Source organism: Tursiops truncatus, chromosome 4 (assembly GCF_011762595.2).
Source record: "Tursiops truncatus isolate mTurTru1 chromosome 4, mTurTru1.mat.Y, whole genome shotgun sequence".
Taxonomy (NCBI): domain Eukaryota; kingdom Metazoa; phylum Chordata; class Mammalia; order Artiodactyla; family Delphinidae; genus Tursiops; species Tursiops truncatus.
Window position 1 is genome coordinate 23,481,601 of NC_047037.1, and position 1,077,172 is coordinate 24,558,772.

Genomic DNA, 1,077,172 nt, shown 5'->3' on the forward strand with positions numbered 1-1,077,172 from the left:
TGCTTTGTCATCACATGTCTCCTTGGACAATTCATTTCCGAGTGTTAGACAAGAGCCCACTCTCATACCCTGGAAGGGGTCTCCCTTCCTGCAACACATGGGGTTCTGGGTTCTTCCCACTTCGCAGGTGACCTGTGGCCTGACCACTCCAGAGTTAATGTTGGGCCACTAAAATGGTGGAACATGGTTTGTGTCCATGTCAGAGTGAATCTTCAAAGTAGGAAGAACTAAGATTTATTGATCACTGTGAGTCGGGCATTGTTCTAAGCTTCATACACACAGAAACTCATGCAGTCTCTCTGAACCCCCCTAAGATACGCAGAGCTATGTAGCACAGATGAAGAAACAGAGGCACAGAGAGGTTACATAACTCACCGAAGGTCTCACTGCCAATCAGTGATGATAATGAAAGAAGCCCTCCTAACCCATGGACGTGTATTATGTCCTATATTTTAAAGGCCTTCCCGGGACAGGCCTTCCCCCAGATCCTCTGCTGTGGCTCCTCTCTGAAGTACCTAGATAATAGTATTTGATTGCACATTTCCCGAGTTGTTTTGCAGATATAAAAAACCCCCCTCTCCAACAAATGCACAAATGTTAACTACTTGACAACCTTGAGCACATAGCCCCAAGCCTCCTAGAGCCTAAGGACTGATAATGTTAACCCCTGTGACACCACCCTGCTGCCTCACCATCAGCCAATCAGAGAACTGTGCACAAGCTGATCACATACCCTGCGAGCCCCCCTCCCTCACCTGACTTTTAAAAGTGCTTTGTCGAAACTCTTCAGCGAGCTCAGGGCTTTTTAGGGCATGAGCCACCTTGTCCCCTTGCATGGCCTTACGATAAACCTTTCTCTGCTCCAAACTCTGGTGTTTGTTTGGCCTCACTGTGAGTTGGGCACATGAACTCGTGTTAACAAGAGGAGTGTCCAATATCTTCAATAACCTTCATACTTTGCTCCTAGGCTTATAACCACCCATACAGTGAGCCCCTACCAGCTTCCAGATTTCCTCCCTCAAGGATGGTAGGAAAGTTTCTGAACAATTAGTATAAGATTAAATATTCAAAGCATTATTATTGAAGTTCCTAAACCCTGAGGAGGTCACAGCTTGGAAATAATGGCCAGTGGTGGCCATTCCACTTACAGTAAATGGAACAAAAACGAATCCCCAGAAAAAGCCTTCCTCTGCTGTCCATTCCCTCACTTTTAAATGGTAGGAAGTAGATCAAAATAACCTCTCTCAAGCAAGCCTAAATTACAAAGAACAGTAGAATAGAAAAATTATTAGTCTAGCAGGAAGCAGTGAGTAGATGTTGAAATTCAAACAGGTATATTGTAAGCAATTCTGTTTTAGGTTGTAATGTAATCTCTCTTCCATAGATGAGAATTATTATCCTAAAAAATATTATCCTAAAACAATTTTATCCTAAAAAAAAACTAAAAGCCTGTTTGGATAATTACAAACATAAACTTGTTGAATTACAAATGATGTTGAGAATTCTTTAAGAATCTTAAAAACTGTCTGTTTGAAAAGGAGCACTCCAAATATATTTACCATATAAAATGTCTATTTTAAAAAAGTATAAAATGTATTGAATGTAAAGTAGAATATTTTGACTGAATATGACAGTTGATTTTTTTTAACCAGAAGGACAGGATGACACTGAAAGTTTGTGTACGAAAATTTAAAAGTAGTCTTAAATAATTTTTATTTGTTTACTGTAAGGCCAACTGGCCCGAGGCAGGGGAACACAATCAGATTCACAGGTTGCATCAGACGGAAATTCTCCGGACCACCCAGTTCCAGAAACTGCCCTGGAGACATTCCGCACCACCCACTTCCAGGAACTGACCTGGGGACTTTGAACCCAGCCCAGCCTTCCCGCCTTTCGAGGGGCGGGACTAAAGGTCCCCCAGGATACCCGAAAAGACCACCAAATAAGGAATACCCTGCGCCCTCCCAGATTCACCACACCCCTTTCCCTTCTTCCCCTATAAAATCTTGCCCAACCCTCGCCCGGGTGCGACTTCTCTGGCCCCTTTCTCTCGGACCAGTGAACCAGTGAACCTCACCCGGGAGCGCTCCCTAATAAAGCTCACTTGAAGCTTTCCTCTGTTTCGCGGTGCCGTTTGTTAAGATCCGACCTTACATTTACAAGAAGAGTCTAACACTCGAAAAGAAAAAGCTATCTGTGGTCTGATAAAGGCCAGCAGCAAGCCAAGTAACTGATACTAGGCTTGAGCCTGAGGCCAACCTTTGAAAGTGAATAAAAAGAGAGGGAGGATGACTTCCCTGGAGGTCGAGTGGTTAAGACTCCATGCTTCCACTGCAGGGGGCATGGGTTCCATCCTTGGTTGGGGAACTAAGATCCTCCCATATGCCGGACTTCAGTTCTTGAAAACTGGGAAAGAGGTGACCTCATTACATCCTTTTCTTTAATAAAATATTCATATTTTATCTCACTTTTCTTTCCAAAACATTCAATTTTGTGGAGGTTTTGTTGTTGTTGTTGCTGTTTTAAACATCCCTGTTGGGAAAAATATATCTAATATATGGAAATAGGCAAAAGGATGAGTGTGTGTCCTTTCATTGTCCTCCTGGAACATTGTCTAATAAGAGTCAGTGGACTAGGGGAGTATTCCTTTGTTTGACTTACTATTTACTGTTGATTAAAGTTCAGACAGTGTAAAGTTAGCTATTAACTTGCAGAATACATATAAGTTGCAAATGATTTTGATCTGGTAGAGATGTAAATAATGACTGCCCTATAGAAAATACAACCCCAGAGATTAAAGCTTTATATATATATTGTCCTGTTTTGCACCTAATTTAGTGCTCTTATTTCAGCATTCTTTTTCTGAATACTCCTTTGATCCAGCTTTGCCACCCTGTTGGTTTCCTCTTTAATGAGTTAAATATATCTTTGACTCATTCTATATTTATATGAGAATTATGTTTTTAACTATCTACCTATTTATTATACTTTGACATCTTTATCAAACCATAAGTTTTAAAAACATTGAATAATAAAAATGAAATTTCTATTGGTGTACATGAATTGTAAGGAATATAATTTTATATTGTACTCTACTTACAAGAGCAATTACTATGAGATATGAAATTGGAAATCTCAGGCATAGCATATTTGTTTCCATTCAAGAATTTGAATTTCTGCACTAAATCTGAAGAGCTAACATTTTATGTAAAATATGACATTTCTTTCATTTGGAACGAAGTGCAATTGAAATGTGTTATAATTATAAACCTGGGTATTCTTTACAAGTACCATTCTAACAAGACCCTGAGAGAATCTGAAAATTATATGAATCCATGGAAAAGTTTCCACTTGAATTTCTTGAGTATAAAATCTTCCACATTTTCCAATTATTTTTAAATCAATTTCATTTTATTTGGATATACTCTTGATAGATTTTAACATTCTTAGTTGAGTTTTAGAAGTCTGAATTCATAAATTCTAACATAATATCTAACTGTGTTTATCCAAAGGCTTCTGAAAAAATGGCTGTGTTTATTAGAATCATTATTAAACTAAGGATACCAATAATATACGTGTAGTAAGTATTTTTGACCCTTTATTCCAGACAAGGCCTGAGAAACCTATATATCCATGTTTTGTTCTTTGATAATCACATGAGTTGTAACATATGAGGTGTTGCCTTGATATCCCTGGAGCAAAATGGAAGACTTTGACGGTAACGGGTCAATACGATCTTAGTTGGGAGATTTGGATTTGGATTCCGTAAATTTGGTATAACAACGTAAGTCATGAGATGCTGAGTCCTTAATGGGATGTTATATATTGTAAAATAAAATAGGAATTTGTAGCTCAGAAAAGGAAGCAAAATAAGATCAGGAGATGATTTAGCGGAGTTTAAAATATATATAACTAAATACATAAAATATATAGATTCTGATATTCTAGAAATTCAAGAATACTTAGTAATATTTTAATATATGATTTACTTTTATGTTTTTATTAGGGATGATGATGTTATAGACAATGTACAGAATTTTGAAAACTGAGCTATTTGCATTTTATCTCAAGTAGAGCAGATCTTTCTCTCTCCTAGTTGACAATAGGCCAAAAAGTAAGGAAGCTTATGAGGTCGTGTCAAAATTACACCAGGGCCAATCATAACGGAGCTCCCATTGGCCAAAATTGTAATCATCTGGGCATCAAAAGGAGAAAACTGGCTGAAGTTGACTCATACTTTAAATCTGAAGAGCCATAAATCCATAATGATACATGTGTGGGGAAAAGGCTAATGTAAAATAACCTGAGAGAGAAGAACTAAAAAATATATTTCTATCGTTTTGTACTCAATCAAGATGGTCTTACTGAATCATTTATTATATCAAATGATTAATAAATAATTAATCATTATTAATTATAATGATTTACTATAATCATTATAATTATAATGAAGCAAATAAACGTAAAAACATAGGTAAAAGGCATTTTCTGATTATGGAAAATAGCAATAAAAGACTCCATAAGGTATGACTTGGGGACAGATAAAGCCACATAAAATGTACACATTCAACTAAAATAATGTTAAATATTTTTAAGAATTGTATGATCTGAAACATGTAAAAGAATACACAATTTCACCAGGTCCCAAGACTTTACATTTCTCAGGATACCAGAGCGAGGAGACTGACCTGAGTGGGAGCTGCAGAGTTCTATGGGGACATAGAAGAATCAGGCAATAGGAAGAACTGGAATGCAGGAGAACGGGCTACAGGATCACCACCCTCTTGAAGACAGAGGATAATTGACATGAAAACCATAAGTGGGACTCAGCATACTCCTACAAAGCCTACCTGGTTGGTGTACCACAGTATACAGTGATGGTTAATTTTATGTGTCAACTTGACTGGGTCACAGGTACCCAGATACCTGGTTAAAACATTACTTCTGGATGTGTGTGTGGTTGGGGAAGGGGGGTGGTACTTCCAGAAGAGATTAACATTTGAAATGGTGAACTGAGTTAAGCAGATGGTCCTCCTCATTGTGGGTAGGCATCATCCAATTGGTTGAGGACCTGAATAGAACAAAAAGATGAGGAAGGCAGAATTTTTTGTCTGATTGCTTGAGCAGAGGCATCAGTCTTCTCCTGCCCTCAGACTGGGATTTACACCATCGGCCCTCTGGTTCTCAAGTCTTAGACTTGGACTAGAACTTACACCATCGGTCCTCCTGGTTGTCAGGGCTTTGGAGTCAGACTGGAACCACACCACTGGCTTTCCTGGGTCTCCAGCTTATGCATGGCAGATTGTGGGACTTGGCAGCCTCCATAATTGTATGAGCCAATTCCTTAAAATAAGTCTCTTTATATTGACTCTGTTTCTCTGCAGTACCCTGAGTAATACCACGCTACAACAAGGAAGTCTGAAAGAACTGCATGGAGACACAGGACAAATAACCTCAGGACTGTGTTATGAATTTGAAAAGCCATTACACTAATAGTGGCTATAGGATTCATTCCTTCTTTACCTCACTTACAGTTGTAGTTTGCTGCTCCCCTACAAAACGTTCCTTCTAACCCATCTCTCAGACTTCACCTTCCCCAAGTATCTCTCACAGTGAACAATAAGAGTGCTTGGAAAGGCAGAGTTAACAGAGTTAATAAAAAATATGTAGGTATAAATGTGTGGATTTTTATACCCAGAAAAGAGAGAAAATGATGACAGAATCAGAACCTCTATAATCAACAGAAGTTTAGTATATGTTCTAAAATTTTAAATCTCAATTCATTTTTAAAAATCCTTAATTTTTCTGTCTGGAAGCAACTTCATGAATGCTTCAATATCACATCGCTCTTTGCTCTTCCAAAATAAAACTTGACCCCCCCCCCCATTCTTTGAAATAGATATCTGAATTTCTTTTCAGTACTGTATTTACTTTGTTTACTATGTCTCACTTGTTTCAAATGTATATTTCATTTTTTAAAAATTCACATTTGATCTAATTTACTGTTGATATTCCCATTTTCAAAATATATACTTGAGTCACTTTTAATGTCCTAAGAATTGAAGTGTCTGACTTCTGACTGATAGATGTTCCCTTGTTTCTTCCTGCATGTAAATTTTATACAAATAACACGTCTTTTTTCCAAAAGCCTTCTATACTCTTTTCCCCTATCCAAGGCAGAGCCTGGGGATAAAACCTAGTATCTCATTGATCAAGTGTCTGATGACAGGAAGTAGGGTGTTTAATTAAGATTCAAGAATAGGTTCTATGGTATCTCTTTGCTAATAAGTAATGCCTTGCTTCATAGAATTTGGCCAAAGACTTCCTTTAATTCTAATATACCCCTCAGACAGGGTGGTAAGAGATAGATATGGACTAAAAGATCCTGAATCACCAGAAGCTCCTGATATTTACGGAAAGAACTTAGCAACTGCTGAACAGCTCTTGTCATAGCACAAGGCTATTTCACTATATGAAACATTAATATTATTTTTATTGAAATATAGTTGATTTACAATGTTGTGTTAATTTCTGCTGTACAGCAAAGTGATTCAGTTATGCATATATATACTTTTTAAAATTCTTTTCCATTATGGTTTATCACAGAGTACTGAATATAGTTCCCTGTGCTATACAGTAGGACCTTGTTGTTTATCCATTCTATGTATAATAGTTTGCATCTGCTAACCCCAAACTCCCAATTCATCCCTCCCCCACCCACTTCCCCCTTGGCAACCCCAAGTCTGTTCTTTATAAACATTAATATTCTTACTCACTAGCTCAAAATTAATAATAAGAACTCAGACTTTGTGTTTTGTAGATAAAGCTGGACACAGTGATTTTTTAAGCTACCTTTGTATTCATTTTAAAAATAAACAGGCTAAAGCCTGTCATTTTATCAACAAAATATCTTTAAACTTAACACATATTGATTTCTAATCATGCAGTCCAATTTCTTAAAACTGCAGATCCCTTTGGAAAGTCAAAAGACTCTAGTTCTACCTGTTTTCATGCTGTTAATTATCTCTGGGCAAGTAACTCAGATGTTAATACCTTTATCTATTGTTCCTTTTCTTCAGAGTATTGTAGTAAAGATCAATGAAGAAAATATACTTGACAATGCTTCAAAAAAGTTAAAAGCAAATAAATAAGGCTACAGTTGTCAACCTTTTTTCTACTGTGAAATAAAATTTGTATTTTATGGCAAGACAAAAAAATTTAAACATAAAAAATTTTCTCTGCCCTTTGGCCTCCTCTTTCCCCTCTACTGTGCGTTGTGTACCTGCATTATGCATTCACCAAACCTCCCCCAACAGCAGAAATACTGGCTCAACCATAAAAAGCATTCTTCTAGCCTTATTCTCCTAGCATCAACAAGACAACTCCTTAAAAGATAACATTCCTTTTTTGATCTTAGCTCTGGATTGTGCAAACTGTCACTTAATGTACAGTCCTCTGTCTCAAAAAACTTAAATAACTGTGCTTTGACTTCTAAAGGGCAGAACAGTTCTCAGACCTCTCTGAGATGCTGTTCCCAGGTTATAACCCTCAGTTTGACTCAAATAAAATTTTCCATTTCTTTCTTAGATCGACTGATTAATTTTTGTTGACACTACCAAAGAGTACCTGATAGATGATGTTGACATACACTATCCACTCCTATGGGAATATTTATATATTTTACAAACATTCAAACAACACTTCCTCTGTTCCAGGCACCCTTCTAAGCAATTTGGAAATAACAACTCATTGAATCCACAACTCCCTATGAAGTCGGCGTCCTTATAATGTCTATTTTACAGATGAGGAAACTGAGGCACAGAGAGGTCATGTAACTTGCTCAAGGTCACACAGGAAGATGAGTCGAAGAATTAAAATATAAACCTACTACACTACGACTTCTTACCTACCACAGGAAACGGTCTCTAATGAAAATAAAGTGAATCATGATGCAGTTTTTGTTTGTTGTTTGCTTTTGAGTTTTTAGCAGTTATACAAAGTCACATGAAAAATAAAGTCAGCTATTTGAAGACCCCCAATTGTAATTTTACAGAAAAAATAAAATTAAACAAAAATAAACTGAACCTTACAAATCTCAATTTTTAAAAATCAACTCTTCTCTCCCCACCTTGGGTAATAATAATAAGACACCCACTTGAGAGGCATATGGCATAGGGGTAGAGAGGAAAGTTTCTGGAGTTAGACTTCAGAACAGCTTAGCACTGACATTCTTGAAGGATCTTGTAACTGCTGTTCATGAGTATTTAAGGGTCAAAGAATAATATTTGTGATTTTCCTCATTCAAGACCTGTTGCTGAATCATTTCCCACAGATTCAGGACCCCCAGTCCCTCTTTTGTCTGTTCTACATGGGAGAAAAAAAAGGGGAGGGCAGAAAAATGCTTCTCAGATAACATAAATTTCTGGGTTCTCTTTTTTTCTTTTCTAATCAGAAAGCATAACTTTTACTCATAAACAAATAAAAGGAGACCCTTCTTCCCCAGCAGAAGTTTTACTGATTGCTGCAGGTAAGGTATTTAGTGAAGTTTAGTAACAATGGATTTCCTCTTCAGCTAGAGTTGCCACTGGCTGCAATTCCGTTTTACACATATTTCAGCAAGGTAATATTTCAGAAATGATGCCTCAGTATCTTGTATCCTTAACAGAAACAAAGAGCTTTAAACACTGCAGCAGAAAGAGTAATTTCACAGTTATTTTTATACAACAAACACTCCTGGTGGTAAATGCCTACTATGTGTGACGTCCTGCACTCATCGGGGAGACCAATGTAAGTCATGGAACACGTCCTAAAAGAGGTCCCATAGCAGTGGTGGAAGCAGTCAGAGGAGCAAATAATGACAGAGTAATGTGATTTGTGGTCTGACACAGGCAGATAAAATATTGTGGAAACACTGCAGGTGAACAGCTACATCATCCTAGGCAAGCAATGATGGGATGACCTTTAGTTTTGCCTTGAAGGGCAATAGATTTTAATAGGTGGAGAAGGGAGGCAGAAGGTGTCCATATTTCAAGAAGGAGGAACAGTATGAGAAAGGGCTAGAGGGATCAAAGGCAATAATTTGTTTGTGGAACTGATGATCATTCTTAGTGGCTAGAGAACAGCACCCATGGGAGAAGGCTGGTGAGAAATGAGGCTGCTGAGGAGTATGGGGGTGATTTGTGAAAAACCTTGGAGGGCATTTTAAGGAGTTTACATTTTATCCCCATAGACAAATAGGAGAATTTTGTTTGTTTGTTTGTTTGTTTTGCTTAAAAGTAAGTCAAGTAACACTTCTAAAAAAAGAACTGTGGTTTTGAAACATCACTCTTGTTGTAATGTGGAGGTTAGAGAAAAGGAAGAAATTAGAGGTGGGAACACTGCTAGAGGAGTATTGGGATAATTCTAATGGAAGATAATAAGAGAGTAGCCAAGGAGATCAAAAAGAAAGCACCTCATGAGGGGACTTCCCTGGCGGTCCAGTGGTTAAGACTTCGCCTTCCAATGCAGGGGGTGTGAGTTCGATCCCTGGTTGGGGAGCTAAGATCCCACATGCCTCAGGGCCAAAAAACCAAAAAATAAAACAGAAGCAATATTGTAACAAATTCAATAAAGACTTTAAAAATGGTCCACATCAAAAAATCTAAAAAAAAAAAAAAAGCACTGCATGACATATTAATAGAATCAGTGGGAGTTGATGACCATTTGATTAGTTGAGATGAGAAAAAGGATGACACACAGGTGTGTGGTCTGGATCATTAAAGTAGGGAGTATAAAAAGAGAAAGATTTAATCAGAAAGTAAAAACTGAAAACATACCTGGTACTCATGCTCTGCCAGAAAAGGACAATGAGGAGTAACTGAATCAGAGTCTCTGAAGTGGGTGTTTGAATGCAAAGCACAGAAAGATAGGAGTAGGTAGCAGAATCAGAAGCAGAGAGACACCCAGAGTGAAAGCACTTAGAAGAAGCTATACGTCTGTAGAAGTCATGAGGTGGTAGAAGCCACAGGGTGTCAAAAACCATGCCACCAAGAGAAGGAGAGTGGAAAGAATTCAACTAATAAAGGCAGGAGCAATAAAGGCAGAGATGGTGCTCGATGGGTTGCTGTCATGTGAAGCTCCTCCAAAGTAAGGATGTATAATTTCTAGAGCTGCCATTGTATCTCCAAGAGTGCTGGAGGTCAACTGCAGGACCACCGCTTTACCCAATGAATCCTGACCATTCAGCTGTTCCTGGTCTTCCAGGATTGCACAGGGAGCTCTCTATTCCTCCACTCTTTCACATGTATTCTGAAAATAAAACCTCTGTCACCTGAATCAGCATGAGTTTATTTGTTGTACACTGCTTTGTTTTGTCTTTATGCAAGCTTATTACAGAAAAAGACAGTGAACTATGCTTTAATTGACTTCAAACCCATGGCATTGGATTATCTTAGCAAGTATTGTACCTCTAGAGATTTGATACAGTAATATAATTACACCATTCAAGGACTATACCCTTCTTAGAAGTTAATTTCTGAAAAAAACTCATAAATTTGTGTTTGGAATTTCATGATCATAAGGGTATCATTTTAATGCTAATGAAACTTCAATAAACAAAAGTTATCCTTTAGACACTGTATATGGCTTGCCCATTTACATATATATCTGCCCATAAGTTCTAATTCCTTTTCTTCTCATGTTGGATCAGAGGTAGCTGTAAGCTCTGAGGTTTTAATTGAATCAAAATTAATAAAGAACTTGCTGCAGGAAAGTACAGGACAGATGACATGGTTTCTTCAACAAATGAATTACAAAGAAAAAAAGAGAAATGATATTAAACCCATAAGAATAAGAGAGGCTTGAAATCATACTAATCACAATGTGTGAGCTTGATTTAAATAATTTAAACAAATTCAAGTAAAAATATAAATAAATACATAAAAGTTGGCATTTATGAGACCCTTGGAAATTTGAACACTGACTGGATTTCGATGGCAAGAAGGAATATTGTTAATTATATTTGTTTGTGATAATGTTTCGTGGCTGTACATAAAAAAAAAAAAGAATCCTTATCTTTTAGATGCACAAACTACTATCTAGGATTTGCTTCAAATAATACAGGAGGGGGAAAAGAGTGAAGACATAGATGAAACAAGATTGGTCATGACATAATTGTAGAAGCTGAGGATGGAGAGATTCATAATAGTATTCTGACTCCTTTAACATATATTTTGAAATTTTTCATAAAAAATTTTTTTAAAAATTAATAAAGATTTTGAGCATCTGTTCCTTCTGAGCCTTGATATTATGTAACAAAAATGAGATAATTTTGTCTTCTTCCAAATGTGTGTTTATGGATATGTATATATGAAGATATAATTGGAAATAAAATGCCAAAATATTAATAGTGACTATATGCATATGGTATGTGCTTTAGACTGAGTGTTTGTATCCCCTCAGAAGTCATATTAAAACCTAATGCCCAATGTGATGGTGTTTGGAGATGGGACATTTAGGAGGTGATTAGATCATGAAGGTGTAGCCCTCATGAATGTGATTAGTGCCCTTATAAAAGAGGACCCAGAGGGCTCTCCTGCCCCTTCGGTCAGGTGAGGTTACAGCAAGAAGGTGGCTGTCTATATACCAGGAAGCAACAAACACTGAGTCTGCTGGCACCTTGATCTGACATTTCCCAGCCTCTGCAACTGTAAAAAATAAACTTTTATTGTTTGTAAGTCATCCAGTTGATGGTATTTTTCTTACAGCAGTCAGAATGGACTAAGACTACATGATTCTGAAAGAACACTTTAAAACTTTTCTGCTTATCTGTATTGTATATATATATATTTCTTTTCCTCCCACAGTGGGTATATATGATGTAAGAGATTTTTTCTTTCATTTTGCACAAATATCCATAATGCCTGAGATAACAGTTGAATCATCATGCTGAAATTACACTGCTCAAATTGGTCGATATCCCTGAACTGAAACACATACAAGTTGAGAATTACTGGGCCAATCAGAAACCTGCTAGGGACTGATACTTTCAGCCGCAGTTCTCTCTTGTTCCCTGAATATCACGTTGATATTGTTCTAACTGCTTTCAAATGTATACTTTCTTCATGATTTACTCTAAAATACCACATTCTCAAAAGTCAAATTCTAATTTTTTGGCCCAGAATAAAATCTTTTCCTTCTACTTCATATTTCAGGTATCAAATTAATTCTTTTGGCAAGTTGAAATTCCAAAGATCTACAAATTTACAAACATTTATTGAACATCTATTGGGTTTAAGATACTGTGCTGAGTACTACAGGAAATAAAAAAGATCAACGACATGGCAGTCCTGCCTCTACATATATATAATCTTTTGTAACATTTTATATGTTTATATATATTGGCCAAACCAATATATATGTATATATATAATCTTTTGTGATATTATACGTAATATACATTGTGTGAGACTTCATATATATATATACACACACACACACACACACACACACATATATGTATCTCTCTCTTTTTTTTTTTTTTTTTTGCGGTACGCGGTTTTCTCACTGCTGTGGCCTCTCCCGTTGCAGAGCACAGGCTCTAGACGCGCAGTCTCAGCGACCATGGCTCACGGGCCCAGCCGCTCCGTGGCATGTGGGATCTTCCTGGACCCGGGGCACGAACCCATGTCCCCTGAATCGGCAGGCGGACTCTCAACCACTGCGCCACCAGGGAAGCCCTGTATCTCTCTTTTGTGAAAATTATGACAGTGACACAAGCAACTACAAACATAAGGCAAATGGAATGTGATAAAATGGAGATGTTAAAATACTATGGGGAAAATAAAGGAGGGAGAGATTACTTCTGATGAGATGCTCTTGGAATCCTCATGGAGTTGGTTACATTTGACCTGGGTCTTCAAAAGTAAGTGGCATATAACAAGCAAAAGTGCATAGAAGGATATTTCTCCCATTTCTAGGAAAAACACTCCTGTGTCTTCCTTTTTTCTCACACTTACCACACTTCTGACACAATATGTGTGGGTTTTCCACACATCAAGCAACTCCCTGCAACACCAGCTGAGTCTCTATAACCCAATTCAATTCTGACGCTGTCTACCTGAAGTTAGCATCATATCCCACAAGTTAAGGGCTCAGTCCCACAAGACTGCTCCCACTTCAGACATCCATTGCAAGTCTCAGGTTGTCACCTGTACTTCTGACTCACTGTCTATAGGTCGGGGTTCCCACCGCCCCACCTTGGGTTCCATAATTTGTTAGAATAACCTAACGGAACTCAGGGGAACACTGGTTTATTACAAAGGTCATAATAAAGGATAAGGATGAACAGCCAGATGAAGAGACATACAGGGTGACGTCCAGAAGGGTCTCCAGTGCAGGAGCTTCTGTCCCCGTGGAGTTGGGATGTGCCACCCTCCTGACACGCAGTTGTGTTCACCAAACCCAAAGCTCTTCAAACCGTGTAGTACTGGGATTTTTATGGAGGCTTCATCACGTAGGCATAATGGAACATTAACTCAATATCCAGCCCCTGTCTCTGCCAGAGAATGGAGGGTGCGGCTGAAAATTCCAAGCTCCCAATCACAGCTTGGTCTTTCTGGTGACCAGCCTCCCATGCAGGAGCCCACCAAGAGTTACCTCATTAGAACAAAAGATACTCCTATCACCCAGGAAATTCCAAGGTGTTTAAGATCAGGAACTGGGGTCAAAGACCAAACATAAGAACAAAAGATGCTCCTAGTGCTCTTATCATTTAGGAAATTACAAGTGTTTTAGGAGCTCTGTGCCAGGAATCAGGGCCAAAGTTTTCTGTTTGTTTGTTTTTTAAAGAGAGATTTATATATATATATATATATATATATATATATATATATATATATATTTTTGGCGGTACGTGGGCCTCTCACTGTTGTGGCCTCTCCCGTTGCGGAGCACAGGCTCTGGATGCGCAGGCTCTGCGGCATGTGGGATCTTCCCGGACCGGGTCACGAACCCATGTCCCCTGCATCGGCAGGCGGACTCTCAACCACTGCGCCACCAGGGAAGCCCGAGAGATTTATATTTTTATATTTTTTATCATATATTATTTCACACTCACTGGTGAAGGGAAAGGACAAAAAAAAGCAGTCCAGTGGCACACAGCATACAAGAATCTTAAGTGAGAGATGAGTCTGGAGAAATAAATTAGAGTCAAACCATAGGTGGCCTTGGATACCATATTGAGACTTCTATGCAGTTTAAGAAAATGAAGCCAAAAAATTAAATTTTACTCAGATGCAATTTTATTGGTATCACAATGCTCTCTAAATGTAACGGTCTAGTTAGTTACCACAATCAATACTATTGAAAATTTTACTAAAGTGGGCCTCTCAGAACCTTTGGGACCCAACGCCCCGGCTGGATCAACTTAGTTTTCCACTGACACTGACTGTAGATAAAACTCTTGGGAATGTCTACGTATTTAGGAAGTAGACAAAATGGGAAGAAAAAGTGGATTACTTACAGGAATATCTGTCAAATTTCCTTTGAGGTTTTTGCTTTAAAAAAAACCCTCTTTTCCCATCCCATGTCTTCTCCCTGGTCCTACACATGCTTTTCCTTGACCTCCCAGTTCACATTCCTGCACCTACACTGGGATCTGTATAGTCACTGGGCACAGAAGGCCAGGCCTAACTCTGAGCACACCATATTCTGACATGCTTCCATACTAAGCCTTTGTCTCTAAGCTCATATGAGAAAGAAATACTCCCCCTCTCAGGACATTATTTTTATACTACCAATGCCCCTGACGAATATTAGATTAGTAAAATCCTATTACCATACATCCCAATGGATAGAAAGGAAAGCATCATACATGATCCTATCCTGGGGAGACTGAAGGAACGCTCTCAGCCTGGTCTGACTACTACATTCATTGCTCCCCAGCAGACCCAGCCTGGGGCAGAACAGAAAACCCCAAAGTGATCACTTTATGATCAACAGGTTTCAAGAACAAGCAATTTTACAAAGCAGCCTTAGGCAGCAATATATACAAGTGTGTCTAAAAACAATGGGCAGTTTTAAAATAAAATCCAAATGTCAGGCATAAAAATGCATTTTTCTTACTTTACTCTGAAAGGATGCACCAGGGAGAAATTCAGCAAATAAAACCTGTTGAAAATATGAGCGTTCCTGCAGGCTTATTTCCAGTGGGACATTAACACAGGCTTGCAGTAATACCTCTATTAATGAAGAGGATGTGTTCCAATGACACACTTATTCATCAGATATTTCACAAGCAAGACAGAAAAAATACAAAAGATCTAGGTATTAGCTTCAGATCTTCATGTAGGGGGGTAAAAATATGACATATAATACAGGGGAATATGACAAAATACTAAAGAAAATAGCATCAAATCTGTGGAAAAACATAAAACAGACCTCCTATGAGTCAGTGTTGAAATAAATGATGAGAAATCATGCTAAAGGATTTTAGGAAAGAAACCCAATATTAACCCTGTAGTTAAGAAAGGTGGAAGGTTTGGGGAAAAGTTGATTGGAAAAGTTTCACCAGGTGACCTGTTGAAGGGCAGGACAGCCCAGGTTTCAGTAAGGCCCTGTAGCAAAAGACACAATTTCATCCAGCTTCAGCCACCCCAGTAAGTGCCATTGGTGACCCAGTGGAGGGAGGGGGAGAGACAGGGAGGAGTAGTCTAGGGAAAACATTGAAGTATCATTCCTCCCCTCCTATTTGTATTTATTTATTTTTTTCATTTTTTCCCAGTTTTATTCAGATATGATTGATACACAGCACTATATAAGTTTAAGGTGCACAGCACAATGATTTGAGTTACATAAATCATGAAAGGATTGTCACAATGTTTAGTGAGCATCCGTCATCTCATATAGATAACAAAATTAAAGAAATAGAAAAGTAAAAATTTCCTGTGATGAGAACTCTAAGGATTTACAACTTTCACATATAACTTACAGCACTGTTATATTTATCATGTTGTACATTACATCCCTAGTACCTATCTATCCTCCAACTGGAAGTTTGTACCTCTTGACCACCTTCATCCAATTCCCCTACTCCCCACTCTTTCGCTTCTGGTAACAACAGATCTCATCTCTTTTTCTATGGGTGGGTTTGTTTTTGAAGTATAATTGACCTACAACACTATGAAGTTACACAATATAGTGATTCAATATTTCTATACATTTCCAAATGATCACCATGATATGTCTAGTCGATATGTCACTACACATAGATACTACATAGTTATTGACTATAGTTCCCACAGAGTACACTTCATACCTGTAACTTGTTTATTTTGCAACTGGAAGTTTGTACCTTTTAATCTCCTTCATCTATTTCTTTCCTCCACCACCCCCCACCATCTTTAGTAGGAGTAACGCTGCTTTCACAATCTAGAGACCACATGATTTGAGTTGCTTACATACCTGCTTCCCAAGGTCTGATATTCTTTTAAGAGGAAACCAAATCTCTCCCTTCACAATTAGAATGTATAGGTATAAAACTTAAGTTGGTAAAACATAAGTGCTATTGAGGGTAAAATAATCATTAAATACAGGAGTCAAAAGAAATGTCCACAAGGGCCAGCAGGTGACATAAATGAGTGAAGCAGCTGAGGAGGGAGAATGATGGAGTTGCTGTAGAGGGCAGGTCTTGTCTGCAGGGGACAGACATCTCCCAGCTTCAACTTTGGGTGGCCAAGGGAAAGTCTGGATGGTTACAAATGTTGCAAGAGCTTCTTATATTTTGAGAGAGATGCTGACCCCTATTTTTATGTAAAACGTTTGTCTTTTCAAAACATTGGTAACTAATTCATTCGAGCAAACAAAACAAAATACTCTGTGAGGGCAAACAAAAGTTTTGCCAGCCAAACGCAGGATATAGATTGCCATTTTGTAATTTGCTCATCAAGAGGCATTCAGTCAAGGAGGAAAGCTAGTGGAAGTGAGAGTTATTAGAGCTTCCTCTTTTGGCAAAGTTGAGAGTAAAGAGCACAGGAGGGCATTGGTTTAACGGGGTGAGGCATATTTTGACGGCCTCACAATTTTGCTCCTTGTAGCTCTGGCCACCCGTATATAGAGGGGACAAGTGGAAGCCGTGTAGTGCCATCTGTCAAGCCGGTTAACCACATACAAAGTTTTACTTCCCACAGTTTTAATACTGCCAGTTTCGTGATAAAGGAGACCAGTTCCCAGAGTTTTCACTAATCAAGGTATCACATTATGGTTTTTGGCACGAAGCGTATTTATGAATCACATTAAGTTCCATCTATAAGGATGATTTTTCCGAGATGCAGCAGACTGAGTGTGGTTTTGGATTCTGCAGCCCGAACATCAACAAGGCATTTTTATTTTAGGAATTAAACTGTAATCTGCAATGCAGCAATAATTCACCGCAGAGCTTTGGGCAAGGAGCCTGCCGCAAATTGTCAGTCCGAAATGTTATTAACACATCAGCTACTAAGGTCACCAAAAGACAGTATAGAAGCTTCTTTTACTGTTTTTAGATGGTGAAATACATAAATCACTTAACTGGTGCACAGAACTTGCTTTAAACAAATAAATTCAACATTTGCTATTAATCGATTTCAAGGAAAGCAGCAGCTGATGAATAGTTCTTGGGATAGTAAGAATTCTAGAGCTTAAATTAGATAGCAAGAATCACCCACAATGATACCCCAAGGTATTCACGTACCTCTGAGTAAGAGGAACATATATATGTTTATAGGTATGTGCATGAGGTAGCTATATAGTGTATGTGGAGAAACTGTTCTCTTGGAAAAACTAGAAACATTCATATGGTCTCACTAGGAATTTTTTAAAGCTGGTACTGCTTGGTTACATGCTTTTTGCACTCTGTTGTAAATTTATTTTATATATAAATAAATATTATCTCATTACCAACCATCTCCATTAGAATCTAGCAGACCATGAAATAGGCTTGGCAAGATCAAGCAAAGCACTTAGGCCTGGAAAAACATTGTTTTGGCTTCTAGCTTAAGAACTCATGGAGAAATAAAATTTTACATAATAGTTTGAAGAACATACATTATATAATCCTTTCCAGTCAAAGGCATTTCTAAAAAGGAAAGCAGATTATTTATAATTGTGAAAAATAAATGTTTCTACCTACGTCTTCGTCTACCTTACTAGTATTTCTAACTTACACATTTTCTGACAATCCATGTTTAAAAAAGTATATTTTCTGTAATACAAAAATAACCCAAGGGGGACTTCCCTGGTGGTGCAGTGGTTAAGAATCTGCCTGCCAATGCAGGGGACACGGGTTTGAGCCCTGGTCCGGGAAGATCCCACATGCCGTGGAGCAACTAAGCCCGAGAGCCACAACTACTGAGTCCGCGTGCCTAGAGCCCGTGCTCCACTACAAGAGAAGCCACCGCAATGAGAAGCCCACTCACTGCAACGAAGAGTAGCCCCCTCTCACTGCAACTAGAGAAAGCCGCGTGCAGCAACGAAGACCCAACACAGCCAAAAATAAATTTAAAAAAAACCAAAAAACCCCAAGGACAAAGCATCCTGAGATTTAAATCTTCTAAATTAAAGACCAAGTAAGTGATCAATTCATTCCCCGACTTGTTTTGAGCACATAACTTCCAATGATAATGTCATTAAGAATATTATAAAGTTCAAGAGCAACTCAGTGGCCACATCCTAGATGCAATTCTGAAATGTTGCTAAAATGTCAATGAATCAAGTGTATATTCCATTAATTAGGCAAATGATGCCCTATGATAATGACTGCAAATATACACAACCAATTATGGTTATAGGCATTCATTTAAATTTTTATTTAAATTGCATAAATTTTAGCACCTTTCACAAAGTGCATGTGCCGAGAGCCCGAAGTTCAAAAGGAGCATTTAAGTACCCTCCCAAAGAAAAATTAAAGAGCTGTATTTTTGCCCAGCATTTAAAGTAAAGCGGGAAATATAGCAACACAAACTTTTGCAGCACAAGTTCTCTTGCCAAGTTTAGGAACTGGCAAAAGCCCAGGAAGGTTGGCACAGCGGGAACAGTCAGTTTTGATTGGCAGAAGGCGTGCGTTGAGAGGCATAGCAAAGCACACACAAGGGCACTTGTATTCTGGCTCCTGTGAGCCCCAGAAAAGAGGCAGTATAAGGATCCCAGGATGCTTACACAGCAGAAGCCATCAGTTCTGTGGCATGCATGAAACATACCAATATTTTTATTTAGCAGAACGTGAGAGTTTTAAAAGAACTGAGCTTATGCTTGAAGAAAAATGAATTCATCTGTTAAGTCATTTGGTCTAATACAGTGTTTATATCACTTATTATAGGATGTAGATTTTGGATGGCCATATTTCAAAGTCATATATATTTTTCACATCCTCCAAGGGATTTCTAAAAAATCAAGTGTATTTAAATATTAACTATTTAATTAGAGGACTTTATTTTAAAAAAAAGTAATCAGTCTTAAAGTTCAACTACTTGGTGGTGCTGAGGCATCACTGTAGAGACTGATGGCTGGAGGGGAGGAATGTAGGTTTGTAGGGAACGACCTGGATGGGGCCTCTTGGACTCAGGGCATCAGTCTTGGCAAGATGGTAGAGGGGTGGTGGGATGCATTAGGAACTAGGTGACATTACTCATAAAGCATTTGTGTCAAAAATGTATCAATACAACCTGAATCAAATCACTCCTAAAGATCAAACTTCTGGTTTATAGAAAAACAGGCGCTGGAAGAACAAGCTAAAGCAGCATCACCAGGAAGCAATTAAACAAATTCAAAAAGCAGGTGGTTTTACAAGACAACTGGCCTAGTCTCATCAACAAGTTAATATCATGGAGAGGGAAGGAAGTAAGGGAGGGAGGGAGGAAAAAGCGGGGGTTGTAGATAAAAACAAACAAAAGACATCGCAACCAAAAGCACTGTGTGTCCTTCGTTAGGATCCTGGTTTCAGTAACTGGCTATAATAGACATGTTAGGGACAAGACAGAAAATTTGAATATGGGCTCAGTACTAAATAGTGTAAGGCAATTATTATTATATCTTTAGCTGTGATAGTAGAATTGTAATTATGCGGGAAACTGCCTTCATTTTCTAAGAAATTCATTCTGAACTATTTAGAGATAAAATGTCATGATGCCTATAATTTATTTTAAAAGATTTCAGAAAAAATAGAAATATGGCAAAAGTTTTAACAATTGTAAAATCCCAGCAAGGGGTGTATGGGTGTTTATATGTGGTATTCTCTATACTTTTCAGTATGTTTTAAATTTTTAATAATAATAAATATAAATGAAACAAAACAAAGTTATTTATCTTTTTAAAGTTACTTCTGTTACTTTATTAACTTTAGAAATTCAAAGCAAAATAGTCACTATATTGCATTTAACTATCTCCCTGTCCCATAAGTCCTAATGAATAATTTTTGATCTTCTATTTATTCACACTCTTTAATGCTTTTCAAAAAAGCAGCAGGTTTCTGGGCCTTAATTCAGTAAATTTTATAGAACACTTAAGAGCATATCTTATTCTACTCCTCTAAAATACAAGTTAAAAAAATAAAGTATTTTAAAAGATAGCATGTCACTCAATACCATCATCCAAAAATGACCACGGCTAATATTAATATTCCAGTCTTTTTTTAGAGTACCATATATTTTGATATACTAAAGATATTAATATATCCAAATGTTTATTCTGCTTTTTACGTATATTGTAACAGAGTCCAGGTATTGGTCTTTTTCTAAATATTACTTTAAATTTTCTTAAAGCAATTTCCCAACACAGGGTAGATTTTATAACTACAGTGCACCTATGCATAAGGAAGAATTTTTTTTTTTTTTTTTTTTTTTTGTGGTACGCGGGCCTCTCACTGTTGCGGCCTCTCCCGCTGCGGAGAACAGGCTCCGGACGCGCAGGCTCAGCGGCCATGGCTCACGGGCCCAGCCGCTCCGCGGCATGTGGGATCCTCCCGGACCGGGGCACGAACCCGTGTCCCCTGCAACGGCAGGCGGACTCGCAACCACTGCGCCACCAGGGAAGCCCAGGAAGAATTTTTTAAGTCAACATTTAATTATCTTTTCCATTAGAGAAAGTCCTATTAAAGAAGGCACAAAGAGGAAAACCACAGTTAGCAGACAACCATCAAGCTATATTATGACTAGATCACAGCCCCAGGGCTTCCCACTGCCTACATCCAGTCAGAGATGGGGGCAGAGACTCATTCCATTCAAAGCTGCATAATACTGACATCCAATTTCATAACTTTAAACAACTTGAGGCAATATAGCCTTGGGGATATGCTCTTTCAGAACGGAATAACTGAACTGAGATAGAAATATTTATAGAAGACTTAGCTGGACCTGGAAGAAAGCATGGCATGGCTATTTGGACTGAGAGTCAGGGTGAAGGTAAAAAAGCAAGAGAAGGGATTGAATCGGAGAAGCGTTTGAAAATGGGCATCTCTGGCAAAGACAACATAAGCAAAGACGTGGGGATGTGCTGAGTTTGTATCAGAAACCAAGCTATAGCAGAGAGTATAGTTTGAGGAGATTTAAAAGACAATTTCTATAAGTACTATTAGACTGATGATAAAAGACCTTGAATGACAGTCAAGTTCAATTGGATTTCAAACTTCAAGTCATATACAGTTGCTGTGAGTTCTCAAGCCAAAGAGAGACACAATAAAAGCAATGTTCTAGTTAGATTCATCTGGTCAAAATGTGCAGTATGGTTTGACCTGGAGGTAAATAAAAGCTGGGAAAGAGTGACGTGCTGGTAACAAAAATGAGTCAGCAGAGGGCTGTAGCCATGGCACTAGGAAGGAAGGGACACTGCAAAGGAAGAGTAAGCAAGATTCCATGGCTAATTAAATAAGAGAGATAATGGAGAGGAAAAAGTGAACGATGACTCATGGACGTATCCCTTAGTGACTGGGAGAGAGGTATGCCACCGATGGAAAAGAGGGGTGGGGAGATGGGAAGAAGAGCCAGATAAGAGGGAGGCTTGACTCAGGATATGAGAGTTTGAGCTGATAGTGGGACATGCATATGAAAATGCTCTATAGGCTTCTGGAAAGATGAACCTGGACCTAGAGCGAAGAGTAAAACTCTGACAGTAAAGTAATGTGAAGAGTTTCATGAGTGGATTGTAGAATCCGGCATCTTAACTAGCTATATAGGACTCCTTGTACAGGCCAGTTACTTAAGTGGTCACTGAAACAAAAGTGAAAAATAGTCTTCATTCACTCACTTATTCAACAAATACACACTTATTTTCATCATGAATGGCATACTACATTTACTCTTCATCAGTGACATTCTAATCCCATTCCCATTAAGAAGGTTTACAAGTAAAATTCAAGGTACATTAAAGTCAATTCAGGATAACTAGGGAATGTGTGCTGTCCTCCTCTATGTTGGCAATTACTTGTGTATTGAAAAATTGAGACGGGTTGTTTTCATATCATAGAATTTATCCGTGTGACTCTATCTCCACAATTTGATAACACATTCATCCTTTTAAAAATACTTGTTAGCAAACTTAGTCTTAAAAGGCTATTACATCTGGAGTCAAAGTTATATTAAACCCACTTATAAAAAATTCCCTGCCATGATCTTTGCTATAACTGTCAATATTACTCAGCTCCCATTATCCACGACATGATTAAGTCCCACTGAGTTTATTCCAATTCTCTTACATAGTTATTCATGGTGTTTCTGCTATGTCTCTAACCCACATAGGTATGAGGTCATATAATTCACAAAACTGTCAAAAAAAAAGTGAATCAAAAGGACATTAGCATAAGGGCTTAATCATTCAAAAATGAGTGGTGGTAGCTAGATGAGCAAGTCAAATGCCTTTTCAGAGCTCTTTCCCAGGGTATCAAATTCCTGATTTTCTTTATACTATGCCATGGTCTAAAGGTCTTACCATATCTTTGTTAACATTTTTGTGCATAATGTTAATAAAAAACCAATATGTCAGAAATAACCATTTCTAATATAGGTCGTTAGTCAGCTGATATTAGCTGGAATGCTTTCAGCTGCAAATAAAAATATGATTTAAGCTGTCTAGGATAAGGATATGTATTGGCTCATAAACCTGGAATTCCAGAGGAAGACACAGTGAAGGTTTGGAACAAGCCAATAAATTCCGTCCTATTTCTCTGTAATTCACTCCACTAAATCCTCCACTGTGAATTAATTTCATCCATAGATTAGCTTCTGCATAGTGGAAAAAGAGCTGTGGCAGTTCTGAGCTTTTTATCTGCACCACCATGATGACCAGAGAAAGCAAGGATATCCCTTTTGAGTGGCTCTTTCTTAAGAGCAAGAAAATTTCTTTCCCTGAAGCACTTAGCAAACCTTTCTTTACATCTCACTGGCACAAACTGGGTCACATCACATGTCCATTTTTGAAGCAATCACTGGCAAAGAAGAGGGATTATTTTTGTCAGTGATACGAATCCCCAGAACTGAGAAAAAGGGTCTTCTTACCCGAAGCCCGTGGGCTGCAGGGGGACAAAGGGGAGATATTAACAAAAAAGGCAGGGGAGGGACTTCCCTGGTGGCTCAGTGGTTAAGAATCCTTCTGCCAATGCAGGAGACATGGGTTCGAGCCCTGGCCCGGGAAGATCCCAAATGCTGCAGAGCAACTAAGCCCATGCGCCCCAACTACTGAGCCTGCGCTCTAGAGCCCAGGAGCCACAACTACTGAACCCACGCACAACAACTACTGAGCCCACATGCCACAACTACTGAAGCTCATGCTCTCTAGGGCCCACATGCCGCAACTACTGAGCCCACGTATTGCAATTACTGAAGTCTGCACACCTAGAGCCCGTACTCCACAACAAGAGAGGCAATGAGAAACTTGCGCACCACAAAAAAGAGTAGCCCCTGCTCACAGCAACTAGAGAAAGCCTGTGCACAGCAATGAAGACCCAACGCAGGCAAAAAAAAAAAAAAAAAAAGGCGGGGGAGGGGGATTGTTAGGAAGAAATGGATGCTCTAACAGACCAAAAGCTCTGCCACTGGACATTATTATTATTATTTTTTTTAGGTAGGGAATTTTTGGTGTGAGGTAAAAAAGAAAATGGACCAGAAGCTATTTGCCAGTTCTCATGGTTACCCACTCCTCCCAACTGCCTCAATTTTTCTTTTGAATTTTTCAAGATACTTTGCCCTGTCATTGCCCCCCATTTATTAGTCTAATTGCAAGTTTAATTTCTCAATAAGATTAGTGACTAGGATCCAATATACTGGGACTACTTCTTCCTAGTAATTTTTTTCACGTATGTATTTTTCTTTCTTCTATTTTTAGAAATATTAGTCAAGTTTCTAATACTTGAGGGAAAACTCATCAAGAAATAAAGATTTTCTGTGTATCACTTCCAATACTAGATCATTTGAATACTTTTTCGGGGTGGGAGTATGCGTGGTATTTTTAAGACACCAGCAATTTATCAAAAGAGATCTCACATTATCACTGCTAGAGTAAAAGGTAAACATTTTAAACACAATATGCTTGAGCCTGGTCAGATTGAATCTTCTCTCTGTCTCCCATAAACTGCTTCTGAAAGGGTGTAGTTGTATCTATTACCTTCCTTGTTCTCCCACTGGTATGAAGAATTAGTCCTTTGGTCCCAAATCTGAAATGTATTACAAATAATAGCTACTATTTATTGAGCATGTAGGAAGTTATCTAAGTTAGTCCTCATATCAATTCTGCATGGTAAAAATTTTGCACTTACTTTATTCCCAAGAAAACTGAGGCCCAGAGAAGTTAAATTTCACAAAGTTTTCAGACTAATGATTGGTAAGGTCAAGAGTCAAATAATGTCTGTCTGATTCAAGGTACATCATGTTATTTTCATTGCATCAAATGGATCTTAATTCTAAATTCCCACCAACAATTTTTTTTAATAAAAAGCCTTTTCTTTTTTTAAGAGCAATTTTAGATTCACAGCAAAACTGAACAGAAACTGAACCAAAAGTACAGACTTCCCTTATATCCCCTACCCTCTCAGATGCAGAGCTTCCCCACTATCAATATCCCTCACTGGAGCAGTATATTTCTTTCAGTCGACTCACTCTTGATGTCATACATTTAATGGGCTTTGATATACATGCAATTCAAGTACACGCAACTGTGGTATCATACAGAATAGTTTTACTGCCCTAAAAATCCTCTGTGCTCTACCTATTCATCCCTGACACCCTCCTACCCCTGGCAACCACTATTACTTTTACTGTCTCCATGTTGCTTTGCCTTTTCCAAAGTGCTGTATAGTTGGAATCATACAGTACGTAGCCTTTCAGATTGTCTTCTTTCACTTAGTAATATGCATTTAAGTTTACTCTGTGTCTTTTCATGGCTTGATAGTTCATTCCTTTTCAACACTGAATAATATTCCATTGTCTGGTGGTACCACCATTTATTTACCCATTTACCTACTGAAGGAAGCCATCTTAGCTGCTTCCACGTTTTTGCAGATATGAATAAAGCCGCTATAAACATCCGTGTGCAGCTTTTCATGTGATATGTTTTCAATCCCACCAATTTTCAGTCACTGCCAGCCCCAACAAATCCATTTAAACTATACCAATTGTCACAAAGATTTCCTGCAGGCTTGTCCTCTGAGTGGACTTTCCCAGGGACATAAAGAATTCTCTAAATCCAAAAGAAAATGTTTCAGAAGTATAGATTAGCAGTTAATAATATTTTATGAGAGAGTTTATATCAAAATTATACAAATGCTTAATATGGACTTCTCAACACAAATGGAACTCCTGAAATATTGTAAAAATGTAATTTGATGAATATTATTAAAAAAGATTAGTTTTCACTGTTCTTCAATTGGTAGAAATGAAAGTCTCAATGCCAAAGTAAAATAATAAAGAGGAATTATTTTCCAGGAATCACATATTTGTATCCCATCCATTCTTGACACATATTTTAGAGTGAACATATAAAGAAAAAAGAGAAGGCTGTGGAAGCAAACACAAGAAGCTTATCCTCAGAGGCCTTAGATCCTGTGCTCCCACGGGAAAGGCGAAGGGTGTGACATCTGCAGCGCTAGAGAGCAATATAATTAATTCCAAATCATAAATTTCACTGAGAGCTAATGTCCAATATGGGCTGAAACAATCATTTTAAAACAAGGACACATAAAATAAATTCCATTTTCAGGACAATTTTAGGAGTTTAATATGAACCCGATGAATCATGTTTAACACATATAAATTTTTATTGGTAGAGTTCATGTTATTTTAGATCTTTTTTTTATTATACAGACAGATCTCAAAGATATTGTGGGTTTGGTTGCAGACTGCTGCAATAAAGTGAATAATGCAATAAAGCAAGTTACATGAATTTTTTGGTTTCCCAGTGCATGTAAAAGTTGTGTTTACACTATACTTTAGTCTTGTAAGTGTCCAATAACATTACGTCTAAAAAAACAATGTACATAACTTAATTAAGAAATAATGCTGTTGTTTGGGGGTTCCCTGGTGGCTCAGTCGTTAAGAATCTGCCTGCCAATGCAGGGGACAAGGGTTCGAGCCCTGGTCTGGGAAGATCTCACGTGCTGCAGAGCAACTAAGCCCGTGCGCCACAACTACTGAGACTGCACTCTAGAGCTCACGAGCCACAACTACTGAGCCCGGGCACCACAACTACTGAAGCCTGCATGCCTACAGCCTGTGCCCCGCAAAAAGAGAAGCCACTGCAATGAGAAGCCCGTGCACCGCAACGAAGAGTAGCCCCCATTCGCCGCACTAGAGAAAGCCCACACGCAGCAACAAAGACCCAATGCAGTCAAAAATAAATAAAATAAGTAAATTAAAAAAAGAAAAAGAAATAATGCTGTTGGAAAAATGGTGCAGAGAAACTTGCTTGTGACGTAGGGTTGCCACAAACTTTCAATGGTGGAGTGGAGAGGCTAGACAAGGGACCCACACTTGTGAGGCTGTAATGAGCTGCCCCAAACCCTCTCTGTGGTAGCGTTAAAGAAAGTAAAGTAGGAAGCAAAAACCTCCATACCAGAGAGGACATCCTTGCCTTAAATCGTTTCTGACAAATCTACTGTCAAATCTTTGAAATTTATTTTATTTTCAGAAATAATGTAATATTTTCAATACTAATTTCCAAACCATAAAACAAATCAAACAAACAAAACATCTTGATGCCAGTTAAAAATTTCTGTGAGGTGTTATAAAATATTGAATAAACATTCAAACTGTGAACAGTACAAAGACAGTTATGTCTAAAACAACAAAGTTAAAACTGTACTATATAATCTTAATAGAATAAATACTAACACTTTATTTTTTAATAAAAAAAATAATTTTTTAAAGTTGATTTGCATTTCTCTAATAATTAGTGATGTTGAGCAGCTTTTCATGTGCTTCTTGGCCATCTGTATGTCTTCTTTGGAGAAATGTCTATTTAGGACTTCTGCCCATTTTTGGAATGGGTTGTTTGTTTCTTTAATATTGAGCTGCATGAGCTGTTTATATATTTTGGAGATTAAGCCTTTGTCTTTTGATTCATTTGCAAATATTTTCTCCTATTCTGAGGGCTGTCTTTTCGTCTCGTTTATGGTTTCCTTTGCTGTGCAAAAGTGTTTAAGTTTCATTAGGTCCCATTTATTTTTCTTTTTATTTCCATTACTTTAGGAGGTGAATCATAAAAGATCTTGCTGTGATTTATGTCAAAGAGTGTTCTTCCTATGTTTTCCTCCAAGAATTTTATAGTGTCTGGTCTTACATTTAGGTCTTGAATCCATTTTGAGTTTTTTTTGTGTATGGTGTTAGGGAGTGTTCTAACTTCATTCTTTTACATATAGCTGTCCAGTTTTCCCAACACCACTTATTGAAGAGACTGTCTTTTCTCCATTGTATATCCTTGCCTCCTTTGTCATAGATTAGTTGACCATAGGTGCGTGGGTTTATCTCTGGGCTTTCTATCTTGTTCCATTGATCTATGTTTCTGTTTTTGTGCCAGTACCATATTGTCTTGATTATTGTTGCTTTGTAGTATAGCCTGAAGTCAAGGAGTCTGATTCCTTCAGCTCCATTTTTTTTCCCTCAAGACTGCTTTGGCTACTCGGGGTCTTTTGTGTCTCCATACAAATTTTAAGATTTTTTGTTCTACTTCCATAAAATATGCCATTGGTAATTTGATAGGGATTGCATTGAATCTGCAGATTGCTTTGGGTACTATAGTCATTTTCACAATATTGATTCTTCCAATCCAAGAACATGGTATATCTCTCCATCTGTTGGTATCATCTTTAATTTCTTTCATCAGTGTCTTATAGTTTTCTGCATACAGGTCTTTTGTCTCCCTAGGTAGGATTATTCCTAGGTATTTTATTCTTATGTTGCAATGGTAAATGGGAGTGTTTCCTTAATTTCTCTTTCAGGTATTTCATCATTAGTGTATAGGAATGCAAGAGATTACTGTGCATTAATTTTGTATCCTGCTACTTTACCAAATTCATTGATTGGCTCTAGTAGCTTTCTGGTGGCATCTTTAGGATTCTCTATGTATAGTATCATGCCATCTGCAAACAGTGACAGTTTTACTTCTTCTTTTCCAAGTTGTATTCCTTATATTTCTTTTTCTTCGCTGATTGCTGTGGCGAGGACTTCCAAAACTACATTGAATAATAGTGGTGAGAGTGGACATCCTTGTCTTGTTCCCAACCTTAGAGGAAATGGTTTCAGTTTTTCACCATTGAGAATGATGTTTGCTGTGGGTTTGCCATATATGGCCTTTATTATGTTGAGGTAGGTTCCCTCTATGCCCACTTTCTGGAGAGTTTTTATCATAAATGGGTGTTGAATTTTTTCAAAAGCTTTTTCTGCATCTATTGAGATGATCATATGGTTTTTATTCTTCAACTTGTTAACATGGTGTATCACACTGATTAATTTCTGTATATTGAAGAATCTTTGCATCCCTGGCATAAATCCCACTTGATCATGGCGTATAATCCTTTTAAAGTGTTGTTGGATTCTGTTTCCTAGTATTTTGTTGAGGATTTTTGCATCTATATTCATCAGTGATATTGGTCTGTAATTTTCTTTTTTTGTAGTATCTTTGTCTAGTTTTGGTAACAGGGTGATGGTGGCCTCATAGAATGAGTTTGGGAGTATTCCTTCCTCTGCAAGTTTTTGGAAGAGTTTGAGAAGTATGGGTGTTAGCCCTTCTCTAATTGTTTGATAGAATTCACCTTTGAAGCCATCTGGTCCTGGACTTTTGTTTGTTGGAAGATTTTTAATCACAGTTTCAATTCCATTACTTGTGATTGGTCTGTTCATAGTTTCTATTTCTTCCTGGTTCAGTCTTGGAAGCTTATACCTTTCTAAGAGTTTGTCCATTTCTTCCAGGTTGCCCATTTTCTCGGCATAGAGTTGCTTGTACTAGTCTCTTAGGATGCTTTGTATTTCTGCGATGTCTGTTGTAACTTCTCCTTTTTCATTCCTAATTTTATTGATTTGAGTCCTCTCCCTCTTTTTCTTGATGAGTCAGCCTAATGGTTTATCAATTTTGTTTATCTTCTCAAAGAACCAGTTTTTAGTTTTATTGATCTTTGCTATTGTTTTCTTTGTTTCTATTTCATTTATTTCTGCTCTGATCTTTATGATTTCTTTCCTTCTGCTAATTTTGGGTCTTCTTCGTTCTTCTTTCTCTAGTTCCTTTAGATGTAAGGTTAGATTGTTTATTTGAGATTTTTCTTGTTTCTTGAGGTAGGCTTGTATAGCTGTAAACTTCCCTCTTAGAACTGCTTTTGCTGCATCCCATAGGTTTTGCATTGTCGTGTTTTCATTGTCATTTGTCTCCAGGTATTTTTTGAAATCCTCTTTGATTTCTTCAGTGATCTTTTGGTTATTTAGTAACGTATTGTTTAGCCTCCATGTGTTTGTGTTTTTTACGTTTTTTTCCCTGTAATTCATTTCTAATCTCATAGCGTTGTGGTCAGAAAAGATGCTTGATATGATTTCAATTTTCTTAAATTTATTGTGGCTTGATTTGTGACCCAAGATGTGATCTATCCTGGACAATGTTCCGTGCGCCCTTGAGAAGAAAGTGTAATCTGCTGTTTTTGGAAGGAATGTCCTATAAATATCAATTAAATCTATCTGGTCTATTGTGTCATTTAAAGCTTCTGTTTCCTTATTTATTTTCAGTTTGGATGATCTGTTCATTGGTGTAAGTGAGGTGTTAAAGTTCCCCACTATTATTGTGTTACTATCAGTTTCCTCTTTTACAGCTGTTAGCAGTTGCCTTATGTATTGAGGTGCTTTTATGTTGGGTGCATATATATTTATAATTGTTATATCTTCTTCTTGGATTGATCCCTTGATCATTATGTAGTGTCCTTCCTTGCCTCTTGTAACATTCTTTATTTTCAAGTCTATTTTATCTGATATGAGTATTGCTATTCCAGCTTTGTTTTGATTTCTATTTGCATGGAATATCTTTTTTCATCCCCTCACTTTCAGTCTGTATGTGTCCTTAGGTTTGAAGTGGGTCTCTTGTAGACAGCATATATATGGGTCTTGTTTTTGTATCCATTCAGTAAGCCTGTGTATTTTGGTTGGAGCCTTTAATCCATTCACGTTTAAGGTAATTATCGATATGTATGTTCCTATGACAATTTTCTTAAGTGTTTTGGGTTTGATTTTGTAGGTACTTTTATTCTCTTGTGTTTTCCACTTAGAGAAGTTCCTTTAGCATTTGTTGTAGAGCTGGTTTGGTGGTGTTGAATTCTCTTAGCTTTTGCTTGTCTGTAAAGCTTTTGATTTCTCCATCAAATCTGAATGAGATCCTTGCTGGGTACAGTAATCTTAGTTGTACTTTCTTCCCTTTCGTCACTTTAAGTATATCATGCCACTCCCTTCTGGCTTGGAGAGTTTCTTCTGAGAAATCAGCTGTTATCCTTATGGGAGATCCCTTGTGTGTTATTTGACGTTTTTCCCTTACTGCTTTCTATAATTTTTCTTTGTCTTTAATTTTTGCCAGTTTGATTACTATATGTCTCACCATGTTTGTCTTTGGGTTTATCCTGCATGGGACTCTCTGTGCTTCCTGGACTTGGGTGGCTATTTCCTTTCCCACGTTAAGGAAGTTTTCAATCTCTTCAAATATTTTCTCAGTCCTTTTTCTCTCTCTTCTCCTTCTGGCACCCCTATAATGCCAAGTTTTTCCATTTAATGTTGTCCTAGAGTTCTCTTAGGCTGTCTTCATTTCTTTTCATTCTTTTATCTTTATTCTGTTCCACAGCAGTGAATTCCACCATTCTGTTTTCCAGGTCACTTATCCGTTCTTATCCGTTCTTCTGCCTCAGTTATTCTGTTATTGATTTCTTCTAGTGTAGTTTTCATTTCAGTTATTGTATTGTTCATCTCTGTCTGTTTGTTCGTTAATTCTTCTAGATCTTTGTTAAACATTTCTTGCATCTTCTCGATCTTTGCCTCCATTCTTTTTCTGAGGTCCTGGATCATCTTCACTAATCTTATTCTGAATTCTTTTCCTGGCAGGTTGCCTATCTCCACTTCATTTAGTTGTTTTTCTGGGGTTTTATCTTGTTCCTTCATCTGGTATATAGCCCTCTGCCTTTTCACCTTGTCTATCTTTCTGTGAATGTGGTTTTTGTTCCACAGGCTGCAGGATTGTAGTTCTTCTTGCTTCTGCTGTCTTCCCTCTGGTGGATGAGGCTATCTAAGAGGCTTGTGCAAGTTTTCTGGTGGGAGGGACTGGTGGTGGGTAGAGCTGACTGTTACTCTGGTGGGCAGAGCTCAGTAAAACTTTAATCCACTTGACTGCTGATGGGTTGGGCTAGGTTCCCTCCCTGTTGGTTGTTTGGCCTGAGGCAACCCAACACTGGAGCGGCCTGGGCTCTTTTGTGGGGCTAATGGCAGACTCTGGGAGGGCTCACGACAGGGGGTACTTTCCAGAACTTCTGCTCCCAGTGTCCTTGTCCCCATGGTGAGCCACAGCCACTGCCCGCCTCTGCAGAAGACCCTCCAACACTAGCAGGTAGGTCTGGTTCAGTCTCCCCTGGGGTCACTGCTCCTTTCCCTGGGTCCCGATGTGCACACTACTCTGTGTGTGCCCTCCAGGAGTGGAATCTCTGTTTCCCCCAGTCCTGTAGAAGGCCTGCAATCAAATCCCACTAGCCTTCAAATTCTGATTCTCTAGGAACTCCTCCTCCTGTTGTCGGACCCCCAGGTTGGGAACCTGAAGTGGGGCTCAGAATCTTCACTCCAGTGAGTGGACTTCTGTGGTATAAGTGTTCTCCAGTCTGTGAGTCATCCACCCAGCAGTTATGGGATTTGATTTTACTGTAATTGCGCCCCTCCTACCATCTCACTGTGGCTTCTCCTTTGTCTTTGGATGTGGGGTGTCTTTTTTGTTGAGTTCAAGTGTCTTCCTGTTGATGATTGTCCAGCAGCTAGTTGTGATTCTGGTGTTCTCGCAAGAGGGAGTGAGAGCACGTCCTTCTACTCCACCATCTTGGTTCCTCTCAAATCTTATCTTTATTAATCTATAGTGTGTTTTTTTTTTCTTTTCTCCTTTAGTTGGTTTTAAGATTTTCCTTTCATCACTCCTTCTAGGTAATTTAATCATAACGTTATTTGGTGTAGTTTTCTTCATGTTTCTTATAAATAGGACTCATTGAGCTTCCAGGATCTATGGGTTTAAAATTTCAACAACTCTGAAAATTTTTCAGCCATTATTCATTCACATATTTTCTATACCCCACTCCCTTTCTTCAGAGACTCCAATTACAGTCATATGAGGCTGCTTGAAGTTGTACCAAAGCTCACTGATGCCCTTTTCTTTTCTTTTATGTTCTTTTGTCTCTCAACCATTCGTTTTGGATACATTTTATTGTTATGTCTTCGAGTATACTAATCTTTTTCTTTCCTGTAATGTCTTATCTATTGTTTATCCTATTCAGTACATTTTAAAATCTCAGTCGCTGTGGCTCTCATCTCCAGAAGTTTGATTTGGGTCTTTTAAAGATATTCTATTTAGCTTTTTGAATATAGTTTAATCTGTTTTAATGTCCTTTTATTAATCCAGTTCTGGGTCAGCTTCAGTTGATTGATTTTTCTCATCATTATGGGTCATATATCTCTGCTTCTTTAAATTCCTGGCAATCTTTGATTGGATACCAGGCATTATGATTTTTATATTATTGATGGCTGCATGCTTTTGTATAAATATTCTTGAGTTTTCTTCGTCAACACAGTTAAGTTATTTGGGAAAAATTTGATCTTTTTAGATTTTGCTTTTAAGATTTGTTAAGTAGGAGTAGCGTAACATTTAGTTTAGGGCTGATTAATTATTCTCCACTGTGGAGACCTTTCTGAGTACTCTACTCAGTGCCCTGAATTGTGAGATTTTTCCAGTGCAGCTGGTGAAATCAGGCCCTCTTCTTGGCAGTATGTGAATACCAGGTTCTATTACCTCTAATCTTATTATTATTATTTTTTGAATAGTTCTTTCCTTGACCTTAGGTAGTTTCCTCCCATGTAGATGTTGATTAGTACTCTACTGAATACTAGAGAAGGATCCTCAGAAGATTTCCAAGATTCTCTCTCTGTGCAACTCTCTTCTTTCAACACTCAGCCCTGTGAACATTACCTACCATAATCTCTCTGAACTCCCGGCAGCATCTCCTTAACTCAGGGAGTCCACCGTTCTCTGCCTCCATTTCTGTTTTCTGTGCCAAGGCCTAAAAACTCTCTCAGGCAATAAAAGAGGCAATGGTAGGGCTAACTTCATGTGTTTCCCATCTTTCAAGGATCACTATCTTTCATTGTTTATGTCCAGTGCCTTAAAAACTATTTTTTCATATATTTTTGTCTTATTTGTTTAAAGCAGGGGGTTAAATTCAATCTCTGTATTCTCTCTTAGCTAGAAGCAGAAGTCTGGTGAGAAGATCTTGAGAGAAACTAGATTTGGGAATTGTACAGTCAGAAGAGAAAGGAACCTGTATCTGCCTACTCCCTTCTACTCTTCAGTGGGATTTGGTGTTCTGATAGTCACCATTAACTAAATTTTCTTGTCTCCCTAGACCCCACCTTCACCAATTCTCAGAATACCTCAGCCTTAGGGAAATGTGCTCTTAGGAATGGGGGATATATACTGGACCTAGATCCTACTCCTCTGTATAGGAGTTGAGTTTTTCTGAAAAGTCAGTGGAGATTCACCCAGCACAGTTTCAGCAGAACTTGGAACAGAGGATGCAAATTTGAGATTAGCACATGGCATTTAACCTGTGAAGGCCTGAACTTTTTGAATGTGTTTTCACACCAGCCCTGAGAAGCACACATGATCCGAAGGTGCAAATTCCTCTAAGGGGAGAACTCAGGAGGGACTAAGCTAAAATTTCCCCTTTTCTAACACATTCTAGAATAAGCAAATCTTAATTGCATTACTTAATTTCCCCAAGAAAGAATATAAATAATAGATTCATAAATATAGGGAGAAGAGACTATGGTGAAAGCCACAGGTTACTAAAGTTAGACTCATTTGTTTAGTTTGAGATTGCTGAAACTGACATTCAGAGAGTAAAGTTTCCTGGCTGTGCAAAAACAAGTTTATTCTTAGACAAAAACAATTAAAGAAATGATCAATACATAAAAAATGATTTTCAGCATATAATATAGACAAACTTGCAACTTATTTTCAATGTAATGTTACCAAAACCTGCCATTTGAGTTGAAGTTCTAGTGAAAAAGTTAATCCTCAAGAGTGACCAGCTTCCCTGCCTTCTTCCAAATTTCACTCCAACTTCCTTCTTGGAGAAACTCCTCTTGCTTATGTGGACATACATCTTATCCTTTCATGAAGTTCATTCCTCAGAATGACAGTCCAAAAAGAAGAGCATAGTACCTTGTTTGAGTCCTATGATATTAAAGATATCGATAAACTTTACAAGGAAAACCATAGTATCCTAATACCAAAACCCAAGCTTGCCTTCCGATATCCTACCTTTTCATAGAATCTAATTCAAAGCTTTCAAATGTATAGAGGTGATTTAAAATAAATTCTTGCTTCGTTAACACCACCCCCCCGCCCCCCCCCGCCCCGCCCCGCCAAGGTCTCTATTAGAAATTCAGTGTAATAGCTGCAGCCACTTCTTTCTTTCCCCAAACCACCACTTGTCTTTCCTTGAATCTGGGAGATAGGCAATAGCTCTAAAACAATAATATGTAAGAGTTGGCTGAGCCCTTCCTCACAGAGCATAGAGGTATCTGATGTGCCCAAGGGCCCTTTACACTCTGAGCACATAATCCCCTCTCCGATACTAAGATTGAGCCCCAAACCAGCTGAGAAGTCTTGATTTCCTAATCTTACTGAAGCATAGGTATAATAAATAAGTACCTTAAGCCTCCAATAGGTGGAAGGGCAGATCCTCCTCTGATAGGACAAGAAAAATCTTCACTCTGCTACAGAATCAAGCTATCATACAATCCCCAGCTCTAGCACTACATACTGCTCCTAGCTCCAATTCTACAGTAGCAATATATGCTCCTAGTCATTTATCCAACAGGTATCTATTGCGCACCTGTTATGTGCTAGGCATTGTGCTAGATGATAGAGACACAAAGGAGAACAACTCACAAAAGGCCTCTGATGTCACAAAGAGTGGACGAAGGTGAGAACAGATAATAGATGAGTAAACAAACAAGACAATTTCAGAAAAATAAATGCTTAAGGAGATAAAACAGGGTAATTATGAAAGAGTACTTTAAATGTGGTATAGGGGTTTCATTAAATAGAGTGGTCAGGGAAGGTCTCTCTGATTAGGTGACACTTGGGTTGAGACGGAAGGCAAGCCAAGCAAGAGCCCAGGGAAGAACCTTCTCTCAAGTAAAAGGGCAGGAAGGGCAAGGTAAGGCCCTGTAAGATCCTAACCAAGCTTGTGGTCCTTTTCTGGAGCCCCTACCTCCCAGACATCAGATCTCATAAACACTTACTTTCTGACCTGCCCTACTATGACACACCTGTTCTACCCCCAAACTCCTTTCATGTTGAGCACAAGCACTAAAGATTCCCAGCTCTATCAAAACAGTCACCATTCCAGGTCCAACCTTCTGCTTATGATCAACACTCCAAGAATTGCATTAGCTTTACCCTACAAGTCTATGTAGACATAGTCTTTGGGTGTCTTCCCAGCCAGGTGTTAGATCTGTGCTCAAAGCACACTTACAGGAAGAAGCAGAGATAAGAGATGGGGAGAAATTGATGTTTTCCAGTTCCTGGAGTCACTCCCTTCCTGAAGCCTGACCACAGTCATGCTGTCGGCATATGAGACACTTATAATAAATACATTTTTAAAAACACAAGCTAGCTTGAGTTACTCTCTATTACTTACAATCAAAGAATATTAACCATAATGCTCTCTCCACTTTTCCCTCTACCATGCAAGTATTTCTATCTAATGCAAGTTCTGAACTATGCGCCCAGTGATTTAATATAATGATGTGTGACCACACTTTCTCAGGCATTTTCATCCTGATGGTAGAGAAGTTTCACTAGACAGTCTGTCATTTCTTAGATGCTAGTGGCTTGTACTGTTTTCCAAATATAATACTGGTTGCATCTAGCCTTCAAATTGCCCAGCTGCTACTTATTTCATATCTTTCATCTGATGGCTATGCACTTTGATAATAATGTGTTCATTTTCCTGGTTTTGTCATGTTTACATATTTTTCTTAATATTCACTTTGACATTAGAGTCTTATTTTTTCCTATAAATATTTTAACAAATCTTCTTATAATATTTGCCTTGATATCACTGAAAGTTTCAAAATGGGTTCTGTTGTAGCAAAACACCCATGCTCTATTCTTTGATCAGTAATTATGTGTAAAAGAAATATCACATTTTCCTTTTCACTTGTTAATTTATTTTTTTAACTCTTTATTTTATATTGGAGTATAGCCGATTAACAATGTTGTGATAGTTTCAGCTGCACAGCAAAGGGACTCAGCCATACATATAGATGTATCCATTCTCCCCCAAACTCCCCTCCCATCCAGGTTGCTACATAATATTGGACAGAGTTCCCTGTGCTATACATTAGGTCCTTATTGGTTATCCATTTTTAAATATAGCAGTGTGGACATGTTGATCCCAAACTCCCTAACTATCCCTTCTCCCCATGCTTCCCCCCTGGTAACCATAAATTTGTTCTCTAAGTCTTCTCACTTGTTAATTTAGTTCAGTATATTTGTTAGGTATTATAGACTACATCAAGTCTACTCTCATGTACAAATACATAATAAAAGCAAAATCAGGAATAGATGCTAATCAGGAAAAGAAGCACTGGAAACTATTTCACAAAAAATAACTTAGAATCTGTTCCCAATAAGAACAAGTTTTCCTGAGAACACAAATTCTGTTTTTTAGTAGCCATCACCATTTTTATAATACTTATAAGGAATAATTCCAATAGAACAAAGAATTGTTGGAAACAATTATTGGAAAGATTCAGACATTTAAGTCACTTTTTTTCTTAGTATAATAAAGTGATCCTTAGTTACTATTTCTAAGATGATTTTAGTAATCCATCTACAATTGATTTAATTATGCCAATAAATATTTTAATTAAAAGATAAACCACACTTAAGTGATGTCTAATGGAAACTCTAATTTCAATTGTATAGAAAGAGACATTGGAGATGTGATGTGTTCGTATTTTGGTGTTCGAAGCCCATAGTGGGTATGTAATAGAACAATCTAGTAAATAGGCAACCCCATTCAGATATAATAGATATATTTTCAAAGCATTAGACCAGCCCATTTACCCCATTCTCTTTGAAATGCCCCCTGACACACTGGGCTGAAACCCTGGCAGCCATTTTTGCAAGTGGAAATAAGAAAATAAACAACTAAAATATATAGTACTTAAATGATAAAAAGTGCCATGGAGAAAAATAAACCAAGGAAGGGGCTCAGTCATATTCAATGCATCTTTTCCACAGGGGCACATTCATGTTCTATTTCAAATGTGAATACGATTTTGTTTTACAGATATTTAAGAGAAATTTGATGAGACTCTTAATATTTAGGACCTAATAGAATACATAGCTATTTAGAGACTTAAAAAACGGGTCAATGGGGGGCTACCCTGGTGGCGCAGTGGTTGAGAGTCCGCCTGCCGATGCAGGGGACATGGGTTTGTGCCCCGGTCTGGGAAGAGCCCACATGCCGCGGAGAGGCTGGGCCCGTGAGCCATGGCCGCTAAGCCTGCACGTCCAGAGCCTGTGCTCCGCAACGGGAGAGGCCACAACAGTGAGAGGCCTGCGTACCGCAAAAAAAAAAAAAAGTGTCAATGGAACGCAAGTTTATAATGCTTTAAAAACAGTTCCTATAAATAAAAAAGTTTTACCAAATTCCAGAGAATAGCACTTATTTAGCAACAAGATTATCCTCCACATTCATCTCCATCAATACCACACATCATCCCAACAAAGAACAGGCCACACACACATGAATGTCTATGAAAGCAAATATATTTCATTAAGGTACTAAAATCACTCACAAGAAAGCATGGAAAAATAGGTCTAAGAAAAACTTTATCCCTTGGTCTTATTACTTTATGCACCAACCTGTTTCTCACGCAAAGTCTGCTAAGACCCATTACAGTTTACAAAACACATCTAATCCTCCAGCAAGCTTTTAATACAATCCACTTTGCCTCACACTCTAGTTATTCGTGTTCACTTCCCGTCATACTGACAGACTTCCAGTTCCTTAACGGTGTAATATTTATTGAAAGAATATTTTTAAATATTTAACAGCTTTTTAGTAACTTGCTCAATATGACTTATCCAATGATATAGTAGATATTATTTCAGAACACAGAGTAGTTGTTATTTTAGACAGGACTTTTTGAGAACTCAAGATATGATGTATAAGGGTATAATGAAGACCACAGTCAATTTATATCAACTTGAAATTATAGAAAACTGCAGCTGAAACTATTCTTAGGAATAATTTAATCCTATTTCCCTTTAAGAGGAAAAAGTTGAAAATCAAAGAGAAAAAAGTGATTTTCCCATCTGCACTTTGGTAATAATGTGTTTGTTTTCCTGATTCTGTCATGTTTACATAATGCCTGAGAAAGTATGGTCACACATCATTATATTAGATCACTGAGTGCATAGTTCAGAACTCGCAATAGATAGAAATACCTTCCCATCATTTCCCATCCACTAGTGAGCTGATTATTCAGCTCACTAGTGGTAAGGAGAGGCCTCAATCAAAAATATTCTGGCATCTAAATCTTATCTTCTTTCTCTAAAACTTGGCAAATGCCCTCAAACTTAAAAGTTAATACTCTGAATTATAATTCAGCAAGCGGCATTTTTTAAACTATTGGGTAAAATATCCTTAAAATGCTTAAATATGCTCTGAGAATGTATATCCTTAAATTTACCCATAGACACCACTAGCTTCATCATAGCAAAACAGCAGCATTTAAGTCTTCTCTGCCAAATGATATTTAATGGAAACATATACAGCCTTTGCCTTGAGGTTGCAGCCATCCTGACCTTGGTGCCCCATGGTCTAAGATGAAGACATTTAGGTAGACATTGTAGTAGCTCTCAGCAAAGAGCATCTACTCGCAATTCCAAAGAGCTAATTCAACCTTAAGGATGAGGCATTTTCTTATGTTATCCTTCAGGTTTGACCTAGCCTCAAAGACAAAGAGATTGATTATTCACAGCGACTCAGCTCTGGAGTGGCAGCAAAGGAACTAAAAAGTGGGTACAGATGGAATTCAAATCTGGAACATTATAAGACAGAAAGCGTTCTTTTAGGGCCATGCTTTCCATATGGAAATTACATTGAAGGCTTTTGTCTAGGACTGCCTCCTTGCATCCTACAGAGTAAAGCACACAATTAAGATTTTTTTTTCCCTCAGTAGAGATCAAAGAAAATGTCCTAAACATTCTTCAACCAACCTCAGTGCTGACCAGACATGCACATTTATTTACAAGGCAGCTGCTCAGAGGAAAAAGGGGGAAACTCAGCAGTTTCCAAAAATTTTAACTTACAGTAAACTAAGGGACTAGTGGTTAACTGTGATGAGACAGCCCATTCTGATGTCCCTTTATATCACTTTAAAGTGGTAAACGTGCGGCTTCCCTGGTGGCGCAGTGGTTGAAAATCTGCCTGCCAATACAGGGGACACGGGTTCCACCCTGATCTGGGAAGATCCCACATACCGCGGAGCAACTGGGCCCATGAGCCACATCTACTGAGCCTGCGCGTCTGGAGCCTGTGCTCCGCAACAAGAGAGGCCGCCACAGTGAGAGGCCCGCGCACCGCGATGAAGAGTGGCCCCTGCTTGCCGCAACCAGAGAAAGCCCTCGCACAGAAACGAAGACCCAACACAGCCAAAAATAAATAAATAAATAAATGTATAAAGTGGTAAAGATGAACCTGCTCTCCTAAAGACTTCAAATGTAAACCGACAGAAAAAAAATTAATGATTGTATCCTACTTTTTCAGATTAAGCTTTTGCCTCCTTTAAGAATGATTTTTCAACAGTACCCTGTTTGAAAACAGTCAGGCTGAAAATTGTTCCGTCATTTCTTCTTGGTCTTGTTGAAAGAGCATGGCGAGTAGGTGAAGGATGAGTTTCCATGGCCACAACTCTTCTTCTTTTTCGTTTCTCATACATGTAACTCTAGGTACATCCACAAATAGAAATGCCCTCCAAAGAAAGGACAACCTTTTAAAATGTGGGAACACGTATGAGCATATATTTTGTTGAGCTCAAGGCCTGGTACAAGCTAACTTTTTCGCGTCAAAATATAAAATAGTACAAGGCAAGTATTGAAGATCACATCACAGGCATATATTTTTAAAAGCATCAAGCTGTCAGAAACTTGCCAAGAGGAAACAAATATCACACACACAGAAAAAAATCTTGCCAAAAACTTGAACAAAGTTGAAAGATCTGCAGACCCATAAAATCTTTTGCCAGTAGCACTAAGTATAACCTGAGGTGACATGTAAACTCAAAAGCTAATCTCATGTGATGGGTCATCTCCTAACATGTGACTTGAGAGTATTTTAAAAAGGAACACAAAACAGATATGAACATTACTTTTAGCAGTTGTCAAAACTCAGAATTTTTGTTAAAACCAGACATGCAGGGTAAATAAAAAACTGACGTCTTGAATTCAGTTTTTTTAATCACTCTTTTTATCCTTATAGAATGCACAAAAAAGACAGTAAGTAAATGCTTCTTAATTAGTAAAAACACTATGGGGAAAGAATTGCTGGGAATTTCAAATGGGACCCAAATGACTAAACTGTTTTCTTAAGGGGGTTCTTCATCCAAAGGTATGACATAAATAAATTTTTCTTCAGGGACTGCATCACCTAGATACGTTTTTGACAGTCTGGACAGCTTGTCAGAATAACAAAAGCATTGCTAAAGATCTAGAGAGCTTAACAATTTTCCCCATGATTGCCAAGATTCATCTAGATTTTAGAGACGGTAACAGCATACTTATAATTCAGAACTTAATTTTATGAATTCAGTCAGAGTAAACAGATCATTTTCTCAAAATCAGACTGAAATACCTGTACTTGAAAAAGTGTGCATCACAAGAAAAAAATTAGAGTCAAGTGAGAAATTTAAAGATGCTTCTATACATTTTTACTTTAAATTTTTATTGTGGTTACCATTAAAAAGGAAATGAATCCTTTTTTTAAAGGTATTGCCTCATGCCTTTATTTTATTTTCTACTCCTTTTTTTTTTTTTTCGGTACGCGGGCCTCTCACTGTTGTGGCCTCTCCCGTTGCGGAGCACAGGTTCCGGACGCGCAGGCTCAGCGGCCATGGCTCACGGGTACAGCCGCTCCGCGGCGTGTGGGATCTTCCCGGACCGGGGCACGAACCCATGTCCCCTGCATCGGCAGGCAGACTCACAACCACTGCGCCACCAGGGAAGCCCTCTACTCCTTTTTAATATTTATCATCCTACCATGATGCGCATAAAAAGCACATCCATTTTAAATAAATCTTAACAAAGTAATATGAGTAAGAGACCCTGAAATATTGGTGATATGGACTTAAATCTGAAAGATTATTGAGTGGGAGCAGATCAAATGAGAAGCTCTGTGTCAGCACTGTCCTAGCCAATCTGACCTAGCAGGTCCCCGCTGTCCAGGCTGATACTGGAGAGAAGTAGCATAAGCATTATATGTAAAGGTGCAGTCATCAGTATCATCACCATCATCATCTACATACAAACTAAGGTGAAAAAGAACAGAAAAGATGGGAATAATCAGAAAGTGTTGAAAGCTTTCAATTTTAAAGCTGAATCCAGAAGTTAAAAATAAAGTTACTAAGGGATAGCAGAGAAGCTATGATGGCTGAGGAGGTGCTGTGAGTTAGAAGCTCTACCTAGCCATGTATGTACACAAATGGAACCTCTAGCAATCTTTTGATGTTCTAAAGATCCAACACTGGGAGTCCTTATGAAAGTCATACATGATGGAGAAATGTGAAATCAATGGCTTGATTTCACAATATTTGTTTATAGAAATAGTAGTGCTATTTATCATGTGACCTGCAATGATTTAATTTGGCTGATATGATATAGCTGTAAAGAAAAAATTTTGCCTGCCATAACAGTTCTACAAGGATCAAATTATTAGCCACTGCAGTCGCCCATTGACAGTGCACCCTGAGGGGAATTCAGGATGGAGAAAAACAGGAAGTATTCTGTGCTTTGGACTGATGGGCCTCTAGATAGTTAAGATACATATTTAAGGAAAAATTTCAATGACCCCAGATTCTTGCATCTTCCCATACATAGAAAAGCACTAAAATCTTTAACTTGAGATGTCCATTCTTTGTGATTAGCAGTAATCTCTTGATGTTCGACATTTTTTTTTCCCCAGCAAAATTGTATATATACGCTGGCTCCTCACTTACCTCCTAAGAACAGTTTCTCAGAGCTGTCTGAGAGGCTGTCTCCTGGGCTATAGTCCTCAGTAAGGTCCCTGAATAAAACTTAACTAACAACTTTTACGTTCTGTGTTTTCCTTTCAGTTTACACAGCCTACTGGGAACAGTCTAAAAACTTAGGTGGGGTACTACTGGGCATATACCCTGAGAAAACCATAATTCAAAAAGAGTCATGTACCAAAATGTTCATTGCAGCTCAATTTACAATAACCAGGACATGGAAGCAACCTAAGTGTCCATCGACAGACGAATGGATAAAGAAGATGTGGCACATATATAAAATGGAATATGACTCAGCCATAAAAAGAAACGAAATTGAGTTATTTGTAGTGAGGTGGATGGACCTAGAGTCTGTCATACAGAGTGAAGTAAGTCAGAAAGAGAAAAACAAATACCGTAGGCTAACACATATATATGGAATCTAAAAAAAAAAAATGGTTCTGAAGAACCTAGGGGCAGGACAGAAATAAAGACTCAGATGTAGAGAATGGACTTGAGGACACGGGGAGGGGGAAGGGTAAGCTGGGACGAAGTGAGAGAGTGGCATGGACATATATACACTACCAAACATAAAATAGATGGCTAATGGGAAGCAGCCGCGTAGCACAGGGAGATCAGCTCGGTGCTCCGTGACCACCTAGAGGGGTGGGATAGGGAGGGTGGGAGAGAGACGCAAGAGGGAGGAGATATGGGGATATATGTATACGTATAGCTGATTCACTGTTATAAAGCAGAAACTAACACACCATTGTAAAGCAATTATACTCCAATGAAGATGTTAAAAAAAAAACAACTTAGGTGGGGTAAGGTGTAGAACCTCCTTGAATGTTAAAAAATACTCAGGCTGTATCAGTGTCTGGATCATTTATCTATTGCTGCTAAACAAAAGTATCTAACACTTAATGACTTTAAAAAATAAGCATAAATCAATTATTTGCTCATGATTCAGTGAGTCAGTTTAGGCTGGGCTCAGCTGAGCAGGTTTTTCTGTTGCTTTGGCCAGGTCACTCATGTGGCTGCAGGTATTAGGTGGCTCAACTGAGACAGGATGGTCTATGATGACCTCATGGGCATGTTGATGAAAAATTAATCAGTCGATCTAAGAAAGAAATGGGAAATTTTATTCAAGCCAAATTGAGGATTATAACCCGGGAACAGCATCTCAGAAGGCTCTGAGAACTGTTTCTGCCCATTAGAAGTCACAGTTATGTAAGTTTTTTTGAGACAAAGGGTTGTACATTAAATGACATATTATGGGCAGTTTACATAATCCAGATCTAAGCGTCATGGTGGCCCCTTACAAGATCAAGAAGGAATGTTATCTTTTAAGGAGTTGTATTTTTGATGCTAGGAGAATGTTGCTCCTATGGTTGATCAGGTATTTCTGACAATGAGGGAGGTTTGGTCAATGCAGTAATGCAGATCCACAATGCACAGTAGGTGGTAGACAGGAGGCCAAAGGGGAGAGAAAATCTTTTATGTTTCAATTCTTCCTGTCTTGCCATAAAATGTGAATTTTATTTCACAGACATAACTGGCAGCGGGTACTGCCTGTCAGCTGAGTCACATGTCTTCAGGCTGTGTTCCCAGGCTCCTTCACAGAACAGCAGCTGTGCTCCAGGAGGGCAAGAGCAAAAACTGTAAGCCTTCTTGAGGTCTAGGTTCAAGATTACACCATTCTGCCATAATCCATCAGCCAAAGCAAGTAACAAAGCCAGTCCCAGATTCAAAGAATGGGGGAACAGAATCTACCTCTTCATGGGAAGAGGAGAAAAGCCACACTGCAAAGGAGCTTGTGTACAAGTGGGATGAATTACCTTCCACAATGTCTTTAATACATTTTTCCTCACGCATACCTGGAGGGACAGCTCCCAATATAGAAAGAAAAGGAAAGGATAGGAAAGGGAAGGGAAGGGAAGGGAAGGGAAGGGAACCTGGCATTTAAATAAATGATGCTGACCTTAATAACGTTGGAATATGTTTTGTCTGGAAACTGTTAAGACTAAAGACGAAAGGAAAGGTGCATAAATACTGTACTTAGATTGATAAAGTTGTTTCCTGTGGAGGTTAACATTTCTGAAAGTACTCTACATATATACTGAGATTGAGCAAATAAGTAAAGGCAGGACAGGTGGTGGGAGCCAGGTTTCTCCCTATTGGAGAAGGAGGCTACAGGCTAACAAGAGCGGCAGGCTAGAATGAACCGTGTGGGCTTGGATTAAATTTGGCGACATCAGCATGAACTCATGTTTAGCTTAGTATAGATACAGATGGATAGATATATGAATAACTACAGATATGTGTGTATACATATGTGTACATGTATGTTAATACACATACATATATTTCCTAGCTCTCTGTGCTGAAAAGGCTTAGGAGCAATGACACTCCCGTAGCAACAGGCACACCAAGGGCCCACATGTTGCTTTCTGTACCATTCTCCAATTCAAGAACCAGTGATCTTTGGAGAAATGGCTGATTCTAGGGCTGGGGCCGGGAATATACCAGATGAACCTGGAGTGTTTTGTAGTGCCAGAAATTAAGGAAACGCTGAAAAAATAAATGATGTGGTCATGTCAAAGGAACACAGGAGCCAATCTGAAGAGCTCCCAATGGCCAAAGCTGAAATAATTCAAGCAATAAAACAAATAATATGGTGTTGGGTTATAGCCCAAAATATAAAATAAATATTCAAGAGTCTGTGCTGATATAAATGAATGATTGAATAAATAAATAAATGGGGGAGAAGACACAAATCTCTCATACTGAGAATGCCAAATAATTTATGTAGGTACTTCTCTGAAAGACGCAGCTTAACTCCCCACCCCTCAAGTATAGGCTGTGCTTAGTGACTTGCTTCCAAAGAACAGAATAGGAAAGAGAAAAAAAGTAACTTTACAGTGGAAAAACCTGGCAAAAACTACCTCAGGCAGGTGATCAAGGTTAACACCTACAATGATAAGTCATGCTAGTAACATGAACCCTTGGTATGAACAGGAACCTTAATGAGATGAGAATGGCACTTCACCCGTGTGGTCATACTTCCCCAAATCCCCAAATCCCTGTATAACCATGATAAAAACATCACACGGTACCCCTCAAAACTGCCAAGATCTTTAAAATCAAGGAAAGTTTGAGAAACTGTCATAGACTAGAGGAGGCTGGGGAGACATGAGGACTAAATGTAATGTGATATCCTGGAACAGAAAAGGGACATTAGGCAAAAACTAGTGAAATCCAAAAAAGTATGGAGTCGAACTAATAATGTACCGGCGTTAGGTCCTTAGCTGTGACAAATTTACCATTGTAATGAAAGATGCTGAAGATAGGGAAACCAAGTTAGAGTTATACAGGAACTCTCTGTACTATCTTTGCAACTTTTCTGTAACTCTAGAAGGCTTAATAAAAAGCTTATTAAAAAACAAACCTGGCTCCTACTCTCTGGTTTAAACCTTACTTACATCTGCTTTCCCAACTTTCCATCCTACGATCTTGGACCTGGAGTCTCTTAATCTGCCTAGCCTTTTGGGTTGAAGTCTGGATGACCCATTGATTTTCAAGTGAAAAACATAAATACATATATATATATGTTTAAATATATATATATACACACATATACATGTGAAATGCACACACACATACATATATGCATATACACACATATATAATCACATTGCAGAGATACAAAATAGAAATATACCAAAAGTAAAAATACAACAAATAACCACTTCTAGCAGCCCTCTGCATAACCCATTAGGCTTTTCTGAAATAAGAACAAAGTTTCACATGCTACTGAGAAAACTACTTTCTTCACAATGTGTATTTATGAAGTTTAAGCTTTAAAGCCCCACATAAGCATAGACCCCTTCCAGGTATCTGAATCTATCTTCTTCTTAAAGAAATTGGGGAAACTTCAGGCCCTACATACCTGGATTCACCCACTTCCATGTGAATAAGTGTATCTCTGCATTATCATTTTAAGTGCCAGAAAGCATCATAGTATTTGACTGCATGGACAGACCATCCTCTTTTCAATTAATCCCTTAAAGAGATGTCTAGCTTTTCTAACTCTTTGGAATATCACTCAGTATTTGCGCTTGGGTGTTGAGTTAGCGTCTCTCTAAAATGCTTCCTCTGAGCCCTGAAGCCCCGCGCTCAATCCAGGCTCCTAGCTAGTGTTCCCGTCCTTGGTGCCCCTGGCCCCTAAACGTCTTGAGGGGAGAACTGGGAGTAAATTTGGGACCACAGGATATAAGTGCAAGTTCTTGAGAAGGAAGTCAGTGAGAGGAAGCTGTGTTTGGAGACTGTTATTATGACAATCATTTTATCAACAAATCAGTATGGTGTGTGTGTGCTTTGCAAATGTAACTCTCAGAGTAACAGGAAAAAGAGAAACTGTGACAGTAGCAGTTGCAACCCCAGGGGCATAGGATCCCTTGACATGGCTCTTAGGAGACACAATCTTTGAGCTATAAGTAAATAAATAAATAGGAAGTAGAGGGTCTGCTGAGAGGGCAGGGATAGGGTATGTGGGTGGGTACACTTTAGAAAGGTACCCCCATAAGCTACCTTTTTTTTCTCCTGTGAAAATAGGAGGCCCCGTTATGCAGGAAGAGACAGGAGTTTGATGTTGAAATATGCACTAAGTCAACAGAGGAGGTTATAAGAAAGTAAATTTATACCAGCAGCACAAGGGATGGTTTAAGTTTGGGAATGAAGCCTTGTACGCCACTAACCAGACACCAGACACAGTGAAAGAATCGCACAGCTCCCGGCAGGATCACAACAGAACAACAGCCAGTCCCAGGAAGGGCAAGGCAAGCCTGCAAGGAAGAGGGACCTCGCTCTTTCTGACAACGGTAGGCAGGAAAGGGTGGTAGTTAAAGAAAGCATTTCAAATGTGAAACTTTTAGGGCCAGAGCGGCACAGTGAAGAGGGCTGGGGGAGGGAGCACATCCCATCTTTGAAGTTCACTAGCTCTGTGGCCTTGGGCAGACACTTAACCTCTAGGACCATAGTTTCCAGTATGTAAAATGGAAATAGCATACCTCTCTCTTTAAAGATTAGATATAAAGTGTGAAGCACAATGCCTATCACTTAGTGTGTGCTCAAGGGGAGTAGTATTTAAAATGTTGTTAATAGACGTAAATCATTTGCTTCTTCTCTCTCTGTCTCCTTTTGGTAGCTTCTTCTCTCCCCAAGCTCCAGGTCATTTCTGTGGTTTCTCAGTCTCTCCTTTCTTAGGCAGAGCCATTGAGCTCTTTCCACCTGCTTTTCTAAATTTAAAAAGATGAATTGTTCAGTAACTCTGGGCATAGGCTTACTCCTTAGATTTATTTACAACGGCTAATATCTTTGTTTCTAAAGATACAATTAAAGAACCTCTGGCTGCTCTTGCACTTCATCAGACAGACACCTGTGTGGACACTGTTGCTCCCAGTTCCCTCACGGCTGTTGCTGCACCCTTACCAAGTCTGGGACAACAATGGACAAATTTCTGTTCATCTCCATGGTGTCAATCAGATGTTAAAGTTAAAAGATATGTGATAGTTTGGCAATTTCTGAAAAGGTTAAAAATAAAATTCCCATGTAACCCAGCAATTCCACTCATGTATATACCCCCAAAATTGAAATCAGGGACTCAAACAGTCACCTGTAGGCTAACATTACTTTCAGCATTATTCTCAATAGTCAAGAGATGGAAATAATCCAAGCGTCCAACAAGAAATAAATGGATGGGGAATTCCCTGGCAGTCTAGTGGTTAGGACTTTGCGCTTTCACTGCTGAGGGCCCGGGTTCGATCCCTGGTCGGGGAACTAAGATCTCACAAACCATGCAGTGAGGCAAAAAAAAAAGAAAGAAATAAAAAGAAATGAGTGGATGAACACAATGTGGTATAGACATAAAATACAATATTCTTAATGAGGAATACAATTCTGGTACGTGCTACAACATGAGTGAGCCTTGAAAACAAGTGAAGGAAGCCAGACACAAAAGGGCAAATGTTGTATGACTCCACTTACATAAAATATTTAGAATAGGCAAATTCATAGAGACAGAAAGTAAATTAGAAGCCTGGGGCTGGGGAAAGGGGTAGTGCAGAGCTGTTGATTAATATATACAGAGTTTTGTGTGAGGTGATGCAACAGTTTGGAACTAGACAGTGGTGATGGCTGTACAATATTATGAATGTAATTGATACCACTGAACTGTACACTTAAAAATGGTCAAATGACAAATTTTGTTTTATATATTTTACCATAGAAAGAAAAGAAGAGTCATGGCACATTGGAAAAAAAGCACTCTAATTCATCAGTTAGAACACAAACATTTCTTCAAATTTTAATATATCTGAAACCAACATTTGTTTTACAATCTCAGCGTCTTATGTGTGCTGTCTACCAGGCTGTAGTTGTGAAATGAAGCCATTGCCTGCACATGTTCAAATGGGGTTGATACTCCCATTGTTATTAGAAAGGTGCAACCTCAAAACACTAGGGTTGACATACTATTCAAGAACCATTTAAGGAGAAGAATGAGACTTCTAGTTTTTTTTTGTCTGAAACCCTGTTACTTTTATTGGTAAATTCAAGAAAGTCCCAGCATCAAAACTTAAAGAATTGGTGGCTATGGCTTGGAAGAAAATTCTGGAGACAGCACCGAAGCACTCTTTGGAGAAATGTGGCTGCACCCATGTTCTTGGTGACACAGAGGATGACATATAGTGTGGAAAAATGTGTACAGCAAGGGCTCTGAAAAGTGAGTCAAGAGAATGGATGAATTCTGAATATAAAATGTTTTGCAAATACCTTAGCCAATCTATTTTGCTTATATTTTCCCTCTTAAGTATACCCTCAAAAAGTCTAAGCAAGCTCTTTCAGTACATATAAAATAAAAATTGTAAGTGATAAGACTCACTGTGACATAGCTTCACTAACAGCGTTTTATTTTGTTTTTTAAGCTTACTCCCCTTAGGAGTATATAAAATAATGGTATCTCACAAGCAATGGCACTTAGATTTAATCAATGCAGTAATTGTGGTAAATAACCAAAGATTAATATTCTTAATAAGATGAAGTACTCCTACAAATCAATAGGAAAATATCAACCAGCTTTTAAAAGTGGTCAAAGGATAACAGCAAGCAGTTCACTCACAAAAAAATTAAATGGTTATCAAACTTATTGGAAAGATGGTTAACCTCACTAAGGCTGGAGCTGGGGTGCTGGGGGAAGACATTAACTCATGTTTCCAAGTGGAAGGACTGCCTGAGAGGGGCACTCCCGATCTGTCTTCCCCCCTTCTCCAGTGACTCATCTAACTGGTGAGTTGGGAAAGGGAACTGGCCATGTGTGGTCAGACACTTTCTCTTTCCTTAAGGGGTATGACTGTCTTCTGAATCACAAACTCTCTGCTTCTCCATGTATGTTTTCCAAGGAGAGACTAACAACGGCAGAAGGTCTGTCGTTTTTCAACTCTGCCTGTGATAAAAGTGGGGAAGATTAATTCTAGGATATAGTATCCAGAAGACTATTGTTATCATGGATATAGGCCGTGCTGTCCAACAGCTTTATATTGATAAATAGCATAGGTGATGTTCTCCATCTTCTTGATTCCTGCATCTGCCTCTCAATTTATTCTAAATCAGGCAGGAAGGTAAGAGGGTGTTATTAGTTCTATCAAGCTTCATCAACTAATTATAAGGAATAAGGGGAACAGTATTTTGCACATAATATGCGTAAAAATAAAAATAAATAGGGAATTCCCTGGTGGTCCAGTGGTTAGGACTTGGCACTTTCACTGCCAGGGCCCGGGTTCAATCCCTGGTTGGGGAACTATGAGCCCACAAGGTGCACAGCACAGCCTATATACACACATATATATATATATATATATATATATATATATATATATATGTATGTTATAGTCAGTGTTGGCAGGCAGTAAGAAGCGTATTCTCGTAGAGTTTTGGGGAGAATAACTTGGCAAGCCTTTGGAGAGTTTGGAAGCTATATTTCCATATTTAAATATGCATACCTTTGACCTGGCATTCACGTCCTACAGAAGTACTCATATATGTACAGTGTTATTTGTATAAGGATAGTCAAAACAACTGTGTTTAATAGTGAAAAATTGGACATGATTACAAAAATAAAGTATGTTGTTTTTTTTTTAAATTTTTTTATTTTGGTACGCGGGCCTCTCACTGTTGTGGCCTCTCCCGTTGCGGAGCACGGGCTCCGGACGCGCAGGCTCAGCAGCCACGGCTCACAGGCTCAGCCGCTCCCCAGCATGTGGGATCCTCCCAGACCGGGGCACGAACCCGTGTCCCCTGCATCGGCAGGCGGACTCTCAACCACTGCGCCACCAGGGAAGCCCAAAGTATGGTTATTTTTATGCAGAAATACTATGTAACAATTTAGAACAGGAGTTGGCAAACTGTGACCCGTGGGCCAAACTTGGCTATTTTTGCAAATAGAGCTTTATTGGAACACAACCACGCTCCTGAGTTTTTGTATTATCTACGGCTGCTTTTGTGCTATACAACTGCTATACAATGACAGAGTTCAGGAATTCCAACAAAGACCACAGAGCCTGCAAAGTCTTAAAGAAAATGTTTGCCAACCCGATTTAGAAAAATGAAGTAGATTTAGACTGATAGGCTCTGAGTTCTACCAAAAAAAAATCCAGTTGAAGACTAGTATGATGCCTATTATGTAGTTAATGTGATCTCCATTATGTAAAATATGTTTGTATGGCTACATAAATGCAATCCAACACAAACAGTATGAACAGCAGTTACTTATTTGAAGGAGAAGAGCTGGGGTAGGGGAAGAGGGGTGATTTTAATAGGTATATATTCATGTGTTACTTTTGGAATTCTTATACAGGCATCAAAAAGGGCAAAGAAAATGTCTGGATCCATCCAGGGATTTCTCTCTTTGCCTTCTAGCCTCCCTAGCCCTTTACTAAATCCTTGCTCTAGACCCATGTTCTGCCAAGCCAAGAAGAAAAACTCTTCATCTTCTTCTGTACCATTTTTACTGGTACTGTTTCCTTCCAATGAGGAGGGTGTGGAAAAGTGGCTTATTATTTGATTATGAATAAGTTTGCATATTTTGCCATGTCAGTCCCATTATGTTTCCTCTTTTCAGAACTGTTAAGACTTAAGTTACATATACTATACTGGTTTCATTATTTTTGATCAAAAAAGATTCTAAGTAAAACCATGAGCTGAAAATAAATAGCCGTACTTTAAGTATCATGGTAACTGATATTTTTTACCTTTTGATATTTCAACAAAAGATGCAAAAATTTAGCTTCAAAACTGATCATTAATTTGACAAAAGTCTTGGAACAGTCCCCTCCCCGAAAAAAGTTTGTGATTTTTTTTTCCCCCTGCGGATTATAAATTATTATCCTGTGAAGCACAAGAACCTGGAAACTTAAAATTCTCATGCTGAATCATATCTTTGGCAATTTCATCTAAACCACAGGAAGTTTTCTAAAAATATCTACTGCCTTTCCTCCTGCTAAAACTAGTTTAGAGCCTTAAGTTATAAAGAGGTAAAAGTCATGGGTGCCTGTGCACTTCCAGCTAGCAAGAAGCCAATTATTTAATCCTTGAATGAAGCCTCTTCTTTCTCTCTGGGCAAACCATCAATGTTTATTTGTTATTACCATGTACTTGTATAGCACTTCACAGCTTACAAAGTGTTTTCCCATACATTACTGCATCTGGCCAGTAAACTTGTAGTAAGAGTCAAAAGAGGAAATTCTGTGTTACTTTAATGTGAACACTATCTCACAGATGTTAAATGATTTGTCTAGGGGAACAACTGGCAAGTGTCAAAGAAGAGATTCAAACTCTCTCAGAAACATTTAAGTGTACATTTTTAATAATTCAAAGATGTCTTTCTTCTCTTTTTCACTGCCTTTTCTCAAATGACATCAGAGAAACATTTTTCCATGGGGGACATGTGAGTATTAAGTGTTTGAGATTTCTATTTGTGGCTTTAACAACAAAAAATGACTTTTAAAAGAGAATATTAGTTTCAGAGGAAGATAGAAAAGAACTATACTCAAAACTTCATTACAGGGCTTCCCTGGTGGGGCAGTGGTTGAGAGTCCGCCTGCCGATGCAGGGGACATGGGTTTGTGCCCCGGTCCGGGAGATCCAACATTCCGCGGAGCAGCTGGGCCCGTGAGCCTTGGCCACTAAGCCTGCGCGTCCGGAGCCTGTGCTCTGCAACGGGAGAGGCCACAACAGTGAGAGGCCTGCGTACCGCAAAAAAAAACAAAAAAACCTTCATTACATCTGAGTACACCAGTATCATTACTAGTTTCATGAGACCAACATCTGCCTGTAACTTCTAATTCTTACCTTATTCTACTTCCACAATATTTGAAAATAAGTTATGTCTGAAAATCATTACATAAAAGGACCACAAAAATATAGTGTCCCAGTAATAGTGGGAAAAAAAAAATCAAAGAAACTCAAAAATACAGGAGTTGATTAAAAAAAAAAATTCTAGAAGGTTGACTTTTAGAATTGTTAACGAGACAACTGAAAACACCTTTCAAAGCAAGTCTCAGGAAATAATTTGGGTAACCCAATATTACGAAGTGATTACTTAAAAAACGTAAAGATAACCTACATGAGAAGTCCTTAGGAGACTGTAAGTATAATTAAGTAATTTGCGTAGCTAAAAAAAAAAGAATAAATATTACAAGGAACTAAAACCAATAATCAATGTCTTTAAGTATAAAAAAATGGAAAAATGGTGAGACCACTCAATGTCATTGGAGAGCCACTGGTTTTGTTTCAGGATTAAAGTGAAATACAGAGAGCATTGCTTCTGCTTGTCCTATCTTCATCTAACAGCCTACAGGTGGCCTCTTTCAGTATTCTGAGTCACCGGAACACCGGAGATATACAACTAAAAGGAAAAGAAATTAACAAAATCCCAAGCCTGACTGCATAAATGTTGAGCTTATTTTAATGGTCTGTCACCTTACAAGGCCGACTTTCTTATAGGTCTATATAGTCTTAGAACTTGGGAGTATAAGGCATGATGTACAGCTTCAAGTTATCTGTAGGATAAATAAAGGTGAAAGGGAAAAAAAAACTTGAAAGGCTGAGGTAGATCCCTAGAAACAGAATATATTAGTAAACTCATGTTGGGAAGAGTAATCTAATCTATATAGATCTATGAGGCCTAACATTTCAAGGTCAAAGTAGAAAAGATCTTATCCTTGTATTTCTCTCACTCTCTACTCTTCTCCCCGCAACTCTCTCCTGACTTTTTTTATCTTGTATTTTTAAAAAAATTTTTTTAACATCTTTATTGGAGTATAATTGCTTTACAATGGTGTTAGTTTCTGCTTTATAACAAAGTGAATCAGCTATACATATACATACATCCCCATTTCCCCTCCCTCTTGCGTCTCCCTCCCACACTCCCTATCCCACCCCTCTAGGTGGTCACAAAGCACCGAGCTGATCTCCCTGTGCTATGGGGCTGCTTCCCACTAGCTATCTATTTTACATTTGGTAGTGTATGTATGTCCATGCCACTCTCTCACCTCCTCCCAGCTTCCCCTTCCCCCTCCCCTACGTTGTATCTTAATTGGGATTTTTCTACTTCTTGCCCTCACAAATCTTCCCCTCCACTAATTTATTAAAAATTGAGAATATGGATGTAAACGTTTTATGCAATTATATTCATATGCTCTTGTCCTCAACTATATGCTTCTGGTTCTTAAAAGTTGCCACATGGTATAGGAGAAAGAGTGTTGAAGTCAACCAGAAAATCAATGTTGAGCCACAGGTCTGCCACTACCTATTTTTGTGACCATGGGCAAATAACTTTTCAAAAAAAAAGAACTAAAATGTCTTTATCCAAAATTTAGACATATAGACAAATTTAGACAAAATTTAGACTTAGTATAGGTAGTTTTATGGTTTTTCCACATATTAAGGCAAGTGCAAAATTAAAGTAGATGAGGTTACTCAAGACATCCACCTTTTTGTTTAATTGTTGAAATTTCTGTTTCCACTTGGTTTTAAAGTACATTTGTTCAAATCGGGATACAAAGGTGACATTTGCATTTACTTTGTTACTAAAGTCTCTTTTAACGTATAGGGTCCCCCTCCTTTTCCTTGCAATTTGTTAAACAAAGCCAAGTCATTTATCCTGTAGAATTCCCCTTGTTCTGGATTTTGTTGATTGTATTCCCATGGTGTTCTGTAACATGTTCTTTTGTGCTGTGTTCTTCCCATTAATGGGTAGATCTAGGGGCTTGATCAGATTCAGGCTTTTTTTTTTTTTTTCCCCTGTCAAGACACTTCATAGGTGGTGCTGGGTACTTTTTCATTGAGCTGTATTAGAAGACACATCATTAAGATTAACCAATGAGTTCATCAGGTGCTGCCATTCAGATCCATTCATCCAAAGTTCCTCATCAGCTTTTCAATTAATAGCTTCAGCTGCCACTGATGTGCATTGCCTAGCTCTTGCCAATTCATTAGGAATTTAAAAATGGTGATATTCTAACAATACTCCTTCTGCATACTAACTAGAACAATTCTACAAATTCTTCCCCTCAGTTATTTGATTATCCTGGGGGTAAGGCAGGATAAATGCTTCTTTCTCTCCAGGTTTCCAGTTTTCAGAATAATTCCTCAACATCTTTCCAAAGGTAACTGAGTTGTTTTGTTTTTGTTCACGTTTATCATTTTGAATGCATAGGTTACATATTTAATGAATTTCACTGCATTTCAGTTATTATCCTTATTTATCATATTACTCCACGTATATATCGCCAGTGGTTTAAAGTCCCTGCAGTCGGATCTTGAGCTTCTGAGAAAACATCTTTGAGTTTCCGAAAGCTCTCTTGCTTTGGTGATATTGAGGTATTAAGTTTTTAGATGTGAAATTTTTGTTGAGGAGAAAATGCCTAATGTGCATGGCTGAATCAAATGATATCTCTCGCAAAATAAGCTGGGGCAAGTAGGCTGGGGTACAGGGGAAACAAGTTTGGCCACCCGTTGCTCACTTTTGAAATTACTATAACCACAGTTTATTATTGTTCATTATATTATTCTCTTGTATACATCTGAAAAATTCCATAATTAAGTTCTCTATCCCATTTTAGTAGTAAAAGTTTAAAAAGTCACCAACTACTACAGAAAAACAGAAGAAAACAAACACCTTAAGTTCGGATCACACCCAACCAGATAGTTTCTGAAAATTATATCAAAATATATGCAAGAGAAAAAAAAAAAACTTATCTATATAACCCCACTTTCCATTCAAGAAAAAGTTGTATATTTGAAGTTAAGAGATAGTCTGAAAAGTGTGATTCTTAAAGTATTCTTTATTAAGATCATTAAAAGTTGTAGAAACAACTTTATATTATAAAGGCACAGGGAGACAGTTCTGATAAAATATTCAAATTAAGCAGTAACTTACAGTACAAAAGACAATTTTAATGCACATACAAACCCCAAATGTCTGATTCAAAAATATTTTACTGCATCTATTAATGGGCAATGATTAAAAATATAAATTGCTGCTGTATAATAAATATCTGATAGTGAACATCTTGATAGCAAAGTGAACAAAATATTTATTGCTTTTCACATACATATTTTTCCCTGTAATTTTAAATTCCTAATTCTTTTACTATCTTCTCCTCAACTTATCCAAAGATAAAAGAAATTACACGTAATCTCAAGGGGGAAATGGTAGTTATAAAAAACGACCTCAAGTTGCAATCACTGCTGGCAGTGTTTTCTCACTTCCTGTTCTGCAATCACAATCACTCTTCCCAAAAGTAAGATAAATGTCTGCTAAACCACAGAAAGACAACTCCTCTAATGACTGGCATTCTAAGGTTTGTAATGAATACTTATCAAATATAAAAGGTGCTCCATTTTGAAAATGTGTATTTTATTTGAAGTTTTGAGTAAGAGGCGAATGTTTGACACGTAACTTTACCTACTCCCCTCAAAAGTTTTCCAAAGTTGTAAAGTCAGCTTAGTATGTAATGTACTGATGTATAAAAATTAACTTTACAACGAAGAGATCTTACCCTTCTTCCAGTTTTTAAACTGGGATTAACTTTATTGATTTCCTCCTGCTCTTTTTGTAGCAACCCAGTTGTAGATGGTACAGGTAGAACGTCCATCACAACAGTAAAATAACATGAAAGCATGATCCCAATTTAATGAATGCTCTTTCAACTTAAGAAATACCCACATTGAAGTCTTTGATAATCATTTTAAAGTTACTTAACCGTATGTCACGTTCAGACAGTGTGTAGCAGCTAGTAATGTACCTGGCACAGAGTTGATGCTCAATAAATAGTTGCTGAATGAATGAAAAAGAAAAGAAAAACTTGGCTTTGGTTGTGCATATTTAATCACTTTCTGATTAGAGTAAGGTCAGTCTAGAACTAAATACCGCACACTACACCAAACTTTGCGGTAAACAAAAGTTGTAATTTCAAACAGGAAAATATCACCTACGTTAGTGATAGCCAATTTATATATATATTGTAACTTTAAAAAACAGCCCACAGAAATCTCACACGTTTAACTTTTACCCATAGACTTAAATTTGATGTTTTTTATGGTTAACAATTGGGTAATGAAGATCAAGTTGGACAGACTGGCTAAACCTGTCTGCTTTATAGTAAGAATTATTAGTCCATCAATAAATAAAAAGTTATGATGCCATATTAAACTCAAACAATGACTACCACATTGACTTTTGCAAAACTACCAATGAATAAGAGGTACATCTTTTACATATGTTTGCAAGCAGTAGCTTAACTTTTCAATGTAAAAGAATAATCAGGAAGATATGAATTTAATAATGACAGAGTCGAAGTACTGGAAGTAGGATAGTAAAAAATAGGTAGATGACCAATTTTAAAATCTAACCATAGGACTAGGTCTAATATTTCTTTGGCATATGCATTACTATCCTGGCATAGTTAGCATTTAAAAAATACTGTTTTTTTTTTTCCCCTCAATCAAATTAACATCAAGGTATAGATTGCTAGCCTTTTAAGGGACAAAAATGACATTTTGCAACATATGCCAAAGTTCATGTTTAGAGTACACTTATAATTTATTGGCATAGAGGGATGTAACTGTTAAACAACCTTAAATGATCTCATGCAATGGTGAAACCACAGAAAGTGGGAAGAAATGTATTTACATAATAAAATATTCAGCTTTCTGAAAAAACAGTAAACCTGGGAATCCTGCCCTAACGGTAAATGTGTACCTTACAGCACTGAATGAAAACTAGCCCAGACATAAATGAATACCTATAGTAACCTGAATGTGTAAAATTTAATTAAAAACATAAAAATGGGAAAAAAAAAAAAAACCTACACATGAGAAGGAAAAAGTAGCCTATAAAACAGGCCAATCTAACTTGACATTCAAAGTAAATACAAGAGATTCACAAAATCATGATCATAACGCAAACTAAGTCAAGTACCAAGTACCCTTTGATACACAAGCCAATATAACTATCAGACTCATTTCCAATAGCTTAACAATACTCATTAATCCAGTCAGGCATTCAGGGGGTAAAGCGGTTAACGATAGCTCAAGCCTCCAAAGTGTAAGAACAAACTTATTTGCAGAAGCATCATGTGATTTTTTGAAATTATGTCTTACTTTGATGGATGTTAACATGAAGATCTATCAGTGCAAGTTTATCATCCTCTGAATGTATTACTTCCAAATTTCATTTTTCCAGATAATTTTTGGTGGTTTCGTTTTAGCCAGTGCTATTTAAATGAAGAAAAGCAAAGAAAACTTCACCGTAGACTACCTCACATTGTTACTTAATTGTGCTAGATATTCACGCAGTTCTTTTGCAGCCTGGAATCTGCCATAGCGCTTCTTTGGGTTGGCGCACTCATCCAGCAAGGCCTCTAGTCGGCCATCTTTGGCAATTTCACTTGGTGGATCATGAAGCAGTCCTCCAGAGGTGCCACGCCAGGTGGCATGTCTAGATAAGAGGTTCTGACAAACAGCATAATAATTGTGGTCCACAGTGGCACGAGCACAAAGAATTTCTTTTGAAAATGATAAGCAAGCTTCCTTATCACAGTCATCAAATTTGCTTTCATACCATACATCCCAATTTTCAGGTTTATCTGTGAAAAGCGAAAAAGGAGAAAGAGAAAAATACATTTTAAGAGAGTTTTCATTGTTTCCCAAAATGTAACATTTGACTAATTAACACAGTATTTGTTCTTAAAATTGTATAACATTAAACACTTAAATATATTAATTTATATACAAACGTTTATTAGGAGTCCACCAATGCCAGGCAGAAGGATCAGAAAAGGTCCCTGCTACTAACATGTTCAGCGTAGAGTGAAACTCTCCATGATACAGAGAAAGTGCCACACAGAAGTATGACATAGTGCGACGTGAGTACAGAGGACGCAGTACCTGTGCCTGAGGCTGCAGAAAGCTGCACAGAGGAGAACAACTGATTTAGGTCTTGAAAGATAAGCAAGTCTGAAAAGCAAAGAGGGGATACAGCATGCTAGGCCCAGGGTACAGTATGTACGAAGGCATGGATTTAAGGGATTGGTCCGGCTGGTTCAGGAAACAGTAAATTCACTGTGGCTAGAGCATGAGACAGATAACTAGGGAGGAGGTACAGATAAGGCTAGAGAATAGTTTGTACCTTGGATGGTCATGACCATGATTTGTCTAATAGAAATGTAAATCTGGGCTGAAGACTGGAGGGACTAAGATGGTCTAGGAAAAAAAGCCAGACTGTAGAAACATTTGAGAAAAAAATTAACAGGGAAGTGTATGAGTAAAGTCTGAGGTTCTAACTAGATGACAAGATAGACACTATTAACATAATGTTAATATTTTATACATAAATACAGAGTAATATAAAGTAGCTGTAAGGTATTCAGTGGAAAGGTTCATTCAAGAAACTAAAAGGCCACTGTAGCTGAAGCATTAAGTGCAGTGGAGGGATGTTAAAAATGAAGCAGAACAGCTCCAAGTCATACACATTATTCTCTGGTAAGGAGTTCGAATTTTACTCGAAGAACCATGGGAAGTCATTAAAAGCATTAAGCAAAGAAGTGCTAAGATCAGATTTATGTTTTAAAAAAGGAACTACCTGAATAGAAGGAAACCAAAGGAGGAAAGAATTTCAGAAAGTTGTTACTAATCAGTCACTTCACGAATTTGCCAACTGGGTGGTTGCAGATGGTAATGCAGTCAGGTTTAATGGGTTGAGAAATGAATGGAGGCTGAGGAAGCAGAGACAGGCAGTAAGCAGTACTTTTAAAAATGCTGGGAAAGCAGAAAAGAATCTTATGCATACTTGTTTTGGGGAAGGTAAGAAAAATTGGATTTTAAGGAGGAGGGTAGAAAGTTGAAGAAGATAACTGATGCAACAATTTCTCAAGGAAGGATCTATTCTGTTTGAAAAAAATGAATGTGTATTGTTTTTACTAGTTTAGATGATAAAGGGAAGGACATTGAGGGAGTTGCCACAACAAAATCACAATTTCCCTGTAAAGGTCATTTACAAGAGTTCAGAAAAGAGGGTGAATAACTAAATATGGCCTTTTGCAAAGTGTCTATTTAGACAGCCCTACCATGAGACATTTGAAAAGAATTAGCCAGAGCTAAAGTAGCACTGGAGCTCACTGTATGAAATGCGAGAATACAGAAGCTATATTGTATTCATTCAAGGTCAGGAATTAGTTGGTATAAAACTGTAACATGTATTCCAGGAATGCTCACATCAAAAAGAAAAAAAAAATTTCAAAAATATTATTTTTATGAATACTGGAATAAAAGTGTTTTAAAGTTTAGGCAAGTTGCACAACTCTGAATATAATAAAACCACTGAATTGTACACTTTGAAAAAGAAAAGCATGGTGTAAGCTGCTACAACATTCACAAATGTAGGAAGAGATAAGTAGGAAATGAAGCACTCCAGAGCATGGTATCCACTCTCCATGAAAGGATGTACATGGCAGGTCAAGAAATAATCAGAAAGTAGTTTGGTGAGTACGGAATCAGATCAAGGCACTGAGAAAAATTAAGTATTTAACAAGATCAAGCTGATGTAAAAAGTATAAACCTAATAGACTGCTGTTACATTCACTGCATTCCGTAGGTGCCACAAATTTTTGGTCTCTTCATCAACAGACCCCCATATGACATGAGGGGATTAAGAATACAAGACCTTCACCATGGAATAACAACCCTTCGGGATTTTTTTTTACTAAGTACATTAGTTATAGAACTACAGGCTTTGTCCCTGAAACTTTAAAATTCCTATGACACTTAATTTTCAAAACACTTCAGCCATTGTGCCCACCTATCCTTTGAAGAGCTCATAAATAAACGGAGAGCAAAGTTTTGGATGAGACGTAATAATGTCAAACCAAAGTTAAGAGTTCTGCAGTGCTAGGAATCATCTAAATGGTTAAAAAGAAAAAAAAATCACTGAAGGGACCTCACAGAACAATGAAACACAGAATATCTCTGTAAGAGACTCCACAGAAAAATATGGACTCCACAAAAGCAGTATAGTCTCTCTGGTGGCCTTTAACTATATAAAAACTTAATTCTGCATTAGATCCTAAACCACAGCATAAAGCATGAAAAAGACGTGTATACACACACACACACACACACACACACACACACACACACACACACACACAGTATATCTGCGTCCATTTGAACCTGAAGGATATTTTCTAAATAAGGACAAACTGTGACTAAGAGTACAAGCGTAAGTATAATAAATTAGTATTTGTTTACTGATACTGGTCAAATAAAACAAAGAAAGATGCAAGGTTGCCCTCTAAGGAGAAAATTAAAAGTTTGCTTCACATAAATGTAAACATTATTTTGACACAGAGAAAATCTAAAAGTTATAATACTTACTTTGTCTAATTAACCTTTTGTCAGCAACCAAAACATTTTCAGCATCCACAATGATCACCTTCCCATCTCTAGGACCAACTGCAAAATTGTCAAAGCTGACGTCCAGGAGGTAGAGTGCAAATTCAAAGTCATTGTTTGTCAGCTGCTCTGCTATTTCCATTAATTGCCAAGCGAGGTCAACTCGTTTCTCCCATGGTGCATTAAAGTAACTCCACAGTTCTTCTCCAACATAATTTACAGCCACCATTCTTCCACAAGCTCCAAGATATTTTGCAAATGGCCAACCTTCATCAGATGGAAAACTCTACAAAAGAATTATCTTATTATAAGAGATTCTGATGAAGATATCCTAGGTCTAGCCCAGATCCTCCGTAGGGATTTCTACTAGGTATGAGCTTCGATTTTCTTTTTATATTCAATAGTTCAATAGAGATCAACTTTTTTTTCTTTCTTTCTTGAAGTATAGTTGATTTACATTCAGTTATACATATATACACATTCTTTTTTTAAATATTATTTTCCATTATGGTTTATCTTAGGATACTGAATATAGCTCCCTGTGCTATACAGTAGGATCTTGCTGTTTATCCATTCTATATGTAATAGTTTGCATCTGCTAACCCCAAACTTCCAGTCCATCTCTCCCCCACTCCTTCCCTTCCCCTTGGCAACCACATGTCTGTTCCCAATGTCTGTGAGTAACTTTATTTCTTCTTTAACTCATACCGTTACCATGGATGTGAAAATTTTTTAACAGATTACACTATAAAGCTAAAATAAAGTAAGTCTTTCTTATCAAAATCTCAGAACCAAATTGATCAACAAGACACAAGACACCTTCTTTATTACCAGATCTAAAAGTATGTATGCTTTCCTTTATCTTTTTGACTCCTGTTAAGTACAATCAACCAATCCTTTCTTCTGAATGAACAGGACTACTGTAGGCCTATTAGCCAGCAAGTGTTTACCAGGCATCAGGCACTGTGTTATGCTGGAAGAGTGAACTACACAGTCTCTAAAATAAAAATTTTAGAAGAAAAGACGTGTAACAAACAAATAATTATGTGTGATAAGTGTTAGTTACTAAAAGGTGGTACAGGTCCTAAGAAAGTCTTTAATAGGGGCCTTATCTAGTCCAGAGGAAAGCAGGGGTGGAATTCAAGAAGGATTCTTGGGAAGTATCTTCTATCTATACCCAAAGGTTGGTAAAGAGCAATCTGATAACCTATCAATACAATCTCTACTCAAAGTACCTCTGGTCCCAAGTTAAGTCTTGCTTCCCTTTCCAATGCCATCACATTGTCTATTCACCTTAACCCAACTTCAAAATTATTTGTTCTCCTAATCTGGGCAAGATTTTCTAATGGATTTTATAACTACTAGGAAGATTAACATCCTAAAACAAAAATCTTCCAGGATCATCAACAAGTCATTTTCAACCTAAGTAAAATGGCAGGCTTATTCTAAGGTACTCACTCTCCAAAGCTAAAACACCCAACTACAAGATGAGCAATGCAGTGCAAAAGGGTGATAAGTATTGTTTTAAACAACTTTTTGGAAGATCACATGACCAGAGGCGTTTTTTAAGAGAAATTTTTCAGTCTAGTACCTTTCCTTAAGTTGGGGTAAGAAATTATATAAAGATGATGTTTACACAAACTTCAGGGGAAACAAAGCAAAACACTACAGAATATAAATGTAGCCTACTTCTATTGCTAAAAATTGAACAATCTGCATACAAGAGCTGGAGATGAGGCTCTTCTTGGGCCTCTCAAGAAAAGTAAGTAATTTTACCGTGAGCTTTTATAAAATTGACAAAACTCAATAATACCCTTACATTAAAACTTTTATCAACTTTAAAACAAAAAAGATTTTTAGAACCAAACTTCATCCATAATTGCCTATGTTCATTCGTGTTTCCTTTCAACACTATCAATGTACAATAACTGTATTTGTTCTTGGTACATATACCATTTTTTCTTCTAAATTTTAAGATCTGGAGTTTTGTGATAAAATACTAATTATGTAAATTAAAAATTTAGATATGATAGCATGAATCTTTAAATATAGTAAATGAATTGATTCAATTTTGTTCAGAGACGATATCTACTGATTCTTTAATAATTAGAGGAAAATGCGTTTTTAATCTTATTACCTGAGATTTTAAAATTTCTTGTGGGCAATGGGAAGAGTGACAGATTGCTCATGTCCAATGTGACATGCAAAAACTGCTAACCACATGTTATTTTCAACCTTTCCTCCCAACTTAAAATACCTCCACAAACTTGAAAATTTATTTAGACAAAATGATTACAAAAGATTTAACTATTTCCCAGTATTCATGTATAAAACCTGACATATAAATGAAAGCACTGAAAATACATAAATATGTGAGATTACATAGTTTTGTCATGCAAAAAGTAAATGAAAAAACTCTTCCATACACTATTGGTATATTATTCACATGCCATATTGTAGAACAGATACAAACTTATCTTTGTGAAAATAAAATGGTCTTTGACAACAGGAGAAAAGGGAACCCTGCCAACCTCTGCACATGTACAAATGCCTCCTTGTTTTTGGAGGCTTTCCAACTGGCAAACGACAGTCAGATATACACTTCATTACTCAAGTCCCTCATGGAAGACGATAAAATATATGAACAAATGTCATACTGAGCAACTTTACATTCATACAGTAATTTCTGACAACGTTGACGGAAATCCTGTTATACCTCATTTTAAGAAGAGCACTACAATTCTTTCATACAGTTTGCTACCTAATCTTTTGGAAGAACTTTAACAAATGAATTCACATCACTTGCTCATGAGAAGAATGTTCATTGTGTAGTCAAAACAGTCAGACTTCATTAATGAGAACAGAATTCTATTGAGCATTCTATTGAAAATGCTTCAAGGAAGCCAAAATATTTATAATTTGTATTTAAAACAATTCTGGCTTAGGATCAAATTACCATGATGAAGGAGAGTTTGAGAGACAAACTTTTAAGATGTTACTGCTTGGATTTATTAAATATATCAAGCAATAAGAAACACAACTTCTGACTTCCTGACTACCCAACTCGCACGGTGCACAAAACCACAGTAGCTAAGATAAGAAGTATACTGCTGAGGTCCACATTTTTTTTCTTTAAACAAAATCTTAAAATCAGATTTTCAAACTGCCTAGCACAACAGGCACACAATTTAAAGTAACCTGAAATAAAATGCGTGTATTTCATTTTTATTTCTATTTTTACTTTTTTTTTATTGAAGTATAGTTGATTTACAATATTGTGTTAGTTTCAATTGTAAAGCACAGTGATTCAGTTATACATATATATCCTTTTTCAGATTCTTTTCCCTTATAGGTTATTACAAAATATTGCGCATATTTCCCAATGCTATACAGTAGGTCCTTGTTGGTTATCTATTTTATATATAGTAGTGTACACATGTTAATCCAAACCTCCTAATTTATCCCTCGCCCCCCCCTTCCCCTTTGGTAACCATAAGTTTGCTTTCGAAGTCTGTGAGTCTCCTTCTGTTTTGGAAATAAGTTCATTTGTATCTTCTTCTTTTTTTTAAAGATTCCACATACAAGCAATATCAATATGACATTTGTCTTTCTCTGTCTGGCTTACTTCACTTAGTATGATAATCTCTAGGTCCATCCATGTTGCTGCAAATGGCATTATTTCATTCTTTTTTATGGCTGAGTAATATTCCACTGTGTATATATATACATCTTCTTTATCCATTCATCTATTGGGGGACATTTAGGTTGCTTCCACATCTCAGCTATTGTAAATAGTGCTGCAACGAGGGGTACATGTATCTTTTTGACTTTATGGTTTTCTCTGGATATATGCCCAGGAGTAGGATTGCAGGATCATATGGTAACTCTTATTAGTTTTTTAAAGAACCTCCATACTGTTCTCCATAGTGGCTGCACCAATTTACATTCCCACCAACAGTGTAGGAGGGTTCCCTTTTCTCCACACCTTCTCCAGCATTTATCGTTTGCAAATTTTTTGATGATGGTCATTCTGACTGGTGTGAGGTGGTACTTCATTACAGTTTTGATTTGCATTTCTCTAATAATTAGTCATGTTGAGCATCTTTTCATGTGCCTTTTGACCATCTGTATGTCTTCTTTGGAGAAATGTCTACTTAGATCTTCTGTCCATTTTTTATTGGGTTGTTTTTTTTCTGATATTGAGCTGTATAAGAAAATGTGTGTATTTTACAGGATTATTTACTACTGAAAAAATGTGTACAAACACTTTTCATGTGAAGGAAAGAGACTTTCAACCTGGAATGTTTTAAATTCTAATTGGATCGGAGGCACTCCGATTAACTGTTCAGGGCTTTTCATCAGGCTTGAATGTATATGACATAAAGTGTAGTATGTGAAGTTTTTATAACTATTAGTCTAAGATTACACAAAGGCACATAATAGTTACAAAACAATATATTTACTACTCTATTACTGTTTTTTTTTTTATATTGGGTGGGTGACTACCCAAAGAAAGTCTACAGAGTATTATTACCAATTTAAAAATTAAAAATGGAAATTTAAGTATCACGTCAAACATGCTTAACTCTAGGATTTAAAGCAACATTAAATGTCTTCACTGTTAATTTACATAATAAAAGGTACTGTGAATATGAAACCTAAGATAAATCATCATGTCTAGGTATCTTTTAGCTTAAAGCCAAGGTTTCGGAAACAAACAAAACCACTAGGATCATCTTCATTTTATGAGAAAATAAAATGAAGGTGACATAAAACATATATCAATAAAGAGAAAATTTATTTTATACTCTTTAAGGTACATAATATTTCATAAAACTTCTATATTTAAAGTGTAAAACAGTATATGAACAGAATAATGGACTTGATATCACAAGTCTAGCTTTTGAGTTTCACCTTCACCTCTGCATCTCACTAGCTGTGTGATGGTGGCAAAGCCAAAATTTTTTAGAGCTTTAGTCTCTTCCTCTGTAAAACTGGAATAATATTTGCCCCATATTCATCAGGACAATGAAAGATCAAAGAAAAAAGTATGAAATGTACAATTTACTACTGCTTTATAAAGAATTGCTTACCAAAACATTTTTATACATTTTATACATTTATACAATTTATACATTTTATATTATTCCTGTTTAAATCTTCCTATTTATATAAGTCCAGACATTCATCAATAGAGGTGCTTGTTTGCAAACCGCCTATTGAAAAGGCATCTATAAATAATCAACACCTTCCAAACGTAGCCAAGAACCACTGAACTAGAAATCTATCTTCACTGTCCTCTAGTAGTTTTTAATTTACAAAGGAATGTATAAATTAGTTACCAAACTTTAAAAAGGCTCAATGCTATGAGAAATGTATAGGGCATCCACAAGGACTAAAAATATAAAAAATTTAAAACTTGGTAATATGTATAAACACAGCATTGTAATTTGATTTTCATTTATAATAGGTAAGCACCACAAAATGGCTATTTTATAGCCATTTATTATCTCACAACATTCCATTAAAAGGAATGTAACTTTCCAGTTCGCCTAAGAAGGAAATGTGTTACAAGACTGGCTCTTTTTTTAAAAATTCTAAAAGCTGACATAACTATCACATATCTATTGATCAAAACCAAATGTCATGACACTTTATGTGACCAATAAATGGGATGTGAAATCTAAGAATTCTAGATTTGGAGGGTACCTGAGTTGTAAGTACAGTTCAACTTTATCAGCATAGTTTAAGTGATTTGCCTCAAGTCACACAGGTAGTTAAGAGGTGAACTCAGGCTAATACAACCCCTCAATCCAATATCCCTGTTTCATAAGTTTTCAGATTTTGGAAAGGTGACAGTACGTATATTTCATACTCATATTATGCAATGCCTCAAGGAGAGTCTGGGGTAGCACCTCACAAGAACACATATTACACTGCAAAAATACTATAAGCTTATTTATCCTAAGTGGGATAAAGCACATAAATTACCTTGTGTTTTCACATTTGTTTGTTTTTAATTTGATGAAACCTACTTTTCTTCAGATTTTTAAATTTGGAATTACAGATAAGGGATTGTAGGTCAACCCACATTTCATTGAGTACTACAAGCAGCTGGAGTAAAGGTAGTGAGACAGTTACTGTAGAATGAAAAAATACAAATCTTGAATTAAAAAATCCTAGATCTAGCCTAACTCCATCATGAAATGCTAAGTAAAGAGCTGTAAATAAAACATAGTCCCTATTCTAAGGAAGGCTTTTTAGCCTGAGTTAGGAAGATGATTATTAAACATGTGTAAGTAATAAATTATGGAATTTGTTGCAAATCACAGAAAAGTATACAATATGTTGGGAAAGAAGAGTAGGGATCTATTTTAGATGGTGTGGTAAAGGGCAGCCTCTCTAAGGAAGTGCCACTTAGGGAGAGATCTAAAGGATGAGTATAATACTACGTAGACTGGGGATGAGGCAGTTTAGAATGTTGGAGGCATATGTTAGAGCCAGAAACTGCCCTCTCAGAACTGAAAAAAAGTCCAAAGCAGCTGCAGTGAAATGAGGAGGGAATTGCTTGAGGTAATGGAGTCTGGAGAGGGAGGTAGGGATCAGACTTCTGTAAGTTGGGACTTACAGAACAAAACACAAATTCCTCAACATGGTCCACATGCCATAAAAAAACAAAGTATGTGTCCAAGCCTTAACATTCAGAAACATGTTACTTACTGGAGTTAGTCAATATCCTGTGGTATATAACATCATTCCGAAAAACAAGTTTTTACAATATCACAATATCCTTTAATCAACAGCCATTGATTGTCCTACCAGATTAATTACATCATTTTATTCTATTATGTCAGAACACAGTCCTAAAAAAGGAGATATGGGATGTATAAGAAAAACTGATAGAACAAAGTAAGGTCAGCTCTAAAGAGTTTGTGTTCTATTATCTTTTTCTCTCCTTACATGACCAAAAGTAGTTTGCATACTAAGTTTAAAAGATCTGAATTCCTTTTATACAAAAAACATAGAATATTTTATAGCCATTTATTATCTCACAACATTCCATTAAAAGGAATATAACTTTGCAGTTCGCCTAAGAAGGAAATGTGTTACAAGAATGGCTCTTTTTTTTTAAAGGAGAAAATTCCTAGTAAAAAGACACTGACTTGAAAAAAAAAATCCATTAATAGTCAAAACATGCAATCTAAAATCTAGTTAATAGGTTTTCTAAAGAACTGGCATTTCTACACGTACACGCAAATTTAAACTTGAGAACATTTTTAGAAAGTAAATTAACAAAAGCATAGAAAATGCTTAAAGGTTCCATTTGAGCTTCAAAATTATTTTTAAAAGCCAAAATTTGAACAAAATCCCATTGTAGTAACGCATGTTGTAACAGCTGTTCATAGAGATTATTCAAATGCACTGGTGACAGACTAATGTGTTCACAGTTTTGTGAACTGTCTGGAGGGAAAATATAGTAAAATTACTGGGATGATTTAATGGTTACCTAATTTTTGATAAAATTTCTCTAAGACCTCAGCTTCTTAATTTATACTTAATTTATACATCGCAAACACTGTAGAATCTTAATAATCTCAAGATTTTCAAGTCACAGGATATGTTCCATTTATTTCATTAAATAATTTTCTGAATGCCATTTCCACCCACCTAGAATTCCAACAATATTAAGCAATGCCTTGAAAATAGCATGGTTGTGTTATTTCACTGAATATCATGTCCAACAGCTGTATCTAAAATTGGAAACTAACGTCAAAACACATCAAAAACAAAAAATCTACTAAGTTTAACAGAAATAACTCATCTTTTAGAATGACTAGCTTAAGAAATGCTGTCCCACACCAAAAAAAATCACTTGGCCGCAAATTTTAAATGTAAAATTTTAAATATTTAACTAGTCTCAACTGACCCTTTCTTACCTCATGAGAACCAGCAACTGTGATCCATGTTTCTAAGTTGAAAGATATACCTAGAAACACTATACTCAAATATTTACTTTCAGTAAAACAAAATGTCAAATAAAGAAAGAAAGAAAAAAAGATATAAGCAGCTTCTTTTGAACCCAATAACCTACATTACTTTCTTTAGTCAAGACCTGATTTCTTTAAAAAGTCTGCCAATAGAACAATACTAACTTCCCCCATTCCCTTTAACTGAATTAACACAGCCCTTCAGAAGTAAAGCAAAATACCTGCTAGGAACATACTATCTGTGCATTAAACACTTGGTGCCTGGTTTTAGATTTGTATTCCCGTTGTCTTAACTATATCATAGCCAAAACAAAACTCTTGGTTCCCCCTACTCCAACAGCCATTCCATCTCTGGGCTTCCTCATCAACAGTTGCTCGGACCAAAAACCCTGGAGGTATCTTATTTTTCTCTTTCCCTCATACTGTAACCAATCCCAATCATCAAGTCCTGTCAGCTATTTCTCCAAAACATATTGGGTCTAACAGCTTTTCATAACCTCAGTTGGAACTACCTTAATACAAACCACCAAGCTTTCTCCTACAAACCAGTGCAAAAGCCTTTCTGATTGATTCCTGTCTTATTTCTTATAACCCATTCTCCACAGATCAGGCCCTACTAAAAACACTTCTACTGTTTCCCAGCGCTCTGAAAACAAAATTCTAAACTCATTAAGCATGTTTCCAAGGCCCTACGGGATATGGACCTTGCCTACTTCTATGATCTTGTGTTCTACCATGCTTTGCTACTCCCATGCTTGATCCTGTTGGGGCCTCTGAATTTTGTCATACCTCTTGCTTAAAATCACTCTGCCCTCAGAACTTTGCACCACTGGCGTTTTCTCATCATTCGCACCTCAGCTAAAATGTCACTAAATTCTGACCACCAAATTTAAAATTCTATCCCCAATCCAATTCTCCATCATAGGAATCTGCTTTGTTCTTTTCATAGCATGTAAAATCTAAGATTACCTTGTTCTCTATTTGCTGCCCACATCTAATGCCCCAGAAAGCAAAGACGGCACAAACTGTGCCCTGGCATGTCATCTTTACTGTATCCTAAGGGCATATAGGTCAGTTCCCAGTACTACAGAGCAATGCTACGGAATTCCTGTCAGATGTTTTCAGTTCATAGTTAAAATTCCAAATAAGCACCTTAATTATGAAGACCCTTAAACATCAAACTTACCTCAAATGATAAATCTAACATTCTGTCTCAGAGTCTAAGAATGTCTAGAAATAACCCAGACTTAACCTCTAGTTTTAAAATTATCATTCATCAATGTACTAAACAAAATTATTAAGCTTAATAATGATTTACAGAGAAAAATTAAACTACTTGCTTTGTATTAGTGAATCCTTACGAAAAACCATGTTTCGTACAATATTCACTCTATTCATCATATGGGACAAATCCTTAACCCCCTTTTAATTACTATTCCAAAAAAACTATAGCCTGAAGCAGCAGCTACATAGGTATTTATGATGTGTGTATGTGTATGTAAGGGTGGTGACATTTGAACATTTGCCACAGGAAGAGTAAAATTTACATATTTCTAAGATATCAACGCAGCGTACTAAGGAAGTTTACTATAGATGTCTAAAACTGGAATAAGCTTATTTGCAAAGTAATAATATACTGTAAAAAACTTCACAAATAAGGATATTTTGCGTATATTATCTGAATAATCCTATCTCCTGTAAAATAATCCTTTTGGGGCTTCCCTGGTGGCGCAGTGGTTGAGAGTCTGCCTGCTGATGCAGGGGACATGGGTTCGAGCCCCGGTCTGGGAGGATCCCACATGCCGCGGAGCGGCTGGGCCTGTGAGCAATGGCCGCTGAGCCTGCGCGTCCGGAGCCTGTGCTCCGCGACGGGAGAGGCCACAACAGTGAGAGGCCCACGTACCGCAAAAAAAAATAAATAAAAATAAATAAATAAAATAATCCTTTCGATCAGTATTAACATTCCCATTTTACTGATTAAAAAAACTCAGGCTCTGAAACATTAAGGGACTTGTTCATTGCCACCCAACAGCTTTGTGGTAGTACAGAACGTTATCTCAATACTGTCCTCACCACACCTCCTGGGCCCCCCCAAACCCCCACCTCCCAAATCTATGGGCAAAATCCCATTTATCCTCAGAATTCAATTCCTCTGTGAAATCTTCCCTGGTATCCATTCTTATGAAGATACATCCAGATGTCCCTCCCTAAATAAGTCATCTGACAGGGTGCACAATATCCTTTTTTTTTGTAGGGTTTATTATGATAGCATAATAATTAATGGTAATTAGTCATTTATAGACCTACCTCCTACACAGCTAAGCTACTTAGTAGCTGCCTAGAAAGGTTTCAATCCAAATGCCTTATAACAGACTATTTAGCAAATGAGGAAACAAAATTCAGTTCTTCTGACTCTAAGTCCAGGGCTATGTAAGTCCAAAGAGCTTCTGGGTATTTTACAGATAACTTCCTCCTATAATCTACAAAAAGACATAAAAATTGGATAAAAAATTTGATTACATAATTTAAAACCTTTAAAAGTCTATGACCAGGATGAATAACTATCCTCATCTTACACCAATAATTTACAGTCTCAAGACAGTTTACGATCATGTACTAAAGTTCACTGCATGTATAGGAAAAATGCAGGGCTTATATTCTAAGCCCATGTTAGTTTAATATATACAAAATGAGTGAGTAAAGAAAGAAAACGTGTCAGCATTCTGTGAAGAGTCAGCAGCAATAACTGCAATATAGGAAGTAGACCAGAGACATAAGCCAGAAAATCAGAATAAAAACCAGCCTGATGAGCCACTGAGAAACTGACCACCTATGTCCAGAAAGTAGATCCCCCAAAAGTAAGCTTTCTACCCCCCACCAACATACGTGAAGAATATGTGCTGATGCAAGCAATGGAAATATGAGGGAAAATAGTTCAAAGATTAGACAAAAGTACAGAAAGGATCTCAGAACTAATAATAGTCAAATGATATGAACATATCCAGAAAATAGGCTAGGGTGTCAAATGATTTTGCTCCACTGATCTGGAAGTGGTGCTTTCCTATGGGTGACCGTCTGTTTCTATAATATTTCCAAAATAAAAGTCTCCTTCTTTTTTGGACCTGAGTTACACAGATTTTATTATTTTTGTTTGCTTTGTCAGGAAGCACAATCAAGTGTCAATGAAACCTCAGATAAAAAGCAAGAAAAACAGGAAAAAAAAAAAACCCTCTAGAGTTAAGCTCATTCATTTATTAGATAAAAAGTGTTCTACTCAGAACTACCTAGTCAAAACCATCTCTGAAGCCTAAATAGGGGAGTGCAGGAGTGTGGTTACTACAGCAGCAGCCAGGAGGAGAGAAGGGGGTAGCCCCTTAACTGTTGCTTGAAAAGAAATTCCCGTGACAAAGTCTGGAACATCCTTTCCAGGTGCCAATACCCCACAAGACCCTTAGCTACCTTTAGCTCCAGATTTGTTTCCTTTAAAGGCAGTCTCGAATTTTGATTTGTTTTAATCTGATTTCATGTGTGTAAAAATTTGAGGCTAGGAAGACAAGCCTGAAAAAGGACTATCTATCCTGGCCTCCAACCCATAGCAGGGATCAAGTACAAAAACGCCTAACTCCCTTTTATAAGAGCTTAAACCCACCAGTTTAAAGTCAAGCTCAGAAGAATAATTTTTCAAGTCGAGAGTTTGAGAGTCACAGGATGTTGGGGCTGAAAAGAATTTAATCCAATAGTCTTACTTTATAGCTAAGTAAAGGGAGTCCCATAAAAAGTTTAGCAACTGGTCCAAAGTAAGACAATTAGATAAATGGCCATAAGGTTTTGTTTACATCAAAAACTGCATCTTAGTGCATCTTAAAAGTACATTCTTTTCCTATAGAAATTATTTTTAAGGACAAAAACAACAACATTCACTCAAAGTTTAATTATAAAATTCATCTTGTAGGAATGGAATAAATCAGTGTAATTAAAGATATGGTTGATAATCAGAAGCAAAACTATTTTTAAGGTGATTCATATTCCAAACAAGCTTCAAAACCACTAATCAAATGCATTGGATAATTAAGTCACTTACTTATTTAATATCTAAGCACTCTAATTATTGAGTGCTTACTATGCATGAGGCACTACATAAAATGCTTTCAATGTATTATGTCATTTATAAGAATAGAAATGAAAAGTTTAAAATCTATAGCTTAAACAATGATAGTTACACACTGTAAATATTAAAGAAATCCCATTAAAACCATGATTCAGAAAATTTAAGACAAAGTTCTATAAATATAATAAGACAAATTCCCACCTCCTTGCCCCAAACAACCAAGAGCTTTCTTATTTCTATAAACAAGACCATCTTCACTATCTCCAAGTCATAACGTCAGAGAGACAATTTGGGCCTCAGGAAATCCAGACAGCATTTTTCTCCCTTATACACACAATTTTTATAAATTCAAGGATAAGTAAGTACAAATACTGGTAGAAATTTTATCAATAACAGAAAATATCCTACTATCTTGCCAAATACTTCAACACCTCAATTTCTGACTATTCCAAAAATGCCATACGAATATTACAAAGTTCCTCTCCACATTTTTTTCCAGTAAGATTAGCGTACTTGTAATTAAAATATACCTCTGGGTGAAGTAAAAATGTGAAGAGAAAAAGTAGAAAATAAAGATTCTAGCATTATCTTGTTGCTTGATGCTTATAAAAATTTTTTAGAAGATAATTCTATGGCAGAACAACTTTCCTTAGAATTAGATAAGCTGCTGAAGGCTAGTAAAACTATCTAACAATGGGAAGAGAGTTGTACTTCTGTATCATTTCATATTGGGAAATCTATACTACAAATCTGTATAGCTTTACATAGGTAAGGTATGTCCAAAACATATCTTGCAGACATTTAATACCATTCATGTCTCCTTTCAAGGCATAATAGAAACTTCAGTTTGTTACTGTTTCTTAAAATCAGAAGATGCATGTTTAATGGGTTAAATTAATATATACTTTTCATTTTTTTCTTTAGTACCTTATCAAAAGAGATTCTTAAATGTTTATTTTTGGAAGCATGTTTCCTACATGGGAACTTTTCTTAAGAATAGCTTGATGAATTCGATCCAAAAGACTTTTTCTCTCAAGTAGTTAATCTGGGGGCAATATAAGAAAAATCTAGTTTGTTATCAACTGTCCAAAAATTCAATAAGTAGCTCCCTCTCCTGGGGAAAAAAAAAACAGGAAAAAAAAAAAAAAAAGCAAGTTCCTCTTCAAGCTATAAAACACACACTTGTACCCTTAAAAATAGTTTTTAAAAATACATGAATCCCAAAATATATAGAGAGCCAAATCTGAGTTTTTCTACCATTATCAATTACTATCCCAATACTACCATAAACAGCTGTTAACAGTTTCACAGAAACCTGTATAAATACTAAAATTGTGTATGTCTGTCTAGCTAACAAAAAGTAATGAACATCATGATGTGACTTAGTGTTTAACAATCTTTGTACTTGACCAAAGAATTTTGAGATTCCTTTCACTTCACTGGTTTTATACTGTCATCAAATTTTAATTATATTGTTCATACTTAACTCATTAGTTTTTACCAAAGATTAAGTGGTTCTATAAAGTAAGTAGCAGCTCTATGAAGACCTTCTATTTAAAATAAGTCTTCTTATTCTACTTGTTTGCTCAACAGTTTAAAAAAAATACCAATGACTGACTGGTATTAAAGACTCCAAATTTGTATTTCACACAGCATGTAAACAGCTATAAAACTAAATTAAAATTTCAAGTTACAAATACCACAGTCAACAATGTTGATACAGATATTTCCTTACATACTGAAAACAAACTCTTATCCTATAACCCACCTAGCCACCTGCTCACTGCAATTGTGTCAAGTAAGCTTAAATTACAAAAATATAACTGATTTTTTAAAAGTTTTTTATCACTAAAGATGAAAACAGAAGAAAAGTTTAAGCGAAGAGTTCATCAGAAAACAAGATATACGTACACTTGACTGTCTCAACTATAAAGTAAACTGAATATACCAAGACAACTTCAAGCTTCAAAAACATGTAAGTTCCCCAAATAAAGCAGATTTACTTTAGTGCAAATCAAATGTCAACGTTTCTCATATTAAAATGCATACATTTATAGAACTGGATATACAACGTTCTTAAAATATTGGTTCTAATATAAGTAGAGTTAACTGATAAAAACCTTTCAATATGAAGCCACTATTTTAGTTGCAGAAAATGTGTATTACTAAGATAGCTCTTTACTAAATTGTTGGGTCCCAGAGAATTTGAGAGACTATCTGCTAAGCAAACCATACTGCTAGAGCTTTCTCCAGGGACTAACCTTGCTAACATAAACATCTATTTCTCACAGAGAAAAAGCAGCTTAAATGGAAAAAAAACTTGCAAATCAAATGTGCGTATCATAAGTATGGACTTAAAATTTAGAGGCTGACTAGTTTTGGAACTACCGAATAATGTAATTTCTTCGAGGAAAGTTTAACCAGTTTTATATACCATTCACTGTTAAAGAGAAGCATTTAATATACAATCTGTACTTTAAATGACCCGTTACATACATCCTAGGACGACTTAAAATTTACTACGGTTTTGTTGGAGGCAAAGTATTTATTTTGTGTTAAAATTATTTGGCTGAACTAATCAAACGATGCTGGCTTCTCTTAGTTAAGCTGGGCAGCGGAGAACTTGAGAAAAGCCAGCAATATAAATGAATACTGCACATTCCTATTAATGCACTTCAGAATTTAAAAAAATGCAACCCTGTAAAAACCCCCCAGCCATCAGTGACATTCTTAGCAGCGCCGAAAGGGCGTGAAGTACTCAAAATTACTTGTGATTAATTCTACGTCATGTTTTTTCCCCTTTGTATTTGAAATACAGCACAACTGTTATGGAAAATGAGCAAGGTAACTTTCCCTGCGGTTATCGGGCTAGATCAAAACCCCAACAGTTGTAACCACTATCCAAGGACACTGCACTAAAGGCGAGTGGGAATGTGGATAAACTCAGCAACTTTTCCCAAGGTAAACACAGTTTTGAGAGGTTCTGTTTTCTTTTTGGCTGTCACCACCAGTAAAACGATCCCAACCTACTCCCCTAAACGGCTCGTTTGGTTTCAAAATAAAGTCACGAGAGAACCAATAAGTCAGCTAGAAGAGAGATGACTCTCCTTTCCCTGTTTTCTAACCCCGGCCTAACATTTCACCTTCCTGCAGCCAAATTACCGCATGAATAGAGCAGGTCACAGGATCAGGATGAAAATGTCCGTCTTGGCCTTAAAGCCTCGCAGCCCCAAGTCCAACGGGCCTTACTTTTTCCTCTAATTCCACCCAAAGCACGGCTCGCAGACTGACCCCACCCCGGACCCCGGTGTCCATTCTCTGACCTCATCCTCCCGAGTCTGTCCCCAAATTGGCGGCCCCAATGATGTGCCAGGTGAATGAGCTAAGGAATAAAACAAAGACAGACTTTGGGGCCGAAGTGAGGCCAGCCGCGCGGGGTGCTGAAGACGAGACCAAACGCGATACAGAAACACTGGAGAACTAAGAAAGGTCCAAGGGCTCGTGAACACACTGCGCCGCGGAAGCGCAAGCTCCGGCGGATCAAAGCAAAAAGGCAGGGAGGAGAGCCGAAAGAAACTCGGCGGAGAGACATTTTGCGAGCGTACAAGACGCGCTCCCTCTGGCGTTGAAGGATCCGCAGTCAGACCCGAGATGCGCCCGCGCCCAGCTGAGAAGAGCGGACTCTCCAGCAGCCGGGTCGCACTCCGCGATCCCTCACAGCGCCAGGGGTCCCCCAAGCGCCGCCCCCTCCCCACGCCCGCCGCCTCGCCTCGCCTCGCCGCGCCGCACCGGGTCCTGACCCGGCGACGGGCGCGGGAGGGGCCCCTTCTCCGGACTCCCGTTCCCCGGGCGGCCCTCCCGGCAGGACGCCCCCGGCCCGGGCTCCGCGCCTACCTGTAGCACCAGCGGCTCGGGGTTGAAGGCCAGGGTCAGCAGCAGCTGCATGCGCTCCGAGTCCTTGAGGTTGCGGAGCAGGAAGCTGCCCGAGTCCTTGGTCTCGGCGTAGCGGCGCACCAGGCGGTCGAGCAAACGCTGCGAGGGGCAGTGCACCAGGTCGGACCAGCCCTCCACCGCCTCCGGCGTGAGCAGCCGCACGTCGCCGTTGAGGCGCGCGAACTCGGTGCGGGGCATGGCCTGGAGCAGGTCGCAGCGGGGCCGGCCGGTGGCCCGCTTGCAGATGCTCTGGTCGAGCTGCGCCAGCTCGCGCTGCGAGCCGAGGCGCTTGAGGACCACTCGGCGGCGGCCGCCCTCACGGGGCTCGCCGTACTGCGCGAAGTAGACGTTCTTCACGTTGAGGAAGTCCAGCAGGCGCAGGCGGCCCCACGCCTCGAACACCACCTGTCCGTTGAGGAAGCGGCGGCACCAGCTCGTGCCGAAGCACGCCGGGCACTTATTGAGCTGCAGGAAGCGCCGGTCGGCCAGCTCGTTGCGCTGCCAAGAGGCGAGCAGCGACGGCGAGTGCAGCACCATCAGCACCAACAGGCTGCCCAGCGCCGCCAGCTTCAGCGAGCGGGACAGGCGGCCCAGCTTCGGAGGCACCAGGCGCCACATCCCGCCCGCCGCCCGTCCGCCCGCTCCCGGAGGGCGAGGGCACCCCCGGGGCGCCCCCGCCGCGCCGAAACCCGGAGAGTGACTGGCAGGGGCCCCCGGGCGAGAAAAGGAGCGAGGGCGCAGGCTGGGGCGGAAGGCGGAGTAGGTGTGTTAAGAAAGAGAGAGAGAGAGAGACGGGGAGCGGGAAGGAGCCGACCGGAGCAGGCTGCGACTTCTCCCAGTCACTAGTCTCCACAACTCTCGAGCTCCCTCCTCCGAGCTCCCCGCCCTCCGACTCCGGCGGCGCCTCCTCCAAGCCAGTCAAGTTATACAGCAGCGGGAGGGGGAGGGAGCTCGGGGACCTGACGGCCGCGCGGCCGCGTCCGCCCGTGTGCGCGCACGCGCTCTTGTTGCTTGGGGCGCGAAAGCTGTTGCGCTGGTGGCCGCCCGTCGAGCGAATGGGGTTTAATAAGAGGAAAAGAGGGACTCACGGAAGGGGATGAGAAGCTGGAATGTCTCACATCGAAAAGTAGCAACTGTGTAGGAAGGTGGGAAGGATGAGGTGCCCGCACGTCTCTGACGCCGTATGCCCTAGTTCGTGCGCGAAGGCTCTCCTGAGGGAGGGAGAGGGGGGCCGGAGGGCGGGGCTGGCGGGGCGGAGCGAGCGCGTCGTGCACCGCCCGGAAAGCGTAAGCGCGGGCTCCCAGGGGCGGCTTTGGGGGGGGCGGGGCCCGACCCTATGGGGGCGGAGCTCAAGCTTTTTTGGAGGCGGGGTAAACTCGCGAGCTCCTGTGCTGTAATTACTTTTAGCAACAGTTACTCTTTTATGATTGTTGACTTTTACTGGGGCCTGTTTTTTGCCATTGTGGAAACAGTCTTCTAAGGGGTAAAAAAAAAAAAAAGAAAGGAACTGCTGAAACCTATTGCAACCCCTTGCCTCCGCCCGGCGCGCGCGCGCGCGGGCTGGAGGCAAGGTGGGCGGAGCGGCGTGTCCCCCGAACCTTATACGGGTGGGGCGCGCGCCCGGGGGCGGGGCGAAGCGAGGCCGCGGCGGGAGCTCGAGTTCCCCCTGTGCCCGCACACCTCTCACTCGCGGGCGGCCCTGCGGAGAAAACGTGGGAAAAGGTGTGAGTTTTGGCGGGACTGTTTGGGGGCTTCACCTTTGGCGTCTGTCACGTTTGTGGAGGCAGCTTAAATTATCCTGCGTGGGCACGGAAAAAACGAAGTCTGCAAGGCACCATGATAAAAAAGGGAAAGAAGAATGTAGAGGGAACTGACGCGGCCTGGTGTCGCTGGGAGGTCTGCCCTAGCCATTGCGAAGAAGCAGGGACGAGCTTTTGGCTTGCTCCCCGCCAGCTTTCCCAGCCCTAGCCGTTTCCTTCAACTCGGGGAAGACAGTGTCCCGGCGCCTCCCCTGAGCATCTCTGAGGCGCGGGCGGGCGCCCTCGCCCCTCCCCGCGAGCTGGGGCCTGCCTTGCGGGACGCGCGACGCGTTGCTGTGGCGGTAGCCATGGGGACCCGGGGCCGCCTGGTGCGCCACACGGGCACCTTGGCTCAGATTCACGTAACAACTGCAAAAATAACTCGGAAATGCTGAACTACAGCGCCTTGTTTTGGTGGAAGTTTTAGGGGACCCAGACTCTAAAGTAGCTGGAATATGCTTTTCAGTTTTAGCGCTAGAATAATTAAAATGAGGACTAGTTGTTTTTCTGATGGACAAGTGATTCCTGATGTGACATTAAATATCTGGGTTTTAACTGAGTTAATGATAGGGATTGGACAATGATTTTTAGAAGAACCATTAACTGGCCTGTATACATGAACTCTGGAAGGCTTAATGAGAAACATCTATACTGGTTTATCAAATTTATTTCTCCATGTTGTTCTCAATAGCTGTTTAATTGTAAAAGGCAGAGCCATTCTTTTGAGAAGTACTGTTGAAGTCAGTGTTTTGACCTTCATGATATAAGAATTCAAACTTTGAAGAAGAAAAAATAAACACCTTTGGGCTTCCCTGGTGGCGCAGTGGTTGAGAGTCCGCCTGCCGATGCAGGGAACACTGGTTCGTACCCCGGTCCGGGAAGTTCCCACATGCCGCGGAGCGGCTGGGCCCGTGAGCCACAGCCGCTGAGCCTGCGCGTCCGGAGCCTGTGCTCCGCAACGGGAAAGGCCACAGCAGTGAGAGGCCCGCGTACCGCAAAAAAACAAAACAAAACAAAAAACCTTTGTACAATTTAATAAATGTATTCAACACAGAATCGACTTTTAAATGGTGTTACATTGACTACAGACAAGTTGGACAATTTGGTCTTCCAATTTGTACAAAGCCTGTACAAAGTGCTTAAGAAATGTGATAAAGCTAAGGACTTTTTGAAGCCTTTGGCAGTAATTGGATTTAACTTACCTTCAAAGCATCCCAAAACTTCATAAAATGTAAAATGAGCAATATCTCAAATCAGGATTTCGTAAGAAAAGAGTTTGGTGCGATTGGTCTGGAGATGTCAGCTCTGCTGAATTGTCTAGGCAAGTTATTACTAAATGCAAATTTCTTATCCCTAACATCTTTTCTACCTGTCATTTAGATGTGTTCAATTAATAGTAGATAATTTATGTGGAATTGCTTTAAAACAATAAAAGCACTACATACATTTTTATAATTTTATTTAGAATGAATGATTCCATTGGCACTTTTGCCAGTGATTAAGCTGAGAGGATTGAGGCGCAGTGAGACACTATTTACGGGCCTTGTAACAGGATTAAGGAAATACTGCTTCTATGTATAGAAAAGATCTTTGGAGTTCTTAAGCTATTTTCAGTCTCCAAATCTTTGCAATTGTATAGGCATCATTTGAAGAATGGAAGTGAAAAAGATTACTAGCCTATATAAGTTGAATTTTGAAAAATATTTGTATCTAAATATATTACATGTGTTCAAAAGCCTTGATACTCTTTCAGTTCAGTTTTCTAGACTTTTACAAAGAAAGATAGTCTTCAAGAACTTATTACATTCCTCAAGGGGAAAAAAAAGAAGGCTTAGAGCTATATGAGATAAACTCAAGAGTGTTCTAAGGTACCTATTAGGGTTTGGGAAAAGATCTGTAAATGAATGTTAATGTACATTACCCACCTATCCTATGAACTACTGGATGCCTTTGGCTAATGGATTGTGAGCTAACATCCAAAGTTCCTCCCCATAAGTTCAGATAATGATAAATAATGTAATTTCCAGTATATCATAAAATGTAATTTTACAATCACTCACTCTTTTAAATGTATGCAATGGGATTAAATATAGTATTTTGATACCCATCATATATTTTTAAAAAATGAACTAGCTCTTTGATAAAGTTTTACATTTCATTGCTATTATATTCCCTACAGCAGTGGCATTCAATTAGGGAATATTGCCTCTCAGTGGGGTGGGGGCACATGTGGCAATATCTGGAAACATTTTTGGTGTCATAACTAGGGAGTAGGGGCTATTGGTATCTAGTGGGGAGAGGCCAGGGATATTGCAAAACATCCTACATTGCACAAGGCAATTCCCAACAACAAAGAATTATCCAGCCCAGAATGTCAATAGTGCTGTACTATTGAGAAACTCTTAACCTACAAAATGCCACTGTTAGGTAGTAAGGTTTTACGTATGGAAGTTTTATTGGTTATTGTTTTCTGCAGCAAAAAAAGTGTGTATATTTACATTTATTGCGTATCTTGTGATCATAATGTTCTGAACGTTGTCAATTCAGAGAAATTTTTTATCATTACAACTGCTATTCGTATACAGCTGATCAAAGTATAAATGTCACAATTTTGAGTATTATAAAAAGTAATATTTTATTGAAATATATTTCTTAGGAGATTGGGTTTTTTTATCATTTAGGTAATGTTTTCATGGATGAGTATTATTTATTGCTGTAATCTGACAGAGTTCAACATACATTCTTTTTCTCTTTTTCAGTTTTAGAGATATAAAGGCCAAAACATCTTGTTCATTTAAGCTGAGAGGAGTAAAAGAATATTATAAAGTAATGTCATTCAATTCTTTATATTCCTTCAATGTTGTGTGCCAAAAATCATTACTGACAGTGATCTATCAGAATATTCTTAATGACATATCAATTAGGTTCTCCAGTTTAGTCTGGTTAAGAAGCAAAGCATTGGAATCTCGACTTGGAAAGTGATTCCTTACTGAGTCATTAACTTTCTCATTATTGACTGTTTAGTCCCCTGGTAGTTATGTCCTGGGACAATGCATCATAGTAAATTTAGGATGCAAAAGAGGTATTCCTTTTGTAAAGGCCAAAGGGGCAATTCTCTGTGTACATAAGTACCCCAAACGGTGTCTGATATAAGTGGTTGTTTATTAGTAGTTGTTGGATGGGTGGATAGATGAACAGTTGAAGCAATGAACACTTTAGGATTAAATATTATTGTAATAATCCAAACTAGAAATGACAGCTGATAGCAAGGAAGCTGGTAAGAACATTCTGGTTATATTCCGAAGACAGATGTAACAGAATTTACTCAAGGTTTGGATGTGAGAGAAGGAGAAGCATCAGCTATCACTGCATAGTTTTTGTCCCAAACTACTGGAAGAGTTACCATTTACTGAGATGGGGGAGATTGAGAGGAAAAGAATGAGGAAGATACAAGTAAAATTTTCCATGTCCATTTACCTCAGTGCCACATTTGTGTTTCTAAGCTTAATTTAGCTGTTGAAACCTGTAGCTACCTATCAAAATATGAATAATAATAATATATATTACTTTCAGTCTAATTAAAAGACCTGTCATTTTCCCACAAAATGATGGGGTCTTTTCCCTGTTTCCAACTCCAATACCTAAAATTCAAACACTTGACAATGTTAACTGTAACTCTTCTACTAAGTAATGTTAATTATCTCATTTATGTGTATTAGATGTACCATAAGAACAGGTTTTGTAGTTAAAAGCTGTTCAGTGTTTCAATAGAATTTTAAGCACATTTTATTGTATTTTAAATCAATGACACTATACACAGGTGTTTTTAGGACAAGTTTAATATCAAACAGTTGGCTTCATTGGATGTAAAAAATAGACTTCTCAAACTAATAAACCTCAAAACCATGACTTTGTTTGAGATAACTGAATCATATAGTTTTCTGACTTGGTCAGAATAATTCAAATTAGCTCAACTGCAATTAATAATTATTGATGTATATTAATTCAGATTAACATGTGGTGTTACATAAGAGTTTTCTACCTTGACTACGCTAATCCAGAGAGGCACATTTTCTCTTAGTAAATTTTTAGTACTTCTGGTTTTTTCCCAGCTTTTTTCAGCAAAGAAAGTAAGATATGCAAAGACAAAAAAAATTAATACCATTTCAATGAGAGATCACTTACACACCCAGTTGTCAAGAACTTTTGAAAAGTTAAACCAAAACTTATGTAAATTAGCATTTTTATTATCTACTTTATGAGTTGGCATACATACTGGAAGTGCCTCTTATTCAATTCCACCCAAGTACAAGATTCTGAGGGTTTGGGTTTTCAGAGTCCAGTGGAGAGACAGGTACATACATATTAACTTTATTACATGTTTGAGAAATATTGAGATATAAGTAAATATTAAAGATTCATAAATAAGGAAGAAATTCCTTATTTATGAATTTGTGCACTAGGATAATTTTGCTTCTTTTTCCCTTGACAGTCTCTTTTCCTCATAAGCCTCACATTTTATGTGTCCTACCCCTCTGAATCTACTGGCTTATGCACCTGATGTTCCTGCCACCTCTGCTGGATGCTGGCAGCTGCAGCCCATTGCTCCTCTTAAGCAAGCATGACAGAAAGCTGGGAGAACCACAACTGCCCTTTTCAGAACAACAGAATCTTCTGGGTAGCTACCGCTCGGACTACTTTCTAAGTAAGGATCCCTTCACGGAAACCACATGTATAGGTAAAATATCTGCCGTAGTCTTCAGCCTAATGGCTGTGCCCGTCATAAAGGTCAGCCACAGCTGAGGAAGGCCATTTATGTTTTGCACTTGGATATCAAATGTAGTGTGTATTTAGTATTCAGAATTATGTTGTTGATGTATATCGACGTTTTTGGTTTTTTCCTTATAAAAGGGTTTATAAACCCTGTAGGTAAATAATTAAGAATCCCATTTTGGGGACCTAAAGATTCTGGTCACCAATTCCTGTGTGTGGGGTGTATGTGTATGGGAGGGCATTCCCCACATCAATAAGCAATTATCTGACACCGGCTGGATATCCTACAATTTGACTCAATTCTGACACTGTACGTCTGGAGAGAGCATCAGATTCCACAGGTTAAGGACTTAGTCCCACAGACTGTTGTTTACTTCAGAAGAAATTTGTGAGCCCAGGTTGTTACCTGTGCTTCTGATAACCAGCTACAAATCAGAGGTTCCCTCGACCCCCTCTTTGGGTTTCAGGTTAAGGGGTCCATCCTACAAGACTCCCCTTCCCACTTCAGAAGCCGGTCGTGTAAGTCCAGGTTATCACCTATGCTTCTTACCATATGCTCTCCTTGGGTTGGGTTAGTTTGTGAGAGTGGCTCACAAAACTCAGAGAAACATTTTACTCACCAGATTACTGGTTTATCATAAAAGGATATTACTCAGGAACAGCCACATAGAAGAGATGCGTAGGGCAAGGTATGGGCAAAGGGCTCAGAGGTTCCATGCCCTCCCCAAGTGTGCCCCTCTCCCGACTCTCTACATGTTCACCAACCCAGGAGTTCTCTGAATCCCATCCTTTTGGAGTTTTATGGAGGCTTCATTACATAGGCACAGTTGATTAAATTATTGGCCATAGGTGATTGATTCCACCTCCAGTCCCTTTCCTCTTGCCTCTCCCCTCATCACGGAGAGGGACTGAAAGTTCCAATCCTGTATTCTAATTGTTTCCCCTGGCAACCAGCTGCATCCTTAGGTGCTCTCCAAAAGTCTCCTCATTAACAAAAGCCAGCTGTGGTGGAAGGGGGCTTGTTATGAATAACAAGATACCCACTTCACCTTGATGGCTCTGAAGTGATTTAAGGAACTGAGGACAAAAGACCAAATATTATAACAAAAGGTGCTCACATTGCTCTCTGCTCAAGAAATTACAAGGGTTTGGAACTATGGGCCAGGAACCAAAGGCAAATATGTATTTTTTTATTATAAATCACTATGTCACAGGAACTAACTGTAGAGATGTCTTATTATCCAGTATAATCTAATTACAGAGTATGGCCAATAGAACTGAGTTCACAATAGAGATATACTTGATTCACTGGTCTATCCAATTTGACAGATCATTTACTACTTTTCTGTACTTCTTATGCTGCCTTATACTTTCTGTAGAAAGTAGAGGGGATGCAGAAACAAAGGAAAAACAGTATAGCAAGAAAAGTAATGATAACCTAAACAATAGTTCAGTGAAAAAAAGGAGTCCTAGTTCCTCCTCAAAGGATATACATAACAAACTGATGCTTTTTCCCTTTTTTTCCTTTTTTTTTTTTTTTCTTCCAGGAAATAGTAAAGCTCTGGTTATTTTTTGAGAAGTTGCTACTGAACTGAATTTGAGTCTGCTTGCCTGCCTTGTAGCAAAGCCAATCTACTGACACTAGGTTGTGGTTAAGGAAACTACAGCATTTATTTTCAGGGGCCCAAGCAAGGAGAAATGGCAGCTCATGTTCAAAAGACCCAAACTCCCCAATGGCTCTCATGGAAGGGTTTTTAAAGGCAGCATTTGGGATGAGGGTTGCAGCTCAGGGATTTTCTTCTAATTGGTTGGTGGTGAGGTAACAGCATGACCTTTCAGGAATCTTAACCGTCAGCCTTCTGGTTCCAGCCAGTCTGGGGTCTATGTGCTCGTGGTCAGCATGTAGTCCACCTTCTTCCATCTGGGTAGGGGGTCTTAGTTTCTGCAGAACAACTGGAAGATATGCATCAGATCGTTATGTATCTCCCTGGAGAAGGAACTAGAACTCTTTTTTTTTCACTGAACTATTGTTTAGGCCAGGGGTCCCCAACCCGCAGGCGATACCTGTCCGCAGTCTGTTAGGAACTGGGGCTGCACAGCAGGAGGTGAGCAGGGGGCAAGCAAGGGAAGCTTCATCTGCCACTCCCCATCGCTCGCATTACCTCCTGAACCATCCCCCCCATTGCTCACATTACTGCCGGAACCATCCCCCTACCCCGGTCCATGGAAAAATTGTCTTCCACAAAACTGGTCGCTGGTGCCAAAAAGGTTGGGGACCACTGGTTTAGGTTATCATTACTTTTCTTACTTTACTGTTTTTCCTTTGTTTCTGTGTCCCCTAACTTCCCTAATTAGTAACTATTTGAGTCTGTTCTTTGGAACTCAGGGAAGGCCTAGGAGACTAAAGTCTTTTTCTGCAAACAAGAACCAGGAGACATGGAGGGGTTTTTGTACCTGGGAGGGGCCGGAAGGATCCTGCTCAGTTTCAAAGTCAGGGATTAAAATCTTAAATCACATCAAAGGGATTAGAAATATTACATAATCCTTTATTATAACTAAGCTTCCTTTAAGATTTGCCTGATACTTAGAAAATAGGACTGAAATAATTGTATAAGTAAAACATGTGTAGTGATCTAATTAATGATAAAAAATTATTAGAACTTGGGCTTCCCTGGTGGCGCAGTGGTTGAGAGTCCGCCTGCCGCTGCAGGGGACGCGGGTTCGTGTCCCGGTCCGGGGGGATCCCACGTGCCGCGGGGCTGCTGGGCCCACGCGCCATGGCCGCTGAGCCTACGCGTCTGGAGCCTGTGCTCCGCAATGGGAGAGGCCACAACAGTGAGAGGCCCGCATACCGCAAAAAAAAAAAAAAAAAAAAAAAAAAAATTACTAGAACTTGTTGACAAAGTAAAAATAGCAACTTAGTGGATTAAACTGAAATGTAAAAATAATTTATATATTTATAAATGTTACATCATTCTAACATAAGGTAGTACCTAGTTGCAGCTATTAGTTTGCAGACTCAGTAGTAAATACAGTAATTGACGTTCTAGAATGTATTTTAAAAGAAGCTTTAAACTCTATATAAGGGCAGATTTTATTTTATTTTATTTTTGGCCACACTGCGTGGCTGGTGGGATCTTAGTTCCCCCGCCAGGGATCGAACCTGGGTCCTGGCAGTGAAAGTCTTAACCACTGGACCATCAGGGAATTCCCAAGGGCAGATTTTAATTCTTGTTTGGACTTGGTTTTGATTCCCAAGTCTTTAAGACACTAGTACTTAGTATGGAACTGTAGATAATGAAAGACAATTTAAAAAACAGTTAAGTAATCTTCAATATCAAGAGAGAAAAACTAGTTCAGTGTTACAGTCTTAAATACCAAAGCAATGACCAACAGTAAATAGTAAAAACTTTCCTATAAAAATCATTAAATCGTAACATGTATGTTTATTCATTTTTTGGAATGTTTCTACCAAAATGACTACCAGTGAATTACATTTTCTTTACATTGTTTCCTCTCTTAAAACTGGAAGTAATTTCAGAGAAAATACTAAGAAAAAATTTATTTTAAAAATTACTTTCAAATTCCACAGGTATTTTTAAAAGTCACAGTTCAATGTGCAGGTTAATCCTCAGCAAGACTCTAGGTCAGCCTTCTACAGATCTCGGCAGTGCTTTCTATACATTATTATATCTCCTCAACATCATTATATCTTGCAAATTATAGAAAACTTGGCATCCTTAAACACCAAATTCCAATTCCCTAATTTAGTGTGACTGCTGATTTCTGTTTGGGTACCCTTTCATATGATGCAACCTGGAAACTCCAGAAATAAGCTTGGGCAAAATAGGGCTTACCTTCCTTATTTCCTTTTTAAAAGGGTCATTGATCATTGTCCTGTGCTGACATTGCCCAGAGTCTGAAAACCATTGTTTCATATATTTTGTCCAATTTTCTATTTGTTATGGCAGGAGGATAAAATCTGGTCCCTCTTACTCCACCATAGCTGGAAACTAAACTTACTTCAGAGTGTTTCAAAAACTTTTTTGAAATTAAATTCCTTGAGAAGGCACAAACTTTCCAGTTTTACCCCTAAACTACTCACCACTAAATATAGTTTCAGAATGAACAGTTTCACACACATTTATGTCACCTGCTTGGTCTCTAAAGTTGGCTGAGTTTGCAACTGATTTCTGTGTCACCTTTCCAGTCAGCTTTCTCTTCTTAGAGTTTTCTTTTTTTACACCACTAGAGTTCCTACAACTGTTCAAAGAAAAAGGACAAAAATAATACACAGGGCAATCTAGATCCAAACAGAAAAGGATACTTTTGCCAAGGAAGCCACAAAACTTGTAGAAACCTGATACCTAGGTACGTTTAATTTACAAAACAAAACTCTTAGCTGCTCTAAGATATTTACATTCAAGATTCTTGTGGTTTTCTCAGGAACAATAGATAGATGACTTGATTTAGTTTACAGGCCCACTTTGTGGCTTTCTTAGAACAAAGAAACAATCTAAAGGTAAAGTTAACCTCTTAAAAGGCAGACATACTTACATTTAAATGGCATTTTTCTCAGTCTGTATTCATCAAGGATTCAAAAGCATCTTGTAGTCCAGTGTGTCACCTTTTTGCATAAATGTGGTGTAATAGAAAAATATTTGGTCTTTGTCCCCAGTTTCTCACACAAATCCAAAATTTCTGGAACTTCCTTAGTGGTAAGGCAGGCCCTTAGATGGCTTCTGGATGGGTTCTGGTCACCAGAAAGAGCAATCCATGATTAGAAGCTTGGAACTTTTGTTATCTGAAAACAGGTTCGCCTTTTAGTGAGTGCCAAAAGACACAAACAAGCCAAAGAGCGGGGTAAGGATTTATTACTTGCAGCAAGTAACGAGAACACCAGGGATCTTTCCCAAAGCATTCTTCCCCAAACAGCAAAACTGGGGAAGTTTTAAGCTAAGGGTACATTCATATTCATGAAGGGGCTTGGGCAGTGTATGCATATTCATGAAGGGGCTTAAGCAGAGGAGAATTTAACATTGAATTGAAGCAAAGGTCAACCAAGTCCAAGCTTTAGTTGATTAAAGTCCTGAGGGTCAGAAAAGGTCAACATCATCATTCCTTAGGTTCCACCAGTCTGAGGTCTCAGCATGTAGTTACTATCCTCCACCTGGGTGTGGGCCTTAGTTCCTGTGGAACTCAAAGAAATGTAACAGAGTGTTCTGCATATCCCTTGAGGAGGAACTAGGACTCTTTTATCGCTGAACTATTGTTTCTTGACTGCTTTTCCTTTGTACCTACATTGCCTCACTTCTCTTAAGATCATTAATTACTGAGACCTGTTCAAGGGCAAACAGTGTGGCCAGGCTTGGATCACAAAAGGACTTAGGCCAAAAATGGTTTCTTTTATGTCTAAAAAGCCATGCCTGGTTCTCTTTCTCTGGGACCTCCTACCCTATCTGCTTACACTTTCAGCCCTACCCTCCAACCTCCAGGAAGGGAGAGGGGCTGGTGATTGAGTTATTTACCGATTATCAATAATTTAATCAATCATGCCTACTTAATGAAACCTCCTTTAAAAACCCTCATCAATGGAGTTTGGAGAGTTTTTCAGTTGGTAAGCTCATTGAGGTGCTGGGAGGGTAACGCATCCAGAAAAGGCATGAAAGCTTCACACAACTACCCCCATACCTTGCCCTACACACCTCTTCCATTTGACTGTTCCTGAATGATATCTTCTATAATAAACCAGTGGTCATAAGTAAATGCTTTCCTAAGTTCTGTGAGTTGTTCTAGTGAGTTACCAAACCTATTGAGAGGGTTGAGGGAACCCTTGAATGTTTAGTCTGCTGAGCAGAAATGTAACTATTTTGGCACCCCATTTGTGGCCAGTGTTTCTAGTGGGGGCACTCTTGTGGAACTGAGACACTTGTGGATCCTGATGCTAACTCTGGGAGTTGGTGTCAGAATTGAATTGAATTGTTGGAAACCTAGTTGATACAGGAATTAGTTGATGTGAATAAACAGCAAGTATTTACTTTTACAGTGACAATTGTTATGGGCTGAATTGTGTTTCCCCAAAATTCATCTGTTGAAATCCTAATCCCCAGTATCTCAGAGTATAATCATAGTTGGAAATAAGGTCTCTAAAGAGGTAATTAAGTTAAAATGAGGCCATTAGTGTGGGTCCTAATCCAATCTGACTGGTGTGCTGGGGAGGTAAGACTGAAAGTGAAGCAGATAGTGTAGGGGGGAAATCCTTGGAGAAAGAGAACCAGGCATGGCTTTCTTGACATAAGAGAAGCTATTTTGGGCCTAAACAGGCATGGCTTTCTTGACATAAGAGAAGCTATTTTTGGCCTTAGTCATTTGCTTTTATAGAAGAGGAAATTTGGACACAAAAACTGACACCAGGGGGTGTGCACACACAGAGAAAAGACCGTGTGAAGAGGCAGCAAGAATGCAGCCATGTGCAAACCAAGGAGAGAGGCCTCAGAGGAAATCAATACTGTTGGCACTTGATCTTAGACGTCCAGCCTCCAGAACTTTGAGAAAATAAATATCTGTTGTTTAAGCCACCCAGTCTGTGGTATTTTATTATGGCAGCCCCAGCGAACTAACACAATTTATTACTCCTTCTTCATTTCTGCTGATTTTATATGCTTATTTCAGGCCTGAATCTTTAGCCTGGAAATTTTAGGAGCACATTAACTACTATCCCTATCTCACGCTGTCCCAACCCAAGGATTTGAATCATAATTTTTGAGCTTTAAAGCTCAGCACATAAAAAGCCAAAAACTCAGCACATAAATCATACATCAGAATTAATAGTATGAAACATCAAATGGTGGAAAATTGAGAGCACAGAACAAAAATACAAGTGGATGGAAAGCATAAAAGACAAGATCAGGGCTTCCCTGGTGGCGCAGTGGTTGAGAGTCCGCCTGCCGATGCAGGGGACGCGGGTTCGTGCCCCGGTCCGGGAAGATCCCACATGCCCTGGAGCTGCTGGGCCTGTGAGCCGTGGCAGCTGAGCCTGCACGTCCAGAGCCTGTGCTCCGCAACAGGAGAGGCCACAACAGTGAGAGGCCCACGTACCGCAAAAAAAAAAAAAAAAGACCAGGGAACTGAAAGACACATACAGAAGACCCAACAGTGAGTAACAGGAGTTCCAAAGGGAGGAAGAGTAAAAGATGGAGTAGCATTTCATATAAAAAAATATAGAAAAAATGTTCCTGAACTAGAGAAAGACATTCATCTGCAGAATAAAAGATCTCAGTCAGGCAGGATTGATGAATGAAAACATTGTTGTGGAAAATAAGACCGTAGACTCCAAATTTTAAATAAGACTTTGTTATTTACTAAGAATGACATTGCAGAAAAGGAGGGGAGTTCCCATCAGCTATAGCAAAGCAACCATAACTAATGTCTTAATACATCAAAATTATCATGGTTTATATTACACAGCAGTACAATGAAAGCCCAATTCCAAGAATTGCATTATAGGCAAAAGAGAAGAAAGGACCTCAGTGACAATGAGAAAGGAAATATCAGCAGTCACAAATGAGCAAACAAAAATGACTACCTGAAAGATATGCCAATATCATGCAATTAGAAAAGGTCATAGAATCTATTCATTAATATCTTAAGGACCTGTCATTTTGTTGAGGTTTCAACTTTCTTTATTCACATGCTGACTTTTAATACTATCTTGTTATGGACATATTAGAAATAATCTTAAATTTCTAAGTTCCAAGGATAAAGAAAAAAGTCTGTCTTCCTTGGTAAAAGAATAAATCATGAAGGAAAAATAATCAGACCACCGTTTACTTACAATAGAGAAGCAAGAGGAAAATTTATTATCATTTATATTGAAAAAAAGGACTATGACCCAATAATGCTAATATAACTAAGATATCATTTAATTGTCAATTTCAAAGAAAGTTGTTTGGAAATATGTGAAGATTGATAGACTATATCACTCAGTAGTACAACTGAAGAAATAGTAAAGGAAAGGACTGTAATCAAACCACAAACAAATGAAAGAAAATACAGCCCTCAAGACATGGGAAGATGGACTAGATGAAAGAGTGATGAGCTCTGACACATCTGTTACCTGAAGAGAAATCTAAACAGAGATGCAGGCTGAGTATGTATAATATGAGTACAGACTGTTGATTCTTGAAATAGAAGTGGCATATGTGAGGAATCCCTGATAATAGACTAACTAAAGGTAATTATCAATAAAATATGCTAATAAATCCTTGGGGGTGGGGAGAGGGGAAGTAAAAGTATTCTAAAGGGCTCATCCAGTGAAGGAGCAGAGCACCTAAAAACAGAATTAATTGGTTTCTTATTTTCATATAACCCTTTCATATGGGTTTCATTTTGAGTATATGAAAATGATAATCACCAGTTGAACGGAAAAGTATAATAAAATTTGCTGATTATAAAGAGGAAAAATATAAGTAATAGTAATGATCAGAGAGGGAACTAGTAAGGGAAATATTTAGAAGGAAAAAAGGAAAATGTTTAAAAATGCAAACAGGGCTTCCCTGGTGGCGCAGTGGTTGAGAGTCCACCTGCCGATGCAGGGGACACGGGTTCGTGCCCCAGTCCAGGAAGATCCCACATGCCGTGGAGTGGTTGGGCCCGTGAGCCATGGCCACTGAGCCTGCGCGTCTGGAGCCTGTGCTCCGCAACGGGAGAGGCCCCAACAGTGAGAGGCCCGCGTACCGCAAACAACAACAAAAAATAAGAATGCAAACAAAGTATAAGGTGAAAGGAATAAATCCTAACAAATGTTTAAATTCCCCATTGTGTAAAACAGATTCTCAGATTGAGTTGATAAAAACAAAACCTATCAGTGTATTCCTAAACACACACACACACACACACACACACACACACACACACTTAAAGCAGTGAAGAAATATTGGAAATAAAAAATAGGAAAAGAGATAAGCAACAGCATACAAAAAAAATGGAGGAAAGGCAACATTCATGTCAGATCAAATAAAAAGGTTAAAAGTACTAAGATAAAGATGATGCAGTGATAAAAGTCACAGTTTACAAAGAATATAACAGTTATAAGCCAGTTTTTAAGGTATTATCTCTCCGCTTCAAATTGACCCTTGTATATTTTGCTTTGTGATGCTGGAACTAGACCTCTGGAAATTGCACTTCTGATTTGTCAGCTTGCTCCCTGTTAAGCTCTGGCGATAGGGAGAAGTATAGGGTGATCATAGGCCAGAAGGAGGAGGAAAGAAACTCTTCTTTTTCTCACTATTTTCTTCTTGTTCCTATTAGCATCACCCCAATAAAACTTCACTGTGGCACTAACATTTCCTTTCAGCAGCAGCAGTTGACTGTAGTGTGCAGTCTTTCAAATATCATGCTGATTATGCCCCCTCAGGGAAACCAACACGAATGTTGCTCCAGCTTCTCTTAGAGCTGGATCCCAACTCCATGAGTCCCCTCATCTGAACTCAGAAATGCCAGCACCAGCCAAGCAATAAACACTTCTCCAGTTTCCCAGTTCTAGATATGGTAGTTGCTTCCTGCAGTTTCTAGCTCTGTGATATTCAAGAGTTCTTTTTTTTTTTTTAACATCTTTATTGGGGTATAATTGCTTTACAATGGTGTGTTAGTTTCTGCTTTATAACAAAGTGAATCAGTTATACATATACATATGTTCCCATATGTCTTCCCTCTTGCGTCTCCCTCCCTCCCACCCTCCCTATCCCACCCCTCCAGGCTGTCACAAAGAGTTCTTTTTATGCTTTTTGGTTCTTTAACATCTAAATAACTTTTTATATTAAGTCATCTCACTTAAATAACTGTGAGATTCTGAGAAGGTGGTAATGGAGATGGTAGCATATGTTTGAGATCTTTTGAATCCCCATATAAAAAGACATTGCAACTAGATGACAAAGCCAAAAACAAACAAACAACAGGCTGGCTGTCCTCACAAACCCCAGAATACAATCAGGTGGGACAATAGTCATAAGACCTGTGTCTTATCAATGTCTATGTAGCGGAAAGCAGTGTGAAGCCAAGGGACATCTGACAGAGCTGAGAACAGAAAAACCCCACATAAACTAAAAGTATTCACTGGAAATCATGGCAATTCAATTTGAGAACAGCAGCTAAAACTGGGAGAGGTGTAGCATATTCCAGTAATCAGACCTAAGTCTTAGAGTTGGTTCATTCCCATAAATTCTCATACCTGAGACTAGGGCTTGCTTCAAGTACAAGGTCTCATACTGAAGAGAAACTGCTGGGATGACACAAAATTGTTAAGCATGGGAACAACTAAGACAAAGGAAAAAGAAGATCCAGAGAAAAGGGAGAAGGAAACGGAGCTGGTAACTGCACCAAGCAAGCACTTACAGTTTTACTAATATAATAAACTATAGAAAAGGGAGCTCATGAGAAGTTAGAAAAGCTATCTGAACCAAATCTAAGAAATTATGCAAATTGAATCCATGTAAAAATGAACATTGGAAAACTACTGAAGTCAAATAACATACAAGTAACTATAAGAAAAGATGACAACAAGGAACAGAATAACCCTGCAGGCAAAGAAAACATACTAGAAAGACATGCTCAACGTGTATGCAAACTGAAACATACCATTTCAAAATGAGCTAAGAGACTTAATGTTGCTTAATGAAAAGATACAAGATATGAAAACAAAAATTAGAAAAACTCAGAAATTAGCTAATAAAGCTCAAAAACAAAAGAAAAAATATTTCAGAACTGAAGAATAAATTAGAAGAAAAACACTTAACACACACACACACACACAAATACAACAAATAATGCCTTACAAGAAATAGTAAATTAAAGGGAGGGAGTTTTTAAAAAAAAAAATTAAGAAATAAAAAAAGATTTGAGGGAAAATGACAAATATTGAAGCTTTAAAAAGAAGATTCAGCATACGGATATAGGAGTCCCTAAAAAAAGAAACAAGAACATCTAGGGAATAGAACAAATATTAAAAACTTGCTGGGGCTTCCCTGGTGGCGCAGTGGTTGAGAGTCTGCCTGCCAGTGCAGGGGACACGGGTTTGTGCCCCGGTCCGGGAAGATCCCACATGCCGCGGAGCGGCTGCGCCCGTGAGCCATGGCCGCTGAGCCTGCGCGTCCGGAGCCTGTGCTCCACAATGGGAGAGGCCACAGGAGAGAGAGGCCCGCGTACAGCAAAAAAAAAAAAAACTTGCTGAAAAATATTACTGTGAAATACACATTAAAAGAGCACACTTTTACATGAGAATATCCAGAAGAACTAAGACCAAGAAATATTCTAGTAAAGGTATTGGACTTTAAAGGAAAAGAAAAAAAAATCATTGGGAATCTAGGCAAAAGAGTACATATTTCAGAAGGGCATCAAAATTATCAGATTTTTTAACAGCAATGCTTTATGCAGGAAGAAATGGAACAACATATTTAAGATACTTAAATATGGGATAAAAAATAAGGATAAAATAAATGAGCAATTGTGATATATTCTAAATCTGTCATTACTTGTGACCTTGAGAATGGGGATCCTCAGTGTGAAAAGAAAGATGCAAAATAAAAAAGGTTAATTAAAAACCCTGTAGTCCTGAATTTGAAAAATCCTAGAAAAAAAAAATCACCAACCAGTGATTTTTTATAGCAACCCTAGCTTCCAGACTACTCTTTTGACATATCATTTTCTTTTGAAGGAAACCATAAAGGCTTCTTCAAGATATGATTGATTCCAGGTCTACAGCAGAAAATATGCTAGAACATCTTGAAGTATTATATAGCAGAAAAACAATCAGAAATTACAAGGGTCATGTCACAAGGATTCAGAAGTCAAATTGAGGCTCTAATTGGCCATAGTTTGTATAAAAATTGCAATAGATTGAAGCCAATCAGATATGTTTAAACTTGTGAGTTCATAATAATATTAAATAATATTTTTTAAAGATTTCATTGGTCACTGTGGTAGGCCTCCAGAGATACACAGTTTTTACTGTATATGGAAAAAGGGTCTTTGCAGATGTGATTAAGAATAGTTAGATGGTGGGACTTCCCTGGTGGCACAGTGGTTAAGGCTCCACGCTCCCAATCCAGGGGGCCCGGGTTCGATTCCTGGTCAGGAAACTAGATCCCACATGCATGCCGCAACTAAGGAGCCCTTGAGCCACAACTAAGGAGCCCGCCTTCCTCATCTAAAGACCCAGCACAACCAAATAAATATTAAAAAAAAAAAAAAGAATAGATGGGGAGATTATTCTCAATTATCCAGGTGGGTCTTAAACATAATCACAAGTATTCTTATGAGGGAGACAGAGATTTGACTACAGACAGAAAATAAGAAGGCCCTATGATGGAAACATTGTCAAAGAGCAAAGACGGAGGAAGCACCTGGACATGGGATTCTCACCTAGAGTCTTTGAAGTGAGTGTGGCCCCACTGAAACCTTGATCTTAGCCCCATAATACTCATTTCAGACTTCTGGCCTCCAGTATTGTAAGGGAACAAATATATGTTGTTTTAAATCATCAAGTTTGTGGTAATTTGTTACAGCAGCCATAGGAAACTATTATAGTCACAAATCATTATCTTAAAAACCAATGAAAGGAAAACAGCAAGCATTCATGTCACCCTACCTAAGTGAACCATACCACTTGGTAAATAGTAAATAAGTTTGTGTCTTCTTATAAACTTATTTCAGCTAATAAAAACATTAGGCTATCACTATTTCACAAACACCAATGAATTAATGAATCTAGGCATTGAACACAAATGGCTGCACACATCAAAACTGAGTGAAAACAATCTATAAGTGCCTTCAGATGAAAATTATAGTCTTACCAAAGGGATAAAAAGGTAGTTTTATCAAGCTTCTGGATCCCGAAGACAGTTTGCAAGAAATAGAAAAAATAGAATATTTGAATTACACCATGAATACGTAATCAACAAAATTCATACTGTGAGAAACTGGACGGGACAAACAGCCCAGTTCTTCAACAGATAAATAGTAAAGAATAGAAAGGAATGAAGGGAACACCTGTATATAAAAAGAGACTTATAAGACAATTCAAGTTAACAAAAATGGGTAAGGGTCTAGGGGTGCCCACTTCAGTGATTGAAAACCATAAAAACTCCAAGGAAATGAGTATTTTAAAAGTTGGGAAACTAGATATGGGTGGGAGGGGGCTGTGAGAGGGAAACAGCACACAGAGAAGCTTCTAGGATGGCTGGTCAATTTCTGTTTCTTGGCGAGAGCAGTAGTTACAAAGGTATAGTCTTAGACTGTTTGGGCTGCTATAACAAAATACCACAACTGGATAGCTTACAAACAACAGAAGTTTATTTCTCACTGTATTAGAGGCCAGAAGTCCATGATCACAGCACTGGCATGGCTGGATGAGGGCCTTCCTCCAGGTCACAGAATTTTTCTTGTATTCTCAGTAGGCAGAAAGGGCTAGGGAGCTCTCTTTTGCCTCTTTTATAAGGCACAGTCCCATTTGTGAGGGTTCTACCCTCATGACTTAAGCACCTCCCAAAGGCCCCGCCTACTAATACCATCACCTTTGGTGATTAGGATTTTAACATATGAATTTGGGGGGGACACAAAAATTCAGACCATAGCAGGTATTTAACCTTATAATAATTCACTAAGATTCATTTTCTTTTGTGTTTTTTTTCTGTAATTTTATTTTATTTTACAATAAAAAGACACACAAAAAAAGTAAGTAAAAAGTACTAGACTGGCATACAACTAAAAAACTGGACAAAGTATAGGAAACAACTGTTTTCAGACTTCAGAAAACAGGCAGCACAAGGCTGTGATTCTAAAGAGAAGGGAAAGTACTTAAGTGAGTCCAGCAATCATTCTCCCTTTCTAACTGGAGGCACTTTCCAGAATGAAAAGCAGGAAGGTAGAGCATAGACAGACCTGGGATATATTTGAGTTCAGACCAGCCAAAGTGTAGTAACATTAGTGAACAGTCCAGGCATTCAGCAGAGACCCCAAAAGGGTACTACCTTAGTAACAAGGCTAAATTACATCCACATTAAGGCTAGTCTAGCACCTCACAAACAAAACTTTTTAAACAACCTCAAATGGATGAATAATTGTGTTACATAAAAAATGTCAGCATTCTTTAGAGGAAAACTAAAAATCCAGACTCAACAACATGAAAATTATCATATTCAGCATTGAATCAAAAATTACTAGACATGCAGGAAAAAGCAAGTAATAACTAGGAATGCAATTAGTTAATAGAAACAAACCCATAAATAAAATAATATTAGCAGACACATTCTTTAAAATAGCAATTAGAAATATTTTTAAGGAATTATAATGAGGAAAGAAAGTTATGAAAAGAGAACTAAAATGAACTTTGAGACCTGAAAAATATATCCAATATGAAAGAAAAAAAAAATACAGGAAACAATAAATGGGCTTAATGGCAGATTGTCCAGTGTAAAATAAAGAATCAATGAACTTAAAGATATAGCAATTAACAATTGTTTAAACTAAAACACAGAGAGCAAAAGGGCTGAATATAAATGAACATATTCACTCTGTGAGCTATGGGACTATATCAAATGATCCAACTTAAGTACAAATGGTGTTCCAAATGAGGGGAGCAGAAATTTTTTTGATGAAATAACAGTCAAATATTTTTTCAAATTTTAAGAAAATTATAAACTCACAATCCCATGAAGCTCAATAAGCCCCAAGTAGAGCAAACACAAGAAACCATACCAAGGGACATAAAATCGAATTGTTGAAAATCAGTGATAAAGAGAAAAATTTTAGTGAACCAAAGATTAAAAAAGGGGGAGGGGGGGCATTTTCCATGCTTTGGAATTAATAAGAGTTAAAATTGACTTCTCATTAGAAACAATATCAGCTGGAGGGCAATGGAAAAAATCTTCAAAATAATGAAAGAAAAGGAAAACTATTGATCAGATTCCATATCTAGTTAAAATATCCTTCAAAAATAAAGGCAAAAATAAAGACATTTTCAGACAAAGCTAAGAAAATATATCATTAACAGTCCAGCACTACAAGCACTACAAAAATAAAGGAAGTTATTTTTGGCTAAATAAAAATTTAGATGGAAATTTGGATCTACACAAATATTCTTACAGTCCAATTAAAAGGTAGAGATTTTCAGACTGGATAAAAAGGCAAGGCCAAACTTTATGGTGTCCACAATAATCATTTTAAATATAAAGACAATTATAGGTCTTTAGTCATAAAAAAGATAAAGTGGCTATATTAATATAGGACAAAATCAATTTCAGGTCAAACAATATTACCAAAGTGAAGAATATCATCTCATAATAATTAAAGGATCATTTAATCAAGAGGACATAATTCTAAATGTGTGTGTGCCTAATAATGAGCTTCAAAATGCAAGAAGCAAAAACTAAGAGAACTGAAAGGAAAAATAATCCATAAATGTTGTTGAAGATTTCAACACAGTTTAGTAATTCATAAAATAAGTTGCCAGAAAATTTCTCTAAGATTATAGAAAACATGAATAACAATAGCACCCTGATTGTCCTAACTGGAATTATAGAAAACTACACCCAACACAGAATACATCTTATTTTTGAATGGGCAGGAAATATTCATCAAGATAGATCATATGTTGAGCCATAAAAGAAGTTCCAATAAATGTAAAATAATCAAAGTCATACAGCATGTATTCTGTGACCACATGAAATTAATTTAGAAAACAATGACAACATTTATCTTGAAATAAATATCTAAATATTTTAGAATTAAATTACACAGTTCTACATACCCCATTGGTCAATGAATAAATAACATGGTAAATTAGAAAAAATGTTGAACTGAATGAAATGCTATTATTTTTGAACTATAATGAAAATAACACATCAAAATTCGTAGGGTGCAACTACAGTAACTTACAGGGAAATTTATAGCTTGAAGTGCTGATACTAGAAAAGAGGAAACATTTAAAAACCAATGATCTAAGCTTCTATTTTAAAAAGTAAAACAAACAAACAAAAAATTAAACCCACCATAAGTAGGAGGAATGAAATAAGGAATAGAATAATAAATTAAGTGGAAAATAAACGATAGAGAAAATCAATTGAACAAAGAGCTACTTCTTTGAAAGGATCAATAAAATTGATAAACCTCTTGCTAGACTGATCGGGAAAAAATGAAAAAAGACAAAAATTACCAAAGACAGGAATGAAAGAGGAGAAAACGCTATGGAGCCTACATACATTAAAAAAATAGTAAAGACACATTTTGTTAAAAACTATGACTACTTAGATAAAATAGAATACTCCTGAAAGGCCAAATTAAAACTGGCATGGGGGGAGAAAACATGTTAAGTCTCCTATTTAAAAAATTGAAATCGATTATTTTAAAACTTCCCTTTTACAAAGGAAACAGCAGTCCCACACGGTTGGATTGGTAGATTAAAACAAATATTAAAAGGAAAACATCACTAATCTTATACAGACTCCTTCAGAAAATAGTGGTAATGAAACTATTACCAATATCCAATTCATTTTATGATGCCAACATTATCCTAATACCCTAAAACCAGACAGAGACATTGTAAGTAAACAGAACTACAGACCAATATCCCTTAGGAACATAGATTCAAAAATTCTTATCAAAATATTATAAATTCAGCAATATATAAAAATAATACATCATAAGTAAGTGGAACTTATTCTAGAAATGTAAGATTGATTTAATTTTCAAAAACTACAGATACTTAATTTGAAATGGGTCATTGATCTAAACATAAAAGCTAAGACATCATAGAACTTCTGGAAGTAAACTTAGGAGAAAAATCTTCACAGAACTGGAGTAGAAAAAAGTTTCTGAGATAAAACACCAAAAGTTCTCATCATGAAATCAAAAACAATGATAAATTTGGGGAATTCTCTGGTGGTCCAGTGGTTAGTACTTGGTGCTTTCACTGCTGTGGCCCCAGGTTCAATCCCTGGTTGGGGAACTAAAATCCCACAAGATGCAAGGTGCAGCCAAAAAAAAAAAAAAAAAAAGGCTAAATTTATTTTATCAAAGTTGAAAACTTTGTTTTAAATGCTTTTATTGTAAATTTTATAGTTTAACAAATTATTTAAAAAATATATTTTATGAGGTAAGGAACTAAAGTAACTGGAGAACTGGTTACAAAGGTTATTGAGAGAGTGGGCATGTGGATTCTGAGATCTAATTGTCTGAATATAAATTGCAGGTACTAATGAGGAAAGCATCCTGACTCCGTTAACATCCTGAAGTAATTCTTCATACCAGGAAATTACTGCAGCTTTTAAAACTATTTGGCAGGGTAAGACCACACTTCATCCCAGGGTAGAATGTGAGAGCAGCTATATGTTTTAAGACTAGTTTGAAATCTACTAATATTCTTTTTTTAACATTTATTCTATGATTCTGACTTTCCTACTCCTTTTCTCTTTTCCAGTTTCTTTTTAATTATTAGCTGTTGGTTTACAATGCTCACCCAGTTTATCCTTACTTGTTTTTCCTTGCTTGATGTTTTTTCTTCCTTGAACGACATGTAGAGGTGCCAAAAGATCTCATGGTGATAACTGCCCCTCTTCTTTTCTCCTGTGCTTCCCACCCAGGGTTGTTTTATTATCCGTTTTCTAGGTGTAAACCTGTATTACTATGTGTTTTGTTATGACACAGTCACAGTCTTGGTTCCTTTTGGAGTGGTTTTAATAAATGAGTTATTTTTAGATTTTGTAATAGTATCTTTGTTATATTTTTCCAGTTTTATTGACATATAACTGACATACAGCACTGCATAAGTTTAAGGTGTACAGCATAATGATTTGACTTACATGTTTGTGAAATGATTACTGCAATGAATTTAATTAACATCCATCATCTCATATAGATACAAAAAAAAAATTGTGTGTGTGTGTGTGATGAGAATTCTTAGGATTTACTCTCAACAACTTTCAAATGTGCCACAGAGCAGTGTTAACTATAGTCATCATGTTGTATATTACATCCCTATTACTTGTTTATCCAATTACCCTCACAGCCCCACCTCTGGTAACCACAAATCTGATCTCTTTTACTATGAATTTGTTTTTTGTTTTTGTTTTTAGTTCCACATATAAGCGAGATCATATAGTATTTGTCTTTGTCTGTCTGACTTATTTCACTTAACATAAATGCCTCAAAGTCCATCCATGTTGTCACAAATGGCAGGATTTCCTTCTTTTTATGGCTGAATAATATTCTATCATATATATATATATATGTGTATATATATATCATAACTTCTTTATCCGTTCATCTGGCAATGGACACTTTGGTTGTTTTCATGCCTTAACTATTGTAAATAATGTTGCAATGAACATTGGGGTGCATGTATCTTTTAGAATTAGCATTTTCATTTCCTTCAGATATATTTCCAGAAGTGGAATCGCTAGATCATATGATAGCTCTATTTTTAATATTTTTAGAAAACTCTATACTGCTTTCCATAGTGGCTATACCAATTTACAATTCCTCCAATAGTGTGCAGGGGTTCCCTTTTCTCTACATCCTCACCAGCATTTATCTTTTATCTTTTTGATGATAGCCTTTCTAACAGGCATGATGTGCTATCTCATTGTGGTTTTAATTTGCATTTCCCTGATGATTAGTGATGTTGAGCACCTTTCCATGTACCTGTTGGCCATTTGTATATCTTCTTTGGGAAAATGTCTATTCAGGTCTTTTGCCCATTTTTAATTGGATTATGTGCTTTTTTTACTCTTGAGTTATATGAGTTCTTTATATATTTTGGATATTAGCCCCTTATCAAATATACAGTTTGCAAATACTTTTCCCCATTCTGTAAGTTGTCCTTTTACTTTGTTGATCATTTCTTTTGCTGTACAGAAGCTTTTTAGTGATGTAGCCCCACTTGTTTATCTTTGATTTTGTTGCTTGTGCTTTAGATGTCATATCCAAAAAATTATTGCCAAGACGTATGTCAAGGAGTTTTTTTCTTATGTTTTCTTCTAGAAGTTTTATGGCTTCTGGTCTCATTTTGAGTTAATTTTTGTGAGAGGTATAAGATAGGGGTATAATTTCATTCTTAGAAATATTCGATTTTCCCTGTGATATTTATTGAAGAGACTGTCATCTCCATTGAGTATTCTTGGCTCCCTTGTCAAATATTTGTTGACCATATACGTGTGGATTTATTATGTTTCTAGGCTCTCGATTCTGTTCCCTTGGTCATGTGTCTGTTTTTATGCTAGTATCATACTGTTTTACTTACTTTAGCTTTATAAGATAGCTTGAAATCAGGAAGTGATACCTCCCACTTTATTCTTCTTTTTTAGGATAACCTCTGCTCTTTCAAACACACGATTAAGAAAATGAAAAGGTAAGCCATATTGGGAGAAAATGTTATATCTATCAAATTTTATATATGTGTGTATAATTATACATGTATAATACACATAATATATATTTATATTATATTTTATATAAAACTATATGTATTACATAAATATGTAAAAATATAGGTAGTCAACAAACACATGAAAGAATGCTCACTATCAATAGTTGTCAGAAAAATACAAACTGAAATGCAAATGAGTTATTACTACACATCGTTTCACATGGCTAAGATTAAAATAACTAGAAATAACAAGAGTTGGCAAGGATTTGAAGCAACAGAAATAAATAGCCTGAATTACCTTATTCCAAAAATAAAGAGAAAATTATATAGAAATTCATCCCAGTTACAATCAGTGCTAGAAGATGATACAACATTATTTACATTTTCCTCAGGAAAAGAAAGAACATCAGAAGAATTTACTACAAAACCAAATTATTATACATGTTTAAAGCCAACAGAGTTTTCAAGCCTAAAAAATCAGAGGATAGATTATATTCATTTTAAAAAGAAAACCGTTGAAATTTTAGGAAGAAAATAAGCTTAAAACTAAACCAAAGAAAAAAGATAACCTTATAGTAAACATTAAGTTAAAAGAAGAAAACAAAACAATTTGACAAAACTAAGAACAAACATAGCTATCAGATCAATAAATTTAAATTAAAAAACTCACCTAGTGAAAGAGGAAACTCTTAGGTCAAATCATAGAGCTAAAACCAAGTATAAACTGTAGATTCAAGAGATTCATCTAAAGCCAATCTAATCCAGAAAGGCTGAAAACTAATAGTTGGGCACAGACATACCTGCAAATGCCAACAAAATGAAAATAGGGGATATTTGTGCATGTATCAGTTTTTTTTGCAGAAATTGCTAGGTGTTTATCAATCCCACTTCTCCTTCCACATAGGAATACTGCCTTTCCTGGCCCAAACTGCAATATGAATATGGCCTTGTGACTGGATTCTAGACAAAGTAGTGTGGTAGATGGGATACATCCACTTCCAGGGTTGACAGCAAAATGTTTCATGCAGCCTTCTCACTTTTTCTCTTAGCCAGCTAAAAGCAAAAGATCCAGCATAAAATTCTGAGAGGGTCATAGTAGGTGGCTTGAACTAATTTACTCTTCTCTAAATATAAATATATAAAGATGATAGTTTATACTTATTCCTCTAGAAAATATGGTCCTCCACACCAGAAGATAGCATCTCTGGGGGTGATTTCCTAGTTCTGGGGCCTTGTTCTGCTCAAATCCCAACTATCAGATATCCTTAAGCTTCAAGGGAAAGGTAATGTTGAAATATTGCTGGGTAGTGCAATATAAAAACCATTGTTTTTAATGGAACTATAGCTGATTTACAGTGCTTCAGGTGTACAGCAAAGTGATTCAGTTATACAGTTATACATATATAATATACAGATTCTTTTCCATGATAGGTTATTAGAAAATATTGAATATAGTTCCCTGTGCTATACAGTAGGCCATTGTTGTTTATCAGTTTTATATATAGTAGTGTGCATCTCTTAATGCCAAATACCCAATTCATCCCTCCCCCGCCTTTCCCCTTTGGTAACCATATGTATAAAAACCATTTTTATTCACCTACTTTCCACCATGTAAAGGTTCTAAATCATCAAAGCTTTGTCCAACTATTAATATTTTCAAGTCAGTCCAACCATTTGATGAGAATGATCTAATTCCTAGCATGTCCCTTTGTCTAAATAATTTCTTTTTTTATGTTGTGTACTTACTCTTGACATATGGTTATGATTTTTGGTTCTTCCAGCAGCCTTTTCATGATCTTTTAACTAAAAAGTTGTTGCTAGCTTCTGGTTACCACTTTTGTTACTGAATATATCTTTCTTGTTACTATCTCCTGGAACCACTTTTCGAATCTCTCCTTTAACTCAGATGCCATGATTTTCTTTCTCACAAAATGGAATTTTGTTTTTTCTCTTGAAGTTCTAAAGAATTTCTGACTATGATATTTATAGATTTTTTTTCAGATTTTCTGGTGGTTGTTAACTAGTGATAAAGTACTGAATTATATCAATGTATTAAAATGTGTTTTGAGCAGTAAAATAACACCACATTTTAGATTTCAAAGTCCAATTGAACTGCTCTAAAATCTCAGCCTTAACCAGATCACTGTTGACAAAATGATGGATGTTATACTCCTTTAAAAGTTTCCTTCTGATATTATTTAAAATTTCCCGTTTCCCTTTTCCCATCTATCTGGAGTGTCTGTACTTCTTTGGCCCAAATCAAATATTGCTCTAGGAGTTGAGACAACATAAATGACCTCTCCTGTCTTGTAGACCCTTGGCTTGCATAAAGTTTAAAAGTACATCCTTGGACGTTAAATCATCCTCTGTTACTTATAAAACTGGCTCATGTTCTCCAAGTCTACTTGCCAATGTTGTTACATATCTAGAATCTTCTAATGTTGTCTTAAATGTTGTCTTAAATCTTCTAATGTTGTCTAATGTCTTAAAAACATTAGAATCTTCTAATGTTGTCTTGAGAAAAATAAAATGTGCTTTATTGTGGAGAGCATGAACATTTTTTTTTACTTAAAGATTGTACTACCTGATTCGATTTACCTTCTTGTTCCTTCTTAACTGCTTATGAAAGACAGGAGACATAGCCCCTTAGCTAATAGTTCCTAGAAAATAGTAAATCTTTCTAAACAAGTTCTGTGCCCTGTTAAATCTAGAAGATTTATTAAAACAGTGGCTGTCTCACTTTTCTAAGGCTGCCATAATAAAGTACCACAAACTAGGTGGCTTAAAAAAATTACCCAAAAATCTATTGTGTCACAAATCTAGAGGCTAGAAGTCTAAAATCAAGGTGTCTGCAGGGCTATGCTCTCTCTGAGACATACAGGGGGATCCTCCCCTGCCTCTTCCTCGCTTCTGGTAGTTTACAGCAATTTTTAGCATTCTTTGGCTTGGAGATGTGTTACTCCAGTTCTCTGTCTTCACATAGTTTTCTACCTGTGTCTGCTGTTGGAAGCATTCCTCCCTTTGAAACTCAGCCCTGTAGATCAGAGTGTAAGGTTGCAGGTATAGGGAGCAAAAATTTTGCTAGTGGATCACTAGGAGTAATAGTAAGTGGTGCCAGTCTCATATTCTTCAGGAGGCTATTCACGTCTGAATCAGCACCCAATATATGGTATTGTTTCTTCCATAGCCAGTATTCACAGGGCCAGGTATCAGAGGTAGAAATGGGAATGAATCCTATTGCTGTTTAATACAACTGTTTCCATACTAAGTTGACCAGTAATAGTGTTTTGATGATTAATTAAAATTAACTCTCTTAAAAAAGCTTTTAGCAATATTTTAATCACTAATGTAAACACATAATTATATATTGCTTATACTATAAATTTTGAAAGAGAGCTGAGTTGAAGTTTATTTGTGCCTTATCTGAATTCTTCATAGTTCTCTCCTTTCTCCATCTGTCAGTGTTGACTCCTTAATGTTACCATCTCAAATTCCTCATTTATCCTTATCAACGATAGAGAGGAAAAAAAAAAGATAAACTCAGTCACCTTAACAACTCAAGAAAAAGAAGTAAACTTATAACACGAGAGAAGTTAAAAAAAAAAGAGGTAAGATTTTTAGACTTATATTTTTGAGTTTAAAACACTTTGTGACTAATTTTTCACAGCAACATTATCGTCATTGCCATCTGCCTTGAGTTCTTAAGTACTAGATGTGTGATATTTATTAATAGAAAAGAATGTGGACAGTAGTCCATGATTTATTTACAGTTTCTTTCATGTATAATTTTATTATTTATGAAATATTTTTACATACACTGTTTCACCTAATCAAAAGCCCTTAGAAGTAGCCTTTTTTTCAAATAAGAAAACTAAGTTTCCAGGCAGCTAAACAATTTGTGTTCAGTCATATAACTAGTTTAGTGGCAAATAGGAAACTCAAAATCCTTTTTTTCTACTAAATTCAGTTTTCCAACAACATTACAAACTGAATATTCTCTAGTGAATATTATAATAAAGATTAGTTGGTATATTAAAATTCTCCTTTTAATCTATCAAAAATTATGCTACTTCTTTGAACCCCATTCTAAAAGATATAATGGTATAAAAAATCTAATTTTTATTTATAATTTACTTACTATTTTAAAAATACCACTGGATTGTTTGAATATTAAAATGTGTGATAAAACAATTTCAAGAAAAAAGCAGTTACAGCTGAAAATTATCATTTCTTAGTCATGAGAGGTTTTTTTAGTTATAGTCTAAAAAGGCCTCATGCATCATCCAATATAATTTTCACAATTACTTCTTGTGTTCATCCCAGGGACATTTAAAAAGTTATGGGGGCAATGTTTCCTTTTATATACACTTTCTGTAGTAAAGGATTATAAGTCATCAGGTGCCAGTGTAGTTGAGAAGGTCATGGGTATAACTCCTAGAAAAAGTATTTCACTTTGAAAGGAAATGACTGCACCACTTTGTTTAAAAACAGTACAATGTGTTAAACTTGAGAAAAATGGTACACTTGCATGTACTGGTGATGATCTAATTTATATCTGCAGCCTTGATTGCTTCTCTGAGCCCCATACACACATATCTGCCATTATGGCCTATCCACTGGGATGAGCATTAGGCACCTCAAGTTTAACCTGGCCCTAACAGAACTCTTGTGTCAGCCTTTTAAGCCCCATCTTTGTAGATGGCTAAAATCTCAGACAGTCTTGTTTCCTCTTTCCTTCACACCTTACATCCAACCTATCTGCAAGAACTGTTGGTTTATTTTCAGAATATATCCTGAGTCCGACCACTTCTTGAAACCACTACCCCTGCCATCCTAGTCCAAGTTGCCATTATCTCTTATTCAAACCACAGCAGTAGTCTCCTAAATGTCTGCCTGCGCCTGCCAGACCATTACCCTACCATCCAGTCTCTACATGGAAGCCAGGGTGATATTTTTGCATTGTAAATTAGACCATATATGTTGCCCCGTAGCCCAGAATATGGCCCAATGTCTTTACCTTGGCCTAAGGGCCTACATACCCTTGTCTAGCCTCATTTGATATCACTCTCCCCATACCATTGCTTCAGCCACACTATCCTTCCAACTCTTCCTACAAATACACCAAGCTTTCTCTGGCTTCAGGACCTTCCTACCTGCTATTTCTTTTACCTTTCACTGGATATTTTTGCAGATTCAGTCCTTCACCTCATTCAGGTGTCTGATCAAATGTACCCCTGAGAAGCTTTTCCTGATTGCTTTATTGTAAAATGCTACCCTTCTCCACTACTCAATTTTTTTTTTTTATATTCCTTGGTTCTTTTTCTTCAGAGGAAGTATTTATTTTTTGTTTCCATATTAATTGTCTGTCCCTCCTGTAAGAAGAGTAGCTTTGTCTTTTTCATGGCTTCATCCCCAGTGCCTGGTACAATGCCCAATGCTTAGACAGAAATAACTATTTTTGAATGAATGTATAAATGCATTTATTTAAATACCCATAGTTTTAAAATTGAGGCAAAATAGTTTAATTTAAAAACATATAGTGCTTGCTTAAAAAAGTTATATTGCTTTGGAAAAATCTCAATTAGTTAAAATTGTATGCAGTTTGCTTCTATGAAGAGAGTTGATATGCTGAGTGAATCAAGCATTAATGGACACACCTGGTGGCAGGTGCTGGTATTGCAAAAATAAAGACTAAAACCGATTTGTCTCCATCTACAGCAGTGGTTCTCAACCTTGGCCATACATTAGAATCACCTGGGGAGGTTATACAAGTCTAATGACCAGGATGGACCCCAGAACAAGTAATTCAGAATCTTTGAGGGTTGTATCCAGGGCTCTATTAACATGTTTTTAGAAGTTCCCCAGCTGATTACAATGGACAACTAAGAATGAGAACCACTGATCTATAAGGTAGGGGATTTTTGCAAAACTATTCCCCATGCTGACAATAGTATAGGAAGTATTCAAATACTTGTTAAATGAATTAATGAGTGAGTGAATGAATGAATGGGTGAATGTAAAGGGTGTTGATAGCCAGCTGAACTCTTGAAAACCATTCAAAGCCAGATTTAGCAAATGAAAATACCGAATTCCCATTTAAACTTGAAATTTAGAGGAACAAGGAACTTTCTTCAGTAATCCATGTCCCAAATATTGTAGGGGGGGCATACTTATACTAAAAATATATATTTATTATTTGCCTGAAATTGAAGTTTAACTGGCATCCTGTATTTTATGTTGCAACCCTATCTATTGATGAGGGAACAGTTAAGCTTCTCTTGTAAAAATCAGCATGTTATTAAAATATTTAAAACAATTCACTGTTTTTTTAAAAAAATTTATTTTATTTATTTTTGGCTGCGTTGGGTCTCCGGTGCTATGCACAGGCTTTCTCTAATTGCGGTAAGCGGGGGCTATTCTTCGTCGCGGTGAGCGGGCTTCTCATTGTGGTGGCTTCTCTTGTTGCAGAACACAGGCTCTAGGCACGCAGGCTTCAGTAGTTGTGGCTCGCGGGCTCTAGAGCACAGGCTCAGTAGTTGTGGCTCGTGGGCTCTAGAGCACAAGCTCAGTAGCTGTGGTGCACGGGTTTAGTTGCTCCGCGGCATGTGGGATCTTCCCAGACCAGGGCTCGAACCCGTGTCCCCTGCATTGGCAGGTGGATTCTTAACCACTGTGCCACCAGGGAAGCCCAACAATTCACTGTTAAAGTGGTAATTTAATCTCTCCTATCTTCAGCTATAAAAAGCTACCATAGAAACAGTCTATTATCCTTAGGAATAAACTTAATTTTGCACTGTTAAGCTATTGATAGAATAATCATAAAAATGAGGTGAGTTCTTGTGCATTATATATTTTCCAAATGAACTTAGAATTTAAATTCTTCAGTATCTATTTTCAAGCTATCAAATCTTGTACCATAGAGTAAGAAAAGCAAAATTCAGACACTTTTTAAGACCTATGAAGTACATTCTCAGCATGACTTCTAAATCAGGGGCTACATTAAGGTGCTGTGTCTTGAATTCTCCACAGGTCCCTAGGAAGTGTGAGAAAGAGAGGAATCCTTCAGGCTATAGACTTTATTTCTCTCTAGCTATTTTTTGCTCATTATACTGACTAGCTAAAACTAAGATTAAATGATAATAATGAATAATACTTGACTTTAATTCTGGAAAAAGAAAATTATTGAAACAAATCAGTTGAATAATTTGTCATGCAAGCAGAAGTATCAAGGACATTGCCTTTTTCTTGAAGGATCCGTGAAAGTTCCAATCCTTTGTAAATGGCAGATAAACACCTTTCACCAGAAGGTGGCATGCCCATATGTTCAGAAACTCTCCAATGAATGGGTGACCCAAAAAAGGATCAATTACTGTTTGATTATCAGTGTGGAAAGAATGGAATGATGAAAAGACAGAACAGAAAAGGCTGTTCACATTTGTAATGTTTTCTGTCCCCAACTGAAGTGCACAGTGTGGACTGGTTTCTATGCTTCCTGCAGAATTTGCAGAAAATGGCTTGCTGAGAGTTAGGTGGTCAAAATTTTTGATTTTCTTGGAACACTACCTTTTATTGTTTGAAGACATCTTCTTCAAAACTTGCCCAAATGTTGTAATAAAAACCAAACTTTTTTTGCTGCACTTTTCTTGGTTATATGCCATTTCTTTGCAGATATGTTAGCAGGCAGCCATCCCTAAATCCAATGATGGATTAAAAAAAACAAAACTAAAAAATCAGGAGGGGAATAGGTCTCTCTCAGAAAGAAGTTTTAACCTGTTTATCCCACAAGTCTGAGACTATTTCGGCAAGGGCAAACTCAGACAAGCTATATATTTTCTGCATATCACTCTGGCTGACAATCTGAAGTGAGGATACAAGAACATAGGGACTCAAGTTGATTTTTCTGACGTGGACTGCATATGCCAGTATGCTCTTTCACAAACATTACTGCACCTTACTTTCTCAGAGCTTGAGATGACATAATTGCAGGCTTTATCACTTTTCAGCAACACACACGATTTAAGATATCTGATGCAGATGTGAACATAACTTTGGAATTCAAAATTTCAAATTCTGTTTCTTAGAAGGATTGTCCTGGGAAAGTGGATTCAGGTGTGGAGTGCTTCGTGCTTAGCTCTATTTTGACTTTTAGAAGTTGTCCTCATATTTACTTTGCAATTCAGTACAAAGATAGATGCTCTCAATTCAATAGGTTATACCTGAAACTATTTGATTCCCTAATTACATTTGTCAAGTTTCAAACATATGCATAGGTGTATCTTTTTAGTACATTGATTTTATGTTTATTTTTTTAAACTGATACCTATGGTAATAATAATAATAGCTACTTTTTGCTGAGGTAGTACAGTAAAGTTAAAGGCAATGGCCCTGAGGGGTTTTCTTGGGCTCTGACCCTAGCTCTGTCTCTGATTAGCTGTGTAACTTTGGCAAACTATTTAATCTCTCTAAACCTTAAGAGAAAATAAATGCCAAGTCTCCAGCATGTAGTAGGCAGTAGATGGTTGGTAGCTGCTCTTCTAAGGGTAGAATTTGTAAACTGGAAGTTAACATTTCATTGAACTCATCTCTGAAGGACAGATAACAACAGTACTTACCTTTATGGCTTTTGTGAGGATTAAATGATGTAAAGTATATGACATACTGAGTTTAGTGGCCTGCACATAGTAAGCAAGTCAATAAATGGGAGCGATTGTTTTATTGTTATTATTATTCTTTTTTCAGGTACCATATACACTATATCTATCACCAATAAAAATATTATCCCCATTTTGTTAAGTAGAAACTTTGGCCCAAACAGCCTAAAAGGAATTCGAGCCAGCAGTCAAACCCCAGGCTGGTTCCAAAGCCCCAGACACTTTCATGACAATCTATTTGGCTCTAACCAATGGCTATTCTGACATCAAAAGAGCTGACATTGAGCAACCAAGGAACAAGTTTTATTTCAATTTAATTGTTCAGAGATGGTAAATTCCTCACACCACTTGCTGATACTCTACTATATAGTTACTGAAAAGTACATTGTTTACTCTAAGTTTTGAGGCCTTTTTAAAAAACATCATAATGATATTATCTTCTATCATTCAGACAATGAGATTACAGAGATTTCATAACCGAATAAGATATAGAGAAAAAGACAATATCATATTCTTTAAATTCTCCAAAATCTCTGACAGAATTATAGACTTCTTTGTACTTCTTGGTGTATTTTAAAAGAACAAGAAAGCCAATGTGAAGTATTTTGTATAAGGGTGTTATACAAAATTATTATTTTTTACCTCTAATGCTTAGTTTTGACTGCTAGTGTTTACAAAATGCGCCTGGCTAAACAAAATGAGTCAATCAGTTGGTGTTCCAGATGTTTGGGGGAATATCCAGATGTTTGTGATCTTAAAGAAGGATATTTTCAAAACAAACATTTTATTTTCCCACTTTTCAGCTGCATGTGCTAGCCTAGCTATTATCAGACTTAACTATAATTTGCTTTTTAGTGTAAAATAACCTGAATCTTTTCACAGAGAAAATCTGATTTCAAAAATATAAACATTAAGTCACTTTGGAAACACTTTAGAAAATTTGAGTGGAAAGATTGGCAAACTTTTTCTGTCAAAGACCAGATAGTAAATATTTTAGGCTTTGCAAGCCTAAAATCATTCTTGAAACTATACAGCTCTGCCTTTTGTAGAGTTGATAGGCGTGGTTGGATTCCAACATAGATTTATTTACCAAAGCAAGCAACAGTGGGCTGCATTTGTTTGGCCTAGGTCTAAGCACACCGAAGATACTAGATATATTCTGTTTTGGGTAATAAGTAAACATCTGTCAACATAAATTCAGGAGAAGAAATTTCAAAATGGTAGCATCTATCACTGTTTAGTTGGCCTTGAAGATGTGCTGATTATGCTTCATCTTCCCTCACTTCCTTGTTCTCCCTTCTCTGCCCTCTTCTGTCTCCTGGGAGGCTGACCTTAACAGACTATATCACCACTGGACATTTGGGTGACACCAATAGGAGATGAGAAGCTAGAAGGAGGGAGAAATTCTTGCAACTTTGGAGTGCCTCTCCCAGACACAGATAATTCACTGCCTACCAAACCTGACTGCTGTGTTCTAAGGGAAACCCATACTGTGCACAAATCTTTCCCCTCTCCTCCAAACACAAGTGTCTTGCTTCTCTATATATTCTCTCAGGGCAAGCTTCCTGCTGATTGTCACTTAGAAAACAGCTGATAAATCTGCTAAGTATTGACTAAACCCAGGGTGTGTGGGTGGTGGATGTCTCTTTATTAGAGGACTCCAAGAAATGCCTTAAAAAGTAAATAAGAAAGGAATTTATAAAGATGGTACCAAAAGCTGCCCTGTGGAAAATGAGGGCAAAAGAGCCATTCTGGCAATTCCTACCATAGAGAAAATTCATTATTCATAAGTTCAGCCTTGATACTGGCAATGAACCAAGACTTGGAGGCACAGGTTTGTTGTGTCATCTCACCAAATGCCATTAGGGCTTAACAAGTGGTGTAGTTTTTATTCACGTTTGGTACCACCTTTACTACCATTCTAGAGATACTTTATTTTTTTCTTTTAAGATTTTTTTTTTTTTGATGTGGACCATTTTTTTTTAAATGTCTTTGTTGAATTTGTTACAATATTGCTTCTGCTCTATGTCCCGGTCTCTTCGCCCCAAGGCATGTGGGATCCCAGCTCCCCAACCAGAGTTCGAACTCGCATCCCCCCACACTGGAAGACGAAGTCCCAACCACTGGACTGCCAGGGAAGTTCCAATTCTAGAGATATTTTAAATTATTCTCAATTGTCAGGTGTTATACTACCCATGATATAATTGAGAGATGATGAAGTAGAACTAAAGAGGTGATTTTTTTCATGGTATCTTAATGACATTTAGAGATATTACTGTTTTGACTAGGTATGTGTCTACAAAGAATCTGTTGGGAAAAAATCTCTTTAAAACTCTTTTAATGAGCCACTTGTACTTTTATAATTCCTGAAGTCCACTTCCTGGAACACTAATTCCTATGAGTCTCTGCAAAAGAGTCATGTTGTAACCTGCTCTTAAAGGATCACAATGCACAGGAGAAGATTAAAGCCTCTGGGAAGTATTGGCAGTAACTAACCTGTTTAACTTTCTTCACTAAATGTTTCCCAAGCTTACTTAACCATGACATTTTATTTTGAACATGATTTATTAACACCCCATGGAACTTACTTTAGGAAATGCTGGTAAAAGGTATTAAGATATTTGGGCTTAATCACTAGGAAAACTGCTACTATTTCACTTGATTATTTTTGTCATCTATCAATTGATTTGAATATTTATTTAAAATTATTACCTTTGAACAGATTTATAAGGAAAAAATAATAAGGCATTTCCCAAATTTTCTGGTAAATAACTTTTGCCTGCCTCAAAGTGTTAGATCTGCTGAAGTCAGGTCACCAATAGTGCTTGAGAGGAAGTACATCTTACCTGTGTCCAACGTTCAACTCAAGTATCACCTCCACTTGGAAGCATTTCTGACCCATGATCCGGTTACTTGCTTCCTCCTTTGCATTTCCCTTACCACGGTTACTTGCTCCCTCCTTTGCGTTTCCCTTACCATGGCATTTACTAATCGTATTTATAGTCTGTGGCTTACTTATCTAATCCCACTCTCATGGATTATAAAATCCTTGAGGGTAGAGACTATAATTAATCTTCTTTGTTCCTAATATCTAACACAGTACTTGATTTTTAGTAGATGCTTAATAAAGTGGATTTTTTGATAACTCTACATGGTTTGAAGCTGCTATAGAAATAATTTGCATTCTCACTAGATATTGAAGCAGTGGTGTGCCAGAACTGGTATATACCAACTCATGAGAGCAGGTGGTCAAAATTGGAGGAATTTTGCCAGCCACTTGATTTCATATTAGTACCTTGATATCAGGCCATGGTGAGAGTATTTACAACATAGAAATTGGCAAAAGCTACAAATCAAGGCTTTTTCATTTTCTTGGAGGGCCAGTTGTTAAACATTTACCAGCATACCACTATATATGATATCTTTTATCATTTTTTTCATTAAATGGTAATTTACTAATAATAAAATAAAATAAATTTTAAATGTTTTAAAAGTAATGATTTTTAAATGAGTTGTTCTGTCTCCTCATTTAGATTGCAAATTATCTGGGGAAAGGGCCATTACTTTCTTTACCTTTATTGCCCCAGTGCCTAGGAACTTATAAGCACTGAATAAATAATTGTATGTGGAAGGATTGATGTCCTAAACAGGCTTTGTGTTTTGAGGAGTAGGAGTGGGAGTGTCAAAAAGGAATGCAAAAAACAAAATCATGTTTTGAGTTGATCCTAACACTGAATTTTGTGTTCAGAATTTTGGGTGTACCATATATTATTTTTTCCTTCTGATTTTGTATTTATTCTCAAAATTTAACTATATTGAAAGAGTTATATTACAACCAGTGACATAATCATAGCCACAAGATTATAATCTCAGGGATACAGGATTTTATGGTGGTTGGACTACAGACAAAGATGTATTTTCACTGCTGCAAAACTGCAGCAAAATTAGCTGGAGTTGCAGGATTTCCTTATTTACCATTTAAAAAAAACTACCTTAAAAGACTGTTAATTTCCAGCGATATTAATCAAGCTCAGGAACTAATTTATTGTGTGGAATGTGATGAGAATTTCAACAGGAGTTTTAGACCATATGTGAAGAAAATGCTGCCTCTGCAATGTACCATGTAGTATTTCTGCTCATGCTGTTACAGATAAAATGAACCTTTGAAGCCAAAAGCATCTAAATCTAGGATTTCACCTAAGCAAAATACATATTCTAAAAATATTTTAAAATAAGATATCTTTTATATACAGTAAAATATACAAATCTTAAAAGGAAAGCTTGATGAATTTTCACAAACATAAACCGCTGTTACCATCACCAGATCAAGATATAGGCATTTCCACCCTGCCAGAAAGTTCTCTTCTGCCCCTTCCCTGTTGATACCCATCCTTCTCATATTATCTTTATGACTTCTACCACAATAGATTAATTTTGCCTGTAAAAGACATATTTTATGTCTATTTTTTTATTGTTAACAAATATATAAAATGGAATGATTACTGTTTGAGGACTAGTTTGGGACAAATGAATATAAAACAGATTAGTGATTATATATTTATTAATAATAATGATTAGATATCACTTTCAGGCATCTAGCCATGCTTTCTTAAGGTGATTTTTAAAATATCTTTAGGAACCTCTTAGGACTTGTCAGTTAGCTACTACAATTTTATTTACTCTTTGCCTACAGTTCACTTAAACAGCATAGCCATTCTGTATGAAGAACTTTTCATAAAAAGAAACATTTTTTATTCTTTGAGCTCATTGTTAGAGGACCAAGAGACCAAATTAGACAGACAATTCTGTCAAGAAGTTTATGATCTAATGTCTATAGGATGTACATATCTTTCATCATTCACCACTGCTTGCTTTATTAGGCTTTCTCTCCTAAGTAGTATGTTTAAAGCCAGCTGAGGATTGGAATCTGGTTCTCCACAACACTTACCCTATGGTTAGTTCAGCCTAGTCAAAAGAAAAAGAAAAGGTGTTTCCTTTGACAGTGGGCCACAGGGATGTAGCCACAAAGCCAAATGCTCTTGCTCAAGTGGAACATTGTAGGCCCTGAACATATGGTTTCTGGGAGAAGCCTGAAGGGTATGATTTTCTGTAATGTGTCTGTGCAGACAAGATGGACTTCAGAGGCTGGAATGATAATAATTATACTTTGTATGGTCTAGAGTTTTCTTGCTTTCCAAGTTGCTTTTTTTTTTTTTTTTTTTTTTTTGTGGTATGCGGGCCTCTCACTGTTGTGGCCTCTCCCACTGCGGAGCACAGGCTCCGGAAGCGCAGGCTCAGCGGCCATGGCTCACGGGCCCAGCCGCTCCGCGGCATGTGGGATCTTCCCGGACCGGGGCACGAACCCGTGTCCCCTGCATCGGCAGGCGGACTCTCAAGCACTGCGCCACCAGGGGAGCCCTCCAAGTTGCTTTTGAGAAGGGGCAGAATGTGAATGGAATAAGTTCCTCAAGACAGCATTCTTATGGTGCTGCTTTCCTGGCCTGCTCTCCAACTCTGAACACAACAATTCTGTGTATAATTGTCAGCTGGGGTCCTGGCTAGAGATGGACTATACCCTCTGCAACTTTAATCCCTTCAGCAAATATTCCATACTGCCTATTGCTGTTGGCAGTCAGCATCCCACCTCACTATTCCCCTGGTGGAGTGTAACAAAAGCCTCATGAAAGAAAGGTTAATGATTTCTATATCTTCCCTTTACATTTTTTAAAAAAATATTAATCTATCCAAGAGACTCCTGTTTTCCTTCAAAGATATTTCATTCAGCCTAGTCCCCTAATATCCCAAACTTAAAACTGAAGTTAAAAAAATTTAATCTGAAATTTTGCCTAAATACAATTTCTCTTTTCTCCTAATTATTCTTTCAAACTTAATTCAAATGAACTCAATTAAACAAATATCTCTTGGGTTCTATTGTGTGCCTGGCACATATCCTAAGTCTTGGGGAAGCAACAACAAATAAGAAGCTCACAGTTTATTAGGCAGAGGTTCTCAGAGTGGCTGGGGTTACAGAGAAAGGGCAGACCTGGGAACATTTTTCTTTTCTTTCTTTTTTTTAAAAAATTCCCAGTGAATGAGAATTTTGAGAATCACATGTGGTGAATATTGTGGTGTGACTTTCTCTCCAGCCTCTATTTTTCTTTTCTTAGAAACTTCCCTGAATTTTCATTTTGGTAGACACAATGACTTCATACACCCCTGGCTCTAGGGTGAGGCATGAAGTTCAGGCTTAAAGTAGATTTTATATTCTCATGTTTGGATCTCAGTGATTGGTTAATGGTTGTACCACTGTAGGAAAGCCAGACTCAGATGAGGCTAATACATTGAAGACTGAGACCTAGAAAGGAATGACTCCTTGATCAAACCAATCCTGAAGCCCACAGAAACCCTAGACTTTCTAGTTTCATTAGTCAGTAAATCCCTTTTATTTTTAAATTTGTTCTGTCTTAGGGTAAATATTAAGCTGCTATAACAAATAGACCAAAAAAAAAAAAAAAGAAACCCAGAATTAGTTGCTAAAATAAGATGGTAGTTTCTTTCTTTCTTGTGTTATAGTTTGACTTGACCATCTAAGGCTGAGGAAGCAGCTCTGCTCCATGAGGCTGTCCAGGGACCAAGAACTCTCCATTTTATTCCTCTGCTATCACTAGGATTACCTCTTTTTGGGGAATAGTTGAAGCTGGGTCACTGCCATGTCTATACCCCAGCCTATAGGAAAAAGGGAAAGAGAAGCTGGAGAGATATATCCCCAGTGTTTTCAAGACCAAAGCCTAGAAATGGCAAACGTTATTTCTATTCACATATTGGTCTAAATTTAATCATATATTGGTCTAAATTTAATCACATGGTCCTATCAAACTACAAAGCAGACTGGGAACTGTAGTCTCTATCTGCATGCCTAGCTAAAACTTGATGACTAAGCAAGAAGGGGGAGATAGATTTAGGAGACAACTAGCAGTGTGTCACACGGTTTACATCTAGTTTTCTGTTACAACATCAAAACTTCTGAGACATCATTATGATAAGAGGAGAAATTCATGTTAACATTTTTATGTAGTGAGGTAAATACTATAGAAACACAAAAACAAAGCATTTTTCCCCCCTTAGATCTTGCTTTAAGGATAAAAATTACAGATCTATGAAACTATTTGTAGGGCACATGTAAGCCATTAGAAGGTTCTTGGGGATGTCCAATAATTTTTATTTGATCCTTTGTCTCACAGTTCCCTCTATCCTGGTCTGTTACCTGCTTTTCATTCAGTTTTCTGCTTTACTTCAAAGTACAGTCTCCAAAATGGTCTTTTATTGAATATTTTGAGTTGTCTTTCTGAGCCCATACAAAACTAAAAATGTTTTCCAATTAATTGTTGCTTTTATTTGTTCAAACAAGAGTACGGAAAAAGTCAATGGCATTTATAGAAAGGTACTTCAACCAACCAAAAGTTGGTCAACATTTTTTACACTCATTGGGCCATCTATGTGTAAAATGGCTCATTTTAGTAATATAATTTCATTTAAAAATCACAATAGTGGAATGTTTTAGTTAAAACCTGAGGAAACAATATTACAATTTTACTTGAAAAAATTTACTTCCTTTTAAAAAATGGTAGCATCCAAGAGCTTATAGATTTTTTAAGTAGGCTTTATTTTTTTTAAGATTTTATTTTTTTAGAGTAATTGTAGATTTACAGCAAAGTTGAGAGGAAAGTCCGGAGTTCCCATATACTTCCTGCTCCCACACATGCATGGCCTCCCTCTTTATCAATATCCCCCACCAGAGTAGTACATTTGTTGCAATTGATTACCCTGCAGTGACACATTATAAGCACCCAAAGTCCATACTTTATATTAGGGTTTGTTCTTGGTGTTGTACATTCTACAGGTTTCAACATATGTGTAATGACAAGTATCCACTATTGTGGTATCATACAGAATAGTTTCACTGCCCTAAAAATCCTCTGCACTCTGCCTGTTCATCCCTGCCACCCTCCTACCCCTGGCAACCACTGATCTTTTTACTGTCTACATAGTTTTGCCTTTTCCAGAATGTCATATAATCGGAAACATACAGTATGTAACCTTTCTAGGTAAAGCTTCTTTCACGTAGTAATATGAATTTCAGTTTCCTTGAGATCAAGAGAGCTCAAATATAGCCATCCCCTTTTTTAATAGTCCAGCTAAAAATTTTCACTTGAAGTAATGTTTTTTCCATTTAAAATATTCCGATTCCACATCAGATCTAAAGTGAGGCTTTTAAAAGCTTTGGGGATTGATTACTAAAGTTTCTCAAGGAGCTGTTTTCTCCCTGTTGACCTCCACTATTTTATTTTCATACTTAATCTCGAAGATTTGCTTTCCTACTAAGGGAATTTCCCATGTAGCATCACTTCATTCTCTTTACAAATCCTATGGTTTATAGATACAAACATACACAAATATACATTTATTTACAAATATGTATATAATTTTAAATTTTAAGATTTTAGTATATTTAAAAAATGACAAGAAGTTTCCCTTTACCCAACACATCCTTAGCAATTAGGCCTATGGCTGTTGCCTTTTTTATTCATCTTCTGAAAAGTCTTTCTTAAAACAGTTATTAGTGCAGCAATAAGATGAGTTATGACAACAAGTAACAATACCTCCAGTATTTGCTAAAGAAAAATTTAGTAAAGAATCACAATTATTAATCAGTTAATGTCTTATTTGTTTACAAGATTCTGTGTAATGACTATATTATATATTGTATTGGCATGTCATTAAATTTAATTCATATTAATACAGAGGTAAAGAAGTAGAACTGTAAAATAAAATATTTATATTATCTGTCTGAATTCCAAGTTGAGATACTCATTTCATGCCATGTATTATTTGTTACCAATCAGAAATCATAACGTAGCATAATTTTATGTCTGGGAAATTGCAGAAGTTTGAAGAAAAATATATTTCTTCTTAAGTTGTTTTCCTACATTGACATATAATTCTTAAATTCACATAGCATTTTGAAAGAGGTCTATTCATCTGTAAAATAGTTCAAAACATATACTTCCACTTTACAAATTCACTATTTCAATGTCAATGACAGATGCATTGAACATTGGTCAACAGTTTCAATGGTCTTCAAAGTAGGGCACCGCCACACCTTAATTGCTATGCAAATTGGTCCAGTGGTGTGTGGGGAGAAAATGTTAGAACATATATTTCTTGTTAACTTTTGAAAATCTGATCCATTTAAAATGGCTATTTTTATGAATTCTTATAATATATACAATATTAGTACAGGAACACATGTATGTTACTTATAAATAAATAATGGATGTACTGCTTCTTTTTTCCTAATAGTATTGCTCAGTTTAAAAATTTTGTAGACACTGTCTCTAGATATAAACTTCATTGTTCTCTTTTGTATGACTTTTACCTCATACAGTGCTTGACAGAGTAGAGATGCTCAGTAAATATTTGTGAATGAATAATTAATCAGAATGGGTAGAGAAGGGCCCCATGCATTACTTAAATCTGGGAATGCCATGGAAACAGGCCCAATATATAAGTAGGCAGAGTAAATGGTTTTTTTTTTTTTTTTTTTTTTGTGGTACGCGGGCCTCTCACTGTTGTGGCCTCTCCCGTTGCGGAGCACAGGCTCCGGACGTGCAGGCTCAGCGGCCATGGCCCACGGGCCCAGCCGCTCCGCGGCATGTGGGATCTTCCCGGACCGGGGCACGAACCCGTGTCCCCTGCATCGGCAGGCGGACTCTCAACCACTGCGCCACCAGGGAAGCCCAGAGTAAATGTTTTCCAGACCTTTTTTTCAGGACACTTAGACTTAGTGATTGCTGTGATACTGCATTGCCCCAGGAAGCACAGAGCCTTCTAAAACGCATTCCCCCCCATTTTTAAACTTTATGCAGAATAAGAACAAAAATAAAAACAAATAAATAAACATAAGTGGTTGATAGGCTAGAATTCCGTTTGGACTTAATGAAGAGGAGATTAGGGAAGAATTTACTATTGACTCTAAAAATGTGGAAAGGGAGCAAAATGAGGTGTTGACACAGATAGAAAACCATATCTTCTGCTAATGTTCAAAGCCTAAACCTTAAGAAGGAATATAATTTAAATTTGTTATAGATCTTTATACCTTTAAGTTTATATGGGTTTCTTAGAGTCTTTAAAATTAAGTAATACGGAGAAATAGAAATTTAGGGGAGAGTTCTTTTTAGAAAGGAATGAGTGACTGCATAGCTTCTCATACAGAAATTATAGCCCTGCTGTTTAGGAGGGAATGCGAGTATTTTCTCAGGCACCTGCACTGTGGTCCTCAGCAAGGTGTAGGAAAGGAAGGAAATAAGATTGCTTATATACAGTTAAACTTGATGATCAAAGCAGAGGACATATGCAAAGTAACTAGAAAGACAGGAGTCTTGGCTGTCCCCAGACTGAATGAATCACCATGTCCAAAGAAAGGCTTGCCAATAAGGTGGGGCTGTTCAGTCAAGGAGCACCCGCTGACCTAGCAGGTGGACTTCATAGTGTTTGATCTCCAGTGAGTCCTGGTATAGTTACGGATGCAGGGAATATTACCAGTGAACTTTAAAGGGTGTGTTTTTGCTTTTTTTTTTTTTTTTTTTAAAGCAAGACCTTCCCCCTTCTGAGGTTCAAGTTAGTGTTTCTGCCTGATCTGATTTCATCCCAACAAGGAGCCTTCTGAACAAAGGTCCTTTTTCTGATTTGGCTGCTCACAAGGGCTCACTTACAAGGAGAAAAATATACTGATTATATGAATTTGGGTTTTTCCTGATTCCTGTGATAGTGGTTTCTTAAACTAATTAAGTGGCTTCTGATGATGTTTGGAGTTCAAGCTGAGAAGGTGACCATGCTGAAGAGCCCAGCAGTCCAATCTAAGAGAGTTCTTACTCTGCATGAACTGGTGTCTTCTTCTAGTTCACATTCATTTTAGGAACCATGAATCTTGCTCAGGTCTTATCATTCCTCAGTGAGGATAAAAGTGAAATATTTGGCATTGCAAAATGTTGAAAGGCTGGACTGAATCCAGGATTTGTCTGTCCGATGAACCAGCCTTTGCTTAAAGAACTTAGCTTGGCTACCTCTTCTGTGCTCTCTCTCCCTTACCCGGGAAGGAATTTGAACACAAAGCACCAAGTCCTTTCACCTCTGTGTAAAAGAACAAAGAAACTACAAAAAACTTGAAGAATAACTTGGACATGTGTTATGAGTTTTCTTAAAAGGGTGGCACAGTTATTTCACACTGTGCATCATATAGCAAGCCACCCCCCCACACACATATCTATTAGCAGCTCTCCTTCTCCACGTTTTCACCCTTGAGCAGCTATTTAAAAATGAGTTTCTCTCCCCAGCCTTTCTCTGCAAGTAGTTCTATCACCCACATAGCCTGAATTTCAGTCCTCAGCCCAGACCCTTCCAAAATCCCACCTAACATCTGGCTTGCCCTCTCCTGAGAATAGTGCATTCCTCATGCTGAGCAATCCCCCTGAGATGCTGGAGAAAAAAACCTTTTACCTCAGCTCAGCAGGGAAAACAAAAACCTCCTTAGAAATAGTCTTTGACATGATGTGTCACTTTTGTGTTAAAAATAAGCAAGTATCAGATGGATGATTTCTTACCTTAGCATAGGCACAAATTCTTTAAAAATATGAAAATAGCATATTGAGAGATTGATTATTCAAACCTTTGAATTTGGTAACAAATGACCCTATCACAGGAAAAAAGAAAAGGGCTTTGAAAAGAATTCCAAGGGATATTTGAAAGTATTTAGTAATGAAGAAATAAAAGAATTGTGTTTTTTTCTTTTTGCGGCACGTGGGCCTCTCACTGTTGTGGCCTCTCCCGTTGCGGAGCACAGGCTCCAGACACGCAGGCTCAGTGGCCACGGCTCACGGGCCCAGCCGCTCCGTGGCATGTGGGATCTTCCCGGACCGGGACATGAACCCATGTCCCCTGCATCAGCAGGCGGACTCTCAACCACTGTACCACCAGGGAAACCCAGAATTGTGTTTATTTTTGATATTACAGAGGTAATTGTTAGAAAAACCTTCCTCTTAATCTCAAGCCATTACCCAGGTTACTGTAGTTTTATTTTTTTATTTTTAATTTTTATTTTTTTGAGTTCATTCAGTCAAAATTTACTGAGCAGCAGCTGTGTGCCCAACATTGGGAATACAGCAGTGAACAAGATGGACACGATCTCTGCCCTCATGAACTTACAATCTAGCAGCCAGCCAGCCAATTACATCCATAATTTTAACATTATTATTGTAATAAGTGCTCTGAAATAGGCATGGTGCTAAGAGAAGATTTAACAGAAAGTCTTGACCTGCATCAAGAAATCAGAAAAGGTCTCTTTGAGGAAGAAACACTTAGGATCAGCAAGGTGGGAAATGGAAGAGTGTTGTAAGCAGGGAGAACAGCCTGTGTGCCGGCTCTGAGGCAAGAAAACCTTTAGTGAACAGAAAGCCAGGGAACAAAGAGGGGTGATGCAAGGTAGAGGCTGATTTATGCAAGGTCTTTGTATTTAGGACTTTATTCCAAAAGCAACTGGAAGCCACTGAAGAATCTGAAGGAGGAAAGTTAGGTGTTTAGGTTTGTTTTTCAGAGCTCACTCTGCTGTGTGTGGAGGACAGAGTGGAGTTGGGAGGACTGGTTAGGAAGTTATTGCAGCAGTCCCAGACCAGAGGTGATGATAACAGCTTCGAGAAAAGAAGATGGATTCCAGAGATGTTTAGGACATAGAATCTACTTGGAGAGTGACTGGGTGTGTGAGGAGAGGGATGTGTTTCTAGCAAGAGGTACTAAAGTAGGAAACTCTGGAAGAGGGATGAGTTTGGGCAGGTCCCATAGGCACAGGCCCTGTGGCTGGGGTTACAGCAATAGCATATTTGGTTCTCAAATAGTTTAGGGTTTAGTTGAGCAAACGAGATACACATGAAACAACTGCAGGCGGATACAGATGTCTCCACCTCTGTCCATGCCGTTCATAGTCAGCCCCTCAGCACACTCCTCTGCAGCCTACCCAGTGTCTCATAGGGGGCCACCTTCCACAAAGGTGCGCTCACATCTCCCTGCTTTTTTGCCTGCTACTGTCAAGAAATTAACCTGTGATGCTCATTCCCCTTCCCTGCTTAGGTCATAGGGGACCAAATCTGGCCACTGCCCTCCATGGTTGTCCTCTTTTGAACACCAGAAGTTTTCTGACTTAATTAGCACTTCTCTTTACATCACCTCTGTCAAGCCCCTTCTTGTAGAGTCACCATCTGGCAAAGTCGACCCTGTCTTCCTCATCTTCCCTTCAGAGGCCCAGGCTCATCATGAATATACATGCTGTTGCCTCCTTTTTGCTCCCCCTTCTAAATGGTCCCAATCCAAAAGCCCTTTCCCACTCTAATTTTCCTGGAGTCAGTATATACCCACCTCTTTGCCTCAGAAAAGTCAGAGGAAAGTTTTGCTATGGGATTAACCACGAAGTAGCCTCAATAGCTATGACTCAGCTGACACATAGCCTTCCCTGTGTCCTCTCTGCCACTGCAGAACTCTGCTATGTCCCTTGCAAAGACAATAACTAAAAAAACAAAACAAAAAAGCACAAAACAAAAAAGCACAAAACAAAAAAGCACAAAACAAAACAACACCACAGCTGACTACACAATAGGCCTGTAGGTTCCCATTGTGCAGTGAGCCTGGTCATTGAGAAGAACATAGACTTTGGAATTGGGAAGACCTGGGTTTGCAATCTGGTTACTAACTGGTGTGCCTTTTGTGCTATTATATCTTACTAAGCTTCAGAATATTTATCTGTAAAATAGTTGTAATGGTCTTATGGGTAGTTGTATTAAATGAGGTATATAAAACACATAGCATAATATCTAGCCTGAATTACCTGGTGACCATTCACTTCCTTCATTCCTCTTGGGTTTCAGCTGCCAAATACTGTTCAGAAGAGAGATTAGCCAGTTTTATATGGCCAGTGATAGACATTTCCTATTCCTGTCTTTGTAAATCCCATCTTCCTGCAGCCACCCCATTTCCATCATTGCCAGAAAAGTTCTTCCATCCCTCATCCCTGTGTTGGACTTCTCTTTCTCTTACTATTGAAAAGTTCTGCCTGAGCTCTCTCTGACTATCCTCTTCTACATCTCCCTGATCTAAGATATTTTATTTTCTTGTATCAGTCCTAAAAATTAATTCACTTCTAGCATTCTTCCTAACTTTCTCAGAGTCAATTGTAATTAACCCGAGGAATAGGACCTGTACACTTCAGTCGGGCATGGGAACCTCAGGCCAGCTCCCAGAGCAGAATGGAGGTCTAGGTCCAGGTACTGCCCTCCCCTGATCCCCACCTCTTTTCCTACAGGGCACAGAAACAGCTAAACTCAAAATATGTCTTGAGCCTACGTGAGCATACATCTCCCTTTCTGTAGCTCTGTGAGGTCATCATTGAAGTACAGCAGTACTGCAGGTGTGTAGAGTGTACTATCCATATTGAGATAATCAAATTCTTCCTCCTCATTCCAGATGCCATTCTCTTCCAGGGTATAATCCATGTCAGGTTCTCCCCTTCATATTTCCATGTGTAGCTGGCAGCATGTGCAGCATAGGGGAGATAGCTGTGTAGGATTTCCCACATTGATTCCCGGGCCCCCACCTCCGGTGTGTGCTCTTGCGATGTGAGCGTGTTAATGATGCAGGTATTCCGGGTCTTGGCAGACAGCCGCCCCACCTCGTAACGCGACCCCTGCCACCAAGGCTTCCCGAAATCATTGGCCCAGTCTGAAAGGGGCAGCTGAGGCGGCACGTGCAGAAAGCAGCCCCGGGGGATGCGGTATCTCAGGGAACCGGTCAGCGGATCTGTGTGCTTTGCCGATGTCTCTGGTGTCTGGATCAAACCAGTGGCTGATGTCCTGGCCCGCAACTTCCACGATGGGTTTCGGCAGCAGGTCTCCCTTGTACTCCTGTAATAACAGCGTTAGGTCGTACATGTTTCCCAGGTAAGACAACCCAGAGGTCTTCCGGCTGGTTATGTTGGGCCACCTCTGCTGGCGTGAAAGAGTGACGCTGAAAATAGTCAAAGTCTGGCCCGGCCACTAGGCCCCGGCGTGGCATGGCTCTTGCTCTATCTGTCACCGACTCCTTTAGTAGCTTCCTCGCTTTTCAGCACGCAGTCACTGCTGCATCCTCCCTCTCGTCCAGGAGCTAAGGTGAGCGCGTTTATCCACTCCAGGTTACTGTATTTTTTAAAAATATATTTAATTTGGAGGTCTTTTATATTTCTGACATTATAACTGTACTATGAGTTCATTGTACATAATTTTTTCCCCCCAACTTTAGAGATATAATTGACATATGGACTTGGACATACATGTATATATTGCAAAATGATTACCCCATAGCATTAGCTATTGCAAAATGATTACCCCATAGCATTAGCTAACAGCTTCATCACATTACATAATTACCATTTCAGTTTTGTGGTGAGAATACTTAAGATTTACTCTCTTAGCAACTTTCAGAGGTCCTTGTATTTTGTTTTTACCCTATTCTAGGGAAAACCACTTGGCTAGACTTGGCCCAATGTCAAGCCATGTGATGCTACATTTCTTGGAACTTCATTTTCTTCATCTGTAATGTAGGATTAATATTTGCCCTGCTATGGAGATTAAATGATATTATTAATATATGTGTAATAAGGAAAATTTTAACAACTGATACCACAGTCCTTCCTAGGGAGAAAGTTAAGGGACACTTGCCTATATGCTAGAACATAAGGTGAGAGTTTGAGTTTTTTTACCCTCAAAATTATTTATCCCTCCAAAAAAGACAGCAACCTTACATTCAAATCTCATAGGACATTATTTCAGTAGTATCATGTTGGAGGACAAAAACTATTTGCGGGAAGATCAGCCTGAAACCACTTCAATCAATGTTAATTTCAGTTGTTTATAAAGGTCACTCAAGAGAATTGGTTACAAAAAAGGACACAAGGAAATTTAACCCAGCTGTAATCATTATTCCCCAGTACAAGCTCTCACTTGCAAGTGTTGAATGTCATTGTAAATACGGCTTAAAGGTCAATTTAAAAAGCAGAAAATTAAGTGGTTACATTATGGAGAACATAAATAACAGGTTGATTTTTATGGCTTGGGCTGACTGGATTCAGTATGCTGTACTTCAAATTAGTTAGAAAGAAATGAACTTCATGTGTTTTAGAGAACTGTGTTAGATGACTCAACAATGGCTCTATTGATGGCAAAGACACCTATGTCAAATATGAAGAATTTGTTTCCCCCAGTTCTGTGGAGCTCCTGCACTCAAGCCCTGCTGGCCTTTAAACGCAACTGCTTTGGGGATTCCTCCTCCGGATGCCAGACCCTCAGACTGGGGAGCCTCATGTGGGGCTCAGGACTCTCACTTTTGTGGGAGAAACTCTGCAGTCTCTTCAATAAATGGTGCTGGGAAAACTGGACAGCTACATGTAAAAGAATGAAATTAGAACACTCCCTAACACCATACAAAAAAATAAACTCAAAATGGATTAAAGACTTAAATGTAAGGCCAGACCCATAAAACTCTTAGAGGAAAACATAGGCAGAACACTCTTTGACATAAAATTGCAGCAATATCTTTTTTGTTCCACCTCCTAGAGTAATGAAAATAAAAACAAAAGTAAACAAATGGGACCTAATTAAACTTAAAAGCTTCTGCACAGCAAAGGAAACCACAAACAAAATGAAAAGACAACCCACAGGATGAGAGAAAATATTTGCAAGCGAAGCGACCAGCAAAAGATTAATCTCCAAAATATACAAGCAGCTCATGCAGCTGAATATCAAAAAAACAAACAACCCAATCAAAAAGTGGGCAGAAGATCTAAATAGACACTTCTCCAAAGAAGGCATACAGATGGCCAAAAAGCACATGAAAAGATGCTCAATGTCACTAATTAACAGAGAAATTCAAATCAGAACTACAATGAGGTATCACCTCACATGGGTCAGAATGGCCATCATCAAAAAGGCTATGAACAATAAATGCTGGAAAGGGTATGGAGAAAAGGGAACCCTCCTACACTGTTGGTGGGAATGTAAATCGGTGCAGCCACTATGAAGAACTGTGTGGAGGTTCCTATAAAAGCTAAAAATAGAACTACCGTATTATCCAGCAATCCCACTCCTGGGCATACATCTGGAGAAAACCATACTTTGAAAAGGTACCTGCACCCTAATGTTCATTGCAGTGCTATTTACAATAGCCAGGATGTGGACGCGACCTAAATGTCCATTGACAGGTGAATGGATAAAGAAGGTGTGGTACATATATACAATGGAATATTACTCAGTCATAAAAAAAGAATGAAATAATGCCATTTGCAACAACATGAATGGACCTAGAGATTACCATACTAAGTGAAGTAAGTCAGACAGAGAAAGACAAATATCATATGATGTCACTCATATGTGGAATCTAATTTTTTTAAAAAAGAAAAGAAACAAATGAACTTATTTACAAAACAGAAACGGACTTACAGGTATTGAAAAGAAACTTATGGTTACCAAAGGGGAAATGTTGCAGGGAGAGATGACTCAGAAGCCTGGGATGAACATATACACACACTACTATATATAACATAGATAACCAACAAAGACCTACTGTGTAGCACGGGGAACTCTACTCAGTATTCTGTGATAAGCTATATGAGAAAAGAATCTTAGAAAGAATGAATATATGTACATGTATAACTGAATCACTTTGCTGTACACCTGAAACTAACACAACACTGTAAATCAACTATACTCCAATTAGGAAAAAAGCAATATAGGTCCTCTATAATGCATTCTTTTAAGTATGATTGTGTGATTAAATTGATAAATTCAATAATGTAAGAAGACATATGACGGGTTCTTCTATATCAATCATTTATATACATATTTAAGTTGGCTAAAAACTCTTTAAAGGGGATCTTCTCTTTTGGAAAATACATTCTTGGGTCTCTTATGTTCAGGCATATTTAGTATCTTGGTGAGCATCTTGTTGGAGAACTTGTGACTCTGGAGATGGAGAGACAAGTTTGTTTACCCCTGAGGGAATGAGGCAGGAAGAGACAGAAGCAGGAAGCTAGAACCTACTGAAAGTATGGGGCAAGAATCTCCTTGGGGAGGACCTTCTGGATGGCAGAGGAGTAAGACATGGAGATCACCTTCCTCCCCACAAATACGTCAAAAATACATCTACATGTGGAACAACTACTACAGAACATCTACTGAAAGCTGGCAGAAGACCTCAGACTTTATAAAAGGCAAGAAACAACCATGTACCTGGTCGTGTGGCTGACAGGGTCTTGGTGCTCCAGCCAGGTGTTAGGACTGAGCCTCTGAGCTGGGAGAGTCAAGATCAGGACATTGGTCCACCAGAGACCTCCTGGCCCCTCGTAATATCAATCGGCGAAAGCTCTCCCAGAGATCTCCATCTTAACGCTAACACCCAGCTCCACTCAACACCCAGAAAGCTTCAGTGCTGGACACCCCATGCCAAACAACTAGCAAGACAGGAACACTACCCCACCCATTAGCGCAGAGGCTGCCTAAAATCATAATCAGTTCACAGACACCCCAAAACACAGCACTGGACGTGGTCCTGCCCACCAAAAACACAAGATCCAGGCTCATCCACCAGAACACAGGCACCAGTCCCCTCCACCAGAAAGCCTACACAACCCACTGAACCAACCTTACCCATTGGGGGCAGACACCAAAAACAATGGAAACTACGAACCTGCAGCCCGTGAAAAGGAGACCCCAAACACATAAGATAAGCAAAATAAGAAGACAGAAAAATACACAGCAGATGAAGCAGCAAGGTAAAAACCCACCAGACCAAACAAATGAAAAGGAAATAGGCAGTCTACCTGCAAAAGAATTCAGAGTAATGATAGTAAAGATGATCCAAAATCTTGGAAATAGAATGGAGAAAATACAACAAACGTTTAACAAGGACCTAGAAGAACTATTTATTGTTCACAATAAATGAAATGTAAAATTCTCTAGAAGGGATAAATAGCAGAATAACTGAGGCAGAAGAACTGATAAACAACCTGGAAGATAAAATAGTGGAAATAACTACTGCAGAGCAGAATAAAGAAAAAAGAATGAAAAGAACTGAGGACAGGCTCCAAGAACTCTGGGACAACATTAAACACACCAACATTCAAATTATAGGGGTCCCAGGAGAAGGGGAGAAAAAGAAAGGGACTGAGAAAATATTTTAAGAGATTATAGTTGAAAACTTCCTTAATACGGGAAAGGAAATAGTCAATCAAATCCAGGAATAACAGAGAGTCCCATGCAGGATAAATACAAGGATAAACACGCCAAGACACATATTAATGAAACTATCAAAAATTAAATACAAAGAAAAAATATTAAAAGCAGCAAGGTAATCCCCATAAAGTTAACAGCTGATCTTTCAGCAGAAACTCTGCAAGCCAGAAGGGTGTAGCAGGGCATATTTAAAGTGATGAAAGGGAAAAACCTACAACCAAGATTACTCTACCCAGCAAGGATCTCATTCAGATTCAACGGAGAAATCAAAAGCTTTACAGACAAGCAAAAGCTAAGAGAATTCAGCACCACCAAACCAGCTCTATGACAAATGCTAAAGGAACTTCTCTAGGCGGGAAACACAAGAGAATGAAAAGACCTACAATAACAAACCCAAAACAACTAAGAAAATGGTAATAGGAACATACATATTGATAATTACCTTATATGTAAATGGATTAAAGGCTCCAACCAAAAGACATAGACTGACAGAATGGATCCAAAAACAAGACCTGTATGTATGCTGTCTACAAGAGACCCACGTCAGACCCAGGAACACATACAGACTGAAAGTGAGGGGATGGAAAAAGTTATTCCATGCAAATGGAAATCAAAAGAAAGCTGGAGTAGCGATTCTCATATCAGACAAAATAGACTTTAAAGACTATTACAAGAGACAAAGAAGGACACTACATAATGATCAAGGGATCAATCCAAGAAGAAGATATAACAATTGTAAATATTTATGCACCCAACACAGGAGCATCTCAATACATAAGGCAAATGCTAACAGCCATAAAAGGGGAAATTGACAGTAGCACAATCATAGTAGGGGACTTTAACACCCCACTTTCACCAATGGACAGATCATCCAAAATGAAAATAAATAAGGAACACAAGCTTCAAGTGACACATCAGACAAGATGGGTTTAACTGATATTTATAGGACATTCCATCAAAAAACAACAGAATACACTTTCTTCTCAAGTGCTCATGGAACATTCTCCAGGACAGATCATATCTTGGGTCACAAATCAAGCCTTGGTAAATTTAAGAAAATTGAAATCATATCAAGTATCTTTTCCGACCACAACGTTATAAGACTAGATATCAATTACAGGAAAAAAAGTGTAAAAATTACAAATATATGGAGGCTAAATAATATACTACTAAATAACCAAGAGATCACTGAAGAAACCAAAGAGGAAATCAGAAAATACCTGGAAACAAATGACAATGAAAACACAATGACCCAGAACTTAATGGGATGCAGCAAAAGCAGTTCTAAGAGAGAAGTATATAGCAATACAATCCTACCTCAAGAAACAAGAAAAATCTCAAATAAACAACCTAACCTTACACCTAAAGCAACTAGAGAAAAAAGAACAAAAAACCCCAAAGTTAGCAGAAGGAAAGAAAACATAATGCTCAGATCATAAATAAAGGAAAAAGAAATGAAGGAAACAATAACAAAGATCAATAAAGCTAAAAGCTGGTTCTTTGAGAAGATAAACAAAATTGGTAAACCATTAGCCAGACTCATCAAGAAAAAAAGGGAAAAGACTCAAACCAATAGAATTAGAAATGAAAAAGGAGAAGTAACAACTGACACTGCAGAAATACTAAGGATCATGGGAGATTACTACAATCAACTATATGCCAATAAAATAGACAACCTGGAAGAAATGGACAAATTCTTAGAAAAGCACAACTTTATGAGAGTGAACCAGGAAGAAATAGAAAATATAAACAGAGCAATCACAAGCACTGAAATTGAGAATGTGATTAAAAACCTTCCAACAAACAAAAGCCCAGGACCAGATGGCTTCATAGGCAAATTCTGTCCAACATTTAGAGAAGAGCTAACACCTATCCTTCTCAAACTCTTCCAAAATATAGCAGAGGGAGGAACACTCCCAAACTCATTCTACGAGGCCACCATCACCCTGTTACCAAAACCAGACAAAAATGGCACACAAAAAGGAAAACTACAGGCCAATATCACTGAAGAGCATAGATGCAAAAATTCTCAACAAAATACTAGCAAACAGAATCCAACAGCATATTAAAAGGATCATACACCATGAACAAGTGGGATTTATCTCAGGAATGCAAGGATTCTTCAGTATACACAAATCAATCAATGTGATAAACCATATTAACAAATTGAAGAAGAAAAACCATATGATCATCTCAATAGATGCAGAAAAAGCTTTCAATGAAATTCATCACTCATTTATGATCAAAACCCTCCAGAAAGTATGCATAGAGGGAAATTACCTCAACACAATAAAGGCCATATATGACAAACCCACAGCCAACATCATTCTCAGTGGTGAAAAACTGAAACTTTTTCCACTAAGCTCAGGAATAAGACAAGGTTGCCCACTCTCACCACGCTTATTCAACATAGTTTTGGAAGTTTTAGCCACAGCAATCAGAGAAGAAAAAGAAATAAAAAGAATCCAAATTGGAAAAGAAGAAGTAAAACTGTTACTGTTTGCGGATGACATGATACTATACATAGAGAATCCTAAAGATGCTACCAGAAAAGTACTAGAGATAATCAATGAATTTGGTAAAGTAGCAGGATACAAAATTAATGCACTGAAATCTCTTGCATTCCTATACACTAATGATGAAAAATTTGAAAAAGAAATTAAGGAAACACTCCCATTTACCATTGCAACAAAAAGAGTAAAATACCTAGGAATAAACCTACCTAAGGAGACAAAAGACCTGTATGTATAAAACTATAAGACACGGATGAAAGAAATTAAAGATGATACAAACAGATGGAGAGATATACCATGTTCTTGGATTGGAAGAATCAACATTGTGAAAATGACTCTACTACCCAAAGCAATTCGCAGGTTCAATGCAATCTCTGTCAGATTACCAATGGCATTTTTCACAGAACTAGAACAAAAAATTTCACAATTTGTATGGAAACACAGAAGACCCCAAATAGCCAAAGTATCTTGAGAGAGAAAAACGGAGCTGGAGGAATCAGGCTCCTGACTTCAGAGTATACTACAAAGCTACAGTAATCAAGACAGAACTATAGATCAATGGAACAAGGTAGGAAGCCCAGAGATAAACCCCTGCACATATGGTTACCTTATCTTTGATAAAGGAGGCAAGAATATACAATGGAGAAAAGACCGCATCTTTAATAAGTGGTGCTGGGAAAACTGGACAGCTACATAACAGAATAAAATTAGAACACTCCCTAACACTGTATACAAAAATAGACTCAACGTGTATTAAAGACCTAAAGGTAAGGCCAGACACTATGAAACTCTTAGAGAAAAACATAAGCAGAACACTGTGACATAAACCACAGCAAGTTCCTTTTTGACCCACCTCCTAGAGAAATGAAAATAAAAACAAAAATAAATAAATGGGACCTAATGAAACTTAAAATGTTTTGCACAGCAAAGGAAACCATAAACAAGATGAAAAGACAACCACTAGAATGGGAGAAAATATTTGCAAACGAAGCAACTGACAAAGGATTAATCTCCAAAATATACAAGCAGCTCATGCAGCTCAATATCAAAAAAACCAAAAAACCTAATCCAAAAATGGGCAGAAGGCCTAAACAGACATTTCTGCAAAGAAGATATACAGATTGCCAACAAACACATGAAAGGATGCTCAACATCACTAATCATTAGAGAAATGCAAATCAAATGCAAAATCAAAACCATGATGAGGTATAACCTCACACCGGTCAGAATGGCCATCATCAAAAAATTACAAACAATAAATGCTGGAGAGGATGTGGAGAACATGTTACCCTCTTGCACTGTTGGTGGGAATGTAAATTGATACAGCCACTATGGAGTACAGTATGGAGGTTCCTTAAAATCTAAAAACAGAACTACCATACAGCATAGCAATCCCACTACTGGGCATATACCCTGAGAAAACCATAATTCAAAAAGAGTCATGTACCACAATGTTCACTGCAGCTCTATTTACAATAGCCAGGACATGGAAGCAACCTAAGTGTCCATTGATAGATGAATGGCTAAAGAAGATGTGGCACATATATACAATGGAATATTACTCAGCCATAACAAAAAATGAAATTGAGTTATTTTTAGTGAGGTGGATGGACCTAGAGTCTGTCATACAGAGTGAAGTAAGTCAGAAAGGAAAATAACAAATACTGTATGCTAGCACATATATATAGAATCTAAAGAAAAAAAATGGTTCTGCAGAACCTAGGGTCAAGACAGGAATAAAGATGCAGATGTAGAGAATGGACTTCAGGACACTCATTCACTTCATCCCAGCTTACCCTTCCCCCTCCCCATGTCCTGGCATGGATATGTATACATTACCAAATGTAAAATAGATAGCTAGTGGCAAGTAGTCGCATAGCTTAGGGAGATCAGCTCCGTGCTTTGTGACCACCTAGAGGGGTGGGATAGGGAGGATGGGAGGGAGACACAACAGGGAGGGGATATGGGGATATATGTATATGTATAGCTGACTCACTTTGTTATTACAGCAGAAACTAACACACCATTGTAAAGCAATTATACTCCAATAAAGATGTTAAAAAAAAAAAAAAAAAAGAATCTCCATGGGGAGAAGGGCCAGTGCACATTCCCAGTAATGGAGAGACTGAAGGACAGGAAAGAAGCAGAGAGGAATATGTTCATATGAAATTACTTGTGTGCTTCAAGATAAGCCCTTCCAAATCTTCCATCAGGCATAATCTTCAGAAAATTCTATACACTTTCACATGCTTTGGGAGAGCAAAATTTTCTGGGCGACTCAAGAGGGGCATGTTTTGCATCTGAGTTAACACTGGGACTGGGTCAGAAGGAACCTGGAGGCCAACATGCCCTTAAGAATATAGATTATTCCTTGTTCTCTTGCCTTGTACTTGTGGGAAACTTGAGGAAGGCTCAGAGATGTCACCAAGCAGAGGTCAGATCAGTCTCTCCCAGACTCCATGGGAAGGGGGCCAGATGACATGTGGACCATAAGCATGAGAGTTGGCAACACTAATGCACTTCATAAAGTTAAGACTATGTTATTATTTAATTTAATTATTATTACTTTGTATCGAGCAACTTGTATCAAAAATTTAACTACTTCTGATACAAATACAATGGAGTATTTTAAGTGTCCTACTCTGACTTAAAAATATAATGTTTCAGACCCTTTGTATTTTTATAACTCAGATTAATTTTCTCTTATCTCATTTGAGGCCTATTTTCAAAGAAAAAATATATTTGAGTAATCGATTGTTAACTTGGAAATAAGTACTTTATGAAATAAGAATCCGTGTTTTTATTGAAGTAAAACCTGTCACTGAGTGAGTTTGAATCTTCCTCACTTTGTTTTTTTTTTTTTTTTCCTCACTTTGTTTTTACGTGAAATGTAAGTGTTCTTGCTAGAGTCACACAGTTGCTCAATTTTTCTGTATTTGATTTTATAATTTAGTTATTACCTTCATTTTACAAAGAACCACGTTAGAAGTTCAACTTTATTATTTATGTTACCAGAGAGCTTTTCTCAAGAATATAAATACTAGGAGTAGCAAATATCTGGCTCATACCTCAGATGAGACCTTGAGGGGACTTCCCTGGTGGTCCAGTTGGGTAAGAGTCCATGCTCCCAATGCAGGGGTCCCGGGTTTGATCCCTGGTCAGGGAACTAGATCCCGCATGCATTCTGCAACTGAAGTCCACATGCATGCCCTAACTGAAGTCAGCATGTGGCAACTAAGAAGTCAGCATGCTACAACTAAAGATCCCGCATGCCGCAACTAAAAAACAAACAAAAAAAAGATTCTGCATGCCGCAGTGAAGATCCCACGTGCTGCATCTAAGACCCAGCACAGCCAAAATAAATAAATATTGAAAAGAAAAGACCTTTAGGAAAATTACTTTTAAAAATTAATGGGGGGTTTCCCTGGTGGCGCAGTGGTTGAGAGTCCGCCTGCCAATGCAGGGGACACGGGTTCGTGCCCCGGTCCGGGAAGATCCCACATGCCACGGAGCGGCTGGGCCCGTGAGCCATGGCCGCTGAGCCTGCGCGTGCGGAGCCTGTGCTCCGCAACGGGAGAGGCCACAACAGTGAGAGGCCCGCGTACCGCAAAAAAAAAAAAAAAAAAAAAAAAAAAAATTAATGGGAAAAGCATTAGCTTCAAGAATCATAACTTTTTAAAAGTCAACAAGATTGAATAAAATATGTTCTAATTTTATTCTAAAATGATCTTCATGTATTTCTGGTTTCCATAACAATAAAAAAGCTTTCATCCTTTTTGTTAAATGAAAGTGGCATTTTATAGGCTTTGGTAAGGAAAGCAGTTATATGAAGTTACTTCGGTTAGTAAATTTTGCTAAATTGGTCAGTCTTGTTTGAGCCATTTAACTTCTTACATCATTTTAAGTGTGTTATCTGTTTTGAAAGCAGGCATCTAGCTTATCCTTGAAAAAAAAATTAAGTTAAAATCTGAATATGCTTTGCAGTTTACTGTCCTGTGCAGTAAGGACTTATTTTTGAGGATGTTTAAGATGGAGGAGTGGGGAGGAACAGGATGCCACTTTTTTAGTCACAAAGGATTTTTACTGTGATCCTTGTGTTTCTTGTTATCTTGGATCTATTTCTGTAAAACTTGTAGCTTTACAAAACTTGTAACTATTTTCTAAAAAAGAATTTGAGGCCTAACTGCTGATATGTAATTATAGCAGTATTATTATGTCTTTTGGTATAATCCACTATAATCAAAGCTGTGTACTCCCTGATTATATATCCAATTGTTCTACCAACCATGAAACAGTTGCTAGGAATGTTCTTGAGAACCAATTTTGCTTCTCCTTATCAGTCCTTCATAAAATCTGCTTCTGCATTTACTGTAAAATCTTGAAGACCTTGTCTCTCAGAAATTCATTATCTTCCATACATATAAAGCTTCATGTGAGGAGTTTCTTTTAGACTTTAGTTCTGAAGTTCCAACTTTCCATACTGAAAGAAAATGAGAGGTCAGAGAGAGGCAACTCGACAGAAGCAACTCAAAAAAGAATTAAAAACAAAAATGTCCTTGACCAACCTTGTTTATATTTTTGTTCTTCCCACTGGGAAACTCATTTGTTCATCCCTGAGGACCCCATATTGTTCTCCGGGTTGGAGTAGCATTTGTAATCCCAGTTTCGCCTGTTGCACACCCCATTTCCTGTGCCTATGGCTGACATTGTTAGTTAATTTGGGTATTAGAATCCTCATGACCTCAGAATCCTCATCAGTAAACAGGATTGGCAGCCCCTCCCAAGCGATCATAGTTGGCTTGCAAGATAAAATCCATATGTCATCTTTAGTTTAGAAGGTATGACTGACAATTCCCTTTTAAACACTTTTATTGATGTTTGTGTGAAAACATTGAAACCTTCTTATTAGATTTATAAATGATGTCATGGTGTGAAGATTGATTGTTATGAGAGCAGTTTAGTGTTGTGCAAAGAACAGTGGTCTGGGTACAAGTCCAGACTTTGACCTTTCTGTGTGACACTGCACAAATTACCTTCCTTCGTCTGTCTGCTTTTCCCTTTTGTAAAATGGCTATCATAATGTACCAGTTAAGTCTGCAGTTAGAATCTAATTTAATACTGGATGTGACAACCTTTGTAAAATGTCTGATGATATACACATGGAAGTCAGTGTTATTTTTATGTTTTCTTTGAAAGACTGTGAAACAAGCATATGTTTTGCTCTTTTGTCTTAGTCTGTTAGGGCTGCCATATCAAAGCACAACAGATATTATCTAAGTAGAGCTTCAGTCAAATAGACCACTCACCTCTAACAGACGGCTGAAGCAGTTTAGTCCATTAGTCACAAAGAGCTGGAAAATTTCCCTCTTTTCCTATTCCCCACTCCTCCTCTTCCCTGTCCCCTCTTCCCCTTCTTTTTCTTCTCTTTCTCCACTTTCTTCCTCTGCCCCAACTTCTTCTCTTTCCTCTAGGATGTTTTAAGGGAATATTTGGCTAAAGATTAGGGAAGATTCCCTTCTCTATGCCAGGCCTCAAATAAATTAATAAACTCTTTTTATACAGCAATAGATAAAAAAGTTCAAAATGCCAAGAGACAGTCATCAGTCAAGGTTTTGAATAAAGTTGCTTATTTATATACTTAAGTATACTTAAGTATACTTATATACTTAAGAAAAGGTGAGGTAATAGTCAGATGTCACCTGCACTGGTTTCACAGCCCTGACAGATGAGGCTTTGCTTCTTCCAACTGTTTCAAAGATCTGAGAAACCTATCCTAGGAAGGAGAGATCCAAAGGGGGCCATCCAGGGTCAAGATCCATGGCACAGTCTGGTCATTCTTCCTCCTGCTTCAGAAGAGGTATCTCTCCCTTTCAGACCCAAGAAAGATAATTGACAGTGAGGAAATCATCAGTAACTTTCCTGTTCTCATTTGTGGTGATGAGAGGCCACCTTTCTTTTCTCTCTGACAAATTTACAAGGTCAGAAGCATGCAAAATTGCTGAACAAAGGACAAGCTATAAAGCATATTATGCTTTTGCTCTTTGCCCCTTGTTTTCACTTATGCAAATTACTTGTGGGAATGGGCCAGGTTAAGCTTGCCATGTCAGGCTTTCCTAGAGAGTGGATACCCATCGCATGTGCTCAAAGACTGTGCAAGATCAGGACAGTCTCTCTGTGTGCTTTATGAGACTAGGCAATAATCTGGAACATGAAAGAAAAAGAAATAGAAACATCCCATTTAGAGCTGTGTAACAATGGAATAGGTTCCTTCACAAAGCAGTGAAATTCCTGACACTGTAAGTATTGAAGAAGGGGTGGGTGCAACTTCTAGAGACATGTCAGTAGAGTTCTCCTCTACTTTGGCTCAAATGACATCTGACTGTTCATTATAACTCTAACATTCATGGATCTTCTGGTTCTGTATGACATCTTAGCAGGGGACAGAGACCACAGGCAATTGAAATATAGAGAAGCAGTTGAGGAAAACAATATTGAGTATGTAGAGTATAAGATTATATGAATTATGACTGTAAGTGCCAGTTCTGGCCACGGAAATTCATCAATACCAACACACAAAGGCTGCCTACTGTCAGTGAGGGCCACCTTAGCTTTCCAACACGTAACGTATTTGGTTAGCCTAATTTGCATATATCCAATAATACCGAGAGTGTGAAGAGAAGTAATTCTGGGTGAAATAGTCACAGAATAGGAGCACCTCACCACAGAGAGCAGAACCCCAGGCTTCCATGGCTGGATGGCCTTGCTTCCTCAGCAGGGAGCCATTGCTCTGTTTTCCACACACTTGAAAGTTGAGGCTCTGGATCCCACTTGACTCTGACAATACAATTTGCTCCATGACAACAGCCAGACAATTTCCTGGGAGAGAGAAAGCATTCATACCTACAATGACCCAATGAACCAATGGACCAATGCAGCTACCCACCTAGAGACCTCACCCCTCAGGAATGTATGTGTGATGGAGGGAGGTGCGCGTATTAATGGAAATGGCTCTACATTTGTAATTCGTAACAACTCTAAGAGAAGTTAGATTCCACTTAGTACATCAAGGCCATGGATGTTACACTGTCACTGTACATCTGACCCACCAGGAGCTTTTAGGGAGTAGTTTCAATATCTCAGTTCTTTGGGGTTTTTTTCCAGAGAGTCCCCCACTCCAAGATTAGACTCTTCTGGAAATGAGAGGACCCTATTGATTATATTAACCATGGCAAGTACTGCTCACCCCCAGACCCACTCCTGTGAGGCAAAAAGGCCATCATTGATGGATCTGGGGGGTCCCACTCTGGCTGATTCTGATGATGGTAGGACTGAACAGAGGCATTAGGAACTTTTGTCTTGCCAGTGGTGGGTGGAGTTGGATTGGACGTAGTTTTAGGTTCAGGATTCAGCAAGCCTTGGGCCTCCACGTACTGAAAGCTCTGGCCTTCCATGCTGGTCAGTCCCTGCACTAAGGGTCTGGTCAAAGTCAGTACTTTTTCTGCCTCAATTTTCTGTTCAGCTTTCCAATTCTCTAGGGGCCTATATACTCCAGTATAGCCCTTAAACCTGGGCAGAAAGGGCCCCCACCCTGAGCCCTGAACTCTGGACAGCCTGAATATCAGACATATCAAACTGCAAAGATTATGAGAATGTTTTTTGGATGTTTGGTAACTGATGGAACAAATGGGAGTTATAAGAGAGGAATTTATGAGCTGAACTGGGCGTCCATCCAGCCCAGAAGATGCAGGGCTGAGAACCCTCGCCTGTAAATGTGGTGGTGAGGGTGGGAAGGGGTGGGTAGAATAAAATCACAGCCTCTGCCTTGGGGAACCAGGGAGAGGGAGTAGCTGCTTTTTATTTGAAGCTGGCTGCTATTTATTCAAAGTGGCATCTATGCAAACTGGATTCCATAGATAACTGTACTCCCTCCTTCTTTTTTGGGAAATGCTAAAAATTCTGAGAAGAAAAAGTTCATTGTGGGAAGGAGAACTGGGCCCCCTTCAACATTCTGGGGATCTTTTCTGGATCACTGGGCCTGGGCCCAGTTTCTGCACTGCCCTGCCCCACCCCAGCTAATCTGTGCTGGACCAGGAGAGAGGCCTCATCCTTCAGCCATCAAGGCTCTAGGGTAATACCTGGGATACCGGTGGGAGAGGAGGTGCCTTGGAAGAGAATGTGGACCACACACTACACTTTTGCCAGTCCCTTGTGCTGGGTTACATGAGGGGGATTGGATTCTGCTTCTGAGAATCAGGTCATGGTCTGGGATCTTACTCAGTAAACTGATTATCTGGAAGGACAGTGCTACTCCCTGCTTTTCTGGGTTTGAGCTGAGTTGCCTAGGAACTTATGCTGCGATGTCCTTCCTCCCTAGAATACCCACCATCATAACATCACCACCACAGCTACCACGTTGGGTCATCTTGGATAACTTAGTTAGCCTGAGCTAATCCCCAGTTTGCCTTGGGATGTTGGATATTAAGTAAAATCAATTCTCCCTCAACCCCATTTCCTCCTAGGCCTGATTCCCTGGTGAAAAAAGATTTCAGGCCAGGTGAAAACTGTGGGTTAGTCACTGTAGTTATTTTTCTGGGGCTACCATAGCAAAGTACCATAGACTGGGTAGCTTAAACAATAGAAATTTATTTTCTCAAAATTTTGGCAGCTAGAAATTCAAGATAAAGGAGAGTTGGCAGGGTTGGTTTTTCCTGAGGCCTTTCTCCTTGGCTTGCGGATGGTTGTCTTCTCACAGTGTCTTTCCTCTGTGGGCCCCCATCCCTGGTATATTTCTCTTATAAAGACAGCAGTCATATTGGATTAACATCCACCCTAATGATTTAATTTTCACTTAATTACTTCTTTAAAGATCATATATCCTAATACAGTTACATTCTGACGTATTAGAGGTTAGGACTTAAACATATATAAACTTTGGAGGGGATGCAATTCAGCCCATAACTGTCACTTATTGACTGTGTGACCTTGGAAAAGTTATTCAATCTTTCTAAGTCTCAGTTTCTACAGTTATAAAGTGGAGAAAGGCATAACCACCCTATGAAGTTATTATGAGAATTAAACATATAATATATGTAAATAACCAAAATGATCCTTGGCATTCCAGAGACCCTGGGATGCCAGCTTGACTACTGTGGGGTGCCTGAATGTGTGATTAACAACTCCGCTAATTCAAATCACTCATACTATGGTGCCTGTGTGTGTATATGTGAATATGGGTAGAAAACACATGACTTCTAAATACCCACTTATGGGCTTCCCTGGTGGTGCAGTGGTTAAGAATCTGCCTGCCAATGCAGGGGACACGGGTTCGAGCCCTAGTCTGGGAAGATCCCACACGCCGTGGAGCAACTGAGCCTGTGTGCCACGACGACTGAGCCTGCGCTCTAGAGCCCGCGAGCCACAACTACTGAAGCCCTTGTGCCTAGAGCCCGTACTCTGCAACAAGAGAAGCCACTGCAATGAGAAACCCACGCACCACAACGAAGAGTAGCCCCCGCTTGCCGCAACTAGAGAAAGCTGGCACCCCGCAACAAAGACCCAACGCAGCCAAACAAGCAAACAAAAAAAGTTTACCATTAAATAACCATTCATGTATGTGCCTTTCTAGTGTCTGACACAAGTATTTATAATTTAGTTTGAAGAAAAACCCTATACAATTTCAGAAATGAAAGTTACAGTCAAATTCAGGTGTTAGAAAATGAAGGAAAGCCTGTTTTCACTTTGGTGCAGTTTTTTGTTTTTCTTAATCTTTCGACACTTTAACTTTGGAGTAAAGCAATTCAAATTATGTTCCCTAATGGTCTTTGGTGTGCAGTTTACAAATTGAAGAAACAGAATGAAACAGAAGAAAGAATCTACCATTGGTATAATAGGTTTCATTTTTCTTCTTTCTCTTTTAACATATTGTTTTTGAAGTAGATCCCCCCAGGAATAGAATTTCCTTCATGAAAGTTGAAATGAAACTGAAGAGCTCTTCACAAAGAGAAGGCTGTGTGATTCCAAATATGGTTTCCATTCATCTCCATAATGAGGATGAATTTTCTGTGACATCACTGAGAAATGTGGACATAACGGCTGGGGTTATCAAATAGGGCAAGGTCCATCTCAAGGAAAAACAACGACAAAGAGAAAATGACCAACAAGAGAATTTGCTTTTCCTTAGTGCCCTTTGCCATGCAGAGTTGGGAATTCCCGGAAGCTCTGGTCAGAGCCTTGTCTGGGGACAGGGCTGAGCTGAGTCCATTCTAATGCAGGTCTTCAGAACAGCTTAGGAGGAGTGGTCAGGCCCAAAGGGCCCCTGCACCCTGAATTCGAGGGTGAGGGAGAGGTGTTTGGGCCTGAGGAAGAGTGTTTCATTCCATGGGCATAAGCACATGGGGGAGGCGGGGAAAGGAGGCCTTGTACTGCTACTTTGATGTCTTTCTGTAAACAGCCTGAGGGTATTTTCAGGACATCTTGAACTTGTTTTCGGAAGTCTTTTCCCATTGTATCCAGTGAGATAGTTCTGTTGCCCTGGCAGCTAGTCTGAGATGTGCAGGTAGCTTTCTAAATGCCCTTATGCTTTCTGTCTATCTTTCCCATCTCCTTGACAGTCCCAGACCCAGGCTTCCTCACTGGTCTCCCCAGCCTTTCTCAAATCCATGCTTCACACTGCAATCAAAGTGTCCTATAGATAAAGCTCCAAATCCTTTCTATATCATGTAGCAATGCCAGATAAAATACAGGATGCCCAGTTAAATTTAAATTTCAGATAAACAAAGAATAGTTTTTTCAATACTTGGAACATACTTATGCGACAGTGTTACTTGTTATTTATCTGAAATGAAAGCTTACCTGAGCATTCTGTATTTTTATATGCTAAATTTGGCAGCTCAGTGCCCTGCATACTCTGGCCTAACCTTGCTTTAACCTCTTTGGACTTTGAATATTACAAGTTTTCTCTGTTGCTCAGCTGTTTCCAACTCACCCAATAAGGCTGCTTAGTCTGGATTCCCCAGAGCAGACCCTGTGACAAGGACTGGAGGGAAAGCACTTTATCAGAGAAGCAGAGAAAACACTGGTAAGGAGTGGGGAAATGACACAGGAAAAGGAAACCAGTGCCCACAGTGGGGGATTGGAGCTAAATCCCTGGGGAAATTCTGGGAAACATAAAACACACTTAGAATTACCCCACCTGAGGGAAGAAGGAACTGGGGTGTTTTCATATTAGCTGCACCACTCTGTTATTGGTTGAGGGCTGCTCTAGGGGGTATTAGTCCTCTCAAGCTTTTTACCAGCATTTCCCAAGAGAGGGAAGAATGGCCTTCTGCTGCCCTGGAGGAAAACTATCAGGTGGAGATGCAGATATAGGCAGGTGAAAGTGCCCTGAGAACAAGGCAATTTTCAAGCCAAGGGACATAGACAAGGCAGCCACAGCCCTGCTGTACAGATAGTGCTTTTCCTCTTCTAGGTCTCTTTTCTTTGCTACTCTTAGACTCCTCTCATCTCCCCAACGCCTTTTGTTCTATTCCCTCTGTAGTGTTTAATCTAGATGTCACTTCTGGAGGAATTTTTCCCACCCCCATGCCCACCCACTCTTACACCCAAAATTCAAATGCTCCCCATATCCGTGTGCTAACTTCTATTACAACTCTTAGTAATTTTCTTTTCTTTTCTTTCTTTTTTTTTTTTGTGGTACGCGGGCCTCTCACCGCCATGGCCTCTCCCATTGCTGGGCACAGGCTCCAGATGCACAGGCTCAGCGGCCATGGCTCACGGGCCCAGCCGCTCTGCGGCTTGTGGGATCTTCCCGGACTGGGGCACGAACCCGTGTCCCCTGCATCGGCAGGTGGACTCTCAACCACTGTGCCACCAGGGAAGCCCTTCTTTTTTTATTTTTAACTGAAGTATAGTTGATTTACAATATTGTGTTAGTTTCAGGTGTACAGCATAGTGATTCAGTATTTTTGCAGATTATACAAGATAATGATTATAATTCCCTGTGCTATATAGTATATCCTTGTTGCTTATCTATTTCATACATAGTAGTTTGGATCTTTGTCTCTATCTCTTTTATAGAAAACAAACCACAAGTTTGTTTTCTATATCTGTGAGTCTGTTTCTGTTTTGCATATATATCCATTTGTATTATTTTTTAGACACATAAAAGTGATATCATAGAGTATTTGTCTTTCTCTGTCTGACTTATTTCACTAAACATAATATTCTCCAGGTCCATCCATATTGCTGCAAAAGGCAGTATTTCACTCTTTTTATGGCTGAGTAATATTTCATTGTGCATATACACCACATCTTCTTAATCCAGTTATCTGTTGATGGGCACCTGGTGCTACTTTTCAGCCAATATAGTAATGAGTATGTGTCAAAGTTTCATCACAACTTTGCTGCAAGGAAAAAGTCTATGAGTGTGTATGCTGGTTAAAGATTCTTTCTTGGTAAGGAATTTTATAGTCAAAAGAATGATTGGGTAGTTATTGTTGAATCAGATCAAAAAGAAAAGAATATTTGGTAAAATTTTATCAAACTTTTGACTGACAGTCATCAGGATGATGGGTTACTTGATTCCCCAGAGCAACTTTTTATCTATTAAAATTTGTAGGGATATTATTTAAAAATTAATCAGAAGTAATACTTTCTCCCAAAGGGACATCATGAATTACATAACTGGTTGTGTATGGTCAGTTTTTGACATTCTTCTGGCATTTTGTGTACTGGAACACCTGTCACTTGAAAGATATGTTTTTATAGACCTTATTTTTTTTAAAGCAGTTTTAGCTGTTTTGACATCAGTCCTGAGGAGGCTTTGAGGAAGCTTTGATGCTATAGTTGCTTCTGTCCTCCACACGAGTTGGCACAAATGAGAAGACCAGTGTGAATGCTTGTAAGCTGCTTAGCTTTACAGCCTAGGGAGGTGACACAATTGCAACAAAATAAAAGAAATACTTTGTCTAGCTTTTCATGAGTTATAGTGTGTATAAAGACGAAGATAATTACACATTTCTTTATATTTTCTTGAGAATAAGAAAGTTGTAACAACAACAAAAAGGATCACAAAAGTGGCAATAAATGTTGTCATCTTTTTATTCTTGTTCATCTAGTATTCAAGAATGAAATATTGATAATGTACATTGCGATATTCTATAACTTCTTATTTGGGTATATTTCCAGAAGTTGATGTCTCTGAAAGCAAAAGCACTTAACAAGATCTATAAATGTTAATATTAAAGTATTGTATAAGTCAGCTCAGGCCACCATAACAAATACCATAGACTGGGTGGCTTAAACAACAGAAATTAATTTTTCACAGTTCCGGAGGTTGGGAAGTCCAAGAACAAGGTGCAGGTAAATTCAGTTCCTGGTGAGGACTCTCTTCCTGGATTGCAGACAGCTGCCTTCTAGCTGTGTCCTCACATGGTAGAAAGAGAGCCGAAGGATCTCTTTCTCTTCCTCTTCTTTAGGGCTACCAATCCTATTGGATCAGGGCCTCACCCTTACAACCTCATTTAACCTTAGTTACTTCCTAAAATCTCTATCTCCAAATACAGTCACACTGAGGACTGGGATTCAATTTTATGAATTTTGTGGGGGCACAGTTCAGTCCATAGCAGGTATGTTTTTAATATCAAGAATAATTAGAATAGGGAGGGAGGACAAACAAAGACAGGGAAGGGAGAGAAATTTTTCAGGGTGTGAAGATATAAACATTGGTGTCTTGGTTTTTCAGTTCCTGAAAGGGGTGCCCTTAAGTTTATGCTACAAACAACCATTAACTAAGAAACATTTCCGGGCAGGCTGTCCCACACAAAGGTATAAGCTAGCATCCTTCTCACAAGTTTCCGCAGAATTATCGGCCAACTGGCATTGTTATAGCAACCAGAGTGCCAATGGAAGCAGTCATGGTCTTCATCACCAAGTATCACTATGGCAACAGGAGCCTCTGGAAAGTAAAAGAAAAAAAAACCCTTAAACTGTCAGCTGGAATCAAAGAGGTTTGTGAAGGAAAAAATGTGGAGGCTGAAGTGAACATGAGGCTGAAGGAAGGGGCAGAGCGAAGAGAAATGATTGTACAGATGCTGAACAAACAAGAGAGCAAGGAAACAATAAGCAAAACAGAGGGCAGAGGGGCTTCCCTGGCAGCACAGGGGTTGAGAATCCGCTTGCCAATGCAGGGGACACGGGTTCAATCCCTGGTCGGGGAAGATCCCACATGCCGTGGAGCAACTAAGCCCGTGGGCCACCAGTACTGAGCCTGTGCTCTAGAGCCCGTGAGCCACAACTACTGAGCCTGCATGCCACAACTAGTGCAGCACGCACACCTAGAGCCCGTGCTCCACAACAAGAGAAGCCACCGCAATGAGAAGCCCATGCACAGCAACAAAGAGTAGCCCCCGCTCACCGCAACTAGAGAAAGCCCATGCACGGCAACGAAGACCCAACTCAGCCAAAAGTAAATAAATAAAATAAATAAATTAAAAAAAAAAAACAACAGAGGGCAGAGACATGGCTCACATAAGAAATAGGAAGGCAGGAAGAAACATAAAATGGTAAAGATAAAATGGTGAAGAAGTGTTTCCAGTGAAGGATTTGTAATATTTATTGATTTGAATAGCCCAGAGATAAACATAGGATATTAAGGTCTATATTGTTGGAACTATCCAGCACACTACCATTACTAATAAATATTTAGAATGAGGCCACAAGATAGTAAGAAAGGGTAAACCAATTTATGGAGTGCTGGGCTTCCCTGGTGGCACAGTGGTTGAGAGTCCACCTGCCGATGCAGGGGACACGGGTTCGTGCCCCGGTCCGGGAAGATCCCACGTGCCGCGGAGCGGCTGGACCCGTGAGCCATGGCCGCTGAGCCTGCGTGTCAGGAAGCCTGTGCTCCGCACAGGAGAGTCCACAACAGTGAGAGGCCCGCGTACTGCAAAAATAAATAAATAAATAAATAAAAATTTATGGAGTGCTTTTGGCATAGAATCCTTCTGACGCGGAATTCTTGTAATACTTGGTGTTCAGAGGCACCACATTTAAATATGGAGCTTCCTTTATTGGACAGTGTGATTGCTTCAGACAAGGGCATGTTGCCATTTGGTCCATTACAAATATATATTTCCTTCATTAAAGTATCTTAATGGATGTTTTCTTCCAAGAGAGAATTAAGGTAATTACTCTAATACTTTAAAAAGTAAGTGGCAATGCCATTTGGAATAAAACATTTTCACTTAATGTTTTCTGTTTTATTAGTGCTCGGACAGATTGAAGTTTCTCATGGACCAATATTAATTTTTGTAAATGGAAAATATCTACTTTATGAAAAGATGCCACTAAAATGTTGTTACATTTTTTTAGAATTAAGAGAAGATTTTGAGAAATGAGAGATTAAAGAAGGATTGAAAATAGAGACAGGGAAAGATGTGATAGGTGCAGTCATAAAGAAATAAAGAAAAGGAAAAATAACAAAAGCTTGAGATTAAAACATAGAAATAAAACAAGCAGTCTGGGTGCTTTGCATAAATCTGTACTTAAGAATTTAAATAGAATTTTAATTTTTTCTGTTTTCTATTTTAATGACAAGCATTTCTCTCAAGCACTGTATTTCAGGTGTCATTTGCTAACTTGGCAAGGGGTAGTTTGTGGCCATTTCTCTTCTCCTCAGAAAAAGTCAACTGGTTGACACCAGAGACGAGCAAAACTCTTCAGGAAGGTCCACATTTTCAGTAGCCCTTGACCCCTTCTGACCTGTTCCCACCAGAAGTACAGACAAGCCCCAGAGCATATCACAGGACAAATATCCATCTGGTCTTTGGGATCCTTCCCAAAAGCTTGGATGCCAACAGTGATTATGCCTCTTTGTCAAAGTCTGTGATTCAAAAACCAATGCAAAGCTTTTTCCTGGATAATACTCTCAAACAAGTTGCATTTTTCTTTTTAATATTACAGCTATGTTTTAATTTTTCCATATTTTTCTACCAACACATACACCAAGCATCATAATTTATAAAATATGTATAAAATTCAATTAAATGAATAAATAAAATAGCCAATTTCTAATATTCTAGATACTTAAGAAATGAAACAAAAAAGTGAGAGAACATGCAAATAGAAGTCAAATTATGGATTATATCTTAAAAAAAATAAATTAAAAAAACTAAATAAATAAATAAAAAATAAATAAAACTTTTTGTGAAGTATAATATATAAACAGAAAACTACCTAAAAATCATATTGTAAATGCATTGCTTGATGAATTATCACATAGTGAACATACCTGTTTAATCATCCAAATCACGATATGGAACACTATATTATATATTATAATACACTATATTATAATATAGTGGAATAAATTTTACTATATTATTTTCAATGGTTTTCTAATAGTGTAAGAAAAGAGTTTTGATATATTTTGCAACCACATCCGTTTACATTGTAAGATTGGTAAGCAAAATGAAAATATTCCATTCCAACATCTAAGAATTTTTTGTACCATATGCGTAGAGAGACCCCTGCTGGAACAATTTTTTTTTAAAGAGAATGTCTAAACCAGCCCAAATAAATTGTATGGGGAAAAAGAAGAGCTGCCACTAGCTCTTACGGCACCCTTGTAAAAATTAGAAGAAGGTGCCCATTTTTCAGTACCCCTTACTTACCTTTGCCAGGAAATTGATCAAATCTAATTTGTTTACTTACGTAAACAAATGAACGTTTGTTAAGTGCAGCCCAGGGTTCTGGGTGATGAGTTGCAGTTCAACAACAGACCCAAGAGAAACTGAAATAGAGAAGTTATTACTCATAGGTCCTGGAGGAAGTGCCCAGGACATCTCAAGGGGCCACATGGGGAGGTCAAGTCAGAGAGAAAGAGACAGGACCTTGGGCACATGCCTTTATTAAGCACTGGTGGAGTGCTTTGGGGTTCCCAAGTAAGGGACAGATTGACCAATTCAAACCAAAAGAGCTGCGTTTTTGTGAGTCCATGAGGGTCTTATCTAAGGGGTGCATAAGGCAGGCAGGCACTGGGAGGCAGGGGGCTTGATCACGTGGGCTGTTGGGGAAGTCTTATCGGGAACTGACTTCTGCTTCTGATTCTACTGGCTGCTATCTGGGGCATGTACTTGTATGCCAGGGCTAGTGTCCATTTAAGGTTACTGCAGGCTGCTTGGCTGAACAAAACGGATGCCGAGGCAACAATGCTATGGAGTAGCTTAGCTAAACTCTTGATACCTTAGTTAAAACAAAACACTTTACGTCTATCTGCCAGAAAAAGTGTTGTAATAACTCTATGGTGTCCGCAGTGGGAATGATGCCCCTTTATGTGTGGTTCCCCTATACATTACAGACCTGCATAACCGTACACAGCATCTGTGGTCATGAGAGAAAGATGCAGTACATTAGCATACCTTGGAAATCCCCGGAAGTATTTGAGAGTGAGAACCTGCTAATCAGCACAGGTTAGGACTGGCTAAAGAGAACATTACCACTTCTGTTTGCATGAATGAATGATGTTTTTAAACAATCACACACAGTGTATATTTTCACCATACTGGGCAGCAATATAGATGACTACATAGACACTATAGTCTAGTGCATCTACAATTATCAGAAAGTCCCCTTTGAAAGCAGTCCAAGACTTTTCCCCAGACACTTCTTTTAAAAAAAAGGATGAGGGCTTCCCTGGTGGCGCAGTGGTTGAGAGTCCGCCTGCCGATGCAGGGGACACGGGTTCGTGCCCCGGTCTGGGAAGATCCCACATGCCGCGGAGCGGCTGGGCCCGTGAGCCATGGCCGCTGAGCCTGCGCATCCGGAGCCTGTGCTCTGCAACGGGAAAGGCCACAACAGTGAGAGGCCCGCGTACCGCAAAAAAAAAAAAAAAAAAAAAAAAAAAAGGATGAGATGTCTGGTCACCTTGTGCAAATCCAAAGAATTGGATCCTTGCTGAATCTGGCTTAATCTTCCTCTGTCCTGAAAGATGTAAGATGTCCAGCATTTTCTATTTATACCTGAAACCATCTACTCCTACTTTTCAGGCAGCAAAGAACTGGAATGCTAACCGAGACAAGGGACCAATGCCAGGGCTACGTGTGAGAGCTAGCTGGTTGGCCTGTGGACTATGAAATGCAAAGGAGAAATGAATTCTGAATCTGGGAATGAGGGAAGCTAGTAAGAATGGGTCAATCTGGAATATTTGGTCTAATGAGGAAAATGGGAACAACAAGCGTATCAGAAGCAGAGAGTCTAGAACAGGTGACAACTGATTTGGCAGGGTCAGGAGGTGAAAGTGGAGGAGATACCTCGGGGTGATGCTGCATAGAGGGAAGACACCCCACATGGGGAAACCCAGGGGAGGGGAGGGAACTACAAAGGCCAAGCTGGTTCAGAGGGGAAATGTGTCACCTCTGTGACTGTTCAGAATCCAAACACTTTTCCTGTTTGGGGTTAATTCCAAATTGATGAGAAGCAGGACCCCCACCTCTCACCACAGCATCGTAGGTGAGGCAGAAGTGCCTTTTCCCAGCTCACTGGCGTGGGACATGAGCACTGTAGCCCAATATCAACCAACTGACAGCTCCAGCCTGGAAATTTGAAAGTTAAGGTTGTGACACTGACATAACACTTGTTCCCTCAATAAAAGGGCCTGGAAGAAAACCTAGATGCCAAGTTTTTTTGCTTGCCAGGGAAACAAGAGTGAGAAGGAAAAGGGAAGTGAAGCAGAGCAGGAGGGAAAGAAAATACAAAGTGATGCATTACAGATCTGGCCACAGCTTTGCAAGAAGACACCATTGGTAGCTCAGTTATGTGAGACATGACCACAGTATGTGCACGGAGGTCTGTCTCAGAACAGCCCAGCAGCAGCAGAGAAGAGGAAGAATTACCTGTCAGCTTCTTCCTATCTTCCATCTCCTGTAGATCAAAGTCCTCCTCATTTGGGTGTTAAATATCCTGCACTTTTCAGTTGCGATAACCTGCCCTCAGGGGCAGCTCTGGGGAAGGCTCAGTATGTGTAGACAGATTGGACTGGCCCTGGAGGTGCTTTGGACATACAACAACTAATCCCATCTCAGCGGAGACTGATAAGGTAGATGGTAATAGGAGATGTGATGATGTTTGCAGCAAAGGTTTAGCACCATAGAAACAGCATGCTCCATCTCTGGAGCTATGTGTCTAGGAAGCCAGGCGAGTGGCTCAGGCCTGAGAGCATGAGGGCCCAGCAGCTCTGGTGTGGTACAGAAAGTGGCTCTGGCACTAGGAAGTAGTCAAGGAAACCACTGAAGATTATTTAAGGCCATATCTCGTGTCCCAAGGTGGCCATGCCAACAGTGACACTATAACAACTGTCCCCATGATTAGGCAAAAATGTAAATGAGCAATCATTTTGTAGCTTGCTGTGGATCCTTAAGATACTAGATTTCCTTCCAGTAAGTCAGCTGTCAGCATAAATAACCAGAGTGGAGTTTCCTGGCTTACATCAGAAAACCCTGATATCCATCGTAGCCAATTATCCTTTGGTTTGCAAAATGCATTACTCTTTACTTGCTCTGGATGGAGCGTGTGTGTTAACATAAGCATATATGTTGGGCTTGAGATAGGTAAAACTAATTTTATGGCTCTAGAACAAATCACCAATGAAACATTTTGAAAATTCTTTCAAGTTTTTAAGATACTACATTATAGGGTATGGGACTTCGTTGGTGGCGCAGTGGTTAAGAATCCGCCTGCCAATGCAGGGGACACGGGTTCCAGCCCTGGTCCGGGAAGATCCCACATGCTGTGGAGCATCTAAGCCCGTGCTCCACAGCTACTGAGCCTGTGTTCTAGAGCCTGCGAGCCACAACAACTGAGCCCGTGTGCCACAACTACTGAAGCCCACATGCCTAGAGCATGTGCTCGAGAAGCCACCGCAATGAGAAGTCTGCGCACCGCGACAGAGTAGCCCCCGCTCGCCGGAACTAGAGAAAGCCCGCGCACAGCAGCAAAGACCCAACACAGCCAAAAATAAATAAATAAATTTATTTTTTAAAAAAAAAAAACTATATTACAGGGTATGAAGAAAGGAACTAGCATTTTCTGGAGCTCATTTAATTCACCGTGTACCTTATGTATGTTATTTTATTTAAGTGTCAGAACAACTTCTATGATAGGCATTAATCACAGACACCACAGAAAGTTTCGACATAGCCAGAGTGGTTCAGGCACTCCTTAATTGCCATTTCTTAGAAATGTAAACCTCTGTTTTATATAACACTCTCTCCCTCTGATATCTTTATTAATGTTTTTGTTGGTATCTTTGAATTTTTCTTTGCAATACTTCTAACATAGTAGGCCCTCCAAAGGTTCAGCAAATGGAGTTGGAGTTATATGCCATATACTACCAAAAACTGCCTTTACAGAGTACGTAAAAAGCTACTTTGTATTCAATCTGCCTATTGTAGCAATGGCTTTTCATTTTTTTATGGACCATGAACAGAATAGCAATCTTGATGTCTCATCAAACTTGTTAAAAGGAGAATTTACCTGTCTGTATATGTCTGTGTGTGTATAACTCTTTTGTTTTGGAAAATGACAGTGACTGTGATTACTCTCTGCAAATCACTTAAGTGACTGCTGTATAATTAGCAATCATTTCTACATTGTACACACAAAGATGCCCACTTGATTTTAACCCGCTGCTGCTGTTCGTGTGCTGTTTGTTCTTCTCACTGTAGATGGCAACCCACCACTTAGATTTACTTTCAGGCAGATTATTTTATGAGACGGTTGGCATCTCTTGCCCCAACAGCTCCTCATGGTGCCACACTCGTTCATTTAGTAACTATTTATGAAGCACCTGCTGTGTGGGCTTTGGTGTTATTGGGCTTCAATGAATTCTAAGCATTGCCTTGATTTTTCACATGGGACCTTGATTTTTCTATTAGTTACATGAAAATCTAAGTTGCTATAACAAAGAAGCCAATAAACTAGAGGATTAAAGAAAATTATTTCTCTTATCTAGTGGCCCAGGGTGTGTTGCTGAGCTGCTATGCACCATACGGCTATTCAGGGACCCAGCTTCCTTCCCTCTGGCTTCCACTGTAGGTTGTCACCCTCATTTGCATGGTCAAAGGTGGATCACAAGCACCAACCTGTTCCAGTTCACAGAAAGGAAAAGTGGGAAGGAGGCTATTTATAAGGCCCAGGTCTGGAGTGACATCATTTCTGTTCACACTCCATTGTCACACCTGGATGCAAAGAGGCCTGGGACTCAGTAGCCCATAGCTAAGTGGCCACATATGCAGGTACAACTGCATTCACGTGCAGAAAGGGAAGAGTGGAAATTTGTCTGTTACAGCCTCAGGACAGTCAGGGCTTCTTACGCTTTGCACTTTGTTTTTGAGCAGTGTAAGTCACTGCCTTTTTATGATCACAACTGCAGAGCTATCCTGAGGCTTCACTTTTGGAAATAAAGGTTTTTTTTTTTTTTTTGCGGTACGTGGGCCTCTCACTGTTGTGGCCTCTCCCGCTGCGGAGCACAGGCTCCGGACACGCAGGCTCAGCGGCCATGGCTCATGGGCCCAGCTGCTCCGCGGCATGTGGGATCTTCCCGGACCGGGGCACGAACCCGTGTCCCCTGCATCGGCAGGCGGACTCTCAACCACTGCGCCACAAGGGAAGCCCGGAAATAAAGGTTTTGATGACCAGCTTCTCTAGAATTTCATGCTGGTCCAGGAAAATGACATTTTTCTTCCCCATAGTTGATGTAGCACCTTTCCTTCATCTATTATCTCACTTTCCTAGACTCTTCCTGACCCCAGATCACCTCAACTCTACCACAGCTCATTGTTCCTGGAACTTGCTTGCTCAGAAATCTATTATCGTTAAAGTTAATCCTTGTGGCCAGATAATTTATTAAAATATTTACTGAGATATTCATTTGTGTTTTTGTTTTCCAATTTCAGAAAAATCAGAGAGGTGCTTATGTTTTTGTTTTTTATTCTCTAAAAGTTTTTGAGCATCTATTTATTTAATTGAGATATAATTGAAATATAATATTAGTTTCAGATGTACAGCATGATTCAATGTCTGTATGTATTGGGAAATGATCACCACATTAAGCTTAGTTACCATCCTTTACCATACATTGTTACAGAGGGTTTTTCTCCCTGTGATTAGAACTTTTAAGATCTACTCTCTTAGCAACTTTCAAATGTGTAATATGGTATATCAAACTATGGTCACCATATTTTGTGTTACATACCCATGAGTTTTTTACTTTATAACTAGAAGTTTGTACCTTTTAACTCCCTTCACCAATTTTGCCCACCTCCCATGCCCCACCTCTGGTAATCACCAATCTGAAATCTATATCTATGAGCTCGCTTGTTTTTAGATTCCACATATAATTGAGATCACACAGGATTTGTCTTTCTCTGTCTGACTTATTTCACTTAGTATAATGCCTTCAGGATAAGATGTTACTCTTTTTTATGCTTGAATACTGTCTCTTTTATATATACCACATTTTCTTTATCCATTCATCCATCGACAGATGAACAGTTAGTTTGTTTCCACATCTTGGCTATTGTAAGTAATGCTGCAGTGAATATGGGGATGCATATATTTCTTTTTTTTTTTTTTTTTGTGGTACGCGGGCCTCTCACAGTCATGGCCTCTCCCGTTGCGGAGCACAGGCTCCGGACGTGCAGGTTCAGCGGCCATGGCTCACGGGCCCAGCCGCTCCGCGGCATCTGGGATCCTCCCGGACAGGGGCATGAACCTGTGTCCCCTGCATCGTCAGGCAGACTCTCAACCACTGCGCCACCAGGAAAGCCCCATATATTTCTTTGAGTTAGTGTTTTCAATTTTCTTTGGATAAATACCCAGAAGTGGAATTGCTGGATCATATGGTAGTTCTATTTCTAATTTTTTGAGGGATCTCCATACTGTTTTCCATAGTGGCTGCACCAATTTACGTTCCCACCAACAGTGCACAAGTGTTCCCTTTTCTCCACCTCCTTGCCAACACTTGTTACCTTTTGTCTTTTTAATAATAGCCATTCTAATAGGTGTGAGGTGATGTCTTATTGTGGCTTTGATTAGTATTTCCCTGATGATTAGTGATGATGAACGTCTTTTCATATGGCTGTTGGCCATCCGTATGTCTTCTTTGGAAAAATGTCTATTCAGATCCTTTGCTGTGCAAGACACTTATGTGTTATGTTGAGTGTTTATTTTTTGATTATAGCCAGGCCTATTCCTTCCGTGGCCTTGAGTTGGAGTGGGGTGCTATATTGAAGGCTAAAACCAGAAATTACCTAAGTTCTTGCTTTCAAAACTTTGAGTTAATTGAATGCATTGTGCTAGGTCAGTCTTTCTCAAAATATAGCCTCAAATCAGAGTCACGTGGAGGATTTGTTAAAACACTTCCTTCTGGTCGTCTACATCGAGATTCTGATAATTTCCATTTCTAACAAGCTCCCCCAGTACTGCTGCTGCTGCTCTCAAAATCACACTTAGAGAACCCCTGTGAGAGAGGTAAGGTAGGAAGGAGAGTGTCCTAAGAATACTTCAGAAGCAGCATAAGAAAGGAAAACAATTTCCTCAGGCTGAGAAGGCGTCAGAGGCCCCAGGGACCTGAGACCTACTAGATGTCAGACAATGGCTTGCATTAGAGTCTCCTGCCTTCTCCCAAAGAGGAGCAGTGCCCCTGCCCTCAAAGGACACGTGGGCTTTGCTAACGCACATAACAAAGAGGGACCGAACTCCTGGCTGCTTCTCACCCTTTGAAATGTTCCTCTCTGTGTAAGATCCCCAGGACTTTCCCATGACCCTGATGAGTGGACCTAATAATGCTGAGATTGAATTTTCCAACAGCTCTGACCAATCAAGATGGAGATTGAATTATGATTTGAATAAAGAAAATGACATTTTTGCACATCTGGGGCTACAGGGTAAAATTCCAACATGCTTCATTGACTAAGTTGCTTTCAGGGATTGGCTTAGGGCACTAACCCTTCTCTTTATACCTGTACATCTTTCCAAGGCCACAGGGAGAGTACTTCAAAAGGTCACTTATAAGCCCTGTGATTTAGCTCTGGAAGAGGACTGGGGCAGGAGGCCAAGATCATGCCCATGACTCTGCCCATCCAGCACTGCCAGCACAGCTGTTTTGAGGTTATGAGCGAGGGGACCTGGTACCCCAGTTCAGCTGACCTCCATTTTATCTAGACCTTAGGGCTACACTGAGCTGCTGCACTTCTATAAACATGTTTTCATTTAAGCAACAGTGGAAAACTTTTGCAAAAATTACTGTTGTTCCTCAATTCTCCCAAACAAAAGGCCATTTTGTATAAATGGCTGAGATGTTTAAAACAAAAGTTCTCAATCAGAAATGTTTACTCTCCAAATGTTATAAACAAACTTTTTTTCCATACACTTACCCAAATAACGTGTTTATTGGGACAAAGTGTCTTCTGAGAAACTTGTCAGGGAAATCTCCAGAGTATCTGGACTATTTCATATAATGCTCTACTTTGTCCATTCAAAATTACCCTGCATTTTGGCTTTGGCCTGTTCTTTATTGACTGAAGTTCTAAGCATAGCCAAGAATAATGTCTGTTTTCTGAATTATTTTCTGGCCATTTTCACAGAAACATGAAAGGAGTTGGTCATTATACTTAAAGGACCTGAGAGTAGAAAGAGAAGGTGATATAAATAAGGTTTATAAATACTTATCAGGTATTGACAGTGAGATAAACCACTGTGAAAGAAAGTGGAAAATGTCCCTATTATTAAAGTGTGGTGTTCACACTGGATCATTAATTCATATCCTGCTGTGTCCAGACCACACAACTATTTGACACAGAGCTTGCCAAGTTTAGTCTAAGCCTAAGCTTTACATTATTTGTGCAGTGGCCCCAGCTCCTCACTTTCTGCACATAGATGAACTCTGTCAAGTCACATAATATATGGCTCTATTGGGTGTTCTATTAGGTGTGGCATAAATGGAATACAACATGCAGCACCCCTTCAAAAATGCAACACTAGATTATTATTTATCTATTATTATAGATTGGGCCTGATACAGTTTTGGTAGTTATAGAAATTGATAGCTATAAAAATAATCAAACTGCATACTGGGGACTGGTATTGCTTCACAGTTCTAATTTCAAAATAAATTAGTAAAAATATCAGCTTTTGCTGCTGTAAATGCACCATGGGATCCAAAACAGGAAAGGGATACTGTGTATAGGGGGCAATTCCAAGTCAGCCTCTATCCACTGTCATTTCAGTTTCTGTCTTTTTTGGTTAAACTGTAGAGAGTTCTTATATTTGCCATTTGCTAAGATGTAGAGAATTCTTAGACACTGTGCTAGGAAATGTGCATATATTTCTCATTTAATCCCTACAGTAATGCTATGAGGTTGATACTTGTTTTAACTCAGACTGGCATAACAAAATACAATAAACTGGGTGGCTTAAACAAGAATTTATTTCTCACAGTTCTGGAGGCTGTAAGTACAAAATCAAGGTGCCATCAGGGTTGATGTTTGATGAGAGCTCTCTCTTTGGGTTGCAGACAGCCACCTGCTCCCTGTGTCCTCACATGGCCTTTCTTTGGTGCATTTGGATAGGGAGAATGAGCAAGTTCTCTGGTATCTCTTTTTATAAGGGCACTAATCCCATTATGAGGGTCCCACCCTTATGACCTCATCTAACCTAATTATCTCCCAAAGACCCCATCTTCTAATACAATCACACTGGGCATTAGGGTTTCAATATATGAATTTGAAAGACAACATTTCAGTTCATAGCAGCACTATTATTATTTCCATTTTATAGATGGAGAAATCAAGCTCTGAGAGGTTCAGTTAATCAGTGGAGGAGCCAGGAATTGTACCCATTCCATCTCCAAATTCTGATCTCTGGAAGACATATGACTTTCATAGAGCCATCCTTGGGACAGTATCACTGGCTGATGTCAGTATCACCTAATCCCCCAGGCCTTAGCAGCTTGTTCTATAAAATGAAGTTAAATTTCCACTAGATCTCTCCTTTCCTGCTCATTCAGGATCTCATCCCTTTCAGATTGCAGCCCTCCAGTGCTTCTGGGAGATGGCAGGCAGAGACCTCCTATGGGCAACTATAATTCAGCTTCAGTAAGACTGTCTCTCCTAAGGTACCTGTCCTCTCCATCCCCAAATACTATACTTCACACCAAGCTTAGGTCCTGGAACCTTCAAACTTCATGACTTCCTACTGGAAATGTTTATTGAATGTCTTCTGTGTTCCTGGCACTGTGCTTCATTTACCACCGTGGGTGAGACAGAATATAACTAGTGAAGTATTATATACATAACTACAAATTATGGTACGTGTTTTAAAGTTTCAAACCTGTATGTTACAGGGGGAAAAGTATATCTTTCTCCCTCTTTTTATGAATATATTAAGAAAAAAAATCTAAAACAGAAGAAAAGGCAACAGGTAACTGTGTGCTTTATTCAAAATCATACTAGACAAGTGATTCTCAACCATGGGCAATTTTGTCCCCCAGGGTTATTTGGCAATATCTGGAAACACTTTTAATTGTTATGACTGGGAGGGAAGGTGCTACTGGTGTCCAGTAGGAAGAGGCAGAGATTCTGCAGAACATTATGCAGACCACAGAATAACCCCTCCATGACAGTTATCCAAATTATGCAGCCCAAAGTGCCAGTAGTGCCAAGGCTGAGGAACCCTGTACTCTAGAGCATTGTCTACCAAGCCTGATTAAGGGTCAGCTGTTGCTCCAGGGGACTATAACTTTGTTTGACTTTCTATTTACTATTGATTTTCTTAGACTATGTAAAGTTGGATGTTAACTTACAGAAGATTGATAAACTGCCAATGATTTCTGTCTAGTACAAAAGTTTTACTGTCCTAGTAGTCACTGACCATTTTTTAAAATCTAACTTTGAAATTTATTCCAGTATTCTTTTTTTTCCTCTGAATATATATACAATTGATGTTCATTGTTTGTGGTAGTTATGTTCTATAAGGTCACTCTGAACTCTGAATTAGTGAATACTGAACCATTGCTCCTAGAGGGAGTACAGGGTTAGGTTCCTTCGAGCTTCTGGTCACATTTTAATCAGTATTTAACCTTGATTTATATGTGTTTCTGCTTAAAGGGCAACTTATTTGGTATATGCTGTTGATTCATTAACATTGAGCTCACAGGCAGCAGCACCATAATTCGTGCTTGAACGAAGCTTATGTAACACACGGAGTTTCTCTGTGAGGCATATCACAGCTTTCTTGAGCTTAGAAGCAGTAGATAGAACCCCAACACTGCATGTAGGACTTATTTTGAACAGTAAAATCACCAAGAAAAATGCAAAAATGCAAAAAAAGTGGCAATAAATAGACCTCAAAAAGGACACTTATTTACAGTATGAGAGCTGAAACAAGAAGGCAGAGCATGCAGTTATTTGACCTCGGCTGGGAGCTTATATGTTGGGAGACTCAAATTTTTTGCCTCTCTGCACATGACCTCTGTGTGGCCTTGAACACTCCACAAATGACCACGAAAGTGCTGCAAGGCTTGATTTTGGAATTACAAATAAATTTTGGTGAGTAAATATGCAAATATGGAATCTGCGAGTAATGAGGATCTATTGTATTACTTTCTCATGTTCTATTTTGAGCCAGGTTTTCAAAACAGATGTTAGTTCCTTCATTACGGAATTAAAAAATTATTTGACACATGCTCACTATATTGGTATAAGAATTATGTTTTTAGCTTTTTGAAAATTAAAATAGAAAATTTAACCCTTTTTAGGTGTCAAAATTTGTTATTTAGATAGACAAGTGCCCAGTGTCTTATGACGGTTTAGGGTGGTAGCTCTTCTGAGTTTATTTTAGGGATATGAGTCCCTCCCAGTCAAGTGGGGACTGGACCCAGAGACAAATGTGCATGGCAGATGACTCACTGTGTTCACAGTCTTCTCTCCCTTCAGGTGTTCCTGGCTAAGCCCCCTGTGTCTGGCATCTACTTCCCTCAGCATGAGTTCTCCCTCAGGAGGCTCTTAGTCCTCAGGGAAACAGGCTGCTACTGAGCCCACTGCACAATTTCCAGAAATGCCAGGCTAAACTCAATCTGGGACCCCAAGAGACAGGTGGGAAGCTGGTCTTTGAGGTCACAGCAAGGGTTAGCTGAAGTCAGGAAAGTTTCAACAAAGTTAAACCAAAAAGAATCTGAGAGAAGAGACTCTCCACAGAGTGAATTCTCACTGAAGGGACTGGGGAAATTCTCTTTCATAATAGAACTTTCTGGAACCTAAAGAAATAAGGCCCAGGACCTGTAGCAAAATAAATGTGTAGCAACTTTCACATACACCTGAAAGTTTATCAGAAAATTAACATGTAAGGAGTCTTTGAAAGTAGGAGGTGCTGCATTATATTAATGGGGCTGCTGAGAGGAAGGCTGATGTCTTGAGAACCAAAAGTAACTTCACAATCTCTGCATACCTAGAGTCCATGTGAGTTGTATTTTTAAACACTATTATACATTTTTTGCTTGGGGAGTTTTAAAGTTAAAAATAGTATTCAAAAAACTCAGCAAGAGATAAAGTAATATTTTCCTTTTTCTTTCCCTTCCCTTCCCTTCCCCCTTTTTGTCTTTAGCAACCTGAATCATCCTTATAGCCTTGTGAAAATTACTGGGGTGGGGGGGGTGTTTTCATCATTTACAGCAGTGGTTCTGTTACCGACCTGTCTGAGTCTGAGTCAGCCCCCAAGAAGCATTCTTCTGCCCAGTGTCAATCAAGTAAATAGAATGAGCTCAAGCTCCATTCAGAAGCAAAGGAAAGCTTTATCCTTTGATCAAAGAATGGAGAGGTGCGAGCTTGACTCTAGAGTACGTGTTCGCTAGAGTACATGTTGGCAGGGCTTCTTTATAGGGTTCTCTGCTACGGAGGGAGGGATGGATGGAGTTCCTATGGGTCCTTGCAGCCATGTTGCTCACAGTGCTCCAGACTGAAGTATTGGGCACAGCATCTCTGCACACAGCATGCAGTGGCCACCTTGAACTGCAGTGTTGTGGGCAGTGCTTCTGCACATGGTCTGCCAAGTTGGGGTATGTGGCGCAGTGGTTCTGTGCTGGGGATGCTAATCCATAACTTAAGTGTAAGATTTTATCCCCTAGATTCCATCTTATTCCCCCCACCTCAGTCCCCAGTGGGCTTGGTCTGTGACAGTTCTCAACCAGGAGGGATTTTTGCCCTGTAGGGGACATTTGGCAATGTCTGGAGATGTTTTTTCATAAGGGATGGAAGGGTGGTTAGGGAGTGGTCCAAAATATCAATAGTGCCAAGGTTTTGAAACTAGTCTACCCAGGGGTCAGCAAACTTTGTCTGTAAAGGACCAGTTAGTAAGCATTTTAGGCCATACTCTGTTGCAACAACTCAACTCCGGTTGTAACGTGAAACTAGCCATAGACAACATGTAAATAAATGAGTGTGGCTGTGTTGAATGAAATTGTATTATGAACACTGTTAAATTAATTAAGCAAGGAAGTCATTAGGCTGAGGTAGCCCTAATGCTGTGACTGCCTACACAAGCAAACCCAAATCTAAGCCTATAAATACCACAAATGTACAAAATTGAAACCTAAGGCCAACCAATCGCAAACAGCCAACTAGGTTTTAAGCTGTACCCATCACTAATTTCCTTTCCTTGCTTCCACGTTCTTTTCTATAAAAGTCTTTCCTGAGCTCCTGTCAGCAGAGCTGTCCTTACCACTTCTGGTTTGGCAGTGCCCCATTTGAATCAATTTTTGTTCAAATAAACTCTTAAAATTTTTAATATGAATCAGTTTATCTTTTAATAACATTGAAATTTGAATTTCATATAATTTTCATATGTCATGAAATATGATTCTTCATTTGATTTTTTTCTTTTTCAACAATTTAAAAATATAAAAGAAAAACCATTTCTAGCCTGCAACCCATACAATAAAAAGTATTGGGCCTGATTTGGCCCATGGTCCCAGTGAATAGAAAGGTTTTTGCTTCCATCTCTTTTAAAGGAAGCACAGTACTTTCATTCAGCAAAACCATTTATTCTTTTTTTTTTTTTAACTTACAACATTTTACAGTATGATTTGTGTTGTGTGATTCAGTGATTCAGCTAAGAGGAGCTGTGTATGAAGAATAGCCCTTTTTATGTAAGCAGTGCTGTTGTGTTCCAGTCATTAAGAACTGAATTTTTAATAGGCTCATGGACTGAGGAAAATTATTCTTTTTCTTAAGTGTTTATGATTTGCTTATTTAATCTTTGTCCCCTTTTTTAGCCTTCTTGTCTTCTTTCGGCTCAGTACTGGATCTTCCGACTGAAGCAGACCCAATTTTCTGTGGGGCTGAAATTTCACCAGGGATGAGTTCATTCAGATTCAGGGTCATTTACATTTCAAGTCTGCAATTTGATCTGATTATCACTGGCTGAAAAGAAACACTAAGGGCTTTTTAATGTGGGCTGAACTGGATAATCCATTCCAAGGGCTGGGTAAAACTGGGAAAAACTGGGAGTCTGGAGGCTAGTTGCTTTTTATTTCTCAGCAGGGGAATATCATGGGAGAGTTTTATAAACATTTTCCAAAGAACAACTGAAAAAAGCTTGAGATTTTTGCTGAAGAACGGAGGAGGGAGAAACACTTCCTGCCAGGGTGAAAAAGAAGGAAGAATGGAAAAGGAACATAAAGGAGTTATGGTGGAACAGGCTGAAATATGCCTAAGGGTGAAGGGCATAGTTATAGTACTTCCAGTACTTTCTCCTTTCCTAAGTGGTGTAAAGGGTATCTGAAAAAACTTCTAGAACTGATAAGAGTTTGCTACAGTGCCCAGATATCATATAAAATATACAAAACATTAATTTCTCTAAGTTTACCTATTAGAAGACACGATATGGAAACAAAGGATCCCATTCTCAATGTCAACAAAAGACATAAAATAGCTAAGAATAAGCCTATCAAGAAATGTGTAAAGCATACATGATGAAAACTACAATATTTTACTGAGAGGTATAAAGAAAAAATTGAATAAATGGAGAGACATTTTACCAGTCAGGGTTCTGTCAATGAAGCAGAACCATTACGAGTGATGAGAGTCAGGGATTTATTCAAGGATTGGACCTTACACAACTGTGGGAACTAGTTGAGAAATCAAGGTACAGCAGTTGTTTCTGCATCTGGTGCTGGCCTCATGTCAGCAGAGCTGGCAAATGGGAAAGAAAGATGGTCTTAAGTGGGGGAGAGCAGGGAAAGACTGGAAATTGCATTTCTTCTTCTTATCACCTCCAACCTCAATGTGAACCTGGCACATGAAGCTGATTCTGAGAGCTGGAGGAGGAGGTCCGGCATTAACTGGTAGAGCCATAGGTCCAGATGCTGCTTCATTTCTTCTCTTCAAATCTTGTACACATTTCTCTTGGCCAATGCTAACAGAACCATACAGGAGAGGAAAGTGAAGCATAGTTCCAGCTTAGCTAAGTTGACCCTGTATAAAGCAACCATACATACTTTGTCTCTGGATGATGATGATATTGGTGATGATGATGGTGATGATGATAATAATAATAACAATAATAATATAGCAAATATATACCATTAACTACATGTTAGACACTTTTCTAAGCATTTTACATTTATTAACTCATTTTAACTCTCACCACAACTCTCTGAAGTAGGTATGATTATTAGCCTTATTTTATAAATGAGGAAACTGAGCCTTGAGACTAGCTTGCCGGTGGCCACATAACTTGCAAGTGGTAAAGCTATCATTTAAATCTGGACAGTTTGGAAAGACCGTGCTTTTTAAAATGTTGGGTCTCGTCAGGGACTTCCCTGGTGGTCCAGTGGTTAAGATGCCACTCTCCCAATGCAGGGGACCAGGGTTCAATCCCCAGTCAAGGAACTAGATCCCACATGTCACAACGAAGATCCCACACGCAGCAATGAACATCCTGCATGCTGCAACTAAGACCCAGTACAGCCAAATAAATAAATAAATATTTTTAAAAAATAAATAAAATGTCAGTTCTCATAAGATCAATGTATTTTAATACAATCTCAGGTAAAATCCCAATGAGCTGAGTATTGAGAATTTGTAAGATTTTTCCAAAGCTTTTCTTGAAGCCTAAACATGCGACTACATACAATAAGATTCCAATAATTGAAATAGCACATTTCCATAAGAATCAACAAGGAATCAAATATAGCTCTAAACAGAGCTTAATATACAAACGTAGAAAAGAAGATCTAGAACTTGACAAATGCACCCTTGCAAAACTGGCTTCTGGGTGGGGAAGAATCCAGTGAGACCCCCATCTCCCTGTGACTCACTGTGACTGTGACATTGGAAGAGGGGAGGCGACATCACTTGCATACTTTCTCACTGCCATCCTGGGAAACCTGCCACATCAGCCCCTTTTTCTCCTGTGTACTTGAGAGCTGCCCTAGGCAGATAGGTCCCATCATTTATTCAACCATTTTTAGGTAATAAGTCACTCTAGTCACATTCAGTCATAGAAGTAGGAGTGGTAAGGGGCAGAAAGTTCTAACTGACAGGCAGAGGTCCTCTGATATTCGCTCCCCCTGGCTGTCACAGATGTTTAAAGTTGGATTCTTATTATGCAAAAGTTTTGGGGGTGGGGGGTGGTTACCCTAACAGGCCCCTGCTGGATCCATTCCACTGCAGATCCCCTGAGGGGCAGAGTTCCTTCTGGCCTGGTTCTTGCCTCCCACCTTAGCCTCTCCTGAGGGCTGTTTTGCCTCTTTTTTCATAACTCTTGGGCAATGTGTAAGGTGACCAGCCACCCTGGTTTGCCTGGGACTGAGGGCTTTCCCAGGATATGAGACTTTCAGCGCTAAAACTTCGACAGGCCTGGACAAATCAGGACGATTGATCACTGTCAAAGGTCCCTTTTAAACACCTCTGTACGACCGTGCCTGTCTGTATCGGCTCCTAAGAAATAAGCCCTTTTGTTTGTAATAACATCCCAAACACAGCCTTCTGAGGCCATGGATCACTACTGGTAAGTGACCTGAGTCTTACTCTGGTCCACTGTGTTCCCAAATACCAGGGAACTATGCACCAGGCTCTCACAGTGGCCTCCTAGAAGCCCCCAACTGGGATTGTGGTGAAAGGGAAGAGTCCCCAGTTTCTCCCTTCAGACTAGGTGTGGGACCCACACTGACAACTCTCTCTAAAGAAAGCTACCCTCCCTTGGCTTTTTCGTCGTCTGTCCTTGTAGACCTTTCTCTACAGTTGGCTAGGGGCCACACACTGGTGTTTGTCATTTCTTTGCAGTGCTGCTGAGTCACTGAAGTTTAGGCATCCCACTTTGGAATGTAGAAGCACCTGCCGTGCACTTTCTTTTGTCATGAGCTTTTTAGGCTTCAGAAAAAACTGTGATAAAAAGAATTAGAGTTTTAATATCATGTTTCATAAACCAGAAAAAAAAGAAAATTTCAGGGCAAGAGAGGATTATGAAGCATTAAAATAATTGATTTGATACATGGAATTGTTAAGTATCTGTATACTTATACATCAAAAACTGTATACAAATTTAAAAGTTAAATGACAACCAGGAATATATCTCCAACAAAATAACAAATAAGAAGCTAATAAACATAATTATGTAAAAAAAAAAACACTTTTACAAATAATAATCTAGAGTCCACCTCTCACCGCCTGTACCCCACCTCCCCTGTACAAACCACTTACCAATTTCTGGGCCCAAAAGCATAGCAGTTTAGGCTACTGGACACCTCTCTTGTCTGCCTATGTGCTATTCACTACCAGCAGTAGAATGATCCTTTAAAAATGTAAACAAGATCATGTCATTGCTCTACCTGAATTTTCTTTATGGCTTTCCTTACATTTAAAAATGAAATCCAAAGGCCTTACACGCCATGGTGCAGAAAGCCTCATGCCATCTGGTTCTGGATGCATTTCTGACCTTATTCACACCCTAGCCCTCCGTGAGAGCAGGAACTTTATCGCTATCACTCAGAACAGTGCTTAGCACAGAGCGGACCGTCACTAATTTTTTTTTGAATGAATGAATTAATGGATGGATGACTAGAAGAAAAAAGACCAATGAATTACGAAGAGTTTTTTTTAAAGAAAGGGTACAATTCATCATTGGCTAGTTGTTAAGGGCACTCTCAAATACTGCTTGAGGACATGTATATTTAGACAGTATTTGGGGGAATAAAATAGTCTGAGATCAGGGATGCTGAATCCTCCAGCTCCGTTTTTCTTTCTCAAGATTGCTTTGGCTATTCGGGGTCTTTTGTGTTTCCATACAAATTGTAAAATATTTTGTTCTAGTTCTGTGAAAAATACCAGTGGTAGTTGGATAGGGATTGCATTGAATCTGTAGATTGCTTTGGGTAGTAGAGTCATTTTCACAATGTTGATTCTTCCAATCCAAGAACATGGTATATCTCTCCATCTATTTCTATCATCTTTAATTTCTTTCATCCGTGTCTTATAATTTTCTGCATACAGGTCTTTTGTCTTCTTAGGTAGGTTTATTCCTAGATATTTTATTCTTTTTGTTGCAGTGGTAAATGGGAGTGTTTTCTTAATTTCTTTTTCAGATTTTTCATCATTAGTATATAGAAATGCAAGAGATTTCTGTGCATTAATTTTGTATCCTGCTACTTTACCAAATTCATTGATTGGCTCTAGTAGTTTTCTGGTAACATCTTTAGGATTCTCTATGTACAGTATCATGTCATCTGCAAACAGTGACAGCTTTACTTCTTCTTTTCCGATTTGGATTCCTTTTATTTCCTTTTCTTCTCTGATTGCTGTGGCTAAAACTTCCAAAACTATGTTGAATAAGAGTGGTGAGAGTGGGCACCCTTGTCTTGCTCCTGATCTTAGTGGAAATGTTTTCAGTTTTTCAACGTTGAGGACAATGTTGGCTGTGGGTTTGTCATATATGACCTTTATTATGTTGAGGAAAGTTTCCTGTATTCCTACTTTCTGGAGGGTTATTATCATAAATGGGTGTTGAATTTTGTCAAAAGCTTTCTCTGCATCTATTGAGATGATCATATGGTTTTTCTCCTTCAATTTGTTCATATGGTGTATCACGTTGATTGATTTGCGTATATTGAAGAATCCTTGCATTCCTGTGATACACCCCACTTGATCATAGTGTATGATCCTTTTGATGTGTTGTTAGATTCTGTTTGCTAGTATTTTGTTGAGGATTTTTGCATCTATGTTCATCAGTGATATTGGCCTGTAGTTTTCTTTTTTTCTGACATCTTTGTCTGGTTTTGGTATCAGAGTGATGGTGGCCTTGTAGAATGAGTTTGGGAGTGTTCCTCCCTCTGCTATATTTTGGAAGAATTTGAGAAGGATAGGTGTTAGCTCTTCTCTAAATGTTTGACAGAATTTGCCTGTGAAGCCATCTGGTCCTGGGCTTTTGTTTGTTGGAAGACTTTTAATCACAGTTTCAATTTCAGTGCTTGTGATTGTTCTGTTCATATTTTCTATTTCTTCCTGGTTCAGTCTCAGAAGGTTGTGCATTTCTAAGTATTTGTCCATTTCTTCCAGGTTGTCCATTTTATTGGCATAGAGTTGCTTGTAGTAATCTCTCATTATCCTTTGTATTTCTGTAGTGTCAGTTGTTACTCCTCCTTTTTCATTTCTAATTCTATTGATTTGAATCTTCTCCCTTTTTTTCTTGATAAATCTGGCTAATGGTTTAGACAGATGTAGAAGTTTATTGTAGAGTTGCTCTTAATAGCTTTATTGGAAACAATCTTAAATGTTTATTAATCGATCAGGGGCTGGATAAATTATACTATATCCCTACATTGGAATACTAAGCAGCCTTAAAAAGACTGAGAAGGGGGACACCTTCGAGATGGCGGAGGAATAAGATGTGGAGATCATCTTCCTCCCCATAAATACATTAAAAATAAATCTACATGTGAACAACTCCTACAGAACACCTACTGAACGCTGGCAGAAGACCTCAGACTTCCCAAAAGGCAAGAAACTCCTCACATACCTGGGTAGGGCAAAAAAAAAAAAAGAAAAAAACAGAGACAAAAGAATAGGGATGAGACCTGCACCTCAGGGAGGGAGCTGTGAAGGAGGAAACATTTCCACACACTAGGAAGCCCCTTCACTGGCAGGGACGTGGGGTGGGCAGAGGTGAAGCTTCGGAGACATGGAGGAGAGCGTAGCAACAGAGGTGCGGAGGGAAAAGTGGACAGATTCCCGCACGAAAGATCGGTGCTGACCAGCACTCACCAACCTGAGAGGCTTGTCTGCTCACCCACCAGGATGGGTGGGGGCTGGGAGCTTAGGCTTGGGCTTTGGAGGTCAGACCCCAGGGAGAGGACAGGGGTTGGCTGTGTGAAGACAGCCTAAGGGGGTCTGGAGCACCACAGCTTGCCAGGAGGGAGTCTGGGAAAAAGTCTGGACCTGCTAGAGAGGCAGGAGACCTTTGTTTCGGAGCTCACAAGGAGAGGGGATTCCTTCCCATTGTGCCCACAGAAGTCAGAGCACCGCCTAAGCGAGCTTCAGGGACAGGCGCCAGCTGTGGTTGTCAGCTCAGGCCCCAGAGACGGGCATGAACCGCTAAGGCTGCTGCCACCAAGAATCCTGTGTGCAAGCACAGGTCACTATCCACACACCCCTGGGAGCCTGTGCAGCATGCCACTGCCAGGGTCCCATGATCCAGGTCCAGCTTCCCTATGAGAACACATGGCGTTCCTCAGGCTGTTGCAACATCGTGCCAGCCTCTGCCTCCTCAGGCTTGCCCCGCATTCCAATCATGACTACCGTACCCCTCCCCTTCCCCAGCCTCAGTGGACAGGAGAGCCCTAATCAGCCACTGCTTTAACCCGCTCCTGTCTGGGTGGGGAATAGATGCCTGAAGGTGGCCTACATACAGAGGCGGGGACAAAACCATAGCTGAACCTCAGGAGCTGTACAAACAAAGAAGAGAAAGGGAAATTTCTCCATGCAGCATCAGGAGCAGCAGATTAAATCCCCACAATGAACTTGATAAAACATGCATTTTAAGAATACCTGAATAAACAACAAAAGTTCCCAAAATTGAGGTGGTGGACTTTGGGAGCAACTGCAGACTTGGGGTTTGCTTTCTGCATCTAATTTGTTTCTGGTTTTATGTTTATCTTAGCTTAGTATTTAGTGCTTATTATCATTGGTGGATTTGTTTATTGGTTTGGTTCCTCTCTTCCTCAAATCAACAAATGCTAAAGGAACTTCTCTAGGCGGGAAACACAAGAGAATGAAATGACCTACAATAACAAACCCAAAACAACTAAGAAAATGGGAATAGAAACATACATATCAATAATTACCTTCAATGTAAATGGATTAAAGGCTCCAACCAAAAGATGCAGACTGGCTGAATGGATACAAAAACAAAACCCGTATATATGCTGTCTACAAGAGACCCACTTCAGACCTAGGGACACATGCAGACTGAAAATGAGGGGATGGAAAAAGTTATTCCATGCAAATGGAAATCAAAAGAAAGTTGGAGTAGCAATGCTTATATCAGACAATATAGACTTTAAAATAAAGACTATTACAAGAGACAAAGAAGGACACTACATAGTGATCAAGGGATCAATCCAAGAAGCAGATACAAAAATTGTAAATATTTGTGCACCCAAAATAGGAGCATCTCAATACATAAGGCAAATGCTAACAGCCATAAAAGGGGAAATTGACAGTAACAATAATAGTAGGGGACTTTAACACCCCACTTTCACCAAGGACAGATCATGCAAAATGAAAATAAATATGGAAACATAAGCTTTAAAACACACATTAGACCAGATAGACTTAATTGATATTTATAGGACATTCCATCCAAAAACAACAGAAGACAAAAACAACACTTTCTTCTCAAGTGCTCATGGAACATTCTCCAGGATAGGTCATATATAAGGTCACAAATCAAGCCTCGGTAAATTTAATACAATTGAAATCGTATCAAGTACATTTTCTTAGCACAACACTATGACACTAGATATCAAATACAGGAAAAAATGTGTAAAAAATGCAAACACATGGAGGCTAAACAATACACTACTAAATAACCAAGAGATCACTGAAGAAATCAAAGAGGAAATCAAAAAATACCTACAAACAAATTACAATGAAAACACAATGACCCAAAACCTATGGGATGCAGCAAAAGCACTTCAAAGATAGAAGTTTATAGCAATACAATCCTACCTAAAGAAACAAGAAAAATCTCAAATAAACAACCTAATCTTACACCTAAAGCAATTAGAGAAAGAAGAACAAAAAAAACCAAAGTTAGCGGGAGGAAAAATCATAATGATCAGATCAGAAATAAATGAAAAAGAAATGAAGGAAACAATAGCAAATATAAATAAAAGTTAAAGCTGGTTCTTTGAGAAGATAAACAAAATTGATGAACCATTAGCCAGACTCATCAAGAAAAAAAGGAAGAAGTCTCAAATCAACAGAAGTGGAAAAGAAAAAGAAGTAACAACTGATACTGCAGAAATACAAAGGATCATGAGAGGCTACTACAAGCAACTATATGCCAATAAAATGGACAACCTGGGAGAAATGGACAAATTCTTAGAAAAGTACAACCTTCTGAGACTAAACCAGGAAGAAATAGAAAATATGAACAGACCAATCACAAGCACTGAAAGTGAGACTGTGATTAAAAATCTTCCAAACAAACCAAAGCCCAGGACCAGATGGCTTCATGGGCGAATTCTGTCCAACATTTAGAGTACAACTAATACCTAACCTTCTCAAATTCTTCCAAAATATAGCAGAGGGAGGAACATTCCCAAACTCATTCTACGAAGCCACCATCACCCTGATACTAGTACCAGACAAAGATGTCACAAAAAAAGAAAACTACAGGCCAATATCACTGATGAACATAGATGCACAAATCCTCAACAAAATACTAGCAAACAGAATCCAACAGCATATTAAAAGGATCATACACCATGATCAAGTGGGGTTTATCACAGGAATGCAAGGATTCTTCACTATACACAAATCAATCAATGTGATACACCATATTATCAAACTGAAGGATAAAAACCATATGATAATCTCAATAAATGCAGAAAAACTTTTCTACAAAATCAACACCCATTTATGATAAAAGCTCTCCAGAAAGTGGGCATAGAGGGAAGCTACCTCAACTTAATAAAGGCCATATATGACAAACCCTCAGCCAACATCGTTCTCAATGGTGAAAAACTGAAACCATTTCCGCTAATATCAGGAATGAGACAAGGTTTTTCACTCTCACCTCTATTATTCAATGTAGTTTTGGAAGTTTTAGCCACAGCAATCAGAGAAGAAAAAAATAAAAGGAATCCAAATCGGAAAAGAAGAAGTGAAACTGTCACCGTTTGCAGATGACATGATACTGTACATAGAGAATCCTAAAGATGCCACCAGAAAACTACTAGAGCTAATCAATGAATTTGGTAAAGTAGCAGGATAAAAATTCATGCACAGAAATCTCTTGTGTTCCTATACTGTAATGATGAAAAATCTGAAAAAGAAATTAAGGAAACACTCCCATTTACCACTGCAACAAAAAGAATAAAATACCTAGGAATAAGCCTACCTAAGAAGACAAAAGATCTGTATGCAGAAAACTATAAGACGCTGATGAAAGTAATTAAAGACAATACAAACATATGGAGAGATATACCATGTTCTTGGATTGGAAGAATCAACATTGTGAAAATGACTCTACTACCTATAGCAATCTGCAGATTCAATGCAATCCCTGTCAAGCTACCTGTGGCATATTTCACAGAACTAGAACAAAAAATTTTACAATTTGTATGGAAACACAAAAGACCCCGAATACCCAAAGCAATCTTGAGAAAGAAAAATGGAGCTGGAGGAATCAGCCTCCCTGACTTCACACTGTACTACAAAGAATGAAAAATGTAAAAGAATGAAATTAGAACACTCCCTAACACCATACACAAAAATAAACTCAAAATGGATTAAAGACTTAAATGTAATACTGGACACTATAAAACTCTTAGAGGAAAACCTAGGAAGAACACTCTTTGACATATATCACAGCAAGATCTTTTTTGACCCACCTCCTAGAGTAATGGAAATAAAGACAAAAATAAACAAATAGGACCTACTGAAACTTAAAAGCTTTTGCACGGCAAAGGAAACCATGAACAAGACAAAAAGACAACCCTCAGAATGGGAGAAAATATTTGCAAACAAAGCAACTGACAAAGGCTTAATCTCCAAAATATACAAGCAGCTCATGCAGCTCAATATCAAAAAACCCCAAAAACCCAATCCAAAAGTGGGCAGACGACCTAAATAGACATTTCTCCAAAGAAGATATCCAGATTGCCAACCATCACATGAAAGGATGCTCAACATCACTAATCATTAGAGAAATGCAAATCAAAACCACTATGAGGTATCATCTCACACCGGTCAGAATGGCCATCATCAAAAAAATCTACAAACAATAAATGCTGGACAGGGTGTGGAGAAAAGGGAACCCTCTTGCACTGTTAGTAGGAATATAAATTGATATAGCAACTATGGAGAACAGTATGGAGGTTCCTTAAAAAACTAAAAATAGAAGTACCATATGACCCAGCAATCCCACTACTGGGCATTATTTCCTGAGAAAACCATAATTCAAAAAGAGACATGTACCCCAATGTTTTACTATTTACAATACCCAGGACATGGAAGCAGCCTAAGTGTCCACTGACAGATGAATGGATAAAGATGTGGCACATATGTACAATGGAATATTACTCAGCCATAAAAAGAAACAAAATTGAGTTACTTGTAGTGAGGTGGATGGACCTAGAGTCCGTCATACCGAGTGAAGTATGTCAGAAAGAGAAGAACAAGTACTGTGTGCTAACACATATATATGGAACTTAAAGAAAAAAAAGTGATTCTTGTGAACCTAGGGGCAGGATAGGAATAAAGATGCAGGTGTAGAAAATGGACTTGAGGACATAGGGAGGGGGAAGGGTAAACTGGGATGAAGTGAGAGAGTAGCATTGACATATATACACTATCAAATGTAAAATAGATAGCTAGTGGGAAGCAGCTACAGAGCACAGGGAGATCAGCTCAGTGGTTTTTGAACACCTAGAGGAGTGGGATAGGGAGGGTGGGAGGGAGGTATAAGAAGAAGGAGACACGGGGATATATATATACATATAACTAATTCACTTTGTTATACAGCAGAAACGAACATAACACTGTTAAGCAATTATACTTCAATAAAGATGTTAAAAAAAAGACTGAGAAAATGTACATAGATACATAATGATCTCTAAATATAAGATAAAAGGGCAAAGTATTGAAAGGGGGCTACTATATGTATAGAATAGTTGAAGGGGAGGTCTTTATTTATGTACAGCATTTTCTTATAGTAGCAAAAAATAGCTCAGGAAACTGATGGCATATGTTGTCACCTGGAGGTCTCGGGTGTGGAGAGGCAGTGACATTTTTCACTATATTTCTATCTATCTACACAGATATAAATACACAAATTAATTTTTGTTTGAATTTTGGACCACACAAATATATTATCTATTTAAATCTTACACACACTTTTGTTTATAAGTAGCAAACACTTTTAAGTAACTGTGAGCTGTTTCTACTTACAACACTTCTGACATAAAATGCATGGTGTTCTTCCAGCACCAACAAATTCTCCAACTCTTCAGCCATCAACTGGGTGTTCTACAATTCATTTTAATTCTGACACTAACCACCCAGCGTTAGCACAGACCCCATAGATTAAGGGCTCATTCTCAGGGTAGTACTGCCCCCACTTCAGACACCAATTATATTGATAAGTTCCGGATCACCTTACTTCTGACCAACCAGTTATAAATTGGGGGTTCCCATGACTCCCTCCTCAGGTTTGATAATCTGCTAGAACAGCTCACAATACTCAGGAAAACACTTTACTTATGATTACTGGTTTATTATAAAGGGTGTAACTCAGGAATCACTCAGTCATTGGCCCCTGTCCCTTTCCTGTAGGTTAGGCAATGGCACTGAAATTTCCAACCCTCAAGTAGTGCCTTGGTCTTTCTGGCAACCAGACCCCATCCTGAAGCTATCTAGGGGCCCTCAGTCAGCAGTCATCTCATTCGCATACAAGAGACACCCTTTGGCTCCAGAGATTCTAAGGGTTTTAGGAGCTGTGTGCCAGGAACCACAGACAAAGACCAAACATATATTTATTCCATCACAGTAACACGATATCACTTTACAGAGGATGTGGCAGATTATATTTTCCAAAGGTCGCTACATCAATGTATCCCATCTCACGAGGTCTCCTTACAATATGATGCTGCCACTCCTCTTGAATCTGGGTGGGCCTGGAACCATGTGATGACTATTTGAATATCAAGGTTAAGTCATAAAAGGTGATATAGCTGCTCAAGTCTCTCTTTCTCTCTACAGACGCTTGCCCCTGGAATCTAGCTACATTGTTGTGAGGAAGTCAAGTAGCACCTTAGAAAGATTTTGTAAAGGTGTTTCCACCCCAGCCCCAACGGAGGTCCAGGTGGCAGCCAGTACCGACTGCCAGACTTGGGATTAAGTGAGCCAGCCCCCAGCCTTCAAGCCACCTCAACTGGTGTTGACTAGAGCAGAGACAGACTGTCCCCTCCCAGCTCTGCCCAAACTGCAGATTTATAAGCAAAATAAATGATACGTTGTTTTAGGCCACTAAGTTTTGGATGGTTTATTGTCACACAGCAATGAACGAATAACTAGAACAGAGGGGAAGTTGTTGGAAGTCTTTGAGAAGACCTCTGAGGCACTTTCATGAAATAAAGGCAGGGATACAGCTTGGTGTCGGGCACAGCTAGAATCAGATTGGTCACTTCCACAATTTCCTCTCTCTGTATCAGTTTCTCCCCACCCGTTGGTCATTGCTGCTTCTTTTTTCCTGGATATCATTCTCTTAGGTCTTTTGGCTTCATTTGCATGGCATGCTTCCCCAATTCCCAATTCCTAACTTGGCCCTTTAAGAAGAACTAAGCCTCTTTTCTTAGTTACAGGGTTCAATATCCTATAAACAACTTTGGACCAATCAAATGTGCCTAAAGGGAGGGTCCTATAATATTTGGCCCTAGGGGCTCCTCCAGAGAATTGGGGCTATTTTCTGAGAAGAGAAAATTGCAAAACGAGTAGTCCTCACTTTTGACTTTGGGGGAACTCTTAGGAAAATAATAAATTGCTTTCTGCGTGAGTTTAAATCTCAGAATCTCAAGCAAAAGGTAGGTCTAATTTTATGATGGGAATCAGTGTCAAATAGGATTAGCTGAACAGGAATTCTTCTAATGGTACCATCTTGGATCTTCAATAAAAATCATCAAGATCAATTGATTAGGGAGCCAGCAGGATATTAATAGTTAATCGAAGAGGAGACTGTGAAGGGCAAATTTATCCAGTATGGCTTTAAATGTAAACTAATTTTATGGAGCAGTAATACATTATAGTTGTTAGGAACCTGGCCTCTGGAGCCGGATGGCTCTGCTCAATGTGGCTCCACCACTGGCATCTTTATGACATTTAGCAAGTAGTCTCTCTGTGCCTCAGTTTTCTCGTCCGAACACCGGCGCTAACAACATTTCCTGCCATACAGGGTTATTGTGGGTTTTAATAAATTACATGCTAAGCACTAATAATAGTGGCTGGCACAAAATGAGTCCTCAATGAATAATGCTTTTATATTCCAGACATCAGATCAGATATCCTGTAGAATTTATCCTAAATTAAGTCTTTGTCACTGGAACTTACAATCAAGTTAAATTCATCAAGTGTGAGCAAGTCCCAGCCAAAAGTTAGATGCTAATGGGAGACTCCTTTCTATCGCCCTTTGGTTCCTGTCTCCGTCGATATTTGGGAGTGGTGGGATGTTACGGATATGGTAGATTGGCCTTCAGCCTTAGTTCCAAACTCCTCCGCACGTGCTTAGAGTTACGCAGAGACTGACATGCTGAAACCTACCTTTCCTAAACTTCCACACAGCTGGTATTCTGGGTACAGATTAACTCTTTAATCTGACGCACTTATGCAGAGTCTTTAAGGTGGACGTGAGACGGGTGCCATCTTCCTGTTGCTTTGGATCTTACTGGCAAACATCATTGTGAGGCTTTTGAGATTTTTCTGGATCCCTTCACTAGCTCCATGTGTGTCGAGAGGCAGCTGTGATGTGGAGGGCAGTGGCTGCAGCTTCTTGATCCCTGGATCGCAGTAGGTGGCAGTGGGTTTTGAGGTCAACCAACCCAAACGTCAACTCCTGAAGCCCCACATTTCCGAACGTGTCAGAGGTTGCAGCTGTCTTGGAGGGCTTGTTGCATGACGTTGTTTGGGAGTAATTCCTCCAGCCCCTACACCACTAACGGAAGCACCCAATTTCCTACACTGTATCCTTTCAGCTCCTTTTCTTGCAGCCACACTCTGACTGATTCAGACAGGAAGCCACAGAAGTTATCTTCCCCATGGTAGTCCTCTGTCAACTGATTAATTTTTCCAACTTATTCCATGTGACCTTGCTGAGCTAATGGAGGAGAGCAAGAAAAGGAGGCTGTGGGCTAAGGAGTTGGATTGCTGATAAAGGATGATTCCTCAAAAAATAACAGACAAGTTCATCATGTGCCCAAGGGAGAAAGCCATTCCTCTGCTGCTGCACTGTTACGGGAGTGCACTGGGGTCATGTAGTGAGGGTACCTGGAGTAGTCCTCAGTGTGATTGCCCCCAAAAGAATTTCAGTTGATTTTACAATTTATTGTTAGATTTTTCCACTTGAGCAGAGCTATTCGGATCTGTTTTAATCTCCTCTGCTGTGCCACCTTGAAAAACTGACTTTTTAATGCCTGTCATTTTTCATCAACACTAGCATTGGGTTCCCCAAATGTTCTCAGCCCCTTTCTTCCTTGCCACAGAGCATAGAAAGCCATACACTTACTGCCCTCCCTTCTCTCGCCCTAGCAGGGATCATATGATCCAGTTCTAATAGAACTCTGGAGTAGCTTCTAGAAAAGCTTTTGTTTTCCTTATTTAAAAAAAAAAAGATATGATTAACAGGACTCCCTCCTTCCTTCTCTCCTACCTTAAAAATAAATATGGTGCCTGGAGTCATATAGCAGCCATTTTGTAAACATGAGGTGACAAGTCAATTCACCAAAGACCATAGAGGGAGAAAGACAGGAGTTAAGATCTTTGGTCACACAATTGAGTCTCTGCATTTGCCCTGAATTTCTTACGCCTGGGCTTTTCCTTAAGTGAGAATAATAAACTTCTATTTATTTAAACAAGTATTTGTAGGGTATTCTATTCCTCGTAGTCTATAAAATTTCTATACAATGTGTTATTTATATCTCCTGGCGTTTTGTGGGGATCCAACAAGATAACTGGTGTGGCAGTACTTTGAAAAACTATAAAAAAAGAACTAATTTTAGGGCTTCCCTGGTGGCGCAGTGGTTGAGAGTCCGCCTGCCGATGCAGGGGACGCAGGGTCGTGCCCCGGTCCGGGAGGATCCCGCATGCCGCGGAGCGGCTGGGCCCCTGAGCCATGGCCACTGGGCCTGTGTGTCCGGAGCCTGTGCTCTGCGGTGGGAGGGGCCACAGCAGTGAGAGGCCCGCGTGCCCCCCCATAAAAGAAAAAGAGAACTAATTTTAAAGTCCTGTTTTTAAGGGAATCAGATGTTTTCTGTGTAGCTCAAGGTAGAGGAAATTTCAATGAAATGATAAGTGATTGAAATAAATATGCCACATATTCCTTTCAACAACTCAGATGAAGGCTTGCTTCTCTCTTAAATTATTAATAACCCCATTTAGTACTTTCAAAGTGCTTTGCTATCATTTGATATTTAATCCTCAGAATTTCCCTAGCAGATTGTAAAATCTCATTTTACAAGGGTAGAAGTGAAAACAAGGCTTTTCAAAGACTTTCTCAGAGACACATATGCCTGTGGCAGACTCAGAACTAAAAATCAAAGAATCTAACAGTCCGGTGTGTAATTGGCTTTCTCATGTAAGTTTGATACGCAGGACATGACACAGCCCAAGGGAGCCCTAAGCCCTAAGCATTTAAAGTTTCATAGTATATGTATATTCAAACTAAGATCCAGCTAACCATGTACTTTATCCTCTTTATCCTTGTGAATAAAATGCCTTTATGCACAACATTAGAAGAGGACAAGGAAATAATATTCTCTACCAGTAATGAACTTAAGTCTATTTACACACAGCTCTATACTGTGTAATAATTTTGTGTGCCCCCCACATTCATACGTTGGACCTAATCCCTAATGTGATGATATTTGGAAGTGGAGCATCTGTGAGGTGGTTAGGTCATGAGGGTGAAGCCTTCATGAATGGGATTAGAGCCCTAAAAAGAGAGACCCCAGAGAGCTCTTTAGTCCCTTCTACCACGTGAATACAGCAAGATGGCGGTTTTTGAACCGGAAGGAGGTCTCCCTAGATACTGAATCCGCTGGTGCCCTGACCTTGGGTTTTCCAGCCTCCAGAGCTATGAATTTCTGTTGTTTATAAATCACCCAGTCTATGACAGTTTGTTATAGCTACCCAAACTAAGACACACACTGAAAGCATCATCCTATCCTGGCATAAAAGAAATGAGGTCATATTACTTTGTTATTTTCCTGATGTACATTGTTATAAGCAGTAAAAAGGGGGTTCTTTTGATACTACATGTTGAAAAAAACAGGGGCAAAGTAAGGAGAATATCTAACTGCCTAAACAGGAAGTGGATTCATGCTTTAAAAAGGAAGTGAAGAAAAATCATCGGTGATCAAAACTTCATTCAGAATTGTGCTGCTGAGAATCTCCCTCCACCTTCAACCCAAGAAAATGTTCTGGCAATTTTAATAATGTTATGTTCAATGAAAAGAAACTTGGCCCTTAATTAATGGTGTTATTTTCAAGAAAAAATTTATCCATTTCAAAGCCTTTTATCCAAATTCCGACTTAGTAAGATTTACATGACATGAGATCAAAGAGAGGAAATGGAAAATAAAAGCTCAAACAGAAATACAAAAAGGCCTTAATTAAGTCTATATTATTACTATCTTTATTTTCAAATCCAGAGATGGATGATATAGAGATTTCCTTCCCCAGCTCTACTACTTCCTAGCCATGCGACTTTGGGCAAGTGGCTCTCTCTGTGTTTAATGTCCTCAAGTGGTAAATGGACATAATGATAGTACCTACTTCATTGGGTGGTTAAGCGGATTGTATGAAATGGTATTGTAACAGTAATGTTAGCTATTAGTATTGTCTGTAAAAACCAGGAGACAATAAGCACAACTAAGTCAGGGACACGTACGACACATACTACAAAGTTGCAGGACCTATGTCGAATACATTTTGTAAAATACTAAAGGGTAGATTGTTGAGAGGTGACAAAGAGCACACTGTTGTCCAGTTCTGCTATTCCTAAGGGCAACAATGGTCACTGGATTCAAGAGGACATAGCTGAATTTGAGGAATGAAGAAGGTGGTGTTCAGCAAGAAACAGGGATGTTCCTGAGGAGAAATCCACTGTAAATGGGAGAAAATTATCAAAAATTATTAACGGATTGTTACTGGTCACAACAAGGAGCAGATGGCTTCCCAGAAAGCCTAAATAGTGGAACTCTGAGAAACCCTCTGCATTCTTGTTGAGGCTTATGAATGTATGGGAAGAGCACACACCCTGGGAAAATGAGAATTTTGTAAGATATTTAGATCTCTGCCACCTGATGTTCTAAAGGCTGTTGTATATGTACATTTTATTTGTTAACTACCTCTTTTTCTTTTTTTTAACAAATAAGTTTTTTAAATTTTATTTTTAAATTATTTTTTTTTATTACTGTTATGTTTTGGACCGTGCCATGTGGCATGCAGGATCTTAGTTTCCCGACCAGGGATTGAACCTGTGCCCCCTGTCATGGATGCATGGAGTCCTAACTACTTGACCGCCAGGGAAGTCCCTGTTAACTACCCCTTCTGCAACAGTTTTATGATAATTAGAAAAGGGGAGTGAGGTAACAATCTTGCCTGTTTTAGAAAACAGATATTTTTCAGGATGTAGTGTAATTGGATTGGGGGAGAGATAGGAAAATGAAGCCAGAGAAGTCAAGTGCTTGAAACTGGAAGAATTAAACTGGGTAAACTCCAGGAAAGAAATGTGCATAACATACTTGTCAGGCCAACCCTGACTTCTAAATATTGTTACTGCCAAGAGCACCGAGCACAGGGCAGGGCCCTTCACCAAGTGTCCTCAGTGTTCCAAGAGCACCTCTAGTGTTTCCTGTCTGCCTCCCAGGTGGCTCAGTCTCTCGTGAGTAAGCTACACTGAAAGGGGAAATACGATGAAAGAAGGGTGAGGAAGAGAAGACAACAAGGAAAAAGAGGGAACCAATGAAGAATACAGAGGAGCAAGGGAAAGTTAAGAAGGGAAAGAGAAAGGAAAAGAAGGAAGAAAGTGAGATAATATGGAGAAGAAAGAGATGAAAGCATGAGAATGGGACAAGCATGGAATCACAGAGACATCACTAGGATGCTTGGACTGGAGTGTTGAGCTAGAATCGGACACAGGAATGGAGAGAGGAGACACTGTGTCAGGAGGAACTTCTTGAGAGTAGAGGAGGTAGGAGAAAATGAGGTTAGAGGAATAAGAAAACACTGTGTGTTATCCTAGATGTCTGGATTAATAATCATCTTTATGTCTATTGTGTCAAAGCTCTTAGTGACATTGTGGGCAGAACCACATCCAATACTGTTTCAGAATAATGATGGCTTTTGGTGAAGCAGAGTGTATGAAGGGGAGGAGAAATTGCATGAATGATGAAGGAAGAGATAGGAAGCCAGTCCTGCAAGACACCACAGGGAGACACTAATGCTGAACCTCTGGAAATGAAAGTGATGCAATGCCTGTGAAAATTAGCAGGATGTTTACTATCTTTCTGCACAATTTAAAAAAAAAAGAAAGAAAAATGATAGCACTGGCTACACACAACTGTTTCTTAAAGAAGAACATATTGGCGTCCAATTTATCTGAGACTGGGTGTCGCCTTGAGAATCTGGCATGTGTGTTATTACTTACATGGGATGTTCCATACCAGTTATTTTACGAGTTTTAAACCAGGCTTTGGCACTTTTTCATTTGTATATTTGCTCCTTTTACTTTATGAGATGAGTCATTTATTACTCTATCAATTCATACATCTATCAAGATATCTCTTGGACCAGTCGTTCTCAAACTATAATGAGCATCAGAACCATCTGGAGGGCTTGTTAAACATAGATTTTTGGGCTCAACCCCTTCAGAGTTTCTTACGTATGCAATGGTCTGGAGTGGAAGAATTTTCATTTCTAACAAGTTTCCAGGCCATGCTGGTCCAGACCTTGCTTAGAGAACCACAGTATTTGATAAATAATAGAGTGTTCCTACTGGGTGCAAATTCTATTACTGCAGAGATATTAAAATACAAGATTGTATTTCCAAGGATGGAACTTTTAGAGTTCAGAAAAACTGTGAGAAGCATTACTATACAAAACTATCAATTATATTATTTTATCAATAGTAAAATCAAAGAGTTCTATGACTTTTTTCAGGAAAGTTTCTGAATTTGTGACTTTCTCTGATTAGATGACTCACTTGAAATTCTGGCCTTCCCACTGTAGTTTCCTCAATTTTAAAACCTCAAACTTAAGAGTTGTGAAGGAAGTATTACACCTGAAACTAACACAATATTGTAAACCAATTATACTTCAATTAAAACCAAAAAGTTGTAAAGAAAAATTTCTCCTCTTCTTCACATGATCCCATCTTGGCCCAGAGAGAAGGACGCATTTACCAATATTTCTGTCCTCTCAGAATAGTTCTGGTGAGAAAGCTTGTGCCCCTCCCTCCACCTGCTGTGGACAGAGCGTGATACTCACTGGGCCATATTGGTTGTGAGGACTGTGCCCATAAAAAGAAGAGGGGGCCACCTTAATCTCTGTGACCCGCCCTGGGCTCTCAGGTGCAAACAGGCTTACCTGCACTTCTGTGGCCAAGCAGTAAGCCCACCTGGGTAGCGCCCTTCCATGGGCATCAGTCCCTGCTGGAGACATTACACAGTGTAGCCTGGTCCTTGCAGCTGACTGGGTAAGTGGACACAGAGTCCTATCTGCAACCTGGACACAGCCCCAGGGTAAATGTGCAGATCCTAGATCTAAGAAAACTTCAGGTCAAAGCTGTAGTCTCCAACATGTTTTAGCAGAAGCCCTGCTAAACCACTCATACAATTGGCTATCTGTTCTTTAAGTGTTTGCTTTATCAGTCAGCACTCTGAAGGGGAGCAGAATAGGATTTTAGATCTAAAAGACCTCTAAAATAGGCTGGGAAGCAAGTATATACATAAGATGGGCATGTGGGCAGCAAAAGGCAACCTAGGGAGACTGAGGATCTCAATGTAAGACTCAGTGGTCAGCTTGGGCTGGGGCAGCTCACAGTGGTTTATTGTACAGCCATAGCTGGTACATAAGGCACGGGATGCTCAGAAGCAGAGTTCTGGTTAAATGCCACCTCAAAACATGTGGTCTTCACTCTGTGAGGCCTTTTTAGACATTTGTAGAAACAATGATTGCTACTTTCATAGTGTCTTTTTTCTCCATATAGTGCTTGGGGCACAGGACACTAATGTGTTCATTCTGACCTCCAGTTTGGTAGCATCAGGCCTGAGTAGAAGCTCCAGATGAGTTCCAAATCTTACAAATAGTCTCTTGGGCTCATAAGGCTCCATTATAGGATTTTGGAAATATACAACCTCTACCTTTGGGTGGTAAATTGGCTCTGAAATGGGTATTTTAGCAATTCTGCTCATCGGTGTGGATTTATCCCAACTACAGCTTCAACCATGGAAGGGTAGTGCAACAGGCAAAGAGGAATATGGAATTTCTCCAAAGGAGCTATGTCACATTTTTAAGCTGGAGTAGAGTTCAAAACAAAACCAACCTCATTATGAACCGAAGGCTAGTAGGAACAATTTCAAGATTTCCTTCCAGGAAACTCTGTCATTTGGAATTTGGTTTGCTTAGTGATATACTGAGGAAAGAAAACTGGAAAGAGGTTTGATCTTAAAATCAAAACATCAATGAGAAAACGTAAAAGCAAAATGAAGGCATACATGCTGAGAGTATAGATAGAGATGGAGAATGAACTTCTACCTGTGAAGAAAGGTTGAATTCTTGAAAAAAGATGTAACTGGGAAAAAGGGAAATGTTTTAGTTGTTACTCAATCAAGGAGTTTGGGGAGCTCATGAAACCAAGTAAAGGAAATGAGATTGAGAGAGCTAACTGGGTTAATTCTCCCAGTGAGAGCCCAGATAGAGAATACTGTTGAGAGTGAAACTTTCCCTTCCTCCCCTCCCCTGCCTCCCCATCCCTTCCCTTCTCTTCTCTTCTTTTCCTTTCCCTTTCTTTTCTCATCCTCTTCCTTCATATTTAAAAAAAAACATTTTAATTACAGAAATTTCCTAACAAACACAAAAGAAGAGAGAATAATATGATGAACCTCCATGAGTTCATCTCTCAGCTCCAGCAGTTATAAACATATGGTCATTCTCATTTCATCTATACCTCTCCATTCCTCCCCCAGCCCCTTATCCCCTGCTGGATTATTTTAAAGTTAATTTCAGACACCATATAATTTCATTTGTATTGTCTTAAAGAAATAAGGATTTAAAAAGCAAAATTTAACCACGAGGTTCTTTCATATCTAAAAATATTGATAATAATTCTAGGAGCTAATAACCTATTATACCAAAGTTCCAGGATACAATGTTAATATGCAAAAGTCAATTGCTGTCCTACACACAAACAATGAACAAGTGAAATTTGAAATAAAAAATGCAATATCATTAACATTAGCACCCCCCACTAAAAGAACTACTTAGGTATAAATCTAAAAAAAAAATGTATAAGACCTATATGAAGAGAACTATAAAACTCTGATGAATAAAATCAAAGAAGAACTAAATAAATGGAGATATATTCCATGTTCATGAGTGGGAAGACTCAATATTGTCAAGATGTCAGTTCTTCCCAACTTGATCTGTAGATTTAACCAAAATTCCAGCAAGTTATTTAATGGATATGGCCATGCTCATTCTAAAGTTAACATGGAGAGGAAAAAGTCCCAGAATAGCCAAAACAGTACTGAAGGAAAGGAACAAAGTTGGGGAACTGGCACTACCCAACCCAAATTCAACACTTGCTGGAAAGCTACAGTAATCAAGATGGTTTGATATTGTACAATATGGGGAATATAGCCAATATTTTATAATAACTATAAGTGGAGTATAACCTTTAAAAATTCTGAATCACTATATTGTAAACCTATAACTTACATAATATAGTACAGAAACTATACTTCAATTAAAAAAAATAATTTGGTATTGGCAAATAACAGATTAATAGAGCAGAACATAAAGCCCAGAAAGGCCGCTCATAAATATAGTCAACTGATTTTTTCTTGAAGTTATAACTCACATTTTTATTAATAATATTTATTCATTTTAACAATATTTCTAAGTTTCAAGCCATGTAATTTTTTGGTTTTACGTTCAAATGTAGACTTTTCACTCATACCTTCTGAGATGAGCTGCATAAATCAGTTGTTAAAAATACTAGATTCATCTGCTCTGACAATATTCCCTGCTAATTTAGTCATTTAAAGATTTAGCTTAACTTCTAAAACTAAAACATACTGCACCTTTCTTCGTAAAATAAGAACTAGCCATTTTATTCAAGAGTACTGATGTCCGACTATAGATAATTTTGTTACAAAATTGCCATTATTTAGAAACAAGACCAATAAGTCAAGACAATCATTAAGTCCTACAACAGAAGTGTGAATTAATAAATGTAACTGAGAACCACTAAGTCAATGAATAATGACCATATCATATACTTCGCTCAGTTGTTTTAAAAATCATTCAGCTGTACTTGTGACTGACAGATGCCACTAGCATGACATCAGGCCCAATATGCATACATAATAACTTTGGTTGAACACATAATTATTATAAAGTTATTAAATACATAATAACTTTTACTGTGTCCATGTGCAGAAAAGAGTTACCATGGCAGGCCTGACACTGTTCTCCTTAGAAAGGCCTGCTTACAAGGCTGGCCCTTAGCTGGCATCAGAACCTGGATTTGGGGAGCATTCCCGCCATTCCCTAATGATGAGAGCTGCTCACTGTGCCTCAACTGTCTGGGTAAACCACGTGGTTTGTGTTCAATACCTGCTTTCCTTCTGGGAGTCTGGAATTTTGGTACATGCTATGCAGAGGCTGCCACGTGACCGACTCCCAGTTAAAAGTCTGAGGACTGAATCTCAAACGAGTTCCCCTGGAGACAACAGTTCACACGTTGTCACAATTCAACCATGGTGGAATTAAGCTCACTTGAGTGACTCTACCAGGAGAGAGCTCTAGGAAGCTTGCACCTGGTTTCCTCTAGACTTTGTCCCATGTGCCTTTTCCCTTTGCTGGTTTTGCTCTAATAAATCTTAGCCATCAGTATGACTATATGCTTAGTACTATGAGCATATGATAAGTTGCTCCATGTCATATGTCATCAGGGAAATGCAAATTAAAACAGCAATGAGATACTACACACTTATTAGCATGGTCAAAATTTGGAACACTGACAACACCAAATGCTGAGGAGAATGTGGAGTAATAGGAACTCTCATTTATTGTTGGTGCAGCTACTTTGGAAGACAGTTTGGCAGTTTTTTAGAAAACTAAACATATTTTTACCATATGATCCAGCAATCCTGCTTCTTGATATTTATCCAAAGAAGGTGAAAACTTATGTCACACGAAAACTTGCACATGGATGCTTATAGCAGCTTCGTTCATAATTGTCAAAACTTGGAAGCACCAAGATGTCCTTCAGTAGGTGAATAAATAAATAAACCGTGGTACATCCAGACAATGGAATATTATTCAGTTCGAAAAAGAAATAAGCTATCAAGCCATGAAAAGACGTGGAGGAATCTTAAGTGCATATTAGTAAGTGAAAGAAGCCAACTGTATGAGCCAACTATATGACATTATAGGAAAAGCAAAATTATGGAGATAATAAAAAGATCAGTGATTGCTAGTGAGGGGCAGGGGGTGAGGAGAGGGGAAATATGAATAGGCAGAGAACAGAGGATTTTTAGAGCAGTGAAAAAATTCTGTATGATATTATAATGATGGATATATGCCATCATACATTTGTCCAAACCCGTGGAATGGACAACTCCATAAGGGAACATTAAGGTAAACTATGGACTTTGGGTGATTATGATGTGGGTGACTATGATGTGTCAATGTAGGTTCATACTTGGTAAAAATTATACCATTCTGATGAGTGATGTTGATAATAGGGAGGCTATGCCTGGGTGTGGGCAAACTATATATCTCTGCACCTTCCTTTTAATTTTTTTGTAACACCTAAAACTGTTCTAAAAACTGTCTTTAAAAATATTAACAATAATTCCCTCATATTATGTGTATATTATTATCCATATATTCATGGACATTTCATGGAAGTGCTGTATTGGGTGGTTGCAGAAAAATTGGGTACGGGGACTTCCCTGGTGGTGCAGTGGTTAAGAATCCACCTGCCAATGCAGGGGACACGGGTTTGAGCCCTGGTCCGGGAAGATCCCACATGCTGTGGAGCAACTAAGCCCGTGAGCCACAACTATTGAGCCTGTGCTCTAGAGCCTGCAAGACACAACTAATGAAGCCCACACGCCTAGAGCCTGTGCTCCGAAACAAGAGAAGCCACCGCAATGAGAAGTCCGCACACTGCAACAAAGAGTAGCCCCCACTCGCCACAACTAGAGAAAGCCCACACGCAGCAACGAAGACCCAATGTAGCCAAAAACAAATAAATTTTTTTAAAAAGAAAGAAAAAGTGGACAACATTTATGATAGAAGGACTGGAAAGATTAGCAGAGAATACATTAAACATTGTTTGATGAGTCCGAAGGTAACATAGTCATTTCAGGTGGCAAACTCATATGGCCATTGTCTGGGGGAAGATGTCCAAGAAAATCATAGGGTTAGGACTCTGAGCAAAGATTTAGGGAAGATGAGGTACAGTGAAGGTGAGCCTGGTAGGCTTAAAAGAGATCAATTCCAGGCCAGGGTCAGGTGCTAGGCTGATGGAAGGTACTTATGGGTAGAATTATCAAGCTTGGGATGGTGAAGGTAATTGGATATGTTTGAACAGTGAACACATTTGGCTGACCCAGAACTGACTGATTTCATGTAGGGGATCCCAGAACAACTGTCTGGTTTAAAAAAAAAAAAAAACTCAGGAACTCTGATCCAGCAATAAGTGCTACCCAGGAGGAAAGAAAATTCAAAGCTCTGCTGAGCCTGCAGACTTCATGGAAGAAGAGAAGGAAATGGAACATTAGGGGATATTAAACTGCTGTAGGAAAAGATGAAGCTGAATGAATAGTTCTGCTACCAATGATGTGGGGAGAGAGACGTTCAAGGTCTGAAAAGTCCAAAAGCCAAGGAAAGGCAAGGTTTGGGGGGAAAGGACGTGAAAAAGAACACGATGGTGCTTATTTAGAACTATCCACAGAGAATTCAGTTAGGGGTGTACTGAGGATAATTCTTTAAATGAGGCCATCCCTCAAGTGATAAGAGGGAACTGCATCTATAAGATATGGTTCCTTAGATTAAGGTTAAAGGAATTCCAGCTCCAAATCTGCTCCAGCACAGGCTAAAATCCTTTTGAGTTTCTACTGGGGATGCAGAAATAGAGAAGGAAAGAGGTTGAGTTTACATAGAATGTTAGGTCATGAATGTGCTTAGAAGGGGATGGAGGCAGTATCACTAGACAGAGTTCAGGCTCTGGGAGGAACTGGATCCTCCAAAAGCAGCAATCAAGAAGGAAATAAAAATATAGTTAAATTTTTTTATTGTGGAAATTTTGAATTAAACGTAAAAATAGAATAATATAACATTCCCATTATGCAGTCACAGCAACCATAAAATTGTTGCCATTCTTATTTTAACTATTCCTTCACATGATTTTATGGTGGAGTACATGAAAGGTCCAGATGTTTATTATTTCATTAATAAATAATTAAGAGGTTTTCAACATACAGGACAGACACAGAGCGGACCAATGAAGCCTTGGGTTAACCCACAGTACTAGACTAGAGGTGTCACCCTTGCACATTTCAAACTTTTAGAAGAAGATACCATTTTATTTTATTTTTAATTTTTTTTATTGAACTATAGTTGATTTACAATATTGTGTTAGTTTCAGGTGCACAGCAAAGTGATAAATTATATATATGTGATATCTATCTATCTATATATATATATACACACACTCTTTTTCAGATTCCTTTCCATTATAGATTATTATAAGATACTGAATCTAGTTCCCTATGCTATACAGGAAATCCTTGTTGTTTATCTATTTTATGTATAGTAGTGTATATCTGTTAATGCCAAATTCTCAATTTATCCCTCCCCACCCTTTCCCCTTTGGTAACCGTAAGTTTGCTTTCTATGTTTATGAGTCTGTTTCTGTTTTTAAATAAATTCATTTGTACTATTTTTTAGATTCCCCATATAAGCAATATCATATGATATTTGTCTTTCTCTGTCTGACTTACTTCACTCAATATGACAGTCCCTAGGTCCATCCATGTTGCTGCAAACAGCATTATTTCATTCTTTTTTATAGCTGAGTAATATTCCATTGTGTATATATACCACATCTTCTTTATCATTCATCTCTTGATGGACACTTAGGTTGCTTCCACGTCTTGACTATTGTAAATAGTGCTGTTATAAACATAGGGGTGCACGTATCTTTTTGAATTTGAGTTTTCATCTTTTCTGGATATATGCCTAGGAGTGGTATTGCTGGGTCTTATGGTTCTATTTTTAGTTTTTAAAGGAATCTCCATACTGTTTTCTGTACCGATTTACATTCCCACCAACAGTTTAGGAATGTTCCCTTTTCTGTACACCTTCTCCAACATTTATTATTTGTAGACTTTTTGAAGATGGCCATTCTGACTGGTGTGAGGTGATACCTCATTGTAATTTTGATTTGCATTGCTTTAATAATTAGTGATGTTGAGCATCTTTTCATGTGTCTGTTGGCCATCTGTATGTCTTCTTTGGAGAAATGCCTATTTAGGTCTTCTGCCCATTTTTTGATTGGGTTGTTTGTTTTTTTGATATTGAGTTATATGAATTGTTTGTATATTTTGTAAATTAATCCCTTGTCAGTTGCATCATTTGCAAATATTTTCTCCCAGTCTGTAGGCTGTCTTTTTGTTTTGCTTATGGTTTCCTTTGCTGTGCAAAAGCTTGTAAGTTTGATTAGGTCCCATTTCTTTATTTTTACTTTTACTTCTTTGACCTTGGGAGACTGAGTTAAGAAAATATTGCTATGGGCTTCCCTGGTGGCGCAGTGGTTGAGAGTCCGCCTGCCGATGCAGGGGACGCGGGTTCGTGCCCCAGTCCGGGAAGATCCCACATGCCGCGGAGCGGCTGGGCCCGTGAGCCATGGCCACTGAGCCTGCGCGTCCGGAGCCTGTGCTCCATGACGGGAGAGGCCACAACAGTGAGAGGCCCGCGTACCGCAAAAAAAAAAAAAAAAAAAAAAAAGAAAATATTGCTATGATTTATGTCAGAGAACATTTTCCCTATATTCTCTTCTAGGAGTTTTATAGTGTCATGTCTTATATTTAAGTCTTTAAGTCATTTTGGGTTTATTTTTGTGTATGGTGTGAGGGCGTGTTCTAACTTCACTGATTTACATGAGGCTGTCTAGCTTTCCCAGCACTACTTGCTGAAGAGACTGTCTTTTCTCCATTGTGTAGTCTTGCCTCTTTTGTCAAAACTTAATTGACCATAGGTGTGTGGGTTTATTTTTGGGCTCTCTATTCTGTTCCATTGATCTATATGTCTGTTTTTGTGCCAGTATCATGCTGTTTTGATTGCTTTAGCTTTGAAGTATTGTCTGAAGTCTGGGAGGATTATGTCTCCAGCTTTGTTCTTTTTCCTCAGGATTGCTTTGGCAATTCTGGGTCTTTTGTGGTTCCATACAAATTTTTGGATTATTTGTTCTGGTTCTGTGAAAAATGTCAGTGGGTAATTTGATAAGGATTGCATTAAATCGGTAGATTGCTTTGGATAATATGGCCATTTTAGCAATATTAATTCTTCCAATCCAAGAGCATGGGATATCTTTCCATTTCTTTGAGTCATCTTCGATTTCTTTTATGAATGTTTTATAGTTCTCAGCATATAGGTCTTTCACTTCCTTGGTTAGGTTTATTCCTAGTTTTTGGTGTTTTCTTTTGATGTGATTTTAAACAGGATTTTTTTTTTACTTTCTCTTTCTGATATTTCATTGTTAGTGTAAAGAAATGCAACAGATTTCTGTATATTAGTCTTGTATCTTGGTACCTTGCTGAATTCATTTATTAGTTCTAATAGTTTTTGTGTGGAGTCTTTAGGGTTTTCTATATAAAGTATCAAGTCATCTGCATATAATGACAATTTTACCTCTTCTCTTCCAATTTGGATACCTCTTATTAATCTTGTCTGATTGCTGTGGCTAGGACTTCCAATACTATGTTGAATAGTAGTGGTGAGAGTGGTCTCCTTGGCTTGTTTCAGAATTTAGTGGGAAGGCTTTCAGTTTTTCTTTGTTGAGTATTATATTGGCTGTGAGTTTGTAATAAATGGCTTTGATTATGTTGAGATATATTCCCTCTATACCCTCTTTGGTGAGAGTTTTTATCATGAATGAACGTTGAATTTTATCAAATGCTTTTTCTGCAAGAAGATAGCATTTTAAATGCCTCTCTCTAATGGTGAGACAATATATCCGAGTGAATTTTCCCATCGTTGCAGGAAACACGGTATGACCATTAATGGGCAATTTCTCCCTTGTGGGTTTAAATTTGCTGGAAATGGCCTCTGGACCACATGACCAGATTGATGTCTGTCAGTTAGCCTGAAACCAAAATATTTTATCTGTAACTGTGTTTTCTTCATGTGCCTGTCTTTCCCTAGGATAAAACTCTCAGCAATGTTCTGCAGATAACAAAAATACAGAACTAGACTGTACTGTCTACAAAACTCTGGACAGATAATTTTGCTTGGGATAATGCTCTGGTGGCACAGGAGTTGCTTGCTTGTATTTTCTAAACTTTGTTAGAATAAGTCTGGTGCTGTGATTCTCAGGCACAGCAGAATGCATGAGTAATTTGTAATTGGGTAAATTCAGCTTTGTAGCTGCTGAAGAAGCTATAATTATTCCAGTGCTTCAGAGATGGCGCAAAACACTGCAGCTGCTAAAAGAAAGCTGGCCACATCAGAGTGAGATGAATCCATTAAAACCAGAAAGAGACAGAAAAAAAAATTTGAATTTAGTTTACAAGAAGGGGAATTTGATTTAGAATATTAGTACTTTCTCTCATAATTTAACAATCAAATAATTAATATTCAAATTTGGGGTATTTGAGTGTTGTTTGTATGATTTTTTTTTTGAGTAGTTTTATGTTGGCACATGGAACTTTTATACTTTTTTTAAGCTGTGAGTTGCACAATGTGGATCAACACAACTTACCAAAAAAAAAAAAAAAAAGAATTGTATAGGAGTGAGTTTTTTTCCTTTGGTGTGTGGTGGAGTTAAGGCAAATTTAATGAGTTCTTATCCTTCCTCACAGGTTTTGGGGGCAATAGTTAGACCACTCAACACACTGTCCCAGGTGTATTCAAAAGAAGCATCCTCTTGAACACAGGAGCATGATTGCTTAGGTACAATGCTGATTTCCATTCTGGAGTGGGTCAGTCTGCTCCTGGTTGATCACACGCCTGGCAGTGAAGTCTAACAAATACCTGGGGAGAGTTTATGGGGAACATTTCTGCTCCTATCACCACATTTCCACACTGGTTCATGCAGGAGAAAACTTCTACCTATGCTTCTGACCTTTTGCAGGTGCCATGAAGGAGCTTCTGCTTCACTCTTGATCCCTTGGAACAAGAATGTTCAGTGGGTGATCTAGGCATCACATGGGCTGGGCCACACCTTATTAGAGGGGAGTTTCCTGGGCTTAGGAGCAGAGAAGTCTGAACCGTTTCTTTCTCTGACTACTACAGTCAAGGTGAGCCCAGAAGGTTAAGGGGTGGTTGAAGCCCTAACATTCTATCTTTCTTTTTCCTGCTGTGTCTCTGCAGGAGACCTCCTTAAAACAGGCTGAGTGCATGGGTGTGGATTCTGCTCTGCTGATAAGGTCTTACATCATTAGGTGTGTCTCTGAACGTGCTCTTCTCAGCCTCTTTGTAGATTTGGGATGAGGTGGGAGACTTGTGGTCTAAGCCACCTTCTCAAACATAGTTCACAAAAATTTTATATTTCGGATGTGACTATTTTGTTCAGTTATTTGTTTTGTGTGTATTCTCCTTTGGTTAAGATGGTGGCAGGGAGGAGCCGTGAGGTTAGGCTGCTCATGGAGCCTAACAATTCCAGCAGAACAATTCCATTTTTCACATGGAGATGAATCTAGCTATTACAGTAGATTTTGGTGGAATCCAATACTGTTTCTATCTCAAATTGCTGACAACCAATTGATTCTGCTCTTTCCAAATTCAATATTTCTTAATATTGTGCCTTAACAGACAAGGTTTAAGTTGAAAGTAGAGTTAGAAAGGCATTTTTGTTTTAAAAAAAGATTCTTCATTTAACATTTAAAAACTTATATAATTTATAGTCCCTCAATTTTGAAGCCCAAATGTACTGAAGAAAAATTCTTCTTTTAACAAGGATACTAAGAGTGAATAAATATTCAAAGTTATCTATTCTTTTAAAAGTAATTTTGTTGAGGAATCTGGGAACCTGGAAGACCTGCTGTAACATAACGTTCTCTGTTACAGCTTAATTGAGATTTATAAGCCCTGATGATATTTTGGGGACTAGTTCTTCCACCACCCAGTGTCTAAGAGACATTTCTGTCAAAATCTGCTTGGCATTTATGTACTTCATTTCAGAAAAATATTTCCAAGTTTATACAACTTCGTGTTGTTGGGAACTCTGTCTTCTCTCCTCCTGTGTACATTTCTCTAACTGGAGAAATATGCAGAGACCAGGGAGAGGTGAGGGGCATGGTGCCTTTCTTCGTTAGTTTATATAAAATTTTAATAATTTAATGGAGAAGTGATAGGGCAAACTATCAATATATTTCAGCTAATGAGGTCAGAGTTATTAGTTTGTAAGACACAGAAGAGAAGTTATATCCTAAGAGGAATGTGAATTTATCTTGTAGACACTTAGGAGATCAAAGGAATGAATTTTCTCAGGTCTTTGATCACAGAAACTTTGCATTAAAAGTATCAGTAGATGCAGCTTGGAGTGTCAGTTCTCCATCTCATCCTCCCTGTCCTTGGCTCCAGAGCTCATACTTCTTTCCGGCTCTGAAGTCTCCATCTGGGGTTGTGGGGAGGTTTCAGCCACTGTGGCCAGCCTGCACTGACCCTGCCTCGTGAAGAACTGACTGAACAAAATGAAAAGGCAGTGAGTGAAATTTTTCTCACAACTTACCCTTCAGTATGTTCAAGACAGAAGAGAGGACCAATGGACCGAAGCTTGTTACTTTTTCTTTAATTTTTTAAAAACTGAGATATAATTGACAGGTAACATTTATTATTTCTTACAGTGGTACCCTCTACAAAAGAAAAAGGGTGATATGCTATGGATAGAAGTCTAGGAACAAAGAAAGAGAAAAGGCAGAATTAGGAATCAAGGGATATTCATCTGGGACCCTCGTCACTCTGAGGCTTTAGCTGTGAGGCCCTTTGATGGCACAGGGATGACATGGCTAGATCACAGGCAAAATGCCAGCCTTGCCTCTCTTCAGCTCTGTACAGCTTTGGGACCCTTCAATGAAGCAATGCTTAAATAAAAAAAGTGGGATGCAGTATATGTTTGCTGGGACAAAGCCAGCAAGTGGCATCTGGTGCAAGTGTAAGGTGATTCCCCTTTTCTCTGGTCATCGCTGGTTTGGGGTCCTCATTATGTACTTGTGTACATCAAGGATGAACAAGCTAGAGAAAAGACTTCACCTTGGAAAACAGTAAGGTCTGTACCCCAGTTTTCCTTCCTCAGAGCATGGCTGGAACTTGGTGGGGCAGAAGAAGGACGAGATCCTCATTCATGCACACGTGTTTCTATATATGAGTTGTTTAATGAAATTACACAAGCCCTCTCATTCTCACTAGTCTTCAGTGAACTTTATTTCACTTTGCCGCCATAATGAAGAGCAGTGGAAAAAACATGCACTTGGGGGTCATGTCCTGGGTTCATGGTCCTTGGTCCCATAGACTCAGAGTCTGAAGAGGCAAACCAGGTATTAGGCAGTGAATGTCTTTGGGACTTAATACTGTCCAAGTGTTTACATGGAATTTAACTTTCTGTGAAATTTTTGAACTTTCATTTCTCTGTGGGAATCTACTAATGGGAGCAGTTCATATTGTTCAAATCAGGGACATTTTTATGCTAACATGTGACTTTTGGAGGGTAGGGAAAGCTAAGATGTGTGAAAAGATAAACTGAAGCACATTAACATTTTCAAGAGTTCATTTGGGCATACGTCCATTCAAACTGGGGCAGCACCAAACTGAAAGCGATTAGGATCACTCCACCAACAGAAGCTTAGAGAGAAGTTTTTGTAGAAAAGATAGGGAAACAAAGCAAGGGCAGTATCTGATTTGCTGTAGCTTTCATGGTTGCCTTATTTGGGAAATCTTAGTTGGCCGTTTGTGATTGGTTGTTCTTAAATTTCATTTTCTTGGATTCGAGCACATTGACTCTGGCTTGGGTTTGGTTTGCTTGCATACAGTGACCAAGGCATTAGCGTCACCCCAGTCTAATAGTTGCCTCATGTAATTACTTTAACAGATGGATTTATGGCAAGTTTGAAAATAGAATAGGGGGTGAATCTTCAGTTTAGTGCATTGTGTGACCTTCAAGTAAACTTAATTACAGTCCTGTCCTGGTCTATTTTAGAACCTTTGGGGGCAAAATATGAAACGGCCATCTCACTGGTCTCAGAGAGGGATACGTGTCAGGAGAAAGGCCAAGTGAATGAGGAAATGGGATCTTCCTCTAACCCAGGGCCTGAATTGACTTAAGTATTTTCCGTTAAGCCCGATGGTTGAGAGAGAACTAAGACTGGTCAGAGTGGGGGCTCTAGGGAACAGGGAAGAGGAACCCTCAGCATCTCTCCTCACCCCAGGAAAGTTTCCCTTCTCAATACTCTGAGCCCACAATCTCCATTGTCCTCTCCAAGAGCAAGGAACTCTCAAATGATTGGCTAGATTATGAAACACAGTCTATGGGTTCTAACTGGTCACATTCACTAAGGGTGGGGTTATTATGCTACACCATGTTATTTGGCTTGGAAGTCTCTTCTCTTCAAGTTTTTCCTTCCATGAGACTAGATGGGCAAGCTGAGTCAGGGGAATTTCACTGCATAAGCTCGGCCATCCTGTTTTTCTCTTTACTTCCTTCCTCTTACTGGCATGTTGTATCTTTCAGCAAGAACCTTTGACTCAGTGGCCAATAGGTGTTAAGATCTGAATTAAGGGACAATCAAGAATTCTTCTTTGGGAGTATTTAAGTTTTGTATTTAAGTTTTGAGATCCCAACTTTGTCAGAGCCCTAGTACTAAGGTTTATGTCACCAGCTAATAAAATATTGCCTTAATTTTTAATAGATATTCTTCTTTTTGTGGATATCTCCCTCAGGAATCTCATAAAGAGCAGTCATTTTTGATAGTACAGGATTTGTAAATTTGGAGAACCTTGGCTATTAGGGTGACCAGTTGTGCTGGTTTGCCTGTGACTGAGGAGTTTCTGGGATACAGGACTTTCAGTCCTAAAACCACGAAAGTCTCTAACAAGGCAAGGTGAATTGATCACCCCAGCTAAAATGCCATCTTAATGCCACTAAACCCTGTGTGTGAATTTAACCCTTACTGGCTGTGCAACCTTGGATATATTACCAACCCTCTCTGAGCCTTAAGTGCCTCACATGTAGGGTTTTTATGACTATTACATTAAATTAAATTTCCCAGCATATTTCCTGGTTTATAGTAGATACCAAAGTAATATGTGCTTCTACTTAGTTTTCTTATTTTTCTTGGTACCTAAGAATATTAAATGATATTCTGAGAAGAAAACACAAGATAGGAGGAATTGAAATACTTTTCTGAATGGAAGAATTGGAAAAGTTTCCTAAACCCCCTTTTCTTTTCAGCTTCCCATCCTAATGTTAAACAGTATCAGGACTGGACAATAGAATGGTGAATGTATTCCATTCCTGGAGTGAACCAAGGGCCACATGTTCAAATGACTGTAGGGGTCATGCAGGGAACATAAATGAGTGAAATAGAATGAATGGGACTTGTGGCAAACAGGAACCCCCTCAGCCTTCACAGGTTGTGGCCACATGGGAAGAGGGTCCAGTGTGCCAGATCTTACCAGTTTTTTTCTAGAGAAACCATGTGTCTGATATTTTTATGTGAAATATACCTTTTTTCATATGTTGACATCAAGTTTAGGACTTTTAAAAACAGTGTATTAGCCAATCAAAACATTCCATAGGTCTTTAATCCTCTCACTGAGTTGCTTCATTGGGTAAGAGCGTGAAATTGGATGTCATAATAAGACAACCGAAGAAAGTTTATTCTGGCCAGATGGAATAATCATCATTATTAAAAGGAAACCAAAGTAATTAAATGGTGACTGAAAAGAAAAAGAAAAAAAAGATAGGAAATTGCCACGTTTTGAAGTTGGGTTATCTTGTAAATCTAACAACTCGAGACTAAACCTGTGGGGTTGCAAAACTGTAAAGGTAGAACCTGCTAGCAAAGCTTCATGAAATGCTTGCAAGCATTATCTGACAGATTTCAAAACAGTTTGAATATTAGTCATCATGGATATGTCTGCCAAAAAGGGTAGTGTGTTAAAAGAACATCTGCAACCCACATAAATACCCCCTGCTGACTTAAACTCAGGAAATCAGCTTCAAAAGTTGCAGAAGGCAAAGAAGCTGAAACAGCAGAATTTTATATTAAGTGGTTGATAGACTTTCTCTGTGGGTAAAACTGTTATTGAGGAGCTAGTTTAGCCCCCAATATATCGTGTGTTTGACCTCTAGCTTTTGGTGACAAGATATTCTGAGGCTCTATTTGGACTCATCCTACTCAATGAATCACTTACACCATATAAATTGAATACTAATTCCGTCAAGTATGGGTATACTAGATGATTATTACAACCCCTGAGTTATAATAATATCATGAAATGATGAAGACCCTCACTTAACCCTGTATCTAATTGTATCATAAGACCAATAAGGCAAACGAATCATAACAATTACTAAGAAAACAGCAGAGCCTGTGGTAGCGTTATCTTGATCTTTTTCAAAAAGTATAAGAATCTTAATTCAAACAGAACTAACCTGCCAAATGCAAGATGATCTGAAGAATCATCACTGTCTGTGCCCTGGAATTCTGGAAGCTTCATTATTGGTGGCAGACTATTCCTCAGTGAACCACATTGTTTTGCATATAGGACAGAGGAGGTTTGTGATCTGTGGCAGATTCTGTGGGTCCTGAATGTCTGGACCAGGAGCTTTACAAAGAGAAATCCACAAATGTGGCATTACTGGGAATGGCTGTATGGTTTCTTCCTTCAAAGACACGTCTTTAGTTTCTTTTCTTTTTTGACTCAACATATAAAAACAGCACACAGCTGTAGAGATAGGACAAAATTCTTTTTGTCTTGTGCTTTCATTTATTCTTGTTAAAAGAAAAGCAATTGATTCAGAGTTTAAATACTGCTCTTGTGACTACCAGTTATATAAAACCAGAGGGACATTCATAGACAAAATTATTTCTTGCTTCTAAACTTAAAAAAAAAAAATCCTTGTGAAATCATTTTCAGTCTGTCCCCATCACATTGCTAGGCTTTGGTTGGAAAGGAAAAATCTCGCATGTGAGTGAGGTTATGATTCAGGAATTGGCTTTTTGAATTTAGAAAATGTTGGTGATGTAAGGTGATCTGCTTTATTATTAATCTACAATTCACCTGTTATGCAGCTTAAGAAGACTTGTTCTAAACGATAAGATCATGACTCAAGATCTCAGAATGACTGATAGCAGGTTTGTCCGATATGAAAGTTAATTTCATGGAATGAATCATTTAAAGACAGTAAGCGTTGATGATGAAACCACACTCTGGAGTTTGAAAAGAGACGAGGCTGCTTTAAGAGAGAAACAGGAAGTTGTAACTAGAAGCCATCTGAATACTAAGCCAAGGCAGAATGCTCATGAAGTAGCAACTTAAGTGGCAGTGTTATCCTGAAATCCTCAGGCAGCCAGACCGTCTTAGGCAAACCTTGATAAAACAGTCCTTATCCAGGTTTTTATCTAAGGAATCCCGAGTAGACTGGAGAATGGAGAGACAGCAAAGGTTCATGTCAGAGAGGGACGAGTATCAGTTTCAACATCAGGGAGCGGTGGAGCTGCTTGTCTTTAATTTTTTGCTCATCCTTACCATTTTGACAATCTGGTTATTTAAAAATCATCGATTTCGCTTCTTGCATGAAACCGGAGGAGCGATGGTGTACGGTGAGTGCAGAAACTGTAGGATTGATGTGAAACTTGTTGCTTGGGCGTAATTAGAGACTTGTGCTCAGATGGCAAAGTACCGAAACTGGAGAAAACATGCTGATTGAAATGTCATTAGCTTGATGAAAGGTGCTGCAGCATAATGAATGCTCATCTCTATCCAGATGAGCTGCCAAAATTTGCCTTGTCACAAGAGTAAATGTCACAGTCATGTTCTCACGCAGCACATAATGCGAGCCTGTCGACAGATGCAGGTCCATTGTCATGTGGGGAGACAAACAGGGCTAGCTGTTTGTTTTTGTAATGATAGACATTGGGAAGTCACAGAGAGCAGCCTTCTTTCACTGGAGGGGCTGATGGGCTTTATAAAGTTCTAGAAATAACATCACTTAAACATGTATTGAGTAAATCCTCTTACATCAACTAGTTTCAAGAAGAAAACTTGCAGAACGTATGTATTCCACCCCTACTATTGGAGTAATTTTGTTCAAATCTATTTTAAGTATATGAGCATGTTTTATTTTCTTATAATACACAAGTTTCTTTATGCAGTGCTCTTCATTTCTTAGCCTGATTTCATAATTTCTAGTTTATAGTTATTATTAGTATGATTTACTATGTATCGTCTTTTTTGGAGGGAGGGACAAGGTGTGGAAAAGAACTTAACCTTTTAAGCTCCCAAGTATTGCTCTTTCTGTGCAACTTACCATGTCATTCCTTTCAGAAAGCTTAATAAAATATGACAGAGATTTTCCAGTATGTACTCTCATCTTTTAAAGTAAAGTGTAAGACACTGGTGGTTTTAAAACTGATCTGATTTATGAAATAGTTTGCTTTACCACTCTTAGCCTGATAATGGATAGGAACTTTGAACACAGTGGAAACAGCTGAGGCATTGTTATAAGTCATAGTAAAGAATATACTTTTATATTTCACTTCCCTTATTTTGGAAGTCCTAAAGCCTTTTATACCCCCGAGGTTCAGGGAACAGGATCCGTGCACATTTTATATGCTAACCATATGATGTCCTGATGATAACAATGTACAGTCATGATTTGAGACCATAAGAAATCAGATGCCTTAGCTGGATCCCACTGTGAGATACTTGAGCTAGAAGGCAGAAGTTTTGGGCTAAGCAGTGTAATTTCTTTCAGGAGACTGATGTGCTGGTCCATTCAGAGCACAGTTAAGTTCCTTTCCATTGAGGGACTTAAAAAACATAACAAAACTCTCATTTGAGGGGAAAAACTTACAATCAGGTTAAAGAGAAATGGTCAGAGAGAAGGGAAGTGACACCAGCTGATGTAAAGCCCTCGGCGCCAGTCACTGCCCTTCTCCACCATCAGTGGACCAGGCTTTCTACTGACTCGTCTAATAAATAATCAAAGAGGATATAGGATGTAATCTGAGAAGCCAGAAACAATGTAATTCTTGGCATTAAATTAAAGGGCTATATATAGTTTAGCAAAACAACACTGTTTTAAAATTATGACCCTTTATTAGAGGGGAAGATTTCTTCACAGCCCTGAATTTGATTGAACTATGACTCATTTACCAATTTCAGCTTATCTATGATGGAGACACTGTTTTGTAAAACTTTTGATTAAATTTTGGTGACCTATTAAAATTCAGACATACTTTGTACTCACGACACATAAATGTAACTTCTACTTTTTAACATGAAAATTCCCAGATTAACTTTTAATCCTTAAAAACTGCAGGAAATACTTTTAAGTTGTGGTTGAAGTCATAAAATATTAGCACATTTACTGTGTAGCACAGGGAACTATATTCAATATCTTGTAGTAAACTATACTGGAAAAGAATTTTAAAAAGATTCGGTTTTATATATATGTGTGTGTGTGTGTGTGTGTGTGTGTGTGTGTGTGTGTGTGTGTGTGTGTGTGTATGTATATATATGTAAAACCGAATCACTTTGCTGTACTCCTGAAACTAATGCAATATTGTAAATCGACTATACTTCAATAAAGAAGAAAAAATATTAGCACATTGAGCAATAGTTGAGATAGTGTTTCTCTAAATTGCTATTCTTAAGGCAGTTTAAGCTTAAGGTTTGTGTGGGATTAAGTTGAGCTGTCTGATTTCTGTCCTTCTTTTATAATTTTTTTTTATATGGGAGTTATTGAAAGCAAGTTCTGAAACACTGCAATGTATAAGGATTATAAAAATTATGGAGACATCCACATATATGTATAACTATCCCATTACTAGAATTTTTAGTATCCTTGAGTTATCTTGAGCTGTATAACTCAGTGAAAAGACTTTTATTTTAGTGTTGTTTAGCTTTTTTTTATTGGCATAGAACTATAATTGTTGGAATTTAAGGAGATCTTAAAGGTTATTTTCTCTAGCCGCCTCATTATACAGAGGAAGAAACTAAATCTCAAAGAAGTGAACTTCCCCTAAACTGAATAGCTACTCATGGCGGCGTCCATGTGATTTGACTCATCCACAGGTCTAATAAGGTTCATGTTCATCTCAAAAGAGTTCTCACTGATAATCTCTGAAAATAGTCCATATGGATAGCACTGGTGACATCTCATATTTCTTCTTCAGGGAGGATCTAAATGTTATGTCTGAAATATTTATTAGGGACTTTCTGTCAGTGATGTAATAAAATCGTCTGAAACTACAACAGAGAAATAAGAGGGACATTCAGATAAACCTTTTGTTGTTGTTTTATTGGAGTATAGTAGCTTTACAATGTTGTGTTAGTTTCTGCTGTACAACGAAGTGAATCAGCTATACGTATACATATATCCCCTCCCTCTTGGACCTCCCTCCCACCTCCCCCCACAACCCACTCATCTAGGTCACCACAGAGCACCAAGCTGAGCTCCCTGCGCTATACAGCAGGTTCCCACTAGCATGGTAAGGGGAAGGGAGATGCCAAGTGAATGAATCTGCCAGTAGCTGTAACTGAATTTGAAATTCATATATTGGGAAGGAGTCAGAGATTGGAAGTCCAGCTTCCTCATCTCACAGGTAAGGAATGAAGACTTAGAGATATGAAGGTCATGTAATTAGCCACCGAGCTGGGCTATCTCTATTAAGAGATGCTGAAGATATTTTAAAATAAACAAATTCTTTCAATGATTGTCGTAGAGAGAAGATGTATCTGTGAGATCCAGATGCATCCTCATATTGTTTATGCTTTCAAGATTAGTCAGATAGATTCTATTTTCCAGAAAGTCCAAAAGAATGAAATTTCAGAGTAAGACCAAATAAACCCCTTCATCACCAGAGGATGGAAGCCATGGCTCTTGTGAGAGTTCTGCCAGGGGCCTGGTGATAATCAATGGGGAAGAAAAGAAACAAAACTATGGTTCACGTTGAACTTTTAAAAGTTTTTTTTTTATCTTAAAGAAGATGAACACTTGAAAGTAAACTGTACTTCAGTCATCTCCATCTTACAGACAGATATGCTTGTAATGAAACATCTTCTAAAATTGCTTGGTCCTGTACCTGACGCTTATCAGTGAATTTGACTAAAAGTTCCCCTACTAGACTGACTACTGCTCTTACTCTCGTCAACTATTTGTATAACGTTTCATTTTCCTCTGCATCAAGGACCATAAATATTTTTCTAAGGCCCTGGATTTCCTGTTTCAGCCCAGCCAGCCTTTTGCCTTTCTGTCACTATTCTGCCGATATGTGTCAGTTATCCTTTAGAAGACACACTAGATGTTGATGCATTTTATCTGTATATGGGGAAATCCAATTAAAAAATTTTAGGGAGCAGGGTCTTAGGAAATGAGCAATTAAATAAAAGTGAGGAGAAAAGTGATCAAACAACATTTAACTGCTCTTTTATAGTTATTGTTAGGAACAATTTCCAAGTTGTTAACCTTATATTATATGAAGTGTTGTAGAGGCCAAGAAAAATCATGGGTGGTGTCTGGTTTGACTCTGGAGTTCCTTGGAGATAATTCTGATACTCCAGATACAAATAACCTATCTTTCTTGGTATCAAGGGTCCTAGGATGCTTTTAAAAATTAGTGGCAGCATTTTAACAATATTTTTGCTTCACCAGGAACAGTGGTTGGTAATTGTGTCTCATGACATTCTACAGCTCTCATTATTTCAAAATCAAAGGATTAGACTCCATAACTGGCTTAAAGTATAAGCCATTATGATATTCACTTAAATTGGACTAAAAGCTTAAGAGACTATTAATGGTCAAAATATTGACTGGCAGCAGATGGTGCACTTAGCGCTGCTCACTTAGGGCCCTGTATCCATTGCTCCTTGTTCATAAAAGAAAAATTGCTCCTTGTTCCCTGATAGCATTAACAATTCCATTACACATCACTGGGGGCTCCCTTACTTTGTAGGACATTCATAATGCCATGCATTTGAGGGTTGGGATCTGAGTTTAGGGACAGAACAATTTAAATCTCTTAGAATTCTACCTTTGATTTCACAGCCTTATAATATGAGGGACAGTCTCCAAATACAAGGGGAAATCTTGCTCACTGTTTAGTGGGCTGAAGGGAAATTTTAAGCCACAAAGTTTAGATTTTGAATTCATTAAACTATATTATATTAACCTATTAGACTATGTCTGATGCTCTAAGAATATATTTAGCGGTTTCAGAAGGCCAACTGAGTTCACTCAACGGCCTGTTTTTCAAGATTTAAAGAAAACATAGTTACATAGTCAAGCACTAAGGTTTTAAAAGCTATTTTTCTTAAAAAAATCATAAGGCATTAATTTTATCCTAGCACTGCTTGGAGGTTCCTCAGGATAAAATTGTCTTGGTGGACACGGTGTGGCTCTCCCCTACTGAGGCATTTTACTCTGCTTCAGTCCAGCCCTGCCTCCTTGACTGCCAGGCCCATAGGAGATGTTGACTTCACACCCTTCTCCCTGCCTGGAAGGCCCTCCTGAGGCTTTTTACTTATGCAAATATAGCATGCTTTATGGAGAAAGCATTGGATGCTCTCTTGGGGATTTGGGTTTTTAAATCCTTATGATTTTCTTTTTTTTCAGTAGCTAGATGCATTACTTTGGGCAAGCAATTTAATCTCTAGCCCTAGTTTTCTTATCTATAAAATGAGGAAGAAATGAAATAGAAGATTTCACTAACCTTCCTTCCAGCTTCAAAAGTCCTTCAAGGGCTTCCCTGGTGGCGCAGTGGTTGGGAGTACGCCTGCTGATGCAGGGGGTGCGGGTTCATGCCCCGGTCCAGGAGGGTCCCACGTGCCGCAGAGCGGCTGGGCCCGTGGGCCGTGGCCCTTGGCCGCTGGGCCTGCGCGTCCGGAGCCTGTGCTCCGCGGTGGGAGGGGCCGCAGCTCTGAGAGGCCCACACACAGCAAAAAAAAAAAAAAAAAAAAGTCCTTCAAAATTCAGGCTAAGACTGACATTAGCCATCAGGCAATTCTCAGCCACTCCAACTCAAACCAGTAGCTTTTCTTCCCAGAACCCTACCAGCCTATAATGACATCCGAGTCTTTCTCCCAGATGGGATTTTAATTAGTGTTATTTTACCATTCTAGTTTTTCCAGTTCTGCTCTGATTTTCTATGGAATGCTCAGTAAATCCTATTGAATTCCTGTTAGAAAGGCACAGAGAGAAAGTTATACCATCAGAACAGTGAGGTCTGGCTGTGGATTTGGGGATCTGTGGATGCATGTCATATGAAAACCGGAGTGGCTCTGATTTAATTTGAAAGGATCTGCAGGAAAGGTAATTAGGGTTAAGAGCCTAATGAATTAAACTTGCTTTCCCTCTTGAGGGAAAAAGAGGTTGGTTTTAAGAAGCTTCGGAGATCAGGGCCAGGTTTTCCATGCTGTAAAGTGTTAGCCAAAGAAAGTTTGAAAAAGTGGAAAAAATCAAAGATGTATAGCTCTGTGTAGGTTTTTAAAAGTTGATTTTAAGAAAATAACCTCCTATGTATCCTGCTGTGCTTCTGAATCACTAAGGAGCTGCAGAGGAAGCCCGTAGAGCAAACTACTGTGTTGCCTCAAAGGATCCCATCTCAGACTCTAAAGGCCAATGATTGTGAACATCAAGAAAATGAATTTTTGATTTAAACTGTTTATGGAGATATTATATATAGTCTAAATGGTTAGGCAAGTGGTAACATGATAAACTAATATTTGCTAAACATTTATTATGTCAAAATAACATAATAAAAATAACAATATAACAAGTAACAATAATAAAAATAGCTAACACAAATAGCATTTACAGTATGAATTATGCTGTCATAAGTACTTTACATATATTAACTCATTTAATCCTCACAACAACCTTTTTTTTTTTTTTTGCGGTATGTGGGCCTCTCACTGTTGTGGCCTCTCCCGTTGCGGAGCACAGGCTCCGGACGCACAGGCTCAACGGCCATGGCTCACGGGCCCAGCTGCTCCGCGGCATGTGGGATCTTCCCAGACCGGGGCACGAACCCGTGTCCCCTACATCGGCAGGCGGACTCTCAACCACTGTGCCACCAGGGAAGCCCAACAACCATTTTTTATGTGGGGAAACTGAGGCACCAAAAATTAAGTAACCTGCTTAAGGTCACACGTACTAGATACCTAAGCTGGGACTCATACCTTGGCAGTTTGGCTCCATAAGGCCACTGGGTATCACAAACATGGGTGTGTTTGTGTGTGCATGTGTGTGTTGCACGGGGGAGGTATTGTCATTTTTATGTTACAGATGATGAAACCAACACTCAGAGACATAAAGTGACTTGCTGGTAACCATCAGGGCTGAACTTCAAACTCACGATCATTAAACCCATATTCTTTCACCTGTATCACACATTTAGCCCTAGAAGTGTTGCCGTTACTTAATAAATGTCTATTTTGTGCCAGGTGATAGTACTTTAGAAAGTTTATAAAAGAAAGACAGAGATTGAAAGATCTAACTACACATTAACCCTCATGGCTAATCATCACCATATCCATGCAGAAAAGGTCTGAGGATCTTCAGTTTGTATATAAGGAAACAGAAACAAAAAATTTACAACTATGGCCAAGGCTGCCCACAATAATTGGGAGAAACACCATTTTTGGAAGCTAGTGCTCTCAAATTCTGGCCACAGTTGTCCTCTCGTCAAAGTCTGCTGTTGGTATTTAACTCTCCCAGGAAGTTAGGAGTGAGGAGAGGTTGGGAAAGGGAGGTGGGTCATTAAGTTTTCTTTTTACCTTGAGGCCTCAGAAACATTATACTGTCCATAGCCAAAAGCCCAGCATGGGAAAGACAGTGGGGGCAATATTGTGAAAGCACATCCACGCCAAGCAGCCGGGTTGAAATGTCCCAGTGAGAGTGATGAGGCTGACCCGGAAACACCTGCCACAGCATCAGGGAAGGCGGTGTTGCAAGTCCACAGTGATTCTGGTTTTAAATGCCTATGATTGTCAGAATGGGTGGGGAAGGAACTGCAAATGCCTTATTCATGTGGAGTGTGCAAAACTAGGCTTTCATCTAACCTTAGTTTAATGGAATTAAATTTTTGGAAGAGACTGAAGATAAAATTACTTATACCTCTGGGCTCTCCAAGCTTGATGAAACCTGTGTGCATGAACCTGAGGTGACATGGATTTTGATGGAGTTCTATGACTGTGATGGCAGTCGTATTGGTAGAAACTGCTGTCTTACAAGACAGTGCTTCTCACAGTAGGGTTCCAGAAGCATCAGCATCACCTGAAAACTTGTTAGAAATGTATATATGTGGCCCCCGACCCAGCCTTATTAGGTCAAAAACTTGGAGTCCAGCAAAGCAGTGTTTTAATGAAACTTTCAGAGGTTTCTGATGCACTAAAGTCTGAGAACTACTCCACTAGGAAAATGAAACATCCAGTTTCTAGTTTTGTCTCCTTTTCTCCTATCTTTTTTCTTTCTCACTTCATTACCCTGCTGTGATGAAGGGAGAGTTTGGGAGACAATCTCCATGTATTGGAGAGTCCCTTCCTCTTTCACTATCTAGAATACTTTGTGACATTTCCACCTCTGGTTTGAGAAAAAATAGACTGTTCTGTGTAAACATTATAAAAGAAATCATTTTGTTTTAGTCAGTATTTATCTAGGTAGATATCTCTATATTTCTTTTGTAAACTTCCTAAGATGATTTCAAGGAAGGGTATTAGCTACATATAAGCTGTGGCTGAGATAGTTTCTAGAGAAAAGTTACCTATAGTGTTATGTTAGGAATCCCGGAGTGCTGTGAAATGTGTGTGTTTGTGTGTGTTGTATGCACAAGTGTGTGCATGTGTGTGTTGTCTGGTATGCACCAAGGATGGATGTGCACATCGGGCAGCCTACCATGGTGGAAGATCTCATGGTTGGGACTCTGTCATTTCGCATATGACTCTAACCTGTGAGAAGGTAGAACTTTGAATGGATGAAGCATCCGAAGGTGGAACAGCTTCATGGACCACTTTCCACCTTGGAATATCATGGGATACTCTTGCGGGCAGATGCCCCAGACAGACCTGTTCTGAAATCGTTATGGGATGCTTTTCTTCAACAAAGCAAGTTGGTAGTGAGCCAGCACAAAGCAATAAATTATGTCCCTTTTAGCAACACCCACACCTTCCTTTAGTCCTTTGAATTTAGAAGGTTGGTGGGAGGGCAGAGAGAGAACAAAAGCCCTAAATAGCCAGAAGGCATTGTATATTTTTACTTTTGGTTCTATCCCTGACTAATCTCAGTGTAAAACTAAACTGCTAAAGGAAAATGTTAGGGAATGCATTTAGCATTTGAAACTCAAACCCATATCATCTCTCTAAATCAGTGTTCTGACAAAGGCTTTGATAAGATGGTAGAGGTGGATAAATGTCAAGTAAACAGTTAAAAATTGTAGCGATAACACGTAATATCTAATATTTGTGAATACCATCTTACAGTTAAATGGTGTCCACCGATTTGGCTTCCTTCGAATATTTATCACACCCTTTCCTTCTTCATTTCCACATTTGGATCCCTAGTTCATATTTTTTAATCTGAGTGACTGAAATAACATCTTAGATTCCCTGCCTTAAAGAGTCTCCCACTATAAAAAGTCTTAAGAGTGGTAAAGAACACTCTTCCTTGGCTTTATTTTATTCCTGTCACCTTGAAATTCCTCTTCTCAAATTCCTTTGTTAAATTCTTTTTCACATAAATAGACACTCTTTCTGATGTTAACTTCCTCTCCATGTTCCCACTGTTTCTCAATTCTCTTTTCTCTCTTCGGATAATTTTCTCCAAACGCTCTTTCCTCTGCCTCGAAACAGAACAAATCTGCCTCTTCAAAAGGAGCTCACTCTGTTCTTCCTCAGGATCTTCTTGGCAACCATCTCTCCCTCTTGAACACCCTCACTGGGGTCCTTGATCTCAGGTGCCCTAGTGGGCCACCCAAACTGCTCGATGTTCCCGATTAGCACCCCACTTATTTATTTCCATGTGCTTCTCCCTATAAAGTCCACGCCCTCTTCTCTCCCTTGCAAATCCAGTGCATCCTTAGGAAGCTCCTCTGCGAAGCCTTCCTTAACACGTTAGGGGGTGGAGTTAGTTGATCTCTCCTCTAGGGTTCTTTGGGACTTTGTACATTGACTTGTTAAAAAAAAAAAAACGGTATCTGTTAGGATGTGTTCCACTGCTAGTCACAGGAACCCTGACTCAGACAGACTTAAGCAACATGGCAATTTATTATCTCCCATAACTAGAAGTCCGGAGAAGAGTAGTCTTCAGGGCTGGCTGATTCAGCAACTACTGTTGTTTTCAAGGATGCAGGTTTCTTTTCCTTTTCTCCGCTCTGCCATTCCCAGTGCTGACTTCAATGCCGGGCTGGGAGCGAGGTGGGCATGGCAGTTCCTGGTGTCCTGACCAGGCACAATAATAGCCTGAGGAAGAAGAGAGCTCATCTCTCCTCGGCCCCTCTTTTAGGATGTCAAAACTTTTCTAAGAAGCCTCCTAGCAAGCTTTTCTTCACGTTTTATTGACAGGAATAGAGTTACATGCCTTTTAGTACCAATTATCAGCAAGGGGAACAGAAACACCCTTGGAACTGAGAGAGAGGTCACCTTACCCCGAGCACATGTGGGGAGGGATGGTTAGCCGAAGAAATCAGGGTTTTGTTGGGAAAAAGAGGGGATAGATGCTGAGTTGCCAATCAGCAGTGTCTGATACCCTTATTAAGTTGAAATATCATATTACGTAGTTTAAGGATTTATCTTGTTTTTTCAGTAAGAGACAACACCTCATTTATTTAGATCATTCTTGGTAGCCACTCCGTGCATAGAGAGTGAAAGAACTACAAAACTCAGTTCTTCAATCTTCATGTATTAACTACATTTTCTTGAGGCTCCTAAATTCTCTCCAATGTCACGTGGCATTTAAATATACCTGTGTGATAGTCTGATGCATGTGTATAGGAAGAGAATCTGAAAGGAGCCCGCTGGAGTGTGCCATGCAGTGTGGCAGTGTGCGTGATAGTGTGTGCACACAATCACTGGTCTGAACATAGCCAAAGAGATTTCAACATGTTGTGTTTTAAAAACCATACTGTTATCCATTTCGTTATATATAAATATGGTCATTATATATAAAAGTAAATCCCCATCTATATTCCTCTGAGAAAATTCTCTTTAAGATAACATTTCAGCATCATGTAGAATGACTAAACAAGATGCAGGGGAACTGGTTATGAAATGCAGGCTTAATATAAGAAGACACTTAGGAAACCCTTGTACCTTATTCTCACTGGAAATCAGGATCATAGGATTGGGCAGAAGGAAGACGCCTGGTAGGATTAAAATACTTTAATATTTTATGATCAGGGCCATATTTTATTCATTTTTATAATTCCCACAAGTCCTAGAGCAACGCCTTCCATGTCTGTAGCATGAAAGCAGAAGGAGGGAGGAAGGGAGTGGGGTTTTCTCATATTTTCAAAGTGGAGAATGGAGGGCCAGTCCAGAAAGAGGAGGCTCATATTTCTAAGTGTTTCGCATTTGAGTGCTCGTGAGGCTCTTTCCTCCTTCCTTCCTGCGTCCCTCCTTTCCTCTCCCACAGACATCACCATGCCAACTGTATGTCAGGCATCCGCTATGAGAGTTATATTGCAAGCTCTGTAAGGACAGGAACATCACAACATTTGGTGTGATGCTCCTTACATGAGACATTTTAAAATGTCGGTCACTGACTAACTACATAAACTCAGAGGATCCTTTTCTTCTTGAATCCAAGGGAGTTTGTGGACTTGGAGAAAGTTGGGTTATAACTGCCTAAAGTGTTTGGCTTTTCTAGAGAAAAAAGAGATGAAGAATAGCACAGCTTCTGCCCTAAACAGTCTCATTATCCAATGGGGGTGACAAAGCCAAACTCTACAGAGCAGTGCTGAACAATATATATCTTTATATGAAATGGGGCCAGAAAGGGTGTGGTGCAAACTATAAGTACTCAAAGATTAGGGAACTTAGTGAGTACAGGCTGCATCAGAGCACAGGTCCCCCAGCTGGGACTTGAGATGGACTTTGTAGGATTGTGAGGACCTTAGGGATGAGGTCTGTTTTCCAAGATCTGTCTTGGGGGTTTGTGTGCTTCTGGGGCAAGGTCAGCGTTCACTAGAAAGCAAGTTCCCACTGCTGTCACCCTAGTTGCCCAGATGCTCAAACTTGTAGACCCAGGGGATGCATCTGGACTAGAGTTTCTGCTTGGAGAAGGTAATGCCACCAGCCGGCCAAGTGACAGAGCTCAGCAAAGTGTCATGCTTGTGAGGATACAACCTGGGGTCAGGGCTATGCACACATGTGTTTGTGGTATTGCTTTGCTGGGACAGGCTGCCTCCTTTTCTCCTTGGGCAGGTAGGGTTCTGGTTCGTGGCTTACCAAAGAGAGTACTGGTTTGTGTCCATAAGTCATGGTAGACAGTCCCCTCTTTTCTTCTTCTGTGCACAAGTGGTTGATGTTCTGTTTACCCTGTATCTTTGTGGGAGTATAAAAATAACCCCTTTTCATTAGCATTTTCTTCCTACTAGCAATCCTACTTTATCTGTCACCTGCTGTCCTGCAATACTGGGCTGGAGTGTGTTAACTCAACATTCTGCGTTTGTGTCAGCATACAGCTAAAGCTCTGAGTGGCTGTCAAAAGCATTATGAGGCTCTCTGAGTAGATGTCTGGCCTCCAACATTAAGGATTTTCTCGTTGCTGCTACTGCACACAAATGCTGGATGCATTTCTTAACCGAGTGCATGGTGAGGCTGCAGCTTCCCCACTGGCCCTTGTACTGTGCCAAGATGTTGATTCCTCTCAACTCTTGGGATTGGGGAGAAGGAGGGCCAGGGCCTTCTGTCTAGTGTGTTAATTTGGGTCCTCCAAGAAGCAGATGCTGGAGAGAGATTAGCTGTGCAAAATGTTTATTGGGGGAAAATTCCTTTGAGGAAAAATGGGGAGGGAGACTGCGGATGCTGGGCCAGCTATCAGGTCTTGGAGCAGCCCAACCAACCCCTGTGGAGAGAGGGAAGGAGGGGAGGCTGCGTAGGAAAAGGTTTAGGCTGCGGTGCAGTTCTAAGAAAGGTTGGGCAAAGCTGATGTGGAGTCTTTGAGCCATGGTGACCCTTCAGAGGAGTCCCATATCCCTGTCTTAGTGCCCCTGCTGCGATCAGTCATTGGCTGGGTTCAGCATGACTGCAGTCATGAATTCCAGACCATTGGTCAGACTACATACTCCTCGTAGTGGGAGATCTATCTGCAAGGTGCATTTTCATGGCTATTACATCTGGTCACCTCTGGCAGCGAGGAGCTTACTCCACTTACTCCAGTGTGCCGTTCTCGAACGCTGGAACCAGAGATGGTACAGAGGGCCAGGCACGGCCATTTAGCTTTTGAGGCATTGTATGAATTTAACCACAGAAACCCAGGTACTAAGCACTTGTTATTATGACAAATACTTGTTTCCCCTGCTTGAGAAAAAATGGTGGACACTACATGTTTACTTCTTGCTACCGCACTGAAAGCATATTGCAAAAATAAGCGGCTCACGGCTCACCCTTTGGGAATTTCAGATATTACCAATACAGGTTCTCTCCATTCAGGCCCTATGCATGTAGTACCTTGTTTCCCTTCTTTATATTCCATTTAGCAGAAAGCAGAGGTCATAGTATCATCCACGGTAATTGCCAAGTAACTTTTAGAAAATGAGTCCTTCCTAGGATTCCACTAGAGTGTTGGAAAAGTGATGTTCTTACACAGGCACCCTAAACCATGTGCAGTGTATGTGGTGTGTCTTCCCTTCTCTTTCCTGACTTGTTTTATTGTAGTCATTTGACACAGCACATGGAAGGCTGCCCACTGTTCTATGATGGGTCAAGTGCTTGTGGTGGTTACATACCCATCACTTATTTTTTCTTGCTGGCAAAGGTTAAGATAAAATATTTCTCACTGTTATGGGGGAGTGGGCCAAATACTGAAGCAGGAACAAGTAAGGTAAAAATATTTTTGACAGAAATCTGCTTTCATTCTCACCTATTACTCTAGCTCTCTACATTATTGCCAAAGTGATAGATCTTATATGAAAATCTGACTGTTTTACTGTCCTGCCTAAAATCTTTCAATAGTTCTATATTACCATTGGGTTAAAAATAAAAACTTCTTAGCATGACAGAGGAGTCTCTTTATGACCTGGCCCCTGTGGTCTAGAGTTTTTCTCTCTCTTTGTCTCTGTCTCTGTCTCTCTCCACCTATTCTCTTCTTACTCTACTGCTGATTCCCTAAATCCATCAGATTTCTTAAATTCCTCTGTATTTATACATTATATTATTAGGTTATCCTAGTGACTGTTAACACAGAACCACTCACATTTCAGTGACTACACAAGTGAAGTTAACTTTTCACTCAAGTAACAGTCCAGTGCAGGTTTTCCTGGTTGGCGGATGGCTTTCCCCTACCTGGTGTCTCAGGGACGCAGATTTCTTCAATGTGGTGACTCTGTCTACCTATACCTATAGGGCCTTTGTTTCTGCCCCATCCATATGATAAATGGGGAAAGAGAAGGGAGAAAACTCACCTACTTCTTCAGTGCTGTGGCACACATCACTTTTGCTTATATTCCATTGGTGAGAACCCAAGCAAACGCCAGAGAGCTGGAAACACAATCTATGGCCAAGCAGCCACTTCCTGACAACTATTCTACGCATTGGCAGACAAAAATCCTAGGGAACATTTATCTGTCTCTGCCGTAACTCACGTGCTGCCACCCACATGTGCAGCCTGGATCCCAACTCATTCCTTGATTCAGGTCATCTGGACAAATCTTATGTGACCTTCTAAGATTCATCTAAAGCTTTGCATCATTCACAGAGCCTTGGAGTGTCTCCTCTTTATACTCGTATAACACAGGGCACTTACCAGCGGTCATAGCACACGTCACGTTGTATTATAATTGTTTGCTTATGGATCTTCACTTTATAAACTTCAGCTCCTGTAGGACTGGGACTGTATTTTTATTTTAAGTCTATAAATGTCTGAAACAAAATATGCACCCAACAAATGTTTTATTGAATAAATGAAAGGCCATTAGATGACTAGATTTACAAAAGAGTGGTTAAAACCTCCAAACTTTGATGTTTTAATGAGTGAACTGTGGATTTATCCTAAAACAAATACATCAATCCTAATTTTAAATTGAGGAATGTGTGGACCTCTAAAGTTTCTTTGTGATTTTGTTAATAAATCCACAATATTAAGAGAGTTCACATTTATCATATTATCATGAGCATCCTAACAGAGTCTGTAAACTCAAAAGTCAAGGATTGTCACTTGAGTTCAACTCTTTGCTAAGGGAATATTGTATCATTAGAATGCATTTGGCTGCAGGTAAGCAGAAACTTGATTTTACATTGTTTGAAAAATTAGAAAATGTATTATGTCACATAACAGGAAGTCTAGAATTAGGGTAGCTCCAGGATAGGTTGATCCAGGGCTCAGTGAAGGCATCCAGGACCTGGGTTCTGTCTATATCTCAGTCCAACCATCCTCAGGATATTGACTGTGTCCTTGGACTATGTCCCCTCAAGGTCACAAGATACCTGCCAGCAAAAAATAGAGAAACATATTGTCTTGATCATATCCTGAGGGAGAGAATAAGAACACTTGTCCCCTAACCACAGTATATAAGTGCAACCTTTTAGTCTGATGGGGCTGTCTCAGATATGTGCTGATCTGTGGACCAGAAACTTTCTCCAGGGGAATTCCATCTCCTGACTGATTAGATTACAGTATCTCTCATGGAGCCAAGGTTTTCTTGAGCACTTGGATGGATAGAAGAGGTGGGTAGCTCTTCTCTCCAAAACCTGTGGATCCATTAGGAAGGAGAAAAGGAGAAGTATTAACAGTGTCCATCGCAAATATTTTAACAATACAGTCTGTTGAGCTGGTATCTATGGAAGAGTGAACAATTTTCTAAACCAGGCAACGACCCTTTCTCCTGCCACCTACACAAGTTACAAATCATGTATTTGAAAGCATCTAGTGATGAACATTTTAGATTACATTTCTCCAGTGCAATTATTTATTCTTTATTTTAGGCCTTGTAATGGGATTAATTTTACGATACGCTACAGCACCAACTGATATTGAAAGTGGAACTGTGTATGATTGTGGAAAACTGGTCTTCAGCCCTTCAACTCTGCTGATTAATATCACTGACCAAGTTTATGAATATAAATACAAGAGAGAAATAAGCCGGCACAACATCAATCCTCATCAAGGCAACGCTATACTTGAAAAGGTAAGGATCCTCCCTCTCTGGTCACATATTTTTGTTTTCCAGTATAAATAATTGCGTCATATATGAGCCACCATAAGTAACGCATCCATACACATACATATGCCCTTTTTCAACACCACACTAATGGGGTGATTTAGCTAAGTGGTTAATGCCTTGATATACTCTGATTTTAAGCTCAGTTGTCTGTATTTTTTTTCTAGAAGTTGGAAAAATAATGCTTTTTATTATAACTGTTTTGCAAGCCACAGTTACATTAGGTAAAAAGATAATAGTAATTAAGCTGACTCTGCCTTTCATGTTACTTGATTCAAGTTTTCACATTTTTTTTTTTTTTTAATTTTTGGTTGCGTTGGTTGCTGCACATGGGCTTCCTCTAGTTGCAGTGAGCAGGGGCTACTCTTTGTTGTGGTGCGCGGGCTTCTTGCAGTGGCTTCTCTTGTTGCAAAGCACAGGCTCTAGGCGCGCAGGCTTCAATAGTTGTGGCATACGGGCTTAGTAGTTGCGGTGCTTGGGCTCAGTAGTTGGGCTTAGTCGTTGTGGCTCGCGGACTCTCAAGCACAGGCTCAGTAGTTGTGGCGCACGGGCTTAGTTGCTCCACGGCATGTGGGATCTTCCCAGACCAAGGATGGAACCTGTGTCCCCTGCATTGGCAGGCGGATTCTTAACCGCTGCACTACCAGGGAAGTCCCACATGTGTGTTTTAAGTGTTGTTGTATGTATTACCAGCTGGCTATGCAGTTTAAATCTCCCTTAAGTCAAAAGGAAAATGGAGGAGAATAAAAAAATTTTCACTTGCAAGCCTTGATCTAGAATGGCTGACTTTTAGCTGCCAACACAAAACATTGGCCACTTGGCTGTTTATAAATACACTGACACACAGTCAATCTCAAGAGATCTTGACTCCATCAGTTTAGTTAGGGAATCTTAGATTGAAAAAAGAATTGTGAAGTTACTCATCTTTTAAAAATGTTTTTATTATTGCAAATGCGTGAATTTCTTCAGTTATTAGGAGGGAAACTTTCTTCTACTATCAGGACTCTGGGTCAGAAAACAGGTGAGATTACCTTCTGTGGTGTCTTGTGTGTGGATCAGTCTTTGGAATAAGTGAATTTGTGTTTAACAACACAAGTACATGCTAAGAATCAGGATCTTATGAGGTTTATTCTAGATCGTTTTGTGTCAGAGCCGAGAACTTCCTTGCTATTACGGAAGTGCACTTTATCAATTTTATCCCATATAAATTTAGTTTTCTTTTAAAATACACATTTTTTTTTCATTTCAAGAGATTTGAGACAGGAGGGGAGATACATGATCTGGATTTTTCTTCATTCAAGATGAGTAATTTCTAGTGGTTTTTTTTTCACATTGTCTTCCACTAGCACATTCTAGATTAACTTCCTCCTAGCACTTGGTGAGGGCTCAGGAAAGTCAAACTGATTATACTACTAGCCTAAATCAGACTTAGTAAAGTGAAGTGAAGCACAAAAAAGCAAATTAAATAATGTATTTCTGAAGTAAATAGGAGCAACTTCTAGATCTGCTATTTTGGATGATCTCTTCCATGAGATTGTTTCTATTTACATGAATAATAGAAAACTATCTATCTTGAAATAATTTTTTTAAAGTGACCTTGTCAGCGGCATAATTTAAACACTGTCTTCAGTTTTACTTTGCTTAGTATCAGAACATAAATTATTTCCCTCCTCATTCTCTTACCTATTTAATCTGCATTTCTAAGCAGCACTATTTCTCCAAACAGGTTGGCCACCACCACCACCCCCCATCCCAAAGATGCTGATAATTATCTCTGTTTTATTTATAGCAAATTGTTCTCTAACAGGAGAGCCTACAAACACCTGATCAGACATTTTGTTACTGTGTTGTTCACCTATTGATTTGTTTTTATTAGCAGCCAAACTCCAATGTTTGCTTTTGAAAAATTAAGGCAAGAGATGGAGAAAATGTCTAAGTTTCTGGGGCCTTCTTGATCTTTTCATTGGGTGGATTATGAGTTCTGCACATGAAATGTTTCAATGACCTTGAAGGCTCAAGTATTTTATAGACTACCTTCTAAATTGTGTGACTTATTGACTCACAATTAGCATTTGTTCCTCGTGGCATCCCAGGTTGGCAATAGGCAGCTCAGTACCCAGGGTAAATCCTCCAGCTCCTTGCTGGTGGAGAAAGGGGCATCCACTGGTACACTTACCATATTAGACAACTTTAGGTGGAAAGGATCATTTTTATAAATGGCCAGAGTATATCTTAACACACATTTGTTGCTTAAGTGCCAATTTTGGGGGACCCTAGTTAGTCTGCAAAAATGAAATGCCCATAGTCTGTATTTGTTACTGGGAATTGTCCACTGCATGCAAGTATTCATATCAATCGAGCAATTAATTTATGTCAGATGCAAAAGAATTCCAAAAAAGGGCCTGTTTATTGGAAGGCTTATAGGGAGGTAACATGGAGTAATGGGAAAAAAATTCAGGACCAGATAGATCTGCCATCTATCCTGAGTAAATTCCTTGAACTTCCTAATCTCCAACTTTTTTATTTGTAAAGTGGGGAGATTAGAACTATTTTGTAGGATTGTTTTAATGTTTAAATGAGATGATGTATATAAAGTACCTGTCGTAAGGCCCTTTATGTTGCTGTCACTGCCTCTACTCCTACTTCCACTGCCACTTCTAATACCACTGCCAACACCATCACCACTGCACTACCTCCAAGACCAGTGCTACCATTGCTGCTACTAATATTTGAATGCTTAATATATGCCAGGGATTAATAAAATATGTGGATTTTTTTCCATTTATTTAACATCCCTTGGGGAGATAAGACCAATGTATAATATACATTAGTATATAATTCAGTTCTAAATTGTATCATATAGACAATGAGAATTATGAAGCTTTACGGATTAGTTGTCATAGATACTTGAGTTTGTTAGGGAGTCTTTCTGGAGGACGTGGAACTTGAGAAGGGCTTTGAAATGTGGCTATGGCTTGAATAGGCAGCAGGATTGAGTTCAGAAAGATGTGGGCAGGACTGGAGGGTGAGGCTGCAGGAAGTGATTATCTAGGTGAAAAGGGAAGAAAGGCTTCATCAACGCTTTGGATCAACAGAACCTGCTTGATTTATAGGAACACTGTGAAGAGAAGAATCTAAGATTCTAAGGCTTCAGGTCTGGCTGGGAGAATGTGGGAGTCCTAGGATAGAGGCAAGGGAGGGAAGGAAGATTTGTGGAAGAGGATGGGTGAAAATGACTGTGGATCTGCATCTGGAGAGAGATCATCTAATTTAGAGCAAGAAAGAGCCCTGGGCTTCCCTGGTGGCGCAGTGGTTGAGAGTCTGCCTGCCGATGCAGGGGATGCGGGTTCGTGCCCCGGTCCGGGAAGATCCCACATGCCGCGGAGCGGCTGGGCCCGTGAGCCATGGCTGCTGAGCCTGCGCGTCCCGAGGCCGCAGCAGTGAGAAGCCCGCGTATCGCAAAAAAAAAAAAAAAAAAAAAAAAAAAAAGAAAGAAAGAGCCCTGACTTGATTAAGTTGAACTCCATCATTTTAGAGAAGAGTAAAAGAAGAACTTAAGCCCTAAAATTGATTTAAGTCAGTGATTTTCAAACTTGTCTGAATTTTGGAATCATTTGAAGCTGCAAAAAATCCTGATGCTTGTGTTCCACCCCTGGAGTTTGTCATTTTACTGGTTTGGGGTGCCACCTGAGCTTTGGAACTTTTCGAAGATCACCAGGTGATTCTTTTTTTTTTTATATACAGCAGGTTCTTATTACTTATCTATTTTGTACATATTAGTGTATAAATGTCAATCCCAATCTCTCAGTTCAACCCCCTCCCCGCCCCTGCTTTTCCCTCTTTCACCAGGTGATTCTAATGGGCAGACAAGTTTGGGAACCACTGATTTTGGTCCTGTGTTGTGTTCAGGTGAATATAGTGAGGAGAGAAATGCCACTTTTCTGCTTCTTCTCCTCACCTCCACTGCTGCAGATCTATCAGCCCCTTTTATACACAAAGTACTTTTCTTGCTTCTGGACCTCTACACATGTTATTCTTTTTGCCTAAAATGGTTTTACTCCTTCTCTTTGGGTGTCAGCCTCCTTCTTATCCCTAGAATCTTGAAATGCCATCCCTTCAGAGAGGGCTTGCGCTGTGATTTTCTCACACTGTATCCCCTCTCTCTCTTTATCTCCTGCCCTCTCTTTTGTTTCAAAGTACTTAGCACCATATGAAATTTTATATGTATTTTCTTGCTTATTAATTATCATTCTTACATTGTTTGATGTCCACTAGACTGTAAACTTCACAAAGGCAGGGATCATGCCTTTTTTATTGACCAGTGTATCCCCAAAGATTACCACGGTGCCCGATGCATATTGCTGCTAAATAAATAGCTTGTGAATGAATGAAGGAGTAAATGGAAGAATCTGAGAGCTTGGTGGAGTATATACAGCTAGACTATTTGGAAGTTATCATCTTGGAGTTGGTAGAATAGTGTCCTGCACACTTAATGGTTGAAGAGATTAAGATATTATCTAATCTTAGTTGTGTACATATAGATAGAAATTCATATCCAGAGAAATTACATGGTAGGTCCAGGGCCCCACTACTGGTCAGAGGCAGAACGGAGACCCATAGCACTTTACTCTGAGTCCTGAGTGATGTATCATATCCCACACCATTGGACAGGCTCTTGAGTGGCCCTGTGGACAGAGAAGGACTGAGGCCTGGGCTATCTTACGCTGAGATAGGTGGAAGGAGGTGAGGACCAGTGCTGGAAAGAGAAGAGGATGGTCAGAATTACAGAAAGAGGTCTAGCACCATGGTGTTACAGAAGCCATTGGTGCGGCTCCACTGGGACCTTTTTCTTTGTGGTACAGATTTAAGGGAGTATTTGGCCTTTTTTTCCAAAAGTTACAGGATGAGGAAATGAGTTTTACTCTCAGAAGAATGTAGTTTAAGGGCTTGGATGAAATTTCTGACTTCAGGATTTGAAGAGGCTGAAATAAATTCCTGTGCTATAGAATCATCTCTTGGAGTACTTGTAAGAGCACGTGCGTTTCTGAAACGGTTAGGCCTTGATGTGTTTGGAAACAGCTCTGGGCTTGATGGCTCCCTGAGTTTCTTCCAATAAGAAGGTATAAAACTGGAAAATGTGAGAGCTGTTGGCACGTATATATGCAGCAGTGTACTGTGCTTTTATGCCACATTATAAACATATAAAAATTTCAGGAAATACCATATGCCAAGCTTCTTTTGGTCATGCTCAGTGCAGATAAGGAAAAAATATTTTCGCTTAAAGATGTGTGAAAACAGTATTTTTCTATATGTTAGGAGCAGCTGATGATCTCAAAACAACCTTCTGAGAGAATAAAACTAGATCGTGTTGCTTTGTATCTATCCAGTTAATGTTTCCAACACTGTTTGTCAAACTGTTCTGTGGATCTAATGTATCCTTAAGTAGTTTTAACTGAGTGGGGCCTATATTCTATTACACAGTGGCTTTACAGACATTAATTTGTTACAGAGTATTTAGGCATACTAAAATGTCTACTAAGCATTTCTGAATTTCATATCAATAGGAAGTTTAAATCTTGCTCTTGAAGAGCAGGAGATAAAAGAACTTTCTCCATCACTCATTCATTCATTCATTCTTTCAACACAAGTGAACTGAGTGAGTCTCATCCGTTTCAATTCTGAAATAAAGAATGATCTCAAAGAGTTTATTAGTAAATTGGGGAAAACACATCATATGAATAAATGAACAAATACACCACAAGACAGCTATCAAAGGAGTGGGTCAGATACCACAGACATTCAGAGGGTGCAATATTATTTCTTGTTAGGGTGACAGGAAAGATTTCAAAGAAGGATAGCTGATTAACTCTGGTGGTGATATATGTAGTGTGTGAAGGTAGGAGAGTCATTCCAAGCAGAGATAAAAGCATGATGTGGAGGTAGAAAAAGGGGTAGAGAGTATTCCAAGAAAGAAAAGCATTTCCGATAATCTGAAGTACGGAAGACCAGTGAAACATAGTGTGGGAATAAAGGCAGATCTTGGTTACGGAATCCCTTAAATGCCAGGCCGAGTAATGCCTACTCTATTGGTAGTCAGTGGAAGAGTGCAATGTTGACAAAAGGAAAGAAATAGTTAGGCTCCTGTGTACAAAGTAGAGAATGAAAGCAGAGAGACAGATGAGGCTAAGCTTGAATGGTAACCAAGAGGCAGATGGAAGAGAAGCAAGGAAGGAAGACGCTGTAGAGTTTGGGCCAATTGGGCACAAGGAGGAAGAGTATAGCTAATTCTGCTACCCTCTCTTGTGGGTTCACAGAGAGTGGCAGGACAGAAATGGAGACCTTAAAAGTTAAGGGAAGGAGCTGGTTTGTAGTGGAAAATCATAAGTATAGTTTAAAACTGATGAATGAATTAATTTGTCTCATCATTAATTTATTTATCATTGACTTAACACATTATGTTTTTCCACATTGAGTTGGAAAGGTCAGCAGACCATTTGGCTGGAAAAGTCTTGCAGACCCAGTAGGTTTTCAAAAAGTTGTCAGCACGGTTAAATTTATACTTCCTATAATTTATAAGTCAGTTGACTGTAATGTGAAAAGTCGAAGGAAACTACCCAGTGAAATGTTTGTGCCAAGTCTTCACTTCCTGTGTGACAAATGACACTATCATTTGGTAAGGAAAGTTACCATTTGGTAAGGAGTAAGTTACACTGCTGAGTAATCTGTCCTATTGTTGCAGTAAAGAGAATTACCAGGTAAATAGGTCAGACTGAAGCTATTATCAATTGTGTTGATAATACTGTATATTTTTGAGATATTTTAAGGAAGTCCTTATAGCCACAGCTAATTATATGACTTTAAAAAATAATTTTGTATTTGCAGTATCAAAACATCAGTGTCTTAATATTTTTCTCACTGTCCAACTTTTTCTGATGGTGATTTTGACTGTTTGTCGTTCAGTCTTAATACTCACATATTTATTTGTAAATTATTTCTGTTCTTTCCAGTCTTTCTTTTTGCTTGATTATTCTGGCTCAGAGGCAAGCTCTTCTAGTAACAGGAACAGCTTGATCAGAAGGAGTCATCAGACCATGAGATAAATATGTGCAGTTAGTGCTGGGACACTTTTGGAGAAGATAAAGAAAAGACAGGAAAGAAATCTCTAAAACTGTTCTAGGCACAATGAGAGAAGCAAGCATCACGATAAATCAGCACTTTGGGTTTGGAGAAACATTTGTAGGACACTATCAATTATTTCTCCATTCTGTAGAGAACAGGGATTCATGATTTATGTTTCTTTATCATGACAAGTCTTGACTCTTACACGTGAGATTGTCCTGGGGGATCTCAAGCTTGGCAGAGCGTGGGATGAGGCTGTTTGGATAGACTTAGGTACTTTCATCATAAATCTTAGTTAAGAGATCTGTTGTTAATAAAGAAAGCTGACATTTTAAATTTGCTTTATCTGTTTTCTTCCACCTTTGTTCAACTTTCTTTGTAGAGCGTTGGCCTGAGAAATGATTTCAGAAATGTCTCGACTCTAAATATTCCATTAAATTTTTTCCCCAATTTTATTGAGATAAAATTAACATATAAAATTATATTAGTTTAAGGTGTACAACATAATGATTTTATATAGATATATAGATATCTATATATCTATATCAAATGCAAAATGATCATCGCAATAAGTTTAGTTAACATTCATCACCTCACGTAGTTACAAATTTTTTTGTGATGAGGACTTTTAACTTTGTAACAACTTTCGAATATACAATACAATGTTATTAACTAGAGTCACCATGCTGTCCATTATATCCCCAGGATTTATTTACCTTATAACTGGAACTTTGTATCTTTGGACCACTTTCAACCATTTTTCACACTCCTCATCTCTCAGGTCTCGCAGCGACCAATCTGTTCTCTGTTTCCATGAGTTCGTTGTTTTTCTTCTTTTTAGATTCCAAGTTAGTGAGATCACACAGTAGTTGCCTTTCGCTGTCTTATGTCACTTAGCGTAATGTTCTCAAGGTCCATCCATGTTGTTGCAAATGGCAGGGTTTCCTGCTTTTGTACGGTCGAATAATTCAGTTGCATATATCTCTATATATACACCACATTTTCTTAATCCAATTATCCATCAGTGGACACTTAGGTCATTTCCATGTCTTGGCTATTGTAAATAATGAGACAATGAACATGGGTGTGTGGCTACCTCTCGAAGATCCTAACTTCAATTCCTTTGGATATATTCTCAGAAGTGGGATTGCTGGATCATATGGTAGATCTATTTTTTAATTTTTTGAGAAACCTCCATATTGTTTTCCATGCTGGCTGCACCAATTTTCATTCCCACAAACAGTGTGAAAAGTGTTCCTTTTTCTCTACATCATGGTCAACACTTGTTACCTTTTGTCTTTCTGATAATAGCCATTCTGACAGGTGTGAGATGATATCTCCTGTGTCCTTGTGATTTTGATTTGCATTTCCCTGGTGATTAGTTCCATTTGGTTTTAATTTAGTCATTGAACAACATAGATTTTCTTTAGTTATTTAGTCATTCAACAAATATTTATTGATTGGACACTAATCATATGCCAGTTTGTTTTAGATGATGCAAATACAGTAGTGAACAAAACAAAGTCCTCAATCTCATGGAGCTTAGGTTCTAGGGGAGAGATAGATGAAGTACAGTTCAACATAAGCATTCATAATCTAATGCCAGATGGAGACACGTGCTATAAAGAAAGGTTAACAAAATGAGGGGATGGCGAGAGAAGTGTATTTAGGTATGTCCTGCAGGGAAGGTCTCATTGAGGAGGTGAAGCTGGAGCCAAGATCTGAATGAAGTTGGAGTGAGCCATGCAGAGATCTGTAAGCAGAGAATTTCAAAACAGAGGGCAAAACTAAATAAGACTAGATGCCTTTGCTTTCTGGAGGTCATTTTCTTCCCTTGCCAGTTCTTTGCTATATTTTTCATCAACATCCAAGACCATTTTTGTCTATACAAAAAGTTCTGGAAAAATTCTATTTGTTGTGTTTGAGAAGGGTAGAGGAGAAGAAGAGAGACGTCCACTTGGACTGGGCAGTGAAAATGCAGAAAATGTAGAAATAACAGAACACCGTGCCCCAAAGACAGGCAGGCTCTGCCTAGCATCCTGGCAACTTTTGCAGTCTGGCCTTCAGAAGGCACAGTCCAGACACGAAGGAGTTATTCTACTACAGTTTGATTGTAACTTGGAGCACCCCCAATGCAGGGTTAGGAATTACCCTAGACAGATCTGTGTGGTAGAGTTTGGATTAAGCCCTTGCCACCTGGAAGGCAGCTCGGCTTTCTAACACAGAGCTATGGAGGCAGCACTCAAAAACTCTTAGGACTTCCTTTCTTCTACTTCACAGATCATCACTCAGGACTCATGTTCTAAGGAAACTGACCACTGGAACATTTATTTGTGGCGGGGATTGCATTCCAACCAGCTGTCTGATTTTATTTCTTAACAAAAAGCCTAGCTACTCAAAATAATGTAAAAACTGTTGGTGGCAATGGTCTCTTGGAGTGTCATGTGATTAGAGCACAGATTGGACTGATATCTCTCATACTCACTCTTCGCTGGGAAAGGAAAGAAGTCATGTGAAAGTGTATGAGTAGGATGAACACTGGCATGGTGCTCTTTCTAACATGACAAAATTTGATAAGAGGAGAGCAGCTATGGAGTAAAGGGATAGCTTCTCAGATTCTTGGCTTCGAGCCCGAGAAAATATCCCGGACCACCATGGAGAGAAACAACTGAGATGCCCACCCATCTTCCAATCACCTCTGCCTTCTGACTATTGCCTGGTCTTGGACCATCTTAGCACGTCCATTTGGTCATCCATTTGCCTGGTTCCAGAAGGGACTTAAAGTGGTAGCACAGACACATTTTTAGGAAATATGGGAGCCAGCATGGCAGACCACACCGTGGACTAGCATTTTGGGGTGCCATGTAGCCATCCACTTAGCTATCAAAGGACAGGTTTTCAAAGCTATTTTGGGGGGATGGGGGTGGCTGAGGGCTCTGAAGCTATTCTCTCCACTTCCCTATGCTACTCAGTTCAAGATCATGGTGAAATATATTCCATGGGAGGCCAGTCTTAAAAGAATGACTTATACTTTGTTATTTGATTCTATTTTCTGTAATTATTAATGTCTTGTATTTATTGTGTGTTAGAACAAAATATTCCTCCTAGGTGATCTTTCCAAAAAACACCAAAATGTTATTCTTTTAAACATCAACACATACGTGCTGGGAACTGGCGTGTATGAGGCAGCATAATATGGTTAGAGCCCCACGCTGCAATCAGAATACCTGGGTTTAAATCCCTGGTCTACCTTTTTTTTTTTTTTTTTTTTTTGCAGTACGCGGGCCTCTCACTGTTGTGGCCTCTCCCGTTGCGGAGCACAGGCTCCGGACGTGCAGGCTCAGCGGCCATGGCTCACGGGCCCAGCCACTCTGCAGCATGTGGGATCTTCCCGGACCGGGGCATGAACCCGCGTCCCCTGCATCGGCAGGCGGACTCTCAACCACTGCGCCACCAGGGAAGCCCCCGGTCTACCTTTAACCTGATCTTTAGCATGTGACCTAACCGTTGGTGCCTTTGTTTCGTCAAATGAGGCAATACTAGTACCAACCTCAAAAGGTTATTATGAGGACTAAATTAAATAATTCATGTAACCAGATAATATGTTACAGCATTAATAAGTCCTCAGTAAATATTAATTGTTATTATTAGGCACCAGCTAACTGCTAAGTACTTTAAAACACTGATTTCCATACTTTGATATGTGCATCAGTAAAACACTATTATGTGTACCTAATATATGCCTATTTATTTACAAATGAGATGAAAGTACTATTGTACCAATGTACTGTGTATATTAAAAAGCAGTATCAAACTAGAATTTTTTAAAGGATGAGATAAAAATAAAATATAAAAAGTTTTTTGCACACTCAGGTGGATCACCTTGTTTACTTCCTAACATATGTACACCTCAACTTAAGGACCAATAGAATAGTTCATATTTTATTAAAATTTTATTTTTATTTTAACTATTTTTGATGTTTCCCGAAAAATTCTGCTCTTCTCTGAAATCTTACTATATTCTGAGTCTCAGCAGCACCAGTACGTACACGGGCTCTTGGCCTGAGATAGGGATGCTCTTAGGGGCTGTTAGCTTTGTGAGAACATTCAGTCCCACCCTAAGTGATCCCACACTGCCATACTTCAGTACCTAGTTCTGTCGTCTCAAAGCTCCAGCGGGTGTCCTCCTACTGTATCTTAGCTGAGTTGTAAATTAAGATTTATATCGATGATGTTGGATTAATGTCTGCCTCCTCACCAGACTCTAGGCCCCAGGAAAGGAGGAGGGACCAGGTCTGTCTGTGGTCACACTGTATTCCCAGCTGACAGCACATGCGTGCTGGTGCCTGGCACATGGTTGATACTCTGTGGACCCTGGCAAGTGAGTGGGTGATATAATGAAGTATTCTCCTCTGCTTTTCAGTTGCAGCTTCTCACTGCTGCTGTCCTGTCTTAGTTGTCAGCCATTTTATACCCAAGGATCTATCACAGATTTCTCCTCAGAGTGAAGTGCCAGGGCTTTGTGATGACTTTTTGCTACTCAGAGGGTTGAATTGCTGGCAGCCTCATCTCCAAATAATTAAGTAAGGATAGAGGGAGAGGGAGAAAAGGAGGCTGGGTACAGGAGAGACAAACAGAGGGAGAGAGAAGGAGGGAGGGAGAAAGAGAGATTTCTCATAAAGCTTATAGTCTCAGTAGATAAAACTTAACATGGATCTTTCAATTTCTTTCCTCTTTGCTTGATTCCTTCTAAAACATTAAACTGTGGCGAGAGTGCACATTTATCATTGCTGGGCTGCAGTGAGTAGTTATAGAAGGTTCCATCCAACTGCATTTCCTGGTTCTTCCCAAAGGTCATTAAGAAGCTCCTCATTAGTAGCTTATACAGCCTGAAGGTAGGATAGGCATCAGTGGCACAGGAAGGGTGGGGACCATCAAGAGAGGTGAGAACCTTAAGGAAGCTGTGCATTTAACTGGCTTGTCTCCTGATGCCATGTGAGCCTGTCTTGCCTTAGGAGTCTCCCAGCTGCTCCTCTCAGATCCATTTTTAATTATAAGGCTAACTAGACATGGTCTGATTTACAGAGTTCTGCCTCAGGTGGAGGTGTTTGAATCAAGAATGTCTACAAATTCAGATTCTCTTCACTGCTCCTTTTTTGTTTTGTTTTGTTTTGGTTTTTTGGCCATGCCGCACGGCATGCAGGATATTAGTTCCCCAACCAGGGGTAGAACCCGTGCCCCCTGCAGTGGAAGCACAGAGTCCTAACCACTGGACCATCAGGGAAGTCCCCCCTTCACCATTCTTTCTGACTATTGGGTTCCTAGAGGACTCAGAGGTGGAGTTTAGTGGGATGGTTAAGTGCCCTTGAGATCAACACCTTATGAATGGAAGAGGAAGAAAGCCTGAGAGGGCCAAGGGAGAAGTTAAGCTGTGATGCAGGCCCAACAATTTTGTCTAACTCCCTGGGAAGCTCTGGAGTTAGACTGGCTCTTCAGAGTCATTCACAGTTGAACTGAGATGGCCTGGACTCTAAAATACCAAATCATTTTGTCTTTGGATGTGGGCTACTCTGGGAAGGGTGTGACTCTGTGTGAGCTGGCTCTTTTCAGTCTTGGCAACCTCTGAAGGGGCTGACAGTATTCTAAGCAGCAGAGGTGACAAAGCCTTCAATGAAGGAAAATCCCCGTGTCTAACACATTGACCCTTGTAGGGGAGAAAAATCCTTCTTTCTGCCTGTCTAGGTTTTTGACTAGGGCCCTTGTAACAGAAGACAGATTAACAAGAGAAAGACAAACAGAAGTTTATTAACGTATTTATTTCATGTATACCTGGGAGAAATCTAGGGAATGAGTAACCCAAAGAGATGGCTTAGAATTCAGGCTTCAGTACCATCTTTAGCTAAAATAACGAAGTGTGTAAGGGAGGCAAGTTTTAGGAAGGTGACCAGGACATGTATGGTAAAGAGGGTAAGGTTATTATGCAGATTTAAGTCTGTGCCTTTTTTATTGATAAGTTTCATATGATTTAGAGTCATCCTTCTCTTCCTAGAAGGAAACACCCTTACAAACGGGTAAGTTTCCTGATGTAAGTTTCCCTTACAAAAGGATAACTTCTAGTCTGTTTTCAGAGCTTCTCCTGTGTCTGCTGTTTCTCAAAATAATCAGATCAAAATAATTCTAAGGCCAAAAAGGCATATTTTGGGGGATATAATATATTCTGGTCTCCTATACCTTCAATAGTCTGAGAAGCTTTATATAGGTTATGTGTGCAAGTAGAGTACCCAAATGATGAGTTAAAACATAGTTGAAGTAAAATAATGCAGTGGAGTACTGAGAGTCTGTGCTCTGAGAGCTGATTATTTATTAAATATCCAGGAATCTGCAAGCCAGTTGATCAAACATTGGCAACTTGAAATGGGCCGTGGTAGGAGTATTTAGACTACAGAAATTGTCAACTGCTGCAAATCGGGGCTTGTAGGCTTTTTTTACTCCAGAGAGATGATTTACTAGCATACCACTGAATATATGCCTATACCATTGCATTTTTAGGAGAACTGAAAATATCCACACGCCACATGTTTCATCTCACAAAAAAGTTCTTTCTCACATGGTGATTGTCTTAAAATTTCACTATTAGAGCTTCATATCTTCAGCTTGAACTGACTACCTCTAAGGTGATATAGAGAAATGCGTAAGGTTTATGTCTTTGTCCTTTTGGGCAGCTATAACAAAAATTACCATAGCCTGGATGACTTAAACAACAAACATTTATTTCTCACAGTTTTAGAAGGTGGAAAGCCCAAGATCAGGTCACCAGCATATTTGGTATCTGGTGAGAGCTAGCCTTCTGATTCATAGATGGCTATCTTCCTGCTGTGTGTCCTTATGTGATAGAAATAATGAGAGCGCTCTCTCAGTTTTCTTTTATAAGGACATTAATCCCATGTATGAGGGCTCTACCCTCACAACCTAATCACCTCCCAAAGGCACCACCTCCTAATACCAACAACTTAGGGGTTGGATTTCAACATATGAATTTTGAAGAGATGCAAATATTCAGTTCATTGCAGTTTTGCAGTTACACCTAGGGCTGAATTCTACCTCTGCCACTTTCAGCATTGAGACTTGGAGAAGTTAACTTCTCATATTTTTCTTTATCTATAAAACCGGGATCAGTGATACCCACTTTAGCTTTACAAAATAAAGGAGAAAAAGTTATTTAGTGTTAGGTGTGCTGTAAATGTTACTCTGCTTCCTTAACATCGGCCCTTGGCAAGCATGGCTTTCCTCCTTGAGACAAAGTTTGAAGTAGGCATGTTGAAGGAAGTTTGGTGTTGTTTTTTTAATGCATCATTTTTAAGGTGAATGCACTGTTTGAAAAATACATCATTTTAATTTTAAATCAAGATGTATGGTATCATTTTCTGCTGACTTCAGCACCTCCCCCCCGACCCCACTTCCCCCAAATCCCTTCAAGCATGCCTGCTATGACTGTAGTCCTTGCTGACTCAGCCCTTTCCTGTCCAGCTTCCCCAGGCCAGTTGCTCTGTGGTGAGGTCTTGTGATGGGGAAGCTGCAAGCACACTTCAAAACTAAGGACCAAAAAGATAATGCAAACTCAGAAAAATTGTAAGGCAAAAAAGAAACTCTGTGGGACTGTGCTGCTCCTGTATATTCGGAGGGTTGGAAAGCACAGTTTCTTTGGCTTATAATATAAAAATTGGCCAAGATTAAGATCAATTCCAGATTAGGGGGGAAATCATTCTTGAGGCACAGGTTTTCAGTTCTGTTGGATGTCTTTCCTTTTGCAACCCTCCCCTGGGTACTGAGGAATGAATACTCTTGGTGAGATGGGGGACCAGGCCCTTCTCACACACACCTATTATTTTCTCTTCCCCTGCTGATCTGTAGCCAGGGAGTCCCCCTGTTGTGTTAATACTACAGCTAGTGGAGGTAAAGGCGGGTAGGCAACCCACACAGCAAAGGGCACCAGCAGCCAATCCAAGCTATATGTAGGGAGTTAAAAGGTCAGGAGTCTGGGTGTCTAGGGTCGGGAGTAGGAGACCATATCATTTGATTTTCAAACTGGAACTCTTGAGAGCTAAGTGAGGCATGATAAATAATTAGGCCAGGACAACAGGCATTACCTGGGACTGTTCTGGTCAAACCAGAAGGTATGGTTACCTTAGTAAAGGGTCACAAAGGTAACAGAGGTAAGTTCATATGTCAAGAATCTTATGCAGAAACATAGGAGACTGTCTGCCCATCGGTGTCTAGGTGCTGTGGCAATGATCTGGAAAATGTGGTGGTCTTTATGTATTTGAAGCTCATGAGGACACATCCAGTAGTGGAGTGGATAACCTGAACCCATAGGTGGATGGCAGATGGACTACTTTAGTTAAGAAGGTGGTCCCTGGCGTCATATTACTTGGTTCAAATGCTGCTTACCAGCTGTGTGATGCTGGATGAGATGATTAGTTTTCCTATGCTTCAAGTTCCCCGTTTGTAAAATGGGATATTCCTAACTATCAATACTTTGTAGGGTCATTGTGAGTTGCAAATGAGAACATACATATAAAGCACTTAGAATAGTGACCGGTTCATAGTAAGTGTTCAAGGTATATTAACTGTTAGTTTTGTTATCTTTATTGTTATCAACAAAGCAATGGACTCACAATCAGAAGCTAAGGTTTGAGTCCAAGTCTTACTACTTACAAGGTGTGACTCTGTGAAAGCCACGTATCTCTCTGAGCCTCGGTTCCACCTCTGTAAACATGGGGTGTTCACAATACTTACCTCAAAAGGTTGTTTTAAAGAAAAAATGAGAGTCTATGTATGAAGGCACTTTTAAAACTGTAACAGCCTTATGGAAATGTCAGAGTTTTTTTTAATTATTACTTATTATTGTAATTAATTGACAAGTGGTAACTGTAGTAGTCTATAAGTAAGGAAGAGAGACCCTGAGCTTCAGCCCTGCCTGAATTATAATGACTGTGCATTCCCTTTTCCGTGGTAGTTATTTCCATTTCAGTCTCACCATTATTCCAAGAGGTGATCAGATATCACCCCTGTGTTTCAGAAACTGAGGCTCTGAAAGCTTATGTGACTTGGTCAAGATTAATCTGTGGCCCAAATGGTCTTAGGACCAAGTCTTCTGACTTTGAGTTCAGTGTTGTTTCCACACCTCCGTGTTGCCAAGCTAAATATTTAGAATTATATGAATGTTTTGTTCTCAATTCTCCACTTCAGTTTGCCTGGGTTTATAAACATTACCTACCTCCAATGAAATACCAGTGCTTATATCTGTCATTTTTGCATGTATAATGTTTACAATAGTGTATTTCTAGAATTTTAATTACTTGAAAAGTCATCATAGTTTTGTGAGAAATCTCACAATTTCTCAATGATAATTTATAATTATTATTACAAATAAAATATATTTACATATTTTTCTATGTGATTTAAATCAGATGGTCTCTCAAACTTTGCAACTTGCTTTATTTATTTATTATTATACCCTTACCTTTCCTTAGGCTTTTAAAAGTTTAGGGTAAACAGCCAATTATAAAACTTTAGGAGAAAATATATTTATGACATCAAGATAAGAGAAGATTTTTTTAAAGAAGTTACCAAAAGCTGAATCAAAGTAAAAATGGAATAAGTTTTACTACATTAAAATGAAAAACTTTTGCATGAAAAGACACCACTGACAAAGTTAAAAAACAATGTTAAAAAGTTTAAGGGGGTGAGAGAATAGAAGAATGTATTTGAAGTGTAAATAACCAAAACAGAATAGTAATCAGGTTGTGTGAAGAACTAATAAACAAGAAAAAGTCATACTGGGTAAAAGGTATGATCCAAAAAATCACTAAAGTGATGTCACAAAAGACCAATAAACAAGGAAAATATGCTTATTTCATTAGTAATGGGAAATGCAAAGAAAACAGTAATGTGGTAGCAGCTCATATATATCTTACTGGTAAAAATTAGAAATCTGTCAATACTAAGTGTTGGCTAGAAGGTAGAGAAATACTCCTATACTTTCCCGTGGAGTGTAAATGGTGTAACCACTTTAAAGTTACTTCAACCTACTACGGTTGAAGATTCGTATACCTTATCATCCAGCAGTTCTACTGCTATGTATTTCCCTCTTTTAGAGAAATTTACACATGTATGCAAAGGCTTAAGTACAAGAATATCTATTGCATTATTTTTAGTCATAGTGAAAATAGGAAAATACCTAATTGCCCTAATTCTCTTATCAGAGAAGGGAAAAAACAATCGTGATATATTCATCCAACAGAAGGCTATACAGCAGTTTAAGCGAATAGACAAGATCCACATGTATTAATGTAGATAAATTGTAAGAACGCTTCTGAATGTATAAAGCAGGATACAAAAGGCTAGTTATGGCTAAATTTCTGTAAAATTTAAAAATACACAAATAATACTAATTATTTCTATGGATACATGTATATGAAGTACAAGAATACAGTCATGGAAGGAAAACACTTTCTAACTTCAGGGTATTGGTCACTTCTGGGGAAGGGTCTTCAACTCTGACACATCATTTAAAACTTGTTTGAAGCAAAATTAAGAATATAAATATAGTAAAAAGAGAAACAGCTCTGGTTTAGGATTTCAAAGTTCAGTGGTGCCTCTGAGTGATCCTGTGATTTTCCACATGTCCCTTGAACTTTCTGGGGGACAACGTTAGGTCAGGGTTTCAAACATTTTTTAGCAGAGGAACACTTCATTCAAAGAAAATCTGAAAATCCTTCACAATGTGTGAAACAGGTGAAATCAAAACTGCTCAGGCAGAACCTGGAGAGCAGAGCCAGGGTGGACGCAGCGCAGTTGTCTCCACTTCGCATCACCACCACTCCCTCCGTGGAGCCCAGGGATTGGCAGAAATCAGTTTGCAGACCCTTAAGTTGGGTGACGTCTAAGGCAGCTTCTCCTTCTGACAGCCTGTGTATCTGTGGCACTCTGTATTTCTTAAACAACAGCCTACAGGAGGTAAAGCCTGTTTCTCTGATGAGTCCCTGCCACATATAAGAGCTCCGTAGGAAACCATCTGGAAAAATGGAAGAATGCTTTTCACTGTGAATAACTATCTCCTAACCTGGCCGTTCCACAGATTTGAATGTCAAGAGCAGGATTTCTCCCCATGTTTAAAAAACAGTAATCCATTATCTTTTTGCTGCTTGTATGGCTTCCTTACCTGCCTAAACTTATATCCTTACCATTCTTTGTCCTGATCTTACTTACTCTAAGTAAATATTGTTGAATGAGTGGATGTCTCCTGGGTTTGGTCCTTTCTTTCCATTCTGTCACAGTCACCTTCATTCACATTGTCATTACCTTGTGCTCATTTTGGTTCTTGACAATGGTTTCCCTTCATCCAGGCTAAACTTGAGGCCCCTTCAAACTAATCTACATGAGACACCTTTTTTTTTAAATGACTTTAATTTATTTTTTAAGTAAGTAATACATTCATGTGGCTTAACGTTCAAAGGGTACAAAAAAGGTAGGTTGGAATCTTGAAGACATTATTCAATATCATTTCTTTTGCCCATCTGATTTTTAACTTGATAGTATTTATTAAAAAAAGACTTTTTGTTGTTGCAGTATAGTTGCCCATCTGATTTTATAGCTAGTTGAGACATAGATACAGGAATGAGAAAGACAGAGAGCAAAAGCTAGGTAAAATAATGAGTCTCAGTCTGTAAGCTGGCTTGCTCGTCTTTCACCCCAGAATTAGAAAGACTGACCCACCCAGCCACGGACCCAGCTGGACAGCATGAGCCTTCCCTAGGTCTGGGAGGAGCCGGGGGCATCCACTTTGAGCAAGCAGGCCGGTTCCAACACAGAGAGAGAGGGAGCTGAGATGCACACACTCAGTTCGTTTACTCCAGCTTACCAATTAGACTAGTCACTCTCTGTTTCCTAGGGAGAGTGAGTGAAAGGTGGGACCAGGGCCAGGAGTGTTAAATCCTGTACAGCGCTCCCCAACTGGTGTGCTGATGGGATACAGGTGTGTCATGAGATATCAGTCCCTTCATCCTCAGGCTGAGGATGGTCAGAGTCCTAGTCTCATCTTTTCATCCCTGAGTAGTCTCATCAGGACCCTAATTTCCCCACAGTTTACCCCATTGACCCAATATACTCATTTTGTGTGTGTCATGATGGCAAAAATGCTGGGATGCCCTGCTCTAAGCAGCAGTCCTCTCTGTATCCATAGATGTGAAGCCAGGGCAAAGAAAGTCATCCCTCACTAAGTACATACAAAAAACCCTTCTCCCAACCCCCGTACTTCCTGCCACCAAGTTCTCCTCCCTGGCCTCCCCAGAAGCAACTGATTGTGTATATATGTATATAACACTTATATATATAATATGCAATAGACGATAGTATATATATGCATATATACACACACATATTTATAATATGCAGGTAAATATTCTACACGTCCTCCTTTTCCACACAAATCATGGAATAGGCCAAATGCTTTAACAAACTACCCCCAAATCTCTATGACTTAACACAATAAAGGTTTATTTCTTGCTTGTGTTCCAATCCAGTGTGACCTTTGGGCCATGAGGGGACCACTGTAGTCTTCTCCAGGGGCCATTAATCATTCCCACCTTCCTTTAATCTAGTGGTTCTGCCAGTCGCTAGTATTTGGGACCTCTGCCAGATGTTCTACAGGAGCTAACAAAGGCAGAAAGACAGAGAACATGGAAGATTTAGGGGATTTTTAGAGACCAGGGTTGGAAATTATTTGTATTACTTCTATCCATATTCAATTGGCCAGACCTTTGTCATATGGCCCCACGTGACTACAAGGAAATGTGGTCTAAGTGTCTGGCCAGGACAAAAAGAAAATGGGGTGTGGTGAGGCCATAGCAGTGTTTGTTACACATGCCAGACAGACTCTACACCTTGTTTTTTGAGCTTGACAGCAAATTTTAGAAAGCAACCATATCAGTTCATAGACAGTTTCCTCAGCCTTTCTAACAGTTGCATAGTATTCAATTTTACAGATTATAGTTGACCCTTGAACAACACAAGTTTGAACTGCGTGGGTCCACTTATATGCAGATGTTTTTCAATAACAAGTACTGCAGTACTAGATGATCTATAGTTGGTTGAATCTGCGGATGCAGAACCGTGGATAAGCAGGAACTGCAGAAAGGGAAGAACCTCATATACAGAGGGCCAACTGTGAGTTATACCCAGTCTTCGACTGCATGGAGGGTCAGCACCGCTAACCCCTACTTTGGTCAAGGGTCAGCTGAATATTGTGATTTATTTAACCAGTCCATTTTTCAATCATCCTCAATGCTTTCTTTCTTCCCATTTATTCATCTGCAATGAATACTCTTGCCCTCATGTCATTCTACACATGTGCAAGCATATCTGCAGGATAAATTCTCAGATGAGGTGTTGCTGAATCAAATGGTATGGATTTCTGGGCTTTCCTGGTGGTGCAGTGGTTAAGAATCCACCTGCCAACGCAGAGGACACGGGTTCGAGCCCTGGTCCAGGAAGATCCCACATGCCGCGGAGCAACTAAGCCCATGTGCCACAACTGCAGAGCCTGCACTCTAGAGCCCGCGAGCCACAGCTATTGAAGCCCGCACGCCTAGAGCCCGTGCTCCGCAACAAGAGAAGCCACCGCAATGAGAAGCCTGCGCACCTCAACGAAGAGTAGCCCCCGCTCCCTGCAACTAGAGAAAGCCTGCGCGCAGCAACAAAGACCCAGGGCAGCCATAAATAAATAAATAAATAAATTTCAAAAACAAAACAAATGTTATGGATATTTGACATTTTGATACCTTTTGCTAAATTACTCTACTAAAAGGTTATACAAATTTATACTCCCAATAGCCATTTTGTTGTTTAATCCTGCTGTGCAAAATATCTCTACTTTCTTCCGTGTTTGAATGAATATAGTTTCAGTTCATTACCGCTGGGTTAGAGAGGTAAATAGTCTGGGCAGTATGCATAGCCAGGCCTTAACCTCCTCCCACATCACTCAGGAGGTCTACATTTTCTACTTCTGTTCCCCAAGTGCGCCTTGTGCCTCCAATCCTTAACCCATTCCTTCAGCGATTTCTTCCATTTCAATTCAGGTATAGTGAGCCTTTCTTGAGAAACAATCAGTGTCAGGTACCAAGTAGAACACTTTACACCTCTTATTACATCTAATCCTCAAAAGCAAGTCTAGGAAGTAGGCATTTGCATGCCCATATTACAAATGATGAAACTGAGCCTCAGAGAGATTAAGTGGACTAAGCTTATCTAATTAGTAGGCGGTATATTTTCATCAGATATTCTGAATTTGTTCTGCATTCTCCCCCTCTGGTGCTTTTCATACCAAAACTTAGGGCAGAGGAAAGGAAACACACACCCTTGAGTTGTCTCTATGTATATCCCAAAGCTGTCTCCCCCGAGCAAGCCAAGTTTTCTTTGAATTCTCATATTTACATTAAAAATGCATACAGGTTTTGATTTTCGCTTTTAAATATATCTGCATTTTAAAAATATTTAAAATATTTCAAACTGCTTGCTATCAAGTATAACTGAAACTCCAGGAAGCTGCCAGTTTCCCTTGTGGCTTGGTGAACTCTGGCCCACTGCTTCCAGGGCAGACAAAGGAGCATGGTTCTGTATGTTGGTGTCCCATGGAGAGGCTCCTACCCAACCTTCAAAACCCAGCTCATACGCTGCTTCAATATCAAGCCTCCCTGCAGGGTTAGCAAGCCCAGAGTGGTGTCTCTGTTCTAGAGAACCATGAACTACAACGTAACCCTGTGCCTTGTACTGAAAGTACACAGCGTCTTTCTTTTGACTATAACCTTCATGGATTCAGTCCATCTATCATATATCTTCAAGAACTTTGCAACAGAGAAGAGGCTTGTTAGATTTCTAATGAACAAAGCATTGAAGATAAGTGAACGCATTATTGTGTTAACACTTTTCCAAAGGAATTGGGAATTGCGAAAATAATGAAAGCCTACTTCTGAGTCCCAACTTCTCTTAAACACTCCTAAGTCTTGCTTTAAGTAGTTATGTTAGCCTGGTTCTCCCTTGGAAATCACACATTTAGCTTGCCCATGTAGATATACTCAATTTCCAGCAATATCCCTGATACATTCATTGACACTGGGCACGCCATTCATTTCTTCTCCTGTCTCTGGAAAAAGGGGATAATTGCATTTGCCAGTTACCACTCAGGAATGCTGTCAGAGTTGATGAAACTATGTTTTTAAAAGGCCTCTTTGGGAGTAATATGCCACATAAATCACAGTCCCCTATTAAAGTGGTTCTTTTAGTGCTTATTTATTTAGTAGTTGCTAGAACACTGATATTTCTTCCTAGATAGTTCATATTGAGTTGCTGGAAGCCTTAATACTCGGGACCAAACAGAATTTTTTTTTTTTTAATTTATTTTTGGGTGTGTTGGGTCTTGTTTCTATGCGAGGGCTTTCTCTAGTTGTGGCAAGCGGGGGCCACTCTTCATCGCGGTGCGCGGGCCTCTCACTATCGTGGCCTCTCTTGTTGCGGAGCACAGACTCCAGATGCGCAGGCTCAGTAGTTGTGGCTCACGTGCCTAGTTGCTCCGCGGCATGTGGGACCCTCCCAAACCAGGGCCCAAACCTGTGTCCCCTGCATTGGCAGGCAGATTCTCAACCACTGTACCACCAGGGAAGCCCCAAACAGAATTTCTGTATCTATAACCTTCTGATGAGAATTAAACTTGGTACCTTTGCTTTCTGCTTTTGGAAGTTTTCAAGTTGATTACCTCTATCAACGTGTCCAGGCCATTCCTAGCCAAATACCGGTGCATGTTTGAGTTAATAGGTAAAACTACTGCATCCTTGTAGTAGTTGAACATATTGGTATTTTTCTGTCTCATATTATCTGATATTTTAAGAATTGAATCTCAGTATTTAAAAATCTCACAGTTTTCATGAAGCATCCATAATTCTACCACCTGAGTCTCAGGTCAGTTGCTCCAAATTAGCCACTCCTTATATGGGACAGTAAACCATCTAAGAATTGAATGGTCTGAATTTTTTAATTCTAGTAACTGTCTATAAATGTACAGTCCAACAGTTACTAGCCACAGAAAAAAAAATTTCAGTCCCTCAGTTCCAGTAGCTTGCAATTCAATTGCTCAGTAGATCATGTGACCCATGGCTCCTGTATTGGGCAGGACAGTAATAGAATATTTTCACATCACAGAAAGTCCTACTGGACAGTGCTGGTCTATAAAATTTGTATCTTAAGACTAATGTATTTAGCTGAAAGATTTTTAACTTTCTGCTCTTCCCTTTCACACCTGTCTTAGGTTTTTTCCCCCCTCCTACTATAATGAAAAATTTTAATTGTTTGGGCCTTAAAAACAGTCTCACCTCCAAGGCCATGATTTGAACACAAAGTCTGAGGAAAATGACATGTGGAATCGCCATCTGGAGGTCGGTGCAGCGGCAGATCCAGCCATTTCTGAGAAATTGTCTGGGTTTGGAGTTACTCCCAGAACTCTGATTTAGCAGTTCCTAAGCTTATAGCAAGTCTGAAAGGAACACAAATCTGTTTTGTATATACAAATAAATCCTCGTACACTGCATGCCATTCTCAGCCTGCCAGTTTCATCTGGCTGCTCCAGAAAATATAATTCAATAACACATTAGTTAACCTGCATGCAGGGAATGGGGCATTCTGGTTATTGAAATGTTCTGGTTGAGTGATTAACCTGATTTTTGCAGAAAAACTACCGAGGCGAGGGATTTTTCTGTCCAAGATGTTGTGCCACTGTAATTCTCTCTTCCAGATCATCACGGCTGCATTGCTTCTCTCCTCCAGAACTCAGAAATATATCTCTTTGCTAAAAACTTTCAAATATGCAGTTGATACACTCTCAAACAGGCCTCAAAAATAGATCAATAATGGTGTTTCAGATAATCTTAGAAAAAAGAGTAAACTTAGAAGGAAAAGTAATATCTTTGCCCAAATGTTACACAGTTGTAACACTCAAGAGTTCCTAACAATAGGGCAACTTCTTCAAATAGTATAACTTCAAAATATTAATTCAGATATTTCATTTTCTTTAGTGATAAATACTTAAAGGTGCTTATTAGATGTTAGGCAATGCTGCAAGGGCTTTGTAAGTATTAATTCATTTAATTTTTATAACCACCTTAAAATTAGGTACCAGATTATTGTATTCATTTTCAAGACGAAGAAACTGGCACAGAGAGTTGGGGATAGGCCAAGCTGATCTATCTGAATGCTCACTGGTACAAGAAGTTGTAGCATCAATGAGGGAATAACTAGGTTTATGAGAGGGTGCCCAACTGAGTTAGGTGGCTCCTACTTCCCCCCCTCCCCTTTCCAAATATTAGAAGAGTAGAGTTGAGGGGCCAGTATGCAGAAAAGCGAAGAGGGACTCTGGCAATGCTCAATTAGGCCCAAAGTAAAAAATGGGAGTTAAGAAAGGCTTTTCTTAATTTTTACTTAAGTAACTCTTACCTGTAATGTGTAAGGTTGTTAGGGATATATATAATTCATTCCATTTTAATAGATTTGTCTCTCAAAGGCAATTAATTTTTTTTCCAATTTAGCAAATATATATTGAGCAATGGGCTAGCACTGGGAGGGATGAAAGCAACACAGAATTGACTAAGGCATCATTGTGATCCTTGATGGCTTCCCAATTTAACTGGGAAAACAGTCAAACGGAAACCAATAATTGTGTAAAATATGTTATGAAACACATATGCTTCAAGGGAGGGTACAAAGTGCTGAAAGAGCATAGAAGAAAGAATAGTCAGTTTTGACTTGGGAAATCAAAGCATGTTTCAGAGAGGAGTAGCTTTTGAGATCCAGTTTCAGAGATGAGTAAGAATTCAGGCAAAAAGGGGGAGGAAATTAGAAAGTATAGTTGTGAAACCCATACATCTCAAAGATTTTGATGAGTGCTGTAATGGTAAGAAGGCTTAGTGGTGAAATAATGAATGACAGTGAGTGTGTGTGTGTGTGTGTGTGTGTGTGTGAGAGAGAGAGAGAGAGAGAGAGAGAGAGATTGAGAGAGAGAGAGATTGAGAGAGAGGGAAAGTGTGGAAGAAGAGAATGAGCCTAAGGAAGGTTTTAAAGATTAAATGAGTTAACATTTTCAGACTACCCAGCAAATAGCAGATATTGGATTCAAGAATTTCTCCATCTCATTTCATTGCATTTCACACCAAGGAATTTTTTGCCAAGTTTATTTTAACATTTAAGTAAAAGCCAATAAACAAATGCTAGAAAAATCCGGTTTCACTTTCAAATGTGTTTTTCCAGAGTCCAGAAAATATTTTGAACTTCAGAGTGGGATAAAGTGGGAAAAGTAAGACTAAATTTCTAAAAATGTTTTATTTGGGAAAACCTTAGATAAATCCTTGTCAGAGCTAAAATGTTGGAACACTACCAATCTCCTCAACCAGAAAAAAATAAAATAGAATAAAAACATTGAAAATATGAGGAATGAATAACTAATCAAAGTAAAAGGAAAAGGTTTTCTTTGCCTAGAGAGGTTTCATTGAGGTTTTTTTGATGTTCTTATTAGCTGCAGAATAAAGTTTTACATTTAAAATATTTATAGTTGTATTCAATTATGAATTTCTAAGTTTGCATTTTCTCTTATTTTCATCTTTGCTAATTTAATATCATGTTAATATGCCTCAGACAACCTTAGCAAGGGTGACTGTAACAATTTTTTTAAACTTATTTTTAGTAGCCCAAAGGAGCATCTTCTTAACTATACTTTTGTCTTTTCTGGCAGATGACATTTGATCCAGAAATCTTCTTCAATGTTTTACTGCCACCAATTATATTTCATGCCGGATATAGCCTAAAGAAGGTAAATATACAGTGATTGTTTTCTTCTTGTATCATTAAGTAGAGTATTTTGCCAGCACTAATGGAAACAATTATTTTATTTTATGGGTTTGCCTATTTGGTAAGAATATCATTATCTTAGATCATATGTGATACAGATTCAAATCTGACATGCTTAGAATTCTTCTAAATCCTGCTATGTCCAGTATACTAACCGATAGCCACGTGCCATTGAAATGTGACTAGTCTGAATGGTGTGCTTTTTCTTTTTTGTTTGTTTTTTTAACTTTTATTTATTTATTTATTTATTAATATTTGGGGCGTTTTAATCAGTCGTTTTTCTACAGTTATCATAGAAATAGATTTTTTGTGGTTTTTGGCTATTTATTTATTTTTGGCTGTGTTGGGTCTTCATTGCTGTGCGCGGGCTTTCTCTAGTTGCGCAGAGCGGGGGCTACTCTTTATTGAGGTGCACGGGCTTCTCATTGCGGTGGCCTCTTGTTGTGGAGCATGGGCTCTAGGCACGCGGGCTTCAGTAGTTGTGGTGCTCGGACTCAGTAGTTGTGGCACCCGGACTCAGTAGTTGTGGCACCTGGGCTTAGTTGCTCCATGGCATGTGGAATCTTCCCAGACCAGGGCTCGAACCCATGTCCCCTGCATTGGCAAGCTGATTCTTAACCTCTGCACCACCAGGGAAGCCCCTGAAGACATGCTTTAAGTGTACAATATGCACTGGATTTTACAGACTCAGTATCAAAAAATAATGTAAATTATTTCAATAATGTTTTATATTGATTTCATACAGAAATGATAATGTTTGAATATATTGGGTTAAATAAAACATTTTATTATCAACATTCATTTTACTTTTTTTTTTTTTTTTTTTGCGGTATGCGGGCCTCTCACTGCTGTGGGCCCTCCTGTTGCGGAGAGGCGCACAGGCTCAGTGGCCATGGCTCACGAGCCCAGTCGCTCTGCGGCATGGGGGATCTTCCCAGACCGGGGCACGAACCCACGTCCCCTGCATCGGTAGGCGGACTCTCAACCACTGCGCCACCAGGGAAGCCCTCATTTTACTTTTTAAAAACTTATTTTAAAGTGGCTACTAGAAAAATTTTAAATGACATATATGGTTTACATTATATTTCTACTGGGCAATATTATTCTAGATGATTATAACCAAAGAGTTTGCTGTTAATTACATTGGGTTTACCCATCACCCATTGGGTGAAAACTTAAGATTGTTTTGCTAATACTCAGCTGTTGATGCTGATAGAGACAAAGTCTGGTTTTGCAGTTTCTATGCACTTGCAAAACATTACTTAGGTGCAGCCTGAATGCTCACATTTCCTAAATTAGTAATTCCCATAGAAGTTTAGGTGCTAGCATCCCAAGTGCTGCAGAGTGAGGTTCTGGCCTGAATGAGTTTTGAGATGCAGAGGTAGTGCAGTTGCTTTTCTGCTGCCCACCACCCACTCCAGAGATTCCTAGGGCTCTCCTCCTTTGGCCTGTGGGCTCCAGCAGCCTTTGCTTTTTCAGCACAGACCTGATTTTTCTTGTGTACTCCAGGCTCCCTCTTTCTGTCAGTTCTGGCTACTCAGATGCCACTTACAGAACTGGAAGGGAGTTTTCCCAAGCAAGCATTTGAAAAGATTTAGAAAGCTAGACTTATTCCAGTCATCCTTCCTCATCCCCAGCCCCAAGACTAGGTATCATTTTGTGTGATTCATTAGAATAAACTGTTGTAGGTGATTAAGGTTTTGTTTCATCACATTCAGAAGAACTGTAAATCAGAGATCCAATAAAAGTCAAAAGACAACTTAAATCTTTTTATTTTTTATTTTTTTTGCGGTACGCGGGCCTGTCACTGTTGTGGCCTCTCCCGTTGCGGAGCACAGGCTCCGGACGCGCAGGCTCGGCGGCCGTGGCTCACGGGCCCAGCTGCTCCGCGGCATGTGGGATCTTCCCGGACCGGGGCACGAACCCGTGTCCCCTGCATCGGCAGGCGGACTCTCAACTACTGCGCCACCAGGGAAGCCCAACTTAAATCTTTTAGAATAGTATATTTAAAGTGTTAAAGGGGTTTCAGTGACAACAAAACTTCTGAAAAACTCTGTCTTCCTTTAATCATCCCAGAATCCTGCATGGCCATTGCTCCAGTCCCTTCCCTCTCTCTCAGGTCCAGCCAGTTCTGGCAGTAGTTTCTCTCATCTCTACCCTGTCACCTTCCAGGTGTATTTTTTCCCCTATTTTTTGGAAACCTCTGTCCTTTTCTGTGTAAATCAGTTAAGCCTTATTTGTACAATAGGGCCACGAACTGATGCTCCAAAAACAAAATTTGCCTAAACAGTGAGGGAAGGGTGGGGCAATTTATTGCATTTATTTTTATTTCCTGTTAACACTAAGAAGAAAAATGCTGACGTACTATATAAAATGTATCTTTTTCTCCCCAGAGACACTTTTTTCAGAACTTAGGATCTATTTTAACATATGCCTTCTTGGGAACTGCCATCTCCTGTATCGTCATAGGGTAAGTGACATTCGGAGCTCAAGTTCCAGAAGGCTGTAGGGCCGGTGCTCTCGAAATGTGGGAGGAATCTCACATTTCCTGGACTCACACTGACTGGGTGAATTGTCTATTTTTTTCAGTATATCACCTCTTTACACATTTTTCTGACTCAATTCCAAGGCTTGCATGTCTTCTGACAAACACAAGTCTTCAAATCAAAGCAAACTAGAATTAGACTGTTGGATTTTCTCTGTGAGTTTTGAACTTCTGACTTAGGGACTGTGGATAATTTGGTTTGAGTTATATGAAGCACGTTGACTTTTTTGGCTTAAATAATGCAGATACGCACATTGCATTCGTTTTCCTTCTTCTTGGCAGAACCTTACCTATATATAGTTGATAGGAGTAAAATAGTAGCTATACGTTAAGGGTTTTCTTTCTAAGGGAAAGTTTACAAGAGAGCAGTCTGAGACAGACATCTCTAAATATTAGCAGAGTTGTTTACTGCTGGGATACACTGTAGGACACAGACTTGTTTTTTTCTCATTATATTTTATTGGTTATGCTGCTAAGCCCCAAGTCTAACTATACAGACTCTGGCTTTCAGCTCATCATAAAACAAAATGTGGTACAAAATAGTGAAGCCAATCCAATTCACTCATAATCCTATCCAATACGTTAAATCTCCACTGCAGAAAACATGTACAGCTGCTATGACTACAAAGGCATGGATGTCTTAAATTGTCGATACAGCCGGTTCTACCCTGGAATTTTACTGCATACAGCTGTTATATCCCTAACACAAGAAACTGAGGCTAAAAACACACATTAGTCACTCATCCAGCCTTTTTCTTACGAAATATTTAGTGTGTGTCACTGGAAGGCTAAGGAGCTCTCATTACTTGGACCTGAAAGTGGGGAGCGGGGGGGGGGGTATTTTGAATTCTCTGTTAAATTTTTATTGATTCAAGCCTAGAACAACTCAGGCTACATTATATGAAAATGTCCAGCTTGGTTAAGGCGGTGAGGAAGCTGAAGATTTTAGCACCTGAAGGTGGAGGCTTGGAGAGATGTAGACTGGGGAGCCTTATAAAATCTGGACAGCTAAGAGATCTATCAACTGTTTGTGATTGAGAGTCACAGTGGATTTGATCTTTCTCAAAGCTTGTTCAAGGGGGGGCTTCTCTGTTCTGTGGGTATGCCATAGCTAAATATCCAAATTTCAAAGCTGGCAAGGGCCTCAGAGATCTGTGTAATTAAAACCCCTCCTTCTGGAGATGGAGGAATGTAACATCTTGAAAGGCTAATTAATTGTTTCAGTCTCACCATCTATGAGAAGTAGGACCTTGGTCAGGACAAAATTCAGAACTTCTTCTCTTGATCCAGTAGCTCTTTCCATCACCCACCTCTTCATTTAGCAATTTATCTTGAATTTCTATACATACCTAATATTATTCCTATACATTGACACAAGACTCTGAGATGTGTGGACTCTACAAATGATTGATTATCAGTTTATAGCAAGATTGATCTTTAGCAGTTCTATAATATGGAAATCTGAGATTTACAGTAGATGCAAATTCTAAACTTGTGGACAATGCTGTCAAATTATGGCATAATCTGTTTCATTATTATTCTGTTTCCTTTGCATAACTGATTTTAAGTATATGTAAGTGTATGCATTGATATAATACACTTTACTATTATTAAAAATCTATACATCTAGTTTTAAAGCACAATAATGTATAGTGTGTGTGTGTGTGTGTATGCTTGCACTTGCGCATCGTATATAATTGACTTGTTCTTAAAATTTTCAATTCAAGAGATCTAGTGATATGTATTTACTGGAGTTGAGAAACTCTTCTAATTGATTTTTAAGGCTGTGATCAATAATTTATAAAGAAAAGTGATTTGAATAAAAAGTACAGCCCTGGCAAAACTTTTAGAACCATGTTCCTTGTTTGAACAACAAAAACTTGTAGGGTGCCTACTTAAGGTGGGTCATTAGGTTAAAGTGCAGAAGGGTTAGATAGGATCTTATCCAGCAAGGTAAGGGAAACCCTTGAAGAGCTTTAGCTTGAGCGTGACAAGGTCAGATTTATCCTTTAGGAAGGACATTCTGGTGGCCATGTGAAGTGGGAAAAAGGCAGCAAGGGGACCATTTTAGAGGCAATTTCCAGGCTAGGTTGGAAGTGATGAGGGCCTAGTCTTAGGCAGTGGCAGTAAAGGTGGATATGGAGCTATCAACTTGTGGAAATCTTGAGAGAATGAGGTCATCCGGGGAAAGTAGGTGGAGTGAGAAAGGAAGGTACTTATACAACAGCACTAGTTGAAGAAAGGAAGAGGTGCCCACAAAGGACTAAGTACTGGGCCCAAGAAACAGGAAGCAAGCCAGCAGAGAATGTATCTGGAAGTTAAAGGAAAAGGTAGATGGAGGGTGGACAGTGTCTAACACAGGAGAGGTCAAGTAGGATAGGCGTAGGTCCATTGGATTCAACCCCTAGGAAATGATGGGCGACTCCACACTTTTGCTATGGACAGAAATAGAGGAAGAGTATTGGTAGGTTCAGTTGTTTGGGGTACTGTACAATGAGAAACAATCATTTATTTTGATGCTGTTCTCCAGATACAATCAGAAGTTTTGAAAGAAAGGCACACACTTAAATTCAGACCAAACAGACACTTTCATAATTTGGTGACTCCTGTTGTGAGTCACTCAGACTTACACTTAAGTCTTAGAAAATGACCAGTTATATTTTCTGATAAATTAATGGTGGTAAGAACAACACAACAAACATTTATTCAGTGCTTAATATGTACCATGCCCTTTTTAAAAGTACTTTACATGGATTATTTCATTTAATCCTCCAAATAATCCTATTAAGTAGATAATGTTATTATCCTCACTTAACAGTTGAGACAGCTGAGGTTCAGAGAGAATAACACAGTGTAAGTAATAGGGCTGGTATTAGTAACCAAAGAATTTGGCTCCAGAGTCAAATTCTTCATGCCAAAAAATGTGCTTTACTTCTATGTATTGGTATCACTAAAAAATAGCATTTAGAATATTAAGCTAAAGAAAAAATGGTGTAAATCAGTCAATATTTACTAACATGCCCCTTGTTTCTTCATTTATCCCCTTAAAAGTTCTCACAGACATGAGAGATTTTTATTAGGGAACCCTATCTAAAAGAAATCCACATTTTTAAGGGGAAGAAGGGGGAGGCCTGAGTTTATGCAGTTCTGTTTATAAAATGGGCAAGAGGAGGGATTCAGGACAGTCAGTTAGATTGGACTCTGAGAATAATTTTATAAAGGAGGCAGATTCTGGGTAGTCATTTAGTGAAGAGGGATGAGGTAGTTGGATTTTCCATACTCTCAAGTGCACCAGTCCTGGTGGGTATGGGGAATATTGTGCAAGTTTACAAGTTAGAGAGTAAGTCTCACTGAGCAATGTTAGAGAATGTGGGAACTAAAATACTGGAGAGTCAACTGGCAGATGGCCATGAAGCCCAGGATCAGAAATATATTATATTTTTATTTTTTAAATTTGTTTATTTTATTTATTTATTTTTGGCAGTGCTGGGTCTTCATTGCTGTATGCAGGCTTTCTCCAGTTGCAGCGAGCGGGGGCTACTCTTTGTTGCGGTGCACAGGTTTCTCATTGTGGTGGCTTCTCTTGTTGCAGAGCATGGGCTCTAGGCACACGGGCTTCAGTAGTTGTGGCACACGGGCTCAGTAGTTGTAGCTCATGGGCTCTAGAGTGCAGGCTCAGTAGTTGTGGCTCACGGGCTTAGTGTCTTCACGGCATGTGGGATCTTCCCGGACCAGGGCTCAAACCTGTGTCCCCTGCATTGGCAGGTGGATTCTTAACCACTGCACCACCAGGAAAACCCCAGGATCAGAAATTTATGAGAATGTGAAGGTCACAAAGAGTGATTTTGGAATATGAATGAAAACTCAGCTAGTGGGTCATGGTCTTCTTTAGGTAAACACTGTAATCAAACTACAGGTTGGTTTTAGAGCTGGATTCAGAGACTTTAGTAATTTAGATCATTGGGTCCAAGAGTTCTTAACCTTTATTAACTTCATTTTGTTTCAAAAATTAGATGTAAATCATCTTTCATATTACATGGGAAATTTTAACAGTATCCTCCTGGCAATAAAGTCAAAGAAACCTTTAACCATTTTTTTATAGGATGGATTGTTCTTAAAGGATCAAACCATCTTTTCTAGTTTTCTCCCCCATTTTATCACTTAAGAAATATTTTAAATACATATCTGTTTTTAAATAAAACCCATGTGTTTGAATTATTTTGCTATTCATCTCCTTCATCTTTGGGGACTATTCCTTTATCTTTGACTTCATGTTTCCACTCTATGGCCACACAGATGTGTCATCACAATGACAACCTACCTAATGCTTACTGTCAGCACATACATTTTTGTTTTAAGAACTCATTAGTACCCATGAAGTGCTTCTTTTTCAAGAGCAATGAAAATGATACCCTTTTAGCTTCTCTGTTAATGAGGAATTAAAACAAATGCCACAGTTTCAAAAATATTTGGAAAAAAGGGACATGGAAGACTTCCCTGGTGGCTCAGTGGTTAAGAATCCACCTGCCAATGCAGGGGACACGGGTTCAGGCCCTGGTCTGGGAAGATCCCACATGCTGCAGAGCAACTAAGCCCATGAGCCACAACTACTGAGCCTCCACTCTAGAGCCCATGAGCCACAACTGCTGAGCCCGTGGCGCGCCACAACTAATGAAGCCCACGCGCCTAGAGCCCATACTTACAACAAGAGAAGCCACTGCAATGAGAAGCCCGCACACCGCAACGAAGAGTAGCCCCCACTCTCTGCAGCTAGAGAAAGCCCGTGCGCAGCAATGAAGACCCAACACAGCCAAAAATAAATAAACAAATAATAATTTAGTTAGAAAGAAAGAAAGAAACAAACAAACAAACAAAGGGGACATGGATCTAAATGAAGAATGGGGTGTTAATGTTAAAACTAGCTCACTTTTTAAATCGCATCCCATGTGCCACACACTGGCCTATGCTTCTATCTCATTTTATTCTCATAATGCCCCTATGAGACAGGTACTATTATTATCCTTATTTCACATACAAGGATGCTGAGGTTGAGACTTGTTCAAGGTTACACAGTAAGTAAATGGTATTAAATGGCATAGCCAGTCTGACTTTAGAACAGACACACTTAGAATCTCCTTGTCCTCTTCCTCCTCCTGAGATGACGCGTTACATTTCCTGTAGTGTTTTGCAATTAATAACTATACATGCCAGACAAACCAAGTCCTCAATAATTTCAGATTCTTGTATTTATCATTATGACTAGCAATTATGAAAAATCTGAATGTTTAAGAATGAGGTGTGGGGCTTCCCTGGTGGCACAGCGGTTGAGAGTCCGCCTGCCGATGCAGGGGACACGGGTTCGTGCCCCGGTCCGGGAAGATCCCACATGCCGTGGAGCGGCTGGGCCCGTGAGCCATGGCCCCTGAGCCCGCGCGTCTGGAGCCTGTGCTCCACAGCGGGAGAGGCCACAGCAGTGAGAGGCCCGTGTACCACAAAAAAAAAAAAAAAAAAAAAAGAATGAGCTGTGAATATAATTGCAAAGTAGAAATGGAACCTGTCTTTTCTTACTGGAGGTAGTTGGAGGGATGGTATGAATCCATTTTACTTGCTTAGAATTGCTGGACTCTGTGTAACTCACTCTGGAAAACTTGGATTCAGAAATGTGAGGTTGTTTATATTATTCATATCAACATTCCTCAGGAATGTTGATTTTCCTGCTGGGCTCCTTAATATACCACAGAAGCATGCCTGACACTGCCCTCTTGTGTCATCATGCCTGCTGAGCTGGGGACCTGTAGGTCTAAGTGCCCATGGCGCTGGTTCTAGAATCGCTGTTGCTCTGTCCTTAAATGAGATACTGTATGCTGAGGTTCAGTAGTCTCAAAAGGCTGACTCCTAAGCCTGGAAGAAGGGTCTAGAACCAAAACCTGAAGAGGTTTAGTTCATAAATGGAGGCCGAGTGATACCTCAGTGCCTTAAGCTCTAACACTGGGGAGAGAATGATTTAGAGCAGTTCTTAATTCCTAATCCAGTTCTTAATCCAGGAAACACAGACCCTTAAATGGTTCATAAAAGGACTTCAGGGTGGGGCATTCAACCCCCTTAAATTGTCCATGAATTTTTCATGGGAGAGAGTCTGCATAGATTTCACTGTTTCATCAGCTTTGCTAAGAGATTGAAGTTGACAAAGAACAAGTATGTTTTTCAAGAGCCTAAGGAAAGAGAAGGTTGAGAAAGGAAGGATTTCACGTATCTCCATATTTAATTAGAACTGAAGAATTCTCTAGACTGCATTCAGTGTGGCCATAAAGTCTGGAAATATGCATGCTATTATCTTATCATGTACTATAATAACAATAAACTAGCTAATACGTATTTGTCCATGGTCCCCGACTTGGTGGCCATTCTGTATCCATGCCTAAGAGTGGAAGTGCCAGGTGGTAGGGTCTGCAAAATACTACTCATTTTTACAAAATAATGCAAAATCATTTCCAAAGCACTTGTACCAATTTTTCCTCTTAATTTTTGGCAATCTAATAGGTGTGAGGTGAAATTATACTGTGGTCTTTATTTGTATTTCTCTGATTGTTAATGAAGTTGACTGTATTTTCATATGATACCTCACCAAACTTTTTGTCCATTTTTCTAATGAGTTGTTTTACCATATTTTCATTAATTTGCCTGATTTCTTTGTATGTTCTGCATGGTAGTCTGTCTTCAGTTACATATGCCACAAATATTTTCTCCCAGTTTGTGTCTTGTGCTTTTACTTTTCCATGATGTCTCTTAATGAACAGAATTTCTTAAATTTAATGTAGTTAAATTTATAATTTTTTCTTTTATGGTTAACATTTTTGTATTTTATTTAAAAAATCCTTCCTTACCCCAGAATCAGAAAGACATTTTCTTCTAAAGTGTTTTAAAATTTTGCCTTTTGCCGTAAGTCCATTTTCCAGAATCGATTTTTGTGTATAATATGAAGTAGACATCCAATTAAATTTTTCTTTCTCAGAGGGACAGCCAATTATTCTAACATCATTTATTGTCTAGTCTCACTTTTCCCCAGTATCTACAGTTCCTTCTGTACTATGTGTTGTGGTTTCTGTTTCTAGACCATTAATTCTATCTTATTGGTCTCTAATCTATCCCTGCACAAGTACCACACTGTCCTAATTATGATGGCTTCATAATAAGTCTTTATATCTTAAAAAGAAACTCTTCTTCATGAGTACCTTGTCTTTTGAGGAGTTTTTCTTTACTCTTGAATATAAATTTATTCCAATGTATATATTTATGAGTATATATTTTAACATTTATAAATACATTTGTATATACTTTGTACATATTTGTATAACTTATAACTCTATTTCTGAGTGTTTGCCTTAGGGACCCCCTTGTACATGTGCACCATGCATAAAAATATTTGTAGCAATTTTATATAATAATATATATATTATCATATATAGTTATATATATTATTAATATATATATTATATGATAGCAAAAACTTGTAAACAACTCATATTTCATTAAAAGGAGAAAAGAGAAATAAATGTATTTAATATTACACAGCAGTGAAAAGCAATGAAATAAAATTGCTAATGACAATGGAGTTGAATCTTGGAAGCATAAGGTAAGATCAGTAAATCAAGTCCCGTAAGACCTTTTTTATAATGTTCATAAATGACCAAGATTAAACAATGTTGCATAAGCATACATGCATGTAGGTGAGAATGCATATATGCATATGTGTAGTAAATAAGGGAATTAAGAACACAAAATTCAGCCAAGTGGTAATTTCTGGGAAACAGGGAAAAGAATGGAATGGAAAGAAACACGTAGAAGAAATAAGTTATTGGTGATATTCTGGCTCATGGGTTGGAGTGGGTTTCCAGGTATTCAATATACTACTATAATTTATAACTTGCATGTATCTTCTATATATTCTCTTGCATGTGTCAATTGTATTAAAAAGAAAATAAAAGGGAAAACAAGTTGAAGGAGCTATTTAATAGATTTATAAATATAAGCAGCTTGATTACGTTGCTTACTTCCATTTCTGGGAAACTCAGACTCTTCTGTTGTTTCTCTTTGTGTGTGTTTTAATAAGAGCAACTCTGGTTGGCAGGCAGTAGCAGAGATGCAAAGGTGCCAAGAGTGTATTTGCCAGTATCCCCTGGTTAATTCTTATCAACCACAAAGCCCTCTGTTTTTCCTCTCTCTTCCCTTATCTATCTTCACCTTCTCTCTTCTTTCTCCCCACTCTCTTCCCCTCCATCCCAACCGTGTTTTTCTCACTGTCCCCTGAGACTCTGTCTGGGCTGCTGCTCTCTGAGACTCCATTTTCAGTAGGCTGCAACACAGCAGAGCTCGGGAGGCTGTGTTGAGTCAGCCTAGAAGGCCCCATGCCTCCTCAGTGCATTCATTTACTCTCTAGATACGGAGCTGGCACAGTAATAGCTGTCACTGATGTCAAAGGGAAAAATAAATGTGCTGCTGCCCTGACACAGCCAAATGAGAAAAAAATAATCTCTAATCTGTCAAGTACAGCCCGAGCTGCTTAGCAGTGTGGTTTCTCATATCCATATCACAGCAGGCACGGGCTGTATTTCTGGCAGCAAAGAGGAGAGTGAAGTTTATGAGGAAAAGAAACAAAAGGGAGGGAGGGAGGGACTGTGGAGAACATCAGAGATGTAGTTTGGAGGTAAAGGAGGTGAAGCTGTCAGAGCGCCATATGGATCTATGCATTAGTTACCACGTTACTCCTTCTATCACAGCCTTGAAGATGTCAGGAATAAGAATGACAGCACAGGACAGAGAAAAGTAAACAAATTCTGAAAGATTCAAAAAGGAAAGCAAATAAAACCTAACTCCAAATTAGGAAGAGAAATGCTGAAAATCATGTAGAACGAACAAAATATGTGAGATTGTCGACATGGAAAAAGAGAAATACGTAATAATAAAAAAAGTATAAAAATAATTGAAACAATCTATTCTGAAAAAGAATTTACCTGATAAGTCTTATTATTAAATAATGTATTCTAAAGATTCTAACTATGGGATTCCTTTTAAATGAAATATTCAAGTCTTGGAATTACCTAGTTTTTCTTCATTCTTCATTACCCTTGGACACAAAGTCAAACATTTTTCTCAATTTGACCAAAATCTGATGGAGAAGATTTAAATGTGGCTCCGCTTCTACATGCACACACACACACCACAACCCTTGCAGACAAAAGGTAAAAAAAAAATAAGGAAAATAGATCAGTTATCTGTTGCTGTGTAACAAACCACTCCCCAAACTTAGTGGCTTAAAACAGCTATTTTATTAGTTCACAATTCTGTAGCTCAACAATTTAGGTTGGACTCAGATGAGCAGTTCTGTGGTTCTCATCTGAGGTCACTCATGTGACCACAATCATCTGGGGCTTGACAGGGATTGGGTGGTCTAACATGGGTTCACTCAAATGTCTGGTGGCTGATTCTGATTATTAGCTGGTTGGTCTGGGGACTCAGTTCTGTTCCATGTAACCTCTCACCCACCAGTAGGCTAGCCCTGGCTTTTTTCCATGATGGTCTCAGGGCAGCATTCCAAGATGATGAGAACCGAAGTGCAAGACTCTTAAGGCTTGGTCCCAGAAGTCTTGCAATATCACTTTCACTGCACTGTATTGGTCAAATGATCACAAGAGCAGCCAAGATTCAAGGCATGGGGAAATAGGCTCCAGCTCTTGATGCAGGTTGTGATAAAGTCACATTATAAAGCGGTATGCATACAGGGATGGGAAAATTATTGTGGTCATCCTTGCAAATATTCTACCACAGGAAGGAACTATAAAATATCTTCAGAGATATCAAGGTAAGAGCTGGCATTGAAAAATGGGACTCAAAACTTGGTGTGAAACCTATGGCTACGAAAGGAAAACATGATGGAGAATCAAGTTGACCTTAGAAAGGCTAACTCACCAGCCTTCTCTGTTAGACTTCCCGATGTTCTGAAAAGAGTAATAATGAATCTGTACCCTGATGACTTAAGTGACTTTCGAAGAAGTATCTTATAACATTCTATGTTTGGATATAAAATTTTATGCAAAAATATACAAAAGTTCAAAGGAAATAAAGTAGAGAGCATGGCTCACTAAGATTTTATGCTACCAAAGCAAATGACATTCGTGGAAAATTGAGCCCTGCTCAGCTAGAATGGAGAATTATGGAAGAGTTTTATTTCATTTGAGAATTTCAGTTGCTCTGTTTCCCACCAGTGATGCTGAGAATGTGGAAGCAAAGGTGTGGCCATGTTAGCTGTAAAGGCAACAGCATCCTTGCTGAGGAGGTTTCTTTCACGACTGCACATCCCTTGCCAAGGGCTGTCATAACAAACCTGATTTGCATCCACTATTGTCTGACTGGTTGTGGTGCTTTGGGAAAGGGTGGAGCTTTGGAGACGACTAAAGCTTGATCTTGGCAGCTTATTCATTTTGCTTGAACAGTTTAAGAAGAAATAAGGTTGAGGAGTTATGCCACATGGCCTTTATTGTGTGTTTTCAGGGCCTTGAAAATTACCTTAAAAATGGAAACCCATGAATCTTTCACTAAACTATAAGCTACATTGCCAAAACTGTCCAACTTACCTGTGTGCTCCTCCCCATTCTCCTTCCCCCCATCCCCAGAGGTAAATCTTATGCTGAATTTTTATTTATAGTCTTTCCATGAGCTTTCGAACTTTATAAAAACAGTATTATACTTTATGTCATCAAGCCGTTTCTTTATTCCCCCCACTCATGACTTTTCTAAGATTCATCCATGTTATGGTTTTTAGCTGTAGCTCATTCACTGTCATTGGTAACATGCAAATGTGAGAATATTCCACGCTTTACTTATTCTCCTTTGATGGAGTTGCTTCTATCTATGAATATTCTTTTTTTTAATAAAGCTGCATTTATTTTTGTTTGTTTGTTGTTTTTAATTAATTAATTTATTTTTGGCTGCGTTGGGTCTTCGTTGCTGCACGTGGGCTTTCTCTAGTTGCGGCGAGCAGGGTCTACTCTTCATTTCGGTGTGCGGGCTTCTTATTGCGGTGGCTCCTCTTGTTGCAGAGCATGGGCTCTAGGGGCACGGGCTTCAGTAGTTGTGGCACGCAGGCTCAGTAGTTGTGGCACACAGGCTTAGTTGCTCTGCGGCATGTGGGATCTTCCCAGTCCAGGGATCGAAACTGTGTCCCCTGCATTGGCAGGCGGATTCTTAACCACTGCGCCACCAGGGAAGTCCCATCTATGAATATTCTTGTACAAGTCACCTGCGGCTCTTGTAAAAGATTCTTTAAACAATGAACTTGAAATGGAATGTGTGATACCACATTGTTTTCCAAAGTGGTATCCCTACCAGCTGGTGTGTTTCCATTGCACCACATCCTCACCAGTGCTTAGTATTGTCAGACTTCATGATCAATTTGTCTACCCTGTGACAGTATCACACTACTTTAATCATTGTTGCCTTCTAGTAATTAACTCAATATTTAATAGGAACAACCTTACCCTCCTCCCCACCACACACACCCTACAGTATTCCTTATGAGTGTCATAGCTCTTTGTATCTCTTTATTTTACTGTAAAAATTTTAGAATCATCTCATCAGATTCTTTGACTCACTGTGTTGGTATTTTGATTAGAATTGCATCAAATCTATAGATCAATTTAGGGAAAGCTGACATATTTATGATATTGCCTTTCTATTCTTAAAATCTGATATCTCTTTTTACTTACGTTTTCTTTAAGTCTTCCAATAACAGTCTTGCACAAATTTTACTAAATTTATTCCTAGGAATATTGTATTATATTATAAATGGTTTTATTTTCAACATTTCATTTTCTTAGTGTTGCAATTTAGCAGTCTTTGAAAAGCAATAAAATGGCCCACTTCTAGCTGGCCTGGAGCTTACAGTCTGTGAAGGGAGGCATTCATGAGGGAATCACATAAACACATGGAAAAGCACAGCTACAGAGAGTGTGAGCAAGGAGAAGTGAATGCTGCAAAGAGATCAGAGACTTGGAAGATCTGCTTGAGGCTTGGGTCTGGAGTGATAAGAGCTCTGACGGGGTAGGTAGAGGGAGCTGTGGGAGCACAGTAAGGAAGCCAGGAGAGGCTTCCAGGGAAATGACTTCTAACCTGAGATCTTACATTTATTTCAAAGGAGGAACCCAGGAAAAGATCTGAGAGAAGACATTTCAGGCAGAGAGTATAGCACGTGGGAGGCCAGCAGCAAGGTGAAACTTGAGTTCTGGCTTTTGTCCAGGGCCAGAGTATGGACAGGAAGCAGTAGGAGATACACAGGGTGAGGGCAAAATTTTTTCTGGGAACTTGAGACCTTGTTCTGGAGTTTGGAAATAACTCTGTAGGCTGTAGAGTGCTCAACAGGAGATAATCACTTTTAAAATTTCACTCCAATTGGAATATGAAAATGGATGAGAGAAAGTCAAGGTGGGAAACAAGAGAGCAGCTAGGAGGTGATGCTACTTTAAAGCTGGAGACTACTTGGTTGGATTTGAGAGCTGACTGGGAGATGGAACTGACAGGACATGGCCATTCGTCAGATTTAGAGAAATAAAGGACATGATGGGTAACTCAATTTTCTGGCTTCAACCATAAGCTCACTCTGAATTTGACTGTCAAATCTAGCAGTTTGGACCTTATGTGCTATCCCCTTCCATCCTTGTCTTATGTTCCCTAATAGAATTAACCTCTTGGGGGCTTCCCTGGTGGCACAGTGGTTGAGAGTCCGCCTGCCGATGCAGGGGACACGGGTTCGTGCCCCGGTCCAGGAAGATCCCACGCTCCCGTGAGCCGTGGGGCCGCTGAGCCTGTGCGTCCGGAGCCTGTGCTCCGCAACGGGAGAGGCCACAACAGTGAGAGGCCCGCGTACCACAAAAAAAAAAAATAAAGAATTAACCTCTTGGTAATCATGCCCTTACTTTTAGTAAAAGTCAATAACTATATTGCCAAGTGAATCAATGAATTAATGAAAAGATCTGAGAAATGTATATCCTTTGGTTGACAAAGAGGTAGTAGAAGTAACAAAAATTTCAACAGAAGCTAGATTTTTGGTTCATTTTTTTGGTTCCTGGCCTTGAACTGACCATTCTGCATTTACTATCTCATTTAATCTTCACAACTAACAGCAGAGATGGATAATTTCTGTTGTTCCCTTTTTGTAAGTGAGAGGTATGAAGCTCATATTGCTTAAGTAATTTTTCCAAGGCGTGACTGACTCCAGAGCTCCTACGCTAAACTCATCCTTACAACTTAAGTTGCATCTTTGTACCTGCAGCAACACCTGGAGTTTCTTAGAAATGTGGAGTCTTGGGTCTCATCCCAGACCTCCTGAGTCCTAATCTGCATATTAACAAAAGCCCTAGGTAAATTTACTATGCTGCACTTCCAAACTGGTAGTGAGATTTAATACCTTACTTAGGGATTTAGTAAGAACAGACTATAGGAATCAAGATGATTTTAACTTGCGTTTAATTCATATTACCCAGGCATCACTGAAACGAAACCAAATCAATTAATTTCAGAATTTATATCCACAAGATTTATATAGCTGTCTGTGTCTGTGCACATATCTGAGTCAAATATTGTATGTGTGTTACGTAGAAGGTAATTGGTAGTTTACTGTTAGTGGGGCACATAGAGCCATCTCAGTGAGAAATGCCCAAAGTTCTGGTCTAAGTGTTTCAGCAGTATCAGTGTGGGAGGTACTCTACCTGATTTAGCAATTACGCTCTGGTGTCATTAAAATGAAATGGCCCCAATAAAAAGAATAGAAGTCAATCTTAACCACAGCTCTGAGATGCTTTATTGCTCTACTTCACCCTTACTTACTAATTTCCTCCACGTGAGAGGCAGCTATAAAGGTTTCCAATAGGTAAGCTACATTATCAACAGAATCATGAATATGAATGATGACATCATTTTTTTAGCATCAGTGAGCAAGTTTAAACTTGAAGGTCATTGCTACTGGATGATAGGTACCTACTATCTATTTTTATATGATTCTTGACTATTTGCCCCGTGGTTGCATCTCCTTCCTCCTTGTGATTTCAACATCTATATGAATTTGACCTGCTTTTGACTGGATTTTTCTTGGCAACTCTGTTCTAGTGCTTGGTGAAGTGGATTACTCAATCTTTTCTTTAGCTTCTCAAGGATACCATATCACTTGGTCCCCTTCTTCAAATAAGGTGTACAACTATGAGAACTATCAACTCTAATGATGATAATTGCTTGCATTTATTGAGCATGTACTTTGTGCCAGCCACTGACATGCACTTTACACACATTAAATTCATTCATTATCATAACCCTCCATTTAAAGATTGTTCTCATCATAAGAATATACATTTCCATATTTTTTACTAAAACAATTTTTAATTTTTCCTTAGAATATTAAAAAGCTTTGCAAAATACTTTCATAAACATTCTTACTTATGGAACAGACTCTTGCTGGAATTTTGTTAATATACAGTAGAAGCTTAGGGTTCTTAAGTAAGAATGTCCACAAAGACAAACAATGAACCCCAATGTAATCTACAGACTAATTAATAATAATGTATCAATATTGGATTATGGTAGATGAAACTGGAGGAGAGTGAAGGGGTATATGGGTAACTATCTTGAGATTTTGAATACTTTCTACTCAATCTTTCTGTAAACCACTCAAAAAATAGTCTATTAATTAAAAAAGAATGTCCACTCTATAAAATCTTTTACACAACCTCTTTCTTTGATAACATATAGAATATACCAGATATTTCCTATGGCCCTAGTGGTCCGATATTGGATGAAAACTAGAGGTTCTTATCCTTATCTAAACCTAGGACTGTAACTCTTTTGGGCTCACGGACTCCCAAAGTCCACTTAGCCTGTTTTAGTAGTAGCACCTTAGTTGACCAGTTTGGCAATGGCCCTACTACACTTCGTCTCTATCATAGTACCAGGGGTCCTAAGAATAATAGAACTAGAAACTGAACTCTTTATGGCTGATGGGAAACTTTCCCTCTGGTTAGCCTCCATTATATGGTGGCCACCTCCCCAATCCCTTAGAATAGGTGTTATGAGGATGATGCTTTCTTAATTGCCCAAGTTAAATCATATTTCTTCTATTTTACAGAATGGATATTAGCACTTGTGAGTTTCTTGCTTCTCCTCTTTCAGTGTCCAAACTGCACTATTGACAAAGTCATGATTGAACAAAACTTTTCATGAGAGTGATCATAATGTATCATCAATCCCTAATTGGCTGTGATTCACTAATCACGTTTCGCAAGATCATTTTCTCCATGGCTATGATCATAATATCTTCATTATGTTTTTTGGTTGCATGTAATGTGCCAACATTTTCTTCCCTCCAAAGTACTAACCATAATTTAGTCATTTGTTACTAATTGATTCTTTCTCTCTGCGTAATACCTGCCACTTCTGTTTCAAAGTTTACTTATGTGTTTAGTTTTTCCTGTTGATTTTGTATAGCTTGGCTTCTGTTATTGAGCTGTCCCCTATCCAGGTGACCTATGGCTTCTAACATATGTATATGTATATGTAATAGATAAATTGCTTACATGATTGTGAAGGCATTGCTTTTAATTTGCAGCAAAAATATATCTCTTCTAGGTCACAAATTTAAGAGTTCTACAGGAATCAATAACCTGATTATTTAACAAGTCATCCACTGTGCTTCACAGGGCTAAATACAATTACAGCCTTATCCCAGCAGAGAGAAATTAAGAGTATAGGAAAAGGTAAGCATTATCCTCTAAGGGTGGAAGGTAGATGGAGACTCATTTGGGAGAATGTAAGTGGTTATTGTGGATGGCACATGCCTTAGGAAAACATTTTACTTTCAAATGGCCCATTTTCATAGAAATGATACTCATGTTAGAAATACGAGCAAAGTGTACTATTCTCGTAGTCCCTTGCCCTCCTCACAAAGTGTATTCATTTGCATTTTACCACAACCGTACCAGACAGGCAGAGGCAGAAATTATCCTACTTTATACATAAGAAAACTGAATATTAGAGAAGTTAAATTACTTTCTAAGATACTTTTGTTCATTAGTATTTGTCAAAACTGGAAATAATATCTATTTTTTCTAATTCCTAGATCTCTTCAAATGCTTTACATCCTTGGTTAAGGGCTATCCCACTCTTGAAATCTATTCTCTTGCTGATCATTCAATACAACAAGTGAAATTTGAGACTTATAATAGACATAAATAATAACAGTGTATTACGTACACTGCAGGTATACATATATACATATGTATAATACATACACATATGTACATTATATATATATATATACATACCTACGCATGCACACACACGCACACACAGACACACCACTTTCAATTTTTAATTAAATTTTTTTACATCTGTTATTTTAACTGCCTATCAAGACAGCAGGGATGTGAGATTTCCCCCCAAAGACATCCCTGAGCTAGATCCAGAAATGAACATAAATCCAGTGAGATTGTTTAGGACACTGGAGGTGTAATTTCATGTCATTGCAAGAGTCCTACATTAGAAATAGAGCTGTGTTCACAGAATTTTGGAGAACTGTATTTAGTTGATCTCTAGAGGAAATTACATACACAGGGCATGCAAGTCAACCAGCATTAACTCACTCAATGGCAGCCCAAATTATACTTTTTAAGAGCTGTGTCTCTAATCTTAGATTCAACTGTTCTATTACTTCCACTGATGTTCAGTTTAGCTTGGCTACTTCTAATGAATAATTCTTTGTAAGGAAATCGATTTTCCTGTTGGGAAAAAGTACAGAAGTTTCCCCAAAGGTTTTTCTCTCTTTCCTTCTAAATTTAACTAACTTTCCATATATCAGGTTATGAAAATACAGCTATTTTTAAAGATATTTTCTTACATAGTTGCCAGATGATTTCCAACCCTCCTTTTTCTCTTCCTCCCTGCCTCCCAGATGGATACGTTTACAAGGGACATAGTTAAGCACGGATATACAGTTCCAAAAGCCATTCTCTGACTCCATTCCTCCCATTTTGAAGAATTTCAGCATTCAGTAATAGTTATGGGATTTTTGTTTTAAAGTTTTACAAGATAAAAGGGACTTTACTTAAACCTTGAGTTATTCATAGCTATTTAGATACTTTGAAACATATTTTGAGCAATGTTAGTACTCTTCAGGCAATGTAGCTATGAGAACATGTCAAGTTTTTTACAACCTGCTGTAAGAGGAAAGGCCATGAGCACAATGCTACTGAGAGTGTTATCTGCAGACTGGTGCTGGTCTGTGAGCTGGGTTCTATTAGATTTGGAAAAATAATTACAAAAACTGAGAATAAGCATTTAGGAATATCCACAGTCATTTGATATCTGTTGAATTTAATAATAAAATATTTGGACTTGCATTTTGTGTAATGTAAAAATACAATTTATGCAGCATTTCATTTTTATTGCATTTTACAAAAGTATCAGTGGCAGTAGTTTGGAATTAATAATAATAATAATTAATAATTGATTAATGCTCCTTCACCACAGAGAGTTTGAGAAGCAGTGCTCAAGGAGGTCAATTCAAAAATGTCCTTATGGTAGGGGTATTTCATAGAGGAAAAGAAAATGGTTAGGTTATGGTTTAAATGGCTAGGTTATGGTTTAAAAAAAGTTTGGTTAAAGTCCACTAGGTGGGTAACTAGTTTCTCAGAACAAATCTTAATTCCATTAAAGTTCATTGGAAAATTGCTTAAGCATTTTTATGAGATGACAGTTTTTCAAGAAGGAGATTTTTAATTTAAGATATATATAAAAATATAACTCAGATAAACTTTGCTTCAAATTTTCTTTTATTGGAGTCAGGGAGGAAAGGCAGGCAGTTCAGTTGTATACTTGAAATCTAACCTGACTACGTTTCTTCCTGATGTAAACTTTCCATATTGAGTAAATTTCTTTGAGGCAGCTGGACTTCAAGTAACTCTGGCTATCTAGTTTTTAATAAAAATGGCTGTTTTCCAAGATGGTCCAGTAGAACTGAGATTCAGGCATGATCTCTGTGATGGGTACACCAACACCAGCCTAGTATTTTTAAGAGAGAATGGGGCCAAGGAAGAGGTGATAAAAATGCCTTTTGGTGGCCTCCTTAGTCCCCCAAAGAACTAAACTAATGCATCTTTCACCAGATAGATATTCAATTCCTGAATGTTGTGAGTTGCTTCCCCAGAAGAAAAATTTTATATTGAAAATATATCTTAGCATTCTCTTAAGTGAGTTTACAAAATTCTTATGATGGGAAATGTTCAAAATTTGCAGTCTTTCTAAAATAACAAACATATGTAGGGATAGATTTTCCTCAGTTGAAGCAACATTCCTACCATGGTGTGAAATTCATTCATGTTGAAGGGGAAAGTATTGGTAAAATATTGCTTCAAAACATTACTTATAATTGAAAAGAATTCTGATCTAGAAAAATATCCCCCCCCGTCAGATTTTCAAATTTTAACATCTAATAATATTTGTAAGACTTTTTGTTTTATTAATTTGAATTTTAGTCTTTTTTTTCCCTCCAGTTACACGGTTTTTAAAAGTCCATAAGTCTGTAGAAGAAGTTATAGTTATGGGAAATAGCTTTTATTTTACATGGCATATTCCTGCTTTATCCTTTTTAAAAAATGGGGAGAAAATAAATAAATAATTATATATATATACATATATATATATTTTGTGGTACGCGGGCCTCTCACTGTTGTGGCCTCTCCCGTTGCGGAGCACAGGCTCTGGACGCGCAGGCTCAGTGGCCATGGCTCACGGGCCCAGCCGCTCTGCGGCATGTGGGATCTTCCCGGACCGGGGCACGAACCCGTGTCCCCTGCATCGGCAGACGGACTCTCAACCACTGCGCCACCAGGGAAGCCCAATAACTATATATTTTAAAAATAAATAAAAATAAAATAAAGGGGGGGAGAAAACATTACAAATTATATTCCTTAGAATGGAAGAGTTGACTTTATAATGCTTTAGAGTTTGTTTTCATCACCTGCCTTGCTGTTCAGATTTTTTCAGATGTTCACATGTTTTCTTACTAGTTTACAACTTCACTGGATAAGTCCATTAAATCACTATGAAGAACATCTCAATAGGGGGAAATTCCCTTAACAAAATCTGGTTTGAAGGGATGGAGAAAAATTATACAATTGCCACAAAGGTATAAATAAAAGATCTAATATAATCTTTATACCTGTTCCTTTTGAAGGATAGGAATAATATATAGCTTATTATTACATGTATTAAAATCCTTTCAAACTGCCATTATATTAAATAAACACATGTTTTGAGAAAGCAGAATAGTAAATTAGTTTTTTAAATTGTGATGTTTTAGATTTAAAGAACATACATTTAAATTTTGAAGGTGATAGATTTTATTTAGAACATGATAAGGATGTGTATATTTTCTCAGTGTCCCGAGAATTTGCATGTAAACTAGATTCAGAGCACAAAACAGATTGATAAAGCTACACCCCTTGCTTTTTAACCACTAACACCCACACAGAGTTGAAGCCAGATTTTAGCAGTGTTTAAAGGCACTGTAGAGTGTTATCATAAGTTTACATTTCAAGATCATTTCAAAGTTACAGTCTTTTGCCTATTGGAAAGAAAAGTTGGAACTTCAAAAAAGTCTGTTTCAATAAGCAGATGTGAAAAGCCATTTTGGTAAAATTATTTGTGGATTTCAGACTCAAGGCAAACCCTAAATATGTGAAGAATGGAGTGTGGATTATATTAAAATGGATGTTAAACAGGAGGGGGCAACTATCACCACCTAGGAAGCTGAAACTCCATTCCAAAATCAACAGAATGAAATAATTATACACAGTAAACGATACACCAGCTGTAGCTCAGCAGCCATTGGCTTTTATACTGTGCCCTCTGGTGGGAAAATTTATAAATCACAATTTTAACAGTTTCGAACTGACTCAACAAGGTTTATTATTTCTTATTTCTGGGCTTTATGTATAATCAAACTTTAACCTAAGGGAGAATATGTACTGATTTTTTGAGGCAGAGCTGCCTACGGCATCAACTAATCCAACCTCCCAGTTTTACCTGGAGATGATAAATAATTTAGTCAGGCTTAAAAAAAAGTGAACTATTTATTATTCAGTTCTCCTTTGTCCCAGGAAAGTATTAATTATTGAATACCTCTTAAGTGCCAGACACTATATAATCATCATTTCATTTAACCTCATTAACTCTGAATTCAGTCCAATACTTTCCCTCTTCATTTCCCTGTTACCTTAAGGTCTTCCCAGAGCTAAAACCTCATCTCCAGTCTACTCATATTTGCAAATACAGGTTTTAAATGTTATTTGCTTCCTCTCCCCTTTCAGAGAGGGCCAAGGAGGGGCAAGACCAGCAGGGTAGGGGTGGGTCCCAGGAGGTGCTGCCCTCTTTTGACTAGTGAGACCCGGGGTCCTTCACACAAGTCAGCAATGGGACTGGGAAATCCCACTCCAGGTCACCTATCTGGGGCCAGGTGGGGACAGAAGTCCATGGCAGTGGGCCACAGTGAGGCTTGTGAAGCTAAAAAAGCTGAGGTGAAAATGAACCAAGGAGGCAGGGGAGAGGAGGGTCCTGGGGTAGGGCTAGGGGATGGCTGGAACACGATGGGGCATTTTCACCCAGCCTTGGGCTTGTCCACATAAGCTAGGTCCGTTTGAAAGGCTCAGAGTTGGCAAATATGTACATAATATGAACATTTTTAGAATTAGAAAATGTTGCAACAATATGTAGTTCAACTTTCGGTTTTTTAAAGGTTGTCTTCTTTCCTTCTTTATAATATGATACATGATACACATAATAATAATATAATAGCTAACCTTATAGGCCATCTTTTATGTATGTATTTTGTTCCAAGCCTTTCATATATCTTAGTCCATTCAGTCCTCACAAACACCTCATGGAGTGGTTGGTGGTGTTGTCCTCAGTTTGCTGGTGAGGAGACCACAGCCCAACGGGAATAGGAACCATGACAGATGTCACATGGACAGTACGTGTGAAGAGCTGAGGTTCAAACCCAGGCCAGCCGGCTTCAACCTATGCTCCTAACCAATATGCCATGCCTATTATGAAGCATAATAATAAATCAAGCACCTATAAACCCTTAGCTCAACCTTAGAAATGAAAGGCATCACTGGTACCAGTGAGGCCCTCAACCAGTGAAGGTTCCTTTCTCAGAAAGGCTAAGTGACTGTCCCACAGTTGGTTATTATATCTTGCTGAGTTTAACACTCAGCCATTGAGTTTATATGGATGCTACATGGTAGCAAAAGTAGAAGTTTACTAGTTGATTTATTATTTATTAAAGCCAAGAAAACAGAATTTTTGCCTTATATGCGGGGGTCAACCCCTCCACCCCTTACTTGATTTTAAACAGACCTGAATCTTTTATTGCATTTGCATTTGGAAGACTTTTAGGCTCAGAGAGTTACTCATTAACTAATGAACCAAGTAATTAACCAAACATATGTAAAACACCTACTAGGTGGCAATCACCATGCTAGGGACAGTGTGACGATCAGTGCCACACTGAAGTGGCTTGTACTGGCTCACAAGAGCCAATGGTTAATGTTTCAGGACTTTTGTGAGTCAGTTGTCAAACACATCCATTATTAAAAATCATTAAATTATGTGAATATGCAAATATATAAATTATATTAAAACAAAGTTAATAGTTAAAAACATCACTTCTTAATTTTTGCTACATTTTATTATTCGTACTTTTGAGGTTATTTACAAGTGTATCTGTATGGTAGAAATACAGTGTAAGAATGTGCTAGCAACTGTGCATTTTTTCCCAACTCTACTTCAGAGATCTCACATTGGTAGCTTGAAATTGGCTATTGTGTATTTACATCATAGAAATTGGCAAAGGCTATAAATCAGGGCTTTTCTTCTTAAAGAGCTAGTTTTTGAACATGTAGCAGCACACCACTAGATACAGTGAAGATTAATATACAACTAAAAAAAGAATTCTTGGTCTAATGGAACTAGTTGTTTGAGCAATACACACACTCAAAATGTTAAAAAAAAAAAAAAAAGCTGAACAAAACAAACACCAAAACCCACCATGGTCTCCAACAATGATAATTTTAAAGTATTACCTTTCAACATAGTTAAAATCAACTTCATTTCCATATTTCTCTGGAATTTGCAGGTGGAAATACAGAACTGCTGCCACACTTCTGAAATTGGAATCAGTTGGGCAGGACCTCTTGGGGGCAGTGGTGTCTCTATAAATGTTTCCAGTCACAGCTCCAATCTGACAGTTTTCCACAAACTGGACTTTGGGGCAACCAATAAGCTTGCTAATTAGCACTTCACAAAAGTGGTCACAACTCTTCTTTTGAAGTGAAAAGGCCGTTTGTAGTATTTAACTAATAGGGGTTAAGTGCTACAGTTCCTTCCAGAACCTGCTTTCACTTCAGGTTACAACTAGGCAGAGAGAATGCTCAGAAATAACCACGGAGTCCCTGGGCTTACAGGATAAACTACATATGACCCAACCTGGAGTTTGAGGCCCTTCTAACTAGAACCCTCCTTCTCAAATATCTGTATTTGATTATACTGACTGTCCTTTAATCCACAAGCTTGAGTGTACCAGAAAGAAACTTTTCTTTAGTTTTTTTTCTGTAACTAAAATTTGTTTCTGTTTTGAGGCTTTAATATTCTGTCTGGGTGGCTGAAACGAAATCTCTCTCCCTGGGATCATGTCCAATACTAGGAGACTTTGGAGCCCCAAGGTATCAGGGTGGGGGGCTTCCTGGATGTTATCAGGGCATGCTGGCATTCACAGAGACACCATAGTCTGGACTTCAGGCATTGGTCTACACATTTCATTTGTATACCCTTCCTTGTCCTGGCAGCAAAGTCTCACCAGGGCTTCTGGCAGTCTGAGTCATGAGTGTGCCACTCTGGGACCCATGAGAAACATTCTGCTGCCCCTCCACACACACATTCGGGAGCTCCTCTGAGTCTGCCTTGGACCCATCTGCCTAGGCTGGAAGCCCACCTGTGGCTCAGCTGACCATCTGGCCATCCTTGAGCACTTCTTCTTCTGTTTCTGCTACCCAGACTGGAGGGTAGTCTGGAAAGAAGGCTGCTTCTTCCTCTCTGTCAATTCAAGAAGGGGAAGTGGTCACTTCTCCAAGTGATGACAAGAAGAGAAAAGAGTCTGAGTGGTTTCCTCTACTTTCACAGCCAAAAATAATGACAAGGAATGGCAACAGGAGTGGAGAGGAAATCATAATGTCTTATTAACCGAGTCCACCCCAATGTCAATAAAATTCCTGTTTATAATTAAGGAGTTTCCTGGGTTTTCAATGACAAGTTAGCCTAAAAGTGGACAGTTCAGTGTAGAGGATAAATTCCCATTCAGTCTCTTTATCCTTGAGCTTGAGATCTCAGCCTTTCCCCCATGACACCTACTCTCTGCAAGGTCAGGGTGTCTGTCTATGTGTATGTGTGTGTGACTAATAATGACAGTGTTAATCTGAAAAAGCAAGTTTCACTCAGTCTAGTCACTCCATCACTTCCCTTCTTTGGTACATGCCATGCACCACTTGCAGTTGAATCAGAATCCCACCCAACACGTCATAAGAAGGAAATAAATGTCATAAAGAATACCTCCTCCTCCTTAACATGGTTGGCACTCAATGAACATTGGTTCTGTGTAGAGGAGACTCCTTTCCCAGTTCCCTACAGATGCTCTCATCAGCCATTTCAATTCAGCCCTGTTATGAGATCCCTTTGCTTCTTTGCATTGTTGTGTTGTATGAACTGAATATTTGTGTCCCCTTCCTAAAATTAATATGTTGAAGCCCTAACACCCCAAAGTGATGGTATTTGGAGGTGGGACCTTTAGGACGTAGTTAAATTTAGATGAGAACAGAAAGGTAGGATCCAATGATGGAATTTGTGTCCTTATAAGAAGAAGAAGAGAGGCCAGAGCTGTCTGTCTCTCTACCAATGTGAGGACACAGCAAGAAAGCAGCTATCTGCCAGCCAGAAAGAGGGCTTACATCAGGAATGTAATCTGCTGGCACCTTGATCTTAGACTTCCCAGCCTCCAGAACTATGAGAAATAAATATCTATTGCTTAAGCAACCCAGTGTATGGTATTTTGTTATAGCAGCCAAGCTGGAATATTATATAGTGTGTGCTTAGAATCAGGGCACCAAGTGGAACATAACAGGGGAGGCATTTTCCCTTCTACAGACCTTTTGATCTGATCTTTGCCATTTTGATAGGTGAAAAAAAAAAAAGCTTATAGTTTTCATTTACATTTCTCTTACTGTGAGTAAGGCTGAGCATCTTTAAATTTGTTTAAGAGCCATTTATATTTCCTTTCAGTGAATCGTCTTCTTCATAATTTTTATTTATTTTGTCTTCTATTGAGTTGTAGGAGCTCTTTATACATTAGTGAGATTAGTCTACTGTGATGTGAGTTGCAAATATTTTTCCCAGTTTGTCATTTCATTTTTATTTTCAGGAAATTTTTTTCCCATATAATTGTTGTTATCAATACTTTATTTTGTGGCATTTAGATTTTTCTCACAAAGGCCTTTCCCAATCTAAATTTTATTAATTTTTTCCCGCATTTTCTTCAAGTGCTTTCATGCCTGTTTGTATTTGTAGTAATTATTTGGTATATATTCAATATCTGGCATAAAAGTTATGATGTAAGGCTCTAACTTTATCCACCCTCCATCCAACCACCCCCCAATAAATAGTTATTTATTCCTATAGTATTTGTCGAACACCTCATCTTTTGCCCACTTATTTTAAATACTATTTTTGTCATATACTATATTTATACATTTATTTGGGTCTATTCCTGAACAGTATAGTCTGTTTTATTGATTGTTTTTTCTAAGCACCACCAGTACCTCACTATCTTTTTCTTCTTCTTCTTCTTAATTATTATGGCTGTAAAATACGTTTGCATATATGAAAGGGCTAGTGTCTCTTCCTTTTTTCCCCAGAATTTTTCTTACTATTCCTGTTTGTTTATTTTCAATATTAACTTATGAATCACCAGTATAATCTTGCACCAAAATCATCCAGAACTAGGTGTTTTTACTAGGATTGCATTAAATTTATAAATTAACTTGTGAAAAATTTGTATATTTATGTGGTTGAGTCCTCCTATTCGAGAAACAAGATATGTTGCAAGTAATTTATTCTGAATGATAAAGTATCCATAGAGGAAATAATTTATATGCTTTATATAGTTAGAATGACTCTCAGGCTATCCATAAACATTCATGTTTACTTGCATGCAGCTATATCTTCTCTTGAATTGGGGAAAAAGAAACCAAGCTTGCAGCTAGCTCCCTAGGAATTCCACACATCTCTTGGCATATCTTATCTCTGTACTCAAGGGTGTGTATTCTTCATGTAAATATCATCCATCCTTGTGTCACACTGGGAGGAAAAAGGTTTTGAATTTTAGCCAGAGCCTATGCTCCTTATCTAACAGAGATTGCTGTGCTTTCTTGACCTTTTCCTGGAGTGCTACCTTTTCAGATCAGTATTGGCCTAACTCGCTGCTATATTTTTAGTTTTTGTGTGTTTGTTTGTACTTGTTATTCATTAGCTTACATGGAATTACAAGTTAGCACAGCTTGCTGGAAATTTGGTGGCCGCAAGGCTACTCTTAGAAGATAGCAAAAAAGAACATTTGTAATAGTGTGGAAAAGAAAGCGTTCTCAGTTTCTAGTGTTTTCTTCTGATTTTGCTTTTGTTTCAGAGGAATACCTTAGGTACTGAAGAATAAAACATTAAAAAGACTAGGCTGGTATCAGCAACTGAATTCAACATGGGCTTGTTTTCACTAATGTTAACATGGATAAGGATTGTATAAATCCACTGAGGGGAATAAAGAGAAGTGTTGGTTTCTGGGCATAGGATAAGCTTGATGCAGAGCAGGGGCCAAAGCAAGTTCAGGTTGTAGTAAGAGTTGAAGAAGCCACTCCTGTATTTTTAAGATTATAAAATACAATTTATTTTCATTTAATTTGACAGCTCCTTGCCTCACCTTTAATTACTGGTAGTAACAACATTTACTATCTACTATGTGCCAGTTGCTAAGTATTTTACTTACATTTTCTCCTTTAATCTGATAACTCTATCATGTTGTTTCTTTCCACTCTGTAGATGAGGAAATCTAGGCTTGAAAAAGTTAAATAATTTGGAACTTGAGTGAATATTTAAACACTTAACCACTAATCCATGCTTAACCTTTTGTAACAGACTAAAAAACCTTATTATTTTAAATTATTCATATTTTAATGTGAAACATTTACTCAAAGTGACAAAATATAAACATTTGTACTAAGTGTTGCATAGAGGTATATAATCTTGTTTTAAATAGCGTTAGTACTTTGGAATTGGAAACTTTACCAAGAAATACCATTTCCCTTTATTTACCACATTTTACTGAATGGAGACATATTCATAGAGCATTAACATGCCATACCATTTATTCAGCAATTACTTTTAAAGCACCTATTATGTATATAGCACTGGATATCTTAGTAACCTCACTATAAACAATCTGTGTCTTTTTTTTTTTTTTGCTGTACGCGGGCCTCTCACTGTTGTGGCCTCTCCCATTGCGGAGCACAGGCTCCGGACGCGCAGGCTCAGTGGCCATGGCTCATGGGCCCAGCGGCTCCGCGGCATGTGGGATCTTCCCGGACCGGGGCACGAACCCGTGTTCCCCGCATCTGCAGGCGGACTCTCAACCACTGCGCCACCAGGGAAGCCCTCTGTGTCTTTTTGTACACATGAGTAGGAGTTCTTTCACCTGAAGTAGCCCTTTGGTATCTTAAACACAGTTCCTCCTGTGTTTGGTTAGATGAGGTACACTCCATCCAGTTTCAATACCTCATTAAATCGTGTTCTATTACTAGATTCACATGCTCAGAGGAATGTGGTGCATCTGATTCCAAGAGGACCATGTTTCATTCTCTTAAAAAAAATAGAACAACCTTTTTCAGCATCTATAACTTAGGGACAAAATATAGGGCAGGGCGTTGTCAAGATTAAATGAATTAATATATAAGAAGTTCTTAGAACGATGCCAGATACATTTTGTCCCCTCAGTCAGTAGTGTTCTGATTGCTTATTATCACAGCCATCACTGTTATATATAGGTAGAAATGTTTATATGATTTTTTCCTCCTGAGAATCATTGAGAGAGGAGCCCTTCAGGTGTGTAAACTTAGTGTATAGCAGTTAATGGGTGAATATTGCATGCAAGCAAGAAGAGGGGGTGGTGTGAAGAATAAGAGGGGAAAGGAAATGATAAGAAATGTGGAAAAGTCCAGCTGGAGGGGGTAGAGCAAACAGGGTGGTTATGGAGAGTATCTCTATAGCTGTCATCTACTTACCTTTAATTGCCTGGTACAAACTTTGCAACAAACAGAGCAAACATGAGAATTCATACCAGCTCTCTTCAAGTGAATGTATTTTGATCTTTAAAAAATTCTGAGGAAGTGAGAGACTGGAAAGATATAATTACTGTCTGTGTAGTTAATTCTAAATCATTAGGCTTCTCCTTTATAATCATTTAGTTATAAGATAGAGAGGCGTCACAAAAATGCATGAAGTGATAAAGATGATTGGGAAACCAGACATCTAAATGGCCATTTCATTAAGGAAATAGGCGGTTACTTTTAAACATTCCATGATTTTTTTTAAAAAATCATGCTGTAAAGGACGAAGGAAGATTCATACTTACTGTTGAAAAAATTCTAAAGCTTTTCACCTTTATAAAAACAATCAGCTAGTTGTTTGGCTGGAGGTGTCCCAGCACTGTTGCCTCCGGGCTGTTGGGTGCTGCCAGGTCTCAGTGCAAATGAGCCAAGAAATTAGCTTCCAGCAGCAGTGTTCCTGCAGCTGAATGTTCCTCAGTGTGTCCTCCACCAGTGTTCACATTACCAGGGTGAGCCACAGCTGCACGCCCTCTGCTCTCCCAGAGACTCTCCAAGACCAGAAGGATGGTGGTTCTCAAAGCGTGGTTCTTGAAGGAGACCTTCAAGATGGTGGAGGAATGAGACGTGGAGATCACCTTCCTCCCCACAAATACATCACCAAAACATCTATATGTGGAACAACTCCTACAGAACACCTACTGAACGCTGGAAGAAGACCTCAGCCCTCCCAAAAGGCAAGAAACTCCCCATGTACCTGGATAGGGCAAAAGAAAAAAGAAAAAACAGAGACAAAAGAATAGGGACAGGACCTGCACCTCTGGGAGGGAGCTGTGAAGGAGGAAAGGTTTCCACACACTAGAAATCCCTTCTCAGGCAGAGACTGCAGGTGGCGGAGGGGGGAAGCTTCGGAGCCACTGAGGAGAGCGCAGCAACAGGGGTGCGGAGGGCAAAGCAGAGAGATTCCTGCACAAAGGATCAGGGCCAACCGGCACTCACCAGCCCGAGAGGCTTGTCTGCTCACCCGCCAGGGCGCGTGGGGGCTGGGAGCTGAGGCTTGGGCTTCAGAGTTTGGATCCCAGGCAGAGGACTGGGGGTGGCTGCGTGAACACAGCCTGAAGGGGGCTAGTGCGCCACAACTAGCTGGGAGGGAGTCTGTGAAAAAGTCTGGACCTGCCAGAGAGGAAAGAGACCATTGTTTCGGGGTGCGCAAGGAGAGGGGATTCCTGCTCTGTGTGCCCACAGACAGCAGAACACTGCTTAAACAAGCTCCAGAGACAGGTGTGAGCCACGGCTATCATCTTGAACCCCAGAGGCAGGCATAGACCACTACCGCTGCCACCACTGCCAGCAAGAATCCTGTGTGCAAGCTCAGGTCACTACCCACATTCCCCCAGGAGTCTGTGTAACACACCACTGCCAGGGTCCTATGATCCAGGGACAACTTTCCCAGGAGAACACAAAGCATGCCTCAGGCTGTTGCAGCATCATGCCAGCCTGTGCCACTGCAGGCATACCCTGTGTTCCAATTATGACTACCATACCCGTCCCTCTCCCCAGCCTCAGTGAGCAAGAGAGCCTTATCAGCTGCTGCTTTAACCCCCTCCTGTCTGAGCAAGGAACGGACTCCTGAGGATGAACTACATGGAGAGGTGGGGGCAAAACCAAAGCTGAACCCCAGGAGCTGTGCAAACAAAGGAAAGAAAGGGAAACTTCTCTGTGCAGCCTCAGGAGCAGCAGATTAAATCCTCACAATCAACTTGATAAACCCTGCATTTTAAGAAGATCTGAATAGACAACAAAAGTTCCCAAAATTGAGGGGGTGGACTTTGGGAGCAACTGTAGACTTGGGGTTTCTTTCGGCATTTGATTTGTTTTTGGTTTTATGTTTATCTTAGTTTAGTTGTTAGTGCTTGTTTTAATTGGTGGGTTTGCTTATTGGTTTGGTTGCTCTCTTCCTTTTCTTTTTCTCTTTTTGTGAGTGTGTTTGTGTGTGTGTGTGCATGCGTGCGTGTGTGTGATTTTGTCTGTTTAGTTTTGCTTTTAACGTTTGTTTTGGGGTTATGTATGTTCATTTTTCTTCTTCTTCTTCTTCTCCTTCTCCTTCTCCTCCTTCTTCTTCTTCTGTGCTGTGCAGCTGGCAGGGTGTTGGTGCTCTGGCCAGGTGTCAGGCCTGAGCCTCCGAGGTGGGAGGGCTGAGTCCAGGACATTGGACCAACAGAGACCTCCCAGCCCCATGGAATATTAACTGGTGAGAGCTCTCCCAGAGATCTCTGTCTCAACACTAAGACTCAGCTCCACCCAATGGCCAGCAAGCTCCAGTGCTGGACCCCCCATGCCAAACAACTAGCAGGATAGGAGCACAACCCTACCAATTAGCAGAGAGGCTGCCTAAGTCATACTAAGTTCACAGACACCCCAAAACACACCACCAGACATGGCCCTGCCCACTAGAGGGACAAGATCCAGCCCCACCTTCCATAACACAGGCACCAGTCCCCTCCACCAGGAAGCCTACACAAGCCACTGAACCAACCTCACCCACTGGGGGCAGACACCAAAAATAAGAGGAACTGTGAACCTGCAGTCTGGGAAAAGGACACCCCAAACACAGTAAGTTAAACAAAATGAGAAGACAGAGAAATATGCAGCAGATGAAGGAGCAAAGTAAAAACCCACCAGACCAAACAAATGAAGAGGAAATAGGCAGTCTACCTGAAAAAGAATTCAGAGTAATGATAGTAAACATGATCCAAAATCTTGGAAATAGAATGGAGAAAATACAAAAAATGTTTAACAAGGACCTAGAAGATCTAAAGAGCAAACAAACAATGATGAACAACACAATAAATGAAATTAAAGATATTCTAGAAGGAATCAATAGCAGAATAACTGAGGCAGAAGACCGGATAAATGACCTGGAAGATAGAAGAGTGGAAATAACTGCCACAGAGCAGAATAAAGAAAAGAGAATGAAAAGAATTGAGGACAGTCTCAGAGACCTCTGGGACAACATTAAACTTACCAACATTCGAATTATAGGGGTCCCAGAAGAATAAGAGAAAAAGAAAGGGGCTGAGAAAATATTTGAAGAGATTATAGTTGAAAACTTCCCTAACATGGGAAAGGAAATAGTCCATCAAGTCCAGGAAATGCAGAGTCCCATGCAGTATAAATTCAAGGAGAAACACACCAAGACACATATTAATCAACCTATCAAAAATTAAATACAAAGAAAAAATACTAAAAGCAGCAAGGGAAAATCAACAAATAACATACAAGGGAATCCCCATAAGGTTAACAGCAGATCTTTCAGCAGAAACTCTGCAAGCCAGAAGTGAGTGGCAGGGCATATTTAAAGTGAGGAAAGGGAAAAACCTACAACCAAAATTACTCTACCCAGCAAGGTTCTCATTCAGATTGGAAAGAGAAATTAAAAGCTTTACAGACAAGCCAAAGCTAGGAGAATTCAGCACCACCAAACCAGCTCTACAACAAATGCTAAAAGAACTTCTGTAGGCAGGAAATACAAGAGAAGAAAAAGACTTACAAAAACAAACCCCAAACAATTAAGAAAATGGTAATAGGAATATACATATCGAAAATTACCTTAAATGTAAATGGATTAAATGATCCAACCAAAAGACATAGACAGGCTGAATGGATACAAAACAAGACCTGTTATATGCTGTCTACAAGAGACCCACTTCAGACCTATGGACACATACAGACCAAAAGTGAGGGGATGAAAAAAGAAATTCCATGCAAATGGAAATCAAAAGAAAACTGGAGTAGCAATTCTCATATCAGACAAAATAGAGTTTAAAATAAAGACTATTACAAGCGACAAAGAAGGACACTACATAATGATCAAGGGATCAATCCAAGAATAAGATATAACAATTGTAAATATTTATACCCCCAACATAGGAGCACCTCAACCCATACGGCAAATGCTAACAGCCATATATGGGGAAATCGACAGTAACACAATCATAGTAGGGGACTATCATACCTCTCTATCTTATAACTAATCATAGTAGGGGACACCCCACTTTCACCAATGGACAGATCATCCAAAATGAAAATAAATAAGGAAACACAAGCTTTAAAAGACACATTAGAGGAGAGAAACTTAATTGATATTTATAGGACATTCCATCCAAAAACAACAGAATACACTTTCTTCTCAAGCTCTCATGGAACATTCTCCACTATAAATCATATCTTGAGTCACAAATCAAGCCTTGGTAAATTTAAGAAAATTGAAATCATATCAAGTATCTTTTGTGACCACAACGCTATGAGACTAGATATTAATTACAGGAAAATAAACTGTAAAAAATACAAACACATGGAGGCTAAACAATACGCTACTAAATAACCAAGAGATCACTGAAGAAATCAAATAGGAAATCAAAAAATACCTACAAACAAATGACAATGAAATCATGACGACCCAAAACCTATGGGATGCAGCAAAAGCAGTTCTAAGAGAGAAGTTTATAGCAATACAGTCCTACCTCAAGAAACAAGAAACATCTCAAATAAACAACCCAACCTTATACCTAAAGCAATTAGAGAAAGAAAAACAACAAAAAAAAGAAACCCAAAGTGAGAAGAAGAAAGAAATCATAAAGATTAGATCAGAAATAAATGAAAAAGAAATGAAGGAAACAATAGCAAAGGTCAATAAAACTAACAGCTGGTTCTTTGAGAAGATAAACAGAATTGATAAACCATTAGCCAGACTCATCAAGAAAAAAAAGGAGAAGACTCAGATCAGTAGAATTAGAAATGAAAAAGGAGAAGTAACAACTGACACTGCAGAAATACAAAGGATCATGAGAGACTAGTACAAGCAACTATATGCCAGTAAAATGGACAACCTGGAAGAAATGGACAGATTCTTAGAAAAGTACAACCTTCCAAGACTGAACCAGGAAGAAATAGAAAATATGAACAGAACAATCACAAGCACTGAAATTAAACCTGTGATTAAAACTCTTCCAACAAACAAAAACCCAGGACCAGATTACTTCACCGGTGAATTCCGTCAAACATTTAGAGAAGAGCTAACACCTATGCTTCTCAAATTCTTCCAAAATATAGCAGAGGGAGGAACACTTCCAAACTCATTCTATGAGGCCGCCATCACCCTGTTACCAAAACCAGACAAAGATGTCACCAAAAAAAGAAAACTACAGGCCAATATCACTGATGAACATACATGCAAAAATCCTCAACAAAATACTAGCAAACAGAATCCAACAGCACATTAAAAGGATCATACACCATGATCAAATAGGGTTTTTCCCAGGAATGCAAGGATTCTTCAATATATGCAAATCAATCAATGTGATACACCATGTTAACAAATTGAAGGATGAAAACCATATGATCATCTCAATAGACGCAGAGAAAGCTTTTGACAAAATTCAACACCAATTTATGATTAAACCTCTCCAGAAAGTAGGCATAGAGGGAACTTACCTCAACATAATAAAGGCCATATATGACAAACCCACAGCCAACATTGTTCTCAACGGTGAAAAACTGAAACCATTTCCTCTAAGATCAAGAACAAGACAAGGGTGCCCACTCTCACCACTATTATCCAACAAGCTTTGGTAGTTTTAGCCAAGCAATCAGAGAAGAAAAAGAAATAAAAGGAATCCAAATCAGAAAAGAAGATGTGAAACTGTCACTGTTTGCAGATGACATGATATTATACTGAGAGAATCCTAAAGATGCCACCAGAAAACTCTTAGAGCTAATCAATGAATTTTGTTAAATAGCAGTGTACAAAATTAATGCACAGAAATCTCTTGCATTCCTATAGACTAAAAAAAAAATTTCTGAAAGCGAAATTAAGGGATCACTGCCATTTACCATTGCAACAAAAAGAATAAAATACCTAGGAATAAACCTACCTAAGGAGACAAAAGACCTGTATGCATAAAACTATAAGACACGGATGAAAGAAATCAAAGACGATACAAACAGATGGTGATATATACCATGTTCTTGGATTGGAAGAATCAACATTGTGAAAATGACTATACTACCCAAAGCAATCTACAGATCCAATGCAATCCTATCAAACTACCAATGGCAATTTTCACAGAACTAGAACAAAAAATTTTACAATTTGTATGGAAGCACAAAAGACCCTGAAGAGCCAAAGCAATCTTGAGAAAGAAAAATGGAGCTGGAGGAATCAGCCTCCCTGACTTCAGACTATACTACAAAGCTACAGTAATCAAGACAGTATAGTACTGGCACAAAAACAGAAATATAGATCAATGGAACAGGATAGAAAGCCCAGAGACAAACCCATGCACATATGTTCACCTTATCTTTGGCAAAGGAGGCAAGAATATAAAATGGAGAAAAGTCAACCTCTTCAATAAGTGGTGCTGGGAAAATTGACAGCTACACGTAAAAGAATGACTTTAGAACACTTCCTAACACCATACACAAAAATAAACTCAAAATGGATTAAAAACCTAAATGTAAGGCCAGACACTATAAAACTCTTAGAGGAAAACACAGGCAGAACACTCTGTGACATAAATCACAGCAAGATCTTTTTGACCCACCTTCTAGAGAAATGGAAATAAAAACAAAAATAAACAAATGGGACCTAATGAAACTTTAAAGCTTTTGCACAGCAAAGGAAACCATAAACAAGACAAAAAGACAATCCTCAGAATGGGAGAAAATATTTGCAAATGAAGCAACTGACAAAGGATTAATCTCCAAAATATACAAGCAGCTCATGCAGCTCAATATCAAAAAAACAAACAACACAATCCAGAAATGGGCAGAAGATCTAAATAGACATTTCTCCAAAGAAGATATACAGATTGCCAACAAACACATTAAAGGATGTTCAACATCACCAATCATTAGAGAAATGGAAATCAAAACTACAGTGAGGTATCACCTCACACTGGTCAGAGTGGCCATCATCAAAAATCTACAAACAGTAAATGCTAGAGAGGCTGTGGAGAAAAGGGAACACTCTTGCACTCTTGGTGGGAATGTAAGTTGATACGGTCACTATGGAGAACTGTATGGAGTTTCCTTAAAGAACTAAAAATAGAACTACCATATGACCCAGCAATTCCACTACTGGGCATATACCCTGAGAATACCATAATTCAAAAAGAGACATGTACCACAATGTTCATTGCAGCACTATTTCCAATAGCCAGGACATGGGAGCAACCTAAGTGTCCATCGACAGATGAATGGATAAAGAAGATGTGGCACATGTATATAATGGAATATTACTCAGCCATAAAAAGAAACAAAATTGAGTTATTTGTAGTGAGATGGATGGACCTAGAGTCTGTCCTACAGAGTGAAGTAAGTCAGAAAGAGAAAAACAAATACCGTATGCTAACATATATATATGGAATCTTAAAAAAAAAATGGTTCTGATGAACCTAGGGGCAGGACAAGAATAAAGATGCAGATGTACAGAATGGACTTGAGGACACAGGGGTTGGGGAAGGGTAAGCTGGGACTAAGTGAGAGAGTGGCATGGACATATATACACTACCAAATGTAAAATAGATAGCTAGTTGGAAGCAGCTGCATAGCACAGGGAGATCAGCTTGGGGCTTTGTGACCACTTAGAAGTGTGGGATAGGGAGTGTGGGCGGGAGATACAAGAGGGAGGATATATGGGGATACATGTATACATATAGCTGATTCACTTTTTTATACAGCAGAAACTAACACAACACTGTGGAGCAATTATACTCCAATAAAGTTGTAAACAAAACAAAACAAAAACAAAAAAACAAGGCTGCACTAAAAGTCCCCTAGTACAAAAGAGGAGAAAAAATAGAACATATTTGTTGAGGGTCTACAATGTTCATTCCAATGGGGTTGAATGCTACAGGTATTTAAGAGTGAGATGAGTCCCTGGCCACAGGGAGCTTTCTAGTTGAGGTTAATGAGATATTTGCCCATGAAACTATCCTTCCTCTCCCAAAACACGATAGTCAGTTAAGGTAGCCTTTGAAGTCAATTTATTTTTTCACTTTCTTGCACTCTCTCTCTCTTTTTCTGTTTCTGTTTCAGTAACCAAATCATATGAAGGGCCATGCCAGCTCATGTGTGTATATCATAGGGAAGGAGTAAATAGCTTTACTCAGTATGGAAAATTGCTTGTAGCTGGGAGATCATCCACATCTTCAGAGGTCTTATTGCCCAATCCTGTCTGAAGATACCCTGGCATGAAGGCATGAATAACATGCATGAAGTTTGGCCTTGTTATTGTAGTCAAACATCAATTCTTTCACTCTGTCCCCTGCAGAAACTTCTGGAGATACAATCAAGGGGCTTACCTCCTGAATGAGACATATGCTCTAAACCCCTAACCATCTTATTAGCATAATTCTCATGAAGTATTCTTCAACTCAGACACACTCAAATCATAGTGGTATTAATGCTACAGATACTGCTTTCTAATTGCATACAGTAATTGTGGGCATGACTACCATGCATTGTTTCTCAAAACAATGGATTGGTATACTGAGATAATAGGGTCATGGGACATGTGGAAGGAGCTTTGGAACTCTTCTAGTCTATCCCTCCACTTACAGCTAAAAAAAACCAAGACCTACTTGTAGAAATGCAATTTGCAATTCCTTAATGGTTAAAGCAATCATGCCGCTATTTTTATTTTTATGTTTTTTGGTTTTGTTTTTTATTTTATTTTTAAAATTAATTTTTATTGGAGTATAGTTGATTTACAATGTTGTGTTCGTTTCTGCTGTACAGCAAAGTGAATCAGTTATACATATACATATATCCACTCTTTTGTAGGTTCTTTTCCCATATATGGCATTACAGAGTGTTGAGAAGAGTTCCCTGTGCTATACTGTAGGTTTTTATTAGTTATCTATCTTATATATAATAGTGTGTATATGTCAGTCTCAATCTCCCAATTTATTCCTCCCCCGACTTTCCCCCTTGGAAACCATAAATTTGTTTTCTACATCTGTGACTCTATTTCTGTTTTATAAATAAGTTCATTTGTTCCATTTTTTTTAGATTCCACATATAAGCGATATCATATGATATTTGTCTTTCTCTGAGTGACTCAGTTTGACAGTCTCTAGGTCCATCCATGTTGCTGCAAATGGCATTATTTCATTCTTTTTTATGGCTAATATTTCACTGTATATATGTACCACATCTTCTTTATCCATTCCTTTGTCAATGGACATTTAGGTTGCTTCCATGTCCCGGCTATTGTAAATAGCGCTGCAATGAACATTGGGGTGCATGTACCGTTACAAATATGGTTTTCTCTGGATACATGCCCAGGATGGGATTGTGGATATATGGTAGCTCTATTTTTAGTTTTTTAAGGATCCTCCATACTTCTCTCCATAGTGGCTGTAACAATTTACATTCCCACCAGCAGTGTAGCATTTATTGTTTATAGATTTTTTTGATGATGGTCATTCTGACCAGTGTGAGATGATACCTCATTGTAGTTTTGATTTGCATTTCTCTAATAATTAGGGATGTTGAGCATCTTTTCATATGCTTTTTGGCCACTTGTATGTCTTCTTTGAAGAAATGTCCACTTAGATCTTCCACCCATTTTTTGATTGGGTTTTTGTTTTTTTGATATTGAGCTGCATGAGTTGTTTGTATATTTTGGAGATTAATCCCATGTCAGTCACTTCATTTGCAAATATTTTCTCCCATTCCGTGGGTTGTCTTTTTGTTTTGTTTATGGTTTCCTTTGCTGTGCAAAAGCTTTTAAGTTTAAATAGGTCCCATTTGTTTATTTTTGTTTTTACTTTTGTTACTTTAGGAGCTGGATCAAAAATGATCTTGCTGCGATATATGTCAGAGAGCGTTCTGCCTATGTTCACCCCGCTATTTTTAAATATGTGGTGAGGTCAGATCCTGTGTGGTAGCCATTCTCTTCCATCAGAATCCCTTCCTTCCATACACATTCACTAAGCATGGTCATATTGGTTCTGGCCTTGTGGCCTGATACTATATCCTTTTCAACTTTCTTAAATGTCTGCTTATTTTCACCATGAAGTACTTTTTCACTTTTGTTCCCTGTAGCTCTCATTTTTCAAAATCCCAAACTACAGTTCTTCTTTGCTCTCAGATGACTATTTTTCAATAAGAACTTCCTCTGGTTAACCCCTAAGCCATCCCAAAATTTAGTGTGCATCCTCTATCAGTTATCTATTGCCTCAGTGACAACAGACGTGGCAAATAGATGGAAGGGTGAGGAATTGGGGCCATTAATGCAATCATTACACCAAAATATGACAGGAAAGTAATCTGAATTTGGCTGCACAGAGCCCAGGGTGACCATGAAACAGATTTATGTCAGTGATTTATATCAGCAATCACAGGCTTATATTTTTCATAGGTAGCAGTCTTTATACCAATTAACCACTGATGCTTTTTGTTTTTGGAGTGAAGGACAATTATTGTATAAATTATGTGTTGGCCATGAATAAACAGCTAGTCTATTGAACAGCATAATTATAACAAGATCCCTACTGAACCCCAAATGCCCTGCATCTTTCTAGGCGGCATATGGATAGTGTGACAGACTCATAGGATATGAACTCAGGGACCCCTCTTGGTTCAGTGATCTCTCAGGGATCATTGGTAATGAACACAGGTGCCAGAAACAAAATACCAGACGTGATGAAGAGAAGATGGAAAATTCAGCAAAGGAAGTCTTAGCCTTTCCAGATCACTGAGGTGGACACATGAGGTGGTGACTATGCACCTCAAGATTTTCCAGAAGTTACTCTGAGAGCAGCAGTTAGCACTGCTTGTGGAAGTGGAACTTGCATTGCATATGTTTTACCTTTCAAAGGGAAAAATGATCAGAAGTGGTCTATCTCGAAAATTACGTGCTATCATTGAAATTCATTCAGTTGTCTACACAGATATAATCTGTATTCATCCTGAGAAGTAGATGAGAGCCCCATGATTTATTATGTCTCTTTAATCTATCTGAGAGCACTCACATCACCTTGTTAGATACCTTATCAGCAACTTTCTCCATCAACCTTTTGATAAGAATTAATAACTAGGAAAAAATGTCCTTTCCTGAGCAACAGTCCCTTTCTTTTCCCTACCCATTCAGAGTGGATTTTTTATAAAGCAGTGTCTTCTGATATGAGCTTGGCAAAGGGAAAGAGGAAGAACCCAAGTACCCTGCTTATGATATGACAAAGGATGGCTTTCATGGGTCAGAGATCTTAGTTGAAAAAGATCTCTTAATAGTAACCTAGGAAATGTGAACCCTCCCACTTAAAAAGAAGCAATATTAGGGCTTCCCTGGTGGCGCAGTGGTTGAGAGTCCGCCTGCCGATGCAGGGAACACGGGTTCGTGCCCAAGTTCGGGAGGATCCCACATGCCGCGGAGCGGCTAGGCCCGTGAGCCATGGCCGCTGAGCCTGCGCGTCCAGAGCCTGTGCTCCACGACGGGAGAGGCCACAACAGTGAGAGGCCCGCGTATCGCAAAAAAAAAAAAAAAAAAAGAAGCAATATTGACTTATCATATCAGACTCTCAATAAATACATTTTGTGTAGAAAAAAAATCACTCGTCTGACTTGATGGCCCCATCCTCAAATTTCTTAAGTTTTAGAGGTTTTACAACAGAGTTATCACCTTAAAGATTCCACTAGGTGGAGATCCTGAGCCACACTCCATGCTTTAGGACAAATATGAAGAAATGTGAAAAATATTTTATTTTGCTTTTTACTTCATTTTTCACAGCTTTTTTTCTTCTGAAAGATTGCGGAGTGGAACTATTTATTGGTTGGTATATTAAAGAAAATCTGGCATGTACAAACAAGCACTCCAAAGATTTTTAGTAACACATATCGCAGGAGGCTGAATTGATACCAGAAACCAGGAGTACAAAATCCATGATGGTATTTTTTTATAAAAGAGAAGTGCAGGGGTTTGTGCTTTGTTTTAGAACCACAGTAACCAAATCCCACGTCTATTATTTGAACTTATCTGTTTATAAAGACATTTACCTTAAGTCAGATTAAGAGATTTTTTTTTGAACTCAAGATTTCTTTGTTCAGTAAAGAAACTAGTAAGATAAAGTCAAGTTAAACAAAAGAAGTAGATGGATGTAAATTTCCAAAGCTTGTAAACTAAATGGCTCTGACGTTAGTGACTGACACAGATATCTGAATGTCATTGCGGGTTGAATCTCACGCACATTATCTGGGTTCTGAAGGAAGAGGGTGGAGAACTCCCTTGGCTCACAAGAAGACTCTATGAATTTCCAGTTCTGATCACTGTATAGGAAAGCCAGTAGAAGCTGCCACCAAAAGCCCCAATGGGAGGCTAGCCAGGTTTTCTAGAGGCACCTGAGGACGCTCCAAAATGTCAAGAAACCATTGGAACTAGTTCTGTCTCCTCACCTTTTTTTTTCTCTCAAATGGGACCCAAAAGCACAGCTCTGTAAATGGCAGAGCCTGGACCAGAACTCCCCATCCAGTGCCTGGCCATTCTACTGGATACTTCTCATGTGAATGGATCTGAGTTCCTCAACCTTAGGTCGCCTCTTAATGTTTTGAAACTTGTAAAAGCCACAAAGCCTTCTCAAAGAGGTGAAATATAAAGAGCTTTAAATCAGGAATATTAGCTGACTCAGGATCCAGTGCCAACACTGCCACTAAATTGTGTGACCTTGCTCTTTAGGCCTCAGCATCCTCATCTGCAAAATGAGAATGATGGAGAAGGTCTATCCGTTCTATCTGTGTTTAGTCACAGGCATACTAATTGCTCAGGCCAGTTCAGGTCAACTTGAGAAAATAACCATAGGCAGTATCCTTGCCTCCATCCCCCTCATAAAAACATAGTTGATGTGGGAAAGTTGCTTTGGAGATCATCACGCTATTAAAGCAATCCATTGCAGAGTTTTATTTGCGAGTATAAAAGTTAAGCTTCTATCAGGGGCTATTTTAATTATTTATCAGGGATTACAGTAGAATTCCATTTTAATGAAATTGGTAGACTATCAAAAGAACCCAAATACCATTAAAATTAATGTCTACTCTACAAATAAAAAGGGTATTTATGATATCAGATGTGGTGGTGGTGGCTGCTATTGTTATCATTTTAAAAATCATTTCCATAAAGCAAATATGTACTGTACACTCTGTGGTTATTTTGTTCTCAGTCTTTCTAGTAGGAGATGGAGGTCTGCTGATGTCTGCAATATTATTATTGTTCTAAGACTAAATCTCTGAGGGATTTAGGAAAGGGTTTCTTATCTGAAAGAAGACAGAAAATGTTGATGAAAGGGATAAATGCTTAAGACAGTAAAATACAGAAGAAGAGATAGAAACTACAGATTGGAGGTCTCTATGTTATTTTAGTTACATCTCTGGTTGTAAGTGACAGAAACCAACTCAGAGCAGGATAAGCAAAAAGGGATTCTTACTATGAGGACAGAGGGCATTTTACTGAATCTGATGGCAGGAAAGGAGCTGGCCTCAGTTTGGCCTGGAAAAAAGGAGCTGGACACTCACTAAGGACCTAGGAAATGCTCCCTTTCTATCTCTTTTCTGTGTCCTTCCACTCATTCCTCATCTTCTGTCTCTCAGTAGACCTGAAGGGAAGGAGGCAGATACATGGTAGCCCCTACACTGACATTTCTCAGCATAAAGGACCAAACTCACTGGTTATTTCTATCCCAATTCCAAACTATTGGGGTGGGGGAGAATCTGAAGGGATTAGTTTGGGGCAAGGTGCCTACCTTGATTTGAACAATTCTGTCCTGAGGAGGGGATAGTGCATGCAGGGCTTCTGGGGTCCACTCTTGGTGGGGTAGGGATAGTTCTCAAGGGGTCTGTCATCCTGGGAATAACAGAGAGTGTCAGATGTGAAAAGAGGCAGTGTCACTTGACAGTTAAAAGCAGGGATTTGGAACCAGATGTCTGCCTTCAAATTCCCCTTAGTACCCATGTGACAGAGTTGAGCCAGTTATTTAACCCTCTCCCCCTTAGTTTCTTCAGCTGCACAATGAGGATGCCCATAGTGTTGAGATGAAGGAAGCTAATCCATGTAAAGTTAATAGAACATTGCCTACAGCTTAACGAATGAACTATCAACTAGTTGTTGATATTATCATGATTATTAAAAAGTACAGATGTTTTAAAAACATATCAAGAGTTACTTTGAATCAGTTTCTGAGGCTGTAGGAACTTGTTAGTGACCTCTTATTTTGTAATCCTCCCTTCCTTGTCAATAAGCGTGGACATTACATTTAAAAGCCCAGCTTTATACCAAGGCTTAGAGGACTCCTTCCTCCCCCCAACCCACCCCCTCCCCCGTATCCCCTCTCTCCCCTGCAACACACGCCCAGTCTGCTAGTCTTTGCTTCTCTGCTAGAACCAAGCTCAGTGTCAGTTATACCTCCTGACCTTTCCTTACACTGGTTCTTCCACCCTGCTTTACCTATGTCTGACACTCTTCTATTCTGAACTTTTGAAATTGTCTGACACCTATATTCCCACCCCCACCTTGGTTCATTTTCTCTTCTCTGTTAACAGTTTTATTCCAAACGTCTTCAAATCTGCATATCCCTGAGACCTTTTTTTTTTTTTTTTTTTTAACCATTTTTAAAAATGCGAGGGCCATTTCTCCATCGGGGGGAACCCTACAGTCATCAAGTCCTTATAGTTTACAACATTCTCCACTCAGAGGAAACAAAAAACTGAACTTTGAGAACTGATGCCAGATTTACACAGGCTATTATAACATGCAATCATCCAAAAGTAATTTCTATTTATGAATGAAACACTATATCAATAGGTGTATTAACTAGGTTGACTGGTAAATGAACAATGACTTGGGAATACATCTGTCTTACATGAGTTTTTCATTTAAGGAAGCTAATTATATCCATAACAGCAACCTTGAGTTACTGTGAGCTGTTGACCATGAGTTGGCAATGGCCTCATTATGTAGAACTGGATGTTATAAATGGTGGTCATTAAGACAGGATTCTAACTTAATTTAGGGGCCAAAGATATAAATGCAAAGTTTCTCAAATTGGGCATTCTGGGAAAGTTCCAAGGTGATGGAAGAGGATGAAAGAGAGCAGCTTTGAAAAACTGTGTGGTGGTAGCAATAAGAAAAATCACTAGTCCAGCCTCCATCTCCACATACTTTCCCTGCTGTTTCCTTTGCCTAGTGACTGTATTGACTTGCCCTTGATCATTTTCTCTTCCTCCTCATCTCATTATCTTCATATTTCCTGCCAACCCCTTCATAGCACCCTTTCTAATTTGATGTAAGACAAAGGAAAGGGCCTGCTATTATACTGTTTTTTGTTTGTTTGTTTGGTTTTTGCGGTACGTGGGCCTCTCACTGTTGTGGCCTCTCCCGTTGTGGAGCACAGGCTCTGGACGCGCAGGCTCAGCGGCCATGGCTCAGGGGCCCAGCCTCTCCGTGGCATGTGGGATCTTCCCAGACCGGGGCACGAACCCGTGTCCCCTGCCTCGGCAGGCGGACTCTCAACCACTATGCCACCAGGGAAGCCCTATACTGTTCTTAAATCCTGAAAATCATTTGGTGAAGAAGGAAAAATACAAGGTGAGATATGAACATACCAAGATGCAGAATAGTTTAGGCATGGAACTAGACACTAGTTCCCACCTTGGAGTGGGGGAGGGGTGGGAAACACACATTTGAAATTTGTGGGGTGGTGGGAACACTTTCAGTTGCCTGAATGGTGCTATAGCTTTTGGTTCCTGGGAGACCCGGAGGACTGTAGACTTGCAATGCACAGCAAAGTGCTGCACAGTGAAAGTTGGTTCCACTCCAAGTGCCAGTAGTTCCACTGTTGAGAAACTTTAGTGGCGTGAAATATATTGATTATTTAGATCAGGGGTCACAACATAGCCATTGAGCCAACAACTGTGGTCAACAGATGTACAATATTTTGTCTGTCTTGAGGCATGTTTTATAAAAATTTACATTTGAATGGTGGGAAGGCACATTCTCCATTTCCCCATAAGGCCCACCCTCTGTGGTTTTTCACCACTTCATTCATTTATACCCACACTTCCAACCTGAAGGCATTTAAATTTGCCCAGTGATTTTGGTTCAGGTGTCACAAATCTATATCTTTGAAAAGAGAACCCTGAGTTCTCCCTGTTATTGGTTTGGTTTTTTCTTCCTCGAGCACATGTAAACTGTTTGACTTTGTGGACCTGATATTGTTCCAGGGGACAGTTTCTGGGATATCACAAGGAAACTTTATCCTCATTTGTCTTGTACCCTGATATGCATCTTTTGGTTCATCCTGCATTTTACATAAGTTCCTGTAGAAAGCATTTGTGTTTTATTACATTTGCTTATACATGATTTACACCTTTTTAAAAAAGACTTTGAGGCAGCTTACAGTAACAGGACAATTAAAAATAGAAACAGAACCATTTAAGAGATCAATTAAAAGGAGTAGAACTACCAGGATTAATTTGTTACTTCACTCAGACATTTAACTCTGTGCTTTGGATTAATCAAAGAATAGACTATAGAGTTCTCTTGCCCAGTTAACGGAAGCATATACACCTTTGTTTGGAAGGACAGACCTCTTGAACTGACATTGAAGTCTGAAAATATTTCATTGAAGAAGTTCTTATAGTGCGATAATTCCTATTAATATGTTCAACCTGTCTCTATTTATTGTTACAAAAATGGATTATCCATTCAATAAACCAACACTCTCCCCAGAGTGCCTTAGTTTCTGAAGTGTGAAGGTGTGGAGGACCAATGAGTGCTTTTGAAAATAAGTACTTTTGAAAATCTTTGGAGGCTTAACATACGTAGGGCAAAGATTATAAGGCAAATGGATGTTTGTGCTAAAATTTGTCAGGCAATTTGGAGCATAGATATTTTTAAGAAAGCACACTAAAAATACGGTACTAGAATGAGATAGTGTATGGAAATGACAGCAATAACTCTCTTTTCATGCTAAAGCCCTTGCCTGGTGAGTCAGTGGCTTTAATTGGTTTATTCCAAGGATTTATAAGGGCTGGATACTGCCACTATTCTGTGAAGAAGAGCTTTTCTTTCCTGAATACTGAGGTCTAATTGTGGGATTGTGGCCTTCATGTTTTGTGACCATAGGTGCAGAAAGGCCTGTAGATATTTTCTTTTTATGAGACAGTGTGATGGATGAAAAGTGATTTGTTTGCTTTTGTGTGTGTGCAGAGAGGAGGAAGAAGACCCGATTGGTAAGAAATGGTGCTCCACCTGCCATGGTGTTTTAGAGACTTGGGCCCTGGAGTCCCCACTGCATTACCTAAGAGGCGCCACTGATCAGGTTTCTTACTGGAACCTCAGTTTCCTCAACAGTTATATCCATCATCTTTTCTTTTTTCTTTCCTTTTCTTTTTTTCCCCATTTCTTTTCTTGTTCAAGGAAGTTCAAAGAGAAACCTAGAGCCAAATTGCTTTAACTTAGTTTTTAATATCCAATACAATTCTCTCCCACTCTTTCCTTGGTATGTTTAAAAAATTACATACACACACATGCATGCATATTTGCATATATAATAGATATATTTGGCATAATATATATTATGACATTATATTCTAAGCAACTTCAAACTATTTTTGGAAGTCACAGGAGTATATACTTTAAATACACTATGAATTATGAAAATGAATGAAACATTATGAAAATGAAACACTATGAAAATGAATTATGATTTTTTTTAGTGCTTTTCAGCAATCCTGCCATATTTCTATCTTACGCCTGACCGTTTAACAGGACACTTCTATGTCCTGTCCACGTAGGAGCCTCACAATAAATATTTCTTGAACATCTTGAACCCAATGCTTCTAATACGGCTCTAACACATTTTCAAAACAGGTCTTATAAGTTTTACTATTAAATCACCATGAGCAAGGTTGCATACTGATTTAGGCAGTCCCTCTTTCGCTCTGTCCTCGAATATAATCTGTAGAGCTCTTCCTTGCTCTGAGATACCTGTGAACATGTTAAATGCTTGAGAACACACTTGTGGTCATTTTGGGGAGTACTCTTTTGAGGGAATCAACAAATCTTATAGATGTGTATACCAGTGCGGATCCAAACGTGTTCACCTTGGAGAAGCCAAGGCAGTGAGCCTTGGCAACCTACTGAGAGGGGAAGTGTCTTCAGTTCATTCCAGGGTGCCTTGGGGGCAGCTGGAGAGAGCCCGGCAGCCCACACTGCTCCCTGAGAGGGGCCGGAAGCTCCTAGATCACCCATTGCGCAAACACCTGTTCACTAGCAAGTTGTGCTTATAAGATTATATGTCCATAGCAAGGTTTTGATGTTGCTGTAAGCCACTCAGACTCAGCTGTTATAATTTATTGAAACATCCGTTCCCCTCAAGGGAATTATAGGCTGATAATTACCATTTGTCCAGGTGCCATAAACAACAAGTCAAGAGACTTTGGATTTCTCTGTGGCAGAACTAAACACTATGCTGTAATGGGGGGAGAAAGCTTTTGTAAAAACTAAACTGCTTAACAGACAGGAACCGTGCCATCCAGTTGAGGTTCTTTTGATACACATATTCCCTCATCTCTTGTCTCCACCCACCCTTGTCTTAATCCCTGAAAATTCCTTTTTTTGGAGGAGCTTCTGTGATAACCAGCTTTCCTTTTGAACATCTCAAGAAGGTTTTGTTTTCATCGCAGGCTTTGTCTTAGGACTGCTGGCTCAGTTTCCGCCCCTCTGTCTCCCCTTGTCCCTTTCCTCTCCTGGCTCCTGCCTCTGACTCGTCCTTTTCAGTGGCTCGGCCTTTTCAGTCGCTTGCTCACATGGGGAAAAAGTCTGTTCTCCTCGGGGACCCACTGAGGCTTCCATATCAATAAAGCAAATTGACGGCAGCTTTAACACATTTCCCAATTATTGTCTGCAGATGCTTTTCAGAACAAACAGTCCCCCAAACCCTTCACACACAAGAAAAAACACTCCCCTGGCAAAATGATCTTGTTGGGAGGTTGAAAAGGAAAACCTGACAAAGGAAGAATAGAAAATATTCATTGGCAGGAGCTTCCTGGCCATAGACCTTAACTCCTGTTCAGAGGGATAAGAGCAGGAAAAAATCCCAAAGCATGATAACCTGACCCTGGGGTTCCCACATTGGAACTAAATTTTACTGAGACAGGGTGGCTGCAAGAACACTTTCCCTTATTTTATCAGCTCAGTGGTTACATTTTTCTGTATTTTCTATTTCTTCTGTCTCACTTTTCCCCTATTCTGGATTCAGGTGGCTAATCCTGACAGCTGGCCATCTCTTTTCCATACCTTTGTCTTAAGAGTCTCTCAGACGTGATCTCTGAAAGGTCTATCCAAAACTGTGGAGGATGGTTGGGTTCCTGGCTCCTAGGAGGAGAAAGAGAAATCCTGAGACATCCAGACATACCAGATTATAGGGAAAGATTCAGCACATGTCTTGGTCTGTTCCCTGTTGGCAGACAATATCTGGTAAGTTATTTACTTTTTCTCTTTATCAAAAATCTTTCTTCTTCAGTATCCCTTTTTCCTTCCTCTCTCCACATAAAGAATTAGGGCATCTACCTAGACAAAACTATACTTCGAAAAGATACATGCACCCCTATGTTCATAGCAGCACTATTTACAATAGCCAAGACATGGAAACAACCTAAATGTCTATTGACAGTTGAATGGATAAAGATGTGGTATATATATATACAATGGAATGTTAGCCATCAAAAAGAATAATGTCATTTGCAGCAACATGGATGAACTTAGAGATCTATCATACTAAGCGAAGTCAGTCAGAAAGACAAATACCATATGATATCACTCATATGTGGAAGGTAAAACACGATACAAATCAACATATCCATGAAACAAAAACAGACTCTGATATAGAGAACAGATTTGTGGTTGCCAAGGGAGAGGGAGGTTAGGGGAGGGAAGGATTGGGAGTTTGGGATTAGCAGAGGCAAACGATTATATATAGAATGGATAAACAACAAGGACCTACTGTATAGCTCAGGGAACTATATTGAATATCCTGTGATAAATAAACCACAGTGGAAAAGAATATGAAAAAAATATATATATATACATATATATGTATAACTGAGTCACTTTGCTGTACAGAAGAAATTAATACAACATTGTAAATCAACTATACTTCAATAAAATTTTAAAAAATGACTGACTCCTGAAAGAAAAAAAAAATTAGTTTCAAGATACTTTCTTATATCTGTTATAACTACACACCATTCTGGGCCGCCCCGGTAGATATGCAAGTGGTCTCAGCAAGGCTGAAGGCCTGAGAGGACCAAATCCCCTCCACACTCAGCCATGTCCGTCTACAGCGAGGGGCCACAGGGGTTTGAAAAGCTGCCGGGACTGCCGCAGTGGAGTACAGCATCATCCCTGGAAATCCTCTAATGTTGCCATGGATGGCCACCACTCCAAAACTCAGCTGTAATAACCTGTTAGGGTCCTGAAGGGCACCAGGAAGGAACAAAGGCCGGTGCTTCATCAGGCCCAGGGGATGGCCTCCGTCGGCTTCCTTTCTTTTCCTCTCTTGGAGGAAAAATTCCACCTCGTTTTTTTCACCCAACCAAAGAAGGGATTGGAGCTCTGTATGGCTGCAGTTAACAGAAAATGGGGCTGGTGGGCAGGGGAAAGCAAGCTTTCAAATGACGTTTGGTATGTCTGCAAAGTACAGCTAGTCTGCTACTTCCCGGTTTGCATGCATGTGGAGTCAGCAAAGTCATACATCTACATCTTTCTTTTTTTTTTCCACATGGGCCAAATCCTAATTTCAAGGAGACAGAAAAGCCTTCCAAATGTGGCAAAATACAAAGCAAAACTACAGCCAAGGGGCAGATGTGAGCTTTCTAAAAGCAGAGCAAAACTTATTGGAGCCATTCTGCTCAAGGGAGTGGGGAAAGAGAAGGAATGAAGGCCTGAACTTCAAAGAAATGTAAATAAAACATTCCTCCTGCTCTGATTTTAATCTTTTTCATTGGCCGCTTTCTGTGAGGGGGTACCTAAGTGAGTAGATTTGCCTACCCCTTCAACAAATCAAAGCTTTTCAGAACAGGATCATCAGTGGGGACTCCTTACCCCAGGAAACTGTAATTGGAGGTAAATATTAATTTTAGAGGAAGGCCTTTGAGCCCAGGAAGTGCAGCAACAATGTGCCTCCGAGGAGCCACTTCTTTTCTTTTCCATATCCATTGGAAGCAGATTGTGGGAGCAACGCTTATCTCCCATTTTTATCCATTTTAACAATGCTCTGCCTACTGCTAGTTAAACTGCCTTAAGCTCAACACCAAAAGCTCTTTTCAGAGCTTCTGGCAGACAATGTAAAAAAAAAAAAAGAACAGAAACGGAACCTTTTCACACAGCTCTCCCAGTGCCTTTTCATGTGTGCAGACAGCCAGGCTTTTGGGGATAAAGACATCACCAAGTATTAGGTCTACACTTATTCTTCTTTAAAGTTGCTGCCATACCCTTGCCTCTACCTTCTGCCTTCCTACAACACCCACCCTCACTCCCCCGAGGTGGGTAGGCCTATGCTGGCAGCTATGATGGTTTTTCTTTGCATGTTGGTCAGTAAAGCCCAGTGAGGATCTCCTGTGTTAAATCATGTCTCACCTTCATCACGTAGTGGTGTCTAAAGTCCATGGTCTCATCTGGAGACTTACTAGACCACCTATGGTGAAGGTGATAAAAAGGAGAATTCAAAACAGACGGGATGGTGGCCAGATTCTGCTAGAAACCTGTGAACAGTTTGTGTCCATATCAGCAGGGCTAAAGATGGGCTGCTGTTCTCTCTGCTAATGAAACAGATCCCTGGACTGCCGTCTCCCATCCACGGTAAGGGCAGGAGAGGTGCCCACTCTGCTGCTGCTGCCGAGGAGATTTCTGAGAACTCTGGAGTTTATTTGCAAATCTCTGAACGTCACTTTGAAGTAAGGGTTCTTTGAAGTAACTCTGAAGCTGATTCTGAAGAGTTTGATGAGTGTCTGAGAGGTGATTAAATAGACTGTGGATGGAGGAATAGTCTCTCCTCCCAGACCTAGTTGTCCTTTCCTCTCAACAGCGGGCCATGTTGGTGAGAACAGATTTTTCAATAGTGAGACTCACTGAGGAGGCCCCAGGCTCTGGTCCAGAATCCGCTTGACTAAACTCAGCCTGAGGAGAAATGAAAACATTGCCTATTTCATTTTAGTCTCCAGTGTGACCTACTTCTCCCCCGTACCTCCAACTACTTTCTTTCACATCCTTTTATCATTTGCCTATTGACGCCATGCCCACCTTGTTAATGACTGTGATCAGTGTCATACCATTTAACTTCTTTTTCTTTTTTAGTTAATTTTTATTGCAGTATAGTTGCTCTACAATGCTGTTAGTTTCTACTGTACAGCAAGATGAATCAACTATACATATATCCCCTCTTTTTTGGATTTCCTTCCCATTTAGGTCACCACAGTGCATTAAGTAGAGTTCCCTGTGCTATACAGTATGTTCTCATTAGTTGTCTATTTTATACATAGTATCAATAGTGTGTATGTGTCAATCCCAATCTCCCAATTCCTCCCCACTTTCCCCTCAGCATCCATACATTTGTTCTCTACATCTGTGTCTCTATTTCTGCTTTGCAAATAAGATCATCTATATCATTTTTCTAGATTCCACATAGATGTGTTAATATACGATATTTGTTTGTCTCTTTCTGACTTACTTAACTCTGTATGACAGTCTCTAGGCCCATCCACGTCTCTACAAATGACCCAATTTTGTTCCTTTTAATGGCTGAATAATATTCCATGGTATATATGTACCACATCTTCTTTATCCATTCGTCTGTCAGTGGACATTTAGGTTGCTTCCATGACCTGGCTATTGTAAATAGTGCTGCAGTGAACACTGGAGTGCATGTGTCTTTTTGAATTATGGTTTTCTCAGGGTATGTGCCCAGTAGTGAGATTGCTGGGTCATATGGTAGCTCTGTTTTTAGTTTTTTAAGGTACCTCCATACTGTTCTCCATAGCGGCTGTATCAATTTACATTTCCACCAACAGTGCAAGAGGGTTCCCTTTTCTCCACACCTTCTCCAGCATTTATTGTTTGTAGATTTTTTGATGATGGCCATTCTGACCGGTGTGAGGTGATACCTCATTGTAGTTTTGATTTGAATTTCTCTAATAATTAGTGATGTTGAGCCAGGAAGAAATATAAAATATGAACTGACCAATCACAAGTAATGAAATTGAAACTGTGATTTAAAATCTTCCAACAAATGAAAGTCCAGGACCAGATGGTTTCACAAGTGAATTCTATCAAACTTTTAGAGAAGAGCTAACACCTGTCCTTCTCAAACTCTTCCAAAAACTTGCAGAGGGTGGAACACTCCTAAACTCATTCTACTAGGCTACCATCACCCTGATACCAAAACCAGACAAAGATATTACAAAAAAAGAAAATCATAGGCCAGAATCACTGATGAACATAGACGCAAAAATCCTCTACAAAATACTAGCAAACAGAATCCAACAGCACATTAAAAGGATCATACACCATGATCAAGCAGGGTTTATCCCAGGAATGCAAGGATTCTTCAATATACGCAAATCAATCAATGTGATAAACCATATTAACAAAGTGAAGAATAAAAACCATTTAATTCTTCTGGAAGGGAACTTCCTGTCGTTTCTGTCACAGGCCAATTCCTTAGGAAGCCAACTCTGAAGCAGAGGTTAGTATGCAGAGATTAGGAAGTGTTCTCATGATACAGGCCTGTGGAAGGAGGTAGGATGGGGCAGAGTGAGAAGCTGAGCTACAACGCAGTCCCAAGGAAGGCCCTAGCTGACCCCAAGGGGATGGGAGACCCCTCGGGCCAGGACCACCCTTCAGAGTTGCCCCAAACTGACACAAGGAGGCCAGGCCTTTATACCCTTTACAGCACTGGATCTAAGCTGCCTTTGGAAGGAAGTATGACCTTATACAAGGTGAGTCTCTTCAACCAGGGCAATCCCTATAAGGGGCTGACAGCAGCAGGGGAATAAGTCCTGCATTCCTGAAGGGAGATGAGACCATGCATCATATCATGTACTACAGTCTCCATGTTAAACTATTAGGTGGTCCTTCTAGGAACATCCTACTAGTGATTTTAAGGTGATAGATGCTTAGAAAGGAGGGTGCCCTCTGAGAGTGCGCATCCTCCTGTCCACATATCAAGAAGCTGAGGGAGGTGTGGCAAGAGCAGCCACCACAGCTCATCCTGCAATGCCAGACTGGGGTCCCCGCCAGCCTGGCTTCAAAAGCAGAACTTTCCATAATGGTGACTTCCGATCTTATCGAAGCAGCATCTGATGTGCATCTCCTCCAGCAGCCCTGGAAACTGGTTCTGCCAGTTGGAGAGGAGAGAGCCAACAGCTAGACTCAACAGGAAGCCCGAATTTCAACACAGAGAAAAACATATAAATATTTATCTAATCACATAATTAAAGGAAATCCACTGTCCCTCCCTGTACAGTTGCAGTCTAAATGGCCCACTTCATTAAAATGCAAAAGTTTTGTGAAATACTTAAAAATATTTCCTGAAAAGACTCTTTCCTTCATGGATTTATTTTTTTAAAGAGGAAATATATAAATATATTTATATGTAATATTAATATATTTTATTTAAATAAGAAATATATTTTATTTAACTATATATTTTACATGCCATATGTAGTCATATATATGACTACAATTTGCTTTTACCCTGTACCTTCTTCCCACTTTTCTGTAGAGTAGTTATCGGTTATTGGTACTTAACAAAGACATTACCAAACAACACTATGAAACATTTTCTTCTATGTTATCATTATAGGATAGCAGGTAGATTTGTCTACACAAGTGGGGGAAGTGGAGAGCTGAATTATTCAACGACTTTGATTAATGTTTATGTCAGAGCAGGAACTAATGCATCAGTAATGGGGAAGTTCAATTAGTACTTTAATTAATTAGACTCCTGTTTTTAGCTCTATTGTGAAGAATAATTATTTGTTAGCTTTGCTTAGGACCTGGGTGAAGGCCTTGATTACAGGTATTACAAAAAACATGCCACTGAGTTTGGGGCTCTTTGAAGAAACGTGAAGCTTGTGAAAATAGAAAATGTCAGTGAAGATTTAAACACATTGTCATTTACTAAGCCATTAAAGGCTCAATTGAAAGTTAGAACAAAGTTCAAAATAAATGGATATAACTGAAGATGGTATTGATGCATTAATTGTCTTCTATTTGAATTTAGGGTCACTTTTAACTGCAAAATCAAGACAATACAGTATCATGCAGTTAACCATAAGCTGACTTACTTTTATCCTTACAACGATAAATCTACCAACAAATATTAAGATCATGAAGGCTTAGTCTTACCAAAAAATGGAGTAGCACCTACAGAGGAGCCTGCATAATTTACATTTCTCCCCCTACTCACTGCTAGGGTTTAATCATATCTGAAAGGCAGAATAATTTAGATGCCTAAGCATCGGCATATAGATTTTCCTTTTGTTCCTTATTTTAGTCTGACCAGTGGTTCTGAAACTTTAATGGTATACTCAAGGATTACTGTACAGAAATATGTTCTTGAAGCCAGGATAGTTATACCTCATGGACCAATAAGGGGCGTTCAAGGGCAATTTTGGCTATCTGAGAATTATAAGAAGAAGCAAATCAACTATTGAGCCACTTAGGCCTTGAAATCAACTAAACATCAAAAGTGTTGTCCCAAAATGCCATTCTCCTCAACTCTAGCTTTAAGATGTAACACAAATATTAGGCTTCTGATAAACTGTTAAGCTTTATGAATGATTTGCTTTTCACTGTTGAATGAAGTAGAGAACATTAAACATTAGTCCCATAAAGTAGCATGCTTAATCTTTGGCATCTCGGAATGTTTTCCTAAGTGGGATAAAAGGAATTCCAGCTAAGTCTCCAGACGTAGAGTTTTTAGCCTAGCTCTTTAATGCTGCAGCATTTTGCTGTGCGTTGTCTTTCAAATTACTGTAGTGTTTCTAAAATGTGATGTTGCAGTTAATTTTCTTCTTAACTTGAACCATGGATTCATTTTTTCTAAAAGGAAAAAACAAAGAATAAAGGAAGAAAGCATCTTGATTGTGTGTGATAAAGAATGACACCATAGCTGTCTGTTCTAAACCTCCTAACAGTTTCAATTCCTGCAAAACAAGGCAAAGAGATTTATGTAGGCTTTATGAATATCAATTTAAAAGAACAAGCAAATGAGTAAAACCATGTGTTCACAATATTTATAGTAATAAAATGCTTTAAATTTTTAAATAGTCTGTACTTGCATCCATAAAATGCTTGAAAGTCTAGAAAAAAATATTTTAAAAATTAAGTTTAGTTAGAAAATATATATTCCATATTTAACTGTTTTCTATAAAAAATGACAGTTTTATTATTCACATGCTTGTATAATTCTATTATGCACATCTTTATTATGTTTGGGTTTATTTGGTGTGCAATTTTAGTTTTATTCCTGTCTTCAGTTAGTACCATCCTTTTTTTATATCTTCTTTTACCCTTCTTTCAACTATTTTATATAGTTGAAATAAATCTTTCATATTTTACATTACCCCTTTAAGACTTCTGAAATCTTTTTTTTATAAAGAAAGTGTGTATATATATATGTGTGCATGTGTGTGTGTTTGGGAAAGAGGATAGTGGTAGCAAGCAAGGAAGTAAATAAACAAAGACATCTTAAAAAAAAAAAAAAATATATATATATAGAGAGAGAGAGAGAGAGAGGCATACATGGCCCTGCACCTCTTACACGGCTGTACTTGAATAAACAAATGAATGCAATCAGGAAGAAAGCTGTTCTTAGACTTCATATATATATTAAATGTATGTAATTAACTTACATATTCATTGGGATTTTTGGATATGCTTCTCACTTGCAAGAAAGAAATGATTGAGAAGATGTGACCCTTGCTTTAAGTCAGCTTGTGGTCATGGAAAGGACAGAATAGTGTACAAGCTATCACTGTTCCATGAGATAAGTTCTGGAAATACTTGTGCTTAGGCCTGAAGAAAGAATAGGAACTCTCCATGAGAAAGGTCCTCTCTGTTATCAAGGCAACAAAATGCAAAGCAGCAAGAGTAAAATAATCAACTCTTGGAGCTTCATTGAAGGAATAGGTTCTTTCTGTTTATGATGGGAAAGAGAAGCACTGGGGTACCAGATAAAGCATGAACATTCCTGAAACAAGTAAGAGGTAGTGAGCCCAGGGGATAATAAATCACACATCCTGTCAAAGGGAAGGGGGTGAGGAAGACTGACATTTATTAAAAATCTCATGTGAGGGCTTCCCTGGTGGCGCAGTGGTTGAGAGTCCGCCTGCCGATGCAGGGGACACGGGTTCGTGCCCCGGTCCGGGAAGATCCCACATGCCGTGGAGCGGCTGGGCTTGTGAGCCATGGCCGCTGAGCCTGCACGTCCGGAGCCTGTGCTCCGCAACGGGAGAGGCCACAGCAGTGAGAGGCCCGCGTACCGCAAAAAAAAAAAAAAAATCTCATGTAAGATGGGTGACGGATTCATTGAACCCTCAGAGCAAGCCCTTGACAAGTGTTCATTCAGGATATAGTTACAGAGCAAACACTATGCTAGGCACTGAGAATACAGCACGGAAACAGTCAGCAAATCCCTGCCCACACGGGGCTTCCACTCCATTAGGAGGAACAGACAGCTAATACAGAAACAAACAAGTGAACATGTGATAGAATGAGCCTGGGAGTGGCACTCAGGAAGTGATAGTTGAGCTGGGAGGTACTTGGAAGAAGGGGTCCAGTCCTGAGGCAATGTGAAGGCAGAACATTCCAGGCAGATACAAAGGACCCTAAAATGGAAATGAATAGAGCATCTTCAAGGAACAAAGGAAGGAAGGTGGGTCTACAGAAAGGTGAGCAAGGAAAAGCAGGGAGGAGAGGAAGTCAGACAGGAGCCACACCCCAACTGTGGGCTGTCCTGGAGAGTTTGACTCTTCTAAGTGTGGTGGGAAGTCCTTAGGTAGTTTTCTGCAGAGGACTGATGCCAAAGAAAAACCAGAGCTGCACAGTAAAGTGGTCAAAACTGATTTTAACCAGGAACTATTGTAATGGGGGAAAGAGACCTCAGTATAGAACTGGGCTCAATTCCGAATACAAGGACAAGAGGGGATTTACAACCAATGAGCAGGGTGAGGGTCAGTGGACAAAAAAATTATTAGAGGAAACATTAGGGCTGAAGCGGGGATTCTGGCTAAACTAACTCAACAGGCTTCTTGTTGAAGGCAGGCCAGGGTGATCAGATATTGAGGGTGAAGGATTCTCCATAAATTGACTTAGAAGGATTCTTGCTCTTGAGGACAAGGACCCCAAACAGGGCCTAATCGAAAAGGGGCAAGAGCCTGACTAAGTTTGACAAAGGTGAGAGTCTTTGCCAGTGACATGATCTGATTGTCTTATTAAAAATATCTCTCCAGCTCCTGGGTGGGGAATGGGCTTTGGGGGGTAAGAGTAGAGACTCTGAGGTCACTGCAGTGGGGCAAGTGACAGGCAGCTGAAGCCCCATGAACTTAAAGAATGTGCCACCAGTGGTGGAGCACAGATTTGATGCCAAGTCTGATTCCAAAGCCCCAATTCTTTCTGTTATTGGATCCTCTCCCCTGTTGGTTGTAGTAATGTGCCAGGAACTTGTATTATACAAGAACTCTGATCAAGGAGCTCAAGAACATGGAATGCTCTTTAAACTAGCTACCAGACACTAGGACTTGGGCAAGGAAGAGGAAATCACAAGATGTCAGCTTGGTAAGCCCAGACCTATTCCTGGGTCTATAACATTTGTGGGGACCAGGACAAGAGCATAGACGGACACCCACATATCATAAGCCTACATATTTAAAGGTAAAAGGCAGGCCCAAAGACTGCTAAATAAATATGTTCATGCTTATACCTTGACAAATACACCTTTCTAATGACCTGGAAGGCCAGCTCCAATTTGGAATTCTCAGGACGCCAAGTTCAGTGCCAGAACATAGGGGCAGTGAGAGTGTGAGTCTCTGGTCCCTGGCTGCCACCCACTTTGGCTCATCTCAGCCTTAGGAAAAAGGCCCATAGAATCCCAGGAGCTGGCTTGGCACCATTAGTGGCAGGGGATCCTGGAGTCTCAGAACAAGAGTGTGGCCTGGATAGCAGGATTATGGGTTCAGGGTGGCCACATCTCATTGGCCCATACACATTCCACCCTGGGGAGAGGGAACATCTGGACAAGGTCGATAGTTGGGTCTCTAGGGCACAGGATCTTGGACAGGTGGTCATTTCACCAGGTCTGAGAGCAGTGCTGTCTGTCCAGTGAGCTGAGAGGTAAAGTGGGATGCTGCAGAGGACAGAAAGCAGACCAGATCCCCAAGGAGAATTCTTAAAAAAATAACTCAAAGCCTAACATTGCTGTATTGGTTTCCTATGGCTGCTGTACGAATTACCACAAACTTAGAAGCATAAAATAACAGAAATGTATTTTCTCACAGTTATGGAGGCCAGAATCTGAAATCAGTTTCACTGGTCTAAAATCAAGGTCTTAGCAGGGCTGCGTCTCCTCTGGAAGTTCTAATGGGGAATCCACTCTTTGCTTCCTCCAGCTCCTGCGGGCTGCTGGCAGTCTTGGCTTGTGGCTGCCTCGCTCTGATATTCAAGGCCAGCATCTTCAAATCTCTCTGCTCCATCTTCACATGTCCTTTTCTCTGTGTGTTCAGATCTCTCTCTTCCTCTGTTTTATAAAGGTATATGTAATGGCATTTAGGACCCACTTGAATAATCTAGGATAATCTCCCCACTTCAAGATTTTTAACTTAATCATAGCTGCAAAGTCCCTGTGTCTGTATAACGTAAGGTTTACAGGTTCTGGTGATTAGGACCTGATATTTTCTGGGCTCACTGTTCAGCCTACCACTGCACTGTCTTTGTCTGATGGTTCAAGTTATAATATTTGGTCCAAAAGAATTAAAAATATTACTCTTGAGGGAAAAAGCAATTAGCTTTGTCACATGATTTAATATAGAGAGATAAGTATTTTCATCTTGGGTGTTGTCAACACCATCACCAGTGAAGACAAAAATTTTCTATTTGGTCATCTTTTTCCATGGTTATGGAGGAAAACTAATAGCAGATGAAGAAGAAAGCAAAGATTTCTAGCCAACTGTTTTCCTATTTTGTTTATATTAATCAGCACTATTTTTATTTGGAATGGACAGGTGGCAAACCACGCTACCTTGGAAGGAAATTACTTGAGCACTTTAAAATATTGGTGAATGTACTCAGATAGTCAGGGCTTGATGACAAGCTTTTTTCCTGAGAATTTGAGATAGGAGTCTTGAATTCAATTCAACATATTAATTAAACACAAAAACATTTATTGAGACACCGCTAGATGCCAGGCCCAGGGCTTTGGAAATAGAAAGGTAAATTATATTCCATACATGTCCTTCAAGAACTCACAATTTAGCATGTGAGAAGAGACACAGAGACAAACAGTTAAGAAAATGAAAGTACAATGTGGTACGTGCTATGAGAGGGATATGATGGAAGTGCTGAGGCTGAAGGTTCAGGAGGAGAAAAAAGAGAACATAGGAAACTATTGGACATTCAAGGAGCACTCAGTAAATACTTGAATGAATGGCCACTGCTGTCTCCTCCCTAACACCTCCTGCACCTGCTCCGAGTTCAAGCCACCATTTCTTGCTTGAATCACTCTCAGACCTTACAAACTAGCCCACCAGATCTATTCTCCATGCAGAAAATCCATGTCTTCTCTGCCTAAGACCTCTAATTGTTTCTCAGCATATTGGGAATGAGATTCCACCTGCTTGCTATGGCCTAAGTGACATGGTTTACCCTCTGCCTACCTTGCCTACCTTTTTTTTTTTAAAATTTTTTATTGAAATATAGCTGAATTACAATGTTGTGTTAATTACTGCTCTACAGCAAAGTGACTCAGTTATACATATGTGTACATTCTTTTTCATATTATTTTCCATTATGGTGTATCACAGGATATTGAGTACAGTTCCCCGTGCTATACAGTAGGACCTCGTTGTTTCCCCATCCTGTATATACCAGTTTGCATCTGCCTACCTTTAGAGTATTGCTTATGGTCAACTTTCTCCAGCCACATTGGCCTTCTTTCTCTTCCTGGAAAGTCTGAGCTTATTCCTGCCTCAGGACCTTTGCTCTTGCAGTTTCCCTTGTTCTACCTTAACTTCTCTTTTCATCCAGTCTCTGCTCAGGTGTCCCCCTGATAGAGGAATTTGTCTGATCACACACAGCAAGTATCAATTTCCAAAGTGATTTCCTGTGTTTATTTTATCTCTTTTCAATCGAAATGCAATTTCCATGAGGCAGGATGTTGTTAATCTTATACATTTTATCCCTATTGGTTGTCTCAAGCTAGATGTAAACTTTGACCCCTGCCATGATATGAAAACTCTAAATCTACACTGCCCAAAGTCAGGACCTTAATGAAGAGAATTTCCAGAAAAATGTACAGCAAGCCCTAGTGTTCTAAGTATTGGTGACATTATTATCCCAATCCTTTAAGTAGGCTTAAGAGTTAATCCCATAAAGGCAGTGTTGCACAGCTGTAAAGTTTTCATGAAGGATGGTTTTAGTGTTCTTTGCAGACTTCTAGGCTAGTCATTGAGCTAGAATTATGACACAGGAGTAAAAATGGTCTTAAAAAATAACAGTATCACTTTAAAATGAGAACAATCCAGGAGATACAATTGTGAAGATTTGAATTAGTTATTTGAAAATCTCTCTTTTTTTCTTTTTCTGGAGGCTTTTTTCTGTACTGTAACAATAAAAATATGTATAAATGCTTTGCAATCAAAGAAGCTTATTATAAAAACATATCTTGGTTGCTTGAAAATGCTCACTGGTCAGTATTTTTCATTTATCAGTCTCTATGCCGTGTTTTGTCTGGAAGCTCCATCTCTTTCTCTCTCCTGTGAGTTATTGCCTGAGCATCAAACTAGTATATTTTGTATGCCAGTCATATTAAATTAGAAGTTAAACAGAAAAATCTCCTTTGTGTAAAGGTCAAGCTCTCTTTAAAAAGCTTTTGGCATTCAAAGTCGAAGCAGTAAACAACAAAAGACGATGGCAGAGTTGAACAAATGGGGCTTAACTGGCCATTAGACTTGGACTGATTTAAAAACGAATGCCTAACTCTGCATTCTGGGTATCCACCAAACCTAAGGTAATTCCTCTTAGTGGGCTCACTTCAGATAAGTATCTTCTAATTCCTTTCTCATTAAAAACTTCCTCTGGATACTGGCACAGTAAATACCTGGTATAAAAAGCTACCCCTGGCTCACACCCCTTTCCTCTGATTCTCCACTTAATCAGACATAATCATTATTCATTTGCCTAATTCAGGAAACATTTAAAGCTGTTTTTCACTTAATCATTTTGACTAAAAAAGCTACAAGACCAGTGGAGATTTTTTTAAGCCTTTTAAAACCTTTAGAGCATAAAATGGCGAATTCTAATTATTATCTAAATAAGACAGGGGGAAAAAAAAAGTAACAGGAAGTTCTTTTTAATGGTGAGATGAACACATGCAGGGAGGGCCTGGGTAGGCTGGGGAGTGAGTGGATGGGGCCCTGGGGAGAGGGGGAGTCAAGTTTTCTATTATTGTGGCTCAGCTCTGAAGCGGTTTTGAGTTAGGGACACCTGTGTGGGAAGTAACTATGTACAGGTAACTGTCATTTCTGATTAGCACAGCCTGGAGTCCCGTGATGAGGGAGACGCATTCAGGGCCTGTTAGAGATTCGGTCTCCCCAGGCAAGAGGTGCCATGAGGGATGTCTTTGGCGGGTGTGAAGTAGCCTTTGCCAATGTTCCTGAAGAGGACTGGGGCAGCAACAGGTTTCTACCAGCTGAGCCGACGTCTGGGGACACCAGAGCCTAGGGCACAACTGGAACATTGTGATGCTCTAAAGCAAAACAGAACTGGCGTTAACCTGGAGGCATTAAAGACTCTGGACTTTTCAAAAATTACTTTGAACTCTATACTGCTGGTGCCTGGGATGTGGTTAAGTATTTAACTGATGGTGCTACTATTACTACTATTGATCACTACCTGCATCCACAGAATCAGAATTCTTCAGGCCATCTAAAGCCTAGATGGTCATCTGGTCCAGACTTCTGCCTTTAGGGGCTTAAAAGTGTCAGAATATATTAAAGTTGAACTTCTCACTTGCATTCATGTCTAAAGAATTGTTCAGCAGAAAAAATATTCTCCTCACCCTCATGCTTTCATTCCCGAAATAATTAGGAATGCCACAGGAACTAGCACATACCAAGGCATCTATGCAAATTACAAGCATATACCAATGCCTTTCTACAAATTACACAAAGTTGACCCCTCTGAAGGGGTGCAGTCTATTACCTGGGCCATGGGCTGTGTAAGCAGAGTGGGAGTTGGGCTTCAGCCCCCAATCACCCTCCTAAATTGGCATAAATTGGCAGGAGATGAAGAGAACCTCCTGGGAACAGGCAGCAGGCTGTCTTGGAGAGCTGTGATACATTTATCTTAACTCTTTAAATAATAGGCTATATTTTAGAAGTTACAGATTTACAGAAAAAATTGAGCAGCTGGTACAGAGTGTTCCCATTATGTCTCCCCATACTCCCCCACCCATGCAGTTTCCCTTATAATTAACGTCTTACATTAGTTTTGTTAAATAACAAAAATTTTAAAGACCTAATTGACTTTACTGAACGATTCATGAATCGGGCAGCAACCCCTCTAGCAAGTAGAAAGGATCTCTGAGGAGTTGTACAAAGTGGAAGCCTTTTATAGGCAGAGGGGGAGGAACAGTAGGTTTCAGGTTTAGGTGCCCCCTGCCTATGGGGGATGGAAGGGCACATGTGGCAGATTACCGCATTGGTCCTGACTAGAACTCCAGACGGACTGGCTAAGACTACATTCCTGGGAGAGGTTGTAGCTGCATTTAGGGTAGGTATTAAGTCTTGATTTGCTGACATGAGGCATACCACAAGTGACTCTATTTGGTCCTGTTGTTTCCTTTTTAACTGTTGGGTACGTTTGTTACAACAAATGACCCAATATTGTTACATTATTATTAACTAAAGTTCATGCTTTCATTCAGATTTCCTTAGTTTTTACCTAGTGTCCTTTTTCTGTTCTAGGATCCCATCCAGAATATCACATTACATTTAGTTATAATGTCTCCTTAGACTACTCTTAATTGTGACAGTTTCTCAGACTTTTCTTGATTTTCATGACTGACAGTTTCCAGTACTGGTCAGATATATCATAGACTGCCCCTCTACTGGAATTTGTTTGATATTTTTCTCATGATTAAGACTGGGGTCATATGTTTTAGGGAGAAAGATCACAAAGGTAAATTGTCATTTTCATCATATCATATCAAGGGTACAAAGTTTCAACATGATTTTTGACTATTGATGTTGACCTTGGTCACCTGCCTGAATTAGTGTTTGTCAGGTTTCTCCACTGTAAAGTTACTCTTTTCCCCTCCTTCCAATTACTCTTTGGAAGGGAGTCACTATGTGCAGCCCACACTTATGGCATAGAGAGTTATGTTCCTTTTCCTTTCCATGGAGTATCTGCATCGATTTTTGGAATTCTACATGGAGAGATTTGTCTCTTCTCCCCCATTTATTCATTTGTTCAATTATTTATTTATTTCAGTATGGACTCATGGATACTTATTTAATATTTTGGTTGATAATCCAATACTACTTTATTTTATTGCTCAAATTACTTTAGCTTTGGCCACTGGGAGCTCTTTCAGTTGGCACCTATACCCTGTTGACATATTCCCATCACTGTGGGATTCCTTGAGTGGGGGTGGGTCACTTCCTTACTTTCTGGGGCTACAACATGCTCCAGGCTCAGATTGTATATTTTCTGTCCAGAGCTAGAATCAGCCATTTCTCTAGGGAACACTGGTTTCTTTTGTTGCAGAATGATGTTAGAAACCAAATCTGAGGGCTATGTGTACTCATTGCTACAGGGTCCTCTCTTTTAGGCCTCTCGGCTGACAGAGCAAGGAAATACATGTATGTATACTGTCTACATGCATATATCTATAAATATCTCTCTATATAACCTTCTGAATCTATATTAACTTAAACATGAATTCTTACCGAGTCTCCAACTCTATTACCACAAGGGTTGTTCTAGCCTCCTCCCCTTGCTGACCTATAAATTTTCTCTCCAAAGGGGAGAACCATTTACTTATTTAATTTTAATATACATGTATAGCAGTATCAGAGTTTTTAACCTCTACCTCCATGGAAAACAATTTTATCAATTAAAGTATTTATGTGCAGTTCCTTTTGCCTTTAGTTTTAGGTCAGCCTTTTCCTCCTTCCTCCTTTAGTGAGTTGTTTCTTACATTTGTGATATAGCTAGATACTCTTGTCAAAGTCTGCATTCTTTCCAGAGATTCTCTAATGAGGAGATGTGATAATTTAATAAATTAATTAATCTCATATTTACCAAACATATCACTGATATGCATTTATTTTAATTTGTACTAGAAAAAAGTATATAACTAGACTAAAAAAACTATGATTTCGTGACAATTATTGATTAGGACAAAGGTAAATATATTTAATTTTAAAACTGGGTCATATTAATGAAAATTGGCAGTGACGGGGAAAGGCTGAAGTGTGGGAAAAACTGAATTAATTTATGCACAAGGCCCATCAAAATCATACCTATATCTACTTTTAATGCATAGCCGACTGAGAATCCTGCTTCAACTTCAGGTCCTCAACCGACAACATTCTCAACAGTTCAAAATAATCTGGTGTTCTCTCTGATCTAGTCTCATTTAATTTTACAACACATGAGGCAACAGTCAATTCATAACTTTGGCCAACTTCTCACTAAGTTCACAACTTCTTCAAATGCTATACTCTAGAGAATTCCAGGATCTCCAAATGGAGGAAGCTGGATTTTGTCAGATCTTAAATAAGACAGTCCTGGTTGACAACACTAATGCTCTAACTCACCTTACAGACACCCAACCAAGAGAAATAGCATCTCAGACGGAGCATAGGTGAGACCAAGATACCTGGACAAGGATAGGGATAGAGATTTTAAAAATAGACAAAAAAATCTTAGAGGATTTATTAAACACAGATTTCTAGGTGCCACCCCAAAGTTTCTAATTCAGTAGGTATAGGTGGGTCCCAAGAATTTGCATTTTTAACAAATTCCCAGGAGATACTGAAGTTTGGGGTACAGGGACCACACTGTGAGAACCATTGGTTCAGGTGTTCAGGCAGTGGCTTAACAGAAGCAAAAGAACAGATTAACCCTGTATATGTTATTATAGAAAATATCATTGCTTGAAGGCAAATGCAACTTTAAGTATCTAAATGAAATTAAACTTGAACTTTGGAGCTTCCTTAATTTTATTGTGGTCACTGATCACAAGATCAGGTAAGGTTAGTAAGGAAATATTAAACCTGAAAATTTAATAAACGTGACAATTATCAACATCATCATCTTTGTTTCCTTTCATGGCAGATTTTAAGTAAGTATTAAATAACTATTCTCTTTGGGTTTGACCTTTCCAATCAGGAACATTTTGTTGTTTTTTGGGGGGTGGCGGTTAATAGGAGCAAGAGGTTTGGGCACCAAGAAATTTCTTTTACTTTGTTTAGTTTGGAAATATACCTCAAATTTGCTTCATGTTTCATTTGCTCATTTGCTCATTATTTTAAAATATAAGTATAAAAATCTTAAAGAAATCTGTAGCCTGAAATACAGTAACCGAATTTTTAGGAGTCTCTCTTTATGGTACAATGTGAAATGCAAGTAAAGCTTGAGAGCATTATTTAAGAGTAAAAACTGGAATTTGTCTCAATGTCCAATATTAAAAGACTGTTTAATATATTATGTTAAATAAAATGAAATGTTGTATGACTCTTATAAGTGTGTAAACGAGAAAGAAAATCATGTACTATTTGAAAAATAGCAATTTGCAACATTTTATAAAAGGTATGGGTCACAAATGGGTTAAAATGCATAAAAGTTAGATTGGCATAAAATGTGCTAAAGTTATATACAATTTATCATAGGACTTAAAAGTGCTGCCTCTGGATGCAGACTGAATGGACATAAACCTCAGCTCTAACACCTTCTAGTCGTGTGGCCTTGAATGAGTTTGTTAGTCTCTTCTTGTTCTCCACTGTGAAATGGGAGTTGTGGTACAATGGGGAATATATATTTGGTCTTTTTCCTGGCTTCCTGGCACACAGCTCCTAAAATCTTTGGAATTTTCAGAGTGATAGGAGTGTCTTTCATTATTTGTGATAAGCTCCCTTCAACTATACCTGCATTTATGCTTATGAGGTGACTCTTGCAGGCCTCTAGATAGCTTCAGGACAGGGGTTGATTGCCAGAAAGACCAAGGCATGATCAGAAAGAAGGCTGGAACTTTCAGCCCTACCCCATGACCTCCAGGGAAGCAAGAAGAGCTAGAGATTAAGTCAGCCATCAATGGCCAATGATTTAATCAACAATGCCTATATAATAGAACCTCTATGCAAGCCCTAAATGATGGGGTTCAAAGATGTGTTCCAGGTTGGTGATCACATCAAAGGGCTGGGAGGGTGGTGTGCCTTTCCACCCCACCCCCTGCCCCTGCCAACCCACTGCCACTATACCTTGCCTTATACATCTCTTCCATTTGGCAGTTCCCAAGTTGTATCTTTTATAATAAGCTGGTAATAGTGAGTAAAAAGTTTTTACATGTTCTCTGAGCTATTCTAGCATGTTACTGAACCAAGAAGGGGCTGTGGAAACTCCCGATTTATAGCTGGTGGGTCAGAACTAAAAGTGGCTCAGGACTTGTAACTGGCATTTGAATTGAGGGCAGTCTTGTGGAACTGAGCCCTTTAACTTGTAGAATTTGATGCTAACTCCAAGTAGATAGTGTCAGAATTAAATTAAATTATTGGACATCTAGTTGGTTTCCAGATAAGTGGAGAATTGGTTATTGATGTTGTAAAATGCCCCAGGAATCATATTATTATTTAGCTATAACACTAACGGTTCAGTTGAGAAAACAGATCCACTCTAGGTATTTCAAGCAGAAACTATGTAATAATATTTGGGGGTTTACAATACTGTTGGTAGGGCTGGAGAGGGAAGTCAAGAGGGTGGCCATTAGATTTTACAGCTGTGTCCCAGAGATCCCATCCAGTGGTGAGGGACTATAGGACACCTTGCTGTTATCCCAGTTATGCCTGTGTCCTATGGCATGTGACTAGAAAGGGATTCAGAAGCCCCTGAAGACTGATTTCTCCTAGGGCCCACATATCTGCCACTGCAGGAGAAAGAAGAATGAATTCTGACTCCCTCTTGTCTCCCAGATCTAGTGCTAGAGTATTTCAGTAAACAGCAAAATATAAAGTACATGCAGAACCTAAGTGGTAATGGAGTCTAGGACATGTAGTTCTTGGTCTTCCAGCCCCTGTGATAAAGGAAAGGCACAAAGAAGCATGGGAATATTATAAGCTAATCACTTAAAATAGTTTTAAAAATACAGCATACTATCTCCTAGGATTTTGTGGGGATTAAGTGAGAAATTCATGTAAAGCATTAACAGAGCATGTGAACACATTTTAAGTATTGAGTTAGTGTAAACATTCTTGATGATGATGATGATAAGGTCTTAGAGGGTGAGGGAGAAGATGGATAATGTCTTGCTCTATACTTTTCCCCCACTTTCAAATTTTCTACAGTAAAAGCTTATTATATATTTAGAAGAAAACTAAATATCAACATAAATGCTAGGAAATCATATTTTCTGTAGGTGTATATAAAAATATTAGTATAGGACAGCATATTAGAAGAAATCGTATATAAGCTCATAAGCAAAATATGTTTTCTGCACAAACGAAATACATTGACCTTCATCCTGCACATGTTTGAAACTTGAGATTGAAACATGCCATCAGCACAGTCTTCACTAGCTTTGCCATTCATGGGAGTTTTAAAACTCCCTTTAGTGGGGTTCTTATTTTAGGTATTGAGTGAATTCTGAATCAAGCCTTTATTTCTGTGATTCAAACTTAATTATTCTACCTGCTGTCTTCCAAAAATAAAAGTGCATCCAATTCCTGTGAGAACATCTTGGTAAAAATTGGAAAAGGCAAATGACTAACAGGAAGAACATCAAATGTACCTGGAACATAAAGAGTAATAGGAAAATGAAAAGAGCTAATTTTTCAGTGAACCCAGGGAGACAATTCCAGTTAAAGGACTAATTAAAATACTGGGGCAGAAAATGTTGTTTTCATGATGAAATGATGTGAAGACTTAGATTAGAAAGCTTGGTACTTCCAGAGCAAATCTTAAAATGCGACATACTGCCTTGACATTTTTAATGTGGCATGAAGTCTATTGAGTTATTATTACCATAAATCTTTAATAATATAAAATATTATAACTTGGTTTTTTAATCAAAGAATATTATTAGAATGACTCAATATCTGAGCTTTTCTCTACTTAGTGTATTAAAAATAATTCTTTCAAATGCTCCAATTATGATTGTCAGAGTAAGTGGAAATTAATTTATTTAGGAAGTAACCGCATTCTTAATGTTCCCTACCCACTGACTCAGAGCTGATTAATACTTTACAAACCAGATGTGATTAGCTGGCAGCCTGGCTTGGAAGAGTCATCTCATTACTGGCCCATTAGCCTGTTAGCCCTTTGCTCAAAAACTGATTAGTGAGCCAATTAACTACCTTCTCCTTAGTGTGCAGGAGCGTAGAATTGTGGTGTGTTTGTCTTTTACAGATGTCACCTACCATAGTCATTTATTGTGAATATCCTGAGAACTAAGAGCAAATCAGACAGAGATTTCTCAGTCTTAGACCTTCTTGCTATTGGTTAAAACAAACCCCAGAAATTTAGATAAAACTTGAAAGAGGGAGTAAATAGTTACTTCCACAGAGCCCCCTATTTAGGGTGTACTCTGTGTCTCTTCAACATTTATTGAATATCCACTTCCTCTAGCACATAACTTCTAAGAGGTTAGGATTTTTACCTTGATCACCTTGGAATCCACATGCTGAGATGTAGTCGATGCTCAGTAAACATGAGTAAATGAGCAAATGAACACTTGACAGGATGCTCGTGCATAATGGCAAAGAGAACATTGTTCTTACCTTTAGGGAACTCCCAGGCTAGAGGAGAAACAGACACATAAGCAAATAGCTATACGGTAGTGGGTGATGAACTGTTATAATACAGGTGCAAGGAAGAACGTGAGTCAGGGAGAGACTAAATTTTGTGTCAAGAGTGGGGGATGGGGTAGGAGCAGAGCAAACTTTCCAAGGATGGAGATGCATAGACTTTAAAGAATCATTAGGAACTCCACAAGCCCAATGAAATGTTCCAGAGAAAGAACACAACATATATAAAGGTATGGATTCCTGGAAGAGCATCCTCTGTTAAAAATATCTCAAGGGAAGTTGTCTGCATAACCCACTAACTTTTGAGATTTCATGTCGTGATTTTCAAAAAGAAAAATGACAAGGTATGGGAAGGAACAAATAAGTTGCTAGGAGAGTCTGAAAGAGGCACATTAAAATCATTGTTGAAGAAACTAAGGCTCAGCGAGGGCTAAGTAACTTGCTCAACGTTAGACAAGTAGCAAATGGGAGATCAGGGATTTGAATTCATCCCTCTTTACAACCCATGATCTTACACACTAACTCTTGGCAGTATCTGTGAGGCATCCACTTAGTTAATTTTTTCCTTGAATTATTATACCTGAGAAATTAGATTAGTTATTCAAAGCCCTATTTGGTGAGCATGAAGTCTTAAAGAAGGAAGCCTGTAGTTTGAATGTTTTTACAGAGTCTTACTTTCCCTTCAGCTTTTCGCAGGTTCATTGCTTCATTCATTCAGTCAGCAGTTCATAGCTCATGTATGTCAGGCACTGTGCTGAGCATTGACTCTATAACACTCCTTACCTTGGGCTTTGTGGGACAGACCATGAGAAAGTCTTAATTTCCAACTTTACTTTCTCAGGCTCACTGGAGTGTTCCTGCAAATCTAATTTTACAGATAGCATATCTTTTAAATCTAGGATTCCAAGGTTGAACAAAATATTACTTGAGTAATTCCTGGGATTCCCCAAAGGGTAGGAGTTCTTTTATTTGAGGCCTTTCGAGGTCTGTTGTCTACTTTTCTGCTTCACATTATTGATTGCAGAAGCTTTAATCATTATTAAGCTTTTCATTTTGGTAGTTGGTCCTCAAAAGCCATTCTAGGGATCGCTTTCTCTTTGAGGAATGGGGAATTTTATTTTACCAACAAGACAAGAAGTGTGGCTCTCCCATGTATTAGTGTTTATTTTGTCAGGGGTTGCATTCTGTGTTCTAGCGAACAGGCCCTTCCTTCTACATAAAGCAAGTGTGTGACTCTGAGTACACTAATTATTGTCATTTGTTAAGTGGATCTGATTGAGCTGTAGCCAGACTGACTGATGCATCTTTACTAAAGTGCATGTGACAACACAATTCACAATCTGATCATCTTTATTATGACTTAATCACAAGATACTTCACCAGGGATTTTCTTTAGCCATTTAGAGAGGGAGAGTAGAGGACAGAGCACGGCCATGTTACTCCACCTTAGTTCACCTCCCAACTCTGGCACCTCTGTGACCTTGAACACATTACTGAATCTCTCCATAATAGAGTCTGCTCATCCACAAACCTCCCCAGGTTTTTTTATGAAGGGTATTTATGAAGATAAAAGATAGTAGCTCTATGTAAAGTAACCAGAACATAATCAGTAATCAATAAGTGCTGACATTATTTTCTAGGAACCATAGATGTTTTACTCATTAGTGTAACAGCACATGTACATGGGAGCACATGAGAACATTGGAAAAGGGTTAGAGAAGAACCACAAGATTAATTTGAAGGTTGAAGAATGAGCTTTGGAATGGAAGACTATAGAGACTGAGGTTCATGATATTAGAGATGAGAAGGAGGGAGACAATTTATTAATGGTGTTGAGCAATATGGTTATTATCCCAAAGATGGCAATTGGCTGTTTGCCATTTAACTGAATACAAAGTAGGATAATTGGAGCCTACGATACCAAATGGTGAGTAGGGGACAAGTAAGTTGTTCCCATGATATTTGCACACACTAGACTCTTGATGCACTAGTTGGATGAAAACATACATGAATTAATGAGCAAATGTGGAATCATTTCCTAGTATTTATGTTTCTTGAACATTGGTTTATTACTGAGAGGGGTTGAAAAACTCTTTTATCTGGTGAAATGAAAAGAATGGAGATGTAATTAAAGAGGGGCCTTCAACTGTCTTGATAACATGTTATTTCTGAGCTGGGTGGGTATGTTGTTACTATAGTTGTATGTTGATTTATTCCTTACTTTTCTGAATATGTTAAATAATAAATTTTAAAATAACCACACCCACTAAAATAGATTCAGATGTCCCAGAGGATGAAATTCTTTGGCAATGAGGCTTAGTGATGAGAAGGAATAACAGGAGAAAAGGATACCAAAATGCTCGTTTTGACGGCACCTGTGGAATTTGCTGTACTAGCTACCCAGGATTCAGCATGCAGGGGGCTGGGCCCCAGATATACATTGTTCCACTGCCCTTGTGGTAGTTGCCCTGGAATCAAGGCTGCAGCAAAGGCAGGAGAGAAGGGTATTCTGCTGCTCATAGCTCCTGAGGTGGGCCCAGGAGAAGCTGGGCTAGTTCTGAGCATGTAACATGACAGGCTGCGACCTCAGGCTTTCCCCTTGGCGGTCGGTAGTGGTGACAGCTACCATCATGATTCTATGTGTTTTTCTATTATCTTAGCACAAATTTAAACTAGTGCTCAGAGGTAGTTAAGTGTTGAGTGAATGAAAATAGGGCATCTTTCCAAATGCTGAAAAATAAAACTGTAAAGAAATATGAACAATTAACTTTAAAATCGACAAACATTGGAGAGAAAATGTCTTTTGAGTTTTTCTCAAAAGCCATTTCTCACCCAGAGTGCACCAAGGGAGGCTACCTGAACAAACTCAGGGTTCTGCTAGCAAGAAAGGTGGGAAGGAAAGGGCCTAAGGTGAGCAACCGCATCCCGTTACATCCTGGGACAGAAGTGCTCACGGGGTTTCTAAACAGCTTGCAGAGTAGGAAGGGCTTAGATAGGATCTTCTCTTATTGATGTTTCATTTCTCTGATGCTCACAAACTGGTTACTTACGTCAAATTCTTCTTTCTTTTGTAACTAATAGTTGTATTTCCAATATTGAAGTTCGCATGCCTCTTGAAACATGTTTAAAATAAAAAATATATGAAGAAGAAATAAAAATAAGACATAATTCTACTATCCTGGGGTTTATTTTGTATATTTCTTTTCTTTTTCCATAAATTATAGATATATATAATCTGTCAAAATCTCAGTTATATAAGCCATGTAACTTGATGTTTTCCATAATTCAAATCACCATTATGCCTGGGGGCAAAAACAAAATCTTGAGTAGTTACATTAATCTCAAATCAATTCAAGGTTTTAATTAGTCAATCCGAGTTATCCTCAGTCAGTTCAAGATGTTCTCTTTCTCTTTTCTTGGGGATTCTCTAAATTCCAGGAGTCACAGTGCTGGACTCCTGGAATTTAGGAGAAAAATGGAAAGTCAGGACATGTGTTATTTCATTGTCCTCTGTCCACAGTCCATGGCTAGATCTGAATCCTGGGTAGTTTCTCATCTTTGGTTCAAATAGTTGATGACCATGTCCTCATTGTTTGTATAGCAAGACCTCTTGGCTCTGCTGGCTATCTGCCTGTTTGCCAAGAATCACACCACGGTGTCTAGGAAGAGTTGCCTTAGGCCTGCGTGTGTGGATACCTCACACCTCTGTTTCTACCTGACATCTCTCAAGGCATGCTCCACCAGTGACCAAGGTGAGGTAGGTGCCCTCACTGGGACCTACCTAGAACACAATCCATACAGCCTATGCTCTCAAATACTCCAAGTCTACCCGAGGAGTGGCATCTATCCTCCCATCCCCACTCCCAACATGCAGCCAGGGACGAACCAATGTGTAAAGTCTTTTCTTTCCCCTCCTCCCATCCCCATCTCTTCTCTCCGTTTAGCCTGGAAAACTGTCCCTCATCTGGATTTGGTGCTGAGGGTAGAGGGATTGGAAAACCTGGCATATGATTGAAATCATATCCTTCCATATCTATTCATTATGATTGAATCCTTCAAGGCCTTTGCTTTTGACATTCCAAACCTAAGCTTTTGAGAAAAACTCAAAAGACATTTTCTCTCCAATGTTTGTCGATTTTAAAGTTCAAAACCTGAGAATTATAAAGCCAAAAGCTGAGCCAAAGTGAAACCTGAAAGAAGTAATAATAGTTCATGGAACAGACAATTAGGGAAAAAATAAAACATCCAGTTGATGTAGAGAGTATGGCAAAGTATTGTCTTTACTAACTGATAGGTCAGTTGAGGGTTTTGATAACTTTTTAGCTCCGTTTCACCATTCCAAGTGCTAGTTACCGCTCAGCATATTCAGTCGAAGACAGCCATGTGGTCCGACTGAACTGGTTCTAGTGATTATCATGTCATATCCTACCACTTTTCTTATCTCTGATCCAAATTTCCTTTCTCTGGAGTTCACAAACTGGTCATTGTTACTTTCTGTGAGTAACAAAATTCCTTTAGAGGAGATAACTCAGCGGTGCCTTGAATTCCCAGGAAGTGTGGCAAGGGAGGAGGTTCATGAAGTATTTAGATGGACTCTAGTGAAGCATGGATTTGTCTATTGTAAAACTGGACATTAAACATTTAAGCAAAGGCTTTGTTAATTAGAAGTTAAAGTGGTCAGAGGCTGTCCTTAAATCCCCATTCACATTTCCCATGTGTCTCTCTGAGACATTCACACATGCAGCTGAAGGCAGTGTTGCCTAAAGCTTTCTTTGAGGTTAATACCATAAACACACACTTTCATTTATGAGAAAAGGGTCATTAATGGTACCTGAGGGATCTCTGTCACATAAGGAGAGAATGATGAAGAGCTGCCCCACTTTGTAAACTCTCTACATGTCCATGATTAGGTCACAGATTACATGCAAATTAAGATATTTACAGATAATATGCGAAATAGAACTTAGGAGGCCAGATTAAGGGACTTGTGGGTTTTTGACAGAGAGGCATAAACCACCACCAAGTTTCAGACAAAGTAAAATATTTTAAATTCATGGCACCGTGTGCTTATCTTTTGAAGTGTGAGATCTGGGCCTTCTGTTGTCGTCAAGTTCATCCTCTGAATCAGTGGCACATGCTCCAGTAAACATCAAGTTACAGCTCCCAGTCACTAACCAACACAGGGTTCCTGGAGCAGATCCAATCCTCAAGAACAGAAGCCATGTAAATAAACTCTGTTCAGCAGGTCATGCACTGAGAGGGAACCAGACTAAGACATCAAGGCAATTCCTGGGCATATTGCTATAGCTGAACAGATGGCGGGCAAGAGAAGTGCTTAAAGGAGCCACTGGAGCACACTTTCAAGTGATGTCTCACATCCTTTGACAGTTGGAGAGTGATAGAAGCAAACAGATCATGGGGATGTGTTACCACTTGGAAAGGAATGATTTCATTCAAAGATGACTAGAGCAAAATACACAGTAGGATCTCCTCAGAAAAGGGCAAGGTGATATGGAAAGGTGACTGCAACTTGGGCACCAAGGACCTATCCTGGGTCAGGAGTGTAGCAAAGGGGACTTTTTCGCATCTTAAGGGTATTATATTCATTGTGGGGCTCTGCATCACAAGTCATCTTAACAGTAAGAATGCTTGATATTACAGGAGGACAGGTATATTCAAGCACTTCCTAGCTCAGAAGTGTGTCTGAGGACACATTATGTGGTTGAGCCTACAGGTGGGAAGATGAGTGAGAACAAAGTGTGGAGTACGAGAATCAAGACACTGAGGGAATGAAGAGAGGGCTGACAACAAGCAGGAACACTGTCCTCATCCCTTTCTAGACCTTGCACAGGCCAGGAAGGAGCAGTAGAATTCAAACTCAAGCTTGTTTGGGTATGCATATTGAATAAGGGAATCAATTGGGAACTTTGGCTTGAGGAACAGATATCTACCCAGCATCCTCTCTTCCTACCCTTGCTACCAGAACTCCTATTTTGTTTAGGCATCTGCCCATTATCCACATGGCTCTGAGGATGGTGATCTCTTCCCTAGTTCAAGAGTAAATCTCTGTAGGCATGACTAGGGCCCTTGCCAGAGATTGGTGGGCATGTGAACTAGTTCTGGCCCATGAGGCTTGTGGGGAAAGCCTCTGAGGGGTTTCCGGGAAAGGTTTCCTCTCTCCTAAGGGGAGATAGCCCTTTCATCTCTGAAAGTAATTGTGTCTATATATAAGGGTTGGAACAAGATATTGCAGCCATGCTGTGACCACAAGGAAATGGTCTATGTTGATCAGGTGAAAGTGGCTGAGCTGGAAAATTGCCAATATGAATCAAGGTTTGTGGGGTTTTTTTGTCACTTGCAACCTATATCATCTTAAGTGACAGATTTTTTTTTAAGTCATGCTAACTTTTCTGAAAGTTTAGTAGAGGTCTGGGGGAGGGGAGGTGGCTTAGTCTGCAAGGCTCTATCTTCTGCTCTGTCCATCCACCCATCTATCCATGCATCCATCCATCCATCATTTATTATGTGCTTACAGTATACCAGGCATTTAGATGAGCATTGAAGGTATGAAGATGAATTGGAAATAGCCCCTTCCCTGGCAGTGCTCATAACCCTATTAACAGATGGTATGATATGTCTTGTGAGATAGGAATGTACAAAATGTCTTGGTAGTCCAGAGTGGGTAGTGATGAGCTCTAATCTCCAGGTCGGACGTAGAGTAGGACATACAGAGACTGATTAGAACTTGCCCAGCAGAAAGTATGTTTCAGGGAGTAGGAACTGAAAAGGCGAAGAGAGGTAGTAAGGAAAGCCCAACTGCTTCACCCCTAGATGTAAATCCATTCAGAAAGGCAGGCTACGTAGAAATGGACTGTCTGCATCATCAAAGAATATCAGAGAATGGTGAACAAAAAAGGAAGACAGTTTACTTATTTAGATGCTGCAAGGGAAAGAAGGTAGGTTTGAGGAATGATGGAAGATGGGTTATAAGACTAATCCTTGCTCTTGAGTTACACAGTCATGCCAAAGTCTCCAAAATACCTCCCTTTCAAAGGTGGTCCAACAGTGAGTATGTTCCCTGAAGTTTTTGTGATCCTCTTTCTGGTTGTGATTGTCGGAATTATATAAGGCCACCACACTTGGCCTTAACATGTGCACTTCGATTCTGAAAACATTTATGTAATCAACCACTTACTATATGTGATACAGTTTGAAGAAAAAGATATGGAGATAAATACCAGGATTCGTACCTAAGGAACCCACAGGATAGAAGAGAAAACACACACATAACACATACCTATTATACAATAGAAAACATTACCATAAAATTATGTACACAGGTGAAATCCTTGAGGGATACAATGGGGGGAGCTTGGCCACGTATAGAGAGTAGATAGTATTTCTGTTGATTCTGAATGGTAAGTAATAGTAGGAGTTTCCAAGTTGGGAAGGTACTTCCAGATAGAAGGACCAACAAAAAGAGGGAACCCCAGAAGAAGAGGGCATCTAAGGTGAGAATCTTCTAGGGTGCAAGAAGGTACAATGAGGTGAATTGCGGGGGTGGCACAGAGAAGTGGATGAGAGAGCGGTGTGAGGTGACAAGATGGAGAAGGCTTATGGACCAATAAAGGTATTGTATGCAGTCTTGAGGAGTTTGAATTTCATTGATTATATGTATGTTGAGTGTCTCCCATGTGCCCAGGAGTTTTAGGATCCACAGATACAATTTCAAGTTTTAATCCCTACTCTCCAGTAGGCCTGGACCAGTGGAAGAGATAGACGCATGGACAGGAGTGAGGAGAGTTAATGTTTGAAGAGCCTTGACCTTGTGCTAGCACTCTACCTCAATTATATGATGTATGCCTCACAGCATACCAATAATAGAATATTATTATTCTGATTTTACAGAAGAGGAACTGAGGCACAGAGAGGTCAAGTAACTTTTCCAAGACCTCACAGCTAAAATAACAAGTAGTGTGGATTCAGACTCAGGTCTATTGTATTCTAGAGCCAACAGAATAATGTATAAATTTGGAAGCTCAATAGAGTGGCACTTAGACTGAGGATCAAGGAAGTCTTCCTTAGGGAGATGATGTATAAGCTAAATTTTAAAAAGTAGAAGGAGTTGTCTAGGTGATGAAGGAAGGACATTCCAGGCAGAGGGAAGAGCATGAACAAGGGTGTGGAGGTAAGGAACTGCCTGGTGGTAGAGGGAATTAGGTGTTGGTGTCACATACGTTATGAGGCAAGAGGGGAAGGAGATGAGTCTAAATATGTAAGCAGTGACCAGATTATGGATGCCTTTATATTATAAGGATAGGACATTGACCAAAAAACATTTTTCAACCATGTCACGATCATCAGCTTCCTGCAAAATATCTTCACCACGTCAGTTATTGGAACCATAATCTACTCGATTAAGACTAGACCTTGATAGTCATCCTTGATTTTTCCATACCTCTACCCACTTATCCAATGAATCAAGAGTTAATTGAGGCCATTTCTTCCTTCTAAATATATCTCTAATATTCTCCCCACTCCATCCTCACTGCCACTTCCCAACTCTGAGCAAATCATTCTTCACCTGGATATGGTGAGGGCCTCCTTCATGACCTTGCACTTCTGCTTAGCAGCCACAGCAACGTTCTAAAAATGTAACTCAGACCACCTACCTCCTCATCCCTGCTTGAAATCCTCCTGTGGATTCTCCTGTATTTCAGATGAAATCCAAATACCTTACCATGGCTGTCAAGGCTCTGCTTTCCTCTCCAAGCTTACCGCACCCCTCTGTCCCCTTCATCCATTTTGCTCCACTTCCTTCAAGGTCCTAGAATACGCTATATCCCTTGCCTCAAGGTCTTTGTCCGTGCTGGTCCTCCTGTCTGCAATGATCACCTTCCAGATCTTTACATGACTTCCTCCTTTCCATCCTTCAGATTTCAGCTTAAACAGTGCTTTATTTGATTCCTCTATCTATTCTCCTCCATCCTACTTTGATTTGTTCTCCATCACTGATATTGTGGTTTTCGTAGCATCCTCACCACAAGAAGTCACCATGCTATTTGCTCATTAAATATCTGTCTCTTCTTTTGTTCTGTAAACTTGCAAGAGGACAGCACCATGTTGGTTTGCTCACACCTTATCCTGAATGCCTGGCCCAGAATAGCCACAATCCTTAGAAATGTGGCTGTCTCCCGTTAATTGTTTAATAACAGCTCCATCAACTAATAACTGAAGACTTAAAAACAACTTTAAGGGACAGTATGAGATATAGAGGAATATGGAGAAGAAATAAAAATTTGTGCAGGAAATATAGGAAAGCATGAGGATAAATTCAATTTAGGAGGCATGGGGACATGGTAACTCCTCTGGACAGCGCCTGGCACAAAATAGTCATCAATAAATATTTGTTAAATAAACTAATATTAGCTAAATAATTGAATCTATTGACATAGATGAATAATCCAATACTAACAGACCTCATAGAGGCAAGTAGAAGTAATAGCCCAAGGTGGGTCACTGTCTAAAGCATTTTCTTCATCTGTGAAGGGAAAGCACTCAGTGAATTAATCTGTTTTATTTTCTCAGCTGTCTTTTTTTCTTTACTATACAAATTTGAAGCCAAGATATAATTTGTTACGGAAGATGAGCCTGCTAGCCATAAAATTTTGGCAGGAGAGAAGCAGAAGCCTTTTCCCATGGTAGTAAATAAAATATGATTCACTAAGAGTAATCTAATAATAGTGAGAGAAACAAGTGTCAAGGCTAAAGAGTGGCCAGAGAATCTTCGGTCCGCATAGGCTAGTGCATGGATAGGGATATATTTTAACTCTAAATTTTATAATTCAAACAGCACAACAGGGCTTCCCTGGTGGCACAGTGGTTGAGAGTCCGCCTGCCGATGCAGGGGACATGGGTTTGTGCCCCGGTCCGGTAAGATCCCGCATGCCGCGGAGCGGCTGGGCCCGTGAGCCATGGCCGCTGACCCTGCGCGTCCGGAGCCTGTGCTCCGCAACGGGAGAGGCCACAACAGTGAGAGGCTCGCGTACCGCAGACAAACAAACAAACAGCACAACATACCAATCCAATCACTGAAGTTGGATTTTAAAACGTAACAATGGTTCCATTGATGCCCCAAGTAGCACTTATAGAGAAAGCGTTTAATAACGCAGATTTTCTTTACTGTTCACCTTTTATATTTGGATAATACGCAGTCTATGTTTGAGCTACCTTGGTTAGAAATAAAGATAAGATTTTAGACAGTTGTATCCTCTTCTCAAAGTACTCAGAAATTGTTTTTTTTTATTCCTGCTTATCAGACAACAAATATTTATTGAATATCTTGCTATTTCCCTGACAGTGTTAATTAAAGTTTGTTGCTCCTTTGTCATGTTAAAACTCTAGGCCTTTTTTTGTTGTTTGCACTATAATTAGGGAGGCAGCTTCTATTTTTTTTTCTTTGAATTTATTTTTTTATACAGCAGGTTCTTATTAGTTATCCATTTTATACATATTAGTGTATACATGTCAATCCCAATCTCCCAGTTCATCCCACCACAACCACCACCACCCCCCTGCCACTTTCCCGCCTTGGTGTCCATGTTTGTTCTCTACAACTGTGTCTCTATTTCTGCCCTGCAAACTGGTTCATCTGTACCATTTTTCTAGGTTCCCCATATATGTGTTAATATACGATACTTGTTTTTCTCTTTCTGACTTACTTCACTCTGTATGACAGTCTCTAGATCCATCCACGTCTCTACAAATGACCCAATTTCATTCTTTTAATGGCTGAGTAATATTCCATTGTATATATGTACCATATCTTCTTTATCCATTCATCTGTCGATGGGCATTTTAGGTTGCTTCCATGACCTGGCTATTGTAAGTAGTGCTGCAGTGAACATTGGGGTGTATGTGTCTTTTTGAATTATGGTTTTCTCTGGGTATATGCCCAGTAGTGGGATTGCTGGGTCATATGGTAATTCTATTCTTAGTTTTTTAAGGAACCTCCATATTGTTCTCCATAGTGGCTGTATCAATTTACATTCCCACCAACAGTGCAAGAGGGTTCCCTTTTCTTGGCACCCTCTCCAGCATTTGTTGTTTGTAGATTTTCTGATGATGCCCATTCTAACTGGTGTGAGGTGACACCTCATTGAGTTTTGATTTGCATTTCTCTAATAATTAGTGATGTTGAACAGCTTTTCATGTGCTTCTTGGCCATCTGTATGTCTTCTTTGGAGAAATGTCTATTTAGGTCTTCTGCCTATTTTTGGATTGGGTTGTTTGTTTCTTTAATATTGAGCTGCATGAGCTGTTTATATATTTTGGAGATTAATCCTTTGTCCGTTGATTCGTTTGCAAATATTTTCTCCCATTCTGAGGGTTGTCTTTTCGTCTTGTTTGTAGTTTCCTTTGCTGTGCAAAAGTTTTAAAGTTTCAATAGGTCCCATTTGTTTATTTTTGTTTTTATTTCCATTACTCTAGGAGGTGGATCAAAACAGATCTTGCTGTGATTTATGTCAAAGAGTGTTCTTCCTATGTTTTCCTCTAAGAGTTTTATAGTATCCAGTCTTACATTTAGGTCTCTCATCCATTTTGAGTTTATTTTTGTGTATGGTGCTAGGGAGTGTTCCAATTTCATTCTTTTACATGTAGCTGTCCAGTTTTCCCAGCAGCACTTATTAAAGAGGCTGTCTTTTCTCCATTGTATATCCTTGCCTCCTTTGTCATAGATTAGTTGACCATAGGCACATGGGTTTACCTCTGGGCTTTCTATCCTGTTCCATTGATCTATATATCTCTGTTTTTGTGCCAGTACCATATTGTCTTGATTACTGTAGATCTGCAGTATAGTGTGAAGTCAGGGAGTCTGATTCCTCCAGCTCCGTTTTTTTCCCTCAACACTGCTTTGGCTATTCGGGGCCTTTTGTGTCTCCATACAAATTTTAAGATTTTTTGTTCTAGTTCTGTAAAAAATGTCATTGGTAATTTGATAAGGATTGCATTGAATGTGTAGATTGCTTTGGGTAGTACAGTCATTTTCACAATATTGATTCTTCCAATGCAAGAACATGGTATATCTCTCCATCTGTTTGTATCATCTTTAATTTCTTTCATCAGTGTCTTACAGTTTTCTGCATACAGGTCTTTTGTCTCCCTAGGTAGGTTTATTCCTAGGTATTTTATTCTTTTTGTTGCAGTGGTAAATGGGGGTGTTTCCTTAATTTCTCTTTTGGATGTTTTCATCTTTAGTGTATAGGAATGCCAGAGATTTCTGTGCATTAATTTTGTATCCTGCAACTTTACCAAATTCATTGATTAGCTCTAGTAGTTTTCTGGTGGCATCTTCAGGATTCTCTCAGTATAATATTATGTCATCTGCAAACAGTGACAGTTTTATTTCTTCTTTTCCAATTTGTATTCCTTTTATTTCTTTTTCTTCTCTGATTGCCGTGGCTAGGACTTCCAAAACTACGTTGAATAATAGTGGTGAGAGTGGACATCCTTGTCTTGTTCCTGACCTTAGAGGAAATGGTTTCAGTTTTTCACCATTGAGAATGATGTCTGCTGTGGGTTTGTCATATATGGCCTTTATTATGTTGAGGTAGGTTCCTTCTATGCCCACTTTCAGGAGAATTTTTATCATAAATGGGTGTTGAATTTTGTCAAAAGCTTTTTCTGCATCTGTTGAGATGATCATATGGCTTTTATTCTTCAATTTGTTAATATGGTGTATCACATTGATTGATTTGTGTATATTGAAGAATCCTTGCATCCCTGGGATAAATCCCACTTGATCATGGTGTATGATCCTTTTAATGTGTTGTTGGATTCTGTTTGCTAGTATTTTGTTGAGGATTTTTGCATCTATGCTCATCAGTGATATTAGACTGTAGTTTTCTTTTTTTGGTGACATCTTTGTCTGGTTTTGGTAACAGGGTGATGGTGGCCTCATAGAATGAGTTTGGGAGTGTTCCTCCCTCTGCAGTTTTTTGGAAGAATTTGAAAAGGATGGGTGTTAGCCCTTCTCTAAATGTTTGATAGAATTCACCTGTGAAGCCATCTGGTCCTGGACTTTTGTTTGTTGGAAGATTTTTAATCACAGTTTCAATTTCATTACTTGTGATTGGTCTGTTCAAATTTTCTATTTCTTCCTGGTTCAGTCTTGGAAGTTTATGCCTTTGTAAGAATTTGTCCATTTCTTCCAGGTTGTCCCTTTTATTGGCATAAAGTTGCTTGTAGTAGTCTCTTAGGATGCTTTGTATTTCTGCGGTGTCTGTTGTAACTTCTCCTTTTTCATTTCTAATTTTATTGATTTGAGTCCTCTCCCTCTTTTGCCTAATGAGCCTGGCTAATGGTTTATCAATTTTATTTATCTTCTCAAAGAACCACCTTTTGGTTTTATTGATCTTTGCTATTGTTTTCTTTGTTTCTATTTCATTTATTTCTGCTCTGATCTTTATGATTTCTTTCCTTCTACTAACTTAGGGTTTTGTTTGTTCTTCTTTCTCTAGTTCCTTTAGGTATAAGTTTAGATTGTTATTTGAGATTTTTCTTATTTCTTGAGGTAGGCTTGTATAGCTGTAAACTTCCCTCTTAGAACTGCTTTTGCTGCATCCCATAGGTTTTGGATCGTCATGTTTTCATTGTCATTTGTCTCTAGGTATTTTTTGATTTCCTCAGTGATCTCTTGGTTATTTAGTAACATATTTTTTGGCCTCCATGTGTTTGTGTTTTTTACATTTTTTTCCCTGTAGTTGATTTCTAATCTCATAGCATTGTGGTCTGAAAAGATGCTTGATATGATTTAAATTTTCTTAACTTTACTGAGGCTTGATTTGTGACCCAAGATGTGCTCTATCCTGGAGAATGTTCCATGCGCACTTGAGAAGAAAGTGTAATCAGCCGTTTTTGGATGGAATATTCTATAAATATCAATTAAATCTATCTGGTCTATTGTGTCATTTAAAGCTTGTGTTTCCTTAGTAATTTTCTGTTTGGATGGTCTGTCCATTGGTGTAAGTGAGGTGTTGAAGTCCCCCACTATTATTGTGTTACTGTTGATTTCCTCTTTTATAGCTGTTAGCAGTTGCCTTATATATTGAGGTGCTCGTATGTTGGTTGCATATATATTTTTAATTGTTATATCTTCTTCTTGGATTGATCCCTTGATCATTATGTAGTGTCCTTCCTCGCCTCTTGTAACCTTCTTTATTTTAAAGTCTATTTTATCTGATATGAGTATTGTTACTCCAGCTTTCTTTTGATTTCCATTTGCATGGAATATCTTCTTCCATCCCCGCACTTTCAGTCTGAATGTGTCCCTAGGTGTGAAGGGGGTCTCTTGTAGACAGCATCTATATGGGTCTTGTTTTTGTATCCATTCAGCAAGCCTGTGTCTTTTGGTTGGAGCATTTAATCTATTCATGTTTAAGGTAATTATCGATATGTATGTTCCTATGACCATTTTCTTAATTGTTTTCAGTTTGTTTTTGTATGTCCTTTTCTTCTCCTGTGTTTCCCACTTAAAGAAGTTCCTTTAGCATTTGTTGTAGAGCTGGTTTGGTGGTGCTTAATTCTCTTAGCTTTTGCTTGTCTGTAAAGCTTTTGATTTCTCCCTCGCATCTGAATGAGATCCTTGCCGGGTAGAGTAATCTTGGTTGTAGGTTCTTCCCTTTCATCACTTTAAATATATCATGCCGCTCCCTTCTGGCTTGTCGAGTTTCTGCTGAGAAATCAGCTGTTAACCTTAGGGGGGGTTCCCTTGTATATTATTTGTCATTTTTCCCTTGCTGCTTCCAATATTTTTTCATCTTTAATTTTTGCCTATTTGATTACCATGTGTCTCAGTGTGGTTCTCCTTAGGTTTATCCTGTATGGGACTCACTGCACTTCCTGGACTTGGGTGGCTATTTCCTTTCCCATTTTAGGGAAGTTTTCGACTATAATCTCTTCAAATATTTTCTCGGGGCCTTCCTCTCTCTCTTCTCCTTCTGGGACCCCTATAATGTGAATGTTGTTACATTTAATGTTGTCCCAGAGGTCTCTTAGGCTGTCTTCATTTCTTATCATTCTTTTTTCTTTATTCTGTTCTGCAGCAGTGAATTCCACCATTCTGTCTTCCAGGTCATTTATCCGTTCTTCTGCCTCAGTTATTCTGCTATTGGTTCCTTCTAGTGTATTTTTCATTTCAGTTATTATATTGTTCATCTCTAGTTGTTTGTTCTTTAATTCTTTTGGGTGTTTGTTCTTTAGTTCTTCTAGGTCTTTGTTAAACATTTCTTGCATCTTCTCGATCTTTGTCTCCATTCTCTTTCCAAGGTCCTGGATTATCGTCACTATCATTATTCTGAATTCTTTTTCTGGAGGGTTGCCTATCTCCACTTCATTTAGTTGTTTTTCTGGGGTTTTATCTTGTTCCTTCATCCTGTACATAGCCCTCTGCCTTTTCGTCTTGTCTATCTTTCTGTGAAGGTGGTTTTTGTTCCACAGGCTGCAGGGTTATAGTTCTTCTTGCTTCTGCTGTCTGCCCTCTGGTGGATCTTCTTTTTTTATTATTCATTTTCTTTTTTACAATTACTCAGGAGTTTTTTGGGGGTCGGGGTCTTTTATGTTTAAAATCTTCTGTGATTCATCTCAATCCTCAAGTGATTATTAAATAGTCCAACTGATGAAGTAAGTCCAATTTTGAGGCACTGGGATGAGTCCTTTATACTTTATGCTGGAAAGATGGATTCCTTGAGAATTAAGTAAAGATAACTGCTATCTTTGTTATTATATTTCCAGTCAACCGTATTGTCCCAGAGTGTTTTCCTTAAGCGTTTTAGAAAGGAGGTGGATATTTTTTCCATCTCTGAAGACCTTATTCAATTAACTGGGTCAATACTTTTTAAAATTCTGACTACAAAAGCCAGAGTTCACCTCTCCTTGCCTCCTATCTGAATATACTTTTATTATAGTTTATTCATAGACAAATAGCTTATCCACTGAAAAGACATGTCGCAGACTGTATTCAGGGGCAAGCACAAATCTAATGATGTGGTATCATTATGTGTGATATCTATGTCTGATGATCTTTTCTTTTACCTTTTAAAATGAACTTTATCAAGGTGTAATTTTCATACAATAAAAGGCACCCATTTTAAGTGTACAGTCAGATAACCTTTAACAAATGTATGCTCATTTAAACACCACCTCAATCACTATGAAGGATGTGTCCATCATCCCCAAAGTTTCCATGGTGTCCCTCTGCAGTCAGTCACCCTCATCCTCACCATAGGCAACATTGATTAGCTCTGTATTTCTAACTTTCTCCTAATCACTGGGCAGGATAAAGGACAAGACACATCTCCTTCCTTCAAAGCCCTTATGCCATAATGGGAGAGGGGAAAATGGACATTGAAGAAATTCAGCAGCAAGATAGTAACATACTCAAGAACACGGGGGTTGGGGGCAGGCAGTGCTGGGATGAGAAGAGGCGTGGATTAAGCAATACATACAAGGCCTGGGCTCTTTCTTGTATGGACTCTATTTCTAACCCTCTGTCTTGGTTTTCCCAACTATAACATGAGGAGCTTGAACCACCTGACCTCTAAAGGCCCTTCTGGTGTCTTGCCTTTATATTTTACTTGTGAGGAGTGAGTGCTCAAGTCCATGGGACCACCACTGGTATGGAAGTCTGTAATTACTCTGTGGTAGGTAAAATGTCTGACTTCACTCACCAAACACATTTTCATAAAAGTTAATGTTTTTGGTGTTTAGCATATTAGGATCTTCTCATCAGAAGCAATCAATGGAGTTTTATTTCAGTCTATTTAAATAATTTGAAATAATTTGAAGGAGCTACTTTTTGGTTCAGTTTGAGAAATATATTAATTGATGTTTTCTAGCCAGGATATAGCTGCAAGAGACTGTCCTCAGTTGTCCATCATCTCCCCTGCTGGCCGGTCTCCTTTACTCAAAGGTGGCTTTCCAAAAAATTAAATCTCCAGAAAGTTACAACTCAAACAGGAAATGAGACAGCAAGTGAAGACAGAGGAAAAGACATCTCCACAGTGGTCTTCAATTCCAGCAAGGGTAAAGCTTCCATCTCCAGTAAATAATTGGGCAATTATTTAGACATTATTCTAGCTTTTCTGACCATTAAGGGTGTTTTATTTTTCTTCATTAGGCTTCTCATACTTTCACAGGTTAAACTTCTCAAATTCTAATCACCTGTGAATGTTGTTAAAATGCAGATTCCAAGCCAGCAGGTCTGGGGAGGGGCCTGAGATTCTGCATTTCTAACACACTCCCAGGTGGTGTGGATGCTTTTGGACCAAGGACACACTTGGACAGGTGACTGAGGTGGTAAAGTGTTAGATGGGTCACCTTTTCTGGATAACTGACCTACCGACTGCTCTACTTCAAGTTATTTATGTTATAAAAGGTGCATAATTTAGAAATGTCAACTTATGCAGGGAATATTCTTCCTGTGAGTCGAGTCTAATATAGAGAGTTGAGTCCAATATAGAGGCAGCCCTCTGAAAATGTCATTGAAACACACATTTTCCATTGGGCAACCAACCCATTAGTCTAGTCTTCTGACTAGAAAATGTTTCATTCTTTGGATTAACATGAAAAATATGAACATTATCTCCTCCCTAAAACCCCAGGGACCTGTATACAGGAAATAGAGGCCCCATCCATCACCATCCTGGCCTTCTGATGGACTTAAACTTGAGGCAATGGCAGGTTTGGGTCTCTCTACCCAGGACACTTGTTTTTGGAGTTTAGCTTCTAATTCTCTGTGTGCAAGCATCTGACCAATTTTTTCTCCTGACTGTGGTTTTCAGGAACACAGGGTTTTTTCTGTTTTGTTTTGCTTTGTTTTCTGCTTATTGGTTTGTTGATTTCTAAAAGCAATCTTTGTTCCATCAATCACATACCAGGAAGACATATTATTTTTATCACATAAAGAAGGCAGATACTGAAACTCAGAGCAGATTTATTTGTTGTTGGGTTTATTTATCTGTAGGGGTACCAGAACTCAACCAGCCTGCAGGGTTGACTAGCTAGGAGTGAAGTGGACAGTAATCATCAAACTATATAGTGAGGAGGCTGGGGAGAAAGTTAGGAGACAGTGAAGTTATTGGTGTTCTGAGCCCTGTTTGTACTCAGCAAATATTAAAATACCAATTTTCAAAAATAATTGGTCCTTAGGAATAGAGAATGGATAAATAAACAGAAAATGGTCTTGGAAACATAACACAGAGACTATTTACTGGCCACTGAAGACAAAATTGACCAAAAATGCAAAGGAAATTGGAGGGGAGTTGGGGAATGAAAAGAAAATGTCCTCTTCCCAAAGAAGGGGAACAAAAGGAAAAAAAAGTTAAGGCCAGAGAATTTTTGACCAAGGAGAGAGAGAGGGGAACCTGCATTCGACGTGGTTCTGCAGTTTGTGTGAGACTCCAGGAAGCCAGACCTTCGGTACACTGGCTTGGCCCTAGGGTGTGCCATCAGTTTTATTGATGACTACGACTCATTTTAGCCTGCAGAAAACTGTTGAATTCAGGAGGAAGGAGAGTGTTACCAGATTTACACCTGGCAAAATTGCACCTTATTTCCCCATCATACCCCCCACCCCTCCATTCATCAGATTCTTTAAAACTTAACATGATACTGCTTTCCTTCGTTCACTTAAAAAAATTGTTTTGGCTCACAAAAATCTTCGTAAAGGCCATGTTTTCAATAATACTTTTGTTTTAGACACTGACTTGTCAGATTGCTGAGACATAAAAGCAAACGTTCCATTTAAAAAATGTTTTTCTGGGCTCTTCTTCATCTGGTCTTTGTCTGATGTCCATCCAACCCTCGGTGTTAAAGGTCACCTCAGAAAGGGCTGGCCACTTTCTCTCCTTGTGCTGAGCTGCTACTGTGTGGGGATTTCTCGCCCTCCTCCCTTCTCCTCAGTCTCCACCACCGCTGAGCCGTACAACCACAACCACCAGTGATTCAGTGCCTCACTTCTACCCAAGGGACTCTATAAAGCCTGGGCTGCTGGGAAGAAGTTAGGGGGATGCGGCTGGAGGGGAGTTACCTACCTCCACAGCCACTGTAACAAGGCCTCTCCCCGGGACCTGGGATGGATGATTGAGACACACTTTCAGCTCTTCCCCTCCACTCTCTTCTTTTTATTTATTTATTTATTTATTTTTGGCTGCGTTGGGTCTTCGTTGCTGCGCGTGGGCTTTCTCTAGTTGTGTCGAGCGGGGGCTACTCTTCATTGCTGTGCGCGGACTTCTCACTGCTGTGGCTTCTCTTGTTGCAGAGCACGGGCTCTAGGCACACGGGCTTCAGTAGTTGTGGCACGCAGGCTCAGTAGCTGTGGTGCACGGGCTTAGTTGCTCCGTGGCATGCAGGATCTTCCCGGACCAGGACTCGAACCCATGTCCCCTGCATTGGCAGGCGGGTTCTCAACCACTGCACCACCAGGGAAGCCCCCCTCCACTCTCTTCTTATTAACTACCTCCTTCTCCAGAGATTCCCTTCCTACACTTTCACAGGCATCCTCAGATTCAAAGAGTGGAAACTCACCACTTCTTTTTTTTTTTCAGTTAGACATTGGATTATTTATTTTATAGTAGAACATACCTTTTCCACCTCCTCTTTTGTTTCTAACTCAACAACGTAGCTTAGAGATCTTTCCATATTAGTGTATGAAGAAGAGCTTCCTCCTTCTATTTAAAGTCTTTGTGGATGAATTCTAATTCATTTAACAATCTTCTGTTGGTAACATGTTGATTGTTGATAACATGATAACATGTTGAACTCATTTTAGATACTCAGTATTGTGTAGGTGCTGGGGATACATTGATGAGGACAAAAAATAAAAGAGCATATTTCCTCTCCTCATGGAACTTGAATTCAATGAGATAGACATTAATAAAAGACCTACTCAAATAAATGTAGAATCATAACACTGATAAGTGCTGAGAAGAATCTAATAGCGGGAATTTATATAGTCAGGGAGTAAAAGATAACTTTTCCAAAAAAGTGGTAATTGAACTGATATCTAAAGAAAGAACTCACCACTTCTGTTTCTTTACACCATGCCATTAAGAGGATTAATGAATGGAAGTTGCTAGCATTTCTCCTCCCTCTGTCTGCCCACATGAGGAGTTTCTGACTTGGGCCTCTCCTATAGCTTCCTCCCACAAGCTCTGAGGATGTGGCACGTGATTGCAGCAGGTGGGAGATGTAAGGGAGGATTTTGAAGAGGTATTGTTGGGACATTTTTAGGTTCAAAAATTATGTCTGATGACCTGGACTTTGTTCTTGTAACAAAGATAAAGCTTAAGGAAAATACTTAAGGACTGAACTATACATGGGTTATAGCCTCAAAATATTAAATCAATTCTTCCTATACCTAGACAGCTAACATTTTCATTTACCCATTCTTTTGCCTTCCTAAACTGGACCTAGAAAAGACTTGAACATGAGAACCTAAGAAGGCACTTCTTAATGCTCTGCCTATTTTCCCGTTGAAGGCTACATGTGTTCCTCAGAGACGGGGGTGGAAATGAGGGGGAAACTGAGGCTGTTGGAAGCAACAGAAGGTGGAGGTAGAAAGGGATACTGGCTCTTTGCAGTTATCCCTGCAAGGGTGTGAACGGACACCCATAGGCCTAGGAGACCTAGGCCTAAACCTTTTGAGGAGGCTTATACTGGCAGGAGAGCCTGATTTCCTGACATCTCTGTATGTCTGGCTTGAATTTAAAAAAGTAAAACTCCTCACCTGCTCATTTGTTCTTTCCTCAGCAAGTGAGACCCGAGTCGTTGGCAGCCAAATGCATCCTCCTCAGGTGGCCTCCAGCCTCACAGTTAGTCTTGACTTTGATTGCTGGGCAAAGAACAGCAAAGGAAAACCCTGGGCCTAGGTAGAAATCTCTTTTGTTTTTTCAAGTCATTTGTCATGTGTATAGCTATATGGATAGAACCCTTGGAATATCTGCCTCATAATTCCAGTCGAGAACCCAAGTGTGGCACATTGGTGTGTGTGTGTATCAGAATCTTTACAAATATCAATTGGGTTTAATTTAGAACATTCATTTGGAAGCCTTTTAAAAATACTGCCAGTTATTTAGGGTTAGGAATTACAGCCAAGCATGAGAAGAAAAGTAGATTATTTATTTAATTGTATAACTATTGGGCATCTACTCTACAGTAGGAGCAATAGTAGAAGCAGTTTCTCAGGAGGGAACTTCAAGGAGTCTCCGTGTAGGAGGGCCTCTGATCCTCTGATTGAAAGTATTACCATGTTTGACCTACACACATACGGGTGGCTGAGTGAAAAATGGAAGGTGATATCCCAGAATGACAAGAGGGCATACACAGGACTAGGATTGGAGATAGTTCAATACAGCTACCAGAGTATTCCATTGTTTTCATTTATCATAAGTGTTTTCAACAAGCAATTATTCAGCACCTGTTAAAGGCCAGGTACTGTGCTAAGTATTGAAGATAAGAGAAGAATTAAATATGGTGCCTGCAGAGGGCATACACAGCCTAGAAACAACAAGTAAACAAATGTTACCAAACGACAAGATAAGCTACATCTACCATGGAATCACGGATAGGAGAAAGAAGGAGAGAACGCTACCTTGGAAGACCCAGTGTAAACGGTGGACAGGTCCAGATGGGATAGCAGCCCCTGAATTAAAACTTGAAGAACGAGTAGCACTACTTCAGGGGCTGTCCAAGGGTGGGAGTGGTGGAGGTAGAGGGTATTCCATGTGAAAGAAACAGCAAGTACCAAGGTGCAATTTTATCAGCCTGACATGTTATTCAACAAGGAACATCACACACATATTTGCATATACTTTATTTTCAAGTAAAAATAGGGACTCGTATTTCTCCAGTACCACGTCTTCCACATTGTTAAGACTCTCACCATCTCCCTATTAGGAAAAACAAGCAAATACTCAAATAAAATAGTGACTAGATTAATTAGGGCAAAGATAATTAAAAGCTGAAGATCCAAAACTGTCTTGTAAACTAATTTCTCCCATTCCTGAAAGGGCTTATTTGAAAGCTAAAGGATATGTTTTGGTTGCCTGTGTTTTTATTAAAGACACAAGAAAAGGGACTTTTTTCCCAAGTAAAAACAGGGTTTAAATTTACAATTTACCTTATCATCATCAAGCATCATGCCTGTGCATCTGGTGCCCCTGGGCTGCTGCAGCCCAGATGTCTCCCCATAGGAATGGAGGTGCCTTGAGGGAGCTACGAGTCCTGCCCAAGATCTTGTAAAATAGAAGGTGGCAAGTCACCTGTCTGCAGGAGGAAACTCTGAGCCCTTTATCCGCCATAGAATACAAATTTCCACAGTTAGAGCCTCTCAGTAACGTGCACTACGTTCTATAAAGAAGCAAATGCGAATTGAAAGAACACATTAAGAAACTAATGTCCATGAACACATTAGCATGGATTTTCAAAACTCTGTTTAAGATTCAACAGCCATTTGTTTGGCTACCTGCTGTGTAACAGCCTTCCAAGTCGATATTGTTATCCTCATCTTACAGAGAAGGAGACTGAGTTTCTGAGAAGCTGAGCTGTCCTAGTTTAAACAGCTACTAAATAGCAGCGCTTGGAGTTGAACCCAGAGTTTATGACGAGTCAAATGCTCTTTCCCCTATATTCAGTTCTCACCTTTAAACGCAGAAAGCAGGATCCTAAGGAATGGAATTCAAGATTAAATCATTTTTATAAGATGAGAAGTGATAAGGACATTTTTAATCCATGAGATACCACCAGGGTGGGCTGACCCAGGTGAGCTGCTGCAGGGCTGGGCATGGGCCACTTGTAGGAGAGCTATGAAGGGCTGGAGAGCCATAGCAGAACCTGCCTGTCCAGGTGGTAAGTGGGAATGGGCTGGGAAGGAGTGGAGCCCAGGTATTTCACCCCATGAGGGGTTCAGCTCCAGGTGAGAGGTGCTGGTCCAGCAGGGACGTAACTGAGCCTGATCCAGTCTCACTGGCACTTTGCTGCCTGTGCTTTTCATTCAAAGCTCTTGATTCCCTAGCAGGGGCAGAAATGTTCACTCTGCAGGCACTCTGTTGGATACCATTTCAACAAAAACAAGAAAGCATTATGCAAGGAAAACATTTTCCCCTGAGTTTCTTCTCAAATATGTGTGTATATGTGGGAGAGAGAAATATGTGAGAAGCACAGAAAAATGTAAGTAAACAGTGCAAATCAAACCAGTAGGCGAGCCTGCACATCCCAAGATGGCAAGGAGCGAAAAGGAGTTATTTCAGCTTTATATTGTTCTCTCTGAATGTTTCTTTTTTGTTCTTAATGTTCTCAAGTCAGAGACTTGTAAACTTGCCAATTCCTAAGAAATGGCTCAGCTGGACTGCGCTATCTTTTGTTTCCTTCTTCTTAGCTTCAGTCATTCTCTTCTCCCCTGTTTAACTCCCCATAACCTATTTGATGTTCAACTTCTGTGGCTTGAACTTTCCATCACCATCTGGATCCTTCAGTCATCACTGAACATGATTAGCTGCTTAATTCTTACCCCTTGAGAATGTTACATCCACACTGTGACATGTGGACCTAGTAACCCCGCCACTGTTTATTCAAGTAATCATTTTTCTGTCTTTATCTGCAAGTGGATAAGGCCACCTTGCCATAGAAAACGTGTTCTTTCTGAACTTGTCTGCATCCTTAATACTAGGGATATAGCTTTCTAAAATGGAGAAACGTGTTGATGACTAAAAAGACTTGACTGGAAGCAAAATTCTCTTTAAAAATACGGGGTGCATCTCAGTTCAGACTAATATAGCAGAATTCACAGACACAAATGCAGAGGGGGATGCAGCAGGGGATGTAAAGATTGAAGCCAGCTAGATGTAAGAGTAGCTCAGACTGTGGTCAGGTAGGGAAGCAGGCAGCCACCGCTCAGTTCCAATGGGTTGCTTCCACGAGGGAAACATGGTCCAACGTTGCTAGATCTTCTTATTTTCCAAGAGAAGCTCATAGTCTGAATTTTTATGTGTGATCTTTTACTGTTAGCCACTAATCCTAACAATTTTCAAGGCATTCAACTGCCTCTCAGCAGCCAGATTACAGTCTCTGTGGTAGGTGAGGAATGAAATAGAGATGCCATGCTGAGATAGTGCCACTCACTGGAAAATGCCTATCATGTGTGTAGTTTGGGGCCTTGCTCCTTAAGTGTGGTCCACTGATCAGCAGTATTCCTATCACCTGTATTCAAATAGGAATGCATTAGAATTCAGAATCTCAGGCCCCACTTGAGACCTACTGAATCAGAATCTGCATTTTCACTAGGTCCCTAAGTGACTGATCTGTGCATTACAGATTAAGAAGCATTGATATCTGTATAAGGTGATGATTAGTGTAAAGACAACTTTGAGGTTCTGGAAAGGGGCTCCACCATGTTCACCCACCCTGGGAGGCACCAGAAGAGGCTTATTAAGCTCAAGAAGCTACAGCCGGTAAAGCAGCTGAAGGCTGTGGTTCATTTGCAGTCCTCTCTCCCTCATCCTCTTGCTCGTCCTCCTTTGCCCCATTCCGGGTCTCACCCGTTGTGGTTGGAGAAAACATGGCTGTTGCTCCCCATAGATCTCCCAGACATCCGAGCCAACAGCAAAAGAGCCACATAAAGGGCTTTAGAAACCTCCTCCACTTCCACTCTGTAATTATCTCTCCTTTTTCTCCCTCTGCCTGCTGCACATTGCCTCACGTACCATCTCTCCCTTGGTCAGCATCTTGCTTGGTTTTGTTTGTTTGATTTTGTTTTGTTTCGTTTCGCCTCAGCCTTTGTCCATCACCCTTTGAGCTGACAACCGCATGCTGGACTGATTTCCTAACCTCGACCTTGTGCTCTCTGATGATGCTTCTTCTGAGTGTACTTTCTCCTCTCACAGCCACATAACAGGAGAAACTTGCCAGAGTTCAGCATAGGCTGCGGGGCTAACCGTGGCCACTCTTCGCTACTTGGCAGGAGTCTGGAATGAGACACTTTAATTAATCTCTTATTTATTTTTTTTTTTTTTGCGGTACGCGGGCCTCTCATTGTTGTGGCCTCTCCCGTTATGGAGCACAGGCTCCGGACGCGCAGGCTCAGTGGCCATGGCTCACGGGCCCAGCCGCTCCGCGGCATGTGGGATCTTCCCGGACCAGGGCACGAACCCATGTCCCCTAGATCGGCAGGCAGACCCCCAACCACTGCGCCACCAGGGAAGCCCTAATCTCTTCTTTGATATGAACTGATAATTAACAAGCAATGCTTAATAAGAAATTAAGTATGTGGGTTTTTTGTTTTCTGAAAAATATTGATATTTGGGTCTTGAAGGAAAAACACCATTTCTCTTTTGAAAATAACTCAAAGCAACACCTATGTCAACTCCAGCCAAGCTGCCATGTGGTGGCTTTGTGTGCAGTAACAGAAAATGACTTACTCTTTGGGGTATAAACCTCACATTTTGAAAATGCATTTAACTGAAGATATTCTCTTTGACAATCTCCTTGTGAAAAGGAGTTACAAACAATTTTTTGATGTCATAAAAAATTTTTTGATGTCATACCTTCCCCAGATTTTCTATGACAATTAGAGAACAGTCAATGCTGCCCTCACTTCTTGGCCTTGTAGTGTGGAAGTTTTTGGTTTGTGATGGCTCTGGTCTGACTGGGGCTCTTTCATTCCTGGCTTGGCCTTCCTTTCCACCTATCCCTCTTCCGCACTCTCACCAACCTTCTTATTTGATAAATAATTATTGAGCACCTATGTGTAAGTGTCCTAGGGATTTGGGGATGGCTAATACAGGATGGTCCTTACCCTCATTCTAGCAGGAAAGACAGGTATTAGACAGTCTATTATACAATTAATCATTTAATTCTATGATGAGTGCTATGAAGAAGAGAAGGCATGACAAAAGCTTCTATTAGGCAGATCAGACTCTTGCAGGATGGTCCAGAATAGTTTCATTGAAAGAGTGATGTTTGAGGACTATTTAAAAGATGTGGGCGGGGCAAAGAAAAGACATAAGGGGTAGTCTGGTTTCCTAGGGCTGGTGATAGTGGAGCACAATTATCTGAGGGGGGAAGTGATGGAGAGGTATTAGAATCTGAAGAGATCTGTGTGGACAGGACAAACTGAATTTAGGTGTGACCTTTATTGAAGGACAAAGAGCACATATAGACACTGAAGGGAGAGAACTGAAAGCATAAAGAATAAATACCCCAACCTTATGCTTGTCTGCCACTCTGATCTCCTGCCAGTGTCCCTTCACCCCTTTGACCTGTTGGTCAAATCGAACCAAAATCCAGAGAATAGGAGAGCTCACTGATAGAGCTCATACACGTCAGCCTCCTGGAGCACAGAGCAGGGTGGAAAGGATGGAGAATGGACCTGGAAAGGAATAGCCACCACAAGTATTCTGGCATTTAATCTAAGAGCAATGGGAAGTCACGAAAAGGCTTTGAACATGGAGCTATATGGTCAGATGTGTGTTTTACAATGATTCTGGCTACACATTGGTGGGAAGTGAAGGGATACAGGGAGACAGTTTCAGCAAGCATAGAGATATCTGGAGGAGATGTGGCCTAGGCTAGACAGAGGTATTTGAAACCAACTCAAGAGGCAAAAGAGCAGTTTAGTGATAGATTGCCTACAGGGAGGGGCATGGGGAGGAGGTGGAGATACGTCTAAGATGACCTCCAGTCTTCTGGGTAGGAGTTGCTGCCTTTGCTGAAGAAAAAAGAAGAAAAAAGTCACTGGAATAACCCCAGGGTTCTGGAGAAGATCCTATGTTCAGACTCAAAGCTAGTGAGTTTGAGGTGCCTACAGGTCCTCCTAGAAGCCAGAACAGGAGCCTGGGTATTAGATAAGGTAGAGAGGCTGCTAGACATCCTGTTCAGTGTCATCTGGGAAATAAAAATGAGTTGTTCCCCAGTCTTGGGGAATTCAATGAGTTTTGTGAATGTCTCCTCCCATCTCCTGGGAAGGTTGAAGTATTTGACACAGGCAAGGATAACTTCATCTGTTTGCATTCTATTCCAAAATAAGCATTTGTGAAGGAGCTACTGTCAAGTTAGGAAAAGAGTGCTGGTTAATAAAATCAGTTCCTGGTGCCAGACTTTAGGTCCTGTCAAATCTGTCTTTATTTTTACTTTGATAACTGACTGAATGCTGGAAAGTATTGTCAATTACGAAGTTTCCCATCTTCCTCTCTTGGTCTTTGCTTTTATTTTATTCTTCAGATTTTTATAAAATCATGAAATTTTAGAGTTTGAAATCACCTTAAAATTTATTTAGCTCCACCCCCTAAATTCACTCCCTCAAGTACACCTGTATCCTTTTCATATAATAAGCCAGCATCCTTTTTGTAGAATACTTAAGGGATGCTTAAATTCCTACAGGGAAGGAAACTCATTGCTTCCCACCAGAGTGGATTCCTACCACACTGTGGACAGTTCTTCAATAGGCTGATCTGACTCTTTGTAATGTCCTGGTTGTCTGGAGGAACATGGATTAAATTCTCTTTCTCCCTTCCAATGACCATCCTCCAATTCTAAACTCTGGGTACCATGTTGCTTCTTGGCCTTCTCTCAGGTGGCAAACCCAGCTCTACATCTCCTGCCCATCTAACATGTCTCTAACCCCTCAGTATCTTAAGAGCCATTTTCCAGTGGGGTATTTTGAATAAGAAAATATTTTAGCTGAGATCAGACCAATTTTGAATACAGTGGAATTAGTATGTCTCAAGGTCTGCACAAATATACTTTCATTGATACAGATATCTTTCCCCTCCACTACTTCTTTTGCCATAGATCTGTCTTCTCTTATCATCTTCTCTTGTGACGTCACTAGCTTTGGGAATTTTGTGATATTTGTTTGAATATTTTCATTATGTGGGTGAATAAACCTATTAAGCTATTCGTGACCTCCTGGCAAGCTTCTCTTCACCATCTTCTGCGTGGCTACTTGCCTGCTTTCTTCAGGGGCGCCCAAAATTGGATGCGGTGGGGTCAGGGGAGGTGGTCTCTCAGTTGTGTGCTGTGCTGACAACACTAGATCCGGTTGAAGAATCATTTAAAGGAGTAATCTCTTTGCCAATGAGGTCTTGGCAAATGTCTATAATGAAATTAGATGAAAATGTATGTTTCTATGTTGAAAACAACCTATTAAAGGCTTCTCTTGATAACTCCAAATCTGAGCCTTTCTCAATTTGCTGATTCTTTGAGGGAGGTGGTCTCATAGGCTAAATGGCCTTTTGTGTTTCTCAACAAAAGTAAGAGCTGGAATAACTAAACAAGCCCTTGGGTCATTCAGTAGTGGTTCTCTGGTAATAATATTGTACAAAAGGAGGACTACTATTATACCCATTTTATGGACAAGGAAACTGAGGAAAGGATGAGATAGACAAGTTGCCTAGAGTCAAAGAGCTAGAAAGCAGCAGAGGCATCTACCATAACAGACTTTAACAATCCGTTTACTTCTCTACATACCTGAGTAGACTCCTCATTATCTTTTTTTTCCATTTTATGCCTAGCACCTAGCAGGGTTCTGGGTCTATAGTAGGCACTCAATTAAAAATGTACTGTATGGCTTAATAAATAAACTTGATTCTCACCTCTCCCTCTGAGCCTCATTTTCTATAAAGAAGAAAGCATTTACTCCTTCTATTGATATGTTGAGTTTTTAAAGATGAAATTATGCTTGATAATAGCAGGTGCTTTGTTCTTCAGAGGTATAGAGTTGTTAAGAAATTAAATCATTAACTATTGGCCCATTTACTTGGGTGAGTCCTCTGTAGATGGTTCATACCACCATGTCTGTCTTACAGCTGAATTAAAAGCCCATTCAATTCAAATCACATGGGGACATGCCCAACTGTCTACATTTCAGTTCAGTGCCTAATAGTGTAAAACAGTCTGTATGTCAGGTAGGATGGGGATTAGTAGACAATAAGTAGGGGCATAGATGAAGAGTAGTTGTATCAATTGTCTGGTGCTGTGTAGACCAGATAGGTGGGTAATTGTCAGAAATGTTCCTATAGGTTGGTCAGGCTGGCCCCAGGTAGATCTAGCCCTGGAGTCTGGTCATTTAATATTATGACAGGGACACTTGGGAGTAACAGGATTTAACAAACCAAATGGCCTTTTTTTGGAAATGCTTGTGTTGCTGGGTTGATGGGGAACAGCAGTAGTGATCTCAAGGCTCAGGATCTATAGGAGAATACATAATTTCTTTATGGCACTAAGTATTTTATTGTTTTCTTGTTCTCTAAATCATTTGGGTGATTTTTTTCTATATTTGATTAGTTGGTAAACTCTTTTATTAGTAGAGAAGCCCATGAGAACAATCTGTCTCTGATAATTGATTTGAAATATTCCAAAAGAAATTCACTTTACAACTACAAAGGAATTTCAAGTAAGAAGTTGTATTACATGCATCAGAAGCAAAACAGACCATTGGAAACTCTCCATTCTAGATCAAAAAGTTTTCAAAAATATATTGACATGGTTGGAAAAGAAGAATCAGGGCAAGGAATTAATGTTTGATTTTCGTCACTCACAAGATGTATTGTTCATTCTATCTTGTCACCAATAATGATAATATATTTTAAAGCCATCAGTCAAACAGTGAATAGTGTAACATCCTACTTTGGGCTAAATATGTTTTAAACATCTACATTATTTATGAGCTTCCTACTTGCTGGAAAATTCATCTGATTGGGGAAAATCCTGAGAGTTGCATTTTCTGGTTATTTACATTCTGTTGCAACCAGCAGTTGGCTTTAGGGTTCCAAATGGTACAGCTGAAGAACATAAATATGCTTTAGGGAATATGAAAAGGGATGAGAAGTTTTCTGGGAATAATAGATTAGGCAAATTATATTCAAATCACAGGTTCTATTCCCTTTGCTGAAATCCTAGGCAGCAGAGCATCTGTGGTATCTGCCAGTTCTGGTAAAACCTCTTTAGGAGAAAACTGGCGTTCCAGTCCTGGCTCCCCTACCAGCCGAGTTCAGTGTGACTTTGACCAAGCCACTAACCTAGGTGAGTCGTGGTTTTTATATTTTTAAATAGGGATTCTGAGTTGAATAATTTTTTAAGTTTTTTTTTTTTTCCCCAGATCTAAACAACTGGTTCCACAGTGTTTTAGTTTCACATCTGAGGAAAAATGGTGGAGCAAATGCTGTGAGGTGGTAATAGGCTGCTAAGATCCTTGGGACGGTTACCTCATTTGTGAAAGTAGGATAATGGAGCTTGACTTTATCCACCTCCCAGGAAGGGTGAGAGCAAGTGAGGCAACAGTCATGCATGTGTTTTTAAAGATGAAAAGTAGTAGCTAAGGGCCTAACTATACAGGGCAGCAGGCTCTTCTCTTGCTGCTTTAGCCGGGATGAATTTCATAGTTAGAGATATTTTGTACAGGCTCATTTGTTATTAATCAAAGATTATATGTATATATGTGTATACATATATGTGTGTGTGCATGTGTGCATTACAGATGCACACACACGTACATACACGTATTTGTACTGCCAATCAGAGCTTCTGAGTTGATATAGTTCAGCCCAAAGCAAAGAAATGGGTTTTTTTATTTAACAGGCATAGTATTCCTTTAACAGACATGCAAATTTCTGCTAAGAGTAAAAAAAAAATTTTAAAAGAAAAGCTTGAAGATACGCTTTATCACTTTTGAAGACTCAGTAAAACTTTGCAGTGACCAGCCTCAGATGTGATGAGACCAAAGCAGTCACCCAGCTCTTTCCCTGTGTCAGTGAAGGGTGGGTCTCTGTACCTAGGACAGAAGTCTCCGGAGTTGTAAATCAAAGGCATAATGGAAGTCTGTTCAATTTTACATTTTACTGGGAGAGACATTCTTTCACTCCCTCTTCCCCACGTCTTTTTAAATTTTATTCTACAAAGAGCTCCAGATTGGAACTGAGAGGTAACAGTACCTTGAACCTTCATATGTTATTCAATAAGCCTCTTCACTCATCCACAAATCAGCAGGGAGACCAAGTCACCAGGCAGTGGGTAGTAAGTATTAGGTGCTTATCTGTATGTGAACCTGTATTAATTGCATCTCAGACAGGCTCCATGTGTGAATTCAGAGTGCTGCCTAGAGTTTACCATTAGAGCCAGAATGTATACAAGAGTCTCAGTGATTTTGCTGAGTTAGCAGCATCCTCCTTTAGGGTCTCCTACTCAAAGTGTGCCATGGGACCCGCAGTATCAGCACCTGGGAGCTCATCAGAAAGGCAGAAGGCAGGCCACACTCTACTGGCTGATCCTTAGGTGACTGGTCTGTGCACTAGAGACATGATGTGATTTAGAACACTTGTTCTAGATCTGGCTGCATAGTGGAACAGTGGAAGAACTTAAAAAAATACTAATGCCTGTGTCCCACCTACAGAGATTCTGAGATACTTGGTCTGGGATGTAGCCTGGGCATCATGATTTTCAAAGCTCCCTATGTGATTCTAATATGCACCAAAATTGGAGAACCGTTGAATTAGACTATGTAGTAATTCATAGTGGAAGGATCCATCTCACTAAATTACCCAACTTTCATTGTCCACACCTCATGTGTTGCCACCCACTTGCTTTGGTGGCCCATGTTAACTTTTCCTTAGTGACCACCCCTTTACATGACTACAACTCGCGTCTGACCCCATTGGTCCTTCAAGAAATATGCACCTCCAGTGCTTTCTTCCCCCAGACCATAGTTCTCCTTTCCTCCCCTGAGCTATCCCTTTAGCTTTCTTACCAAACTTGTTATTTTTTACTTAGTAGTCCAGTTATTTACACACTTAGCTTGTCCCTTCTCTAGGAGCTATTAGCTCCTAGAGGGCAGAAGCCGTATCAGATTCATCTTTGTAACCTTTAGTATCTAGCAAGGTTGGGTAATGTGTGCATAATGGAGATGGGAACAGAGAGGGAAGAAGGCAGAACAGTCCAGGTGTGCTGTCTTTCTTCAAATTCGTCAGGTAAGATAGGCACACAAAGAATGCATGAGTGGAATGTAGGATCTGGATGAAATAAAGAAGAGAGGTTTGTTAACCACATCAAAGGGTGGACAGTGGGGATACAAGTTGAAAGAGGAATGGCAGCAAGAGAGCAGTGATTATATCCAGTAAGTATTAGGCATGGTTTTCTGAAAGGAGAAGGCAGAGTGCCCAGGTTGTAGAGAGAGCTGAGATGACTCAGAGCACTGTAAGGGCCACGCATCCCTGGCTGCTGGCGTAGGCTGACAAACTGCAAGGGAGGTTGTCATTTAGGGTACCTGATGCTTTTAGTGAGTGTGACTGACTCCCACACTGCCTTCATTGTTCCTCTCAGTCTTCTCAAAAGCAATCCTATTTCACCCCTGGATGAGCCAGCATACTCCCAGAAAGTGGATCTGAGTAGACACACAATTAGGATGCCTGGTCAAGTTCTCACCTGTGTCTAGTTCACCTTTCAGTAGATCTCAACATCTTACTGCATTTCAGCATTGTGACTTCTGCTCATTCCAAATTCATGCTTGGGATTTATACCACATTTCCTCCAAGAACTATGAAGCACTTAACAGGAGGGAAGCTTGTTTCCCTGCAGGCAACTATGTAGGTTGCTATAGGGCCTCTGGGGAGGTCCAAGAAAGTGACAAGTTGACAGGCAAGTGAGCAGTAGAGTATGTGGAAAAATGGACTCACTTAACTTTGTTCCAAGGATCCCAAGGTCGCAAAGCCTCAGACCCCAGCCATGGTTAAAAAACAGTGTATTTCATCACAACCTCCTCTCTGCACCCTTTCCATTCTTGAAAAGACATGGTGACCATGTTTTCTTCTAGGCCCATAGGAAGCCTGATATAGAACTGACTTAAAGGGAAAATCATGGAAGGCATGGTGCTTTCCAAACCCTCTTACAGCCAAATTTGATGCCGAAAAGCAAGGTCTTCAAGGCATTCCTAACACTTAAAAAGCTGGTCCCATTATGTATCATGTTAAAAACATTCTTTCAGAAACAAAGAATATAGTAATTGACTTTTAAAATTTGGGAAGCCAAGGCAAAGATATGTTAAATTTTCTACACAGTGTCCTATACGAAAAAGTAGAAAGGAACATACATTTAAATCTCATTTCTATCCTTAGCTGGATTTCCTTGTCTGTAATATAAGATTCCTGATGGCTGCCCAACTGGTGTGTGTGTGGTCTGTGTGTGTGTGTGTGTGTGTGTGTGTGTGTGTGTGTGTGAAGATTTAAAAAATATAGAAAATGCACTCACATGGGAGCTCTACAGAGTAGGAACTCAAATGTTCATATGTTCATTGCCTTCCTCCTTCCCCCATTTTTATTCCTAATACTTTTATTCCTTAAAATTTCAGGGCCAGAGAGCCACCTACCCAATGACAGTTCAGCACCTTGAAAAGAATTAAAGTTCCATGGGGTTGGCAGCCAAGAAGAAAGTAGGAGAGTAGAAGCCATGGGGGTACAGTTGTCTTGTTGACGGCTGTCGCAAACAAAGTTTTTGAGCGGTCAAATGTTCCGGCATAGAATTTCCCAGCCCTGACACACGCATTTATGCCCCTGACAGTGAACCCTCCCCTCATCTCTCCTCTTCCTCCTACCCCCACCCCCTTCCCTAACCAGCCTCCTCTTTCCACTTAGGGACAGAAAAGTTGGATACAACCTTTCCCTTCCTCTAATCCTCTCTCCCTCTACCCCTTTCAGAGGAAAGAGGATTAAGGGCAGGCAGTCTGCACTCTTCCTATTTGCTGGTACAAGATAATCTGATAGAGGAACTGGACAGGAGCTCACTTGTCACCATAACAAAGCTGAGTGGGGCTTCACCCGATCCCCTATTTTCTTTTAACATGCCCACAAGCCACCCAGTTGATTCCTTCACCCTCCTCTCCTCAGCTTTCACTAAAACAGAAGGAACAAAGTCTTGGGACTGGTGGGAAAACTAGAATGGGCCAAGGGGTCATCTAGTGTATGAAATCTTAGTACCTGACTCAGCTACAGCAGGACCCACAGGCTTCGTGGGCTTCTTGGACGGAGCAGCCCACTCTGGGTGCTGAGATAAAGGCCATAAATAGAGTCACAGTTCAGTCAGGACAAGCCTTTCCCCGCCATCTCTGCAGTGGGTGGCAGATGGCATGTGGTTTCCTGGATTGCTAAAGGAGAGATTTCATTTTTTGGCCATTGTATTTTTATTGATCCAAGAAGAAACCACCTTCAGTAGGAACAGTTTTGCATTCTAGGAGAAGAAAATCAGTAGTTTGGGCATCTCACATATAGATAGGATATTGCTGGCAGTCTCCTTACTTGAGTGTATATTTCAGATTCATCAAATATGCCACCTTCCTCTCAAAGCCTTTCCTGAGTCCCCAAGAGAGCTGCTTCTCCTCTGCGAACTCAGTGCATTTGATCCGCAACTCACCTAGGACACGTAACACTTTCTATCATGTATTCTGCTTTTGTAGGTGACTTGTCTCTCCCTCCTGAGGATGGAAATCATGCCTGACTTATCTTTACATTTCTCATAAGCCTTAGTAAAGGCTTTTATGATATTAAATACTATATATATAAATATATATATAGAGAGAGAATTTACTATCATATATATGTATGAGTTTATATATATATTAACATATGTGTGTGTGTGTGTATACACACACACACACACACAAACTGAAAAACAGTGACAAAAGAGGAGAATCATTTCTTTGATACCTAGGAGCAAATGATCCTACAGACCCTTTAAGGCCCATATCGTTTCCCCTAAAATCAGACTCACCATCTCATGCCACTACTCTTGACAAAGCAGAATTCTTATTTTGTATCTCCTGTTTGTGAGCACCCATGAGATGTGAGCTTCTTCCCCACATATTTAAGATCAACTCAAGTCTCACCCTAAACCCCCTTCTGGAGACAGACCTGATTTCCCTCATAGCCAGACCTCCCAAAAGGATGGGTATGTTGCCTGTCTCAATTTCCTCATTTTTTCCATGGGCTCTTCAACCCATTCTAATCTCGCTTTAGCTCCCACATTCCTAATGACATTAAATGAATGGGCTCATTTGGCAATATTCAATCCTATGTATCATACCCTCCTTCTGGAAACACTCTTCTCTTGACTCTTGTGACACTCTACCAGATTTCCACTCATGTCTCTGTTGACCGATTCTTTGTATCCTCTTTTCCTCATCATCCCTACCTCATCTTCAAATGCTGGAGTTCCCAGGCATCAATCGTGGGCCCTCGTCCACTTTATGTTCTCTTCACATTTTCGTTCACACCCAACTCTGAATACCCAACAGGCTCACCAGCTTCTCAATCTCAACATTTCTCAAGTTGAACGTGTAATCTTTCCTATAAAATAAAGTCCCCCTTTATTGTTCCCAGCTAATAGAAGTGTGGACATGTGCAATCTGTACTTCTCTCCATAGGACTTAACCACAATACTGTTAAAATAATAAATTATAAATTAGCTAGTAAACATCTGGCTCCCCCAATAAAATATAAGCTCCCTGAGCGGAGGAATTATGTCTGTTGATACTTATTTGTTGAATGAATGAGTTAATGAGCAAATTAATGAATGCATGAGTGAATGAATTTGGCTAGGAGACCTTCCCAATTCCATCCACCCCAACATTAATAAATTATGAGTTCTCTCATGGAAACAGAGAGCAGATAGGTGGCTGCCAGGGGCAGGGGGCAAGGGGGAGGTGGGAGAAGTGAGTGAAGATGGTCAAAGGGTGCAAACTTCCAGTTATAAGATGACTGGGGATGTAATGTATATCATGGTGACTATCGTTAATAATGCTATCTTGTATATTTGAAAGTTGCTAAGAGAGTAGGTCTTAAAAGTTCTCGCCACATACAAAAGTATGATAACTGTGGGGTGATGGATATGCTAACTAACCTTATTGTGGTAATTATTTTGCAATACATACATACATCAAATCATCATATTGTATAACTTAAACTGACACAATGTTATATGTGAATTGTATCTCAGTAAAGCTGTAAAGAAAAAGAATTTATGGGGCTTCCCTGGTGGTGCAGTGGTTGGGAGTCCGCCTGCCGATGCAGGGGACGCGGGTTCGTGCCCCAGTCCGGGAAGATCCCGCATGCCGGGGAGCGGCTGGGCACATGAGCCATGGCCGCTGGGCCTGTGCGTCCAGAGCCTGTGCTCTGCGACGGGAGGGGCCGCAGCAGTGAGAGGCCCGCGTACCGCCAAAAATAAAAGAATTTATGACTTCTCTAGTGGGGTATTGCTCTTGAATGCATGCCCCAGAAAAAAAAAGAAACTGTGAGATTGAAACTATCCGTAAAATGTGAACAAATAAATAAAGATGCTTATCCAGAGGAAATGTTTGAGTATAGAAATCAGAAATTTAGGTGCAGATTATAATCTTTGTTTTGCTATCAGAGCCTGTTGGTGCTGGGCTTTCCCACTGCAGAGTGAGGTCCATGTAATGGTCTGTTTCACAAGCTTTCACAGGCAGGAATGTGGCTCTTCTGACAGTTAACAGGCCTGGTCCACACAGCTGTTTCCAAACTGACAGCAATTCCCCTTGCGTATCTCTAGCAATTCAAAAAAACTGCTTTTTCCAGTAGATCTATTCATAGCTTGATCAAGACTATTTTTAAAAAAGAAGATGTATTCTTTTTAAAAAATACTGAGAGAGACTAAGATGGCATACTTAAAAATCATCCAAGCAATTGAGCCTTCTGGAACTTTTTGTTTTGAAACATTTTTGCAACATGCCTTTAGGTGTGGAACTTTAATAGTGTGAAACAAGCTCATGAAATTTAAAATCAGTACGTGTGTCACAAACACTCAATAAAGTGAGTATGTGGAGCATTGTGTAGGACATTTCTTCAAATTCTCTTTTACCCAATGCCTTCTATAAGTGACATGACTGCCATCCTGTGAAACTCTACTCTTTGAAGGCGGGTCATGGATTTGCACCTTTGTATCCTCTGTAGCATAAGCACTCTGCTTTTTAAAGAATAGCACTAAGTGGATATTTGTTGAGATCAATGTTATCAGCAATTTTGCTTTTTATATGGCAGTTCTGCTTCTGCCTATCCCTGTGACCTGGGCTGTCCCTAAGCACAGGCTGACCCCAGAAGGACATCTCACTTGGGTCCACCATCTTCACAGCATTGCGTGCACTGGAATTCACTGGCTTCCCTCTCCCCATCAGACCACATCATTCCTGTATCCTGAGCCATCTGAAATAGTTTCTGTGAAGTGCTGATGGAACATACCACCCTGTAGGAATGTGGTGGTTGCTAATGGGTTCATTTATTTATCCTCCCAGTTAATACAGTTATAATTAGTTAGTTACAATAATGTAGCAACAATAACAATAGCTAGTTATTTAAAAAAAGTGCCTGTCACATAATAGATACACACTAATTATTGACATTATAATTATCAGTGACAATGACCATTGTTATTGGTAATAATAACAAAATGATCATACTGAGCTCATACTACACTGGGCTTTTTCTGTTTTTCTTGCTTTTTAAGGTATTATCTCAAGGAAGATATTGGAATTATAGTTATTTTGTGTCCAGGGGTTGACTTGGAGTAAACAAATCATTTACTTTCTTTTTTTAAAAAAACAAACTGTGTGTATAGGGGTATGTGTATATGTGTGTGCATGTGTGTGTGTGTGTGTACATGCACATGTGTTTCTCTTGATTTCACAACAATTCCGAATCTCTATAGAATGGTGGTTGTGTATGCAGGTTTTGACATCCAACTGCCTGGGTTCAAATCCAGCTCTGTCATAAGCTAACTTCTGTGACCTTAGGCAACTTATTTACCCTCTCTGAATCCTGATTTTCACCTTTGTAAAAAGGAATAATTATAGTACCTAACTCAAGTATTATGAAGATTAAATGACATAATGAATGTCATGTCACATAATAGCACTCACTAATGTACATTGTTATTTTTTTATTATGACTGTTATTTAGAAAGAACTGAAAATGCAGAATAGGAAAAAAGAAAATAGTCACATGTCACTTTATAACCACTATTAACATCCCAGACTATATGCTTCTGACCTTTTTCTGTTTATATGTGTGCTTAAATATATTCAATTTTTATAAAATTAGAAATTATTATATATTACCACTTTATAATTTGCTTTATCAATTTACTTTTCTATGCCTAATATACACTCTTGTATATAGTATTAATAGCTGCATATTAGTTCGTTATATGTGTAATTTATTCACTGGACATTTAGATTGCTTTGAATTTTTCACTCATGAATAGTAATAATCTGAAATAAACTAAATAACTTCTGGTGTGTATTCAGATTAATTTCTTGGCAAAAATTCATAGAAAATCATTTAATAAGCTACAGAATATAAAAAATTTAATACTTTAAAAATAAATTGTCAAATTGGCTTTTATAAAGACTTTAATTTTATTTTCATCAATAGTATATGAGGCTTCTAGTTTCCAAGTAATCTCCCCAAGCCTGGGTAATATATATGCATGCATATATTTTTTTTATCTTACCCAATCTAATGGGTTCTGTAGGGGAATATGGGGCAAGTCATTTTAATTCTGAGGCTCAGATTCCTAACTTGTAAAATTAACTAATGGGTATAGAATTCAGAAATATAGTCATAGGTCATAAAGTTGATACTGATTCCAGAGCCTATCCATGCCCCATATTGGAAGTGTAGCTCAAATGAGAAAGAACTGTGGTGAAGTCAGGTTAACACCAGGTGGGGCTGAAGGGATGACTCTCGGAGAGCATTTCCCTGGTAATGTTGTGACTGTCCAGAAAGTCTCAGTGTTCATCAGACCTGCAAATTCTAATTCAGAGGGTGATGCGGATAACATATATAATTAAAATCTATGATTATATTTATTGCCATCTGCCTTGCTATAAACGACATGCTCCATAAGGACAGGGATCTTTGTCTTGTTCACTGATGTATTCTAAACACCTAGCACAGAGCCTGACAATAGTAGGGGTTCAGTAATAAATATCTATTGAATAAACAAGGCTGAATGACTCTACTCTTAACCTGTCCAGAGGCTGCATACCCTGGTAACCAGCAGAATGCCCTCCCCAAGATAAGTGTAGGTGAGCTGCCATGATTGAGGCCTCTTCCCAGAAACAATTGCTGTGTTGCATGACACAGGCTTTCTCAGATACGTTAACACTTGCAGCCTAGTTAAGCTTCAGCCTCCCCTGCTAGAATCCACACACTTCACAGCAATATTGGGTCTCTGCTCGAACCCATGTGGTTGTCTTAATAGTTCAGCTCATGGGTAGTAGTATCTCCAAGTTCTTGGGGATACTCCGTTGCTGCACCTTTGTCCTATATAGAACAACCACCTTATGGACTAGTTAAGAGTATACTGTATGAGATAACATATAATGTACAATATGGAACTGTTCATGTAGGCAATATGATGTAGGAATTAAAAGCCCGGGATCTGGAGTCAAATTTCTCAGTTCAAGTCTGGGTTCCACAATTTAATAGCTGTGTCACCTCGAGCAAGTTACTTGATCACACAGTGTTCAGTTTTCTCATCTGTAAAATGCAAATAGTACCTACCTTGTAGGATCAATGTGTGGATGAAATGAGTTAAAACATGTGAAGAAATAGATATAGAAAGTGAATATTACCTATTTTGATAATTACTATTAGCAGTCATAATCTCATTGAGAATTTACTATGTGTCAAAACCCAAATGTATATTACCTCAGATAATCCTTAAAACAGCTCTGTAGACTAACCATAATTCTTTTCCCTACCTCAGAAGGTTTTAGTAATGCCCTAAAATCACATAACTAGTAAGTGGTAGAAACTGGATTTAAATGCAGGTGTGTCTGAAATATTCTCTCATAGAGAAATTTTTCATAAGAGAATTTGAAATATCCACATTCTCATTGTCATTAAAATTTCGAATATCTGATTTCTAGTCTTTTTAGTCATGCTCACAACCCTAGAACATTTTTCAAGAAACTAATTTAAATACGTGTGAATATCTAAGCAGCAGTCTATTGGTCTGAGAGTCAGTGGTTTCTAAGGACTCTTACAGTCACTTTCAGTGATTCTACCGTGGTCCAGTTCACCAATTTTTGTGTTTCCTCCACTAGGATTTAGAAAAATCAGTTAATTAAATACAATTTAAAACCTATAGGGTGGCAAATGATGACCAAAACAGATAATTTGCATTCCATGGGTTTGGTAAACATAATCTCATGAAAAGAATGGCTTTCTTTGCAAGATCAAAATGTAACCATTTCAAGATTCATTTTCAACTATGTGTTGAAGTTACAGGCGCTCTAAGCCTAACAGTGATTCTCTACCTGGTGTGGAAGTGTCCTGACACCACCAGTAGTAGAGACTCATCTATTGTAAAGTAACTGGTTGACTGAGTGCCCTGTGAGTGGCCAGTATCCTTCTCATCACAGTGACAGACTTGAAACTTGAACCCTTTTCAGACACCCTAGCAGACAAAACAGTAAAACTGAAAAGCAATCCATTTACAGATGTCAACCCAGCCACTATATTTGTGGGTATGATTTGCTATGCCATATTTCACAGGTAATTTTTTATATCCTTGAGATTTGTTTTCACTGAAGTACACTATAAAATGTTCTTTTACCTTTTGCCAGGTGAATAAACTGTGATATTTGGTACAGTGTACTGAGAACTAGCATGGCTACAAATAGGCAGAATAGTGGTAATTTGTGCCTCATGCTTATTCAGGAAGCCCATTAGAATGTCAGCTATGTTGATGTTTGAAGATCATATTTTTCTCTTCAACAGGTTAATTATGTATGGCTTTGTGAAGGCCATGGTATATGCTGACCAGCTGAAAAATGGAGACTTTCATTTCACTGACTGTTTGTTTTTTGGTTCACTGATGTCTGCTACAGATCCAGGTAATTGCCCAAATGATATGTTGCCTTCTTTCTAAGAGTCAAACATTTAAATTGAAGTTTTCTCTAATGACCATCACCCGAGTCTACATAATAATATTCCTTATTCCTTTTCACTTGCAGTTGACATATCTGTTAGTGATTACAAAAAAAAAAGAAAAGAAACAGGTGAATATTCTAACACCTCTCAAAAAATAGTTCTGAAATCAATTTCAGTAATGGGAAAGACTCTTTAAAATTCATTACTGTTTATTTCTGCAGAATATGTAGCCATTTTGAGCTGTGGTCCTTAATTTCTCTCTATTTAACTTTCTTCTTTCAAAAATGCTCTATTGGGGCTTCCCTGGTGGTGCAGTGGTTGAGAGTCCGCCTGCCAATGCAGGAGACACGGGTTTGTGCCCAGGTCCGGGAAGATCCCACATGCCACAGAGCGGCTGGGTCCGTAAGCCATGGCCACTGAGCCTGTGCGTCCGGAGCCTGGTGCTCCGCAATGGGAGAGGCCACAACAGTGAGAGGCCCACGTACTGCAAAAAAAAAAAAAGCTCAATTGAATTAAATGGTAAAAAATAATTTTTAAAATTGTTTACTATGTAACGTTTTAAACATATTAAACATATGGAGAATAATAAAAAGAATTGTCATATACCCTTAAAATTAGCAAATTATGATGATTATCAAATATGGCCAATGTTTTTATGTATACCCTTCTATACTCCTTCTCACTATGACTGAATTATGTTAAAGCAAATCCTAGACAGCATATCATTTTATTTGTAAATGTTTTGAAAAATGACCATTGTCATAATGAAACCTAAAAATATTAATAATCTTTTTTAATATTATCAGAGAGCTAGCCTCTGTTCAAATAGCCCCAATTGTCTTTTTGTCATTATCATTATTAGTTTGTGTAGTAGTTTGTACAAATTAGGACCCAAATAAGGGCTACACATTACAATTGGTGGATATGACTATAGAGTTTCTTTTAATCTATATGTTCCCCTTCCATCTTCTATTTTTCTTGTCACTTATTTGTTGGAAAAAAAGGCAAATTGTCTCATGGTTGAATTAAATATGGTTGCTTAAAATGTTCCTCTAGCTTCTGTATTTCTTGTAAACTGATGGTTAAATCTAGAGGTTCAATCAGATCAGCGTTCATCTTTTTTGGCAAGATTACTTGCTTGGGGCTTCCCTGGTGGCGCAGTGGTTGAGAGTCCGCCTGCCGATGCAGGGGACGAGGGTTCGTGCCCCCGTCCGGGAAGATCCCACATGCCGCGGAGCGGCTGGGCCCGTGAGCCATGGCCGCTGAGCCTGCGCGTCCGGAGCCTGTGCTCCGCAACGGGAGAGGCCACAACAGTGAGAGGCCCGTGTACCGCAAAAAAAAAAAAAAAAAAAAAAAGAGATTACTTGCTTGCTATGAATCTCTATAGCATCACATCAGGAAGCACATACTGTTTAGTGACTCACCTGTCAGCCTGATCCATCACACTACTGAATTGCTACTCCGGCAAAGACCACCAGAACACACCTGTAGTTGAACAAGATGTGTTTATTACATGTTGTAATGAAGAGAATGCTCACCAGAGGAACCATGGGACATCTCAGAGAGTGTTAGAAAGGACTTGTTATAGGACTTGGGCTTATGCTTGGTGATTTTAGGGAAGGCTTAAAGGAATTGGGGCTGGGGCTCTGGATTAGATGCTGTCAGAAAGCATGAGTGATTGGGCATTTTAGTAAGTCTTATCCGGCAGGAGGAAAGACTGAATAGAGCCTAAGGCTACAATTTGTAAAGAAGCCGTGCCACTTATAATAGCCAAGATAGGGATGTTGTGGTTTGGACAGTGTTCATTTTTTGTGTTTAGATGTGATTACACAGTAGGTTTGTTTTTGTCCTGATCCATCATGGTCACAGAGTAAACCTGTCTGATGTTTTCTGTGAAATTGTTTACATTCAACAAGAGAACAACAAAACCCAGCTGATAGTACCAGGCCAGCTCCCGGATACTAGGGGCTGCTCTTCTCTTTCTTAGAATGGCCCTCTGACCAGCAGTATTGGCACCATGCGGTAGCTTGTTTTAAATGCAGAATCTCAGGCTCAACTCCAGAACTACTGAATCAGGTTCTAGAATTTAATATCCTCAAGTGGTTTATATGCACAGTAAAGTTTGAGAAGCTCTTAATGTTAGACTTCCGCATTTTAGCTAATGGCTTTAGTACCTGTTGATGGTTATGCTTAGTCTAGAATTTGTTAGGGGTTACAAACTAGTGGTATGCTAATTCTGTCCTGCATTTTGCATGTATTAGCTGGTACTCTCCTGAAAGAAGCAGTTTTCCAGATCAACTTTTTGAGTACCCTGTGATAATTATTTGAATAAAAAATCAGGATAAATTATTTATTCTTTTTGTTTACTTACTAATGTTCTAATTTTCAAAATAATGAGTTGTTTATCATCTCCCACATATGATCAGGGAGGTGGTTTGGGGCTTTTTTAAAGTATCATATCAACACATGGATTTAAACATAGTTGATATGTTTCAATCTACTATTGCAATTATACTTTTTGAACAAAATATTCCATCTTTGACAACTGGGAGCCTCTTCAAGTTTCTCCTATATCCTTTTGCCACAAACCCAATAATCTCTCGTAGATTTCTTGTTTTGGAGCAGGACTAGATGTTCCAACCTTATTTTGTATGTTTCCTGTACCCTGACTTAGAACCAGACATTTCTCTAAGAAGACTTGGTTCTTTCTAAGCGGGAAATTTATTTAGAGAACAAAATGTGGACACTGGGTGTTTTCATTACTATTGTATTGGTCATTGTTTCTACATATTTTTATTTGTTTTGAAGGAGAAATAATATCACAAATTCATATTAATATTGTTACTTCCAATTTAGGATTATAGAAATTTTACTTAACTGCCTTGAATTTATTTTGCATTTAAATTTTTCTTCTGCCTACTTTTCTTCTTTCTATTACATTAATATAATTTCTTACTTCCTTTAAATGTATATTTTCAAATTTACAGTGCACATATTATTACTAAAAATATGATTATTGAAAACTGCTTAGATTACATTGTGGTTCTTTTTAACCTTTGTGTATATGCCACTAGGATGAACAGTTAAAAATTACTCTGTTTTAAGAGCTCTTGAAATAATCCTCTGTGTGGGTAAGCCACAAGTCAACTATACAATAATGTTCATTTGTTTCATTTTGCTTTTAATTGTTGTTTTAAACTTAGATTAAATATCTACAGAATTCCAAAATGAAAACCATAGGACAAAAGAAGAGAAATCTAACTTCTAGACCTGTCCTCTCTATCCTAATTTTTCAACCATTTTGGTTGGTTTTTAGTTTACGCTTCTATTTTTATTTTTTTAACATCTTTATTAGAGTAAAATTGCTTTACAATGTTGTGTTAGTTTCTGCTGTATAACAAAGTTAATCAGCTATACGTATACATATATCCCCATACCCCTTCCCTCTTGCGTCTGACTCCCACCCTCCCTATCCCACCCCTCTAGGTGGTCACAAAGCACCAAGCTGACCACCCTGTGCTATGCGGCTGCTTCCCACTAGCTATCTATTTTACATTTGGTAGTGTATATATGTCCATGCCACTCTCTCACCTCACCCCAGCTTATCCTTCCTCTCCCCATGTCCTCAAGTCCATTCTCTACGTCTGCATCTTTATTCCTGTTCTGCCCCTAGGTTCATCAGAACCACTTTTTTTTTTAGATTCCATATATATGTGTTAGCATACGGTATTTGTTTTTCTCTTTCTGATTTACTTCACTCTGTATGACAGACTCTAGGTCCATCCACCTCACTACAAATAACTCAATTTCGCTTCTTTGTATGGCTGAATAATATTCTATTGTATATATGTGCCACATCTTCTTTATCCATTCACCTGTCGATAGATACTTAGGTTGCTTCAACATCCTGGCTATTGTAAATAGTGCTGCCGTGAACATTGTGGTACATGTCTCTTTTTGAATTATGGTTTTCTCAGGGTATATGCCTAGCAGTGGGATTGCTGGGTCATATGGTAGTTCTATTTTTAATTTTTTTTTTTTTTTTTTTGCGGGGGTTCGCGGGCCTCTCACTGTTGTGGCCTCTCCCCTTGCGGAGCACAGGCTCTGGACGCGCAGGCTCAGCAGCCATGGCTCACGGGCCCAGCCGCTCCACGGCATGTGGGATCTTCCTAGACCAGGGCACGAACCCGTGTCCCCTGCATTGGCAGGCGGACTCTCAACCACTGCGCCACCAGGGAAGCCCTATTTTTAATTTTTTAAGGAACCTCCATACTCTTCTCCATAGTAGCTGTATCAATTGACATTCCCACCAATAGTGCAAAAGGGTTCCCTTTTCTCCACACCCTCTCCAGTATTTGTTGTTTGTAGAGTTTTTGATGATGGCCATTCTGACTGGTGTGAGGTGATACCTCGTTGTAGTTTTGATTTTCATTTCTCTAATGATTGGTGATGTTGAGCATCTTTTCATGTGTTTATTGGAAACCTGTATATCTTCTTTGGAGAAAAATCTATTTAGGTCTTCTGCCCATTTTAGATTGGGTTGTTTGTTTTTTTGTTATTGAGCTGCATGAGCTGCTTGTATATTTTGGAGATTAATCCTTTGTCAGTTGCTTTGTTTGCAAATATTTTCTCCCATTCTGAGGGTTGTCTTTTTGTCTTGTTTATGGTTTCCTTTGCTGTGCAAAAGCTTTGAAGTTTCATTAGGTCCCATTGGTTTATTTTTGTTTTTATTTCCATTTCTCTAGGAGGTGGGTCAAAAAGGATCCTGCTGTGATTTATGTCGTAGAGTGTTCTGCCTATGTTTTCCTCTAAGAGTTTGATAGTGTCTGGCCTTACATTTGGTATGCTTCTATTTTTAACTCTAAGCAAACAAACATGAACACGCTCGACTATATACTACAGCACACATGGTTCATCACCTTGCTCTTCTTTAATTAACAGTATTTTGAAGAGTAATCCATAGCAACATATTAAGAGTTTTCTCATTTTCTTTTATAGCTGCAGAGTATTCCATAGTTTATTCAACCAGTTGCCTGTTAATGGACATTTGGGTTTTTTGTCTTTTGCAATTATGAATGATGTTACAGTTAATAACTTTAAAATTAATAGCTTTCCACATTTTGCTCCTGTTTCTTTGGGATAGATTTGTAGAAACGGGTTAAAAGGTATTTGTAATTTCCTAGATGCCAATTTCCTCCCCATAAAGTTTGTACCATTTCGCCTTCACACCAGCAATGTATGACAGTATCTGTTCTGTACAGCCTTGCCAATGCAGAATTCTGTTACAGTTTTGGGTTTTTGCCCATACAATAAGTGAGGATTTGTATCTCTCTGTGGCTTGACTTAATATTTCTCTTAATATGAGTAATATATGTTTAGGGAACATATGCATCTTTTTTTCTGAAAAGCAGATGTTTATAAGATGCCCTTTTCCAGTAGGGTTGTTGATCTTTTATTTTTCATGCTTCTGAAGTCCTTAATATACTAGGGATATTAACCCTTTGTCTGTAATATAAGTTACAAATATATTTTGCACATTTTTGTCTGTCTTATTTTGCTTATGGGATGGGGGAGGAAAAAGCAGTTTTTAATGTATGATGTTGACCTGCTCTCTGGAAGAGGATGAAATGAAAGTATGTCTCAGATTTAGAACCTGTGGTGTCGATTAGAAGATCAGAGTCCCAGAGTGGTGTACAGGGAGAGACTGTTCCATCTCCAGTCCTAGAGAAGACCTGGCCGCTAAATCATTGCTGGAACATTTCATGCTACCATCCCCCAAACCCAGGGAAATGCAGAAGTCCCTTGGCATCCACGGAAATGGGGCCTCAAGTAAATTATTTTCAATCCATCAGTGATTTCTAGTTAGTTCAGGTTGTTCTCTTCTGCCATATATGGATACTTTGCTTTTCATGGTCAGGTCCCATTTTAGGTCACCTGTGCACAAATCTGCATTTTGAAAAGCACTGCATCCATTGTTTCTTGGTCCCCATGCTAATGGCCAAGTTGTTGCATTTTATGGAGTGATTCAGCCAGCTCCAAGTGTGTGGTGTTCAAGCTTTGCTCCTTCTGTGACTAGTGATATTCCTGAGGTTATGTTTACATGACACAGGAAAACTGACTGAAATAGAAAAAAAATAATCTAGCTCAGTAAGATGGTTATTTATCTACATTGTATCAAACAACTGAGCTGACTGAATTTTTTGAAATGCAGAATTGACTCACAGCCATAACGAGAATCCTGGGAACCAAGTCCACTTTCCAAGTCTGGCACAGACCAGCTGTACAACTTTGGGCACCACTTAGCCTCTCTAGATTTTATGGGTTACTGAAAGTGGAAGATATGTGATCTCATCTTTTCCAACCCCTTCATTTTACAGATGAAGAAACTGACTTTTCATCTGTAAAATGAAAAGTTTCGACTAGAGGCCTTTCCAGCTCTAACATTTGGTGCTTATTTCTGTGAGACTGTTTTTTGTTTTTTTGTTTTTAATTTTATTTTTAAACAAGTTTTTGTTTCAAAGTAGTTAAAAGTGAACCCAAAGCCCTCCACCCAGACATTTGGGGGTTCTTATGCCAACTCAGCAAATGTTAGAGAAGGTCTCACATAGCAGAGACCCACACGTGAACAGGAATACTTAAGCACCCTTTTCTTCTGGGAGCTAATTGTTATATTAAAACACACTGAACCTACTCTCTGCTAAATTGGTGCTATTTAAGATCTTCAACAACCTTTAAACACCTAGTTAATCTTACCCTACAATTATTCATTTATTGCCTAAGTTATTGTGACTCACTAATTTATGAAAGAGAACCTGTGCTCTCCAGGTCTGATTTTTCATGGCCTTCTTTAAATTAATTCTCTCCCATTTAGCCTTAGCTAAATCTCAGCGAGGTATTATTAACTATTCATATTTTTCTTTTACAGTTACATATTTAGACTTAAATCTAATTCTTCCTGCACGTTTCAGACTCTCTTCAGCCAGTTTTCAGTTTACCTCCAGTTAGGGTGATTTAGATATTATTTGATTGATTTAGTTTCCTCCTTTCCTCACTGATGAAGATCTTGCTGCTGATGTAAACGTCATCAGCATCCCTTAACAGAAAGAGTGGATAACTAAAGGCAGAGCCCCCAAAGAGACCATGTATGATAAACTGCAGGGTATGGGAAGAGAGAAGTACTTGCAGGGCTTGATCGATAAACACACATCTTCAGGTGTGTTTAGACAAGGAAAAATAGGAGAATGGGGGAGGGGAGAGAAACAATCAACAAAATGGTAATAGAGTAAGAGACCCAACGACTGGAAATAGATGCTATAGTTAATATCCCTCTTTTTACAAATGGCCAAAGCCCATTAGGAGTCTCTCCGACTTCATACTATCCTCCTGTCTCTTTCATCACTGACTTGGGTCCCAGTTTGGTATATTTAGATTATCCAAGATAACGATTTTTATTATTAAGACTGAAATATCCCTTTATATGGAGTGAGTGACATAGAGAGGTCCTTAAGGTATGTAAAGATACTTGGGAATCCCACTATACCCATGTGCTATTCCTTAAACACACCAGTCTTTTTTTTATTATTATTATTCAAGTATAGTCAATTTACAATATTAGTTTCAGGTGTACACCATCGTGATTCAATATTTTAATATACTCCATTTAAAGTTATTACAAAATAATAGTTATAGTTCCCTGTGCTGTACAATATATCCTTGTTTCTTATTTATTTTATACATATTAGTTTGTATCTCTTAATACCATACCCCTATCTTGCCCCTCCCCCTTTTCTCCCCACTGGTAAACACTAGCTTGTTCTCTATATCTGAGTCTGTTTCTGTTTTTTTATATACGTTCATCTGTTTTATTTTTTAGAGTCCACATATAAGTGATAACATGGTGTATTTGTCTTTCTCTGTCTGACATTTCACTAAGCATGATACCCTCTAGGTCCATCCACATTGTTGCAAATGGCAGAATTTTATTCTTTTTTTATGGCCAAGCAATATTCCATTGTGTATATGTACCACATCTTTATCCATTTGTATGTTGATGGACACTTAGGTTGCTTCCATATCTTGGCTATTGTAAATAATGCTGCTATGAACATCGGCGTACATGTATCTTTCGGAATTAGCGTTTTCATTTTCTTTGGATATGTACCCAGCAGTGGGATTGCTGGATCATGTGATGGTTCTATTTTTAGTTTTGCGGGGATCCTCCGTACTGTTTTCCATAGTGGCTGCAACAATTTACAATCCCACCGGCAGTGTACTAGAGTTCGCTTTTCACCACATCCTTGCCAACATTTGTTATTTGTAGAATTTTTGATGATAGTCATTTTGACAGGTGTGAGGTGATATCTTATTGTGGTTTTGACTTGCACTTCTCTGGTGATTAGCAACATTGAGCATTTTTTCATGTGCCTATTGGCCACCTGTACATCTTTGAAAAAATGTCTATTCAGGTCTTCTGCCCATTTTTTAATTGGTTGATTGTTTTTAGATGCTCAGTTGTATGAATTGTTTATACATTTTGGATATTAACCCCTTATTAGCCATATCATTTGCAAATATTTTCTCCCATTCAGTAGGTTGTCTGTTCATTTTGTCAATGTTTACCTTTGCTGTACAAAAGCTTTTAAGTTTAATTAGGTCCCATTTTTTTATTTTTGCTTTTATTTGTTTTGCCTTAGAAGACAGATACAAAAAAATATTGCTAAGAATTATGTCAAAGAGTGTTCTGCCTATATTCTTTTCTAGAAGTTTCCTGCTTTCCAGTCTTATATGTAGTTCTTTAATTCATTTTGAGTTTATTTTTGTATATGGTGTGAGGAAATGTTTAATCTCATTGCTTTACATGCAGCTGTTCAGTTTTCCCAGAACCACTTACTGAAGAGACTGTCTTTTCTCCACTGTATACTCTTGCCTCCTTTGTCATAGATTGATTGACCATAAGTGTATGGGTTTATTTCTGGACTCTCTATTCTGTTCCATTGATCTATGTTTCTGTTTTTGTGCCAGTACCATGCTGTTTTGATTACTGTCGTTTTGTATAGTCTGAAAGCTGGAGTGTGATACCTCCAGCTTTGCTCTTTTTTCTCAAGATTGCTTCGGCAATTCTGGGTCTTTGTGGTTCCATATAAACTTTAGGATTATTTGTTCTAGTTCTGTGAAAAATGTCATGGGTATTTTAATAGGGATTGCATTAAATCTGTAGATTGCTTTAAGTAGTATGGATATTTTAGCAATATTAATTCCTCTAATCCTCTAAGAACATGAGATATCTTTCCATTTACTTGTGTCATTTTCAGATTCCTTCATCAGTGTTTTAAAGTTTTCAGAGTATGGGTTTTTCACCTCCTTGGTTTAATTTATTCCTAGGTATTTTATTCTTTTTGATGTGATTTTAAACAGGAGTGTTTTCTTGCTTTCTCTTTCTGATAGTTCATTATTAGTGTATGGAAAAGCAACAGATTTCTGTATACTAATCTTGTATCCTACAACTTTACTGAATTCATGTATTAGTTCTAATAATACATGAAGACTGTTTGGAGACTTTAGGATTTTCTGTATAGAGTATCATGTCATCTGCAAATAGTGACAGTTTTATTTCTTCCCTTCCAATTTGGATGCCTTTTATTTATTTTTCTTGTCTGGTTGCTGTGGCTAGGACTTCCAATACTGTGTTAAATAGAAGTAGTGAGGGTAGGCATCCTAGTCTTATTCCTGATTTTAAAGGAAAGGCTTTAAGCTTTTCACCACTGAGTATGATGTTAGCTGGAACACACCAGTCTTGCTGCTGCCTCCAGGCATTTGCATTTGTTGTTTCTCCATCCTCACCTTCTTCAGGTCTTTTCTCAAATGTCACCTCAATCAGACCTTCCCTAACTATCCTATCAAAAATCACACCCTTCTTCCCCCCAACACAGTTCGCCCCAAATCACTGTGCTTCCCATCCTTTTTCCTTGACTTACATTCTTGTACAGCACTAATCACTATTGATCTACTATTTATTTTATTTCCTTATTGTTCCTTAGTTCTTTGTCCCTCTGAAAGAGGAGCTTTTTTTTTCTATTTTTTCTGGGTTTTTTTCCTATCTTTTCACTCTTATATTTCTCGTATCTAAAACAGTAGGTTTTCAATAAATGCTTGTTAAATTAATGAATTAATAAATTTGTGGAAGAAACTTCTAGAGCAAAGTGTGGAGCTTGAAAGGGTATCTATTCTCAAATGTGAAATGTGAAGCAGCTGAATATCCCAGCTCACCCTTGGAGATAAGGAGTCTCATGGCCCCAGGAGGGACAGTGACTCAAGATGAAGGTGGAACTCCTTGCACATAGCTGAACTTCCAGCACAAGCTGAGTGCAAATATTAGTTTCTGTCCTCCAAAAAAAAAAGATATATTCAGCTAAAACAAAAATAAATGTGTCTTTCTTTTTGTTCAACCATGCAGCCAATATTTCTTTCCCCCTATTCATCGGTGGTCAGTAGCTTAACACTTTCCAGAGAGCACCAAGCCATAGACTGTAGACTTGCAGAAGCAGTTATAACAGTGTGGGGTTTTTTTTTCAGGTTGAAAGATGTCCAAAATAGGAGGTTCCTTTAGGAAAAGGAAGAACTCAGCACAATACATTAAATATTAATCACCCAGAAGATGACAGAAACTCATCCTGGTATTTACAGGACTGACATTTCTTCCAAGGTCTCAAGGAAGCCATTCATTCAGGAAAATGCACAGTGGGCTGTGCATTTTCTCACTTCATCAATTTCCCTGTTTCCTATTTGGATTAAAATGTCTTCATGTTATGTGATGCAGCTACTTTGAGACTCAAATACAGCTGTGCTATTTTGAACTCCAGAAGTATTAGTCCAGTATTTAAAACTAGAAAATAATTCTTACTTTGTAGACTTGTCCTGTTTTGTCTCAAGAAAATTAATCCAGGTTGTCCTGTCTTAGGCAACCTCAAATAGGGCTTACTTGAGCATTGCTCTGTCCATTGTGATGGCTATGAGCCACACGTAGCTATTGAAGTGTAGCTAGTCAAAATTGATGGGCTGTATGTATCAAATACACCCTAGATTTCAAAGACATAATGTGAGAAAAAGTAAAATATCTCACTGATAATTTTTATACTGACTACATTTTGAAATAATAATATTAATTGAATATTGAGTTAAATAATATATACACTACCAAACGTAAAATAGATAGTTAGTGGGAAGCAGCCGCATAGCACAGGGAGATCAGCTCCGTGCTTTGTGACCACCTAGAGGGGTGGGATAGGGAGGGTGGGAGGGAGGGAGATGCAAGAGGGAAGAGGTATGCAGACATATGTATATGTATAACTGATTCACTTCGTTATAAAGCAGAAACTAACACACCATTGTAAAGCAATTATACTCCAATAAAGATGTTAAAAAAATAAAATAAAATAAAAATAAAGAAGAGGGCTTCCCTGGTGGCGCAGTGGTTGAGAGTCCGCCTGCCGATGCAGGGGACACGGGTTCGTGCCCCGGTCCGGGAAGATCCCACATGCCGCGGAGTGGCTGGGCCCGTGAGCCATGGCCACTGAGCCTGCGCGTCCAGAGCCTGTGCTCCGCAACGGGAGAGGCCACAACAGTGAGAGGCCCGCGTAGCTAAAAAAAACAAAAAACAAAAAAACAAAAAATCTGTACATTTATATTTGCAGATTATAGATAAGGAAATTCTTCTTAACAAGGAATGGAAACCTGGAATCTACAAATAAACAATAGACATACTTGACTATATAAAATTGTTTTAAAACAATTTTTAAATTGTTAGGGAAAAAACATTTAAATATAGAGAACAGAGTATTATTTTCTCTAATATACAAAGACACTTAAAAAGGACAATCTGGCAATAAATAACAGAAAAATGGACAAAGACAATAAAGAGACAATTCATAGAAGTGCAAATCCTCTTGGGCCTCAAATGTGAAAAGTTATTCAAACTCATCAGAAACCATAGAAATGTAAAATAAAGTAACAGCATATCATTTTACCCCTAGCAGTTTGGCAACAACTGTTAACACCAAGTAACAGTCATTGCTGTCAGGGAGGCAGGGAAAAGTGGACTCTTACACATTTCTAGTGGAAATTTAAATCATCAACAGACTTTTGGAAATCAATTTTGCAACAGCTATTAGAATTTAAAATACATAGCCCCTTCTCCCAGCCATCTGACTCCTGGGAAGTTATCCCACACAAGTAGAAAGACTGGTTCTTAAGGATATATGGGCAGGGATGTTTATTGCAACATCTTTTTAAGTGGAGGGGAAAAGAAAAAAGAAGCAAAGTGAATCCTATCCATAAGGGAATTGTTGGATAGGTTGCAGGACATCTACACGATGTCATGTAGCCATTAAAAAAGAAAATCAGTGCTCTTCCAGCTGACTTGAAGGCTTTCCTGGAGGCACTGTTGACTATGTAAAGCAAAATGCAGAACAGTATATATATGATTCAAATTTTTTAAAAATAACAATCATTCCCATGTATTTATGTATATTTGTGTATATAAATGTATTTATATACATAATGTACATACATAAATACATGGGAATGCCTGTATTTGTATTTACATATACATATATATGTATAAAGCAGGACTCATGGGGTATAACTGTAGAAACTGCTTTTTTTCTCCCATTGCTCTTTTAAAAGTATTCTTTTAAAAGACTACTCCTTTCCCACGTGGATGAAAACTTTTGGTCTTTAAGTTGCAATCAGAGTCTCAATTCAGCAATGAATATGTCCAGTATCATGTAATATTGCATGTTTTCAATTTAATTTAAGACTTTGCCCCATATCTCCCAGCCCGTTGAAGGCAGGTTGGTTGGGGTCTTCTTTCTCACATGCCTCATCTACCCCTTGCTAGATGCAGTTCCTGACTCCTACAAGACGGAGGCAGTGATGAAGTAAGGAAATTTTTTATTTGATTAACAGTAAGCCACCATTAGAGCAGCTGGACAGCCACATCCCATTAGATTTCTCAGGCGAGAGTCAACCAATATTCCACTGTGTTCCCCAACTCCAGGGGTCACATCTTAAGCTGTCTGACGGTCTAGGCAAAGATCCTTTTCATAGGCTTGAGATGAGGGAGTGTGAGATTCACAATTCACAAGTAGCGGAACACCATTCACAAACCTTAACTTGCTAGGCTAGAGTCTAGAGACCCTTTCACATTCTTAAGGTAGGTGAGAGGTTTAAAGGAATCATGTAACTGGGTTTTGGATAAGTACTTTAAAATTGTGCATCTCACTATGGAAAATGTTATTTTTTTCTTTTCTCCTCAGTTTAAACTTCTGATTTAATCTGTTACAAATGTGTGTGTATGTGATTAATATAAAGAGAATTTTCGTATGAAGAGACATTGGTGGGACATGTACTTATTGTAAAGTTAGGTTACTTTGGAAGGAAAAGAAGAGATGGGGAAAAGGGAGACATGTCAAAAAGGAAAAGAAAAAAAAAGACTATTAAAACAAAGCAAACAAAAAGTATATAAATATAATGTGACATTTACATATTTATGCATTTATATGGAAGCACATCTATGTATGCAAAAAGAAAACTTCAAAATTTCATAGAAATGGGAAAATTGATGCATTTTTTAATGTCATGTTATTAAACCACTATAAAGTGTAATTAGAACATCTTAAAAGAAAATCTTCAAACTCGATATGATATTATGCATACTATGGAGTAAAAAAAAAAAATTCAGCGACTTTGCATATTACATGTAAGTCACACATCTTGACTTGATCTGGCAGCTGAAGTGTGCTAAGGATCCCAAGTGCTTGATGAAGCCCTGGACCCTGGGTGTTGGCTTTCATAAGGAGACTACTGGCTCATGTTAATTGAATTTACAATATTCACTCTGGCATTATCCTGTCTGGAGCCCAAATTAAATGCATGGATAATTCATCATTGAAATTAGAAGCCAAGAGGAATATAGATACAAAGCCTAAGTCTCTGCTTTGCTAATACTGAGCCCAACCATCTTCTTGACAAGTGTTGTAGCACCATGTTATTTTTGTAACTGGGCATTGGGAGATCTAAGGTCTAGTTCAGTTCCTGCTACTAACTCACAGGGCAAATTCGGGTGGCCACTTAACCTTTCTAGGCTTAGTTTCCTCATATATTCCTAGAGGAATTAGATGATTGCTGAGGTCACTCACTTCCTGTTCTCCATTAGTGATTCTCCAACTTGAGCGTATGTAAATCTCATTTGGAGAGTTTGTTAAAGTGCAGATTACTGGGCTCTGCTTCCAGAGATTCTGATTCAGTAAGTCCAGGTGGAGTCCAGTACTTCAATTCTGACAAATGTCCAACTGACGCTAATGATGCTAGTCCAGAAAGAAGCCTGATGAATCTAAGAACTGATGAGTGAAATATTTGCAATCCTGAGTAAACATGGTGAATCATAGAGAGTGAAGTAGGCTCAGTACTGATGTTTTTAGGTTGAGGTAAATATCGGTTTACGCACTTATAGGATATGTATGTAATTTCAAGGGTGGCAAAAATGAACTTTTTAGGATAATTGTAGTAAAGATAAATTCTCACCACCATATGTGTTCCCTCCTCAGAGAATGTGAACTATAAATGTCCTAGTTCCCAGGAGATTGCAGAAGTATAGAAAACCTCGGAGACTTCCACCTCTGGGAGGTGGTGACCTCCCTCCTGAGACACACCCGACTGTCTCCTGGCAGGGCAGCATCCATTGCCCAGCTTTCCCAGCATGTGCTACCTAAAATCACAGCTAGGTGTCACTCTAATTCTGGGGCTAGCTGGTCTCAAGTGGAAAGCTAGAGTGAGCCACGGCACTGGGGAATACATTACCAACGCCTATGTTTGTGGGTTAAAGCATTTAAGAGATCGCCTAGGAAATTCTCCACATAAAAGGATCACAGTTAGGGATGGATCATAAACTTTCAATCCCAAGAGGAATTGCCACTAAAAATAAAATAGGTGTGTGATGGTGTAGGAGAGTTACCTAAAAATGAGGTCAGGACGGGGCCTTCCAGTGGCCAAATTATCCTGGATATTGAAAGTATATGTTCATTAAGGCAAGATTAGTGTCATGGGTGAATGGATAGCCACATTTTAGTGATTTAACTTCTCTGAACTTCATTTTCCATGTCCTTAAAATAGATACTGTAAAAACAAAACATCAAGTACCTTCACTTTCTTCACAGAATTCTTGTGAGATCAAAAGAAATGTTGTTATTTGTAAATTGCTAGGTATTACTATTAAACAAATTTTTACTCACAATGAGTTGTTCTAAATCACTTTATTGACTTTTTAGATGACACTGCCAAAACATTTGTTTATAATTGAACGTGAAATTGCCAAGTATCCACTCTTTTCTTCAGTAACCATGAGGAAACAGTTGTTGTCTCATGATATTTCATTACTTCCCCATCCGCTTTCAAGGTAAATCCCAAATGTAAAAGGATTAAAGAGAAACAACAATTAAATTGTATATATCTTTGTGTGGATTATCTACTTTTTGTAGCATCCAGCGTACATTATTTATTTATTTATTTTTATTGAAGTAGAGTTGATTTACCGTGTTGTGGTAATTACTGCTGTACAGCAAAGGGATTCAGTTATACATATATATACATTCTTTTTTGATACTGCTTTCCATTATGGTTTATCACAGGATATTGAGTATAGTTCTCTGTGCTATACAGTAGGACCTTGTTTTTCATCCATTCTATAAGTAAAAGCTTACATCTGCTAACCCCAGCCTCCCACTCCATCCCTCCCCCAAACCTCTCCTCCTTGGCAACCACCAGTCTGTTCTCTCTGTTTGTGATTCTGTTTCTGTTTCATAGATAGGTTCATTTGTGTCATATTTTAGACTCCACATATAAGTGATATCATATGGTATTTGTCTTTCTCTTTCTGACATACTTCACTTAGTATAATAATCTCTAGTTGCATCCATGTTGCTGCAAATGGCATTATTTTGTTCTTTTTTATGGCTGAGTAGTATTCCATTGTATATATGTACCACATCTTCTTTATCCATTCATCTGTTGAAGGATATTTAGGTTGTTTCCATGTCTTGGCTACTGTGAATAGTGCTGCTATGAACATAGGGGTGCAAGTATCTTTTTGAATTATGGTTTTGTCTGGATATATACCCAGGATTGGGATTGCTGGATCATATGGTAATTCTATTTTTAGTTTTCTGAGGAACCTCTTGTTTTCCACAGTGGCTGCACCAACTTACGTTCCCACCAACAGTGTAGGAGGGTTCCCTTTTCTTCACACCCTCTCCAGCATTTATAGTTTGTAGACTTTTTGGTGATGGTGATTCTGACTGGTATGAAGTGGTACCTCATTGTAGTTTGGATTTGCATTTCTCTAATAATTAGTGATGCTGAGCATCCTTTCATGTGCTTATTGGTCATCCGTATTTCTTCTTAGGAGAAATGTCTGTTTAGGTTTTCTGCCCATTTTGGGATTGGATTTTTTGTTTTTTTGTTGTTGAGTTGTATGAGCTGTTTGTATATTTTGGAAATTAAGCCCTTGTCGGTCCCATCACTTGCAAATATTTTCTCCCATTCTGTAGATTGTCTTTTCATTTTGTGGATGGTTTCCCAGTGTACGTTATTTAAATATTTAAAATTCAGAGTAGTTTCCCTGTGCTTCCAGATGCTGCTCCTGGAGTCATATCAGGCATTGCAAAATGTAGTAGAAAGGCTTGAATACCAGCCTCTGTTTTGGATTATATAGATCATGGAATAATTAAGAATGAGTGCTCTAGCCTTTTATCCCCTCCTCACCCCATTCTAATACTACCACAAATTATAAAGCCAAATTCAGATCTGTGTTTGGGTTGGTACTTCACTGCTCTTTCAAACGAGTTCCACTTCTCTAATTAAAGGCTCCTTTTCTTCATAATTTGACTGCCAGTCCACACCTTGAGTCACTGACTGTAGCTTATCCCACGTAATGTGTGTCTACAATCACCACTGACCAAAGCCACCCTCTGAGTACATGGGCACAAAATATGACTTCTCATCCTACAGGGTGCCCAAGGGTAGGGTTTTACCTGTAACAAATTCTCCAGCTTGGCAAAATGATTATTATTGTCTCCTCAGCATAATCAGATGGAAGCACTGGACAAATGAACAGCATTGAGTTTTCATCTTTTCTATTATTAACACTTTGAGGAAATAAGAGTCTTCAAAAATGAAAGGTGGTTTTATATACCATACTTGCAAGTCACTATTTTCATTTAACATTTAAGTTGTAAGGGGAAAAATGCCACCTTTATCCTTTAAAGTTTGCTGCAGTGTAACTATTCCAGAGGCACATGAACTATCTTACCTTTGATCGTGTTGATAATCCGAAGAAGACCCTTTCTATTTGGGGTTACTATGGTTACGGCTGCACGGGTGATGTGTGAGCTACACTGCTGTTTTGATAAAAATAGGTATTAACTACCAATCATAGTGCTTCTCATTTCACAGTAGTTCTTGCAGAAGAACAGCATATTTTTTTGACAAAGGAGGAAAAGAAAGAAAAAAAGCCTTTCCAAAGCACGAAGGAACATCTGCATAAATAATGGTGATTGGTCATGTGTATAAAAATATTTTTAATTAAATTCTTTTTAATTAAACAAGGCATTTTGCTGAATCCTTCTCTGTTATTTGCACCAAGATTAGCCTTGAGGAAGACGGCTGATTAATAGACCCAAGAATCTATAATTAAAAGCAGAACTGTTATTTTTGGAGAAAAGCCTCTCCGGTAAGGGTGACTTAATCGGGCTGTCTCTCATATTTTTTCATTTGTCATTGAACTCTCTGGTTAGAATTTTGATTTTTTTAAATTAATTTATTAATTAATTTTTGGCTGCTTTGGGTCTTCATTGCTGTGTGTGGGCTTTAGTTGCAGCGAGCGGGGTTACTCTTCGTTGCGGTGCGTGGGCTTCTCATTGCAGTGGCTTCTCTTGTGCAGCATGGGCTCTAGGTGCAAGGCTTCAGTAGTTGTGCCACGCAGGCTCAATAGCTGTGGGCGCAGGCTCAGTAGTTGTGGCTCGCAGGCTCTAGAGCACAGGCTCAATAGTTGTGGCACACAGGCTTAGTTGCTCCGCAGCATGTGGGATCCTCCTGGACCAGGGCTCGAACCCGTGTCCCCTGAATTTGCAGGGGGATTCTTAACCACTGCACCACCAGGGAAGCCCTGATTTTTTTTTTTTTTAATATTGGAGGAATGATTATTAACATTGTCGGGCTTCCCTGGTAGCGCAGTGGTTGAGAGTCCGCCTGCCGATGCAGGGGACACGGGTTCGTGCCCCGGTCCGGGAAGATCCCACATGCTGCGGAGCAGCTGGGCCCGTGGGCCATGGCCGCTGGGCCTGCGCGTCCGGAGCCTGTGCTCCGCAACGGGAGAGGCCACAACAGTGAGAGGCCTGCGTACTGCAAAAAAAACTATAATACAAACAAAAGAAATGAATGAAGACCACAATTAAATATTGAAAAACAATAGTGAAGAGAGTGTGTGATCAAAGGGACCTAAAAAAACAGAACTAAACAATGAAAAGTCTTCTGATTATGACAATGTTTGCTCAGCGGCCATGGCTCACAGGCCCAGCTGCTCCTCAGCATGTGGGATCTTCCCGAACAGGGGCACGAACCCGTGTCCCCTGCATCAGCAGGTGGACTCTCAACCACTGCGCCACCAGGGAAGCCCTATAGCTTCTTTTTTTACAGTCATATATATTGTTCTTTTTCTTCTTTGGTCCTCTCTGCCTCTGCATTTCAGAGTTTCAGAATACACCAAGTTTGTGGTTTCTCAGCACTGGTGTTAGCAGCATTCTACACAGAAATTCAAGAGAAAACTGAATAACTTTCTATCTGCAGACAAAAAAAATAAGATGTAATTTACAAAGCAGTCTCTTCAGCACCAGAACTGGCTTTGAGAACAAAGACAACATTCATTTAATATCTCTTAAGCAGCATAGGAAGAGATTGAGATGGTTTTATTCCCATATTCCAAAAAAAAAAAAAAAAAAAAAGCTCACATACAGTATAAGGTTATGTCCGTAAATCATTTGCCTAGTTATCTGTAGAGAAACTTGGGTGACTCTACTTCTATTGTGTAATATTTGGTAGAGAAGTACTGTATTAGTATTGCTGTGGAAGAAGGCAAGCAGTGAGGGATCATTCGGGGTCTTTTCATACGTTTTCATTGAATTCCAGGTAGAAAAAATTAAACCTCCGAGGAAGTCAGAGGATATTAGACCAGCGTACTTCCCATAGAAGGTAGCAGGCTTCTAGAGACTGCAGACAGACCAGCCATTTTTACGAGGCAATCTGTGCTTCAAACCTGTACACAGTGTCATTTAATAGTATTCGGTTGCATTTTTTTGTGTCTGTCCAATTCCATGTTAAACACACTGGGATAGCATCAGTTGAAAAGTCTCTACATAAACCCAGGTCTATAAAACACCATCATATAAACCCAGATTCTATTCTTGAGCTAATTTATCCAGAAATAAAAAGAACAGGTTGAATTTATATTATGTATCTCTTTCAGTGAACTGAAATAGCTTCCACTCGCAGTATTTCAATTACTTTCATGTAGTTTTCTTGGGTAGAGAGGATCCATTTCTTAGATGAAATAATTGAGGCACAGAAAAATGTTGGGTTTTTCTTAAGATTTTGTAGTAAGTCAATGAAAGATTGACACGAAAGCCAGGACTTCTATTTTCTTAGATGATTAGACTATGTTTTCTGTAAGACACTAACATCTGTATGATCAAAATGTATTATTGACTTCAGCTAACGTGCAGCCAGCTCTAAAATCAGTAATGTCCTTATTCTAACCATCAACGCGTCTGTTAAGTCAAAATTTAGAACCCAAAGCCACCAATTGGTAGCAAACGAAAACCTCCATCTGAATTTTTCTACCTGGAGAGTATACCATTTAGTGATAACAACAATTAACTAAGTGTGTACACATATATCATATAATTTGATCATCACCACAGTCAGTCAATTATCTCCATTTTAAGAAACTTAAGATTATAAATACTTAAGTGGTTTATTTAAGTCTACAAGGGTCATAAGTGGCAGAGATGGGAGACAAAGGGTATCCAACATTCTTTGTCCTACACCACTGTTATTTCTCAAAATATGATAGAACAGTGATGTGCCCATTAGGCTTAGCACAAAATGAAACCTAATAGTCAAGTTCTCACTTTATTGTTGGTTTCATTTAACAAACATTTATTCGGCACCTGCTATGCTCTAGGTATTATAGGAGTGACTGAGGGAGGGAGTGAGAAGCAAAATACTGATCCTGCCCTCAGGAAACTCCAGTCTAAAGGGGGATATAAATATGACAACTGGCAGTAAGTTTAAAAGATAAGACAGAGGTAGTCAGGCAGCTTTGTGAGCTCGGAGGAAGGGCCTCATGAACTCTTGTATCACTCTGGTGGGAAGAGGGTCCTGGGAAGGCATAGGACCTCCTTCAAGACAGTATTTTGCTTGATTGAAGAAGACAACATGTCAGTTGGAGGAACCACAAACCATGTTTCTCTCCTATAAGAGGTGGCCGTATGAGTAGGTTTTTTAAAAAAATTCCCATTCAGACCACAGATGGCATGACCTGCTCAATACTAGCAAAATCTTCCTAGGCTCAGACTCCCTTTGGGGGTGTCCTGGCTTGATAATTCTGGGGGCCAGGGTCAAATCGAGAGCACACACTCTTGCTATTATAACAGCTCTCTCCTCACTTATGCAGAGGAGTCAAGCTCATGATCATTTGTCTTTGACACTATTATGCCCCTGTTGCTCTGCAACCCCTGATCTCAGTTCCCACCCAGGCTCCATCGGCATAATTAGGAAAATATGCACTCTCCACACCCAGAGTCTACAGTTTGGAGTTTAGGTCTGAGAGCCATAGAATTTTAGTTTTGGAAGGACCTTAAAGACAAGCTCTCTCAATCTCTTTTTTAGACAGGGACCTTGAGACTCAGAAAGAGAAAGTAAATGTACTTTGGGTAGGAGTAGGTGTTCTTTCCAAATGCAGAAATTCAAGGGGTAATTTGTGAGAAATAGAAGGAGGCAGAGAAGAGTTTTCGTCACTTCTCTGCTTGATAATATCTATTTACGTCTCTTGAAGGCATTTTTGAGTATCAAAGGGGAAACACACAAGTAGAAGGTGTCATTCCATTTTATAATGGACAAACCCTCTGATGGTTTTGATGACATGAATAATAGCATTAATGGTAACCACCATTTACTGAAATACAATATGCCAGACACTTTACATAAATTATCCCACTTAATCATTCTCCAAAAACCTACGAGGGAGGGAATATTTTTATCTCCCTTTTGCCAATGAAACTTACTGAAAGCTTAGTGAGGTTAAGTAACTGGCTCAAGATCACCAAGTTCATTTGCATTGCAGCTGGGATCCAAACAGAGGTTGGTTTGATGTCAGAGTTAAGTTCCCAACCATGATGTCTACCTCAGAACAGAGTTGTGAATAGCAAGGTCTTGGCGCAAAGGTCTTGCTTCAGCAATTGGAAGCCTAGTTATGGAAAGTCAGCTCCACAGAACAGAATTAGAAAAGATAGTGGGTGACAACCAACTATATAAATGCCCGGGATATTGAGAGTGGATAAAGCAAGACTCCAGGTGTTCTGAGGATGGGATTTCAAGAATACACTGAAAAACCATTTGAAGCAATTCAACAGCTCCGTGGACAGCTGGGAAACAGCTGTGGCTGACAGACCTCTCTGGCTCACTGCTTTGGGGAACAGAATGGCTCTGCTTAAACGAAAGCAGTTCATTCTCAGCAGCACTCAAAGACAGACCTGCAGAACAGAAGTTTTGAAAGTCAGTGTCCAGCCCACACTTTCCAATTATGTGTTAAAGAAGATATTGCATATGGGGGGAAATTGGATTCAGAAATTTCTTGGAGAGTGTTTCCTTGAACAAGAGCACCCTCTGGCTCCCTTTAGGGTTTGGCTTGACTGACTGAGGTCAAAACCATGGGGCAATGAGGCAACTACTGAGTCACACTGAAGGCAGCACTCACTCTCAGAGTCACATAAATGCAGCGTCAGCACTTGCACAACCTGAAAGTGAGCACCTCCTGAAGGGTGAGATGCCTAAGGAGCCAGGAGAGCACCCCAAGTAGCAGCCTGGGTTGAGTGCCCTTGCTCTACGAAGCCTCTCAGAGGCTCCTGGGGTTAGGATTCCTTGAAAAGTGGTTTCCCTCCTTCTAGAACACAGCCAAGAAAGGACAGGGACTGACCTTTTACCTGGGTACTATAAAAAAAACACATTGTAGTGTTCAATGTATTATTTTGAACTGAAACAAAAACAGCTTTTTATAACAAGTGCTATCAGGTCAGTGAGTGGGCAAAGAAGTCATTGACCACAATGGGAGGACACAAGAGAGGCAGGAGCCGGTCTGATCTTCAAGGAGTTAGCCATATGGCGCATGACCTTCAAGTTTCATTCATTTGTTCACTCATTAGGTCAACAGAATTAACTGCCTGTTGCTTGCCAAAACGATCAAAGGCATCAACAAATATATAGATGAATAACCGATACCAGTGATGACCAACATTTTATCCAAGGGGACCAATTTAAAGAAAAGTAAAAATGCTTGCAGGCTGTTTTTTGGGAGGTGTTTTTGTTTGTTTGTTTGTTTTTTAATACTGCTTTCACATAAGAAAAAACATTTACCTGCACCTGAACTTCTGCCTGCTTATATTATTTTCCAATCCAGAAAGGATTACTGTAGAGGACTAAAATTTCAGAGATGACAAAGCTAGTTCACACTGTAGTATCTGATGTAATATAGCACCTCTGGAACTGGTTTCTTTTTCTTTCCTTGACTGACCTTGTAAACCACTGAACTGCAAAGTGTGGCTTGTCTCTTGAAATTATATCCTATAATGCCAGAGATTTTTCCATTGTAAATAAGATAAGTCACATTTTTTAACACAAACAAAGTGTTTCTGGGTAGGTGATGATGCCATTCCTTGAGATTGGTAGTTCAAGGGCAAGAGCAGCCGATTGACAAAGGCTGGTTGGGGGATAGGGAATCTATAGCACATCCATGCCCAGTGCCAGGCACACAGTGATGCTTAACAAGTATTTGTTCCAGTAGAAGAACTCCAGGTGGAGTTGTCTTGGCAGTGGCTAGATACAGGAGTCTGTAGCTGAGGGAGAGGAAGAGATGGGCTGGAGATTGAGATCGCTTAGTGTGGATAAGATTGCTCAGGGAGAGCTGGTCGAGTGAGAAGGGAACCGAGGAGGAGTTCCTGGGCAGCATCTGCTTGAGTTTACACAGGAGAGAGAGAAAAAGAGACAAGAGGGGTTGAAGGGAAATTAGGTGAAGCTTGTATCCCCAGCACAAAGGAGAGCACTTGGAAAGACAAGAAGTGTCCACAGTGTCATATCACATAGAGGGCTCAACAGTCTGGAAGCCCAGGGAGGAAGTTCTGAGAGAAAGGGAGGAGGTGAGGGGTCCTCACATATGGCATCCTGGGCCGTGGGAAGAGACTCTGGGTTCCATGCTGTATCTCCTTATTACGTTTGCCAGTTTTTAAGATGGTTTTTACCTTTCTTATTCTAAAAATAGTGCATGCTTATTGTAAAAAAATTATAAAATCCAAAACAAAGTTCAAAGAAGAAAAATAAAAATTATCCTGAGAGCTGCTTTATGACTTTTGGCTTGCTCGCTTTAGACTTGGCTTACCCAGTTGTGTTAACTTTCCACCCTGGTTTGGAAGTCATCATTCCCACTTCAGCACCAGTTCTTCACAGTGTAGGTCAAATAAAATAAACACTGGAAAATAAAGTGATCTGATGAGCTATAAAGTAATACATTCTGAGTAAACGAGTGATCTGTTGTGTGTGATGATCGTACCAAGGGTGACTCGCGTGGGTAATTAATTAGCACAGAGGGCCCCTTACGCACAAGTATTTTCAAACCCACAGCCTTCTCATCGGTCCAGGTTTTCCCTTGCTAAGCATGAGCTAGAAGATTTGTCTGAGTGACTTCTTTTCTACCCATGGTGGGGTAGGGGCCGGGAGGACTGAAGGGCCGTTCTAGCTACATCCCCACTCAGTAACTCATATATTGAAAAATCAAATGCCTGGAAGTTTAGCCATTCTGTAGTTCCTATGGTGAGAGGGTAGCAGAGTGTATTCGTTTGCTAGGGCTGCTATAACAAATTACCAGAAATGTTGCAGCTTAAGACAACACAAATTTATTATTTTATAGTTCTATAGGTCAGTAGTCCAGGTTGGCTCAACTGGGGTCTCTACTCCAGGTTTCACAAGGGCAAAATCAAGGTGTTGGCTAGTTGGGCTCTTACAGGGAAGCTCTAGGAAGAATCCTCTCCCAGGGTCATTCTGTTTGTTGGTAGAATCCAGTTCCTTGCAGTTATAGGACTGAGGTTCCTGTTTCCTTGCTGGCTGAAAGCTGGGAATACCTTGGCTGCTAGAGATCTCCCTCTGGCCCTTGCAAGTGAGTCCCTACATCTCAGAGTTAGCAATGGAGTGTTCAATCCTTCGTACCCTTGGAATCTTCCTGACTCCCTCTTTTTTTCAGTCTCTCTTCTGCCTTGCCTTCAACTGCATCTCTGACCAGGCAAAGAAATGTCTCTGCTTTTAAGAGCCTGTGTGATTAGGTTGGACCCTCCTGAATAATCCAACATAATCTGCCCATTTTAAGGGAACCTTAATTACATCTGCAAAGTCCCTTTTGCCGTGTAAGGTTATATATGCACAGGTTCCAGGGGTTAGTGCATGGACATCTTTGGTGGTAGTGGGGGGGCAGGCATTATCCAGGCTACCTCACAGAGTGATGACATGAATGATTGGACACATGGTATGATCCCTCTCCTCCTGTCCCTTTTCCCCTCTCTCTCACATAGACCCAGTGTGGACTCGTCTCAATATTACTCTTGTTCACCCTTAGCAGCTTGTCTAAACTGCTTAGAAAGCAGGAATATGCACCCTCTACTTTGAAACCTTTTCTGTAATGTCCCTCAGGGTCTTGATCCACAGATTGGGCAATGATGGTATAAGATACCTGCTTGTTTCATATCTTTTTGTAGCAAGAGAAAAATTTATTTGTGAAACCCACTTATCTTAGGATCATGACTAACACTACCATCTTTTTTCCTACAATTGTTACTTTTCATGGGTCACCGTGATATTTTTACCTTCCATTGATGACCCATCCAAGCTTTGTCTGCTTTATGGCTCCACTGAGCTTTTCTCTGAATCTATTTCATGACTTGTAGGCAAACCCTTGCCTACTGTGTTCATTTTTAAAATGGCAAAATGCTTGTCGTAATCCTGATTGGAGAACGCTTGTTGATGACAGGGTGAGTCATCTTCACTCAGATATTGAGCATACTGCAGAGATTCCCCATTAAACTGCACCATGGCTCATTAAACCCCATTGGTGAGAAAACTGGGCCTTATTTTAAATGTTCTGCGCTAATGTTAAGTTTAGAATATTTCTGTTGCAGGTACCTTTGGGAAAAATTTTTAAAGCACCAGCTAAAGTGCCAACAGATTTCAGCCCATAAGTTCCCAAATATGGAATCTGGGAAACATCCCCCCGACCCCTGTATTTATTCTCAGGTTTCTCCCTTCCTAATCTTTCAATATCTTTTTTTTCTTAATACCAAACCTTGTGATCTTCTGATTACCTTTTTATATTCTCAGTAACTGCTAAGGACTGTACCCCTGGTTTTAAAGCAAAAGAGGAAGTAGATTCTTCTGGAATAACATTCAGCCATGTTTGAAGTCAAGGAAAGGATGTATGATCGTCAGTGTTTTTATTATTCATATATTGAAGAAATAATCTCTGTCCACAAAGCACTTACATTCCAAAAACGGACTTAAACAAACAGAAACACTCACGACAGAACTGTGATTCCAGAAATGTGCCAGTGGAATTAATATGAAAAGAATAATTTTCCTCATGTGGGAGTTTTAGAAATCCTCTACCTATATGCCAGCTGGTTATAGTGTGGCAAAAGATACTAAGATCTAGGGTGGCTTTCTCAACAGGAATCCAAGAGAGCTAAATTCTACAGAAAATGATTTGAGCAACTATTTTCTCATTTCTCTCAAAGACGATGCTTAGCCAGTATCATTCTGAGTGCAGAGGATGTAAATTAATTCATTACGTACAACAAATGTCTTTGGACAATGGTTCTCAAACTTTTTGGTGTCACAACCACTTTACAATTCTTCAAAATTAGGAAAGACCTCAGGGAGCTTTTTGTTTATGGGTGTTACATCTATCAATTCTTACCATGTTAGAACTTTAAATTTTTTAACATATTTTCATTGATCTATTTAAAATAGCCATCATAAACCATTTATAAGCTAAATGACATATTTTTATAAAAATAAATTTATTTCCAAAACAAGAAAATTTACTGAGAAGAGGGACATTGTTCTACATCTTTTCAAATCTCCTTAATATGTGGTGTGGTAGAAGACAGCTGGATTCTCACATCTGTTTCTGCATTCAGTTGCACTCGCACACATCATATAGCTTCTGGAAAATTCCACTGTACACAGATGACATAATAAGAAGGAAAAACTCAAGTGACATTGTCATATTAATCTGAAAATGGTTTTGACCTTGGGGAATCTTCCTGGATAGGTCTCAGGAACTCCCAAAGGACCCTGGACCATACTTTGAAACCATTGCCTTGGGACATTAGGGCTTGTTTCTCCCAAGGATCCCTGGTTAAGAGGGCTTCAATAGTGTGCTTGCCTATGGTACTTTCTCCACTCCTAACTCAGTACCAAAATAACATATCCTATTGATGGCCAAAATAAAATTGCAGCGTTTTAGGGTTAAATCATCCATGATGATTTGTGTACCTTCTGATTTAGAATAACCTCAAAGAAGTAAATCTAGTGGTTAGCTTTCTAGATCTGGCATAGTTTCTCTGACTTATTTCAGAAGGGTTAGGTTTTCTAGTTGTAATTCTAGGATATGATTAGCAAAGCTTGACCGGCCAAACCAGTACATGCACTGATTCTGCTGCCAAGGCTTCACTGAGAAGGTTTAGGCTCAAAATAATTCCAGTATTCGAGCCTGTACTAGGATACCTCAACTTTTTTGGAAGCCTCTCCTTGAAATCTCACTCTGTATAATATTTCAGAAAAGTGGGAAGAGTTACAGGAGAATTTCTTCTATAGGAATCACATGAGTAACAAGAAATCCCACATTTCCCCAATAATCACTTGTGGAAATGCAAAAATGCTACCTTATTTATGAGACTACCAGGGTTCTCCACCTGTCAGGCCTGACATGGTTCAGCTGCACAGGACAGAGACACTTTTGATTCTCCATGTGTCAGGGACAAGTGTCACACATACTGATTTGCACAGAAAACCACAGAGAGCACTCTCCAGGGAAAGCCAGCATTTTGACAAGGCTCAGTGATGACTTAGAGCAACAGGGGTAGGAACTATGGTGTGATGTTGTCCATAGACCCATATCATTTGAAATTTAAATTCCTTGTAAAACACCAAGAAAATATGGGTCAGAGAGCTGCTAATGGAGATTCTAGGGAAGGGACTGTCACTAAATCACCCTGAAGACTTAAAAGTGACTGAAAGAGCATTAGGAAAGAGGTCAGTTCAAAAGCTAGCAGTAAAAAAAAAAAAAAAGCAAAACATCATTTAAGAGTCAACACACTGAGGTACTGATGGGGTCAGCCAGTCATTATCTGAATTTTTATCTCCAGGTATGGTTATTACACTTGAGATGAGAAAATAATAGTTTCAATGCTTTAAAGGGGTTCCCCTCTTTTTCCTGTCTCTTCAACTTCTTTATCCGCTTATTCTGCTCAACCTGTAATTTAGAAATTGAAGAGAAAGCCTCTCTTGGCTTTCTGCTCCATAGGCTTCACTTGATCACCAGCTTCTCAGAAGTGCCGTCCACTCCACTGCCTCATTCATTCCCCCAAGACCCCTCGCTGTTTGATTTCTGAAACTATTTTCTCAGATATCTCCAGTGAGTCAGTGACATTTCTCAACCATCCGCTGCTCTTACCTGGGGGTAGTTATGTGTGTGTGTGTGTGTGTGTGTGTGTGTGTGTGTGTGTGTTTGGGCATAAAGTTATGTGTGCTTGTATTCCTCACTACCAATTTGGGAGACAAAGTGGATATTTCTCCAGCTAAAAAGTCAAGTAGAAAGGGGATGTGTTGGGGAGGGGTCCTGAGCCCCAAGCGGAGCTTCCAACCCATCACTAAGCGATGGGTGCAACTACAGCATGACAAAGGCAAATATGACTGTTTCCCCTGATAAAATCAGAGGCTTAAGAAATTGGATTGTGTCTTCTCCCCTTCTTATCCACATGGGGTCTAGAATGTTCTCCTCATACTGTCACAAGAAGGCTCATCTAACTATGCATTGCTTTTCAGCCCAGCCTCGGACTTAGGTTGTCCTTACAAACCCAGCAACACGTGGGCAGAGCTTGCGTGAGCATGTCCACAGCTGTTCCAAGAGATTCTCTCCTGGGAAGGTGACAGAGTCTTGGACATTGTGTGTGAGATTGAGCCCTGCCAACGAGCTAATTAAATGTGTTTTTTAAAAGCTCTAAGCTTAGCAGCGAGAGTGGGTGGCTAATTTCCTGACTCACCTATTCAACTCATTTGTGGCCCCAGCAAATACTTCCTCTTGTAGGACACACTGCCTGGCTCTGTTTCCAAGCCGTTCCATTTCTTCACAGGGTAAATAGGAATGCACAGAGTAATAGCTTTCTCTCTTGTGTGGGATAACGTTTATGAAGTGGAGTTCAGTTCTTTGTGCAAAAGGAATTGTGGGGGCTTCCCTGATGGCGCAGTGGTTGAGCGTCCGCCTGCCGATGCAGGGGACACTGGTTCGTGCCCTGGTCCGGGCAGATCCCACATGCCGCGGAGCGGCTGGGCCCGTGAGCCATGGCCACTGAGCCTGCGCGTCCGGAGCCTGTGCTCCGCAACGGGAGAGGTCACAACAGTGAGAGGCCCGCGTAACATAAAAAAAAAAAAAAAAAAAAAAAAAAAGGAATTGTGGTAATGTCAGAACAGTTTTGAACAAAACTGGATATTCAATTAAGAGCCTTTCCCTTCTAAGGCCCAGAGCTCTCACTGGAAAAGTGCAGAGTCCATCCCAGCCCAGGGTAGACTTCGTAACTGGGGATGTGGGGAAAGAAACCCTGGGCCTTACATCCCTATTTGTGAGCCTAGGATACCTGTGTGTCTGGGAGTCATCTTCAAAGCTTGGAAAATCAACAATCACAATAAAACAACATCCAATATTCAATAGAGCTTCCATGATAAAATTTTCTAATTTAAAAATTACTTTTATTCCACAAAAACCTAACAAAAGGAAAATGTTGCTAATTAAAACCCCCAATGGAAGTCTCTTTGTTTTGATTAGATGCAGGGTCTTGACTATCCTAGCAGTAGACAGAGGTTACTTAGCAGAGGTAATTGTTAGCCCCTCCTACGACCGCCTGCAAAGGCTAAGGGTGGTGGCAAATGTGAACAGCTACATGCTAGTAGAGAGGACATGTCTGCCGTTCTGCCTATCGTGATTAAGGATCTACTCAGCTAGAATAATGAAATTGACTCTATGCCTAGTAAAATGGGAGCCTGCTAATTGTCATGCCAATTCATGACATTTTATATCTGTTGTCTCTTTACCTCAGAGCTAGTTGTTGAATTCAATTCTCCTTTCCCTAGGATAATTTTTAGTAAATAAAACTCTATGCATGATGAATATGGTTTTCAGCCAACTTGTTCATGCTTAGGGTCAGGTTTGGCAAATATCCCACGCGTATGTTTCATGCTTCTTTTTCTCCACGTACCCCTTAGCTGTAAGTGTTCCCCAAGGATCTCTCATGAACTCTCTTCTCTTTCTATATACTTTGCCCAGGCAATCTCAGCCACTCCTGTGGCTTTATGTTCCATCTACATGCTTATAACACTTAAAATCTTTCTTCTGCTTTAACTCTGTCCAACTCGGCTTACAGCCTTTTATTTCCAGCTTTCTTATTGAAATCTCCATTGGAAATTCTACCTGGCTATTTAAGTCAACATGTCAAAAACCAAACTTACAAAATGCCCCTGTCTACAAACTAATTTCTCTTATGCAGCCCATCTACCAACTGCCCAGGGTTGAAACCAAGATCACTCCTTGCTGTCTCTCAAGCACCAAGACCCACCAATTCTCCGTCCCAAATATCTTGTGGGTATTGTCCCCTCTGCTCTATCCTCCCTGACGTTATCTTTTATTCATTCACTCACTAAAGGCTTACTATATTCTAGCACTGTGCTAAGGGCTAGTGACACAGAGGGAAGATGAGAACCAACGAGTAAGTAAAATGCAAAGCACGGTGGCCACTGACCTATCAGAACCCAGGGTGGGGGATGTTCAGGGCAGAGCAGGATGTGCAAGAATTTAGGAGACTGAATCTAGGACTCTTCCTGTCTTGGTACAACTCATCTCTTGCCAGAACATTTGGGAAAGCTTCTAGCCACATGTCCATTCTGCCCTCTGCCCTGCTGCCTGAACTTAATTTCCAAAGTTTAAATCAGATTGTGTCATTGTCTGACTGAAACCCTTCCATTATAGCAGGACGAGTGCCAAACTTCTTGATTCTACTTACAAAACAGTCCAACTCAGCTTTTTCTCCCCCCAGCACTCTTTTATACAACACAGTTACTAACCTCACGGCCCATGAAATAGGAAAAGAAAGAGCAGAAATGAAAATGCCCACTCTGCCTTAAAAATTTACCGTCAGTGTCATTTTCAACCACCCTCTTTTCCCCTTTGGCAATCAACTCAATGGATCATTTTCCTAATGATTGCTGTTCACACTTTGCATGACTGCTTCAAGTATCAAGACACTGAATAGTTTTGATAACCACAGCTAATCAGTGTGTGATTATTTACTGCCCTGGTGTACTCCCAAAGGCTCCATACAGATATGAGGTATATAGTAGCCATGCAGCAGGCTGCCAAAAATGAATCCTTAGGTCTTGCTTTCAGGAACACTGAGTCCATCTTTATAGATGAGTGTGATCTCGAGAGAATGAGAGCCAGGTGCCGACTACCTCTCCCTTCACAGGAATAAGTCGCTGCAACAACATTCATTCATTCATTCACTTAGTCGTTCATGCATCAAACAGTAGTGACCCAGGTCTTTGCTGAGGGATCAGGGGGTGGAGGGGAAATTTGAAAGGCTTTTAAAGATTGAATAAAGGTTTTTTGTTTTGGTTTGGTTTGGTTTTTTTGGGGAGCAAGAAGTGTGTGTGTGTGTGTGTGCATGTGTGTGTGTCTGTGTTTATGTATTTAAGGAAGGAGGGGAACAGTAGCACTTAGATGGGAAACAAATAGCTGCTCTGGTAAAGTGAATCAAAATGCCAGGGTAATTAAAAAATGACACGAGTTTGGGAAATTATGGCAAGTTCCTTGTGGCTTGAGGGAGGCAGCAAAGGGTGGTTAGGGGGTGGGAGTGGTGCAGGAAGAGACACTGGAAGGTAAAGAACATGAAGATTATAGAAGACTCGTACCAAGGAGCTCAGACTTTCTCTTGTAAGCAGGGAGGAGCGAACCCAGAGAAATCTCTAAGCAGGGAAGTGAACAGTCAGATCGTTTTTTGATTAAAGGTTCGGTGCGTGTATAGTGATGGATTTGAGAAGATGAACATTTAATGAGTGCTTTATACAGGTGACCACAACCAAGGACAAGTCCCTGGCTACGTCCCAGCTAACTCTGCATATCTGTGTGTCTTCCCTAGTGACGGTGTTGGCCATTTTCCATGAACTGCATGTCGACCCCGACCTGTACACACTCTTGTTTGGGGAGAGTGTGTTGAATGATGCAGTTGCCATAGTCCTTACATAGTAAGTACCAGAACTTGGCCTGTGCTTCTTTGACCATGTAAAATATGCTTCTACTTGGTGATAATTCCTAGTGGCTTTAATAGTGTCTTTTCTGTTATGTCACAGAGATACAGTCAATTTCTAACTTTTAAGGAATTATTATCACAGAAGAGTGCCAAGAGTGGGAACATTTCATTAGCCACTTAATTTCTAACACCTTAATAAGCTTCATGTTTCCATCTTATTACAAGATACTACTCAAAGGGTAACATTTTTTTTCTCGGTGTATGTATTTAGCTGATTCACTTAGGCTTCCTAAAATGCACATAAATAAGCTTTCTTCATTTCAAATCAATATCATTTAATTTTTTTCCTTAAGTCACTTTCCAGATAATAGACTAATAGAAACCGTTGTATTTATACTAATTTTGGCAAATTGGAGATAGACGTTGAGCGTCAGAATATTCTTTATTTATCAGTACAAATGTAACACATTATAGAAACACACACATTTTAAAATCATCACGTGACAAGTCAAAATGATGGAACTTTGTCTGCTAAGAGTTAATGTAATTTTCCCTTCATCTTTTCCCCTTTAGATGCTTACCATTTATATTTAATAAATGACACTTCGGTGGCTCTCACTATGTCAGAGGTCTCTTCTTGGTTTTAGATTAAGACCAACATTTTGGGCAGCAGTCAGATACCCTAGAGGAAGGTAGCTATCTAATAATTAAATGTGACAACAAGATTCAATTCAGGGTTTTAATTACTTCAAATGCATTTGAAAATGTATTGCAAAGTAACAAAGGATTTTTAAAAGTCAGATCGCCCAGAGGGGAGTAGGAAACAACAGGGCAGCACTATTCTTTTTTTCTGCCAGCTGACATTTCTTAAGGCTGCCACCCTAAAGTTACCACTGAATTCAGCAACTTTCAAGAAAGAGTCTCCAAAAAAAACTTATATTTTACCTGGCTACTGAGAAGTGCCTCTCCTGCATTAAAGGAAAATACCAGTGAGTGCAAATTAAGAGCAAAAGCCATGGCAGATTCACAAATGCCAAAGGATGCTTTTAAAGAAACACCAAGAACAATTAATTAAAACATCAGGGATCTTTGTCCAAGATATACTAGTATTAAAGGAACATTTGGAGGAAAAATTTTTAAAAATCTGCTGAGTCCCTCATCTTCACTTCCTGAGCTGCCATGTTGTAAAAAGGCCAAGCAAAGCAAAACGACTAAAGCACAAATGAGCCTTGGGAAAGAATCATGCAGCTACAGCCAAGGAAAGGTTTGGCCTTTCTACTTTCAGCACTACCGTGCACAGTAGTTTTCCATTCAAAATGCAGACTCCAAGGATGAATGTTGACACTGTTGAGCACAAGCCTGGGGGGCATTTGAAACAGTCCATTTAAGATCTCCCCAGGTCAACATGTGGTTATTACTGGTAGCGCCTCTTCTACTCCCCTATCCGTGCGTTGCATGTCTTAATAAAATGTGTTTCCCACCATGGCAAGATCCTTTCCTTTCTAGACACCAGACACTTGCCAGTCTAGCTGAAATCTTGTGCTTCCCAGCTTTGGCATTTCAGGTATTGTGCAGAGTGACCCCAGTGAGTTTCAACTTTAAAATAAAGATAATTCTAAATTAGGAATACTTGACACGGAAACTTCCACACATTCAAACCTGCAAGCTCGTTCTTCCACCTGGTGCATTTGGACTCCACCAGCCTCTTCCAGGAGCTCTACTTAGCGTTAATGTACAGCTGTCCCTCTGTATCCGCAGGGAATGGGTTCCAGGCCCCCTGTGGATACCAAAATCCACAGGTGCTCAAGTCCCTTATATGAAATGGCGTAGTACAGTCAGCCCTCTCTATCCGTGGGCCCCATGTCTGCTGAGTCAACTCACTAAACCTCGGATTGTTCGATGAGGAACCCGCGAATACGGAGGGCCTCCTGTAACTAGGTTACCCTGGGTCTAGCTCTCTGTCCCCCTGTGCCGTCTGTTGACCACTTCTTCTTTCACCTTACACAATCCTCCATGTGTTTTACTCTTCACTTTTCTCACTTGCTTCTTAAACTTAGTTTGCAGCATGTATGACAATCTTTTTTTTTTTAACATCTTTATTGGAGTATAATTGTTTTACATTGTTGTGTTAGCTCTGCTGTATAACAAAGTGAATCAGCTATACGTATGCATATATCTCCTCCCTCTTATGTCTCCCTCCCACCCGCCCAATCCCACCCCTCTAGGTGGTCACAAAGCACAGAGCTGATCTCCCTGTGCGACGTGACAATCTCTTTTTATACATCTACTTACACACACATTCCCTCTCCTTTAATGCTGCATCCCCAACTATCTTCCAACTATCTTCTAGTTCCTATGGAAGAACCCTATTTAACAGTTTTCCATGACTTTCAGACCAGGAGTTCAAACATTTGTCTCTCCATTCTTCTCTTCCTTCACTCTAACTTCACATAGTAGCCAGACACATCTCTCTGGCTTGTAGCCTCATGCCTTTCTTCACAGGCGCAAAGCTCTCTCTTCCCAGGTCCTGCTTCTGCCCCATCAAGTCTTTCACCATGTACCTCAGTCTCCTCGTCTGGGAACCACTAGCTCACATGCTAAAGTCCCTCCTCCACCTCCGTATGTGCCCCCACCGATTCCTTGCTAGCTCAGCCATGAAATCTTGGCTTTACACGTATATTTGCTTTTCTAGATAGTAACTTTCTGAAGATGGAGACTTTGCACTTGAAACGTATATTAAAATGAAAACCTCCTTTGTATTTTCCCTTTCTCAGTTCCATCTTCGTGTGGTTTTGAAGTTCAAGAATAGAGGTAGAGCTTTTATTGTACCATGGAAAGGAAAAGACACATTTTGATGTGAAATCAAGTACAGTAAATGACCTAAATCATCAGCCCCTATGGCCTTGGCAGTGACTCCGGAGCCTCTTTGGAATAGCCACACACTTCCATTTGTCTTTCCATCTTCTACAAGCAAATCTCCTTGCTTAAGAACCATCCTCTTAGTATTTAAAAAAGTTTTATTGTTAGTTTTTTGACAGTAATGTGCTCTAGTATTCCTCATTCAAATACAAAGTAATTTAGCCACATTTTAGATTAAATCAGCTTTTCTGTGCTAATCTAAGAAGCGAACTAATTATAATACTTTTTCTTAGGTTAAATGTGCTCTGAATTTCAGACAACTAATTTATCATTGAATTTGATGACCATAACTCTTGTACACAGCGGCATGTGGTGGGTGGTGTCCCTAAGGCTTAAAATGATCCAGAATTATCTTAAGATAAAAGTAACTTTATTTAACGAAAAAGTTTTGAAATTAGCTTTTCTCTGATCCATGCTATTATTTCAAGTATATGGGGAATGTCATACCCAAATATGTATGTGTATTGGTTCATGAATGAATTCCATGGGATGGATTTGCACTTCTAAAGATTGTGTAATAGACTGTGAAGGAAGGCAAAAGATACAATGAAGACATCTTGAAAGGTGTGTGTTTTTGAATCCTGAACAAAGACATTACTTTCAGAGGCACCATGGTAGGGTAGAAAGAGCCCTAGGTTGAAGTCAAAAGTGGTGGTGTCAGGATTGTCACAAATTAACTGTACAATTATTACAGTTGACATGAAATCCACCCAAACTGGAGTCAACACAAGGGGAGTCTGTGTTGGCTGATGTAACTGAACAGCAGGAATAGAAATGGCTCAGGAAAGGATCCAGTGAAATGAGCTGAACTCTCACCTCGCTCAGCTTCTTCAGGGTTATCTCCCTCACCCGGTCACTAGATAGTTGCCAGCGAGTCCCAGGGCTGCCTCTTTCTTCAGGAGGTTAGAGCAAGAATCTTTGTCCCATTATTCCCAACATCAATCTTAGTACACCTTATAGATTCTGACGCTGTTCCAGACCCACTTGTGGCCAGGGAAATGTGCTTCCTTTACTGTCTCAGGTCTAAGTCACATTGTTCATAAATTCAGGGCAGTAATTGGTTTTACTTGGAAGCACGTGAACTGAGACTGGGGAAAGATGGGATTCTTGCTCAGAGTAATACTGCCACAGAAAAGGAAAAGTGGATGCTGGTCAGAACCAAAACAAAACAGAACAGAACCTAAAAGACCACGACAGTGACTTCAAATGGCCATAAACTCTTCATGCTTGTTTCCTTACCTATAATATGTAAGAATAGTTGTTCTGTATACATTACAAAATTATTCTAGGCAATAAATAAAGCAATATATTTGGAAAGGCTCTATAATCTATATAATCTACATAATCTATGCTTATAAATATATATACTTATTATAATTTATATAGTCACGTATATCAGTATCTTTCATTGTACTTACACAGATCTCTCTGGTTTCATTGTTATGACTAAAGATAGACCTGCTTCTAGTGAAGCATTCCTTCATAAATATGGCATTTTATGATCCAAGGAATAGAGAGAATAACCATTTTTACATGTGATTTCCCCCATTAAGAATGAACCACTTAGTTAAGGTACACTGTCTAAAGAACTAGAGGTTGAAATATATTACTTAAAGTTATACAGGTACTCACAACCAAAATTGATACTACTTGTGGAAGTTAATTGGAGGAGAAGAGAGAGAAAGGCAGGGCTAAGTTACCTAAAATGTCACATCTCTCACAGTAAGAAATCAATATATATGTGTGGAGTTGATAAATCAAGAAATGGAAGTATATACATATTATTTAGAGTCATGGGGCAGCCATCGGAAGAAATAAAACCATAAATGTTACTAGTTGGTTGAGTAAATTATAATATATTAAGATCATGAAATCCTACGCAGACATTTGAAAAATGATAGAAAAGGAGTGTTGATGTTAAAAGATACTCACAATATATTTTTTAAGAAAATAGGAAAAATGTTAAATGTTGTATACTCTAAGATCTATTTTGGTTTAAAAAAATCACAGCCAAATTCATGTGTGTGTAGGCATGTGGGTGTATAATTAGAACACATTATTATTTATATACAAAATCAGAGTGTTAGGTGGGATCACAGGTGATTTTTAATTTCTTCTGTTTACTTGTATATATGTATTGGAAATAGATTAAACTACTTATGATCGACTCTGGTCCAAAGAATCCCCCATTAACATACTTGATAATTGGCAATCTTCATTTAAATGCAGATTCTACAGAGGTTTAAGTTTGAAATTTTTTTCTACCCATGAAAGATGAGAAAGAGGATGATGATTTGTTCTCAGCCATTTATCTGCGAAACTGAAATATTGCCAGTATTGTACTGAAACATCTTCTTGTAAAATAATTCCACAGTATACAAATGCCTCCAGATTTTCTTAGAGATAAAATAAGAACCTCATTAAACAGCTGGCTCCTGGATGATAATAAACACGTACTAGGTGCCTTTATTTTCTGTTAAGCAAATGCTTACAAGGAAATTTAATATAGATTATTGAAAGAGATGGAGAAATGGACACCATTTTCTCATTTCAAATAAGAGTATTATGCTGCTTAGAGGCTCTTGCTAGAAAAATGTCATTTCAAGTGTGATACTGGTGAATGCTTGGCACTTAAGAGTGAGTGACATTTTGAAAGACCACATTTCTTATAGTCCATGCATCTTAAGGGAAATTTAACATGGAAATTAATGGGATGGCTGTGAGACTCCAAGTACCATGTGACTAACAGGAACCTTGAGATGTCATCCAGCCATTTGACAAAAATGTACTGAGGACCTGTATGTGCCAGACTCTATGCTGAGTGTTGGTAATGTAGATGGATGGGCACAGTCACTCATCCCTACTCTCAACAGCTCCTCACCGAAACGAGGCAAACGATAGCTAAAGCAGGATTTAACATGTGCAACAAAAACTTGCTCTATAAATTATCCCAGAAAATAGCTATGTAGGGATTGGTTCTGAACATATTTCGTTAAGGAAATCTATTATTTCTCTTGGTACCATCATCTCTAAGTAGATTACAAGCTCCTTGAACGAAAGACATACTTTTCTCCATCCACCATGACATGCAGCTAATTATCTGGAAGTTTCTCAACCTTTCAAACACAGGTGGGGACATTTTACTAATCCTCTCATTAAAATACATTCCAGAGGATGGATGTTTAATATTCTTCATACTGCTTCTTCTAAATATATGAAACGCCTTATTAGTTATCCTCACTAGCGCTACTTCTCCCATTTTACCCATAGCTGTAAACATAGAGGTGATAAGGAGATGTCTCCTTTTGATGAGAATGAACCAAAACTGTTATTACCACTGGAAAGTATAATATTTCTCATGAATCTGCTTAACTTAAAAACAAATTTCTTATATCTTGACACATCTTTCTGAGGGTAAGTCACTTTGATATTTGCCTTGGAACTGATAATCAGCATAAAATACATTTATTTTGATGCCTGTCTAGATACTGCTGGGATACATAATTAGAAAAAAAAAGAATTATGGTCCTTTCTGCTTAAGGACTCCTTGCCCTAACAGTCAATCCATGCCAACTTCATTTTTTGGACACCAGGTGGCACCACCTAGCAGGAATGGGACAGCGTCCTGGCATCTTTAAGAAGCTACTGGGAGGCAAAGCTCAGCTGACCTCCAGCATAGCTCAGAACGCCCAGTGTTTGCTGCCCACACCCCTGCCTGCTGCTGCGGCCTTGTTTGCTTTTCCTTGTTCCTGATCCCTGGTTCCTGTTTCCTGGCTATGACTCTGGCATCTCCCCTACCCTATCTTTTCATGTCCCTGTTCAGATTACTGGGAATTGACATTGACTTTATCCTGTGACTCCAATCCCTTGCCTCTCAGATTAGATCTGACGTTTACTCACTGCTTCTCGGGAACTCAGAACTTGCTTTGCTTCATTTCAAACCACACACTACAGACTGAACTGCCAAAAATAAATAAATAAAAGAAATCCATATTGGGACTTCCCCGGTGGCGCAGTGGTTAAAAATCCGCCTGCCAATGCAGGGGACACGGGTTCGAGCCCTGGTCGGGGAAGATCCCACATGCTATGGAGCAACTAAGCCCATGCACCACAACTACTGAGCCTGTGCTCTAGAGCCCACGAGCCACAACTACTGAAGCCCGCATGCCTAGAGCCCGTGCTCCACAACAGGGAAGCCACCGCAATGAGAAGCCCGTGCACCGCAATGAAGAGTAGCCCCCGTTCCCCACAACTAGGGAAAAGCCTGTGCGCAGCAATGAAGACCCAACGCAGCCAAAAAATAAATAAATCAATAAATAAACTTAATAAATAAATAAATTAAAAATTTTTTAAAAAGAATAAAAAAGAAATCCATATTGATGGTTTCTTATCTTAATTCCATTTATACTTTAATTTATTGGTGTATAAGTCAGATGTAAGTGCCAGAAACCCAATTCAAGTTACCTTAAGCAAAACGAATTCACTGGCCTATTTAACATGAGTTGGGCTGACTCTGGGCATGCCAGGATTTAAGGATTCAAATGTGGTTGTCTACTCTTTCTTTTTCTTTCTTGGCTCTGATTCCCTCTGAGCGCTAGTGTCATTCTTTCCCAGTACAGACAGATGACTGCACAGATAGATGACTACGAAGTAGGAGAGAGTGACCTATGGCATCTCCAGGCTTCTATTGTTCGAGTTCAAAATAACACTTAATTCTCCCAATATTTGCATATCAGCCATAGAGAAGGACTCCTATTGGCTCTGCTTGTATCAGAAGATCACCTCTAGGCCAATCACACAGTACTCTATGGAAAGTAAACATGGTGATCGGCCAGATCTGAATGATATCCCCATCCTTGTGGCCAGTGGCATGGAATCTTTTATTAGAAGAAAGTGATTGGAAGTCAAGTTTAATCCCAGAACAACAACTACCATATTTCACAATAATGGAATGTTCAGGACATAATGAATTGAAATGAAGCACATAGGCCCTATGCATTTACAAACTTTAAAAAATTCTTTATCTATCTATTTTTGTTTTATTTCCATTTCTCTAGGACATGTGTACACTACCAAATGTAAAATCGATAGCTAGTGGGAAGCAGCCACATAGCATAGGGAGATCAGCTCGGTGCTTTGTGACCACCTAGAGGGATGGGATAGGGAGGGTGGGAGGGAGACGCAATAGGGAGGAGATATGGGGATATATGTATATGTATAGCTGATTCACTTTGTTATATAGCAGAAACTAACACACCATTGTAGAACAATTATACTCCAATAAAGATGTTAAAAAAAAAGTTTTATCTAAAAAGGCAAAAAATCTTTGCTAAATGTAGAATTGATTTGAAGGAGAGAAAAGGAAATTCCCCAGGGGTACAAGGCAAGAGTGGGAAGATACCACTGTCAGTAGCCACATGATTTTGTATAGGATATAAACTCAGAGGTTTTGGAGCTGGAGTCCCACTTCCATGTGGAAATCAGAGCGCTTTCTCTTGTAGGCTCACTCATGATAATAAACTTGAGCAAAGCTCTTTGAATAAAGCCTGGATTCTCAAAGTGGTCCCTCCGTCACAGACTCTGTCCATCAGCCTTAAAAAATGTTGAGGAAACTTGTCATTTATCTGGATTTTGCATCAGAATCCCTGGCCTGGGAAGTTGTGTGTAGGAAATACAAGCCAATGAATTAAGATTAAAAGATTTTAGGACTATTGAAACATCTGCCCCAGCATTATTTCCCTTTCCTTATTTCTAAATATGCTAAACTTCTCTGAAGTGATACTATCTCAACCCAGACTCATGGAAATCCCACAGAAAAAAAAACAACCCTTCCTGAAAGTAAATTCACAATAAAAATTTACAAGCCACAAAAGGAAATAACTCCACGGTGAAGAAAAGTCAGAAGATAAAAGTAAATCAGAAGAACAAGCACCCTAAGGAACTAAACAAAAATTATAAAATCTTGAGATATGTTATAAAATAAGCATATTAAAATGACTAAAGAGATAAATGGAGGAACAGAAAACAAGTTAGGAAAGAATAATGCAGATATCGACATTAAAAACTAAACGGATGAGATAAATGTCCTATTAAATGCAGCTGGTTAAACAGAAGTAAAGTTTGCAAATGACCCAGAATGCAGAGCAGAATTAATCTGTGGCAATATTTGAAGAGATAATGGATGATAATTGTCCAGAGTTGAAGAGAAAAACTGAAACATCATATTATGTCCAGAGCTGGAAAAATTAAAACTAACCCACAGCCAAATATATTATAATGAAATATGAGATCATCAAAGACAGAGTGGAAATCTTAAAATTAACCAGAGAGGAAAGATGAATTACTTACAGTGGAAAACAATTTGGACAGTAGAATAATATGTACAAAGTTATGAGGGAAAATAACCTACAAACGAGGTTCTAAATTCAACTAAAATACTATTCAAGGGAAAGAATGAAATAAAGACATTTTCAGGTAAATAGAGTTTACCACTCATAGATAATCAATTATAGAAATAAGAAACTGAACTCACAAAGACTTGGGAGACGAGGAGTGGTGAGCAAAGATATTGGTGAAACAATCATAAATCTAATAAGCAATGACTGTGATGACAATAATGATGATTAATGGGGAGGGGTAAATTATGGAAGAAACAAGCACTATATTATCCACTACAATATTCAGAGATAGTGAACACTGAATGATAGTGAACTGAGAGATGATGGATGGTATGCAGAAGAAGTGGAGATACAGCAAAAGAGCTGTTTTAAAGCAATCCAATTTTCACTCAAGTAGCCGTATTTATCGAAATGTTTCTCAAAATGGTGCAAGAGTCTGACAACAAATAATCTTTTTCAGTTTGGTTTAGAAATGCTGCAATCAATTTATACTTGCTCTGAAACTTTAGATAGTCTTTAATAATTTCAAACTATACGAGGTATTTCTATACATTAGGAAACTGGTAAAGTATCTTCCCTGGGATCCCTTCACTTTTCTGTTGAAGATTATAGGCTGTATCCTTTGTACCTCTAGTGTCTCAAGTGTGGGACTCGTCGTGTTCTCTCTGGAGGCTGTCCTTCATCTTTCTCATTGTCTTCCTACTTTTGCTTACTCTCTGTTCTGATTTCTTCATGTTCTCTTACTGTCAGATTTATGATCCACACTAGGAATTCATCTATTCAGTTCTTGCCAATTCCTGAGAAGAGGTTACTTCCATGGGTGGAAAGCAGGGGACGTTTTCTACCACACCAGTTCTTGATCTGCCGTGTGATGGAGATTCTTTTAAAAATCGTTCTTTATGTGCACAAATGACTGTGAGCTAATGTTTTAGGCAAAAAGCCAGTCTTGAGAGAGAGTTGAAAGAGGTAGTTCTGTCTTTTGATGTACATTGTCACCAAGTCATAGTAGTGCCTTATTTATTTTAGCCCCTGTTTGAAATTTTGGCTCTCTCTCTACACGGAAGAACCTGGTGATGTTCTCTTGTTTAGGCCTGGCATGACCAGCCATGTACTAAGAGGATGATTTGCACCAAGCCAAGTATGCATGAGGCAGAGGTGGACACCAGGGTGCTGATATAATAAACACCAAGAAGTTACTGACCCACGGACCAGACTCTCCATGCTAGCATGATCAGCTCGTTTTCTTTCTACAGTCAAGCTACTTAGGAAGCTGAATCATAATCAGCATCCACTTTATTAATTCACCACAGGAAATTACTGTCACCGGGATTTCAAGTACCCCAAAGATCACATGATAAAAGCAGTATTTCCTGTGTGCTGACCTGCATATAAAGACAAATCATATCCAAAGGGTTGTATGCTCCGCATGGGGACAGAAGAAGGGTAGATTGATGAATCAAATGTTTATCTGCATCTTTCACACAAAAGGTATTTTTTTCCCAACAGAACTTGGAATTTTGAAGTGGTAGGCAATGGCAACGACTCCCCAAATCCATACCAACGTTTAAGACATTTAAAACTATTCTACATTTGTTAGGATAACTAAACCTTGCTCTCTCCCCACTAGATAAACCTGGGATGGTCAGTTGCAGTGTTTGATTCTGTGATTCTCAATTCTTCTATGACTAGTCCGTCCTTCTTCTGATTGATACATTGCACTTTTGTCACTACACATGAATGCCTTTGTCTCTGTTTAATGTCCTTTAATACCTGGTAGGGGAATTAATAGTGATTGTCTCTCCTTCTCTGTGTTGTGACCAGTGACATACATTCACAAGACAGTGGCCTAGTGATGGAGGATAGTTCATAACTAGGTATCAGGGACATCTATGAGAAGAACCAATCATGGCTTTGGCTTCACGTGAGATAAGATTTCCAACATTGCCAAACTAGCTTCTGTTCATTACAAGATCTAAAACACTACACATTAAACTTTTGGAGAGGAGGTCATAAACTTCTTTTTAGAATCTGTAGAAAGCTATGGCTCTCATGTCAGAGACAGGGAAGTGTATCTAAACAAAAAAGACAAAACTTTATATTTCAGGAGCTCTGGGTTAAGATTTTTTTTTGTCCTAAAGCATATTTCTTTCCAATGTGTTTAAGCTTGACTTCTCATTCTGAACAACCAAGAAAATGCCTTTTATTTTAGGTGATCAATTCTGAGTTTTTTCCCAAGAAAAACATTTCCAGAGAACAAGGGGTCAAATCAGTATGCGATCATAATTTTAGTCTAAATTAAAAGCTCTCTCTTGGCCTGGAGAATATAATCTGTTCATGTTATTTGGGCTCCATAATGAATTTACATGGCAGGCTTATTGCAGATTTTATGTGGGCTCTGCATTCCTGGGGCATGTAATGCTCTGGGAATCTGATTAAAACTTTGGGAAGGAGCAGCTGTTCAGCTATAGTGGGTGAACTCAGGACCCATTTTTCAGAACATGACCATAATGGCTGATACCCTGGCCTGCTATTAGATGATAAACGAACTGTCTTTGAATGCCCAGCCCCTGTGTTAATAGCTTTAAAAGATCGGTTGTGTATGGAAAAGAAGTTGGGAGCTCTTATCAATTTTCCTGTCCCGGGGTCCTCAAATACATCATTTTTTTCATTGCCAGAATGACAGGCAGTGTTGAAGGGAAAAGGAATAAATTCTTCCAGTATTTACATTGCTCTTCATGGGTTAACATCAAGAGTTTCTCATTTCAAAAGATAGTGGAGTGAGTGCCCAGTGAATTCTTTTATGAAGTGAAACACATAAAATCCAGACCACATGCTTGCTGGCATTATCCTATAGTGTCAGAGTTGTTATGTAATTCCATCTGAGTTTTCTAAAGGTACTTAATTCAACTCAGTATATGAAAGTCAAATTCTGGAGCCTGTGCCAATTAGCTTATTTCCAGAATGACAGCTAAATTGTCAACTTTGATCTAATGCCATTGATTGAGTATGCTATCCCTGATGCCATTACATTAAATCCTGACCCCAATATATTTGGAGGTTTATCCTTTTTTATGTTTAACCCCATCCCTACCCTCATCTGCCTACTTTGTTTTTATGGACATCAGAATATCTTCAAAGCAGAGTTAATTTTTCATTATGTGACTATTGAACATTTAGATTTTTAGACATTGCCTATTGTTCTAACAGCAGTCTGCTTTTAGCCTTTTCATCAGCATGTTTATAAGAATAAGTTATGAAAAATAAAAAATATACACACGTATGCATTCAATTTCGTTTTATTAGGAGTTCTGGTAAAAGTTTTGGTGGAAGAATTTTAGAATCTTAGAACACACCTCATGTGTGGATTGTGTGTTTTACTTTTTCCACGAAGAAGCGAAGGCTGGGCTGGGAGTCTGGATGATGACTCTATCATTTACTAGCTTTATCCCATTGAGCAAGTCAGTCAGTTTCTGCAAGTCTGCTTTCTAATTTCATCAAGATGCAGCCTCAGTATACACATCTATCCCAATTTGAAATATAAAAATCTGTTGGGATTTTAGAAGTGAGATTGCACTGAAGATATAGATTATGAAAGCAATAAGATCAGTGTCGTGGGAAAACAAAACTCTAGAAAACCAAAGCCCAAAACATGTATAATTATTTACTAAGATGGGGTAAAAGACTATATCCTGAAGACAGGGATAAGCTGAAATTTTAAAAGTAAAATCATACAGATTTAAAATATTAAAATTAAATACTTAATAGATGAGCTGATATGATTGTCTACTTAAAAATACAACCGACTCAAATGGAAAAATTTAGAGAGCTCAGAAATCTGGCTGGACAGAAGACTGATGCACAAAAATCAATAGCTTTTCTAGACTTCAGTAACAATTGATGATAAAATGTCATGGGAAAATTATTTTGTTCACGATAACATTTTAAAATCTAAAATAATTAGAATAGCCCTAAATAATAAACCTATAAGATATGTGAGAAGAAAAGTCTTAACTTTAGCGAAGGACAAAAAAGACAATCTCAATAAATGAGGAGCCCTACTACAAAATAGGATGGGAAGATTCAATATTGTAAAATAGTCAGCCCTTCCCCCAAGTAATCTGTACCTTCAGAATAATCTGCCTCCTCAAATCCCAACAGATTTTTTTAAGGTGATTCTAAAGTTCACATGGAGCTTCTGCTTAAAACAGGAGGATAAGATATTTATTCTACTAGATGCCCTCAAAACAAACTAAAATTATTAAAAACATTGAAAAATAGGAAATTTTCATAGCAAATGAAACATAGAAACAGTCACAGCTCCAAACCACAAACTATGAAATATTTACGTATGAAGTATTGCTGCCAAATAATGTGAAATCTTGAACAAGAGATGGAAAGATGCTGAGCCAGGTCAATTCCTCTCAGATTTGACAGCATATCACATCACTGACAGGCCTAGCTAACATTCTGTTGTTTAGAGCACAGATAAGATCAGGCTGGATGGGCCAAGGAAGAAATGGAGGAAAATAATCTGACCCTTCAAAATGCCAAGATGAGTAGAAATCATGCTGACCTACACTCTAGTTTCCCAGCTAGGGCATTGCAGGAGGCTGTTTGCATGGGGGTGGGCAGGAGGGAGGGAGGCAAAAATTTCCAAACCAAAACATACTTTATCTGTAACTTATGGATCTTTTCTCTATGGCACTCAATTTGAATGCCATGGACTGCAAAAAGATGTGTTCCCAAAAGAAAGAAAACAGATTTAGCAACAAATGCTTGAGACCGACAACTTGGGGCAGTTTTTCAAACATGACTCCCAAATTCTTTGACAGTCCTCCCATGGGGAGGTGAAGTCTATATTCCCTCCCCTTGTCCCCGTAAATCTATAAAATGCAGAGGAAGGGATGCTGTGCCAGTTTCCAGGCCCAGGCCTTAAGAAACTAGCAGCTTCCACTTCCTGTTCCTTGTGACACTCCCCATTGGAACGCAGCGACCTTACTGTGAAGTCAAGCCTCTCTGGGGAGAGGCTGGGGAGAGAATGACACCTGGGGAGAGAATGACAGCCAGCCTGACTTCCCAGACCTTTGGGTGGTCCATCCTTGAAGCGGATCCTTCAACCTCTTTAGAGCTGCCCCCCTGATACCACATGCAGCAGAAATGAGGTGAACCTGCTGAGCTCCGCCCAATTTGCAGATTTGTAAACGAAGCAACTGATTGTTGTTTTAAACCGCTAAGTTCTGGGGTGGTTTGTTTTGCAATGATAGATAACCAGAACAAAATCCAAATTAGAACTGCAATTGGCTTCCGCTTACTCAACTCTATTCCACCCATTTCCCTGTATCCCTGCACTATACTATTATTTAATAAGTAGCCAGTCTCTTTTAAAGATGAGTAATAATCAAAAAGGAGGGAGTGGGACATGTTCATCAAAACTGCAAAATATTTTTTTTTAACTTAAGCCAAAGAAGAGCCCACAATCCCCCAAACAAATTTACCAAAGTATTAAAGAAAAGTTTAGGCAAAGAATTCTCCATTATTATGAAGGACAGCGTGAATTTTCTCTCTCTCTCTCTCTAGATGTAGATATAGATAGATATAGATATATCATTAAAGATTTCACAGAAGAGACATAAAAAAATCAAGGGAGATTAAAACTGTGCCAGCAGAGCTCAAGAGAAAAGTTGGAGAGATAAATAAAATCACTTAAGAGATAAAAAAGACTTTAGAAGCAACAAAAATAGAATGAACTTCTCTGAAAGCACTGTTAGGGACATAGAATATAGATTTGAGGAAATAACATGAAGCAAAGTAGAAAAGAACAAAGTTATAGTAATGACTATAGGGAATACGGTAGAAGTGGATGGCAGATAGTTGAGTATCTTTGAAGAAGAAAGCACATGGAAATTATTTTAAAACATAATAAAACAATATTCTCCTGAAATGATGTAATAAGTGGATGGAAAGACTTAAAGGACCCACCAGATGCCAGGAAAATTTCATTTGGAATCATCAACACGATGAGACAATCTGGCAAAGTTATTGAATTTCAAGTTTAAAGAAAGAATTATGAGGACATCTAAGCAGAAAATCCAAGTCACTTACAAAAGCAGGAATAATCAGGTTGGCCTGGGACTTGACCAAGGCCCAAGTGACATTCAATTTCAGAAGATGGAAAGGCAGCACATTTTTACTTCTGAGGGACAGAATGTGAAACCCGAGCCAAATTGTTCTTCCAATATAAAGGCAACAGATTAGATGTTTTAATAAATAGTGTGGGTCAATGGGCTATTCCTTTGGGAGACAAAGTTAAATGCCTAATTCATATTATTCCTAAAAAAGAAACTCTAGAGGGGTTACAGAACAAAATGTTAAGAAATAACTATAAAAATACCAGGAGCTATTTCTATAATTTTGGAATGTTGATGGTCTTCCTAAATAACACTCAAAAAAAAAAAAAAAAAACCACTCAAAACTTAAAAACAGTAAAATTAAAAATTAACCAATTTATACACAAATTTTTAAAAGTAAATAGCATAAATAGGAGACAAATAACAGACTAGAAGAAAATATTTGCAACATCTTTACAGTCTTAATATTTTAAATACACAAAGAACACCTACAAATCAATATGAAAAATTTTCAATACAAAGTTGAATAAAAATATGAAAAAATAATTTGCAGATCTCTGTATGTGTGTATATATATATATATACACACACACACACACACATGTATATAGCCAAGTAAAATGATGTTTATTTACAAATGGAGAAAATACAAATTCAAATGAGACATTTTACATCCATCTGATTAGCAAGATTTAAAGAGTTTTGTCACGTTCAGTTCAGTGTTGGCAAGAATGAGGAGAATCAGGTGTTCTTATACACATTTTTGTCAGTATCACTGAACATTTTAAATGTACTCAGTTAAGCTGCTTCTAGTAATATACCTCAAGAAATATTTCCTTATGCAGACAAAGATACCTATATAGTCATCAGTATAATGACAACAAACATGTAAACAGCCCAAAATGTCTCTTGATAAGGAAGAGATTAAATATATTGTACTATATACAGCATTGACATACATACACTACCAAATGTAAAACAGATAGCTAGTGGGAAGCAGCTGCATAGCACAGGGAGATCAGCTCAGTGCTCTGTGACCACCTAGAGGGGTGGGATAGGGAGGGTGGGAGGGAGGCTCAAGAGGGAGGGGATATGGGGATATATGTATATGTATAGCTGATTCACTTTGTTATACAGCAGAAACTAACACAACATTGTAAAGCAATTATTCTCCAATAAGGATTAAATATATATATATATATATATATATATATATATATATATATATATATATAGTACTACATACAAACTAGGGAAGACTTTGGAGCCTATAAAAAGTAGAAGACATGGAAAAATCAACATTTTTAGTTACAAAATAATGTTTCTGAAAAGTGCATATTGTATAATAGCATTTATGCAAAAATGACATTTGTATGTAAATGCATATAAACGTAAGGGAGTGGCTTTCACATTTTGCTCTGTACACTTCTGCATTGCCTTAATCTTCAATACAGAGGGCGTATTTCTGTTTTACTTCTGTAGTAAATGCATTTTTAATGGGAAAAAAAGTGCCTTACCTGCTTACTTAGTAGAGGTTTTAAGTTGTGTTTATTGCTACATTCTGAGCACCTACAACTGGCAGAATAGTTGGCCATCTGTAGTTAGTAGGCCTCTGTCGAATGAATGAATGAATAGGGATTTGGTGAGAATGCAATGGGAGGATGGTTGTAAAAGGCTTATACAAGCACAGGTATTTGTGTGACAGCAAAAACCTGATTTTAAATTATAAGAGTGAAACCCTAGAAATGTGTGTGTCTCGGATGCCAGAACAGTTGATTGAAAGTTGAAATCTTTGGCCAATTCATTTAGATCATTTTCGAAGTTCCAAATTCCTAACCATATAAGAATGTTTAAGACGTATTGTATGTATGCATCATGAACTTGACTCAGGAAAATATATTCACATAAAATCAAAAAAAATTTGCCTTTGTATTAATGATAATACAGCTCTAAGGAGTTTGTGAACAAAGCAGGTAATACGAATTTGTGATGGTCCAGGACACAAGACAACAAAAAGTGGTGGGGCCAGTGACTAAGTGGAGGATGCATGCCCTCCAAAAGTACTTTCGGTTCAATTTTAATTTTAAGCATTGTGATAGCCAAGCCTAGCTGGAGGGGGCCAGTTTGTGACCCTAGGTGTAAGCGACATAAGCAATCCACTTCCATTAGAATCTTCTCATTGCCATCTGCGTTTCAGGCTATCCTCATTTCTACCTTAATTCTTTTGTGCCTGCTCTTTTATCAGTTAGGAATTCCCTCCCAAGTCTTCTGTGTCCAAATGGTTATTGTTTTGCAAAGCTGAGATTACATCCTACCTCTCCAACAAACACTATCAAGAACCTTCCAGCCATAGATTCCTTTCTCTGAACCCCCAGGGAAAGTTTTATTTGGAACCATAGCCTCTCAGAGTGAGACTGGGCATTAAAATTCAATCAGTGCAGTTTCAGATAAGGCTGCCTTCCGTCGTGACCAGCAGGAGGTCACTCCACCCAGAGCTGGTGATCTGGAGGGAAAGCGTGGCAACTCCGGGGAGCAGCAAGTGCTTCTCTCCACTCACCTCCTACCTGATTCCCTGTATCTGCAAATCATCGGTCCTGGTCTCACCTCTGGGAATCCTATAGTAACTAGAAGCTTGGTTTTGTTGGGCTTCCCCAGTGTTGACTGGCAAAGTTTTTTGTTTTCTTTTTAAACTCTGAATTTATTGCCCAGATATAAAAATCACGAGAATTAACATAAAAACCCAGATTTCTTATTACTTTTGAAAAAGCTGTTAGCTGTACTAATATTGGGAGTGCATAGATAACATCTCCCCTGACAACAATTAGCTGGCATTAGGAAACGGCTGCCCCCGCTTTTAATCCGCGCAGAATACCCCAGTTAGTCACAGTTCCCACCACTCCATGTTGCCCCTAAACTGAGCCCAGGGATCCTCTGCCATGGGCTATTGAGTTTACAGTGTCTTTTTACAGGAGAGTTAAGAGGAAAGGCATTATTTCTTGTGCTTCTGTCTCTATCAAAGGAGGAAAAGGAAGAGTAAGGCTGTCCTCCCTCACTCACATTGCCTGCCAGACCTCTGTGGAAGTTTGAATTTGCCACCTTAGCAATGAAGACGAACACCTTCTTTTTCATATGAAAGCCATTTATACGTTAGAGAAAAAAAAAAAAAACTATAAAAAAAAATTCAATGTCTTCTTCTCTGCAAATCCCTATTTCTGTTCTACATACGACATAGTTCTGATTTCATTCATCATCCTAGTTGCTCTACTGCGAACGAGTTTGCTGCTATGTTTTCAAAAGTGCATTAGAATTTTTGACCCAAATGCAGGGATTATTTTTAATCCCTACTAAATTTCGTCTGGATTTATGCAAGGCACTTGGCCTCTCATCAGAAACTTGTGTAATAACATGGAGAAGTTAGAGTTAGTAAGAAGCAAAATTAAATAATTGGGTATTGATTTAAGTAGCGATAAAAGTCCGTATTTCTAGTAGCTTGGCAGAGGGCTCGACTGAGGGATTTATTCTGTTTAACATTTTTATCGGTGACTGACATGGAAGGACAGATTGCAGACTTGTCAAATTTGCAATTGATATGACTCTAAGAGGTATAGCAAATAGACTGAATATGATATTGAGATTCCAAGAGAGAACAGCAGGCTGGAGAAATAGACTACCCTATGTATTTAAGGTTAGTTTGACGTAACTAGTCTCTGAATTATTATCATATCATAATCATCCTATCAGATTGTTTTGTTTTGGGCTATTAATTGATGAATACACCTAGGTAAGAGCATTTCCAAAGAAATATACTTTAAGCAAAGGTCTGTAATATTCATAAAATACATTGGAATATGAATTCGTTTTTTAATTTGCTCAGATAAGCAAATTAAAAATTGAGCCTTAAATCGGATTCTATTTCTTCCCCTTAGATTTTCACATAGTGAACTCAACTCATGGCTTGAAAGCTAATCTCTGATCATTTTTCCTGAACTGCATTACCATTAATACAATGGATATTATCTGAAAAATCTCAGATAATTGTCAAGGCAGAGAAAGTTTGCCTTAGCTTCTATGATGAGAGGGATGTCTCTGTGCTCTTACCCACAAGAATCACTCCTTTCCCCCAGATGAACTGATCTTCAGAGCAAAAACACAATTCACTGGAGTAAAAGATATTTGTGGTTATCCTGGAACTTTCCAGATGGTTACATTTCTAGAATTTATCTTTTTTTGGTCCTTTCTCGCATCCAGAGCATCTTTGCTATTCTTGAGGCACACTGGATCAACCAAGTGTTTGTTTTGTGTTCATGTCTTTGTGCCTTTTGCCTTTTTTCTCCACTTGAGTTGATTGGTTTAGGGAGTTATTTAAACGAGTATGAATTTTCTCTAGAGAGTTCATTTTACTTCTCATTAATTTTGAGGCATTTTATTGATGAGCAGCCCAAAGACAATTATCCTAAAGGATAACAAAAGGTTGTCTGTCAATTTCTTTTTTTTTCCCCCTGGCTAATTTCAGGATAAATGGTTATTGAATTCAACAAATACACATTTTTGTTTTTTCATCGAGCCTCATATTAGCAGCTAAGGGAATAAAAATGGTATAGTTGAATTTTCTTCCATCCCCATGCTAAATATGATTTCACTGCTGCTGTGCCCTGTCGCCCTCAGTTGGTACTTTAGACTTGTAGGTCCATGAGAGTAGAGAATGCTTCTGTCCTGCTCACCATTGTACCCCCAGTGCACAGGGCCTGGCTCATAATAGACACTCAGTGAATACTTGCTGAATGAATGAACATCTCGGGGCCTTTGAACCCCTTTGAACCCCCTATGAACCCCTTTTTGTCTGGAATTCTGTACCCCCCACCCATACCTGCAACAACATCCCACCATATGCCACCCTATTCCTTTCCTGGCTGGCTCCTTTTCATCTGTTCAGTCTCAATTTAAATAGAGTGTCTAGAGTGAGCTTTGCTTGATTATCCTACCTAATATATCTCTCCCCTGACTCTCTCACACACACATGCACACATGCGTGCACACACACACACATGCACACACACACATTTATTTTCTATACTGGTAGAGTTGCCAGATTTAGCAAATGAACATGTAGGACTCCCAGTTAAATTTGGACTTCAGATCAGCAATGAAAATTTCTTTTAGTATATGTAAGTTTAATACTGGCAACCCTAAGTATGGTGCCCTGATCATAGCACTTATCATGATTTGCAATTATATATTCATTTATTTACTCATTTATTGTCTCTTATCCCCTACTATGATGTAAACTCCATGGGGGCAAGGACCATGTCTGTTTTCCTTACCAACATGTCATTATCACTCAACACATTTCCTTGCACTAGTAGATGCTTAATACGTATTTGTTGAGTGAGTTGATTGGAGATCAGATGAGCTATCAAGCTTAATAAATGATTTTTCATTAATTGATTGGTGAGTTGCGTAGACAGACCGTTTATTGCTTAGTGCTTCCCCCCACCACATGGTGACTGATTGCAGTCAGTTACATTAAAAGAATATTACCAGGGAGACGCAAGAGGGAAGACATATGGGAACATATGTATATGTATAACTGATTCACTTTGTTATAAAGCAGAAACTAACACACCATTGTAAAGCAATTATACCCCAATAAAGATGTTAAAAAAAAAAAAGAATATTACCTGTTTTTTTGATGACATCACCAAAAAAGTGGCCTAAGTGCAGGTGATCCAGAGGAAACAGAAATGGTCATGAACTTACCCAAAAGAGATTTTGATTAGTAAACCACTGATACTGAAGCTCCTCTGATGCTGGTATTTGTGTCTGTTTTAATCTTTTTAGCAAAAGAAAAATACTTAACTAAGCTACATTTTGTTTTGTTTTGTTTTGGCTGCACCGCACAGCTCGTGGGATCTTAGTTCCCCCACCAGGGCTCGAACCCAGGTCTACAGCAGTGAAAGCGCATGTCCTAATCACTGGACCACCAGGGAATTCCCTAAGCTACATTTTAAATTTTTAAATGTATTTTACTTTTTTGTTTTTGCACAAGAAGAAATTTTGAATGCATTAATCTTGAAGAAAATAAGGTGGTTTAACTATGACATTTCAAAGACATATTTGAACATACTCTTTGGGCCTGATTTACGTCATCTGCAAAATGACTGTTAATGAAATGCCTCTTATTTTATGTGGTGTAACTCTGACATCCCAAAGTATAGTTCAGAAGATAACTTAGTTCAGAAAATGATTGTTCTAACAGAAATAATCAATTTAAGTGACTCAAATAGGTCTCTATATTATATCTAACTAACGATGAATGTTAAAGAGTGAGTTATTATGTTATTCTCTCTACCCTTTTATCCTTCCATCTCTCCATCCCCATCCATCTGTCCCTTAGGGAAATAGCTTCTGCCCCCTAGGCTCTCACATTCTAAACAAGACCATCTTCCTTCTAAGAGGTGAGAAAGTAGTGTTTTCCTAAGAGTGTGTAGGAAGGATTAACATATTCTTAGGGAGAGCCCCAGGGTAGAATACAGACTACATTAAATAAAATAAATAAAATACAGATACATTAAATAAATAATGGCCGGTCCTCCTGACAGCTCACAGTTTAACTGGAGAAGTAAATGTTCTCCACTGAACTTGCATATTACCAGCTTCCTGCTAATTGAAAAGAATTTTTTTTCTTATCTATTGAGTGTTTAGTACATGTTATGTATTCATAAGTGATTTGCATACACCATTACACTTAATCCTCCCAACAATGCTATGTGATAGATACTTCTTATCCCCATTTAATAGATTAAAAAAAACCTAGGCTCAGGGATGTTAAGCTACTTGCCTAAAACTCCTTAATTAGAAAGTGGCAGAACTTAGTAATGGAGCCACTGCACAGAGAGTTAGTTGGTACAATTTGAAGTGTTATAAATATTATAGAATAAATGTCAAAAGAAAGAGGACCTGCAAGAGAAGGACCCTCCCTGAAAATGAACTGAAGTATCGTGTCATGACTCCCAGACACAGGGGCCACTGAAAGGAAGAGGGGTTCCCCCACTCTTGCTGCTGTTCCATGGCCAAGGCACAGCTGTGACAACCCAAACACTGCCTGGGTTGAAGCCCCACATCTGCCACCTCCTAATGATACAGGACAATTATTCAATCTATTTGACCAGCATTGTTGTCATCAACAGCAACTTTTATGAAAACTTAATGAGATGGGCTTTCTGTTGACTGTAAAACACCATGAAAGTGGGATTTATTATTTGGTCTCTTCTTTTAGTGGGTCCAGAAGTTGTTGAGATACTGAGAAAGAAAAGGCCATTCTTAGAAGTGCTTCACCTCAGTTCTTCCTCAGATCTCTGGCCGTGTGGGTGGCCCTCCAGAGTCAGCTGCAGGGTAGTGAGATTAAGGAGGACTCGTCTCTCCTCTTACCCAAAGCTATTGCCCTGTTAAAATGAGGGTCTGTGTGCCTTTCCTCGGGATCGACACAGCATGGCACCGCGAGATGAATTTTGATCTGGGGCAGTGCAAAATGTCACACACATGCATGACACTAAATGAAAGGCTCTGTAAAGATTTTAATATTTGAATGCTGTGCATGGAAAATGTGTGTGCATTGTGTATAAAATGAAAATTTTTGCAAATTTGAAAATCCCATTTTTAATCAGACAAGCATAATGGTTCTAGTTTGCTTCCAGTAAGTTTCCTTTCTAAATATCAGTTACTGTTTCAAAATGTGTTTTCTTTCTTTTTTCTCCATACACAAACAAAATTACTCTGCTTAGAGCAGTTATCACAAGTTCTCTCCAACAGGGAGCATTGTCTGAGATTTTGCTTCAGAAACTGTCATCTTTACAGTGACAGCATTTTCTAGGTTTCCTTTTCAACCTCTTTGCTTTTCCCCTTGTCTTCCAGTTACTCCTTGTGGACTTTCTTCAGCACCTCTGTATAATACTGGTAAAATATAGGGCTTAGAAAATTGCCTCAGCTACTCTTCTGAATGAATTCGACAGAGGTGTGTGGGTTGTTAAGGAAAAATCCTTTCTCTTCTGTAAGATTCAGTTCACTGTTAATGATGAACTTGATTGGGGAAGCTACCATTATTTTCAAAATTCAGGATGCTGTGGTTTGAGTTCCTTTGATGTGATGCTCCATGGAAACTGCCATGTCTTCTCTCCTCAGAGAAACGGCTTAAACCCTCTGTGTCTTTCATTCTCCATTTGGTCAAAATCTTTAGAAAATGCTATTGAGTACTTGTTTTTTCTTCAAATAAATAACTGTTTTGAGATTATCTCTCCATTCACAAGTGAAAGTAGCATTTCAGTTCTCCTTACTATTAGGTGGGAATAGATCCTTATTGGAAAGCTCGTGAGGGTCTTTCCAGCAGGCAAGAAGTGACTCGTCTGCTGTGCATCTAAGGAGGCTGAGAGGAATGGTAAGTCTCCTTTCATAGTCCTAGGTTGGTCCTGAAGCAGCTGCTCTTCCACCATCAGAAACCATGCTTGGTTTTGGAGGCAGAATTACGAAGGAGTAGAAAGAGGCACGTGGATTTGATATTATCTTTGAGCCCCTGTGAGGTCTCTATATCTATCTGTATCTACAAGACTTTCCAAATCCAGGATGTACGTTGGACCCCAAGGCTCCCAACAAAGCCATTTCTCCCTTCAACTACCCTAATATTCTACACCTACCTATAATGGAAGGCCACTGGCCCCAGATATTTTTTTTATAGTCTCTTCTGAAGAGTTTCTCTGCCCCACCTCAACGCCTGTCATCCCCAAAGCTCCTGATACATAAGCTGTCTTGACCCAAGGTCGATCAGTCAGCCATACAAAGGAGGCCCTATGTCTTATTGACTTTAAGAGTTTGTTGACAATCCCCAAGTGGGTGTTCAAAAAATGGTCAATGCTAACGCTTTTCCCCGCACCATTCTAGTACAAGTAGCAGTGGTGGGCTTTTGTCAATCTAATATCTCCTCTTTGTAGCTCAGTCCCAGCTGTACTCTTTGTTGCCTTGTAAATATTCCTAATACCGATTGCCTCTTTACTTTCCCTCTGACACCAAGTTAAGGCCTCCCTCAACTCTTAACTGGTCTTCTTCAAAAGCTTCTTAACTGGTCTTACTGCCTCCAGTCACTGTTTCCATTAGTTCATTCTTCATGGTGCTATCAGAGTATTGTTCTTTTAAAGGCCAGTCTCCTCAAGTCAGTTGTCTCTTTCAAACCTTTCAGTGGCTCCCTGGCACCTCAGGATCAAGTTCAAACTCCTCAACAGGGCATTCCTAGCTCTTTACTGAATCACTACTACCTTTATTTCCAGCTTCTTTTGGAGTTTGTACACTTAGATTCCTGCAGGGCAGAGGTAGATAGACGAGTGGATTAGGCTGGGAGTGGAAGGACAATGGGAAAATGGAGAGCTCATGCCCATGCAGGGAGTTGCCCCTACTCAGCTCTAATTCTTTTTTTTTTTTTTTTTTTTTTTTTTGCGGTACGCGGGCCTCTCACTGTTGTGGCCTCTCCCGTTGCGGAGCACAGGCTCCGGATGCACAGGCTCAGCAGCCATGGCTCACAGGCCCAGCCGCTCCGCGGCATGTGGGATCCTCCCGGACCGGGGCACGAACTCGTGTCCCCTGCATCGGCAGGCAGACTCTCAACCACTATGCCACCAGGGAAGCCCTCAGCTCTAATTCTTGCTATGCAGAAAATTACATCCAAAATTGTTAGAACTTCTGATTTTTCAAGAGTAGCTAGGAATCTGGATATTTTTATGTGTGATCTCAATTTTAAATGTTGAAAAGATTTCATATTTTCTTTTAAACAAACAAAAGAACAATGTATAGTCCAAATAAAACATAGCAATCAATTGAAGCCCATAGGCCATCAGTGAATAATCTGCTCCCCTGCTTCCATCTACTCTAATCCGGGGTTCTGCAAACTTTTTCCTGTAGATTGTCAGATGATAAATATTTTAGGTTTATATGCCATATGGTCTCTGTGGCAACTTAACTCTGTCATTGTTGTACAGTGTAATCTTTTGTACTTCCAAAAGTGTCTCAAACTCTTTCCAATTTGCCATTTCTAATATGTTTTACAGTATAAAACTGGATAATCAACTTCTCTAAACTTCTTAGAATTGTGTAGACAGTAAGGATGAATGGAAGCAAAATACTGTACTGAAAAGAACACAAACATTAGTCAGATGAAGATTCAATTCTTCCTTCTTTCACTCACAATGTACAGCCTTGGGGAAGGTACCTAATCTCTCTGAGATGTTTTCCTCATCTATAGAATGGGGCTAATTGTACATATCTCATGCAGTTGTTGTAACAATGTTGATAAATTATTTACAGCATCTAATACATAATAAAAACTCAACAAGTGATGCCTGCTACATTTATTTTACTATCACTCTTGGCTCTGACTTATCTCCTGTGATCATTTTAATACATGGACTTAAGCTTTCGTAACTTATTATTTTTTATTTCAAATGTCTGGGCTTACAGCTACCTTTTGAAAAACTGAGATTGTCATAAAGCCAGATAGTATCTGAGGGAACAAGTACCCCATCTGACACATAAAAAGATCCCATGAATGTAGAATCTGAATTGATAGTTCCACCACCCATCATGGGAGTGGAAAGTTTTCAATGTCCTAACCATGATTTATATCTTTCTTATTCTAATAAAGAAACCAAAAAAAAAAAAAACAGAAAACCCAAAAGCCTGAAATTGTCCTGGATCCCTATTGAATGCCACGTGAGCAAAGACATGATCCAATTATAGCACACTGAGAGAGCAATTTCTCCTGGTTTTATTAGGCAATCAGTAAGATGTACTCTCATTGTCTGTTGGAGGACTGTGAATTAAAGTGCCTGGAATCAGAAGAGAGCTCTGCGTAGTCTATTTTCTCCCAAGCTAGAGGTGTCTCTGAATAAGTTTTGTGGTTCATTAGAAAGGAGAGTTAGAAATGATTGAGAGCCAGAAAGACTAATCAAAGAACTAAATATACAGCTTACCAAATATTACGTAGCAAGAGTGGAGGGAGGGGGAAAGGGGATCAGAAACTGATACAAGCATACCACAAATGAGTAGAACGACTTTTTTTAGAGAGAAACTGAGCCTAGGAAACTATAGTGTTATTCCTCAGAAATGACATACTCATCACATGACTCGCTGAAGACTCCCCCAAAGCAAACAGTGGAATAACCCAGACTCATTCAAGCTATTGGGTGCTGCTCTGGAGCAGATGGGCGATGGAAAACACCAGCAGAGGTAATGCTCAGAAACTATAGGAGGAGAATTATAAAATTTGAAGAGGGGAAAGATATACTATTGCATAAGAAACTCATTATTAAAAATGTTAATTCTCCCCAAATTAGTTTTAAAATGTAATGCAATTCCCAAAAGTAACATGACCACTTCTACTAAAACTGGATAAAATTATTTAAATTTTGTATAGGAGAATAAATGAGTTACAGTAATGTCTAAAGCAATCCTGAAAAAGAAAGCCTAATGGAATGATACAATTATAATTATTGCAATATGGTACCAGTACAGGAATAGACAAGTCAAATAAAAAAAATAGAACACTCAGAAATAAACAGAGGTGTGTCTGTGGACATGTATGCACACTTGTTTTATGTTTAAAGTAACATTACAATTCAGTGAAAAATGAAAAAGAAGATGAAGTTGGGACATTTTGCTGGCTAATTATAAAAAGACAAGAGGAAAAGATTATAACTCTACTGTCATACCTTACATGAAAACAAATTCCAGATGGCATGTAAAAAAATGTACGTAGAGGGCCTCCCTGGTGGTGCAGTGGTTGAGAGTCCGCCTGCCGATGCAGGGGATACGGGTTCGTGCCCGGGTCTGGGAAGATCCCACATGCCGCGGAGCGGCTGGGCCTGTGAGCCATGGTCGCTGAGCCTGCGCGTCCAGAGCCTGTGCTCCACAACGGGAGAAGCCACAACAGTGAGAGGCCCGCGCACAGCAAAAAAAAAAAAAAAAAAAAAAAAAAATGTACGTAAAATCACCAGAAATAACTAGGTTTACTACAACTTAATGCTAGCTAGTGGCACTTAATAAATATATTTGTGGAAGATTTTGTGGCCATAAGATTTAATTGCAAACTTTGAGAGGTTTTGATATATTCTGAAGACTGGTTGCCAAGTCTTCAAACATATTAAAATTACAGAAAGTTTCACAAATTCTTTATGATTCCATGCTTAATTTTCTTTTTAGTAAGTTATTATCCATAACTGCCAGAAGATTAATCATTTGCTATTGACATTTGGAATTCTTTTTACACACTTTTCAATTTTAAGATGTTTTTTGAAAAGAAAGAAAAAAAGAAAAAAAACAAGCATACCTTGGGGCCCCGCCCCTCTGCCCCCTTAGACGTTAATCATGTGACTAAGGACAGCACAGCACACAGAAGGAAAGGTAATTGATCACAGTAAAACACCTTGCCATAAGAAAATGTTTTGTTAACTTTTCAGTACTTCCAGGAGTCAAGGAATCAAACTGAGAAGAAAATACAAGTAGTATATTATTGGGAGACTATTGCAATCCGCACAGCTGTTTCCAAATTGTTTGTCACATATTTCAGCCCCTGCTGTGTTAGTTTTTTTTTCTTTTTTTCTACATTAGGAAAAAAAATCCATATTGGTTTGATTTAGCTTTCTTAAAGTGCTTCAGGTTTCTAAGGCAGTTCTTTAAGTAAGTTGCTATTGAGGTAATTCCTTTTGTTTACATGTAATATTCAAACTGAAATCACAGTCATCCTCTCTAAGTGTCAGCTGGAACATTTCAGTGCGAGGTGTCACAGAGTTTGCCCTCAGGGATGTATGAAAATGTAACTTGGTGTAAATTAGCTGGGAATTCCCCGGCATGTCATTTAAAATCTGCTCAGGACAGTTGCAGGTATTTTGGTCTGTTTTTCTATAAACAAAAGAATACTATGAAATGGAGGTTTGATAAACAGACAGTTCTGTCGGAGAACCTTGAAATCACCTCAGGGAAGAAATTATTTACCTCTGTATTCAATCGGCTTGCATACTGGTGGTCTGGCATCCTAACAACGTTCCTCTTGCCAACCTGTCAGAGCACAAGGGCACCGCCCTGAAGGTCAGTGTGATTGCAAGCCAAGCCAGATCCTTGCTCATTTATGTAAGAGTAGCCCATGAGTGAGACAGACTGTCTGAAGGCAATAGGATTGCATAGGATTTGCTTCCACCTTGCAGACAATATTTCATTTAACTGGGCTGCGCTCATGCAAATTCACATGGGTTCAGGGTTTGAGACTTTGAAACAGGCCAAAAATGCAAAGTTTAACTGCTGTGCTGCTATATATAGTGATACCTACCTCTCTTCAAGCTTGCTCTGTCAATGGTAATCACTGTCTTGTGCACGGAGACAGGGCCAATGCAACTCTGCAATGACGTACCCCACGTGGGGCAGGTTGGGATCCAGCCTTGGGTGAAGTCTGGCACTCATTATCTGTCTTTTGAATGCTTCGAACGTTGACGATTGACCTAAAGCTTTGACTTAAAAGTATCCCCTGCTTTAATCTCCAATTGCTTCACATCGACCTCTATAATATCGTTGTCTTTAACCTCTTGATTTTTTCCAACCAAGATCCACTCTGAGTCAACCCACTCTGTATTTTTCACTCACGCTCCCAGGCCCTAGAACACTTCCTAGTCATCTTGCAGGACAGGATCCAATTTAAAACAACTTTAAAGACCAACTGGCTGCAAACAAATTGATCTATCAATACAATATTTTTTTTCCATAAATCGATTCCATTCTGGTTTTTTTTTCATGTAACATTTCGATTTTTGAAGTGCCCCAGATCACTTTTAAAATGCTTTGTTTGGGGCTTCCCTGGTGGCGCAGTGGTTAAGAATCCGCCTTCCAATGCAGGCGACACGGGTTCGAGCCCTGGCCCGGGCAGATCCCACATGCTGCAGAGCAACTAAGCCCGTGCGCCACAACTACTGAAGCCCGCGCGCTGTGCTCTGCAATAAGAGAAGCCACTGCAATGAAAAGCCCGCGCACCGCAACGAAGACCCAACGCAGCCAAAAATAAAAATAAATAAAATAAATTTATTAAAAAAAAATGCTTTGTTCTCCTCTGATCATCTCTTTTTGATTTTTTACTGTTTCCTCCAAGTCTCCCCACCCCACCCCTATATCCCCCAGAATACAAGGGGAACTAAATGTTCAAAAAAATGTATTATTGATAAGTTGAAAAAACCTAAATACTCAACAGTTGGGGGTTACACCCGCCATAATTGCTTGGAAAAATTTTTAACGGATTGAGGGTAAAAAAGTGAATGTTTCCCTTCACTATATCAAGACTTTATAACTTTTTGTATAAAGGTCATGAGGCAGTATATGAGGAGACCACAGAACAGGCCTAACAGCTGAGTAGACACACTTGACTAAGAATTAACTCAAACTTTATAAATTAAAGAAAAATATCTAAAAGGCCTAAGTCTGAAAAATTTTAGTATTTGTCCTTTTCTGTGTTTTTCTTTTCACCTATAAATAAAAGTAATTTAGGCACTACAGAAGAAAATCATAAATTGCAGACAAGCAAAAAGACGTACATCAGAAACCCCACCATGATCCAACCTAGAGACAACCACTATTATAGATATACCATTTCTTTGCTCATACATATGAATAACATATACATATATACCTTATTCAGAAATTATCTCATACCATACTTAGTGTTTGAGAACATTTAACCAATCATCTATTGTTGGATATTAGTTTTATTTGTGAGTGTGTGTCTTTTGGTAAATTTTTACTATTACAAATAAGTACAGTAATAATTATAGAAATAGATATTGAAAACTTAAGAAAGGAAAAAGGAGAAAATATTCTGGAAATTGACAAAAATATTTCACAGTGAAACATTATAAATAAAACTGAAGGAGCACCCAAGTTACCTATTTGTGGGGGAAAAAAAGTGTTTTTGATAGTTATTTTCAGCAATTCATTCTTTTGACTAAATTATCTTGTATTAAAAATTTCTCGTGAACTAGTTATTTCCTATCACCAAGTCCCTCTATTGGTTCCCATTAAAGTTTTTTGCTGCAAGGCCGTCTCTCATGAGGAGAGTGGTTCTTCCTGAGCCCCAAGTGTTCTGCCGTTTAACGTTTCAGATCTATTCCTTGCTCCTTAAACCTCTGATTCTTTTACCCTGCTGCTGAGTTTCTCCTTCAGGCATTGATTTATAGTAATACCCAAGTCACTGCGTATAAATTAACTTTTACACAGTCAACCAGACCTTAACATATCATCGTTCCTGCCTTTACCTTCTTAATCTTTTCATGTGTCTCAGATAAACTCTCCTTCTTGTTAGAGTGACTGACTTCACTTGGATTCTCATCCCTTTGTGTCCCTTTTAAGATTTTGTTTCTTAGCTCATCTCTTCCTCTGTTTTGCTGTAGCTCTGCTTCTGTATCATCTCCTTTATTTTTTTCTTTCAGCTATGCCATTATTTTCCCCTCCTTAAATAGTACTTTTGCTTGTCTCTACTATTTTTACTACGAATATATTTTTCTTCTTCCTTGCATCACCAATCTAGTAAATGAATTGTTCTACTCTACTTTCTCATATCCCTCCTTAACCCCTGTAAACTGACTTCCATCCCATTGACTCAACAAACCTGCTTCTCCATTCCTTTAGTGCCTATTCAAACTGTGCTTTCCAAGAATTCAGACTTCTTCTCTGAAGCCTCAAAAACTGTTTAACCACCTAGTTTTTAGGACTCTCTCCACTTCCATCCATTCTCAACTCTGAACTAACCTAGCTTTCCATCTGTCTTTCTCTAAACCACCTTTTGTTTTGTCTTAACTGCATCTTTCTCCTGGTCCCAAGTTTATGAGGCTTAAGTCTCTGTCCTCACCTCCATTTCTCTCTTGGCATTTACTCCCTTCAATAACTTATCTCTTCTCATAGTTTCACATCCTTGCTCTATTTCATCTTTCCCTTATATTTTCATGGAGCATATCCTTCAGTATGCTTCTGCAAAGGGAACATAAAGAGCAATTATTCTGAGATATTGCATCACTGCATAGTAAGCATGGCTTTACAGTTGGCCCTCCACATCCACGGATTTCACATCTGCAGATGGAAAATATTTGGGGAAAAGGAACTTTCGAAAAGGTCCAAAAAGCAAAATTTGAATTTGCTGCAAGCTGGCAACTATTTACATCACATTTACATTGTATTAAGTATCATAAGCAATCTAGAGATGATTTAAAATATACAGTTATGGGGTGGGATAGGGAAGGTGAGAGGGAGATGCAAGAGGGAGGGGATATGGGGATATAAGTATACGTATAGCTGATTCACTTTGTTATACGTCAGAAACTAAACAACATTGTAAAGCAATTATCCTCCAATAAAGATGTTAAAAATAAATAAAATAAACAGTTATTATACAAATACTATCCATTTTATGTGAGGGACTTGAGCTTCCGTAGGTTTTGGTATCCACAGCGGGTCCTGAAACCAATCCCTTGCAGATACCCAGTTTCAACTGTATTCCTCTCTCATGCTTGGGATGATTCTTTGGCTGACTATGGAATTTTAGGTTAGAAGTCATATTACTTCAAAATTTTCAAGACATGTTTCATTGTCTTCCAACTGCTGCTTTCAGAAATCCACTACTGTGTGACTTCCACCCACTCGTTTGTGCTCTTTCTTTTGGCTCTCAAAGAATTACTTAAACATTCTCTTTATTCCTTTTATTTGAAATACCACAATAATGTATCTGAGTATAGTGCTCTTTTCCATTCATTGCGCTTCATATTTGGTGAGCCCTACAATTTAGAAACATACTCTGCAGTTTGGGAAATTTTCTCTCATAATTTCATCTTTTCTCTCTCCTTTCTTTTTATGGAGCCCATTTTGTAATGTTGACCTGATCATCTCATTTTCTCATCTTTTCTCTTGTACTTTTCAATTCTTTATCATATCTAGCTAAACATCTATCTATTAATATAAACATTTTCGAAGAGATTTACTCAACTTTATGTTCCAGTTTTGAAATTTTCATTTCAGTCCTTGTATTTTTCTTTCTAAAAGTCCTTTCTTGTTTTCTGATTGCTTCTTTTTCTAGAGTCCTATTCTTGCTTCATGAATGCAATATTTTCTCTTGCCTCAAAATACTGATAATAGGTTTTGGAAGATTTTTTTCAGTACCTTAAGTTGTGTCTGTTTCCTGAAAATTCTTTTTTTTTTTTTTTTTCCTGTCTTTTCAATTTTGTTCTCAGTTTTTCTCATCTCTCTGGAGAGGCTTGGCTGAATATCTATATTTAAGAGTAAAGTGGGGAGAAAAAGCCTAAGAAGGCACAGGATGCGGGCTAGGGGCAAGTCTTGACTGTCAACTGGTGAGCCTCATTGTAGGGTAATTGGGGAACCTGGCCTTTATTTGGGGGCACCTCCAAATCTAAGTACCTGTGAACCAGTCAGCGTCTACAAATAGTCCTTCTAATGGGAGGTGTAAGTAGATTACCAACATGCTGAGAGTACTGCATGGAAAAGGATCTAGGGGTTCTCACAGTTTATGGTATGGACTCTTATTTAACCCACCTCTATTCAGTTCTGTATCCCTGTCTTCCTCCCCTGTGCCTGCTGTCCCCAGTCCAGACCCTCCCAGCCTCAATTTCTTAAGTAAATCCTCTGGAGATGGAGTGCACAATAATGGCTGACAGCTCAGAGAAACAGATTGGATTTTTTTTTAATAAATTTATTTATTTATTTATTCATTTTGGCAGTGTTGGGTCTTCATTTCTGTGCGAGGGCTTTCTCTAGTTGCGGCGAGCGGGGGCCACTCTTCATCGCGGTGCGCGGGCTTCTCACTGTCGCTGCCTCTCTTGTTGCGGAGCACAGGCTCCAGACGCGCAGGCTCACTAGCTGTGGCTCACGGGCCCAGTTGCTCCGCAGCATGTGGGATCTTCCCAGACCAGGGCTCGAACCCGTGTCCCCTGCATTGGCAGGCATATTCTCAACCACTGCACCACCAGGGAAGCCCCAGGTTGGATATTTTAAACTTAACAAAATGATGCTAAAGTTTATCTGGAAAAATAAACATTCAAGGAAAATTCTGAAAGTCCTGAGTAATGCTGAGGTACATGATCTACCAGATCCTAAAATGTATTGTGAGGCTATAGCCATCAAAGTTTGGTGCTGTGAAGGAAAAGGCTGGCAGCCTTATGGAAGACTAGAGTTAGAAAAAATCCGAACAAACACATGTGGGAATTTTGGGTATGATAAAAGTGGCTGTTCATATCTGTAGGGAAAAGATGAATAACAGGATGTTTATTGCATTGCATTATAAACATTGTTTATAAAAACAAAAAATTAAAAACAACCTAATTGTCCACCAATATGGAATTAGTTTAATAAACGTGATCACTTCATACAATATTTGCAACTGTTCAAAAGAATGAAATCATTATATGTGAGCTGATTTGGAAGATATTCAATATATCACTTAAGTTAAAAAGCAATTTATTGAATAATACGTATGGTATTTTCTCATATTTTTTCTAAAAATAAGAGAGGGTGTGTATTGCTAATCCATACATAAAAGTTTTAGAAGCAGAAGAAATATTAATAGTACTTCTGGGAGTGGGAATTGGGGCCTGGAGAGGAAGGAAAAGTCTTTCACTTTTCATTTTATACCCTCTGCACTCTTTGAATTTTTTTTTCAGTTTTTTTCCCATGAGAATACATATCTTGTATAGCTAAAAGTTTGTTAAAAATTAATAACTACAACATTGCTAGCTTGCTGTCCAAATACTAGATTGTGAAACAGTTTTTAAATGTAATTGAAAAAATATTGATTCTAGGCTGGCTTGCCCTGTAACAAATTGGCCCATGAGCTGGGATTGCTTCAGGCTTGTCATCATCCCATATTTTTGCCTACACCAACTCCAACTGCCAATCATCATGCTTTCTTGCTTGCTTCTTAGAACACTCTCTCCACAATTTTTATTTACTTACTCTGTTGCAACATAAAAGTTTCCCAGACACCTGTTCTCTTAGGTCATTTGCTACAGTTGTAGCAGATCTGTACCTGGAACAGACTGAGAATAGACTTATCTTCTCCCCTGCTTTAACTCCCTGGAGTGTGGAAATAGGTCAGATAATGGAGTTATAGATCACCACCTACAAGGGACACAACAAACCATGTTCCAGCATAGATAACCAGAGATTTTACATGATTTCACATTTCTTTTGTTTTAGAGAAAATGTTTAAAATGATTCAACTATGTAAAAGTATACAGAAAAAAAATATACGCATTACTCAGATTTTTTTTCAAAAGATTGATATTACCTTAGAACTCCTTTTAAAGGAATAAAAATACAGCTACTATTGTAGTCCTGTTCCTTCCTATTCTCTTCCTTCCCCCAGCTCCCTTCTCCCCGAAGGTAACCACTACCCTAAAGTCAGTGTTTACCCTTCCCGACCATTTTTTATTATGCCCTATGTCTGTATGTATCTGTATACAACATATAACACTTCTGTAAATTTTATGTAAAAATTTACATAAATGGTATTATACTTATTTATTTCAATTAGATTGCATTCAGCTGCAAGTAACAGAAAAATACACTATAAGGTAGTAAATAATTGAGTATTATTTGTCTCACAAAACAAGAAGTCTAAGGAAAGGTGGTCCTGTGGTGATCCAGTGGCTCAGTGATGTCATCTGAGATGATAGTGATGTTATCTGTCATCCTGGCCCACTGTCGCAGTGGGTAACTCTTCACCTGCTGGTGAGTTGGCTACGAAACCTCAGGACTTCACATTCCAGGGAGGACAAAGAGGGAAGGCAACAGCCTTTTCCTTGTTAAGTTTTGTCATTTTATTTGGGAAGGAAAAGACACCCAGAGAATTTCACTACATCTCATTTGCTAGAACTGATACACCCTTCGCTACAAGAGAGGGCAAAGTATTGAATATTTTTAGCTTTGCAGCTTTCTTAGTAGAGAAAGTCACTGGGAAAAAGGGGAGCTATTAACTTTTAAGTAGCTAGTCATGATGTCTGCTAGGTTATTTTTTTAAAAGTTGCTTTTTCCATTTGCCGTCCTGTTTTTTTTCAGCTTATCGATATAGATAATTCTAGATATAATCCATTCATGTTAACTACTGAGTAATAGTTCATTATATAAATATATCAACATTTATTTGAGTATTTTCCTATCGATGGACCTTTAAGTTGTTGCCATATTTTCACTATTTCAAAAATGAAATCCTTGTATGTATATATATATATATATATATATATATATATATCTTTGTACTCATGTGATAATTGTATATATAATACATATAGATTACATAAAGATGTAATATATAATACATATATTACATACTATATTATATATAGTATACTATATATTATTATTGAATACATATAAAATATATCTTTAAATAGTGAAATAGGATGATAGATCATGTCATTTTCATCTCTGATCACACACACACGTGTGTGCATACACATACCTTACTTTGTGCTTTTGATGTAAATGCTTTTCTATGTCTCTTCTTTTCTCCTTTGCTTTTTCATTTGGAATATTGACTGCTCTATGTCCCTTTTATATTGTCGTTGTTACACTACTGTGGAGTGATTCATTTCAGTTCTTTTTGTTACCTTAGTCATTATCCTTAAATTTTAAATATATAATTCACATAGCATTCATAATTAACAAAGTCTGATATAAATAAATATCTCTAGCATCATCCTGGATAATACGAAGAAATTAAAATGCCTTAACTCTTCTTGCTTCTCCCATCATTCATGTTATTAATTGGCTAGTATTTTAATTCCACCTCATTTTTAACCATTCAATAATAATTATTGTTGTTACAATTAATGCTTATTTTGGTTCATCTTCATGTTTAATAGTTTCTTTAATTAACATTGCTTCATGATCCTACTCTTTCTTCTGTGTCCAGTTTTCTTCTTTCTGAAGCTTCTTCTGTAATGATTCTTTTACTAAAGATGTTAGATTAGCAGATTATCTCAGTAATGGTAATTTAGCAGTAAATTATTAGCCTTTGGCTTAAAATTTTCTTTATTTTGTCCTCACTTTTGAAATATAGTTTATCCAGTTATAGAATTCAAAGTTGACAAATATTTTCCCTCAGAACTTTAGACATGTTAGAAAATTGTATTTTGGACTTTGTTGGTATTGATTAACAATATGCTCTATAAGCGTTATCTTTTTAAAACGAATCTACCTTTTCTGTCTGGTTGATTTTTGGTTTTCTCCTTATATACTGTAATTGTGCAGTTTCACTGCAGCAAGTCTAAGTATGCATTAATTGTACTTTATTCCACTCAGAATAATGATTATTCAATTATATAAAAATTCTCCTAGAATATTGTCTCTCCCTCATCTCTTTTCTTTCATCTGAAACTGCTATTAGATATATATTGGATCTTTTCAATTTATTCTCCATGTGTCTTATTTTTTTTAATTTTTTCTCTCTTTATGTTACTTGAGTGATTTCCTCGGATCTTGTTCTCTAATTCTCTTTTGAGCTGTGCCAACTGAGTTTTTAATTTCATTGTCTACAGTTTACTTTCTAGATTTTGGTCTGTTTCTTTTTAAATTTGGCTATGTTCTTTCATTATGTTTTATATTTAACTTACCATTAATCGTTTTAAATGTAACTATTTTGGAGGGTTTTTCAGACTGTGCTATTTCTATTTCTTTTTTTTTTTTTTTTTTTTTTTTTTTTTTTTTTTTTTTTTTTTTTTTTTTGCGGTACGCAGGCCTCTCACTGTTGTGGCCTCTCCCGTTGCGGAGCACAAGCTCCGGACGCGCAGGCTCAGCGGCCATGGCTCACGGACCCAGCCGCTCCGCGGCATGTGGGATCTTCCCGGACCGGGGCACGAACCCATGTCCCCTGCATCGGCAAGCGGACTCTCAACCACTGCGCCACCAGGGAAGCCCTATTTCTATTTCTTATGGTTCTAGTTCTCCCTTTTTTAATTTTTTAGTTTTCTGCCTCTCCCTCATAGTGGTTTCTCTTTTTATACTATGTATATATTTTCAAATTTTTTTGTTAAACCAAGTTAGAATGAAAAGTGAAGGATATTGATTTAAATTGTCCTCCAAGTCGGTTAAAGAAACTTGTCTTTTGTGAAGGTTTTGTTTTTTTTAGTAGCATCAAGTGGAGCTGATTCTTGCCTTCAGTTTTCCTTTTGTTTCTTACTCCTAGGGATTTCCACTTCTTTATTTCACATTCAGCTATGAGTTCAAAAAGTTGTTGTAATTCACGTTTAAGTCTATATACACTAATACGGGAAGAAACTCTACATTAGTTTAGTTCTACTGGTTGCATGAACCCCCTATTAATGACTTTCTGAGGACACTTACTTCCTTAACACTGCTCTGTACTCCTGTCAGCACTCAGTGATGTCATAAAGTTATTGAAAACAAATACAAATCTTAAAAGTGGTTTCTGAACAATTTTTTAATATGTGGTAAAGATAATACCTGCTAATATAATTTTCTAAGGCTGAAGTTACAAACACATGGTCCACTGCTCATATCCCATCTTCAGACACATTTTGTTTAGTCCACACAATGTTTAAAAGTTTGTATTAGTTTCCAACATTTAAAAATTGGCCAATTGTATATAACGGTTAAGATTTTTAGTGTCTCTTACAAACAAAGTAACCAAAAAAATGCAGGTCCTCCTGCATGCCTGTGCCAGTACTGAAAGATGGAGTTCTCACCCCTCTCCCTTGTTTCCATAGACAGTTAGTTCCTTTACATTATAAGTATGGCCTTGCAAGCACCTGAGTTTGTAACTTCTGGTCTAAGGAAGTAAAAAATTTGTGGAGTGCCACAAAATACATCACCATTCAGCTCCTAATAAATATGTAAAGGGCTGATGAATCTGGTTAGTTTGCTTTAGTATGTAGGCACTTTAACTCGCTAAGGTCAGAAAGATGATCTGCTCTTTTGACATACTCCAAGGGAAGCATATTTATTTGGGGGAGTAATCGAGGTCCTGTAAAGAAAACACAGACACTAATTTTAGTAAATATAAACAAAATGGGTTCAGACAAGCAGAAAAGAGCAGAAAATCGTTCATTTTTGCTTCATATTTGTGCATTTGTATCTTTGTGAGGTTTCGTGGTTTCTTTGGAAGCAGAGCCTCCAGAACTTTCTCTAACTCTTGTTTCAACCAGTGGGCCCCTTGTTGGAAACTTGATAGAATCTGTGGGTAATTAATAAGAATTGGACATGTTTCCAATTTTAAATTATTCCTTCTTTCTAGTTTTGCAAGAATTCAGCAGTATCACAGCCAAGTAGGGGTGCTGTAAACTGTTATGAAATAGCTTTATTATTTCCTGGTAGGTTAGCTATTTATTAATTTGGTCAGTACTCATGTGGAAAAAATAGGCTCTATTGTGTTACAACCTCTTCCATATAAACTGTGTTCCCAGATACTCAGAAGCATATTACTTGTTTTTATTTGTACCCCATACACTTCCACCTCCACTTCACTCCCACTTGAGCCGCACTAAGCTCCTCACCATATCCTAGATGACTCTTATTTTCCCCGAAACATAACGCCAGCCTCTCCCTCTTTGTCAGGCCCAGTTTTGATTTTGTCTCAAGTCAGGAGTCATTTTCTCTGGCTAACACTTTCATCCTGCTTCATTCACTCTGTGATGAGCATGACCGTCATTTGGTTTTATGACTGGTTCTCCACATAGCTGTTCAGTACTAGATTTTGAGCTTCGTAAAAGCAAGCCTTACTTCTTGTCTTATTCATCTTTGTATTTCTAGGGCCTGGTACCCTGCTTGGCACCTAAGAGTTACTCAACAAACTCACAGTATCTTGAATTAGACTTAATTATGTCCAGAAAGGAGTTGAGTTAGTTACGGGACTAAGGAATATTTACTTTCAAAAAGGATAATAAGTAAAAGATGAAAAGACGTCTCTTAAAAGAAACAAGAAAATGAGTATCTGGCACCACTTAGTTACTTAATTTAGCACTAAATTTTGTTCAGAGCCTCCTGGCAACAAAATGAAAAGGGAAGTACATCAGTTTATAGTTCTTCAAGCCAGCTAAAGAAAACACACAGATCATCTGCCAGTGTTGTTTGTTATTGAACTCCATGAGAAATAGGGCATAGGGTGACATAGTAGACAATGTTCTTGACTACAGTCTTATGAAAGACACAAAATTATTCTTCATATTGACCTTCTATAATAGCTCTTTAAAGTTGTTTCCTGATGATCTGATGTGAAACAAAGTTAGAGCTTAAGTGACTGTTAGTTATCCATTGCTGGGGGGCAAATTGCCCCACAGCTTTGCTGCTTAATATGGCAAACATTCACCTCACCATTCCTGAGGGGCTGTTGAGGCTAGGTGTTCTGGTTCGAGGTCTCTTGTGACTTTGCAGTTAAGCTGTTGACCAGAGCTGCAGTCTCTGAAGACTCAACTGAGACTGAAGGCTCCACTTGCAAGCACATTCACATGGCTGTCAGCAGAACGTTTAACTTCCATGCCGCACATTCTCCTTCACAGGGCTGGGCATGACTTGACTTCCCCGACAGAGAGCAATCCAAGAGAAAGATTGAAAGATTATGATGTAGCACATGTGAGAGAAAGAAAGAGCAACCAAAATGGAAGCCGTGGTGACTATTTCAGTCTAGTCTCGGAAACGACATATTGTCACTTCTGTTGATCACACAGATCAGCCCTGGTACAACGGGAGAGGGGACTACGCAAGGGTGCGGATACCAAGTGTCAGGGGTCATTGGAGGCCATCTCAAAGGATGGCTGCCAAAGCAACTGAAGAATGTTTGGTTCTCATGTACTTTAGATGGTCCTTCTGGAATCTCACATGTGAGCACTTATAAGTAGTGCATGAAGACCATTCAGAGTTGACTTCTGAGGTTGCAATTAATGAGAGATTTATATACTTCCAGTCTCAGGAGATTAATGTACCTGGTACGGGGTGAAAATATGCAGACCTGATGCTCATATTTGTTTCCTACCCCTGCAGTGATAAAGCCAACAGGTTCCTTGAAAGAAATCTGATTATGTTTAATTACTCAAAAAGGCTGCACATAGATTTCTGCATGTAAAATATGGAAGAAAAACTCTTGGCTTTAAAACTTTTAAGCCATGTGTGGTCACAGGCATTCTCAGCCACTGGTCTTAGAAATGCCAGTTCACATGCTTGACTTTCAGTAGGACTGCATCTTAAATGGTCCTCAGGGACAGAGCTAAAGAAGGGAACTGTCTTAAAACATGAAAGGGACTCTTGGAGAAAGCCAGGTACTGTTACCCCTATTGTACAGGGGGATTAAGTAATTTACCCAATATTACAGAGCTAAGCATCAGATATATTCAGCCAGGAAAAAAGATTAAGTGCTCTCATTTTAGACTACATGCAGAATTGTCCCACTCATATCCATATTTCCTTTAGCTTTTTAAAAGGATTTATTAACCTATTAAAAATGAATGAAATATTAATTAAAAGAAGCACAAAAGCTAGTATTAAATAGAGTTAAAGTAATGTATTTGAATATTAAGAATTTCTAGCGTGTAAAAAAATTGCTTTAATTCCTTTTATAGGCAACTAGTAAATGTTTGTAGCAACTGACATGATACACAGCTGGCTTTCCTCACCAGGAAGAACTTCTTAAGGGGCAGACCCTAGCTAAGATCTCACCGTTGAGATCTTGAGAGGTGTTGACTTAGAGTCTTTGGATCTGAGTCAGAGCCTCCAGCCCGGGTCAGGAGCATGCACGGGAAGGAGGCCCATGACTATGGGGCTGGCTACGTACCACTGGTCCCACAATGAGCAAGCCAGCGATTTTTCAAAGCAAACTGGTCCAACAGGGCTTCTCTCTCCCCTGACTCTTGGCTGCTTTGAAACATTGAATAATACAACAGCAAAGTTAATTTTTTATATGATAGTGTTAAGGACGAATAAAGCCTGCAGGAGTAATAAGTTTTTAAAAATTGAAGAAAGGCATTGTCGAAAAATTTAAAATAAATAGGAAAGAGAACACTGGAAAGCTGTTATATACAGGCTGGAAATGTAATAGAGGAGAATTTCTCCAGGAAGTCTCCCCAGCAGGGCCTCAAGTCTTAGCCAGGGGAGTGTGAGAGCTCAGAGGGATGGTGGTAAGTGTTTGGGGTGCAGGAGGTGGGGATGAGTGTGGGAGCCGTGCGGGATGAGGGGAGGGCGAGTGAGAGGGTCTGGGGCCCAGCGAGGGTGTTTCCTCCAGAAGAGTCTACAGAGGGAGCAGTGCTCCTGTGCAAACACGTGGACACATCCCATCGAGTTCAGGCATTTTTCAGAATATGTAGAGCTGGGTCTTCCTTCTGGGTGACTTCATATGAGAGCTAGATAATGGGCTCATTAAATAGCCCCCCAAAAGGTGTACCTTGCAGCCCTCTGGGCTTGAGAACCTAGGAATTAGACCACCTGGTCTGTTAGCTGGAGTTTTGCTCACACCATGGCATTGGCCCCAAACTTCAGCAGACCACTTGGGTCCTCTTCATGAATGGAAATAACGAGAAGCCTAGTCTAGCTACGTGTCTTCTGTCGGACATCTGATTTAGAGGATTCCTTTAGCGATAATTACATTTCACCATTCACAAAGTCTTCCTACGTCTATTGTACAATATGTTTCTTATGACCACCCTAAGAGATTAATAAGGTAAACTAACGTAATTATCGTTCCCTTTTTTCCAGTGAGCCAACAGAGGCAAAGAAAAGTAGTGGTAACTCCCCAGGGTTACATCTGTAACCATCATGTTGCATGTGCTATGCATTGCCTCGTATCCCATTGAATCCTTACTGCAGTCCTGTAAGTTACTGTACTGGGAGAGCTTGAGTGACGTGCCCAGTAAATTGCTGCCTCCAGGGTGATAGAACTTACTCTCAAACCCAGAGAGTCTGGCACCAACCCTCCTATCTCTGCACAGTGAAATTTGAAAGCAATGGTTAAACTGCAAAGCTATAAATTAGCAGTACGGAGTGGGAGGGTTAAATACATGAATTTGGAGAATTATTTAACACTGGATTTGGAAACTGTACATAGGTACATAAAATTTTAAATCAATCCTTGGAGGTGGTATGATACAGTAAAAGAGCAGAGGTTTTGAAGAAAGGTGTCCTGAATTTAAACCCTGGCTTCCCCATTCACTGTTTTTGATAATTGTTTTTTATGTATTTTTTTTAATTTTTATTTTATATTGGAGCATAGATGATTAGCAATGTTGTGTTAGTTTCAGACGTACAGGAAAGTGATTCAGTTATACATATACATGTATCTATTCTTTTCCAAATCCTTTTCCCATTTAGGTTATTACAGAATATTGAGCAGAGTTCCCTATGCTATACAGTAGGTCCTTCTTGGTTATCTATTTTATATATAGTAGTGTGTGTACATGTCAATCCTAGACTCCCAACCTATCCCTCCTCCTCACCATACCCCCCCCACCCCCCCAGCCCGTAACATTCACTGTTTAAATGGATTTGACCAAGTCACTTCTTAATTTCAATCCCCAAATCTACAAAATGGAGCTTTCGCCACAAAACTTATATCATTGGAATATGATGAAACTCAGATAAGACATTGTCTATGAAGCCACTTTATAATTCTAAATTCTAATCTTTGTGTGGGGAGGGTCACAGATCATTCCCCATCTCAAAAGATTGATTGTTGATTTTCATATTTATTTTCTGTCTCTTTGCCTCCCCCCTCTATATTCACCTGTGGCATCTACAATAGTGCCAGGCACTTAGTAAGCCCTCAGCAAATATTCATTGAATGAATAAACATGAAAACCAGTAGAAATAATCATACTGGAATTTAATTAAAGAGAAGAAATTTTGAAAAATAACTCCCCTACTATCATTATTGAGACTGTTTCTCCCCTCAGCGTCCCATGTCTAGGGGAAATGAAATGTGTACCTAAACAAATACACACTTGCAGCATTTACACTTACATCCCCAATTGCCACTTTCTTGTGCTCAGTTAAAATAAATCACACAGAGCTTCCTCCCCATATTGTTTTCTGATCTTCACCAAGCTCTGCCAAGAGCTAGAGGGACAGCCCAGTGGGTCTCTTCTCTCAGCCTTGGGCACAGGGAAAAAGAGGATTTGAAGTAGTTGAAAGCACTTGTGAAAAAAAATATTTCAGCCTTCTGGTCTATTTGACAACCTGTGTCGCCCATACTTCATTACCTTAGCTCCTCTCGACGACTATGAAATAATTTCCCAATTCTTTCCTTAGCCGTGGTTGCTGATCAACATACGTGTTTCCATACTGATCAGTTCTTTTGATTTGCTGGGAGATGAGTCTGGGGACAGTCATCTCAAATCCACTGAGGAACAGGAAAGGCACCAATCTCTGTACATCATTAATATTTTAAAAGCTAATAATATTTATTAGCTTTAAGGATTGACTTACCAAGGTTAATATTTAAATCTGATAAGTTAATGAGTTCTACTTTTGTTTATTTTTTGCACGCTTAAAGAATTCTAATCTGTCTAGAGGAAACTTCTCTGTTTTTGCTGCCTCTCAGGGCAGCAGGCTATCTGCAAGTAGCACTGGACTGATAGGTAAGAGGCCAAGAAAATGATAGTTGGGACAGTTATTGATTAGCTGCATGACCCTTGACAAGTGACTTCATTCTCCATCTTTCCTTTGGTTTCTGAGTTTAAAAAAAAAATGGAAAGAGCCACTGATTTCCTACTTTGTGACATCGTGAGAAGACAAATGGAATATTTTGCGACACTGATTTCTTCTAGGTCTCGAGGGACCCAGACGAGTTTGTCTGATTTCTATTTTATTATACACTTCATTATGGATGACACTGAACCCTTCAGGGCACTGTGAAGGAACTTGGACTCCTTATTCCTCACAGCCTTGTCTGTGGTCAGCCTCAGCGCCATTTGTATTGCAGTAGTACAAAGGAGAGAAGTGATATTTTGCTGGGTCACAGAGAATGTCAGTGACAAGTTAGGACCAAACACAGGCAATTGTTTAGCTCATAAAGCCCCACAGCTTCCCGTGGATTATTTGTGGGTCGCATCTGAACCTTATGTTTAATAACAATAACCGCCACAAAGATTGCTGATTACTCAGATGTTAAGCACAGCCGTATTTCTTTGCAAACAAAGGCCCTCCTCACAGAATAAAAGGACCAATTATGCTTTCCAAGTAAGGTCCTTTTATTATTAGATTCCTGGGCATTTGGTGACTTATACCATTTATAATTCAATGCTCTTAGTGATAACAAAATAGCTGTAACCAACTGCTTGATAAAATACAGAGGATTCCAGAAACATAATTATGTTTTTTAAGAGTTAAATAGTGATATGAGACAGGGAATATAATTTCTTTTCTAACTCTTTTCCCGTGAGGCATGTGGTAAGCTTTCCTTTCCTACTTTGCTGCCAGAGTCCCACTGCGCCTGTGTGACAGCAAGAACTGTCCCTTCAGGTTAATGAAGGGATAACTAGTTTGAATCTTGTTTAGAATGAGGGATTGAGGCCACCAACATTTTGAAGCTACTCACATAATTTTCAGCATCTGATTTGCCAAGCAAATCAAGGCCTTAAAAACAAAAAACAAAACAACAAGCAAAAGGGTCCTGCTCCCTGAGAAACATAATGTCATTGTTAAAGAAATGGCAGCTCCACACGTATCTATGTGTCTTTATTGACGCCTACTGCACCCCACACAGAGAAGACCAAACTTTTTGGCTCTTGAAGGACCAGGACAGCAGCAGGCAGCACACTCTCCCCAACTGGAAAGTGGGGAATGATTTTAAATACATTGTGTTGACTTTCTTGCAGCCTTTTAATAACACATAGGTAGGAGGCCATGGAACTTCAGATAAACAAGGACTGAGTGAGTGTCAGTTGAGCTTGCTTCTGGAATGTTCTGGGGTAACGTTGAGATTTGGGGGATGAGGGTATGTTTTGGAAAGGCAGCTACTGGAGAAAATTATGTAAACCTGGTGCTAGGTATCTGCCTGAGGAAACTGGGTATAAGTTGAACTCTCATCAGCTTTAAGTTACCCTCCGATAGGCCCTGATGGGAACATAGCTACAGCCCCATCTTTAGTTCTGCTTAGACTTATACGCATGTCCCTCTTATCACAGCAAAAGACAGTAGCATCATTACATCTGGACGTGTTTTATGATTCCTCCTGGAAACAGCTGTGTTGCCTGTCTTTGTGTGGATACAGTTTTTTTAAAAATGAAAATCACCATGGCAACAGCTGCAGCCACTTATTACAGAGCAGTAGAAGTGTTGCTGGTATTTCTGAGGAAAGCTATGCTCTCAGAATAATGTGCCTCTTACAGTGGAGTGGATTTTTCCTGCTAACATTTCCATTTTTAAAAAATACAAAAGTACGAGAGTGTGTTCAAAAGAAATTTAGCAGGGAACTGGAGAGCTCAGGGAATTGGTAAGCAAGAATGGAGGCTTTCATCTGTGGCCCCTGAGTTAAAGTCCAGCTGTTTGTTGCTAGCTCCCAAAAATGGGATTCTAGGGAGAGCAGTGCTCATTATTTGTTTGTAGCTCCATGGTACCTAAATATGGTACTCTAAATAGAATTGCTTAATAGCAATGATAGTGATGATTAGAATTAATTGAAGCCAGTTTTCTGCTTCTTTTAGCACCACACCTTCCTTAGAACTTTGAGGAACCTCTGAATTTGGGGCTGTAGGACCCAATGTGCTCCATCTCAGCCAATAAGTGTAAAGTAGTTTAAGAGTAAGTTTCGGTTTTCTTTTAACTCAGCTCTGAGATTAGTGACATATTTCATAGGCTCATGCTAAATGTTCTGGCACTTTCTCTATGCTAAGCATTAAGAAGTAGAGAAAGGGAAGCTAGCAAAGAAGATTGCCACGACATATGTTCAAGACTTTGTACGTTATGGGGGGAGCATCTGCATGCTGAGTTTTGAACAAGTGTTTCATATTCCCTAAGCATGATGTCACATCATTTTAATGATCCCATAGACCATGTTCTTGATGGAAGCAGCCAGATAATTCGACAGGAAGTGTTTAATTCTAAGGAAACAGAAAAGCAATACCAATTTGGGGTACCTCATGGAAATAATAAAACCTCCAAAAGCTGTGGTCTCTAAGACTACAGATAAATAAGCCTTGAGCATAGCACAAACATCCGTCAAAACCCAAATCCTTCGCTCACTTCCAAAGAACTCTGACACCTGATGAGGTGCTTCAGTTGTGCAGGGGGGTGTGGCTACTTATGTCTCTGAATGTGTGTGTCTATGTGTGTGTGTGTTGAGAAAAGATTAGGATTTATATGATCTGCTCTCTCTCTCACAAAGTTCAAATCCCTTAGATAAAAGTTATTCCATATATTTTTCTGGTTGTTGGACCCTAAAGTTTTAGAGTGTATATTTCACCACCAAAGTTATACTTCATCTGAACTTGGTTAAACTATGTTGTGCCATGGTTTGTTTTCCTCCCGTCACTAGGAAGAAACAGAGAAGCCCATGGAGAAAGTTTTTGCCCTGGGCTATAGGCAACATTGCAAAAAGGCCCCATCTCATCCTATTCCAGGAAACGAGACTGAAAAACAAAAACTTTTCCCCTGTTAAACCCAGCCACTAGGGATTGTTTTATGTTTATTAGAAGACAAGGCAGCATATTAGAATCTATCGTGCAGCAAGCCGTCTGTCCCATCTCTCTCCTTTCTGCTGCCAAGTTTGTTTCCCATTCAAGCCAACCAAGCAACTGTTACACATAGTAAGCCAGAATTTGGGATTAGAACACCATTTGATGGACTCTCTCCAGAGAAATCTTCAGTGCTTGTGATTTACCCCTCCCCTTATTTCTACACTCTACCCATACCACCCGAACCCGTGCATTCATGGCATTGCATCATATGTTACTTGAGAGACTCAAGAGGAAGGTGACTCTAACAGTTTTATTTTCACTGAACTAGGCAAAAAGGGAGGACGTGCTGATTTAATCCTGATGCAGGAAAGGGAACACTGAGAGGAATGCAGCAGTAAAGAAGGGAGATAATCATTCTCTTCATAAGAAGTCAATACAGTTTCCTGGATCTGGTAGCCTCAGGCAGATGTTTGATACGAGTTGTTGGTTGAGAAGGAATCACCATCTGGCATGAAATGCATCTTAGTATAATTAATTTCTCATTTAATAAATGTATTCCATTTTGCTGGACCACCCTGAAGCCAAAGGAATATGATTCTGTTGGGAGGATCTTGGATCTGAAAGGTGGATCAGATCCACATTTGCTGCTGTGCTTAGGTCACAAGGAACCACTACCCCCAAACCTGGTGTGTTCAAAGGAGAACTCATCAAGGGTTGCATTTTGGGGAGACATCTGTCTTCAGGTCACTGGGTACTCCGTTTGGTACTACATTCCATTCTGATAGAAAAATAATGTTTTGATTATCCATAGAATTTAGCAGCAGCCCAGGACAGATATGCTACTTCCTGCCCGATAACAGGCAAAACATTGTACCTTTCAAACACAAACATTTTGTTATGCCTAGGGGAAAGTCTGGAGGAGAGCTGACCCTGTTCAACTTCAGTTTCAGTAGCCCTGTGGACCTTTTTTTTTTTTTTTTTTTTGTCTGCTGGTTTGCTATTAAATAAACACACAAAGGAAGAACTAAAGAAATATGCAGATAGATACTTTAAAGACCTCACCTCACCAGTAGAGATTACCAAAGGGAAGGACTTACCTACTGGGACCAGCACATAGAGCTACCCTTTTGATGATGCACACTTGAGGACGGTTTACTTGGGAGGGGGCCGTAAGGGAGAGACAACACGGGAGGTTTAGAACTGGGTTCTAACTCTGGTCCTACCATTTACTTGCCACGTGTCTTTGGCCACGTAGCTTAACCTTCCTCAATGTCATCAGTTTCTCCTTGTAATATGTAGATAATATTATCTCTCCTGTGGGGTTGTGGGAACGATTACAAATAATGTATACAAAATGTTGATGACAGTTCTGGCTTGCAAGAGGGCTTCAATAAGTGGCAGCTATTAGCATTGCAATGTGGAAAGCACAAAGTCCAAGAGGATTTTAACACTGAATATTTTGCAGGAACATACCATATATGCTTTCCAAATTCAGTATTTAAGACTCTAAAATTAAGCTGGCATTGCACGGACTGATCACTCAATTTACCAACAAACTTTTTTTTTTTAAGAAGATGTTGGGGGTAGGAGTTTATTAATTTATTTATTTTTGCTGTGTTGGGTCTTCGTTTCTGTGCGAGGGCTTTCTCTAGTTGTGGCAAGCAGGGACCACTCTTCATTGCAGTGCGCGGACCTCTCACTATCGCAGCCTCTCCTGTTGCGGAGCACAGGCTCCAGACGCGCAGGCTCAGTAGTTGTGGCTCACAGGCCCGCGGCATGTGGGATCCTCCCAGACCAGGGCTTGAACCCGTGTCCCCTGCATTAGCAGGCAGGTTCTCAATCACTGTGCCACCAGGGAAGCCCCCAAACTATCTTTTTATATCTTACTAGTTTATTTTATTATGGTTTGAAAAGCCAGAAATTATTATTTTTTTCTTGGTCGTCATTTTGGTAATTTACTGAGTCCTTTTTTTTTTTAAATCCAGAAGTTTGAAGGCAAAACGTTTTCAAAGTAAATAATTTAATAGAAGCAGCGTTCTCTTTCCTCTCCACTGCCACCTACACAGACCGGTTGGTGCCAGGGCCAAAGATTGTCAGGCAATCCAAGGCAGAAGATGGTAGAGGTGCTTGTCTGGTTCTCTGAGACCTTCCATTTCATTACATTCCCCAAATTCTGGCATTAAGTTTGTGGGGATTATCATACTTTTCCTGTGATGAAGTTACCTGGGGCTTCACCATCACACTCCATATGCATCCATGGTGCTGTAATCTCTAATTATGCACTGACCTCCTCCTGACGATGTTTCATTAGCATTAAGTGATAAAGCAGGCTTTTCACACACAAAAACATGGATTTTGCTATTTCTCTGCATAAGATTTTTTAGAGCTTCTCTCTCTCTCTTGCTCTTGCTATCACTCTCGCTCTCTTTCTCTAACACACACGCACACACGCACACACACACAAAATGGATATGAAAGCAGTACAGTCCTCTGTTGTTTGCATCTGAATGGCATTCTCCTCTTCTATCACTGGCTCACCTCTGTTTCCATTTGGATGCTTTCTAGCAATGGCCCTGAGGCATGTTTTTAAAAACTGGATTTTCCAAGAAGGTGGTAATAGGTTTTTTTTTTTTTTAACATCTTTATTGGGGTATAATTGCTTTACAATGGTGTGTTAGTTTCTGCTTTATAACAAAGTGAATCAGTTATACATATACATATGTTCCCATATGTCTTGCGTCTCCCTCCCTCCCACCCTCCCTATCCCACCCCTCCAGGCTGTCACAAAGCACCGAGCCAGTATCCCTGTGCCATGCGGCTGCTTCCCACTAGCTATCTACCTTACGTTTGTTAGTGTATATATGTCCATGCCACTCTCTCGCCCTGTCACAGCTCACCCTTCCCCCTCCCCATATCCTCAAGCCTGTTCTCCAGTAGGTCTGCGTCTTTATTCCTGCCTTACCGCTACGTTCTTCATGACATTTTTTTTCTTAAATTCCATATATATGTGTTAGCATATGGTATTTGTCTTTTTCTTTCTGACTTACTTCACTCTGTATGACAGACTCTAGGTCTATCCACCTCATTACAAATAGCTCAATTTCGTTTCTTTTTATGGCTGAGTAATATTCCATTGTATATATGTGCCACATCTTCTTTATGCATTCATCCGATGATGGGCACTTAGGTTGTTTCCATCTCCGGGCTATTGTAAATAGAGCTGCAATGAACATTTTGGTACATGACTCTTTTTGAATTTTGGTTTTCTCAGGGTATATGCCCAGTAGTGGGATTGCTGGGTCATATGGTAGTTCTATTTGTAGTTTTTTAAGGAACCTCCATACTGTTCTCCATAGTGGCTGAACCAATTCACATTCCCACCAGCAGTGCAAGAGTGTTCCCTTTTCTCCACACCCTCTCCAGCATTTATTGTTTCTAGATTTTTGGATGATGGCCATTCTGACTGGTGTGAGATGATATCTCATTGTAGTTTTGATTTGCATTTCTCTAATGATTAATGATGTTGAGCATTCTTTCATGTGTTTGTTGGCAGTCTGTATATCTTCTTTGGAGAAATGTCTATTTAGGTCTTCTGCCCATTTTTGGATTGGGTTGTTTGTTTTTTTGTTATTGAGCTGCATGAGCTGCTTGTAAATTTTGGAGATTAATCCTTTGTCAGTTGCTTCATTTGCAAATATTTTCTCCCATTCTGAGGGTTGTCTTTTGGTCTTGTTTATGGTTTCCTTTGCTGTGCAAAAGCTTTGAAGTTTCATTAGGTCCCATTTGTTTATTTTTGTTTTTATTTCCATTACTCTAGGAGGTGGGTCAGAAAGGATCTTGCTGTGATTTATGTCATAGAGTGTTCTGCCTATGTTTTCTTCTAAGAGTTTGATAGTTTCTGGCCTTACATTTAGGTCTTTAATCCATTTTGAGCTTATTTTTGTGTATGGTGTTAGGGAGTGATCTAATTTCATACTTTTACATGTACCTGTCCAGTTTTCCCAGCACCACTTATTGAAGAGGCTGTCCTTTCTCCACTGTACATTCCTGCCACCTTTATCAAAGATAAGGTGTCCATATGTGCGTGGGTTTATCTCTGGACTTTCTATCCTGTTCCATTGATCTATCTTTCTGTTTTTGTGCCAGTACCATACTGTCTTGTTTACTGTAGCTTTGTAATATAGTCTGAAGTCAGGGAGCCTGATTCCTCCAGTTCCTTTTTTCGTTCTCAAGATTGCTTTGGCTATTCGGGGTCTTTTGTGTTTCCATACAAATTGCGAAATTTTTTGTTCTAGTTCTGTGAAAAATGCCAGTGGTAGTTTGATAGGGATTGCATTGAATCTGTAGATTGCTTTGGGTAGTAGAGTCATTTTCACAATGTTGATTCTTCCAATCCAAGAACATGGTATATCTCTCCATCTATTTGTATCATCTTTAATTTCTTTCATCAGTGTCTTATAATTTTCTGCATACAGGTCTTTTGTCTCCTTAGGTAGGTTTATTCCTAGATATTTTATTCTTTTTGTTGCAATGGTAAATGGGAGTGTTTTCTTGATTTCACTTTCAGATTTTTCATCATTAGTATATAGGAATGCCAGAGATTTCTGTGCATTAATTTTGTATCCTGCCACTTTACCAAATTCATTGATTAGCTCTAGTAGTTTTCTGGTAGCATCTTTAGGATTCTCTATGTATAGGATCATGTCATCTGCAAACAGTGACAGCTTTACTTCTTCTTTTCCGATTTGGATTCCTTGCAATAGGTTTGAATAAAAATCTAATGAATACACTTAATCCAGAGGAGACAGTGAGGTATAATTATTGAATTTCACCCTTTATCTCAAAGACTTTGTAATTTCTATATAACCTTAGTCCCATTTAAATAGTAAAGTTCAACACTAGCTGGTAGCATAACCAGTTAGTGGTGGGTAGAATGGTAATACAAAATAGACCTGACCAAAGAAATCCAAAAAACAAAAAAACAAAATGAGAGAGCGAGAGAGACCCCCTACCATAAAAGGAGCAGAGGGGAATTATCCCAAAGCAGCCTTCCCCACCTGCCACTTGCCCTCCAAATAGGAGGGGCCGCATCTCCAGCACCTCCTTCTGACCCACCCTGGCTACCAGTTTCTTCCCTTGCAAACAATATGAACAATTCACTAGTTTTTAACCCATCTTACAGAGAGACATCTATATCCCAAATGCTTTTTATTACCAACATGTTACTTATTTCATAATTGAGCCATCAAGGAACATTTCTCTCCCAAATTCCCTGTTTCTCCCATGTGCTCTCATGACATATAAATAAAGACAGTAGATCTTTCGAAGATCTTGCCATGCGTGCGCTGAACAAAGCCTGGGAGCTGTTGTGTCTCACACATTCTGATTGACCTAAGGAGAGCCAAGCCCTGGTAGTGGTGGTGGTGATGGTGAGTGACTTTGGATGTTTTGAATCAATAAAGTTGACATAAGCTAAACAAACCCTGAAGAGAGAGTAGGATTGATTCAAGCCACAGTTAATTTATGCTTCACGATGTTATCTGCTGTACTTCCTCTGTCATTTATTCCTGTGTAAATACAACTCTCAAAACATCCCCTTTCTCTCCAGATATACTTAGATGTCATTATTTACTGACATTCTCCCGTGCATTGCCTGCTAGCCCACAGCTGCCATATACGACCCCTACCCGAGCAGGCAGTGAGTGAAAGGCCATGGCTTAAGCACGGGGTTTCCTCCATGACCCCACTCCTGTTTCTTGTACCTTGGTCTGGTTATCCGATTTTGTCTCTTATCTCCCCTTCTGTAGATCACTGTTCGCCTCAGCTTCTGACCACTCCCTCCTTGTTCTGCCATCAGAATTTGTGTACCCCTACTTCAGTGGTATTTAACCTTTTTGAGGTCATGGAATAAACGGTGAAGGTGTATGAAAGTTAAGGACTCTCCTTCCAGCAAAGTGCTTGTGTGCATTTAAGTTGGGTTCACATCCATCCCTGGACTCCCTGAATCATTGATTCCCTGGCTGCCTTGCTGGTTGTATATATACTCATTGTGGCTTGCTCACCTGGGTCTAACTTGAAGTGTTGTACTCACCTGCCTCCACCCCAGTCCTCCACCAAGCCTTCCAGTCTGCATTTTCCCCAGCCTCTGACCTATTGTCCACCTAGATGTGCAAAACCTATCTTCTTGAACCTTTAAGACTGCTTCAGGGCCCAGGGCTCAGGGCTCTAGCCCTAGGAGCTTGTGCTCCTTCACAGCTCAGCAATGGCCTTGGTAAATGAAGTGTTCATCCTGGTGCTTGGCATCTGACTCCAAGTCTTCGTAACTATCTTTATTACATGGGTGGGAAAAACCTATTAATTGCTTGAGTTAGAAATCTCTCGATTTTTACAAGTTGTATTCGTTTGAGATTCAAATATACTGTGAAGTCTACATTGTTATCCTAGATAAAGCTGTATCCTGAAGATGCAGTATCAGAGATGACTCTACTGTGGAACTTTAGCATTCTGCAATATATACTTTATAGCAACTGCTAGACACATATAATGTAATTTAAAAGCATTATGTGGAAGCAAAACCCACTTTGGTAAGATTTGTTGGTCCACAGCTCCCATGCTTCAAACATAAAATCAAAATCTGTGGAGGGGAGGCAACATACCTATGTGCTTTGCTCCCAAAGATAAACTTGTACTCAAGCAAAATTATCTGCAACTCTATTTAGTTGCAGCTCTATTTAGGGATGCAGATTCTCAATTAGGTTGTGATTTGGGGCCCAGATGCTCACTTAATTGCTAATAAATAGAAGCACAGGAGAAGGATCTGGGAATATGAGTTGATCAGTGCAAATATTTTCTGGGAGTTGGCTTGTCACCAGGTGAAACTCCATCAGGCTGTCTCAGGAAGCTGTTTATAACAGGAGTGAGTTTTGTTTAACACAGGAATGAAAGGCACCCAGATTAGGAAAGCTTTTCATAGGACATTGTCTATGAAAAGTCCTTTGACCCAGCCAGAGGAAGCTAGTGTGTCATTCAGCCCCTCATCTCTCTGTCCTCAGCCCACAGCATCTGTGAAGCACTGCAGGCCCCAATGAAAGCAAGTGCCTGTTTTCGGATTCTTTTTATCTCTATGTAGCGTGCAGTGAGCTGTGAATTGGTGATCACCATGAAAGCAGCTCCATCGATTTCATGATTTTTCCTTGATTGTTGCTGACCCACAATTCTATACGACTTCATTAGATACTTTCTGTTCATGAACATTTTTGCTTCAGGTATAGCAACGGGATTTCTGTGGTATGTCTATCTTGGTGTCCCCTTCTCCAGCAAGGCTGCTGGAAGTTAAACTCTGCTGGATTTGTAAAATCCGTGGATCTTTTGGTCTTAACTGTTATTAACAATTTACATGCATCTTCTTTTTTGATACTATCCCAATAACCTTCTGCTTTACAGACCTTATTAAGAAAAAGATGAATTCAGTACATGATCTAACTCTAAATGTATTACTCATTCCACCTCAGAAGACTCTTATAATGTTCTGACACCTTAATTGGAATTCCTGAATGCCTCTATATTCTTAGAAGAAGAGCTCAGTTTTTATTGATTTCTTTTGAGCAAATGGTGAACGATAATCATTCCAACAGTAATATTGATATAAATAACAGCAACAACAATAATAACAGCTCACACTTATGGAGTGCTTTCTGTGTTCCAAGTAGAAGCACTGTACACGTATTAACCCAGTTAATCCCCACTCTATGAAGGAGGCACAATTGTTATTATCATCATTTTTTAGATGAAGACACTGTGACACAAGTAAGTAATTACTATAAAGAGACAGTAGTCATCAAGAGACATGAAGTGTACATAGTTTCATAACAGACTCATTCGATGTGGAGAAGAGCCCTCCATGAAGAAATCCTGGCCTCCAAGCAGCCGTAGGTGGTCAGCAAAACTCCTCATATCGAAATGAATAGATTCATTAATGCAGTTTTTTTCTTACAAATTAGTACCAGAAGTCCTAAAATCTTAACCTTCTGTGAGTAGTCTTTGCCTCTATCCTATGAACGTGAAACGTTTGTTGAGTTATTTATCTGTGTGTACACTCAGGCGACGGATCCTAGTGTTTTCCCTTCCCAGTCTACGTTGCACACGGGCTTTCACTAGTGAGACCTGAGTTGAATGGCTGCCGCTCCAGTTACTAGTGAGTTACTTGGGGCAAATGATTTACCATCCCTGAGTCTGTTTATCTCTAAAATGCAAATACTTTCTTCTTCATTACATGTTTGGAAGGATCAAATGAGGTGAGATATATAAAGTTACTTCATTTCTCTAAGCCATAGTTTCCTCATCTATAAAATGGAAATCATAATAGCACCTACTTCAGGGGGTCACTGTGAGGGTTCAGTGAGATAATGTTTATAAAAATGCTTAACATAGAGCTTGACACATAGTGAATGCTCCATAGTAACAAATACAGCGAATTATCTGTATTTTGAGTTCTCAGTAAATGTTGGAGCACCTGACCCCCTTCTCCATTTCAACCTTGGGGATTAATATTTGGTCTTTCTTACACCTGTTAATGATTGTATTTTAATTTTAACTAGATTTCCGTCTTTAGTGGCAATTAACCTACTTTTCTACATCTTTTTATATCTATTATGACTAAAAGTTTCACATATTACAGTACTCTTTGGAGCTAAGATTTCATTAGTGAGGATTAAAGGAACTGAAAAGTTGGAGAAAGGGTTGAAGTTCCCATTAGATCATGAGAATTAGTGTCTCTCTCTCTCTTTTAAACAGGTTCACAGTGGTGGGATTCAAATTCCTGTTTCTGCTTCAGAAAAGAAAGAGAGCAAACAAAATAAGAAGAGTATTTGCGAGTTATTTTATCTTTAGGACTATCTCTGATTCACTTTCCTCTCAATATTAGGTGCAAGAGAAAATTTCTCAAAGCCCGCAGACTAATACAATTCTGACAAGACTTTTCAGGCTGAATCGCAAAGTAATTTAAGATGTCCTTTCAAAGAAAATGTACATATAATTCATAACAAACCTCCTTTAACTCTTCTTCCCTTTTAACCAATTTTAAGCTCAGAGCTCTCTTTGTCACTTTAAAGTTGGAACTTAATGGACCAGAGCCACTTAGGAATCTGTCAAAGACTTTATTCCGTGCTGAAATTTGTAACTGTTCTTGATGTCATTATCAACATGGCTCCCACCTAAATCATCGGCGCCTTCATTGCATCCCCACTGAAGTACTGCCCCTTGCTCGCTGAATACTCAGCCATTTCCAATGGCAGGATTTGGGTAGCCCAGAAAGCCAAGTACCCTCCATCCCTCTCTTGATAGTCCTGGAGGAAGCTGGAAATAGGTAGGGAGTCAATGACCCTGGGGGCGGGAGGTTTCTCGAGGCCACATTACCCAACTGTCTAGTCCATGAATTTTCTCCATAACACCCTGACAGGTAACTCTTTCATTCTATGTTTAAGTATCTCCAGCGACAGAGAACTTGACTTTTATAGATCTCATTTCGTTTTCCATCAGATCTAAGAATTAGGAAATTCTGAAATAGAATATAAAGCTGAAATCTTTCTCCCTCTGATGTTTCACTCGTGGACTTTACTTTGCCTTCTGGAAACACAAAGAACGAGGCCAGTCCTTCCTCTGCATGACCGCCTTTCAAATGCTCACTGTAGCTGTTTCTGCTAAACTCATCTATCCTTTAAACTCCCCTCCTTCCTTACTTCTTCTTCCCCACCACCCTACTCTTTCTCCTGTGGTCTGCTATGGTTTGTCAGGCTTCGTTCAGATGGTGCCACCCAGACCAAAGAAGAAAGCCCCGTCTGATCCAGCCATGGGGGAGGACAACGGGACCATGCTGACTCCTGTCCAGTTTCCTCTACTGTTATTAACATAGCCTTCACCTGGAATGTTCTATACCATGCTCCCCTACCCCAAACCCTCCAGTGGATGCCCTTTCACCCCTAGAGGAAAATCCTAAGTCCTAAGAAAGTCCCGAAAACTTCCACAAGACCTGGCCCCAGCCCAGTCTCCAGCCCTGTCTCCTACCACTTTCCCCTTGCCCATTCCCCTCCAGCCACACTGCCTCTGCTTCAAGGACTAGAAAACTCTCCCCACTCTTTTCATGCAGGACTCCACTTAATAATGTTTCTCAGAGAAGCCTTTCCTGACCATCCTAAGTAAAACAGCACCCTCATCACTCTCTATTCCATCCCTTCACGCTGCTTTCTTTTTCTTTTCTGTCTCCTCTGCCCTTAAATCGTATGTTTACTTGCTTAGCTATTTATTATGTTGATTTCTCCACTGGAACGTAAGGAACATGAGGTCAGAAGGTTTGTTGTGTTCCCTGCTGGATCTTTAGTGTCTAGAAAAATGTCTGCACATAGTAGGTGCTCAAGAAACATTTGTTGTTAGAATGAATCCATTAATTCAGCCTGAGATCATATTATTCTGGGGGCAGCCATGATATACTAACTCATACTTCCCACAAAATTCTCCGTGTCTTGTGGTGCCACACGTCAAAATGGCAAAGTGATATTTGTCAAGGATTTGGAAAAATCACTGTTTGGTGTGAATTTGGACCCTAAGGGAGCGGTCATTAACTAAACAGTCCTTCAGAAGCTGCAAGAGTTCATTAATGTGCCTCCTGAAACACAGCCCTTGACCCTGCAGGGCTGTTGCCCTTGGGAAGGTGAGACCCTGTGGTTCTAACTCAAGCTCAGTGAACTTCTGGCCAGAACCACTTATTATTAAAAGGCAACTTTTCTAACTTCCCAGGGTGCCTGGAATGCCCCCAATTCCTGAAGTCATTATGTTTTACAGCAGGTTCTCTTGACAGAACTTCATCAGCCTTTGGCAGGACATAAGCCAGAATAATGGGCAAGCAGATGCCAGAATGAATTCCAATGTGTTCACACAATTCTTGCCCCCATAAAATCAATTCCTTATTCATAATTAAGCAACTTCTTGAGAAAGTGCAGGTTGGTAGAGTTATTAAAAGGTAAATAATAGATAAGAATCCACTTGTTTCTTTTTCGGGGGGGGAGATAAACAATTTTAAACACAAAATAGCACTGTAATTAGTTTTTCTTCTACTTTCTTCCCTGTGAAACTCAGGGCCAATCAAACAGAGCAGCTTTTACAAGTTTCTATCACCCCTCTATGTTGCATTTCTCCTTAAAATGTATCCTTCAGAGCGGAATGACAAGGCAACTCTAGATAGATGGGGAGGAAAGAAACTAGAAGCATCCGGACATAAAGGTCACAAGATGCATCATCCTGTGGGTTTTTGCCTGTTTTCCAAACTGGGTTTAGGAAGCAGACCTGAAACAAAAGTTGCTAAATGCCTCCCTACTAAAAGGAGCATCAGTGGTCCCCAGCACTTAGAACCACACACCTCCCAACAGGCTTAATTGGCAACAGAATCAGCCTCATTTCCTCCAATTCCTGCCCCATCTCCTTGGTCTCAAAACAGTGTATGAAAGGAGTGGGAAAGAAAGGGGGTCCTCCTTGGAGAGACTGCAGTGTTTGAGGTGTGAAGCTGTCACCCCTCCCCGTGAGGGAGCTTCCTCTCCCCTAAGTCAAGTGGAAGGAACGCCACTGGAATCACCCCAATAGATGGAGGCTGCCTGCAAGAGGAAGGCTGCCAGCTTGTCCCCAGGGGAGGAACTGCAGAGGGGCTGAGCCCCTCTCAAAATAGAGCAGGGAAGGAGGTTCTTGGATGTGTCTTCTTGGAGTGAGAGAGCAGAAGAACACAGGGACTGGCCTACAGATTTCTGGAAGGAGTCAGCTGGAGTCCTCTGTGTCAGCAGGACCTGAAGACTCCCTAGTTTGCTGTGTTTGGGGAGTGGGCAAGGTGAGCCCTCCTAGAAGAGTGCTCCATGGTCCATGGAGGGTGCTCAGGGGTGCCCCAACTAAAGGGGACTGGAGATCAAGGGAGGTGTGAGAGCCACCAAATTCCCCAAGTGGACCCTGATCCAAGCCATAGAAAAGGGCTGGGAATATATACAGCTGGCAGGGCAGAAGGAAAACTGAATGGTCCCTGTGAGGAGATTCTTCATAAATTGGAGGTGCCACCATGTCAGCAGGGGCTTCCAAGAAACGGACCAAGCAGTGACAAGAGTGAGGCCAGGGACCCTGTCCATTGTGGCCAAACAATTGGCCACAAAAGGTGGAGAGCTTGGCTCCCCATCACTCCTCCATGCCTCTAACACCAGGGGGCGCTGGTGCTCAGGAGGGAGGTGGAGGGGAGCATTCCTGAGCACTTTCTTTGCTTTGTTTTTTTTGGCTGCGTCGGGTTTTTGTTGCTGTGCGTGGGCTTTCTCTAGTTGCAGTGAGCGGGGCTACTCTTCCTTGTGGTGCGCGGGCTTCTCATTACGGTGGCTTCTCTTGCTGCGGAGCACGGGCTCTAGACTCACGGGCTTCAGTAGTTGTGGCACGCGGGCTCTAGAGCACAGGCTCAGTAGTTGTGGCGCACGGGCTTAGTTGCTCCGCGGCATGTGGGATCTTCCTGGACCAGGGCTTGAACCCACGTCCCCTGCATTGGCAGGCAGATTCTTAACCACTGTGCCACCAAGTGTGCCACTCCTCCCTTTCAAGTCATCCTGCCTGCTGCTCTAGAATATTCTGCAGGGAGAAGAAGAAGCTTGCTTTGAAGATTTAGGTTTTAAGCTGGACAGCACTAAGTTGTGATAACCGAAAGGAACTGAATAATGGAATTTGACCAAGACATCATTGATGAAACTATACACCCAGCACAAAGAAGGATTCAATATAGTACAGTTGGAAGAATCAAGAGCTCTGTAATAAACTGGTGCTAGTAGTTTAAATTTTTTTGTTAGGGATTAAAGATTTGGCAGAGAAAATGGAAGGTCCTTTTTGTATATCTTTGGCTATAGTAATCATCTTCCCATCTTTTTCTTGATTACATTCATAGAAATTCAAAAAGGGATGTGATGTATATGCTTAAAACTTTCCTTTTAAAATTTTAAAGTGGCATTGATTCATGTTAACAAGAGAAGTGAGACTGGACCGGGAGATAAGAGAAGCAGGTTGTCCCAATCAGGCACCCAGAATATTGAGTAGATTGTGGGAGTTGGGAGGACCTGTCAGAGGCGAACATCATTATGAAGGAAGGCTGCCCAGGAGCTTGAGGTTGTTGAGTAGTTTCTGTGAGGGAAAATAATGGGGAAAATATTTTAGCAGTAGCGGTAAAGAGTAACAGGAGTGGGTGGTGATGGAAGCTGGGTGGTCTTGAGAAAGATTGTAAGAATCAGGAGAGCGATGACTCCATAGGGTCCAGAATGGGAAGATGGCCAGAGTTTTGGAAGGGCTGGCATTGGCGGCAGTGATGGTGGTTCCATTTATAGAATACTTTCTATACGTGATCTCATCTTCACTCTCAGCATGATTGCAATAACTTCTTCCCTACTTCCTCTTCTTTCGTTTCCTCCTCGCCCCCCTTCTCCTTCTTCCTCATGGCTGGCATTTATTGAGCATACGTGCCACATGCCATTCTACACAAAACAATTTGTATGATCAAATGATCCCTGATACCAAGAGATTCTAGACCAAGGACCAGTCAGAGTGTGAGAGAGACAGGTGATGACATCTCAGTTCTGTTTTGGTTGAGGTACTCATTAGACATCTAGTTGGGGATACTTCTTTTAGAACTAAACCAATCTCTCAGTTTGAGAAAGAGACGGAAAGACAGACAAACAACACAATGACGAAGAAGAAGGAAAAGAAGAGGAAGGGGGAGGGGGAGGAAGATGGGTTATTTGAAGAAGGATGATTAACTTAAGAAATGCTTATGTAGTTCTTACTATGTGCCAGGTACCATTATGAATGCTTTATAAACATTAACTGATTGACTTCTCATAGCAACCTTCTGTGATATGTACTATTATTATCATCCTCATTTTAGTATCATTTTTTAAATTATCATCATCATAGGAAACTGAGGTGCATATAGTCTAAGTAACTTGGTCAAGTTCACACAGCCGGTAAGTGGCAGAGCTGAGATTTCAACCCAGATCTCAGATTCAGATACTATGCCCTTAACGCTACCTAAGTTGCCAGGGGGGTTCCTGTAGGAACATCGTAAAGATGAAAAGATGGGTTGTTGAGAAACACTGGAGTTTCGATGGTGTCTGTGAGTCTTAAACGATACAGCGAAGGGCTTCCCTGGTGGCGCAGTGGTTGAGAGTCCGCCTGCCGATGCAGGGGACATGGGTTCGTGCCCCGGTCCGGGAGGATCCCACATGCCGTGGAACGGCTGGGCCCGTGAGCCATGGCCGCTGAGCCTGCGCGTCCGGAGCCTGTGCTCCGCAACGGGAGAGGCCACAACACTGAGAGGCCTGCGTAACGCAAAAAAAAAAAAAAAAAAAAAAGAAGATACAGCGAGCAGTGTGATCCTTATTCATGTGGCTATCATCAAAGGAATTTAGGATATTTCATCCATTTCAAAAATTTTGAATAAAAGATACGCATATTTATTTCTGAGACTGTATGCAATACACTACCATCAAAATAGTTTTTGGTGAATAATCTGTTCCTGAACAGAATGATTCAGAATCAATAACCTGGACTAATATCCAATTTATAAGATGAATATTTAAACACCACTGTGTATTTCCGGTCATGTCATTTTCAAGGATATTGGTTCTATCCAACTCAAACATTGTTTTCCAGAAATCTGCAGATCACAGATCTATCTTCACCAGCATGTGCTATAAACAGTGTCTCTTCAGAGTGGTGTCCCTCTGAAGGGACAAGGGCAAGCACCACACAGATTAGCAGAAAGTCCAGTTCCTCTTCCCTGCCTCTCCCCGCTCTGATATTTGCATCCGCTAATGGTTCAAGCATCTCCCTTGGTGCACGGGAGGAGGTATTTCCTTTTTAAGTCCAAAGTGCTGAAACCGTTAGAACATGATCTTCTGTCCTTTCTCAGGTTGAAGGTAGAGAACTCTACAGATGCTACCCAAACCCATGGTCATTTCCGAAAACACCCTCTGCAACTGCTGCTCCATAATCCAGAGGCTTAGTGTTGAAGCTGAAAACCAGAGCCCAGAGAGATGCCTCCTTTCCAGGGCTTAGAGCCTGGAGGAACAACTTCCTAAAATCCTGGCAGTCAGGAGAGATACAATGTCTCTGGGACATAAGGCCCCTGCTTTCTTTGCCTCACTCCTCACCAGCAGCCAGAGGGCTTTGCCTGCAGAATGTCCTCTGCTAAACTTGGGGAGATGTAACTCAAGTTCAGTCTCCTGGCCTGTTCTTGTCCTGGAGCACATCCCTGTCCAGGCTGCTGAGGACGCTCCTTTCCTCCTTAATCCACGGACCCAAGAGCCCCGCGCAAAACGTGACAACCTACTGGCGTCACTTCTATGGCCGTTTCCTCCCTGGAGACCCTGCTGTTCCCATGCAAAAGTGACTTTTCCCTCTGCAGCAACCTAGAAGCACAGTGTGCTGGGAGGGGACCCACACCCCATCGGCCCGTAGTTGGAACCAAGGCCTTGTTCAGCCACAGCGCTCTGCCCTCTTTCATTGTGAGCCTGTGGAAGTTCTTAGCAGAATGATGATGATCATGGCAGTGATGGTGATGATGGCCAGCATTCATTGAGAGCCTATTTTTTGTGCACATGATCAGCACTCAATGAATGGCCCTACAACCTATAAGATAAATATATAGGCGTTGTGGGTTTTTTTTAATCTTAATCGGGTTTTTTTGGCCACATCCTGAGGCATGCTGGATCTTAGTTCCCCAACCAGGGATCGAAACCGTGCCCCCTGCAATGGAAACATGGAGTCTTAACCACTGGACTGCCAGGGAAGTCCCTCTTATTTTTTTTTATAGGTTTTTAAATGTACCTCATATTCTCACACATTTCTGTGGGATACGTAATGTTATGGCCATTTTATAGACTTTGAAACAGAGCCTGAGTGATGGAGTAACTTAACCAAGGCCATACAGCCAATAAGGATGAGATCTTTGACGCTCAAGCTAAGAGTCTCCAGTGTTAACTTCAAGCTTGCATTGATAACCCTAAAAGTACCCACGACATGACTACATATAGTCAATGCCTAATAAAAACTCTTGTAGATGATGATCATTTGAAAGATGACTAGCTTTTGCAAGCCTCTTCTCCTCCTGCATTTCTTCCTTATTTCCTTCCTGCTTTCCAGTCAGCCTGCCCTCGTTCCCTCAACCTGTATATAGCCTGCCACGGGCCGGGCATCAGGCTGTGTCCTGGGCATAGAAGCAGGACAAAGACCCAGGCCAGGCCTAGCAAAGCTGAAGTCCAGGAGCAGAAGGCAGGCACGAAAGCAGGTTTCCAGGAGGACCCCTGCGTCTCACCTGCTAGTGGGATGGGAGAGGAGGGCTCTGTCGCCCCATGCAAGGTGCTCCACACTCTCCTGGCACATGGGAGAGTGCTTCTCGTGTTCCATCCACACATGGAACCCAAGGTTCTGGTGCCTGAACTCCTATTGCCCTTCGAATCAGAACCACACTCACTCAACGGTCCTGATGTGGGTTCATGTTTGCCTCCCAACAAGATCACTTTTTCAAGGGAGAAACAAGAAATCTACATTTTGAACTTAGTAGCTATATGATCTTCATTTCTCTGACTCTTCGTTTCTGTATTTTATTTTTAAAAAGGAGGGGGGAGAAAAGAAAGAAAAAGACGGATGACCATATACCTGCCCTAATTACCTGGCAGAGATGTTATAGGATCAAATACAGTTATAATGCAGGCATAAGAGGACTAAATATTACATAAATGTGAGGGCTTTTGTATATTCTTAAGGTGGAATTTAAAGCTCTGAGTGATGCCAGCTACCTGCCTTTGCCCCTCCGCCAGTGCCCACATATGTGCTGTCAGGCTCCAGCCATCACTATATAGTTCCACGTTGAAGTGCCCTCAACTCTCCTGCCTCCTTGCCTTTGCTTCCACCCTTTCCACTACCTGGAATGCCTGCTGCCCATCACTGACTGTTGGCTTGATCAAATGCCATCCCCTCTATTCTAAACTAGTGCCCCTTTCCTCATTTGCCCCATTAAATGTTGCACATCTCTCACAATCACTCTCAGCACTGTGACTGACATGAGCTAGCTGTCTTCTCTATCTTAGGCTTCTCCGCCTATGCCTTGCATATGGTCAGTAAAATGTTTGTTGACTCAAGTTCTGCTTCTCCTTTCCATGCCCTTCCCTGCCCGCCCGCCACTCCCTGCATCGAATCCATCACCTGGTACATAGCAGGTACCCCATGCATCTCGACTAACATCCTGAAGTGCTTTAGGGCTGGCAAATCAATGAACGAGTCTCCATAGGTCAAGGAGAATTAAGTAAGCTCTTCCCTTCAGTTCAATCAGGTCTCACAGGGAAGGTATGAAATTTGGCTGCACCCTTTTGGGTGGGGATCAGAGCCCAGGAAGAAAACAGCATCTCCCAAAATGCAGACTATGAACCAGTGGAGATACCCAGATGATTTTAGGTGACACAAAGGGGAACTTTGTTTTTCAAATTTAATAATTACATAATCTCATGTGTATTAAAAAGCAATATATGAAGCAACTCAAAACTATGATTTCGTAAATATTATTTAATAAAAGCTTTTGCATTTGAATAAAAATGAGTTGATTTAAGAACAAACATTACATAAGTAATGATACGGAATATGGCCAAAAGAAGTGATGGCGGTGCTTCAAGCTAGGGAAGCATTGGGACAGAGAAAACACTTCCAGCGAGTGCAAAGGTGAAGATGGGGTTGAAGAGATGCCTGTTCTGAGGATCAGATCTGCTGGGAGCAGCCTTAGGAATTAACAGAATTATTTACAAAACTGTGTTACTGTGCAAAAACCTTTGTTTGGAAGACAGATAGCAACTGGAATGTTTCCTCATCACTACTGTTTTTTTTTACACACGCAGCCATGGGCACCAAGTTTCCGAATGGCCATGGGGTTTTACACCCTTTCCCAGGACTGTCAGCTATAAAGGACCCAAATATGGGTTTGCTTTTCCTTTTTATTCTTCAAAGCACAACACTTTACAGAAAGAAGAACACTTCAAAGGCAATCCCTTTCTCATATACATAACAGGGCTCCATTTGAGATCCACATTCATCTTCCTTATCCAATTACATGATCAAAGCAGAAGTGTTTGAAACAACCTAATCAAAAACTGGGCAGAAGACCTAAATAGACATTTCTCCAAAGAAGACATACAGATGGCCAACAGGCACGTGAAAAGCTGCTCGGCATTACTAATTACTAGAGAAATGCAAATCAAAACTACAATGAGGTATCACCTCACACAAGTTTGAATGGGCATCATCAGAAAATCTACAAACAACAAATGCTGGAGAGGGTGTGGAGAAAAGGGAACCCTCTTGCACTGTTGGTGGGAATGTAAATTGATACAGCCACTATGGAGAACAGTATGGAGGTTCCTTAAAAAACTAAACATAGAATCACCATATGACCCAGCAATCCCACTACTGGGCATATACCCAGAGAAAACCATAATTCAAAAAGACACATGCACCCCAATGTTCATTGCAGCACTACTTACAATAGCCGGGTCATGGAAGAAACCTAAATGCCCATCGACAGACAAATGGATAAAGAAGATGTGGTCCACATATACAGTGGAATATTACTCAGCCATAAAAAGGAATGAAATTGGGTCATTTGTAGAGATGTGGATGGATCTAGAGACTGTCATACAGAGTGAAGTAAGCCAGAAAGAGAAAGACAAATATCGTATATTAATGCATGTATGTGGAACCTAGAAAAATGGTACAGGTGAACCGGTTTGCAGGGCAGAAATAGAGACACAGATGTAGAGAACAAACATATGGACACCAAGGGGCGAGAGTGGTGGTGTGATGAATTGGGAGATCGGGACTGACATATATACACTAATATGTATAAAATGGGTAACTAATAAGAACCTGCTGTATAAAAAAATAAATAAAATTCAAAAAAAAAAAAAAGCAGAAGTGTTTGGCCTACTTTGGGGGTTTAAAGATATCCAGGGAAAAACTAGAAACATTTAAAACTACCTTTTTTATGCCACACATTTTCCTGGAGGAGAATTGGAACCCACTCCCCCTGTTCTCTCTTAACTAGTCTTTAGACACAAAAAGTCAGGTCAGAGAGTTAACGTACTCTCATCATCCAAGTCACAAGAGATTCAGTTACATCTCTGTAAAATCCTATCTAATCTCAAGTCAGTGTGTCTGGTGTACTGTTTGCTCTCTAAGAGCTACAAGGTCCCTCCCAGCAGCCGCTGAGAAAGTATTGATTTTGTCTGATTAGCTTTAAAGACCTTGTATTAAAATAAAAACTGCAAAAAAAAATCTGAAAAGTTACTTCATTAGTCTCCCGAAAGCTACTGGTTCTAGCACATCTGTTCATTTTGATGCTACAATACGGAGCTCATGTTTCCTAAAATAGGACACACCTTGTCCCTTACATTAACAGTTGTGGGATTTGAGGCCCTGGTTACAAAAAGAAAATAGCAAATATGACATCCTCAAAACTATTTAAGTGAACAGACTGCCTATTGGTGGATTGATTTTTCTCTGTGGATGTAAATCTGTTGGCAGCCATCAGAATTGGGGTGTAAAAGATGACCTTAGGCAGCTGCTGCCATTTGTTTCAGGGGGAAAATGAGGGGTTTGTCTCTCCCCAGGGGTTAATACTGTGATGCTCTGAACGTCCTCTGGGCTCTGCTTCTGAAGGGTTACACTGGAGAGGAGCAATGTTTTGTGGTTTATGACAAGATCACAGCAGAATATTTTGTGCATGCTGTGATTTGTATCATCCATTTGTGCACAGGCCATAAAAGTGCACTTTTTATCAGGAACATTTGTGAATATTTAACAGCACTGAAGACATATGGCCACTAAATAATTCACAGTTATCTATCTCCTCAGCAGATTCCTTATACGCCTACCATGTTTTAATGCCTAGTTTGCTCAGAAACAATATTCCTTACGACCCTTCCTATATAAAAATGTTTACTGATGGGCAGCAATATATAGATACCATGGGATTGGGTTGTAAGGAAGCGGAAAGCTTTCTGCCTTCTCCACCTCTCTCTGTCCACATCTGTTTCCCCTGAAAGCTTCCAACCAGCACCTAGCCTCATAGGAAAACGTGCCCTTCCCAAAAGTGGGTGCTAAATTCTGACTTCTGGTGTTTGGGCCATGAGATGGGAGTCGCTGACTAACCGTCACCCTCTTCTCGTTTCAGTTCTATATCCATTTACAGTCCCAAGGAGAATCCGAATGCATTTGATGCTGCCGCATTCTTCCAGTCCGTGGGGAATTTCCTGGGGATCTTCGCCGGCTCATTTGCAATGGGGTCTGCGTATGCTGTTGTCACGGCACTGATATCCTTTGTCCTGTGTGGAAAGTTGGGGACTGTTCAGAGCAGTCAACTTCCCCGGAATGTTTCTGAGGACTGACAAATTCCAGGCTAGGAAATGGTTAGATAGTCTCGTTCGAGCGCAGTACGGCACCACTGGAGCCATCTTGGTTCCGAGCCACCCCTCGAAGCACAGGTCGGTACCAGTGGAAGAGGGGCCCAGGCTCTTTTCCTGTCCAAGGCCAGTTCTAGCACTGCTCATACTGTCTGACCCTAGGATAGCAACAGTCTTAAGAAAATTCCCACCTAGGAATATAGGTGACCAGAGGGTATCAGGCTTGGATATATTAAGGTCAAGAGGAAGAACTGAAGATCTAAGGTCAAGAATAAAGCATGATTGACTGGGAATGATAAACTAAGTGTTCTCTGCCTCCTTTTCAAACTTGTAGCAAGCACTAGTTCACAGGGTTGGCCAAGCCAAAGATGACTGTGAGTTTAAACGAGCATGCATAGCTCTTTTATGGAAGGGGAACAGCAAGCCAAGCAGAAATGTTTGCCATATCCAGGCAAGTGTGTCATCTTACTCCCTCTTTTTCAGCAGAGAGGTGGGAGGATGGGTAAAGTTCCTAGAGGATTTGAGCCAGGGAAAGAAGCTGGTCTGGTGAGCTCTTCACTCACAGCAGTTGGATGGGGGCAAAAATAAGTCAGATTTGAAGAGGAAAGCCAGAGAAGGCTAATGTCAAGTGTTAACTGAGGCTACAGAGAAGAGGCAGAACAAAGGACCAGAGACCTTGGGGGGGGGAAGAGAAGTAAGAAAGGAGAAAGATGCAAGAAGGGTCAGGGATCAAGGCAAGGAAAGCAAAATGTTGGGGTCTCTTTTCATGAGGACTAGCCTAACAGTTCACTGAACAACTGCTAAAAGGCTAGGTTCTACTAAAGTTTTCTAAGATAAGTCAGAACATGAATAAAACATGGACTCTGCCTTCAACTAATGACGAACTTAGAAAGACAAGCTCTACAGTAAGAGTTGGATGGAACGTGAGTGCTAAAGCTGCAGAGCCACCTTAGTAAGATTATAAAAATTCAAATGCTGATGAGGCCACTGTGTCCGGGATAGTCCAATAGACTCTTGGCCAATCTTATGATTCTGGAAAATCATCTGAAAAGCAGTATTTACATGCAGAGTAGGACCTGGGCTTGACCTGAAAAATGGGTAGGATACAGGCAAAAGCCACATGATAAGAGATTCAGGAGAAGACCAGCATTCATGAAGGTGTGGCGGAGGGGGCACTGCCGTGGCACATGGCAGTTGTGCCTGAAAGGACCTGAGGGCTCAGGCTGGTGAGCGGTGGAAGATGAGGGGACACAGGCGGGATGGAGTCAGCTTGTGGAGTATCTTGGAGTGTTATTCAAAGGAGCCTGGGCATCTTTCTATAGTCCACAGAGAGGCACACAATGAAAGTCCTGTTTTTAAAACATAAATAAGGAACTGGTATGTAGGGTGAATGAGAGAAGGAAGATTAAGATCAAGGAAAACTGTGATGACAACCTGTGGGGGGTGGAAATCGGGAAGGAGGCCAATGTTTAGAAGAAGCTCTAGGACTTAGTGATTGGTTGGTGCTAAGAGATAAGGAAGAGGAGAGAATCAAAAGACCACCCCAAAGTCATGTCCTGGAAACCCTGGAGAATGTCAACTCCATTGACAAAAGTAAGTCGGAAAAGATAGGGCTGACTTCCAACTAAAAATAATGATTAACAATCTACCCAGTACTGGAGACATGTCAGGCCCCCTACTACTTGTTTTACATGCAATAACTCATTTAACCTTCACAATGGTCATATCTTTTTTTACTGGACACTGGAGCTTAGAAAGGGTAAGCTATTGCCCAAGGTCATACAGCTTGGAAGTAGAGCCAAGATCAAACCCAAGGAGTGAAACCGAGAGACAGACCATGCTCTTGATCACTACTCCCTGTTGCCTCTTAATTATTAAGTGGAATGATGATGGAGGTCACATGTTGTTTGGAGTAGAGTAATAGTAATGATCACAACATTTAGTGAATGTCTAGCATGGGCCTTTATATATATCTTCTTATTCGAATTAACCCTGTAAGACACCGGGTTACACAGGAGGAAATCGAGGCTCAAGAAGGTTAAGTAGCTCACTCTGAGTCACATATCAGTAATAATGGACATGATATTAATTATGTCATCTTACATATGTTCAGAACTGTACCACGTGCCAGCCGTTGTCCTTAGTATTTTGCATAGATTATCTCAGATAGTTTTTATAAGAACCCTGGCAGGGAGATACTGTTATTCCCCCAATTTTCAGCTGCAGAAACTGACATATAAGGTTAGGCAACTTGTCTAAGTCCACACAGCTAGGACATTTCAGGGCAGGGGTTTAAAACCAGGCCTTTGGTCCCAGGGACGGCACGAGGTGGAAGGGCTGAGATTGGAACTTTTTTCTGCCCAGTGTGCAAGGAATGTATGGACACATAAGTAAACAAATTGATAAGGAAGGTAAAAATTCCTGGAGGTTGGAAGTCTGCTCTGATATTGGATCAGATCTGGGGAAAGGGGTGGAGAAAAGGAAGAGACAGGGCCTCAGTAATAGTGGCAACACCTGATGGCCTTGGGTCACAAACTCAGGCTGTGAAGGAGACAGGGGCACAGTCCATTCCTCCACCATAACCACCTGGATACCTTGTCCACAACGAGGCAGAGGCTCCTCAGATTGTGGGCCCCTGGGCTCCGGACAAGCTTAGGGCTTGACTCAGAACTGAACAACTTTCTGGAGGCCATGGAAAGAGAAGAACACTTTACGCCCAGTTGGTATTCTGTCACTCAAATCGGCCTGAGCCTTCTCTTTACAACAAACTAGAAGAGGGAATTCAGAGGAACAAACCCCATTAGAAACAAAACCTTCCCTCCAAGTAAGAAGAGGGGACATTGGAAAAGGGTCAAAGGGCAGCCCATGTCTTCCTCCAGATAAAGAATTGCTTCCAGATCCTTACTGAATCTCTTTCCAGAAAAGATGTTTTACAAAACAAATTTATTTAAATCACACTAATTGAAAAACTTACACATCCTTTGTTATATACCAGGCACTCTTCTGAGTGCTTAACATATTGTAAGTGGTTTATATACCTAGGAGGTAGGTTGCACTATTATGCCCATTTTCAGACATGGAAACCAAAGCGCAGAGTGACCCGTCTAAGCTGATACCATGAATATGGGCCCAGGTAGAGTTGCGTTCCAGAGACCACACTCCCAATCGTGACATGATCCTTAGTATTTTGTGCTTTCTAAGACTTTATAAAACATTTTTAATATCTTCATTGCATGTTACTCTGCACATTGTATGAGTAGGTATTATTCTCATTGCCAGTTCACCTAGGATACAAATAAGGCTCACAGAGGTTAACATACTGCTCAGAAATCACACAGCCAGTGACTAGCAGGGCCAAGACTCAAACCCAGATCTACTAACGCAGAGGTCATACTTTTTGCTTCCTTGCCCTGCTGCCAAACATCTCTTAATATGGAATCTTCCTTACACTTTGTTGTAGAAACATAAAAATGCAACAACATGAACATCTCTTTATCTGTCAGGGCATTTTCTGCCTAGTGGTGGACACAATTACAAGGTAGCCCTTTCCCATCCATCACTAACTCCTAATCATCTCCCCATAGCCCATTCTCTGCCTGACTCAGATCACTGTGCCTTTGTTCTATTTGCAATTTATAGACTATTGACCAAGTGTCATCCTGGCCAAAATGAACCACTGCCCGCCAAAGGGCATCTTGCTTGACCTAGAAGCAACACCCATTTTCCTCCATCCTACTTTTACAAAGAGAGTCTGGGCAGCTTCCCTCTCACTGAACATACATGCTCCTCCTGATTCAATTTCTTCCCCAAGAGAGAAGGCTCTTCAAGGTGATCTGTCCACAGACCAGCACTCCCTGGGGAGCAGTGGCCTCCTTCAGTGTTGACACACTGGCAGCATCTCACCCAGCCTCACTCCCCTTGGCTTTGTTTTCCCAGATCTGCCAGTATTCTGAGGGGCACACCCCAAGGGCTGAGTCCAAATTTAAGAAGTTTTGTGTCTACACTGAGCTGATTTTATCCTCTTAGTAAGACATCTTTTTTATCTGAACACCAGTTTGCATTTTTATAGGAGTGTTCAGCCCGCAATGAAGCATGATTCCTGCTGGCCTTCAAAGTCAAGTCTCAGTCAGTTACAGCCAGCTCCGCAAATTAGTTCTCTCATCTAAAACACAACCAGATTTTTTCACAGCCAAAAAGGAGATTTATTCATAAAAGCAGTTGTTATTTCCCTTAACGCGTCTTTGTCACTTGACCAAATTTACCAAACTGTGTGAGTTCCCTATGCTGGAAACGGGCCTGTTTTTCCTCCTGTCTTGGAGCGCCTTCCTGTCTGCCGAGGCCGCTGGCCTAACAGGTCAGTGTTTCGTCCAGCGCAGCAAACTGGGTGTGTGAACACATGTGTTCCCCCCCACCTCTCCCCATGCCCCCCTCCCTGACCCAGCCGGAGGTGAAACGGAGGCCCTTTTCTATGGGTTTGTGTCAGAATCAGCCTCTCCTGGGCACCCTGGGGAGAAGAAAAACTATCATTCATTTATCCAACAGCTCAACTGGAAGTCTCCAAACTGCCGTTTCCTCTCCTCTCCTTGCTGGTCAGGAAGGGGATGTTGGAATCTATGATTGACTGGTCTACTGAGGTGATGGATGACTTTACAAATAAGAGTCTCTGCTCAGAGTGTGCAGGGATGCACAGCCGCTTTGTGGGAAAGGGTGGTGACTTTCCATTGGCTGTTAACAGCAACGCCCACGAAGGCAGCCTCTCCTGGTGTGCTCATCTCCACACACGGACCGTGTTTATAAACCTTTGCATACACTCCATGGCAGGCCAGAAAACAAGGCGCTAACTTGGTGGCTTCACGGTTTAATTAATGTCTCTTACTGTAGAAAGTCTGTATGTAGAGTCCTCTGAGATGGAGCAGTTGATAGAGAGAGGCAGTCCCTAAGGTCCCAGGTGCCACGCATCCTGTATCTGGATTGCCTTTCTGCAACAGCGAGTGTTTGTGCTTGGCTAGCTGCAACGATTGGGTACTTTTCCATGTAGAAGAATCAGTGTGGCTCTGAGCAAAATTTCAAAGCTGTTTCTCTCCTTTGGCTTAGTTCCTTGCTTCTCCTGGGTTTCAGTCCTGGATCCCTTGCTGCTTACTACATCTTAATTGACTTTCAAGTGAGATTCCCCTGCCCCCCTCCGAAGTACTAACTGGGAATAAGGTATGCCTCCCTGGGTACTTGCATTTTAAAAGGTGGTACTTTAAGTGTAAATAATAATAAAAGTTGATATATAGTGAAAGCAGACCATGAGCCAGGTGCTGGCTAACTGCATTTCATGGATTTTCTCATTCATTTACAGAAGGACCCAAAGTTAGGGACTATGTCCAGTTTACTCAGCCAACAGTAAGTGGTGGAGCTGGGATTTCAAATAAGGAGATCTGATTCTAGAGCCTGGACTCATGGGTACCAAGCATTGCTACCTTGAATGAAATTCTATCTATAGAATATGAGGCAGGCCCGCAGGAGTAGGAAGATATTTGGGGCCCCAGAAGCCTGCCTCGTCCATTTGCTTCTAGGCTGGTTTGGCCTCTCCTGTGAAAGCCATGGCAAATCTTTTTTGTAATGATAATCTGTTGCTCTGGGCAGCTGACCCACCTTACTTCATAGCCATGGGAACCAAGCTATTTCCACAGGCTTTGAGGGTGTCTGTTGCTGATACAGACAGCCACCTGCCAGTTATTATCACACTATAATCAAGACTGCATTACCAGAGTCCACCCTACCAGGCCCAGTATCATTCCAAACCATTCTAACACAACATCCATTATATTAGAGCCTTACCGTGTTATTAGAAAGGTTGCTAAAGAGCTTATGCATTACAAAGAAAAAGGATACTGGTGTCTCTTAAATGAAATAATGGAGGAAACAATTTACATACGTCATTCAGAAAATTGTGGTTCCCTTTCCTCCACATTCCATGCCCTTTTCAGCACTTACCATATTGTAAAATGATGTGAGTAATGTTAACAATAAGAATACATTTTTGACCTTCTGGAAAGGTAAAGAAGTACCTTAACTCACCTGATATTTTTTAGTCTACTGTTGATCATTGTAATAAACACACAGACACACACTTATGCGCACATATCCCAATGCTTAAGATTGTTTCTGTTTGTGAAGATTGTCTATTTCCTGATCCAATTCAGCAATATCTTGTTTTCTTAAATGTTTTTAGGGTTATGGTCCACGTATAAACTCTTAGTTTATCTGTGCCTTGCGCTTTTGCTATGCTTTTGACCTGATATCCTTATTGGATACCATGCAGATCACTTCTAAGGAGCCAGCATCATGGGGTGGGTGGACGCATGTGTGGGCCTTGGTAGCAGAAAGACCCAAATGTCCACGTCTGCACCCAGGGGAGTGCTCATCCAGAACAGTACTCCAGATTAAGCAACGTGCCCGAAAGGCATTTGATACAAATCAAACTTCAGGTGTGAGCGTTTTGTACCGCCGAAGACCAAGCCTGCTAAGTCCAAATTACTTATGTGTTTGTTTGTTTATTATTTAATCCTTGCCTATTTCTAAATTGGCTTTGAGACAACTCATAACCTGAGCCATGCATATCATGGGACCATTTAGTTGAGGCTAGGCACTCAAGTGCTTTGGGGTAGAGTTTTTCTGCAAAATGAGGCAGCTGTTCATTGCTGTGGTTTGGCAACAAATATAGCTCTGAGCTTTCTGGCAGCCAAAGCCAAAAGGGAAACATGATGAGTTATATAGGAATAATACAGTACTATAAAAGGAAGTCACAATTATTTATAAAAATGGGCAACCTTTTTTTCTAAAACTTTAGGGGAATTTATCACACACATCTTTATGTAAGGGCCTTTGAGCATCTTAACAGACAATGTATTGTTTTAGGGAAGATGGAGATCCATTCTTCATGTAATCATTTCTCATATCAACCTTCAATAAAATCTGATGGTGTGGAATTAAATTATATTCTCTGAGGATATTTCATGCAGTAAGAAAATCTTTTTATCTCTAATCCACAAATAAACTAATATAATGCAAAGCTAAAATCTAGAAAAATTTTCAGAAAGTGCTTAACGAATGAACATATGACAATGAATGTAGTGAACTACATGAAATGAGCTATTAAATAGTTTATGAGTAACTGTAGTGGTAACCAGCCATCCTGGGGCCGTGTATGGGTTCACTGAGAACAAATCATGTAGGACCTAGAAATGGTGTTTACACACAATGGGTTCTCAGCAGAATTCCCCCAGCCCTGACATTGCTAGGTGAGGGCTCAAGGGTGCCCATCAAGGGAGCAGGCCTCTAGGCCTACCACTCCTACTTCACCCCTCTTATTGGTTCCATAGATTGGGTTTTCACCTAAGATTTCATTTAAAAAAAAGGATTTCTGTTGCTTTAAACAAAATATATCTGTTTTAAGAATATATTTTTTATTTTTTCTTACTACCAAGGTAAGGCATATACATTGTAGAAAATTTGGAAAATGTAGATTTACAGAAGGAAATAAAATTAGAGTTACCTGTATTCTCACTGCCTGTTAATAACTATTGTTAGTATTTGTCTGAATTGATCTAATTATATGCAAATACATATACGTAATTAAATATATACATGCATACATATAGGTAATTACATTTTTATTTTTAAGTAACTTGCTTTTTTTCACTTAACAATTTATAGTGAATGTTTTTCATGGCATTAAATATTCTCCTATATTATTATTTTTAATTGCTGCCTAGTACTATATCATATTAACTTGCCATAATTTATTATACTAACCTTTTGATTGTTTATAGCTTTCAACATTGTTAATATGATTGCAGTGGTAATCCTTATAGCTTAATGTATGAACTTCTATTTATATAACTGACTAAAAATAAAATTCCTGGGTTAATAAGAATGCTAACATTTTAATGTCTTGGAAAAATTTATCCAAGTTATCCTCCAGAAAATTTGCATTCCTTTATACTTCCACCAGCGATGTAAGAGAGAGCTCATTCACTCACATCTTCATCACCCGAACTCATATTCACCCCTGCTAATTTGATAATCAAGTTCCATCTTATTCTGATTTAAATTCATTATATTTTTACTGAGGAAATCATTTTAATTATATGTCATTGGCAATTTGTATTTCTCCCTTGGTGAACTACCTGTTTATGACCTTTGTCCTTTTTTCCTATTGAAGTGCTTATTTTTGTCACGTTAAATTTTAGAAGCTCTTTATCTATTAAAAAATATTAACCTTTTGACTGTCATGTAGGCTATACATATTTTCCAATTCACGGCTTTACCTTTTAAATGTTATGCTTTATTTGTTTATGTAAGGAGAATGTTGGTATAGACATTTTCAAGTTTCATGTAGTTAATTTTATCTCTTCCTTTGAAAGCCCAAGATTTTATTGATTTCTACTTATAAAGCCCACTGTTATTAATAATAATGTATACGTTTTTTTAATATTCATCTGGTTTTATTTTTGCATTGGAATCCATCTGGAATTTGTCTTGCTATGAGGTGCGAGATATAGTAGGGATTTGATTTTCTTCCTAGATTGTTATTCACTCATCCTAACACCCTTCAAACTTAACCTATGAATTTACAATATAATGTCCATGTATGTAGGTACATATATGTGTATATATGTTCTGGGCTTTCTGTTGTTCCACTGAGCTCTTGGTCTTTACTGTTTTCATCATTTCAACTCCATGGTTCCTTTTAATAGCAATTTCAAGAGATTCTTTGCTATACTCACATATTTATATTCCAGAATGACTTAAAATAACTTTCTTATGTTTCAAGCAGAAAATAACTTTAGGATTATGATTGGGGTTGTATTAAATTTTTAGATTAATTTGACGAGGAATGGTGTTTTTACAGTGTTGAGTCTTCCCACAGAGGAATATGTTATGTCTCTCCATTTATTCAACTCATCTTTTATGGCCCTTAGTAAATTTTTATAGGTGTCTTCACATTAGACCTACAAATTTCTTGTTAAGTACTTTTTAAGCTATTTTATATTTTGGCATACTATGATGAATGGAAACTTCTTCCATTATAGTTTCTGGAAGGCTATTGTTTGTTTATATGCATCTAGACCTCACCATGCTATTTGATTTACTCTCTGCAGTTCTGAAATATAGAACCATAGCTGATGTGTAGAATTTGGATTGATGGGCCAAAATTATATTAGACTATCAGGTTTGTGAGGACTATATCAACACCAGCAGTGTGGCTGAAGCATGCTAGGCATTCAATATCTTTTGAGCAATGGAATGAATGATTTTAGCTTAACAAAATGAAAATTTTCTAAAATCTGAATAACAGACTGTTTTATGAGTTAGTGAGTGCCTTATGCCTGATAATATTCTTGTAGATTCTACTTTTTTTTTTTTTTTTTTTTTTGCGGTACGCGGGCCTCTCACTGCTGTGGCCTCTCCCGTTGCGGAGCACAGGCTCCGGACGCGCAGGCTCAGCGGCTATGGCTCACGGGCCCAGCCACTCCGCGGCATATGGGATCTTCCCGGACCGGGGCACGAACCCGCGTCCCCTGCATCGGCAGGCGGACTCTCAACCACTGCGCCACCAGGGAAGCCCTTGTAGATTCTTTATGTCCACCGGTCAGGATATTTCAGAGCAGATTCATACATCAACTAAAGGATATATCATAAATTACATTAATCTGCAATTTCACTTCCCTAACTCTTAGGTTAAAATGGAGACGTGGAGACCTTGGGAAACAAGAACCTAATCTAAAAGAATATGGTGGGCATATGTCGGCTTTGGCTGCCCAGCACCCGTTCTCCCTTTCACTGAGAATAGCATCCTGATGTTGTTTGGGGAACTACCCCTCCTCCATCAGATACCATCTTCTTAACCAAGGTACCCCACCCTCCCCTGCCAAAGAGAATAGGGGCATCCGAAGCTAGGTCAAACAGACACCCCTTCCCTGTGATACGAACTTTTAGGAGGGAGTTAGAAGTATATACAACTGTTGGCACCCAGACTTTCCAACAGCAAAACCCTATTGGGACCCTCTCCTTGTTCCTGCCACAGATCCCTGGAGCTGCCTTTATGCCTCTTCCCTCCAATAAATTCCTTTCTGATTACAGTTGCCAGAATCAGTGTTTATTGCTTGCAAACAAAGAAATCTAAATAGTACCAGGGAAGGAATAATCTATGAGGTATTTCAACAAAAGAAGCTGCATAACTTGGTGACAATTCAGAAGGGAAGAGAGGCTCACAGACAGCACAGCCTCTAGGCTAGGAAGCTTGGGACCATCTCATGCCAGGTGCATACTGATAGACAAACAAAAAGAACCAAGCTTACAGAGACCATTTGCACAGTCTTCATAATTCTTTGTCGATTCGCCTCCTTATAAGATTCATCATGAACACTTCAGTGTGGTGGGCGGGGCTTGCTCATGACCACATTTGCTGCTTTCACTTTTAGTTGTTACTAATTTGATGATGATCATTTGATTTATTTTGATCATCTTTTACTTCAAGGGCCACATTTGCAGCCGCCTCATCTCAGTCTCTTAGAAATTGCACCTGCAAATGTTCAATAGTCACACAGAAGCACTTAGTTTTATGGAAACAAGTGGCTTTTAGACATGCAAATGAAGGTTGGCATTTCTATTACCCAAAGGTCTGATGCTCTGCTACTGGAAATGTACAAGTGCTGTCTGAGAAAACTTTTATTTACGAAGACTGGGCAGAATATCAAATGCAAGTGAGAAGTCTTTCTAGAAGATAAAGGTGTGTAGACAGAAATGGACTTTAGGGAGTCCTCACAAGCTGGGAGAGCATAGAAGGAAGAGAATGTATATGGAAGTTTCTGCCCTAATTACAAAATCAGCCACTAAGGGGTATGTCTCGGATTTCTAGTTCTTCTGCTAACTTGCTGAGGGATAGGAATGTCACCCTGTTAATTGGTATCTCAGTTTTCTTTACTGCTGAGGTAAAAAGATTTTATTATTTTGTAGTGGAAGGACATGGCACACATACAAAATGTGGCTTTTGAATAAATACATGACCTGAGGTATTCTCTCTGTCAGGTACCTGGTACACATGCATACCTGATTTCTGATCACGTAGAATTTTTCTTGGCCTGTTTTCTAAAAGTCATTAGGTTACTGAGCCATTATTTTAAATTGAATATTGAAAATAATTCAGCAGTATTATTTATAGCATAATCTCTGGTGGCATTGAATCCTGTCATAGAAGCTGCTTTTCAGTTTATAAAGATAACCAAAAAGCACAGCTGGACAGGTGGTTTGAAAATTCATTTTTATAATTTGTTTCCCAGCTGAGACTTTGGGGGTCAGGTTTTTTTTTTTTTTTTTTGCGGTACGCGGGCCTCTCACTGTTGTGGCCTCTCCCGTTGCGGAGCACAGGCTCCGGACGCGCAGGCTCAGCGGCCATGGCTCACGGGCCCAGCCGCTCCGCGGCATGTGGGATCTTCCCGGACCGGGGCACGAACCTGTGTTCCCTGCATCGGCAGGTGGACTCTCAACCACTGCGCCACCAGGGAAGCCCTGGACGTCAGGTTTTTGCCAGAAGCAAACTTTCAGGGACTGTCATTAAACACCCAAAGAGTAAGATTTCTAATGGCAACATTGACCCTGCATCTAATGAATTCTCTGCTTCCAGGCACTGTTGTAATAAAGGTAGCTTCCATTTTTAGGTTCCTGGGGCATATTTTATGTCAGCTGGAAGTGAAGGAGGAGGAGGGAGGCCGTTGGCATCTCTCACTTTCTCATACAAAAAGTTAAACTGTATAGCCCACTATTTACTCAGCTTAGAATAGTTTCCATCTAAGAAAACAAACGTGTAAAAATCTGAAAGAAAAAAAGTCCTGATTACTGTACTAAGCAATGCTATTGGGCTTTGTAGTCTGACTCTAGAGAGTAAGAGACTCTGAAAAAAATTTTGAATGTAGAAGGGTAAAAACAAATGCCGCTCTGGCTCATTCACTAAGGAATTGACCAAGAGGTCTGAACGAGAGAAGAGCTCAGCACACACGAACATGAAGCACAACATAAACAGTCAATTCACCTCAAAGACGTCACCCAGCCTTATTCCCCCATTGGTCTCAAATGACAAGGGCCTAATTACATTGTCATGATAAGGAAAAGCTGACACCTGAAAGCTCAGGTCCTGCTTATCTGTCCGGTCAGCTCTTGAAAGGCTTTTGTAGAATAAGTAGTTGGGAAAAGGGGAAACTGGGAATGTCTTTCTTTTTGGCAACAGACGAGGAAAGATTTCCAAATGAAATGACTATTACTGGACACGTTGAGACTTTACTTGATCTGAGTAAGTAAGCTGGCTCATTACTTCTCATCTCCATCATCTCTCGACTTGGCGAATACTTGTCTGAAACTCTTAAGAAGGCTTCTAGTTCAGAGATAAATGTGTTCCATTTGGCTTGCCACTGATGCATTGCATGACTGGATGGGAAATATATTTCTAGATCTCAGTAAATAAAACAAATCACCAGGAGGGACTTAGTTTGAATTGTTTCTCAAATCAAATCTGGCCGGTTTTAGCTTCTAAATACATGTCATTAGCTGACATCTCAGCTTCAAACTGTTCTTGCTTTCATATTGACAGGACCATATGAATCCAACTTAATTAGCCAACAATTCACCAACAAATGAGGTGCACTGAGTGTTTTCCAAGCCAAAAATAGAGCCAGAGGCTCAAAATATTAGGCATTCAAGCTGTAGCAATAGACACCCAAAATTCTCAAGGGGATTTATTAACTAGCTTGCTGAACCAAGGGCAAACACGCAAAGATGCCATCTCAATAAACACAGGTGTAAAATACATCTCCTAGCATGATAACTCATTAACTCACACCTGCACTTTCTTGAACCAAATAGCTCATCATTTCAATATTCAAACAATCTTGCACATGTAACTTGAGTAGTGGACAAATTTACCTCTGCTTTCTTCACTGTAAATGTTTTCTGTCTTTACTTAACATCTCCTCACGGTGCCAGCAGCCATAGGGAAAAGAGAAAGTTGCTCATGTCCTGCACAGGCGTGTAGAAAACAGTGAGAGGCCCGCGTACCGAAAAAAAAAAAAAATTAGTCCATTTGAAAGTCTTCTGGATTCTATACAAGTGTGGAACTTCTACATGGAAAGGTACAGTGGTCAATTGGACATGGATATCTGGGATGAGGCTGTGACTAGAGATTTAGGTGACATTGGTGTACATGTATTAAGCGACTCCAAGGAAATGAAAACTGAAAAGAAGGAATAAACCTGACAGTACCAACATTTGAGGTGGAAAGCCAGGGATCTAAACAAAAGGATATTTTTCTTCTCCTCCAGACCTCAAGTTAATTTGCATAAGTACTCACTACTACATTATTTAAGGAATTTTTTGTTTTAAATGGAAATTTATAAACCTTGCAACACAGACAGGAAGTAATCTTAAATGCATGCCTACCCTCTGTACTGGAGGATCTAGAAAGAAGAACATAGATTTGTGCTGTTTTCTATATTGATATTCTTGTATCCCACAGACTTATCATTCATCTGCCAACCGTAGCATTGCCAAATATAGTAAACTAGACAGTAATTGTATTCTTTGCAAACTTGGAATCCTTCATATTCCCTGAAGGAGTTTTCCATTTCGTTAAATCTTTGACTTCTCAGTTCCAGGTTCACGTTCAGCAGTGGTGGTAGGAAACCTGTCAGAAATGTCTCGTTTTACTAGATCAAAAATAAATAAAAGCGTGGCATGGAAAAATAACCCATCAACCTTAAAACCCCTCAGAGTGCCGCCTGAGAGCAAGACACATTTTTTTCTTTCTCACTCGCTCTTTTTCTGTGTTCCGATGATATAATCAATATTTCCTGTCCAAAAACGCAATATTCTCCAGTCTTAGAAACCCCTCAAGTCTGCATTTAATGTCAAAGAAAATCATCCTCCATGTGACAGATGTTTATTTTTCAGCTTCTGTGTCTGAAGTCTTCATCAACTTTTAATGAGAAAAGAACTACTGAATAATGTTATCAGTAGCAGAGACGGTACGTGACAATAGTCTTGAATAAGAAAATTTAAATGTTAGAAGAAAATAGACTCTGCCACTAATAAATCCAGATAAACATCTATTTGTATGTGAGGATCAAAAATAATTTCTCCTTCGTTCTCTTTTTAGAGCAGCTAAATATTTCTTGAAATAGAGACTCATTACTTTGACAAACCTGCATTTGAGTGTCTGATGTCTACTGGGCACTGTTATGGGATTGGGAGCAATACAAAGAAGGAGGTCATAGACCCAGCCCTTGAGGAAATCTAGGTCGAGAAGGTAATCTAGTTGCCAGGAAGTCCACATGAGGCCGTGGGGGTACCATGTAATTCTTCAATTCCATATATGCAGTCCTTGAAGCAAATGTAAAAACAGCAGTTCAGATCACAGACACTTAAGATGGGAAGGTGCTTAGAGATCATCTAGAGCAGTATTTACCACAGTTTCTTGACCCTTATCATAAAAAAATAAATAAGAGTTTTATCATGCACTTATATGCACGTGAGCATATTTTTTTGCCCACAATGGTACTTACTTACCTTAAAATACACAAAAGTTCTAATTAAAAGTTATGAACCTGAAGCTATCACATTATTAATCAACTGTACTCCAATATAAAATAAAAAGTTTTAAAAAATTTATGAAGTTCTTATATTTTCTTCTATGCTTCAGTGGGTTTCTTGCATACCCCAATCTAAAGAACACTAATGCAGACCATCTTCTTTAATTCTTTGAGAAGAAAACAATGGACCAGGCAATGAATTTGAATTGCATTAGTCATTCAACTAGTTAAGTGTCTGAACTATTGCCAGATAGAACCCAGGTCTCCTGACACCCATTGTAGTACATTTTTTCTTACATAATTTACAACCACACAATGAACCTTGATGTCATGTAAGCATAGGTTTGTGTGTGATGTGTGTAAGCATAGGTTAATGTTACTAAATATTGTATATACACAAGCATTAGTAACACTAATGCTTTCTGAGAAGGTCCAGAAGTGGGAATCATGGAGAAGAGTGTAAATGGTGTTCTGTTAACCAAAAGGAGCTAATTGTCCTCTCAAAATTGATCTCTCTGGGGCTTCCCTGGTGGCGCAGTGGTTGGGAGTCCGCCTGCCAGTGCCTGGGACACGGGTTCGAGCCCTGGCCCGGGCAGATCCCACATGCCGCAGAGCAACTAAGCCCGTGCGCCACAACTACTGAAGCCCGCGTGCCGTGCTCTGCAATAAGAGAAGCCACTGCAATGAGAAGCCCGCGCACCGCAACCAAGACCCAACGCAGCCAAAAATAAAAATAAATAAAATAAATTTATCAAAAAAAAATTGATCTCTCTGGAAAGAATTTACTTGCCAGCAGAATCATTATTCTTCCCAAAGAATTACAGACCTCCTCATGCTGTTTCCTAAACTTCTTTGCCTGCCAATAATTTGAATTTAACTGTATACCTCTTTGTGGTTTCTCATACAGCTCTTTTAGTTAGTGTCATGAAGTATCGGTTCTAGTTCTTATTCAAAATTGCACAAATGAGTCCTTGCAGACAGCTCTTCAGCGATCTTGCCCACCACTGAAAGCTCACTGTGCAAACTGATAGGCAATTTTGAGCACACATGTGAGTCAGAAACTCTTATTATTATTTTCTCTAAGCCACTTCTTAATTTCTTTCAGAGCTCCTTATCTCTTTTAGTTCTCAGATATTTTTGAGCATGCTCCCTCCCTGTGGATCTGGATGTATGTACTTGGTTCCACTTGTCATTGCTACAGGGCCCCATAAATACAACTTGAAACCAAAACCTTAGACATGCAACCCTCGTAGTTGCATTTAATGACCGCTTGTGTTTTTCAGAAGAGGTGGAAGCAGAATGATCAGATTTTACCTCAGTTAGGAAAGAGAATGCAGTAATGTTTGCCAGCAGAAGATCAACATATTAGATGTTTCATAGTTCTATTTTATGGATACTAGGACTAATACAGCATGTAAGAGAAATACTTTCATACTTATAATAATTAGTTTGATCATTTTAAACATAGAGCATATTAGATGTTTCTTCTAAGTTTTGAAATATTTGGAAAAATGTAATTAATTAATTCAACGTGTATTTATTCCCTAACCTATAACAGATTCAAACCCAAAGTGTGCAGGTAAACTGCATGTTCCTGGGACATGCCACATAGTTTCCTAGCTTTCACCCTTCACTCACATTGAATTCCCTACCCCCGACCCTGCACCTCCAAATTCTTCTTATCTTCCAAGACCTAAATGCCTCTGTGTCCTTTAGGAAAACTTTCCCCATCTCTCTCCCACTTTCCCCAGCCCAAAAGAAATCACTCCCTCAGAATTCCCATTTTCTTATCCCCTACTTCATTCTACCTGCTTTTAGATATCTCTGTGTATGTGTTGTCTCTGGTAGGAGACATAAAGCTACTTGAGGTCTAGGACTGGGTTTATTCATCCTTGCATTCCCCATATCCATAACTCATGCTTTCCTCATTGAATATCTCAGTAGATAGATAGAACTTGCAAAAATCGGATACCTTAACTGTAGGATTACTGAGAATTGTCTAAGTTTGGATTTCTAGGAGTGAGGCACACATTTTCACCTGCTTTTCCTTGTTGCAGGAGTTGATGTGGAAGAGAAGGCAACAAATAATGATTAAGGACATAAAAGGTGTGAGACGTGCTAGATGTTTTGTATTTCTTCCCCCAGCAACTTGTTGAATAGGAAATGTTGTTGTGTTTAGACCTGTAATGAGCTTCTCTGAGTCATTCCTTCTCTTCATGGCTTCCTCCTTTCACCTACTTCTAGTAATTATAGCAAAACCTTATATTTACTTCTTAGTGTTTAGTTTACAAATCATGTTAAAATCCATTGTATTGCTTTATACTTAGAACAGACCTGTGAGACAGGTGGGCCCTATTCAAATGAGAAAACTGAGTCTTAGGTGGGTGAAGCCCTTGGCCAACATCACCCATTACATACCTGCAGCCACGGACAAAGAACGGCAGCCTGGGGAGGATGGACACCTGAGGGACCCCAAGGCCTGAGAGGCATGAACCATATGCTTATTAGGAATGTTCTCTTTGGCTGTATTTTTTCATTTTTATTTATTACGTTTTTAATTCTACTGTCTTTGGTTCCATTTTTATGTCTTTTGTCTAGATTCTTTAGGTAAATAGTCCATTTATTTCCCTTTTTCTTTCTAATAGAATGCATGTAAGACTATAACCTTTCCTCTGAATAATCCTTTGGTTTTATCCCATTGGTTTTGATAAGAAATGTACTGTACACTTACTGTCATTTATCTCTACATAAGCTAAAATTTCAAATTTGATTTCATCTTCAACTCCAATTTTATTGAAAAGAATACAGTTAAAAATCTCTAATGGATACATTTATGTAGCTGTGCTTTTTGTTAATTTCCAGTTTTATAACATTTTGATCAAAGGATGCAATTTGTTTGTTTTGTTTTGTTTTGATTTTTAGAGGAGGAAAGAATTTTTGAACTATTTGATAGTAAAATATATCATCAATTTATTCCATGTTAACTAATTTCTTTTATATTCTAGTGTTGCTCGGATTAAAAACATAAGTTTAAAATAAAGAAAAAAAATTGTAACTCCTCAAACACTCTTAATAGATAATTGTTCCATGACCCTAAAATTATTTCATGGAATCATGTCAATTCTAGAAAGTCACAGAAAGAAGAAATGGAGAATAAGACACGAAAATATAATTAAAAACATTTTTATACTTAGCAAGAGCTGCGAAAGTAAAAAAGGGGCACTGAGGCAACACAGAGGTAGTCACTGCAAGAAGCAAGTGTGACCCCTTGGACTAGAGGAGCAAAGGGAAGAGAATCTAGAAGCTCCTAAGAAGGAACCACGGAGCTGGGACTCAGACCTCTGAGGACACTGCCTGACTGCTGCTGCTTTCTCTGAGGGGGTCCCAGGAGGCTGGTCTGCAAGTGAAGGAAAACAACAAAAAACAAAAAGAGAACAGAAGGCTGGGACCAACTGCCAAAGCTGTGGTGAAGAACCATTGCTGAGATGCAGCTGACAGGACCAGCAGGCAAACAGGAGGGAGCAAGGCCTTCTCTCCCCTCCTGCGTCCTACTCTCCTCCTGGGGCTCTATACTGACAGAGCCCATCAGGCAAAGGAAGATGTATTCTGGAGAGCCCCAGCCTCAGGATCACAGACCAACACAGGAGGGTGGGCTTGGGCCTGAGACACTAGCTCACAGCCTGGCACAAGGAACACTTAGTGCCCCTCCCCGTCCTTTTTACAACTGAGAGTCTGAGATCCAGAGCATGCAAGAGAGTGGTCTAGGGCCTCACATAACAGTGGCACAACTAGGGCTAGCAGGCACAGGTATGTAAAAATATAGTGGCAATTAAAATATACTTTTGTAAGGTAGAAAACTGGCAACTGTTAATTTGTGTGAGTGAATTAATTACCAAGCTATAGAATTATGATTATGTATGCTAATACTAAGGGTCAGATCAGCTTTGTTGTTTTATTTTAATTACAACACCAAGACTCTGGTCACGTAGGCAGACTCTCCATTGTTTGCTGCTTGTGTGACATATCTGTAGACAAAACTCAAAAAGTATTAGCAGAAACTTTGCCTATTAGTGTTCTAATGGGAAAACCAATGGAGCTACTGGAGAAAATATCCTCAAAGGAGATGTCCAGCCAACTCAGGTATATAATCTTCATCATCAAATCTCTGACTCTTTCCCTGAGACATCAGAAATGATATTTTTTAGATGGCTTAAGATTACCTTAAAACATTCCTGGAGGGTCTAATACAGGCAGAAAAGTACAGGGAGTCTGTGGAATTTTGAATCTTAGCTCTGCCACTTTCAAGGTGACCTTGAGTAAATTACTTTGGTTTCTTGTTACCTGGTGATAGGAATGTTCATTTATTTATTCAGCAAATATGTGGAGTGCCTACCATGTGCCTGACATTGCTCTAATGGCTGGGGACCAGTGAATCACTCTGCACTCCCTGAGCTTTCCACTGCAGTGCAGAAAGGCAGAAAATAAACCTATAAATATATAAAATGTTAGGTGGCAGTAAATAATATTACAAAAATAGGTCAAGGTAGGCAAGTAGAGAACGACGAGAGGGATTAGTTTTATAGAGTGCATAGCAGAGGCCAGTCTGATAATGTAACATCTTAAGGAAAGGAGGGAGCCATGTGGGTGTCTGGAGAAGACTTTTCCAAACAGTGGGAACCAGACATGCAAGGGCCCTGCAGTGGAACCTGCTTAGCGAAGACGAAGAGGGTGTGTGACGAGGTGAGGGCCGGGGGGCGGGGGGGCATGGGAAAAGCGGAGGTCAGGGAGCCGCGGGGAGGGGAGGAGGAGGCAGGACTAGATCCTACAGGGCCTGTTTGTTATGTGTTTCCATTACAGAGCTGGGAGCAGAGGACTGACATGATCTGACCTGTCTTAAAAGATTCACTAGCGCTGCTGGGTGGAAGGTAGACTGTGGAGAGTCAACAAGGGAGACGGGGTCGGAGGTGCAATTAGGAAGCTCTTGCTGTAATCCAGGCAGAAAATGATGGTGACTTAGAAAAGGGTGTCAGTGTGGAGGTGTTGAGAGGTGATGGCGTGCCGGGTAGGTTTTGAAGGACCAGTCAACAACATTGCTGATGTACAGAGAGGGGAGAAGTAAAGAGTGTTGCCAGAGTGTTTTTTTGTTTGTTTTGTTTTGTTTTTTGGTACACGGGCCTCTCACTGTCGTGGCCTCTCCCGTTGCGGAGCACAGGCTCCGGACGCGCAGGCTCAGCGGCCATGGCTCACGGGCCCAGCCGCTCCGCGGCATGTGGGATCTTCCCGGACCGGGGCACGAACCCGTGTCCCCTGCATCGGCAGGCGGACTCCCAACCACTGCGCCACCAGGGAAGCCCTTCCCAGAGTTTTTTGCCTGGATGGCAGGAAGAATGGAGATGCTATTACTGAGAAGGGGAAGAGAGCGGGAAGGGCTGGTGAATCGTGTGAAGCCTGTTTTGAGATAATAAATCAATGAAATAAATGAGATGATGTGAATAAAACTAGTGTGTTCCTTGCCCACCATAAGCATTCAGCCAATCTTACGGCCCTTACGTATCCTTTATTCTTTGTTACTTCTTTTTGTTCTCGGAATGCATTTGTGCACTACCCACATGCCCTTCCCTTTTTATTCACTACTTCTCTGCAGATCAATATATAGTCAAAACATTTCCACAACAGTGGGAGGTCGGCTAAACCTCACCCAGAAAAGTTTCCAACAGACTGCTGAATCAGCAGAGGTACATAAATTGCATTTTTAAAGAAAGAAAGAAAACTACTTGATGACAAAACAACATGCATGGCAATCCTTCTAGTTCCTCGAAGTCCTTGAAGTACTTCAGTACCCCCAAAGTTTCCCTGGTACTGGTTGTTTTTTAATAGAAATTCTGTGAAGAGAGAAATATAGTATTTCATAAGCAGTTTTTTCTTTGAATTTCTGAAGAGAGGCTAGAAAACTGAAAAGTTACCCAAAGCAACTATATAAATGCTTACTGCATATATTATTTCTTGGCACAATTTCCTAGCTGTTTTTATTCTTTTGCCTAAAAGTTTGAAGCATAATATTAAAAGGAAATAAGTGATGTAAATGTATTAGACAAATATGTCTTAGCAATATTTTATCCAAAGCCAACGCCCAAAATAACCAACACATAAATAGAAGCATACAGTGTACATATAAAAAATATGCTTGGTTCTTTAAAATTCTTTACTGCAGAATTTTTATTTCATTTGAAATGTCAGTATTCAGTTCACATATCTCTATGCTCTTAAGAATCATCAGCATTTAATTTATGAGTGTTTTTAGTTGGAAAGAGTCTGCTGTTTAAAATTCAATTCAATCCCCTCGGTTTGGGTTGAAGACTACTTACATCTTGTGTTTTTCCCAAAGCCCTCCTCTATGCCCAATTTCCCATAGCTAATCAAATCTTTAATCCAAGGTAGAATGCAGCCCCTACCACTTCCCCACCCCAGCTCAGGGGCAATAACACAGAGAATAACAGAGCGCAGGGACAAATAACACATTTGTCCCATGGTTGTTCCTCCTCTGTCCCCAGGCAGCATCTAGTGTATGTGTGGCTTCATGTAGCATTTGAAACTGGGTATAATGATGGCTTAAGAAATAAATCCTGCAACCAGCCGAGAGGCAGCTGGGGGCCCACTGTGGATAAGAAGCACACAGGAACAGACCAGCTTACCTTCGAGGAGTGTGTGCCTTGGATATGTTCACGAGATTATCCAGCATTAGAAAGACAAAGCCCCCAGCTTTGCCAAGGAGGTGTAGAGGCAAACAAGGATCTCTTTCTGGGCTTGGCAAGTAGGAGTATTGGCAGAGGCCACTGAACCCTTGTAGATGTCTTAGGTTTATGACTCGTGGTTTTTAATACTAAGTTATGGAATGATAGGAACTTCTCAGGCTCCTGAAGGTACACAGTGGAAAGCAAATGTCTAAGCAAATATGCCAGCATTTAGTATAAAATGCAGCCGAGTGGTTGGCACTAGCTGTGAGAGGCCTGGAATTGACTATACAGTCTTTTGTTCATGGGTTTCCAAGTATAACTTTCCTAACACATGACCAGAGAATCCTTTATTCCCCAGGAAGAATCTACTTCTTAACGCTTTTCTTTAACTTTAATCCTGTTAAGTTCCATGTTTAAAGTAAGCAGCCAGGTTTACCAAAGGTTTCATCACCATAATTATTAGCAATTTTAGCTCTACTGATGCCAAGTCTGTTTTCCAGCTGGGATAGCCCTACCCCTTTGACTTAGATGGGGAAGAAAATTGATTTTGACTCTGGTATGTTTTTAAATTTCAGGGATAGTTGCTGTTCTCTTCTGTGGAGTCACACAGGCACATTACACCTACAACAATCTGTCGTTGGATTCCAAAATGAGGACTAAACAGGTAAAAGAAAAAACTCACTACAGGCTTTGTCTCTTTTCTCAGTGTAATGGTTATGTGGCAATTCTGGCCGGGCACTTGGAAAGAATTTCATTAGTAAAGGAAGGCAGTAAGCTGAAGGCTTCGTTATAGGTTGGATATTTATAGATTTTGTTTTTCTTCAGGATAACTATTAACAATTCTCTTGGTAAGCAAAAATATAGTTATAATGGTCTCTCCCTCCTGAGAAATGTGGAACGTAGACTGTCAGTCTTGAAGATGAAAGGCCCACCGTCAGTAATAATTCGCAGTCACTTACATGTCAAAGCATTATAAAGCATGTGAGATTGGGTAGTTTTATAGAAAGAAGGAAATGAAGAAGGATAAGGAAGTAATGTTTGGTCTTTAATTGGGTGCTTTTGCTTTCAAGTAAACTCAACTGCCAGTTGTCACATAAGCAGAATGTGTCTCCCATATGCCAGGAACACATCTGTTTTGATATTGGCGCATAAACACTCACAGATTCCTTCCACAAACATTTGCCGCATCACCCCTGTGTGCCAAGCACTGTGCTTGGTACAAGGAATAAAAGGGCAGATAATATATGAACCTGCCTTTAAGTGCTTCATTATCAAGTCTGTTGAGGAGGATAAAGATGTGCAGTGAGCAATTAATTATCCACAGTGTGATAAGTACTGAGATAGAAATGTCTATATAGGTTGTTTGGGAAGAATTCAATAGGGCCTCCTCCCATGGTTAGGCCTGGGAAGGTGAAGAGAAAGTTTCCAGAGATGATAGCCCAATCGGGAGCTTGAAATACAAATAGAAGTTAATTAGGTAAAGATGTGGGATCCAGTGGGGGATGAGAAGGTAGCAGGAAGGGCATTCGAAGCCAAGGTTGTAGCATGGACAAAAGCTCTGAAGCAGTTTACTGGAGCACTTTAAATAGTTCTATGTGGCTAGTGAATGGGGTAAGGCTGAAGTTAGTGGAATATAGTATGTGATGAGACTGCACACACAGCCAGAGACCAGCTTATTGAAGGACTTTCATACCTTGTGAAGAAGTTTAGACTTTAACCTAAAGGTAATGGGGAGTGGCTCTAACAACAGAAATTTATTGTGTTACACTTCTAGACAGTAGAAGTCTGAGATCAAGGTATAGGTAGGATTAGTTCCTTCTGAGGGTTCTGAGGGAGAATCTGTTCTATTCCTTGTTTTTACCTTCTGGTGGTTTTCTGACAATCTTTGTTGTTCTTTGGCTTGTAGACACATTATCCTAATCTCTGCCTTCATGTTCACATGGCATTCTCCTTGTGAGCATGTCTGTCTCTAAATTTACCCTTTTTATAAGGATACCAACCATACTAGAATAGGGACCCACCATACTCCAGTATGACCTCATCTCAAGGACATTTTCAAGGACCCTATTTCCAAATAAGGTCAGATCCTGAGGTACTGGGGGTTAGGAATTCAACATGTGAATTTAGAAGGACATCACTCAGCCCATAACAGGAAGTCATTGAAGTGTCTTACGTAGAGTAATTTTCGGATAATTGAAGTTCCATTTTAGAAATATCAACTGACAGACAAGAAAAGCATATATCAAATGGCACTTGTATCAACTAGCTTGTGCTGTATAACAAGCAACCCCAGTGGCATTTAACAGTAAACACTTATTTATCGTGCATCTGCAGGGCTTAGCTCTTTTGATCTGGGTTGATCTGGGTGGCTCTATTTGTCTCAACTAGGATGATTCACTGTCTGTGGGTTTGGTGGGGCTCTATGCTAGAGTGGGCTTGTCTGGAGCACCTTAACCAGTGCCCCGTGTCTGTCATTCTTCTCCTGGCAGAAGAACAAACCCCCGTGTGCCAGTTCATTTCAAGCTTCTGCTTGCATCACATTTCCTAAACATCCTATAGGTAAAGAAAATCACATGGCTGAGCCCAGGGTCAAGGGGCTGAGCAGGTCACTAGCTCACAGTGGGAGAGCACTGTAAAGTTACATGACAAGGAACATGGATATAGAAAATTATGAAGAATAGAACCAAATTATTGCAATCTATCCCAAAATGCAAATGGAGGTAGATAGGCTCCTATAATAAGCCCAGTGATGCTGAGAACATCTGATGTTGGGGCAGTGGGAGTGGGAAAAACCCAAAAAGACATCTAAGCAAACCTGTGATTGGCTAGGCATTCCTAAACAGTTTTCGAAGACTTACCTTAAAGCTCTGTAAAATGGCTATTGTTTTCATCCTTCTCTCTTTGTCATGTCCCAAGCTCAGCTGGACCTGAGCCCATCTCCTACCTACCCAGCAGGGATTCTGCAAGGTCACCCTTATCTCTGCCCATCAGAGGACACAGAAGATGCAATTACAGACATTTTAAGGAGCCCCAATTTCAAAAAATGAACCAAAAAACTGATACCAGTACGTAGAAACTTCCTATACATAGTCTCCTAGGATCCTTTTAATTATGGAGACTACTAGCATTCTCTAGAACTTAAAGGGAAATATCCTGGGCTGGTTTTTCCTGACCTCATATGGTTCTCTGAGCATTTATATTCTGAAAGGCTGAACTCTGTTTAGAGACTTGCACTTTTAAGTCACGCTATCTAGACTACTCAGCAGAACTTCAAAGATAACTCATCTCATGGCGAGACAGCAGCCCAGCACCTAGGGGAGACAAAGCCAAAATCAGTGCCCCACAGCCTTCTGTTCTCCTCTGAATGGCTTGACAAGCACTCCCTGACGGGCTGCCAGCATCCATTTTTACAGCAGTCTCCTTTAGGGAAGGAGATTTTTACAAGTTCATTCTTTAACATCCAGATAATTGCATCCCTCCATCTTTGCTCTTCCCATCGCCTTCTTTCCTGGGTGTCTGGTTCATAGTAGGAGCTTAATGAATGCTAATTCCCTTCCCTTCCCTTCTCATACCTTTCTCACTTTTTTTCTTTCAGGATCTCTCATTTTCTATTTATTTTTTCTCGCGATATATGCATACATAGCAACTGTGCATATTTATACATGAATATATATGCATACATCTACACATATATTCCCCACTCTAGCATATAGAGTCCGAGGTCACCATTTTAAAAAAACAATGAGATCAAGTACTTTAATGAACTTCACAGATCAAAAGCCCTTGGCCACATCTGCACCAATGTAGCAAGCAAAGTTTAAACTCCATGTGGGAAACCAATTATAAATTGTAAAGAAAAGCTGAGGCAGGTATTATAGAGATTGCCACTGTTTCCTTTTGAAACGGACAAAGGTTTAGAAAGTATTATATGACAACACATGGTTACAGAATACATTATCTTCCTCTGCATCTCCCTGAGTTGTGTTCATTGTCAGTGGGAGAAATCGCCTCTTTGCCTCTGTCCCCAGGACTGTTTAATGGGAGTGAAGGAAGTCAATTAGTGAAGTGTAGGAAAAAATCAATGAAAATCAACTTTGTGTTATAAAATCCTTAGTTATGGGCTTCCCTGGTCGCGCAGTGGTTGAGAATCGGCCTGCCAATGCAGGGGACACAGGTTCGAGCCCTGGTCTGGGAAGATCCCACATGCCGCGGAGCAGCTAAGCCCCTGCTCCACAACTACTGAGCAATGAGAAGCCCGCGCACCGCAACGAAGAGTAGCCCCCGCTCACCGCAACTAGAGAAATCCTGTGTGCAGCAAGGAAGGCCCAACTCAACCAAAAATAAATAAATAAATAAATGTATCTATTAAAAAAAAATCCTTAGGTAATATGATTTACTAAAGAATTTTATTCCTGGACTGTGCCTAGATCAGCTAATGAAACGGCTATGTCTGGATACAAAGACTTTTGAGAATTAATATATCCTTTGTAGCTTCAAGAATTAGAGTCCTTTTTTAAACTGCAGATTTACATTAAAATATGTCTTGTAACTGATAATGACCATCTAGATGCCGGTGAATTGATTTTCACTCCAATCCATGAAGAAACATGTAGCATCGCTGTGTGTTAGGCACAAAGCAGCATAATAGAGACGTTCTTGTGCTGTTACCCACCATGAGGACTTCTATTTTCATAGCAAAGCCCTCTAGTAAAGAGTATATGAACATACGTGGCAACCCTTGCCCTGGACTCAAAGCCGTTTGCTTACTTTAGGGTGTGCACATCTAGCTCTAGAGACAGACAAATACTGCAAGCCCTGACTCTTGACCTAGAAACTGAGAACCATTAGAGATACTCGAGATGGACATCAGCACACGACAGTCTGTGAGCCTAGAGGTCTCACCCTGAAGCGTCCAGAAGACCGCATACCAACCTCCTGACCCCACTCACACATGTCCAGGCCTGCCTCCCAACCCCTTCCTCCCTCATGCCCTCACCCGCTAGGCAGGCCTGGGAGCTGATAATCTGGGCCAGATTCCAGGGTGTTTCCATCAGCTGTCTCTTCCTGGCCTGAAGCTAACTTGCAAAACCACGTACTTCTCTACCATCCTTTTTTTTTTTTTTAAAGATTAAAGGGTATCCTTTAATTTTTTCTCCAAGGTTTTGGGTTATTTTTTTTTTAATTTATTTTATTCAAGTATATTTGATTTACAACGTTGTGTTAATTTCTGCTGTACCGCACAGTGATTCAGTAATACATATATGTACATTTTTTTCATATTCTTTTCCATTATGGTTTATCACAGATCTACCATCCCTCTTAATTAGAATTTCTCCTTCCCTTCCTGCAGTTTCCACCTAAAAATTACTTCTACAGATACACATGGGTGTACAATGTTAATTTAAATAATTAACATCTATAATGCATTAACGTGTACAAAGTACTTATTTAATTTTTACTTACTTCTCTACCTAAGTGGTAGCTCTTCTTATTATCACTGATTACCTTCATTCATTCATCTAACATTTTGTGAGAGCCTATTTTGTGCCAGCCGCTCTTCAAGGTGCTGGGATACAAGAGTGAATCAAAAAGAATTGCTAGTAGAGGAGTTTGGAGTAATCAAAATAAATAAGCAAAACATACAGCGCATTCACGTTAAGTTATAAGGCCAATGATAAAGCAAGGAAGGGAGGAAAGAGTGTGTGTATATGGGAAGGCAGGGTTGCTACTTTAAACAGCGTGGCCAAGGAAGGCCTCAAAAAGAAGGTGATCCTTGAAAGAAAGAAAAGAGGGAGCTATGTGGACATTTGGGGCAGAGCTACCCAGAAATTGGGAACCACGTACACAATGGCACCCTGGAAAAAGGTGACCATTGTGGCTGAGGTGGAGTGTACCAGGGGAGAGCATGAAAGACAATATCAGAGCAGTGACAAGGGACGGGTCCTGGAAAGCCTGAACAAGGTGGGAAAACACCAGAGGCTTTTAAGTTCAGGCATGGCATGATACGATTTAAATTTTAAAAGGAGGGAGGTGTCATGTATTAACTGGAGAAGATTGCAACATAGCACGTTTGAGGGACAATCGACAACCAAGTGCTGATTTGTTACATTTGAGATGTTTGTTAGTCCACAAAGCAAAGCTGTGGATAGCCAGTTGGACAAAGAATTCTGGAGTTCAGGAGCAAAGTTTAGGCTACAAGTATAATTTTAGAAGTCACCAGGATAGAGATGATATTGAAAACATGAGGCTGGATGAGATCTCTAAGGAAATACTAGAGGAGAGATCCAAGAACCAAGCCTTGAGGCACTCCAATGGTGATAAGAAGAGTCAGGAACCAGCAAAGGAGACCTAGAGGGAGAAGCCAGTAGGAAGAAGGAAAACCAAGAAAGTATGGTGTCCTGAGAGTCAGATGAAGAGTCTCCAGAAGGAGCATGATGAATGGTGCCAAATACTGCTGAAAGGTCAAGTAATGTGAAGAACATGAACATCATTGATGACATTGATAAGAACCCTGTCGGTGGAGTGTCAGGGTAAAAGCCTGAATATAATGGGTTCAAGAGAGAATGGAAGGAAAGAAATTGGAAACTGTGTGTATAGACGAGTCTTTCAAAGGATGGGGAGCAAAGAAATGAGATGATAGCTGGAGGGAAAAGTGAGGCCGAAAGACAAATCGTTTTATTTATTTATTTATTTATTTATTTATTTATATTTATTTGCGGTACACGGGCCTCTCACTGTTGTGGCCTCTCCCGTTGCGGAGCACAGGCTCCGGACGCGCAAGCTCAGCGGTCATGGCTCACGGGCCCAGCCGCTCCGCGGCATGTGGGATCTTCCTGGACCGGGGTACGAACCCGTGTCCCCTGCATCGGCAGGCGGACTCTCAACCACTGCGCCACCAGGGAGGCCCCGTTTTATTTTTAAGATGGGAGAAATAACAGTACTTTTGTATGCTGATGGGAATAATACAGAGTAGAAGGCCGTGTGTTAGAGGGTTTGCCAAGACTTATGAGTGGCAGAGGGAAATTTTTAACTTAGATTTTTTGACTTGTATTCAAACTATTTTGCCTTTTACTATTCTTTGATTAGTAAATGGGTTTAGTAGCAATTGGGGGGCTTAGCATCATTTATTCAGAAAACCTTGAGTGGATGGATAGATGAATGAGTGAGTGAATGAATGAACGTTTGGCTATCTTTATTATCCTTTTAGCTACTTAGTCATTTATCTTATATTTAATTCTGTCATCTTTGAAAGTCTTTCAGTGCATTTTAATTTTTTTATTAAAATATAGATCGAGATGGACATAGATGTGTTCGTGCATTTATTTTTGAAAAGCCAGATTCTTTGCCTAGCATTTATCGGCAAACAATGACATCTTCATTACAGCACATTCTTTCCAGATGCTTATTTTATTTCCATTCCCCCCAGATGATATTTTGAGTGTTTATCACCATTGAATGGAAAAGCAGCAATGCAAATCCAAATTTAAATTTCCAATAAAAAAAAAAAGACAATGGGAGCCAAATTAGATGTGCTGTGCATGAGTTTGTAAAAAGAAAATTCAAGAAAAAGAACAGGAATGTGGGGAAATCCAGGTGATATGGTGAAAAGAACACTTAAGCGAGAGTCCAGAAAGCTAGTTTGCTCATTATCTCTACAACTAATGGTGGGGCCTTGGATAATTAATTTAACACCTGTGAGCTTCAGTTTTCTCATTTGTGAAATGAATGATTGAACTATATGACTGGGTTTTAAGGAGGATGCTGTAAACCTAATAATTCTCTGACTTGACATAGAGCATAAAACACGCATCTGGTTCCCTCTTCCAGACTGGAATGGGCAGGGATCACTTGATTACAGTGCAATGCATAAAGATGAGAGAAGCAGTCAAAGTTTGCCATTGCTCTTGTTGACAAATTGTTGGGCAGACCATTTTAATAAGCTGTCAAATCAAATCCAAGGATGAAGCTGTAGAACATCAAAGTCCTTGATTTATCCTGGAGTGAAAAGTTTCACTGACGGCTGGGTACTTTTTCCTGGAAAAATTCTCTGTTCCTACCTGAGTGATTGTAATGGGTTCTTCAAAGACTGCCTGCTTCCTTGGGGTGGAGAGAACAAAGCTTACATTGCTACCACTCAGTGTCAGGGTCTGACTGAAGGGCTTCCCAGCTTTTCATTTCAAGCATGGTCTGAGTGTGGACTAAGCACCACCTGGTTGCATGGCAGGCACCATGCTAGAATCCAGGGAGACAAAGGCAAAAAAAAGGCAACCAGGAGACTGAATTGCTCCCTGGAGGCAATGTGATTGTGGGTTGGGAGTTTTAGAGATGGCTATAAAGATAATTAGGAGATTATCATGCAGATTTCATAGGAAATGAAAACAAAGAGAAAAGAGTATGCAAAAGCAGAAAACTAAGAATGATCTTGACAAGTCCTAGAGACAAAGAGATAGCGCACTCTGCCTGGAGCGCAGGTTCCCTTGGGGAAGTAGATAGGGGTGGGTTTGGGCTGCTGGTGTAGGTTGTGGAGCAGGAAAGGGAAAGGTGTGGGAGAAGGTTGAGGATTAAAATGGAGAGGTGAGTTCAGGTGGACATTTTAGTGTCTCATTGTGCTGCGTTTAGGAGAACTATATTCTTTTTTTTTTTTTTGCGGTACGCGGGCCTCTCACTGTTGTGACCTCTCCTGTTGCGGAGCACAGGCTCCGGACGCGCAGGCTCAGCGGCCATGGCTCACGGGCCCAGCCGCTCCGCGGCACGTGGGATCTTCCCGGACGGGGGCACGAACCCGTTTCCCCTGCATCAGCAGGCGGACTCTCAACCACTGCGCCACCAGGGAAGCCCAGGAGAACTATATTCTATAAGGCTCATACTTGCTTAAGGCTTTTAGACATAGAGATGATGATAATAATCAGATTTGTGCCTTACAAAGATAATGAAGGTAGGATCATGAAGAAAATGACATCAACCCATGATATCAATCTCCCTGCTCACCACACTTCCTTTTGATAAATGCTTACATATGTAACGTCTAAATTTATCTTAACCTTCTGTGGCTCTAGGTATACTTTTGTCCTGTCTGATCTCTTAGGATGTTGTGGTCTATATGAAAAGTTTATGGAAATTTACCATTTAGTTTTGTCTTGAACTTAGGAGTTGCTGAATTAATAAATAAATAAATGAATGAGTGAATGAATTATGACCTTTAACATTCCAAGATAAAAAATAGAGAGGGGAAACAATGTATGCTAATTAATAGTTTTATTTAATTCTGATATGATGCATTAATTTAAATGTAATGAGTTGGATGTACAAAGCAAATGTCTAGGATAATCTTGAGATATTGAAAGAAAGATCAAGTGTAATTCCATTGCTTGTTTCCTGCAGTGTGCCTCTGCCTTATTGATTTGCATTACAGTGGTTTTTGATTATGGTTTTGTGCAATTTTTCTCCATCACTTTTAACAAAAGCAAGCTCGTTTCATCCCAGTTACCTGTTCTGAGGCACAGAGTAGAGAGAAAGTCGGGGGCAACAATGCCCCTGTCTCCCTGGCTTCTGAGAAGTAAGATCAAAGATATCTTCATAAAGCATAGAATTGCCATTTTTAAAAAACTCTAATTACATTTCTTTTGTCAAGATTTCTACCACTTTTCTTCTTCCCTTCATTCAAAGTACGTTTAAAAATACCATCCTAGAAGGGTTGAATTCATAAATGATGGCAAAGTGCTTAAATTTCTCCTTAGCTAAGCTGGTGATTCTTTCCAGTGAAACTCATTATATTGTATAAAGGACACTTAGTAGTTCAGCTAATAAGTGTTTTCTTTTAAATGCTAATGAGAGTGGAGCTCCCACATAATGGCAGGAACACACTGTACTTTCGGTGCCCAGAAAGAATTATTGTCTGTGAACCCCTAGTTAAGAAGCCGTATGCCACAACCAACTTGGATTAGAGTAGGGGCCACAAATGACCCTTAGGCGCCCTCCGTAGTAGGTATCTCCTATATGCCAGGTACTAGGGCCCAGGGAGAAATAAAGCCAAGTAAGACATGAGATGTGCTTTCCCTTGAAAATTTTTCATGTAAGTTTTCTTGTCTGATAAAGTTGTAACATAAAGGTACCGTAACTTCTCCATTAAATTTTAGCTACTCTTTTAACCACACATCTGTGTTTGTTTATCATAGTATATAATTGCAGTTGAGAATTTTAAGTCATAAAATCTAAGAAGTTCAGAGCAAGGTGGGAATATAAAGATAAACTTTTAAACCCAGAATTATATTGGAGGAAACTGAAGCCCAAGGAAGTTCGATGGCCTGAGGGGTAGAGTCAGTTCTGCAACCCAGGGGCCAACCTGGGCATAGACCAATGCTCAAGGGATATGCCCTGCAAGCTAAAAATACCCACCTCCAAAAAGCAACCTTTGGTGTATTACTTATCTATTGCTGTGTAATGAATTACCCTAAAATGTATCAGTTAAAACAACAAACTTGTACTATTTTGTATTGTTTTTGAGGGATCAGAGCCTAGGAGCATCAGCTTAGCTGGGTAGTTCTAGCTCAGGGTCTCACATGAGGTTGCAGACAAGCTGTTGGCCATGGCTGCAGTATCTGAAGACTCAGCTGGGCCTGGAGGATCCACTCCAACATAGCTCACTCACATAGCCACTGGCAGAAAGCCTCAGTTCTTCACCATGCGCCTTCCATAGGGCTGCTTGGGTGTCCTCATGGTGTGAAAGTAACTTTCCCCCAGAGCAAGAAGAAAGCAGCAATGCTCTTTATTAACTGCTCTCTGAAGTCACACACTGTCACTTCTGCCATATTCTGTTTGCTAGAAGCAAGTCACTAAGACCAGTCTACACTCAGTGGGAGGGGAATTAAGCTCCCCCTCTTGGAAGGAGGAGTTTCAAAGAGTTGTGAATATATTTTAAAACTACCGTGGAACCTGATGCCATTTTGGGAAGTGATTTTTTGATTATGGTTTCAATTTCTTATATGATTGAATACTTAGGTTTTCTACTTCCTCAGTCAACTTTACTTTCCTAGTAAACCATCTGTTCTCTCCAGCTTTTCAAAAATTTTAATAACAACAATTGTTGAACACTATTACCTGGCATTATAAATATATATTTCACATAAATTATTCCAATTAAAATTCACCAAAAAATTCAGGAGGTAAATAATAATATTAGTCATATTTTACAAGCCTTAGAGAAGTTAAAAAGGTCACCCAAAGGATAGAGCTGTGCACCATAACCCATTATTATTTTAATGTCTTTTTCATATATTTGATTGTAGACTTTTCCAGTAGACAGTGATGTGTATGTATTTTCCCCCTTCTTTAATTTATGAAACTGCATATTATACTGATCATTTTAAGAAATAGCACTTGGATTTGTTTATCTATTCTACTACCATGTTCTCTAATTCATTCCTTTCTCCTTTTATCACTGTCATTTTCTTCCTCTCCTTGGGCTTCGCTTCTTCCTCCCTGTCCCCTTTGTAGATGACAATGAACCCAAGTAACCCTGTCCTTGCCGACCAACACTCCTCCCTTTTCTCTTCTTTTCCTTTCTCAGCCTTAACACTAACCAGAGACGGCCTTGATAGGTAGAACCAAGAATGACTTTTCTTTTTCCACCAAAGTATCGATGCTGTCACATCTCCTATCCTATTCACCTCTTTATCCTGTGACAGATATTTTATTCCATTTTGCTGCTGTTGTTTTCCTCTTTCTTCAGGATTCATCAGTTCTATATCTGAGTCACCTGCCAGGACTGTCTATCTCTACCCAATAGGCAACATTTTGGGGATCCATATTAATTCACCATGACATTTCTTGCCAACAAGATTCAAAGCCTTCTCTTAATTTTTGTCTTATCTTAACCCTAAGAAAGTATACTTACCTCATTTGGCATTTTCTAAAATTTAATTTTTTACTACGTTTTCCCCAAAATAATGGCTTTGTATTCTTTACCACTATGTAGAGCTTCAGTCTTTCAGAGAGATGGTCCTCTCTCTCTCTCTTTCTCTTGCCCTTTGTCTCAATTTTTTCTCTCATTTCTTTCACCTTTAGAAAACAAGAAAAAAAATCATTATTAATGCTTAAGTATTAACATATAAATATATATGATCCATGTCCTTCTGTGTATGAGTCTGATTCACTGCTTAATGGGAAAAATTTATCTGAATAGGTTTTAAGAGATCAGCTGGCCTGGTCCCCATTTTGATGACATTCAAGACAGATGGTTGCTCATTATTACCTTAAAATTTCTAAGGATGGCAATGACATAACCCCCTTGAACAGCCCATTATAGTTTTATCACCCTGCTTGACAGGTGCAGGTATGAAGGGCTTCAGTCTCATAATGGCATTTTGGGATGATAAATGGAAATTACTGTAATCTTTCTACTCATTTTAATTAAATTTGATTGATGCAGCACAGAAAACATCAAGGCTGGATACACGCACCAGAGCGTGTGTTTGTTAAAGAATCTGCCAAATTTAAGGATGCCATTTCCTTGAAGGTCTTGAAAGATGCAGCAAATGGATTTAATAAAATGTTAAGTCTTTGTGCAATTCCTTCAGAAGAGAAATTGAATTGCTTCTGGAGGCACAGCTCAAAAATCCAAAAAATCTCATCAGTGGAGAGATGATACAGAACTCCAAATTACCCGAAAGGAAAATCTAATAAATGAGCATGAGACTTTGGTTTTAGGAAAGTCACTTAATGCAATTGTTCTGGGTTGCATTGAGAAAGAACTTGATTGGAGTCAGCAGTGACCGATCTGTTCTTGAGGGAGAAGAGAATGTCCCTTATTATGGACTGCTTTAGCAGTGAACACCCAAACAGCAAACTATTCCTGATGTATTTTTCCATTGGTTCCAAGATGTTAAAAATTATGCTTGAAAACATACTTCTTTTCCCTTTTCGTACTGTGCCTTGTTCCATTCCAATTAAATTTTCAAGGACAAACTAGAGGGGCAAAGATGCCTGATGGAAAAATGAAGGAATTCTTCTGTTGAGAAAGAACGTCTAATCTTTTCTGACATTATAGGTAACTGAATTTACACAACTCTTCTGTTCCCCAGAGATCTGTGAAAATGTGGTCCTTGGGACTCAGATCTGGAAAAAATGTTATTTTGGGTTTCTAGGACAATGACTTCAGACCTCAGCACTAGTCATCCTCTGACTTGCTTTTCTTGTCTAAAGATGCTGCTCTGATGATAGCACAGGGACCTACAACATAGGGCCGAGGTAGATCTCTTGGCCAACTAGAAACAGACAGGCAGAGAAGGGCTCCAGGTAGCACGTGGGATGAGATGAGAACAAGCTGAGTTGCACTATCATGAGTTCTGACACAGCAGGTTTCTGGAGAGTTACTGTGAAGTTCTATGAGCAGCCTCTGGGTTCTTTCCTAGGGTCACAAGGCGAACTATATCTCAGCTGTTTATTCCTTCTGCAGGTGTTCCCAATGGTGGTTTGTAGGCTAGTGTGATAATGATTCAACTTTATGACACTGCCTGTACTTAGTTCTGGCATAAATTAATGATGTACACCACCCTCTTAGGGAAAACACCACCATTCTTCCCCTTTGTGCTAATCTGTTGTTTGGTTTTTGGCTTGCTTTTATAGTACCAAGTGGGGGCAGGTAGTCTACAGGGGTCTTTTGCTTCATCCAAGTTTATTAGAGACAAAAGAGTTTGAAACCATCTAACCTTCCAGGGAAAAGTAGTCTGATTTTAAAGGAACATTTCTGGCTTGTTTGGCCCTACTGAATGTTTCATGTAATGGCTGGACTGTTGCTAGGACTCAGATACACTGGCCTGTGGAATAAAGCACCATTCCTTAAGGGTCTTCCCTATGTTCTGGGCAAAAAAGTACCTTATTAAAGGCTCTAGAATGTTCCCAGGCACTAATACAGGCATCTAGCCCTAGTTCCTGATTTGTCCAAGGTCCAGACAACCCAAGGGAAGGAGCTTGAATTTTATCCCTGATTGGGCTTCAGGCATGTAGTGATATATGTATGAGGAAGGGGTTAATGACAGAAGCCAGACACAGAGAGGAATAACCAAACCCTTAAGTGGGAAATTCCTATAAATGGGAAGGGGTCTAGTACAGCCTGAGGGTCAGCATCTTTTTGTGGGACTTTGTGAGAATGGGCGTGGCCCTCCTAACCCACCCACCTGCTGGCCTGCCTATACTCTGAGGACAAGAGCACTAATTGGTTAAATGGGGAGAGGGGGAGGCAGCATTGTGTCCCTGCTGGGGCCCTCCTCTCTTCCCAGAATGCTGGCTGGTAAACTAGAAAGAATTTAAGTGGGTGTCCAAATACCTCTACTAAGGGACCATCTCTAAAAGAACTGGACACAAGGAAATGAAGTTGGAGGGAGAGATAAGCGACAAAGACCAGGAGGCAGGCAGAAATAGAGCTTCAGGTGCTGGTGGCAAAAATAACAGGGGCCCCCAGGAATGGGGCTGTCCTAGAATTGCAGGCAGCAGGCAGCTGCAGTGCAGGCGGCATGGAGAGCACAGTCAGCAGCGCGGAGTACAGCGAGAGTAGGTGGGCGCAGGTAGCGTGGCTGTGGCTGAGCTGAGCAAGCACGTGGGCAGCTGGAGCTGAGGCGTGGCAAGTTCCAGACTCTGGTCATACGTGCCACCCCCGCTCCCTCCTCCTGAAAGCCCTCAGAGCAGGCGTTCTCAACCCTGGACTCTGTTAGAATGACTGAGGAGCTTATACAAATCCCAGATGCCTAGGAGCTCTGATTTAATTACTCTGTGGTATAGGGCTTTGGGCTGCAATATGTATTTTTTAACTCTACCTAAGTGATTCTAATGAGTGACCAAACCTGGGACTCTAGAAAGACACTGGACGGGGAAGGGCTGAGGTTCTGTCATTTGGCAGGTGGGGTTTTGATCCAGCAGATAGAAGCCAAACTGTCCAGGTGACTTCACGTGGGGTGGGAACTGCACGCCGGTGGGCTTGAGGCCCTTCTCCAACCAGGCTGCACACTGGAATTACCCAGGAGTTGTGCCCGGTGCCTCCCCCGGGGATTCTGACTTAATTGGCATGGGGTGGGATGGACCAGGCAGCAGAGCTCTTTAAATCTCCTTGGGTGGCTTTAATGTACAGCAACGCTTGAGAGCCAGTGACTTGGGGGACATTAACATCACTCATGAGGTTCCCCTTTGGGATTCCCTTAAACATTCAAGAGAAAAGGAAACTCTGGAAGGGATCTTACATTCTGTGTGAGTAGGTGGAGGTTCAGAGCCATCAGGGTTTAGATGTTTGTACAAATGCCTTTATATTTGCAGTCAGGATGTTTCGGGGACATTACCCAGATAAGTATTTCCACAGTTCTTAGATCTGGGAAGGCAGTCAGACTGACAAGCCAAAGAGAACAATTGACAGACCCCCTCGTAGGGTGAGTTGCTCAGCTGTCCGAAGCAGACAAATGGAGGTTTCACTTTAAGATTCACAGATTCACTGTAGTGATCACGGATTGCACAACTGTTGCACTACATAAAAAATGGTCCTTCAACTAGAATGAGCTATTTAGGGGTATTTATTTTCACTTCTTTCATCTTTAACTTGGGAGAATGCAGATTTGATTAATATTTATCGAATATCTAATAGGTACCAATCACTGTCGAAGGTGGTTTACTGAAAATTAGTATATTTAATCTTCATGACAACAACTGGTCAGTTAGGTCTTAAGAGCAGCTATTTTACTGAGGAGGAAACTGGCACACAGAGAGCTAACTCATTTACCTGGGGTCATACAACAAATAGACCTGGATGGGTTTAGGACAGATTCCAAGTTCAGGGTTTTTTTTCCCACCTCACCAAGCTGCCTTTCTTCCACCTCTACTTATTGACTTAAGAGTATCCCACAAGTTAACTTTCATTTCCAGTTTTAGTTTCATAGGAGCACTTATTTGTGATGAATTTCATGAAATACCTTTGGAAAGTTGCTAAGTGTACGATCCATCTGAATCTAGACTTACCTACAGTATCCCATACTGTAGATAATTCTGGGATAGAGAATTTTTTTCCACCTAAAATTATTTGAAGCCTCAATAAATAATATCTTTTTAGAGTCAATACTCTTGAGAATGTTGAAATCAAATCTCTAATTTCTTCAGCTAAGGAGGTGGTATTTTTAAATGACAGTGATTCTAATTACTGTACTCTACCATGTATGAATTGAGAGAAAACTTGCCATGTCTATTTCTCAGAACCTGTGGCTAAGGCACACGTTGATAATTTTCAGAACCGTACGAAAGAAAGTTTAATGTTTTCTATATGATGAGGTAGATGCGTAAAGAAGAATCAAACGTGTGTCTAAAGTTATAATCTATGTGCAATTATTGTACATGGTTAAGAATTTTAGATCCCCAACTAGGGATCTAACCCGTGCCCTCTGCATTGGACACGTGGAGTCTTAACAACTGGACCACCAGGGAAGTCCCAAGAATTTTGGATTCTTTAACATTCTCAAGAGCTTTCATCTTAGAAAACCTTATTCTATTCACTGAATCCTCCCCCCACAAAAAAACACATTTGTGTCATAAGTTATCAGTACTCTGAAAGCTCATATCACCATAAGGAACATACTCAACTACTTGGAAATAGATAGAAAAAAATGCTGTTTCCAAAAGTGTACATTAGTACTTAATTTCAAGCAATTTACACCATGTTTTTCAGAGTTAAGCAAAAAAAAAAAAAAAAAAAAGTAAATTCATTGACAGTGTTCAACTGGACATGAAAATAAAAACACCCAGGTATCATTGGCAGAAAGTGATAGGATTGAAGCTGACTCCAGGTTCTGCTTCTAACATGAATCTTTTGTTCAGAAACAGTATGTGCTAGTTGATTTTGTGATATAGAAACTTATATGACAGAACACTAAAGTCTTCTAAGCTGCCTTAAGACTGACTTGCTCCAATCTCTATGCTCGTCAATATCTTAATTTTACTTTGACTTGAATGTATATATTCTATGCCTTCTCAGAACTTTTAAGTGCTTTTAAGTGATTCTTTCCTAAGTGTTTTCCTTGGTTGTGATTTATTATGATGATTTAAGTGGTGACCTACAGGAGTTAAACTTCAGATCTGCTTTTAAAAGAGAGATGATTCCATTTCTATTGTTCATCCGAATATTCTAAGGATTTAATGATTTATGCAATCAAAGCTCCTTTTTCTATCATTTTTTAAAAGGCCTCCCTCAACCTAGAAATTCCATTTGAAAAGAAAATGCTTTTTGATTTTAAATTGCAACAGAAGCTTCAGCTTATGCCACAGAACACAAAAGTGACTTTTTTAAGCCTTTTTTTTTTTTAAGTAAAATGTTAGTTGCACCATTAGTTTCCCAATGACTTAAGGGTTGCAGTTCAAAGAAAACCTCATGCCAAACTTATTTATTCCAAATATGTTTTTCTGATCCCACCGTCCAGCATCCCAACTCTTCCACCAGTTTCCAAATGTCAAGACAAACAACCACTAGGGTTGATAAAGAAACACTTAAATCTACCCTGCTGGTCAGCACAAAAGACTCAGAGGGACGCCAGGACGCCTAGCTCCGCCCTAGGAGTAAACCCGAGCTCTGTGGACCAAAAGAGTCTGGGGTCCCTAAATGAACCCATGATCTTTAACGTGAACAAATGATCCTCCTGCTAAAACATGCCCAGCACCTGCATCCAAAAAACATCATTGCCTGACCCTGGGGGTGTAGTTCCAGGGTTCTGGGAGAGGTGCCCAAATGCAGTGGGCTCCTGGAGAAATCTGTTACCACAGGAATATTGAGAAATCCAGTTAAAAAATTCACATTTTACGGTCAGTCAACTTCAAAAAGTCACGCTTTCCCTTTCAAACTTTGAACTAGGTGAACAGAGAGATGATTTGATTTGTGGTTCTGCTGCACAGAAGTTACACATCATTTAAAATAATTTTTTAGAATTTATTTTCAAATGTTTAAAAGCACCCATAAATTATTTTTGTGTTTTATTGACTTTCAGATTTACTTGATTCTTGAAACATTATTATCTTTTAATTACTATGAGCTGGTCTTGAGTTTCAAAGTATCATCTGACAACTGATTTAATTTTCAATGTGTAAAATATGGGCTTTCTTCCCACAAACATAACTGTTTTTTTTAAGTGAAATCTGGGCAAGATAATTATTGCACTCAGTTTTTACCAAATGAAACCTTTAATAAGAAAAGCTTTTTGCTATAGCTTTGTGAATTGTTCCAACTTGCAATATATAACTCAATTTTTTTGTAGATGCTTATGTTAAAAATTTCATTATATTTTAGACAATAGGTTAGGTGGACTAAACCCAGACATTTATTGCTTTACAGGAGAGATCTACACTATTATTTTTTGAAAAATATGCATAATAGCTCTTCACAAATGTTCACCTCATTAAAAAAGAAATGCCATTTCACTTTAGCTACAAAGACCTTTCCTTGACAATGGGACATTGGCTACAATGGTCTGTTTGAAATATTTTTCTCTCTCTCTCAGATACATTTTTAAAATACCTCTACCTCCAGATGATTCGAAGATATATGATGTTTAAATATGTAGGGTTTTTTCATGGTTATGCATCAGTAACACAACAAAGGTCAGCTTTGCTATGTTTTGCATGTGATATGCTCGTATATCTGACTACTTCTACCTGTTTAGCCTCACTTACTGCACCTTCCCAGATTTCAGTGTGTTTGTCCTTTACAAAGCATCCTCTGCTGGGTTAGAGCCATGACTTTTTGAATTATTCACATCTGCACAATGCCTCCCAGAAGCGAGAGAATACAGGTACTGAATTATCCTGTGTGTCTCCAAGTCAGTCTTCACACAATCTTGGCATCTGGGAAGCAGAGAAGGTAGGGCAACTGACACTGGACATGGGAGACCCATGGGTCTGCTCGTGCACTTGTGGTATCTCCCTATACCAAAGATTCTTTCTTTTACTTTTATTTTGTGTGTGTGTGTGTGTGGTACATGGGCCTCTCACTGTTGTGGCCTCTCCTGTTGTGGAGCACAGGCTCCAGACGCACAGGCCCAGCAGCCATGGTTCACGGGCCCAGCCGCTCCGCGGCATGTGGGATCTTCCCGGATTGGGGCACGAACCCGTGTTCTCTGCATCGGCAGGCAGACTCTCAACCACTGCGCCACCAGGGAAGCCCTTTCTTTTACTTCTTACTATTTTTTAACTTACTATGTCATGGGCGATGTTCCAGGCCACGATATAGATATCCTTCATTAAAATGAGGCTTGTGGATATATGTTGAGCAACAATTACCTAGATCATTTGGTCTTGTTTTTTCCTACCATTTCTCATCATCTACACCCACATTTTGTATTTTATAGAGAGTTAAGCTATAAAGAGGAAATGAGAAGGAACCCAGTGAAGGAAGGTTTGCATAGACTGCCTCTTTTCTAAAGATTTTTCAGACAAGCTTCCCACATGTCATGTCCTCCCTGGTTTACTGCATTTCCAGCAGGAGGACGGACTGTGGACCACTTGTAGTGTAGGTTCTTTCATCCCCTCATCTGAGTCCCAATCCCCAAGGACAAGAAAAGTTGCCTTTACTACTCTTTTGAAGAGAATCAAATAAGTAAAACTCAGCTGAATTCACTGTGGGCTCAGGAGAGTCCAGAGCAGAACTCTCAGGAAAAGAGGAAGTTTGGGGATTACAGTTTGCCTTCCTTGCCAAGAGAGCATTCAAAATTTCAAGAGGTCGGTGAGGCCAGGATACCCAAAAGGAGGCCTGAGGGGGTGAATCAGGTTCATTCATGACTGGGGATAATGATAGCTTCTACTTCACGGCATCAGAATCGGTAACAGAGTTCACCAAATAGCTGTTGACGAATGAATAGAATTGTGGTGAGGATTAAATAAGTTTTCACACACTCGTTTTTACAGCGTTTGTGGCACTTATATGCATGTTAGGTTTGGTTTTGGTTATTTTGTTTTTGTTTTGTCTTATTTGTTTTCTGAGTGCTAGAATTAGGACTCGTATTTACATCTTGCAGTTCAAGCTTCTGATCTGTAATAGAATTATCTTATTCCATGAAATCAAATTTAAAATGCTAGAAGAAGCTCAGTTGACATAGGCAAATCATGGATCACATTATAGCAATTTTTTCAATGAACTTAGGTAGAGCAGCAACCAATCTGAAGCTGGTTAGATCAGAAAACAGGTAGTGGGGAACGCATGTCTTGACAGAGCAGTGAGAGACCATATCTGCCCTTTAGCTGCCTGATTCTTGTTTCTGTTTGCCGTGTGCTGCAACAACTATTTGGATAGTGTTTTCAAGACTTCTGACAGACCTGAGAAAATGCATGGGCATTTTTCCATCTGGTCAGTAAGGGAAAACCTTGACCAGATAAAATAACTTGGATATTCTACCAACCATGATAATTCAGTTGCTTAGTGGCCACTTCTTGTTTATTAGCCACAAACCTCTCCATTCCTCAAAGGCAGGTATTCCTTCCCTTCTGCTTTTGCACAGTGTGTGTCACGGACTCAATAAATGCAGGCTGAAATAAACCATAAAGCTTAAACGAGGCTGCAGCTGCCTTCCAGGCTCTAAGAACAGGTGATACTCAGGCTAGACTCTTGGCAAGCAGGACCCCAGATTTCTCATTCTCACTCCTCCATCCTGGAGTCATGGGGGGTGGCATCCCTTCCTCCCATAATAAATTTAAAACGAAGTAAGGCACTCCTTGGACAGACTTTTCTTTTGAGAAATTAGCTAAAAGTACAGCATCAGATATAGCGTCCATTTTTTTTTAGGCTTCTTCACTTTTTTGGATTCTTCACTTTTTAATATATTTTTGGATTTTTGGATTCTTCACTTTTTAATATATATCAACTACTTTATACTTTATAAATACTATGCAAATTTATATAAATATCAAATACTTTATATAAATCTCAATCTCTGCCTTGAAGCCAGTAACCATTCATAGGTCACAGAGTCCTTGGAATTGAAAGCTACGACTTCTATTTTCTTCTCTGTTAAAATGTACTTCGAGTTTTCTTAAGAGTTAAAAATCCCTGCTCTAGTGTGTTCAGTTCATCCAACATATAAAACTATCCAACAAAACAGTGTTGGATCCTTCCAAAATCCACTCACAGATCCTTTTATGGGATGACATTCCCCAAACAAAACTTCAGAATGCCCTTGTTTTATCCAAACCCCTAGAGAGGATTACATATCAAAGACAATTAAAACTTTTTAGTAGAAATGGGGCCAAAATGCTTCAGATGAATAAGAAATCCTCTAGGTCTTTTCCAAAAGCCAATGAACTTGGACTTTTTCTCCCTCCTGTGTTTTTATAAAAAAAATTTTTTTAAGTTTAACTTATGTTTTTCTTAACTATCTCAGTGTTGTGGTTTAGGCCATGGAAGGTTGACTTCCTTCCAGAAAGGCATTTCCCACCCTGAAGTGAGATACTGTGATTGTTGCTCCAGAGGCTTCTGGATCAGAACTTCAAGGAGTTAGGTTCCCCCAAGGGTCACTGCACCCTGTTCAGACGCCCTCTCTCCTCCCACCATGGCCCTGGCTCTCTCCTCATCTTGAGGATGCACATGTTCTCCTTCAGGCTTTTTTTCTTTTCCTTTCGAGTTAATGCTCTTGGTGGCTTTATGTTTCCATTGTTTCATGTTGTTGATTTTCCCCACTTATGAATCATGAAGATTAACCAAAGTCAAGCTAAAGTCCTGATTTACCACATAGTAAATACTCAAGAAACCTTTGTTGACTTTTATTTCTTTTAAGCTATAGGGACAAGTAGAGAAGGCACCTTCTTCTCCTTACCCACTCCTAGCCATGTTAGGACTTTTTACTCTGTTGGACCACATGAAACTGTGGCTATTTGATGTTTTCAACTACAGAAATGGCAATTTCATATGATTCCACTAACACCATGCTGCTAAGCAGCTGGGCATTCTGTTTGCAAAGAGTTCCCACACTCATTACTAGGTGACCAACCAATGGTCCTGGTTAGCCCAGCACTGAGGGGCTCCCAGGATCTGAGATTTCAGTGCTACAACAGGAAAAGATGCCAGCAAACTGAGACTAGTTGGTCACCCTAGTCGGTATGCTACAGTCAAATTCTGCTTTCTGTGATTTCTTATTTCCTAAATGTGTAAAGAAAAACATTTCCAAATTTATCATAAAAATATAATCATCAGTAAGATTTATTGAAGACCCACCATGCGCAGACACCTCAGTTAACTTGTTTAATCCTTCCAATAATTCTATGAGGTAGGAACTCTTCTTATCTCCATTTTACCAGTGGGTGAAAGGAGGCACAGAAAAGCAAAGTTGCCTGACTGGGGTCACAGAGCTTGCAGTGGTGGAGCAGGGAGCTGAGCGCAAAGAATCTGAATCCAAAGTTAGTGCTCAAAGGAGAAATACTCACTTCTCCCTTCCTTGGGTGTCTATGGTTTCTGCAAAGTCTGCTGATGAAAGTGGTTTCTGAGGGAAAGGAATGGATATAGTTTTCTCCATCCCTCTCCAGCTTTAGTCTTCTTTTTTTCCCTCCCACTTCCACACCCTGGATATTTACTTTCGTTACAGCCGCTTAGCCTTGGTCATGCTACTGCCTAGCCCCAACCTGGTAGCATTCTCGTCACCTTGTCCCAGGTGCACACGCCCGGCTCTTAACATGAGGTGCCACCCTCTGTCCACTAAGCCTGTCCCTCACCTCTGCCTGGACCACCACTCCCTACAAAACAGTTTCATATGTGGCCCATACCACCCCTTGGCTCTGCTCCCACTACTAAGGGGCAGAGGGGAGGAGGGCTAAGCGTCAGGAGATGGGCCTGGCGCTAGATCTTGGAGAGTGTTGAGTCTTCAAAGTCATGCTAAGCAGTTTGGCTTTTATTTGACAGACAGTAAGGAGGCAGCTAAAGTTGACGGGCAACGGCAGAAGCACACTGTGTTTTAGAAAGATAAGTCAGAAGGTGGACTGGGGCAGGGAGTCTCTAGGATTGCTTTCATTATATGAGAGCCGGCGAATTCTGATGCAATAGCGCTCAGCGTATACTGTGTGGCACCAAGACAACTAGTCAATTAGATGAAAAAAATCATCCTAATCCAGTTACATCAGCCTTGTGATCATGTCCCCTGATTTCCACTCTCCTAAACCGACAGAAAATGCTAACGATGAAAAGACACAAGTTGTCAAGTTTTGTCAAGTGTCAATTAAATACTTTTCGCTGTACTGGATCCTCCTGTGCTCCAATACGGCTAATATGTTTAGTTAAAATGATAGTCTATTCATCTTATGTTAAGGCGTAAAAAGGAATGACAGAACATATTTCATGCTATCTATGAAAAATGGTGAAAAGCAAAAATGAAAATGTTAAATCTGTGAAGAGGAAACAGGTCATCACTGTTCTGGGTATATTTGTGGATTCCAAGTAGATTTGCCTAAAACTGCATGGAAGGAGTTTCAGAACTGGAAATGTAAAACACTACTTTAAAATAAGAAAATATCTCCCCAAATAACCCTGGTCCCTAATACGGGGTAGATCTGCTTGAAATGAATGCAACGATTGTCCATGTCCACGTCCATAGTTCCGCAAGGGTGCCCAAGCCCTTCACTGCACAGGAAGCTTGATATATATTTCAACACATAAGATAACTTATACTTTGCACTGAGACTTCCTTGCTAAGTTCAAGATCCTTACAATGGCTGCCAACTCCTAATATTTCAAAGACTGTCTACATTAATATCTTTCAAAGCCCCAAACCTTGGCAAGGAACAAAAATTGTTTTTGAATCTGCTTCAAGAATTAATATTAGAGTATAGGAGGTTTTCCTCTTAGCAAATTGAAGCTGAATAAATTGTTCTCCGTCTCCTTAGAAATGGAACTGATTGCTGGAGGTGAGCACGGCTGGGAGGGGGCAGCATGCAATGCTGGGGAGGGGTGTGTGTGGGCTCAGAGGGGCCTTTGTTCTCTTAAATTATTGGCAGATCGGTTTCTTTAAACCCAGTGTAGATGCTAAAATACAGGAAGTAAGTATATTAGCTTGGAGTTACATTAAAGACAGCTGGAACTGCTGGACGATTACTGCCTATTTTCTTTGATTACTGCGTGCCCACAGAGCAGCCTGCTCCCAAGCATTTCTGGGTTGTTGCTCACGTCCTCGCCACTATGACAGGTGAATTGAAACAATCCTGTGTAGACCTGCATTCGGGCTATTCCTTGGAACAAGACAACAAGCCTAAGAGACATTTCCTTGTGGTGCTTCTGACGACTGCTTTGTCACTCCCTGACCCATACAAGCAGGGATTCTGTGGTTTGATGGTTTGGTGCCGTTCCCCCTGTGGACTTAAAAGACCCAGACTTCAAAGCCACCTGCCAAAAGCTTTTGGTAATGGCTTTGACTTTGTTATTTTTTCTATTTATAAAAATAACATAATTCTTGTAGTATACCAGTAAATATAAAACAGAATAATGAGAGTAAAAGAAAATCTTACTGCCTAAAAGCAACCACTGTAACTGCTAATACTTTGGCTTTTTTTTTCTTTTTTTTTTTTTTATGCTGATCTGTTGCAAGCTGCTTTTCTTTCAAATCATCACTTCTCTTTGCCTTTTAGAATATCATTATATTCCCAAAGAACCAACACAGTGTCTCTATTCCTGATCAGAACAACTAATATTTAAACTAGTATTTACCCACAATTCCAGGATTTACAAATGTATGCTAAGAATTCATTGCATATTACCTGAACTTGGTATTTTTTTCTGCTAGTATTTCGTAGCTATTTTAATTTAGCCAAGACTAAACTGTGTGTGTACAATTTTGTATCCTGCACCATCTACTTGACAGTTACAAACTAAGTATCTCCCATTAATTTTAAGTCTTCTTCTTTGTTTTGTCATTACTGGCCAAAGAGATGTATCTAGATCCATCTACTTTTCTGCTCTTACAACCTGTGGATTTTTATCATTTCATTCTTTCTTATTTATATATCAGATTAAATCAGATGCCACAACAATTTATTGGTACCATCTAAGTGAAAGGGTATGTTTTAAAGGGATAAAATTGTTCTTCATTATAGACCCAGAAATATGCTCTTAAGTTTGTAGTGACATTTGAATGCTAATTCCTAAAGTAAAAGAAGAAACGGTTCCCCAAGAGACTCACAGAGCAAAGAGAAGGTGGTAGGGAGATTTGAAGGATGAGATTCATATGCTACTTCAGCATTCTAGAGAAAGCATCCACCACTCATCTGACAGAGCCAGGGTCCTTACTTGTCACTTGCTGTGTGATCTTAAATATGTCATTCAACAATCTGAGCCACAGAGGCTTCATCTGGGAAATGGGAGAAATAATACTTTCCTCACGCAGGGACACTATTTAGCATGTAATCGACGCTTGTTGGAGCTCTGTCCTTACTATGCAAGATGAGGTCTTTTTCATAATGGATTTGTGTGAATTTAAACAATATAAAAATAGACAAATGACATTTTCAAAAGCCTTAAAAACATAAGAACCAGTTCCTTAACTGCATCCTCCTTTAGCCAGCATTTTTTAGAAGAGGTAGCCATATTTTGCCTAGGCTGACAATTTCTTTTGACATCTGTATAGCATTCAGTATACTTTGTTCATCTTGGTTGAGTATGGATATAGGTCTCAAGAAATCTAATTCCATTCATTGGTCATAATGACGGGCACTCTGGAAACCCAAGCGATTAGTATAGATAGAATTCTAGGGTCTTGTTTCAGAAAATATATGCAAAAACTGATTTTAGTACAGTCAAGTATTTTCGAAGCAACTATATACGTATGAAGAAACAATGTGGCCACCACACATTCTTCCCTGATTATTAAAGCTGATCCACTTTCTCCTCTTTCTGCACATTCTCCAATCCCATGCCACCCTTGCCTTCAGCTTGACTTTGATACCTGAGACTGTTAGTTGGATGGGGAATCTATTAACCTTGATCCCTCATCTCAGTTCAGCCTCTATCCTTTTCCTCTCCTGTGAGAGCAGGGACTTGGATCTCCTAAGGGACTTCCGTCATCTTCCTCCCCCCTGTGTCTTCAGCCTCTCGATCCCTTCTAGCTATTTCTCCTCAGCCCAGGGTTTTTCGTCATAGACAACAGATACATTCTTCAATCCACCTCTTTACTTGGTTTCTCTGAGACAGTCAGTCCCCTCCCGGTCTTCCTCCTTCTTTCTGGTCTTCCCTTTTCAGTCTTCCATCTGCTCTGCTAAGGCATCCATTCCCTGGACCACCCAGGGAATTCCCTGGTGGTCCAGTGGTTAGGACCTGGCACCTTCACTGCTGTGGGCCCAGGGTTCCATCCCTGGTCGGGGAGCTAAGATCCCAGAAGCCACACAGTGAGGCCAAAAACAGAAGAAAAAAAAAAAAGGACCCCCTCAATGTCATGTCCTTTCATCATATCAAAGAAATGTAACATTATTGTTAGCTTTCATTGTTTTACTTGGGTAAAGGAGACATCTATATTCAACTCTTTCTTCTTTTTACATAGCTTATGTGGCAGAAGTCAAAATAAATATATGTACCATAAATATTTTGTTTCTTTCTCATTACCTTCTGACCCTAGCTATACACAATACACACAATCTTGTCATGATTGTTTGTCTTTCAACGATGAATAATTGAGAATCCCTATGTGCTAGACATTGAGGGGATTACAGAAAAATATAATGATAACAGTTACCCTTCATTGAGCCCCTCATATTTGCCGGAAGGTTTACATAACAACAATGTTGCACAGTAAGTATTAAATTCTCCAATTCTACATGGAATAATGTTGAGGCTTCAAGTTTTCAACTTCACACAGCTTGCAACCAAAGAGCTGGGATTCAAGCTGTGTCTTTATAACCCAACGCTTTCTTTTTATGACTCAATGTTAAGTGTAACAGTTCCTAAGAGGTACAAATTATTAGGAGGGGTGATTACTGGGGTTAGCTTTGCGTTTTGATAAAATTAATTATATGGGTTTTTTAATTTTATTCATTTGTTTTTCTAAAAATTAAGAAAAATATGAAGTTCTGCAAAGTTTGAGTTTTGTGAAAAGTAAAAATAAGTCACTCCTATCCACATTTTTCATTTTAATTTAGATATCAGTTTTTTCCTACCTTATGAAATTGTGCATTTTGGAAGCAAAGATAAGCATTATATTAAAATACATTCAGAAAAGTTAAATGCTGGCCTTTCGCTGGTCACGCCTAAGAGCTGTAGAGTAGGAATTTTTACATGATTCAGGATGTGTTGAAGCTGTGTCTCCCTGACAGTTCATTAATTATTGACATTTTCTCTTTTTCTCTCCATGGAATTCTGGGACTGGAAGAGACCCTGTTATGTAGCCCCCATATGAATATAAGCAATGACCTGAGAACCAAATGAAATCCGGGCAGGCCCAATGAGAATCAGGTGTGGGTAACGAGAGGCAGGCAGTTGGCCTAATGAGAAACTTTACAGATCCTGTTTCTTTCTATGACCTTTTTTCTATTTTTCAGGGTAATCTTTTAGGTTGTGTTTTACTGAATTTTTAAGCATATTTTCACTTACGCTTTCTTATATTCTTATAAGTTTCTAATATAGTGAATATAATGGCATGAAGTGGCAAGGTTGTGCCACAGTGTAGGTAAATATCCAGGGCAGTGTTGAAGTAGCACAGGGAAATCCTTGTTAGATCTGGTTGTTTCTATGCCACCCTGGTGCCCAGTCTTTTCTGACCTTGAAAGCTGGTTATAATTGGAGGGAATACTAGATGCTTCAGGTCTTTCTTCTAGGGCAGGAAAGGCAAGAAAGGATGATATATGAAGACTCAGATGAACTGACAATATGATGTAGAGGTGGAGTTTTATGGCTGTTTCCAAAATCAATGGACACGAAAGCTGGGACCAATTAAATACCTGTCATGGGCATACCAGGGAGAACTTGTGGTGTACCTACTAGGTTTTGACCATTTCTATGTAACAAGACTGTAAATTTCTCTATCCAACTATTATTTCCTTGAAAATAAGAATTATGTTTTATTTCTTATTGTATCCCCAGTGACTAGCACATCTTTAACATAAGGCAAACAGTCAACCAATATTTGGAAATAAATGGGAATTGAATTAAGAGGATACAAATAATGATTTTAAACTATTTTCAAGTCTAATTTCCGGGCTAGACTTGTCTCCTAAATAGTTCTTACATGTGAGCTACTATATCTACAATATCTCAGAAAACATTGGTGGGTTCTAGGTGGGGAAAGATGTATCCCCTGAGAAATTTAGACATCAGGCTTGACCTTATGAGAGTTTATGGTTTAAATTTATACTGCCTATGATATCCACAATACCCAAACTTAAAATATAAATTAAAATGTGGTCCAGGTTGGAAATATGCGTGGAACAACTGGCAAAAACAAAGCATCTTTGGCAAGCCACATTCTAGACAAAGGCCACAAAGATGTCACCAAAAAAAAAAAAAAAATTTACTTTATTTTCTCATTTTTGCTTCCATCTTTTTTTTTTTTGCGGTATGTGGGCCTCTCACTGTTGTGGCCTCTCCCGTTGTGGAGCACAGGCTCCGGACGCGCAGGCTCAGCGGCCATGGCTCACGGGCCCAGCCACTCCACAGCATGTGGAATCTTCCCAGACCGGGACACGAACCCATGTCCCCTGCATCGGCAGGTGGACTCTCAACCACTGTGCCACCAAGGAAGCCCCAAAGTAAATTATTAAAATGAGGCACAAACAGATCAAAGCATTTTAATTTAAGTTATTGAAAGGGCGTACTAACAGAAATTCACTTTACATAAGATATGTATGTTATAATAGAATGCATAACTTCCAACCCAGTGGGAAATAAAGAAGGAAAAAAGTCAATCAATACAAAAGCAGGCAGGAAATGGGAACAACAACAACAACAAAACCCCCAAAGCATAGAAAAGTCAGAGTAATTTGAAAGCAGACAGTAGAAATAAAATCAAATACATTAATAGTGAACAAAACTGTAAATGGACTAAACTCATGAGTTAAAAGGAAGGGACTGTCAGATTTAACTTAAAAATTTTTTAATTGAAGTATTATAGTATACATAGGCTAAATACATATAAGTGCACAACTTGCTGAATTTTTGTGAACTGAACTCAACTGTGTAAACAGCACCCAGGTCAAGAAGCATTATCAGCACCTCAAAAGCCTCTCTAATGCCCCTTACAGTCACCTCCCTGCCCTTCCTCAAAAGAGTAACCACTATCTTGACTCTAACAGCATAGATTAATTTTTCCTTTTATTTCAGAAGACTTCTAAAGTACAAAAAATAAATAAAGGAGAAGTTCGATCTATTTGACTTCACTAAAATAAAGAACATTTGTTCATCAAAAGACATCATAAAAACAGGAGAAAGGCTAGTGATAAACAAGAGGAAATATTTGCAATTTGACATATAACTACCAAAGGATCATATATTCCAGAATATATAAAGAATTCCTACAGATCAATAAGAAAAAGATAAACTACCCATTGATTTGAAAACTAGACAAAGATATTAGATATTTCATATGAGAAGAAATCGTAATAGTCATCAATATATCACAAAATGTTCAAATCAGTGGTCACATAAGGAATTCAAACCATTCTACCAGGTTGAAAAAAATTAACATATATAATTGAGTGATTAAGAGTACAGATTCTGGAGTCAGCCTAGCTGGGTTCAAATCCCAGATCCACATACATAGTTATTTGGTCTTGGGCAAGTTACTGTACTTCTTTGGGCTTTGGTTTCCTCATTTATTAAATGAGGCTATTAATTCTTCCTACCTCGTAGGGACATTAACCTCATTAGGATTATTTTATTTGTTTAGGCCAAAATCTTTGTGTCATCTTTGACTTCATCTTTGGCCTTCAGCAAATCATCTCACTTCTATTTCAAAAATATATTCAGAATATTCTCTCCTCTCACCAGCCCCATCACTGCCACTGTAGTCCAGGTTCACTGACATCTCCCACCTGGACATTACAATAACCATCAGACTGGCCCTTCTACTTCATCACTGGCTTCTATTTGCAACACAGTAGCAAGAATGATGGTGTTAAAGCATAATCAGGACCATGTCACTCTGTTGCTCAAAACCCTCCAGTGCCTCTCATCTTCCCCAGTAAAAGCCAAAATCCTTCACTAAGTCCTTCAAGTTCCTAGAGCACCGTGTTCATGGCTCTCATTCTGATCTCTTGCATTCTGCTTCTCTGTTCCAACCACACTGGGTTCCTTGATATTCTTCAGAGCCTTTGTGTTGCTGCTAGCTCTAATCGGGCTGTCTCTCTCCCAGATGTCTACCTGGCTTGCATCTTCACTTTGTTTTTAGATCTTTACTTTGTCTTTACTTTAAGTCAGTAATAGTTTCATTGGACACTATCTAAAATTTCAACATCCACCTTGATAATTATTTTTCAGCCTCCAGTGAGGGGAAACCAAAAGCCAAAAATAATCCGGAGCTATTGAAATTTCTGGGACAAAGTCAGTGAGAAGAAGGGGGTGGTTCAGCCAACACACTGAATAACCCCGCTTTTTCCTACTTAGCTTCCTGTCTTGGCCACGTGGCACGTCAGATCATTTCTGACCTCTGCACTTTCACTCTCAATATTTCTCCATCAGGTTTTGCCCTCTCCTGGGGGGAGGGGGGTTCGTTAACTCTAGCCTTCATTCTTGCAGGCAAGAGTATCAGGACTTCTGTCTAACAGCTGTGGCTCTCATCTCCCTGGCAGCAGAGTGAACTCCTTGGAAGGGAAAAAAAACCTTGCTATTTTATATCTCTCTTCCTGCTTTATTTTTTTAACCTTAGTTCGTATCACTAATATGCTATATATTTTAGTTGTTTATCTTGTTTAATGTCTCCTCTATAGAATTGAAGTTCCAAAAGGCAAGTGTTTTTGTCAGTTGTGTTCACTACTGCATTTCCAGCACCTAGAATAGTGGCTGGTACATAATAAGTCCTCAATAACTTTTTGTTGAGTGAATGTATAAATGAATGAATGAATCAGTGAATGCCTAGTTTGGGCAAGAGTGTGGAGCAACTGGAACATTTACACATTGCTGGTGGGAGGGTAAATTTGAGAAGCAATTTGACAGTACCCATAAAGCAAAAGATCGATGTCCCTTCTGACCTAGTAGTTCCACTCCAAGTAGATACTCTCTGGTTAAGTGCTTCACACCTGCATCAGGAGACAGGTACAAGAATAGTCAAAGCTCCACCGTTTATAAAAGCAAAGAACTGGAAACAACCCAAATGTTCATCAACAGTAGAATGGATAACTGCATTTCCATTTCTTATATCATACAGCTGGGAAAATGAATGAATCAGAACTCCAGCAAAACAACACAATGAATCTCAAAAACAAAATATTGAGCAATATATTCAATGTGATTTCATTTATATAAATTTGAAAAACATAACAACAAAATAATATATTGTTTAGAGATATTAAGATTTGCAGAAAAAGTATAAAGAACAAGGCCATAAGGTACACAAAATTTAGGATAGTGATTACCACACAGACAGAAAGGAAGGGATGGGATCAGAGGAGCAGAGAGCAATTCTGAAGTATAAAGGCCATGTTCTTTTTCTTTAACAGTATGGGGAATGTGTAGACATATGTTATATTATCTATTTTTATATTTCATAGTTATAAGTATTCCACATTGTCTACTCAATATATAACAAGAATAATTTTAAACAAAAATCTAAAGAAAATGGTTAAAGAAAAAGATAGGCTATTCATTGAACAGTAATTCCAATTGGTCAATAAACATGAGAAGTTGCCCAAACTCTCTATTAATCAGGGCTACAAATAAAATGATAATAATATAATATTCATAAGATTGACAAAATTTTTAAAAGTTGACCAGGCTAGGTGTTTTAAGGTTTTAGGGAACCAGATATTCCAATAAACTGCTCATGAAAAGGTAAAAAATATACTAATTTAGAGGGCTATTTTGTAGTATCTATTAAATTAGTCATATGTAAACCTACAACCAGCAAATTTTTAAAATGATACTATATTTTCCTTCAGCATATTTTCAAAATAATACTGTTTTTGAAAAACATGTACAAAAAATATATTTTAATGAGAATACCTTTCTAGATAAAAAATAGACTACATGGGATGGATGTGGGAGGGACCAGGAGGAATAGTCAAAGGGGACTCTATCATCTGAAATGTTCTAATTATTTCTAAGCATATTTATGTATTGTTTGTTTAATTGTATTTAATTTTACCAAAGAAATACAATTAAAGCTGCACATCAAAATTTGCAACTAATTAAATGTAGTATTGAAATGAAATTAGAGCATTTATATCCTTTAATGTTTATGTTAAAAACTACAAAGGGGCTTGGCCCGTGAGCCATGGCCGCTGAGCTTGCGCGTCCGGAGCCTGTGCTCCGCAATGGGAGAGGCCACAACAGTGAGAGGCCCACGTACCGCAAAAAAAAAAACTACAAAGAAGTTAAATTTAATGAGTAAAAATATCAGCTTAAGAGTTAAGAAAAGGAACAAGCAGAACAAGTCCGAAGAACAAAATTAAGTAAAAAATAAAGGTAAAAGCAGTAAAAAGGAAAGAAAAGAAATGGAAAGCAAAACTACAATAGAGAGGATCAACAAAGCCAAAAATTGTTTCTTTGAAAAAAACCAATAAAATGGACGATCTGGATAAGGCAAAAAAAACCCAAAACTAACAATGTTAAAAAAGAAAAGGAGAACATTACCATAGGTGCTGTGGAGGTTAAAAAGATAAGACGATGTCATGCACAATCGATGCAAATAAATCTAAAAACTTAGGTGAAAAGAACAATCTCCTAGAACCATATAACTTACCAAAACTGTTTGAAGGGGCTCCCCGTTTTTTGTTTTCCGTTCCCCTCCCCCTCCCTTCCCCGTCCCGGAAGACCGGATCCTGAGGAGACAGCTGCAGTGGCAGCTGCTGAGTTCTCGGTGAAGGGTTTTCATTTCTCCCATCCCCTTCTCTCCCCACCCCATCCATTAATATTATTCTTTTGAAGATTCTTCATTGTCAAGCTGCCAAAGTGGAGAGTGCGATGGTAGAAGCGGCTGCTTCTCGTTTCAGTGCTTCTTCGGGCGGAGGAGAAGTAAAGGTGCACCTCAGCACTACCCCAAGACTGCTGGCAACAGCCAGTTCCTGGGGAAAACCCCAGGGCAAAACGCTCAGAAATGGATTCCTGCATCAGGCACTAGACGAGATGACAACTCTGCAGCAAACAACTCTGCAAATGAAAAAGAACGACATGATGCAATCTTCAGGAAAGTTAAGAGGCATACTGAATAAGCTTACTCCTGAGAAGTTTGACAAGCTATGCCTTGAGTTCCTCAATGTGGGTGTAGAGTCTAAACTCATCCTTAAAGGGGTCATACTGCTGACGGTGGACAAAGCCCTAGAAGAGCCAAAATATAGCTCACTGTATGCTCAGCTATGTCTGCGATTGGCAAAAGATGCACCAAACTTTGATGGTCCAGCAGCAGAGGGTCAGCCAGGACAGAAGCAAAGCACAACATGCAGACACCTCCTAATTTCCAAATTACAAGATGAATTTGAAAACCGAGTCAGAAACGTTGATGTCTGTGGTAAGCATGAAAATCCCCTCCTCCCTGCGGAGGGGGAACAGAGAGCCATTGCTAAGATCAAGATGTTGGGGAACATCAAATTCACTGGAGAACTTGGAATGCTTGATCTTATTCATGAATCTATCCTTATATGTGCATCAAAACACTTTTGGAAAAAAAGAAGAGATTCCAACTCAAAGATATGGGAGAGGATTTAGAGTGCCTCTGTCAGGTAATGAGGATAGTGGGACCTAGGTTAGACCATGAACGACCCAAGTCCTTAATGGATCAGTACTTTGCCCGAATATGCTCCTTGATGTTAAGTAAGGAATTGCCACTGCAGGACACTGTAGAGTTGAGAGAACACCACTGTGTTCCTCGCAAGGCTTTTCTTGACAATGGACTAAAGATGATCAATCAAATCCGTCAAGATGCATTAAAAGATCTAGGAGTGTTTATTCCTGCTCCCGTGGCTCAAGGGATGAGAAGTGACTTCTTGTTGGAGGGACGGTTCATGCCACCCAGGATGAAAATGGATAGGGATGCACTTGGAGGACTTGCTGATATGTTTGGACAAATGCCAGGTAGTGGAGTTGGTACTGGTCCAGGAGTTTTCCAGTATAGATTTTCACCCACCCTGGGGCGTCATCGTTCAAATCAACTCTTCAGTGGCCACGGGGGACACATCATGCCTCCCACACAATCGCAGTTTGGGGAGATGGGAGGCAAGTTTATGAAAACCAGGGGCTAAGCCAGCTCTACCATAATGAGAGTCAGGGACTCTTATCCCAGCTGCAAGGACAGTCGAAGGATATGCCGCCTCGGTTTTCTAAGGACAGCTTAATGCAGATGAGATTAGCCTGAGGCCTGCTCAGTCTTTCCTAATGAATAAAAATCCAGTGCCAGATAACTGTGATTCCTCCTATAGTGCACAACCGCCACGCACTCAGACACCACCTCTGGGACAGACACCTCAGCTTGGTCTCAAAACTAATCTACCATTTATTCAGGAAAAGCCTGCCAAGACCAGTAAAAAGCCACCACCATCAAAGGAAGAGCTGCTTAAATTAACCGAAACTGTTGTAACCGAATATTTGAATAGTGGAAATGTAAACGAAGCTGTCAGTGGTGTAAGAGAGATGAGGGCTCCTAAACATTTTCTCCCCGAGATGTTAAGCAAAGTAATCATCCTGTCACTAGACAGAAGTGATGAAGATAAAGAAAAAGCAAGTTCTTTGATCAGTTTCCTCAAACAGAAAGGGATAACCACAAGTGACAACTTCATGCAGACTTTCCTGAATGTACTGGACCAGTGCCCCAAACTGGAGGGTCACATCCCCTTGGTGAAATCATATTTAGCACAGTTTGCAGCTCATGCTATCATTTTGGCGCTGGTGAGCATTTCAGAACTAGCTCAACCACTGGAAAGTGGCACCCGTTTTCCTCTCTTCTTACTTTGTCTTCAGCATTTAACTAAATTACAAGATCGAGAATGGTCAACAGAGCTTTTCCAACAAAGCAAGTCAATATGCAAAAAATGCTCCCAGAAATTGATCAGAATAAGGACCGCATATTGGAGATCTTGGAAGGAAAGGGACAGTTTCTTACTCCCACTCCTCCAATTGGAGAAGGAACCGTTAAAGCTAAATAAAGTTGGATCCATCTCCTCAAACCATATATAAGTGGATTAAAGATAACATCTCTTCCAAACTTCATGTAGATAAAGGATTTGTGAACATCTTAATGACTAGCTTCTTACAGTACGTTTCTAGTGAAGTAAACCCACCCAGTGATGAAACAGATTCTTCCTCTGCTCCTTCCAAAGAATAGTTAGAGCAGGAAAAAACAACTGCTTCTTTCCTCCAAGCCAGTAATGCAGAAATTCCTTCATGATCACGTTGATCTACAAGTCAGTGCCCTCTGTGCTCTTCAGGTACACTGCTACAATAGCAACTTCCCGAAAGCCATGTTACTTCACTTTTTTGTTCACTTCTATGACATGGAGATTATTGAAGAAGAAGCTTTCTTGGCTTGGAAAGAAGATATAACCCATGAGTTTCCAGGGAAACGCAAAGCTTTGTTCCAGGTGAATCAGTGGCTAACCTGGCTAGAAACTGCTGAAGAAGAATCAGAGGAAGAAGCTGACTAAAAAAACCAGCCAAAGCCTTAAATCATGCAAAACATACTGTTGCTATGATGTAACTCCACTTGACCTAACCACTACGAAAATTCATTCTGCTCTAGCATTTTCACAATATTTAAAGCAGAAGCACATCAGTTAGGATTTCTTTCTGCATAAGGTCTTTTTGTAGTGTAATGTCTTAATCATAGTCTACCGTCAAATATTTTAGGAGTATCTTTAATGTTTAGATAGTATATTAGCAGCATGCAATAATTACATCAAGTTCTCAAGCAGAGGCAGTCTATTGCAAGGACCTTCTTTGCTGCCAGTTATCATAGGCTGTTTTAAGTTAGAAAACTGAATAGCAACACTGAATACTGTAGAAATGCACTCTGTTCAGTAACACTTGAGTTGTTGCAATATTTGATTATCCATCTGGTTGTTACAGAAAAATTCTTAACTGTAATTGATGGTTGCTGCCGTAATAGTATATTGCCTGTATTTCTACCTCTAGTAATGGGCTTTATTTGCTAGATTTTAATATCCTTGAGCCTGGGCAAGTGCACAAGTCTTTTTAAAAGAAACATGGTTTACTTGCACAAAACTGGTCAGTTTTGAGAGATCATAAATGCCCTTGAAGTGGTCTTTGTGGGTGTGAAACAAATGGTGAGAATTTGAATTGGTCCCTCTCATTATAGTATTGAAATTAAGTCTACTTAATTTATCAAGTCATGTTCATGCCCTGATTTTATATACTTGTATCTGTCAGTAAACATTGTGATACTCGGGAAAAAAAAAAAAAAAAACTGTCTGAAGGGGAAAAAGAATTAAGTAGACCTATCATCATTAAAGAAATTGAATCAGCTGCTAAAAATCCATTCACCAAAAAAAAAAAACAAGGCCCAGATTGTTTCATAGGTGAGTTCTATCTAACTTTCAAGAAACAGATCATTCAATTTTATACTTACCTTTTAAGAAAAAAGATAAAGGAGGAATGCTTCCCAAGTCATTTAATGACACTATTATAATACTCCTGAAATAAAAACCAGTCAATGGCAGTAATAAAAATGAAACGTGTATGCCAATCTCACTTATGGACATAGATACAAAGATTGTGAAAGCAATATCAGCAATCCAAATTCATCAGTGTAAAACAAAGTACGTTATGACTGAGCTGGGTTTGTCCCAGGAATGTAAGTATGCTCTAATATTAAAATGTTGTAAGTATAATTTACCACATAAACAAATGAAAAGAAAATATCTCAGTAGATTTAAAAAAAGCATTGGATATGAAAGATTCAACAAATATTTATTTAAAAAATTCCTGGCAAAGTATAGAAGGGAAGAATTTCCTTTATCTGATAAAATGTGTCTGGTAAAAAGCCATAGGAAACATCATACATGGCAGTGAACCTTCAGAAGTGTAATCGCTTTTAAATTGTTTAAGTATTCTTCTTTTGATGTATGTTTTGGTTGTCTTCCATATCTTTTTATTTTAAGGAATGAACATCTTGATGTAATCTACGTATACTTGTCACATTATTTGCTTAGGAAAAATTCCAAGAAGTAGAATTGTTCAGATCAAGGTTTTACATCTTATAAATTTTATTATATTTTTCCTAAATTTCCATGAAGGAAGATTGTGCAAACTTACAGTGACACAGGCAATTCCTTAGAGTTCCCTTTTTATTCACTTTGTTTATTCAATAGATATTTATTGAGCCTTATGATATGCTAAGCTCTCTGCTGGGAGTTGGTGTTCAGTGACAAACACAACAAGTGTGCTAGGCGCCCTTCTGAACTTACAGATTAGTTTTGGGGTCATCTGTATATCTTCTTAAAATTTATTTATTTTATTTATTTTTGGCTACGTTTATTTGGGTCTTCATTGCTGTGCTCGGGCTTTCTCTAGTTGCGGCGAGCAGGGGCTACTATTCGTGGCGGTGCACGGGCCTCTCATTGCGGTGGCCTCTCCCGTTGCGGAGCACAGGCTCTAGGCGCATGGGCTCAGGAGCTGTGGCTCACGGGCTCTAGAGAGCAGGCTCAGCAGTTGTGGCGCACGGGCCTAGCTGCTCCGCGGCATGTGGGATCCTCCAGGACCAGGGCTCGAACCCGCGCCCCCTGCACCGGCAGGCAGACTCTCAACCACTGCACCACCAGGGAAGCTCTGTATATCTTCTTTAAGAAATTGCTTGTTTGTGACTTATCTATTTTTCTGAATTTTTGGTTTGATTTTCCAGAAGTCAAAATTCTAGGATATTTGGCATATGAAGTATAAGGGGTACAAGGAATGAAATCTCTTGGGGTACAGTAACTTTGTTTTCCAAACCAAAAATAGAATAGAGGATAGAAAAGCACAATAGTACTTAGATGGGGACAAAAGAACAAAGTGTCTGAAAATAGGTCGGTCCTCAAAAGTCTGAAATATATGATTTCCTCACCCATGGAAAGGGAGGAATTTCCACACGCAGAGAGGCCGAGGGCATAGGCCATAGACAACCTCATATCCCCAGTTTTGCCTTGAGCAGGCTTTTCAGTAGTTTGACTCAAATTAAACTCAGAAACCCCTATGGAGGAGAACACTTCAATACCATTTATCATTCTCAATCAGCAACTTTAACTTTAAAAATAATACAAAACTCAGTGATGACAAGATAGCAAACTAGCTTCAGCTGCTGGCTCCTTCTTCCCAAATGAAACCTGGAGAAACTACATGATTGAGAGAAAACATGGAACCAAGCAAGTAATAAAAACTATAAGAACACCTGGAGAGGCCAGAGGTGGTCAAAGTGGTATGAAGGATGGCCACACCTGCACAGCAGCGAAAGCAGGAGTCGGAAGAGAGAATCAGTTAGAGATTTTAACTTCTGCATCTGCCTCTTGCCCTTATTGTTTTGGGGTGATCTTCGCCCGCCTCACTGCAATAGCCTAGAGCATCCATCGTGGTAGCCCTGGAAGTAGCATCTGGGCAGTGAAGAAGTTGATAAAAGTGCAGGATGACCAGTTGCCCTGCCTTTGAGCATCCTCTGTCCTCCATCTCCTGTGCCTCCAAACCCTCAGGATGATGGAAAATGACCTAGAGAGACTCTGCCTCTTCCCAGTGTTGCTATGTTCTAAGGGTTTAAGGGTGAATCCCTGACAGACGAATTGCCAGAGGAGTGAAACCAATTCAATTTTGGGGGGTGATCAAAAGTTTGATGGTGCTGAGGGCTTCCTCCACCCTGGAGCTCATCCCCGCGCATCTCCTAAAAATCACTGAAGGAACTCTAGTGTGTGTCCCTCGTAACATTTCCTCATAACATTGGCAGACAGGATGGACCCCAGGAAGATATGGGCTCACAGGCCAAAATAACAAAATGCCCCAAAAAGCACAACCACTTAAAACAGAGACCAAAATCTGGACATAGACCACAAGAAGCAAAACTATTGGAAACGGCAAACCAACAATTTAAAATATGCATAATTAGTATCCTTAAAGAGATAAAGAAGAATATTAGTCATTTGGAACAGGTACAAGAGGTTGGAAAAAATAATCAAATGGAAATATTAAATACAAAAAAGTGTTAAAAGAGAGAAAAGCAGGCACCACTTTTATCTAAAACAAAATTAGCATCAGTCAATTAATGGAAAAGTCAGTTAAAGCAAGGAATCATTTTAAAATGACACAAATACCTCCAACATTTAATCATCACTTACATAAATGCATATTAATTTGCCAATCTTTTGATAAAGATTCAATGCTTTTTCTTTGAATCTTAGGGTTCTAGGATGCCTTTCTTGCACAAAGCACACCCAAAATATATCTACCAGAACTTCCAGTTTCTATTTCTGTGTCTTTAGTTCAGAGCCAAGAATTAAAGACATCAGCAAAGCATATACGTTAAGAATTTTTTCTGTATTTAAACGTTTTATAGTTGTCCTGCTCACCACTAATTTAGTATCATTTTCTATGCAACTAAATTTTACCAAGTTTTTTCTACACATTTAACTTAGTTTTGAAAAACATCAACTCTTTCTTTCATAGTCACACTTAATCTACGTAGTTAAATTAGCAATTACAAATACCAATTTAAAGCAAAGATAAACAGACTTTGGAACAAGTGGAACTGACTCTCATTAAGCCTAAAAATTTATGTGGTAAGAAGGAATGGAGGGTTAAACTAGAGAGTAGAGACTGATTAAGATCTTCTAGTGCATATCTACAGCTGAGTCTTTCCCTCGGTATTTGAATATGATTTGTTTTGCATACAAACTCATTCTGAACATCATCGAAAATACACATGTAGCCCAAGAGAACTTTCTGAGGGATCTTTGTGTGGTAACTCTGAAATACCCAAAGAGTTTGGAACAAAAATAAAATTAGCTCCAAACCACCAAAGTAAGTCAAAGCTAAAACTCTCATACAGAATCGATTTAGGCATGCCTGGTTTTTACGTGAAAATATAATTGCCTTCCTTGGAAACAAAGAGAAATACACGCACGTACTGTAATCATTCATAGTTTTTGACATTTTACTTATATTGTCAAGGGTGTGCAGTAGCTTCAATACAAAGAGGCTTCAGGGAGGGGGGGCTTTATAAATCTTGCTGAAAAAGAAGCTCAACAAAGTTAATCGGTGTAAAATAAGAGTTTTCTGGAGTTCAGTACGAGCACTGACAATCTACATTCACTACATTTTAACTCTCCATTACAAAGAAACAAGGCAAGCAAACTTAATTTTCATCAGCTATTGATTTAGTGATATTCGTGCCTTCATAAAAATCATTTGCAGCTGTTTTCTAATTACATGGCGTCATTCAATTGTCATATATTTTGGTCTCATTTTCATTGATTTCTCTGATTTATAAAGACTCTTTTGCATGTTCCAATGTCTTATCATGTTTAGCACAATGTTCTACTCTAAGCTTCAAACCTTCTATTGAATGCCTTTCCATAATCTAATCCACCATAGTTCAGAAATTGAATTCAAAATCTTCTTCCTAATTAAAATGCTTTTTAACCCTTCGTTGTGATATTTTCTCTGTCAGTCAAATCAATGAACTCTTTAACCATCTGGAAAACAAAGAATTAAGAGTTTGAATATTACTATTTACGTATAATATAAAGTTGTGTTACATACTTGTATCAGACTTAAAATCAGATTGAAATACATAAGAAAAAATATATACCTCTTTACATTCTAAATTGTGAAAAACCTACCTCCATGTATTGTACAAGAGATGACCTCAAAGCAAAAGGAAAAGTTGAACAAAGAGTTTGGTCAGGTTAGATAGCAAATCAGTTGAATTAGTCTTCAAATTACTTTCCCTCAAAAATAGGAGATGGGGTAAGGGTGGTAAAATAGTTTTTTCTGAGAAGTTCTGGTTACTGTCGTACCATTACAGTAAATTATTCAAAATTATCTCATTCAGAAAGTTTATCAAAGGAATTCAAACATGATAGATGCACTAACATAAATGCCAGTGTTTATTAGGTGTAACATAACATGAAGCAAAGAATCTCTGGAAATTTTCAAGCTAGCTTTACAACTAAGTGTTATTCCAAACACATGCTTCAACTTCTCAATCTGAAATACTGAGGCAAAGCCTTTCTCAGTGAATACTGGTTTGGTTCTAGTGTTTTGCATTTGTCCTGATATTCTATGCATTACATTGTGAAATAGCTGATCATAAAACAACACTGAGTAATGTCCTTAATCCTAGGCATTTGTAACACTTTCATCAAGGAAATGGGATGGCAGGAAGAAGTCGAACACAGCTCACAGTGTTTGGGGCTCAGTATACTGTATGTTGCCAGTGCCAAATCTTCATGTAGAAAGAGCACAATATTCTCAGGGTGGATGGAGCAATATATCCTCAGCCATGTTGTGGGTGGTTGTCACTCAGATCAGTGGCAAGGGCTGGGGTATTGGTATTCAACTCAGAGACCTAAAGAAATGACATCATTAGAAATCTTCCTTTTTGTGTACATTCTTCACACTCCCGCTCAAGAAAGAATTCAGCATAGGCTAATTATAAAGATAAAAAGACACACAAGATGAATAAGAAAACAGATTAAGAATAGCTAAATGAAAATGAAATGAAAATAGCTAAATGAAAATGACCTTTAAAATTTTTGATAATGTGTGAAGTGTGAATTTTTTTATACCAATGCCTAACAATATCGATGTTTCTCTTGGTTTTTTCATTAAGAGATTTTTTTAAAGTTTTAATTTCTTCAAAGAAAATATATTGTTTCAACTAGCTAATTTATTTGTTGGCCAAACCATGGAGAAATTATGTTATGCCCTCTCCTTTTTTTTTTTTTTTTTCCTAAAGGCCAGTATTATTAGATTTGCTGAGAAGATCCTTCTGGAGAACACTTATTTGAACATAATTCTGGTTACTTTAGCCCCCCAAGCCTTTGCAGGTATTCTAGACTAGAGGCTCCACATGCCAACCACAAACTCCTAGCAAAATGTTTACTTTCAAGACTAACAAGACTGTAGGATGAAAAATGGCATTTGCTGCCTACACTGTAAAATTGCCTAAACTGCAACTCTTCTGATGGAAATCCCCTTTCTGCTGTTAGAGCAAAGCAGTATGGAATAAAATGATACCCAACTTGACTTATTTTTTTTATGAGCTAAAGTAGTAGAAGTAGGAGAAGTAGTTGAAAGTGATAGAGAATGAAATTTCAGCTCAACATAAGGAAAGATTTTCTTACAGTTACAGATGTCTAAAAATGCCATTTGCTTCCTTGGTAAGTGGTGAGGTTTCTGCCTTTGGCTGTGTTCAGTTATAAGCTGGAGAGACCGTTAACAAGAGTGTTGGAGCAATCAAGCATTGGCTAGATGTCTGGACTACATACATCACAAGGTGACTCTACCTTTGAAATTTGTGTTCCTATATTCTGGTGTGCCTGTGTATGTGCATGTGTGTGTGTGTATGTGTTTAAATTCATCAAAATAGATCTAAGGCCAGTCTCATTTGGTGAACCAATATTCCTGATCAATATCATGATAATAAGAACTTTGAAGTTGCAGACTTGAGAAGTTACTCTTAACGTAATAGTGTATTAACTTAAATGCAACCTTACAAAACTCTACACTTTTACCTTAATAGCCCCCCAAAAAGGAAGAATCAAAACTGGAAAACCTCCAGAAATAAGAACACTATTATCAGTGTTTACTGGCTAAAGTAATTTAGCAAATTCATAGAAAATAACCTTCCCCTTAAGTTATAAGCTTAAGGATTTCAAGAAAATCTGGCTATAGTATGTATTTGGTTTAATGAAGCTCAGTTCCTTGTAGCTGTAACTACATTTATTTCCTATATTAGCTTTACTTACTTAATGATGCCTATTCATCTTCATAAAATGTGTTCTGTTGTGTTTTTATAGGCTGTGCTTTTGAAATTCTCATGTTTTTAAAAAGTCTAATTAAGTTTAAAAGAAAACAATGAAAGATGCAGGGGAGGGGAGAGAGCTGGGTAGCAGCCAGGAGTGCATAAGGAACCCAAGAATTCTCAAACAAAGAAATATTGAGTGGGCCAAAAGTTTCATTTGTTTTTTTTTCTGTAAGATGGCTCTAGTAGCACTTAGCTGTCTTTAACTTCATTCGAAACAATTTTGTTAGATTGTATGTGACAGCTGTCATATCATGTCAATTTTGTTAGATTGTATGTGACAGCATGCATTTTAAAAAGACATCAAAATTGGTGAATTTTTGTGTAGCCATTTTAATATTGAAGGTGGAAGAAAAATAGCAACACTTTCAGCATATTATGCTTTCCTATTTCAAGAAAGGTAAAAACGCAACTGAGATGCAAAAAAAGATTTGTGCAGTGTATGGAGAAGGTGCTGTGACTGATTGAACGTGTCCAAAGTGGTTTGCAAAGTTTCGCACTGGAGATTTCTCGCTCGATGATGCTCCATGGTTCGGTAGACCAGTTGAAGTTGATCGCGACAAAATCGAGACATTACTTGAGAGCAATCGATGTTATACCACGCGGGAGATAGCCGCCGTGCTCAAAATACCCAAATCAAGTATTGAAAATCATTTGCACCAGCTTGGTTAGCTCAGTAAAGGAGCTCTCTGAACCTCCTTTACTTCAGGGCCTGTATAGTCCTAACCTTGAAGAATCTGATCTTGGATTTGGAGTCCATCTCCTGCAAATGGGGCAGAGACATTGCATGAAGTTTGTCTTATTTTAGGCCATAGATAGATACCTAGATACATAGAGATATCAAGATATATATATGTATCGTAATATACATATAAAACCATATACAATCATTATGTAAGGCACAGTGAAAAGTCCAGAATTTCTCTAAGGGGAAAGGGGTGAATGGGAAGGAGATTTGTCTTGAAGTTACAAATGCATGGCAAGACCTTTGTTTTTACTTTTTGTACTTTGAGAGGAGGGAAAGTGTTGGAAGAATCAGCTTGGGTGAGCAGATGGTAATAGACATTGCAGGGGGACAAGTATCCCCTACCTCAAGTCAGCCCCTGCATCCACTAGTTGGGTACGAGGAAATTTACCTTTCGGGTTTCTTTACTTGAAAAACAATGTGGTCGGAGTCACAGATATCTTCCCTAGAAGATATCTAGGGAAGAGTTGCTCTGATGATCAAACAGGATGTATATATGTATGAAACTATACTTTGCAGACTGTAATGTGTTACAAATATTCACCAATACTATTATTACAAACTTCTCGCTGTCCCTGAACCTGAATCTTGTCTAATGGAGAGGCAGCCTAGTCTGGCAGAAGTGGCATGTGCCTTGGACGAAACTCGGGACAACTCAGTTCTTCCCTTTATTGAGCTTTACGTGGGCAAATGCATTACTATGGTTGAGTGCAATTTCCCCAACTGTAAAAGAGAAATAATATTATCAATTTATGAGTTTTCTTTTCATAATGACATGAATTGCTAAAAATGTTTAAAGTAAGCAAAAGCCTTTAACTCGTTCCCTAGCACAAGTTAAGTCCTAAAAAAATGAGTCCCATTAGCATTATTACTATTTTAGAAGTAGTGATACTGATATTATGACAGTGTCCTAAATCTAGAAGAGGATCTCAAAGGATTGCACTTGTACTTATTTGTAACTATAGATCTTCGGCTTTGTAAGGAGAGGCTTCACTCTGGGAACCATGACCTTGACTGGCAACAAAGCTTTCAGATCCCTTATGTCCTGGTGATAAAGGTCACAGGTCTTCAGCACAATTCAAGTCCTATGCTACCTGTAGAGCCCACAGGAATTATTGGGTTCACCTTGAACAGTTTTCTTCAGGACTTGGGACTAAGCAAATATTAGAATCCCAGGAGCAAAAGTTTATAATTTTAATAGAATATATTGTAATGTTTGTTTGCAAATCCCCCAATATAGGAATAAAAATTGTTTACTTGTACTCCAGTTTGTTCAGAATAGTTATACCCAATAATGTGTAAAAAAATGAAATCTGAGATATTCTCTAAAGAAGGCTCCCAGTTAGGAATAAGGGCAAATTTTATTAACAAACAAACAAAAAATTAATCCCAGGACAAAATTATGGGGAAAATAAAAGAATATAGTTAGTTCTTTCTTTCCTTTCACTTTTATTATAGTTTTGTAGGTTCTTTAACATCCCAATTAAAATGAATTTCAGTGCATTACTTGGCCAAGTAAATGAAAGTCAATATGTTGAAACAAACTGTAAGTCAAATAAAAGCCATACTGAGGAGTTCATGTGAATTTAATTAGTATTAGTAAAGCAGGGTATAGTGAACTGCTGTAATATTTCTGTACATGAACCACAGTAATATGGTTGTTTCATTCTTTTACTAATAGGAGAAAAAGTCAATCAGAATTAGTAATAAACATACTTTATAAAACAGATATGACTTTTTCTTACTTTCTAGTAAGTACAGTAAGTAACACCAACTGAAAAACATAGTATCAAATAAGTCTTTAGAGAACACGGTTTGCTGACCAGATTATGTTGTTTAACATGTAAATTGTTACCATGAACTTTCTGAGTTTTTAAACACAGATTGTCCTCTTATGCAGTTTAAATATTTCCCTAGTCTTGCTTGCCCTATTAAACGTGCTTTTTTGTCCTAAAGAAAAGCTCTGCTAAGCAAATATTACTTTTAACCTGGGTCCCCTCCACGGGCTCCCAAACTGTGAATTAAGGGAAATAAAACAAATGTTGCTTACTGTACTGGATAAATAAAATGTTGACTCAAGTTATTTTTCATTGACCCTGAGTGGGAAGGAAGTAGATTCGAGGTTATTCATATTAAATACTGAATTAACTAGTTAGACATTTATTATTATTATTGGTTTGGGGGTGGAGTTTGTTCTTTTTTCTCTTTTCCAAAATCGACCAGTAAATCTATTCCCTCAGTAATTGACTACTCTGGGCCAGACTCAGGCAATGAAGGTTTAATGGTCAAATTGGTTGCTTCTGTCAGCTTGGCCTTAAGGTACATTCTCTTTCTGAAACACGTCTTCAGGAGATTTTTGCATGTGAAACACAAAGTTGAATTTGCCCACACATTTTCATTAAGTGCCCTGAGAAGGAAGTTATTATGAAGCCTATTCATTCAGAGGAATGTTGTTACATGATATAAGTAGACAAAGGAGTGCTAATCAGTGCTGCTGCCTTGCTATGAAGGGAATCTTTTTTAAAATGCTAACAACCATCTACAATTTAAAATAAGTGAGTCTATTAGATTGTCAAAGGTTTTTTTAAAATTGATAAAAATTAATTTTGGCAAGAGTGTGAGGAAAGGGCGGCCTCTACACCATTATTAGAGATGTAAATTGGTATAATCTTTCTGAAGGGCAGGCTGGTAGTATGTTGAAAAAGAAAAATTAATATATATCCTTTGACAGAAGTAGCCCAGATCTAGGAATTTCACCTAAGGAGTAATCACTCAGCTAGGGAGAGAGATTTGTATAAAGATGCTCAGTGCAGCACTGAGCTTATAAGGTTATAAGTTTATAAGGGGAAAATCTGGAACAACCAAATGTCTAATAATGGGTAATAATAGATACAGTGAAATAAAATTGGGTATGAAGATACAAAGGGATATTGTGCTGCCATTAAAAATTGTTCAGTAGATTGAGATTTATTGCCATGGAAAGAGGCTTGTGAAATATTACTGACTTAATTAAAGTAAATTATATAAAAATACAGTCAGATTTATGTAACATAATGCATGTCGTCTATATAATCTATAGATCTGTGAATAAAGAGATCACTGAAAAAGATGTTCCACAAAAAGATAAGTGCTTTTTTTGGTGGTTGTTTGTATTTTCCTGCACTCAAGAACAACTTTTAAAGAAAATAAGAAAAATATTAGATAAGAATGCTTGATAACTTCCTGAAAGTAAAAAGATGAAGAGTTGGAGCTTAAGCAAGGCTAAAGAAGGAAAACATTTGGGAAGTATTTTATTCCACTTTAAAATTTTTATTATAATTTAATTCAGTTTTTTAAGCTATGAAAGTAACATGTTCATGGTAAAAAACAAAATTTAATAGGAATGTCAAACGTCTGTAAAGTGGAGTGCAAGTTATGTGTATATGTATATGTTAATACACGATGGATTCATACGTGTACAGACATATCCTTTGTTTCCTTAACTTACTTTTTTTTTTTAATGTCTCACAATCAGAAGTCCTAACTCCAGCTAATAACTGCTGAATTCATCACACACATTTCTGAACCAAACACGCTGGGCTGAGCGTGGGGAAAGAGGTGGACCCCAGAGGCAAATTGGGGTATGACCACTAACAAGAGGCTGAATGGATCCTAATCAGCAAAATGTCCCCTCTAGAGTAAAAGACACTTGGAATGGGGACCGGAGAAGGAGAAGCCCTATGAATTTAACCTTGATACGTGATTATTAATGTCAAAAACTGGATAGCTGCTCTGGACTGAATGTCTCCCCTTAACCCCCTTCAAATTCATTTGTTGAAGTCCTAATCCCCAGTGTGATGGCATTTGGAGGTGGGGCCTTTGGGAGGTAATTAGGTCATGAGGGTGAAGTGCTCATGAATGGAATTAGTGCCTTCAGAAAAAGACACACAAGAGAGAAGATCTCTCTTTCTCTCTGCCATGTAAGGATACAGCAAGTAGGCTGCTGTTTGCAAACCAGGAAGAGGACCCTCACCAGAACTAAATCAGCCAACACCTGGATCTTGGACTTCCCAGACCCAGAACTATGAGAAATAAATTTCTGTTGTTCAAGGCACCCAGTCTATAGTATTTTATTATAGCAGCCTGACATGTTATGGCAGATTAAGACAGCAGCCAAATCTCACTTTTTGAAAAAGTAAAGACATAATGAGATAGAAAAGTGTCCCCCATCTCCTACATTTCCCCCTATATTTTCAAGCTGTCTGTGGTTATTTGAGTGACGGTGTTTGTTTTGATGGGCTGGCCTAGAATGTAAAGTGAGTACTCAGGGTAATTGACGATCGCTAACCCCTGCAGAAAGACCATCCTGTACCAAAAGAGCTGTGATTTTTTTTTAATCCATCCTTTCTATTACTGGTTTTAAATAATGCGTCTGACAAGATTCTGCTTTTCTTTCTGTCAGTTGTCGGTGAACAGGTATTGGGCATTATTTGTGGGGCTGTAAATAAATTACATGAAAAAATAATGAGTCCTTAAAAAATCAAGAGAAATGTCTCCGGAGACGTCTACCTAACATGGTGATTTATGTAGGTCTGGGAAAGAAGTTTCAGAACTTCCAAATGAATAGTCTGGATCATAAACTAAAATCTCTTCTAAATCTCCCTTTGCTGTAGCCCTTGGACACATTTCCCTTTCACTTCTAATCTGGAAGTTGGAGAATGTTTTTCTTGTTCAACTTCAATTGTTTAGTTAATGGTCTAAGAATAACTCTTGGGGCCATCCCTCAGCATAACATGTTATTACTCTATCCCTCTGACTGAATGTGATGTCTTGATTGTGTTCTTGCTGAATTAACTGATCCCTGGGATTAATCATTTCCTTTTTACCAGCTGGAGATTGTAGACATTTAATGGATATACCTACGTCAGTCAGTTTAATGAGTCGCATTGTCTGAAGTTTGAAATATACTGATTATTCTAATTTGAAATATAATCGACATTCGTCCTCACTACAGGTTTCTAAGTTTTCCAGGTTTGCCCTTCCTGCCTGCCTGAGGAAGGTAATTTAGCTAAAGCTTTTTTTTTCTTTTTTTTATTTAGTTCTTCAGGGTCTGGGAACTCACGTGTATCTACTAAACAATTCTTGCATCGTTCACTGTGGTACACGTTAAGCAAATCGTGTAGTTTCAATTTCTGTAACAGGGACTGTTCTTTCGTCCTAGTAGGAATTGTTCCATGGAGGATCATGCCAGTTAATCTCACCCTGGGGTACCTCTGGCAGCCTTGCCGTTGGAAAGGAGGGTGGGATGTTGACACGGCTGCAGCATCTGTCACTGGGTAGAGAGCCAGGGTAGAGTCAGCTGACCTGGCAGGATAGGCAGGGCCCCTGCACCCCGCCAGAGGCTGAGCAAAAGGCCAAAGGATGGCCTTGCCAGTTACAGGAGGACTATTCAGTCACCAAATAAAGTCACAAGAAATTAAATGGACTCAAAGCTGAGTCGTAATTCATGGGTTTTGTTTTCTGTTTTGTTTTCAGTTGTTTGAATTTATGAACTTCTTGGCTGAGAACGTCATCTTCTGTTACATGGGCCTGGCGCTGTTCACGTTCCAGAATCATATCTTTAATGCTCTTTTCATACTTGGAGCCTTTGTATCCTTTGAAATACAGAACAATGGGTGATGAGAAAAGAGAACAAACTACTTACCTTTAGTGATTATTCTGTTAAATTGTTAAAGTAATTTCCTCAGGTTTACTGCAAAGCTCAAATTCAAGGCAGACAAGTAATTCTAATTAGGGGTGGAAATTATCCTAAGAAATTGGGGCCTTTATTAAATATTATGGTTCAGGATAAAAAGTTTGGAAAATACTGAGGGAAGTAAGGGGGAAAAACTAAAAGAAAATGACATTTTTTGAAGATTCAAAATATGTTTAACTCAAATTATGAATCATTTATATAAAGAGTATGTCAATCCATTTTTTATATTTAATCTGCATTAGAATGTATCAGAAGACAGCCAAGATTTAGAACTTCAGAAATACTTTCAGTGCAAGATGGTAAAATCTTTTTTTCCAGTGAGGACTTTGAAAAAAAGATAGTAAAGATCAAGTGAAATTAACACGATAGATGTGCTTTTAATGTCTTAAGCTCTGTGCACATGTAAGTTTATTTTAATAAGCTAGCCCCTTTCCTGTAAGTAAAAGGACAGGTGAAATCTAGACTTCAGTTTTAATGCAGAGGGCTTTTCTAGCTCTAGGTCTGGGGTATAAGCATTCCCAGTAGGAAGGGATGTCTATCAGAAAGGATACTGAGCCACTGCGCATGTCCCCAAGGACAGTCAGCAGCTGTTGTCCTTGTTCCCACCTGGAAAATGGGCAGATGCCCCCTAGGATCACAGGCAGACGATTGTAACAGCCAAGAGAGCTGACTCCTCTCTGGAAGCCAGGGTCCAACTAAGCACCTGCACCTACCTCTTGTTCTCTTTTCATTGAGCAGTCAAGTGAATTTTCAAATTCCATCCGAAACCTGGATCCTAGAAGGAAGCTCCCTCTTCCCAAATAACTCCATCCCATCTGAGGACAAACTAGAATAGACAGACTATCAGGGAAGGAGTCCAAGATGTCAAAAGAGGAGAGATGACTACCACAAATATTTTCACAGATTTTTAACCTAGAAAGCTTGGAGTTTAGTGAAACATCTCTTAAAGCAGAAGTTGTATTATACATTTAGACAGGCAGTTCCTCTCAAAATTAAATCCACTAAAAGAAAAAAAATAAGTGAAACTTGCTAGGTTTAAGGAGTATAAACTGATGGAAAGTAAGATGATAATCGTGAGCTGAAGCACATTTATCCTTTCTAAAGTGCTGCTTGAGAGGATGATGCCACAGCCTCAGAATGGTCTCTGCCTCACATTTTGCAGCAGAACTGAGTGTAGAGTCAGTTATCAGCAGCATAAATATGATGAGAAAATTTACAGTGATTGAAATGGTATTGGGTTAACAATTTTAAACCGAGTATATGTTCAAAGAAGACAGAGTTCTCTACTGTTTCTGGACAGGAACTGACATTGAAAAATGAATTTTGGAAGCAAGTTGGACATACATGTATTGACATGTTTATTCCTGTTTTCTGGGTCCTAATATAGAGAAGCTTAAGGACATAATATTTAAAGCTCAAGAACTCTCACCCTTATTGCAGCAACATTTTCCTCAATGTTTCCCTGTGCTTATCCACAGCTAGCAATTTTTGTAGCCAGAGCATGCAACATATATCCCCTCTCCTTCCTCCTGAATCTGGGCCGGAAACACAAGATCCCCTGGAACTTTCAGCACATGATGATGTTTTCAGGTATGTGAACTACATTGTGTGTTAGTGCACGTCTTCTCTCGTAATTTCCCAGTACTTGGAAAACCATGAGGATACTTAGAGACCTTCTGGGGAAGCATAACTTCTCTTTATCCCATTGAACATACTGCCATGTGGATATCCATAAGTTCTGAACAACAATGGGATTTTTTTTTTTTTCCAGAAGGGAAATGAAATTAAAGGGAATCTTGTTGGAATGGCCTCAAGGTTCAGTATCTGCCGGAAACTGGCCTGGAATAGGCATTGGACTTTCCCCTGACTTATTTCAGATCAATTTTCACTTGGGAGAATTTGCATAATTTAATAATTTCATAAATTGCATACTTGCAGGTAAATAGTGTGTAAATGGTACCATTTTTGTTCAGTGTTAAAGCTCCTTCTCTTTAGAACCCCTGCTCCTTCCCTAATGCCAAGCTCCAGCAACTTCTTATGGTTAATACAAAAGCAAATCATATCTAAGTGTGATCAGTTATTAGTTGAGAAAACAAGTATTAATTGCACTCTCACCAAATGCCAAGAGCCGTTCTAGGCACAGGTGGATGAGATCGACAGGATCTCTGCTCTCAAACCATACCTGAAGGCTCTTTTTTTCCCAAAGAAAATAAACAAAATGAATTTGCTGACCCTGAACTACCCTGGGGATTCTGTTTCTCTCTGTTCAATTAATTTTCCTACCATCAGCCTTTTCTTGTTTGGAGACCTTTCCCCTTACATGCCTTCTATGTATTTATGCACTTATATTACACTCAGAGGTAGTTCATTGGAAGATGCATGAGAGTAAAACAAAACTGCTTCAGAATAGAGCAAACAAAATTTGGGGTATTCAGGGAGATATGGAAAGAGTGAGGAAAACTATCATTTATTGAATATCTGCTGTTTGCCACTCACTATATATCAATCCTATAAAGCAGATATTAACCCATTTTGTATATGGAAAAACTGAGGTTCAGGATCTCAAAGAGGTCAAGTAACTTGGCCAAGGATGAACTCATCCTTAAACCCAGGTCTGTGAGACTTCACCTCAAACCCAACTAAGTGTCCCAAATCCACATTTCTAGAAGTAGTAGTAGGAATAAAAGGCTTGTTTCACCTTCAGGTCCCTCCCAGCCTGTTCCACACAGTAAAGGGTGGGAGCTCTCAGGCTGAGAATGAGTCATTTAATCAAGTACTGGCAAATGGAGACCCAGAGTTTAAAAATGCCCTTCTGTAGGCCTCTGACAGTGCTTCTCTACATTTCCAGACATGCCGGCGGGGTGAGAGAGGGAGTCATACAGAGGATAATTCGTACCGATAGGTGATCTTTGACTTAGAGCAGCGATGAACTTTGGTAATGATTGACTCCATTGTGGGAAAGCAAAAGGCAAATTGGATCACATAAATAAGAAGTCGGCACTGGGTTGCACTTTTGCAAAGCATTTCTAGGAGGTGGGAAGCACTTTTCCTTCGTTCCCATCAAAGTATCAGTAGCTTTACTCTGGAGAATGGTGGTTTATTTTTAAAACTTGGAGATTATATTTTAAACAATGCTTTTTTTCCCAAAGAAGATTGTGAGAGAAGTGCAAGGTTTAGATAGCCGTGTTGGGATGTGAAGCGTCTGCCCAAATAACCTCGTGGCTTTCTGGATTCGGCACCTTCTGTGTTTGCTTAGCTGTTGGATTGGAACTGCATTAAAAACTGAGGCCAGCAGTATGGTGTGTATGACCAGGGGATGTGCGGAAGCCCAGAATTCGGTGATACCTTTATGATATCCTAAATCAGAGAGTCAGCAAACTATGGCCTTTGAACCAAATCTAGCCCACAGGAATTTTGTAACTAAAGTTGGAACACAGCTATACCCCTCTGTTTACATATTGTCTGTGGCTGCCTTTTGTGCTATAAGAGAAGAGGCAAATGTTGCCACAGAAATTGTATGGCCCACAAAACCTAAAATATTTACTATCTGGCCCTGTTCTAGATCATCTTCATCCTCTAGAAGAAAAATAATAACCCCATCACTTTAATGGGATTGACATTAATAGTTTAATTCAAGGGAATATCCATCTGCTAGTTCCTAGCATTAAGAACATTGGATTTTCCACCAAAAAGCTGTCTTCTTAAAAATGAGGAGATTGTAATGTTATAGGGTTAGGTAATGGAATCATAGATGCTCAACTCCAAAGTCACTTTATACCTTTCTAAGACCTTTTGTGGGTAATGTTTTGAGACTCATAGCCAGGGCAAGATAAGATAGGCGCTCTTGGTCTCTTCCTGCAGATTAAAAAAAAGAAAGAGAGAGAGAAAGACATGGAGAGTTTTTGAGTATCTTGCTCACGATCTGACAACTCATAAGAGATGAAATTGAGACTTGAACCCAGGCCTCTTGACTTTGAATTTAGAGCCTTCTCATCTGTCTTGACACAACTTCAGATTTACCCTCAAGGTCATGAGAACAAAAGTTAAATCCAAACCGTGCCCTTCCTAGCCCAGGCCAACTCCAGCATGTCTTAACATGCCTCTCATGCAAACCTGACCCCGATCCTGTTCACCGTAAACCACACACGTGGGTGACACCCCTCCCAGCCATAGGCTCAGGTTCTACACTGCACCCACTGACCCCCTTCAGAGTGTAGGAAGGACCAATGGAGTTTACCATGTGCGGCGCAGTATTTTTTCTTCAAAAGAGAATGGTCCAGACTGGGCTTTGATTTTCTGCATGAATTCTGATATGCCATACCTCACTCAGGACCTAAAGTTTTAAATATATTTGCCAGGAAGTACAGAATTTAAAAGGTCAACGTAAGGTAATGTAAGCCTGAGGAGGAAGTGAAAAAGCAGATCAAATAACACACTGTCTAGCCTTTTCTGAGTGTGTGGGCACAACAGCTGCTGAAACCAGAAGAAACAGCCAAACCCCTTAAAGAATATTTGCATTATAATGTAGCTTAATGTTCTTAATTATGTCTAGAGTGGTTTTGGTCATCCAGTAAGAAGGATAAGTTTGGAAGCTCTCTAGTGGAAACCACTTGTCCATGCTTCACTAATAAATTTAGATGGAGCCTTTCTTTACATAACTTAAAACATTTTTCAGAGTCCTCTGGAGAAGATAAACAACAATGACCCTCGATCTAAAATGGGAGCGTGAATTTATTTACACAATCCCTCAGTCAGTCACCCAGCTACTCATTCAGCAGACACTCCCTGACAGGCTCTCTTTGGTAGGTATTTGGGTGAACAAAGACAGCGATGAGAACCCTGCCCTTAAGGTGGCTTGCAGCCTAAGAGAGAGAACTTGGCTTTGGGCCAAGCTTGGTTCCCTAAGCCGATGTTTCAAAGACCAATCAAATAAGAACCAGAACTTCTGTCTTAGTCAATTACACCTACTATTTGACAAAGCCTTTTCCATCACCTTTACCCTCACCTTGTGCATGCCTTTTTGTACTGGGCAGGTAGAGAACTGGTGATGTATTTCAAGCAGAAGTGGATTTACTTGTAAAGTTAAAGAAGCTTCAGTTTTAAGCTCCCCGTGTCCCCCTTCCAAGACCCTGGGATGGGCGCTAGCAGTGTGTCCTAATGGTATATAAAATTTGTGAAAGGTGTTTTTGTATCATTTTTCTTAAAGAGGATTCAAAAATGTGTACGTTTCAGGCCCCATAAAACCTGAATCAGACCTGTTTCCAAATCTGGATGCACCTGGAGGTGACAGTTTGCAGAGGGATCCAGCTGCTTATTACTTACCTCCGGTTGGGGAGCACACACTACCGGCAGTGAGCATTGGAGCAAGGCGTGGAGCTGTGTAGATGGCTGGGGTACAGCAATGTTTTTGAGCAAAGCACACATTGTTCATTGATGACCTTACTGCCACTTCCACCACCCTGTGCCCTCCCCCCCCCCCCCGCACCCCCACCGTCTCCACCTTTGGCCTCTAGAGCCAGTTAAACTGAGCGAAGCAACTGTCAGGACCCAGATTGAATTTCTCACCTAGCACAGACCCTACCCGATTCGTTTTGTGTAGTCTAGTAATCCACACACATCAGCCTTGGAACCTTAAAATGAGGTCTCAAGGTCAGGAGCAGTGTGGTCTCTCTGCCTCATTTGCCTTGAGAAGCTTTTAATAATGCAATTTCTGTTTTTGGTAGCTAGGTTGCAGTTAAGAGTCAGTTGGGGAAGTCTACCCTGAGACATTTTCAGGCCTTCTTTAAATTCAAGGCCAGGAGTTCACAACTGCTCTGCTGTATCATGTGACACCCGGAACAAAGGGCTTAAGAGGACCGCTAAGCTCCCCTGAAACTGTTCCTGTCCCTCTCAGCACAGCCCTAGTTAGTGCCTGGGGTGAGCTGCCCTGCCCAGTTCTCAGCTCCCTTGAAACCGGAGAAGCGGAGCTCTGTGGTTTAAATTAAAGGAGGAGATGTGCTTTGCACAAATTAGCTTTCCTATTGATGTGGTGCATATTACAAAGATCGGGCCTCTTGTTTTAATTCAAATCCATGTGTTGCAATTTTGATTTAATTTAAAACTAAATAAGAGCCGGGAATTGCTTGAAGGAGAGGAAAAACCAAGCCCGGTTGAGCCCCGGCAGCCTTCCTGAAACCACTGTGGCTGGGGACTTTAGCCTACTGGGCTTCAGAGGCTCCATGCAGAGCTGCTGTGCTGATCCGGATGGAACGGAGGCCCTGAAGCACCCGGGCAGGTTCAAGGGCCCCAACGGTGGGTCACAGGACATAATTCTCCAATTTGTCCATTTCTGTTGCACTTTGAAGAGACATTGCACCCCTGATGTGTCCTATTGCATAAACTAGGAAGGGTTTTTAACCGGGGAAATGTGACCTCAGTGTATGGATATAATATAAAACCTCATCCAAGAGTTTACATAGCCATAAAGACAACAGCACCAAGGGTGGCCAGGCTTTGCTGCTAATGTTGCTTGTCGCTCATTTGATCGTCCCCAGCACTCATTGGCATTCAGACAGCTGCTGGCGCCAAAGAACTGAGAGAAAGGCCTGGAAGTAAAACTTTAAGAAAACTTTCCCATTAGCATTCAGTTTTGTCCCCCTTAATGGTAAAAAGACTGCCATTACTATTCAAGTTCTGGGAAATAGCGTATAGAACCTCAGTGTTCTACAGGACAGCTTAAGGACCACTGCCCAGGTGTAGGTGACAACCTTTCTCAGTGTGTTTTTGGTGAGCCACCAATCAGGCCATTGTCAGAGCCAGTCTGAGACTTTGACCAAGAAGTGGGCTTCCCAGTTGATTTATCAGTTATACCCAGGAAGAAAACATAAGTGGAATTCATGAAAGTGAAGAGTCCAGGTTATTTTTTCAGCAGTGCCTAGGAACAGGACTCTGTGTCCATGACCACCCAAATTAATGGAACGCTGTTAAGCCACCAGGACTGTCCCACAGTAACGACCAGCCACCATGTAAAAGGGACACTTCCATGCTTTGTTGATCCTTCACACCCAAAAGTGTGGTCCAGAGACCAGCAGCTAGGACATCACTTGGGGTCTCTTTAGAAATGCTGAATCCGAATCTGCTTTCTAACAAAATCCCCAGGCAATTCGCATGCATGTAAAACTTTGAGAAGTGCATCCCAGAACGTAATCAAGATTCGTGGTTTCTGTTCTGAACCTCTCTCTTCAATCCCTCCCTCCCACCTTATTCTGTTTTGCTTTGGACCCCCTTGGGTGCCAGGCTTGCTTTTTTTTTTTTTTTTATTTTTTTAGCATTCAAGTTGAAGAACTTCAATTTTTATTTTGTGTTGTTGTTTTTTTTTTAACATCTTTATTGGAGTCTAATTGCTTTACAATGGTGTGCTAGTTTCTGCTTCATAACAAAGTGAATCAGTCACACACACATATATGTTCCCATATCCCTTCCCCTTCCCCCTCCTTCCCACCCTCCCTATCCCACTCCTCTAGGTGGTCACAAAGCACCGAGCTCATCTCCCTGTGCTATGTGGCTGCTTCCCACTAGCTATCTATTTTACGTTTGGTGGTGTATATATGTCCGTGCCACTCTCGCACTTTGTCACAGCTTACCCTTCCCCCTCCCCATATCCTCAAGTCCATTGCTTCTTGTCCTTCCCCTTGCCGTCTGATCAGCACAGCAATGTTTACCCAGTTACAGAATCTCCTCCAGTTCCTCGAGTATGTGGAATTCTTTCCCTGTTCACTCAGGCTCTCCATCTGTCTGGACCCCTTTCCACACACACACCCCCACCCCTCACTCTTTTACTCAGCTAATACCTTTTATCCTTCAGATCTTGGCTTAGACATCACTTCCTGTAGGAAACCTTGTAACTCCTCAAGTCTGGGTTGATGTCCCCCTCCTCTGTTTCCGTAACACCCAATACTTCTCCTCTCCTAGCACCCATCACATTCTACCATGATTTTTGGTTTGCCTGCCTGTGTGCCCCTCTAGACAGGGAGCTTTGTGAGGCCAAATACTTACCTGTTTCATTCACTCTGTACCTCAGCACCCAGCCCACTACTTGAACCTTCCACAAATAATTGACGGATGAATAGGCAAATGAATGAACAACCTACAACAATGTCAATGCAACTAAAATTGTACATTTCACTAAAATTTCACTTAAGGACTATCCATTCCTGTTCTATCAGCCTGGGAACTTCTGAATCCAGAATTGACCCCAAAGGCAGCTCTCAGACCATGTTTGCCCAGGTGGGAGCTAAGCAACAATAAATTTAAGGAAAGAGATCAACAAATAAAGACTTTTGTTTTTGAAATAAAAGAAAATATTTTTTACCTACTCACTTCTGGCTAAAAAACCCTTCCCTGAGCATTCATAACAGTAAACATTGTTAATACTTCCTCAACAGTAGCATTCGGATATGAAACTATTTTTCAAATCTTTGCTTGCTTTGTGTTGGATGGATGTTTATGATTTCCAGTTGAAGACCTAAGATCTCATTAAAAACCCTGGGACTTTTATATGAGCCAAATGATTTGAATCAAGAATCAGGCTTGGGGCTTCCCTGGTGGCGCAGTGGTTGAGAGTCCGCCTGCCGATGCAGGGGACACGGGTTCGTGCCCCGGTCCGGGAAGATCCCACATGCCGCGGAGCGGCTGGGCCCGTGAGCCATGGCTGTTGAGCCTGCGCGTCCGGAGCCTGTGCTCCGCAACGGGAGAGGCCACAACATTGAGAGGCCCGCGTACCGCAAAAAAAAAAAAAAGAATCAGGCTTGACTTCAGCTCAGGAAAAAGATTTCTTTAAATGTATGTACTAGGGTTGTCTGAGAGTCTGAGTCTTCTAAGCAACAGGACTGTTTCTTTTCTTGGCTTGCGGGGATCTTAGTTCCCCGACCAAGGATCGAACCCCGGGCTTGGCAGTAAAAGCGCCAGGTCCTAACCCCTGGACCGCCAGGGAATTCCCGACAGAACTCTTTCTCTCCTTGTCTCTTCCTTTGTTCATCCTTCCAGAGAGCGACAGCCCAGATGACGCCATCACGTTGTCAAGCGTTCCTTGCCAAGCCTTCCTCTTCTCAGCCCCTCCCCCGGAGTCCAGGGTTCCCTCCCGCTCCCGTGGTGGTATATCTCCTTCCTGCTCTGGGTGTATCTTGTGCAATTAATTAGGCCACTATCTCTTCCTTACCAGTACAAGGTCACTAACCAGCTAATGGGACATAGGCTGAGAACATTTTCTCCATTAGAGCGGATGAACATCTACCAAGTCCCCACCTCTCTCACGTGACACCCACTGTGGCCCGGGGAAGGCATTAGTGAGCAGGTGGCTGACCGGTGAAGGTCTTCTGAGGTCTTCAAACGGGACAGGGTTAACCAGCTTATGCAGGAAATGAGTCATGAAAATGTTCTAACCAGTGTGTCAAACAGTCAGAAAAAAGACATCTTGAATAACAAGTAACCACGTGCCGCGTTGCTGTGACAAAGTAGACAAGCACGGCAGGTCCGGATGAACTGAAGATCCCATTAAGTCCTCATAGTTTCAAATGCTGAGAAAAGTTTATGTGATGATGACAAATTCAGAACATCTGAGAACTAGCTTTGAGCTACAGACAGCCCCATAGTGTTCTCCTATGATTAGGTCAGAATAGCCTATTCTTCACTTAGTTCCAAAATAAATTTACAGTAAAAGTTATTAGCTCTTGCATTTTTAAGCAGCATATTAGATTCTATTGGGCACCCCACATATTTTCTAAATAGGAACTACCATTTTGGTGAAATGCAGAGGGCTCAGGCTTTGAAGCAGTCTCAGCCATGGGGCGCTATATGGTTAACTCTCTCTAAACCTCAGCTCCCGTGGCTATAAAATGGTACTTACGTTAGACGGTCAGTGTGGAAAACCAGAGTAGAAAGTGTATATAAAATGCCTGGCACAGGGACCGCCACTTAGGCCACATTCGACAGTTGGGAGTTTCCATCACTCTCTTTAACCACCCGAGAGGAGATAGCCGTTAGTGCTTCACAGAGACATGATTCATATAAACTCACAACTGCTCTCGGAAAAAACCTCCTATCGGAGATTAAGGTTTTTATTCTAAGTAAGGTTTGACCTTCAGATCACTGCTGAGGACCTAGTCTGAGGCCAATGCTAAGTGCTAGTGACATACCTGTGGAAGGCGAGATCCGAGGCTCCACCCCCTCCCCTTCATTTAAGGACAATTGCTGATACTCTACTTTTAGTTGCAGCAGTGACCTACTCCTCGCACTAAGATGTGAAACGTTGTCAACTCAAAGTGAAACTCAAAATACCAGTTTTTGTGAGGAAAATATATTGGAGCCCCCTCTGGGACAAGTTGACACATGCAAAATGCCACCATCTACTTAGACATTTATTGAGTGTGAAAAAGTGGCAAGGCCTTGTAGATTACCCAACCGCACTATAGAGAGAGAGTAGCCAATAAGAACACTCTAGCCCCTGAGAGACACTGAGTAATGAAAGGGGACAACCCAGAACACTTGTCACCTCTCCCTGTGTTTCAAGGATAAGGTCTTAGATACAGAAAAATAAATAATCTTATTTAATTTGGGAACTTTCTGTGTGCATTTCAGTTTTTCAGGAGTGTCACAGATATCACAAATATCTGACTGATAGTTTTAACCAAGCTAACCTGTCCGCTGAGGCAAACAAAAGGACCACATTGTTTTTCCCTGTTTTCTGCCTGAATTTGCTTACTAATTGCTTGCTTGTTTTGGGCATTAGGTAGACATAACCTTAGAAAACTATCAATACACACGAACCAGGCTCAAAAAATAAGTCTGTCTGTACCATGCATAAATCCCTCTAATTCTGCCCTCAGGTTCTGTGGATAGAGTTCAGAAGAAGTCAATAGGATTGACTCTAGTAAGTTCTATGTGCAAATGAGCAAGAAGCATTTACATTTAAAAATGCCTTGTGCTACATTTCCATAGGGCCATTACATCATTTAGGAATTATCGGCACTTGCTCTAATATACTGGGGACATTGCAGTGCTGTTTGGGCAACCAAATCCTTCACAGACAGACCAAACCTCTGTGAGTAGGGCTGGGTCCCAGCCGCACTGCCCAGCCTCCCACTGACCCTCTTCCAAAAGTTAGAGACCTGTGATGGCACTTGAGGGCAGAAGGAGACACCAGAGGTGCCCTGCCTGGGAATAACAGCCTTGCTCTCCCTTTACAGGATCCTCAGTCCCACTCACCGTCCACTTCCCTCAGTGCCTGAAAAATGTCACTAGACCTTCCTGGAGCTGTTTTAAATTCCACAAGTAAACGTGAAAGCACGCATGTTAACTGTTTTAAAAAGCACGCCCTTCAGGAGAATTGTGTGCTACCCTTCCCCAGCAGATTTCTTCCTTCCAATTGTTTTCTTCCCGGCAGGAAGCTCATTTTGGCTGCGTGCGGAAATGGGGGTTTTGACTGGAGAGTCAAAAACCGATCATTTTAGAGTCGGGTGTCTGGGACTGGGATGGGGAGGGCAGCATGATGGCAGTAATGCCCGGAAAGGGGGAGAGAGACAGAGACACCGAGACACAGAGAGAGAAGGTGCAGAAAGAATTGGGGAGGGAGAGCAAAAGGCAAAACATCTTTTTCAAAATGTTGCCTCAGGTTGATCGTCCGCCTGGGAAAGGGGAAGAAAATTTTCTTCTTCGCATCTTTCCTAAAAATTCAAATTATTAAGATAATCATGATTTTTTTAATCTTTGTTATGGGTTATATATTCAATGGGGGGAATGAAACAGATTGAATAACAAGCCATACCATTTACTGTGTAACCTTGGCTACCCCATCCTTCCCAGCCCATATTCCCTCATCTGTTAAGAAAATATTCTGTGATTCTACAGGGACATGTAAGGGAGAGAGATGTAGGTTTGGTAGATGTAGACAGCCTTATGATAGGCTAAGCTACTAGGACACACAGACTCCTAAAATTCAGTTGTTGAACCACAGTAGTAAATCCGCTCTCATTCAAGTCACAGGTAGGGTTGATATTAACATGAGGGTGGGGGAAAGATGCCTCTCCTCCAGGTGGCGATTCAGATATCACCAGGCTCCTTCCATCTTGTGGCATCATAATCCCCTAAGTCAAGGGTTCTAAAAGTGTGGTCCCCAGACCAGCAGTATCAGCAACACCTGGAAACTTGTTAGAAATGCAAATCCTCAAGCCCCACCACAGACCGACTGAAATCAGACACTCTGGGGGTGGAGCCCAACAATCTAAGGTTGAACGGGTACTCCAGGTAATTCTGATGTAGGTAAAGTCTGGGAACTACTGCTATAGGGATTCATCATGATTTATAACTGGCTGGTGGAACAATGGGAAAGAGAGACTGGGGTAGGTCGCTTTTCTTAAAAGCCTGGGCCCAGAAATGACATGTATCACCTCTGCTCTCATTTCTCTGGTGAGAACCAGCTGTATTCCTAGCTGCAAGAGATGCTAGGAAATGTAGTTTATGCAGTTATAACAGCATAGCATGGATGATAAAAATAGGTTCCGGTGGACAGATAGCCATCTTTGCCAAAATAGCCCTCTGCAGTAGGAATATTTTTAGCGTTGATCCTATGGGGAAAAAAGCAATCCAGTGTCTAAACTAGGGTTTCTCAAACCAGCAACTATTGATATTTGGGGACTGATAATTCCTTTTTGTGGAGTCTGTTTTGTACATGGTAGAATATTTAGCAGCACCCCTGGTCTCTACCCACTAGATTAACATTAGCGCCTCCCACCTTCCAGTTGTGGACAATCACAAATGTCCTCAGACATTGCCAAATATTCCCTGGGGGACAAACTCACCCAAGTTGAGAACCACTGGTCAAGTAGGAAACTTATAAGTTGACCTTTGAAACACAAGCTGGCCATAAGTTGGGTACTGCTCACAGAAAGTTGACTTTCTTCTGATCTCTGTTAGCCTTTCTCTTGAAACCCTCCATTGAAGATTTCAGCTAGTGGCAAGGATTATTCCACAGTTTCCTACCACATCTACCTTCCCTACGTAAAAATAAACTTCCAAAGACAGAGGCATCTACGCATGTTGACTCAGAGCTGTGACAGAGCTAATCCTATGTACAATTACCCTTCCTGGCTGCCTAAGGTGTCCAAAAACAAACTTCATTTTATGCAAAAATACATTGAAGTTATGTCGCATTCCTTCTCAGTGGCCTTAGGTTTAAATGATTCAAGTTCAGGAAGAGAGATGAAGGAAAGAAAGTTCTGCTTGTCTAACACAGACTTAGTTTCCAGAAAAACTCAATTTATTTTTGAATGCAGAGGCTTTTTCACTGAAACAATCTGTTGGCTTCGCTTCCATGTGATAAAACGACGTTGAACTGAAAATGGGACTGTATAACAAGGTTGTACTGTCCTGGAAAATGTATTTTGAAATCAGACTGACGTTTTTGCTGAAAGTAGTTACCTTTTGCAAGGTCATGGGACTTCAGCAAAGGTAAAAGCAATACATAATTCTATTGTAGATTCAAACTAGGGTTTGATTTATCAGACTGATGAGAATGTGTTAAATCTTTGAAATCAACCCCCTCACAGTACTTGAAATGAAAGGAAAAAAAGGTATTGCAATGGATTATATCCCAAATGAAAAGAAAGGCAGCAAAATAACTTATCTAAGGGATATTTCTTTTAAAGAATGGGTCAGTTTCTCAGGGACATTTCTGCATCCCTGTCCAACTACTGTTCATTTTCCTTTGGATTCCAATTGTGTTTCAAGGGCAAAATATGATCTTTCCCTCATCCATTCACTCATGCATTTATCCAATGCTTAAGGAGTGCCTGCTATATGAGAGGCACCATCCTAGCACTGGGCCTGCTGTCACTGAGCTCACTGTCTTGCGGAGGGACACAGGTCTTAAAGGCTAAAAAACAAACATATAATTTCAGATGGTGATCAGTGTAATAAATGACATGTAAAAAAGGCCTGGGTTCGAGTGGAGGGCACTTAGATGGCATGGTCAGGGCAGCCTTTCTGAGGACTGAAATGAATGAGGAGCAGCCAGGGCTGGGGGCCGGCAGGGGGGAGACTGGGGAAGGGGGCGAGGGGAAGCCTGGGAAGAGCACTGAAGGTGCGAGAAGCAGCACAAAATCCTTAAAGCAAGAGAAAACATGGTTTAAAATCAACTTTATCTTCCCACACTTTTCAAACTCCAAATTTTCCTCCCAACTCCCCACTGTCTCCAGTAAAAACGACTCTAACCTCTCCCCTGAACTCCAGACCCTTAGCTCCAACCACCCACTCAACCTCTGCGCTTGTGTGACTACTAGGGATCATAGATTCCACATGGCTGGAATATAACCCTTGATCTCCCCCAGACACCCCAATGTGCTCTTCCCACAGTTTCCCCCAATTCTTCCAGTTGTTCAGGCCATAAGTTCTTGGAGTTCTCTCTTCTTCTCATACCCGTCATCCAACCCATCAGCAAATATTGTCAACCTTTGACATTATTCCAGTACTTACCATGCTACCATCCTGTTCTGATCCACTTCCACTTCTTGCCTGGATTATGCAGCAGGCTTCTCACTGACCTCCTTCCTCCAGCCTGGAGATCTGTTTTTCATAACAGAGCCAGAGTGATCCCTTTAATCATAGAATAGATCCTAGCACTACCCTGCCAAAAACCTTCCTGAAGTTTTCCATCTCAAAATAAAATTCAAAAGCCTTGCTGTTCAAGAGCCCAGCATGATCTGGCTCCGTTACCTCTTGAGCATTATCTCCTTCCACTCACCCCCCACCTCCCGCCCCCCATTGATTCCATTCTAGCCACACCAGCCCCTTTGCTGCTATGCGAACATATCAGGCATATCCTTGCCTCAGGGCCTTTGCGCCTACTGTTCCAGAAGCCTGGAGTGCTTTTCTTCCGGACGCCCACATGGCCTCTCCCTCATTAGAGTGTATGCTCAAATGTCACCTAACCAAAGTGGCTTTCCTAACCACCCTAAACACTCCAACCCTTCACATAAATATATCCTCTATCTTCTTATCCTACTTTTGTTTTCTTCACAACAACTTACATATTACTTTTTTTTTTCTTTTTTAAACTAATCTGGAAGCCCCTTTAACAGAAACTATCTCTTGTTTTCTGCTGTCCCCTAGAGCCCGAATGAATGAAGGAACACATGAATGTCACCACCTCATATCTCTAGAGTCTGAAGCCACTGTAATCATTCAATTCAAAAGCGTTTACTGAGTTTCATGTTTTGGATACTATGAGAGATATTAAGTTGTGTAAAGAAGTTGTAATTCCAACCTTTTGAAAGATTAATAATTGAGAGTAAAGAATAGATCATATTAAACTACTGATTCATCTCAGACTATCATTTAATAATATGAGTGGCATGAGCAATGTATTTTATAGGATTTCCAAGAAAGAGCAATGTGGACTGGAGTATTTCAGGAAAACTTCATGGGGGTGGAATAGAGGCAGAAAGAAGTGAAACACAGGCTTAACAGTGGGATCATGGCGTAGGGGCAAGGATAACAATTGTTTACTGAGAGAAAGAAGACCACCTTGTTGGTATGCAAAGTTCTCAGTGGACAAGAGGAGGTAGACCCGGAAAGGGGAGCAAAATTCTGATTGAAGTGTTTCTATGGGCTGTAGGAAGCCACTTATGGTTTCTGGGTCAGATCACCACCTCAAAAAGCTAGATTCTGAGGAAACTGTTCAGAGGGACATTGATAGTCTGGAAGGAAGAAAAGATGGAGGCTGTTAGGCCAAGAGACCAGGGTGTTGGTCAGGGGCACAGTCAGAGTGTGAGGGGATGGGCCTCGGACCAAGGTGGTACAGAGGGAAGAGAGAGGAGCCCGAGCTTTCAGGTAACTCATTCTCTGCTGAATCCAAGTCTCTAGAGTCAGGACACTAGCATGAGTAACTCATACGTTTTTAAGTTTCACAGTTGATGCTGATGTGCACTTCTGGGTAAAGACCACAAGCTAGTCTTAAAACCTCCATTTAGTGATGAGACAACACAGATTCAGATGAGGCTAATGATCGTGCATCCTGTCGGGCAGGCCTGAAAACAGATCCCAGGTCTCTTGACTCTCAGTACGAGGCTATAAGGGTCTCAATAAATAATAAAAGGGCAGAAGCCACACTTGAAGAAACAATTACTCAACCATTCCATTGAACTAAGAGATATCAATCACTTTTCCATTTGTAATCAAGGATCATGAAGAATCAGAACATTCATCTGTTCATTGACCTTTTATGTGCTTGGCATTGCTCTACGTGTGTGGATGAACAAAGAGCCAGCCAATTACAGTGTAATGTCGTAAGTCACCTGATAGGCCAAGCACAGTTTGTACTGGGAATGTCAGTTAGCCTAACCCAGGCCCAGACCTCAGTGGAGGCTTCATAGAGAAATCAGAGGTTCAGCAGAGCTCTGAAGATCATTGGAATTAGGTGAAATTTGGGTGAGGGTTATAGAAGAAAGAACTAGAGAAAATTTGAATGGGAGAAAAATGATTCAAGTATAGAAAACCACATGTGCAAAGACCTCTTTCACCCCACCATTGATTTCAGTGCCTTAAACATTGCACATTTGTTGACAATGGCCATGATTTGGGCCCTCATGAAATTTAACAATCTTACCTTTTTCTTCAACAGACTATACATGCAAAGCATACTCTTTATACCTCTAATATACTTTATCATAATTTACCTGTTAAGAGACTCATTTTTGTAGAACCATGAGCCCTAAAATAGAGGAGCCCAAGCTTCCTCACCATTGCATCCCCCCACCGTGCCTTGGGTAACAGGTAGCACAGAGCGAGTGCTCAATAAATGTTTAGGTTTAGACTCTTGCTTTGCACCTTCAATGCAAATGCCTTAGGGGGTACTTGTATTCTTGTGATTTAAATGTAGCTGTAATAGACCTTCACCCTGTTCAGAACACATTTGCAAATTTATAACAGATTAAGTTTCACTTTTGCTGTTTAAAGATAAACAGGAAGCTGCACTTTTTTTGCAGCAGGGGTCCTTGACTGAAAGCTTTCCTTGGTTCAATAGTCTTCTATTGTTATGAATAGAACATCGACATAATTAACATAAGAATCCCTTAGAGGCCAACTTTAAATGAAACCACATTTAATTTCAGGTAATTCTTTTATTCCACCAGATGATGCTAACTTTCCAACTGAGTATGTGAAATATGTCAAGTCTCTGAACAGTAAACCCATCTAAAATGAGATGGAATAGTCTATAACCCCCCAAAGTATAAAATTATGTCCATTAGTTGGCCAAAACAAAGAGAAAAAGAAAGGTCAATCCAAAGAATCAAAGTACCCATTAAACAAAATAAAACACAAGTTTTGATACTGAGTTCTGAATTTCCTGGTCTGTAAGCAAAATGGCATGTGTTTTGCTAAAAGAAACTCCTGAGTCAATACTAATCTTTAATTTCTAGTATTTTGCTGGTAGCCTAAGTAATTTATTTCAGTCCTAAAGTCCTCTGTTTCCCAAATCCATGGTGTGAAGGAGATAGGATAAGTGTGCCCAGAGCCTCCACATAACAGATAATCAGTACATATTGCTATGGACTCCCCTCACATAGTGTCCCCTTCAAATCCATAAGTTGAAGCCCTAACTTCCAATATGATGTTATTTGGAGATGGAGCCTTTGGGAGACAATTAGGTTTAGATGAGGTTATGAGGGTGGGGTGCCCTATGATAGAATTAAGAAGAGACACCACTGAGCTTGCTCTTGCCTGGCAAGCAGGTAGCCTTCTGCAAGCCAGAGAGAAAGCTCTCACCAGACCCGGCCATGCTGACATCCTGATCTTAGACATCTCAGCTTCCACACCGTGAGAAATAGTTTCTGTTGTTGGAGCCACCCAGACAGTGGTATTTTGTTATGTCAGGCTAAGACACATATGTGCTGAATGAAGCAATGAATGGCCATTGATTTGACAATTGTCTAGGTGCCAAATGCGTGATCAATAACTTTGGCATCATAAAGGATGAATGGTATATAGGCAGTTTTTCTCATCTAGAGTTCTAAATGAGCTTCACTTTGTCTACTTAGTGACCTCACCTTTCTCAGTTCCATGCTTCCCATGCTACTAGGCCATCTCACATGTGGCATGAGCCATATTTGCGAAAAGTGGCCAGGGCTACAGACAGATACTCTCTTCTCCAAAAACACACTGTTTCTGTGTTTTTTTAGGTGACCATTATATGGGGGAGGGCTCCTCTTATAGAGCCATCTTGAAGTTGGTTCTAAATATCAATGTTTCTTAATATTCCACAAGTACAAGTACAAGGCAGTGGCTGCATTTTTCTTTCTTCTTTTTTTTAAAGAGATCTCTACATTGCATCTCCTGTAAATATAGAGTTTTATTTATAGGATACAGATTTTTTTAGAAGTCAGAATAACATATATCTTTTGAGTATATTTTTAAACTAAGAACTGCTCCTGTATAGATAATTTAGATTTAAGAGCCTACTTATGCTAGTTTAACATAATAACAATACATTATTAAACATATTCAGGAAGATAAATGATTATGTCCTTCCTTGCCCTTGATAACTAACATGAACTTTACAATAAACATGACGTAGCAAGTTTTAACTTTTATTCCAGTCTCTATTTTTCTCTTTCTCACAAAATTCAAAGTAAAAACAAAAAATGAAAAAACAAAGCCAAACACACACACACACACAAATATTCAATATAATGAAAACAAATACTTAGAGTCTTATCACTTAATATTTCTAATACACACCACTTAACTGGAGTAATGCTTCTTTATGGACACTTCTGGCAATGTGAGCTTGAGGAAAAGAGAAAAAGAAAAGATCACTTTCTATCTCCAATCTTGTCCTGATTAAACACTGCTAGGAGCTTTACCTTAACCTATACATTTTCTCCTCAGATATAGAAGGCTGTTGGAAAACTGTTTCTTTCAGTTCTCATTCCCTAATGACACCATTTGTATTTCCTGGAGAGAACATTATTGAAATATTCTCCAGTAATAAGGGTTATTAATATCCCCACTCTCTTGTCCCCAGCTGGGTCTAAGTGCATGAACGTCTCTGGTGTACTCTTCTTGAGTACAGCCATCTAAGTGTTCAGAATTTCTGATGAAAAAATTTTTTTTCTTTATTAATATCTACTTCAAATGTTATCTTTCTTATCTTCAGGCCATTTCCTTGTCTACATGGAGATTTAGAATAATTTTCTTCCTCCATTACATTTTGTTCCTTGAAGGTAATTTTATAATCAGAGTGCATGTTCCTCTCTCTTTCTGAGGCTTCCTTCTTTCAGGCAAAATATATTAAGTCTCTCTATTCTAATCCTCTGGATCTTGTGTTATGCCACTTGTCTCTTGTATATTCTCAGTGTAAAGATGAGAAAGGAGCATTATATTCTAAGTTGCAAAGCCAAGGATAAAGACCAAAGTAGTTATAGTTTTTCTCATCCTGACCTGTATCCAATTTCTAAAAGTCTCTTAATGTATGAATAAAGATTTAGAAAATTAGAAACCTAGATGATATTAATACAATAAATATTATAAAAAATGGACCATTGAAATTTTATGTATGTGACTTAAACCTTCCTATAAAAGTAGCAAAAATCACTACCTTTGACTTATACTTGCTATCATTATAAATGTTTATTTGCCCTGTTACATGGTGTAACAGAGCCTGTAAATGTCTTATAAGTCTTGTGTTACCCAAGAGAGATTTTCAATTTTAACTTTTTTATTTTACTACTTGTGCTTTTATTTACTTTTCTTCAAAGTCTACATCTGTTTTTATAATGTCATCACACTTTGATTTGAAATTGTAGCATTTAATCTTCTTTAACATCTTCCTGCAAATATATTTAATATGGCTTCATAAAAATTCAATTAACATATTATTATTAAAGAAGAAAAATAGACAAAAAAGCAGGTTTTAATAGGTCAGTTTAGATTATAGACTTTGTAAAAGTGTGTTCTCAGGCTGGAATAATTCTTAAACGTCATTTAATCGTTTATTAATTTTCAATGGTCCATAAGCTTGGTTTTCCTTGTTGTCTAACACACTTGATTTTCTAAAAGTATTTGTGCCCAGAAAGATTTTTTTTGTAAATACAGACAATATTCTTTTAAAATTTTATGGAAAGGCAAAAGATCTAGAATATTTAAAACACTTTTGAAAATGAAAAATAAGAATCACTCTACCCGATTTTTTTTTTTAAATAGATCTTTATTGGAGTATAATTGCTTCACAGTACTGTGTTATTTTCTGTTGTACAACAAAGTGAATCAGCCATATGCATACATATATCCCCATATCTCCTCCCTCTTGAGCCTCCCTCCTACCCTCCCTATCCCACCCCTCTAGGTCGTAGCAAAACACCAAGCTGATCTCTCTGTGCTATGCTGCTGCTTCCCACTAGCTAACTATTTTACATTTGGTAGTGTATATATGTCGATGCGACTCTCACTTTGCCCCAGCTTCCCCCTTCCCCACCCACCCAGTGTCCTCAAGTCCATTCTCTATGTCTACGTCTTTATTTCTGCACTCCCACTAGGTTCATCAGTACCATTTCTTTTTTTAAATTCCATATGTATGCGTTAGCATAAGGTATTTGTTTTTCTCTTTCTGACTTACTTCACTCTGTATGACAGACTCTAGATCCATCCACCTCACTACAAATAACTCAGTTTCATTTCTTTTTATGGCTGAGTAATATTCCATTGTATATATGTGCCACATCTTCTTTATCCATTCATCTGTCAATGGACATTTAGGTTGCTTCCATGTCCTGGCTATTGTAAATATAGTGCTGCAATGAACATTGTGGTACATCTGTTTTTTTGAGTTATGGTTTTCTCAGGGTATATATGCCGAGTAATGGGATTGCTGGGTCATGTGGTAGTTCTATTTTTAGTTTTTTAAGGAACCTCCATAATATTTTCCATAGTGGTTGTATCAATTTACATTCCCACCAACAGTGCAGGAGGTCTACCCAATACTAAGTCCTACCATATACCTACAGTAATCATGACAGTGTACCATCAGAACAGGAATAGACACATAGATCAATGGAACAGAATTGAGAACCCAGGAATAGAGCCACGCAAATACACCCAATTGGTTTTTGACAAAGGTACCAAAGCAATTCAATAGAGCAATTAAACATCCATAGGCAAAAAAAAAAAAAAAAAAAAAAAGATCCTCAGCCTGAAACTCGCCGCTTATACCAAAATTAACTCAAGATGAGCATGGACTTAAAGGGAAAATGTAAAGCTAAATAACTTTTAGAAAAACTTGTAAAATATAAGGGAAAATCTTTGGGACCTAGAGCTAAGTAAAGAGTTCTTAGACTTGGCTCCAAACAGATGATTTATAAAAGGAAAGATCAACAGATTAGACTTTATCAATAAAAAGCTACAAAGTGGGAGGAAATATTTGCAAACTATCTATCCAACAAAGGACTATTATCTAGAATATATAAAGAACTCTCAAAATTTAACAAACATCTAACAATTCAATTAGAAAATGAGATAAAGACACAAAGAGCCATTTCACCCAAGCAGGTAGATAGATCACAAATGAGCACATTAAAAAATGTACAATACCATTAGGAAAATGGAAATTATAACCCCAATAAGCTATCAAAATGGCTAAAATTTAAAATAATGACAACACTAAAGGCTGGTAAAGGCGGAGAAACTGGATGACTTATCTATTGCTGCTGGGAATGTAAAATGCTAGAGCCATTCTGAAAAAGTTTGGTAGTAATTTCTTTTAAAAACATGCTATATGGGCTTCCCTGGTGGCGCAGTGGTTGAGAGTCCGCCTGCTGATGCAGGGGACACAGGTTCATGCCCCGGTCTGGGAAGATCCCACATGCCGCGGAGCGGCTGGGCCCGTGAGCCATGGCCACTGAGCCTGTGCGTCCAGAGCCTGTGCTCCGCAACGGGAGAGGCCACAGCAGTGAGGGGCCCGCGTACCGCAAAAAAAATAAATAAATAAAATAAAATAAAAACACGTTATATAAAAAAATTAAATTAAATTAAAAAAAGAAATATAATGTTGGACACGTGAAACGTTATAATATATACAATGTTATACATATAAATTTAAATAATGTTACTTCAATAAAATTTTTAATTAAAATCAATTATTTAAAAAAAACATGCAAATACCATATAACTCAGTGATTGCACTCCTGGGCATTTATCTCAGAGAGCTGAAAACTTACATTCATTCACACAGCAGCCTTATTTGTAATAGCCAAAAACTGGAAACTACCCAGGTGTCCTTTAACAGATGACGGTTAAACAAACTGTGGAATATCCATACCATGGAAATACTACTCAACAATAAAAAGGAACAAACTATCAATACATTTGGCAACCTGGATGAGTATCCAAAAATTACGCTGGGTGAAAAAAAGCCAATTACAAAAGGCTACATATTTCATGATTCCGTTTATATAACATTCCTGAATCGGCAAAATTATAGAAATGGATGATTGATTACTGGCTGCCAGATGTTAAGGAGTTTGTGGGAGAGAAGTAGGTGTGAGTATAAAGGACAACATGAGGGATCTTTATGGTGTTGGGAATGTACTGAATCTTGACTATATCAGCGTCAAAATCCTGGGTGTGATGTTGTACTAGACAGTTTTGCAAGACGAGACATCACCGCTGGGGAGAAAATGGGGAAAGGGCACACAGTAAGTCCCTATTATTTCTTACAACTGCATGTGAGTCTACAGTTATCTCAAAATTAAAAGTTTAATTTTAAAATATAATTGTGTTTGTCAGTAAATTGTAAAGATAAATTCAATGAAATGAGAATGACACTCGTGCAGATGTTTCTTTTCCTTCTTTGGTTTTTCTCCATCAGGTTTGCGAGGAGCGATAGCTTTTGCCTTAGCTATTCGGAACACAGAATCTCAGCCCAAGCAAATGATGTTTACCACCACTCTGCTCCTCGTGTTCTTCACAGTCTGGGTATTCGGAGGAGGAACAACCCCCATGCTGACTTGGCTTCAGATCAGGTGAGTGACACTGCTTAACAAAGGAAATCATTATGAGGCATGGCTGCACTGTTGCTGATGTTGCTGACTGGTCAAGAGTACAATGGCATGTCTGTACACTAACTTTCCCTGGGGTCAAGTTGACCTTTATTCACAAGGTGAAACAGTATGACCTATATCACCAACAGAACTGACTTTTCCAAGAGTTCTAGAAATCTCAGGATGATGTTTATAGTCTACAGTCCCTAGAAATGAATTTCTTTATGAATTTTTCCATTCAATTTACTGAGTATAATGTGGTAATCTATGGAGTTCACAAAAATGAGTGAGACATGAGTCTTGTCCTCAAGATACTTATGATACAGTAGAATTTATAGAGAAAAATCTATAATACCAAGAAGAAAATGAATTTGCTTTGTTTTTAATTTGTCACAGCACTTAGGATAGAATTAGAGACACAGGAAATGCTTAAATGTATTTGATTATTCAACCATATGTTTGGCCAGAGGGATGCTATAGACACAGATTAGACAATTTCTTAAAGGAAAACCGGGTCAAGACTTCAGTTAGGGGCCATCCAGTAAGCCGTGCTTGGAAGATGATTGCTATTAACCCAAAGTATGCAGGTAGTAGAAGATTTGATGAAAAATGAATAGCTTGTACCAATTGTGAAAAAGTAAAATGTTGTTGTCTTTGTTTCTTTCATCTGGGTCCTCATTTTCACATCCCAGAATGTAACAGTGCTTTCATAAGTCACATTTTACTTTCCAAAGCCATACATCTTGATGATCATGCAGCCCCTCCCTGGTTCCCGCCCATTCTCTGTGAGGCAAATCTATACCCACCATCTCTGACAAGAAAAGATCCATCTGACTGGGAGGGGATTTCCAAGAAGATTTTTTTTCAGGCAAGGACTCTGTTATTCCAGCACCAATGTAGTGCTTGGCACGTTGTAGAATGGAATAAATAATTGCTCCATGAAAAATTGAATGAATATAACCACGCATGTAAATTCCTTTTGTTAAGGCTTTACTGACAAATTTCTATCCATCTGACAAATAGAAGCAGAAGCGGAACTCATGAGTTTAGGGTAAGAAAGCTTATGTCTAAACTGGGCCAAGTGGTTACGCATTAAATGCAATTCAAGGAAAAAAGGACCTCTTCAAGTATTGTGAATATTGCTAAAACATAAAAGGGCTTTGACCAAAGGTTGAAATGGGGAATGTTTTGAAATACTTGTTGAACTATTTTCTAGGCATATAAATGTGACCTTCAATTTCTTTCACGGTGGTAGCTGCTTATAGGCTCCTCTGGATGAGCACGAATATTTTATTAAACGCTATGGTGTTGAGTCTCCTGTAAACTGATAGTAAGATAATGGTGTGTTCGGGTTTCGGGAAAATAAATTCAGTAGGTGGATCCATGCGTGGAACAATTAGGACTTGGAAAGCAGAAGTTAGAGGATACCAGTCCTCACAAGATAAATGTATTGAATGCTCTATCAGGTAAATTAGAATATTCAGAACGTAAAGTGGTGCTTTATTTCAGAACATAAAGTTACCTAACTCTACTGTAGTGTTTTCCAAAGGTATCCACTGACTTCAGATAGATGTTACAGCTCATGCAGTCTCTTGATATCCAGATCAGTAGGGACAGGGTAATATAAAATGGGGCCTTAGGCAGGTTAGAACGTTTATCAGGTTATAGGACAGGGACTAATAAAGAAGGATAGTAATGTCAACTATAATGTCCACAGATGAGGGGCCTGGAGGTCATCTTAGGCCAGTGCTATTATGGCCTGCTGGGAGGCACAGCATGGAGTTCCCAGGTCATGGAGATGCCCCAGTGCGAATTGGCTCCAAATGGCCCAACTGATTCCATGCCAGACTTGTCCTCCAGCCAGGAGTGGAGAAGAGTAAAAGCAGGACTGTGATATATTTAAGGAAATGAGCTGACAGGGCTCTGGTCCAGCAGGCCAGGTGGAAATCCCAGCTGGGAGCTAGAGTGTTAATCTGAAATCAGGGCATAAACCCAGTCAGAGAGACAGAGACCCAGTCATGAGGAAATCAGAGGGGATAACTGAGCTTTATAGGTATGTGTGTATCTAGGAAGTCAACCCAGGTAGACAGGATACAGGGCAGCAAGACCAAGTTAAGACAAAAGGCTCTCAAACTTTAATGAACATCAGAACCAACTGGAGGGCTCATTAAACGCCCACATTGCTGGGCCCCTGCCCCAGAGTTTCTGATCAAGTAGGTCTGGTTCAGGGCCTAAGTATTTGCATTTTAACCACACTCCAGGCAATGCCGATGCTGCTTGCTCTAGGACCACATTTTGAGAACCACTGGTTTAGACTTATAACCCCACATAGAGATGGGGCTAATATTAAATACTGTCAGATCTGGCTGGGGTTGCCCAGGGCCCCACACCTGAGCCTCAAGTTTAAAAATTTTAGCACCTATGCTGGAGGGAAGCAGGGGCTAACTTGAAGAGAAAAATTCATTGTGCATTGATCAACGAGAAGGAAATAGAGCACAATAGAATAAACATAAAAGAATAGGATCATAAGTTAGTATGTGTTCAAACACACACAAAAGCATGACATAAATTTGGTTTGACCATGTTATAGTGATACCAGCATATGCTCCACTTCCACTGTGGTTTTTAATGCTATCAAAGAAATCCTTCATTTCATTATTGCTTTTAAATGATAGTTGTCCATCATTTTTTTTTTTGCGGTACGCGGGCCTCTCACTGTTGTGGCCTCTCCTATTGCGGCGCACAGGCTCCGGATGCGCAGGCTCAGCGGCCATGGCTCACGGGCCCAGCCGCTCCACGGCATGTGGGATCTTCCCGGACCGGGGCACGAACCCATGTCCCCTGCATCGGCAGGCGGACTCCCAACCACTGAGCCACCAGGGAAGCCCCCTTTTTTGATTGTTTTAAATTTCTACATTTTTTTTTCTCTTATTAGGTATGTACTTGAGTTTATTTATTTATTTTTTAATCCCTATAAAATTTGCCATTCAGCTGAAAACTACCACAGTAAGATGCAGATTAAACGTTTTATGTAAGGTAGAAATTGATAATATTAATATGAATTACACTTTGATAGAAAAACGTTAAAACAGCAATGACTTCGTGCTTAAAGAGACTCAGCATGGTCTTAACATATGAAACAAATTCTCCATTGGTTAAGTTTTATCCTAAGCACATTCAAATTTCTTGTCCTAAAGCTGTTGTTTTTTTAATAATAACAAATATTTTTAATGCAGCATTTGAAATAAATCGCGAACCTTTGTTTCTTAAAATTCTAGAGAAAAAGAAAAGACTCCCCCAGTATTATTTTGGAGGTTTTCATGTAAAAGAAAGCAGAATGGTTTCTCGATTAGAATCCAGATCTCCTCCCTTCTGTGAATTACATTAATACTGGTGGTGAGGAAAACCCAGCTCCCAGTCTCCGAGGACTAGCTCTGCTGTTAGCCAAGAAACAAGAGATCAAAGGTGTCAGGCTTTGCCCTACAGAGGCCGGTAAACAGTATTGTCCACCAAATAATTACACATGCCTACAAATACACCTCAGGAACCAGTGAGGCAGAGCTCTCCGGCAGTGGTAAGTAATCTGGGACGGTAACCCCATCCTTAGTTTAGGGTAGGGTGTCACATGGAGTTAACAGAACTCATGAGAATGGAGCCCATACCACAGTGCAAACCTTTCCTGGCTTCTCCCAGATAGGAATGCTGGACCCATCTCTTCGAAATACCTCAACCACAGTGCAGAAAGCCTTGCACACAAGAGCAATTCAGAACTTGTATTCCAGACAATATGAGAAAGTGCCCCCCAGCAAGATGACTTCTACAGTTTCCAGATTTTTGCTTCGAACATCTCAAAGAGTAATAGCTGGCTTTTATTGACTATTTACTCTGTGCTAGATAGTTAGAAAATAAAGTGCCAGGCATAAGACCTCCCTGTGACTCAGCCTCTAATCTATAAAATGGGGATGATAGCAGTAGCTACCTCCTAGGGTGGGTGAGGCCTTGCAAAGTGGCCCAGGGTCACCCCGCTGTCCGGCTACAGAGTCAGACTACAAGGCCAGGCAGCCTGAGCCCAGGGCCTGCACTCCCAACTGGTTCATTCTTCTGCTGCTCCAAATAAATGAGCTAATTCCTGAAGCCTGCAAACTACCTTGATTAACACATTCTCTGGGGAAAAAGAGATGTACTTTTATAAGCAAGACAGGCCAGTTAAAAACAAACACAGGAAATCTTCATCCTTCACAAGTGATGGGGTTGACCTGCTAGTGCCGCACAGAAGTTTCTTGCTGCAGATTTTTTTCCTTGACCTAGAAAAGTTAAAGGTAAACAAGGCCAGCCCTGATCTCAGGTAGCCAAGCAGGGACGTTTGTCTTCCTCAATTATAGGAATTTGGAATTAGAAGAATTTGTTATCCTCAGGCTCATTTCCCAACCCCATTTGGGATCCCAAGTCAGCCTGCTGTCAGCCCCTTCCTCAGATCAAACAAAAAATCACACATACTGCCCTGTGTCCATTGCAGAGTGAATAACTTTTAACTAGTGCAACGTCTCCACTACCATTATTTTAGTTAAATATTTAAAATTTATTTTGGGTTTATGGCCCATCCTATTTTATGTCATCCTAGAATGATTCCTTTATCATATATACCCACTGGCTACAAAGTTTATAACAGCCACCATGGGAATGCAAACAGTGGTAAGGAGAGAACTGTCTTTAGTAATATTTTTTAATCTTAACAGTAGAGTTAAATACACCTGCTTACATACAGACTTCCTTTATTGCTGAGGTGAGGCAATGTCAATTTTATATAATGGAAGAATACATATAATCAAGTTCCCTTCATATCCAACTGTGTTCTGCCTGGTTTTCTTTCTAGCATCCAAAGTCTCATGCATGCTTAACAATTTACTTCACTGGTGTATTAACATAGTAGATCAGTGCACACATTCTGGAGGCAGACGGTATGGGGCCCAACCATGCCTCCCTCTCTTACTAGCTGTGGGACCTTGAGCAAGAAATTCAACCTCTCTATGCTTCAGTTTTCTTATTTGTAAACTTGGAACAATAATAATACCTACCTCTTTAGATTTTTATATGGATTAAGTATTACATGTATAAATTTAGGGCACACAGTAAGTGCTCAATAAATGTTGCTGTAACACTACCAAAAAGACCACCTATGAGCCTTTTCTTATCCAAACACTCTTCTTCTGCCTATGGAATATATATACACACACACATACATACACATAAAGTGTTATTAATTAATTGTATTTATGAAAGCATGGTTTACATGGGGAATAGAAAGAAATAGCCTCTGAGGAGCTTAGTTCATTTTTTGTAATGATTAGATTCATCAGTTTTACAGGCAGCTCCTATTTCTGCATTCAAAATGATAAACCTCTTAAGGAAAAATGCTCACAAAAAGCGTTATATTCATCCAACAGCTCAGAAAGATTCTTTCTAGAACATGCTTTATTTCCTTCTGAACATGATAATCTTTGCTTAGGATCTCTTCAGATATTTCATTTGCACCGCTTCATCAGTGTGTATCAATTCATTATTTTGCACTGACTGTGTACCAATTTGTACATTTTGTCTCAATTTTTATTCATTGGCAGGTCCGAGAAATACCCTTTGTCAAGAAACATGGAAAACCAGTTTACTCATTTGAATGTAAACTTGTACTTAATACCTCTGACCCCCATTTAAAATTATGTTCTACTTTCCATAGGTTCTTCTAAAAAATGTTTCACAACTCCAAATATTTATTGCTTAAATCCATCTAGTTTGACATATTTTATTAAAGATATTGTATAACTCTAGTAACCTATTGTTAACCTAAATATATCCTAGGTTTTTAACAAGCAGGGATTAGCAGCTCCTAAATTTGCCTCCAATGCCATCTGGGTTCTTTAATATGCTTTCTTTCTATGTACTGAATCTTGCCGGTTTCAGAGATAATAGTCTTTATGTTCATAACTGCCAGCTATCCTCCACTAGGCGTGTTCTTATTTATCTTCTCCAACATGCTCTTGAGAACATCGATGTTAATAAGCTTCACCCATTTATTAAGTTTACCAAACAGTGAACATTCTGCTCTATCAAAGAGAATTTATTAGCTTGCTACCATAAAGTATGATCAAATATAGGTGCCTTACTTTAAGTAATAGATGTATCTTTACTTTGGGTAATAGGTGAAGTCTGAAAAAAAAATATTTTAAATGCAGTAGATGGAACTTGTGATCCAAAAGACTATGGAGGGGTTCCAGTTCTGGTCAAGATGGTGTAAGCACACTTACTCCCCTCTGTCTCTTCCAACGAATGCAACTAAAATCCCTGGCCAGAATGAATGTAGCAGTCATCTAAGGACTCTTAAAAGAAAGTGGTAGCAGATAGATTGGGGAAGGAAACCAGAATTCAGAGTACTATTAAAACAGTGATGAATTTCCCATTTTGTTTTCCTCTCTGGAATCTCTTGACCTGAACTCAAAGGCAGTTTAAAAGCCAGAACTGCACAACAAGGAAGAACTGCAAAAGAAATTATCTGTTTTGGACATAAAGAACAGGACATAGGACTGTTGTGGGGCAAAAGAGTTGGGGAAATCCCCTCTTTTGTTTGTTGTTATCATTTACTCCATTCTCATCCCAATACCAGGCAAACCTGAGGCAGCAGTGGTAATGATGGCAGCAACAGTTGGGTGGACCCCAAATTCCCAACCAGAGGAACTGAGGTCCAGAGGCCTTGGGAAGAAGTCCCACTGCATTTTTTTCTCTCTTAATCTTATCATTGCTTGAGCTTGGAAACAGGCCCAATATTATGGAAAAATCATGAGAAACATGTAGCAGTGTAGGGAAACGGAAGCCCAGGGCTTTGGGAAGCCAGAAAACGTGGAAGACATTGTGGAGTAGAGGGAGCACAAGAAAGTGATCCGATAAAATTGTGTATAAACTTTTGGGCTCGCTTCCAAGCTATGTAAGCATGTATCTGAGCCTAAACAGCACACCAAAGTGTGAGACATGAGCTACAAGATAGAGCATCACTCAGGTCCCAGACTATATACTGGATGGCACAGGACATATACTGGATGCAGGACATGTGTGGATCATAGATCAAAATGTAAAATATAAAACTTCTAAAAGGAAACATAAGAGAATAATCTTCATGACCGTAAATTAGGCAAAGGAGTCTTAAATATTGTACCAAAAGCATCATGTACAAAAGAAAAAAATGATAAACTGGACTTCATCAAAATGAATATTTTTCGATTTGCAAAAGACACTGTTAAGAGAATGAAAATACAAGCTACATACTCACACTTAAAGAGAATGCATTGCTGGTGGGAATGCAAAATGGTATGGCCAATCTGTAAATCACTTTAGCAGTTTCTTATAAAGTTAAACATACAATTATTATAGGACTCAACATTCCCTCTTCTAGACATTTAGCCTAGAGAGCAAAATGGGGATAACAGGATCTGTCTCTGAAGATTAAATGTGTGAACATTAAATAAGAAAATACATGTTAAAGTCCATTAAGCAGAACTAAGCACTCATTAGTAACCTTATTTTACTCACAGCTTTTATTAGAAATGTCAGATAAATTTTAATAGTATTTTCAGCATATATTGCGATAATCACATAGTTTTTTCCTCTACGTTATTGATGTGATGAAATATATTGATAGATATCCTGGTATTGATTTTTTCCTACAGTTCTGCTATCTATAACAATAACTGAGGTTAGTCTATACTTTTCTTTTTCTTTTGGGGGGTAGAGGGGGCTGTCTTAATTGGGTTTAAATAGTGTTAAGGATGTACTACATTCATAGCATGAGCTAAAGACTTTTCTATTTTTTCATGGCCTGAAATAGCATAGCATAGAAATGATCAGATTTTTAAAGGCTAGTTAGAAGTCAGCTGTAAAACCATCTGGTTCCTGGAGTTCTTTTAATGGTGGGTTTTTAATCACCCTTCTAGTGTCTCCTATGGTAATTGGTGTATTCAAATGTAAAATTGTCATTTCTTTAAACTCAAAAATGGTCAAGTATTGTCAATTTCATATAGTTCAACTAAAAAGGATATCCATATACAATTTACCTAGTTTTATCCACTGTTAATAATATGCCTGTTTTGCTTTCTTGCCTTTATATATAAATATATATCACATATATACATATATATATATCACATAGATTAAATGTGTTTTTATTTATTCTTTTCTTTTTCGCTGAATCATTTCAATGTAAAAACAGACATACACTTCTTATCTAAATACTAAAGGATACAACTTTGAAAAACAAGGACATTCTATTAGGTAACCAAAATACCATTACTGTGTCTAAAAATATTAAAAACAATTAATAATTTTATCAGTACATACACAAATTTCCCCAGTTATTGCAAAAAAAATTATGTATAGATGTTTCTTAATTCATGATCAAATCAAGATTATGTATTATATTTGGCCAATGTTGGGTTTTTTTTAGTCTCTTTAAACCAGTTTCTCTCGTTTTCTTCCCCATGACATTGATTTTTAGAAGAAACCAGGTCAGTTGTTTTGCACACTATTCCACATTCTGGACTTGTTTGTTTCCTCCCAGCATCCATTAATATGTTCTTCTCTCTGCTATATTTCCTGTAAACTAGAAATTAGGTCAAGGCTCGAAATTCAGGTTGAACCTTTTAGACAAGTATATTCATTGGCAAATGCACAAGTCTTTCTTACTCGTTAGGGGTATGTTTCAAGTACAACTGTTGGACTGTACTATTCCACACGGTACCTGGTAGCCCCATGTCTTTTGACCATGTGGATGTGGCTAGTCCGAACTGAGACTTACCCTGCTGTGTAGTGAACTGTGTCCTCTCAAAATTCACATATTGAAGCCCTAATCCCCAGTGTGAGTATACTTGGAGACAGGGCTTTTAGGAGGTAATGAAGGTTAAATGATATCATGAGGGTAGGGTCCTAGCTGACAGGGCTGGTGGACTTGTAAGAAGAGAGATCGAGATCAATCGCTGTCTCTCTGCACACATGCTCCATGGAATGCAATGAGGACACAGGGAGAAGGTGGCTGTCTGCAAACCAGGACGAATGCCCTCAGTAGAACTTAGCCATTCTGGGACCTTGATCGTAGACTTCTAGCCTCTAGAACTGTGACGAAATTAAATGTCTGTTGTTTAAGCCAAAAAGAAAAGAATATTCATTGGTAATGCTGTATGCTTAATAATGTGTATTTCAAAAAAAAATTAATAATGCGTATTTCATATCAACAGGCACGTAAGGTCAAGTTGTCCCACTCTCGGTGATGCTAAGTTTGTTCATATGGTTACAGCGCTAACCCCCATTGTAAAAGTATAGTTTTACCTTTGGAATTAGTTTTTAACCTATGGGGCAATACTTGAGCACTGTGTGAATCTCCTGTCTCCAATCTCTCTGTAAGCCACTGTTTTTAGCATCCATTGATGATCCTTTTCTGATTCAGTGATTACATTTGAGATGATTCAGTTCTGACTTCCTTTGATAGGTAATTTTTTGACAATTTCTTAGTTTACCAAATGATCACAGTTTTGATCACCTTTTTAAAAATTTATTCCTAATTTATCAAATTATGAGAATGTTATCAGTAATAATTCTACTTTTAAAATGTAAGATTTTCGGGACTTCCCTGGTGGTCCAGTGGTTAAGACTTTGCCTTCCAATGCAGGGGGTGTGGGTTCGATCCCTGGTCAGGGAGCTAGGATCCCGCATGCCTCGCAGCCAAAAAACCAAAACATAAAACAGAAGCAATATTGTAACAAATTCAATAAAGACTTTAAAAAAATGGTCCACATCAAAAAAAATTTTTTAAATAACAAAATATAAGTTTTCTTTGTGATCAAGTACATGACTGATTTGGGTGTATATTCCATGGACATGAAAAGAAGTATATTTGCTATTTTTAAGAAAAAAGTTATGCACATATGTATTGAGTTTCTTGGTTATGTTACTCAAATTCCCTATATCCTTATCTATATTTTTACTAGATGTCAGATTCTGAAAGAGGTACATTAAATTTCCCACTATATTTTTTTTTTGTAGTCAAGGTTTTGCATTCTAATTTTATACAGTCTTTCACATATTTCTGATGTGTTGTGTGTAGTACACCATTTTATGATAGGGAATCTTCAAATTGTCTGGTATGTCTTTCTCATCCCAGAAATGAAACTTAAAATGGTTGTATCCTTCTTATATGTTCATGCCCCTCTTCTATCCTCTAGTTCTCATAATGTGGAATCTTAAAAAGTAATACAGCAAAGTCATTTTCATTAGCACTAGACAGTGGGGACTCCCTATTTCCTCCATTTCATTCTGGCTATAAGTAAGCAGTGAGCTAGTAGATTTCAGTGTTTTGATCAACATCATTTCATTCCCTGAAGTCCTTAACTTCTCTTCAGAAAATAAAGTCTTATTTTTTTAATCTATTATAATCTTTTACCTGCTAGTATGCACTTTAAACCTTATGGTTTAAAATGTGTAAAATCCAAAGAATTACAATAAAGCTCCCATTTAGCATCTACCCTGGAGATCAATTGCAAGCCAAAATATGGGATTTTAACTGGAGTTTTTAAAAATAAGTGTTGAATTCTATCACACAGAGTCACTTGGAAGAAATTGCTTAAGACAGGGAATTGCCCATTAGAGGCAAAATATGCTTTCATGCAGATTTCATTGTATTCGGTACAAGGAATGTTTGGAAGAGTCTTAGCTGTTCTTTTCTTTTCCTTTTCTTCTTTTTCTTAATGGGCAGAGTGTTCTATGCTTCCCAGTGCTAGATCTGTAGTGCAGAGTATAACTGGCCAGTTATGAAGCAACACTCATGTTTGGAGATGAGGGTGAAAAGCATCTCAACAGTTGACTTCTCAGTGGCACTGGCTGCTTATTTCTTATTTTCTGCAGGATTCAAAACGTACCTCAAAGGTCACTGCATGTCCCCCTGAGCCTCTTTGTCACTCTTTCTTCTTGGGCACAGCACCCACACATGAGTCCCCACCAAGCAAATGATCATCTTTGTTTGGAAAGTTCCAGCTAAAATGCTGGGAATGGATTTGGTTCAGTCCATTCTGGGGCTACCACAGCCTGGGTTTCCTCACCTGTCCCTCTGCGTGGCCCTCCTGGGGCTCTGCCAGGGAGTGCAGCTGCCTGCCTGCAGCCTCTGTCCATGTGGGTTGCAGTTTATTCTGGTCTAGCCAGCAAAATAATCCCACCCTTCTCTTTTTTTTAAATTTTACTGTCGCCATGGATCTACTCATTTTTATACAGCACTCTTAGCATTTCAAAGGGATTCTCAGAGAAAGGGGAGAAAATACAAATGTTTGAAACAGTAATCTTAATTCTATTTTTCATGAGCCATTACCAGGCATTTAAGCAGGTGTTTAATTTTTATGAATATAAACTAATATATGCTTATTATATAAAATTAGAAAACTAAAAAATTATTTTAAAAAATGAAATTCATCTGAAGTCCTTCTATACAGAGATAATTACTAACAGTAGTACATTTTTCTATAGACTTTTTTATGGAAATCAATTTTTTTTAAACAAAACTCAGATCTGTTATTTCTTTACTTAAAATATAGCATGATAACTTTCCAATTTTATTAGCTATCCTTTGAAATTATGTTTTCAAGGACTGAATAACAAAATCATATGAATATGCCAAAATTATTTATCTACATTGGCATTAGATTAGACTAGATTTATTTTAAACTGTTATAAATGATGTACTTATTTCATACATACTTGCATAAAACTTTTAGTATCTCTGATTTGTTTTAGAATAAAAATGAAATTAAGGAGTCAAGGGTAGAATATTTTCTACAGCTCAAAATATATTTTGCCAAATTGTTTCTAGTAAGGTCAGGTTAATTTAAACACGAACAATGTAATCTATTCTCTCCTTGGTGACTTTCCAACCTGTTTCTTATAGTCCAGGATTACTGCATGTTTTGAGGATGCCTAACAGTTTTCTAAAATTTTATCCTGATTCCAGAAGCTCATTTCTTCTAGGTCTTTAGGAAGATGTTCCTCTTTCTTCGTTCTATAAAACATCTTGGTAAGCTCTGTGTGATTTTTCTTGTCTCCAGTAGTATTTGAATATGGAGAAAGATTTCCAGACCTGGTATTTGCCAACATACAGGTATGTGGATTGCCCCAGGCTCCCCTAAACAGCCATCTGGTTGTTCATCACATTATTTTCTGGGAGCCATAGCAAGCAAGTCAATTTGCAACATCTGTAGCCTAGGCTCTAGGATCAAGCAAATATTCCTCTTTGAAGCTATGCCCTATGTGTAGAATTTTCTGTCATCCTCACTTCTCAGTCTTGAGGCCCTCTGAACCAATGCTGCACACTCTGCTCCTGGCATCTCCCCACCTGCACCCTTGGCTACCACTTTACTTATGGGACATTTATACCCCTGGAATGCAATGTGCCATTGCAAATGCTGACCTCTGTCCCCCATCCTTTCCTTCACTCATTCACAGTCATTCAGCAAATATCTATTGAGCTTCTATTCTGTGCCAGCCACCAGATAAAGCATAGAATACAAGAAACCACAGTCCCTGCCATTGTGAGGGTGACACAACACCCCCAACTGCCACCTTGTATCCCACCCTATGACTTTCTTCTCTAGGTGGTTTGGTTGATACCAGTTCTCTAGGTTGGGGCAGATAGTGGGGCGAAGAATATAGTGTGTTTCAGCTGTCTTGCAGACAGGCAAGTTTGCTGTATTCCATGAAGTGGGGTAGGGGTAGGGATAGGCCACTGGTTGCTCTTCTCAAAATAGCTTATGATGATTATTTTTTTCAACATCTTTATTGGAATATAATTGCTTTATAATGTTGTGTTAGTTTCTGCTGTGTAACAAAGTGAATCAGCTGTATGTATACATAGATGCCTATATCCCTTCCCTCTTGTGTCTCCCTCCCACTCTCCCTATCCCACCCCTCTACGTGGTCACAAAGCACCGAGCTGATCTCCCTGTGCTATGCGGCTACTTCCCACTAGCTACCTATTTTATATTTGGTAGTGTATACATATCCATGCCACTGTCTCACTTTGTCCCAGCTTACCCTTCCCCCTCCCTGTGTCTTCAAGTCCATTCTCTGCATCTGAATCTTTATTCCTATCCTGCTCCCAGGTTCATCAGAACCATATATATATTTTTTAGATTCCATATATGTGTGTTAGCATACGGTATTTGTCTTTCTCTTTCTGACTTACTTCACTCTGTATGACAGACTCTGTGTCCATCCACCTCACTACAATTAACTCAATATCATTTCTTTTTATGGCTGAGTAATATTCCATTGTATATATGTACCACATCTTCTTTATCCATTCATCCGATGATGGACACTTAGGTTGCTTCCATTTCCTGGGTATTGTAAATAGAGCTGCAATGAACATTTTGGTACATGACTCTTTTTGAATTATGGTTTTCTCAGGGTACATGCCCAGTAGTGGGATTGCTGGGTCATATGGTAGTTATATTTGTAGTTTTTTAAGGAACTTCCATACTGTTCTCCATAGTGGCTGTACCAGTTCACATTCCGACCAGCAGTGCAAGAGTGTTCCCTTTTCTCCACACCCTCTCCAGCATTTATTGTTTGTAGATTTTTTGATGATGGCCATTTTGACTGGTGTGAGGTGATACCTCATTGTGGTTTTGATTTGCATTTCTCTGATGATTAGTGATGTTGAGCATCCTTTCATGTGTTTGTTGGCAACCTGTATATCTTCTTTGGAGAAAAGTCTATTTAGGTCTTCTACTCATTTTTGGATTAGGTTGATTATTTTTTTGATATTGAGCCACATGAGCTGCTTGTATATTTTGGAGATTAATCCTTTGTCTGTTGATTCGTTTGTGAATATTTTCTCCTATTCTGAGGGTTGTCTTTTTGTCTTGTTTATGGTTTCCTTTGCTGTGCAAAAGCTGTGAAGTTTCATTAGGTCCCAGTTGTTTATTTTGTTTTTATTTCCATTTCTCTATGTGGTGGGTCAAAAAGGACCTTGCTGTGATTTATGTCATAGAGTATTCTGCCTGTTTTCCTCTAAGAGTTTGACAGAGTCTGACCTTACATTCAGGTTTTTAATCCATTTTGAGTTTATTTTTGTGTATGGTCTGAGGGAGTGTTCTAATTTCATTCTTTAACATGTAGCTGTCCAGTTTTCCCAGCACCAGTTATTGAAGAGGCTGTCTTTTCTCCATTGTATATTCTTGCCTACTTTATCAAAGATAAAGTGACCATATGTGTGTGGGTTTATCTCTGGGCTTTCTATCCTGTTCCATTGATCTATATTTCTGTTTTTGTGTCAGTACCATACTGTCTTGATTACTGTAGCTTTGTAGTATAGTCTGAAGTCAGGGAGCCTGATTCCGCCAGCTCCATTTTTCTCCCTCAAGATTGCTTTGACTATTTGGGGTCTTTTGTGTTTCCATACAAATTGTGAAATTTTTTGTCCTAGTTCTGTGAAAAATGCCATTGGTAGCTTTATAAGGATTGCATTCAATCTGTAGATTGCTTTGGGTAATATAGTACTTTTCACAGTGTTGATTCTCCCTATCCAAGAACATGGTATACCTCTCCATTTGTTTCTATCATCTTTAATTTCTTTCATCAGTGTCTTATAGTTTTTTGCATACAGGTCTTTTTTCTCCTTAGGTAGGTTTATTCATAGGTATTTTATTCTTTTTGTTGCAGTGGTAAATGGGAATGTTTCCTTAATTTCTCTTTCAGATTTTTCATCATTAGTGTATAGGAATGCAAGAGATTTCTATGCATTAATTTTGTATCCTGCTTCTTTACCAAATTCATTGATTAGCTCTAGTAGTTTTCTGGTGGCATCTTTAGGATTCTCTATGTATAGTATCATGTCATCTGCAAACAGTGACAGCTTTACTTCTTCTTTTCTGATTTGGATTCCTTTTATTTCTTTTTCTTCTCTGAGTGCTGTGGCTAAAACTTCCAAAACTTTGTTGAATAATAGTGGTGAGAGTGGACAACCTTGTCTTGTTCCTGATCTTAGAGGAAATGGTTTCTGTTGAGAATGACATTGGCTGTGGGTTTGTCATATATGGCCTTTATTATGTTGAGGTAGGTTCCCTCTATGCCCATTTTCTGGAGAGTTTTTAGCATAAATGTGTGCTGAATTTTGTGGAAAGCTTCTTCTGCATCTTTTGAGATTATCATATGGTTTTTATCCTTCAGTCTGTTAATATGGTGTATCACATTGATTGATTTGCATATATTGAAGAATCCTTGCATTCCTGGGATAAACTCCACTTGATCATGGTGTATGAACCCTTTCATGTGCTGTTGGATTCTGTTTGCTAGTATTTTGCTGAGAATTTTTGCATCTATGTTCATCAGTGTTATCAGCCTGTTGTTTTCTTTTTTTGTGACATCTTTGTCTGGTTTTGGTATCAAGGTGATGGTGGCCTAGTAGAATGAGTTTAGGAGTGTTCCTCCCTCAGCTATATTTTAGAAGAGTTTGAGAAGGATAGGTGTTAGCTCTTCTCTAAATGTTGGATAGAATTCACCTGTGAAGCCATCTGGTCCTGGGCTTTTGTTTGTTGGAAGATTTTTAATCACAGTTTCAATTTCAGTGCTTGTGATTGGTCTGTTTATATTTTCTATTTATTCCTGGTTCAGCCTTGGAAGGTTGTGCTTTTCAAAGAATTTGTCCATTTCTTCCAGGTTGTCCACTTTATTGACATATAGTTGCTTGTAGTAATCTCTCATGATCCTTTGTATTTCTGCAGTGTCAGTTGTTACTTCTCCTTTTACATTTCTGATTCTGTGGATTTGAGTCTTCTCCCTTTTTTCCTTGATGACTCTGGCTAATGTTTTATCAATTTTGTTTATCTTTTCAAAGAACCAGATTTTAGTTTTATTGTTCTTTGCTGTTGTTTCCTTCATTTCTTTTTCCTTTATTTCTGATCTGATCTTTATGGTTTCTTTCCTTCTGCTAACTTTGGGGTATTTTTGTTCTTCTTTCTCTAATTGCTTTAGGTGTAAGGTTAGATTGTTTATTTGAAATGTTTCTTGTTTCTTGAGATAGGGTTGTATTGCTATAAACTTCCCTCTTAGAACTGCTTTTGCTGTATCCCATAGGTTTTGGGTGGTCATGTTTTCACTGTCATTTGTTTCTAGGTTTTTTTTGATTTCCTCTTTGATTTCTTCAGTGACCTCTTGGTTATTTAGTAGTGTATTGTTTAGCCTCCATGTGTTTATATTTTTTACAGTTTTTTTTCACTGTAATTGATGTCTAGTCTCAGAACATTGTGATCGGAGAAGGTACTTCATATGATTTCAATTTTCTTAAATTTACCAAGGCTTGATTTGTGACCTAACATATGATCTATCCTGGAGAATGTTCCATGAGCACTTGAGAAGAAAGTGTACTCTGTTGTTTCTGGATGGAATGTCCTATAAGTATCAATTAAGTCCATCTTATTTAATGTGTCATTTATAGCTTGTGTTTCCTTATTTATTTTCATTTTGGATGATCTGTCCATTGGTGAAAGTAGGATGTTAAAGTCTCCTACTATGATTGTGTTACTGTTGATTTCCCCTTTTATGGCAGATAACATATGCCTTATGTATTGAGGTGCTCCTATGTTGGCTGCATAAATATTTACAATTGTTATATCTTCTTCTTGGATTGATCCCTTGATCATTATGTAGTGTCCTGCTTTGTCTCTTGTAATAGTCTTTATTTTGAAGTCTATTTTGTCTGATATAAGAATTGTTACACCAGGGCTTCCCTGGTGGTGCAGTGGTTGGGAGTCCGCCTGCCGATGCGGGGGACACGGGTTCGTGCCCCGGTCTGGGAGGATCCCGCGTGCCATGGAGCAGCTGGGCCCGTGAGCCATGGCCGCTGACCCTGCGCGTCCGGAGCCTGTGCTCCACAGTGGGAGAGGCCACAGCGGTGAGAGGCCTGCGTACCGCAAAAAAAAAAAAAAACAAATAAAAAAACCAGAATTGTTACTCCAGCTTTCTTTTGATTTTCATTTGCTTTTCATTTGCTTGGAATATCTTTATCCATCCCCCCACTTTCAGTCTGTATGTGTCCCTAGGTCTGAAGTGGGTCTCTTGTAGACAGCATATATACAGGTCTTGTTTCTGTATCCATTCAGCCAGTCTGTGTCTTTTGGTTGGAGCATTAAATCCATTTACATTTAAGGTGGTTATAGATATGTATGTTCCTGTTAACATTTTCTTAATTATTTTGAGTTTGCTTTTGTAGGTCTTTTTCTTCTCTTGTGTTTCCTGCCTAAAGAAGTTCCTTTAGTATTTGTTGTAAAGCTGGTTTGGTGGTACTGAATTCTCTTAACTTTTGCTTGTCTGTAAAAGTTTTAATTTCTCCATTGAATCTGCATGGTATCCTTGCTGGGTAGAGTAATCTTGGTTTTAGGTTTTTCCCTTTCCTCACTTTAAATATGCCCTGCCACTCACTTCTGGCTTGCAGAGTTTCTGCTGAAAGATCAGCTGTTAACCTTATGGGGATTCCTTTGTATGTTATTTGTTGCTTTTCCCTTGCTGCTTTTAATATTTTTTCTTTGTATTTAATTTTTGAGAGTTTGGTTAATATGTGTCTTGGTGTGTTTCTCCTTAGATTTATCCTGTATGGGACTCTCTGTGCTTCCTGGACTTGACTATTTCCTTTCCCATATTAGGGAAGTTTTCAACTATAATCTCTTCAAATATTTTCTCAGTCCCTTTCTTTTTCTCTTGTTCTTTGGGACCCCTATAATTTGAATGTTCATGCATTTAATGTTGTCCCAGAGGTCTCTGAGACTGTCTTCAATTCTTTTCATTCTTTTTTCTTTATTCTGCTCTGTGGTAGTTATTTCCACTATTTTATCTTCCAGGTCACTTATCTGTTCTTGTACCTCAGTTATTCTGCTATTGCTTCCTTCTGGAGAATTTTTAATTTCATTTATTGTGTTGTTCATCATTGTTTGTTTGCTCTTTAGTTCTTCTAGGTCCTTGTTAAATGTTTCTTGTTCTTTCTCCATTCTATTGCCAAAATTTTGGATCATGTTTACTATCATTACTCTGAATTCTTTTTCAGGTAGACTGCCTATTTCCTCTTCATTTGTTTGGTCTGATGGGTTTTACCTTGCTCCTTCATCTGCTGTGTGTATCTCTGTCTTCTCATTTTGTTTAACTTACTGTGTTTGGGGTCTTCTTTTTGCAGGCCGCAGGTTTATAGTTCCCATTGGTTTTGGTGTTTGCCCCCAGTGGGTAAGGTTGGTTCAGTGCGTTGTGTAGGCTTCCTGTGGAGGGGACTGGTGCCTGTGTTCTTGTGGGTGGGACTGGATCTTGTCTTTCTGGTGGGCAGAGCTGCATCCTGTGGTGTGCTTTGGGGTGTCTGTGAACTTAGTATGATTTTAGGCATCCTCTCTGCTAATGGATGGGGTAGTGTTCCTGTCTTGCTAGTTGTTTGGCATGGGGCATCCAGATGGAGGAGAGATGGAGATCTCTGGGAGAGCTCTCTCTGATTGATGTTATGTGGCGCCGGGAGATCTCTGGTAGTCCAATGTCTTGAACTCGGCTCTCCCACCTCAGAGACTCAGGCCTGACACCAGGCCAGAGCACCAAGACCCTGTCAGCCACACAGATCAGAAGAAAAGGGAGAAAAAAAGAAAGAAAAAAATTTTTTTTTAATAATAAATTAATTTTTTTTAATTTTTAAAATAAAAGAATAAAAAAAGAAGAGAGCAGCCAAACCAATAAACAAATCCACCAATGATAACAAGTGCTAAAAACTAAACTAAGATAAACATAAAACTCAGAAGGAAATCAGTCACAGACTGCAAAACCCAAGTCTACATTTGCTCCCAAAGTCCACCACCTCCATTTTGGGATGATTCATTGTCTATTCAGGTATTCCACAGATGCAGGGTACATCAAGGGGATTTAATCCACTGCTTCCAAGGCTGCAGGGAGAAATTTTCCTTTCTCTTCTTTGTTCACACAGCGCCTGGGGTTCAGCTTTGGATGTGGCCCCGCCTCTGCATGTAGGTCACCCTTAGGCCTCTTTTGGGAAATCTGAGATCTTCTGCCAGTGTTCAGTAGGTGTTCTGTAGGAGTTGTTCCACATGTAGATGTAGTTTTGATGTATTTGTGGGTAGGAAGGTGATCTCCACGTCTTACCCCTCCACCGCATTGAAGGTCCCTCCTCCAGCTTATGATTACTGAAAACTCCTGTGAGATTCTAGCACTAGCCTGCCCGTTATTTTAGGTTTTCAATGGTATTGGAGTTGTTTGCCTTTTCTGGGCCTTCAAAAGCATTTTAGTAGGAAATCAGGAGGGGTACCATTAGGGACTGCTAACGTGAAACCATTTTAAACAGAAGTCACACAAGGCATTTGCAAATTTCGACTTGCTCTGTTTCCTTTATTCAAGGTAAACTTTGAGGCAATCATTTTCTCAGAAATTTTTTTGTTGGCAACACAACAAAAGTAGCACAAAAGTATAGGAATAAATATATTTTGTAAAGCTACTGATGATTATTGATAGTATAGTTTTGATTTTTTTGTTTTACTTAATATTTTTGCCTCCAATCCTGAACACAAACATCTGGCTGTGATTTTGTTTTTTTCTGTCACTGAGCCAAATCCTGTCTAACTCAGTAGGATACTAAGGTGAAATGAAAATCTGGCCTGTGTTTACATCCTACAGTTAACATCTCTTTGGATTGTTCAGTGTGTCTCATAACTTCTAATACATGCTATAAAAATAAATAGCAACATCGTAATTTTGTCTTCTGCCAAGTGTATTTGTGATAGGTGGGGCTTGGGGATGGGGGATACAGAGGTAGTTTCAAGCATGTGACGCACATCAAATGGAAATGGGAAAAAGGCAGAATGTTGCTGATGGTAGCATTCTCTACCTTAGACCGTGAGACTTCCCTTTGTCTCCTAGCTTTTAGCATCATGCTTGGCACTCAGAAGGCACTCAGGGCCTTTGAGGGCTGCGCAGAGATAATCCTAAAGTTCCCTAACCCATGAACAACCCCGCTCTGCTAGACAAGCTCATTCGTACCTTCTCTCCTCCCCACAAACCCCCATCACCTCTTCCCCAGCTTTCTCTTTCCTTTGATGATCTTCTCGATTCACTAAGAAAACAGAAGCAATCAGAAGATCATTTTCACAAGCTCCCCCTTTATCTACCTACTTCCCTGTATCAATGCCCTTAAACTCCACCTTGTTGTATTACAAGGGGCAAACTAATCTTGCTCCAATTAAGCCTCATCCTCCTGTTCGTGTGTTACTCTCATCCTCTCTCACTTACCGGAAGACATCACTCCAGCATTTATCTCTCTTCTCTCTCATATCATCATTTGCCCCCATTTGCCCCCTTCCCTGAATAATTTAAAAACCTAGTGTTATCACTCTCATCTTAAGTAAAAACAAAAAACCTTTCCTGCCCACACATCCCCCTCCAGCTATAACCTCATTCTTTGCTGTCCTTTATAGCAAAATCCCTCAAAAGCGTTTTCAAATCACAGTATCTACAAATCCTCTCCTCCCGATCTCTCTTGAATGTACTCTGATATTGCAGTGGCCCGCATCATTCTGCCAAACTGTCCTTACCACTCTTTTTTCTTTTCTTTTTTTGGCTGCGGGGCTTGCAGTAGTTCCCTGACCAGGGATCGAACCTGGGTCCCCTGCAGTGGAAATGCGGAGTCCTGGACCACTGGACCACCAGGGAAGTCCCTGTTCTTACCAGTCTTGATGCTCCCCTGCATGTTGCTAAATCCAATGGTCAAGCCTCACTTTTCATTTTATTGGACGATCAACAACATTTAACTCAATTGATCCTCCTTTTTACTTGAAACCTCCTTCTTCACTTGGATTCTAGGACATACTCCCTCTAATTTTCCTAATACCTACTGTGCCACTACTTAGCTAGTCAGTTTTTGCAGCAGGGACAGTAGCCCAAATATCTCAGTGATCTGCAACCACAAAGATGTTTGCTGATGTTTGATGTTTGTTGTGCAAGTTATGTAAAGGCTAGGAGTCACCTACCTGTCTGACTCTACTGGGCTCTACTTAGCTGCAGCTCGGCTGGGCTTCACTCCTCTTGGCTGCCGGTTGGCTGGAGCTCTGCCATCTGTTTTCTCATCCTAAAACCCAGGCTAAGGAGCAGCCTTATCTGGAACATGCTTCTCTCCCACGACAGGAGAAAGGGCTGAAACTTCCAAAGTCTCTAAAAGCTTCCACTTGGACGTAGTGTGTATCATGTTTACTCACATTCCACTGGGCAAAGTAAATCTGTGGGTCACATCATGTATAAGAAAGGGATAACACACATGAAGCTTGCCCCTCCCCTTAAGCCCCTGAGACGAGGTTCATTGAGACCGTTGACAGGCTTGATGAATGTCCCCAGAGGATTGAGAGACCCAGTGTCAGACCTGCTGCCTGACTCACCTGGAGAAATCTAAAGAGCCAGGAGCTGGCTGAAACAGCCTGCAACAGAGTGGGAGCCACAGTTTAGGAAGCTGATGTGTTTCCACTGAGAACGCATCTAAGGAGCATGTTTCCTGTCGACGTATCATGTGGTGTAATAGGCTGATCCTGTTGTGTTGAGTTGTCGTAGACCTGGCCCTAGAATGTCACCCGGAGAGGCCAGAGATCACAGCGGAAGAAAGCCAGGGCTATACAGCTGGTTGTTCAGGGGCCAAAGGAGGGGTGGATGAAACGCACAAACCATGTAGGAAACCACAGGTTAGAGAGCCCTCTGGGCTTCCTGAAGAGCCCTCACAAATGCCCACACCGGTCAACTTCCAACATCTGTCACAGCCAAAGGAAATGGCACCTTAGTTGTGCCAGACAAATGAAACCTTTCTTGCCTATTTACTTCTCCTCCTTCTCCTGTCCCCTAACCTTGGAGAAGACAAGCTAGCAAGTAGGAGTGGAGTGGGAAACATCAGGAGGATCAAAAGAAAGATGGATCCTTGCAGCAGGCCCAAGCTGGTGAAGGGAACTCACTTGGAATGAAACTCAGATTCTGATATTATTACATGTGACTGAACATAGTTATTACCTGAGACTATTTCTGTGATTACAAGTGACCAGAGGACTCTTTTTTAAATTATTTTATTTCTTTTTGAATAGGAAATGCATATATAAAGTACAAAATTTGAAAGATACAAAAGAGTAAATAATGAAAAGTAAGTCTGCCCCACCCATATGTATAACATACTAGACACACTCTCTTTATAGTGTATTTTCTTCAAGTAGAGTTGATTTACAACATTGTGTTAATTTCTGCTGTACAGCAAAGTGCTTCATATATATACATTCTTTTTTACATTCTTTTCCATTATAGTTTATCACAGGATATTGAATATAGTTCCCTGTGCTATACAGTAGGACCTTGTTGTCTATCTATCCAATATACACTAGTTTGCATCTGCTAATCCCAACTCCCAATCCATCCCTCCCCCACCCTCCTGCCTTGGCAACCACAAGTCTGTTCTCTATGTCTGTGAGTCTGTTTCATAGATAAGTTCATTTGTGTTGTATTTTAGATTCCACATATAAGTGATATCATACGGTATTTGTCTTTCTTTTTCTGACTTACTTCGCTTAGTATAATAATCTCTAGGGCCATCCATGTTGCTACAAATGGCAATTTTCATTCTTTTTATGGCAGAGTATTATTCCACTGTGTGTGTGTGTGTGTGTGTGTATATATATATATATATATATATATATATATATATATATTACCACATTTTCTTTATCTATTCATGGGTCAATGGACATTTAGGTTGATTCCATGTCTTGGCTATTGTCAATAGTGCTGCTATGAACATAGGGGTGCATGTATCTTTTTGAATTAGAGTTTTGTCTGGATATATGCCCAGGAGTGGGATTGCTGGATCATATGGCAACACCATTTTTAGTTTCCTGAGGAACCTTCATACTGTTTTCTGTAGTGGCTGCACCAATTTACATTCCCACCAGCAGTGTAGGACGGTTCCCTTTTCTCCACACCCTCTCCAGCATTTGTTATTTGTAGACTTTTTAATGATGGCCATTCTGCCCAGAGTGAGGTGACACCTCATTGTTTTGATCAGAGGACCATTTTTTAAGCTATCTGAGAGTAATAAAAAGTCATAGGACCAGCCCCACAGAAGGAGTCTGTAGAAGCAGAGGGGGGTGTGTGTGTGTGTGTGTGTGTGTGTGTGTGTGCGTGTGTGTGTGTTGGGTGGAGGGGAGAGAGGCCTGAGAAAGGTGTTTTCTTTCTTGCTGCATGAACCACATTCGCTCCAAGGGCTCTTGACCCCTGGGCTCGTTGCTTCCACCGGCCTGGGTTTTCTCCATACTAAGAAGTTACATCACGACTTCATGGTGTCTTCACTGACATCTTTGATCATGAGGCTCCAGGAGGCCAGAACCTTAGTTGACAATTGGCTGCCCTCACACTTGACCCCGTTTACGTAAAGGAAATCTAGGCATCTGGCCAATTCAGGACCAAAGAATTTTGCAGTGGGGGTGTTGAACTTCATTTCCTTTTTCATTTATAAACACGGCTGGAGCTGATTCCAACGTGTTTTTAGGAAGTCAGTAAAAACATTTAGGCGTAACTACTACTGTTTTATGAAATTTCAGCTATTGTTTTCACCTTGCCTGTGCTGAAATCCAGAAATACAAAGCTTGGTGCGGCCGTGGGGGAGTGGGGAGGCGTTATGTCATTACAGAACCTACTTCAGGTTCAGGAAACTCTGAACCCACCATCCGTTTCCTACTTTACTAAGCGAAGGAACGCAGTCGAGTGTGTGACCAAGGGTAACATGATTCAGGTTAAGAACTGGGTCTGTGGACTTTGTTTCCTGGCCAAGAGAACTACAATTCAATTGCTGCTAGAGTTAAGTGGAAAATATATACTTTTGCCTTCATTAGAGCTATTGTTACTTCTAAAGACTTGTTGAGAACAGAAGCTCAAACTCAAACATGATAGCATGGATTCTAGTTATTGGAAACGAAGAGAGCCCTTGGGAATATTGCCTTCCACTCCCAGTTCTACCCATGCTCCATGTCTGACCTTGGATATCACACCTCAGTCCTTACACTTGAAAGAGAGACTATCGCTCATTAGCACTCAACACTGGGCAAATTAAAAAACGCTCATTTAGACACAGGTTTGACTAATGTCATCTTATCCTTATGTGGATTTACTGATCTAGTTCTTCACTTCTTAAAATGGTACCCTTCACAGAAGCATCTTGGGACACAGGCAGCACATTAAAACAGTAATTAAAATAGAGAAAACATTGCAAAGCAGCAATTAAAAGAGCAGCAAATAAGGTTACATCTTAAAACACTATTATGCGTAAAACCTGAACACAGTGCTCACCTCATCAGTATAGAAGGCACCTACGCAAGCAGTGCACAGGAGACTTGGGGTGGCTTTGAGAAATCATACATGGGAAGCACATGATGATAAAATTATCCTAAACCTTGCTTCAAAATGTAATTTTCCATCCCTCCCCACCTCTGCCCTACTCTGTTCACCTAGAGGGTGGCTTGCTGTACACTGTGCTTTCACGTGTCTGTTCAGCCAGAAAGGTTTACAGAGGGTTCAGAAACTCCTTTCTTTCCCAGAGGCTGTAACCGGAGTCCTCAGTCATACTTTACACGGCTTAAAGGGCCGTTGATGATGCTTAAGTACTGGAAACAAAGGATTATAACCTCAGAGAACATTCTACCAACTGAAATAGGAAAAGCCTTGTCCTTCACCACCAGCTCCGACCTCACCGGGTCCCACAAACCCACCCAGTTTCCTTACACGACCCCGCGGGCCCTCGCAGCCCGTCACACACCTAACCCAGCCGACTAACTGGCCTCACCCAGCCTGTTTCGCTTTCCCCTGTTAACGAAGGATACTTGAAAGACGTGGCTTTTAGAAGTTAGGATTTGCGTGGGTAGCAAGCAGTTTACAAAAGCTGATCACGCTGCCATTGTCTGGCTGTTAGGCATGTGAGAGCTCGGTGAACGTTCCGAACTGGGGAGTTGAAAGTACATTATCTCCGTTATGTTGAACCAGGGCGCCAAGATGCTGTTCTCCAACAACACACTGAGTCCTTTCAGAAACTGCTCTGTAGGAAGTCCAACTTGCTGTTTGTGTGAAATCGTCACTGCATGTCCATTTTGGTTCATATGGTACTTAAGAGGCAGCGTTCCACTGTGCCAGCGCCTGCCTCTGCAGCCCTGGCTCCGGTTCCACCCTCCCACCTTCTCTCACTCTAGCGGGGCCAAACCTCTCAGGATGCTCAATTCAGTGAACAGAATTCCCAGTAACAGCATCTTTAAATCTATAGTTCTGGACCAAGCTCTGTAGAATAGCAACCCACAAAAGTTATGCCAGGCTTATTTTAAAGTGTCTTCTGTATGAACATATTTAAACAGTTTCCATTTTGCCAGCAAAGCTCCTTTGGGGGATGTACTGTTCAAGTAGTTTTCTACCACAAAGCCCTCTGTGATCATTCTGGGAGTTCTCATCAAAGAGAGAAAGAGCATCTCGATGTTCAGTGAAGACCCTGCCTTGGGAAGCAGAGGCTTGCTGAGGCCCTTGGCGAACCCCTCCAGGTTCCTAGGGCTCATTTCATAAAGAACTTCATGTACCCATTGGGATGTGTCCCCACTCTGTCAACAATAAACAGTAGGGAAGTCTCCCAGAATTCAAACCACATTAGCATGGTGGCGATTAAAGAGATCATTAGAATGCCTTAAAGGACCTTTTGATTTCACAGGAAACGTGAAGTCGCTGTGTTCTCAGAGCTCGTAAAATCCTTAGGTGGGTCTCCCCTGCCGAGGAAAGCGGCAAACCAAGGTCAAACACACTCTCCACTAGCATCAGCCTGTGTTCCCCTTGTTTCCTGCACCATTCACTCCATCTTAACTGTCCCTTTCCTGCTCTAAGCACAGTTTGAATGTGGCTTAAGTGAGCATGAAGACAAAGCAACTTGCATTGGCTAATTCTGCAGCCCTGGGAAGCCCATAAGGTCAGGGGCAGGCTGAATTTGGCACCAGGGTAGCCTCTGAACTCCTGAACACATAGAGCCACTGTGGGCTTACCTTTAAAGCCCAGACGTAGGTGCCAGAGCTTTAGAAGAGCCACCTCTGCCCCTAGCAGGACTGGCTTCTGCTTCGTCCTTGTGGCCACAGCTGCCCCTGAACTGTCTCCTCTCCTCAGAGCCAGGGTCCCTGCATTCTCTGCCCCACCCTCTCCTTTTCATTCACCTGGTATTTATTGGGGTCTCTGGGTGGGCGACACAGAGGAATGGCATGGTCCCAAAAGGTGGCCCCTTACTAGGGGGACAGATTACACATGAATGCCACATGACTCCACAAACCAGGAAGTGATAGGTAACCCACTGCGAGGTCCTTCCTCCATCCTCTGCTCCTGAACCCCCAGAGCTCAGGCTGCCTTTCTTGCCTTAATTCTTCTTCCTACTCCACTTTCCACCTGGTGCTGATTGTGGTGACTTCTCATCTGTGAACCTTTCCTGATCCCACGGAGAACTGACCCTGTGCCTCCACTGGACTCTCAAGGTACAGCAAGATTAACCAGAGGCAGTGCGAGGCTGTGGCTAGGAAGATAGGCTCGGAGGCCCAACTACCAAGGTACTAAATCTTAGGTCTCTTTAGCTGTGTGACTTGAAGCAAGTCTTTCTGTGCCTGTTTTCTCATCTGCAAAATGGGACAATAGCACCTACTGCACAGGGTTATTGTGAGGGATTAACTAAGTAAACAGAAAAGGCTCCAAACAGTGCCTTGCAAGTAATAAGTTCCTACAATTGTTGTGCATTATTACTGCTGTCACTCGTGTTAGGCTGTGTTATTCCCTAGGATATAGACACCGCTCATTTAACTTTATATCCCCACCCCTTGCAGCTGTGAGTAGCACAGAGTGGGCAATCGCACAAGGTTAACACTGTACAAATTGAACAATTGCATAAATGACTGAATCAACAAGCAGAAGGACCTTAGCAAGGACAAAGGAAGCAGCATCTTGTAGCAATAGCCCTGGGCTTGGAACGGGGAAGCCTGAGTTCAGCCAGCGGCAGTGTGACCTTCCTCAGTCAAATGAGCCCCTGAGTCCTCCAGCAACCGCATTGCTGAAGAAAGGCGGTGGGTTGTGGCTCTGAAGACTGGGGTCCACTCCCTGATCAGAGGTTCAAGATCCGTGTTGCTCCAACAATCTCAACTTTGGTTTCCTCAGCTGCCAAAGGCAGGTGCTGGACGGACCAAAGGGCCCCAAACCCTGTGGGTCATTCCAGACTAAGGGCTTGTAAGATAGTGTTCTTACTCTTCCCTGGGAGACCAATTCCGCTGTCTCGAGTGGGGCTGGGGATCTGCATTTTTAAAAACTCCCCAGGTTTTAAATCTCATGTGTTTGTGAATCTCAGACACATGTTTCTGAACAACTAAGCTAGACGATTTCTCAGGCTGGAAGGCAGAGATGGCTTTCGGGCTGTACCCTGGAGTGTACTTCTTTGGCAGAATTCCACCACACTCCCTCCCAGCCCCTACCTCGCGTGTGCGTGCGCATGCGTACACACACACACACACACACACACACACACACACACACACGCATGCGCACCAGGGGGACAGTTGGTAGAATCCGTCTCCACCCTGCTCTGGAAACACAGAAACTTGGGCACTGCCAAATCCCACATAAACCTCTGCTCTGTGAAGGGAGTGCAGAGTTGCTGCTCTGAAGCCACCATTCTGCAGAGACTGGGCCTCCCGCCCCCGGCCCCTCCCCACAGCGCACACCTGACGAGCAATGGGCTGAATTACCACCTGCGACTGATCCATGCGAGTTCTAAACCGTATGGACCTGTTTAATTGTTTTGCTTGTATAAGCACATTTTGCTTCATCCATTTGTCAAGCTGAAGGAAGGTTCTTTTATAAAAGGGGGTTTTGTCCCAGCCTGGCCTTTCCTTTCCTCATCTGCATTATGCTTGTGTCATATTTTCCCTGGAGGGCAGGAAAACAATTTAGTGAAAATGAAGGATCCATTGATTTACTATTGAAAAAAGAAATGCCAAGCTAACAGTTCCCCTCTATGATTTTCTACTGACCATAAGAGGGAACCCAGCCGTTTAACTTAAAGACAGTGTGTTTCCTGGTGCACCTGGCTCTTACATCCTTCTGTACTGTTCATGCTGTTATGTTTATGGCCTTGCTCTTGATTGAAATTATTTCTTGAACACTCTTAAGAGCTATTTTTCTTCCCTGGACAGAAAAGATGTTTCTAGTAAGTAAAACCCTTTCATTTTTTCCTCCTCCAATTTGGTGACTAGGGGGTGGGGAATCTTTCTTTCCCTGAGACTGTATCAGTGGGATCATAACACGCCTCCCATCATTTAGCCACAGATCTCCCTGTGTACAGAATTTAACTTGACCTACTTTTCTGCCTGTTGAGCTGCCTCGGGCCTCGAATGTTCTTCTAATAGAGATCAGCTGTTTTTCTGGGTTAACGTCTTAGATCTTTAGCTCAATACAGTATCCCAAGTCCTCAAAGGAAGCAGGTTGCACGAACCATCTGAAGGTGCTGAATATGACAGGACCCGCACTGGGCATCCCCTTCCTCTAGCCACCCTATGTCCACTGATTACCATCCTGAAATCTGAGCCTGAGGCCGAGGACCAGGGTAGCTCTGGAAGTGACCCGTTTCATTCTGAAGGCAGGGGGCCTCACAAGTGAATGTGGGAAGGAACCTGGAATTCGAAATCAGGAAAATGTGATTGCTATAAGGGACACTGTGTCTTTGGACGCATTATGTCACCTCTGGGGGCTTCAGTGTCCCTTCCAGTGCTAACAGTCTGCAATTCCTTCATTCAGTTTTATTGAGCATCTGCTAAGCGGCAGCCTCTGTGGCTGGAGCAATAGTGGGGAACCGAGTCAGACCCAGTCCTGCCATCAGGAAGCTCCGAGTCTGGTGGGAGGAACAAGCGGAATCAAGTGTGAGATGATAATCCTCTGATTAGAGCTGTACACAAAGGGCACACAAGACTGAAACATAACCGGAGGATCTAGCTAGGTGCCTGGCTATACATAATCCAGGGAGTGGAGGAAGGCCTTTGGAAGGGAGTGACTTCTGAGTGAACCCATGAAAGGTGAGTTAACTAGGAGGAAGGTGGCTCAGGCAGACCCATGCAGACAGAGCAGCAATGCTACCACAGACTCGGCCAAGCATCCCAGCTAAGGAAGCTCATTTCCCCGTGACAAGCATTTGCCTTCTCTCTTTTTGATCTGTTAGGAAACACACCAGCTGACCTCTGCATTGCAGCTGGTCAGCCAGAAAGCACTGATGCCTAATTAGTCACAAATTACTGTCCATGAAGAGGAAATATTTTATTTTGCTATATTAGACAAGAGTCAGGGCAGCTGTACTTCTCACTGTTGCCTCTCCCATCCGCGCCGTGAAGAAAGCAAGGGAGAGGCCCTTGCTTCTGCTCTGATTTTCACAGATCATCTGACCAAATCGCAAGGGACTCGACGGAACAGGACAGTAACTCACCTCTCATTTGCTGAGGGACCGAACAAGGTCTGACTGAGGCTGTTTGCATTTATAGCAGTTTCCACCTGAAGGCCTCAAGATGTTTTGTGAGCATGACAGGTAACAGGGTGTCACGTGAATGCTAAGTGCTCTCATATTAAATGTTCACAGGCCAGGGTCTGGCTCTCTAGTCACCTGGGGTGGGAGAGGGGCATGCCCGGGATGGGGTAATGAGCTGAGCCTGTCAGCTAAGACCAGACCCTGTCCCCACCAGTCTCTCACCACAGACACCGAGTGTGAGCCTCATGCAGACTTGAACCTACTTCTCCCCATGGAGGAGGGAGCCCCCATGGCCCCTGTGTCTGAAGAGGTGCTGTGAGGGCTGATTGACAGGAGCTTGGAGCACGAGAAGGGCAAAGAGAGACTAGAGGTAAAGCAGGAAAGGCCTGCCTTGAGGATGAGGGAGGGTAAGGAAAAAGGGCCTAGGGGGTTGATTACAGTGACATAAAGGCTGGCACAATCATCTTAAAGGTTTAGCGTCAGGGTCTGTGACTTCTCTTTCTACACGATTCCTTCCGGTCCTATCTCCAGCCCCACTATGTCCCTCGAGGGAGGAAAGGATGTAACATGTGTGGAGCAATCCTGTTTTGTATATAATTATGGTAGTCCTCCAGGTGTATTAGTGGTTTGACTAAGCGGAGTAGAGAGATGGATTCTCGTGTGCCATTTCAGACTGAGTGGCACTCAAGCTGGGACCCTTTGGGAGAGATCTAAGTGGGGCTTTCTGTCACCCCTCAGATCCTGCCACTCTACTGGCTGCTCTGAAATCTGCCCAAGGCTTTCATGTCCCTGGCCCTCTCATTCCAAAGCCCTTATCTCCTGGAAAGCTTGATTTCATTGATTAATTACTTAAAGATAATTTACTGAAAGTCTAAGGTGTCAGGCAATGTGTTAGACTCAAAGTGAAGACATTTTCCCTTGCTTTGACTTCTGAGTTTGCCAAATTTTCTGTAATGAGTCTGCAAAGTTTTTTGGACAGTAGGATTTGCTGTAGAATTATAATTGAAAATGGATATGTAAGCTAAGCATTTATTAGATACATAAGCAAATTATTACTTTTTTTAAAAAATTACTTGAAACTCTTACTTTAAAACCTTGACTTTACTGTCTTCTTCATCAAGAAAATACAAGGTTATTGGACTCCAACTTTCTCATTATCTACAATGCCTTTCCTCCAACTCAGAGAATCAGGTGCATTGGGTTTATAATGGGAAAAAAAAACAAAAAACTTCTTTAAAAAGCAAAGACACAGTCATGCCTTCTGTCCTCAAGATGCTTACAAGATAGTCAGGAATAAAGACACTGAAGTAGAGAATGGACTTGAGGACATGGGGAGGGGGAAGGGTGAGCTGGGATGAAGTGAGAGCGTGGCATGGACGCATATACACTACCAAATGTAAAATAGATAGCTAGTGGGAAGCAGCCACATAGCACAGGGAGGTCAACTCAGTGCTTTGTGACCACCTAGAGGGGTGGGATAGGGAGGGTGGGAGGGAGACGCAAGAGGGAGGGGATATGGGGATATATGTATACATATAGCTGATTCACTTTGTTATACAGCAGAAACTAACACAACACTGTAAAGCAATTATACTCCAATAAAGATGTTTAAAAAAAAAAGGTAGGAGAGAAAAGACATCCCCAAATAGAATTTTTTATCATGCAAAATATATGAAATATTATATTAAACATAAGACAAGATTGAAAGGGATAAATATTTTAAAAGGTATCTTGATAAGGTCTAAGGGATGCCAGTAGGAGGTGTTTATTCCAGCTGAAGGTTGGGAAAGCTTGATGACGAAGAAGCACAGGAGCCATGCCTGAAAGAAAACAGGGTCCAGAGCCGTAGTCAAGGGCAATACTGGGTGACCACAAAAGGGGTTAACATGAACGGTAGGAGAGAGGTCAGAAGAGGCTCATGGGATGGACCACATGAAGCCCAGGAGACATAAAGAGATGGGTGTAAGGCTGAGAGAGCTGGGTGTGGAGAGGTCATGGAGGGTGCTGGGGACCAGACTGAGGGAGATGATTCTATCATCAGAGGCATTGAGATGATAAGGACTCTACCCACATCCAATTGGTCCAGCAGCAGAGGTTATGGATTGGGGTGGGGAGAGATGGAAGGTTATGGAACTGAATCCAAATGAGATGAGATGAATACCTGACCTAGGGGAGTAGCTGTGGGGATAGGGAGAAGGGGCAGGCACAAGAGGCATTTTCAAGACAGAACCAGTAGATTCTGGAGAAATAAGGATTTTTCTTCCAACCTGTGCCCTCAGATTGGATGGGGCCAGCAAGAGGAGGCCAAGGTGGTTAGTAGTTGCAATAGAACAAATTACAGCACAACACAGAGGCTGGAAAGGAAAAATTACAGGATATCCTTCCATGAGAACTTCTCCAGTTCAGAGGCACTAGAGCAGATGCCAGCATCATGAAAGCTTAACATAGGATTTCCAAATAAGCAAGAAAGATAACCTATAAAACTTCTCTTTCACTTTCCTTTCTTGCCTCCCTCTCTCTTTTAAGTCATCAGTCACTAAATATCTATAAAGCAGTCACATTATTCAAAGAAACACAACTTAACACCTAGTTCCTGTTCTCCGATGACTCTCAATATATTTGCAGAGATAGAACCACATCCACATGTCAACATAGCATCATATACTGTAGTTCATGATAAAGGCCACCTTGAAAAAGATGCTGGAACTTGAAACATTACATAAATTAGAAGAAACTAAGTATGTGCGTGTTGGGGAGAGGAATGCATGTATCATAGTGTAGTGCTACTATGTGCCATATGCTTTTTATCTTATTATTGTGCCCATTTTTTTAAATTGGAGTACAGTTGCCTTACAATATTGTATTAGTTTCTACTGTACAGCAAAGTGAATCAGCTATACATATACATATATCCCCTGTTTTTTGGACTTCCTTCTCATTTAGCTCACCACAGAGCATTGAGTAGAGTTCCCTGTGCTATACAGTAGGTTCTCATTAGTTATCTATTTTATACATAGTATCAATAGTGTATATATGTCATTCCCAATCTCCTAATTCATCCCACCCCCCCCTTTCCCCCTTGGTATCCATACATTTGTTCTCTATCTCTAAGTCTGTGTCTCTATTTCTGCTTTGTAAATAAGATATCTATACCAATTTTTTCAGATTCCAGATATATGAGCTAATATACGATATTTGTTTTTCTTTTTCTGACTGACTTCACTCTGTATGACAGTCTCTAGATCCACCCACGTCTCTACAAATGACCCAATTTCGTTCCTTTTTATGGCCGAGTAATATTCCATTGTATATATGTACCACATCTCCTTTATCCATTCATCTGTTGGTGGACGTTTATGTTGCTTCCATGACCTGGCTATTGTGAATAGTGCCACAGTGAACATTGGGGTGCATGTGTCTTTCTGAATTACGGTTTTCTCAGGGTATATGCCCCGTAGTGGATTGCTGGGTCAGATGGTAGTTGTAGTTTTAGTTTTTCAAGGAACCTCCATACTGTTCTCCATAGTGGCTGTATCAATTTACATTCCCACCAACAGTGCAAGAGGGTTCCCTTTTCTCCACACCCTCTCCAGCATTTACTGTTTGTAGATTTTTTGATGATGGCCATTCTGACCTGTGTGAGGTGATACCTCATTGTAGTTTTGATTTGCATTTCTCTAATGATTAGCGATGTTGAGCATCCTTTCATGTGTGTGCTGGCCATCTGCATGTCTTCTGGCAGAGCCAGGAGAGCCTGCCCCGAAGGCCCTCTGCAGCACATCGCCCTCTAGTGAGGCAGAGATCAGGTAGGAAGACACCTAAATGAAAACCTGATGTGCAAAGATAAGGAAGACACAGGCTATCTAAACTTCAAAACCATTGAAACACTAAAGGTTTGGTATGCAACTCCCCACTTACTTTACTTTATGGGTGGTTTTAATCAAGGTTTCTGAGAGACTGCTGCTGCTGCCAAGAATCTGCACATTTCCTCAAGATGTGGGGCAGGGTAGGACAAGATAGAAACACACGAGTAAACAGAGTATAAATGAATTGCTTTCTGGAGTGTGTATGAGAGTCAGACAGGTTTAATCCTTGTGTGGTTCTATATGCCTGCCTCCTGGGCTTCATAGGGTTAAGAGACACCAACCTTTTATAATATCAGCAGATCTTGATTAATCTGGCAAATGCTATAAATCAAGGGGCAGTGTGAAATTGGACACTAAATGTATTGGACGTTATTATAAAAAGAGAAATTGGATAATTTCTACTCATTCCTATCTGAAAATGAAAAACCGCCAGGGTAATGAATCTCCTTGATCTGCTGAAATGCCTATCAGTTATAAAGTACTTTTCCATCAAAGAGGTAAGCAGAGTCAAAACACACAATACAAATTATTCACCACAGTATTTTTGAATACAAGTAAATAAATCTCCATGATGCTTGTGCTATAATCCCCCCACCCCCCAAAAAAGACCAAGTGACCCTCTCGTTTAAGAAAGCCATAAAGTCAAAACCAAGAGGTGCTCTTGTTGCCCCGACACATTTGAGTAAAGGGAGGAAACCTCTGCCGTCATTACGGGAGCTGTCCACCTTTCCAGGGAATCAAGAGCAGACTTATCAAGACGGAATCCTATGATCAAGTCCAGTTAGACGTGCATGAAAAGGAATGCTGTCTCAAGGGTTTTATTTAAAGTCTCCCTTTCATTGTTAAGTTCAAAGAAATTACCAGGGCTGTACCTTCATTCCCAAGGGAGTTGGTTGATGCTGTCGCTCCAATCAGATTATGTCCTAGATGCCGATTTCCAGCCGTAGTCAAAAAGGCGAGAGTGCCTTCAGATGAGATAAAATGTGGGCAAGACCAGCCAGCTGGCCTCCATCTCAAGGAATAAAAGCCCTTCAAATACTGATTCCTGGGCAGCCTGCTCATTGTAATAACATCTTTCTTTGTGAAGTTCCTCAAAACCTGGACCCAATCTGTCTCCCTTTCTGTATGAATTATGGATGGGATTGTAATGAAGGAGCCCTCCAGAAATTAATGTTTTAATTCTTATTCTTCCTTGATATGATAAATATACCCTCTACCTATTAGTGAGACTAGTCTAAGTAGGGTCACTGGGATGGTAAACAATCATCTAGCTGCAGACTCTGCAGGAGCCAGGACCGTAGCTCATTCCCACCACATCCCTAGGACCTGAGAGGGTGTGACACATGGTAGGTCCTCAGTGCCATATTAATCGTAAACGAATCAATTTATTCATACACTCAACAAATATTTATGGGCAAAGCACAATTCTGGGCACTTGAAATAAGTCAGCTATCGAAAAAAGACAAAAATGCCTGCCCTCAGGGAGCTTTCCTTCTGGCAAGAGGAAGTAAACCATAAGCAATTAGCACAATAAATAAGTAAATTATACAGTATATTAGAAGGCGGTGAGTGCTATAGAGAAAAATAGAGCAGAGTAAGGGAAACTGGAAGACTGGATACAGGGGATGGGGTTGGATTGCAGTGTGAGTTAGGGTGGTCCAGGTAGGTCTAACGAGAAGGTCTCTCTTGAGCAAACACTTGAAGGAGGGAGAGAAGGAAGAGAGCTCTGGCAAAGGGAGCTGCTTATGCAGACTGTAGGTGAGAGTGAGCCTGACACGTTGGGGCAGTGTCTACGGGCCAGTGTGGGTGAAGAATTAGAGTTAGAAGGATACCCTGGAGAAAAAATGGGGGCAGGAAGGTCATACGGGGCCTTACAAGCCATTGTAAGGACTTCGTCTTTTACTTTGAAAGAACGAGGAGTCACTGGCGGATTTTACAAAGAAGAGGGATATATCTGACTGGTGTTTCAAAGGAACCTCTCATCCTGAGAATACACTGTAGGGAGGCAAAGGTGGAGGCTGGGAGTCAAGTTAGGAGGGAGTTGAAAGAATTTAAGCAAATCAGCAAATAATACATGGTTTTGTGTGTCGTGGCGATGGTACGAACAAGGTTAGAGTGTATAGCAGGGTGTGCGACCAGTTCCCCGGAGGACTTCTCAGGGCTGTGATATTTGGATCAGAGGAATGGGGTTTTGAGAAGGGAGGGAGGTGGCAGCAGGTGAGACGGGAAAGGTTTTGTGGCGTCGGATTGTGAAAGGCCTTGAATCCCAAGGTTGTTACTTGTTTTGAGACCAGGAAAATACCCAACTACGTAACTTACACCGATAGGGTTACACCAATAGGATCTTCTTTGTCTCACATATTAAGAAATCCGAGGATCTGTCCAGAACTAGTGCAGAAAATCGATGATGACAATGGTGACTCAGGCTCTTTCCATCATCTCCGTCGTGTTAGTTTGTTGCAGTCATAAGAGGCTGCCACAGATCCGTGTCCTCAGAAGGAAGAGGGGGGAAGAGAGCGTGTATAGCACATGAGTCTGTCACCTCCTTTATTTAACCAGGAGAGCAGATCCCCCAGAAGCCCCATCCAACAGCTTCTGCTTATGGATCTTTGGCCCAACTGGGTCACATGACCATCCCTACCTGGAAGACGGTTGAGCAGAAGGGCGGGTGGACCAGGTGCGTCCATGACTAACAGCGCTGCCACGAGCTCTTCATGCAGCTGATGCAAGTGAAGAGGATGCTTTCCCAGAAGGCCACGCGCAGCTGCATGTCCTCCGCACCCCTTGTAGGCAGGTTCAGTGAAAGGAGAGTTGCCTAGAAGCACCCACTCCCCGCCTTGGCTGTCGTTGCCCCGCACCCTCCACGGGGGCCCAGGTGGGCCAGCTGGGGCTTCCAAGTCCTGCCTTTCCTGTGTGTCTGTGAGCATCACTGACTCAGCCGTGGGTTGGGCTCCTATGCTGCCTTCGGGGTCTGCCTCTCAGTAGAGAAGAGGGATGTATGCGTGTATATAACACTCAAAATTTCCCTAAGCCTGCAGAGCTCGCTTGTGTTTTGTCAGAAGAGGCTTCTGTCCTGTCAGCCTAAGTGATGTAGCAGGAAGGCGCCCGTGTGAGGGCACCCGTGGCTGTGTGTGACTGAGCCACGTTATGAGTCTGCAAAGCTTGATCTCAACGGCCGCAACCAGCTCTCCCCGAACCCAGGGGACTGCTGCCTATCTCTCTTCACCCTCTTTCCAAATCTATTCTCCTAGAGGCTCTGATGAAGTCACTAGCCCTGGAGTATAAATGACTCATAAGACAGAAAATAGCCCCTCCCCTAAGTGTGTCCTTATTTTCGTAACTGCCAAGCCCCTGTGGCTCAGACCTAAGTGTGGCATGAATAGGGCATCAGAGCATCTGGTTTCTATTTCTAGCTCTGCCACTCACTGCCCAGTCCATCAGTATATCTTGCGGGCTTCAGTTGCCTCATCTGTAAAATAACAGATTTGGAGGAGATGACCTCTGAGGCCAATACAGCCAAGTAATGAACCCAGGACACCGTGACCCTGGCCTCCGCTGGGCCTTAGTGGCCATCGTGGATGCAGGCTTTGTCCTACAACTCTCTGACGACCAGGACCACAGATAGTCTGCTTCTCCCTCTTCAGGGGAGATCTCCAGCCAGGTGTGCAAGCCCTTCCTCCCAGACCTCTGTCTGACTTCCTCTAAAAGTAAGTATCTTGGTGTGGACAGCCATGGAGAGGAGCTGCCTCTAGTGTCATCCACTAGACCATCAACCTGTTGAGGGCAGGGATGTGTCTGGATCACCATGGTACTGCAGCATCCAACTCAGTGCTGACACACAGGAGGCATTCAACAAAGGTTTGTAAAGATGAACTGCCCTAATTGTGGTTAGAAAGGTAGCAGGGATAGACCTCTTCCTCCACTCCTCTCCATGCAGATAGACTCAGTGCAACTTTGAATTCTACCTTTACCTGCCTTCTCTCCTCTCTTCCTAATACAAGTCAATGCCTGCTTTACATACAGCCTTATTAGGGAGTCCCAAGTTGACCCCTTACCCCAAACATCATCCAGACATCCTCCCAGCCTATACAGCTGCCCGAGTCACCGCTTGAATCAGTCCCCTAATTTAAAGGTATTATTGCTTTGACTGTCCCATTAATAATAACAATAAATACCTCTAACAGCTTTTCAAGTTTTCCAAGTGTCCTCATTTATTCTACCCCGCTCTCTTGGGAGAGGTAGTTTCTCAAACCGACATCAAGCCGTGACTTCTAAGAGATGAGCTGACAGCCAGCTGAGAGACCCTGGGAGGAAGGTGCCTCAGGAGACATGTGGAGAGAAATATCAGCGTTAAGTACCAGTAGCCGGGCAGGGAACGAAGATAAAAGGTGGAATATCAGGAGCTAAGACACATTTCACCAACATCACACCGTTGCTTTGTGCCAATTAAGCACGAAATGTTGGGCTCAGCTGTAGTAACTATGTCCAGCCCTAAGTTTTCTAAAACCATCATTTTCTACCCACCCCTCCCTCCATCCCCATCATCATGACATAACACTTGTCCTTGTCCAACTACGTGACCTTCTATCGTAAGTGGCCTCAACTCCTATTTTGTAAAAGGATAGGGCATGGGTAAGAAGTACCTTACTTGATCGTTATTAGAGACCATTTACTCGACACAAGATGCCCTGATGCAACAGGAAGAAGATCCAAGAATAGTTTTCAATACCTAAAAAGTAGCCTAAATTTGTAAATAATAACAATAATAGTTTTAAATACGCGGCAACTTATGGTGGTTTCTTTTCTTAGAGTATGAGACCACATAAGGAGGTATGGGTAACTTCAATAACCTTATGCGCATGAGTGTGTTACACAAGCGTAACTTTTGCCATTATTTCCGTGGATATTTCCTGGACATTTAACCCACTTCATGCTTTAGCCTGGTCCATGGTAAGCAAATGTATATTCCCCAGGAATCTCATCAGTGCGGACTGTCAATCAGTATATGAAGATATTGCTTCTCAAATCTCTTTTACTTCATTTTTATGGATTTAAAAACAAACAAACGAACAAAAAGCTTCGACCTTGCTTCAACAGTCATCATGTTTTATAGTTACTAGTAGACTATAGTGGCTGAAAGCATGGGCTCTGGGGCCAGCTGCCTGGGTTTGAATCCAGCTCTGCCACTTGCACGTTCCATAGCATCTCCCTTTTCTGTTTCTAAACTGGGGACTATAATAGAAACCACCTCAGAGGGTCATTGTGAGGTCATTAACTGAATTAAATTGTGGACAGTGTATACAGTACTTTAAATAGTGCCTGGTACATAATCAGTGCCCTATAAGTGTTAGCTTTTATAATTATGAACAGTCATCCATTGTTACACTTAACAGTTTCCATTTCTAGTGCCGTTTTCCAACATGGTATTGCTTATTATCTAAATTATTAGCTTCTTTCAAACAGGTTGTCCGTGTAAGGGTAATCATAAAATTTCTATTTGACCTTGAACAAAATTAGCTTCTTGTGTGTTCTGCATGTGTGTGTGTATTTGAAAAATATTAAGAATATGAGCCTACATTGAGATAAAAGAATTTATTTAAGGATGAACAAGAGGAAAAAGGTTGGGGGAAGGGGAAGGCAAGAAAACTGCTGCTACATTTCCCAGAAATGAAGAATCAGTGAACTCCCAGCTGAATGTTTTAAGAAAGGAAACTGATAGGTTTCCACAAGATGCTTCTTATAAACCCAGATCAGCTTGGAAATTTCCGGTGGCTTAATTGTGAGGGATCAAAATGGTTCCACACTAGTGACTGAATTTAAAAGAGTTGATTAAAATACTTTTTTAGTAGTTCATATCCTTGAAAGTAAAGTCCCGGCTATGACCTGAACCAGTAACAGCCAGTAAACAGCTAATTACATTATAAAGTGTGTTTTTTAATTGTTAATTATAATAAAAGAAGCAACAACCCAACAATAATTTGCCAGTCCGTGCATCTGTGAAGTTTAAATGGGAAAATTGCCTCTTGTCTCAGCAAGGATGTAATTGATTCTTGGGCACTTAACAATATAATACCAGTTGCTGCCTGTTCTTCTTTCTTCCTTCAAAGAACTGACGCTATTATGTCACTGATATAAATGGAATCTTGAAGGTGCGTCAAAAATTCTCTGCCTTGGGGCTTCCCTGGTAGCGCAGTGGTTGAGAGTCCGCCTGCGGATGCAGGGGACACGGGTTCGTGCCCTGGTCCGGGAAGTTCCCACATGCCGCAGAGCGGCTGGGCCCGTGAGCCATGGCCGCTGAGCCTGCGCGTCCGGAGCCTGTGCTCCACAGCGGGAGAGGCCACAACAGTGAGAGACCCGCGTACCGCAAAAACTAAAAACTAAAAAATAATAATAATAATTCTCTGCCTTTTGAGAAGAAGAAAATAAAAAAGCCAATGTGGCTCTTTAGTTCAGAACACGGGCATATTCAAGTGGACGTCCCAGGGTCAAGGTTAGAGTTCACCCCAGCTGGAGGTTTTCACTCTTTTCCAAGGGGTGAGGTGGATCCCATTTTGTCCTGTTAGCAGTGGTCATTGTGAACCTCTAAAATGTTTTAAAGTAACATTTTAAAAGACTGCCAAATGAGAGAGCAAAGAGGCTTTGTCAGAGCCCATCGGCTCTCATGTCAACCAAAGCTAACTGAAAAAAAACTCAGGGTTCTTAAAACTCAATTTCATTAGTGGAGACGGACCCAAAAAAAATATGCATTGAAGATAACTAGCAAAATACTAGTCTTACTCCCCACGCCCACACTCAGCTTCTCATATTGTGTTATTCCTGCTCAGTATTAAGTATCCAAAGGGCAGAAAAGGAATAATTTCAAAGAATCAACATCAAAGTGCAATCTGTGCTTCCTTCCCAACCAGAACATTGTTTTAATTTCCATTTTTTATTTCCATTTTTAACTGAATTAGCCAGTGTTGGTAGTGGATACATTTTAATCCTTCATAATAGGCCATGCATGTATATTTTTTAAACTGCTTAAGAAACGTCTTGTCAATGTGATAATCACTTTTTCTTCATAGTAATGCCTAGATTATTCCTAACACAATATCTTGGCCTGATAGGATAATTATGTATAGTTAAAATAAAAACTAATCCCCATTGGGCCCTACATCAAAAAGTATATATCCAAAGATTACAAACACATCTGTGTTATTTTAAACTTTCTCAGTCTGTGAAATCTACAGCCATCTGCCTGTATAATAGGATTGACCACATAGCACATGCTTTCTAGCTGAATTCTGTTTCTAGCTGAATAAGTCAGAAGGAGTACACCAGATCTCTCTCCCTGGCATACACCTTGAAGGGAACATGGATCACAGAGAACCATATCATTGCCTACCATGTAAGAAGAACAACCAGTGGTATTAAGCACTGATTATAGACCTCATGATATCAAGTACTTTATGGTTACTAACTCATTTAAATCCACAAAGAATCTATGTTGGTACTTTTATTATCCCCATTTTACAGACCAAGAAAGTAAGTCACAGATAACTTAGGCCTAAGTTCACATAGCTAGTAAGTGGCAAAGCTGGAATTCAAATCCAGAGCCTAAAGAATGTTTTTAACCACTTTACTATAACTTCTGCATGTACCACCTGTGTTCCATTTTATTGTTGTTTTTGTTCTGAGATTTTTATTGTTGGGGGAGATAACTTTTTATCTTGAAAACAAATACAATACACAGATCTCTTTTTTCCTGAACCATCTGAGAGTAAGTCGTTCACCTGATACATCTTACCTTGAAACATATTAGCATGTAATTCCAATAAACCAGATATTCTCCTACACAACCACAACACAACCACCAAGGTCAGGAATTTAACATTGAAAACATTTCTTCCATCTAGTTCTCACACCCCATTCACATTTTACCAGTTTACCACTAACGTCCCTTAAAGCAAAATCATGTGTTACATTTATTTGTCACATTTCATTGGTCTCATTTAATCTGGAACAGTTCCTCAATCTTTTAACTTTCATGACCTTGATACCTTTGAAGATTACAGGCCAGATCTTTTGTAGAGATCCTTCCTTTGGTGGGTATCTGATATTTCCTCATGATTAGATTCAGATTTTCATCTTTAGCGGGAATATCACAGAAGTGATGCTGAGTTCCTCTCATTGCATGCTATCGGGGGCTCATGATTTGGACTTATCACGTTGCATTTTACCCTCCATAATTAACAAGTATTTTTGTGTGGGGGGGGTATTTTGAAGCTATGTAAATATTCTAGTTCTTATCAATTTTCAAGTCATTCATTTGTTTATGAATACCAGCATAGACTTGTGCTTTTCTACTTATTCAGTGGATTATAATGTATTACTATTTTTTATTTTGATATTCCAGTTGTCTTCAGTTTGCCTATTGGGAGCGCCTTCAACCTGTCTGCTTCGTCTTTTTTAATTTTCCTATCATTTTTAGAGCACTTCCTTGCGAATTGGCACAATAAGATATTCCAGGCTCATCTTGTACCTTCCCTGCTCCAGCCCTGGCATCAACCATTTCTCCCAGGATCCCTGGTTTCTTTTAATGAAGAACGGTATTTAGAAACCAAGATGTGGTGTTGGTGTGCTCATTGCTGCTTCAAAGCTGGCCCTCTAGGTAGAAAGAATTAGGCATTATGTGTATACGTGAAGAAAGAGAGATTTACATACACGTTCGTTTCTATTCTGGTGTGGCTACATATACCTTTATATATGAGTTCATACCAATGCCTTCAAAACTAGTCTAATACTGTTCTAGTTTCTCCCTTTCCATATTTCCATCTCTGACAGCAAGAAACCTAACAGCCTGTGCTCTTAACCATTCTACTCTATTGTCTGCCCCCCGGGGTTCAAGGAAAAGGAAGAAAACTGCACTGAAACTTAGGACTGAGTCCCGGGCCTCCTCTTCAATAGCTGTATGATCTTGAACAAGTCACTTAACTGTTCCGGTTTGCCATTCTTCATCTGTAAAATAGCTGTGACCATAATACCTGTTTCAGGAGGACACACAGGATGGAGGTCAGAGTAAAAGGCCTGTGGCCAGACTGGCTCTGACACCCACTGGCTGTGTGAACTTGAAAAAGTGACGCAACTTCTCTGAGCCTTGTTACTTCATTTTTAAAATGTAAATAATGCTACCACCAAGCTCCCAAGTGGCTGTGATATTTAATTGTATGCAAAACTATTTGGCAGAGTGCCTGGTAGATAGAAACAATTAATAAATAATTATTCCCTTCACCTTTCCCCTCACCACAATGTTAAGTAATAATAATAATAACAAAAATAATACAACTATAATTATACCTATATAGAGTTAAAAAATGGGCAACGAAGTTAAGATGATCACGTAATTTCTTAAGTATGGTCTAGTGAGATAACCTTCCAAAAGAGCAATTGAGTATAATAAGTTGCATTTTTATGGCATTTTCACTCTCTCTGAATATTTCCAAGGTGCGATAGAACTCGGAGGAAGAGATGACTGCTCCAGCAATAAAGGAGGCATTTAAGACAATTTTACCATAGAGTTTTAACTCTGTGTAATAATAAATAATGATGGCTTTGGGTTGATTGAATGCATATAATACTAGGAAATTTGCAAACTCATTGCTAATCCTTACAACATCCCTGCAAGGAAGGTCCATTTCATAGATTAGAAAACTGCAGTTAGGACAACTTAAATGTCTTCCCAAGGCTGCACAGCCAGTAAATGACTGGGTCCAGATTGGATCCAATGTGTGAGGGGCTCCAGACCCACCTTCTGTTCAGCCCACTGTCACATTACTCGTCAAGAGAAATATGCCCAGGACGTGACCCCATCCAGTTGATTTGTGGAACTCTGACCGTGCCCCACTTGGCCAAAGAGGCAAATTAAAATTGCTAACAATGAGTTCAGAACACCACCTCCAGTTCCCAGCATTCCACATTCCCCTTGTTCCGGAAATTCAAGAGCACAGTGACTAAAGTTTTTGGCATCTTGTTGCCAGAGTATTTCTGTAACACAACCAGAGGAGTTGGCGTCTGCTCAGGGACTAAAAAGGCTGCCATTGAGAATGAAATAAATTCAGCACCATTGACCTGTTCTTTTTCCTTATGTAGTTTGTTTTTCACAGGATCTTGTGTCTCTGGGGGTTTCCCTGTATCCTTTGTTGTACTTTCCCTGTCCATTTGTCTGATCCCCAGCTAGACTGAGTTCTGGGGATGCAAGGAGAGTGTTTTGGTCATCTTTATCTCATTCGTGCTAAAACAAGGTAGGCCTTTCATAAATATATGTTGGCTGGTTGGAGAGATGGTACTGGTCGTCTTTATCCTTAATGATGTCAACAGCAGGGAGGTACATGCAATGTGAGAGGAAGGTAAGGAAAGAGCCTAGTTAGAGGCAGGTAGATCTATTATAAATTTTTTCAGAAAGTAAATATTTTAACTTCTTTTCAAGGGTGCCCTAGAGAAGCATAGAGGTACAAAGCATGGAGTCCAGAGCAAGGCTGCCTGGTTGAATCTTAGCTCTGATACTTCCTCGCTGTGTGACCTCATGCAAGTTACTTAAGCTCTCTGTGCCCTACCTGAAAAATGAATGAGTTCATATGTGTAAAGTGCTTAGAACAGTGCCTGGCACATAGTAAGTGCTATAGAAGTATAAGCTTTTGTTGTCATCTTGTGCCTTTGTTGCTTTGGCAAGAAGAGATTAAGACCCGGATAGGGTAATAAAAAGAAAATACAGTACCCAAAGCCACATGAACTAAGAAAATGAGTTCTTTGTCCAAAGCATTCTACAAATTAAATTACCATAAACTGGTAATTTACACATGTGGTCTCAGGGGAAAGGGACAAGGAAATGAAAATGAAGCTACAAGAAGGTGAGAAGACTCTAGAATATTTCCCTTCATCATTAACATAGTATGTTATAAACAAAACCAGCACAATCGTCATGTATAAAAGCAGGTGTTAGTGCACAGTGGACACACAGCCCTGCAAACGAGGACAGTCGATCAGAAGGCAGCTCCACGCCTTCTCCCTGCATCACCCGGGTTGCTGGATGTTGGAAGAAACTCACACAATCAAGCCTCTGTTTTCACTTTAAATTCATGATCTCAAGACTCAAATTGGCACTCAATATTCCTCAGCAAGCTTGCTAGGTTCCTCTAGAAGGTTCATTTTCCCCCTCTCTTAGACATCTAACTCATTCCTTCTCCAGCCTTCACAAGCCTCCCACGGCCCCTCCTCCACGCTGCCCATCAGCTGATGACCTTGTTTCACGCTTCACTGAGAAAACAGCGGCCAGCAGGCACACACCCTCTCACCCTCCACTACCAAACCTGCCACCCCAACTTCACTTGCTCCCATCTTCTTCTCCCGATACAGTCAAGACCATTTTCCTTTAGAAACACATGCCTTGGACTAACTGAGCTGGCCATGCTTCAGCTCCAGGAACTGCCATGGGTCCCCTGCTAATGAACTCAAGGAAGAAGAACAGAAAAAAATAATAAGAGCCAACATTAAGTATTTACCACGTGCTAAGATTTTTTACACATACGAACTTTCTTGACTCTCCACAGCAAGCCTACAACGTGGATGGTGTTATTGTCCCCACGTTACACATAAGAAAACAAAGGCACAGAGAGGTTAAGCAATCTGCCCTAGGTCACGATACCAGTAAAGTGATGAACCCAGGCGTCTGGCTCCAGAGACTGAATTCTTAAACCAGTACAGCCTCTCCATGAAGCATGGGTAGCAGAAGTGGGAAGAAGAGGCAATAAATCATGAATTTTTATGTCAACCTTTTTGTGCTCAGAACAGACCCTCCTGCTGGGTCTGCTTCCTTCTTGAGGGTATTGAGTAGGAATTAACCAACTAGAATGCCATGGTAGAGGAGCACAAGAAATGCATGTAATGAAGCTCCTTGCACTGGAGAGTAAGGCTACAGAATCCTGATACTCCCTCCTCTGAGAGTCTCCCATTGTCCCAGCCTCTGTGACCATCACACAAAGCAAAGATGTGCTCTTTCCAAAGCTAGAGTCCCTCTGGGCCTTGGAAGCTACTCTTTCACAGGTCAATGGCTGTGTGGTAAAAATCCTTAGGAGGGGCATCTTAGTCTGCTCAGGCTGCCAGAACAAAATACAAGAGACTGGGTTGCTTAAACAATAGAAATTTATTTCTCATAGTTCTGGAGGCTGAGAATTCCAAGATCAAGGTCCCAGCAGATTCAGTTCCAATTGAGGACCTTATTCCTGCCTTGCAGATGACTGTCTTCTGACTATGTCCTCACATGGCCTTTCTTCAGTGTGTGCAGGTAGAGAGAGAGACCTTTATCTCTCTTCCTCTTCTTATAAGGCCACTAATCCTATGGGATTAGGACCTCACCCTTATGTCCTTATTTAAACCTGAATTACCTCCTAAAAGCCTTATCTTCAAATATAATCACATGGGAGTTAGGGCTTCAATATGAATTTTAGGGGATCCAATTCAGTGCATGTCAAGGAGAATTTCAGAGCCTTCTGCTACAGTTGCTACTGCCCTGAGAGCACAGAAACAGGGTCACGCAGCTTGGAAGGAGCCTCCTAACCCAGTAGAAGGCTTGCCCCTTCTCCTATCTAAAGCAACCTCTCCCCTGAGCTCTGGATTCTATCCTCTCTCACTTCTCAGATCTTCCCTCCTTCAGTCCTCCTCTCCCTTTTTCCTGTACCATCAATATCTCCCTTTAGACTGGAAGGCTAATATCAGCATCCCAAATGTTCTCCTATACCCCATTCCCCTGTCCTCCTCCAGTAATGCTACAAGAGTCAAGGAGTAAACTTAAGCAAGATGTCGTTTAGACTCTTTTTTCAGGCTAGCTTCTATGAAGAAATGGCTTGATCATCAACTGTAGTGGGTATCTGATATACACATTTTTTATTTATAAAATATTATAAAATTAAATGTGTGCATGCACACATATATATATACATACCAACATACATAAACACATACATGTAGATATATACAAGTATGTACACATACACAGATATGTACAGATTTACACACATATACTCCACACAAAAAGATATTCACATATACACAGACATATATACAGATATACAGATATACACACATATATAAAAGCATATACAACTTTACCCACATAAGCACATATACACGTACACATACAAACACACACATGTAGTCTTGAAGAGGTTGTGAAGAGGAAAGGAGAAATTGGAATGCAATTATAAAAACAAATGGTGTAAAGGCCAAAAAGAAAGGAAAGATCAGACTGAATCTCTGCCTTTCCGCTGAATGCTGACTATTCCATTTTCAGCACATTTTTCAAGAGTCTGGCCCTGGGTGTGTCTGGCCCTGGGTGAGGCACTGGCCCTTGCCTTTAAATGGTGCATTTAAAGTGACAGTGTGCTAAATGGGATTCTTAAAGGGACCAATAGGCTCCTTTCCAGGAAGAGCTGCAATATATTCTCACCAAGAGAATACATCTTTACAATAAACACACACTCAGTTGATAATACAGGTCTCTGTATTTTAGTACCTTCAACTTGGCTTTCTAAACTAGAGCAAGAAAGTGGTACCGTGAGACCAGCTACTTCAAGGAGCCCCAGGCAGGAAAATGGTTAAACTAGTCAAGGTTAGACTGTTGATTATCCAATTGTGTCATCTTTGCTCATTCCCAAGTCACACAGAGGTCTGGTGACAGGTGAAGTGTTCTTCAGAAAGTTATGGTTCTCTATGAAATGGGAGTCTGCAAGCAGGTGGAAGTAGGGTGAGTCCTGCTTCCTTATAATCGGCTGCCTTGGGAAAGGCACCTCCCAACTCTTCTTGTGCATTCTGTAGGCCTTCTTAACATCATGAATCTTTTCAAACTTCCTGAAGTGTCAGAGGCATTTCCCCCTCAAAGCTTATCTTTGCAATGGTTCATGGACGACAGACAGGTCTTCTGAAAAGCACGAACCTCTGGTCTTTCGCCGGCCATCTTCTACCTGACTAAGCTGCATACTTCCAGGCAACCGAGGAGAGGCTTTGCGTGACATGCCGTGGCTGTGACTGACCACAAACCCTGTTACCCGCATCCCATCTCTCTCTTTACAATAACACCTCGGTGGGGTAGGAGAAAATAATTGGAAGTCCTTCCCATGAGATTCAGAGGCCTTTTCTGAAGGTGCAAGTCTGTAAACTGATGCTGAGGACATCAGTCCCTCTGTTAAGCTCCAGTAGATCTTAAGGACGCTATCTTTCACCAGTAGTTAAAAAAAAAAAAAAAAAAAAAGCTCAGGGTTGCTCCACCAATGTCTAGTTTAATCGTTTTCCATTGTCAATTCAGCACTACAAATATTGGGCATCCATTTCATGGAAGACACTGTGAGAAGAGATCAAATAAGACAGACCTAGAACCTGCCCTCATGTTATTTAGGGTCTGGGGTGGGAGAGGGAGAGAGGGTCATTTAAGAAAAGGCTGGTTGGGACTTCCCTGCAGTCCAGTGGTTAGGACTCGGCACTCTCACTGCTGAGGGCCCGGGTTCGATCCCTGGTTGGGGAACTAAGATCCCACAAGCCAGGCGGCACGGCCAAATGAAAAGAAAAGGCTGGTTGTATGAAGTGCTGCCACTGAGGAACAACTAGGAGTGATAGGGTCACAGAGGAGGGAAGAATAAATTCCAACTGAGGCTTCCTGTAAAAGGTGGTATCTGAATCAGAGAATGAAGAGATTGCCGGAAGTCAGAGCAAGGGGAAGTGGTGGAACTTCCTGATGTGGGGAACGTGCACGTCAACACAGAAAGGGAATACACAGCATGGGTCTGGAGAAAGCGAGGAGTCAGGTATGAAAGAAAACAGGGGGTGTGGCCTGGTTCAGTGCATCCAACTTAAGGAAGGTTCGGCTCGTAGGGCCTAGGGCTTGGATATTGTGCTATAGGAGAGGGGAGCCACTGGAAGGTCCTAGTATTGCCTACACTTTAGGAAGATAGCTTGGAATCTGAGAAGGGGACTGCCAGAGAGAAAGCATGGCCTTGTCCCCTGTCCTTCTCAATAGCAGTGAGACTAGAGCCAGAGTCCAGAGGACACAAGGAGGGAGAGCATGCTGGGGACTTCAGACTCCACGGCAGTGTTGACTGGAAAAAAAATGCACAACGTGAGAGCTGTGAGTTAAAGTTTTATTGGGGACAAAATGAAGACTATAGCCAGAGAGATGGCATCTCAGAGAGCTCTGAGGAACTGTTCCAAAGAAGTGGTGGGGAGATCAGTGTATATGTGATTTTGGTGAAGGGGGATAAATGCGATCGCACAAAAATGTGCGACCAAGCGCACATTTTTGGCAGAAGTTTGCTTCTAATCTCGTGAAGGTTACTGCTAGTCACAAGGAGCAGACGTCACCGTGAAGGATTTTAATGCTTTTCTAGATATGAGGAGAAGCAGGAATTTGAGCTCATAAATTCTTCTCCTGAAAATATCTAAGTACCCGAAGGCTTGTTCTGCCAGTTTTTTCCCAGAGCACAGAGGGCCTCATTCCTGATCTCTACCCTGAACTCCTTTCAGGGGGTGTTGAAGGTCAGCAGCTGCAGCGGCTCATACTTTAACCCTGGTAGAGGCAGATGGCAAGTGCCAATTTGTAGTTGGCAGCCACCAGCAAGGCCTGGTGACCAGTGGCAGACGAGGAGCCATAAAGTGAGGACCTTGGATTTTGCGACTCCCCAGAGAAGCCCATCTGGCAGATGTCTGTCTGTGCCCTTGGAAGGGGGCCGTGTCTCTCCCGGCTACAGATGTGGAATTCGAAGAGGTCACCGATTTATGCTCACCCTCTTGGACCTACGTGGGGCTTCCCTGATGGGCTGGATCTGTTCTAAATAGAGAGAGTTCGATCAGCACCTCAGCGGAACGTAACACTTTACCTGCTTGCTGGCCGCCAGTCCCTAAAAATGGACACCGGCGTGCCTCCTGCCCCGTGCTCTGCCATCACTGATAGAATTCCCCAACGGGCTGACGGGGACACGGGTCGAGGGAACACACAACATCAGTAGGTAATGAAAAATTACAACCCACTTAAGGGGACTCTGTAGACAGAGGGAGAAAGACAAGGCTGAGCAGTAAAGCTGGCAACTTCATTTACATTAGAACTAATGGAAGAGAGAGAGAGGACATTAATAACAGTAATTAGAGCAAGATCTAATTAGAGCACAGAAAGACTTTCTGGAAACAAGAATGATATTTCTGAATTTTAAAAGTTCAGTAGACAAATTGAAAAAAAATGAATGCTCACTGCTGAGAATAGAATTCATATTCTGGGAGATCAAGTTAAAGAAATATCTCAAGACACAGAGAACTAGTCCCACAGTATAAGTCATGTGGAATGAGAAAAGAGCCCTAGAAGACACATCCAGAGGACCTACCGTGTTAACATACGAAGTAACGTGTGCAGAGCAATGAGCCAATAATGGAAGAAAATATTCCCTAAACTGAAGAAATACTTGGTCCTTCAGACTGAAAGCTCCACTGAGTCCTAGAGAAGATGAATTAAGAGGGGAAAGCAACAACAATAAAAACCTGAGACATACTCTAGTGAAATTTCTACCTTTCAAAGATAAGGAGGAAATATTACAGACCTTCGGACAGAAAGAACAGGTCACTTCCTCATCACCTGAAATACTAGAATCTAAAGAACACTGAAATAACACCTGTATAGAGAAAGAAAGATTATTATTATTATTATTATTTTTTTTTTGCGGTACGCGGGCCTCTCACTGTTGTGGCCTCTCCCTCCGCGGAGCACAGGCTCCGGACGCGCAAGCTCAGCGGCCATGGCTTACAGGCCCAGCCACTCCGCAGCATGTGGGATCCTCCCAGACCAGGGCACGAACCCGTGTCCCCAGCATCGGCAGGCGGACTCTCAACCACTGCGCCACCAGGGAAGCCCCAAGAAAGAAAGATTATTAATAAAAGCAGATTCTGATCCTAAAATCTTATCCAGCCTAAGTACCATTGACCTGATGGAAAGGAAAGAATATCATAGTCCCCATCCTTGAACAACATGGAGGTTAGGGGCGCTGACCTTCAGTGCAGTTGAAAATCTTCCTATAACTTGTAGTCTACCTTCCGTATTCAAGGTTCTTCCATATACGCAATTCTGCATCAGGGATTCAACCAAACACGGATGAATTATATAGTACTGTAGTATTTACTACTGAAAGAAAAAAATCTGCATATAAGTAGACCCAGGCAGTTCAAACCCATGTTGTTCAAGGGTCTACTGTATAATGTAAATCAACAACAAATGCTTACCCAAAACAAGTATAATTACCTGCAAATTAAGAAACGTTCTTTGGCATAATAGGCAAGTCCTAGCAAAAATGTGACATTATCTAGAGAGTAACAAAAAAGTATACATTCCATACCAAAGAGTACAGGACGCAGCTAAAACTGTATTCAAAAGGAAAATGTAAAGCTTTAAATGCTTTTAGTATATTAGAAAAATTAAAATGAAAGTAAAGAGAGACTGAAGAGGGCTTCCTTGGTGGCTCAGTGGTTGAGAGTCCGCCTGCCGATGCAGGGGACATGGGTTCGTGCCCCGGTCCGGGAAGATCCCCCATGCCGTGGAGCGGCTGGGCCCGTGAGCCATGGCCGCTGAGCCTGCGCGTCCGGAGCCTGTGCTCCGCGGAGGGAGAGGCCACAGCAGTGAGAGGCCCGCGTACCGCAAAAAAAAAAAAAAGAAAGAAAGACTGAAGATAAATAAACTGTACCTATTCAACTTAAGAAATTAGAAGAGGGATAGCAAAGTGCAGAAGAAGACAATTCTGGCAGCAATGCCCTGAGATAAGGGTGGAGATAATTCTGCAGCAAATTGATGAAAGCCTAAAATACCGAAGTAGCAGGATCAGAAAGAAGAGCTGGATTGAGAAGCTGTTCTGGAATGAAATGATCCTGGCATTTGGAAGCAGAAAATAGGAAGTAAAAGGAGTCAAAGAGGAGTGAGAGTTGGAGATTGGCTCATCAGGTGAAGGTGATACTATTAGTAAGACAGAAAATGGAGAAGGAAGAATAAGTTGGAGAGGGAAGACATGAAGTTCAATTTCAAATACATAGCGTTTGAGGTGCCTGTGATGGGCAAGGCACTTTATGAGGCGCTGTACTCACCGTAAATCTGAATATGCCCCTGCTCACCCAGATGCCTCTGTCACCAGTCCAGGGATGCAGTTAGCATATAAAGGTGATAAATAATCAAAAATATATATGTTTAATATAGACTGATTCCAGAAATGTCCAGCCAAGCTCTGGAGTGAGAGAGAAGAGAGCTCCGTCCTCTCCAGCCCTCTCTGCTACAGTTCCGAGGGCTCATCCTAGGGGACTGGGGATGGAGGGTGGGGACAGAGAGAAACAAGCAAGGTCAGCATTTCCTCATTATTATTCCTCAAGGCCTCTTTACTCAGCTCTAACGTCCTACTTAGGGAACAAGTGAGCTGCTCAAGAGACTTGTTCCTAAAGTAATTAAACACAACTTCACAGTTGTAACTCAATGACTATTAATACAGCTTTAGTACTTCAGCTCAATTTATGTTTTCCTTGTCCTTCTTTCCTTCTGCCCCTGCAGTCCAGAACCATAACAACACATCACTGAGAAATCTAGATCTTGGGAATCAAATAAAAGAATCACTGGTCAAGATCTCTTAATATTCAGATAACTCTTTCAAACAAAACTGGTAACAAACGTTCTGGATTCCATCCAAGTCAATCTTCCCGCATAGCTTCTAGAAAAGCAGCAAGTCGATGATAATATTTGCTTGGGGGAAAATAAAGAGTCAGGCAGTGAAGCATCCAGGAAAGACTTTTCTGTTCTGTGCCTCTACTTAGGCCAGTTTGATTTTTCTCTTTGATGGAGAAGGATAGGTTCAGGCAAAGTATATTTGCTTAATTCTCTACCACTGATTTGCGCCACGTTAATTTGGTCTTTTGGTGAGATTTAACCTGTGAATGAAATGGAAACATTGAATATTGGCAGCTGACTTTATTTTTGCTGTTTATTTTTTTTATTGGAGTATAGTTGCTTTACAATGTTGTGTTAGTTTCTGCTGTACAGCAAAGTGAATCGGTTATACGTATACATATATCCCCTCTTTCCTTCCCATTTAGGTCACCACAGATCATTGAGTAGAGTACCCTGTGCTATACAGTAGGTTCTCATTAGTTATCTATTTTATACATAATAGTGTATATATGTCAATCCGACTCTCCCAATTCGTCACACCCTACCCTTCACCCCTTGGTAACCGTAAGTTTGTTCTCTACATCCGTGACTCTATTTCTGCTTTGCAGATAAGTTCATCTGTACCATTTTTCTGGATTCCACATAGAAGAGATATTATACGATATTTGTTTTTCTCTTTCTGACTTCCTTCTGCATGACAATCTCTAAGTCCATCCATGTCTCTGCAAATGGCACTATTTCTTTCCTTTTTATGGCTGAGTGATATTGCACTGTATATATGTGCCACATCTTCTTTATCCATTCCTCTGTCGATGGACATTTAGGTTGCTTCCATGTCCTGGCTGCTGTGAATAGTGCTTTGGCAGCTGACTTTAATCAAACCTTTCTGGTCCTTCGTTTGAGGCTGTGCTTTGTTGCTGAGAGGCTAAGTCACTATTCTGGACTCCCAGAGATGCTTAAAATATGGAGAACTCAGTTTGGTCCTCCAGCCATGAACCTGTATCTGAGAACATCTGTGCAGTATCCCAAGAAGTGTTCTTCTATGTTCAGGCCATGGAAGGTCAGATAATTATTTTTACCCACCACTTTTCAGTCAGAAGAAATAGCAGGATATCACACTATTTACAGTTGAAGTCTCTAAAGTTTGTCTTTGAGTTAAGAACATTAATGGGCACAGTGGCCTGACCTCACATCCAAATGAGCCTGATTCATGCCCAAGGAAAATAAAGGCACAGATACCCAAAGGAGTTCTGAGAACCACTGACATGTCACTAGAGAAAAATGGTATTCCTGAGCCCAGAATTAACTTGCCTCATTTGTAGGAAACTGTCAAAATACATCTGGGCAGGCATTCTCTTTTCTTTTTCTTTTCCTTTTTTTTTTTGTGTGTGTGTGTGTGCAGCTCTTTTGTAAAGTCAGTCCTCATTTCTCCTGGCTGGTGATGCTTATCAGCAGCCCAAATAAAATGATGGCAAAATGGCCTGATTCTTCATCTTTTTCTAAGTTGCACCTGTCTCTGTAGAGTTACTAGTAGTACAAATTTGGAAATTCAGGCGGAGTCTTCTTTCCCCTCTATGTGCCAAGATTATTTTTCTCATATAGTAATGGTGTTTTTGTCTCTTTGCTGAAAATTTAATAATGCTCCAGAGAAGGGGTCTTTGGTAAGAAGCTTTCAGATTTGGAGGTATAAAACATTTCATCGGGAGAACTTCACATGTCTTAGAAAAAATCCAGAAATCTGAAAGATACCGTTCAAGGCAGTTTCACTTAGGGTCATTTGTTGAAGAATTGACTGCCATTGTGCTAATCTGTTCATGTCTTTGTGCTTTCTTTGATGACATTTTACACATCAATAGGATACAGTGCCGTTATTCTCATTGGCATCATTCCTGAACAAGCTTTACTAACATGATTAGCCATGTCATCCCATTTATCATTGAGCACCCTGATTCTGTCCTAAAGCAAGACCTGGGACCTTTAACTTTGGTTCTCTGATACCCAAAATGTGGTCCAAAGGCAGATAGCATCCATATCACCTGAGAGCTTGTTAGAAATAGAGAATCTCAGGCCCCCCACACACCTACTATTATGGACTAAATTGTGTCACCACCCCAAATTCATATTTTGAAGCTCTAACCCTCAATGTGACTGTATTTGGAGATAGGGCCTATTAGGAGGTAATAAAGGTTAAATGAGGTTGTAAGGGTGGGGCCCTGATCTAATCAAATTAGTGTCCTTATAAGAAGAGACACCAGAGAGCTTGTGTTCTTTCTTGCCATACACACAAAGAAGAGGTCATGTGAGAACATAGTGAGAAGGCAGCTATCTGCAATCCAGGAAGAGAGATCTTACTAGTAACCAAATCAGTCACTACTTTTATCTGGGGCATCCCAGACTCCAAAACTGTAAGAAATAAATGTCTGTAGTTTAAGCCACCCAGTCTATGGCATTTTGTCATGGCAGCCCAAGCTGACTAAAACCCCTCTGAATCAGATTCTTCATCCTAACAATATCTTCAGATGATGAGTATGCATATTAAATTATGAGAAAGACACTGCTTAGTTAACCTTGATCAAGATGTTATTTAAGCCCATTCCCTGTTCTGTCTTTTTCCTATGGAAAGAACTTGAGTCACGGACTGGGATGGACTTTGAAATGAGCCTTAGGCTTGGTTAGGCCCTGACTCTTTGATTCTAAAGACTCCTGCCAGCCTCAATTTGCCACGTAATCTCTGAAATGAAGAGAATCCTGGTTCTCTGGTTAAGAGGGAAGAGGTGCTCCTTGAAAAACCCTACACATCTGTGAGCACAGAAAGCTACAGTCCTTTTTCAGGAGGACCCTATAAGAGGGTCAGGAGGGATTGTATGGTGCAAAATTGAACCAATAGCACAATTCTTTAGATTATACCAGAGGCTTCCCATCCTACAGGTACATTTATTTTTATGTGGCATCAGTCTGCTTTTCAGTCTATTTGGGGGGTCCATCACGTTTACAGGGCTATGTTGTTTGGAATCACATTTACTCCCTTTCAGAAATCTGAATATTTTTCCATTATAGAAGGTAATCAATAAATACTTGTTTCTTCCTTCTTTCTCCTTGGTATCAGTAATATTTGATGAGATAGGATGCATGACCAGAAGAACATTATCATTGGACAAATGTGTCTTTCTCAAAAAGAACATTACAAATAGGAATTGGCATCTCAAGTGACAAATGAGCAAGAGATACATGTTACTACAGGATGGTACCAGAAAAATCCAGACCCAATTCTGGAGTGGGAGGAAAGAAGGGCTCCACCCTCTCCAAGACTCTCTTCTACCACAGTAGTGGGAGCATCCTTGGGCAGATGTGCCACGTGTTTTTGTATGGCTCATGAGCTAATAATGATTTTTATATTTTTAAATGGTTGAAGAAACATTTCTTAAAGAATAATATTTCTTGACATGTGAAAATTATTGGAAACTAAAATTTCAGAGTTAGCAATAAAGTATTGGAACACAGCCACACTTATTCGTTTATATATTGTCTATGAGCGGGTTCATGCTTCAATGATAGAGTTGAGTAGTTGCAACAGAGTATGGCCTAAATCACTACTGGCCTCTTACAGAAAGCATTTGCTGACTGCAGTTCTAGGGGAATTGGAGTGGAGGTCAAGGGACAAAACCTAAGTTGTTTCTAGATAGGTTTTTGGACAGTCGGTGATAATCTATGGTGAACATGATTATGCTTTTAGATTAGGTTTTATTTGAAATGTCAGTTGGGCATTTGAAATAAAATCAATTCCCGGGAGTAGGCTTTTGGTGCCAAACAGTATTATGACTTTTACATATTGCCTAATTGTTCTACAAAAGAGCTGTAGCAATTTCTAATACCACTGACTGTTTAGCCATGTCTTTCCTGAGTGTTATGAAGTATGCCTTCCTAAAGCCAGAGATGTACCTAATTGAGCCTATCATTTTTTTCCCTTCACATTAGTAAAGTTCAGGATAATGTGCCAAACCTTCCCTAAATTTTCCATTCTTTCTTTGTCATCACTGTTCTGATTTCTTGGTCAGTATTAACAGCAAAATAGAAATCCCTCTTGTTACTTTCCTTTTCTTCTGAGTAATGATAATGAAATTGTCAGCAGGGAAAACCAAGAAATAATCAGATGCCTTATAGTTAAAAAAAACCTTAAACTTCCAACAGATATCTGGAGGACTGAAGATCTAGCTGTAGGAGCTCTTCTCTGTACGGGTCTGTATACAATACTAAGAGGGTATGTCAAGGCCTTTACCTGGCCTCGAAGTTTGTGTAATACTCCCAGGATATAATCCTTCCACTTCTCTTTCATCCATGCAGAAACACTCTTCATCTCATTTTTCCACTAAGATTTGTTTATTTTCACTTAATTATATGCTTTAAACACACACACACAGTGCCATTCCTCTATTTATAATGTTTCTTTTGAGCCAGACCTATTTTTCCATTAGTCTTAGTCTAGTCATGCATCTTCCTCAACAAAGATTATTAATACCAAAAGGAAAGAAGGAAGAAGAGAGTATTTATTGAGCACCTAATGTTTCCTAGTAAATACATTGGGTATTTTGTCTTCATCTCTGAATATGATGTTAATTCTGCAGAGCAGGTTCTATTATCCTCTTTTTATAGATGAATAAACTAGAATTTATAGAAGGGATGTTTCTTGTCCATGGTCACACAGCTAAAAGGAGTGGGGCCAAAATTCAAACCTGGGTCATCCTGGTTCTAAAACCATTAGGCATCCTAGCACATCCCTTTGCCTAAAGTGTGATACACATGCATGCAGGAGTATTTTGAGAGGTACAATGACGAACTTTAAATTTTTTTAAGTTACACATTTGTGTTTAATCCCTAGTACAATAGGAAAAATATTCATCACCATTTACTATCTAGATAAATATGCTTTTGTTTTTTATATTTTAAAACATTTTATAAATAATTTTCAGAAAAATAAAGGATACCATATGCTACCGCACATACATGGAATCTAAAAAAATGGTACTGATGAACATAGTGGCAGGGCAGTAATAAAGATACAGACGTAGAGAATGGACTTAAGGGCACACTGGGGGAAGGGGAAGCTGGGACGAAGTGAGAGAGTAGCATTGACATATATACACTACCAAATGTAAAATGGATGGCTAGTGAGTAGCTGCTGCATAGCACAGGGAGGTCAGCTCGATGCTTTGTGACAACCTAGAGGGGTGGGATAGGGAGGGTAGGAGGGAGGCTTAAGATGGAGAGGATATGGGGATATACGTATACATATAACTGATTCACTTTGTTGTACAGCAGAAACTAACACAACATTGTAAAGCAATTATACTCCAATAAAGATATTTAAAAAAAGGATAGTGAAAAGCAACTTTATTCAAAATTTTATTAAGAATACAAACACATAAAACACAATTTTTGTTATATATTTTTCCTCCCTTTCTCTCTCTAGGTACATAAATGAGAGAGAGAAATCTGAACTGGGCAACATTCTCTTAGTTCAATTAATTGCTTGTCAACTGTCATGCATGCACCTAGAACATATTACAGATTTCAAACATATCACTAAGAGGATCTAGCTTATCATTACTTATGGGTCTTCTTTTTGCATTTGCATTATGAAAATGGAAAATGTAAAGACTTTTTAAAATTTTGATTAATCATAATTTCGTTGAAGAGGCCATATTTTTAATTCCACATTACAAAACATTTCCATTTTAGATTTACAAACAGCAATTAAAATAATAATGTCTATTGAATTGTTTTAATTTTCTTTCATTCATCTTTGTATATATATCTGATTCAGCATTTGTCTACTTACAAATCATATCAAATAATTTTGCCACAAATGCATCATAAAAGATAAAAAAATAATGGATATGTCCTTTTAGAAACATGGGATAATTCAAGTTCTTGTTGCAAAATATTACATGATAAAGTTCTTCCTGTTCAATGACTAAATTGATGAAAATGCCATATTTCCTTTGTGCTCTTAGAATTATATTCGTCATTCATGGATTCTGGAGTTTAAAACAATTCATCTAGGATATTGTTATTGGAAGAATTATGGTCTAAGATTTTGCTAATACAATCAATTTGACCATCATCCTTAGAGAATAGAGTTTTGCTGTCTCTTTGCATTTGTTTTCTCATTTGTCTAATAATTGTGAAATGTCTTCTGTTGTAAATTCTACTCTTTTTATCATTATGGGTGAGAAATGAAAAAATTCTGAATTCTCAATTGTGTCCAAAGAAAGCTAAAAGCAGACTACAACTACAAAGAGAGTGTCTTCTATCTTCCCTTACACCTTTTCAACAGGTAATGCAATACTTTAGACAACATAATAAGAAAGCTAAAGGATAATAAAATAATGATGACTCATATCACTAGTGTATCTAGGTGATCCCATCAGTTTTCTTGTTTTCTTCTTAATTTAGTATTTTATAGCATCATTTGGAATAATGAGTGATGAGGACATAATTTGTAGGATGACAGAATAGCAAAATTTTTCAAGATAGGAAAAATAAGATCACTAAGATTTTAAAATATATTTTAGCTTTTTAAAAGGGTCCAGGGGACCTATGTTAGAATTATAAGAGAAAAATTGGTATTATTTTATTTTTTTAATATGTATGATTCCTCCTTGAGCTTTGGAAGACTTATAAGAAAGAAGGAAAATATCATGAAATAGCAATACTTACGAATAGAACTACTCAAAAAATAAACTCAAAAACTAAAATTAGATCCAATGAATGCTGATGGCATACTGAGGGTAAAGGGATATATAAAATACATAGCTAGCATATCAAACCATAATTTCATAGATATTATTGCTTAAGATAGACTAAGCTTGTAAAACATCAATTGAGCAGGACTTCCAAAATGGAAATAGACTTTACATAATTTGTCCAGGCAATCCACTAAACAGATAAACTAATACGAAATAGTAACATCATCATGCCCTGGGGGTGGGAAAGAGGGCTAGTCAGAATCCAGAATTGGTACAATATAATGTGCAATTTTTGACAAAATATTATAAAATATGGAAAGAAACAGGATATTGTGACCCTTGTACAGGAAAACAACAACAAGTAAGCAATAAAAGCTGCATTTGAGGGAGCCCAGGTGAAGGAGACAAAGATTTCAAAGCAGCTATTATAAATATGTTCAAACAACTAAAACCATGAAACCATTTTTTAAAAATTAAAGGAAAGTATGATGACCATGACTCATGAAATAGGGAATATCAATAAGGAGATAGAAATCAAATTGAAAAATGGAAATTCTGGAGTTGAAAAGTACACTTGCTGAAATGGAAAATTCACTACAGGGGTTCAACTGAAGATTTGAACTGGAAAAAGAATCAGCAAACTTGAAGATAGGTCATTAGAAATTATGCAATCTTAAAACCTAAAGAAAAAAGAATGAGGAAAAATGAATAGATCCTCTGAGACACCATTAAGCACAAAAACATGCATGTAGTGAGAGTACCAGAAGGAGAGGAAAGAAAGGGGCAGAAAAAATATTCAAAGAAATAATGGCTGAAAACTTCCCAGGTATGATGAAAAACATTGATCTACACATTCATGTTCAATGAACTCCAAATTGGAAAAACAAAAAAGAGCCATATCTAGACATATCATAGTCAAAATGTTGAAAGGAAAAGACAGAGAAAATCTTGAAAGCAGCAGAGAAAAATGTCATCACATAGGAGAGAATCTCAATGACATTACAGCTTCTTATCAGAAATGGTAGAGTGCAAATGGCAATGGATAGCATATTTAAAGTGCTTCAAGAAGAAACCTGTTAGCCAAGAACACTATATCTTTCAAAAGTGGGGAAAACATAAAAACATTCCAAGATAAACAAAGACTAAGATAATTTGTAGCCAGCAGGCCTGCCTTACAAAAATTACTAAAGGAATTCTCTAAGCTGAAAAGAAGTTAAGGCTAGACTGTAAGTTAATCCATATGAAAAACAAAAAGTGCTGGCAGAGGAAATCATGTATTAAGCATAAAAGACAACATAATTACATATTTATTTTCCTTTCTTCTCTTAATTAATTAAAAAACAACAAGATTAAACAATATAAAATTGAATTATGGGGCCTATAGCATAATAATCATACAAAGGGGAAAGGAAGAAAGGAAGCTACCTATAGTGAGCAAGGAAGTGACATGAGATGATAACTCGAGTCCACGGGAAGAAATGAAGCGTACCAGAAATGGTAAATCAGAAGATTAATAAACAGCTTTATAAATATATTTTTCTGCTTTCTTAGTTTCTTAAAAAGACATAAGATTATATAAAGCACCAATTATAATGCTATATTTTTGTGCTTGTAACATATATAGATGTGATATATATTGTATTAATAATACACAAGAGGGGAGAGGGAATAGAGCAGAACAAACTTTCTATATCTCACTGGAATTAACTTAGTATAAATCTGACATAGAGTCTGATAAGTTAAAATGTATATTGTAATCCCCAGAGCAACCACTAAGAAAATTACTCAAAAATATTTTAAAAGTTATTAGAGGAATTAAAATGGTACACAGAAAATATCCATTTAATACAAAAGAAAGCAATAAATTAAGAACAGAAGAATAAAAAACACATGAAAGATATAGAAAAAAGTACCAAAATGGCAGAGGTAAATCTGACTATATCAATAATTAAATCTGAATGAACTAAACAATCGAATCAAAAGGCAGAGATTATTTAACTAGATTTTAAAAAGACAAGATCCTACTAGATTCAAAGATACAAATAGGCTAAAAGGCAAAAGATGGAAAAAGATACACCATGGAAAGAGTAACTGTAAGAGAACTGGAGAAGTATACTAATAGCGGACAAAATGGACTGTCTCACACACACACACACACACACACACATGTTGCTAGAGGACTCTTTTATAATGATAAAAAGGGTCAATTTGTTAGGAAGATATAACAATTATAAACACACGTTCTGAACAATAAGGTCCCAAAATACATGAAGCAAAACTGACAGAATGGAAGAAAGAAAAGTTAATTTAAAGAAATAAGTGTACAAGTGGCTTTCAGTAATGTAAAAAAATCACAAAGGGACTAAGCAAATTACTAGAGTTTGAGAAATACCACCTCACGCCACATTAAGGCTATATTGTTCTCAAATTTCAAGTTCACTCTGCATTGTTATATCCTGACGTCTCAGACAATAAGTATCTTCCACTAATCTTTTCATTTTAATCTTTCCCTCTCCTAAAAGTCCATTCTCACCAAAGGATAAAAAAGATTTTATAATCTCCCCCATCATTGTTCATTTGCTTATTTAAGGTAGGCAACATACAAAGTTGAAACAACCTAAATTTAAAAACTGATCTAAATCTTGTTTCTATTACTTACAACCTAATTGCCTCTGCCAAGTAATCTCTATGGGTCTTGGCATTCTCATCTTTTAAACGATGTGGTAGAATGAGACCATCTGAGGTCTCTTCTGAGCCTGGTGTGAACTGTTTCACCAAGCTTACCATTAGGAGGTCAGCAGGATCCTGATTGCTGAGTTGGTGAGGTCCACCTCACTGCTTCACTGGGTTACAATTTCAGCTTCTAGAAAGACTTCTGCAAACTCTTAGCATTTCTACAGAATTCAGTAGTTTATGCAGATTTAATAAAGCACACTTTGCCTTTGGTTGTAATAAGTGGATTCGGTTCCGAAACACTTTTTTTTTAAATTTTTATTTTCTATTGGAGTATAGTTGATTTACAACATGGTGTTAGTTTCAGGTGTACAGCAAAGTGACTAAGTTATACATATGCATGTATCTATTCTTTTCCAAATTCTTTTCCCATTTAGGTTATTACAGAATATCGAGCAGAGTTCCCTGTGCTAAACAGTACGTCCTTGTTGGTTATCTATTTTAAGTACAGCAGTGTTTATTGTCAATCCGAAACTCCCAGTTCCTCCTGTTTAGGTCCTGTCTGTGGTATGATATGCACTCCTAATATCTGCAGTCAGCACATTTCCCTAGTGAAAAATCTAAGCCAGCCTAGGGCTGAGAGCAGTTTATGGCAAGCCGGGCATGAATATGCAGGTGCCCTAGAGAAACAGTTAAAAACGCAATTTTAACTTTTAAGGCTGGAAACAAAACTCTGTTTAAGATTTGTTTATTATATTCATGAATTCCTTAAGAAATTTCAAGTGCCTACAAAATTCCCAGTTCAAAGTAAGAACTTACTGCAGCTGCATGCTTACAGATGTGGAATATTTTATACTAGCCCGAGTTCAGGCAGAAAACAAGTAGCACGTTCAAACTGACTCATTTAAAGAAAGTTAATAAAGGGAATGTTTACAAAGATATGGGCTGGCCTAAGAAAACCAACCAGGAATAGTGCAGTACCCCAGGACTCGAAGCAGTGGAGAGAAGTAACCACCCAAATGGATAGGGAGAGGAGTATTGACCAGGACCTAGAGAGAGAAGCTATATAGACAAGGCTGCCAATGAGGAGCTGAGGCTTTGGGAGAGGGACACAGACAGCCGTGGTGACCTAGCAAGGAGGGAGCTTAAGGAATAAATACCCTGTCTTCACTCTCCTCCCTCCTTCCAATATCCTGCCGGTGCTTCCCTTTGGCCAAAACCAATCTAACGTCAGAGGGCGAGAGAACACAGTTAATGTTGTTCACAATGGTGAGCATCCCGGTGCCCAGGACAGCGTGGAGAAGGTAGAAGGGCAAATGGAAAAAGTCACACATTTCCCAAATCCAGGGGTAGGGCAGCAAAAACAATTGTGAGGTTATTTTATCCAAGATCAAGACAAGAGTGAAGCAAGCAAGGTACCTAGGATGCAAAATTTAAGAAGGTGCTAAGTCTCAGGATCAGGCTAAGGTTCAGCACTTTCCTGACCTGGAAAGAGGGGTCGCCTAGTCCCAGGCCTGATTCACCCAGGGACTTAGAGTTGTTTGCAATACAATTAAGAGAGGGAATGTACTACCTTTTAATCTGTAAGTATAAGAAGAGCTTTTGTTAAAAGATTTTAAAATATCTCTTTAGAGATTTAAAAAATATCTCTTTAGACTTTCCACCCCCCCCACCCCGAGGTCCAGGCAAATAATACACTATTCATACATGAAATGTCCAGAGGCTAGTGTGATTAACGGCCTGGCATTGGCATTGAGCCCTGTATTTTTATTATTTTGTGGGGGTGTGTCATTGATTCCAACTGCACAGTTTTTCACATCTTAACGTTGCTGAAGTCAATCTTGTCTTATAATCAATGATGTCAGAAGTACAATTCGCAGCATTTTTCTTCTTAGAGGTATACAGAGTAATAGTGTGCCGTATAATTGATGGCATCTTTGATTTGATGATATTCAGTGTAAATACTTCGAGCATGTATCTGGATTTAACACAAACTTAGGGTGTAATAATGGCCATGGTATATCTTCAACCAGGATTTCATGAATGAATGGATGAATAAGTGAGTGAAGGTGGGAATGAATGAGACAGTCCTCCTGTCCCAGCTGATACGTCCTTTTAGGGCTTGGATAGTGTGGTGTCAGGAAAAATACTAGCTCGTATACAAAAGTTTAAGCTATCATCACGATCTTCTGCAATGATAGGCTAAAAAAGCCTGAATGTTGCATTCACCATGAGCATTCACTTAACACTCATTGTTTCATTTTCTGCCGAGTTGACACTAATTCTGTGTCCATGCTGGGCACTTTCTGTAGCTTTCACGACAATCTGAAACCGTTTTACAGCAGATTTTCACTCACTCTTCTCATCTTCCTCTTTCTCATCTGCTCTAAGATAACTTCTTCCCAATGGCATTTCATTAATTCTCAATTCACATCCCTGATTTTAAGCCTTTGATTCTGAAATCAAAGTGCAGTTTTCAGTGTAATTCTAGCATTAACCATGAATTCTTTTACTTTAAAGTTTAAAATTTTCATTTCATTTTAACAGTCCTGCATGCAGGCATGCACCTCAGTCTCATGGTTAATAGAAGCTGGTTTGGCCAGAGAAAACATTATTTTTCTAGCGATTTACTTTAATCCCTCTCTGCAAGAAACTAACATTATTTTCTTCTTTTTGATGAGTCATGCAGTAACAGCTTCCTAGCTTAGCCATTACCTCTTCCTGTGAATTTCCCTTTTAAAATTGACATTTACTCATTTATAATGCTATATTGAGACTGGTATTTCTGTCTTAACTCTCTTCTGAGGATAAGGAAGAAGTTTTCTCATTAAAGAATTAAATATGTATATCGGAAGGCTGAGTATTAATTATTAATAGCATCACATGGCCTTAAAAAGTGTTAACCACCCCAAAGGAGAATAAGATTTCAGTTGTTTGCAGAGATTGTGGATCACAATCTACTTCCAATTTGGGGCTTAAGTAATGATTTGGGCAACCATTATTTACCCCAAAGCTGTTTTAATTTCAATTTTAGTGATTTATTAGTGTTGGTGAAACAATTTTCTATGGCTATTTTTTCATGTTTTACGTCCACATGGTTAATAATTCTGTACTATCTGCAGGATGTTGGTGATGGATAGCCAGAAGCAACAGATTTACTGGTGCAAAATTATCACAGGACCCAGTTGCAAGTGCTTTTTAATGGCTAACTTAAAGAAATGGGTTATAAATCTTTTTTAAATTATTATTATTAAAATACATGGTATTACAATGATAACTTAAGATCCTCTTCCCCACCTCCATATGCTTTAGATAAAACAGGAATATTACCGAATGCTTATTCTAACACTCCTTAAGCACTCAATATATATTAGTTGCTACTATTAAGTTTACATTTCCAGGTGCCTTTTCACACTCTGCCGCCCTTACTTCCACGTTCCATGATGCCCTCTCTCAATACCTTGGTGCCCTTTGGGCTTTTGTTCTCACCTCTTCCTGCTCTCAGGGATAAGCCTAATCCAGTCACTTGTACATTGTGTGAATACAAGTCCAAATATGACCTCTACCAAGTCCTTGCCTTTAGGTCTAATCTTCAACTGGGAATGAAGCACTTTATCTCATGTTAAGGAAGTTCAGGCATTAGAAGTTAGAGAAGGTCACGATTTGGGGAGGTAGCCTTCTCAAAACACCTTGTAGATTACCTGCCCTACCAACAGGTAAAGCCAACTTCGGATGGAGAATTTAGAACCAGCCACTGGAATTATACGTCCTGCAACAGCTGTACTATAGGTAAACATCCATCAATTTTGCAAAGCTTTGTTGTTCTCCTCTTAGGATAATTTCCAGGACATCATTTCACATAAATGTCTCCTGGCCATCATTTACTTTGGCTGGTCAACTTTTCTCCTGGGTTATTGCTTAAAGAAATTTAATGGTTCCCTAAATGTATGTTTCATGTATTTCCCCCCTATCGTCAAAGTCCATTCTTGATTTTTGTGGGTGATTTCTCATGGGGATAATATGCTCCTTGCATCAAGAGGACACATCTCCATCCAGGCTCCTTCCCACTGAAGTCTGAGCACATCAGAGAACAGCAGTGTGAAGTCTTACTCTGAGATGGCCTCTAGACCAAGGCTACATACCAAGTGTGGTCTTTCCTGGAGAGCAGGGATTAGGCCACAGTTCCACCTTGAGTTCCTTAGAGGCTGGGGTGGTTTGGAGTGAGGGAAGGAGTTGCAATTCTGGTATTGCCATGGGAGGCTATTTGACTGTGAAGGAACCACAACAGTTTCCAAGTTTTAAATTTTCCACTTCTCACTCAGACAGCTGACAGTCTGGGATTTATTTTCAACCACTCTTGGTTTCACACCAACATTTAAAGCAGGCTCCTACAACCTCTTTATATCCGGTAATAAAATGTCTCTCTTTTTTCTCATAAAACGTCTTCAGTTTGACATTGAGAAGACGCCTCACCTGGTAACACTCTAGAATTTAAACAAGCTAATCCACTTGAAAGGATGGCTTTTCTTGAAAGGGGATGAGCACTTGGCTCTGATAAATCCCTAATTGCCCAGACGGGGCACCCAGAGTGAAGCCTTAGGGAAGAAAGACCAGATGCCTTGCTAAGTTATTACATCTGTCTTGCCACCAAAGTGTGTCAGTGCGCTTGCAGCTTAGGTCAAAAGAAATTAGTCCGTGTATTCAGTCTCAGTCCCTTTTCTAATTGGCTCTTATCTGTAGCCTGAAATTAGCTTACATCCTGGCAAAACTAAACACTCCAAACTCAAGGGACGTTTTGCCAAACTTAAAGAATAGGATATAGATCTGGTTTGTGTCTGTGACATGTACTTGTTTATTGGTGTTTATTTTTCAAAGAAAATAACGTTTCCAGCATACTTATATGTTCCCAAATGTATTTCTAAATTGTCAGAGATTATAAACACGAGCCCAATGGCTCATCTATGCATCCAGAAAGCACCTCCTCTTCTCAGTGTTTACCCTGTAAATAAGCCTCCGCTGGAACCGGGAGTTACATGGAAAAGGGACTTTAAGGCCAGGTGACGAAGGGTGAAACGTAACTCCCATGCTGGAGACACTCACAGTTAAATCTCTATCCAGAAGGCCTAAGCAGCAAGGATAACATCAACAAGAAACACAACAATAACAGCAGCTACCACTCCTGAGGACTTCTTGGTGAAGTCCTGCTGAGCCCCTTACATCCACCAACTCACAACAACCTCATGGATAGTTACTATTCATATTCCATTTTATGGAAAGGGAAAGCGAGGCACAGCTTCTTGCCTATAGCCCCACAGGTAAATGGTGGGACCAGCTTGTCAGGGTGTCTAACTCCTAATGATTAGGCTATATGGCTTGTTAGCTGTTACCTAGTATTTTTAGTAAACTGTATCAGCAAAGAGTTAAAGAGAGATCAGACCCTTCTCTAGTCTGATCAGCCTGACAGTGACCCAAGGAATCTGTTCCACATCCATAATCTCCTAAAAAAACAAAAATCATGCGGGAAGCCACAGGACACCAGGACAGGAATGTCACGTGAACACTTGATCTAGCCATTTTCAATTTAGTGATCAGCCAAGTCCCAGGGGTGGGAAAGTGTAATCTAGCAGAGCATACAGGAGACCAACAGATGACAGTGTGTCCATGCACTGGTGGAAACCCAGAGGGACAGCTCTGCTCTCCCTGCAGTATCCCCAGCTCTGCTCTCCCTGCAGTATCCCCAGACTCACCAGTATTTTACTTGTCTATGGAGTTCACAGTCATGTCAAATGCTTCATGTCCCTAAATTATGGAACCTCCCTTTCTCCCTTCACTTCATTGGCAGATATCTTATCACTCCTCAAATTCAATGCCACTGTGCACTCTAAATCCAGTCTTCTGATAGAAGTGTAAACCGTCTACCAGTTACTGACCAAGGGACTCACTATCACACCTCTGACATGATCCATCATTCTTTGCTTAAACCATCTACCAGTTACTGACCAAGGGACTCACTATCACACCTCTGACATGATCCATCATTCTTTGCTTAAAAGCAAACAAGAAATGGGGAGGTGGGGTGCTTTTCTTGATTCTGAGCCCACATTGTCTACATTTGGGTAATTCCCATGTGGTACTGTCTGTCTCATGTAACGGATGTTAACCCAAACTGAAATTTTTCTACCTCTGTTGCCACAGCCTTCATCCAGAAAATGTTCACCTCTCTTCAAGACTATGATAAATTACTCTCCTGAGCCTCTTTCCTTAGCCTCTCTGTAGCCTTTCTTAAATAAGATGTCCAAACTGTCTTCAAATACAGATTGTGATACACCCTTCTCCAGCTTCTGTGAACATTCTCAGTCCACTGATCTTGGCCTTGAAACACCCATTTTCCCTACCTTATTCCTTGGATTTTCCATTTAGTTTCAACCTCCACTTCAGACAAGCAAATAGCTAAAACTCTTAAGGAGGAGGGGCTACTTTTCTTGAGCTGATACGAATGTAGCGGGCTGACCTTGGAGAAATATGGGAGGAAGTGATAAATTAGGAGATTGGGATTAACATATACACACTACTGTATATAAAACAGATAACTAATAAGGACCTACTGTGTACCACAGGGAACTCTACTCAATGTTCTATAATAACCTATATGGGGAAAGAATCTGAAAAAGAATGGAGATATATATATATATATATATATATATATATATATATATATATGAGATTCACTTTGCTGTACACCTGAAACTAACACAACATTGTAAGTCAACTATACGCCAATAAAAATTTTATAAAAAAAGAAAGAAAGAGAATCCACACATATGCCTCCTGTATATGGTTAATAGCAGGGGTGAACCATTCAGGTGTGCTGAGTTAAAAACTCAGAATCATCTCGGTAGTTTCCTCTCCTTCCCTCCACAGTCAGTCCATCACATACCACCACCACCACCCCCCGCCCCTCCATGTACACATCTCTCAAATCCATCTCTTCTCCACCACCAGTGTCTTAGCTTAGACTCTTGGCTGGACTCTTGCAGTCGTCTACTAAATGACTTCCATGCCTCCAGTTTCTTAATATCACAATTTTGCCACCAGTTGTTTTTCTAGAACATAAATCTAATTATTTCACCTCCTACTGCCTACAGGAAAACAGAACAAAACAAAAAACACTCTCATAAGCATAGCATTCAAGATCCTTTATAATTTGGCCTCAAATTACTTTCTGATCTCACCCAGAGCAATTCTGCCCACCTCAACACGCATAGCCCTCGCAATCTACTCACACAATTATTTACCATGTCCTAAGTCTACTTCATTCTTTTAAATTTCTAGCCCTTTTGCCCATGCTGTGCCCTCAGCCTGGAGTACACTCTCCCAACCTCTCTTTCATTAAATCCTCATGTGGTGTGGATCCCAGTCTATTGATAGTGATGCTCTGAGTTAGGAATGCCTGAGGCACTCACTCACCCGTATTCCTCGTAGAGAGACCCCACAGACATTTCTCCCACTGGGGCCAATGTTTTGGCTGGACCAGCCCTTGTGGTTTTTGTTATGATTGCATGACACACTTCCAAAAACCATCAGGAAACTTTCAGGAACAAGTTTCATTGCTCACAGAGTGTACTCAGCACCCCTGAGGCCACACAACAAGGTCATGGGGGCGGGGGGGAGAGAGAGAATGGACCTGGGTCTCTGCCTTTATTAGGTCTGAGGGTGGGGTGTCTAGGTTTTCGGTGCTCACTCTTTATTGGCTAATTTAAAGCATAAGAGTAGGAATTTGAGGATGGGAAAGGAGAACCTGGGTCACGCAAGCAGTCAGTCATCTGGGTTACCCAGGGCTTTCTGAAGGAGGGAACTTTATGGGTGGGGCAGCTTAATTCCTAGTCTGGTTGTTATGCTAGGAGCTGTACCATATAGCAGGCAATGTGTTTATAGAAGATGGATGTCTTTAGAAATGGATGCCTCAGCAATCAGATCTTAATGTCAAGCACATACACTATACTCCCTTTTCAATACCCAGCTCCTCTTCATTTTTTGGGTTTTTTTTTTTTTTGTTTTAACTTGATGAAGCTATTTAAATTTTAATACTATTCTAAACTCCAACTTATATTCAATTAGGTAGTTGAATTACACTCTTCAATTTATATTGCAGTGTACAAAGAATGAAAGTTCATTAGCCTGGCTGTGGAATATGGTTTGGGGATGTTTTTTTTTTTTTTACCCAGCGCCTCTTTGAAATGTGCCCAATCCCTCCAGAACCCATCTTGGTTGGGCGCTTTGTGTGTGTGTTCCAATAATTCTGTGTACAATGCCTACCTCACTGTACTCTAGTTCTTTGCTTCCAATGTCTGTCTTTGCCGTTAGATCTGGAGTCATTGATGGCAGCAATCCTGTCATTGCTCTTTATAGCTTAGCATCTATCATTTATAGACAATCTGCTCTTGGCTTTAACCTATTTACCGCTCAATTTGGGGTACATCCGTTTCTTGCTAATCACACCAAGAATATCAGTTAATGTTTCATGAGTGTTTCCTAAGTGGCAGCCAATATTTTACACACTTTATATGTATTAACTCATTTTATCCTTATAATAACCCCTACATTCATATATATATATCCCCATTTACAATTGGGAAAGCTGAGGTTTAGAGAGATGAAGTAATTTGTCCCAAAGTTACAAGTGTAGTAAATCATAGAAGTGAGATTTGAGCCCATACAGCCTGGCTGCAGGCTCCTAACTCATCTAGCTACCGCGCCGCGCCGGAACTACAAACTGAACTGAGGTGAGTCTTTCCAATTACGTTAGTCCATTTTCTTAATTCCCCAAAATAAATTGAAAATATTTGAGTGATTATATTAGATTGATTGGGGTCATACACAAGCCCCACTACTATTTATTCAAATAATATAGGGTGAAAATGGGGTAAAGTACCGGATGTGGGCCCCTGTGGGATGTTCTCATGGCTACACAATAGTCCGCAAACCTCAGCGGGTGTCTTTCAGACTCCTCCATTGTCCTGCTGTATTTATTGCACTCAATATCCAGTCGCTCTTCCCTTACTGAAAATGTCATTTTTTACATTTAGCCATCAAATACAGTTCTTAGAGGAAATGGTTTCTCCTCCCTCACCACCTGGCCCCTGTCAGCGGGGGGAGGGGGGGCGTCAAAAAGAACCAAACCGAACGTAAGACTATTGGAATTCACACAATGAGACTAAGCCCTGGTAATATTTCACTCCCTTTCCGGAGGTGCTAAGTGATAAGGATCAGAATGGATTTTGTTGGCTTTAATGGGAAAAGCGAGCCTTTTGTTAGTTACTTACCTTGCTTCCCCTCTATGAAAACCCCCAACTTTGGAGCATTCTTTTTGCCGTGGTTGGTTATGGGAGCATCCTGAGACTTTAATATGTCTAATAAAACTCACCAAAGAATGGAGGTGCCATGGAGTTGAGGTGCACGACGGTGCACAGAGTTGTGTTTGGCTCTGAAAACGGCGCTGGCTGCTTGCCGTAAATGAGGAACCCGGAGGGAGGCATTGGAGGGCACAGCTGGGAATATGTGCAAAGCTCGTTTTCATTTTCATCTGAATACCACAGAGGTGGCCTCGACTTGTTTAAAACTAAAAGGTACATCAAAAATGCAAAACATGGTATAAAATTTTAACCAGACTCTTTAATTGCTTTTTACTCCTTTACTGGCTCTTCAATTCTCTATATTTTTAGAGCTTTTCCTGGGCTGTGCAGTTGTTCCTCCACCCAGCCTTGGCTTCCCTTTCTAAAGTTGCACGCACCTTTGTGGTTATTTATCCACCCCCTGTACCTATTCTTTATAGTAAGATACTGTTTCCTTTGCACTTGCCTTCTCTTTGCTCTCTTTCTGCTCAGTTCTACGCTTTCCTTCCTTCCCCTTGCTCTCTAGACACCTTCCTTTCCTTCTTTGTTGCCCTCTTACCTCCCTAGCCTACCAGTAAATTGTAAATGAATTCCAATCTGGGAAGCTTGGCCCTCTGTAAATAGAAATGATGTTTTACTGTGAAACTGGAAATTCCTGCTGTGCACTGGCCACTCCCTATGGCTCAGCTGTAACTGTTAGTTTATACCTGAGGGTTGTCCAATGCAGAACCAGGGACTAGAAGGGTTGAGCAGGGAGCATGGCAGTACTGAGCTCTGGCCCCATTGATTTTTAAAAAAGTACTGATAATAATAAAAATAATAACATGGACAATAGCTGCTAACGTGTCTTGAGAGCTCAGTGGGTACCAGGCCCTAAGCTAACACTTTACGAGTATTTTCTCATTTAATCCTCGCCACAACTATAGGAAGCAGGTTCTGTCATTATCCCCACTGTACTAACAAGGAAACCAAGGCAGTGAGTGATGCAGGTCACACAGTAGAGACAGGCTCTTCACAGTGGGGTTTCACTCACCCCTCAACAACCACAGGGTGATCCTGAGTCCCGGGATTCCAGCCAGGGCTGGCATATCCTGAAGAGCCCTGGCTAGCCCCACTCGTCTGGCTGGCACCAAAGAGGTGAACACAGGGTGGGCCAGGGACACAGCAGGACAATCACAGACACCCTGGAAGGGGTTCTGTCGGGAAGCAGAGAACAGAGTCGAAGGTGCATGGCTACTTGCCATCCAAGTCAGTGAACACTTTAAGTGATGGGGCATCTGAACCAAGTCAGGGCAACAAAATGCATGGTCCACGGTGGTGATCAGAAGAGGAAGGGCCGGAGAGGGAATTTCAGGATAGGAGGCAGGGCATCACAGATGGCCAGTGATGGCCAGCATGGCCCAACCACCAACTAGAGTTTGGAAAGAGGGGATTCAGTCGATGGAAGAGGCACTGATCCAGGCAGGACCAGAGCTCAGGGGCCCAGTTGGGTACTGAGGCTCAGAAACAAGGACGGGTCCATTTGCCAGCCCTGGAACACTGCGTCTAGATCAGATGAGCAGAAAGGGTGGTGCGAGGCTGTGGGAAAGGTGCTGAAGAGCCTTGGATAACACCTAAGGAGGGTGCACGTCATCCCAGACACCTGTGATCTCACCTGGGAGCTGCTGTATGTATACACCTGTGGTGCCACATGCCAGGGTTCATTGTGTCTTCTTTCTAATAATCTCTCAAGAACCCACCGTGTGTAAATGATCTCTTATGCACAAAAGTGAGTGGATTCAAGGTTAACCCTTTAGGGGGTTACTTTCACACTCTGACTTGCTTTCTTGAAGAGGAGAGTAAGAGACACAGACGCAGCTGGCATGTTTGCTTAACCCTGGGGATGCTGTGTGAATGTGCCATGCATGCTGATGCCAGTTTATACATCACAGTGGAGAAAAGGCAGAAAATTGCCCTCAGAGGAGAGGAGTCGGTATGTGGGTGTGCGGGGTGTGGCAGGAGACTACTATGTTGTCTTGTAAGCCCTTCTGTAATGTTTCAACTGTATTATTTTGTTACGTATCTGTGTGTGTATTATAAACTTGAAAAGAAAAAACATGTACTAAATTTGACTCTCAGGCTATCGGTCCCACACTAAATTAAAAAGTAGGGGGTGACAATCCAAAAATGGGCAGAAGACCTAAACAGACATTTCTCCAAAGAAGATATACAAACTGCCAACAAACACATGAAAGGGTGCTCAACATCATTAATCATTAGAGAAATGCAAATCAAAACTACAATGAGGTATCACCTCACACCGGTCAGAATGGCCATCATCAAAAAGTCTACAAACAATAAATGCTGGAGAGAGTGTGGAGAAAAGGGAACTCTCTTGCACTGTTGGTGGGAATGTAAATTGATACAGCCACTATGGAGAACAGTATGGAGGTTCCTTGAAAAACTAAAAATAGAACTACCATACGACCCAGCAATCCCAATATCTCAGGCATATTCCCTGAGAAAACCATAATTCAAAAAGAATCATGGGGATTCCCTGGTGGCGCAGTGATTAAGAGTCCGCCTGCCAATGCAGGGGACACAGGTTCATGCCCCGGTCCAGGAAGATCCCACATGCCGCGGAGAGGCTGGGCCCATGAGCCGTGGCCGCTGAGCCTGCGCGTCTGGAGCCTGTGCTCCGCAACAGGAGAGGCCACAACAGTGAGAGGCCCGCGTACCGCAAAAAAAAAAAAAAAAAAAAAAAGTCATGTACCACAACATTCATTGCAGCTCTACTTACAATAGCCAGGACATGGAAGCAACATAAGTGTCCATCAACAGATGAATGGATAAAGAAGATGTGGCACATATATACAATGGAATATTACTCAGCCATAAAAAGAAACGAAATTGAGTTATTTGCAGTGAGGTGAATGGACCTAGAGTCTGTCATACAGAGTGAAGTAGGTCAGAAAAAGAAAAACAAATACCGTATGCTAACACATATATATGAAATCTAAAAAAAAAAAAAAAAGTTCTGAAGAACCTACGGGCAGGACAGGAATAAAGATGCAGACGTAGAGAATGGACTTGAGGACACGGGGGGGGGGGAAGGGTAAGCTGGGACGAAGTGAGAGAGTGGCATGGACATATATACACTACCAAATATAAAATAGATAGCTAGTGGGAAGCAGCCACATAGCACAGGGAGATCAGCTTGGTGCTTTGTGACCACCTGGAGGGGTGGGATAGGGAGGGTGGGAAGGAGGGAGATGCAAGAGGGAAGGGATATGGGAACATATGTATATGTATAACTGATTCACTTTGTTATAAAGCAGAAACTAACACACCATTGTAAAGCAATTATACTCAAATAAAGATGTTAAAAAAAAAAACCAAGTAGGGGGCAAGCATAGAGACAATATTCTAACATATTGTTGCAGGTAGAAAATCAAGGCAATCTAAATGGCAGATACAAGAATTTCAAAAAGAAAAAGAATAGTAGCCAGGGACCATTTAATATGGGCATAAAGAGGTTCACATACCTCTTGGAAATCATTATAACAAGTGAGTGTTAGATTTTATGGGGCCAGTGGCGATACTGAAACCTCCAGTAAAGTTCCGAGTAACCCCATCACACTCTGTTTAAGGAAGCAGCGGGCCAGGTAATATATTTTAGCAAGATTGCTAGAAAAGCAGGCAAAATCATACGAGAAAGAAGGTGTCATTCTTAGGTGCCTTTCCTTCATAGCACCTCAATTATTATAGCATAGAGAACAAATGTATGGATACCAAGGGGTTAAGGGAGGAAGGGGGAGGTGGGAGGAATTGGGAGATTGGGATTGACACATATACACTATTGATACTATGTATAAAATAGACAACTAATGAGAACATACTGTACAGCACAGGGAACTCTACTTAATGCGCTTTGGTGACTTAAATGGGAAGGAAATCCAAAAGGGAGGGGATATATGTATACGTATGGCTGATTCACTTTGCTGTACAGTAGAAACTAACACAACGTTGTAAAGCAACTATACTCCAATAAAAATTAATTAAAAAAATAAAACGAAAACAATTATAAGAAACTTTTCAGATTTTTCTAATTAAACGTACCTAACCGTTATGCCCTGTGAGGGCAGGGACCACATCTGCTTTGTTCCCCACTGCTGCCCCAGGAGGGAATAACTCATATGCAGTCTCTCTTTCTTCAAGCCTCTTGAGATGTTTCGTCTGCTCTAGGCAAGAGGGCTGCAGGCCTGGCCCCAGGAGCAGACCCTGAGCTTCCCTGAAACGGCAGGAGGGAGGAGATGTATTCTTGCTCCGAGGAAAACAGCCGATCTCTCGGGCCCCTGAGATGCTTTTCACCGAGTCCCACATAAAACTGAAGCACTTAATCCACTGCTACCGTTCCTCCGCTCCATCTGGCTTCTAGAATAATTGAAACTAGAAATGTCTGCTATGACTGCTGCTGGGGAGAAAGGCCTCAGTGCTGCCTCAAACTTTAAATGTTGGGTTTCTTGTGAAATTTGATTTCTGTTCTCTCTAGTTTTCTAGACAGAGAACTAAAAAAAAAAAAAAAAAAAAAGGCCCTAAGCAAATGCAGCAGTGGGAACTTCAGGACCCTCAGTTCAATTCACAGCCTGCATGGGTGCCTGTAGCTTCTGGTGTTGGGAAAGGGGTTAGGGCTCAATAATAAAGGCTCCTAGGGGCTCCCAGCATCCGCCAGAGAGCTCAGATCCACCAGAGGCTTGAAGGTGGCCCAGCCCCACGAGAAAGGGGACCAGGGTGCCTCCAACTGGGACCCCACTATTCATAGAGGTTGGACTCAGGCCACCCATACCCCAAGGTCACTGTCTAGACCCACCTTGAGAGGCTGGGCCTTAACTCCCCTCCATTCTCTCTCCCCAACCCTTTCCTCCTTTCCCTCCCCCTCTCTTCTTGTCTATCCTCCCCCCTCCCCCCTTCAACTCTCCCAGTCCTCTCCCCGCTGCCCCTCCTTCCTCCCCCCATCCCTACACTGCCCCCTCCCTCCCTTCTCTCTTCTCTTTCCTTCCCCCTCCTCCTTTCTCCTTCCTGACCCCCTTCCCACCCCCCCCACCCCCCCACCCCCCCACCCCCCCACCCCCCGCCCTCCTCGTCCTGTCCTTCTCTCCCTCCAACTTCAACGAAATAGATCAAATAGCTCTTTCTACTCTAAGAAAATCAAAGGTTAGTCCCCAGCAGAGGCTCTTTCTAGTTACCTGAAGGCCAAAAGGTTCAGCACACAATAAATAGCCGCCCATTTCACCCTCTGGGTTAGAGAAAAGGGGCTATTCATGCCCAGAGGACACTAATTTTTGAAGAATCAGAGGTATTTTAAACAAACTACCTCTCCACCAGTGGCTTTCCTTTCGCAGGCTAACACATCTGCAGGCCTGGTAGCTTCTAACCTGCCTCCCCTCCCCGCATCTAGGGACCAGAACAAGGGCACTGCAGAAGTGTTTACAGGGGCCGGAGTGGAAGGAAAGACGCTAAAGCTCTAGAAATTGTGACGTTCTCGGGAGAGGCTCTGGCGGAGCCCCAGCCAGGTGGCTGAGGCCCTGAGCTGCACCCCCGTGCCGCCCACCACAGGCAGAGGCCCACCCTCCAGAGCAGAGGAAGTTCAAGCTCCAGGCCCTCACACGCTCCGGCCCTTCCAGGGCCCTGGGAAGAGCCCCAGCATTGTGTTCCCATGGTCCTATGTTTTCGTAAGATTTGCAAAAGGAATATATTTTAACCACTGTTGGGTTTGATCACTGTTTCTTTGTGCTACAGTTTCCCCTCCGTCATGCTTCTCGCCTGGTCAGATGGCTCTGGAGTGGCCCTGGGCAGCCGCGGGGTCTGACCAAGGGGAAGCCGAATTGGGAGCGCATTTAGATTGTATTTAGTGGGATGAGGCTGCGTGGTCTGCAGTCACTTCTGTGCAAGGGCAAGTCACTGCTGGCCAGCCTCCTGCAGCGACGGCTTACAGGCAGCGTGTCTCGAGGCTGGATGGAAGATGAACATGTCCTATGGTGACTGGCTTCACAAGTCTGGGGGTAGTGGAGGCAAAACAAGGCTTCAAATGCACTGAGCCAGAAGCTAGTCTGTGGAAAATTCTTCCAGTCCTGAGATGTGTACAATTCAAAGTGGAGGATTCTGTTCTCATTGAGGCCCTGTCGAAACGGAATCCAGGAATACGTACATTCAGTGATGCAGTGTATACACTGATAAGCGTGCTGGGTATTGTTGATGAGATTTGCATGAAGTGAAATTTATCAGAAATCTTGTCTTTTCGGGGTATAAACCTTTAGCAGTACTGCACACAGCAAGCATGTCTGTGTGTGTAAGGAACCATGTTTTAATGCCTCCCAATTATTAATAATTGTGATGACTCTGCTAGAGGAGAGACTACCTTGTCCTCCTAGTCTCTCTCTACTTTTTTCTTTTTTTTTTTTTTTTTTTTTTTTTTGCGGTACGCGGGCCTCTCACTGTTGTGGCCTCTCCTGTTGCGGAGCACAGGCTCCGGACGCGCAGGCTCAGCGGCCATGGCTCACGGGCCCAGCCGCTCCGCGGCATGTGGGATCTTCCCGGACGGGGGCACGAACCCGTGTCCCCTTCATCGGCAGGCGGACTCTCAACCACTGCGCCACCAGGGAAGCCCCCTCCTATACTGTCTTATACAAAATCATTATATCATATAAAGACAGTAACAAAGTATGCAGGCAAAACTTAGGAGGAAAAGGTTATTTTAGAGGTATGTCAGGCAGTAAATTAATTCGAATATTATGTATTTTATAGATGTTGAGATGTCTGTTGCATTTGCCAATTTTAAGATTATAAAATGTGTTATAATTTATTTTCTCTTTAAAGAGTCACTTTCATCCCTAATTTTGTATTTGTATTTTTGTATTAATTTGCTTAAAGAGAGCCCCCCAAATTGTATAAGTCTCAGGCCCCACAAACCTGGATCCTCCCTACTGCCAGCCTCCATGAGCATCTGGACAAAGGATCTGTTTTTCTTCTGTCCTGGGGAGCCTGCTGCAGCCTGGGCCACCACATTCCCAGAGCAGTTTTGTCAGTGAGTCCTGCAGGAAGAACAGATGGCCTTCCTTCTAGGATCCCTGTTTTGGGGGCCATGGAGGTCTTTTCCTGAGCGCTCCTGTCCCAGGTTCTCAGGCTTCTGCTCTTGCTGGGAAAGACAGCAGCAGGGAACAGCTGTGGATGCCCGATCTCACCAGCTGTGCAGAGGCCCAGCTGTACAAGTTCTCCTCTTGCCATAAATCTATTTGAAGTTCTTTCGATTCAGGGAGAGGTAGGAGGGTTTTCTGGTAAACCTTTCGTCTGATTCATATTGTCTTTGGTTCACGTGATCTGACCCAAGAGACTGTGTCATCTCATCTGCAGCAAGGCCCTTACCAGTTCTCTGTTCTCTTTAACAGGGTTGGTGTGGACCCGGATGAGGATCCGAAGGAGCCCTCTTCACACCAGGCAAGTCAAAGAAGCCGATGCATAGAGTACAGCGATATGAGGTCTTGTGTTCCATAGTCAGGAGACTCGTTCTAAAGGGGGCTGGCCCCGCAGATAAAATAAATCAGATGACTATAAAATACGCAGGCATTCAGGGTGTCGATAACCTTTGCATAACCTCTAGAGTGCTTAGAACTAGCATACACTCGTGCCTTCTTTGTGGCTGCAGGAAGCCTGGAAACTGCAGTGTATGAGCAAGAGCACAGCTCTTGGAATCAGGCAGCCTGGAGTTCAAATCCCTGCCCAGCAACTTGCTAGCGCCGTCATCTCAGTGAAATGTACTTGATGCATGTTCGATGCATGTTGGGCACACAACAGATGGGCCTGCTTCTCCTGCATGATTTCTCATTTACCAGGTCCAGGTAGACAGAAATACAGAAATGTTGAAAATCTGCAAAAGCACAGCCTGAAAATTCTTAGGGAAAATTATTCAGAACAACGTGCTTTCGCCTTGAGTAAGGGAAGCGTAGTCTCTGCAAATTCTGGACTTGAATCTAACATCAGAGTAAAACCTGTCATTGGCAATTTTGCTTTGGTCATTTTTAACTCAGTACTTAAAGCAAACAATTGTGTAGAAATGTTGCACCTCTTGCTGAAATTGCAGGTAGACAGACATGACAGAATAACATCTTAAATAAGCGGTGCTGCTTAATGAAGTGTGTCCTGATCATATCTGGATCTGAAGAGGGTCCATCTCTCTTTTATTTCATGGGTTTTTTTCCTACAGTCCCATCAGTGAGGCACAGCTGGTTAGTGCCGCCAGGCAAGATGCTGCTGCTTTCCTGGTTCATGTAAAGAGGGAAGGATCCTATGCTCTACACAAAGGGCTGGAAAATGAAGTTGGCAATGATCCTGGCTCATATGTACTTTGAATTTTTTTGTCACGTGTGTTCCAAGCCCATGCTGGTGCTGTTTTCACAGACTTTATTGCCCAGGAAAGACACTTAACTGCAGGACTGAGCCCAGCAGGGTGTCAGCGTACTGGGATTAGGGCCAGAGTGGTGACCTTTGAAAGGGGATCAAAGCCCGTCCATCTCCTTACACTGGTGGGCTGTAATGAGTCCTTAGGAAGGGCTGGTACAGATGTTCACAAAGCATTGTATCTCATATAGATCAACTAATCCATTCTTCTACTTTCACGTAGAACTTTTATCTAAATTTTGTCCTTCTCATATCTTTTTCTTTAAAAGAAAAGTGATAGAATAAGAAAATTCATCAAAGAAAATTCTTCATCTTCCTCTAACTGCCTAATATTTTACAATTACATATAATTATTGGTAAGGTTACCTGCTAGTTTAACTTTTTTCTTTTGTAATTTAAATGTACTTTATTTTAGCTCATTCATACCATTGTCAATTTAGTAATTACTCTTACCTGAAGATACTTAAACCAGTAGAAAGTATTTTTGTTGTTGTTGTTATTAGAGAAATGAGATAGTACAACATAGTACAGTGAAAACTACGTGGTATTTGGATCTTGGGCAAGTTTTTTACATCTTTGAATCACAATTTTCCTAACTGTAAAACGTGCATGATAATAATGTCTGCTTCTCCAGGTTGTTAGAATTATATTTATGAAAACGACCTAACTTAATCAATTTCATTAAAACCATCTTATCTCGTGAAGGATTTGATGAAGCAGCTTACACCACCACATATGATAAAATAATAGTAAAATATTTTTTAAAAACTTTAAAACTCAGTTAAAAAAATTAATGAAAGCAGAAACAAAACCAGAGGAGTAAAAAGAATCATGAGTAAGCAGATCATAAGGTCCTATGTACTTGCTAAAGTTGAACCACAAGTGAGCTTTCTGGTAACCAAAGGGGGGGAAAGGAAATGATAACCAGTAATATACTAAATTACTATAATTAGAGGGGAAAATTATACTCTGTCCTCAAGCTGTACAGAAGTTCACAGGCCACAATTTCTCGCTTGGGGCTTCCTGTAGAGGACACATAAAGAGTTATCTAACTAACCCTGGTATAATTTACATGGTTCCTACTGATCTTCTGCCGCTATTGTTTTTTAAAAGTGTCCTGGAAGTGTTCTTATTCATGATGGTTGACTACCGAGGTAACTACGTTTCAGAAAAAGGCTTTTTCCACCCTTGGAATAATTCTTATGTTCAATGTCAAGTACGGGAAATGGTGGGGTCAGGCCAGAAGTAACAAACCACAGCGTCCATGCAGCTGCCACTTGACCTGGACCGAGGGGGTTTTTTGGTACTTTCCAAACTATGTGTCTAGAACCTGTCAGCCCTCATTTTGCCTGACGACTCTTCGCTTATTATCAACACCTGTTGCTCTGACTAAAGACCAGAAACCTAATTCTTAGGTGGATTGCATTTTTCCACTCAGCTTGCACTTATTAAATTGGTCTTGCATTAACAAATAGGATAATCTTTGCACTGGTCAACTTCTGAAAAAAAGACCTTACTCTTACTTGCCCAAAGCTAAAACTTTCAGATAATTGTGGCAATTACTGATCATATACTCTCAAAATCAATAATAAGCATATGTAATGACATATACTTTTTTTTTTTTTTTTTTTGCGGTACGCGGGCCTCTCACTGCTGTGGCCTCTCCCGTTGCGGAGCACAGGCTCCGGACGCGCAGGCTCAGCGGCCATGGCTCACGGGCGCAGCCGCTCCGCGGCATGTGGGATCTTCCCGGACCGGGGCACGAACCCGTGTCCCCTGCATCGGCAGGCGGACTCTCAACCATTGCACCACCAGGGAAGCCCGACATGTACCTATTTTTGAAGGAATTTCCTTTTTCTCTGTTTCTGGAGAGTAAAATAACCTTTGGGAAATATGAACTTGTGGCTGTGACTAACCAGCAATGTCACAATTTTCCTTTTTGCCTTGTAGTACCTTGAAAGTGTGAATGGTGTTACACTCTTACTCATACCAGACCCAGAAGCTTTAAAAAGAATGTTCCACAAGCAAGTATTAAACTTTAAATATATAGTCTATGCAAATGTGCCACTTTGAGAAATGGAAGGTATCGCAGTTGTGATTTTATGTCTCTTAAATGTTAAAAAAAAAAAAAGCCCTCAGACAAAATTCCACCACCCCACCCTCGCCCCAACAAGAAGTTGTCCTTGTAATTGATTCTGTGTCCTTGGCAGCCCAGCATTCCAAAGGTGAGCCATGCTGGAGCGCCACGCCCCCCTTAATCTTTCAATAGAAAATTCCCGCTACCCAAGAAGGGCTGCCACGATTGCTTCTCTTTTTCCCTTCTTGCCCTTTTTCATGATCATCCTAATATTTGTGGAGTACTGACTCTTGTTATTAATACTGTTCTAAGCACTTTATCTGTGTTAACTCATTTATCTTCCAAGATAAACCTATGAGTGGGTACTGTTATTATGCTTCTATTTTAAATAAGGAAACTGTATACAGAGAAGTTAAATAACGTACCAAAGGACACATTGTGAAATTCAACCCCAGAATCTGGTTCTAGAACTTCCACTCTTAATTGGTGTGCGTGCGTCTATTCGTTCAATCATTTATTCATTCATACAACCCACCCGTGTCAGGCACGAATCTAAGTGTGAGGAAGATGCAGCAGTTACCAATTCAAAGTCTTCACCCTCACAGAGCTTACGCTCTAATGGGGGACACTGGGAACAAAAAGGTAAACAGCTACATACTATATGTTCAGAGACTGGGAACAGTAGAGCAGGTACAAGGATGGAGAACAATGGAGGAGAGGCTATGGCTGGCCAGGGCAGGCCTCTCTGAAGAAGTGGCATTTGATCAGAGTCCTGAACGATGTGCAGAAGTGAGATGTGTATGTGGGCTCTGGGGGGAAACAGTCCAGCCAGAGGGAACTGCAAGAATGAAGGCCCTGGCCTCACAGCGGGTTATGGTGCGCTCCACGCGCAGCAAGAAGGCCAGTGTGGCTGGATCCCAGTGGGCAAGGTGGGAGCCAGTGCAGGTGGATTCAGAGAGACCGAGAGGGGCCAGATCACCGGCCACGGTGGTGATTTTGATTTCATTCTATGTGTGATGGCAGCAAAAACTTGCAGGTTTGGAACTTAAAAGTAATGGAATCAACTTTTTTAAAAACTCATTTTTCTTCCATTTCCGACTCTGCCAACTGTTACAGTGAGGCTAATTTTCATCTTTTCTAACATAATTTTATTTTGAACACTATGCTGGCTTCTCTATGTGCTCTCTTAATGCTAACTTCCACTTTTATTTTTGCTTCGAGAAGTCCCTTCATTGAATTCTGGTTTGGTTGTCATTTATGCTTGTGTGTAACCTGGGTGGATAAGTTATGGTCACCACAGCTCAAGAAAGTCAAAGCAGAGCTGAGAAAGGTCCAGAGAAGAGCAGCTTCAATGAGCAGACGGAGATTAAACGAATTACGATTTCTCCAGCAGAACGACTACCACTAAGAAGGGACACAACAAAGTGTCTGTAAAAATATGGAGGGTATGAGTCAGGTGAACAAAGACTTGTTTGCCAAATCCCAGAAAACCATAACTTAAAACACCCTTAAAACTGAAAGAGCTCATTTGGAGAAGAATAAAAGTATGTGTTCTTCTGCACAATTGATACTTAAATGCTGGAGATATAAGTAGGTTCAAGAGGGAAAGAGATTAGCAGATGGTAGGGTCATCTAGTCATGAAATAAAATTTAATTTTGCCTTGTGAATATTTTCTAGATATTGCTAACAAACCTACAGAAAACGGAATAAAGATTCCCACGTATATGTTCCTCGGATCTAACAATTATCAATATTTTTCCATACTATGTCCCCATGCTGTTGGAGCTGGCCTCACAGAATGTAAATTCCATGCTATACCAACAAATATTTCAGAAATAGAACAGTAAGCTCTAAAACTGACCTGACCCAGATGAAGGTTTTTTTTATGTTATTGTAACTAACAGTACTTTGAGAAAAACAAAATGACTATTTCAGAGCAAGTATCTTGGGTTTTCCCTTGGCCAACACTGAATTTATTTTGGTTTTACTTACGGCTTATACACCCAAAAGTATACACCCTCCCCACTACATTTTTACTGCTTAAGACTAAATTCTATATATATATATATATATATATATATAGAATAGAATATAGAATCTATATTTACAGATTCTATAATTACATGCTCTAGAAAACAGAAATAATGAGGAAGAGGAAGTGCAGGAAGATGATAGCCTCAATTTAGCAATTAGGTGCTGTATGTAAAATCACATTTAATCTTTACCTTGACCAATCGAGACACATATTATAAACCCCGTTTTATAAATGATGAAATTGAAGTTCAAAGAATTAAAGTAACTTTCCCAAGACAACAACAACAAAAAAATTCCAGCCGCTTCAATAACACCCAATCTCCAATTTGTAGTTCTTCAACTCAGTGAGACTGTTGCTCTCAGCTTGAATTGTTCTCTGCTTGGACTCTAGCTCCTTGTACTACAGTTGGGAAAGGGCAGAAAGAAAAGAGAATATAGGGCTTACCTCATTTGTCCTTTGCTGCCTGTTGCCCAATATCTGAATTCTATCATGTATTTATGATACCAGTTATTCTTACCAGCCATTATGTATTTTGCAAGTAGCTTTGTAGGGGGAAACATTGTTTTGTTTTGTTTTCAGACAAAAATATAATACTGTATACTCAAATCACAGGCCTAAATGTAGAACCCTTATCTTTGCTATGGTGTTTGTGGTTTGGGGCAGTGTCACTGGGAAACAGCATGAGCTGGGATCTTCTTGTTCCAAGGTGCATTTTCTACTCCAGTGCCTTTTACATCTAGAATTTATAATTCCAATATGTAATTGTATCAGCCTTCTATTGCTGCTGAACAAATTATCCCAAAACTTAGTGGCTTAAAATAACAAACGTTTATTATCTCACAGTTTCTAAGTGTCAGGAATTTGAAAGCAAATTAGCTGAGTGTTTCTGGCTCAGGGTCTCTCATGACGTTGCAGACAGGATGTCAGCCAGAGCTAGTCATCTGAAGGCTTGACTGGGTCTGAAAGGTTCACTTCCATGTTGGCAGGAGGCCTCAGTGCCTTGCTGACTATTGGCAGGGAGACTCGGATGCTTACCACATGGATCTCTCCATAGAGTGGCTTGGGTCCTCACAGTATGGTAACTAACTTCCCTCAAGTGGTTCAGAAAGGAGGAAACCACAATGTTTTTTTATGACCTAGCCTTGTATATCACCATCCCTTCTGCTCCATTCCATTGATTAAAACTGAGTCATTATGTATCCTCCACACTCAATAGGAAGGGAAATTAGTCTCCATCTTTTAAAGGGACAAGTACCAAAGAATTTGTGAATATACATTTTTTTTTTTTTTTGCTGTACACGGGCCTGTCACTGTTGTGGCCTCTCCCGTCGCGGAGCACAGGCTCCGGACGCGCAGGCTCAGCGGCCATGGCTCACGGGCCCAGCCGCTCCGCGGCATGTGGGATCCTCCCGGACCGGGGCACGAACCCGTGTCCCCTGCATCGGCAGGCGGACTCTCAACCACTGCGCCACCAGGGAAGCCCCGAATATACATTTTTAACTCACCAAAATATTATATTTACCGGAACCAAACAATTTATTTTTCCCTGGATTAACTTGAATCTCTTGTACGGACAAAGTTATTTGAAGCAAACCTTTTTTTTTTTTTTTTTTTTTGGTAGCTAAACCATGAGTTTAGCCCATCTGGTAGTGTATCTGTGATGTCTACGTTTCCTCTTGGCATTTTTACCCATCCTTATCTAGTTGTTTCCTTCATTCTTTCTCCCTAAGCATGTATTTTGTGACTATACCTTCTTGGGAACGTTTATGAATTTATCATAGTGTGAGGAAGGTGAAAATATTTGTATAAAATACTCTCTATGTGGAGGCTAAGAGTTAATTTTACCTTTTAAAACATAAATTTGAAAAAAATTTCCTATTGACTCCTAATTGTATCATGTCCCCCTTCTTCAGAATCTAGAAATCCTTCTCTTTAGGGACAGAGAATCCGGTCTTCTCCTTGCTAATCAGAAAATCAAGGCAATAAACGTGAAATTATTACATGAATACATTCCACACTGGGAGGTGGCAGGGCAAAAGGACTGCTGTCAAATCCCATTCACACTGACTACTTGAAAAAGTGCTCTGGAACCCATAAGGAACTCTACAGGTTTGTTATGATAATTATCTGTCTTTGTCATCATTCTGTACAACCTCCACTGACATTAGTATTGAATATGAAATCTTAGAAATAGGAAAATCTTCTCTCTCTTAATCCATTGAATCCCCGTGAAGTGAGAAGCAATCCCATATGACTAGCCCAGAGCAGAGTTCCTCCGGTTCACTTAGCAAAGGCCCCTCCTTTGAATATTGATAGAGGAATGTATTTACATTTGCTTAGTTCTTTTTCATTAAGGTTAATACAGCAAGCAATTCCCTCTTGCTTCAGTGTCTGTTTTTTAAAGATTTCTGGCCAGAGCCTTTGTTTTCTTTCAGGGATCCAAATAAGCATAAAACAAAGAGTACCTTCCTAATTTTCCTGTTGCTCCCTCTCTAGGGTGGTGCTAGAGGGGTCACTTAAAAGACAACTACTGGACTTCCCTGGTGGGTAGGATTGAGGAATCTCAGCTGGTAAATGACAATGTCTTCTCATCAGACACCTCCCACCTGGGAAAAGAAGCCAAAGATACAATGTTTTCTTTGAATACTCAGGAAAGTTAAGGAAAACCCAAGAACTCTTTCTCAAGGAAGTTCATAAGTTCATACATCATTCTGGGTCCTTAGCGCATACTAGTCTGTGGTGTCACCAGCCCATAACACCATTCTTAATCAAAATGTCCGTACTGGGCTTCCCTGGTGGTGCAGTGGTTGAGAGTCCGCCTGCCGATGCAGGGGACACAGGTTCGTGCCCAGGTCCGGGAAGATCCCACATGCCGCGGAGCGGCTGCGCCCGTGAGCCATGGCCTCTGAGCCTGCGCGTCCGGAGCTTGTGCTCCGCGACGGGAGAGGCCACAACAGTGAGAGGCCCGCGTACCGCAAAAAAAAAAAAAAAAAAAAAAGACAACTACTCACTCCTTATTGTGCTCAGCCACTTCCCAACCTCTGATCTATTCCCTTGTTTAAGGAGAAAAAGGAAAGATATCAAATGCCCCAGTCATTTTTACATTTTCCCAGAAATGGAGGATAATAAAGGAAACAGAAATTACACATATATCAAACACCCTGCTTCTTAGAAGTAGCAAGGGCAAATAAAAGCCAACATTCAACGCCCTTGGATCTCCAGTTCCCATTTACAGCTGTGAGACATGAGGCTCAGCTCTGGAGAGTGTATCATTATTATTCAATGGTAGACAGTAGAGAGTCAGAACTCAAATCTTGGTCTTCAGTTTCTGGATCCTCTGCTTGTTCCAACATGGATGCCACTGCCCCTCTGGCATCAAAGAACTCAAAAACAGAAGACATATTGCTAGCAATAAAGAGACTGTCACCAAGTTCCAGATTCTTCTTCTGATGACTGCTTATATCCCTTGTCCTTGGGTGTGATCTGATCACTGCTTCAGAATAATCCAGGTAAATTGATGCTACCTGCTGTCCTCTGCCCATCTGGGCCCTCCCAGGGGCTTGCCCTCTGCGCTGCCTCATCGGATACCTTCCCTGTTCCAGGGTGACTGCAAAGGCTGGCCTTCCCTTGGCACATTTATCCTCAGCCCCCAGTGAACAAGCAGAGCACACAGTGGACTAACTCATTTATTTCTACTCATTTATTGATGGCCTTTCATAACCCAGTTATTAAGTCATCAATAACTTCAGAGAAATAAATGAATGGATCCAGAATTGGGCCAACAGCTATTTAAGACATACACTGAACATTTTATCTCAGATCAGCAGAAACGTCAATGCTGGGTCATCCATGGTATTTCCCTTACCTGGAAAAACATTTTCTATCTTTCATTCTAATTGGAGCCCAGTTTATTTCTCTACAAAGCAGTAAAATGAATAACATCTCCAGTATCCCAAGTAAATTAAAGTTTGAAAAATAGATTACAAGTGTTAACATTTTTTCCAAAATGCTACCTAGTATGTGTTGCTCTCATCAGCTGGCAAAAAATAACCTTGGAAGATTTCCCAGAAATAGAGTATAAGCTCTTTCAGGAGTGCCTGTACGTTCTGATATATTCCCCTCAGGAAATAAAATAAAAAGGAGAGGAAAAAGGGAGTAAAAGGCAGGGAGGTTTTCCAAGACCTTCAGAAATCCCTGAAACCAGTATTTAGGAGTCTAGAGAAATTTCTAACACTGAAGTTAAGTTTCTTCAGGGACACTTTCCAACCCCTCAGCGTTCACCCAGCTGAGGGGAGCCATGCATTTTCATTACGTTTGGGGGGATATATAGCTGCTGCATCTCAACCTTCAGTATCCCGACCTCATCTATTCAGATACCCATTTGCCCTAGTTTGCTCTTCACTTACACCCACCTAGATGACAGGAATCAAGGCTGCTGCCGAGAGACCACAACTGTGCTTGGAAACCTCTCTGTGCGCCAGTTGCCTCAGTTTCCTCATCTGTAAAATAGGAATAATAATATATGAAAAGCACTTAGAACAGTGTCTGGCACATGGCATCTATTCAAGGAGTGCCAGCCGTTATTGTTGTTGTTGTCATTAATGAAAAAACAGTATTTTCCATACGATTAGGACCTCAGAGACCAGCCAATCCAATTTCCTCAATTCATTTTACAGGCGAGGAGACTGCAGCCCAAATAGCCTATCATACGGTGTGTGTGCTTTCCGAAGTTCAAAGGCTGCATGAGATACCAGCAGAAAGAACAGCACTTTTGGAGTCCTTTAGTCCTACGTTCAAATTCCAGCTCTATAGCTTGCTAGCTATGTGACTTTGGACTCAGCTCTTCCCTTCTCTGGGCCTCTCTAGGTCCTCACCTGTAAAATAGGTATAATGCAACCTACCTTGAGGGTTTGTTGTGAAAATTGAAAAACAATGACTGAAAAAGTTAGTGACTGGATAATGTGACCAGCACCTTGCCTAGGAATGAATGAGCATTCCACAGCTGGAGAATATTATTACAAATGTCATTCAGCCGGGCTGCTGTGGAGTGGGTGCTAGAATCCTGGGCCCCTGACTGCCAGCCAAGCTCAACACTACACAGCCCACCTTAACTTAGAAACAAACAACCAAACAAAAGAACAGGAATTTGCTTCCACTCCTTTCTATTAATTTTCTTCAATGACTATCTTGTCATCCATAGATATTGTCAGCTATCAAAATTACCTGTGCCTCTGGATGGATAAAGTGTGTAACTCCTTATTGTTCTTAAGGAAAGAAAAAAGAAAAGAAGAGAAAAGAAAAGAGAGAGAGAACTCCCCAGGGCTAGCCCAGAGCGTTACTACCTAGTTTAGTTCAGGGATAACAGTTTTACTCTGCCAGCTGAGTCCCAACGTGCTGACCTGTTTGAGAGACAGTGACTCAGAAACGACTTGCAAATGTTGCAAGATGATGAAGAAAACACTAAGTATAGCAGTGACTTTGCAAATCTGACACCTTTCTTGGGGTAGAAATAGCTAGAGAAAGGTTCAGGGACAGATGGAAATTGAACTGGACACCTTGGTTTCCCTTTTGTGGAAATGCCATGGGTACATTCTAGCTCTAGATAACAGGGCATGGCACTCTGGGTCTATCAGAAAACAGATCTATGAAACTCTGACATCATCCATGAAAAGATCATAGATGTCCCACTGTGGGACTTGGGAATGGGGCATGTGGTCCATGACCAGGTAAGTTTGAGAAAGGCTTCCCTCTCAAAGATTTACAATGCTCATTTACAAATGAAAGATTCCCAAAATTTCTGAATGTAACAAACCTGGTTAACACTCTCAAACCCATCCCTTCCTGAACGATCGGCACAGAATTTCCATCAACATCACGTAGAACAGTGGCATACTTAGGAACGCCTTTTAGGAAACTGTTCAGTGTTGGAAATCAGAGATCTTAAAACAACCAATGAGAAAGGCTGCCAGTTTGGGTTTTCATTTTATTGTGGAGTGTCTGCTTCAACCATTTTAGACAAAGGATAAGTGGCTGCCTAGAAAGGGAGGGACCACACTTAGCATTCTTTTATTCCCCTTTTGTTTGTGGGGCATGGAACTGCAGCGTCTGCTTGTACATGTGTTTCAGAGAGCAGAATACAGCCTTTTGTGTTCAGTTATTTATCATTACCCATCCGTGGAACTGTCTGGAAAGGGGCAAAAAAGTAAATAAACAAAGTAAAGTAAATCACCTTGGTTTCAACTAAGGGCTAGCTTTGGAGCAGCCAGTGGTTTCTCACTGTCTTCCATGCCTCATGATTTCTTGAGAATGTTCACATTATTACTGGACTGTGAACTCCTGATACAATTTGGGCATGGAAACCGAGGGCCCAAACAAAGCAATGAAGTCCATGTTAAGATATAAATGCTTTTAATGATGAAGATAATTACAACTGATTGAAGTCTGGAATTCTCTTAATATGCAAAATGAGATACACAGAAGAGGTAGAAATGTCCCTGAATCTCCTTCATACCACATTGCAATGTCCATTATCATCTCTCTAAAGTTCACAAAAATTTTTCACCTTTTTCTCACATTTTCATCCTCTACTGTTACATAAACACCTATCAAATGCTTTCTCTTTTGTCCTTTTCTTCCTCCTTCCCACTGTGGTCCTTTGAGGAAAAAAAAAAAAGAGTGAGTGAGCATGGGGTTGGGGGAGACAAACACATTCATTCAGTTATTAAATTATTACAGGCTTCTTAACCGGAATATCTATTTCAAAACTTAAGAATCGAAGGGGGAAGATATCAAAAATTAACCATAGGCTTTGGTAGTGATCTATCAAAAATAAAATGAATGAAAACTAGTTTAACAATTATTAGACGGTTATCCCTTTAGTCTTGACCTTTTGGTAAATCGTAAATAAATACCATCCAAATCTGACAGAAATAACTGCAAAATCCCCACAACAGCAATCTGACAGAAATATCATGTTCACTGGTGTCAACAAAGTGGCATTTCTTAGCTGTTTAATAAAATAGGAATTATGAAAAAAAGTAAACGTTGAATTATGCCACAAGAACCTCACCCATATGGCAAGATCCGTGAGCTAATCTGCTTGGCAGCAGGTTCAACATTTAGATGAAAATACCTGTATCTGGAAAGATTTTTTAAAAGTGGTTAAGTTTAATTTAGCTTGACGCATATTCTTATAGTTAAAATATATTAATATTATATACATGTATTAATACATTAATACATTATTAATATATTAATAATTAATACTATGTATTAATGTTGATATTATATCTCAATATTTATAGTGATCATTTATCCAATGCCTTTTTCTGTTGTCACTCGCTAGGAAGCAAACACCTCTGGCAAAAGCACGACGAAAACAGAGACTGCCTGGCTCTTCAGAATGTGGTACAGCTTTGACCACAAGTATCCTTTGATAATGATAATCTCCCAGGTCCTGCTACATGGCAGACACTGACTTCGAGCACTTAATCATTGAGGTCTGCGCTGCTGCTCTTCAAGAAACGCAGAAAGGTAAAGCGAATTCACGAGCAAATTTAGCCAAAAGAATGATTTCGAAACATAAAAAGCTGTGTAGTCCATACTTTAGTGTTGCAAAGAGCTAAAGTGAAATCTCTCAGAGGCAAATGAATCTGGTGTGCTTGTGGCAATCTACTATTTCCTAATGCCCTATGATAAAATCATAGAGTCCTGAAAAACTGATCTATTTTACTAATTTTACTGTTCATCCCTTTGTAAAAATCTTACTTCTGGTGGAGTCGGCTAGGGTGACAAAGCTCCTTCACCCTTCTGCCAGGAACACATTTGTCTGTTTTTGTTTCATGCTGTAAAAAATGAAGGGGGAGGGGGGAGGGAGGATGAATAGTCCAAGGAGAAGAATAAGTCCGGTCATCACATTGTGAAATAATACTACTTTGTTTTCCAGGAAACACTTGAGTAAGCTTTTTCTAGTGACGGGCAATTTTAAAATTCTAGCAATCAGTGTAAACAGAGTGGTTCAGATACACCTTGCCATGCGACTCACAGAGCTGAGAAGTCAGGCCTGAAGGGCTTTGCCATTGTGAGTTGCAGTAAGCGGTCCACCTCTAATCCCAGGCAAAAGCGCCACAGAAGAAAGGAAAGAACTGTGCTGAAAATTGAATGTGTTGGGTCTTTGTAGTTAGTTTTCCACAGTCACAAATCCCTCTCCTTTCAGGGAGAAAATGTCAGTCACTGGGCGATTTTAAAGCAGCTCAGCAATGATTAAAGCCACAACAGATCAGAGGGAAAGGAAGAAGAATTAAGAACAGGGGAAAGAAATTCAAAGAATAAGATGAAGAGGAGGTAAAAATGGAAAGGGGAGAAGAAGCAAGAGAAATACAGGAAATTCACAGCAGGAAGGAAAGGAAAGCAAATTCGAGGAATGACTGGAGAAAAAAAAAATAAGTAAGAGTGAAGTGAAGAGAAGCCCATTGAAGATTGCAGAGATAAGCAAAAGTAAAACAAGGTTAAAATTAGAAAGCAATTCTGAAATAGTAGAACATTCCAAGAATTATGAAATGAGATGTGGAAGGTAGAGGCTTTTTGAGGCTACAGTTTTGCTTTTCCATACTTCTGTTATCTATGGGCAAATACCTTGCCTCACTCAATCTTGAGCTTTCATGGACAGTGTAGGTTGCCACCACCCTAAAAGTGGTCCATCTTGGCCATTAACTGCCTCTTGGAGGTTCTGGTACCTCACTAACCAGTCACTGGTCTCTCTGAGGGAAGCCAGTTCTTAGCAGGTTACGCTGGTTTGTGTTCCAGTTTGTTTCTCTTCTGGAAACACAATTTTCTCCTGCCATTGCTTAAAGTATCTGATAACCAAATTTGTAGGAAGTTATAAAAATGTGGCTAAAGAGTACATATAAAGGCTGCTTGGTTATGACAAGATGTACAGTAAGAAAGTGTCTTTTGGGGTTCCAGGACCCGATTTCCAACTTGTGGAAGGGGGGCTTCCCCACCCATCCAAGCAATGCGCCAGGTCAGTGTCCTACAACTCAACTCAATTCTGACACTATGTCCCTGGAGACAGGGTCAGAGCTCACAGGTAAGGGCTCAGTCCCACAAGGCTGCCCCTACCACCACCACAAGCCCAGGTTGTTACCTATGCTTCTGATCTATCGGCTACATGTTGGAGGTTCCCGTGACCTTCTCCTTGGGTTTGATTGATTTGCTAGAAGACCTCATTACTTACTAGATCATTGGTTTATTATAAAAGGATATAACTCAGAAACAGCCAGATGGAGGAGGTGCATAGGGCAAGGTACGGGGAAAGGACATGGAGCTTCCATGCCCTCTCTGAGTGCACCACTCTCCTCGAATCTCCACCTGTTCACCAACCTGGAAATTCTCCTAAACTCCATCCTTTTGGGGTTTTATGGAGGCTTCATTGCATAGGCACAACTGATGAATAATTAACCACTGGTGATTGAACTCCATCTCCAGCCTCTCTCCTCTTCCCCAGAGGTGGTGAGGGTGAGAACTGAAAGTTCCAACCCTCTAATCTAATGGTGGGTTCTCCTGGCATCCAGCACCCAACCTTAGTTAGGGTCCAAACGTCATCATTAACATAACAGAAGGATGCCTTTTTGCTTTCATCACTTAGGAAATTCAAGGATTTTAAGAGCTCTCTGCCAAAACTGGGGATGAAGACCAAATTTCTATTTCTTATTATAAATCACACTATCACAAAATGGCAAATCAGAAATTAGATAAAAGATGTTTTTGTTCAAATTCTGACAGTGTTGTAAGGAATGCTTTGCATTGCATTGCAAAATGGAAAAGATAACTTGGAGACAAGAAAATGTAAGTAGGAACCCACCCAAATTTTTAGCTTAGAGCAGTGACACTAAATTCAGATGATGTCATAGTTTTTGTCTCACATTTCACTGGGGGGTTATTTCCATATGATTATGGACAAACTAGCAAAAAATGAAAGCAGACTTACACTCTCAGTAATATCTCTTCTCATGGTAATTTGTCCTCCTGTGCATTCATCCTAGAAATTGCGGGGCTACCATCACTGCATAAATATATTTTCACTTAGACAACAGAGTTTTTATATCCTAGTTATGCTCTGAATTCATACCCAGAGTGTAGCAAACCAACCAGTTTCCACTCTGTAAACTCTTGATTTATCCATATTTTTAGAGAAAAATTATCCCCTTGGCATTTACCGTCATCCTGTTGGCCACCTAGAACCCAGGCGATGTGCCCCATGGACCTCATGGGTAGACTATGCCAGCTGCTGTCAATGTAGGGATGATCCCCCCAACTCCGGGGTCAGATTGCCTGGCTGAGGCCAAAAAGAAAGTGTGAGGCTGAAAGAAATGGATTATGCAGTTTGGAGCTGTTCAAGTTTCATTTTAGTAAAATTGCATCATGCAAATGAGGCATCATAAAGAATTACCGACAAAAGAAAAAGAAGAATAAATGAGCCTTCATATGCACCTTTGTAAGTCAGGATTCTCCAGAGAAACAGACACAGAACCAGTCAGGAGTACACACACACACACACACACACACACACACACATGCATACATACATATACATATAATACACATAGGTTTACTTCAAGGGATTGGCTTATGTGTTTGTGAAGGTGGCAAGTTCAGAATGTGCAGGACAGGCTCTCAGTCTAGAAACTCTCCAGTAGGAGTTGAGATGCTGCAATCTTAAGACAAAACTTCTTCTTCCTCAGGGAAGCCTCAGTTTTGCTCTTAAGTCCACTCAACTGATCAGATGAGGCCCACCCACCTTATTGAGGATCATCTCTTTAAAGTCAACTGACTGTAGATGCTTACCACACCTAGAAAATACCTTCACAGCAACACCTAGATTAGGGTCTGATTGAATAACGAGGTAGCCTAGTCAAGTAAACATGTAAAACTAAATGTCACAGTACTCAATTCACATTGAACTTATGCCCAATATTCAGACCCAAGGATACAAAGATGCTCTTAACTCACCATCGGTATCAATAAAACAAGTCACTATGGCTCATATAGTTTTGTTTTCTTTTTTTCATAGCATAATTAATACATATGCATTCCCATAAAAATTTCCCAAAACCTACAGAAAAATAAAAATAATAAAAATTAACATTCCATAAGGATGAACCATGGCCAAGTACCGTGTTGAGTGCTTTACATTATAATTTCATGTCACCTCCACAGCTCTGTAAGAGGGTGGCTCCAAGGGTAGAGTACCACACAAATGGACTGCTGATTGTCTAGGCCTCTGACAAAACAGCCTGTGCGAGCTGCCCTGGCGGCGCAGTGGTTAAGAATCCGCCTGCCAAGGCAGGGTACACGGGTTCGAGCCCTGGTCTGGGAAAATCCCACATGCCGCAGAGCAACTAAGCCTGTGTGCCACAACTACTGAGCCTGCGCTCTAGAGCCCGTGCTCAGCAACAAGAGAAGCCACTGCAATGAGAAGCCCACGCACCGCAACAAGTACAAATAAATAAGCCGGAAGCCTATGGTGCCAAAATTGACGATTAGTTAAGATTTCACTATGATTCCCTGTGGGCAGCAATTCTGAGTCTTGCGGTGCAAAGCAGAAATTGAGAAGGGGGCTATGAGAAAGGGAACCATGTTACTGAGCACCAGTGCTTTGCCATCGAGAACATTCTTTCATTTAATCCTAATAACCACCCTTTTGGTTTCATTCTCACAAAGACTCTCTTTGAGATGGAAGAAACAAAGTCTCCAAGAACTTAAATAACTTTCTTAGGTTTCCATAGCTAGTGTCAATTCCATGATCCAAGCCCGGATCTGTCAAAATCTAAATTAGGGACTTACCCGGCAGTCCAGCGGTTAGGACCCTGCGCTCCCACTGCAGGAGGCTTGGATTCGATCCCTGGTCAGGGAGCTAAGATCCCACATGCTGCACGATGCGGCCAAAAATTAAATAAATAAATAGACTTTGAAACACTTCAAAACAAAGACCGTAATGACAAAGAAAGGCATTACATAACGATAAAATCCATAAATATACTTAAATGAACGCTCTCGCTGACCGCTCTATGTCCATGATAGCTCTTATCTACACATATACCCCACTTCCATACGTCCAGAATGTCACTATTAAAGCAATGACTGTTATGACTGCTTACATTATGTCCTACAGAGTTCACATCCCAAGCAGCTGTTGAAGATATAGGAGGTGATAAGGTTAGGGGTCCTGGTCGGTCACCCTAAGAACACCACCATAAAGGAGTCTCCAAGTTTCTGAATCACATTCTCAACTTTTCAAAGGCAGAAAGTTCAATATGCCAAAGACTCCGAGAATGGTTTCGTTTCATAGAAACGGATGGACTCTAGCCAAGCTCAGGGAGGCACAAGTAGAAACCAGACATCAAATTCCTAAATCATCATATGTGTCCTCATGGGGAGGGGTATTCTTTCCCAGCCCTTAGAAGGGTCAAGTCGCAGTGTGGTCCCCACTGTCCCTCCGGCCCCTTCTCTCCCTGTTGCTCGCTGGCTCACCCTGCTTCAGCACCCCGGCCTTCCTGAGATACACCAAGCACATTCCTGCTTCAGGGCCTTCGCACTGTTTCCTCTTCCCCCTGCTTGGGATGCTCTTTTCTCAGACATTCGCAGGCCTCCCTCCTTCACCTCTTTCATCCAACTTGGCAGTGAGACTTTCCTGGCTCCATATATATATATATATATATATATATATATATATATATATATATTTTTTTTTTTTTTTGCGGTACGCGGGCCTCTCACTGTTGTGGCCTCTCCCGTTGCGGAGCAACAGGCTCCGGACGCGCAGGCTCAGTGGCCATGGCTCACGGGCCCAGCCGCTCCGCGGCATGTGGAATCTTCCCGGACCGGGGCACGAACCCGTGTTCCCTGCATCGGCAGGCGGACTCTCAACCACTGCGCCACCAGGGAAGCCCCCTGGCTCCATATTTAAATTAGCCGTCCCAACAGGAGCACTCTCTCTCCCCTTCTCCGCTTCATTTGTCACCATTATGCTTATCACCATCTGACACTGTATGTACTTTATGCATTTGTTATAATATTCTCCCCCAACCACGATGTATGCTTCCTGCGGACAGGGATTTGGGTCTGTAATCAAAGCATACAACAGTGTTTGGCATATAGTGGACACTCAATAAATATTCACTGAATGAATGAATCAAGCAAGAAAGCAATATTTTCTATCCAGGGCACATTTACTCTAAAACGTTGATATAGCAGAAAAATCCAATGAATTATCTGAGGGTTGCTAAGTGAGTCTGAAAGCAGAGCAAGGCAGAGGGGATAATCTTAGTGTTTTTCATCCAGGCTGCCCTTCGGCACCAAAAGGCACACCCCGGGTGCACACCCACCCCTCCCCCAGCGGCAGGGTCCCTCTCCCTGGGCAGGGACAGCCACCACGGCAGAGCTGCATCCCTGTTGCCTCACTGACCTCCTTCCTATGGTTGGTCCATCCTTCCTTAGGTTTAATTCGTACACCTGATCTCATATATTCAAGCCTGGCTCTGGCTTAGAAGCCATTCTCTGTCTGGGTGACTGTATCTTATCTCACCGATTGTGTGTTGATTTTATTTGTATATAGAAATCAGAATTTAGAGCCACCTATCATCCTCACTAACAATCTCTTTTAATGAGAAGGTTAGAAATTGATGCCCCCTTATTCAGATTTTAAGACATCAGATAAAACGGTTTACTTGGATTCACAGTGTTGCAGCTGGTATAGGAATCGTAGGTTGCCTTATTCGTAGGTGACTAATGATGCTGCTGGACTGTCTACTTTCTACAGTCTCTATCCATTCTATCATTTATCATCTCTCCCCTTAAGCATGCTTCCCTGGTGGCGCAGTGGTTGAGGGTCCGCCTGCCGATGCAGGGTACACGGGTTCGTGCCTTGGTCCGGGAAGATCCCACATGCTGCAGTGCGGCTGGGCCCATGAGCCATGGCCACTGAGCCTGTGCGTCCGGAGCCTGTGCTCCACAACGGGAGAGGCCACAACAGTGAGAGGCCCGCGTACCGCAAATAAAACAAAACAAACAAAAAAAAGCATGTTTATATATTAGTTCTACAAATGTGAATGACAGAGGATAAGAATGACTTCTTCCAAAATAAAAAGGGCAGCCTAAAATCATTTTTAGCGCTTCCTGTATGCCGACATCAACTGAAAATAAGGAGTTATCCTGTGGTTGCCAACATTTTACAGAAGTGTAAAGATAGCACAAAGATAACAATGGACTGGCAAGTTGACACAGTAACAGAATTACAAAGTCACATGGATGGAGACTTCCTTCCCATCACTGGCTTGAAATGAATTGTGCACTGAGATGTTACCAAGAAAATGAAAGGCCATGGCAGACGTGTAGATGTTGCAGCTCTTGAGTTTTCCATTAAAAAGTCTGGCAAGGAAAGTGGCAGATGCCAGACCCCTTCGTGAACCAAAGTGTGACAGATTGTATTCCAGGAAAAATAAACGTGAACATCCAGATCACTCAGAATGATCCTTGGAAACAAGTATTTCATGGATTTAAATGTAACGGCATCGTAGTCTTTAAACAACAACAAAAAAAAAAAAAAACAAGGGAAAAGAACGCTTTCCTCCTAAAACTTGACAGAATTCGTTATATCCCACACAGTCATGCTTATTTTAAATCATAGGTATGAATATTGTGAGCAGCAATTTCCATTTTAAATGATGATCACTGCATTGCAGTTTTTTCTTATTCTGACTAGCTGAAGCATCTATGAATTATTTGTTGGGTTGGTACTGTGGCCTTGTGAATGACTTGAGTTCACTTAGCAAAAAAAGTCTCAGAGGAACAGGGAATGTTAGTTCTGTGATTCCTGTTTTATCGATGAGGCAACTGAGCCCCAAGGAGGGAAAAGACACACCCAAGGTCAGTGATGGACTTGGAGGCAGCATTCGTAATCAGCAAAGAGTGGGCTGTGTCCACCTGAAGAATCCACGGGTTGTGGTTCGGGTGGTCCATCCAGTGAGCTCTGGTGGCATTAGTATGTGTGTGATGCTCTTATTGGTAAGTGTGCCTGGCATACAATTGATAGTTCGAAGTGATAGCTTCTTGGGAGGCTCATCAAAATCTTCACCAGTCCGGAGGCAGGGTGTGTTTTACTTTAAGTAGAAAGCCAGAGGGATAGCAGAGGATGTAAGTAAGATGCCTTTTGTTCAACTTATTGAGTACCTACTATGTGCCAAGCAATACAGGAGGTACTGGGGCGAACAGCAAACAAGGTAGGCATGGCTGACTCTCATGAAGTCTTGCTTATTTGATTCATTCAGATGAGTCATGACCCCAAAGCCCCTTGAAATGGCAGGTGGCCCTTAGTGTAGGAAAGAGAGACCTTGGCATCTCCAGAGTTGAATGGGGGAACTCTTTAGGGAGCCGTGAATTAAAATAATTTGTAACCCTCACTTGCAAAATGTAACCAGATAACTCCACAAGCGGTTTCAGAAAGCACCAATATTTCAAAATATTTGAAAGAAACATAAGCAATCAGCTTTCTAAAGACTCTCTCTAAATACATCCCCAGTGGTATCCCACGTGAGGATGTACATGGCATTATGACTGCTTCCCTCCTGGGAAGCTGGCTATAGGGAGGAGCTGAGCTTGCATGGGGCAGTAGTGCAGCCGGCACTCCCCCCCAGGTGGTTAATCCATTGGGTTTGCAGCTTGACTTTTGGTCTTCCTTGTCTTCACAAATGCTAGTGTAGAAAGACCTTGTAGACAGCCCTTGACTTAGCACCTAAGTGAAATGAAATTAAAATTCACTAAAAGAAAACACTAGCTTCCTGGATCCTTATATTCCTTGACTGTTTGGTGAGAACCAATGTAGGGGGTGGTATCCGTGCCTTGAAACATGAGCTGTCTTTTGTTCAGGTCATAACTTGGGTCTTCCATGGTTTCTTCATCCGTATAATGGGAACAATAAATATTATCTTCTGTTTTGGCTAAATCCATTGGAAAATTTAGCTATTTCTTAAAACAGCTTCCTACTGATGGTAACTTGTTCACTTATCTCTCAGAGCCAAAACATGTTTAAACCAGTTAAATAGTGCAATTTTCTTAAGACCCTGTGGCCTAAATAGGTTGAAACATTCCATAACTGGACTTAACCTCTTCTGGAGTCCTGACAAGTGACTACAAGCATGGCATTGTGAATTGTTGCCCAAACATGTTAGATACTCTGCTATGAATGTGAAAAGTTGTGGCTCCCAAGACGATAACTGAGTTTTCTACAATAATCCTAGGATTCTACAAGAGTTTTGGCATCCCTGATTTGTTTTGCCTTTTCCCCTGTAAAAGTTTTAATAATATTTCTCTTAAATGAGAATGCTTTCTCATTTCATCTTCACTGTAAGCAAACAATATGAAAATCTGGATTTACACAAACAGGAAACCAGAAGATGAATCCTCCGCTTCTCGAATGGATTCATAAAACAAATTCCTTTAAATCCAATTTTAAAAATCTGTTGAGCACTTTCTCATTGCAAAGCACTGTATTAGACTCTCCTCTTTTCTCTATTTATTCACGTATTCATCACATGTTTATCAAGAGGCTACCACGGGCCATGTACTATACTAGGCAGTAGGGATACAGCTGTTGACAAACCCTCACAGAGCTTACATTCCAATCTGGTTCTGTCTTTGAGTTTCTGACTTACAGATGTCTTTTCAGGAAATGACTTTGGTATAAAGAAAGATACACTTAGACATTCCAGTACTGGTTTTCATCAAATAGAGGGAAATCTGGCTCAGGGGTCAGGATTTATTGATTTGCTACTGTAGCCTACCCACTTACTAGTTGTGTAACTTTAGGAAAGTTATTTACCCTCTCTGTGCCTCAGTCTCTCAGCTGCAAAATGGGGATAATACAAGTCCCTACGTCATAGGTTTGTTTTGAGGATTAAATGAGTTAAAGCACTCAGATAAGTGCTCAAAAATGTGAGCTTTATTATTGTCATTATTACCTGTTGATGTCTGCTTCTCTTAAAGGGCAGCATCATGTAATGTATTTGGTATTCGTTGTTATTTATTATTTCTGAGTGACCAAAATATCTATGGTCTTGTATGCTTGTAATAATTTTTTGTGGTAACAGCCATATTTTAATACCATAGGAAAGTCTTCAGTCTCCAGAAACAAAAGATTCCACTCAGGCTATAAATCAGACACAATTCTTCCGATTTGATCTTGAGTAGATGGAAGTAGCTGGGTGTTCAGCACTTCCTTGTGTCTCCTGTTCTGCACATGGGATTGTTTCATTTACAATTTTCCTAAGTTACAGTACTTCGTCCCATAGTATTTTTCTGGAAATTACACCACAGAAAGCAATTTTCGCTTGATAGAAAAGTGCAACAATTTTCCTGTCCAGCAATGGAAGCAATACAAGCCTTTGATGATAATTATTCCTCTTGCACATTCTTGTGATAAAGGAAATCTTTTAATTGCACCTTTCAGGTGAAGCCATCATGTTTTGTCATTAGCAGTGTGATGTTACATTTGAAGATTTCTAGGTCAGTACATACTGAATCACTTTATTAGAAATAAAGGAGAAGGAAATAATGTTAAGACTGACAAAAACATATGTATTACCTTAATGTTGCCAGTTTTGAATTTAGTTTCAATATTTCTTCCCCATGGGAAAAAAAGAGTATTTTGCTTAAATTGTCTTTAATTGCTACTTGGTCATTCCTTCTCAGCCGTAGGAGACAAGGCATTTACAGGCTGCCAACAAATTCGGGAGCTACCAGAGACACCTTAGCAGCAGGAGCCTTGGCTGCTGGTCTCACATATTCTCACCTGACAGGGAGACAGAGGCCAAGTCTATCTCATGGACAGCAGTCCTCAGCCCTTGTCTGATTGTGAAGCTGTGGTAGACACAGTACAAGGCATGTGGGCAGACATGACCCCACCCTGATTAAAGTTCACTCCACAAGGTGGATGGTGATAACACCTTCTCAACGCATAATAACACCTTCTCAACGCATAAATAAGAGCAGGCAAAGAGGTACCTGCGCTGGCGGTGAATGGAAGAAGGGATTACAGGAGAAATCACTACCGTTCTTCTAATCATGTGGGAAAGAGTCCATGGAGGAACTGGGATTTCCTAACATGAAATTAAACAATGGGAAGTGAGAAAGCATTCTGCATGGAGGGAATACCATGGAGGATGGTCCCATGACAAGTGTGGCACGAATAGCTCAGAGAAGCCTGAGTAAGGCTGCCTGTAAGGCACAGAATTGGGAGAAGAGAAAGCAGGTGGTCTCCAGAGAACTATAGTGTCAGCCTTTGAAGAAAGGAGGAGACTCTTATTCCCGACACCTAGCGCAATCAGAATTCTCTCCCACTGGTATTCATTTTATTTCTTTGTTTTGGTCACTCAGATGGCTAAAGGTAGGGCAGCGTGTCACAGGCTGAAGAGCCTTTAAGGTTTCCTTTCTGCAAATCTGATTCATCTGTCTGACGGTCATTTATCAGGTACCTACACATTTAATGTTTCCAGAATTAACATTTAATCTAAATATTATATTAATATTTAATATTAATAAATTAAATATTTAATTTATTAATATTAAATCTGGAATAAAACAAGTATTTTGCTTAAATTTTCATTAATTGTTTTAAATGACTTTAGTTTTAATACTTCTTTCCTAGAAAAAAAATATGAGCCTGTCTTCTGGCTTCTGAAGTCACAGAGATAAATAAGAAATGGTGGTTGCCCTCAAGATGCCAGTAACCTAACGAGGTAGAGACAGCAGCCACCAATGCACTAAGAACTATATAAAAGTTATGAGCAAAAAGCATTACGGAAGCCAGAGGCTGGTGTAGCCAACGCACTCACCAGCTTTGGAGAATCAGAGAAGCCACACAGAAGTAACTTAGAAACCAGGTGGAGAAAAAAAGTAAGAATCCGTAAAGAACTGGGCTGAGGATGTGAATGGCATTTTGGCAATAAAACAGCTCAGGCAGAGCTTCCCTGGTGGTGCAGTGGTTGGGAGTCCGCCTGCCGATGCAGGGGACACGGGTTCGTGCCCCGGTCCGGGAAGATCCCACATGCCGCGGAGCGGCTGGGCCCGTGAGCCATGGCCACTGAGCCTGCGCGTCCGGAGCCTGTGCTCCGCAACGGGAGAGGCCACAACAGTGAGAGGCCCACGTACCGCAAAAAAAAAACAACAGCTCAGGCAGAGACACAAACGGGGTGTGAGGTATTTGGAAAATGGTAAGAGATTCAGTGCAGCTAGATCAGTGGGAGGTGAAACTAAAGAGTTCTCATGTGGACAGATTGGGCTGGACCACGTGTGTCACGGTCAAGAAAATGGATTTTATCTTACTGACAGCAGGATACCAATGCCGCGCTTTAAGCACGGAGTCACACAGTCCGGCTTGTTATAATGAAGAGAACTCGTGGCTGTGTGGAAGGGGGCGGCTGAGAGAACAATAAACTTAGGATGATTCTGGACAGTTGCTCTCAAAATCACCCACCCGTTTTCTATGTGGATAAAAATGAGGACAGGAATGTCCTCATTCTCCTTTGAAAAACATTTGGGAACGCTCAATATGTGTTTCGAAACACAAGCGTATTAACATAGAAAGGTATCGTTTCATTAAGAGATTGATTTTTTTTTAACTTCCACTAAGGAAAATCCGGTGGTGAAACGATTAGGGTCTACCAGGACGTTTTCTGGTTCAAAAGTCAACTCAGTCTTTCAGCTCAGCTTCTGGTACTGCAGTTACCTAACCATGGTCAGAAAAGGGAGCACTTCTGACAGAGGTTTGAACTAATCTAACAGAAAATGTTGGATTAAAAATCACTTCCAAAGAAAAGGCTGCTTTTTGTTCCTAAACCGATACACTCGAACACCACCAGCCCTCAGGCTACGCTCAGCCCTGGGGTCAGCCACTTGCCAGTGGTAACTGATGATTTTAAATGGAGGGGAAGAAGCACAGGAGAGCTAACCTTTCTCCAGAGGAAACAGACACATCCTCAAAGCATTGCCTTTGACATTCCTTAAAGCCATTTCCTTGGAATTCCTGGAAGTAAACCAGTGTGTTGAGTTTCACTGACCTGTTGCTTGTAAACATAGCCAGAGCTGATTTCCAGCTTATACATACAGCCTTTAATAGCTGGAACAGGAAAGGCCATAACTCCTTTGTCCGTTTCCTCACTACCCTTTCCCAGCAGTCGCAAACACCTCTTCCTACATCCCTCAACACCAGGAGCACTTGGGTTGCAGGTGCCAAGCCCTTTGCCTTTCCCTCCCCTGCTTCATGTAGACGCAGATCATGCTTGGAGCTTCCAAGAGCAGCGTGCCAAGGCTGGCTGCATGCACTGCAGCAAGAGGGGACCCTACTCAGAAGCAGGTACACCACATCTTGAACAGCTCTGGCAGCATAAGCCCAGAAGCCTGGTCTTTAGCTTGACCAATTCTTTTCCCTTTACTTTTTTTTTAAAAATTTTTACTCTCAGTCTGAAGTCCTCAGGCCTTCTCTGAACTGTAATGTTTGGAAGATGAACATTATGGTAATTGTACAAGCACTTTGCAAACGTCAAGTGCTTCATAAAGTTGAAAAGATACTAACTTCATTAACGGGTTTATAGGCCTGAAGGCCCTCAGACTCACTATGCAGATATAAACAAAAATTTTATTACATTTTTACTATTTTTAAATTCTAGCTGATTTCCTGCTCTAGTCAAGATTATGACGAGCACAAAAATCTGCTCTCAGTCTACAGATGTGCCTTGTTGAGAAATCTTTCCCCCCAGATCTCTGACACTCTCTTTTGAAGATGATCCACTGTGAAATGGATGCATCCCGTTCCTCCATCAATTAGCCCCTGTTAGGAAGCCTCTCCTTGCATAATCTCACATGCATGTGGAAGCCAAAAAAGTCAAACTCATAAAAGCAGAGAGTAGAATGGTGTTTACCAGGAGCAGAATTGGGGGAAATGAAGAGGTGTTGGTCAAAGGGTACAAAGTTCCAGTTATGCAGGATGAGTAAGTTCTGGAGATCTAATGTACAGTATGGTGATTATAGTTAATAATTCTGCATTCTATACTTGAAATGCGCTGAGAGTAGATCTTAAGTGTTCTCACCACCAAAAAAAAAAAAAAAATGTAAATGTATGGGGAGATGGATTTGTTAATTAGCTTGATTGTGGTAATCATTTCACAATATATACATACATCAAAACATCACGTTGTACATCTTAAATATATACTATTTTTATTTGTCAACTATACCTGAATAAAGCTGGGGAAAAAAATCCCTGTTCTTGACCTTCCAGCAAGTAGAAGCTGGTGCTCTCCAGCTGAGGCCCTTCCTTCCTGGCCTAGCCTTTGTGAGAGGTGTTTGTGTTCCTGATAAGAATCACAGATTAAACCCCCAATGAACATAGTTCTCTTGCTAGCTCAGTCTTTTACAAATCTTTGAAAATGTTGTCTAGGCCATTTAGAATGACAGATTAAATTTAAATCAGTTTTCTAAACTGCTGACCAGGACTCATTAGTCCTCAAAATCAATTTACTGGGTTCCTAACTAGTACTTTTTAATAATAATAAAAAAATAGACTAGAGAAATATGATAATGCATTGCAGGATTAGAAATACTGTATCATGAAACTTGTTTCAGGGGTGTGTGTGTGTGTGTGTGTGTGTGTGTACACTACTTTGTGATATAAAATGTGTTTCTTAATGGAAATCCTAATCAAAAAGACTTGAAACCTTGATCTATGCTGGCCTCAAACCCTTATCCTGGAACTCTCAGGCCTTTTCACCTAATTGCTTTAAGTGCCAGGGTAGCTGGGTGAGGAGCTGTAAGAGCATATGGAAGAGAGAGCCATTGACTCTTACGGGTTATTTTGGAAGAGTTTATGGTGCTAGTGGATTTGAGCTGGACTTGGAAAGAAGGCAGAACTTGACAAGTAGAAACTGGAGGGAGCCAGAGGAAAGGCAGAAGAAGGAGAGGGAAAAGCAACCCAGAGCTGTGGAGAGAGGGAATTTGAAGATCTGGCTCCTAGGCCTGCCTCTCGGCTGTGGAACCTCAGGCTCTAGGCCTGCTCAGAGCCAATATTTTCTAATCTGCTATCTGCCCTGCTTAGTAATTACAATTTTCCAATGGAATAAGGTAAGTGAAACCACTTTGAAAACTAGGAAATAAAAAATAAGTTTTTCCAGGCAAAGCAAAGGTCACACGTGAAGGTGAGACTGTACCTGGGATAGACGGAGGATGGCAGCTTGGCACATGTAGGGCTGGCCATGAGAGAGGAAGGGGCTAAAAAGCTGTGTTTAGGGAAATCTGTAAAGCTTTTGAGTATCAGGTGAAGGTGTCTGGATTTGATTCAGTAGATAATGGGGAAGCAGATGATTTGTAGACACAGGAGTGAGAAAATCCTGTTTCAGAAAGATTGGTTTAACAGCATTGATTAGGGAGAAGTCACAAGGGCCTAAATGAGACTAGTGGCAACAGGACTAGAAAGAAAAGGGACAGATGCTAGAAAACCCTGGCCCCAAATCCATAGAATCTGATGCCGTGGTACTGGGGGTATTGGGGCTGCAGAGAGGAAGGGCCAGGAGGTGCAGTTATTAGGGAGTGGTGGGCTGTGGGTAGCTGGGGGTGTTCCAACCCTCTGCTTCTGCCAGTCACAGAAACAGGAGGCAGGAAGACTAGTCTCATGGGGAGAAGCAGTTGGCAACCCCACAGGTGGAAACCTATTTATATGAACCTGCTCTGTGTTCTTGCTGAGCCTGTTCTTTGGGAAAAACAAACCACTGGCCTAGTCTTGCCTTGCAAATACAGTTCTCTTGACCTCTGAGTGAACTTAGTTTTTTCTCCCGAGCTGCTCTCTCACAGGGAGATGCTCTGCAATTAAAATTCTACACTTATTCAACATAGTTTTGGAAGTTTTAGCCACAGCAATCAGAGAAGAAAAAGAAATAAAAGGAATCCAATTCGGAAAAGAAGAAGTAAAGCTTTCACTGTTTGCAGATGACATGATACTATACATAGAGAATCCTAAAGATGCTACCAGAAAACTACTAGAGCTAATCAATGAATTTGGTAAAGTAGCAGGATACAAAATTAATGCAAAGAAATCTCCTGCATTCCTATACACTAATGATGAAAAATCTGAAAGTGAAATTAAGAAAACACTCCCATTTACCACTGCAACAAAAAGAATAAAATATCTAGGAATAAACCTACCTAAGGAGACAAAAGAACTGTATGCAGAAAATTATGACACTGATGAAAGAAATTAAAGATGATACAAATAGATGGAGAGATATAGCATGTTCTTGGATTGGAAGAATCAACATTGTAAAAATGACTATACTACCCAAAGCAATCTACAGATTCAATGCAATCCCTATCAAACTACCACTGGCATTTTTCACAAAACTAGAACAAAAAAATTCACAATTTGTATGGAAACACAAAAGACTCCGAATAGCCAAAGCAATCTTGAGAAAGAAAAATGGAGCTGGAGGAATCAGGTGCCCTGACTTCAGACTATACTACAAAGCTACACTAATCAAGACAGTATGGTACTGGCACAAAAACAGAAAGATAGATCAATGGAACAGGATAGAAAGCCCAGAGATAAACTCACACACATATGGTTACCTTATCTTTGATAAAGGAGGCAAGAATATACAATGGAGAAAAGACAGCCTCTTCAATAAGTGGTGCTGGGAAAACTGGACAGCTACATGGAAAATAATGAAATTAGAACACTCCCTAACACCATACACAAAAATAAACTCAAAATGGATTAAAGACCTAAATGTAAGGCCAGAAACTATCAAACTCTTAGAGGAACACATAGGGAGAACACTCTATGACATAAATCACAGCAAGATCCTTTTTGACCCACCTCCTAGAGAAATGGAAATAAAAACAAAAATAAACAAATGGGACCTAATGAAACTTCAAAGCTTTTGCACAGCAAAAGAAACCATAAACAAGACCAAAAGACAACCCTCAGAATGGGAGAAAATATTTGCAAATGAAGCAACTGACAAAGGATTAATCTCCAAAATTTACAAGCAGCTCATGCAGCTCAATATCAAAAACACAAACAGCCCAATCCAAAAATGGGGAGAAGACCTAAATAGACATTTCTCCAAAGAAGTTATACAGATTGCCAACAAACACATGAAAGAATGCTCAACATCATTAATCATTAGAGAAATGCAAATCAAAACTACAATGAGATATCCTCTCATACCGGTCAGAATGGCCATAATCAAAAAAATCTACAAACGATAAATGCTGGAGAGGGTGTGGAGAAAAGGGAACCCTCTTGCACTGTTGGTGGGAATGTAAATTGATACAGCCACTATGGAGAACAGTATGGAGGTTCCTTAAAAAACTAAAAATAGAACTACCATACGACCCAGCAATCCCACCACTGGGCATATACCCTGAGAAAACCATAATTCAAAAAGAGTCATCTACCAAAATGTTCCTTGCAGCTCTATATACAATAGCCAGGACATGGAAGCAACCTAAGTGTCCATCAACAGATGAATGGATACAGAAGATGTGGCACATATATACAATGGAATATTACTCAGCCATAAAAAGAAACGAAATTGAGTTATTTGTAGTGAAGTGGATGTCTGTAGTGGATTTGTAGTGAAGTGGATGTCTGTCATACAGAGTGAAGTAAGTCAGAAAGAGAAAGATAAATACCGTATGCTAACACATATATATGGAATCTAAAAAAAACAAAAAAAATGGTCATGAAGAACCTAGGGGCAAGACGGGAATAAAGATACAGACCTACTAGAGAATGGACTTGAGGATACGGGGAGGGGGAGGGGTAAGCTGGGACAAAATGAGAGAGTGGCATCATGTATATACACTACCAAACGTAAGGTAGATAGCTAGTGGGAAGCAGCCGCATAGCACAGGGAGATCAGCTCGGTACTTTGTGACCACCTAGAGGGGTGGGATAGGAAGGGAGGGAGGGAGGGAGATGCAAGAGGGAAGAATATGGGGACATATGTATATGTATAACTGATTCACTTTGTTATAAAGCAGAAACTAACACACCATTGTAAAGCAATTATATGCCAATAGAGATGTTTTAAAAAAAATTCTACTCAAAAAGAGGGAAAACACTTATTTTAGTATTTTGTGAAAATTCGGTCTCATCAATCTGTCTTCTATTTGTAGACTTTGCTTAAATTAAACCTCAGGTTAACTTATGTTATGAATACAGCCCTGATACCATATCCTACCAAGTCAAGTTCAAACTCATTAGGTTGGAGCAGCATGGAGGATGAGTCAAACAGCTGGGTTTAGATCTTTGCCACTTACTAGCTGTGTGACACTGCAGAATCTACTTGAATTCTCTGAACCTTAATTTCCTAATCTGTGAAATGGTGATGATGACCATGACAATAATACCTATCTCTCAGGATTGTTGTAAGATTCGAAACGTTAAACACACACCTAGAATAAGGTCTCAAAAAAATAGGCCCTCAGTAAAGGGCTGCTATTGTTATTCTTACTCAAGGATATGAATGGATGTGTTCCACACTCCTTCCTAACCACACACTACAGCTTTTCCCTAGTTCCACAAGATGAGGCTTACCCAGCCTCTGCTCAAAGAGAGGGGCTTCCGGGACTGACCTGGCAGCACCTATGTCTGCAGGAGAAAAAGGCTATCACTGCCCCTCTGCTTTAAGCCCACCTACAGGCTCTTTAGGCAAAATTACTTTGTTCCAGCTCAACAGTGGTCCAAAAATGCCAGGTGTCCCTCACTGGGAGTAAGCGAACAGAAATAGGACTCCTACATGTGTACCACTCAAGTCACCCAGTAGCCAGGGGTTGGGGGAAGACAGGACTCCCATGGCTGCAGTCAGCTGAGACCTGGGGCAGCTGGCTTCCTCCTGTCCCATGATCCGAATAATCCTTGGGGAATCCCATCTGGCCATGAAAATAACGTGCCTGTTTTTCTATCATAAAATATGATTGCAAGCATTACATCCAAGCAATTATTGATGTGAATAGAGTGCTCCTTCTGAGAAAGTCAGCTAAACCAGAAATCAGAGAGTATGCAGTTGGGCCCCAGAGGTCACAAAGCAGGAAAAATATGGGTCCTGGCTTTGCAGGCCATGTGAGCTTGAGGCAACCCCTCCCAGCCCCAGTCTCCTTAGCTGTGAGAACCTGGAATGCCCCTGCCTGTTCTTTAACAAGGAGACCACTACCCCAACACAGAGCACTCCTCGTGCAAGTTCAGGAACCCGGAGCTTTGATAACCCATGATTCCCACACAGTACCCCCACTATCTTTATAGGCTTGGAAATTAGAGCTTATTTTTTCAGTCTTGTATGTCTATTTATGCTTCCAACCAACACCATACTGCACAAAGAAAGTGCTTAAAACAAATTCTTCTGTGAGAATTTGGCCCCCCAAAAAGCCACCTTTATGAAAAGGAGTATTTATTCTCCTGTGGTTTTGAGTGAAGAAAGGAAAGACATTCCTGGCTCTCTGTGGCAAACTTGGAGTCTATTTTTCAGAAATAGGGCACACTTGTCATGTTTTTATCCTTGCAAACTTAACAAGATGTACCATCCCATTTGGATGGCATGTAGTAAATAAAGGTACTTTCTTAGACTCCCAGGAAGTAAATAATTGACATAGTGACTTTCTATGATTCAATCACAGGAAGCATACGTGAAAATGAAAGAAAGAAATGAAATAAAGTCCAATACGCTGCCATCAATAGCTGCTTACCGTCTCATCCAGCTTCCAGCAAGACCTGGTTTGACCCTATTTCTGCTAGAAACAAAGGAAGAAATCTTAATCCCTTTTGACAAGGCATGAACCCACCTTTTTTTTCTAACTGGATCCTCTTCATCATCTTGGTTTCGAAATAATTCTTTCAAGACAGAGTTAGAAATAGCTGCCCTGCTACGTCTGGCTGTGGATAAGAGTGGGCAGATGGGCTTCCCTGGTGGCACAGTGGTTGAGAGTCCGCCTGCCGATGCAGGGGACACGGGTTCGTGCCCCGGTCCGGGAAGATCCCACATGCCGTGGAGCGGCTGGGCCCGTGAGCCATGGCCACTGAGCCTGCACGTCCGGAGCCTGTGCTTTGCAACGGGAGAGGCCACAGCAGTGAGAGGCCCGCGTACCGCAAAAATAAAAAAAAAGTGGGCAGATGGCAATGGTGGTGGCCTCTTTGTTCTCGCACAGAGCAGGAGGCTCCTCTCTCTTTACACGTAGGGAAACTGAGGCTCAGCAGAGCTGGGACTGAAACCCTGGGCATGGGACACCCCCATCCAGGGGCTCTTTCCCTGTCTTGTGTTTTATCGCTCTGGACTTCAGCTGGGAGTAGCTGCCGTTTGATTTCTGGTTTAGCCGAAAACACGTACAAGTGCTTATAACAAATTCTCTTTGGAGGAATTCTGAACTTCACTTTTATTCCTTCACTTATCTGTTTCCTTGAGTGAGTTTCTTGATTTCCCCTTTTATCTGTCTCATCATTCCATTTGTTAACGCAAACAAATGCTCCTTTCCCATGCAGCCATCTGATTAAACCATACATAAAGCCGCTTCTCTATTAAAGCCCTAAATTAGTTGCCATGCTTGGGAACGTTCTTGAACCAGTACATAACCAAATTCAATGACGAAATATATCTTCGATGCTCCTTGCTGAGAAAAACGCTATCCATTATCTCATAGGCTCACAGATGGGCACCTTCTGCGGTTCTAGCAATTGCTTCAGTTATGTCCCCTACCAGGTCCAAGTTCATGTCCTTGGATTGTTAGATGCTTTTTGTTTATTTGAGGTTTAGCTGGTGAGGAGAAATTCCGTTTCCTTTCATTTGCTTTTCCAGAATAACTAGTCATTTTCCTTTCTGGAAAAAAAGAAAAGTTAGACTTGCCCTTGGCTGTGATATTACTTATTATTTGGTGCAGGAAATTGACAACAGTCATCTGAAAACTTTTGTGGAGATGGAATGTAATGTTTTTTTCTCACGATTTTTCTCTTGTTTTCTAATAGCTAGTGTTTTCTTTTTCTTTTCATTTTATCCAAAGGTTTTAATAAAAATAATATAATACAAAAAGGCCACAGAGTGCTGAGAAAGAAATGAGACTTTAGTATGATTATTTTTAAGTGTATTTTTTACAACATCAAGTATCAGTTTTCTCTTGCAATTAGCTCAGCACTCATTTTGATGAGAATAATGGAAAAATTAAATGAGGTTCCCCTTTGAGTAAAGTTATGTTTTTCATCCTCTCTCTCCACTTTTTCTCCTCGTCTGGTCTCCAGTTCTTTGTACACAGTGGTGTTCCTTTACCCTTAGCCAAATGAAAAGAGAACATTTTTCCCACAAATTTATTATGCTGAGAGAGTTTTAACTGGCATATAGGGAGAAATCTATATTCAGATAAGAATTTATACAAGTCTGAGCTTGTCTTTGAAATCTGTTTTGTCTGTGCTTGGACCTTCCTACAAATTTGAAGGGAGAGGGAGTAGTTAAAATTGGATTTAGTTCTCTTTTGCCCTTTAGTTTAATCAAAAAGAAATTCTTTATATTCAGTGAACTTAAATATCTATAACTTTAAATAAGACATTATTTTTTCTCCTTCTGTAGACAAGCTATATTAAGGGGGGCATATGCATAGATGAGACGATTCTTTCATGTGACAGAGACTCCAGTTCACTGAGGTCTATTCTTTCCCCACTTTTCTACTTACCTAGATTGGAATCCATGCTCCATCATTTCAATAACACCTTTCCAAGCACTCTAGATTCCTTTGTCCACTATCCTTTTGGTACACCCATCTGACAAAACCCCAAGCCGTGGTGGACCCAACTCTCTGCTTTTGGGGAAAACTGCGCCTAAGTCGCTGAGCCCTGTTAGAGTTACACACCTGGGAAGACTTCTTCTCCATTAAACTGTTGAATACCAACCTCAAATGGATCTGTACTGCTCAAATCTCCTACTTCACAACTCTCATAACTTTGATCTTTAATTACTCTTTCAAACCTATGTCTGCTCTCCTGAAACTTCAACTCTCCAACTTTCCCATCTTTTTTTTTTTTTCTTTTTTTTGCAGTACGCGGGCCTCTCACTGTTGTGGCCTCTCCCGTTGCGGAGCACAGGCTCTGGACGCGCAGGCTTAAGCGGCCATGGCTCACGGGCCCAGCCGCTCCGCGGCATATGGGATCTTCCCGGACCGGGTCACGGACCCGTGTCCCCTGCATCGGCAGGCGGACTCTCAACCACTCTGCCACCAGAGAAGCCCCAACTTTCCCATCTTGCTGTCAACAAATGAGCTCCCCTCCTAATAGAGAGAGGAGGCTAATGGAGAATAGAAGCCATTAGATGGGAACTCCTCTCATCTATCTGTCAAACGTTCAAAACAACCTACTTCCACACTTTCTCTTTTCTTATATTGTCAACCACTCCTTCTCAACTAAATCTTTTGAAATGACTTGTTAAAAATTTTTATTTTGGAGTATAGTTGATTAACAATGTTGTATTAGTTTCAGGTGTACAGCAAAGTGATTCAGTTATACATATACTTGTATCTATTCTTTTTCAAATTCTTTTCCCATTTAGGTTATTACAGAATATTGAGCAGAGTTCCCTGTGCTATACAGTAGGTCCTTGTTGGTTATCTATTTTAAATATAGTAGTGTGTATATGTCGATCCCAAACTCCCAATTTATCCCTCCCCCCCAAACTTAAGAAGTCTTAACCATTTAACACCAACTACATAAATAAAAACTTTCAGTAACCTCACAACCTCTTCATCAATCATCTTCTTTCACCTTCCATTTTAAAGTCTAAATTCTCAGAAAAAATGACTTATAATCACTGTCTCCATTTATTCTCCTTCTACTCAGTCCTCATCCCACTCAGTTCTGGCTTCCATCTCAACCACTTTACTAAAGCAGTTTGTTAGGTCCACAATGACCCCCAGATCTCTAAACCATACAGATATTTTTCAGTTCTCTTCTGACGTGTCTTTTTTTTACATCTTTATTAGAGTATAATTGCTTAACAATGGTGTTAGTTTCTGCTTTATAACCAAGTGAATCAGTTATACATGTACATATGTTCCCATATCTCTTCCCTCTTGCGTCTTCCTCCCTCCTACCCTCCTTATCCCACCCCTCTAGGTGGTCACTAAGCACCGAGCTGATCTCCCTGTGCTATGCGGCTGCTTCCCACTAGCTATCTACCTTACGTTTGGTAGCGTATATATGTCCATGCCACTCTCTCACTTTGTCACAGCATGTGGTACTGTTGATGGCTCCCTGCTTGTCATGCTCTTTCCCTTGTCCTCCCTGACTCAACACTCTCTTTGAGTTTCCTCCTGTCACTCTGGCCAATCGTTTTCAGGCTCATCTTTCTGTGTCCTTTAAATGCTGGGATTAATCAAGATTCTATCCAAGGCCCTCTTCTCACTCTGTTCTCTATTCCTAACTGTCCATCTATACTGTTGGACTAAAATAACAGGGAAACAGAGATAAGTCACAAATTTAAACCTCTGTCAAACTCCAGGTACGTAGATGCAACTTACTTGATAGCCCCACACATATGCCTTAAACTCAGGAATTTCCCCTGCAAACCTAATCCATGTCCAGTGTCCGCTCTGTACTGTTAACGCAGACAAAAATCTCAAGCATTTTCTTGGATTCCCTCTCCTTTATCCAGCTGTTATATAAATCATCTCTCACCAGTTTTACTACCTTCAGAATTTACGTTCAGGATAGCTTAGAATGTTCTGATTGTTATTGTTTGGTTGAGTTTTTTAGAAGAACTACCTAACACCTTTTTTTTTCCTCCAACACACTGAAACAAGAATTATAAATGGGAAATGATGTAAGTGTAAATACTGCACAGGATCAAGTATTTTTTGAAAAAAAAAAAAAAACAATTACATGCCAGGAAATATTTTGTTTTTTTAAAGAAAAACAACATTAATAGTGGGCATCATTCTTGTCACGTTCTCGAGGTCAGAGTCACTAAATTACACAGGACTGAGACACATTCTCACAGCTACACCCAAGAATTTCAAGAGGTCTAAATGGATTGTCATATCTTCTTAGATACATACATTTCTTCCATTTGGAGGAATTGTAAAACAGAGTATTAAAGTTCATTTTCTGATCGTAAAATCTTTTAAATGGGCCTCCTCATTGTATTGGATTTCTCAAGGGATCGTAACTTAGCCTGTAAAAGAGATGTCTTAATATATTTTAAAATATTATCTTTGGTTCTAAGCAGAAAGCACTAAAGACTTAAAATGAACATTTTAACCTGTTTTCTTTTGGTCTTGACTGTTTTTACACTAGGAAAGAATGATATATTCTTCTGCAAAACCTCCTAAGAATATAGAACTAAATGCATCAGAATATTGCATTGTTTGGAAAAATGAAAGAGGTGTATTTTTGCAAGTAAACCCTCTACCTATATTGAAAGCTCAGTATTCATAGGAATGTTGATAGGAGCTTTCTCAAATAATATGCCTCCCTCTGCCAAAATACAAAACAACCTCCATCAGTTAATAATGAGCATGACTAATTATTAACCTGAACAACAGATGACATCAGAGAAAACGGGCATAAATTATCCCAAAATGAACTGTGAATGAATCTGTCCACTTAATGAATCTAATTTACATGATTCTTCTCCCTGCTGTTCCCTTTGTAAATAATCTTTCATTTAAATAATTTCCAGCCCCAAAGCTGGAATCATTATTCTGAGAATTATGTGGGTTTGATGGGTAAGCCATTCCTTCAGCCGTAACTCGTGAGCTGTTCAGATCATTGATCAGTACACCTGGCTGTTAGTTTAGATATAATGTTGCTCAGGTAGTCAGCTCAGGACCTTTTTCAGAGCTCAGATCACAGAGAGAGAACTCATGGGAACTCATGGGACCTAGAACCAGGCTTCCAAGGCAGCAGTGTTGGGTAAATAGCCTAGTGAAAATGTATACCCTCTGTCATTTTTAACTTATGAATAGCAGACAAAAGTGCTTCCTTTTATATATAATATATATAAACATGAATCATCTTTGACACCATCAGAAGAATCAGTGGTAGTCAGGCCACTTTCACAGCCTTCCAGGTTCCAGCAGACCCTTTTAATTCATGCTGTGGGGACACAATGGGGACTCCTGCAGTTTTCTCTTTACAGCACCTTTTTTTTTTTTTTTTTTTTTTTTTTTTTTTTTTTTTTGCTGAATCCAAGCCCACATTACGAAGCCATATCATTGATTTGATCGACTACCACTTGTGGCAGTTCTCTCTTAACTGTTGAAAATTATTTTGTTTCCCTCTTAACATCTTGCTAAAACATCTCATTCTGAAAACTGGCTCACTCTTGCCCTTCATTCCCACACTTTGCTTAGAAAAAGAGAAGAATTTTAAAAGAATGCCCTCCTGTTCCTGTCACCACAAAGTGAGGAATCAAAAGGAGTTTAATATTTCCTGTCACACATGTACTCATGTGAGCCTGGTCACACAAAATTAGTCCCTTCATAATAAAAAGGGAGAGAACCAAGGAAAAAAAGCGTTCACAACCTCTTCTGGTATTAAGTCTATGGGATGTGCTACCCATTCAAACCATCTATTAAGGTCAAAACCATTATCTCCTTCTCTGCGTGTCTAAACTGCCTGTATCAGTCATTTCAGCGGATAAAAGAATAAAGACTAGAAAACAGGATAGTTGCAGATTTGAGAAACAGTCAAAAGTGTCAGTGCCATGAATGACAATAATACCACTTGTATTACTACAGTCATTTTTATATTACTAGCATTTGAGGACTATATTATGTAGCATTTGAGGATTGTTTTGACAATGTGTTCAAAGAGAGATCAGATAGAAGGAAGGAAGAGTCGTTTCACGAAGAGAGACGTGTTTGTGTGTGTGCATGCACATGTGTCCCGGCTTGAACGTGCACTAGACATACTGTACCCAACCTGAGTGATTAAACAGATCACCCAAAAGGAATTCTTGCAGCTGATTTTCAGTCTGCTTGGTCTTTTGAAATAACGTGATAGGCTATGGTCTCCACGGGGGCATGTGTCTGCAGCATTGCCAGATTCTCACTTGCTCAGGTTAATCTTGACAAATCCAGTTCCTGGCAGCTGTGTGGCCTTGAAGGTTATTTTATTTGTGGCTACTTATTTGCTCTGGTGGCTACCTAGATAATCGCATTGGGTGGGGTGTTTTGAATCTAAGGTAGTTCAATGCTAAACAGGAACACATCCCCAAAAGCTTTGTAAGTGGCCTCAGGAGGAATCTCCCAGCTCAGTAAATTCTGGATGAGGGCCTTCCGGTCATAAGGAAGCACACGTTCTGGTGTTTGTTTCATTGAGAGTTCCCTTCCTAAGGGATCAACAGGCAGCTTCCAACATGGTCAGCAAAGCACTCCGATGTGCTAAGTAAAATCTGAAACTTGGAACCACAGTTTCCACACTCACCTTTGCCTGCCTCCTACGAAGGTGGCAGGGGAGCCGGGCCCTGCCCATGACATGGCTCATAACACAGCTCTACATCCAGACGCGGATTCGTCAAGAATCGGTGACATTCGACTCTCAGGGCCCTTCCCTCGAGGGAGCCCCTTGTGAAGAATCTGTCCTTATTTTATACTCAAAGTTTATATTCTCTTTGTTAAGGAGGGTCCCCCAGATTGGATAACCTTCAGGCTCCACAAAATCTGGATCCACTCCTATTCATTTGAGTAAGCAAGACAGAGCAAATACGATCTATTGTGAGTCTTATTGTAATAATATGTGTCACATCACTGTGAAAGATTTCAATCTCTAGCACCCATTTAGCACCATTTTCTGCATTTGCTTATTGGAGCAGTTTTGGTAAAATAATATATTTTCAATATACTTCCACGGGGTTCAAAAATTCCTCAGGAAGTTCAATCCTCAATTTGGTATCTGAAACTAATGTTATTCCTCTCCACACCTCTCCCCAACCATCTTGCACAGCTTCTCCTGCTCATCACACTATGGCAAGTACCTTGTCACCTCCTGAAAAGTGTGCTTAAATTCACAGGTACCCAGTCACGTTTTTTTCCAGGATGTCCTCCAATACCTTTCATTCTTCAGTCTAAATTTGCACGGTACAGCCAATGACCCAGAATGACTCTCTTGCCCTCCTTTGCCACTTGGTACAGTTATGAATTGATGATTACATTGAAATCTCACTCTGGATCCCCCAAACCACCCCAGACCACATATCCTTAACTTCAAGCATTGGAGGCTCCCAAACTGGTCCCATCTCAGGCATACGTTCTCATGACCAAGACTTCATGGGAGCTCGGCACCTGTAAGCCTTCTGCTCCAAAGGGTCTGCACGATAGAATCACTAAAGAACAGTGACAAAAAGCCTAATGAAGGAAAATTACCTCCCAGTCATATCAAATTAATGCTATCCTGAGATAAACCCAGAGAAAAGAACTGATTATATGCAATATAAGTGCCAAAGGGCATTTGGGCAGATTTTTCAACCTAAAGGATAGTGGGAGGGGCAGTCCTAAGAGTTTTGTTAAGGATTTCTTAAAGAATTTTCTTTGAATTAAGTACCCTTTTCAGCTTTAATTATGATTCTGCTACCAGCAAGAGTGGTAAAGTTCAGATGATCCAAACTGCACAAAATATGTAGAAATGAATAAAAACTTTTGTCCTGATGACTGAAAAATTTCAATAAATTCCTCAGCTCTCTTTTTTACATTCCTCATACCAAGCCATTCATACTGTCATCTTAGAAAGAGCAAATGAAAGGGCACCTGCAGACAGGTTTTGGGATCTTAAGAGAACCTTTACTGAGTGGAGATAAGATCTGAACAGAAGACCTTTTCTGAGTATATTCTGAAATACAGACAGATGAGTATAGTAAGGGCAAATAATTTTTATGAATTGCATCTGGAAAAGGATTGGTGCCCCCTTTCCAGAAGCAATCTTGAAGAGGGTGCAAACAGAGAGCCCTGGGAGAGCTGCCAAAGCCCAAACCCAAACCTCATTGACAGTGTCTCTTCAGACTCTGCTACAGAATGGTTGAGATAGGAACCCATCTTGCTTTTCTGCTGAGAAATCCCAACTGCTGCTCAGTAACTGTTTGCTCACCATGATAGCCTCTAGGACTACCACTGTGCCTGGCACATAGCAGGTGTTCTAGTAAATGTTTAATCGGCAAGTAATCAGAAAGGTCCTTCAGTTAAATAATAGTAAAAACACGAACGTTTTCCACAAAAAGGCTTGCTCTGTTTCAGGCTGGTGTTGGGCATTGGCTTTTGACCTCTGCCCACTGCTTTATTTATGTATTTGCTTTGCACTTAATTTTTCTGGCCTAGCATGGTTGTGCACAGAATCTGGAACCTAAGACCGTATTAGGCCATTCAAGCACGGAATTATAGTTTGTTGGCTGATAATACGCAAGGGTGCCTAGGAGACTAAGCAGGATGTAATAGTGCTGAGGGCTTCTAACAGGAATTTAATCAACCGTGATTCCAAGACACTTATTATTTTGTTTACAGTGTCACGATGCACAAGTTCTCACGTTGTGTCTTTAGTGCGCTTTAGAGTTCTCCTATGCATTAGTCTTTGACCTGATTGCTTTTTTCCATGTCAGTTAACACCTTTTGGGGGGCTGTAATTGTATGTAGCACACACCATAATTCAGGCAGCACAATTCTTTTTTTTTTTTTTTTGCGATACGCGGGCCTCTCACTGTTGTGGCCTCTCCCGCTGCGGAGCACAAGCTCCGGACGCGCAGGCTCAGTGGCCATGGCTCACGGGCCCAGCCGCTCCGCGGCACGTGGGATCTTCCCAGACCGGGACACGAACCCGCGTCCCCTGCATCGGCAGGCAGACTCTCAACCACTGCGCCACCAAGGAAGCCCAGCGCAATTCTTTTACAGAAGCAGTTGTCACTCCCAGAGTCGTATTAATAATTGTGAGAAAACAGTGAATTGAGCAACGGTTGTAAACATGAACCTAATGATCAGAACTGAACACAGCCAAGCTCGGCTTTGGAACAGGAGAGGAAATGATCAGAGTCGTGTGATTGTTGAGAACTCCAGAGAACACCTCAACAATCTGCTCTTTTAGTGACAACTGTCATTCACCAGGCGCAACAAGGGTTTTCAATGATGGGCCAGTGCCATATGATGGAGAGCCTTAAGAACAGCAGTGAAAAGGATCTGAAGAATCATTTATTCATATTAGAAACAAAGTAGTATGTCAGTGCAGAAGGAGGGCATGTGACATAAAGGAAGGCAGGAGGGAAAAGGAATTCTGTGCACTGAGCGAGAATCAAGCAGCCTGGAACACAACTGGAGAAGATCCTCATCCAAGGCTTGAGCCGAGTAGGTGAGCAAGAGAGCTGGAAACTGCATTTCTTCCCTCCAGACACTCAGCTCCTATGCGGCAAATTGTAATTAATTACAAAAGCCAGAGATGACAGCCAACACACGCTAGCAGTGAAGGAGGCTGGGGGCACCTGTCCAAGGAGCAGTGTGATGAGCCTCCACACCAGGAGGGGGCACTCATGAGCAGACTGTGAGACAGAGCAAGGTGGCATTCCAGGGACGCACAAATAATCATCGATGATGATTGAGAGTGAAGCCCTCGGTGGCAGGTAGTGGCGTAGGGAAGCCAAAAGTCCGTCCCTCGGGCTGTCAGGTGACACAGAGCCTTGCGTAAAAGGCATCAGTAAGATTTAAGTTATGGAATCTGAAGGTTTCCAGCATTCTTAACCACTCCTTGGTTATAATTCCAACAAGGCCTAATAGGGAAGAGATCACATGGCATTCTTTTATGTTATTAGCTAAGGTGGTGTGACTTGTGGAACTTTGAAGGTCTTTGGATTCAAGACACATGGGTTCAGACCCCTGTCTCTTTCACTTAATAACTGAGTGACTTGGCCAGGTCACTTTTCAAATCTCTTTCGTAATCTTCAAAACGGGAAGAAGCTATTGTCATAATGGCAAAGTATCAAGCACTATACCCACATGCATGATTATTTTAATCAATTGGCAGCCTAGACATACAATCCTCAGGCTGCTTTAAGTCATTTTTTAACATAAAGGTGATGGATTACCCTGGACCATTCTGACTGTTTTCCTCAACCCAGTGGCAGCTATGAGTGGAAGCAAACACCTGTGTAAGGCCATCACCTGGTTTGGGTGCAGTCAGGTGTGCCATTATTTTTAAAGAATCTTTTAAAAATATGTGTATGCATGTCTCAAGTTCTGTACACACACTCTAGGCTAGGAATGAGTTAAATGATTAAACAGAGCTGACTGGCTCCCACCTGCTCCCTCTCTCTCTCTCTCTCTATGGGTTTCACAAAGGTGTTTGTTAATATAACACTGCCCTGTCTCCCTGTCAGGAGCTCCAGTCTGACACAGAAAAACACAGACCAAATCAGGCCAAAGATGTTTACAATGCCTTTCCCTTTGCCACATTTTTTGTGCAAACTGAAAGATTACAGAAAACTGGATTCAGTTTTATTTATAATGAAGCCTCTTAGAGTGGATTCAGGCACAACTGGGTTGACAACCGTAACACTTTGACATTGCAATAAAAAAATGAGAGCTCTTTTCTTTCTTGGAACTCTGCAAGACCACCACGGTAATGTGGCCAGTTTTCAGCCTGGTACAAAAAATACACATTCCGTACCTCTCCAAAACCACATGAGTATATGTTTTAATAGGGCTTTTTATTTAAAGAGACATCCATATTAGTCTCTTGTATAATATATAAAAGTCACTTAATTGGCGTTCAAGGATCCCTCCTTGCTTGAGAGAAAAGCAAAAAGCATGTGATTCTCCTTCATGGGGTCATGACTGCTTCCACTCTGGCCCTGACGAGAAGCAGCAGTGGGTTCTGACTTTCAAAGTACCCAGGCAAGGATGCTCCTCTGCCAACAGAGAGGATGTAGGTCTAGGAAGAAAGGGATGTGGGTACAAGGCCAGGGTCTCCATAGGCTGGAGATTTCCCTTCCCACTCTTTAGTTTCACAAGACTCTTCATCAGGGTTTGTCAAGCTGTCTCTAAAGTAGTAGTTTCTAAGCATGGAGGCAGCTCAGAATCCCCTGAGGCACTGATTAAAAGTTCAGATCACTGGTCCTCCCCCTGCAGATTCTGATTCAGGCAGCCTGGGTGTAAGGCCAGGGGATCTGTATATTTAACCAGTATTGCAGGGGATTCTGCTAGAGTAGGTCAACAGGAAAACTTTGGGAAAGTCCAGAAGTCCTCTGAAGGAGCTGCCCTGTCAGATTCCAGTAGAGCCTAACTACTGTGCCCATTTTACAGAAGAGAACACTGAGGCTCAAAGTCACAAAGTAAGTAAGGGGCCAAATTGGCTCATGAATCAAAATCTATTAGATTGCATAGTCCACACTGTGACCCACAATGAGATAGTCCCTCCAGTGCAGTGGGTAACTGAGTCTCATGCCACTTCCTCTGCTGTGGCTTCTATTAGTTTCCCGCATGTCCGCTTCCAACAGCTCTCGACTAATATATGCTGTTGAAATGTAATAACCAGGATTGTTAAATCAGAAACCTTGACTTTAAACCCATTTTAACTCCATGGTCATGGTATAAGGGCATGTAGGTCGATCCAGATCGCTCCTGGGAGTCAAGTTCATGGGCTTTGTGACACCTCTTTTCTGCTATGTTCAGGTCACTTTTTCAGACATGCACAGGGTCAAAATTGAATTTCCAGACAATTAAAATTTAAAGAAGTCCAATTGATCGACACATGCAGATGCTTACCCAGGGATTTCTTATGTCCAGTTCAGTGCTCTTCACACCAATTATAGCCTTTTTTTTTTTCAAATATAAAATTAGTAAAAGCAAAACTGCTCAGGTTGAAGATGGGATGAACATCCTAGAGCCTAGAGTCCAACCCTCTCTCCTACCTTCTTCTCCTCCCCATGACATCCACTGAGGTCCCTCCCAAACAGCAAGGAATCTTGGGGCTCCACAGAACACAGCTAGAAAGCCAAGGTCCTAGGGTCTCCTTGCAATTAAAAAAAAAAAAACAGACGCTAACGAAATGCATAAGATTTTGTCGAAAGAGTAAAACGTAACAAATGAATAAAACACCCCTTACTTGGCTCCGTTGTTAGGAATTAATACAATCTGATAATTGAAGACTTTAGACAAAGTTAGGGACTTCTGCACTCTGTGGTGTGTTCCTCTGCTGGCGGCTTTTATTACCAGGGCAAGCCATGGGGCTCACCTAGCTGCAGTAACATGCTTTCCTCAAGCCCAACCTTCATGGCCAATCACCCAGGCCAGGAAGCAGCCTGCTGGATTGTAGATGAGATACAGGTTTTCAAATTCAACTCCTGTCATGGCTGCTGGCTATTCTAGCTGTCTCTGTTGTATAGAGAGAGATAATAGAATTGAAGTTTCAGACCAAGTCAGAACTTAGTGCTTCCTGTGAATCACTAGTTTCCAGCTTATTAGTTCTGAAATGATCTGGTTAGTTAGGTAGCCTCGGAGCATTAATTGGTTGCTAAATAACAATTGGTCGGACAAATCCAAGTTTTAATACATTTGCAAAAGGACCTAATGTGTCTTTTAATTTTAGAGGTTTCATCGTACTATCTGTTCACAGGAATCACAACCAAGCAAACGCACCTAGTCAGGGCAATGATGTGATGTGCATACAATGAGGATTTAGGCCAGCCAGGACACAGAGTGAAAGATAGTTCCTGGTGGGTGGGAATTACCTTGTCCGGACCAGAGGGAAACACTGATGTTCCCATCAGTCCTCCATAAAAAGACTACAGTAGGTGTAAAATAACCCATTTCCTTAATGCCATTTGCAGCAACATGGATGGACCTAGAGATTATTATACTAAGTGAAGTAACTCAGACAGAGAAGGAAATACTAGATGATATCACTTATATGTGGAATCTAAAATATGACACAAATGAATGTATCTATGAAACAGACCCACAAATATAGAGAACAGACTTGTGGTTGCCAAGGGGGAAGTGGGCTGGGGGAGGGATGGATTGGGAGTTTGGGACTAGCAGATGCAAACTATTATATATAGATTAGGTAAACGACAAGATCCTACTATATAGCACAGGGAGCTATATTCAATATCCTGTGATAAACCATAATGGAAAAGAATATGAAAAAGAATGTATATATATGTATAACTGAATCACTTTGCTATACAGCATAAATCAGCTATACTTCAATAAAATAAATTTTTTTAAAAGTCACCCATTTCCTGAGCCACAGGTCCAGCCCAGCCTATTTGACATAGCAAGAGGCTCAGGTTTTAGTTCCCGAAAGTGAACTTGATCATACCTAAGAGTAACAATATACTCCTCAACTGCTCTTATTTCTTCTAATGTATTTCCTGCGTTTTATATATGATTTAAATTAAAAGTCCTGAAAGTAACATGGAGGAGTGAAAAGAATATAACTCTTGGCATCAGAGTACCCTGTGATCATAAACAAGTTACTTAAGGTCTCTGAGATGTGGTTACTTCAGCTGTAAATTGGGAATAATAAATACATATTTACAGGATTAATGTGGGGATCAAGTGAAATGATACATCTGCATATAAGTTAGCAAACACATAAACACACAGAAGACTGCCAAGAAAGCACAGTCATTATTAGTTATACTATTTGAATAAAGGCCAAACAAGGGTAAATCATTTCCCATCTTCCCCAAGTCATCTTCTCCCCTCTCCAAGATCATCATGAAGGAAGATAAAACCTATTACGTTTCATAAATGTTCCCATTAACTAGTACCCAGACGAGTGGATCTCAACCCTTGGGCACACATGAATCATTTGGGTTCATTGGTTTGGGGTGGGACCTAGGTACAAGATATTTTTAACAAGCACTCAGGTATTTCAATGTGCACCCGGGGTTGAGAACCAATGACTTTTCTGATTCAAGATTCTGCCCACTCCAATCCATTCTCTAGTGTACTAGTAAAATAGGCTTCCCAATAATCAAATCTGACCTTGTCATTCCTAGATTTAAAAACCTCAGAATACTTCCTTTGCCTGCAGCAAAGAGAGGGAATATACTTTTCCTATGTGCCAATCCTAGCAAGGTGGAGGGGGCTTCCTAAAGCCCTGTGCAGAGAAAGATTCCATGGGTCGGCCTGGGCTCAGCAGGAAAGAACGCCATTCATGGCGGACTGGGGACATCTGCCATGAGGGTAGAAAGGGGGAAGCTCTGGGATTGCCATTCCCAGTATATAGAATAAAGCTGAAACTCTAACATGACATTGAAGATCCTGAAGGGGTTATTTCTCTAGTTCCACTTCCTGTCTATGAAGCCACAAGCTTTATCCACGATCAATTTCTTATTTTCTTATTTTTCCTCCCAAGCATGAATCCTTAAGTCTGTGACTTTGCTCCTACTACTCCTTTGCTAGGAAAGGAAAGGGCCTTGCCCTCCTCCCACCCCACCAATACCACTCCTTAGTCCACTAATCCATCTTCAAAATTCAGGCTGAAGGTCACTTTATCAATTTCCTATGACGACGCCAGATATAATTAGTCTCTCTCTCCACCTCCATCCTTGCGAAGCATTTTCCCCTATTTTTATAACTGATTTTGTCATAGTACCATATGGTAATTTACTCTCTGTTTACATATGCAAGTCCCCCAATATACGATGCACATCACTACTGCTCAGTAAATGTCGAAGAATGAATGAATGAATGAATGAATGAACGGACTCCTTGGTGGCAGATACCGTTGCTTACTCATCTTTGTTTCCCAATGCCCAGCTAATAACTGACGCATAGTAGGAATTCAGAAGTCTGCTGAGTGACTGAGTCAGTGTCTAAAGGCTCTGCTGCCATCCATATGGCGCAGTGATCTGGGCTCATTCTGAGTCACAAATCACGATCTGCCAGAAAACTTCCATCTGGAGAGATCACTCCCCTCAGCAGCTTTTCCTTTCAGTCTTTAGGCCTGTTTTGTTCCTTATTCAACAGGAAATAATTGAATGCTAGCACTGGCTCAAAAATAACTCGGGAAGCTATAAAAATTGTAAAAGGTCTATTAGTAATATTGTGCAGGGTGCTTTATGGCAGCCTTGCAGAGAGCCATCCATTTAGTTCCCAGGGTTGCTTTATGCATTTCTGTTGCAGGTGTTCTTCTTATCCAGGTGGTCAAGGCAGCCCACCAGCCCCTCACAACCCTCTTGTGTGCAACTTGGCCTTGCTGACTGCTCGGTGCAGCGAAACTGATCAGCTGTCTATGTGGAGTAAAGGGAAAGTGCTCAGGGTTTGCTCAGGATTACCCTTAATCAGTTAACGTGCAGAAGAAATGCTGCATCCGTTCTTTCTTACCCCATCCCACCTGACACATAAATGCTGTACTCTCTCCACTAACTAAAGGTGAAATTCTGCTCCCAGAGAATTCTTTTGTAAGCACGACCATGCTGAGATACACAAAGAGTTAAGCTTTCTCGATTCCTTGTGGTTTACTCATTTAAATCAGCATCGCTACAGAGCAGAAACCATTTTGGCTCTATGCATAAGTGGAATATCTAATATAGAATTACATTATAATGAAATATGCATTAATGCAGCCTCATAAAGTGCTTTTCATGTTCTGTGGACATCCAAAAGTTGAAAATGCCTATAATCTTATTTTAGTTGCTGCTCAAGTGATGATTCATCAGGTTAATACACTTAATTAAAAGTCACATTTGAAGCATTCAAAGGGATAGTTAGTTCGCTATTGGCATTTGCTGTAACACAGTTAAGCATTGTGGAAACAAGACAATGGGATGTGTCACTCCTACGAACAGAAGGAAGACCTTTAATGATTTTCAGGAAACAGCATGTGCTTGACACCCAAGGAAATGTAGCTAACTGTATCCTAAAATATTAGCCATTAATAATAAATTTGTGCTTAAAGAGACACTCTCAAAATAATACCCAAACTACGTTTAGATGAAAATTAATGAAAAAGAGATATGTCCACGTGTCATTTATTCCACAGCTCAGGTCTGAATAGTTGACTGTTGGTCACAGTCGTCAGAAATGGGCCAAGACGGTCGAGACTGTCCCTTTTGGCTTCTGATGACCTACCTGTCCCCAGGGTTGAAGGTGAGACTTGAAACTAATTAAGTCCACTCCCCACCGCTTGGCACTGAATTTAAAATAAAATGACTGAGCTCATTCCGTTCACAAACATCTTGACTTCCCATTAATAGCGCTTTATCCTTTTCTTCTCCTGCCCTCAAGTTCATGTTGGCTTAAAACGCAGTTGGGCTGCCCTCTGCTCACACGGCTCCCACTGATGCTGTGCCGTCCCGCCGATGGCCCTGGCCAGCCCATCAGGTGGCACACACGGTCCCTCACCTCACCATCTGTTTCCTCCACCTCGGACTCAAAGCCTGGCGTGGCGGGTCATAGTCCGGTCAAATTCCACTTTTCCTAGAATTGCACCTCCAGCATTTTTGTAAAAAGTATTTTGAAAGCTCTTTCTCAGGATTTCCTTCTAATTACCCTCCCTCCTATATTACGGAGAAAAAATCCCCAGAGAGCCAAGCCTGCAGGTACGGGGGCCGAAGAAAAGCTGAGGGGAAAGGGAGCCGTGCCCAGGGACGTGGGCCCCGGACTCCTGAGGTCCCTCCAGCGAGGACCCCGTAGTTCCCGCGGAGGACGGGACCAGCCCTTCCCGAAGGGGAACAGCTGGGAGGCTGCGCAGACGAATGGAAGAGAAAGGGTGCTCCTTGGGCCGGGAGGAGACCCGAGACCCCGCCAGGCGGGCACCGGGAGGCAGAGGGTCGTGCACACAGGTGTGCCCAGCTTCTCCCGTGTAACCACCCTCCCCCCGAAGAATCTGATGGGAAATCAAAATTGTTTCGCTAATCAACGATTTTAAATTTCATGTGAATAGAGATCCACTGCTGCCAACACACAGGGGAGTTTCCTTTACGGGGTCTACAAGTTATTCATTTTTTCCTTTTGGCTATTTTGTTCCTCCTGGCTTTACTGAGTACCCTGTTCTGCCCCGGGCTCAGTTTCTCACCTTTTGCATCAACTCCCCTGCCCCCACTTCCACCCCAAACGTGTGTGCGCGCGCGCGCAAACACACACACACACACACACACACACACACACACACACACACACACACTTCAAGGGACAATAAATTACTAGATCTGTAAAAGGTTGCCCTAAATAGGAAACATTCCTTATACGGTAGGATTTTTTGTCAGCATTATGGAGCAATGTGTTGTTTGGGTCACGGCTATACTGAGGCTCAGAAACAGGTCCTTGTTCTTAAATGGTTGGACTCTTGAAAGTCAGCTGTTGGCATTCCTGACTCTTTTAGAGCAAGTGCCACATGCAGAGATCAACTTGAGTGGAAAGTTTGGGGCCCACATCAGGCAATAAGGTCATATTTTCAGGGCGCTTTGACGAGAACTTTAAATGGGTCATATGTGGTCAAGCAAAGTTGATGCAGAGTACTGAAACAGCACAAAACAAGCACACTTGCAGACAGGCAAGAACAGCATTATCAGCAAGGAAAAACCCAGGTACTGTTCTCACAATCTTTCGGGTCCATAACAAATATGGTAATGGGGGAACAGATCAAGCTAATCAGGGAGAACAACCCAGATATCCTCCAGCAACTAAAGCTAACTTGTGCCAGAAACAGGAGAGGCCCTGTGTACAACTTGTGGAAGCTGGGAAAGTTCCAGCAACGGTGACAATATTACTTCCAGGTGGAGAACTGGATGTTCTGAAAAAGAGGATCTCAGGGAACTGGGCTGAGAATACTGTGTAGGGTTTTGAATCAGGGAGATGAAGGAAGGGGCATGTGTCGGACATGATCGGGGCATCTAGACTCCAGTGTTACGTCAGCACCCATTTAAGATGGCAGAGTTCACCTGATTCTTTATGGCTCACTGTTGCTGTGTTTTCAGGCTGTTCAGAATGGTTCTGTGAAACAATCTTTAATATCATGAAAGATCTTGAAACCAGAGGGATTGTAACTACTTTGTATTTTTTTTAATTACTAGACTTTACTTTTTAGAGCAGTTTTTAGGTTTACAGAATTTTGAGCAGAGTTGAGCAGAGTTCCCATATACTTCACCACTCTCTGCACAGTTTCCCCTATTATTATTTTGCATTCGTGTGGTACATTTGTTACAACTGATGAGCCAATATTGATACATTATTATTAACTAAAGTCCATAGTTTACATTGGGTTCCACTTTTTCTGCTGTACATTCTATGGGTTTTGGCAAATATGGAGTGACATGTACCCACCATTACAGTAAGATATGTAATAGTTTACTTTTTTAAAGACAGCTGAGACTCTGATTTCTAGATATCTATCTATTATTGATTAAAATAAGTATTATTGCAGGCAAGAAAAACAGATAGTACTTGTACAAGGAGCAGAAACGTTTATGTAGAAAAACTCCCTCTGTTGACACACATTGCAATCAGGAAGAGAGGAGCCTTTCAGAACCTTTCTTTTCTTAGTAAGAATAGCTCATCCAGGTTTGCAACTTTTTTGCGGTACGCGGGCCTCTCACTGTTGTGGCCTCTCCCGTTGCGGAGCACAGGCTCCAGACGCGCAGGCTCAGCGGCCATGGCTCATGGGCCCAGCCGCTCCACGGCCTGTGGGATCTTCCCGGACCAGGGCACGAACCTGTGTCCCCCGCATTGGCAGGCGGACCCTCAACCACTGCGCCACCAGGGAAGCCCCAGGTTTGCAACGTTTAGTGGAACGTGAAAGCTGGGGATTGGACTAGTTAGTGTTCAAAGAGTTTAGAATGGATTTGGAAGAACTGGCACTGCTTCTCACAAAAGTTATTACATGTACTTGATTTTTACCCTAGATAGCCTGGAAAATCTAGTTACTACCACATTCTGGAGCAGTGCGCAAACACAAAAATTGTGAGATCAGAATGTCCTGTTAATCCTGTGTGACATTCAGAGTATTACCCTCAAGTACACTGAACATGAAACATGTTAGAGGCTGTTTCTCTATCTCCAGTAGGTGACCACAGATGTTTGTGGAAGAACTAAGAATAATGAAGGGGGGGGGTGGGGGTGGGGAACAGAGGAAAATACTTCTGAGTTCTAATGACAGGAAACAAGAAAAGCCTCAGGGCCCAAGAAATGGAATCAATCTACTAGTAATAATAAGAGGAGATGGAAAAAGTTAAAGAGACAAAACCTCTGTTTCCTTCTCTTGAATTAAAATTCATAGTTGTTCCATATGGCGCTGTACTGAGGAACTTCTTTTCGCACTGTCTGATCCAGTGTCTAAGTTGGTTTTCTTCTTTATTGCCCACATTTACTAGTCAAGTTCCCTTACTGTTCATTCGCCCCACTCTACCTCACACCCACAAGTCTACTTTTATAGATTTTTTTCTTTCATTGTGGGAGGTTGTGATTTTTTAAGAGAGGAAGTTTAGCTCTCACTTGGATTTATCATTTGCAATTTTTGGAGACTTTAGACTTCCTTCCTCTTTCTTTCCTGTCTGAAAGAGCTTCTGCAAGTGAGAGTTCTAGTTGAAGTTCTGGAAAAATGTGTTTCCAGCTCTCCACTGTACTCTCAGAATACTTGCAAGGACCCTTTCTGAGCTTTTTCAACTGAAATTATCCTAAAAAGACTTATCTCTGAACCCATGTCTGCTGACACATTCAAGGGGATCATGACTGCTGATGAAAAAAAATTACTTTATTTCACCACAAGGTAGATGAGTGGCCTCTATCACCATTTGTAAGAACTGTGAACACAGGCAAGAGAAAATGGACCCCTGAGGCAGAGACACACGTGACTGTTGATTTAAGTGCGCAAACATATAAGACCTTATTGATTCTACGAGTATTTATTTCGTGCCTACTAAACGCCAGCCTCTGTACCTGGGCTGGGGCTAGAAGACACGGCCCCTCTTACCATGTAGCTTGCAGCCTAACAATCTAGCAGGGGAATAAAACAAATCAAACAAGTGGAATAATTACAGAGTCGGTCATTTTTTACAGTGATGGAGTGGGACCATAGTGGGGAGAAGCTACGTTAAAGGCAGTCGGGGAAGAGCTTTCCTTCAGAAACTAAAAATGAGAAGGACCCAGGCTCTTGCGGAGCTTTGAGAGGAGGGTTCCAGGCAGAAGGAACGGCACGTGCAAAGACTTGTCAGGGAAAGAGCTTAGCATGTTTAAGAAACAGAAGGGCAGCCAGTGTGGCTGAGAGAGAGGATGATTGAGGAACAAGGTCCAAGGGAAATCTGGTGAGGAAGGCAGATCCCGCAGGGCCTGGAGGCCAGGCTGAAGAGGGTAGACTTTATTCTGAGTGAAATAAACATGCATCAAAGAGTTTTAAGCAGGGCAATCTTGGGATCTAATTTACTTTTTTACAGATCACTCCGGTTATGCTGTGCGGAGTGAGCATGGCATCTGGGAGACCAGTTAGGAAGCAGTTGTATTAGTCCAGGCAAGAGACAACGGTGGCCTGGATGCAGGGAGTCGTGGTGCCTTGAATCTAGTCTGGAGGTGGAATCACAGGACTTTCAGGCATTGGTATGGGGGGTGGGGTGAGGGAAAAGGAGGAATCAAGACTGACTTCCCAGGTTTCTGACTGCAGCCACCATGCGGCTCGTGATGTCATTTACTGAGAGAGGGAAGACTGGTGGGGGCAGGGAGGAATCCAGAGTTCAGGTTTAGATTAGTTAAGTTTGAGATTGGCCAATGGAAAAGGTAAGTAGCCAGCTGGATATATGCATTTAGAGCTCAGAAAACATATGGAGATATAATATTTGTTATATGTGATTTGTTCATCTCTAGACACTATTTAAAACCATAGATGAGATCACCTAGAGAGATGGTGTTTGGGGGAAGATAGGAGGTCCCAGGACAGACCCTCCAGGAATACCAGTTTTTAGACTTAAGTAGAGGGATGGGAGTCTGCAAAGAAGACTTCAAAGGATAGGCCCATGAATGGCAGGTGGGGAGTCAAGAGGGTGAAGAAACCTGAGAAGTCAGGTAGCAGGGTGTGTGGAGAAGGATGGTCACTGTGCCAGGGGCTGAGGGACACAGAGAAGCGTCCTTTGGAGTTAGCACCACGGAAGTCATTGGTTGACCTTGACTAGAGCAAATTCAGTGGAGTGACAGGGGCAAAAGCTGGCTGGGGCTAGATTGAGGAGTGAATACAAATGAGAAAGTGAAGGTAGTGAGCATAAATTAACTCTTCTGAGTATTGGAGCTCTAAAAGGAATCAAAGAAATGGGGCAAAATATGGAGGAAAGTTAAATATGGAAGATGCCAGATCACATTGGTCTGTAGCTGATGGAAATGATTCGGGAGGGAGGGAGACAGCAGTGCTGAAGAGTGAATAAAAAAAGACTTCCCTGAAAAGGTGTCAGAGGATGGACTCCCAATCCCAGGAGGAGGGACTGGCCTTTGAGGGGGCAGGGCAAACACTCAGAAGAAAGAAGAGCAGAGGAGGAGAGCGCAGGCCAGACGGGTGGGAGTTTGATGGTGGGAAGGGGAGGGGCTCCTGTCTGGTACAGCTTCTGGTTCCTCTTTATTTTCAGTAGAGTACGTGGCGAGGTCATCAGCTGACAATGAAGGTGGAGCAGGAAGCTGAAGGGGAGAAAGGCAAGTCATTTCGGGGAAGAAAAGCAAATCTTCTTAAAAAAAAAAACACAATAGGGTCATCTAGCACAGTTAAGTACCCAGTTGAGGTTTGTTGCCACAACTCAGGTCAATGATTTCCTCCAATACTGTTCCGAGAGAAGATCTTTTTTCCTTTCTCCAGAAGAAGCCTCTTTACTTGCCACAAAATGTGTCCCTGTTCAGGTGCTAACACTAAGTCACATCAGAAACGCCTACAGAACTAGAAACTCTTTGTAGAATGAAACCCAAATGCCCCACAGGTACCTGGGAAGAAGAGATACCCAGAAAGGCCGACAGAGGATGAAATGGACGTAGGGAGAAATTTCTTCTAATCCTTCCTCCGCTCCTTCAGAGTATTCATTTCTCCAATAACTGGGTCCAAAGACAGTCGAAACCTCCTTTCATTGCACATCCAAGATTTGTACGTTCTTTTTCTTCTCATTATTGTGAACTTTTTATTGAATTTTCTATGAATGTTCACGTGCGAGCGAATACATAAAGCACTCACAGAACAGTTGCGTGCACGAAGAGAAAACCAAGTGGTATCAGAGCTTCAACTACAAGAAAATAGATTCATCCTTCCTAAAGCGAAAACATTAAGCAACACTTTAAGCCAGGACACATTTGCAGTGCCTCAGGACGGACTGAGGGCACGTCAGCACATTTCAGAACCTGCGCGAGTGACGGCTGACACACCCTCTGTGTCTGCCCTGAGCTCATCCTATAGACAGAGACCAGGTCTGAAGGATTCGCTTTAAACAGTTGCTGACAAGGCACCAATAAACAGTCCATTACTGTACCTTTTGATGCCGCTGCTGATAATCCTGAGTGGCACGAGGCCACGGGCTTTCAAAGATTTGAACGCACTGCAGAGCCCAAGGGGATGTCTTGTCCTGTGGAACAGGCCGAGGCCGTCCAGGTGTATCTGTTCCTCTCAGTTACTCCTGCCCACAGCACCTTCACCCTTAGCAAAGGTAAGGAAGCTTTTGATCCTGATTTGCACGTGTGGCACATAAGGCAGGTTCCTGGTCTTGGGAGCCTGCAGTCAGAGACAGAGGGGACACGAAAAGGACAGCCAAGCTGACCCTGCCGGAACAGAACCCAATCTGACAGTAAGCTCTGTCTGAACTGAGGCCAAGGGAGAAGTTTTGGGTTATGGAGGGTGAAGAAATGAGAGACATAATTGACTATATTCTGCAGATCTGTTAACAAACCCTTAGCAAGGCCAGTATTTCAGGCACTTCCTGGCGCTCAAAGCTCTCATTGCTTAAGCCCTGTGCTGGGTATTTTACGTGCATTTTCCCATTCAGTCCTTGCACAAACAGTCTTTTATAAGTGAGGAGAAACTAGGGTTGAGGGAGGTTAAGTGACATAGTGACATAGCCAATGAGGACAAATTCAACCAGGGCCAATGGAGAGCAGGCTTGGAACTGTTCTCTCCACCGTGGAAAAAGGAGAAGTGATAGAGCCTGGCTTTTATTTATTTATTTTCTGGTCAGTGAGAAGAGACAGAAACACATAAGAAAGAAAACAGCAGGTCGTCCATAATCTGACCAGCCAGAGTAAAGGATCTGGGGAATTTTTACATATTTTCCATAGAAGATTTTTGATGACATTAAGAAGAGTAAGCTGACAGCCGTGTTGGAGGTGGGAGAAGTAGCCTCTAAGAGGCTGCCCTGAGAGCCTTAATGCAGATGAACAGAGAAGCAGCTACTATTTACTAATAGTATCAGCACCACCCGAGGGCCTTTACGTTTACACTGTCCTCACTCAGCCCCAGGAGACAGGTATTGCTTCCAGAGATGGAGGAATTCACCCAACGAGGGCCACACACTAGTAAGAGGAAGGGCCCCGACTGCAGTTAAAGTCCAGATTGGTCTGACTGCAGGGTGCTTCCCACCGGGCTATACTGGTGGAGCTTCAGGGAAGCAGGGAGGCTGTGGGAATGGAGAGAAAGACCCAGACCGGGCTCACCGGTTGCCTGGGGAGCGTTACAACGACCCCACGGTGCTCCCACTTGTTCAGTAAGTCTCATTCAAGGAAGGCTGCTGTGGTTTCCCTGACCCCATCTCTGTCCTTTCCCAGGGGAGCGGGAGTTTTAAGTTGAGCAAAGGAGAGAAGTGATGATAACAGCAAAGAACAGCACAGGAAGGAACTTTCAACCTGGACTGTCACCTCCACCACCAAAAACAGACTGATAAATATAATGCAAAGAGAAATGGATACATTGGGACCAAGTATACGGGGCCAACTAAATAATTGGAAGATTAGGTAACCATTTTCTTAGGCTGCCAAACTGAAGACTAACATAAACCAGCTTCAAGAATCCATTTAAAAAATATTAGTTTCCTCAGGGCGCATACGTATCATAAATGGATCCATGTGCCGGAAACAAAGCAAACACAAGCATCTTTTATGATTACAGCTTGTGAGGACCATGTCAGGCACTCTGGTCTGGAAGACTTTTTCTTTCTGTTAATCTGTAGGCAATCTATTTTGCACTAATTAACACCCTAAAAGTAAGCCTTGGAATTTCTACTTTGAAAACACACACACACACACACACACACACACACACACACACGAAGGGCCTAGATCTACTGAGGAAGAAGCAGTTCACGGGCAAAATGAGGTACAGATTCTGACTCCTCTTGCCCTGGTTATATTAGTCAGGGCTCTTCAGAGAAAGAGAATAAGCAGGAGATATCCATACATATTTACACACTGGGGAGAGCAATCTGCCTTTACTCAGTTTGCTGATTCAAATGTTAATCTCATCCAGAAACACTCTTACAGATACACCCAGAATAATGTTTGACCAAATTTCTGGTGATATTAACCATTCCTACTGGGGAATTATGTAAATCAAGGAAAAAGTCCGCTGAGATCAACCAAAAGGTCAGGGCTCCTCCACTAACTTCCCAAAAGCCAGAGGCTAGGACTCCTCTTCTGAAAAGTCATTGGAAGGGCCAAACAGCTTCTCCTTTTGATAAGCTGAGATGAAGAAAAAGATGGTCCACCTAGGGCAGAGCAGGAATTCCTAGCTCAGGATCCAGGGCCTACAGCATCATCTAGATGTTGTATGGATGTCCACCTAGAGAGACTTCATAACATCATCAGACTCTCAAAGCGTCTGCCCCCTAAAAAGTCTAAGAATCGTGCTCCAGAGTCTTCCTAAGGAGCTAAAAATCATGATCAGGAACCACTGACATTCCAAAATTACTTAAAGTTCTAAATATTCCTTAGTTACAAGAAGGAATATACTTCAGAGCAATGGATGTACTATTTCAGCTGACTCTTTGGACCTCAGTGATCATGATTAATGTGAGAGGAAATGTCCTAGAGCATACCTGACACACAGACTGCAGTGCCCACAGCGGACCGATTTGTCTCACCAGAAACAGAGAATATAGATCACGCAGAGTAAGAGCTTGAAGCTCCGAAATGAAGGGCAGCCTGTCAATAGGTGGCTGGTGGTATCCATGACGGTGAACATGCCAAGAGGAGCTAACCCGGGGAGAAACACCTCCTGGAACGTGAAGGACTTCAGGGGGGCCATATTTGAAGACCAGACAGACCCACCTGGGTCAGAGGGCTCCTGGGCACAAAGGGAAGGCCTCAGTAAATTTCACACACTTCCCTTTCTTCCCCTCCGTATCTCTTACCACCACTCTGACAGCGCTGCTATGATACAGCCCTGCCCTGCCGTGGAGGCCATAAGGAAACTGAGCTTCCAAGCAAAAGCGAGCAGAGCTTCCTGTCTCATTCCCCAAAGGACCTCTTGCTCATCTGTCATAAGCTTCATGGATTGGTTTCCCAGGGTTGTTGTAACAAAGTACCACAAGCTGGGTGGCTTAAAGCAGCACAAATGTATCCCCTCACAGTTCTGAAGGCCAGACCTTGGAAATCAGTGCGTCAGCCGGGCCATGCTGCCTCCAGAAAGCCCTGGGAGGAATCCTTCCTTGCCTCTTCTAGCTTCTGGCGGTTGCTGTCAGGTACTCTTTGGCTTCCTTGGCTTGTAGATGCCTTGCTCCAATCTCTGCCTTTGTCTTTACATTGTCTTCTCCCCGCGCATTTGTGTCTCTATGTACAAATTCCCCTCTTCTTATAAAGACAACAGTCATTGGAGTTAGGGCCCACCCGGACCCAGGATGACCTCATTTTAACTTGATCACATCTGCAGAGACCCTATTTCCAAATAAGTCCTATTCACTGGTACGGGGGATCAGAACTCGAATATGTATTTTGGAGGGGATACAATTCAATTACAATACTTCAAACACAGGAACTTCCTCTTCTTCTAAACAGGAGCTTGTTGTCATTGAAGTGGTAGCGTATAGAGGATAAGCAGTAAATTCATCCAAGCAGTATTTATTGAGCAACTACTATACACCAGGCCAGTCCCAGGCACAGAGTGGCCATCCAGGTGGCAGAGAACTGTGTGGACCTCCAATGACAGACAACTCGTGTTTGTAGGGCGTCATGGCAAAGACCTTGAAGCAGTGGTGCTAATGAATGATACCTCCCCACAGGGTGTGGGTATATTAATTAGTTAAGGTTTGTCATGTGGCTTGAAGATCCGAGCTCTACCTACTGTAAAAGCTTTTTACGGCTGTTCCCAAGGAGTCAATTCCCTTAGAAAAAGAAGCCACCTCCCAGGGCAGTGGCTGCTCTCCAACTGATGGGATAAGATTTTCCCCATGTTTTCATCTGTCAGAAAAAAAAAGGGTTTGTTTAATTAGCAGGCAATATTTTTCTGGAAACGGCTTCTGTGAATTAGCAAAGAGGCTACAACTCCCAGTGTACTATTATCATTTTTCTTTTCCCCCATCTGACATTTGCAGTCTGTCGCAAGTCACAAATTCCTAAAGGATAGATATACTGGGGGGAAAGCTAAGTGGTGAGAGTTAACAAGCCACTAAGGATTTCTGTTGCAACTGAAATTTAAGATCTTCAGGAAACATCTGCAAGATTATCGGGGCAAAATGGTAGCAGAGAGAGTAGAAGCCTGGAGGAACTATGGGTAAATGACTTCCTATTACGTGTTTCTATTTTCCTAACTCTGAAATGGGCTGATAGTCTTCACCTGTCCCTTTGCTTCCCTGTCATATTATTTGAGTTGGTCCTGTGTCCAACCTGCGTCCACTGCTTGTACCTTACTCTCAGGCAGGCAACAGAAATGGGTATCACAGGTTAAGTAAAGACCAGGAATGACAAGTGAGACTCCACCCCATGTCTGGGAGAAGGGGTGGGAACCCTGGCAAGTCCAAGGCTCATGCCCCATAAAGGCCAGCCATTTGGGACTGATGAGTTGTTTTGGTTTCTTTGGTCCAATGTGTGCTTCTGGAGGTTGCCTACTACATTTACTGGCTAATTGTGAGGTCTGTGTGTAGTTACAAGTTCTGCTTGACTGGGTTGTGTATTCTGAACGAGCACATCACTTTCCCTCTCCATGTTTGTTTCTTCGTGAGAAAAGGGCACCTAATCACATTTCTCTCGTATGTACTTCACAGGGCTAATTGAACGTTACTTTGAGTTCCTCAGAGAAATAATACAAAAATGCTGCTTATCTTTCTTATTTGAAAGATTGCAATAATGACAGCTTCTTCTCAATACAATTTTAATTGATTTCTCATCTTCCCTTTGAAATATCCCAGTCTTGATTTGTTGAAAGAAGGGTGAAATGCATGCAGGAGTATTTATTAGTCAGTGGAGAAACAACCTTAGGTAGAGTTTCTAAAGGTAGATTGTCTAATAAAACGTAAAAATAAAAAGATGACTAGATATCAACATCCAGCCCCACTGCTGGCGGTTGTAACAAACTTCTCGAAATCCCGCTGGGTGGCATAAGCCTATAAAGAGATTGGGATGGGAAGAGAAGGAAGAAATGAAATACAGAACATATCAATTCCCTAGAAATAATGAATTTGGTAGAAACTGCTTTCTTTAAAAGAAAGAAAATAGATGTCTGCTTTCTCCAGTGCCCAGAATGCCTACTTCTTGGAAAACACTGCTGGGAAGTGTGGTTCATCACATCTCACCTGTTCCCCGCATGTCCCCACCCCTCCCCCTCCCCAGGCCCCACCAAAGACCTCACGTCCTCCTGCTGGCGTGGGAATCAGGAGGATTTTGACTGAAGAAAGTCTTTTAATCAGTAACACTGAAACATCCAGCCCAAGAGAAAATGGAGGGACAAATGAGGTGGGAGTTGTCCCCGTCTTGGGCTCCCAGGGCCCCCGCTGGGCTCTACCTGGGCACGAAGCATCATGGAGCCGGCTCTGTGGAGGGTCACCTACACCACACACCACGAGCCTGACCCTGGCTGGACACAGGGGGCTGGCAAGCTCTCGCCTCATTTCTTTTCTCCTTTAGGCGCAGGTAATCAGTGCCTTTAATCACTGAGAGGTCTGCGTGAAGTTGGTTGTTTGAGGGGAGATCATTTATTTTTCTCTTGGAAGAGATCTGCAGGCGAGATTTATCTGTGTTGGTAATAATGGTTCACTCTCATCGGGTGCTGGCTACGTTTCAGGCCCCATTCCTAGCACTTCGCACATACTTAGTCCTCATGACAACCCTAAGACCAGAACTAAAATCGACTCCTACGTTCACCACTTACTATTTGTGTGATACTGTGCCCACGCAAGCTACTTGACCTCCGTGAGCCTTGATTTGCTCCTCTATGAGATGGTAACGATCATTTCTTTCCTGGGAGGGTTGCTGGGAGAATTAAATGCAGTAACAGTGGTAAATCGTTTTAAGTGCTCAATATGAATTTGCAGTTAATATTGCCAGCGTCGTTCTTCTCTATTTCTTGGTGCAGACATTGTATACTGCTGATTCCCAGCAGGGCTGATTTTCTCACTGTCTGACCAAGTCAGATGGTCAGGGTTCTATCAAATGTCGAGAGTGCATTACTTCGTATTTACACGCCTGATATGGGGTCAACTAGGCATTTTATTAATATCATTGTGGTATCAACATCAGTGCGGTCTTAAGGGCCCAGTTCCAGAGCAATTCACTGCATGGAGTATTGTCTGCTAGGCACTTTGTTGCATACCAGCTCTCCTGGGAATGTAGAAGAGGTCCTCTTGCCACTGAGTTTGGTAATAACTTCCAGCCCTGTGTGCTCCCAAAGACTCCTCTCAGATCACTGAGCACAGGACTTGAAGTTGCCTGTTTACTTTTTGTCTCCTCACCAGAATAGGAGAAAGCCTGAGAGCAAGAACTATGTCACAATTACCTAGCAAGCTCCTTGACATGCAGTAATTGCACATCGTAAATGTTGGGTGGATCGATCAAGAAAATGAAGTAAAGCTGGCAATCCCCTTTGTGGTCTCGTGAGTGGCAAGTGGTTTTCAATGTTTAAAGACGTGGGAATGTTTCCGCCTGTGCAGTTTCAACAAACTGCAATGCCCTCCAACGCCCCAGCATCCCTCAGTGCTGGGTGCCTCAGCTAAGTATAACCCAATTTGTCTGGCTCAGACACTCAGATACCTATCCCAGAACCTTCTGGATAGAGCTTTGGGCGAGGGGACTTAGGTGTCACCATCTCCCCTCGCTGCCTCCTGGCTTTTTTCATCAGCTAGAGGTCCTTCCTGGCCGCCATTGGAGGCCTTTTCTCTCCATCCAGATCCCAGGCTCCGTCTTCTCCAGGACCTTCCACAGCACAGGGCCGTGGGATCACGTTCACTCTACCGGCACACAATGAATACGCATTTTAGCTTTACCCCAGGGAACCTTTAAACCCTGGGTTTATTTTAGCTCTACCCAAGTGGGAATTCTTCCAATTAAGGAAGATAATATAAAAGCCTAAAACCGGTACAGACAACAAGTGTTATCAAGTCTCCTTGACCAAAGGACAAGCAACCCCCTGGGTCTTTAGTATCTTATGGTTCCTGACTCGTGATCGCCACACGTGGTTTTAAACAAGTCTAGGTAGGAAAGGGACTAAGTGGCATCTCTGTTCTCCTTGGAGGTGACGTGGATGTTGTTTAGGGCCAGCTGTGTACCTACTCTATGAGCTAAGCAGCGGAGAAAAGAGGAGTGGACCGCTGGGTTTTGTTTTCTCAGGCCGCACAGCCGTACATCAATTCTTGCAACACAAAGAATGCTTTATAGAGCTGAGCAGAAGAGAATCTTCCCAGATGGAGTGTGTTGCTGCTAGAGGCTCTCACCACCCATCAGCCCTGTCAAGACGAGCCAACTATATCTTTGCAAAGATCTAATTTGAGAGAGATCAGAGCTCGGTAATGTGTGGCCAGTACAATGGGAATAAAATGTGACTTCCATTAGTTAGATGACCAGAAGATGTACTATAACTTGTCTTTGCTGGGGCCTTACAGCTGATGCGTTTTAAATTTAATTTATTCTCAAAAATTGATTTTCTTTATTTGATTTGCCGCCTCTATCAGGCTTTCTACGAAGACCGCCCATGGTATGGTCATTAATAACCCCAGGCGCTCTGAAATTTCCTTGAGTATCACACCTTGAGGTTATTTGTTTCTATGAATTAGACTCTTAATTCTCTAATAAGAACAAATCAAAAACCAAACAGTATTTTACGTTTAACTTCCCAGGTGCTGAAGGGCTAATGGAAATGGCACTGCCCACCAGCCTATCAGCTACTCACCGTTGAGGGCTGTGATAGAGTCCAAGGGCTGCTCTGAGGTTCATCTCCAAGAGTGTGGCTCTTGCCTCAGAGTAGAGTGAGGCTAGCCTGGCCGTCTCCGGTGACATTTTACTTCCAGCTTTGCCGACAGTGCCAGGGCATTTGCTCAGGACCAGTTAAAATTCGTGACAAGCAGCCAGCAAGAAAGAATTGGGATTCGTTTTATCTCTGTAACGTAAAGGGAACCGTAGCCTCTAGAAGGACTGTCCAGTAGGGGGAAAGCAGGACTAACAGAGATCTCTCTGGTCTTCAGCTGGAGAAACTTCTTTCCTTCAACCCATTGAGAATGACTCATTTCCATAGAGTTTTGTTTTAAATTCTGAGTCCATTTGTAGTGATACTTGGTAATCAATTTTAAGTGGAAACAGCTGCTGTGTGTCACTCACACAGTTCCCCTTCAAACCCTGGAAAAGTAGAATTCAAACCATTCTCTCCTCACCCCCAAGTCGACGCATCGTGCTCATGCACATGGCTCAGTCTGCTGGGTTCCTTACCTCTATTCCCTGGGGCCAGCCCCTCTATGGGGACAGGTCAGAAGGAGAAGGGCCAGCAAAATGTGGGGAGAGGTAGGTGAGCAAGGGGAGTGTGGGGTCCTGACAACATATGGAATAGAGCAGTCTGTGATCTCAGCAGTAAGGTAGGAGGCAGCCATGTTTCTCCTTCCGCTCGTCCATGACATATTTATTGAACAGCTACTATGTGCTAACAAACTATGCTACCTGCTCGGGATGGAAATGAGAAGATGCAACTCCTGTTCTCAAGGAGCTCATGGTCCCATGGGGAGACAGGGGCTTAAAAATTCATAATTCACAGTTAAGTCCCATGATGGAGGTGGGCACAAAGGCAGTGGGAGCTCCCAGGAGGGTTGCTGAACTTACTCTCCACCCCTCCCGAGCACACCCACATCTTCAGTCCCACAAAGCGGCAGGTCTGGCGGCATGGTCAGCTCGGTGCATTGTGAAGGCCAGCCTCCCAGGCAGGGCCATTCTCCAGGACAGTCCAGGAGAAGAGAGACATGCTGCCTTGCCTCTACCAAGAATGGAAGAAAGGGAAAGACCCAAGGGTGCCCCCAAAAGCCAAGAGGTAAAAAGAGTGTGAACTTTCACTCCTTCATTGCTCTCAGGACATGAGTTTCTCCATCTGTAGGATGGGAATAACACTGAGAACATTTGGGGAGGATTCAGGGAGAAAACAGAAGTATTGGCATTCTGGTGAGAGAGCATGAAGAATCTCACGACAGGCGGCAAGCAGGTCCCGGCTGTAGTGGCTCTGGGTCTGAGCATGGCTGTAGCTTAGAGGACTCGGCCAATCCCAAACCAGCTGGGCCCTGGCTGTGTTTTGTGGAGCTATGTCCCTATGGCTATGAGGGGACCAAAAAATTCAAAGAGAGACAGGGACAGGGAATTCCCTGGTGGTCCAGTGGTTAGGATTCTGCGCTTTCACCTGGGTTCGATCCCTGACTGGGGAACTAAGATCCCACAAGCCACGCGGTGTGGCCCAAAAAACAAAAAAAGAAGAGGCAGGGACAGGATGTAATCTTGGGCATGGAACCCTTCCCCATCATTGGGCCCCTGCCCTCCTGTAGTGTGTAGCCTTAGAATCAGTAAGACGCTGAACTGCAGCTTTTCTATTCACTATGGAACTGAGGCTCCATTTCCTCAAGCACAAAGCTAGCACCGGCCAAAGCCACCTTGAAGAACCATCCTGAGGATTAACTGTGAGGGTCCATGTGGTCCACAGTAGAAGATCAATTAATTCTAGTTTTTAAGGTTTTTTTTAACCTCCTGACCCTTTGTGCTGTTTCCTATGTAATATTATTAGCTTTATCGAAGTCTCACCAGACGAATTCATTAGCTCTCTTGCCCAGAGAATGACCTGAAAGAGGATATTTGAAAAAAGAGGAGGTATAGTCTTAACAAGAGCTTGTTCTCTGGGATGGAGGATTCACTGGGGAGCTCTCTGAGTCAGCAGCATAAGGCACGGGTTGTCACGGAGCATGAGATGCCATCTTGGTCTGAGCACTGATCAGAGGTGAGAGGGGGATAACGTCAGTCCCCAAATGTCTGATATTATTAGAAAACGGTAGCCAGCTGCACTGAAACAAGATGCGACATGAGGAACTCAGTTTCAAAAGTGAGAAGACCTTCTAGGAAGGTGGGGTTGCTGCCCCAAGGAATGAGTTGCCTGAAGGCAGGTGTAGAATATTACTTCTCTGCCAGCTGCGGAAAGCAGGGTAGTTCATCCACTAGAGAAAGGCAGGATGATGGAACAGATGACTTCACTGGGTCCCACCTCATCCTCAGGCCTGGTGAGCCAGGGTCCAGTTTGGAAAGCCCATGCTTTTCCGCCCTGGTGTGACATCAAGCAGCTAACCTGCTTCTCTCCTTTGGGGCAGATTCAGAGAGAGTCAGATGGAGGTTGGAGCAAAGATTTGAGAGTAGTCTTTTTCCAGACAAATGCTCGTGCTTCCGGAAACAGCACGGCCAGACCTTTTGTAGACGTGCTTTTTTTTGCAGTACGCGGGCCTCTCACTGTTGTGGCCTCTCCCGTTGCGGAGCACACGCTCCGGACGTGCAGGCTCAGTGGCCATGGCTCACGAGCCCAGCCGCTCCGCAGCATGTAGGATCTTCCCGGACCGGGGCACGAACCCGTGTCCCCTGCATCGGCAGGCGGACTCTCAACCACCGCGCCACCAGGGAAGCCCTATGAAGGGGTGCTTTTGTGACGTTACAATTGCGCGTTAACTTTTTGGCAACCGTTTCTGTGTTTCCTCCAAAGTTCATTCCGGTTCCTTTGACTTGCTGTTGGATTGAGCCCTGTTGCAATACATTTTCAACCATCCACCACGATTCCTCACCCACATGCCCACACATCAATCCTTGCTCAGCAAATGACAGAAGTAGGTTACACCGTGTCCTCTGACATGGAGAGAGGGCAACTGAGTATTTTCCTGGGGTGTTTTGACTCTCTGTAACTTAAAGAAGATTTAACAGGCCAAATGGTCAGCGTTCAGATTTTGTTTCTGCGTGAAGATTGGAGCTTAATGCTTTTTTTTCACCTTCTGGTAGACAAATAGCATGTCTCTCATCCCTCAAAAGGACTAACTCTTCTAATGTTTTTGTTTTGCCCATGGGGTAGGGAAGTATAATATATTTTCAAATTATTTTCTAAGGCTGAACTTAGGACGATCTCAGAGAAACTAAAATATGGGAAGGGCTACCATCACTCTTCAGTCTCATAATGTTTAGGGTTGGTATTCGGTACACAGGGGAGCAAAGTCAGCCAGAGCAACAGGTAGAGACAAAAGAACATTCGGAACATAGTTCCTCTCCCCACTAATTATGTCAACATAACTAGAAGAGACATTTTTCCCAATATTTAAATTTTATGTAATAAGACCTGACATAACACCTGCTTCTAATACAACTTTACTTGTCCTCATCTCCCCCCTTACTGTTGTTTAGTTCTTCAGGGTAAAAGACGTAGTTATTGTTAGTAGAAGCATCTAACCTGCCTGGGAGTGAAGTCTGCTTTCACCAGGGTCCTAGAGAAGAATTTCTCATAACCTGGAAAAGTTGAATTGTTTTAAAATGGAAAGGAAATTTTGAATTGGAATAAAAAGTCCCTGGGTCAAGCCCTACATCTGCCACTTAATTACTGCCCTTGAGCAAATTCTTCCCTATGTTTTTAATTTCCTTATCTGTGAAAACGGGAACACATACCTCACAAAACAGACATTTAGAGCAGATGAAACACTGTGTTCTCATTAACTGTTAAGTGCTATACAAATGTATAATACTGAATGATATTTAAATGTTTTTCTTCCATTACATTTCCCTACTAACTGTAAGAGAAGGTCATAACCAATAGGGAAAGCAGGCACATTAATTTATTAATGTAGAATATTCATGATCCCAAACCAAAATAATATGCCATTTCACTTCACCAGCCATGTAAGGTCTTCCCTAGGTAGGCCCAGATTATCAAAACCTGGACCATCAGTATTGATTTTTGTTTCTGGCTACCAGGAATGTTTCACTGTCTTTTCAGCTCACTTGAGACATCCTTCCGTTTATTGCAAAGTATAACCCCTCCTACAAGAGAGAGACCAGGTAGCTAAGAAGAGTCCTGGCCACTAAAGACAAGGCAGCTGACCAGGGGCCAATTAGAGCACGATGGACTTGCTTTTAAAGAAACGACCACCATCTCCCACTGACCGTGAAGGGTAGGTAAGAAGCCAGTTTTAGTCTTGGCTAAACTGGGTGGGAAAATTTCTCTGGAAATCAAGTCGTTTACACAGAGAACTTTCACAAACTCTGGTAACTCAACCTTTCAGGGTGCCTATTTTCTGATCTCTAAACTATGTGAGGTCTAAGGACATCTGACGTCCTCCCAAATAAACAACCCGGTTTGACTTGAGGACATTCTTAGCCCTGAAGGATTTTAAGCCCAGAATACCTTTCTGGATCTGAAATTTTCTTCTGATTTTCTATTCATGAACATTATGACCACCTGTGCTTATTAGTGTCTCCATGATCTCATGAGCCTGTGAGACACAAATTCTTGTGGTTACACCAATTCTCATCACTTCCCTCTCCTGCATACACAGGATTTGCCCCCTAGTTTTCTTAGTTCCTCTAAGGAATGCTCCATCTGCCTGCACAGCTATAACTACCCCTACAACTCTATAATCCCTACAACTAGAAAACATCCCTTGTGTCAGAATGGGGGCAGGAAGCAGAAAGTATCCATTTCTGAAATTGGTGGAAACCTAGATTCTAAATTGGGATTTTTTTTTTTTTTTAAGTGCAAGACTTTCTGGGTTTGTTTTGTAAAGACCACACCACCTCCACATTTCACTCCAAGCTTCTCAGCCCTCATTCTGGCCTGATGCCAGCTGAAAATTTCATAGCAGCCCCAGACTTCTGTGACTTTCTTCTAGAAAGGAGATTATTACACAGCCTATGGAAAAGGGAGAGAGTGCCCACTGGAAACTGTTCTTAGTTTACAAACCTGATTCACAGGCTGGTTCAAACTGGTTGGCAAATCACAGTTCCTTAGAATCTGAGCCTTTGGGCTTCCTTTCTAAGCTGTTTGAAAATGGAGGAAATGGCATATGGCCTTAAATCTCAATGAAAGTTGAGAGTGGCACAAAAAACCCTTTCACTTTGTCTCTGAAGTATCTGTCAGTTCAGGACCACTGCAGCAGAAGAAGGGCAGATTAAACTAAGAGAAGAGATAAAATTACAGTCTTCACTCCCACTAAAACAATACATGTTTAGTCTGGCCCTGAGCCAGTTCATGTGAGAAGTACAACCTTAAATTTAAAAATATATCACTCAAAAATGAGCTGGATCCATTGTCCAGCCAGGGCTCCCTCAGTGAAAGAACCAGCACAAATGGGAGTGGGTATGAGTTTTGGAAGTAACAGGATTTCCAGAGACAGAGACTTTTTTTTTTGTCTCTGACTCTCGACCTTGGGAAAAGCTCAAAAGTTTCCAACCACTAGGCACATGACCAGATGCCCCATGGAGCGGTCTACTGGGAATTCACATGGACCAGACCCAGGGAATGACTGAGAACATTCTTTCCTTCTTTTCAACCTTTTCTTTTAAGGGAATGATTAGATATCCCCAAAAGACCAGTGAGATAGAGAGAAACAAAAAGTTAAGAAGATATGCTTTTATGACAAACTCTAGGTCCATCCACCTCACTACAAATAACTCAATTTCGTTTCTTTTTATGGCTGGGTAATATTCATTGTATATATGTGCCACACCTTCTTTATCCATTCATCTGTTGATGGACATTTAGGTTGCTTCCATGTCCTGGCTATTGTAAATAGAGCTGCAATGAACATTTTGGTACATGACTCTTTTGAATTATGGTTTTCTCAGGGTATATGCCCAATGGTGGGATTGCTGGGTCATATGGTAGTTCTATTTTTAGTTTTTTAAGGAACCTCCATACTGTTCTCCATAGTGGCTGTATCAATTTACATTCCCACCAACAGAGTAAGAGGGTTCCCTTTTCTCCACACTCTCTCCAGCACTTATTGTTTGTAGATTTTTTATGATGGTCATTCCGACCAGTAGATAGCTAGTCAGAAGCAGCTGCATAGCACAGGGAGATCAGCTCCGTGCTTTGTGACCACCTAGAGGGGTGGGATAGGGAGGGTGGGAGGGAGACACAAGAGGGAAGGGATATAGGCATATATGTATACATATAGCTGATTCACTTTGTTATACAGCAGAAACTAACACAACATTGTAAAGCAACTATACTCCAATAAAGATGTTTTTAAAAATTAAATAAATAAAAGAAGATGTGCTTTTAAAGGAACATCTGTTTATTCACCCTGGAGTACAGAAACATGAGAAGAAAGGGTCTGGGAATCCTACACTGAAGTGGGAAGAGAAGAAACCCTCATCCTTACTAAGTAGAAATTACTGGAGAAATCATGAAACTAAGCCTGGGTCAGGTGGCCTGCATTTGGGAAAGTAGGAACATACTTGAAAAAAATATCATCTGGTGAGCCTAAAGGAAAATTTACTTTTTTTTTTTTTTTTTTTTTTGCTTTTCTACTTCTTCTTTGTTTTTATGAAAACTTTTTCAGAAGAGAATAATTGCAAAATATGCTTATAAAGATGTCTTCTGAAGTTTCCTTCGCCAGGAAAGAAACAGTATAATCCTGTGGAGGAGCAGGTCTTGATTCCTACCCTCCTCCATCTCATTATACGGCCCCAGGAGAGGCATGCAGCCATCCCAAGCCTCAGACTGCTCACGCGTAAAATGGGTTGACCTTTGAATTAGAGGAACTTTAGAAAGAATACATACCCTGATTTATGTATTCAGGGTTGGAAAGACTCTTTGATATGAAATGAACTTGAGGGCCAAATAGAATCTCAGCAAACCCAGGGAGGGAGAAATTGCTTTCCAAAGAACATTAAGACTTTGCGCGTATGCACAAATGTCACGGAGTTGGCCAAAACAGAGTTAGAGCTGGTGAGCTCTTTAGAGGTTTCCTGCAATCCCCATGGTTTATAGAGGGAAAAATCTGAGCCTAGAAAAGATGAAACGACTCACAAAAAATCACCCAATTCACATTACCATCAAGGTAAGAATTCAGGATTTGTTTTGGAAAAGGCTGAGCAGGCCAGGGGGAGCCAGGCCAGACCACAGAAACAATCGCCTCCACGTTCTGGACATTGTCCCTGGGCCAAGCAGCATGCTCAATGCTGTCGATGCTTTGGGCTACGGAATCCCCACACCGCCAGATGATAGGTGTTATCGATAACCAGCAGTAGCTTCATGGGCTAGAGACCAGTGGTGTCGCAGACGGACACCATTCAGAAGGGCCCTGGGCTCTGCGATCACCATCTTGAAATTCTTCATTTTTGAACAAGGGATCCCCCATTTTCATTCCACACTGAGCCCCACAAATTATGTAGCTGGCCCTCATTATCTCCATGTTACAGATGTATCAACAGAGACTTAGAGAAATTAAATGGCTTGCTCTTGGTCCTAGCCACTCACAAAGATAGGGACACAGACGTACAGAGTCAGCAGGCAGTGTGAAGGTGACCCAAGGGACTGGCTAAGTGGATGCTGTGCTTTCAAAGCCCCTTTGGGATTTCCCTTCCTCTGCTGGCCTCAGACGTCTCTGTATCCTAAGTTGGATGACTAACCATTCCGGGTTGTCTGGGGCTGTAGGGGATTCCTAGGACATGGGACTTTCAGTGCTAAAACTGGGAAAGTCCAGGGCAAACCGAGATGAGTTGGCTACCCTACTATGCAGTCGCAGGCATGGGGCTCTGGAGGCTTCCCAGACCTTATCAGTTGTGCCATGTCCTGTGCCCACTGGGCCACATGTAGGTCTCCAAAGACAGGGCTCACCCAGAGGACAGGCTGGAGACCATAGCAGAGGGTGGGCAACCAACCAGCTGTCATTGTGAGACTGGGGACCAGGCAAGTGAATCCAGAGGAACCAGTCTATTTGGGAACAGGCAGGCTTCAGTCCATATTCAGAGACCCAAGCCAGGCTCGAGACAGTGTGGGTGCAGACAGCCAGGAGCAGAGGGCAACAGGCTGCAGCAGAGCCCTAAGGTGCAGGCACAAGGGATCTTCAGCTGACTCACTCTGTGACATTGGGGAAATCACTTACTTTGCTGAGCCTAACTCTCCTCATGTGAAAAATAAGAGACACAGTACATACTTCGTGAGGTCATTGTCCAAATGAGACATTAGATAGACAGATAGATAGATGATAGGTAGATAGATAGATAGAGTGCACAGTTCAGTATGGTCACCCTGAAAGTCTCAATTTATACTTTAGTTCCATAAATATCTAAAGAAGCCTATTATGAGCCAACCTCTGTGGGAGGGACTAGGGTACCTTCAGCTCTTGTGGGACTAACCAATGGTGTGCTAATAAATGTTTAACAACCAGCGTTCTGGAGAAAAAGTAAAAAATTGCTTTGTCACATATGCAAATTTCCATGCTATAAATATTCCCACCATGGCTGATCTCAATCTACCGACGTGAGGTCACCGAATACAGAGTTGGGAAAAGTTGTGCTGAATCTGCTCTAGGGAACCTATGCCAGCATATCACTGAGCTACCATCTATGAGAAAGAACAAACTATAGCGCTGAAAGTTTTGCAGAAGAAAAAGGAGAGCAGGAAACAATATAACTTTGGACAGAGAGCAGGGAGGACCTCTTTGAGGAAGAAGATTTCTACTGGGACCTGAAGACATAGATGTGAGACCATAGACATGACCAGGGGAAGGACACAGCATGTTTGCAGGCCAGGAGGAAAGAGAGGGAGGAAGAAAGGAAAGCATGTTTGAGAAAGAGCTGGAGCAGGGAAAGACAAGGTTGTGGAGAAGCAGAGACCAGACAGTCAGACAGTGCAGGGGCCAAGTTCACCAGCTTCCAGAGCTGGGTGTTAAGGCAGCCACGGACATAGTACTTATATTTTAGAACCATCACTCTGGCTAAGTGTGGGCAATGTGTCTACAGGCAAGCGGGCAAGCAGGGAGACCAGGCGGGCCATGGCAGTATCCCAGGTGGAAGATGCTGGCGTCCTGGGCCAGGTTTTATATATTTGTGTTAACAGATATTTATTGAGCTTGTGCCATATACATACACCTGTGCAAGGTCCTGGTGATTCATCAATGAGAATACTGCCCCAGCCTTCATGGATCTTCTAGGCAAGTGGAGAAATTGTTTTAAAAGATCTAATAATAGTTAACTCTGGAGTGTTTACTGCATGGCAGGCATGGTATGCAGTACCATTTTACATGCATTGCCTCATTAATTCTCAAATAATTCTAGAGGGGAGCCCTAAATGTTACCCTTGCGTGAAATATTAGGTCATAAACTGAAAGCAGGTAGGTTCATGGTGCAGGTGCCTGGGTTTAGCTGGAAGGCAGGGGGATGCCGGTGTGATGGCAGAAAGAGGCCGGGTCCTCCAGGGATCCAGTAAACACCTGCCTTCTTGTCCAGCACCCCTGCTGCGCTTCCCCACAGCCTCCCTGATGGTGCTTCTGAGGGACATTAAAATCTTTCAGGAAATAATAAGGCTCGAGCGGGACAGTAAGGAAAACAATGTCCATGTTTGTCAGTGTCTCAGAATGTTTTTAAGGAATTCCACTTTTATGATTTTTCAGGTCATACGTGCCAAAGACAAAAAAACAAATGTTCATAATCTGAGTAAATTACCGAATATACCACAAAAGGAGGTTTTGTTAGACTGTTTTGCTCACTCTTAAATAAATATGACTTTGACAAATAGCAAACATTCTTCTTCACCACCTGACAGCTGAGAAATTGAGACAAGCCAGGAAGGAAGCCGAGGAGATGGTTCTATAACTTGAGCTGGGTTTTCTGCCAATCCACTTCTGGTCAAAAATATATTTCTTTTTATCTTCGGTCATTTCTTTTTTATGGAGTGATGGACAGTTAGTTTTGATCAGAGGCCTTAAATAGAATTGACCGGCATTGACCGGATCCATCAAATTTGCCAAAACATTTCCTTGAGACCAATCCACACTCTAGTATTTATATTTTCCTTTGCAGCCCCTTCCCTAGACTTTCACTTCCCCTCAGCAACCCTGTCATAAAGAAAGTGAAATCCAAATAGTCGTGAACTTTTATGAAGACAACAAAATTGCTTTCAGACTTCGAGGTCAGATAGACCTGGTTCCAGTACCGGTTTCCACCATTTTCAAGTTGTGTGACTGGGAAATATACTTAACTTCTCTGAACCTCAGTTTCCCAACTGTAAAATGGCATTACCTACCTTATATGGTTGTCAAGAAGAATAAACGAGGTAAAGAATATGAGGTTCTTAGCACTCAGTGTATCTATCGCTATTAGCATCACCATCGGTAGCCACTGCTGCGTAACAAAATAATCATGATTCAGTGAGAGGTTTAGAAGAGGAGACAGGGGTCACCTGCTGGAACAGAGTTAGAAGCAGCAGAAAAAAGGCCTAACGGAGCTTCTCCAAAAGTTGGCCTCAACTCTCCCTTTCCCTATCTACCCAAATGGCCCACAACAGTTGGCATTAGGGTTCTTGAGCACCAAGATACTAATAAAAAAGCTGTGACTTGGCCTTGTCACTTACTGAGCAAAGGAAAAGGGAATTTTTTTCTTAATCCCAAAAATCTAATTTTGACATCTGGTCCAGGATCAGATATGAAAATATGAAATATTCTCCAAAGCTGTTGTCTATAGACCCAGATCAGTTGGTTGACCCTGTTATAAAATTATAAGCAGAGCTGAGTGGCCACCAGCAGGAGGAGGTAGAATGCCAGTGTGTGGGTGTGTGTGTGTGTGTGTGTGTGTGTGTGTGTGTACAGAGTAGTTGTGACCTAAGGGTGGGGTTGCTCTTCACCTGGACTTGCAAATAGTCAACCCTTAAAAAAAATCTGTGTGTTAATTCAAAAAGACACATGCACCCCAATGTTCATTGCAGCACTGTTTACAATAGCCAGGTCATGGAAGCAACCTAAATGCCCATCGACAGACAAATGGATAAAGAAGATGTGGTCCATATATACAATGGAATATTACTCAGCCATAAAAAGGAACGAAATTGGGTCATTTGTAGAGATGTGGATGGACCTAGAGACTGTCATACAGAGTGAAGTAAGTCAGAAAGAGAAAAACAAATATCGTATATTAACACATGTTTGTGGAACCTAGAAAAATGGTACGATGAACCGTTTTGCAAGGCAGAAATAGAGACACAGATGTAGAGAACAAACGTATGGACACCAAGGGGAGAAAGCCAGGGGTGGGGGTGGTAGGATGAATAGGGAGATTGGGATTGACATATATACACTAATATGTATAAAATAGATAACTTATAAAAAATTTTAAAAATCTGAGTGTAAAACTAACGCATTTAATGTCACTGGACTTAAATTTTAATAGGAATACTCTAGAAGGAAGGCGAGGATGTTAAACCAAAGCTTTTTAAAAAATTACTAATAGAAGATGTACTTTGAATGTCTGTGGGAACATTCTGGGAAGTCATTATTGTTCACATTATCTATATTTAGAGAAATCTCAAAGAACTCAGCCTTATCAGCAGTGATAATAGTAATTTATTGGCTGGTCTGAAGATAGATCTTGGGTGTCTCATTCATGAGCCAGCCTTGGCTGGACTTTTATCAAGTCTGTCAACTTGAAACCAAGTTCTTGACCGCGGCCTGAATGCCACCAAGATGAAGCTGAGTGTAAACAAGGTAAAAACAACCCCTCTAATCCCAAAGTGCCTCTCTTGCAGAACTCCAGATGACTAAGAGACTTTGGGTTCCTCTCTCAGTTTCACGTCTTAGACACAGGAAGCAGTTTCTCCCTGCTGGAGTTGAACAAAGGCACTTCCCAGGCACAGTCATTAAGGTGGCTATTTCCTGGGCGCCTCGGCCACCAGTGATTCAGAAGATGAACCCCAGAAATTGGATTTTCAAAGCTCTTTATCATTTCTCTCCTCCCTGAGGCCATCTGTCTTTGGCAGAAATCTCACCTATGTATAGAAGACAGGAAAAGGAGAAAAACGCTGAAGGAATTCCATTTTGTTTTCATAAGCAGACCTGGAATGAAGTTATGTTGAGGTCACAGACCAAGACCAGTAGATACACCATCCAGTGGCCACTAACAATTGACTGTAGTTGCTGTCTTCCCACGGAAATCTAAGAGATCACTGAGTCCTCTTTCCCCCAGTTTCCCTCTTTCCAGCGGACAATATAAATATTTTCTGGAAATCAGTGCCAACAAATGCCCAATGGAGCAGTTTTTGGTTCCGCTTTCTAAAAACTAAACTAGTATGAACAAAGTCTTTCTGTTAAGAAATGAAGCAACTAGATTTTTTAAAGTATCTCTTTAGGGGCCCAAGGGGCATCCTCTGAACTGGCCTGGATCTAGTCCTTTGTGGCTTTTGAAGGTGAGATGGGCCTAGCAGGTTCTGCACGGAAAATCTCACAGGTCACTCAGACCTGAGGTCTGGGTAAAGAGATCCAGGTTTAAGCGCAACAAAACGGAGTCAAGTTCTGGTTCTGCCGTCAGCTATGTGACATGGAGCATGTCATTCATAAATACCCCTCTGAGGCTGAGTTTGATCATATATAAAAAAAACTAAATAATAATAATCATTCAAAGTAATCATTCTCAAATGCAAATCTCACATCTCATCCTTGCTTCGAACCAGACACTACCTCGTTCCTGTAAAGTGATATCTGGTTCTGAGCCTGGCATTCAAGTTCCTTCACGACCCCATCCTTCCTCCCTGTTCTAACCTCATCTCCATTACTGGGTCCCCTCTTAACCACCTTTCACACAAAAGCTCCAGCAATATTGAAAATCACACTGTTTCCCACCTCTGCTCCTTCGCACACGCTATTCCTGCCCCAAAGCAGTTCTTTCCCTTTGTTCCACGCCCACCCCCCCGCAAAACCATCTGGAAGAGGGAAAACATTTGCTCATCTTTGAAAACTCAGTTCAAATATCCCTTTTTATGAGCAACTTCCGCCGAACACCTCTGTATACACACCCCTCCCCGCACACACACACGCACGCACACACACACACACACACACACCATCCTCGCAGAGTTGCTGACTGCGACACAAGACTTGCTTTATCCCACCGGCCCTTTTCTCCAACTCATCTGCCCAGGACCCCACGGGCACCTTTTTCCAAACTGCGCAAAGGCTGCGGATAGGCTGGCAGTGACCCTGGAGGAATGAGGGTCCATGGGGACAGGAAGGCGGCTTAAGAGTCCGTGTGTCACGCTGGCCGGCAGTGCCTGGAAGTCGGGAGGGGAAATGACTGGAGATGCAACGGAGGCTCTGGGGGCGGAGGGGCAGGATGCGGTGGCTGGAAAGGGAGGGCTGGGAGGCGGCCAAGGAATCATCCCGGTGTTAGCAGTGGCTGTCTGGGCTTAACCGAGGTGGATTTGTAAGGTGGCAGGGACTGTGCTCTCTCGCAGAGGATAATTGAAAACAAAGAGAATTATGCAGTTTGAAAATATCCGATTCCAGAAAACGTGATGAACCCTGACAGTGGCCCACTTCATGCCCACCGGTTTGGCTTTTCCCTCCAGTCCTGCCTCAGTCAGACCTGAGCCACTCCTGTCTGTCCTCAGCGAGGGGACCAGCTGTCCTGGTCCTGGGAGGTTCTGTCCCCATGACATCTCCCCCCATCCCCTGCCTCCTTCTTCCTACCTTCACTCCCTTCCTCTACCTTCAACTGCCCAAGGTCCCTTGTCAGTCACACCTTTACTTCTTTCTCTCCGGTCATTTTCCCCTTTTTCTCTAGCTGTCCCAGGGGCCCCTTCATCCTCTCTGCCCCCCACAAACCTCACTCAGGCCTCCTGGCCTTTCCTGCATCTCACTTACTGAGCTTTTTCAGCCCTTCACTTCATTCCCTTCAACATTTATTAGCATCAATACCTTATTTTTACCTACTTTTCCCATTAAATATCATTTCCTTTCTGTTTCCTGGAAACCTTTGGTTCCTCCGTACTGTCCGATTTTACTTCTTCCTGCCACTTCATTCATTTGTTGGACCAGCACTTCTTGAGCACCTGCTACGTTCCAGGCAGTATGCTAAGCGCTAGGGAAACAAGGATGTATGAGCCTGTTTCATAAAGCTAAAGTATAGGCAATCATCCAGAAGAAGCGCGAGCCGGGGGACCAAGTGGACCACTGGAAAGTTGTGGGACGTATCCGCTTAGGGGGTCAAGGAAAAGACTGACCCTGCCAAGCCTGAAAAACCACAGCTTTTCAAAAACCATTTCTGCCCTCTTGCTGATTTTTCTGAATCCCTGGGGTGTGTTAAGCCTAAACTTTGTGTGAATAGAACAGGAAGCAATTGGTACCCTTAAAAGAGAGAGAGAGATAGAATACTATCGTTTAAATGTGACAGATTTTCAAGACACACGAAGTAGGCATTTGGCATAAATGTCCAAATGTAGTCAGCAAATCAGAACAATTCGGGAGAAGTGTAGCAGGAGTGTTTTTGAAGCCGCAGCTGACCACACACCAGTCCTGTGGTCACTTTGTAGGATTAGCCGGGTTTCGCAAATGAGAAAATATGGAAACGTAAACATGAAAAGATTTTCCAAGGTCACGCTGAAGGTGGTGATGGAAGGAATTAGGTGCTGAATGCTCTCTCCTGAGCCTATTTCTGAGCTACTGTACAACACAGCTTCCTGAATACAGATGTTAAAACAATTTTTTGCCTTTAAAATAAGAGTAAAACATATTCTTATTTTGGCCATATTTCAGGGCAGATCTCCTGGGGAAAAGGGGGCCCATTTGAAAGGAAATTAATTGCTTCAATCTCCTGGACTACAAGTCAATCTAACTTCTCCCTTTGCCTTACTAAAGAGTGCTTTGGACTTTAGAAAGAGGTTCTCAAACTTTACTGCTCATTAAAATACCCAGGAGCTTTTGAAAACCTTAATGCTCGGACCTCACCCTGGACCAAATCAAAATCTCTGGGAGTGGGACCCAAGCATCATTATGTTGTAAAACTCTCCAATATGTAGCCGGCTTTGAGAACCAGTACTGTCAAAACTACATGTTGGGATCAGCCGTGGAGTTTCAACCATGACAGATGTTTGTACCCCGCCCCAGAGACTGGGATTTCATTGGCTGGGAGTGTGGTCTGAGGTTGTTAAAGGTCCCCAAATGATTCCAATGTGCAACCAGCGGGCCTCTCACTGTTGTGGCCTCTCCTGCGGAGCACAGGCTCCGGACGCGCAGGCTCAGCGGCCATGGCTCACGGGCCCAGACGCTCCGCGGCATGTGGGATGGGGCACGAACCCGTGTCCCCTGCATCGGCAGGCGGACTCTCAGCCACTGCGCCACCAGGGAAGCCCTAGCAAGCTGTTTTAACAAGCTCTGCAGGCCGTCCTGATTTTGCTCTTTTGAGAGCCAGCACACCAAGGCAAGCAGCCCCAGTGGCCCTGCCAGTGTGCTTGCCCACAACTCCTGTGCCTGAGCCCCTGCCACAGGAGGGGACCCTCTGCAAAATAAAGATTTCTTAAGGGGCTTAGCTTGGAACGAACCTGACATGTACATGCTGACTGACTCTTTTAGGGCCTTCTTCACCTCTCAGGAAAGAACCGTAATGCTCTAGAAAAGAGAAAGAAAATGATGGATAACAGATTAAATATTAAGCACTCTTTCCATGCCTTCAGCTCCCTTTCTGCTAGGGCAAGAAACATGGGGGCATCAGAAAAAGAAAAGAGAACTGGCATTTCTTGAGCACCGACTGTATACCAGGCATCAGGCATACAGCAATACAGCCTATATACCCTGCTCACCTATCATCTCATTTAACAGAGTGATCCCCGTCTGAGAAATAGGGAAACTGAGGTTCAGAGAGATGATGTGACTTGCCTAAAATCACGAAGTGGCAATGGTAGCCCCAGGGTTTTTGCAACAGCCTGTGCTCCTGTATTCCTTACCCTCCAGCAGGAAAGGTGAAGAGCTTAGGGCGCACTCAGTATCTGGAATGATTGGGTTTCAGAATTCTCACAGCAAGCTCCCAAAATAGATCCGCCTACTCAAAGCCCCGGGATGCCGAGCTCAACAAACCTCTTCTGTGTTCTGGCTGCACTATGGAAGCTGCTCTCAAAGCATAAGAATAGATCAGCCATGGAAAGTGAAATAGTTCAGCTGTGCTTGAGCACCCTGAAACACTTAGAGATCTATTCTTAACCGGCAGCAAAGGTTCCAAGTTAGCAGGTCCTGCTTTGCCAACGCCCTGCTAAGCAGCCTTGAGGTTCACTCTTCAGAAGACCGGGGAACCTCTTTGCCACACCTAGAACTTGGGAAATGAACTCCCAAGAGAAAGGAGCACAGGGAGGTAGTGCTGGTGAGCCACGTCCTCCCCACATCCCCAGTAAGAGCTCACGTTCATGCCATTAAATGCAAGAAGGCTCTGAGCTATGATCTGACGAGTCGAACAAAAAGGACACTGGCTAATTCAATCGCAGAATGAGATGGACACCTGCTTAAAGGTTAGCATGGGGTCGTGGATCCATACAGACTTCTTTTGCTGTCTGCTTGCCTCAGCACCTGCCCAGAACAACCTCTAAGCACCCTCTTCCCAATCGCCGTGTTTATCCACAGGATGGACACACACTGGTTGACCTGAACCCCAAGAGGTGGGAAGCCCTTCCAACACTTGGTCCAAAGAGATCAGTTCTATGGAGAAATAAGCAGGCAAAACAAAAATTGCCTTTCAACCTTTCTCATTCATGCAAGGAGAAAGCCATTTTCCACCCTGAGTAATTTTATTTGAATTATACGTTTTTGCCAAAATGCAGGTCAGTTATTTCTGTAAGGGCCTCCATGGGCCATTTTCCCTCTTGTTTGAGGTTAAGTCAGGGACTCTTTGAAAACCTGCATCCAGCCCAAGGGTTACCGCTTACCTGTCGCTACAGGGACTCCAAATCCCACTTCCCATTGTACCTTCCAAGTAAATACACCACCACTGTAGCTGAGTCTTAGATTGAAGTCAAGAAAAAAGTTATTCAGACATTATTGGGCAATACCGTATTATTAACAATTGTAGGGCCTTGAAACAGGAGTGATGATGGAAAGATCTAAAATGGTAGCCACATGCCAGAAAGTGTGGGCGCCTCATCTCCCAGTGGGCAAAGAAGGGGTACCATGAGCAGCTGTGTGAAAGGGGTGTTGGGGAGGCAGAGGCCTTTGCGTGTTTTGCTCAATTGCTCCATTTCGTATTATGAAAAGATGTTGCTATGTAATTACAGTAATGTTGGAAACGGTCTGAAGCACAATTAAAAATCACTTGACTAAAGGAAAAATGAAAGAGAGCAAAAAATGGTCTAGAAAAGGGTGTAGGTGATTTGAAAGGTTAGCTATAAGATGAATGTGAGAGGCTGTTGGTACACTGTCAGTTTTAGCATCCTCTGTGAATTAGTGATGAGGGCAAGATTTCTTTAAGAACTGTTTTCTAAGAATGTCTTAGAGTCAGTTAACATTTATTGAGCCTCATCTCATAAACTTTTTTTTTTTTTTGCGGTACACGGGCCTCTCACTGTTGTGGCCTCTCCCGTTGCGGAGCACAGGCTCCGGACGCACAGGCTCAGCGGCCATGGCTCACGGGCCCAGCCGCTCCACGGCATGTGGGATCCTCCCGAACCGGGGCTCGAACCCGTGTCCCCTGCATCGGCAGGCGGACTCTCAACCACTGCGCCACCAGGGAAGCCCTCATAAACTTTTAAATTTAATCTTCCCCAAATCGTTCATCATTCCCACATAACAGATGAGGAATCTGAGGCTCAGAGTGGTTAATGCATTAACCTGAGATCACAGAACTGATTAGTGCCATGGTAGATTCTTGAATGCAAGTCTCTCTTCTTTTAGCTTCTACTGCTTTCTGTATCAGGAAACCCACCTAAAAGTGCCTACAGGGACAAAGCAGGCAGGACAAATAAAGGGAGCTGCCAGGTTTGAGGGGATAAAAAGAAGTAAAAGCAATCGATACATGGCTTCAGTGTCAGGGAGACATTGGGGATTGTTAGGGACTATGGCAAAGTGGAAAACTGCTGACAACATCTAAAGTGAACAGCTGGTACTCAGAACCAACTGTTTGTTACCTTTCAGGAGTGCAGACTCAATTGCCACATCTGCTGATTATTCAGATTTTTATATAAAGTTTATATAAGGTTTAATGTTTGCTTTAATGTTAGCTCAGAAAAAATCTTAACCTCAGATGTTTACCTGTTTCATCAACAGGCAAAACAAAATCTATCTGCAAACTAATTTCCATTCATGGACTTCCAGAGGTGACTTCAGCTTTTTCTAAACCACTCTCAAATCATTAAACTTTATCACAGATAGGACTTCAATCAATGATCTTCTGATCAGCTCCTCCATCTTGTACATGTAAATATGAATCCCCATGATAATGTTATTTTTGACATATTTCTATCTATTTCCTACATGGGACATGTGTAGAAAAAACATGTTGTCCGATCAAATTTAGAACCCCAGTCCTGCTAAGCAAGAGCTGTGTGACCTTAAAGCAAGCAACTCAACCTCTCTGAGTATTCAGTTTCTTCATCTGCAAAATGGAGACACTGACATGTGAATTATAAAATCGAAATAAGATTTAAATTAGGCAATTATTAGAAGTTATAGGGCACAAGGCCTGTCAGAAAGAGCTTGGGCAAGGCCCTAGGGGTTGCCAATGCCCACCCTCCACCCGTCTACCCTCCCTCACCTGAAAATTTCTTTTCTTTCAGTATTTGGACAACCCACTTGGAATACAACGGATTTTCTCAAAAAGTTAATGTAAAATAGAAACTGGAACTTCTGCTTTTGTCTGAAGCAGCCTCCTCCACCAGATTTCTGTGCTTCCTTGTCACATACTTACTGGGTACCTTGTTTGGCAATAGTCTTGCTTTATCATTTAGTATATATCTGAAAATGCACAGTACGAATTTGAGCCTTACCCTACTCGTACCAGATTTTTCCTTCCAGAGTAGAGGAAACCCAGTTCCTTTCTGCTGTGCTTCTTTCCTGGTAATCTCCTTTACTACTCACCTAGCTCATTTCACTTCTGACACTTCCGATCACCAGATGTCAGGGTATCCTGCAATTTAGCTCAATCCTGACACTGCCTACCAAGAGATAGCGTCACATCTCACAGGTAAGGGCTCAGTCCCACAAGGAGGCTACCCTTACCCCCACTTCAGACGCCAGCCACAAGCCCAGCTTATCACCTGCGCTGTAGATAGGAGGTTCCAATGACTCCCTCCTCAGGTTGGATTAACTCATTAGAGAGGCTCCCAGAACTCAGGCAAATACTTACTTACATGTACCAGTTTATTAAAGGATATGATAAAAGATGCACATGAACAGCAGATGGAGCCATACATAGGGCAAGGTCTGGGAGGGCTCCGAGCACAGGAGTTTCTGCCCCTGTGGAGTTGGGATGCATCACCCTCCAGGTACGGATGTGGTTACCCACCTGGAAGCTCTGCAAACCCCCTACTGTAGGGAATTTATGGAGGCGTCCTCACGTAGTCATGACCAACTTTTAACTTCCTTTCTGGCCCCTGTCTCCTCTCAGGACCCAGAGTCACCTCATTAGAACAAAACATACTCCTAGTACTCTTATGACTTAGGAATTTACAAGGGATTCAGGAGCCCAGTGTCAGGAACCAGGGTCAAAGACCAATACATATATATATATTTTTTTCTATGATCTCACACCTAATATAAGTGTTTGTCAGTTGAAAACAGGCAGAAAACCAAGGCTCCTACATCTCTTCCCCTTTCCCCATCAGTTGCCTAAATTCAACGTGTTCTTTCCCACTGTAAACACCAACAATTACAAGAGAGGGTAAGCAGTTGGGGTTTCGTTTTCTTTAGTTTTGTTTGAGGTTAAGTGAATCCCACAGCAATGAAAAATCAATATTGTATTTGGCCAGATAGACATTATTAAAGCACCTAGATTAAATGGAACATAAATAATAGTCCATTGATTTTTTTATCCAATTTTTTGTAACTTAGTTTACAAGAAACAGTTATTCACAATGCACCAAGTGCTTGACTTGGCTGAGAATATTCTACAACATTTTATATGAATTTACGTTTCATCATCTCATATTATTTGTTCTATTTGTTTTTACAGATGTGTGTAAGAAAAGAGTTTTATAAATGTTTTTTTTTTTACTCTCTGGTCCCTAACTGTACGCTTGGCTTTAACAAGAAATACCTCCTGCAAGGGTTACGGGCACATTCAAAACACTGACTTGTGCTCAAAGATGGAATTCTTCAGTATTAGTAAATACTGTAGGAATCATATTTTAGAATCTGATCAGGGAGATCAAACTGCCTTCTGATTCTGAGACTACCCAAGGCGTAAGTGTCACATTATTCAGGAATTTCCAATTCCAAGCCAAATAGACTCAGATAAGCTCCCGTGATTGACAGTAACATACTAAAATTCACAGCCGCCAACCTCAGTCTCAGATCACATTCAACAACAGAAAGGGAACTTGCACAATGATGTGCAATCCTCAGGTGGGTTCCATTTTCAAGGTTCTCTCTCCCATAAGCACTGAGGATCTTGAAGGCACTTATCGGGAAAATGCCGATTACGCCAATAACAGAACAGCTGTAGAATGATAAACGGCATGAATTAGTCTCCCCTACGGAGCCATTTCCAAAAGTATCTGTTCAGGGCTTCCCTGGTGGCTCAGTGGTTAAGAATCCGCCTGCCAATGCCGGGGACATGCGTTTGAGCCCTGGTCGGGGAAGATCCCACATGCAGCGAAGCAACTAAGTCCGTGCACCACAGCTACTGAGGCTGCGCTCTAGAGCCCGTGAGCCACAACTACTGAAGCCTGCACACCTAGAGCCTGTGCTCTGCAAAAGAGAAGCCACTGCAATGGGAAGCCCACGCACCGCAACGAAGAGTAGCCCCCGCTCGCCACAACTAGAGAAAGCCCACGCAGCCTAAATAAATAAATACATTTTTTAAAGTATCTGTTCGTGACAGGTTCCCTGTCTAAAGGTGCAATTGCCAGATTAACTTTATGCACATACTATTGATTTTTGGCGTAGTGAAGCCAATTAATACTAAAATAACGTGAAAATGAAGAATACACGCAGATGCACATATCTACCAGACCACTTGTTAAACCCTGCCTGAACCAGTGCATGCAAGTAGGTCACTGAAAGTCAATGCAAACCAGGGCAGCTCCCCTGGCAGGAGATATTAACCTGCAGGAGGAATCTTGCAGACAAGTAATACATTTCAGCCGAGCAGCTGTATATTTTATTTATGAATTGATATAAGCATAGAGATATATGGGAAGAGGAATGCATATTATATATATCCTTAAACACACTCCAAAATAAAGACAGATGAGAAGAGAGATTTATACCCACAAGTTCTTCCATTTAAAGGGTCTCTTCCCCCACCTTCACCCCCAACTCCTCCAAAAAAAAAAAAAAAATCGGAGCTTTATTTATAGCTCTGGGGCCTTATTGCACTTAAGTGTCTTCTATGTTGCCCCCCAGCAAGTGTAGCATTAACCAGCCCGGGTCCCCTGTCTCAGTGAAGATCACCCATGCTGCAGCCAGAGCACTGCCATCAAGGCACAGAGGGATCAAGGGATTCACATATATCACTTGGTCCAAAAGCCCAGGGTCTTACATTTTGGAAAAGAGGTCTTAAAGGGGGCAGATTTCCCTTCCTAGGCATCCACTTGGATGTATATACCCCATTGTAGACAGTGGAACACGTGTTTGCTTCGAGTTATGGAATGAGAGGTCAAGAAGGAACCTTCTAGATCATCCCACCCACAGCTCTCATTTTACAACTCTGGGACAACCCCCAGCCACATAGACACAGGGAAACACAAGCAGGGGACCTCCATGTGGCCAGAAGGAGGCAGAATGTAGTAGCAAGAACATGGGTTCTGGACCTAGGCCAAGTTGTGTTCAGATCACAGATGTATAAACTGCACCAAATCCCTAACCTTTCTGATCCTCAGGTTACTCACCTCTACAATGGAAATGATAGTATAAATCCACAAGCTGTCATCAGTAGTTCAGAAATCTAAACTGCCCTGAGAAGCAAAAGCATTTCCTAATTCATTTGGTAGCAGAGTCAGCCCAGACTGAACTTACTTAGAGGTGAAAGCCGACCTGAAGGGACAAGGCTACATATTGTCATTATTAATCCCATGGCAGCCGAGCACCAGGCCAGGGGCCAGGCCAGGGGCTTCTAAGCCGAATGGAAGCCCTTAGGCTCTGTGTCCTTATCCCCTGTGCTCAATGAAGAGCTTCTGCTGTTTCTAAGCCCCCAGCTCCTGCCTGCTGTTCTGGGTGGTAGCAGGTTAGGCCAAGAGGCCGGCTCTTCTTTATAGGAGCAAAATCTAAAAGTCTAAAGCATTCTTTAGTAAGGTAGAGGGACAAGTCAGATTGACTCATAGTCTAAAAGCTTCAAGTAATTCATTTCCCTGCAGATGGACCCTCCTCTTTCCTAGGAGAGTCCCTTTGGCCTCACCCCCGCTGGCTTAGAGCAGCCCTGTGGGTGACAGGCCCTCCCACTGGACTCACTTGCAGCCCATACTGGCTCAACTGCAGAGTTTCAGGATGGCATTTTCTGACTGTTTTTCCCCTTTTAGATTGGAAAAAGGACAGTGAAAAAGGAGAAGATTCAGCTTGTAGCTTCATGAAATTTTGTCATTCTATAATAAATAATTAATTTGGAAGAAGGAATAGCATCTCAGAAGGAAACAGAAGTTACACTGCCAAAAAATTCTTCAAGACAGACATTTAAACCTGCTCCAAAGGAGCAGCGTTTAACTTCTGAGCACCATCTTTTTCTTTTTCCTCCCTCATTGGGAGGTTTTCAGTTGGGTTTGTGCTTTTCTTTCCTGATGTCTCAGGAACATCAACAGCCCCATCCTCTTCCGTTCTGAACACTGACCCGTGAGGCCCCCCTCTGGACGATGGACAGAACATGTGGCTTTGGTGCACGATCAGGGCCAACCTCCCAAGTGGGCACAGTGAGAAATACAACATACCTTAGTGGGGCAGCAGGAGCCTGCTTGAAATCAGTCCTGCCACCTGGCCTTCTGCCACTCGAGTTGCTCTCCCTTGAGGCCAGAGGGTGTTAGCAGGAGCCATCTAAGCAAACACCACTGAGTGAGACTAAGCTTCACCAGCTCAGTGTTTTGGTGAACAGACAATGACAGCCAAATCCATGGGGGAGGTGGGATGGGAACAGGGTATGAGGTCAAGGAGGGCACGGCTCAAAGCGTGACAGACAAGCTTCACCAACCTCATCGCTTCCCCGTGTCATTTTCAGGCAAGTCGGCCTCCTCCCCTTCCCTAGGCCACCTGCAGGGCCAGTGTGGCAGGGTGACATGGCTTCCCCCAACCCCAAGCTCTTCGGTCTTCCATTGAGTGCATGGCATTCCAGTCCACATGCAACAAACATTTTTTCTGAGTGTCAACTGTGTGCCAACTGGTCTAGGCAATGGGGAGAGATGAGTAAAGTACAGGCCTGGCCTTGAGGGACTCAAAGCTTTCACCTACATAGAGACGGCCTGGCAACTTGATTTTATTGGTTCTCAAAGCAGGTTCCATGGAACATGAAGGCTGGGAGATGGGAGAGGTAAGGGGGATAGGTTCTGTGTCTATCTAAACTTCAGAAACACTGATGATTTCACAGTGAGCCTTAGCAATAAAGAGACGTGCTTAATTTCCATGACTCATTTGGGCCCAGAACCCATTTAACATGTCGCAACATCCTAAGGTGCTTATCCACCAGGAAACACGCTTCAAGACCCGACCCATCTGCTTCATTTCAGCCAGACGTGCTTTGGAATTAAGAATTTTGGGAGTGTTAGCAAGGAAGTCTAGTACATCCTTTCTCTGTGCTCTTTGTGATGGCTGAGGGCCTCTTCAGAGGAGAAACAGAGAGAAAATCTAGGTCCATTAGACATCAAGGTCTACCAGCAGGGTTTGGGGACAAATGACTTTACATCAAACTCTGGAGTCTGGGACCACATGACCAGACTCTTATTTGTTTCAGTCATTTTCATCCCTTCTTTCATTCATTTAAAAAATATGTATTGAGCACCTACTATGGAAGCAACTACATTGAAAACTGGGCATTCTCTGTCATCAGGGACCTTGCCGTCTGCCGGCCAGGGCGGGGAGTGACCTGGCCAGTTAATAAGCAATTTGAAGGTGTGATAAATGCCATGATAAGGGTGACCATACAGCCTGGGTTTGCCTGTTGTCTGTGCATAATATGTACAAGTGACCCTGTCACTCTCATAGGTGTCCTAGTTCTGACATTAGATTACAACGTCCCACTAGTTACAATGGGTGCAGGTTGTGGAAGTCCAGAGGAGGGAGGGTCAGGGGAAGCTTCTGGGAGGAACTGACCCTTGAGTCCTGAAAACTGAGGAAGAAGAGGAGCCATGGACAGTGGTGGAGTCAGCACTCAGGTGGAGGAAAGAGCAAGTGCAAAGGATGAGAAAAGATAGGACTCAGCACGTGTGGTTACATTGAAGGAGACAGGTGTCAAAGAGTCCAGTTGCATCAGGCTAAGGAGGTGAGACTTTTCAGGGCCATGGGAAGCCCTTGATGGTGTTGTAGGCACGGAAGTATCATGATCTAGTCAACATTGAAGAAGAACCGCTCTTACTGTGACTGGGAGTGGAAGTGGGGCAGTGAACTGGGGTCAGTCGGCAGAGCCCCTAGACCAGTGAGGAGACTGTTACAGGCACCCGGGGGAGAAGTGCTGGCAGCCTGGGTGAGGACTGCAGCTGTGGGCTGGAGAGAAGTGGATGGATGGATGGATGGAATGATGGATGGATGGATGGATGGATGGATGGATGGATGGATAGGGAGGTCTTTGGCAGGTGGAATAGATAGAACTTGGTGACTGATGGATTGATTGGCTGTGGTGGGGATGGAAGAAGAGAGAGCTGAAGGTCAGCCCCATGCTTGAGCATGAAACTGGAGGATGGAGTCTTCTTCAGTGAGACAGGGAGTATAAGGGGAGGAACAGGTCTTAGGGAGAGGGAGACAAGGAGGTCGATTTGGGCCAGGAGAAATGTGAAGTGTCCTTGCCGTGTCTTGGCCTTTTCAAGAGCTTCAGGGCTGAAAGGGTAAAGACAGGGGGCATCTTTAAAAAACGATTCACAAACGTTCTTGAAACTGAATGAAACAAAAAGCCAAGTCAAAGTGTACCAGAGCAGCCTTGCTACTGGCACAACGTGTCACTGGCTGTTGGTTTTCTGGGGGGCAGTGAATTGAGCCTCCAACACCAAGTTCATCTGTTTCACTCCGAAACAGAGCAGGTGTAGACAAGGGCCCTGTAAGCATCACCTGGCCCCATTCACCCTGAGCACAAAACGTTCTGCTCCCAGCCTGTGCTACCACTGAGAGCCCCGCTGAGCAAACCAGCAGTTATCAAGTGATCTCAGTCCTTCTCAGGCTGAGGCAGGTTAACAGGCTGACGGTGGAATGCTCTCGAAGCCATTTGCCAGCCCCCTGAACCATCCACCAACAGTGTCAGTTCTCTTGCCACTGCTTCCTCATCATCCCTGGGGCCATTGTGCAGGTTGGATGAGGGCAGAGGCAAGGGGATTTGGTTTGCTTTTGGCCAGAGAAGATCAGAGCTTAAAATTGCCAAGGCAGCACTTGGATCTTCCAAGACCATTTGTAGTTCTCTACTTGATTGTCCCATCATGTTTGCCTTTAGGTTCTTGGTTCAGGGTTTATTCATATTATTCATCTTGGTCATGGTCTGAGAAGTTAAAGTGACTGCATGCCTGTCATGGTCCTACTCTTTCTAAGCAAAAAACAAGAAAAATTACTTCACGGAACATGGCTGTCAATAGGGCTCTGCTTGATAGTGATGCTGTAGCCGGGTTTGCCTCTGCAGCAGTGATGAAATCATCCCACCAAGAACTGTCCAGTTCAGGGACTGGAATGATCCTGTTGTCTGAAACCCTGAACCATCAGCAGATGTATTTGTCACCCCCAAAAGCCTCTTGTTGTAAACCAGAGGGCCAACCTTTGCAGGCAAAGCAAGAAAATTCCAAGTTCAAGTTTCATTTCATAAGTGTTACAGTGACCCAAGGCCAAGGTAAACCTTTTAAAGAAAGCCTAAAAAGAATTCTTGGCCTTGAAAATGCAAACAAGGAGAACCTGAACAGCGTATTTATATTTTACTTAGCAGTCCCAGGAAACCTATGAGCACTTGGATTTTATGAAGTGTGATGTGTTCTGTGGTTTCTGTTATAACAGGAGTCTAGGCTTAGCTTTTTTCCCATGCTGTCTCTGTGTATCGCTGGAATCACAATCATCATAATCAAGCATTTAAGCAAACAAAAATAATCATTTGAAAGCTATTTTCCATAAGCTCTTTAGTTCTCAATTCACTGCAACTCTGTTCAGAAGGAAATGTTCCATTTGTTTCCTATTGTAGTACTTACTGTCAGCAGTAGAAGCAGAGACCAGTTCTCCACCTATGAAGTTAATTCCATTTCAGCTTTTCTGAACAAAAACAAATCAATCAAAAGCCTCAATTTGTTTTTCTTCCAGGAAGACATTGTGGGGGGACAGGCCAGATCTACTGGAGAATAGCACCCTAGCGATACTTAAGTGTAAGCACTTGGCATAATTTTAAGCCCTCTGGAAAAACCAAATAGTTTACCTCTGGGACATTTTTTAATCTCTAAAATCCCCTTTGGCATCCACTTCATGCAAATTCTCCTCTTACCCCAGGCCATTCCTAACTAAAGTGCAAAGGTCTATAGGTACAACGATTCTATAAACTAACTCACTATTATTCCATCGCCACTGAAGGACAAGGTGCTGAGCAGAAAATGGGAAAATGATTGTCCTGGGCTGCATGAATAGCAGCAACGGGAATTATTCCAAACCCAGGGGGAATAGCTACACAGTCAGCTCCTTCACCGTGTCGGCAAAGAGAGTGAATTTGCAGGGATAACTCAAAACAATGGGCGATCTGCTCCTGCTTCGTATTTCCACTTCAGTCACCTGTGAATCACAGAAATGAGAGGCGAGATCACAAGAGAAGCTAGCAATGGTAAGCACAGGAAGAGAAGCTCCCAGAGGATAAAGAAGAGAGAAAAGAATTTTTTCCCTCTGGTCCATTGCACCCTTTGATGTCTGCCCCTTAACACGCTATTTTTTGAGTCATCCAATTATTCATAGTTTGCTGTATTAGCACTCTTCTAAATTGGCAATGCAAGACTTTTGCCCAGGGTATAAGCTGGCCAAGCCTCAGGTCAAACAGAGGCTAGGAAACGGTATCTGCTTTGTTGCCTCGTCCGGGTCACGCCAGCGGCCCTTCTAGAGCTGCCTGGCCGGCATTCTTGGGCCTCCCCTGTTTGCCAGTGGTTCTCACCCATTCCCCACCAGCCCAGCTACTAGGACAGAGAAGGGGTTGAGAGATGGAGAATTTTGCTGACACCTACCTTGTGAGGTCCAGAAATAGGGGAGCCACATTTTGCTTTAAGACTTCTCATGTCGTGGGCTATGATGACTCAAAGGTGACCTGCATCGGCACCTGCACTTCACAGTCTAGCAGACACTATGAAGTTTTATTCTAAAGAGTTTGGAGTTAATCTGAGTTATTTACTTCCTGGGGGAAACCCCAGAAGATGCCACTGTGATGGTTATCTGAAGTCACTGAAATCTGGTGTGATTGTTTCCACCTCCATTTATATCCAGACAGAGCTGCATCCCTAAACTGGGAAGAATCAATGGGAGAAAAAGAATGTCTGTCCACAGCACAAAACAATGCAGCTTAGCCTGAACAAGAACACCCTGTGAGGCCCTGGCCGAGAGGAAAGTTGGGAGCCGGAGGGAATGTCACCAGGCTATAAACCTCGGTAATCGGCTCGAGGCCGGGCACCGCCTATACCAAGAATGCCCTGGCCTCCTTTCAAATGTCAGATTTACTCCAAGGGCTCTGAATGGCATCAGAAGCCCTTGGCCCTGCAGGAGCCAACAGAAAGAGCCGTAGAGTGCCTGGCTTGGCCTCCTCCAAATCCTCAAGAAGGTCACAGAGCCGCTATGCCTGGCAACACTGTGTGCACAGGGCCAGGGCCTGGCCGAAGCTCTCAGGCAGATCCTGGGAAGGTTTATCGAGACCCCGCTGCTTCCTACCCCTACCACCTCCAGAGCACACACTTGCCTTCCTTTGCAAACACTTAAAATCAGCCTCAAAAAAAGAAGCTCAGTTAGGAGGAAATAACAACTACCGTTCAATCAGCAGATGGCACGTGGAAGGGGAAAATCCCCCAACTTCCAAAGTCACCAACTCTTGAATGTCCTTGGCCTCCCTTTGGTTGGTTGAAAGAGAAGAGAATCTTTCAGTTCTGAGTACATTACTAAACCCTGTATCCAACCCCTCCCGGGTTCTGGGTTATTAAGTCACATCTCATACTCCCTCAACTGTGTATTCAATTCCTAAAAGGCTCAAAACACTACAGCTCATGAATAGAACCTCAAAACTATACGTAGCAGAAAGAAAGGGAGGAGGGTGAGACAGCCCAGTGCCTCTTCCAGGGTGTCTCTGCTTTCCTCTCCTTCTCTTCTTTTTCAAAACTCAAGGAACCAGGGATACGTGGGACAAACTATTAAAACTCCAACCATTGCAAATGGAAGTCTGCCCCACGGCAAATCTTTTCACACCAATAATTCTGTTCCTAACCTAAGCCCATTATCATGCCACAAAGTTCCTGGGCCACAGTCACCTACTGCGTTGATGGCCTCAGGTATGAATGGTGCTGAAGCAGGCTCAGAGAACACAGAAAATGAAGGTCTTTTCTAAGAGGCACTTCTGCTGACTTTTTCCGAAGCCAGAGATGTGATCGTCGTGCTCTGAGCTCCAGAGTCAAAGCGAGGGGAAGTGAGGCTGGCAGTGCAGCAGCTCAAGTGTGCATTCTGGCTTCACCATCTCGTAGCTGAATGGCTTCAACTCCCTGGGCCTCAGTTTCCTCACCCATAAAATGGGGATAATGATAAAGTTACTTCCTAGGATTTAAGGAGATTATTCACGTAAAGCACTTAACACAGAGTTTCCAATATACTTAGTGTTAATAAATGCTGGACACCATTAATATTGCAATTCTGAGCCAGAGGGTCAGAGAGGCATGAGCTCGCTGCTTTTGATTCTAACCCTGGTCAGAAACTCGACAGTGTTGCATAGAATGTGAAACTGGAGGGCAGGAGTAGTAGGAACTCATCCGTACAGTAGAAAGGCCCATTGATAACAGCACGTCTTTACCTTCCCTGCCCTATCTGTAGTCAATCAACAGGGATCTCAAGGGTGTTTGGAAACTCACGAAGAGCCAAAGGACGCAGCCAATCTGTATCGCTCTTTTTTTTTTTTTTTTTTTTTTTTTTTTTGCGGGTACGCGGGCCTCTCACTGTTGTGGCCTCTCCCGTTGCGGAGCACAGGCTCTGGACGCGCAGGCTCAGCGGCCATGGCTCACAGGCCCAGCTGCTCCGCGGCATGTGGGATCCTCCCGGACCGGGGCACGAACCCGTGTCCCCTGCATCAGCAGGCGGACTCTCAACCACTGCGCCACCAGGGAAGCCCTGTATCGTTCATTTTGTCAGCAGAAAGTTTCATTGGATTGGTAGATTACCCATACATGGTCACTTCGTTGTGGAGTGGGGGAACCCCTGAGAGCGTAGCCAAAGAGCAAGGACCCTCCCATCCTTGCAGAGTGGTTCCCATGGACTTCCAGTTTTTGTCTCGCCACCAAGGTCCTATTAGATTAGGTGAAAATCTCATAAGATCTAGTTTCTTACCAAATTCCAGTTCCTAAGATTCAGGTGGAGCTGGAAATGTCCTTGAAGTAATCGTATGTCTGAGAAACTGCCACTATTTCTCACCCATACCCCTACTGAGTAGGACAGGGTTGTAAATGAGGGAGATTTCTCCATCCTGCTAAAATATTTAGAGAGGAATTCTGACTGAAAGTCACAACCAATTCAGCCTTCCCAATTCCTGAGGGTGATTTCAAATTGGTTTTCAAAAGAGAGGCCAAGAACCAAATCCCACAGAAGTTTCTGGAGCTGGCATTAAATGAATCTTTCACAGAACTCCTAGCAGCGGCTGGATATTAACAGGGAGAAAAGAACAATTATCGTTTGGCACTCCAAGTGCCGTTTTATGTCACTTTAAAGAACGAATAGACTTCTAGCTCCACTCAGCTGTCTCCTCACAATTACAAAGCAATGGTAAATAATTGTGGCAAATGGAAGGTTTGATTTAGGAGAGTGAAATCGTACAACGACTCGGTGCTTTTTCTTCCTTTTCTGTGGCAAGCGGGACAGCTCCTGCCACTGGTTTGGCTTATATCCAGATCTGTGACTTAACAACAACAACAGAAAGACCCTGGAACCGTTTATTAAAGCAGACACACAAAAGCACAGCAAACCTCTCGAAACATTTTTTATTATTTTTACAAGGAGAGAAGAATCATATCACGTGGCATGGTTTAATTGGCCCTCCAGTGGTTTTATGTAGCCAAAGGATCATATTTGTCCACGCCAATAAAATTTTTGAACGGTTTTAATAGAAAGCGCGTCTTTCCATTTTCTCAGCTCACCGGTTTCAGAGGACGCCACCTGAGCTCTGCTCCTGAGAAGATGTGTTGATACGGTGGATATGTAGGACTTCTCTCCTTCTGCACCCGTAATTCACTGAAAGGCGGGGGGCAGGTTTTATACTCGCTCTGAAAGGGGTCCAGAGCCCGGGTAGGTAAGACTTTGATCTAGGGCCCAAAGGCATCTTATCCAAACATGCATTCATTTAATCTTGCAACTCAAGAGTGACAGACCCTTCCAAAGTGGTTTGGGAGGACCAAGGGGACAGGGCTGGGGCATGCAGGAGGCACTCGCAGCTATGCCCAAGGAGCCAGTTATCTGTGATACCTGGTCTCGGGAGAGAAGCTTTGCCTCTCAGAGAGGCAGGAGGGATGAGGTAAAGCATTCCTAATGCAGGCAGCCTCCTCTAGGGCTCTCCAGGGAGCGAGGTCTGTGTACAGAAAAGCATAACAGCAAACAAGAGCTGCCCTAGGGAGATCCAGATTGGCTGAAATCCATGGCTGTGATTTTTCCCACCTTTCCTCCTGTGGCCAGTTCAGCCCTACTCATCCCTCACACCCTCATCCCAAAGGCCCCCGTCCAGTGTCATTTCCCATGATTTTATTTCTTGCCAACTAAATCCCAAATAAGGTTCGGGTTTCAGATAATACCCTTTCCCAAAGAACCTGCAAGTTAACAGAAAACCTGAAATCCTTTTCAAGTCTCAATTCAACTCAACAAACATCAATTGAGAGGACTCATTTCTAGCTACTGGACATTAAGCACCGCAGACACGAAAAGGAATGAGACAATGTTCCTCCCTCAAGGAGCTCACAGTCTTACAGGGGAGGAGATATATAGTCAAATAGTTCTTATATATCAACATAAATATACTCAGAAAGTTGAGTGAAGGCCTGTGGGAGCCCCAGGAAAAAAAATTCCCTAGTTAGGATACAGGGATGGTGACAAAGAAGAATTTGAGCGGTATATCCATTAGGATTATGTTTTGCTGCATATAACAAAAATCCAAAATAATATAGCTTAATCAAAATAGAGGTTTCATCTCATGTAAAAGAAGTCCAGCATTAAACAGTCTACAGCTGGTAACAGAGTTCTATGATGTCATCAGTATTCCTATGGTCCTCCTATCTTTCTCCTCTACCATCCTTAGTATACAGATTCTATCCTCAAGTTTACCTTATGGTTCCAAAATGGCTGCTGGAGCTTCAGACAGCGCATACAAGTGCCGGGCAAGAAAGGAAAAAGGACAAAATTGAAGCTCTCTTTGCAGAGTTTCTCTAGAAATTCTACCCAACAAACTTCTTCAATGTCATTGGACACCTAATCTGCTGAGGAAATAGAACCTCTTGCTATCATAAAGGAGAAAGGGAGACTGGATATTGGATAGGCAAAAAGCAATTATCCCATAGGCTTTAAAGAATAAATGGGCCTCCCCCAAAGATATTGAGGAAGGACGTTCCTTGTAAAAGAAACAGAGCATGCAAAGATAAAAGTCCGTATAGTATTTGGTAAATATGGGAACAGTGAGTAGCCTACAAAGGCCTTCCATGTCTTAATAAATCAACCTTGGTTTTCTTTTTAATTTTTTATTATTATTATTATTATTTTGGCTGCGTTGGGTCTTCCATTGCCACACACGGGCTTTCTCTAGTTGTGGAGGGCGGGGTCTACTCTTTTGTTGTGGTGCGCAGGCTTCTCATTGCAGTGGCTTCTCTTGTTGCAGAGCGCAGGCTCTAGGCGTGCCCGCTTGAGTAGTTGCAGCACGCGGGCTCAGTAGTTGTGGTGCACGGGCTTAGTTGCTCCGCAGTACATGGGATCTTCCTGGACCAGGGCTCAAACCCGTATCCCCCGCATTGGCAGGTGGATTCTTAACCACCGTGCCACCAGGGAAGTCCCTCAACGTTATTTTTTTAAGTCAGTGGATTTTCTAACTTTAGGGTATGTGTTGTGGTTATTGTTGTTCATGGGCAGCCCTTTATTTGGATGGAATTTTATGAGGAACCCCAAGACAAAAAAGCTAAAAGAGAGCAGCTCTGGCTCAAGGTAGGATGGCGGGAGGAGAATTGAACTTTAATCATCATAAGGTAGAGAGTGGTAAGTCCTAGAAGAGGAGTAAATAAAAGATCAATGGGATTTCAGAGACGGTGACAGTTGAGCTGTGTCTGAAAGGATGTAGGATTTCCAAGTGCCAAGGTGAAAAGAAAAGCTGTTTAAATGGAGGGAACGGCATATGCAAAGGCCCAGAGAGACAGTGATACGAAAACAGGAATCAGTGCCCAACTACATTTATCAGAAACTAAGGATTGTGGAAAAGTATGGGGAATAGGGTTGGGAAAGTAAGTAGGATCAACAGAGGATGATGAAATTCAAGTATCTAGTCGAGGACGCAGCCATGATAGAGGCCTCTGATCTCACCGCTTGACAGTACAGTAGTAGCAGTCATGCGATTGTACTCCAAGTTCTTTCAATAATAAGCAGGATACACTGCTTATTTGGGTTCTCAGCGCACATAGGACTATTGATAAAATGCAATATATATGAGGCCTGAATCTGGATCCACGTACATCCAAAAGGCAAAAAAATGTCCCACAGAAAGGGTAAATGCACTACTCAGTCACCTTTGGAACTAGTCCCTGGTGCCTCCCCACCAAAACTATTGTAACCTAACTCTCTAGGTCCCAAGTCACACAACCAAGTAGTCCTTAAGTCAACCAATCCCCAGTATTTGGAGCCCTGAAGAGAGACTGTCCTGGTACGTGCTTGCCCTCCTCTGTGGCGTTCTCTCTCTACCTAAACTTTGGGGCTGTCGATGTGGCAGATGCTTTGAAAAAAAGATTTGCAAATTGTAGGAGGCTACCCATGGTGGGTCATGGAATCGTTTCAGTAACCCAGGACCAGCATTTCTTAAAAAAAAGAAAGAAAGAAATACACAAGAATACCATATTAAAATAGGATAGACTATCCTGTGGTAACAGACACTTCCCAAATCTCAGTGGCCCAACAAACATTTTTATTTCTCTCTTACTTAAAGGCTGCTAAGGATGCAGGTAACCCTCTAGGGCAACAGACCTCCATGAGGCAACTCAGTGATGCAGGCAGCTTTGATCTGTGCGTCCACCACCTCAACCTGAGGCCTCCTGGGATCACTGTATCAGGGAAAGAGTGAGCTGGAGGTTTGCTGGCTTCCGATGTTTCAGCGTAGAAGTGACACTAGTCACCGTGACCACAGCACATGGGCCAGAATTAGTGATATAGCCCCACCTACTTCAAGGAAGCCGAGGCAACTTCTTCAAAGATGCTGATGTACCTGAAAGACGAGGAGACCTGGATATTGGTGAATCCTAGCAATGCTCAGGAGAAAGATATATAGAAGACAGACTGAATGGGATGGGATAGGATACGATAGGGTAGGGTAGGATAGCATAAGGTAGGATAGGATAGGATGGAGAATAGGACAAAGAATAAAAATAGGAATAGACCCAAGTGCATCACAGCAGTATTTTTACTTTTATGACTCGGCAGATGTTAGGACACGTACTGAGAAGCAATTATAAAATGTATTTCCAGGTAGAGGTTAAAGGGGGAAAAAAGTTTGAAAGTGACTGCATCTGAGAGAAAAATGTGTCTGGAGAGCAGAATGAGATTATTTATGACATGTGACCCTGTAACAACAAAGGGCTCTCCTCTTATGTCCTCTCAGTCAAAGGAAAAGGAGTTTCTAATGTGTCCTGAATGGGGCTTCATTTCATAGCTTCAAATAACCCAGTGTCACATACCCTGATTCCCATATGCGTAACTGACTCAGTGGGTTACAGCAGTCAGCGTTGCTGGTGTGTGTGTGTGTGTGTGAGAGAGAGAGAGAGAGAGAGAGAGACAGAGCGACAGAGATTTGTCTTTCTCAATAGTAAGGAGTTCGATAAATGGCCAGGAAGAGACAGTGTCTTCAGAGTATAGGAAAGTTGGATTGGCCTCAAGGACAACCAGAGCCCAGAGAAACAAATACAACGATGAGAAAGGGCTGCTCTAGGGCGACCTTAAAAACCCGATGCCCAACATGAAAACACCCCGCTTCTGAGCGAGTGCCTCACTCCCGTGGAGACAGGTCGTTCCTGTGTCAGGAGCCTTGGAATGTAAGTGCTCCATTGAAACCCTGCTGACATGAAACAGTGAGCAGATCCTCCCTGGGCACCAACACGTGGGGCACAGCTCCAAGAACAGAAGGGAATCTTCTGAGAGAAACTTTGCAGTACCTTCCTCTGGGCTCCAGCAGCCAGCAGAAGAAATATTAGGAAATCCTTGGGGCACAGGGAGGGGTTTTCGTGAGTAAATTGACTTGGGGATATTTGGAATATGTTTCTAATACACACAACTCCTCAAAGGACACAGTGAAAATAATAACGTTAACTAATGTTTGCTGAGTGCTTATTACGTGGCCAGACCTGTGCTTAAAAAAGTATGGCGCAGTGGTTGAGAGTCCGCCTGCCGATGCAGGGGACACGGGTTCATGCCCCGGTCCGGGGCAGCACTTCCCCTAACAACCAGAAGGCCACGAAAAGCCAAGACCCACTCCATGTGAGTGTCAGCAGCGTTCTTCTCCAGAACTGTCTTCTCTCGAAACAATGAGCCAGATGCAACCTCCCATATGGTGCAAATGGATTTAACTGCATCTGATAGGCAGCAAAGATTCCTGGAAATCTGTGATCCCATCCTGTGCCCAAAGGGAAAAATGTTAAGGCCACAGTAGTAGGAGGAGAAGCAATGGTGGTAAGAGTGAAAGTAATACTATTGTCATCATGGTTATTACTGCACTGTGCAGCTCATAGATATTGTACCTCCACATCCAGAGTTCTTCAAGAGACAGGATGCCGTTCTGCTCTGCATCATTTAGACCAGTGGTTTTCAGGGAGTTCTTAATATGCAGATTGCTAGGCCCCCACCTAAGGGGGTCAGGGCCTGGAAATCTGCATTTTAAGAAGCAACAATGATTCTGACGCAGATGAGCAGGTGACCACACTTGGAAAAAACCCAGGTTTAGACTTTCTTTTGTATTTAGATCCAAGGCTGTGGATCAGATGAACTCTCAGGTTTCCTCCAGCTTCATGATTCCAATATTTCCCCCTGTTTATCTCCTGTCCACTTGCCCTACTTACACTGGCTGCTTTGGTATCCTACAACTGTCTTCTTTCCTTTAACCTTTCAGCAAACTCCACTGCCCTTTCTCCGTCCCTGGATTGTCTATCTGGAACCAAGAAGCCCAACAGAATTAACATTTGATAGTTAGATCCTATAGATATCGCTGATAAAACCAACTCCCGGTACAAATAAGATAGCAAGCACATCATTTTATCGGCCTTTAGTCGGCCCTTGTCCTTAATACTTAATCACCAGAGTTTCCTAGCTCAGGACCTCTAGGGGAACATGGATGCATTTCAAGGCATCTGGGAACTCTCTGAAATGTCACATGAAATTTTACGCAAATGATGAGCACACAGGCATTCTTTCAGAGATGCCAGTCCAAGGCCAGGGAAGGTTGGGAATCATGGCTCCAGGTACCATCAGCTCATCTGGCTGGGACATAGGAAGTCCATATCGATAAATCTAAGCCACATTGGTTGAATTATGGACAGTCCCCAGTTAGCTTAGGCAGTTCAGACAGAGCACAATTTACAAATCTAACTAGACCACATCCCCATTCATTAGTAATGTGCTGGATACTAATCACCAAAGATAGAAGATCAAATAAAATTCAGTCCTGGAGGATTCTGGGAAGATGGCAGTGGCATCAACAGCAGTCTCTCAATCTCTCCAAATCCCTACATAAAAATAGGCAGAACACAGCTTCCCTGGTGGTGCAGTAGTTGAGAGTCCGCCTGCCGATGCAGGGGACACGGGTTCGTGCCCCAGTCTGGGAAGATCCCACGTGCTACAGAGCGGCTGGGCCCGTGAGCCATGACCACTGAGCCTGCGCGTCCGGAGCCTGTGCTCCGCAATGGGAGAGGTCACAACAGTGAGAGAGAGGCCCGCGTACTGAAAAAAAAAAAAAAAAAAAAAAAAAAGGCAGAACAATTTTAAAAAGTAAGTAAAAAAATTTTAAGTTTAAAAAAAAAATAGGCAGAACAATTAGGTAACAAAACCAAAATCCATGGACACATTTACAGCAAAACTAGGGGCAAGTTTTCTCACAAACTCCAAATTAAAAGTGAAGGGAAACAAACTACCAATAGTACAAGTGTCCATTCAGGAGGAAAAAGGAAGCAATAGGGTAACATCTGAGGTAACATCTGAAATCAGGAGAACTGAATGGCCAATAGTATTTTCTGGAAAGTGTAGTTGGACCAATTTGATAAACATCCCTAAACCTGGTGTTGGGGCAGGGAGTGGGGGATGTAGTTTTCTCTAAGAGGAATAAGTGGAAGGTCCCAGGAATAAGGACTGAATGGGCTGTGGAGACCCCTGAGAGCTCTCAAAATTGTACACGAGTGATGAGCACACGGGCATTTTTTCAGAAGTCTCCCTTCAAGGTCAGGCCCTACACTCAGGAGAAATGGCCTTGGAGTGGAGTTAAAATTGAGCTGCATAGAGACAACAGTGATAAAGGAAAGACAAGGTCCAGATCAGTTGGGGGTGGGGGGAAGTGCGGTGGGCACAGGAAACAGGGCAGGAAATCTCAGAATGCAAGCCACCATGTTTACCACTATATAAAAACAACAGAAGAGGGAACCCTGTGAAGTCAGAACAGCTTTCCTGAACCCTATCTTATTCTATAACTTTAGGAAAACTAATTTTACATAAGAACAACAGAAAAGAATAGAAGTCAAATCCCATAGAGACTTATTATAAGGAAAAAAAAACAAATAAGAGGATGAGGAGCAGAATAACATCTCCACAAATAATGAAAACATGCCAGAAAGATGTGCCCATAAATAAATCAAAACTATAACATGCTATATTAAAGCAAGTTAAAAGACCTTAAAAAAATGATACGAGAGGCTTCCCTGGTGGCGCAGTGGTTGAGAGTCCGCCTGCCGATGCAGGGGACGCGGGTTCGTGCCCCGGTCCGGGAGGATCCCACATGCCACGGAGCAGCTGGGCCCATGAGCCATGGCCGCTGGGCCTGCGTCTCCGGAGCCGGTGCTCTGCAACGGGAGAGACCACAACAGTGAGAGGCCCGTGTGCTGCAAAAAAAAAAAAAAAAAAATCAAACCAAAAAAAAAAAAATGATATGAGCTATGAAAGAACGAAATAAATCAGAATTAGAAAAAAGCTCTGGAAACAATTTAAAATTTTTTTAAAATTATTTCAGAAATGAATAGTAAATTAGAAAGACTACAAAAGCAAATAAACACAATGGATAATACCTTAAGAGAAAATGCAAGTGAAAAGAAAGAGAAGTTTTTAAGTCAAAAATAAATGAAGAAAATGATTAAAAAGATTCAAGAGAAAGTGACAAATATTGAAGATAGGCACAGGAGATGGAACATCTAGAAAACAGGAATCCCTGAAAAAAGAGCAAAGCAAGGAAACAGAACAAGTCCTAACTCAAGAGAACTTCCCTGAAATACAACACACACATTTAACACATTGGGAACTACACATTGAAAGAGCACACCATGTACCTGAGGCTATCAACTAGGAACAGCAAACATCAGGAAAAAATTAGTGAAATTAATGAAAAATTTTAAAAAGTCCTTCAGACATTTAGAGGAAAAAAATGTGATTTATAAGGGAGAGAAAATTATATTTTCATTAGACTTTTCAGGAGCAACTCCTTATGTTAAAAGAAAATAGAAACATATTTAAGTAATCAAATAAAGAAAGTATAAGCCAACAATTTTATTTCCAGAAAAACAGTTTCAATATATAAAGGGCACTAACTCTCATCAATATTCGAGAACTCAGCGAATGTTTCCATGAGTCCTTCCTATGGAATCTACTAAAGAACAAGCTTCAAAGAATCAAAATGACTAGAAAGACATTGACATAAGGCCTGAAGGTGAACATTAAACGTACAGTTACCCGTAGTGCTAAGATTACATGAGGGCTGAGAGAGAGTATAGAATGTAATGGTTATATATTCTGACAATGTAAATATAGTACAACTATGAATAGTTCTACTATAGATTTTCTTTTTTTAATGAGAAGTTAGAATGGAGGAAGGATAAGCAAACATTTTTAATATATGATGTAATTATTACAGTGGTAGTATATTATGATTATGAGACTACTGTAAGTATAATACTACGGATAAAACAAATGAGTCATTGTGGAGTATTCTAATTCTATCATCCCCTATGTCCCTGAGAATCAGAAGTTCTTGAACTTGAATTGGAAGTATCCATAGGAACTCATGAGATATATAATCAGTGGTGTGGTGAAGCTGGTTTACAAGAGCTGGTAAGAACAGATTGTACACATTTGTCCCAACTCCACATTTAATGACTCCATGTTGGTATATTGGAATCAGCCATAATGGGAGTATTTACACCATGAAAATCAGGAAATGCTACAAATCTGCCCTTTTTTTACGAGAGTCAGTTGTTATACATTTGCCAGCACCCCATTTTATATTGCAACCTTTGGTGCCCAGGTTGTGCTGTTAAAGTACCCTTTCCCACTGGAAAATAAAACTCAGAGAAGTTTGGAGAAATAGCTTCTTTGAGGTCTGAAACAGAAATGTATAAGATGAACCTACAACTTGCCATGCAGATGACAAGGAAGCTATCAAAGATACTGGCATCATGTCAATAGGACTCAGAAGCTGATCTGAAGATTCCCATCGACCAAAGAGATTCAGTTTGAGCTTCAACAGTGATAAAAATTGCAATCAAATTCATTTAAATTCACCATTACTTTATGGTGATATTTAAACAAAGAATCAGTCATTTTCAGAGGGTCATAACCAATCATTATCTGGAAAACTAGTAAATAGAGGGAATAAATCAAACATTTATCTTGCCTTTCCTGTATTGACTATTCCACTGAATATCCCAATAGGACAAATGAAAAGTGTCTCTTTATAAAAGTATTCTACCTAATAAAATAATAAAAAGATAAAATTAGAATTTCACTGTTTGCACACCCCAGTGAGCAAATAGATATAGCTATTACACATCAGTGGCTGCTAAAATCACACAAAGAGAGACAACCAGATATGATGTGCCTTCTTTAGTCTTGCAGAAGGGGTAGAATAAAGCCTGAATCTGATCCAGTTTCTGGATCCAAATGGCCATTTGCAGGAGATATGAAGGGCAGAGGAACATGCTGGGCTGCACATGAGTTTGCAATCAGCAATTCAGACCATGGGAAACTCCACAGGTCCAATGGCCCAGGTTCTTCAGCAAATAAATTATAAAGAAAAGGGTGGAAGAGGAATCTATAGATTAAAAGACATAACACGTTTTTAAAAATAGGCAAGACCAAACTGTAGTGTGCCAGAATGTACATTTAAGTGACAAAACTGTAATTAAAAACTCAAGGAAGTGACTTGTATAAAAATCAGGATAGTAGTTCCTTTTGGAGAGAGGAAGAAGTTTTGATTAGGATGAGACACCTGAAAAGGGCTTCAAGGGTAGGTGACATAGTTCCATTTCCTGGAATCTGGAAGGTTTCCATGCCTTATAATGATCCATTAAGATACACATTAGATTTATGACGTTTGATGTATCACTTTTTCATTTTACAATAAAAAGATTTTATTTTATAAGCTCCCTCAAGGAGCTTAGAGTCTAAAGAGGAAGATGGAGATGTAAACAATCAGCTTTAAGACAATGTGATAAATGCTGTCAGGCAGATATGTATTATACATGTTGCTCTGGATCTGCCATGGAGCTGAAGCAGTTCAGCGTGGCAGATCTAAGATGGCTATTGGGAGGAAGGGACAAACCAGCCTGGCCTTGAAGGGAGAGCCATTCTCCAAACAGACATGTGAGTAGCAGAGCTCAGAGACCAGGCTGAAGGGGCTTGCAGTCACTCCTTGCTATCTTATTCCAGACAGTTCTGCTTACCCCTCAGGGTGTTTATTCGGGCTTCCTTTCTGCCCTAGCACTTGTCCAGGGCAATTTCCTTTAAAATGGTAAAGGTTAGGATAGTCAACCAAAAAGGAACACATGTTCACCCTTGTATGTGAATAGCGGGTTTCTGCCTTTTCCTTGTTTTTCTTTTTTTTTCTTTTTTTTTCTAAATTGAAGTATAATTGCTTTACCATGTTGTATTAGTTTCTGCTGTAGAACGAAGTGAATGAGCTATGTGTATATATATATATCCCCTCCCTCTTGAGCCTCCCTGCCACCCCCCCGTCCCACCCCTCTAGGTCATCACAAAGCACCAAGCTGAGCTCCCTGTGCTATACAACAGCTTCCCACTAGCTATCTATTTTACAAATGGTAGTGTATATATGTCAGTGCTACTCTCTCACTTTGTCCCACCCTCCCCTTTCCCCCTGTGTCCACAAGTCCGTTCTCTACACCTGTGTCTCTTTTCTGGCCTGCAAATATGTTCATCAGTACCATTTTTCTAGATTCCATATGTATGCGTTAATATACGATATTTGTTTTTCTCTTTCTGACTTACTTCACTCTGTATAACAGACTCTAGATTCTTCCACATCACTACAAATGATGCAATTTCGTACTTTTTTATGGCTGAGTAATATTCCATTGTATATTCTTGATAGCTTGTTCTTGAAATAGAGTGGCTGCTGCAAAGACAGGACCACACCTCTACGTTCTCTGTGTGTGCCAGTGCAGAATGGGAAGTCCTCCCTCAAGGTAGAGAGAACAGAGTGATAAAACAGCTTAAAGAAGAGGGCTTTTGGTTGGACTCTTAAAGTCTTCCTCCAACCTGAACCCCAAATACACTTCAGCAAAATTTTTCATCACATACTTAAACAAGATGGCAAGACAGTGTGTCAAATTACAGAATCCAACATATCCTAAGGAAGAAGGAGAACACACTCAATTCAATTTATTAGCCCACATTTCCTGTGAAATAAAGCATAAAGGGTGTGATTTGTATATTGGAATCAAAGAATGATGGGGTGTGTACAATTTGGGGCTATCCTCTACTTGTTCTGTTCATGGATGCTGAGTAAATACCAGTGTGGGGACTCAGCAAGTCCATAGCAAATGGGACCTGGTTTCCTGCAGTAACATATGGGCTTGGAGGGCAAGGTCAGCTCCCACTCTGGGATGCACTTACCCTTCCCTACTCACCTGCCATTGATCCCTGACCATCTCTGGTAGCAAGTCAGCCCTGGAAGTTAAATGCGCTCTGGAAAGGGAGCTAAAGATAGTTTAGAAGAGAATCGAAAAGCCATCTGATTACACATTTCTTGATCTTTAAAATGGGACTATAATACCCACCTACAGTTGTAAAGAGAAAATAAGGTATAGAGAAATGTCTTATAAATAAAAAGATGCAGGGTGTATTCCTAAAAAGATAAATGTGCTTTCCTTCTCTACACACCTCTGAATTAACAAGAATTTTTTCCTGATAACAAGACCATTTATCAAGCTTATACATACAAACACATGCAAATGCTCCCAATAGGCACAAAGTCTTCCTACTCAAGCCAAGATGCAATGCTTCATTATTCCACTCTCAGGTGTAACATCATCAAGACTGTATCTTGTTGAGCCAAGTTGCTGACCCATTCCCCAGGGACAAGTTGAAACAATTGGCTTTAGTCAGGTCTGGGTTCTGGGCAAAATGGGCTTATCTTATACCTATGCTCACCCTAAAAATGATGGCTTTATGGACATAAGAGGCCATGTTCTTTTTCTTCCTATTTAAGATCTAAATCTCATATGGAGGGCAATACTCTGGAGAGAGACCACTGTGTTCCATACTTGCCTGATCATCAGTTGCCTGGGCCATTGAAAATTCAGAGTCCCGGGCAACTTCCCAGACCTGCCAAATCAAAATCTCCAGGGCAAGACTTGGACATCTGAATTTTTAACAAATGCCAAGATGGTCTTCACGATGAGGCATGTTTAGAGAAAGCCAAGATAGAACATAGCTCTTCAGGGTTCTGAAATCAAAGACTTTTCAAGAAGTCCAGAAACAGGGGCATGTTAGTCTTCTCAGGCTGCCATAACAAAATACCATAAAATGCTGGCTTAAACAACAGAAACTTATTTTATCACAGTTCTGGGGACTGGAAGTCTGAGCTTAGGGTGCCAGCACGGTCAGGTTCTAGTGAGAACTCTCTTCCAGGCTTGCAAACAGGCACTACCTCACTGTGTGTTCACATGACCCCTTTGTGGACATGTGGAGAGAGGGAGAGCAAACTCTCTGGATTCTCTTCTTATAAGGACACTAATCCCCTCAGGAAGTCCCCACCCTCATGATCTCATCTAACCCTAATTACCTCCCAAAGGTGCCATCTCCAGATACCATCACAGTGGGGGTCAGGGCTTCAACATGTGAATTTTGGGAGAACACCAACTTTCAGTCCATAGTACAGGGCAATGGGGCTTACTCCCTTCAAAGGGGCAGATTTTTTTGTGGAGCTGGATCTTTGCTTGGGGTTTCTGCATCTGACCAATCTATGTAGGACCGTGTTATGAGAGGCATAGGCAGGAGCAAGCTGTGCACCCATTGGTTTTGGCAACTTACAAGGGACAAAACATGAGGACTTAGAATAATCAAAACAGAAACTAACAAAAGAGAGAAATCAATGTCACCACTATTTTGGATGTTGGTTCAGTTAAGCACTAAATTTAGCTCTGGACCTGCTGATAGCAGATGCATTTTCTCCTTTGGCCTGAGTTAATTGTCTTTCCTATTTCACACATGTTAAATTCCAGGTAGGGTTCCAGCTTTTACTTACATCTCCTGAAACAGACTGCTCTTCCCAAACTTATGCCCTTTAAAGATGAGAAAAGTCATTGTTTTTTTTTCCCCCCCAGAGCTTAACATTTCATCTCAATGCATTTCAAGCTTATTAGAAAAGCAAAACTAGCTGTACCAGAAATACCCAATGGGGAATCTCTCTCTCTCCGAACATATACTAGAACCTGATAAGAAAAATAACACATTTTGCAAAATCGGCAGTTGGGGTTTCCTGTAGATCAAAAGAGTTTTTTTACTTTTTAATAATTCAGGTAATCCTGGAGATCCAGCCACTTTCCAGATACTGCTCAGCAATGAAGAACTCAGAAAGTCACTGAGTCCCCAATTCCAAATAAGTTATCCAATTAGATGAGACTTGTTACTCAGTTTCTCTATACCAGCAGGAAGGTGCCCAATGTGGTGGAAATGTCTGGGGTCTCAGGCCCAGCTCTGCCAATAACTAACTGGCTGTGTTCCACTGAGAAATTCTTTTCCTCTCTTTGAGCCTGTTTTCATCATTAATTCAACAACTATTTCTTGAACATCTAAAATGTGCCGAGCATTGTATCCAGCTGAAGGGGACAGCCCTGCCCTCAAGAAGACCACCGTCTAGAGACAAGGGAGCTTTCCATTCTGTAATGTAATTGTTAATTTCCTTGTGTGGGTACTTCAGTAGTTTAGCGCATAACATAAAAACGTGTGAGTATATGAAGGAACAAATGAATGATTGAATGAGTGAAGCACAAAGTTGTTTTCTAACCACTTTATTTTATGCCGTTACCACATGGTCCCCTTTCTCTAATAACCTAGGCCCAAGAGATCCATCTCTGACTTGACCTTCCTTAGGCTTTTATCCTCAGGAAATCCTCATTTGTTGGCTGTAATCTGCTCCCTTCATTCTTCCCTTGACACAGTTACCCAGAATCCACCTCCATCACTCATAATACCCATGAATATTTTCCTAAACTATAAATTCAACAAACATCCACTGAGCACATTATATATGGCAAGCATTGGGCAAACCAAGACGTTGGAGAACGTAGACTCTGGTCCACATCTTTCGTGTCTGCGGATGGTGCTTACATGTTCCGTTCACTTTTGCCACGCGGTGTATGTGTCCTTCCTTTGACTTGCCGCTACTGAGACTCCAGCACAGCCAGAATGGCATCATGAGTTTCCTAGAAGAGTCTTATGTCAGCAAATTCTCCCACCTCTCACCTACTACCTGACGCCAGCCCCCCCATACAACAATGTTTAACCCAAATAGCTATTTTTGGTGTAGGAGCAGCTCAAATCTTCCAACCACTAACTAGCCTGCGACTCCCAATGCCGCAGCAAATGCCAGGAGTGCCGCTCTCTCACCTCTACCCTCATATCATTTCCTCTCTGTTATTTGCACAATAATTGACACACCACTGTCTCCAGAAAGTATTGCTTAGAAAATAATGTTTTTAAATAAAATAGCATTTGAATGGCATGTGAAAGTGTAACACCTCTTTTCCATGTTATTTCAGTTAATATCCATGGCAACGCTTGAGGCTCACAGGGGTCAATCACTAGACCACAGGTCATAGAGTCGGTGAAGGGTCAGAGCTGGCAGCTGTGCCCAAGTCTTCTGAGTCGAAAATCCCAGAGCTTGTCCAGAGGGGCCAGATGGTAGCCCATTTGGTCCAGGCCTCACAGTCACAGAAAGCTACAAAGGAAGTCATTAAGTGTTAGCTCCAATAACAAGACACATAAAGTTGAAGAGATACCTCATCAGGATGAAAAGAAGAAAATGTGCCTTGTGCAAGTTTAAATTTGTGTTTTCCTTTTGTAGCATGATTTTGGCATTGTGATTTTTCATGATATTGAGAACCTCAAACAATGGAAGTTGCCCAGGCCTCTCTTAAACAACAGACCTCATTTTTATTTACACAACATTGCTAAAAATGTTGCTTACTTGCTGTCACTTTTCCATCTGGAAATAAAATTGGCTGGATTTTCTTTGATTTATACTTCAGTTGTATAATATATATATATATATATATATATATATATATATATATATATATATATATATATATATATATATATATATATATATATATATATATATCGTCACCTCACCTCCCTAAAAAAAAAAAAAAAAAAAAAAAAATTTCCCTGACCTATGCACACCATAAAACCTAGTAAGACCACATGCCCCCTGCCTGAGAGGGTCTGCAGCTCACCAGCAGGGGTGCTGTCTGCAAGCTTTTCTCTCTAGAGAACCAGCTGGTCACATGCACGATTGTGCTCTGATAAATTACCTTTCACTAGGGGATGACAGTGGTGGATTCAAATAGCAAAGGGAGCCTCCAGATTATTTAAAATCATCATATCTCTAGGCTTCAATTCTTTCATCCATAAAATGAAGGTAATAACACTCTGTAATAAAAATTAATGGCAAATCATCAAGGACTTTCCAGAGTTGTAGATAGACTTACACGATGTTGCAGAGAATGCCAGGCTCTGAGCTTTAATATCTTCCCGGTCCTTAACTGAGCACAACAGCTGCTCATCTGAAAAGAGTCGTCAAGTTTTCTATTCGCAGTTGCAATTACAGACCCTCTTAAGCATCTTTTCAGTCGCTCTCCTCACGTCATAACTAGGCTGTGTTCATGAGCCTCACCTGCTTTGTCCCCACTGTGGTGGTGAGTGATTTGAAGCCAGAGGCAACCAGATTCCCGGCCCATGTGGGCTGCATCCTCCCTCTGTCCCACACTCTCAGAGCATCCCAGGCATGACAGAAGGTTGTCACCGTCCAGCGGTGGGTGGGCTGCAGTAGAGCCATCGCCTAGATTCCCTCTTGTCTTCAGTGCCTGGGGGTGACTGTACATCCTCACAAGCCAATGGTAACTGCCTTCCATTTTGTTTTCCCTTTCCCTATTTATTAGAGCATTTCAGAAAGTTGATGAGGTGACCTATTCTCCAGAAGAGGAAATAATACAAAGCTTAAAAGCTGTTTCTGATAGAATGGTGAAATAATTTCACTCCTTTTCTTGGAGGAAAATAAATAAATAAATAAGGCGACCTGAGGCAGCCTCTAGGGATTTCGTTATTGCTAGATTGGAGGGAAGCATAACGGCTTTAGATGAACAGGTTTTACTTTTAACTTGTTAGAGCACTTTGGGATGAAGGGGGGGAAAGACAGGTGCTAGACAGTAAAATAAGCCCAGCTTATTTACATTATTTCGTATGGAGATGCATTGATGTATGAAGTATAAAGTGACTGTGTTGAATAGTGAAAATAAAGTATTTTGGTAAACAATCTCTGTTCACCACCCAGTCCTAGAATGAGTGAACGTTTTATGAAATACCTCTTGCTCCTTTGTGACAATTACCTCTGGTTTAAGATGTGTGTGCGGTTTTAGGAAAACACAGTCTCGTATGCTGCTATTCAAGTCATTCAGGTCGAGGCGCCATTTCTCCATCATTAAAGACCACGAGGAGGGCTGGGAACGGGTGTGGAGCAAAGAATATAACCAGCCATTTCTGCGGGCCAAATTACCTCCTAAATGAGGGAGTAGGCGATTTAAATGTAAAAATAACTGTCTCTTTCGCGGCATGCAAATGTTTGTGCTGTGTAAGAAACTAAATCCTGGCTTCCTCTTGGCAAGTATTCCCTAACAGGCCTCGCAGATATCTGAAACCAATTTTAACCCACTCTGGTCCTCCGCTGACCACAACATTACCTGAATGGTGCGGCCCAATTTCCAGACTGCTCACCAGTCCTCAGGCCTATGGGGTGAGTAAATATCCCGAGAGGGACAGGCATGGTGAATACTGATGAGCCCGGGAACCTCAGAGCTATTTCTTCCCAGCATGAGGAGGAAGCGTTTTTAAAATTCACGGCACCAAGAATCATCTCTCTTCTCTTTTCAGTTGTTGCTAATGTGGGCTCATTCTTCTTTTTAAAAATGCAAATTTTTTATTGTGACCAATATTTTTAACCATAAGATGAATTTAGAAACTATAAAAGAAGGCATGTGCCCCCACAAAGTGCTGTGTTTCGAGATTTAGAATATCAGGCCTGTGCTTTATAGCTCAAGGGGGTGGAATCAAAAATGCTGAGAAGCAATTAGAATCCTTATCAGTAAATCAGAGTGTCAGGGATTGGCGAGGAGTAGAATCTTGGAGTTTGTGGCACCCTTGGAGGTTGTCCAGCTGGCTGACCCCTTGTCTAAACAGAGAAAAAGGCGTCTCAGATCTCAGACGTGCTCAGGACGCCACAGCCTGAGCCAGCGGTTCTCAAAGTGTGTCCTCAGACCGGCAGCCTCAGCATCGCTTGGAAACTTGTTAGAACTGCAAGTTCTCAGGCCCTACATCAGAACTCTGGTCTCAGGGGCCCAGCATCTGTGCTTCACCAAGTGATTCCAAGACAGGCCAAAGTTGGAAACCACCGAGCTGAGGTCACCTAGCCAGGGTTCATTCTACAGGTAATTTTGTGTGGTCTTCCAAAAACCAATGGAAGAAGAGTTGAGATTTTAATTCCTTTCCTTAAGGGAAGTTCTGTCTGAGGAAAACTTTAGTGGCCGGATCTAGTTCATTTCCACTATTATCTGCTATGGTAACTTCCAACCCTTTTTAGCCCTGTGACACTCATCCCAAGAAACATGCTGTGAGGATATACTTTTTAGAGAAAATATAACAGACATTGAGTTTTAAGAATTCTGTGATAGGCAGGAGTGTTACAAAACCTACATTGAGAATCATTCCGTGCTCTGAGGTCACAGGATTCTGCAAACTCCTAACTCCTCTCACCCAGATTAGGTATTCATTCAAAAAAATCCACTGCATTTTATTTTAACTTCCTTATCCACAGAGGTGCTCAATTAGCACATGTTCTCTTACCCACAGGGAGGGAAAACGTGACATCTGCCATACCAGCAACGTCAGCTGAGACAAGACAGGGCAGTTAAAAAAGGAAAACAAACATCCTAGTTTCTAACACTGTAGGACTGCTATTGTTTTCTGCTTTTATCAGGAAGTGACCTCTCTTTCTTTCCAAAACCAGGAACAGCTCAAAGAGGATGATGTAGAATGTATTGTAAACCAGGATGAACTGGCCATGAATTACCAGGAGCAAGCGACCTCACCCTGCAGCCCTCCTGCAAGGCCGGGTCTGGACCAGAAAGCTTCACCCCAGACTCCAAGCAAGGAAAACATTTATGAGGGGGACCTTGGCCTAGGAGGCTATGGACTCAAGCTTGAGCAAACTCCGGGTCAGTCCCAGCTGAATTAATGGGCGTGAACAGCACCGAGGTAATCACAGGTAATGGAGGGATCACTGAGGATCAAGCCAAGCCGATGAGGCTGCGTGGAGGAGAGGCTGGAAAATGTATGAAGAGCATCAATTGGAGAGATTCAAAACCTTATCACGTGTATCCTCTGGTGCCTGCAGAAATGAGAATTTATTATCATCCCTCTATATTACGCAACTGCATTTAAGTTTTTGACAGCGCCATTTTTATTAATGAATTGGGTGGGGTGGGAAGGATGCAGAGGGGAGGGAGGGAGGAGTCTAGCTGCTGGGAGGATGAAACAGATGCGCTGTGTCTGCAGGGTGTTTCTTTTCTGTGTGCAGCTCTCTGGGCCCTTCACTCAGATTTGGGATTCTATTCCCTTCATTAAGGAGAGTTTAAAAATTAGAAAAAGAGGGCTTCCCTGGTGGCGCAGTGGTTGAGAGTTCGCCTGCCGATGCAGGGGACACGGGTTCGTGCCCCGGTCCGGGAAGATCCCACATGCCGCGGAGCGACTGGGCCCGTGAGCCATGGCCGCTGAGCCTGCGCGTCCGGAGCCTGTGCTCCGCAACGGGAGAGGCCACGGCAGTGAGAGGCCCGCGTACTGCAAAAAAAAAAAAAAAAAAAAAAAAAAAAAATCAGAAAAAGAGTTTCTGAGCTTAAATGTGTGTCTCCTAAGCTGGAGGGAATGCCCGGTTCTTCAGGAAGTGAGACGTTTTATATGTTTAGAACCTAGGCTCCCACTCGCTCCAAATGACCCACGGATATTTGCCCACATAAGTGCTTGCTTGATACCGCTGTTGACGGCCTCACAGAGCCCACGCCGCCTGGGGACCCGCGGTTCTCCGCATTCACTTCAAGTTGCTCCTCCCGTTGCTTGAAGCTGTGGGTGACAGCTTTGTTGTACTCCGCACTAAATGCAGTGCCACTCTTCACCTTGGTAGGACCCCTTCCAGGGACAGCGGGGTCCTCTTCTCCATACCATGTTTCAGCCTTCCTGTCCTCGCTTGCATCTGAGTCACTTCCTGGCTCCACGGCAGGTCCCTCTGTCTGCTGAGTGATGAGATTCCTTAGCACAGGTTCCTCTGCACGCAGCAGGATTCGGGACAGGAACCCTGACCTGTCCTCCAATTCCAACTCTCACAGCTCGACAGAAGTGCAGGGGCAGGAGCGAGAGCATCGGGGCTGAGGATGCGCAGAGACCACACGGAGGAGACAAGGACGCAGCATCAGGAGCATTTTTACAAGGCACGGCTCATGGCCCATGGCGGGGAGACCAACGCAATAGCTTTTAATTTAGCTGCGCAACTTTTAAGCCATTAAGATACCTCAAACACAGCTTCTCTTGAAATGCAAATGTTAATATCAGACTCCTAAAAAAGCAGACCCCAGTCACAGGTGCCCAGGCTCTGATGAGTCTGTGCCTGGAGGTAGGTAGGAATGACACCTTCCTGGGGCCCAAAGCTTGGAAGTAACATAGGCTTTGCTGACCAGTTATTTGGCTTTAGACATGAACCATGGTGGTGCCGGGCACGCTACTATGCAGATTCTCTTGCTTTCCAAACAGTAGAATCCAGGGACATAAATTGTTTTCTACTCAGCTAAATATAACATGGTCATTCCGGGTAAATATGGCAAATGGCAAAGCAGGAAGTTTTCTAATTTGACTTAATCCTAATAAAATTTTGTTAAAAAGCACCATTGTTTTATTTATGTATTTAAAGCCATCTTCTACTGTCTACGCAATTGGCAGTGCTAAGCCCTTGCTCTCGAAGTGCCAGGTGAAGGCGGACTGAAAAGTGATGTAAGGGCGATGCTGGGGTCCCCTGGGCCAGGAAGAGCCATGGGGGCTACTGGCCTAGTCAGTGACACGTGGAGAGAGCACAGCGGGCTGGGAGGATGTGAGAAGGGAAGGCGGAGTCAGGCAGAGGGAGCACCTCCTCCTTTCACACTGCAGGGGACCAGAAAATTCCAAAACAGGGGAGGAGGTGCTAGAGGAGAAAGGACGGAAGGAAAGGCGGGAGACAGGATTCATCTTATTTCTGCCTTTATCATGTGAAAGGGAGGGATGAGAACTCAGTGTTTTGTTTCTTTTCCTCTGCATGGAGAAAGACACATCAGGGAAGGAGAAGATCCCCCCAAAACAGACAAACATTAGTGAGGGAAGGAGTGGAGAGAAGGTAGAGAAATATGACACACTGGATGGAAATGAGGCGGGGGGCGGGGCGGGGGTAGGGGAAGGTACACCGTCTACACCCAGTACCAACTAGCTAAGAGGGCAGACCAAAAATAGCCTCCTGGCCCACAGGCAAAGCCCTCTTCCTGCTTGGAAAAAAATCTCTTTGCATCTGAACATCATGAACCATTACCCACAAGGAGAATGAGGGCTGTTTAATCTGGACTGGACCACTTATCCCAGCTGACTCCAGGTAGGTATGATATTGTGAGTTTGAGGAAATGTGTGTCCCGCCCAATTGGACAGGGTTCCAGCTTCAAGATGTGATAACCAGCCTCTTTCCCTCTGGATCAGACCAAGACGAGAATAGAGGCTAGCTAGTGTCCCAGTTACCAATTCATAAAACCAAATTCCCTTTCTGCTCCTGTTGTGAAGAATAATAATTTATGATCTTAAGAAATGCTCTGTGCTTTGATTAGCAGCATCAGGATGGTGGAATTCAAACCTATTATTTACTGCCAGTTTCTAATGAATAATGAAGGCAAAGGAGCTTTATTCAAACCATTAATGCTTGCATTCATTATTAGAGCTTTAAACAGGACCCTAATTAATTCACCTAAGGTTCTTCCTTGAACTTCTTACCGTGTATACATCACACTCACACACACACACACACACACACACACACACACACACACACACAGAGTTCCTTTCACTGTCAGGGTCCCAGCTAACGTCTCTGTAGTGTTCTCCCTGGTACTCGGCACACGTCTGAGCAAGTCTGAAGCCTGGTGGCAAATGCCATCACGGTCTTCATTCATGAAGTTTCTGGAAATGTCTTGGAGGACAACTTAATGATATAAATGGAAGCTGAAAATTCAAATACGCTTTGACTCACCAATTTCATAAGCAAAATTTTTATTCCAGTTATTTGAGAATTGTATACATATAAAGAATATTTATTAAAACAACTGAATTGCCATCCTGGTTAAATAAAACATGGCACAGCCATCTCATGAAACAGCACCATAAGTACTGATACGGAATGATCTCCAAGATATATTGTTAAACAAAAAGAGCAAGGTGCAGAACAGATGGTGTGCTGTCATTCTGGATGTTGAAGAAGAAATTGGTAGTATGATTGCCTCTTAAGAATTAAAGAGAGATTTCTCACTTTTGCAGCTTTTGGGTTTTGTACACTGTAAAAGCACTATTTATTCAAAATAATAATAAGAAGATTCCTATGAAGCAACACATTAAGGTACTGAGTTGCAATAGGAAGTAAGGACTGGAAAAGCTATTTTACATTGCAATCTTTGAGACCTTGAGAATACAAAGTATAGCAACAATAGCACCAATAGCTTCTGGTTTAATCATTTGCATCATTCAACACACATGGATGCAAACTATGTAAAAGATCTTTAAAATTCAAAGACATGTGACTCAGTCCCATCCAGCCCATATCAAGTAGAGACAGACAGCTAAAAAATAATTTCTCCTTATAAGGTACCAAAGCATACGATAAAGCTATAGTAACCAAAACAGTGTAGTATTGACCCGGAAATAAGCAAAGCGATCAAGAAAATCTACTACAAAGGACAGAAGTTGACTCATGAATATGTTTAGAAACTTAATACATAAAAAATGTCATTTCAACTTGGGGACATGGATGAATAGAATATTATTCATTAAATAGTATGGACCAGTAGACTTTCAATTTGGAAAAAGAAAGAAAATTAGGCAATACCCTCAAACATCATAAAATTAAATTCCAAGTAACTTTAACAGCTAAATGTAAAAAATAAAGCTACAGAATAACACAAAGTATAAAATAGAATATGTAAATAACCTTGGCATATGGATGGTCTTCCTGAGAGAGATACAAACCAAAAGCAAAGAATGATACATTTGACTACATAAGAATACAAAATTTCTTATAATTAAAGACACAATAAGCAAAATTTTTTAAATGAAGTGGAGAAATATATATATATATATATATATATATATATATATATATATACTTTTTGTTTGTGCGACTAAGGATCATTCTTCAAAATATACAAAGAACTTTTACTGATGCATGAGAAAAGAAAGAAAAAACTACCAAATAAAAAAAATATCAAGAAATGTAGAATCAAATATGTATACCTTCTATCCAGACTTCTACTTTTAGGCATCCCTGTAGAAAAGAAATACTTGGCATTTATGCACAAGAAAGTGAACAAAATGATATTCATTGTGACACTGTTATTGCAAAATACTGGGGGGAAAATGTCCATCAATAGCAGAAAAGTTGGACAAAGGATTAATCTCCAAAATATATAAACAGCTCATGCAGGTCAATATTAAAAAAAAACAAACAACCCAATCCAAAAATGGGCAGAAGACCTAAATAGATATTTCTCCAAAGAAGATATACAGATGGCCAAGAAGCACATGAAAAGCTGCTCAACATTACTAATTATTAGAGAAATGCAAATCAAAACTACAATGAGGTATCATCTCACACCAGTTAGAATGGCCATCATCAGAATGTCTACAAACAACAAAGGAGAGGGTGTGGAGAAAAGAGAACCCTCTTGCACTGTTGGTGGAAATGTAAATTGATACAGCCACTATGGAGAACAGTATGGAGGTTCCTTAAAAAACTAAAAATAGAATTACCATATGATCCAGCAATCTCACTACTGGGCATATACCCAGAGAAAAGCATAATTCAAAAAGACACATGCACCCCAATATTCATTGCAGCACTATTTACAATAGCCAGGTCATGGAAGCATCCTAAATGCCCACTGACAGACGAATGGATAAAGAAGACGTGGTACATATATACAATGGAATATTACTCAGCCATAAAAAGGAGTGAAATTTGGTCATTTGTAGAGACGTGGTTGGACCTAGAGACTGTCATACAGTGTGAAGTAAGTCAGAAAGAGAAAAACAAATATCGTATATTAATGCATATATGTGGAACCTAGAAAAATGGTACAGATGAACTGGTTTGCAGGGCAGAAATACAGACACAGATGTAGAGAATAAACATATGGACACCAAGCGGGGAAAGCGGTGATGGTTGGAGGTGGTGGTGTGATGAATTGGGAGATTGGGATTGACATGTATACACTGATGTGTATAAAATTAATGACTAATAAGAACCTGCTGTATACAAAAATAAATAAAATAAAATTCAAAAAAACAAGATAAAGTAGTGGAAAAAAGATTGCTAAGCAAAGCAATTTAATTCTTTCTATTTGAAATTTTTTGAGAAATGTTAATGCCTGCATAGCACACCATCAATAAAACTCCTTTTAAAAGGTTAAAAAAAAATAGCAGAAGAGTTAACTAAACTGTATTATACCCATACTCTGCAGCAATTAGTTATACTCTATGTAGAGATGGACCCATACATATGCATTCACATGGAAATATTTTCAAGATAAATTGTTAGTGAAAAAACAGTCTGGGGTGATCCACAGCAGACTGATAACAAAAAGAGGAGTGGGAATAGGAGGACTGAATCAAGAGAGCCTTTTGGTTTATCTGCATTACTTTTAGTTTTAACAATGATACCATTTTCATTTATGATCTGTTCTTAGAGTGGCTCTGGCTTCAAGATGGGGGTGGGGAGTGAAGGTATGGTCAAGCAAGGCTTCAAGGAGGAACTAACATTTGAGTGAAGTCTTGAAAGATGAGAGGATATGACCAAGCAGACATGATGGGTGCTGGCCCGTGGGGCAAGAGGTGTGGTGGATCATTAGAATATGGAAAAGGCATTCCAATCAAACGGAACAGCCTGGGCAGAGACAAAGGGGTATGAAGCAGCCTGGCACATTAGAGAAACTATAAATTATTCCACGTGGGGCTTGTTTATGTGTTTGAGTGTGAGAAAATGGAAGAATAAGAGATCATTCTGGAGATGTAGATCAAATGAAGTAGTCTGGGTCATGATCCTTTGAGAATGGGGAGCTACTGAAATATTTTAAACAGGGAAGAAAACTACATGTATTGTGAGGAGACAGAGTGCAAGTAAGACTGGGAGTTGGTGCAATAACCCAGTTAGGATGCTATTTTACTAGCCCAGGAGAGAGATGATAAGAGGCCTAACTCAGGTGGAATCAAGGAGGACGGAGAGGGCGCATCTTCCAGATGGATTTCAGAGTGAGAATCTACGAAGCTGGTAACTGATTGGCTATGGAAGGTGAGGAAGCCCAGAACGATCCCAGGTTTAAGGCTTAGGTGACAATAGGTTGATGGCTCCATTCACTGAGGGTATTAGGAGGAGGAACGAGGAAAAGCCAGTGGATTCAGCTCTGGACATGCTGAGCCTGAGGTTCCCATGTAGAGCTTCATGGAGCTCTCCAGAGGTTTACAAGAATCTGAAGTTTAAGGAAAATGTCCAGGCTGGAGGTGTGTGTCTGGAGGGATGAGATGTGCATCACAGCTTCACTGAAGAGTTTCTCAAATGCCACATGACCTTCATCACCTCTCTCTAACTCCTGCAAAGAAATTCTGATATGCCCTCCCCACAAAAGGACCGTGTCAGAATCTCCAAGAGGACAAGCATATTTTTCCTCAAAAGGCGTCACAGATGATCCTCACTCAATCCCTGGGGAGCACCACTGACAATAAGAAGAAAGAGAGAATCGGACAGAGGCTAAGTGCTACATTCAGTGGATAGACAGAGTGTACACCCGTGAAAAGAGCCTGGATGAGCCCTCACGGAGATTCAAGAAGCTCTGGCATTCCAGGGACAGGGAACTAGCTCAGAGAAACATCGATTTCTACCGTTACTGTTCTAGTGGTGGTGTACGACGGCCCTACCTCTCCTCAGCTGTGATAGCTTTGCTTGTCAACTCGGCTATGATATAATCCCCAGTCATTCAAACACTAATCTAGGTGTTACTATGAATGCATATTTTGTAGATATGCTTAACATCCATCATTAGCTGACTTTAAAGGAGACTAGGCTAGCTAACCTGGGCGGGCCTGATTCAATCAGTTAAAGGCCTTCAGAGCAGAACTGAGGTTTCTGAGGAGGAGAAGTTCTGCTTGTGACCGCAGTGTCAGCTCATACCAGAGACTTCCAAACTGCCCACTCTGATGGCCTGCCTGCCAAGATATGCCCTCCCTCACCTGATCTCTCTCCCCTCCCTCTTCCTTACCCCTCTCCTTCCAGATTGGAACAGAAGGACAAAGGCTATAAGAGCAATGCTCACACAAAATAAATGAAACAGGTAGATTATTTGATCAATTCCAGTGTTTTTGAAAGGAGCACTTCAGGGATTTGTTTCTAAATAAACCACCTTCTGTGCTGTATTCTCATTTACTCATAGTGCTGCCCCAATCTCTTATCCCTGTGTGTGGAGATACGTAGCACAGTTCAAGGATAACTGATGTTCAAAGGATGATTCTGAAGCACACTCTTGAAGTACTTGTGAGATTAGCTGAGAAGCCTTGAGGTGTGTTTATCATTGAGCGTGGGCAGCCGTTAGGCTAGGTTTGGGGAGGTTGCAAGGATAAGACACCTGCCTATGGAAGGTTCCATCGTCTTCCCAAATATTGTCCATCAACCTGTCATTCCTTCAGTTTCACAAACATTTATTAGAGGCTTACAATATACTGCTGAAAATCCAAGTTAGGAATTGCCAGTGTCAACATCATTAATGGGTTCAGTCAAGATGGCACAGATGACTAATGATGAGTCCAGACAGCACATGAATTCAAAGACATCTTGGTTCATTGCATCACCTCAACAGGCAGACTGATTCGTTTTAGCAGCGAGTACAGAGGAGAGGGGAGATCCACCAAGCCAGCCTGGAGGTAAAGGAGGGGATTGGGCCATCTGCACCTTGGCATTACAGGAGGCAGCTTCTTTGCAGATCATCATCCTCCTCTGTGCCCCCTCCCCACTGGGAACTGGTCAGTGGGAGGAGAGCAGCTCAGCAAGGACCAAACACAAGAGATCAGATTCAAATGCCCCCTACTTCAGGATGTGGCCTAAGAAATGCAGTCATACTGTGAAACTCACCCATCCTTTTCCTGGTCTACAGGCAGCCTTCAGTTAACCAAAATCACCAGGTCCCCCTCCCTGAAACCCCACTGTCCACTCATTATCTTGCAGATGGCCAGCATTCAGGATATGCTGACTTAACAGAACTGAACTGAATTCAGTCATGGCTTGGTAGAGCTTGGTTGTACCTGGCACCATGCCTAAAGGGAAAAAGGGAAAATGACAAAAGGAAGAAAAGGAAACAAATATTACTTGACCTTTTGATATGGGTCTCGCTTTTCCAGATACAGTATCTTATTTTATCCTCACAACCACCCTGGGAGCATCACATTTCAACTCCCGCTTTACGTGCGTGGACCTGGGAGAAAGTTAAGTCTTGGCCTAAGTCACGCAGTTGATTCATGGCAGAGGGGAGTTTTGAACCCAGAACCGTATAGTTCCAAAGACCATGACTTCTTCCCCAATTATACCAGGCTGCGGGCAGACTTAGCACAAGTCTGTCAAGATGCGCTAAGAACCCTTGATGCCCCAGCACCAGGGGCAGAAAACCAGACAGATGTACCTCAGCTTCATGCGGTTCACAGTGATCAGACGAGTGTTATGGTACTAGTACTGGCTGAACATTGGAGGGACCGGGAGAGCTTTACAAGCTCCTGATGCCTGGGTCCACCCCCTGTGATCCTGACTTAACTGCTCTGGGCTGTGGCCTGAACGTTAGGATTTCTTAAAGCTTCTCAGATGATTCTGTTGTGTAGCCAAGCTTGCAAACCACTAGATGAAAGGGATTTTGGAGGAGGAAGCAATAGCACCCAGTTGCAGAAAATCATCAAAGGGGAAGTGGTGATTGGGATGGGCAGTACAAGCTGGGAATGTGGAGCGGGGGGAACAGTCTAAGGAAGGGGAAGAGAAGGGCAAGCTGTGACGGCAGGGGCCGGAGGGTGCGTCCCTGGCATCCTGCTTGCTGGGGCAACAAGGAACCACACAATGGCTAAGAAGTAACAGAGGTGATGAGGATGCTGCCCTCATTTGTGCCTAATTCTCAATCCTCAGGCTATAACCACGTGCACGGCCGAGACCACTGTCCAGCTCGAAAAGCACCAACTCACAAAACTTGTGAATCATCAAGTTCTAGATCCCCAGCAGGCAATGCATTTGGGAGCCACAGCTGCTGCCTGAACAAAAGAAGAAAAAATAACTGCTCCCTCCAAGCCCCCGTGACCATGCAACGTCACCCACCAAATCACTCCAAATTGTCTGCTTTTCATACCACTGGATCCAGAGATACGAACTGCATCAAGAGCTGGTCTTGGTCTCCAAGTGCATCCTTTTCCTGGTGAAACCTTGACCAAGAGCCAGCCCTGCCCCTCCACCCTCCCCCAACGGTCTGCGCCTGCTAGAAATGAAGAGATGACTTTTTTTTTTTTTTTTTTTTTTGGCTGTGTTGGGTCTTCGTTGCTGCACGCGGGCTTTCTCTAGTTGCAGAGAGTGGGGGCTACTCTTCCTTGCGGTGCACGGGCTTCTCATTGCGGTGGCTTCTCTTGTTGCGGAGCACGGGCTCTAGGAGTGCGGGCTTCAGTAGTTGTGGCTCGCAGGCTCAGTAGTTGCAACGCACGGGCTTAGTTGCCCCACGGCATGTGGGATCTTCCCGGACCAGCGCTCGAACCCGTGTCCCCTGCATTGGCAGGCGGCTTCTTAACCACTGCGCCACCAGGGAAGCCCAAGAGATGACTCTTGATACAGTCAGGGATTGCATAGGGTGGAAAACTCTTCTCTCCTTCCCTTCTAGGTTCTCTGGCTGGTTTAATAATTAAATTGACGTAAGACAGATTCACAGGAGAAAAACAAACTTCTTACATATGGGAGCCCCATAAAAATATGACACACCCCCGCAGTCAGGCAATTGAGGCTTTTATAGCATCCTGAGCTAAGGAGAAGGGAGTAGGGATCTGGGGCTTCAAAGAGGAGGAAGACAATTCACAGGAAGATGGGAAGAGCCAACGTTTGGGAACAAATGCTTGCCTCACCACGCAGATGAGTCTTTTGGATATAAAAATTCTCTCTGGCCATAGCTCTCTTCCTGGTACAGACCCCCTCTCTAAATTCTTTTAGGAGTTAAAGGGGAGGTAAAAAGCTCTACCTGAGCCCGCTGGGCCCTGATTGTCTTCAGGCTGAGATGATCCACAAGCCCAAGTGACGCCTTCTGGGGTGGCTTATTCTGCTCCCCCTCAGTTGCCCGTTCAGCTGGCGTCGTTGCCATCCTCGAAGGCCTGCAAGGCTGCTGTGCTTATTAGGAGAGTAACCCCGCCCTCCCGACACCTATCTTAAGAAGGGCTGTCTAGAGCATCACTTCTCAAACTTTAAAGGGCGTTTGATGCTCTGAGGACTGTGTTACATACAGATTCAGATGCTGAAGGTCTCGGATGGGACCTGAGGTTCTACATTTCCAGCCACTCCTGGGTGATGCTGATCTGCTGGTCCCTGGACCACACTTCAAGTAGCTGGAGGCCAGAGCAGTGTTTCTCAGGCTTGGGATGCAATTAACAGGCAGTCTTTATCTGTCCAGGGGTCTGCAAGCAGCTTGGCAGCTTCAGAAATGAAGTGACAGAACCATTTGGTTCGCAGCCAGGGCACTCATATGAAATGTAATATTAACTGTGATCTTCCCAAAAATTCTTCTATTTTTAAAGTGTGTCCGTATCTGGTAAGGATAGTATCACTCAGTTTTCCCCAGCTACTTCTCAGTTAGCTAATCCTTCAGTCATCTAATCTTCAGTTTACAGGGCGCAACTCATCTTAATTAATACATTTTCTCCTTATTTGGGCAAAACGGCTATGTTTGTCCTATATGCATTTTTGTCCTTAGTAGTGTGTCACCACATTCCCAAAGATGGATCGATGGCTCAAAAGTAGTTCATTGGAGCATAAAAGTAGGGATAGAAATAATCATGTAAATACTATAATTCAAAATGTTATACACGTAGGTAGCAAACAAGACTCGAACGAGAGCTTGCTTCTGCGGTTTGGTGTCTGACCAGGCAGGTGAACTCATCGAATGACAACTGCACACAAGCAACACAAAGGAAAAGTATCTGAAACTCAATTATCAGATCACCCCTCCCTCGAAGAGCATCATCTCTTTAAAAAACTTGTCAGAGGAGGGCATAAAGTTTTACCTCCACTTCAGAGAACAGAGGGAAACTTCTTTTCCTTCTGTGGTAAAATCTTTCCATTTTTCTACTACAAATACAAAATAATACATTCCAGTACAAAATTAACAAATTTGGCCCAAAGTTGAAGAAGAGTTATAAGCCACAGAAACACCATTCAAAGTTGTATGCCTGGGCTTCCCTGGTGGCACAGTGGTTGGGAGTCTGCCTGCCGATGCAGGGGACACGGGTTCGTGCCCCGGTCCGGGAGGATCCCACATGCCGCGGAGCGGCTGGGTCCGTGAGCCATGGCCGCTGAGCCTGCGCGTCCAGAGCCTGTGCTCCGCAACGGGAGAGGCCACAACAGTGAGAGGCCCGCGTACCGCAAAACAAAAACAAAGTTGTATGCCTAACAGCAAAAAAATGGGTCAAACTATACTTTTCGCCAAAATGTTTGTTAAACCAGTTTAATTATAAATATTCCGCTTAGAAGGAAAACAAGAGTAAACTTTAGGACACGATTTTCAAGGTGAAACTTCTTTGTGATCTTGTGAGTTTGCGAGTGGGTATTTCAGTTTTCACTTGGATAATACCACCATTGAATAGAATATAAATCAGCTCTAGGCTTATGTGAAATAAATAAATGAAGTAAAAATTGCCCTGCAAGTTTTTGTTCTCTTTGTTACTAAAAACCTTTGCTACAGAAAAGACTCTTTATTTTGGAAATAATTGTTTCGTACCTGGTGAGGTAGACCAGGAAAGGTGTGCTTGGATCCTACTGACAAAATACTGTTAGGTGGCCAGAGAGGGCTTTGACAAGCAAGCAGAAATGTCCATCCACACATTGCATTATTCAGAGAGAACCTCTCTGGTCACCAGTATACCTCTTGACCTTTATTTATTCTACAAATACTTAATGAGCACCTACACTATGTCAGGCAGGGTTCTAGGCGCTTAGGATACTGAGTGAACAAAACAAAGTTTCCTGCCCTCTGAAACTTACATTCTAGCAGAAAAAGAAAGACTTTAACAATGACTGTCCGGTAGATTGCTGAGTGGTAGATCACTGAGTGATAACACCATAGGGGAAGGAAATAGAGCAGTGTAAGGGAGATTGAGATTACAGAATGAGGAGTAGCCTGAAAGTTGAGATTTTAAGTAGGATGATCAGAGGTGGCTTCTCTGAGAAGATGGCATTTGAGCAAAAACCGTGGAGATACCTGCAGGGAGAGAGTTCTAGTCTTGTCTGGAATGTTTAAGTACAGCAAGGAAATAAGTGTGACTAGAGGAGAGCTAGCAAGGAGGAGGCTTGTGGACGATGAAATCAGGAGGAAATGAGTAGGGGGAAGAGGTCATCCATATGGGTTCTTGTAAAAATTTTTGTTTGACCCTTAGTGAGATGAGAACCGATGGCATGGGCAGCCCATAACTGACAAAATCTGGCTTCTAAAAGGATCATTCCATCTGCTGTGTTGAAAATAGACTCTAGGAAGGTAATGATAGAAATAAGGTATTTTGGTTAACTATTGCTACATAACAAACAAATACAAAAATCTCAGCAATACAAACAGTAAGCATTTACTTAGCTCATGTGTCATGAGTCATTTGTTGGGGGACGGGGGGCATGTCTGTCATTCCAGGCTGGGTCCCACTGGGGTGATCACCGGTCTAGCCCTGCTGTGCCTCCCATCCCATCCTCCTCTGGGACCAGCAGGCTAGACCTGGAATTTTCTTTTCAGGAGAATCATTGGCATACAGATGGTAGTTTTCTTTTAAGCCATGATCTTGATTTAACAATAAAAAGTGGCATATCAAATCAAATTGTGGTCACCAAGTATAGAGTTTTTCCACATACCACCTAAAGCATGGACGGGGAGTCCTCTGTGTTTGACTCACCAAAATATCCTGAATGTCAAGGAGAAAGGGACTCACATAGTTTTTTTTTTTTTTAATGGATAATATGATTTTTTACTTCATGAGTCTGGATTCCAGTAGGAACCATTTCTGTAACCAATCATTTCAACTGTGTTGTTCAAGTTACGTATCACACTTGAACTTTCAGTGTCTTAAACAGCCTGCAACTCTCACTTCAGAGCTGAAATGCCATCACTTTTAATATTGGAAATGAGACATCTGGATTTTTAAGAAACAAACAGTGGTACAGACAACTCCATCCTTGGAAGTAGCTATTTTCCAAAACAATTTCTCTTGTCTTCTGATAGAGAGAAATATATGGCTTATTAATGGGCATATTGAAAACCCATATCTGAATATTACAAAAGAATACGAAGAAAACTTACAAATAAAACCAAAGAAGAAATAAGGAATTCATTCACCATCATCTTCCTTGTTGAAACACCCCCATTAGTAGGACGTGTTAATTGACAAGGGGGCTGATGGGCAGAAAGAAAATAACGAGAAGGCACCCCGTAATCTGGGGTTCTTGTCCTTCCTATGCAGATATCCAGAACTATCTGATAGAGTCACCCTATATGTCCCTCCATTACCAAACACATGATTATGAATAAGGATTTTCAAATTTAAGAGAAACACAAACCAAAAGGCAATAGATTATAGGGAAACTCATCTGTGGCTCAAACTCTCTCCCACTGAACAGATACGTATTCGGATATGGACACATTAGTGAAAGATGGTAAACTATATCACGTCTCTCACCGGAAAACAAACAAACAAACAAACATTGTTTTCCATTTTGAATGCAGTTTTCACTTTACTATTTTAAAAATTGTGTGTCATCTTTTTTCTATGAAAACGGTGGTCCGTGGGTGTGTCAAATGTCTGATAGGTATTCTGGTAGGCTAACATTCTGCGAAACACATGCCAAGAAGTTGCAAGTAAACCCAATTCAGTCACTCACCTACAACCAGTCAGGTTATACTAAGTACTTTTGATGGATAAGTTCGGAAGAAGTAGGGCAGGCTTTTCATTTGAAGGAAAAAAAATGACTCCCAATAATTCTCAGCCCACAATACCCAGCGGTGCCAATAAGCCAGGCCAGTTATAAGAAAGATGACATAAGTACAGCCATAAAAACAGTGACCCATCCACATTAAAGAGACAAAACACACAACTCCATTTAGCAGCTCAATTAAGGTGACCTCTGGCCATCACACTTATTCCAATGACAGCTCCTCCCGCCAACACCCACTAGCCTTGGCTTTCTCCTGTGGCCTGGAAATGATGGAGGGGGCAGAAGGAATGATTCTCTCTCTCTGTCCAGGCATCAGCATTTCATAAACGCTTATGGTGGCTTTAACCTCAAAAGAGTTCCTGCTCTGAGGGGTAAACTTTTCTCCACCATATGTAATTAGCCCATTGATGCATCTCCCACACTGTGCTGATCCTCTGGAGGACAGCATTAGTAGGTCAAGTTCAAGTGAGGAAGGCAGGTGGCACAGCTGCAGAAGATGAGAGCAAGCCCTCTGTGGAGAGAGGGCCGCAGCCCTGAGGGTCTCTGAGCAAACACTGATGCCCTGGGAGACAGGACGATAGTTTGAACCTTACAGTGTATGACTGAAGTGTTGACGGGAGTTGGGGATGGGGGACAGGGAGCACATGTGCTGGTGTAGTTGTTCCTCCCGTTCAGCCTTTCACAGGAGTTCTGAACCAGGCGAGAGAACAGCTGGTGGAGGTGGGAGAGAAAAGGAAGCAGAGAGGGCGACCAGAAGCTCTACTATAGGCGCAGTCCCCGAAGGACGCCCGGGGCTGTGGGTGGGGGGAACACTTGTTTCGACATCAATGTTAATTAAACACAATTACAAGAAGTCCCACCCAACCACAGCTGAAATCGCAATTGATTAAAGGAGAGTAAGAAATCTGGGTCCTCAGCCAACCCAAGCTGAGTGAGCCCGGCCACCCTGAAGACAGGGATGCTGGGATGGAAGTGTCCTCATCAGTTGAGTTGCACCTGAGGGGTCCATGTGTTTCTTTGTTTTTCTGTTCTAGATTGCTGAGAAACAGGGGGCTTAAGCCCTGCTGCAGAACAAAGAGAACCACAACTCAGGTTTCTCAAGTTCTGAAGCTGAGTTTATACGCTTTTGACAGTTCTGATCCAATGTCAACACTTAACAATCCCCTCCCCGTACAGGAATCTGGGGGGAAGATGAAAACACATCCTGACTCCCTCACAGGTAGCCTGGCAATGCTAAGGGGTCGGTTTCCCATGAGGAGAATCAGCAGCCCCACTCAACGGGGAGACAGCACCACACATGTGGATAAAACATGCGAGTGACCATAGGACCCAGCAAACATTCAAGAATAGACTCGCCCTCCGAGACACCACCTGTAAAACCCATACATAATGCATGAGTTCAGCCATCTGTGGAAATAAACCCAGAGACTGTAAGTGTGTAACTGAAAAGATTGGGAATATTCAAAACTCCAATCAAGGGGACCAGAGTGTAATTTTAAAGAAACAAAACCAAACTGTAATTGTAATTTAGAAAAATCAATCCTAATCAATTATATTGTACCCAGTTTAAGAACAGTCTCTGGAACTCAGGGGGCGTGGATGGCCTGGAGCACACAGCAGGGAAGCCCAGAGACTCCATCACTGACAGTGTTTATTCAGCTCTGTCAGGCTAGATGGGAGAGATCCCAAAGCTGGCATCAGCAAGGAGGCATATCCTGCCATGGCACAGGGCTGACACACCAGGCCTGTCCCTGGAAGAGCCCTGGTGGGTTTCTGAGGGCCTTTGGGGGTCACCACAGGTGTGGAGGAACCTCCACCCCTGATGCACCAACTTCCACATACTAGACTTCCCCAAACATTTTTTGTCTTCTTTTGAAAACTGTCCTGAATTAAATGTCCCCAAACTCTGATATATTAATACCTCCCTTTGCTCTGACTTCATGTCTACCAAGGAAGCTTCTGATAATTCTTCTTCCTTAGACTCCAAATGGCAAGTATCAATACCAGTTGGCAGCATTCAATACGCTCAGTTATGGATGTATAAAATCCAGCTGAATCATCAGTCTCTTCTGAGTTTAATTGGCTCCGATAACACCCAAGACATATCCCAAGACAAGTCATCCTCCTGTCCAGCTGAAGCCCAGTCCCGTGATGAATTCACCACCCCCCCCCCCCGAGGCCTTCAGTAACCCAGTAGAACCTGGCCTTCCACCACTATCTTCAAATTACAACATGTAAGTGTGAATTAAATGGTTAACTTTGTATCCATCAACTGACGAAAACTCTTCTATCACAGTAAAACCCAGTGAAAGAGCAAGGGGACAGTTTTTACGGACCGCTGCTGTGGCAAGGGGAGCGATTGTTAGTGCAACACAGGAAGCAAGTGGAGAGTCGAGGCCTTGTAAGGAAGGGGAGCGTTTTTGAGGATGCACACACCCCAAAAGTTATCCTCTCCCCTCTTCAAGCCAGGAGAACCCTTGAAACCCCCCTCCCCAGGTGGCTCAGGGGAAGTCATTTGTACACCTTCATGAACACCAGTAAAACAATGTGCGGCATGTGTTTGCCAAAGGCATTTGCTGGAGGAAAACAAAAAAGTCCCTCAAGCATCTAAGCTATGGTTTGGAGCGTTGCTGCTGTAAACTGCCACAAATTCAGTTGCTTAAGTCAACACAAATTTGTTATCTTGTAGTGCTAGATGTCGGAAGTCCAAAATCAGCCTCACTGGCCTAAAGTCAAGGTGTCGGCAGAGCTGGTTGCTTCTGGAGGATAAGGAGGAGCATCTCTCTGCTTTTTCTGTTTCTAGAAGCTGCTGTGTTCCGTGGTTCATCACCCCTTGCCCGCATCACTCCAACCTCTTCTGTGATCGGATTTCCTTCTCCTGACTCTGAGCCGCCTGACCGTTCCTCTTAGAAGGACCTTGTAATTGGGCCCACCTGGATAATCCAGGATAATCTCTCCATCTCAAAAGCCTTAACTTAATCACACCTGCAAAATCCCTTTCATCACGTAAGGCAACATCCACGGGTTGCAGGGATGAGGCGAGGACCTGGATGTCTGTGGGAACCATTTCCAGCCTACAACAGCATCATAGCCATAGGTGGTGTTGAAAGATAAAATATTTAAAGTAAGATATTTAAAATTTTAAGAGTTTGATCAAAAATCTCTTCTATTGGGGCAGCACCAAACCAGAAGTGGTTAGGAGTGCTCTGCAGACAGGCACAGTGGGAAAGACTTGTGCAGAGAAGGTGCAAAAGCAAAGAAAGGAAATGATTTGATTGTCTGTAGCGTAAAGCCTGGTTGGCTGTTTGTTATTCGTTGTCCTTAGCATTTTGTTTTGTTTTGTTTTTTTGCGGTATGCGGGCCTCTCACTGTTGTGGCCTCTCCCGTTGCGGAGCACAGGCTCCGGATGTGCAGGCTCAGCGGCCATGGCTCATGGGCCCAGCCGCTCCGCGGCATGTGGGATCTTCCTGGACCGGGGCATGAACCCATATCCCCTGCATCGGCAGGCGGACTCTCAACCACTGCGCCACCAGGGAAGTCCTCATTGTCCTTAGCATTTTGGATTTGTAACCTGGAGGCATTTATGGGCTCAGATGTTGGTCGGTTTACATAGGTCATCAAGGCATTGGAGCCAGTCTAATGGCCTCCTTCTTTAATTAATGTAACAGTTGGGACAGGAGTAAATGGCACAACTGAAATGCAATTGATAAACCTTAAAGACTGAGCTCCAAGGGGCTGCATTCTAGAAGACAGAGAACTCTTTGTATCTTGGATATTGATTCTGACTGAGAAAGGAGCTGCACATCTGAAAGGGGCTGGCATGGATCCATGTGGGGCACAAATCACCACAGGACATTAGCACAGACCAAAAGAACTCCCAGGACTGGCACAACCTAGGAGAGAATACTAACAGCTCCCGGCAGACATCCCGAGCCCCATTCAGCTCCACATTTACCAACTGGTAATTACACTGATGCTCAAATTAAGGAGTATCCAGTATGTTTAGGGTTTATTTTACAATATATAGGCTAGATGACAACTGTGCTCTACATTGTGCTCTTAATTATATTTTCTTCTTTTCTTTATAAAGTCCCAAGTAGAAAACTCCTTTAGATCTCATCAAGCAAGTAAGCTGACCAGAGATCCCAACTAAAGTTTGTGGTCAGTATGCCAGGGCTTGGGTCAGATAGCTCAGGTCAACACTATCTGTGACTTATTCCTGTTGACTGCGCGTCCATGGCAAGAGTCCCTCCTTAGCCCCAAATATCTCCCCATCTAGCCCCATCACAAGCCTATAATGAAGATCTGCTTCCTATCAAGCTTGGCTTCCAACTTGAGTCTGTCTGGATTCAGATTTGCCCGCTTTTTAGCTACATGACAGTGAACTTAACATCTCTGAACCTTGGCTTCATCATCTATAAAATATAGGTTCTAATCTCTACCTTGCAGGTTATTATCATAATGAATAAAGTAGAATTATAGCTAACATGAGAACATAGCACTCAATAAATTGTAGCTGTTTATTATTGTTATTGATATTTTTTCCCATCTGTGAAACAAAGATAATAATATACACACAATTTGTGTAAGAATTAGGTAACAGTATGTTAAGCACCTGACACAGGACCCGGCGTGTAGAAAATGTTCAGTGACAATTCATTCCCTAACCCCTCTTTCCCTGTGTTCCTCACAATCACTCTGCTGGGTTAACTGAAAAGAAGAACTATTGGCTCCAGAAAAATGCTGTCAAAATGTAAACCTTTCAGTGGGAATGTAAATTGGTGCCGCCACTATGGAACACAGTATGGAGATTCCTCAAAACACTAAAAATAGAGTTTCTATAAGATCCAGCAGTCCCACTCCTGGGCATATATCCAGACAAAACTATAATTCAAAAATATACATGCACCCCTATGTTCACAGCAGCACTGTTCACAATAGCCAAGACACGGAAACAACCTAAATGTCCATCGACATATGAACGGATAAAGAAGATGTGGTATATCTATACAATGGAATATTACTCAGCCATAAAAAAGAATGAAATAATGCCATTTGCAGCCACATGGATGGACCTAGAGATTATCATACTAAGTGAAGTAAGTCAGACAAAGACAAATATCATATGATATCATTTATATGTGGAATCTAAAATATGACACAAATGAACTTATCTACGAAATAGACTCACAGACATAGGGAACAGACTTGTGGTTGCAAAGGGTCAGGGGTGGGGGAGGGATGGAGTGGGAATGTGGGATTAGCAGATGCAAACTCATATATAGAATGTATAAACAACAAGGTCCTACTGTATAGCACAGGCAATTATATTCAATATCCTGCGATATCCATAATGGAAAAGAATATATATTTATGTGTGTGTGTGTGTGTGTGTGTGTGTGTGTGTGTGTGTATGACTGAGTCACTTTGCTGTACAGCAGAAATTACACAACTCTGTAAATCAACTATACTTCAATAAAATAATTATTTTTTAATGTAAACTTTTTACCTGAGACAACCCCCTGACTGGCTCATCAACACAGACTCATTTCTTAGATGAGTTTGCCACTACCACTGTCCAGAAAGCCTGTCCCTAAGGAGACAGGAAAGACTAGTTTTAATGGGATGGGCCACTAAGGTGTGTTAGGAGGGTATTCACTTAGGGACCTCTTATGAAAGGATCCTGTGAGTGACAGAAACACAGCTTTAAGAAGCTTAAGGAAAGACTACGTGGGATGAAAAATCTGTTGACTAATAGAAAAGTCCAGTGGACATATCTCGTAAATACACCCAGATCCGGATACTCCAAAGGTGTTGTCAAGAAGTGCGGCATGTTCCACCTCTTGGCTTTGCCTTCTTCCATTTTGTTTCTCTATCTCAAGAAGCTGCCCTCTTCAGGGTGGCCCCTGGTCACCAGCTTAGCAAATGCAATGGACAGAGGGAGCCTCTTTCTCAAGAGTTCCAACAAAATCCCTGGGCTGGAATTCACTGGACCAACCTGGGCAAGGTGACCAGCCCTATTGAAGTCACTGAGGCCAAAGAGATGGAATATGCTAATAGCCAGGCTGAGGGAACGTGCTCACCTTGGAGCTAATATATGTGCATGCTGGGAGGGCGGGTGAGTCACAGCTCCCTCCTGAGCTCCATGGACTGAGTGGGTGATGAGTAGTTTGCCAAAGAAAGAGAAAAGTGCCAAGGTTAAAAGAAGAAGAAGTAGACTCTGGCGAAGCACAACCTTCCAGGGGACTTAAGACACGGGGGGCCTGGGTTCACTGAGCAACAAAAGGTCCCCAGCAAATACAGCAGACCCCAGAGATGGGAGGAGAGACACATAACTTCCTAGCAGCTCTTCTGCTTACAGTTCTTGCCCTGTCTGCCTTTGATTAAGTAGATTACCACATCCCATCAGCCTTTCCAGTCTCTGGAATACCCATGATTCATTTTCTTTAGAGCACTCTAGAGGATCTTACATTTTCAGAGTGTGAATCAAGGTCAGAGGTCAAAGCCAGACAAATAGCCACTCAACCTTGCCACCCTGTCCTGGACAAGCAAGGAAGAGGGCAGAGAGCTGGTCATTAACCACTTTGCTTGAGAACCCTTGTCTCTCAAAAGATGCTGTAAAATTGGGTAATAAAAACAAAAAAGAATCTTAGATATCACGAAGTTTGTTGATCAGATCATTGTGCGGGTCCCCGCCGAAGCTGGCTACACTGAAAACAGACATTTGTTCCTGACCCCAGGAGTCCCAGTTCCTAATCAGTCCTAATCCCTGGCAGTTCTGCAGTTTCCCTCCCCAGTTACCAGGTTCTCTTCTCATGAAGAACTTTATCAATGGCTTCTGGAAAAACTAAATAAATTATAGCCACTAGTCCCTTTTATCCATGGCTTTATTTCAAGGACTTCTGACAGGTTCAAGAGGCATAATTTTACTCAGGCCAGCTTGTTCCATTCAAATTCTACCCATCCAGGTGCTTCAGAAGACTCTTGAGTGATTCATTTTGCTGTGTCTGTCTCAGCCTCGTTACAGAGAAGTTATATCATCAGTCTGTAATTCCCAAGGATGAGATTTTTACTTCAACATCTGCAGAGTACAATAAAGGTGGCTTAACTTAAAAATAGAGCAAGGTTCCAACCCGTTTGGCCATGGCTCTACAAGCAAAGCTTACGTTTAAGGATAAAAGCAAATCAGCAAGATAGCCGAGAATATTCGTTCTTCACCCTGGTTATACGTTAAAGTCATTCAAGGAGATTTCTTTAAATTACCATGCCAGAACCTCACCCTAAACCCATTAAATACAAATCTCTGAGGTTGGGGCCTAAATTCTGGAATTTTCTTTTAAACGTGAAGCGAAGTTAAGAACTACTGCTTAGAACGGCGGTCCCCAAACTTTCCGGCACCAGGCACCGGCAAGAGTGGTTGGGGGGAATGGTTCAGGCGGTAATGCGAGCGACGGGGAGAGGCTGTAAATATAGATGAAGCTTCGCTCGCTCACCTGCCGCTCACCTCCTGCTGTGCGGCCCAGTTCCTAACAGGTTGCAACCGGTACCAGTCCACGGCCAGGGGGTTGGGGACACCTGGCTTAGAAGATGCTGGGGTTCTTAAGGAATGAGTCCAGATCATCATTTCTGATTCATCTGCAGGCTGGTGTCACCTGGGAAGAGACATCTACAAATGTCCTAGGAACTGTGTGTCCCGTTCATTGTGTCTTGAATACCTGAGGATGATGAGCTTAAGAATTAAAGGATCCTGAGGTCAGCTTTAAAGGAGGGCAAATCTGTGCTTATGCGGAAAAAAACTGTCTACTCACAAAGGAAGACACTGACAGATAAAGGAAGCCTGTCCCCTAAGCTACAAAGGATCAGACCACCAGGGTACAGTTAGCAAAATCGGACAGTGACACCATGTCTAGGCCTGGGTGTTTGTTCAGACTCTGACACTCATTTGTTATATGACCTTGGATAAATCTATTAACCTCCCTTGTCAAGTTTACCCACTTGAGGAATAGGCATGGCCTTCTTGGCCCTTTAAAGATCCTTTAAAGAAACAAAAGACATTAGCTCTCATCAAAAAGTAACTTTTGACCTATAATGAATGAATGAAAAAACAGGCCACAGAAGTTGTTAATGGGAGAGAAGGACAATTCCTCCTGATAAATGCTACCTTTACTTCCTCCCCATTGCTTTACTTCTCTATTTACAGAAACAAGAGACAAAACTACTGGAAATGCACCAAACTAGATTAAGGACATATTAAAGCTCCCTCCGTGCACTGAAGATAAATGTTTTGAAAATTAAGCTGATCAGAGCTACTCAAGAGTTGAAATACGTTCAGGGTAAATCAGAGCGTCAGAAGTCTCAACAATCTCTTAAAAAAGCATAAAAACCCACAAGCTTTCAAAGAGTACCCCTATCTACAGATGAATTCGTGCCTTGTCAAAATTTCTTTCTTGTTACAGATAAACAGGAAATAAGGGTAGAAAGTTATTAACCGTGACAAGCCTTCTTAACAATAAAAACCGATACAAAAACTAAACAATGATATCCAGTGAGAAAGACCAGGGTCAGGACTGACTTACAGATGCAGCTTAGCCTTCATTCTTCCAAAGTCCTCAGTACTCCAAGGTCAAGTAGCTGAGAAAGTGGACTTAAACTCTTTATGTGATCGCCATTGTCAGAAGGACAGAACTTGGGAAGCTGGCTGGTTAATTCCTCCCAGGCTGGGGACCTGACCCTAGTGGGCAATGTCATTTGATTCTGGAGAGCACAGGAAGCAACTAGGGTTCTCTCCGTGTGCAGATAACCGAGATGGAATGCAGGCAATTCATCTCATGATGCCATCCCCTGCGGCAAACACCAAGATGCAGGCATACTACCCTGGAGAACCATCTACCTTCTTGTTTTTTTTTTTTTTTTTTTTTAAGTTTTGTTTGTTTGTTTGATGTGGACCATTTTTAAAGTCTTTATTGAATGTGTTACAACATTGCTTCCGTTTTATGTTTTGTTTTTTTGGCTGTGAGGCATGTGGGATCTTAGCTCCCTGACCAGGGATTGAACCCACACCCCTTCTTTGGAAGGCAAAGTCTTAACCACTGGACTGCCAGGGAATTCCCTACCTTCTTGATTTATTCCCATCAAAATGATTCATCTCCTCCTTCCTTCTTCTGTTCACTCTTTCAGGAAACATACTATATTTGTACGGTGTGCCAGACCTAATGCAAATTACGGTGGATACCAAGCTTAAAAAAAAAATTCCCTTCATTCAAGGAGTGTGGTAATGTAACCGAAAGTGGAGTCTGGCTGCTCACCACTCAAAAGCCATTAAAGAGGCAAGGTTGGTGGAAAGGAAAGTTTGCTTTATTTTGGATGCCAGCAACTGGGGGTATGGTGGACTCCTGTCCAAAGGCCAACTCCCCACCACTGACAATCAGTGGGCAAGAGCTTTTATAGATGGAGGGAGGGGGTCACATGCAGAAACAGCACAGTCAGCTCTGACAGTCATCTTGAAATTGGTCATCAGTGGTCTGATCAGCATCTTCTTGATTGTTTTAAGCACAATTAATCTTCAGTTCCAGGGTCAGTTTTTTCCCATTTCTTTGAGGCTAATTCTTGGAATTGTGGCAGCTTATGTCATGGTTACAGTCTGGTCATCATGTAGTTAACATTTTCCACCTGGCGGGGGTTTTAATGTCTATAAGACAGCTCACAGGATACGGCTCAGAATATTATCTATAGCCCTAGAGGAGGAACTCAAGGTTCTTGACCTTGCTTACGGACTAAACTATTATTATTTAGTCTTGTTGGATGTTTTCCTTTGTTTCTGCATTTTCTCACTTCTTTGATTAAACTTCTTCTTTGGCTAAAGTTTTGCCACAGACAAAAGGCAGGCGGAGGACATGGGGAGGGGGGCAAGGACCATAGGTTCCTGCTTCATTTCAGAAAGAGCTGTGATGAAGGAATGCCTAGGATGCAATGTGCAATGTGAGGGGAACGAAAGCCAGATTTGAGGGGTTTAGTCAGGAAAGGCTTTATGGGAGTATCAACTGAGATAAAATAAATAACACAAAGAAAAATTATGGAAATTGCGTTCCAGGCAGAGGGAAGAGTTTATGCAAAGTCCAAGACATGTCCCTGGATCAGGAAGAGTGTTTCAAGCAATCCAGCACAGCTGGAGTGTGAGGAATTTAAAGACAAAGGGAAAGAGATGGGATGAGCAGGAGGGGTGGACCAAATCACAGGGTTTTGGAGAACCCCATCAAGGAGTTTGGATTTTACACGGAAGGTAACATGGAGTCACCAAAGGTTTTAAACAGTGTCGTGAATGGATAAGCCCAACACAGTGAAGGGTGGATTGGAAGATGGAGAAAATGGAAATGAGGAAGCCAGTTGGGAATGCTCGTTGCAGAAAATGGTAGAAATCAAGGGGCACCAAGGCAGGAGTGAGGACAAGAGAAAGTGGGTGCTGGGATGAGCTGATGGCTGCCCTGGGTGACTGGGAGATGGTGGTGAGAGAGAAACCATGGAGGAAAGCGTGTTTTAGGAGAGTTCAGTTTTAGTGTTAGTTGCAAGCTGGGTCCTGTCAGCAGGTGAATGTGTAAATCTGGGGCTGGGATGAGAGACTTGACCACAATAGAAATACAAAACTGGGGATACAGGATGGAGGGAGATGTGATTGCCCACAGAAAGCGTGCTTGTGAGATGCACACGTAGTCAAGGCGAGAATCCTCTCTGGAAACAGAGGGGTTGACAGTGATGGACTCTGTAATGACTAATAAGAAACTTACAGCCCCTCAAATGCATAAAAATAATACACCAGTGCTGGCTATCATTTGTTGGACACTTAGCAGGTGCCAGGCAGTGCACGAGTGATCCCACGTCATCCCCAAACAATCAGAGACATGTCTCCCATTTCTGTCCTCATTTTTCAAATAAGCAAGCCTAGATTTGTGGAGGTTAAGGGACTTGCCCAGGGTTATGCATTATAAGGGAAGGAGCCGGGTTTTGCCACCAGTTTTATCAGAGTGCGGAGCACAAACGGTTAACCTGCGGTGCAAACCCCACTTACTATTTCCAGAAAGAAAAGAACTATTTTTTTCCTCTGCTCCTTACCAAGAGGCGAAATTTTGCAATGCAAACATTAGAAGAAGAAACAATGATTTGGGGGCGAGGAGAACTGAGAAGGAGGACGTGGATTACTAAAGCAGAAACAGAAACTGCCTCTGCCCCAGCCTGCCTGTGCTGGGGGCAAAAAGGGCAGCCTAGGGAATAGACCTCAGTGCGGTCCTTCCTTTCTGAAGCTGACAAGCACACGCTGACATGTTAGGATGGTTTGTGAACACAATGCAGAGTGGGTGGGCCAGGGACTGAGATGCTGAAAACAACAGACTTCAAGGCAGAAGGGAACTTGGCCGAAAGGGCACATTTTTTTCAGCGAATCATCCGAACCAAGAGCGCCTTTTCACTTGCTTGACATCAGACAAGACGGTTCTCACACATGTTTTTTTCCTTTCTTTTTTTTTTTTTAATTGATCATCTTTTTTTTTAACATCTTTATTGGACTATAATTGCTTTACAATGGTGTGTTACTTTCTGCTTTATAACAAAGTGTAGCAGCTATACGTATACATATATCCCCATATCCCCTCCCTCTCACGTCTCCCTCCCACCCTCCCTATCCCACCCCTGTAGGTAGTCACAAAGCACCTAACTGATCTCCCTGTGCTATGCGGCTGTAGCTGCGCTAGTTATCTATTTTCCTAGCTATCTAGCTATCTATTTTACATTTGGTAGTGTATATATGTCAATTCCACTCTCTCACTTTATCCCAGCTTACCCACCCACCCCCACTCCGTGTCCTCAAGTCCATTCTCTACGTCTTCATCTTTATTCCTGTCCTGTCCCTAGGTTCATCAGAAGGCAGTCTGATCTTGGGTCTGGTTTTGTTTTCCACGATTTGCAGTGTCCAGACCCAGCCACAGCAGGAGCCCAACCTTGCCTCAGAGGGGGTCCTGGAGGAAAATTGTACCCATGAGCCCCTTTGCCAGAATCCCCCCCAGGGCTTGGATCCCATCATTTCAGGAACCGATTTTTGTTTTTGTTTGTTTTTTAATTTAATTTTATTTTTGTTTTATAAGTTTATTTATCCTATTTATTTATTTTTGGCTGCGTTGGGTCTTCGTTGCTGTGCACGGGCTTTCTCTAGTTGTGGCAAGCGGGGGCTACTCTTTGTTGTGGTGTGCACGCTTATCATTTCAGTGGCTTCTCTTGTTGCAGAGCATGGGCTCTAGGCACATGGGCTTCAGTAGTTGTGGCCCTCGGGCTCAGTAGTTGCAGCTCGCGGGCTCTAGAGCACAGGCTCAGTAGTTGTGGCACACAGGCTTAGTTGCTCCATGGCATGTGGGATCTTCCCAGACCAGGGCTTGAACCCATGTCCCCTGTGCATTGGCAGGCAGATTCCTAACCACTCTGCCACCAGGGAAGTCCAGAACCGATTTTTTAAAGGTGAGTGTTTTTCTTCACTAAACTCAAGCTCTCTCGCTCTCTCTCTCTCTCTCTCTCTCTCTCTCTCTCTCTCACACACACACACACACCCCTCTTCCTTTCTAGCCACATCTTACTGCCTTGGCAGAGAGTGCAGTGAAGCAGAAAACAAATGCAGGAAGTGACAGACGACACAAGCCTTTGTCCAATTAGCAATAAGAAAATCACAGGCTCCAGTGGTGACCATTCATTTCGCACAGCCAGCTCAGCAAAGAGCCCTGCTCCACGTCTCTCTGATCTAATTAGAACCACTCAGGCCATGGCTGCCCAGCCAGTCTCTGCATTTTTAGTCCACACAGGGCCCATGCCCGAGTTGGCCATTAATGAGGGACATGAAACCATCAATAGCTTTGATTAAGCCACAGACTACCATGCTATTTAGATGTGCCATGTTTCACAGATTCTAAGACAGGCTTCCCTGCCCTCCACATTTTAACATCTTTTAAAATCAAAATGTGCCTTAGAATCAAGGCAATCACAGGATAGTCGTCATGGCCTCTGTGTGGCAAACTTGGTCACAGCTGTTCATGCTATCATACTTTCAGCTGAGTTCAATGCATGGCTGCAAGGACGGGTGTGGAGGTTCAATGCCGTTTAAAAGGCCCTCCAAAGATTATCCTATATTTTGGCATTTGAACAATGAGCTATTGTGGATGCAAAAAGAAACAGAGGAAGGGGCTGTAAATTTGACATTTGTGAAGCAAGTATTTGTTGCTACAGGAAAACCGCCATTCTATACTTTCTCACAAAGCAACAATCAACTTCTTTCAAGACCTCAAAAAGGATGAAATCTACAAGAAATGAAGCAGTTATATTTGCCCCACATCCAGCAAAGCAACTGAATGCAAGAGAAATTGACAAATCCTTCGGAAGAGATGAAAGAAATTTCAAAGCAGCACAGGCTAGTATGACCAATCAAGGACCATGCAGAATGACTGTTAAGACATTACATAAGAGTTTAAAATAACTTTTTCTATATTAGAAGTTCACTAGACAATGGTGAATCTTGTAGTCTATGGTTTCTTAGGTTTGATGAAATATAGTATGTCCAGAATAAGTTTCACCCCCAAGAAAACCCTTTAAAGTGCTTGAGAATTTGAAAAAGATATGTTCACATTTCAGGAGAGGGCAGCCACTGCAGACATTGATGAGAGATAGAGACAGGTCTGCATACCCAAAAGCATCACCCGCCCTACAGCAGCTGCTCTTGCTTGTCATCCCCTGCCCTGCCTTCCTTGCTAGCAGAACCCGGAGTTGATTCAAGGCTGACGGGGCCTTGTGCTTCAGAAGAGACTTGTTCCTTCTCCACCCCAGAGAAGCTTCATTAATCAATCCCAACATCATGATTGCTTCTCTTTCCCATTGGTTGTTTTAGCGGTGACATGTGACCCAGTTCTTACCAATGAGATGTGAAAATATTGGAGTGGGAGGGGAGGGAAGACTTCTAGGATTAAAAAAGATGTGAGACGGCAGACAGAAGAAGCAAGAAGAACTACAATCCTGCAGCCTGTGAAACAAAAAACACATTCACAGAAAGAGAGACAAGATAAAAAGGCAGAGGGCTACGTACCAGATGAAGGAACAAGATAAAACCTCAGAGAAACAACTAAATGAAGTGGAGATACGCAACCTTCCAGAAAAAGAATTCAGAATAATGATAGTGAAGACAATCCAGGACCTCGGGAAAAGAATGGAGGCAAAGATCGAGAAGATGGAAGAAATGTTTAACAAAGACCAATAAGAATTAAAGAACGAACAAACAGAGATGAACAATACAATAACTGAAATGAAAACTACACTAGAAGGAATCAATAGCAGAATAATTGAGGCAGAAGAACGGATAAGTGACCTGGAAGACAGAATGGTGGAATTCACGGCTGCAGAACAAAATAAAGAAAAAAGAATGAAAAGAAATGAAGACAGCCTAAGAGTCCTCTGGGACAACATTAAACACAACAACATTCACATTATAGGGGTCCCAGAAGGAGAAGAGAGAGAGAAAAGACCAGAGAAAATATTTGAAGAGATTATATTCAAAAATTTCCCTAACATGGGAAAGGAAATAGCCACCAAAGTCCAAGAAGCCAAGACAGTCCCGTACAGGATAAACCCAAGGAGCAACATGCTGAGACACATAGTAATCAAATTGGCAAAAATTAAAGACAAAGAATAATTATTGAAAGCAGCAAGGGAAAAACGACAAATAACATACAAGGGAACTCCCATAAGGTTAACAGCTGATTTCTCAGCAGAAACTCTACAAGCCAGAAGGGAGTAGCATGATATACTTAAAGTGATGAAAGGGAAGAACGTACAACCAAGATTACTCTATCCAGCAAGGATCTCATTCAGATTCAAGGGAGAAATCAAAACCTTTACAGACAAGCAAAAGCTAAGAGAATTCAGCACCACCAAACCAGCTCTACAACAAATGCTAAAGGAACTTCTCTAAGTGGGAAACACAAGAGAAGAAAAGGACTTACAAAAACAAACTCAAAACAATTAAGAAAATGGTCATAGGAACATACATATCGATAATTACCTTAAATGTAAATGGATTAAATGCTCCAATCAAAAGACACCAGCTTGCTAAATGGATACAAAAACAAGACCCATATAGATGTTGTCTACAAGAGACCCACTTCAACCTAGGGACACATTCAGACTGAAAGTGAGGGGATGGAAAAAGATATTGCATGCAAATGAATATCAAAAGAAAGCTGGAGTAGCAATACTCATATCAGAACAAATAGACTTTAAAATAAAGAAACTTACAAGAGACAAGGAAGGACACCACATAAGGATCAAGGGATCAATCCAAAAAGAAGATATAAGAATTATAAATATATATGCACCCAACATAGGAGCACCTCAATATATAAGGCAACCGCTAATAGCTATAAAAGAGGAAATCAACAGTAACACAATAGTGGGGGACTTTAACACCTCACTTACACCAATGGACAGATCATCCAAAATGAAAATAAATAAGGAAACAGAAGCTTTAAAAGACACAATAGACCAGATAGATTTAATTGATATTTATAGGACATTCCATCCCAAAACAGCAGATTACACTTTCTTCTCAAGTGCACATGGAACATTCTCCAGGATAGATCACATCTTGGGTCACAAATCAAGCCACAGTTAATTTAAGAAAATTGAAATCATATCAAGCATCTTTTCTGACCACAATGCTATGAGACTAGAAATCAATTACAGCAAAAAAAAAAAAAAAACATAAAAAAGAGAAACACATTGAGGCTAAACAATACGTTACTAAATAACCAAGAGATCACTGAAGAAATCAAAGAGAAAATTAAAAAATACCTAGAGACAAATGACAATGAAAATACGATGACCCAAAACCTATGGGATGCAGCAAAAGCAGTTCAAAGAGGGAAGTATATAGCAATACAGTCCTACCTCAAGAAACAACAAACATCTCAAATAAACACTCTAACCTTATGCCTAAAGGAACTAGAGAAAGAAGAGCAAACAAAACCCAAAGTTAGCAGAAGGAAAGAAATCATAAAAATCAGAACAGAAATAAATGAAATAGAAACAAAGAAAACAATAGCAAAGATCAATAAAACTAAAAGCTGGTTCTTTGAGAAGATAAAAAAAAATTGATAAACCATTAGTCAGACTCATCAAGAAAAAGAGGGAGAGGACTCAAATCAATAAAATTAGAAATGAAAAAGGAGAAGTTACAACAGACACCACAGAAATACAAAGCATCCTAAGAGACTACTACAAGCAACTCTATGCCAATAAAATGGACAACCTGGAAGAAATGGATAAATCCTTAGAAAGGTATGACCTTCCAAGACTGAACCAGGAAGAAACAGAAAATATGAACAGACCAATCACAAGTAATGAAATTGAAACTGTGAATAAAATTCTTCCAACAACAAAAGTCCAGGACCAGATGGCTTCACAGGTGAATTCTATCAAACATTTAGAGAAGAGCTAACACCCATCCTTCTCAAACTCTTCCAAAAAATTGTGGAGGAAGGATCACTCCCAAACTCATTCTATGAGGCCACCATCACCCTGACACCAAAACCAGACTAAGATACTACAAAAAAAGAAAATTACACACCAATATCACTGATGAATATAGATGCACAAATCCTCAAGAAAATACTAGCAAACAGAAGCAAACAACACATTAAAAGGATCATACATCATAAATCCCATCAAGTGGGATTTATCCCAGGGATGCAAGGATTCTGCAATATACACAAATCAATCAATGTGATACACCATATTAACAAATTGAAGACTAAAAACCATATGATCATCTCAGTAGATGCAGAAAAAGCATTTGACAAAATTCAACACCAATTTATGATAAAAGCTCTCCAGAAAGTGGGCGTAGAAGGAACCTACCTCAACATAATAAAGGCCATATGCAACAAACCCACAGCAAACATCATTCTCAATGGTGAAAAACTGAAAGCACTTCCTCTAAGATCAGGAATGAGACAAGGATGTCCACTCTCACCACCATTATTCAACATAGTTTTGGAAGTGCTAGCCATGGCAATCAGAGAAGAAAAAGAAATAAAAGGAATACAAATTGGAAAAGAAGTAAAACTGTCACTGTTTGCAGATGACATGATACTATACATAGAGAATTCTAAAGATGCCACCAGAAAACTACTAAACCCCAGAGAAACTGGGGAATCAATGAATTTTGGTAAAGTTGCAGGATACAAAATTAATGCACAGAAATCTCTTGCATTCCTATACACTAATGATGAAAAATCTGAAAGAGAAATTAAGGAAACACTCCCATTTACCATTGCAACAAAAAGGATAAAATACCTAGGAATAAACCTATCTAAGGAGACAAAAGACCTGTATGCAGAAAACTATAATAGACACTGATGAAAGAAATTAAAGATGATACCACCAGATGGAAAGATAGACCATGTTCTTGGATTGGAAGAATCAACCTTGTGAAAATGACTATACTACCTAAAGCAATGTACAGATTCAATTCAATCCCTATGAAATTACCAATGGCATTATTTACAGAACTAGAACAAAAAATCTTAAAATTTGTATGCAGACAAAAAAGACCCCAAATAGTGAAAGCAGTCTTGAGGGAAAAAAACGGAGCTGGAGGAATCAGACTTCCTGACTTCAGACTATACGATAAAGCTACAGTAATCAAGACAATATGGTACTGGCACAAAAACAGAAACATAGATCAATGGAACAAGTTAGAAAGCCCCAACATAAACCCACGCATCTATGGCCAACTAATCTATGCCAAAGGAGGCAAGGATATACAGTGGAGAAAAGACAGTCTCTTCAATAAGTGGTGCTGGGAAAACTGGACAGCTACATGTAAAAGAATTAAATTAGAACACTCCCTAACACCATACCCCAAAATAAACTCAAAATGGATTAGAGACTTAAATGTAAGACCAGATACTATAAAACTCTTAGAGGAAAACATACGAAGAACACTCTTTGACATAAATCACAGCAATGTCTTTTTGGATCCACCTCCTAGAGTAATGGAAATAAAAACAACAATAAACAAATGGGACCTAATGAAACTTCAAAGCTTTTGCACAGCAAAGGAAACCATAAACAAGATGAAAAGGTAACCCTCAGAATGAGAGAAAATATTTGCAAACAAATCAACGGACAAAGGATTAATCTCCAAAATATATAAACAGCTCATGCAGGTCAATATTAAAAAAAACAACCCAATCCAAAATGGGCAGAAGACCTAAATAGACATTTCTCCAAAGAAGACATACAGATGGCCAAGAAGCACGTGAAAAGCTGCTCAACATCACTAATTATTACAGAAGTGCAAATCAAAACTACAGTGAGGTATCACCTCACACCAGTTAGAATAGGCATCATCAGAAAATCTACAAACAATAAATTCTGGAGAGGGTGTGGAGAAAAGAGAACCGTCTTGCACAGTTGGTGGGAATGTAAATTGATACAGCCACTGTGGAGAACAGTATGAAGGCTCCTTAAAAAACTAAAAATAGAATTACCATATGATCCAGCAATCCCACTACTGGACATATACCCAGAGAAAACCATAATTCAAAAAGACACATGTCCCCAGTGTTCATTGCAGCACTTTTTACAATAGCCAGGTCATGGAAGCAACCTAAATGCCTACTGACAGATGAATGGATAAAGAAAATGTGGTCCGCATATACAATGGAATATTACTCAGCCATAAAAAAGAATGAAATTGGGTCATTTGTAGAGATGTGGATGGATCTAGAGACTGTCATACAGAGTGAAGTAATTCGGAAAGTGAAAAACAAATATCGTATATTAACGCATATATGTGGAACCTAGAAAAATAGTACAGATGGACTGGTTTGCAGGGCAGAAATTGAGACACAAATGTAGAGAACAAACATATGGAGACCAAGGGGGGAAAGCAGCAGGGGGTTGGAGGTGGTGGTGTGATGAATTGGGCAGTTGGGATTGACATGTATACACTGATGTGTATAAAATTGTTGACTAAAAAGAACCTGCTGTATAAAAATATAAATAAAAGAAAATTTAAAAATTTTTTAAAAAGCATCCAGGTACATTTTTTAGATTTATATTAGTTGTGACTTTGTAATGTAATAGTAGAATTTTGAGACATTTTACAATTAGCTTGCTTTTGAATGTTACTTACGTATGTAAGTGCTTTGTGTATTTGATTTTGTCCTAGTTTTACTATTTTTTTATTGCATCTTTTCCTACTGGGTCAAAAGTTAATTGGTGCCTCAGTTAACACTATTTGGATCAAGCTTTTCTGAATAGTAATAAAATTTTTAAATATATATATATTTTTCAAAGAAGTTGAAAAAGCACTAATTTATTACAACCTGAAGTGGAATCTGCTAAGATGTCCTACAACTGATGGTGATAAAAATACATGTGGGGCAGAAAAATGTTTAGAGAAATTTACAAATTTTACATCTTAAATTTATTAAAATGTAAAATTCTAAAAGTCTATCTTTATTCCTTCTACTATTTATCAGCACTGTGTAAAATGTTTATGTGTTATTGAAACAGTACTCTCCGTGGGGTATTTTACTTGCTCTTATGGACTTAAATATCATCAGTTCCATGAATTTTTGTCAGAAGTAGAAGGTGAATATAATGACTTGTCCTACCTTATAGCAGCTTAAGGTCTTAATGGTGGTAAAGTTACATTTTAATTTTTGGAGCTTAAGACTGAGGCTGAATTTTTTCTGAGTGGGAATTGTCCTCAGACACTATTAGTGAGTACTGAATGATTTCAGAATTTAGTTTTGCTATAAACTTGCCAATGTTTCTTAATAAATTCAACCTAAACTTACCAGACCAAAAAAAAAAGATGCTTGAGAAGAAAAGAAAGGTGCCTTTTCTACCTCTGGACTTGGTAATGCCTGGAGCTACTGCAGCCATCTTGCAAGCAAGAGGAAAGAAAACTGAAGGACAAAGACACACACTGAAGACCTAAGTCCTTAATGACATCACTGAACCACTTTCTTAACCAAGCCTAAAAACTGATTTCTGGTTATATGAGATATTAAACACCTATATTTTTCAATCCATTGTTAATAGTTGAGTTTTCTGTTACTTTCACCCAAAGTCATGTAATTGACACACTCCCGCCTCCCCACTACTGTGATGATGTCACCTTCCCTTCTAGACTTCTTGAAACTCCCAGTTGGGATGAATCGATAGAAGTATGGACTCTGAAATGAGGGATATGACAGTCCTCGTCAACTCTGAGCTGGACTAGTCAGTCAACATCTACAAGAGTTTCTTCAACTCTAGGAAATACCCATTTACTGGGGGTAGGGGAACACATATTAATAAGAACCTGACAAAATAGAGCTGAGGCCTGTCCAAAGGAGAGTGAATAATATTTGTTATTTTATTGAGTAGATTTATTGAATGAATAGCAAGGATTATAAGGTGACATCAAACTCACGTGACAAAGGGAAAGCTGAAAAATATTTTATTTTAGGGAAAAAGAAGCCTTGTTTCGTATAGGGGAGGAGTGTGTCTTCAAGGAACTGAAGGGGCAGAGTGCGTGAGAGGGATGACACTGTTTCTGGGTAGACCCAGAGGGTAAGAATAGAATACACTATTGTCACTCATTCATTCGTTTAATAAAGATCTACCAAGTTGCCACCTAACAGCCAGAACTTGCCCTCACGAAACTTATGGGCTAGTGGGGCAGATGGATGATAAGCAAACAAATTGATTATTACAAAGTATAAAATGTGCAAAGAAGGAAATGAAGCAATGTACTGAATTAGAGAAGAGGAGCAGAATTCTAAAGTAAATAGAGCAGTAAGAAATGATGTTTCTAAGGCAGTTATGTTTAAACTGAAGCCAAAACACTGAAAGGAAGACACTATTCAGAGAACAAGGGGAAGAATATTTAAGGTGAGGTAACAACAGGAAAAGAAAGAACAGGAAAATGGTGGGAGGACCCACACTATATAGGCTTTAGGCCATTTAAAAGTCTGAATTTTATGTTAAATACAAAAAAAAAGCCTTTAAAGTTTTTTAAAAGTAGAGGGATATAATTCAAGTTAAATTTTTAAAAGATCATTGGCTGTGGCCTGAAGAATGGTTTGAAGAGAGGCCTGAGGGAAAAAGCAGAGAGCAGTTAGATGTTGTCCCTGTTCAAGGGGTTGCTCCTAGGGGCTTGGACAGAGTGGTGGCACTATAGAGGGAGCAAAGGGGACACATTCAAGACATACTATTTTAGTTGTAATAGGTAGGACTTGCTTACAGGGGGACAGGAAGAATACGTGAAAGCAAGAAATCAAGGGTGATTCTGGTTGAAACAAATTGGTGGACGGTGATACCATTTATCAAGATGAGGAAGAAGGCTGGTGAATAATCTGGGAGGGTGGGGAATGGAACATTCAGTTTTGGTTTGGGGGTTTTTGTTTTGTTTTGTATAATTGATTTACAATGTTGTGTTAGTTTCAGGTATACAGCAAAGTGATTCAGTTATACATATATACATATATATTTTTCAGATTATTTTCCCTTAAAGGTTATTATAAAATACTGAGTATAATTCCCTGTGTTGTACAGTAGGTCCTTGGTGATGATCTGTTTTATATAGGGTAGGGTGTGTGTGTTAATCCCAAGCTCCTAATTTATCCCTCCTCACACCTTTCCCCTTTGGTAACCATAAGTTTGCTTTCTATGTCTGTGCGTCTGTTTATGTTTTGCATATAAGTTCATTTGTATCATTTTTTAGATTCCACACATAAACAGTATCATTTGATATTTGTCTTTGTCTGGCTTACTTCACTTAGCACGATAATCTCTAGGTCCATTCATGTTGCTACAAGTGGCATTATTTTATTCTTTTTATGGTTGAGTAATTTTCCATTGTATAAATATACCACATCTTCTTTATCAGATGGTCAAAAGGCATATGAAAAGACGCTCAACATCGCTAATTATTGCAGAAATGCAAATCAAAACTACAATGAGATACCACCTTACACCAATCAGAATGGCCATCATCAAAAAGTCTATAAATAACCAATGCTGGGGAGGGTGTGGAGAAAAAGGAACCCTCCTACATTGTTGGTGGGAATGTAAATTGGTGCAGCCACTATGGAGAACGGTATGGAGGTTCCTATAAAAACTAAAAATAGAGCTACCATATGATCCAGCAATCCCACTCCTGGCCACATATCTGGAGAAAACCATACTTTGAAAAGGTACATTCACCCCAATGTTTATTGCAGCACTATTTACAATAGCCAGGACCTGGAACTAACCTAAGTGTCCATCCACAGAGGAATGGATAAAGGGGATAGAATGTTCAGTTTGGGACATGTTAATCTGAGATGCCTGTGAGGTAGCCAGATGGAGGAGTCAAGATGGCAGTTGGATATATGAGTCTAGAGCTCAGAGGATTGTTCAGAGAAGGACCTACAAATTTGGGAGCCTGCAGATGCTAATGGAAACCATGGAAAAAACGGATGAATAATATAAAGGAGCAGTATGTAAGGAAATGGAGGGCTTAAGAGCATGCTGTATTAGAACTTAGAGATTGGGTAGAGATGGGTTATCAGCTGAGTAGAAAAAAAAAAGCATCAAAGAGCAAAGCCAGAAGAGTGTTCTATCATGGACGTCAACAGGGTATCTCAAGAAGGAGTGAGCAGTCAGCTATAACAAAATCGTCTGAGAGGTCAGTAAACCGATGACAGAATAAAGGAGACATTGGATTTCTAAACTAGAGGTTGCTGGTAATCTTGACAATGGACCGACGCAGACAAAAACTACATGGGAGAAGGCTGACCAGTGAATGAGAAGCAAAGAATTGGAGACGGCTTCCAAAGACAACTGTCTCATGAAGTTGGCTATGAAAAGCCTCAGGAGATACAAGGAGAAAATAACAATAACAAGGAGAAAAGCTACCATTGATGGTACCCACTGTCGGCAAGCAAATTGTCTCCAGTCCTTACAAGAACCCTAGGTGGTAGGTATTATTATGTTTTATAGAAAATCAATGAAGTTAAGAAGCAAGCCCAAGATTATACAGTATGGGACTCATTTTCTTTGCTGTGTAACAAATTACACAAATAGCAGCATAAAGTAACACACATTGATTATTGCAGTTTCTGAGAGTCAGGAGGTCGGGAATGGCTTAGCTGGGTCCTCTGCAGAGCTGAAATCAAGGTGCCAGTCAGAGACGGGTTCTCATCTGAGGGCTTGAGAAGGTTCCACTTCTAAGCTCTCTCAGGCTGATGACAGAATTTATTTCCTTGTGGCTGTAAAACTCATTACAGCTTACTTCTTCAAAGCCAGCATTGAAGATAGAGAGTGGTCTGCGAGGGACATGGAGTCTTATACATCATAGGTATGGGAGTGACATCACCTTGGCTACATAGCATAATGTAACCAGAGGAGTGCCAACCCATTACTTTTACCACACTCTGTTGTTTAGAAATAAGTCACAGGGCTCACCTACACTCAAGGAAAGTGAATTACACAAAGGCATGAACACCAGGAGACAGGGCTCATGGGCTCATCTTAGAGTCTGTTCAACTCACACAGTTAATAACTCTCGTGGAACTGGAGACCACTTCTATCCTATTCCAATATCCATTCTCATTTAATTTAGCTATGAAGCCTCAAAAATATAGTTTCTAAAAAGGTAGAGCCTTCTGAAAATGGAATGTACTGACCGCAGAGGTCCTAACTTCTCTGTCACTAAAGATGTCCCTGCTTAAGTGTGACAGTCATTACATGTGGATGTGACTGAAGGGGCTTCCACTTTAGCCAGAATATCATGGAGCAATATGGGGATTTGGGGAGCAGTTGTCGAGTTAGGTGACTTCCAAGGTGTTTCTCAAACTTGCAGTTCTGATAGAACACACAGAACTTGCAGTTCTGAGAGCACATCATAGAGTCCCAGAATGTGATGGTTGAACGGAGTCTTTGAGATGAAGCCCAGCCCCTGCATCTTACAGATGAGGAAACTGAGGTTAAAGAAGCCAAAACTTGTTTCAGGCTTAGTGAACACTGTTGGTGACAGAAAATAAACGGACTTAATACCTGTCTTCAAGAAGCTTACAATCTAATGGGGAGAAAACAGTAAAAAAGTAACATAATAGACAATAAACAAGTCCTATGATGAAGTATAATTTCAGGCACCCCAGAAATGTAGAAGAAGAGAAGAAGCTCAGGAGGGGGCAAGTTGTGGGAGGAGATGATGGGCTTAGATTCAGACCTGTGGACATTGAGTACTTAGGGACATCCAGGTGATGATGTCTGGTCCAGGGCTTCTCAAACCTTAATGTTCACACGCATTCACCCAGAGACTTTCTTAAAATGCAGCTTCTGATTCCACAGGTCTGAGGTGGAGCCTGAGAGTGGAGCATTTCCAACAAGCCCCCAGCGGGTACAGATGCTACGTGTCCTCAGACCATAGTCTGCGTAGCAGTCTAATAAAGCAGTTGATAAACTGTTCTCAGATATTCACTCTCCATTCCTTTCCCCTTCATCCCATTGTCCTCTCTCTGAAAAGGGAAAAGACCGGAGGCGTCTGCCAGAATGAGGAAGAGGGACACAGAATGAGGGGATTTCCAAACAGCAGCACCTCCACCAGAGGCCATGGGATACAGCCACATTACCTGGGAAGGGAAGATGCCTTTTAGTTGATGTAAAGACTTCATCTACTATTTCTTACCTTCAACTTACATTTACTAACTTTCCTTTCTAAGGGAATACAAAAATGAATGACTCAGCCCACCAGCGCAAGAATTTAATAATGCAGATCAGCGAGCCTGATAAGCCAAGAATTGTGGCCTTGAGGGCAAATGATATAACAGGTTTCAGTGCAGAGGGTGGAAACCAAAAGGAAATAGGTAGGGGGCAAGATACTAAAAGACACTAAAAGGAGAATCAGGGCTGAATACCGAAGAGGCTAGAGCTAAAAGACAATCTCCTAAGATGTCCTTTCCCCTTATCAAGATAGCCCATGACCCACTCTAGATAAGAATAAGTTACAGACATTCTGAGTCTACAATCCTCTGAAACTATTTTCTCCAACAGATGCTCTCAGCCCAGTGCTCATGTCACATGAGTTCTTCAGGGACCTACAAAAATGTTTGAGGCCAGAATATAAAATCATATCATCTCACACCAATCAGAATGGCCATCATCAAAAAATCTAGAAATGATAAATGCTGGAGAGGGTGTGGAGAAAAGGGAACACTCTTGCACTGTTGTTGGGAATGTAAATTGATACAGCCACTATGGAGAACAGTATGGAGGTTCCTTAAAAAACTACAAATAGAACTACCATATGACCCAGCAATCCCACTACTGGGCACATACCCTGAGAAAACCATAATTCAAAAAGAGTCATGTACCAAAATGTTCATTGCAGCTCTATTTACAATAGCCCAGAGATGGAAACAACCTAAGTGTCCATCAACAGATGAATGGATAAAGAAGATGTGGCACATACACACAATGGAATATTACTCAGCCATAAAAAGAAACGAAATTGAGTTATTTGTAGTGAGGTGGATGGACCTAGAGTCTGTCATACAGAGTGAAGTAAGTCAGAGAGAGAAAGACAAATACCGTGTGCTAACACATATATATGGAATTTAAGGGAAAAAAATGTCATGAAGAACCTAGTGGTAAGACAGGAATAAAGACACAGACCTACTAGAGAATGGACTTGAGGATATGGGGAAGGGGAAGGGTAAACTGTGACAAAGCAAGAGAGTGGCATGGACATATATACACTACCAAACGTAAAATAGCTAGCTAGTGGGAAGCAGCCACATAGCACATAGGGAGATCAGCTCGGTGCTTTGTGACCACCTGGAGGGGTGGGATAGTGAGGGTGGGAGGGAGGGAGACGCAAGAAGGAAGAGATATGGGAACATATGTATATGTATAACTGATTCACTTTGTTATAAAGCAGAAACTAACACACCATTATAAAGCAATTTTACTCCAATAAAGATGTAAAATAAATAAATAAAAGCTAGCTCCCACCAGTTAAAAAAAAATAAAAAATAAAATCATTGACTCTCAAATGTGAAAAGAAACCAGTCAATGATTTATTAATTAACATAAATTAATAAATGTTTATTGCCAGAATACAACATTATTTTAACCTCGTTAGTTGTTCAGTTTAGTATTCATAAAAATTCCATTACATCTGAAAACCATTTGTAAGTCAGATTTGCTCACTTTGCAGAAACTCCTGAGCAGGCACGATGGTTGCTAAGAAATCCTAGCAAATTGTCAATTAAATAAGTTTCCAGTAGCCAATAATTTCTAAAGAAATCTTTGGCTTATTTTACAGCAAAATAGTTCTTTCTAATGCAGGCTTTGGGTGTGTATTAGTACATATAATGTCTGAATGTGGTCTGAAACCTGGTACTGACCTTAGAATGTGACAGTTCTTTGTGAAAAACTATAAACCAAAAAAACAGAGATGGAGCTCCAAGTGACAATAATTATCCAGGTGCAAATTATATAATTTTGGGGGTCTCACTCAAAGCAGTCTAAGGACAAAAGAGACGAACTCATTCATTCATTCACTGAACACTTTCACTGAGCACCTACTATGTGCCAGGCACTGTCCTAGGCAAAGCAATACAACAGTAAAGAAATTAGATAGAGCAGCAGGGAGCAGTGTAAGTGAGGTGGAGCTCACTAAGCCGTGCCTGCTGCACCCACCAGAGGCAGGGCCAGGTGAGCCCAACAAGAGGAAAACAAAAGGACCTCCAGGATGCCTGCCGTGGAAGGCCACCTTGCATCCTCAGAGAGAAGGAAGGAAATTCACATTGATTAAGTGCCTACTTTGTGCCAGACTGTGCTGAGTGCCATGTCATTCATTCCTGTTGACCTCTCCCCGCAGCTCTGTGGGTCTCTTAATTCACAAATGAACAGCAAGGAAACTGAGACCTGCCCCAGATCAGACAGCTGGTTAGCAAGTGGGTCACTCAGGACTCAAGCCCAGGTCTGTCTGACGCCAAAACCACACTTCTTCCCTCAGACACCCTAGCTGCGGGGCAGCCTGCCCTGATCACTGCATGCTCGGCAAGTTCCCCGAGCTGGCACTGTTGGTGAGAGCCAGAGACAGGGCAAGGTTGGCGGGGGGGTCACTTTAGTGCTGTGCCTCTCTGTCACTTCCTGGGCACAGAGGTCCCACCCAGGCCCCGGCTCTGTCAGAGAACCCCTGACAGAAGCCTTGAAGGTTCTGGATATGCCCGGCCTCTGCCCTTAAATAAACAGCTCTCTGGCCAGGACAGGGTAATCTGGCATCTGGGGAGAATGCCACCCCTGCCCTCGCCAGCACCTCTAGTCGTTCAGATGGTTACCTGTGGCCGCAGCAATGCATCACCTCGGGATCCGAGCTCAGCGTCCTCTACATCCGTGAGCAGCATGGCAGAGGGCTCCTTCCCTTCCTTGAGGTCCTCAGCTCAGGTCAGCTGCTCCCCCAGCAAGCCCCAGGCCTGAGAGGACAGTGCACTGTCCTCTCCCGGGCTCTCTGCTCAGCTGGCCTCTCTTCTCTCCTCCCCACACCCACTGCTCCTCAGGTGATGCTGAGCCCTCTGTTTCTCAGGACCAGATGCCAGAAGCACCAGGAATAGGACGTCTTTCAAGGGCGACTATCTGATGGGCCTTCATCCTGTGCAGGATGCTGGGGAAACGGTTAATGACCCCACACCTGTCTTGGGTATCCCTTAAAAGTGGGTGAAGAAAGCAGTTGGCCTTCTGTTTAGTTTCCTGGCTTTCATCCCCTTTTCTTCAGAGTATTAAGTATGAAGGAAGAGGCAGCGGTAATTACATTTCTTCTCCCTCCTGCAAAAGAGCGGCTCTAGAGAGTTGGGGGCAGGGGGTGGTGGGTGTCCTAGACATGATATTTGGACTCTTTCCTCCTTGGTACCTAAGATAGAAGTCAGTCTTCCTGTCCTCCTAGGGGCTGCAGGTACCACAGCAAAGACCTGGCCAGAAGCCAAAATTAATCAAAGCAAGGGAAAGCAACAGCAACAGCAATGGATCCCAGCCAATGACAAAAATACTCCAATATAAACTCTCTCTCGCTCTCTCTCTCTCCAGTTGGCTTTCTTTAGCAGATACCACCAGTCGCCTACTCAGTATGCCTTCTCTTTGTCTTCCTTCATTGTGTTCAAAGCCTCCACTCCCTTGCATCTAGGCAGGTGGGAAGATGCCAGCTTCCCCTTCATCCTGTGAGGACTTTGGACAGAGTTGACTCCAGATACAGTGGCCAAAGCAGAGTTTCAAAATGTGAAGTCCATCCATTGAAAGAGACCCTACAAGTCTCATTCCTTTAATCTATTTGGGATTTATTTTTATAAATGATACTAGATACGAGTCCTCTTTAATTTTCTTCCAGATAGATAGCCTGTTGCACACATTATTTATTAAATAAATCATTCTTCTTCCGTTGAATTGAAATACCACATTTTCATATGTAAAATCATCCTAGAACAGGCAAACTATTATATATAGGATGGATAAACAACAAGATCCTACTATATAGCCCAGGGAACTATATTCAATATCCTGTGATAAACCATAATGGAAAAGAATATGAAAAAGAATATATATGTATAACGGAATCACTTTGCTATACAGAAGAAATTCACACAACATTGTAAATTAACTGTACTTCAATAAAAAAATTTTTTTAAATCCTATAAAATGAGATCTATTTCTGAAGTGTCCATCTGTGTTTTGATCTATATGGCCATCCCTATGCCTGTATCATACTGATTTATTATGGTGGCTTTTTAGTTTAAGCAGATGCCTCCTTACTATGCTTCTTTTTATACTTTTGCTGGCTGTTCATAGGCATTTTTTCCTCCATATGAAATGTAATATCATCATAATCAATTATTCCCCCGAAATCTCTCATTGGAATTCTAATTGAAATTGCATTGACATGAGTAATGACATAATTGATTTTGTTTGATATTAACACTTCCAATCCAAGAACATGAAAGTTTTTCCAGTTATTCAGGTGTTGATTTACATCCTTCCATCTCATACTATCATTTATTTTACAGGTTCTGTACCATTCTTATCTATATTTTAAATTATTGTTGATGTTATCAATGAAATGTTTTCCCATTTCCATGTCTTATTTCTAGAATAAAGAAAAGCTTGTGTCCCACATCACCAAATTCTCTTATTTCCCCTTCATTCTCTAGGAAAAAGTCTTTTCCTAGAAATTTTTAAAACTGGAATTTCTTGCTTTTTCTAGGTGTAGAATCATATGATCAGTTTACCTCTTTTTTCTCCATTGCTTATACTTACTACAGTAAGTAAGTCCCCTACATATAAACGAGTTCTGTTCCGAGAGTGCGTTCGTAAGTCCGGTTTGTTCATTAGTCCAACAAAGTTAGTTTAGGTACCCAACTAACACAATCAGCTATATAGTACTGTAATAGGTTTATAATACTTTTCACACAAATAATACACGAAAAAACCCCACAAAAAATAGAACATGTTTAATCTTACAGTACAGTACCTTGAAAAGTACAGTAGTACAGTACAACAGCTGGCATCCAAGGGCTGGCATCGAGTGAACAGGCAAGAAGAGTTACTGACTGGAGGAGGGAGAGGAGGTGGGAGATGGTAGAGCTGAAGGATCCTCAGCAATAGGAGACGGAGGGCGAGCTGCAATTTCACTCACGCCTGACGTTGATGGAATGCATGTTCACAGCTTCGAAAGTTTGCAACTTGAAGGTTCGTATGTAGGGAACTTACTGTATTTTATTTTTATTTTGTCTTAGTATATACAACAGAACCTCCAAAATAATATAGAATGATAAAGGTAACAGTTGGCACGTCTTTTTCCTCTCACTGCTGTGGCCTCTCCCATTGTGGAATACAGGCTCCGGATGCGCAGGCTCAGCGGCCATGGCTCACGGACCCAGCCGCTCCGCGGCATGTGGGATCTTCATGGACCGGGACACGAACCCGTGTCCCCTGCATCGGCAGGCGGACTCTCAACCACTGCGGCACCAGGGAAGCCCGGCACATCTTTTTTGAATTTCATTGACTTGCCTTCATCATTTCAGTACATAGAGTGATGTTTCCTATTTTGTTTTCAAAAAAGAGTCTTTTGTTTTAATTGAGGTATAGTTGACCTATAACTATATTAGTTTTAGGTGTACAACATAATGATCCAATATTTGTATATATTGCAAAATGATCACCACAATAAGTCTAGGTAAAATCTGTCCCCGTACATAGTTACAATTTTTTTTTCTTGTGATGAGGACTGTTAAGATCTACTTCTTAGCAATGTTCAAATATGCAATACAGTATTAACTATTGTCGCCATGCTGCGCATTACATCCCCATGGCTTATTTATTTTATAACTGGAAGTTTGTATATTTTGACCCTCTTCACTCATTAATCATATTTAAATAGCTTTTCTTAACTGCCAGTTATTTAGAGGGTTTTTTTTTAGGAATAACTGCTGCAGTTGTTTTTAATCAAATTTTTTTAGCATTTATTGCTCTGATCATATTTGCTTTTCTCTTATTTGCTGATATAGTTAATTATTGATAAATTTCTTGATAATTTAGAGGCAACCACCCTTGCCTTTTCTCCTTGGTTATAATATACCATTCACTCGGTACTTTGCTGTATTTATTTGTACATGTTAGGTAGGCCAATTACATCTCCTGATCTTGGAGAAGTGGCTTTATATAGGAGACCTCCTGTGGGACCCAGCAGCACACTCCCCGCTGGTCACCAGAGCTTTATGCTCTAGGGGTGCCCCTCATCTGGGTTGTGTGGGCCTTTCTGTTGTGGTAGGGGTGACTGCTGTGGACCCACTGGTCACTGAAGCTGGCACTCAACCCAGTTAGCTGCCAGGCCCTGCCTCGTGTGGTGGTTGCCAGCCTCCTGCTGGGCCAGGCCAGGTCCCTGTGCAGCTGGCTGCACAGCCCAGAGTGTCCAGGGCTGATGACGGCCCATAAGTGTGTGTGTGTCGGGGGGACTGGGTCCCAAGACTGGTGCTGGCCTGCCGGTGGGCAGTAAGCCCCTGGCACTAGTAGGCTAGAGGGAGGACTCCAAAATGGCACTTGTCATCACCAGTGTCCTCAAGATAGAATGAGTTCCCCCAAAATAGCTGCTGCTTGCATCTGTGTCCCTAGGGGGTGTCCAAATTGCTTCCTGTCTCTCCAGGAGGCTCTCCAAGATCAGCAAGGCGGTCTGACCCAGGCTTCTTTCAAAGTATTACCTCTGTGCTAGGACTCCGAGCATGTGAGATTTTTGTGTGCACCCTTTAAGAGCAGAGTCTTGGTTTCCTACAGCCCTCTGGCTCTCCCGTACGCAAGCCCTGCTGGCCTTCAAAGCCAGGCATTCCGGGGCCTCATCTTGCCGGTGCAGGACCCCCAGGCTGGGGAGCCTAATGCAGGACTCAGACCTCTCCCTCCTTGGGGAGAACCTCTGTAATTGTGATTGTTCTCCTGTTTGTGAATTGCCTGCCCCAGGGGGATGCATCTTGACTATACTGTGTCTCCGCTTCTCCTACCCATCTCTTTGCGGTTTCTTCTTTGTATCTTTAGTTGTGGAAAATCTTTTCTGCTAGCCTTCAGGTCATTCTCATCAATAGTTGCTCTGTAAATAGTTGTAATTTTGGTGTGCCCATGGAAGATGAGCTCAGGGTCTTTTCCTACTCCACCATCTTGGCCACATCTTTCTCTATAAATATTTAAATGGTTATTTAAATACCTACGTAATAGCCTCGATTTACCTCTCACAGAGCCTAAAATATTTACTACCCGGCCTCCTAGAGAAAAAGTTTGCCAACCCCTGGTATTTTTTTTTTAATAGATCTTTATTGGAGTATAACTGCTTCGCAATACTCTGTTAGTTTCTGTTGTACACCAAAGTGAATCAGTCATATGCATACACATGTCCCCATATCCCCTCCATCTTGAGCCTCCCTCCCACCCTCCCTATCCCACCCCTCCAGGTCATCGCAAAGCACCGAGCTGATCTCCCTGTGCTGTGTGGCTGCTTCCCACTAGCTAACTATTTTACATTCGGTAGTGTATATATGTCGATGCTACTCTCACTTGACCCCAGCTTCGCCCTCCCACCCCATATCCTCAAGTCCATTTTCTTTTCTTTTTTTTTTAACCTCTTTATTGGTGTATAATTGCTTTACATTCAAGTCCATTTTCTATGTCTACATCTTTATTCCTGCCCTGCCCCTAGGTTCATCCGTACCATTTTTTTTTTTTTTAAGATCCCGTATATATGCGTTAGCATACGGTATTTGTTTTTCTCTTTCTGACTTACTTCACTCTGTATGACGGACTCTAGGTCCAACCAACCCTGGTTCTTGATTTTCAGATAGGTTGCTGATGATTTGCATGTAATATTCTCTTACTGTTTCAATCTACCTTCTCTGTTAGTTCTCTGTCTTTTCTTACTCCTAATCCTGTATATTTTTGCTCCCACACTTTTGTCCTTAATCAGGCTCATGAAGAATTTATTTATACATTACCAATCTTTGCAAAAATCTCATTTTTCCATTTATATATACATTCTACTCTTTCAGTTTTCTATTTCTATTTTTCATAACTTTAACTTTTGGCTGTGTAACCACATTTCATCATTATTTTGGACACCGCTAAAAAAATAAAACTCTTCGACATTATCTAGGTCTAGGACATAAGGCTTTCTTATCACTTAGAATGTTTATTCTTTACTTATTGGAAGAGCTCTTTGAAACTCATTAGACATAAGTTTTAATCATATTTCTCTTATGCATCCATAAAAGAAAACATAAAATCACTTAAAGTACTTCTAAGATGTCTTCTGATTGAGAGACCAGCTCTTTTAAATCATCATCCACACAGTCATCAATGTTCCAATTTTTCCACACAATTCTGTCCTCCGTGCTGGTGACACAGCATTTCCTAAGAGCGTCCCACAACTGTTTCCAAGATTTTCTTCCGAATTGCTGATACTCACTCTTCAAGTTTTGATGCTAGCTCTCTCTTACTGGAAGTGTCATTCAAAGTATTTCAGACATCAACCAGTATTCATAGCCCTTCTTCAAACAGTGCTTAAATGGTTTTTTAACTGACATCTCAAGGGATTTCAATCATGCCACCAGGAAGAACAGCCAAGTTCTTACAGGCACAGGTAATAACAAGGTCACACTGCTACATGGTCAAAAGAAATTGAGGACATGTTCTGATTTAAGAGATATCAAGGGCTTCCCTGGTGCTGCAGTGGTTGAGAGTCCGCCTGCCGATGCAGGGGACACGGGTTCATGCCCCAGTCTGGGAAGATCCCACATGCCGCAGAGCGGCTGGGCCCGTGAGGCCATGGCCGCTGAGCCTGTGCGTCCGGAGCCTGTGCTCCGCAACGGGCGAGGCCCGCGTACCGCACCAAAAAAAAATAGAATTGATGCAATATGGTAATCCTCACTTCCTGGCTTATTTTGTTTGATTTATTGTATTTTATTCTAAGATAGACAAGGTTTATTTTCAGTACTTCTATAATAATGAAGATATTTAAGGCTATGGATTTTTCTATGAGAATAGCTTTTGCAGTGACTATTAGGTTTTAAGATAAAGCATTATTTTCATGGTTTTGAAAAGACTGTAACTTCAGTTTTGATTTTGGATTGTACCAAGTGTTTTCTATTAATTTTTATTCTCCATGCAGTAATATTTTGATAACTTTCCAGCCTTTGTTTTTAATTGTATTGAATTACGACCATACAATTTGCCTGTAAAATCTCTACCTTTAAAAATGTAGGGCTTCCCTGGTGGCGCAGTGGTTGGGAGTCTGCCTGCCGATGCAGGGGACGCGGGTTCATGCCCCGGTCCGGGAGGATCCCACATGCCGCGGAGCGGCTGGGCCCGTGAGCCATGGCTGCTGAGCCTGCGTGTCCGGAGCCTGTGCTCCGCAATGGGAGGCCACAGAGGGGAGAGGCCCACATACCGCAAAAAAAACAAAAACAAAAGCAAAATGGAATAAGATGACCTTTTTTGGTAACGTATAACGAGTTTTATAAATTTTTGTGGACATACACACATATGATATTTATCCCAAGAAAATGAAATTAAAATTAATGAAAATAAAATCCACTAAGAATTAAAATCAGTTTGATAATCGTTTCATTCAATTCCTCATTGTTTTAACTTATTTTTTTTCTACAAGCTATGAAAGCAAAAAAATTAAGAAACTTCGAGAAGCCTGGAGTTTCTGGGTAATATGGAAACTTAAGTGGGTCTGGGGAGTGAGGTCCTTTTGTAACCACATGGTCAAGCAGAGCTCAGGTGCAACCACAGCGTCGGAAGTCGGAACAGAGCTATTTCTGTGGGCTTGTGACTGACAGCGTCATGAAGAGAGCTTCTAGGATCCTGGTAATACTCTGGCTTGATTTATTATTATTATTACTATTATTATTATTACTACTCACTCGGTTACATGGACATATTCAGTTTGTGAAAATTGTATGATTTTTATACATTTCTTTTTATGTATTATTCTTTTTTAGAAGTTTTTCATTTTTTAGTGTAACCACAAGGTAAAATTATTTAATGCCAATTCTTCTTTCTTTCCCTAATCCCTGCTCTCTTCAACCAATATTGATGTACAAGAAATATTGATTCCACCTTTAGATCTGTTTTGGGAAAACTGCTTTATGTTTTGGCTGCTTCCTTTCTTCCTAGGTCTTTTCCCATAGATTAGTCAGGATGGTTTAACCTACAGTTAACCCAACATTTCTATGGCTGAACTTGCTCACACAAAGCCCTATACAGGTCAGGAGAACTTCCTCTGTCTTGTTTTCATCTAGAAAACTTCAGAGTAGCAGAGAAAGAGGAATCTGGAGAGTCTGTTGGGCTTTTAAGAGCCAGAACTGCAAGTGGCTTACGCCACTTCCGCCCTCATCAGACGGCCAGAAACAAAAAACTGCAAGGGGGCCTGGGGAAAAAGAGCTATCATTCCGCTCCTGGTGACGTGACTTAACGGCCTGAAAGAGCATGTTCCATGTGTCAACCCTGCAATCTTCCCAGCTGCTCAAGATCTCTCTTAATCCTGCAAACCAGCTCTTAAACTCATGAAACTGGTATCTTAATCCCTTTTCCTTCATCATAAAATCAAACGATGTAAGTAAACATTTTGCTTTGTTAAGAAAAGACCTGTGCTTCCTTTTCCAGTAAGCAGCCTGAGGTGACCTCTAAAAACTGTCCTCTATTCACTTGGCCCAGAAACCCCCACAAAATCATGCAAGTCAAGAGGTTCAAATCTTCATGTTCACTTTAAGCACACTCGTGAAACTGCCCAGGCCGTTAAGGGTATGCATATCTGAAAAGCCGCCAAGTATCTGAAGGATGTCACTTTAAGGAAGTCATGTGTGCCATTACGTTGTTACAATGGTGGAGTTGGTAGGTGTGCTCCAGGCCAAACAATGGGGCTGGACACAGCGTGGGTGGCCCAAAAAGAGTGCTGAATTTTTACTGCACATGCTCAAAAATGCAGAGAGTAATACTGAACTTAAGGGCTTAGATGTAGATTCTCTGGTCATTGAGCTCATCCAGATGAACAAAGCCCCCAAGATACGGCACAGGACTTACAGAGCTCATGGTCGGATCAACCCATACATGAGCTTTCCCTGCCACACTGAGATAATTCTCACAGAAAAAGAACAGATTGTTCCTAAACCAGAAGAGGAGGTTGCCCAGAAGAAAAAGATATCCCAGAAGAAACCGAAGAAACAAAAACTTACTTACGGCCTGGGAATAAATGCCGCAAAAAATAAATGCAAATAAAAGTAAAAAGAAAAAGAAAAAACTTGTGGTTACAAAGGAGAAAAGGGAGGGAGGAATAAACTAGAGATTTGGGATTGAGAGATACACAATACTATACCTAAAATAGACAAACAACAAAGACCTGCTGTATAGCACAGGGAACTGTACACAGTATCTTGTAATAATCTATAATGGAAAAGAATCTGAAAAGAATATATATATATATATATGTATAACTGAGTCACTTTGCTGTACACCTGAGACATTGTAAATCAACTATACTTCAATAAAAAAATTAAATTGAAATTGAAAATTGAAAAAAAAGAAAGCAATAGGATTCCAGTGCTTATTTCTAGTTAGGTTTGAAGTGGGAAAGGGAGAGTTTTAACCATCAATTTTTACTTATTTAACACCTCTCATTTTTCTTGGGCATTCCTTAACACTTGTCCAATTTCACCTTTGATATTCTCATGGAATCCATATATGAAAAGAATCAAGCTCATATGTGGTTTGATCTTCTCCTCCTACCTATTCAAACACATCCTGTGAGGCCTAATTTTTGCCCTGCTTGCTAGATGAAATTGAAGACAAGTCTCATGGTTTTATGGTCAATCATCACCAATAAGAAAAAAAAGAGAATTTTCCAGCTATGTATAGTTCATGAAAATAGTCTCAGTTCAATAATTAAAATATCCAGTCTTACGGAAGAGTCACAAGATTCGATTACGTTTAGAATGACATCTTCTTCCTGTCAGACATGCTTTGAGAAGGAAATAGTTGTGGTCAGCTCCTTTTCTGTTTCTTCATCTTGGGTTTCTGTTCCCCTCCAATCCCTAGGCTGCGTTCACCTCTTCTAGGCTTAGAGTGCAGGGAGAAGCCAGGGGCAGAAATGTTCTTATTAGACAGAGATTGTCATGAGCTGGTGCATGGAGAGGATTAATGCCAGCAAGCCTGGAATAAGGCTGAGCTGTTTTACTCAGATATCAAATGCTGACATGCCAAGGCATGATTAATAGTGTCACTTTATAACCATGTGTCTGAGGACTTTGGGGTGGTTTGTACAAGCTTGTCAGCATCTTTATGGATAACAGTGAGGCTGATGATTTGCACCTGGTCTTGGTGAGAGCCCCCCCGCAACCTTGGACATTGGAGCTGACTGCATAGCAAAATTATACCCATGTGACCAAAAGAGTATGAGAAACCCTGGCCCAGACTCTCCTCTGGGCTCCCCGGTTTCTAAGTATTCTGTGCACACATCAGTGGTTCCTGAGCTGAGAGAGCAGGGGCATCCCACCTCAGCCCTTACAGAGGAAGACACCTGGAACTTGGGCTGTCCTGACCCTTTGCTGTGAGGCCGCCCTTGGCTGCGATGTATGTCCTGGCTTTAATGCTGATGCTCTATTTCATCCTTTTCCTGCAATGAACTGTAGATTGATAAGCGCTGACTATTGAGGTCCCGCGAGTCTTCTTTCGCAATCCTACCCCACCTGCCACCGTAGTGCTGTGACACCAGCACTTCCTAGGACGGGCAGCTGTATACAACTGACTCTTTGTTTCAAGGGGCACTTATGTGGGTTCTTCAGAGAATCCTCAAAGACTGGGTTTCTCCCACAAACCTCACCCAGCAGGACCCAACCACACTCTCTCCTGACTTCACTTTGCCCTTTCAGGCAACCTTCCTGGTTGGCAGCTAAGACAGCCCTCCTGGGCAACACCTAGTCAGAAGGAAACATGTGCTCTTTGCCCCAGTCAGCCTGGGGAGTGAAAGTCATCCTTATGCAGCATCTTTTCACTCTTCTCTTGGTGAAACGAAACAACAACAGTCTCTTACCTTTCTGATGTCTTCAGCGTGACTCAAACATCAATCCATTGGGACACATGTCAAACTCACTTGTGGTCCCACTGAAGACCTTCTCCCTGGGCTTGAGGTAAAAGAAAAATGTCCCACCTTTCCATATAAAAATCTTCTAATCTCCATTCAACCCTTTTATATCCTTGATGCTGAAGGGATAAGAGTCCCACAATGGTGTTAAACACTTTGTTGCAAGTTCTACATGGTGGTGTCATACCCCACTTTGTAATGTAAATTAATATCATGGTCTTAAAACCCAAAAGTGACACCAAAAAAAAAAGTTTTATTTTAACGTCCTATTACACTGCTATAAGTGGAAAATCAGGATTTGAACCCACACCTAGCTGATTCCAAATTCCCTATTCTTTCTATTATGCCAGAAAACCTCCAAATTCAAATTCAGAATTCCATTTAGAATTTATTTAGTACTTTTTGAATAATCTTCATTTTGGTCCTGGAAAAGATGTCCTTTCAAATGTGTCTGTGCCACATCCTTCTCTTCTCAGTGATTTTTGTCCATTTTACCCAGATATGGAAAACCAAAGGAAGCTATTAGTTTCCCTTTCCTTGGTCAAGTGGAAAAATTTAACTAGCATCTCTTCTCAATGAATAGTGCCATTTTAACTATTGTCAAACTATAGTCTTGTGGCATCATTCTTTCCTTAGAAAAATAGGGAGGTAGGGCGGAGTACAAAAAGAAAAAATATCTTCTCAACAAATGCTTAGAAAAAGAATTTGAAAGCTTTTGCTGCTGGTTGCTGACTCTGAAGCCCAGGATTTCCAAATTTTCATTTCCAACTGGGGCCGTATCAACAAATGTGCAAATCTCTCTGCGTCCTGCAGGTGATGTTGCTGTATTCATTGCAGGCAGTAAATTCATGGCTCTCCGACACCCCTTCGCACTCTGAGTTTTGGCCATGTGGTCAGCTGGTCAGAAGTCACTAGGGAGATGTCTTTCCACAGTTTAATTATTTCCCTCACTCATTCTGTCCACCTTGTCCCACAGTTGCTCCATAATAGAAGCAAATAGAGAGATAATGTTGTATGAAACACAATAGTTCCTCTCTTTTTACTACAAAATAATCAGTCCTCCTCAGTAGCATGTACTCAACCACATAAAAGAGCCAGCAGGACCTCTATCTAGAAAGAAGTTTGTAAGAATAGCCCTATACAGGACTTCCTGGGTGGTGCAATGGTTAAGAATCCGCCTGCCAATGCAGGTGACACAGGTTCATGCCCTGGTTCGGGAAGATGCCTCACGTCACGGAGCAACTAAGCCCGTGTGCCACCACTACTGAGCCTGTGCTCTAGAGCCCGCGAGCCACAACTACTGAAGCCCGCACGCCTACAGCCCATGCTCCGCAACAAGAGAAGCCACCGCAATGAGAAGCCTGCCCACCACAACGAAGAGTAGCCCCCGCTCACCGCAACTAAAGAAAGTCCTCATGCAGCAATGAAGACCCAATGCACCCAAAAAAAAAAAAAAAGAATAGCCCCCCACACAGAAGTCTCTCAGGCAGATATAGCATCCTGCCACAGCAGAACAGCAGGCTGGGTTTCTGTTCCTGAACTTTTAGCCCAAAAGCCTTCTACTGCATGGTTTTAATTAACACCTTCATGTTAGCTACTCCTATTTCAGGAAGACTTGAAATAATTTCTTCTTTAAATTAAAAAAATGTTTTGATTGTTATAATAAGTTAAAAAACAAAAGATGTTGAAAGTGTGAACAATTTCTCTCTACCCCACCTCTTAGGAAATCAAAGTTAGAAGCTTGGCCATATACTTTCCCACTTTTCTTGAAGATCATTTAAACATTTCAAGCATATATGCATACATACAAGGCAAATTCTTTCACAGATATTTTAAAATCATATTATACTATACACATGACTCTACAACTGAAAATTTTTTCCTCCTTATATGAGGTATTAATTGGGCTACAAGTCTGACTGCAGGTAACAGAGATCCAAATTAAGAAGACAGAAGTTTCTTTCTATCTGACTTAACAGTTCCTAGGTAGATGGTCAAGGGGCCTTCTGGAGCTCTGTCCCATACCGTGGGCCAGGCACCCAAAATTTTCTATCTTGTTACCCATTCTCCCCAAGCAGTACCCCTCATCCACATGACCTAAGTTTGCCATCACAGCCACGTTCAGGAAATAAGATGAAGGAAAGAAGGGAGGAAAGGACATGTCCAGAAGTTGCCTATCTCACTTCTCCACATATGTCATTAACCAGGGCCTGGTCATGTGACTACACTTTGCTACAAGGAAAGCTGGGAAATGTAGTCTTTTCCCCAGGCAGCTATGTGGCCGGCTAAATTTCATGGAAAGGGATAGACTTATGGTGGGGGAGTGGGGGTAATGCACAGACTTTACCCCAGATAAAGCTTTTACTTTAATACATATTGCTGGTTTTAATAACTATTCTTTTTAATAACCAATCATTCTTTTTTTTAATTTTATTGATTTAATTTATTCATTTTTGGCTATGCTGGGTCTTCGTTGCTGCGTGTGGGCTTTCTCTAGGTGCAGTGAGCGGGGGCTAGTCTTCGTTGCGGTGCACAGGATTCTCACTGCGGTGGTTTCTCTTGTTGTGGACCATGGGCTCTAGGCACGCGGGCCTCAGTAGCTGTGGTTTGTGGGCTCTAGAGCACCGGCTCAGGAATTGTGGCACACAGGCTTAGTTGCTCCGTGGCATGTGGGATCTTCCAGGACCAGGGCTCGAACCCCTGTCCCCTACACTGGCAGGTGGATTTCCAACCACTGCGCCACCAGAGAAGCCCCCAATCATTCTTTTTAATAATCGCTCAATTCTCTAAAGTGTGGGTGATCATAGTTTTTCCAACCATCCTCCTATTTCTGAAAATGAGTCCTACTTCCAGTCTTTTGTTGTTTTCTCTTTGCCGTGATAAGCAAGAGTACTTGAATTTGAGTGGAGGTTTAGCAAATATATTTAAACAAATATGTTGCATTTTTACCTCTCCTGGACTGACAGGTGAGGGGACTGTCAAGTCTCTCTTCTTCTCTATTAAAGAACATTGAGAAAAGATGAAGAAACTCGTGTGAAAGGCCCTCTTGTTGTCCCTTGTCTCTGGGGGTTGGTTATTCCCTTCTCAGTGCAAAGAGCTGTTGAAGATCACACAAATGGAACTAGACATACGTACTTAACTAAGAGGAGGCTGCCTTTAGGGAAGAACAATGACTTTGCTTATTTTCTTCAGATAATAGGTTGTGAGCTATATTCTGGAAGGTATACCCTTAAGCTTAATTTAGCCTTCAAAGCTGAGGGTTTGTACCTATGGGATTCCTGGCAAGAAAACCACTTTGGGTTAGAAGAGGGATTCTCTGTAACCTGAATACACAATGGCAATGCAGTCCTGGGGGTAAAGGAAAAGCAAAAAGGAAAAGCGTGGGAGGGAGAGAAGGGAGAAAGGGAGGGAGGGAGGAAAGGAGGGAGGGAGGGAGAGAGGAAAGAAGAGCAGACGGGAAGAAGGAAGAAAGGAAAGAAAGGAAAATCAAGCAGCAATATCCAGGCACCAGAAGTATGTTCAGGAAAATGGGTCTATGCTAGTTAAATCTCTTTGGTTTTAAGTCACAGAAAGTAACTCAAGTTGGCTTAAAGGTATAAGATAGGGCTTCCGTGGTGGCGCAGTGGTTGAGAGTCCGCCTGCTGATGCAGGGGACACGGGTTCGTGCCCCGGTCCGGGAAGATCCCACATGCCGCGGAGCGGCTGGGCCCGTGAGCCATGGCCGCTGAGCCTGAGGGTCCAGAGCCTGTGCTCCGCAACGGGAGAGGCCACAACAGTGAGAGGCCCTCGTACCGCAAAAAAAAAAAAAAAAAAAATGATATAAGATATAGGAATAAAGATATAAGAATTCTTATAAAGATAAAAGAATATTCAGGAAGCAAAAGGAAGGTGGGATCTGGAAGCCAAAAGGAAAGCTCTGTGGAATCCACTTCTCTTTTCCCTCTGAAGGGCCTCTGATGCTTCTCTGTGCGTACGTGAGCAAAGGGTGAATATGTCTCAGCTCCCAAGTCTCTGTCCTCTCGCTTCAATAGACCAGCCAGGACTAACTGTGTCATAGCTCAGTTCCAAGTTCCAAGGAGAAAAAATATGGTTGGTTCAGCATGCATCAGTTGCTCACCTTGGCTCCAATCAACCGTGGCCAGAAAAACAGCATCAGGAGAATAAACTTGGAGGGCAGGACAAGACCCCTGTGAGGACAGGAGTCCTTCTCCATGAAGTGTAAGCTGGGAAGGCAGCCAGGTACCTACTCAAGTTAAAGGCCAAGCCAACAACCTACTCAGGCCTCTTAATAAAGGAAAGATAAGACCTTCTACCTCAAATAATATAAATTGTAGTGTGATCCTGGCTATCTCTGGACATGTTTCTTGGATTCAAGATTCAGATTACATAGTTAAGGATGAATTAGACCTGACGTAGCAGTTCTCGTCCACAATCTGTGCAAACCTCAGAGTTCAAACCAATAGATCAGAAAAAAGTCATTAGGGATTGCACAATCATCTGAACTCTAGTCCCTCCCCCAGGAAGGAAGGTTTGGCGTTTTCTCACCACATTCAGACCCAACCATCAGGAAAGTCATTTCAGCCTTAGGCATATAATGACCTACCTGCTCCTGGGAAGGTATAAACCAGTACAAAAATGACAGAGTCGTTCAACGTAGGAATGTAGTTCTCACATACAGCATGGAGGAGAGCTGCTTGGACCAGAGAAGTGAAATGTCCTCCAGGACCCACGGCATACACCCTGTGGCCACTCCTGTAGGTCCAACCACACGCCTCTATAGATTGAAAAAAAAAAATGCACAACGTGAGAGTTGTGAGTTAAGTTTTATTGGGGGCAAAATGAGGACTATAGCCCAGGAGACAGCATTTCAGATAGCTCTGAGAAACTGCTCCGAAGAGGCAGGGGGGAAGGTCATATACATATGATTTTGGTGAAGGGGGGTAATGCAATCAAACACAGAGTTTTGCAGGAAGTTGCTGCTAGTCACAAGCAGCAGATGTCACCATGAATGATTTTGTTGCTCTTCTAGACAGAAGGAGATGCAAAAAAAATGGGCTTATAAAATCTTCTCCTGAAAATACCTAACTCACTGCAGGCTTGTTCTGCCAGTTTTTCCCAGAGTACAGAGCGCCTCTTTCCTGGTCTCCACCCTGAACTCCTTTCAGGGTGTGTTGAAGGTCAGTGGCTGTAGTGGCTTAATCCTTGTAGAGGCAGACGGCAAATGCCAATTTTTAGTTGGCACCTCTTTCTTAGACCTCTTTGTTCCCAGTCTGCTAATCTTTCTCCTGCCAGGCCTCTGACCAACGAGTCAAGTCGTTTGCCACTGCCCAGGAGTCCATTCGTATTCCTGCCTTGAACCATTTCTCTTTCCATAAAAGTATAGACCAGATGCAACACTCAAAATTCTGCCCTTTGAGAGGGTCTAGGTCTTTATCAGTTATGCTAATTGCTGCCATTTCCCCCAGGATGTTATATTTTTTTATTTACAATTGTTTATTTCTTGCTGAATAACAAATTACCACAAAATGTAGTGGCTTAAAACAGCAACTATTTTATTATTTAGCACAATTCTGTGGGTTAACAGGGGCTTAACTGGATCATCCCTCTGTTGATCTTGCTTGGAGTCTCTCACACAGATGCAACCAGATGGCAGCTGAGGCTGGAATGTCCAAGATATCTTCATTCACATGGCTGGCATCTTAGCAGAGAAGGCTGGCAGTCCACATCATCTCTTCATGTAGCTACCTAGAGCATCTTTACATGGCAGCCAATCCCAGGAGCAAGCGTTCCAAGAAGACAAGCCCTTATGTGCAAACTCTTATCAAGCCTTTGCTTGTATCATGCCTGTTTATACCCATTTTCCCAAGCTCAAACTCAGTGTTGGAGGGGACAACTCAAAGCTGTGAATACTGGGAGGTGTGGTGCATTCAGGGCCACCAAAGTTACTGCCTGATTGACCATTAGGAGGAGAGCAGCTGCAGTGAAGTCTTCCACTTGGCCTTTTCCACTACAGCATCTCTTAGCTTAGAACCAAGGAATCAATATGGCGGTTCTGCAAACTACCAAGTATGTCTGTTCCAGGGAAAGACCTTTGGATGAGTCCATGAACTCAACGTACTTTGTGAGTTAGACTATGCTATTGAAGAGGAAGGGACCCCAGGTATTAATATCAACTCTGTTGCCAACAGTCTTTGAAATGTTTGGGTATTCCCCTTTATCCAGTGTACAGTTAACTGGGTAAATGATTGGAATGCCCTCTGGGGCATCATTACCCAGAGGAATTACATCATATTCACTTGCCATGGTGTTGCAGGGTCCTTCCTCCTACGGACTCTACCTCTCTTTCAGTCGAAAAATTCCAAGTCCAAAAACAGGCTCAGGCCTGGAAACTAGACAAGGGACATCATGAATTTTTATTACATTAGTTCCCTCAACTTCCTGATAATCTAGCCTTGATGGTTTTTGATTGTATGGATTGAGCAATCCTTTGTGGCTGCCCGTCTATCTCACCTGCAGCGATGCTACATTTTACTAACCACCTCCATAGCTCTCAGTGGGTCAGGTTTTCTGGCTGTCACTTTGATCTTGCCATTAATTAGGATTATTGTGCCCTCTCACTTCTGAGAGTGAAGTCCTGTGGATCCCATCAGCCCCACTGCTGTCACCAAACTAGGTGCTATAGCAGCATCACCTTGTGTTAGCCCTGGCCTTCAGAACACAGCCACCACTGAACTGCTCGGTGAGGCTGGTATCCTTCTGACCTTATTCTTCTGGCTTTCTCATGGAACGCCAGAAAGTTAATCGGTACTTTTTTATCCTTACTTAGTGTATTCTCTCTAGCATCCTCAATTCTCTGAGCCTTTGATCCCTTCCACCATCTGCCACAGTTCTGGAATTTCTACTTCACCTAGTGTAGAACATCACCTTCTTTAAGCTTCTAAGAGCAATGTGCTAGCAGCGTGTCAGCCTCATCCCCCAGGGTCCTTGCCAAGATGTTAAATCATGTATCCTGTGAGAGTGTTCCCATAGCCGTAAACTTCCCTTCAACCAACCTTGTATCTCCTCTTCACCTTCACCCCCGCTTGATCCAGCCTCTCATTCATACTCTCCCAGTTCTGGGAACCACGTGCTGGCCAGGTACTGCTACTCCCTCTCCTCCCTTAGCAGACACAGCACTTCTCTGGCCAGGTTATACTGTGGCTTAACTCTAGTTACTGGTCTAGAGAAGAGGTGGAGATAGATCCTGGGGATGGCGGGCATGGTTGATGTATTGTTTTTCAAGGCAGAGACTTCCTCCTTGTCTTCAAGACAGGAGTACACTAGTCTTTAATAGTGAGGACTCTGACCATTTCTACAAGCTCAGAGACTTTGGGGGACTCCAGGGATTGAGTTTAATTACATCAACCCAGATGGCCCCATTCCAAGTCTCAGAGTCCTACACCTTTCTCATCAGAACCCTAAACTTGGGGTGGCAGACTTGCCATGTTTAAGAATTCAACCTCTTCTGGAGCGCCATCACTCTTATAATTAAGTCCTAGATTTGATGCTGACTGTTTTCTGCCCTTTGGCTATAGGAAATGAGAATCTCTTCACATGTCGCCAGACATGTGGGCTGGCTCTGCTTTTCACACTTCATCTGAAATTGGTGATTAATCACCCTCAGCCTTTCCTTCTCTCAGTAGCTTGAGATCTCCAACCAACCACCATCCAATTCCATAATCCTAAGAAAGTTTACTTTCCCTGAACCTCTCGACTGCTGAGGTATTGCATCTTCCAGTGAATTCCCTTCCACCAGTACCCCATCCCTGTTCACCACCAGGGACATTTTAGCAATTGCACCACATATCAGGGGGCTACCACCAATGATGGGGTCCTCATTGCCACCTGATCAGTGATCCAGCTCCAAGATTCTACATTGGATGCCACTTGCTAGGACTATGCCTGGCACAAACATTTGTAGGTGGGCTTCCTGGAAACAAACTCTGAACTAGAGGTTTGTTAGGGTGTCTTGTTGGAAAAGACTCCTGTAAGCGAGTGAGGAAAGCTGAATGGGGTGGGGGGAGTTGAATTGTGATGCATGGAAGCAAAGCGTAAGCCAACCCCATGGGGAGCTCCAAAACCGGAATGGCTCCCATATTGAAGATTTAGAATATTGAAGCAAGGGGATCAGCATTGGTACCACTACACCAACCTGTCTTTGGGGCAAGGCAGCTCCCTTTGCCCAAGGACAGTTTCTGCTGAGCCGTCAGCAAGCAACATGCCTACCCACTGGGAAATGAGTGCCCCCGTCATCAGGGGAGGAGCTGGAAGGCACATCACAGCATCCACGATGTAACCCAAAGAAGAGAACTTACCGCACAAACCTAATCTTCTAAATGCACTTATTAATAAGAATGAGATTCTAGGAATGCATAACTACGTTCCAATAAGACTTAAAGACCTGGCCGATATACAATAATGGCAGGATAGTGAGAAAGACACCAGATATCAAAAGCCTAAAAGCCTCAGAAATCTAAAATCTCATGACTAGCAAGAGAAACAATTAAAAAGTGGACCCAGCCAGGGCCATTGACCAGGGTTCTGGTTTAAATCATCTCGAACTTAAAAAACATGTCCTACATCCAAACCAAGGATCTGCTGCTGCATCCCAGAACTTGGCATCTAAGTGGGTCTGGTAAACTTACTGCCACCCTGGGAAGGTATAAGAATACAGATGAGAATGAGGATACAGATTTGGATAGAAACAATAAAACAGTGAAATCAGTAGTGTAAGTATAAGAGTAAGGGCTGCAATCATTGTGATATTCTGTGTGTTCTACCTCCCTCTTGGGTGTTTAGAGCATTTAGGAGAATCCTGGTACATAGGACTTGTAAAGGTATACTGTGTGAAAACATTTAATCAAATAATTTTCTAAGTGTGCGGGGGGGAAAATATCTTCTCAAACCCCTAAATTTTGACTTATTAGCTGTGTTGAATAGCATGCAAATATTTAGAAGAATATTAATTATTTAATTATGTTAATGCTTATTGTTTTATAACGTCCAAAAAGTTAATAAATTGAGCATGAAAGGAAAGCTAGGTAGTAGCGAGTATTCCTCTCCAAGCAAAAAAATGCCCTTCAGATAGTAAATAATAGAATCAATAGAGACAATATCACAAATTATTTCCCCAGGGTAGGCATAGAATATATAATTTGATATATGCTGGTATTGCTATAACCATAAAATTCCCCATACTCAAAAGACACAACCCAACAAAAGACAGTTCAAAGCTAAATATAAGTAATTGGGTATCATCCACAGCTGTCACATTTTTCTATCCATCATGTCTCATTTGCCTGACAATTGTGGGCTGAACCTACACACACATAGGGATGAAATTCTCTTGGTTGGCCATGACACAGGAGGAGCTCTTTATCTGCTTCTCAATCAACCCCTTCTACCCTTTGTTCTTCCTAGAAGGCAGCAGAGAGACTGTATTCCAGGGTCCCGTCGAGTGTCAGCTGAAACTGGTCACTATTGGAGACTCTATGCAAACTTATGTCCACTGAGAAGGTAGCTCAATTTCCCTGGGTAGGAGAAAATCAGAAAAAACAAAACAAATTCAGACTGATTTTTGTGTGAAACAATAAATAGAAAACACAAAACTACTGACACTTCAGAGAAACCGAGAACCAGGCAAAGTTTCAGATTTTAAAACCAGTTCCTTCTCAAGTGTGTTTTTAAGTACTCGGGCTTCCAAAATGCATGCTGTCAACTTGAAACGACTCTCCTGGAAGTATTCAAACAAACCCCAACGAGCTTACTTCCTTTCCTTTGTGAAGCATTTAAGCTCTGCACCTGCAATGGGAACCCTCTGTCCCTGGACTCATAACCTCTCGTGGAAGTTTTTAATCCGCACAGAATGTAGGTGTGAGAGCTTTCTGGCTTGATTCAAAGCCACTTGGACATCAAAAAAAGTGAGTGCACAATGCCTACTCTGTTCTCACAGATTTGTTTGTTTTGGGGGGGGGGGTTTCTCTTTTGTTTTCCTTTTCAGCTCTTGATTTCCTTTTCATTTTAGGTTGAGTTAGTATTTACTTTTCAAGTCACTTTCCTGAGCCAGCTTGTCAGCAAACATCAGGAAAGTTGGCCTGGAGCTGCCCTAGCGAGAAAGGGAGAGAGGGAGAGAGGGAGAGAGAGAGAGAGAGAGAGGAGAGAGAGAGAGTCCCAGGTGGTTGAGGCTGAGCCCAACTGCCATCCTGCAGCACTTCTTTCTTCCCAACAGATCCACAAAACATGGAGACTGTTGTCCCCCGGAGAAAGAACTTCCTTGTTCTCCAAGAAGACTTTCCACCAGGTGCTGTGAAGGGGAGGAAAAATCTCTGGTCTCCAGAGGCCTGGATTCCAGCACCAGCATTGCCTCTAGCTGGCTGTGTGACCTTTGGCAAGTCACCTTCCCTTTCTGCGTCTGAATCCTCACTGGTAAAATGAAGGCACAGGATTAGACCATGTAATAAGAAATCTGACTCTTTTATGATCAGCAGTTGGAATTGACAGCGTTTAACCTCACCCTCCCTCTTCCCCTTCTGCGCCACATCTGGAAAAGCTGAAAAGAAAGCCCAGATGTTCCCTCCGGGGACTTTCTAGTCACTCAAGCCTCTGCCAGCACATGGGAACCCTCACCCCAGTCCCATTCCCGAACGGCCATAAAACCCCCAAGCCAGTCTCCTATCCCTCAGCTCTCAGGGTATTTTTGGAACTGCCTGGGACCTACACTGTTCTCCCCAGAAAGCCTCATTACGTGAGTAGCAAACCTTTTCATACCCTCTTCTTATGTGGCATAATCAGTCTCAATATCTGAACCAAATTTGGGGTTGAAGCCCATCCAGCTTCTACCAGGTGGTCACAGCAGACCAGCTCTGAGGTCTTTGTTCTAAGGCAGCACCGTCCAGGAGAAAAGAAACGCGAGCTGTGTGTGGAAATTTACAGTTTCTAGTAGCCTTACAAAAGGAAAAAGAAACAGATGAAATCAACTTTAATAATATAGTTGATTTAATCCAATATAACCAAAATATTATCATTCCAACATGTAATCAACAGAAGAGTATTAAGGAGATATCTTAGCATTATTTTTTTCCACACCCAAGTCTTCAGACTCTGGTGAGTAGTTTGTGCTACAGCACATCACCATTTGGACGAGCCACACTTCAGGTGCTCAAAACACACATGGGGCTAGTGGCTACAGTTTTAGGCAGTGCAGTTCTAAGAGATCCTAAAGAAGGCCCTAGATTCCTGAAACTATTGTTGTTTATAAAAAGTATTACCCTATTCATCCAAACTCAGATGCCATCCATTGCGAGATGTTATTTCAAATACCATTAAAAAATTGTAATTATAAATGCCATAGATTGTCAAATGAATTCAAAACTCAGAGATATTAACTTTTTAAAATGTGTACCTTAGAATTGATTTTAAAATATGTATAATATATATACATATTATATATAGTATGTATATATATACTTTATAACTGATTTTAACATATATAATATATTTTATATATATGTATATACATACATACATACTAGCTTTCCATAAAAGGTCTGACATCCAGGAAAGCTGTGAGGTGAGAAAATCAATGTCTTTGGTGCTATTACCCATTTCCTACAAAATTCTATCTCTCCCCTTTGACCCTCTCCACTTAATTCCTGCCAATCCTTGTTTTAATGATCGTTAAGTGTTGAGTGAGTGCTCATTGCTAAGCACTCATTGTATCGTAGGAATCCTTGATGTGACACTTGTATTTTCAAAGAGGACATCTAAAATGAGACATTTATTGAGCCCCGTGCTATGCAGTGAGCTCATCTAATTCTTCCATCAATCCTGTGAGTTAAACATTATTTTCATTTCCGTAGGCAAAAAAAAAAAAACCAGACTCAGAGGGGTTAAGTGTATTACTTAAGGTCAAACAGTATCTAGATGCCAAGTTCGGCTTCCAAACCTAGGTCTGTCTAAGAGCCCAGGGATTTTCTCTATCACCAAAAAAGGAGATGGAAAATGTGCGATGACAGGTAGGGTCCCAGAGGGCAACTACTTACCTACACCCCTTCTTAATAAGACCTCCTCACCCCTTTGCAGAGGCCTAAGGCTGGAACCGTCAGTGACCCCTCCATCAGAAACACCATCAGATGCCACCTCTGGCCACTGCATTTGGCCACCCGCGGTGATTCAACAGGTTTCCTCCACAAGACTGCAAGAAGCGCTTGAAACCAAAAATCCCCTTTAAACAAAAAATGCACTACTCTGAGCTCCAGGGAAATGCCTCAGTGAGCCGCTGCAAATGCACACACAAAATGAAAGGGCCGCATGCGCATTTTTGGAGGGGAGACTCTGCACAGTTGAGTGGTCGTGGCCCATCACTCAGGACACCAGGGCTACACAGGTGCCATTCTCAGGAGCCCAGCAGACAGGGCTGGGCAGACATGACTTGTTTTTCTTCTCCACACTTGACAGCAGCAGCCTGAAGACCTCAGTCAGGTCTGAAGCGCTGCCTGGCAAGCCAGCCAGATTGAATTCCAGCCCAGCTCAGTAAGCTGAAATGTGAGAAGGGGATATTCTTCAGGATAACCAGGGTCAAGGCAGTGCATGGCATAAGCAATGTTTCGAAACACACGGGCAAAGAACCCTTCAACTAAATCTCTCAGCTGGAGGTGTGGGTAGGTTTCAAAACTGCTTTGCAGCACTATTTAGCATGGATAAGCTGTGTATATCAGGGAGAAAGCAAACAGGAGTAGTTGGATGCCTTAACAGAGAAATAAGACAGTGCATAAAACATGGTCCAGCCTCTGTCACTGAAGGGGATTAGCAGCGGGCCATCTTATGAGAGAATTTGCTCTGCCACTTGGAGCTGGGAATCAGGACATTTCATACATTAACCTTTCTTAGACACCACTATAATTTAAAAATACTTCACAAATGCCTGGCCCATAGGTCCCTACCAAAAATCCATACTGCGTTGTTTTTGTCGTTATTCTCCAATTTCTAGGTATTTGGGATACTCAGAATGAAAACTGCTGCTCTAGGGGCTCCAGCGGCACAATCGGTTAGCGTGCGGTACTTACACAGAACTGCTGCTCTGAAGTCTAAACCAGCCTCATCACGAGCCAGGCCCTCACACCTTCCAACGCACAGCCTCAGTGTGGCCTCTAGGAGCCAGTGTTACCCATCTACCCACCTTGCAGGGTTGGGAGACCCGAGGCAGGGGACAACCGTGGAGGGGAACATGCTGGCATTCGGCCACCTCCATCTGACATGCTTCAATAGCCCCGGCTGCTCAAGGGTCAGAAGAGAGCCAGCAGAGACCTGTCCATGGAGCTCTCCCACCAGCCACACATCTCTCCTCGGCTCACCTGGGGAGGGGCGGCACCCAGGAAGAGCCAATGGCAAGATCCTGAAGGGTAAAAATTCAGGCCAGTGCATTGCAGAGAAGGCCTTACCAGCTTAATCCTAATGGATGGAAATGGGAGAGAGGGGACAAACAGGCTTCATGTTTCTATAATCCTCAGACCAAAATCAAAGTTCACTCATGCGACTACTTTCCCTACGGGCGATTTCAATACTATGTATTAACTTTAATAATAAAAGTAATAGATGCCACTACAGATTGCTTGCACTGTGCCAGGCCCAGTGCTAAGCATTCTGCAGACCTCATCTTAGGTTATCTTTATCGCGCTTGCCACTACCTGAGATTATCTTGTTTGTGTCCTCATTAACAATCTATCTCCTTCACACGAATGTAGCCACGATGAGGGTTGGAAGCTTATCCATCTGATACAAAGCCGTTTCCCCAGAGCTGAAAATGGCATCTGGCGCACAACAGGCCCTCAATAAGCACCTATTGCGTGACTGATATTATTTTCACAAGAATTCAGTGATGAAAACCTTTTTTAGCCTAAGAAAACAGAGAACAACTCAAAGTTTGACAGCTAATAAGTGGCAGAACCAAAATTTGAATCTAGATCTTTAGGACCAAAACCTATGCTCTGGGGCTTCCCTGGTGGCGCAGTGGTTGGGAGTCCACCTGCCGATGCAGGGGACACGGGTTCGTGACCCGGTCCGGGAGGATCCCATGTGCTGCGGAGCTGCTGGGCCCGTGAGCCATGGCCGCTGGGCCTGCGCATCCAGAGCCTGTGCTCCGCAACGGGAGAGGCCATGGCAGTGAGAGGCCCGCGTACCAAAAAAAAAAAAATCCTATGCTTTGAAATATGAAATCTATGGCTGAAACTCTCAGAAAGCCCAAACAGTCTTAAACAATGAGGAAAATGTTAGCATAGCAGGAAGTGCAAAAGCAGAGTAGTTCCAGGATTGAGCATCTTCAGTGTTGAGCCTCATCAAGGACGTAGATTCCCATCCTTCTCTTTGACCCGTCCCCTTCAGTGTGTGGCTTGTCCTCTTTGCTCTCCTGATGGTCCTAGGATGGGTACCACGGGTGTAGGCTTCATGTGCAGACAACAGCATCCAAAGGTAGCATGGAGAACCAGTCTGTCCTTCAAATCTTATGGAGAATAAGGGAAATTTTCCCAAAAGCAGCCCCAGCAAGCTCTTCTACTCACTTAATTGACCAGAATTGCATCTCCTGAACATACCCAACCTAAACACATAGTAAGAGAAACGAGATGGCCACAATTGCCTTAGACAAATACATACTCACCCTCAGGAGTCAAGAAAGGGCCACAGCCTCTCCTTCAGGACATACACGTGGACGTGGACGACTGGGGTTCTGAGCGTTATAACTGTTGCTTAAACAACTTCCTTAAACGTAGTGGCAGAAAATAATGATGCTTTAATCATTCTTACTGATCATTTAGAAAGGTACAGAAAGGACGGCTATTGTGTCTCACAAGGTCTGGGATTTCAGATGGGACAATGAGAACGGCAGAGTTGGGTGGTGGACAGCATAATTATCTGGAGGCTTCTTCACTCAAATATCTGGTGCCCAGGCGGGCATGACTCGAAGGCTGAGCTCAGCTGGGGGCGGGGGGGGTCAACCAGAATGCCTACACAGAGCCCCACAGTGCGACTTGGGTTTCCACACAGCATATCGGCCTCATCGTAGCTGGACTTCTTTCATGGCTTCCTGAGCTCCCAATGTGCACGTTCCAGTGAACAGGAGGGAAGCTGTATCACCTTGTACGAGTCAGCCTAGAAAGTCATCTAGCATAACTTCCACAATAGTCTATTGGTTGAATCGGTCATAAGGCTACCAGACTCAAGGAGAGATTACAAAGACCCTATCTCTCAACGGAAGGAGTATCATTAAAACATTGTGGCAATTTTTTAAAACCACACTGTTAGCAAAAAAGGAGTAGATAAATAAGAGCATCTGCCTTCGGATCAGAAATAAATTTCATTTTCAGAAAACAATCCCAGAATAACCACAAGTTTAGAAAACTAACAACATCTTGCAAACCCTTCCTAGAGCTGATTCTTTATTCAGCAGTGAGGCTGCAAGGCAGACCACCTACCCACTGACTTCATCTACAATTTAGCAATCAGTAAGGCAACTACTTTTCAAAATATATGAAGAACACATTCTCTGCTCCCTAGGAGTTGAAAAGTTTAATGAGAAAAAATGAGCTGGTTTACAGGTCCTTTTCTTCAGCGTTTTCCATTGGCTGGAAGTTCTGCATGCTTCCTAGCTAGTTCTGCCGCTCATGTAAAATGGTCTCTTGTGCTGTGTTTGCTCTAGCTTAGCCATCTGTAAAATAGAGCTAACCATCTCCAGAGGAGCAGGTTCTTGTGACCCCTGTTCTCTATTTACAACAGTCTGTAAGGTCCTTGGAGACTGTGCTGTTTAAATGCAAAATGTTGCGACTATCATTTCATTATTTGAGAAACTAAACAGCACGTGGATGCTTATGTCGCCACGTTGCTAGGTTACCGACAGATCTCCCTGTCTTCACTGAAATGTCGAGACTCGAGACTCGCTGCAGCTTTGCACCAGGGCAGCCTTTCTCAAGCTGAGATGAAGGTGGGAGAGAGAGGTGGTTGACCTAGAGTCAAACTGCCGTGGACATCACTGGGAAGAGAGGGCATTTAGCCACCAAGTACCATGGCAGTGTCCACTTGCTCTTTGAATCTAACAACCCAGCCTGTAGTATCAATGCTAGAGATGGCTCAACACCCAACCGATGCGCTTAACCCTGACAAAGTTGAGATTGCCTCTCTGAAGGAGCCAAGTCCATATGCACTTCATTTTCTGGAGAGTAAGGGATGAGATAATCAAAGGTAACAAGCAGGCAATAATACCTGGAACGTCTTTCATATGCTCAAGGCATGACATTGCCTTTCTGACACATTTGCCCACATTTTTTAAAGGGAGGAGGAAAATCATATGCTATTAATATTAGCCATTAAAAATCTTCTTTCCGGGGCTTCCCTGGTGGCGCAGTGGTTGAGAGTCCGCCTGCCGATGCAGGGGACACGGGTTCGTGCCCCGGTCAGGGAAGATCCCACATGCCGCGGAGCGGCTGGGCCCGTGAGCCATGGCCGCTGAGCCTGCGCGTCCGGAGCCTGTGCTCCGCAACGGGAGAGGCCACAACAGTCAGAGGCCCGCGTACCGCAAAAAAAAAAAAAAAAAAAAATCTTCTTTCCGGGGCCGAGACATCTCCTATTGGCAGTCCCAAGGTGGATGCTATTGGAAATGTCTAAAGGAAGATAATTTCTCCCAGATATGACATTTCGATACAGTGACAAGTAATTACACATAAACACACACACACACAAAAGAAGGAGCTCTCATCCAGCGTACCTCCGGGTGAGTGCTATTTATTGAATATGCTCTACTGCTAAAGAAAGAAAGAAAACTTTGCAGCAGCTTTATCCTGGTGAGTCTTTGTCTCTTTAATAATGACTTAAACCTGGCAGCAGCATCCCCACTCTCAAAAACCCAGGGATATTTTCTCCCTGGCCATGTAACCACGAAGAGTACTTTTAGAAAGTTCCAAAATGATCTCATCAATGGGGATGTGATATTCAGTATTCATCCGAAATCCTCTACCCATCTGTTTCCTTCTAGAGTTGTACGGGAGAAAAAACAAGGAAACCAATAAAGTTGTTACAAATGAATAGGGGAAGGAGGGAAGGACAGAGGAAGGGAGTGAGAAAGTAAAAAGGAGACAGATGGAAATCAAGCTGTTGGAGAATTCTGCCAAGACAAGGCAAGGACGGGAGTGGAGATGGGTCTTCCTCGGAAAACCACAAAGTTCGCTCATTGGTCACCGAGGATGTACTGGTCACTTACTGTGTGCCAAGCCTGTTCCAGGTGCTGGGGAGCCACAGCGGAGCCCTGACGGGGATGTACAACCTGGCCAGAGAAACCAGTAAGCACACAAGTCAATGCACATTTACAGACGGGTGTGAGAGCCGGGAAGGAAACCCACAGGATGCCACGAGCAAATACAAGTGGGAGAGCTGAGTGAGACCTGCAGGTCGTGGAAGGCCACCCTCAGTTGGTGACATTTGCTCTTGAGAAACACCGGGAGCCTGTGGAGGGCAGCGGGAAGAGAGGCTGGCATGGAGCTTGCGGGCTGCTCAGCATGAGGACCAGACCTCAAAGGCAACCGGAAGAGGAAGTGGAGCTGGTCCATTGCCCTCACTGCATCTGGACCGAGAAATTCCCAGGAGCTGCAACCTGTGGGCTGGCTCTGCTGCCTCCGCCCCCTTCCTTTCCCAGGGCTCCCAGGGCAAACAAGCCTTCTACTTGCAGGATGGTTTGTAAACACTCCCTCTTTCTTAGGTCTAGAATGAAGTCAAAGACATTTGTCTGTTTGGTTTTATAATTTGGCATATTATCCTCTCTTTCAATCCTTGTCACTTTTCATAGCATTTTCATCATTCTTTTATCCACGTGAACACCCTCCTCCCTTGGTGTGTAATTAAATGCTTCCCCAGAATCCAGTTGTAAAGGAGTCTTCGCGGTAAGCTATTTTCCAAAAAGAAAAGGGACAGGATCTTAATGTGTACCGACAAGGTGAATTTATCTTTTTAAAAACAGAACAAAGGAAAAGAAAAGGAAGGTTCTGGAGTTGGGAGAAAACATTTATTTCTCTTGATGTTGGAAGACTTCCTTAAGAGGACTCACAGAAACCTCAAAAAGGGCTACATGAATTAGCTGCAAATTAAGTTAAAATTATATAAACTTTGAACACTGTCTCTCAGTCCCTTGAATCATTTTTCTTAATGCAACATGGTCACAACTTCCAGATGCTGGTAGCCTGGACAGAGATGGGAGGGAACATTCTCAAGAACTGGCTGCATTTATTCATAGTCACAGCTGCCATCCTGCAATAAACATTCTATATGCAAATTGCCTCAAGTGAGTCTCCAGAAATTGACTCGTTTCTTACACTGTAGCTTAACACCAAAAGAAATTGAAAACATTTTTATGGCTTACGTCCATAATACATTCCTTCAGTATGTGCTGTGTTTTTATCTGCCAATATATTAAGCTCTTCTTCTAGTGCTTGCTTAGGCATCACCAGTTCATTTTTTTGTGACAATGGGAAAAAAAAGAGCTTTCCAAAATATCCTTCTAAATGAGAACTATTAATGGTCATCACCAAACTGAGTTCAATCTTCCACTGTTCTTGAAACTGAATTGTTTTCAAAAGCAATAGGAAAAGTTGTGCAGATTCAAACCGTTTATGATGTGGAAATTAAGCCCCATTTTTCTAGGGATGAAGGATCTTGGGTGGACCTGTAGCTTTGCTCTGAGTTATTCTGTCCTGGCCATAAAGCTTTGGTCACTTCGTTGCAACAGAATTTCCATAAAAACTTTATAATCCAATTAATGAGATCAAGCAAAGCCACTGTCCTTCGTGTTTTCTTTTTAATGGTGAGATGAAGATGACTGTGTTTTTGTTTTGTGGGTTCCAGGGGGTATTAAATGCTTGGTCATGCTAATAGAAGCCTCATTTTCCTCCTAATCCGGCTGCTCTTAAGAAGAGCTTGGCAGGGACCTTCAAAGCAGCTCCATTTCTTTTGTTTCGCTTCCCTGGAGCTTTGCAAAATGGTAACAGTGCCCACGGCTCCAGGCCCCTCCATGAGGCCCCCCTCCTCCCACTGAGAGCTCACATCTCAACCCTGCTTTGGAACAGCAACAATGGCCTGGTAAGATGGTTTTAAATTTGTTTTTATCACAGCACTGAAAGCTAGAAAATGTAAGAAATGAAACTAATTCCGTAGTGTGCACAGTTCTTCTCTTTCTTACTGACTTTCATGTAAGGAATGGTGGGTGGATGTGTTCAAAGTTCTGTGCACGCCTGTGATGCCAGTGCAGGGAGCTGGAGTAACATTCTCCTCCTGGCGGGGGACCACTTGCTGTACAAATTTTGCATCATGATTCAGGGACTCACAGATGCTGTTGCTGGAGAGATCTTAGAGAAGTCTTTATCGAGCCTTCCTCATTTTACAGGTGAAAACACAGAGCCCCAAAGACGCTCACCATCCAAGTTTACACAGCCAATTGGTGGCAGGGCTGGAGCAGGAATCCAAGTTTCCTGATTTCTGTTCCAGGGTCGCTTGGGTCAAATCACATTTCTTCATGATTTTATGGGTTTATCAAAGATATTACACTGTAGATAATCCACTGAATATAACAACAAGTTAGCTATTTGAATAAATGAGAAGATAGATCATGCTGGGCAAAGAAGTCTGGGTAATGAGAAGATGCTACTTCTCTTCAAATTAATTTATAGGCTTAACACATTAGATTAAGTAGACTGGGGATAGGAAAGAGGGTGAATAAATTATTCTGAAGTTCATATGAAAGAATAAGTAGGCAAGAATTGCTTTTAAATATTTGAGAAAGGCAAGTCATTGGAATATTCACTACCATTTATAAGAATATACTGTAAAAATACAATAATTAGAACACTGTAGTAGCACTTCAGTAAGCAGATACAGTGATAGGAAAGAACTGATATCCTTGAAGCAGATCCCAACGTATGTAAGAATTAAGTATATTTCAAAAATAACATTTCTATTTGGTGGATAAATAAAATATTATTTGGTGGATGGTGTTCGTACAGTTGGCCATATGTTTAGCAAAACAATAACGTTAGATCTCTATATCACGCTTGCAGAAAGGTAAATTCCAGATGGTTTAAAGATTTAAATTTCAAAAGTGCCAAAGAAGTAAACCCATTAGAAAAAGGATTCATGCAAAAAACTTAAAATTTCTCTATTCAAAAAAAAGTCCTGGGCTTCCCTGGTGGCACAGTGGTTGAGAGTCCGCCTGCCGATGCAGGGGACACGGGCTCGTGCCCCGGTCTGGGAAGATCCCACGTGCCACGGAGCAGCTAGGCCCGTGAGCTATGGCCGCTGACCCTGCGCGTCCGGAGCCTGTGCTCCGCAACGGGAGAGGCCACAACAGTGAGAGGCCCACGTACCGCAAAAAAAAAAAAAAAAAGTCCTAAACAAATTTAAAAAGAAATTCAGAGACTAAAAAAGTTGTTTGAATATATATACATATATGTATACACATACATATATTTAAGAATTCTTCTCTTCCATATACATGTATATGGAAGAGAAGAATTCTTAATCCATAAAAGTCTTATAAATAATAGAAGAGAGGCACACTAACAGAAAAATAGGCAAAAAGATCTGAGCAGGAAAAATTACAAAAGAAGAAATGCAAATAGGATAGATAGATAGACAGACATATTTAATTTCGGTAAGAATCAAAAAAACACAAAAGAACATTGAAAGTCATGTTCTTCTATCATGCTGATAGAAAATCTTTTTTCCCATTCTCTTTTTTTAAAAGATAACATCAAGTTTAGATGCTAGGGAATTCTTACACACTAACAGAAAAATGTATTCATTGATACTATCTCAACAGATGGACAATTTGGCAGTATGTACCAAAAGCTTTAAAATGTGCTGAAACACTTTGGCCTATATCTGCCATCCTAAGAATTAATCCAAGGAACTAAGAGATGGGGGGCCGGGGGAGCTGTATGAACGAGGATATTTCTCATAGTATGACTCATAATAGAAAATCTAGAAATGCTCCAAAAATCAAAAGTAAAGACTAGGCAAATAAACCGTACTGTAGCCATGTGATAAATATCATGCAACATCAAGGATCATGTTTTGAAGAATATTTAAAGACATAAACTATAAATTTTTCTAAAGTCAAATAAAAACTATGTACATCATATGCTATCTATTTCTCAAAAAACTGGAAAGGTATACAGTGAATTTGTAACCTTTTTTCTGGGTGGTAGAATATTGAGTGATATTTAATATTTTAAATTCTGCATTTTTCAAATTTTTCACAATGATCTTAAATTCACAAGAGAAAAATGTTATTAGTAAAATAATACAGAATACCAAGTTAGGAAGAGGCCAGAGCTGGTGCAGGGGTAGCATGCCCATCCCCTTCGCTAGACAATATAGATTTAAACAGTGGCTCTATATTCTGAGTCCTAGAGGTCTGCTGTGCTCTTAATGGTTATGGCTGGGAAGTGACTTTGTAGGTGCCCAGGGGCTGGAGGAGACGGTTCTGATTTCTGAGTTTTGAGAAGGGTTTAAACTCACAACCACCAAAAATCCTCTAAATTGAAGCAAACAAGATGTCCTTCAATAGTTGAATGTATAAATAAACTGTGGTACATCCAGATGAGGACTATTATTCAGTCCTAAAAAGAAATGAGCTCTCAAGTCATGAAAAGGCATGGAGGGACCTTAAATGCATATTACTAAGTGGAAGAGGCCAGTCTGAAAAGGCTACTATACGATTCCAATGACGTGACATTTTGGAAAATGCAAAACTATGGAGAAAATAAAAAGATCAGTGGTTGCCAGAGGTTGGGGGGAGGGAGTGATGAATACGTGGATCACAGAGGATTTTTTAGAGCAGTGAATATGCTCTGTATGATACTAGAATAATGGATACATGTCCTTATACATTTGTCCAAACCCATAGAGTGTACACCACAAAGAATGAACCATAATGTAAACTATGGACTTTGGGTGATAACGATGTGTCAGTGTCAGTTCATCAGTTGTAACAAATGTACCACTCTGGTGGGAGATGTGGATCATGGAGGAGGCTGCACACGTAAGGAGAGAGGGGGGTATACGGGAAACCGCTGTAACTCTCCCTCAATTTTGCTATGAACCTTAAACTGCTCTAAAAAAATTTTTCTTTAAAAAACCAAACCAAAACAAAACAACCCTCTAAGGTTCCCTTGTACACAATCAGCCACATTAAATACTAACCCATGCCAGAAACTCCACTTATAAGACAGACTCCCCTTCTGCACATCTATCCCTCAAGCCACACGTTAACTTGTTATGTCTTTTTCTCTTAAATCTTCCCACAAGACTCACTTTATTCCGGCTTCACCTGGATAAAAATACAAGGGGTTATGTACTGACCCCGGAGGATGAGTAACTCAGACATTTTTTTTGAAAGAGGAGGATGATATCAGTTATAGAAACAGATCTAATCAGCTCCAGAAGAAACTTACTTTAGTGGCCCATAGTAGGAAATCTAATCCTTTTATTACAAAGAGAAATAATCAGCCAAGCCTCAGCAAACAGTTAAGGAAATCAACAGCATGAAAGAAACTCTAAGGTAAACAGAGTAACTGATTACCAAGGGCGCATGGAGAGATTCAAAAAGACACCACATCCATGAAAATTGAACAGGACACTTGAACATGTGCAGAGACAACTACAACCTTTCAGAAATTAAAGAAGTAATTGTTAAAAGAAAAATCATAGAAGGGCTAGAAGACAAAGTCAAAGAAAGATTGTACATTATAAAGAAGCAAGAAACAAGAAAGGAAAGATGGAAAAAATTTAAAAAAAGAAAAACGTAAGCAACATGGTAGATTTAACTTCATTCTGAGGATTCCAACACCAATCCAACAGGAGTTCTAGAAGGAGAGGGGAAAAAAAAGAACTGGAGAGAAGAAGATCATCAAATAAATCATAGAAGAAAATTTCCTAGAGTAGAAGGAAGCACAAGTCTGGGATGTACCAATTACTGAACAAAAAGGCCCGCACCTAAACATATTATTATAAAATTTTGAAACATCAAAGATAAAAAGAACATAAAACTTCCAGGGGGGAAAAATATCTTCAAAAGAACTGGCATAAAACTCCTCATCAGATGCTGGAAGATAGTGGAGCAATATTGGCAAAGTTTTGATAGATTATTTCCAACCTAAATTTATAACCAGCCAAACTATCAGTCAAGTGTGAGGACAACATAATGCAAGAACTTTTTAAACATACAATGACTCAGAAATTGTACTTTCCGGTTACCCATTCTGAAGAACTTACCTGTCATTGCATGCCAGCAAAAATTTAAATGAAATAAAAGAAAGAGGAAGATACGGAGCAGACCAGAAGTACAATAAAAATAAAATGTCAAGATGACAACTGTGCAGCAGCACTAAACCTGAAAGTTTAAATTGAAACAGGATGTCAGACCTTCCCACAAAAGTTCTTCAATTTAGAAAAAAATATTTACTTCAATAACAGTGTAATTAAGAAGTTTGATATGCTTACTAATTGGGTAAAGACATCACAAAGTGATTAAAATCTCAGTCTCCAAAATTAGACTGCTTGGTTCAAATTACAAACTATGTGTGTAACCTTGAGCAGTTACTTAAATTCTCTTTGGTTCAGTTTTCTTGTTTGAAAAATAGGTATAAAAATAATTTCTACTTCATAGGTCATTGTGGGTATTCAATGAAATAATACATGCAAAATATTTAGTGCCTGGCCCTCAGTAAGTTTTTTATTGTTATAATTTTCATATCAACAGAAAAAAAAAGGCAATTAGAGATTTTGGAAGAAACAAAACAAAGCTGTCAAGAAATGTCATATGTCGAAGCAAATTAAACCGCAGGGTGACTTTAGCAAGTAAAAGAGTATGGAGTGGAAAACAGAGAATTAATTTGACCTTGAAGTTTGGATTTTTCTCCATTGCATGTCATGGGTTTGGTAATTTGGGATTATTTTTCCTTCTCTACAAGTCTAATCAAACTACTTGGTTCTACACTGAATAATATTTACATAATCATAATTTCCAATTGCCATTTAATAGTATTCAATTTTAAGAAACTAACCTATCATCGAAGCACAGAAGACTTAATTATAGTTACAGATCAGAATATAAATGTAATAAACCTTGATCATGTGAAAGTAATGACTGAAGCTAAGAGGGGAGGGGCCAGAGAAAAGGGGAAGGAAGTATCTGTGTATATTTTCTCCTCTTCCATAATGGGGAGACAAGAAATAGTGGTTTATGTGTGCTATTTATGGTTTTAAAGTTAACCAAAAGAAGACATTTCAAACAATAATGTAACCTTAAAAAATGGACAAAGAAGAGGAGAGAAGTGATGGTAATATGATAAATTCTACAAACTTCCAAAACCAACTTACTTCTTGGGAGTGAGAACCGGACGGGGGTGAGGGGGTTGGTGTCCTGAGAACAGACAGATGGATAATTTTACTTATTTTATGCCTTGACGCTATTTGAAAATTTTCTCATGTGTTTGAACTACTCATGTTATTCAATAAATTAAAAAGCACAGGTCCAGTTAGTTAATAAATATTTAGATACATACTCTGTGCCAGGCCTCATCTAGGTTCCGAGAATCACAAGAGAGAGTCCTTGGCCTCAAAAAACTAACATTCTGGGCTTGCCTGGTGGCGCAGTTGTTGAGAGTCCCCCTGCCGATGCAGGGGACGCGGGTTCGTGCCCCGGTCCAGGAAGATCCCGCATGCCGCGGAGCGGCTGGGCCCGTGAGCCATGGCCGCTGAGCCTGCGCGTCCGGAGCCTGTGCTCCGAAAGGATAGGCCACAGCAGTGAGAGGCCCGCATACCGCAAAAAAAAACAAAAAAACAACTAACATTCTGGTGAGGAAGATTAACAATAAACATGGAACTTGATGAATAAGCAAATTTTAGATAGTGATTGCTATGAAGAAAATGGAGTAATCTGATATAGAGTCTACAAGGGGTCACATGAAATCTCCTTTATCTACAGTAATCAAAGAAGGCCTCTTGGAGGAGGTGACTTGAACTGAGTTGTGAATGATGCTCTCAGAGCAGCCATGTGGGAAGTATCACATTCAAAGGGCTGAGACTGGAAGGAGCATGTTCTCAGGCCTCTAGAAAGGCCAGCTGGTTGGAACGGAGTAGGAAAAGGGGACGTTGAATATAGGAACTGAGTTCAGAAAGTTTGGCAGGAGCCTTTTCAGCCATGATTAACCATTTGATTTTGTTCAATTGCAATGAAAAGTCATTAAAGGGATGTAAGTAGGAGAGTGAGATAGCCTGATATTCTCCTTAATAAGCTGTCTCTCACTTTCTTTAATTAGTTTGTCATTTGAATCAGGCAGTCTGATGCAATTCACTGTGATTTTAACCACGTAGTGATGGCTTTACCCAACTAGTAATAAAGTAAGTTGCTTTATGAATATTGCCAGGAATATTGCCAGGCAAGAATATTTTAAAAATCTTGCCAGGCAAGAATATTCAAAAAATATTGCCAGGAATATTGCCAGGCAAGAAGGAAGGGAAAGAGGATAAGGGAGGTACAAGCCCATTCGAAGGAGAAATTGCAATGCTGTGTCATAATTAAATTGTTTCCAAGGATAGTGTCAACAGTCTTCCCCCACCCCTTTCCACATGCTCTTTTGCAGTGTAATCTTGCCATACACCACAAGAGACACAGTCTATTTCCCCTCCCTTTGGATCTGGGCTCACCATACATTTTGTTTCAGACTAAGAAAATGCAGCAGAAGTGATGCTGTGTAACTTTTGCAACTTCTAGCTTTGTTAATTGCAATACTCACTGTTGAGATCCAACTGCCATGTAAAGAAGTCCAGGATGGACACTTAAAGTGCAGTATGAATTGAGAGAGAGAGAGAGAGAGAGAGAGAGAGAGAGAGACCTGCCATCACCACCAAGGGTCCAGACATGAGACAGAAGCCATCGTGGACACTCCAATCTCAGTCACCATCTGACTACAACCTCATGAGAGACTCCAGCGGATGCCACTTGGAGCAGAAGAACCATCCCATCAAGCCCTGCTCAATTTCTGACCCACAGGATTGTGAGCGAATAAAAGGCTTGTTGTTTTGAACCACTAAGCTTTGGGGTGATTTGTTACACGGCATTATGTAACTGAAACAGGAAGTGCTCCCCTAGCTTGTTGCCATCGTCCACCAAAAGGAAATGAGGATTTCAGGGCGTGTTATTATAAGTGAAATGATAGAGTCAATGGAGTTGTTGGATTTTAGGCTTCCATGAGGCTGAGGAATTTCTGGAGTGGGATCACTACAGTAGAGGGTTGGAAAAACAGGAGTTGACAACTTGACCAAAGCCAGACAATATTTCACTGTCCCTCAAATCAGCTCTTCTTCTGAGGGCCATTTACCCTCAGGGGAAACTTGGGTTTCCCCTGTAATACCCTCAGTCTCTTCTGTCACACCAGACCAAGTCACTGATTCTTCAGTCACCACATCTTTTGCGTTTGTTCCCTGTATTTCATTCCTGAGTTTAGTCCTCCTCACTTCTGCTCCTGAAATATTGGGACACATTCCTAAATTGTTTCTCTGATTTCTTCCTCTTCTTCTCTGATCCAGCCTGCTCAGTATTGGAAATCGGTCCTCCTAACATGTTCTCAGGCCAAGCTCCTACTAAAAACAACTCCAGTGATTCCCTATTGTATGCTAATTAAAGTTTATTAAAATTTAAAAAAAGAAAGAAAGAAAGAAAAACAGGGGTTGATGCCAGACAGGAGGGAACTTGAAATCCATATTTGGAGATAATGCCGTTGTAACTGAAGCAAAGCTCGCAGGAGTGGGCAACTGTGGTAGAACAAGGAAACCAAGGAGATTAAGGAGCAGAATGGCCAGGGTGTCAAGTGGGTCATCTGCAGAGATGTTAAGGTTGCCAGGAACCTCAACAGGGCAATAGCTTAATATAGTATTTAAGGGCACTTGCTCTGGAGCCCAACTGTATTTCCAGCCCTGACTCTGTCACTAACTGTGTGTGATATTTGATTACTCTCTGCACCTCAGCTTACTCATCTATAGAATGAGGATGATAATAGTACCCATCTCATAGTATTATAGGAGTTAAATAAAATAATGTTTTTAGAGAGCTTAGAAGAGTTCCAGGAGAAAAGAGAGCACTTGGTAAATGCTAACTATCATTGTCATTATCATTGGCAGTAGAGATAAAGACAGCAAAGCAGATGCTGGAAGCACCAAGGACTTGCTGCTGAATGACAGCAGCAAGGTGGGGTAGCAGGTGGTAACATCTGATGCTGTGCTTCAAAGGAGCTCAGATCTTTGAAGTTAGAAGCAAGAGCAATGATTAATTAGAAGCAGTAAAGGGGGCTAAGGAAGAGACTTACCCTTTTTCCAGGCTTTCAGATCCATGGGGTATGAAATCAAAGTCTCTCCTTGAGAGGACTGTGGAGGAAGCAGAGTCCTCAGGGACAGCCAGGTTCCAGTTAGAGTGAGAAGGTAAAGGGAACATTTTGGGGAAAAAATGACAATTTATGTCTGATAAAGACAAACCAGGAGCTCCAAAGGGCATAGTGGAAGGATTTGGACAGATGCAAAGGCATGGAAGAAGGGTCATATTTTAGGATGTACAGAGCAGTGTAGGGATAAGGCAACATGCAGGTAGTGAGGGGTTATCAGATGGGGAGTAAGGATTAAGGCAAAAATATTCATGATCCACAGGGGGTTGGTCCAAGAAGTCTCTCAAGAAGAAATATGGAAAGATCCAGAACAAGCTGGCCATTCTTATGGCTCAAAGTGGTGCGTGGGTCTAGAGGATGGCAGAGGCCTCCTCAGAGCTGCTCTGCTGAGCAACTCAGTTCCTATGCAAGTTTTGAAAGGTACAAGCATGGGGGGATAAAGGGGGTCTTCCCATCTCTCCCTGGCTGGAAGGGTGAAGAATCAGAGCATCTATCTGCGATCTATTCTTGGAAGCCCAGAGGGTGATTATTCTCTTCCTGGGCCTTAGAGGCTAGGTCACCTGACCCTGGGTGATTAAAGTGTATTAGGTGCTAAACATGTCCCATGGCAAAAGAGGAACCATTACTGGTCTTTACAGTACATCTCAGTCTGTTTGGGCTTCTATAACACAAATACCATAGATTAGGTGGCTTATAAACAAAAGAAACTTATTTATTGCAGTTCTGGAGGCTGGGAAGTCCAAGATCAAGGAACCAGCAGATTCAGAGTCTGATGAGGGCTTACTTCCTGGTAATTAAACAGCTGTCATCTCGTTGTGTCCTCACATGGCAAAAACAAAAACAAAAAAAAACAGGAAGCTCTCAGAGGTCTCTTTTATAAGGCCACTAATTCCATTCATGAGGGCTCCACCCTCGTGCTCTAACCACCTCCCGAAGTCCCACCTCCTATACCATCACACTGGAGATTAGGTTTCAACATATGAATGTTAAGGGCACACAAACATTCAGTCCATGTTTCAGTACCTTAATGCAAATCAGGAAAAGACACTCTCTCCCATCAGATGCACCCTCCAAGGTACCTGGCTTGACCAGCACACAGTGCTTTATAGAAAGAAAAGTCCTCTGCTTCCCCTGAGCAAGCATAGCCTATAACAAGGACACCAAGCCTGACATGGGCTCAGCCAGGTGTCCCCCTTATAATGCACAACCTGCACGTAATACATGGTGGCATAGGCTGGAAGCAGACTAAACGTCAGCTGCACTGGGTTCCTGTGTTGGTTCTAATTATGCAAACCGGAGTCAATCACTTCACCTCTCTGAGCTCATTCATCTTTAGGGGTCTTATTTGGTTTATATGCCAAATGAATAGGTTGGACTAATTCAATTAATACATTTTTTTAATGCTGTAATGTGTCTGGCTGGTACTGGGCACCAAAGACACTGAGATGAATTAGATACCCACAGTCTTTGGGGGAGGACAGACACTTAAACAGCTAGTTCCCACACTGTAAAGCAGGTGTTATGACAAAGGAGTGCACAGGTATCTATGGAAGCAAAGAGGAGTCCCTGTGTCTCCCATCAGACATGTGACAAGTCCTGGCCAATGAGAAGTGAGTAGAAGTGAAGTCTGTAATGTCAAGCAGAGACAGTGACAAGCTCCCCCACTCCCACCACCCCCGCCAATTCTCCAGTCTCCTCTCATCCTGGTACAATGCTCTCGGGGAGGCCTCGTGTTGAGATGGTGAAACCATATAAGACCAAAGCATCCTGGGTCCCTGAGGAACCACATGACAGATGGCTGCCGGGACCCACAGCGGACTTTGTATGAGCAATAATGAAGCTTAATCCACTAAGACTTTGGTGGTTATTTGTAACAGTGACAAAACCTAGACTATCTTGACTGATGTTGGAAAAAGGTAATTAACAATGGATGATGCCTAACTTGCTTTCCAAAATGGATAGGTCTGATGAACTGCTGGGCTTTTGTTCAGCTGAACGTCTATGCAAAACTGGGGCCAATGTTGAATTGTTCAGGATAACAGAGGAAGGCTGGACATGCTGTCCCCACAGCCCTCAATCTCTTCACTCAGATTTCCTCCAAATAAACGTGATGCAAATCATTTAATTTTTTTCCTTCGGGGACCTATCCTCCCACACTTTCAGTTCATATGAACTAGCTCCAGGATGGGGGGTGGTGTACCTGGCCAGTTGCAGTCCCACATCTTCTTGGCCACAGTGGGAATATGAACCAGGCTAGGCCAGAGAGAAGAACCCAAGGTATCTTTCTGGAGAATCACTGGGGGAGAGGTTTCTTTCCGAAGGGGTGGTCATATGAATGGATGCAAGGCTGGAGCTGCTAGGTTGACTTTACCATGGCATGGAGAGAATCTTCCTGAAAATGAAGACAACTCAGTGGAGAGCAGAGTGAAGAAATGAAAAGAGATGGTGACTAGATGATCTTGTTTCTCCTGTGCAGGATACCCACATCTGATAGGCTCACCATGGTGTGGCACAGGAGCCGCTGACCCCAGCTTTGGTCCTCGGTGCTAAGCACAAACTCTGGCACCTGGTTCATGGCCTCCGCCCACAGGAATGGAAATGAGGCCAAAAGCTCAGGTGCTCCGGACACCACCACCCAGCCATGTCTCCACACCCTCATTGGCAGGAGACAAGAGGGGCTCCAAAGCTCTGTGTGTCCCTGGGAAGACCACACACACCTTTCCCGCCCCCTCCCACCACCAACACTCACAGCCTCAACATCGCTGTCTGCTGTAGAGACCATCTGGATCCCCGTTTGCCAGCCTCTACAGACGCGTTACTCCAGGTCATCCCTTATACCCCAGCCCTCATCCCAGACATCCTCTACTCTGATTCTCCCTCCCATCCCTCCCCAACTCCTGAAACTCTCCCACTGTGTCCTCTGAAGCTCACTGAACATCCACAAAATCCCACATCGCAACATCTTTTCTAAACATTTCCATCACCTCCCTGCTCCATCTGAAACCACCTGTCATCTGAGGACGCTGCCTCCCCTTCAGCCCTCAGGCATTGAGAGCTATTTTCTGTCTCACGGTCATCATTTCACAGGGCCTGGAGGTGGACTGGGTGACTTGCTTCTCACTGACATCTCACATCTCCTAAAATTCTCCCAGGTTTGCACAGCCAGCTATCAGCCTAGACGTCCACTACCTCTCTTGCTGCCATGATCTCAAGACCCTCGTCACACTCCCTCATTATTTACTGCTCTTAGCTACAAGTACACAAACTAGCACCTGCCTGTCTTAATACTCGCTGATTTCAAGATCCATGGAAATGAACCTTCCAGTATTCTGGCTTCCCAGTTCCTAGACCTACCCTTCTTCCAATGATCTGCTCCTTCCCCGCCACCACTGCTGACCTACCTCAACTGCTCAGTCACATGGTCGCCCTAAATCTTGTCAGTATCAATAACTACATGCTCTCTGCAATCTCACTTTAAATCTCCTGCTGCCCATTCACCAATTACATCACTACCTCTGGTACCCCAATTGCAACAACTCTTTGACCCACCAGGATAAAATCTATTGATCTTACCACTTTTATTGTTCAGATTCTCACTTCCCTCTCTACATAGCTTAGAATCTATGGTTCACCATTGTAATCATTCCCTTGCCCTTTCCTCCTTTCTTCTTATTCATCTGGAAAAAAACACAGCCCTAGTTTAACCTCATACCCTCCTTGATCCACACTCGTACACTCCAGCTAGATGTGGCTGGAGAAAAGCACACAACCAGCCTGACAGGTCCCAACTTAAGTTCAAGACCATTGCCTACAGCCCTTCATGCTGCCACCACGTTCGTTTCCTGAGTCCACTCACTCTCCTCACTCCTAGATTTCTCCTGTCTCCTCTCTTACACCCTCCAACATCTCCTCCCCATCTTCCCTCTTGGTTAACGACTTGGCTTCCAATTTCTCTGAGAATATAGAATCAATCAGAGAAGAATTTTCACATGCTCCTACCACCCACCCATGTGATCCTCTATTTTGTGCCTCCCTTCTCCCTCAGTGGATAAACCATCCATACTTCTAAGACCAATTTCTCCCCTTGTGCCCAAGATTTCCCCCTCCTTTCTTGCCCACTCAAAGATATTGCTCCACCATTTACCCCATCTTTTCTGCATCATTTTTTTCCTTTCTTGGCTAGATTGTTTATATCTGCATATAAACTTGCCCTAATACCAAGTATCTTTTAAAAAATAAATCTTTTAATTCTGCTCCCCATGCCATTCCAAAATTCCACTTCACAGAAAAAATTCTCAAAGGCGTTTTGGTGGGTTGTTTTGTTTTGTTTGTTTTGTTTTGTTTTGTTTTGTTTACCCACTGCTTCCAATTCCTCTTGTTCCCATCTCTCTTGAGCCTACTCCAAACAGGTTTTCAGCCTCTCTACTTTGCCAAAACAGCTCCTTTCTACTGAATTTATTCATCTGTTGTTGTTGTTGAATGCATGAATCCAGTGGTCAATTCCCAGCTCTCATCTTACTGGAACTGTCAGCAACATTTTTTCACAGAAGATCACATCCTCTTCCTTGATACACCTTTGTACTTGGTTTCCAGGACTTCACCCTCCCTTGGTTCTTCTCTGTCTCCTGTGTTCATGCCCATCTCATGTCCCTAACTTGGGGCTCAGGCCTCCAACCTCTTCTCTCCTCTATTTACACTCACTCCCTTGTGATCTCTTCTGATTCATGGTTTAGAAAACAGCAAGAATCTCAGATTCGTGATCTCCAACTCAGACCTCTGCCCCGAATTCTAGACTTATATGTACACCAACCTACTCAGTCTCACCACTTGGGTATCTACTAGGCATCTCCAACTTAACTCGTCCAAATCCAAGCTCTTGATCTGCCCTTCCCAACCCTTCCCCCCACCTGCTCCTCCTACTGTTTTCCTATCTCAGTATGTGACAATGGCATCCTTTTGGTTTCCCGGCACAAACACCTCGGCATCATCCTTGACTCCTCTCCTTTCCCCACATCCTGTATCCAAACCATCACTGAATCCTGTAGCCTCTGCCTTCAAACACTTCTCATCACCTCCATGGCCACCATCCTGGCCTCAATACATCATTTCTTGCTTGGATTATTACAAGAGCACATAATGGTATCTTACCTTCTGTCCTTGCCTCCTGACAGTCTATACTGCACATCAGCTTCTTCAAGTGTAAGGCCTCTGACCCGAGAGACAATACTATACTGCATTTGTAAAGTATGATAGTCCCTTTGTCACTTTGTTTGATTTCTTTCCTGAAGGGCTTTTATGATATTTTATAATGCCTTTCAAATACCATGAAAAAGAAAAGATGTTAAGAATTCTATCTGGTATGTTTTAATAATTTTTCATAGTTTCAAAAACAGAAATTTACAAATTATCTTCTTTCTGTTACATTATTGGGAATCTCTGGTGGTTAATTTGTTAATTACATTTAAGAAATTAGAGAAATTTCAAAGTATGTAATATAGAAATGAATTACGGTTGGATTAAAATGTCCTTTATTGTATCATGAAAATAAAATTAAATGTAAGGCCTCAATACCATGCCTCTGCTAGAACTCTCCAATGGCTTTCCGAGTAAGTACCAAAGCCCTAACAGTGCCCTATAAGGCCTTACATGACCTGGCCACCTGTCTGACTTCAATTAGTACCCACTTCCCCCTCACTCTTTCTGCTCCAGTCACACTGGTCTTCTCCGTCCTTGACCAGGCCAAGCACACACGCACCACAGGGCCCTTGCACTTACTGTTCCCTTATCTCTGGAATATGTAAATGCCTTGCTTCCACATTTCCTTCAACTCTGTCCTTAAATGTCACCTTGTTAGAGAGGACATCCCTGACCCCTTCCCACATGAAATAGAACAGTCATCCACATAAATGCTATCTCCTCATCCGGCTCCGATTTTCTCCATTAGTCTTCTCATCCTCTAATAGACTATATTCACTTTGGGATTTTGTTCCCTGCTACATCCCTGGCATTTAGAACTATTCCTAGAATGTCAATATTTGTTGAATAAATGAATGAATTTGAACCCTCACTCCATCGTATTCTATGTGCATGACCTTAAGTATGGGGCTTAACCCTCTCAAGTTTCATCTCTCCATCCATAAAATGATATCAGAACCTATCTCATATTTCTATTGCTAAATTAACGTAATGTGTGTGAAGTATCCTCAGCTATGCCAGAACTTGATAGGAGCCACATAAGGAGTTGTTATCACTGTTGTGGTCGTCACTGATGTTGCCACAGCAAAAGGTGGTCAAGAATTCAGTTTTCAGAGCTCCTCAGAAAACCCTTCTGACCCAGGTCTAGAAACTTCAGGGGCCAAACACAATCCCCATGCTTGCCCCGTCCCAGCAGACCTTCAGCCAAACATCCTTCAGTCCACCTACAAGACTCAGGCTCATGGGCCCCCCAGAGCCCTCTGTGTAGGAACACTTTTGCCCAGGGAGAAAATAGCTCACCTGTGAGACACCAGTCTTGTCTTCCAGGACACCAGGGTGGAATTCTGTGCAAGGAAAGTCATTTACTAAATAGACCTCTAGTGCCATTGAAAAGTGAATTCATTTTGCACAGGTCACAAGTTCACTTTCAGAGAGCAGTTTCCTCCCTGCCCAAGCAGGCCCGAGTCTAATGGGCAATTGAAGGGCAGTACCCAGGGTCCCTGCAGACAGTGGTTCCCGACCGTCCTGGACTTTGGGAACTCGGTTGAGGGAGAGAAACAGGAAGAGCAATAATGACCATGAGAAAGGGAAATTGTTCCCTATGTTGCTCTTGGGATTGTTGGAACCAAAACGTTGGGGTTGAGGTGACTACCATCAGGAAAGGGTAGGGAGAGAGGACAAAGCCAGGGGCTCAACACCATAGTCAGAACCAGGTGTCCAAAATGCAGTGAACTTAAACCTGACTGTTTTGAGAGAGAGAGAGTGTTTGGCAGAGAAGGGAGCATACAATGTTCTTAACAGTATTCTTAGAATGTGTTTGGGAATTCCAGTCCCCAGATGTAGACAAAGCATGAAGTGATATGACGAATACAGAGTCTTTGATACATGACAAATCTCTATATCAAGTTCTCTATCTCCCTCCCTCTCTCTCTCTCTCTGTCTCATTTCTTTGTTTTAAAAAGATCTTTTCACATATGTGTGCGCACTCCATAGCTGTTCTTCTCAGATAAGTAACAGCGTCTCTCACCAGATCTGGATTTAGAATCTGCCCTTTTTGAGCATTTAAAAAATCACTCTAAAATATCAAACAAAGCAAGGCTATTTGAGGAGACATCCACAGCACACATGGGGAGGGCAAGTGAGCTTCTCCACAGTACTTCCCAAGCTTACATCTAGAGCTGACTAAGATCAGGAAGAAATCCAACAATGTTATTCCATGATGGGAAATGTCAGTTTAGCAGATTATCATAGACTTAAAAGGTGAATTTCAGACAGTATAAGCAAAAAGGCAATAGTCTGTTTCATTGTTTCACTTCTTGGTCATTTTTTTCAGCCCCTTTTTGCTTGCCTTCTAGAAGCCTCAGAGCCAACACTTTGATTTTAAGGAACCTGATGAAAATTGTACGACACTGGTGCTATAGGATGTTAATAAGAATTTTGTGAAAAAATAAACCTTTGGTCAGTTTAACTTGGTAAATTCTAGGCTGAAAAAAGTTAAGAAAGTGTCTTTCCTGAAGGACTTTTCCGTACCTTTAATATGTGTGTTGTGAATCTCAAATATATGTATATAGCATGTGAGGTTCTCCAAACTTATTTGATGATGGAAACCTTTTTACAGGGAGAATCCTATAAGGGCATTCCTGCAAGGAACACATTTTAAGAAATGTTAATTAGATCTTTCCCTTTTACTGTAAGAGAATTCATTAATGTTTCTTTGGCCCAAAGAAACATTAAAGGATTCTCTAATGGTAAAAGTCTAATCAACAGTCTTTTTAGGGTGAGGACTCATCTACTAGGCACTTTTGAAAATCTTGGTTTAATTGTTTGATAAACACTTCAATTCATGGTATGGAAATCTGAACCCCACAGTAGTGGAATTATTGTAAACTCAAGCCTCCACTGAATGCACACAGCCTGGTGTAGTGGTTCAGGGCACAGACTCTGGAGCCAGACTTCCTGGGTTTGAATCCCAGTTTTAATCTGATTTATTAACTGTGCAGCCTTGTGTTAGGTACTTAAACCCTCTGTGCCACACTTCTCAGCTGCCCCATACGTGTAATGAGGACGATAATAATAATAGTACCTACTGACAGCATTGCTGGAAATTTAATGAGTTAAAATTTTATAAAGTACTTAGAATGGTAAACACTAAGCTTTTGAAAAGTAATATGTGACATAAATTGTTTCAAACTTTCAGGAACAAAAGAGTATACATACCCTTTGAACCAGTAAGATTTATCCCATTGCCACACCCCATCTAAGAACTGTCCCATTTTCAATGTGAAAAAGAAACGATAGAAATTTAAGTTAGACATTTAAAAAATATTGACTGAAAAGTTACACAGTATTCAGATGTGAAATGAGAGATTGTTCAGTTTGAGATATTTTAGAGAAAAACACGGGGCATGAATTAAACACGACTTAGCCCAAGTCCACCAAGTCTTCAGGCCTAGGAACATTTATATTTATTTTTTTATTTATATTTATATTTTGTTTTTTCCTCATCAAAGTTTTTTTTTTAATTTTTATTTTATATTGGAGTATAGTTGATTTGCAATGTTGTGTTAATTTCAGGTGTACAGACAAGGAAGGTATGCAGACAAGTGTGTCCAGGTGCTTTTGTGTACCCTGGGCAATAACATTTTTAAGATTCTGGTATTTTAAATTGCTGAATTGAAACGATAACTACTTCTGTGTCATAAAACCATACTGATATCAATGCCACGAACCCTTCATGAGCAAGCAGATTTTCAGGATATGACTAGATTTGGGTTTTTTTGGTATATTGATATATATACCTTGAGAAATCCGTGTCCCACCGCAGCACGCTTCTTCCCTCTCTCGGGCCTGCCAATGTATGCCCGCTCTCCCCTGGTCTATCTCTTCCTTCATCATCACAAATGCAAGATTCTGCCTTAAAATAATCCTTCAAAACTCCACGGAGCACTCCAGTCTCATAGCCTCATATTCTCCCAAGTTGGTTTCAACGTGCTTCGAAATAATTTTCTGTCTTTAAAGACATGACTGAAGATCTTTTGGGTTCTCTACCCTTGGTTTGGGAAAGGCACTATTTTTTACATTTTTTTAATTGAAGTATTGTTGATTTACAATGTTGTGCCGATCTCTGCTGTACAGCAAAGTGACTCAGTTATACACGTATAGACATTCTTTTATTTCTATTCTTTTCCATCATGGTTTATTACAGGATATTGAACATAGTTCCCTGTGCTATGCAGTAGGATCTTGTTGTTTATCCATCCGATATATAATCGTTTACATCTGCTAATCCCAAACTCCCAGTCCTTCCCTCCCCCACCCCCTCCCCCTTGGCAATCACAAGTCTGTTCTCTATGTCTGTGAGGCTGTTTCTGTTTTGTAGATATGTTCACTTGTATGATTTTTTTAGATTCCACATATAAGTGGTATCATATGATATCTGTCTTTGCCTGGCTTACTTCACTTAGTATGATAATCTCTAGGTCCATCCATGTTGCCACAAATGGCATTATTTCATCCTTTTTTATGGCTGAGTAGTATTCCATTGTATGTATGTACTTTATATCACAAAAATCTAGTAGGCTGGAGCTCCAAATGAACCTGTAAACTCTCTTCAAATTCATTACTGCGTGCAAAACTGAGCATTTAGGTGTTGTGTTTGGTTGGCTGCCTCCCCTCGGGTCCATCTTGGCCCTTCTCTCTGCAGCTCTGAGTCCTGGAGACTGACTCCCATGGGCTGGATCAACCAGGATCCACTGCTAGCTGGCTCTTGGGTGGGTTTGGCCAAGGGAGACATCTTAAAGCAAGGCAGGAGGAAAGAGAAGACAGGGTACATTTTCCTGCTCCCTCCCTGCCCCAGGCCATGTTTTCTGGCAGTGGCTGCATCCCTCCCTGACTGCAGCTTGCACGGAACTGAAGCAATGCACTTTGTATTGCTCTGTGTCCCTCCAGATCTGGGGCAGTAATGGCTCTGCCGTTGCTCATCTCTGAGGATCTCACCATCCCTGATTGTTCCCTTAGCCCTGTCCATACCCCTGTAAGTAGCCTCATCTTTTTGTTTGTTTGTTTTTTGCTTATCAAAGTTTTTTTAATTTTTATTTTCTATTGGAGTATAGTTGATTTACAATGTTGTGTTAGTTTCAGGTGTACAGAAAAGTGCATCAGTTATACATATACATATATCTACTCCTTTTCAGATTCTTTTCCCATATAGGTTATTACAGAGTATTGAGTAGAGTTCCCTGTGCTATACAGTAGATCCTTGTTGATTATCTATTTTATATATAATAGTGTGTATATGTCAATCCCAAACTCCTAATTTATCCTGCCCTTTCCCCTTTGGTAACCATAAGTTTGTTTTTGAAGTCTGTGAGTCTGTTCCTATTTTGTAAATATGTTCATTTGCATCATCTTTTTTAGATTCCACATAGAAGTGATATCATATCATATTTGTCTTTCTCTGTCTGGCTTACTTCACTTAGTATGATAATCGGCTCATCCATGTTGCTGCAAATGGCAGTATTTCATTCTTTTTTATTCTAAGCAGGCTCTTCTTTTCAGTCTCTTGAACTATGTGAATGGGCTTCTGTTTACTGTTGGGATCCTGACTGATACAGAGCAGTACTAAAAATATAATACTTTTATGTAATTATTAAACAAAAATAGCATGTTTGCAGATACACATAACCTCAAAGGTAAGAAAAAAACAATTATTGTTTCTACTCAGTTCTGCTACCCTGGTGAGCAAGGGACCCTCCTATAGGGAGTTATGCCTATTGTGGATATTTTAACTCTTAAAAACCATAAGTGGGCTTCCCTGGTGGCACAGTGGTTGAGAGCCCGCCTGTCGATGCAGGGGACACGGGTTCGTGCCCCGGTCTGGGAGGATCCCACGTGCCGCGGAGCGGCTGGGCCCGGGAGCCATGGCCGCTGAGCCTGCGCGTCCGGAGCCTGTGCTCTGCAACGGGAGAGGCCACAGCGGTGAGAGGCCCGTGTACCGCAAAAACAAACAAACAAACAAATAAAACCATAAGTAACATTCATGATTCCTAAATAAGTTAAAGTACCTCAGAGACAGCTATTTACCAAATATTCGAAATGTTTCAAAATGTATAAATTAATGTTCTCAAAAAAAAAGAAGAAAAATCTTATGTTGAAATCTTTAATTTAGACTCTCACAAAATTCATCAACTTTAGCAAACATGCTGGGTCCTTCCTTGCCCTTGCTTCCTCTCTCTACCTGCAGCTCTCCAGATCTCCTTATGGTTGACTTTTTCTTATCATTTAGATCTCAATGGTGACCCACCTTGGACCCCAGCATTCTAATTTAATCCTGCGCATAACATCTTTTACTATTTGGTTTTGGGGGGGGGGGTGTTTGCTATTCATTTGTTTGTTTGTGTACCTTCTCCCCCACTAGGACATGAGCTCCATAACAGCTGAGACCTAGTCTATTTTATTCACTGATGTATCCTCAGCATTTGTACCATAGTAGCTGCTCAAAAACAAAATCATTGAATGAATTGATGAATGAATTGGCATTTCGTGAAAGATAAATGAAAGAAAATACTGTTTCTGACCTCAGGGAAGTCATAAATGAGGAGAAAGAAACACACCTGAAAATGTATAATGTAAGAGCATGCTGTAATAGAAGAATGCACAGAGTACCACTTCCAGCTACAGCAGACTATGTCATAGCAGAGCAATCATCCCCCTGAACAAACTACAAAGATGTGCTAAAATGAAAAAAAAAAAATCTGTTTGAAGACATTGGAAACTCTTAAGGAAGCCAGGATTTGCAGGAGCCCAGAGAGAGGAGAAACTCACTGAGGTGAGCCCAATATTTCATATCACTTTTCTCTTTGGAATATTTTCTGATTCATACACAGTGTGTGTGATGGCTGAGAAGCCAAGCAGAAAGCAACTGCTGACACAAAAAGGCTGAGCAGAGTTTTCACCATCTCACAAAGATAGGGAGACAAAAATTGGAGTTCAGAGCCAGCAAGACAGCCAGGAGTTAAAAGGCCAAGATGCAGGGAGGAGGGAAGCAGAGGGGTGAACCCAACAATCTGAGCAGCATTTACCCTTGAGGCATTTACTGATTCATACGAAGCACCTAAGGAAAGGCAGATAGTGGTTTCTAAGACTATAAAAAGCTGGGCAGAGCTATCAGCAACACCAGAGCGCTGGAAGATTTTTAAATTTCTCTTTGGAAAAAGAAAGTGTTATTATAGTTTCTACAAATTTTTATATGCATATCTGGCATTCAATAAAATGTTTCAGACATCCAAGAGAGATGACCAAGAGGGGGGAAAGACAGTAGAAACAGACCTACCCCCTACAGCAATCCAAGGAGTTATTTAAATTCTTTAAAACTCCTGTGATTTATAGGTTAATAAAAATAGATGGTAAGATTGAGAATTTCACCAGAAAATTAGAATCTATAAAAAAGAATCAAATGGAAATTCTAAACTAATATCAGAAGTTGAGAACTCAATAAATAGATAATAGATTAGACACAGCTAGAAAAAAGACTAATAATTTGGAAGATAAGACAGTGGAAATTATCCAGAATGAAGCACAGAGAGAAAAAAAAGATGGAAAACATTGAAAGAGATATAGGGGACCCAGTAGAAAAATCTAACATATGGAATTAGAGTCCCAAAGAGAAGAAGGAAAGAAAGGGGTAGAGCAATATTTGAAAAAATAATAACAAAGAATTTTCCAAAGCTGAAAAAAGACATTAAGCTACAGATTCAAGTAGCCCCTCAAGCCCCAAACAGGATAAATACAAGAAAAATATACCAACCCACATCACAGGAAACTGCTAAAAGCCAAATGCAAAGAGAAAAATCTTGGAAGAATATGCAAAATGTTATTGTCATATAAAGGAGAAAAATAGTTTTGCTTTAGAGGATCAGATATTCACAAAGGAGGTAACAATTCATTTATTCATCCATTCAACAAGAAGAATTCATTGAGCAGTTAATACATATCCATCACTAATTTGAATCTTTTAAATTAAAAAAAAAAGATAAAAATGACATAGTCCCTGCACTCCAGGAACTCAAATCTGGTGCACAGGAGAGATGGAAATGTAAACAAAGTCTCCAGAAAGCCTGCCAAGAAGGGCTGTTTTTAAAACAGAGAACAAATGATGCTTGGACCAGACGGGGGTGAGGGGCTAGGGGAAGATGCAGGATATTTGCATGTTGTCTTGCTGGAGGCTCCTGTGGGTGAAAACAGCCCAGGCAAAGGCACAGTGGGCATATCATTGAGCAAAGTGAGTTGTCTTTTGGAGCTCAGTGTGGGGAGATGGTGGGGAGTTGCCGAAAATGAGGCTGAAGAGTTAGGTTGGAAACACATTCAATAGGCAGTGGCAGAACCACCGCAAGTTTTTCAGCAGAAGAAGGGCATCACCCAAGTCATTCTTTAGGAAGACAACCCAGAGGCCTCATGAGGGTGCTTTTGGCAGCCCATGAGACCAATTAGGACAATTCTTTGCTGTCATGACGCAGGTAAGCAGGAACTATGGCAGTGGAAGTAGAAATGGAAACTGGAGAGCGTGTTCTGTAGACATTTCAAAGGCAGAATCAACAAGACTCAGCCACCATGGATTGATTGTAGGACACAGAAAAGTAAGTCAAAGTTGACTCAGGCATGTGGAGGATGTCAATGGTATTGATGCAAATATTGCTTGGAGATAATACCATGAGGTCACTGTTAGCTTGATGAGTTAGAAATTTCAATAGGACTTTTCTGAAATGTTTATTAGAGAGCTAAAAAGTTCAGTCTGGAGCCCAGAAGCAAGATGAGGAGCTGACACCGAGCTGTGAGGGCCCAGAAGGGGAAGACTGGTAGAGCAAGAGCTGAATAAAGACCAGCGACTCCAAACTGAACACGTCTTGGGAAATACGGATTATCCTAACAATATATTCTTGCACTTCTCATTCTCAGATGTGTGAAACTATGTTAATTGAAAGAAAATCATTAAGATGCTCCTTACATAGGAAAACTCTATGAGAAATAGATATATTACTCTTCCTATTTTATGTTTTCCTCAGCCTTTTGCTGAGCCACATCCCAAAGTTTTCTGCTTAAACAGCAGAAACATTAATGAAGTGGACTGTAGTTAAAAGTGCTTTCCTATTCGGCTGGTTGAAAGCTTCAGTATGAATAATGCCACAGGCCGGGGGCTGTTAAAGGCTACATCTGTGTCATGTTTTTAAAATAATGCACATCAAATTCAGAAAAACACCACTTAAAACCGAGATGAAGTTTCCATAATATTAACCAATTACTTTGATTTAAATATATATACACATATGCAGAGACTGTGTACTGTCACTGGGGAAATTTTCTCTCTGCTCTCAGTCAGTTGGTCCCTCTCATTTCAGATAGATTTATGGGTAAGAATATAACTTTATCAGTGAGATTAGGAACACTTTTGCAGCCCCCATGTTATCGCAGAAGACTGAAGTTCAGGTCGAGAATAACAGACTTCCTCTGCTGTAGAAATTCTCTCACAGGGTTACACCGGATGCAATTTGAACTTTTGTGTTTTTCAGCTACTTGTGGTTTATTTCTTGAAAAGTCTGCTGATCTGATCTAAGTCCCATGAGGCCTGCAGAGAAGCAACCTAAGTTAATATTCATACATTTGGTCTTTGGAGATGATTCCCCCAAATTACTTTCCTACACCCGCTAAAACCCAGCACCCTCTGGTAGCTACTGCATAGTGGATCTAATTAGAGAGTAAAACAGTTAATAGTTACCAAGCTCCTCCTACATGTTCAACACTGCTTCAAATGACAGGAAGCAAGGGAGCAGTGGAAGAGATGAGCTTTGAAGCAAATGAAAGACAGACGTTATTAAAGAAACTAACCAAAAATGGCTATAATCAAGGGCTGGAGTAGTATCAAGTATTACATGCTGTAGGATCTTCTGTAAAGGGGTGATGTGTGTAGACTGTAAAACTCTGCAGGCTTCATGGAGAAGGGAGAATTAACCCTGGAAACACTCGTGTGTCTCTCACACGCTCTTTAGTCTGGGTACAACATGTGTACTGCACTTTGCCAGCCAGCCAGGGAAGAATGAAATATCCTAGACCTGGTTTTGAGACCAGACTGAAAACTCAAACCCTCTTCCTCAAACATTGGAGTAAGCGGTCAAAACTACAACTTCCCTCACTCCCAAGCCCACATGTGCTGCCTGCCCCCATCTTACACACACACACGCGCACACACACACACATGCACACACACACACACACGCACACACACACCCCAACGTGGGTGCCTGAGCAGGCATGAAGAGATAAATCAAGGACAAAGGTGTAATGTTCCTTATATGCTGGAGGTCTGTAGCCTTATGTGAATAGGGATGTTGCAGCCTGATTCCAGATCAATCTCACACAAAATTGTGGCACGACGGAAGCTGGTCCACAGAACGGCTGGTTCTACACCTCCTCCAACAGCTCTCTTTTAGCCTCTCTCTGGAGTTTTTCACCTGCAGATTTAGATCTCATGAGTTGTCATTCACCAAATATTTACTAAGTCCCTACAAAGTTCTCTACATGAAGTAGGTAGAACGTGTGTACCGCATGAAGGGACGGCCAAGAAGTATACAATCTGTCAGGGGAGCAGACAGAAAATTCTAAGGCTGGCAGGGAGTACTGTGTGCTAGAATTGTGTACAGACCAAGCTATGGGGTGATGTAAATATTATGGCTACAGACACAGGAATTTTTTAAAGCCTTGTGGTGCTAAGATCTGCAGGGAAGGGAGGAGGGAAGTGCTCATTAACCAGTGAACACATAGAATTTGCAAGCAAAGCCCTCTGAGAATTGCCTTGTGGTCAGCAGGGGAAGGGGACCCAGATGACACTCAGGGGAGAGGAGATCTCATTAGACTGCATAAGAGAGGGAAGGGTAAACCCTAGAACTGTAAAGAAAAAAATGGGGGGGGGGAGGAAGGGGATTTGCTGATGATACACTTGAAAAAAGTCTCAGTGTTTGTCGGATAAAATTTTCACGAGCTTTCATTTTGCTGAAACTTTACTTCTCTCTCTCTAACTCCTGATGTGCGATGTTATCAAAGTAGGTGCTGGTTTCTGCATTAAGGATCACTAAGGGAGAGAAAAATGAATTAGGAAGCTCAAGGAAGACTTTTTGTAGGAGGTGGCATCCGAACACAGCCCAATGGGTAGACTTTTTAAAGACAGTGATGGGAGGACAGCAGGATGGGAATCCATGGGAAAAGTGAGTAGCACATTCAAGAAGATGCACGGACTCCGGAAGAGCTGTAATATTGACTTGCGGGGTAGGATGGGAGAATTCAGGAGGAGTCCGGTCCAGAAGAGTAGCCTGGCACTGGTTCTGAGAGCCCCTGTGGACCAGGCTAGACTATTCAGACTTAATCACATGGGCACTGGGGAGACACTGAAGGCTTCTGAGCAGGGATGGGGACTTGATCCCACCAAACAATTCCCCAAAGCCACTAATTAATATTGCCTCAGGTGCTGCCCTCCTGGAAATATTTATATTTCAATTTAAAACTTCCTGGACCCCCTGTATAGCACAATACAATATTGTGCAATATTCTGTAACAACATAAATGGGAAAAGAACTTGAAAAAGAATAGATACATGTATATGTATAACTGAATCACTTTGCTGTATACATGAAACTAATACAACATTATTAATCAACTATACTCCAATATAAAATAAAAATTTTTTTTTAAACTCCATAAAGGCAAAAAAAAAATGTGTTTGCTTATGCAAAGGAATAGGTGTCAAATGAGAGAATATCTTCAAGGGACGTATCTTGGGACAGCACACACAACTAGTCCTCAGACAGCCCCTTCCACACCAGGATGGTCTTCCTTGAGGCTGGGAGATAAAGGAGTTCTAGCCCCAAGTCTCCCTACACTTTTTCCCCTGAGACTCCCAGGTCAGGTGATGGTCACGGACAGAACATACGCCCATGGGTGTACCCAGGCTCACGTGGGAAACCATCTCATGGAACAGTCTGAAGCAAGCAGGGTTCAAACAGGAAACAGCTTTGTTTTCCTCTAGCTGCTGCCCTCAGATCTGCCTTATCAGACCGCCCTCCTCTACCCCTTGCCATACTTGACCGATCCCATAACTTTCCTGTCTCTGCCACTTCTAAGAACAAGCCTCATTTGGGCCATCAAGACTCCCTCTCAAGCCTGGTCCACTCAAAATCAAAATATCAGTCCCACGCAATTCAAGGCTCAACCTCCTCTCCTTCAACCACTGATACCCTGTCCCCTCAAGCATAGCACTGACCTGCAGAGGCTGGAGAGCTGTCTGTATTTCCACCACCCTTTCACACCTCCTCCACCTCCACCCAGTTCTCTTCTGGGGTAGGAGCAGGGAAAGGGGGATGGGGCAAAGTGGACATACCTGATCAGTGCTTTTGTGATTCAGTGTTGGTGCCCTGGGGGAGCCCCCATCCCAGGCTTGGAAGGAAGAGCCAAAGCCACGTCACTCATTTCCTTGATGATCCTTTTGAAGTTCTCATCTTCTCTTCATATAGGTTGGAGGTGGTTCTTGGGCTGAGGTTCACTGGGCTGGTCTGATCCCTTCTCAGTAGGCGCTGCAGGGACATGGCTAACAGCAACTCCCTAGGAACTTATCACCCAATCATGATTGGCTTTGGGACTTTAGCTGAATTTTTCAAGATGGCAGAAGTGCCATTCAGCACCTGGTGGATACGCAAGTTACCACTCCTTGATTGTTACAAGACCTTTCTCTCCCACTCATTCATGAGACCATATCACATGGAAGTCAGTGAGAATGCAATGGTGAGACAGAAATCCCTGAATCTACTCATTTAGTTTTTTAAATACATTGTTAGTGAACTTGGATGCTATAAGCATGACTAATAACAAGTTTGTTTTGACACACCTCATGACTGATGTTCTGCAACATAAATGGAAACTTTCCTTGTTGGGGACAACTATAATCTTATTCCAAGATGAAGGACTCAGTAGAGAGAGAGTCATTTATGCAGATATGTACGTTCTAAGATGCCAGTGTTAAGTCTTACTTTGTATTACTAATTTGCATGTCATGTGGGCAGGTAAAGGAATCCTGGCTAAGTGCACCTTGCATTTCTTTTTTGTTTGTTTGTTTGTTTGTTTGCGGTACACGGGCCTCTCACTGTTGTGGCCTCTCCCGTTGCGGAGCACAGGCTTCGGACGCGCGGGCTCTGGACGCGCAGGCTCAGCGGCATGTGGGATCTTCCCGGACCGGGGCACGAACCCGTGTCCCCTGCATCGGCAGGCAGACTCTCAGCCACTGCACCACCAGGGAAGCCCCACCTTGCATTTCTGATTCACCTCTCTGACTGAGGCAGGGAGGAAAGTGATGGAGAATCACGAGAGTGGAAAAGGACCATGGCAGACAGCAAGTGGTATAGAGGCAGTATTGATGGTTTCAAATATGCAGCCCTCACAGTACACTTTGTAACATTTTCCAGCCACTGAGTTGTGAATACCTTTGGTCTCTGTGGCCTAATTTGTGGTGAACCAACATTATAGGAACAGTCTGAGAGCCTGACCCAAATGCACCAGTGTTTGGACCCCAGTACCCATTCTCTCACCTTGGTCCCTTGCTGATGAGGGCCTTAATCTTCACAGTGATTTATTAAATCACTACTGCATCCATTAACCTCTGCTTCTGTAGGCAGGGAGAGATCGGTAAAGGATAGCCAATTTTTGTCAAGTTTTCAGTCTCCATTAATGAAAACCTTTACAGTCACAGGCAAGTCAATCAAGCAACAAATATCTAAGAAGCACCCACTAGGCACAAAACCCTGCAGGCCCACCCCACCCCTGCCCTTATCACCCCAGTTCTAAGGAAAAGTACAAGCTAGTCTACCTTTAAGACTAGAGAGATTGGACCCATCCAGTGACACTACAGCTCACAGTATATTCCCTTTAGGAATGGACTTGAGTTTGGTGCAGGCCAGGAGGGAAGAAAAGAAAGGCGAAAACTCACCAAGAAGTGGAAGAGACGCTCAACTGACAGTAAGAAATTAGGAACGTTGAAGAACTAGGGTTCTTAAGAGAAGACAGGTCTAGCAATACAGTGGTTCTAAAATTAGGAAGTATGACTCATGCACAGGTCAGATTCACCCATTCAACAGATTGGGTTGAGTGACTTCTAAGTCCTCATTACTCAAAGCCTGGTCCCCAGACCAGCAGCATCAGCATCACCTAGGAACTTGTTAGAAATGCAGGCTCTTGGGCCCCATCCCACAAGTAGTGAATTAGAATCCACATTTTAACAAGATCCGCAGGTGACTCATAGGCATGTTAAAGTTTGAGGAGAACTGCTCTGAGCACCAAGCATTGGCTACACATATATCTGCAAATGGAGACCAGGAAATCTGTTCGAACAGACCATTCTGAGCTGCTGAGAAAGCACCAGTCCTAAGCTTGTCCTTCTCCTCTACAAATCTAGAGAATTCTCAAGTGGTCAGTAACTCCCACCTGGCACCCAGTTCCTTCAGTGGGAGTCACTGACTGCTAGAGCTGATGCTTTAGAATTCAAGAGAGTCCTCTTTTCAACCACTGAGACAGCAGGAGGAATGCTGAATTAGAACTCAGAATGCATTTTTCCCATTGGACAGTGCTTGTTATCTGTTGTTATGTGCTGGCATTATTTATACTTCCAAATTAATTTATAAATTATTTATACTGCCAAAAATAATCCATAACAACTTGCAGCAAAAAAAAAAAAAAGATATATTCAGTAAGGTTATTCAAATGCAAAAAAAAGTCAGACATCAGGTAGGAAAAAGAAGAAGCAAAAGGAAATGCTTCAAGCACCATGAATATCATGGTTATTTAAACTAAGCAACAGTTATAGCTTTGAGGTTGCTGGTAGCCAAAGCAAAAAGAGAAACATGGAGAGTTCTGAAATTCTCATTATCTGAAACACACTATTCAAGGGAGGTAAGAGCTATTTTTGTAATGCCTAGAGATCAGTGTGAGGCGGAAGAAGTTAAATATTTAGAGAAAGAGAGGTTAAAGAAGCAAGTCTGACTCCAAAATCTTCAGACCAAAAAAAAAAAAAAAACACAAACACTTCAGAGAGCCATCAAGAGTAAATGTTTTACATTTTACACACAACCTTCAAACTCTGCCTAAAACTCTTCAGGATAAGAACTGTGTTTCCTAATACTTTTGTCCCCCTACCAAGGCACTGAATACAACCTGCAAATCCCATACTACTGAAAATCTATTTCCTTCATTTCCTCTCCGTTACAGACTGAGAACTTAAAGCACTGAGACTTTCAAAACACTTTCAAGTGTTATATCTTGTTTGATCATCACAACGACCTTCTGAGATTACTTCCTCCATTGCACCATGAGGAAAGCAGGCCCAGGAAGTTTACAGCACTTGCCTAACCTCACACAGTGGGTCAGCCCTGGAAGTTCATCTGGAATCTACATCTGCCAACACCCAGTCTGGTGTACTTGACACTACAAGTTGCTCATTCTTGGAAGTCAAGATTTAATTCCAGTGAGCAGCCTGAAAATCTCATTTCCAGCTACGAAACAGCAGGTTCTTAGGAAAAGTAACTCTTCAAGACAAGAGGGAGATGGATCTGTAATATCTTGCAAGGCCAGTGACTCCCTGTAATTAGGAAGCTCATTCTTAAAAGGGTCAATGGGAGAGGGCTCTCCATCTAAAAAATTCCTGCATCCATGCACTTGATAGCTCCGCTGAAACCCTAAGAAGAGGTTTTAAAGTCTAAAATAACTCTGAGAAGGGGAGGGGAAAAGATAAGTCTACCATAATCAAAGAAAAATAGCCAAGATGAATGAAAGAGATCTCTGCTGGGAAGGGCCATTCAGCAACAAGCTTGTCTTGCCAGAATACCACTCAAGAAAAGGTGTCAACAACAAAACTGAAACTGCAGAAAAACAGCGTGAGTATGAACTGGGCAGTGGGGTGGGCTGCTCACCCAGGGGATGACCACAGAGGTTCAGAATACAAATAATGTGATCTCCACTGCATGGACACTAACTTCCAGAAGGAAACCTTCAGTGTCTCCCCGCCAGGAAAACTGAGCCAAGAGCAAATAAACCTCTAGTTCCTTCTCACCTCACCACTAATCCACCACTCGGGCAAACAAATTTGGACACCTGGGGCTCTGAATAACAGATACCAGCTCAAGATGCTGCTTGAGGGCATCTGTGAATCTGCTCTGTGGGCTGTTTAGTGACTAATCATATTTCCCTTTTTGTTGCTGTGGCTAGGAAGCTCAGAGCCCAATTTGTAGCCTACCTCGAGCAAGGACTGAGAACCAAATGGTGTCTATTTCCTTCCGGTTTTAGGTTTACATTTGTTTCCTACACCATTTTACCCAGTAGCTGACTCTTATTATAACCGCGTTAAACTGACTTTGGAATGAGATGGAATAAAGATGAGAAATGAATAGGAAGGAAGGAGAGAAGGAGAAAGGAAGAAAGGAAGGGAGGGTCATGATTTTCTCTGTGTGTGTGTGTGTTTGAGAGAGAGAGAGATGAGGAGAAAGAGAGAGAATGTGTGTGAGTTAAGAATTCAGGTGCAAATAAGCAAATGGGACCTAATTAAACTAAAAGTGTTTGCATAGCAAAGGAAACCATAAACAGAACAAAAAGACAACCTACAGACTGGGAGAAAATATTTGCAAACCATGCTACCGATGAGGGATTAATTTCCAAAATAGACAAACAGCTCATACAGCTAAATATCAAAAAAACAAACAACCCAATGAAAACATGTGCAGAAGACCTAAATAGACATTTCTACAAAGAAGATACACAGATGGCCCACAGGCACATGAAATGATGCTCAATATCACTAATTATAAGAGAAATGCACATCAAAACTACACTGAGGTATCACCTCACACCAGTCAGAATGGCCATCATTAAAAAGTCCACAAATAAATGCTGGAGATGGTGTGGAGAAAAGGGAACCCTCCTACACTGTTGGTGGGAATTAAATTGGTGCAGCCACTATGGAGAACAGTATGGAAGTGCCTTCAAAAACTAAAAATAGAATTACCATATGACACAGCAATCCCACTACTGGGCATATACCCAGAGAAAACCATAATTCAAAAAGATACCTGCACCCCAATGTTCATGGCAGCACTAGTTACAATAGCCAAGACATGGAAGCAACCTAAATGTCCATCAACAGATGAATGGATAAAGAAGAGGTGGTACATATAGACAATGCACTATTACTCAGCCATTAAAAAGAATGAAATGCCATTTGCAGCAACATGGATGGACCTAGAGATTATCATGCAAAGTGAAGTAAGTCAGACAGAGAAAGACAAATATCATATGATATTGCTTATATGTGGAATCTAAAAAATGATACAAATGAACTCATTTACAAAACAGAAAGGGACTCAGAGACATAGAAAACAAACTTACAGTTACCAAAGGGGATAGCGGAGTGTGGGGGAGATAAAGTAGGAGTTTGGGGTTAACATATACACACTACTATGTATAAAATAGGTAAACAACAAGGACTTACTGTATAACACAGGGAACTGTACTCAATATCTTGTAATAACCTATAATGGAAAAGAATCTGAAAAAAATACATATATATAAATAACTGAATCATTTGCTGTACACTTGAAACTAACACAACATTGTAAATTAACTACACCTTAATAAAAAAAAAAGAATTCAGGTGCATCATTGTGGGTAACAATAATCAAATCAGAACATCTACTAAAAGTCCCCTGTGGGTCCACAGGACCCTGCTAGGCAAAGGAGATGGCTGGCAGAGCCTCTGACTTATTGGGGCAGCAGACCAAAACTAAAACTACTGGTATTGTTGTCCATGCCTGTGATACCCACAGCCACCATTCCTAGAAGTTACCCTGTACTGTGCCCTTTACCACATTGTCCTTTTTTTTTCAGGAATAGTTTACATACAGTAAAATGCACACATCTTAAGTGTTCAGCTCAGTGAGTTCTGACAGTTCTACGCACTCATGCAACCATCAGTCCTGTAAAGATAAAAATCATGTCCACCACACCCCAGTGTTGCTTTGTGTCACTTTCAAGTCAGTTCCCTCCCATGAAGACAACGATTGTTTGATTCCTATCGCTATAGATTCATCTAGTTCTGTCCTAGAATTTAGCATAAATGGAATCATGCTGTATGTTCTCTTTTGTATCTGTTTTCTTTCACTCAGCATAGTGAGGTTCACCCATGTTGTTATGTATAATTTGTTCTTCCTTATTGCTGTGCAGTATTCAATCACATGGATATACCATAATTTGCTTATCTTTTCAACCTGTTGATGGATATGAAGGTTGTTCCTGGTTTCTGGCTATTAGGAACGAGACTGCCATGAACATGCTTGCACAAGCCTTTTTGTGAACATAGGTTTTCATATCTCTTATCTCTTAGATAAATATCTACAAGTTTAATTACTGGGTCATAGAGTAGATGTATGTTTAACTTTATAAGAAATTGGCAAACAGTCCTCCATAGTGGTTGCACCATTTAAATTTCAACCAGCAGCATATGAATATTCCAGGTATTCTACAACTTGGTGTTATCCGTTGTTTTAATTTTAGTCATTTTAATGGATATCTAGTGGTATCTCATTCTGATTTTAGTTTGCCTTTTCCTGATGAATAAAGATATTGAATATCTTTTCATGTATTTTTAGTCCATTTGTATATCTCCTTTTGTGAGTTTCTCTGCTCAAATCTTTTGTCCATGTTTTTATTTGGTTGTTTGTCTTACTGTTGAGTTGTAAAAATTCTTGGTATTTTCTGGATACGAATTCTTTGTCAGATCTATGCAGATACATGTATTACAAATATTTTCTCCTAGTCTGTGTCTTGCATGTTTATTTTCTTAATAGTATCTTTTGATGAACAAAAATTTTTAATTTTGATGTGGTCTAACTTACCAATTTTATCTTTTATGATTAGTGCTTTCCACAACTTGACAAAGAACTCTTTGACTAAGATATTCTCCTATACTTTCTTTTAGAAGATTTAGCACTCTGATTTTATATATTATGTCTATAATTCATCTCAAATTAGTTTTAAATGTGGACTTGTAGAGGTCGAGGCTCATTTCCCACTGCAGCGCTATCCAATTGTTCCAGAACAGTTTGTTGAAAAGAATTTCTTGTCTTGCATTGAAATGACTTGGCACATAAGTCAATTACCATGTTATCATATTTAATCTTCACAATCCTGTGGTGCATTTTACCTATTTTACAGATTAGGAAGAATATGTGTGTGTGTGTGTGTGTGTGTGTGTGTGTGTGTGTGTGCATGTGTGTGGGGAATACTACTCAACCATAAAAAGAATAAATTCTATCATTTGCAACAACATGGCTGGACCTGCAGAGTTTTATGGTTAGTGAAATAAGTCAGACAAAGACAAATACTCTATGTTATCGCTTATATTGCAATTTAAAAATAAATTAGTGAATATAACAAAACAGAAACACACTCACAGGTACAGAGAACAAGCTAGTGGTTACCACTGGGGAGAGGGAAGGGGAGAGGGGCAATATTGGGGTAGGGGATTAAGAGATACAAACAACTATGTATAAAATAAATAAGCAACAAGGATATAGTGTACAGCATGGGAAAATATAGCCATTATTTTGTAATAACTTTAAATAGAGTATAATCTATAAAAACATTGAATCACTATGCTATACACCCAAAACTAATATAATATTGTAAATCAACTATGCTTCAATAAGAAAAAGAAAGTAATAGGTAAATTCCCTTCAAAAATAGTTAAGTCTCCAGAAAACTGTAGCTTTGTCATAAATATGAAACATGTATGTGCCACTAAACACAGAGAAATTAAAAAAGAAACTGAAGACTGAATCATGGGGCACTGTTGGAAAAGGAGGCTTCTAAGGAGTCCCAAAGATATAAGGTATTGAGCTGAGCTGCTGGCCACAGATGCCCACACTGGAAGCTCAAAGGGCGACAAGAAATGCAGCTAAGAAGCCATGCCCTCGTAGGGCAGGGTGTCTGAGGGTCATAAAAGCCACAGCCCACACAGGGGGTGAGTGTGGTTACTGAGAAGTCAAATTAATTCTTCAAAACAGCCTGCCCCTCAGAAGAGATGATGGAGCAATTTCCATCCCAAAGACACTGTCAGCAAGAAATCACGGGGTAATCAGAGCTAGAGGCTAAGGTTTCTAGGGAAGAGGTAAAGCAGCCTCTAGAAAAACACAGAGGTGATCAATCATGAGGACAGAAGGCCAGTTGTCCAAGAACTGAAAAGACATTAAAAACAAAATGTTAGAGAAGCAAGAAGAACTACAATCCTGCAGCCTGTGGAACAAAGACCACATTCACAGAAAGACAGACAAGATGAAAAGGCAGAGGGCTATATACCAGATGAAGGAACAAGATAAAACCCCAGAAAAATAACTAAATGAAGTGGAGATAGGCAAGCTTCCAGAAAAAGAATTCAGAATAATGATAGTGAAGATGATCCAGGACCTCGGAAAAACAATGGAGGCAAAGATCGAGAAGATGCAAGAAATGTTTAACAAAGATCTAGAAGAGTTAAAGAACAAACAAACAGAGATGAACAATAAAATAACTGAAATGAAAACTACACTAGAAGCAATCAATAGCAGAATAACTGAGGCAGAAGAAAGAATAAGTGACCTGGAAGACAAAATGGTGGAATTCACTGCTGCGGAACAGACTAAAGAAAAAAGAATGAAAAGAAATGCAGACTAAGAGGCCACTGGGACAACATTAAATGCAACAACATTCGCATTATAGGGGTCCCAGAAGGAAAAGAGAGAGAGAAAGAATCAGAGAAAATATTTGAAGAGGTTATAGTCAAAAACTTCCCTAACATGGGAAAGGAAATAGCCACCAAAGCCAGAAGCACAGCGAGTCCCATACAGGATAAACCCAAGGAGAAACATGCTGAGACACATAGTAATCAAATTGGCAAAAATAAAAGACAAAGAAAAACTATTGAAAGCAGCAAGAGAAAAATGACAAATAACATACAAGGGAACACCCATAAGGTTAACAGCTGATTTCCCAGCAAAACTCTACAAACCAGAAGGGAGTGGCATGATATACTTAAAGTGATGAAAGAGAAGAACCTACAACCAAGATTACTCGAGCCAGCAAGGATCTCATTCAGATTCAAGGGAGAAATCAAAACCTTTACAGACAAGCAAAAGCTAAGAGAATTCAGCACCATAAAACCAGCTCTACAACAAATGCTAAAGGAACTTCTCTAAGTGGGAAACACAAGAGAAGAAAAGGACATACAAAAACAAACCCAAAACAATTAAAAGGATGGTCATAAGAACATACATATCGATAATTACCTTAAACGTGAATGGATTAAATGCTCCAACCAAAAGACACAGGCTTGCTGAATGGATACGAAAACAAGACCCATATATATGCTGTCTACAAGAGACCCACTTCAGACCTAGGGACACATACAGACTGAAAGCGAGGGGATGGAAAAAGATATTCCATGTAAATGGAAATCAAAAGAAAGTTGGAGTAGCTATACTCATATCAGATAAAATAGTTTTAAAATAAAGATTGTTATATATATGGAATCTAAGAAAAAAATGTCACGAAGAACCTAGTGGTAAGACAGGAATAAAGGCACAGACCTACTAGAGAATGGACTTGAGGATATGGGGAGGGAGAAGGGTAAGCTGTGACAAAGTGAGAGAGTAGCAGGGATATATATACACTACCAAACATAAAATAGATAGTTAGTGTGAAGCAGCCGCATAGCACAGGGAGATCAGCTCAGTGCTTTGTGACCACCTAGAGGGGTGGGATATTGAGGGTGGGAGGGAGGGAGATGCAAGAGGGAAGAGATATGGGAACATATACATATATACATATATATATATGTATAACTGATTCATTTTGTTATAAAGCAGAAACTAACACACCATTGTAAAGCAATTATACTCCAATAAAGGTGTTAAAAAAATAAAACATAAAGAATGTTACAAGAAACAAGGAAGGACACTACATAATGATCAAGGGATCAATCCAAGAAGAATATATAACAATTATAAATATAACAATTATAAATACATATGCACCCAATATAACAATTATTGGTATATATGCACCCAACATAGGAGCACCTCAATACATAAGGCAACTACTAACAGCTATAAGAGAGGAAATCGACAGTAATACAATAATAGTGGGGGACTTTAACACCTCACTTACATCAATGGATAGATCATCCAAAATGAAAATAAATAAGGAAAGAGAAACTTTAAATGACACAATACACCAGATAGATTTAATTGATATTTATAAGACATTCCATCCAAAAACAGCAGATGACACTTTCTTCTCAAGTGCACATGGAACATTCTCCAGGATAGATCACATCTTGGGTCACAAATCAAGCCTCAGTAAATTTAAGAAAATTGAAATCATATCAAGCACCTTTTCGGACCACAACACTATGAGATTAGAAATGAATTACAGGGAAAAAAACACAAACACATGGAGGCTAAACAATACATTACTAAATAACCAAGATATCACTAAAGAAATCAAAGAGGAAATCAAAACATACCTACAGACAAATGACAGTGGAAACATGACGATACAAAACCTATGGGATGCAGCAAAAGCAGTTCAAAGAGGGAAGTTAATAGCTATACAAGCCTATGTCAAGAAACAAGAAAAATCTCAACTAAACAATCTAACATTGCACCTAAAGCAACTAGAGAAAGAAGAGCAAACAAAATCCAAAGTTAGCAGAAGGAAAGAAATCATAAAGATCAGAGCAGAAATAAATGAAATAGAAAAAGAAGAACACAATAGCAAAGATCAATAAAACTAAAAGCTGGTTCTTTAAGAAGATAAAAAAAATTGATAAACTATTAGCCAGACTCATCAAGAAAAAGAGGGAGAGGACTCAAATCGATAAAATTAGAAATGAAAAAGGAGAAGTTACAACAGACACCACAGAAATACAAAGCATCCTAAGAGACTACTACAAGCAACTCTATGCCAATAAAATGGACAACCTGGAAGAAATGGACAAATTCTTAGAAAGGTATAACCTTCCAAGACTGAACCAGGAAGAAACAGAAAACATGAACAGACCAATCACAAGTAATGAAATTGAAACTGTAATTAAAAATCTTCCAACAAACAAAAGTCCACGACCAGATGGCTTCACAGGTGAATTCTATCAAACATTTAGTGAAGAGCTAACACCCATACTTCTCAAACTGTTCCAAAAATTTGCAGAGGAAGGAACACTCCCAAACTCATTCTATGAGGCCACCGTCACCCTGATACCAAAACCAGACAAAGATACTACAAAAAAAGAAAATTACACACCAATATCACTGATGAATATAGATGCAAAAATCCTCAACAAAATACTAGCAAACAGAATCCAACAACACACTAAAAGGATCATACACCACGATCAAGTGGGATTTATCCCAGGGATGCAAGGATTCTTCAATATACGCAAATCAATCAATGTGATACACCATATTAACAACTTGAAGACTAAAAACCGTATGATCATCTCAATAGATGCAGAAAAATCTTTTGACAAAATTCAACATCCATTTATGATAAAAACTCTCCAGAAAGTGGGCATAAAGGGAACCTACCTCAACACAATAAAGGCCATATACGACAAACCCACAGCAAACATCATTCTCAATGGTGAAAAACTGAAAGCATTTCCTCTAAGATCAGGAACAAGACAAGGATGTCCACTCTCACCACTATTTAACAACATAGATTTGGAAGTCCTAGCCACGGCAATTAGAGAAGAAAAAGAAATAAAAGGAATACAAATTGGAAAAGAAGAAGTAAAACTGTCACTGTTTGCAGATGACATGATACTATACATAGAGAATTCTAAAGATGCCACCAGAAAACTACTAGAGCTAATCAATGAATTTGGTAAAGTTGCAGGATACAAAATTAATGCACAGAAATCTCTTGCATTCCTATACACTAATGATGAAAAATCTGAAAGAGAAATTATGGAAACACTCCCATTTACCATTGCAACAAAAAAGAATAAAATACCTAGGAATAAACCTACCTAGGGAGACAAAAGACCTGTATGCAGAAAACTATAAGACGATGAAAGAAATTAAAGAAGATGATACCAACAGATGGAGAGATATACCATGTTCTTGGATTGGAAGAATCAACATTGTGAAAATGACTATACTATCCAAAGCAACCTACAGATTCAATGCAATCCCTATCAAATTACCAATGATATTTTTTACAGAACAAGAACAAATCATCTTAAAATTTGTATGGAGACACAAAAGACCCCAAATAGCCAAAGCAGTCTTGAGGGAAAAAAACGGAGCTGGAGGAATCAGACTCCCTGACTTCAGACCATACTACAATGCTACAGTATTCAAGACAATATGGTACTGGCACAAAAACAGAAACATAGATCAATGGAACAAGATAGAAAGCCCAGAGATAAACCCATGCACCTATGGTCAACTAATCTATGACAAAGGAGGCAACAATATACAATGAAGAAAAGACAGTCTCTTCAGTAAGTGGTGCTGGGAAAACTGGACAGCTACATGCAAAAAAAAAGAAATTAGAGCACTCCCTAACACCATACCCCAAAATAAACTCAAAATGGATTAGAGACTTAAATGTAAGACCAGACACTATAAAACTCTTAGAGGAAAAAATAGGAAGAACACTCTTTGACATAAATCACAGCAAGATCTTTTTTGATCTACCTCCTAGAGTAATGGAAATAAAAACAAAAATAAACAAATGGGACCTAATGAAACTTCAACGCTTTTGCACAGCAAAGGAAACCATAAATAAAACGAAAAGACAGCCCTCAGAATGGGAGAAAATATTTGCAAATGAATCAATGGACAAAGGATTAATCTCCAAAATATATATTCAGCTCAATATTAAAGAAACAAACAACCCAATTCAAAAATGGGCAGAAGACCTAAATAGACATTTCTCCAAAGAAGACATACAGATGGCCAAAAAACACATGAAAAACTACTCAACATCACTAATTATTAGAGAAATGCAAATCAAAACTACAATGAGGTATCACCTCACACCAGTTAGAATGGGCATCATCAGAACATCTACAAACAACAAATGCTGGAGAGGGTGCGGAGAAAAGGGAACCCTCTTGCACTGTTGGTGGAATGTAAATTGATAGAGCCACTATGGAGAACAGTATGGAGGTTCCTTAAAAAACTAAAAATAGAATTACCACATGATCCAGCAATCCCACTACTGGGCATATACCCAGAGAAAACCACAATTCAAAAAGACACATGCACCCCAATGTTCATTGCAACACTATTTACAACAGTCAGGTCATGGAAACAACCTAAATGCCCATCAACAGACAAATGGATAAAGAAGATGTGGTACATATATACAATGGAATATTACTCAGCCATAAAAAGGAACGAAATTGAGTCATTGGTTGAGGCGTAGATGGATCTAGAGACTGTCGTACAGAGTGAAGTAAGTCTGAAAGAGAAAAATAAATATCGTATATTAACGCATGTATGTGGAACCTAGACGAATGGTACAGATGAGCCGGATTGCAGGCAGAAGTTGAGACACAGATGTAGAGAACAGACATATGGACACCAAGAGGGGAAAACTGCGGTGGGGTGGGGATGTTGGTGTGCTGAATTGGGCGATTGGGATTGACATGTATACTCTAATGTGTATAAAACTGATGACAAATAACCTGCAGTATAAAAAAACAAACAAACAAACAAAACAACTAATACTCAACTTTCATTGGGTTATTTGTATGGAAATATGTTAATATAAATGTTTCAGACATTGCATGAAATTTCTAAAAATCTTATATGTTCTGGTATAATAAGTCATAATTCTAGTTATTACTTTAAAATGTATATCTCAGAAATAACTAAATTTCCTTGTCAATTACATTATTATGAACTTTCATCAAATCTTTGACCATGGTCATTTTTAACTCTTTTGTCATTTACAGACAGTTCTGGATGTACTCTGAGGCTTTTGCAAATATGTTCCTATAAAAGGGTTTCATCTTCAAGGAATTCATGGAAAAGACTCTGACAAGTACAGGTTTCTGGTAACTGACTGTACAGATGAACTGAATGAATAAGCATTTTCAGAACTCTAATGGAAAACTGATGAACTCATAAAAGTGCTAACAAAAGATCAAGATGAAAAAAAAATTAATTACATGGGACTGAGTGAACTGATGAGGATGATTATAATTTTTGTGACTTTCTGTTTGAATTAAAAAAAAAATCCCACAAGGACTCAGAGGCAAAAAATATACAAATCAATTTTCACTGCAAAGTAAAAGCTGTTACAGTGGAGGGTTACTGGGCTGAATGTCAATATTATGACATAGTATGAGTGTGTTTCGTGTTTGGTAATTGCAGTCATTGTTGCTTTTGTTGTGGTCATCCACTAACAATGCTTGGTGTCAGTCTATCTCTTGTAAAAATAAAATACAGTGTGTGTGTGTGAAATAATTAATTAATTAATTAATTTTTAAAAAAATGGTAGAACTCATGACAAAGAATGAAATCTAAGCGGTAGAAAGAGAAACACTCATATGCAGAAGCCAATGAAGAGTTTAGCTTTAAAATCACTTTCATGGGAGAAAAACAAATATCGTATACTAACACATATATGTGGAATCTAGAAAAATGGTATAGATGAACCTATTTGCAGGGCAGGAATAAAGACGTAGATGTAAAGAACAGACATGGGGACATGGGGGGTGGGGAGAAGGGGAGGGTGGGACGAATTGGGAGATTAGGACTGACATATATACATTACCATGCGTAAAATAGATAGCTAGTAGGAATCTGCGGTATAGCACAGGGAGCTCAGTTTGGTGCTCTGTGATGACCTAGATGGGTGGGATAGGGGTGGAGGGTGGGAGGGAGGTCCAAGAGGGAGGGGATATACGTATACATATAGCTGATTCACTTCGTTGTACAGCAGAAACTAACACAACATGGTAAAGAAATTATACTCCAATTAAAAAAAGAAAGAAAAGAAAATCACTTTCATGGGATCTGTGGACCACTCCTACTATCAGGACACAGTCAAACGTTCCTGTCTCCACAAGCAAAGCAGAGAATTCAGCACATCCCTGGGAAACTGGGGACAAAGGATTCAGGTTTTTTAAGAAAGGGCTGTCTGTTGCTCTCTTCATCCGAATTATTAGAATGTATCTTCAGTGTTACCTTTAGAGCTCTACAAATAGAACCTTGCAATTAAAGACAAGGCTTACCATTTCAGTAGCTCCAGAGAAGGTTAGATTGTTGAATCCAATCAGTTTAATAAACATTTTTTTCTAAAAAATATCCTGAGGTCTTTGTAATCTTTTATTAGTCTCTGAAGAAAACAAAAGCAACATAGAGTTTCTCCCCAGATACAAGGCAATTTGGTTAAAATATATGTACAAACACAGGAACTCAATTACCCAGACAAATGAAAGGAAGAACAGGTAATTCACAAACTGTCATTAAGCCACGTAATACCAACAGCCACCATTTATTAAACGTTTACTGTAGTAGGGCAGGCCCTATGCCCAGCACCTCCCATACAGGAACTTAATCCTCAAGAAATTCTGTAATCAGGACTTCCCTGGAGGTCCAGTGGTTAGGACTCTGTGCTTCCACTGCAGGGAGCAAGGGTTCAATCCCTGGTCTGGGAGCTAAGATCCCACAAGCTGTGCAGCGCAGCCAAAAACTAAAACAAAACAGAAATTCTGTGATAATAATAACAATGGCAACTTATGTAACTTATTTTATTTGTTTGTCAGATCAAGCCTTGGAGGGAGGCACTATCATTATCCCATTTTCCAGACAAGGGAAGAATTTAAAGACATTAAATAAATGTAAAGACACTAAATCTATTTCCCATGGTCATATAGCTAGGGAGTGTGGAGCATGGAATCAATCCAAGGATCTGATCCCATTGTTTGTGCCTTTGACTACAAGGCCTTCCCACGTTTTACAGATGAGACAACTGAGCCCTAGAGAAGATAATACATCAAAGAACACACGGCTGGTGAGTGGCCACGTCAGGACTTGAATTCCAGTCATCCTAATTCCAAGTTTCCACGCTCTGCAACTTGGTATTGTAGTAAATTGACTTTCACACCCAACCTAACTTCTATTTGCATTTTATTTGAGGATTTCATAAAATGTGAAATCAGGGGAATCCCAGGGCTTCAAACCAACACCCAATTCCACAGTAAAGGACTGTCTCAAGAGAAGCTGGGTGAACGTCCAAGTGACACACCCCGACCATTTGCTACACTCCACCCTGGAATGACCCAGAGCACATTTTGGACAACAGCAAAGCCAACCATGTGTCACCATCTGACTCACACTTACCCTGGCAGGGAGGGGAGAACTTTGTAGGATTTACAGAGAATGCATGTAGGGAATATGGGGAGAGACAGCCTATTGCTCAACTTTTTTTTTATTGCTAAATTAACTTAGAACTCACAATAGATGGAAGAAAGATGACCATATCACAGAGAGTACTGGACTTCTGTTACTGGCTGTTTACCCTCCCTCCCCATTGGTGGGTTTCTATTCAAGGCGCTCTGCCTTCCCACAACCAAAGGTGGGCATGTGGCCCAGGCTAGACCAATAGAACACTCCCAGAAATCGAGTCTTGTGTGGAGAGACACAAAGAGAGATTTCTGGAATTGATTCACTCTGGCAGCCATGGCCTGGACACAGTGACAATTGGTTCCTGCTATGGAGTTTCCCAAAGCTTCTAAGTCCCTGTTGTTCTGAAACAGGGTCCAGCAGCTTTCTCTTCCGTTCTGTGAGCAACCTCATATCCTCCAGCACATTCCTTTTCTGCTTAAGGTAGCTAGGGGTGTTTTTTCCTGTTGCCTGCAACCAAAAAAATCCTAACTGAATCTCAAGTTGCCCAAGGGGAGGCATCCCTTGACACTGGTGAGTCTGAGCTTAGAATCCACTACAGAGATCACAGGGTGACTGTTACTGGACAGCAAATGAGTGGAGAAATGGGGCTGTTTCAAGAGACAAGAAGATGAAGGAATAAGCTCTAATTTTGTTGGGTTTCTAGATAGCTTTTAACCCCTGAAATTCTCTGTCCCTTGCGTGATTCACACCTTTTACGGTTACTCACCATTTAAGCCCATAGAGTTATCGTCCTGTGAGAAGTAACTCAGCTGTCTAGAGCATGATGCTAATGAGGGCAGCACTTCTGACGATTTTTGTGGGCTGGTTACCTTAGTTCTGAGTCACAGCCAAGAATGGCCCTCGAAACCCGATCAAAGCTCTTTCGACATTTCACGGGGCTGGAGTAATGAAGCTGATGGACAACACTTATCACTGCCACAAATTCAGGTTCAGCTCATATTTCTTAAGACCCTGAGCCATGCCAGGTAGTGCATTAGGCACTTCACGTGCATTATCTCACTGACCGCCAAGCCAGCACTTGGGACAAATGAATCCAAGTATATTACAAATGAACGACATAACCACATTGAAGATGGTGAGGAAGGAAGGAACTGAGCTAAGTAACTTTGGAAAACAATATCTTGACTGGATACGACAAGGCTAAAGACAGAAAGAATGTACTCTAGTTGGTAACTTTGTTTCTCACAGGAGTATTGGGTTAGCAATTTTGAAACCATTTTCTATGTATGCTAGAGTTGAACATACAAGAACATATATTGCTGATAATGAGAGCTAAATTTCCTACTGCTAGAAGAAAAAGTTCCAAGTAAGGCAAGAAGGAGGCTAGAATAATCCCTGTCCTGCTAGATGGGAGTGGGAGGTAGCAACGTGAATTTATAGCTATTTTTCTGTGTGTGGTTAAAATATTAACTACATTAACTACATTCACACTGTTGTGCAACCATCACCACTATCCGTCTCCAGAACTCTTCTATCGCCCCAGACTGAAACCCTGTACCCATCAAATGATAACTTCTTATTGTCCCATTGGTTTTTTATTGTAGTGTCTTTGGTTTTGCTATCAAGGCTCATGGTTAATTGTAATATATATACAGCTACAAAAATACAGAAGGAAATATAGATGTATGCATAGGTTAGTAAACACACATGTGTGTCCTAGCTCAGTGTGTCTCCTGAGAGAGTCTAGAACTAGTAATAGAGACTTCCCTGGTGGTCCAGTGGTTAACACTCCACGTTTCCAATGCAGGTGACAGGGGTTTGATCCCTGGTTGGGGAACTAAGATCCCATGTGCCATGTGGTGCAGCCAAAAATTTTTTTTAATTTTGTAATTAAAAAAAAAAGATTCTAGGGCTTCCCTGGTGGCGCAGTGGTTGAGAGTCTGCCTGCCGATGCAGGGGACACGCGTCCGTGCCCCGGTCCCGGAAGATCCCACATGCCGCGGAGCGGCTGGGCCCGTGAGCCATGGCCGCTGAGCCTGCGTGTCCGGAGCCTGTGCTCCACAATGACGGGAGAGGCCACAACAGTGAGAGGCCTGCGTACTGGAAAAAAAAAAAAAAAAAAAAACAAACTCTAGGAGTAGTAATAACCCAGTAGCAATGAGCACACCTACTACCCTGATCTTGGTTTCTAATACCATGCTACCATGAAAGGAGCCCACGCCCCTTGGAGAAGTGGTTGATTTCAGGGCTGGAGCAGGAAGAATATAAGATGGCCATTAATCTGCATTGTGTCTAAAATCCTGATTAGCTTACAATGAAAGGTAGAATAATTTGATGCCCAACAATTATGTTTTGTGACTGGTTATAAACTGGCTGCTTAGTAATGTCTATCTTTTCAGTAAATCAAAGTAAAACTCCATTCTGCTATTTAAAAAAAAGATGAACTTGGAGAATCTCACACTCGCAGAAAGTTAAAAAGGGTTTTTTTACAAAAAAAATAAGAAGATAAAGGCATGCTACAAAGCACAGGAGCCAACCTGAAATAGCTAAAGCTGGAACAATGTGTGCAACAATATAAATAGCAAAAGTATTGGATCATAATCCAAAGATTAAAATAAATATCCCCTGAGTCTATAGTGAGATAAATAAATGATTGAATGATTAAATAATTAATAGATACAAGAGAAGGGACAACACTTCCTTACCAAAGAATTCCAGTAAATAAGTGTAGGAGGAATGAGAGAAATAGGAAATCACTATTAGAACACCACCATAGTGCCCACTGGAGGAACAACCCACTGATAGTTGTTAAAATTAGTGAGTGAAAATTTAAGGAGAAACAGGATATTTCCATAATCTCAAACTATCTCCCCCCAAATAAATATTTATTCATTTCAAAGGTAAACATGGTCATTGTACAGCAGAGAAACCACCTTAGCCAAATGATCAAGGTTAATATCACTAGTGATGTCATTATGACATCATGTACCCTCCAACATGTGCCACTGACAAGGGCACATCGCCTCTGTGGTGTTCGTCCCAATAACCCATAGCTCCAGTCTACTCACGGGAAAATATCAGACAAACCCCAACATAGGGACATTCTACAATATCTCTGACCAGTATTCTTCAAAACTATCAAAGCCATGAAAAACAAGGAGAGACTGGGGGATTGTCACAGATCTAGGAGACTAAAGGGACATTATGCCTAAGTACATTCTCACTGAATTCTGGAACAGAAAAAGACATTCTCAGAAAAACTCAGGAAATTCTAAAATCATCTGTAGTTTAGTTAATAGTACTGTGCCAATGTTAATTTCTGAGTTTTCATAATTATACTACATTGTTATAGGATTTTAAGGGATGGCCTGATAAAGGGTATATGGAACCCGCTGTACTACTTTTGCAACTTCTAAAATTATCTCAAAATTAAACGTTTTTTAAATATCTGAAGAAAAATACAGGCACACAGAGTGAAAACTTTTAGAGTCCTGAGACATTATCTTTTTTTTTTTTTTTTTTTTTTTTGCAGTACGCGGGCCTCTCACTGCTGTGGCCTCTCCCGTTGCGGAGCACAGGCTCCAGACGAGCAGGCTCAGCGGCCATGGCTCACGGGCCCAGCTGCTCCGCGGCATGTGGGATCTTCCTGGACCCGGACACGAACCCGTGTCCCCTGCATCGGCAGGCGGACTCTCAACCACTGCGCCACCAAGGAAGTCCCGGAGACATCGTCTTTCTAGGCAAAGAAGGCACGCTTTCATTTTTCATGAGTTAGTAACTCACAGTAGGAGTTCACCACTTCTCCCCGCTAGGAGTGTAAAGCCCTAGGGGGCCGTTGATGAGGCAATGGATTTAGGAAGCACTGTGGCACTGGGCTGATCTGAGTTCAGATCTGAGTTTGAACTTTGGGAATTTGTCAGAGGAAAGTTGTTTCACACCTCTGAAATTCAATAAGATCCAGAGTTGTCTTGAGTTGTCTTGAATATTAAATGAGGTCATGCTTAAGAAAGCACTTTATCCATAGTAGGTATTCAGTGAATTTTTCTTTTCTTTTCTCTTGTTTTAAGCATGTTACAATACAAAAGGAAAACAAGATGTGCTCCCTTTTACATTAGGGCCTTATAATCTAGATTGGGACAAAATGTACACAGGTGTAAAATAATGACCAAAGAATGGCTTTACCCTCTGATATAATCAAATGCTGCGTTCACCTGAGAGTGGGACAGTGTGTACCAGAGCACAACCCAACAAAGGTAGAGAAGGGAGAAATGTGATCCAGCATCCCCTGGGCAGCCTTCAAGAGCAGTGGGACTGTCCTGACCGTGGCACGCACCAACCAGGAAAGGATGGGGCTTGTGGGGCACAATTGAGCTGGAAAGGGGAAGAAGCAAAGGCAGGAAGACAGGAGTACATGTGGGTAGATGCCAGCCATTTTCACTTATTTTTCCATTATTCCATACATCTGTCGATGGACATTTAGGTTGCTTCCATGTCTTGGCTATTGTAAATATTGCTGCCATGAACACTGGGGTGCATGTATCTTTTTGAATTAGAGTTTTCTTTGGCTATATGCCCAGGAGTGGGATTGCTGGATCATATTGTAGCTCTATTTTTAGTTTTTTAAGGAACCTCCATACTGTTTTCCATAGTGGCTGCACCAATTTACATTCCTACCAACAGTGCAGGAGGGTTCCCTCTTCTCCACACCTCAGCATTTATTACTTGTAGACTTTTTGATGATAATGGCCATTCTGACTGGATTGAGGTGATACCTCATTGTATAGTTTGGATTTGCATTTCTCTAATGATTAGCAATGTTGAGCATTTTTTCATGTGCCTGTTGGCCATCTGTATGTCTTCTTTGGAGAAATGTCTATTTAGATCTTCTGCCCATTTTTTGATTGGTTTGTATGGGTTTTTTTAAAAGAAGATGTTGGGGGTAGGAGTTTATTAATTTATTTTATTTATTTTTGCTGTGCTGCGTCTTCGTTTCTGTGCGAGGACTTTCTCTAGTTGTGACATGCGGGGGCCACTCTTCATCGCGGTGCGCGGGCCTCTCACTATCGCAGCCTCTCTCGTTGCAGAGCACAGGCTCCAGACGCGCAGGCTCAGTAGTTGTGGCTCACGGGCCTAGCAGCTCCGCGGCATGTGGGATCCTCCCAGACCAGGGCTACGAACCCGTGTCTCCCGCACTAGCAGGCAGACTCTCAACCACTGCGCCACCAGGGAAGCCCTGTTTGTTTTTTTTGCACAGAAGTGGTTTAAGCAGTGGAGTCCTGTGATCATAGCATGGACTATCAGGCAGGATTCTGTTGCAGGAAATCAAAACCACTTTGGCAATTTTAAGTGGAAAGAGAATTAAGTGCCTATAAAATCATTGAAAAGGCTGGAGAATTGGGCTCTAGGCCATTCTATTAAAGGGGCTGTAAATTGGTAAAACCTTTTTCAAAAGCTGTTGGATGGCACTTATCAAAATTGTACATGTATACAGTATTTTTTATTTTTATTTTATATTACAGTATCATTGATTTACAATGTTGTGTTAGTGTCAGGTGTACAACAAAGTGATTCAGTTATACATATACTTATATCCATTCTTTTTCAGATTCTTTTCCCATATAGGCTATTACAGAATATTGAGTAGAGTTCCCTGTCCTATATAGTAGGTCCTTGTTGAAAATATACATATAATATTTGATTTAGGAAATCCATTCTAGAAAACACTCAGTTCTAGAAAAATCTATCCTAGAAAAGAAGATTATGTATAAACACAAAGATACAAGGTTGTTCATGGCAGCATTTTTTTCTACCAGCAAAAAAAGTTTTTCCTACTTCCTAAATGGAAGAGGTTAAATTAAGCATGGTATGGAATACTGTGCAGTTGTTAAAAGAAAATATTGAGCCTTTATAGAAAGATCTTCCAGACAAACTGTTAACTGAAAACCAAGTCACAAAGCAAAGCAAAGTACGTCCCATTTATGTGTTTAAAAGTGCATGGACTGAACGAATGCAGAGCAATGCTCACAGTGCTTGTCTCTTGGGGCAGGAAGCAAGAGGGTTGGGGGCATGCTGTCAGGGAGGCTGTCTGCATACTCCTGCATTGTTTCCCTCTGAATATTCCAGCATTGTTGGAGTCTTTTATGAGGACTATGCATTCATGTATTACTAGTGTGGTAAAAACATGAGCAATCGGTCACCTCCTCCAAACCTCTCCTTAAAATGCAATAAAGAAAACAACCCTGACCTTAATTCAGATACGATAGGGATGGGTGAGGAGTGCCATTCTTCTCATACAAGAAATGGGCTGTTGTCCATCTCAGGTAGAAATGATGACTGGAAGGGAACACCTATCAGTTTCTCCTGATTTTGTTCTAATGGGTTGGGTGGTGGAGGGAGGGATGGGGATTTACTTTTTCCTTCACGTGCCAGTTATGATTGTAGGTCTTACCAAAAGGGATGTATGGAAAGGATGGAGGCACTCTGAATCCATTGGAAGACTGAAGATGTAAGCTTGGAAAACAGACAGAAAAAGGCAGCCTGGGCAGCCCAAGAACATAGACAAGTTCCCATCCGGGCAGGGTGTTGTCAGGTCACCCCCAGGAGAGCCAAAAGCACCCACCTCTGCCTGCTACAACTTGCTCCAATGGAGCTCCATCCTTGCCTCACTCCCTGAAAATTCCAAGCCTTGAGGGAAGCGTCTCATCTGCCAAGCAAGCAAGGAGTAAGGAGTAAAGAGTATCTTTCCTTCTCCTTGATTTTGTCATGGGCATCTGGGCCCTGCCCATCCCCAAGACTCCCACGAGCAGAGGCTTGTCTCAAATAAGAAGGGTTCTTTGATGCTGAGAAAGCCAACAATGACGACTGTCAACCACACTTGGGTAGTTCAACTCAGATTTTGCCTGATGATGGAAGAGATGCCCCACCTGCCGGTCCACTTGCCTTGGTCTAACAAATTTATTTGCTTCGGATTTTCCAGCGCTTCAAGTCAGCTTAGCACTTCACAAACCACGTGAGGGAGGGAGGCTCCAGAGAGAAGAGGCGCCTTCACTTCTGAAGATGGCATCAGTGGCAGCATTCACGAGATGAGTATTTACTGAGCTGAGGGGCAGAGGGGGTGACCGATGCCCTGTCCCGCAGCCTTCAGCTGAAACTATGAGCCCCGTTTCAGGTGCCCCATTGCATCAGGAAATGAGGCAAATGATTGGGAAGTGTCTAGGCTGGCTGGCTGGCTGCAAGGGCTGGCGGGTTGTATCCACTGGCTTCAGCAGGCTGATAGGTTATACTGCAGAAAAGAATTATTCAGCCTAGACTAGGGAGACAGAAAAGCAAATTCAATTGAGGTTCATAAAACTTATGAAGCATATGCTGAAAAGTGCCTCAGCAACTCACTCTCAGCCTTGTCCCATAAATAACACAAGGACAAAGGGAGGGAAAAAATGAAATTGGAGACTAGGAAAAAAATCTCTTTGACACAACCAGGAGTTTAGATGAGGCATGCTCCTCTGGTAGGCAGTGGCTACCAGAGCACACACACAGCATAGCAAAACGTCTTTGGAGAGTCCCATTCATATGATTTTTTTTTTTTTTTTACCACTTTCAGCTTTTGCAGGTATTGGCACTTCTTGATTTAGAATGCAATTATACGTTTATTGGAAAAGGAGGGACTCGGAAGGTGATTATTTCCCGTGTGTAAGAGCCATTCGTAAATAACCATACTCACTTCTGCATTTCACCCCAGCCTGTCTCCACGTGACCCTCATCACTTCAGGAAAGGAAATATGTGAATTTCTTTAATCTGGGCAGATGTGGACACAAACAAAGAGGAATCTGAAGGTTTGGTCACATCTTCGCAGACATCAGAGTCCCTACTTGCTGATAGCTAAAGGAGCGGGCATAGGCTGTTCCCGGCACTTTCTCGCTTTTACACAGAAGAGTGGGTAGCGGGGCACCAGACTCCGAGCTGTAACTGCACACCAGGAGCCTTTTGCCTAAAACCACGTTCCTCTTTCTCATCCAGTAAACCAGGAGCTAAAACAAGGGGGTTAATTGAGATAATACAATCACCTCCGAATGTATTGGCTGTTGAATTTCTTTTTTGAAGGGCCAGGAAAAGCAATTAGGACTACGCTGGTCTCTCTCGGGCCATTCTCATGGCTTTAGGTCAAGTCACTCCTGGTCAAAATGAAGAGACAAGAACTGCCTCTGAAATCATTAACTGCAGAGAGAGCGATATTTGGGTGGCAGAAAGAGTCAAGAAGATGCTGGGGGACGTGACCCAGAGGAAAAGAGTCAGGACAAGAAATCAGGCTAAATGGGGGCAGAAGAAACCCTGCCAGATCTGGAGATGTAAGCGGCCTGTCGGCGTCCTCACAAATGATTGCTTCAATTTCCATTTTGTTAAGGAACAAAAGACATAGGAAGCCAGAAGCCATAAGTTAAGACAAAGCAGTAGCTAGAAAAGCCAATTCTCCTACAGAGAACTAGACTGTATACTGTTTTCATTATCTGCTCATATGCCCTCTGTTTTCACATAAAATCGAGTGCCAATTTCCAAACGGGGAAATTTATTGCTGTCGGCTAGCCCATTGTTATGGAAGCTATTTGTATCAGTTAGAAATATGTGCAGATGCAAATAAAAGAAATCTTGACTACCAGGGACTACCTTAAATAGATAAGGATTTATTGGTCTAATGCATGAAGCAATCTGGGGGTCTGCAGTCTCACAATAGTGCCGAAACTCAACACTGGCGTCAGGATTCCAGGTTCTTCTCTTCTTCCTGTCCCACAAGTCTTGTGTCTTAGGTCTCCGTTCTCATGCTTGTTGCCACATGGCTCCGAAATAGCTGCTGCATCTTAAGTCATCACATATACATTCTAGGCAGGAAGAAAAGAAAGAAACAGAAAGGGGAAGCATTGCATCCAGAAAGTGAATGCTTTTCCAAAACCCCCTTAGCAGCATTCTGCTTACACCTCAGTGACCAGAATAGTGTCCCGTGACCACTCTTAGCTGCAAGGGAGTCTGAGAGGTGTGCGTTTCTAGTGGGACACATTGCCAACCCCACACAAAATGACCATTCTATTAATAAAGTTAAAATACATATTGGATAGGCAACAGCAGGGCCACCGCAAGAGTTGAGCTAATTATACCATGTACGATCACAGGCACCAGCCCAGACAATTAGTGGGTCTGTCGTACAGTTCCTGTGTTGTAATCTGCTGATTACAACTGTAATCTGAAGAACACTGGCATTTTATATTAATGTATAATGCTGATAAGTGTGTCGTATATGAGTTAGTCTTGTCAGTAGCTCAGTTTTCTACATCTGTGAAATGGGTCTAAGCGGAGTTAGAATTATCTGCTGAGGAGAAGGGGCAAATAGCCCTCCTAACAGTGTGGAACATGTATCTGATTTAGTTCTCCTCCGCCGCTGCCTAGAGTCTACCATTTGTGATGACGTGTTCCCATAATTACCAAGTTTCTAATTCCATTGAAAGGAGCGGCTGTGGAACAACATAATATCTCAGGGAGATCCTGACCACAGGATTATGTCACAGGTGAAACTCTCGTGAAAATTAGTCTTTCTCTACCTCCAATCCTTGATCTAGACTCTAAGATCACCCTACATCCATCATATGTCACATCAAATGTCACTCGTTCAGAGAGGCCTTCCCTGGCCACCTTCCCTAATACATGTGGTGTTTCCTTGTCCTCTACTTTCCTGCCTGCTGCTTCTATTACATGTCTAAAAGCTCCTCGAGGGCAAGTATTCTGCCAACACTCTCTCCTGTGCCTGGACCAGTGCCTGGCATAGAGAAGATGCTCAATAAATGTCAGTCCAATCACTTCTAAGTAAACATTTATCAAATATTACCAGACATGATTCTCAGTGCTTTACATTCATTCATTCATTTAAACTTCACAACAACCCTATGAGGTAAATGCTGTCATCCCATGTTCAGATGAGAAAACGGAGGCTCAGTGAAGTTAAAGTTGCACAGTAAACGGCAGAGCTGGGACTCAAAGCCAGACAGTGGCTCCGGAGCAAAGACGTAAGCCACTGCTTTATTCTGCCTCCAGCTTGTAGAAGTTTCCACCACACAGTGGGATGGGTTGTAACAGGGCCTGTCTACTGTTCAGGGACGTCATTCAGTTCTTCAGTTATCCTTACTTCTTCATCTTTTTCTCCCTTCTCCCCGCTGCTGGAAGTGACCCCAGGCCTCATTTAACTCATCATGAATCCGGCACAAAATAGGCACTAGTAAACATTTATTAAAAACTGTATGACTGTCCTTAAATGCTCGGGAGAGTCATCGTGTGTTGGAAATAACCTATATTTTTAAAGCCAACTGTGAAAATAGTTATCTTTTTCTGCTCAGGCAATTTCAATAAGGACAGATATAATTTGAGTACCTACCTCATGCCAGCAATGTGCTGGATGCTGTTCGTACGTTATTTCTAATCCTTTCAACAATCCTGTAAAGAAGGCAGCATTTTTCCATTTTTAAATTGAGAAACAGAGCCTTCAAGAGTTTCAATGAATTGTCTAAAGTTGTGTCATCAAGAGGGGGTGGAGGATTGGGATTCCTATTCACCGAGTTTCACCATCTTGTGAAAGAATTAAGTGCCTTCCCAGGCCTGAGATCTTCACCAGGAAAATCTGAGAGGCAGTAAACATTCAATCACAGTCTCAAAGGAAATAAAGATCCAGAAAGCATCATATGATCCATAAGAGAGTTTAACAAACAGAACAGTTTCATCCTAGTTTAAAAGGTGCTATATTTCTGGGCTTCCCTGGTGGCACAGTGGTTGAGAGTCTGCCTGCCGATGCAGGGGACACGGGTTCGTGCCCCGGCCCGGGAGGATCCTACATGCCGCGGAGCAGCTGGGCCCGGGAGCCGTGGCCGCTGAGCCTGCGCATCTGGAGCCTGTGCTCCGCAACGGGAGAGGCCATGGCGGTGAGAGGCCCGCGTATCACACACAAAAAAAAAAGGTGCTATACTTCTTCCAGTAATTATGCCAAGAGGAAGGCATTTCTGAAATTTCCATAGAGCCAATTCACAAATCACACGAGGAAAGGAGCATTATGACTTGGCCACCTCATCAATATAAGCTCAGCTTCTCCCAGAGAGAAAGCTCACCTTATTCACAGCCCCTTTCCGCAAAGAATTTTTAGCTCTAATCCAAAAATCAAACCCACCTTCAAAGGATAAAGATTGGCCCATCACTGGAGATGATGACGAGGTTCTAATTACCTGCAATTTACAAGGAAGGAAGTGAAGGCTCAGCGCTTGACTCCATGGCCTCGGGTCATTTATTTTGTCATCAGTGGAGCTCAGGCTTGACCTCTCATCTTAGGACACGAAACCCTGTGCTTTTCCTCCATTTCTAAGCGGAGCTTCATGGTCCAGGACGGGATACAGAAGCCGAGGAGACAGAGGAAGAGAGAACTGGTGGTGTCATTGGAATCAGCCCATCTTGGCTCAGGCTTTGATGGTGGAGGACGCCATCCCCATGTGTGTTAAAAAGCCACTGATTTTACTTCATAGTCACAACTCCTGAGATGTCATTACGTGAAGGCTTGGTGGTCCTTATCCCCAGGGAGAAAGTATCATCAGGCTCTCTCTGCAGAATGTATTCCCCTGGACACCGGGGCGTAGAGAGTTCTAGGATTTCTGCTCATCTCCTCAGTCTAGCAAATGGTGGCATTGAAGGACCTTCTGAATTCCCTAGATGACAAGCCACCTAACACGATGGTATGGAGGCTGCCATGGGCTCTGGAGTGAGACGGCCCAGGGTTCCATTCCCATCTCTGCCAGCCACCAGGTGAATACAGTGGGGTAGATGGTGCACTTCTCAGGGGTGGATATGAGGGTTGGATGAACTCAGGATGCAAAGCCTTGAGCTCAGCGCAGGCACTGAACAAGCTTGCCATTATTTCAGCTGGAAATGGAGGGTCCCAGGGGAGCCACTACCACCCAGCTAGCTGTGGGGCCCTTAACAGGGCAGAGGAGGCAAAAATTGCTCTTCCTTCCAAGGTCAGGAAGACGTTGCCTAAAGGGACCCTGGCTTCAGATGCAACCACACTGGCTCCCTGAATGAACCGTTCGGGTGCGTCTGCCCGGGGACACCATCTCTCCCACGAAGACAAGCCGGGCAAAGAAAAACACCCAAGAGCAGCTTGCTTGCAAAGCAGCCGTCCAGAATCTAAGTACACGTTTTCAATTTTTAAAATGCACGAAAATACTGTCTTTGTTGATACCGTTTCTAGCATTGAAACATTGTGTAAGAGACACATTTCCATAACCGCGGTCCCCTTCTGTGCGCATAGGCTGCTTCCTTCACAAAATATAATATTTCCCACTCTCCATGCTTTTAGCCGAAGATTAACGCGTAGCAACTTAAAAGGTCAAAGCTGAGATGAAACTGCGTGTGTTTTAATCTCCAAACAATGAAAATTGGGCCAAAATTTCAAAAATAACAAGCCCTGCGGGTAGACTATATATTCATGAAGGGTTTCCCGTGACATACGAACTGGTCTTTGGATAACCAGCTTTGCATCGGAGCAGCAGGTGTAACCTCTGATGAGGCATTTGCCATGGTACAGCAAAGGCTGACGCTTTATCGAAAAGAAGCAAGCAAACAGGAAAGAAATTTCACAGGCTCCAAAACGTTCCACAGTTGAAATGAAGGCTGTCTCCGGCGTGGTGACCACGATGATTTATTCAGCCAAATGTTTAAAAGAGATGCCCTGGTATGTTCGTATTGATTGGCCTGAGTTTCGCTGACAGAAAGTGTATCTACTAACTCCATCTCTGGGTAGCGGGGGCTTGGATTTGGGGATATAAATTCCACCAGCGGGTACCATAAACCATCCTGAAAAAAACGAGCTCCACTTTGCACAGAAACAAAACGCATTCCTTTCCACGTGGCTGTTCTTCAACAAGAAATAATGAAGGAAAACAGTGCTGAAACGTGCTGTGCAATTCTTAATGGCATTTTAATAGTTTAAATTAGGAGCGAAAGGCCGCTCGGCATGTGGTTTTACATAAATGTTGCCCTTTTGTGATATTAATTGGGATGAGGAGAGACGAGCTAGGAGAGAGACATCAGATGGCAGGGCTCAGAGCTGGCTTACTCCGGGAGGTGGCCAGTGGCACAGATTCTCCTCTGCCCCTGAGAAGCCACAGCCAGACCCAGATGCCAGAGTAAAGCAAATCCTATCGGCACCCCTGCATTATGAACTGACTTCCGGTGTGAAGTACACTTGGCACGCAGCTGACAGCTTGCTGGCCTGGACACTGCAACTGCATTATGTAATTGTTCAGCTAGGGAAGAAGGCTTGGAAGTAAGTAAGAGGCAAATGACCCTTCACTTGCCACCAAAGTCCATCTTTTCTAATCTCTTACAAAGAGGGTGATCATAATAATAAAATTCCAAAAGACAGGCAGCTTACAGGGGCATGTGGATTTACAATGTGGGATGTACCTGAGACCACAGCATACAAATGAAAGAGGTACATACTTGTTTCTTCCAGGTAAAGTTGACGGTTCCGTGTACAAATTGACACAAGCATCGTGAACATGTGGTAAGTTTTCACCGTTCCTATTCTAAACCAGAGGGATATGCTCACGACCAAAACAGACAAGGTCCCGGCTCCCAAGGGCTTCCTATTCTAGGCCCCCAAGTGTCGAGTAAACAAATCAACCAACAAAATGATATTAGGTCATGATGAGTGCTATGAAGAGAATAAAACTGGGACAGGAAAGAGAGTGCCTGTGTGGTCAGGGAAGCCTCTCTAGGGACGGTATATTTAAGCTGAGACCTGAATGGCCAGAGAGGAACAGCCATGCAAAGATCTCAGGAAACAACATTCTGGGCAGAAGGTACCACAAGTGCAAAGGCCCTGGGGTGAGTCTGTGCCATGTTCCTTTCCTTTCACCATCAAAACGGGTCCATGTCATGTCATATATTCTCACTGCAGCATTTCTTGAACAGATGGCCTAGCTCTCCAGGGTAGAACATGCGCATGTCTCTGACATAGAAAATGAGCACCTTTTTGAAGAAGTGAATGTAATGTTAAAGAATCATAAGGGCACAGAATCCCAGGAGAGTAGGAGAACATAAGTGCTGTTTTCAAGGTGCAAGAACTGGTTTGCAGAACCCCATCTGAACCTTCTAGGGGCAATTACCAACAGAAACGACACATGGACTCAAAATGTATGTGGGGCTGGGGGGTGGTTCTGAGAAGGTGTTTAACAAGCACCAGGTTGTTTGTTAGGTTTTTAAAAAATACTAAGGGATAGCATATTCCGTGGCCAAACTGGTTGATCTGGGTCGGTCTCGCGTTTTCTTCTTCCCCACGATTCTCATGATGGCAGCAACACCTGCCCTCGGGGGTAATCTACGAAGGAGAATTGGAGCTGAGGACTAGCCATTGGAGCAGTAGCCAGCTGGAAGAGGAGTCTCTGTGCTGGGGTGAGAGAAGTTGACTTTCCCTCCATCAGGAGCTCTGAATGAAGAAATGATGCTCCCAAGTGGCTTCAAAATGGTATCACAGTGTGTCTCAAAAGGCTAAGATGGAAGACTTGAATGGACCTTATTTTTTCAAAATACAACTTTAAGGGAAGAACTACCCATAAGAAGGCACTGTTCTGTTGAAATAGTCCCGTGAGGCACACAGGAAGTAATAGAGATATCTGGGTGATCTTTCCAAGGCTATTGGGGGTGTCCTTCTCTTTGGAAGGATGGCACCATGGTTGAGTCTGGTACACGACCTATTCAGATGTATCTCTTGAACAGCAACTATTTTTATAATCACAACCTGGGTTTGATCATATCAGGAACTGCTCATCTTTTGGGGAACTAGCTCTGGACAACAGCCACACAACAAAGTCTTTTTACAAGAATATAATTCGTCCTAACTTCTCTTTTGAAACCTTGTATTTTTCCTTCTTAATCTATTATGTGCCACCAAATACATCAAATACAATGTAGAAAAGTCTTTGACTTTCTGGATAAGAAGAATTAGGTGTTTCGATTTATATGATTGCTCTAACCGCATTACCCATGTGGGAAATTGTTGGCTAAAGCAGCATGTCTGAACCGTGTTCCAAGGGTTTCCTCACTGCACTTCTGTTTGATCTATAGAGTGAATTTGCTTAGGAATCCATCGAAAGTGAAATAGAGACATCCTTCACCAAAACAGACCAGCATTAGCTTTTGCACTGGGAGATTTGGCCTTAGAGTTCATAAATTACCTGTTGACTATGCATATAACTACGATATCCATCAGGAGAAAGAGTATTAGCTATGCTGATTTGATAGCTATGCTCACTTCTGTTTCCATCTCACTGGCCAGAACTTAGACATGGGCAACATCCAGTTGCAAGGGAGGCTGGGAAATGTAGTCTTTATTCTGGGCAGCCATGTAGCTATGCTGATTTGACCATCTTGGCAAATGTATTACAAACTGGGAAATTGAATTTCGAACTAAAGCTGTCTCTACACAACAGCACAATTATTTAAAAAATGAAAAATGTAGTTAGCTGATTAGGATCTAACTATGCCAAACAACTAGCCAAGCTGATTTTTGCTTTACTAAATCGACCAGTAGCTTGAGCAAATGGGCTGAGTTAACCAGGTGATAAGGCATTAAATAGATCTAGTCTATTCACACCAACACATACATGTATATAATCAGAGTTAGATTAACCATAATCTATTTGCTTTTCAGCTCTAGTAGCAATAAATTTTGATGCTCACAGGTAAAAAGATGAATTGTTAGAACAGTAAATATTCAATAAATATTTGTCAAAAGATAGTAAATAAACATAAATACGCACACTGATATTTCTGTGTGGCTTTTATCCCAATATCTCACAGGCCATAAAACTAAGTTGAAAAGAATGAAAAGTGGCAACATGCAACCATGCCCCCTTGTATAGAGGCTTACACTTGTTCTAGTTGATGACCCGATCTACCACTCAGATCTTAACTTCTAAACACCATTTTCCAATAAAAGAAATCACAGCTTCTTGGAGAAATGGCTGATTCCAGGACAGGGAAAGAAAAGAAGAAGATGAACCTGGACCATCTTATGGTGCCAAAGAGTAAGAAATGCTCAAAAAATGATAGAGATATGTCAAAATGACACAGGATCCTAGTGGCCAAATCTGGAACAATTTCAGCAATAAAATAAATAAAGATAGTAATAGATAATTGCCCATAGAGTAAAATAAAAGCCACTAATCTATACAGATATAAATAAACAATTGAGAATAAACAAATAAATGAGAATGAAGGGAAAGCTCTTTCTTGCAGTAGAATTCTAATGAATAAATGTAGAAAGAATGATGACAGTAGAGAATTTGACAAATACCACAGTAATAATTGTTTCTGGCAAGAGTTATCAATGGGTGCTAAAATTAATAGGCACGAGTACGAGAAACAGGATGTTTACATGGTCTCAGAGTATCTCCCCCTAAAATATCTACTAGTTACAGAGGGGGACATAGTAACGTCCCAAAGGAGAAATTTGTCCGACACCACCTGAACCAAGTTTTCAAAGTTAATATCCCCAGTTATGGAACAAATCAATCTCAAGTGCCTCCTGATACGTTGCACAAGAAGGACACGATACCATTTCCGTGATGTTCTTGTCAAAAACGCATAGCCTGAATTCAGTCATCATGAAACCTGGACAAATCCAATTAAGGAACATTCCACAGAGTAGCTGGCCAGTACTCTCCACGAAAGGTCAACGTCATGAATGACAAAGACTAAGGAGAAAGCTGTCACAAATTAAAGGAAACTAGGAGGCATAACAACTAAATGCAACATGCTATCCCGGATTGGATCCTGGAACAGAAAAGAGACATTAGATGGACAATTGGAGAAATGTGAATATGGTCTCTAGATTACATAACAGTATGGCATCAATGTTAATTTTCTGGTTTTTATCATTTTACTGTAGCTATGTGAAATATTAACATTTGGGGAATCTGAGTGAAGGGGATAGGAAAATTCTTTGTACTATTCTTGTGACATTTTGTAAGTCTGAAACTATTTCAAAATTAAGCATTAAAAGATAAAATGTTTATAATGGTTCCCATTGGGGTTGTGGTTGGAGCTGGTAAGCAGGGGGCAACTAGCTTTGTATAGACTAAACTGTGTGGTCTGGCAGAGAGCTAAGGAGTCAGCCACCAACAGGAGGCAGCAGTGACCTGAAAGAGCAAGGTCTAGATCAAGTCTAAACCCTGCACTAACCTATTAACCCGAACCCACACCTTTGGCCACCCCTATTTATACCCACGTATGTTTCAGCCCTCACCCTGCTTCCAACTGCTCTCCAAATAGAGAACAAACTCCTTAATGGGGCTTTGAACAAGGTACTTAACCTCTTCATTCTCCATCTACAAAATGGGGCCATAATAGCAGGTAGGTCATAGGGCCGTTGTGAGGGTTACATAACATAACATGAAAAGCACTTAGCATGGTGTCTGGCACAGAGAAAACTCTTGATGAATGTTAGCTGCTCTAACCATCCTACTCCTTTCCATCATCATCATTATTATGATTCTGCTTGCCAAGTCTTACAAACAGCCTCACTAGGGTCTAGTTCCATGGGAGTGGGCACTCTGTCCAGCGTGGTGACCTCAGTAACTCCAGCTTTACATGGTCCCTCCACAGAGCAGATACTCAATAAGGCATGCTACTCAAATGGAAGAGAGAAACATCTGGCACAGCTTCCCTCTGGAATTATTTTGAACAGAAATACAGTTGTTGTCACAGAGACCCAAGAGACCAGTAACTTAAATAAGAGAGAAGTTTATTCTTCTCTCACATAGTCATCTGAGTATGAGTGGCCCATAACTGTAAGATGCTTCCAGGAACAGGACCCTTGGGGCAGGGCCGTTCCCAGAAGTCTCATGACCTCATTCACATTCCTGCCCACAGGAAGCAGGAAAGGGCAGGAGGAAGGACACACTCTTTAAGGGCACAACCAACAGGATATACACTCACTTCTGTTTCCATCTCACTGGCCAGAACTTAGACATGGGCAACATCCAGTTGCAAGGGAGGCTGGGAAATGTAGTCTTTATTCTGGGCAGCCATATACCTTGCTAGCATTTGGTGGTTCTATTACTGTAGATGAAGAGGATGATGCTATTCAGAAGCCACTAGCTGTACTTCCAATCTCGCCAGCTTCATCTCTCCCACTGTAGACGCCAGCACCACTCCACTTCTCCCAGGCCTTTGCACCCACTGTTCACTCTGCCTGGTGCCCTAGCCTGGCCTCAACCCCACACCTTTTAGAAAATCCTGTTTCACCTTTCAGGCCCCTGAAGAGACGTCACTTCCTCTTGGAAGACTTCTAGCACCCCCATCACCACCCAGTAGAGATTAGGTCCTCCTCCCTCCGTGCAAGTCTTTCACTGTCCCTGAACTTGTCCTACAGTGGCACTTGTCACACTGCACCTAAACTGTTTATTAGTCTGTCTCTCCTACTACAAAGTACACTCCAAGAGGGCAGAGAATATGGTTGTCTGTGTCCCTTGCACATTACAGTGCTTTAAATTTCTGCTGAATTATTAAGTATATATACTTTTATATATTTGAATTTCCAAGTCACTGTTGCTTTGCCCAGTGGAAGAATATTCTTGGCATGAACATAACCACCCTGGACCCAGGCAGGTAGTAGAGAAGATACCAGTGAAATCAGACCCACTGCTTAAGAAAGAAAGGAATCCAGATGCTGTGGGCCCCGCAGGACCCTGGCAATGTTTGTCCTGCTCCCGACTCCTGTTTCCATCCGGCTGACCTGGAGGACGACAGAGCCCCATCACCAATGCCTCCCTCCGTGAAATCAGCCAGACTGGGGGCCGTCTCTAGCTCAGGACAGCACAGGCTCGCTTCCTGGGCAAGGAGCATTCGGGTGGCAACATCAGGACTCTGCTGGTTGAGGTCACAGCACAGATGGCTTATGAACATGAAAAGCCTGTTTCATGTTAAAAGCCTTTGACTGTTTTTTTTTCCAGATTAATTCCTTCGGTGCCCTGCAAGCTGTACACAAAACTGTATGAGCCAAGGAGAAACGGCATTTCAACCAAAACTCTAAACGTCCTTGCTTGATACCATTTCCATGAGTCCCAAATCAGTGTCTTAAATACATGTGTGTGGATTCAATGTTTGTTTGAGGTAGGAGAGCGAAGGATATATCAATAGTTCTAGGCTGTTTGCTGTCCAAGTTTCAACAAAGGGGAAGAGAGAAAAATAATAAGCTCAGATGGAAGAATAAAAACTTACCATTTGTGAGTGTCTTAAAGGTTTCACTGGAGGGTCCTTCATTCACTCCTCCCAGCCGTCTACCTTTAATCACTACTTTGGAAGCAAGACAGAGAAGGAAATTGGAAGCCTGGTCATCCCTTGGTCTGGGGCATCTCTCTGAACAAAGTAGGGATTGCGGGCTTCTGGGAAACCAAAGGAAAGTCCTAGAAGAACACAGCTAGCAACATCCTCCAGTCAAAATTTTGGATTGTGGATTCAACACTGTTTTCTGTTTCTAGCTTTAGCTTTGGGGATAGGAACAATGTGTTTCTGCTCTGTCTCCTCCTTCGTGCAATTATGTACTCAAAAAATAATAAAGAAGGTTACCGATTGCTAAGGGTGCTGTAGTGAAGGAAACCTAATCTTAAACCTAATCCTAACTCTCCTTCTACTACCGGGCTTAGAACCCCGGCTCACCGTCCTTTCCTCACTGAGCGCCGTTTCCCTCACCCCCAAATCAGAGTTTTGAACATGAGTCTGTCAATGGAGGGCTTGCTTTTTTTTCTTGTGAGGAAGAGTTCTTTCAGTATTAGACATCAAGCCCTCTAAACGTTGGGCTGCAGCAGAAGTTTCATCTCCTTTAATTTTCTTGCCGATGATAGAAGATCAATAACAAAACAGGGATCAGAATGGTCCCCAGCTGGTAAATGACAATGTCTTCTCATCAGACACCTCCCACCTGGGAAAAGAAGCCAAAGATACAATGTTTTCTTTGAATACTCAAGGAAAGTTAAGGAAAACCCAAGAACTCTTTCTCGAGGAAGTTAATAAGCCCATACATCATTCTGGGTCCTTAGCCCATACTAGTCTGTGATGTCACCAGCCCATAACACCACTCTTAATCAAAATCTCCCTACTGGGCTTCCCTGGTGGCACAATGGTTGAGAGTCCGCCTGCCGATGCAGGGGACACGGGTTCATGCCCCGGTCCGGGAAGATCCCACATGCCGCGGAGCGGCTGGGCCCGTGAGCCATGGCCTCTGAGCCTGCGTGTCTGGAGCCTGTGCTCCACAACGGGAGAGGCCACAACAGTGAGAGGCCCACGTACCGCAAAAATAAAATAAAATAAAATCTCCCTACCTCCTTGCCTCTTACTGGTTGTTCAACAGGCCAGAGCAATTTGTGTGTACTCCCTGGATAACCAAATCTGTGCTCCATGGCCGTCTCCCGTCGGTGAACACAGAGCTATGACATGAAACAGTAACAGTTGTCACACACAGGCAATGTCTTTATCCTTATTTTTAAGTACATAATGCTGTGGAAGATGACAGGTTTGGCAATATTTTTTCAACCTGCTCAGAACGTCACCGGATATTTTCATAATGACTTGAGGACTCAATCTCTAAAAAGCCAACATCCACCTGTGACTAAGTTTTCAATGTGCACCTTTATTAACAATGGGGTCACTGAAGTCCCCCGCTCACACCTCTGATTAAGAAAACACGTAAATAAGTCCTCCTAAATCATTCCTTGTCAGCTGATTCGAAATGGCACTAAAACAGAAATAATTGCTTTCCTCTCGCATCCAGATAGGACATTTCCATGCAAACTGTTCATTTGATTCAAAATAGGTATGATACATGATGATGATTCAAATAGGAAAGTAGATCCTAATTGGGTCTCTGGATAAACAACTTGAAGTTTTCTTTAAAAAAAAAAAAAAAAGAAAAGAAAGCCTGAAAAAACAAAGATCCCTCCATAATTACCCAGACGTAAAGAAGGAGTTGTGTGATGTTTTCCTATTTGTGGCAGATCGTTAGGTCTATTCTAGGTTTTCAACTTAGAAGGTAGTTATGTCGGTCTGAAATGAGAACAACTACAAACTCTTTAACTGGGAAAAAGAGTTGTAAGATCTTGGGCTCTGGGCTGAGACTGCTGGCTCTCCCGGTTGCTGGCTGTGTGACCACGGGCAGGTTACTGTATCTCTGAGCCTTGTCTGTGAATGGGGCTAAGAGAAGTGGCTACCTTAGAGGCTCACTGGGTGGATGACGTGTATGCATAGCACAGTGGCCAGAACAGTACACTCAGTTGAGGTCAGCAAATTATTATCATCCTCTGAAGGTCAGAGGCAGGAGGATCTTTTCTACCCGTTCACTGTCAGTATGAAGTTGCTTTTAAAAACTGAACCAACCAACCACCAGTTGGGCAAATCTAAAAGGGCTGGTACCTCTCCTGTAGGAAGAAGGCATTGCCTGCACCAGCTGGCTGATAGGTACACTCAGGCCCTAGGCTGTTAGGTTAGGTACCACCTGGGAGGTGCACTCACGCCCAAGGGGGGTGTTTTCCCCCTCTTTGCTCAGCTATGTTATGTTAAAGTGCTGTCTGTCCCTAAAATGGCTTCCTTTAAAATACATGTATACACACAAGCATATACATGTATGTATCTATATAGATAAATGGATATAATGTACACATAACCATCTATTGCCACGATCTTGATTTTCCCCACACTCTGAGGCTTCAGCCTTAGCAATGAGGGCTGGTGTGGCCAACTGTCCTGAGCTCTTACCCCATAAGTGTTCCTCCAGGCTATGGCTGGTTGAGTGTGCTCCACAGTGTGTCGTGTTTAGGTTGTGGTGTCCTTGCTCTCTACCATTTATTGGAGCTGTAAACAATGTTGGCTGGCAAACATTGTGGAAATAAACGTACTTAACCTGCCACCAAGAAACGAAGGATGAGTAACATGTTGGATATTAAAATGTAAGTTACCACACTGGGCAGCTCTCATCAGAGTGGTTAGGGCATCATCTCTAGGCCATTAGGAACTCCTGGAAGTCCTTAGCTATTAGCCTCAGGCATCATCACATCACAGCAGCCCAGATAACGGATCCACAGCTGACTCTCAACTCTACACTGAGCAATGAAAGCCAAAAGTCTGAAGTTATTTCTGAAGAGCAACTGCCAATGGCAATGCCAGGACCACGTCTCCCCTGGGGATAATGCTGAGTCAGTCATCACTTCCTCGTCCTGGAGAGCAAACCGCAGCTAGGAAGCATATGACTGTTTTCCTCGCCTACCCCCAGCTTGAAGTCTCCAACCAGCCATTTTTAAACAAATTCTTAAGTTACAGAAAAGAAATGACTCATTCTTTCTGCCCTGTGTCAATCAAAAGTTACGCACATTATTTACATTACATGTACATATGTATGAAGCATGCATATATGACCCTCAGATGAGACTCTAAATTTACTCAAAATTCATGTTATGATTGGGTGTAAAGCTCTTATGGTAGAAATATACTCTTATTAACTGAGGTGAGCAGAAATCAGAAAAAAAGAACAAGATTGACATTGTCATTTTTAACCAGCATCTAATCTTTAGCGGGTCTGTTATGTCAAGTTTTCTTATCACCTGAAAACATGCTAAGAAATGAGACTATCCATCATTTTTTCTGTTATTTATACAATGCTTGTTTGCCTTTGGTCCTTCTAAAAATGCACACTCAAAGAGAGTCAAAATCAAATTCTGGAGTCAGCCACAGGGCTAAGATGCTGCAGGATGGAAGCCCAGAATTCATTTTAACGTGTAGTATTCCCTAGACTGTGACGGAATTCAGGTTTCAATTAGCTTTCTTCAGGCTCTCCAAATCAAGAAAAATCTAGTGGGCTGTTAACATATTCATAAGTAAACAAATGTTTGGTCCTTTGACAGGTGGCCAGGATGTGGTGCAGGGGGGGATCCAGGTATCCCTGGTGAAGCCATGGGGGCCTTTCACGTCCCTCGCTCCATGGGACTGGACCAGCTACGCATGCTGCTCCTGTCTTTCTGAGCATCTTCATCTATACATTTATGGACGTGAGCAAGATGCCTGGCATGCAGCCAGAATTACTGAACTGCGATGGTGCTCCTCGTACAGAACCACTCCAGGCTGAATGTTAGCAAAGTGAAATTGCCTATAGGTCGGCCACAAACTTGAGTGTGAACATCGATCACCAGGGAGCCTATTAAAATGCAGATTCCAATCCGGCAGGATAGAGAGGGGCTGATGCAACTGTCCTGAGGACCCCACTTCCCTTCACAATTAAATAAACATGGTTTGGAGGCATTCCAGGCGCCAGGCACTGTGCCTTCTCCTAGAAATACAAAGATAAGACAGGGGCCCTTCCTTTGAGAAGTTGGTGTCATAAGAGAGACAGCTTAAAACACTCTGGGAAAATTCAGCTGTCGTTTGGATTCTTTGCATGGCAAGCAAGAAACACCCATCCAAAGTGGTTCAAGTGAAAAGGGAATGTAACTGGCTCCTGGAATTGTAAAGCTCGGGTGAGGTGACTTCAAATCTGGTTTGATGCAGGGCTAAAATGACATCACGAATACCTAGTTTCTCTTTCTCCACCAGTACCTGGTTTCTCTCTCTCAGTCTTTTCGCTCTGCTTCCTGTGGTTTGGCTCTTTTCTTTTGGAGGCAATGTGGTTACCAGTCCATATTTCTTCTCCTCTTAATAAGAGTGCCCGCTTATCCCAGAAATCTCAGCAAAAATCTCAAGGTATCTCATTGGCTCTAATTGGGTCACATGTTCAACACTTAACCGATCACTGTGTCCTGGGAAGTCAGACTTCCACCATGGCAAACACTAGTGTTTCGGGTGGAGTTAGCCCCAGCAGAACCACATGCATCAAAAGAGCAGGACGCATGGATTCCCAAAAGAAAATCAGCGGTCGGATGCCAGGCCGCCAAAAGGCCACAGTCACCACAACAGAGGCATGATAGAAGCATGTGCATAGAGAAGAACGCTGGCACCTGATAAATACTGTTGACAACGCACGCGCACGCGCACGTGTGTGTGTGTGTGTGTGTGTGTGTGTGTGTCACCAGCCACAGGCAAAGCACACACAGTGCCCAATCTGGAAAAGACTGCTGATTGGTTTCTTGGGGGCCTTTAACATGACACTGCTCCATATCTACCTCAGCAATGGTGTAGTTCAGTCACTCCAGAAATATTTCACTCATTACTTTCCGTGCAGGAAATGAGAAGTGAAAAGTCTGGTTTAATTGTTTCTGAGATTAGAATTAAATTGGAATATAGACCAGAATGACACATCAAATATTTTAAAGCCAATACAAAATAGTGTGTTTTATTTGTCCTCAAAGAAAGGAGGCATTGGTGTAAGCTGGAACAGAGCTTCCACAGGCATGAACATAGAGTTGCAGTAATGAGCTAACTTGTGCATTGGGACATGAAGAGACTAAGCAAGTTGTAGAAGAGGACAGTTTCAATCTCAAACACCAGGGATAAGTGCAAGATTTGAGCGCCCAGATCAACGACCATGGCCTAGACCACCGTTATCCATGATTTGAGTGTCCACGCTGGGAACCTATCTGATATCCTAGACTTTTTCATCGCCTTAACATGTTCACCTTCAATCCACACAACTACCTTAGCCCTTGACTGAGAACAACTGCACCATCTTAGAAATATAGGATTCAAGAATTCCTGACTGCTACTGTTTCCCTATCCTTTACCCATCATCCAATCAGCCATCTTTTCTACACCTGACCTAAAGCAGCAGAATGTAGCTATAGAAACATGCAAACTTTAAATTCATTCCCGCCTTAAATGCCCCCAAGAGCAATGATGATGATGATGTTGACGATGGTGGTGATATCCTTATCACCTAACATTTATGGAGTATCATTATCAGGCAGCTTTACTGTTGGTTCTGAGTCAGTAAGTACATAATTCTCTTTGGTTTACTTTAGCTCAGTATTTCTCAAAGGAACCACTGTTGGCATTTGGAGCAGGACCATGCTTCATTACCTGGGACAGTCCTGTGCACAACAGAATATTCAGCAATACTGCTCCCAGCCCACTAAATGCCAGTGTCATGGCAAACACACACACACACACACACACACACACACACACACAGTTGTCCAAAGGCTGGCCCTCAATCCTCCCCACCAAGTAGATTGAAAGGACAGGTGAGAACCAGCGGCTGAGTGGAAAGAGTACTCATTTGGATCTCAGAACTGACATTTACTCTATGTACTTTGACCTTGAGCAAGCCACTAGCCTCTCTGAGAGTCAGTTCCTCCTCCTATAAAAGATGGGTCATAATCCTACTTCTGCCTGGTGGTGGCAAGTTTCCAATAATCTAATAAAGTATTAGTGAGAATATTCAGTGTATTCATTAGGATTGTATTTCACTGTGAGTAACAAAAAATTGGACAGCAGCAGCTTAAACAATTAGGTGTTTATTTTTCCTACAACACAGTTGGTCCACAACTGGTGTGGTGACTTCATGATCTCATCAACATCCCTGGCTTCTGTCTTTCTGCAAGTGGCCTTTACCTTCATGGCCACCTCTCAGCCACAGCGTAGAGTCTCCCCTTCCAGACTCAAGACAGACAGATGGATAGACAGAAAGGAGGGGGGAGAGCAGGAAGGGAGAAAGGGAAGAAGGCAGGTAGGAAGACACAACAGGCAAGAAAAAGTTCTGTCTCAATCAGAAACATGACACTTACCTAAAAGTCCCCAGCAGATTTCCATTTACATCTCATTGGCTGTCGCAGGATCATTCCTACCTACAAGGGAGACTGGGAAATATTTTTAGCTGAGCATATTGCCTCCTAAGATTCTGTGAGTAAGAAAGAAGGGGATAATGGATAGTGGGTAGGAAACCAGCAATACCTGTCGTACTTAGTAAACTAGAAAGCATTACAGAAGTGTAAGGTGGCGTTATTATTAAAACCTGAATTGAAAGCACATCACAAAATGCACTGTCTACATGAATTTCATTACCTGAATTAATCCCCATCACTTAAATAAGTGAATGTTCTTATTTACATCCAACGAGCATGGCTGCCCAATTCACTAATAAGGTATATCGCTGCCCACATTTTAACATAGCAATGCAGAGCGAACCACCTTTTGTGTAGTGGGCTCTGAAGAAGATTGGTCCCAATTATTCAAGGTAACAGGAGATAATAAGAAAGTATGTAAATGAAGATAGAAGACTTTTCTTGGTTTAAGGCCACCTGGAATTTATTCACCTACTTTTGATCATTGCACCCTGATTTTCTTGTGGAAAACTACTTTCCCACATTGTGTGCAGGTTGGTGGTGAACTCAGGTGGCCTCGGCCTGCAGTGGTCCCGACCAGAGATTGAAGCCAGGCCACAGCAGAGTCAGCACTGAATCCTAACCACTAGACCATAAGGGCCAGTGGCTAGTGACAAGGCCCTGGCTTGTCTGCTTTGGAGAAATGAATTTCAACAAAGGGACAGAAAGCAGTAAAACAAGTAAAGTGTTTATTAGGAGGGAAAAAGTACCTGTGAATAGGCACACACCGGCGGGTTCAGAGAGAGAGTCACGATTTGTGGTAGTTTGAATCACTTATATGGGGCATTTCTGCCAGGTTTCCCCTGGCCAATCATCTTGCTTTGCCTGGCTCTGAGTCCATATTTGGTTTATCTCAGGGTCCCCCCACCCCATGCACACACATCTCTTAGCCAAGATGGATTCCAACACAGAGGCCTGTGGGAAGGTTGACACCACTTATTATGGGATGGTGTCCCCTCCCTTTTTGACCCCCAAGGAGCCTTTCTGCGCATGTGTAGTCAGGAGGTCTCCTTGACCTCCAGAATGAGAAATATGTCGTCTCTTTTATCTTCTATCTCGGCAGGACTCATCTCCTCCTGGCTCCCGCCATTATCTTTATCTTGGAGTATCTGTCCACAGGGGACAGACTTCAGCTGCTCAGCCTGGGGCCCATCTATCTCCTGCCTCAGTGGGACTGTCAGTCAAGGTGCCCTGCGCAGGTGCCCCAACCCCAGCCAGTGCAACTCTCTCTTCCTAGACGTTGGATTCTGAATGTTTGAAGCAAGGCAACTGAAAGAGAGAGAAAGGGAGAGGGAGAGGATGAGAAGAGGGAGAGAGGGATTAAAAAGGAGTTGGGGGGAGTGGGGGAGGGATAAGGGGAGGGAGGGAGGGAAGGAGGGAGGGAAAGAGGGAGGAAATAAGGAAGGAAGGAAGGGAGGGAGGGAGGGAAAAAAGAAAGAAACAAGAAAGCCAGTGTATCCAGCCTTGCTTTTTAGCTGTTCTTCAATTCTGTGGCCTCCCAATATATTTTCCAGCTAATTTCCTGTTTTGCTTACTGTAATTGAGTCTGTTTTTCAACCAAAGAACCTTGACTGGTGCCTATGAGAATGACACTTGCAGACCACCCAGAAACTCAGCTCTCTGCTTTGGATTCAACCTCATCTCCTACTAAAACTTGACCAGAATCCCAAAGGACACTTCTTCTCTGATTCCCAGACATTCTATAGAGATACTGTGAAACACTGGAGTGGCCAAAAAACTGGTAGGCGCCAAGGAAATAAGTCTTAGGGCAAGGATGTGTCAGGAAACCAAGAGCTGTGATTTCTAGTTTGTGCAATTTCTCTGACTAGAGACACAGAGGACATCTTCCAGCCTCTCTGCACCTCGATTTCCACACCTGTAGATGACTGAGCTGTCTCTATCACATCAACCTTTACGACATGCCAGTATTTCCTAACTTCGCTAGGTCTCCACCTGCCCACTGAGTCCCTACCTGCAAAGCCTTAGAGTCACAAGCCATACATCCACCTCCTGGACATCCCTACTCCTTGAGCAGTGCTCACACCCCCTCATCCTTGAAATTTTAAATAAGATTGCCCAGAAGCTCCATCTCACAGTGGGAGAGAAATGTCCTTCCCTGCCCAACGCCTCCAGGGAGTCCTAGGGTAAGCCCACACTCCCACAGGTCAATTCTAGCTTGAGTTCCTGCTTCCACTGAATTTGCAATTGCCTCCCTGCCTTTCACCTTCTGTAGTTTTTTCACCCCATGTCATCCTGGGTGGCACTATTCTGATCCCTTCAGCCTGCAAAGCACCACCCACTCAAGGCAAAGCATGTAGCAGCCTTGCTGAAGGCTTGGAGTAACAGAGGCTACTACACACTGCAGCTGAGGAAAGCAAATACCTCCAGGCTGAACATGGCTCTTCCTGTTACTGGCCATTCCCTTCTCTTCCAGGAACATCACTGCAGGGTCCCCTCCTTGGGCTCCAGCATCCCATCGTGTTGCTTGTATCCTTCCTCCACCTCTTCCCCTCTCCTTTCAAACTCTTTCTCCCAATCCCCAAATTTCCTGTTCAGATTTTCCACGCCTTCTTCCCACCACCAAAATGGCCTATTACATGTTTTGCTAAACAAAGGTCATTCCAAGAGGAATTCTGACCAACAATTGCTTCTTTCTTTCTGCTGCAAAAAACGCATCTCTAACAATACTGATAACACCTGTTCCCTGGCTGAAGGCATAATGCCTCCAGCATTTAGGAAGCATTTCTCGGAAAGCATTTGGCTGGAATAAAAAGCTTTGCTATTTTGTTCGTATCCCTTATATGGAAATAGTGTGACCTCTCATGTACCAAGCAAAAAGAAAGAGGCTCTGTCACTTAAATAGCTGCGTGACCTGAGGAAAATTAAGCATCTAAACCTATATTTCCCTTCTGTAAAGTGGAGACACTCATCACAATGAAAAAAAAATCTATTTCTTTGTGTCTATATGAGATGATGGACGCTCACTAAACTTATTGTGGTAATTATTCCATCATGTATGTAAATCAAATCACTGTGCTGTACATATTTAACTTATACAGTGCTATATGTCAATTACACCTCAATAAAATTGGAAGGAAAAAATGGAGACAGTAATACTTATTCCGCAGGATTGTTACGAGAATCAAATAGAATCATACATATAAAGTACTTTGCACAGTGACTGGCACATAACAAACGCTCTACAAAGGGTAAATGACGGTATTAGTATTATTATCACCATCACAATTAGGGCATTTGAAAGGGAAACTAAAATGGCGATAGAAAGTTATAAAAAGCACCACACATCGAGAAGTCACTTGGGAAATGTAAAAATATAAATGAAGACTTAACCTAAAAAAGTGCACTCAGAGCTCACAGCCTGGAAGGATACTGGTCTCACCAGCAAGTATGGCTGGTTAAATAACAGGGCTCAAAACTATAAATGTGAATGCCCGTTCTTTCAGAAAGAAAATGTGCTTCATTTCTATTTTTCTTTTAGAAAGAAATAACATAATACCCTCCTTTATCTAAAGATGCTGAGCACGAATATGAGAACATCAAATATTTTAATTCCTCCCAGGAGCTAGTTCAGTCCTAGAGAGAATAAGAGTTTGCCAGAGTAACTGGGACATCTGAAAATGGAAATGTAATATTCAGACCTCCACATTGTTCCTTGAAACCTTTCCAGTCCCTGAAAAAGTCAAAAGATGATCATACCAGTCATGAGCTCCACATGTCAAAATAAATACACAGGCTCAGCCTATATTACCGCAATACATTTTCCTAGTGGGCCCTTAAAAATTGTATCATTTCTACAGGCACCCCCCAATGTTCATAGCAGCACTATTTACAAGAGCTGAGATATGGAACCTAAGTGTCAATCAACAGATGAATGGATAAACTGTGGTATATATATATATATTCCATTGTGTATATATCTATCTATATTAGAGATAGATTCCATTGTGTATATATATATTCCATTGTATATATATCTATATCTATAGATAGACACAATGGAATACTACTCAGCCATAAAAAAGAATGCAGTTTTGCCATTTGCAGCAACATGGATGGACATTGGAAGGCATTAGGTTAAGTGAAGTAAGTCAGACAGAGAAAGACAAATACTGTATGAGCTCACTTATATGTGGAATCTAAGAAATACAACAAACTAGTGAATATAACAAAAAAGAAGCAGACTCACAGATACAGAGAACAAACTAGTGGTTACCAGTGGGGCAAGGGAAGTGGCAAGTGGGGAGGGGCAGGTAGAGGTGGAGGAGGGGGAGGGGCAAACTATCAGGTGTAAGGTAGGCTCAAGGATGTATTGTCCAACACAGGGAATAGAGCCAGTATTCTGTAATAACTGTAAATGGAAAGTAACCTTTAAAAATTGTATTAAAAATTTTTTAATATGTAAAAAGAATACATATATATTACGTGCATGGGTAGGACCAAAAGAATTGTATCATTTCTATTGACTGTAATTCAGTTGTTACCTTTCTTTGGGAGGCTCTAATTTATTGTTCCTCTGTTTCAAACATTAATATGGAAAGACCACGTTTGAGGCCTTCCACAGGAGTTTTTGGAATTCCTTTTCGTCCGTATTGATTTGTCTGGCTTTTTCCGCCTTCTGTCTGGCACACATATGAATCTCAGACCATGGTGGAATGTCACATCCCAACTCAAAAGCCTCTGACAGTGTCTGCTCCCCTCAATCCCTTCTGCTGCGGTGGCTTCTTGGGTGATCTCTTTTATTTAGCACTCCACTTTTTTTTTTTTTTTTTTTGGCTGTGCCGGGTCTTAGTTGCAGCAGGCGGGCTCCTTAGTTGTGGCATGCAAACTCTTAGTTGCAGCATGCATGTGGGATCTAGTCCCCTGACCAAGGATCGAACCCAGGCCCCCTGTTTTGGGAGCATCGGAGTCTTAGCCACTGCGCCACCAGAGGAGTCCCCAGCGCTCACTTTTTAAAGACCTACGAGCAAGATGCTGCTTCAGTGTTGGGGAGACACACACACAGATAGGATCCAGTTTCTTTCCACTCGAAGGACCATGACTAGAAGAGGAAGTGGATTATAAACAAAGAATCCCAATCTGCAGGGATACATACCGATGGATCTATGCACGAGGCAGTCAGAGGGAATAGGAGACAGAAAGACACGTCTGCATCTTGGAGCAGGGCTGATAAATAAAAGCTTCAAACATATCTAGGCTCTTAGATAATGAGTAGGAATTTACAAAGTAGAGAAGAAATGGCAGGCAGGAGAGGGTAAGAGAGGGCAGAGAAATTTCCCCAGAGAAGAGCGGGACATCCCACACTTATAATGAAATAAACTTAGCCAAACAGACTGGGCACAATAAGGAGGCTTAGCTGATGGCTTAGCATACCCTGCACCTTTACTCCTTGCGTTCACTGTAACTTGACCTGCTGCTTTTCTATGCATAGACTCTCCCTCTCTATTATACACGAAGCAAATGCAGAGAGTCCCACAGTCGTTTCAGAAGGAAGGAAATATTGTTGTCAGCAGAAGTTGCTAGTATCCCCACGCTGAGAGCAAGGAGGTAAGCTCTGCATCCTCATGGAAGACTATCTGACGTGTTCTTGCCCGAAGGATTCCCCTGACGGCACAGGCTATATATATATTTATTTATTTATTTATTTATTTATTTATATATAAATAATATTTATACATTTATATTTATATAAAGTTAAATATTTATACATTTATATTTATATAAAGTTATAGAAAATAACTTCTTGAGCTTAAGAAGTAAATACTCAGATCAAATGGGCTTGATGAATACTAGACAAAATTAACATAAAGAGACTAGTTCTTGTGGTAGTTTGAAATTTTAATATTTCATAAAAAGAATTCTGGAAGACAGGAAGAAAACAAAATCAAACAAACAAAAAGAATAAACAAGTTAGCTACAAGGGAAGAAAAATCAGGACCAGAAGTTAACAAAGCAATATCCACCCTGAACAGGATTGGTCCCAAGTTGTCTCAAGCCCAACTGATGACTCAGAGGGCCTTGTCCATCACTTGCTACAGTCATCAAGGATTATTTGTCGTGTGCACACTCACCTCCTTAGAACTCCATCATGCAGCGTGCACTTGTCTCGCTAGGATGTCTGTGCTTTAATTATAGTTACACACGATACCCTGCAGCCACTTTCCAAGAAATTGTAGGCCACTGTTATTTATTCTCTCCTATAATTAAGCATTTCGTTTCTGTATCTGGATGCAGGACTGGCTTCATGGTAAATACCCGTACAGTTTGTGGGCCCTACACTCAGAAGGGCCCATGCTTGATTTAATCCTCTGCTGCTGCAGAATTGAAACGCTTAAGAATTTTTTAACAGGAGGCCCTGCCTTTTCATTTTGCACGGAGCCCCACAAATTATGTAGCTGGTCCTGTCTCGAGGATTCACTGCCTCAAGGTGAATTTCTATCAAGCCCTGTCTACACACTCAGGATGGGAGCCATTACTGAATGGTTCTGAGTATAGCTTTTGGTTCCAGTGATCATTTTCACAGTCATTTACTTGGCAGGGTGACTGTCACCAACCTGAAAGTTCAAACAGCCCCAGAACACATTTGATGTCTGATTACAAATAACTGGCTTGGTCAAAAGTTAAGCTTCGGCCTTGGCCATCCTCTCTCATCCTGCCAGGTATACAGACAGGCCCTATTTCTTCAAGGCTCCTTCAGGTTTATAAACAATACCACCCCCAACACTGGTTCATAAAGTTTCCCATTCTACAAACTTAATGTGTTATTCAGAATTGAACCATTTCCTTAGCATAATTTGATGAAGGGTGTGCAGAATTGTATCAGATGTAATAAAAGTCAAGCCCTGTAATTTCAATTATTAAACGCTTGTACCAGAGCCCATACCCAAGCAGCTCAGTGGCTTGTACTTGAACTGCAAAAGTAGCAGCTGGATTGCCAGAAAGAAGGGAAGGTATGGAAACCAACTGTGTTCTTAGCCGTGACGGATTTGAAAGGGTCCTTCTCAAGGTGAGTGACAAAAGGGGTCTATAAGCTGTGCAGTTACCTTGGGCCATCCCATCACCTACCTCAAGCCGTTCTGCAGATTGCAACGGTCATTTTCTACCTGTCCACACTGGATCCTGACACAGAACTGTCACTGGTTCTGACAGAATCATCACCCACGAGCTCTCAGAGGCCTGCGATCAAAAAGTGTCCCTCCCCACACACCCATTAGCTGGTATAAAAACATTCTCTCTTCCAGACCTCAAGACAGTGCACAAACACACTTGTATGTGCAGGCGGGCATGTGTGCTGTGTGTAGAGAGGGAAGGGAAGGAGGTCAGGGGAGGGTGGTAAAGTGACACCTCATCTTTATTCACGACTACAGATAAGACACGCCTTTTTACTTCCCTCTTAGTCTTTCTGAAGTCATCTCTAGAGACTGGGCTTCCAACATGTTTATTTCATTGTCCAGACCGAGGGAATATTCATTTAACGGCCTCACTCAGATTCACAGTAATTTCAAACAGACAGCGTAATTCAGCCACAGCTCTCCAGCGTGCAACAGCAATCCTGGACAGAACTGGCCACGGCCAGGCAGGGGATGCATGGGGACAGGCAGCCATTGTCTCGTCCACTGTCCACAACAGGACTCACTTCCTGCAAGTAACTATTCTCTGCCTGGGTGAAATTCACAGCACTCGAAACCATAAATAAATATCACAGGCTTCTGCAATCATGAACAACATCCCTTAGGTACCAGGGCAGCATTTATTCTGCCGGCATGTTCTGATCCCTGCCTTTTATCTTGTTCATGCTGTTGGAAAAACAAAGAATAGAAATAGAATTCCTCATTTGGAGACTTTTACCTCTCCATGTTCAGAAATTCTAATTCATCAGCGGGAAATATTGAACTAAACACAGATCCTCCTGGAAATCTTGAAGGTGTTCCTAGTGCCTATGCCCCACATCTAAATAGAGCCTAGGGCCCATTCTCTTCAGCAAACTTTGAAGAACAGCCTGGCACTTTCTCCAAACAGGTAACTCGTTTTGCCACTCTTTCCCTTCTGAGCACTTTCAAAATTGGATAGTTACATATTTCACTCACTTAATAAATAGTTATCAAGTACCCACTGTGTAGTAGACACTGAAGGGTGCAGGATTTGCCCCCATGCCCGCCCACAGGGTACCCACGGGTCAGTCTGAATGAGGCCTTTGAGTGCCCCTGAGCTCCCTGAAACTCAAGCACCCAGCCTGAGCTGCTGCCCTTGTTCCAAATTCATATTTGTTGGCTAAATGCACTGAGTCGACTTTGTTTTACAAATAGAGCTCTCTAATTAACAAAGGGATTCCAGAGTCAATGGGGTAAATCAGGCGTGCTATCAGTCAAGCAGAATTTGAAAATAAAAATCACTCTGATAACCTGCTCTAAAGAATATGTCCTCCTGCTGATGGACATATTGCCAAGTTGGGAACGGTGAAAGGAACTCCTTCACGTTTGCTGCTTCAGAAATGGTCACAGGCTCTGTCACAAATTGTTGTGGCACAAGTCTGCTTGCTCCAGGGGCTAACAGAAGCTGATTAACACCCCAAATTGCTTCTCTCCTTCTCAGACTTGTAGAAGGAGAATGTCACTGATATGACGATCTCGGCTGTTTGTGGGAACTACACCTGTCTCGCTTTCCTAGAATGCAGCGAGGTACACATCTTCAGGAGCAACAATTCACCCTGTCAAATTCCCGAGCCCAGGAGTGGCAGAGTGGAGAGAAGGCAGCTGCTACAAAACAAGGATATTATGGGCGGAAGCCTCGTTCAAACACAGCAAGGGGAGAACTGTTGGTGTTTAGCTTAAAATTTCATTGGAGCAGAGACCGTGAACGTGCTGCAGGCTACAAAGCCTCTATGTGGCGTCTCACATTTTTTAAATACAAGATCCAAAAACATCGTGATTCCACTTTAATGCAATCAAAGTCCTTAGCTATCCAGAGAGAAGAATGAATTCAACTGCCTAAAGATCCCTCACTCAAACACCAAGCATGAATTTTACTGTGATTAAGTGAAACGAGTTGATTCTAATGTCACATGAAATTTGTTTTTAAATGGTTCTTTAATTCAGAGTGGTTGCCTTTTAATGATGCTGCCTTAATTTCCCGCTAAACCTGTTTCATCTCTAGTCATCCAACATTAATATTTATTTTGTTCATTTACTTTGAAAGTATTCTTAAATTAAAGTTGTTACAAATATTCTACTGCTGCTGAAGATAATTCAGCATAGGCGCTACCATGAAAATATCATAGAAACCATGATCAACGTGTTATAGCTGTAATCTGGATTAATAAACACAATTACTATAAACAATTTTAGTAAATTAAGAAATAACCATTCTAGAATGTGTTATAAAATCCACTGCTAAAAACATCCCTTTTTTTAACCTCTGTGCTTTTAAACTCTCGGAATTCTTAACAGTGTAGTTAGATTTCACATTGTAATAAAAATAATACTTAAAGTATTTCCCATGTACATATTCCTTTTCATTATATTTGCCTTAAAATGAAATCCTCAGCATTTTAACCTATACAGATTGGTTTGCACAAATCTCACAATAAATTACAGTAAAATAAAATTATGATGAACTTGAACTTGCATCGTATTTAATGTAATATACAACTACACTCTTTTTCCTATTTAGCTTCATAACTTCTTATCATAATACAACATTCTGCAGAACGCTTCAGTACAAATGGGCTCAGGACAGCAGCAACACCATTACCACTACAGGAAGATTGCAATGCTTTTTTCCCTGGAAAATACCAAATCTCAAAATCCAACATACAAACTCATAAATCATTTTCATTTCCTCTTTCCCATAATTTATTTTCATATCTAAAAGAAGCTCTTGGTTGAAGACTTATACTGTCAGCAACACGTAGCTTCTTTGCAATTTTTTACTTTCAGAAAACATAAAAAGAAAAGCAATGTGCCCCCACAAGCAACCTAAGTAAACCATTATAAATTCACATTCTCTTTTGCACTAATTTGGGTGGGCAGCCAGGAATAAGGGGGATAACCTGTGGGTGCCCTTACAGTTCCCAGATCAAACTTCCCTTTTCATACGCCTCCGTGGACTGTGCCAGAGGCAGAAAAACGCTCCAAACTCAAATACTTCTGTCACTTTTCTAACCAAAGAACTTGCTACCGTTGCCAACAAAACGTTCACACTAATTTTTGAGGTTTGTGTTCTTATCATCAGAAGTTTTTTGAACTACATACTTCTCTTTTTTAAAAAATCCTTTTTCTGAACTAACCTCAGGACCAAAACACTGGACTCTGCTTCAAGGTTTCCCAGTGTTAACTCAAGAGTAATCAAAACCGAATGCCTTCAGATCCTCAAGGGGTTGCTTCTTCCTTTCTGTGCTCCAAGTGGAACAGGAAAGTAGCGCTGTGCTTTTTCCTCCACTGCCCTGCTTGGTTTTTGCCTTTAGAATCTGAAGATTTGTCCCCATTCCTGGGCACCTGACAGGCTGTGATTTACATGGGAGAACACAACTCCAAGGCTCTTATCAAGGAGTCTGAAGCTGCTCCCACCATCTTAGCTGTTTTCTAGGAAACAGACAGGAAAAGGGGGTGGGGGGAGGAGAAGCAGATTCTGTCTGAAGCTGCACAGGACAAGGAACACAGGCAAATCCAAGTAATGGAGGCAAATATAAAAAAGAATATTATTTATTATTTTCTTTATTAATACTCACATATAACCTTTGCTTTTTACACAAAAGTCTACTTAGAAGAATGCCTCCTTGGTTTAGCGTGCCCAGTGGGGCTTTTGCTCCTGGACCACTTCCCCTTTCTCCACCCTCCCACACCTCCCACCCTACCCCCGACATCCAAATGACTCTTCTACGTGTTCACAGATACCACGAAAATTTTGGAAACAAGATTTGGGTTACTGGATCTTGATTTAATCAACATCCCACTTCAAAATGGAAGGCAGGTAGGGGAGAGGGTAGGAAAAGGGAGAAAAGGCAGGGGAGAGAAGAGGAAGGGCGGCGGGTCAGCACTTTCAAGCCTTGCCTTTTCTGAGATGTGTGTGTATTGTGGCTGTTCCTTGAAATTCAATGACTCAAAACACTGACAGTAAGTGCCTGTGTGGTTATTTATATTATGTATCTATAACAGAATGTGTGGGCTTCCTCAGTTTGGATCTGGGCTGTTTTTGTTGAAACACACCACAATCCTTCTGTGGGTGTCCCCACAGGGAGTCTGGTCTCCCGGGAACCCGTCTCAGAGCCGGGGTTTCCGGAGCAGGGTCTTGCTGAGGTCTCTGACCTCTTCAGGGCTACTGACCCGCTCGTAGCCCAGCACGGCCATGGGCTGGTAGCAAAACTCCTCCACCTGTTTGATCTGCTGGAAGGTGAGGGCGGTCCGCCAGGCATTGGCGGCCTGCGTGGCGTTGCGTGCTGACACCACGAAAGGCTTGGAGGAGGAGCCTGAGCCACTGGTCATGTTGAGGGCAAACTGCTCCATTTCAGGGCTCACCAATAGCCCCACAAAGTCATACACCCTCCGTAGGGTCTTGACGGGGTCTCCCACCAGGTCCTCGTACCGCACCACCAGGTAGTGGCCTTGCAGCCAGTCAGGGGGCTGCAGGGCCGTCTGCAGCGTCTTGGCCATGCTGTGGCAGATGACCTCCATGGCGCCAAGGGCGTGGTAGTCTGCAGGCCCACCCATGCTCTCCTTCTTGGCGCCCAGCTTATGGCCAGCGGCCTCCAGGAAGGGCATGCGGTGCGCTCGGGGGTCCCGGCTGCGCACCACCTGCAGGCTTTCGCGGATGAGACCATGGCGCGAGCGGATGCGTGAACTGGCCACGGCGCGGGGATCCCGCACCAGGTGAATGACCTTGAGGTCCAGGGCCGGGTCGCGCAGAAGTGGCGCCAACACGGCCACGTCGAAGACGCGCACGCCCTTGATGACCAGAGTGCGGTACTTGCGGCACTCCTCCTCGAAGCGCGCCAGGCGCTGCGGGGGGCACTTCTTGCACACGCGATCGTCTACCAGCCCCACGACCTCCTTGCGGTAGGCGGGGCAAAGTGGCGACGAGCACACCACCTTGTTGGTGGCCGCGCCGAAAATGCCCAGCGTGGTGAGGTTGCGCCCCCCGCTGCCAGCGGGACTGTACAGCTGGAAGACAGAGAGGTCGCAGCGGTAGAGAGCGCTCAGCATGTCCCGTGCCGCCCCTTGCAGGGAAACGGCGTCCCCTGGGTACAGTTTTTGCCACACGTGCCACACTGGCTCGTAGAGGAAGAACACTTCGGGGTTCTGGTTGAAAAGCTCGCCGAAGAAGGACGAGCCCGAGCGCCACGTGGTGAACACGTACACCAACTGCCTCTTGTCCCCGCCATCCCCGGTGCCCCGAGTGCCATTACCCGGAGGGGCTGCGGCCCCCGCCGCCCCCGCCCCAGCTGCCGGAGCCGCCCGGACGGGGGCGACGGGAGAGCGGTATGGGGTACGGAGGTCCAAGCGGGTGTGTGCGCGGGGCTGCACGGCCGGAGGAGGCCCCGGATGCCCCCAGCCGCCCCCAGCCGCCCCCGCCGCGGCACCGAGCGGCCCGTCGGGGCTGCACTGCTGCAACGGCTCCTTGTGCCACTTGTAGTCCAGGAGGTTGAGCATGGTGAGCACCAGCAGCAGCGCGTAGCCCGCGCACAGCACCAGCGCCTTCCTGCGGAACACCTTCATTCCGAGCGGGGACGGGGGCCAGCGGCGACCCGGGCGCCGGGGCCACGGCGGGAGCAAGGCGCGCGGCCCGGCGGCAGGCGCGGCCGCGAGCAACCGGGGGGGCGCGCCCGCGGGCAGGGCTCGCGGCGGGCTGCGGCTCATCACAGGCACAACCCGGGCCGGCAGCGCGGCGGAGGCGGCCCTGCAACCCGGGAGGAGGACGCAGCGGCCCGGATTCGGGCGCTGGGACTTGGGCCGCGACTCCGAGGCGGGCGCGGCAGCAGCGGCGGCTGGTCCCCGGCGCCCAGGGTTGGCTCTCCCATGGCAGCGGCTCTGAGAAGGACCTGCGAGGGGAAGCGGAGTAAGCTCGTGCGCCCCAATCCTCCTCCCCCTAATTAACGCCCACCCTCGGGTCTGCCTGGCTACCCCGCTAACCTGGAGCCACGGGCGCTCCCCGGAGCGGCCCGGGAGCACGGCCCGGCGGTCAGTCCTGCTGTCACTCGTTCCCCGCCTTCTCGAGCGCTGTTTTCCGCCCGGGGCCCGCGCGCCTCCGAGGGGGCCGAGGGACTTGGCAGCCCAAGCCCTGGGCAGAGTTTGCGGGCAGCGGGCGCCCTGCGGCTGGGGAAGGGAAACTTTCACCGGGCCCGAAGCCCTGCTCTGCGCTCCGCTGAGTCCAGTGCGCCCGGCTCCATCGGCGTCTCCGCCGCCCTCTCGGGACTGTAGCTTCCTTCCTCGCTCTGGCGGGGTGAAGCTGGCCGAGGGAGGGGAGGGGGAGGGGGCTTATACGGGACCCAGCTCCCGGCAAAGCGGCTCCGCCTCTCTTGCTCTTGGCCTCCGCTCCCCGAATCTTCCCATCTCTCTGGTGGTGGTAGATGGGGCGCAGCGCGACTCTGCAGCGGCGGCGGCAGCAGCTGCTTCTTCCATCACCCGAAGGATGCCCGGGCGGGCATTGCCGGCAGCCCCCGCCGCTCCTCAGCCTCCGACTGGCCCGGAAACCCCCTACACTCACACACACAGCTCTAGGCAAAGGAGCCGGGGTCCGCAGCGCTCCCTTGCCCGCCTCCCCCGCAGCACCAGCCTCTTCAGGTCAACGAGGCACCGGGGCAGAGAAAACCCCGCCGCCGCCGCCGCAGCCGCCGCGCGAAAGCCGGCGCCGGGGAGGATGCTGCTACCCGACTCTCCCTACGCGGAGCGGCTGCAACGCGCTCCGTCCAGCCTCTGCGCGGCTCCTGCCAGCCGGCGCCGGGTTGGTGCGCGCCGCCGTCTGTCGCTGCGGCTCCTCCCCTTCGGCGCGCTGCCCTCCTCCTCCGCGCGTCCCGCGCCCGCCCCCCCTTGCAGCGCCCAGCTCCCGCCGCCGCCACCTTGGGGGTTGGAGATGCGGGTTCCGATTTACAGCGGCGCCGCTTGGGCCGCCGTCCGCGCGGCGTAGGCCGTAGCAATCCGTGCGCCAAGCACCAGGGTACGGGCGCGGGGTTCGGAGCGCTCGGGCGTCCCGACCTCTGGGAAACTTGGATTCTCCGTGCCGCTACCGGGCTCAACCGCACAGTTTTGCTCTCGGAAAAGAGTTGGTGATAAAGTTTGGGCAGAAATCCCCCAGCGGCCTCCCACTCCGCTCTGCCCCCGGGGTCGGCACCGCCGGGCCTCTCGGGGACCGAGGACGCACCCGCGCCCCGGAGCGCTCCGAGGAGGCCGAGCGCGGCTCTCAGGCTCCCCACTCCCGGCTCGTCCCTTCCAGCTGGCCTGAGGCTTCTCCCTCACCGAGGAAGTAATAAATCTTTCTGACCCCTGGGTCAAAGAAGAAGCTTCAGTTTTCCGGAGGTGTGTGCCAGCGGGGCGTCTTCTCCCCGCTCTACTCCACCCATGGAGAGGGCCTCTTCGGTTTTATTAGCCCCCAGCAGACGCTCTCCCCACCTCCGATCGTAATGACGCGTCCGCTGTGACTGACGTCCTCAGGAATTGGGGTGATGGGGGGTCGGGGGTAACTCTTTGTTCCAATTTACAGTAAAATACTTGTTTTGCTCCTTGGTGTTAGAGATGAGATCAAACGATTTCACCCTAAAGGAAACGCAGTTTTTGGAAGTAGATCATTTTTTATGTTAAGGTTTAAGTACTTTTTTTTTTTAGGATAATGAGGAACAGCCCTCCCTCCCTCCCTCCCTCCCTCCCCTCCTCCTCTCTCTTTCTCTCTCAATCTCTCACCAAAAGAGACTAAGCCGTAGCTCAATTTTATCCGCAAAATGGGGACAATTATAATAGCCTCCAGTAATTGAACGGTGATGGGGAGCTAGACGCCCAGATGATTAAACCCCACTCGAGTCCTGGGCTGAATCGCTACGAACTGCGACCGGTCTTGAAGCTCACGGGCCGCTGGTAACAGACTGATCTCCTGAAGACGTTTTGCAGCCTCCTGTCCTGATGGAGTTTTTAGAAATTTGACAAAGTTACTGCGAATTTATGTTTGTACTAGTTGGGGCAGCCTTTCTCAGCAAGATTCTTCTAAATTAAAAAATGTTGTTTGCGCCATTATTCTTCAGTGAGTCTTACTGAAGTACGAATCTTCGGAGTGCAAGGAGTGCACTTAATTCCATTCTTAATTCCATTCTTAATTCCGAAAGTGACTTAATTCATATGAGTTTTCAGGGTAGAAATATGTTCCAAGAACTTGACCTAGCCTCGTTTTCCAGAAAAATCCATAATGCCACGGGTAGAGTTCAGGTAATATTTTCCCCCCCTCCCGTGGTTCTGATAAAATGTAAGGGTGAGACGTTTCTGGGACAGATTTTGTGCAAATAGAGGGAGGGAGAGTAGAGATCGAATTTTATTCACAGCTTTCTCAAGCAGCATGGCATTTCCCCTGGGAGCGTGTCAGGACAAACAGACGTTTTTAATCCCTGTTTACAGACGAAGATGATAGTTTAATGGAGTGACTTCCCATCTCTCCATTTCTGGGCCCACCCACTGCCCTTCCCCCTACTGTCTCTACCCCTCTCCCTTTTTCCCTCTACCCTTTCCCCACGAAACTGAAGTGATATTGACACATTAAAAGACTGGTGGAAGAGACGGAGTTAGGGAGGCAAGAAAACCTCGACGTCAGTATTCAGCCTGGTTCCAAGAAAAATAATGTCGAATATTTAAAATTTAGTCCCTGGCTTTGTGGTTACTCAGAAAGCCCCTGAATTGCAGTTATTTGCTGTAAGGACCCTTTTCTAAACAATTGTTTGCATAGAAACAGTTTTGTCTGCCATTCTGTAACACTTTCCTGAAGTTGGCAAAATAGTAAATCCATTTGCTGGACACACACCGCCCCCCCCCCCCCCCCCCAGTGAGTGCTCAGCTAGCATCAATTTACAGGTTCCAGCATCTCCACCCTCTCCTTGCTTGCAAATGTTTAAACCGTTTTGCACAGTGTCATGATTAATTCCAGCCTTCGTCACAACTAATGTCACCCAAAGACTTGATAATGCCTGTCTTCCACGTGGGTTCAGGATGTCCTTTCATTTTAAGCCACTTATCCCGTTAGCATAGCAATGACCCAGACCTATAAGAAGTCACATAATTTTGTTGTCAGAGGAGTCAGGCCACAGGGCTGTCCTTAATTTCAGCTCACTGTTGAGTTTATTGCAATTCAGAGTCTTTTCCACGAGGCTCCTCAGTCCATCCTCTGCGGTCTGGACTGTGGAAAGGAAACTGCTGTTGGAAACTTGCTGTGGCATTTACCTAATCCTGGACAGATAGGAGGCCAAACGTTCTGAGGTGCTGTAGGCCCAGGGCCCAGCCTGTGGGATGTGGCAGAGAGATCTTCCCAGACCTTCCTCCATAGTCTGTCGAGAAAAGATGTAAGGCTGGGTTACCCGGCCAGTTTCCATCCAGGCCTGTCTGTGTCACTGTGGACCCACAAGATTCCCCTCTGGTGAATGCCTGCCCCCCCCCCACCCCGCCCTGCCGGGCACCAAGATAGATTCAGTCAGTCATCGTTTCAGCGAATATGCATTGTCAGGGAAACTTGAGTACACAGAATTGGATTAATCATAATCCTTGATTTAAAACACACTGTTGTCATTAGTCCAAGGGTGGCTCTTTTCTTTTTTATATGATTTTAAATAATATAATGAATACTCATGAACCCACTGCAGAGCCCATGAACCTCCAGAGGTAACCACTCTGCTTAATTGAGTTTAAAAGCTGAAATGAAATGGTCAAGTTTGGGGTGGCGGGGAGAGATGCTTGCCTTAACTGTCAAAAAAGAAAATAACCTGAATCGTCTGACGGCTGTGAAGGAACTCTTTTGAGTTCCCACCTTCAAATTCTAGTACGTAGCCACCAGTCATCCTGAGGAACTCCAGCCCAGCCTCTAAAACAGCACCGGTGACCTCACCGCTCACACCTCTCCCTGGCCTTATTTATCACCAGCTGGATGAGAAGAACCCACAGGTTGCCACCTGTGTCTTTCTCCTCCACAGAACACTCTGCTGCTCACTTCACTTCTGACACTCCAGGTCACCAAAAGTGTGGATTCTTTCCCCAACACCAAGCAATTCTGTGGCACCCGCTGGGTGTCCAGCAACTTTACTCAATTCTGACACTCTTTGCCTGGAGATAGTGTCAGATCCCAGAGGTTAAGGGCTCAGTCCCACTAGACTGCCCCCCACTTCTGATGCCAATCGCAAATCCAGATTGCCACCTGGGATTCCGACCAATCGGTCCTAAGTGAGAGGTTTCCCACAACCCCCTCCTCGGGTTCACTTAATTTGCTAGAACGGATCACAGAACTCAGGAGAAGTTTACTTACGTTTATCGGTTTATCGTAAAAGGATACGATAAAGTATATGGGTGAACAGCCCGATGGAAGAGATGCACAGGGCAAGGTATGTGGGAAGGGGCACGGAGCTTGCACACCCTCTCTGGGCTCACCACTCTCCCGGCACCAACACATGTTCACCGGCGAGGAGTTCTTTGAACCCCCTCCTGTTGGAATGTATGGAGGCTTCTCATGTTGTCATGACCCAATGATTAACTCCATTTCCCTCGCTGGAAGATGGGGGCTGGGGCTGAGAATTCTAAGTTTCTAATACGGCTTGTCCTTCTGGTGACCAGCCCTTATCCAGGAGCCACTCAGAAGCCCACCCAGAGTCACTCATTAGAACAAAAGATGCTCCTAGTACTCTTATCACTTAGGAAACTGCAAGGGTTTTAGGAGTCCTGTGCCGGGAACCAAGGACAGAGACCAATATATGTATATTTCTCATTATCTCACACTAACACTGATTGGGCTGCTCACTCATAACCCCTGATCTGCTGGGCTCTTTTATTACTATTTAATTATAACCTCCCATTCAAAAAAAAAAAATAACAGGAATGTGAGGTAGCCCACAGAGATAAACACAAGAAAAATGATCAAAGGGGAAAATAACATGAAGCCAGGGGTATGGTCTGTACAACAATTCATTTCATGAGGTCCTGTGCAATTGCGAGAGGTGAGTCCAAAAATTGGCTCTGAGCTTCCTAGTAGGCATTGTAAAGAAGGAAAGTTGCTCAGGAGATTGACAGCTTTGCCTGACATAGAGAACTAAGAAAATAATTTCTCTTCTTTGTATTGTAAGACTCATTCATGTGATTTCTTTGTTCACTGCTTTTTTCCTAATACTAGCACCCTATCTGGCATATAAGCGTTCAATAAATATTTGTTGGCTAATTACTGTGGGTCCTTAAAAAGGAATTACGCAGCATGGAAAGTGTACTATGTCCTTAAATATGTCTCCATGCTCTACAATTTAAAAAACTATAGAGTTGGGGCAGTAGGTGCTGTTTCTTATAAGCCCAGTCAATGCAATCTAATGTCATAATATCAATGCTCAGTTCAGGAAAGGTAGACTAGTGTGGGCTACACCTACCACTCTGATGGTCTGGCCTGATGGCTCATCTCAGCACGCTGCATTAAGCTATTTCTCATGCCCAAGTGTGTAGGGATGAATCCCTTCTAGGAAGAGGCTTCTTGGAGAAATGACTGCCTGGAAACAAGAGACTCAGCTTCTGTCAACTCTTTTCACATCTCCATGCCAAACATCTCCCAACAGCAGTAAGAGCTGTGTCTTGTGCTATCCTCAGCTAGAAAGTGGTCTTGAAGCATTTGGAAAATCATTTCATTTCCCCCTCCCCACCCCCGCTCTCCCCCTCAGTTGCCCAGGACTTGTGAGCTATGAACACACTAAATGGAGTTGAACTGGGAGTGGGCAGCGTGCCTTGCTGCAGCCACCACCCTCATCCCCAGGCTGGAGCTCCAGTTTGCAGGAATTGCTCCTTGGAGCAAATCTGTTCTCTCCATGGAGAACCTGTCCCCCAACAGTTGGATGCCTGGAAGTTGGACCTCCCTATAGGCCCTGAGAGATGGCCAACTGCCTCACCATGGACCTTCTGGACACATCACTCACCTGGCCCCAGTCGGTCAGGAGCAATGACTTTCACTGTATTTTTGAAACACAACATTTGAAAAACCGGAGAAGCTTTGCCACTGGGGTTCTAGTCCATGATCGGAAGTACTTCAAAAATAATCAACCAGTCACCAAAATCAACTGTCATGAGGAAGCAGAGATAATGTCACACTGGTAGAAACTCCGTGGGACATCCACATGTCTGTGCAGTAATAGAATTCTGCTTAAAACAAATAAAGAGCTGTCTAGTGTAATACCCCCATGCCTTCCATGTGACTTCTACCACAGGTAGCACAGTCTCTGATAAAAGGCCGTCAATTGGAAAACCTTCTCTTTATTGACAGAAGAAATTAAGTTCCTTGAGATGGAGAAACAAGATATAGTGGCTCATGGGGCTTCCCTGGTGGCGCAGCGGTTAAGAATCCGCCTGCCAATGCAGGGGTCAGGGGTTCGAGCCCTGGTCCAGGAAGATCCCACAGGCTGCGGAGCAGCTAAGCCCGTGTGCCACAGCTACTGAGCCTGCGCTCTAGAGCCCACGAGCCACAACCATTGAAGCCCACGTGCCTAGAGCCCGTGCTCCACAAGAGAAGCCACCACAATGAGAAGCCCGCGCATCACAACAAAGAGTAGCCCCCGCTCGCTGCAACTAGAGAAAGCCTGCGCACAGCAACGAAGACCCAACGCAGCCAAAAATAAAATAAATAAATAAATTTATAAAATAAAAAAATAAATGAAAAAAAAAAAGATATAGTGGTTCATGTACAGAATTTGAAATCAGCCCTGGATTCAATTCCCTGCAAGTTTACTTACTGGTTCTATGTTCCCAGAAAAAGTATGTCATCTCCTTGGGCCTCAGTTTTCCATCTGTAGTAATGGGATAATAATAGCCGTCTCCTCGAATGGCTAGTAAAAGCCAGGGCAAGTGCAGGAGGAAGACACACAGCGTGGCTCCGAGCTGTTAGTAAATAACAGTCCCTGCCCCCCACCCCAGGTGAAGGGCATCTTCTCCTTGACGTCCCCTGGGCCTTGCTACTCAAAATATGGTCAGTGGATTGGCTGAATCAAGGTCACCTGAGAGCTTGTTAGAAATGCAAAATCTCAGGCCTCCCAACGGCTTCCATCAGAATCTGCATTTTAACAAGATCGCTGAGTGACTGGTCTGCACATTAGAGTTTGGGAAGTCCGGTAGCAACCATTCTGGTGTTAATGAATGAACACCTAAATAAATACTTAAGGTCAGGCAGGTGGGTGACTGGTGTTTCACTCCCTTTTCTGTCGCGCAGGATTATCAGGTGGCTAGTACAGGCTCCTTCTGGAGCACTTGCTAGCACACATATTAATAAGAAATGCTTCCTCCCCACCGTCCCCACCCCAGGTACAGCCCCAGGCCAGGGTGCGCAGCCAGCGGAGCAGATGCTGGAAACTGTGCAGAATACAACCTGCACAACCACACGAGAGAACGTTCTTGGCACAAAAATAAGTAAAAATAATACAAATTTCCAGAACTAGTCCTTCACTCTCAACTTCTGTATTTACCTAAAGCCATAGAAATAGCTGCTTTGCTGACATTAAACAGAAACAAAAAAAAGAAACTATGCCCGCACTTGATGACGGTAGCAACCCATAGTGACATCAGTTTTTTCTGAAGAAAGATGAGTGCTTTGGGCATGTTGTGAGTCTCAGGGTACTCAGCGCCATGCACAAAAGCAAATTCTATTCCAGGCCAAGTTATCGCCGTCCTTGTAACTTATAGACAAACTATGATGCAGAGAGCCAGTGATTTTCCATGGGTCACCTCCATGCTTATGTGAGTAATTTCTATGGTGTGTCGCTGAATGCAGGGGAATGTAGAATTTCATGCATACATTGTTTTGGCAGTCACAAGATAGAAAATCCAACCGGGGAAAATATCGGAGAAAGAAAGTAGGTCTTAACCTAGATAGTTTCATTCTGCATCTCCTCCGTCTATAGTTGGTCTTCCCCCCTCCCTGCCCCACGCCCCGCTTTTATCTTCTATGGCAGCTTCTGAGTTCTGAATTCCCAAAGTTTTAGGTCAACTCTTTATACTTTGGCTCAGATCTTGCCCAGTTACACGCTGAAAAGTGGGATGCAATTTTGGCTCAGAATGTAACGTCTCATTAGTTTTCAGATGATATATCCTTGTCTTTCGACAGATTTCTCTTTTCTCAGTCACGAGTGGCTTTACTTCCTTCAAAGGAGCAACCTTTTGGCTTAAGCATGGTTTCTGCCACTTCCATTTTGAGAGCACAAAATGTTCTGTTGATCTGTTGAGTGTTTCTTTTCCTTCGCCTTGTTAGCTGTCTATTTTTATGCAAGATTTCATTGTTAGGACACAACTTTTTATGCAGAAAAGTTTCTTCTGCAAATCCGTGCCCCACTTACAGTTTTGGGAGACAATCTACATTTTAATGCCACAGGTCAAATTCCAATCCGATAAATGTCTAAACTCCTAGCCTTCGTACAAAAATACATCATTCTCTTCATCTCCAGCCAATGCCCCACTTCTCATTTATTTCAGGATCTAATTGACTCGATGAAATTTCAGTACAAAATAAGAAATTAGGAATTTATTATACTAAACTATCTGTTTTGACTTTTATGACAAACATCTGGGTTCATCCAGATTTATTTTTCCATTATCGTTTTAATGATGGATGTTTTGTTTCTTTTTCCCTCAGATCTCCTCTGCCCAGACCATAGTGGTCATGGCTTTATACTCATTATAGAGACGCAACGTTCAGCCGTTGCCACTGCCTGGACTCTGTACACAGAGAATGAAGATATGATGGACAGCATCATAGCATATGATGATGTGCTGGACAGAATGGCAGTACCAACAAAGTGGGAATAATGGTCACTAATGACAGAAGAAAGCCCTCTCCTTCTGGTGAAAATTAATCCTTCTCAATTAATATGCATGGCTCTGCTCTGCAAGCTTTTGGATCCCTGGCCTGTTGAACTCTGTCCATAATGACGTGAACGCCACAACATCTTCCCCTATTTGCAGCATTTTTGCCGGTGTCACCACATCAGAGCACTTGGGTATCCATGGCTCAAGTTTTGCCCTTCTGCCTGGTGTGCTGTGTTGGAGAAGAACCCAAGAGAGATGGTGCCATTTGGTATGTTTTGGCTGGACGACGTTGTTTCTGCACACAGCTGCATATGTCCAACCACATTGGCCATCACCTTAAGGATTTATGGTTATTATGAAACTCCCGTATCACTCAGGCAGGCAATTGTTTGCTTATGTTCTGCGGGAAACCCTTAGAAATATGTACTCAATAGCTGCAGATGGGCCCACAGCTTTCCCACAGTCCCAGCCTGGGTCAGCAATCTTTTACATCCTTTTAAATAACCCACTCAGAATATTGCCTAACAGATTACTATCCATCTGGTAGTTCAAGTCAAAGTGCTGAATACGCACTGTGTGCTTTGGGGGCTTACATTTAGTCTAATCCCATGGTTCCTCCCGATTCGAAAAGTCTTTATTTACCTGCAAGACTCCCCACATCACCAATTCTTGCTGTCAGTAGAAGGTAGATAATGTCATCTGTTTGCATAATCATGGTTCACTTTCAAAGCACTTTACAGAAGCTTGTCCTTATAACCTCCCACCAGAGAAGGATAGAAATTTCACGAAGACTGGAAATGAGGCACTAATTTTACCCATGAATAGCTAGGTCCAGCAGAATTTTAGCATCCTTATTTCATCCTGTCCTCCAGGGACCCAGTACTGGATGCCTAGCCCTGCACGAGACTTATATAGAAAGCATGAACAGAGAACTCATAGCAGATCTTCTCTCTCCATCTTCCCACATCCAAGCATTCGCCTCCCAATCTCGCCCACAAAAACACCACCAAACCGGTAGCAAATATGTGTATAAGCCTCATGGGCCACGTGAGAGTGCTGAAACTGATGTTAGCCGGGATTGCAGTGAAGACACAGGAAAGTGGAAGCAGCCCAGCCATGTTGCAAGTTTATGACCACAAGAGGGATGCTGACTCAGTGCTCAATGGGCTCTGACCTCCAGGTCTGTGTTTAGTCTCTAGATTCACAGGCCCTCTCAAATTGTGGTCCAAGGACCTGCTCAAAGTGAGGTTTAAACACTCCCCTCCTCCGACCCACAGCATCATTATCTCCAAGGGCAGGGTCCTGGAAAAGCTCTCCAGCTGATTCTGATGCACTTAAATGGGGGGACCACTGTCAACTGCAGCACACGCCTTGACCCTCAGGCTTTCAGTCATTTCCCCCGTTTTGCAAGGCCCTTGGCTCCAGTGCTAGGCCCCATCCATAGATAGGCTGAAAAGCCTCCTCCAGGGAGCCTTCCATGATTACTACAGGAAGAAAAGCAGCCAATGCCCAGAGCTCTTTCTGTCTGTAGCTCATGTCTGAAGCACTGAGTTAGCTGAGCAGATATGTATGTGCGTGTCTTACTTCTCCTCTGGCAGTTTACCAAACCTCATTCATTCCTCTTCCACTTTCACTCCTTGTCATGGCCAGATACCACCTGTTTTATTGTTTATTTAATATTTTATTTTATCTGATTCACTGTTCAAGAGCTAACCTATATTTATTTTAGAGAGAAATTGTATATCACCACTGTAGATGGAAAACCATTATCAATTTTTACAAATGAAAAGTAACCAAATATAAATGTGACAAAAAACAAAAGAAAGTTATTAAATTCAATTAGATTATAGCCTTTCTTTGTTTTTGGTTTCTTTTTTGTTTTGTTTTTTTGTGTTTTTATTGTTTTTGTTGTCCTGTTTCGTTTTGTTTTTGCTTTTTTGTTTTGTTTTTAAAAGGAGGGGGAAATTAGTAAGTATTAAAGACAGACCAGCCCCAGACAAAGATTGAAAATTATTCCTCATTTTCCTGAAAACAATCTGACATACCATGAGTGGTAGGGTTCCTCGTATTTAAGAAACACCGTGTCAGAAATTGAAGTTTCTCAAAGACAAGGACTGTATTTTATGGGAAATGTAACAATTTAAAAGTAGATTGCCACTGAAGAAATCTGTCTGAACGTTTTATAATCCATCATGTACATCTTTAAAACTGCTTTAGGACTCAGCACACGTGCCTTGCTTATGGAGGCACTGAACAAAGATTGAATATTTGTTGAGTGAATGAATGAGGGAATGTACAAACATCTTGACTGTAAAATTTGATTTTACAACTTTCCTCCATTTAATTACTCCATTAACATTTAGGGGTCCAGTTCAGGGTCTTCCTGGTACAATGCAGATTCTACCCCATGAATTCCTTCCCCTGTGTGGTGAGTTCCTGATTTGCATGTGATTAGATTAGGGTCAGAATGCTCATTAACAGAGACTGAAGTGGGCTTTTTTGTTTGTTTATTACACTTTGCATCTGGCATCCCAGATCACCCCATTCACTTATGTTAGGTCATGAACCACACGGTTTATTAGAGCCACTGATTGGTTTCTATGTTCCGGTTTTCGTTTAGGATTGTATGTCTAATATTAATCCTCCAGTTTCTAGCTTCTCCGTTGCTGAGGGCTTGTGTTTACGCCTGTGCAACCCAAAGCAGTTATGCTCAACCTGCAGCCCTGGCTCCAGCTCACTGAACAACTTCATGCTATTTCCTTCTTAACTTAACAGTAAACATTTCCATTCCAGGCTCATGAGCGTTGCAAAAGATGCTGGCAAACTCCATGCACCCCAAATCTGATAATTCCATTGAAACGCTTCTGTGAACTGTATACATACATACAACTGGCTTTTGTTGTTAAGGTTTGGAGTTAAGAAAGACCTTTTTAAAACAATTTGCTTTTAAGTGTATCTCGTTCTTCTTTTCAGAATAGTATATAATCAATTATTTTCAAACATCAAAACCACATGAGTACCACACACATACAGTTACAATGAGAAGGGAAAACACATTCTGCTTGCCATTACACTCGGTATTTCTATTCATACAAAAGATTCTTATATTCAGCACATACTTTTTGAACAGCTACTAGAGGCATGAGGTCAACATTATACCACGACCTAAATTAAATCACAAAACATATAAATGGTCCTTCTCCATGCTAAATCTTGTTCTGACCTGCTTTGGGGGTGCACATTTGTATCGTGTTTTCTAGAGTGCCATTTGGGGGTAACATATGCAAATCCTTATAAATGTTCTACTCAGAAGTTACTGCTTTCATTAGTGACAAACTTGGTTATTCGGATTAACATACCCACTTACTGAAAGTTCGTGGTGTCAACTGAAAAAAAAATGCACAGCCTAAAAGTTGAGAATTATGTTTTATTTGGCAGAAAAAACTGAGGAGTTAACCCTGGGATGCAGCCAGTAGATAGCTCTGAGGGACTGACTGGAGGAAGAAAGGGAGGGAACTTCCCCGGTAGCCCAGTGGCTAAGGCTCTGCACTCCCAATGCAGGCAGCCTGGGTTAGATCCCTGGTCAGGCAATGAGATCCCACAGGCATGCTGCAACTAAGGAGTCCGCCTGCCGCAACTAAGACCCGGCACAACCAAATAAAATAAATAAATAAAGGAAGGAAGGAAGGAAGGACCCAGGATACATAGGGGCTTTTGCAACAAAACACCAGGTAGTTGGAACATCAAAAGATTACTGCTAATTAAAGAAAACCAGCCACCTCAAGTTAATGAAATTAGCACTTTCCTAATGTATGGGAAGATGCAAGAGTCTGGGCTCATTGAAATCATTCCTTTGATATGTATCTCAGCTAGCTAGGTAAGGTCACTATCCTGTGCTTTCCCAGCCCGAGTCCCCTCAGGGTGCACCATAGGGGGTGACTTCATGGGCAGCCTGTTTGTCTCCATCCTGAGTTCCCTCAAGGCTCACCGTCACCGGCGGCTGTAGTGACTTGATGGCTACAGCATCCTTTATTTACTGAGAAGGCAAGCACCATTTTTCACTCACAGTGGATACACAGTGTAGAGGACCAAGCAAAGCCAAGCAAACCTCAAAGAAGAACAAGTAGGGAGACTTGCTGTTGCAGATATCAAGACTTGGTATAAAGCTCTCGTTATTAAGACAGGGTGATATTGGTGCAGGAACAGAAAAATCGAGCATGGACTGGAATAGACCAGGTAGCTCCTTCACAGACTCATACATATATGGACCTGAGCTGTGACGTAGTTGCCACTGCAAAGGGGTAGGACAGAGACAGTCTCTCAATAGATGATGCTAGGACAATTGAATGTCCATATGGAAAAAGATGACATTGAACACCTATCTCATACAATACATAAAATTCAAGCCCAGCTAAATTACAAACCTGAATGTGAAAGGTAAAACACTAATCCTCTTAGGATATAACATAGAAGAATAGCTTAATGATCTCAATAGAGAAAAAAAAAATTGTAAACATAAAAAAGCACTAACCATGAAGAAAAAAAAATATATATATGTATTTAACTACATTAAAAATAAGAGCTTCTGTTCAGCAGAAAAATAGCATAAAGGAAATGGAAATACAAACCATGGAATGAGAGAAGATATTGCAACACATGTAAGTCTCAAAGGACTTCAGTCCACTTTACACAAAGAATTCTCACAGCTCGGTAAGAAAAAGGCAGGTGGCCTAATAGAAAAAACTGCAAAAGATTTGAATTGGCTCTTCACAAAGGAATAAACTGAAATTGCCAATATACACGAAAAGATGCTCAATCGTATTAGTAATCAAGGAGATGCAGTTAAAGACCAGAAAGCAATATTACTACACACCACAAAAGTGCTAAAAACATAAAAAATCTGGCAGTGCCAACTGTTGGTGAGGAAGGGAACTCTCATTCGCTGCTGGTGGGAATCATAAACTATTGCTACTTTGGAAAAAAGTTTTGACATTATCTAATAAACTTGAAAAAGTTCATTGCTCTGACCCAGCAGTTCTACTCATACGGCATATTTGCTAGAGCATCTGTGGACATGGGCACCAGGAGACAGACCAGAAGTGTTTATAAAATCCAAAACATCAAAACAGATCAATAAATTGTATGGTCAGACAATGGAATATGACATGAAAAGAAATGAACTAGAGTATAAACAAAAACATGAATCTTACGACACTGTTGAGTAAAAATGAAGCAAGACATACAGTATTGTCTCATTCCTATGAAGTTCAAGAACAGGAGAAATTACACTATGTTCTTTACATATTTTTTAATTATATATTTTTTAAATCAAGAAAATACTTTCCACTAAAGTCAGTAGTGGTTACCTCTGTGGAGGAGAAAGCAAATGATGATTGAGAAGGCATGTTGGGGTGCTTTCAAGGAGCTCACGATATTACATTCCTTAACGTAGAGGGTGTTTGTTATAATGTATATTTTATGTACTTTTCTTATGTGTGGTATATTTTGTAAGAGGGAGTAAAATGAGAAGAAGATAAAGCAAGAAAAGGAAGGAAAGAAAGGAGAGGGGGATGGAGGGGAAGAGAAGGAAAGAAGGAGTGAGAGAGGGAGAAATGAGAGCCATCAAAGGCAGAAAGACGGCAGCTGCAGAGATGCTGGACCACAGACAGGCTGGTGACCCAGCTTTGATCGTGCAGTTAAGGACGGTCCCCTAAGGGATGGCAGAGCAAGATGGAGGGACCATGGTCCCTGAATGACCATGTGGAGCTCAGCTGGCCCCCAACCTCCCAACCCACCAGTCTGGGCCACAACTTCAGAGAAATAAATGTCCGTCTTCTTAAAGCCACTGTATTTTGAAATGTATTTGTTACAGCAGCATTGCGTTTTACCATAACTAATACAGTTGTCTACATTGCCAATCCAGAGATTTCACATAAAAATTCAGAGTTCTGTTCAAAAATCAGAAGATCTAGCAACACTGGAGTTGTATTCTCATAAGGTAATCTTCCAGAGCTTAGGGGTGGCTGTCCCCTCAGTGGGACCATGTGATGGACAGTTCACCAGAGCCCACACCTGGTGCACTTCATTCGTTCATGGTACCTGCCTAGCTTTGGAGAAATTTGCAATCCCAGCATCAAATGCACTTTTATCAATCCGTTCTCCTGACCCAAAGATTTCATTCGCTCCCCACTGCCAAGATTTGCCTCAGCCCCCTCAGCCCAGCATGGGCAGTGCTGCATTCTCACCCCTCCTGTGTTACCCCTGCACTCCTGTACTCCCGGAGCCCCACTTCCAGGCCCTGACTCGGCGGGTCGCCCTGCCCAGGAAAGACACCCTCCTCCTCTCTGCTCAGGTGACATCCCGCATAAAGCTCCTCGGTGTCCAGTGACCTGGTCATGCTCTAAACTGCTAAGACACAAATTAACTGTGTGTGCTTCTCAAAAGATCATAGAATGTCAGAGCTAGAAAGAACGATAATAAAAGAAGAGAGAGATGTAATGAGAGCGTTTGAAATGAAAAAACTAATTCATGGTCAATTTCTGGATGGAAAAACCTAGACTCCCCAACACCTAGCCCTTTTCACTCCATCTCATTCATTAACTTCTCCAAGCCAGAGTTTTACAAACATTTTTTAAAATCACAACTCACAGTAGGAAACCGATTTTCCATTACAACCCTGTACACAGACACAGACACACACACACACACAAACTCTTGTGCATGTGTGCCACTCACGAAACATGAGAGGTCCTCTGATATTTTCTAGTCTATTCTACTTTTTTAATACTGTCCTTAACCTCTGAATTATTTTCGTGACCCATAAATTGTTTGTAACACAGACCAAAAAACAGTCTGCTCCATGATTCCTCTTTGGCCAGGTGGCAAAGAGCTCTGCTTGTCTCCAATTCTGGATCAACCGCTTAGGGAGCTCTGAGGCCTTGGGAAAATTGCCTAACTTCTTTGAGTCTCAGTGTTCTCATCTGTAATATGGGATAATAATGTCTACTAGGTTGTCATAAGAGTCAAGATAGTGTATATAAGTATTTTATCACAGCACCTCAGACATAACAAGCTGTCAATAAACAGTGGCTTTGTTGTCAGTTTTTCTTTAACGTTTTTGTATCAGTCTTCAACTGCATGGCAATTTTCATTAGAATGTCACGGCACACAGAGAGCTGCTGTGCACCTGCCAGGATCTCAGTGAGTGCATCAGGGACAGTGTCCTGTCACCTCCTGGATCTTTGCCTTGAGGTCCCAACTTCAGGAATCAACTGGGAGAGTTCAAATGGAAATCAGGGGATGCGGAAGTGTGGGAAGAGGGGAGGAGAAGAGGCAGAGTTTTCCCTTCTCCGATGTGTGTGATGACTGGCCACTGTCCTCCTAAACACTGATTTAGAGGCTGTCAGAACTGCAGTCTTCAAGGTGATCAGAACAAAATTCCTCATGTGGGGACCAAAGGAGACATTCCCTGGCAGCCGCAGGAAGGATGGGTTAGAACAGTGGTACTCAATTCGAGGAGGGGCAATTTTGAGGAGGGCAGCTTTTAGAATTTACACACACACACACACACACACACACACACATGCACAAAGACACATGTACACGTGCACACACATACACACGCACACACTGAGTTGTCTGGTGAGAGTAATAGTATAATGTGGTATGACAGCTCCATTTTACAGATGAGGACGCTAAAATCCACAGAATAACTGGCTGAAGGTCACAAGCTCCCCCCGATCCGCGCCCGGGACAGAGTTCTTTTCTCAGCCAACGCCTTTTCCCCTGTGCAACCGCCAGCTTCGTGCTTCCAAGCGTCCCTCAGATGCCCACTCTGCCTCTCTCCCCCGGATACAGTCAGGTTACACATTGGTTTTGGAAAGTCGTGGCCGCTTAACCCTCTGTTCCTGTTTTCCATAAGAACCAAGGCTGGTTTTGGTTATTTTTTGTTTTTGACATTCTCTGGGGGAAGTAACATTGATGATGTGATATGGAAGTATAACCAATCTACTGGCCTCTCCATAAGCAGCTCCAAAGCATCAACAGTGGAAACATCTCTACTGGTGATCTCTTCTGAAGGCATTGCAGTTGGCCATGTAAAAATGGTCTTTCTTCCCATCCTCACGTTTGCCTCATTTGATTCCGGAAATCAGAAAATAACTGCTGACCTATTAAAATATGGTTGAATCACTGACTGGTGAGAAACCAAGTAATTTCATTGGCAGCTCGCTCTGCTGGCTCCCCATCCAGCCTGGGGAAACACCGAATGTTTAGGCCCTAAAGTACAGGCCAGGCCCAATCCACTCAGTCTGCAAAATGCAGGAATTTCTCGTATTCGGGAGGCTGAACAACAGCCTGGCCTCTAAGTTTCTAAGCTTTTGTCAGTTTAAGTTAGGACTTTAATGCAATTTTAATAAGTAGTGATTTTATTTTGTATCTAATGAAATCAACGGAGCGTGAAAATAGACATCAGAATTTGGAAGATAATGAGTCTGTTAGCTCGGCTGCCAGCGTGGCTGAGCGCGAGATACAGTACTTGAGGTACGAAGAATAGCCCGCTTCAGAGGAGGCTTTTATTAGCTTCATTAGGTGGACATCAAATGAATGATTTCATAGCAGATCTAATTAACCAAAGAATGCGCAGAGGCTGCATCTTCTTCCTGATAACTGGGCATCTAGACGCAAGGCATATTAGCTACCTTAGAAATTCAGCATACAGATAAAACGGATAGATTCTTTGTGGGAAAGTGTTCCGTGCCGGGGATGTTTTATAAGCAGAATTTTGAACAACCCGGGATAAAAACTTTCTAACCTTTTGGTCAGACCGAGGACACTGAAGCCACGTTGAGAAAGCGTCAGAATACTTGGGAGTCAAGAAACAGGAACAGAGTCTGACCATCATAAATGAATGGAGATTTTATTAGAAAGCTATGGGGGTGGTTGGGAGAGAGGGGAGGGCAGTGTCACAGGAGAGAGGAAGGCGGAAGTCCAAGGCTCACAAGGGACAGAGCCAGTCCGGTCTGGTCAGGGGACAGGGGGTGCCCAGGAGACTGTGTTCCAGCCTCCGCCAGGCACAGCCCCGCTGGAGTGAATGACGCCAAGCATTTTCTGTCCCTAGGTCAAATCAAAAAGTGATTCAAATTCCAGGGAGGGAAGTCCCTTCATCCTGCTTGGGTCCCTTGCCCACCTCGTAGCAACTGGTTCAGGTGCAATGATAAGATGGGTACTGCACCATCAAAAAACCCACCGTCCACTCTTATTTCCTTCTTTACTGAAAACTGCCTCTGCAGAAATATTCATGGGTAGAGTATTTCACCAACTTTATTCTGAAGGTGGAAATACTTTTGTGTCTTTTGGGCAGACTTGGTTCTTTTGGGGAAATCTTATGTTGTTTATTGGTTTGATGTTGGAGTCTTTTAGGAGGAAGATTACATCAGAGAGGACATTTAATAACACTATAATTGTCCAGCTTTTAAAAATAAATCTGATTTAAATAGGTTAAAAGTACTCTGATCATCACAATCTACTGATTACCTGGACCCAAAAGAAATTCCTTCTGGGTCACATTTCGAAGACCTCCTCATTTAACCAGAAAGTTCAGAGCCAAACTTTGGTCCACGGACGGAAACTGTGTTGGTTTTAGCCTCACTCCATTTTTATATATTCATGCTTGTTTTTCTTGTTTGTATCACTCCTTCCTAAACTCTACCTACTTCCTTTTACACCATATTATTCGCTTTTTGTATCCTTCAAGGGTACCTTAAATATGATACAGAACCAGCTGGGAGGTGATGATGATGAAGATACAAATACAATATACACACACAACAGCATGTTTAGATGGGCCTCTTTCAGTCTCAGGTTTGGCCAAAACTCCATATGGTCAGGAACAAATGAATAGGTTGAAGAATACAATATACATTATGATATCGAAGGCTTGTGTATTACTGTAGTATTTGTCAACATAGCTCTTTTAAATGTCAAATAAAACTGAAATTTATAAAATTCTAAAAAAAAGAACAAATCAATAAGTGTCAAGTACTCTCCACATTTCACAGGTTGCTACTAGACACCCCCATACAAGACTTGCAAAAGAGGGGCTCAAAAATGGCAATCTTTAGCCCAGTGCCACCTTGAGGGTACTAAAGGGGTGAAGCTGAGAGATGATGGAGAAAGCTCTTAGAGAGATGAGAGAATATTTCTCTCCCTCCTCCTATGGGAAGAAGTCAGAGGCTTGTAAGGGACAAGATGAGAGAATAAGTGGTTTCTTAGTCCTCGGCACTCCTACGCTCTCAACACACCAGAAACTCACAGTCGTTTTTTTATGAAAAAGATGCTTCGGTTGTTCTTTTTTATTTCCTTGACTACACATTAATTTTGGTGATTTAGCCCAGTAATTTTAAAAAACTAAGGAAGTTGGATTTTACCTATTCAACTTCAGATCATTTTTTCTTGTAATTTATTTGTTTTTCTCTTTTATAGTCTTTTCCATTAGGCTTTATTACGGGATATTGAATAGAGTTCCCTGGGCTATACAGTAGGACCTTGTTGTTTATCCATTCTTTATACAGTAGTTTGTATCTGCTAATCCCAAACTCCCAATCCATCCCTTCTCCATCCCCCAGTCCCCTCGGCAACCACAGGTCTGTTCTCTATGTCTGTGAGTCTATGAAGGCACTGTGGAAGATGAGACGAGCTGGAGCATTTCGGAGAGTGGTCAGAGGTGCGTCTCTGAGGAAGGGACGTCCAGGACACCAAGATGGAAGGATGGGTGGAGCTGGCCAAGCACAGGCTGGGCGAGAGTGCAGGAGTGAGATAGGGAAGAACGCTTGGCATATTCTAAGTCTGTGAGTCCGTTTGTGTCACAAACTCACAATCTTAACCCACAGAGTTGAGATCATAGGAATCAACTCTTCACACAGCATCGGTGCCAGGGTCCCTGGATACAAGTGTACGGAGATTTCCACGAGAAAGCCTATCACGGAACGAAATGAAAACTCTTACCTGTAACTGGACCAGAGAATTGGTCTACATCTAGCAAAACGCCACTCCACCAAGATGCCCAGGGAATCTTCGGATTTTGTTTCTTGATCTGGGAGCTATCTGAGTTTTCCCTTGTTTGCATTGGGCGCGCACTGGCCCTTTGAGGCGAAGGACTGGACAGATCCTCCCCTTTTCTCAGGCAGCATGCTGACAGAGGGCACTGCCCTGGGGCTGGCAGGTATGTACAGAGTCTGAAGAGGGAAAGGGGGAGGGAGAAAGTAGAGGAGCAGAATGGTGGTGGGCCCAGGAAGCAGGGAAATGTCAAGATATAACCCTTAGAAAAGCCTGTGAAATCTCTTGACCAGGTCCTCAAGCCGGAGATCGAGTGGTGAGGTCCTTGCCTGACTTCTCCAAGGCTGGGAGGTTCAGCAACCTCACTCCTTCATGAACTGCAGTAGCTAAATGCAGGGCTCTCACGGGGAACCGACTCAGTTCAACTAATTGGTAAACGCTTCGAGATCGGGTGTTTCTACGTCTCCTTAATGATAGGTTGTACTGAATGTTCGATACATGTTCATAGATGCGGTAGGAAGAATGGATTGTGCTGTTGAAACAAGTGGTATGAAATTCTAGCAGATCAATGCACTCTGGGTTAAGTGTTTTATTACAATTACAGAAAAACTAAGAGATTCAGAGAAGGGACTCCAAACAAACTGTTCCTTAGTTTTCTGAGGTTATGTCTTGAGAACATTACCTTTTCTGAAAATCAAAAACACAGCAAATGCGATTCTTTTTCTCCAGTTGTTTAATTATTTTTGTTCACCCCTGGAATTGTGCCTGATAACTAGAAAAATGAGAGATCAAGGCATCTCAGGGCCCCTTATTAATTCTACACACCAAACATTCCCCAATAACCCTATACAATACACCACTGACAATAAATATTTTAGTCTGAGAAATAAATATATTTAATTATAAATGTATGGTTTAGGGATAAGCTAGCTCTCAGCTCCTTAAGCTTTTTATTGTTTCCCAGAAATTTCCCAAAGATAGATGTTGAAGAACTTTTCAGAAAGAATTTTTTTTTAATGAGTTATCAACTCAATAAAGAAATGGGCAAAAGATAGGAACAGATACTTCACCAGCAACCAAATCCCTTTCCCATATTCAGAATCTTCCCCAACATGAGTCCATTCCACTAGAGGAGCCAAAGGGGGGCTGAAATTCACGTTCGCCAGCTCTGTACGGAGGGCCCAGGACTCTGACTACAGTTCTACTAACCAGCCTCGCAGATGCAGAACAGATGAGAATCCGGCCCAACAGCTGTCTGTGCCCTTAGCACCTCTATTCCCACTCATGCTGTGCGCCTGGCTCACTGCCGTCCTGGGGATTCTAGGAGGTGCCCAGTAACTGTTTTCCCCACTAATCAGCACTAGTCAGTTTCTGTTGCATCCAACTAAAAACCCTGGCTTATTTGGCAAAGCTGTGGAGAAAAGGGAACCCTCGTACACTGTTGGTAGGAATGAAAACTAGTATAGCCACTATGGAAAACAGTATGGCGGTTCCTCAAAAAATTAAAAATAGAACTACCATATGATCCAGCGATTCCACTCTGGGTATTTATCCAAAGAACACGAAAACACTAATTCAAAAAGATATATGCACTCCAATGTTCATAGCAGCATTATTTACAATAGCCAAGACATCAAAACAACCTAAATGTCCATCAACAGATGAATGGATAAAGAAGATGTGGTACATATATGCAATGGAATACTACTCAGCCATAAAAACGATGAAACCTTGCCATTTGCAACAACATGGATGGACCTTGAGGGTATTATGCTAAGTGAAATAAGTCAGAAGGAGAAAGACAAATACTATATGAGTTCACTCATATGTGGAATCTAAAAAACAAACAAACAAAATAAATGAACAAGCCAAAACAAACAGACATAAACATGTAGATACAGAGAACAGAGTAGTGGTTACCAGAGAGGAGGGGGCCATGGAGGTGGTGGGGGAGAATAGATAAAGGTGATGGATGGAAACTAAATTTCTCATGGTGAGTATGCTGCAGGGTATCCTGAAATAGAAACATAAAGTTGTACACATGAAATTTATATAACATTATAAACCAATGTTACCTCAATAAAAAAATTAAAATTAAAAACAAAAAGAAAACTGACTCGTTCATTTTTGAACAAGGAATGTGAGAACACTGTGCTGGGACAAGACACCAGACCTCAAATGTGCCTCTGTTTCCCACCTAAAACATGGAGCTACCAACACCACTCTGTTTCACTGAATTCTTGAAAAGAATAACTTGTAAAAATGCAAACATTTTTTAAATTAAGTAACATAGACAAAACACATACGCGTACATGTTTTTGTACCAGCATGTTTTATTAAAAGGAATGCAAATTTCAAAGCTAGAGGAGAAAACAAAAGCCTCCACACGGAAACGCCGCACAGAATATCCTTGTTCTAGATCCTTCAGGCAGTAAGTGGAAATCCAGCCCGCGCTGCTACCTGACTGGACTTCAGAATTTATGGAGCCCCCTAGGAGAAGAGACGGGTTTTTTTCACAGACCCAACAAAGCCATCTAAAGCTTTGAAAAGCATCCCACCTAGCCATAATTCCACCTGTGTGTCACAGCATCTCTGTGTTTCCCTTCCCTGTATCTTTTTTAAGCTGCTGAGATAAATACAGAACCTCGGTCTCTTAAGAATTCATCTGGTGGAGGCTTTTTCTCCTCACCAGCTGTAACCTCCAATTGTAGCATCCAAGGTAGAGGCTAGGGACATGGTAACAAAGTCACGAAGAATGAGCCCAGAAGGAAAAAAAAAAAAAGAAAGCAGCAAACACAAGAAAACCTTGCACATCAGAAGCCCATTCTTAGAAGAAAAGGTCACTTACAGGTAAAAATAAAAAAGGAAATGAGCATCTGGAGACTATTGCTTCATTAAGACTTTCTTTTAAAGCCTGTAAGGTCAAGGTACCCACAACCTTTAGAGAATATCACACACTTTGATTTGCAAATCCATCCAAGGACATCGTGTCCCCTCTCGCTGCACATGTGTTGCAGACAAGGAACAAGAGGCAGCCCTGGGTGACCCCACGGGGAGGAGGGAGCCCCAGGGAGTGCGGGACATCAGACCAGAACAAGCTGCTGGGACCAGAGGTAACATTTCCTGCCGGTGTCAATGACTTGGAAAGTCACGTCTATTCCACTGAGCCTTGTTCCTCTGTTATGATGCTCTGAACCCATCTTCTTTTCACACCTGCAGCTTAGGGACAATTCTGTGAATCAGTCTGTCACCAGCTCACCCTCTGCACATCTCTAACAGGCACAGATGGGGCTGCAGCAGCTGGCTGGAGGCAAAGAGAGATTCCTTGTAGGGGAAGGTGGCTACCAAAAGATTGTCAAGGCCCGGGCCCCCAGAAGGGATCTGCAGACCTCCTGCTGTCTGCACAGAACCAGACCCCGGGCACAGGGCCCGAGGGGCAGAGAGAGGACCGCTGGGCTCCCCCTCAGAGGCTGACTTTGTTCATCCCTCCACACTCCTGGAGGGAGTGCCCAGCAGACGGACAAACTCACAAGCACTTGTAGGATTAAGAGGAAGGAAGACAGGGACTTTCCTGGCGATTCGGTGGTTAAGACTCTGCACTTCCAATGCAGGGGGTGCAGGTTTGGTCTCTGGTCAGGGAACTAAGATCCCACATGCAGGCAAAAAAAAAAAAAAAGAGGAAGACAGGCAGTGGCAGGGTCCAGCTCCAACCTCTCCCTGCACCTTTGAAGTCATCAGCTGAACGTGGTGCAAGAGGCCTGGGGTGCCCCAGCTCCCAGAATAGGGGATACCGGGAGCCCCAGCTTTGTCCTCAGCCTACAGTGCCCCTCGCCCAGGCACAGTGAAAGGCCCCCACTCAGTCAGAGATGGGCACTCCCCTCGCCTGCACTCAAAACATGTGCAGCCCGGAGCGTCAGCCTCTACAAGTTCAAATAGCTTCGGCTCTCCCTAGCCCAAGGAGATGTGGAGGGGGCCGTGCAGACCTGGACTCAACATAGGGCCCAATACGTGCCTGTAATTTCCATTCTATACAGTCCGTCCTGACTCTTCAGAGAGTTTAAACCATTCGTGCTAGCAGTTTTCAATATTATTCCTCGATGAGAGACAACTTTATTACCATCTCTAGCTGCCCTTTCTAATTCTAATAGTCTCATATTCCGTGCATCCCAAGAGGCCCCTTTCCTGACAAAGATATTTACCTTAGACATGTGCAACTTCCAGGAGTCTAAAAGACGATCATAAAGCTATTAGCGAATGCAGTGGTTTTTAGCTTCTCCAAAGCAGAACGCACATAATTAATATGTCTTTTAGGATATTCATCTCCGCCTAGCTTTCCTCTGTCTCCCTATGTGAGGAGGACTTATTATAGACTTTATCTTGGATCCACGAGGGAACCACAGAAATGAGGTCTGCATAGCATTTCATTAGCCCAATAGATTATGTTCATGATGGAGAGGGAGAAAAAGCACACTGATACCCCAGGAGACTTGTCATGGTCCAAACCTTTTCCCTCAGGCTGAAGCAGGAGGGAGAAGCCCCAGCCTGGGCAAGAAAAAAGGCAGGTTCCCTCATTGGGCTCACTTCTGCCTTTCAGAGGCCAGAAGGTTTATGTTATTCTGGAAACCAGCTCCAAGAGGAGTCCTGAGGACCAGAGTTGGTCTAGACGGGGGTTCTCATACTTCAGGGCCCATCAGAACCCCTGGAGGGCTGGCGGGGGCATAGATGGATGGGCCCCACCAGAGTCTCTGATTCTGTTCGTCTGGGGTGGGGCCTTAGAATCTGCGGGGGTTTTCTGTGTTTTTTTTTACATCTTTATTGGAGTATAATTGCTTTACAATGGTGTGTTAGTTTCTGCTTTATAACAAAGTGAATCAGTTATACATATACATATGTTCCCATATCTCTTCCCTCTTGCCTCTCCCTCCCTCCCACCCTCCCTATCCCACCCCTCCAGGCGGTCACAAAGCACCGAGCTGATATCCCTGTGTTATGCGGCTGCTTCCCACTAGCTATCTACCTTACTTTTGGTAGTGTATATATGGGGAGGGGGAAGGGTGAGCTGTGACAAAGCAAGAGAGAGGCATGGACATAGAATCTGCATTTTTAACCAGTCGCCAGGGATGCTGCCTCTGCTGGCCTGGGGACCACACTCTAGAACCAGTGGGGTTCCAAGATGGGCCACTGGTTTAGGACACTCTAAGGGGGCCAGTGGACACAGGTTCTGCGGGGCGCCCCAATCCAGCTTCTCTTCAGGGCCCCCCTGCTCACTGTGAGCCCCCCTCCTGAGGAGTCCAGACATCCCTGGACTGGCCCAAGTCCCATTCGCTTTGACCTCAGGGCCAAGGGCTGTCCATGCAGCACCCCGTCACCACGAGGACAAGTGCTCACTGGCTCTGCCCCTGTTTCCTCCTTCGCCAGGACCGGCTACATAATTTGTGGACCCCAGAGCAAAATAAAAACGGGGGGCCCCTTGTTAAAAATTAAGAGCTTCGGTACAGTGACAACAGAGCATCAAGCCAAGCACGCACCCTTCTTCCCAGGGCTTGGTCCCTGGGCCCCAGGCGGCAGGCAGGCAAGTCCTGAGTCTTTCTCTGCCCCATCCTCCTGTCTCCCTCATGTCTCCACACAAAATCCACCCTCCCTCCACACCACGCCCCACCTCCTTGACTCCACAACTTCTGCCCCTCAAAAAGGGGATACTGGTATATTTTTTGGAGGGAAACTTAAATACCTGTGAAAGTTATAAAGTGTTTCTACACTTTGACACAGCAGTCGCACTCCAAGGGGTTTATTTGTCCTGCAGTGTATAGATTCCTTGAAGTGGTCTCCCGGGGCTCAAAGGATGTTCACTGATATGGTGTCTGGAATCAAATGTTTATCAATTGTAGTTAAAGAATGAGGCAGATGTATAGGTAATGACGAGGAAGTATATTCAAGATCTAGTCAGTATAAAAAGCAAGTTGAGGGCTTCCCTGGTGGCGCAGTGGTTGAGAGTCCGCCTGCCGATGCAGGGGACGCGGGTTCGTGCCCCGGTCCGGGAGGATCCCACGTGCCGCGGAGCGGCTGGGCCCGTGAGCCATGGCCGCTGAGCCTGCGCGTCCGGAGCCTGTGCTCCGCAACGGGGGAGGCCACAGCAGTGAGAGGCCCGCGTACCGTAAAAAAAAAAAAAAAAAAAAAAAAAAAAAAGCAAGTTGAAAATGGGTGTGTGTGTGTTAGCACATGAATAGAAAAAAAATCAGAAAATCGAAACAATACATTGTTAGCCATTGCCGCCAGGAATTTTCACTCTTACACTCTAAATTTTAAACTTTTAAAGTTACTTCTTTTATTATTTCTGAGCTTATGTAGAACTAAAAAAATACTTAAAACCCTCACCAAAACTGTTTTCATCCAGAAACCTTGACCACCAGCCAGGCTGCTACCTCCCCGCTCCCCCCTCTTCCTTTCAGCCCTGTCCTTTTCTCTCTTCTTTTGTACGTCCCAGCCCCGTAACTCTCCACTCGCTGCCATGAAGCCCCTCCGGTGCCTGACTGAAGCAAGACTACAGCTGAATCTGCTGCATCTAAATACGCGCAGTACTTCCCAGAAATGGGCTCCTCTAAAACCCCAGTGAGGATATTGAAAGGAGAAGCAGCATTTATAGAATGTCTTTCAGACCTTTTGCCTTATTTAGCTTTCACTCTGAGATATGGATGTATTCTTTCTTTAATATTTTAATTTTATTGGAGTATAGTTGATTGACAATGTTGTGTTGGTTTCAGGTGTACAGCAAAGTGATCCAGTTATACATATACATATATTCATTCTTTTTTAGATTCTTTTCTCATATAGGTTGTCACAGAATATTGAGTAGAGTTCCTTGTGCTACAGTAGGTCCTTGTTGGTTATCTGTCTTATATATGGTAGCGTGTGTGTTTATGGATGCATTCTTATTTTCACATGTGGACTTCGGATATGGAACAGGACACCCACCCGACACCTCAGTCAAAAGTGTCTCAAGGTACACCCCAAATTGAATCTTTATCTTCACTAAGGGCCTCCAGCCTCCCCACCTCCTAAGACTCTAAACCATCCCTCTGTCTCCCTCTCGATCCTGAATAACAGTCAGCCAGTTGAGGTATTCGGGTAAGTGATGCTAACAGCAAACTCCCAATTTCAGTGGCGTAACACAGAGGTTTATTTTTCACTCAACTAGGTCCAATGTGGCTCTTCCTTGGTGGCAGATGGCTTTCTGCTTGGCCATCCAGGGTCCCAGGTACGTACATCTCTGCCTTTTTTTTTTTTTTTTTTGCGGTACGCGGGCCTCTCACTGTTGTGGCCTCTCCCGTTGCGGAGCACAGGCTCCGGATGCGCAGGCTCAGCGGCCATGGCTCACGGGCCCAGCCACTCCGCGGCATGTGGGATCTTCCCGGACCGGGGCACGAACCCGTGTCCCCTGCATCGGCAGGCAGACTCTCAACCACTGTGCCACCAGGGAAGCCCCCATCTCTGCCTTTTCCTTCCTTTGTGTCCTCAGCACAGGGAAAGGGAGAGTATGGAGGGCAACAAGGGAGATTTTATGTCCAGGCCTGGAAGGGAAGAGTAGAAATCACATCATCTGGTCACATTCCAATGGCCGGGATTTGGCCTCATAACCCCACCTAACTGTGGGAGCCTGGGATGAGTGGTGTGTAGGCAGATGATGGCCCCAAGACGTCCCCAGAACCTGTGTTCTATGTTCCATGCCACAAGGACTTCGCAGGTGCGATTCAGTTAAAAATCCTGCTATGAAGAGATTGTTCCGGATGACATGGGTGAGCCCAGTGTAATCACAGTGTCCTAAGAAGAGACAGGCAAGAGGGTGAAAGTCAGGAAAAGGAGATGTGAAGATGAAAGCAGAGGTTGGAGTAACGTCCTTGAAGATGGAGGAAGTAGCCCAAGCCAAGGTGCTGCCTCTAGAAGCTGGAAAAGACAAGGACACGGAGTCTCTCTGCAACACCTGGATTTTCGACTTCTGACCTCCAGAACTGTAAGAGAACAAATCTGTGTTGGGTTAAGCCACTAAGTTTGTGGTCCTTTGTTACAGCAGCACTGGGACTAATACACGTGGCCCAGCTGTGTGCCAAGGAGGAAAAGGCAACAGACGCTGGTGAATAATCTCAGCCTTTTCCCTCGGTGGGAAATCCATGCTGCCCTTTCTGCTGCTGCCATGTCCGTCCAAGCTCCCTTTGTTCACCTGGCCCCTGGCTCTGGCTCCCCTCCCACTGACTTTACCTCATGCCAGTGTCTTTCCTTCTCAGCTGCCAGAGTGGTTTTCCTAAATTATAGGTCAGATTGCATCACTTCTTTGCTCAAAACCCCCTGTAGTCCCTAGAGAAGAAAGTCCAAAATTCTCAGCGTGGCATTCCAAGTCCGGTAACGTGGCTTCTCTCTGCTTTTCCATCCCAGCCTCTCGTGTCTTTTCTCCCGTGAGGGGGAAATCCTGGGGCTATACGGGCACATGACTAGAGTTCAAAAGATGGGGTCAAAGGGTGCTGGCAGTTGGCCTGGGCTCACCCCTTTCCTCACCCTCAGCTTCCCCTCCGGCACCACCTCCTAACAAGAGAGAGAGAAAGCCAGGGGAGGGCCTTCCAGATGTGAGGAGCGGTTTGAGAAAAGATGCTTCACATCCCGATAAATACAACCCAAAGGCGCTTGTTCTAAGTCTAAATGATTGAAAGGGCAAACCCCAAACAAATGTTCATTTGTTCCCTTGGTTACCTGAATATATTGAAGCCAAATTCCTCAGCCTGCGAGGCTGGACAGTCGTCCCTGCCATCAAGCCCCGATGAAATGCCTGAGGGTCCACCAAGGAGACTAGGAGCTTGGAAAGATTCCAAGCCCATGCTTGTAGCTGAACTGTTCGTGAGCATGATGGAGACAAAGCTCAGGTAAGACCGAAGGGGAGCCACAGTCGCGTCCACTGTCACCCCTACTGGCCCTTCTCAGCCTGGTGGTCGTGTCCCCTCCCCCATCACTCCCTAGGTAACACCCCCCCCCCCCTCCCACCGACTCTGGGCTGTGCCTTATGCTCTGTGCCCCTTTTCCCCAAGCCCTGTTGTTTCTAAGTGACAGGGCACTGCAAGTCAGTTAACCATGAAATATCACAGACTCGTAGAATTTTTAAATACGCGTTTAAGTAACTTTGGAAAAGGGGGAGAGCAGAGAGAAGTCACCCATAAGTCTACTAACCTACTGCTCTCATTCTGATATATTCAATTTTAAACATTTTCGTATGCATATTTTAACATAATGTCATAAATACAATTTTGCATCTAGCTGCACAGTCCTCCCAGCATTATTTAATGGCCTCATAATACTCCTTCCAGTAAATTCTCCACAATCTACCAAACTGCTCCCCCATTTTTGGATGTTCAAGCTATGTCTAAATTTTTTTACAGTTTGCAAATAAAGCGTTGGTGCATGCATCTTTTTCCAGATACATATATATTTTTTACTATTTCCTTAAACCAGATTTCTAAAAGTGGGATTTCTGGGTCAAAGTGTAGGACAATATTCAGGGTGTGGTCAAAGTGCATTTTAAAAAGTTGTACCAATTTAAAGTGCAGTGAGCAAAGGAAAAGGATATCAGGTATGGAAATATATTTGTATTTCATATAAATATTTTAAAATCACTTCAAATATATTTTTGCTACTGTAATTAGCAGGAAGAAAAAAATAGCATTTTGGAGCTGGAAGGAATCTCATACAACCCAGTGGTTCCCAAACTTTGCTGCAAATCAGAATTACCTGAGGAGTCTTTTAATAATATGAGTTCCACTAAAGCTTGAGAAATGGCTGTTTTAGGTCTGGGGGTAAAAAATGCACAAGATGAGTCTCGAGACTCTGTCATTTCAGAAAACAAGGAAGCTATGAAAGACCAATGTCATGTGTCAAAAAGACTCAGGAAGCAATGGATAAAAGCACATCAAACATGTTAAAAATCCATGAGGTTATAATGATGCTAATAATAATAATAAAACTTTAATGGTCACTTTGAAGGATGGTAGTGATATTTCCTGCATCGAGATGATTTTGCAAACTGGAAAATAAAGGGAAAGAATCAAGCATTTAGGCTGCCTTTCCTATCTGAACTGTACTGTGGCCTGAGCAAACAGTAGATGAGGGGAAGTTTCTCTGTATCATCTCAGCTAACAAATGGAAAAGGAATGATAAATTTAGGACATCACCATATGCAACCATAATGGATTAATAGACATAGGCAATGGCCATCAGTGGCGGCTAATGTCACAAAAAGAGACACAAGTAGACATTATGTGCTCCTAATGGAAGTACACACCACCTCTTATGAAGTTTCCTTGCCAAAGTTTTTGAACCCAAGGCATCAAACCTCTAGATCAAATGACTGCTTTACAGAGAATAAACCTGGTAGGAGGCAGAGGTGCCGTCAGCCAAATCCAGACTATGGGAAAGTCTTGAGGACAAACAACCCAGCTTTAAGGGGAAAAAAATTAAAATGAGGGACACCAATGGATTAAAAGTTACTTAAGAGATACATTAGCCAATCATAATGCAGGATCCTTATTTGAGTTTCAATTCAGACACACAGGAAAAAAACACATTTTTTAATAAGACAATTGTGAATTTGTGAACACTGACAGGATTTTTAATGATATTAAGGGATTACTGTTAATTTCTTTTCTGGTGTATAATGGCATAGTGGATATTTTTAAAGTCTGTATCTTGTAGAGAAACATTGATACTATGTATAAAATAGGTAACTAATGAGAACCTACTGTATAGCACAGGGAACTCTACCCAATGCTCTGTGGTGACCTAAATAGAAAGGAAATCCAAAAAAAGAGGGGATTTATGTATGCGTATAGCTGATTCACCTTGGTGTACAGTAGAAACTAACACAATATTGTAAAGCAACTATACTCCAATAAAATTTTTTTTTTAAATATGTATGATTAAAATAACATGTCTGGGATTTATACAGATTAAAGTGGCTGTGAAGGGATAATTGTTGAAGCTGGGTGATGTAGTCAGGGGGTTCATTATACTATTTTTTCTACTTTTGCATATGTTTGAATTTTCTAACTTAAAAGTAAAGCCATATATATATATATATATATATATATATATATATATATATATATATATATATATATCAGGTCTTAAGTCCCACCTCAGACCTGCTGAACCAGGATCTCAGAGGTGGGACCTGGAATCTGAGTTCTGAGATCTCCCCAGTGATTCTGATGTGCTGGTCTGTGGTCTGGTGTTTGAGAAACAGTGGTTTGACTCACAAGGACCCTGAGGCTCAAGGACAGCACATTTCTTGCCCAAGTCACACAGCTGGTTCATGGAAGAACCCAAGTTGCCTGACTCTGGCCCAGGATCATTTTCAGAATAAGAGGCAGCCTCTTGAATGCAAATGCCTTCACTCCTAAATGTATTCCCCTCTTAGGCAACATGATGCTTTGACCCAGTTTAAATACACGTGGCCAGAAGGCACCCTGGGAAGTGTCTAGGATCTTTCATCACTCCGTAATCATAGTCCCATGGGGCTACCTGATCCGTGAGGACCTCAGTGTCTATCATGGAGAAGAAGAGGACTTTCGAGCCACATCTGCACACAGGAACTCATATTTAAGACCTCCGATGTTAGAGGGCAGACAGCAGAAGAGAAAAGAACTACAATCCTGCAGCCTGGGGAACAAAGACCACATTCACAGAAAGACAGACAAGATGAAAAGGCAGAGAGCTATGTACCAGATGAAGGAACAAGATAAAACCCCAGAAAAACAACTAAATGAAGTGGAGATAGGCACCTTCCAGAAAAAGAATTCAGAATAATGATAGTGAAGATGATCCAGGACCTCGGGAAAAAAATGGAGGCAAAGATTGAGAAGGTGCAAGAAATGTTTAACAAACACTTAGAAGAATTAAAGAACAAACAAAAAGATGAATAATACAATAACTGAAATGAAAAATACACTAGAAGGAATCAAGAGCAGAATAACTGAGGCAGAAGAACGGATAAGTGACCTGGAAGATAGAACGGTGGAATTCACTGCTGCAGAACAGAATAAAGAAAAAAGAATGAAAAGAAACGAAGTCAGCCTAAGAGACCTCTGGGAAAACATTGAAAGCAACAACATTCGCATTATAGGGGTCGCAGAAGGAGAAGAGAGACAGAAAGGACCTGAGAAAATATTTGAAGAGATTATAGTTGAAAACTTCCCTAACATGGGAAAGGAAATAGCCACCAAAGTCCAGGAAGCACAGAGAGTCCCAGGCAGGATAAACCCAAGGAGAAACAAGTGAGACACATAGTAATCAAACTGACAAAAATTAAAGACAAAGAAAAATTATTGAAAGCAACAAGGGAATTCCCATAAGGTTAACAGCTGATGTCTCAGTAGAAACTCTACAAGCCAGAAGGGAGTGGCATGATATACTTAAAGTGATGAAAGGGAAGAACCTACAGCCAAGAATACTCTACCCGGCAAGGATCTCATTCAGATTCGACGGAGAAATCAAAAGCTTTACAGACAAGCAAAAGCTAAGAGAATTCAGCACCACAAAACCAGCTCTACAACAAATGCTAAAGGAACTTCTCTAAGTGCGAAACACAAGAGAAGAGAAGGACCTACAAAAACAAACCCAAAACAATTAAGAAGATGGTCATAGGAACATACATATCGATAATTACCTTAAACGTGAATGGATTAAATGCTCCAACCAAAAGACATAGGCTCGCTGAATGGATACAAAAACAAGACCCATATAGATGCTGTCTACAAGAGACCCACTTCAGACCTAGGGACACATACAGACTGAAAGTGAGGGGATGGAAAAAAATATTCCATGCAAATGGAAATCAAAAGAAAGCAGGAGTAGCAATACTCCTATCAGATCAAATAGACTTTAAAATAAAGAATGTTATAAGAGACAAGGAAGGACACTACATAAGGATCAAGGGATCAATCCAAGAAGAAGATATAACAGTTATAAATATATATGCACCCAATATAGGAGCACCTCAACACATACAGCAACTGCTAACAGCTATAAAAGAGGAAATCAACAGTAACACAATAATGGTGGGGGACTTTAACACCTCACTTACACCAATGGACAGATCATCCGAACAGAAAATTAATATGGAAACAAAAACTTTAAATGACACAATAGATCAGATAGACATAATTAATATTTATAGGACACTCCATCCCAAAACAGCAGATTACACTTTCTTCTCAAGTGTGCACGGAACATTCTCCAGGATAGATCACATCTTGGGCCAAAAATCAAGACACAGTAAATTAAAGAAAGTTGAAATCATATCAAGCATCTTTTCTGACCACAATGCTATGAGATTAGAAATCAATTACAGGGAAAAAAACACAAAAAACACAAACACATGGAGGCTAAACAATACGTTACTGAATAACCAAGAGATCACTGAAGAAATCAAAGAGGAAATCAAAAAATACCTAGAGACAAATGACAATGAAAACACGATGATCCAAAACCTATGGAATACAGCAAAAGCAGTTCTAAGAGGGAAGTTTATAGCAATAAAATCCTGCCTCAAGAAACAACAAACACCTCAAATAAACACTCTAATCTTACGCCTAATGGAACTAGAGAAAGAAGAGCAAACAAAACCCAAAGTTAGTAGAAGGAAAGAAATCATAAAGATCAGAGCAGAAATAAATGAAATAGAAAAGAAGAAAACAATAGCAAAGATCAATAAAACTAAAAGCTGATTCTTTGAGAAGATAAAAAAAATTGATAAACCATTAGCCAGACTCATCAAGAAAAAGAGGAAGAGGACTCAAATCAATAAAATTAGAAATGAAAAAGGGGAAGTTACAACAGACACCACAGAAATACAAAGCATCTTAAGAGACTACTACAAGCAACTCTGTGCCAATAAAATGGACAACCTGGAAGAAATGGACAAATTCTTAGAAAGGTATAACCTTCCAAGAATGAACCAGGAAGAAAGAGAAAATATGAACAGACCAATCACAAGTAATGAAATTGAAACTGTGATTAAAAATCTTCCAAAAAACAAAAGTCCAGGACCAGATGGCTTCACAGGTGAATTCTATCAAACCTTCAGAGAAGAGCTAACACCCATCCTTCTCAAGCTCTTCCAAAAAATTGCAGAGGAAGGAACACTCCCAAACTCATTCTAGGAGGCCACAATCACCCTGATACCAAAACCAGACAAAGGTACTGCAAAAAAAAGAAAATTACACACCAATATCACTGATAAATATAGATGCAAAAATCCTCAACAAAATACTAGCAAACAGAATCCAACAGCACATTAAAAGGATCATACACCATGATCAAGTGATTTGTCCCCGTGATGCAAGGATTCTTCAATATATGCAAACCAATCAATGTGATACACCATGTTAACAACTGAAGAAGAAAAACCATATGATCATCTCAATAGATGCAGAAAAAGCTTTTGACAAAATTCAACACCCATTTATGAAAAAAACTCCCCAGAAAGGGGGCATAGAGGGAACCTACCTCAACATAATGAAGGCCATATACGACAAACCCACAGCAAACATCGTTCTCAATGGTGAAAAACTGAAAGCATTTCCTCTAAGATCAGGAACAAGACAAGGATGTCCACTCTCACCACTATTATTCAACATAGTTTTGGAAGTCCTGGCCACAGCAATCAGAGAAGAAAAAGAAATAAAAGGAATACAAATTGGAAAAGAAGAAGTAAAACTGTCACTGTTTGCAGATGACATCATACTATACATAGAGAATCCTAAAGATGCCACCAGAAAACTACTAGAGCTAATCAATGAATTTGGTAAAGTTGCAGGATACAAAATTAATGCACAGAAATCCCTTGCATTCCTATACACTAATGATGAAAAATCTGAAAGAGAAATTAAGGAAACACTCCCATTTACCACTGCAACAAAAAGAATAAAATACCTAGGAATAAACATACCTAAGGCGAAAAAAGACCTGTATGCAGAAAACTATGACACTGATGAAAGAAATTAAAGATGATACCAACAGATGGAGAGGTATACCACGTTCTTGGATTGGAAGAATCAATATTGTGAAAATGACTATACTACCCAAAGCAATCTACAGATTCAAAGCAATCCTTATCAAACTACCACTGGCATTTTTCACAGAACTAGAACCAAAAATTTCACAATTTGTTTGGAAACACAAAAGACCCCGAATAGCCAAAGCAATCTTGAGAAAGAGAAACGGAGCTGGAGGAATCAGGCTCCCTGACTTCAGACTATACTCTAAAGCTACAGTAATCAAGAGAGTATGGTACCGGCACAAAAACAGAAATATAGATCAATGGAACAGGATAGAAAACCCAGAGATAAACCCACGCACCTATGGTCAACTAATTTATGACAAAGGAGGCAAAGATATACAATGGAGAAAAGACAGTCCCTTCAATAAGTGGTGCTGGGAAAACTGGACAGCTACATGTAAAAGAATGAAATTAGAATACTCTCTAACAGCATACACAAAAATAAACTCCAAATGGATTAGAGACCTAAATGTAAGACCAGACACTATAAAACTCTTAGAGGAAAACATCGGCAGAACACTCTTTGACATAAATCACAGCAAGATCTTTTTTGCTCCACCTCCTAGAGTAATGGAAATAAAAACAAAAATAAACAAATGGGACCTAATGAACCTTAAAAGCTTTTGCAAAGCAAAGGAAACTACAAACAAGATGAAAAGACAACCCTCAGAATGGGAGAAGATATTTGCAAACAAATCAATGGACAAAGGATTAATCTCCAAAATATATAAACAGCTCATGCAGCTCAATATTAAAAGAAACAAACAACCCAATCAAAAACTGGGCAGAAGACCTAAATAGACATTTCTCCAAAGAAGACATACAGATGGCCAAGAAGCACATGTAAAGCTACTCAACATCACTAATTATTAGAGAAATGCAAATCAAAACTACAATGAGGTATCAACTAACCCCAGTTAGAATGGGCATCATCAGAAAATCTAAAAACAACAAATGCTGGAGAGGGTGTGGAGAAAAGGGAACCCCTTGCACTGCTGGTGGGAATGTAAATTGATACAGCCACTATGGAGAACAGTATGGAGGTTCCTTAAAAAACGAAAAATAGAATTACCATATGACCCAGAAATCCCACTACTGGGCACATACCCAGAGAAAACCATAATTCAAAAAGACACATGCACCCCAATGTTCACTGCAGCACTACTTACAATAGCCAGGTCATGGAAGTAACCTAAATGCCCATTGACAGATGAATGGATTAAGATGTGGTCCATATATACAATGGAATATTACTCAGCCATAAAAAGGAACAAAACTGGGTCATTTGTAGAGACGTGGATGGATCTACAGACTGTCATACAGAGTGAAGTAAGTCAGAAAGAGAAAAACAAATATATATTAACGCATATATGTGGAACCTAGAAAAATGGTACAGATGAACCGGTTTGCAGGCCAGAAATTGAGACAGAGATGTAGAGAATAAAGTAAATAAAATAAAATTTCAAAAAAAAAAAAAGACCTCCAATGTTATTTCCAAATGAGATTATACACGGAGGTCATAAACCTTGTCCTCCTGGATTCACAGTCCAACAGTAGCAAAATCTCCTGTATCTGCAACATCTTTTCTGAATGTTCCTATTACATTCTGCTCAAATGAAAACCAGAAGGCAGCAGGAACATTCAGAAAGGAGACTGAGAACATCGGGGATTTTGTTTCTGTTGGTCCGTGAATCCTGAACAGAACAGGGAATATTCAGCCTGAGGTGTATTAGAATGTTGGAGGTGAAGGGTGACGTGGGAGTCTGGGGCTCCTCATGATAACTGACATAACCCGGGCTGAAGGATTGGGAAAACTCAGTCTTGGTGGAAGAAAGAAAAATAATGGTCGAATCAGTTGTGAGAAGCTGTGAGAACGGAAAGGGAGAGAGGGAGAGTTGGGTATCTGTGGTTTTCTTTGGACCACAGGAGATGTGAGGACCTCTTCTTGACATTTGGTGATGGGGGTAGAGGCTTAAGGGAGGTTCACTGCTGATCTGACCCCTGTTGTTAAAGGGGCAAACCCACACCAAAAGCACTGGCTCCTTCCTGGCCCAGAAGCTGGGGGTATCTCATAACTGGGTGCATGGTGATGGGGGTAGGAAGCTTGGGAGGTATGGTTCCCCTTTCCACCTTGCTATCTACCACGCTTAATGTTCAATATTGCTACTCTTTAGCTTAATCAAACACAAGATTTGGAAGATAAGAACCTTAAGGTCCAACTTTTTATTGACTCAGTGAGGGAGGATCTCGCAGTATTCCATCTCGAGTCATCTGGGAGGAGAAGTTTCCTCTTACACATACCAGGATATAGTAGAAAAATGGAAACCTGCCTAGGTGGCCCCTCGTCTGGAAAAGAGGACACACAGCATTGCTTGGCTTGATCTTTTCATGTACCAGAGGTGTCTTCCTTTCTATCTCCCCCAGCCCCCTTCTGTAACACATAACCATACTCAGACACGTATGCACATGGAAAACTAACTTGCCAAAATTACACAAAAAATTGAAAACAGCTAAAGCCACCTAAAGACTTACATTTATTATATATAATTTCTCTCCCTTCTAAAGATAATATAAAATAGTGATTTTTTTTAAAAAAACTGAGTTACAATTGATTCATATCAGGAGTATTTGGCCTTTTGCCTCGGGTGTCAGAGGAAATTAATGTGGCTCTAGGGATATGGCTGCCACACAGTATGGCTCCTGCAAGTGGAATTGCTTTAAACCTACACGTTTCTTCAGATGACTGGACCAGTTACCTCATTCATCTATATAGCCTGCCAAAATCACCCTCTGTTTTATGGATTCCAGAAATCTCCCCAGCTGGGAGCAAGTAATTTCATCCAATTTGAATTAATTTTTTAAATTGTACATCACAAGTTCCCGATGGTGGCAAAGGTGTGGTGAAATACCCATCCCCCAACATTACATAAAGTCTAAAATGGTACCTATTTGGAAAGAAAGTTGGCAACATGCATCACATGAGCTTTAAAATGTTTACATTCTTTGACCCAATTATTCCATATCTGGGAATAATCCAAAAGGTTTTTTGAAGAATGAAAACAAAAATTTTATATACATGGTGATGTTCATCACAGCATTGTTTAGAAAAAAGTGGAAACAACCCAAGTTTCTAACAACAGGGTCTTGGCAAACTACAGTAAAGGATTGTTTGTAGCCATTAAAGTTATATATTTTCTAAAAGCTTATGACTGGAAAGCTAGGCCCATCAGGTGCCCCCTTCCTGGAACCCAAACCTCCAGGAGAAGAACAAAGAGGCTGAAGAAGGCTGGAGCTGTGATCCTTCCTGGTGGGGGCCTGGCCAGACTGCCCACCACTGTGATTCCAGCTCCCTTGCCTGCTGCGCTCTACATCCTGCTGAATTGAATTCCTTTATTGCTTAATTTAGCAAGAGATGGTCTCACTGACTTGTGCCCAAGGACACTGACTAATCTAACCAACCCATCAATCAGTTCATCAGACTCCAAAAAATAAAGTTGCCCAATCACAGTTTGAAAGTGTTTTCCAAAGTATGTTCAGTGGAACTTTAGCCCTCTGAGATCAGATACGTTTGGGAAATGACATAACGTCTCCTGCCTGGGCATACATAGTCCATAGTCAAGGTTCTGAGAAGGACTGCTGTAAAGAAGTCTATTTAGCCTGGTGTTTCTCAACTGATTTGACCACACAACTCCCTTTTCCAAGTAGTACCTATTAACACCCTGCAGTGCAGTAGGCAGTAGTGGCAGCGGGTGGCAGTGAAGGAATGCTATGTAGTCTACACAATTTATAATTTCCTCATATACCAGCAACAGGGGTGCTGTGTCCTGATCTGGTTGAATTTGTTTAAGAGAGGTCAAGTGAAGTTAATCTTAAAGTGAATGCTTAGCCTCTGCTGGGAAGAAAGGAATCATAAGATCCAAGAAAATGATGAGAGGAGAGGTTGAATTATTAGAGAGCTGCTATGTGCTCGGGGCAATGCCAGATACTTCACTTACACGATCTCATTTAATTTTCACAGCCAAGAACTTCCTAAGTTCTGTTTCCCCTCTTGCCTCTCTGCACAGTGGCCAGTGATCTGAAACTACATCACTCCCTTGCTTAAAACTGTCAAGTTCTTCCTAACCTCACCTCATTCCACGCCTTCCTTTCCTCACTGCACTGGCGCCACACTGACTGCTTTCCATTCCTCATCACACCAACACTGTTCCTTAACACAGCCATACTTGCAGCTCCCTGGGCCTGGAGCACTCAGTGCCCTATCTTCACACAGCCAGTCCTACCTTATTACTCAGTTCTCAGCTCAAACATTACCACCACTACGAGGCCCTCCTTGACTACCCTATCTAAAAGAGGCACCTCTCATCCACTTTCTGTCTCACTGCCCGCTTTTTGTTTTTCAGGACCTTGAACCACTGGAAATGATCTTGTTTGATTTTCTGTCTGGCTCCTCCCATTAAGATGTAAATTCCACGAGAAAGACCTTGTTCTATCATCACCATATACCCCCTGCGCCTAGAACAATGCCAGGTGTGCAGCAAATGCTCAGTTTGTTGATGAACCCTATAAAGGGGATGGTGCACTTGTGCTGATAAGGAAAGAGGCATCGTGACCAAGGCCACACAGCTGGGAAGTGATTGGAAGCCACGTTTTGCAACGAAGCAAAGTTGAAGAGAGGCTTTGGAGTCCGGGTATTGTATTATATTGTTTGGCCAAGTTCTGCTGGGCTACAAAATACAAAGAACTTGGTTCTCAAGGAGGCACTCGGCTTTTGTAAACTTTCTATCGAGCCCTGTAGGAGCTAATCTAGAGTTCTTAAAGATGATCAAGGTCAGAAATTCTTCTTTAGAAATCACATTCCACCCAAAATATCCAAAAAGCTCTAAGGTCTTGAGGTCTGACAACTAGACTCATTCATACATGAGATGAAGGAAGTGATTATGTCTAATATCTTGTGTCTTCGCCTCAAGTCTTCCTTCTTGCCCTGGGCAGTGTTTTGGTCAGAGGTAAGCATCTGTACAGATCAACGAGAAATATCATTTTAGCCATGATCAGATATTTTATCATGTTTACCTTGTTGTCTTCAACACATTCTGCAAGGAAAGAACTAAAAACTTCAGAGAAAGTGGGGAGGGGAAAAAAAAAAGCACTACAAGGCAATCAGAAGAGGTAAGGAGGTCAGGCAAGTCCTCTATTTTCTCCAAAAGTACATTATATCCTCCTCCATAGTCAACAAAAGGGTCTGTTTCAACAGAGGTAAAACACCTTCCACGCAGACATGAGGAGTTTTGCAAGGTCTTCAAGGGCCTTTGGATCCCCAATGGGTGCATGTAAGGACATCAAGATAAACTGACAAAAGGCCAAAGTCTAGGATAAAGAGGGGTAGGTACTAGTATACTCAGGCACTAAAAATAACTTGAAGGCTTTTTTTCCTTTATTCCAAGGACGTATGAGGTACAAGGAAAGCCATGATGTGATCTCTGTAGCTAAGTACTTTGAATTCCATTGTGATAGGCTATGGTACCTGAAGAGAATCATTTGAACTATTCACTGAGTAGGACAGTATCAGTGTATGTGCCGTGACTGTTAATCATGAAGACTATTATAAGATAAGCTGTTCTGGAAATACACGGAAACAGATCTAGTAGAATTCTGCAACTTGTTGTGAATGGTACCATAAGCTCTGAAACATACAGCAGGCAGAGTAATTCTTTATCTTAGCACCAAAACTTTCTCTCGTTCTTCATATATTGTTAGTCACCATTTTATTATGTAATAGAAAAAGAATACATTAGATTTCATAATACATGCAAATGAAGAATATTCTGACAGGTTTCGACAAGTTCCACGTCAGTCAAGAGAACAGGTAAAAAGATGATTCCCTGCTTAAAGACGTTCTCTAACATATGCCTACTATTTGAGTAAAATTAAGCATGCTCTTAGGGCAATCAATTCAGCATTCAACAGGTACTTGTAGACGCTGATGCCTCTTGAGAAGTACTTGAGTGATACTTCTGCTTTGTGGCACACGTATATAGTATTTGGCACAGACTCGGACATGCTGCTGCTTTTTCTGGAGAGGACACATTCTTAAAGTAAGATGGATATATCAGGAGAAGTTAAGGATAAGCACCCTATGAAATACATAAGGTACATATGTGATCTCCAAATTTAGAGTTGAAATTCCCATTAGCTAAATGTTGTGATTAGAGACTATAAAGATTAGAAAACCTACTCAGAACACCTTTTCGTTTTTGATACCACACTACACCCTGTAAGGGAGGCCTGTATTAGGCCCAGATAGCTAACTTTCCCAGAAGTGAGTGAAGAGTTTGACACATCCTTTATTAAAACTTTAGCATGGGGGCTTCCCTGGTGGCGCAGTGGTTGAGAGTCCGCCTGCCGATGCAGGGGACACGGGTTCACGCCCCGGTCCGGGAAGATCCCACATGCCGTGGAGCGGCTGGGTCCGTGAGCCATGGCCGCTGAGCCTGCGCGTCCAGAGACTGTGCTCCGCAACGGGACAGGCCACAGCAGTGAGAGGCCCGAAAACTTTAGCATGGCTAAAAACCATCTGAAAAGCATCTTCCTAAGTGCTGTTTAACAAACTGCTCACACCCAATAGCTATTGCAGCAATGAAACAAAATATGCTGAAAGAAAAATCATCTGATAGCAACTTCATGTAACAGGACTATTTAAGCTGCTTAAGGTAGCCAATGGATAGTGAGGTACTTACTCGTTTCGATTTCAATGTTTCAGCTATATGGAGAACGAAATAGTGTTTTTAAGCAAAGTTTCGCTCTTCTAGATTCATGTTGGTGCAGCTGCTGAGAACTCCAAAGATCATTACAAATGTCCTGAAAGGTATTTTACTACAAAGCCATTACTTCTGAGTAGAATTTGAAGTGTAATTTCCTTTTCAAATTCTATATAGTTTCAGCTCTCCTTTCTAAAAGTAGTTTTAGGGTACATTTCTTATTTCTGCATAATCTGAAAATACAAATCGTAACTTGCAAATATACACAAAACACAGGAGTTCAATTACCCTCACATCACTAACCCTCTTTTTGGTCTTCCCTCATGCTGTTCTCTGTCCACACGTTCTGTGAATATCGCCTACTGTTGCTCAGCTCTGGTAACTGGTATAGCTTTTCTTTGTTTTAACTTTGAACTTGGTCAAAGAATCCAGTGAGTGCTTCATCCTATTTTATACTATTTTCCAGGCTCTTTCCACCATATACCCTATTTAAGCTGTTTACATTTGGATTTTGCTTTATGAGCTTCCTTTCAGGAACTTTGGTTAGGGGAATTCCATAATAATAACTGACAATTTAAAAAGTATCTTTAAAAACCTGCTTAATGAAAATGTTTTTCTCAAAGGAGATCAAGAATTAAACGTCATCTATAAGACTTGACAGCAAATTATGAAGTGATATTCAGTGTGCAACAAAGCAACATATCCCCAAGTGTAAGTCCACAAAATCTGTTAACTAAATACAAATCAAGTACACAAATGTATCTTTTAAAGGTACCAGTACTACAGAATTGTAGTGTTGATCTATTTTTAGTTAAAAGATGTTCCCATCACTAGTGTCCAGGAATACTGAAAGTTTATTAAACTACCACCGCATGACAACTACACGCCAGTCATTTACATGTGATTTCATCCTTAAAATAAACAGGCAAGGTTATTGCCATCTTATAGGCAAGAATAGATTCCAAAGGATCACACAGCTAATAGTGGGGAAGAGCTGGTATTCAAGTTCAAATAAGTTCAAATATAAGGCCACAGACCAGCCTCTTCCTCTTCCTCCATTATGCTATGCCACATCTCATTTAAAAATCAAAAAGTAGGGCTTCCCTGGTGGTGCAGTGGTTGAGAGTCCACCTGCCGATGCACGGGACACGGGTTCGTGCCCCGGTCCGGGAAGATCCCACATGCCGCGGAGCGGCTGGGCCCGTGAGCCATGGCCGCTGAGCCTGCGCGTCCGGAGCCTGTGCTCCACAACGCGAGAGGCCACGACAGTGAGAGGCCCACGTACCGGAGAAAAAAAAAAATCAAAAAGTAAGTTCTTTATTCCAAACAGTTTCATGCTCTGTGTTTTCTAATAGGAAAAAATAACTAAAAAAAATTAAAACAAAAGTTTTTTTCGCCTTTGTGGCAAAATGAGTGTCTAATCTAAACACTGAGTATACTAAATGCCAGAATTTTAGTTTCCTTTTCATCAGGCAATAAATAAGCTAAAAAAGCATTTGAGTATGGCCATTTATATTAATACACTACAATTTCAAAATCACATATGCTTTGAAAGTGTATTTTGCACCCCATGCTATGATATGTTGATGTGAAATCATATCATACATAATCATTTAAGGAGAACACAGCACAAAAGTGATAAAAAAAAGTCAGTGGTTGGCATATATACTTGGTATTACTCTGTTTTCTTTTTTAAGTTTTTACTCAAAATAGAAAATGCTAATGTGCCATTTGCAGAAAAAACTTTCCAAATTCTATAAGAAAATATAGAAATTTTAAAAGAAAAAGTAGGCTTTAAAAAAGAACCAATGCACATGCTACCACAGGGATGAACCTGAAGGGACATTATGCTAAGTGAAATATGCTAGTCACAAAAAGACAAGTTCTGTATGATTCCCCTTACTTGCATGCAGTATCTGAAGTAGTCAAACTCACAGAAAGTAAAAAATGGTGGTTGCCGGGTGTGGGGATGGGGGAGTAATGTTTAATAGGTACACAGTTTCAGTTTTGTACCATGAAAAGTTCTGGAGACAGGTTGCATAACAATGTGAACATACTTCACACGACTAAACTGTACACCCAAAAATGGTTAGGATGGTAAATTTTGTTATGAGTATTTTACCACAATTTAAAAGATTTTAAAGGAACCAATAAATTATTTTTAATGTGATAATGATACTGTGGTTATGTTTTAAAAAAGAAAACACTTAGAGACATTTAGAGACTAATAACTTGGTATTTGCAGACCGATGGGTACTAGGAATGCTCATCCTATTATTCTACTTTCATATATGTTTGAAAATTGCCTCCATAAAACAGAACAAACTCTCTTTAAAAAGTGGAACCAATAAGGAACTAAAATTTCCTTATCAAAAAAATCATTTAGGGCTTCCCTGGTGGCACAGTGGTCAAGAGTCCGCCTGCCGATGCAGGGGACATGGGTTCGTGCCCCGGTCCGGGAAGATCCCACGTGCCGCGGAGCAGCTGGACCCGTGAGCCATGGCCGCTGAGCCTGCGCGTCCAGAGCCTGTGCTCCGCAACGGGAGAGTCCACAGCAGTGAGAGGCCCGCGTACCACAAAAAAAAAAAAAAAAAAAAAAAAATCATCTATCATGACAATATTTTATTATGGTTTAAACATGTATAATGTAGTAACATTTTAGCTATAACTGATAAATATGACACATCACTTATTTCACTTGGGATAACGCTGCTGAAAACTAGATATGGTTTGCTGGGCTTACATTAGAAAAACTGTATGGAGAAAATTACATGAACAGTCTAAAGTTTGCTATGAAAACAACGTATTTTATTAAAGTAATTAAAAGTCAAAAAACAACAACAAAAAGGAAATTCCACAACCTTTGTTTGCAACTATATAATCTTTATGTAGAAAAACTATAAAGTGACAGTCTGGAAAGCAACTCCACAATAAACTGAATCCTTACATCAAGAGTAATTAATTATGGAATCAGTTCACCCAAAAGAAATTGTCTTGCTATAGAATATTTCAGCTAAGCTGATTTCAACTGTATTATTCTCATTTCTGAAAATTTGTCTTTCCTGATATTTCAAATCACCAAAGATATAACGTACAAGACCCTGTTGAAGTCAAAGAATAAAACACAAAAATACTCCAAGCACAATTACATATAAAAATGAATGAGGGCATTTATCTACAGATCTACAAAACTATATAAATAACCAATTATACATATAATCCGAGTACACTGACGCTCCATGAGGTGGTACTGAATAAACACTGAGGCATTGAATTTTCAACACTGGAACATGGCTCACTCTGGACAGCAGCGCATTCCCACCTTTTAGTCCAGCATCACAACACATCCCCTGGGATCTGTATTTGTGTATCATCTAAGTCCTGGGAAGTTGATAACAAAATAAAGAAAAATGCCAAAAGGAAAATGAATTAAATACTCCCTAAAATCTATTCTAAAACATGCATGTGGAATATGAAGAAACCAAGCACTTCATGAGTTTTTACAGTCATATGTTCCTTTAAACTTACACTAGTGTCTTCATTAGTACCTGCACTGAATTTTCTGTAGCTTTTCCATTAATATATAATAGAAGAGGAAAACAACAAAGCAAAAAGAAGCTCTTATTTTCTTAGAAAAGTGGTACTATTTATTTTTAAAAACAACTTTCTCTGCTAAAGAAATCACACTGTTGTGGTCATCAGAACAGGTTAAGTCACTTGGACAATACTTATTTCATGTCATTTTTAATAATCATATACTATTATCATGTCCATGTAATTTTTTCAGAACTTATACCACAATGGAGGCAAATATGGGCAGAATATTTCTAATAAACTATATTAGCTCACGATTAGAATTTCTTTAAAGTATTTTCAAGTGCTCAAGAATATTAAAGTTTGTGGGAAAAAATGTGAAAGTCATAAGCAAGTATTTCCTCCCTCTAAGATCCTTTAATTGGGATAAAAGTCTCAGGAATGGTCTGCAATAAAGAAAAACTAGGTCAGTGTATAGTACTTTCTGCAAACTTTAGCAGAAATGCCAAGAACACTCTGAGCCAAATAAAAGTGATCTTTTGGGTCAGGGCTTTTTGTTTTAGTTCTTTAGTCTCTAACTTCTCAACATGTTGCAGTCCAGAAGTGCCCATAAGCTTATTAACAGTAATAAGGAAATACAACGTCAAAGAAAAGATTCACAAACATGATTTACTTTCTCTCACCTGTCAAAGAATGAGAGATTAAGTGGTATTAACCTGGTAAGGAATCCCTGTGCATGTTAGAGAGTGAAGGGTTTAAGCCACGCCCTTTATAAAAAGAGTAGCCATCAGAGGATTTCCTCCTACATGTAGCTGTGGTGGAGGATAACTGTCTATCACAGAGCTGAAACAGGGTATTTCCTATAACTGGATGGCCACACCTACAAACATTTTAGTCAACCTGTAGAAGTTTTGCTATCTAATTAAGTGTTCTTTAGACAGGAAACAGGAATGACATGCTATTATAAAAATATGGTAGAGAATATCTCCTCCCTTACAATTCACCAATTTCTGACCGTTAAGCTTTCACAGAATCCATGGAGAATTAAACACACTTACTCTGGATATTTTCTCATTAAGTTGGAAATAACCTATCTAACAATACCATTTGCAATTCCAGGGGAAAAAAATCCAATACAATCTAATACGAACATTAGCAAACTTCACAGAATACATATTCTACCAAGCCTACACAATCCCCACCCATCACCCAAAAGGAAGCCAGTCTCACCCACTCTAAGATAGATAAACGATGTTCGTTATATCTGGACGCAGATTAAAAGAACTGCTATGTCCCACTGCAGTAGAAAAAATACTAAATATAAGCACCCGAAACTGACCTAACAATTTCTACACACTCCTGCTTCTCCAGGATATTTTTTTAAAGAGAGAAAAAGAAGTACTCCTTGCAACTTGACTGGCAAAATCATTTCCTGACTTATCATTTCTAAGCCTATACTAGATACCAATGAATGACAGAGTGCCCGCAATCACCAGCAACTCAACATTGTTATTTCTGCAAAGAAAGGTAATTATATAAAATTCCATTCTCCCAGGCAATGAACAGGGGAGAAAAACATGCTCTTTAAAAATGGCTATATTTGTAGGTTTTTAAAAACCAGCACCAAATGTTCATGTTTAATTATTCTGAGCAACATTTAGCAATTAACACCCTAACAATACGGACAAACAAAAGAGTGCATGATAAGGGAATAACTTTCAAGCAATATTGCATGTTGATAAGAACCACTAAGTAAAATAATCTGATTGGCTCATTTCTACAGCTATTGTAGGTCTGCCCAGTTTGGCAATAACATGCCTCACTGCTCAGCTGATATTCCTACTCCTCAAATCATGAGTACAGCTTTTTTATTTTGTGACTAGGCAAGACTAAGTAAAACAACTTGAAAAGGTATTTTTAAAAAACAAGCTAACTCAAAACAATCCATTATTAGAACAGTTTTCTACTCTATTAAGAGGGGGAAAAAAACATCAAGCATTGTATAAAGTGCCTAAATGAAAAACTGAAAGCAAGATTCACAAATAGTAGTAGTGTCAGTTCAAGTCTACATAACCCTTTATTACATTATAGCAATATTATATTCAACATTACACAAGTTTTCTTATTTCTTCCTCATACTGCAATTTATTACCACTGTATTACAGATTTCAACTCTGCAAATGGTTTAAATCAACTTTTTGCACCTTTAATTCACAAACCATTGGATGTTAGGTTTCCTGAAAATTATTTTATTTTTAAATTTTACTTAAAGCTAAACCTAAAACTAAATTCTTTAAAAACAAACCAAAAAAACCCAACAAAGGTGCTTTACACTGAACCTTGTAGAAATATTCTGATACCAGTGTTTGAAAGACAGCCTACAGAGGGCTGTAAAAGGGTAACCTTCAAAAAAAAATTCTATGGCCAACTATTATTAGAAAACTTTTAAGTAAACTTTTCTAATGAGAGAAGATGAAATCGAAAGATGGAAATTTAATTTTTCCCTGAAAATAAGTAGTTGCTCAGGACACAGGTTAAGTCTATTGAAACCATATTGCTTCTCTGAAAAAAGAAAAAAATATTCTAACCAGGCATTGCATTAACAAAAGACTACACCACATTTGCGTAGTCTTTTGATCTCTGGGTACTAGTATTACTTAAGGGAACCTTACCAAAGAAACTGGTTGGCAAACCTACCAAATGTGAGTCTCAGGTCCCTAAATTTTGACAGTCATCTTAGTAAATATAAAACTTTAGCTACCTGAACAATGGAGCTTGTAAAGTGCATTAGGTATAAGAAACACAGCAGAAGTGCTAAACTCACTTAAGTAGGACTTTAAGGGACTTGATGTCATCGATAGGGCAAAAAAACAACGTTATAGTTTTCTGTTCAGATTTTATTTGAAATCTAATTCAAATTGTCAAAGCTACAAAAGGGGGGAAGACATCTGTATTATTTTTTGCTAAGTCACAACATCCTAAAACAAAATATTACTACTGCCAGCAGATCCATTATACACATTTTTGATGAAGTTCATTAGCACAATAAAAATCTCATCTTGAGAAACAGCCACAATGAAAGTAATTTATACAATATAAAACAACGACAGGTCTACAGATGCAGTTACTTATGAGTTTACACATGCATTCACAAACAAAGAAAAACCCCAGGAATGCTCTTTCATTAGATTTTTTGTTTTTTTGTTTTTTTTTTAAAAAACAGACCGTTCAGGCACAAAACAAAATCGCATTTCCAATAAGTGACAGCATCTTAAAAATTTATGTCAGTGTTTGTTTTTCTTTGACTTTTTATGAGACCTGTGTGGAGATCGGGACTGGGATCTGGATTTCTTCCCTGATTTTTTAGGGGATCTAGACCGTGATCGCCTAGACCTTTTAGGTGTCCTTGAACCAGATGGAGATCTGAGGAAACAAACAAAAACAATTTAACCAAAGTACTCATGTGATCAAAACTGACTATCTTTAAATTATCTAAAGTGATCTTTAAGAGAGCACAATGAAAGTCACTGAAATAAAAAAGGATGTAAACTTTCCAAGTTTATGCTTCGCCTACCGTGTGCACACACACACACAGATTTTGTACTTCCTAGGCACTGCATCAGTGATCATTGGTGGTATGCATGCTTAGAAAGACAGATTCCTGAGCCTTACTACTGCTCTACTGAATCAAAATCTCAAGAGGCAGGGACTGGGAATTTGCATTTTAACAAGCTCCCCAGATTATTATAAGCCAAAGTTCAAAATGGCATCCAAGATCATTCACAAACTTTTAAACGCAGCAGCTTTGCAGCCTATCTTCTTGAAGGGAAAAGAACCAACTACTGCAATATCATTTGACGAAATCATTTAAGACAGCATAACTCTGTAAGTGCTATTCATGAAAATTACCAAAACAAATAATTATATATACATATATATAATTTTCATGAACATGTATATACATATATGCACAAGCACCATTTAGAAAGAGAGACTTATCTGTTGTATAAAGATTTTACTAAAAATGGTTACAATAAAAACGTTTTAGGATAAAAAGCAGTTTTAGCTCTCAGAAAAATTCTTCTATAAAACACTAGATAAATAAAACATTTCTGAACCACCTTTCTGGAACTAGGAGGAGAAAGGTATATAACACACTAAATTAAACACTGAAGAAATGGTATCTATGTCCATAAGTCTCTACCCAAGAACTTGCTAATAAGATTACTGTTGGGTGGGGAGGGAGAACGTATTTTTCTTTCAGCCTTGACAAAAATCAAAGAATATTCTATAGAAGCTAAAGAACAGAAAGGAAAGGAAAGCAGCTATCCCTACTCCACAGGAAACTGATGTTTAAAATTCTTGGCTGGTCTTTCCTTGTTGGAAGCTTTCTTGTGCTTTAGTCATGACAAGGCTGGGGTGGTGAGATGGGAAGGAAGATTCTAAAATGAAAGTATATCTGTTTGGTTTTCTAAAATCCTTTAAAAAATGGCTGCCAACCAAATTATTTTCAAAAGCTGGTGGAATGACAAGGAAACTGGCATTTCAAATATTACAAAAAAATGACTTGCGTTTACCTTTTGGCCTTTTTGCTAACATCTCTAGGAGAATCTTTGTGAGATGACCTGGACCGTGAGCTCTCTTTATGAGATCTTTCTGAACGCTCTGATCGCTCCGATTTTGGTGATGGGGATTTCACTCGTCTACCACTGCTACTGCGAGATGGGCTAGGGGACGTACTGTGTCGCCTTTTCCTATGGAACAAAGCCCCCAAAACATTCCACAAGTGAGCAAAGGATCAGGTATTCATTTTCCTTCTACTAAATTAGCTTTTAATTCCTACCAGCTTACACTATCTTTATTTTCACTAACCTTATTAATGTTATTTTCCAACAACATTCAAAGCCTTTTATACTAAGAACAAATAAGTCTTAAAGATAGGTTGATCTAGACAAAAACTGAATTCAACTAAATTAGATTTTCTCCTGCTCTAAGAAAGATTATTGGAACAATGGACCAAATTTCATAAAGGTCTCTGATTAGACAATCATGTTTTTTAAAATGTTAATTTCCTGCTCTTGAAAACTTTTGTTGTTGTTTGATCTTGAAACTTTTACTGTAGTTAAGTATGAAAACGGGGCATCATGTAGGCACACTACTCTTAAATGATTGGGGACGAGGGGGGAAGGAAGAGGAAGAAGAAAATAAAGCAAAAGGAGAAATATTTTAACATTGGGGGAATATGGGTGAAGGATATCTGGGAATTCTTTATACTATTCTTGCAACTTTTCTATAAATCTGAAATTATATCAAGATAATAATAGAAAACAAAAAAGTGACAGATTTACTACTTAACCAATTAGTATAACTGTTATTTGTAACTATATGTAGGGTGACTGAGCCAAATTTTTTTTCTTGGCATTTGTTTGGTTTTTATTAGGAAAACCTCAATTCTGTTAACTGAAGTAATTTTCTCTACTAATCAGAGATTTAGGAACTGTGCAAGTAAGGAATAAAAACTAAAAGAGAAATGATTTTGATTAGAATAAAGCCTTAAAGTGAGGACCAAGTCCCTATGGCCTATATACACAAACTCCCTTTACAAACAGGACCAGGAGACTCAAGTTTACAGATATCAGCCTCAGCACAGAAGAAAAGCTTATATTGGAGGCAACAGGTAAGATCTAGCAAGTTGTTTAGTTATTTAAGCCTTAGGTTTGATACCTAATACGGTAACTGAATTCTTGCACCAAACTAAGGCTAAGGTACCATACGAACCATGTAAAGGGATGATGTCCCAGATAACTAAGCCAAGTGCCAACTGACTGCCCCATTTCTCAGCTAATTCTGCCTCCTGCAGGCAGAGGCCAAACATGTTTACCACACACACAAAAATACTTTTCCAGTTTGTTGGCACCAGTGATGAAAATATTACAAAATGAAACATGATTCCAAATCCTGAAACCAGTATAGGCATTAAATGAGAAATGTTATACCTTTCTTTCCTTGTTGGAGTACACTCATCCTTTTCCTTCTTGTCTTTGGATCGAGATTCCAATTTTTCTTTATCCTTCTTATCTCTTTCTCGTTCTCTTTCTAATTCTTTCTCTTTCTCCTGTTTTTTTTTTTTTTTTTAAAGAGAAAGTATTTAGCCATTAAAAACACCAACCTGGTTAATCTCATTTATGAAACAATATTGCCTCTTCTAGTTAACTATTTTTTAAATTACTACTGAAGGTGTAACTATTTTTTTAAAATACCTACTCTTCCAGAAAACCAGTCATTTCTTCTACTCTTCTACTTATACTGAATAATAATAGTGATGCCAGTGACAGCAGCTAAACATTTTCTGAGTGCCTACCACAGGCCAAGCAATTAATGAACAATTTTCCATATACCATTTCATGTAATTCCTCGAAACATGCCTAGGAATAGCATTATCCTCATTCTAGAGATGAAAAATGAGACTCAGAAAGGCTAAGTACCATGCCTGTGGTCATACAGGATGGTGAAGTCAGGATTTGAGCCAAAGCTCCAGAGCCAGGGCTCTCTTAGCTACTACCTAGAGTGCTGTCCCTCCACTTGAAAAAACAATTGGAAAAAGCTAACAGAACAATGACCTTTCCAACTCAGACTGCAATAAAATTGTCAATAGTGATTCTAATGGTACAGCAAGTTGATTTAATCAAAGGAAAGCCCTTACAAAGTAATATGTTGAAAAGGAGAAAGAGCTATTCACAATACTCGTCCATCAGAAAATACTATACTATCAGAAAATACTATTAAAATACTATTAATACTCAATACTAATACTATTGAGAAACAAGTACCAATCATATTGGAAATGTTAAATCCTAATTTATGAAAGTACAAACTGACTACATGACTATATAATTATATAAACCAAAAAATAACTTATTTGCTTATCCCCAACAGCTACAACTGCCACTTCTCACTTGAAATTATAATTTCTATTGATAATTAAAGGAGTGGCTATAGACAATGAACCCACAAAGCCAACTTAGCTTTCCACTAACAGGAATTAAATTTCTCTATGATTTGTATGCATCAAGAAAGCTAACTGATATCTGATAAAAAGCCTACATCAGATGCTGGCACATGTTTTCCATAAGGGCCAGGTGGTGAATATTTTCTTTGTGGGCCACAACCGGTCTACTCTACCGCTTTAGTCGCCACAGTAGATAATACACCAATAATAAGTGAAGGGGTATGGCTGTGTTTTAATAAGTTTATTTACAAAAATGAGGTGATGGCCATAGTCTGCTGACCCCTAGTATGTACCTTCAAAAAGTACATTCTTCCCTCCAATTACAACGATGGGATGCAAGGAGACTAAAATGGTAATACATGTATTACTACATTAGACCCAGTGGGCATCTCAAGGTGTAGTCTTCCATGCAGATCAAACATCTACCACCATCTCCAAAGGGACTCATGGGGTTCAGACACATAACATCTTTTTTTAAAAACAAACAAACAAAAAAACTCATTTATCTTTTTTCCAAATACAACATACTGAGCACAAATTTAAAAAGTGATGCTGAGGAGACTGACTTCCTCTGGTGACCTGTAGGATACATTTTCCTGATTGACACTTTCATAGGAATCAGACTACAGTTAAAACACTCAAGATATTTTAAACATTTTAATTCAATAATAAAGAGTTAATATAGCTATTATCTAATTCACAATCCTGCAAAATTGGGACTTATCAACCCAGTTTTACAGAGTAAAAGCAGGTTTCAGTGACGTGCCTGGGAGTGCACAGCAGACAGTGGCACCAGGAGTCCACAGTGTTGTACAGCAACAAGCTGCTTTACCACACTGTTGTGCTCCCGTCACCATTAATAGGTTTGTATGATTTTAAGCTCCCTTCTAGTTGTTTCTATTTCTCTCTATAATCTTTTATTTGTAATGACAGTCAAGATATAGGTAAAAATTAATAGCAGTCCCGATAAAATTCCTAGGTTCTTTCAACAATTATCATGTAGGCCTCCTTGTTCTAAAATTCTCTGTATATCCCTAAACACTTTTTTATGTATAAGAATACGAGGTCCCTCAAAAGCTTAGAATTCACAGATGAGATATTCTACCACTTGCTGTCCCTCCTTGGGACACAATGGAAAAGGAGTCCTAAATGAAATTCCCAAACCCTAACACCATCTCTGACTCTGTGCTACTTCTCAGGGTTCTTGGTGTCTCACTGTCACAAATGTGACTCTTTCTATAGTATCTTCCAGTTCTGAAAGCATGTTCTTAGCAGGATTTCATGCTCCACAGGTAGTATCAGGAATAAAACAGTGTGCTGTTGCCCTAAGACTGCTTTCCACGCTGAAATAACTGTAAAACGTCAAGTTTCAAACATTCCGAATTAGCTACCAATATTCAGCATGTAGACAAAGGATATAATTTAAATATTCTTTTCCTTAAATATGCCAATATATCAATATTGTAGGCAGTCAAACAAATAACTCTGGAAAATGCATATTACTGCGTATACTTATTCCGTACTCGTTGAAGAAGTTTATCTCTGTAGTGTTCTACTTGTTCCTGAAAGCTCTGGCCTGGTTTTTTAGGTCTTTTTCCAGATTCCAATTCATCTTGAAACTTCATAACTTTGAGCTGTGAAATAACACATATTTAAAATAAATCTTTTTATCACTATAGCTTCTCAAGGAGTGCTTTGCTCCTTTAAAAAAAACTCTCTTCTTTGAAACAAGTGTATAAAAACGAAAAGCATAAGTATAGCAACATAAAACATAAAAACATACAGTAACCGATTAAGGACTCAGTCAAAATATAACATCAATGTGTAACTCCCTCATCGGAAGGCCACTTGTCAGACAAGCCCAACTATGCAGAATTCAAGTAATCAGACATTAGTCCACGTGCTCTCTGCACAGCCACACGAGATGACTTGACAAAAATGACTGTTCTAATTTGTGGTAAATCAGTTTAAGAGGTAAGCATCCAAGAGTCAAACAACAGACCTGAATGCTACTTTGGTGAAAGAAAGGCATTCCTAGAGCACCTTTTGAAGATCATTATAAAATCCCTAGCTACAGTTCCTGCTGATGTGGCCTAACTCAGGCAAAAGCACAAGTCCAGGGCGCCCAGAAAACAGGTCACAAAGGGTCCCAACTCAAAAGACAGTAGCCCATGGAATGGCTTGTTAGCCATCTATCCCCTGGCTGCCCTGGGACAGTGCCAAGTATATCACCTTTCCCCTCAACTATTCACTCTTTCCTCAGGGATGAGGGCAGAAAAGGGATCTTTCTACTTCAACAACAAAGAAGACCCTTCACCTGGCTCCCCACCTAGTGTTCCACTCCTCCAACCCTTATTGATAGAAACGGAGACAACAGCAGAATGAGAAAAGAGAATGCCAGCCTAGGCACTGCTCTAAGCAGAATCTGAAAGATTAAGAACTTGCTTCCAGTAAACACTGTAATTTATGGCTGCGTGTTTTCTAAGTGCTTTGCAGAGAATGTCAATATTTTATAACACAAATCCTTTGGTTTTTATTAATCCCGTGGTAAAAAAAGATTCAGCTATAGACATCTTTATTACGACACATGTGGGGAAGAAAAGAGCTTTTAGAAAGAAAAACTACACGATAAATATACATTATACATACTATATATCCTATAGTGTATAATAAAACTAATTAGAACTTAATTCTTTATTTAAGGGTTCTCCAATAAAAAGGTACTCACTGAATTCTAAATTCATAAACTGACATTTGAATTTAGGGGCAGAGAAGAGAGCGCGCATGAATAAAGCTCATGAGCCCTGAGTTCTAGTTCAAATTTGCCACCAGTTGTGGACCTTTACTCCACACGACTAAATCTCAGAGTAAATAAGGGAGAAGAATAGATAATTCTATAACAAACCCAAGATCTACATTTTAAAATCAGGATTTGGCTCACGTCCAAATCCCAATTGCGATAGGGTAGCCACTATGAGAGTAGGATGAACCACCGCTGAGTATCTAACAAAGAGAGAGGCCAGATTCTCAAAGAACATATAAAGTAGGGAAATGTATATATATAAGGTGTGTTGCTATGTGCACCTCTGTGTATGCATGTATAGCACAAATCAGTATATACATATACAGTGTAGAACCATCCAAATTGACAAAAGTTGTATCACATGGTTTTCTTTCAAGTCAATAAGAAAACAGAACATTTAGAAACAGTCTGTTTTGGCATTTATAAGAGGGTAATTCAATTATCAAGAAAATACATTTTTTATTGAACTCAATCTTTGTTTCTACTCCAATAGATCCATCAGGTCAGTAAGGCAGAGTTCAGTAAGACTGGGAGAAGTTCTGAGAGTTAAGGGCCATGTGCAGCTTGAAAAAGGTCCACAGGTGAGCACATTCACTGATAACACATCTTATTCCCCTACAATTTTATAAAGAATGTATATGAATATACCTCAGGAAAAATGAATCAACTTACTAACTCTGAAAATCCCTCCTCTCTACTTAAAATTGACATCACACTGATTCTGTGTAAGGCTGAAACAAAACGTTTTCTCTATTAACTTTCTGGCTTGGTGATATCGAGAAAGAGGTGGGCAAGAACTTGTACCAGCCCAGCAGTGAGTAAGTGGAGAAGTGGAAATTAAGGTGGTAGGTATTATAAGTTAGTAAGAGGAAAAGCACTGACAACCAGTAGGCATATAAAATACTGTTAAATGAACGGACAGAGTATTAAAATTCACTCTCACGTACACTTTTGAGATTCTGGACTGACTGCTACACGACTGCTAATATTTACTGGGAATGTTCTACCACCTTGGGGCAAGAAATAAGGAAGGCTCCCATTATACAACCCTCCCCTCACTGACGTGTCTGAATACCTTTGGTAATTTTAAAAAGGCACTATAATAGAAAAGGGAATGGAGAGAGAGAAGTCTTGAGAGTTTGGATTCCCACAATAAGTTATTCCCCTTCTTATTGTTAAGCCCCAATCAACATCTACTCTCTCCCCATCACTCGTGCAGACACTGAAAATGAGCCTACTACAGTACCACGTATACATAACTTGAACGTGTCAGAAAATATCTCATTTTTTTTGTTACATACTATTTATGCTCAACATGTGATGGATTTCATAATGCGAGATATAATCTATTCATTACATCAATATCTGCAGAGGATCTCCTATGTGCCAGGCACTGGAGATATGATGATGAACAGACAACAGACATGGTCCCTTACTCTTGCAGAAAGCACAGCCTAGTGGGGAACACACTAAACAAGCAAGCAAGAAAAAAAAAAAATACACACACCACAACACATGTAAACTCGTAACAGAAAGACAGAAGAGATGCTTGAACTAAGAGGCCTGAAGGAAGACAGCTGGTATGAAGGTTTCCAGGCAGAGAGGGAACAGTATGGACCAAGGTATGATGCTAAGAGGAAGCACAGTTTGGTGGGAAAAGTGAAAGAAGGCCAGTGTAGTGTAGTTTAAACTTCAATGCAATACTAACCTCAATTTCACGGAGTTTAGCTCGTTTTTCCTCACTCATTTCAGAGTACTTAGAGAACTTGGACTCAGTCATTTCTTCTTTGATTGGATTAGAGTACAAATGATGTTCTTCAGATTTGGAACTTTGAGTATCTTCTTCATCTTCACTTTCTTCTTCTTGACTTTGGAAATAAATAAGCAGAATACGTTGTATGTCACAACAGCAAGGAAAAAAATTACATTTTACAGTACAGCTTTTTGATTTTTCACTGCCTTAGAGCTTAAATAATGTTGACAAAACATAAGAGGACAATTCATCACTAAAACATTTTTTACTAAATATCTGATCAAATAACAATTTTGTAAAACTCTTATGTTTCCTCCATAGAAAAAATTTGAGCTTCAACATAATCACACTTCTAAAAATTCTGCTTATGTTAATGTTATTTCTGTGGTTTTCATTCTGCCACAAACTTTCCTTGCAACAGTTAAATGAAATGACTAATCAATCAGTGATTTCTGCATACTTCATAGTTCAGAGTGATTTCATGATGGTTAATGTTTAAAAAGCCAAATGTTTACCCTTCCTTCAGCAGAGCCTGTAAGCTAGAGAATACATAAGTTTGAGTCACAGAGTTTCGATGCAGCAAGTAAAAGACCTTATCTAATTAACACATAACCCTAAGAACAAAACAGTGTATTAATTTTAAATATTAGCACACATTAGTATTCATGTCATAGTTGATTATGAAAGTTGTATTGGTTCTATGTCAGATAAAAAGAAAATGATAAACTAAGTGACTACCATAGCTAAGGATACAACAAAGAAAAATTCTCCTGTCCTTCCAGAAGCAATCGAGTAGAAACAGACAGGGGAGCAACTATGACAAGCTGCGCATCATTGCCAGGATAGGATTAACAAATGTTCTTCAATGTTCTTGAAGCACAAAGAATGATGGGACTTAAAAAAAAAAAAGGTTGTATGCTCTGGGACTGGGCCTTTTGAGTGTAAATGTTGAATCTGGGCAAAACAAGTCTTCCATGTACAAACTCAAAATGTTTATGTATATACAAACAAAATTCCTCATAAACAATACTGTGATATGAACATTACTGGCACAGCCTAGAATACATGCCATTTTCCCTTAATATTTGAACCTGATAAGCCCTTATATATTAGTATTTGAGTACTAACTACCCTCTACCATGAATAAGAGGAGTTCTTTTAGTATATATTTAAAACTATTCATAATAATATAAAAACAATTATAACCAAATCCTTTCCAAATAAAATTTTAATTATTTTAGAGTCACACACTGAATGAGAAAAATTTAAGCAAGGTAGATAAAAATAAAGAGAGTACTAGCTTTTTAATTTCTCATTTAAAGGTCCTTTCTAGAATACTAATAAAATACTTTTCACACTTTATACTCTCAGAGCCCCACAAATCATTAGTAGCACATATAGGCACAACTCAATACAATACTCAGGTGACGAAAAAAAGAGGAAAAAGTCAAAACCAACGATTAAAAAACATATTATTTTCGGAAATAAACTTTTACTTAATATTTCTCATTAATTTGTCAGAAACTTCCTAAATGCAGTTCTTAGCTAATTTTTTAGAAGAACGAGAATTTCTTGTTTTATGGTGCAAAATAGTTTTACAAGTGTCTCAGATGCTTTTAGTGGTTAAAGTGTGTGTGTGTGTGCGGGCGTGTGTGTGTGTGTGTGTGTGTGTGTAAATACAGATTATTTACTGAAGGATTATTCTGGAAACAGTTAATCAACAAAGATGCAACACAGCTAATGAAACTGTGTTATCTATTCAATGGAGATTACTTAACCAATTCCAGCCTGTTATTTACAATTTTTTCAAAAAAATTTTTTTGCAATTTGAAATATTCCTTGATAAACTTCCTTGTACACTTATCTGAATGCTTGCTTTCAACCACAGATGAATACAGAGCAGATAAACATATGGACTAACATGGAATAACAAAACCCATGACACTTGAGTGAAAAACAGAATAGTCACAGAATAGTATGTACAGAATAGTATGTACAATATTACATAATTTATGCTTTAAATAGATATGCATGTTTTTATATATACAGAGAAAGAATATAGGTGGCTAGACACTAAACACTAATCATATTATTTAAGACTTTTAAAATGAACTACACTACAATTTGAGAATTTAAAATACACACATACTTTACAGCTGCTATTTAAATTTTGTAAGGCCTGAGTGATCTGTTCTAATTGGCTTTGACTTTAGCTCTTAGTTACCAGTTCTAGGTTCAGATCTCATCACAGCCTCATCTTGCTCTTCTTGTAAAGAACTGGAAATTCAAGACTAAACCCATACAGAATTCATTACAAACGAATTAAATTACTATTGGAACTTTTCTCCAAAGCATTAGTAGTGCTATATATATTTTTTAATCACCCTTCTGCCGCAAAGACAATAATTACTAGTGTCAAAAAGCAGCTCCAGGGCTTCCCTGGTGGCACAGTGGTTGGGAATCCGCCTGCCAATGAAGGGGACACGGGTTCAAGCCCTGGTCCGGGAATATCCCACATGCCGCGGAGCAACTAAGCCCGGGAGCCACAGCTACCAAGCCTGTGCTCTAGAGCCCGCAAGCCACAGCTACTGAAGCCCGCGTGCCTAGAGCCCGTGCTCCACAAGAGAAGCCACCACAATGAGAAGCCCGTGCACCGCAACCAAGAGTAACCCCCGCTCACTGCAACTAGAGAAAGCCTGCGCGCAGCAACGAAGACCCAATGCAGCACGCTGACCCGCCCCCGCCCAAAAACAGCAGCTCCTTGGTAAAAAGGCATTTTGGATTCAGCCACTAGAGAGCAGCAGTGAGGCGCAAGAAAATTTCAAGGACCAGAAAGCGGTAATATGTGAAAAAGTATTTTTCCCTGTTTTCAAAAAGTTATTTTCATGTTATCATGACTTATTTGGAGCTCCTAGGAAAAATCAAAAATATAAATTATATTTTCAGTGATCCGTGCTTCACTGTATGAATGATGTACAATTACCATCAACACAAAAATGCTTTCACATTTCAAACATTAACATAAATATCAAATTCAATGCAAAAAAATTAGCACCTTTAGAAACAAAACCACTTGAACAATATTTGGGTTTTGCAATGGCTTTTCTACCCTTCCCTTCCCTTAAATAATTATTTTATGAATACACATACTCATTTTAAAAAGCAGTGATTCTACAATGGTGAGAGATGTTACTAATGATGGGACTGCAGACATAAAAATGAAAACAAACTGGACTGTTTCCAATTCCTGTACTCCTAAACAGCCTCAGAGAGGTACTTCCATCAGCGAACCACATCTATATTTTGTAAACATGTTGTCATAATCATTGCTGACTTGTTCTGATCACACTGTTTCTGGAAAGACATCACCATTGCCAAGTTTTCTTCCTCATACCAAACTGTGTTTCCACAAATGCTGATCAATCATATTGCCTTAAATCTAAATGCTAACACCCACTTATTGAATCCACACAAATGCTCAAATTGTGCTGGGACACAAAGGGACTTTTCCTTTTGTGCACTCTTCCATATGAAAACAATAAAAGAAGATTTAAAAAAACCCCAAAAACCAGAAACCTCTGCTTTGATGCCATCTCTTTCCCTATTAAAAAAAAATTAACTTTTTTTGCAATGATTTTTAAAGGTGTCAAGTGCTATCTTAAAAAAAAAAAACTACCAGCATAAACTTGCAGGAGAATTTGGGAGCAGGAATTCCTATAATCACATTCAGTGTTAAACTCAAAATCAACCGGGGGTAATTACCAAAGAGCAAAACTGAAACTATAATTTCTCCATAAAATAAAGGTAAAATGGTTTTTTTCTTTTAGTTATTCTTAGTTCTTCTGAGGTGTTAACATTTAAATAACATAACGGTCATAATGGTCATAATGCATTATTTTTCTTAGCAATGCACAATCCCCCCCCAAAAAGGAGCATAACCTTCCCATTCACATTTTAAAAAACACTTTTTGTGGAGCCAAAACAATACTTGATGACAAAGATTTAAAATAAATGCAGTCGACCATTTAGTAACTACAAAGTAAGAATGTATAACCTAGCATAGGAAAACAAACTCAAAAGCAAAGTGAAACCAGATGCGTCAAAACCAGAAAGCAAAAGCTCTTTATTCACTGGAAAAACAATGAAGAACTAAAAATGATCCTCTTAAAACAAGTTTTTTTAAGAGTTAAGTTTTCCTCTTCACTATTATTTCAAGCATACCTCTTAATGAAAAAGGGAGTGTATATGCAATAAGAAACTGAGTATATTCGAAACTTAGATTCTTACTTTTGATTTTCTTCTTCTTCTGATTCTTCATGCTGGTCAAATAACTCCCATTTAGAAGTTGTTACAGCTGAATGGAAGGAAAAAAAGGATGTAATTCCATAAGGTAAATCAGCATTTTTGCAGCAGCACAGTAGAAGCCCAGCTTTAGAACTGAAAGTTTATATTACAGAAGTTATCTACATTTATCTTTTCTTTGAATAGCCATTTCTATGTACTAAATGTATTTCTTTCCTCACACCTACACTATAATTTTATTCAAATTCATGAGGTGACAACTAATGTTGTCATCCTTATTTCTATGCTAGATGGTAACATTTATTTCATTAGAACCTACAAATACTAAATTAACAATTACAGATTATAAGCGCTAGGATACATGTCCAAGCAAGTATGAAAGACAGGTCTAAACTGCATCTAAGAAGTCAAGCATTATAAGAGAGACAAAGCTTTGTTTTTTCTGAAACTGACCTCTAAGTAAACTTCCAAATAGGTACAGCTTCCCATCTACATTTTCTACTGAAATGGCTTAACCTAAAAGGTTTTTAGTGATTTCTCTGATTACTCTTGAAGCATCCAAACTGAAGGATCTAAGAAAATTTAAACAGCAACCACAATGAAAACTTAGCCACTAGACATAAAATATGACAACACTGGGTCTTAAGGTTGAAACATGTTATAAAATACAAAAGGAAAATGTACACACACACAACGATTTGGTAAAATTTTAAGTACTCAAGTTTTTAAAGCTTTGTATTTATTGTATTTTTACTTACCCTGTGCTTCCAATTCAGATTCATCTACAGCTTCCCATTTTGATGGGGCAACCTTAAATATAGGCTCATTCTTCTTTGAGTCTTCAGTCGCATCCACTATTGAAGAAAGATGAGCCATTAATTCTGACTACTAGAGGATGACTTAAGGAGCTCATGAGTATTCACTTATTATTAAAAAGTAAAATTAAATAAGGTCACACATGGACTAATAATGCTAGTGTCAAGAACAAGGATTATGACTAATCCAACTCTCTGCACCTGAGGTCCAATTTTTAAATATAAGTATAAATATAATTTATACATATGCATATGCATGTGTGTGTGTGTGTGTGTGTGTGTGTATATACACACACACACACACACTCAGAACACAGAGGTGGTTACTGCAAGCAAATGGAGAAGCTGAGGAAGTAAAAGAAACTTTAGTACCTTTATCTAATTATTGTTTAAACTGCAGAATTCATATATTATTCAATATTTTAACATATAATCCAAATGTACTAAAGATTATGTATACTTCCTATTTCCAAAAATGATTTCAGGCAAATAGGAAAACTGAATCTATAAGTTAGGAAAACTAATAATAAAAATAGAACTGATAAAACCAAGCACCTGGGATTATGCATACAATTGAACACAAGATTTTGCCTATAGTTTCCTAACAAGACAGGAAAAACCTGCTAATATTGTAAGAGGCTGACTGTCCCAACAAATAAATGTGACCAGAAAGGAAACCTTTTTCTTGGCACAAATGTATTACTGGGTTGTTCAATTCTGAAAAGTCAGAAATAAAAGACAGAAAAAAGTTAATGACTGACAACCTTACTGAGAAATTATAACCTTTTTCCATATCAGCATGTGTGGAAATTAAAGAGGCTTGGAATCAAACTTATTAGCTAGATTTAATGAGTTTGAAATTTGAACTTACAAGGCACTCCATCAAGATCATCATCAAGGCTCTTTATAGGGACTCCATCAAGGTCATCAATGGGAGTAGCATCAATAGGAATTCCATCCACATCTTCTAGAGGTGCACCATCAAGCTCTTCCTCAATGGGGGCACCATCAAGGTCATCTGGTACATCCTATAAAAACACATACTACTGTAACATTTTCTTTTGCTTGCTAAAGTCATATTGCTAAAAGATTAACTTGCAATCCAGTATAAACCAACCAACATTCCCAGGTACAATGTGAGGATATAATAAGAATATATTTTTATCATCCAGCTGACAAAGACTCATTCATCTGTGCAATATTTAGCAAATAGTTAGCAAGTACTTAGTTATGCCAGGTACCATGTGAGGCACTGAGGATACAATGATGAGCAAAAATGAGCCTTGGTGCCCTAGTCCCTCCTGTCATAGAGCTTAGTACAATTAGGGGGTGGGGGGGACAGGGGGGCAGAGAAGGAGCCAGACAATCAGATAATCACAACAATACACGATGACTGCTATAACAAAGAGGTGCACTGTGTTATTAGAATGTGTAATAAGTAGGTTCCACCTAAAGAGGTCTGAGAAGGCTCAATGAATTTATGCTCAAGCTGAGATCCGAAGTGTCTCAGATAAAGAAGAGATGTTCCAGAAAGAGGAAAGAACATGTACAAAGATGTATGGTAGGAGGAAACATATTTAAGAAACTGAAACACGGACCATGTGGTTGGAGCAGTAAAAGTGAAAATATGATAGCTGGATTAGGATGGTAGAAATGAAGATGATGGATTTAAGAACTATTGAGGAGGTTAAAAAAACAAAAACAAAAACACAGAATGGTGATGAATACAATCTGCTACCACTGTGGTGCATCTTTTCAGGTATATGTTTACTTACACAGCTATCTTTAATTTAACAAAACGAAATCATGCTATATACATTACTCTATTACTTGGTTTTTTTCTACTAATATACTATAAATCCTTTCATGTCATCAAATAAAAAAGTCACCAATTTTCACATAAGGACACAAAACAGAGAATTCCTGTTACATATAATTTCAAGTCCTGGGCTCCAGCAATCCCAGCAACAAAAATCCACTGTTTAGTGGTAAGCAGTAGGCATTTTCCACAAAGAAATGTTACATTTGTAACATATCATACCTCCACAGCATTCCAGAAATAAATTTTAAGATAATCGGACAAATACACTGAATACCTACCTCTGTCTCCTTTTCTTCAATAATATTTACAAGTCCTAAGAAAATATTTTGTAGTTTGATCAAAAATGGTTCTGGATAAATTGCCCAATCTTCCCATGCTCTAAAGCAGGTCATTACCCGTTGCTAACAGGAAAAAGACAATGAATTATCATTTAGGGCAATAACTATCCAATGTCATCTCATGATAATGACCATCACAATTTGCTAAATTTTCCTTTAAATCAATATTCTTTTTAAAGTTTAAGGGAAATATCTATTCATCATTACAATATTTTTTTAAAAAATCAGTATTACCTCCCCATTAAAAGAGGAAATAAACTAAGAATAAATGTAATAAAAAAATAAACAGTAACTGTTTGCTCTCAGTCACCTAAGATCAAGGTCCCATACCACTGGTGGTACACATGAGGCCACATTCTGGGAAACACTAGCTTAGAAACTTATGAAAGCTGGATATCAAGGTAGCCCACATTTTGATCTGAATTCCTTTATGGTCCGATGAAGTATTTCTTGATTCTGGCTAACACTTCTCTCTGTCCCCTCCTTAAACTTTTCTATAATCTCTGTCTTATGGTCAAAATTTGAGGTCAAAAAAAATTTTAATGGAGTTGTTTGTCTGAATCCCCTAAATGGGTAGGGTCACTGGGCATCTTCCCAAGCTAAAAATTTCCTTAATGAGTATTCTTCCCATGAAAGTGTATCTATTTTTTCAACTATAAGTAAGGTATTCTGTTTGGCTTTTCTTAACATTGGTCTACAGCTTGAGCGTTAATAAAAAATTAACAACTGAATATACTTTCAACATGAATAACTATATTCCTAATCCAGCCAAATAATATATACCACTACAAAACAAGTGATCTTCTGCGTGTTTTCTGTGAAAAGACCAATATTTAAAATGTTTAAATAAAACCCTTAAAACTAAAACAGACACCCAACAAAACACTAGACATATTTTAAAATTTCAGACGTTTTTTGACACTGAAGGTAAAATGGCAGTAAATTTTAAAACAATAATTTCTGAAACATCTAAGTTATGTCTTACACTTACTTAACATACTCTTTTAGCCCTCCAATGTGCTTCCCGGCGCCTACTTCCCATTTAAAACACTAGGGCAAAAATACCCAAACGTACCTTAAAGTTTTCAGACTGTAAATGGCCTTGAATTGTACGATAGGTAGCATTGAGGTCTGAAAATATCTGACACAACTTTGTTTCAAAACTGAAATTCAAATAATATGTTTTTTACAATAGAATGTGTTTAAAAATCCTTATCTACTTCAACATGCTAGCCAATGAAAACCACTCTGGACTTTTAATTAATTTTATAAATAAATTAATCAAGTAAATCTTTAAAAGTAAGAATTAGGTGTTTAAACTCTGAAACTATAACTTTAACTCCTATTATTCTGAATTTTTCTTCTGCAAAATCGCACGAAGAGCCTTAAGAACTAGTTCCCTTAATTAACAAGGAACTTTTACATCTAGGATACCTTGAGCCATCTAGTCCAACCTCTTTGTTTTATAAAATAGAAAACAGAAAAGGTAAGTGACCTGTCCAAGGCAAAAGAAGGAATAGCAGAGCTAAGATTAGGGCCCAAACCTCCAAATTTCCCTTCAGAGCCAGTTCCTAAAGAAAAGCTTCCCTAATTCATAAAATAAACACCAAAAAGGAACTGTGGGGAACTGAGGAAGAGTTATATATCAATATACAGCAACATAATTTCCTATTGCCTAGGAAAACATTAACAATGAACTACAACCAATACAATGATGATCAGAGAACACTGATTCTATAAATAATTAATGCTCCTTTGTTTTCTTCCTTTGTTGGCCACTATTTCTAGTGTTTCAGCTTATTTATTACACAAGTGGCTAAATACACAATAGGAATAAAGTGATTTTTAACTCTTCCTATTTGTTCTTTTATTAATAGTTAATCAAGAAACTGATAGAAAAACTTTCAAAAGATTATAATAATTTACCTTAAAGTGGTTTACTTCAATGAATACAATCCAATTTTTAGAATATTAAACAAACTATGAAGAAGTTCAAATTATTTCTTATTATTGAGGGTATTAATTAACAAAACTATCCTCTTTTCTGAGCTCCTTACCCTTAAATATTTTAGTTCAGGCATATCAACTTACATCACTATACTTACAATTTTCTATAATAGGAAGCATTGGCAACTTTGGCTGAAGAGTTGTACAAAACATCAGAAACCAAATATAATCTGGCAATCTAGAATACCAAAAGATAGCATAAAATGGATTAAAAATAAAAACCAACAACAAAAAACATTACTAAAAATATTTCCATATTGAAATTTTTTGAATCAATAGCATAAGGCCAATGTTTAGCCATAATTTAATAATCCTAACTAATGAGAAGGGTTTTAAGAAATTCAGTATCACCACAACCATGACTTGGGCAGGGATAGAAGTTGTAACTCATTTACATTTCAATCTGTTGATAATTTGTCTGTTAATAACTAAGATAAGTTTCCCAGGCAGAAGGAAAATGAAACTCCACGAGAAAGATTTCTTCAGTCAACTTCTTCATTCAAAAAGGAAACCAATTTCAATTCAAATAGAAGTCAACTATTACCTCTCCTTTACTTAACTGAATGTTCCATTAGGAGAAAGTATTCCCATACCTTTTTGGGGAGGGGTGTCTTTAAGATGGACAATGACTCGGTAATGCAATCCACTATTTCTTCAGCAGCTTCAGCATTATTAAGACAGAAAACCATTGCATCTCCAATATCATTTTTCCTTGGAGTTAACCCCCGCAGAATTTCTTCTAATTTGTCCCTCTGTCTGAATACGAATTTTTTAACTTGTAAGTATTTATAAATACAAATTTCAAATGCCATTATACTTTCTGCTCGCAAGTTAATTTCTTTAAAACCCACTCAGATAAAACTCTGAAGACTAAATTGTGTTAAGTCTGATTTGTGTTACGTATTCCAAATATGTTACCTTTTTTTTAAAGAATTTATATGGGGAAGAAAACTATCCCAGGAACTAATAAATTATTTTACTGACTTTTAGTTTACAAATTAAGTAAATTTAAAATTATAGGCATTTTTTCAAGAGTCTTCGCGAATGTCCCACTCCTATTATCCTATTACACTGAAGAGCCTTCATGGTCTTCACTCTCCTTTGAAGGAAGTTTGTTACTTTAGCACTTCTGCATAGGATTAGGACAGGATACAAAGCAAGGGTTGACAAACTTCTTCTGTAAAGGATCACAGAGTGAATATTTTAGGCTTTGAAAGTCATAGTCTCTGTCACAGTTACTCAGCTTTGCTGCTATAACACCAAAGCAACCACAGAGTACATGTAAAGGGATAGCTATGGCCATGTTCAAATAAAAATTTATTTACAAAAATAGGAGGTAGCCAGATTTAGCCTATGGGCTGAGTATGCAGATCCCTGGGCAAAAGTAATGATGAACATACATCTTCAGAAGCAAATATACTCTCAAATGCTATAGTTCTCTATCAGCAATGCTCTCACAAACAATGCATCAATGCAACTAGCATTAAGATTTATTGACAGTGAAGTATATAATCCTATAAGCTAAAAATTATTTTGGCCTTTTTTTCCCCTTCAGGTATACAGAATTTCCTCTAAACATTTCAACAGTTAAATTTGTTTTTGCTTCTTAAACCAGGCTAGCTGCCCTGAAGCAGTGCTGACTGAGCACTAATAATAACATGTTTCCATGGTGGCCGCACACGGCACTTCATGGAGCAGCTTTGCAGTCACCCATTTGACTTCACTAAGCCATAAAATAACTTTACCTCTACGTTGCATTCAAAGAGGCAAGAGTTCTAAGGGCCATGAAATAATTTCTATAAGAATATATAAAGTATTCCACTGCTGGAGTACCATCACTTAAGAGATCATCAATAATTTTTATCAGTAGGAAGAGGTCAGGTTGAGTAGGACACACACTTATAATACTTGCCAAGATTTTTAAAATTACAATGCATATGTTAAGAGATGTTACTATTTTAAACAATCACAACTTTTAAAAACCATTTTATTTTAGGGTTAACACATCTTATTAAGACCATTAATTAAAGTGACCATTAAAGCAACTTTTCTGAATATAAAACAAGAAAGGTAAAAATCTTACTCTTCCTTAAGTGCTCCCTTTTTACTAGGCTCCTCTACAAAAGCTTCTGTTTCCTGCTCTTCTGACATCCCATGCAGATATGGATTTAACGGTGGTGGCCTCCAAAAAGATCCGTTTTTGAACATACGAAAATCTTCCGTCCGCCACTTAGTCGGAGAATCTCCCTAGTTAAGTGTCCAGAATGTTATTAGAAAGATCTAATACCTCAGAGTCAAAATTAAAAAAAGTAGTTGATTATACTTGCCTGCAGAATAGAATAAAGCTTCCACCTATAGTAAACATGGGCTGGTGTCTGGTTTTCAAATAAGAATCTAAAACAAAAACAAACAAAAAATTAAACATTGGATTCTTTAATGGAGAACTATCTTCAAGTAAATATGAACAAGTGAGAAATATTATTTGTCTATTTACTTCTAAAGAAAACCAAAAGCAAAGATCCCTGAAGAGAAATCCTCACCGACTACCATCTATCCCCTTCCTCACCCCAACCCCAGACTGCCTTTGTGACTGACACTAATACTCAGAAGGTATGTATGCATCTTGCTGAGTCTTACAATCAGTTTTATTGAACACTATGTGTCAGGTACTGTGTCGGGCAATGGAGAGATCTTCCCAAAATATAATTTCAAAAGCAGTGTTTTTTGTTTTGTTTTGTTTTGTTTTTTGCGGTACGTGGGCCTCTCACTGTTGTGGCCTCTCCCCTTGTGGAGCACAGGCTCCAGACGCACAGGCTCAGCGGCCATGGCTCACGGGCCCAGCCGCTCCGCGGCATGCAGGATCTTCCCGGACCGGGGCACGAACCCGTGTCCCCTGCATCGGCAGGCGGACTCTCAACCACTGCGCCACCAGGGAAGCCCAAAAGCAGTGGTTTTTAAATGACTTAAGTAAATTGCAAATGAAGTGTTAGATATAACTATTCAGAAGATAAGTAGTTTCTTATAAACCTCATTTATTCTACCGTATTTTGCTTATGAAAGACTCTTTCATTGAAAAACACAATGAAAAATATTTTCCTCCTAGAGAATGCTAAAAACAAAGCTATTTAATTAATCAAACCATGGAAATCACTGGAAAATTGACCCAGGCACATTCTAGTCTAATTATTAAAACTGCCTTCTCACCCCATTACGAAAATAACCTCATACTTTTAGGACTTTTTTGAGTATTTTTAATTTTAAAGTATTTTTAAAAATGCACATCTGAGGATACACAAAATGTGGTATATACATGCAATGGAATATTATTCAGCCTTAAAAGGTAAGGAAATTCTGACACATGCTATATACCAAGGATGAACCTTGAAGACATTAAGCTAAGTGAAATAAGCCAGTCTCAAAAAAGCACAAATAAGGTATGACTCCACTTAGATGAGGTACCTAGGGTAATCAAATTCACAGAAAGTAGAATGGTGGTTGCCAGGGGCTGAGGGACCAAAGGAATGGGGAGTTATTGTTTAAGGGGTACAGAGTTTCAGTTATGGAAAATGTGAAAAGTTATGGTGATGGTTGCACAACAACATGAATGTACTTAATGCCACTGAACTGTACATATATAAATGGTCAGTTGTATGTTACATGTAAATGTTATTACCACAATAAAAAAAAATGCACACCTGAACATAGGATTGTTGATCTCTCTGTTCATAATCATAGCTTCAAACATTGGCCCTTCACGTACAACAAACTCTATCATTCGATGTATCAGGGCGAGCAAATTCCTACAACAACAACACAGTTAAAGAAAATGGATTCAGACCTACCACTAAATAAAACTACACTTGACCTAAGTTACTATAATTGTGCAGAAAAAGATTATTCTGCTGACTAATACAGAATTTTATACCAAGAAAGTAACCTGGAGCATAGTTAATACCTTGTGCATTAAGAGGGAGTGGGGCAATGGGGATAAGGGAGTGGGAGGGGAGGGGAAGGGAAGGGAAGGGAGGGTGGGAAACCACAACACAGCTTCACAGTAATAAAGATTTCAATGTCTAAATACCCACTTAATTTTACTTTCCAAATGCAAAACATTAAATTATGAATCACAACTAACTGGAAAGCTGCAAATATATAAAATCAGTAACTTAAAGCTTACATGTTATCATAACCATCTAAAAACTTACACACTATCTCAGTTTTAAAAGAAAACATTCCTAAACCAAGCACTTTTGTAGTGATATTGAAATGTTATATACATGACTATAATTTATAAAAATGCACAACTATTAACAAGTTTAAGGTCTGAGTTAATAATAATAAAAAAAAAATCCATCCAACTCCTGTGCTTTTCTGGTACACATATAGCAGATGGAGTTTTTATTGAATCTGACCTTTAATGAGGCAACATCCCTTTGGACCACACTTCAAACTAGTTCACATAGTTCATGACATGTATAATTCTGCCTGTGTGTTCTGAATCAATAAAGCAATTATATTGCCAAAGCCTTAAACGAATGGAGTCCTGTTTCCAAAATATTCTGAAATAAGGGACATTGGTGATATGCCCTTCCCATTTTTCATAACAATTACTTCCCAATATTTAAGCCAAAAATAAACATATGTAACTTTTTAGTCGTCATTTTGTTGACTGGGCTTATACAAAGTCTTTATTTTTAAAATCTGATACCTTATTAGGCTCCAAACACAATTTTAGACATTGATTACAGTGTCAGGCAAAAATGATTCAGCTTATGACAGCTACTTCTGATTTCTCATTTCACCAGTCTCCACCATATAGAGTTGGCAAATAACAAATGGGAAAAGCAAAAGGATATTGGCTCTTGGTACAAGGCACACACTAAATTACACCTTTAGCATTCCCAGCTCAAATTAAGTTCATATAACTGCTAGAATATAAATAAATATACAGTTATAGAATAAGACATTTTTTTTGCTCTATAAAGCCCTGCTTCAGAGTACATGAACAGTAAAATAATTTATCTCATGCTGATTATAATTATTTTCTCAGTTTTCAAACAAACCTACTTAAGTGGACACTAAAATCTCTACATAGTGAAAAAATGAATTTTTTTGACCTCCTAAAAGAGGTCAAAGAAAAATATGAAGGTTTAATAAATCTTTAACAGAGGGAAAACTATATATTAAAATTATTAATTCAACCTCGAACTGTTAAAGCAAAAACCCAAAAGTATCAATTTTAAAGCTAAAAATTCTTTCACAGAAGTACTAATTGGTTTGCAAATATGCAGGTCTTGATAACCAAATGAGAATGTATTCTCAACATCCATGTGGTTAATGACATTGTTTTAAAAGAAGGGAGATATGGTATTGATTCAGTCCCAAAACTCCCACTGGTATATGTCAAATTAAAGGGAAATTTTATGTATCATAATATATAAAATCAATGACTAGGTGGACAAATACTACACATCCAGAAACTTGTATGAATTAAGTCAAAAGCAACTTGACTTGCATATTAAAGATAGATGAAAAATGATTTAGCAAGTTTAAAACAAAGGATTCATTGTAATGGTGAGTCAAGACTTTACAGCAAAATGTACACTCAAAATTTTGTTTAGAAATAAGCTGAGCCACATGTAAAGCTAATACTGGATATATGCTTTTTAAGTGATGCCAATATACTACTTTCCTGTGAGTGCTTTACCAGTGGAAAAAAAAACCCACTATAGTTTTAAACAGGCTTGTAACTGATATATCTATTTTTAGAAAATTTAAAGTTTAAAAGAAGTTTTAGTATGTTTCATGATTATTTAAAATCAAAATCTGACAATTAACTTTAATTCAAGATTCTTAAGAACTGTAATCATTCTTTTTTCCTTAAGGATTATGTGCTTATTTTTAAAAAGGTGACTTTTCTATCAGAATGAAACAGTGTAGTACAAAAAGATGGTATAATTTAAAGTGCATTATTTTATTTTAAAATGGTAATTATCTTATTCTGGGCAACAACAACAAAAATTGTCTCTCAGTTATAATAAAACCACATTTATTGGAGTCGATCGTACCAATGTCTGGTCAAAAACTGTATACTTTCCCAATCCATCCCATGATGTTTTCCTGGTCCCCCGCTGCCGCAGACAGTTCAGCTGGTGTTGCTCACCAAGGCCAATGTCAAAGAGAATTTGGTATTCTTTTGTGTTATTATTCAACCAGTGTTGTGTTCCTGTGTTTGGGAAAAGGCTTAGCTTGACTGAGCAAGAGCATACCTACAGCATGAATTCTTCTGCTTTAGTATTTGTTGAAAAAGAAAAAAAGGAAGAAAGGAAAATAAAAGAATTCCAAACACCTTTGTTATCACGAAAAAAGTTTCTAGTTATGGTCAGTGTTCATGAGAATAATAGAAATTCCTTCTTAAAATCATTTAGGAAAAATAAAGGTATGCTTTCAGTAAGGAAAACTCAAACTAAGGTTGCATATTAAACACAGACAATTCAGAAACCAAGAAAAAAATAACAGATTGGGTCAAAATGTAACATTATCTAAAATTTAAGATACATTTAAAACACCTATTTTCCCATCCCAATAGTCTAATGTTATTAGACTAACAACTCCAGATTAAATCTATTAAACACATTCTAACTACTAAAGCTACAAAACACCCTACATTGGTAACAATAAAACAAAAAAGATAATGACATAAAATTGCAAAGTATACTAAAGTTAGTTAAATTTCACATATCCCCCCCAAAAAGTACTGGGAAGGAACCATTGCTCAGTCAAGATACTACCTTTTCCTCAACACCATTTTTTTTTTTTAATTCAGAAGGGGATATTGTCTATATTTAGATCAGTAATAATAAAGAAAAACATGTACCTTTCTGTTGGGATAACCACTTTGACTATGGCTTGCGACAGAGTCTGTATATGAAGTCACATCAGATAATAAACATAGAATATGTGAGTATTGTTAACAAGTAACAAGCAAAAATATACATATGCATTGAAAATACTACACATCTAATCACAAGTTTTGCAGGCAATCACTGCATTTGAAGTAATTATACACTAAGCAATTACATAAATGCAAATGGATGTGTTCAGTGAACAGTAAACGTTCACCAAATGCAAAGAATCAGAACATTCCTGCCAGAATGCACATCAATGCACTGAAATAGGTACTACACTGAGAATTATCAGATAAAGATTTTAATTTGTGAAATCATTAACTGTTTGCCTCTGACCATACAGTTTGCTACTTTGTTCCCAAGCCTTTAAAACCAGCCCTGTCATTTTAAGTGTAATTAATTCATAATAGAACCAACAAATTCTTATAACTTGAAATTAAGTTGGTTTTATGTTTAATAAAAAGAAAATACTCACCCTTTGCTTTTACTAGAGTAGCTAACTTTTTAAAAACCATATATGCTCTCAAATATTCTAATACCTTAGATCTTGAAAACGAAGTTATTAGCTAGCTGCCATCCAAACAATTTAACTATTTAGGAGTCTTTCTAACTGAAAAGGCACTTAACCAAATACAAAGTATCACTTTCTCAAAACAAAGTAAATTTAGATACTACACTTAAGCAAACCTGGATACAACAGTGGACAAAGGAAAAAAAAAAAAAAACTTAATAAGTGGTCAAAAAAGGAATGATAGCCACAAATAAAAATATGACCTAGCATCCCAATACAGGGTTTCCATGGGCTAAGGCAGGGAACACATCTAAGTTATTTCATTTTCTTTAAGAGTTGCCAAACAGAATTACACACACACTTTCTATAAATTGTTGAAAAGAAATACTACCACAGATTTAGTATTTACAAATTAGATGCGGCCCTATATACATTTTTTAAATTACCTTCTCAAAATCCTCCTTGTTTTTAGGTGGTGGTAACATGGGAGCATTGGGGTTTTTTAATCGCTCTCTAGGCTGCGCATTAAAAGGCAGTCCTGACGGAGGTGGGGGAAGCGTATGTTCCATCATGGAAGGCGGAATGTATATTGGATGTGGAGGAATAGGCACAGCTTTACCCCAACCTAACTTCATTTCAAAAGACATAATCATCTTTCCTAAAAGAAAGAAAAGAAAAGTCACCCTGGTAACTCTCAGAAGAAAATAAGGGCTCTCTGGTGATTTAAATTAATTTTCATGTTTAACCTTTACCTTTCTGGTCCATTTTTCCCCTCGAGTTTTTATAAATACTTTTCAAAACCAAAGCAGTATCTGAGTTCTACAGATGGGCTTCCTTACCATTTAAGTTTTTTAAAGCTCTTTCAGCATCTCTTCTATTCATAAAAGCCACAAAGCCACAATTTCTCTCTCTTGCCCTTTCTTCATCAGTTCTGGGCCACATAATTTTCACGCTGGCCAGGGGCCCAAATCTTCCAAACTCCTGGCACAACATTTCTTCATTCATCTATTATAAGGCATAAGGTATTTTTGGTAAGCAAAGAGGAAAGAAAGAACTCTATGCAGCACAGAGCAGTTTTTGCAAAATGAGAAGAGATCTATCAATGCTACAGCTTTCCATTCAAGTACTGGGACCTCTACAAGGGTAAAATCCTGCCTTCATGGGGCACGCGCAAATCTTTTCACACCAGAAACATTCTGTTTTACGTAAGTGGCCAGGTGAAGAGGCTGGGTGGCTGGAGAAATCAAAAGCACACCTTTACCTTCACTCTTCCTCCTTCTGAGATCCTGCACCTAAAATACGCTTTCTACAGCAATGGTTTGTTCAGCATTTAGCAACCTTTTTCAGGCAGCAATGATTACCACACTTAAGTCAAGGAGGAAATATTTGTTGGCAATGAAAGAAATAAAGAATCTGGTCACTTTTTCTTTTTCCAGCACCCAGCTGCCAGTGTAATCAAGAACAGAGAAAACAAAAAAGGGTAAGTATGCAATGAGGTCCAAAATATATATTATTATTTAAAAGATCTTATTATGCAGAGCAACCACTACATTCCCCATAACAATTAAGAATGAAGCAGGGAAAAGAATTAAAATATAAAAGACAAAGCAGAAATATTAGTTTGCTATTATTAAGATGAAAAAAGAAAAAAATCCATAAGGAAGTAGGCTATGCATCGGAAAGGGACAGTCTCAAAAGAATATTGTCTACCACTGGTCATATCCTGATAAATAAAATCAGCACCTAGCAAAACATTTCAAAATCAGAGGACAGTCCAGTTACAGCAAGAGGAGACAGGGACTTCCCTGGCGGTGCAGTGGTTAAGAATCTGCCTGCCAATGCACGGAACACAGGTTTGAGCCCTGGTGTGGGAAGATCCCACATGCCGCGGAGCAACTAAGCCTGTGTGCCACAACTACAGTGCCCTGGTGCTGCAACTACCACATGCCTAGAGCACGTGCTCCACAACAGAGAAGCCACCACAAGAAGCCCGCACACCACCACGAAGAGTAGCCCCCGCTCACTGCAACTAGAGCAAGCCTGCACACAGCAAGGAAGACCCAACGCAGCCAAAAGCTTTTAAAAGAAATAAGAAGAAGAAGAAAAGCAAAGCTAAATAAATGTATTTTTTTAAAAAAAAAAGAAAAGGAGAAGAAAAAAAGAGGAGACAAGCCCTTAGGAATTGTAGCAAGAAAATTCGGCCCATACCGCTAAGGCTCAATTTCACAAGATAATTTTAGAGACTTATCTAGTTCCACCAAATCTGCTTACTTCAGATTCTTGACTTCATTTTTTTTAATGACTGACAAAGCAGTTTTCCTACAAAAGTATACAGCATATGAGCCAACATTCATCTTACTTTTCTAATATTACCTGTGGATTAATGTTTCCAAGGTATAAATTAGTAGTGCTTGGATCTCCAACATCATGTGAGCCAGGTGCATAATCATCGAGAACTAGGACAAAGAGAAGAAAAAATTATAACCTGCAAAATACACAGTTTGGACAATTTCTATGAATTAAAAAAAGCAAAAAACTGTATTACCACCAGATGATCTATTTCTTCTTGAAGGCGCATCCACTTTAAAAGGGGGAAAAGAAAACAATTCTTAGTTTTTGGAATAGTTCGTCACAAAAACAAACATTAAAATAAATGTCACTTACTAGAACGACGCTGACCATCAGAATCTGACTGAGGCGGCTCAAATCGACTTAATCTGCCTTTTGTTTTATGTCTCTCATCACGCTCTTCTTGAATTCTGTTGAAAATATATATAATCACTAATAACGAGCCAAAATCTGTTTGTTCACATTTAATAACAGAACTCATCCAGATATCATCTTGAAATAACCTGAAATATTTGTGTGTAATGCCAGTACTGACAACCAAGATTAAAGAGTCCCTCAGCTACAAGTCATGAGCAACCTTCTGATATATCAAGCAGTGGAATATAAAGCCCACTTCTAAGGTGAGAAGGAAACGCAACATTAAAACCACTTAATTTGTTCTTTCTTAGATAAAGGTTGACCACTCCTCTCAGTGACTATATTGTTTCCACTGCAAACAGGACTCCGGACATTAGTTAAATCAATTTAATTGCATCCACATAACAGAAGCAACCTAGATGCTGGACAAAATGCTAATTTCATTTTCAAACATAACCCACAAAATAATCTAAAACAGCCTCATGGTAAGCCAGTTAGTAAAAACGAATTGGTAGACTACATTCTTCATACCTGCATCTATAAGTATCAGCTCAAAATACCTATGAGAGCCATTCTCAACACTATAAAACTTACTGTTTCAATTCTTCTTTGAAGAGTTCCAAATTGCTTTTTTTCTTTTCTTTCTCGCCTTTCTTCAGTGGCTACGAAGGATATGATAAGTTATACTTCAAAGAAAACAAGGTTAAACAAAACTAATGGTTCGATAATCAGATCACTTTAAATAAACTTTTATTTTAGTGCCAATTATGATCTAATTATTTAAATTAAAAAGAAAGAATGCTTCTGTTACCACTGAACTTTCCTTCCTATTTTCTAAAACTGAGAATTTAACACATTATTAAAACAACAAGCAGCAGTCTTAAAGGAGCCACCAACTCTATCCCCTGCCCCGCCCCTGTCCCAAAGCCTACAATACTTAGGCTGGAAAACTGTTGGAAGGGTACTGGAGGGAAAATTAATAAACATAAGGTAACTGAACTGCCACGTAAATAACTGCCGTGAACAACTACCAAAAATATGCACCCTTCAAAACAATCACCTTAGAAGGAAATGAATTACTGAAACAAACAGTAACACCGCTGGAATTCCTCTCTTAAAACTGCTTCCAGGGCTTCCCTGGTGGTGCAGTGGTTGAGAGTCCGCCTGCCAATGCAGGGGACACGGGTTCGTGCCCCGGTCCGATATGCCGCGGAGCGGCTGAGCCCGTGAGCCATGGCCACTGAGCCTGCGCGTCCAGAGCCTGTGCTCCGCAACGGGAGAGGCCACAACAGTGAGAGGCCCGCGTACCGCCAAAAAAAAAAAAAAAAACTGCTTCCAAAAATGCTTTTGGAATCCCTCTTTTGAAAGTGCCAAAATAATTCAATGGGGGAGAATAGTCTTTTTAACAAATGGAAGTACGGAAATTGAATATCCACCCATAAAAAAGAATGAAGTTGGACCTCTACCTCATACCATATACAAAAATTAACTCAAATCGTTCACAGACCTAAATATAAGACCTAAAAACATAGGAGTGAATCATCATGAGCCTGAATTCGGCAATAGTTTCTTAGATATGACACCATGAGAAACAAAAGAAAAGGCAACAACAACAAAAACCTGATAAACTAAACTTCATTAAAATTAAAAGCTTTTGTTCTTCAAAGGACACTAACAAAAAAGGGCAAAGCCAACCCACAAACTGGGAGAAAACAACATAGCTGATAAGAGACTTGACTCTAGAAGCTGTAAAATACTCTTACAACTCAACAATAAAAAGACAAATAACTCAATTAAAAAAATGCATGAAGGATCTGAAAAGACATTTCTTTACAGAAGACTCCAAGTGGATGATAAATAAAATGATGCTCAACATCACTAGGCAAGTGCAAATCAAAACCACAATTAGGTACAACTTCACACCCACTAAGTTGACTAAAATAATTTTAGCAAGTGGTGATGAAGATGTAGAAAAATTGGAACACTCATATACACTGTTGATGGATGGGACTGTAAAGTGGTACAGCTACTTTGGAAAACAGTATGGCAGTTTCTCAAAAGGTTAAACAATTAGTGACCATATGACCAGCAATTCCACTCCTAGGAATATAAAAGAATTAAAAATATATGTCCACACAGAAGCCTATACATGAATGTTTTCAGAAGCATTACTCGTGATAGCCAAAAAGTAGAAACAACCCAAATGTCCATCAAGTAATAAACGGATCGGCAATATGAGCTTTATCTGCAAAATGGAATGTTACTCAACCATAGAAAGTAATAAAGGACTGATATATATACCAAAATGTAGATGAACTTTGAAACATTGTGCTAAAAAGCTAGACACGGAAGGCCATATGCTGTATGATTCCATGTGCATGAAATGTCCAGAACAGGCAAATCCAAAGAGATAGAAAGTAGATTAGTGGTTGCCAGAGGTTAGGGATGACTGAAATTAAGTATAAGGTTTCCTTCTGGGATGATAAAAATGCTTCAAAATTAGAGATTAGTGACTGTTGCACAACTGTCAACATACGTTAAAAAAAACACTTAATAAAGCTGTTTTTTAAATTGCTTTCAGAGCTATTTTAAAAGTCATACAAGAAAACTCAGTCTCACTATTCAGCATAATCACATTTCCTCAAATCTGGCTCCAAATGACAAGACCCACATCTACCTACCATCCCCCATGAAAAATCCCACTCTCAAAACATAAAGACTTTCTAACACCGAGAATATTTAAAGGAAAGTGTCACTAGTTCTGATAGTAAATCCAAATAAATTCCAAAAATGTTCCAGGCAACAGACACATTGTTGGAGTACACAGTCTTCCAAAGTAATTGATACTACACATGCTGATATTTAAATACCCAAGTTCAGCATTGCTTAAAAAGACAATCCCATTATTTTACATTTATGCCTAAACTATAGTTAACTTTCAACTTGCAGTATGCTGTGAGTAACAGCAAATGTTCACTGCTCAACAAACATAAAAAGAGTATCATCTATGTGTCCTAATTTATTGTCTCTCACCTAGGAAGGTTAAGCATCAAAACTCAACATCTACTACCAAAATAATTAGAAACGAGAAACCAAAGTCCTGCTTACAGTGGAAGTACAGAAAACATTATTGGCAGTGTCATCTCTGAACATAAATGGTCACTTATTTAAGTATGACTTACAGGTTTTTTGGTTTCTATCACAAGAAGAGATGGTGGTCTTTCATTGGATGACTGATTTGGAGGATTTTTTTGATCTGCAAATCTTGAAGATGGCTTATAGATTTTACCTCTTTTTTCATCTGTTTCATGTTCTTCTGAAATTTAAGATACTAAGTTTCAAAACTAATTTCACATTAGGTGGATTTTGTTTACTATTTTTATTAAAAATAAACACAACTTAGTAAAATGCTTTTAGTATTAAGATATATCACTAGTGACAAAATATGAAATTTAATTCAAATATTACTGCCTTACTCTCAGAACTACTAATTTAATCATTTTATAGTAAAACTATAAAACCTGTAAAATGGTACAGCTACTTTGGAAAACAGTACAGCAGTTTCTCAAAAGGTTAAACAAATAGTTACCATATGAGTAGCAACTCCACTCCTAGGAATATACAGTAAAACTATAAAATACTTGAAAATGTTTGCAAAGTTCTCTGCCATCTTGAAACCTGAAAGGTACTAAAACATTTTTTAAACTTATCTGGCTCCAATTTGTCATTAATCCACATTTGGCCATTAATTTTACTAATCATTATCACCACTAGAGGGTGCTGATAGAAAGGAAACATGAAACTCAAAAGCAATTCAACCAAGACTTTTTGGGTTTGCTCAAGGACTATAATATTCACACTAACCTTTAGCTGCATTAACAACACCTCCGCGCACAAACGTTTTCACTTTATTACCATCACTTCCTTCAAAGGCAGCAAGAAATTCCTCATAAATTTCAGCAGCCGCCTTTTCATCCTCCTAAATACACACGAAAATATTAACATCACTGGATATAAAAATTACTGTACATACGGTGAAACTCATCCAAGAATAATGTAAACAAAACCTCTCCCTCCAATGGGGAAAGCAGGTTATTAAGCAACCTTAACAGGCAGTAATATCTAATACTTAGTAGATATTTAACATACTAATTAACACTGGAATTAAGAGGGGCTTTGCTCCTCTACAGGTAATTTGTGGAACAAGAAAAGGACCCACTAAGTAAATCTGTTCAGAGATAATTCAAGGGTCCAACTGTATGACAACAGACTACACAAAATATATTATGCTATTAACGTTTATGACATTTCTAAGGCACAAAAATTTAACTCTGAATATAAACATTTCCTTCACAAACCACTGAAGACATGAGTATTAGAAGTCTGAAGAAGCAATATCTCCAGACAGTTGGCATTAGAGAAAAAAAACCTCAAAATTATAATTATATGTAATTATAATTACAATTATAATTATTCTAAATGTCCTCAAAACATGCATGAATAGGAAGGCCAACAGAAAATATAGAAATAAATCCAATAGCACGTGGAAATTTAGTATTCAATAAAAGGGGCCTCTCAAAACAGTGGAGAATAGAGGGACTTCTCAATGAATGATGGTGGGATAATTTGATAGTTATTTGAAAAAAAGATAAAAATGAACCAATTCTTCACATCACATACCAGGAGAATTGCAAATGAATCACATTTAATTTTTTTTTAATGTAAGTATTGGGAAAAACATGAGGAAATTCCTTTAAAAGGTTGGAGTAAAAAAATGTAAACTAGGGGCTTCCCTGGTGGCGCAGTGGTTGAGAGTCCACCTGCCGATGCAGGGGACACGGGTTCGTGCCCCGGTCTGGGAAGATCCCACGTGCCGCAGAGCCATGGTTGCTGAGCCTGCGCGTCCGGAGCCTGTGCTCCGCAACGGGAGAGGCCACAACAGTGAGAGGCCCACATACCGAAAAAAAAAAAAAAAAGTAAACTGAAAAATCCTAAGACTGGTAATAAATCTGACCATATAACAAAAAATAGTTTCTGCATGGAAAAAAAACACCAGAAGCAAGATAAAAAGGCAATCAACAAACTGAATAAGAACACTGTACCTTATGTCATAGACAAGTGTTACAATATACTTAATACAGGAGTTTCTAAAAACAGAGATATCCTACTAACTTAGAGAAATATTGGTTTAGATATGAGCAGACAGTTCACAAAATCAAACACAAGAAAAGTTGTTCAACCTTACTTATAAAAGAAATGCAAATTTAAAACTGCACCAAGATACAATTTTTCACTTAGCAGATTGGCAAAAGTCCTTCAAAAATAATGGCAAGGCTATGGGGAACCAACCTCTCAAACACTGCTTATAAGGATGCAAAATGGACCTGCCCATATATACGAGAGACCAATTTAACACTATCTAGCAGAATTACAGCTATGCATTTACCATTCAACCCAGTAATTTCACTTATAGAAATATACCCTAAAGATACACTAGGAATAAACCCATATGCCTAACACTATCCCTAAGTGCACTACCGGAAACAGCCAAAGACCAAAACACAAATGCCCTCAATAGGCACTGTAGTGAATGTAGGATTTCAGTGAATAAACTATGGCATATCTATAGAGCTATATAAAAAGAACAAGCAATATTTCAATATACTTCCAGTAATCTCTGAGACATAATGTTAAGTGAAAAAAGCAAGGTGGAGAAAAGTGTACTGAATATAGCAAGCTATTGTTCATCTAAGAAAGAGCAGGCACAACATACATTTATACAAACTTGCTTATACAAAAAGAATAGACCAGAAAACAATCAAAACTCTTACTTACACAGAAGAGAGGAAATGGTGGAGGGGACAGGGATAAAGCTGGACTTCTCCGAATATATCTTGTGTTATAGACTTAACTTGGGGTGGGAGCTGAGAATACCCTGGAGGACAAGAATCTCTGAAAAACATTTCTCTACTGTCCATACACTTAACGCCTCCGTAGACACACTTATAAAGATAACTAAAAATACATTTTAAGCATTACCTTCTTCTTTAATTCTTCTTGCTCCTTCTTACTTAAAGTTCGCTTAGCTGTACTCATTTTTCCAATACTGAATGCTTTAAGTTTGTTTTCTAGAAGAGGCTGTGAAAAGAAATAAAAAGCATACCTTTACATACACATTCTCAATTTAACTTGTTATTAACCTCAAGGCTAATAACTTACAAAAGCCATTTTTAAATACATAAAGTAAAAATACAACACAAAGAGAGACACAAAGGCTTAGAACTCATTCAACCTACTTGGCGGCAAGAATAAAAGCACTTGAGGAAGGAAAGTATCGATGTTTCTGGGCAAAAGAAGCAGTGATAGAAAAAAGACATTCAAATAGGGAGAAAGAGGCATCTATGTTCAGTAGCAGGAATCATTACCATCTAGAACCCCCAATTCAGGCACAAAAATCACATCACTTCCTTTTGTAATTCAGTAAATTACCTAATTCTTCATCAACAAAACTGATGTTTATGAACAAAATAATTTCATTTTCATTGCTGGGAAAATATCACATACTGTGTTCTAGGTTTCACACAAGTAAACAGTCATCAATTAATTTTGAATATGAGAAAATAGTATTTTTTTTAATTTTTTTATTTTTATTTTTTTGAGAAAATAGTATTTTAATGAATTCTTCATTTATGTAACTTAGAAGCAATTTCCTTGTAAATATGGTTTGAACAAATTGTAGACTTTTAATTGTTCAGTTATTTATTTGAATGATAATTTTGAGTCATAAACTTTTAAAAGAGAGGAATGTTTATTAAATACAGCCTAGAATGCTTCAAGATGGCGGAGTAGAAGGCTAACTGCTGAGCAATCATCAACAGGAAGACACTGGAACTCACCATAAAGATACCCCACATCCAAAGACAAAGGAGAAGCCACACTGAGATGGTAGGAGGGGCACAATCACAATAAAATCAAATCCTATAACTGCTGGGTGGGTGACTCACAAACTGGAGAACACTTATACCACAGAAGTCCACCCACTGGCGTGAAAGTTCTGAGCCCCACGTCAAGCTTCCCAACCTGGGGGTCCAGCAACTGGAGGAGGAATTCCTAGAGAATCAGACTTTGAAGGCTAGCGGGATTTGATTGCAGGACTTCCACAGGACTTGGGGAAACAGAGACTCCACCCTTGGAGGGCACGCACAAAGTAGTGTGCGCATCGGGACCCAGGGGAAGGAGCAGTGACCCCAAGGAAGACTGAACCAGACCTACCTGCTTGTGTTGGAGGGTCTCCTGTAGAGGCGGGGGGTGGCTATGGCTCACGTGAGGACAAGGACACTGGCAGCAGAAGTTCTAGGAAGTACTCTTTGGTGTAAGACTTCCCAGGGTCCACCATTAGCCCCACCAAAGAGCCCAGTAGGCTCCAGTTTTGGGTCGCCTCAGGCCAAAAAGCCAACAGGGAGGGAATTCAGCCCCACCCATCAACAGACAAGAGGATCAAAGTTTTACTGAGCTCTGCCCACCAGAGCACACCCACCTCTACCCACCATCAGTCCCTCTCATCAGGAAACTTGCACAAGCCTCTTAGATAGCCTCATCCACCAGAGGGCAGAGAGCAGAAGCAAGAACAACTATAATCCTGCAGCCTGTGGAACAAAAACCACATTCACAGAAAGACAAGATGAAAAGGCAGAGGGCTATATACCAGATGAAGGCAACAAGATAAAACCCCAGAAAAACAACTAAATGAAGTGGAGATAGGCAACCTTCCAGAAAAAGAATTCAGAATAATGATAGTGAAGATGATCCAGGACCTTGGGAAAAGAACGGAGGCAAAGATCGAGAAGATGCAGGAAATGTTTAACAAAGACCTAGAAGAATTAACGAACAAACAAACAGAGATGAACAATACAATAATTGAAATGAAAAATACACTAGAAGGAATCAATAGCAGAATAACTGAGGCAGAAGAACAGATAAGTGACCTGGAAGACAGAATGGTGGAATTCACTGCCACAGAACAGAATAAAGAAAAAAGAATGAAAAGAAATGAAGACAGCCTAAGAGACCTCTGGGACAACATTAAATGCAACAACATTCGATTATAGAGGTCCCAGAAGGAGAAGAGAGAGAGAAAGGACCCCAGAAAATATCTGAAGAGATTATAGGTGAAAACTTCCCTAACATGGGAAAGGAAACAGCCACCTAAGTCCAAGAAGAGCAGAGAGTCCCAGGAAGGATAAACCCAAGGAGAAAGAGGCCAAGACACATAGTAATCAAATTGGCAAAAATTAAAGACAAAGAAAAATTATTGAAAGCAACAAGGGAAAAATTACAAATAACATACAAGGGAACTCCCATAAGGTTAACAGCTGATTCCTCAGCAGAAACTCTACAAGCCAGAAGGCAGTGGCATGATATACTTAAAGTGGTGAAAGGGAAGAACCTACAGCCAAGAATACTCTACCCCGCAAGGATCTCATTCAGATTCGACGGAGAAATCAAAAGCTTTACAGACAAGCAAAAGCTAAGAGAATTCAGCACCACCAAACCAGCTCTACAACAAATGCTAAAGGAACTTCTCTAAGTGGGGAACACAAATGAAGAAAAGGACCTACAAAGACAAACCTGAAACAATTAAAAAAATGGTCATAAGAACATACATATCAATAATTACCTTAAACGTGAATGGATTAAATGCTCCAACGAAAAGACACAGGCTTGCTGAATGGATACAAAAACAAGACACATATATATGCTGTCTACAAGAGACCCACTTCATACCTAGGGACAACATACAGACTGAAAAAGATATTCCATGCAAATGGAAATCAAAAGGAAGCTGGAGTAGCAATACTCATATCAGACCAAATAGATTTTAAAATAAAGAATCTTACAAGAGACAAGGAAGGACATTACATAAGGATCAAGGGATCAATCCAAGAAGAAGAGATAACAATTATAAATATATATGCACCCAACATAGGAGCATCTCAATACATAAGGCAACTGCTAACAGCTATAAAAGTGGAAATCGAGAGTAACACAATAATAGTGGGGGACTTTAACACCTCACTTACACTATTGGACAGATCATCCAAACAGAAAATACCTAGAGACAAATGACAACAAAAACCTCGATCCAAAACCTATGGGATGCAGCAAAAGCAGTTCTAAGAGGGAAGTTTATAGCAATTCAAGCCTACCTCAAGAACAAGAAAAACGTCAAATAAACAACCTAACGTTACACCTAAAGGAACTAGAGAAAGAAGAACAAACAAAACCCAAAGTTAGCAGAAGGAAAGAAATCATAAAGATCAGAGCAGAAATAAATGAAATAGAAACAAGGAAAACAATAGCAAAGATCAATAAAACTAAAAGCTGGTTCTTTGAGAAGATAAATAAAATTGATAAACCATTAGCCAGACTCATCAAGAAAAAGAGCAAGAGGACTCAAATCAATAAAATTAGAAATGAAAAAGGGGAAGTTACAACAGACTAAGCATCCTAAGAGACTACTACAACAACTCTATGCCTATAAAATGGACAACTTGGAAGAAATGGACAAATTTTTCAAAAGGTATAACCTTCCAAGATTGAACCAGGAAGAAATAGGAAACATGAACAGACCAATCACAAGTAATGAAATTGAAACTGTGATTAAAAATCTTCCAACAAACAACAGTCCAGGACCAGATGGTTCCACAGGTGAATTCTATCCAACATTCAGAGAAGAGCTAACACCCATCCTTCTCAAACTCTTCCAAAAATTGCAGAGGAAGGAACACTCCCAAACTCATTCTAGGAGGCCACCATCACCCTGATACCAAAACCAGACAAAGATGCTACAAAAAAAGAAAACTACAGACCAATATCACTGATGAACATAGATGCAAAAATCTTCCAAAAAAATATTAGCAAACAGAATCCAACAACACATTAAAAGGATCATACACCACGGTCAAGTGGGATTTATCCTAGGGATGCGAGGATTCTTCAATATACGCAAATCAATCAATGTGATACACCATGTTAACAAACTGAAGAAGAAAAACCATATGATCATCTCAATAGATGCAGAGAAAGCTTTCGTCAAAATTCAACACCCATTTATGATAAAAACTATCCAGAGAGTGGGCATAGAGGGAACCTACCTCAACATAATAAAGCCCATATATGACAAACCCACAGCAAACATCATTCTCAATGGTGAAAAACTGAAAGCATTTCCTCTAAGATCAGGAACAAGACAAGAATGTCCACTCTCACCACTATTATTCAACATAGTTTTAAAAGTCCTAGCCACAGCAATCAGAGAAGAAAAAGAAATAAAAGGAATACAAATTGGAAAAGAAGAAGTAAAACTGTCACTGTTTGCAGATGACATGATACTATACATAAAGAATCCTAAAGATGCCACCAGAAAACTACTAGAGCTAAGCAATGAATCTGGTAAAGTTGCAGGATACAAAACTAATGCACAGATATCTCTTGCATTCCTATACACTAATGATGAAAAATCTGAAAGAGAAATTAAGGAAACACTCCCATTTACCACTGCAACAAAAAGAATAAAATACCTAAGAATAAACGTACTTAGGGAGACAAAAGACCTGTATGCAGAAAACTATAAGACACTGATGAAAGAAATTAAAGATGATACAAACAGATGGAGAGCTATACCATGTTCTTGTATTGGAAGAATCAATATTGTGAAAATGACTATACTACCCAAAGCAATCTATAGCTTCAATGCAATCCCTATCAAATTACCAATGGCATTTTTTACAGAACTAGAAAAAAAAATCTTAAAATTTGTATGGAGACACAAAAGGCCCCGAACAGCCCAAGCAGTCTTGAGGGGAAAAAAACGAAACTGGAGGAATCAGACTCCCTGACTTCAGACTGTACTACAAAGCTACAGTAATCAAGACAGTATGGTACGGGCACAAAAACAGAAACATAGATCAATGGAACAGGATAGAAAACCCAGAGATAAACCCAAGCACCTGTGGTCAACTAATCTATGACAAAGGAGGCAACAATATACAATGGAGAAAAGACAGTCTCTTTAATAAATGGTGCTGGGAAAACTGGACAGCTACATGTAAAAGAATGAAATTAGAATACTCCCTAACACCATGAACAAAAATAAACTCAAAATGGATTACAGACCTAAATATAAGACCAGACACCATAAAGCTCTTAAAGGAAAACATAGGAAGAACACTGACATAAATCACAGCAAGATCTTTTTTGATCCACCTCCTAGAGTAATGGAAATAAAAACAAAAGTAAACAAATGGGACCTAATGAACCTTAAAGCAAGGAAACTACAAACTTTTGCAAAGCAAAGGAAACTACAAACAAGACGAAGAGACAACCCTCAGAATGGGAGAAAATATTTGCAAACAAATCAATGGACATAGGATTAATCTCCAAAATATATAAACAGCTCATGCAGCTCAGTATTAAAAAAAACAAACAACCCAATCAAAAAATGGACAGAAGACCTAAATAGACATTTCTCCAAAGAAGACATACAGATGGCCAAGAAGCACATGAAAAGCTGCTCAACATTACTAATTACTAGAGAAATGCAAAACAAAACTACAATGAGGTATCACCTCACACCAGTTAGAATGGGTATCATCAGAAAATCTACAAACAACAAATGCTGGAGAGGGTGTGGAGAAAAGGGAACCCTCTTGCACTGTTGGTGGGAATGTAAATTGATATAGCCACTATGGAGAACAGTATGGAGGTTCCTTAAAAAACTAAAAACAGAATTACCATATGACCCAGCAATCCCACTACTGGGCATATACCCAGAGAAAACCATAATTCAAAAACACACATGCACCCCAATGTTCACTGCAGCACTATTTACAATAGCCAGGTTACGGAAGCAACTTAAATGCCCGCCGACAGACGAATGGATAAAGAAGACATGGTACATACATACAATGGAATATTACTCAGCCATAAAATGGAACAAAACTGGGTCATTCATAGAGATGTGGATGGATCTAGAGACTGTCATACAGAGTGAAGTAAGTCAGAAAGAGAAAAACAAATATCATATATTAACACGTATATGTGGAACCTAGAAAAATGGTGCAGGTGAACTGGTTTGCAGGGCAGAAATTGAAACACAGATGTAGAGAACAAACGTATGGACACCAAGGGTGGAAAGCGGTGATGGGTGGTGGTGGTGTGATGAATTGGGAGTTTGGGATTGACATATATACACTAATATGTATAAAATGGATAACTAATAAGAACCTGCTGTATAAAACAATAAATTAAATAAAATTCAAAAATACAGCGTAAAATATTAATCTGCAGTTGAAATCTGAAGGTTTCTCTCTCACCTACCAAAATGAGAAGTTAACCAATTATGAAATTAAACTATCAATCCCTTGGTTATTAAACAGGCTTGCCCTTGGCAAGATACAAAATGGAAAAGTAATATTGCTGCAAACTACTTCAAGGTTACATTAAAATCCCTTTAAAAAAAACAAAGCAGTTCATAACTCAAAAGTCAATACTGGGTTTCACAAACACACTCAAAGTAAATTTTTTCCCAAAATAGAAAGGAAAATGTTCTGCCATCATTCAGCACCTTTGATTTCAACTGCTGAAGTTTAAACAAATGGTAAAATTACATACAAATTCAATAAGAAACATAATTTTACAAAGCAAAATTTTTGTCCTCAATTTTATTTATATCCTAAGAGCCAAACTTAGACACCTAAGAGAGAAATGGTTAAGAAAATTATGGAATACTTACTCAAAAAATATAATCACCCATTAAAGTTTGTTTATAGAGTTTTTCCTAAAATCAAAAAAAATTAGACCTGAAGAATCTTTTAAAATGTGTTCCTGTAAAATGGACCTCAGCAAAGTAAAAATATACTTATGCTTAAAAATATTAAACAAGGGGCTTCCCTGGTGGCGCAGTGGTTGAGAGTCCGCCTGCCGATGCAGGGGACACGGGTTCGTGCCCCGGTCCCGGAAGATCCCACATGCCGCGGAGCGGCTGGGCCCGTGAGCCATGGCCGCTGAGCCTGCGCGTCCGGAGCCTGTGCTCCGCAACAGGAGAGGCCACAACAGTGAGAGGCCCGCATACCGCAAAAAAAAAAAAAAAAAAATTAAACAAGAAAAATAAAGTGTTATCAATATCAATACTGGCTGGTAATGACTGTCCTCCTTATTATATTTTCCAAATTTAACCACGACAAGAAAACATTATTTGAAATTTAAAAAAAGACTAAAAGAACACGAGAGTACTTTGCAGATACAGGCAGTGAAGATGCTCCTTCTCTGGGTGCTTGCAGCAGACTAGAGTGACTAGAGTGAACAGCACCTGCTCCTGTTAGCTTCCCAGGCTGGGACTATGTGTAAGCTGAGAACAAGAAATGTGTTTTAATCACCTGTGTATTTCCAGTGACTGGCCTCTGGCACTTGGTTCAGTAAATGTTTGGCATAAGGGGAGAACAATAAATCTATTAACCATTTTACATTCAAAACACTCCTTGGTTTTTTAAAATAAAAATAAAATTTTTAAATGAAACATATCTTACATATGAGCTAAAAAACATTTCCTTAGATGAGTTTGAATTTCTTGTTAACCCAAATAGAATAATGAATGCTATTTTCAAATAGTACAAGATGAAACAACAAGCACAAAACCAAGATATTCAACTACCAAATTCAATCAAGGGCAGATCAAAATCATTATCTATCCTTTCTTATCTTTATCAATACTTACTCTTGAGAGATTCTGATGAGGAGAGTCACAAACGTTTTCACGGGTACTTTCATTCCTATAATTATGCTTTCTTGGGCTCTTAGGTCGTGTCCGACTTGGCATATCACTATCTGAGGGTCCAGATGCATCCATCTTCGAGAAAAGGAAAACGAGTTTTTAAAAATCATATATGTAGTACTGAAACTAGAATCAACCCAAATGTCCAAATATTGACAAACTTCATTTTACACTATCAAAATATTTCACTAATTATCCCTTAATACCTCTGATTTCATCAGAAAAGTTCTTAAGTACAGGAAGTTTTCAATAATTCTAACTTGCACTTGAAAGATCAAATTTTATATCACTAACAAATAGTTGTTTTCCTTAAAAGAACAGGTTAGTTTCCTTCATTTTCAAGAAAATATCTGCCAAACACCCAAGTCTGACTAACCACAGTTTGTCTGCCAGTTGTACCTTCAAGTAAAAATGGTATTCCATGAAAGAAGGAGCCAGTTTTATTCCACAACTTAAACAATCCCACAAGTAGTATACTTTTCCTCAAGACAAACACCACACTTTGGCAAGCAGAAGTGCCTTATATGTGTCTCCCATTTCATCACTCAGAACGTTAAAAACACTCATACACAAGGACAAGATTTAATATTAATAATTTTTACTGCTTCATCAAGAACATTCTTAAGTGAAACTAGCATATTTTTACTGTGTCTGGAGGGGAAGAACACAATGACTACTAGCACATTTTGGCGACATTGCCTTGATTCATGCTAAGGTGCCAACAATTTACCCATCAATTGTTTTTGCACCATTAGTGCAAATGTCAACACAGTGATGGCAAATGATGTCTTAGTGTTATTACAAAATAGTTCTGAATTCAGCCACCCTGAAAAATTCTCAGCAACCCCACGGGTCTGAAGACCACACTTTTAGCACTGCTATAATAACACATGTAAAGGAAAGTTTATCGCAGTATTATTCAAAATGTCAAAAAGCTTGAAACAAATCGTCTATGCCCATCAACAGAGAAATAGCTTAATAAATAATTGCACCTCCCCCGTGGAACATTAAGATACCATTAGAAAGACTAGATTAGAGCTGTATCTGTTGACTTGCAGGGATTTGCAATAGGTATACTGTGCACTGTGAAAAGAAATGTGTATAACGCAAAACTTGTTAAAAAAAATGTATAAGCACACACACCTATGTATGTACAAAATTTTACAAGCACAGTAAAAGAGGGAAATATACACACTTGGTTTCTAACATGGTTTGAGGGGCCAACTTACGTAAATAACAGAACACAAAAAAAACACAGAACATCTAGCAAAAAAGGTTAAAGAAAATATGCACATACAACGCAATCATATTTATTTATCAAGTAAAATCATAAGGGACATATCAAGTAGGGATATATACAATAAGAAATTAAATTTTAAGGAAAAAAGGCAACGATTGCCTTTTATACTCACATGGGCATCTGAAGATCCAGATGAATGAACATCTGATGATCTGGTCTGCAAGCATTAAAAATAAAAGCCAACATTTAAATAATCAGAAAATGTATTATGCTAACAAAACAAGTATTTCTTGTGTTACACAATCTTTCCAAACTTGTAGCAATTTCTTCTCAGCTAATAAAACCAAACAAAGGCAATCTCTGACTTACAAAAAAAAATTGTGATCCAAAATAAATGTGTCAGTCAAGTTCAGTCTTCAAATAATGGCACTTTCCAATAAGGTCAAGTGTTAAAGTTTCACCTGATTTTGTTTTAATTGATCTAAATTTCAGATTACATATGACATATAATAATTTATTTGATTTTTCACTATGCAGCTAAGGATGAAGAAGCCAAGCTATAACACTATTAACTAAATAAATAATATGTGGTATCTTTCTGAAATTTTAATTGGAGGCCCAGAATTTAACTCTGGCACTGAGCTGTTTTTATTTTTCAAGGTATTGGGTAGTGAGATTTTACTTATTTTATATATATATTTAAGTATTAAAAGTGAAATCAAGACTCTTGAGATCACAAGTACCTCATCGATCCTAGCTCCCAGTTCTAGATTTCAAATGTAATGCACAAGACAATATATTCATTTTTAAGAAAAAATTGAAGATTTGTATGATGTAGAAAAAAGCCAATAAGATTCCCATGGGTCCACACAGTACTGCTTTACTTATCTTGTTGAAACATAAGGCTAAGAACAGCTGACCGGATTTTCATACTGAATCAATTTATTCCTCTGAACTCCATACTGGACCCTAGGCAAAATCAGCCCAAGACAACCAAGCACTGAGCCACCAGCCATCGACTACCCATCTTTTTTCTGTCCCAACTTTTACTGTGTCCCTCCTATTTCACTTTCTTCTCCCTGCTAACCTTTCCTAAAAGGCAAGGCATCATGAAAGAAATTTTTTTATATTTAAATTTAACCCTGTGAAACCTACTTTGAATCAGTTTGAAATGCACCCATTTGCAGACACTTAAAAAATACAAGACAATAAATAACTCCTCTTAAAAAAGATAAAAAGGGGGCTTCCCTGGTGGCGCAGTGCTTGAGAGTCCTCCTGCCGGTGCAGGGGACACGGGGTTCGTGTCCCGTTCCGGGAAGATCCCACATGCCCCGGAGCAGCTGGGCCCGTAGGCAATGGCCGCTGAGCCTGCGCGTCCGGAGCCTGTGCTCCGCAACGGGAGAAGCCACAACAGTGAGAGGGCCGCGTACCGCAAAAAAAAAAAGAAAGAAAAAGTTCCGTCAAGAGACTGAGTGAATTGAGGAGGAAAAAAAATTCAATTGCCTTCTAATATACCAGTGTTAACCTGCTAGGTAACAAAAATAACAGGGTAATCGTAATAGTGAGAAAAAACATAAAACTAGAAACCAACTAAAGAAATATGTACCACCTGTGCGAAGAAAATACAAACTTCACAAAAGGGTTGTTATTCAAGTCAACTTTTGAAAAGATTCATCACATTCCTAGATGGGAAAACTCATTATTAAGACAAAGTCAACTACACCTAAATTTATTTATGCATTTAATGCAATTTCATTCCACAGCTCAAAATCCTAAAGGGAAGTCTCTGCAAGGGGACTAGGGGGATTGCCAAAAATAATTCTGAAGTTCACCCAGAAGAATAAGCACTAAAGAGCAGATAAGAAAGTGCTAGCCTTTCTTTCATCTATGCCACCACATCCAAATCATCATTTCTAGGATTTAAAAATAACAGCATGGCTTAGGACGATGCATCAGCTGATTTCAATTAACCTAAGATGGTCATATTTAGTGCAAACCAAACATTTTCCACTGATACGCTACACAGCATCAGAATGAAATTTTAGGCTTGAGAACAGTTAAAGAGATGGAAACAGTTAAAGAGATGGAAATAGTAGTGAATAAAAATTTTAAAGGAATAACCAACTTTTAAAGCTAATGGTCCAGGTAATCAGTAAACGTAACACTACTTCTTAAGAGTCTCTCCCTCTACTTAACCTGGAACTGCACTATGTTATTTGTCTTGGGTTTGGGTTTTATGTTTTTACTGAAGAACAGTAAATTAGTGATGCTTAAAGATCTTCTGAAGTCCACAGCACAATCCCTCATCCAAATGAAAAGACCCAAAAGCAAGAAATGAAAAGGCAAAATAAGGGAGACTTGAGGCAATAAAGAAGCAGACACAAGAAAAACTTATCTCAAGTTTGAGAAAGCAGATATAGTACAGATGTGGGGAAGGACAGCAAGGGAAAAAAAAAGGATCATACTGATGGCTGCTGAGGAGATAGAGGTGAAGCCAACTAAAGGATACCATAAAATTTTTTTTCCAGCTGCTCCTACTTTACTTCAATTGAAAAACCGCCACACCTGAGTTTTCAAATTAGCAAGCTAACCACAGCAACATTCCTCCAACACCTCCACTCTGCCTAGTCCGCTCTCCATTCCCATCTGCCTCCTTCCTCCTCACATCCTCTAAAGCATCAACTTACATTTCCACAAGTTTAATAATCACTCCCATAGGAAGCATATCAACACTTTTATTGTGCTGAGATGACTCCCAATTCCTTATCTTCAACCTTGGTGCCTCTCTTGGGTTCCAATCTGTTCTTAAACAACTTCCTGGACATCTTCACCTGAATATCTGCAAGTTCCTCACATCCTATATATATAAAATATAGTTTCCTCCCAAACTAGCTTCTCCTGTTGACCTTCTTACTTCTAACACCGAATGGTAACTTTCAATCAGTCATAATACAGAAGTAGTAAAATGTTAAGAGCACAGACTCTGGAATCAGACTTCCTGTTTTTTAGCACTTACCAGCTTTGTAAACTTGGGCCTAGTTCCTTCACCTGTAATGCTGAATAGCACCTGCCTTATAGGATTGTTGTGAAGGACAAAGACAGGTGAAGCACTAAGAACAGTGTTTGGTACATAAAAGTGCTCAATGAGTGTTAGCCAGCAGCATTATACCAAGGTCATCCTTGACTACTTCCCTCTCCCCCATAACCAACTGAGTCAAATTCTGTTCACCCCACCCCTACTGAAACTCTTCTCTGGGGACCCTTTTTACTAAAGACACTATTGTGGTTCAGATCTTCCCTTTATTCAACCCATTTACTGGGCAACCACTTACCGGTACTGTGCCTTACATCAGATATAAATGTTCTTAGGAGCTAATAAATAAGAGAGACAAGTAAAACAGTGTGGCTATACCACCAGAGCACAGAGGGCAAGCAAATCTTAGTGGGAGTGGGGACGATGTCAGAAAAGCTTCCCAAAGAGTATCTGAGGTGAGATTTTGAAGCAATCTTTAATATTTATCAGCAGCACTACAAAAATCTTCAAACTAATCCTCCTCAATCCCAAATTCTTCCTAAACTATGTCTCCAGAAGAGCTTTCCTAAAGGACTTTCCTGCCTTGAATCTTCCATGGCTCTTTAATTTTATTCCATAGGTTTTAAAGCCGCCACAATTTAGCTCAAACTTATCCTTCCATCTCAGAAACTTTTATCCCTATGCAAATGTCCTATATACATTGGCTAAACCAGAACATGTATCAATCCATTTGCCAGTGATTTATTTTCTTTACCTCACCCATCTCTTTTTTATACCTCTATGTCTACCCTTCAAAACTCTGTTCATTGTTCAAAAGACTCAAACTCCTCTATTCCTGAAGCCTCCCCACCCCACCCTCCAATCAACCAGCTGTCATTTCTTTCCCTAAAGTTTTAGACGCTTCTGATGGCTCTGCTTTGAACTATCATGTGTTGACTCTTTTTCCACTAGACAGCATGTTCCCCAAAACTGATTATCATCTTATTTAATTTTTTCTTCCTCAGAGTCAAACAAAATCTGGCAAGTGACGGAGCCTCAATAAACTTGCTGATGTACCAAGTTGGAACAAGTACCTACACAACAAAATTGCACTTCTCACTATCAACATACTAAGCTGTCCACTCACCAACAAGTAACAGCTACCTAGCTGAATACCACTTTCCAAGACAAACCAAAGTCTACCTCTCAAAAAAATTCATCAAATCTATTGAGTTAAATAATAAACCTGAAATTATCCTTAAAATTACATCCAAAACACTACCAACACATGAAAAGTTGTAAGTACATTTTGAATGATCTGTAATCTAAAATGAGGAAAGCCTGGTGAAAAAAATTAAGTGCTCAAGGAAGAGACATCTAACAGTACCAAATAGCCTCAACTGCTATTGGCAAATGCATCTTGCTTTTAAAAAAAATTATTTCAGCAAAATATCTAGCATGTGGCCAATCTGCAATAAACTGTTAAAGCTACTTAACAGTACAAGAGGCAAATTATTTGTAATATTAATATTTTTGAGTTTAATATCCTGTAGGAAGTTTTGGGCTCTTTTTTGTTTTTTGTTTTTCAAAAATGATGTTCTTTGTAAAAAGTGATAGAGAGGCATGAGTCTTCAACTTGCATACCAAATGAGCCCTCCTCTCATTTGCCTTACTGGCAAATGAGTATTTTTTGTCAATTTATTATACTTTCTAGGAAAAAAAAATCTGCAGGAATAAAAACTAGAAGAGAATAAAAACTAGAAGAGAATAAAAACTAGACTTTCAGGGCTTCCCTGGTGGCGCAGTGGTTGAGAGTCCGCCTGCCGATGCAGGGGACACGGGTTCGTGCCCCGGTCTGGGAGGATCCCACATGATCCCACATACCGCGGAGCAACTGGGCCCCTGAGCCATGGCCGCTGAGCCTGCGAGTCCGGAGCCTGTGCTCCGCAACGGGAGAGGCCACAACAGTGAGAGGCCCGCGTACCGATAATAAAAAAAAAAAAAAAAAAAAGCTAGACTTTCAGAAAACAAATAATTCAATCCAATAAGAGAGAAAAATTTTAAAACCATATTAATAGTCATATTCGAGCACCAGTGCTACAAATACTCGAATTTCTAAAAGACACCAATCAAGAAAATAAAAGTTCCTAATGCCTCTCTCCACCCCAAAACACAGCCTTCCACCCAGAAAACTAACCACCTTATATTTTAAGATAAGACTGTTATCTTATCTTACATCCATATCATAATAAAGATTCAGTTTAAACTAAAACTGGAGAACAAGAAGCCTAATTTTTCAAGGTTTGTGTTTTGTTTGGAGTTTTTGATCATATTTAATTCTTACATACCTTCAGGTACCACCAAAAAAATGTACACAAGCAGTAATATATACCTAAGGATGATGTCTTGAATGGATACTCATTATAACAATACATATTTCGTACAACTGAAATACTTTTGTTAATCAGCAGTCAATTAAAATAGTTCCCACACCAATTTAGCACTGGGTGTCCAAGGAAGCCAGCAGTATTTCCTACTTAGCTCATTTACCTCTCTAACCCAATTTTTGACACTATGGCAAAAAATAAGCACTGTCACAGAGTGAAATAACAGGGCACACAATTCCATTATATTAGTAGTACTACCAGCACAGGAGCTGCAGAGGCAACGAGAATACCACATTCTTCATATCCTCATTGTGCTGAGCAAACAACTCTTACGATCAAAATAAATTAATTTTTATAAATTATATAAAGTTTATATATTATATATTTATATATTAAATTTAACATTTTAAATTATATAATAACATTTTAAATTATATAAAGTTTATATATTGTATATTTATATATTAAATTTAACATTTTTCTAAGCAAACAATCATAGGCTCTTTGCCTCTCCTCCCAAAATCAAAGCTACAACATGGTACCCCCTCCCCCAAAGCATCATTTTAGTCTGGTGATACAAGAATAAATGCACAGGAAATTTTTAGCTAATTCCTAAAACATTTACTGAATTTCTATATTTGTCAGGCTTTAAAATAAAAAGTACAGCAAAATTACACAGAAAATAAAGGGTCTCTTCATCAGGGACAACTACACATAAACGTTAAATCATTTGACTATACAAACTTAAAATGTAATTTTTAAAGCTAAAAGAAACTGTAGAGGTTATCTAATTTAATCTCTTCATTTTGTAATTAAGACACATCAAATAATTTTGCCATTGTCAATAGCAAAAACCCTATTATACATTTTATTTGTTAAATTACCTCAATACCTTAAATTACCTCAATTAGCTCCACTTTTTTTTACTGAGGTATAAATGACATACAACACTATTAGTTTTGGGTATACAACATAATGATTCAGTATTTGTATACACTGCAGAAATTTCATCACAATAAGTCTAGTTAATAGCCATCATCAAACATAGTTACGGAGTTTTTTCTTCTTGTGATGAGAACTTTTAAGATCTACTCTCTTCTTAGCTTTCAAATATGCAATACAGTATTATTAACTATAGTCACCATGCTGTACATTACATCCTCTTGTACATTTAAAAATTAACATTTTCCTCAGGGTCTAGAAATACGATTAACAAGCATCCCTACCCATAGCAATGGGAATTTAACTACCAAAGAGTAAGAATGAACATGAAACTAAAGAATATTTTACTCCATCTGTATGGTAGAATATGTCACTCATCTGCACTCCCCAGAGGAAGAAATCAAAACAGAGATCAAAGGCTAGAAATTCCAAACACTGTCATATTAACCAAAATGATCTTATACTCTCTCCAATAAATTCTGGACTTGTGTTAGAAATAGAAAGTAGTAATCTGAGCAGTCATTATGATAACTGATAACAGATTCTAAATCTCAGGATTAGAATTTAGCCTGACATTTTGAAAAGTAAGTACTTTTTACTTCCTCTAAGAACAAAGGGGAGAGGAAAGGAACTAAGTTTTTTTATGTACTTTATAGATATTCACTCATTTAACCCTTACATCAACCCTGCAGAAAAGGGATTATGTCCATATTACAAACAAGGAAATTGAGACTGAAAAGTTTAAGCAATTTGCCTTGATATCGCAAATATAATTTATTACCAAGTCAGGATTTGAATCCAAATACCTTTTGTTTGTTATCAAAATCCATAATCTCTCTACTACATCACGCACCCTCCTGAGATATTTTACAGACATCGGTAGGAAATCTCTTAACAGCACCAACTGATTATAATCTAAAGCAATATAAACTAAAAAGATTACTGGAAGATCCAACAATTTACTTACAGGGAACAGGCACACAGTCACAACCGTGAGAAGTACTACTAGAGAAGGAGGCCTGAACATATATATACATTAATATGTTTCCAACGTAAGCCAAAGCCTCAAACAGAAGACACTTAAAATACTACTTTGAGTAGAAACAAAAATAGTGAGGCTTGTGCGTGAATTTTATGGATGCACTAGCTTTAGTAACAGTTCCCTAATAGTAAGCAGGGCTGTTTTTGTCAGAGTCCGCTGAGGAAGCGGGCAGTCATGTACCCAACCTGGTGAGCCCCTCCTCACCAAGGAGAAATGTACTGGGGAGGGGAGAAACAAACAAGGAGTGAACGCAGGTTGTAAAGCAGCCAAGACTGGCCCTCTACCACAGTTTCTACATAACTAAAAGATTTCTGGTAAATCCATTACTAATTACGAACTAATTATAAACATCATTCACCAAATGGCATAAAGACTATGATTTAATAGAAACTGAGAAAGCAGGTGTATAATAGCTTACGTTTCCCAGAACAAACTGTACACACAAGACTAGACCCCTCTACCGTAAACGTAACTTCCTCATAACCTACTTACTATCACACACACTCTTTAAGACGTAAGCCCTTAGAACCTTTAAGTATTACACTTCTTGCATCAGCATCAAAAAGCTTAACAACTACTTCGGGCACTATTACTTTTAATATCGTGTTGGAGGTGAAAAACTCAAAGCAAAAAACGATTAAGTGACCCGTCCAGGACGGCAATTTAGGACCTGATGCTAATCACAACCTAACTAACGCTAAACGACTTCTACAGCTCAGTGGTTTCACAATACGTGCACACGGTTCCCTGTAAACTCAAAAGCAATGTACTAATCTTAGGTGGCTTCCAAGTCTATGAAAGTTTTCCTTTCAGAAGAAGCGGAAGACCCCGAGTCCTCGAAAACGAACCCTCCAAAGAAGGGCTCATTTTACACTTCCTCTTATGTGAGCTAAGACCACGTGTAGAGCGTAGCATTAACCTTGGCGAGGCATCACCGCAAAGGAGAACTGCACTTCCCACCCCGCTTCCTTCCACTATTGGTCCTCCCCTCACAATTTGCGGCCCTAAAGATTATTTATTCCCTGGAGGACGTGAAGGAAATTGAGCGAGGCCGAAAGCGTGCGAGAACCAAACCCAAAGAGCCGAGGAAACAGAGGCAGACACTTAAGCACCGGGAAGCGATTCCCGCCTCTCCCAGGCTCTGTCCCGCGGCCTCAGAGCTCAGTAAGCTGAAATACAGGGGCGCGTTTTCCCGACTTCAGACCTCAGTCTAAATCACTGATTTCACTCCAGTTCTAAGCGGGAGCCGAACTACTCACGCCACCCGCCCTGGGCCCGCCAGTCTCGAGCCGAATCCAGGCTGGGACTAAGGGGAGATACCAGGCCTCTCAACCTGCGCACCACGGTGCGTCTGCGCCCGGCCTACCACCGCGACCAGAACGCGGACCCCCACCCCAATCTCCTCCCTCTGGCCAGAAGCGTCTGTAGTCCCCAGACGACAGTGATACACTCACTGACTTACTAAGTCCTCTAAGAAATTACCTTTGAACTGGCCTTCTGAGAGCCGCCTGGCGTTTTGTCCGCCATCTTCAGCTTTGCCCCTCCTTCAGCAGCGGCAGCAGCGCGGGCGAGTCGAGCGCCGAAAGACTCGATCTCAGCGGAGCCCGCCTGAGGCGCGTGCAAGCCCGAATAGTCGACTGCCGACTTGGCGAAATTCAAGAGGAGCTTCGCCACGTGACTTCGGTGCTGGTCATTTCCCGGGCCCGCCCATTCCGCTGAATATTTGGGGGCGTCTCTGTGGCGTGTCGCGTTATTGGGCCCGAGAATTTAGAGAATCTTCTCGTCCTGGCTTTCAGGGCCGGTCGATAGTTCACTCTTTTTCCAGCACCAACCGTTGGTAGGTGCGAGCCAGTTGCACTTGCTGGGCGAGGAGGGAAAGTCTTCTTAAAGAAGAAGTGCGTCGTCAGCTGGGGAGGAGCCTTTACTTCAACTCAGAAAATAAATCTGGAGCCGACCGGGGTCCGGCGCTCCGTGGACAGAGATGGTGTTCGCGCCACCTCTGTCGCTCACACCCTAGTGGGAAGGGCAAACTTGCAGTCTGTTCAAGTTAATTTAAAATAGAGTGGTGTCCGGAAGCGGAGGAGGGAAGCTTTTGACCCAACCTGAGGTTCCGGCAGTGGGGTTATCGGATAGACTCTGGGTCAAAACGGCTACATGCAGAGAGAGGGTGAATAAAAGAAAAATCATAAACAGATGGTATTCTAAATCTAGCATCCATGTAAGTTGTGTGTCATTTAAGAATTACATTTTACGGTTTTTTCATTTTTAATCACATAAATGGAGGGGAGCGCCATAAAGCTTTCTGTACTTAGCTTTTTGGGTTTTGGTTTTTTAAATTCTTAATAGGATCTATAGTCAAAGAAGGAAAGCTTGCTTGAGGTCATTCCTGAGCCAAACCAGGCAAGGAAAATGGAAAGGGCTTTCCAAGCAGAGGGAGTCGTTGAAATAAAAGCCTGGTGGCATGAATCAGGACAGCCCAGTCACGTTAAGCAGTCCCGTTTTATTAGACCAGGTTTTGGGAATCGACGTGGCTGGAGAAGTGGTTGAGAGCAAGCTCACACAGGACCCTGAGGTAACCAGTGTGCTTAGGGAATTAGAATTCTATTCCAAGGATGAAGAGCGGCCCTCAACACAGTTAAGTAGGGCTGTGATGTGGTCAGATTTTAAGTTTTAAAAGATTGCTCTGATCACTGGGGGAAGGGAGGAAGAAGGGTTCATGACCTTCTCCTGAATTCATTTATTCAAAATATTTTTGAGCCCGTTTTGTGTGTAAAAGCCTGCACGAAATGTTGAGAGGCTTACAGAGATGCCTAAAACACATTATCTTCATATGATTTAAGATTTAATGAGGAACAAAAAAAAAGATTTAATGAGGAATAGGGGAGAGAAGGGAACAGCAAACTAACTAACGCTGTAGAATTCAATTTATGCTGCAAGGAAGGGTCATTAGCTGTGGGAACCCTGAAAGAATTAATTCTAAAGGTAGGGGTTGAGCAAAGAGTTGGGGGGAGGTTTCACAGAGAAGGATGCATTTGAGCCAACTCTGAGGAAGTAGAATTTTGTCTGTTGGATGGTGTTAGGAGGGAGAGGGAGGGGAGGTTGGCGTGGTGGTGAGGGAAGCTGGATCTGACACATGGAAAGACTGACAGTCATATGTGCCAGGCTGAGGAATCAGCAGGCCAGGTAGGGCTCCTGTTCTGTGTGAGGGGATGGGGGTAGAAGAACAGACAGTAAACAAATAAGCAAACAAGGAATGGCCAGAAAGTAACAAGTGCTATACTTGAAATGGAATGATGCTTTAGAATCTCCAGTCCTGCTGAATTTATTTTCGAGCCCAGCTTTTTTCACTTCTGGGCTTCTCCCCCCTACCCTTGTCCTGACTGCTAATTGAAGGCTAATCGATTTCTTTTTATACTCTTATTGAAGATATCCCTTCCTCCAGGAAGACTTACAGACCTCCCTCCCCTACCAAGCCTAAGAAAGAGACTGCTTCTGTTACCATAGGAACCTGTTTCGCGCTCAAGATGCTCATCGCACCAGATCTTCATTGTCTGTTTACAATCTAGGATTAGAAAATGAAATCATCAGCTGAGATGAAGGGAGAATTGTGGGCTTGGCCGTGCCAAGTCATGTTCTGGCAATGCTGCAGGCTGACTTTGTCACTGTAAAGTGAATATATACATACTTTTCATTTAGATCCCTAAAGTCCTACTTCACGTAAAAATCATTTTTATTAAATGTTTATGCCTAAAGACTTGAACATAAAGGAACATAGACTTCTTCTCTCTCTTCTTTTTCATACAGTAAAGCCCCAAAGGAAGTCAAACAAATATGGCCTGACTAGAAATGGTACATAGGCTTTTATTAAGGCCTAATTAAGTACACTCTTAAAAACTCACAATCACGATTGAGAGCAGAGTTCTCCTCAATAGGTACATGTTAAGTTGTGGCCCTGTTACTCAAGCCACAAATCAAGGAGGATGAAAGGGCATGAATATGAATATGATTGGAAGTTTACAGAACCTGAAATTTTTAATTAGATTCACAATTATTATTGCCAAGTGACTACACATGAAGAGTAAGAAAATCATACAATTTACTGCAATTAGTATTACTTTTTTACAATCACACTGAACCCATACCATTCTTCTCTTCCTGGCGTGTTGGTTCTCTAGTCCTACACCTGTCATCTGTTTGCAAGGGTTCTCCCCAAAGCTACATTTGACTGAGATTACAAAGTAGTGCCAGATGCAGTCCGCAGAGGTGTTTTGTTTGGCTCAAGCAGGGAGGGTTTTTTCTTTGAATTTTGATCATTTTTTAATTGGGAGACTTGACTTTTTTCTACTCAGGATTTCCAGTTTTTCTTGAAAAATGGGCAAGTCTGGGAACAATCCGGTGGAGGTGAGCCACAGGGAGCTCTTGGGAAGAGGGGTCCAGGGCTTCGCCACACACGGTGGACGAGTGCCCCACACAGGCCTGCTTGTAGGCCTATGAGTTATCTACTTCTCATGTACAATGTAAGTCTCAGCAGGGGTAACGATCAAAATATTTAACAATCAGTCCCCCGGCACCAAGAACAGACTTACCTGTTAGGCACAGAGGACGCAGTGTCTAGGGCCCATTTACTTTTAAGGGCCTCCCAAAATGTTTTAATTTCTTTTAAAATAAGGGGGGGGAGGGAAAGATGGAGTGGAGAGGCTGAAACAATAGCAGCATTTCACAGTACACGCAGTGAAAGGTAGAGACTTTAAAAATGATTGCCCTCAGGCTAACGTCTCCTCTATTGTGCCAATGAACTGCTCCTAGTTGGTGGCACTCTCTAGAGAATGTTTAAGCAGCTCTCCCTGCTCTTTAGGCTTCAGGATATAGGTTGGTGAAAGGACAATCCCATCCATTTGTTCATTTGGCAGTTCTGAATTTCTAGCATGTGCCAGGTTCTGCAGAAAGAAGATAAAAGGGAGGAAGGGAGAGCTAAAAATCCAACTTAGCTTATCTGCTGAGAGATCCTAGCCGCTTCTAGGGATAGGTAACAGCCTCCAAGGAGGGTGTGGTCTGTGTGGACTGGAAGATTCTTTCTGATTAACCTGATGGCCTGCCCCACCCCACAATGCTACCCTGACAAGTAAAATTTCAGTGTCAATAACAGCTTCTCCCTTTTCTCCCCCCCAGCAAAAAAAATGTACTTATTGATGATATATAGAATTCCTTTGACAATAGTAATTAGCAGTGGAATTTTTTTTAACTACAATGCCCAGGATGTAGGGAGGTAAGAAGTATATAAAAAACAGTGTCAGGGGCTTCCCTGGTGGCGCAGTGGTTGAGAGTCCGCCTGCCGATGCAGGGGATGCGGGTTCGTGCCCCGGTCCAGGAGGATCCCACATGCCGCGGAGCGGCTGGGCCCGTGAGCCACGGCCGCTGGGCCTGCGCGTCCGGAGCCTGTGCTCCGCAACGGGAAAGGCCACAATGGTGAGAGGCCTGGGTACCGCAAAAAAAAACCAAAAAACAAAACAGCGTCAGAAAGCATATAGCCCAAGAATGGTCTGGTAACATGTTGAAGATAATAAAAATTGCTATTTTAGCTTTGATCCTGGGGAGATTCCCCTTACTGTGTAGCAATTATTGTATCAACAATATAGTAAAACCTAGGATGGTCCAGATAGGGTATTGTGGAAATGGGTGTTTCTAAGTTTGTGTGTGTGTGTATGTGTGTGTGACAAAGGAGGACTGAAGGTGCTCAGCGCAAGTCACAACAACGAGCAGAGGGCAACATCTCCTAGGGAGAACTCACTTGCATGGCCTGGCAGTCCAAAGGTGGGCTCGGCTTGGACCACCAGGTAATATGAAGGCTAGGTGGAGAATGAAGTTATGGAGAGAAAATAAAACAAGACTTTTTCTCTGATCAATTTCATTTGGTTGCCAACAACAGAAGCCCAGCTGTAGTGGTCTTAAGCACATAAGACTCTCTTTTCACAGTGCTATCATGGTAAGTCTTTCTCTTAAGGAACATGGCATACTTTTCTTCTTTTCTAAGTTTTGTTCTGTTTCCTTTGTATTGACTTTGCACATTTCTTGTTACCCTAATTCTTAGTTTTTTTAATTTTTTGTTACTGCAAATAGGATGTTTTTCCATTATTTATATGTGTCCTAGGTAATTTTATATGTTGATTACTATGCATGAATGTTGTACCTACCACTTTGCTGAATTCTTTTATTGTTTGTATAGTTTTTCACATTTTCTTTTGGACTTTCATTTCATTGGCAAATAACTATAAGTTTACCTCCTCTCGTCCCACTTTTTTTTTTCTATCTTTTGTGTAATAACATTAGCCATGCATCCAGCATAACAATAAGTAAGAATGGTACTAATGGATATCCCTGTCTTGTTCCTGACTTCGATGAGAATGCTTTTAGTGTTCTTACGAGGATGAGGGTGACTTTAGGGTTGTAAGTTGAATTATTAATTAATATATATTAATTATATATTAATTATTTAGCCAAGCATGGAACTGAAAATACAGAATTTTTAATTCTCATAGATAACTTGGGGACCCTGAGGATATGCCAAAGACTGCCAATGGTCAGACAACCCTATGACAGAAACACTATTACAGGCTTGTGTTAAGAAACCCCAAGACACATCCATAACTTGGGAAAGTAAGGGAACAGAGTAGAAATGTCCTGCTCTGTGCACCAGGGAGAATGGGCAGTGGGGTGAGCAGATTAGAGGGAGGACGGGTAGAAATCTCTATTAACTTCCTGTTGCTGCCAGAGCAATTACCTCAAAGTTAGCAGCTTATAGCAACACAAATGTATTATCTTATAGTTCTGTAGGTCAGAAGTGTAAAATGTGCCAGCAGGCCTGTGTTCATTTTGGAGGCTCTAGAGGAGAATCCATTTCCTTACCTTTTCCAGCCTCTAGAGTTCACCTACACTCCCTGGCTTGTGGCCCCTTCTCCGTCCTCAAAGCCCATAGCATAGCATCCTCTCTCTTCTCTGACCTCTGTTTCAAACTTATAATCTTCTCTCCAAGTCTGCCACCTCCCTCTTTTAAGGTCCTTCATGATTACACTGGGTCCTCCACAGCAATCCAGGATAATTTCCCATCTCAAAAACCTTAACTTAATCACGTCCACAAAGCCCCTTTGCCATGTAAATTAACGTATCTGGAGTTTCCAGGGATCAGGGTGTGGACATCTCTGGAGGGCTATTATTCAGCCTACCACAGGATCTAAAATGAACTTTCTTCATCTTAGAAGAAAGCTGGCAGGCACAGCTTTGATCCGACCAGAACACTAACATGGGAATGGTCCTAATAAATACAGTCTTCTCAAAGCAACTGAGCTCTGAAATTGTTATTGGGGAATTAAAGGGGTAGAAGGTATGGTTCCAGTGAAATGGCATGAGACAGATCCCTGTTGTCAGAGGACTTACAGGGCATAATGGAGACAGATGTGTCACAACAAGTGTAATAAGATTGAAATTTTGGTCCGATTTGTTTACTGCTGTGTCTGCAGTGCCTGAAACAGAGTAAGCATCATGCAGGCACTGAATGACTATTTGCTAATGAATGAAATCCACAGCAGAGGTGGTTTTTTGGGAACACAGAAGACTGGTGCTGCACAAGAGGAGTCAGGGAAGGCCTCGTCAAAGAATCTGTAGAACTTTTGGGGGTATCTGTCCTGCTCTTAAGAGGTCACTTCTGGGGCTAACTCCCAGGAGTTACTAGAGGCTCTCAGAGAGCAGGATGGAGACCTTAGCACAATGTTATCTCATTTTAAGAAATTGCAAATTTTGCTCATTTTAAACAGACTGAAAAGTCTCCCTTCCTGTGCAAAGTTTGAAATAATACGAATCTCTTCTCACCCTCAATTTAAAAAACTCTTTTCGAGGGCTTCCCTGGTGGTGCAGTGGTTGAGAGTCCGCCTGCCGATGCAGGGGACACGGGTTCGTGCCCCGGTCCGGGAGGATCCCACATGCTGCAGAGCGGCTGGGCGCGTAAGCCATGGCCGCTGAGCCTGCGCGTCTGGAGCCTGTGCTCCGCAGCGGGAGAGGCCACAGCAGTGAGAGGCCCGCGTACGGCAAAAAAAAAAAAATCTTCCTAGTGTCCTTTCATTGAGCAGTTGTGCTAGCTCCAGTGCTGAAAGAAAAAAAAGTGCTAACGAAATAATGTAGAGGGGGAAGTTAAATACGATAGAACGATGGTATACTGTGTTGCTCATTGAGGAGGGAAGAGTTCACAAAATCTTAGAGATAACAAACATATTATAGATGACATTAGAGGTAATACCTTTTCAGTCTGGCTTGCTCTGTTTCTTTTTTTTTGCTCTGTTTCTTGAGGAGGACAGGGACAGGGCTGAATCCCAGAACTTATTACTGTGCCTAGCACCCATAAGCAAACAATAAACGTTTGTTGAATAAATAATAAATGAACATGGAAGATGGCTACCTTGTAGCTCCCAAACATATATCCCCTCACCCTACACAGAGACTAACAAAAAGTTCCTGAAACCAAATTCCAAAATCACAGCCGTGAGTTTCTGAATAGTCCAGCTCGGATCAGCTGCTCATTCTTGGTCTAATCAGCCGCGCCCAGGGAAATAGGGCCACATAGTACAAACGGCTCCCAGAGGCTTACAGTGTGATCGAATGAAGATTTCATGTCGGGTGTGGGGTTGAGGGGCCAAAACTAACTGTAGAGTGTATGAATACTAGGTCTCAGGCACATATACAATTTGTTTTTCAAGCGTTTGGAGATGCTGCTGTGACTGCTAGGATACAATTTGGTTTACTGTGGTCAAATACACATAACATACAATTTGCCATTTTAACCATTTTAAGGGTGCAGCGGAGTGGCATTAAATCCATTCATACTGTTGTGCGAACTCCCATCCATCTCCAGAATTTTTTCATCTTCCCCAGCTGAAACTCTACCCGTTCAACACTAACTTCCCATCTCCCCTCCCCCCACCCCCCGCCCCCCACCCGGCACCAGGAAACCACCATTCTACTTTCTGTCTCTATAAATTTGACTACTCTGTATATCTCATATAAGTGAAATCAAACAGTATTGGTTCCTTTGTGACTTGCTTATTTCACTTAGCATAATGTCTCCTATAATGTAGCTATGATGTAGCACGTGTCAGAATTTCCTTCCATTTTAAGGCTGAATAATATTCCATTGTAGGTCTATAGCACAGTTTGTTTAGCTGTTTATCCATCGATAAACATTTAGGTTGCTTCCAGCTTTCGGCTGTTGTGAATAATGCTGCTATGGACACTGTCAGAGCATTCTTGAATTCACAACAGCTCTTTGTCATTTATACATACCAGCAATCAGTGGTCTTAAAAGTATACCTACTATCAAGTGGGGATCAGCAGAAAAACTGGCAGTGTGGGTACCCTCATGCTTGACATCTTTTTGAACCTTAGAATAGGAGTGTGTTCAGAGTAGAGGGATCAGTGTGGTGGTGCATCTGGAAATCAACTCCTGCGAAGAAGGAATGATACAAAATAAAGTCATTGGCCTGCAGGAGAGCAGACTGAAGGAAGCTACGGGAGCTGAGGAACAAAGACCTTTTCCTTGTTTCTCCCTAAGACAGATGAGGAAGCACTGGATAGAGGCATGAAACAACAAATTTCTGATTTCAACTCAATGTACAAAATACTTTTTAACCTCTAGAACTGTTTACCAGTGAAACAATCTACCTTAATGAAATAAGTACTTCTCTATGAAAATACACAGACAGAAGCTGATTGTAGAAAGGGTTCCAGAATTTGGAAGGCAGTTGGAGGAGAGCTATATCTGGGTTCTAAGACTTCTTTTACCCCAACATTCTCTGTCTTTCAAATGCTTGAAACATCCGTAGAGAAGACAAAACAGCCAAAGCTGTAAAGTTTCCAAAGTAAATAATTACTCATTATAAACTTGATTCGATATTCATGAGTGCCGTGTCCACAGATGCAGCTGGAATCTGAGAAGCTAACTGTTGAATGCTGTTAGCGACCCACACAAACCTCAGAGAGGGAAGCATTATCTAAGATTATAGTGACGAGAGCCAGACATGATCAACAGGTACGCTGGGACCTCAACTCAAGAGTCCTTGCTCTTGTTTGTATATCACACTAGGAAAATACCCTGGTAAATCCAAATCAAAGTAAACAAATAGTGTCCCACCTTTTGTGACTAAAAATTAATGACTCCAATTAGTCTCACTTATTAGACTTAGGTTTCTAGTTTTTCTCCTGCGATTTCTCTTTTCTCTTTTCATTAAAACTTGTGGCAAAAAAAATGCCTCAAGAATTTGTGGAGAAGTAGACAATTCTTCTGCTTTGGGGTTTGGATGGCCATTTGGCCATAGTTACTAAAATGTGAAGTGAACATACCCTTTGACCCAGCAATTCCACTTGTAAGAATAAATTTTCCTCCTGGATGCTTTCTCACTCCAGTAAAGAATATGTGCAGCAAAACATCAAAAATGCCCTGACCGTCCATCACTAAGGGACTGTTTCATAAGTTATGGCACATCCATAGAATGTTCAGTGTGGTGCAGGGCCAAAATGCTATGCCAAGAAGATCTTTATACACTGACTTGGAAATTGCTCCAAAATACACTGCTACATGACAAAAGCAAGGCAGGAAACTTTATGCTTAAAAAGAAAAAAACCATCAATAGATAGAAATATGTACACATGTGAACCAGGCGGCTTCTAAGATGACCTCCAATGCTCTCCAGCCCGTGGTAACCATGCCCTGTGTAATCCCCTCCCCTTGAGCATGGGTTCAACCTACTGACGTGCTTCTAATGAACAGAATACAGCAAGGGTGAGAGGATGTCACTTCTGAGATTCGGTTAAAAAATTTTTGGTTTCTTGTCTTCCTTGACTTTTCTAGCTCTTCTCAACTGTTGGCTCAGATGAAGTCAGCTGCCATGCTCTGAGGGGCCCAGTGGAGAGGCCCACGGGGCGTGAAGCTGAGGGAGGCCTCAGGCCAAAATCCAGTGAAAAAATGAGGCCATCAGCCAAACAACCTGTGAGGAACTAAATCCTGCCAACAAGGCCTTGAACGAACTTGACAGCAGATGTTCCGGGGTGGAGCTATGAGGTGACTGCCTTCCCAGCTGACAGCTTGATGACATCCTTGTGACACACCCTGAGTCTGAGGGCCCAGCTAGGCCACTGGACTCCTGATCACGGAAAATGTGAGACAATAAACGTTTGTTGTTTTAAGCCACTAAGTTGTGGTGTAAATTGTTACACAGCAGTAGATAACTAATACAAAATGCTTGTTTGTTATGCATATATACAGTTCTTTAAACACTGGCCACTGTGCTCGCCATCAGGAAAGGAAATGTAAGATGCTGGGGCTCAGAGGCGGGAGGAAACTTACTTTTTAATATAGACCCTTTGGTCTATTTCAGTTTATTGTTTATTCAACAAATGAGCAAAGAGACAAATAATGACATTTTTAATATCCTCCAATAAACAATCATTCCAAAGACCCATTTCTAAAATTCTCATATGAACGTTTTTTCTATATCAACATACATTAGCTAAGAGAAGCGTTTTCATACTTTAACTTGAGCTCATATCACATCACTTCTCACAGAAAAAGAGACTCTTTCCTTTCACCTCTTTGGAGGAACAGGAAAATGCCTTCTTTTCAGCCCCATTCTCTGTGTCCTGATAACCTTGTGCTCCAGCCACACCAAGGGTTTGAGCTCCCCTTCGGGGGCCTGTTTCTGTCTCCATCTCTTTTTTTTTTTTGCTGTACGCGGGCCTCTCACTGCTGTGGCCTCTCCCATTGCGGAGCACAGGCTCTGGACGCGCAGGCTCAGCGGCCATGGCTCACGGGCCCAGCCGCTCCGCAGCATGTGGGATCCTCCCGGACCGGGGCACGAACCCGTGTCCCCTGCATCGGCAGGTGGACTCTCAACCGCTGCACCACCTGGGAAGCCCTGTCTCCATCTCTTAATGCACACCTCCTCTCAACTTGGAATTCTGTTCCTCCCAGGCCTCCCGCGGATAATTCCTATGCACAACACCCAACTCAAGGCTCTTCCTCTGACACCTTAGCCCACTCCTGCCCCAACCATTCTCATGCCCTTCCCTGATAATCCAGCAATTCTGTTCCTGGATATGCATCCCAGATAAGTGCGTCTCTCAATCCTTTGGGCTACCCTGTACTTTACACTTAGTCCCAGGCAGGTCTTCACCCACTGTCATGTCATGTTTCTGTCTTCCCTACTAGACAGTAAGCTCCTTGGAGATGAGAGGGGATGGGATAGAAGGCAGGCATATGGGAACTGTGGTACGATATGCCCTGTTCACTCCCCTACTCCCTACCTTGAGCAGGGGCAAGTGCCTGTGGTTAGCCCATACAGAGGTCACATTCTTGACTTAAATTCACAAGAGATATTTGACGACTTATACTTACATCACCTTAGGAAGCACGTATAGGATACCTTTAGCTGCAACTGACAGGAGCCTCGTCACTTGTGTGACTTACACTGTAAGGAAATTTTATTATTTCACTCATCAAGAAGTTCAGAGGCAAGACTGTCCCAGGACTTGTTAATTTAGCAGCTCAGTCTCATCAAAGACCCAGGTTCTTTCCATCACTCTGCTCTGCCACCTTCAGTGGGTCAGCCTGCTCCTCAGGCTAATTTCCCTCACAGTCACAAAATGGCTACCACAGCTCCCAACATCACACCAGAGGAAAAAGTGTTCCTTTCTTCCTGAAAGCTTGTATATCTTTTTTTTTTTTAAGAAGAAAACTTCCTAGAAGCCACTCTATCAGACCTTCTCTTCATGTCTTACTTGCCAGAAATGGGTTGATGCTCATACCTAAATCAACTGATGGCAAGGGGAGTAGAATGACCGTGATTGGCTTATATGCAGCACCTGGTTGACTAGGGTGTGCATTATCTGAATTAAAAAAATTTTTTTTTCTTGGCTGCCCTGCGCCTTGCAGAATCTTAGTTTCCTGATCAGGGATCGAACCCAGGCCCGCACAGTAAAAGCACCAAGTCCTAGCCACTGGACTGCCAGGGAATCCGCAATCATCTGAATAAAATCTGAGTTCTGCTGAAAAGGAAGAGAGTGGGTAATAACAACACTGTCTCCTACATTGTGAGGACCTAGGTTTCTGACATTTTTTTTAACTTTTTTTTTTTTTTTTTTTTTTTTTTTTGCGGTACACGGGCCTCTCACCGTTGTGGCCTCTCCCGCTGCGGAGCACAGGCTCCGGACGCGCAGGCTCAGCGGCCATGGCTCACGGTCCCAGCTGCTCCGCGGCACACGGGATCCTCCCAGACCGGGACACGAACCCGTGTCCCCTGCATCGGCAGGCGGACTCCCAACCACTGCGCCACCAGGGAAGCCCTTTCTTAACTATTGAGCTAAATTGCATACACTATAGTTAGAAAACACTACATCACTCCCAAGACCTGGAGCTTTACTTTTAAAATTATCACATAAGTGACCTAAATCTAGCTCAGAATATGGAGTTTTAAAACTTTGAGCATTGGTAGTACTGAGTGAAAAAAAAAAATGAGGCAATTAAACCTAGAACCATGCCAGTGTTTGCCAAGAGACTGAGATGATGAATTTTTTCCCTTTCCCAATTGGTCAGGACTCTTCATTGAGCTTAAAGAGCAACCAGACCAGGAGCTGACAAGCTGGGCATGTTGTAGAAAGGAAAACACAGGCTCTCAAGCCAGATTGACTTAGTTTAAATCCTAGCTCCATCATTTAAGAATATACATGAACTTTAGGCAATGAAATTAAATTTTCTGGGCCTCTGTTTCCTTATGTGTAAAATACAGATAATAATACTGACCTAGATCATCACAATCATGGTAATAAAGTCACCTCCAAAAGTTAAAAAAATAAAAACATAATACTGACCTTGCAGCTTTCTGAGAGAATTAAGTGAGAACCTGGAGTGAAAGCACGTGGCTGGGACTTCCCTGGTGGCGCAATGGTTAAGAATCCGCCTGCCAGGGCTTCCCTGGTGGCGCAGTGGTTGAGAGTCCGCCTGCCGATGCAGGGGACACGGGTTCGTGCCCCGGTCCGGGAGGATCCCACATGCCGCGGAGTGGCTGGGCCCGTGAGCCATGGCCGCTGAGCCTGCGCGTCCAGAGCCTGTGCTCCGCAATGGGAGAGGCCACAATAGTGAGAGGCACGCGTACCACAAAAAAGAATCCGCCTGCCAATGCAGGGGACACAGGTTCGATCCCTGGTTCTGGAAGATCCCACATGCCACGGAGCAACTGAGCCCGTGTGCCACAACTACTGAGCCTGCACTCTAGAGCCTGCAAGCCACAACTACTGAGCCCGCGTGCCATAACTACTGAAGACTGTGCACCAAAAGCCCGTGCTCCAACAAAGAGTAGCCCCCGCTCACAGCAACTAGAGAAAGCCCATGCACAGCAGTAAAGACCCAACGCAGCCAAAAATAATACAAACAAATAGATTTATTTAAAAAAAGAAAGCACATGGCTGAATGCCTAGAACATAAGAACAAAATATCAAACCTCCTGCCATTGTAAAAACAAAACAGAACAAACAAACAAAAACAGTGTTATATTAGCACAAGACTGAAAGATTGGCCAGTGGACTAGAAGAGCTAACGTAGTGCCATTTGCACATGAGAACTTAATACACAACAAAGGTGTCACCACAACTAAATGGGGGAAAGAATGCATTGCTCAACAGATGGTGTTAGGAGAACTGACTCATTATGAAGAAAAAGAAAATCCAGTTTGGTACATGGGACCAGGGTGGAAAATGCCCTTTTCACCTCTCAACTAGCAGAGTGGTTTCAAGATGAATGATGGTTCTAATTATCTGAGGGAGAACTCTAAAATTAATGGGGGAAATTGTAGTAGGATGTCTTTATGACCCTAGGAGTTAAGAAGCATTTCTTAAACAAACCTTGACAAACCTTGGCAGAGAAAGACAAATACTCTATGATATCACCTGTATGTGGAATCTAAAAAATACAACAAGCTAGTGAATATAACAAAACAGAAACAGACTCAGATATAGAGAACATACTAGTGGTTACCAGTGGGTGGGGAGAGGCAATATAGCGGTAGGGGATTAAGAGGGACAAACTATTATATATAAAATAAGCTACAAGTATATATTGTATAACACAGAGAATATAGCCAATATTTTATAATAACTATAAATCGAGTATAACCTTTAAAACTTGTGAATCACTATACTGTAACACCTGTAACTTATATAATATTGTACATCAACTATACTTCAATTAAAAAAATTTACAAACACAAACCATAAGGCAAAAGCTTGAGGCATTTGATTACATAAAAATTAAGGAGTTTTACGTAAGGTAGATAGCTAGTGGGAAGCAGCCGCATAGCACAGAGAGATCAGCTCAGTGCTTTGTGACCACCTGGAGGGGTGGGATAGGGAGGGTGGGAGGGAGGGAGACGCAAGAGGGAAGAGATATGGGAACATATGTATATGTATAACTGATTCACTCTGTTATAAAGCAGAAACTAACACACCATTGTAAAGCAATTATACCCCAATAAAGATGTTAAAAAAAATTAAGGAGTTTTATTAAACAAAGCCCATCACGGATAAAAAATAATAGATTACAGAATAGTAGAAGATATTTATAGTGTCTAAAAATGGAAAAGGATTAATATCCCTAATATACAAGAACAAAAAATCATCAAGAAAAAGTCAGCAACTTCATAAGAAAAAGGGGCAAAGAATATGAACAGGCAATTTAAGAAGAGGAAGCCCAAAGTCCACCAGGCACATGCAGAAATATTCAATTTTATTAGTATACTTCTAAAAATCCAAATTAAATAAAATATTATTTATACCTATAAGATGGATAAAAATAAGAAAGCTAGATTATGTCAAGTGTTGGTGGGAATGTGAGATATGTCGGGGGGGAAATATCACTTATCTATTGCTGCATAGCACAACACCCAAAACTTAGTAGCTTAAAACAACAAACATTTTATTTAGCTCACAATTCTGTGGGTTTGCAATCTGGACTGGGCTCTGCCAGGCAGCCTACTCTCTGGTGCCACTACTCTCCACTCACTCCCATGTCTGGGGCCTCAGCCAAAGTGTCTGCGGCACCTGGGTCCTCTCTCTGCCGGGTCGCTCATCCTCCAGCAGGCTAGCCCGGGCTTGTTCACATGATGGTGGAAAGGTCCCAGCTCAGCAATAAGAGTTGCAAGAACTCTCAAGGCCCTAACTCAGAACTCAAATAATGTATTTTCTGCCATGTTCTACAGTTCAAAGTAAGTCACAAGTCAAATCAGATTCAAAGGGAAGAGAAATAGTTTCCACCTTTTGATGAGAATTTGTGAATACGTTTTTGGCCCTCTGCTATAGGAGGTACAGATTAGATCATCCATTCTGGAAAACAATCTGGAACTATAGTCGAATTAAACATATTCATATTCTACGGCACAGCATTTCCATCCCTCAGTATATATCCCAAAGACGTTCTCACTCAGATTCATTAAGAGACAGCATTATCTGTGGCAGCAGGGAGTTAGAGACAATTGGTTATCCATCTCTTGGCCAGTGGATTGTTAAAATGGTAGATATGCATCATGGAATATTATGCAACAGTTAAAAACAATGGATGAAAAGTACACACAGCAATATAAATCTCAGAGACATCTGCTGAAGCAAAAGAAAAGGAACAGAATGAGAGATATACTGCAGTACCACTCAATTAAAAATACATGTACACAAAACAATTATATATATTTTGCAAGAAACATACACACAGACACACATTAAACACATAATAATAGTTGCCTTTGGGGGAAGGCTTAAAGGGAAGCGGATAAGGGAAGAGGAGATAATAAGTAAACCATTTAAGAAATCAGTCAGTCACAAGAGGAACCCTACCCAGACGACGATGGCAATGCACCTTGTAATGAGAAGTACGATTATTTGAAACCTCTGAATCTGAGATCCAGGATGAAAAAGATGGACATGATACCTCCTTCATCTCTTCCATTCCTTCCTGTACTAGTGTTCCTTTCTGCCACTAAAGAATTGTCAACTTCAGAAAAGGCAAGAGCCAAGAGAAAGGAAGGGCTAGCCCAGGGACCAAGTCTATGTAAGGGCCTCTTTCATAGGTGGTAAATCCAAGAAAATGTGGCATGTTAATATCCTGTGCATTTTTGCCAGAGTAAAGGCATTGGAACTGGGTGTTCTTCCTTGAAAAGAAGTCCACATCTATTCTGTTTTCCTTCCACTGACATGGGTGGAATTGTCAGTCACCTCCATCAAGACAGCCCCCATTCCCCCCACTCTGAGCTGAACTTTCCATCCTGTTGGACAAAGCTGCTCTCGGAAGACCACATGCCAACACTCCTTAGGTTTCCAGCCTTCTTCAAAGAGACCCTGGTTTACCATCACCAGACCCAAGGAAACTGTAAACAAGGGCTTTGACCATCAAATCACCCTCTGTGACACACTTTCTGAAAAAATTCTATGACTTTTGTTCTTAGATCACTTACTAAAAGCAGGCATTCTTTCATTAACCAATTCCAATGGCTTTACTTTATGATGCATCCTTTGTTTCCTTCCTGGGCAAATTAAAGTTAGAGTTAGTTTTCTGCTTCCAATCCAATTAAGTTATCTTTCTAACTAAAACTTTGGAAGGTCACCTTTGATCTGTGTATTTGGCTCCAGAGAGATGGATGGTAAAGCAAGTTAAATATGTTTTGATCGTTTTCTTCCTTAGCTACTATTTGTTTCTGATTTAAGAAATGTACCTACTGTTATGGGCTGAATATCTGTGTCCCCCCAAAGTCCACATGTTAAAATCCTAAACTTCAATGTGATGGTTATGGAGGTGGAACCTTTGGAAGGTGATTAGTTAGGCCATGAGGGTAGAGCCCTCATGAATGGAGTTAGTGCCCTCAGAAAAGAGACCCCAGAGAGCTCTCGCGTCCCTTCCACCACGTGAGGACACAGTGGAGAGACGCTTGTTTGTGAACTAGGAAGCAAGTCTTCACTAGATACCAAATCTGCCGGTACCTTGATCTTGGACTTCCCAGCCTACAGAACTATGAGAAATAAACATTTGTTGTTTAAATCACTCTGTCTATGGTGCTTTTGTTGTAGCAGCCTGAATAGACTGAGACATCTGCTATGTTTATGTTTCTCATAGCTTTTTTGTCACTTTAGAACTGAGTTTTCACTTTTCACTTTTCACTTTAGAACTGAGTTTTCACTCATATTTGTCACTTTAGAACTGAGTTTTCACTTTTCACTTTTCACTTTAGAACTGAGTTTTCACTCATATTTTTAAAACACAGACATTCTTGTTTTATTAATTTATTTTTTATTGAAGTATAGTTGATTTACAATGTTGTGTTAATTTCTGAGGTACAGCAAAGTGACTCAGTTATACATATGTACATTTTTTTCATATTCTTTACCATTATGGTTTATCCCAGGATATTGAATATAGTTCCCTGTGCTATACAGTAGGACCTTATTGTTTATCCTTTCTATATGTAATAGTTTGCATCTACTGACCCCAAACTTCCAGTCCATCCCTCCCCTTAGCAACCACAAGTCTGTTCTCTATGTCTGTGAGTCTGTTTCTGTTTCATAGATAGGTTCATCTGTGCCTTATTTTAGATTCCACATATAAGTGATATCATATGGTATGTATTTGTCTTTCTCTTTCTGACTTACTTCACTTAGTATGATAATCTCTAGTTGCATCCATGTTGCTGCAAATGGCATTATTTTGTTCATTTTTATGGCCGAGTAGTATTCCATTGTATTATATATAGGTACCACATCTTCTTTATCAGTTCATCTGTTGATGGACTTTTAGCTTGTTTCCATGTCTTAGCTATTGTGAATAGTGCTGCAATGAACATTGGGGTGCATGTATCTTTTTGAACTATAGTTTTGTCTGGATATATGCCAGTGGGATTGCTGGATTTTATGGTAATTCTATTTTTAGTAAAACACAGAAGTTCTTGATTCTTGAGAAAAGAAGGGGCTGGTGAGTTTGTGAGTGTTTTCTTTAACCACTAGAGGGCACACTACATCGGGTATTTTGGTTTTATTTCACTTCTATGTAATTTTAAATGTTTATTTCAAGAGTACTCAAAGAATAAGAGGAAGAATAAGAGAACTTTGATTTTTCAATGTGAATATTTCTTTTTTTAGCATCCTTATTGAGGTATAATTGCTTTACATTGTTGTGTTAGCTGCTGCTGTTCAATGTGAATATTTTTAAAAACCCTCATTAACAATAAGCATGAAGAAAGGGACAAAATAAGAGGGAAAGAAATCAAAATCCTTGAAATCTAAAAATTGGTAAATCCAGATACTGTACTTGACAATCAAATAAATAAATACATACAATTTTCCTTTCAGTTGCTAAGTAGTAAGAGGGTAAATCTAACTCTCTAGAAAGCAAAGAGAGAGTTGCAGCACCCGGAAAGAGGTAAACTGTGAAAAGTGTAGGCAAAAGATGCTCTGTGGTATTGTGATAAGAGGTAATTCCCTACTTAAAAAGTCATTAGATGTTTTATTTGGTTTTATTGGATTGACAATATATATGGGTCATAAAAAACTTAAAGGTACAAAATACTAAGTCTCTCTTCTTCCCCCAATACAGTTCCCCTCCTTAGAAGCCACCATTGTTACTAGTTTCTTATACAACCTTCAAATAAATCTATACATGTGTAAACATAGAACTGAACAAATATATTGAGCTCCACCCCCGACGGAAATGGCAGTGTGCTACCTACACTGTTCTCACTTTGCTTCTTTTCTTTTTTCTTTCTTTTTTTTTTTAACTTAATGCTATTCTCTTGGAGATCCTTCTCTGTACGTTTGGATCTGCTTTATATCTGCCTTACTATTTTTAGCGGCTGCCTGCTATTGAAGTTACATGATTATTTTATAATTCTATTGAAATGATACTTATCATGTATTTCATCCCTCTCTAGTAATGAACATTTAAGTTATTCCCAATTATTTCTTGCATAAACATTATTGCAGTGAATACTCTTTTACAGAGGTTATTTTGCAGTGTGTATATTTGTAGAATAAATATCAGGATTGAGTCAAAGCAAATACACAATTAAAGGTTTTTTTTGTTTTTTGTTTTTTTTTGGTGGTACGTGGGCCTCTCACTATTGTGGCCTCTCCCGTTGCGGAGCACAGGCTCCGGACGCGCAGGCTCAGCGGCCATGGCTCACGGGCCCAGCCGCTCCGCGGCATGTGGGATCTTCCCGGACGGCGGCACGAACCCGTGTCCCCTGCATCGGCCGGCGGACTCGCAACCACTGTGCCACCAGGCAGCCCACACAATTAAAGTCTTGATAGACACTATCAATTTGTCTTCTACGAAGGTTGTACTAACTAAATTCCCATAACCCTGTTTTCCTGTATCTTGCCCACACAGTTTATACTTAATTTTTTTTTAAATCTTGACCAATCTGCTATGTGAAAAATATCTCCTTGTATTTTGCTTTGTGTTTCTCTTAATATAAGTGAGCTGAGCATCTTTTTTACATATTTAAGGAAAGGCTAGTCTCAATTCGGGTGAACTCTACTCTATTAAGGGATAGGATGTGGAGACAGTATCACCCAAGTTAAGACTAGAGGGGAGTACACTTTCACAGGGAAAAGAGAATCTGGAAAGTCCTGAGCTGACCCCACAAACAAAGCCCTCGACATCACCCCAAGCCATACTACTGCTTTCTAGGCTGGGACCCCAGGCCCTCAGCCGGTCTCGTAGGGGCCCTTCCTGTCAAACTGAGAGAAGACCGGACACCACCTGGGACCAAAATGTACTAAAGCACCTCTTATCCCCACAGTCCTCAGCCTTGCTCTGACCTGACCTCCCTCTCAATCTTTTCCCCTGCACTTTTTAGATCAACTCTGTCCAACAGAAATATAATACAAGCCACACATGTAACTTAAAATTTTCTAGGAGCTACTTTAAAAAAGAAGCAGCTGTAATTACTTTTTTAAAATGTTATTGAAGTATAGTTGATTTACAATATTGTGTTAATTTCTGCTGTACAGCAAAGTGATTCAGTTATACATACATACATTCTTTTTCATATTCTTTCCATTATGGTTTATCACAGGCTATTGAATATAGTTCCCTGTGCTATACAGTAGGACCTTGCTGTTTATCCATCCTGTATATAATAGTTTACATCTGCTAATCCCAAACTCCCAGTCTATCACTCACCTACCCTCCCTCCCCCTTTGTAATTACTTTAAATAATATTTTAATATGATGTAATATATGCAAAATATTATAATTTTATGTAATCAATATTTAAAGTTATTAATATTTTATATTCTTCTTTGGGGACTAAGTCTTTGTAATCCAGTGTGTATTTATGTTCACAGCACATCTCAAGGGCTCAGTAGCAGCATGTGGCTAGACTAACATTGTCCAGTAGAGCCTTCTGCAATGATGGAAATGTTAGATCCTTATTCCCATAAATACCTTCTAACCTCCTATATATTCAGTCTTTCCCCAGAGCACTTTTTTTCCTCTTCTTGCATCATTGGGATCTAGGTCCTCTCCTAAGGCCACTACACCACCCCTGGGCGTCTCTAGCAAAGGCCACTTATTCTTTTATACCTCAAACTACCAGGATCGGTTCCTCATGCAGCTTCAGGCTAGCTCCGTGTTGTCCAATGTGATAAACACAAATAAGCATGTGGCTACCTAAATTTAAGTTAATCAAAATAAAATTAAAAACTTCACTTCCTCAGTTGCACTAGCCACATTTCTAGTGCTCAGTGGCCTCCATACTGGACAGTATTTCTCTTCTATTTCCCTTCCACCACCAGATAAAGCCAACTCTCCTTGGAGACCATTCAGTTCTAGAACCTCCAGCCATGACCTCGTGGGAGTCATGGAGCTGCCTCTCCTGATGAAGACTTTCAGAGGGTCTTTCAGCCTTCAGAGCTGCCCCATGCTGTCCCAGCCCAGCTCCCAGCATCACACTGGGGCTTTTTACCATGTGTGTAGCTCTGGGTAACAGCTTGACTGAACACGTCTGGTACCTCCTTAACTCCAGCCTCACCTTCACTACATGTCAATCACCTACTCCCAGAACCCAACCCTTAATCTGGTCATCACTTGGCAGTACTCCACCCAAGATATATCTTTTATTCCTTTATTTATAACGAATTCATAAATAATGCATACTGCATTCTTCTTTATAAAAAAGAATTGACCCATACAGCTAAAAGGAACGTTGCCTTTGGCCAGCCCACCCCTAAAAATCAAGCCCCCCTCTTGCGCCCTTCTCCAAATCCCCTGTCCTTCTATTTCTAAACCTTGATAAGTGTCTGCATGTTGTTTTGCAGCATGCTTGTTTTTCTTAACAATTTGTCTTGCAGACCTTTTCATGTCAGGATATGTAGACCCACCTGTTCCTTGTTTTGTGTATGTAGGGGCAGGGGGAGGTAGTATATTCACATAGTTAAAGCCCCAAAAGTATTTATTTTTTAGCCCCGTGGCATACAGCACCTTAGCTCCCCGACCAGGGATCAAACCCGTGCCCCCTGCACTGGCAGCACTGAGTCTTTTTTTTTATATATAAATTTTATTTATTAATTTATTGGCTGCGTTGGGTCTTTGCTGCTGCGCGCAGGCTTTCTCTAGTTGCAGCGAGCAGGGGCTACTCTTCATTGCAGTGTGTGGGCTTCTCATTGCGGGGGTTTCTCTTGTTGCGGAGCACGGGCTCTAGGCGAGTGAGCTTCAGTAGTTGTGGCGCGTGGGCTCAGTAGTTGTGGTGCGCCGGGCTTAGTTGCTCTGCGGCATGTGGGATCTTCCCGGCCCAGGGCTCGAACTCGTGTCCCCTGCATTGGCAGGTGGATTCTTAACCACTGCACCACCAGGGAAGCCCGGAAGCACAGAGTCTTAACCACTGGACCACCGGGGAAGTCCCCCCAAAAGTATTTGAAAATGTACAGTGACGTTTTCCTCCCCATTCTTCCTCCTCATCTACACCATACAAGTTTCATAGGTAATCACTGTTGTTAGTTTCTTATTACCATCCGTTATTCTTCATGCATTTCAAGCAAATATGAATAGAATTCCTATTTTCCTCCCATTTTATGCACTATTCTGCCCCTTGAAGTGACTTTACATATCTTGAAAACCCTTCCATATCAGAGTATTGAGAATATCTTCACCCTTTTTTCAGCACCATGGTGTTCCACTGTATGGCTGCACCATAATTTAATCAGCCCCCTGGATGGATGTTGATGGAGTCCTGGGTTGTTTTCAATGTTTACTATTACAATGAGTGCTACAATAAAGAACTTTGTACCTGTGTCACTTTCCATGTGGAAGTATACCTGTAGGGTTAATTTCCAAAAGGGAAACGGTACAAAGGGTTTTTTAATTGCTAATTTTGATAGATACTGTCAAATTGCCTTCCACAGGTACTGTACCAATGTATACCCCCATCAGCATGTATCTCAGTGTTTCCAACTGCTGCATAATGTTCTGAAGACGATGATCTCCCGGTATCCGCAGATAAGGAGCACTGGCTGTACAGAAGATATACATTGTAGGCCCTTTTCTACTGATGCAGGACATTAGGTTGTTTTCAGTTGTTGTATTTCAAAGTTGCTTCAATAAACGTCCTTGCACATGCTTCCTTGTGCATGTATTTCTCTGGGATAATTAAAACAAAGAGCAAAGGAAGCAGCTGTGCAAAGGCTCCAGGGTGGAACAAAGCTCAGAGTGATGAGAAACGGGAAGAGAGCCACTGTGCCTGGAGCACAGGCACGAGGCTGGAGTCCTGAGGGCACATGTTCACAGGGGCCAGTAATTGGGCCAGGAGGCCATGGGTAAGATTTTGGATTTTATTCAAAGATCAAGACTACCTGCTTTACATTTCAAAAGATCGGTCTGGCTGCTGCACGAAAAATGGTTTCCAGGGAAAGAGCGGAAGCAGAAGACCAAGAAAGGATGAATGTCAGAAGGCACACCAGAGGCCTGGCTAAAGTGAAGGAATAAATTCCTAGCAGGTTGCACCAAAAGGGAAGTAAATGGAACAGGAAGTGCCCTGCTCCCAACAGAGGACTCTGTAGAGGGCAATGAGGGACACCTGGATCCACAGGGGGACACAGCCTCTGCCCTCAAGGAGCTTACTCTCTAGCAAGGGATTCAGAGATTAAGCAAATAATTTCAAGGGTAGACAACAGTCCACACACAGTGTGACAGAGAATAGAGCTCTGGCTTTGACCTCAGATCGCTCCACCGCATTCAAAACTCTGCTCTCCCACTTACTAGCTGTGCTACATTCGGCAAGTATCTCTCTCTCTTTCTCTCTCATCTGATTTCTTCATCTGTAAGGGTTAGTCAGAGGATTAAATGCAATCCTTTTTGAAAAGCACCTAACACTGGTAAAAAGGAGGTACTTAATTATATTTGGTAAATGCACAAAAAAACACATTCCCTTTTCTCTGCCATCTGTCTTCTTGTGCCCCTGCTGCCTTTCTAGGCAGTCATTTTGGTTCTAAATTCCTGCCACCCCCTTCAACTACGAAATGCGGCTACCAACTGAGTCAACCCAGCTCATTAACCCTTTGCGTGTGGTTTGCCAGAATCAGGAGCTGCCAAAGTAATGCAAATTAATAGTGTACACTCCTTTGGGTCTATTCTTTTCCCAAAGTTATCCTTTTTCAATTGTAAATATACTCGAAACCGTGGATGGATGAATTAATTTATTTGATTAATGGATACCAAATTACTATGGCTAAGTTTATTGTTTCAGACCACAGCTCCACGGGGACATTAATAAATGTGATTGCTTTTGCTAGAATATTCGTTAATCCTGTGGTTTAGTGTGCTGATAATGGAACATGCTGTTCCCCTGACTTTTAATGAGTGCACTCCACTGACTAGCAGAGAAGCAAAGAAAATAATTTTATAAATGTATACACATTAAGAAGAATAAGGTAGTTTTTAAATCTCCTTATGCTCTCAGAACATGGCACAAAGGTGCTCTTAAATGTAATTTCCTTTTCCTATAGGTTTTTACCTATAGATTTTTTTTTAAATTTAAACTAGAAATGTGAGGAACAGTGCTCTTAAATTCTGAAACAAGGTGCGTTATTCCTAGCTATTGGGATTTTAAAAGACTTTCTTTAGCTTGGAGGCCTTAATTAACATGATGTGTTTTGTCAGTTACGGGGTTTTACCTTCTTTGTGAGTATATAATTCAAAACTGACCAATTAATATGATGATAATAGATATTGTACCTTAGTTGATGCAGGTCACTGAATCAGTTTACAACTGAATCAGATTCAGTCCGTTTACAACAGATATCCACAGTTGTAAAGTGAAATAATGTTATTTACAAAATCATGGGAGCTTTCCACTCAAGGACAATAGATTGCCAATGCGTCAATTCAAATGTTAAGACTCAATTGTGTACTCTTTCCTACTTTCCTCTGCCCTTATACAAATCTATGTAAATCAAAGCATGCAAATGCAGGGCAGCTTTTCCCCCCTTGTTTAACAACATGAAATTAAAGGATTCTGCTTCAAGAGAGTGGACCAAACATTTGTCTCCTGTTGTTCCAGAGACAATCTGTATAGATAATTGGGGGGGGGGGGGGCGGGGAGAGGGATAAAATTAAAACAACAAAGAGAACAGATAAGGAAGTCACCAATGGACAATACTTTCTGGAAGACAATTCAGATAAAACAGAGCAGAGAAAGCCAAACCCCGGAATACACCAGGAAGGAGGATGCAGATCCGGTGATAGAGAACCCTGACAACGATGTTTAATGAAGAGACCATATTTAAATGGCTTAGCACGTTGTAAGTGCTCAATAAATGTCAGCCATCATGTCATGACTCAGGAACTTGCTTTTGTTACTCCAGATCAATACATAACATGGAATGTATTCTTTGTAGACATAATAGTCCATCTCTTGTTCATCCATTTCTCTATTTGAGAAACCTTCAGATTATTTCCAGTGGTTTTTTTTCTTTTTTTGGGGGGCGGGGGATGGTGTAAAAAATTGGTGTACCAAATTCCCTTATACACCTATCCTTTAATTATTTGTGCTCTCATTTCTATCGGCTAGAGTTGCAAAAGTGGGATTGCTGGGTCAGAAGGTATGTGGAAGTTTAATTTTAACTAATTAGCTAACTGATTTAACTACAAAGAGTTGTAGCAGACACACTCTGGCCGGCAACACTGGGCACCACCTGTTTCTCTATCCGCCAGCCAGAGCTGGAGGATAAATTTACAGATTTTTGTCAGTCTGTTGGATTAAAAAAAAAGTCAACTCAGTACTATTATAATTTGCATTTCACCGGCCTAGTGTAGCCGAGCATCTTTTCAGACATTTCTCAGCTATATAAAGTTCTTAATTTGTGACCTGATCATTCATACCCTTTGCCCATTTTTTTCTTTTTCTATTTTCTTATCAGATTGTAGGAGTTCTCTGTATTTTAAAGATATTAATTTCTTGTCTGTCCTATACTGACTTTTTTTTTTTTTTTTTTTTTTGCGGTACGTGGGCCTCTCACCATTGTGGCCTCTCCCGTTGCGGAGCACAGGCTCCGGATGCGCAGGCTCAGCGGCCACGGCTCACGGGCCCAGCCGCCCCGCGGCATGTGGGATCCTCCCGGACCGGGGCACGAACCCGTGTCCCCTGCATCGGCAGGCAGACTCTCAACCACTGCGCCACCAGGGAAGCCCCTATACTGACTTTGATTACCATTTTTTCCTAGGCAGAAGTTTCTAATTTTTATGTTGTCAAACTCATCAGATTTTTCTTTTATGGCTCTGGGTTTTCTGTCTTCCTGCAGGCTGTCTCCCTCAAACTGAGATTACACAAATACTTTCCTATATTTCCTTCTGTTATTTTTATTGTTTTACATTTGAAACAGATCTTTAATCCCTCTGGGATTTTTTGTTATTTATTTATTTATTTTGAGGGGGAGAATACAATCTTTTTTATTGAAGTATAGTTGATTTACAATGTTGTGTTCGTTTCAGGTGTACAGCAAAGTGATTCAGTTATACATATATTTATATTCTTTTTCAGATTCTTTTCCATTATAGGTTATTACAAGATACCCCTGTGCTATACAGTAAGTCCTTGCTGTTTATTTTATATACAGTAGTGTATATCTGTTAATCCCAAACTCCTAATTTATTGCCCCCCCTTCCCCTTTGGTAACCATAAGTTTGTTTTCTATGTCTATAAGTCTATTTCTGTTTTGTAAATAAATTCATTTGTATCACTTTTTTCGATTCCACATATAAGTGATATCATATGATATTTGTCTTTATCTGGCTACTTCACTTAGAGAATCTCTAGGTCTATCCATGTTGCTGCAGATGGCATTATTTCACTCTTTTTTATGGCTGAGTAATATTGCATTGTCTATATGTACCACCTCTTCTTTATCCATTCATCTGTTGATGGACATTTAGGTTGCTTTCCATGTCTTGGCTACTGTAAATAGTGCTGCAAAGAACACTGGGGTGCATGTACATTTTTGAATTAGAGTTTTTGTCTTTTCTAAATATATGTCCCCATCTGGGCTTTATTTTTATACAGCGAGAAGAAATAATAATAATGAGCAACAATAACAGCTAAAATTTACTGAGCAATTTCCATATGCCAGGAGCTCTGTAAGAACTTGATTCACTTCACATAGATAAGAAAATTAAGGATTAGAGAATTTAAGGAACCAGCCAAGTTTACACAGCTACTAAGACACAAAAATAAAATTTTAACCCAAGCAATCTCACTCAAGACCTTATCCTTCCAAAATCCAGATGAACAGTTAATTGTGCTAATCCCATTTAAGAAACATCCTTCCCATTTAACTGAAACACACATTTCATGGCACAAGTTCTCAAATATAGCCTGACTAGTCTATCTCTGGATTCTATTGTAGTTGCGTCACATCTATATTGTTTTGATTTTCGTTGTTTTATAGTACGTTTTCTCTCTCTGGTAAGGCGAGTACTCCCTTACTACCCTTCTAAATTTATCCAATAAATTTTAAATATTTTTATTCCATACAAAGGTTTAAATCATTTGTTCAATTTCAAAGAAAATATATTTTCACATTTTGATTTGGATTGTACTAAATATGCCTATTAATTTGTTCAGAAACTGACACATATATTAAATCTATCCATGGACATAGTGTAATGCCCCATTTATTTAGGTTCTTCAAGAAAATGTTAGAGTTTTTAAAAATAAAATTTTTGCACCTTTATCATTGAATCTGCTCTTTCTGTCACTGTTTTGAATGGGATTTTTCTCCCATATCTAATAGACAATTGCTAATATAGAAGAAACAATGATTTGGGCATATTTACCTGGCATTCAGCAACTGAGCTAAAATCTCTAATTGTTCTAATTGGTTTTTAACAGAGTCTTGAATTTTCTAGGTATATACTCACACCACTGCAAAAAGTTTATCCTCTTTTCCAATATTTATACCACTTGTTAACTTTATGGAAGAGTCCCAAATACATTAGTTAAAACTTTCAAAAAATGTTGAATCGTGGCGAATGTGCCTATCCCAGCTTTGTCCCTGATTTTAATGACAGTAGCTTTGACTTTTCACTCAATAATATGATGTTGACGATTGTAATTCATAGTTATTCGCAAATTTAAGTAGCTTCCTTTTGTTCCTATTACATTTGGAATTTTTATTAGAAAACCTACTTTGTCAAAGTTTTTTCATCTACATCACCCTAATCACATAAATTTTAACCTTTAATGTTATAATATTCTTGACAATGTTGATATATTTCCTAATGTTATAAAATGATATAATTCTGGAATAAGCACTACATAATTATTCCTATCCTTCCCAAACCATCCCAGACCATGGAAGAAGACAGAAAGCACTTTATTTCACTGCATGATTTTACCATATCCTTAATACCAAAACCTACTACAAAATACACAACACAAAAATGATGGAACAATTATACTTATGAAGATGGGGATAAACAATTCTAAATAAAATATTAGCAAATTAAATCTAGCAGTGTGTTAAAAGGATGATAGCAAATGATGTGAGAGTATAATGAGAAGACATAAGAGATTCAACAACAAAAATATACTAAAGGATTTTGAAAAAAATGGCTAGATATCGAAAATTAATAATATCGAAAATCAATAGCTATTCTATATATTAACAACAACCAGTTGGAACTGGAAATGGAAAAGAAATCCTATTCATGCCATAGTTTTATGTTTTTAATAGATTTTTTGGAAGAAAAATTATTTTCTGTGTTATTTGGGGATTTGTGAAACATAATCTTGCAAATGGAAAGTAAACATGGGTGGGGCCCTGCATGTGGTCTAACGATTAATTCACGAAAGACCATTTAGAGATAGAGCCCTGGCTGCACGGCTGACTCATCAGATCTTCATTCCCTCAACCAGAACCCGTGCACCAGCCAAATTCAAAATAATCCTGCAGGTTCCCTAAAAAGTACTGATTAAATAGCATTTCACAAGAGGATTTCTGGAAGTAACTTCCTTTTGTTTGGGCTGGTCTTTACATCAGGGCAAGGCTGATATTCACTTTACGTCTGCTAAATGTTGTGCTGTCACTGCTATTAGAGAAAAGAAAGAAAGCTTCTTGGGTAGAAAGTCCCCTGGAGAAAAAGAGCCGGGTTGTCTCATTGATTTCCTATTTCTGGGAATACATTCATTCATTTATGAATTTAACAGGTATTCCCTGCACTTCAGGTGCTGTACCAGGTGCTGGGAATAGAGAGGCAGCACAGCTGGACAGGGACCCACCCTCATGGAGCTTACAGACACATTTGGGATGAAATTGTGATGTGCTCACCACTTTCCTTTGGAACAACCAAACGGAGAGCAGTTGGTGAATGAAGAATCGGTTATCTCCACTTCTAAACGAACAAATAGGATCTTTTATCATTAAAAGACCTGATAACAGTATAGTACAGTAAATTCTGTTACTACACATAGGAGAGACCTTTTCCAGTTCAGTTCTGTATCCTGTTTCCCTCTACCGTATGTTTTCTAAGAATCAATAGAAACAGAAGCAGCATTTCTTCTCTGCCTTCTCTCTCAGGCTGAGGTCAGCCTTGGGCCGAGGCCAGCATAAGTCACCTTGCCCAGCACCAACTCTTACCTCTGCCTTGAAGCTGGCCTTGCTAAAACCTTGATGCACACATGAAGTGTGTCTATCCAGGGTCCAGGGCAAAGATGGGGTCATGTCCCTGTGGAATATGGGAGGTGAGACCTATGTGGGCTTTGGGTTGACAGGGCATTGAGGAGGGAGATCTCGGAGGTTTTTGCAAAAGAAATTTGTCAATCATGTCAGAAGCCACCAAACTGTTCATATATTTGATCTCATAATTCTGTTTTGGGGAATTTATGGCAAAGAAACAATATAAAATAAAAAAATGGCCAAAGACATTCTCATAATAGTGCAATTGGTAATTACGATAAATTCTTAGCATCCCCAGTACTTCCAGTGGGGGACTGTGATATAATCTGGATGAAAGATTACAGAGGTATTAAAAATGGAAAGGATGTGTACTATGTTAATTCATGGAAATATCTACATTTAGAACAGAAGACGGAATTCACACATGGATTATAATTATGTGAAACATCTGTAGGAATATTGAGAAAGATTAGAAGAGCATTTAGACTATTTCTAACGGTTTAGAATTTAATTCGTTTTTTTCCCCAGAATTCTCTATTTCTAAAAAAATGCTTTTATGCAAATAAAAGTAAATGGCAACTGACACATCGACAGACACAAGCTACTCTTGCCAGATTTAAAAGGGAAGCACAGAAGCAGTTGTCTGCCTGTTGGGATTTGTCGGTCTGCCCACCGCCAACCTCCCTAGGACTGAACATGAGAACAGGTGCTGTGGTCTCCCCACCTCCTGACGGATCGCCCTGATGTCAGCTACTCAGACTTACAAGTGTGCATCTCAACTCCTCCAAATTTCTGGTTGCTGTGCCGTGTCCCTCCTCAGGCTAGCTAGATGCCTAGCTACCTGCCCTAAGGCTGCCTGCCTGCCTGGACTTATCTGTCTTCATGTGTTCACGTGTACTCCTCGCACTGGCTTCCTCCCGGCACCGTCAGGGGAAACTGTTTCCCTAACACTTAACCCATCCCCCTGCATGTATCTGGACCAGGCCCAGATGTCCACCCCATTACTAAAGTTCATCCCTTTATATCTCAGTGGCTTTTTATTTTCAAGGATCTCTACTAAAAAATAAACACTCTTGAAAGCTCTACCATCTTAAACTAGTGTTTTGTAATATCTGTGGCTGTGTTCGTTTTTCCTTGACTAAGGTTTTGGGGGGAGGGCATAGGAACAACAGTAACAGCTACACTTTATTGATACCTAGTCTGTATCTAGCACTTTTTATGCATCAATCTTCCCAACAAACTTGCAAGACAACATTACGGGTTCCCTTTGCAGATCAGAGAGGTTAAACAACTTGCCCAAGGTCACACAGTCGATATATAACAAAGCCATGTTGCAAGCCCAGGCCATATGATCTAGCAATTTCACTCCTGGGTATATATCCAGAAAAGATAAAAACTTTAATTAAAAAAGATACACACAGGGGCTTCCCTGGTGGCGCAGTGGTTGAGAGTCCGCCTGCCGATGCAGGGGACATGGGTTCGTGCCCCGGTCCGGGAAGATCCTACATGCCACGGAGTGGCAGGGCCCGTGAGCCATGGCCGCTGAGCCTGCGCGTCCGGAGACTGTGTTCCGCAACAGGAGAGGCCACAGCAGTGAGAGGCCCGCGTACCACAAAAAAAAAAAAAAAAAAAGATACACACACCCCAATGTTCATAATAGCACTATTTGCAACATCCAAGACATGGAAACAACCCAAGTGCCCATCAACAGATGAATGGCTTAAGAAGATGTGGTATACATACACAATGGACTATTACTCAGCCATAAAAAAGAATGAAATTCTGTCATTTGCAACAACGTGGATGGACCTGGACGGTATTATACTTAGTGAAATAAGTCAGAGAGAGAAAGACAAATACTGTATGTTATCACTTATATGTGGAATCGGAAAAATAAAACAAACAAATGAATAGAACAAAACAAATAAGACTCACAGATGTAGAGAACAAACTAGTGGTTACTAGTGGGGAGGGGAAGAAGGGAGGGGCAAGATATGGGTAGGGAATTAGGAGGTACAAGCTATTACATATAAAATAAATAAGTTACAAGGATATATTGTAAAGCACAGGGGATATAGCCAATATTTTATAATAATTTTAAATGGAGTATAATCTATAAAAATATTGAATCACTACCCTGTACACCTGAAACTAGTATAATATTGTCAATCAACTATACTTAAATTTAAAAAAAAATTTTTAATTAGTGTTGTGGTCCTAAAAGCTCTTTAAAATTTGCAAACTTCCAAGCATTTTATTTTATTTTATTTTATTTTATTATTTTTTTTTCCTCCAAACATTTTAAATCAGACTTTCAGGAAAAGGATCTGTTAAGTTCTAAAAGCTCAGGCCATGGGGAAAGAGGGTGCAAATTTTTTATATCTCTGTGGCACTATATCCACGCTGACATTTGCTTCTTTATCTCAGTTAAGGTGAAACCATGGTGAGACAATCCTAAATAGCTTGTGCAGAGCTGCCCGGGTGCAAAATGATGCTATTAATAGAAGAGATTTGAGGAATTCTCTTTGATACAAACTACTTTGTTAGAATTGACCTTTAAAATTCAAATCAAAGCACTGGTAAGTCTTCCTATCATAATAGCCCACGTTATATGTTGTTTCTTTCCAGATAAATGACTTGTCCACCGAGTGAACAGGGCTCTTTCCAGAGGTTCAGCTGAGGGGAGTGGTGAGAGTGGGGTGGCATGCCTCATTTGGGGGTTTTGTTGTTAAGGTCCCCAAGTGATTGATTCTGAAGTGCAGATACCACAGCCCTAGTCACAGGTTCTCAGCCAACAGCTTTCGTGTTTTCTATTTTTGGTTTAGCTTTTCTGGGTTGTGGAGATCAGTTAATTAGAGAAGAGTCTGCTTGAACAGGGTCAGTACAAATGTTCTGAATTGAGCCTAACTCTGGACTTAGAAAGCCTTGGAAATGGGTGTTTTTAAACATTTCACAAATGTTAATTAAGTGCCTTCTATGTGCCAGGCCCTCTGATAGGTGCTGGGGATACAGCAGAGAGCAAAGTTCCTGCCCTCACAGAGCTTATATTTCAGGAGGGGAGAAAGAATGAAGTATATATCATGCCATATATTACACAGCGTCAGCCAGAAAAATATGAAGAAAATAAAGCAGGGCGAGGAGGCAAAGAGTGACGGGGGCTGTCATTTGAGATCGGATGGGTGGCAGAGTTTTCTGAGAGATGGTGATGTTGATCAGAATGAAGGGACAATGTCAGGGCAGAAGGCATCTGAGGCAGAGAGAAACAGCAAGTGCAAGGGCCCGGGGGCAGCTGTCAGCCCAGCAGTGAGTCAGGGAAAGGTACCCTTTCTTCTGGGGAGACAGCCCACGGCTGGGCCCAGAGTGTGGCCGGCAGATTACAGGCTGCCTGTCAGACCTCCCTGCCCCTGCTGCCAGGCTGTGGTGCAGGGGACAGCTTGCGCACAGCCACACGGAGCCTCTCCTGGCGGCACACGCTTTTAGAGGGACAGCAGGAAGGCTGGTGCAGCGGATGAGAGAGAGGATTGAATGAGGGAACATGGTAACTAGCAACCTCTGTCTTAAAAGATGAGCGATGTAGATTAAAAATCCCTTCCTTCCGTGAGCTAACCACCAACCACATGGGACAGGATTTAGGAGCCCCCCTCCCCCCGACAAGGGACTCCCCTCCGTCCCCGACTGGGGCGATGATTTTCTGCCATCAATCATGAGGCTGACATAGAATTTAAGAACCACATCAGCCCTAATACAATACCATTCCAATTTGGAAACTAAGGCAGGCTATTTCCATGCCCCTCTCACACAGAGAAATCCTCTCCTCCCTCCCCATCATTTTACTCCTTCTTTTATAGTATTTGTACCATGCTTTGTCTCTCCTGAGATAGAACATTCTTCCGAGCAAAGTCAAAAGATTCTTGACATAAGTGTAAAATCACTACCTGTTTTTAAATTACCAAATAAAACAAGAAAAATAGCCTTTCCTCACCCCTTCTTCCATCTCTCATCCCCTTTTTTATGAGATTTTCATTTCCTACTTTATTTCTGAATTGTTTAAAACGTCTTACAAATTTATGGTTTTGACAAGCCCACATCTAATTACTCGATGTTTGTTTTAATTTTGTTTCATAATAATGAGAAAACAAAGTGTTGTGTTGACATCTACCAGACCTGGAGTAGCCTGTCTCCCCTAAGTTATTGCAAAGGAATTTGATGCCAGTAGATAGAATATATGTACATTACTGAAGGACCTGTTAGAAATGTTAATTGAGGATTTCCGATGCAGTCTGGAGCTTGCAATATGAGATAGAATTGTAACCCGAAGAGTCATTCCATTCCCACCCCACTTCCCTTCCAACACTGACCCAATTAAATAAAGTTAGTATAATCAGGAAGCTTCCAAAACATAGGAGTGGACATTCATGCAATTTAAAGTGGAAAACAAAGTCAGTTCCATACTCTTGCATTCAAAGCTGTTAATTAGAAGTGGCTGTATCAATTTACATTCCCACCAACAGTGTAGGAGGGTTCCCTTTTCACTACACCCTTTCCAGCATTCATTGTTTCTAGCTTTTTTGATAACTGCCATTCTGACCCGCCAGAGGTGATACCTCATTGTAGTTTTGTTTTGCATTTCTCTAATAATTAGTGATGTTGAGCATCTTTTCATGTGCCTCTTGGCCATCTGTATGTCTTCCTTGGTGAAATGTCTATTTAGGTCTTCCTCGGTGCTTTGCGATGACCTGGAGGGGTGAGATAGGGAGGGTGGGAGGGAGGCTCAAGAGGGAGGGGATATGGGGACACATGTATGCATATGGCTGATTCTCGCTTTGCCGTGCAACAGAAACCAACACAGTATTGTGAAGCAATTATACTCCAATAAAGATCTATTTAAAAAAAAGAAGAAAAAGAAGAAGTGAGCCTGGGCATTGGTACAGTAAAGGAGAAATCAGAGAACAGAGATGCAAGCCAAGGGACAGACAAACAAATAATCCAGGGATGACAGTCCTCTTTGAGATGAACAAGTGTGGATGACTCATGACTCTGTTTTCCATAGTTTTCTTGCCAGATGGTGCTTAACCCTCACCCCAGCCCTGACCTCCGTGGGTGGGGTGCAGGTGTCTGTCTAGCACATTACTTAGAAGTAAAAACATCAGAAGCTTAATGGTGTTTGAAGCAGCATTGAAATGTTCCTTGTTTCAAAATGGCTGCGTTAAATAAGTAATCACAAAGTGGTTGCATTAAAACATTGTGGACCCATTTCCCCTCCAAGTGAGAAGAGGGATGATTCTGACTTCTCTTTGTTGTGCTCCAACTTGCTCCTCTGCCTTTCCATGCCCTGAGCAATAGGTACCAGCTATGTGCATAAGTGGTGTTTATTATTGCTTGTTAAATAAACAACTGGCCTGTCTCCTGAATGCTCACTATAGATTTACTCAATAATCCCTATCCAGCACTGGGTTATCTCTAATCAGTGAGTTAAGTGTGTATGAGAATGAGGTATCTAGAGCGGAGTTTGGTGGAAGTTTGGAGGAGCAGGGAAGGGACCAAGAATAAAACAAAACTAATGCATTTTGACCATAGAATTCTCAGAACACATGGCTCAAAGGAAACATGCCACTGGGTGACCAAGGGACTACACATGTTCTTTAAAAAACGCTCCTTGTTGGGGCTTCCCTGGTGGTGCAGTGGTTGAGAGTCCGCCTGCCGATGCAGGGGATGCGGGTTCGTGCCCTGGTCCGGGAGGATCCCGCATGCCGCGGAGCGGCTGGGCCCGTGCGCCATGGCCTCTGGGCCTGCGCGTCCGGAGCCTGTGCTCGGCAACAGGAGAGGCCACAACGGTGACAGGCCTGCGTACCGCAAAAAAAAAAAAAACAAAAAAAAAACACTCCTTGTTCATTGTATAGAAATGAATTAAGTGTGTGGAGGAAAGTCCTATTATTGGTAACCCCACATTCTTGTGGTTTTCACATGAACGGGGCACAAGGTGAATGTAAGATCACACTCTTTAAAAAATCAATATATGTAAGATACGATACCTTCAATTAGTTTTGTGATTGGTCCCAAGATAATTATGTTGATAAATATTTTCAACAAATAGACACTGTACCTCAAAGAAAAAGAGAATCATTACATTAAAAAGCTAGATGTAGGGCTTCCCTGGTGGCGCAGTGGTTGAGAGTCCGCCTGCCGATGCAGGGGACACGGGTTCGTGCCCCAGTCCGGGAAGATCCCACATGCCGTGGGGCGGCTGGGCCCGTGAGCCATGGCCGTTGAGCCTGTGCGTCCGGAGCCTGTGCTCCGCAACAGGAGAGGCCACAACAGTGAGAGGCCCGCGTATTGAAAAAAAAAAAAAAAGCTAGATGTACAAGTACATGAAAAGATGCTCAACATCACTAATCATCAGGGAAATGCAAGTCAAAACCACACTGAGATACCACCTCACACTTGTTAAACTGGCTATTATCAAAAAGGTAAGAAATAACCTGTACTGGAGAACAGGAAACCCTTGTGCACTGTTGATTGGAATGTAAATTGGTACACCTACTGTGGAAACAGTATGGAGGTTTCTCAAAAAGTTAAAAATAGAATTACCATACAATCCAGCAATTCTACTCCTGAGTATTTATCCAAAGAAAATGGAAATGCTAATTCAAAAAGATATCTGCACCTCCATGCTCATTCCAGCATTATTAACAACAGCCAAGATATGGAAACAACCTAACTGTCCATAGATGGATGAATAGATAAAGAAGAGATGGATAGATAGATAGATAGATGGATACACCAATGGAATATAATTCTGCCATAAAAAAGAGTGAAATCTTCCCATTTGTGACAACATGGATGGACCTTGAGGACATTATGCTAGTGAAAAAAGTCAGAGGAAGAAAATAACATATTCAGGGGCTGGGGGTGGGCAAGATGAGTGAAGGGTGTCAAAAAGTACAAATTTCCAGTTAAAGAAATTAATGTCCTGGGGCTATAATGTACAGCATGGTGACTACAGATAATAACGCTGTATTGCATATTGAAAGTTGCCAAGAGAGTAGATCTTAAAAGTCCTCAATGCAAGAAAAAAAATTTTTTTGTAACTATGTATGGTGACGGATGTTAACTAGACTTATTGTGGTGACCATTTCACAATGGATACAAATATCAAATCATTGTGCACCTGAAACTAATATAATGTTGCATGTGCATTATGCCTAAATAAACATTTTTTTAATTTCTAAAAAGAAAAAAAAACTAAATGAAACCATAGCAGAATACTTTCCTTTCTGTATTAATCAATCACTGTAGTCAATAATATTGTACTAAATGCAAGGATCATCTCTGAAATCACAGGATCTGCTATTGGCCTCTTTGTAGAGATCGAGGGTGTGGCAAGCCCCCTGGTAACAACAGATGTTAATTGTTTACAGGAAAATGCTCTTTGTATGAAATGTACCTTCCAGCCATGGATAATCAATATGCAGCTGACACATACTGCACGCACACACGCCTTATTTGGCATCATTCTTTTTGGGGACTTTCTAACCAGATCCAACCAGTGACCACATTCAATGACACCTTTAGGCCAAGATGTAACAGTGGCTTTTTTCTCATCAGTTGTGCTCATTTAATTATTTACAAAGTTCTCCAACAACCACCATTTAAAATGCTTGAAATGGAAGGGGAGACCATATGAGGTAATAGGTGCCTTTGCTGGAGATGTTCAAGGCTGGCTACACCATAGCCTTGCTGGGGACAGTGCCCCATAAAGGAAAGAGTGGGGAGTTTGGAATTAATAGTTTGACTCTGGCCCTGCCACCCAACTGCTTCACGTCTCTGAGCCTCTGATTTCTTGTCTGAAAATGAGGAGAGTGGATTTACCTTACAAAGAGTATTCTGAGAATTAGAGATAATATAGGTAAAGTGCCTATCCCCGTACCTGAATACAGTGTATGATCAATTACTGAAACAACTATGATAAATGGGAAGAGAGGTGGACTACATGACCAACTCTGTAGATGACCAAAGGGTTACAGGACAAGCCTATTCTAAGAGTCTAACCTTTTAAAGAACTACAGTACTGAAAAGAATTGCCCCAATCACAAGTACGTGTTGGGTACTTACTATGTGCAAAGCACTGTGTCTCAAGGAAAACTGTCAATAAATAATGAGGAGCAGGGCTTCCCTGGTGGCGCAGTGGTTGAGAGTCTGCCTGCCGATGCAGGGGACACGGGTTTGAGCCCTGGTCTGGGAAAATCCCACATGCCATGGAGCAGCTAGGCCCGTGAGCCACAACTACTGAGCCTGCGCGTCTGGAGCTTGTGCTCCGCAACAAGAGAGGCCGCGACAGTGAGAGGCCCGTGCAGCGCGATGAAGAGTGGCCCCCGCTTGCCACAACTGGAGAAAGCCCTCGCACAGAAACGAAGACCCAACACAGCCAAAAATAAATAAATAAATTTTTAAAAAAATAAATAAAATAATCAGGAGCAGGCACTCAGTCATCTATCTTACACACTTGTATCACTGTTTCTGAAGTTAAATGAATGGAAGCCACCTCAAAGGCACCACCAAAAAAGTCTCTTCCCCAAAGGATAACTCTGAATTAGGGTGAATGTAACATGTAAATACGAGGATTTTACAGGAAGACAATCCGGGCTCTAGTCAGGAAACAGAAAGGGCAGAATTGGGAGAAATAACTCCAGAATGGAGATTGCATTCGCTCAGGAAAGCTATGGGAGGGGCTGAAGGCTTGGGCAGGGCTAATCAGAGCCTAGGGACTGTAGGACGACAGACGATGACTCCGAAACACCCTTTCCAGCAACCTGAGAGGCAAGAAAGGGGAGTCCATCCCGGATCTGGGACAGGGGATGGAAGCAGACCGGACAAACAAGGGCAATGGACTCCAGGGCAGAAGTCGTCAAACAGTTTCGATCGCGTGCCCTTTACCTGCCAGTGTTTAGATGCTCCCCACGACCCAACGTATTATTTGTAAGTTACCTCCATGGGTTCCACGTTAAGCGTATTATACAACCTTCTCAGAGTATGGACATTCAGAAGGATGAGATCTATTGAAACAGAAGTTGCGACATTTTATTCTTCACCATCATCGGTCTTCTTGTGCAGCCCACTCTGGAGACCACTGGTAGAGAGCAGGTGAACTTGTGGAGAGAGGGGCATATGGAATTGTCACTCCCGGCATAGAACCTCAAAAGGCAAAAACACCCTCAACAAGGCTCCCTTAGCTTTCCTTCAGAAGAGACCCCTGTTGGGAATTCCCTGGAGGTCCAGTGGTTAGGACTCCACACTTTCACTGCCGAGGGCGCAGGTTCAATCCCTGGTCGGGGAACTAAGATCCCACCAGCCTTGCAGTGCAGCCAAAAAAAAGAGAGAGAGAACCCTGCCACCATGTCAGTAACCAGGCAGGAACGGTGCCAGGTAAGAACTCAATCTCCCACCACTCTCTCTCTCACTTTCAGCCCTCTACCCAGGCTTTGGATTGCACTTTGCCCTGAAAAAGTTGCCATAGATACACCTGATGCCGCTGCCAGAAGTTTTTCCACCATTAGGAAGCTGGGACCCTATAATCTGGTAGTGACCACATCTGACATGGAAGTGATTGTTTTTTTTTTTTAATTTGTATTGAAATATAGTTGATTCACAATGTTGTGTTAGTTTCAGGTGTACAGCAAAGTGATTCAGTTTTATATATATATATATATATATATATATATATATCTTTTCTTTTTTAGACTCTTTTCCATTATAGGTATATTGGAAGATACAACATATTACAAGATATTGAGTATAATTCCCTGTGCTATACAGTAGGTCCTTGTTGGTTATCTATTTTTTTAAACATCTTTATTGGAGTATAAGTGCTTTACAATGTTGTGTTAGTTTCTGCTGTATAACAAAGTGAATCAGCTATATGTATACATATATCCCCATATCCCCTCCCTCTTGCTTCTCCCTCCCACCATCCCTTTCCCATGTTATCTATTTTATACATAGTAGTGTGTATATTTTAATCCCAAACAGCATGGAAGAGTTTGGATGATAACATTACGACTGTTTTCAATTTGAGGAAAGAGAAGCACTTTGTTTAGACTGTATATTCTAAGGAGAGGGACGAAACCTTATAGAATTCTCTTCATACAGAGTCATGGGTGCATTTAAGCACTGGGTCCATAGTAGGTTTCGTTTGGTTGGTTGATTGATTTTCTAAAAATGAGACTAGCAAAAAAATTACTTCCTCCAAAACCAGATGTAGTATTAACAAATATCATAGCATATTTTTTTCTGCAGGCTTTACAAATATCTCATCACCTTTATTAGAGGACATCACATTTGCTGCGGAATTTTTATATATGCTTCATCTTATTACTGCAGCGAGAAACACAAATAAACTTATAGTTGGTAGCAAACCACAAGGGCAAAAGCCATTTGTCCTGCTTGCTACAATTCCTACCTATGACTGCATTTTGCAGCCAGGACCCCTCAGCATCCTTCACAGAACTGTGAAAAACACATTTGTAGCCTTGGTTTGACAAGATTTCAATTGGGAGAACTAGCTGGTTTCTGCCTCTAAACGCTGGCACTGGCTTTCCAATGTAATACCTGGTGACTCTTCTCTATCAGGAACTTGGTAGTTCTGGTTACCTTAGAGATGCCTTATCTCCCAGTGCACCTTCAGGGAATGGCAGCCAGCCCACTTTTTCTATCTGTTTAGCCAAGCCCAGGGGACGGAATCGTGGTTCTCACTGACAAGAGGCAGTTAGTTTACTGGACTTAAAATACAAAAGCCAGCCTTTGTAAGGTTTGGGGAACACAGTTTTACATCTCAAAAACCTTAAGAAAAATTAATTCTATAGATTGGTAGTAATTAAGGAAAAATCATAGTTTTTGGTTTTTTTTTTTTATAAATAAGTTAGGTGAATTTTGCAGTTTCCTTAGTTCCTTTTTACTTGGACTTGTCAAGGTATAGCCAGGACACCTGTTTTGGCTGGCATCAGAGAGCTTTCGGGAACACCACTTCAAGGCAGCAGCTGACTTTGTGCCTCATGTGCGGTGGGAGACGCGTGAGAAAAGAGAAAAGCAGAAGTCACAAAGACTTTCCGAAAGACATGAGAATGTTATAACAGATCTTTTGACTTTATAAAATACTGAGTGTTTTAAAGAACACCATCTTTTATCATAGCCAGTCTCATCACTCTTAGTCATCAAGATAAATGTTATTCCATCTAGCCAGAGTTTTTTCACTTTCATTTAGAGTCAATTCCATTATTTCATTTGATGTGAACTTTCTATTATTTCTCCCGATTATGTAAGTGAGCTGATTATGCAACTAAGAGGTTGGTAAATATGGGGCTTATTATAAGATCAACATTTTTCTACAGCTCAAGTTGTTTATGAAGTAACAAAGAGAATAGAAAAGAATTTTTTTTTTCCAGTCTGCCCTGGATTCAGTTTTATCATTCCCAGGTTTGATTTATAAATGGCTGAATCTTAATCCCTTTTACAAATTAGCCTGGATCCTTAGTCCAGATGTGAAAGGAAATTAGGTTTTGCTTTAAAACAAGGCTGGGCTTCCCTGGTGGCGCAGTGGTTGAGAGTCTGCCTGCCGATGCAGGGGACACGGGTTCGTACCCGAGTCCGGGAAGATATCACATGCCGCAGAGCGGCTAGGCCTGTGAGCCATGGCCGCTGAGCCTGTGCATCCGGAGCCTGTGCTCCGCAACGGGAGAGGCCACAACAGTGAGAGGCCCACGTACCGCAAAAACAAAAACAAGGCTATAGACAGTGGCAAAACAAAATACTAGTTAAGTAACTACGGCAAAATCTCATTTATTTAAAATCCATTAATAAGGAATTTGTGATAGTTCAGAAAGGCTCGAGACCCAAGTGTACCTTTGGTCTAGTTGTGTAAGAGTTTGCTAAAGCAGTTATTAATGGAAAACACTTTTTTCAAAGAGAAAGCGGAAACTTCTAAAGGGACTGTTTCTAGTACCTTTAAGTAATTTTAGACATTTACAATACTGAATGGTTTCTTAGTTATAAATAATTCTTATCCATAACTTAAGTCCTCTGAGCCACCACTAAGTAAATCTTCCTTGACGTACCTACAGGATTTGTTATAGTGATGAAGGTGGTCTTTCACTTATAAAATGAACATGAAAGGCTTTCCTCAAATCAGACTATCCTTCCCTACTAGTTTCTTCTGAGCAAATCAGGTTGTTGGATGTTCTGCTTTAAGTACACAAGATCCAGAAGCAGCTTGCTGGGTTCAAATCCCCCTTCTGCCAACTGGGCATATTATTCACCGTTGTGGTGCTTCCACCTCCTTACCTGCAAAATGGGAAAAATAATAATACCTAAAAAATTTTAAAACTCTAAAGCACTTAGAACAGTGCCTGGTTCCTTAAAGGTTAGCCCTTGTTGCCATGACACTATACAGCAGGTCAGTGATGCAAGTCAGACTCAGTCACATCCCCAAGGCATCACTAAGAGAAACTTCCGTGAAATGATAAACATTTTACAGGAGGCAGGTTTTTTAGCCCCTCTTTTCACAAGGCTTACGGGCATATTTTCACAGCGCAGTGCATCACAACTGTTTTCCATTCTTCAGTCTTCCTTTCTTCTGGGCTCCAGCCACCCAACTTAGCCTGCCAGGTACTTCTGCTAAATTATGCATAAGCTTTTTCCAAGCCACCCCTCCGAGTCTCTACGAATTCGTCTCCGTTCTCTTTTCAGTTAGGGCTAGAACGCACCTCCTCCTTTTAGTCCTCCGTCATCAACGGCCCCCACTTATGATCAGCCTTTGACTCAGGCGCAGCTCTGCTTGGGAACCCCTTCTTAATAAATTCCTCAGATCGTTACAGGCTTTCTGAATCGCCTGGTCTTCACCTGAAAATTTTCATTAAAACGTGGAGTTTGAGCAGCCCGCTCTGAGTTGTAGGACTTTGGGCTCCAAACAAAATTCCTAGTTAAAGACACAAGAACAGGAGCACGGGTGAGCTGCGGCCCCCGAGGCCTGGTGAGCGCGACCACAGGCCAGTTTAGAGGACCGTTCGTTTGGACCGGACAAGGACGAAAGGAGGTTAGTGACGCACCTGAATAAGTCCGCTAGACGAAAGGAGACAAACTAATGCTTGATATGGTGCTAAGAGTGAGGACCGCGCGCGCCGGCGCGCGCACACACACGGAAAGAGAGGAGCAGTCCCAGGTATCTGACAATGACACGCCCCGATCCAGACATGGCCTCAAAGGCCCCCGATTTCCGGAGCGCCCCCGCCCCCTCCGGAGATTACTGTCAGCGCATCCCTCCGCCCTGCCCCGGCTCAGGCGCGCCGGCTGCGCTCCTCTCCCCTCCCCCCACGGCCGCAGCTCCCCGCCCCCAGAGGACGCGTTTCTCCAGTGTCCTCTCGAACGCCCGCGTGGCTGTCGGGTTTCGAATCCCCGCGCCGACCCTCGCCCTCGGCGCGGGCTGCTGAGTCGCGGGCGCAGCCTTTGGTCCCCCGCATCAATCATTAACGGGCCAGCTCGGGCTTCTGCGACCCGAGGGAGGGGGGATGGTACGGAACTCGAGCCCAGGGACAACTCTATCCCCCGAGGCCGCCGCGAAACACTAGCCAGAGAGGCCCCCGCCCTCCCCCAGTGCGCCCGTCCCTCCCTCCCTCCAGCGCCTCAGCTCCCACATCCCCGCCTCCCGCGCCGGGGGCGGCTGCTGCTGCGCCCGCACCGCGCGATGCCCAGTCACCGCAGCAGCGCCGCCGTCAACCGCGCCGCCACCGCCGCTGCAGCAGCGCGGGCGGCCGAGAGCCGGTAGCAGGGAGCCTGGGGAAGGGGCCGCCGAGCCCCGTGCGCTCCTACCGGTCGCTACGCGGCTGCGAAATCGATGACTATTTTTATTTACTTATTTGTTTATTTTTTAGGAACGGCTGCTCCAAGGCTCAGGTCTTCTCGTGAACCTGCAGCGACGCCCCCGGCGCGTGCACAAAGGCTCCGACGGCAGCCGGCGGGGACTGGCGAGCGCGCCGGAGCCGGCGCCAGAGGTCGCCTGTGCGCGCCCTAGCCAAGCCCCGGGCACCATGCCGCGGCGCCTGCAGCCCCGGAGCGCGGGCACAAAGGGCCCGCCCGGCACGACCGCGGCGGCTTCGGAGGCCGCCTCACGCCCCCACCCCTCACCCTCCGGGGACGCTCCGGCCTCCGCCAAGCCGCTGCTGCGCTGGGACGAGGTGCCCGACGACTTTGTGGAGTGCTTCATCCTGTCGGGCTACCGGCGGCTGCCGTGCACGGCGCAGGAGTGCCTAGCCTCGGTGCTGAAGCCTACCAACGAGACGCTGAACTTCTGGACGCACTTCATCCCACTGCTGCTGTTCCTGAGCAAGTTCTGCCGCCTGTTCTTCCTGAGCGGCCGCGACGTGCCCTTCCACCATCCGTGGCTACTGCCGCTGTGGTGCTACGCTTCGGGCGTGCTGCTGACCTTCGCCATGAGCTGCACGGCGCACGTGTTCAGCTGCCTGTCGCTGCGCCTGCGCGCAGCCTTCTTCTACCTGGACTACGCGTCCATCAGCTACTACGGCTTTGGCAGCACTGTGGCCTACTACTACTACCTGCTGCCCGGCCTGAGCTTGTTGGACGCCAGGGTGATGACCCCGTACGTGCAGCAGCGCCTGGGCTGGCACGTGGACTGCACGGGCCTCATTGCCGCCTACCGCGCGCTCGTGCTGCCCGTGGCCTTCCTGCTGGCCGTGGCCTGCACCGTGGCCTGCTGCAAGAGCCGCACCGACTGGTGCTCTTATCCGTTCGCGCTGCGCACCTTCGTCTTCGTCATGCCCTTGAGCATGGCCTGCCCCATCATGCTCGAGAGCTGGCTCTTCGACCTGCGGGGCGAGAACCCCACGCTCTTCGTGCACTTCTACCGCCGCTACTTCTGGCTGGTGGTGGCCGCCTTCTTCAACGTGAGCAAGATCCCCGAGCGCATCCAGCCGGGCCTCTTCGACATCATCGGCCACAGCCACCAGCTCTTCCACATCTTCACTTTCCTCAGCATCTACGACCAGGTGTACTACGTGGAGGAGGGCCTGCGCCAGTTCCTTAAGGCGCCGCCGGACGCGCCCACCTTCTCGGGCACCGTGGGCTACATGTTGTTGCTGGTTGTCTGCCTGGGGCTGGTCATCAAGAAGTTCCTCAACAACACCGAATTCTGCGGTAAAAAGTGAGCCTCCGCCTTGGAGGAGGCTGCCGGCTCGCTCACCTGTTTGTTTGAAGTTTCTGTTGTTGGTTTGTTTTCAAGTTTTGTTGTGTTTCCTTCTTTGCTCGAGGAGGGTGCTGCAAAACCACAGGGAAAAAGTTCAGTGCGACAAGGGCTTTGGGAGAGTGCACTCAGTGCACTTAGGGCTTTGGGAGAGGGAGGTGGGGCAAGCAGGAGGGAGAGGGCGGCTGGTTCTTGCCCCTGGAAAAAATGCAGGTGGTGTCTGTGACATCCAGGGATTCTTCTAAGGCAGCGCGAATAGAACCCCACATAAACCCCCAACCAGTTCCATCTTACAGTCGTCTTCTCTGCCAGAGGTAATAACGAGCAGCCCTTGTGAGGTCAGGCATGCAGTAAAGAGGGTAAGTAGACAGAATCCCTGGGTACTTCCGTTTCAGTGTGAGGAATGCTTGGATTTGTCAAAGAATAGAGCTTTGTAGGAAAAGAGCACAGAGACACTAACCCAGGGCTTAACCTGCTAGAAAATGCATGGAATGTGAACACACGTTAATTATTTCAAAATGTTTCTTAGATGTTAGTTAAATAGTAATATATACAATGATTTTTCATAATTTATCGAAGCCTGTGATCTGCACTGAATTTTCTTTATCATGTAATTTGGAAACTTGCAGCTCTTCTGCGTTGCATATACTTGAACTGGACATCAGGGCAAGCTGCTTGAGAGTTCTCAGCTACTTTTTTAAACAGTATTTTTTGAAGGCCTGTGTGTGTCATGATACAACTGTGAATTATTCTACCTTAGGGACTCTGGTTAAACTATTGGGAAGGAGCTAAGTGGTTTGTATAGGTCCCAGATTGCTATTTACTTATGTGTTCCACAAAACCCATCCTGTTTTTCGGTTTTGTTTTTAATCTTATTCTCTCTTTCTCTACTGGTTCAAATTGCCACTGGAATAAATGTGCCTTTTGAAGCAATGCCCAAATGACTGGTCCTCAAACATAGTTTCTTGCATGGGGAGAGCAGTAGGTGTAAGCTTTTCTTACTTTATTGCAAATCAAGGTTTAACATTCTCTTCAGGAGGGAAGGAAGATGGTATGGGTTGTAAGTTTTTGGTAGGACCAGTAGTGGCTTCCTAGGACATGCAGAGCATTTGGCTTCTCTTACAAGGAGAAGAAATCAGCCTACTAATGAGGCTGTGGTTCCTAATGCTGCCATCGGGGAAGGTGAAAGGACACTGTTCTAGACTGAGCCCGTCTAGCCTTGCTTAAAATTAAAATCGTAGTATTCAGCAGTAAATATGGCAGTTGTAATATGAAAGTCAGGAGTATGTTGCTTGAGTTATAGCTGAAAATTTTGAGTTAAATAAGATGACCTTTGCCTAGTTAAGCACTGAATTCTCATTTGGATCCAGACTATGGAAATGAATGGCGGTCACCCTAAATCGTTGAAAAATTGGGAAACACGCTCCTGAGATCCTATCTGACAGCCACGTTGGCCAGTGTTACTTAAGACATTTCTCATAAACGTTATCCTGGACTTGAGATAGCAGCTCTAGACTAACACACACCACTGAGGTGGCTTATTTAAATACTTACCACACTTCTTGACACGTCCTTCGGGTGAAGAGCCAGATAAGTCATTGAATGGGGAAGTCTTGACTTCATGGTATAATTTAGATCAAGGACAGAAGGTAGATGAACACTTACCTCAGCACTGGTAGGCTGGTGGTCCTGCCAAGATTGCTCTTTTTGTTTATGCTTTTAATCACTACTGTACTTGTAAACAGAGAGGCTCCGGCACAGTTCCCTGGAGGAACCAGTATCCTTGTGTGTTAATTGCACACGGAAGTTAACTTTATATATGTCTATATTTAACTTAGGAGATCTCTTAACGAGATTGTAAATACACTTGGCGCATTTGCTGATGGGTGTCAGTGTCTCATGTTTGGCAAAGTGCAAGGAGATTCCTGTTAGGTTACAGGGACTGAGAGCTGTGCCTGCCACGGATGTTAATCCTCAGCTGTAACTTAATTCAGTACGTGTATTCAAGGACAATTGTGGCAATCAGGCTATTTCCACATGCAAACTCATTTGCATGTCATTGTTGTCTCTTTTAGAGCCCCCAGAAATGTTGGTTTGGAAGCTAGAAAAACAGGTTGAGGAGCATTTTGGATCTTCCTTGTAAACTAGAAGAAACTCTCTAGAGACAGCCTTCTAAAAAAGGTTGATGAGTTTGAGAGCAAGAAATAAAGCCTCTATTTGTCATTTTAAATTTTTGTTGGCGATCTTCCAGGTCCTCAAAGAAAATTCTCTTCTTGCCTTGTGTCTTTGTCCTTAAGCAGAGGCCACTTAAGGATAAAATTATACCCATATAATTTTCAAGTGATTATGATGCATGAGCCCAGTAAGATGACACACTTTTTCCCTGGAAGGTTTCAGCAAAGTGAGGACTGACTTTCCTTCCCTTTGCTTCTTCCTTCCTGCACGTTCCCTTTCCCATTCCATCTTCATTTTTATATACCACATACAGCACTGACAAAGGACATTCTAGTTGAAAACATTGGTTTGGCTTTACCTAATGTTTCCAAATAGGTACTGTATACACTACATAAGGCCGGGGTTGATTTGTGAGGCTATATATGTTATTTGCTAAATGATATCGGATTTCAGTCAAGATAAATGATGATATTTGAGAATCAGCAAATATTTACTCAGTCTCCACATTTGCTTGGAACTCTCCAGGTATATTATATATTTCAGGGGTAATATGACAATCAGAATAAAATTGCTTTTAAAATATTTTTTCACACTCTTCATTTTGGCACATCCAATTCAGTCAGTTTATTGTGTTCAGCTGTTAGAAATGTAGGACAGATGATAAGTAAGAATGCACTCCCTTATCTCTGTACAACCTATTTCAGCAGTAGAATTTTGAAGCCCGTTATGTAATGCATTTTATTTTTACTCATTAGTCATGATCTGGATGACATCTCAAGGAGCAGCATCAGAGAGTCATGCCTGGGAAATGAGGGTGTTTGACTTCCATGCCTGTCACCCTGTGGGCTGGTCTCTGGAATTGACTCAGGCTGATGTAGGCGGCTAAGGGGAGGTTCCTTTCTTCCCTGCCATTCTTGTATCTGCACCTTCAGGTGAAGAGGGTGACCTCGCAGAGAGAGGAAACGAGTTCTTCAGTCATGTCATGACTGGCTTGTAAAAACAAACGTGATCTTTTCCCCTGGCCATACACTTTCTGTAAATAGCCCAGGAAGAAAGCCCAGGGCTTCAGAGCTGGCCAGAGTGGCCTTCCCATGTTTCCATTCATAAATCCTGCCTGTAAGTGATCGCAGTCAAAAACCATTTCACTTAATTCATCATACTACTTCAGGGGAATCATTTTGAAGAATGCAAAGTTTGAGGATGGAGGTGATTTTATAACTTTTTCTGATTTGGTGCTGAATCTGAGAGCTAACAGCAATAACAAACAGGGATTTTAATCTTCAGATCTCTTCACAACTTGATTTAATCTGCACAGAGCTATAGTGGGAGACAGGTAGGCGTTATCTCCACTTTAAGGTTATACCGTTGGTCCAGGGTGGCAGAATTAGAACGTGGAGACGGTTGTGTGCTCAATTGTGAGTGTTACTAGTTTGCATGGCTATGATGCCTGGCCTAGCACAACGACACTAATTGGATATCTATATATTTTCCCCCTTTCATTGATTACCTTATAATTGTAAAACAGCGAGATTAGAGATGACTATCCTTGAATTTAGGTTAGAAAATTTTAAACAAAATGTTATCAGCTGCTTAAGTACTTTCTGTCATCTTGGATTGTTCTTCATCTGCTGAAGTCTGCCACTGCCGACTTCGCTCTGAGTTGATTTTCACTTGCTTGTTCCTGTAATCCGTTTAGTGATCATTAGCAACCTTCTGCATGTAAGATGCTGGGCAAGGAACCAGCCATATTATTATAGCCATTACCCTTTTATCTGCTGGTGGAACAGAGGTGGGAGCACCAGAAAGGCCCTCTGGCCAGGGATCCCTGTCCCAAGCCGCTGAGTTTGGTTCTTTTCTCCTGTTAGCCTAAGAGCCATGCAAAGAATCTTATTTCAATTCACATGCTAATTCACCCACAATCGATTTCATTCCTTTTTTTTTTTTTTTCTGTCTGCTCCTGAGCCTATGTGAATTTTCTTGGTAAAAATAACTAGAAAGTTTAATGCATAATCCAGGTGAAGGGAGAGCAGGCGTATGTACAAAGAGTTGAAAAATTTATCATCACTGCTAATTCATAAAGATCACTTTTGGAAGTTTCATGGTTTTAAACCACTGTGAAGCAAGGTTCATCCAAAGTGCCTAAACCGTGATATCATTAAGTGTCTGCATTTCACAGATAGCATATTTAAGTTTTTAAAAATGTGAGCTTAAATGCTCATATCTCCAAAGATTAGCTGAGATTACCTAATGTTCTTTAGCCTTTTTCCTCTTTTCAGGTCATTGTGTTGTAACCTATGAAACCTGTTTTAGAAAAAAATTAATCTGGAGAAAGCTACATAGAAAAAATACCAGATGTGAAAAAGATAGGAAGCAGGCATGGGAGAAGGGAGAACAAGGAGGATTAGCTTCACACAGTTAGAATGGGGCAAGTTGAACTATGGACAGTTTTGCCTGAGTTTTACATTTTGTCCCTAGAAAAGCGTGTGCACTCCCAGGGCATTAGTGCTCAGATAGGCAGGCGAGGAATTCTGTTTGGCAGCATGACCACATCCTGTAGCTTATGACCTGAGCACAAGTGCCTAGGTATATTTTGAGTAGCAGATGTACTCCTGGTTTACCGTCTTTAATTTGTCTCCATAAAATTAGGGCATAAGGCAAAAAGGCATGAGGGGATAGCATCAGCCAATTGTAAATCACCTTTTTTTTTTTGCGGTACGCGGGCCTCTCATTGTTGTGGCCTCTCCCGTTGCGGAGTACAGGCTCCGGACGCACAGGCTCAGCGGCCATGGCTCACGGGCCCAGCCGCTTTGCGGCATGTGGGATCTTCCCGGACCGGGGCACGAACCCGTGTCCCCTGCATCGGCAGGCGGACTCTCAACCAGTGCGCCACCAGGGAAGCCCTGTAAATCACCTTTGGATCATTTTCTTGAAGGATTGCCAATATTCTCTGACGTATATCACCTGACAAAAAGCGAACAAGTCTAGACAAACTAAAAAAGGCAGCAATCATTGGTGGAAGCTGAGCACTGCTGTATTCTGTTGTGATAGGCTGCATGTTTTCCTACTGAAGATTCTATTCCTTCAATATTATGAATAATTATTCTTAATTGTGAAAATGGGTGTCCACTTTTTAAAAAATATTTATTTATTTATTTTTGGCTGCGTTGGGGTCTTTGTTGCAGCGCTCCGGCTACTCTGTTGTGGTGCGTGGGCTTCTCATGGCAGTGGCTTCTCTTGTTGCGGAGCACGGGCTCTAGGCGCATAGGCTTCAGTAGTTGTGGCTCACGGGCTCAGTAGTTGTGACTCATAGGCTCTAGAGCGCAGGCTCAGTAGTTGTGGCACATGGGCTTAGTTGCTCCGAGGCACCGGACCAGGGCTCGAACCTGTGTCCCCTGCATTGGCAGGCGGATTCTTAACCACTGCACCACCGGGGAAGCCCCTGGTCGTCTACTCTTCTTGGTCACTATTCCAAAAGCCAACACAAATTTTTGTCGTTGTTAAAAAAAAGGACAAATGTATTGCATTTCTCGTTTGCAGATTTCTAACCGGGTTCGTGGGCTTCTTCTGTTTCCAAACAGCTTCTTCAGAGCCTGTGAGTGAGTTGCAGAATTAGCGTTTACGGATAGGTCAGAGGCCGGGAATGCTCATTTGGCTGTTAATTGTGGCAGGATGTGCCTTTTGAAAGCTCCGAACACATACCTAGAGGCAGCAAAATGCTCATTTATTGACTATTGAACTCAGTGGAACACAGCTTTGCGCTTGAGCTTTTGAAAATGTTCTCCGATGTATTGTGCTTCTAAATGTAACGCACGACCTTTAATACGTTTTGTTCTTGAACAATCTCTGAAAGCTGTTCCAACCGTGGCATTTCTTGAATGTGCAGCGTTGTTCTCCAGCGTGTAAAAGTGGCTGGCCACCTTTCTCATGCCTTATACTCCACCTAAAATATGCAATAAGCACTCAAGCAGGAGTGGAGGGGTCTTCGGTTGGGTTTTTAACCGTGCTGTAGAGATGGCCCTGCCCCTCACAGCTCACCACAACATTGAGAAAGGACCCCGTGTAAATAACCCTTGTTTCCAGATGGAGTACAGGGACACATTAACATCATTTCTCCTTTTAGGTCCATCTCTAGTTAGAAAGCATGATCTGTTTGTAATATGCTGGATGCAAAAATGAAAACTAATAGGCAAAATTTTTAGAGAAGAATTCTAATTTTATATTTTAAAAGTTTATAATAGCAATTTGTTTGTAAAAACCGGCCTTTGCACATCGATGAGAACCAGCGCTTTTTGGAAAGCCTCATCTTTGTCCTGGGAGTTTAATCACCTGGAGCTCTTACCCAAATGATAAAGACCTACAAGGTCTTGAAAAATGTAAATAGTGTATAGTTTAAAAAAGGATAAAACAATTTTTTTAAAAGAAGAAAACAGGTCAGCTATGTTATAGGTGTGTCACAAGGCTAAATTTAAGTCTTTTTGAAATTCTAGTTAGAAACATCATTAAATTCACTCTCCCAGCAAGGCTTAGCGCAGAAGGTCTACTTTTCTACCAGGTTGGTCTTTTATGGAGGCTATGAGCAAAATTGTTCCAACTAAGCAACTGAGTACCAAGGCAGTAAAGAAATGAGGCCCAGTTGAGTTTGATGAGGGTTCACTCACAGTGGATAACATAGCCAGTAAAATGTATAGCCCTGGACCCTCCACTCCTAGTTTCTCTGGAGCAGAAAGAAGCGTAAAGCCTCATGCCATCAATCCACAGACCAGGAAAAGGCTGTGTTTCAGGGCTGGGGGAGGACGCTGTGGCCGCTCTCTTCTCTAAATAAAGCACGTGGTAGCTCTGAACTCTCTTCGTCTCAGCCTTCTCCCAGGCCATGGCCATCACCCCTGAAGCCTTCACTTCCCAACTCAGCCTTGAAGACAAAAGGTTTCTAAAAAGATTCCATGTGTATTTAGGCCATCTCAAACCATCTGCCTTAGGAGGTTCATCCATTTCTAAACTGAGGATTTAAATACAATGACTGTGCTCAGATTTACAAGAATGTACAACCAGCAGGTCCCCTTTTGCGGTCAAGGGCATTAATTGAAGGGCCATACTCACTTTTTCCTCAGGTCAGAGGCAGACGGAGGATTTAACAGTGACCAAATAGAGCCCTCGTTGTGTCAGTATTTTTTAAGTTCATTTAATGGTGATAATGGAGGAAGAAGGGAGTAAAGGAAAATGCAGGCATGAAAAAAGAAACTAATAGTTTCTAGTTTTTCCACTGCTTGCTAAATGAATTCTTCTTAGGCTACCTTAACTCCAGTCACCACCTAGATCTTAAACAGCTGTGTTTAGCTAGCTGGCGAGGTTTTCTCAGGATGTGTGGACGGGGGCTACGATGTGGTTTCAAATCATTGGTGTATTCTGCCAGAAAAGGATTATTTAATCATAATCCCCTGTTACCTGATAAATTAAGCAAAATAATCCATAGAAATAACTATCACTTGGTCAGTTCTGTGCATGTAGCTGAACAAAATTGTGACTCTTTTCTGTTGTATCATGATTTGGGTTTTCTGAGACATTTGTTCCCTATGATCTTGAACATGAACATCTGTATAAATAACTATTCATTTTTTGCTGAAAAACAAATGTATGAAATAAGAATAAATTATTTGTAAGCATCGTGTTTAGGACTGCATTTGTACGCCTCTCTGCATGTCCAGAAGATATCCTTCAGCAAACAGATTATCCCTAAATTAATAGTATGTATGACACAAGCATCAGCAGGCAGAAGGGAAGAATGTTAAGTTTGTCCTGAAGAAGTACCCTTAGTATATTACATTTACAATTTTAGTTAAATGAAAAAGAAAATTCATGGGAATTCCCTGGAGGTCCAGTGGTTAGGACTCTGTGCTTTCACTACCAAGGACCTGGGTTCAGTCCCTGGTTGGGGACCTGAAATCCCACAAGCAGCTCAACAAGGCATCCCCCCCAACAGAAAGAGAAAATTCATGACTTACTTTGAAACCATATCTTCTAAGAAAATACTCATATAACCCAGGTAATGAAGTTTTTCCTTACACCTCACTATTTTTCAAGGGCACATGTGGTCCATGGACTTCTGCAAATACAGCCTGTTCCAGAACCCTGTGATCTGTGTAACTTTGCATCATCTCTGTCCTAAATAATACTAGCAAGGGAGATTCAACTTCAGTTCTTAAGCTGCTAAGTCTTTAACTCATGTTGACTCTTGTTTCAGGGGTTGTTAGGAACAGAAAAAATCAATTAAGCACGAAAAGGTTTGTAGGAAGAATACTAGGGAGTTCCCAGAATGCACAGAGCTGGCCACCCACACCTCAGGAAGGAAAAAGAGTAGGACAGAGCTTGAGATTCCAGCTGGGAACTCCTGCCCCAAGCCAGCGTCTTTCCAGGGTACTGCTACCAGAGAGAGGCAACTTCAGCTGTTTTCTGGCCCTGTTATATCTGTCCCCAGTTCAGATTCCTGGGAGCGAGTATCTGATTGGCTTAGCTTAGATCACATGGACTCTTCTGATGTCAGGGTATGGTGCTTGTGATTTACAGCCCTTTTCAGAACTGCAGGGAGGGGAAGAGTCATTCCCCAAAGGAAGGGATGATGGGCAGACGAAAACAACTGCTGTCCACCTCATCATGCATCCCTTGGTTGTCTGGTACACAGGCATACCTCTGTAATCCCAACTCCTGGGGAGTGTGAGGACAAGGGCAATGGGAGACTGAAGGTTTGGGCCAATGGGCACTATGTAAGGCACTTGTCTAAGCCAAGTGTCTTACCAATGTGGGGTTCCCGTCCAAATTCTGGAGCCCCCGGTTACAGAAGGAAGGAAGAAAATGCATGCCAGCAGCCCCAAACAATAACAACCACAGCCCAGCACCTGGCTGGCTAGCCCACACTCTCCTTTCCATATATGCTTGCCTTATGCAGTAGAACCGTTACATGTCTAATCTAAGTGTTTTTGCCCCCTTTCCCCAAATCAACCCAAAGTCCTGGCTTAGAACTGCAGCCAGCTCCCAGCACCTAGGATCTCCATGTGATAGGAGTTCCTCTCAGTGAGACACTCAGCTACACCCCAACTCACTGTAGGTGGAGAAGAATTGGATCACTGAGGGGCCAACTCCCGCTCACAATATTGTACCACTTCTAATAGCATACTGTGCCACCAGTAACTGGCAGCCGTCACCTCCCATGATCTAGGAAGGCCAAGCCCTCCATGAGCTGGTTGTCGGATGAGTTCCTCAGGTTCTGTGTGCTGGGAGGATTTCTGTCCACCTTGGGCCTGTGCCAGATATCTGCCTGTTTGCCTTCAGATCCATTTCTCCATCCCTCCCCTCATTTGTTCTGTATTGGAGCTGATTCTAGGCCCCCTTCTCTCTGGCTTTTGTTAGGTCCTGCCAAGGAGAGAAATGGTGGGAGATTGGATGGAAGGGAGATGGCAGAAGGCAGGTATTTTTTTCCCTTTCCCTCCCCACTCTTCCTTTATGGCTCCAGTTTCTTCTGGGATCCTTAACCCTGGCAGCTGCTGGCAGTCTAAGTGTAACCCTGAGGGAAGCCAGCATAAGAATACAGCTGGCACATGGAGTGGGATCAAATAGAGTAAATCACAAAAGGAGACTTGATCAATCTATGCCTGAAGCCTACACATTTTTGGACTTTTCCTTATAAACCTTCATTATATAATCTAGTTTAAGTTGTATTTATTGCATGTAATCAGAAACATCTTAACTGATCCATAAGGTTTGCTAGTGTCCCAGTTCTATATAATAGGACTTGCACAGCCCCATCCCACCTTCACTCAGCCAGTTCCCCATTCTAGGATCTGCATGTTAGGTATTTGAAATATATGCTTAAAGTACAGATTTCTGTTGATATGTTAGGACTCGGGGCTGCCCAGTGACCCTCCTGTTCTCCATTGCAGGTATTTCATCTCTTTCATCTTCCCACTTCCGCTCTTTCCTCAAATCTCTCATCCTACCCCTTCCCATCTCTTCAGGAACCACACTCCATGTATTGCACATTGTTCTCCTGTATGTTCAACTACTTCTACTCAATAGGATTCTCCCTATGAACATTTTAAAATGTGCTACTAGTCTTTCCCATCTTCTAAAAAAAGAGTCACCCTCTCCCCACTATGTCACACTCTAACGAACACTCCCCTCTCTCTTCTCCTTCACAGCTAGGCTTTTTGCAAGAGTGGTGTACACTTGTCTTTGTTTTCATACTTCCCACTCACTCCTTCACTCACTGCATTCTGGCTTCATTAATCTCACCAAAATGGTTTTTACAAGATTTCTAACAACCTCCTTATTGTGTCCTGGACATTTCTTAGATCCTCTTTTCCATTACCTTCTGCTGAAAGTCTTCCCTCAGCCTCTGTGACCCTGTACTTCCTGGATTTCCTCCTACCTCTCTGGCTACTCTTTCATAATCTCCTTTGCTGACTTCTCTTCCCCTGTTGACGCCTGACGTCGATGTTCTTAAAGTGTGAATGCAGACCCTCTACTATGTATAGTAAAAGTTAAGGACTCGGTTAGCGGCTTGATTCTGCCACTTCCTGTCAGCTCTCTGACTCACCAAGGCATTGTAATGCTAGTTCCAGGAAGCTCAACCTTGAGCCTACTCCTCCAACCCTTTCAGTGGGTGTCTAAGCCAACCAATGCCTGTTAACAAATCCCCTTCAGCCCCAGCTAGTTTGAGTGGACTCTGTTGTCTGCAACTGATTCCAAGTTGATAAACTAGCTAAGCAGAAAAAGATGGTGATCAGGAGTGCTGGAAATGGGAAGACATAGCTCTTTATTCCCCAAACCAATCATTAGCAAGTAGTCAATTAGGCCTCTGATTTTTCACGCTTAATTCTCCTTGGAAGACAAAGCAGACTCTGGATCAGGCAGAGACTGAACTCTCTTCGGAGATTTGGTTCTACTGCAAAGGAAAAAAGGAACATTAGGAACAGAATTACCTAAGATTTCTTTCCCTTAATGTTGACTTTAAATAGATGAAGGCAGATATAACATGGATACTTAGAACATACGTCAAGTGAAAGAAATCTAAAATAACAAAACTCACAAATAATAAGCGACATTCCCATGTATCAGCATAGTGTTTATAATTTTCATATTGAGACTCAGCTCCTAATAACCAAAAATCCATTAAATATAAAGAATATACAGAATTATAACATTGGAAAGGAATTCCATGAGTCTCTGATCTAAAAAATTAATTGTGGTCCTCTATCCCAGTGAAAGGCCATCGGAAGTGAGCTGGAACTTCAGCAGGTGCTTGGTTTCCTCTTTCCCTTGGTTTCCTTGTATCCCTATAATGCATCCCCCTGCTTCTTCTAGCAGTACCCTAAATTTCCTTTTAGGAAGAACCCCTCCCACTCAACCTTGGTGGGACTGCTCTCCCTGGCAGTGGGGGGGGGGGGGTGGCGCATGTGACCCAAGGTAGGCCTGTGAGCCCAAAGTGTCTCTGGATTCTGTACTTTCCATGACTTGCCTGCATATGACTTTATGTAATCCTGTGAGGCACCCATAGCCTTCAGTATATTACTTCTTTTTAAAATTTTTTTCCCCTTAAGTTAGCCAGAAGGTTTCCATTTCCTGCAACTAAAGAACATTGACTGAGGACTTCCAGTTTCTGGTCTGGCATGTAAAAAGCTTACAAATTGTCACTCTATCATAACAACAACTAAAACTCTGAATAAACCAAAAAATCAACAACTCTTCTTGGATCCATCAGAGAAGTGAGATCACAGAGCAAACCATTGTCCTCAAAATTAGAGATCCAGACAGGTGGATGCAGAGAATTATAACTTGCCATGTTAGGAATCCATGAGCAGAAACCTCTGCAGGAACAAGTACTGGGTTCCTTTTACCTGATATGCATCACGTCTAGCTTTAAATAAAAAACTACAAGGCTACTAAAAGGCCAAAAACATAGTTTGAAGAGACAGAGCAAGCAGCAGAACCAGACTCAGATGAGGCAGGGATACTGGGATTATCAGACTAGGAATTTAGGACAACAATGCTAAAGGCTCTAATAGAAAAAGCAGACAACATGCAAGAACAGATGGCTAATTGTAAGCAAAACAATGGGAATTTTAAGAAAGAATCAAAAATAAATGCTAGAAATCAAAAACATGGTGAGAGAAATGAAGAATGACTTTGATGACTCATTAGTAGACTAGACACTCAGGAAAGAACCAAGGAGCTTGAGGATACATCAATAGAAACTTCCAAAACTGAAACGCAAAGAGAAAAAAGACTGGGGAAGAATGGAACTGAATATTCAAGAACTGTGGGACAGTTACAAAAAGTATAACATATGCGTAACAGGAAGGCCAGAGAAAAAAGAAAGAAAGGAACAGAGCATAGCGAATGATACAACACCCACTCAAAATCTGTACAAAGGAAATTCTACACGTAGACATGACATGACTTTTTAAAAAAAATTTTTATTGGAGTATAGTTGATTTACAATGTTATGTTAGTTTCAGGTGTACAGCAAAGCGAATCAGTTATACATATACATATATTCACTCTTTTTTAGATTCTTTTCCCATATAGGCCATTACAGAGTATTGAGACGACTTCCTGTGCTATACAGTAGGTCCTTATTAGTTACCTATTTTATATATAGCAGCATATATATGTCAATCCCAATCTCCCAATTTATTCCCCCCACCCCCCCGAAAACCATAAGTTTGCTTCTACATCCGTGACTCTATTTCTGTTTTGTAAATAAGTCCATTTGTACCATTATTTTTAGATTCCACATATAAGCAATATCATATGATTGTCTGACTTATCATACTTCACTCAGTATGACAATCTCTGGGTCCATCCATGTTGCTGCAAATGGCATTATTTCATTCTTTTTTTTTTTTATGGCTGAGTCATGATGACTTCTGAAGCATTTGTAAATAATTTCTTTCTCTCCTTTCTGTCTGAGGAGTCCACTCACAGTTTCTGACCTCCAATTTTTTTTTTCTCCAAGAGCTGAAGGAATTCCTAAAAGAAGGTAGAATTTAAGAAATTGGACTACCTTTGCAAATATAAGTACTTCTTAAAATCATAGGACTAATAAAAGAGGTCCCATATCCTGCCTGCTCACATAGTACCCAACCTTCCTATCCTGAACCTATATAATGGTAAAAATATATGTAGAAAACTGAGAGGTAGGGAGAAGGCACGTGAGCATTTATTGGTACAAAATGTAATTCTCTGAGAGCTACATTATTAATTAAAGGTGCTCTGAGCGGGTTTTTACTCCTGCTCTTTTTTTTTTTTTTTTTTTTTGCGGTACGCGGGCCTCTCACTGTTGTGGCCTCTCCCGTTGCGGAGAACAGGCTCCGGACGCGCAGGCTCAGCGGCCATGGCTCATGGGCCCAGCCGCTCCGCGGCATGTTGGATCTTCCCAGACCAGGGCACGAACCCGTGTCCCCTGCATCGGCAGGCGGACTCTCAACCACTGCGCCACCAGCGAAGCCCCCACTCCTGCTCTTAATTCACTGGTTCACTGTATTATTTCATCCTTACCATCTATAAATCTGTTTTGATGGTAATCTATAAATATCAGTTTAGAATTCTTTCATATTCTTATTTTAGTTACACAGAAATTTCAAAAAGTACAAAAAGAAATGAGCTTAAGGAAATAAATATTTCTACAGATATACGCATATAATCCACCAACTATAAGAAGATCCTGATCGTATCTTGCGTATAAATAAGGTAAGAAAAAGGTGCCTGTCCTCAGTTTCTCTTGTTGTTTGTTTTGGTTTGATTTTTTTGGTTTTCATCTGAATTTTTGCTTTTGGTTATGGTGTTTTCTTTTTGTCACTTTTAGATCCTAGGAAAGGGTCACATGTAAAAAATGGTAGTTGTGAAATCCTGTCAGAAGCCCCTCATTTTGATCTCAGATGTTACCTATATCTTGCCAAATGTAAAGCTTGTTAATTTATAGGCGCCTATGTATCCCATGAACGCATAAGGAGATCCAGGGCAAGTCATATAAATCATGGTGCCTCCCTTTAATTTGGTTACACAGATGGAATCCAGCTAAAATGAATTTAAAGAGAATAAAAAGGAAACGCGAGGGCTATTCTTAGCACCAGGTGGCAATTCTACCCTGTCTCCCCGTCATACTGGTTCACTGAATCGTTTCAGCCCTGGGGCCATCATTTGCTTCTTCGTGGCTGGAGAAGTAGTCCTGGAAGAATGAGTCACAGCTATGCTGTGAGTCAGACTCAGGTCTGGTGAAGATGAAGTTCCCCCTTTCTTCCCGTGCGTAACAACACGGGGCTCGTCATGTGAGTAGCAGAGTACTTTAAAAACTAAACCTTTTCCTCCCTGTCCTTGCTGTTCGATGCCATAAGTAGGTCTGACAAAGACACCTAGTGTTGCTTGACTCCACCACCCCACTCCGAGGTGCTAGTGACTATTGACAGCCCCTCCTAAGATGCCCCAAAGAGGAAACCAGTGCCCTCCTGTAAAACGGGAAGCCGCTTCTGGAGTCGCTGCCCGGGTGTTTGGGGCCTCTTAGCGTCCAGCCTGCTTGTCGTGTCTGGAACGATGTCCCCACTGTCCCCGCTGCGGCCATGGAGCTGGATGACTGCACACTCAAGGCAACTTTGTGGAGGCGCAGCCTGAAATTCTGGACAATCGGAAAGAAAAAGCTGGACCCCCAAGTTGGAGGTGGGGTGGGGATCCTGCCTCTCCAGAGAATGGTATCTAAAGAGCTGTGGACAAATATACACACACCAGACACCCTGGTCACTCCAGATGGCGAGATGACCCTCGAGCGATAAAGGTCCCCACAAAGGCCTCTTTCAGAACCACGGCCGGCGGAGCAGATGGGGAGATGCATGCAGTAGGGGAAGGGGGAGGAAATCGGCTCTCGCTGGATTTTTTGCAGGAATTCCTGCAGGGCCGACGCTGGCTCGGGAAATACATTTCGAGCAGCCAGAGGGATGCGGGGTGCTCTCCGGGTGTGCTCGGGGAGTAGTCTCCAGGGGACAGGGGTTGGAGCGGCAGCGGGGCGAGGGCCGAGGGTCATCGGGGCGCGCGGGGCGGGTGGGTCCCAGAGGACGAGGGCGGCGGGGTCGGCTTGGGGAGGTCGGAGCCTCGCCCTTGGCCTTGGCCTGCGGGAGCTGCTGGGAGGGCGGCCGGAGCCGGCGCAGGGGCGCGGGGCGCGGGCTGGACGGTGGGACGGCGGTGGGGGTCAGGGGACCCGCACTCGAGGACCCGGGAGGCTGCAGGAAAACCCGCGGTGGTCCCGACCCTGTTCGTGCTCTGAACTCCGGCCTCCTCCCACTGCAACTCCTGGCCTCTCGCTCATCAGACCTGGACGTGGGTCTGACTTCTCACGTCACGATTTCGTTGTCATCTCAGGAAGTTACTTGGCCCCTGCAGACCTCCCTTTCCTCATCTGTAAAATCGAGTTGGAAATATTTCTTATGTCCTAGCAGTGTGAGAATTCAAGGAATGAATGTAAAGCAATTTTACTAAGTGCCTGCTACATGCTAACTGTTCAGTACATTTTAGCTAGGGTTATATTAGCTCAAACTCTTAGGAACTCATAACATCCCCAATCCATAAGGATCCTTGAGGGCATGTGGGCAGTCTGGGAAACAAATGGAATTGAATTAACTTTCTTTCTAGATCAATGCCGTCCAATAGAAATATAACACAAACCATATATGTAATTTTCTAATAACCACGTTAAAAGGGTCAAAAAATCAAGTAAAATTAAATTTAATGATATATTTTGTTTAAGCCACTATATCCAAAGTACTATCATTTCAACCTGTGGCACCAGCCCAATTTCAGGAGCTTCAATCTCCCATGTGCTGGACAGCACAGCTCAGACTCCTTGTCACTATTTGAGTCTCAGCTCAAACGTCACCACCACCTTTGACTAGGTAAGTAGTGGCCCCTGTTTCCTCCCTCCCTTCACACACACACGTTCACCATGGCTTTACCTTATTTTATTTTCTACACATTATTTATCACCATGTGAAATTACCTTGTTTACTGTTTCTGTCTCCCCATCAGAATCTAAGCTCCAAGGCTGCAGGTTTGGGTCCTCAGCACCCAGCACAGTGCCTAGCGTACTGTAGGCAGTTGTTTAATACTTGTTGAATGTATGAGTTAATGAGTTAAATGAATAAATGACTGGATGTGGGAGTATCTACCTCCTCTACAGACAGCACTACCCAATTCTGACTAAGAAGATCCCTCAGCATCATGGAAATAATATTATATTTGAAGAATAAAGAATGCATTATACTCACAGGAATATGAAAACAGGCTTCTATAAATCTGACGATTCATCAGGCAATGACAAGTGACTTAGCTACCACCTTGTGCCTGAGGGTATAAACTAACTCTCCCAACTGTGATGACATAAGTTTCAGATGTTCTTCAACGGCCGTTTATTTACTTCATAGGTTATCTGAAATGTAATGCCAGCTCAAAGACCTTTAAAGAGTTTTAAAATTAAAGATTAATATATAAAAATATTAGACTGAATCTAAATGGTGAAGAGCCAATCCACTATGGATGGGTTAACCTTCACTAAAAAGAGAGTAGATGGCCTGGCCTAAGAGTATGTATATCTGCTCTGCTGAGACCATTTAACACACGAGCTTTCTGGATAAAACTAAATATTTGGGCTATGGGTCAATAACAATGGTTAAAACCTACTTCTGGACAGGCTACACAATTAAGGCAACAAATGTGTTTGTGGTACTGGTTCTAATGGACTCATGTGCTATTATAAATTGGTTAGTAAAATAGTGGTCTCCAAACCTAGCTGCACAGTAGAATTGCCTGGGAGTTTCACAAGACAGAGATTCTAATTCAGGCACTCTGTTGGGGCTTTGCAACCTGTCGTTAGAAAATTCTCTTGGCGTCTTGAATAATCAGCCAGGTCTGGGAACCTCACAGCAGAATTGTCCAAGTGTCACCAGAGGCAGATTCACCAGGACACCAAGGAGACTCCATTTTCAAGGGCCTATCACCCGCACGGGTCCCTCCCAAAGCCTTGTGTCTAATTTCGTATTTGTAATTTTATATTTTTTTTTTTAAAAAGAAGGACCCCTTAAGCTAAAGAGATGTGCAGACTTTACTTATTACATGACCTGGATGGCATCCTGTACTGAAAACAGTCCTACATAGGACATTATTGGCACAATTGAATAAAATGGAGTGGGGGTTGTAGGTTAGAAAGTATGGTATTACTGTTAAATTTCATAAATTTATTAGTTTTACTGATGTTACTTAAGAAAATATCCTTGTCCTTAGTAAATGCAAATTGAAACATTAAAATGGTAAACTGTTAAAAAAAAAAAAGAAGAAGAAGGTCCCCTTGTAAAGAGTTCTCTCCTCACAAAACCTGGATCTGCTTCTGGCTTTAAACTATACTGTCCCAGAAAACCACAGCTACAGAGCAAATCCAGCCCTCTGCCTGTTTTTGTACAGGCCATAAGAATGGTTTTTACATTTTTAATGGTTGAAAAGAAAAGTAATACTTTATGACCTGTGAAAATTATATGAAATGCAAATTTCAGTATCTATAGGTAAAGTTATATTGTTCACAGCCATGCTCATCACATTTATAAATTGTCTGTGACTGCTACACACCAGAGCTGAGTAGTTGCAACAGCGATTGCGTGGCCTGCAAAGCTTAAAATATTTACTATCTGACCCTCCAAATATTTACTATCTGACCCTCCAAAAAGTTGGCCAACCCTGACCGATACCATCGAATGATTACATCATAGATACAATAGAAAATTGATTTGAAAGGGTTACTTTATTTAATGTGAAAAGCATGATAGGGGAACTGTTTAACATAAGCAACTTATAAACACTCCCATTGTAGAGAGATTTATTCTATGAATCTACAAGTGATTGCATTCAGATGTGAATATCAAAGACTTTACAGAACCATAGCATCTTATTCAACATTATTTCGAGTAAGCTGTGCTTGGTCTGTAGGTTAGGAGCAATGTAATATAAGACAGAAGCGTTTGTAAGATGATTCAGGATAGGATGATTATAAGTAAAAACCTTCCCAGATAGAAAATACTGGAAAAATCTTGGAGGATAGTTGCAAAAGATGTATGCCATTAATGATTAACCATTAAGCATAAAATAGTATGTGCTCTGGGTTGTGGAAAAGTATAGTAAAATGTTACTAAAGTTCTACTTCAAAGTTTAGCTCAGAGGTAGCTTATGAAACCACATAACCCAATACTTTAAACAAAGCTAAAAACATTTGAACAATAATGATTAGATGAATTGGGCAAGAACTGTGACAGATCATCGAATTCTGGCAGCAAAGGAGAGCAAAAATATTGATTTAGCTGTCCCTCTTCAAAGTCGTATGATGGACACCTATGCAGAGCAGTGAGCATAGCTCTGAAGATCTGAGATGGAGGAGAGGAGTCTTTGAAAGGACAGCCAGTGTAGCAGCCTGAGTTGGTGTGAATGCTGACTGGTCAGGTTCTGTAGACATAGCAGATTTCCCAGTCAGACAAACAGCAAGTAGAAAACTAGACCGAAGGACAAATCAATTGGGAAGATTAGTAGGTGAAATGTTACTAGGTTGGGAGGTCAATGATAAAGGCAGAGCTTTTTTTTTATCAGTCAGTTGACTTTACAGAATTTATGATTGGATCATACAAAAGAGAACAAGAAATCTTCCTTAACTGATTCAGGGGCCCAGGTACTTTGAAGATCCAAGTAGTCTGCTACTCCAGCTTCTGATGGAATCTTGGCTGTTTGAAGACAATTGCTTCTGTGTCTTTTGGAAGGAGCACAGTCCTCTGCATTCCAAAGACTACCTGGGAATAATATCCCAAATGTAGTCCAACCTTTCCATTTTCATGATAAGAGAAGGGTCGTGAGAGCTGGAAGGTAAGAGGTTTGTTGAGTCAGTCTGAAGGATGAGTGATTTACCGGGCAGACATAGGGAAACTGGAAGTAAAGCAACATTTTGGAGCATCTGCCATGTGCTAGGTACTTTGCATATGTTACTTCATTATCTCCACATCCCCTCAGTATAATTATCATTGATTCCACTGAACCCCTGAGGAAACAGAGAGGATCAGTTTCACACTTGCAACCAGCCAGCCAGTAACTGTAGAGCTGAAATATGAACGCAGGTCTGTCTGTCTGCCTGGCTCTGAGTCCTTACTCCTTCCTTCCTTCCTTCACCATCCTGTTCCTGGCAGGCTCTTCAAGCAGAGAAAGCAACAGCAGAAAAGCACAGTATCATAAATACGTTTTCCCACTCTAAATGACCGCTAAGACATTCCTTTAAGTTTATTAGAGTTATAAAAATAAAACTAAACTAATACATTTCATCAATTAATAATACTATCTCTAAGGTGGAAGGTCACATTACCCATTGTAGTCTTTCTTAAACCAAGTGTCAAATTCTAAATCTCAGAAATGTCCTCAATTTGGTCCCTTTGAGAGTTTCTACAATTTAACCCTCCAAATTGACTGCAAAAATTGTCTCATATGCTGATGCAAAGCTTTGCTGACTATTGGTTGCAAGACAAGGCAAGCAGCCATCCTGGCCCCTTGTTCCAGTTGTAACTAGTGTCTTTTTCACCTCAGTCCAATTAGAAATGAGGCTGTACAGGACATGGAAGCAACCTAAATGTCCATCAACAGATGAATGGATAAAGAAGATGTGGCACATATATACAATGGAATATTCCTCAGCCATAAAAAAGAATGAAATTAAGTTATTAGTAATGAGGTGGGTGGAGCTAGAGTCTGTCATACAGAGTGAAGTAAGTCAGAAAGAGAAAAACAAATACCATATGCTAACACACATATATGGAATCTAAAAACACGGTACTGGTGAACCTAGCAGCAGGGCAGGAAAGAAGACGCAGACATAGAGAATGGACTTGAGGATGTGGGGAGGGGGAAGGGGAAGCTGGGACGAAGTGAGAGAGTGGCATGAACATATATACACTACCAAACATAAGGTAGATAGCTAGTGGGAAGCAGTCGCATAGCACAGGGAGATCAGCTCCGTGCTTTGTGACGACCTAGAGGGATGGGATAGGGAGGGTGGAAGGGGGGCTCAAGAGGGAGGGGATATGGGGACATATGTATACATATAGCTGATTCACTTTGTTGTACAACAGAAACAAAGCAACATTGTAAAGCAATTACACTCCAATCAAGATATAAAAAATTGTTTTAAAAAAGAAGTGAGGCTGTAGTTCTAAGTCTTTCCTCCCACGGGGGTTTCTTTATCTGAGCCATTACAGTAAAGAGTCACATGATGTTTCTTCCCTTAGGTAATGGTCAGTGGTAAAAATACATTCAGTAAATCATTAGAGGAATTATTACCAGCTCCTTTAAAAAATGGCATATGCCGGCATTTAGAAGTCCTTTAGTATGTTATTTGATCAATTTTAGATATTTCGATTCCCTCTCAAACTGCATCCTCCGATTTGTCAAAGCTTATTTACATTTTGTTGCCCATTCACGAACCACTCAGAAGAGGCTGTAGGAAGAAACTCCTACCAACTAACGCTGTCTTAAAGCTTTCTGTCTACTCTAAATTTAGAAATTTTTTGTAAACCTAGGCCTAATCTCAGATTAAACAAAACAAATGGTAACTAAGTCGATGGCCTCTTGAAGTCTGCTTGCTTTACCACAGACGAACAAGCCAAGACTATCTTAATTTGCAGTTCAGAAAGCTCTCTTCCCAACTTAGAAGTAGAGGGAGAAAGAAGACCAAGCATCAACTTAAAACAGACATTTCATAATTATAGGATTTAGGTTTGGAATCACTTCACTTAATCTTTGCATGATCCAGAACTCAACCCAGAAGATTAAAAGAACAGTATTTTCAATTCCATTCATGAAAATTAAGGACTTGGCTAGAGTTAATAAAGCTGAGAAAAAAAATATATAAGCTGTTAGTCAAGGCAATGTAATCCTTACCCCAATGCCAAGTGAAAAAATTTTAGTCATTTATTTCCATTATAATAGGTAATACTTTTGCTTATAGATTTGTAAAAGAGGACAGATAATATCCTGAAGGTGAGTCCCTCCATGTGGGAGAACCATATTAAGATACCACTGCTGGAGCAACCCCAGAAGCTTATCAGATCTAAATAAAAGATTGATGGTGATTCTGAGTTTAAAATTTAATGTCCAAGGCTAGCTACTAAATGTTACATTACAAGAACGTTGATGGTACTGTAAATCAATAAAGTCAATTATGCTCTCTTATGGGATTAATTTTATAAGATAAAAATTATTTACATATTACTGTGTTTTTTTCCAAGGACATTATTTATTTATTTCACGTACTGTCATTTGTCAAGATTTTCATTTTGATGGATTTAATGGATAATATTTAATATATGGTACATTAGAAGTTCCTACCTATAAACATGGCATACTGGGTTTGCAGATACAACATAATAACCTGATATACCCAAATTCAAGGAAATAATTACCAACTTTTAATTATATTTAAACTGATCCTCTCCTTGGGAAAAGGAGCTCTAAGACAGCTATATTGTGCTCTGAAGACACAATCAAAATAATACTCATAGCTATGAGGCGTCTTTGTAAATAAATGGTAACTGTCTGTTTATCCAACACCTTAGTTACTATGTAAGTCTTTTCCCAAAACCAGGTTACCAATTCACAGGGGCTTTACCTTTGACTAAACCCATCTCTGAAGTGGGTTAGAGGCTTGTGTGAGAAAGTAAATGACCTTTGTGGGTTTAAAAAAGGCTGTGAGGTTAAGACCTGTGAAATGCCACTCAAAGGTAAGAGCTGGCAGTGTTTTCTCCTGGCTCTGTCATTAATGTTCTCACTGATCTCCCTTCCCGAGCTTCCAGGAGGGAAAAAACCATCTTACTAAATAATGCAAATGTAAATACTGTAAAAACATATGCCTTGAATTGTGTTTTCATAAAATTATAAGATTTAGTTGTTTTTTTAAAATAAATTTATTTATTTTATTTATTTGTTTTTGGCTGCATTGGGTCTTCGTTGCTGCGCGCAGGCTTTCTCTAGTTATACAGGGAGCGGGGGCTTCTCTTTGTTGTGGTGCGCGGCCTTCTCACTGCAGTGGCTTCTCTTGTTATGGAGCATGGGCTCTAGGCGCGAGGGCCTCAGTAGTTGTGGCTCGCGGGCTCTAGAGTGCAGGCTCAGTAGTTGTGGCGCACAGGCTTAGTTGCTCTGCGGCATGTAGGATCTTCCTGGACCAGGGCTCGAACCCGTGTCCCCTGCATTGGCAGGAGGATTCTTAACCACTGGGCCACCAGGGAAGCCCCAAGATCTAGGTTTTTGATTTAGGTTGATCAGACCCTTGGTTACATTTCTAATCAAGAAATAAAAGATGCCAGTGTGAAAAAAAGTCTCAAACATTATCAGAAGGCATCATTCAAAGCATATTTCATAAGTTATAAGAAGTTATAATTAGTTTTTTAACTCAGAATTCAAATCTGAGAAAGACAAATTTCCAGGACAATAGTGAAATACTTTATTATTTTGTTTTCTTAATATAGGGGTGGGTATATTTTAATCGTGGAGGAGAAATCCTGTTTCCTATTCCTAAATATATTGGATTAAAGCCATATGTGCATCAGGTTAACTAGGAATAAGGACATTTTTAAAAAGCTTTAATCATGTGCATTCAAAATAAGGATATAAAAAGCAATAATCAATTATATTTAAGTTCTGGAATCAAGAATTAACTCAGAAAAGTTTTACTAAGATTTCACCAGCTGATATGATTATTTGTTTTAAAATGTTTCTAGTATCAACTTTAAGCTTTTTTTTCTTTTTCTGGGTAATTTGCATCATTTCCCCTTTTATAAATTCCCGTATTTGAAAAAACACAAAACATATGAAAATTTATAGGGTTTTAAAAATTGCAAAAGATACGAACACCTGTGTGAAAGTCAAACATTACAGATATGTATAAAGAAAAAGTTATTAATCTTCCCTTCACTGCCTCCAATTCCATCCCCCTGAGAAGCACAATGTTAACAGTTTAGTGTATATTCTCCTCAGTAAAGAAATATGTACATTTATTCAAACACAAATGCATAATTGTAAAGGCTCGTTTTATAAAGTCAGAATCAAATCATTCACATCATTCTACATATTAATCAGGACTCTTGGTTGCAAGTAACAGAAACAGAAAGTTGTTTAACTAAAACGGGGGATTTATTGGTTCACTAAACTGAGAAGGTTTCAAGAATAGCTGGATCTAGGGACTTAAATCAGCTCCTGGTTTTGCTTTGTCTTGGTGCTGGTCTTCTCTATACTGGTCCATTCTTGGGCAAATCTTCCCTTGTGGTGGCAATAGCTTACATCTTCACAGCTCCAAAACCAGGGAAAAAAAGAGTATGTTTCTCTTTCAACAGAATCAACGAAAGTTCTGAGGTTTTGCACTCACTGCCTCTGATTGGATAGATAAAATGTCCATTCCTGAGGCCAGAGGAATACTCTCGTTGTGATCTTCCAGTCATGTGTCATGGGTACACATGGACTGAGAATAGGCTCCCTGTCTTAGTTTGGACTTCCATAACAAAAATATACTCGACCGGGTGGCTTGAATAACAAGTATTTACCTCTCACAGTTCTGGAGGTTGGAAATCCAAGATCAAGAGTTGGATTTGATCTGGTGTCTGGTGAGGATACTCTTACTGGTTTGCAGACTCTGAGAGAGAGTCTCAGAGAGAGTCTGTCTCTGACAGAGACAGAGAAAGAGATGGAGATGAAGGAGGAGGAAGAGGGGGAGGAAGGGGAGGAGGAGGAAATGGAGAAAGCTCTCATGTCTCTTCTTATAAAGGCACTGATCCCATTCGTGAGGCTCCACCCTCATGAACTAATATCCAAAGTACCCAAAACATCCCACCTTCTAATATCATCACATTGGTGGTTACAATTTCAACACATGAATTTGGCGGAGTGGGAGCCATGGGCATAAACATCCAGTTCATAATACTCCCAAAAGGAAAACCACATTTACCAGAAAGGTTAATGAATCCTGGGTCAGCAAAAACAACACATTGTTCATTACTTCCTGTATCTCTCTTTCTTCACTTAATAGTACATTATGGACATCCCTCCATATAAAGTAATCAATGTAATATAATGTCAATAATGGAAAAAAAAACACCTCATTTTTGTAAAGTCCTATAAAGTATACCATGTCACTACTGATGAATGTTCAGCTGTCTCTGCTCCCCCCACTTCCCATAAAGTTTTATATTATAAGCAGTGCCGCAAGAAACTTCCTTGTATTGGCTAGTTCATTTCTTTTTGCAATATGGATTCCTCAAAGCAGGATTGCAAGTTCTAAAGATGAACATATTTAATGTTTTAATATTTGTTACCTGATGTTGGGGGACAGAAGGAATGAAAAGTGCCCACAAAAGTGGGAAGGCATCTTGAGACTGAAAAAATTAGTGGGCAGCTCCGTCTAGTCAATGGATCCATTTATTACAGGGTAACTTACAGGGTGTAATGGGGATCGGGCAGACAACCGTCCAGCATTCGCAGCTGCACTCAGCACCACCCAGGGGCCACTGAAACAACTTTATAATTAACCTAGGGTATGGGGGTTGGTGCTTGGAAACAGGACATCCATTCCTAAGTCAAGATTTAGGAATGGGTGACTAGTCTCATGGGCACCAGGAATACGTCAGTGAAGGTCTTCATCATTGTTTGGAGACTAACAGAGCATAGAGGCCACCTGGTCCTAATAATTATTAAACAATATCTTAACTCCAAAGCCCTTGACGACAGAGAAGTGATTTACCACACAGTATAGTCCTAGGTAGCATCAGTGACAGGACAGGACGAACTAAAACGGGTCCAAGAAAGTGTTAGTTATGCTAGCAGTCATATAGCTGATTATATTTCAAAATCTGTTGTTTGCATTCCCATCCACAACATGGGATGAGAATGTTGGTTTCCTCACATCCTTGACAATGTTATTATATATGTTATTATAACCTATATGTTATTATAATCTCTTCCGTTTTTTCAAATCTCAAGGGTAAAAATGATATCACACTCATAAGAAGAATGACAAATCTGCATACATGAGAAACATTTAAAATCTGCATGTCAGTAAAAAGACAACTTTAAAAAAATTTGAAAACCAGATTCAGAGAATATTTGCTGCAGATGTGACAACTGAAGGTCTCTAACTTGTGTTTCCTTAACAATTTAATGACTATTTATTGTTCTTTCATATTTTGACTGGCCACTTAACCTCTTCAGGTTGTTGGCTTATTTTGTAATTGATTGCTGATATTTTTTTTCACCAACTTTAGAAGTTCTTTATATGTTAGGAATGGTTTCTGAATTTTATCAATTCCTCTTCTAGGGACGTATGTTTATTCTAACATAGGATTCTTTACTTTTAATTAGTTGATGCAGTATATTGAATAATGTTGATATATTTCTTAAGACTGAGTCATCTTTGCATGTGACTGCAGGACATTTTTCTCAATCCACTTTTAGATTCAATTTCCAGTTATTTTATTTTGAATATCTCTATATAGAGATATATGGTTTTTCTTTGTTTATGCATTTTATTTTTAAGCTTTTTTCTACATATATACATTTATAAAAATACCTAAACGTAATCATAAATTTTTGCATCTTTTGTTCCTTTTTTTGCTTTGCTATTCGCAACCTCCTTCTCCTCATCACCCACATCGTTCTTTCTCCACCCTCACCTTTACCTCCATGCCCATGTGGCCAGGTTAAAAATATATTGTGCATCCTTCCATATTTGTTCTTCAAGCTGATGTAATCTTATAAATGAGGATGTGTGTATATGTATATATATTTTTAAATTTTTTATTGAAATATAGTTGATTTACATTTTGAGTTTATTTTTGTGTATGGTGTTAGGGAGTGTTCTAATTTCATTCTTTTACATGTAGCTGTCTAGTTTTCCCAGCTCCACTTATTGAAGAGGCTGTCTTTTCTCCATTGTATATTCTTGCCTCCTTTGTCAAAGATAAGGTGACCATATGTGTGTGAGTTTATCTCTGGGCTTTCTATCCTGTTCCATTAACCTATATTTCTGTTTTTGTGCCAGTACCATACTGTCTTGATTACTGTAGTTTTGTAGTATAGTCTGAAGTCAGGGAGCCTGATTCCTCCAGCTCCGTTTTTCTTTCTCAGTATTGCTGTGGCTATTCGGGGTCTTTTGTGTTTCCATACAAATTGTGAAATTTTTTTTTTGTTCTAGTTCTGTGAAAAATGCCATTGGTAATTTGATAGAGATTGCATTGAATCTGTAGATTGCTTTGGGTAGTATAGTTATTTTCACAATGTTGATTCTTCCAATCCAAGAACATGGTATATCTCTGCATCTGTTTGTATCATCTTTGATTTCTTTCATCAGTGCTTATAGTTTTCTGTATACAGGTCTTTTGCCTCCTTAGGTAGGTTTATTCCTAGGTATTTTATTCTTTTTGTTGCAATGGTAAATGAGAGTGTGTCCTTGATTTCTCTTTCTGAGTTTTTGTTGTAGGTGTATAGGAATACAAGAGATTTCTGTGCATTAATTTTGTATCCTGCAACTTTACCAAATTCATTGATTAGCTCTAGTAGTTTTCTGGTGGCATGTTTAGGATTTTTTATGTATATCATGTCATCTGCAAACAATAACAGTATTAGTTCTTCTTTTCCAATTTAGATTCCTTTTATTTCTCTTTCTTCTCTGATTGCTGTGGTTAAAACTTCCAAAACTATGTTGAATAATAGTGGTGAGAGTGGGCACCCTTGTCTTGTTCCTGATCTTAGAGGAAATGCTTTCAGTTTTTCACCATTGAGAATGATGTTGGCTATGGGTTTGTCATATACAACTTTTATTATGTTTAGGTAGGTTCCCTCTATGCCTACTTTCTGGAGAGTTTTTATCATAAATGGGTGTTGAATTTTGTCAAAAGCTTTTTCTGCATCTATTGAGATTATCATATGGTTTTTATCCTTCGGTTCATTAATATGGTGTATCACGTTGATGGATTTGCATATATTGAAGAATTGTTGCATTCCTGGGATAAACCCCACTTGATCATGGTGTATGATCCTTTTAATGTGCTGTTGGATTCTGTTTGCTAGTATTTTGTTAAGTATTTTTGCATCTATGTTCATCAGTGATATTTCAGGTGTACAGCAAAGTGATTCAGTTATACATACATGTATATATATAGGTAATAACCTTTTCCATTATAGGTTATTACAAGATATTGAGTATAGTTTCCTGCGCTGTATGGTAGATCCTTGTTGGTTATCTTTTTTTTTTAACATATTTATTTATTTGGCTGGGCAGGGTCTTAGTTGCAGCATGTGGGCTTTTTTTTTTTTTTTGGTTGCAACTCTTGGAATCTAGTTCCCTGACCAGGGATCACCACTAGACCACCAGGGAAGTCCCTCAGTTACCTATTTTATATATAGTAGTGTATATATATATATATATTTTGCGGTATGCGGGGCTCTCACTGTTGTGGCCTCTCCCGTTGCGGAGCACAGGCTCTGGACGTGCAGTCTCAGTGGCCATGGCCCACGGGCCCAGCCGCTCCACGGCACGTGGGATCCTCGCGTACTGGGGCACCAACCTGTGTCCCTTGCCACGGTAGGTGGACTCTCAACCACTGTGCCTCCAGGGAAGCCCAGTAGTGTGTATATTTTAATCCCAAACTCCTAATTTATTCCTCCCCACCCCTTCCCCTTTGGTAACCGTAAGTTTGTTTTCTATGTCTACAAGTCTATTTCTGTTTTGTAAATAAGTTCATTTGTACCATTTTTTTTAGATTCCACATATAAGCGATATCATATGATATTTGTCTTTCTCTGCCTGACTTACTTCACTTAGTATGATAATCTCTAGATCCATCCATGTTACTGAAAATGGCATTATTTCATTCTTTTTTTTATGGCTGAGTCGTATTCCACTGTGTGTATATACCACATCTTCTTTATACATTCATCTGTCAATGGACACTTAGGTTGCTTCCATGTCTTGGCTATTGTAAACAGTGCTGCTATGAGCATTGGGGTGCATGTCTCTCTTTTTTTTTGGCGGTACGCAGGCCTCTCACTGTTGTGGCCTCTCCCGTTGCGGAGCACAGGCTCCGGACGCACAGGCTCTGCGGCCATGGCTCACGGGCCCAGCTGCTCCGCGGCACATGGGATCTTCCCGGACCGGGGCACGAACCCGTGTCCCCTGCATCGGCAGGCGGACTCGCAACCACTGCACCACCAGGGAAGCCCACATGTCTCTTTTTGAATTAGAGTTTTCTCCAGATATATGCCCAAGAGTGGGATCGCTGGATCATATGGTAACTACTTTTGGGTGTTTTTTTTTTAAGATTTATTATTTATTTACTTATTTTATTTTTGGCTGCGTCAGGTCTTAGTTGCAGCATGCAGGATCTTTCATTGTGGCGTGCAGGCTTCTCTCTTGTTGTGGTGTGTGGGTTTTCTCTTCTCTAGTTGTGGTGCACAGGCTCCAGTGTGCATGGGCTCTGTAGTTGTGGAGCACGGGCTTAGTTGCCCCACGGCATGTGGGATCTTAGTTCCCTGACCAGGGATCAAACCCGCGTCCCCTACATCTCAAGGTGGATTCTCTGCCGCCGGGCCACCAGGGAAGTCCCTATTTTTAGTTTTTTAAGGAACCTCCATACTGTTTTCCATAGTGGCTGCAGCAATTTATATTCCCACTATATGTTTTTAAATTTGTCTTCCTAGGGATTTTTCTTTGTGGGGGGAAGCAGGGTTAATGAGAGTGGAGAAGGCTCTTTGAATCTATGGATTTTTTTTATTAGTTCTGGAATTTCACACAAACACACCGATTCCAAGAAACAGACAACCATCAGGCAAAAATAGTAAATATACTAGGAAATAAGGCACCATGAGCAAGATCCAGCAGAAAGAGTAGATTGTCACTAAAGGACTCCAAAGACCTCATATTGGATATATCAAACACAAAATATGAAATAACTACTTTTAACTATTTTAGAAAAATACAACAATCTTGAAAAAACGGGCAGGCAATACGAAATCATTTAAAAATGTCAAAGAGACTTAAAGACCATTTGAAACTTATAAGAATGAAAAATATAGTCATGGAATTAAAAAATCAATGAAAGATTTCCATTTATGACAATATGGTTACCAAGATATTTTGGACCACTCTCCCACTGAAAATAACAAAAAAATACTGGCTAAATTAGAAACAAAAATTACGTCTTAAGGACATCAAAGAGCTAACAAAGTAGTAAGACATGATCAAGCCAAAATCTAGGTCCCAGTGGAAACACAGAAAAATAAGCAGTTATGAAACCAGTAGTTATTTATTCAAGGTCATTTCTAAATGTACTCTTACTTTGCGTGAGGGCATTGCCTCATAATCTGATGTCGTGATGACCCTATGAACAAGGACTCAACACTGAATAGCTGTCCCGTACACCCTGGGGATTCTCAACAAGTGTGCTTATCTGGAAAGGGGCCAATTGGGAGGGTGCTTTCCTGGGCATCTCAGAATTAGACCTATCACTTGAAAGTCTAGACCACAGACAGCCAACCTTGCTGAACCAGCACAATGATAGGCATGCAAACCCTTAGCTAACAGTATCAAAGTTGAATGGGATTGGGATAAGGAGAACACACGATAATTGGAAAGGATAAGCTAGGCTGTCATTCTTCCTTCATGTTTTACCCGCAACAAAGAGGGCAGTGGAGAGGGCGTGATGCTTGTCCTCAGATCCAGGAGGAGCCAGGAGGCAGAGCTAAGTTCAGACCTGCAGTCCTTTCCGTACTATGGTCACCACGTGACTATTGCCTGCCACAATATCCTTGCCTGCAGCAGATACACTGGACTAAATTCAACTTTGCACACGCCCCACTCTAACTATCTGTTTGTTATTGCTCAGAGCTCTGATAACACTTATTGCCGGTACTCCTGCATCAGTCAGGGTGCTTCTGGCTTCGAGGAATAGGAAGTCCAGCTCAGATGGGCTTAGACAATAAAAGGGGATGTTCTCGCTAAAATTTTTAGAGAGGATTCTCAGTTTAAGCACTAAAGATGGATTCCAATTGACTTAGGAAATAACAAATTTATTGACAGGAAAGAATATTGGGTAGCTCAAAGGCCAGGTAGAAAGAACCAAAATTCGGCTACAGAACTCTTTTGGTAATGACAGTGCACTACATCTGACCCAAGTTTCCATTCTTTCCTGGGCTGTTAGCTTCTTATCATCCTGTCAAGTGCTGATGTGCTGATCACTTCCTTCTGAAATAGCAAACAAATAAACAAAACAATAATAAGCTGTTTTCCATGAACAGGAAATCTTCAGGAACAAGGATCTAATTTATCTTGATCTCTATCTATCCTCCTGCCTAGAAAAATGCCAGGCCTAAGGTAGGTGCTTGGTAAAATGGGTTGAGTTCACACACACACACACACACACACACACACACACACACGAACACACACTTAAAATGATGAAAAAAAATCATATGTTCGTTTCATGCTAAAAGCTCCAACTGGAATTTATCTACCTCAAGACAACAAGCATAAATGTAGCTTTGCTCAGCACCAATTTTTGCTCACAAAGAATTGATGTCCCTCATCGGGACCATAATGGGTGATGATGTTCAGTGAGCAATGGGTGCCAGACCCTCAATTATCTCATTTAAAACCCATGACGACTCTATGACTTAGGTACTCTCTTATCCTTATTTAAAAGAAGAGAAAATTGAAGCTTAAACAGATGTAGTAACCTTTAAATGATGGCTAAATCTGGATTTTTGATCCCAGGTCACCTGACCCCAGAACTTCTGGATGAACCTTTGAAACTCTGGTCAGTTTCACAAAATAAAATGTATTAAAGTTGTATCTGAAACAACAATTACTCTTCTGAATATTGTTTTTTCTTTTCTAGACTAGTCATTAGCATCCATAGGTTTAAGCAGGTTTTAAGGAACTGAAAGCTTTTCGCTATATTGTAATCATTAAAAAAAATAAGGTTTGGGACTTCCCTGGTGGCGCAGTGGTTAAGAATCCGCCTGCCAATGCAGGGGACTTGGGTTCGAGCCCTGGTCCGGGAAGATCCCACATGCCGCATAGCAACTAAGCCCGTGCGCCACACACAACTACTGAGCCCATGTGCTGCAACTACTGAAGCCCGCGTGCCTAGAGCCCGTGCTCCGCAACAAGAGAAGCCACCGCAATGAGAAGTCCGCGCACCACAGCGAAGAGCAGTCCCTGCTCGCCACAACTAGAGAAAGCCCGCGTGCAGCAACAAAGACCCAACGCAGCCAATGAATAAATAAATAAAATTTTAAAAAAAAGTTTACAAGAGAGCTTGCTAGTGAGCAGCAGAGAAAAAATAGAAGTGAACTCTTCCAGGTCAGAGGCTATTCTTTGCACTGTGAGTCCATGTTTGTTTTCATTTTAGTTTCCAGCTTTGAAATTCCCTGTTTTCGCTCTAGTTTTCCTTCTTTTTCTCTGTGCTAATGGTTTAATTATGGTTTTGTGTCCATAAAACAATGTCTGAGCGTTGTGACAATTTTGCTGCAGTCAGCATTCTTTGTCTGAGTCTGAGTTCCCTGGAAATTAGAGCCTGCGGCAAATTTTACATTCTGAAGCTTTACTGGAAGAATGCAAACCCGGGGAAGCAAGAGTGAGGGGAACAGGGCATTGAGGCAGGAGGAAGGGGAAGCAGACAGAAGGTGACCTTTGGCTGAGCTGGCCCCCCACACTTCACTAGAAGGCACAGTTGGTTGCTCAGTCAGGTAGGAAATTTCCAGAGACCACATTGAATCATTTCTTAGAAGATTCCTTTGGGGAGAGGATGGAGAAAAATCACCCATGGATTCTTTTCCATCCTCTCAGTGGTTGAAATGGTTTTTGATTTTTTTATTGAAGTATAATTGATGTACAATATTATCTAAGTTACAGGTGTACAGTATAGTGATCCACAATTTTTAAAGGTTATACTCCATTTACAGTTATTATAAAATGTTAGCTATATTCCCTGTGTTGTACAATATATCCTTGTAGCTTATTTTATACATAATAGTTTGTACCTCTTAATCCCCTACCCCTATATTGCCCCTCCCCACTTCCCTCTCCCCACTGGTAACCAATAGTTTGTTCTCTATAAGATGTGGTATATATACACACACACACACGCACACACATACAATGGAATACTACTCAGCCATCAAAAAGAATGAAATTTTGCCATTTGCAACAATATGGATGGACTTGGTGGGTTTTATGCTAAGTGAAATATGTCAGACAGAGAAAGACAAATACTGTATGATATCACTTATATGTGGAATTTAAAAAAATAATGCTAGTGTATAATAACACTAAATATAACAACAAAGAATCAGTGGTTAACACTTACTTCATTGGGTATTAATATCCTGCACATCCGGCATTGTTTGCAGGCTCCTCCTGGCAGCCATGAAGAAACAGCCCTGGCATCTGCCACCTGTGAGCAGGCACAAGCCAGGGACATCCCCTTTCTGCCTGCAGCCTGCAGCATCTGGGCCCCCTCAAGCCAGTGTGCCTCCAGTGGTTCTGTTGTATCTTGTACCTCCGTGGTGACAGGTAGGGTCCAAGGTGGGAAAGAAGGGGCTGCAGTGCAAGGTTTGAGGCAGGGTGATAACTGGGCTGGCTGTACCACGGTGACCTGGGAGACCCGGAGCAGCTATATGATGGGCTCAGCTGGCTGAGCAGGAAGAAAGTGACGACGGCATGGCTTCTGCAGAGGTGGAGGTTCATGAGCTTCCCTACCACAATGGTCAAAACGACCTCTCTGTGGCTCCAAAGAAGGTGATTTTCCTGGGGGGGTCTTGAGAAAACCACGGCTGAGCCTAAGAAACTCAGTCTGTCCGAAACATCCTGACACGTCTTCTTGTGCACATACAGGAGATTTCCCTGCGGTGTATATTTAGAAGTGAATGGCTAATTTAAAAAAACAAAACAAAATTTTGCCATTTGCAAACATGGATGGACTTTGGAGGGCATTATGCTAAGGAAAATAAGTTAGACAGAGAAAGACAAATACTCTATGATATCACTTATATGTGGAACCTGAAAAATATGACAAACTAGTGAATATAACAAAAAAGAAGCAGACTCACAGTTACAGAGAACAAAGTCGTGGTTACCGGTGGGGAGGAGGGGGAGGGGAATGCAGAAATGGAGGAGGGGGAGGGGCAAGCTACCGGGTGTAAGATAGGCTGCAGGGATGTATTGTACAACACGGGGAAAATAGCCAATATTTTGTAATAACTGTAAATAGAGTGTAACCTTTAAAATTGTATAAAAATAATTTTTTTAAAAAAGAGAAGTGAATGGCTGCATCATTGGGAATGTCTATCTTCAACTGTACCAGGTATTGTCATATTACGCTCCTAAATAATTACTTCTTACTGATTTGGTCTCATTCTTTTCCTTTCCTATGTGTATGTCTAAAACTCATCTACCGTTTAATAAATTCACCCTGGAGTGAGGGGAATCACTGAATATACCTTCCACAATTTCCCCCTGCTTACAGAAATCTCTTGCCAAACTCAGAGGGAAACTGAAAATATGAATTAAATGATGTCTGTGAGGTATTTTGGACTTGGAGAAGCTGCTTAAATCCACATTAATTTTCAAACCAAAATTTCCCATTGTTTCCAGGAGAGGGCACAAATTCGTTTTATGTTTATTCTTAGTGCTTTTCACCAGCCTCTCTAACCTCACGTCACAGGCAAACATGCCCGTCTGCAAGCATACACACCCTAACTCCTATTTCGCACTCACCCAATAGACACACAGCCTCTGCTATCATTTCAGAGTCTATGATAAGCAGCCTTGAGCAGGCGCCTCACCCGGCTGCAAGATCCAGAGGGTGTGCAGGGGCTTCTTGAGGCTCCCACGGCTGGGAACTGGCCTGGAACAGAGAGGCAGGGAGGGTCTTACCAATTAAATACATGTGGCTTTAAGTTATAGTTCCTATATTAATTTTCCTCACTTCCTCTGCCATTGGTGTTCCAAGAGCAGTCACATGAATCGTCCCAGGCAATAAGGGAGTGAACAGTCTGTAGAGAGATTTAAAACAATAATAAAACAGACTAAGTTGGTCTGCTTTTACATAGTCCCACACTGGCAATTCTACACAATGTCAGATACAATGTGAAATACTCTTCCTCTCTCCAAATCTTTTGTTTGTCTAAATTCTGCAAAAGTTCTGTGGTAACTATTCAACTTTGTAATATGTAAAATTAGCACATTTTGTCACTTATCGTTCAATAAACATTGTATTCTGCATGGAAGTTAACTCACAGAAGCCTTCGCATAACTAGACTAATCTACACGAGTTTGTTTGATAGCTTAGTTCCTAATGATTTGGAATCATTCATGCTTGCTTTGGGCACGTTTCATGTCTGCAATTCTGGTGGAGTTCTCTGCTTTTGCATTTACACACTAGATTTGAAATAAGAGGCAGTCTTGAGTATAACAGAACTTGAGCTACTTCAATTCTCTCATTCAATGTAATTCTCTCATTTTTCTGCGACCACTTGGAGCTTTAATTTGTGATTAAAATTTTAAAGTGAAACAGTGCAAACTGCAAGGTGGAACATTTTTGTCTGATACAAATAGAAATTAGTTCATACGTGAAATTTAACAGCATTTGAACAATACCTTTAAAAATTGAAATTGGGGCTTCCCTGGTGGTGCAGTGGTTGAGAGTCCGCCTGCCGATGCAGGGGACACGGATTCGTGCCCCGGTCCAGGAGGATCCCACATGCCGCGGAGCAGCTAGGCCCGTGAGCCATGGCTGCTGAGCCTGTGCATCTGGAGCCTGTGCTCCGCAACGGGAGAGGCCACAACGGTGAGAGGCCCGCGTACCGCAAAAAAACAAAAAAAATGAAATTGATTCCTTTTTAGTTGTCATTTTCCTTATTTGCTGTTTAATTACTATTCACCTGCCATGTTATTAGTTTCTGTGGCAGACTAATATGTAGGTATATTTTCCCCCTCCGTTTGAAAAATAGTAATGTAATTAAAAAGTAGTAATCCATTACTTTTCCCCAGTTTTTGATCCTGGAATCCTTTATTTTATTATTTATTTTTATTGGCATGATTATACATACAAAGTTCAATAAAAGAAAAATGTCACGGTGGGTTTTTTTCTGTTCATATTATTTTTCTCATTTTATTACTATTACTGAAAATAAGATATAAAGGAGGATCTGTAAACCAATGCCGTGCTCTGTGTGTCAGATACACAGGGCACACCACTGCCCCCCAGAGCTAAGAGCCAGGGTTGGGGGAGAGCTGCCAGGGGTGGGGGAGAGCTGCCCTGGCTGACAAGGCTTTCCCCTGCCGCTCGGCTGTGAATCTGCCCACAAGGGTGATGGACGTTAACCCTCACTTTTCCCTCAATCTACTTCTTTGATTCAGCGATATATAGTCAACTGAAATGACAACTCCATAAGGACCAGAACTTTGTCTTGTTAGCACTGATCCCAAAGAACAGAGCGGGCAGTCAACACATTCTTGTTAAATGAAGGAAGGAACGTGGTGTCACTTTGCACACATGTGAGTGTGCGCGTGTTGCTGTTTCTGAGCGTTTAGCTTGAGCGTTCCCAGCATAAGATGGGACCCCATCGAGAGCAGACATCGTGTATTTTGCTTCTTTTGAATCCTCCCCATGGCTACCCCCAGCAGTGCCAGCGTCTCCACAGTGGCAGACTGACCAATTGACTACAAGGTCAAGACTCAAAACACTATTCTGAGGAAATTTAAAATGGCCAAGGAGTTAAAATTCAATAAAACAAAATAGCATTTTTTATTCTCTTCTTACCCTCTTTCTGATTTCTTTTGGTAGGGAGGGCTACTCATTAGAAAATAAAATGCTTAACTTATCAAAAGATACTATACCTGGGCTTCCCTGGTGGCGCAGTGGTTGGAAGTCCACCTGCCGATGCAGGGGACGCGGGTTCGTGCCCCGGTCCGCGAAGGTCCCACATGCCGCGGAGCAGCTCGGCCCCTGAGCCATGGCCGCTGAGCCTGCGCGTCCGGAGCCTGTGCTCCACAACGGGAGAGGCCACAACAGTGAGAGGCCCGCGTACCGCAAAAAAAAAAAAAGATACTATACCTGATACTAATCTTTGCCAAATTTTAATAATGTATGGCTCATTTATATAACTGATGGAAGGGGGGTGGGGAATACATCTAACTATGTGTTAGAATTACCAAAGGTTCTATTCAAAGTAGGAAAAGAGGGAAAATGTAACTTTTAAAGGGTCTGAGCAGCTCAGATAAGATGTTCTTTCATCTAAAGATTACATAATCCAGACTCGGTCTGTAAATAAAGGCTTCAGAGCCCAGAGGACACAAGACTTCTGTCCAGTGTCACAGAAGGGCGAGAGCCAGGACAAGAAGTCAGCAACACTGACTTTTATTCCAGCCTCTTCTTCTATATGACTGAGCTTCTAAAGTACAAGAAAATGGCTCTTTACCTGTTTATTGTATCAACTTGCTTAAAGTAAGATAGGTGCTCCAGAATTATAGCTGTTTATGGTAGCCACTGACTAAACAATGAAAAAGAAACTTATAATGATATCCTTACATTGGCAAATAACAAGACACTGATTAAAGAAGATTTGAGGATACTTTTAAGAACCACTTATTATAGCATATAACATTTACAAAGTAGAATTAATAAATATTTATTGATCCTCCACCACATACATGATCTGAATTATTTCCTATAGAGACTACTGAATGAATAAATAATAGACACACTTGCATAACACTCACCATATGCCAGCCTCTGCTTTAAATGCTTTACGTTCATTAACACATCAATCTTCACAGCAACCTGCTATTATCATCACCCATTCTACAGATGAGGAAATTGAGACACAGAGAACTTCACCAAGATCAAGCAGCTAGTAAGCAGATCCTCTATTAATCTGATCACCTGGCACCATAGGCTGTACAAACTGTGATCCGCTTCTTGCCTCAAGGAACATAAATATAGGAAAGGTGAAGGGTAGTGCAGATTTAAAGAACAGTTAAGGAAGACTCTGATGTGCCCCAGGCAGTACACAGAGCTGAGGGAATGGTCAATCAGAGCTCTTTGGGTCCAAGTGGCAGAAACTAAATTAGAAATAGCTTTTAAAGAACGAAATAATGCCATTTGCAGCAACATGGATGCAACTAGAGATTGTCATACTATAAAGTCAGAAAGAGAAAGACAAATACCATATATTACTTATATGTGGAATCTAAACTATGACACAAATGAACTTACCTTGAAACAGAAACAGAATCACGGACATAGAGAAAGACTGGTGGTTGCCAAGGGGGAGGGGGCTTAGGGAGGGATGGAGTGAGAGATTGGGGTTAGCAGCTGTAAGCTTTTATATATAGAATGGATAAACAACAAGGTCCTACTGTATAGCACAGAGAACTATATTCAATATGCTATGACAGGGACTTCCCTGGTGGCGCAGTGGTTAAGAATCCGTCTGCCAATGCAGGGGACACGGGTTCGAGCCCTGGTCCAGGAAGATCCCACATGCTGCGGAGCAACTAAGTCCGTGCGCCACAACTACTGAGCCTGCTCTCTAGAGCCCGCAAGCCACAACTACTGAAGCCTGTGCGCCTAGAGCCCGTGCTCCGCAACAAGAGAAGCCACCGCAATGAGAAGCCCGTGAACAGCAACGAAGAGTAGCCCCCGCTCGCAGCAACTAGAGGAAGCCCACGTGCAGCAACGAAGACCCAACACAGCCAAAAATAAATAAAAATAAATAAATTTTAAAAAAACTCTATGACAAACTGTAATGGAAAAGAATATATTTTAAAAAAGAATATACATATATATCTGAATCACTGCTGTACAGCAGTAATTAACACAACATTGTAAATCAACTATACTTCAATTTAAAAAAGAGAAAGGAATAGCTTTTATAAAAAGGAAGAAAGAAAAGGAAATGCTATTTATTCAATACTTGCTGTCCATACATGTTGTTATGGGCTAAATCTGGGGTCCCTACCCCACCCCAAAATTCATATATTCAAGACTTAACACCCAGTACCTCAGAATGTGACTGTGTCTGAAGAGAGGGGCTTTAAAGAGGTAATTAAGGTAAAATGAGGCCATTAGGGTAGGCCCTCATCCAATCTGACTGGTGTCCTTACAAGAAGGGGAGATTCTGACACAGACAGACACAGAGGGAAGACCACATGAAGACACTGGAAGAAGACAGCCAAGGAGAGAGGCTTCCGAAGGAACCAACTCTGCTGACATCTTTAGCTCAGACTTTCTAGGCTCCAGAACCATGAAGAAATAAATTTCTGATGTTTAAGCTAGGTACTTCTTTATGGCAGCCATAGCTAACTAATATAGAAGGATACTGGGTAGCGTATAGAATTGAAGGAAGAGTTACCGGAACCAGTCAAAGCCAGTAACCTCCAGGACTAGATCCAGGGCCTCAACACACACACACACACACACACACAATCTCTCTCATCTGTGTTTGACTTCATTCTTTTCTTCTAACTACTTTTCTCTCCCAGCTTCAGAATAGAAAAGTGTCAAGGATGGACACACCTGACCCAATTTGGGTTGCACGTCTAACACTAGACCAATCAGTTAATTCTCCTCTTTCAGTGAGGAGTCTCTGTACACCCCTGGCTGGTCCTTACCCCTGAGTCTGGAGCCTCCTCTAGTTCGCTTTCCCCAAAGAGTAAACCTGCTTTCTGCCGGGGTGGGAGGAAGGCAGTCATTTGGCTGTGGAGAGAAGGAATTTGGGGATCTGACTGCCCCTTCAAAAGACTTTCCATGAACCTCCTGTTTGCAGCCCTGCCTCCTACCCTCTCTTTCAGAAGATCTGTGCCCCCAATCCCAGGGCCTTTCTGGGGTGCGGCGCCATGAACGGGCTTCCTTCTTAGCAGTTCCCCATTAGCAGATGCCGGGGTTGCCATTTTCTCAGCTCTGCTGGGCTACTCACCACTCACCTGGTCCCTGTTCCTGTTCCCATAGAGCTGACATTGACCCCACCTCTTCCCTCTGTCCTTGTGGACTTGGGCCATTTTAGCTTGCTTGCTGTCATTTTAGTGGCGTTTTGGAAGGGATCAAAGAAAAGTGCATGTTTTTAAACGGCAATGTTTAACCAGAAGTCTATTCTGGGGATTTTCAAATAATCCTCTCTGAACATGCCACAGTGGCTGGCTGCCTTCAGGCTTGGGAGTAGGGGTGGAGGTGGTGGGATAGAGGACAGAGAGGAGGAGGGAAGCGTGGGCAGGCTCTGGACCCCACTCCTGTATCAAGCAGAAAATCTCTGCCTTTTTCTGTTTTATATTTTGGGGCTTCTCAGATTTCATTTGGACAAAAAGCCTTTAACTAAAAATAGAAAACCTTTAAAACCACTGCACAAAACAAGGCCGTCTCCTACATATTTTACAGAGTTGTAATCATAGTGTACACCCAGTTTGGTATTCCGGTTTTGTTTATTTATTTATTTCACATTATATTGCATTATAAACATGTATTCATATTTCTGTAGCTTTTTCATTACCAGTTTCTTAACCCAGTGCCGGGCACGTGATAAATCCTTAGTAAATAGTGATTGAATGAGTGAATGAATGAATGGTAATATTTAATAGCTGCTGTTTCTAATTTTTTCGTTATTGTACTAATAACTTCTGCTGAGTTCATGCATTCATTCACCTAACACGTATTTGTTGAATACCTACTATGTGCCATGCACTGGCGAATGGTGCTGGGAATAAGGCAATGAATAAGATAGACATGGTCCTTTCCACACCAAGCTTACAGTCCAAAAGAGGAACATGGCAAGTGAGTTGACAATCACAGTACAGAAGCATAAACGCTATAGCAAACGAAAAGGACTAACCAAAAACCGGAGCACTTAATAGGGGCCACTAACCTAGACTTGAAAGCCTGAGAAGGTTCCCTGGAGGAAGAGACCCAGGAAAATCATTTAAAAAGCAAGCAGGGGGCTTCCCTGGTGGCACAGTGGTTGAGAGTCCACCTGCCGATGCAGGGCACACGGGTTCGTGCCCCGGTCCGGGAAGATCCCACATGCCACGGAGCGGCTGGGCCCGTGAGCCATGGCCGCTGAGCCTGGGCGTCCGGAGCCTGTGCTCCGCAACAGGAGAGGCCACAACAGTGAGAGGCACACGTACCGCAAAGAAAAAAAAAAAGCAAACAGGACGTGACAGGTGCAGAAGGGACGATAAATGCTCCATGCAGAGGAAGCAGCAGGTGCATGGCTGGGCACACAGGAGACCATGGCACATCCCAGAACCTGGAAGAGGTTCAAGGTGACGGGAGGGCAGGGTGCACGTAAGTGAAAGCCCAGGGATGAACGGAAAGGCAGACAGCAGCCAGAGAATGAAAGATCTGAGGGACTCCCTGCATTTGGCCTGCATCCCGAGGCATTAAGCACTCTTAGGGTAAAACCCACTTGCTGTTTCAGGGTCAGATCTGCAGATCCTGTAAGGCCTGTAAGCTGTGATGAGTCTGCAACTCATCCCTAAGAGTAATGGGTACCATTACGGGGACAATATTTTCACTGCAAAACAAAAACAAAAAAACCCAGTATGATGGCAACATGAAGAATGGACGCAGGGAAAAGGAAGACCACTTAGGACTAGCAGAGAATATAAGAAAACGGCAATGGGGACGAAGAGAGGTAGATGGGTTCGAGGAACAGGCACAGGTAGAAGCAATAAGCCTTGGTGGCAGAATGTGGGACATAAAGAAGAGGAAAGAGGCTCAGATGACGCCGGATTTCCGGCTTCGGTAACGTGTGGGTTGAGGCGCCATTTATTAAGACAGAGATCACAGGATAGGGGTAACCAATGAGTTCAGTTGGGCACATTGGGATTAAGATGCCTGAAGAGCCTCCAAGAGGAGTTGTCTGTAAAGTAAGTGGAAATGTAGCTCAGAAGCAGATGCGGATCTGGGTACCCATCCTCAGCACGGAAGTGGTAAGGGGTGTGGAAATGGAGAGGAGCAGTGAGATCCCTCAGGAAGAGATGCGGAGGAGAAGGGAGGAGGCGTGTAGTCAGATCCCCAAGGTGTCCTGATAGTTCGGGATGGGCAGAGGGAGATGAGCCTGCTAAGGAGCTGAGAAAGAGCAGCTCGAGGTGTTGGATGAAATCCAATGAGGTGCTGGTTTATGGAGGCCGAGCGAAGACAGTGCAGTAGGAAGGGTCAATGTGTCGACGCCATAGGGACTGCAACATGGCATCAAGAATGTCACTGGTAGCACAGGGAATGATAGTCAATATCTTGAGATAAACCATAATGGAAAAGAATATGAAAAAGAATGTATATGTATGTATAACTGACTCACTGTGCAGCTGTGAGCTTTGTGTGCAGCTGTGCAGCAGAAATTGACACGATGTTGTAGATCAACTATACTTCAATTAAAAAAAAAAAAAAAAAGGATGTCACTGGTGCACTCAATAAGGCAGTTCCAAGCAGAATGACAGGACAGAAGCCAGGCTGCAGTGGTTCAGAGCATCTGAATTTCAGACAAAGTATTAAGGCAAGACTTGCAAGAAATATGGCTGAAAGGGAGAAGAGAGAGATAAGACCTATCTGGAGGGGAAAAGAAGGTAAAAGAGCCGAGCATGTTTGAATGCTACCATTGACTCCCTATTACTATCTATTTAAAACCAAAACCAACCAACCAACCACCAAGACTCCCTCATCTACTTACTATTCAGGGTTCTCCAAAGTTTGGTTCCAACCAGCTTTATTTTCTACTATCCCCTCACCATCACCCAGTGCTTCAGCCAAATAGGTTAGTTCCCCAAACGAATTGCACAATTCACCGCCTCTTTTTCTTGCTTTATATTGTTTCCTCCCCTGAAATGTCCCTGTCACCTGGTCCAGCCCTACCCACCTGTACCGCCTACCCCTGGCTCTCAGGAAAGCCACGATGCTCCACCCTGAGACTCTCCACAGCTCACACTGCTTGTCCCACACTCAAGTCCCTTCTTTTCTTCTGTCCCTAAGTTGTTTGGATATTTCCCTCATGCCCCAACTTGACTATAAATTTCTTGAAAGCATGGGTTGTAGCTTACTTAGCACTTTGTAAGCTCTTTTTTATACAGTATGGGTTCAACAAATATGAATGAGTAAAAGTTCCAATGAACCTCATGGCAGTGTTTATCATACACAGTTGATGCCCTACCAAGAGGTAACCCTCACTCCAATCCTGTTCTGAGCCCCTGCATTTTCATTAAATAGTAACGCCCTGGGCATACACGATGTGCCGGGCATATCATCTGTTTTACTCATCAATCCTATGAGGTGGCTACTATCATCACCCCATTTTATAGATGAGGAAATTAAGGCTCAGAGAGGTTAGGTAACTTGCCCAAAGGTCACACAGCTAGTGAATGGTTGAAGCTAAACTCCAAATTCTGATCTCTTGACCCTTGGAGCTTGTGATCTTATGCAGGACAGCACATTGACCTTGCTGTGTTCTCTCTGCTGACTTGAAGAATGGAGAAAAACAATTTTAAGAAATGTTTTAAAAGTGCTCTCAGTAACAGTCATATACAAGATTGTAAAA

At 40.6% G+C, this 1,077,172-nt stretch overlaps 6 protein-coding genes, 1 long non-coding RNA gene, 2 other non-coding genes and 1 pseudogene across 13 annotated transcripts; 5 read left to right on the plus strand and 5 right to left on the minus strand.

Moving 5' to 3' along the window:
- Positions 1 to 50,790: 50,790 nt before the first annotated feature.
- Positions 50,791 to 50,862, plus strand: TRNAE-UUC (transfer RNA glutamic acid (anticodon UUC)). The gene has a single exon. It is a non-coding gene; the product is annotated as a tRNA-Glu (tRNA).
- Positions 50,863 to 56,082: 5,220 nt separating this feature from the next.
- On the minus strand, positions 56,083 to 79,161 carry DIPK2A (divergent protein kinase domain 2A). Its single transcript, XM_004324977.4, has 3 exons — positions 78,006 to 79,161; positions 61,998 to 62,301; positions 56,083 to 59,212 (listed from the first exon to the last, which is right to left on the minus strand). The coding sequence occupies exons 1-3, from the start codon at positions 78,660 to 78,662 to the stop codon at positions 58,881 to 58,883; spliced, it is 1,293 nt and encodes a 430-aa protein (XP_004325025.1). The 5' UTR covers positions 78,663 to 79,161; the 3' UTR covers positions 56,083 to 58,880.
- A 101-nt stretch (positions 79,162 to 79,262) lies between these two features.
- Positions 79,263 to 95,367, plus strand: LOC141278537 (uncharacterized). 2 transcript variants are annotated; one of them, XR_012331321.1, is made up of 4 exons: positions 79,263 to 81,164; positions 82,603 to 82,669; positions 84,336 to 84,581; positions 91,048 to 95,367. It is a non-coding gene; the product is annotated as an uncharacterized lncRNA (long non-coding RNA). The 2 variants fall into 2 exon arrangements; XR_012331322.1 differs by having other exon boundaries at positions 84,336 to 84,548.
- Positions 95,368 to 127,125: 31,758 nt separating this feature from the next.
- LOC109549841 (cytochrome b5 domain-containing protein 1) lies at positions 127,126 to 127,837 on the minus strand. Its single transcript, XM_033856321.1, is given in 4 exon segments — positions 127,126 to 127,280; positions 127,283 to 127,595; positions 127,597 to 127,728; positions 127,730 to 127,837. Coding segments are annotated over 4 exon segments (708 nt in total).
- A 73,200-nt stretch (positions 127,838 to 201,037) lies between these two features.
- Positions 201,038 to 739,598, plus strand: SLC9A9 (solute carrier family 9 member A9). Its single transcript, XM_019934313.3, has 16 exons — positions 201,038 to 201,378; positions 216,917 to 217,119; positions 243,104 to 243,181; positions 245,613 to 245,689; positions 354,462 to 354,577; positions 386,447 to 386,552; positions 453,963 to 454,101; positions 458,440 to 458,545; positions 476,131 to 476,219; positions 524,927 to 525,040; positions 526,625 to 526,736; positions 548,038 to 548,191; positions 626,649 to 626,697; positions 639,116 to 639,195; positions 736,305 to 736,410; positions 737,680 to 739,598. The coding sequence occupies exons 1-16, from the start codon at positions 201,204 to 201,206 to the stop codon at positions 737,905 to 737,907; spliced, it is 1,932 nt and encodes a 643-aa protein (XP_019789872.2). The 5' UTR covers positions 201,038 to 201,203; the 3' UTR covers positions 737,908 to 739,598.
- On the plus strand, positions 490,066 to 512,729 carry LOC109547487 (eukaryotic translation initiation factor 4 gamma 2 pseudogene; annotated as a pseudogene).
- Positions 568,896 to 568,969, minus strand: TRNAG-UCC (transfer RNA glycine (anticodon UCC)). The gene has a single exon. It is a non-coding gene; the product is annotated as a tRNA-Gly (tRNA).
- Positions 739,599 to 882,744: 143,146 nt separating the features above from the next.
- On the minus strand, positions 882,745 to 891,451 carry CHST2 (carbohydrate sulfotransferase 2). The gene is made up of 2 exons (XM_019934312.2): positions 890,114 to 891,451; positions 882,745 to 890,022 (listed from the first exon to the last, which is right to left on the minus strand). Exon 2 carries the CDS (start codon positions 889,838 to 889,840, stop codon positions 888,248 to 888,250), a length of 1,593 nt encoding a protein of 530 aa, XP_019789871.1. The 5' UTR covers positions 889,841 to 890,022; positions 890,114 to 891,451; the 3' UTR covers positions 882,745 to 888,247.
- A 43,217-nt stretch (positions 891,452 to 934,668) lies between these two features.
- Positions 934,669 to 990,591, minus strand: U2SURP (U2 snRNP associated SURP domain containing). Of its 4 annotated transcripts, none has more exons than XM_019934310.3 (28): positions 990,328 to 990,591; positions 981,634 to 981,678; positions 980,165 to 980,296; positions 972,430 to 972,528; positions 970,255 to 970,369; positions 969,573 to 969,706; positions 966,985 to 967,052; positions 966,349 to 966,443; positions 966,230 to 966,265; positions 966,058 to 966,140; positions 964,524 to 964,689; positions 964,131 to 964,342; positions 963,143 to 963,186; positions 959,961 to 960,065; positions 958,593 to 958,659; positions 958,349 to 958,512; positions 956,859 to 957,021; positions 956,364 to 956,443; positions 955,334 to 955,421; positions 954,199 to 954,321; positions 952,970 to 953,126; positions 952,042 to 952,137; positions 951,269 to 951,335; positions 946,937 to 947,096; positions 943,949 to 944,059; positions 941,413 to 941,531; positions 939,994 to 940,170; positions 934,669 to 938,839 (listed from the first exon to the last, which is right to left on the minus strand). In XM_019934310.3, the coding sequence occupies exons 1-28, from the start codon at positions 990,370 to 990,372 to the stop codon at positions 938,701 to 938,703; spliced, it is 3,090 nt and encodes a 1,029-aa protein (XP_019789869.1). In that variant the 5' UTR covers positions 990,373 to 990,591; the 3' UTR covers positions 934,669 to 938,700. The 4 variants fall into 4 exon arrangements, with proteins under 4 accessions (XP_019789869.1, XP_019789867.1, XP_019789868.1 ...); XM_019934308.3 differs by having other exon boundaries at positions 966,233 to 966,265; positions 990,328 to 990,437; XM_019934309.3 differs by lacking the exon at positions 939,994 to 940,170 and having other exon boundaries at positions 990,328 to 990,437.
- Positions 990,592 to 1,032,737: 42,146 nt separating this feature from the next.
- PAQR9 (progestin and adipoQ receptor family member 9) lies at positions 1,032,738 to 1,035,379 on the plus strand. The gene has a single exon (XM_019934121.3). The coding sequence runs from the start codon at positions 1,033,155 to 1,033,157 to the stop codon at positions 1,034,286 to 1,034,288; it is 1,134 nt and encodes a 377-aa protein (XP_019789680.1). The 5' UTR covers positions 1,032,738 to 1,033,154; the 3' UTR covers positions 1,034,289 to 1,035,379.
- The last annotated feature ends 41,793 nt before the right edge of the window (positions 1,035,380 to 1,077,172 follow it).

What these genes read in the sequence shown, in the direction of transcription:
- DIPK2A (XM_004324977.4), bottom strand. Translation starts at nt 78,662, where the DNA reads ATGTGGCGCCTGGTGCCTCCGAAGCTGGGCCGCCTGTCCCGCTCGCTG. An exon ending in CCGAGCCGCTGGTGCTACAG is followed by an intron (nt 62,302 to 78,005) that starts GTAGGCGCGGAG and finishes ATTCTTTTGTAG; the next exon opens with AGTTTTCCATCTGATGAAGG. An exon ending in CAAAAGGTTAATTAGACAAA is followed by an intron (nt 59,213 to 61,997) that starts GTAAGTATTATA and finishes CGCTTTTCACAG; the next exon opens with ATAAACCTGAAAATTGGGAT.
- SLC9A9 (XM_019934313.3), top strand. Translation starts at nt 201,204, where the DNA reads ATGGAGAGACAGCAAAGGTTCATGTCAGAGAGGGACGAGTATCAGTTT. An exon ending in CCGGATATAGCCTAAAGAAG is followed by an intron (nt 243,182 to 245,612) that starts GTAAATATACAG and finishes TTTTCTCCCCAG; the next exon opens with AGACACTTTTTTCAGAACTT. An exon ending in GTTGCCATAGTCCTTACATA is followed by an intron (nt 386,553 to 453,962) that starts GTAAGTACCAGA and finishes TTCTCGTTTCAG; the next exon opens with TTCTATATCCATTTACAGTC.
- CHST2 (XM_019934312.2), bottom strand. Translation starts at nt 889,840, where the DNA reads ATGAGCCGCAGCCCGCCGCGAGCCCTGCCCGCGGGCGCGCCCCCCCGG.
- U2SURP (XM_019934310.3), bottom strand. Translation starts at nt 990,372, where the DNA reads ATGGCGGACAAAACGCCAGGCGGCTCTCAGAAGGCCAGTTCAAAG. An exon ending in AAGAAATAGATCATCTGGTG is followed by an intron (nt 966,141 to 966,229) that starts GTAATACAGTTT and finishes TCTTTGTCCTAG; the next exon opens with TTCTCGATGATTATGCACCT. An exon ending in AGCTTTAAAAAACTTAAATG is followed by an intron (nt 964,343 to 964,523) that starts GTAAGGAAGCCC and finishes TCTTTCTTTTAG; the next exon opens with GAAAGATGATTATGTCTTTT.
- PAQR9 (XM_019934121.3), top strand. Translation starts at nt 1,033,155, where the DNA reads ATGCCGCGGCGCCTGCAGCCCCGGAGCGCGGGCACAAAGGGCCCGCCC.